This window comes from Hyperolius riggenbachi, chromosome 6, assembly GCF_040937935.1.
Source record: "Hyperolius riggenbachi isolate aHypRig1 chromosome 6, aHypRig1.pri, whole genome shotgun sequence".
Taxonomy (NCBI): Eukaryota; Metazoa; Chordata; class Amphibia; order Anura; family Hyperoliidae; genus Hyperolius; species Hyperolius riggenbachi.
This window is the reverse complement of record NC_090651.1, coordinates 11,552,533-12,625,803: the sequence shown is the minus strand read 5'-3', so window position 1 is coordinate 12,625,803 and position 1,073,271 is coordinate 11,552,533. Positions and strand designations below refer to the sequence as shown.

At 42.4% G+C, this 1,073,271-nt stretch overlaps 8 protein-coding genes, 1 long non-coding RNA gene, 730 other non-coding genes and 2 pseudogenes across 739 annotated transcripts; 2 read left to right on the top strand and 739 right to left on the bottom strand.

Annotated features, from left to right (window-relative positions):
* Nucleotides 1-19,529: 19,529 nt before the first annotated feature.
* PRXL2B (peroxiredoxin like 2B) lies at nt 19,530-46,972 on the bottom strand. The gene is made up of 7 exons (XM_068242394.1): nt 46,868-46,972; nt 36,537-36,741; nt 31,575-31,626; nt 30,353-30,416; nt 24,178-24,253; nt 21,572-21,690; nt 19,530-19,796 (listed from the first exon to the last, which is right to left on the bottom strand). Exons 1-7 carry the CDS (start codon nt 46,928-46,930, stop codon nt 19,770-19,772), a joined length of 606 nt encoding a protein of 201 aa, XP_068098495.1. The 5' UTR covers nt 46,931-46,972; the 3' UTR covers nt 19,530-19,769.
* A 103,842-nt stretch (nt 46,973-150,814) lies between these two features.
* TRNAF-GAA (transfer RNA phenylalanine (anticodon GAA)) lies at nt 150,815-150,887 on the bottom strand. The gene has a single exon. It is a non-coding gene; the product is annotated as a tRNA-Phe (tRNA).
* A 599-nt stretch (nt 150,888-151,486) lies between these two features.
* On the bottom strand, nt 151,487-151,559 carry TRNAF-GAA (transfer RNA phenylalanine (anticodon GAA)). Its single transcript has one exon. It is a non-coding gene; the product is annotated as a tRNA-Phe (tRNA).
* Nucleotides 151,560-152,158: 599 nt separating this feature from the next.
* Nucleotides 152,159-152,231, bottom strand: TRNAF-GAA (transfer RNA phenylalanine (anticodon GAA)). Its single transcript has one exon. It is a non-coding gene; the product is annotated as a tRNA-Phe (tRNA).
* Nucleotides 152,232-152,831: 600 nt separating this feature from the next.
* On the bottom strand, nt 152,832-152,904 carry TRNAF-GAA (transfer RNA phenylalanine (anticodon GAA)). The gene has a single exon. It is a non-coding gene; the product is annotated as a tRNA-Phe (tRNA).
* Nucleotides 152,905-153,504: 600 nt separating this feature from the next.
* TRNAF-GAA (transfer RNA phenylalanine (anticodon GAA)) lies at nt 153,505-153,577 on the bottom strand. Its single transcript has one exon. It is a non-coding gene; the product is annotated as a tRNA-Phe (tRNA).
* A 600-nt stretch (nt 153,578-154,177) lies between these two features.
* On the bottom strand, nt 154,178-154,250 carry TRNAF-GAA (transfer RNA phenylalanine (anticodon GAA)). The gene has a single exon. It is a non-coding gene; the product is annotated as a tRNA-Phe (tRNA).
* Nucleotides 154,251-154,674: 424 nt separating this feature from the next.
* On the bottom strand, nt 154,675-160,148 carry LOC137520662 (uncharacterized). Its single transcript, XR_011021911.1, has 2 exons — nt 159,184-160,148; nt 154,675-157,064 (listed from the first exon to the last, which is right to left on the bottom strand). It is a non-coding gene; the product is annotated as an uncharacterized lncRNA (long non-coding RNA).
* Nucleotides 160,149-161,827: 1,679 nt separating this feature from the next.
* TRNAF-GAA (transfer RNA phenylalanine (anticodon GAA)) lies at nt 161,828-161,900 on the bottom strand. Its single transcript has one exon. It is a non-coding gene; the product is annotated as a tRNA-Phe (tRNA).
* Nucleotides 161,901-162,500: 600 nt separating this feature from the next.
* On the bottom strand, nt 162,501-162,573 carry TRNAF-GAA (transfer RNA phenylalanine (anticodon GAA)). Its single transcript has one exon. It is a non-coding gene; the product is annotated as a tRNA-Phe (tRNA).
* A 6,408-nt stretch (nt 162,574-168,981) lies between these two features.
* Nucleotides 168,982-169,054, bottom strand: TRNAF-GAA (transfer RNA phenylalanine (anticodon GAA)). Its single transcript has one exon. It is a non-coding gene; the product is annotated as a tRNA-Phe (tRNA).
* A 598-nt stretch (nt 169,055-169,652) lies between these two features.
* Nucleotides 169,653-169,725, bottom strand: TRNAF-GAA (transfer RNA phenylalanine (anticodon GAA)). The gene has a single exon. It is a non-coding gene; the product is annotated as a tRNA-Phe (tRNA).
* Nucleotides 169,726-170,323: 598 nt separating this feature from the next.
* Nucleotides 170,324-170,396, bottom strand: TRNAF-GAA (transfer RNA phenylalanine (anticodon GAA)). The gene has a single exon. It is a non-coding gene; the product is annotated as a tRNA-Phe (tRNA).
* A 600-nt stretch (nt 170,397-170,996) lies between these two features.
* On the bottom strand, nt 170,997-171,069 carry TRNAF-GAA (transfer RNA phenylalanine (anticodon GAA)). Its single transcript has one exon. It is a non-coding gene; the product is annotated as a tRNA-Phe (tRNA).
* A 2,932-nt stretch (nt 171,070-174,001) lies between these two features.
* Nucleotides 174,002-174,074, bottom strand: TRNAF-GAA (transfer RNA phenylalanine (anticodon GAA)). Its single transcript has one exon. It is a non-coding gene; the product is annotated as a tRNA-Phe (tRNA).
* Nucleotides 174,075-174,673: 599 nt separating this feature from the next.
* On the bottom strand, nt 174,674-174,746 carry TRNAF-GAA (transfer RNA phenylalanine (anticodon GAA)). Its single transcript has one exon. It is a non-coding gene; the product is annotated as a tRNA-Phe (tRNA).
* Nucleotides 174,747-175,346: 600 nt separating this feature from the next.
* TRNAF-GAA (transfer RNA phenylalanine (anticodon GAA)) lies at nt 175,347-175,419 on the bottom strand. Its single transcript has one exon. It is a non-coding gene; the product is annotated as a tRNA-Phe (tRNA).
* Nucleotides 175,420-176,019: 600 nt separating this feature from the next.
* On the bottom strand, nt 176,020-176,092 carry TRNAF-GAA (transfer RNA phenylalanine (anticodon GAA)). Its single transcript has one exon. It is a non-coding gene; the product is annotated as a tRNA-Phe (tRNA).
* Nucleotides 176,093-176,692: 600 nt separating this feature from the next.
* Nucleotides 176,693-176,765, bottom strand: TRNAF-GAA (transfer RNA phenylalanine (anticodon GAA)). The gene has a single exon. It is a non-coding gene; the product is annotated as a tRNA-Phe (tRNA).
* Nucleotides 176,766-177,364: 599 nt separating this feature from the next.
* On the bottom strand, nt 177,365-177,437 carry TRNAF-GAA (transfer RNA phenylalanine (anticodon GAA)). The gene has a single exon. It is a non-coding gene; the product is annotated as a tRNA-Phe (tRNA).
* A 600-nt stretch (nt 177,438-178,037) lies between these two features.
* Nucleotides 178,038-178,110, bottom strand: TRNAF-GAA (transfer RNA phenylalanine (anticodon GAA)). The gene has a single exon. It is a non-coding gene; the product is annotated as a tRNA-Phe (tRNA).
* A 599-nt stretch (nt 178,111-178,709) lies between these two features.
* Nucleotides 178,710-178,782, bottom strand: TRNAF-GAA (transfer RNA phenylalanine (anticodon GAA)). The gene has a single exon. It is a non-coding gene; the product is annotated as a tRNA-Phe (tRNA).
* A 600-nt stretch (nt 178,783-179,382) lies between these two features.
* Nucleotides 179,383-179,455, bottom strand: TRNAF-GAA (transfer RNA phenylalanine (anticodon GAA)). The gene has a single exon. It is a non-coding gene; the product is annotated as a tRNA-Phe (tRNA).
* A 601-nt stretch (nt 179,456-180,056) lies between these two features.
* Nucleotides 180,057-180,129, bottom strand: TRNAF-GAA (transfer RNA phenylalanine (anticodon GAA)). The gene has a single exon. It is a non-coding gene; the product is annotated as a tRNA-Phe (tRNA).
* Nucleotides 180,130-180,728: 599 nt separating this feature from the next.
* Nucleotides 180,729-180,801, bottom strand: TRNAF-GAA (transfer RNA phenylalanine (anticodon GAA)). The gene has a single exon. It is a non-coding gene; the product is annotated as a tRNA-Phe (tRNA).
* A 599-nt stretch (nt 180,802-181,400) lies between these two features.
* TRNAF-GAA (transfer RNA phenylalanine (anticodon GAA)) lies at nt 181,401-181,473 on the bottom strand. Its single transcript has one exon. It is a non-coding gene; the product is annotated as a tRNA-Phe (tRNA).
* A 601-nt stretch (nt 181,474-182,074) lies between these two features.
* Nucleotides 182,075-182,147, bottom strand: TRNAF-GAA (transfer RNA phenylalanine (anticodon GAA)). The gene has a single exon. It is a non-coding gene; the product is annotated as a tRNA-Phe (tRNA).
* Nucleotides 182,148-182,746: 599 nt separating this feature from the next.
* Nucleotides 182,747-182,819, bottom strand: TRNAF-GAA (transfer RNA phenylalanine (anticodon GAA)). The gene has a single exon. It is a non-coding gene; the product is annotated as a tRNA-Phe (tRNA).
* Nucleotides 182,820-183,419: 600 nt separating this feature from the next.
* TRNAF-GAA (transfer RNA phenylalanine (anticodon GAA)) lies at nt 183,420-183,492 on the bottom strand. Its single transcript has one exon. It is a non-coding gene; the product is annotated as a tRNA-Phe (tRNA).
* A 599-nt stretch (nt 183,493-184,091) lies between these two features.
* On the bottom strand, nt 184,092-184,164 carry TRNAF-GAA (transfer RNA phenylalanine (anticodon GAA)). Its single transcript has one exon. It is a non-coding gene; the product is annotated as a tRNA-Phe (tRNA).
* Nucleotides 184,165-184,764: 600 nt separating this feature from the next.
* On the bottom strand, nt 184,765-184,837 carry TRNAF-GAA (transfer RNA phenylalanine (anticodon GAA)). The gene has a single exon. It is a non-coding gene; the product is annotated as a tRNA-Phe (tRNA).
* Nucleotides 184,838-185,437: 600 nt separating this feature from the next.
* Nucleotides 185,438-185,510, bottom strand: TRNAF-GAA (transfer RNA phenylalanine (anticodon GAA)). The gene has a single exon. It is a non-coding gene; the product is annotated as a tRNA-Phe (tRNA).
* A 600-nt stretch (nt 185,511-186,110) lies between these two features.
* Nucleotides 186,111-186,183, bottom strand: TRNAF-GAA (transfer RNA phenylalanine (anticodon GAA)). Its single transcript has one exon. It is a non-coding gene; the product is annotated as a tRNA-Phe (tRNA).
* A 600-nt stretch (nt 186,184-186,783) lies between these two features.
* On the bottom strand, nt 186,784-186,856 carry TRNAF-GAA (transfer RNA phenylalanine (anticodon GAA)). The gene has a single exon. It is a non-coding gene; the product is annotated as a tRNA-Phe (tRNA).
* Nucleotides 186,857-187,456: 600 nt separating this feature from the next.
* On the bottom strand, nt 187,457-187,529 carry TRNAF-GAA (transfer RNA phenylalanine (anticodon GAA)). The gene has a single exon. It is a non-coding gene; the product is annotated as a tRNA-Phe (tRNA).
* A 600-nt stretch (nt 187,530-188,129) lies between these two features.
* TRNAF-GAA (transfer RNA phenylalanine (anticodon GAA)) lies at nt 188,130-188,202 on the bottom strand. Its single transcript has one exon. It is a non-coding gene; the product is annotated as a tRNA-Phe (tRNA).
* Nucleotides 188,203-188,802: 600 nt separating this feature from the next.
* On the bottom strand, nt 188,803-188,875 carry TRNAF-GAA (transfer RNA phenylalanine (anticodon GAA)). Its single transcript has one exon. It is a non-coding gene; the product is annotated as a tRNA-Phe (tRNA).
* A 599-nt stretch (nt 188,876-189,474) lies between these two features.
* On the bottom strand, nt 189,475-189,547 carry TRNAF-GAA (transfer RNA phenylalanine (anticodon GAA)). The gene has a single exon. It is a non-coding gene; the product is annotated as a tRNA-Phe (tRNA).
* A 600-nt stretch (nt 189,548-190,147) lies between these two features.
* Nucleotides 190,148-190,220, bottom strand: TRNAF-GAA (transfer RNA phenylalanine (anticodon GAA)). Its single transcript has one exon. It is a non-coding gene; the product is annotated as a tRNA-Phe (tRNA).
* A 601-nt stretch (nt 190,221-190,821) lies between these two features.
* On the bottom strand, nt 190,822-190,894 carry TRNAF-GAA (transfer RNA phenylalanine (anticodon GAA)). The gene has a single exon. It is a non-coding gene; the product is annotated as a tRNA-Phe (tRNA).
* A 599-nt stretch (nt 190,895-191,493) lies between these two features.
* TRNAF-GAA (transfer RNA phenylalanine (anticodon GAA)) lies at nt 191,494-191,566 on the bottom strand. The gene has a single exon. It is a non-coding gene; the product is annotated as a tRNA-Phe (tRNA).
* Nucleotides 191,567-192,165: 599 nt separating this feature from the next.
* On the bottom strand, nt 192,166-192,238 carry TRNAF-GAA (transfer RNA phenylalanine (anticodon GAA)). Its single transcript has one exon. It is a non-coding gene; the product is annotated as a tRNA-Phe (tRNA).
* Nucleotides 192,239-192,839: 601 nt separating this feature from the next.
* TRNAF-GAA (transfer RNA phenylalanine (anticodon GAA)) lies at nt 192,840-192,912 on the bottom strand. The gene has a single exon. It is a non-coding gene; the product is annotated as a tRNA-Phe (tRNA).
* A 599-nt stretch (nt 192,913-193,511) lies between these two features.
* Nucleotides 193,512-193,584, bottom strand: TRNAF-GAA (transfer RNA phenylalanine (anticodon GAA)). The gene has a single exon. It is a non-coding gene; the product is annotated as a tRNA-Phe (tRNA).
* A 600-nt stretch (nt 193,585-194,184) lies between these two features.
* Nucleotides 194,185-194,257, bottom strand: TRNAF-GAA (transfer RNA phenylalanine (anticodon GAA)). The gene has a single exon. It is a non-coding gene; the product is annotated as a tRNA-Phe (tRNA).
* A 599-nt stretch (nt 194,258-194,856) lies between these two features.
* Nucleotides 194,857-194,929, bottom strand: TRNAF-GAA (transfer RNA phenylalanine (anticodon GAA)). The gene has a single exon. It is a non-coding gene; the product is annotated as a tRNA-Phe (tRNA).
* A 600-nt stretch (nt 194,930-195,529) lies between these two features.
* TRNAF-GAA (transfer RNA phenylalanine (anticodon GAA)) lies at nt 195,530-195,602 on the bottom strand. The gene has a single exon. It is a non-coding gene; the product is annotated as a tRNA-Phe (tRNA).
* A 600-nt stretch (nt 195,603-196,202) lies between these two features.
* On the bottom strand, nt 196,203-196,275 carry TRNAF-GAA (transfer RNA phenylalanine (anticodon GAA)). Its single transcript has one exon. It is a non-coding gene; the product is annotated as a tRNA-Phe (tRNA).
* A 600-nt stretch (nt 196,276-196,875) lies between these two features.
* On the bottom strand, nt 196,876-196,948 carry TRNAF-GAA (transfer RNA phenylalanine (anticodon GAA)). Its single transcript has one exon. It is a non-coding gene; the product is annotated as a tRNA-Phe (tRNA).
* Nucleotides 196,949-197,548: 600 nt separating this feature from the next.
* TRNAF-GAA (transfer RNA phenylalanine (anticodon GAA)) lies at nt 197,549-197,621 on the bottom strand. Its single transcript has one exon. It is a non-coding gene; the product is annotated as a tRNA-Phe (tRNA).
* A 600-nt stretch (nt 197,622-198,221) lies between these two features.
* On the bottom strand, nt 198,222-198,294 carry TRNAF-GAA (transfer RNA phenylalanine (anticodon GAA)). The gene has a single exon. It is a non-coding gene; the product is annotated as a tRNA-Phe (tRNA).
* A 599-nt stretch (nt 198,295-198,893) lies between these two features.
* Nucleotides 198,894-198,966, bottom strand: TRNAF-GAA (transfer RNA phenylalanine (anticodon GAA)). Its single transcript has one exon. It is a non-coding gene; the product is annotated as a tRNA-Phe (tRNA).
* Nucleotides 198,967-199,566: 600 nt separating this feature from the next.
* On the bottom strand, nt 199,567-199,639 carry TRNAF-GAA (transfer RNA phenylalanine (anticodon GAA)). The gene has a single exon. It is a non-coding gene; the product is annotated as a tRNA-Phe (tRNA).
* Nucleotides 199,640-200,238: 599 nt separating this feature from the next.
* On the bottom strand, nt 200,239-200,311 carry TRNAF-GAA (transfer RNA phenylalanine (anticodon GAA)). Its single transcript has one exon. It is a non-coding gene; the product is annotated as a tRNA-Phe (tRNA).
* Nucleotides 200,312-200,910: 599 nt separating this feature from the next.
* TRNAF-GAA (transfer RNA phenylalanine (anticodon GAA)) lies at nt 200,911-200,983 on the bottom strand. Its single transcript has one exon. It is a non-coding gene; the product is annotated as a tRNA-Phe (tRNA).
* Nucleotides 200,984-201,582: 599 nt separating this feature from the next.
* On the bottom strand, nt 201,583-201,655 carry TRNAF-GAA (transfer RNA phenylalanine (anticodon GAA)). Its single transcript has one exon. It is a non-coding gene; the product is annotated as a tRNA-Phe (tRNA).
* Nucleotides 201,656-202,254: 599 nt separating this feature from the next.
* On the bottom strand, nt 202,255-202,327 carry TRNAF-GAA (transfer RNA phenylalanine (anticodon GAA)). The gene has a single exon. It is a non-coding gene; the product is annotated as a tRNA-Phe (tRNA).
* Nucleotides 202,328-202,927: 600 nt separating this feature from the next.
* Nucleotides 202,928-203,000, bottom strand: TRNAF-GAA (transfer RNA phenylalanine (anticodon GAA)). The gene has a single exon. It is a non-coding gene; the product is annotated as a tRNA-Phe (tRNA).
* Nucleotides 203,001-203,599: 599 nt separating this feature from the next.
* On the bottom strand, nt 203,600-203,672 carry TRNAF-GAA (transfer RNA phenylalanine (anticodon GAA)). The gene has a single exon. It is a non-coding gene; the product is annotated as a tRNA-Phe (tRNA).
* Nucleotides 203,673-204,272: 600 nt separating this feature from the next.
* TRNAF-GAA (transfer RNA phenylalanine (anticodon GAA)) lies at nt 204,273-204,345 on the bottom strand. The gene has a single exon. It is a non-coding gene; the product is annotated as a tRNA-Phe (tRNA).
* Nucleotides 204,346-204,944: 599 nt separating this feature from the next.
* TRNAF-GAA (transfer RNA phenylalanine (anticodon GAA)) lies at nt 204,945-205,017 on the bottom strand. Its single transcript has one exon. It is a non-coding gene; the product is annotated as a tRNA-Phe (tRNA).
* A 600-nt stretch (nt 205,018-205,617) lies between these two features.
* Nucleotides 205,618-205,690, bottom strand: TRNAF-GAA (transfer RNA phenylalanine (anticodon GAA)). Its single transcript has one exon. It is a non-coding gene; the product is annotated as a tRNA-Phe (tRNA).
* A 600-nt stretch (nt 205,691-206,290) lies between these two features.
* On the bottom strand, nt 206,291-206,363 carry TRNAF-GAA (transfer RNA phenylalanine (anticodon GAA)). Its single transcript has one exon. It is a non-coding gene; the product is annotated as a tRNA-Phe (tRNA).
* Nucleotides 206,364-206,965: 602 nt separating this feature from the next.
* TRNAF-GAA (transfer RNA phenylalanine (anticodon GAA)) lies at nt 206,966-207,038 on the bottom strand. Its single transcript has one exon. It is a non-coding gene; the product is annotated as a tRNA-Phe (tRNA).
* Nucleotides 207,039-207,637: 599 nt separating this feature from the next.
* On the bottom strand, nt 207,638-207,710 carry TRNAF-GAA (transfer RNA phenylalanine (anticodon GAA)). The gene has a single exon. It is a non-coding gene; the product is annotated as a tRNA-Phe (tRNA).
* A 1,260-nt stretch (nt 207,711-208,970) lies between these two features.
* On the bottom strand, nt 208,971-209,043 carry TRNAF-GAA (transfer RNA phenylalanine (anticodon GAA)). Its single transcript has one exon. It is a non-coding gene; the product is annotated as a tRNA-Phe (tRNA).
* Nucleotides 209,044-209,643: 600 nt separating this feature from the next.
* On the bottom strand, nt 209,644-209,716 carry TRNAF-GAA (transfer RNA phenylalanine (anticodon GAA)). The gene has a single exon. It is a non-coding gene; the product is annotated as a tRNA-Phe (tRNA).
* A 602-nt stretch (nt 209,717-210,318) lies between these two features.
* On the bottom strand, nt 210,319-210,391 carry TRNAF-GAA (transfer RNA phenylalanine (anticodon GAA)). Its single transcript has one exon. It is a non-coding gene; the product is annotated as a tRNA-Phe (tRNA).
* Nucleotides 210,392-210,991: 600 nt separating this feature from the next.
* Nucleotides 210,992-211,064, bottom strand: TRNAF-GAA (transfer RNA phenylalanine (anticodon GAA)). Its single transcript has one exon. It is a non-coding gene; the product is annotated as a tRNA-Phe (tRNA).
* A 600-nt stretch (nt 211,065-211,664) lies between these two features.
* TRNAF-GAA (transfer RNA phenylalanine (anticodon GAA)) lies at nt 211,665-211,737 on the bottom strand. The gene has a single exon. It is a non-coding gene; the product is annotated as a tRNA-Phe (tRNA).
* Nucleotides 211,738-212,339: 602 nt separating this feature from the next.
* Nucleotides 212,340-212,412, bottom strand: TRNAF-GAA (transfer RNA phenylalanine (anticodon GAA)). The gene has a single exon. It is a non-coding gene; the product is annotated as a tRNA-Phe (tRNA).
* Nucleotides 212,413-213,012: 600 nt separating this feature from the next.
* On the bottom strand, nt 213,013-213,085 carry TRNAF-GAA (transfer RNA phenylalanine (anticodon GAA)). The gene has a single exon. It is a non-coding gene; the product is annotated as a tRNA-Phe (tRNA).
* Nucleotides 213,086-213,683: 598 nt separating this feature from the next.
* Nucleotides 213,684-213,756, bottom strand: TRNAF-GAA (transfer RNA phenylalanine (anticodon GAA)). The gene has a single exon. It is a non-coding gene; the product is annotated as a tRNA-Phe (tRNA).
* A 598-nt stretch (nt 213,757-214,354) lies between these two features.
* Nucleotides 214,355-214,427, bottom strand: TRNAF-GAA (transfer RNA phenylalanine (anticodon GAA)). The gene has a single exon. It is a non-coding gene; the product is annotated as a tRNA-Phe (tRNA).
* A 600-nt stretch (nt 214,428-215,027) lies between these two features.
* TRNAF-GAA (transfer RNA phenylalanine (anticodon GAA)) lies at nt 215,028-215,100 on the bottom strand. Its single transcript has one exon. It is a non-coding gene; the product is annotated as a tRNA-Phe (tRNA).
* Nucleotides 215,101-215,700: 600 nt separating this feature from the next.
* TRNAF-GAA (transfer RNA phenylalanine (anticodon GAA)) lies at nt 215,701-215,773 on the bottom strand. The gene has a single exon. It is a non-coding gene; the product is annotated as a tRNA-Phe (tRNA).
* A 600-nt stretch (nt 215,774-216,373) lies between these two features.
* On the bottom strand, nt 216,374-216,446 carry TRNAF-GAA (transfer RNA phenylalanine (anticodon GAA)). The gene has a single exon. It is a non-coding gene; the product is annotated as a tRNA-Phe (tRNA).
* Nucleotides 216,447-217,046: 600 nt separating this feature from the next.
* Nucleotides 217,047-217,119, bottom strand: TRNAF-GAA (transfer RNA phenylalanine (anticodon GAA)). Its single transcript has one exon. It is a non-coding gene; the product is annotated as a tRNA-Phe (tRNA).
* A 903-nt stretch (nt 217,120-218,022) lies between these two features.
* TRNAF-GAA (transfer RNA phenylalanine (anticodon GAA)) lies at nt 218,023-218,095 on the bottom strand. The gene has a single exon. It is a non-coding gene; the product is annotated as a tRNA-Phe (tRNA).
* Nucleotides 218,096-218,693: 598 nt separating this feature from the next.
* TRNAF-GAA (transfer RNA phenylalanine (anticodon GAA)) lies at nt 218,694-218,766 on the bottom strand. Its single transcript has one exon. It is a non-coding gene; the product is annotated as a tRNA-Phe (tRNA).
* Nucleotides 218,767-219,364: 598 nt separating this feature from the next.
* On the bottom strand, nt 219,365-219,437 carry TRNAF-GAA (transfer RNA phenylalanine (anticodon GAA)). The gene has a single exon. It is a non-coding gene; the product is annotated as a tRNA-Phe (tRNA).
* Nucleotides 219,438-220,037: 600 nt separating this feature from the next.
* On the bottom strand, nt 220,038-220,110 carry TRNAF-GAA (transfer RNA phenylalanine (anticodon GAA)). Its single transcript has one exon. It is a non-coding gene; the product is annotated as a tRNA-Phe (tRNA).
* A 600-nt stretch (nt 220,111-220,710) lies between these two features.
* On the bottom strand, nt 220,711-220,783 carry TRNAF-GAA (transfer RNA phenylalanine (anticodon GAA)). The gene has a single exon. It is a non-coding gene; the product is annotated as a tRNA-Phe (tRNA).
* A 600-nt stretch (nt 220,784-221,383) lies between these two features.
* On the bottom strand, nt 221,384-221,456 carry TRNAF-GAA (transfer RNA phenylalanine (anticodon GAA)). The gene has a single exon. It is a non-coding gene; the product is annotated as a tRNA-Phe (tRNA).
* A 600-nt stretch (nt 221,457-222,056) lies between these two features.
* On the bottom strand, nt 222,057-222,129 carry TRNAF-GAA (transfer RNA phenylalanine (anticodon GAA)). The gene has a single exon. It is a non-coding gene; the product is annotated as a tRNA-Phe (tRNA).
* Nucleotides 222,130-222,731: 602 nt separating this feature from the next.
* On the bottom strand, nt 222,732-222,804 carry TRNAF-GAA (transfer RNA phenylalanine (anticodon GAA)). Its single transcript has one exon. It is a non-coding gene; the product is annotated as a tRNA-Phe (tRNA).
* Nucleotides 222,805-223,405: 601 nt separating this feature from the next.
* TRNAF-GAA (transfer RNA phenylalanine (anticodon GAA)) lies at nt 223,406-223,478 on the bottom strand. The gene has a single exon. It is a non-coding gene; the product is annotated as a tRNA-Phe (tRNA).
* A 600-nt stretch (nt 223,479-224,078) lies between these two features.
* Nucleotides 224,079-224,151, bottom strand: TRNAF-GAA (transfer RNA phenylalanine (anticodon GAA)). The gene has a single exon. It is a non-coding gene; the product is annotated as a tRNA-Phe (tRNA).
* A 602-nt stretch (nt 224,152-224,753) lies between these two features.
* TRNAF-GAA (transfer RNA phenylalanine (anticodon GAA)) lies at nt 224,754-224,826 on the bottom strand. The gene has a single exon. It is a non-coding gene; the product is annotated as a tRNA-Phe (tRNA).
* Nucleotides 224,827-225,425: 599 nt separating this feature from the next.
* TRNAF-GAA (transfer RNA phenylalanine (anticodon GAA)) lies at nt 225,426-225,498 on the bottom strand. Its single transcript has one exon. It is a non-coding gene; the product is annotated as a tRNA-Phe (tRNA).
* A 599-nt stretch (nt 225,499-226,097) lies between these two features.
* Nucleotides 226,098-226,170, bottom strand: TRNAF-GAA (transfer RNA phenylalanine (anticodon GAA)). Its single transcript has one exon. It is a non-coding gene; the product is annotated as a tRNA-Phe (tRNA).
* A 600-nt stretch (nt 226,171-226,770) lies between these two features.
* TRNAF-GAA (transfer RNA phenylalanine (anticodon GAA)) lies at nt 226,771-226,843 on the bottom strand. Its single transcript has one exon. It is a non-coding gene; the product is annotated as a tRNA-Phe (tRNA).
* A 602-nt stretch (nt 226,844-227,445) lies between these two features.
* TRNAF-GAA (transfer RNA phenylalanine (anticodon GAA)) lies at nt 227,446-227,518 on the bottom strand. The gene has a single exon. It is a non-coding gene; the product is annotated as a tRNA-Phe (tRNA).
* Nucleotides 227,519-228,120: 602 nt separating this feature from the next.
* Nucleotides 228,121-228,193, bottom strand: TRNAF-GAA (transfer RNA phenylalanine (anticodon GAA)). The gene has a single exon. It is a non-coding gene; the product is annotated as a tRNA-Phe (tRNA).
* Nucleotides 228,194-228,793: 600 nt separating this feature from the next.
* On the bottom strand, nt 228,794-228,866 carry TRNAF-GAA (transfer RNA phenylalanine (anticodon GAA)). The gene has a single exon. It is a non-coding gene; the product is annotated as a tRNA-Phe (tRNA).
* Nucleotides 228,867-229,468: 602 nt separating this feature from the next.
* On the bottom strand, nt 229,469-229,541 carry TRNAF-GAA (transfer RNA phenylalanine (anticodon GAA)). Its single transcript has one exon. It is a non-coding gene; the product is annotated as a tRNA-Phe (tRNA).
* Nucleotides 229,542-230,143: 602 nt separating this feature from the next.
* On the bottom strand, nt 230,144-230,216 carry TRNAF-GAA (transfer RNA phenylalanine (anticodon GAA)). Its single transcript has one exon. It is a non-coding gene; the product is annotated as a tRNA-Phe (tRNA).
* A 599-nt stretch (nt 230,217-230,815) lies between these two features.
* TRNAF-GAA (transfer RNA phenylalanine (anticodon GAA)) lies at nt 230,816-230,888 on the bottom strand. Its single transcript has one exon. It is a non-coding gene; the product is annotated as a tRNA-Phe (tRNA).
* A 599-nt stretch (nt 230,889-231,487) lies between these two features.
* Nucleotides 231,488-231,560, bottom strand: TRNAF-GAA (transfer RNA phenylalanine (anticodon GAA)). The gene has a single exon. It is a non-coding gene; the product is annotated as a tRNA-Phe (tRNA).
* Nucleotides 231,561-232,160: 600 nt separating this feature from the next.
* Nucleotides 232,161-232,233, bottom strand: TRNAF-GAA (transfer RNA phenylalanine (anticodon GAA)). Its single transcript has one exon. It is a non-coding gene; the product is annotated as a tRNA-Phe (tRNA).
* A 600-nt stretch (nt 232,234-232,833) lies between these two features.
* On the bottom strand, nt 232,834-232,906 carry TRNAF-GAA (transfer RNA phenylalanine (anticodon GAA)). The gene has a single exon. It is a non-coding gene; the product is annotated as a tRNA-Phe (tRNA).
* A 2,372-nt stretch (nt 232,907-235,278) lies between these two features.
* On the bottom strand, nt 235,279-235,351 carry TRNAF-GAA (transfer RNA phenylalanine (anticodon GAA)). The gene has a single exon. It is a non-coding gene; the product is annotated as a tRNA-Phe (tRNA).
* A 600-nt stretch (nt 235,352-235,951) lies between these two features.
* Nucleotides 235,952-236,024, bottom strand: TRNAF-GAA (transfer RNA phenylalanine (anticodon GAA)). Its single transcript has one exon. It is a non-coding gene; the product is annotated as a tRNA-Phe (tRNA).
* Nucleotides 236,025-236,623: 599 nt separating this feature from the next.
* On the bottom strand, nt 236,624-236,696 carry TRNAF-GAA (transfer RNA phenylalanine (anticodon GAA)). The gene has a single exon. It is a non-coding gene; the product is annotated as a tRNA-Phe (tRNA).
* Nucleotides 236,697-237,296: 600 nt separating this feature from the next.
* On the bottom strand, nt 237,297-237,369 carry TRNAF-GAA (transfer RNA phenylalanine (anticodon GAA)). Its single transcript has one exon. It is a non-coding gene; the product is annotated as a tRNA-Phe (tRNA).
* Nucleotides 237,370-237,969: 600 nt separating this feature from the next.
* Nucleotides 237,970-238,042, bottom strand: TRNAF-GAA (transfer RNA phenylalanine (anticodon GAA)). Its single transcript has one exon. It is a non-coding gene; the product is annotated as a tRNA-Phe (tRNA).
* A 602-nt stretch (nt 238,043-238,644) lies between these two features.
* Nucleotides 238,645-238,717, bottom strand: TRNAF-GAA (transfer RNA phenylalanine (anticodon GAA)). Its single transcript has one exon. It is a non-coding gene; the product is annotated as a tRNA-Phe (tRNA).
* Nucleotides 238,718-239,317: 600 nt separating this feature from the next.
* On the bottom strand, nt 239,318-239,390 carry TRNAF-GAA (transfer RNA phenylalanine (anticodon GAA)). The gene has a single exon. It is a non-coding gene; the product is annotated as a tRNA-Phe (tRNA).
* A 602-nt stretch (nt 239,391-239,992) lies between these two features.
* TRNAF-GAA (transfer RNA phenylalanine (anticodon GAA)) lies at nt 239,993-240,065 on the bottom strand. The gene has a single exon. It is a non-coding gene; the product is annotated as a tRNA-Phe (tRNA).
* A 599-nt stretch (nt 240,066-240,664) lies between these two features.
* On the bottom strand, nt 240,665-240,737 carry TRNAF-GAA (transfer RNA phenylalanine (anticodon GAA)). Its single transcript has one exon. It is a non-coding gene; the product is annotated as a tRNA-Phe (tRNA).
* A 599-nt stretch (nt 240,738-241,336) lies between these two features.
* Nucleotides 241,337-241,409, bottom strand: TRNAF-GAA (transfer RNA phenylalanine (anticodon GAA)). Its single transcript has one exon. It is a non-coding gene; the product is annotated as a tRNA-Phe (tRNA).
* A 599-nt stretch (nt 241,410-242,008) lies between these two features.
* TRNAF-GAA (transfer RNA phenylalanine (anticodon GAA)) lies at nt 242,009-242,081 on the bottom strand. The gene has a single exon. It is a non-coding gene; the product is annotated as a tRNA-Phe (tRNA).
* A 599-nt stretch (nt 242,082-242,680) lies between these two features.
* TRNAF-GAA (transfer RNA phenylalanine (anticodon GAA)) lies at nt 242,681-242,753 on the bottom strand. Its single transcript has one exon. It is a non-coding gene; the product is annotated as a tRNA-Phe (tRNA).
* A 600-nt stretch (nt 242,754-243,353) lies between these two features.
* TRNAF-GAA (transfer RNA phenylalanine (anticodon GAA)) lies at nt 243,354-243,426 on the bottom strand. The gene has a single exon. It is a non-coding gene; the product is annotated as a tRNA-Phe (tRNA).
* Nucleotides 243,427-244,026: 600 nt separating this feature from the next.
* Nucleotides 244,027-244,099, bottom strand: TRNAF-GAA (transfer RNA phenylalanine (anticodon GAA)). The gene has a single exon. It is a non-coding gene; the product is annotated as a tRNA-Phe (tRNA).
* A 602-nt stretch (nt 244,100-244,701) lies between these two features.
* Nucleotides 244,702-244,774, bottom strand: TRNAF-GAA (transfer RNA phenylalanine (anticodon GAA)). The gene has a single exon. It is a non-coding gene; the product is annotated as a tRNA-Phe (tRNA).
* A 600-nt stretch (nt 244,775-245,374) lies between these two features.
* Nucleotides 245,375-245,447, bottom strand: TRNAF-GAA (transfer RNA phenylalanine (anticodon GAA)). Its single transcript has one exon. It is a non-coding gene; the product is annotated as a tRNA-Phe (tRNA).
* Nucleotides 245,448-246,049: 602 nt separating this feature from the next.
* Nucleotides 246,050-246,122, bottom strand: TRNAF-GAA (transfer RNA phenylalanine (anticodon GAA)). The gene has a single exon. It is a non-coding gene; the product is annotated as a tRNA-Phe (tRNA).
* A 599-nt stretch (nt 246,123-246,721) lies between these two features.
* TRNAF-GAA (transfer RNA phenylalanine (anticodon GAA)) lies at nt 246,722-246,794 on the bottom strand. The gene has a single exon. It is a non-coding gene; the product is annotated as a tRNA-Phe (tRNA).
* A 599-nt stretch (nt 246,795-247,393) lies between these two features.
* On the bottom strand, nt 247,394-247,466 carry TRNAF-GAA (transfer RNA phenylalanine (anticodon GAA)). The gene has a single exon. It is a non-coding gene; the product is annotated as a tRNA-Phe (tRNA).
* Nucleotides 247,467-248,066: 600 nt separating this feature from the next.
* On the bottom strand, nt 248,067-248,139 carry TRNAF-GAA (transfer RNA phenylalanine (anticodon GAA)). The gene has a single exon. It is a non-coding gene; the product is annotated as a tRNA-Phe (tRNA).
* Nucleotides 248,140-248,739: 600 nt separating this feature from the next.
* On the bottom strand, nt 248,740-248,812 carry TRNAF-GAA (transfer RNA phenylalanine (anticodon GAA)). The gene has a single exon. It is a non-coding gene; the product is annotated as a tRNA-Phe (tRNA).
* A 602-nt stretch (nt 248,813-249,414) lies between these two features.
* TRNAF-GAA (transfer RNA phenylalanine (anticodon GAA)) lies at nt 249,415-249,487 on the bottom strand. Its single transcript has one exon. It is a non-coding gene; the product is annotated as a tRNA-Phe (tRNA).
* Nucleotides 249,488-250,087: 600 nt separating this feature from the next.
* TRNAF-GAA (transfer RNA phenylalanine (anticodon GAA)) lies at nt 250,088-250,160 on the bottom strand. Its single transcript has one exon. It is a non-coding gene; the product is annotated as a tRNA-Phe (tRNA).
* Nucleotides 250,161-250,762: 602 nt separating this feature from the next.
* On the bottom strand, nt 250,763-250,835 carry TRNAF-GAA (transfer RNA phenylalanine (anticodon GAA)). The gene has a single exon. It is a non-coding gene; the product is annotated as a tRNA-Phe (tRNA).
* Nucleotides 250,836-251,434: 599 nt separating this feature from the next.
* TRNAF-GAA (transfer RNA phenylalanine (anticodon GAA)) lies at nt 251,435-251,507 on the bottom strand. Its single transcript has one exon. It is a non-coding gene; the product is annotated as a tRNA-Phe (tRNA).
* A 600-nt stretch (nt 251,508-252,107) lies between these two features.
* Nucleotides 252,108-252,180, bottom strand: TRNAF-GAA (transfer RNA phenylalanine (anticodon GAA)). The gene has a single exon. It is a non-coding gene; the product is annotated as a tRNA-Phe (tRNA).
* Nucleotides 252,181-252,782: 602 nt separating this feature from the next.
* Nucleotides 252,783-252,855, bottom strand: TRNAF-GAA (transfer RNA phenylalanine (anticodon GAA)). Its single transcript has one exon. It is a non-coding gene; the product is annotated as a tRNA-Phe (tRNA).
* A 599-nt stretch (nt 252,856-253,454) lies between these two features.
* TRNAF-GAA (transfer RNA phenylalanine (anticodon GAA)) lies at nt 253,455-253,527 on the bottom strand. The gene has a single exon. It is a non-coding gene; the product is annotated as a tRNA-Phe (tRNA).
* Nucleotides 253,528-254,126: 599 nt separating this feature from the next.
* On the bottom strand, nt 254,127-254,199 carry TRNAF-GAA (transfer RNA phenylalanine (anticodon GAA)). Its single transcript has one exon. It is a non-coding gene; the product is annotated as a tRNA-Phe (tRNA).
* A 599-nt stretch (nt 254,200-254,798) lies between these two features.
* TRNAF-GAA (transfer RNA phenylalanine (anticodon GAA)) lies at nt 254,799-254,871 on the bottom strand. The gene has a single exon. It is a non-coding gene; the product is annotated as a tRNA-Phe (tRNA).
* Nucleotides 254,872-255,473: 602 nt separating this feature from the next.
* Nucleotides 255,474-255,546, bottom strand: TRNAF-GAA (transfer RNA phenylalanine (anticodon GAA)). The gene has a single exon. It is a non-coding gene; the product is annotated as a tRNA-Phe (tRNA).
* Nucleotides 255,547-256,144: 598 nt separating this feature from the next.
* TRNAF-GAA (transfer RNA phenylalanine (anticodon GAA)) lies at nt 256,145-256,217 on the bottom strand. The gene has a single exon. It is a non-coding gene; the product is annotated as a tRNA-Phe (tRNA).
* A 598-nt stretch (nt 256,218-256,815) lies between these two features.
* Nucleotides 256,816-256,888, bottom strand: TRNAF-GAA (transfer RNA phenylalanine (anticodon GAA)). The gene has a single exon. It is a non-coding gene; the product is annotated as a tRNA-Phe (tRNA).
* Nucleotides 256,889-257,488: 600 nt separating this feature from the next.
* On the bottom strand, nt 257,489-257,561 carry TRNAF-GAA (transfer RNA phenylalanine (anticodon GAA)). Its single transcript has one exon. It is a non-coding gene; the product is annotated as a tRNA-Phe (tRNA).
* Nucleotides 257,562-258,161: 600 nt separating this feature from the next.
* Nucleotides 258,162-258,234, bottom strand: TRNAF-GAA (transfer RNA phenylalanine (anticodon GAA)). The gene has a single exon. It is a non-coding gene; the product is annotated as a tRNA-Phe (tRNA).
* Nucleotides 258,235-258,834: 600 nt separating this feature from the next.
* Nucleotides 258,835-258,907, bottom strand: TRNAF-GAA (transfer RNA phenylalanine (anticodon GAA)). Its single transcript has one exon. It is a non-coding gene; the product is annotated as a tRNA-Phe (tRNA).
* Nucleotides 258,908-261,485: 2,578 nt separating this feature from the next.
* TRNAF-GAA (transfer RNA phenylalanine (anticodon GAA)) lies at nt 261,486-261,558 on the bottom strand. Its single transcript has one exon. It is a non-coding gene; the product is annotated as a tRNA-Phe (tRNA).
* Nucleotides 261,559-272,404: 10,846 nt separating this feature from the next.
* Nucleotides 272,405-272,477, bottom strand: TRNAF-GAA (transfer RNA phenylalanine (anticodon GAA)). The gene has a single exon. It is a non-coding gene; the product is annotated as a tRNA-Phe (tRNA).
* A 600-nt stretch (nt 272,478-273,077) lies between these two features.
* On the bottom strand, nt 273,078-273,150 carry TRNAF-GAA (transfer RNA phenylalanine (anticodon GAA)). The gene has a single exon. It is a non-coding gene; the product is annotated as a tRNA-Phe (tRNA).
* A 600-nt stretch (nt 273,151-273,750) lies between these two features.
* On the bottom strand, nt 273,751-273,823 carry TRNAF-GAA (transfer RNA phenylalanine (anticodon GAA)). The gene has a single exon. It is a non-coding gene; the product is annotated as a tRNA-Phe (tRNA).
* A 599-nt stretch (nt 273,824-274,422) lies between these two features.
* On the bottom strand, nt 274,423-274,495 carry TRNAF-GAA (transfer RNA phenylalanine (anticodon GAA)). Its single transcript has one exon. It is a non-coding gene; the product is annotated as a tRNA-Phe (tRNA).
* Nucleotides 274,496-275,095: 600 nt separating this feature from the next.
* Nucleotides 275,096-275,168, bottom strand: TRNAF-GAA (transfer RNA phenylalanine (anticodon GAA)). Its single transcript has one exon. It is a non-coding gene; the product is annotated as a tRNA-Phe (tRNA).
* A 600-nt stretch (nt 275,169-275,768) lies between these two features.
* TRNAF-GAA (transfer RNA phenylalanine (anticodon GAA)) lies at nt 275,769-275,841 on the bottom strand. Its single transcript has one exon. It is a non-coding gene; the product is annotated as a tRNA-Phe (tRNA).
* A 600-nt stretch (nt 275,842-276,441) lies between these two features.
* On the bottom strand, nt 276,442-276,514 carry TRNAF-GAA (transfer RNA phenylalanine (anticodon GAA)). Its single transcript has one exon. It is a non-coding gene; the product is annotated as a tRNA-Phe (tRNA).
* A 495-nt stretch (nt 276,515-277,009) lies between these two features.
* TRNAF-GAA (transfer RNA phenylalanine (anticodon GAA)) lies at nt 277,010-277,082 on the bottom strand. Its single transcript has one exon. It is a non-coding gene; the product is annotated as a tRNA-Phe (tRNA).
* Nucleotides 277,083-277,685: 603 nt separating this feature from the next.
* Nucleotides 277,686-277,758, bottom strand: TRNAF-GAA (transfer RNA phenylalanine (anticodon GAA)). The gene has a single exon. It is a non-coding gene; the product is annotated as a tRNA-Phe (tRNA).
* Nucleotides 277,759-278,361: 603 nt separating this feature from the next.
* TRNAF-GAA (transfer RNA phenylalanine (anticodon GAA)) lies at nt 278,362-278,434 on the bottom strand. Its single transcript has one exon. It is a non-coding gene; the product is annotated as a tRNA-Phe (tRNA).
* Nucleotides 278,435-279,197: 763 nt separating this feature from the next.
* On the bottom strand, nt 279,198-279,270 carry TRNAF-GAA (transfer RNA phenylalanine (anticodon GAA)). Its single transcript has one exon. It is a non-coding gene; the product is annotated as a tRNA-Phe (tRNA).
* A 603-nt stretch (nt 279,271-279,873) lies between these two features.
* TRNAF-GAA (transfer RNA phenylalanine (anticodon GAA)) lies at nt 279,874-279,946 on the bottom strand. Its single transcript has one exon. It is a non-coding gene; the product is annotated as a tRNA-Phe (tRNA).
* A 603-nt stretch (nt 279,947-280,549) lies between these two features.
* On the bottom strand, nt 280,550-280,622 carry TRNAF-GAA (transfer RNA phenylalanine (anticodon GAA)). The gene has a single exon. It is a non-coding gene; the product is annotated as a tRNA-Phe (tRNA).
* A 603-nt stretch (nt 280,623-281,225) lies between these two features.
* TRNAF-GAA (transfer RNA phenylalanine (anticodon GAA)) lies at nt 281,226-281,298 on the bottom strand. The gene has a single exon. It is a non-coding gene; the product is annotated as a tRNA-Phe (tRNA).
* A 495-nt stretch (nt 281,299-281,793) lies between these two features.
* TRNAF-GAA (transfer RNA phenylalanine (anticodon GAA)) lies at nt 281,794-281,866 on the bottom strand. The gene has a single exon. It is a non-coding gene; the product is annotated as a tRNA-Phe (tRNA).
* Nucleotides 281,867-282,465: 599 nt separating this feature from the next.
* TRNAF-GAA (transfer RNA phenylalanine (anticodon GAA)) lies at nt 282,466-282,538 on the bottom strand. The gene has a single exon. It is a non-coding gene; the product is annotated as a tRNA-Phe (tRNA).
* A 600-nt stretch (nt 282,539-283,138) lies between these two features.
* Nucleotides 283,139-283,211, bottom strand: TRNAF-GAA (transfer RNA phenylalanine (anticodon GAA)). Its single transcript has one exon. It is a non-coding gene; the product is annotated as a tRNA-Phe (tRNA).
* A 554-nt stretch (nt 283,212-283,765) lies between these two features.
* On the bottom strand, nt 283,766-283,838 carry TRNAF-GAA (transfer RNA phenylalanine (anticodon GAA)). Its single transcript has one exon. It is a non-coding gene; the product is annotated as a tRNA-Phe (tRNA).
* Nucleotides 283,839-284,440: 602 nt separating this feature from the next.
* TRNAF-GAA (transfer RNA phenylalanine (anticodon GAA)) lies at nt 284,441-284,513 on the bottom strand. The gene has a single exon. It is a non-coding gene; the product is annotated as a tRNA-Phe (tRNA).
* A 603-nt stretch (nt 284,514-285,116) lies between these two features.
* Nucleotides 285,117-285,189, bottom strand: TRNAF-GAA (transfer RNA phenylalanine (anticodon GAA)). Its single transcript has one exon. It is a non-coding gene; the product is annotated as a tRNA-Phe (tRNA).
* A 600-nt stretch (nt 285,190-285,789) lies between these two features.
* TRNAF-GAA (transfer RNA phenylalanine (anticodon GAA)) lies at nt 285,790-285,862 on the bottom strand. Its single transcript has one exon. It is a non-coding gene; the product is annotated as a tRNA-Phe (tRNA).
* Nucleotides 285,863-286,416: 554 nt separating this feature from the next.
* Nucleotides 286,417-286,489, bottom strand: TRNAF-GAA (transfer RNA phenylalanine (anticodon GAA)). The gene has a single exon. It is a non-coding gene; the product is annotated as a tRNA-Phe (tRNA).
* Nucleotides 286,490-287,091: 602 nt separating this feature from the next.
* TRNAF-GAA (transfer RNA phenylalanine (anticodon GAA)) lies at nt 287,092-287,164 on the bottom strand. The gene has a single exon. It is a non-coding gene; the product is annotated as a tRNA-Phe (tRNA).
* Nucleotides 287,165-287,767: 603 nt separating this feature from the next.
* Nucleotides 287,768-287,840, bottom strand: TRNAF-GAA (transfer RNA phenylalanine (anticodon GAA)). Its single transcript has one exon. It is a non-coding gene; the product is annotated as a tRNA-Phe (tRNA).
* Nucleotides 287,841-288,443: 603 nt separating this feature from the next.
* TRNAF-GAA (transfer RNA phenylalanine (anticodon GAA)) lies at nt 288,444-288,516 on the bottom strand. Its single transcript has one exon. It is a non-coding gene; the product is annotated as a tRNA-Phe (tRNA).
* Nucleotides 288,517-289,011: 495 nt separating this feature from the next.
* Nucleotides 289,012-289,084, bottom strand: TRNAF-GAA (transfer RNA phenylalanine (anticodon GAA)). The gene has a single exon. It is a non-coding gene; the product is annotated as a tRNA-Phe (tRNA).
* A 604-nt stretch (nt 289,085-289,688) lies between these two features.
* Nucleotides 289,689-289,761, bottom strand: TRNAF-GAA (transfer RNA phenylalanine (anticodon GAA)). The gene has a single exon. It is a non-coding gene; the product is annotated as a tRNA-Phe (tRNA).
* Nucleotides 289,762-290,364: 603 nt separating this feature from the next.
* On the bottom strand, nt 290,365-290,437 carry TRNAF-GAA (transfer RNA phenylalanine (anticodon GAA)). The gene has a single exon. It is a non-coding gene; the product is annotated as a tRNA-Phe (tRNA).
* Nucleotides 290,438-291,040: 603 nt separating this feature from the next.
* On the bottom strand, nt 291,041-291,113 carry TRNAF-GAA (transfer RNA phenylalanine (anticodon GAA)). Its single transcript has one exon. It is a non-coding gene; the product is annotated as a tRNA-Phe (tRNA).
* Nucleotides 291,114-291,609: 496 nt separating this feature from the next.
* TRNAF-GAA (transfer RNA phenylalanine (anticodon GAA)) lies at nt 291,610-291,682 on the bottom strand. Its single transcript has one exon. It is a non-coding gene; the product is annotated as a tRNA-Phe (tRNA).
* A 599-nt stretch (nt 291,683-292,281) lies between these two features.
* TRNAF-GAA (transfer RNA phenylalanine (anticodon GAA)) lies at nt 292,282-292,354 on the bottom strand. Its single transcript has one exon. It is a non-coding gene; the product is annotated as a tRNA-Phe (tRNA).
* A 600-nt stretch (nt 292,355-292,954) lies between these two features.
* On the bottom strand, nt 292,955-293,027 carry TRNAF-GAA (transfer RNA phenylalanine (anticodon GAA)). The gene has a single exon. It is a non-coding gene; the product is annotated as a tRNA-Phe (tRNA).
* A 600-nt stretch (nt 293,028-293,627) lies between these two features.
* TRNAF-GAA (transfer RNA phenylalanine (anticodon GAA)) lies at nt 293,628-293,700 on the bottom strand. The gene has a single exon. It is a non-coding gene; the product is annotated as a tRNA-Phe (tRNA).
* Nucleotides 293,701-294,303: 603 nt separating this feature from the next.
* On the bottom strand, nt 294,304-294,376 carry TRNAF-GAA (transfer RNA phenylalanine (anticodon GAA)). The gene has a single exon. It is a non-coding gene; the product is annotated as a tRNA-Phe (tRNA).
* A 496-nt stretch (nt 294,377-294,872) lies between these two features.
* On the bottom strand, nt 294,873-294,945 carry TRNAF-GAA (transfer RNA phenylalanine (anticodon GAA)). Its single transcript has one exon. It is a non-coding gene; the product is annotated as a tRNA-Phe (tRNA).
* A 599-nt stretch (nt 294,946-295,544) lies between these two features.
* Nucleotides 295,545-295,617, bottom strand: TRNAF-GAA (transfer RNA phenylalanine (anticodon GAA)). The gene has a single exon. It is a non-coding gene; the product is annotated as a tRNA-Phe (tRNA).
* Nucleotides 295,618-296,217: 600 nt separating this feature from the next.
* Nucleotides 296,218-296,290, bottom strand: TRNAF-GAA (transfer RNA phenylalanine (anticodon GAA)). Its single transcript has one exon. It is a non-coding gene; the product is annotated as a tRNA-Phe (tRNA).
* A 600-nt stretch (nt 296,291-296,890) lies between these two features.
* TRNAF-GAA (transfer RNA phenylalanine (anticodon GAA)) lies at nt 296,891-296,963 on the bottom strand. The gene has a single exon. It is a non-coding gene; the product is annotated as a tRNA-Phe (tRNA).
* A 600-nt stretch (nt 296,964-297,563) lies between these two features.
* TRNAF-GAA (transfer RNA phenylalanine (anticodon GAA)) lies at nt 297,564-297,636 on the bottom strand. The gene has a single exon. It is a non-coding gene; the product is annotated as a tRNA-Phe (tRNA).
* Nucleotides 297,637-298,237: 601 nt separating this feature from the next.
* On the bottom strand, nt 298,238-298,310 carry TRNAF-GAA (transfer RNA phenylalanine (anticodon GAA)). The gene has a single exon. It is a non-coding gene; the product is annotated as a tRNA-Phe (tRNA).
* Nucleotides 298,311-298,641: 331 nt separating this feature from the next.
* Nucleotides 298,642-298,714, bottom strand: TRNAF-GAA (transfer RNA phenylalanine (anticodon GAA)). The gene has a single exon. It is a non-coding gene; the product is annotated as a tRNA-Phe (tRNA).
* Nucleotides 298,715-299,314: 600 nt separating this feature from the next.
* Nucleotides 299,315-299,387, bottom strand: TRNAF-GAA (transfer RNA phenylalanine (anticodon GAA)). Its single transcript has one exon. It is a non-coding gene; the product is annotated as a tRNA-Phe (tRNA).
* Nucleotides 299,388-299,987: 600 nt separating this feature from the next.
* TRNAF-GAA (transfer RNA phenylalanine (anticodon GAA)) lies at nt 299,988-300,060 on the bottom strand. The gene has a single exon. It is a non-coding gene; the product is annotated as a tRNA-Phe (tRNA).
* Nucleotides 300,061-300,660: 600 nt separating this feature from the next.
* TRNAF-GAA (transfer RNA phenylalanine (anticodon GAA)) lies at nt 300,661-300,733 on the bottom strand. The gene has a single exon. It is a non-coding gene; the product is annotated as a tRNA-Phe (tRNA).
* A 601-nt stretch (nt 300,734-301,334) lies between these two features.
* On the bottom strand, nt 301,335-301,407 carry TRNAF-GAA (transfer RNA phenylalanine (anticodon GAA)). Its single transcript has one exon. It is a non-coding gene; the product is annotated as a tRNA-Phe (tRNA).
* A 600-nt stretch (nt 301,408-302,007) lies between these two features.
* TRNAF-GAA (transfer RNA phenylalanine (anticodon GAA)) lies at nt 302,008-302,080 on the bottom strand. The gene has a single exon. It is a non-coding gene; the product is annotated as a tRNA-Phe (tRNA).
* A 602-nt stretch (nt 302,081-302,682) lies between these two features.
* TRNAF-GAA (transfer RNA phenylalanine (anticodon GAA)) lies at nt 302,683-302,755 on the bottom strand. Its single transcript has one exon. It is a non-coding gene; the product is annotated as a tRNA-Phe (tRNA).
* Nucleotides 302,756-303,358: 603 nt separating this feature from the next.
* TRNAF-GAA (transfer RNA phenylalanine (anticodon GAA)) lies at nt 303,359-303,431 on the bottom strand. Its single transcript has one exon. It is a non-coding gene; the product is annotated as a tRNA-Phe (tRNA).
* Nucleotides 303,432-304,034: 603 nt separating this feature from the next.
* TRNAF-GAA (transfer RNA phenylalanine (anticodon GAA)) lies at nt 304,035-304,107 on the bottom strand. Its single transcript has one exon. It is a non-coding gene; the product is annotated as a tRNA-Phe (tRNA).
* Nucleotides 304,108-304,603: 496 nt separating this feature from the next.
* Nucleotides 304,604-304,676, bottom strand: TRNAF-GAA (transfer RNA phenylalanine (anticodon GAA)). The gene has a single exon. It is a non-coding gene; the product is annotated as a tRNA-Phe (tRNA).
* Nucleotides 304,677-305,275: 599 nt separating this feature from the next.
* On the bottom strand, nt 305,276-305,348 carry TRNAF-GAA (transfer RNA phenylalanine (anticodon GAA)). Its single transcript has one exon. It is a non-coding gene; the product is annotated as a tRNA-Phe (tRNA).
* A 600-nt stretch (nt 305,349-305,948) lies between these two features.
* Nucleotides 305,949-306,021, bottom strand: TRNAF-GAA (transfer RNA phenylalanine (anticodon GAA)). Its single transcript has one exon. It is a non-coding gene; the product is annotated as a tRNA-Phe (tRNA).
* Nucleotides 306,022-306,622: 601 nt separating this feature from the next.
* On the bottom strand, nt 306,623-306,695 carry TRNAF-GAA (transfer RNA phenylalanine (anticodon GAA)). The gene has a single exon. It is a non-coding gene; the product is annotated as a tRNA-Phe (tRNA).
* A 600-nt stretch (nt 306,696-307,295) lies between these two features.
* On the bottom strand, nt 307,296-307,368 carry TRNAF-GAA (transfer RNA phenylalanine (anticodon GAA)). The gene has a single exon. It is a non-coding gene; the product is annotated as a tRNA-Phe (tRNA).
* Nucleotides 307,369-307,968: 600 nt separating this feature from the next.
* On the bottom strand, nt 307,969-308,041 carry TRNAF-GAA (transfer RNA phenylalanine (anticodon GAA)). Its single transcript has one exon. It is a non-coding gene; the product is annotated as a tRNA-Phe (tRNA).
* A 602-nt stretch (nt 308,042-308,643) lies between these two features.
* TRNAF-GAA (transfer RNA phenylalanine (anticodon GAA)) lies at nt 308,644-308,716 on the bottom strand. The gene has a single exon. It is a non-coding gene; the product is annotated as a tRNA-Phe (tRNA).
* A 603-nt stretch (nt 308,717-309,319) lies between these two features.
* TRNAF-GAA (transfer RNA phenylalanine (anticodon GAA)) lies at nt 309,320-309,392 on the bottom strand. Its single transcript has one exon. It is a non-coding gene; the product is annotated as a tRNA-Phe (tRNA).
* A 603-nt stretch (nt 309,393-309,995) lies between these two features.
* Nucleotides 309,996-310,068, bottom strand: TRNAF-GAA (transfer RNA phenylalanine (anticodon GAA)). The gene has a single exon. It is a non-coding gene; the product is annotated as a tRNA-Phe (tRNA).
* Nucleotides 310,069-310,564: 496 nt separating this feature from the next.
* TRNAF-GAA (transfer RNA phenylalanine (anticodon GAA)) lies at nt 310,565-310,637 on the bottom strand. The gene has a single exon. It is a non-coding gene; the product is annotated as a tRNA-Phe (tRNA).
* Nucleotides 310,638-311,236: 599 nt separating this feature from the next.
* Nucleotides 311,237-311,309, bottom strand: TRNAF-GAA (transfer RNA phenylalanine (anticodon GAA)). The gene has a single exon. It is a non-coding gene; the product is annotated as a tRNA-Phe (tRNA).
* A 600-nt stretch (nt 311,310-311,909) lies between these two features.
* Nucleotides 311,910-311,982, bottom strand: TRNAF-GAA (transfer RNA phenylalanine (anticodon GAA)). Its single transcript has one exon. It is a non-coding gene; the product is annotated as a tRNA-Phe (tRNA).
* A 601-nt stretch (nt 311,983-312,583) lies between these two features.
* On the bottom strand, nt 312,584-312,656 carry TRNAF-GAA (transfer RNA phenylalanine (anticodon GAA)). The gene has a single exon. It is a non-coding gene; the product is annotated as a tRNA-Phe (tRNA).
* Nucleotides 312,657-313,256: 600 nt separating this feature from the next.
* TRNAF-GAA (transfer RNA phenylalanine (anticodon GAA)) lies at nt 313,257-313,329 on the bottom strand. The gene has a single exon. It is a non-coding gene; the product is annotated as a tRNA-Phe (tRNA).
* A 600-nt stretch (nt 313,330-313,929) lies between these two features.
* Nucleotides 313,930-314,002, bottom strand: TRNAF-GAA (transfer RNA phenylalanine (anticodon GAA)). Its single transcript has one exon. It is a non-coding gene; the product is annotated as a tRNA-Phe (tRNA).
* Nucleotides 314,003-314,602: 600 nt separating this feature from the next.
* Nucleotides 314,603-314,675, bottom strand: TRNAF-GAA (transfer RNA phenylalanine (anticodon GAA)). The gene has a single exon. It is a non-coding gene; the product is annotated as a tRNA-Phe (tRNA).
* A 600-nt stretch (nt 314,676-315,275) lies between these two features.
* TRNAF-GAA (transfer RNA phenylalanine (anticodon GAA)) lies at nt 315,276-315,348 on the bottom strand. The gene has a single exon. It is a non-coding gene; the product is annotated as a tRNA-Phe (tRNA).
* A 602-nt stretch (nt 315,349-315,950) lies between these two features.
* TRNAF-GAA (transfer RNA phenylalanine (anticodon GAA)) lies at nt 315,951-316,023 on the bottom strand. Its single transcript has one exon. It is a non-coding gene; the product is annotated as a tRNA-Phe (tRNA).
* A 600-nt stretch (nt 316,024-316,623) lies between these two features.
* TRNAF-GAA (transfer RNA phenylalanine (anticodon GAA)) lies at nt 316,624-316,696 on the bottom strand. The gene has a single exon. It is a non-coding gene; the product is annotated as a tRNA-Phe (tRNA).
* Nucleotides 316,697-317,298: 602 nt separating this feature from the next.
* TRNAF-GAA (transfer RNA phenylalanine (anticodon GAA)) lies at nt 317,299-317,371 on the bottom strand. Its single transcript has one exon. It is a non-coding gene; the product is annotated as a tRNA-Phe (tRNA).
* A 599-nt stretch (nt 317,372-317,970) lies between these two features.
* TRNAF-GAA (transfer RNA phenylalanine (anticodon GAA)) lies at nt 317,971-318,043 on the bottom strand. The gene has a single exon. It is a non-coding gene; the product is annotated as a tRNA-Phe (tRNA).
* A 600-nt stretch (nt 318,044-318,643) lies between these two features.
* TRNAF-GAA (transfer RNA phenylalanine (anticodon GAA)) lies at nt 318,644-318,716 on the bottom strand. The gene has a single exon. It is a non-coding gene; the product is annotated as a tRNA-Phe (tRNA).
* A 602-nt stretch (nt 318,717-319,318) lies between these two features.
* Nucleotides 319,319-319,391, bottom strand: TRNAF-GAA (transfer RNA phenylalanine (anticodon GAA)). The gene has a single exon. It is a non-coding gene; the product is annotated as a tRNA-Phe (tRNA).
* A 600-nt stretch (nt 319,392-319,991) lies between these two features.
* On the bottom strand, nt 319,992-320,064 carry TRNAF-GAA (transfer RNA phenylalanine (anticodon GAA)). The gene has a single exon. It is a non-coding gene; the product is annotated as a tRNA-Phe (tRNA).
* A 600-nt stretch (nt 320,065-320,664) lies between these two features.
* TRNAF-GAA (transfer RNA phenylalanine (anticodon GAA)) lies at nt 320,665-320,737 on the bottom strand. The gene has a single exon. It is a non-coding gene; the product is annotated as a tRNA-Phe (tRNA).
* Nucleotides 320,738-321,337: 600 nt separating this feature from the next.
* On the bottom strand, nt 321,338-321,410 carry TRNAF-GAA (transfer RNA phenylalanine (anticodon GAA)). The gene has a single exon. It is a non-coding gene; the product is annotated as a tRNA-Phe (tRNA).
* A 602-nt stretch (nt 321,411-322,012) lies between these two features.
* TRNAF-GAA (transfer RNA phenylalanine (anticodon GAA)) lies at nt 322,013-322,085 on the bottom strand. Its single transcript has one exon. It is a non-coding gene; the product is annotated as a tRNA-Phe (tRNA).
* A 600-nt stretch (nt 322,086-322,685) lies between these two features.
* On the bottom strand, nt 322,686-322,758 carry TRNAF-GAA (transfer RNA phenylalanine (anticodon GAA)). Its single transcript has one exon. It is a non-coding gene; the product is annotated as a tRNA-Phe (tRNA).
* A 602-nt stretch (nt 322,759-323,360) lies between these two features.
* Nucleotides 323,361-323,433, bottom strand: TRNAF-GAA (transfer RNA phenylalanine (anticodon GAA)). Its single transcript has one exon. It is a non-coding gene; the product is annotated as a tRNA-Phe (tRNA).
* A 599-nt stretch (nt 323,434-324,032) lies between these two features.
* Nucleotides 324,033-324,105, bottom strand: TRNAF-GAA (transfer RNA phenylalanine (anticodon GAA)). The gene has a single exon. It is a non-coding gene; the product is annotated as a tRNA-Phe (tRNA).
* A 600-nt stretch (nt 324,106-324,705) lies between these two features.
* Nucleotides 324,706-324,778, bottom strand: TRNAF-GAA (transfer RNA phenylalanine (anticodon GAA)). The gene has a single exon. It is a non-coding gene; the product is annotated as a tRNA-Phe (tRNA).
* Nucleotides 324,779-325,380: 602 nt separating this feature from the next.
* TRNAF-GAA (transfer RNA phenylalanine (anticodon GAA)) lies at nt 325,381-325,453 on the bottom strand. The gene has a single exon. It is a non-coding gene; the product is annotated as a tRNA-Phe (tRNA).
* A 600-nt stretch (nt 325,454-326,053) lies between these two features.
* TRNAF-GAA (transfer RNA phenylalanine (anticodon GAA)) lies at nt 326,054-326,126 on the bottom strand. The gene has a single exon. It is a non-coding gene; the product is annotated as a tRNA-Phe (tRNA).
* A 600-nt stretch (nt 326,127-326,726) lies between these two features.
* Nucleotides 326,727-326,799, bottom strand: TRNAF-GAA (transfer RNA phenylalanine (anticodon GAA)). Its single transcript has one exon. It is a non-coding gene; the product is annotated as a tRNA-Phe (tRNA).
* Nucleotides 326,800-327,401: 602 nt separating this feature from the next.
* Nucleotides 327,402-327,474, bottom strand: TRNAF-GAA (transfer RNA phenylalanine (anticodon GAA)). Its single transcript has one exon. It is a non-coding gene; the product is annotated as a tRNA-Phe (tRNA).
* Nucleotides 327,475-328,074: 600 nt separating this feature from the next.
* Nucleotides 328,075-328,147, bottom strand: TRNAF-GAA (transfer RNA phenylalanine (anticodon GAA)). The gene has a single exon. It is a non-coding gene; the product is annotated as a tRNA-Phe (tRNA).
* A 600-nt stretch (nt 328,148-328,747) lies between these two features.
* Nucleotides 328,748-328,820, bottom strand: TRNAF-GAA (transfer RNA phenylalanine (anticodon GAA)). Its single transcript has one exon. It is a non-coding gene; the product is annotated as a tRNA-Phe (tRNA).
* A 602-nt stretch (nt 328,821-329,422) lies between these two features.
* TRNAF-GAA (transfer RNA phenylalanine (anticodon GAA)) lies at nt 329,423-329,495 on the bottom strand. The gene has a single exon. It is a non-coding gene; the product is annotated as a tRNA-Phe (tRNA).
* Nucleotides 329,496-330,095: 600 nt separating this feature from the next.
* On the bottom strand, nt 330,096-330,168 carry TRNAF-GAA (transfer RNA phenylalanine (anticodon GAA)). Its single transcript has one exon. It is a non-coding gene; the product is annotated as a tRNA-Phe (tRNA).
* Nucleotides 330,169-330,768: 600 nt separating this feature from the next.
* Nucleotides 330,769-330,841, bottom strand: TRNAF-GAA (transfer RNA phenylalanine (anticodon GAA)). The gene has a single exon. It is a non-coding gene; the product is annotated as a tRNA-Phe (tRNA).
* Nucleotides 330,842-331,440: 599 nt separating this feature from the next.
* On the bottom strand, nt 331,441-331,513 carry TRNAF-GAA (transfer RNA phenylalanine (anticodon GAA)). The gene has a single exon. It is a non-coding gene; the product is annotated as a tRNA-Phe (tRNA).
* Nucleotides 331,514-332,113: 600 nt separating this feature from the next.
* Nucleotides 332,114-332,186, bottom strand: TRNAF-GAA (transfer RNA phenylalanine (anticodon GAA)). Its single transcript has one exon. It is a non-coding gene; the product is annotated as a tRNA-Phe (tRNA).
* Nucleotides 332,187-332,785: 599 nt separating this feature from the next.
* On the bottom strand, nt 332,786-332,858 carry TRNAF-GAA (transfer RNA phenylalanine (anticodon GAA)). Its single transcript has one exon. It is a non-coding gene; the product is annotated as a tRNA-Phe (tRNA).
* Nucleotides 332,859-333,458: 600 nt separating this feature from the next.
* On the bottom strand, nt 333,459-333,531 carry TRNAF-GAA (transfer RNA phenylalanine (anticodon GAA)). The gene has a single exon. It is a non-coding gene; the product is annotated as a tRNA-Phe (tRNA).
* A 599-nt stretch (nt 333,532-334,130) lies between these two features.
* TRNAF-GAA (transfer RNA phenylalanine (anticodon GAA)) lies at nt 334,131-334,203 on the bottom strand. Its single transcript has one exon. It is a non-coding gene; the product is annotated as a tRNA-Phe (tRNA).
* Nucleotides 334,204-334,803: 600 nt separating this feature from the next.
* On the bottom strand, nt 334,804-334,876 carry TRNAF-GAA (transfer RNA phenylalanine (anticodon GAA)). The gene has a single exon. It is a non-coding gene; the product is annotated as a tRNA-Phe (tRNA).
* A 599-nt stretch (nt 334,877-335,475) lies between these two features.
* On the bottom strand, nt 335,476-335,548 carry TRNAF-GAA (transfer RNA phenylalanine (anticodon GAA)). The gene has a single exon. It is a non-coding gene; the product is annotated as a tRNA-Phe (tRNA).
* Nucleotides 335,549-336,148: 600 nt separating this feature from the next.
* Nucleotides 336,149-336,221, bottom strand: TRNAF-GAA (transfer RNA phenylalanine (anticodon GAA)). The gene has a single exon. It is a non-coding gene; the product is annotated as a tRNA-Phe (tRNA).
* A 600-nt stretch (nt 336,222-336,821) lies between these two features.
* On the bottom strand, nt 336,822-336,894 carry TRNAF-GAA (transfer RNA phenylalanine (anticodon GAA)). The gene has a single exon. It is a non-coding gene; the product is annotated as a tRNA-Phe (tRNA).
* Nucleotides 336,895-337,494: 600 nt separating this feature from the next.
* Nucleotides 337,495-337,567, bottom strand: TRNAF-GAA (transfer RNA phenylalanine (anticodon GAA)). Its single transcript has one exon. It is a non-coding gene; the product is annotated as a tRNA-Phe (tRNA).
* Nucleotides 337,568-338,167: 600 nt separating this feature from the next.
* Nucleotides 338,168-338,240, bottom strand: TRNAF-GAA (transfer RNA phenylalanine (anticodon GAA)). Its single transcript has one exon. It is a non-coding gene; the product is annotated as a tRNA-Phe (tRNA).
* Nucleotides 338,241-338,840: 600 nt separating this feature from the next.
* On the bottom strand, nt 338,841-338,913 carry TRNAF-GAA (transfer RNA phenylalanine (anticodon GAA)). Its single transcript has one exon. It is a non-coding gene; the product is annotated as a tRNA-Phe (tRNA).
* Nucleotides 338,914-339,513: 600 nt separating this feature from the next.
* Nucleotides 339,514-339,586, bottom strand: TRNAF-GAA (transfer RNA phenylalanine (anticodon GAA)). Its single transcript has one exon. It is a non-coding gene; the product is annotated as a tRNA-Phe (tRNA).
* Nucleotides 339,587-340,188: 602 nt separating this feature from the next.
* TRNAF-GAA (transfer RNA phenylalanine (anticodon GAA)) lies at nt 340,189-340,261 on the bottom strand. The gene has a single exon. It is a non-coding gene; the product is annotated as a tRNA-Phe (tRNA).
* A 601-nt stretch (nt 340,262-340,862) lies between these two features.
* Nucleotides 340,863-340,935, bottom strand: TRNAF-GAA (transfer RNA phenylalanine (anticodon GAA)). Its single transcript has one exon. It is a non-coding gene; the product is annotated as a tRNA-Phe (tRNA).
* Nucleotides 340,936-341,535: 600 nt separating this feature from the next.
* Nucleotides 341,536-341,608, bottom strand: TRNAF-GAA (transfer RNA phenylalanine (anticodon GAA)). The gene has a single exon. It is a non-coding gene; the product is annotated as a tRNA-Phe (tRNA).
* A 600-nt stretch (nt 341,609-342,208) lies between these two features.
* TRNAF-GAA (transfer RNA phenylalanine (anticodon GAA)) lies at nt 342,209-342,281 on the bottom strand. Its single transcript has one exon. It is a non-coding gene; the product is annotated as a tRNA-Phe (tRNA).
* Nucleotides 342,282-342,883: 602 nt separating this feature from the next.
* Nucleotides 342,884-342,956, bottom strand: TRNAF-GAA (transfer RNA phenylalanine (anticodon GAA)). Its single transcript has one exon. It is a non-coding gene; the product is annotated as a tRNA-Phe (tRNA).
* A 601-nt stretch (nt 342,957-343,557) lies between these two features.
* Nucleotides 343,558-343,630, bottom strand: TRNAF-GAA (transfer RNA phenylalanine (anticodon GAA)). The gene has a single exon. It is a non-coding gene; the product is annotated as a tRNA-Phe (tRNA).
* Nucleotides 343,631-344,230: 600 nt separating this feature from the next.
* On the bottom strand, nt 344,231-344,303 carry TRNAF-GAA (transfer RNA phenylalanine (anticodon GAA)). Its single transcript has one exon. It is a non-coding gene; the product is annotated as a tRNA-Phe (tRNA).
* A 584-nt stretch (nt 344,304-344,887) lies between these two features.
* Nucleotides 344,888-344,960, bottom strand: TRNAF-GAA (transfer RNA phenylalanine (anticodon GAA)). Its single transcript has one exon. It is a non-coding gene; the product is annotated as a tRNA-Phe (tRNA).
* Nucleotides 344,961-345,334: 374 nt separating this feature from the next.
* Nucleotides 345,335-345,407, bottom strand: TRNAF-GAA (transfer RNA phenylalanine (anticodon GAA)). Its single transcript has one exon. It is a non-coding gene; the product is annotated as a tRNA-Phe (tRNA).
* Nucleotides 345,408-346,007: 600 nt separating this feature from the next.
* Nucleotides 346,008-346,080, bottom strand: TRNAF-GAA (transfer RNA phenylalanine (anticodon GAA)). The gene has a single exon. It is a non-coding gene; the product is annotated as a tRNA-Phe (tRNA).
* A 600-nt stretch (nt 346,081-346,680) lies between these two features.
* TRNAF-GAA (transfer RNA phenylalanine (anticodon GAA)) lies at nt 346,681-346,753 on the bottom strand. Its single transcript has one exon. It is a non-coding gene; the product is annotated as a tRNA-Phe (tRNA).
* Nucleotides 346,754-347,353: 600 nt separating this feature from the next.
* Nucleotides 347,354-347,426, bottom strand: TRNAF-GAA (transfer RNA phenylalanine (anticodon GAA)). Its single transcript has one exon. It is a non-coding gene; the product is annotated as a tRNA-Phe (tRNA).
* Nucleotides 347,427-348,025: 599 nt separating this feature from the next.
* Nucleotides 348,026-348,098, bottom strand: TRNAF-GAA (transfer RNA phenylalanine (anticodon GAA)). The gene has a single exon. It is a non-coding gene; the product is annotated as a tRNA-Phe (tRNA).
* A 10,240-nt stretch (nt 348,099-358,338) lies between these two features.
* TRNAF-GAA (transfer RNA phenylalanine (anticodon GAA)) lies at nt 358,339-358,411 on the bottom strand. The gene has a single exon. It is a non-coding gene; the product is annotated as a tRNA-Phe (tRNA).
* A 602-nt stretch (nt 358,412-359,013) lies between these two features.
* Nucleotides 359,014-359,086, bottom strand: TRNAF-GAA (transfer RNA phenylalanine (anticodon GAA)). The gene has a single exon. It is a non-coding gene; the product is annotated as a tRNA-Phe (tRNA).
* Nucleotides 359,087-364,101: 5,015 nt separating this feature from the next.
* On the bottom strand, nt 364,102-364,174 carry TRNAF-GAA (transfer RNA phenylalanine (anticodon GAA)). The gene has a single exon. It is a non-coding gene; the product is annotated as a tRNA-Phe (tRNA).
* Nucleotides 364,175-364,776: 602 nt separating this feature from the next.
* On the bottom strand, nt 364,777-364,849 carry TRNAF-GAA (transfer RNA phenylalanine (anticodon GAA)). Its single transcript has one exon. It is a non-coding gene; the product is annotated as a tRNA-Phe (tRNA).
* A 5,015-nt stretch (nt 364,850-369,864) lies between these two features.
* TRNAF-GAA (transfer RNA phenylalanine (anticodon GAA)) lies at nt 369,865-369,937 on the bottom strand. The gene has a single exon. It is a non-coding gene; the product is annotated as a tRNA-Phe (tRNA).
* Nucleotides 369,938-370,539: 602 nt separating this feature from the next.
* On the bottom strand, nt 370,540-370,612 carry TRNAF-GAA (transfer RNA phenylalanine (anticodon GAA)). The gene has a single exon. It is a non-coding gene; the product is annotated as a tRNA-Phe (tRNA).
* A 5,015-nt stretch (nt 370,613-375,627) lies between these two features.
* On the bottom strand, nt 375,628-375,700 carry TRNAF-GAA (transfer RNA phenylalanine (anticodon GAA)). The gene has a single exon. It is a non-coding gene; the product is annotated as a tRNA-Phe (tRNA).
* Nucleotides 375,701-376,300: 600 nt separating this feature from the next.
* On the bottom strand, nt 376,301-376,373 carry TRNAF-GAA (transfer RNA phenylalanine (anticodon GAA)). The gene has a single exon. It is a non-coding gene; the product is annotated as a tRNA-Phe (tRNA).
* Nucleotides 376,374-376,975: 602 nt separating this feature from the next.
* Nucleotides 376,976-377,048, bottom strand: TRNAF-GAA (transfer RNA phenylalanine (anticodon GAA)). The gene has a single exon. It is a non-coding gene; the product is annotated as a tRNA-Phe (tRNA).
* A 600-nt stretch (nt 377,049-377,648) lies between these two features.
* On the bottom strand, nt 377,649-377,721 carry TRNAF-GAA (transfer RNA phenylalanine (anticodon GAA)). The gene has a single exon. It is a non-coding gene; the product is annotated as a tRNA-Phe (tRNA).
* Nucleotides 377,722-378,321: 600 nt separating this feature from the next.
* TRNAF-GAA (transfer RNA phenylalanine (anticodon GAA)) lies at nt 378,322-378,394 on the bottom strand. The gene has a single exon. It is a non-coding gene; the product is annotated as a tRNA-Phe (tRNA).
* A 599-nt stretch (nt 378,395-378,993) lies between these two features.
* TRNAF-GAA (transfer RNA phenylalanine (anticodon GAA)) lies at nt 378,994-379,066 on the bottom strand. Its single transcript has one exon. It is a non-coding gene; the product is annotated as a tRNA-Phe (tRNA).
* Nucleotides 379,067-379,666: 600 nt separating this feature from the next.
* On the bottom strand, nt 379,667-379,739 carry TRNAF-GAA (transfer RNA phenylalanine (anticodon GAA)). Its single transcript has one exon. It is a non-coding gene; the product is annotated as a tRNA-Phe (tRNA).
* A 602-nt stretch (nt 379,740-380,341) lies between these two features.
* TRNAF-GAA (transfer RNA phenylalanine (anticodon GAA)) lies at nt 380,342-380,414 on the bottom strand. The gene has a single exon. It is a non-coding gene; the product is annotated as a tRNA-Phe (tRNA).
* Nucleotides 380,415-381,013: 599 nt separating this feature from the next.
* TRNAF-GAA (transfer RNA phenylalanine (anticodon GAA)) lies at nt 381,014-381,086 on the bottom strand. Its single transcript has one exon. It is a non-coding gene; the product is annotated as a tRNA-Phe (tRNA).
* Nucleotides 381,087-381,686: 600 nt separating this feature from the next.
* On the bottom strand, nt 381,687-381,759 carry TRNAF-GAA (transfer RNA phenylalanine (anticodon GAA)). Its single transcript has one exon. It is a non-coding gene; the product is annotated as a tRNA-Phe (tRNA).
* A 600-nt stretch (nt 381,760-382,359) lies between these two features.
* Nucleotides 382,360-382,432, bottom strand: TRNAF-GAA (transfer RNA phenylalanine (anticodon GAA)). Its single transcript has one exon. It is a non-coding gene; the product is annotated as a tRNA-Phe (tRNA).
* Nucleotides 382,433-383,032: 600 nt separating this feature from the next.
* On the bottom strand, nt 383,033-383,105 carry TRNAF-GAA (transfer RNA phenylalanine (anticodon GAA)). The gene has a single exon. It is a non-coding gene; the product is annotated as a tRNA-Phe (tRNA).
* Nucleotides 383,106-383,705: 600 nt separating this feature from the next.
* On the bottom strand, nt 383,706-383,778 carry TRNAF-GAA (transfer RNA phenylalanine (anticodon GAA)). Its single transcript has one exon. It is a non-coding gene; the product is annotated as a tRNA-Phe (tRNA).
* A 599-nt stretch (nt 383,779-384,377) lies between these two features.
* On the bottom strand, nt 384,378-384,450 carry TRNAF-GAA (transfer RNA phenylalanine (anticodon GAA)). The gene has a single exon. It is a non-coding gene; the product is annotated as a tRNA-Phe (tRNA).
* A 600-nt stretch (nt 384,451-385,050) lies between these two features.
* On the bottom strand, nt 385,051-385,123 carry TRNAF-GAA (transfer RNA phenylalanine (anticodon GAA)). Its single transcript has one exon. It is a non-coding gene; the product is annotated as a tRNA-Phe (tRNA).
* A 600-nt stretch (nt 385,124-385,723) lies between these two features.
* TRNAF-GAA (transfer RNA phenylalanine (anticodon GAA)) lies at nt 385,724-385,796 on the bottom strand. Its single transcript has one exon. It is a non-coding gene; the product is annotated as a tRNA-Phe (tRNA).
* A 599-nt stretch (nt 385,797-386,395) lies between these two features.
* Nucleotides 386,396-386,468, bottom strand: TRNAF-GAA (transfer RNA phenylalanine (anticodon GAA)). The gene has a single exon. It is a non-coding gene; the product is annotated as a tRNA-Phe (tRNA).
* Nucleotides 386,469-387,067: 599 nt separating this feature from the next.
* TRNAF-GAA (transfer RNA phenylalanine (anticodon GAA)) lies at nt 387,068-387,140 on the bottom strand. The gene has a single exon. It is a non-coding gene; the product is annotated as a tRNA-Phe (tRNA).
* A 599-nt stretch (nt 387,141-387,739) lies between these two features.
* TRNAF-GAA (transfer RNA phenylalanine (anticodon GAA)) lies at nt 387,740-387,812 on the bottom strand. The gene has a single exon. It is a non-coding gene; the product is annotated as a tRNA-Phe (tRNA).
* A 599-nt stretch (nt 387,813-388,411) lies between these two features.
* Nucleotides 388,412-388,484, bottom strand: TRNAF-GAA (transfer RNA phenylalanine (anticodon GAA)). The gene has a single exon. It is a non-coding gene; the product is annotated as a tRNA-Phe (tRNA).
* Nucleotides 388,485-389,084: 600 nt separating this feature from the next.
* On the bottom strand, nt 389,085-389,157 carry TRNAF-GAA (transfer RNA phenylalanine (anticodon GAA)). Its single transcript has one exon. It is a non-coding gene; the product is annotated as a tRNA-Phe (tRNA).
* A 600-nt stretch (nt 389,158-389,757) lies between these two features.
* TRNAF-GAA (transfer RNA phenylalanine (anticodon GAA)) lies at nt 389,758-389,830 on the bottom strand. Its single transcript has one exon. It is a non-coding gene; the product is annotated as a tRNA-Phe (tRNA).
* Nucleotides 389,831-390,430: 600 nt separating this feature from the next.
* On the bottom strand, nt 390,431-390,503 carry TRNAF-GAA (transfer RNA phenylalanine (anticodon GAA)). Its single transcript has one exon. It is a non-coding gene; the product is annotated as a tRNA-Phe (tRNA).
* Nucleotides 390,504-391,103: 600 nt separating this feature from the next.
* Nucleotides 391,104-391,176, bottom strand: TRNAF-GAA (transfer RNA phenylalanine (anticodon GAA)). The gene has a single exon. It is a non-coding gene; the product is annotated as a tRNA-Phe (tRNA).
* A 600-nt stretch (nt 391,177-391,776) lies between these two features.
* On the bottom strand, nt 391,777-391,849 carry TRNAF-GAA (transfer RNA phenylalanine (anticodon GAA)). The gene has a single exon. It is a non-coding gene; the product is annotated as a tRNA-Phe (tRNA).
* Nucleotides 391,850-392,449: 600 nt separating this feature from the next.
* Nucleotides 392,450-392,522, bottom strand: TRNAF-GAA (transfer RNA phenylalanine (anticodon GAA)). The gene has a single exon. It is a non-coding gene; the product is annotated as a tRNA-Phe (tRNA).
* Nucleotides 392,523-393,122: 600 nt separating this feature from the next.
* On the bottom strand, nt 393,123-393,195 carry TRNAF-GAA (transfer RNA phenylalanine (anticodon GAA)). The gene has a single exon. It is a non-coding gene; the product is annotated as a tRNA-Phe (tRNA).
* Nucleotides 393,196-393,794: 599 nt separating this feature from the next.
* TRNAF-GAA (transfer RNA phenylalanine (anticodon GAA)) lies at nt 393,795-393,867 on the bottom strand. Its single transcript has one exon. It is a non-coding gene; the product is annotated as a tRNA-Phe (tRNA).
* A 600-nt stretch (nt 393,868-394,467) lies between these two features.
* Nucleotides 394,468-394,540, bottom strand: TRNAF-GAA (transfer RNA phenylalanine (anticodon GAA)). Its single transcript has one exon. It is a non-coding gene; the product is annotated as a tRNA-Phe (tRNA).
* Nucleotides 394,541-395,140: 600 nt separating this feature from the next.
* On the bottom strand, nt 395,141-395,213 carry TRNAF-GAA (transfer RNA phenylalanine (anticodon GAA)). Its single transcript has one exon. It is a non-coding gene; the product is annotated as a tRNA-Phe (tRNA).
* Nucleotides 395,214-395,813: 600 nt separating this feature from the next.
* On the bottom strand, nt 395,814-395,886 carry TRNAF-GAA (transfer RNA phenylalanine (anticodon GAA)). Its single transcript has one exon. It is a non-coding gene; the product is annotated as a tRNA-Phe (tRNA).
* A 600-nt stretch (nt 395,887-396,486) lies between these two features.
* Nucleotides 396,487-396,559, bottom strand: TRNAF-GAA (transfer RNA phenylalanine (anticodon GAA)). The gene has a single exon. It is a non-coding gene; the product is annotated as a tRNA-Phe (tRNA).
* Nucleotides 396,560-397,159: 600 nt separating this feature from the next.
* On the bottom strand, nt 397,160-397,232 carry TRNAF-GAA (transfer RNA phenylalanine (anticodon GAA)). The gene has a single exon. It is a non-coding gene; the product is annotated as a tRNA-Phe (tRNA).
* A 600-nt stretch (nt 397,233-397,832) lies between these two features.
* Nucleotides 397,833-397,905, bottom strand: TRNAF-GAA (transfer RNA phenylalanine (anticodon GAA)). Its single transcript has one exon. It is a non-coding gene; the product is annotated as a tRNA-Phe (tRNA).
* A 600-nt stretch (nt 397,906-398,505) lies between these two features.
* TRNAF-GAA (transfer RNA phenylalanine (anticodon GAA)) lies at nt 398,506-398,578 on the bottom strand. Its single transcript has one exon. It is a non-coding gene; the product is annotated as a tRNA-Phe (tRNA).
* Nucleotides 398,579-399,178: 600 nt separating this feature from the next.
* Nucleotides 399,179-399,251, bottom strand: TRNAF-GAA (transfer RNA phenylalanine (anticodon GAA)). Its single transcript has one exon. It is a non-coding gene; the product is annotated as a tRNA-Phe (tRNA).
* Nucleotides 399,252-399,851: 600 nt separating this feature from the next.
* Nucleotides 399,852-399,924, bottom strand: TRNAF-GAA (transfer RNA phenylalanine (anticodon GAA)). Its single transcript has one exon. It is a non-coding gene; the product is annotated as a tRNA-Phe (tRNA).
* Nucleotides 399,925-400,524: 600 nt separating this feature from the next.
* TRNAF-GAA (transfer RNA phenylalanine (anticodon GAA)) lies at nt 400,525-400,597 on the bottom strand. The gene has a single exon. It is a non-coding gene; the product is annotated as a tRNA-Phe (tRNA).
* A 600-nt stretch (nt 400,598-401,197) lies between these two features.
* On the bottom strand, nt 401,198-401,270 carry TRNAF-GAA (transfer RNA phenylalanine (anticodon GAA)). Its single transcript has one exon. It is a non-coding gene; the product is annotated as a tRNA-Phe (tRNA).
* Nucleotides 401,271-401,870: 600 nt separating this feature from the next.
* Nucleotides 401,871-401,943, bottom strand: TRNAF-GAA (transfer RNA phenylalanine (anticodon GAA)). The gene has a single exon. It is a non-coding gene; the product is annotated as a tRNA-Phe (tRNA).
* A 600-nt stretch (nt 401,944-402,543) lies between these two features.
* Nucleotides 402,544-402,616, bottom strand: TRNAF-GAA (transfer RNA phenylalanine (anticodon GAA)). The gene has a single exon. It is a non-coding gene; the product is annotated as a tRNA-Phe (tRNA).
* Nucleotides 402,617-403,216: 600 nt separating this feature from the next.
* On the bottom strand, nt 403,217-403,289 carry TRNAF-GAA (transfer RNA phenylalanine (anticodon GAA)). The gene has a single exon. It is a non-coding gene; the product is annotated as a tRNA-Phe (tRNA).
* A 599-nt stretch (nt 403,290-403,888) lies between these two features.
* TRNAF-GAA (transfer RNA phenylalanine (anticodon GAA)) lies at nt 403,889-403,961 on the bottom strand. The gene has a single exon. It is a non-coding gene; the product is annotated as a tRNA-Phe (tRNA).
* Nucleotides 403,962-404,561: 600 nt separating this feature from the next.
* TRNAF-GAA (transfer RNA phenylalanine (anticodon GAA)) lies at nt 404,562-404,634 on the bottom strand. The gene has a single exon. It is a non-coding gene; the product is annotated as a tRNA-Phe (tRNA).
* A 600-nt stretch (nt 404,635-405,234) lies between these two features.
* Nucleotides 405,235-405,307, bottom strand: TRNAF-GAA (transfer RNA phenylalanine (anticodon GAA)). The gene has a single exon. It is a non-coding gene; the product is annotated as a tRNA-Phe (tRNA).
* A 599-nt stretch (nt 405,308-405,906) lies between these two features.
* TRNAF-GAA (transfer RNA phenylalanine (anticodon GAA)) lies at nt 405,907-405,979 on the bottom strand. Its single transcript has one exon. It is a non-coding gene; the product is annotated as a tRNA-Phe (tRNA).
* A 600-nt stretch (nt 405,980-406,579) lies between these two features.
* Nucleotides 406,580-406,652, bottom strand: TRNAF-GAA (transfer RNA phenylalanine (anticodon GAA)). The gene has a single exon. It is a non-coding gene; the product is annotated as a tRNA-Phe (tRNA).
* A 600-nt stretch (nt 406,653-407,252) lies between these two features.
* On the bottom strand, nt 407,253-407,325 carry TRNAF-GAA (transfer RNA phenylalanine (anticodon GAA)). Its single transcript has one exon. It is a non-coding gene; the product is annotated as a tRNA-Phe (tRNA).
* Nucleotides 407,326-407,925: 600 nt separating this feature from the next.
* Nucleotides 407,926-407,998, bottom strand: TRNAF-GAA (transfer RNA phenylalanine (anticodon GAA)). Its single transcript has one exon. It is a non-coding gene; the product is annotated as a tRNA-Phe (tRNA).
* Nucleotides 407,999-408,598: 600 nt separating this feature from the next.
* TRNAF-GAA (transfer RNA phenylalanine (anticodon GAA)) lies at nt 408,599-408,671 on the bottom strand. Its single transcript has one exon. It is a non-coding gene; the product is annotated as a tRNA-Phe (tRNA).
* A 600-nt stretch (nt 408,672-409,271) lies between these two features.
* On the bottom strand, nt 409,272-409,344 carry TRNAF-GAA (transfer RNA phenylalanine (anticodon GAA)). The gene has a single exon. It is a non-coding gene; the product is annotated as a tRNA-Phe (tRNA).
* A 600-nt stretch (nt 409,345-409,944) lies between these two features.
* TRNAF-GAA (transfer RNA phenylalanine (anticodon GAA)) lies at nt 409,945-410,017 on the bottom strand. The gene has a single exon. It is a non-coding gene; the product is annotated as a tRNA-Phe (tRNA).
* Nucleotides 410,018-410,617: 600 nt separating this feature from the next.
* On the bottom strand, nt 410,618-410,690 carry TRNAF-GAA (transfer RNA phenylalanine (anticodon GAA)). Its single transcript has one exon. It is a non-coding gene; the product is annotated as a tRNA-Phe (tRNA).
* Nucleotides 410,691-411,290: 600 nt separating this feature from the next.
* On the bottom strand, nt 411,291-411,363 carry TRNAF-GAA (transfer RNA phenylalanine (anticodon GAA)). Its single transcript has one exon. It is a non-coding gene; the product is annotated as a tRNA-Phe (tRNA).
* Nucleotides 411,364-411,963: 600 nt separating this feature from the next.
* Nucleotides 411,964-412,036, bottom strand: TRNAF-GAA (transfer RNA phenylalanine (anticodon GAA)). The gene has a single exon. It is a non-coding gene; the product is annotated as a tRNA-Phe (tRNA).
* Nucleotides 412,037-412,636: 600 nt separating this feature from the next.
* TRNAF-GAA (transfer RNA phenylalanine (anticodon GAA)) lies at nt 412,637-412,709 on the bottom strand. Its single transcript has one exon. It is a non-coding gene; the product is annotated as a tRNA-Phe (tRNA).
* Nucleotides 412,710-413,309: 600 nt separating this feature from the next.
* Nucleotides 413,310-413,382, bottom strand: TRNAF-GAA (transfer RNA phenylalanine (anticodon GAA)). Its single transcript has one exon. It is a non-coding gene; the product is annotated as a tRNA-Phe (tRNA).
* Nucleotides 413,383-413,982: 600 nt separating this feature from the next.
* Nucleotides 413,983-414,055, bottom strand: TRNAF-GAA (transfer RNA phenylalanine (anticodon GAA)). Its single transcript has one exon. It is a non-coding gene; the product is annotated as a tRNA-Phe (tRNA).
* Nucleotides 414,056-414,655: 600 nt separating this feature from the next.
* TRNAF-GAA (transfer RNA phenylalanine (anticodon GAA)) lies at nt 414,656-414,728 on the bottom strand. Its single transcript has one exon. It is a non-coding gene; the product is annotated as a tRNA-Phe (tRNA).
* A 600-nt stretch (nt 414,729-415,328) lies between these two features.
* On the bottom strand, nt 415,329-415,401 carry TRNAF-GAA (transfer RNA phenylalanine (anticodon GAA)). Its single transcript has one exon. It is a non-coding gene; the product is annotated as a tRNA-Phe (tRNA).
* Nucleotides 415,402-416,001: 600 nt separating this feature from the next.
* On the bottom strand, nt 416,002-416,074 carry TRNAF-GAA (transfer RNA phenylalanine (anticodon GAA)). The gene has a single exon. It is a non-coding gene; the product is annotated as a tRNA-Phe (tRNA).
* A 600-nt stretch (nt 416,075-416,674) lies between these two features.
* TRNAF-GAA (transfer RNA phenylalanine (anticodon GAA)) lies at nt 416,675-416,747 on the bottom strand. Its single transcript has one exon. It is a non-coding gene; the product is annotated as a tRNA-Phe (tRNA).
* Nucleotides 416,748-417,347: 600 nt separating this feature from the next.
* Nucleotides 417,348-417,420, bottom strand: TRNAF-GAA (transfer RNA phenylalanine (anticodon GAA)). The gene has a single exon. It is a non-coding gene; the product is annotated as a tRNA-Phe (tRNA).
* A 600-nt stretch (nt 417,421-418,020) lies between these two features.
* Nucleotides 418,021-418,093, bottom strand: TRNAF-GAA (transfer RNA phenylalanine (anticodon GAA)). The gene has a single exon. It is a non-coding gene; the product is annotated as a tRNA-Phe (tRNA).
* A 600-nt stretch (nt 418,094-418,693) lies between these two features.
* TRNAF-GAA (transfer RNA phenylalanine (anticodon GAA)) lies at nt 418,694-418,766 on the bottom strand. The gene has a single exon. It is a non-coding gene; the product is annotated as a tRNA-Phe (tRNA).
* Nucleotides 418,767-419,365: 599 nt separating this feature from the next.
* On the bottom strand, nt 419,366-419,438 carry TRNAF-GAA (transfer RNA phenylalanine (anticodon GAA)). The gene has a single exon. It is a non-coding gene; the product is annotated as a tRNA-Phe (tRNA).
* A 600-nt stretch (nt 419,439-420,038) lies between these two features.
* On the bottom strand, nt 420,039-420,111 carry TRNAF-GAA (transfer RNA phenylalanine (anticodon GAA)). Its single transcript has one exon. It is a non-coding gene; the product is annotated as a tRNA-Phe (tRNA).
* Nucleotides 420,112-420,711: 600 nt separating this feature from the next.
* On the bottom strand, nt 420,712-420,784 carry TRNAF-GAA (transfer RNA phenylalanine (anticodon GAA)). Its single transcript has one exon. It is a non-coding gene; the product is annotated as a tRNA-Phe (tRNA).
* A 600-nt stretch (nt 420,785-421,384) lies between these two features.
* On the bottom strand, nt 421,385-421,457 carry TRNAF-GAA (transfer RNA phenylalanine (anticodon GAA)). The gene has a single exon. It is a non-coding gene; the product is annotated as a tRNA-Phe (tRNA).
* Nucleotides 421,458-422,057: 600 nt separating this feature from the next.
* On the bottom strand, nt 422,058-422,130 carry TRNAF-GAA (transfer RNA phenylalanine (anticodon GAA)). Its single transcript has one exon. It is a non-coding gene; the product is annotated as a tRNA-Phe (tRNA).
* A 600-nt stretch (nt 422,131-422,730) lies between these two features.
* TRNAF-GAA (transfer RNA phenylalanine (anticodon GAA)) lies at nt 422,731-422,803 on the bottom strand. Its single transcript has one exon. It is a non-coding gene; the product is annotated as a tRNA-Phe (tRNA).
* A 600-nt stretch (nt 422,804-423,403) lies between these two features.
* TRNAF-GAA (transfer RNA phenylalanine (anticodon GAA)) lies at nt 423,404-423,476 on the bottom strand. The gene has a single exon. It is a non-coding gene; the product is annotated as a tRNA-Phe (tRNA).
* Nucleotides 423,477-424,075: 599 nt separating this feature from the next.
* Nucleotides 424,076-424,148, bottom strand: TRNAF-GAA (transfer RNA phenylalanine (anticodon GAA)). Its single transcript has one exon. It is a non-coding gene; the product is annotated as a tRNA-Phe (tRNA).
* Nucleotides 424,149-424,748: 600 nt separating this feature from the next.
* TRNAF-GAA (transfer RNA phenylalanine (anticodon GAA)) lies at nt 424,749-424,821 on the bottom strand. Its single transcript has one exon. It is a non-coding gene; the product is annotated as a tRNA-Phe (tRNA).
* Nucleotides 424,822-425,421: 600 nt separating this feature from the next.
* TRNAF-GAA (transfer RNA phenylalanine (anticodon GAA)) lies at nt 425,422-425,494 on the bottom strand. The gene has a single exon. It is a non-coding gene; the product is annotated as a tRNA-Phe (tRNA).
* A 600-nt stretch (nt 425,495-426,094) lies between these two features.
* TRNAF-GAA (transfer RNA phenylalanine (anticodon GAA)) lies at nt 426,095-426,167 on the bottom strand. Its single transcript has one exon. It is a non-coding gene; the product is annotated as a tRNA-Phe (tRNA).
* Nucleotides 426,168-426,767: 600 nt separating this feature from the next.
* TRNAF-GAA (transfer RNA phenylalanine (anticodon GAA)) lies at nt 426,768-426,840 on the bottom strand. The gene has a single exon. It is a non-coding gene; the product is annotated as a tRNA-Phe (tRNA).
* Nucleotides 426,841-427,440: 600 nt separating this feature from the next.
* TRNAF-GAA (transfer RNA phenylalanine (anticodon GAA)) lies at nt 427,441-427,513 on the bottom strand. Its single transcript has one exon. It is a non-coding gene; the product is annotated as a tRNA-Phe (tRNA).
* A 600-nt stretch (nt 427,514-428,113) lies between these two features.
* TRNAF-GAA (transfer RNA phenylalanine (anticodon GAA)) lies at nt 428,114-428,186 on the bottom strand. The gene has a single exon. It is a non-coding gene; the product is annotated as a tRNA-Phe (tRNA).
* A 600-nt stretch (nt 428,187-428,786) lies between these two features.
* TRNAF-GAA (transfer RNA phenylalanine (anticodon GAA)) lies at nt 428,787-428,859 on the bottom strand. Its single transcript has one exon. It is a non-coding gene; the product is annotated as a tRNA-Phe (tRNA).
* A 600-nt stretch (nt 428,860-429,459) lies between these two features.
* Nucleotides 429,460-429,532, bottom strand: TRNAF-GAA (transfer RNA phenylalanine (anticodon GAA)). The gene has a single exon. It is a non-coding gene; the product is annotated as a tRNA-Phe (tRNA).
* A 600-nt stretch (nt 429,533-430,132) lies between these two features.
* Nucleotides 430,133-430,205, bottom strand: TRNAF-GAA (transfer RNA phenylalanine (anticodon GAA)). The gene has a single exon. It is a non-coding gene; the product is annotated as a tRNA-Phe (tRNA).
* A 600-nt stretch (nt 430,206-430,805) lies between these two features.
* TRNAF-GAA (transfer RNA phenylalanine (anticodon GAA)) lies at nt 430,806-430,878 on the bottom strand. The gene has a single exon. It is a non-coding gene; the product is annotated as a tRNA-Phe (tRNA).
* Nucleotides 430,879-431,478: 600 nt separating this feature from the next.
* Nucleotides 431,479-431,551, bottom strand: TRNAF-GAA (transfer RNA phenylalanine (anticodon GAA)). The gene has a single exon. It is a non-coding gene; the product is annotated as a tRNA-Phe (tRNA).
* Nucleotides 431,552-432,151: 600 nt separating this feature from the next.
* TRNAF-GAA (transfer RNA phenylalanine (anticodon GAA)) lies at nt 432,152-432,224 on the bottom strand. The gene has a single exon. It is a non-coding gene; the product is annotated as a tRNA-Phe (tRNA).
* Nucleotides 432,225-432,824: 600 nt separating this feature from the next.
* On the bottom strand, nt 432,825-432,897 carry TRNAF-GAA (transfer RNA phenylalanine (anticodon GAA)). Its single transcript has one exon. It is a non-coding gene; the product is annotated as a tRNA-Phe (tRNA).
* Nucleotides 432,898-433,497: 600 nt separating this feature from the next.
* TRNAF-GAA (transfer RNA phenylalanine (anticodon GAA)) lies at nt 433,498-433,570 on the bottom strand. The gene has a single exon. It is a non-coding gene; the product is annotated as a tRNA-Phe (tRNA).
* A 600-nt stretch (nt 433,571-434,170) lies between these two features.
* On the bottom strand, nt 434,171-434,243 carry TRNAF-GAA (transfer RNA phenylalanine (anticodon GAA)). Its single transcript has one exon. It is a non-coding gene; the product is annotated as a tRNA-Phe (tRNA).
* Nucleotides 434,244-434,843: 600 nt separating this feature from the next.
* Nucleotides 434,844-434,916, bottom strand: TRNAF-GAA (transfer RNA phenylalanine (anticodon GAA)). Its single transcript has one exon. It is a non-coding gene; the product is annotated as a tRNA-Phe (tRNA).
* Nucleotides 434,917-435,516: 600 nt separating this feature from the next.
* Nucleotides 435,517-435,589, bottom strand: TRNAF-GAA (transfer RNA phenylalanine (anticodon GAA)). Its single transcript has one exon. It is a non-coding gene; the product is annotated as a tRNA-Phe (tRNA).
* Nucleotides 435,590-436,189: 600 nt separating this feature from the next.
* TRNAF-GAA (transfer RNA phenylalanine (anticodon GAA)) lies at nt 436,190-436,262 on the bottom strand. Its single transcript has one exon. It is a non-coding gene; the product is annotated as a tRNA-Phe (tRNA).
* A 598-nt stretch (nt 436,263-436,860) lies between these two features.
* On the bottom strand, nt 436,861-436,933 carry TRNAF-GAA (transfer RNA phenylalanine (anticodon GAA)). The gene has a single exon. It is a non-coding gene; the product is annotated as a tRNA-Phe (tRNA).
* Nucleotides 436,934-437,533: 600 nt separating this feature from the next.
* Nucleotides 437,534-437,606, bottom strand: TRNAF-GAA (transfer RNA phenylalanine (anticodon GAA)). Its single transcript has one exon. It is a non-coding gene; the product is annotated as a tRNA-Phe (tRNA).
* A 600-nt stretch (nt 437,607-438,206) lies between these two features.
* On the bottom strand, nt 438,207-438,279 carry TRNAF-GAA (transfer RNA phenylalanine (anticodon GAA)). Its single transcript has one exon. It is a non-coding gene; the product is annotated as a tRNA-Phe (tRNA).
* Nucleotides 438,280-438,879: 600 nt separating this feature from the next.
* On the bottom strand, nt 438,880-438,952 carry TRNAF-GAA (transfer RNA phenylalanine (anticodon GAA)). The gene has a single exon. It is a non-coding gene; the product is annotated as a tRNA-Phe (tRNA).
* A 600-nt stretch (nt 438,953-439,552) lies between these two features.
* TRNAF-GAA (transfer RNA phenylalanine (anticodon GAA)) lies at nt 439,553-439,625 on the bottom strand. Its single transcript has one exon. It is a non-coding gene; the product is annotated as a tRNA-Phe (tRNA).
* A 601-nt stretch (nt 439,626-440,226) lies between these two features.
* TRNAF-GAA (transfer RNA phenylalanine (anticodon GAA)) lies at nt 440,227-440,299 on the bottom strand. Its single transcript has one exon. It is a non-coding gene; the product is annotated as a tRNA-Phe (tRNA).
* A 600-nt stretch (nt 440,300-440,899) lies between these two features.
* TRNAF-GAA (transfer RNA phenylalanine (anticodon GAA)) lies at nt 440,900-440,972 on the bottom strand. Its single transcript has one exon. It is a non-coding gene; the product is annotated as a tRNA-Phe (tRNA).
* Nucleotides 440,973-441,571: 599 nt separating this feature from the next.
* TRNAF-GAA (transfer RNA phenylalanine (anticodon GAA)) lies at nt 441,572-441,644 on the bottom strand. The gene has a single exon. It is a non-coding gene; the product is annotated as a tRNA-Phe (tRNA).
* Nucleotides 441,645-442,244: 600 nt separating this feature from the next.
* TRNAF-GAA (transfer RNA phenylalanine (anticodon GAA)) lies at nt 442,245-442,317 on the bottom strand. Its single transcript has one exon. It is a non-coding gene; the product is annotated as a tRNA-Phe (tRNA).
* Nucleotides 442,318-442,916: 599 nt separating this feature from the next.
* Nucleotides 442,917-442,989, bottom strand: TRNAF-GAA (transfer RNA phenylalanine (anticodon GAA)). Its single transcript has one exon. It is a non-coding gene; the product is annotated as a tRNA-Phe (tRNA).
* A 662-nt stretch (nt 442,990-443,651) lies between these two features.
* On the bottom strand, nt 443,652-443,724 carry TRNAF-GAA (transfer RNA phenylalanine (anticodon GAA)). The gene has a single exon. It is a non-coding gene; the product is annotated as a tRNA-Phe (tRNA).
* Nucleotides 443,725-444,324: 600 nt separating this feature from the next.
* TRNAF-GAA (transfer RNA phenylalanine (anticodon GAA)) lies at nt 444,325-444,397 on the bottom strand. Its single transcript has one exon. It is a non-coding gene; the product is annotated as a tRNA-Phe (tRNA).
* A 599-nt stretch (nt 444,398-444,996) lies between these two features.
* Nucleotides 444,997-445,069, bottom strand: TRNAF-GAA (transfer RNA phenylalanine (anticodon GAA)). The gene has a single exon. It is a non-coding gene; the product is annotated as a tRNA-Phe (tRNA).
* An 888-nt stretch (nt 445,070-445,957) lies between these two features.
* On the bottom strand, nt 445,958-446,030 carry TRNAF-GAA (transfer RNA phenylalanine (anticodon GAA)). The gene has a single exon. It is a non-coding gene; the product is annotated as a tRNA-Phe (tRNA).
* Nucleotides 446,031-446,628: 598 nt separating this feature from the next.
* TRNAF-GAA (transfer RNA phenylalanine (anticodon GAA)) lies at nt 446,629-446,701 on the bottom strand. Its single transcript has one exon. It is a non-coding gene; the product is annotated as a tRNA-Phe (tRNA).
* A 600-nt stretch (nt 446,702-447,301) lies between these two features.
* On the bottom strand, nt 447,302-447,374 carry TRNAF-GAA (transfer RNA phenylalanine (anticodon GAA)). Its single transcript has one exon. It is a non-coding gene; the product is annotated as a tRNA-Phe (tRNA).
* A 597-nt stretch (nt 447,375-447,971) lies between these two features.
* Nucleotides 447,972-448,044, bottom strand: TRNAF-GAA (transfer RNA phenylalanine (anticodon GAA)). The gene has a single exon. It is a non-coding gene; the product is annotated as a tRNA-Phe (tRNA).
* Nucleotides 448,045-448,644: 600 nt separating this feature from the next.
* Nucleotides 448,645-448,717, bottom strand: TRNAF-GAA (transfer RNA phenylalanine (anticodon GAA)). Its single transcript has one exon. It is a non-coding gene; the product is annotated as a tRNA-Phe (tRNA).
* A 662-nt stretch (nt 448,718-449,379) lies between these two features.
* On the bottom strand, nt 449,380-449,452 carry TRNAF-GAA (transfer RNA phenylalanine (anticodon GAA)). The gene has a single exon. It is a non-coding gene; the product is annotated as a tRNA-Phe (tRNA).
* A 600-nt stretch (nt 449,453-450,052) lies between these two features.
* Nucleotides 450,053-450,125, bottom strand: TRNAF-GAA (transfer RNA phenylalanine (anticodon GAA)). The gene has a single exon. It is a non-coding gene; the product is annotated as a tRNA-Phe (tRNA).
* Nucleotides 450,126-450,722: 597 nt separating this feature from the next.
* Nucleotides 450,723-450,795, bottom strand: TRNAF-GAA (transfer RNA phenylalanine (anticodon GAA)). The gene has a single exon. It is a non-coding gene; the product is annotated as a tRNA-Phe (tRNA).
* Nucleotides 450,796-451,395: 600 nt separating this feature from the next.
* Nucleotides 451,396-451,468, bottom strand: TRNAF-GAA (transfer RNA phenylalanine (anticodon GAA)). Its single transcript has one exon. It is a non-coding gene; the product is annotated as a tRNA-Phe (tRNA).
* Nucleotides 451,469-452,068: 600 nt separating this feature from the next.
* Nucleotides 452,069-452,141, bottom strand: TRNAF-GAA (transfer RNA phenylalanine (anticodon GAA)). Its single transcript has one exon. It is a non-coding gene; the product is annotated as a tRNA-Phe (tRNA).
* Nucleotides 452,142-452,740: 599 nt separating this feature from the next.
* Nucleotides 452,741-452,813, bottom strand: TRNAF-GAA (transfer RNA phenylalanine (anticodon GAA)). Its single transcript has one exon. It is a non-coding gene; the product is annotated as a tRNA-Phe (tRNA).
* A 597-nt stretch (nt 452,814-453,410) lies between these two features.
* Nucleotides 453,411-453,483, bottom strand: TRNAF-GAA (transfer RNA phenylalanine (anticodon GAA)). The gene has a single exon. It is a non-coding gene; the product is annotated as a tRNA-Phe (tRNA).
* A 600-nt stretch (nt 453,484-454,083) lies between these two features.
* TRNAF-GAA (transfer RNA phenylalanine (anticodon GAA)) lies at nt 454,084-454,156 on the bottom strand. Its single transcript has one exon. It is a non-coding gene; the product is annotated as a tRNA-Phe (tRNA).
* A 600-nt stretch (nt 454,157-454,756) lies between these two features.
* On the bottom strand, nt 454,757-454,829 carry TRNAF-GAA (transfer RNA phenylalanine (anticodon GAA)). The gene has a single exon. It is a non-coding gene; the product is annotated as a tRNA-Phe (tRNA).
* Nucleotides 454,830-455,429: 600 nt separating this feature from the next.
* On the bottom strand, nt 455,430-455,502 carry TRNAF-GAA (transfer RNA phenylalanine (anticodon GAA)). Its single transcript has one exon. It is a non-coding gene; the product is annotated as a tRNA-Phe (tRNA).
* Nucleotides 455,503-456,102: 600 nt separating this feature from the next.
* TRNAF-GAA (transfer RNA phenylalanine (anticodon GAA)) lies at nt 456,103-456,175 on the bottom strand. Its single transcript has one exon. It is a non-coding gene; the product is annotated as a tRNA-Phe (tRNA).
* Nucleotides 456,176-456,772: 597 nt separating this feature from the next.
* On the bottom strand, nt 456,773-456,845 carry TRNAF-GAA (transfer RNA phenylalanine (anticodon GAA)). The gene has a single exon. It is a non-coding gene; the product is annotated as a tRNA-Phe (tRNA).
* Nucleotides 456,846-457,647: 802 nt separating this feature from the next.
* TRNAF-GAA (transfer RNA phenylalanine (anticodon GAA)) lies at nt 457,648-457,721 on the bottom strand. Its single transcript has one exon. It is a non-coding gene; the product is annotated as a tRNA-Phe (tRNA).
* Nucleotides 457,722-458,320: 599 nt separating this feature from the next.
* On the bottom strand, nt 458,321-458,393 carry TRNAF-GAA (transfer RNA phenylalanine (anticodon GAA)). The gene has a single exon. It is a non-coding gene; the product is annotated as a tRNA-Phe (tRNA).
* A 600-nt stretch (nt 458,394-458,993) lies between these two features.
* Nucleotides 458,994-459,066, bottom strand: TRNAF-GAA (transfer RNA phenylalanine (anticodon GAA)). The gene has a single exon. It is a non-coding gene; the product is annotated as a tRNA-Phe (tRNA).
* A 600-nt stretch (nt 459,067-459,666) lies between these two features.
* Nucleotides 459,667-459,739, bottom strand: TRNAF-GAA (transfer RNA phenylalanine (anticodon GAA)). Its single transcript has one exon. It is a non-coding gene; the product is annotated as a tRNA-Phe (tRNA).
* A 600-nt stretch (nt 459,740-460,339) lies between these two features.
* Nucleotides 460,340-460,412, bottom strand: TRNAF-GAA (transfer RNA phenylalanine (anticodon GAA)). Its single transcript has one exon. It is a non-coding gene; the product is annotated as a tRNA-Phe (tRNA).
* A 599-nt stretch (nt 460,413-461,011) lies between these two features.
* TRNAF-GAA (transfer RNA phenylalanine (anticodon GAA)) lies at nt 461,012-461,084 on the bottom strand. Its single transcript has one exon. It is a non-coding gene; the product is annotated as a tRNA-Phe (tRNA).
* Nucleotides 461,085-461,684: 600 nt separating this feature from the next.
* On the bottom strand, nt 461,685-461,757 carry TRNAF-GAA (transfer RNA phenylalanine (anticodon GAA)). The gene has a single exon. It is a non-coding gene; the product is annotated as a tRNA-Phe (tRNA).
* Nucleotides 461,758-462,356: 599 nt separating this feature from the next.
* Nucleotides 462,357-462,429, bottom strand: TRNAF-GAA (transfer RNA phenylalanine (anticodon GAA)). Its single transcript has one exon. It is a non-coding gene; the product is annotated as a tRNA-Phe (tRNA).
* Nucleotides 462,430-463,091: 662 nt separating this feature from the next.
* On the bottom strand, nt 463,092-463,164 carry TRNAF-GAA (transfer RNA phenylalanine (anticodon GAA)). The gene has a single exon. It is a non-coding gene; the product is annotated as a tRNA-Phe (tRNA).
* Nucleotides 463,165-463,764: 600 nt separating this feature from the next.
* On the bottom strand, nt 463,765-463,837 carry TRNAF-GAA (transfer RNA phenylalanine (anticodon GAA)). Its single transcript has one exon. It is a non-coding gene; the product is annotated as a tRNA-Phe (tRNA).
* Nucleotides 463,838-464,437: 600 nt separating this feature from the next.
* Nucleotides 464,438-464,510, bottom strand: TRNAF-GAA (transfer RNA phenylalanine (anticodon GAA)). The gene has a single exon. It is a non-coding gene; the product is annotated as a tRNA-Phe (tRNA).
* Nucleotides 464,511-465,110: 600 nt separating this feature from the next.
* On the bottom strand, nt 465,111-465,183 carry TRNAF-GAA (transfer RNA phenylalanine (anticodon GAA)). Its single transcript has one exon. It is a non-coding gene; the product is annotated as a tRNA-Phe (tRNA).
* A 1,125-nt stretch (nt 465,184-466,308) lies between these two features.
* Nucleotides 466,309-466,381, bottom strand: TRNAF-GAA (transfer RNA phenylalanine (anticodon GAA)). Its single transcript has one exon. It is a non-coding gene; the product is annotated as a tRNA-Phe (tRNA).
* Nucleotides 466,382-467,043: 662 nt separating this feature from the next.
* Nucleotides 467,044-467,116, bottom strand: TRNAF-GAA (transfer RNA phenylalanine (anticodon GAA)). The gene has a single exon. It is a non-coding gene; the product is annotated as a tRNA-Phe (tRNA).
* A 598-nt stretch (nt 467,117-467,714) lies between these two features.
* TRNAF-GAA (transfer RNA phenylalanine (anticodon GAA)) lies at nt 467,715-467,787 on the bottom strand. The gene has a single exon. It is a non-coding gene; the product is annotated as a tRNA-Phe (tRNA).
* Nucleotides 467,788-468,389: 602 nt separating this feature from the next.
* On the bottom strand, nt 468,390-468,462 carry TRNAF-GAA (transfer RNA phenylalanine (anticodon GAA)). The gene has a single exon. It is a non-coding gene; the product is annotated as a tRNA-Phe (tRNA).
* A 600-nt stretch (nt 468,463-469,062) lies between these two features.
* On the bottom strand, nt 469,063-469,135 carry TRNAF-GAA (transfer RNA phenylalanine (anticodon GAA)). Its single transcript has one exon. It is a non-coding gene; the product is annotated as a tRNA-Phe (tRNA).
* Nucleotides 469,136-469,734: 599 nt separating this feature from the next.
* TRNAF-GAA (transfer RNA phenylalanine (anticodon GAA)) lies at nt 469,735-469,807 on the bottom strand. The gene has a single exon. It is a non-coding gene; the product is annotated as a tRNA-Phe (tRNA).
* Nucleotides 469,808-470,407: 600 nt separating this feature from the next.
* Nucleotides 470,408-470,480, bottom strand: TRNAF-GAA (transfer RNA phenylalanine (anticodon GAA)). Its single transcript has one exon. It is a non-coding gene; the product is annotated as a tRNA-Phe (tRNA).
* Nucleotides 470,481-471,079: 599 nt separating this feature from the next.
* TRNAF-GAA (transfer RNA phenylalanine (anticodon GAA)) lies at nt 471,080-471,152 on the bottom strand. Its single transcript has one exon. It is a non-coding gene; the product is annotated as a tRNA-Phe (tRNA).
* Nucleotides 471,153-471,814: 662 nt separating this feature from the next.
* TRNAF-GAA (transfer RNA phenylalanine (anticodon GAA)) lies at nt 471,815-471,887 on the bottom strand. The gene has a single exon. It is a non-coding gene; the product is annotated as a tRNA-Phe (tRNA).
* Nucleotides 471,888-472,487: 600 nt separating this feature from the next.
* TRNAF-GAA (transfer RNA phenylalanine (anticodon GAA)) lies at nt 472,488-472,560 on the bottom strand. Its single transcript has one exon. It is a non-coding gene; the product is annotated as a tRNA-Phe (tRNA).
* Nucleotides 472,561-473,160: 600 nt separating this feature from the next.
* TRNAF-GAA (transfer RNA phenylalanine (anticodon GAA)) lies at nt 473,161-473,233 on the bottom strand. The gene has a single exon. It is a non-coding gene; the product is annotated as a tRNA-Phe (tRNA).
* A 600-nt stretch (nt 473,234-473,833) lies between these two features.
* Nucleotides 473,834-473,906, bottom strand: TRNAF-GAA (transfer RNA phenylalanine (anticodon GAA)). The gene has a single exon. It is a non-coding gene; the product is annotated as a tRNA-Phe (tRNA).
* Nucleotides 473,907-474,504: 598 nt separating this feature from the next.
* On the bottom strand, nt 474,505-474,577 carry TRNAF-GAA (transfer RNA phenylalanine (anticodon GAA)). Its single transcript has one exon. It is a non-coding gene; the product is annotated as a tRNA-Phe (tRNA).
* Nucleotides 474,578-475,239: 662 nt separating this feature from the next.
* On the bottom strand, nt 475,240-475,312 carry TRNAF-GAA (transfer RNA phenylalanine (anticodon GAA)). Its single transcript has one exon. It is a non-coding gene; the product is annotated as a tRNA-Phe (tRNA).
* A 598-nt stretch (nt 475,313-475,910) lies between these two features.
* TRNAF-GAA (transfer RNA phenylalanine (anticodon GAA)) lies at nt 475,911-475,983 on the bottom strand. The gene has a single exon. It is a non-coding gene; the product is annotated as a tRNA-Phe (tRNA).
* Nucleotides 475,984-476,585: 602 nt separating this feature from the next.
* TRNAF-GAA (transfer RNA phenylalanine (anticodon GAA)) lies at nt 476,586-476,658 on the bottom strand. Its single transcript has one exon. It is a non-coding gene; the product is annotated as a tRNA-Phe (tRNA).
* Nucleotides 476,659-477,258: 600 nt separating this feature from the next.
* TRNAF-GAA (transfer RNA phenylalanine (anticodon GAA)) lies at nt 477,259-477,331 on the bottom strand. The gene has a single exon. It is a non-coding gene; the product is annotated as a tRNA-Phe (tRNA).
* Nucleotides 477,332-477,930: 599 nt separating this feature from the next.
* Nucleotides 477,931-478,003, bottom strand: TRNAF-GAA (transfer RNA phenylalanine (anticodon GAA)). Its single transcript has one exon. It is a non-coding gene; the product is annotated as a tRNA-Phe (tRNA).
* Nucleotides 478,004-478,603: 600 nt separating this feature from the next.
* Nucleotides 478,604-478,676, bottom strand: TRNAF-GAA (transfer RNA phenylalanine (anticodon GAA)). Its single transcript has one exon. It is a non-coding gene; the product is annotated as a tRNA-Phe (tRNA).
* A 599-nt stretch (nt 478,677-479,275) lies between these two features.
* Nucleotides 479,276-479,348, bottom strand: TRNAF-GAA (transfer RNA phenylalanine (anticodon GAA)). The gene has a single exon. It is a non-coding gene; the product is annotated as a tRNA-Phe (tRNA).
* Nucleotides 479,349-479,948: 600 nt separating this feature from the next.
* TRNAF-GAA (transfer RNA phenylalanine (anticodon GAA)) lies at nt 479,949-480,021 on the bottom strand. Its single transcript has one exon. It is a non-coding gene; the product is annotated as a tRNA-Phe (tRNA).
* A 598-nt stretch (nt 480,022-480,619) lies between these two features.
* TRNAF-GAA (transfer RNA phenylalanine (anticodon GAA)) lies at nt 480,620-480,692 on the bottom strand. The gene has a single exon. It is a non-coding gene; the product is annotated as a tRNA-Phe (tRNA).
* A 662-nt stretch (nt 480,693-481,354) lies between these two features.
* TRNAF-GAA (transfer RNA phenylalanine (anticodon GAA)) lies at nt 481,355-481,427 on the bottom strand. Its single transcript has one exon. It is a non-coding gene; the product is annotated as a tRNA-Phe (tRNA).
* Nucleotides 481,428-482,025: 598 nt separating this feature from the next.
* On the bottom strand, nt 482,026-482,098 carry TRNAF-GAA (transfer RNA phenylalanine (anticodon GAA)). Its single transcript has one exon. It is a non-coding gene; the product is annotated as a tRNA-Phe (tRNA).
* Nucleotides 482,099-482,699: 601 nt separating this feature from the next.
* TRNAF-GAA (transfer RNA phenylalanine (anticodon GAA)) lies at nt 482,700-482,772 on the bottom strand. Its single transcript has one exon. It is a non-coding gene; the product is annotated as a tRNA-Phe (tRNA).
* Nucleotides 482,773-483,371: 599 nt separating this feature from the next.
* Nucleotides 483,372-483,444, bottom strand: TRNAF-GAA (transfer RNA phenylalanine (anticodon GAA)). Its single transcript has one exon. It is a non-coding gene; the product is annotated as a tRNA-Phe (tRNA).
* Nucleotides 483,445-484,043: 599 nt separating this feature from the next.
* TRNAF-GAA (transfer RNA phenylalanine (anticodon GAA)) lies at nt 484,044-484,116 on the bottom strand. The gene has a single exon. It is a non-coding gene; the product is annotated as a tRNA-Phe (tRNA).
* Nucleotides 484,117-484,717: 601 nt separating this feature from the next.
* On the bottom strand, nt 484,718-484,790 carry TRNAF-GAA (transfer RNA phenylalanine (anticodon GAA)). Its single transcript has one exon. It is a non-coding gene; the product is annotated as a tRNA-Phe (tRNA).
* Nucleotides 484,791-485,390: 600 nt separating this feature from the next.
* TRNAF-GAA (transfer RNA phenylalanine (anticodon GAA)) lies at nt 485,391-485,463 on the bottom strand. The gene has a single exon. It is a non-coding gene; the product is annotated as a tRNA-Phe (tRNA).
* A 601-nt stretch (nt 485,464-486,064) lies between these two features.
* On the bottom strand, nt 486,065-486,137 carry TRNAF-GAA (transfer RNA phenylalanine (anticodon GAA)). Its single transcript has one exon. It is a non-coding gene; the product is annotated as a tRNA-Phe (tRNA).
* A 599-nt stretch (nt 486,138-486,736) lies between these two features.
* Nucleotides 486,737-486,809, bottom strand: TRNAF-GAA (transfer RNA phenylalanine (anticodon GAA)). The gene has a single exon. It is a non-coding gene; the product is annotated as a tRNA-Phe (tRNA).
* A 602-nt stretch (nt 486,810-487,411) lies between these two features.
* On the bottom strand, nt 487,412-487,484 carry TRNAF-GAA (transfer RNA phenylalanine (anticodon GAA)). Its single transcript has one exon. It is a non-coding gene; the product is annotated as a tRNA-Phe (tRNA).
* A 600-nt stretch (nt 487,485-488,084) lies between these two features.
* On the bottom strand, nt 488,085-488,157 carry TRNAF-GAA (transfer RNA phenylalanine (anticodon GAA)). Its single transcript has one exon. It is a non-coding gene; the product is annotated as a tRNA-Phe (tRNA).
* Nucleotides 488,158-488,756: 599 nt separating this feature from the next.
* TRNAF-GAA (transfer RNA phenylalanine (anticodon GAA)) lies at nt 488,757-488,829 on the bottom strand. Its single transcript has one exon. It is a non-coding gene; the product is annotated as a tRNA-Phe (tRNA).
* Nucleotides 488,830-489,430: 601 nt separating this feature from the next.
* Nucleotides 489,431-489,503, bottom strand: TRNAF-GAA (transfer RNA phenylalanine (anticodon GAA)). The gene has a single exon. It is a non-coding gene; the product is annotated as a tRNA-Phe (tRNA).
* A 600-nt stretch (nt 489,504-490,103) lies between these two features.
* Nucleotides 490,104-490,176, bottom strand: TRNAF-GAA (transfer RNA phenylalanine (anticodon GAA)). The gene has a single exon. It is a non-coding gene; the product is annotated as a tRNA-Phe (tRNA).
* A 601-nt stretch (nt 490,177-490,777) lies between these two features.
* Nucleotides 490,778-490,850, bottom strand: TRNAF-GAA (transfer RNA phenylalanine (anticodon GAA)). The gene has a single exon. It is a non-coding gene; the product is annotated as a tRNA-Phe (tRNA).
* A 599-nt stretch (nt 490,851-491,449) lies between these two features.
* TRNAF-GAA (transfer RNA phenylalanine (anticodon GAA)) lies at nt 491,450-491,522 on the bottom strand. The gene has a single exon. It is a non-coding gene; the product is annotated as a tRNA-Phe (tRNA).
* A 602-nt stretch (nt 491,523-492,124) lies between these two features.
* TRNAF-GAA (transfer RNA phenylalanine (anticodon GAA)) lies at nt 492,125-492,197 on the bottom strand. Its single transcript has one exon. It is a non-coding gene; the product is annotated as a tRNA-Phe (tRNA).
* Nucleotides 492,198-492,798: 601 nt separating this feature from the next.
* TRNAF-GAA (transfer RNA phenylalanine (anticodon GAA)) lies at nt 492,799-492,871 on the bottom strand. Its single transcript has one exon. It is a non-coding gene; the product is annotated as a tRNA-Phe (tRNA).
* Nucleotides 492,872-493,471: 600 nt separating this feature from the next.
* Nucleotides 493,472-493,544, bottom strand: TRNAF-GAA (transfer RNA phenylalanine (anticodon GAA)). The gene has a single exon. It is a non-coding gene; the product is annotated as a tRNA-Phe (tRNA).
* A 598-nt stretch (nt 493,545-494,142) lies between these two features.
* On the bottom strand, nt 494,143-494,215 carry TRNAF-GAA (transfer RNA phenylalanine (anticodon GAA)). Its single transcript has one exon. It is a non-coding gene; the product is annotated as a tRNA-Phe (tRNA).
* A 600-nt stretch (nt 494,216-494,815) lies between these two features.
* On the bottom strand, nt 494,816-494,888 carry TRNAF-GAA (transfer RNA phenylalanine (anticodon GAA)). Its single transcript has one exon. It is a non-coding gene; the product is annotated as a tRNA-Phe (tRNA).
* Nucleotides 494,889-495,488: 600 nt separating this feature from the next.
* On the bottom strand, nt 495,489-495,561 carry TRNAF-GAA (transfer RNA phenylalanine (anticodon GAA)). The gene has a single exon. It is a non-coding gene; the product is annotated as a tRNA-Phe (tRNA).
* A 663-nt stretch (nt 495,562-496,224) lies between these two features.
* Nucleotides 496,225-496,297, bottom strand: TRNAF-GAA (transfer RNA phenylalanine (anticodon GAA)). The gene has a single exon. It is a non-coding gene; the product is annotated as a tRNA-Phe (tRNA).
* A 601-nt stretch (nt 496,298-496,898) lies between these two features.
* On the bottom strand, nt 496,899-496,971 carry TRNAF-GAA (transfer RNA phenylalanine (anticodon GAA)). The gene has a single exon. It is a non-coding gene; the product is annotated as a tRNA-Phe (tRNA).
* Nucleotides 496,972-497,571: 600 nt separating this feature from the next.
* TRNAF-GAA (transfer RNA phenylalanine (anticodon GAA)) lies at nt 497,572-497,644 on the bottom strand. Its single transcript has one exon. It is a non-coding gene; the product is annotated as a tRNA-Phe (tRNA).
* Nucleotides 497,645-498,245: 601 nt separating this feature from the next.
* On the bottom strand, nt 498,246-498,318 carry TRNAF-GAA (transfer RNA phenylalanine (anticodon GAA)). Its single transcript has one exon. It is a non-coding gene; the product is annotated as a tRNA-Phe (tRNA).
* A 599-nt stretch (nt 498,319-498,917) lies between these two features.
* Nucleotides 498,918-498,990, bottom strand: TRNAF-GAA (transfer RNA phenylalanine (anticodon GAA)). Its single transcript has one exon. It is a non-coding gene; the product is annotated as a tRNA-Phe (tRNA).
* A 602-nt stretch (nt 498,991-499,592) lies between these two features.
* Nucleotides 499,593-499,665, bottom strand: TRNAF-GAA (transfer RNA phenylalanine (anticodon GAA)). Its single transcript has one exon. It is a non-coding gene; the product is annotated as a tRNA-Phe (tRNA).
* A 600-nt stretch (nt 499,666-500,265) lies between these two features.
* On the bottom strand, nt 500,266-500,338 carry TRNAF-GAA (transfer RNA phenylalanine (anticodon GAA)). The gene has a single exon. It is a non-coding gene; the product is annotated as a tRNA-Phe (tRNA).
* A 598-nt stretch (nt 500,339-500,936) lies between these two features.
* TRNAF-GAA (transfer RNA phenylalanine (anticodon GAA)) lies at nt 500,937-501,009 on the bottom strand. Its single transcript has one exon. It is a non-coding gene; the product is annotated as a tRNA-Phe (tRNA).
* A 600-nt stretch (nt 501,010-501,609) lies between these two features.
* Nucleotides 501,610-501,682, bottom strand: TRNAF-GAA (transfer RNA phenylalanine (anticodon GAA)). Its single transcript has one exon. It is a non-coding gene; the product is annotated as a tRNA-Phe (tRNA).
* Nucleotides 501,683-502,282: 600 nt separating this feature from the next.
* Nucleotides 502,283-502,355, bottom strand: TRNAF-GAA (transfer RNA phenylalanine (anticodon GAA)). Its single transcript has one exon. It is a non-coding gene; the product is annotated as a tRNA-Phe (tRNA).
* A 663-nt stretch (nt 502,356-503,018) lies between these two features.
* On the bottom strand, nt 503,019-503,091 carry TRNAF-GAA (transfer RNA phenylalanine (anticodon GAA)). The gene has a single exon. It is a non-coding gene; the product is annotated as a tRNA-Phe (tRNA).
* A 662-nt stretch (nt 503,092-503,753) lies between these two features.
* TRNAF-AAA (transfer RNA phenylalanine (anticodon AAA)) lies at nt 503,754-503,826 on the bottom strand. Its single transcript has one exon. It is a non-coding gene; the product is annotated as a tRNA-Phe (tRNA).
* Nucleotides 503,827-504,424: 598 nt separating this feature from the next.
* Nucleotides 504,425-504,497, bottom strand: TRNAF-GAA (transfer RNA phenylalanine (anticodon GAA)). Its single transcript has one exon. It is a non-coding gene; the product is annotated as a tRNA-Phe (tRNA).
* Nucleotides 504,498-505,095: 598 nt separating this feature from the next.
* TRNAF-GAA (transfer RNA phenylalanine (anticodon GAA)) lies at nt 505,096-505,168 on the bottom strand. Its single transcript has one exon. It is a non-coding gene; the product is annotated as a tRNA-Phe (tRNA).
* Nucleotides 505,169-505,766: 598 nt separating this feature from the next.
* On the bottom strand, nt 505,767-505,839 carry TRNAF-GAA (transfer RNA phenylalanine (anticodon GAA)). The gene has a single exon. It is a non-coding gene; the product is annotated as a tRNA-Phe (tRNA).
* A 662-nt stretch (nt 505,840-506,501) lies between these two features.
* Nucleotides 506,502-506,574, bottom strand: TRNAF-GAA (transfer RNA phenylalanine (anticodon GAA)). Its single transcript has one exon. It is a non-coding gene; the product is annotated as a tRNA-Phe (tRNA).
* Nucleotides 506,575-507,236: 662 nt separating this feature from the next.
* On the bottom strand, nt 507,237-507,309 carry TRNAF-GAA (transfer RNA phenylalanine (anticodon GAA)). Its single transcript has one exon. It is a non-coding gene; the product is annotated as a tRNA-Phe (tRNA).
* A 598-nt stretch (nt 507,310-507,907) lies between these two features.
* Nucleotides 507,908-507,980, bottom strand: TRNAF-GAA (transfer RNA phenylalanine (anticodon GAA)). The gene has a single exon. It is a non-coding gene; the product is annotated as a tRNA-Phe (tRNA).
* A 598-nt stretch (nt 507,981-508,578) lies between these two features.
* TRNAF-GAA (transfer RNA phenylalanine (anticodon GAA)) lies at nt 508,579-508,651 on the bottom strand. Its single transcript has one exon. It is a non-coding gene; the product is annotated as a tRNA-Phe (tRNA).
* A 598-nt stretch (nt 508,652-509,249) lies between these two features.
* On the bottom strand, nt 509,250-509,322 carry TRNAF-GAA (transfer RNA phenylalanine (anticodon GAA)). Its single transcript has one exon. It is a non-coding gene; the product is annotated as a tRNA-Phe (tRNA).
* A 600-nt stretch (nt 509,323-509,922) lies between these two features.
* TRNAF-GAA (transfer RNA phenylalanine (anticodon GAA)) lies at nt 509,923-509,995 on the bottom strand. The gene has a single exon. It is a non-coding gene; the product is annotated as a tRNA-Phe (tRNA).
* Nucleotides 509,996-510,595: 600 nt separating this feature from the next.
* Nucleotides 510,596-510,668, bottom strand: TRNAF-GAA (transfer RNA phenylalanine (anticodon GAA)). The gene has a single exon. It is a non-coding gene; the product is annotated as a tRNA-Phe (tRNA).
* Nucleotides 510,669-511,265: 597 nt separating this feature from the next.
* On the bottom strand, nt 511,266-511,338 carry TRNAF-GAA (transfer RNA phenylalanine (anticodon GAA)). The gene has a single exon. It is a non-coding gene; the product is annotated as a tRNA-Phe (tRNA).
* Nucleotides 511,339-511,938: 600 nt separating this feature from the next.
* Nucleotides 511,939-512,011, bottom strand: TRNAF-GAA (transfer RNA phenylalanine (anticodon GAA)). Its single transcript has one exon. It is a non-coding gene; the product is annotated as a tRNA-Phe (tRNA).
* A 600-nt stretch (nt 512,012-512,611) lies between these two features.
* On the bottom strand, nt 512,612-512,684 carry TRNAF-GAA (transfer RNA phenylalanine (anticodon GAA)). Its single transcript has one exon. It is a non-coding gene; the product is annotated as a tRNA-Phe (tRNA).
* A 599-nt stretch (nt 512,685-513,283) lies between these two features.
* On the bottom strand, nt 513,284-513,356 carry TRNAF-GAA (transfer RNA phenylalanine (anticodon GAA)). The gene has a single exon. It is a non-coding gene; the product is annotated as a tRNA-Phe (tRNA).
* A 662-nt stretch (nt 513,357-514,018) lies between these two features.
* On the bottom strand, nt 514,019-514,091 carry TRNAF-GAA (transfer RNA phenylalanine (anticodon GAA)). The gene has a single exon. It is a non-coding gene; the product is annotated as a tRNA-Phe (tRNA).
* Nucleotides 514,092-514,755: 664 nt separating this feature from the next.
* Nucleotides 514,756-514,828, bottom strand: TRNAF-GAA (transfer RNA phenylalanine (anticodon GAA)). Its single transcript has one exon. It is a non-coding gene; the product is annotated as a tRNA-Phe (tRNA).
* Nucleotides 514,829-515,490: 662 nt separating this feature from the next.
* TRNAF-GAA (transfer RNA phenylalanine (anticodon GAA)) lies at nt 515,491-515,563 on the bottom strand. The gene has a single exon. It is a non-coding gene; the product is annotated as a tRNA-Phe (tRNA).
* Nucleotides 515,564-516,161: 598 nt separating this feature from the next.
* TRNAF-GAA (transfer RNA phenylalanine (anticodon GAA)) lies at nt 516,162-516,234 on the bottom strand. The gene has a single exon. It is a non-coding gene; the product is annotated as a tRNA-Phe (tRNA).
* Nucleotides 516,235-516,896: 662 nt separating this feature from the next.
* On the bottom strand, nt 516,897-516,969 carry TRNAF-GAA (transfer RNA phenylalanine (anticodon GAA)). The gene has a single exon. It is a non-coding gene; the product is annotated as a tRNA-Phe (tRNA).
* A 598-nt stretch (nt 516,970-517,567) lies between these two features.
* On the bottom strand, nt 517,568-517,640 carry TRNAF-GAA (transfer RNA phenylalanine (anticodon GAA)). The gene has a single exon. It is a non-coding gene; the product is annotated as a tRNA-Phe (tRNA).
* Nucleotides 517,641-518,238: 598 nt separating this feature from the next.
* Nucleotides 518,239-518,374, bottom strand: TRNAF-GAA (transfer RNA phenylalanine (anticodon GAA)). The gene is made up of 2 exons: nt 518,338-518,374; nt 518,239-518,274 (listed from the first exon to the last, which is right to left on the bottom strand). It is a non-coding gene; the product is annotated as a tRNA-Phe (tRNA).
* A 664-nt stretch (nt 518,375-519,038) lies between these two features.
* TRNAF-GAA (transfer RNA phenylalanine (anticodon GAA)) lies at nt 519,039-519,111 on the bottom strand. The gene has a single exon. It is a non-coding gene; the product is annotated as a tRNA-Phe (tRNA).
* A 664-nt stretch (nt 519,112-519,775) lies between these two features.
* Nucleotides 519,776-519,848, bottom strand: TRNAF-GAA (transfer RNA phenylalanine (anticodon GAA)). Its single transcript has one exon. It is a non-coding gene; the product is annotated as a tRNA-Phe (tRNA).
* A 662-nt stretch (nt 519,849-520,510) lies between these two features.
* TRNAF-GAA (transfer RNA phenylalanine (anticodon GAA)) lies at nt 520,511-520,583 on the bottom strand. The gene has a single exon. It is a non-coding gene; the product is annotated as a tRNA-Phe (tRNA).
* A 662-nt stretch (nt 520,584-521,245) lies between these two features.
* On the bottom strand, nt 521,246-521,318 carry TRNAF-GAA (transfer RNA phenylalanine (anticodon GAA)). Its single transcript has one exon. It is a non-coding gene; the product is annotated as a tRNA-Phe (tRNA).
* Nucleotides 521,319-521,916: 598 nt separating this feature from the next.
* On the bottom strand, nt 521,917-521,989 carry TRNAF-GAA (transfer RNA phenylalanine (anticodon GAA)). The gene has a single exon. It is a non-coding gene; the product is annotated as a tRNA-Phe (tRNA).
* A 598-nt stretch (nt 521,990-522,587) lies between these two features.
* TRNAF-GAA (transfer RNA phenylalanine (anticodon GAA)) lies at nt 522,588-522,671 on the bottom strand. Its single transcript has one exon. It is a non-coding gene; the product is annotated as a tRNA-Phe (tRNA).
* Nucleotides 522,672-523,387: 716 nt separating this feature from the next.
* Nucleotides 523,388-523,460, bottom strand: TRNAF-GAA (transfer RNA phenylalanine (anticodon GAA)). The gene has a single exon. It is a non-coding gene; the product is annotated as a tRNA-Phe (tRNA).
* Nucleotides 523,461-524,124: 664 nt separating this feature from the next.
* On the bottom strand, nt 524,125-524,197 carry TRNAF-GAA (transfer RNA phenylalanine (anticodon GAA)). Its single transcript has one exon. It is a non-coding gene; the product is annotated as a tRNA-Phe (tRNA).
* Nucleotides 524,198-524,795: 598 nt separating this feature from the next.
* On the bottom strand, nt 524,796-524,868 carry TRNAF-GAA (transfer RNA phenylalanine (anticodon GAA)). The gene has a single exon. It is a non-coding gene; the product is annotated as a tRNA-Phe (tRNA).
* Nucleotides 524,869-525,466: 598 nt separating this feature from the next.
* Nucleotides 525,467-525,539, bottom strand: TRNAF-GAA (transfer RNA phenylalanine (anticodon GAA)). The gene has a single exon. It is a non-coding gene; the product is annotated as a tRNA-Phe (tRNA).
* Nucleotides 525,540-526,137: 598 nt separating this feature from the next.
* On the bottom strand, nt 526,138-526,210 carry TRNAF-GAA (transfer RNA phenylalanine (anticodon GAA)). Its single transcript has one exon. It is a non-coding gene; the product is annotated as a tRNA-Phe (tRNA).
* Nucleotides 526,211-526,810: 600 nt separating this feature from the next.
* On the bottom strand, nt 526,811-526,883 carry TRNAF-GAA (transfer RNA phenylalanine (anticodon GAA)). Its single transcript has one exon. It is a non-coding gene; the product is annotated as a tRNA-Phe (tRNA).
* Nucleotides 526,884-527,482: 599 nt separating this feature from the next.
* Nucleotides 527,483-527,555, bottom strand: TRNAF-GAA (transfer RNA phenylalanine (anticodon GAA)). Its single transcript has one exon. It is a non-coding gene; the product is annotated as a tRNA-Phe (tRNA).
* Nucleotides 527,556-528,155: 600 nt separating this feature from the next.
* Nucleotides 528,156-528,228, bottom strand: TRNAF-GAA (transfer RNA phenylalanine (anticodon GAA)). The gene has a single exon. It is a non-coding gene; the product is annotated as a tRNA-Phe (tRNA).
* A 599-nt stretch (nt 528,229-528,827) lies between these two features.
* TRNAF-GAA (transfer RNA phenylalanine (anticodon GAA)) lies at nt 528,828-528,900 on the bottom strand. Its single transcript has one exon. It is a non-coding gene; the product is annotated as a tRNA-Phe (tRNA).
* Nucleotides 528,901-529,499: 599 nt separating this feature from the next.
* TRNAF-GAA (transfer RNA phenylalanine (anticodon GAA)) lies at nt 529,500-529,572 on the bottom strand. The gene has a single exon. It is a non-coding gene; the product is annotated as a tRNA-Phe (tRNA).
* A 600-nt stretch (nt 529,573-530,172) lies between these two features.
* Nucleotides 530,173-530,245, bottom strand: TRNAF-GAA (transfer RNA phenylalanine (anticodon GAA)). Its single transcript has one exon. It is a non-coding gene; the product is annotated as a tRNA-Phe (tRNA).
* A 600-nt stretch (nt 530,246-530,845) lies between these two features.
* On the bottom strand, nt 530,846-530,918 carry TRNAF-GAA (transfer RNA phenylalanine (anticodon GAA)). The gene has a single exon. It is a non-coding gene; the product is annotated as a tRNA-Phe (tRNA).
* Nucleotides 530,919-531,518: 600 nt separating this feature from the next.
* On the bottom strand, nt 531,519-531,591 carry TRNAF-GAA (transfer RNA phenylalanine (anticodon GAA)). Its single transcript has one exon. It is a non-coding gene; the product is annotated as a tRNA-Phe (tRNA).
* A 599-nt stretch (nt 531,592-532,190) lies between these two features.
* On the bottom strand, nt 532,191-532,263 carry TRNAF-GAA (transfer RNA phenylalanine (anticodon GAA)). Its single transcript has one exon. It is a non-coding gene; the product is annotated as a tRNA-Phe (tRNA).
* Nucleotides 532,264-532,863: 600 nt separating this feature from the next.
* TRNAF-GAA (transfer RNA phenylalanine (anticodon GAA)) lies at nt 532,864-532,936 on the bottom strand. The gene has a single exon. It is a non-coding gene; the product is annotated as a tRNA-Phe (tRNA).
* A 605-nt stretch (nt 532,937-533,541) lies between these two features.
* Nucleotides 533,542-533,614, bottom strand: TRNAF-GAA (transfer RNA phenylalanine (anticodon GAA)). Its single transcript has one exon. It is a non-coding gene; the product is annotated as a tRNA-Phe (tRNA).
* Nucleotides 533,615-534,202: 588 nt separating this feature from the next.
* Nucleotides 534,203-534,276, bottom strand: TRNAF-GAA (transfer RNA phenylalanine (anticodon GAA)). The gene has a single exon. It is a non-coding gene; the product is annotated as a tRNA-Phe (tRNA).
* A 599-nt stretch (nt 534,277-534,875) lies between these two features.
* Nucleotides 534,876-534,949, bottom strand: TRNAF-GAA (transfer RNA phenylalanine (anticodon GAA)). Its single transcript has one exon. It is a non-coding gene; the product is annotated as a tRNA-Phe (tRNA).
* Nucleotides 534,950-535,548: 599 nt separating this feature from the next.
* On the bottom strand, nt 535,549-535,622 carry TRNAF-GAA (transfer RNA phenylalanine (anticodon GAA)). The gene has a single exon. It is a non-coding gene; the product is annotated as a tRNA-Phe (tRNA).
* A 599-nt stretch (nt 535,623-536,221) lies between these two features.
* TRNAF-GAA (transfer RNA phenylalanine (anticodon GAA)) lies at nt 536,222-536,294 on the bottom strand. The gene has a single exon. It is a non-coding gene; the product is annotated as a tRNA-Phe (tRNA).
* Nucleotides 536,295-536,894: 600 nt separating this feature from the next.
* Nucleotides 536,895-536,967, bottom strand: TRNAF-GAA (transfer RNA phenylalanine (anticodon GAA)). The gene has a single exon. It is a non-coding gene; the product is annotated as a tRNA-Phe (tRNA).
* A 599-nt stretch (nt 536,968-537,566) lies between these two features.
* Nucleotides 537,567-537,639, bottom strand: TRNAF-GAA (transfer RNA phenylalanine (anticodon GAA)). The gene has a single exon. It is a non-coding gene; the product is annotated as a tRNA-Phe (tRNA).
* A 600-nt stretch (nt 537,640-538,239) lies between these two features.
* TRNAF-GAA (transfer RNA phenylalanine (anticodon GAA)) lies at nt 538,240-538,312 on the bottom strand. Its single transcript has one exon. It is a non-coding gene; the product is annotated as a tRNA-Phe (tRNA).
* A 605-nt stretch (nt 538,313-538,917) lies between these two features.
* Nucleotides 538,918-538,990, bottom strand: TRNAF-GAA (transfer RNA phenylalanine (anticodon GAA)). Its single transcript has one exon. It is a non-coding gene; the product is annotated as a tRNA-Phe (tRNA).
* Nucleotides 538,991-539,578: 588 nt separating this feature from the next.
* On the bottom strand, nt 539,579-539,652 carry TRNAF-GAA (transfer RNA phenylalanine (anticodon GAA)). The gene has a single exon. It is a non-coding gene; the product is annotated as a tRNA-Phe (tRNA).
* Nucleotides 539,653-540,251: 599 nt separating this feature from the next.
* TRNAF-GAA (transfer RNA phenylalanine (anticodon GAA)) lies at nt 540,252-540,325 on the bottom strand. Its single transcript has one exon. It is a non-coding gene; the product is annotated as a tRNA-Phe (tRNA).
* A 599-nt stretch (nt 540,326-540,924) lies between these two features.
* TRNAF-GAA (transfer RNA phenylalanine (anticodon GAA)) lies at nt 540,925-540,998 on the bottom strand. Its single transcript has one exon. It is a non-coding gene; the product is annotated as a tRNA-Phe (tRNA).
* A 599-nt stretch (nt 540,999-541,597) lies between these two features.
* TRNAF-GAA (transfer RNA phenylalanine (anticodon GAA)) lies at nt 541,598-541,671 on the bottom strand. Its single transcript has one exon. It is a non-coding gene; the product is annotated as a tRNA-Phe (tRNA).
* Nucleotides 541,672-542,272: 601 nt separating this feature from the next.
* On the bottom strand, nt 542,273-542,345 carry TRNAF-GAA (transfer RNA phenylalanine (anticodon GAA)). The gene has a single exon. It is a non-coding gene; the product is annotated as a tRNA-Phe (tRNA).
* Nucleotides 542,346-542,945: 600 nt separating this feature from the next.
* TRNAF-GAA (transfer RNA phenylalanine (anticodon GAA)) lies at nt 542,946-543,019 on the bottom strand. The gene has a single exon. It is a non-coding gene; the product is annotated as a tRNA-Phe (tRNA).
* A 600-nt stretch (nt 543,020-543,619) lies between these two features.
* On the bottom strand, nt 543,620-543,693 carry TRNAF-GAA (transfer RNA phenylalanine (anticodon GAA)). The gene has a single exon. It is a non-coding gene; the product is annotated as a tRNA-Phe (tRNA).
* Nucleotides 543,694-544,292: 599 nt separating this feature from the next.
* Nucleotides 544,293-544,366, bottom strand: TRNAF-GAA (transfer RNA phenylalanine (anticodon GAA)). Its single transcript has one exon. It is a non-coding gene; the product is annotated as a tRNA-Phe (tRNA).
* A 600-nt stretch (nt 544,367-544,966) lies between these two features.
* Nucleotides 544,967-545,040, bottom strand: TRNAF-GAA (transfer RNA phenylalanine (anticodon GAA)). Its single transcript has one exon. It is a non-coding gene; the product is annotated as a tRNA-Phe (tRNA).
* Nucleotides 545,041-545,639: 599 nt separating this feature from the next.
* TRNAF-GAA (transfer RNA phenylalanine (anticodon GAA)) lies at nt 545,640-545,713 on the bottom strand. The gene has a single exon. It is a non-coding gene; the product is annotated as a tRNA-Phe (tRNA).
* A 599-nt stretch (nt 545,714-546,312) lies between these two features.
* TRNAF-GAA (transfer RNA phenylalanine (anticodon GAA)) lies at nt 546,313-546,386 on the bottom strand. Its single transcript has one exon. It is a non-coding gene; the product is annotated as a tRNA-Phe (tRNA).
* Nucleotides 546,387-546,987: 601 nt separating this feature from the next.
* Nucleotides 546,988-547,060, bottom strand: TRNAF-GAA (transfer RNA phenylalanine (anticodon GAA)). Its single transcript has one exon. It is a non-coding gene; the product is annotated as a tRNA-Phe (tRNA).
* A 600-nt stretch (nt 547,061-547,660) lies between these two features.
* TRNAF-GAA (transfer RNA phenylalanine (anticodon GAA)) lies at nt 547,661-547,734 on the bottom strand. The gene has a single exon. It is a non-coding gene; the product is annotated as a tRNA-Phe (tRNA).
* A 600-nt stretch (nt 547,735-548,334) lies between these two features.
* TRNAF-GAA (transfer RNA phenylalanine (anticodon GAA)) lies at nt 548,335-548,408 on the bottom strand. The gene has a single exon. It is a non-coding gene; the product is annotated as a tRNA-Phe (tRNA).
* Nucleotides 548,409-549,007: 599 nt separating this feature from the next.
* Nucleotides 549,008-549,081, bottom strand: TRNAF-GAA (transfer RNA phenylalanine (anticodon GAA)). Its single transcript has one exon. It is a non-coding gene; the product is annotated as a tRNA-Phe (tRNA).
* Nucleotides 549,082-549,681: 600 nt separating this feature from the next.
* Nucleotides 549,682-549,755, bottom strand: TRNAF-GAA (transfer RNA phenylalanine (anticodon GAA)). Its single transcript has one exon. It is a non-coding gene; the product is annotated as a tRNA-Phe (tRNA).
* A 599-nt stretch (nt 549,756-550,354) lies between these two features.
* Nucleotides 550,355-550,427, bottom strand: TRNAF-GAA (transfer RNA phenylalanine (anticodon GAA)). Its single transcript has one exon. It is a non-coding gene; the product is annotated as a tRNA-Phe (tRNA).
* Nucleotides 550,428-551,027: 600 nt separating this feature from the next.
* TRNAF-GAA (transfer RNA phenylalanine (anticodon GAA)) lies at nt 551,028-551,101 on the bottom strand. The gene has a single exon. It is a non-coding gene; the product is annotated as a tRNA-Phe (tRNA).
* Nucleotides 551,102-551,701: 600 nt separating this feature from the next.
* Nucleotides 551,702-551,774, bottom strand: TRNAF-GAA (transfer RNA phenylalanine (anticodon GAA)). Its single transcript has one exon. It is a non-coding gene; the product is annotated as a tRNA-Phe (tRNA).
* Nucleotides 551,775-552,385: 611 nt separating this feature from the next.
* Nucleotides 552,386-552,459, bottom strand: TRNAF-GAA (transfer RNA phenylalanine (anticodon GAA)). The gene has a single exon. It is a non-coding gene; the product is annotated as a tRNA-Phe (tRNA).
* A 600-nt stretch (nt 552,460-553,059) lies between these two features.
* On the bottom strand, nt 553,060-553,132 carry TRNAF-GAA (transfer RNA phenylalanine (anticodon GAA)). Its single transcript has one exon. It is a non-coding gene; the product is annotated as a tRNA-Phe (tRNA).
* Nucleotides 553,133-553,732: 600 nt separating this feature from the next.
* On the bottom strand, nt 553,733-553,805 carry TRNAF-GAA (transfer RNA phenylalanine (anticodon GAA)). Its single transcript has one exon. It is a non-coding gene; the product is annotated as a tRNA-Phe (tRNA).
* Nucleotides 553,806-554,404: 599 nt separating this feature from the next.
* TRNAF-GAA (transfer RNA phenylalanine (anticodon GAA)) lies at nt 554,405-554,477 on the bottom strand. The gene has a single exon. It is a non-coding gene; the product is annotated as a tRNA-Phe (tRNA).
* Nucleotides 554,478-555,077: 600 nt separating this feature from the next.
* Nucleotides 555,078-555,150, bottom strand: TRNAF-GAA (transfer RNA phenylalanine (anticodon GAA)). The gene has a single exon. It is a non-coding gene; the product is annotated as a tRNA-Phe (tRNA).
* A 601-nt stretch (nt 555,151-555,751) lies between these two features.
* Nucleotides 555,752-555,824, bottom strand: TRNAF-AAA (transfer RNA phenylalanine (anticodon AAA)). The gene has a single exon. It is a non-coding gene; the product is annotated as a tRNA-Phe (tRNA).
* Nucleotides 555,825-556,423: 599 nt separating this feature from the next.
* TRNAF-AAA (transfer RNA phenylalanine (anticodon AAA)) lies at nt 556,424-556,496 on the bottom strand. The gene has a single exon. It is a non-coding gene; the product is annotated as a tRNA-Phe (tRNA).
* A 599-nt stretch (nt 556,497-557,095) lies between these two features.
* On the bottom strand, nt 557,096-557,168 carry TRNAF-AAA (transfer RNA phenylalanine (anticodon AAA)). The gene has a single exon. It is a non-coding gene; the product is annotated as a tRNA-Phe (tRNA).
* A 599-nt stretch (nt 557,169-557,767) lies between these two features.
* Nucleotides 557,768-557,840, bottom strand: TRNAF-GAA (transfer RNA phenylalanine (anticodon GAA)). The gene has a single exon. It is a non-coding gene; the product is annotated as a tRNA-Phe (tRNA).
* A 600-nt stretch (nt 557,841-558,440) lies between these two features.
* Nucleotides 558,441-558,513, bottom strand: TRNAF-AAA (transfer RNA phenylalanine (anticodon AAA)). The gene has a single exon. It is a non-coding gene; the product is annotated as a tRNA-Phe (tRNA).
* Nucleotides 558,514-559,599: 1,086 nt separating this feature from the next.
* TRNAF-GAA (transfer RNA phenylalanine (anticodon GAA)) lies at nt 559,600-559,672 on the bottom strand. The gene has a single exon. It is a non-coding gene; the product is annotated as a tRNA-Phe (tRNA).
* A 599-nt stretch (nt 559,673-560,271) lies between these two features.
* TRNAF-GAA (transfer RNA phenylalanine (anticodon GAA)) lies at nt 560,272-560,344 on the bottom strand. Its single transcript has one exon. It is a non-coding gene; the product is annotated as a tRNA-Phe (tRNA).
* Nucleotides 560,345-560,944: 600 nt separating this feature from the next.
* TRNAF-GAA (transfer RNA phenylalanine (anticodon GAA)) lies at nt 560,945-561,017 on the bottom strand. The gene has a single exon. It is a non-coding gene; the product is annotated as a tRNA-Phe (tRNA).
* A 1,088-nt stretch (nt 561,018-562,105) lies between these two features.
* Nucleotides 562,106-562,178, bottom strand: TRNAF-GAA (transfer RNA phenylalanine (anticodon GAA)). Its single transcript has one exon. It is a non-coding gene; the product is annotated as a tRNA-Phe (tRNA).
* Nucleotides 562,179-562,776: 598 nt separating this feature from the next.
* TRNAF-GAA (transfer RNA phenylalanine (anticodon GAA)) lies at nt 562,777-562,849 on the bottom strand. The gene has a single exon. It is a non-coding gene; the product is annotated as a tRNA-Phe (tRNA).
* Nucleotides 562,850-563,448: 599 nt separating this feature from the next.
* TRNAF-GAA (transfer RNA phenylalanine (anticodon GAA)) lies at nt 563,449-563,521 on the bottom strand. The gene has a single exon. It is a non-coding gene; the product is annotated as a tRNA-Phe (tRNA).
* A 600-nt stretch (nt 563,522-564,121) lies between these two features.
* TRNAF-GAA (transfer RNA phenylalanine (anticodon GAA)) lies at nt 564,122-564,194 on the bottom strand. The gene has a single exon. It is a non-coding gene; the product is annotated as a tRNA-Phe (tRNA).
* Nucleotides 564,195-564,793: 599 nt separating this feature from the next.
* Nucleotides 564,794-564,866, bottom strand: TRNAF-GAA (transfer RNA phenylalanine (anticodon GAA)). Its single transcript has one exon. It is a non-coding gene; the product is annotated as a tRNA-Phe (tRNA).
* A 599-nt stretch (nt 564,867-565,465) lies between these two features.
* Nucleotides 565,466-565,538, bottom strand: TRNAF-GAA (transfer RNA phenylalanine (anticodon GAA)). The gene has a single exon. It is a non-coding gene; the product is annotated as a tRNA-Phe (tRNA).
* Nucleotides 565,539-566,138: 600 nt separating this feature from the next.
* TRNAF-AAA (transfer RNA phenylalanine (anticodon AAA)) lies at nt 566,139-566,211 on the bottom strand. Its single transcript has one exon. It is a non-coding gene; the product is annotated as a tRNA-Phe (tRNA).
* A 1,086-nt stretch (nt 566,212-567,297) lies between these two features.
* On the bottom strand, nt 567,298-567,370 carry TRNAF-GAA (transfer RNA phenylalanine (anticodon GAA)). Its single transcript has one exon. It is a non-coding gene; the product is annotated as a tRNA-Phe (tRNA).
* A 598-nt stretch (nt 567,371-567,968) lies between these two features.
* Nucleotides 567,969-568,041, bottom strand: TRNAF-GAA (transfer RNA phenylalanine (anticodon GAA)). The gene has a single exon. It is a non-coding gene; the product is annotated as a tRNA-Phe (tRNA).
* A 599-nt stretch (nt 568,042-568,640) lies between these two features.
* Nucleotides 568,641-568,713, bottom strand: TRNAF-GAA (transfer RNA phenylalanine (anticodon GAA)). Its single transcript has one exon. It is a non-coding gene; the product is annotated as a tRNA-Phe (tRNA).
* A 600-nt stretch (nt 568,714-569,313) lies between these two features.
* TRNAF-GAA (transfer RNA phenylalanine (anticodon GAA)) lies at nt 569,314-569,386 on the bottom strand. The gene has a single exon. It is a non-coding gene; the product is annotated as a tRNA-Phe (tRNA).
* A 599-nt stretch (nt 569,387-569,985) lies between these two features.
* TRNAF-GAA (transfer RNA phenylalanine (anticodon GAA)) lies at nt 569,986-570,058 on the bottom strand. The gene has a single exon. It is a non-coding gene; the product is annotated as a tRNA-Phe (tRNA).
* A 599-nt stretch (nt 570,059-570,657) lies between these two features.
* Nucleotides 570,658-570,730, bottom strand: TRNAF-GAA (transfer RNA phenylalanine (anticodon GAA)). The gene has a single exon. It is a non-coding gene; the product is annotated as a tRNA-Phe (tRNA).
* A 1,849-nt stretch (nt 570,731-572,579) lies between these two features.
* Nucleotides 572,580-572,652, bottom strand: TRNAF-GAA (transfer RNA phenylalanine (anticodon GAA)). The gene has a single exon. It is a non-coding gene; the product is annotated as a tRNA-Phe (tRNA).
* Nucleotides 572,653-573,839: 1,187 nt separating this feature from the next.
* Nucleotides 573,840-573,912, bottom strand: TRNAF-GAA (transfer RNA phenylalanine (anticodon GAA)). The gene has a single exon. It is a non-coding gene; the product is annotated as a tRNA-Phe (tRNA).
* A 599-nt stretch (nt 573,913-574,511) lies between these two features.
* On the bottom strand, nt 574,512-574,584 carry TRNAF-GAA (transfer RNA phenylalanine (anticodon GAA)). The gene has a single exon. It is a non-coding gene; the product is annotated as a tRNA-Phe (tRNA).
* A 599-nt stretch (nt 574,585-575,183) lies between these two features.
* On the bottom strand, nt 575,184-575,256 carry TRNAF-GAA (transfer RNA phenylalanine (anticodon GAA)). The gene has a single exon. It is a non-coding gene; the product is annotated as a tRNA-Phe (tRNA).
* Nucleotides 575,257-575,855: 599 nt separating this feature from the next.
* TRNAF-AAA (transfer RNA phenylalanine (anticodon AAA)) lies at nt 575,856-575,929 on the bottom strand. Its single transcript has one exon. It is a non-coding gene; the product is annotated as a tRNA-Phe (tRNA).
* A 1,085-nt stretch (nt 575,930-577,014) lies between these two features.
* On the bottom strand, nt 577,015-577,087 carry TRNAF-GAA (transfer RNA phenylalanine (anticodon GAA)). Its single transcript has one exon. It is a non-coding gene; the product is annotated as a tRNA-Phe (tRNA).
* Nucleotides 577,088-577,686: 599 nt separating this feature from the next.
* On the bottom strand, nt 577,687-577,759 carry TRNAF-GAA (transfer RNA phenylalanine (anticodon GAA)). Its single transcript has one exon. It is a non-coding gene; the product is annotated as a tRNA-Phe (tRNA).
* A 600-nt stretch (nt 577,760-578,359) lies between these two features.
* Nucleotides 578,360-578,432, bottom strand: TRNAF-GAA (transfer RNA phenylalanine (anticodon GAA)). The gene has a single exon. It is a non-coding gene; the product is annotated as a tRNA-Phe (tRNA).
* A 599-nt stretch (nt 578,433-579,031) lies between these two features.
* On the bottom strand, nt 579,032-579,104 carry TRNAF-GAA (transfer RNA phenylalanine (anticodon GAA)). The gene has a single exon. It is a non-coding gene; the product is annotated as a tRNA-Phe (tRNA).
* Nucleotides 579,105-579,703: 599 nt separating this feature from the next.
* Nucleotides 579,704-579,776, bottom strand: TRNAF-GAA (transfer RNA phenylalanine (anticodon GAA)). Its single transcript has one exon. It is a non-coding gene; the product is annotated as a tRNA-Phe (tRNA).
* Nucleotides 579,777-580,695: 919 nt separating this feature from the next.
* Nucleotides 580,696-580,768, bottom strand: TRNAF-GAA (transfer RNA phenylalanine (anticodon GAA)). The gene has a single exon. It is a non-coding gene; the product is annotated as a tRNA-Phe (tRNA).
* Nucleotides 580,769-581,367: 599 nt separating this feature from the next.
* On the bottom strand, nt 581,368-581,440 carry TRNAF-GAA (transfer RNA phenylalanine (anticodon GAA)). Its single transcript has one exon. It is a non-coding gene; the product is annotated as a tRNA-Phe (tRNA).
* A 599-nt stretch (nt 581,441-582,039) lies between these two features.
* On the bottom strand, nt 582,040-582,112 carry TRNAF-GAA (transfer RNA phenylalanine (anticodon GAA)). The gene has a single exon. It is a non-coding gene; the product is annotated as a tRNA-Phe (tRNA).
* Nucleotides 582,113-582,711: 599 nt separating this feature from the next.
* TRNAF-GAA (transfer RNA phenylalanine (anticodon GAA)) lies at nt 582,712-582,784 on the bottom strand. Its single transcript has one exon. It is a non-coding gene; the product is annotated as a tRNA-Phe (tRNA).
* A 919-nt stretch (nt 582,785-583,703) lies between these two features.
* Nucleotides 583,704-583,776, bottom strand: TRNAF-GAA (transfer RNA phenylalanine (anticodon GAA)). The gene has a single exon. It is a non-coding gene; the product is annotated as a tRNA-Phe (tRNA).
* A 599-nt stretch (nt 583,777-584,375) lies between these two features.
* On the bottom strand, nt 584,376-584,448 carry TRNAF-GAA (transfer RNA phenylalanine (anticodon GAA)). The gene has a single exon. It is a non-coding gene; the product is annotated as a tRNA-Phe (tRNA).
* Nucleotides 584,449-585,047: 599 nt separating this feature from the next.
* Nucleotides 585,048-585,120, bottom strand: TRNAF-GAA (transfer RNA phenylalanine (anticodon GAA)). The gene has a single exon. It is a non-coding gene; the product is annotated as a tRNA-Phe (tRNA).
* Nucleotides 585,121-585,719: 599 nt separating this feature from the next.
* TRNAF-GAA (transfer RNA phenylalanine (anticodon GAA)) lies at nt 585,720-585,792 on the bottom strand. Its single transcript has one exon. It is a non-coding gene; the product is annotated as a tRNA-Phe (tRNA).
* Nucleotides 585,793-586,391: 599 nt separating this feature from the next.
* On the bottom strand, nt 586,392-586,464 carry TRNAF-GAA (transfer RNA phenylalanine (anticodon GAA)). The gene has a single exon. It is a non-coding gene; the product is annotated as a tRNA-Phe (tRNA).
* A 599-nt stretch (nt 586,465-587,063) lies between these two features.
* On the bottom strand, nt 587,064-587,136 carry TRNAF-GAA (transfer RNA phenylalanine (anticodon GAA)). The gene has a single exon. It is a non-coding gene; the product is annotated as a tRNA-Phe (tRNA).
* Nucleotides 587,137-587,735: 599 nt separating this feature from the next.
* On the bottom strand, nt 587,736-587,808 carry TRNAF-GAA (transfer RNA phenylalanine (anticodon GAA)). The gene has a single exon. It is a non-coding gene; the product is annotated as a tRNA-Phe (tRNA).
* Nucleotides 587,809-588,407: 599 nt separating this feature from the next.
* On the bottom strand, nt 588,408-588,480 carry TRNAF-GAA (transfer RNA phenylalanine (anticodon GAA)). Its single transcript has one exon. It is a non-coding gene; the product is annotated as a tRNA-Phe (tRNA).
* A 600-nt stretch (nt 588,481-589,080) lies between these two features.
* On the bottom strand, nt 589,081-589,153 carry TRNAI-GAU (transfer RNA isoleucine (anticodon GAU)). Its single transcript has one exon. It is a non-coding gene; the product is annotated as a tRNA-Ile (tRNA).
* Nucleotides 589,154-589,752: 599 nt separating this feature from the next.
* Nucleotides 589,753-589,825, bottom strand: TRNAF-GAA (transfer RNA phenylalanine (anticodon GAA)). The gene has a single exon. It is a non-coding gene; the product is annotated as a tRNA-Phe (tRNA).
* A 1,127-nt stretch (nt 589,826-590,952) lies between these two features.
* On the bottom strand, nt 590,953-591,025 carry TRNAF-GAA (transfer RNA phenylalanine (anticodon GAA)). The gene has a single exon. It is a non-coding gene; the product is annotated as a tRNA-Phe (tRNA).
* A 1,127-nt stretch (nt 591,026-592,152) lies between these two features.
* Nucleotides 592,153-592,225, bottom strand: TRNAF-GAA (transfer RNA phenylalanine (anticodon GAA)). The gene has a single exon. It is a non-coding gene; the product is annotated as a tRNA-Phe (tRNA).
* A 599-nt stretch (nt 592,226-592,824) lies between these two features.
* TRNAF-GAA (transfer RNA phenylalanine (anticodon GAA)) lies at nt 592,825-592,897 on the bottom strand. Its single transcript has one exon. It is a non-coding gene; the product is annotated as a tRNA-Phe (tRNA).
* Nucleotides 592,898-593,393: 496 nt separating this feature from the next.
* Nucleotides 593,394-593,466, bottom strand: TRNAF-GAA (transfer RNA phenylalanine (anticodon GAA)). The gene has a single exon. It is a non-coding gene; the product is annotated as a tRNA-Phe (tRNA).
* A 599-nt stretch (nt 593,467-594,065) lies between these two features.
* TRNAF-GAA (transfer RNA phenylalanine (anticodon GAA)) lies at nt 594,066-594,137 on the bottom strand. The gene has a single exon. It is a non-coding gene; the product is annotated as a tRNA-Phe (tRNA).
* A 497-nt stretch (nt 594,138-594,634) lies between these two features.
* On the bottom strand, nt 594,635-594,707 carry TRNAF-GAA (transfer RNA phenylalanine (anticodon GAA)). The gene has a single exon. It is a non-coding gene; the product is annotated as a tRNA-Phe (tRNA).
* A 599-nt stretch (nt 594,708-595,306) lies between these two features.
* TRNAF-GAA (transfer RNA phenylalanine (anticodon GAA)) lies at nt 595,307-595,379 on the bottom strand. The gene has a single exon. It is a non-coding gene; the product is annotated as a tRNA-Phe (tRNA).
* Nucleotides 595,380-595,978: 599 nt separating this feature from the next.
* Nucleotides 595,979-596,051, bottom strand: TRNAF-GAA (transfer RNA phenylalanine (anticodon GAA)). Its single transcript has one exon. It is a non-coding gene; the product is annotated as a tRNA-Phe (tRNA).
* Nucleotides 596,052-596,650: 599 nt separating this feature from the next.
* Nucleotides 596,651-596,723, bottom strand: TRNAF-GAA (transfer RNA phenylalanine (anticodon GAA)). The gene has a single exon. It is a non-coding gene; the product is annotated as a tRNA-Phe (tRNA).
* Nucleotides 596,724-597,322: 599 nt separating this feature from the next.
* Nucleotides 597,323-597,395, bottom strand: TRNAF-GAA (transfer RNA phenylalanine (anticodon GAA)). The gene has a single exon. It is a non-coding gene; the product is annotated as a tRNA-Phe (tRNA).
* Nucleotides 597,396-597,994: 599 nt separating this feature from the next.
* TRNAF-GAA (transfer RNA phenylalanine (anticodon GAA)) lies at nt 597,995-598,067 on the bottom strand. The gene has a single exon. It is a non-coding gene; the product is annotated as a tRNA-Phe (tRNA).
* A 599-nt stretch (nt 598,068-598,666) lies between these two features.
* TRNAF-GAA (transfer RNA phenylalanine (anticodon GAA)) lies at nt 598,667-598,739 on the bottom strand. Its single transcript has one exon. It is a non-coding gene; the product is annotated as a tRNA-Phe (tRNA).
* Nucleotides 598,740-599,338: 599 nt separating this feature from the next.
* TRNAF-GAA (transfer RNA phenylalanine (anticodon GAA)) lies at nt 599,339-599,411 on the bottom strand. The gene has a single exon. It is a non-coding gene; the product is annotated as a tRNA-Phe (tRNA).
* Nucleotides 599,412-600,010: 599 nt separating this feature from the next.
* On the bottom strand, nt 600,011-600,083 carry TRNAF-GAA (transfer RNA phenylalanine (anticodon GAA)). The gene has a single exon. It is a non-coding gene; the product is annotated as a tRNA-Phe (tRNA).
* Nucleotides 600,084-600,683: 600 nt separating this feature from the next.
* TRNAF-GAA (transfer RNA phenylalanine (anticodon GAA)) lies at nt 600,684-600,756 on the bottom strand. Its single transcript has one exon. It is a non-coding gene; the product is annotated as a tRNA-Phe (tRNA).
* A 599-nt stretch (nt 600,757-601,355) lies between these two features.
* Nucleotides 601,356-601,428, bottom strand: TRNAF-GAA (transfer RNA phenylalanine (anticodon GAA)). The gene has a single exon. It is a non-coding gene; the product is annotated as a tRNA-Phe (tRNA).
* Nucleotides 601,429-602,027: 599 nt separating this feature from the next.
* TRNAF-GAA (transfer RNA phenylalanine (anticodon GAA)) lies at nt 602,028-602,100 on the bottom strand. The gene has a single exon. It is a non-coding gene; the product is annotated as a tRNA-Phe (tRNA).
* A 1,186-nt stretch (nt 602,101-603,286) lies between these two features.
* On the bottom strand, nt 603,287-603,359 carry TRNAF-GAA (transfer RNA phenylalanine (anticodon GAA)). Its single transcript has one exon. It is a non-coding gene; the product is annotated as a tRNA-Phe (tRNA).
* Nucleotides 603,360-603,958: 599 nt separating this feature from the next.
* Nucleotides 603,959-604,031, bottom strand: TRNAF-GAA (transfer RNA phenylalanine (anticodon GAA)). Its single transcript has one exon. It is a non-coding gene; the product is annotated as a tRNA-Phe (tRNA).
* A 1,186-nt stretch (nt 604,032-605,217) lies between these two features.
* TRNAF-GAA (transfer RNA phenylalanine (anticodon GAA)) lies at nt 605,218-605,290 on the bottom strand. The gene has a single exon. It is a non-coding gene; the product is annotated as a tRNA-Phe (tRNA).
* Nucleotides 605,291-605,889: 599 nt separating this feature from the next.
* Nucleotides 605,890-605,962, bottom strand: TRNAF-GAA (transfer RNA phenylalanine (anticodon GAA)). Its single transcript has one exon. It is a non-coding gene; the product is annotated as a tRNA-Phe (tRNA).
* Nucleotides 605,963-606,561: 599 nt separating this feature from the next.
* On the bottom strand, nt 606,562-606,634 carry TRNAF-GAA (transfer RNA phenylalanine (anticodon GAA)). Its single transcript has one exon. It is a non-coding gene; the product is annotated as a tRNA-Phe (tRNA).
* Nucleotides 606,635-607,233: 599 nt separating this feature from the next.
* On the bottom strand, nt 607,234-607,306 carry TRNAF-GAA (transfer RNA phenylalanine (anticodon GAA)). Its single transcript has one exon. It is a non-coding gene; the product is annotated as a tRNA-Phe (tRNA).
* A 599-nt stretch (nt 607,307-607,905) lies between these two features.
* Nucleotides 607,906-607,978, bottom strand: TRNAF-GAA (transfer RNA phenylalanine (anticodon GAA)). Its single transcript has one exon. It is a non-coding gene; the product is annotated as a tRNA-Phe (tRNA).
* Nucleotides 607,979-608,576: 598 nt separating this feature from the next.
* TRNAF-GAA (transfer RNA phenylalanine (anticodon GAA)) lies at nt 608,577-608,649 on the bottom strand. Its single transcript has one exon. It is a non-coding gene; the product is annotated as a tRNA-Phe (tRNA).
* Nucleotides 608,650-609,247: 598 nt separating this feature from the next.
* Nucleotides 609,248-609,320, bottom strand: TRNAF-GAA (transfer RNA phenylalanine (anticodon GAA)). The gene has a single exon. It is a non-coding gene; the product is annotated as a tRNA-Phe (tRNA).
* A 600-nt stretch (nt 609,321-609,920) lies between these two features.
* On the bottom strand, nt 609,921-609,993 carry TRNAF-GAA (transfer RNA phenylalanine (anticodon GAA)). The gene has a single exon. It is a non-coding gene; the product is annotated as a tRNA-Phe (tRNA).
* A 599-nt stretch (nt 609,994-610,592) lies between these two features.
* Nucleotides 610,593-610,665, bottom strand: TRNAF-GAA (transfer RNA phenylalanine (anticodon GAA)). The gene has a single exon. It is a non-coding gene; the product is annotated as a tRNA-Phe (tRNA).
* A 599-nt stretch (nt 610,666-611,264) lies between these two features.
* Nucleotides 611,265-611,337, bottom strand: TRNAF-GAA (transfer RNA phenylalanine (anticodon GAA)). The gene has a single exon. It is a non-coding gene; the product is annotated as a tRNA-Phe (tRNA).
* Nucleotides 611,338-611,935: 598 nt separating this feature from the next.
* On the bottom strand, nt 611,936-612,008 carry TRNAF-GAA (transfer RNA phenylalanine (anticodon GAA)). The gene has a single exon. It is a non-coding gene; the product is annotated as a tRNA-Phe (tRNA).
* A 599-nt stretch (nt 612,009-612,607) lies between these two features.
* Nucleotides 612,608-612,680, bottom strand: TRNAF-GAA (transfer RNA phenylalanine (anticodon GAA)). Its single transcript has one exon. It is a non-coding gene; the product is annotated as a tRNA-Phe (tRNA).
* A 599-nt stretch (nt 612,681-613,279) lies between these two features.
* TRNAS-GGA (transfer RNA serine (anticodon GGA)) lies at nt 613,280-613,352 on the bottom strand. Its single transcript has one exon. It is a non-coding gene; the product is annotated as a tRNA-Ser (tRNA).
* Nucleotides 613,353-613,951: 599 nt separating this feature from the next.
* Nucleotides 613,952-614,023, bottom strand: TRNAF-GAA (transfer RNA phenylalanine (anticodon GAA)). The gene has a single exon. It is a non-coding gene; the product is annotated as a tRNA-Phe (tRNA).
* Nucleotides 614,024-614,496: 473 nt separating this feature from the next.
* On the bottom strand, nt 614,497-614,569 carry TRNAF-GAA (transfer RNA phenylalanine (anticodon GAA)). Its single transcript has one exon. It is a non-coding gene; the product is annotated as a tRNA-Phe (tRNA).
* A 599-nt stretch (nt 614,570-615,168) lies between these two features.
* On the bottom strand, nt 615,169-615,241 carry TRNAF-GAA (transfer RNA phenylalanine (anticodon GAA)). Its single transcript has one exon. It is a non-coding gene; the product is annotated as a tRNA-Phe (tRNA).
* A 599-nt stretch (nt 615,242-615,840) lies between these two features.
* On the bottom strand, nt 615,841-615,913 carry TRNAF-GAA (transfer RNA phenylalanine (anticodon GAA)). The gene has a single exon. It is a non-coding gene; the product is annotated as a tRNA-Phe (tRNA).
* Nucleotides 615,914-616,512: 599 nt separating this feature from the next.
* TRNAF-GAA (transfer RNA phenylalanine (anticodon GAA)) lies at nt 616,513-616,585 on the bottom strand. Its single transcript has one exon. It is a non-coding gene; the product is annotated as a tRNA-Phe (tRNA).
* A 599-nt stretch (nt 616,586-617,184) lies between these two features.
* Nucleotides 617,185-617,257, bottom strand: TRNAF-GAA (transfer RNA phenylalanine (anticodon GAA)). The gene has a single exon. It is a non-coding gene; the product is annotated as a tRNA-Phe (tRNA).
* Nucleotides 617,258-617,856: 599 nt separating this feature from the next.
* TRNAF-GAA (transfer RNA phenylalanine (anticodon GAA)) lies at nt 617,857-617,929 on the bottom strand. The gene has a single exon. It is a non-coding gene; the product is annotated as a tRNA-Phe (tRNA).
* A 599-nt stretch (nt 617,930-618,528) lies between these two features.
* TRNAF-GAA (transfer RNA phenylalanine (anticodon GAA)) lies at nt 618,529-618,601 on the bottom strand. The gene has a single exon. It is a non-coding gene; the product is annotated as a tRNA-Phe (tRNA).
* A 599-nt stretch (nt 618,602-619,200) lies between these two features.
* On the bottom strand, nt 619,201-619,273 carry TRNAF-GAA (transfer RNA phenylalanine (anticodon GAA)). Its single transcript has one exon. It is a non-coding gene; the product is annotated as a tRNA-Phe (tRNA).
* A 599-nt stretch (nt 619,274-619,872) lies between these two features.
* Nucleotides 619,873-619,945, bottom strand: TRNAF-GAA (transfer RNA phenylalanine (anticodon GAA)). Its single transcript has one exon. It is a non-coding gene; the product is annotated as a tRNA-Phe (tRNA).
* Nucleotides 619,946-620,544: 599 nt separating this feature from the next.
* Nucleotides 620,545-620,617, bottom strand: TRNAF-GAA (transfer RNA phenylalanine (anticodon GAA)). Its single transcript has one exon. It is a non-coding gene; the product is annotated as a tRNA-Phe (tRNA).
* A 599-nt stretch (nt 620,618-621,216) lies between these two features.
* TRNAF-GAA (transfer RNA phenylalanine (anticodon GAA)) lies at nt 621,217-621,289 on the bottom strand. Its single transcript has one exon. It is a non-coding gene; the product is annotated as a tRNA-Phe (tRNA).
* Nucleotides 621,290-621,888: 599 nt separating this feature from the next.
* On the bottom strand, nt 621,889-621,961 carry TRNAF-GAA (transfer RNA phenylalanine (anticodon GAA)). The gene has a single exon. It is a non-coding gene; the product is annotated as a tRNA-Phe (tRNA).
* A 599-nt stretch (nt 621,962-622,560) lies between these two features.
* On the bottom strand, nt 622,561-622,633 carry TRNAF-GAA (transfer RNA phenylalanine (anticodon GAA)). The gene has a single exon. It is a non-coding gene; the product is annotated as a tRNA-Phe (tRNA).
* A 599-nt stretch (nt 622,634-623,232) lies between these two features.
* Nucleotides 623,233-623,305, bottom strand: TRNAF-GAA (transfer RNA phenylalanine (anticodon GAA)). The gene has a single exon. It is a non-coding gene; the product is annotated as a tRNA-Phe (tRNA).
* A 599-nt stretch (nt 623,306-623,904) lies between these two features.
* TRNAF-GAA (transfer RNA phenylalanine (anticodon GAA)) lies at nt 623,905-623,977 on the bottom strand. Its single transcript has one exon. It is a non-coding gene; the product is annotated as a tRNA-Phe (tRNA).
* A 599-nt stretch (nt 623,978-624,576) lies between these two features.
* On the bottom strand, nt 624,577-624,649 carry TRNAF-GAA (transfer RNA phenylalanine (anticodon GAA)). The gene has a single exon. It is a non-coding gene; the product is annotated as a tRNA-Phe (tRNA).
* Nucleotides 624,650-625,248: 599 nt separating this feature from the next.
* TRNAF-GAA (transfer RNA phenylalanine (anticodon GAA)) lies at nt 625,249-625,321 on the bottom strand. Its single transcript has one exon. It is a non-coding gene; the product is annotated as a tRNA-Phe (tRNA).
* Nucleotides 625,322-626,507: 1,186 nt separating this feature from the next.
* Nucleotides 626,508-626,580, bottom strand: TRNAF-GAA (transfer RNA phenylalanine (anticodon GAA)). Its single transcript has one exon. It is a non-coding gene; the product is annotated as a tRNA-Phe (tRNA).
* A 599-nt stretch (nt 626,581-627,179) lies between these two features.
* On the bottom strand, nt 627,180-627,252 carry TRNAF-GAA (transfer RNA phenylalanine (anticodon GAA)). The gene has a single exon. It is a non-coding gene; the product is annotated as a tRNA-Phe (tRNA).
* Nucleotides 627,253-628,438: 1,186 nt separating this feature from the next.
* Nucleotides 628,439-628,511, bottom strand: TRNAF-GAA (transfer RNA phenylalanine (anticodon GAA)). Its single transcript has one exon. It is a non-coding gene; the product is annotated as a tRNA-Phe (tRNA).
* A 599-nt stretch (nt 628,512-629,110) lies between these two features.
* Nucleotides 629,111-629,183, bottom strand: TRNAF-GAA (transfer RNA phenylalanine (anticodon GAA)). Its single transcript has one exon. It is a non-coding gene; the product is annotated as a tRNA-Phe (tRNA).
* A 599-nt stretch (nt 629,184-629,782) lies between these two features.
* TRNAF-GAA (transfer RNA phenylalanine (anticodon GAA)) lies at nt 629,783-629,855 on the bottom strand. The gene has a single exon. It is a non-coding gene; the product is annotated as a tRNA-Phe (tRNA).
* A 599-nt stretch (nt 629,856-630,454) lies between these two features.
* TRNAF-GAA (transfer RNA phenylalanine (anticodon GAA)) lies at nt 630,455-630,527 on the bottom strand. The gene has a single exon. It is a non-coding gene; the product is annotated as a tRNA-Phe (tRNA).
* Nucleotides 630,528-631,126: 599 nt separating this feature from the next.
* On the bottom strand, nt 631,127-631,199 carry TRNAF-GAA (transfer RNA phenylalanine (anticodon GAA)). Its single transcript has one exon. It is a non-coding gene; the product is annotated as a tRNA-Phe (tRNA).
* Nucleotides 631,200-631,797: 598 nt separating this feature from the next.
* TRNAF-GAA (transfer RNA phenylalanine (anticodon GAA)) lies at nt 631,798-631,870 on the bottom strand. Its single transcript has one exon. It is a non-coding gene; the product is annotated as a tRNA-Phe (tRNA).
* A 598-nt stretch (nt 631,871-632,468) lies between these two features.
* Nucleotides 632,469-632,541, bottom strand: TRNAF-GAA (transfer RNA phenylalanine (anticodon GAA)). The gene has a single exon. It is a non-coding gene; the product is annotated as a tRNA-Phe (tRNA).
* Nucleotides 632,542-633,140: 599 nt separating this feature from the next.
* TRNAF-GAA (transfer RNA phenylalanine (anticodon GAA)) lies at nt 633,141-633,213 on the bottom strand. The gene has a single exon. It is a non-coding gene; the product is annotated as a tRNA-Phe (tRNA).
* Nucleotides 633,214-633,812: 599 nt separating this feature from the next.
* Nucleotides 633,813-633,885, bottom strand: TRNAF-GAA (transfer RNA phenylalanine (anticodon GAA)). The gene has a single exon. It is a non-coding gene; the product is annotated as a tRNA-Phe (tRNA).
* Nucleotides 633,886-634,484: 599 nt separating this feature from the next.
* TRNAY-GUA (transfer RNA tyrosine (anticodon GUA)) lies at nt 634,485-634,557 on the bottom strand. The gene has a single exon. It is a non-coding gene; the product is annotated as a tRNA-Tyr (tRNA).
* A 599-nt stretch (nt 634,558-635,156) lies between these two features.
* On the bottom strand, nt 635,157-635,229 carry TRNAF-GAA (transfer RNA phenylalanine (anticodon GAA)). The gene has a single exon. It is a non-coding gene; the product is annotated as a tRNA-Phe (tRNA).
* Nucleotides 635,230-635,828: 599 nt separating this feature from the next.
* On the bottom strand, nt 635,829-635,901 carry TRNAF-GAA (transfer RNA phenylalanine (anticodon GAA)). Its single transcript has one exon. It is a non-coding gene; the product is annotated as a tRNA-Phe (tRNA).
* Nucleotides 635,902-636,500: 599 nt separating this feature from the next.
* TRNAF-GAA (transfer RNA phenylalanine (anticodon GAA)) lies at nt 636,501-636,573 on the bottom strand. Its single transcript has one exon. It is a non-coding gene; the product is annotated as a tRNA-Phe (tRNA).
* A 599-nt stretch (nt 636,574-637,172) lies between these two features.
* TRNAF-GAA (transfer RNA phenylalanine (anticodon GAA)) lies at nt 637,173-637,245 on the bottom strand. The gene has a single exon. It is a non-coding gene; the product is annotated as a tRNA-Phe (tRNA).
* Nucleotides 637,246-637,844: 599 nt separating this feature from the next.
* Nucleotides 637,845-637,917, bottom strand: TRNAF-GAA (transfer RNA phenylalanine (anticodon GAA)). Its single transcript has one exon. It is a non-coding gene; the product is annotated as a tRNA-Phe (tRNA).
* Nucleotides 637,918-638,516: 599 nt separating this feature from the next.
* TRNAF-GAA (transfer RNA phenylalanine (anticodon GAA)) lies at nt 638,517-638,589 on the bottom strand. Its single transcript has one exon. It is a non-coding gene; the product is annotated as a tRNA-Phe (tRNA).
* Nucleotides 638,590-639,188: 599 nt separating this feature from the next.
* On the bottom strand, nt 639,189-639,261 carry TRNAF-GAA (transfer RNA phenylalanine (anticodon GAA)). Its single transcript has one exon. It is a non-coding gene; the product is annotated as a tRNA-Phe (tRNA).
* Nucleotides 639,262-639,860: 599 nt separating this feature from the next.
* Nucleotides 639,861-639,933, bottom strand: TRNAF-GAA (transfer RNA phenylalanine (anticodon GAA)). The gene has a single exon. It is a non-coding gene; the product is annotated as a tRNA-Phe (tRNA).
* Nucleotides 639,934-640,532: 599 nt separating this feature from the next.
* TRNAF-GAA (transfer RNA phenylalanine (anticodon GAA)) lies at nt 640,533-640,605 on the bottom strand. Its single transcript has one exon. It is a non-coding gene; the product is annotated as a tRNA-Phe (tRNA).
* Nucleotides 640,606-641,204: 599 nt separating this feature from the next.
* TRNAF-GAA (transfer RNA phenylalanine (anticodon GAA)) lies at nt 641,205-641,277 on the bottom strand. The gene has a single exon. It is a non-coding gene; the product is annotated as a tRNA-Phe (tRNA).
* A 1,145-nt stretch (nt 641,278-642,422) lies between these two features.
* TRNAF-GAA (transfer RNA phenylalanine (anticodon GAA)) lies at nt 642,423-642,495 on the bottom strand. The gene has a single exon. It is a non-coding gene; the product is annotated as a tRNA-Phe (tRNA).
* A 1,145-nt stretch (nt 642,496-643,640) lies between these two features.
* On the bottom strand, nt 643,641-643,713 carry TRNAF-GAA (transfer RNA phenylalanine (anticodon GAA)). Its single transcript has one exon. It is a non-coding gene; the product is annotated as a tRNA-Phe (tRNA).
* Nucleotides 643,714-644,312: 599 nt separating this feature from the next.
* TRNAF-GAA (transfer RNA phenylalanine (anticodon GAA)) lies at nt 644,313-644,385 on the bottom strand. Its single transcript has one exon. It is a non-coding gene; the product is annotated as a tRNA-Phe (tRNA).
* A 599-nt stretch (nt 644,386-644,984) lies between these two features.
* TRNAF-GAA (transfer RNA phenylalanine (anticodon GAA)) lies at nt 644,985-645,057 on the bottom strand. Its single transcript has one exon. It is a non-coding gene; the product is annotated as a tRNA-Phe (tRNA).
* Nucleotides 645,058-645,655: 598 nt separating this feature from the next.
* Nucleotides 645,656-645,728, bottom strand: TRNAF-GAA (transfer RNA phenylalanine (anticodon GAA)). The gene has a single exon. It is a non-coding gene; the product is annotated as a tRNA-Phe (tRNA).
* A 599-nt stretch (nt 645,729-646,327) lies between these two features.
* TRNAF-GAA (transfer RNA phenylalanine (anticodon GAA)) lies at nt 646,328-646,399 on the bottom strand. Its single transcript has one exon. It is a non-coding gene; the product is annotated as a tRNA-Phe (tRNA).
* Nucleotides 646,400-646,872: 473 nt separating this feature from the next.
* On the bottom strand, nt 646,873-646,945 carry TRNAF-GAA (transfer RNA phenylalanine (anticodon GAA)). Its single transcript has one exon. It is a non-coding gene; the product is annotated as a tRNA-Phe (tRNA).
* A 598-nt stretch (nt 646,946-647,543) lies between these two features.
* Nucleotides 647,544-647,616, bottom strand: TRNAF-GAA (transfer RNA phenylalanine (anticodon GAA)). Its single transcript has one exon. It is a non-coding gene; the product is annotated as a tRNA-Phe (tRNA).
* Nucleotides 647,617-648,215: 599 nt separating this feature from the next.
* TRNAF-GAA (transfer RNA phenylalanine (anticodon GAA)) lies at nt 648,216-648,288 on the bottom strand. Its single transcript has one exon. It is a non-coding gene; the product is annotated as a tRNA-Phe (tRNA).
* A 599-nt stretch (nt 648,289-648,887) lies between these two features.
* On the bottom strand, nt 648,888-648,960 carry TRNAF-GAA (transfer RNA phenylalanine (anticodon GAA)). Its single transcript has one exon. It is a non-coding gene; the product is annotated as a tRNA-Phe (tRNA).
* A 599-nt stretch (nt 648,961-649,559) lies between these two features.
* On the bottom strand, nt 649,560-649,632 carry TRNAF-GAA (transfer RNA phenylalanine (anticodon GAA)). Its single transcript has one exon. It is a non-coding gene; the product is annotated as a tRNA-Phe (tRNA).
* Nucleotides 649,633-650,231: 599 nt separating this feature from the next.
* On the bottom strand, nt 650,232-650,304 carry TRNAF-GAA (transfer RNA phenylalanine (anticodon GAA)). The gene has a single exon. It is a non-coding gene; the product is annotated as a tRNA-Phe (tRNA).
* Nucleotides 650,305-650,903: 599 nt separating this feature from the next.
* Nucleotides 650,904-650,976, bottom strand: TRNAF-GAA (transfer RNA phenylalanine (anticodon GAA)). Its single transcript has one exon. It is a non-coding gene; the product is annotated as a tRNA-Phe (tRNA).
* A 598-nt stretch (nt 650,977-651,574) lies between these two features.
* TRNAF-GAA (transfer RNA phenylalanine (anticodon GAA)) lies at nt 651,575-651,647 on the bottom strand. The gene has a single exon. It is a non-coding gene; the product is annotated as a tRNA-Phe (tRNA).
* A 599-nt stretch (nt 651,648-652,246) lies between these two features.
* On the bottom strand, nt 652,247-652,318 carry TRNAF-GAA (transfer RNA phenylalanine (anticodon GAA)). Its single transcript has one exon. It is a non-coding gene; the product is annotated as a tRNA-Phe (tRNA).
* Nucleotides 652,319-652,791: 473 nt separating this feature from the next.
* On the bottom strand, nt 652,792-652,864 carry TRNAF-GAA (transfer RNA phenylalanine (anticodon GAA)). Its single transcript has one exon. It is a non-coding gene; the product is annotated as a tRNA-Phe (tRNA).
* A 598-nt stretch (nt 652,865-653,462) lies between these two features.
* On the bottom strand, nt 653,463-653,535 carry TRNAF-GAA (transfer RNA phenylalanine (anticodon GAA)). Its single transcript has one exon. It is a non-coding gene; the product is annotated as a tRNA-Phe (tRNA).
* Nucleotides 653,536-654,134: 599 nt separating this feature from the next.
* Nucleotides 654,135-654,207, bottom strand: TRNAF-GAA (transfer RNA phenylalanine (anticodon GAA)). The gene has a single exon. It is a non-coding gene; the product is annotated as a tRNA-Phe (tRNA).
* A 599-nt stretch (nt 654,208-654,806) lies between these two features.
* Nucleotides 654,807-654,879, bottom strand: TRNAF-GAA (transfer RNA phenylalanine (anticodon GAA)). The gene has a single exon. It is a non-coding gene; the product is annotated as a tRNA-Phe (tRNA).
* Nucleotides 654,880-655,478: 599 nt separating this feature from the next.
* Nucleotides 655,479-655,550, bottom strand: TRNAF-GAA (transfer RNA phenylalanine (anticodon GAA)). Its single transcript has one exon. It is a non-coding gene; the product is annotated as a tRNA-Phe (tRNA).
* A 473-nt stretch (nt 655,551-656,023) lies between these two features.
* TRNAF-GAA (transfer RNA phenylalanine (anticodon GAA)) lies at nt 656,024-656,096 on the bottom strand. The gene has a single exon. It is a non-coding gene; the product is annotated as a tRNA-Phe (tRNA).
* A 599-nt stretch (nt 656,097-656,695) lies between these two features.
* On the bottom strand, nt 656,696-656,768 carry TRNAF-GAA (transfer RNA phenylalanine (anticodon GAA)). The gene has a single exon. It is a non-coding gene; the product is annotated as a tRNA-Phe (tRNA).
* Nucleotides 656,769-657,366: 598 nt separating this feature from the next.
* On the bottom strand, nt 657,367-657,439 carry TRNAF-GAA (transfer RNA phenylalanine (anticodon GAA)). The gene has a single exon. It is a non-coding gene; the product is annotated as a tRNA-Phe (tRNA).
* Nucleotides 657,440-658,038: 599 nt separating this feature from the next.
* Nucleotides 658,039-658,111, bottom strand: TRNAF-GAA (transfer RNA phenylalanine (anticodon GAA)). The gene has a single exon. It is a non-coding gene; the product is annotated as a tRNA-Phe (tRNA).
* A 599-nt stretch (nt 658,112-658,710) lies between these two features.
* On the bottom strand, nt 658,711-658,783 carry TRNAF-GAA (transfer RNA phenylalanine (anticodon GAA)). The gene has a single exon. It is a non-coding gene; the product is annotated as a tRNA-Phe (tRNA).
* A 1,143-nt stretch (nt 658,784-659,926) lies between these two features.
* Nucleotides 659,927-659,999, bottom strand: TRNAF-GAA (transfer RNA phenylalanine (anticodon GAA)). The gene has a single exon. It is a non-coding gene; the product is annotated as a tRNA-Phe (tRNA).
* A 598-nt stretch (nt 660,000-660,597) lies between these two features.
* On the bottom strand, nt 660,598-660,670 carry TRNAF-GAA (transfer RNA phenylalanine (anticodon GAA)). Its single transcript has one exon. It is a non-coding gene; the product is annotated as a tRNA-Phe (tRNA).
* A 601-nt stretch (nt 660,671-661,271) lies between these two features.
* On the bottom strand, nt 661,272-661,344 carry TRNAF-GAA (transfer RNA phenylalanine (anticodon GAA)). The gene has a single exon. It is a non-coding gene; the product is annotated as a tRNA-Phe (tRNA).
* A 599-nt stretch (nt 661,345-661,943) lies between these two features.
* TRNAF-GAA (transfer RNA phenylalanine (anticodon GAA)) lies at nt 661,944-662,016 on the bottom strand. The gene has a single exon. It is a non-coding gene; the product is annotated as a tRNA-Phe (tRNA).
* A 599-nt stretch (nt 662,017-662,615) lies between these two features.
* TRNAF-GAA (transfer RNA phenylalanine (anticodon GAA)) lies at nt 662,616-662,688 on the bottom strand. The gene has a single exon. It is a non-coding gene; the product is annotated as a tRNA-Phe (tRNA).
* A 599-nt stretch (nt 662,689-663,287) lies between these two features.
* TRNAF-GAA (transfer RNA phenylalanine (anticodon GAA)) lies at nt 663,288-663,360 on the bottom strand. Its single transcript has one exon. It is a non-coding gene; the product is annotated as a tRNA-Phe (tRNA).
* A 599-nt stretch (nt 663,361-663,959) lies between these two features.
* Nucleotides 663,960-664,032, bottom strand: TRNAF-GAA (transfer RNA phenylalanine (anticodon GAA)). Its single transcript has one exon. It is a non-coding gene; the product is annotated as a tRNA-Phe (tRNA).
* A 599-nt stretch (nt 664,033-664,631) lies between these two features.
* TRNAF-GAA (transfer RNA phenylalanine (anticodon GAA)) lies at nt 664,632-664,704 on the bottom strand. Its single transcript has one exon. It is a non-coding gene; the product is annotated as a tRNA-Phe (tRNA).
* Nucleotides 664,705-665,303: 599 nt separating this feature from the next.
* TRNAF-GAA (transfer RNA phenylalanine (anticodon GAA)) lies at nt 665,304-665,376 on the bottom strand. Its single transcript has one exon. It is a non-coding gene; the product is annotated as a tRNA-Phe (tRNA).
* Nucleotides 665,377-665,975: 599 nt separating this feature from the next.
* TRNAF-GAA (transfer RNA phenylalanine (anticodon GAA)) lies at nt 665,976-666,048 on the bottom strand. The gene has a single exon. It is a non-coding gene; the product is annotated as a tRNA-Phe (tRNA).
* Nucleotides 666,049-666,647: 599 nt separating this feature from the next.
* On the bottom strand, nt 666,648-666,720 carry TRNAF-GAA (transfer RNA phenylalanine (anticodon GAA)). The gene has a single exon. It is a non-coding gene; the product is annotated as a tRNA-Phe (tRNA).
* A 603-nt stretch (nt 666,721-667,323) lies between these two features.
* Nucleotides 667,324-667,396, bottom strand: TRNAF-GAA (transfer RNA phenylalanine (anticodon GAA)). Its single transcript has one exon. It is a non-coding gene; the product is annotated as a tRNA-Phe (tRNA).
* A 599-nt stretch (nt 667,397-667,995) lies between these two features.
* TRNAF-GAA (transfer RNA phenylalanine (anticodon GAA)) lies at nt 667,996-668,068 on the bottom strand. The gene has a single exon. It is a non-coding gene; the product is annotated as a tRNA-Phe (tRNA).
* Nucleotides 668,069-668,667: 599 nt separating this feature from the next.
* Nucleotides 668,668-668,740, bottom strand: TRNAF-GAA (transfer RNA phenylalanine (anticodon GAA)). Its single transcript has one exon. It is a non-coding gene; the product is annotated as a tRNA-Phe (tRNA).
* A 599-nt stretch (nt 668,741-669,339) lies between these two features.
* On the bottom strand, nt 669,340-669,412 carry TRNAF-GAA (transfer RNA phenylalanine (anticodon GAA)). Its single transcript has one exon. It is a non-coding gene; the product is annotated as a tRNA-Phe (tRNA).
* Nucleotides 669,413-670,011: 599 nt separating this feature from the next.
* Nucleotides 670,012-670,084, bottom strand: TRNAF-GAA (transfer RNA phenylalanine (anticodon GAA)). Its single transcript has one exon. It is a non-coding gene; the product is annotated as a tRNA-Phe (tRNA).
* Nucleotides 670,085-670,683: 599 nt separating this feature from the next.
* On the bottom strand, nt 670,684-670,756 carry TRNAF-GAA (transfer RNA phenylalanine (anticodon GAA)). The gene has a single exon. It is a non-coding gene; the product is annotated as a tRNA-Phe (tRNA).
* A 599-nt stretch (nt 670,757-671,355) lies between these two features.
* TRNAF-GAA (transfer RNA phenylalanine (anticodon GAA)) lies at nt 671,356-671,428 on the bottom strand. The gene has a single exon. It is a non-coding gene; the product is annotated as a tRNA-Phe (tRNA).
* Nucleotides 671,429-672,027: 599 nt separating this feature from the next.
* TRNAF-GAA (transfer RNA phenylalanine (anticodon GAA)) lies at nt 672,028-672,100 on the bottom strand. Its single transcript has one exon. It is a non-coding gene; the product is annotated as a tRNA-Phe (tRNA).
* Nucleotides 672,101-672,699: 599 nt separating this feature from the next.
* Nucleotides 672,700-672,772, bottom strand: TRNAF-GAA (transfer RNA phenylalanine (anticodon GAA)). Its single transcript has one exon. It is a non-coding gene; the product is annotated as a tRNA-Phe (tRNA).
* Nucleotides 672,773-673,371: 599 nt separating this feature from the next.
* Nucleotides 673,372-673,444, bottom strand: TRNAF-GAA (transfer RNA phenylalanine (anticodon GAA)). Its single transcript has one exon. It is a non-coding gene; the product is annotated as a tRNA-Phe (tRNA).
* A 599-nt stretch (nt 673,445-674,043) lies between these two features.
* TRNAF-GAA (transfer RNA phenylalanine (anticodon GAA)) lies at nt 674,044-674,116 on the bottom strand. Its single transcript has one exon. It is a non-coding gene; the product is annotated as a tRNA-Phe (tRNA).
* Nucleotides 674,117-674,715: 599 nt separating this feature from the next.
* On the bottom strand, nt 674,716-674,788 carry TRNAF-GAA (transfer RNA phenylalanine (anticodon GAA)). Its single transcript has one exon. It is a non-coding gene; the product is annotated as a tRNA-Phe (tRNA).
* Nucleotides 674,789-675,387: 599 nt separating this feature from the next.
* TRNAF-GAA (transfer RNA phenylalanine (anticodon GAA)) lies at nt 675,388-675,460 on the bottom strand. Its single transcript has one exon. It is a non-coding gene; the product is annotated as a tRNA-Phe (tRNA).
* Nucleotides 675,461-676,059: 599 nt separating this feature from the next.
* Nucleotides 676,060-676,132, bottom strand: TRNAF-GAA (transfer RNA phenylalanine (anticodon GAA)). Its single transcript has one exon. It is a non-coding gene; the product is annotated as a tRNA-Phe (tRNA).
* A 599-nt stretch (nt 676,133-676,731) lies between these two features.
* Nucleotides 676,732-676,804, bottom strand: TRNAF-GAA (transfer RNA phenylalanine (anticodon GAA)). The gene has a single exon. It is a non-coding gene; the product is annotated as a tRNA-Phe (tRNA).
* Nucleotides 676,805-677,403: 599 nt separating this feature from the next.
* TRNAF-GAA (transfer RNA phenylalanine (anticodon GAA)) lies at nt 677,404-677,476 on the bottom strand. The gene has a single exon. It is a non-coding gene; the product is annotated as a tRNA-Phe (tRNA).
* Nucleotides 677,477-678,075: 599 nt separating this feature from the next.
* On the bottom strand, nt 678,076-678,148 carry TRNAF-GAA (transfer RNA phenylalanine (anticodon GAA)). The gene has a single exon. It is a non-coding gene; the product is annotated as a tRNA-Phe (tRNA).
* Nucleotides 678,149-678,747: 599 nt separating this feature from the next.
* Nucleotides 678,748-678,820, bottom strand: TRNAF-GAA (transfer RNA phenylalanine (anticodon GAA)). The gene has a single exon. It is a non-coding gene; the product is annotated as a tRNA-Phe (tRNA).
* Nucleotides 678,821-679,419: 599 nt separating this feature from the next.
* TRNAF-GAA (transfer RNA phenylalanine (anticodon GAA)) lies at nt 679,420-679,492 on the bottom strand. Its single transcript has one exon. It is a non-coding gene; the product is annotated as a tRNA-Phe (tRNA).
* A 599-nt stretch (nt 679,493-680,091) lies between these two features.
* TRNAF-GAA (transfer RNA phenylalanine (anticodon GAA)) lies at nt 680,092-680,164 on the bottom strand. Its single transcript has one exon. It is a non-coding gene; the product is annotated as a tRNA-Phe (tRNA).
* A 599-nt stretch (nt 680,165-680,763) lies between these two features.
* On the bottom strand, nt 680,764-680,836 carry TRNAF-GAA (transfer RNA phenylalanine (anticodon GAA)). Its single transcript has one exon. It is a non-coding gene; the product is annotated as a tRNA-Phe (tRNA).
* A 599-nt stretch (nt 680,837-681,435) lies between these two features.
* TRNAF-GAA (transfer RNA phenylalanine (anticodon GAA)) lies at nt 681,436-681,508 on the bottom strand. The gene has a single exon. It is a non-coding gene; the product is annotated as a tRNA-Phe (tRNA).
* A 494-nt stretch (nt 681,509-682,002) lies between these two features.
* On the bottom strand, nt 682,003-682,075 carry TRNAF-GAA (transfer RNA phenylalanine (anticodon GAA)). Its single transcript has one exon. It is a non-coding gene; the product is annotated as a tRNA-Phe (tRNA).
* Nucleotides 682,076-682,673: 598 nt separating this feature from the next.
* TRNAF-GAA (transfer RNA phenylalanine (anticodon GAA)) lies at nt 682,674-682,746 on the bottom strand. Its single transcript has one exon. It is a non-coding gene; the product is annotated as a tRNA-Phe (tRNA).
* Nucleotides 682,747-683,347: 601 nt separating this feature from the next.
* Nucleotides 683,348-683,420, bottom strand: TRNAF-GAA (transfer RNA phenylalanine (anticodon GAA)). Its single transcript has one exon. It is a non-coding gene; the product is annotated as a tRNA-Phe (tRNA).
* A 601-nt stretch (nt 683,421-684,021) lies between these two features.
* Nucleotides 684,022-684,094, bottom strand: TRNAF-GAA (transfer RNA phenylalanine (anticodon GAA)). The gene has a single exon. It is a non-coding gene; the product is annotated as a tRNA-Phe (tRNA).
* Nucleotides 684,095-684,588: 494 nt separating this feature from the next.
* TRNAF-GAA (transfer RNA phenylalanine (anticodon GAA)) lies at nt 684,589-684,661 on the bottom strand. The gene has a single exon. It is a non-coding gene; the product is annotated as a tRNA-Phe (tRNA).
* Nucleotides 684,662-685,259: 598 nt separating this feature from the next.
* On the bottom strand, nt 685,260-685,332 carry TRNAF-GAA (transfer RNA phenylalanine (anticodon GAA)). The gene has a single exon. It is a non-coding gene; the product is annotated as a tRNA-Phe (tRNA).
* Nucleotides 685,333-685,933: 601 nt separating this feature from the next.
* On the bottom strand, nt 685,934-686,006 carry TRNAF-GAA (transfer RNA phenylalanine (anticodon GAA)). The gene has a single exon. It is a non-coding gene; the product is annotated as a tRNA-Phe (tRNA).
* A 601-nt stretch (nt 686,007-686,607) lies between these two features.
* On the bottom strand, nt 686,608-686,680 carry TRNAF-GAA (transfer RNA phenylalanine (anticodon GAA)). Its single transcript has one exon. It is a non-coding gene; the product is annotated as a tRNA-Phe (tRNA).
* A 599-nt stretch (nt 686,681-687,279) lies between these two features.
* On the bottom strand, nt 687,280-687,352 carry TRNAF-GAA (transfer RNA phenylalanine (anticodon GAA)). The gene has a single exon. It is a non-coding gene; the product is annotated as a tRNA-Phe (tRNA).
* Nucleotides 687,353-687,951: 599 nt separating this feature from the next.
* TRNAF-GAA (transfer RNA phenylalanine (anticodon GAA)) lies at nt 687,952-688,024 on the bottom strand. Its single transcript has one exon. It is a non-coding gene; the product is annotated as a tRNA-Phe (tRNA).
* A 494-nt stretch (nt 688,025-688,518) lies between these two features.
* On the bottom strand, nt 688,519-688,591 carry TRNAF-GAA (transfer RNA phenylalanine (anticodon GAA)). Its single transcript has one exon. It is a non-coding gene; the product is annotated as a tRNA-Phe (tRNA).
* A 13,562-nt stretch (nt 688,592-702,153) lies between these two features.
* On the bottom strand, nt 702,154-702,226 carry TRNAF-GAA (transfer RNA phenylalanine (anticodon GAA)). The gene has a single exon. It is a non-coding gene; the product is annotated as a tRNA-Phe (tRNA).
* A 600-nt stretch (nt 702,227-702,826) lies between these two features.
* On the bottom strand, nt 702,827-702,899 carry TRNAF-GAA (transfer RNA phenylalanine (anticodon GAA)). Its single transcript has one exon. It is a non-coding gene; the product is annotated as a tRNA-Phe (tRNA).
* Nucleotides 702,900-703,498: 599 nt separating this feature from the next.
* TRNAF-GAA (transfer RNA phenylalanine (anticodon GAA)) lies at nt 703,499-703,571 on the bottom strand. Its single transcript has one exon. It is a non-coding gene; the product is annotated as a tRNA-Phe (tRNA).
* A 534-nt stretch (nt 703,572-704,105) lies between these two features.
* On the bottom strand, nt 704,106-704,178 carry TRNAF-GAA (transfer RNA phenylalanine (anticodon GAA)). Its single transcript has one exon. It is a non-coding gene; the product is annotated as a tRNA-Phe (tRNA).
* A 601-nt stretch (nt 704,179-704,779) lies between these two features.
* On the bottom strand, nt 704,780-704,852 carry TRNAF-GAA (transfer RNA phenylalanine (anticodon GAA)). The gene has a single exon. It is a non-coding gene; the product is annotated as a tRNA-Phe (tRNA).
* A 601-nt stretch (nt 704,853-705,453) lies between these two features.
* Nucleotides 705,454-705,526, bottom strand: TRNAF-GAA (transfer RNA phenylalanine (anticodon GAA)). The gene has a single exon. It is a non-coding gene; the product is annotated as a tRNA-Phe (tRNA).
* A 600-nt stretch (nt 705,527-706,126) lies between these two features.
* Nucleotides 706,127-706,199, bottom strand: TRNAF-GAA (transfer RNA phenylalanine (anticodon GAA)). Its single transcript has one exon. It is a non-coding gene; the product is annotated as a tRNA-Phe (tRNA).
* A 569-nt stretch (nt 706,200-706,768) lies between these two features.
* Nucleotides 706,769-706,841, bottom strand: TRNAF-GAA (transfer RNA phenylalanine (anticodon GAA)). The gene has a single exon. It is a non-coding gene; the product is annotated as a tRNA-Phe (tRNA).
* A 601-nt stretch (nt 706,842-707,442) lies between these two features.
* TRNAF-GAA (transfer RNA phenylalanine (anticodon GAA)) lies at nt 707,443-707,515 on the bottom strand. The gene has a single exon. It is a non-coding gene; the product is annotated as a tRNA-Phe (tRNA).
* A 599-nt stretch (nt 707,516-708,114) lies between these two features.
* On the bottom strand, nt 708,115-708,187 carry TRNAF-GAA (transfer RNA phenylalanine (anticodon GAA)). The gene has a single exon. It is a non-coding gene; the product is annotated as a tRNA-Phe (tRNA).
* A 534-nt stretch (nt 708,188-708,721) lies between these two features.
* TRNAF-GAA (transfer RNA phenylalanine (anticodon GAA)) lies at nt 708,722-708,794 on the bottom strand. The gene has a single exon. It is a non-coding gene; the product is annotated as a tRNA-Phe (tRNA).
* A 601-nt stretch (nt 708,795-709,395) lies between these two features.
* Nucleotides 709,396-709,468, bottom strand: TRNAF-GAA (transfer RNA phenylalanine (anticodon GAA)). Its single transcript has one exon. It is a non-coding gene; the product is annotated as a tRNA-Phe (tRNA).
* A 601-nt stretch (nt 709,469-710,069) lies between these two features.
* Nucleotides 710,070-710,142, bottom strand: TRNAF-GAA (transfer RNA phenylalanine (anticodon GAA)). Its single transcript has one exon. It is a non-coding gene; the product is annotated as a tRNA-Phe (tRNA).
* Nucleotides 710,143-710,742: 600 nt separating this feature from the next.
* Nucleotides 710,743-710,815, bottom strand: TRNAF-GAA (transfer RNA phenylalanine (anticodon GAA)). Its single transcript has one exon. It is a non-coding gene; the product is annotated as a tRNA-Phe (tRNA).
* A 569-nt stretch (nt 710,816-711,384) lies between these two features.
* On the bottom strand, nt 711,385-711,457 carry TRNAF-GAA (transfer RNA phenylalanine (anticodon GAA)). The gene has a single exon. It is a non-coding gene; the product is annotated as a tRNA-Phe (tRNA).
* Nucleotides 711,458-712,057: 600 nt separating this feature from the next.
* Nucleotides 712,058-712,130, bottom strand: TRNAF-GAA (transfer RNA phenylalanine (anticodon GAA)). Its single transcript has one exon. It is a non-coding gene; the product is annotated as a tRNA-Phe (tRNA).
* A 601-nt stretch (nt 712,131-712,731) lies between these two features.
* Nucleotides 712,732-712,804, bottom strand: TRNAF-GAA (transfer RNA phenylalanine (anticodon GAA)). Its single transcript has one exon. It is a non-coding gene; the product is annotated as a tRNA-Phe (tRNA).
* A 600-nt stretch (nt 712,805-713,404) lies between these two features.
* TRNAF-GAA (transfer RNA phenylalanine (anticodon GAA)) lies at nt 713,405-713,477 on the bottom strand. Its single transcript has one exon. It is a non-coding gene; the product is annotated as a tRNA-Phe (tRNA).
* Nucleotides 713,478-714,046: 569 nt separating this feature from the next.
* On the bottom strand, nt 714,047-714,119 carry TRNAF-GAA (transfer RNA phenylalanine (anticodon GAA)). Its single transcript has one exon. It is a non-coding gene; the product is annotated as a tRNA-Phe (tRNA).
* Nucleotides 714,120-714,719: 600 nt separating this feature from the next.
* Nucleotides 714,720-714,792, bottom strand: TRNAF-GAA (transfer RNA phenylalanine (anticodon GAA)). Its single transcript has one exon. It is a non-coding gene; the product is annotated as a tRNA-Phe (tRNA).
* Nucleotides 714,793-720,972: 6,180 nt separating this feature from the next.
* On the bottom strand, nt 720,973-721,045 carry TRNAF-GAA (transfer RNA phenylalanine (anticodon GAA)). Its single transcript has one exon. It is a non-coding gene; the product is annotated as a tRNA-Phe (tRNA).
* A 13,514-nt stretch (nt 721,046-734,559) lies between these two features.
* On the bottom strand, nt 734,560-734,632 carry TRNAF-GAA (transfer RNA phenylalanine (anticodon GAA)). Its single transcript has one exon. It is a non-coding gene; the product is annotated as a tRNA-Phe (tRNA).
* Nucleotides 734,633-735,234: 602 nt separating this feature from the next.
* Nucleotides 735,235-735,307, bottom strand: TRNAF-GAA (transfer RNA phenylalanine (anticodon GAA)). Its single transcript has one exon. It is a non-coding gene; the product is annotated as a tRNA-Phe (tRNA).
* Nucleotides 735,308-759,827: 24,520 nt separating this feature from the next.
* On the bottom strand, nt 759,828-760,655 carry LOC137522030 (olfactory receptor 1468-like). Its single transcript, XM_068242049.1, has one exon. The coding sequence runs from the start codon at nt 760,653-760,655 to the stop codon at nt 759,828-759,830; it is 828 nt and encodes a 275-aa protein (XP_068098150.1).
* A 45,111-nt stretch (nt 760,656-805,766) lies between these two features.
* On the top strand, nt 805,767-868,721 carry LOC137522350 (zinc finger protein 2-like; annotated as a pseudogene).
* Nucleotides 868,722-908,053: 39,332 nt separating this feature from the next.
* LOC137522029 (olfactory receptor 5AR1-like) lies at nt 908,054-909,070 on the top strand. Its single transcript, XM_068242048.1, has one exon. It carries the CDS (start codon nt 908,054-908,056, stop codon nt 909,068-909,070), a length of 1,017 nt encoding a protein of 338 aa, XP_068098149.1.
* Nucleotides 909,071-910,199: 1,129 nt separating this feature from the next.
* On the bottom strand, nt 910,200-911,129 carry LOC137522028 (olfactory receptor 5V1-like). The gene has a single exon (XM_068242047.1). The coding sequence runs from the start codon at nt 911,127-911,129 to the stop codon at nt 910,200-910,202; it is 930 nt and encodes a 309-aa protein (XP_068098148.1).
* A 188-nt stretch (nt 911,130-911,317) lies between these two features.
* Nucleotides 911,318-929,305, bottom strand: LOC137522027 (olfactory receptor 5V1-like; annotated as a pseudogene).
* A 32,868-nt stretch (nt 929,306-962,173) lies between these two features.
* LOC137522026 (olfactory receptor 5V1-like) lies at nt 962,174-963,112 on the bottom strand. Its single transcript, XM_068242046.1, has one exon. The coding sequence runs from the start codon at nt 963,110-963,112 to the stop codon at nt 962,174-962,176; it is 939 nt and encodes a 312-aa protein (XP_068098147.1).
* A 30,227-nt stretch (nt 963,113-993,339) lies between these two features.
* On the bottom strand, nt 993,340-996,095 carry LOC137522025 (olfactory receptor 5AR1-like). Its single transcript, XM_068242045.1, has 2 exons — nt 995,984-996,095; nt 993,340-994,331 (listed from the first exon to the last, which is right to left on the bottom strand). Exons 1-2 carry the CDS (start codon nt 996,093-996,095, stop codon nt 993,340-993,342), a joined length of 1,104 nt encoding a protein of 367 aa, XP_068098146.1.
* Nucleotides 996,096-1,009,854: 13,759 nt separating this feature from the next.
* LOC137522024 (olfactory receptor 5V1-like) lies at nt 1,009,855-1,010,787 on the bottom strand. Its single transcript, XM_068242043.1, has one exon. The coding sequence runs from the start codon at nt 1,010,785-1,010,787 to the stop codon at nt 1,009,855-1,009,857; it is 933 nt and encodes a 310-aa protein (XP_068098144.1).
* Nucleotides 1,010,788-1,023,458: 12,671 nt separating this feature from the next.
* Nucleotides 1,023,459-1,024,439, bottom strand: LOC137522023 (olfactory receptor 1C1-like). Its single transcript, XM_068242042.1, has one exon. It carries the CDS (start codon nt 1,024,437-1,024,439, stop codon nt 1,023,459-1,023,461), a length of 981 nt encoding a protein of 326 aa, XP_068098143.1.
* Nucleotides 1,024,440-1,073,271: the final 48,832 nt, after the last annotated feature.

Sequence of the window (1,073,271 nt, the reverse complement as noted above, 5' to 3'; positions counted from 1 at the left end):
ATTCAAACCAAAAAAATATATATACATTGAAAAAGGTAAAGGTTTTAGATTTTTGACATTCTCAACATTCAGCTCTTAATATGTAAATAAGAAAACATTTTTACTAACAAGTTCTCCCCAACTGCTGCTTTCTATGACTTATGTTTGTATAGTGTGTTACCTTAGTTTTTAAATTAATTACAATGCAATACAGAGAAAAAAAATGCATATAGAAATTATTAAAAATGTTTTGCTTATATAGTAGGTTTATTATATTAAGAGTCCTATTTTCCATGACAGATAGCTGATTGGACAGTTTTACATGAGAAAAGAGAACCTGTGACTGCATTACCCAGTCAGTGGGAAAGCTTAAAGCGGATCCGAGATGAAAAACTAACTATAACAAGTAACTTGTCTATATATCTTATCTAAAGTTTAGATAGTTTACACAGCAAATCTAGCTGCAAACAGCTTTAAAAGTTTATGATTATTTATTCCTGTGATACAATGAGGGCAGCCATGTTCTATTTGTCACATTGTCACAGGCTGAGGGCTGGAGATGCTATCAGCTTGCCTGTGTGTAAATTCAGTCCTCTCTCCTCCTCCCTCCTCCCCTCTGCCTCTGAAATCAATGGCTAGTAACCTCCTCCTGCCCAGACTGAGCTCCCATAAGCCCTTGCTACAGTGCCAAGGCACAAAAGGAGCTGTGGGCAAGGCTTGTTTAGTTTATAGGGAATTAGAGTATTAAAACAAAACAAAAAAAAGTATTTGGCTTGAGGAATGCCCTATAAACTATATGTAGGGAACACAATTATGCAATGAGGAAAAGTTTATCTCGGATCCACTTTAATGTTTTTTGGGGAAAAAGTGAAATATTCACAGCACTAATTTATTAGAATTCAAAATGACATAAAAAAATGACATAAAAAACTGTGTTTTATGTTATTTTGAATTCTAAAAAAAAAGTTTAACAATTTTTCATTAGCGCTGTGGATATTTTACTTTTTCTGATTTCTATTTGAGTATTGGAGATATACTTTTATCCACATAGCAACTTAAAAATTAGGTGTATTGGCGCAGGTGTCGTGGCTACCTTAATACCTACAGTGGTACAGTGGCCTTTCAAGGGGCTTTGAACATTTTGGGCATTTCCACAATATCTCCAAGGTACAAAAACATTCAGCTTTCCCAGGTTTGCTGGCAGATGCTATGATGTATCCAGGGTGTTTTTGAAGGCTTTTAATCAGCTGCACATACCTAAATAAAAGTCCAGTATAATAATATGCAAAGAGGCATGACTGTACAATGACCCAAAAAGACTCAAGTGTCCCATTTCAATCTGAAGATGATACATTAACGACTGTTGATAAAATAAAAAGGCAAAATACAATTGTCTGCCTACAATAAACTATTATTATGAAAATATATCTATTATATAAAATAAATATATGGGTAACGTGAAGAATGTTGCTTATCCACAACGTGCAATTAAATATCTGAATATTTTTGTACCAAAATAAATACATTCAGGACATTTTCGCACATTGAAACATTGCTGGAAAGTTGTTTGATTTCGAAAATATATATATATAAATACAACAACTATCTCATTTTGTTTAAAGAAACAAATCTCTATCTAGATATAGCTATATACTTTCTTGTGCATATGTTTCGTCTCAGGCTATCTGTAGGATAAAAAGAAAAAAAGTTTATCAAAGTGTAATGTATGCTATTTTTCAAAATAACTGTAATGTTATGTTTTATGGCATACTGTGTTCTTATGGCGTGTCAATGATTACTTTTGATTAAAATGAGATGATAATTGTGAATGCTGACTGTATTCATTTATTGGATTATCATACACCTGCTGTTTTTAGAATGCGTGAAAACATTCTTATTTGAAACACATATCCTGTACAGTAGAACGCCCCTATACCAATGCAAAATACAAAAAATCAATTCTACCGCTTCTTTTTACATTTAAATGTTTGTTAGAGGCTTTTATTGTTCTACTTTCATGGCCTGCCATCAGTCTGCCGGGAGACCAGGCAGATAAAAAGTGTTGTAATTAGTAGTAGCAATGAGCAAACAAAAGCTTTCATCAGCAGGGGGGTGGGGAGAAAGGACACTGTACAGTTACACTTACTTACATTCAAATCTTCCCCTGGATAAATAAGGGCAGAAGGAATGGGAGGGGGAAAATTGCAGCTCCTACAGCTATTGGAAACCAGGACAAAGTGCAGAAAGAAAAGGCTGCTTGGATCCCTTTAAATTAAACCGTTTTCTTGCTAAGAACATAAATAAAAAACATGTTCTTTGCAGCGGTACATTCTACTTTGACTGGCAGTCATTTTCAGCATAAAAAGGGCTTTAACTACTGCTGTTGTAGTTTTCTTATGTTACAGAACCCAAGACTCCTGACTTCATAAAGATAATAAGGTACCATAAAGTTCACCATGGACTTCTTTTACTACACAGCAGAAAACAAAGTATGTCCCTTAAAACAGCAGACACACCTTCAAAACAAAATGGCAAGTGCATATTTTGGAAATGTCCTTTTATTAGTATTATTTTTTTATATATCGCTAATATCTTCTGTATTGCTTTACATAGTACAATAACATACAATAATTAGAAGCATAGATACATGAGCAGATTATTTGTGTTATTCTACCGTTTTGGCTTCCCCTACCGTCTATTTAGTGCAGCCAATAGGGCACTAGTAGGGCCTATACGCCACAGAGGTGCTATTGCACTTCTAGACAATGATACCGTTACTCCTTGTTGTACCTTGCCCGAGGAAGCGGGCGTTAGACCCGTGAAATGCGTTGCAAATTATTTAGAGTAAGAAATAAATTCTCAATTTTTTTTTTTAATAACATTATTATTGTCATCTGTGGGGAGGTAAGTTCACCCCCCCCCCCCCCCCCCGTTTTTAAGTGGTTTTAATACATTTTACTCTTCACTGGCACCTCTGTTTTCTACAAAACTAGATGCATGAGTAGTTCAGCATGCTGTACATTCAGGACATCCAGCAACACATGTACAAATACATACAGCTGATGTAGTTTGAAAACATCACCGATACTTTTACATGTTAATTTGGTAAAGTGCAACAGAAAAAGGAAACACTAGCCCTTTAGTCCCTGCCCTTTCAAGCTTACAATCTAGAGAGTAGTAGGGTGGAGTGGAGACAAGGGTTTAGCAGCTGCAAGTGGGGGATGTCGTCCACGTCCTTTTTGGATGTCTCCCGGAGCAGCTTTCAGAGAGGCCTGCTTTGGACCCCTGGGATCAGTAAGTATAAAAAAATGCACTGTACATTTTTCCTAAGTTCTTCTCACTTACGCTAAATAGTAAAGAGCTGACAGATACTGGTCCATCTCCTCATAGGAAAGTATTCCCTTTTATTCATTACAAAAGCATTACCTGGAAAGGATCTACATAAAGGTGTCAGCCAGCTACCCTACTCATTTCATTTGTACACTATTTTGGCAGTTGGACTGAGCATCTGCAGTTCAGTAAATGCTTTTGTAAATAAACAACTGATCCTCCACGAGGAGATGAACTAGTCCACAAACAGTGTCAGGTTGTATCCTTATGTAGCATTAGCAGCAGTGGAGGCAGCAGGCAGGGCACACTGAACACTTTAAGCTAAGGCCAGGTTGATTTTCTAGATCATCTCAAACAAGTGAAGTCAGAGCCGGGACAAGGTCCTCTAGCACCCAAGGCTGAGACACCAAAGTGCGCCCCTCCATCCCTCCCACCGCAGCCATCACAAACTGATTTCTATTAGACTAAGAGGCACCTCCCCCATCCTTCCCACCCCAGCCGTCACACACTGATTGCTATTATACTAAGAGGCCCCTCCCCATCCCTTCCACCCCAGCCGTCACACACTGATTGCTATTATACTAAGAGGCCCCTCCCCATGCCTGCCACCCCAGCCATCACACACTGATTGCTATTACACTGAGGCCCCTCCCCATCCCTCCCACCCCAGCCGTCACACACTGATTGCTATTACACTAAGAGGCCCCTCCCCATGCCTGCCACCCCAGCCATCACACACTGATTGCTATTACACTAAGAGGCCCCTCCCCCCATCCCTCCCACCCCAGCCGTCACAAACTGATTGCTATTAGACTAAGAGGCACCCCAGGGCCCCCAACACCGTAATCTCTAGTTATCTGGCTTACAGTCACTGCCACTGCCCCTTTTCTTATTTCTCTCTGCTTCAAGCACAATAGGGGAATGATAGATGAGTGAGTTTTGTGCACCCCTCATACACTGCACCCTGAGGCAGGAGCCTCTCTTGCCTCTGCCGCGGCACAGCCCCCTGAGTGAAGTGCAGGGACAGATCTATCGAGAACGGATTAAGTGAATTGGGAATTATTGCTTTGGCTCTTTTCTGGTTGGTGGTGGTGGCTGCAGTTGTGAGGAGGAGGGTTGTCCGAACACCAGTGATGCCATTCAGTTTTGGGTCAACAGACTTGAAATCTTCCCCCAGTTGGCACAGTGTCGAGCTTCCTTCATGCTCGGGATCCAGTGTTCAGTATTAATTATGCAAAATTACTGATCCTGATTACGTTTACATACAAAAATAATTACGATTTTTCCTTAAATTTTGCATTACCATTTTGCTTTGAGATTACAATTATTATCACGATGCAAAATTATGATTATGCAAAATGTGTGCTCATCGCATGGACTCACCGGCCAACCAAGATGTCTCTGTGAGCCCACACTGCTCCTGTGCTGAGTTAATGGCTACCACAACACCCGGTCACTGTCAACTGAGCCTGCCTGGTTCAATCCTTTAGCTACTTATCAGATCACGGAGGGATGGCATTTCTTATCACCAATGTCATGCTTGCCATACTGCCAGCTAGCAATCAACTTTCCATTTCTGTTGCTTCCGGGAGGCGGGGTAACTGCAGGTGTAAATCCCCAGTATTGCCATTTCCTTTGCCTAATTTTTGTATTTTGAATTGTAAGACTGATGGAGGGCATTCATGTCATCCAGTTCATGATGCAAGCTAGCTAGCAATATTGTCTACCTTCCTACCGCTTCTGGGTGCACAGACTACAGCAACAGGGAGGTCTGGTGCACACAACAACTTGGTCTGGACTGGCCCTCCTGCCTTTACCCAAAAATATCAGATATTTGTATTATACACTTCTGGGTTGTAATGACGATGCACTACACACAGCTCTCCATGCCAGTTACCAATGTGGTCCACATTATGTCTGGCTTTGAAGGAGGACGCATCGGAGTCATGTGAAGCCCGACGTGAACCACAAGTGAGTAAACTCCCCATGATCCCATCTACGATGCCGAAGTGTGGTGTGCAGGAGAATTTGGGTTTCCAGAGGCTTTGCATGTCCTCCTCAACCCCACCACCCCTGCCCGGGATCCCCTTCTTTTGCGGTCGTGGTCCCCTCCGTGTATGAGCAGCTTTGTGCTACTGTGCAGGCAAAGTACAGCGCATACTAGAGAAATCGCCGCCGGGAGACTTGGGCGCAGGATACAGCCGATATAAGGCTTATCCTGCTCCTGCACAAGTCCCGGCAGCGTTAATTACTATTCTCCCTCCAGGTCCATGTGGATGGTGGGGAATGATGTAATTCGACTTCCAGCTATTGCTCTCGGCCGAATTGCAGTGTTTTAAAAATAACTTCAGCGCCGTCTTCTGACGGAGCAGAAGTTACTCACTGTGCGCCACTATAGCTGTAATTTCTATTACGGTCTATGGTGTCGCAAGGCTGTGCCCAAATCTCCTGCGCTCTAATCGACGTGCTCGAAGTACAGCTATCCTCGTACTCAGAGGGTAGCGTGGCCCACGGGAACATATCCAACAAGCTTGTGCGTATGTTCAGTGGGACCTTGTGCAGGAACGGTGAACTTGAAGATGGATTGTTAAGCCTCTGGACTATTCAGAAGCTTCACTCTACTGAGGTATCTCCAATCCTTTTTTTTAGTGCAGGTTCTCTTGAAGCATGCTTCACTATAAACTGTGAAAACTTTCACGAGCTTACACTTCTGCTGCAGACCTCACATACTGATCAAAGGCTTTCAATAGGTAAAACTAACGTGTTACAAACAGTAGGACTGCATCCACCCAACCACATTGAACCCATTTTGCTTTGAAATAAAGTACGGTACCTATCAGTTTCCATAAACGTACATACAAGCAATAACAAGCCACTCCAGCCAATCCTGGTGGTTTTCAAGCTAAATTTTACCTCATGTTTGCCTGGAGAGAACATAAAACTTTTATGAAGTGAGTGATGCAGTGTTTCCAGGTGTTGTGAGATCTCCGGTTTACTTCTGGAGTCCATTCAGCCGTGCAGGTGGCTCTCCTGTTCTGTTTGAGATTATTACTACATTCTTTAAGGCTTTATTACCGCAAAGACAAAAAAAACTTCTCTACCAAATCCCAAAGGAGTGTGGAAACCGTGGGAACTGCCTGAAAAAGACGTAGATGGGTGCTTGTGCAATTTTAACTCAACATTTCTGTGAGGATGTTTGAATGCTACCATTTACCACACACCTTCTAACCAAATAATTCCAGATTCCTGGTTGTATTGCTGTTTGTCATTTGCCCATAATACATCCCAAATCAGCATTGCTCAACTTCAGTCTTTAAAGAGGAACTCCAGTGAAAATAATGTAATAAAAAAGTGCTTATTTTTTACAATAATTATATATAAATGATTTAGTCAGTGTTTGCCCATTGTAAAATATTTTAAATCCCTGATCTATATTCTGACATTTATCACATGGTGACATTTTTACTGTTGGCAGGTGATGTAGCTGCTGCTTGCTGTTTTAGCAGTTGGAAACAGCTGTAAACAGCTATTTCCAACAATGCAACAGGATTCACAGACAGGAAACTGCCAAGAGTACGTACTCAGAATTTCTTTATGGGAGGGGTTTCACCACAATATCAGCCATACATCGCCCCCTGATGGTCTGTTTGTGAAAAGGAATAGATTTCTCATGTAAAAGGGGGTATTAGCTACTGATTGGGATAAAGTTCAATTCTTGGTCGGAGTTTCTCTTTAAGTATCCCCAACAGGTAAAGGTTTAAAAAGGAACTCCAGTGAAAATAATGTAATAAAAAAAGTGCTTCATTTTTACAATAATTATGTATAAATGATTTAGTCAGTGTTTGCTCATTGTAAAATCTTTCCTCTCCCAGATTCACATTCTGACATGTATTACATGGTGACATTGTTACTGCTGGCAGGTGATGTAGCTGCTTCTAGCTGTTCTGGCTGTTACAGACAGCTGTAAGCAGCTATTTCCTGTCTGTGAACATTGTTACATTGTGGCAGTTTGCCCAGAGTACAGCGGTCCCAGAGCTTCTTGTGGGAGGGGTTTCACCACAATATCAGTCATACAGCGCCCCCTGATGGTCTGTTTGTGAAAAGCAATAGATTTCTCATGTAAAAGGGGGTATCAGCTACTGACTGGGATAAAGTTAAATTCTTGGTCGGAGTTTCTCTTTAAGATTCTTCCAGAGATAATTCAGCTGTGGTATTTTTCGAGCCAGCAATACTGATGAAAACACTTATGCAACGTGAAAGAGATCCTAAAAACATGACCTGTAGGATGTACTTGAGAAAAGGTATCCTAAAACCCAATCTACATGTTTCAAATCCCCCTGCGATCAATCAAATTGATAAGATCGAATCGATTAAATCCGACAGGGACTCGATCGATAGTGTGATGGATTTTGCATTGACAACTAACCAAAATTGATTGCACTATCAATCGAGTCCCCATCAGACCTGTCGGATTTAATTGATTCGATCCAATCAATTCAATTGATCAATCGCATGGGGAATTGTAACGTGTAGATTGGGCCCTCTAGTGGCGCCTATGCATCACTGGAGAGCGTCATAACAAGGAGCCTGCAACTGGCCGGGCGATGAATCAATGAGCGTACCGTCAAGTGAAACGCACGCACCCGCGCTCTGCATATCCTGATGGGGACAGCAGGCAATATTAAAGGTATGGCTGCGGCACATGACGATTGTGGTGGGGGCACGGCGGGGCTCCCGTGGCCACACTATGTTTAAAGCACATTGTGGTACAGGATGCTGGCAGGGGAGGGGGTGCACAACTACTGACTCATATATAAGCCGAGACCCCCACTTTTGGGCCATTTTTTTTTTGCCTCAAAAATTTGGCTTATACACGAGTATAAATGGTATCTCCTAGGAGAAAATTTAGGAGAAAACGCTAATTGCATATGGGCCCATGTGCAATTCACTTTTTCTCCTAAGTATTCTCCTACGGGATACTTTTTTATCTTCTATTAAAAAAAAAACAACAACAAAAAAAAACTTTTCAGCAATATTTAATTGAAAAAGTACCAAAAAGTAGATAAAAAAAGTACCATTAAAATGAGTCTGAGTATTCTCTTGCTTTCTGGTGGTATTTAATTGATAAGCTGTTAAATTATCACTTAGGAAAAAACTTTGGGGAAAAAGTACATGAATACTGCCCACAGTTTCCTGAATTACCCCATTTAGATACCTTCCAATTAGCTGAAGATCACTACTGACTTTAATCCACTCCACCATAAATACCAAATTCCACCACTCATCCCTGATGAGAGAATAAGAAAAGAACACTAATAAAATCTGAGTTCAAAATCTGTTGTCCCTCATGCTACATGCAGGTGGTAAAATTGGCCAATCATTGGGAAATTAAAATTGGATGTGTGTACGTAGCCTATTACATGCCCTAATTCTGCCCTCAACCTCCACATATGCGAAGTACAGACTTTAGACTACTATTGTTCGTAACAAAAGATAATTAGCAGACAAACAACTGTTTGCCAACTGGAATGCTGAGCTCCTAATTGAACTACCTTAAAATCTGACTTAATTATGTTCAAATGACTGATCATGAACGATTGTCGCGCACATATAAAAGTGACATCAAAGTTTGTTGGGTGATGGATTATGCACATGTGCGAACGATCGTTATCTAACGACATCTATACACACTTTTGTTTTGTAACGCTTGTCGTTCAATTTATTCCGTTTCAACTCCAAATTTCCTCTTACGATATCATTTGTTTGCCATTTTATATAAGGATCGTTCACAAAAATGATTTCCCAATTGTTGGCCAGATGATCGTTAACTGCTGTTACAAATGACTATAGTCTAAAGTGTGTACATAGCATAAGGCCCTAAAATTACAACAGGGACTTGTTCTGGAGCAATGACAACACTTGCTATCTTCTACAGTTGTAAAAACAGATTTTAACAAATTCTGGAAGACTCCTTGGCCAAATATGTCAGATTTACTACAAGCTTCTCAACACAAAACAACCCTCCTGCCATCAGCAACACCTGAGCTGGCAGCATTGCTTTTATGTTTTTTACTCTTTTCATTATCTCAAAGTACACCAAAAAGTTACAATTTATAACATGTAAAATAAAAATTAGTCTGGTAAGAATGCATCTTTATTTAAAATTGGACAAAGCATCGCCACTTGATTTATTTTAAGAGAAATGCAAGATACCACGCAGTGGAAATTACAGGTACCTCCATCTAAAACGTTATCCCCAATAAAGCAAATCAGATGTCAGGTGCCCCTCTCTCTCCTGTTCCCTAGTAACTTCCAAAATTGCTCCTCTCTTCGGTCCTCATTCATATTATTAACCTCCTTAGCGGTATGCCTGACACTGTGTCGGGCATACCGCTCTGTGGCCCCAGGAGTCCCCCATAAATAAATAATCTTCCTAATGGTTGTAAATCCTTTAGCTAGCACTAGGCTAGCTAGTAAGAGCCTCGGGCACCCTTGGATCCCCCCGTTTATACATTACCCCCCCCCCCCCCCCCTGGATCCAGCGATTGCGCAGCCTCCCGGCACAGCTCCGGTCTCTCTATGGGGAGGATCGGGTTTGCGCATGACGTCGGCGCCGTCATGATGTCATGTGCAATGCTCCCTATAGAGAAATCTGGCGCTGTCCCTGGAGGCTGCGCCGATCGCTGGATCCAGGGGGGGGTGATGTATAAACGGGGGAGCAGCGGCGATCAAAGGGTGCCGGAGACTTTTTCTAGATAGCCTAGTGCTAGCAAGAGGATTTACAGCCATTAGGAACATTTATTTATTAATCGGGCAAAAAGTGACAAAATCTCCTGAGCGGCGTAACGCTCAGGAGGTTAACCAGTTTGAAAATGGATCCTCCAACTTAAATATGGTGCCAGTTCAAGTCAACTCACCGCAACCATGTTCCATGCACTCCTCTGCAGTCTCTGCACTCTGAGCTGGGATGTGTGGGATGGGCATGAGTGAGCGTGGAGGAGGTTGGGATAGGCCCCTAGAGAGAAGTGGGAGTGACACATGGAGGCCAGCCAATTGTGGTTTCCAGTTATTCTACAAAAGTATAAAAATATTTTCTCTGAAGAATTCCGGGGACCAGGGGCTAGGCTTTAAAAAGATTGCCAAGAGCCCGAAACTGTATGGTCTTGGCCACTGTGCTGCAGATCAGCCGTTTAACAAGAAAGGTTCCACTTAGAACAGGCCTCGCCATGCTCGACCACAGAAGAATGGGCAAGAATTTCAGTCTGGTGGAGTAGATGGTGTCCGGCGAAGGAGGAATTGCTAATGGCTGCCCCCAGTATAACCCTAGCTATGAAAAGAGAAGTGTGAAAAGCATGCACTGAAATGCTCATAGGCTTGAAGGAGTGTTTATTTATCTTTGTATGTGTCAGAGTGCTGCAACTAAATATGTTTAATTAAAAAAATGTTTGATTTGGGTCCGCTTTAAGAAAGTCGATACTGATTCTAACATATTGAAGCAGAACATGATCCCTTCCCTTTTGAAACTGGGCCACCCGTGCATAGTGCACCTCGACCTGGCCAAGCTAACGTGGCTTCTACCAAACAAGCGAGGAGGCGGAAGAAGACGGCATGAGAGTGATCAGTGCGTAGGGGGCTGGAGGAAGCCCCAGGTATGTAAAAAACTTATTTCACTTCGTCTCTGGTTTCCTGTAAGTTTAGTATGTTTATCTTCTAGATGTGGTTTTGAGTTCAGGACCACTTTGAGTACATACTATAATATTGAGAAACACTGCTATAGGCTATAAGTTACAGCATTGACCCTTTCAACAGAATAAACATGCCACTGCTGTTTCTTTTGTACAAGCGCCATCTGGTGGTGACAGGCTGAATATGTAAACTTAATAAAACATCAGCAATGTACTGTTTGTTAAGGAAACATGAGGCAACCTAAGAAAGAAGTTTTTCTCACATGGGACTTCTTCCAGCTCGTAGAACTGTATCAGGTCGCATACTGAAGTACTGTTCTCCAGCCCACCGATGTCTCCTCTGTAAGATCACGACCTGCAGTGGTGTAATGGCCCATACTCACGGGCTACAATTGTCGCCACAACATGCAGCGCACGCGTGTTGCGGCGACAGGTCGCCCGTAAGTATGCGGCGTTGCACAGGCACGCACCCCGCACTGTCGCCCGTCGCTGATGTCGCCAGGCGATTGGCGCGGTCAATCGCCTGGCGACAGTCACCGCCACAACTGTCGCTAGTCCGCGTGAGTACACGGACTAGCGACAGCAACATAATTGCAAATAGACGGCGCTTCCGGCGGGGGGAGGGACAACAGCGGCAGCTTCCGCCGCATCAGTTGCCAGGTCCCTCCGCCGTGTGTATGCGGAGGGACCTGGCGACAAGCTGTCGCTGGCATGTCGCGCACACGCTCCCGTGTGCTAGCGACATGCCAAAAAGTTGCCCGTGAGTATGGGCCATTATGGTCTCCTGTGTATGTGAGCCTCTCGTGATTGGATTCCCATGGCCAGGAGTACTCTGCACTTGCACAGTTCACAGAGACTTGAGCCATGGGACCACGAACAAGAGATGCATGCATGCGCAGAAGACCACAATACAGCTGTGGGTCAGGATTGGTCATACCTTGCTATATCAGGATTGGCCATAAATTGTTTATCATACAGGCGCATAGTTGGGACCAGGGGATGGAGTTTACTATAGCCAGAGGTTTACTATATCAGAGTTTACTATAAACAAGATCTACTATACTGTTAATTTACTCCTCATTCAGCCCTAATATAGGAACAGCGGTTTAATGGCAGAATAACTCACCCACTTGTTGGGAAATTGCCCTTCTTCTTAACCCCCACAGACGTCAAGCTGGGGGCAGGCCACGGCAACACAGAAAGGTGGTGCCAGCAGAGCTCTGAACTTTTAAAGGCAAGGCTTCAGGCAAAAACGCCATCGCAGTTCTATCGATGGAGGAGAGGGTGGGTTTGTTGTTGGGGGTCAGGGTCTAAGAATAATGCCATTTTTCCAGCGAACAGGTGAGTTATTCACCCAACCAGGTACAATAAGGAGTGAATTAACTAGCATTTATGCTTCACTTTAGGTCCTCTTTCCTAAAAAAAAAAAAATCCAGTATGTAACTATACAGTTGATTTCTGAAACTAAAATCCCAACTATGCCATGCGTCCCTGTACTTTCTGTATTCCTCTTGGTCTGAACTGTGATGTGCATCAGGCTGAGAGGAGAGCAGAGAGGACAACAGAGTAGGAAGCACCCAATGGAGTGTAAATTGATGCATTTAAAAAATGGTAAGAGGTGGCTTATCTACGGAAGAGTCTACACCCTCTATTTATAGAGGTGCTCAGCGTTTTACTGGATGGCTGATTAGGCACATTACTGACCTGAAGTGGACTTTCAGCTCACGAAAGGCATTGTCTTTGCCGTCCAATAAAGCATTTTTTGCGAACACACGTTTAGACATTCCCTAGGTAAGTCATCTCTACACATCTGTGCTACCCTCCCTTGGAAGGACAAGACATTCCACACTTTTGACCACTTAGAGTCCATTCATCGACTCGCGTGCAGGATGGGCATTCCCACACGCTCTCAAGGTGGTTGCCATCAGGCAACCTAAGGTTGCAAGTAGTTCATTTATAATTTACTACTCCTACCTCATCACTTGGACCTCCTACAGCATATTAGGCTCCTGTCCTTTTGTATTAAGGTCACTTACTCTATCCCCTAGAGAGCAGAGAGGACAGTGCCGCACTGATCTGTAGGTTCAAATGAAAAGGATACAACTATAGAGGAGCAGAGAAGGAAGGAAGGAAGAAGTCCAGGCCCTTACTTACACCAGTGCCCTGCCTAGGCAGGTGAAAGTGTTCACTACAGACAGGCTCTCAGGAATTAAGGCTTGCCTTTGTCCAGGCACCTCCCAGACCCCCAGGGGATTGCATTTCTGACAGGTGGTTTGTGTTTGCAAATCAAATCAAGTCTTCAAGAGCCATATCCATGCCAGTGCTTAGGATGGACCGAGAAGTGGAGAAATGGGTTCTGCTTAACGAACCACAGCTTTCCCAATTCATTCCCTTGAATTTGAGCTGTGCCAAAAATGCGTGAGGACCTCGGGCCTCAAGGGCTGGAGTTGTACAGCACTACCGTAAAGAATCCTTTATCTTTCCGAGTGGACCTACATTAATTAATATCCCATAAAGACCTGCTCTAACAGTTCCTCAGTGCTCAATTATGGTGTTCAGTTCTCTGATCTACTGAGTCCCGTACATACACTCAATGAATGTCACATGACTGACCAGAAGTGGATCCCTCAGGAAACATGGCAGAGCCGTGGCTGAGCAGATGCATCACTGGTTTGCAAGTGAGTAATGTATTCTGTTCTATCCAGGGGGAGAGGGCAGAGCAGAGTGACATCTCACCAACATGTTTCATCATATACATACAACTCATCAGGTTCCCCTGAGGAGTCTGAGGTATACAGCGAAACATGTCAGACTGACCTAATGCGGCTACCAGGAAGTGATACACTGCATGAGGAAATGTTAAAGGGATGGACAAAAACAAGACGCCTACCCAGGAGGCACAAGGGTAATAGTTGCTTGTTTTTACGGCATTATGCTATTCCAGGTTCTTTATGAGGTTTTATCTTGAGAGAAGATTATGTGAGAGCTTTGAAGGTTGAGCAGGGTTAGAGGATGTCAGTTGAGATCCCAGAGACGTGTGGACATATCTAAGGGTCTCCATACATGGTACAATTTCATCTTTTTTCCATTAGATAATTTAGTTAGATTATTCCATTAGATTGAATATAAAGATTTTCTAGCATGTCCGATCTGATTTTTCTCGGAAAAAAAAGGAAAATCGAACGTTTTTATTGTACCATGTATGGCCACCATAACAGAGATCCTATCCTAAAGCATAAGTGGGATTTTAATCGGGTGTTTCAGGATGATTGCATCAGACTGCACTGGACAAGAAGTAAGTTAATGAATTTTGAACGAACGGTGCATGCGCACCACAACATAGTTCCTGTAAAGAATAGCGGAGAAGCCGCCGCATGGGCAAGCGGCATGGCGGACATCTCCATGTTCCAGCCGGCAGCTTCTGCCGCGCAGCTACATGCTGCTGGTTTGCCTGGTCCTTCTAGTGCACACAGATTTAGAGCTACGCACGCGCGCCAGGACCTTTATGCAAGTAAAAGGGGAGTCAGCTGATCAAGCCGGTCAGCTGACTCCAGCTATGCTACGGATTGGCTGAGTGACTGGGGCGGCACTGTGGAGCGCTCTGGGTATTTATAGGACTTGCCTGTCAGTTGCAAGTTGTCTGCTGTTGCGAATAAGCATTACGTGTGAGCGCTCAGACTCTAGTCAGATCTTACAGTGTGTTAGAACCAGCCAGAGCTGGGAATTCACACTTAGTGTAACGATGGGTGTCAGCACGCAGAGAGAATCTGATTATTGGTGATCTGCAGTATCACCAAGAATGCAGATATATACCTGATTATGGATGATCTGCAGAATCACCAATAATACAAATATAGTACTAACCTCTGAACACCTGTATGTAATCGTGAGTGTTTGGTGTAACAGTATGACTGAGTAACGCACCTGCTGAGCAGGTGATCTTAGGCAGTATGGATAATACTGCTCTTAGAGAGTACAGAAACCTCCCAGCAGCCTGAGACTCTCCAAGGGGTGGAGTCAGGCTGAAGGTAAGAAGGACCAGAGAGTGAGTGACACCTGAAGGTGGATGTCACTGACAGATCAGGAGACTATCTCTTAAGGAGAGAGATAGCTCTCGAGGTCGGGCAAGCCAGGTCGGCAACACATGGACAGACAAAGTACAAAGACAGAAAGCTGATTCGGTATCCAAGACAGGCAGGGTTTGGCAACGGAATATCAGATATGCATGGTCCCAAATCAGAGAGCAGAGGAATAGTCAGGAAAGCAATAGGTCATAACAGATATCAAACAATGTCTAGTCTTGGGTGTGAGGTCCGTGGTCTCTACACCCTGGAACTAGTCTGAAGTATAACAGAATGATAACAATAGAAGTAATCTGGCTCAGTGTGAATTCCCATGTGCTCCTGGTTCAAACACACTGTTGGATCTGACTAAGGTCTGAGTGCTTCCACGTAGTGTTCGCAACGGCAGACAACCAGCAACTGACAAGCAAGCTGTATATATAGTTGCAGGACTCTGCCGCCCCACCTGAGCCACTCAGCCAATCAGGAGTCCAGCAGGAATCAGCTGATCGTCCTGATCAGCTGACACAGCTCCTGCTGGCATAAAGGTCCTGACTTCTGGCACGCGTGCGTAGCTCTCCATCCAGGTGCACTAGAGATCCCAGCCGACCCAGACATGCGTTGCTGTGGGGAAACCGCTGTGCTGGCCGCGGAATCAGCCACCTTGTCGCCAGTACACGCGGCGGCTTCTCCGCGTTTTCTCACAGTCAGATTCCGTTGATAGCTTTTAAGTACTATTGTATTATAAGACTTGTGTACCATTCTTAGTCTAGTTCCCAGGTGTTGAAACCAAGGACTTCACACCTAGACTAGGTTATTGCTATATTACTACTGTTTATCTGTTATGATCTCTCGCTTTCCTGACTACTCTCTTGCTTACTGATTCGGTGCTTCTGCCTATCTGATAACTGTTGCCGACACTGCCTGTACCTTGATACCGAATCAGTCTTCCGGCTCTGTACTGTATCTGTCCGTTCGTTGCTGACCTTGCTTGTCTGACCTTTGTCCTCACTAGTGGGCCTTGCCACTAGTGAGGGAAATCTCAAGGGCTGTCACCTAACCCTTAGGTGATCAGCCTTGCTGTACTGTCTGTGACACTTGTACCTCAGGTGTCTGTTAGCTGCAAGCAGTGTCTGTTGATTACCTGCTCCTCAGGAGATCATCTTTCAGCACAGTCAGTGGTCCCTGCTCCTCAGGTGTCCACTGGCTGCAGTACTATCTGAATTCCCTGCTCCTCAGGGGATCCTAGGCTATAGCTTAGTCTTGATCACCTGTCCTTCAGGTGATCATACTCTAACACCGCCAGTGGTCCCTGCTTCTCAGGCATCCACTGGCTGCAGTGCAGTCTGAATCCCCTGCTCCTCAGGGGATCCTTGGCTGCAATATTGTCTGTATCTCCCGCTCCTCAGGAGATAACTTCTCTTATTACTGTTGCACCAAACACTATACCACATTAGGTGTCCTGTGTCTAGCTATACCAGTATTATTGGTGATTCTGCAGATCACCACATAATCAGGTATAGCATCTGTATTGGTGATACTGCAGATCACCAATAATCAGAAAAATCAGTGTTGCTGACACCAATCGTTACAGTTACATCAATATTTGGGTTGAAAAAAAAAAAAAGACATACATCCATCGAGTTTAACCAGAGAACAAAGTACAACACCAGCCTGCTCCCTCACATATCCCTGTTGATCCAGAGGAAGGCGAAAAACCCTTACAAGGCATGGTCCAATTAGCGCCAAAAGGGATTTTTGGGGTGTCATTGACGCCAAAGCATTTGCGCACCGAGTCATACCGCTTGGTAATGCACTGCAAAGTCTGTGTTGCTAGAAGCACTTCCATTGCATTGTGCCACACCCAGAGTACTGCGGCCAGTGTCACTGAAATAAATGGCCACTGCAACGAGCTGCGGCAGGGGATAAGACAAGCTGGAGCAGCAGGCAGCATCAATACAATAGCTGGGGTCTGACTGGCAGGGCTCTCCCAAGACCTCTTTCATATGGGCAGCTGAAAATGCTCAATTCACCACCTGTCAGCTGGTCACGTGCACTGGCTGGGCACTTTGTACCAGTTGTGGGCAGGCGACCCCCTCCTTCCCCCACTGATGGGAGTCACATCTGAGCACAGCACCTGTACAGCGCTCTCATGGGCAGTAGATGGGATGCTCAACTGCCCGACAAGTACACAGTTTAGCCTCCCGTCTGAAAGAGGCGTTAGAGTAGAGCAAACAGGTCAAGGCAGGCTGAAGGCTGGCAAGAGTCAAGCTCACTATCCAAGGTCAGGGGCAGCAGAAAGCAGAGCAGAATGAAGGTCACAACCTAGTCATAACGAGTATCAGGAATCAGAATCATTGGTCTCGGTACAGAGACTAAAGTTAACTAGCAGCAATCACTGGTGTCCAAGAGAGGCTCAAATGGCCTAGATCAGGGATGTTAAAGAGAATCTGTATTGTTAAAATCGCACAAAAGTAAACATACCAGTGCGTTAGGGGACATCTCCTATTACCCTCTGTCACAATTTCGCCGCTCCTCGCCGCATTAAAAGTGGTTAAAAACAGTTTTAAAAAGTTTGTTTATAAACAAACAAAATGGCCACCAAAACAGGAAGTAGGTTGATGTACAGTATGTCCACACATAGAAAATACATTCATACACAAGCAGGCTGTATACACCCTTCCTTTTGAATCTCAAGAGATCATTTGTGTGTTTCTTTCCCCCTGCAGCTATCTTCCACTGAAGTGTCAGGCTGTTTCTTCCTGCAGAGTGCAGACAGCTTTGCCCTTGTCTGTAATTCCTCAGTATGTGAAAGCCCAGCCAGCTCAGAGGAGGATTTATCCAGCTTGTAAAAGATAAGAGAGAAGAGAGAAGCTGTCCTAATCTAAATAATACACAGGCAGTGTGCAGAGAGGGGCCTGGAGGGAGGAGATGCATCACAGAACCACAACACTGAAGAACTTGGCAGCCTTCCAGACACAGGCTGACAAGTCTGACAAGAGAGAGATAAGTTGATTTATTACAGAGACTGATAGTACAAAGTGCTGCAGTAAGCCAGAACACATTAGAATAGCTTTTGGAACTTGTAGGATGATAAAAAACAGGATGCAATTTTTGTTACGGAGTCTCTTTAAACCAGTCTTTCAAGGGCTAAGGTCCTCACACTTGACACAGCTCAAATTGATGGGTCTGAATCAGGAAAGGTGCGATCCCGTCAGGTAGAACATCGTCCTCTCTTTCTCTGTCCATCCTAAACCCTGGCATGGATCTGGCCCTCCAGGCCTGGAGTTCCACACCTGTGGCCTAGGTAAAGTTTTTTGGTTGGCAGCTTCTCCAACATGCACCTTTGCAATTCTCTGCACATGTGCAGCGACTTACACGAGGGCAATTCACTTTTTCTCCTGAGTCATCTCCTAGGTGATAATTTTCATCTCTTTAAAAATAACTTTTCAGCATTTTACAATTTATAAAATGTACTAAACAGTAGGAGAAAAACCACTGTCAAAATGTATTCTGAGTATTTTCCTGCTTGCTGGTGGTTTCAAGGGCATTTAATGACAAGGTGTGAAATGATCACCTGGGAGAAAACTCAAGAGAAAAAAGGTCAATTGCATATGGGCCTATTGAGTGAAAGACACCAAGCTCACCTGGCATTGCACACATAGGTAATCCCCTCTCTAGGGGACAGACTTGTGTGTTTAAGAGCTACAACGAATAAGTAAGGTCGCACTGAACTGCCTTGGAAACAATGTCGGTCTGGGAGGTGGAAAAACTGAGGAAATTCACCTGATGGCCAAGCAGCAGTAACCCTGAGTTATCACTCCCAATAGAAACCTGCAGCAAGTGAACACTGAGCAGCAACACCTGATTACTGCTACTTGGCCAGCAAGTGGATTTCCTCAGCTTTTCCAGCTCCCAATCTGAGGCCCAGTGCACACCAAAAACCTCTAGCAGATATGAAAAACACTAGAGGTTTTTGAAGCAGATTTCAGAGCGATTCTAGGCATGTCTAGAGGTTTTCTAAACATGCCTAGCAGTTTTTGGGAGTGTTTTTGTGTAGCAGATTACAAATATTGTTACAGTAACAGCTGTTACTGAACAGCTTCTGTCACAAAACACCTGCAAAACAGCTCTGATTTAGCGCTTTTCAGAGCGGTTTGAGCTTTTCCTATACTTTACATTGCGACAAACATCTGTAAACTGCAAAAATGCTACAGGAGCCACGTCTGCGGTTTGCTAAAAACCTCAAACCACTGGTGCGCACCATCCCATTGAGATACAGTAGCCAAGCGTTTTCACAAGGGGCAGCGTTTTTGAACACTCTACCAAAAACACTTGGTGTGCACCAGGCCTTACACTGCTTGGAAACCCACCTACACACTTTGCACTAGAAAACTACTGTGATCACATTCAAGCACATTGATTATATCCAACGAGTTGTTTAGACAGTCAATGACAGGACGTGGAACATTGCTGCATGTAAAAAAGGTTTATGAAATATTACTTTAAAGAAGCAGAATTAATTTCATTAAATTAGGTACATAAAATGGTACAAAAAAAAATAAAAAAAATTGAATTACAGGCTGATAATTTAAACAAAAAAAAAAAAACACAAAACAAAACAATTTGGTGACAAAGTCCGTTCTGCATCTGTCAGATGTCAATTCCTGATCCAATTACTGATCCAGAATAAAATAGAATCCTCTTGCGGACTTCATCTCGTGCAGACGTCATCGTTACACTGAAACAGATAACAGACATTAGGGGAGTATTCATATACACGAGAAGGTGATTTCCAACAGTTCAGTACAGTGATAGTCAATCAAATATTCTAGAGAAGTCTTACTGTCTTGACATAGCCATAGTATTTACTGTCTCTGGGGTCTGCAGGCTATCAGCCAATGCACTGCGCTCAAAGTATACGGTGACCAGATATGGACAGTCCCAATATTAAGTGTACCAAACAGCACTCCAAAACGTTCCTTTCAGCCAAATACAACTAATGATGGGGTTCCCCACCGACACAGGGCAACTCACCTGCAAGATGGACTTGGGAATTGCTGCTTGTGACTAAGCCAGGAAGAAGGTGGTCGAGGAAGGTTGTCCATACAAGCCCTTGATGCGCAGAATGACTCGCGGAGTCCATCCTACCAGGGACCCCATCATTACCTGTACTTGGCTGCAAAGAATGTCCTGCAGGGCTGTTTGGGCCATTTAATATTGGGACTGTCCATATCATCTGGTCACCGTACAGTTTGAGTGCAGTATATTGGCTGATAGCCTGTAGCCCCTAGAGACATTTGGAACGGGGGAAGCACACCAGGAGTGTACTGCGACCCACAGTGGTTGATTGTACTAGGCTGATAAACAGCATTTTACTTTTAAACGCCTGTGTTACTAGAATAACAAATCCATATATAAACTTTAGGACTGTTGTGCGCACAAAGTCTGTATTGTATAGTATTTACTGTGCAACAGCCTAAGGAAGGTTCTCTGAACATGAAACTCATGTGCCCATTTCAATTTTGTAGTCTCATAGCAAAAAGTTCAGGTGTGCACACATACAGTACGAGACGTGTAAAAAACAAACCTTTTGCGGAAATTGCATGTCATTGCACTTTGCGATTTTAAATTTTGGGAATGCATTTGCTGAGATTTTATCACATGGGGTTAAGATACATTGAATACACAATGCAAACAAGAACATGTAAATGAATAAGGAAAAAACCCTACCATAGTCATAGTGTAAAGTGCTACATTATTATTATGTATTTATATAGTACTAACTTCTTTCTCACCACTTACGCCTCGCTGCTATCTATCTATGTCTCTCTCTAATCCAGATGTATTGTGCCAAAAACAATTCCGGGCATGACCCAGTCATGCTTGGCGAAATAAAGTTTTCTGATTCTTTCTCACCACTTTACACAGTACATAGTCATGTCACTGACTGTCCTCTGAGGAGTTCAAACTCTAATCCTACCATAGACATAGTCTAATGTCCTACCATATTATTATTATTATGTATTTATATAGCACTGACATCTTCTGCAGCACATTACAGAGTACATAGTCATGTCACTGACTGTCCTCAGAGGAGCTCACACTCTAATCCTACCATAGTCATAGTCTAATGTCCTACCATATTATTATTATGTATTTATATAGCACTGACATCTCCTGCAGCACATTATAGAGTACATAGTCATGTCACTGACTGTCCTCAGAGGAGCTCACAATCTAATCCTACCATAGTCATAGTCTAATGTCCTACCATATTATTATGCATGGGTAGGGTGAAGGGGCACCTTGGATAAAAACAAACACAAACACCAGGAGCCCCAATGGTGCAGTAAGTATAATTGTATAATTGTTCACATAATCGCTGTGTCAGAAACTTACTACATTATACTGTCGCTTGGTTTCCGCCCACATTCCCCCCTCCCCCTTTTTACTTTAATATACTGCATTATTTATCGGGGTCACTTTCCTCTCAGGATCACGGCGGTTCCTCACCTGCGGCTGCTGGCTGGGCGTGACATCGGCTGTAATCCCCAGCGTTGTAGCCAGGGTGTCTAGAGGAACGTAATCGCCTGGAGATTCCTGTACGAAATGCAGAATCACCTTCTCACCACCTGCAGGAGAACAGAGGAATGCTGGGTAAATCCATTCATATGGTCAGTTGGTGGTAAACACATTGTGAGGTCAATCACCTTATGGATTGATTGCGTCGGGTGACTGCAAATACTTTGCTGGCAGATTCTATAGCCAGATACCCTACTGAGCAAGAAGCAGAAGTTTGAGAACAAATCCCCAGTATTTCTGTTAATCACAAAGTGCCACGATTTCCAGGAGCGATCGAGATTTGGCTACTGTAGCCACTGCTGCAATCACTCCAGGATAGCTACCAGACTGCTGCAAGCAGCGCTTTGCATTTGCAACGCTGCTAGTGGGACCGCCCTTATCAGGACTCACTGGCAAAGTGCTTTGCAGATATCTGGCAATTAACAAGCACTGCAAAGATGCGCATAGCCGGTCACGGCCCTAAGGGCCCTGTGCATGTCACGTGACATTGGGACCTTACAAGGAAAGCTGGTGCAGTATGTAGCCCAACAACATTTTCAAGAGGTGGGGCCATGCACCCTAGTTACACACTTGTGAGTGTGGACATTGGCTGCACATTTTTCTCACCTTAGTGAATCTAGACATTGAGTCAAGTATCAAGATTGCAATAGCAGGGTTTCCAGCAGCTGCAAGTCTGTAAGAAACTTGTTCAGCTAAATGTGCTTTGTCGCCATCTAGTGGCTACTTTAGGATAATGTTCTCCTGTAACCAGTAGATGGTCCTACGTCTGTTAACGCATGCAAACATGTAAATTCTCCAGGGTTTTGCAGACAATTTCTGAATTAAAGGAGCTTACCATCTAGTATTGCTACAGCACGGGGAGATACAGGCATGTCTATAAGACAGGACTGGTTTGCTTAAAGAGACACTGAAGCGAAAAAAAAAAAATGATATTTGTATGTGTAGTACAGCTAAGAAATAAAACATTAAGATCAGATACATCAGTCTAATTGTTTACAGTACAGGAAGAGTTAAGAAACTCCAGTTATCTCTATGCAAAAAAGCCATTCATTTCTATGACTTTCAAAAGTCGTGGAGAGGGCTGTTATCTGACTTTTATTATCTCAACTGTTTACTTTTTATCTGCCAGAGGAGAGGTCATTAGTTCAGACTGCTCTGAAAGAATCATTTTGAATGCTGAGTGTTGTGTAATCTGCACATATTATAGGATGATGCAATGTTAGAAAAAACACTATATACCTGAAAATAAATATATGAGAATATTTTCTTTGCTGCTAATCTTCTAGTAATTATTCATAGTACACAACCAATTCACTATATCATATTTTTTTTCGCTTCAGTGTCTCTTTAAAGTGGATCTGAAGATGGAAAAAAAACCAAACACCCATGTGCTTGCCAAAGCGAGGGGGGGGGGGGATAGTTTGTAACCCACGCAGGCACAGGATAGCTGCAGGGGGCTGGCAGAAGCCACAGGTAAGCAATACCTTTTTTTTAATCTTCAGGTCCGCTTTAAGGCCCATACACACGTCTGGCGCAAGTAACACGTTTCCTGTAATAAAGCCTGCAGTAAACAACTTAAGCAATACGACTCAAATGCAAGAGGCAGGGACCTCGTGGTCCATGCAACTGTAGAGGCTCAGCTTCATTGGTTAACTACTTGCCGACCGCTCCACACCAATTGGTGTGAACGCGGCGGCAGCCCCAGAACGGCCTTCTATGGGGACTAGCAGGAGATCACACGCGCCAATGCGTGCACATCTCTGCTTGGTGATCGCCACTCAGAGACTGTTAGACGGCAAACGCAAACAGACGACGCCGTCTAATTAGTCTGTACAGTGCTGCGATCTAAGGCAGCACTGTACTGGGGGGACAGCCAAGGATCCGCCACTAGGTGGCCTGGTAATATTGAAGTCGGCGCAGTATGGCTACGTGCCCTCCCCAGGCATAGCACTCTCCTGGCGACTGGTGCATGATGGGGGACATGTTTGGCTGGGCTGCTCGTGCATAGTATGACCCGACTTGCAAAATTACCAGGCTGCCTAGCGGAGGATCCTGACAGCAGAAGGACGGCAAGGGTTCGATCCGCCTGACGGTATGTACAGAATGTTTTTTTTTTTTCCAACTCTTCTTAGGTTTACTTTAAAGAGGAACTCCAATGAACATTTTACCGTTGGCAGCTGATGTAGCTGCTGCATCGTTTTTGGCAGTTGGAAACAGCTGTAAACAGCCATTTCCCACAATGCAACAAGGTTCACAGACAGGAAACTGCCAAAAGTTCGAACTTTTCTTGTGGGAGGGGTTTAACCACAATATCAGTCATACAGCGCCCCCTGATTGTTTGTGAAAAGGAATGGATTTCTCATGTAAAAGGGGGTATCAGCTGCTGATTTGGATAAAGCTAAATTTTTCGTCGGAGTTTCTCTTTAAGGAATATACAGCTTCAGCATTCATAGCTGAACGATTGCACCTGAGGCAAGCCACACAGCCACGTTTGTGGCAAGAGGTAAACATGATTCTGACACCCTCCTGCATCTCACCTTTGCTGACGATCAGCATTCCCCCGCTCTGCATCAGATCCCCGCTGAGGTTACCTTGCACCCCGTCTGCATTTGCCTGCAAGGAAAAAGGCAAAATGGGTGACTGTTAGCAGTGGAAGCTATATTGGAAGTAAAGCCCTAGAACACCAGAGAAGCCATATGGGGGAGGTAGACAAGTATGGCGGGCACCGCACCCGGAATTTGTGGACACACGGCAATTTGCATACAACATCAACATGGTACAGATAATAGCTACATAGACACAACAGCAATTTGACAGACAGTACAGCAGTTGGCATAGAGCAGGTAGTGCAAAAAAATAGCAACTTCAACATGGTACAGATCTTAGCTCCCGAGGCACCATGACGTCAATTTGACAGACAGCAGCAGCTCGTAGGCCAGATGGTCAGGACTAGATCATGCAAAACAGACATTGTATGGTGGCATGTGGTGCAGCGCAGCCAGCTGGAGACAGTTTTTTTTTCTCCTCGCATTCCTGCAGGGGGGGGGGGGGGGGTGGCCGTGGAGTGATTAGGGGGGTGTCAGTTGGGAGTGTGCATGAATTGAGTAGAACAACCGCTTGGTGAAAGAGGGTGCTTTTATGCCTGGTGGTTTTGGTGAGAATGGACCTATAACGGTGACCTAAGGGAAGGGGGTCGAAGAAGCAACTGCCCGGGTGAGAGGTGTCTTGAGTGATCCTGTTTGCCCTGGACCTCATTCTAGAATGAATGAAGGATGTCCAGGGGTGGCAGGGGTGACCCGATGATCTTCTCAGCAACACTGATTACCCTCTGGAGTTTCTGCTTGTCCCTTGCATTGGCCCCGGAGTACCAGACGATGGAGGAGCAAAGGACAGACTCGATGGTGGCAGAGTAGAAGCTGATCATTAGCTCCTGCGACATGCCAAACTTCCTCAGCTGCCTGAGAAAGAACAGTCTCTGCTGGGCTTTCTTTTGAGTTACGGACGAGTTCACATCCCACTTCAGGTTGTCCGTGATGGTGGTGCCAAGGAACTGAGCGCTGTGTAACCTGGAGACCTCCGTGCCATCAATGGAGACCAGACTGGGAGAGACGGAGCGTTTCTTCTGAAGTCCACAATTAGTTCGTTTTTGCTCCACAGTTTTTGCCGTATTTAATAAGAGTTTATTTTCCTTGCACCACCTGAGGATCCGCTCGATCTCCTTACGATATTCATGCTCACCATTTCCGTCTATGAGGCCTAGTATGGTGGTGTCATCCGCGAACTTGATGACCTTGACAGAGTCCGCGGATGAGATACAGCTGTTCGTGTACAGTGAAAAGAGAGATCAGGGACAGCACACACCCTTGTGGGGCCCAAGTGTTGGTGATTCTAGCACTGAAAGAGCAGGTATTGGGAAAGCACTAGACACTAGGGAACTGTATAGTGGAGGGGGGCCATTAGATACCAGAAAGCGTTAAGGGAGAAAGGTGGCCAGTAGACATTGAAGTTGACCCATGACTAGGTCCCAATTTTGGCCCCCTTTGTATTGGAGTTTGACACCCCTGATCTAGTAGATGCAGTAGAAAGCAATGTTGCTATTTTTACAGATGATACAAAATTGTGCAGAATAATCAACTCAGGAGGATAGAGACCTATTGAAACAGGATCTGGATAGGATGGCTATATGGGCACATAAATGGCAGATGAAATTCAATGTTGAAAAATGTAAAGTCGTGCATTGGTCTAGCACCATACAAAATAAACGGGATACAGATGGGTGTCCCTAGGCCTTCACAAAGGACTAGACGACATGATCTGCGCATGGAGGAAAAAGGTTTTAGCCATTTATTTAGGAAAGTGTTCGTTACAGTAAGAGTGTTTAAGATGTGGAATGCATTGCCACAGGAAGTAATTATGGCAAATTCTAGATCTGCATTTAAAGGGGGCTTAAATGCTTTCCTCGTGTTGAAAGACATCCATGGCTACAATTACCAGGTAATTCCCTGTGGTGTTGATCCAGGGATTTTATCTGATTGCCATCTGGAGTCGGGAAAGATTTTTCCCTTTGGGGCTAATTGGACCATGCCTTGTAAGGGTTTTTCGCCTTCCTCTGGATAAACAGGGATATGTGAGGGAGCAGGCTGGTACTTTGTTCTCTGGTTGAACTCAATGGACGTATCCGTCTTTTTTCAACCCAAATAACTATGACTATGCAAGGAAGCAAAGAAATAAGTAGTATATGATATAGCTCCTAAAGGTGGCCATACATGTAGCGATGATGGGCAGATTCGACCAACAGACCTTTCTAATCGAATCTGTCAGCTGCCCATAAACAGGACAATTCCTGATCGATTTCAGCCTGAATTCTCTGAGGAATCAGCCAAGTTCACCGCCTCGCCCCCCCAGTGTATAAATATGCCCCTCCCTGTGTGCAGTAATACATTACCTGTCCTGGTTGCCCGCCGTGCAGTGCCCATCAGTCTTCGGAATCCCCGCTCTTCTGTTAGTACTCTACAACCCACCGGCGTATAGCATGCGGCGTGTCGAAATTGCTCGCCGTTTCAGCTGCGCACCTGATCAGCCACGTTGGCCCGATATCTTGCAGCATGTCCTATCAATACATGCGACATATTTCGGCCTGAAATTGGTCGCACTGTCGATCGGGCATACTATTGGCCGCACCGATTTTCATCTGATCCATTAAGACTTATCGAATTAGATGATCGATCGCCCGCCAAGTCGAGAGATGTGATGATGGCCAACTTAAAGAGAACCTGTACTGAGTAAAAATATTTAAAATAAACACATGAGGCAACTTGAAATGAACATTACATAGTTACCTTGCCATCAGTTCCTCTCAGAAACTCACCATTTTCTTCTGACAATTATCCCTCCCAGTTCTGACAATATTTTGTCAGAACTGAAATATATCAGTTGCTGTCAGTAAAATATCAGTTGCTGTCAGTTATAGCTGAGAGGAAAACTGATGTACCAGGTAATGTCCATGTTTCCCTATGGCTCAAGTGGGTGATGTTACAGTTTTACTGTGTGCTGACCAGAAAGCTGTAATGGGTAATGGCCATTTTCAAAATGGAGGACGGAAAATTCCCTTGATCACAGTGAACAAACAGGACGCGGGACAGGAGAAAGACACTGAGGAGTAGACTACATGGAAGGCAAGTATGACTTGAGTATGCTTATTTTGACTTAATTTTCAGTTCAGGTTTTCTTTAAGAACTAACCCACCACCATTTAGCTTTAGCAGTTTGGCTACAGTAAAAACTGACAGATTTTTACAAACATCTAACATCTCCCAAAACCAGTGTGCATGTAACGGAAGAAAATACTTCCCAGAAATCTCCATCCCAGCTTCCCCAGGCAATGCTTTCCTGTGTCCAGGTTACAGGAGGAAGTCAGCCTGGGAGCAAGGTTTATTGGTACTTCGTTATTCAAGAGATTCACTAAAGTTAGGCAAACATGGGCTAATACTGCTCTGATACGGCAAGCAAGAAATCCCTCCCCAATAAGAAGCAGATCAAGCCCTTATAGCAGGGGTCAGAAACCTTTTTGGCTGAAAGAGCCATCAACGCCACATATTTTAAAATGTAATTCCGTGAGAGCCATACAATATGTTTCAAACTGGTACAGTAGGGCTCACGTCCCTGTTGCCATGGTGACGTGTAAACAGTTGATCCTTAGGGTAGCGGAAGTGTCGGATACATCTTTAGCTTCTCTTGGGTTTTAGCAACATCTGCCATTTCCCCGAGAGCCAGACAGGAGAAATACTGACTAACAGCTTGTACAATTGGCTAGCTGACTTGGGGGGGGTTGATTCACTTTGTAGGATGAGATCCCTACACTTTGGCACCAATAGGCTGCCTGTCAAGTGACAGACAGCCTATTGGGCCAATCGAAGTGCAGGGATCTTGGTCCTACAAAGTCACTGGACCTCAAAGGGTCCAGGGTGGGACAATTGGAGCAGCTGTTAGTTTTGGGGTAGCACGAGTAGGTTAGTAGTGCATGCTACAGCAGTAGCGTGCCTACTTTGAAAATGTTACTTGCGCTGCCACACTAAGCTGTGCTGCTTGAGCAGTGTAGCTTAGTGTATCAACCCCTACTGATTTGTCTGTGAGCCAGATGCAGCCATCAAAAGAGCCACATCTGGCTCCTGAGCCATAGGTTACCTAATCACAATCTTTGATTTCGGCTAAAATCATGAGCATTGGTCCAACCACAGCACCCCTGCCAACATGTCTCATCTTCAATCCATAAACAGCCCATTGATATGATAAGTTGGGTGCAATAGATGTCCATTAATTCAGTGATTGAATCAGCCAGAAAAATCTTCAAAGCAGATGACAATCGTGCTGAAAACTTTAACCACTTAAGGACCAGGCTCCTTTTCCCTGATCTGTGCTGCGTGGGCTCTCCAGCCCACAGCACAGATTCGGTTTGCTGCAGGGCGACCAGACTTCCCCTGCCCCTTTTTCCTCCACTAGGGGGATGTCCTGCTGGGGGGTCTGAACACCGCCGGCTACATGTGTTTAGCTTCCCAAAGCCCCCCTCCGCAGCGATATCCTGCGCTCCCTCTACTTCCCTCCGCCTCCTGTAGGCTATGGGCGGCACAGGAAGGATATCCGTCCTGCGCCACCTCTAATAGGCTTCAGCCTATCAGACTGCGGAGATCCCTGGCCAATCAGAGGCCGGGGATCGCCGACCTTCTTTACGGCGCTGCTGCGTAGCAGCGCCGTATTGAAGTAAACACAGGGGGTTTCTTCCCCGCGTGTTTACAATTAGCCTGCGAGCCGCGATCGGAGGCTCGCAGGCTGTTCACGGAGACACCCTCCGTGAACTGACATGGAACGGCTGCTCGAACGAGCGGCCGTTCCATGGTAACACCACCTCGACCTGCCGACGCCTACCGGCGTTAGGCGGTCGTTAAGTGGTTAATGTTATGGTCAATTGGATAGATGTATGGCACCTTTAAGGCTCATACACACAGACTATAGTCTTTGGAAAATGAAAGATCACAGACCAATTTTACCCCCTTCCATGTAGTATGAGAGCCATACCTTCACAGTCTATTCTATGGAGCTGCACTCCCCATCAGACAGAAATCTTACCCCCTTCCATGTAGTATGAGAGCCACACCTACACAGTCTATTCTATGGAGCTGCACTCCCCATCAGACAGAAATCTTACCCCCTTCCATGTAGTATGAGAGCCACACCTACACAGTCTATTCTATGGAGCTGAACTCCCCATCAGACAGAAATCTTACCCCCTTCCATGTAGTATGAGAGCCACACCTACACAGTCTATTCTATGGAGCTGAACTCCCCATCAGATAGAAATCTTACCCCCTTCCATGTAGTATGAGAGCCACATCTACACAGTCTATTCTATGGAGCTGCACTCCCCATCAGACAGAAATCTTACCCCCTTCCATGTAGTATGAGAGCCATACCTACACAGTCTATTCTATGGAGCTGAACTCCCCATCAGACAGAAATCTTTGCAAGATGCTTCACACAAAGATGCTGTACACATGCAACAGATCAGTATCTGCCAAAGATCTGTTCCTGCAAAAGATCCGTTCCTGCAAAATGCATTCATAGTCTATGATATCTGCAGATCATCATACACACCTTGTTTAACAGACCTTCATCTGCAGATCAGATCCACCAGGATGGATTTTCAGATCTGCAGATGAATGTCAGTTAAACAAGGTGTGTATGAGGATCTGCAGATATCACAGACTATGAATGCATTTTGGAGGAAGGGATCTTTTGCAGGAACAGAACTTTTGCAGATACTGATCTTTTGTGTCTGTACAGCATCTGTGTGTGCAGCATCTTGCAAAGATTTCTGTCTGATGGGGAGTTCAGCACCATAGGATAGACTGTGTAGGTATAGCTCTCATACTACATGGAAGGGGGTAAAATTGGTCTGTGATCTTTCATTTTCAAAAGACTATGGTCTGATGTGTGTATGTGGCCTTATATAGTCTAGGATTCCATCTTGTGATAAAATGTGCTTTCTTTCACATTTCAGGAGGTTATAAAGCATGAGTTTTGCACATTATTCCACGCTCTACAGTCCTTTACTGACAATACATTTTCACATAGTTAGCTTGTGTTTTTTTTGTCATACAAAAATTGATTTGTGAGATTAAAACCCCCCTGTGACTCAGACATCTCGATGGCCTCTCACCTTTGTAGAAATGTCTCGGACCTTCTTCCCCAGAGCTGCTGGGACTACAGACAGAGCATTGTACCTGCCAGACAGAATGCACAGATCAGCTACACTGCAAAGACAACCCAATGCATGATTAAAGCATTATAGGACTGAGGCCTCACTCACACCTAAAAATGAAACACAAACATTCTGCGTTTGTGTGCAGTCCCCCCCCTCCTCCCGGCGCTCCACCGCGCGCTGCGTGTCTGGTACAAGCGTTTTTCTAAGCACTTTTCCTGAGCGTTTTTTTAATTCACTCCCTAACGCAAGTCAGGAAGTGAACACTTTCACCTGGAAAATACATACAATGTATTTATTCTTAAAAACGCAAACTCAATTGCTGCACAAAGCAATTTTTTAGCGTTTAGGGTTTTTTCTATACCATCCATTGAGGTGGAATCGCCTCAAAAATGGTACAAGCACCGCTGTGCCGACCGCAAAGCGGGCACAACGCGTTGATATGAACCATCTCATAGAAGGTTCACTGCACAAGCGTTTTGTGGGCGATTTGGAACATCACCTGCACTTGAAAAAAGTGGCAAAAACGCCCTTAGTGTGAACACGCCCTTAGGATGGCAATATCCCACATTCCTAATGTCTGCAGTCCTAATGGACACCTGGAGGCTGCCATATTTATTTCCTTTCCGACCTGAGCTTGGGGTAGAAAAGAGAAGCTGCTATCGGTGATCCCGAGCTCAGGTCAGGGTAGGGAGTGCAGTGCTGTACCTTTAGTTGTGGGGTCCCGCACGCGATCGCACTGCGCAGCGGGACTCCAGCCTCTCTCCCCAGCAGTGTGGGGTCTTTCCCTGGCCGCCGGGATCCCCATGTCCCAGCTATTCTTCCGGAGACCCGGCGGCCAATCGGAGTAGCGTGACGTCATCGAGGGCGGGGCTAATATTTAAAACTAACTTCTCTATATTAGGAAAATATAAAGAAGTTCGTTTATATGTATATTACTGCCATCCAGTGGACAAAGTGAAAACTGCAGCGCTGGAGCCCAGGAAGGTCATTTTTATTTTGCTGCAGATCTCCCTGCCAGAATTATTTTTTTCAGGTTTTAGGGTCTGAAAGAGTGGAAAAAAATTGCAACTCTTTTAGACCCTAAAATCAGGAAAGAATCAGAACGGTAAATGAAACCTACATACGTTCCCTCCTTTGAGTAGAAGTATCACAAGATGTTGACTTTGTGAAATCTGACCTTTTAAACCCCAGCTCTTTGTAGCTCTGCTTTGATTCATCCAGATACAGATCTGAAACAGAAGAAGAATACATTACACAAACATTACACAACCAGCAGTTGCGTTACACAAGATGGCTGTAAAAGACGGGCGATTGGCATAGAAGTCACAACGTGGGGCTACACAAGGAATTTACAATCAATCGAGAATTACTCATTAACATAAATGGGTTAATAGATTACTGCATATAATACTGAGATGGGAGTGGCAGATAGTGATCAATCAAAAACACTTCCCTCCAAACGGTAGACCTGAAGTGTAAAGTCTAAAGCCTGGTACACACCATGCAATTTCCCATCAGGTAGACCGTCGTATATATAATTGCTTACAGGTCAGATTTGAATTACGATCATTTTTCTGATCGCTTTTCCAATCACTTCTATACAAAATCGATCAGAAATCAATTTGGACCTGTCTGGTATGATCTATTCGACCCATCTATCCGACGGGAAATTGCATGGTGTGAACCAGGCATAAGGTTAGTAAAGGCCTGATCTGACAAGTAATTGATCACTCCCATAACAGAAACTAGCAATAAGGGTGCCCATAAGTTACTTGATCTTTGGCATCGATATCCGTCTGATTCGATCATAATGATAGACTATGGCAGAGACTGATGCTACAACATGGTCATGCAATCAATTCTAATTTTTTTCCGGTTTTCTGACGGACCCCCAGCCAATGGTTAGTTTGTGTGTACCTCTGGGCCTGTAGTGAGTGCTGCAGGCTCACCTGTCATCAGGGTTGTGGAGTCAGAGTTGGAGAAATTTTGAGTACCCAGAGTCGGAGTTTCATAAACTGAAGAGTCAGTCGGATGATTTTTGTACCAAATCCACAGCCCTGGTTAGTGTTATGGTGTGTACACACTTGAAAGATAAATGAAAGATCTTAGACCAATTTTACCCCCTTCCATGTAGTATGAGAGCCACACCTACACAGTCTATTCTATGGAGCTGCACTCCCCATCAGACAGAGATCTTACCCCCTTCCATGTAGTATGAGAGCCACACCTACACAGTCTAGTTTATGGAGCTGAACTCCCCATCAGATCAAAATCTTTGCAAGATGCTGCACACAAAGATGCTGCACACATGCAACAGATTAGTATCTGCAAAAGATCTGTTCCTGCAAAAGATCCATCCCTGCAAAATGCATTCATAGTCTGATATCTGCAGATCTCATACACCTTGTTTGACATTTATCCGCAGATCAGATCCACCGGGATGGATTTTCAGATCTGCAGATGATTGTCAGATATGCAGATGAGTGCCTGTTAAAGAAGGGGTGTATGAGGATTTGCAGATATAGACTATGGCCTAGTGCACACCAGAGCGGTTCTGCTGCGGTTTGCGATCCGCTTGCGGATGTGGAAACGCTTGGGTAATGCATTTCAATGGGCTGGTGCACACCAGAGCGGGAGGCGTTTTGCAGAAACTCATACTCCCGGGCTGCTGCAGATTTTGGATTGCGGAGGCGTTTCTGCCTCAATGTAAAGTATAGGAAAAACGCAAACCGCTCTGAAAAACAGCAGTTCAGAGCGGATTTGCAGGCGTTTTTGTTACAGAAGCTGTTCAGTAACAGCTTTACTGTAACAATATCTGATCTGCTGTACCAAAAACGCTTCACAAAACTGCAAAATGCTAGGTGAAACGCTACAGAAAAAGAAGAAAAAGCGTTTCAAAATCTGCTAGCATTTTGCGGATCTGCTAGCGGTTTTTGGTGTGCACTAGGCCTAATGCTGGGTACACACGATGAGATTTCCCGTTCGATTTGCGGATTGATTCGATTATTTTAAACATGTTCGATTGGATTTCGATCGTTTTTTCCGTCGATTTTGCATACCTATCATGAAAAAAACGATCGAAATCCAATCGAACATGTTTGAAATAATCGAATCGATCTGCAAATCGAACGGGAAATCTCATCGTGTGTACCCAGCATTAGAATGCTTTTTGCAGGAACGGATCTTTTGCAGGAACTGATCTTTTGCAGATACTGATATTTTAAATGTGTGCAGCATCCCGCAAAGATTTTTTTTCTGATTGGGAGTTCAGCTCAATAGAATAGACTGTAGATCAGGCATGGGCAAACTTGGCCCTCCAGCTGTTGAGGAACTACAAGTCCCACAATGCATTGCAGGAGTCTGACAGCCACAGTCATGACTCAAATGCATTGTGGGATTTGTAGTTCCTTAACAGCTGGAGGGCCAAGTTTGCCCATGCCTGGTGTAGCGCAGAAAAAGTGGGATCAGCGCATCACCAGGCCGCCCCTGAATGGCCTCAGCTCAGAGATGCGCTGAGCCCCCCCAGGAACTACGAACGCACCTTGAACCAAACAGAGGCTCTGCATATACACCAAAGAAACACTAACAAGTGGGAGCAGCTGACCAGAATTAAATCAAACACAGCAAAGAAATGAACAGCGCTACTTAAAAACAGATGAGTGCTTACCTGCAAAAAAGTGCACACCCCACTCATGGGATTCAAATACACAATGAGCACACACATGACCTGTCTACCACTTGGAGGATGTTAGTTTCACTAACAATTTGCAATTGTTAGGTACTTGTCCCTCCCACTGTCGTAGAAGTCTTTCCTCCATGGGAGGGGACCTAACACTAACTAAACCTACCTGTGCATATGCATAGCCTGGGCGCGCTACCAGTAAAATTAAGAATTGCGCAGAAAAAGTGGGATCAGCGCATCACCAGGCCGCCCCTGAATGGCCTCAGCTCAGAGATGCGCTGAGCCCCCCCAGGAACTACGAACGCACCTTGAACCAAACAGAGGCTCTGCATATACACCAAAGAAACACTAACAAGTGGGAGCAGCTGACCAGAATTAAATCAAACACAGCAAAGAAATGAACAGCGCTACTTAAAAACAGATGAGTGCTTACCTGCAAAAAAGTGCACACCCCACTCATGGGATTCAAATACACAATGAGCACACACATGACCTGTCTACCACTTGGAGGATGTTAGTTTCACTAACAATTTGCAATTGTTAGGTACTTGTCCCTCCCACTGTCGTAGGGGTGGCCTGGTGATGCGCTGATCCCACTTTTTCTGCGCAATTCTTAATTTTACTGGTAGCGCGCCCAGGCTATGCATATGCACAGGTAGGTTTAGTTAGTGTTAGGTCCCCTCCCATGGAGGAAAGACTTCTACGACAGTGGGAGGGACAAGTACCTAACAATTGCAAATTGTTAGTGAAACTAACATCCTCCAAGTGGTAGACAGGTCATGTGTGTGCTCATTGTGTATTTGAATCCCATGAGTGGGGTGTGCACTTTTTTGCAGGTAAGCACTCATCTGTTTTTAACCACCCTGGCGTTCTGATTAAATCGCCAGGGTGGCTGCGGGAGGGTTTTTTTCAAATAAAAAAAAAACTATTTCATGCAGCCAACTAAAAGTTGGCTGCATGAAAGCCCACTAGAGGGCGCTCCGGAGGCGATCTTCCGATCGTCTCCGGCGCCCAGAATAAACAAGGAAGGCCGCAATGAGCGGCCTTCCTTGTTTTGCTTATATCGTCGCCATAGCGACGAGCGGAGTGACGTCATCGACGTCAGCCGACGTCCTGACGTCAGCCGCCTCCGATCCAGCCCTTAGCGCTGGCCGGAACTTTTTGTTCCGGCTGCGCAGGGCTCAGGCGGCTAGGGGGGCCCTCTTTCGCCGCTGCTCGCGGCGAATCGCCGCAGAGCGGCGGCGATCAGGCAGCACACGCGGCTGGCAAAGTGCCGGCTGCGTGTGCTGCACTTTATTTGATTAAAATCGGCCCAGCAGGGCCTGAGCGGCGACCTCCGGCGGTGTTGGACGAGCTCAGCTCGTCCAGACCGCTCAGGTGGTTAAGTAGCGCTGTTCATTTCTTTGCCATGCCTGGTGTAGAGTATGGCTCTCATACTACATGGAATGCAGTAAAATTGGTCTAAGATCTTTCATTTATCTTTCAAGTGTGTACACACCATTAGACTAAGGAGTCGGGAGTAATTTTGGGTACCTGCAGTCGGGTGATTTTTTGTACCGACTCCTCAGCCCTGCCGGTCATGTGGGTGCGACTCCTTGCCAGTTGCCACCTCCTGTGTCCAGTGTCATTGCCATCGCGACTGACATCACTATGCGTTGGTGTCACATGGTACAGATGCTCGCCATTTGAAAAATCGCTGGACACAGGAGGAGAGGAGGTCATGAGGAGTCTTGCCCACTTGACATGTGACCCTGTGGGGGGCAATGTCCCCTGTGTACCTGGCCTTAGGCTTTCACACTGTCCATTGCATCACGTGGCAATGGACAATCATTGCATTACAATGAAATGCAATGATATCCCTACGGGGCCATCACATTGATTGCAATGCAGTGTACTTAGAGGGCAGCATGTGTGTGTACAGTGGCAGTGAGGCATGCTGTCATTGTACTGTACACCTCACAGTGCGGTCGTAGCGCAACGGTACCGCGCAGTGCGACTTTTCGGCTATGCTGCACTTGCAAAATATTGTACCACAATTTGCACAGTGTGAAAGGGGCCTCAGGCAAATGTGAAGGGGAAGGAATGCAAAGCAGAATACTTACCTGAAATCCATCTACCTACCCGCTGGAACGTGTGACGTCACGTGATGGTGTGAACGAGAGGTTAAACAATCGCAGTACTTTACATGGGGAGTCGTTGGGGGATCGTAAAGATCCAATCTGTTGTGACGGTCGTAAGCGCTGCGTGTTGCAAAATGTTGTTCGTGTCATTGCATGCATGTACCCACATCGCGAGATCGCTGAAAATCGCTCATCACTCAAAAAACACCAGTCGTTGGAAAAATCGTGCAAAAAAGCAAACAAATAAAACAAAAAACAAACAACACATTCTCGCCCTCACTAAAAACTATCCCCCCCACCTTCAGGCATACGCAATTCCAGCCCTCTCCACACTCACCGCCTTTGAAATAGCCGCCATCTATGAACTCTTTCACCCCCAGGCTTTCTGGACCAATCCCTATTAGACTGATCTGATTGGCATCAAAGGATTCCTTAAGTTTGGACACGTCCTTGGCAATCCAGCGGCAGATCTGGCAACCGAACCTCCGCAGGAAGAAGAGGACGCTGGTGTTTTCTTTCCAGAGAGCCTTTAACTCCACCATCTAAAAAAAAAAAAACCAAAAAAAAAAAATTACACTGGTTTCTATGAGGCTGAAAAACTACAACAGCTATGGTGGAATGCCGCTACTCCATGCAGTAGGATTTGTGTAGGTAAGACACAGAACATATCCCACTTTTCTCCTGGCGGACACAAAGCATGAGAGTCACTAGAGGGCGCTCTATAGGCAGTAGCAGTGTTAAGCCTGGAATCCATAAGCACAGTGGTCCTCAAACTAAAGGCAGCCATACGCTGGTCGACTGCCACCAGATCGACCAGCAGATAGATCCCTCTATGATCGAATCTGATCAAAGAGGGATCTATTGGCTGCCTACACTGCAAACAGATTTTGAATCGATTTCACTATGAAACCGATTCACAATCTGGAGCATCCGCCGTCGACCCCCTCCCCCCTGCATACATTACCTGATCCAGCCGGCGCAAGTCCCCCTGTCTCTGCGGTCTACTTCTCTGCTCTGGCTTCACTTTACTTTCTGTCAGGGGAAGTTTAAACAGTAGAGGGCGCTCTATTGTTTAAACTTCCCCCAACAGGAAGTAAGTGAAGCCAGCAGGAGCCCAGCGTAGAGAAGGGACAGTGGGGACACACGCCAGCGGAACAGGTAATGTATTGTTGCTAGCATCGGTCGTCGGACATTCGAACGCCGCTATCAACGCACTCCCGACCTGCCGGCGATCGAGCAAAATCTTCCGCGCGGACAGATCGACGGGATAGATCGATTTCAGACGGAAATCGATCGGTCAGCCTTTGTGCATCAATTTCACAGCAGATTCAATCACAGTGAATGAATCTGCTGTCTAACGGCGGGAAATCGTGTAAGTGTATGGGTACCTTAAGGCACGCAGGCCGAATGTGGTCCCCTGAGGCTTTTTCACCAGCCCCCCCCACCCCCATTCTCAAAATGTATTACTTATAGGTGCGGCCCACTGCATCTTTAAATATTGGCAGCCGGCATATAGAATAGCAGTGTTGGCACCACCCATCCACACAGCAAGAGCAGATAGTATGGCCTAGTGATGAGCGAAAAATGCAATATTCTTTTCGCATGAATTTTTGTGAGAATAATGTTAAATTCTATTTCTTAGTGAAAATTGCACCAAAAATGTGTATTTGTTTGCAATTTTTGTAAATTTTTTCGCAGCAAAAATATCAAATTTTTGCAGTAAAAATATTTTTGTACATTGAAGTGCAAATATTGATTTTTTTTACAGTAAAAATCGATTTTCCAAGTTTTTGCGGAAACTGCAAATATAAAAGCCTGTTTTTCGTGAACATTTCTTGAAATAAAAAATAGCAGGTTTGATGCGGATATTACTGTTAACAGGTAATATTTTATACTTCCTAGGCTCAATGTAATGTTTTCTACATCATTTCATGTATACTCCCCAGCAGCCTGAAGTAGGTTGACCCGGCCCTTGACAGAAAACGTTTGGGGACCCCGGCACTAGCAGTACTAATTACTAAACCGCTTCAAAGCGTTGTAATGTAATGCTATGGGTGTGATCCCACTTGAGAAATGTGATTTTATAAAAAATCCCCCATAGCATCATCGCAAGCACTTAGAAAAGGCTGCTAGTGGGTTTGAGCCCTTAGGGTTTGTTCACAATGAGCATTTGTTTTTGTTTTTTTAAGCGCCGGCAATTTGGAAAATCGCCCTATGGCGATTGTGCAATGATTCCTTATGAGAGAGTGCTCACATCTGCGCGTTTTGATTGCTTTCCGCTCACCAAAGCGCTGCCTGTACCATTTTCTGAGCGCTTTGGCTATAATGGAAGGTATAGGGAAATCGCTAAGCGCTTGAAAAACTCTTTGTATAGCAATTTCACGAGCGCTTTCCCCTTTTCTGGGGCAAAAAGTTCACTTCCTGACTGACGTTAGGAAGTGAAAATCTCAACTGCTCATCAAAAGTGCTTAGAAAAACGCCTACATAATCGCCCAATGCTCAGAAAATGCCGGGAATCGCTAGGAAAAAAAAAAACTGCACACAAAAACACTAAGCGCTTGTGATCGCGCTGGGCGATTCATAATGTGAACAAGGCCTTAGGGAGTCTTGCCCAAGTATTCCTTACTGAATAGGTGCTGGCTTACTGAACAGGAAGACCTGAGGTTCAAACCCTGGTCTCCTGTGGTGGAGGCAGAGACCTTAACCAGTACATCATCCAGCATGGGAGGCAAGGGAGGTAAGCTCACATACTAAAAGAAAGAACATTTGCAAGTCACTTGCCAATGAAAGTTGGATGTGTGTTTTTACCCTTCGAAAATGGCAGATATCTTATGGTAAGTAGATCAATGTCCACCCTCACACAGAATTGTATTTACAAAGGTCAGAAAGCACTGAGCCAATGTGACCTGGAAAACCTGGACTGGGGTGTTTGAAAAAAAAAAAAAATCTGCTAGGTTTCTAAACGTGAGCTTCGGCTCAATCCTCGGTACACTCGGTGAGATAAAAGTCTTTGCAAAACGAGGAATCAAACTGTCGCGTGGGTTTATTAGGAAGGTTTGAATGACAGATCGTTCTAACGATGCTGTACACACGTGCAAACGATAACTTCATGCAACAGATCCAAGAAATGCTTTTGTAGTCCCATTTACTGCCTCCTTTTTCACGCATGCGTTGTGTACACAAGTTAAGACATATCTGGCGATCCCGTACACACCTTGTTTAACAAACAATCATCTAAACACCATATTCCACTGAGATCAAATCGAAAGACTCCAATACACATCTTTTATCGATATCTTTGGAGGTCTTTTGTAAACTATTTTATGAAGATTATATGGCAATCATCTTGTTTTCCAAAGACTTTTATCTCACGTGTATATGCAGCTTTAGGAAAGAATGACTTCAGTCGTCAGGGGAACATGTGGAGTTTGCCATTGCGAACATGAACATGAGAGATCAATATGTGACAAGAGCAGGGACAGGCACAATAGACTGGACAAAAATAGCCATTGATTTGGCATTCCTGTCTGATTAATGCTATTTCTCTAGGGGCAAAAACCTTTTAAAAAGTCATTGGGAGTCTAACCTCCTGAGCGTTACGCCGCTCACAATTGAATCATTTTCTCACATGGCTGTAAAACCTATAGCTAGCTAGTGAAGGTGGCCGGCAACCGCCCCGAACCCCCCCCCCCCCTCCCCCGATCCAGCCAGTTTATACATTACCCAGCCTAGATCCAGCGTTCGCACAGCCTCCCCGCACAGCTCCGGTCTTCACTATGGGGAAGATCGCACATTAAGTCGCCGACGTCATGCACAAACCCGATCCTCCCCATAGAGAGGCCGGAGCTGTGCAGGGAGGCTGCGACATCGCTGGATCCCAGGGGGGTACTGTATAAACGGGGGGGATCGGCAGGGACCGCAAGCGATCCGGGGATGCCGGACACCTTTACTAGCTAGCCTAGTGCTAGCTAAAGGTTTTACAGCCATGTGAGAAAAATTATGGGGGACTCCTGAGGACAGAGAGCGGTATTCCCGACACAGTGTCAGGCATACCGCTAAGGAGGTTAATAAAAAAAATAAAAAATGAAAAGAAACCAGATAGTTACCGAAGGAGAGGGAAGGCTCGGTCCTAATGAGCCTCCCCTCATCTCCCGGTGCCCTCGGTGCAGCGCTAGCTTCCCAGTGTTTGAATCCTCTGTCGCAGTGGACTTCAGAAGTCTTCGGGAGATGGCTCCATATGAGCACGCGAGAGAGCAGTGCGCAGTATGGAGCGGCCCGTCTTCAGGAGCACTCGGGCTCTCAAAGACTTTCCAAAGCCTCCCTTCGGCGGCGGAGAGAGCAGTATTTGACCAAATTGGCCTTGCCTCTCCTTAGGAAAGTATCTGGCTTTTTTTTTTAATACGGCTCCCAATGACTTTAAAGAGGTAAAAAATACCGCACAACTCTTAGAAGACCTGTAATCAAGGATTGAACTTTATTCCAATCAGTAGCTGATACCACCTTTCCCACCAGAAATCTTAACCTTTTCCCAAATAGATCATCGGGGGGGGGGGGGGGGGGTCTGTATGGCTGATATTGTGGTGAAACCCCTCCCCCAGTGTGATGTCATTACCATGGTCCTGACAGTTCTCTGTCTGTGAACCTCATTGCATTGTGGGAAACAGCTGTTTCCATTTTCTAAACAATCAGTATTCTCCCTCTGTGCATATGTAGATCTTAAAATTAATAAAAAAAAAAACGTTTAGCCTATCGCAATGTTAGGGGTGTGGTTATAGATAATAGCAGTTAATGCTTTTTTTCCTGGTCTGCCAGCAGTGAAGATGACCATTGTGGATCAAACAATATGAACAAATTACATGGCGAATATCAATCGTTTCTTGATCTCTCCTATTTTTAAATGTCTCACTTTGTAATGTATTTACTTATTTTCTTCCCCCCCTTTTCGCTTAACCACTTAACCTGCCTGGCGTTCTATTAAGATCGCCAGGCAGGCTGCGGGAGGGTTTTTTTTGAATAAAAAAAAAAACTATTTCATGCAGCCAACTGAAAGTTGGCTGCATGAAAGCCCACTAGAGGGCGCTCCGGAGGCGTTCTTCCGATCGCCTCCGGCGCCCAGAATAAACAAGGAAGGCCGCAATGAGCGGCCTTCCTTGTTTTGCTTATATCGTCGCCATAGCGACGAGCGGAGTGACGTCATCGACGTCAGCCGACGTCCTGACGTCAGCCGCCTCCGATCCAGCCCTTAGCGCTGGCCGGAACTTTTTGTTCCGGCTACGCTGGGCTCAGGCGGCTGGGGGGACCCTCTTTCGCCGCTGCTCGCGGCGGATCGCCGCAGAGCGGCGGCGATCAGGCAGCACACGCGGCTGGCAAAGTGCCGGCTGCGTGTGCTGCACTTTATTTGAGCCAAATCGGCCCAGCAGGGCCTGAGCGGCAGGCTCCGGCGGTACTGGACGAGCTGAGCTCGTCCAGACCGCCCAGCAGGTTAAGGACCGCTGTAATTGAAATCTACGCCCTGTTTTGATGGCTATCCGGCTGCCAGGGTGTAGATTTCAACTCATGGCCGCTGCGCGCATCCGCCACTTCCCTGTGAGCGGGCCAGGAGCTGATCTCATTGGCTCCTGGCCCTGTTTTTCAATGTAAGCAACTCCCAATGAAAGTGGCTCCTGACCGACTCACAGGAACTCTGCTGTCAGAGATGGCAGAGTGGGTGGCCCAGGTTCCCGACGTGCTGCGTTAACGGCTGGTATGTGTGGCGATTCGTCAGGGTTCCGCCTTTTCTGTACCAGCGGTCTCTGGTCCCTAAGATGAAGCACCCTCATGTATTTTACCATATACATCAGTGGGAACATTAGAGAAAACACCTACCATGCTTTCTGTTTCATTCTGCACTGCACAGCTTGTTTCTTGTCAGACCTGATAAAATCCCTGACTGAGCATTCAGTCTGGCTTTGCTATAATGACTCAGCTATGATTCCTGAGCAGAGCCAGCAGGGGGCAGGCTTGGACTTGAAAAGACATGAGGGAACACAGACTGAGCTATAAATATTCCTGAGCAAAGCCAGACTGAATGCTCAGTCTGGGATTTTATCAGGGCTGATTAGAAGCAAGCTGTGCAGTGCAGAATGAAACAGAAAGCAGGGTAGGTGTTTTCTCTAATGTTCCCAGTGATATATACGGTAAAATACATGAGGGTGCTTTGTCTCTGGTTCCCTTTAAAGAGACACTGAAGCGAAAAAAAAATTATGATATTATGATTTGTATGTGTAGTACAGCTAAGAAATAAAACATTAAGATCAGATACATCAGTCTAATTGTTTCCAGTACAGGAAGAGTTAAGAAACTCCAGTTATCTCTATGCAAACAAACTATTAACTCTGGAGAGGGCTGTTATCTGACTTATTATCTCAACTGTTTTCTTTTCCTCTGCTAGAGGAGAGGTCATTAGTGCACAGACTGCTCTGAAAGACTCATTTTGAATGCTGAATGTTGTGTAATCTGCACATATTATAGCATGATGCAATGTTAGAAAAAACACGATATACCTGAAAATAAAAATATGAGAATATTTTCTTTGCTGCTAATCTTCTAGTAATTATTCATAGTACACAACCAATTCACGAGATCATATTTTTTTTTTTCGCTTCAGTGTCTCTTTAAGTGGTTAAAGTTTCTATGTACAGTAAACTGCCTCCCAGCGGCGATCGCCTGGTCACTAGGGCAGTGTAAGCCTACGGTCCTCAACTGGTAAAAGTGAACCCAAGTCAAAAAAGTTGTTACTTTCCTTAGTAGATGGAGGAATCTAGCTAGTCCAGAGGGTTCCAATATACTCCTCAAACTGCTGTTGCCACGAATGGACCCTTTGAATTAGTCGACAAGAACTTATGGGATACATCCTCGTAGCTGCGCTCCCCGCCGTGTAAGTGCGTGGCTATACGTGCCTGTGCAGTCAGCTGAAGCCGCTCGTCCAGGAGTGGCTCCATGCTTCTGCGTAGGTGTGGCCATACCTGTGCAGGCGCAGTGTGGGTCTGCTCACTCACGAAGGGGAGAGCGGCTGTGAATTGTCAGAGGGTCCTATCCAGCAGCGGTGGACTCGAGGAGCAACTGAAAGATCAAACTTACTTTGAGCCGACAATGTAGGCAACATTTTTGTAACGCAGCTTGCCGCTGGCGCCACCTTTGTGATGTGTACAGTGCGGCGGGGGTGGTGCAGCATAACGGCGATGCCTGCAACATCATAACGCACTGCATGAAGTGCATTACCGCAAAACGGGCCTGATAAAAGTATTGGTGAAGCATAATTTCATTGCCTGTATATGCAACAACATACGGATAATGTGCGGTGACGAATTACCGATCATTTAGCTTCTGCTGTTACAAGGAAAGCAACACACTGGCCACCATGAACCTCGTCTAAACATCAGCATGGTGGCCTAGTACATAGTCATGTCACTGACTGTCCTCAGAGGAGCTCACACTCTAATCCTACCATAGTCATAGCCTAATGTCCCTACCATATTATTATTATGTATTTATATAGCACAGACATCTTCTGCAGCACATTACAGAGTACATAGTCATGTCACTAACTGTCCTCGGAGGAGCTCACACTCTAATCCTACCATAGTCATAGCCTAATGACCTACCATATTATTATTATGTATTTATATAGCACTGACCGGTCTTGCAGCACATGTCTATATTACTATGTTCATACCTACTAACTTTATGAGATGAGAAAGAGGGACACGTAAGCCATACCCCTGATCACACCCCTAGTCACGCATACCATAAAGATTTCATTAAAAAAATATTTTGCTTCATAATTAAAATCACACTGGTCCTTTCTATCCTGGTTGTTTTCTTATTATAATTTGTCATATTTCAATGTAAAGGATGGGAATAAAGTTTAGAGTCAAACACATTTTTAGTACAGATAAACACACACACAGACACACACAGACACACACACACAGACACACACACACAGACACACACACACAGACACACACACACACACACACACACACACACAGACACACACACACAGACACACACACACAGACACACACACACAGACACACACACAGACACACACACACACACAGACACACACACAGACACACACACAGACACACACACAGACACACACACAGACACACACACAGACACACACAGACACACACAGACACACACAGACACACACACAGACACACACACAGACACACACACAGACACACACACAGACACACACACACAGACACACACACACAGACACACACACACACACAGACACACACACACAGACACACACACACAGACAGACACACACACACAGACAGACACACACACACAGACACACACACACAGACACACACACACAGACACACACACACACACAGACAGACACACACACACAGACAGACACACACACACAGACAGACACACACACACAGACAGACACACACAGACACACACACACACACACACACACAGACACACACACACAGACACACACACACAGACACACACACACACACACACACACACACACACACAGACACACACACACAGACACACACACAGACACACACACAGACACACACACAGACACACACACACACACACACACACACACACACACACACACACACACACACAGACAGACAGACAGACACACAGACAGACAGACAGACACACAGACACACAGACAGACAGACAGACACACTTTTATTTTTTACATAGAAAGAGGGACAACGTCCTGAAAGAGGGACAAATGAGGAAGACAGGGACAGTTGGGAGCTATGCAATGTTCCCCATGTGTGTCTTTGTACAGTTCCATGGAATATGTCAGCACTTTATAAATCAATGAAAATCTGCAATGCTTCTCAGAGCTGCAGATTGCTTCTATGAACTCAAATTAAGCACATAACCTATGAAACAAGGGCATGCTGCATCTCCCAGCCCCCAGCAGCACCCCTGAGATCTCACCTCCCAGCCCCCAGCAGCACCCCTGAGATCTCACCTCCCAGCCCCCAGCAGCACCCCTGAGATCTCACCTCCCAGCCCCCAGCAGCACCCCTGAGATCTCACCTCCCAGCCCCCAGCAGCACTCCTGAGATCTCACCTCCCAGCCCCCAGCAGCACCCCTGAGATCTCACCTCCCAGCCCCCAGCAGCACCCCTGAGATCTCACCTCCCAGCCACCAGCAGCACCCCTGAGATCTCACCTCCCAGCCACCAGCAGCACCCCTGAGCTCTCACCTGCCAGCCCCCAGCAGCACCCCTGAGCTCTCACCTGCCAGCCCCCAGCAGCACCCCTGAGATCTCACCTGCCAGCCCCCAGCAGCACCCCTGGGATCTCACCTGCCAGCCCCCAGCAGCACCCCTGAGATCTCACCTGCCAGCCCCCAGCAGCACCCCTGAGATCTCACCTCCCAGCCCCTAGCAGCACCCCTGAGATCTCACCTCCCAGCCCCCAGCAGCACCCCTGAGATCTCACCTCCTAGCCCCCAGCACCCCTGAGATCTCACCTCCCAGCCCCCAGCAGCACCCCTGAGATCTCACCTCCCAGCAGCACCCCTGAGATCTCACCTGCCAGCCCCCAGCAGCATCCCTGAGATCTTACCTCCCAGCCCCCAGCAGCACCCCTGAGATCTCACCTCCCAGCAGCACCCCTGAGATCTCACCTCGCAGCCCCCAGCAGCTCCCCTGAGATCTCACCTCCCAGCCCCTAGCAGCACCCCTGAGATCTCACCTCCCAGCCCCCAGCAGCACCCCTGAGATCTCACCTCCTAGCCCCCAGCACCCCTGAGATCTCACCTCCCAGCCCCCAGCAGCACCCCTGAGATCTCACCTCCCAGCAGCACCCCTGAGATCTCACCTGCCAGCCCCCAGCAGCATCCCTGAGATCTTACCTCCCAGCCCCCAGCAGCACCCCTGAGATCTCACCTCCCAGCAGCACCCCTGAGATCTCACCTCCCAGCCCCCAGCAGCTCCCCTGAGATCTCACCTCCCAGCCCCTAGCAGCACCCCTGAGATCTCACCTCCCAGCCCCCAGCAGCACCCCTGAGATCTCACCTCCCAGCCCCCAGCAGCACCCCTGAGATCTCACCTCCCAGCCCCCAGCAGCACCCCTGAGATCTCACCTCCAAGCCCCCAGCAGCACCCCTGAGATCTCACCTCCCAGCACCCCTGAGATCTCACCTCCCAGCCCCCAGCAGCACCCCTGAGATCTCACCTCCCAGCCCCCCTGAGATCTCACCTCCCAGCCCCCAGCAGCACCCCTGAGATCTCACCTCCCAGCCCCCAGCAGCACCCCTGAGATCTCACCTCCCAGCCCCCAGCAGCACCCCTAAGATCTCACCTCCCAGCCCCCAGCAGCACCCCTGAGATCTCACCTCCCAGCCCCCAGCAGCACCCCTGAGATCTCACCTCCCAGCCCCCAGCAGCACTCCTGAGATCTCACCTCCCAGCCCCCAGCAGCACCCCTGAGATCTCACCTCCCAGCCCCCAGCAGCACCCCTGAGATCTCACCTCCCAGCCCCCAGCAGCACCCCTGAGATCTCACCTCCCAGCCCCCAGCAGCACCCCTGAGATCTCACCTCCCAGCCCCCAGCAGCACCCCTGAGATCTCACCTCCCAGCCCCCAGCAGCACTCCTGAGATCTCACCTCTCCGCTCACAGCATTCTTCACCAGGATGGCACCCAGCTTAGCCAGATCCACAGAGCCCATCTTGTCCCAGCAATACCTGAAGCTCAGCACACTCCACTTCCTAATATCAGCGACTGTGCATCAGCCAGCCAATCACAGGGCGAGTCTCAGCCAGGGTGTGGAGTAAGGGAGGGGCCAGCAAGCCTTACATGGAAATGTGGGCGGGTCTGAGTTGCATAAGCTGATATATTGTATCTTTCATAACACAGAGATGAACTCTGCAGAGATCGCATGGCTGGGAGTAACCATTGCTATTTATTTTTATTATACATTATGAAACGTTCTTGTCTCACATATAACCCAATGACAATCCTGTGCTATCTAATGGCAGAGCACTGCTGCAGGGAACTGCCAGGAAAAACATACATTTCTTCATCAAACGTCTGCCCTTTCCCAGCTTATGGCCTAGCATCTCACTCTTTTCAGTCTGGGTCTAGCATATTGCATTATTATATTTCTTTTTCATTTTGATTAACTGCATGCGCTACCACAAAACCCACATGTTTAAAGAGAACCCGAGGTGTGTTTAAAGAATGTTATCTGCATACAGAGGCTTGATCTGCCTATACAGCCCAGCCTCTGTTGCTATCCCAAACCCCACTAAGGTCCCCCTGCAGTCTGCAATCCCTCATAAATCACAGATATGTTGTGAGGCTGTGTTTACACCTGTAGTGTCAGTCTCAGCTGCTCCCCCGCCTCCTGCATAGCTCCGGTCCCTGCCCCCGTCCCTTCCCTCCAATCAGCAGGGAGGGAAGGGATGCAGGCGGGGACAGGAGTTCTGCAGGAGGCGGGGAGAGCAGCAGACTGACACTATAGAGATAAACACAGCCAGCTCTGACAAGCTGTTTGTCAGCAGCGTGGCTGTGATTTATGAGGGATTGCAGAGTGCAGGGGGACCTTAGGGGGGTTTGGGATAGCAACAGAGGCTGGGCTGTATAGGCAGATCCAGCCACTGTATGCAGATAATATTCTTCAAGCCCACCTCGGGTTCTCTTTAAAGTGACAGTAAAGCATACTTTTCATTGACTGTATGTTTCATAGTATACCATACTGCTTTTACAGGGAATGCAAGCTTACTGTGAACAGAAACTAGTAGACAGGATTGTCCGTGCAAAGCAGGAAAAAAAGGGTCCAGGAGCGCTTATAAAAAAAATGGCACCGGCTACCTCCTCCATATGGCTTCCCTGGTGGTGTAGAGTGGGCCAAACATAATGTAAAGTGGGGAAACCACGTGTGGGGCAAATTTGATTGCTCTAAAGGTCAGATTTGGCTGGAGTTTGACATGTATGTTATAGAGAGAGTTCTATATGTAAAAATGACTATCATTTTTGACCACTAGATGTCACTAACCACACCTGTAATATATTGCATCACAGCCGAGTAAGGACTGGTCCACACCGACGTTTTGTTGTCATTAAACATGGCGTTTTAAAAGTGTCGTTTTCTGGGATCTACTACCGCCCTCCCATGCAGCGAGCGTTTAGTACAAGCTTTTGCAGGCTTTCATGAAAGCCTGGCAGTTGATCCCAGCGTGTCGTCTCAAAAGTAAGGATGGTTCACACCAGTGTTGCCAACTCATCCCTTTAATTACTGACACATATGAATTATACTGGTTTTGGGGCTAGGTAGATGCAGTTAAGCCACTGATTATGTGCAAATAGCCCCAGAACCTGTATAACTTAGATGTGTCAGTAATTAAAGGGATGAGTTGGCAACACTGGTTCACACGGACGGCAGGTGCCGGTGGAGCGGCTGGGAAGCCGCGTCGTCCTGTGATGTCTCATTCGGGGTCAGCGGTGCAGCGGTCGCCGGCTTCCCGTTGCGTCTGCGTTTCTCATAACGCAAATGTATCCGCGGCGGCTAGCCGACCCTGGACATCGCATGTGGCTTCTAGGGCCGGCCGAAATGAGGCGTTAAATCGGGATCGGAATGCCGCGTTTGCGCAATCGACCGTAATCGGCGGTAACCGCGCAATGCTAAATGCTCCTATTCACTCGCCGCCACGCATCTACAATGATGTGAAAAACTATTTGCCCCCTTGCTGATTTCTTATTCTTCTGCATGTTTGTCACACTTAAATGTTTCTGCTCATCAAAGACCGATAACTATTAGTCAAAGATAACATAAATGAACACAAAATGCAGTTTTAAATGATGGTTTTTATTATTTAGTGAGAAAAAAAACTCCAAATCTACATGGCCCTGTGTGAAAAAGTGATTGCCCCCCCTTGTTAAAAAATAACATAACTGTGGTTTATCACACCTGAGTTCAATTTCTGTAGTCACCCCCAGGCCTGATTACTGCCACACCTGTTTCCATCAAGAAATCACTTAAAGGAATACTATCGATTGAAACGACTTTTTTTTAATACTCTATATTAGTGTACACATTACCACTAGTGCTAGGGGCACTTTATTTATTCACCCAGGTCTCTCTTAGAGTGGGGCCGAACCTCCAATTTTAGGTTCGCGAACTTCCGCTTAAGGTTCGGTTCGCGTAAAAGTTCGCGAACCGCAATAGACTTCAATGGGGATGCGAACTTTGAAAAAAAAAAATTATGCTGGCCACAAAAGTGATGGAAAAGATGTTTCAAGGGGTCTAACACCTGGACCCCCAGGTGGAGGAGTGGGATACATGCCAAAAGTCCCCGGGAAAAATCTGGATTTGACGCAAAGCAGCGTTTTAAGGGCAGAAATCACATTGAATGCTAAATGACAGGCCTAAAGTGCTTTAAAACATCTTGCATGTGTATACATCAATCAGGTAGTGTAATTAAGGTACTGCTTCACACTGACACACCAAACTCACCGCAAACAGCTGTTTGTGTAGTGACGGCCGTGCTGGACTGGTGCGCACCATGGCGAGAACAGGTATGCAGTGGCGGGTTCACTGAACAGAACAGGTATGCAGTGGCGGGTTCACTGAACAGAACAGGTATACAGTGGCGGGTTCACAGAACAGGTATGCAGTGGCAGGTTCACTGAACAGGTATACAGTGGCGGGTTCACTGAACACAACAGGTATGCAGTGGTGGGTTCACTGAACAGAACAGGTATGCAGTGGCGGGTCCACTGAACAGTACAGGTATGCAGTGGCAGGTTCACTGAACAGGTATGCAGTGGTGGGTTCACTGAACAGGTATGCAGTGGTGGGTTCACTGAACAGGTATGCAGTGGTGGGTTCACAGAACAGGTATGCAGTGGCAGGTTCACTGAACAGGTATGCAGTGGTGGGTTCACTGAACAGGTATGCAGTGGTGGGTTCACTGAACAGGTATGCAGTGGTGGGTTCACAGTACAGGTATGCAGTGGTGGGTTCACAGAACAGGTATGCAGTGGCGGGTTCACTGAACAGGTATGCAGTGGTGGGTTCACTGAACAGGTATGCAGTGGTGGGTTCACAGTACAGGTATGCAGTGGTGGGTTCACAGAACAGGTATGCAAGGGCAGGTTCACTGAACAGGTATGCAGTGGTGGGTTCACTGAACAGGTATGCAGTGGTGGGTTCACTGAACAGGTATGCAGTGGCAGGTTCACTGAACAGGTATGCAGTGGTGGGTTCACTGAACAGGTATGCAGTGGTGGGTTCACAGTACAGGTATGCAGTGGTGGGTTCACAGAACAGGTATGCAGTGGCAGGTTCACTGAACAGGTATGCAGTGGTGGGTTCACTGAACAGAACAGGTATACAGTGGTAGGTTCACTGAACAGGTATACAGTGGCGGGTTCACTGAACACAACAGGTATGCAGTGGTGGGTTCACAGAACAGGTATGCAGTGGCAGGTTCACTGAACAGGTATGCAGTGGTGGGTTCACTGAACAGGTATGCAGTGGTGGGTTCACTGAACAGGTATGCAGTGGTGGGTTCACAGTACAGGTATGCAGTGGTGGGTTCACTGAACAGAACAGGTATACAGTGGTAGGTTCACTGAACAGGTATACAGTGGCGGGTTCACTGAACACAACAGGTATGCAGTGGTGGGTTCACAGAACAGGTATGCAGTGGCAGGTTCACTGAACAGGTATGCAGTGGTGGGTTCACTGAACAGGTATGCAGTGGTGGGTTCACTGAACAGGTATGCAGTGGTGGGTTCACAATACAGGTATGCAGTGGTGGGTTCACAGAACAGGTATGCAGTGGTGGGTTCACAGAACAGGAATGCAGTGGTGGGTTCACTGAACAGGTATGCAGTGGTAGGTTCACTGAACAGGTATACAGTGGCGGGTTCACTGAACACAACAGGTATGCAGTGGTGGGTTCACAGAACAGGTATGCAGTGGCAGGTTCACTGAACAGGTATGCAGTGGTGGGTTCACTGAACAGGTATGCAGTGGTGGGTTCACTGAACAGGTATGCAGTGGTGGGTTCACAGTACAGGTATGCAGTGGTGGGTTCACAGTACAGGTATGCAGTGGTGGGTTCACAGAACAGGTATGCAGTGGTGGGTTCACAGAACAGGAATGCAGTGGTGGGTTCACTGAACAGGTATGCAGTGGTGGGTTCACTGAACAGGTATGCAGTGGTGGGTTCACAGTACAGGTATGCAGTGATGGGTTCACAGAACAGGTATGCAGCCAGGAACAAGCTAAGCCTAACTAATCTTTCCCTATGAGAGACAGTCTGCAGCAGCTCGCCCTACTCTCACTAACACAGGCACACGAGTGAGCGTAATGGCCGCCGCTGCCTGCCTTTTATTAGGGGGGGAGTGGCTCCAGGGGCTAGTGTAGCCTAATTGGCTACACTGGGCCTGCTGACTGTGATGTAGAGGGTCAAAGTTGACCCTCATGGTGCATTAAGGGGCGAACCGAACTTCCGCAAAAGTTTGCCTGCGGGACGCGAACGCGAACCACTGAAGTTCACATGGAACCGTTCGCAGGCGAACCGTTCGGCCCAACTCTAGTCTCTCTCTCGCTATCCCTGCTTAAAAATTCATTTCTCACACAGCTAATAGTAGTTTGGGTCACCCTGAGCTGCTTGGTTACTCTGTCACACAGCTCACAAATATATTTCACTGTGTCACTCACAGCATGCAGCAGTAGAGATGTCGCGAACTGCCGATTTTCGGTTCGCGAACCGGGTTCGCGAACTTCCGCGGAAGGTTCGGTTCGCGGAAAAGTTCGCGAACCGCAATAGACTTCAATGGGGAGGCGAACTTTGAAAAATAGAAAAAATTATGCTGGCCACAAAAGTGATGGAAAAGATGTTTCAAGGTGTCTAACACCTGAGATCTTTCAGTGACTACAAGAGGGGAAATTTTTTTTCAAAAATACCTTATAGTTTTTGAGAAAATCAATTTTAAAGTAACTCCTTCTGACCGTGGGAAAATTAAGCGCCCGCCGACTTTAGCAGTTAATAGCAAAGCCGCTTTAAAAGCTAGAAACACCAAACTTGCAGAAAATGTTAAGGAAAACAGTGGGAATAAGAGGAAAAAAATGTTTTTCAAAAAGACCTTATAGTTTTTGAGAAATCAATTTTAAAGTTTCAATGTAAATTCTCCTTCTGACCGTGGGAAAATATACCCCCGCCGAATGTAATGGTTAATTGCAAAGCCCCTTTAAAAGCTAGCAACACCAAAATTACTGGGGATGTTAAGAAGAACAGTGGGAACAAGAGGAACATTTTTTTTTTCAAAAAGAGCTTATAGTTTTTGAGAAAATCGATTTTAAAGTAAAAAAAAAAAGAGTCGATTCATAAAAAAAGAACCGATTCATCAAAAAGATCCAGCTCATTCAGGAGCCGTTAGTATAGCAGAGAATGCGTCCTCGGAAGGACGTGAAGCTGCTGGCTCCTGATGCTGTCTCTCCCCACCTGCCTGCACCTGTCAACCCCCACCTAGGCTGGCACCCAGTGCACCCATGGGTGCACTGGGTGCCAGCCTAGGTGGGGGTTGACAGGTGCAGGCAGGAAGGTGGGGAGAGACAGCGGGAGCTAGCAGCTATGCGTCCAAAAGGACTTTTGGACGCATTCTCTGCTATGTGGGTGGGGGGCTTCGGAGATCTTCAATCAACTTAATAGAAGATCGCAACATAAGAGGATACAGTTCGTTGGATCATTTACCGAGGATATTGCCGAGGGAAATTTTTTTTAAAGGTACACGTAAGTATTTCTGGGTAATTAAGAAAATTAAAGGACTTTTTTCGTGGTTGTGTTTTTATTTCCTTTAACCCTTTGTGGAAATGGGTAAGGGGTACTTTGTACCTCTATACTCATTTCTCCTGGGAGGGGGTGGGCATCTGGGGTCCCCTTCTTAAAGGGGACTCCCAGATGCCACCATGAACCCCCCCCCCCCCCAGGGAGTCATCGCCCCCACCTCCTCCTGGGGCACTGGAGGTGGGGAAGAGCCCCTTGTTCATGGATTGGACAAGGGCTCCGGGGGGGGGGGGAAGGCTTGGCTGCCCCTCCCCCACCGGAGCCCCACATACCATGGACCATGCGGGCTGGTATAGCTCAGGGTGCGAAGCCCCAGTCGGCTGGGGCTCCGCATTCTGGCTATCCCAGCCTGCATGGGGAACAAGAGGTTACAGAGGCTCGGGGGGGGGGGACCCCACGTCATTTTTTTTTCATTTATTTCCCACACTCAGCACATAAAAATAATATATATATATATATATATATATATATATATATATATATATATATATACACACACATATATATATATATATATATATATATATATATATATATATATTATTTTTTTTTTAAAGGATTTAACGAGGCCACAAGTATGAAGAAAGTTAAATACCATTTCATAATCCAGATCCATGGAGGACGCCATCTGCGCCCCCCGTTCATTCTGCCATGGCACCCGCAGTAATACTGGCCCTGGTCGGGTCCCGACCCCTCCAAACAGGTCGGGTTCTCATTGCCCTCTCAATATGGCCGCCACAGATTGCCACGGCTGCGCAGTCCGCATAGATGCGATTGCGGCTGCGCAGCTCTAGGTCCTCCTCCCGATGCGTCCGATGTATGCACGCATATTGATGATGTGGCAGGAGGAGGCCCTAGAGCTGCGCAGGTGCAATCCTGTCTGTGCGGACTGCGCAGCCGCGGCAATCTGTGGCGGCCATATTGAGGAGGGAATGAGAACCCGACCTGTTCGGAGGGATCGGGACCCGACCAGGGCCGGTATTACTGCGGGAGCCATGGGGGAATGAATGGGAGGGCGCGGATGGCGTCCTCCATGGATCTGGATTATGAAAAGGTATTTAAGTTTTTTCACATTTGTGGCCTCGGAAGTCCTTTAAATATTGTTTCCCGCTATCTTTTTAACATATCCTGCAAATTTGGTGTTGCTAGGATGTAAGGGGCCTTTGCTATTAACTGCTAAAGTCGGCCGGTGATGATGATAACCAACCAGAATCATAGGGGTACAAAAGTGCTAAATTCTGCCATAGGCTTCCATTAGGCTCCCTATTTCACTTTCAAAAATCTCAAATCTTTTCAAAGGGCAATTGCTCAGCAGTGGCAAATTTTCTAGCATTGTAGGAACTGTTAGGGGGATCATAACTGGTGAGTTTCGGGCCCCTAGGCCAAAGAGGTCATATCCTAGGGTAACAAAAACCTGTTTATTTGGGCAATTTCAATGGTAGTGATTCTGACGTACATAAATCGCAGCCATGGCCGTTAGCAACGTCTGAATTTCCTCCACAAGCGTATAAATTTGCAGGAACCCAGCAGTAGGTGCAATGCACCTGCAGAGGGAAATTCCTGTCGGCAGGTGGAGCTGTGGAGTGCAGAGGAACAGCTCCTCTGCCCTACCACACACGCCAGACAGGAATTGTACGAATGGAAGAACCGTAATCGCAAGAGAAGCGATTGAGAGTGAGCACAGAGACAGATTGTGTGTGTGTGCATAAAACTAGTCGCCAACCCGCGACTGTGCACACACCACAGCAGATACGAAGCAGGAACGCGATCGCGAGAGGTGCGATCGCCAGACGTGACACAAGGCTACAGCAAGGCGGAGCACGAGAGTAGCAAAGGCACAGCAGTGCATACAATGACGGGATACGGAAAATAACAAACGCTAGCTAACCGCGAACACCGCACTCATTCGCAACAGTGCACGCGGTTATGCGCGGTCTCCACGTGATAAGCACAATAGAGACAAGCACGCCTAACTAACCATCAACAGACAAACATGAAACAGAGGACGCGAACGCTTGCTTAACGGTTACCTCACCAAGCCTCCAGCAAGCGTCCGTAGCAGACAAGACAGACACACGAAAACAGGGATAAGCGAGAGCTAGGATCCACAGCACTAGCGAAAGTGGCTAGCGCGATCCAGGAAGACAGAACAGAAGGATCCACAGCACTAGCGCGAAGCGAGTGCGATCCAGGTACAGAGTAGCAGAACAGAAGGATCCACAGCACTAGCAAAAAGTGGCTAGCGCGATCCCAGGAGACAGAACAGATGGATCCACAGCGCTAGCGAAAAGTGGCTAACGCGATCCCAGCAGACAGATCAGAAGAGATAGCTGGTAGCAACCGCTGCACCAGCTATACTCCAAGAACAGAGATCAGAACCATTTCCTGTCGACCACCGCTGGGACAGGACAACAGCAACAGAACAAACAAACAGATAAACAATCCTAACTGCACTAGGGAAACCTGCCTAGTGCAGTTTTCCAGGAATTACTCTAAGCTCTCTCCACGTAACTGCCTATTCCCACACCACAACACCATGTCTGCACTGAGGCACTCTGCACGTGGATAGACTGCCCTAGCTCAAGCTGACTCTTTTTGGGCGCTTTTGAGTGTTTCTTTGTGTTATAACTTATGCTACATTGTCTTTCTCTGCATCTGGTATAATGTTCTGTTCCTTTCTGACTGCTTGACTTGTCCTGTTATCTGTACCTATATCCTGTATCAGTACCCTGTACGTGCCAAGACCAATTCCGGGCACGACCCAGTCGTGCTTGGCGATAATAAAGATTCTGATTCTGATTCTGATTCAAACCAAGAGCATGGCTGACACTCTCCAGAGTGTTTCACAGGAAGGAATCCATATGACCAGCGAAGCATTGTGGGAAAGACATAGTACTTATAGTACACGCCTCCAATGAATGTGGCCAGGCAATTAGCATGACAACGTATGCAAATTCCTCTGCAAGCACAAGCTGCAAAACTGACAGAAGCTCTTCTTTCCAGAGTCCTGCAGCATGCAAACCTACACAATGGTCAAAAAGCTGCCTGCCTGCACAGGCAGCTGAGCAGATCATTACAGTACCCCCCTCCCTCCAGGGTCAAATTCCAGACGACCCTCAAAAGTGCTATTAGCAACAGACTCAAACTGAAGACTCATGAAGGTCGAGACAGCCCGACAAGGTCCAATTCCAGAGTCAGTCCACCCGAAACCGACCTCATCGGAAGCAGAAGCCACCGAAACATGCCCATCAGCACTACAAGTCTCAGCGTAACACCCATCAGGACTGTGGATACCAGAGAAGAAGCCACCGAAACCCTCCAGACAATACCCACCACCTTCCAAGGAGCGTCCGAAAATACCAAATCTGCCACAAAACCTGTTCGAAGTGTCCCTTACAACACAAAAGCCACCAGTGATCTTATCCAGGGTACCAAGCAAAATTTCTCCCGGAATCTCCCAGAACCTTTTGAAGCTCCACAGAGATCCCAAGAGGGCAGAACAATCACCAGGCTCACATGGAGAACTATCAAGAACCCCTATGGAACCAATAACAATTCCAGACTCAGATTTACGAGGACACCCATCAAGATCAAGACTTTCAGGGACCACTTCTGGGCATGCAAGCAGGCAGGCTAAATCAGAACATGTCTCCACCAAGGAAGCATCTGAGTATGCTGGTAACCGAGGCACACTTGGGCTTTCTGGGTCACAGAGCACTAGCGAAAAGTGGCTAGCGCGATCCCAGGAGACAGAACAGAAGGATCCACAGCGCTAGCGAAAAGTGGCTAGCACGATCCCAGGAGACAGAACAGATGGATCCACAGCGCTAGCGAAAAGTGGCTAGCGCGATCCCAGGAGACAGAACAGAAGAGATAGCTGGTAGCAACCGCTGCACCAGCTATACTCCAAGAACAGAGATCAGAAACATTTCCAACAGCAACAGAACAAACAAACAGATAAACAATCCTAACTGCACTAGGGAAACCTGCCTAGTGCAGTTTTCCAGGAATTACTCTAAGCTGATCTTCAAACCAAGAGCATGGCTGACACTCTCCAGAGTGTTTCACAGGAAGGAATCCATATGACCAGCGAAGCATTGTGGGAAAGACATAGTACTTATAGTACACGCCTCCAATGAATGTGGCCAGGCAATTTGCATGACAACCTATGCAAATTCCTCTGCAAGCACAAGCTGCAAAACTGACAGAAGCTCTTCTTTCTAGAGTCCTGCAGCATGCAAACCTACACAATGGTCAAAAAGCTGCCTGCCTGCACAGGCAGCTGAGCAGATCATTACAGCTGCGATTTATGTACGTCAGCATCACTACCATTGAAATTGCCCAAATAAACAGGTTTTTGTGACCCTAGGCTATGACCTCTTCGGCCTAGGGGCCCGAAACTCACCAGTTATGATCCCCCTAACAGTTCCTACAATGCTAGAAAATTTGCCACTGCTGAGCAATTGCCCTTTGAAAAGATTTGAGATTTTTTAAAGTGAAATAGGGAGCCTAATGGAAGCCTATGGCAGAATTCAGCACTTTTGCACCCCTATAATTCTGGTTGGTTATCATCACCCGCCGACTTTAGCAGTTAATGGCAAAGGCCCCTTACATACTAGCAACACCAAATTTGCAGGATATGTTAAAAAGATAGCAGGAAACAATATTTAAAGGACTTCCGAGGCCACAAATGTGAAAAAAGTTAAATACCTTTTCATAATCCAGATCCATGGAGGACGCCATTCGCGCCCTCCCGTTCATTCCCCCATGGCTCCCGCAGTAATACCGGCCCCGGTCGGGTCCCAACTCCCGACCCCCCCGAACAGGTCGGGTTCTCATTCCCCACTCAATATGGCCGCCACAGATTGCCGCGGCTGCGCAGTCCGCACAGACGCGATTGCACCTGCGCAGCTCTAGGGCCTCCTCCTGCCGCGTCATCAATATGCGTGCATACATCGGACGCATCGGGAGGAGGACCTAGAGCTGCGCAGCCGCAATCGCATCTTTGCGGACTGAGCAGCCGCGGCAATCTGTGGCGGCCATATTGAGGGAAGAATGAGAACCCGACCCGTTTGGAGGGGTCGGGACCCAACCAGGGCCGGTATTACTGCGGGTGCCATGGCGGAATGAACGGGGGGTGCAGATGGCGTCCTCCATGGATCTGGATTATGAAATGGTATTTAACTTTTTTCAAACTTGTGGCCTCGTAAGTCCTTTATAAAAAAATTAAAAAATATATATATATATATATATATGTATATATATGTATATATATGTATATATATATATATATATATATATATATATATATATATATATATATATATATATATATATTTATTATTTTTATGTGCTGAGTGTGGGAAATAGGGAAATAAATGAAAAAAAAATGACGTGGGGTCCCCCCTCCCGAGCCTCTGTAATGCGGAGCCCCGGCTGACTGGGGCTTCGCACCCTGAGCTATACCACATGGTCCATGGTATGGGGGCCTCCGGGGGGGAGGGGCAGCCAAGCCTCCCCCCCCCCCCCCCGGAGCCCTTGTCCAATCCATGGACAAAGGGCTCTTCCCCACCTCCGGTGCCCCAGGAGGAGGTGGGGGCAACGACTCCCTGGGGGGGGGGGGTTCATGGTGGCATCTGGGAGTCCCTTTTATGAAGGGGACCCCAGATGCCCACCCCCCTCCCAGGAGAAATGAGTATAGGGGTACAAAGTACCCTTTACCCATTTCCACAAAGGGTTAAATGAAATAAAAACACAACCACGAGAAAAGTATTTTATTATTCTAAATTAACCATAAATACTTACCTGTACCTTTAAAAAAGTTTTCCCACGCCAATATCCACAGTAAACGATCCAACGAACTGTATCCTCTTATGTTGCGATCTTCAATTAAGTTGATTGAAGATCTCCGACGCCTCCCACATAGCAGAGAATGCCTCCTTTTGGATGCATAGCTGCCGGCTCCTGCTGTCTCTCCCCACCTCCTCACCTGTCACTCTCACCTAGCCTGGCACCCATGGGTGCGCTGGGTGCCAGGCTAGGTGAGGGTGACAGGTGCAGGCAGGTGGGGAGAGACAGCAGCGAGCCGGCAGCTTCACGTCCTGCTCAGGACGCATTCTCTGCTATACTAACAGTTCTTGAATCATCCGGTTCTTTTTAATGAATCGTTTCTTTTTTTATGAATCGGCTCATTTTACTTTGAAACTTTAAAATTGATTTTCTCAAAAAGTACAAGGTCTTTTTGAAAAAAAAAATTTCCTCTTGTTCCCACTATCCCACTTAACATTCCCAACAAAGTTCGCCTGGAACCGTTCGCTGGCGAACCGTTCGCTACATCTCTATGCAGCAGACATGAGGAGAAATAAGCGGATCTGAGGTGGTAACAGGTAACTAATGAGCTGGAATATTGCTGGAATATAACTAGCTATACCACGAGTCTGTGTTTACACTCAGACTGGCTGCCTGCTTGTGGTGATTCACTCCAGGCTGCATCCACTTTAGAAGCTGCTGAGAGGGGCAGACCACTGTCTACAATTAGCATTATTAGTATCTTTATCAGTCAAGAGAAGCAAAGATAATAAACACACATTGCTAGAATCTTTAACCCCTTACCACCATATCAATAAGATTCTTTCAGCAAAGTGATAATTAAACTATAAACTGAGGAGTTGATAGCAACTCCCCTGTGCAGAGATATGGTCTAGCCCTCTGGGAGCTCAGTATTAGATACATTTTGTATCCAACACTGACGCCAAAACTGACGGAGGATTTTACAGCTGAGAGGAACAGCTGTGTGAGGAATCAAATTGCTCCTAGTACTTGCCCTAATGTGTGCTACAACATACAGCATTTAAAAATAAATGCATACATCGATAGTATTCCTTTAAATAGAAACTATCTGACACAGAGAAGTAGACCAAAAGCACCTCAAAAGCTAGACATCATGCCAAGATCCACAAAGGTGTGAAGAAACGCGGAAGAGACGCCGCTATAAGTCAGCGGGAGGTGGCTCTATCCGCGCATGGCACGGCGGAATGCGGAAAAACCGCCACGTCGGACGCGGCGGTTAGCGCGCATAAGCCTGTTGCGAACAATCGGACCCAGCGCGGGGAGGCCGCCGCCGGTGCTGATGGCGGTGCGACCAACCCCGCGCACGGGTCAGTGAGCACATTGCAAGACAGTACTGGTGTGGCTGGGACTGATAGTCCACCAAGATTCAGAATGACGCGCGTGCGCGCAGAGAGGCAGAACTTATATGGCAGCCAGAAGAAGGTCAGCTGACCGGGCTGGTCAGCTGACAATCCTGTGTCCTCTCATTGGTCCAGCACTTAGGGAGGTGCTGGAGAGTGTCTGTGTATATATACTGCTGGCTGTTCAGTTGCTGGTTGTCTGGCGTTGCGATCACTATGTGGTAGCACTCAGACCTGAGTCAGATCCTAAAGTGTGCCGGGACCAGCTGGAGCTGTAATCCTACACTTAGCTAGATTCTATTGATAGTTTAAAGTACTAGTTTGATTGTGATTATCTGTTATGACCTTTTGCTTGCCTGACTATTCTTCTGAACTCTGATCCTGTACCTTGTTACTCTGATACTCTGTTGCCGAACCCCGGCTCGCTCTAAAGACTCTACATCTGCCTCCTGATTCTGTACCTCCATATTTCTGATACCCTGTTGCCGAAACCCTGCTTGTTTATTAGACCCCGCATCTGCCTTCTGAATCTGTACTGTATCTGTCTGTGTGGTTTCGATCTGGCTTGTCCGACCTCGAGAACCGACCTTACTGTTAGAGGCGGTTCCCAGTCCTGGTAGTGACACTCCCTCCTGAGTGTCACTCCCGGTTTGTCCTTCCTGCTTGCAGCCTGACTCCTCCTCCCGGGAGAGTTCAGGTCTTCGGAGGGAATTGAGCAGTACTCCTTACTGCTCTGAGGCCTAGTCCTCTAAGTATTACAGTTGCACCAAACACTCCTACTCTTCTCAGGTGTCCAGAGGTTAGCTTATATATCTGATTATCGGTGATACTGCAGATCATCAATAATCTGGTATATATCTGTATTCCCAGTGATACTGCAGATCACCGGTAATCAGATCCTCTCTGTGTGTTACACCGATCGTTACAGGCGGTCTCCGCTTCCCTGCCAGCGAGTTCTGCTTCACACGCGGAACTGCTGGCACGGGTTGGTGGGGACACCGCCGCCGTGGCTGGCGACATGGCGGCGGGTCCGGGGGTGCAGCCGCCGGTATTTAGTGCGTGTTCACGCGCGGACCCTGGCCTCTCTGGTGCACAGAAGCAGAGGGTCACGCGCGCGCGCGCAAAGAGGCAGGATATTTACCTCTTACGCAGGAGGGTCAGCTGACTCTCCAGTCAGCTGATCGCAGGAGCCCTGGGGATTGGCTGGGCGGCTGGGTGGCACTGCAGATGCGCTCCCAGCATAAACGGAGCCTTCCTTCACTTGCTCTTTGTCTGCTGTCGTGAATACATTTCTGTGTTAGCGCTCAGACCCTAGTTCAGTGCCCTGGTGTTGATACTAAGGATTTCACACCTTAGTTAGGATTGTATTTGATATTATCTGTGTTTGACTCCGGCTATCCTTGACTACTCTCTCTCTCTACGCTATTGTACCTCTGCCTATCTGATTATTGTTGCCGACCTCTGCCTGATTACCGATTACTCTTCTGCCTTCCGCTCCTGTACCGCTGCCGCCATCTCTGTTGCTGAACCTTTGCCTGTCTGACCTTTCTCCCTTCAGTGGAACGTCTCCCACTGGAGGGTTATCTCTGAAGCTTGCCTCTACGAGACGCCTGCCCCAAGCAGACGATTACTGCTAGGGGTCGAGATTCCTCACTCTGTCTGGTTAGAGGATCTCACTCACGGGATTCCCATTCAGCGGTAACCACACCTCTGAGGAATTGCCGTGTGGTGGATATTTCCACACTTCTGTGATATATTACTGTCTTTATTGTGTTTCTTTTGCTGAGTGTCCAGAGGTTAGCAATATATCTGTATTATCGGTGATTCTGCAGATCATCAATAATCAGGTATATATCTGCATTCTTGGTGATACTGCAGATCGCCAATAATCAGATTCTCTCTGCGTGCTGACACCAATCATTACAGAACAGCAGACCACTAGTATGGATGCATTACGCAGTCAGATCGAGACTCTAACCACCTCGCTTAACAACCTCATAACAGACTCAGATCAATCAATTTGCTGGGTCTGTACGGGTCTTGCAGACGACTGTGGCCACGGTGCAATCCCCTCCGGTCACAGATCTCCGTATGTCAGTGCCCGAAAACTTTTCAGGGCAAAGATCCGACTTCCAGAACTTTCGTAACCGGGTTTTGTCTTATTTTGAGCTACGACCAACTTTGTCAGGTTCTGAGCAGCAAAGGGTAACCTTTATTAAAGGACTTCCGAGGCCAAAATTAATAAAATCACACTATACCTTTTTTTTTGCAGAATCCACGGAGGACGTCCTGCCTGTCCTCCGCTCTGTTCCGCCATCAATGCACGTCTTATTGTTCCCCTACGGCTCGGCCCGACCCCACCGAACGGGTCGCATGCTCCGCGGCTGCGCAGTACGCTTTGTCGCTAGCGCGACTGCGCAGCCTGTGTGCGCCCGCCCGACGTACGCTTGGGGAGCATGCCGGGACCTAGTACGCGGCGGGAGGCGGGCAATAGGCTGCGCAGTCGCGCTAGCGACAAAGCGTACTGCGCAGCCGCGGAGCAAGGCGGCGGCCATATTAGAGGTGGCATCCATGCGACCCGTTCGGTGGGGTCGGGCCGAGCCGTAGGGGAACAATAAGACGTGCATTGATGGCGTAACAGAGCGGAGGACGGGCAGGACGTCCTCCGTGGATTCTGCAAAAAAAAGGTATAGTGTGATTTTATTAATTTTGGCCTCAGAAGTCCTTTAAGACCTTATTGTCCGGGGACTCACAAACCTGGGCATATGGTCTTTCGCCCGAGGATACAGCACTGACGTCAGTTGAAGAGTTCTTTAAAGCGATGGCTATAATTTATGATGACCCGGATGCTTAGAGGAAGCTCAAAACTCTCAAACAGGGTCGAGATTCGGTTGAAGTTTATGCGGCCGAGTTCAGAAGGTGGGCTGTGTCATCTAGGTGTGGGTCCTACGCCTTATTAGACTGCTTCCTCTCAGGCCTGTCAGACGCGGTCTCTGAATTAATGTTAGGACATCCAGAACCCAAGTCCGTCGATGACGCCATTTCCTTGGCGATACGTGCGGACCGCAGATTGCGCTATAAGCGCTAATCGAGAGGCAGGAATGCAGTAAGAGCTCTCTCTTATGCGTCCTCATCACCTACCCCTCCTACTGACGAGCCGATGCAAATCGGACATTCTCGGTTGACTCGGGCTGAGAAAGAGCGCAGAAGGGCAGAAAATCTTTGTTTATATTGCGCAGAGCAGGGTCATATTGCTCAAAATTGCCCCAGGAAATTGGGAAACGCTGCTGTCTAGGTGTAGTTAGAGGTAATACCCTAGACGCACAGAGCTTACCTCTAAGTCAGAATAATTTCCTGGGGGAATTTTACTGTTTGTACTGAAGCTTTCGTGGACTCTGGATCCACGGCCAATTTTATAGATTACGAGTTTGTGAAAGGACTGGGTGTTCCCTTACAGCCCTTAGACCGACAAATAGTCATCACAGCAGTGGATGATTATCCCCTACAGTGTAGACAACCTCTCTCTCAGACCCCAAGGTTGTCATGCACGATAGGGGTTCTACAGAAGGAGAGTTTACAGTTTCTTGTTTTGCGCATGGCAACCTCCACCGTAATTCTCGGAATGCCCTGGTTGCAGCTCCATTCCCCACAGATAGATTGGGCCTCAGGTCAGCTACTCAGCTGGTCACCTTATTGCCATACTCAGTGTTTGGGTAAGATTGCCATTTGTGCTGCCAAGGTAGAGGTTAAGGAGGGTACCAGTACAATATGCTGAATTTGTGGATGTGTTCTGTCCTAGGTCCGCTGATAAACTCCCACTACATCGGAGTTTTGATTGCCCTATCGACCTAAGATCTGGTTTTATGCCCCCTAGGGGTCATCTCTATAATCTTTCCGGACCGGAGAAACTGGCAATGCGGGAGTACATTACTGAGAACCTGGCAAAGGGGTTCATCCGCCCTTCTCGGTCACCGGCCGGGGCGGGTTTTTTTTTTCGTTCAAAAGAAAGATGGTGGTCTTAGACCTTGTATTGACTACCAAGGTCTAAACAAGATCATCATAAAGAATCACTATCCGTTGCCTCTGATAGACGATCTCTTTGCCCAGATTACCAATGCCAGTATTTTCTTTAAATTGGACCTACGTGGGGCATACAACCTGGTGCGCATTAGGGCTGGTGACGAGTAGAAGACAGCCTTCAATACACCCGATGGGCATTACGAGTATCTAGTTATGCCCTTCGGGTTATGTAACGCCCCGGACGTCTTCCAGGAGTTGATTAACGAGGTATTCAGGGAGGTGTTGGGGAAGTTTGTCTTGGTATACCTTGATGACATACTGATTTTCTCTCCAAACCTCGTAGAGCATCGCAAGCATGTCAAATATGTATTAAAGAAGTTGAGACAAAATTTATTGTATGCAAAACTAGAGAAGTGCCTCTTTGAGGTCACTCAAATTCCTTTTCTGGGATACATTATTTCAACATCAGGTCTCTCTATGGACCCAGAAAAGGTTTTGGCTGTCTTGGAGTGGCCACAACCGGTAGGCTTGAAGGCACTTCAGAGATTCCTGGGTTTTGCTAACTACTACCGGAGATTTATCAAGGGATTCTCTTCTGTAGTAGCCCCTCTGACTAGTCTAACCAAGAAAGGGGCTTACCCTTACCATTGGTCATCAGAGGCCCAGTCAGCCTTCAACACCCTTAAAAAATTATTTTGCTCTGCACCAATATTGAGACATGTCGATGTCACCCTTCCCTTCATGGTGGAGGTAGATGCCTCGGAGATTAGGGTGGGGGCAGTCCTGTCTCAACGTTCAGGTGTACAGGGCAAGACACATCCCTGTGCCTACTTTTCACGTAGATTCTCCCCTGCTGAAAGAAACTACGATGTAGGCAACAGGGAACTCCTTGCCATCAAGCTAGCCTTTCAGGAATGGCGTCATTGGCTTGAGGGTGCAGAACACACCATTGTGGTATATACTGACCATAAGAACCTGGAGTACATTGAGGGTGCCAAAAGGCTTACTCCCAGAAAGGCCCGCTGGTCTTTGTTCTTTACACGCTTCAGATTTGTCATCACGTACTGTGAGGGATAGCGGACCCGCTGGCAGCAGGCATGAGGCAGCGGGCTCCACTTCCCAGACTTCGTCCGCCGGCGTGCCGCCGGGCGGGGCTGTGCGGTCGGCGGAGTCCGTATGCTCGGTGGACTCCGCCGCGCAGCTGCCTCCCAGGGGGTCGCCTTCGCCGGCACTCACCTGGCGCTTGGCGCGCGCGCGGGGAGACAGGAACTTTATCGTTCTCGAAGAGGAGTCAGCTGACCAGGCTAGTCAGCTGACTCCAGCAGGGCCAGGGACTGGCTGGGTGGCTGGGGGACGCTGCTAGAGCGTTCCCCAGCATAAAAGGAGCTGTCTGTCAGTTGCTCCTTGTCTGCTGTCGTGAATACACTTGTTGTGTTAGCGCTCAGACCTTAGTTCAGTGCCCTGGTGTTGATACTAAAGATTTCACACCTTAGCTTAGGAATTATTGTATATTGATCTGTGTTTTGACTCTGGCTATCCCTGACTACTCTATCTCTTGCCGATCTTGTACCTTTGCCTATCTGATCCTTGTTGCCGACCTCTGCCTGTCTAACGATTACTCTTCTGCCTTCCGCTCCTGTACTGACGCCGGCATCTCTGTTGCCGAACCCTTGCCTGTCTGACCTTTCTCCCTTCAGTGGAACGTCTCCCACTGGAGGGTTATCTCTGAGGCTTGCCTCTCCGAGACGCCTGCCCCAAGCAGACGGTTACTGTAACGATTGGTGTCAGCACACAGAGAGAATCTGATTATTGGCGATCTGCAGTATTGCCAAGAATACAGATATATAACCGATTATTGGCGATCTGCAGAATCACCGATAATACGGATATATATCTCTAACCTCAGGACACCCAGCAAAAGGAACACAATAAATACAGTAATATCACAAAAGTGTGGAAATATCCACCTCACGGCAATTCCTCAGAGGTGTGGTTACCTCTGAATGGGAACTCCGTGAGTGAGATCCTCTAACCATGCAGAGTGAGGAATCTCAACCCTTAGCAGTAAAAGTCTGCTTGGGGCAGGCGTCTCGGAGAGGCAAGCCTCAAAGATAACCCTCCAGTGGAAGACGTCTAACTGAAGGGAGGAAGGTCAGACAGGCAAGGGTTCGGCAACAGAGATGACGGCAGCAGTACAGGAACGGAAGGCAGAAGAGTAATCGGTAATCAGGCAACAAGAATCAGATAGGCAGAGGTACAATAGCGTAGAGAGAGAGAGTAGTCAAGGATAGCCAGAGTCAAAACACAGATACAATATCAAATACAATCCTAACTAAGGTGTGAAATCCTTAGTATCAACACCAGGGTACTGAGCTAAGGTCTGAGCGCTAACACAACTGTATTCACGACAGCAGACAACTTGCTACTGACAGGCAAGTTGTATTTGTAGCTAGAGAGCTACTCAGCGCCGCCCCAGAGCACAACCAATCAGGGACTCTCCTGATGTAAGCTGACAGGAGAGTCAGCTGACCCTCCTACGTAGGAGGGAAGAGTCCTGCCTCCTTGCGCGCGCGCGTGTGACCCTCTGCCTCAGAACATCCGAGAGGCCAGGCCCCGAGTCCACGCGCGCCCACGTCCCAAAATCCGCTGGCCGCATTGTGGGACCCGCCGCCGTGTTGCTAGTGCACGACGGCGGCTCCGTTATTGTTTACAGTACCCCCCCCCTTTGAGGAGTGGACTCCGGACACTTCCTACACGGTTTCTCAGGATGTAATTGATGAAACTTCTTTCTCAACCTCTTAGCATGCATGCGATCCTCTGGAACTCAGGACCTTTCCTCCACACCGTACCCTTTCCAATGGACCAGATACTGCACTGAATTCTGCACCAGGCGAGAATCCAAGATCTTTTCAACTTCATACTCCGTCTGGCCCTTTATTACCACAGGGGGGGGGGGGGGGGGGAGGGGGAGGAATCAACATACACTGCCGGCTTCAGTAGTGAGACGTGGAATGATCCGCCACATCTCATGCTGGCAGGAAGATCAATGACATAAGAGACATCATTGATCCTCTTGACCACCGGATAAGGCCCTATGAACCTGGGACCCAATTTGGTGGACGGTTGTCTAAGTGCCAAATGTCTGGTTGACACCCACACCTTGTCTCCTGGAGTAAAGTGCCATTCGACAGAGCGTCTTTTGTCGGCCTGTCTTTTTTGTCTCTGAAAGGCCACTCCCAAATTCTTCTTCACTTGTCTCCAAAGTTCCCTTAAAGTCCTCTGCCAATCCTCCAGGGCCGGGAAGGGCGAGGAACACACCGGAAATGGGGAAAACTTAGGGGATTTTCCTGACACAACCTGAAAAGGGGACAACCCTGTTGACGCACTTTTCAGGTTGTTGTGTGCAAACTCCGCGAAGGGTAAAAACCTAACCCAATCGGTTTGTGCATCCGCTACATAGCATCTCAGGAACTGCTCCAGAGCTTGATTAACCCTCTCGGTCTGCCCATTAGTTTGTGGGTGATACCCTGATGAAAAAGACAGGTTCATCTCCAACGTATGGCAAAAGGCCCTCCAGAATTTTGATACAAATTGGACTCCTCTATCTGAAACAGTGCTGGTCGTAATGGAGAAAGCTACGCTTACGGATCATTACGCGTAATTTTACGCTATTACGCATTACGAAATTACGCTTACGGCATAGACAGTAAATTTCGGTACATGTCCATAATTACGCATAGCACTTACGCAATTACGCGTAAGTATACCGTAGTGCAGGTCATTACGTTATAGGCTTACGCGTAAAATCCTGCTAGCAATTAATGCGTAAGGTCATGCTGCCAAGCGGAAAAGTTGACGCATGGATCAATGTTAGGTAGCCGCCGACTTTAAGGGTTAATAGCAAAGCCCCCTTAAGTGCTAAGAGCCTCAAATTTGGAGAATATATTAAGGAGATCAGAAGGAATAAGAGGAAAAATTTTTTTTTCAAAAAGACCTTATATTTTTTGAGAAAATCGATGTTAAAGTTTCAAAGGAAAAATATATACCTTTAAAAACCCGCCGACTTTAACGGTTAATAGCAAAGCCTGCTTAAAATTTAGGAACACCAAATTCACAGGGTATATTAAGGGGATCAGTGGGAATAAGAGGAAAAAATTTTTTTTCAAAAAGACCTTATAGTTTTTGAGAAAATCGATTTTTAAGTTTCAAGGGCGAAAATGTCTTTTAAATGCGGAAAATGTCAGTTTTTTTTGCACAGGTAACAATAGTGTTTTATTTTCATAGATTCCCCCAAGTGGGAAGAGTTTTACTTACTTCGTTCTGAGTGTGGGAAATATAAAAAAAAAACGACGTGGGGTCCCCCCTCCCAGACCTCTTTAACCCCTTGTCCCCCATGCAGACTGGGATAGCCAGAATGCGGAGCACCGGCCGCGTGGGGCTCCGCACCCTGACTATACCAGCCCGCATGGTCCATGGATTGGGGGGTCTCGGAAGGGGAGGGGCAGCCAAGCTTTCCCCTCCCCCTCCGAGCCCTTGTCCAATCCAAGGACAAGGGGCTCTTCTCCACCTCCGATGGGCGGTGGAGGTGGAGGCCGCGATTTTCTGGGGAGGGGTTCATGGTGGCATCTGGGAGTCCCCTTTAAAAAGGGGTCCCCCAGATGCCCACCCCCCTCCCAGGAGAAATGAGTATAGAGGTACTTGTAGTACCCCTTACCCATTTCCTTTAAGAGTTAAAAGTAAATAAACACACAAACACATAGAAAAAGTATTTTAATTGAACAAAAAACATAACCACGAAAAAAGTCCTTTAATATTCTTAATTAACCATTAATACTTACCTGTCCCTTTAAAAGCCAGTTCCCACGCAATATCCTCGGAAATATACTAATCAGTTACAATGTAACAAAGTTATTACAATGTAACAACTTTGTTACTTTGTAACACCACCGCACCCGACGTCACTCGCCGCTCACCTGCCGGCCGCCGCATACACTCTAAGTCCCCGCCGGCTCCCGCCGTCCACTCCGCCCACACCTGTCACCCATATACATGCTGGCACCCATGGGTGCCAGCATGTATATAGGTGACATGTGGGAGAGGCGGGGAGGGCAGCGGAGCCGGCGGGGACTTAGCGTCCCTTCACCCGACAGAGCTCTGAGCTATATTAGCTCAGAGCTCTCCAAAGCATCTTTGTATTTGGGCTCCAAGGAGCCCCATTGGTCCTTAGCAGACCAATGGGGTTCCTTCAAATCAGAAGGAACCCCATTGGTCTGCTAAGGACCAATGGGGCTCCTTGGAGCCCAAATACAAAGATGCTTAGAGAGCTCTGAGCTATGTCGGGTCCTGCAGCGCAGACGTGGCGGCGGCGGCGGCGGTGAGTGACGTCGGGTGCGGTGGTGTTACAATGTAACAAAGTTGTTACATTGAATAACTTTGTTACATTGTAACTGATTAGTATATTTCCGAGGATATTGCGTGGGAACTGGCTTTTAAAGGGACAGGTAAGTATTAATGGTTAATTAAGAATATTAAAGGACTTTTTTCGTGGTTATGTTTTTTGTTTAATTAAAATACTTTTTCTATGTGTTTGTGTGTTTATTTACTTTTAACTCTTAAAGGAAATGGGTAAGGGGTACTACAAGTACCTCTATACTCATTTCTCCTGGGAGGGGGGTGGGCATCTGGGGGACCCCTTTTTAAAGGGGACTCCCAGATGCCACCATGAACCCCTCCCCAGGAAATCGCGGCCTCCACCTCCACCGCCCATCGGAGGTGGAGAAGAGCCCCTTGTCCTTGGATTGGACAAGGGCTCGGAGGGGGAGGGGAAAGCTTGGCTGCCCCTCCCCTTCCGAGACCCCCCAATCCATGGACCATGCGGGCTGGTATAGTCAGGGTGCGGAGCCCCACGCGGCCGATGCTCCGCATTCTGGCTATCCCAGTCTGCATGGGGGACAAGGGGTTAAAGAGGTCTGGGAGGGGGGACCCCACGTCGTTTTTTTTTTATATTTCCCACACTCAGAACGAAGTAAGTAAAACTCTTCCCACTTGGGGGAATCTATGAAAATAAAACACTATTGTTACCTGTGCAAAAAAAACTGACATTTTCCGCATTTAAAAGACATTTTCGCCCTTGAAACTTAAAAATCGATTTTCTCAAAAACTATAAGGTCTTTTTGAAAAAAAAATTTTTCCTCTTATTCCCACTGATCCCCTTAATATACCCTGTGAATTTGGTGTTCCTAAATTTTAAGCAGGCTTTGCTATTAACCGTTAAAGTCGGCGGGTTTTTAAATGTATATATTTTTCCTTTGAAATTTTAACATCGATTTTCTCAAAAACTATAAGGTCTTTTTGAAAAAAAAAATTTTCCTCTTATTCCTTCTGATCTCCTTAATATATTCTCCAAATTTGAGGCTCTTAGCACTTAAGGGGGCTTTGCTATTAACCCTTAAAGTCGGCGGCTTTTTTATATTATACGGGAGCGTAATATTACGCGATTATGGCAGACTGTGTAATTTCAATGGGAGTTTACTGTCTTACGCGTAATTTGTTACGCGTAAAACGTAACCCTGCGATCTACACGTAATTAATTACGCGTAATACCGTAACCTTACACGTAACGCTTACGGTGCATTTGTAGTGAATTACGATGCGTAATTGCGCTAATGCGTAATTTCGGCCCAGCACTGATCTGAAACCACTTCGTCAGGGATACCATGTAACCGGAAGATATGTTGTATGAAGAGGTCGGCCTATTCCTGGGCTGAGGGAAATCCTTTAAGTGGAACAAAGTGTGCCATTTTACTGAACCTGTCTACGATTACCCAAATGACTGTCATGCCCTCGGACCTGGGGAGCTCGCCAATGAAGTCCATGAAAAGATGGGTCCACGGTTCCTTTGGCACTGGCAGAGATTGTAGGGTGCCCACCGGAGCCAGGCGGGAAGGCTTACTCCTGGCGCAGACAACACACTCCTTCACAAATTCCTTACAATCTGAGGCCAATGAAGGCCACCACACACCTATAGTGAGCAGATCCAGAGTGCGAGCGACCCCTGGGTGACCTGCATTCTTATGGGTATGGAACAACTGCATGATCTGTAATCGGAAAGGAAGTGGCACGAAGAGAACCCCTTCCGGTTTCCCTTCCGGGGTATCTAACTGGTAAGTAGCTAGTGTAGCTGCCCAATCCTCCCAGGTGTCCACGGCAGCTAAGACCAGCTTGGAGGGTAGAATATCCTCTGGCGATGTCAACTGAGTAGTCTCAGGCTCGAAACATCTCGAAAGAGCATTTGCCTTGACGTTTTTAGAACCTGGAGTGTACGTGATCATGAATCTGAAGCGAGAAAAGAACAAGGACCAACGGGCCTGTCTAGGGGTAAGTCTCCTTGCTCCCTCAATGTACTCCAGGTTCTTATGGTCTGTATACACAACAATAGTATGCTCTGCACCCTCCAGCCAATGACGCAACTCCTGAAAGGCCAACTTGATGGCAAGGAGCTCCCTGTTACCCACATCGTAGTTTCTTTCAGCTGGGGAAAATCTACGTGAGAAGTAGGCACAGCGATGGGTCTTGCCCTGTAAACCAGAACGTTGAGACAGGACAGCCCTAGAGATGTAGCGAACGGTTCGCCGGTGAACGGTTCCAGGCGAACATTGGGGGTTCGCGTTCGCCTGCGCCAGGCGAACCTTTGCGGAAGTTCGATTCGCCCCATAATGCACTATGAGGGTCAACTTTGACCCTCTGCATCACAGTCAGCAGGCACATTGTAGCCATTCAGGCTACACTAAATCCTGGAGCCCCACCCCCCCTTATATAAGGCAGGTTTGCTGGCCATTACACTCACTCGTGTGCCTGCTATTAGACAGACTAGGGCGAGCTGCTGCAGACTTGTTCTTCTAGGGACAGATTAGTTAGGTTCTTGGCTGCTTAGTTTGCTCCTGGCTGATTGTTATTGCTTTTATAGCCCCCTAGCTCTTTTCAGAGCTCATCCTGTACTTTATTTACTTTTTTTACTGTGTGTCAAACTGACACTTTTGTTGTATGCACAGCCTTGCTAATTGATAGTGTGTGTGTGCCACTGCCAGCAGCCCAGCACATTCAGTGACTGACTACCTGTGTGTGTGACAGGGAGCTGCACATTGTACTACCCAGTACTGCATATACCCAGTACCTGTGGTGTTTAATTAACCCACCTCATCACTGCATATACCTAGCTTTGTGTTGAGTGAACCCAGCTCACTGCATCCTACTACTGCCTGTTGTGTTTACTTAACCCACCTCATCACTGCACATAACTACCTGTAGTGTTGAGTGAACCCAGCTCACTGCATATACCTACTACCTGTTGTGTTTACTTAACCCACCTCATCACTGCACATAACTACCTGTTGTGTTAAGTGAACCCAGCTCACTGCATATACCTACTACCTGTTGTGTTGATTGAACCCAGCTCACTGCATATACCTACTACCTGTTGTGTTGAGTGAACCCAGCTCACTGCATATACCTACTACCTGTAGTGTTGAGTAAACCCAGCTCACTGCATATACCTACTACATGTTGTGTTGAGTGAACCCAGCTCACTGCATATACCTACTACCTGTTGTGTTGAGTGAACCCAGCTCACTGCATATACCTACTACCTGTTGTGTTTACTTAACTCACCTCATCACTGCACATAACTACCTGTTGTGTTAAGTGAACCTAGCTCACTGCATATACCTACTACCTGTTGTGTTGAGTGAACCCAGCTCACTGCATATACCTACTACCTGTTGTGTTGAGTGAACCCAGCTCACTGCATATACCTACTACCTGTTGTGTTGATTGAACCCAGCTCACTGCATATACCTACTACCTGTTGTGTTGAGTGAACCCAGCTCACTGCATATACCTACTACCTGTAGTGTTGAGTAAACCCAGCTCACTGCATATACCTACTACATGTTGTGTTGAGTGAACCCAGCTCACTGCATATACCTACTACCTGTTGTGTTGAGTGAACCCAGCTCACTGCATATACCTACTACCTGTTGTGTTTACTTAACTCACCTCATCACTGCACATAACTACCTGTTGTGTTAAGTGAACCTAGCTCACTGCATATACCTACTACCTGTTGTGTTGAGTGAACCCAGCTCACTGCATATACCTACTACCTGTTGTGTTGAGTGAACCCAGCTCACTGCATATACCTACTACCTGTTGTGTTGAGTGAACCCAGCTCACTGCATATACCTACTACCTGTTGTGTTTACTTAACTCACCTCATCACTGCACATAACTACCTATTGTGTTAAGTGAACCTAGCTCACTGCATATACCTACTACCTGTTGTGTTGACTGAACCCAGCTCACTGCATATACCTACTACCTGTTGTGTTGAGTGAACCCAGCTCACTGCATATACCTACTACCTGTTGTGTTTACTTAACCCACCTCATCACTGCACATAACTACCTGTTGTGTTAAGTGAACCCAGCTCACTGCATATACCTACTACCTGTTGTGTTGAGTGAACCCAGCTCACTGCATATACCTACTACCTGTTGTGTTGAGTGAACCCAGCTCACTGCATATACCTACTACCTGTTGTGTTGAGTGAACCCAGCTCACTGCATATACCTACTACCTGTTGTGTTTACTTAACCCACCTCATCACTGCACATAACTACCTGTAGTGTTGAGTAAACCCAGCTCACTGCATATACCTACTACATGTTGTTTTGAGTGAACCCAGCTCACTGCATATACCTACTACCTGTTGTGTTGAGTGAACCCAGCTCACTGCATATACCTACTACCTGTTGTGTTGAGTGAACCCAGCTCACTGCATGTACCTACTACCTGTTGTGTTTACTTAACAATTAGGGCCGCAAAAGGTCCTCCTGAGTCCTGTATTGTTATTTTTGGTCACTACCTTGGGGCGGGCGTGCATGCCTGCGTGCCTCCCTCCTTGCCTGGATGTGTGGTGGTAGCCGTTGATCAGGCTCCAACTCTGGAACGCAATACAACCATCTACACTTTCAAACAATTTAAAAATACAACCATCTAAACTTTCAAACAATTTAAAAATACAACCATCTATCATTTTCAAACAATTTAAAAAAAGGGCAAAAAAACTTGCCCTCCGTAAAACATTCTTGGCAAATGCTTTCGACTTGGTTTGTCTTCCGCTGGGTCAAGGGTCCATCTGACCACAGATGCCTGGTCTGCAAAGCACGGTCAGGGCAGCTACAGCATGAGTCTCAGCAGGCTCCCACTTTGGGCCGGAATCCAACCTTCATTCCCCGCGGTGACAATGGCAGACTTGCCTTCCATAACGGATTCCCGTTAAAAGGATTTAAAGTTGATTCATTACAATTAGGGCCTCAAAGTCCTGTATTGCATGCCTGCCTGCTGCCCTCCTTGGATGTGCAGTGGTAGCCGTTGCTCAGGCTTCACACCGGATTCCATCCCTCATTCCCCGGCCATTACCCGGGGTCACTCACAAATGGCAGACTTGCCCGCCTCCATATGATTCTCGTAAAACGAATGTGGTGTCATCTTTGCCCGCCATAACGGATTCCCGTTAAAGGATTTAAAGTTGATTCATGACAATTAGGGACGCAAAAGGTCCTCCTGAGTCCTGTATTGTTATTTTTGGTCACTACCTCAGGGCGGGCGTGCATGCCTGCCTGCCTGCTGCCCTCCTTGCCTGGATGTGCAGTAGTAGCTGTTGCTCAGGCTCCACACCAGATTCAAACCCCTCATTCCCCGGCCATTACCCGGGGTCACAAATGGCAGACTTGCCCGCCTCCATATGATTCTCGTGAAAGGAATGTGGTGTCATCTTTGCCCACCATAACTGGTTCTCGTTAAAGGATTTAAAGTACATTCATTTCAAATACACAGCAGGGCCTCGAAAGTCCTCCTCCTGTGTTGTTATTTTTGGTCACTACCTCGGGGCGGGCGGGCGGGCGTGCATGCCTGCTGCCCTCCTTGGATGTGTAGTGGTAGCCGTTGCTCAGGCTCCACACCGGATTCAAACCCCTCATTCCCCGGCCATTACCCGGGGTCACAATGGCAGACTTGCCCGCCTCCACAGGATTCTCATTGTAGCGGTACTGAACAAGTATACAGCAAGTAGAAAATGTAATTTAAAAACAAAACGTAAGCTTTTTAACAATGCCATGGAAAGTTGAGAAGGAAGTCACACATTACCTGACATCACTGAGTGAGGAAGAGCAATCTCGCCATGTTGCGCAGTAGTCCAGCATGGCCGTCACTACACAAACAGCTGTTTGCGGTGCGTTACACAGTGAGTTTGGTGTGTCAGTGTGAAGCAGTACTCTAATTACACTCCCTGATTGATGTATACACATGCAAGATGTTTTAAAGCACGTTAGGCCTGCAATTTAGCATTCAATGTGATTTCTGCCCTTAAAACGCTGCTTTACGTCACATCCAGATTTTTCCCCGGGACTTTTGGCATGTATCCCACTCCGCCATGCCCCCCTCCAGGTGTTAGACCCCTTGAAATATCTTTTCCATCACTTTTGTGGCCAGCATAATTTTTTCTATTTTTCAAAGTTCGCCTCCCCATTGAAGTCTATTGCGGTTCGCGAACTTTTCCGCGAACCGAACCTTCCGCGGAAGTTCGCGAACTGAAAATTGGCGGTTCGCGACATCTCTAGACAGCCCCCACCCCAACTTCCGAGGCATCCACCTCCACTATGAAGGGAAGGGTGACATCGACATGTCTTAATATAGGTGCAGAGCAAAACAATTTCTTTAGGATGTCGAAGGCTGACTGAGCCTCCGGTGACCAATGGTATGGATCAGCCCCTTTTTTGGTAAGACCAGTCAGAGGTGCTACTACCGAAGAGAATCCCTTGATAAATCTCCGGTAGTAGTTAGCAAAACCAAGGAACCTTTGAAGTGCCTTCAAACCCACCGGTTGTGGCCACTCTAAGACAGCCGTAACCTTTTCTGGATCCATAGAGAGACCCGAAGTAGAAATAATATACCCCAGAAAAGGAATCTGAGTGACCTCAAAGAGGCACTTCTCTAGTTTGGCATACAGTGAATTCTGTCTCAACTTCTTCAAAACATACTTAACATGTTTACGATGCTCTTTAAGGTGTGGAGAGAAGATCAGTATATCGTCAAGGTAAACCAAGACAAACCTCCCCAACACCTCCCTGAATAGCTCGTTTATTAACTCCTGGAAGACGGCCGGGGCATTACATAACCCGAAGGGCGTAACGGGGTACTCGTAATGCCCGTCGGGCGTATTGAAGGCCATCTTCCACTCGTCGCCATCCCTGATGCGCACCAGGTTGTATGCCCCACGTAAGTCTAATTTTGAAAAAATACTGGCGTTGGTGATCTGGGCAAAGAGATCGTCAATTAAAGGCAATGGATAGCGATTCTTGATGGTGATCTTGTTTAGACCTCGGTAGTCAATGCAAGGTCTAAGACCACCATCTTTCTTTTGGACGAAGAAAAAACCTGCCCCGGCCGGTGACCGGGAAGGACCGATGAATCCTTTTGCCCGTTTGTCCTTAATGTATTCCCGCATTGCCAGCTTTTCTGGTCCTGACAAATTATAGAGATGACCTCTGGGGGGGATACAACCAGATCTTAAATCAATAGGGAAGTCAAAGATGTGGTGGGAGTTTATCGGCTGACCTGGGACAGAACACATCCGCAAACTCAGCAGACTGCACTGGTACCCCTTTAATCTCTATCTTGGCAGCACAACAGGCAATCTTCCCCAAACAATGATTGCGGCAGTAAGGTGACCAACTGAGTAGCATCAGCCCAGTCTATCTGTGGGGAGTGAAGCTGTAACCAGGGCATACCGAGGAATATGGTGGAGGTTGCCATGCGTAAAACAAAAAACTGTAAACTCTCTTTGGGTAAAACCCCAATCGTGCATGATAACCTGGGTGTATGAGAAAGAGGTTGTCTGCGGTGTAAAGGAGAGTCATCCTCGGCGGTAACGACTACTTGTCTGTCTAAACGTTGTAAAGGAACACCCAGCCCCTTTACAAACTCGTAGTCTATAAAATTAGCCGCAGACCCAGAATCTATGAAAGCCTCAGTGTAAACAGTCAAATTCCCCCAAGAAATGGAACACGGGAGAAGTAACCGATTATTCTGATTGAGAGGTAAGCTCTGTGTGTCTAGGGTATTACCTCTAACTACACCTAGACAGCAGCGTTTCCCGATTTCTTGGGGCAATTTTGAGCAATATGGCCTTCCTCTGCGCAATATAGACAAAGTCTTTGTAAGGAAACGCGGAAAATCAGCCGCCTCTACTCAGCGTGAGGCGGCTGTTTCCATGGAGGGCATGGCGGAACGTGGAAAAACCGCCGCGTCTGATGCGGCGGTTAGCACGCATTGCCCTGCTGCTGACACTTTGACCCAGCGCAGGGAGGCCGCCGCCGGTGCGGATAGCGGTGCGACCAACCCCGCGCATGGGTCAGCAGAGACATTGCAAAGCAGTGCGAGGGTGGCTGGGACTGATAGTCCACCTAGGTTCAGAGTGACACGCGTGCGCGCGGAGAGGCAGAACTTTTATGACAGTCAGAGAAGGGTCAGCTGACCAGGCCGGTCAGCTGACAATCACAGCTATTTTCATTGGTCCAGCAATTAGGGGAGGTGCTGGAGAGCACTAGTGTATATATGCTGGGTGCTGGTCATTCTCTGGTTGTCTGGCATTGCGTTCACAACGTGGTAGCACTCAGACCTTGTTCGTATCTGTGTTCTAGCATAGTTTCCAAAGGTGTTGACATCAAGACGTTCACACCTTAGCGTTAGGAAAATTATCTGTATTATTTGTTATGACATTTTGCCTGCCTGACTATTCTTCTGAACTCTGATCCTGTACCTTGCTATTTCTGTTATCGTGTTGCCAAACTCTGCTCGTTCCTGGACTCTGTATTGGCCTGCTGACTCTGTACCTCATTATTCTGATTTCCCGTTGCCAAACCCTGCCTGTTATTGGATTCCGCATCTGCCTTCTGATTCTGTACTTTATCTGTCTGTGTGTTGATAACCTGGCTTGGCCGACCTCGAGAACTAGCCTTACTGTTAGAGGCAGTTCCCAGATCTGTTAGTGACACCCTCCCCTTGGTGTCACTCACACTCTGTCCTTCCTACTCTCTGCTTAGCCCCTCCCCCGGGAGAGTCTAGGCTCACGGAAGGAACATACTTCAGTGTGTACTCAAAGTATTACTGTTGCACTAACACTCACTCATTACTCAGGTGTCCAGAGGTTAGAATATATATCTGATTATCGGTGATACTGCAGATCATCAATAATCGGGTATATTCTGCATTCTCGGTGATACTGCAGTTCACCGGTAATCAGACCCTCTCTGTGTTACACCGATCGTTACAGTCTTTCAGCCCTTCTGCGCTCTTTCTCGGCCCGAGTCAACCGAGAATGTCCGATTTGTATCGGCTCATCAGTGGGAGGGGTTGGTGACGAGGATGCAAAAGAGAGAGTTCTCACTGCATTCTTGCCCCTTGACTGACGCTGATAGCGTAACCTGCGGTCCGCCCGAATTGCCAAGGAAATGGTGTCATCGCTGGACTTTGGTTCAGGATGCCCTAACAGAAGTTCAGAGACTGCATCTGATAGGCCTGACAGAAAATAATCTAATAGGGCATGGGACCCCCACCTGGACAAGACAGCCCACTTTCGGAACTCGGCCGCATAGACCTCGACCATGTCTCGACCCTGCCTGAGAGTCTTGAGCTTCCTCTCGGCAGTGATTGAAGCATCTGGATCATCATAAATTATGGCCATTGCTTTGAAAAATTCCTCAACTGTCGTCAGTGCCGTATCCCTGGTAGAGTTGGGCCGAACGGTTCGCCTGCGAACGGTTCCATGCGAACTTCCGTGGTTCGCGTTCTCGTCCCGCAGGCGAACCTTTGCGGAAGTTCAGTTCGCCCCATAATGCACATGGAGGGTCAACTTTGACCCTCTACATCACAGTCAGCAGGCCCAGTGTAGCCAATTAGGCTACACTAGCCCCTGGAGCCCCACCCCACTTATATAAGGCAGGCAGCGGCGGCCATTACGGTCACTCGTGTGCCTGCATTAGTGAGAGTAGGGCGAGCTGCTGCAGACTGTCTCTCATAGGGAAAGATTAGTTAGGCTTAGCTTGTTCCTGGCTGCATACCTGTTCTGTGAACCCAACACTGCATACCTGTTCTGTGAACCCACCACTGCATACCTGTTCTGTGAACCCACCACTGCATACCTGTTCTGTGAACCCAACACTGCATACCTGTTCTGTGAACCCACCACTGCATACCTGTACTGTGAACCCACCACTGCATACCTGTACTGTGAACCCACCACTGCATACCTGTTCAGTGAACCCACCACTGCATACCTGTTCAGTGAACCTGCCACTGCATACCTGTTCTGTGAACCCACCACTGCATACCTGTTCTGTGAACCCACCACTGCATACCTGTTCTGTGAACCCACCACTGCATACCTGTTGTGTTCAGTGAACCTGCCACTGCATACCTGTTCTGTTCAGTGGACCCGCCACTGTATACCTGTTCAGTGAACCCGCCACTACATACCTGTTGTGTTCAGTGAACCTGCCACTGCATACCTGTTCTGTGAACCCGCCACTGCATACCTGTTCTGTTCAGTGGACCCGCCACTGTATACCTGTTCTGTTCAGTGAACACGCCACTGTATACCTGTTCAGTGAACCCGCCACTGCATACCTGTTCTGTTCAGTGAACCTGCCACTGCATACCTGTTCTGTGAACCTGCCACTGTATACCTGTACTGTTCAGTGAACCCGCCACTGCATACCTGTTCTGTTCTGTGGACCCGCTACTGTATACCTGTTCTGTTCAGTGAACCCGCCACTGTATACCTGTACTGTTCAGTGAACCCGCCACTGCATACCTGTTCTGTTCAGTGGAGCCGCTACTGTATACCGGTTCTGTTCAGTGAACCCGCCACTGCATACCTGTTGTGTTCAGTGAACCCGCCACTGTATACCTGTACTGTTCAGTGAACCCGCCACTGCATACCTGTACTGTTCAGTGAACCCGCCACTGCATACCTGTTGTGTTCAGTGAACCCGCCACTGCATACCTGTTCTGTTCAGTGAACCTGCCACTGCATACCTGTTCTGTGAACCCGCCACTGTATACCTGTACTGTTCAGTGAACCCGCCACTGCATACCTGTTCTGTTCAGTGAACCTTCATTCATTGTGGTCAGACCAAATTTGATCAGCTGGACAGTCACTGTTCTGTCATTCAGCCACATCAGCCAGGCGACCATATGGGCTGTAAAGCCACCAAAACCTGCACTCTCGCCATGGTGCGCACCAGTCCAGCACGGCCGTCACTACACAAACAGCTGTTTGCGGTGCGTTACACGGTGAGTTTGGTGTGTCAGTGTGAAGCAGTACCTTAATTACACTACCTGATTGATGTATACACATGCAAGATGTTTTAAAGCACTTTAGGCCTGTCTTTTAGCATTCAATGTGATTTCTGCCCTTAAAACGCTGCTTTGCGTCAAATCCAGATTTTTCCCGGGGACTTTTGGCGTGTATCCCACTCCGCCATGCCCCCCTCCAGGTGTTAGACCCCTTGAAACATCTTTTCCATCACTTTTGTGGCCAGCATAATTTTATTTTTTTCAAAGTTCGCATCCCCATTGAAGTCTATTGCGGTTCGCGAACTTTAACGCGAACCGAACCTTCCGCGGAAGTTCGCGAACCCGGTTCGCGAACCTAAAATCGGAGGTTCGGCCCAACTCTAATCCCTGGGTAAAAGACCATATGCCCAGGTTTGTGAGTCTCCGGACAGTAAGGTCTTAATAAATGTTACCCTTTGCTGCTCGGAACCTGACTGAGTAGGCCGTAACTCAAAATAAGATAAAACCCGATTGCGGAAGTTCTGGAAGTCAGATCTTTGCCCTGAAAACTTTTCGGGCACTGGCATACGGAGATCTGCGACCGGAGGGGATTGCACTGTGGCCACAGTCGTCTGCAAGACCCGTACAGACCCAGCCAATTGGTTGATCTGAGTCTGTTGCAAATTAACCACCTCAATGAGGTTATTAAGTGAGGTGGTTAGAGTCTCGATCTGACTGTGTAGTGCTTCCATACTAGTGGTCTGCTTGTAACGATCGGTGTAACACAGAGAGGATCTGATTACTGGTGATCTGCAGTCTCACCGAGAATGCAGATATATACCCGATTATTGATGATCTGCAGTATCACCGATAATCAGATATATCTCTAACCTCTGGACACCTGAGTGATGAGAGTGTAATGGTGCAACAGTAATACTTTGAGGACCGCACCTGAATATCAGGTGCTAGAGCAATAAGGAGTATTGCTCTGCAGCAAGTTCCTTCCATTGGTCTGAACTCTCCGCAGGGAGGAGTCAGGCCGAGAGTGGAAAGGAGGACAGAACGTGAGTGACACCAATGAGGGAGTGTCACTGACAGATCTGTGAACTATCTCTCAACAGGAGAGATAGTTCTCGAGGTCGGGCAGGCCAGGTCGTTACCACACGGACAGATAAAGTACAGAGACAGGAGACAGATGCAGAATCCTAAGACTAGCCGAGTTTGGCAACAGAGTATCAGAATGACAAGGGTACAAAATCAGAGATCAGAAGAATGGTCAGGAAAGCAGAAGGTCATAACAAATAATCAACAATTCCTAGACTAAAGTGTGAGTTCCTTGGTCATCAACACCTTGGAAACTGGTCTAGATCAGTGATTCCCAACCGCTGTGCTGGTGCCAGGTGTGCCGTCCAGTACGCTGGAGGGGGGAAGCAGCGCTAGAAGGAGGGGCAGTGGAGGCAGCGGTGGGGAGGGGGGAAATATCCCCCCCCCCCTCCCTCACCTGGGACCCCTCCTTCTGCCTCTCTCCCCCTCCATTTAGCGGTGGCAAGTGCAGGGCGGCTCGGCGGCGGGGAGACATGCGCAGACTTACCACTTCTGCGTTCCAAGTGCCGGCAGCGTCATGTCGTCAGATCTCCGCCTTCAATGCCGCCCACTGTGCTTCCTGATTAGCGGAAGAGCAGTGGGCGGCATTGAAGGCGGAGATCTGACGACATGACGCTGCCGGCGCTTGGAACGCAGAAGTGGTAAGTCTGCGCATGTCTCCCCGCCGCCGAGCCGCCCTGCACTTGCCATCGCTAAATGGAGGGGGAGAGAGGCAGAAGGAGGGGTCCCAGGTGAGGGAGGGGGGGGATATTTCCCCCCTCCCCACCGCTGCCTCCACTGCCCCTCCTTCTAGCGCTGCTTCCCCCCCTCCTGGGCATCTATACTGGGGGAACTGTACTAGCTATACTGGGGGCAACTAAACTAGCTGTACTGGGGGCAACTAAACTAGCTGTACTGGGGGCAACTAAACTAGCTTTACTGGGGGCAACTAAACTAGCTTTACTGGGGGCAACTAAACTAGCTTTACTGGGGGCAACTAAACTAGCTTCACTGGGGGCAACTAAACTAGCTATACTGGGGGCAACTAAACTAGCTACACTGGGGGCAACTATACTAGCTATACAGGGCACTACCTACCTATGCTAGCTATGCTGGGCACTATGCTAGGTATGCTGGGCACTATACTAGCTATACTGGGTACCATACTAGCTATCTGGGCACTATACTAGCTATACTGGGCACTTTACTGGCTATACTGGGGCACTACCTACCTATACTGGGGCACTACCTATCCATACTGGGACTATACTAGCTATACTGGGGCACTATACTAGCTATACTGGGGCACTATACTGGGGTAACTATACTAACCATACTGGGGCAACTAAACTCCCTATACTGGGGCAACTATGCTAGCTATGCAGCCGCACCCCCCCCCATAGCCTGCTACACACGGCACTGTCCACTAGGTCGCGCAAACACCCGCGCGCCCCCCGCCGTTCCCCGGAGAAAAATATGGTCAGAAAGTGTTCCCCGGGCCGGAAAGGGTTGGGAATCACTGGTCTAGATAATAACACAGATGATAACAGAATTTCCTAGACTAAGGTGTGAGGTCCTTGATCATCAATACCTAGGAAACTGGTCTAATATAACACAGATACTGACAAGGTCTGAGTGCTACCACGTAGTGATCGCAACGCCAGACGCCAGAGGAATGACCAGCACCCAGTATATATACACCAGCGCTCTCCTGCGCCTCCCCTAAGTGCTGGACCAATGAAAACTGAAAGAATTGTCAGCTGACCGGCCTGGTCAGCTGACGCCCTTCTGGCTGTCATAAATGCTCTGCCTCTCCGCGCGCGCGCGCGTCCTTCTGAACCTGTGTGGACTATCAGTCCCAGCCACACCAGACATGTGTTGTAATGCCTCTGCTGTTTTGGATGTGGAATCCGCCGCACCGCTGACCGAGCGTGCGGCGTTTTCTCTGCATTCAGCAGTACTGACAGAAGTAGGCCTATGCGTGCAAACCGCCGCGTCGGATGCGGAAACCGCCGCCCTGTTCTCTGGGCATGCGGCGGTTTCTCCGCGCTCCGTCAAGCCAGTGAATGCAGGTCTCTGCGCGTAAGCTGCCATGTTGAACGCGGAATCAGCCGCCTTACTCTGAGTACTTGCGGCGGCTTTTCCGCATTTTCTCACAGTACCCCCCCTGAGGAGTGGACTCCGGACAGCTCCTACCCGGTTTCTCAGGATATAGAGCGTGGCATTCCCTTCTTAATTTGTCCGCATGCATGCGACACTCAGGTACCCATGTTCTCTCCTCAATACCATACCCCTTCCAGTGCACCAGATACTGTACCGAGTTCTGCACTACACGTGAGTCTAAAATCTTTTCTACTTCGTACTCAGGTTGGTCGTCTACCATCACAGGAGGAGGAGGAGTGGCACCCACATGGACTGCTGGCTTAAGCAGGGACACATGAAAAGATCTTACACCACGCATGCTGGCAGGAAGATCGATGGCATAAGTAACATTGTTGATCTTCCTGGTTACAGAAAAAGGGCCCACAAACCTGGGACCTAACTTAAGCGAGGGTTGTTTCCGGGTCAAATGATGTGTGGACACCCAGACCAGGTCTCCTGGTCGGAACTTCCACTCCAAGGATCGTTTCTTGTCAGCTTGACCTTTCTGACTTTGAAAAGCCTTCTCCAAATTATTTTTCACGATTCCCCAAATGGCTTTAAATGATTTTTGCCAAGCCTCCAGAGATGGAAACGGAGTGGAAGCTACTGGTAATGGGGAGAACTTGGGCAACTTTCCGGTTACCACCTGAAACGGAGAAAATCCAGAGGAAGAGCTTTTCAAATTATTGTGCTCAAATTCTGCATATGGCAAGAACTTGACCCAATCATTTTGCGCATCCGCAACATAACACCTTAAAAATTGTTCCAAAGACTGATTAACCCTCTCCGTCTGACCATTGGTCTGTGGGTGGTAGCCCGACGAAAATGACAGTTCCATGCCCATTTCATGACAAAATGCCCTCCAAAATCTAGAAACAAATTGGACTCCCCGATCTGACACTATGTTTTCTGGAATGCCATGTAGTCGGAAAACGTGGATGATGAAAAGATCGGCCAACTCCTGGGCCGAGGGGAGTCCTTTCAGGGGCACAAAATGGGCCATTTTACTGAAACGGTCGACTACCACCCAAATGACCGACATGCCTTCAGACCTCGGGAGCTCACCCACAAAATCCATGGACAAATGGGTCCACGGTTCACTCGGGGTGGGCAAAGGCTGCAACGTTCCCACAGGTGCCAGACGGGAGGGTTTGCTTTTAGCACACACTGCACACTCTCTAACATACTCCTTGCAGTCTGTTGCCAGAGAAGGCCACCAAGCACACCTAGCAACCAAGTCTTCTGTGTTCTGGAGGCCCCCGGATGCCCAGCATTCTTGTGCGAGTGGAACATCTGCAAAATCTGGAGACGAAATGGCAGTGGTACAAACATAACCCCTTCAGGCTTTCCCTCAGGGACATCCTGCTGGAAGGGACTCAAAGTCTCCGTCCAGTCTTTCCAAGTCTCTGTGGCTCCCAGCACTACTTTCTGTGGGACAATGGTCTCTGGGTCTGAGGGCTGTGCTGTCTCCGGCTCAAAACATCTGGACAAGGCATCCGCCTTAATGTTTTTACTGCCTGGAGTTAAAGTGTAGAGAAACCGAGAGCCCAATATAGTGTAGTATGTTAAGCATAAATGAAGTAAAGGTTATCGTGAGAAAATTATACTCACAAACATGGGTTACCACACAGGCAACCACTGTATAGGCAGGTGAGGAGATTAGACCTGTCCTCACTCAGGGATAAGAAGTCGCTCTCTGTAGATGCGAAAGGGGGTAGATCACCCCTCCACCAGGGTTGGACACGGTATAGCAGTAGGAGAACAGAGGCGCCAGCAGGATAAAAGTGGATAAAAACTTTAAAATTTGCTGGGAGGAAGCGGTGGATGTACCTCCATAAAGCAGACACGAAAGACTGTCTGAATAGTAGTCACATTTATTAATTAGTACCCCAAAACAGTGCAACGCGTTTCGCAGGCCCAGCCCGCTTCATCAGGCAATAAAAATGGGGACAAGACAGAATTTCAGCAATAGCAGGTGTAGCGCCTCACTTGTCCCCACTGTATGCCCAGGTCTGAGAATCACCTGATAACAAAGTCTTAATAAATGTGACCCTTCGGGTCATGGTTCCTGAAGATCTAGGTCTCAACTCAAAGTATGACAACACTCTACTCCTAAAATTTCGGAAGTCAGATCTGTGACCAGAAATTTTTTCAGGTACAGGCATACGTATGTCTGTGCTAGGAGGGGATCGCACTTCATCTACAGCTGTCTGGAGGGTTCGTACGGATTCAGACAGTGCGTCTATTAAAGACTGATGGCCACCCAGCACTTGGTTGCTGTTATCCACCGAAGTGACAAGTGGGCCCAGACGGCTGTGTGCATCCATAGTTCTTTGGTCTGGCGTTCTGTAACAATCGGTGTAACACAGAGAGGATCTGATTACCGGTGATATGCAGTATCACCGAGAATGCAGATATATACCCGATTATTGATGATCTGCAGTATCACCGATAATCAGATATATCTCTAACCTCTGGACACCTGAGTGATGAGAGTGTAATGGTGCAACAGTAATACTCTGAGGACCGCACCTGAATATCAGGTGCTAGAGCAATAAGAAGTATTGCTCTGCAGCAAGTTCCTTCCGTTGGTCTGAACTCTCCGCAGGGAGGAGTCAGGCCGAGAGTGGAAAGGACAGAACGTGAGTGACACCAATGAGGGAGTGTCACTGACAGATCTGTGAACTATCTCTCAACAGGAGAGATAGTTCTCGAGGTCGGGCAGGCCAGGTCGTTACCACACGGACAGATAAAGTACAGAGACAGGAGACAGATGCAGAATCCTAAGACTAGCCGAGTTTGGCAACAGAGTATCAGAATGACAAGGGTACAAAATCAGAGATCAGAAGAATGGTCAGGAAAGCAGAAGGTCATAACAAATAATCAACAATTCCTAGACTAAGGTGTGAGTTCCTTGGTCATCAACACCTTGGAAACTGGTCTAGATAATAACACAGATGATAACAGAATTTCCTAGACTAAGGTGTGAGTTCCTTGGTCATCAACACCTTGGAAACTGGTCTAGATAATAACACAGATAATCACAGAATTCCTAGACTAAGGTGTGGGGTCCTTGATCATCAACACCTAGGAAACTGGTCTAATATAACACAGATACTGACAAGGTCTGAGTGCTACCACGTAGTGATCGCAATGCCAGACGCCAGAGGAATGACCAGCACCCAGTATATATACACCAGCGCTCTTCTGCACCTCCCCTAAGTGCTGGACCAATGAAAACTGAAAGAATTGTCAGCTGACCTGCCTGGTCAGCTGACGCCCTTCTGGCTGTCATAAATGCTCTGCCTCTCCGCGCGCGCACGCGTCCTTCTGAACCTGTGTGGACTATCAGTCCCAGCCACACCAGACATGTGTTGTAATGCCTCTGCTGTTTTGGATGCGGAATCCGCCGCACCGCTGACCGAGCGTGCGGCGTTTTCTCCGCATTCAGCAGTACTGACAGAAGTAGGCCTATGCGTGCAAACTCCGCGCTCCATCAAGCCAGTGAATGCAGGTCTCTGCGCGCAAGCTGCCATGTTGAACGCGGAATCAGCCGCCTTACTCTGAGTACTTGCGGCAGCTTTTCCGCGTTTTCTCACACTGCTGTTCTGTAACGATTGGTGTGTAACGATCGGTTTCAGCATGCAGAGAGAGTCTGATTATTGGCGATCTGCAGTATCACCAAGAATGCAGATATATACCCGATTATTGATGATCTGCAGTATCACCGATAATCCGATATATTGCTAACCTCTGGGCACCAGAAAAGAACACAATAAAGACAGTAATATAAATCACAGAAGTGTGGAAATATCCACCACACAGCGATTCCTCAGAGGTGTGGTTACCTCTGAATGGGAACCCCGTGCGTGAGATCCTCTAACCAGGCAGAGTGAGGAATCTCGACCCCTAGCAGTAATCGTCTGCTTGGGGCAGTCGTCTCGGAGAGGCAAGCCTCAGAGATAACCCTCCAGTGGGAGACGTTCCACTGAAGGGAGAATGGTCAGACAGGCAGAGGTTCAGCAACAGAGATGACAGATAAAGTACAAAGACAGAAGGCTGATTCGGTATCCAAGGCAAGCAGGGTCTGACAACGGTATATCAGATATGCGAGGTACCGAATCAGAAGACAGAGGAGTAGTCAGAAAAGCAATAAGTCATAACAGATATCAAACAATGCCTAGTCTGAGTGCGAGGTCCTTGGTCTCAGCACCCTGGAACTAGTCTGAATAATAACACAGATTAACAGTACAAGTAAACTGGCTAAGTGTGAATTCCCAGGGCCACCTGGTTCTAACACACTGTAGGATCTGACTAAAGGTCTGAGTGCTTCCACGTAGTGATCGCAACGGCAGACAACCAGCAACTGACAAGCAAGCTGTATATATAGTTGCAGGACTCTGCCACCCCGCCCGAACCACTCAGCCAATCAGGAGTCCAGAAGAAATCAGCTGATCATCCTGATCAGCTGACACATCTCCTGCTGGCATAGAGGTCCTAACTTCTGGCGCGCGCGCGTAGCCCTAAACCTGTGTGAACTAACAGGCTCAGCCACACCAGCTGCACGCTGCTGCATGCAAACCGCCGCGCTGGACGCGGAATCAGCCGCCTGACTGTTGTTGTATGCGGCGGCTTTTCCGCATTCCGCTCTGCCGCCAGACACACGCTTCCGCGTGCAAACCGCCGCACTGGACGCGGAATCAGCCGCCTGCTCAGTAGTACTCGCGGCAGCTTTTCCGCGATCTCTCACAGTACCCCCCCCCCGAGGAGTGGACTCCGGACATCTCCTGCCAGGCTTCTCAGGATGTAAGTTATGAAACTCCTTTTTCAACTCCTCTGCGTGCATGCGACATTCTGGCACCCAAGTTCTCTCCTCAATGCCATACCCTTTCCAATGCACTAAATACTGCACAGAGTTCTGCACAAGCCGGGAGTCTAGAATCTTCTCAATTTTCATATTCAGTTTGGTCATAAATCAACACAGGGGGGGGGAGCGGAATCCACGTGCACTGCCGGCTTGAGCAAGGACACATGGAACGATCTCACACCTCGCATGCTGGTAGGGAGATCGATGGCATAAGTGACATCATTGATTTTCCTGATCACAGGAAACGGATCCACAAATCTGGGACCTAACTTGGGAGACAGTTGCTTCAGAGCCAAATGTCGTGTAGACACCCAAACCAAGTCACCTGGAAGGAATTCCCATTCTATGGAACGTCTCTTATCAGTAGTGTTGGGCGAACATCTAGATGTTCGGGTTCGGGCCGAACAGGCCGAACATGGCCGCGATGTTCGGGTGTTCGAGCCGAACTCCGAACATAATGGAAGTCAATGGGGACCCGAACTTTTGTGCTTTGTAAAGCCTCCTTACATGCTACATACCCCAAATTTACAGGGTATGTGCACCTTGGGAGTGGGTACAAGAGGAAAAAATTTTTTAGCAAAAAGAGCTTATAGTTTTTGAGAAAATCGATTTTAAAGTTTCAAAGGGAAAACTGTCTTTTAAATGCGGGAAATGTCTGTTTTCTTTGCACAGGTAACATGCTTTTTGTCGGCATGCAGTCATAAATGTAACACATATAAGAGGTTCCAGGAAAAGGGACCGGTAACGCTAACCCAGCAGCAGCACACGTGATGGAACAAGAGGAGGGTGGCGCAGGAGGAGAAGGCCACGCTTTGAGACACAACAACCCAGGCCTTGCATGAGGACAAGAAGCGTGCGGATAGCAATTTGCATTTTTTCGCCATGCAGTCATAAACAGAGGTGGGACAAGGTCCGCCAGCACCCAAGGCTGAGACACCAAAGTGCGCCCCTCCATCCCTGCCACCCCAGCCGTCACACACTGATTGCTATTAGACTAAGAGGCGCCACAGGGCCCACAACCTCCCCAACACCTTAATATCTAGTTATCTGGCTTGCAGTCACTGCCATGTATCCCCTTTTCTTATTTCTTTCTGCTTCAAACACAATTAGGAATGACAGCTGAATGAATTCTGTGCCCCCTCCGACACTGCGCCCTGAGGCTGGAGCCTCTCCAGCCTATACCTCGGCCCGGCCCTGGTCATAAATGTAATACAGATGAGAGGTTCAATAAACAGGGACCGGAAACGCTAACCCATCACAGATGTTCATTGTTCATGTTACTTGATTGGGGTCCGGGAGTGTTGCGTAGTCGTTTCCAATCCAGGATTGATTCATTTTAATTTGAGTCAGACGGTCTGCATTTTCTGTGGAGAGGCGGATACGCCGCCGATCTGTGACGATGCCTCCGGCAGCACTGAAACAGCGTTCCGACATAACGCTGGCTGCCGGGCAAGCCAGCACCTCTATTGCGTACATTGCCAGTTTGTGCCAGGTGTCTAGCTTCGATACCCAATAGTTGAAGGGTGCAGATGGATTGTTCAACACAGCTACGCCATCTGACATGTAGTCCTAGACCATCTTCTCCAGGCGATCGGTGTTGGAGGTGGATCTGCACGCTTGCTGTTCTGTGTGCTGCTGCATGGGTGTCAGAAAATTTTCCCACTCCAAGGACACTGCCGATACCATTCCCTTTTGGGCACTAGCTGCAGCTTGTGTTGTTTGCTGCCCTCCTGGTCGTCCTGGGTTTGCGGAAGTCAGTCTGTCGGCGTACAACTGGCTAGAGGAGGGGGAGGATGTCAATCTCCTCTCTAAAGTCTCCACAAGGGCCTGCTGGTATTCTTCCATTTTGACCTGTCTGGCTCTTTCTTCAAGCAGTTTTGGAACATTGTGTTTGTACCGTGGATCCAGAAGGGTATAAACCCAGTAATTGGTGTTGTCCAGAATGCGCACAATGCGTGGGTCGCGTTCAATGCAGTCCTAGGCCGAAGAGGTCATAGCCTAGGGTCACCAAACCTGTTTATTTGGGCAATTTCAATGGTGGCGAGTCTGACATACATAAATCGCAGCAATGGCCGTTAGCAACGTCTGAATCTCACGAAATGTCTCATGCAGGTAGAAGACATATTGTTATACTTGGGCTCCAAAGATGGGTTCCCTCCATCTCTGCAAACCAGAGTTACAGGGCTCCAAATTTGGTAAAATCCCCCATAGGCTTTCATTGGGCCTCCTATTTACAGTTCCAAAATCTCACATCTTTTCAAAGGGCAATTACTCAGCAGTGGCAAATTTTCTAGCATTGTAGGGACCCTTAGGGGGAACATGACTGGTGAGTTTCGGGCCCCTAGGCCGAAGAGGTCATAGCCTAGGGTCACAAAAACCTGTTTATTTGGGCTATTTCAATGGTAGTGATGGTGACGTACATAAATCTCAGCCATGGCCGTTAGCAACGTCTGAATTTCACGAAATGTCTCATGCAGGTAGAAGACATATTGTTAGACTTGGATTCCAAAGATGGGGTCCCTACATCTCTGCAAACTAGAGTTACAGGGGTCCAAAATTGGTAAAATCCCCCATAGGATTTCATTGCCTCCCTATTTCACTTTCCAAAATCTCACATCTTTTCAAAGGGCAATGGCTCAGCAGTGGCACATTTTCTAGCATTGTAGGGACCCTTAGGGGGAACATGACTGGTGAGTTTCGGGCCCCTAGGCCGAAGAGGTCATAGCCTAGGGTCACAAAAACCTGTTTATTTGGGCTATTTCAATGGTAGTGATGGTGACGTACATAAATCTCAGCCATGGCCGTTAGCAACGTCTGAATCTCACGAAATGTCTCATGCAGGTAGAAGACATATTGTTAGACTTGGATTCCAAAGATGGGGTCTCTACATCTCTGCAAACCAGAGTTACAGGGGTCCAAAATTGGTAAAATCCCCCATAGACTTTTATTGCCTCCCTATTTCACTTTCCAAAATCTCACATCTTTTCAAAGGGCAATGGCTCAGCAGTACCAAATTTTCTAGCATTGTAGGGACCCTTAGGGGGATCATGACTGGTGAGTTTTGCCACTGCTGAGCCATTGCCCTTTGAAATGGTGTGAGATTTTGGAACGGTAAATAGTAGGCCCAATGAAAGCCTATGGGGGATTTTACCAATTTTGGACCCCTGTAACTCTGGTTTGCAGAAATGTAGGGACCCCATCTTTGGAATCCAAGTCTAACAATATGTCTTCTACCTGCATGAGACATTTTGTGAAATTCAGACGTTGCTAACGGCCATAGCTGAGATTTATGTACGTCACCATCACTACCATTGAAATAGCCCAAATAAACAGGTTTTTGTGACCCTAGGCTATGACCTCTTTGGCCTAGGGGCCCGAAACTCACCAGTCATGTTCCCCCTAAGGGTCCCTACAATGCTAGAAAATTTGGTACTGCTGAGCCATTGCCCTTTGAAAAGATGTGAGATTTTGGAAATTGAAATAGGGAGGCAATGAAAGTCTATGGGGGATTTTACCAATTTTGGACCCCTGTAACTCTGGTTTGCAGAGATGTAGGGACCCCATCTTTGGAATCCAAGTCTAACAATATGTCTTCTACCTGCATGAGACATTTCGTGAAATTCCGACGTTGCTAACGGCCATGGCTGAGATTTATGTACGTCACCATCACTACCATTGAAATTGCCCAAATAAACAGGTTTTTGTGACCCTAGGCTATGACCTCTTTGGCCTAGGGGCCCGAAACTCACCAGTCATGTTCCCCCTAAGGGTCCCTACAATGCTAGAAAATTTGCCACTGCTGAGCCATTGCCCTTTGAAAAGATGTGAGATTTTGGAAAGTGAAATAGGGAGGCAATGAAAGTCTATGGGGGATTTTACCAATTTTGGACCCCTGTAACTCTGGTTTGCAGAGATGTAGGGACCCCATCTTTGGAATCCAAGTCTAAAAATATGTCTTCTACCTGCATGAGAGATTTCGTGAAATTCAGACGTTGCTAACGGCCATAGCTGAGATTTATGTACGTCACCATCACTACCATTGAAATAGCCCAAATAAACAGGTTTTTGTGACCCTAGGCTATGACCTCTTTGGCCTAGGGGCCCGAAACTCACCAGTCATGTTCCCCCTAAGGGTCCCTACAATGCTAGAAAATTTGGTACTGCTGAGCCATTGCCCTTTGAAAAGATGTGAGATTTTGGAAATTGAAATAGGGAGGCAATGAAAGTCTATGGGGGATTTTACCAATTTTGGACCCCTGTAACTCTGGTTTGCAGAGATGTAGGGACCCCATCTTTGGAATCCAAGTCTAACAATATGTCTTCTACCTGCATGAGACATTTCGTGAAATTCAGACGTTGCTAACGGCCATGGCTGAGATTTATGTACGTCACCATCACTACCATTGAAATAGCCCAAATAAACAGGTTTTTGTGACCCTAGGCTATGACCTCTTTGGCCTAGGGGCCCGAAACTCACCAGTCATGTTCCCCCTAAGGGTCCCTACAATGATAGAAAATTTGGTACTGCTGAGCCATTGCCCTTTGAAAAGATGTGAGATTTTGGAAAGTGAAATAGGGAGGCAATGAAAGTCTATTGGGGATTTTACCAATTTTGGACCCCTGTAACTCTGGTTTGCAGAGATGTAGGGACCCCATCTTTGGAATCCAAGTCTAACAATATGTCTTCTACCTGCATGAGACATTTCGTGAAATTCAGACGTTGCTAACGGCCATGGCTGACATTTATGTACGTCACCATCACTACCATTGAAATAACCCAAATAAACAGGTTTTTGTGACCCTAGGCTATGACCTCTACGGCCTAGGGGCCCGAAACTCACCAGTCATGTTCCCCCTAAGGGTCCCTACAATGCTAGAAAATTTGCCACTGCTGAGTAATTGCCCTTTGAAAAGATGTGAGATTTTGGAACTGTAAATAGGAGGCCCAATGAAAGCCTATGGGGGATTTTACCAATTTTGGACCCCTGTAACTCTGGTTTGCAGAGATGTAGGGACCCCATCTTTGGAATCCAAGTCTAACAATATGTCTTCTACCTGCATGAGACATTTCGTGAAATTCAGACGTTGCTAACGGCCATGGCTGAGATTTATGTACGTCACCATCACTACCATTGAAATAGCCCAAATAAACAGGTTTTTGTGACCCTAGGCTATGACCTCTTCGGCCTAGGACTGCATTGAACGCGACCCACGCATTGTGCGCATTCTGGACAACACCAATTACTGGGTTTATACCCTTCTGGATCCACGGTACAAACACAATGTTCCAAAACTGCTTGAAGAAAGAGTCAGACAGGTCAAAATGGAAGAATACCAGCAGGCCCTTGTGGAGACTTTAAAGAGGAGATTGACATCCTCCCCCTCCTCTAGCCAGTTGTTCGCCGACAGACTGACTTCCGCAAACCCAGGACGACCAGGAGGGCAGCAAACAACACAAGCCGCAGCTAGTGCCCAAAAGGGAATGGTATCGGCAGTGTCCTTGGAGTGGGAAAATTTTCTGACACCCATGCAGCAGCACACAGAACAGCAAGCGTGCAGATCCACCTCCAACGCCGATCGCCTGGAGAAGATGGTCAAGGACTACATGTCAGATGGCATAGCTGTGTTGAACAATCCATCTGCACCCTTCAACTATTGGGTATCGAAGCTAGACACCTGGCACAAACTGGCAATGTACGCAATAGAGGTGCTGGCTTGCCCGGCAGCCAGCGTTATGTCGGAACGCTGTTTCAGTGCTGCCGGAGGCATTGTCACAGATCGGCGTATCCGCCTCTCCACAGAAAATGCAGACCGTCTGACTCAAATTAAAATGAATCAATCCTGGATTGGAAACGACTACGCAACACTCCCGGACCCCAACCAAGTAACATGAACAATGAACATCTGTGATGGGTTAGCGTTTCCAGTCCCTGTTTATTGAACCTCTCATCTGTATTACATTTATGACTGCATGGCGACAAAACGCAAATTGCTATCCGCACGCTTCTTGTCCTCATGCAAGGCCTGGGTTGTTGTGTCTCAAAGCGTGGCCTTCTCCTCCTGCGCCACCCTCCTCCTGTTCCATCACGTGTGCTGCTGCTGGGTTAGCGTTACCGGTCCCTTTTCCTGGAACCTCTTATATGTATTACATTTATGACTGCATGCCGACAAAAAGCATATTACCTGTGCAAAGAAAACAGACATTTCCCGCATTTAAAAGACAGTTTTCCCTTTGAAACTTTAAAATCGATTTTCTCAAAAACTATAAGCTCTTTTTGCTAAATTTTTTTCCTCTTGTACCCACTCCCAAGGTGCACATACCCTGTAAATTTGGGGTATGTAGCATATAAGGAGGCTTTACAAAGCACGAAAGTTCGGGTCCCCATTGACTTCCATTATGTTCGGAGTTCGGCTCGAACACCCGAACATCGCGGCCATGTTCGGCCCGAACTCGAACATCTAGATGTGTAAGAACGGAACAGAGGCGCCAGCAGAATAAAAATAGTCACCAATTAAAACCAATTAAAATGTTGGTGGCGAGGGTGGACTCGTCTCCCCAACAAAAAAACACAATCGCTGTGTATGTTACTACAATTTTAATCAATTTAGTAAGTACTCCAAAAATAATGCAACGCGTTTCTCGGGTCTCAAGCCCGCTTCATCAGGCAAAAATGTAAACAGGAGTAACTGAAATAAAAACATATATAAAAAAGAGGGATACATACAATATAATATAAAAAAAGATTATAAAATATACAGTACACAAGAATACGAAAATGCAGTTAAAAATTATGGAAAGGCGCAAAAACCAGAAAACACAAATGCAGCATAGTCTTGGAATCTGTTCATACAGACAAGCTGCAGCAATTAAACCAACAATATATGACAATAACACAAGTATTTGGTTGTTCATATAAAAACATGTGTCAGGATGACACACGCATAAATAGTAGTTCATAACCCATATGTGTTGGAGCAAATGTGTATTATGTGCTCCATGCCACAAACTATAAACTATATTGCCACTTGGTATCCCTTCATCATTAATAATCCTCATGCAAGCTACATGTCCCCCTAAGAGAAACAGCAGCAGGGTCCCATCTCCCATAATGACATATATACCCTTGCGTGTAGTAAAGGGAAAGAAAGGGGACTTACCAGCGCAGTAGTGTGTGCTCGTGTAGCGTCTCTGCTCCGAGCAGACGCCACACCGGCTATTTAAAACCCCTCCGTCCTGCCTGAGGCTGGCAACCCACACTTGTGAGTATACATCTCATCTATTATTTACACGTAACTGGTTGCCTGAGGCTGGCAACCCACACTTGTGAGTATACATCTCATCTATTATTTACACGTAACTGGTTGCCTGAGGCTGGCAACCCACACTTGTGAGTATACATCTCATCTATCATTTACACGTAACTGGTCCAACAGTAATACACTATTGGGGGCTCTCGATTCTTTTGTATTTCTTTTTCGAACATCTAGATGTTCGCCCAACACTACACGTGACCCGTTCGGCCAATCACAGCGCTAGCCGAACGTTCGGGTAACGTTCGGCCATGCGCTCTTAGTTCGGCCATATGGCCGAACAGTTTGGCCGAACACCATCAGGTGTTCGGCCGAACTCGAACATCACCCGAACAGGGTGATGTTCTGCAGAACCCGAACAGTGGCAAACACTGTTCGCCCAACACTACTTATCAGCCTGTTTCTTCCAACTCTGAAAAGCCCTCCTCAGATTTTGTTCTACCATTCCCCAAATTTGCTTCAAGGACCTCTGCCAATCTTCCAGGGCTGGAAACGGGGTGGCAGCCACTGGTAATGGGGTGAACTTAGGTGACCTTCCTGTTACCACCTGGAATGGAGAAAAACCTGAGGAGGAGATCTTCAAGTTGTTGTGTGCAAATTCTGCAAATGGCAGGAATTTGACCCAGTCAGTTTGAACGTCTGCCACAAAACATCTCGGAAACTGTTCCAGAGACTGATTGGTTCTCTCGGTCTGGCCATTGGTCTGTGGGTGGTAGCCTGATGAGTAGAGAATGATGTAGCGAACGGTTCGCTGGCGAACGGTTCCAGGCGAACATTGGGGGTTCGCGTTCGCCTGCGCCAGGCGAACCTTTGCGGAAGTTCGATTCGCCCCATAATGCACTATGAGGGTCAACTTTGACCCTCTGCATCACAGTCAGCAGGCACATTGTAGCCATTCAGGCTACAGTAAGCCCTGGAGCCCCACCCCCCTTATATAAGGCAGGCTCCGGCGGCACACTCACTCGTGTGCCTGCTATTAGACAGACTAGGGCGAGCTGCTGCAGACTTGTTCTTCTAGGGACAGATTAGTTAGGTTCTTGGCTGCTTAGTTTGCTCCTGGATGATTGTTATTGCTTTTATAGCAACCTAGCTCTTTTCAGAGCACATCCTGTACTTTATTTTTTTTACTGTGTGTCAAACTGACACTTTTGTTGCATGCACAGCCTTGCTAATTAATTGTGTGTGTGTGTGCCACTGCCAGCAGCCCAGCACATTCAGTGACTGACTACCTGTGTGTGTGACAGGGAGCTGCACATTGTACTACCCAGTACTGCATATTCCCAGTACCTGTTGTGTTTACTTAACCCACCTCATCACTGCATATACCTAGCTTTGTGTTGAGTGAACCCAGCTCACTGCATCCTACTACTACCTGTTGTGTTTACTTGACCCACCTCATCACTGCACATAACTACCTGTAGTGTTGAGTGAACCCAGCTCACTGCATATACCTACTACCTGTTGTGTTGAGTGAACCCAGCTCACTGCATATACCTACTACCTGTTGTGTTTACTTAACCCACCTCCTCACTGCACATAACTACCTGTTGTGTTGAGTGAATCCAGCTCACTGCATATACCTACTACCTGTTGTGTTGAGTGAACCCAGCTCACTGCATATACCTACTACCTGTTGTGTTTACTTAACCCACCTCATCACTGCACATAACTACCTGTTGTGTTAAGTGAACCCAGCTCACTGCATATACCTACTACCTGTTGTGTTGAGTGAACCCAGCTCACTGCATATACCTACTACCTGTTGTGTTTACTTAACCCATCTCATCACTGCACATAACTACCTGTTGTGTTTACTTAACCCACCTCATCACTGCACATAACTACCTGTTGTGTTAAGTGAACCCAGCTCACTGCATATACCTACTACCTGTTGTGTTAAGTGAACCCAGCTCACTGCATATACCTACTACCTGTTGTGTTGAGTAAACCCAGCTCACTGCATATACCTACTACCTGTTGTGTTGAGTGAACCCAGCTCACTGCATATACCTACTACCTGTTGTGTTTACTTAACCCACCTCATCACTGCACATAACTACCTGTTGTGTTGAGTAAACCCAGCTCACTGCATATACCTACTACCTGTTGTGTTTACTTAACCCACCTCATCACTGCACATAACTACCTGTTGTGTTGAGTAAACCCAGCTCACTGCATATACCTACTACCTGTTGTGTTTACTTAACCCACCTCATCACTGCTAGAGTTGGGCCGAACCTCCGATTTTAGGTTCGCGAACCGGGTTCGCGAACTTCCGCGGAAGGTTCGGTTCGCGTTAAAGTTCGCGAACCGCAATAGACTTTAATGGGGATGCGAACTTTGAAAAAAAAAATAATTATGCTGGCCACAAAAGTGATGGAAAAGATGTTTCAAGGGGTCTAACACCTGGAGGGGGGCATGGCGGAGTGGGATACACGCCAAAAGTCCCCGGGAAAAATCTGGATTTGACGCAAAGCAGCGTTTTAAGGGCAGAAATCACATTGAATGCTAAATGACAGGCCTAAAGTGCTTTAAAACATCTTGCATGTGTATACATCAATCAGGTAGTGTAATTAAGGTACTGCTTCACACTGACACACCAAACTCCACTGAACAGAACAGGTATGCAGTGGCGGGTTCACTAAACAGGTATACAGTGGCGGGTCCACTGAACAGAACAGGTATGCAGTGGCGGGTTCACTGAACAGGTATGCAGTGGTGGGTTCACAGAACAGGTATGCAGTGGCAGCAGGATCACTGAACAGGTATGCAGTGGTGGGTGGGTTCACAGAACAGGTATGCAGTGGTGGGTTCACAGAACAGGTATGCAGTGGCAGGATCACTGAACAGGTATGCAGTGGTGGTGGGTGGGTTCACAGAACAAGTATGCAGTGGCAGGATCACTGAACAGGTATGCAGTGGTGGGTGGGTTCACAGAACAGGTATGCAGTGGCAGCAGGATCACTGAACAGGTATGCAGTGGTGGGTGGGTTCACAGAACAGGTATGCAGTGGCAGGATCACTGAACAGGTATGCAGTGGTGGTGGGTGGGTTCACAGAACAGGTATGCAGTGGCAGGATCACTGAACAGGTATGCAGTGGCAGGATCACAGTACAGGTATGCAGTGGGCTGAGGGCTCACTGAACAGAACAGGTATGCAGCCAGGAAGAAGTTAAGCCTAACTAATCTTTCCCTATATGAGAGACTGCAGCAGCTCGCCCTACTCTCACTAATGCAGGCACACGAGTGGCCGTAATGGCCGCCGCTGCCTGCCTTATATAAGGGGGGTGGGGCTCCAGGGGCTAGTGTAGCCTAATTGGCTACACTGGGCCTGCTGACTGTGATGTAGAGGGTCAAAGTTGACCCTCAGGTGCATTATGGGGCGAACCGAACTTCTTCCGCAAAACGTTCGCGTGCGGTACCCGCACGCTAACCACCTAAGTTCACGCGAACCACGTTCGCCGGCGAACCGTTCGGCCCAACTCTAATCACTGCACATAACTACCTGTTGTGTTGAGTAAACCCAGCTCACTGCATATACCTACTACCTGTTGTGTTGAGTGAACCCAGCTCACTGCATATACCTACTACCTGTTGTGTTGACTTAACCCACCTCGTCATCACTGCATATACCTAGCTTTGTGTTGAGTGAACCCAGCTCACTGCATCCTACTACCTGTTGTGTTGAGTGAACCCAGCTCACTGCATCCTACTACCTGTTCTGTTGAGTGAACCCACCCCACTGCATCCTAGTACCTTTACTGTTCAGTGAACCCAGCTCACTGCATCCTACTACCTGTTGTGTTGAGTGAACCCACCTCACTGCATCCAAGTACCTTTACTGTTCAGTGAAACCAGCTCACTGCATCCTACTACCTGTTGTGTTGAGTGAACCCACCTCACTGCATCCTAGTACCTTTACTGTTCAGTGAACCCAGCTCACTGCATCCTAGAGTACCTTTACTGTTCAGTTAACCCAGCTCACTGCATCCTACTACCTGTTGTGTTTACTTAACCCACCTCATCACTGCACATAACTACCTGTTGTGTTGAGTGAACCCAGCTCACTGCATATACCTACTACCTGTTGTGTTGAGTGAACCCAGCTCACTGCATATACCTACTATCTGTTGTGTTGAGTGAAAGAGGAGTTGTGTGGGGAAGGAGAGGAGTCAGACTCTGATGATGGTGATGATGAGGAAGGTGTTTCTGTGGAGGAGGAAGAGGCGGCGGAAGGAGAACAACCGCAGCAGCCATCACAGGGGGCTTCTGCTGCTCCACGTTCTCGTGGTATTGTTTGTGGCTGGGGGGAGGAAGAGGAGTTGCGTCCCGTCACTGAGGAAGAGCAAGAGGAGATGGAGAGTATGTCTGCATCCAGCTTTGTGCAGATGTCCTCTTTCATGTTGTCCAGCCTGTTGAGGGACCCCCGTATCAAAAAACTCAAGACGAATGACCTGTACTGGGTGGCCACGCTACTAGACCCTCAGTACAGGTACAAAGTGGCGGACCTCTTACCAACTCAACAAAAGGCGGAAAGGATGCAACACTTGCAGAACAAGCTGTCGATGATGCTTTACAATGCATTTAAGGGTGATGTGGCTGCACAACGCAATCAAGGTACCACTGGCAGTAACCCTCCTCCTCCCAAGTCCACGCAGGCAAGGACAGGACGCTCCAGCGATCTCAGGGTGATGTCGGACATGCGGACGTTCTTTAGTCCAACTCCTCGCCATAATCCTTCCGGATCCACCCTCCACCAACGCCTGGACCCGCAGGTAGCCGAATACCTGGCCTTGAGTGTGGATGTAGACTCTGCGAAAAGCGACGATGAACCCTTGGACTACTGGTTGCGCAGGCTTGACCTGTGGCCAGAGCTGTCCCAATTTGCCATACAACTTCTCTCTTGCCTGCCGCAAGAGTCCTGTCAGAAAGGACCTTCAGTGCAGCTGGAGGCATAGTTACTGAGAAGGGAAGTCGCCTAAGTCACGACAGTGTTCAGTACCTGACCTTTATCAAAATGAATGAGGAATGGATCACGGAGGGCTACTGCACGACCGAAGACTAAGTCAGTCCCCACACACAGCATCTCTGCCTGCAGGCCGCTTGACTGCCTTCTCCGCCACCACCAACAGGGTCCAGGACTCTAGGCGGATTCCTGAATTTTTAAGGCCGCTGCTAGCAGCGGCCTCTACACTAATTTTTCTGGTGCGTGTACATGTGCCCCTCCCCCTTCGTGATCATTACCTTACATAGTTACATAGTTACATAGTTATTTTGGTTGAAAAAAGACATACGTCCATCGAGTTCAACCAGTACAAAGTACAACTCCAGCCCGTCCCCCACATACCCCTGTTGATCCAGAGGAAGGCGAAAAACCCCCCACAAGGCATGGTCCAATTAGCCCCAAAAGTGAAAAATTCCTTCCCGACTCCAGATGGCAATCAGATAAAATCCCTGGATCAACATCATTAGGCATAACCTAGTAATTGTAGCCATGGATGTCTTTCAAAGCAAGGAAAGCATCTAACCCCCCTTTAAATGCAGGTATAGAGTTTGCCATAACTCCGCCATGCCCCCCTCCAGGTGTTAGACCCCTTGAAACATCTTTTCCATCACTTTTGTGGCCAGCATAATTTTTTCTATTTTTCAAAGTTCGCCTCCCCATTGAAGTCTATTGCGGTTCGCGAACTTTTCCACGAACCGAACCTTCCGCGGAAGTTCGCGAACCCGGTTCGCGAACCGGAAATCAGCGGTCCACGACATCTCTACTGAAGAGAAAGATAGCTCCATGTCTAACTGCTGGCAGAATGCCCTCCAGAACTTAGAAACAAATTGGACTCCCCGATCTAACACTATATTTTCTGGAATGCCATGCAGCCGGAAAATATGCTGGACGAAAAGATCGGCCAACTCCTGGGCCAAGGGGAGTCCTTTCAGGGGGACAAAATGAGCCATCTTGCTAAAACGATCGACTACCACCCAAATGACTGTCATGCCTTCAGACCTAGGGAGTTCGCCCACAAAATCCATGGACAGATGAGTCCATGGTTCCTTCGGGACTGGCAGTGGTTGTAATGTCCCAACAGGTGCCTGACGGGAGGGTTTGCTTCTTGCACACACTGCACATTCTCTTACATACTCTTTGCAGTCAGTTGCCAATGAAGGCCACCAGGCACATCTTGTTACGAGGTCTTGGGTTCTGGTGACTCCAGGATGCCCAGCATTCTTGTGAGAATGAAACAACTGCAATATTTGTAGACGAAAAGGCAGTGGTACAAACATGACCCCTTCAGGCTTTCCCTCAGGTACATCCTGTTGGAATGGACTCAACATTTTAGTCCAGTCCCTCCAGGTCTCAGTGGCGGCCAGAACCACTTTCTGCGACAGAATGGTTTCTGGGTCTGAGGGCTGTGCTGTCTCGGGCTCAAAACATCTGGACAAAGCATCAGCTTTGATGTTTTTACTACCAGGGGTGTACGTGATTACAAATCTGAATCTCGAGAAAAACAATGACCACCGAGCCTGTCGGGGGCTAAGTCTCTTAGCGCCCTCAATGTACTCCAAATTCTTGTGGTCAGTATAGACAGTAATGGTATGTTCTGCACCCTCTAGCCAATGTCGCCATTCCTCGAAGGCCAATTTAATGGCTAGAAGTTCCCTATTGCCTATATCGTAGTTTTTCTCAGTGGGTGAAAACCTACGTGAAAAATAGGCACAGGGGTGTAGCTTTCCCTGCAACCCAGAACGCTGAGACAGCACAGCCCCTACCCCTACTTCTGAGGCATCTACCTCCACGATAAAGAGGAAGGTGGTGTCAACATGTCTCAAAATGGGTGCAGTACAGAACAATTTCTTTAGCGTAGAGAAAGCAGCATGGGCCTCAGGGGACCAGTGGTGAGTATCTGCCCCTTTCTTTGTGAGACAGGTGAGATCACCGTAGAGTACCCCTTTATGAACCTTCTGTAGTAATTAGCGAACCCCAGGAACCTCTGGAGAGCCTTCAATCCCACAGGTTGAGGCCAATCTAACACAGCTGAAACTTTCCCAGGGTCCATAGAGAGACCAGAGGTTGAAATTATGTACCCTAGAAAGGCGACAGAGGTCACTTCAAATATGCATTTCTCCAGCTTAGCGTACAGCATGTTTTGTCTCAACTTCCGTAACACAAACTTAACATGATCTCTGTGCTCTGAGAGGTTGGAAGAGAAAATTAGAATGTCATCTAAGTATACCAAGACGAATTTGCCCAATACATCTCTAAAGACCTCATTGATCAGTTCTTGAAAGACGGTCGGGGCATTACACAACCCGAAAGGCATCACTAGGTACTCGTAATGCCCATCGGGTGTGTTAAAGGCTGTCTTCCATTCATCACCGTCCCTGATTCGCATAAGGTTGTAAGCACGCCTCAGATCCAACTTTGAAAAAAATCTTAGCATTGGTGACTTGCGTAAACAAATCGTCTATTAATGGCAAAGGATAGCGATTTTTTACTGTGTGTGAAGAAACACGGAAAAGCCGCCGCATGGACGCAAGATGAGGCGGCTGTTTCCGCGGCTGGCATATCGGAACGCGGAGAAACTGCCACGTCTGACGCGGCAGTTTGTACGCGTAGGCCTGCTTCTCTCAGTGAGCCGGGATGCGGAGGAAACGCTGCACGCTCAGACAGCGTGGCGGCGGATTCCGCATCCCATACTGCAACAACATTACAACACATGACTGGTGTGGCTGGGACTGATAGTCCACACTGGTTTAGGAGGACGCGTGCGCGCGCAGAGAGGCAGGGCCTTTATGGCAGTCAGAGGAGGGTCAGCTGACCAGGCCGGTCAGCTGACAATTGCAGCAACTTTCATTGGTCCAGCACTTAAGGGAGGTGCTGGAGAGCACTGGTGTATATATACTGGATGCTGGGCATTCCTCTAGTGTCTGGCGTTGCGATCACTACGTGGTAGCACTGAGTCCTTGTCTGTATCTGTGTTCTAGCATAGTTTCCAAAGGTGTTGACGATCACGGACCTCACACCTTAGCGTTAGGAATATTGAACTGTATTATTTGTTATGACCTTCTGCCTGCCTGACTTATCCTCCTGAACTCTGATTCTGTACCTTGCTATTTCTGATATCCTGTTGCCAAACTCTGCTCGTTCCTGGACTCTGTATCTGCCTCCTGATTCTGTACCCCGCTATTCTGATACTCCGTTGCTAAACCCTGCCTGTTTATTGGATTCCGTATCTGTCTCCTGAATTTGTACCTTGTCTGTCTGTGTGTTACGACCTGGCTTGCCCGACCTCGAGAACTGGCCTCACCGGTGTCACTTACACTCTGTCCTTCCTACTCTCAGCCTAGCTCCTCCCCCGGAAGAGTCTAGGCCAATGGAAGGAACATTCTTCTGTGCAGTACTCAAAGTATTGCTGTTGCACTTAACACTCACTTGTAATCTCAGGTGTCCAGAGGTTAGTAGATATATCTGATTATCGGTGATACTGCAGATCATCAATAATTGGGTATATTCTGTGTTCTCTGTGATACTGCAGTTCACCGGTAATCAGACCCTCTCTGTGTTACACCGATCGTTACAGAACACCAGACCAAAATACAAATGGACGCACACTCTGACCGTCTGGGCGCACTTGCCACTTCGGTGGACACCATCAATCAAGTGCTGGGTAGTCACAATACTCTGATTGAAGCCCTGTCTGGTTCTTTACAAACCCTCCAGACAGCAGTAGATGAGGTGCGATCCCCTCCTAGTTCTGATATACGTTTACCCGTACCTGAAAAATTTTCTGGTCACAGATCTGACTTCCGAAATTTCAGAAGTAGAGTGTGATCTTATTTTGAGTTGAGACCCCGAACTTCTGGAACAATGGCCCAAAGGGTCACATTTATTAAGACGTTGTTATCTGGCGATTCTCAAACGTGGGCGTACAGTTTGCCCACCGGAGACTTAGCCCTCACGTCAGTGGATGAATTTTTTAAAGCTATGGCAGTAATTTACGACGACCCAGACCTTGCTGCGACTTCTGAGCGGAAGCTCAAGCTTTTGCGTCAAGGCAAGGGTCCAGTCGAGGATTACGCAGTGGAATTTAGGAGGTGGTCAGTTTTAGCTAGGTGGGACAATTATGCCCTTCTAGATTGTTTTCTATCAGGACTGTCAGATGAGGTCTCGAATCTCATGTTAAGTCTGCCTGAACCTAGGACAGTCGATGAGGCCATTTCATCGGCCATTCGAGTTGACCGGAGGCTGCGCTATCAGAAGCAGACCCGGGGTAATAGTCAGGTAAAGATGGTGTCCTACGCTGCGACTCCAGAAACTCCACCTCCTCCCATCTCGCCTCCACCTGAACCTATGCAAATTGGTCGGTCAAAACTATCTCAGGTGGAGCGAAGACGGAGGATGTCTGAGCAGCTGTGTCTTTACGCAGAGGGGGGTCATAGAGTACGTAATTGTCCCAATAAGTCAGGAAATGCTACCGCCTAGGAGTTGTAGGGGGTAACACCCTAGGCGCGCATCTCTTACCCCTAGAAGATAAACGGTTACTTCTTCCATGTACTGTTACTGTGAAGAAACGCGGAAAAGCCGCCGCTTCTCATGGTGAGGCGGCTGTTTCCGCGTCCAGCATGGCGACACAACGCAGAAAAACCGCCGTATGCCGCATAGACAGAGCGGCGGAGTCCGCATTGGAGACGGCGGACTTGTCGCATGGTAGTGTCCCTGACGATGGGGGTGAGCGTGGGGAAGCCGCCGCTAGTGAGCGGTGCGGCGGCCCCCACGCTCGGTTCGCTGGATGCATTGCAAGGTATGACTGGTGTGGCTGGGACTGATAGTCCACACTGGTTCAGAGTAACGCGCGCGCGTGCTGAGAGGCAAGGCTTATATGACAGCCAGAGGTTAGTCAGCTGACCAGGCCGGTCAGCTGACAATTGCAGCACCATTCATTGGTCCAGCACTTAGGGAGGTGCTGGGCAGTCTTTCTGTATATATACTGCTGGCTGTTCAGTTGCTGGTTGTCTGGCGTTGCGATCACTAGGTGGTAGCACTCAGACCTGAGTCAGATCCTTAAGTGTGCCGGGACCAGCAGGAGCTGTAATCCTACACTTAGCTAGATTCTGTTGATAGTTTAAAGTACTAAATTGACTGTGATTATCTGTTATGACCCCTTGCTTGCCTGACTATCCTGCTGAACTCTGATCCTGTACCTTGCCTTCTGATACTCTGTTGCCGAACCTCAGCTCATCCTTAGACCCTGCATCTGCCTCTTGATTTTGTACCTCAATATATCTGATACCCTGCTGCCGTACCCTGCCTGTACTTTAGACTCCGCCTCTGCCTTCTGAATCTGTACTTTATCTGTCCGTGTGTTTACTACCTGGCTTGTCCGACCTCGAGAACCGACCTTACTGTTAGAGGCGGTTCCCAGTCCTGGTAGTGACACTCCCTCCTAAGTGTCACTCTTGGTTGTCCTTCCTACGTCCAGCCTGACTCCTCCCTCCGGGAGATTTCAGGTCTTCGGAAGGAGTTTGTGCAGTACTCCATACTGCTCAGAGGCCCTGCCCTCTAAGTATTACAGTTGCACCAAACACTCTTACTCTCAGGTGTCCAGAGGTTAGCTTGTATATCTGATTATCGGTGATACTGCAGATCATCAATAATCAGGTATATATCTGTATTCCCAGTGATACTGCAGATCACCGGTAATCAGATCCTCTCTGTGTTACACCGATCGTTACAGAACGCCAGACCAAAGAACCGATGGACGCACGCGCTGACCCTCTGGGTGTGCTTGCCACTTCGGTGGATAACATCCATCAAGCACTGGGCCATCACAAAGCTTTAATTGATGCCCTATCAGGGTCTGTACAAACCCTCCAGACGTCAGTTGATGAGGTGCGATCCCCTCCTAGTGATGATATACGTATGCCCGTACCAGAAAAAATTTCCGGCCACAAATCTGACTTCCGGAATTTTAAGAGTAGAGTGTTATCTTATTTCGAGTTGAGACCCCGATCCTCGGGGACTGAGACCCAACGGGTCATCTTTATTAAAACTTTGCTAACTGGTGACTCCCAGACCTGGGCGTACAATTTGCCCACCGGTGACTTAGCCCTTACCTCTGTGGAGGAATTTTTTAAAGCTATGGCGGTAATTTACGATGACCCAGACCTTGCCTCAACTTCTGAGCGGAAGCTCAAGCTTTTGCGTCAGGGCAAAGGTCCGGTCGAAGATTATGCGGCTGAATTTAGAAGGTGGTCAGTTACAGCCAGGTGGGACACCTATGCCCTGTTGGATTGTTTCCTGACAGGGTTGTCTGATGAAGTCTCTGACCTGATGTTAAGTCAGCCCGAGCCCAGAACGGTCGATGAGGCCATATCTGTGGCCATCCGAATTGACCGCAGGCTGCGCTACCAAAAACAGACCAGGGGTAGTAATCGCGTCAGAGTGGTGTCTTACGCTGCACCTCAAGTAGCATCACCTCCCTCAGTCTCATCTGCTCCAGTCTTGCCTCCACCCGAGCCTATGCAGATAGGTCGATCAAAATTGTCCCAGGTGGAGCGAAGACGGAGGATGATGGAACAGCTGTGTCTGTATTGCGCTGAGGGGGGGGGGGCATAGAGTACGAAACTGTCCTAATAAGCCGGGAAATGCTACCGCCTAGGAGTTGTAAGAGGTAACACCCTAGGCGCCCAATTCATACCCCTAAAAGAAAAACAGTTTCTCCTTCCCTGTACGATCACATGGGGAGACAAATCTGAAGCCACTGAGGCCTTTGTTGTTTGCTCAGCGGTCAATTTCATGAATTACGAGTTTGCAGAGAAGTTGGGTATTCCACTTACCCCAGTAAAACCACCTATCCAGGTTACGGCAGTAGACGACTCCCCGCTGCAAAGGGACCGTCCTCTGTCTCAGACACCAGAGGTGGAAGTCACTATTGGGGTACGGCTTAGGGAAAGACTGAGTTTTTTTGTGTTACACATGACCACCTCCACAATTGTCTTAGGCATGCCCTGGTTACATCTCCACTCACCACAGATCGATTGGGCTGCGGGGCAGTTAACTAGTTGGTCAGATTTCTGTTCTCAGCAGTGTTTAGGGAAAGTGACATTGGGTCAGACCAAGATTCATGTGGAAGGAGTTCCCTAGCAATATTCTGAATATTCTGATGTATTTTGTCACAAGGCGGCTGATAAGTTACCTCCTCATCGCCCTTTCGATTGCCCCATCGATTCTCCGTTGAATGCCCCCTAGAGGTCATCTATACAATTTGCCTGGTTCAAAAAAAGTGGCTATGCAGGAGTACATCCAGGACAATTTAGCCAAAGGGTTCATTCGCCCTTCTCGGTCACCTGCAGGGGCCGGTTTCTTTTTTGTTAAGAAGAAAGACGGAGGTCTTCGACCTTGCATCGATTACCGTGGTCTGAATAAAATCACTGTGAAGAATCGCTATCCATTACCCTTGATAGACGATTTATTCACGCAGGTCACGAGTGCTAAGATCTTCTCGAAATTGGATCTGAAGGGTGCATACAACCTGGTCCGCATAAGAAAGGGCGATTGTAACGATTGTGGAACTTTCTCCGTGAGCAGCGCACAACGCGTGCGCTGATATGGCTGAAATCCTCCACAAGCGTATAATTGCAGGCACCCAGCAAAAGGTGCTACGCACCCGTAGAGGGAAATTCCTGTCGGCAGATGGCGCTGGGGAGTGCAGAGGAACCAATCCACTGTACCTCCACAAATGCCAGACAGGAATTGTACGAAGCGCAGAACGCAATCGCAAGAGAAGCGATTGCAAATGAGAACGAGATAAGGGACAGGTTGTGTGTGTGTGCGCCAATCTAGTCGCCACCCCGCGACCGCGCACACACAACAGCAGATACGAAAAAGAAACGCGATCGCGTGAGGTGCGATCGCCAGAAGTGACACAAGGCTACAGCAAGGCGGAGCACGAGAGTAGCAAAGGCACAGCAAATCATACAATGAGGAGATACGGAAAATAACAAACGCTAGCTAACCGCGAACACCGCACTCATTCGCAACAGTGCACGTGGTTAATGCGTGGTCTCCACGTGATAAGCACAATAGAGACAAGCACGCCTAACTAACCATCGACAGACAAACATGAAACAGAGGACGCGAACGCTTGCTTAACAGTTATCTCACCGAGCCTCCAGCAAGCGTCCGTAGCAGACAAGTGAGTATTACCATCTCACTGTTTAATTTATCCAATCAATTTTGACATACTACACCATATTGGGCTCTCGATTTCTCTTCAACTTTAGTTTCCACAAGCTCGACTTGGCCTTTTCTTTCTCAAGATCTGGCGAACATCGACATTGATTGCAGCCCAATCATGAACTTCATAGAGGATAGATCTATCCATAGAGACGACCTTTTGGCACAATTCAAGCGTGTCCCGAACACTGAACCTGCTCCAGATCTAGAGATGAGCGTAATGACCTAATTACGATTTTGCGAAATTTCGCGTAATTAGTGTAATTACGATTATGGCCGTAAGTACATAATCGTAATGAAGAAGGATTTCGCGAAATTTCGCGTAAGCGTAATTTTCGCGTAATTTTCGCATTACAGTCGTATCATGCCGTAATTTCGCATTAAACGCTACCGTAATTTCGCGTTAAACCGTAACGCTCCGTATAATATAAAAAAGCCGCCGACTTTAAGGGTTAATAGCAAAGCCCCCTTAAATGCTAAGAGCCTCAAATTTGGAGAATATATTAAGGAGATCAGGAGGAATAAGAGGAAAAAATTTTTTTTCAAAAAGACCTTATAGTTTTTGAGAAAATCGATGTTAAAGTTTCAAAGGAAAAATGTATACATTTAAAAACCCGCCGACTTTAACGGTTAATAGCAAAGCCTGCTTAAAGTTTAGGAACACCAAATTCCCAGGGTATATTAAGGGGATCAGTGGGAATAAGAGGAAATTTTTTTTTTTCAAAAAGACCTTATAGTTTTTGAGAAAATCGATGTTAAAGTTTCAAAGGAAAAATGTATACATTTAAAAACCCGCCGACTTTAACGGTTAATAGCAAAGCCTGCTTAAAGTTTAGGAACACCAAATTCCCAGGGTATATTAAGGGGATCAGTGGGAATAAGAGGAAAAATTTTTTTTCAAAAAGACCTTATAGTTTTTGAGAAAATCGATTTTTAAATTTCAAGGGCGAAAATGTCTTTTAAATGCGGAAAATGTCAGTTTTTTTTGCACAGGTAACAATAGTGTATTATTTTCATAGATTCCCCCAAGTGGGAAGAGTTTTACTTACTTCGTTCTGAGTGTGGGAAATATAAAAAAAAAACGACGTGGGGTCCCCCCTCCCAGACCTCTTTAACCCCTTGTCCCCCATGCAGGCTGGGATAGCCAGAATGCGGAGCACCGGCCGCGTGGGGCTCCGCACCCTGACTATACCAGCCCGCATGGTCCATGGATTGGGGGGTCTCGGAAGGGGAGGGGCAGCCAAGCTTTCCCCTCCCCCTCCGAGCCCTTGTCCAATCCAAGGACAAGGGGCTCTTCTCCACCTCCGATGGGCGGTGGAGGTGGAGGCCGCGATTTCCTGGGTGGGGGGTTCATGGTGGAATCTGGGAGTCCCCTTTAAAAAGGGGTCCCCCAGATGCCCACCCCCCTCCCAGGAGAAATGAGTATAGAGGTACTTGTAGTACCCCTTACCCATTTCCTTTAAGAGTTAAAAGTAAATAAACACACAAACACATAGAAAAAGTATTTTAATTGAACAAAAAACATAACCACGAAAAAAGTCCTTTAATATTCTTAATTAACCATTAATACTTACCTGTCCCTTTAAATAAATGATCCCACGCAATATCCTCGGAAATGTTCTATCAGTTACAATGTAACAAAGTTATTATGTAACAACTTTGTTACATTGTAACTACACCGCACCCGACGCCACTCGCCGCTCAGCCGCCGCATACGCGTCCGTGCAGGACGCTAAGTCCCCGCAGCTCCCGCTGTCCACCCCGCCCACATCTGTCACCCACATGTCACCCACATGTGGGTGACATGTGGGTGACATGTGGGAGAGGCGGGGAGGGCAGCGGAGCCGGCGGGGACTTAGCGTCCTGCACGGACCCGACAGAGCTCTGAGCTATATAGCTCAGAGCTCTGAGAAGCATCTTTGTATTTGGGCTCCAAGGAGCCCCATTGGTCCTTAGCAGACCAATGGGGTTCCTTCAAATCAGAAGGAACCCCATTGGTCTGCTAAGGACCAATGGGGCTCCTTGGAGCCCAAATACAAAGATGCTTTCGAGAGCTCTGAGCTATAGCTCAGAGCTCTGTCGGGTCCTGCAGCGCAGACGCGGCGGCGGCGGTGAGTGACGTCGGGTGCGGCGTAGTTACAATGTAACAAAGTTGTTATATTGTAATAACTTTGTTACATTGTAACTGATAGAACATTTCCGAGGATATTGCGTGGGATCATTTATTTAAAGGGACAGGTAAGTATTAATGGTTAATTAAGAATATTAAAGGACTTTTTTCGTGGTTATGTTTTTTGTTCAATTAAAATACTTTTTCTATGTGTTTGTGTGTTTATTTACTTTTAACTCTTAAAGGAAATGGGTAAGGGGTACTACAAGTACCTCTATACTCATTTCTCCTGGGAGGGGGGTGGGCATCTGGGGGACCCCTTTTTAAAGGGGACTCCCAGATTCCACCATGAACCCCCCACCCAGGAAATCGCGGCCTCCACCTCCACCGCCCATCGGAGGTGGAGAAGAGCCCCTTGTCCTTGGATTGGACAAGGGCTCGGAGGGGGAGGGGAAAGCTTGGCTGCCCCTCCCCTTCCGAGACCCCCCAATCCATGGACCATGCGGGCTGGTATAGTCAGGGTGCGGAGCCCCACGCGGCCGGTGCTCCGCATTCTGGCTATCCCAGCCTGCATGGGGGACAAGGGGTTAAAGAGGTCTGGGAGGGGGGACCCCACGTCGTTTTTTTTTTATATTTCCCACACTCAGAACGAAGTAAGTAAAACTCTTCCCACTTGGGGGAATCTATGAAAATAATACACTATTGTTACCTGTGCAAAAAAAACTGACATTTTCCACATTTAAAAGACATTTTTGCCCTTGAAACTTAAAAATCGATTTTCTCAAAAACTATAAGGTGTTTTTGAAAAAAAAATTTTTCCTCTTATTCCCACTGATCCCCTTAATATACCCTAGGAATTTGGTGTTCCTAAACTTTAAGCAGGCTTTGCTATTAACCGTTAAAGTCGGCGGGTTTTTAAATGTATACATTTTTACTTTGAAACTTTAACATCGATTTTCTCAAAAACTATAAGGTCTTTTTGAAAAAAAATTTTTTCCTCTTATTCCTCCTGATCTCCTTAATATATTCTCCAAATTTGAGGCTCTTAGCATTTAAGGGGGCTTTGCTATTAACCCTTAAAGTCGGCGGCTTTTTTATATTATACGGAGCGTTACGGTTTAACGCGAAATTACGGTAGCGTTTAATGCGAAATTACGGCATGAACGAAACGCGAAATTTCGCGTTGAAAATTACGCTTACGGTATTTTCAATTACGATTTTAATGGCAATTTCGCTACGCTAATTTCGCATCGTAATCGCAAATTTCGCATGCGTAATTATAGTAATGCGAAATTACGAAAATTTCAGCTCAACTCTATCCAGATCACAACCTGCCAGAAACTCGGCCACCCACCTCCACTGTCGACCTTAAACCAGTGTTTCAAAAACTAGAATCTGCACTTAAAGATGAATTTTTCAATCTAGCTGATATTGCCATGCAACAGACTTATATAGACGAAAAAATTTCCCCAGATGGCATACGAATCAAAACTCTCACAGCCTTTCCTAAAGACCTTGTCTTTAGTGCAGACTGGTATATTTATCTTGAGGTCTGCACTGCGGGCATGATGGAGAGGATTATAGATAAAAGGAAAACTCTCATTACTGATTTACAACTCATTAATGAATGCAGAGAATTCCTGCTAGCCAATTTAAACAATGAACAGTACTTCCCGCTCATGTCCAATCTCAAGGCCAGAGTCAAGCGTTTTGAATTGGACATCATTGAGTCAAAACTTAAAAAATTAAATAGAGACTGGTTAGCTTACGCTGAGCATCGGGAAAGGGAGCGCAGACCGCGACCGGTTCCCACCTCCCTGCCCCCGGGCCCAGCCCCCCCACCGCCACCTGTCCCCCTAATGAGCCTTAGCATCCCACCACCACCATATAGATATCCACCTTTTCCACCTCCACCCTTAGGTCTACCACCAGTCCAAGTCCCAGCACCACCTCCAGCCTCCACTGCACCCCCCCCCCCACACCTAATATCCCGTTACCCAATACCATCACCAACACCATCCCCAAAAATATCACTTTCACATGCACAGCTCCACCGCCCAATAGTTTCGATATCATCACTGCTCCCAAGACCCAGCGCACCAAAACCACCAATCCCAAAAAATCTGTCACCTCTACCCCCCGTACTGGTGTTGGCAAGAAAATCTCTAAAACACAGACTAGCCTTAAATTCAATTTCATCCCAAACGGACCGCCTGCATCGTTACAAAAAACTGCCACAAATTCAACCCAGTCAGAACAAAAAAATTCCCCGGCATCCAAACCACCAGAGGCCACCCCCAGCTCACCCATCAGGGCATCCCAGATCAGCATCTACAACTCAGATCCAGACTCAGCAAGCCCGCCAGACAATTCCAGCCTAAAATCACCCACAAACATGATTTCCGTTCCCTTGGCGAGTAGCAATACCACCAGTCCACATACACAAAATACCATAACCAATATTTTCCCCGTGCCCCCTTCCACCAACCCTATATCTATCAATGATTCAGCTAACAACACCCTAACTTCCTCTTTTTTAGAGCTCCCCTCAGCTTTGTCATAAAACATCCTCACCACCCAACTACCGAGCCCCGTTCAGAGAAGGTATATCTCCAGCCTCCGAACAAATCAAAACGCCAATTACCAGACCTAGAAAAAGAGGAAGTAGAGGAAAAAGGAAAAAGAAGCAAACCCTAATCACACAAAACTCCCTGACCCCTAAAAATAAATGTATCTTCAATTTGTCTGACCATACCCTCAATGCACATGAAACGGCAGTATTGGAGAAAGGTCTTTCCTTCTGTCCTACCAACCAAATCAACACTTTTGAACTCTTTGCCGATCTTAACAGCTATATTCGAAAGCTCACTTTAAAAAGGCATTTTGCAATAAAATCTTTCAAACCCAGCTCTGACCCCGATCCCCCCTCACTCATAATCACGAACAACGACGCCCTACCCATCTCATTCATTACACAAGCTGAACTAAACACTGAAAAATACATTACCACACAACTGAAAGGTAGATCACGATTCTATCCAGTGGCCTCCAAGGGTCACTTCATTGATACATTCTACTCCATGGTACTCAATGATCTACAAACTTTACACAACAATCCACCTCCACTAAATTCCAACCTCAACCTGTGAGAAAACGCGGAAGAGCCGCCGCCATGTGCCAGCGGCAGGCGGCTCTTTCCGCACACTGTGGGGACGCACACGGAGAGGCAGCCGCCTCCTCTCACTGTGAGGCGGCTGCCTCCGTGCACAGGTCAGTGGAGCGCGGAGAAACCGCCACGTTGGATGCGGCGGTTAGCGAGCATGGTCCCGCTGCGGATACTCCGCAGAGCGGGGCTGCTGTGGCTGGGACATGTAGTCCCTCAGGAGTTAGAGTGACGCGCGCACTCAGGCAGGGCCTATATGGCAAGCAGAAGTAGTCAGCTGACCAGACTGGTCAGCTGACTTTGGCCTCACTCTCCATTGGTCCAGCACAGTGGGAGGTGCTGGAGAGTGAAATGTGTATATATACTGCCGGCTGGTCATTTCTCGGGTGTCTGGCGTTGCGATCACATATGTGGGAGCACCCAGATCCGTAGTCAGATCCGCAAGTGTGCCGGGACCAGCTGGAGCTGTAATCCTACACTTAGCTAGTTTATTGATAGCTAAAGTACTAGGTTGATTGTGTTTATCTGTTATGACCTATTGCCTGCCTGACCATTCTCCCGAACTCTGATCTTGTACCTCGTTATTTCTGATACTCTGTTGCCGAACCCCGGCTCGCTCCTAGACTCTGTTTCTGCCTCCCGATTTTGTACCTCGATATATCTGATACCCCGTTGCCGAACCCTGCCTGTACTTTGACTCTGCCTTTGTCTGCTGATCTTGTACCTTATCTGTCCGTGTGTATACGACCTGGCTTGTCCGACCTCGAGAACCGACCTTACCGTTAGAGGCGGTTCCTCGTTCTGTTAGCGACCCTTTCTCCTGAGGGTCACTTTCTGATATACCTTCCTACTGTCAGTCTGACTCCTCCCGTCTTGGAGAGCTCAGGTCTGCGGAAGGAATCTGTGCAGTACTCCTTGCTGCATTGAGGCCTTGTCCTCTAAGTGTTACTGTTACACCAAACACTACACTCTACTCAGGTGAACAGAGGTTAGCGAGTATATTGGATTATCGGTGATACTGCAGATCACTTATAATCTGGTATACATCTGTATTCAGGCGCGGAGCTAGGGGGGGTCGGGGTAGGTCAAGTGCCCCCGGGCGCCGGGTCCCTAAGGGCGCCCAGCTGAGCTGATTTTTTTTTTTTCCTCTGCGGAGGGGAGCAGCGCAGAGAAGAGAAGAGGGAGAGCTATGCGGATGGTGGAGAAGGGGGCCATCTCCCCCCCTTCTCTCACCTTAGGGCTCTCCCTCCCTCCATCGCTGTCCCCTCCGTTATTGTCCGGGTGCTGGCGCAGCGGGCGGGACTCACCTCCGTCTCGCTCCAGCGCCGGCCGGAAGTTCGGATCCCGCAGCCGCTGCTCTGGTCTGGACTAGACCAGAGTAGCGGCAGATCCATCCGCGCTGCGACGAGACGGAGGTAAGTTCCGCCCGCCGCCGCTGCCAGCACCCGGACATTAATGGAGGGGACAGCGAGGGAGAGAGAGCAGCTCTCCCTCTTCTCTGCGCTGCTCCCCTCCTGCTGGGGAGGCAGGGAGGGGGGCACCTGGCTACCTACTCTGGGCATATATACCCCTGGCTACATCTACTGGGCATATATACCCCCTGGCTACATCTACTGGGCATATATACCCCTGGCTACATCTACTGGGCACAAATACCCCTGGCTACATCTACTGGGCACAAATACCCCTGGCTACATCTACTGGGCACATATACCCCTGGCTACATCTACTGGGCATATATACCCCTGGCTACATCTACTGGGCATATATACCCCTGGCTACATCTACTGGGCATATATACCCCCTGGCTACATCTACTGGGCATATATACCCCTGGCTACATCTACTGGGCATATATACCCCTGGCTGCATCTACTGGGCATATATACCCCTGGCTACATCTACTGGGCATATATACCCCTGGCTACATCTACTGGGCATATATACCCCTGGCTACATCTACTGGGCATATATACCCCTGGCTACATATACTGGGCATATATACCCCTGGCTACATCTACTGGGCATATATACCCCTGGCTACATCTACTGGGCATATATACCCCCTGGCTACATCTACTGGGCATATATACCCCCTGGCTACATCTACTGGGCATATATACCCCTGGCTACATATACTGGGCATATATACCCCTGGCTACATCTACTGGGCATATATACCCCTGGCTACATCTACTGGGCATATATACCCCCTGGCTACATCTACTGGGCATATATACCCCCTGGCTACATCTACTGGGCATATATACCCCTGGCTACATCTACTGGGCATATATACCCCTGGCTACATCTACTGGGCATATATACCCCTGGCTACATCTACTGGGCATATATACCCCCTGGCTACATCTACTGGGCATATATACCCCCTGGCTACATATACTGGGCATATATACCCCTGGCTACATATACTGGGCATATATACCCCCTGGCTACATATACTGGGCATATATACCCCCTGGCTACATCTACTGGGCATATATACCCCTGGCTACATCTACTGGGCATATATACCCCTGGCTACATCTACTGGGCATATATACCCCCTGGCTACATCTACTGGGCATATATACCCCCTGGCTACATATACTGGGCATATATACCCCCTGGCTACATATACTGGGCATATATACCCCCTGGCTACATATACTGGGCATATATACCCCCTGGCTACATATACTGGGCATATATACCCCCTGGCTACATATACTGGGCATATATACCCCCTGGCTACATGGACTGGGCATATATACCCCCTGGCTACATATACTGAGCATATATACCCCTGGCTACATATACTGGGCATATATACCCCCTGGCTACATGGACTGGGCATATATACCCCCTGGCTACATGGACTGGGCATATATACCCCCTGGCTACATATACTGGGCATATATACCCCTGGCTACCTACTCTGGGCATATATACCCCTGGCTACATATACTGGGCATATATACCCCCTGGCTACATGGACTGGGCATATATACCCCCTGGCTACATATACTGGGCATATATACCCCTGGCTACATATACTGGGCATATATACCCCCTGGCTACATGGACTGGGCATATATACCCCCTGGCTACATATACTGGGCATATATACCCCTGGCTACATATACTGGGCATATATACCCCCTGGCTACATATACTGGGCATATATACCCCCTGGCTACATATACTGGGCATATATACCCCCTGGCTACATGGACTGGGCATATATACCCCCTGGCTACATATACTGGGCATATATACCCCTGGCTACCTACTCTGGGCATATATACCCCTGGCTACATATACTGGGCATATATACCCCCTGGCTACATATACTGGGCATATATACCCCCTGGCTACATATACTGGGCATATATACCCCCTGGCTACATATACTGGGCATATATACCCCCTGGCTACATGGACTGGGGATATATACCCCTGGCTACATATACTGGGCACATATACGCCTGACTATATATACTGGGCACATATTATTCTCCTGGCTACATATACTGGGCATATATACCCCTGGCTACATATACTGGGCACATATACCTCTGGCTACATATACTGGGCACACATATCCCTGCCTACATATACTGGGCACATATACCCCTGGCTACCTGTTCTGTGGACATCTCTACCCCTGGCTACCTGTTCTGGGGACATCTATACCGCTGGCCACCTATTCTGGGGACATCTATACCGCTGGCCACCTATTCTGGGGACATCTATACTGCTGGCCACCTATTCTGGGGACAACTATAGACCTGGGGCTACCTATTTTTGGGGAACCACGTCAGATTGAGTGTATTTTGGAGAACTGCTGCCAGGTGAGAGGTGTCTACCATATTAAGGGGGCATTCTACCTATTTATGTGAAATGCTGTCTATTTATGTGACTCATGACTGCTGAATTTGTCTTGTTGGGGGCCTCATGGTTACTGAATTTGTCTTGTTGGGGGCCTCATGATTTGTTGGGGGCCTCAAGATCGCTGAATTTGTCTTGTTGGGGGCCTCATGATTGCTGAATTTGTCTTGTTGGGGGCCTCATGATTGCTAAATTTGTCTTGTTGGGGGCCTCATGATTGCTGAGTAGGTTATGTTGGGGGTCTCATGATTGCTGAATTTGTCTTGATGGGGGGGGCTCATGATTGCTGAATTTGTCTTGGAACATGCTGGAAGGTACATACTGAGGGAGGGTGGGTGAGCGTGAGCCTGCTAACCTCCATATACATTTGGCTCCACCCATAACCACGCCCACATGTATTATGTGACCACGCCCCTTTTTGGCGCGGCGCGTTACGCGCGCCGCAACCTTGACTTTGGGGGGCGCATTAATAGTCTTTGTCCCCGGGCGCTGAAAACCCTAGCTACGCCTCTGTCTGTATTCCCCGTGATACTGCAGATCACCGGTAATCAGATCCTCTCTGTGCTTCACCGATCGTTACACAACCGTAACGAAACCTCTGCTATTAAATCCTTAAAAAAAAATCATAATCTCATCATCAAACCAGCCGACAAAGGGGGTGGCATTGTCATACTCAATCGGTCCGACTACTTAGACGAAGCAGATAGACTCCTCAACAACCCCACACATTACGAAATCTTGACATCAGACCCAACACCCGCGCTTAACCTCACATTGAAAACTTTTATCAATAATGCCTTTTTATCCAACATCATCACCAAAAATGAAAAGAATTTTATAATCAACACCCAACCAACCACTCCAAACTTTTATTATTTACCCAAAATCCATAAAAGTCTCCATAAACCTCCTGGCCGACCGATTATTTCAGGAGTCAACTCAATCACCAGCAATCTCTCCAAATTTCTTGATCAACATTTACAAACACATGTCCAGTCCCTTCCATCATTCCTCAAAGATTCTCAGCAACTCATTTGTTTATTGCAGGATGTCCCCTGGCAGCCTGACTATGTCTGGCTGACATGTGACGTTTCTGCCCTCTACACCAACATCCACCATCCATTCGGCCTCAGCGCGCTACAATTAGAAATGAGCGTAATGACCTAATTACGATTTTGCGAAATTTCGCGTAATTAGTGTAATCACGATTATGGCCGTAAGTACATAATCGTAATGAAGAAGGATTTCGCGAAATTTCGCGTAAGCGTAATTTTCGCGTAATTTTCGCATTACAGTCGTATCATGCCGTAATTTCGCATTAAACGCTACCGTAATTTCGCGTTAAACCGTAACGCTCCGTATAATATAAAAAAGCCGCCGACTTTAAGGGTTAATAGCAAAGCCCCCTTAAATGCTAAGAGCCTCAAATTTGGAGAATATATGAAGGAGATCAGGAGGAATAAGAGGAAAAATTTTTTTTTCAAAAAGACCTTATAGTTTTTGAGAAAATCGATGTTAAAGTTTCAAAGGAAAAATGTAAACATTTAAAAACCCGCCGACTTTAACGGTTAATAGCAAAGCCTGCTTAAAGTTTAGGAACACCAAATTCCCAGGGTATATTAAGGGGATCAGTGGGAATAAGAGGAAAAATTTTTTTTTCAAAAAGACCTTATAGTTTTTGAGAAAATCGATTTTTAAGTTTCAAGGGCGAAAATGTCTTTTAAATGCGGAAAATGTCAGTTTTTTTTGCACAGGTAACAATAGTGTATTATTTTCATAGATTCCCCCAAGTGGGAAGAGTTTTACTTACTTCATTCTGAGTGTGGGAAATATAAAAAAAACACGACGTGGGGTCCCCCCTCCCAGACCTCTTTAACCCCTTGTCCCCCATGCAGGCTGGGATAGCCAGAATGCGGAGCACCGGCCGCGTGGGGCTCCGCACCCTGACTATACCAGCCCGCATGGTCCATGGATTGGGGGGTCTCGGAAGGGGAGGGGCAGCCAAGCTTTCCCCTCCCCCTCCGAGCCCTTGTCCAATCCAAGGACAAGGGGCTCTTCTCCACCTCCGATGGGCGGTGGAGGTGGAGGCCGCGATTTCCTGGGGGGGAGGTTCATGGTGGAATCTGGGAGTCCCCTTTAAAAAGGGGTCCCCCAGATGCCCACCCCCCCTCCCAGGAGAAATGAGTATAGAGGTACTTGTACCCCATACCCATTTCCTTTAAGAGTTAAAGTAAATAAACACACAGACACTTAGAAAAAGTATTTTAATTGAACAAAAAACATAACCACGAAAAAAGTCCTTTAATATTCTTAATTAACCATTAATACTTACCTGTCCCTTTAAATAAATGATCCCTCGCAATATCCTCGGAAATGTTCTATCAGTTACAATGTAACTTTGTTACATTGTAACTACGCCGCACCCGACGCCACTCGCCGCTCAGCCGCCGCATACGCCTCCGTGCACGACGCTAAGTCCCCGCAGCTCCCGCTGTCCACCCCGCCCACTTCTGTCACCCACAGGTCACCCACATGTGGGTGACATGTGGGTGACATGTGGGAGAGGCGGGGAGGGCAGCGGAGCCGGCGGGGACTTAGCGTCCTGCACGGACCCGACAGAGCTCTGAGCTATATAGCTCAGAGCTCTGAGAAGCATCTTTGTATTTGGGCTCCAAGGAGCCCCATTGGTCCTTAGCAGACCAATGGGGTTCCTTCAAATCAGAAGGAACCCCATTGGTCTGCTAAGGACCAATGGGGCTCCTTGGAGCCCAAATACAAAGATGCTTTCGAGAGCTCTGAGCTATAGCTCAGAGCTCTGTCGGGTCCTGCAGCACAGACGCGGAGGCGGCGGCGGCGGTGAGTGACGTCGGGTGCGGCGTAGTTACAATGTAACAAAGTTGTTACATTGTAATAACTTTGTTACATTGTAACTGATAGAACATTTCCGAGGATATTGCGTGGGATCATTTATTTAAAGGGACAGGTAAGTATTAATGGTTAATTAAGAATATTAAAGGACTTTTTTCGTGGTTATGTTTTTTGTTCAATTAAAATACTTTTTCTATGTGTTTGTGTGTTTATTTACTTTTAACTCTTAAAGGAAATGGGTAAGGGGTACTACAAGTACCTCTATACTCATTTCTCCTGGGAGGGGGGTGGGCATCTGGGGGACCCCTTTTTAAAGGGGACTCCCAGATTCCACCATGAACCCCCCACCCAGGAAATCGCGGCCTCCACCTCCACCGCCCATCGGAGGTGGAGAAGAGCCCCTTGTCCTTGGATTGGACAAGGGCTCGGAGGGGGAGGGAAAAGCTTGGCTGCCCCTCCCCTTCCGAGACCCCCCAATCCATGGACCATGCGGGCTGGTATAGTCAGGGTGCGGAGCCCCACGCGGCCGGTGCTCCGCATTCTGGCTATCCCAGCCTGCATGGGGGACAAGGGGTTAAAGAGGTCTGGGAGGGGGGACCCCACGTCGTTTTTTTTTATATTTCCCACACTCAGAACGAAGTAAGTAAAACTCTTCCCACTTGGGGGAATCTATGAAAATAATACACTATTGTTACCTGTGCAAAAAAACCTGACATTTTCCACATTTAAAAGACATTTTCGCCCTTGAAACTTAAAAATCGATTTTCTCAAAAACTATAAGGTCTTTTTGAAAAAAAAATTTTTCCTCTTATTCCCACTGATCCCCTTAATATACCCTAGGAATTTGGTGTTCCTAAACTTTAAGCAGGCTTTGCTATTAACCGTTAAAATCGGCGGGTTTTTAAATGTATACATTTTTACTTTGAAACTTTAACATCGATTTTCTCAAAAACTATAAGGTCTTTTTGAAAAAATTTTTTTTCCTCTTATTCCTCCTGATCTCCTTAATATATTCTCCAAATTTGAGGCTCTTAGCATTTAAGGGGGCTTTGCTATTAACCCTTAAAGTCGGCGGCTTTTTTATATTATACGGAGCGTTACGGTTTAACGCGAAATTACGGTAGCGTTTAATGCGAAATTACGGCATGAACGAAACGCGAAATTTCGCGTTGAAAATTACGCTTACGGTATTTTCAATTACGATTTTAATGGCAATTTCGCTACGCTAATTTCGCATCGTAATCGCAAATTTCGCATGCGTAATTATAGTAATGCGAAATTACGAAAATTTCAGCTCAACTCTAGCTACAATATTTCCTAGCCTCCAATCCCTCCATGCCTACAACACAACAAACGTTTCTGCTACAATGCGCTGAATTTATCCTTCAGAATAATATCTTCACATTCAATGAACAAGTTTACCATCAGATTAGCGGAACGGCGATGGGGAGTTCGTTTGCCCCATCATATGCTAATCTCACGATGGGTTACCTCGAACAAATGAAACTCTCCCCTGGCAACCAGTTTTTCAATAATATAGTATTTTACAGACGTTACATTGATGACCTTATTTTTATTTGGAAAGGCGACATTTCTACCATCCCACATTTTATTGATTATCTTAATTCCAACCCAGCAGGGTTACAATTTACATACCACCATTACACATCTTCCATAGAATACCTTGACCTTACCCTATACATCGAATCAAATCACATCAAAACAAAAACTTATTTCAAACCGGTCGATGCCAATAATTACATTCACTTCAAAAGTTTCCATCATCACCCCTGGATTACCAATACACCATACAGTCAGTTCAGGAGAATCTACAGTAATTGCACAGATACATCACAATATGACATCCAATCCAATATCCTCACCAAAAAATTCACGGACCGGCAATATCCTAAGACCTTGATAAAAAAATTTAAAGCCAAACGCCCCAACCCCCCGAGTACTGATGCAAAACTTACTAACAACACAGGCCCTCCAAGGTTCATCACTCAATCCCAGCCAAGTCACTATCTGCAAAGAGTTTGTATGTTCTCTCCGTGTCTGCGTGGGTTTCCTCCGGGCACTCCGGTTTCCTCCCACATTCCAAAAACATACAGATAAGTTAATTAGCTCCCTCTAAAATTGGCCCTAGACTACAGTACTTACACTACATAATATAGACATATGGCAATGGTAGGGATTAGATTGTGAGCTCCTTTGAGGGACAGTTAGTGACAAGATATATATATATATATACACTGTACAGCGCTGCGTAATATGTCAGCGCTATATAAATACTAAATAATAATAATAATAATAATAATAATACAATGCCCAGCAGTCGCACATTCGTGACATTCTAACCAACAGATGGGAGATCCTGATGCAGGACCCCTTCTTAAGACCGCTATTACCCAAAGCACCATCCATCACATATAGGAGAGCTCCCAATCTCCGCAACATTCTTGCACCCAGTAAACTGCGTCCGCCCACACAGCCCCTGCCCACTCATTCAGAACCACTCAAAACAGGCTGCTTTCCATGTAACAAGACCCGCTGCACAGCCTGCCAATTCATCAACACTAGTGTATCATTCTCTTCTACCAGTACCAACTGCAATTTCCCTTTGAAAAAACGTTTTACTTGCGACTCCAAATATGTCATCTATCTCATCTCCTGTCCGTGCCGGCTCCAGTATGTGGGGAGAAGCACCCAATTAGTACGCAGCAGAATCGGACAACATAAAAGAAATATCATTAAACAATTTCCCCTTCACAGTGTGTCATGTCACTTCAGCACCCATCACAACAGCAATCCACTGCTATTCAATATTACACTGATTGACTCAGTGGATACAAGAAAACCAAATGCATTTGATCTCCTCAAAAAACACGAAATGTTCTGGATACAGACATTAAGAACCCTATCCCCGGAGGGCCTTAACGAAGTTATAGAAAAAATCCACTAACCATCCCTGTCAAAAGTTTTGCTTTTATCTTGGTCGCTCTCTTTTATCCCCCCCCCCCCCAAAAAAAAAAATTCTTTTATATATATATATATATATATATATATATATATATATATATATATATATATATATATATATATATATATATATATATCTTATCTTCTATTACTGATGTTTATTATTATCTTCATTATGACTATTATTATCATCCTTCTAATACAATGATAATTATTACAGCTGCAAACATTCGTCTACGATATCAAAACCGTAGACGGGATTATACGCTATATATTACCTGGCCTGGACAATTTTTGCCAATGGCCTCCTCATAATTTGGATATATTACAATTGTTTTTATGTTTTTTATGTGTTCTTCGATTTTATGCTTATATCTTCATGTCATATTCACATTATTTTTTATTATAAATTTTTATTATTTTTTTTTATAATCTTTATTATATTTTTTATATATATATTTTATTATTATTATTATTATTATTATTATTTTATTAATTTCAGAAGTATACACTATTTTATTTACCAATTGTAAAAAGTCGGACATTGTTCATGCTTTTATCTTCATTATCTTTCAGCATGTATAATGACATTTGAAGTCTTTTCACTGTACTTGTTCTTTTGAACCACTAGATGGCAGCAAACACACCACTGTGCTCCATGTTCCCTTTCTAAACACTGCCCTGTGCATGCAGAGAAAGCATGCATGTTATGTAAGACCACATGCACACCAATCTACTCCTTACAGCTGGCAGCAGCTGATTGGAGGACTCTCTGTCCCCATGGCCACTGACTTCACCCACTGACAACACCGCCCTGTGCATGCAGAGAAAGCATGCATGTTATGTAAGACCACATGCACACCAATCTACTCCTTAAAGCTGGCAGCAGCTGATTGGAGAATTCTCTGTCACCATGGCCACTGACTCCACCCACTGACAACACCGCCCTGTGCATGCAGAGAAAGCATGCATATTATGTAAGACCACATGCACACCAATCTACTCCTTACAGCTGGCAGCAGCTGATTGGAGGACTCTCTGTCACCATGGCCACTGACTCCACCCACCCACACTGGAGCAGCTTCTGGATAGGCCAGAGCTGCCAGCATTAACACATTTAAAGCAGCAAGCGACCTCACAACAGTACAGAGGTGCTCTGCTTGCTATAACTGAATTGCTGGTAAGTCTTTATCTTTATTTGTAACCACTACACATGCCTTTTTTTCTCTCTTGCCAGCTACAACTTATTCCATTCCCTACCTTCTACTGAAATATACCTAAAGCGGTCAATTTGATACCAACTTAATCTGATTTACTAACTACCTTTTACCACTGTTATCTAGTCCATTCCCCTATACACATTATGTAGTTTACACCGACCCATTCCTTGCAATCACCCCCCTACTATAACATATCACTAAACACTATGTTTGAAATACTATTCTTATTACACTAAATAATAATCCATTTGTATCTTTTTATGGTGACATTTATAGCTATGCCTCTGTCTTTTGTTTACAGTTGTTTATCCCCTGCTTATTGCCTGAAGAAGTGGGCTGTGCCCGCGAAACGCGTTGCATCTTTTGGGTATTTTCAATAAATGTGTATATCTATACATTTACAGTCCTTGGTGTCTGCTTTAACGGAGGCGAGTCCACCACTTCCTCCCAGCAATTTTTTCAAATATTTTATGTACTTTTATTCTTCTGGCGCCTCTGTTCACCTACCAATAGAACAGAAGAGATAGCTGGTAGCAACCGCTGCACCAGCTATGCTCCAAGAACAGAGATCAGAACGATTTCCTGTCGACCACCGTTGGGACAGAACAATCGCAATAGACAAACAAAACAGATAAACAATCCTAACTGCACTAGGGAACCTGCCTAGCACAGTTTCCAGGAATTACTCTAAGCTGATCTTCAAACAAAGAGCATGGCTGACACTCTCCAGAGTGTTTCACAGGAAGACTCCTTATGAACAGCAAAGCATTGTGGGAAACACATAGTACTTATAGTACACGCCTCCAATGAATGTGGCCAGGCAATTTGCATGACAACGTATGCAAATTCCAAGCTGCAAAACTGACAGAAGCTCTTCTTTCCAGAGTCCTGCAGCATGCAAACCTACACAATGGTCAAAAAGCTGCCTACCTGCACAGGCAGCTGAGCAAATCATCACAGTACCCCCCCCCCCCTCCAGGGTCGAATTCCAGATGACCCTCTAAACTGCTATTAGCAACAGACTCAAACTGAAGACTCATGAAGGTCGGAACAGCCCGACAAGGTACAATTCCAGAGTCAGTCCACCCGAAACCGACCTCATCAGAAACAGAAGCCACCGAAACATGCCCATCAGCACTACAAGTCTCAGCGTAACACCCATCAGGACTGTGGATACCAGAGAAGAAGCCACCGAAACCCTCCAGACAATACCCACCACCTTCCAAGGAGCGTCCGAAAATACCAAATCTGCCACAAAACCTGTTTTGAAGTGTCCCTTACAACACAAAAGCCACCGTTGATCTTATCCAGGGTACCAAGCAAAATTTCTCCCGGAATCTCCCAGAACCTTTTGAAGCTCCACAGAGATCCCAAGAGGGCAGAACAATCACCAGGCTCACATGGAGAACTATCAAGAACCCCTATGGAACCAATGACAATTCCAGACTCAGAATAAGAGGACACCCATCAAGATCAAGACTTTCAGGGACCACTTCTGGGCATGCAAGCAGGCAGGCTAAATCAGAACATGTCTCCACCGAGGAAGCATCTGAGTATGCTGGTAACCGAGGCACACTTGGGCTTTCTGGGTCACAGAGCACATTGGGGTACACTAGCACAGGAGAAACCTCAGGACATGTTGGGGAACTGCCAACCTCAGAGTCTGACACGAGGAAACCAAAACCAGGACCTGGCAGAGAATCATCACGAGCAATGGTCTCAAGCACTGGACTTTCAAAAGAAGACTCGGATTCAGATTCGGAAATTTCTGTGACTGCAATATCATCATTGACTACACATGACTGAAGCTCCACCAGAGCTGAAAAGGTAGCCAGCAAGGCAGCAATGCCTACGGAAGAGGGCAACACCTCAGAAGGACTTGGGGGACAGGAGACATCTCCTACAAGTTCTGCACCCTTTGGGAGGAACTCGGGGACCTCCAGAACATCAAACAAGACCTCAGGAACATCATTTTTCAAGTTTTCTAGGAAGGATTCTGAACTATCCATGTTACAGGGCAAAACTGAAACTTTATTTTGTGAACAGGGCAGATGTCCCAGGGAAGGTTCCACCATAAACTGAGACTGAATTTCATCATCATGAGCGGAGCATACAGGAATATTCACTGGACCACACACTGACTCCCTAACTTTAATCTCGCTGCACCCAGAATTCTGCGTAGCAGTCAAACTAGCTTGCAACTCCAAAACTGCAGAAAAACAGGTGAGTATAGTGGCAATACCCAGACGAGCCTCTAGAGACACTGTATGGGATTCTAAGCAAGGCCACATTGACTCATCCAGAGCACAGGGTGCAGAATCAGCACTTCCCTCAGAGCAAGAAAGGGACTCACAAATGTCAGTGTGATTGGACATCATATTGTTATTCATGGTACAGGGCAGGCTCAGAGAAACTCTCTCTGGACCCAGCAAAAATGTTTCAGAGTCAGATTCGCAAAACCGAAGCGCTGTCTCACTCTTAGATTCGGCCAACAATGTCAAATCCGAGGAGCCAGGACGCAAAACCTGCGAATCAAAAATCACTTTAGGTTGTGAAACTGACGCTTCCATAGCGCAAACCTCCGCGATGTGCGGAGCAGACTGCAAGGCATCTAGGACCGAAACGCTGGAGCAACTGTCCCCAGGCAACGGGCCCTTACAGATGAGAACAGAGTGAGACAGAGACTCATTTGTAGAAGAAATAGCGACATCAACAGGATAAACTTTATTAGGCATATTAATTTTACTTTTGACGCTGCATAGTCAAGAAATTTTCCCCTTAGCAGGGTCACAGACAGAAGATCTCAAAGATCTGTTCCTAAATGACAAAGGATTCCACACATCCTTGAGGAAACCGGCAGACTCATGCCGATCACAATCTGCAGGAACATCCGAGAAACAGGCATCAGATCGCACAGATTCAAACTGCACACTGTCAGGAGAGAATCCTTCAGGATTCGCACAGGAATCAACCACAGTGGCACACTCATTCATTTCAGATTGCACAAAGTCAAGACTCTCATGCTTTACCCCAGAAAGGCAGGAACAATCATCTGACAACGATGTCTCTTTACTGGAATCAATTGGTTGGTGTGTGTGCAACTCATCCAAAATCGTCTGCCACACATAAATCACCAGATCCACATCACCCTCGTCACATTCATCGGAGTCAATCAAAAGGTACATAGAATCGAGACAATCATTCAAGACATCCTTGCTTTTTGCGATGTAAAAATCGCAAAAGGCTTTCCAATCAAAATCGAATTCCTCCAGCAAGGCCCCAACATCCCAGGAAGCAAATGGGGGTTCAAACAGGCCAGTATCCAGATAATCTCCATATGGGTGGAGTTCAGGAACAAGAACAGATTTTTTAACTGCTTTAATATAGTGTGCGATCCTACCTATAGGACCTCACCTACCTATAGTAGGATCCACATAAGCTTTGGATTGGGGCAAAAAACCTGGAAACTGATCAGCAGATGCATACTCAACAAAATCGTACAAATCGGAAATTCCGTCTACACTGGGGTTTTGGGTTGGGCTGTTCATACTGTAACGATTGTGGAACTTTCTCCGTGAGCAGCGCGCAACGCGTGCGCTGATACGGCGGAAATCCTCCACAAGCGTATAATTGCAGGCACCCAGCAAAAGGTGCTACGCACCCGTAGAGGGAAATTCCTGTCGGCAGATGACGCTGGGGAGTGCAGAGGAACCAATCCTCTGTACCTCCACAAATGCCAGACAGGAATTGTACGAAGCGCAGAACGCAATCGCAAGAGAAGCGATTGCAAATGAGAACGAGCAAAGGGACAGGTTGTGTGTGTGTGCGCCAATCTAGTCCCACCCCGCGACCGCGCACACACAACAGCAGATACGAAACAGAAACGCGATCGCGAGAGGTGCGATCGCCAGAAGTGACACAAGGCTACAGCAAGGCGGAGCACGAGAGTAGCAAAGGCACAGCAAATCATACAATGAGGAGATACAGAAAATAACAAACGCTAGCTAACCGCGAACACCGCACTCATTCGCAACAGTGCACGCGGTTATGCGTGGTCTCCACGTGATAAGCACAATAGAGACAAGCACGCCTAACTAACCATCGACAGACAAACATGAAACAGAGGACGCAAACGCTTGCTTAACGGTTACCTCACCGAGCCTCCAGCAAGCGTCCGTAGCAGACAAGACAGACACACGAGAACAGGAACAAGCAAGAGACAGGATCCACAGCACTAGCGAAAAGAGACTAGTGCGATCCAGAGAGGCAGAACAGAAGGATCCACAGCACTAGCGCGAAGCGAGTGCGATCCAGGGACAGAGTAACAGAACAGAAGGATCCACAGCACTAGCGCAGGATGCTAGTGCGATCCAGAGAGGCAGAACAGAAGGATCCACAGCACTAGCGCGAAGCGAGTGCGATCCAGGGACAGAGTAACAGAACAGAAGGATCCACAGCACTAGCGCAGGATGCTAGTGCGATCCAGAGAGGCAGAACAGAAGGATCCACAGCACTAGCGCGAAGCGAGTGCGATCCAGGGACAGAGTAACAGAACAGAAGGATCCACAGCACTAGCGCAGGATGCTAGTGCGATCCAGAGAGGCAGAACAGAAGAGATAGCTGGTAGCAACCGCTGCACCAGCTATGCTCCAAGAACAGAGATCAGAACGATTTCCTGTCGACCACCGTTGGGACAGAACAATCGCAACAGACAAACAAAACAGATAAACAATCCTAACTGCACTAGGGAACCTGCCTAGCACAGTTTCCAGGAATTACTCTGAGCTGATCTTCAAACAAAGAGCATGGCTGACACTCTCCAGAGTGTTTCACAGGAAGACTCCTTATGAACAGCAAAGCATTGTGGGAAACACATAGTACTTATAGTACACGCCTCCAATGAATGTGGCCAGGCAATTTGCATGACAACGTATGCAAATTCCTCAGCAAGCACAAGCTGCAAAACTGACAGAAGCTCTTCTTTCCAGAGTCCTGCAGCATGCAAACCTACACAATGGTCAAAAAGCTGCCTGCCTGCACAGGCAGCAGAGCAAATCATCACAGCGATGAATGGAAGACGGCCTTTAACACACCCGACGGGCATTACGAGTACTTAGTGATGCCCTTCGGGTTGTGTAATGCGCCGGCCGTCTTCCAAGAATTAATCAACGAGGTATTCAGAGAGGTGTTAGGGAGATTTGTCCTGGTATACCTCGACGATATACTAATCTACTCTAACAACCTCTCTGAACACAGGATTCATGTTAAATTTGTGCTGAACAAGCTGAGACAGAATATGGTTTATGCCAAGTTGGAGAAGTGTATTTTTGAGGTGACATCCGTCACGTTTTTGGGGTATGTGATCTCCACCTCAGGTCTGTCAATGCATCCTGCTAAGGTCACAGCTGTCCTGGAATGGCCACAACCAGTGGGGCTGAAAGCCCTCCAAAGGTTTTTGGGTTTTGCGAATTACTATAGAAGGTTCATAAAGGGGTACTCCAAAATCGTTGCACCCCTCTCACAAAAAAGGGGGCAGATACCAACCACTGGTCCCCTGAGACTGTCGCAGCCTTCTCCAATCTGAAGAAGTTATTTTGCTCAGCACCGATTTTGAGACACGTGGATACTTCTTACCCCTTTATTGTAGAGGTTGATGCCTCAGAGGTTGGGGTGGGGGCGGTGTTGTCTCAACGTTCAGGGTTACAGGGCAGATTGCACCCATGTGCCTATTTTTCCCGCAGGTTCTCACCAGCGGAAAGGAACTACGATATAGGCAACCGGGAACTTCTGGCCATTAAGTTGGCTTTTGAGGAATGGCATCATTGGTTAGAAGGAGCAGAACATACTATCACGGTTTACACTGATCACAAAAATTTGGAATATATCGAGGGAGCCAAGAGATTAAGTCCCCGTCAGGCCCGATGGTTTTTATTCTTTACGAGGTTCAGATTTATAATCACGTACACTCCAGGCAGCAAAAACATTAAGGCAGACGCCCTATCCAGATGTTTTGAGCCGGAGACAGCACAAGCTTCTGCTCCTGAGTCCATCGTCCCGCAGAGGTTAGTGTTAGCAGCTACAGAAACCTGGGAGGATTAGACAGAGGTTTTAAGTCCCTTTCAGCAGGATGTTCCTGAGGGAAAACCTGAGGGGGTTATGTTTATTCCTCTGCCATTCGGTCTTCAGATCCTGCGGATGTTCCACACCCATAAGAATGCTGGTCACCCTGGAGCTTCCAGAACACAGGATCTGGTTGCTGGGTGTGCTTGGTGGCCTTCCTTGGCAACAGACTGTAGGGAGTATGTCAGGGAATATGCGGTATGTGCTAAAAGTAAGCCCTCCCGGCTGGCACCTGTGGGAAGGTTACAGCCTTTGCCCACCCCGAGTGAGCCATGGACCCACCTGTCCATGGATTTTGTGGAGGAACTTCCCAAATCTGAAGGCATGTCGGTCATTTGGGTGGTGGTCGACCGCTTTAGCAAAATGGCCCATTTTGTGCCCCTAAAAGGACTCCCCTCGGAGCAGGAACTGGCCGATTTGTTCATCATCCACATTTTCCGGTTGCATGGCATTCCGGAAAACATCGTGTCAGATCGGGGAGTCCAATTTGTGTCTGGATTTTGGAGAGCTTTTTGTCATCAAATGGGCATGGAGCTGTCATTTTCGTCGGGCTACCACCCACAGACCAATGGTCAAACGGAGAGGGTCAATCAGTCATTGGAACAGTTTTTGAGGTGCTATGTTGCTGAGGCGCAGAACAATTGGGTCAGGTTTTTGCCATTCGCAGAATTTGCGCACAATAACTTGAAAAGTTCCTCCTCGGGATTCTTTCCGTTTCAGGTGGTGACCGGGAGGTTGCCTAAGTTCTCTCCTTTGCCAGTGGCCTCCACTCTGTTTCCAGCACTGGAGGTCTGGCAGAGGTCACTCAGGGACAATTAGGGAATTGTGTGAAGAAACGCGGAAAAGCCGCCGCTTCTCATGGTGAGGCGGCTGTTTCCGCGTCCAGCATGGCATCACAACGCGGAAACACCGCCGCATGCCGAATAGGCAGAGCGGCGGAATCCGCATTGGGAGCGGCCGAATCCGCATTGGAGGCGGCGGACTTGCCGCATGGCAGTGTCCCTGACAAGGGGGGTGAGCGTGGGGAAGCCGCTGCTGGTGTAGTGAGCGGTGCGGCGGCTCCCACGCTCGGTTCGCTGGATACATTGCAAGACAGTATTGGTGTGGCTGGGACTGATAGTCCACCAAGATTCAGAATGACGCGCGTGCGCGCAGAGAGACAGAACTTATATGGCAGTCAGAAAAGGGTCAGCTGACCAAGCCGGTCAGCTGACAATCCTGCTTCATCTCATTGGTCCAGCACTTAGGAAGGGGCTGGTGTAGGATTTTGTATATATACTGCTGGCTGTTCAGTTGCTGGTTGTCTGGCGTTGTGATCACTACGTGGTAGCACGCAGACCCGAGTCAGATCCGAAAGTGTGCCGGGACCAGCTGGAGCTGTAATCCTACACTTAGTTAGAGTCTGTTGATAGTTTAAAATACTAGTTTGATTGTGATTATCTGTTATGACCTGTTTGCCTGTCTGACCATTCTTCTGAACTCTGATCTTGTACCTTGCTATTCTGATACTCTGTTGCCGTACCTCGGCTCGCCTTTAGACTCTGCATCTGTCTCCTGATTTTGTACCTCGATATATCTGATACCCTGTTGCCGAACCCTGCCTGTACCTTAGACTCCGCCTCTGCCTTCTGAATCTGTACCTTATCTGTCCGTGTGTTACGACTTGGCTTGTCCGACCTCGAGAACCGACCTTATTGTTAGAGGCGGTTCCCAGCCTTGGTGGTGACACTTCCTCCTGAGTGTCACTCTGGGGTTGTCCTTCCCACTCTCAGCCTGACTCCTCCTCTCAGGAGAGTTCTGGTCCACGGAAGGAAGTAGTGCAGTACTCCTTACTGTACTGAGGCCTAGTCCTCAAAGTATTACTGTCGCACCAAACACCTTCACTCTACTCAGGTGTCCAGAGGTTAGCTTATATATCTGATTATCGGTGATACTGCAGATCATCAATAATCTGGTATATATCTGTATTCCCAGTGATACTACAGATCACCGGTAATCAGATCCTCTCTGTGTTACACCAATCGTTACAAATTGTTAAGAATAATTTGCAGAAGGCGTTTCAAAGTCAAAAAGGTCAAGCTGACAAAAAACGTTCCTTGGAATGGAAGTTTCAGCCAGGGGACTTAGTCTGGGTGTCCACACATAACTTGACCCTGAAGCAGCCATCAGCCAAACTGGGCCCCAGGTTCGTAGGTCCGTTTTCTGTGACTAAAAAAATCAACAACGTCACTTATGCCATAGATCTTCCGGCCAGCATGCGGGGCGTAAGATCTTTTCATGTGTCCCTGCTTAAGCCTGCAGTTCATGTGGGTCCTACTCCTCCTCCTCCTGTGATGGTAGATGACCAACCTGAGTATGAAGTAGAGAAAATTTTAGACTCACGCATTGTACAGAACTCGGTACAATATCTGGTGCATTGGAAAGGGTATGGCATTGAGGAAAGGTCATGGGTACCTGGGAATCGCATGCATGCGGACAAATTAAGAAAGGAGTTTCATGCCTTACATCCCGAGAAGTAGGAGCTGTCCGGAGTCCACTCCTCAGGGGGGGGGGTACTGTGAAGAAACGCGGAAAAGCCACCGCTTCTCATGGTGAGGCGGCTGTTTCCGCGTCCAGCATGGCGACACAACGCGGAAAAACCACTGCATGCCGCATAGGCAGAGCGGCGGAGTCCGCTGTGGAGGCAGCGGACTTGTCGCATGGTAGTGTCCCTGACAATGGGGGTGAGCGTGGGGAAGCCGCCACTGGTGTAGTGAGCGGTGCGGCGGCCCCCACGCTCGGTTCGCTGGATGCATTGCAAGGTATGACTGGTGTGGCTGGGACTGATAGTCCACACTGGTTCAGAGTAACGCACACGCGCGCTGAGAGGCAAGGCTTATATGACAGCCAGAGGTTAGTCAGCTGACCAGGCCGGTCAGTTGACAATTGCAGCACCATTCATTGGTCCAGCACTTAGGAAGGGGCTGGGCAGTCTTTCTGTATATATACTGCTGGCTGTTCAGTTGCTGGTTGTCTGGCGTTGCAATCACTAGGTGGTAGCACTCAGACCTGAGTCAGATCCTTAAGTGTGCCGGGACCAGCAGGAGCTGTAATCCTACACTTAGCTAGATTCTGTTGATAGTTTAAAGTACCAGTGCTGGGCGTAATGGAAAAAACTACGCTTACGGATCATTACGCGTAATTTTACGCTATTACGCATTACGGAATTACGCTTACGGCGTAGACATTTACTTACGGTTCATGTCTGTAATTACGCATAGCCCTTACGCAATTACGCTTAAGAATACCGTAATGCAGGTTGTTACGTTATTGCCTTACGTGTAATTTCCTACTAGCAATTAATGCATAAGTCCATGCTCCCAAGCGGAAAAGTTGACGCATGGATCAATGTTAGGTAGCCGCCGACTTTAAGGGTTAATAGCAAAGCCCCCTTAATTGCTTAGAGCCTCAAATTTGGAGAATATATTAAGGAGATCAGAAGGAATAAGAGGAACATTTTTTTTTTCAAAAAGACCTTATAGTTTTTGAGAAAATCGATGTTAAAGTTTCAAAGGAAAAATATATACATTTAAAAACCCGCCGACTTTAATGGTTAATAGCAAAGCCTGCTTAAAATTTAGGAACACCAAATTCCTAGGGTATATTAAGGGAATCAGTGGGAATAAGAGGAAACAATTTTTTTCAAAAAGACCTTATAGTTTTTGAGAAAATCGATTTTTAAGTTTCAAGGGCAAAAATGTCTTTTAAATGCGGAAAATGTCAGGTTTTTTTTGCACAGGTAACAATAGTGTTTTATTTTCATAGACCCCCAAATGGGAAGAGTTTTACTTACTTCGTTCTGAGTGTGGCAAATATAAAAAAAAAAACGACGTGGGGTCCCCCCTCCCAGACCTCTTTAACCCCTTGTCCCCCATGCAGGCTGGGATAGCCAGAATGCGGAGCACCGGCCGCGTGGGGCTCCGCACCCTGACTATACCAGCCCGCATGGTCCATGGATTGGGGGGTCTCGGAAGGGGAGGGGCAGCCAAGCTTTCCCCTCCCTCTTCGAGCCCTTGTCCAATCCAAGGACAAGGGGCTCTTCTCCACCTCCGATGGGCGGTGGAGGTGGAGGCCGCGATTTCCTGGGGGGGGAGGTTCATGGTGGCATCTGGGAGTCCCCTTTAAAAAGGGGTCCCCCAGATGCCCACCCCCCCTCCCAGGAGAAATGAGTATAGGGGTACTTGTACCCCTTACCCATTTCCTTTAAGAGTTAAAAGTAAATAAACACACAAACACTTAGAAAAAGTATTTTAATTGAACAAAAAACATAACCACGAAAAAAGTCCTTTAATATTCTTAATTAACCATTAATACTTACCTGTCCCTTTAAAAGCCAGTTCCCACGCAATATCCTCGGAAATTGGCTAATCAGTTACAATGTAACAAAGTTGTTACAATGTAACAACTTTGTTACTTTGTAACTCCACCGCACCCGACGTCACTCACCGCTCACCCGCCGGCTGCCGCATACACTAACGCTAAGTCCCCGCCGGCTCCCGCCGTCCACTCCGCCCACACCTGTCACCCATATACATGCTGGCACCCATGGGTGCCAGCATGTATATAGGTGACAAGTGGGAGAGGCGGGGAGGGCAGCGGGAGCCGGCGGGGACTTAGCGTCCTGCACGGACCACAGAGCTCTGAGCTATATAGCTCAGAGCTCTCTAAGCATCTTTGTATTTGGGCTCCAAGGAGCCCCATTGGTCCTTAGCAGACCAATGGGGTTCCTTTAAATCAGAAGGAACCCCATTGGTCTGCTAAGGACCAATGGGGCTCCTTGGAGCCCAAATACAAAGATGCTTAGAGAGCTCTGAGCTATATAGCTCAGAGCTCTGTGGTCCATGCAGGACGCTAAGTCCCGCCGGCTCTCGCTGCCCTCCCCGCCTCTCCCACATGTCACCTATATACATGCTGGCACCCATGGGTGCCAGCATGTTTATGGGTGACAGGTGTGGGCGGAGTGGACGGCGGGAGCCGGCGGGGACTTAGCGTTAGTGTATGCGGCGGCCGGCGGGTGAGCGGCGAGTGACGTCGGGTGTGGTGGAGTTACAAAGTAACAAAGTTGTTACATTGTAACAACTTTGTTACATTGTAACTGATTAGCCAATTTCCGAGGATATTGCGTGGGAACTGGCTTTTAAAGGGACAGGTAAGTATTAATGGTTAATTAAGAATATTAAAGGACTTTTTTTCGTGGTTATGTTTTTTGTTCAATTAAAATACTTTTTCTAAGTGTTTGTGTGTTTATTTACTTTTAACTCTTAAAGGAAATGGGTAAGGGGTACAAGTACCCCTATACTCATTTCTCCTGGGAGGGGGGTGGGCATCTGGGGGACCCCTTTTTAAAGGGGACTCCCAGATGCCACCATGAACCCCCCCCCCAGGAAATCGTGGCCTCCACCTCCACCGCCCATCGGAGGTGGAGAAGAGCCCCTTGTCCTTGGATTGGACAAGGGCTCGGAGAGGGAGGGGAAAGCTTGGCTGCCCCTCCCCTTCCGAGACCCCCCAATCCATGGACCATGCGGGCTGGTATAGTCAGGGTGCGGAGCCCCACGCGGCCGGTGCTCCGCATTCTGGCTATCCCAGCCTGCATGGGGGACAAGGGGTTAAAGAGGTCTGGGAGGGGGGAACCCACGTCGTTTTTTTTTTATATTTCCCACACTCAGAACGAAGTAAGTAAAACTCTTCCCACTTGGGGGAATCTATGAAAATAAAACACTATTGTTACCTGTGCAAAAAAAAAACTGACATTTTCCGCATTTAAAAGACATTTTTGCCCTTGAAACTTAAAAATCGATTTTCTCAAAAACTATAAGGTCTTTTTGAAAAAAAAAATGATTCCTCTTATTCCCACTGATCCCCTTAATATACCCTGGGAATTTGGTGTTCCTAAATTTTAAGCAGGCTTTGCTATTAACCGTTAAAGTCGGCGGGTTTTTAAATGTATATATTTTTCCTTTGAAACTTTAACATCGATTTTCTCAAAAACTATAAGGTCTTTTTGAAAAAAAAATGTTTCCTCTTATTCCTTCTGATCTCCTTAATATATTCTCCAAATTTGGGGCTCTTAGCACTTAAGGGGGCTTTGCTATTAACCCTTAAAGTCGGCGGCTTTTTTATATTATACGGGAGCGTACTATTACGCGATTACGGCAGACTGTGTAATTTCAATAGGAGTTTACTGTCTTACGCGTAATTTGTTACACGTAGTAACGTAACCTACGGTCTACGCGTAATTAATTACGTGTAATACCGTAACCTTACACGTAATGCTTACGGTGCATTTGTAGTGAATTACGATGCGTAATTACGCTAATGCGTAATTTCGGCCCAGCACTGTAAAGTACTAGTTTGACTGTGATTATCTGTTATGACCCCTTGCTTGCCTGACTATCCTGCTGAACTCTGATCCTGTACCTTGCCTTCTGATACTCTGTTGCCGAATCTCGACTCGTCCTTAGACCCGGCATCTGCCTCCTGATTTTGTACCTCGATATATCTGATACCTGTAATTCGTTTTTGGTCAGCTGCTCCCACTTAACAGCCATGCTTTTGGTGTATACGCAGAGCTTCTGTTTGGGTTCAAGGTGCATTTGTAGTTTCTGGGGGGGCTCAGCGCATCTCTGATGGAGGCCATTCGGAGGCGGCCTGGTGTTGCGCTGATCCACCTTTTGCGCAATTTTCAATTTTCAATTTTATTTGATTAGCCGCACCCAGGCTATGCATGTACATATTATTACACAATACACCGCGCTAGTATACTCAATGATATACTGAATGTGCACAATACAAAGTCAGGTGGTGCGCGTTCAATAATCAATTTGGAAAACTATATTAGCTAGAACCTCGCTGCACTTATGATTACAGTCCTACAGTGATAAGCAACCCATAGAGTCCATACAAAATAATCAGCACAGTCCCTGGTTGTTCACAAGCTTCACAGTTTCAACAGGTGCTTTAACGATCCTACACCTTCACCACACCCTGCAGAGAGGGCACTCACCCTTGATAAATGACCCTCAATCAAGTGGGTCACACAGCGCCTGCGGGATACTCTAAGGCGATCCCCAGCCTTTAACGATCCTCTGCTCGCTGTCACTGTATACTCCTCACAAGAATTGCACCTCAAAGTAAAAGCACAAGGCTCTCATAGCGTAAAACCATACGGAAAATATATTAAAAAGTTAAAAATGCACACTCACATGTTCCACAGCATATAAACAGCATAGAGTTTTATTGGGCTCTCCCCCATGCGGTGGCCATCCGGGCTGGCTTTTGCCTCTGCTGGTACTTGCTTCCCACGTCTCAGCACGCCACGGCCTCCACGCTGTGTGCTACTTCCTCATTGGTGTCTCCGCCCTACTAGTTTCGTCTTGTCGACTCATCAGGGGCTGCACCAATGAGGATAGAAGTTGCAGTTAAATAGACGCTATGCGTCATCTAGTGTACGCCCACACCCGTCCTCCATCCAATCAGCCACCTTGTGACTCACCGGACTCAGACCAATGCGGAAGAAAACACGCATCGTCAGTAAAAGACGCCTGCGTCATGCCGTCAGCACCACCGCCGCTATGCCTCCATACAGCCGCGCTTTAACCGCTGGAAGCGGAACGCTGCAGATGGTACTACACGTGGACGCTTTACATTCAGCAACTAGGGAGGTCGCCGCAAATAACCCCACCCCCCACCCACTGAGAAATCGCTGTGGCGCCGCTGTCTGATTACTCCCAAAGCTGGCCTGGATAGCATCGCCGCCTCTGACAACTGCAAAATCGCCATTTCCCAGCTACCTCAGATGGGTTAAACCCACCCCCCCATCATAACATACATAAGAGTTAACCCATGGCAACCTGCCTCCGCTCTCAGCAAAGTGCCCATAACATGTGACTTTAATATCTATCTGTATAATAGTTCAAAGCTCATAACATAAGTGCCAAGTGCCAATTCAAAAAATAAAAAGAAAAAACCATATATATTCCCTTAGTAACCTGCATAACCCCTTCCCTCATAGTATGCCTTAGAGCTGGCTGGCTGCCAATGGGTCTTACAAATTTCCCCCAGCAAACAAATCCCTACTTCTTATTATTAATCTGAACATTGTACAAAGGCCAGTACTTATACAAATTTGATATACTTTTTAGACACTGGGGGTCTATGCAGAGAGAATATTTAACCACTGATATCATTATAACACAAGGAATATTGTTATTATTACAGTGTATAAAGACAGGGTTTTTCCCCTCTTCACTGTGGGGCATTCGTACCCCCTTAGGTATACCTTTCCTCAATCATTACTCAGAAAACATACCAGATCAATATCTGCATTTAATCCACCCGGTCTGAGTGACCCCATGTGGTGGATCCACCATGTTTCCCTTTTGGATTCCTCTCTCACTATGTTACCACCCCGCCAGTGTTTTTTTAACCTTTTCTAACCCACAATAAGACAGCAATGATGGATCTGATTGATGAAAGTCCCTAAAATGTGCCGATACTGTATGACCCACCAACCCTTTTGCTACATTCCTCAGATGTTCCCCAATGCGCTCCTTAAGAGGCCTTGTGGTGCGCCCCACATATTGGTACCCACATGGGCACCATATGAGGCACACCACATTCCTCTCATTACACGAAATGAATTGCCTGATCTTTGTGGTTTTGCCATTTGCATGGCTAACCACTTCAGTTATCCTAGAGGTTTTGGCTTCCCGACATCCCTTGCACTTTCTGCAAGGGAAAAACCCTGGTTGTTGCCACCCTTGGAGCGCTGGCCCCCGTCCCCCCATGTCAACACAACTTGGGGCCAGGTAGTGTCTTAGGTTGGGGCTTTTCCTATATATAAATTTAGGCCTAGAGGGCAACACTTTCTTTAGTTCCACATCAGACATCTGTATGTGCCAATACTTACCCACAATACCCTGTAACGATTTATACTGGGTACTGAATTCCGAAATAAAGGCCATGTCAAATTGTTGTTCCTCCCCTCGTTTCCTTGACCCACTAATCAATTCCTGTCTCTCCAAACTTCTAACTTGATCCAACTCGTATCTCAAAAAGTCGGGACTATACCCTTTTTCTTTAAATCTATCGGTTAATACCCCTGTCTGTGCTTCAAAATCCTCAATACATGTGCAATTGCGTCTAAGACGCATGTATTGTCCTTTTGGGACATTTTTAATCCAGTTAGGATGGTGTCCACTTTTAACCGAAATGTATCCGTTACGATCTGTGCTTTTAAAGTGATTCTTACACTGTACTACCCTATCAACCACTTGTAATTTCAAATCCAAAAAATTCACTGTAAGGCTTGGTGGTGTATTCTCCACAGTCAGCATTCAACGCATGAGCTGACGTGGAGGAGGTACACACACTAGCACAAGGAAACGGGCTATCCCTAGTATAGTGGAGGGGAGCACAAGGAAACAGGCTATCCCTAGTATAGTGGAGGGGAGGACTGACTCCAAAAGGAGATTGTGGCGCACAGAGCCGGTGCAGATCCAACAGCCACAAACAATGCTTTCGCTATAACGTCTCAGCGCAAAGTAGCGCTGAGCGCATAAACCAGAACTGAGGAGATCAGGACAGGTAGACAGAATGAACGCTTGCTAGCTAGCCGCTACTTAGTGACAGCAAGCGTCCACAACAAGACAGACTGGAATGAGGCAGCCAATGCGTAGCGGCGATGGCGTGCCTCACAAAGACAGGACAGGATAGTCAGGAAATAGCAGGATCAAGATAGATGAACGTAACACAGATAAATATACAATAAGTATGATTTCCTAGCGTATTACAATTACAGCTATCAATGAAACTATTTGTAACGTCTGACTAACATATGTATATATCGGCAATGAACCGATATATGACATAAGCAGGAACACTGACTTAGGACTGGAACGATACAGGGAACAGGACTCAGAAGGATTCGCTATCTCTTCGCAGAGATGAAGGCAATCCACAAACGGTAACAGGACAGGATTCAGAAGGATTCGTTATCTCCTCGCAGAGATGAACGCAATCCACAAACAGGACCAGGAACAGGATAACTAGCTCAGCACGGGTGATCACGATACGCGCAACCACCAAAACGTGCTGGAACTGACTAACTGAACACAGGATATAAACAGTTCGTGTACGTATATATCAGCGTCACTGATGTATCAACGTAACACGAATACAAGGAAAATAATAAACGTGCTGGTATGCATATATATGGGCAATGAACCAATATATGATGCAAAACCAGCAAAGTATCTTTAGAACAAGAAACACGATCGGGGGCTGAAGCGACAGCAAGACAGGCTTAAACTGAAGCTATGAAAACCCGAGGAGTCCTGCAGGAAGCAGATCTTTATACTGAGGTCATCCAATGGGAGCAGACATGCAGATTCCCACACAGGTGAATGATAATCAGTCACAAGCTGACAGCAGGGAAAGGCAGACAAAGCTATGCAGCTTGCATGGAAAGAGATCAGAACTGCCTGAGCTGCAGCACTACTACTTCCAGCAATACCTGCTGCAGCAGCGATCATGACATTCACAGTGATACTACTTGCTTCAAATGTGAGCTTAATGTTACAAGTGTTGGTATTTAAAATTGAAAAAAACGTGTCTAATGTTTCCTGCGTGCCCTCCCATATGCAAAATAGGTCATCTATATACCTTTTCCATATTATTACTGGTCGTCAGTGGTGCTCATTAGTATCTCTTCCTCCCATTTCCCCATAAACAAATTGGCCAGGCTGGGGGCAAATCCCGCCCCCATAGCACAGCCCCTATGCTGTCTAAAAAACTCCCCTGCGTGCCAAAAATAGTTCCTTTCCATAGCAAACCTCAAAACCTTCACCAAGAACAAGATTTGTGCCTCGGGTATCGTCCCATCCTTCTTCATAAAGTATTCAACTGCCTCCAGCCCCAGGTCCTGAAGAATATTTGTATATAGTGAGGACACATCGGCAGTGACAAGAATGCAATTATCCCCTACCGACGTGCCCTCCAGGGTGGAAATAGTGTGTTCTGTATCCCTCAGGACATGGGGCAATTTGGCCACCAGCGGTTGTAGGAACCTATCCAGATATTGTCCCAACCTATGTGTAATGGACTCCAGCCCACTGATTATGGGTCTCCCAGGTGGATTCTCAGCATCTTTGTGGATTTTTGGTATCTGGTAGATGACAGGGATGCGGGGAGCGGAGGGGACCAGGAACCGGAACTCTGCATCCCCCAGCATCCCCCCATCCATGCCCTCCCTCAACAGAGACCTCAACTCCACAAGATACTTATTCGTGGGATCACCTCGCAATTTTTCGTAAGTGTCTGTATCGCCCACAAGTCTTTCTAATTCTTCTTTATATTGCATTTTATTTAACACAACTACTCCCCCTCCCTTATCCGCTGGACGGACAACAAGCTGTTTATCCTCCAACATCCTGCGGGCCACATCTTTGACTCCCGGGTGTCTAACTTCCGGTAATGCATTGACCTCATCCATCACCAATTTCTTAAACACCCCTATAGCATGAAACCCTGTTTCCTGGGGGTTAAACGTGGATTGATTCTTTAAATCTGTATGTACATACTGTTGGGTCTGGGTTCCCCCACCAACTGGCATAGTTCTCCCATTGGGACCTTCTCTCTTCAAAAAATATTTCTTTAAATTCAATTAGCGAGTAAATTTCTCTACATTTATATATGTTTGGAATTTGTTTAGACCTTTCTTAGGGGCAAACTTCAAACCCTCATTCAAAACGTTGATCTCTTTATTATTGAGGGGTATTCCACTTATATTAAATATCCCTTGTCCCTCTATTCTCTTCTCTTTTTGACGTTGCCTCCTTCCTCCCCTCTTACCCCTTCTGCACCTCTTTTTCCTGAGGTGTATCTGATGGGGTCCCGCTCCTCCCCCCAGTCGCTCCTCTTGTATCTCGGGGCCCCCTCCAAAAAAGGTTCATATTGCTGGTAATTATTAAGCGGATCATATCATATCTTTGAAGAGAGAAGGTCCCAATGGGAGAACTATGCCAGTTGGTGGGGGAACCCAGACCCAACAGTATGTACATACAGATTTAAAGAATCAATCCACGTTTAATCCCCAGGAAACAGGGTTTCATGCTATAGGGGTGTTTAAGAAATTGGTGATGGATGAGGTCAATGCATTACCGGAAGTTAGACACCCGGGAGTCAAAGATGTGGCCCGCAGCATGTTGGAGGATAAACAGCTTGTTGTCCGTCCAGCGGATAAGGGAGGGGGAGTAGTTGTGTTAAATAAAATGCAATATAAAGAAGAATTAGAAAGACTTGTGGGCGATACAGACACTTACGAAAAATTGCGAGGTGATCCCACGAATAAGTATCTTGTGGAGTTGAGGTCTCTGTTGAGGGAGGGCATGGATGGGGGGATGCTGGGGGATGCAGAGTTCCGGTTCCTGGTCCCCTCCGCTCCCCGCATCCCTGTCATCTACCAGATACCAAAAATCCACAAAGATGCTGAGAATCCACCTGGGAGACCCATAATCAGTGGGCTGGAGTCCATTACACATAGGTTGGGACAATATCTGGATAGGTTCCTACAACCGCTGGTGGCCAAATTGCCCCATGTCCTGAGGGATACAAAACACACTATTTCCACCCTGGAGGGCACGTCGGTAGGGGATAATTGCATTCTTGTCACTGCCGATGTGTCCTCACTATATACAAATATTCTTCAGGACCTGGGGCTGGAGGCAGTTGAATACTTTATGAAGAAGGATGGGACGATACCCGAGGCACAAATCTTGTTCTTGGTGAAGGTTTTGAGGTTTGCTATGGAAAGGAACTATTTTTGGCACGCAGGGGAGTTTTTTAGACAGCATAGGGGCTGTGCTATGGGGGTGGGATTTGCCCCCAGCCTGGCCAATTTGTTTATGGGGAAATGGGAGGAAGAGATACTAATGAGCACAGAAGCACGACCAGTAATAATATGGAAAAGGTATATAGATGACCTATTTTGCATATGGGAGGGCACGCAGGAAACATTAGACACGTTTTTTTCAATTTTAAATACCAACACTTGTAACATTAAGCTCACATTTGAAGCAAGTAGTATCACTGTGAATGTCATGATCGCTGCTGCAGCAGGTATTGCTGGAAGTAGTAGTGCTGCAGCTCAGGCAGTTCTGATCTCTTTCCATGCAAGCTGCATAGCTTTGTCTGCCTTTCCCTGCTGTCAGCTTGTGACTGATTATCATTCACCTGTGTGGGAATCTGCATGTCTGCTCCCATTGGATGACCTCAGTATAAAGATCTGCTTCCTGCAGGACTCCTCGGGTTTTCATAGCTTCAGTTTAAGCCTGTCTTGCTGTCGCTTCAGCCCCCGATCGTGTTTCTTGTTCTAAAGATACTTTGCTGGTTTTGCATCATATATTGGTTCATTGCCCATATATATGCATACCAGCACGTTTATTATTTTCCTTGTATTCGTGTTACGTTGATACATCAGTGACGCTGATATATACGTACACGAACTGTGTATATCCTGTGTTCAGTTAGTCAGTTCCAGCACGTTTTGGTGGTTGCGCGTATCGTGATCACCCGTGCTGAGCTAGTTATCCTGTTCCTGGTCCTGTTTGTGGATTGCGTTCATCTCTGCGAGGAGATAACGAATCCTTCTGAATCCTGTCCTGTTACCGTTTGTGGATTGCCTTCATCTCTGCGAAGAGATAGCGAATCCTTCTGAGTCCTGTTCCCTGTATCGTTCCAGTCCTAAGTCAGTGTTCCTGCTTATGTCATATATCGGTTCATTGCCGATATATACATATGTTAGTCAGACGTTACAAATAGTTTCATTGATAGCTGTAATTGTAATACGCTAGGAAATCATACTTATTGTATATTTATCTGTGTTACATTCATCTATCTTGATCCTGCTATTTCCTGACTATCCTGTCCTGTCTTTGTGAGGCACGCCATCGCCGCTACGCATTGGCTGCCTCATTCCAGTCTGTCTTGTTGTGGACGCTTGCTGTCACTAAGTAGCGGCTAGCTAGCAAGCGTTCATTCTGTCTACCTGTCCTGATCTCCTCAGTTCTGGTTTATGCGCTCAGCGCTACTTTGCGCTGAGACGTTATAGCGAAAGCATTGTTTGTGGCTGTCGGATCTGCACCGGCTCTGTGCGCCACAATCTCCTTTTGGAGTCAGTCCTCCCCTCCACTATACTAGGGATAGCCTGTTTCCTTGTGCTCCCCTCCACTATACTAGGGATAGCCCGTTTCCTTGTGCTAGTGTGTGTACCTCCTCCACGTCAGCTCATGCGTTGCATGCTGACTGTGGAGAATACACCACCAAGCCTTACAGTGAATTTTTTGGATTTGAAATTACAAGTGGTTGATAGGGTAGTACAGTGTAAGAATCACTTTAAAAGCACAGATCGTAACGGATACATTTCGGTTAAAAGTGGACACCATCCTAACTGGATTAAAAATGTCCCAAAAGGACAATACATGCGTCTTAGACGCAATTGCACACGTATTGAGGATTTTGAAGCACAGACAGGGGTATTAACCGATAGATTTAAAGAAAAAGGGTATAGTCCCGACTTTTTGAGATACGAGTTGGATCAAGTTAGAAGTTTGGAGAGACAGGAATTGATTAGTGGGTCAAGGAAACGAGGGGAGGAACAACAATTTGACATGGCCTTTATTTCGGAATTCAGTACCCAGTATAAATCGTTACAGGGTATTGTGGGTAAGTATTGGCACATACTGATGTCTGATGTGGAACTAAAGAAAGTGTTGCCCTCTAGGCCTAAATTTATATATAGGAAAAGCCCCAACCTAAGACACTACCTGGCCCCAAGTTGTGTTGACATGGGGGGACGGGGGCCAGCGCTCCAAGGGTGGCAACAACCAGGGTTTTTCCCTTGCAGAAAGTGCAAGGGATGTCGGGAAGCCAAAACCTCTAGGATAACTGAAGTGGTTAGCCATGCAAATGGCAAAACCACAAAGATCAGGCAATTCATTTCGTGTAATGAGAGGAATGTGGTGTGCCTCATATGGTGCCCATGTGGGTACCAATATGTGGGGCGCACCACAAGGCCTCTTAAGGAGTGCATTGGGGAACATCTGAGGAATGTAGCAAAAGGGTTGGTGGGTCATACAGTATCGGCACATTTTAGGGACTTTCATCAATCAGATCCATCATTGCTGTCTTATTGTGGGTTAGAAAAGGTTAAAAAAAACACTGGCGGGGTGGTAACATAGTGAGAGAGGAATCCAAAAGGGAAACATGGTGGATCCACCACATGGGGTCACTCAGACCGGGTGGATTAAATGCAGATATTGATCTGGTATGTTTTCTGAGTAATGATTGAGGAAAGGTATACCTAAGGGGGTACGAATGCCCCACAGTGAAGAGGGGAAAAACCCTGTCTTTATACACTGTAATAATAACAATATTCCTTGTGTTATAATGATATCAGTGGTTAAATATTCTCTCTGCATAGACCCCCAGTGTCTAAAAAGTATATCAAATTTGTATAAGTACTGGCCTTTGTACAATGTTCAGATTAATAATAAGAAGTAGGGATTTGTTTGCTGGGGGAAATTTGTAAGACCCATTGGCAGCCAGCCAGCTCTAAGGCATACTATGAGGGAAGGGGTTATGCAGGTTACTAAGGGAATATATATGTTTTTTTCTTTTTTGAATTGGCACTTGGCACTTATGTTATGAGCTTTGAACTATTATACAGATAGATATTAAAGTCACATGTTATGGGCACTTTGCTGAGAGCGGAGGCAGGTTGCCATGGGTTAACTCTTATGTATGTTATGATGGGGGGGTGGGTTTAACCCATCTGAGGTAGCTGGGAAATGGCGATTTTGCAGTTGTCAGAGGCGGCGATGCTATCCAGGCCAGCTTTGGGAGTAATCAGACAGCGGCGCCACAGCGATTTCTCAGTGGGTGGGGGGTGGGGTTATTTGCGGCGACCTCCCTAGTTGCTGAATCTAAAGCGTCCACGCGTAGTACCATCTGCAGCGTTCCGCTTCCAGCGGTTAAAGCACGGCTGTATGGAGGCATAGCGGCGGTGGTGCTGACGGCATGACGCAGGCGTCTTTTACTGACGATGCGTGTTTTCTTCCGCATTGGTCTGAGTCCGGTGAGTCACAAGGTGGCTGATTGGATGGAGGACGGGTGTGGGCGTACACTAGATGACGCATAGCGTCTATTTAACTGCAACTTCTATCCTCATTGGTGCAGCCCCTGATGAGTCGACAAGACGAAACTAGTCGGGCGGGGACACCAATGAGGAAGTAGCACACAGCGTGGAGGCCGTGGCGTGCTGAGACGTGGGAAGCAAGTACCAGCAGAGGCAAAAGCCAGCCCGGATGGCCACCGCATGGGGGAGAGCCCAATAAAACTCTATGCTGTTTATATGCTGTGGAACATGTGAGTGTGCATTTTTAACTTTTTAATACATTTTCCGTATGGTTTTACGCTATGAGAGCCTTGTGCTTTTACTTTGAGGTGTAATTCTTGTGAGGAGTATACAGTGACAGCGAGCAGAGGATCGTTAAAGGCTGGGGATCGCCTTAGAGTATCCCGCAGGCGCTGTGTGACCCACTTGATTGAGGGCCATTTATCAAGGGTGAGTGCCCACTCTGCAGGGTGTGGTGAAGGTGTAGGATCGTTAAAGCACCTGTTGAAACTGTGAAGCTTGTGAACAACCAGGGACTGTGCTGATTATTTTGTATGGACTCTATGGGTTGCTTATCACTGTAGGACTGTAATCATAAGTGCAGCGCGGTTCTAGCTAATATAGTATGCATATACATAGGTTAGGATTTAGTTAGTGTTAGGCCCCTCCCATGGAGGATTGACTTCTTCGCAGTGGGAGGGACGAGTACTTAATAGGTTGCATGCAAGTAGTGTTGAGCGAACAGTGTTCGTCACTGTTCGGGTTCTGCAGAACATCACCCTGTTCGGGTGATGTTCGAGTTCGGCCGAACACCTGGTGGTGTTCGGCAAAACTGTTCAGGGTTCGCCCGAACTGCGGAATGACTAGCCGAACAGGGCCGAACAGGGCCCCTGTTCGGCCGAACAGGGCACTGTTCGGCCGAATACTGCCCCCCTATGGGGTCGCAGGCATAAGGGGGGAGCATGCCCCGATCGCGGGGGGGGTCGTAAATTCCCCCCACCCCCTCCGCTAGCGCTCCCCCCTCTGCCCACTTCCCCATACAAAAGTTTCAGGAAGTAAAACAGTACCGGTGGTACTAGTGGGTGGCTGGCAGTGGGCAGCACTGTGAAGTGAGTGACTGAGGAGGAGGAGTCCGGAGAGTGACGCGTTGAGGGAGGCCGGGCTGAACCGCCCGCTGCCCGGCCTCCCTCAACGCGTCACTCTCCGGACTCCTCCTCCTCAGTCACTCACTTCACAGTGCCGCCCACTGCCAGCCACCCACTAGTACCACCGGTACTGTTTTACTTCCTGAAACTTTTGTATGGGGAAGCGGGCAGAGGGGGGAGCGCTAGCGGAGGGGGTGGGGGGAATTTCCGACCCCCCCGCGATCGGGGCATGCTCCCCCCTTATGCCTGAGACCCCATAGGGCCCCCAAAAGCGGGATGTTCGGGGAGTTCGGGGTTTGGCCCGAACATGCCGAACATCGCGGCCATGTTCGGCGAACTTTCCCGAACCCGAACATCTAGGTGTTCGCCCAACACTACATGCAAGCTGTTAATGGAAACCAACATCCTCCTCTAGTGGTAGACAGGTCATGTGTATGCTCGGTGTGTATTCGACCCCACAAGTGGGGCTTGCACTCTTTTGCAGGTAGGCACTAGTCTGTTTTTAAGTAGCGCTACTTATTTCCTTGCTATGTACTAATGTAATTCGTTTTTGGTCAGCTGCTCCCACTTAACAGCCATGCTTTTAGTGTATATGCAGAGCTTCTGTTTGGGTTCAAGGTGCGTTTGTAGTTCCTGGGGGGGCTCAGCACATCTCTGATGGAGGCCATTCGGAGGCGGCCTGGTGTTGCGCTGATCCACCTTTTGCGCAATTTTCAATTTTTGATTTTATTTGATTAGCCGCACCCAGGCTATGCATATACATAGGTTAGGATTTAGTTAGTGTTAGGCCCCTCCCATGGAGGATTGACTTCTTCGCAGTGGGAGGGATGAGTACTTAATAGGTTGCATGCAAGCTGTTAATGGAAACCAACTTCCTCCTCTAGTGGTAGACAGGTCATGTGTATGCTCGGTGTGTATTCGACCCCACAAGTGGGGCTTGCACTCTTTTGCAGGTAGGCACTAGTCTGTTTTTAAGTAGCGCTGCTTATTTCCTTGCTATATCTGATACCCTGTTGCCGTACCCTGCCGGTACTTTAGACTCCGCCTCTGCCTTCTGAATCTGTACTTTATCTGTCCGTGTGTTTACTACCTGGCTTGTCCAACCTCGAGAACCGACCTTACTGTTAGAGGCGGTTCCCAGTCCTGGTAGTGACACTCCCTCCTAAGTGTCACTCTTGGTTATCCTTCCTACGTCCAGCCTGACTCCTCCCTCCGGGAGATTTCAGGTCTTCGGAAGGAGTTTGTGCAGTACTCCATACTGCTCAGAGGCATACTGCACAGTTGCAGCAAACACTCTTACTCTCAGGTGTCCAGAGGTTAGCTTGTATATCTGATTATCGGTAATACTGCAGATCATCAATAATCAGGTATATATCTGTATTCCCAGTGATACTGCAGATCACCAGTAATCAGATCCTCTCTGTGTTACACCGATCGTTACACCTCCGATCTAGTACCTTTTATTCAGGTAAATGCAGCTGTATTTATGACTTCCCATGAGACAAAACTCCAATCTAGTACCTTTTATTTAGGTAAATGATCTACTCTATATGTGTCCTATATTTTCTTTTATATATATTCATTAAGAAATGTTTGTCTCTTTTAAGTTGACTGTATGTCCTCTTTTCTTGCAGTCTTGTAATATTTGATGTGACCACAGGTATTGTTTAAAATCCATGTCTCTATTTTGTCTGGTTCAATCGGGACGTTTCTGTATTGAGAATCAGTTTATCTTGCCGAGTTCCCGTTGTAGTGCGAATTTGGCTTTATTTTACTAAGTTTTTTCTTACAATAAGATATCATGCCAAAACCCAGTATCGAACCAGGGACCTTTAGATCTTCAGTCTAACGCTCTCCCAACTGAGCTATTTCGGCTACATTGCACCACAGTTTGTGCGATTTTTTTTCAGCACAACTGTCTTGTGCAGGCAAAGACTCATGATATTTTCTGAGTCGTAGTAGCAGTGGTGTGTTGTCAGTGTGGTTAGAGGGTCTAAAGCGCTCCATTCAGGTTGCATGTGTCCTGTAGACTTGGGTTCAAATACCTTTCCTGACAATCATTTTGGAATTTTTTGCCCTCCTGCAGCTGTATTTATGAGTTCCCATAAGACAAACCTCCGATCTAGTACCTTTTATTCAGGTAAATGCAGCTGTATTTATGACTTCCCATGAGACAAACCTCCAATCTAGTACCTTTTATTCAGGTAAATGATCTACTCTATATGTGTCCTATATTTTCTTTTATATATATTCATTAAGAAATGTTTGTCTCTTTTAAGTTGACTGTATGTCCTCTTTTCTTGCAGTCTTGTAATATTTGATGTGACCACAGGTATTGTTTAAAATCCATGTCTCTATTTTGTCTGGTTCAATCAGGACGTTTCTGTATTGAGAATCAGTTTATTTTGCCGAGTTCCAGGTGTAGGCTGAATTTGGCTTTATTTTACTAAGTTTTTTCTAACAATAAGATATCATGCCGAAACCCGGGATCGAACCAGGGACCTTTAGATCTTCAGTCTAACGCTCTCCCAACTGAGCTATTTCGGCTACATTGCATCACAGTTTGTGTGATTTTTTTTCAGCACAAGTGTCCTGTGCAGGCAAAGACTCATGATATTTTCTGAGTCGTAGTAGCAGTGGTGTGTTGTCGGTGTGGTTAGAGGGTCTAAGGCGCTCCATGCAGGTTTCATGTGTCCTGTAGACTTGGGTTCAAATACCTTTCCTGACAATCATTTTTGAATTTTTTGCCCTCCTGCAGCTGTATTTATGAGTTCCCATAAGACAAACCTCCAATCTAGTACCTTTTATTCAGGTAAATGCAGCTGTATTTATGACTTCCCATGAGATAAATCTCCAATCTAGTACCTTTTATTCAGGTAAATTATCTACTCTATATGTGTCCTATATTTTCTTTGATATATATTCATTAAGAAATGTTTGTCTCTTTTAAGTTGACTGTATGTCCTCTTTTCTTGCAGTCTTGAAATATTTGATGTGACCAGAGGTATTGTGTTAAATCCATGTCTCTATTTTGTCTGGTTCAATCAGGACGTTTCTGTATTGAGAATCAGTTTATCTTGCCGACTTTCGGGTGTAGTCTGACTTTGGCTTTATTTTACTAAGTTTTTTCTAATAATAAGATATCATGCCGAAACCCAGGATCGAACCAGGGACCTTTAGATCTTCAGTCTAACGCTCTCCCAACTGAGCTATTTAGGCTACATTGCTTCACAGTTTGTGTGATTTTTTTTTCAGCACAAGTGTCCTGTGCAGGCAAAGACTCATGATATTTCCTGAGTCGTAGTAGCAGTGGTGTGTTGTCGGTGTGGTTAGAGGGTCTAAGGCGCTCCATGCAGGTTGCATGTGTCTTGTAGACTTGGGTTCAAATACCTTTCCTGACAATCATGTTTGAATTTTTTGCCCTCCTGCAGCTGTATTTATGAGTTCCCATAAGACAAACCTCCAATCTAGTACCTTTTATTCAGGTAAATGCAGCTGTATTTATGACTTCCCATGAGATAAATCTCCAATCTAGTACCTTTTATTCAGGTAAATTATCTACTCTATATGTGTCCTATATTTTCTTTGATATATATTCATTAAGAAATGTTTGTCTCTTTTAAGTTGACTGTATGTCCTCTTTTCTTGCAGTCTTGAAATATTTGATGTGACCAGAGGTATTGTGTAAAATCCATGTCTCTATTTTGTCTGGTTCAATCAGGACGTTTCTGTATTGAGAATCAGTTTATCTTGCCGACTTTCGGGTGTAGTCTGACTTTGGCTTTATTTTACTAAGTTTTTTCTAACAATAAGATATCATGCCGAAACCCGGGATCGAACCAGGGACCTTTAGATCTTCAGTCTAACGCTCTCCCAACTGAGCTATTTCAGCTACATTGCATCACAGTTGGTGTGATTTTTTTTTCAGCACAAGTTTTCTGTGCAGGCAAAGACTCATGATATTTTCTGAGTCGTAGTAGCAGTGGTGCGTTGTCGGTGTGGTTAGAGGGTCTAAGGCGCTCCATGCAGGTTGCATGTGTCCTGTAGACTTGGGTTCAAATACCTTTCCTGAGAAACATTTTTGAATTTTTTGCCCTCCTGCAGCTGTATTTATGAGTTCCCATAAGACAAACCTCCAATCTAGTACCTTTTATTCAGGTAAATGCAGCTGTATTTATGACTTCCCATGAGATAAATCTCCAATCTAGTACCTTTTATTCAGGTAAATTATCTACTCTATATGTGTCCTATATTTTCTTTGATATATATTCATTAAGAAATGTTTGTCTCTTTTAAGTTGACTGTATGTCCTCTTTTCTTGCAGTCTTGAAATATTTGATGTGACCAGAGGTATTGTGTAAAATCCATGTCTCTATTTTGTCTGGTTCAATCAGGACGTTTCTGTATTGAGAATCAGTTTATCTTGCCGAGTTCCGGGTGTAGTCTGACTTTGGCTTTATTTTACTAAGTTTTTTCTAACAATAAGATATCATGCCGAAACCCGGGATCGAACCAGGGACCTTTAGATCTTCAGTCTAACGCTCTCCCAACTGAGCTATTTCGGCTACATTGCATCACAGTTGGTGTGATTTTTTTTTTCAGCAGAAGTGTCCTGTGCAGGCAAAGACTCATGATATTTTCGGAGTTGTAGTAGCAGTGGTGTGTTGTCGGTGTGGTTAGAGGGTCTAAGGCGCTCCATGCAGGTTGCATGTGTCCTGTAGACTTGGGTTCAAATACCTTTCCTGACAATCATGTTTGAATTTTTTGCCCTCCTGCAGCTGTATTTATGAGTTCCCATAAGACAAACCTCCAATCTAGTACCTTTTATTCAGGTAAATGCAGCTGTATTTATGACTTCCCATGAGATAAATCTCCAATCTAGTACCTTTTATTCAGGTAAATTATCTACTCTATATGTGTCCTATATTTTCTTTGATATATATTCATTAAGAAATGTTTGTCTCTCTAAGTTGACTGTATGTCCTCTTTTCTTGCAGTCTTGAAATATTTGATGTGACCAGAGGTATTGTGTTAAATCCATGTCTCTATTTTGTCTGGTTCAATCAGGACGTTTCTGTATTGAGAATCAGTTTATCTTGCCGACTTCCGGGTGTAGTCTGACTTTGGCTTTATTTTACTAAGTTTTTTCTAACAATAAGATATCATGCCGAAACCCGGGATCGAACCAGGGACCTTTAGATCTTCAGTCTAACGCTCTCCCAACTGAGCTATTTCGGCTACATTGCATCACAGTTGGTGTGATTTTTTTTTTCAGCACAAGTTTTCTGTGCAGGCAAAGACTCATGATATTTTCGGAGTTGTAGTAGCAGTGGTGTGTTGTCGGTGTGGTTAGAGGGTCTAAGGCGCTCCATGCAGGTTGCATGTGTCTTGTAGACTTGGGTTCAAATACCTTTCCTAACAATCATTTTTGAATTTTTTGCCCTCCTGCAGCTGTATTTATGAGTTCCCATAAGACAAACCTCCAATCTAGTACCTTTTATTCAGGTAAATGCAGCTGTATTTATGACTTCCCATGAGATAAATCTCCAATCTAGTACCTTTTATTCAGGTAAATTATTGTAATGCTATGTTTTTGGCGTTGCTAAGGCCTCACACTCGACTCACACTAGCACACAGACTAGGTAAATACATAGCTTACGACTTCACACTGTATTAGGATATTTATTCAATTATTTACATTATTTACAGGTATAGCAGTGAATCATGGATAAGTAATAGAGTAAAGAATCAATACATTACCGGATATTGCATCATCACTCCGTATCGGGGGACCAGCGATCGTCAGGAGGCAGCGCATACACAACATCACACAACTCGTCAGTAGTGGAGAGTCCCATCAGAGCAAGGGAAATCTCTCTTTCTTATACTCATAGCTCCACCCATTTTCCCTATTGCATCCTGGGGATGCACAGGCATGAGCTTCACTATGGTTGGATGACTTATAGTCAATATTTTCATAAACAGAACTAGTTCTAGTTAAGTTGCGCATTCCCTGAAACAGTTAATTCAGGGTTACGCGCTTATTGCAACACAATGTTATATAACCATATCACGTGCCACGCATGCTCAGTACTTGTTGTGACTGGGTGGGTTCGTCCTTCAGCCTATCCACAACGTGGAAGTATGATTCATCCCTCGTGATAACCGCGTGAACACAGCGCACAGCCGTATGTTTTTATAACTTGCAGTAACCTTTTGTTCTTCTGTCAATGGTTTTCCTATGGAGAATGGTGCATCACTACTAAAAGATCAAAATATGTCCTATCTGCCTACAGACTAGCTTGCTAATGTGTTTCTTACCTAACAGCCAGTCATTCACACAGACTCTTCAGACTTGTATCACATTCGGTCCTTAGTGATGACCATTAACATATGAAACCATGACAACTTTTTTCCTCTTACAACAGATCCCATATGCCACATACCAGTTCCATCTGGATAGGATAACTATAACAATCATTACAATCAAAAAATAGGATGAACTATACACTTCATCATTGTTTCTGCTGATGGCGAATAACCCATAAATACATCCCACCAATGGTGAGAGGTGGCATCTGCTATGGCAGAGCCCACTTTAACAATTTTGTTTGCAATCACGGCAGTACTGAGCTGGTGTACGATTATACTTCTATTCAACTTTTTAATAGCACTTTTTCACTTCCGTTAGATTTTTCAACAATCCGCTTTAGTTTAGTCAGGTTTAGATCCCAATTGGGAACTTCCAAACCTTGGCCTTGCCAGGAAACCTTTGTAGTTAACGCTATATCAGGCATCAACATAAAAGTTTCATTTTCCCATTGGAATACAGTGATATTGTGTATACATCCTGCAAAAGGCACCCTCATTTTAGGGACCACCTGACGATCTGTCACTACACATACCACTTGAGGTGTTATTTCCACCATCCAGCGGTATGTTATAGGCATTATGGTCCACCCACATTTGTTTACAGTGTTCTGTAACAAACAAGGTTCATATGCAGTAGACTGTAACTTACATATTTTACTGTTTAAAGTATTCTCACAAAAAGTCAAATCATCTGTTCTGTTGCTGTCATCAATAACCTGTCCATAAAACGTAGGTACCCAGAAGTGCTGATCACCTTCTGGCCCAATTAATAATGGCAAAATAACATACTTACACATTATACCACTTTTAGTAACATTGTAAAGTGTCAATTGTCCCATGCAAAATGTATCATTGCACATCACTTTAGGTGCTTTGATATCTATCCAGTGATCAGTTCTTATCATGGAACTGAACACGGTCCTCCAAACCTCCTCATTTCCAGTCAACAACATAGTTTGAAATAACTCTTTCTGTTGTTGCTGTTGTAAGGTTTGCATGGAACAGATAGTCCAGTTTACAATTCTAGTTATATTAACATCTGTTTCATACATAACAGAGGCACTTGCGTTAATTAAGCCAAGCAAATAATCATCTATTTTAGCTTGTAATTTTAAATGGCGCCCATATAGTTGGCATCCATTTAGCTTGTAATTTTAAAACATCATTTATTTTACTTCCAACGTTATGCAATCTATTTGCTAATGTTTCAATATCAAAACTATTAAGAGTTCCAGTCAATGTCCCATATCCATCTAACAAAGTGTCATACCACTCTCTCCGTATTTGGTGTGGTTTAGAACAGTTTATGGCAGCTGGAAACGTGATTTTAGCATGAATCACAGTCTTTTAGGCATGTTGCCCCACCTTTACACAAGTGGAAGGTAGTCTCTTTATATGCCCAGGGTCCACTTTAGCATCCATCATATCCACAAATATCAAAGTAGGCCCCACCGAGACATGGTCCATTGAAAGTAACATTGAGAACGTCACATGCTTGCCTAGCATTACCGGTAAAGTTTCTCTGTAGACAACTCTTGGTTTTATTTCCCCACACGAAAGTCACCGTGGATCCCCTGTATCGGTTACTCGACTACCTGAAGTCCATGCATTAACGCCACAGCTTTCCAACCACACGATACCAAGGATTCCAAGGACAATGCCATAGACATGGAGATCAATCTGCAAAAAACCCAAACAAGTGTGACTTATTCTTGCAAATAACATTTTTTCCTGTAGGATATATTCCCACTTTTCCTGTTCTGGCCTCCAGCAGAGTTCGGTCCTTGCCTACTGCAATCACATCTGCTGGAGGAGGCGGTCCTTGGGGATTCTGACCCACATTTTAGCTCCAACATTTACTGTATTAGTAGAACCAAAATATTCATCACCCTTTACTGATGGGCTTCCCTCTCTACAAATAAAGGAATTAGGGTCCCTTTACACTTAATCAGCTGCTGTTAACTGTAATCAAAAAATAACAACTGATGTACAGTCCAGCGTCCGTGTCCCCCTATGGCCTCTTTCACACCATACACTGAAAAAACATTGAAATCTTTTCACAGTGCATTGCCATTGGGGAAAAAACAACAACAACAAAAAACAAGAAAAAACAAACAACAACAAAATTGTATGCGTACTACTACTAATGCATACCAGCGCATTAAGTGTAAAAGGGCCCTCAGGAGAACCTGGGCTATACAACTCTTTGGCCTGTGTATACACAGTGTCCTCCCCTAAAAACTTTAACCCATCCTCTCTCCTCTTCCAATAATTAACTCACTATTTCCCAGGTTAATCATGATCACTTTAATTTATTCTTGATAGTCGGAGTCAATTACTCCTCCTATTACTATAGCTCCTTTCTGAGCAAAACTGAATTGGGTAGCTATTTGCCCATAATGTTAGTCAGGTATTTTACATCCTATACCTGTGGGAATGGTTGTAACCTGTGAGGGGTTAATGATAACAACTTCTAAAGCATGCAAATCCAACCCAGCTGATACAGGTTTTCCCCTATATGGAGCTACCGCATCCTTATGCATTTTTCAATAAGAAATCGTTTCTACTTTAACCACCCCACCAGCTAGTTTCTGGTATAAACAAAAATCTGTTATCTTCACAGTTTGTTTGTATTATTCTAAACTAGCATATGCATACATTCTAGCATCTTTAACAGAGGTATTCTTAAACATATAATACACTATATCAGTAAGGTCTCAAAGCAAACTTCATACAATTCATTAGAAACAACTCAATTCACACTTCATCATCAACACATTCTGCCACTTCACGCCATTCAGCTAATCAGTACAACATTCAACCCTAGAGAAACCAGACATTTCTCTGCAAGACAAACAAATCTCATTTAGTAACTAATGACCTTAGCCCGTTTAAAAAAAAAAAACAAGCTAGGCCTTTCGCTGCGCATGCATGTGCCCGCTGTGCACATGCACCCGCCACGCGCGTGCCCTCATACACCGTTGCGCACACGCTGGCCGCCTCTGGCCCTATCCTCCCTCAACTTTTCCCCTGTGTTTCTGCGCCCCTCCCTGCACATGTGCAGTGCTAAAAAAAACAAAACAAAACTCTGAATAGACGCAGAGACACTGGCATATTATATAAAAAGGTTTTCCAGTCTAATTACGCAATATTTTCATTCTACATTGCCATAATAGACTTCACAATTCTATTTCTTTCACACAGTCTCATCTAATCTAGCTTTCAGCTCAACAGGTAAACAATTTCACTCCTGCACAATTATAGCTAGAAACCAGGGGAAAAGTTTTGCTGGCACAGATGTCACCGTGACATCATAATCACATTTAACCCTGTAACCAAAAAAAATAAAATAAAATAAAAAAAAAAAATAAATAAAAAATGAGCATTTGCAGGGATTTGGAAGTTCTAGCAAAACCCAGCACAACACACAACGCACACAAGAAAGTTGCTTTACTATTTCTCACCTCTTTAACCATTTATTTTATCAAACAAGATGCATGTCCCATGAAGTAAGAGTTAAAGGTCAATATTTTTTTTACAGCATGTACTCCTGAATGAAAAAAAATAATGCTTGCCAAGCACCCCCAGTTGAGGAGAGCAGCATCTCAAACACTCACTGGCTCACACACATTCCCTAGGAGCACTCACCTCCCGTGCACAAATGCATTTTTTTTTAAAAAACATTCCTCTATGCATTCAATTAAACAAAAACCAGACATATGAATACACGATTAATCAGGACTCGCTATAACGGATTCACCATATAAAACATTCACTAGAAACAACAATGTTAACCCACCTGTCTTGTCCAGATTATATTACCATTTCAATTCTGCCAGTGCAGTCAGATACTGTCACTTTAAGGAATTTGCTTTACAAGTTTAAACACAGCACTCCAAGATTATACTCCGAAATCTACCAACAAAGACACAGACTGTATTAAAAACCGTAGTAGTAAAAGCTGAGATTCACTGTCAGGTTACTCTCTGCCCCTTTTTCCCATCCATATTTTATCATTAAAAATATGGGGTTTTCCTTAAGAGGGACAAAAACAGCAGTAACAACCTAAAGAAAGTTCCCAGCTATTCCTAATCTTTTCAAATGGAACAAAATACATTTGTGCTAAACACTTCCAATTCCAGTTCAATGCACATTGTCCTATTTCTTGTGCAATGATCAGTGGCAGAGTTTGGCTTCCTTTTATTTACAGAAGCTCCCTGCTCCACTGATAACAATCCAAAATGTGTCATCACAGGAGCCTCTTCCCCAGCTACTTCCTCCAGTACATTTATTTTACCAGCTGCAGATTCTGTTACATGTTGGTATTTATCTGCAGCTGCCTGTGATGACACTTGTGCAACTATCACTCTGTCATCCTACTCTAGTTCCTTTTTCTAACAGGACTAGCCTTTTTCCAACAGGAATACCCTCAAGTAAAGTAACAACATTGAGGGATTCTGATTCTTTCAACCTACACAATCTTTGTTGAAGCTTTCTATAAGCTGTCAACAACATCCCACTATGCCGCCTGAGAGCGACATCATGCCCCGCCTTAACAGGGCCCCCCTCTAGAGTCTTATCTACATCTAGAGAGAGCAACAACATCACCCGCTTCAACGGGGAACCCCCCCTAGAGTCTTATCTACATCTAGAGAGAGCAACAACATCACCCGCTTTAACGGGGAACCACTATATTCCAGCATCAGGCAGCGTCCCTCAACCTCAAGTTGAGCCTGTTCCGCCTTTTCTTGATCCTGGAACGCCTTCTGCAATCGTTTGTGCACACCACGATATGCAGAGGCCAACACCCAACTCCTTCTAGCTAGGGTAACTGCATCACCTACCTTGGCAGGGAGTTTTTCAAGTACTTGAACTAAATCAACCGGTTCTGATTCTTTTAACTGCTTATCCCATGATTCTGCCAACCCATGGCTAGCTAATTCCACTGCTATAAAATTATACGGAGACTCGGTCCAGCCGGGGATCTCCGCAGGTTCTTTTAGGCATTTGGCCTTTTTCTTAAACATATTGCCTTACTTTTGGCACACTGCCAACTGGGCGTGGCTTTGACCAGAGGTGCCCCTCAACTTCTAGACACCAATGGTCAAACTTCCCACAGGTAAATTTTGCTTAGTTCAAAAGATATCTTGACTTGAAACTAAGTGGGAGGAGCTACTGACTCCAAACTTTGCCCACACCTGTAATCTGTCCTAAGATATATACATGTCAAGTATCAAGTCAATATACCATACAGGGGCAATTTTACAAAGATTTATATTAATTGCCCCACTAACTGGCAAAATGCCAAATTTTGCAAAATTACACCCAGAGACCCACAGAATCATAGGCAATATATTTCAGAGGTCAAAAGTCATCCTCGTCGCCATTTATGTAATGCTATGTTTTTGGCGTTGCTAAGGCCTCACACTCGACTCACACTAGCACACAGACTAGGTAAATACATAGCTTACGACTTCACACTGTATTAGGATATTTATTCAATTATTTACATTATTTACAGGTATAGCAGTGAATCATGGATAAGTAATAGAGTAAAGAATCAATACATTACCGGATATTGCATCATCACTCCGTATCGGGGGACCAGCGATCGTCAGGAGGCAGCGCATACACAACATCACACAACTCGTCAGTAGTGGAGAGTCCCATCAGAGCAAGGGAAATCTCTCTTTCTTATACTCATAGCTCCACCCATTTTCCCTATTGCATCCTGGGGATGCACAGGCATGAGCTTCACTATGGTTGGATGACTTATAGTCAATATTTTCATAAACAGAACTAGTTCTAGTTAAGTTGCGCATTCCCTGAAACAGTTAATTCAGGGTTACGCGCTTATTGCAACACAATGTTATATAACCATATCACGTGCCACGCATGCTCAGTACTTGTTGTGACTGGGTGGGTTCGTCCTTCAGCCTATCCACAACGTGGAAGTATGATTCATCCCTCGTGATAACCGCGTGAACACAGCGCACAGCCGTATGTTTTTATAACTTGCAGTAACCTTTTGTTCTTCTGTCAATGGTTTTCTTATGGAGAATGGTGCATCACTACTAAAAGATCAAAATATGTCCTATCTGCCTACAGACTAGCTTGCTAATGTGTTTCTTACCTAACAGCCAGTCATTCACACAGACTCTTCAGACTTGTATCACAATTATCTACTCTATATGTGTCCTATATTTTCTTTGATATATATTCATTAAGAAATGTTTGTCTCTTTTAAGTTGACTGTATGTCCTCTTTTCTTGCAGTCTTGAAATATTTGATGTGACCAGAGGTATTGTGTAAAATCCATGTCTCTATTTTGTCTGGTTCAATCAGGACGTTTCTGTATTGAGAATCAGTTTATCTTGCCGAGTTCCGGGTGTAGTCTGAATTTGGCTTTATTTTACTAAGTTTTTTCTAACAATAAGATATCATGCCGAAACCCGGGATCGAACCAGGGACCTTTAGATCTTCAGTCTAACGCTCTCCCAACTGAGCTATTTCGGCTACATTGCATCACAGTTGGTGTGATTTTTTTTTCAGCAGAAGTGTCCTGTGCAGGCAAAGACTCATGATATTTTCGGAGTCGTAGTAGCAGTGGTGTGTTGTCGGTGTGGTTAGAGGGTCTAAGGCGCTCCATGCAGGTTGCATGTGTCCTGTAGACTTGGGTTCAAATACCTTTCCTGACAATCATTTTTGAATTTTTTGCCCTCCTGCAGCTGTATTTATGAGTTCCCATAAGACAAACCTCCAATCTAGTACCTTTTATTCAGGTAAATGCAGCTGTATTTATGACTTCCCATGAGATAAATCTCCAATCTAGTACCTTTTATTCAGGTAAATTATCTACTCTATATGTGTCCTATATTTTCTTTGATATATATTCATTAAGAAATGTTTGTCTCTTTTAAGTTGACTGTATGTCCTCTTTTCTTGCAGTCTTGAAATATTTGATGTGACCAGAGGTATTGTGTTAAATCCATGTCTCTATTTTGTCTGGTTCAATCAGGACGTTTCTGTATTGAGAATCAGTTTATCTTGGCGAGTTCCGGGTGTAGTCTGAATTTGGCTTTATTTTACTAAGTTTTTTCTAACAATAAGATATCATGCCGAAACCCGGGATCAAACCAGGGACCTTTAGATCTTCAGTCTAACGCTCTCCCAACTGAGCTATTTCAGCTACATTGCATCATAGTTTGTGTGATTTTTTTTTCAGCACAAGTGTCCTGTGCAGGCAAAGACTCATGATATTTTCGGAGTCGTAGTAGCAGTGGTGTGTTGTCGGTGTGGTTAGAGGGTCTAAGGCGCTCCATGCAGGTTGCATGTGTCTTGTAGACTTGGGTTCAAATACCTTTCCTGACAATCATTTTTGAATTTTTTGCCCTCCTGCAGCTGTATTTATGAGTTCCCATAAGACAAACCTCCAATCTAATACCTTTTATTCAGGTAATTGCAGCTGTATTTGCACTTCCCATGAGATAAATCTCCAATCTAGTACCTTTTATTCAGGTAAATTATCTACTCTATATGTGTCCTATATTTTCTTTGATATATATTCATTAAGAAATGTTTTGTCTCTTTAAGTTGACTGTATGTCCTCTTTTCTTGCAGTCTTGAAATATTTGATGTGACCAGAGGTATTGTGTTAAATCCATGTCTCTTTCCTTATGCCTCCATGGCAGCACATTGGGTAGTGGCTCCGCCCCCACTACCTCATAGGACCAGTAAATATTTAAATGAGTTTGAGAGGATGCGCCCGCTGTCTTTGTTTTTCGTCCTCACCTCATAGGATACAACTCTGGGCTCAGCTCAGAAATTTTTTTCTCTTTTTGGGCACCTACCGGACTGTGTCATACAGTCACCACACAAAACCCCTTGTGTGAAGGTCCCCTTTATGGCCTATAAATTAGGTTCTTGTGGGGCACCCCGTTCTGCTGGTCTTGGGGGTAAAGGTATTTTTCCTAATGTTCACTAACAGTGGACCTGCAGTATGGATGGAAGAACAGTTACCTTATGTGGATGGACTCTAAATGAGTCTCTGTGTGCCGGCAGCAGTATCCATTTCTCTTTCTCTGTCTCCTTCTCTCTATCTCCCCTGTCGGCTGTCCCTCTCAGTTCTCTCCGCTGCCTCCTCGTGTCGGGCTGGCGTGCGCTCCACTCGGAGAGGAGGTGGAGCGCATGTCATCATCAGTGGGGCCGAATGCGCGCTTCCGGTCGCACGCTGTGCGAGTAGGCAGAAGGGAGCAAAGCTCCCATTCGCCGAGCCGCAGGGTGACGACGGGGGGGGGGGGGGGGGGCGGAGCCAAGGGAACAGCTGATCGCTCCTCAGCTGCCCCTCTCCAGGAGGCAATACGATTGGCCAGAAGCCTCTCAGCTGGGGAGGGGGCGGTGCAGGCAGCCCTGAGCGCGGGGAAAAGCTTATTTAAACCTGACATGGCAGCAGAGCCTGCGGCAAACATGTCGGACTATTCTGGCTCTGATGTTCCTGCCTCTTCTGCTGATTCTCAGCACTCTCCTTCTTTGGATCTGGAATCTGATCTGCCTCCTATGGAGTGGTGAGTAGGCAGATCCTGGTATTTTGCTGTTTGCTTCTTTTGCTTCATTTATCTATGCTAATCTCCAGTTCATTGCTTTCAGCCCTATTCTGCGTACTGATTCTGCGGATGCTGCTGCTGCGCCAATCACAGACCAGCAAAATGTTGATAGGTAGGTGCCATTAATGGTAAGTATTTTGTGCTAAAATTGGGGGGTTTTGCTATTAGAAACAAATAGTCATAATATGACTATTATTTCTACAGCCCGCAAGAACATCACCGATCCCAGCTGGAAGGAAGGAAGGCGACAAGAAAGTCCTCGCCACCACGCTACTCAAGATCTGACAGACGGCAAACAAGAAGCAGATCACGTTCCCATCGAAGACATCGTGATGACGATTACGATCGCTACTATTCATCGCATAGACGCGAAAGGTCACCCAGGAGGTACTATGTACCTGAAGGCCATACACACAGAGCCAAGGACTGCTGGGCATGCGGTGATATAGTGTTACCAGGAAAACTAGTTTGCGCATCCTGCTTTAACCAAATGGCTGGAGAGCCGCAACAGTCCTCTCTGGACGTCTCTGAGCTAATTAAGAAAGCGGTGCAGGAATCGATGCAATCTTATATTGCTAATCTGCCCTCAACGCCGACCGATAGTCAGCAGCCACAGGCCTCGACTTCTTCTGAAGCTATGATGGAAGATTCGCTACAGTGTGGGTTCGATTTCGCCTTAGTCCCACCCTTCATAAAATCCGTAAGGGAAGCCATTGAATGGGAATCGGATGAGGAGGCAGAACAATCTACCTCGAAACGTAAAGAAAAGAAAAGATATTACGCTCATCTGAATAAGACAAAAGAAACTTTCCCCTTTATGGCGGAAATAGAAGACGTAATGAAGGAGGAATGGCAAAAGATGGAGAAGAAACCACCATTAAACAACAGATTGGCTAAGCTATACCCATTGCCTTCACAAGATTCAAAAGCCTTGGATAATGCGCCAGTGACAGACGCCTCAGTAATTAGATTGGCAAAGCATGTTACCCTTCCATTAGACGACTGCATTTCCTTTAGAGACGCACTTTTACGTAAGGCGGATCTGGATCTTAAAAAATCCTATTTAGCGGCTGGAGGGGCATGTAAGCCGGCTGTAGCACTCGCAGCAGTAGGCAAAGCCGTAAGAGCATGGACAGACAATATAGAAACAGCGGTCAAGACAGGAGTGGATCAGAACACTATCATATCTGCACTAGAAGATTTGAAACTTTCAGCGGATTTCATTGGGGAGGCGGCGTTTGATGTGGTCAGATGTGCTTCACGTTCCATGCTGTACTCAGTAACAGCGAAGAGATCATTATGGCTGAAGTCCTGGTCAGCAGACCCAAATTCACGTCTAGCCTGGTGCAAAATACCGTTCGACGGTAAATCACTTTTTGGAGAAAAAATGGATGCAGCAATTTCGAAAGTAACCGGCGGGAAGTCAGGCTTATTACCTCAAGATAAGCGACCAGCGAAGCAGAACTTCTCTACTCCACAGCAACAAAATAGGTACAGGAGCGCCAGATCATATCGTCCGGGCAGAAACTTCAAGAGGAACTGGAAAAGTACCCAAAGCACATTACATGCAATTAACAAACAAAAGGCAGCCGCTCCTGGGTCTTCACAGAAAAAGTCTTTTTGACAATCCATCTGTCCAAGAGGTGCCGGTGGGAGCTCGACTTCAATCATTCAGCGCAGTATGGGCATCAGAGATAGATTCACACTGGGTGAACAAAACCATAGCAATCGGCCACTCTTGGACATTCAAAAGGACACCTCCGAACTCCTTTATCGCAACCCGAATACCAACAAACAACAGCAAGAGACGCATCTTATACTCCTATCTGGAGGAATTAATAGAAAAACAGGCCATATCACAGGTACCTTCAGAGCAGATAGGAGAGGGGTTTTACTCCCCCCTGTTTCTTGTTCAAAAGAAAACGGGAAAGTGGCGTCCTGTGTTGGACTTAAAGAAACTAAATCGATTCATCGAAATAACTACTTTCAAAATGGAATCTCTCCAATCCATCATACAAGCTGTCTCGAAGGAAGACTGGATGCTGTCAGTGGACCTTCAGGACGCCTACCTCCACATTCCAATAAAGTTGGAGTTACGGAAGTATCTAAGGTTTGTAGTAGGCGACCAGCACTTCCAGTTCCGGTGCCTTCCCTTCGGCATATCCACCGCGCCAAGAACCTTCACCAAAATTCTCGTGTCACTAATAGCCATGCTAAGAACTGCAGGACTACGCGTCTATCACTATCTGGACGACGTTCTTCTTCTGTCAGACAATCGAGAAACCATTCTACAACACAGACAGATCCTGCTGCAAACTTTGACGAAATTCGGTTGGCTGATAAGCCGAGAGAAGAGCCAGTTAGTCCCAACACAAGACTTAGTCTTTCTAGGTGCAAGGTTTCAAACCAAAATAAACTCTATATCGATTCCGGAGGAGAAAATTCCGACAATTCGAGAAAAAGTTCGAGCCATGATGAAAACCTCACAATGCTCAGCAAGGAATTGCCTCAGACTACTGGGCACGCTCTCGGCGACCATTCCTATGCTGCCATGGGCCCACTGGCACATACGTGCATTCCAAGAGGGGTTCCTTCAGCAATGGGACAGAGAAAATCTAGAGCAACGCATTGTAGTGTCCAACAAGATGAAGGGGGGCCTCTTCTGGTGGACATCGGATGTGAACCTACATGGCCAGGTACAAATCTCTCCGGACCCCTCAGTGATAATCACCACCGATGCCAGCAAGAGGGGTTGGGGCGCGACTTGCGGAGAACTAACAACCCAGGGGACATGGAACAGAGAATTGAGGACACGATCCTCGAATCACCTGGAACTCTTGGCAGTACTACTGGCCCTACAGAGCTTCATCAGCCACATTGCTCACAGAAACTGTCTGATACGTATAGACAACACTACAGCAGTGTCATACATACAGAGACAGGGCGGAACACGCAGTACAGCTCTAATGGACATTGCGAACCAAATTTTTCAAGTGGCAGAGGAGAATCTGACATCACTGAAGGCAGTCTATATCCCAGGGATACAAAATTTGAGAGCAGATTATTTGAGCAGAACATCGTTGGACAACAACGAATGGTCCCTGGACCACAGGACTTTTTCGTGGATATGCTCCCTATGGGAGACTCCAGAAGTGGACTTGATGGCATCCAGCAGGAATGCGAAGTGCAAGAGATTCTTTGCGAGGTACCCCTTTTCGAAAGCGGAGGCGGTGGATGCGATGACTGTACAGTGGAACTTCCGGGTGGGATATGTCTTCCCGCCTGTGCCCATGATCTACAAACTCCTCAAGAAACTTCAACAGGAGGATGTAATTCTGTTAGCAGTCATTCCAGAATGGCCTCGCCGACCGTGGTACCCGCTCTTGCGGCAGATGTCAACCCTCGAACCTATACGTATACCATGGAAGAAGAATCTGCTATCTCAAGGCCCGATTCTGCACCCCGATCCGGCCAGACTGAAATTAATGGTGTGGAGGTTGAAAGGCGGAAATTAGAGAATCTAGGGTGTACCCCTCAAGTAATTAATACACTACTTCAAGCAAGGAGACCTTCTACTAATAGGTCCTACCATAACATCTGGAACAAATTTACATCATTTGCTACAGACGCCTCCTTTGATCCATTACACCCGGAGCCACAGCAGATTCTAGCGTTTCTCCAAACTGCGGTTGAAAAAGGGCTCAGCTATAATGCCATCAAGGTGCAGATATCGGCATTGTCAGCCTTAACAGACTATCGTTGGGCCTTGCATCCGTTGGTCAAACAATTCATGCTGGCAGTGATAAAGATTAAACCTCCAAGGAAGTCGGTGTATCCCCAATGGGACTTACCTCTGGTATTGAACTACCTCACATTGAACCCGTTCGAACCATTAGACTCCTGTTCATTGTGGAATTTGACTTTAAAGACTTGCTTCTTAGTAGCCATTACTTCAGCTCGCAGAGTCTCTGAACTGGGTGCTTTAAGTTGCAGAGAACCATATCTGGTCTTCTACCATGACCGGGTGCAACTGAGACCAGTGGAACATTTCCTGCCTAAGGTGGCAAAGTCTTATCATCTAAATCAAGAATTATCTCTTCCAGTGTTTAAGGAAGACGGAAACTCAGCTATTCACACTCTGGACGTTGCCAGAGTACTTACAGCATACCTAACCGCAACGGAACCATTCCGGAAATCAGATCATCTATTCGTTGTACCAGCAGAATATAGGAAAGGTCAAGCTGCTTCATCCAGAACAATAGCCTCCTGGCTAGTGAAGACGATTCAAGCTTCCTACAGGGCTATCAACATGCTGCCTCCTCAGGTTGTCAGGGCGCACTCAACCAGAAGTGTCTCTTCTTCGTGGGCAGCCTATTCGGACGTATCGGTGTCAAAAATTTGCCAGGCGGCAAATTGGTCCACTATTAATACCTTTATATCTCATTATAAAGTTGATGTCTCTTCCACTACAACTGTAGAATTCGGGAGAGCCGTGATCTCCTCTTCAATGGCTACATTATGAGCTATTACATTATGAATAAATTTTCTGTGTGTTTCAAGCATTATTTATGTCTCCCGCCCTTTCATTTTTAATAGTTAGATCCCAATGTGCTGCCATGGAGGCATAAGGAAAGCGGAAAATTGTATACTTACCTGACGGTAATTTTCCTTTCCTGATGCATCCATGGCAGCACATGGATCCCACCCATCTATTCGGTGAGTTAATAGTTACAAAAACAGCGGGCGCCTCCTCTCAAACTCATTTAAATATTTACTGGTCCTATGAGGTAGTGGGGGCGGAGCCACTACCCAATGTGCTGCCATGGATGCATCAGGAAAGGAAAATTACCGTCAGGTAAGTATACAATTTTCCGCTATTTTGTCTGGTTCAATCAGGACGTTTCTGTATTGAGAATCAGTTTATCTTGCCGAGTTCCAGGTGTAGTCTGAATTTGGCTTTATTTTACTACGTTTTTTCTAACAATAAGATATCATGCCAAAACCCGGGATCGAACCAGGGACCTTTAGATCTTCAGTCTAACGCTCTCCCAACTGAGCTATTTCGGCTACTTTGCATCACAGTTTGTGTGATTTTTTTCAGCAGAAGTGTCCTGTGCAGGCAAAGACTCATGATATTTTCTGAGTCGTAGTAGCAGTGGTGTGTTGTCGGTGTGGTTAGAGGGTCTAAGGCGCTCCATGCAGGTTGCATGTGTCCTGTAGACTTGGGTTCAAATGCCTTTCCTGACAATCATGTTTGAATTTTTTGCCCTCCTGCAGCTGTATTTATGAGTTCCCATAAGACAAACCTCCAATCTAGTACCTTTTATTCAGGTAAATGCAGCTGTATTTATGACTTCCCATGAGATAAATCTCCAATCTAGTACCTTTTATTCAGGTAAATTATCTACTCTATATGTGTCCTATATTTTCTTTGATATATATTCATTAAGAAATGTTTGTCTCTTTTAAGTTGACTGTATGTCCTCTTTTCTTGCAGTCTTGAAATATTTGATGTGACCAGAGGTATTGTGTAAAATCCATGTCTCTATTTTGTCTGGTTCAATCAGGACGTTTCTGTATTGAGAATCAGTTTATCTTGCCGAGTTCCGGGTGTAGTCTGAATTTGGCTTTATTTTACTAAGTTTTTTCTAACAATAAGATATCATGCCAAAACCCAGGATCGAACCAGGGACCTTTAGATCTTCAGTCTAACGCTCTCCCAACTGAGCTATTTCGGCTACTTTGCATCACAGTTTGTGTGATTTTTTTCAGCAGAAGTGTCCTGTGCAGGCAAAGACTCATGATATTTTCTGAGTCGTAGTAGCAGTGGTGTGTTGTCGGTGTGGTTAGAGGGTCTAAGGCGCTCCATGCAGGTTGCATGTGTCCTGTAGACTTGGGTTCAAATACCTTTCCTGACAATCATTTTTGAATTTTTTGCCCTCCTGCAGCTGTATTTATGAGTTCCCATAAGACAAACCTCCAATCTAGTACCTTTTATTCAGGTAAATGCAGCTGTATTTATGACTTCCCATGAGATAAATCTCCAATCTAGTACCTTTTATTCAGGTAAATTATCTACTCTATATGTGTCCTATATTTTCTTTGATATATATTCATTAAGAAATGTTTGTCTCTTTTAAGTTGACTGTATGTCCTCTTTTCTTGCAGTCTTGAAATATTTGATGTGACCAGAGGTATTGTGTTAAATCCATGTCTCTATTTTGTCTGGTTCAATCAGGACGTTTCTGTATTGAGAATCAGTTTATCTTGCCGACTTCCGGGTGTAGTCTGACTTTGGCTTTATTTTACTAAGTTTTTTCTAACAATAAGATATCATGCTGAAACCCGGGATCGAACCAGGGACCTTTAGATCTTCAGTCTAACGCTCTCCCAACTGAGCTATTTCGGCTACATTGCATCATAGTTTGTGTGATTTTTTTTTCAGCACAAGTGTCCTGTGCAGGCAAAGACTCATGATATTTTCTGAGTCGTAGTAGCAGTGGTGTGTTGTCGGTGTGGTTAGAGGGTCTAAGGCGCTCCATGCAGGTTGCATGTGTCCTGTAGACTTGGGTTCAAATACCTTTCCTGACAATCATTTTTGAATTTTTTGCCCTCCTGCAGCTGTATTCATGAGTTCCCATAAGACAAACCTCCAATCTAGTACCTTTTATTCAGGTAAATGCAGCTGTATTTATGACTTCCCATGAGATAAATCTCCAATCTTGTACCTTTTATTCAGGTAAATTATCTACTCTATATGTGTCCTATATTTTCTTTGATATATATTCATTAAGAAATGTTTGTCTCTTTTAAGTTTACTGTATGTCCTCTTTTCTTGCAGTCTTGAAATATTTGATGTGACCAGAGGTATTGTGTTAAATCCATGTCTCTATTTTGTCTGGTTCAATCAGGACGTTTCTGTATTGAGAATCAGTTTATCTTGCCGACTTCCGGGTGTAGTCTGACTTTGGCTTTATTTTACTAAGTTTTTTCTAACAATAAGATATCATGCCAAAACCCATAATCGAACCAGGGACCTTTAGATCTTCAGTCTAACGCTCTCCCAACTGAGCTATTTCAGCTACATTGCATCATAGTTTGTGTGATTTTTTTTTCAGCACAAGTGTCCTGTGCAGGCAAAGACTCATGATATTTTCTGAGTCGTAGTAGCAGTGGTGTGTTGTCGGTGTGGTTAGAGGGTCTAAGGTGCTCCATGCAGGTCGCATGTGTCCTGTAGACTTGGGTTCAAATACCTTTCCTGACAATCATTTTTGAATGTTTTGCCCTCCTGCAGCTGTATTTATGAGTTCCCATAAGACAAACCTCCAATCTAGTACCTTTTATTCAGGTAAATGCAGCTGTATTTATGACTTCCCATGAGATAAATCTCCAATCTAGTACCTTTTATTCAGGTAAATTATCTACTCTATATGTGTCCTATATTTTCTTTGATACAGTGGCGTAGCTACAAACCTCTGGGCCCCGATGCGGAATCTGGATGTGGCCCCCCCCCCCCCACGGCAACAACAGCCCCCCTCCCCCGGCAACACCCGACGCACACACATATCCGAATCCCTATAGCCAGCTATAGGTCCCCCCAGTATAGGTAGCCAGGCATAGGTACGCCAGTATAGTTGCCCCCGGTATAGGTTAGCCAGGTAGGTGCCTCCAGCATAGGTAGCCAGTATAGTTGCCCCCAGTATAGGTTAGATAGGCAGGCGCCGCCAGTACAGGTTAGCTAGGTGGGTGCCTCTAATATAGGTAGCCAGAATAGTTGCCCCCAGCATAGGTTAGATAGGTAGGTGCCCCCAGTATAGGTTAGTTAGGTAGGTGCCTCCAATATAGGTAGCCAGTATAGTTGCCACCTGTATAGGCTAGCTAGGTGCCCCGAATACAGGTTAGACAATTAAGTGCCCCCAGGTTAGATAGGTAGGTGCCCCCCAGTATAGGTTAGATTAGGTAGCTGCCCCCCAGTATAGGTTAGATGAGGTAGGTGCCCCCCAGGATAGGTTAGGTAGCTGCCCCCCAGGATAGATTAGGTAGCTTTCCCCCAGGATAGGTTAGGTAGGTAGCTGGCCCCCCAGGATAGGTTAGGTAGGTAGCTGGCCCCCCAGGATAGGTTAGGTAGGTAGCTGGCCCCCCAGGGTAGGTTAAGTAGGTAGCTGCCCCCCCAGGATAGGTTAGGTAGCTGCCCCCAGGATAGGTTAGGTAGCTGCCCCCCCAGGATAGCTTAGGTAGGTAGCTGCCCCCCAGGATAGATTAGGTAGGTAGCTGGCCCCCCAGGATGGGTTAGGTAGGTAGCTGGCCCCCCAGGATAGGTTAGGTAGGTAGCTGGCCCCCCAGGATAGGTTAGGTAGGTAGCTGGCCCCCCAGGATAGGTTAGGTAGGTAGCTGGCCCCCAGGATAGGTTAGAGTAGGTAGCTGCCCCCCCGGATAGGTTAGAGTAGGTAGCTGCCCCCCAGGATAGGCTAGGTAGGTAGCTGGCCCCCCAGGATAGGTTAGGTAGGTAGCTGGCCCCCCAGGATAGGTTAGGTAGGTAGCTGGCCCCCCAGGATAGGTTAGGTAGGTAGCTGGCCCCCCAGGATAGGTTAGGTAGGTAGCTGGCCCCCCAGGATAGGTTAGGTAGGTAGCTGGCCCCCCAGGATAGGTTAGGTAGGTAGCTGGCCCCCCAGGATAGGTTAGGTAGGTAGCTGTCCCCCCAGGATAGGTTAGGTAGGTAGCTGGCCCCCCAGGATAGGTTAGGTAGGTAGCTGGCCCCCCAGGATAGGTTAGGTAGGTAGCTGGCCCCCCAGGATAGGTTAGGTAGGTAGCTGGCCCCCCAGGATAGGTTAGGTAGGTAGCTGGCCCCCCAGGATAGGTTAGAGTAGGTAGCTGCCCCCCCGGATAGGTTAGAGTAGGTAGCTGCCCCCCAGGATAGGTTAGGTAGGTAGCTGGCCCCCAGGATAGGTTAGGTAGGTAGCTGGCCCCCCAGGATAGGTTAGGTAGGTAGCTGGCCCCCCAGGATAGGTTAGGTAGGTAGCTGGCCCCCCAGGATAGGTTAGGTAGGTAGCTGGCCCCCCAGGATAGGTTAGGTAGGTAGCTGGCCCCCCAGGATAGGTTAGGTAGGTAGCTGGCCCCCCAGGATAGGTTAGGTAGGTAGCTGGCCCCCCAGGATAGGTTAGGTAGGTAGCTGGCCCCCCAGGATAGGTTAGGTAGGTAGCTGGCCCCCCAGGATAGGTTAGGTAGGTAGCTGGCCCCCCAGGATAGGTTAGGTAGGTAGCTGGCCCCCCAGGATAGGTTAGGTAGGTAGCTGGCCCCCCAGGATAGGTTAGGTAGGTAGCTGGCCCCCCAGGATAGGTTAGAGTAGGTAGCTGCCCCCCTGGATAGGCACGGAAGCGCTGTAGGCGGAACTCACCTCCGTCCCTGCGCCGCTGGTCTCCTCCCGCTCTGTATAGATGTTGTTACACACTGCTTCCTGTTTAGCCGGAAGCAGTGTGTAACAGCAGATCTATGCAGAGCGGGAGGAGACCAGCGGCGCTTGGAACGCAGGCAGGTGAGTTCTGCCTACAGCGCTTCCGTGCGCTGCGCACTCTGCATCTGATCTGAGGGGGAGGGGGGGGCCCGGGAAGAGGTCGGACTGCCCTCCCCACGGCTGCAGCTCCCCCCTCCCAATAACGCACGCAGGGATCCCATCTCCGAGTCCAAACGGACATGGGCCCCCCGGGCCCCTCCCCCGCCTCTTCAGGAGCCGGGCCCGGTCGCCGAGGCGACCGTTGCGACCACAGGCCCTACGCCCCTGCTTTGATATATATTCATTAAGAAATGTTTGTCTCTTTTAAGTTGACTGTATGTCCTCTTTTCTTGCAGTCTTGAAATATTTGATGTGACCAGAGGTATTGTGTTAAATCCATGTCTCTATTTTGTCTGGTTCAATCAGGACGTTTCTGTATTGAGAATCAGTTTATCTTGCCGAGTTCCAGGTGTAGTCTGAATTTGGCTTTATTTTACTAAGTTTTTTCTAACAATAAGATATCATGCCGAAACCCGGGATCGAACCAGGGACCTTTAGATCTTCAGTCTAACGCTCTCCCAACTGAGCTATTTCGGCTACATTGCATCACAGTTTGTGTGATTTTTTTTTCAGCACAAGTGTCCTGTGCAGGCAAAGACTCATGATATTTTCTGAGTCGTAGTAGCAGTGGTGTGTTGTCGGTGTGGTTAGAGGGTCTAAGGCGCTCCATGCAGGTTGCATGTGTCCTGTAGACTTGGGTTCAAATACCTTTCCTGACAAACATTTTTGAATTTTTTGCCCTCCTGCAGCTGTATTTATGAGTTCCCATAAGACAAACCTCCAATCTAGTACCTTTTATTCAGGTAATTGCAGCTGTATTTGCACTTCCCATGAGATAAATCTCCAATCTAGTACCTTTTATTCAGGTAAATTATCTACTCTATATGTGTCCTATATTTTCTTTGATATATATTCATTAAGAAATGTTTGTCTCTTTTAAGTTGACTGTATGTCCTCTTTTCTTGCAGTCTTGAAATATTTGATGTGACCAGAGGTATTGTGTTAAATCCATGTCTCTATTTTGTCTGGTTCAATCAGGACGTTTCTGTATTGAGAATCAGTTTATCTTGCCGAGTTCCAGGTGTAGTCTGACTTTGGCTTTATTTTACTAAGTTTTTTCTAACAATAAGATATCATGCTGAAACCCGGGATCGAACCAGGGACCTTTAGATCTTCAGTCTAACGCTCTCCCAACTGAGCTATTTCGGCTACATTGCATCACAGTTTGTGTGATTTTTTTTTCAGCACAAGTGTCCTGTGCAGGCAAAGACTCATGATATTTTCTGAGTCGTAATAGCAGTGGTGTGTTGTCGGTGTGGTTAGAGGGTCTAAGGCGCTCCATGCAGGTTGCATGTGTCCTGTAGACTTGGGTTCAAATACCTTTCCTGACAAACATTTTTGAATTTTTTGCCCTCCTGCAGCTGTATTTATGAGTTCCCATAAGACAAACCTCCAATCTAGTACCTTTTATTCAGGTAAATGCAGCTGTATTTATGACTTCCCATGAGATAAATCTCCAATCTAGTACCTTTTATTCAGGTAAATTATCTACTCTATATGTGTCCTATATTTTCTTTGATATATATTCATTAAGAAATTTTTGTCTCTTTTAAGTTGACTGTATGTCCTCTTTTCTTGCAGTCTTGAAATATTTGATGTGACCAGAGGTATTGTGTTAAATCCATGTCTCTATTTTGTCTGGTTCAATCAGGACGTTTCTGTATTGAGAATCAGTTTATCTTGCCGACTTCCGGGTGTAGTCTGAATTTGGCTTTATTTTACTAAGTTTTTTCTAACAATAAGATATCATGCTGAAACCCGGGATCGAACCAGGGACCTTTAGATCTTCAGTCTAACGCTCTCCCAACTGAGCTATTTCAGCTACAATGCATCACAGTTGGTGTGATTTTTTTTTCAGCAGAAGTGTCCTGTGCAGGCAAAGACTCATGATATTTTCGGAGTCGTAGTAGCAGTGGTGTGTTGTCGGTGTGGTTAGAGGGTCTAAGGTGCTCCATGCAGGTTGCATGTGTCTTGTAGACTTGCGTTCAAATACCTTTCCTGACAATCATTTTTGAATTTTTTGCCCTCCTGCAGCTGTATTTATGAGTTCCCATAAGACAAACCTCCAATCTAGTACCTTTTATTCAGGTAAATGCAGCTGTATTTATGACTTCCCATGAGATAAATCTCCAATCTAGTACCTTTTATTCAGGTAAATTATCTACTCTATATGTGTCCTATATTTTCTTTGATATATATTCATTAAGAAATGTTTGTCTCTTTTAAGTTGACTGTATGTCCTCTTTTCTTGCAGTCTTGAAATATTTGATGTGACCAGAGGTATTGTGTTAAATCCATGTCTCTATTTTGTCTGGTTCAATCAGGACGTTTCTGTATTGAGAATCAGTTTATCTTGCCGAGTTCCGGGTGTAGTCTGAATTTGGCTTTATTTTACTAAGTTTTTTCTAACAATAAGATATCATGCCAAAACCCGGGATCGAACCAGGGACCTTTAAATCTTCAGTCTAACGCTCTCCCAACTGAGCTATTTCAGCTACATTGCATCACAGTTTGTGTGATTTTTTTTTCAGCACAAGTGTCCTGTGCAGGCAAAGACTCATGATATTTTCGGAGTCGTAGTAGCAGTGGTGTGTTGTCGGTGTGGTTAGAGGGTCTAAGGTGCTCCATGCAGGTTGCATGTGTCTTGTAGACTTGGGTTCAAATACCTTTCCTGACAATCATTTTTGAATTTTTTGCCCTCCTGCAGCTGTATTTATGAGTTCCCATAAGACAAACCTCCAATCTAGTACCTTTTATTCAGGTAAATGCAGCTGTATTTATGACTTCCCATGAGATAAATCTCCAATCTAGTACCTTTTATTCAGGTAAATTATCTACTCTATATGTGTCCTATATTTTCTTTGATATATATTCATTAAGAAATGTTTGTCTCTTTTAAGTTGACTGTATGTCCTCTTTTCTTGCAGTCTTGAAATATTTGATGTGACCAGAGGTATTGTGTAAAATCCATGTCTCTATTTTGTCTGGTTCAATCAGGACGTTTCTGTATTGAGAATCAGTTTATCTTGCCGAGTTCCAGGTGTAGTCTGAATTTGGCTTTATTTTACTAAGTTTTTTCTAACAATAAGATATCATGCCGAAACCCGGGATCGAACCAGGGACCTTTAGATCTTCAGTCTAACGCTCTCCCAACTGAGCTATTTCGGCTACATTGCATCACAGTTTGTGTGATTTTTTTTCAGCACAAGTGTCCTGTGCAGGCAAAGACTCATGATATTTTCTGAGTTTTAGTAGTAGTAGTGTGTTGTCGGTGTGGTTAGAGGGTCTAAGGCGCTCCATGCAGGTTGCATGTGTCCTGTAAACTTGGGTTCAAATACCTTTCCTGACAATCAAGTTTGAATTTTTTGCCCTCCTGCAGCTGTATTTATGAGTTCCCATAAGACAAACCTCCAATCTAGTACCTTTTATTCAGGTAAATGCAGCTGTATTTATGACTTCCCATGAGATAAATCTCCAATCTAGTACCTTTTATTCAGGTAAATTATCTACTCTATATGTGTCCTATATTTTCTTTGATATATATTCATTAAGAAATGTTTGTCTCTTTTAAGTTGACTGTATGTCCTCTTTTCTTGCAGTCTTGAAATATTTGATGTGACCAGAGGTATTGTGTTAAATCCATGTCTCTATTTTGTCTGGTTCAATCAGGACGTTTCTGTATTGAGAATCAGTTTATCTTGCCGACTTCCGGGTGTAGTCTGAATTTGGCTTTATTTTACTAAGTTTTTTCTAACAATAAGATATCATGCCAAAACCCGGGATCGAACCAGGGACCTTTAAATCTTCAGTCTAACGCTCTCCCAACTGAGCTATTTCAGCTACATTGCATCACAGTTTGTGTGATTTTTTTTTCAGCACAAGTGTCCTGTGCAGGCAAAGACTCATGATATTTTCGGAGTCGTAGTAGCAGTGGTGTGTTGTCGGTGTGGTTAGAGGGTCTAAGGTGCTCCATGCAGGTTGCATGTGTCTTGTAGACTTGGGTTCAAATACCTTTCCTGACAATCATTTTTGAATTTTTTGCCCTCCTGCAGCTGTATTTATGAGTTCCCATAAGACAAACCTCCAATCTAGTACCTTTTATTCAGGTAAATGCAGCTGTATTTATGACTTCCCATGAGATAAATCTCCAATCTAGTACCTTTTATTCAGGTAAATTATCTACTCTATATGTGTCCTATATTTTCTTTGATATATATTCATTAAGAAATGTTTGTCTCTTTTAAGTTGACTGTATGTCCTCTTTTCTTGCAGTCTTGAAATATTTGATGTGACCAGAGGTATTGTGTAAAATCCATGTCTCTATTTTGTCTGGTTCAATCAGGACGTTTCTGTATTGAGAATCAGTTTATCTTGCCGAGTTCCAGGTGTAGTCTGAATTTGGCTTTATTTTACTAAGTTTTTTCTAACAATAAGATATCATGCCGAAACCCGGGATCGAACCAGGGACCTTTAGATCTTCAGTCTAACGCTCTCCCAACTGAGCTATTTCGGCTACATTGCATCACAGTTTGTGTGATTTTTTTTCAGCACAAGTGTCCTGTGCAGGCAAAGACTCATGATATTTTCTGAGTTTTAGTAGTAGTAGTGTGTTGTCGGTGTGGTTAGAGGGTCTAAGGCGCTCCATGCAGGTTGCATGTGTCCTGTAAACTTGGGTTCAAATACCTTTCCTGACAATCAAGTTTGAATTTTTTGCCCTCCTGCAGCTGTATTTATGAGTTCCCATAAGACAAACCTCCAATCTAGTACCTTTTATTCAGGTAAATGCAGCTGTATTTATGACTTCCCATGAGATAAATCTCCAATCTAGTACCTTTTATTCAGGTAAATTATCTACTCTATATGTGTCCTATATTTTCTTTGATATATATTCATTAAGAAATGTTTGTCTCTTTTAAGTTGACTGTATGTCCTCTTTTCTTGCAGTCTTGAAATATTTGATGTGACCAGAGGTATTGTGTTAAATCCATGTCTCTATTTTGTCTGGTTCAATCAGGACGTTTCTGTATTGAGAATCAGTTTATCTTGCCGACTTCCGGGTGTAGTCTGAATTTGGCTTTATTTTACTAAGTTTTTTCTAACAATAAGATATCATGCTGAAACCCGGGATCGAACCAGGGACCTTTAGATCTTCAGTCTAACGCTCTCCCAACTGAGCTATTTCAGCTACAATGCATCACAGTTGGTGTGATTTTTTTTTCAGCAGAAGTGTCCTGTGCAGGCAAAGACTCATGATATTTTCGGAGTCGTAGTAGCAGTGGTGTGTTGTCGGTGTGGTTAGAGGGTCTAAGGTGCTCCATGCAGGTTGCATGTGTCTTGTAGACTTGCGTTCAAATACCTTTCCTGACAATCATTTTTGAATTTTTTGCCCTCCTGCAGCTGTATTTATGAGTTCCCATAAGACAAACCTCCAATCTAGTACCTTTTATTCAGGTAAATGCAGCTGTATTTATGACTTCCCATGAGATAAATCTCCAATCTAGTACCTTTTATTCAGGTAAATTATCTACTCTATATGTGTCCTATATTTTCTTTGATATATATTCATTAAGAAATGTTTGTCTCTTTTAAGTTGACTGTATGTCCTCTTTTCTTGCAGTCTTGAAATATTTGATGTGACCAGAGGTATTGTGTTAAATCCATGTCTCTATTTTGTCTGGTTCAATCAGGACGTTTCTGTATTGAGAATCAGTTTATCTTGCCGAGTTCCGGGTGTAGTCTGAATTTGGCTTTATTTTACTAAGTTTTTTCTAACAATAAGATATCATGCTGAAACCCGGGATCGAACCAGGGACCTTTAGATCTTCAGTCTAACGCTCTCCCAACTGAGCTATTTCGGCTACATTGCATCATAGTTTGTGTGATTTTTTTTTCAGCACAAGTGTCCTGTGCAGGCAAAGACTCATGATATTTTCTGAGTCGTAGTAGCAGTGGTGTGTTGTCGGTGTGGTTAGAGGGTCTAAGGTGCTCCATGCAGGTTACATGTGTCTTGTAGACTTGGGTTCAAATACCTTTCCTGACAATCTTTTTTGAATTTTTTGCCCTCCTGCAGCTGTATTTATGAGTTCCCATAAGACAAACCTCCAATCTAGTACCTTTTATTCAGGTAAATGCAGCTGTATTTATGACTTCCCATGAGATAAATCTCCAATCTAGTACCTTTTATTCAGGTAAATTATCTACTCTATATGTTTTACTATATTTTCTTTGATATATATTCATTAAGAAATGTTTGTCTCTTTTAAGTTGACTGTATGTCCTCTTTTCTTGCAGTCTTGAAATATTTGATGTAACCAGAGGTATTGTGTAAAATCCATGTCTCTATTTTGTCTGGTTCAATCAGGACGTTTCTGTATTGAGAATCAGTTTATCTTGCCGAGTTCCAGGTGTAGTCTGAATTTGGCTTTATTTTACTAAGTTTTTTCTAACAATAAGATATCATGCCGAAACCCGGGATCGAACCAGGGACCTTTAGATCTTCAGTCTAACGCTCTCCCAACCGAGCTATTTCGGCTACATTGCATCACAGTTTGTGTGATTTTTTTTCAGCACAAGTGTCCTGTGCAGGCAAAGACTCATGATATTTTCTGAGTTGTAGTAGCAGTAGTGTGTTGTTGGTGTGGTTAGAGGGTCTAAGGCGCTCCATGCAGGTTGCATGTGTCCTGTAGACTTGGGTTCAAATACCTTTCCTGACAATCAAGTTTGAATTTTTTGCCCTCCTGCAGCTGTATTTATGAGTTCCCATAAGACAAACCTCCAATCTAGTAGATTTAATTCAGGTAAATGCAGCTGTATTTATGACTTCCCATGAGATAAATCTCCAATCTAGTACCTTTTATTCAGGTAAATTATCTACTCTATATGTGTCCTATATTTTCTTTGATATATATTCATTAAGAAATGTTTGTCTCTTTTAAGTTGACTGTATGTCCTCTTTTCTTGCAGTCTTGAAATATTTGATGTGACCAGAGGTATTGCGTTAAATCCATGTCTCTATTTTGTCTGGTTCAATCAGGACGTTTCTGTATTGAGAATCAGTTTATCTTGCCGAGTTCCGGGTGTAGTCTGAATTTGGCTTTATTTTACTAATTTTTTTCTAACAATAAGATATCATGCCGAAACCCGGGATCGAACCAGGGACCTTTAGATGTTCAGTCTAACGCTCTCCCAACTGAGCTATTTTGGCTACATTGCATCACAGTTTGTGTGATTTTTTTTCAGCACAAGTGTCCTGTGCAGGCAAAGACTCATGATATTTTCTGAGTTGTAGTAGCAGTAGTGTGTTGTTGGTGTGGTTAGAGGGTCTAAGGCGCTCCATGCAGGTTGCATGTGTCCTGTAGACTTGGGTTCAAATACCTTTCCTGACAATCAAGTTTGAATTTTTTGCCCTCCTGCAGCTGTATTTATGAGTTCCCATAAGACAAACCTCCAATCTAGTAGATTTTATTCAGGTAAATGCAGCTGTATTTATGACTTCCCATGAGATAAATCTCCAATCTAGTACCTTTTATTCAGGTAAATTATCTACTCTATATGTGTCCTATATTTTCTTTGATATATATTCATTAAGAAATGTTTGTCTCTTTTAAGTTGACTGTATGTCCTCTTTTCTTGCAGTCTTGAAATATTTGATGTGACCAGAGGTATTGTGTTAAATCCATGTCTCTATTTTGTCTGGTTCAATCAGGACGTTTCTGTATTGAGAATCAGTTTATCTTGCCGAGTTCCGGGTGTAGTCTGAATTTGGCTTTATTTTACTAAGTTTTTTCTAACAATAAGATATCATGCTGAAACCCAGGATCGAACCAGGGACCTTTAGATCTTCAGTCTAACGCTCTCCCAACTGAGCTATTTCGGCTACATTGCATCATAGTTTGTGTGATTTTTTTTTCAGCACAAGTGTCCTGTGCAGGCAAAGACTCATGATATTTTCTGAGTCGTAGTAGCAGTGGTGTGTTGTCGGTGTGGTTAGAGGGTCTAAGGTGCTCCATGCAGGTTACATGTGTCTTGTAGACTTGGGTTCAAATACCTTTCCTGACAATCTTTTTTGAATTTTTTGCCCTCCTGCAGCTGTATTTATGAGTTCCCATAAGACAAACCTCCAATCTAGTACCTTTTATTCAGGTAAATGCAGCTGTATTTATGACTTCCCATGAGATAAATCTCCAATCTAGTACCTTTTATTCAGGTAAATTATCTACTCTATATGTTTTACTATATTTTCTTTGATATATATTCATTAAGAAATGTTTGTCTCTTTTAAGTTGACTGTATGTCCTCTTTTCTTGCAGTCTTGAAATATTTGATGTAACCAGAGGTATTGTGTAAAATCCATGTCTCTATTTTGTCTGGTTCAATCAGGACGTTTCTGTATTGAGAATCAGTTTATCTTGCCGAGTTCCAGGTGTAGTCTGAATTTGGCTTTATTTTACTAAGTTTTTTCTAACAATAAGATATCATGCCGAAACCCGGGATCGAACCAGGGACCTTTAGATCTTCAGTCTAACGCTCTCCCAACCGAGCTATTTCGGCTACATTGCATCACAGTTTGTGTGATTTTTTTTCAGCACAAGTGTCCTGTGCAGGCAAAGACTCATGATATTTTCTGAGTTGTAGTAGCAGTAGTGTGTTGTTGGTGTGGTTAGAGGGTCTAAGGCGCTCCATGCAGGTTGCATGTGTCCTGTAGACTTGGGTTCAAATACCTTTCCTGACAATCAAGTTTGAATTTTTTGCCCTCCTGCAGCTGTATTTATGAGTTCCCATAAGACAAACCTCCAATCTAGTAGATTTAATTCAGGTAAATGCAGCTGTATTTATGACTTCCCATGAGATAAATCTCCAATCTAGTACCTTTTATTCAGGTAAATTATCTACTCTATATGTGTCCTATATTTTCTTTGATATATATTCATTAAGAAATGTTTGTCTCTTTTAAGTTGACTGTATGTCCTCTTTTCTTGCAGTCTTGAAATATTTGATGTGACCAGAGGTATTGTGTTAAATCCATGTCTCTATTTTGTCTGGTTCAATCAGGACGTTTCTGTATTGAGAATCAGTTTATCTTGCCGAGTTCCGGGTGTAGTCTGAATTTGGCTTTATTTTACTAAGTTTTTTCTAACAATAAGATATCATGCCGAAACCCGGGATCGAACCAGGGACCTTTAGATCTTCAGTCTAACGCTCTCCCAACTGAGCTATTTCGGCTACATTGCATCACAGTTGGTGTGATTTTTTTTTCAGCAGAAGTGTCCTGTGCAGGCAAAGACTCATGATATTTTCGGAGTCGTAGTAGCAGTGGTGTGTTGTCGGTGTGGTTAGAGGCTCTAAGGCGCTCCATGCAGGTTGCATGTGTCTTGTAGACTTGGGTTCAAATACCTTTCCTGACAATCATTTTTGAATTTTTTGCCCTCCTGCAGCTGTATTTATGAGTTCCCATAAGACAAACCTCCAATCTAGTACCTTTTATTCAGGTAAATGCAGCTGTATTTATGACTTCCCATGAGATAAATCTCCAATCTAGTACCTTTTATTCAGGTAAATTATCTACTCTATATGTGTCCTATATTTTCTTTGATATATATTCATTAAGAAATGTTTGTCTCTTTTAAGTTGACTGTATGTCCTCTTTTCTTGCAGTCTTGAAATATTTGATGTGACCAGAGGTATTGTGTAAAATCCATGTCTCTATTTTGTCTGGTTCAATCAGGACGTTTCTGTATTGAGAATCAGTTTATCTTGCCGAGTTCCAGGTGTAGTCTGAATTTGGCTTTATTTTACTAATTTTTTTCTAACAATAAGATATCATGCCGAAACCCGGGATCGAACCAGGGACCTTTAGATGTTCAGTCTAACGCTCTCCCAACTGAGCTATTTTGGCTACATTGCATCACAGTTTGTGTGATTTTTTTTCAGCACAAGTGTCCTGTGCAGGCAAAGACTCATGATATTTTCTGAGTTGTAGTAGCAGTAGTGTGTTGTTGGTGTGGTTAGAGGGTCTAAGGCGCTCCATGCAGGTTGCATGTGTCCTGTAAACTTGGGTTCAAATACCTTTCCTGACAATCAAGTTTGAATTTTTTGCCCTCCTGCAGCTGTATTTATGAGTTCCCATAAGACAAACCTCCAATCTAGTAGATTTAATTCAGGTAAATGCAGCTGTATTTATGACTTCCCATGAGATAAATCTCCAATCTAGTACCTTTTATTCAGGTAAATTATCTACTCTATATGTGTCCTATATTTTCTTTGATATATATTCATTAAGAAATGTTTGTCTCTTTTAAGTTGACTGTATGTCCTCTTTTCTTGCAGTCTTGAAATATTTGATGTGACCAGAGGTATTGTGTTAAATCCATGTCTCTATTTTGTCTGGTTCAATCAGGACGTTTCTGTATTGAGAATCAGTTTATCTTGCCGAGTTCCGGGTGTAGTCTGAATTTGGCTTTATTTTACTAAGTTTTTTCTAACAATAAGATATCATGCCGAAACCCAGGATCGAACCAGGGACCTTTAGATCTTCAGTCTAACGCTCTCCCAACTGAGCTATTTCGGCTACATTGCATCACAGTTGGTGTGATTTTTTTTTCAGCAGAAGTGTCCTGTGCAGGCAAAGACTCATGATATTTTCGGAGTCGTAGTAGCAGTGGTGTGTTGTCGGTGTGGTTAGAGGGTCTAAGGCGCTCCATGCAGGTTGCATGGGTCTTGTAGACTTGGGTTCAAATATCTTTCCTGACAATCATTTTTGAATTTTTTGCCCTCCTGCAGCTGTATTTATGAGTTCCCATAAGACAAACCTCCAATCTAGTACCTTTTATTCAGGTAAATGCAGCTGTATTTATGACTTCCCATGAGATAAATCTCCAATCTAGTACCTTTTATTCAGGTAAATTATCTACTCTATATGTGTCCTATATTTTCTTTGATATATATTCATTAAGAAATGTTTGTCTCTTTTAAGTTGACTGTATGTCCTCTTTTCTTGCAGTCTTGAAATATTTGATGTGACCAGAGGTATTGTGTAAAATCCATGTCTCTATTTTGTCTGGTTCAATCAGGACGTCTCTGTATTGAGAATCAGTTTATCTTGCCGAGTTCCAGGTGTAGTCTGAATTTGGCTTTATTTTACTAAGTTTTTTCTAACAATAAGATATCATGCCGAAACCCGGGATCGAACCAGGGACCTTTAGATCTTCAGTCTAACGCTCTCCCAACTGAGCTATTTCAGCTACATTGCATCACAGTTGGTGTGATTTTTTTTTCAGCAGAAGTGTCCTGTGCAGGCAAAGACTCATGATATTTTCTGAGTCGTAGTAGCAGTGGTGTGTTGTCGGTGTGGTTAGAGGGTCTAAGGTGCTCCATGCAGGTTGCATGTGTCTTGTAGACTTGGGTTCAAATACCTTTCCTGACAATCATTTTTGAATTTTTTGCCCTCCTGCAGCTGTATTTATGAGTTCCCATAAGACAAACCTCCAATCTAGTACCTTTTATTCAGGTAAATGCAGCTGTATTTATGACTTCCCATGAGATAAATCTCCAATCTAGTACCTTTTATTCAGGTAAATTATCTACTCTATATGTGTCCTATATTTTCTTTGATATATATTCATTAAGAAATGTTTGTCTCTTTTAAGTTGACTGTATGTCCTCTTTTCTTGCAGTCTTGAAATATTTGATGTAACCAGAGGTATTGTGTAAAATCCATGTCTCTATTTTGTCTGGTTCAATCAGGACGTTTCTGTATTGAGAATCAGTTTATCTTGCCGAGTTCCAGGTGTAGTCTGAATTTGGCTTTATTTTACTAAGTTTTTTCTAACAATAAGATATCATGCCGAAACCCGGGATCGAACCAGGGACCTTTAGATCTTCAGTCTAACGCTCTCCCAACTGAGCTATTTCGGCTACATTGCATCACAGTTGGTGTGATTTTTTTTTCAGCAGAAGTGTCCTGTGCAGGCAAAGACTCATGATATTTTCGGAGTCGTAGTAGCAGTGGTGTGTTGTCGGTGTGGTTAGAGGGTCTAAGGCGCTCCATGCAGGTTGCATGGGTCTTGTAGACTTGGGTTCAAATATCTTTCCTGACAATCATTTTTGAATTTTTTGCCCTCCTGCAGCTGTATTTATGAGTTCCCATAAGACAAACCTCCAATCTAGTACCTTTTATTCAGGTAAATGCAGCTGTATTTATGACTTCCCATGAGATAAATCTCCAATCTAGTACCTTTTATTCAGGTAAATTATCTACTCTATATGTGTCCTATATTTTCTTTGATATATATTCATTAAGAAATGTTTGTCTCTTTTAAGTTGACTGTATGTCCTCTTTTCTTGCAGTCTTGAAATATTTGATGTGACCAGAGGTATTGTGTAAAATCCATGTCTCTATTTTGTCTGGTTCAATCAGGACGTCTCTGTATTGAGAATCAGTTTATCTTGCCGAGTTCCAGGTGTAGTCTGAATTTGGCTTTATTTTACTAAGTTTTTTCTAACAATAAGATATCATGCCGAAACCCAGGATCGAACCAGGGACCTTTAGATCTTCAGTCTAACGCTCTCCCAACTGAGCTATTTCAGCTACATTGCATCACAGTTGGTGTGATTTTTTTTTCAGCAGAAGTGTCCTGTGCAGGCAAAGACTCATGATATTTTCTGAGTCGTAGTAGCAGTGGTGTGTTGTCGGTGTGGTTAGAGGGTCTAAGGTGCTCCATGCAGGTTGCATGTGTCTTGTAGACTTGGGTTCAAATACCTTTCCTGACAATCATTTTTGAATTTTTTGCCCTCCTGCAGCTGTATTTATGAGTTCCCATAAGACAAACCTCCAATCTAGTACCTTTTATTCAGGTAAATGCAGCTGTATTTATGACTTCCCATGAGATAAATCTCCAATCTAGTACCTTTTATTCAGGTAAATTATCTACTCTATATGTGTCCTATATTTTCTTTGATATATATTCATTAAGAAATGTTTGTCTCTTTTAAGTTGACTGTATGTCCTCTTTTCTTGCAGTCTTGAAATATTTGATGTAACCAGAGGTATTGTGTAAAATCCATGTCTCTATTTTGTCTGGTTCAATCAGGACGTTTCTGTATTGAGAATCAGTTTATCTTGCCGAGTTCCAGGTGTAGTCTGAATTTGGCTTTATTTTACTAAGTTTTTTCTAACAATAAGATATCATGCCGAAACCCGGGATCGAACCAGGGACCTTTAGATCTTCAGTCTAACGCTCTCCCAACTGAGCTATTTCGGCTACATTGCATCACAGTTGGTGTGATTTTTTTTTCAGCAGAAGTGTCCTGTGCAGGCAAAGACTCATGATATTTTCGGAGTCGTAGTAGCAGTGGTGTGTTGTCGGTGTGGTTAGAGGGTCTAAGGCGCTCCATGCAGGTTGCATGGGTCTTGTAGACTTGGGTTCAAATATCTTTCCTGACAATCATTTTTGAATTTTTTGCCCTCCTGCAGCTGTATTTATGAGTTCCCATAAGACAAACCTCCAATCTAGTACCTTTTATTCAGGTAAATGCAGCTGTATTTATGACTTCCCATGAGATAAATCTCCAATCTAGTACCTTTTATTCAGGTAAATTATCTACTCTATATGTGTCCTATATTTTCTTTGATATATATTCATTAAAAAATGTTTGTCTCTTTTAAGTTGACTGTATGTCCTCTTTTCTTGCAGTCTTGAAATATTTGATGTGACCAGAGGTATTGTGTAAAATCCATGTCTCTATTTTGTCTGGTTCAATCAGGACGTCTCTGTATTGAGAATCAGTTTATCTTGCCGAGTTCCAGGTGTAGTCTGAATTTGGCTTTATTTTACTAAGTTTTTTCTAACAATAAGATATCATGCCGAAACCCGGGATCGAACCAGGGACCTTTAGATCTTCAGTCTAACGCTCTCCCAACTGAGCTATTTCAGCTACATTGCATCACAGTTGGTGTGATTTTTTTTTCAGCAGAAGTGTCCTGTGCAGGCAAAGACTCATGATATTTTCTGAGTCGTAGTAGCAGTGGTGTGTTGTCGGTGTGGTTAGAGGGTCTAAGGTGCTCCATGCAGGTTGCATGTGTCTTGTAGACTTGGGTTCAAATACCTTTCCTGACAATCATTTTTGAATTTTTTGCCCTCCTGCAGCTGTATTTATGAGTTCCCATAAGACAAACCTCCAATCTAGTACCTTTTATTCAGGTAAATGCAGCTGTATTTATGACTTCCCATGAGATAAATCTCCAATCTAGTACCTTTTATTCAGGTAAATTATCTACTCTATATGTGTCCTATATTTTCTTTGATATATATTCATTAAGAAATGTTTGTCTCTTTTAAGTTGACTGTATGTCCTCTTTTCTTGCAGTCTTGAAATATTTGATGTGACCAGAGGTATTGTGTTAAATCCATGTCTCTATTTTGTCTGGTTCAATCAGGACGTTTCTGTATTGAGAATCAGTTTATCTTGCCGAGTTCCGGGTGTAGTCTGAATTTGGCTTTATTTTACTAAGTTTTTTCTAACAATAAGATATCATGCCGAAACCCGGGATCGAACCAGGGACCTTTAAATCTTCAGTCTAACGCTCTCCCAACTGAGCTATTTCGGCTACATTGCATCACAGTTTGTGTGATTTTTTTTTCAGCACAAGTGTCCTGTGCAGGCAAAGACTCATGATATTTTCGGAGTCGTAGTAGCAGTGGTGTGTTGTCGGTGTGGTTAGAGGGTCTAAGGTGCTCCATGCAGGTTGCATGTGTCTTGTAGACTTGGGTTCAAATACCTTTCCTGACAATCATTTTTGAATTTTTTGCCCTCCTGCAGCTGTATTTATGAGTTCCCATAAGACAAACCTCCAATCTAGTACCTTTTATTCAGGTAAATGCAGCTGTATTTATGACTTCCCATGAGATAAATCTCCAATCTAGTACCTTTTATTCAGGTAAATTATCTACTCTATATGTGTCCTATATTTTCTTTGATATATATTCATTAAGAAATGTTTGTCTCTTTTAAGTTGACTGTATGTCCTCTTTTCTTGCAGTCTTGAAATATTTGATGTGACCAGAGGTATTGTGTAAAATCCATGTCTCTATTTTGTCTGGTTCAATCAGGACGTTTCTGTATTGAGAATCAGTTTATCTTGCCGAGTTCCAGGTGTAGTCTGAATTTGGCTTTATTTTACTAAGTTTTTTCTAACAATAAGATATCATGCCGAAACCCGGGATCGAACCAGGGACCTTTAGATCTTCAGTCTAACGCTCTCCCAACTGAGCTATTTCGGCTACATTGCATCACAGTTTGTGTGATTTTTTTTCAGCACAAGTGTCCTGTGCAGGCAAAGACTCATGATATTTTCTGAGTTGTAGTAGCAGTAGTGTGTTGTCGGTGTGGTTAGAGGGTCTAAGGCGCTCCATGCAGGTTGCATGTGTCCTGTAGACTTGGGTTCAAATACCTTTCCTGACAATCAAGTTTGAATTTTTTGCCCTCCTGCAGCTGTATTTATGAGTTCCCATAAGACAAACCTCCAATCTAGTACCTTTTATTCAGGTAAATGCAGCTGTATTTATGACTTCCGATGAGATAAATCTCCAATCTAGTACCTTTTATTCAGGTAAATTATCTACTCTATATGTGTCCTATATTTTCTTTGATATATATTCATTAAGAAATGTTTGTCTCTTTTAAGTTGACTGTATGTCCTCTTTTCTTGCAGTCTTGAAATATTTGATGTGACCAGAGGTATTGTGTTAAATCCATGTCTCTATTTTGTCTGGTTCAATCAGGACGTTTCTGTATTGAGAATCAGTTTATCTTGCCGACTTCCGGGTGTAGTCTGAATTTGGCTTTATTTTACTAAGTTTTTTCTAACAATAAGATATCATGCTGAAACCCAGGATCGAACCAGGGACCTTTAGATCTTCAGTCTAACGCTCTCCCAACTGAGCTATTTCAGCTACAATGCATCACAGTTGGTGTGATTTTTTTTTCAGCAGAAGTGTCCTGTGCAGGCAAAGACTCATGATATTTTCGGAGTCGTAGTAGCAGTGGTGTGTTGTCGGTGTGGTTAGAGGGTCTAAGGTGCTCCATGCAGGTTGCATGTGTCTTGTAGACTTGCGTTCAAATACCTTTCCTGACAATCATTTTTGAATTTTTTGCCCTCCTGCAGCTGTATTTATGAGTTCCCATAAGACAAACCTCCAATCTAGTACCTTTTATTCAGGTAAATGCAGCTGTATTTATGACTTCCCATGAGATAAATCTCCAATCTAGTACCTTTTATTCAGGTAAATTATCTACTCTATATGTGTCCTATATTTTCTTTGATATATATTCATTAAGAAATGTTTGTCTCTTTTAAGTTGACTGTATGTCCTCTTTTCTTGCAGTCTTGAAATATTTGATGTGACCAGAGGTATTGTGTTAAATCCATGTCTCTATTTTGTCTGGTTCAATCAGGACGTTTCTGTATTGAGAATCAGTTTATCTTGCCGAGTTCCGGGTGTAGTCTGAATTTGGCTTTATTTTACTAAGTTTTTTCTAACAATAAGATATCATGCTGAAACCCGGGATCGAACCAGGGACCTTTAGATCTTCAGTCTAACGCTCTCCCAACTGAGCTATTTCGGCTACATTGCATCATAGTTTGTGTGATTTTTTTTTCAGCACAAGTGTCCTGTGCAGGCAAAGACTCATGATATTTTCTGAGTCGTAGTAGCAGTGGTGTGTTGTCGGTGTGGTTAGAGGGTCTAAGGTGCTCCATGCAGGTTACATGTGTCTTGTAGACTTGGGTTCAAATACCTTTCCTGACAATCTTTTTTGAATTTTTTGCCCTCCTGCAGCTGTATTTATGAGTTCCCATAAGACAAACCTCCAATCTAGTACCTTTTATTCAGGTAAATGCAGCTGTATTTATGACTTCCCATGAGATAAATCTCCAATCTAGTACCTTTTATTCAGGTAAATTATCTACTCTATATGTTTTACTATATTTTCTTTGATATATATTCATTAAGAAATGTTTGTCTCTTTTAAGTTGACTGTATGTCCTCTTTTCTTGCAGTCTTGAAATATTTGATGTAACCAGAGGTATTGTGTAAAATCCATGTCTCTATTTTGTCTGGTTCAATCAGGACGTTTCTGTATTGAGAATCAGTTTATCTTGCCGAGTTCCAGGTGTAGTCTGAATTTGGCTTTATTTTACTAAGTTTTTTCTAACAATAAGATATCATGCCGAAACCCGGGATCGAACCAGGGACCTTTAGATCTTCAGTCTAACGCTCTCCCAACCGAGCTATTTCGGCTACATTGCATCACAGTTTGTGTGATTTTTTTTCAGCACAAGTGTCCTGTGCAGGCAAAGACTCATGATATTTTCTGAGTTGTAGTAGCAGTAGTGTGTTGTTGGTGTGGTTAGAGGGTCTAAGGCGCTCCATGCAGGTTGCATGTGTCCTGTAGACTTGGGTTCAAATACCTTTCCTGACAATCAAGTTTGAATTTTTTGCCCTCCTGCAGCTGTATTTATGAGTTCCCATAAGACAAACCTCCAATCTAGTAGATTTAATTCAGGTAAATGCAGCTGTATTTATGACTTCCCATGAGATAAATCTCCAATCTAGTACCTTTTATTCAGGTAAATTATCTACTCTATATGTGTCCTATATTTTCTTTGATATATATTCATTAAGAAATGTTTGTCTCTTTTAAGTTGACTGTATGTCCTCTTTTCTTGCAGTCTTGAAATATTTGATGTGACCAGAGGTATTGCGTTAAATCCATGTCTCTATTTTGTCTGGTTCAATCAGGACGTTTCTGTATTGAGAATCAGTTTATCTTGCCGAGTTCCGGGTGTAGTCTGAATTTGGCTTTATTTTACTAATTTTTTTCTAACAATAAGATATCATGCCGAAACCCGGGATCGAACCAGGGACCTTTAGATGTTCAGTCTAACGCTCTCCCAACTGAGCTATTTTGGCTACATTGCATCACAGTTTGTGTGATTTTTTTTCAGCACAAGTGTCCTGTGCAGGCAAAGACTCATGATATTTTCTGAGTTGTAGTAGCAGTAGTGTGTTGTTGGTGTGGTTAGAGGGTCTAAGGCGCTCCATGCAGGTTGCATGTGTCCTGTAGACTTGGGTTCAAATACCTTTCCTGACAATCAAGTTTGAATTTTTTGCCCTCCTGCAGCTGTATTTATGAGTTCCCATAAGACAAACCTCCAATCTAGTAGATTTTATTCAGGTAAATGCAGCTGTATTTATGACTTCCCATGAGATAAATCTCCAATCTAGTACCTTTTATTCAGGTAAATTATCTACTCTATATGTGTCCTATATTTTCTTTGATATATATTCATTAAGAAATGTTTGTCTCTTTTAAGTTGACTGTATGTCCTCTTTTCTTGCAGTCTTGAAATATTTGATGTGACCAGAGGTATTGTGTTAAATCCATGTCTCTATTTTGTCTGGTTCAATCAGGACGTTTCTGTATTGAGAATCAGTTTATCTTGCCGAGTTCCGGGTGTAGTCTGAATTTGGCTTTATTTTACTAAGTTTTTTCTAACAATAAGATATCATGCTGAAACCCAGGATCGAACCAGGGACCTTTAGATCTTCAGTCTAACGCTCTCCCAACTGAGCTATTTCGGCTACATTGCATCATAGTTTGTGTGATTTTTTTTTCAGCACAAGTGTCCTGTGCAGGCAAAGACTCATGATATTTTCTGAGTCGTAGTAGCAGTGGTGTGTTGTCGGTGTGGTTAGAGGGTCTAAGGTGCTCCATGCAGGTTACATGTGTCTTGTAGACTTGGGTTCAAATACCTTTCCTGACAATCTTTTTTGAATTTTTTGCCCTCCTGCAGCTGTATTTATGAGTTCCCATAAGACAAACCTCCAATCTAGTACCTTTTATTCAGGTAAATGCAGCTGTATTTATGACTTCCCATGAGATAAATCTCCAATCTAGTACCTTTTATTCAGGTAAATTATCTACTCTATATGTTTTACTATATTTTCTTTGATATATATTCATTAAGAAATGTTTGTCTCTTTTAAGTTGACTGTATGTCCTCTTTTCTTGCAGTCTTGAAATATTTGATGTAACCAGAGGTATTGTGTAAAATCCATGTCTCTATTTTGTCTGGTTCAATCAGGACGTTTCTGTATTGAGAATCAGTTTATCTTGCCGAGTTCCAGGTGTAGTCTGAATTTGGCTTTATTTTACTAAGTTTTTTCTAACAATAAGATATCATGCCGAAACCCGGGATCGAACCAGGGACCTTTAGATCTTCAGTCTAACGCTCTCCCAACCGAGCTATTTCGGCTACATTGCATCACAGTTTGTGTGATTTTTTTTCAGCACAAGTGTCCTGTGCAGGCAAAGACTCATGATATTTTCTGAGTTGTAGTAGCAGTAGTGTGTTGTTGGTGTGGTTAGAGGGTCTAAGGCGCTCCATGCAGGTTGCATGTGTCCTGTAGACTTGGGTTCAAATACCTTTCCTGACAATCAAGTTTGAATTTTTTGCCCTCCTGCAGCTGTATTTATGAGTTCCCATAAGACAAACCTCCAATCTAGTAGATTTAATTCAGGTAAATGCAGCTGTATTTATGACTTCCCATGAGATAAATCTCCAATCTAGTACCTTTTATTCAGGTAAATTATCTACTCTATATGTGTCCTATATTTTCTTTGATATATATTCATTAAGAAATGTTTGTCTCTTTTAAGTTGACTGTATGTCCTCTTTTCTTGCAGTCTTGAAATATTTGATGTGACCAGAGGTATTGTGTTAAATCCATGTCTCTATTTTGTCTGGTTCAATCAGGACGTTTCTGTATTGAGAATCAGTTTATCTTGCCGAGTTCCGGGTGTAGTCTGAATTTGGCTTTATTTTACTAAGTTTTTTCTAACAATAAGATATCATGCCGAAACCCGGGATCGAACCAGGGACCTTTAGATCTTCAGTCTAACGCTCTCCCAACTGAGCTATTTCGGCTACATTGCATCACAGTTGGTGTGATTTTTTTTTCAGCAGAAGTGTCCTGTGCAGGCAAAGACTCATGATATTTTCGGAGTCGTAGTAGCAGTGGTGTGTTGTCGGTGTGGTTAGAGGCTCTAAGGCGCTCCATGCAGGTTGCATGTGTCTTGTAGACTTGGGTTCAAATACCTTTCCTGACAATCATTTTTGAATTTTTTGCCCTCCTGCAGCTGTATTTATGAGTTCCCATAAGACAAACCTCCAATCTAGTACCTTTTATTCAGGTAAATGCAGCTGTATTTATGACTTCCCATGAGATAAATCTCCAATCTAGTACCTTTTATTCAGGTAAATTATCTACTCTATATGTGTCCTATATTTTCTTTGATATATATTCATTAAGAAATGTTTGTCTCTTTTAAGTTGACTGTATGTCCTCTTTTCTTGCAGTCTTGAAATATTTGATGTGACCAGAGGTATTGTGTAAAATCCATGTCTCTATTTTGTCTGGTTCAATCAGGACGTTTCTGTATTGAGAATCAGTTTATCTTGCCGAGTTCCAGGTGTAGTCTGAATTTGGCTTTATTTTACTAATTTTTTTCTAACAATAAGATATCATGCCGAAACCCGGGATCGAACCAGGGACCTTTAGATGTTCAGTCTAACGCTCTCCCAACTGAGCTATTTTGGCTACATTGCATCACAGTTTGTGTGATTTTTTTTCAGCACAAGTGTCCTGTGCAGGCAAAGACTCATGATATTTTCTGAGTTGTAGTAGCAGTAGTGTGTTGTTGGTGTGGTTAGAGGGTCTAAGGCGCTCCATGCAGGTTGCATGTGTCCTGTAAACTTGGGTTCAAATACCTTTCCTGACAATCAAGTTTGAATTTTTTGCCCTCCTGCAGCTGTATTTATGAGTTCCCATAAGACAAACCTCCAATCTAGTAGATTTAATTCAGGTAAATGCAGCTGTATTTATGACTTCCCATGAGATAAATCTCCAATCTAGTACCTTTTATTCAGGTAAATTATCTACTCTATATGTGTCCTATATTTTCTTTGATATATATTCATTAAGAAATGTTTGTCTCTTTTAAGTTGACTGTATGTCCTCTTTTCTTGCAGTCTTGAAATATTTGATGTGACCAGAGGTATTGTGTTAAATCCATGTCTCTATTTTGTCTGGTTCAATCAGGACGTTTCTGTATTGAGAATCAGTTTATCTTGCCGAGTTCCGGGTGTAGTCTGAATTTGGCTTTATTTTACTAAGTTTTTTCTAACAATAAGATATCATGCCGAAACCCAGGATCGAACCAGGGACCTTTAGATCTTCAGTCTAACGCTCTCCCAACTGAGCTATTTCGGCTACATTGCATCACAGTTGGTGTGATTTTTTTTTCAGCAGAAGTGTCCTGTGCAGGCAAAGACTCATGATATTTTCGGAGTCGTAGTAGCAGTGGTGTGTTGTCGGTGTGGTTAGAGGGTCTAAGGCGCTCCATGCAGGTTGCATGGGTCTTGTAGACTTGGGTTCAAATATCTTTCCTGACAATCATTTTTGAATTTTTTGCCCTCCTGCAGCTGTATTTATGAGTTCCCATAAGACAAACCTCCAATCTAGTACCTTTTATTCAGGTAAATGCAGCTGTATTTATGACTTCCCATGAGATAAATCTCCAATCTAGTACCTTTTATTCAGGTAAATTATCTACTCTATATGTGTCCTATATTTTCTTTGATATATATTCATTAAGAAATGTTTGTCTCTTTTAAGTTGACTGTATGTCCTCTTTTCTTGCAGTCTTGAAATATTTGATGTGACCAGAGGTATTGTGTAAAATCCATGTCTCTATTTTGTCTGGTTCAATCAGGACGTCTCTGTATTGAGAATCAGTTTATCTTGCCGAGTTCCAGGTGTAGTCTGAATTTGGCTTTATTTTACTAAGTTTTTTCTAACAATAAGATATCATGCCGAAACCCGGGATCGAACCAGGGACCTTTAGATCTTCAGTCTAACGCTCTCCCAACTGAGCTATTTCAGCTACATTGCATCACAGTTGGTGTGATTTTTTTTTCAGCAGAAGTGTCCTGTGCAGGCAAAGACTCATGATATTTTCTGAGTCGTAGTAGCAGTGGTGTGTTGTCGGTGTGGTTAGAGGGTCTAAGGTGCTCCATGCAGGTTGCATGTGTCTTGTAGACTTGGGTTCAAATACCTTTCCTGACAATCATTTTTGAATTTTTTGCCCTCCTGCAGCTGTATTTATGAGTTCCCATAAGACAAACCTCCAATCTAGTACCTTTTATTCAGGTAAATGCAGCTGTATTTATGACTTCCCATGAGATAAATCTCCAATCTAGTACCTTTTATTCAGGTAAATTATCTACTCTATATGTGTCCTATATTTTCTTTGATATATATTCATTAAGAAATGTTTGTCTCTTTTAAGTTGACTGTATGTCCTCTTTTCTTGCAGTCTTGAAATATTTGATGTAACCAGAGGTATTGTGTAAAATCCATGTCTCTATTTTGTCTGGTTCAATCAGGACGTTTCTGTATTGAGAATCAGTTTATCTTGCCGAGTTCCAGGTGTAGTCTGAATTTGGCTTTATTTTACTAAGTTTTTTCTAACAATAAGATATCATGCCGAAACCCGGGATCGAACCAGGGACCTTTAGATCTTCAGTCTAACGCTCTCCCAACTGAGCTATTTCGGCTACATTGCATCACAGTTGGTGTGATTTTTTTTTCAGCAGAAGTGTCCTGTGCAGGCAAAGACTCATGATATTTTCGGAGTCGTAGTAGCAGTGGTGTGTTGTCGGTGTGGTTAGAGGGTCTAAGGCGCTCCATGCAGGTTGCATGGGTCTTGTAGACTTGGGTTCAAATATCTTTCCTGACAATCATTTTTGAATTTTTTGCCCTCCTGCAGCTGTATTTATGAGTTCCCATAAGACAAACCTCCAATCTAGTACCTTTTATTCAGGTAAATGCAGCTGTATTTATGACTTCCCATGAGATAAATCTCCAATCTAGTACCTTTTATTCAGGTAAATTATCTACTCTATATGTGTCCTATATTTTCTTTGATATATATTCATTAAAAAATGTTTGTCTCTTTTAAGTTGACTGTATGTCCTCTTTTCTTGCAGTCTTGAAATATTTGATGTGACCAGAGGTATTGTGTAAAATCCATGTCTCTATTTTGTCTGGTTCAATCAGGACGTCTCTGTATTGAGAATCAGTTTATCTTGCCGAGTTCCAGGTGTAGTCTGAATTTGGCTTTATTTTACTAAGTTTTTTCCAACAATAAGATATCATGCCGAAACCCGGGATCGAACCAGGGACCTTTAGATCTTCAGTCTAACGCTCTCCCAACTGAGCTATTTCAGCTACATTGCATCACAGTTGGTGTGATTTTTTTTTCAGCAGAAGTGTCCTGTGCAGGCAAAGACTCATGATATTTTCTGAGTCGTAGTAGCAGTGGTGTGTTGTCGGTGTGGTTAGAGGGTCTAAGGTGCTCCATGCAGGTTGCATGTGTCTTGTAGACTTGGGTTCAAATACCTTTCCTGACAATCATTTTTGAATTTTTTGCCCTCCTGCAGCTGTATTTATGAGTTCCCATAAGACAAACCTCCAATCTAGTACCTTTTATTCAGGTAAATGCAGCTGTATTTATGACTTCCCATGAGATAAATCTCCAATCTAGTACCTTTTATTCAGGTAAATTATCTACTCTATATGTGTCCTATATTTTCTTTGATATATATTCATTAAGAAATGTTTGTCTCTTTTAAGTTGACTGTATGTCCTCTTTTCTTGCAGTCTTGAAATATTTGATGTGACCAGAGGTATTGTGTTAAATCCATGTCTCTATTTTGTCTGGTTCAATCAGGACGTTTCTGTATTGAGAATCAGTTTATCTTGCCGAGTTCCGGGTGTAGTCTGAATTTGGCTTTATTTTACTAAGTTTTTTCTAACAATAAGATATCATGCCGAAACCCGGGATCGAACCAGGGACCTTTAAATCTTCAGTCTAACGCTCTCCCAACTGAGCTATTTCGGCTACATTGCATCACAGTTTGTGTGATTTTTTTTTCAGCACAAGTGTCCTGTGCAGGCAAAGACTCATGATATTTTCGGAGTCGTAGTAGCAGTGGTGTGTTGTCGGTGTGGTTAGAGGGTCTAAGGTGCTCCATGCAGGTTGCATGTGTCTTGTAGACTTGGGTTCAAATACCTTTCCTGACAATCATTTTTGAATTTTTTGCCCTCCTGCAGCTGTATTTATGAGTTCCCATAAGACAAACCTCCAATCTAGTACCTTTTATTCAGGTAAATGCAGCTGTATTTATGACTTCCCATGAGATAAATCTCCAATCTAGTACCTTTTATTCAGGTAAATTATCTACTCTATATGTGTCCTATATTTTCTTTGATATATATTCATTAAGAAATGTTTGTCTCTTTTAAGTTGACTGTATGTCCTCTTTTCTTGCAGTCTTGAAATATTTGATGTGACCAGAGGTATTGTGTAAAATCCATGTCTCTATTTTGTCTGGTTCAATCAGGACGTTTCTGTATTGAGAATCAGTTTATCTTGCCGAGTTCCAGGTGTAGTCTGAATTTGGCTTTATTTTACTAAGTTTTTTCTAACAATAAGATATCATGCCGAAACCCGGGATCGAACCAGGGACCTTTAGATCTTCAGTCTAACGCTCTCCCAACTGAGCTATTTCGGCTACATTGCATCACAGTTTGTGTGATTTTTTTTCAGCACAAGTGTCCTGTGCAGGCAAAGACTCATGATATTTTCTGAGTTGTAGTAGCAGTAGTGTGTTGTCGGTGTGGTTAGAGGGTCTAAGGCGCTCCATGCAGGTTGCATGTGTCCTGTAGACTTGGGTTCAAATACCTTTCCTGACAATCAAGTTTGAATTTTTTGCCCTCCTGCAGCTGTATTTATGAGTTCCCATAAGACAAACCTCCAATCTAGTACCTTTTATTCAGGTAAATGCAGCTGTATTTATGACTTCCCATGAGATAAATCTCCAATCTAGTACCTTTTATTCAGGTAAATTATCTACTCTATATGTGTCCTATATTTTCTTTGATATATATTCATTAAGAAATGTTTGTCTCTTTTAAGTTGACTGTATGTCCTCTTTTCTTGCAGTCTTGAAATATTTGATGTGACCAGAGGTATTGTGTTAAATCCATGTCTCTATTTTGTCTGGTTCAATCAGGACGTTTCTGTATTGAGAATCAGTTTATCTTGCCGACTTCCGGGTGTAGTCTGAATTTGGCTTTATTTTACTAAGTTTTTTCTAACAATAAGATATCATGCCGAAACCCGGGATCGAACCAGGGACCTTTAGATCTTCAGTCTAACGCTCTCCCAACTGAGCTATTTCAGCTACAATGCATCACAGTTTGTGTGATTTTTTTTTCAGCACAAGTGTCCTGTGCAGGCAAAGACTCATGATATTTTCGGAGTCGTAGTAGCAGTGGTGTGTTGTCGGTGTGGTTAGAGGGTCTAAGGTGCTCCATGCAGGTTGCATGTGTCTTGTAGACTTGCGTTCAAATACCTTTCCTGACAATCATTTTTGAATTTTTTGCCCTCCTGCAGCTGTATTTATGAGTTCCCATAAGACAAACCTCCAATCTAGTACCTTTTATTCAGGTAAATGCAGCTGTATTTATGACTTCCCATGAGATAAATCTCCAATCTAGTACCTTTTATTCAGGTAAATTATCTACTCTATATGTGTCCTATATTTTCTTTGATATATATTCATTAAGAAATGTTTGTCTCTTTTAAGTTGACTGTATGTCCTCTTTTCTTGCAGTCTTGAAATATTTGATGTGACCAGAGGTATTGTGTTAAATCCATGTCTCTATTTTGTCTGGTTCAATCAGGACGTTTCTGTATTGAGAATCAGTTTATCTTGCCGAGTTCCAGGTGTAGTCTGAATTTGGCTTTATTTTACTAATTTTTTTCTAACAATAAGATATCATGCCGAAACCCAGGATCGAACCAGGGACCTTTAGATCTTCAGTCTAACGCTCTCCCAACTGAGCTATTTTGGCTACATTGCATCACAGTTTGTGTGATTTTTTTTCAGCACAAGTGTCCTGTGCAGGCAAAGACTCATGATATTTTCTGAGTTGTAGTAGCAGTAGTGTGTTGTTGGTGTGGTTAGAGGGTCTAAGGCGCTCCATGCAGGTTGCATGTGTCCTGTAGACTTGGGTTCAAATACCTTTCCTGACAATCAAGTTTGAATTTTTTGCCCTCCTGCAGCTGTATTTATGAGTTCCCATAAGACAAACCTCCAATCTAGTAGATTTAATTCAGGTAAATGCAGCTGTATTTATGACTTCCCATGAGATAAATCTCCAATCTAGTACCTTTTATTCAGGTAAATTATCTACTCTATATGTGTCCTATATTTTCTTTGATATATATTCATTAAGAAATGTTTGTCTCTTTTAAGTTGACTGTATGTCCTCTTTTCTTGCAGTCTTGAAATATTTGATGTGACCAGAGGTATTGTGTTAAATCCATGTCTCTATTTTGTCTGGTTCAATCAGGACGTTTCTGTATTGAGAATCAGTTTATCTTGCCGAGTTCCGGGTGTAGTCTGAATTTGGCTTTATTTTACTAAGTTTTTTCTAACAATAAGATATCATGCCGAAACCCAGGATCGAACCAGGGACCTTTAGAGCTTCAGTCTAACACTCTCCCAACTGAGCTATTTCGGCTACTTTGCATCACAGTTGGTGTGATTTTTTTTCAGCAGAAGTGTCCTGTGCAGGCAAAGACTCATGATATTTTCGGAGTCGTAGTGGCAGTGGTGTGTTGTCGGTGTGGTTAGAGGGTCTAAGGTGCTCCATGCAGGTTGCATGTGTCTTGTAGACTTGGGTTCAAATACCTTTCCTGACAATCATTTTTGAATTTTTTGCCCTCCTGCAGCTGTATTTATGAGTTCCCATAAGACAAACCTCCAATCTAGTACCTTTTATTCAGGTAAATGCAGCTGTATTTATGACTTCCCATGAGATAAATCTCCAATCTAGTACCTTTTATTCAGGTAAATTATCTACTCTATATGTGTCCTATATTTTCTTTGATATATATTCATTAAGAAATGTTTGTCTCTTTTAAGTTGACTGTATGTCCTCTTTTCTTGCAGTCTTGAAATATTTGATGTGACCAGAGGTATTGTGTAAAATCCATGTCTCTATTTTGTCTGGTTCAATCAGGACGTTTCTGTATTGAGAATCAGTTTATCTTGCCGAGTTCCAGGTGTAGTCTGAATTTGGCTTTATTTTACTAAGTTTTTTCTAACAATAAGATATCATGCCAAAACCCGGGATCGAACCAGGGACCTTTAGATCTTCAGTCTAACGCTCTCCCAACTGAGCTATTTCGGCTACATTGCATCACAGTTTGTGTGATTTTTTTTCAGCACAAGTGTCCTGTGCAGGCAAAGACTCATGATATTTTCTGAGTTGTAGTAGCAGTAGTGTGTTGTCGGTGTGGTTAGAGGGTCTAAGGCGCTCCATGCAGGTTGCATGTGTCCTGTAGACTTGGGTTCAAATACCTTTCCTGACAATCAAGTTTGAATTTTTTACCCTCCTGCAGCTGTATTTATGAGTTCCCATAAGACAAACCTCCAATCTAGTACCTTTTATTCAGGTAAATGCAGCTGTATTTATGACTTCCCATGAGATAAATCTCCAATCTAGTACCTTTTATTCAGGTAAATTATCTACTCTATATGTGTCCTATATTTTCTTTGATATATATTCATTAAGAAATGTTTGTCTCTTTTAAGTTGACTGTATGTCCTCTTTTCTTGCAGTCTTGAAATATTTGATGTGACCAGAGGTATTGTGTTAAATCCATGTCTCTATTTTGTCTGGTTCAATCAGGACGTTTCTGTATTGAGAATCAGTTTATCTTGCCGACTTCCGGGTGTAGTCTGAATTTGGCTTTATTTTACTAAGTTTTTTCTAACAATAAGATATCATGCCGAAACCCGGGATCGAACCAGGGACCTTTAGATCTTCAGTCTAACGCTCTCCCAACTGAGCTATTTCGGCTACATTGCATCACAGTTTGTGTGATTTTTTTTCAGCACAAGTGTCCTGTGCAGGCAAAGACTCATGATATTTTCTGAGTTGTAGTAGCAGTAGTGTGTTGTCGGTGTGGTTAGAGGGTCTAAGGTGCTCAATGCAGGTTGCATGTGTCCTGTAGACTTGGGTTCAAATACCTTTCCTGACAATCAAGTTTTAATTTTTTGCCCTCCTGCAGCTGTATTTATGAGTTCCCATAAGACAAACCTCCAATCTAGTACCTTTTATTCAGGTAAATGCAGCTGTATTTATGACTTCCCATGAGATAAATCTCCAATCTAGTACCTTTTATTCAGGTAAATTATCTACTCTATATGTGTCCTATATTTTCTTTGATATATATTCATTAAGAAATGTTTGTCTCTTTTAAGTTGACTGTATGTCCTCTTTTCTTGCAGTCTTGAAATATTTGATGTGACCAGAGGTATTGTGTTAAATCCATGTCTCTATTTTGTCTGGTTCAATCAGGACGTTTCTGTATTGAGAATCAGTTTATCTTGCCGACTTCCGGGTGTAGTCTGAATTTGGCTTTATTTTACTACGTTTTTTCTAACAATAAGATATCATGCCGAAACCCGGGATCGAACCAGGGACCTTTAGATCTTCAGTCTAACGCTCTCCCAACTGAGCTATTTCAGCTACAATGCATCACAGTTGGTGTGATTTTTTTTTCAGCAGAAGTGTCCTGTGCAGGCAAAGACTCATGATATTTTCGGAGTCGTAGTAGCAGTGGTGTGTTGTCGGTGTGGTTAGAGGGTCTAAGGTGCTCCATGCAGGTTGCATGTGTCTTGTAGACTTGCGTTCAAATACCTTTCCTGACAATCATTTTTGAATTTTTTGCCCTCCTGCAGCTGTATTTATGAGTTCCCATAAGACAAACCTCCAATCTAGTACCTTTTATTCAGGTATATGCAGCTGTATTTATGACTTCCCATGAGATAAATCTCCAATCTAGTACCTTTTATTCAGGTAAATTATCTACTCTATATGTGTCCTATATTTTCTTTGATATATATTCATTAAGAAATGTTTGTCTCTTTTAAGTTGACTGTATGTCCTCTTTTCTTGCAGTCTTGAAATATTTGATGTGACCAGAGGTATTGTGTTAAATCCATGTCTCTATTTTGTCTGGTTCAATCAGGACGTTTCTGTATTGAGAATCAGTTTATCTTGCCGAGTTCCAGGTGTAGTCTGAATTTGGCTTTATTTTACTAATTTTTTTCTAACAATAAGATATCATGCCGAAACCCGGGATCGAACCAGGGACCTTTAGATCTTCAGTCTAACGCTCTCCCAACTGAGCTATTTCGGCTACATTGCATCACAGTTTGTGTGATTTTTTTTCAGCACAAGTGTCCTGTGCAGGCAAAGACTCATGATATTTTCTGAGTTGTAGTAGCAGTAGTGTGTTGTTGGTGTGGTTAGAGGGTCTAAGGCGCTCCATGCAGGTTGCATGTGTCCTGTCGACTTGGGTTCAAATACCTTTCCTGACAATCAAGTTTGAATTTTTTGCCCTCCTGCAGCTGTATTTATGAGTTCCCATAAGACAAACCTCCAATCTAGTAGATTTAATTCAGGTAAATGCAGCTATATTTATGACTTCCCATGAGATAAATCTCCAATCTAGTACCTTTTATTCAGGTAAATTATCTACTCTATATGTGTCCTATATTTTCTTTGATATATATTCATTAAGAAATGTTTGTCTCTTTTAAGTTGACTGTATGTCCTCTTTTCTTGCAGTCTTGAAATATTTGATGTGACCAGAGGTATTGTGTAAAATCCATGTCTCTATTTTGTCTGGTTCAATCAGGACGTCTCTGTATTGAGAATCAGTTTATCTTGCCGAGTTCCAGGTGTAGTCTGAATTTGGCTTTATTTTACTAAGTTTTTTCTAACAATAAGATATCATGCCGAAACCCGGGATCGAACCAGGGACCTTTAGATCTTCAGTCTAACGCTCTCCCAACTGAGCTATTTCGGCTACATTGCATCACAGTTTGTGTGATTTTTTTTTCAGCACAAGTGTCCTGTGCAGGCAAAGACTCATGATATTTTCTGAGTCGTAGTAGCAGTGGTGTGTTGTCGGTGTGGTTAGAGGGTCTAAGGTGCTCCATGCAGGTTGCATGTGTCTTGTAGACTTGGGTTCAAATACCTTTCCTGACAATCATTTTTGAATTTTTTGCCCTCCTGCAGCTGTATTTATGAGTTCCCATAAGACAAACCTCCAATCTAGTACCTTTTATTCAGGTAAATGCAGCTGTATTTATGACTTCCCATGAGATAAATCTCCAATCTAGTACCTTTTATTCAGGTAAATTATCTACTCTATATGTGTCCTATATTTTCTTTGATATATATTCATTAAGAAATGTTTGTCTCTTTTAAGTTGACTGTATGTCCTCTTTTCTTGCAGTCTTGAAATATTTGATGTGACCAGAGGTATTGTGTAAAATCCATGTCTCTATTTTGTCTGGTTCAATCAGGACGTTTCTGTATTGAGAATCAGTTTATCTTGCCGAGTTCCAGGTGTAGTCTGAATTTGGCTTTATTTTACTAAGTTTTTTCTAACAATAAGATATCATGCCGAAACCCGGGATCGAACCAGGGACCTTTAGATCTTCAGTCTAACGCTCTCCCAACTGAGCTATTTCGGCTACATTGCATCACAGTTTGTGTGATTTTTTTTCAGCACAAGTGTCCTGTGCAGGCAAAGACTCATGATATTTTCTGAGTTGTAGTAGCGGTAGTGTGTTGTCGGTGTGGTTAGAGGGTCTAAGGCGCTCCATGCAGGTTGCATGTGTCCTGTAGACTTGGGTTCAAATACCTTTCCTGACAATCAAGTTTGAATTTTTTGCCCTCCTGCAGCTGTATTTATGAGTTCCCATAAGACAAACCTCCAATCTAGTAGATTTAATTCAGGTAAATGCAGCTGTATTTATGACTTCCCATGAGATAAATCTCCAATCTAGTACCTTTTATTCAGGTAAATTATCTACTCTATATGTGTCCTATATTTTCTTTGATATATATTCATTAAGAAATGTTTGTCTCTTTTAAGTTGACTGTATGTCCTCTTTTCTTGCAGTCTTGAAATATTTGATGTGACCAGAGGTATTGTGTTAAATCCATGTCTCTATTTTGTCTGGTTCAATCAGGACGTTTCTGTATTGAGAATCAGTTTATCTTGCCGAGTTCCGGGTGTAGTCTGAATTTGGCTTTATTTTACTAAGTTTTTTCTAACAATAAGATATCATGCCAAAACCCGGGATCGAACCAGGGACCTTTAGATCTTCAGTCTAACGCTCTCCCAACTGAGCTATTTCGGCTACATTGCATCACAGTTGGTGTGATTTTTTTTTCAGCAGAAGTGTCCTGTGCAGGCAAAGACTCATGATATTTTCGGAGTCGTAGTAGCAGTGGTGTGTTGTCGGTGTGGTTAGAGGGTCTAAGGCGCTCCATGCAGGTTGCATGTGTCTTGTAGACTTGGGTTCAAATACCTTTCCTGACAATCATTTTTGAATTTTTTGCCCTCCTGCAGCTGTATTTATGAGTTCCCATAAGACAAACCTCCAATCTAGTACCTTTTATTCAGGTAAATGCAGCTGTATTTATGACTTCCCATGAGATAAATCTCCAATCTAGTACCTTTTATTCAGGTAAATTATCTACTCTATATGTGTCCTATATTTTCTTTGATATATATTCATTAAGAAATGTTTGTCTCTTTTAAGTTGACTGTATGTCCTCTTTTCTTGCAGTCTTGAAATATTTGATGTGACCAGAGGTATTGTGTAAAATCCATGTCTCTATTTTGTCTGGTTCAATCAGGACGTCTCTGTATTGAGAATCAGTTTATCTTGCCGAGTTCCAGGTGTAGTCTGAATTTGGCTTTATTTTACTAAGTTTTTTCTAACAATAAAATATCATGCCGAAACCCGGGATCGAACCAGGGACCTTTAGATCTTCAGTCTAACGCTCTCCCAACTGAGCTATTTCGGCTACATTGCATCACAGTTGGTGTGATTTTTTTTTCAGCAGAAGTGTCCTGTGCAGGCAAAGACTCATGATATTTTCGGAGTCGTAGTAGCAGTGGTGTGTTGTCGGTGTGGTTAGAGGGTCTAAGGCGCTCCATGCAGGTTGCATGTGTCTTGTAGACTTGGGTTCAAATACCTTTCCTGACAATCATTTTTGAATTTTTTGCCCTCCTGCAGCTGTATTTATGAGTTCCCATAAGACAAACCTCCAATCTAGTACCTTTTATTCAGGTAAATGCAGCTGTATTTATGACTTCCCATGAGATAAATCTCCAATCTAGTACCTTTTATTCAGGTAAATTATCTACTCTATATGTGTCCTATATTTTCTTTGATATATATTCATTAAGAAATGTTTGTCTCTTTTAAGTTGACTGTATGTCCTCTTTTCTTGCAGTCTTGAAATATTTGATGTGACCAGAGGTATTGTGTTAAATCCATGTCTCTATTTTGTCTGGCTCAATCAGGACGTTTCTGTATTGAGAATCAGTTTATCTTGCCGACTTCCGGGTGTAGTCTGACTTTGGCTTTATTTTACTAAGTTTTTTCTAACAATAAGATATCATGCCGAAACCCGGGATCGAACCAGGGACCTTTAGATCTTCAGTCTAACGCTCTCCCAACTGAGCTATTTCGGCTACATTGCATCACAGTTTGTGTGATTTTTTTTTTTCAGCACAAGTGTCCTGTGCAGGCAAAGACTCATGATATTTTCTGAGTCGTAGTAGCAGTGGTGTGTTGTCGGTGTGGTTAGAGGGTCTAAGGCACTCCATGCAGGTTGCATGTGTCCTGTAGACTTGGGTTCAAATACCTTTCCTGACAATCATTTTTGAATTTTTTGCCCTCCTGCAGCTGTATTTATGAGTTCCCATAAGACAAACCTCCAATCTAGTACCTTTTATTCAGGTAAATGCAGCTGTATTTATGACTTCCCATGAGATAAATCTCTAATCTAGTACCTTTTATTCAGGTAAATTATCTACTCTATATGTGTCCTATATTTTCTTTGATATATATTCATTAAGAAATGTTTGTCTCTTTTAAGTTGACTGTATGTCCTCTTTTCTTGCAGTCTTGAAATATTTGATGTGACCAGAGGTATTGTGTTAAATCCATGTCTCTATTTTGTCTGGTTCAATCAGGACGTTTCTGTATTGAGAATCAGTTTATCTTGCCGAGTTCCAGGTGTAGTCTGAATTTGGCTTTATTTTACTAAGTTTTTTCTAACAATAAGATATCATGCCGAAACCCAGGATCGAACCAGGGACCTTTAGATCTTCAGTCTAACGCTCTCCCAACTGAGCTATTTCGGCTACATTGCATCACAGTTTGTGTGATTTTTTTTCAGCACAAGTGTCCTGTGCAGGCAAAGACTCATGATATTTTCTGAGTTGTAGAAGCAGTGGTGTGTTGTCGGTGTGGTTAGAGGGTCTAAGGCGCTCCATGCAGGTTGCATGTGTCCTGTAGACTTGGGTTCAAATACCTTTCCTGACAATCATGTTTGAATTTTTTGCCCTCCTGCAGCTGTATTTATGAGTTCCCATAAGACAAACCTCCAATCTAGTACCTTTTATTCAGGTAAATGCAGCTGTATTTATGACTTCCCATGAGATAAATCTCCAATCTAGTACCTTTTATTCAGGTAAATTATCTACTCTATATGTGTCCTATATTTTCTTTGATATATATTCATTAAGAAATGTTTGTCTCTTTCAAGTTGACTGTATGTCCTCTTTTCTTGCAGTCTTGAAATATTTGATGTGACCAGAGGTATTGTGTTAAATCCATGTCTCTATTTTGTCTGGTTCAATCAGGACGTTTCTGTATTGAGAATCAGTTTATCTTGCCGAGTTCCAGGTGTAGTCTGAATTTGGCTTTATTTTACTAAGTTTTTTCTAACAATAAGATATCATACCGAAACCCGGGATCGAACCAGGGACCTTTAGATCTTCAGTCTAACGCTCTCCCAACTGAGCTATTTCGGCTACATTGCATCATGGTTTGTGTGATTTTTTTTCAGCACAAGTGTCCTGTGCAGGCAAAGACTCATGATATTTTCTGAGTTGTAGTAGCAGTGGTGTGTTGTCGGTGTGGTTAGAGGGTCTAAGGCGCTCCATGCAGGTTGCATGTGTCCTGTAGACTTGGGTTCAAATACCTTTCCTGACAATCATGTTTGAATTTTTTGCCCTCCTGCAGCTGTATTTATGAGTTCCCATAAGACAAACCTCCAATCTAGTACCTTTTATTCAGGTAAATGCAGCTGTATTTATGACTTCCCATGAGATAAATCTCCAATCTAGTACCTTTTATTCAGGAAAATTATCTACTCTATATGTGTCCTATATTTTCTTTGATATATATTCATTAAGAAATGTTTGTCTCTTTTAAGTTGACTGTATGTCCTCTTTTCTTGCAGTCTTGAAATATTTGATGTGACCAGAGGTATTGTGTTAAATCCATGTCTCTATTTTGTCTGGTTCAATCAGGACGTTTCTGTATTGAGAATCAGTTTATCTTGCCGAGTTCCGGGTGTAGTCTGAATTTGGCTTTATTTTACTAAGTTTTTTCTAACAATAAGATATCATGCCGAAACCCGGGATCTTTAGATCTTCAGTCTAACGCTCTCCCAACTGAGCTATTTCGGCTACATTGCATCACAGTTGGTGTTATTTTTTTTTCAGCAGAAGTGTCCTGTGCAGGCAAAGACTCATGATATTTTCGGAGTCGTAGTAGCAGTGGTGTGTTGTCGGTGTGGTTAGAGGGTCTAAGGTGCTCCATGCAGGTTGCATGTGTCTTGTAGACTTGGGTTCAAATACCTTTCCTGACAATCATTTTTGAATTTTTTGCCCTCCTGCAGCTGTATTTATGAGTTCCCATAAGACAAACCTCCAATCTAGTACCTTTTATTCAGGTAAATGCAGCTGTATTTATGACTTCCCATGAGATAAATCTCCAATCTAGTACCTTTTATTCAGGTAAATTATCTACTCTATATGTGTCCTATATTTTCTTTGATATATATTCATTAAGAAATGTTTGTCTCTTTTAAGTTGACTGTATGTCCTCTTTTCTTGCAGTCTTGAAATATTTGATGTGACCAGAGGTATTGTGTAAAATCCATGTCTCTATTTTGTCTGGTTCAATCAGGACGTCTCTGTATTGAGAATCAGTTTATCTTGCCGAGTTCCAGGTGTAGTCTGAATTTGGCTTTATTTTACTAAGTTTTTTCTAACAATAAGATATCATGCCGAAACCCGGGATCGAACCAGGGACCTTTAGATCTTCAGTCTAACGCTCTCCCAACTGAGCTATTTCGGCTACATTGCATCACAGTTGGTGTGATTTTTTTTTCAGCAGAAGTGTCCTGTGCAGGCAAAGACTCATGATATTTTCGGAGTCGTAGTAGCAGTGGTGTGTTGTCGGTGTGGTTAGAGGGTCTAAGGCGCTCCATGCAGGTTGCATGTGTCTTGTAGACTTGGGTTCAAATACCTTTCCTGACAATCATTTTTGAATTTTTTGCCCTCCTGCAGCTGTATTTATGAGTTCCCATAAGACAAACCTCCAATCTAGTACCTTTTATTCAGGTAAATGCAGCTGTATTTATGACTTCCCATGAGATAAATCTCCAATCTAGTACCTTTTATTCAGGTAAATTATCTACTCTATATGTGTCCTATATTTTCTTTGATATATATTCATTAAGAAATGTTTGTCTCTTTTAAGTTGACTGTATGTCCTCTTTTCTTGCAGTCTTGAAATATTTGATGTGACCAGAGGTATTGTGTTAAATCCATGTCTCTATTTTGTCTGGCTCAATCAGGACGTTTCTGTATTGAGAATCAGTTTATCTTGCCGACTTCCGGGTGTAGTCTGACTTTGGCTTTATTTTACTAAGTTTTTTCTAACAATAAGATATCATGCCGAAACCCGGGATCGAACCAGGGACCTTTAGATCTTCAGTCTAACGCTCTCCCAACTGAGCTATTTCGGCTACATTGCATCACAGTTTGTGTGATTTTTTTTTTTCAGCACAAGTGTCCTGTGCAGGCAAAGACTCATGATATTTTCTGAGTCGTAGTAGCAGTGGTGTGTTGTCGGTGTGGTTAGAGGGTCTAAGGCACTCCATGCAGGTTGCATGTGTCCTGTAGACTTGGGTTCAAATACCTTTCCTGACAATCATTTTTGAATTTTTTGCCCTCCTGCAGCTGTATTTATGAGTTCCCATAAGACAAACCTCCAATCTAGTACCTTTTATTCAGGTAAATGCAGCTGTATTTATGACTTCCCATGAGATAAATCTCCAATCTAGTACCTTTTATTCAGGTAAATTATCTACTCTACATGTGTCCTATATTTTCTTTGATATATATTCATTAAGAAATGTTTGTCTCTTTTAAGTTGACTGTATGTCCTCTTTTCTTGCAGTCTTGAAATATTTGATGTGACCAGAGGTATTGTGTTAAATCCATGTCTCTATGTTGTCTGGTTCAATCAGGACGTTTCTGTATTGAGAATCAGTTTATCTTGCCGAGTTCCGGGTGTAGTCTGAATTTGGCTTTATTTTACTAAGTTTTTTCTAACAATAAGATATCATGCCGAAACCCGGGATCGAACCAGGGACCTTTAGATCTTCAGTCTAACGCTCTCCCAACTGAGCTATTTCGGCTACATTGCATCACAGTTGGTGTGATTTTTTTTTCAGCAGAAGTGTCCTGTGCAGGCAAAGACTCATGATATTTTCGGAGTCGTAGTAGCAGTGGTGTGTTGTTGGTGTGGTTAGAGGGTCTAAGGCGCTCCATGCAGGTTGCATGTGTCTTGTAGACTTGGGTTCAAATACCTTTCCTGACTATCATTTTTGAATTTTTTGCCCTCCTGCAGCTGTATTTATGAGTTCCCATAAGACAAACCTCCAATCTAGTACCTTTTATTCAGGTAAATGCAGCTGTATTTATGACTTCCCATGAGATAAATCTCCAATCTAGTACCTTTTATTCAGGTAAATTATCTACTCTACATGTGTCCTATATTTTCTTTGATATATATTCATTAAGAAATGTTTGTCTCTTTTAAGTTGACTGTATGTCCTCTTTTCTTGCAGTCTTGAAATATTTGATGTGACCAGAGGTATTGTGTTAAATCCATGTCTCTATTTTGTCTGGTTCAATCAGGACGTTTCTGTATTGAGAATCAGTTTATCTTGCCGACTTCCGGGTGTAGTCTGACTTTGGCTTTATTTTACTAAGTTTTTTCTAACAATAAGATATCATGCCGAAACCCGGGATCGAACCAGGGACCTTTAGATCTTCAGTCTAACGCTCTCCCAACTGAGCTATTTCGGCTACATTGCATCACAGTTGGTGTGATTTTTTTTTCAGCAGAAGTGTCCTGTGCAGGCAAAGACTCATGATATTTTCGGAGTCGTAGTAGCAGTGGTGTGTTGTCGGTGTGGTTAGAGGGTCTAAGGCGCTCCATGCAGGTTGCATGTGTCTTGTAGACTTGGGTTCAAATACCTTTCCTGACAATCATTTTTGAATTTTTTGCCCTCCTGCAGCTGTATTTATGAGTTCCCATAAGACAAACCTCCAATCTAGTACCTTTTATTCAGGTAAATGCAGCTGTATTTATGACTTCCCATGAGATAAATCTCCAATCTAGTACCTTTTATTCAGGTAAATTATCTACTCTATATGTGTCCTATATTTTCTTTGATATATATTCATTAAGAAATGTTTGTCTCTTTTAAGTTGACTGTATGTCCTCTTTTCTTGCAGTCTTGAAATATTTGATGTGACCAGAGGTATTGTGTTAAATCCATGTCTCTATTTTGTCTGGCTCAATCAGGACGTTTCTGTATTGAGAATCAGTTTATCTTGCCGACTTCCGGGTGTAGTCTGACTTTGGCTTTATTTTACTAAGTTTTTTCTAACAATAAGATATCATGCCGAAACCCAGGATTGAACCAGGGACCTTTAGATCTTCAGTCTAACGCTCTCCCAACTGAGCTATTTCGGCTACATTGCATCACAGTTTGTGTGATTTTTTTTTTTCAGCACAAGTGTCCTGTGCAGGCAAAGACTCATGATATTTTCTGAGTCGTAGTAGCAGTGGTGTGTTGTCGGTGTGGTTAGAGGGTCTAAGGCACTCCATGCAGGTTGCATGTGTCCTGTAGACTTGGGTTCAAATACCTTTCCTGACAATCATTTTTGAATTTTTTGCCCTCCTGCAGCTGTATTTATGAGTTCCCATAAGACAAACCTCCAATCTAGTACCTTTTATTCAGGTAAATGCAGCTGTATTTATGACTTCCCATGAGATAAATCTCCAATCTAGTACCTTTTATTCAGGTAAATTATCTACTCTACGTGTGTCCTATATTTTCTTTGATATATATTCATTAAGAAATGTTTGTCTCTTTTAAGTTGACTGTATGTCCTCTTTTCTTGCAGTCTTGAAATATTTGATGTGACCAGAGGTATTGTGTTAAATCCATGTCTCTATTTTGTCTGGTTCAATCAGGACGTTTCTGTATTGAGAATCAGTTTATCTTGCCGACTTCCGGGTGTAGTCTGACTTTGGCTTTATTTTACTAAGTTTTTTCTAACAATAAGATATCATGCCGAAACCCGGGATCGAACCAGGGACCTGTAGATCTTCAGTCTAACGCTCTCCCAACTGAGCTATTTCGGCTATATTGCATCATAGTTTGTGTGATTTTTTTTTCAGCACAAGTGTCCTGTGCAGGCAAAGACTCATGATATTTTCTGAGTCGTAGTAGCAGTGGTGTGTTGTCGGTGTGGTTAGAGGGTCTAAGGCACTCCATGCAGGTTGCATGTGTCCTGTAGACTTGGGTTCAAATACCTTTCCTGACAATCATTTTTGAATTTTTTGCCCTCCTGCAGCTGTATTTATGAGTTCCCATAAGACAAACCTCCAATCTAGTACCTTTTATTCAGGTAAATGCAGCTGTATTTATGACTTCCCATGAGATAAATCTCCAATCTAGTACCTTTTATTCAGGTAAATTATCTACTCTATATGTGTCCTATATTTTCTTTGATATATATTCATTAAGAAATGTTTGTCTCTTTTAAGTTGACTGTATGTCCTCTTTTCTTGCAGTCTTGAAATATTTGATGTGACCAGAGGTATTGTGTAAAATCCATGTCTCTATTTTGTCTGGTTCAATCAGGACGTTTCTGTATTGAGAATCAGTTTATCTTGCCGAGTTCCGGGTGTAGTCTGACTTTGGCTTTATTTTACTAAGTTTTTTCTAACAATAAGATATCATGCCGAAACCCGGGATCGAACCAGGGACCTTTAGATCTTCAGTCTAACGCTCTCCCAACTGAGCTATTTCAGCTACATTGCATCATAGTTTGTGTGATTTTTTTTTCAGCACAAGTGTCCTGTGCAGGCAAAGACTCATGATATTTTCGGAGTCGTAGTAGCAGTGGTGTGTTGTCGGTGTGGTTAGAGGGTCTAAGGCGCTCCATGCAGGTTGCATGTGTCTTGTAGACTTGGGTTCAAATACCTATCCTGACAATCATTTTTGAATTTTTTGCCCTCCTGCAGCTGTATTTATGAGTTCCCATAAGACAAACCTCCAATCTAGTACCTTTTATTCAGGTAATTGCAGCTGTATTTGCACTTCCCATGAGATAAATCTCCAATCTAGTACCTTTTATTCAGGTAAATTATCTACTCTATATGTGTCCTATATTTTCTTTGATATATATTCATTAAGAAATGTTTGTCTCTTTAAGTTGACTGTATGTCCTCTTTTCTTGCAGTCTTGAAATATTTGATGTGACTAGAGGTATTGTGTTAAATCCATGTCTCTATTTTGTCTGGTTCAATCAGGACGTTTCTGTATTGAGAATCAGTTTATCTTGCCGAGTTCCGGGTGTAGTCTGAATTTGGCTTTATTTTACTAAGTTTTTTCTAACAATAAGATATCATGCCAAAACCCAGGATCGAACCAGGGACCTTTAGATCTTCAGTCTAACGCTCTCCCAACTGAGCTATTTCGGCTACTTTGCATCACAGTTTGTGTGATTTTTTTCAGCAGAAGTGTCCTGTGCATGCAAAGACTCATGATATTTTCTGAGTCGTAGTAGCAGTGGTGTGTTGTCGGTGTGGTTAGAGGGTCTAAGGCGCTCCATGCAGGTTGCATGTGTCCTGTAGACTTGGGTTCAAATACCTTTCCTGACAATCATTTTTGAATTTTTTGCCCTCCTGCAGCTGTATTTATGAGTTCCCATAAGACAAACCTCCAATCTAGTACCTTTTATTCAGGTAAATGCAGCTGTATTTATGACTTCCCATGAGATAAATCTCCAATCTAGTACCTTTTATTCAGGTAAATTATCTACTCTATATGTGTCCTATATTTTCTTTGATATATATTCATTAAGAAATGTTTGTCTCTTTTAAGTTGACTGTATGTCCTCTTTTCTTGCAGTCTTGAAATATTTGATGTGACCAGAGGTATTGTGTTAAATCCATGTCTCTATTTTGTCTGGTTCAATCAGGACGTTTCTGTATTGAGAATCAGTTTATCTTGCCGAGTTCCGGGTGTAGTCTGAATTTGGCTTTATTTTACTAAGTTTTTTCTAACAATAAGATATCATGCCGAAACCCGGGATCGAACCAGGGACCTTTAGATCTTCAGTCTAACGCTCTCCCAACTGAGCTATTTCGGCTACATTGAATCACAGTTGGTGTGATTTTTTTTTCAGCAGAAGTGTCCTGTGCAGGCAAAGACTCATGATATTTTCGGAGTCGTAGTAGCAGTGGTGTGTTGTCGGTGTGGTTAGAGGGTCTAAGGCGCTCCATGCAGGTTGCATGTGTCCTGAAGACTTGGGTTCAAATACCTTTCCTGACAATCATTTTTGAATTTTTTGCCCTCCTGCAGCTGTATTTATGAGTTCCCATAAGACAAACCTCCAATCTAGTACCTTTTATTCAGGTAAATGCAGCTGTATTTATGACTTCCCATGAGATAAATCTCCAATCTAGTACCTTTTATTCAGGTAAATTATCTACTCTACATGTGTCCTATATTTTCTTTGATATATATTCATTAAGAAATGTTTGTCTCTTTTAAGTTGACTGTATGTCCTCTTTTCTTGCAGTCTTGAAATATTTGATGTGACCAGAGGTATTGTGTTAAATCCATGTCTCTATTTTGTCTGGTTCAATCAGGACGTTTCTGTATTGAGAATCAGTTTATCTTGCCGAGTTCCAGGTGTAGTCTGAATTTGGCTTTATTTTACTAAGTTTTTTCTAACAATAAGATATCATGCCAAAACCCAGGCTCGAACCAGGGACCTTTAGATCTTCAGTCTAACGCTCTCCCAACTGAGCTATTTCGGCTACATTGCATCACAGTTGGTGTGATTTTTTTTTCAGCAGAAGTGTCCTGTGCAGGCAAAGACTCATGATATTTTCGGAGTCGTAGTAGCAGTGGTGTGTTGTTGGTGTGGTTAGAGGGTCTAAGGCGCTCCATGCAGGTTGCATGTGTCTTGTAGACTTGGGTTCAAATACCTTTCCTGACTACCATTTTTGAATTTTTTGCCCTCCTGCAGCTGTATTTATGAGTTCCCATAAGACAAACCTCCAATCTAGTACCTTTTATTCAGGTAAATGCAGCTGTATTTATGACTTCCCATGAGATAAATCTCCAATCTAGTACCTTTTATTCAGGTAAATTATCTACTCTACATGTGTCCTATATTTTCTTTTATATATATTCATTAAGAAATGTTTGTCTCTTTTAAGTTGACTGTATGTCCTCTTTTCTTGCAGTCTTGAAATATTTGATGTGACCAGAGGTATTGTGTTAAATCCATGTCTCTATTTTGTCTGGTTCAATCAGGACGTTTCTGTATTGAGAATCAGTTTATCTTGCCGACTTCCGGGTGTAGTCTGACTTTGGCTTTATTTTACTAAGTTTTTTCTAACAATAAGATATCATGCCGAAACCCGGGATCGAACCAGGGACCTTTAGATCTTCAGTCTAACGCTCTCCCAACTGAGCTATTTCGGCTACATTGCATCATAGTTTGTGTGATTTTTTTTTCAGCACAAGTGTCCTGTGCAGGCAAAGACTCATGATATTTTCTGAGTCGTAGTAGCAGTGGTGTGTTGTCGGTGTGGTTAGAGGGTCTAAGGCGCTCCATGCAGGTTGCATGTGTCTTGTAGACTTGGGTTCAAATACCTTTCCTGATAATCATTTTTGATTTTTTTGCCCTCCTGCAGCTGTATTTATGAGTTCCCATAAGACAAACCTCCAATCTAGTACCTTTTATTCAGGTAAATGCAGCTGTATTTATGACTTCCCATGAGATAAATCTCCAATCTAGTACCTTTTAATCAGGTAAATTATCTACTCTATATGTGTCCTATATTTTCTTTGATATATATTCATTAAGAAATGTTTGTCTCTTTTAAGTTGACTGTATGTCCTCTTTTCTTGCAGTCTTGAAATATTTGATGTGACCAGAGGTATTGTGTTAAATCCATGTCTCTATTTTGTCTGGTTCAATCAGGACGTTTCTGTATTGAGAATCAGTTTATCTTGCCGAGTTCCAGGTGTAGTCTGAATTTGGCTTTATTTTACTTAGTTTTTTCTAACAATAAGATATCATGCCAAAACCCGGGATCGAACCAGGGACCTTTAGATCTTCAGTCTAACGCTCTCCCAACTGAGCTATTTCGGCTACATTGCATCATAGTTTGTGTGATTTTTTTTTCAGCACAAGTGTCCTGTGCAGGCAAAGACTCATGATATTTTCTGAGTCGTAGTAGCAGTGGTGTGTTGTCGGTGTGGTTAGAGGGTCTAAGGTGCTCCATGCAGGTTGCATGTGTCTTGTAGACTTGGGTTCAAATACCTTTCCTGACAATCATTTTTGAATTTTTTGCCCTCCTGCAGCTGTATTTATGAGTTCCCATAAGACAAACCTCCAATCTAGTACCTTTTATTCAGGTAAATGCAGCTGTATTTATGACTTCCCATGAGATAAATCTCCAATCTAGTACCTTTTAATCAGGTAAATTATCTACTCTATATGTGTCCTATATTTTCTTTGATATATATTCATTAAGAAATGTTTGTCTCTTTTAAGTTGACTGTATGTCCTCTTTTCTTGCAGTCTTGAAATATTTGATGTGACCAGAGGTATTGTGTTAAATCCATGTCTCTATTTTGTCTGGTTCAATCAGGACGTTTCTGTATTGAGAATCAGTTTATCTTGCCGAGTTCCAGGTGTAGTCTGAATTTGGCTTTATTTTACTTAGTTTTTTCTAACAATAAGATATCATGCCAAAACCCAGGATCAAACCAGGGACCTTTAGACCTTCAGTCTAACGCTCTCCCAACTGAGCTATTTCGGCTACATTGCATCACAGTTTGTGTGATTTTTTTTTTTCAGCACAAGTGTCCTGTGCAGGCAAAGACTCATGATATTTTCGGAGTCGTAGTAGCAGTGGTGTGTTGTCGGTGTGGTTAGAGGGTCTAAGGCACTCCATGCAGGTTGCATGTGTCCTGTAGACTTGGGTTCAAATACCTTTCCTGACAATCATTTTTGCATTTTTTGCCCTCCTGCAGCTGTATTTATGAGTTCCCATAAGACAAACCTCCAATCTAGTACCTTTTATTCAGGTAAATGCAGCTGTATTTATGACTTCCCATGATATAAATCTCCAATCTAGTACCTTTTATTCAGGTAAATGATCTACTCTATATGTGTCCTATATTTTCTTTGATATATATTCATTAAGAAATGAATTGCATCACAGTTTGTGTGATTTTTTTTTTTCAGCACAAGTGTCCTGTGCAGGCAAAGACTCATGATATTTTCTGAGTCGTAGTAGCAGTGGTGTGTTGTCGGTGTGGTTAGAGGGTCTAAGGCACTCCATGCAGGTTGCATGTGTCCTGTAGACTTGGGTTCAAATACCTTTCCTGACAATCATTTTTGAATTTTTTGCCCTCCTGCAGCTGTATTTATGAGTTCCCATAAGACAAACCTCCAATCTAGTACCTTTTATTCAGGTAAATGCAGCTGTATTTATGACTTCCCATGAGATAAATCTCCAATCTAGTACCTTTTATTCAGGTAAATTATCTACTCTACGTGTGTCCTATATTTTCTTTGATATATATTCATTAAGAAATGTTTGTCTCTTTTAAGTTGACTGTATGTCCTCTTTTCTTGCAGTCTTGAAATATTTGATGTGACCAGAGGTATTGTGTTAAATCCATGTCTCTATTTTGTTTTTTCTAACAATAAGATATCATGCCGAAACCCGGGATCGAACCAGGGACCTTTAGATCTTCAGTCTAACGCTCTCCCAACTGAGCTATTTCAGCTACATTGCATCATAGTTTGTGTGATTTTTTTTTCAGCACAAGTGTCCTGTGCAGGCAAAGACTCATGATATTTTCGGAGTCGTAGTAGCAGTGGTGTGTTGTCGGTGTGGTTAGAGGGTCTAAGGCGCTCCATGCAGGTTGCATGTGTCTTGTAGACTTGGGTTCAAATACCTATCCTGACAATCATTTTTGAATTTTTTGCCCTCCTGCAGCTGTATTTATGAGTTCCCATAAGACAAACCTCCAATCTAGTACCTTTTATTCAGGTAATTGCAGCTGTATTTGCACTTCCCATGAGATAAATCTCCAATCTAGTACCTTTTATTCAGGTAAATTATCTACTCTATATGTGTCCTATATTTTCTTTGATATATATTCATTAAGAAATGTTTGTCTCTTTAAGTTGACTGTATGTCCTCTTTTCTTGCAGTCTTGAAATATTTGATGTGACTAGAGGTATTGTGTTAAATCCATGTCTCTATTTTGTCTGGTTCAATCAGGACGTTTCTGTATTGAGAATCAGTTTATCTTGCCGAGTTCCGGGTGTAGTCTGAATTTGGCTTTATTTTACTAAGTTTTTTCTAACAATAAGATATCATGCCAAAACCCAGGATCGAACCAGGGACCTTTAGATCTTCAGTCTAACGCTCTCCCAACTGAGCTATTTCGGCTACTTTGCATCACAGTTTGTGTGATTTTTTTCAGCAGAAGTGTCCTGTGCATGCAAAGACTCATGATATTTTCTGAGTCGTAGTAGCAGTGGTGTGTTGTCGGTGTGGTTAGAGGGTCTAAGGCGCTCCATGCAGGTTGCATGTGTCCTGTAGACTTGGGTTCAAATACCTTTCCTGACAATCATTTTTGAATTTTTTGCCCTCCTGCAGCTGTATTTATGAGTTCCCATAAGACAAACCTCCAATCTAGTACCTTTTATTCAGGTAAATGCAGCTGTATTTATGACTTCCCATGAGATAAATCTCCAATCTAGTACCTTTTATTCAGGTAAATTATCTACTCTATATGTGTCCTATATTTTCTTTGATATATATTCATTAAGAAATGTTTGTCTCTTTTAAGTTGACTGTATGTCCTCTTTTCTTGCAGTCTTGAAATATTTGATGTGACCAGAGGTATTGTGTTAAATCCATGTCTCTATTTTGTCTGGTTCAATCAGGACGTTTCTGTATTGAGAATCAGTTTATCTTGCCGAGTTCCGGGTGTAGTCTGAATTTGGCTTTATTTTACTAAGTTTTTTCTAACAATAAGATATCATGCCGAAACCCGGGATCGAACCAGGGACCTTTAGATCTTCAGTCTAACGCTCTCCCAACTGAGCTATTTCGGCTACATTGAATCACAGTTGGTGTGATTTTTTTTTCAGCAGAAGTGTCCTGTGCAGGCAAAGACTCATGATATTTTCGGAGTCGTAGTAGCAGTGGTGTGTTGTCGGTGTGGTTAGAGGGTCTAAGGCGCTCCATGCAGGTTGCATGTGTCCTGTAGACTTGGGTTCAAATACCTTTCCTGACAATCATTTTTGAATTTTTTGCCCTCCTGCAGCTGTATTTATGAGTTCCCATAAGACAAACCTCCAATCTAGTACCTTTTATTCAGGTAAATGCAGCTGTATTTATGACTTCCCATGAGATAAATCTCCAATCTAGTACCTTTTATTCAGGTAAATTATCTACTCTACATGTGTCCTATATTTTCTTTGATATATATTCATTAAGAAATGTTTGTCTCTTTTAAGTTGACTGTATGTCCTCTTTTCTTGCAGTCTTGAAATATTTGATGTGACCAGAGGTATTGTGTTAAATCCATGTCTCTATTTTGTCTGGTTCAATCAGGACGTTTCTGTATTGAGAATCAGTTTATCTTGCCGAGTTCCAGGTGTAGTCTGAATTTGGCTTTATTTTACTAAGTTTTTTCTAACAATAAGATATCATGCCAAAACCCGGGCTCGAACCAGGGACCTTTAGATCTTCAGTCTAACGCTCTCCCAACTGAGCTATTTCGGCTACATTGCATCACAGTTGGTGTGATTTTTTTTTCAGCAGAAGTGTCCTGTGCAGGCAAAGACTCATGATATTTTCGGAGTCGTAGTAGCAGTGGTGTGTTGTTGGTGTGGTTAGAGGGTCTAAGGCGCTCCATGCAGGTTGCATGTGTCTTGTAGACTTGGGTTCAAATACCTTTCCTGACTACCATTTTTGAATTTTTTGCCCTCCTGCAGCTGTATTTATGAGTTCCCATAAGACAAACCTCCAATCTAGTACCTTTTATTCAGGTAAATGCAGCTGTATTTATGACTTCCCATGAGATAAATCTCCAATCTAGTACCTTTTATTCAGGTAAATTATCTACTCTACATGTGTCCTATATTTTCTTTGATATATATTCATTAAGAAATGTTTGTCTCTTTTAAGTTGACTGTATGTCCTCTTTTCTTGCAGTCTTGAAATATTTGATGTGACCAGAGGTATTGTGTTAAATCCATGTCTCTATTTTGTCTGGTTCAATCAGGACGTTTCTGTATTGAGAATCAGTTTATCTTGCCGACTTCCGGGTGTAGTCTGACTTTGGCTTTATTTTACTAAGTTTTTTCTAACAATAAGATATCATGCCGAAACCCGGGATCGAACCAGGGACCTTTAGATCTTCAGTCTAACGCTCTCCCAACTGAGCTATTTCGGCTACATTGCATCATAGTTTGTGTGATTTTTTTTTCAGCACAAGTGTCCTGTGCAGGCAAAGACTCATGATATTTTCTGAGTCGTAGTAGCAGTGGTGTGTTGTCGGTGTGGTTAGAGGGTCTAAGGCGCTCCATGCAGGTTGCATGTGTCTTGTAGACTTGGGTTCAAATACCTTTCCTGATAATCATTTTTGATTTTTTTGCCCTCCTGCAGCTGTATTTATGAGTTCCCATAAGACAAACCTCCAATCTAGTACCTTTTATTCAGGTAAATGCAGCTGTATTTATGACTTCCCATGAGATAAATCTCCAATCTAGTACCTTTTAATCAGGTAAATTATCTACTCTATATGTGTCCTATATTTTCTTTGATATATATTCATTAAGAAATGTTTGTCTCTTTTAAGTTGACTGTATGTCCTCTTTTCTTGCAGTCTTGAAATATTTGATGTGACCAGAGGTATTGTGTTAAATCCATGTCTCTATTTTGTCTGGTTCAATCAGGACGTTTCTGTATTGAGAATCAGTTTATCTTGCCGAGTTCCAGGTGTAGTCTGAATTTGGCTTTATTTTACTTAGTTTTTTCTAACAATAAGATATCATGCCAAAACCCGGGATCGAACCAGGGACCTTTAGATCTTCAGTCTAACGCTCTCCCAACTGAGCTATTTCGGCTACATTGCATCATAGTTTGTGTGATTTTTTTTTCAGCACAAGTGTCCTGTGCAGGCAAAGACTCATGATATTTTCTGAGTCGTAGTAGCAGTGGTGTGTTGTCGGTGTGGTTAGAGGGTCTAAGGTGCTCCATGCAGGTTGCATGTGTCTTGTAGACTTGGGTTCAAATACCTTTCCTGACAATCATTTTTGAATTTTTTGCCCTCCTGCAGCTGTATTTATGAGTTCCCATAAGACAAACCTCCCATCTAGTACCTTTTATTCAGGTAAATGCAGCTGTATTTATGACTTCCCATGAGATAAATCTCCAATCTAGTACCTTTTAATCAGGTAAATTATCTACTCTATATGTGTCCTATATTTTCTTTGATATATATTCATTAAGAAATGTTTGTCTCTTTTAAGTTGACTGTATGTCCTCTTTTCTTGCAGTCTTGAAATATTTGATGTGACCAGAGGTATTGTGTTAAATCCATGTCTCTATTTTGTCTGGTTCAATCAGGACGTTTCTGTATTGAGAATCAGTTTATCTTGCCGAGTTCCAGGTGTAGTCTGAATTTGGCTTTATTTTACTTAGTTTTTTCTAACAATAAGATATCATGCCAAAACCCAGGATCAAACCAGGGACCTTTAGACCTTCAGTCTAACGCTCTCCCAACTGAGCTATTTCGGCTACATTGCATCACAGTTTGTGTGATTTTTTTTTTTCAGCACAAGTGTCCTGTGCAGGCAAAGACTCATGATATTTTCGGAGTCGTAGTAGCAGTGGTGTGTTGTCGGTGTGGTTAGAGGGTCTAAGGCACTCCATGCAGGTTGCATGTGTCCTGTAGACTTGGGTTCAAATACCTTTCCTGACAATCATTTTTGCATTTTTTGCCCTCCTGCAGCTGTATTTATGAGTTCCCATAAGACAAACCTCCAATCTAGTACCTTTTATTCAGGTAAATGCAGCTGTATTTATGACTTCCCATGAGATAAATCTCCAATCTAGTACCTTTTATTCAGGTAAATTATCTACTCTATATGTGTCCTATATTTTCTTTGATATATATTCATTAAGAAATGTTTGTCTCTTTTAAGTTGACTGTATGTCCTCTTTTCTTGCAGTCTTGAAATATTTGATGTGACCAGAGGTATTGTGTTAAATCCATGTCTCTATTTTGTCTGGTTCAATCAGGACGTTTCTGTATTGAGAATCAGTTTATCTTGCCGACTTCCGGGTGTAGTCTGACTTTGGCTTTATTTTACTAAGTTTTTTCTAACAATAAGATATCATGCCGAAACCCGGGATCGAACCAGGGACCTTTAGATCTTCAGTCTAACGCTCTCCCAACTGAGCTATTTCGGCTACATTGCATCACAGTTTGTGTGATTTTTTTTTTCAGCACAAGTGTCCTGTGCAGGCAAAGACTCATGATATTTTCTGAGTCGTAGTAGCAGTGGTGTGTTGTCGGTGTGGTTAGAGGGTCTAAGGCACTCCATGCAGGTTGCATGTGTCCTGTAGACTTGGGTTCAAATACCTTTCCTGACAATCATTTTCGAATTTTTTGCCCTCCTGCAGCTGTATTTATGAGTTCCCATAAGACAAACCTCCAATCTAGTACCTTTTATTCAGGTAAATGCAGCTGTATTTATGACTTCCCATGAGATAAATCTCCAATCTAGTACCTTTTATTCAGGTAAATTATCTACTCTACATGTGTCCTATATTTTCTTTGATATATATTCATTAAGAAATGTTTGTCTCTTTTAAGTTGACTGTATGTCCTCTTTTCTTGCAGTCTTGAAATATTTGATGTGACCAGAGGTATTGTGTTAAATCCATGTCTCTATTTTGTCTGGTTCAATCAGGACGTTTCTGTATTGGGAATCAGTTTATCTTGCCGAGTTCCAGGTGTAGTCTGAATTTGGCTTTATTTTACTAAGTTTTTTCTAACAATAAGATATCATGCCGAAACCCGGGATTGAACCAGGGACCTTTAGATCTTCAGTCTAACGCTCTCCCAACTGAGCTATTTCGGCTACATTGCATCACAGTTGGTGTGATTTCTTTTTCAGCAGAAGTGTCCTGTGCAGGCAAAGACTCATGATATTTTCGGAGTCGTAGTAGCAGTGGTGTGTTGTTGGTGTGGTTAGAGGGTCTAAGGCGCTCCATGCAGGTTGCATGTGTCTTGTAGACTTGGGTTCAAATACCTTTCCTGACTATCATTTTTGAATTTTTTGCCCTCCTGCAGCTGTATTTATGAGTTCCCATAAGACAAACCTCCAATCTAGTACCTTTTATTCAGGTAAATGCAGCTGTATTTATGACTTCCCATGAGATAAATCTCCAATCTAGTACCTTTTATTCAGGTAAATTATCTACTCTACATGTGTCCTATATTTTCTTTGATATATATTCATTAAGAAATGTTTGTCTCTTTTAAGTTGACTGTATGTCCTCTTTTCTTGCAGCCTTGAAATATTTGATGTGACCAGAGGTATTGTGTTAAATCCATGTCTCTATTTTGTCTGGTTCAATCAGGACGTTTCTGTATTGAGAATCAGTTTATCTTGCCGACTTCCGGGTGTAGTCTGACTTTGGCTTTATTTTACTAAGTTTTTTCTAACAATAAGATATCATGCCGAAACCCGGGATCGAACCAGGGACCTTTAGATCTTCAGTCTAACGCTCTCCCAACTGAGCTATTTCGGCTACATTGCATCACAGTTTGTGTGATTTTTTTTTTTCAGCACAAGTGTCCTGTGCAGGCAAAGACTCATGATATTTTCTGAGTCGTAGTAGCAGTGGTGTGTTGTCGGTGTGGTTAGAGGGTCTAAGGCACTCCATGCAGGTTGCATGTGTCCTGTAGACTTGGGTTCAAATACCTTTCCTGACAATCATTTTTGAATTTTTTGCCCTCCTGCAGCTGTATTTATGAGTTCCCATAAGACAAACCTCCAATCTAGTACCTTTTATTCAGGTAAATGCAGCTGTATTTATGACTTCCCATGAGATAAATCTCCAATCTAGTACCTTTTATTCAGGTAAATTATCTACTCTATATGTGTCCTATATTTTCTTTGATATATATTCATTAAGAAATGTTTGTCTCTTTTAAGTTGACTGTATGTCCTCTTTTCTTGCAGTCTTGAAATATTTGATGTGACCAGAGGTATTGTGTTAAATCCATGTCTCTATTTTGTCTGGTTCAATCAGGACGTTTCTGTATTGAGAATCAGTTTATCTTGCCGAGTTCCAGGTGTAGTCTGAATTTGGCTTTATTTTACTAAGTTTTTTCTAACAATAAGATATCATGCCGAAACCCGGGATCGAACCTGGGACCTTTAGATCTTCAGTCTAACGCTCTCCCAACTGAGCTATTTCGGCTACATTGCATCACAGTTTGTGTGATTTTTTTTCAGCACAAGTGTCCTGTGCAGGCAAAGACTCATGATATTTTCTGAGTTGTAGTAGCAGTGGTGTGTTGTCGGTGTGGTTAGAGGGTCTAAGGCGCTCCATGCAGGTTGCATGTGTCCTGTAGACTTGGGTTCAAATACCTTTCCTGACAATCATGTTTGAATTTTTTGCCCTCCTGCAGCTGTATTTATGAGTTCCCATAAGACAAACCTCCAATCTAGTACCTTTTATTCAGGTAAATGCAGCTGTATTTATGACTTCCCATGAGATAAATCTCCAATCTAGTACCTTTTATTCAGGTAAATTATCTACTCTACATGTGTCCTATATTTTCTTTGATATATATTCATTAAGAAATGTTTGTCTCTTTTAAGTTGACTGTATGTCCTCTTTTCTTGCAGTCTTGAAATATTTGATGTGACCAGAGGTATTGTGTTAAATCCATGTCTCTATTTTGTCTGGTTCAATCAGGACGTTTCTGTATTGAGAATCAGTTTATCTTGCCGAGTTCCAGGTGTAGTCTGAATTTGGCTTTATTTTACTAAGTTTTTTCTAACAATAAGATATCATGCCGAAACCCGGGATCGAACCAGGGACCTTTAGATCTTCAGTCTAACGCTCTCCCAACTGAGCTATTTCGGCTACATTGCATCACAGTTTGTGTGATTTTTTTTCAGCACAAGTGTCCTGTGCAGGCAAAGACTCATGATATTTTCTGAGTTGTAGTAGCAGTGGTGTGTTGTCGGTGTGGTTAGAGGGTCTAAGGCGCTCCATGCAGGTTGCATGTGTCTTGTAGACTTGGGTTCAAATACCTTTCCTGACAATCATTTTTGAATTTTTTGCCCTCCTGCAGCTGTATTTATGAGTTCCCATAAGACAAACCTCCAATCTAGTACCTTTTATTCAGGTAAATGCAGCTGTATTTATGACTTCCCATGAGATAAATCTCCAATCTAGTACCTTTTATTCAGGTAAATTATCTACTCTATATGTGTCCTATATTTTCTTTGATATATATTCATTAAGAAATGTTTGTCTCTTTTAAGTTGACTGTATGTCCTCTTTTCTTGCAGTCTTGAAATATTTGATGTGACCAGAGGTATTGTGTAAAATCCATGTCTCTATTTTGTCTGGTTCAATCAGGACGTCTCTGTATTGAGAATCAGTTTATCTTGCCGAGTTCCAGGTGTAGTCTGAATTTGGCTTTATTTTACTAAGTTTTTTCTAACAATAAGATATCATGCCGAAACCCGGGATCGAACCAGGGACCTTTAGATCTTCAGTCTAACGCTCTCCCAACTGAGCTATTTCGGCTATATTGCATCATAGTTTGTGTGATTTTTTTTTCAGCACAAGTGTCCTGTGCAGGCAAAGACTCATGATATTTTCGGAGTCGTAGTAGCAGTGGTGTGTTGTCGGTGTGGTTAGAGGGTCTAAGGCGCTCCATGCAGGTTGCATGTGTCTTGTAGACTTGGGTTCAAATACCTTTCCTGACAATCATTTTTGAATTTTTTGCCCTCCTGCAGCTGTATTTATGAGTTCCCATAAGACAAACCTCCAATCTAGTACCTTTTATTCAGGTAAATGCAGCTGTATTTATGACTTCCCATGAGATAAATCTCCAATCTAGTACCTTTTATTCAGGTAAATTATCTACTCTATATGTGTCCTATATTTTCTTTGATATATATTCATTAAGAAATGTTTGTCTCTTTTAAGTTGACTGTATGTCCTCTTTTCTTGCAGTCTTGAAATATTTGATGTGACCAGAGGTATTGTGTTAAATCCATGTCTCTATTTTGTCTGGTTCAATCAGGACGTTTCTGTATTGAGAATCAGTTTATCTTGCCGACTTCCGGGTGTAGTCTGACTTTGGCTTTATTTTACTAAGTTTTTTCTAACAATAAGATATCATGCCGAAACCCAGGATCGAACCAGGGACCTTTAGATCTTCAGTCTAACGCTCTCCCAACTGAGCTATTTCGGCTACATTGCATCACAGTTTGTGTGATTTTTTTTTTTCAGCACAAGTGTCCTGTGCAGGCAAAGACTCATGATATTTTCTGAGTCGTAGTAGCAGTGGTGTGTTGTCGGTGTGGTTAGAGGGTCTAAGGCACTTCATGCAGGTTGCATGTGTCCTGTAGACTTGGGTTCAAATACCTTTCCTGACAATCAATTTTGAATTTTTTGCCCTCCTGCAGCTGTATTTATGAGTTCCCATAAGACAAACCTCCAATCTAGTACCTTTTATTCAGGTAAATGCAGCTGTATTTATGACTTCCCATGAGATAAATCTCCAATCTAGTACCTTTTATTCAGGTAAATTATCTACTCTACATGTGTCCTATATTTTCTTTGATATATATTCATTAAGAAATGTTTGTCTCTTTTAAGTTGACTGTATGTCCTCTTTTCTTGCAGTCTTGAAATATTTGATGTGACCAGAGGTATTGTGTTAAATCCATGTCTCTATTTTGTCTGGTTCAATCAGGACGTTTCTGTATTGAGAATCAGTTTATCTTGCCGACTTCCGGGTGTAGTCTGACTTTGGCTTTATTTTACTAAGTTTTTTCTAACAATAAGATATCATGCCGAAACCCAGGATCGAACCAGGGACCTTTAGATCTTCAGTCTAACGCTCTCCCAACTGAGCTATTTCGGCTACATTGCATCACAGTTTGTGTGATTTTTTTTTTTCAGCACAAGTGTCCTGTGCAGGCAAAGACTCATGATATTTTCTGAGTCGTAGTAGCAGTGGTGTGTTGTCGGTGTGGTTAGAGGGTCTAAGGCACTTCATGCAGGTTGCATGTGTCCTGTAGACTTGGGTTCAAATACCTTTCCTGACAATCAATTTTGAATTTTTTGCCCTCCTGCAGCTGTATTTATGAGTTCCCATAAGACAAACCTCCAATCTAGTACCTTTTATTCAGGTAAATGCAGCTGTATTTATGACTTCCCATGAGATAAATCTCCAATCTAGTACCTTTTATTCAGGTAAATTATCTACTCTACATGTGTCCTATATTTTCTTTGATATATATTCATTAAGAAATGTTTGTCTCTTTTAAGTTGACTGTATGTCCTCTTTTCTTGCAGTCTTGAAATATTTGATGTGACCAGAGGTATTGTGTTAAATCCATGTCTCTATTTTGTCTGGTTCAATCAGGACGTTTCTGTATTGAGAATCAGTTTATCTTGCCGAGTTCCAGGTGTAGTCTGAATTTGGCTTTATTTTACTAAGTTTTTTCTAACAATAAGATATCATGCCGAAACCCGGGATTGAACCAGGGACCTTTAGATCTTCAGTCTAACGCTCTCCCAACTGAGCTATTTCGGCTACATTGCATCACAGTTGGTGTGATTTCTTTTTCAGCAGAAGTGTCCTGTGCAGGCAAAGACTCATGATATTTTCGGAGTCGTAGTAGCAGTGGTGTGTTGTTGGTGTGGTTAGAGGGTCTAAGGCGCTCCATGCAGGTTGCATGTGTCTTGTAGACTTGGGTTCAAATACCTTTCCTGACTATCATTTTTGAATTTTTTGCCCTCCTGCAGCTGTATTTATGAGTTCCCATAAGACAAACCTCCAATCTAGTACCTTTTATTCAGGTAAATGCAGCTGTATTTATGACTTCCCATGAGATAAATCTCCAATCTAGTACCTTTTATTCAGGTAATTTATCTACTCTACATGTGTCCTATATTTTCTTTGATATATATTCATTAAGAAATGTTTGTCTCTTTTAAGTTGACTGTATGTCCTCTTTTCTTGCAGTCTTGAAATATTTGATGTGACCAGAGGTATTGTGTTAAATCCATGTCTCTATTTTGTCTGGTTCAATCAGGACGTTTCTGTATTGAGAATCAGTTTATCTTGCCGACTTCCGGGTGTAGTCTGACTTTGGCTTTATTTTACTAAGTTTTTTCTAACAATAAGATATCATGCCGAAACCCGGGATCGAACCAGGGACCTTTAGATCTTCAGTCTAACGCTCTCCCAACTGAGCTATTTCGGCTACATTGCATCACAGTTTGTGTGATTTTTTTTTTTCAGCACAAGTGTCCTGTGCAGGCAAAGACTCATGATATTTTCTGAGTCGTAGTAGCAGTGGTGTGTTGTCGGTGTGGTTAGAGGGTCTAAGGCACTCCATGCAGGTTGCATGTGTCCTGTAGACTTGGGTTCAAATACCTTTCCTGACAATCATTTTTGAATTTTTTGCCCTCCTGCAGCTGTATTTATGAGTTCCCATAAGACAAACCTCCAATCTAGTACCTTTTATTCAGGTAAATGCAGCTGTATTTATGACTTCCCATGAGATAAATCTCCAATCTAGTACCTTTTATTCAGGTAAATTATCTACTCTATATGTGTCCTATATTTTCTTTGATATATATTCATTAAGAAATGTTTGTCTCTTTTAAGTTGACTGTATGTCCTCTTTTCTTGCAGTCTTGAAATATTTGATGTGACCAGAGGTATTGTGTTAAATCCATGTCTCTATTTTGTCTGGTTCAATCAGGACGTTTCTGTATTGAGAATCAGTTTATCTTGCCGAGTTCCAGGTGTAGTCTGAATTTGGCTTTATTTTACTAAGTTTTTTCTAACAATAAGATATCATGCCGAAACCCGGGATCGAACCAGGGACCTTTAGATCTTCAGTCTAACGCTCTCCCAACTGAGCTATTTCGGCTACATTGCATCACAGTTTGTGTGATTTTTTTTTTTCAGCACAAGTGTCCTGTGCAGGCAAAGACTCATGATATTTTCTGAGTCGTAGTAGCAGTGGTGTGTTGTCGGTGTGGTTAGAGGGTCTAAGGCACTCCATGCAGGTTGCATGTGTCCTGTAGACTTGGGTTCAAATACCTTTCCTGACAATCATTTTTGAATTTTTTGCCCTCCTGCAGCTGTATTTATGAGTTCCCATAAGACAAACCTCCAATCTAGTACCTTTTATTCAGGTAAATGCAGCTGTATTTATGACTTCCCATGAGATAAATCTCCAATCTAGTACCTTTTATTCAGGTAAATTATCTACTCTATATGTGTCCTATATTTTCTTTGATATATATTCATTAAGAAATGTTTGTCTCTTTTAAGTTGACTGTATGTCCTCTTTTCTTGCAGTCTTGAAATATTTGATGTGACCAGAGGTATTGTGTTAAATCCATGTCTCTATTTTGTCTGGTTCAATCAGGACGTTTCTGTATTGAGAATCAGTTTATCTTGCCGAGTTCCAGGTGTAGTCTGAATTTGGCTTTATTTTACTAAGTTTTTTCTAACAATAAGATATCATGCCGAAACCCGGGATCGAACCAGGGACCTTTAGATCTTCAGTCTAACGCTCTCCCAACTGAGCTATTTCGGCTACATTGCATCACAGTTTGTGTGATTTTTTTTCAGCACAAGTGTCCTGTGCAGGCAAAGACTCATGATATTTTCTGAGTTGTAGTAGCAGTGGTGTGTTGTCGGTGTGGTTAGAGGGTCTAAGGCGCTCCATGCAGGTTGCATGTGTCCTGTAGACTTGGGTTCAAATACCTTTCCTGACAATCATGTTTGAATTTTTTGCCCTCCTGCAGCTGTATTTATGAGTTCCCATAAGACAAACCTCCAATCTAGTACCTTTTATTCAGGTAAATGCAGCTGTATTTATGACTTCCCATGAGATAAATCTCCAATCTAGTACCTTTTATTCAGGTAAATTATCTACTCTACATGTGTCCTATATTTTCTTTGATATATATTCATTAAGAAATGTTTGTCTCTTTTAAGTTGACTGTATGTCCTCTTTTCTTGCAGTCTTGAAATATTTGATGTGACCAGAGGTATTGTGTTAAATCCATGTCTCTATTTTGTCTGGTTCAATCAGGACGTTTCTGTATTGAGAATCAGTTTATCTTGCCGAGTTCCAGGTGTAGTCTGAATTTGGCTTTATTTTACTAAGTTTTTTCTAACAATAAGATATCATGCCGAAACCCGGGATCGAACCAGGGACCTTTAGATCTTCAGTCTAACGCTCTCCCAACTGAGCTATTTCGGCTACATTGCATCACAGTTTGTGTGATTTTTTTTCAGCACAAGTGTCCTGTGCAGGCAAAGACTCATGATATTTTCTGAGTTGTAGTAGCAGTGGTGTGTTGTCGGTGTGGTTAGAGGGTCTAAGGCGCTCCATGCAGGTTGCATGTGTCCTGTAGACTTGGGTTCAAATACCTTTCCTGACAATCATGTTTGAATTTTTTGCCCTCCTGCAGCTGTATTTATGAGTTCCCATAAGACAAACCTCCAATCTAGTACCTTTTATTCAGGTAAATGCAGCTGTATTTATGACTTCCCATGAGATAAATCTCCAATCTAGTACCTTTTATTCAGGTAAATTATCTACTCTATATGTGTCCTATATTTTCTTTGATATATATTCATTAAGAAATGTTTGTCTCTTTTAAGTTGACTGTATGTCCTCTTTTCTTGCAGTCTTGAAATATTTGATGTGACCAGAGGTATTGTGTTAAATCCATGTCTCTATTTTGTCTGGTTCAATCAGGACGTTTCTGTATTGAGAATCAGTTTATCTTGCCGAGTTCCGGGTGTAGTCTGAATTTGGCTTTCTTTTACTAAGTTTTTTCTAACAATAAGATATCATGCCGAAACCCAGGATCGAACCAGGGACCTTTAGATCTTCAGTCTAACGCTCTCCCAACTGAGCTATTTCGGCTACATTGCATCACAGTTGGTGTGATTTTTTTTTCAGCAGAAGTGTCCTGTGCAGGCAAAGACTCATGATATTTTCGGAGTCGTAGTAGCAGTGGTGTGTTGTCGGTGTGGTTAGAGGGTCTAAGGCGCTCCATACAGGTTGCATGTGTCTTGTAGACTTGGGTTCAAATACCTTTCCTGACAATCATTTTTGAATTTTTTGCCCTCCTGCAGCTGTATTTATGAGTTCCCATAAGACAAACCTCCAATCTAGTACCTTTTATTCAGGTAAATGCAGCTGTATTTATGACTTCCCATGAGATAAATCTCCAATCTAGTACCTTTTATTCAGGTAAATTATCTACTCTATATGTGTCCTATATTTTCTTTGATATATATTCATTAAGAAATGTTTGTCTCTTTTAAGTTGACTGTATGTCCTCTTTTCTTGCAGTCTTGAAATATTTGATGTGACCAGAGGTATTGTGTAAAATCCATGTCTCTATTTTGTCTGGTTCAATCAGGACGTCTCTGTATTGAGAATCAGTTTATCTTGCCGAGTTCCAGGTGTAGTCTGAATTTGGCTTTATTTTACTAAGTTTTTTCTAACAATAAGATATCATGCCGAAACCCGGGATCGAACCAGGGACCTTTAGATCTTCAGTCTAACGCTCTCCCAACTGAGCTATTTCGGCTATATTGCATCATAGTTTGTGTGATTTTTTTTTCAGCACAAGTGTCCTGTGCAGGCAAAGACTCATGATATTTTCGGAGTCGTAGTAGCAGTGGTGTGTTGTCGGTGTGGTTAGAGGGTCTAAGGCGCTCCATGCAGGTTGCATGTGTCTTGTAGACTTGGGTTCAAATACCTTTCCTGACAATCATTTTTGAATTTTTTGCCCTCCTGCAGCTGTATTTATGAGTTCCCATAAGACAAACCTCCAATCTAGTACCTTTTATTCAGGTAAATGCAGCTGTATTTATGACTTCCCATGAGATAAATCTCCAATCTAGTACCTTTTATTCAGGTAAATTATCTACTCTATATGTGTCCTATATTTTCTTTGATATATATTCATTAAGAAATGTTTGTCTCTTTTAAGTTGACTGTATGTCCTCTTTTCTTGCAGTCTTGAAATATTTGATGTGACCAGAGGTATTGTGTTAAATCCATGTCTCTATTTTGTCTGGTTCAATCAGGACGTTTCTGTATTGAGAATCAGTTTATCTTGCCGACTTCCGGGTGTAGTCTGACTTTGGCTTTATTTTACTAAGTTTTTTCTAACAATAAGATATCATGCCGAAACCCAGGATCGAACCAGGGACCTTTAGATCTTCAGTCTAACGCTCTCCCAACTGAGCTATTTCGGCTACATTGCATCACAGTTTGTGTGATTTTTTTTTTTCAGCACAAGTGTCCTGTGCAGGCAAAGACTCATGATATTTTCTGAGTCGTAGTAGCAGTGGTGTGTTGTCGGTGTGGTTAGAGGGTCTAAGGCACTTCATGCAGGTTGCATGTGTCCTGTAGACTTGGGTTCAAATACCTTTCCTGACAATCAATTTTGAATTTTTTGCCCTCCTGCAGCTGTATTTATGAGTTCCCATAAGACAAACCTCCAATCTAGTACCTTTTATTCAGGTAAATGCAGCTGTATTTATGACTTCCCATGAGATAAATCTCCAATCTAGTACCTTTTATTCAGGTAAATTATCTACTCTACATGTGTCCTATATTTTCTTTGATATATATTCATTAAGAAATGTTTGTCTCTTTTAAGTTGACTGTATGTCCTCTTTTCTTGCAGTCTTGAAATATTTGATGTGACCAGAGGTATTGTCAGAATCAGAATCAGAATCAGAATCAGAATTTATTATCGCCAAGTACAACCGGTGGATTGTACCCGGAATTGGTTTTGGCACATACAGGGTCGTTGTTGAAGAGACAAGAAATAGCATACAGTTAAGCATGGCAAATACATAGGACAAGCATACATAGGACAAAAAAACATTACAGCTTGTGCGTACAATTAAGCAGAGTGCAGCATCACATGCAGTCAAGCATGGGTCATACGTATAAAATATAAAAGCAAAAATAAAAAGCAAAACAGGGCATTACAGCACACACGTACATTTAACGTAAATACAAAACACAGCACAGCAAATACATTGATAGCAGGGACAGAAAAGAGTGGGACTGGAGGAGCAGCCTGAGAGCTGATATGAGCGCTGCCATCTTCGGCACTGGACGCTACACAGCGACACGCTCCCAACAAGACAGGTGCACCGATTTGTCCACGAAAGTAGAGAGAGAGAAAGTGAGAAAGCAACTGAGAGAGCTGTGTAAAGTGAAGGAGTTTAAAGGAAAAGGCTTGGTGCCCGGTCTGGGCTGGTCAGGTCCAGAGTCCATTGGATGATGGTTGCAGGCAGAGGGGACCTGGTTGCAGGCAGAGGGGACCTAGTGGGGTGATCAGACATGGCCGCAGATTGAGGGCTGAATGTGGGGGTGATCTCCATGGCAGTGGCCTCACCAAGGGAGGCCTGGCCTGCGGGAGAGCTCAGAGGAGAGGAGCTCCTCCACGTGGGTGGCCCACCAGGCTGGAGTCGGCGGAGACTGCCTCTGGAGTGGCCAGCGGAGCCACTCTCGCACAAGGGATCTCCACGTGGGTGGCCGAGCAGAGATGTCTGGCAATGCAGCGGGTGTTGGAGCAGCCAGCAGTGCCCGGAGGTCACCCTTGGGCCCGGGAGGGCAGGGCCAGCGTCGGTGGGGACGGGCAGAGGCCCCGCAGCAAGGCAGACCCGGAGAACGTACAGTAGGCTCCCAAACAGCTGATCCTGCCTGCAGAGCGGATGGTGTCCCGATGGTCCGGGGGGGCAGCGGCGGCAGGTCAGCGGAGCTCCGTGCAGCTGAGATCCATGCTGCACGTGGGCTCACCAAACAGCTGATCGTGCCTGCAGAGCGGATGGTGTCCCGATGGTCCGGGGGGCAGCGGCGGCAGGTCAGCGGAGCTCCGTGCAGCTAAGATCCATGCTGCATGTGGGCTCACCAAAACAGCTGATCCTGCCTGCAGAGCGGATGGTGTCCCGACGGTCCGGGGGGTAGCGGCGGCAGGTCAGCGGAGCTCCGTGCAGCTAGATCCATGCTGCACGTGGGCTCACCAAACAGCTGATCCTGCCTGCAGAGCGGATGGTGTCCCGATGGTCCGGGGGGTAGCGGCGGCAGGTCAGCGGAGCTCCGTGCAGCTAGATCCATGCTGCACGTGGGCTCACCAAACAGCTGATCCTGCCTGCAGAGCGGATGGTGTCCCGATGGTCCGGGGGGTAGCGGCGGCAGGTCAGCGGAGCTCCGTGCAGCTAGATCCATGCTGCACGTGGGCTCCCAAACAGCTGATCCCCTCCGAGCAGCTCACCGCTTCCTTGCCTTCCACCCGCGGTCCGTGGCTGTTTGCGGGGCCAGACTGGATTCCACCGATGCCCTCCGCCTCTTACCCCAGCCCAAGACGAGGCAAGAGGTGAGTGGAGGGAAAGACCTCCTCAAAAAGAAGAAAAAGGCCGGAGCCCTGTGGCCGAGGCGACCGAGTCCGGCGCCATCTTGATCTTAATCTTATTGTGTTAAATCCATGTCTCTATTTTGTCTGGTTCAATCAGGACGTTTCTGTATTGAGAATCAGTTTATCTTGCCGAGTTCCAGGTGTAGTCTGAATTTGGCTTTATTTTACTAAGTTTTTTCTAACAATAAGATATCATGCCGAAACCCGGGATTGAACCAGGGACCTTTAGATCTTCAGTCTAACGCTCTCCCAACTGAGCTATTTCGGCTACATTGCATCACAGTTGGTGTGATTTCTTTTTCAGCAGAAGTGTCCTGTGCAGGCAAAGACTCATGATATTTTCGGAGTCGTAGTAGCAGTGGTGTGTTGTTGGTGTGGTTAGAGGGTCTAAGGCGCTCCATGCAGGTTGCATGTGTCTTGTAGACTTGGGTTCAAATACCTTTCCTGACAATCATTTTTGAATTTTTTGCCCTCCTGCAGCTGTATTTATGAGTTCCCATAAGACAAACCTCCAATCTAGTACCTTTTATTCAGGTAAATGCAGCTGTATTTATGACTTCCCATGAGATAAATCTCCAATCTAGTACCTTTTATTCAGGTAAATTATCTACTCTACATGTGTCCTATATTTTCTTTGATATATATTCATTAAGAAATGTTTGTCTCTTTTAAGTTGACTGTATGTCCTCTTTTCTTGCAGTCTTGAAATATTTGATGTGACCAGAGGTATTGTGTTAAATCCATGTCTCTATTTTGTCTGGTTCAATCAGGACGTTTCTGTATTGAGAATCAGTTTATCTTGCCGACTTCCGGGTGTAGTCTGACTTTGGCTTTATTTTACTAAGTTTTTTCTAACAATAAGATATCATGCCGAAACCCGGGATCGAACCAGGGACCTTTAGATCTTCAGTCTAACGCTCTCCCAACTGAGCTATTTCGGCTACATTGCATCACAGTTTGTGTGATTTTTTTTCAGCACAAGTGTCCTGTGCAGGCAAAGACTCATGATATTTTCTGAGTTGTAGTAGCAGTGGTGTGTTGTCGGTGTGGTTAGAGGGTCTAAGGCGCTCCATGCAGGTTGCATGTGTCCTGTAGACTTGGGTTCAAATACCTTTCCTGACAATCATGTTTGAATTTTTTGCCCTCCTGCAGCTGTATTTATGAGTTCCCATAAGACAAACCTCCAATCTAGTACCTTTTATTCAGGTAAATGCAGCTGTATTTATGACTTCCCATGAGATAAATCTCCAATCTAGTACCTTTTATTCAGGTAAATTATCTACTCTATATGTGTCCTATATTTTCTTTGATATATATTCATTAAGAAATGTTTGTCTCTTTTAAGTTGACTGTATGTCCTCTTTTCTTGCAGTCTTGAAATATTTGATGTGACCAGAGGTATTGTGTTAAATCCATGTCTCTATTTTGTCTGGTTCAATCAGGACGTTTCTGTATTGAGAATCAGTTTATCTTGCCGAGTTCCGGGTGTAGTCTGAATTTGGCTTTCTTTTACTAAGTTTTTTCTAACAATAAGATATCATGCCGAAACCCAGGATCGAACCAGGGACCTTTAGATCTTCAGTCTAACGCTCTCCCAACTGAGCTATTTCGGCTACATTGCATCACAGTTGGTGTGATTTTTTTTTCAGCAGAAGTGTCCTGTGCAGGCAAAGACTCATGATATTTTCGGAGTCGTAGTAGCAGTGGTGTGTTGTCGGTGTGGTTAGAGGGTCTAAGGCGCTCCATACAGGTTGCATGTGTCTTGTAGACTTGGGTTCATATACCTTTCCTGACAATCATTTTTGAATTTTTTGCCCTCCTGCAGCTGTATTTATGAGTTCCCATAAGACAAACCTCCAATCTAGTACCTTTTATTCAGGTAAATGCAGCTGTATTTATGACTTCCCATGAGATAAATCTCCAATCTAGTACCTTTTATTCAGGTAAATTATCTACTCTATATGTGTCCTATATTTTCTTTGATATATATTCATTAAGAAATGTTTGTCTCTTTTAAGTTGACTGTATGTCCTCTTTTCTTGCAGTCTTGAAATATTTGATGTGACCAGAGGTATTGTGTAAAATCCATGTCTCTATTTTGTCTGGTTCAATCAGGACGTCTCTGTATTGAGAATCAGTTTATCTTGCCGAGTTCCAGGTGTAGTCTGAATTTGGCTTTATTTTACTAAGTTTTTTCTAACAATAAGATATCATGCCGAAACCCGGGATCGAACCAGGGACCTTTAGATCTTCAGTCTAACGCTCTCCCAACTGAGCTATTTCGGCTATATTGCATCATAGTTTGTGTGATTTTTTTTTCAGCACAAGTGTCCTGTGCAGGCAAAGACTCATGATATTTTCGGAGTCGTAGTAGCAGTGGTGTGTTGTCGGTGTGGTTAGAGGGTCTAAGGCGCTCCATGCAGGTTGCATGTGTCTTGTAGACTTGGGTTCAAATACCTTTCCTGACAATCATTTTTGAATTTTTTGCCCTCCTGCAGCTGTATTTATGAGTTCCCATAAGACAAACCTCCAATCTAGTACCTTTTATTCAGGTAAATGCAGCTGTATTTATGACTTCCCATGAGATAAATCTCCAATCTAGTACCTTTTATTCAGGTAAATTATCTACTCTATATGTGTCCTATATTTTCTTTGATATATATTCATTAAGAAATGTTTGTCTCTTTTAAGTTGACTGTATGTCCTCTTTTCTTGCAGTCTTGAAATATTTGATGTGACCAGAGGTATTGTGTTAAATCCATGTCTCTATTTTGTCTGGTTCAATCAGGACGTTTCTGTATTGAGAATCAGTTTATCTTGCCGACTTCCGGGTGTAGTCTGACTTTGGCTTTATTTTACTAAGTTTTTTCTAACAATAAGATATCATGCCGAAACCCAGGATCGAACCAGGGACCTTTAGATCTTCAGTCTAACGCTCTCCCAACTGAGCTATTTCGGCTACATTGCATCACAGTTTGTGTGATTTTTTTTTTTCAGCACAAGTGTCCTGTGCAGGCAAAGACTCATGATATTTTCTGAGTCGTAGTAGCAGTGGTGTGTTGTCGGTGTGGTTAGAGGGTCTAAGGCACTTCATGCAGGTTGCATGTGTCCTGTAGACTTGGGTTCAAATACCTTTCCTGACAATCAATTTTGAATTTTTTGCCCTCCTGCAGCTGTATTTATGAGTTCCCATAAGACAAACCTCCAATCTAGTACCTTTTATTCAGGTAAATGCAGCTGTATTTATGACTTCCCATGAGATAAATCTCCAATCTAGTACCTTTTATTCAGGTAAATTATCTACTCTACATGTGTCCTATATTTTCTTTGATATATATTCATTAAGAAATGTTTGTCTCTTTTAAGTTGACTGTATGTCCTCTTTTCTTGCAGTCTTGAAATATTTGATGTGACCAGAGGTATTGTGTTAAATCCATGTCTCTATTTTGTCTGGTTCAATCAGGACGTTTCTGTATTGAGAATCAGTTTATCTTGCCGAGTTCCAGGTGTAGTCTGAATTTGGCTTTATTTTACTAAGTTTTTTCTAACAATAAGATATCATGCCGAAACCCGGGATTGAACCAGGGACCTTTAGATCTTCAGTCTAACGCTCTCCCAACTGAGCTATTTCGGCTACATTGCATCACAGTTGGTGTGATTTCTTTTTCAGCAGAAGTGTCCTGTGCAGGCAAAGACTCATGATATTTTCGGAGTCGTAGTAGCAGTGGTGTGTTGTTGGTGTGGTTAGAGGGTCTAAGGCGCTCCATGCAGGTTGCATGTGTCTTGTAGACTTGGGTTCAAATACCTTTCCTGACTATCATTTTTGAATTTTTTGCCCTCCTGCAGCTGTATTTATGAGTTCCCATAAGACAAACCTCCAATCTAGTACCTTTTATTCAGGTAAATGCAGCTGTATTTATGACTTCCCATGAGATAAATCTCCAATCTAGTACCTTTTATTCAGGTAAATTATCTACTCTACATGTGTCCTATATTTTCTTTGATATATATTCATTAAGAAATGTTTGTCTCTTTTAAGTTGACTGTATGTCCTCTTTTCTTGCAGTCTTGAAATATTTGATGTGACCAGAGGTATTGTGTTAAATCCATGTCTCTATTTTGTCTGGTTCAATCAGGACGTTTCTGTATTGAGAATCAGTTTATCTTGCCGACTTCCGGGTGTAGTCTGACTTTGGCTTTATTTTACTAAGTTTTTTCTAACAATAAGATATCATGCCGAAACCCGGGATCGAACCAGGGACCTTTAGATCTTCAGTCTAACGCTCTCCCAACTGAGCTATTTCAGCTACATTGCATCACAGTTTGTGTGATTTTTTTTTTTCAGCACAAGTGTCCTGTGCAGGCAAAGACTCATGATATTTTCTGAGTCGTAGTAGCAGTGGTGTGTTGTCGGTGTGGTTAGAGGGTCTAAGGCACTCCATGCAGGTTGCATGTGTCCTGTAGACTTGGGTTCAAATACCTTTCCTGACAATCATGTTTGAATTTTTTGCCCTCCTGCAGCTGTATTTATGAGTTCCCATAAGACAAACCTCCAATCTAGTACCTTTTATTCAGGTAAATGCAGCTGTATTTATGACTTCCCATGAGATAAATCTCCAATCTAGTACCTTTTATTCAGGTAAATTATCTACTCTATATGTGTCCTATATTTTCTTTGATATATATTCATTAAGAAATGTTTGTCTCTTTTAAGTTGACTGTATGTCCTCTTTTCTTGCAGTCTTGAAATATTTGATGTGACCAGAGGTATTGTGTTAAATCCATGTCTCTATTTTGTCTGGTTCAATCAGGACGTTTCTGTATTGAGAATCAGTTTATCTTGCCGAGTTCCAGGTGTAGTCTGAATTTGGCTTTATTTTACTAAGTTTTTTCTAACAATAAGATATCATGCCGAAACCCGGGATCGAACCAGAGACCTTTAGATCTTCAGTCTAACGCTCTCCCAACTGAGCTATTTCGGCTACATTGCATCACAGTTTGTGTGATTTTTTTTCAGCACAAGTGTCCTGTGCAGGCAAAGACTCATGATATTTTCTGAGTTGTAGTAGCAGTGGTGTGTTGTCGGTGTGGTTAGAGGGTCTAAGGCGCTCCATGCAGGTTGCATGTGTCCTGTAGACTTGGGTTCAAATACCTTTCCTGACAATCATGTTTGAATTTTTTGCCCTCCTGCAGCTGTATTTATGAGTTCCCATAAGACAAACCTCCAATCTAGTACCTTTTATTCAGGTAAATGCAGCTGTATTTATGACTTCCCATGAGATAAATCTCCAATCTAGTACCTTTTATTCAGGTAAATTATCTACTCTACATGTGTCCTATATTTTCTTTGATATATATTCATTAAGAAATGTTTGTCTCTTTTAAGTTGACTGTATGTCCTCTTTTCTTGCAGTCTTGAAATATTTGATGTGACCAGAGGTATTGTGTTAAATCCATGTCTCTATTTTGTCTGGTTCAATCAGGACGTTTCTGTATTGAGAATCAGTTTATCTTGCCGAGTTCCAGGTGTAGTCTGAATTTGGCTTTATTTTACTAAGTTTTTTCTAACAATAAGATATCATGCCGAAACCCGGGATCGAACCAGGGACCTTTAGATCTTCAGTCTAACGCTCTCCCAACTGAGCTATTTCGGCTACATTGCATCACAGTTTGTGTGATTTTTTTTCAGCACAAGTGTCCTGTGCAGGCAAAGACTCATGATATTTTCTGAGTTGTAGTAGCAGTGGTGTGTTGTCGGTGTGGTTAGAGGGTCTAAGGCGCTCCATGCAGGTTGCATGTGTCCTGTAGACTTGGGTTCAAATACCTTTCCTGACAATCATGTTTGAATTTTTTGCCCTCCTGCAGCTGTATTTATGAGTTCCCATAAGACAAACCTCCAATCTAGTACCTTTTATTCAGGTAAATGCAGCTGTATTTATGACTTCCCATGAGATAAATCTCCAATCTAGTACCTTTTATTCAGGTAAATTATCTACTCTATATGTGTCCTATATTTTCTTTGATATATATTCATTAAGAAATGTTTGTCTCTTTTAAGTTGACTGTATGTCCTCTTTTCTTGCAGTCTTGAAATATTTGATGTGACCAGAGGTATTGTGTTAAATCCATGTCTCTATTTTGTCTGGTTCAATCAGGACGTTTCTGTATTGAGAATCAGTTTATCTTGCCGAGTTCCAGGTGTAGTCTGAATTTGGCTTTATTTTACTAAGTTTTTTCTAACAATAAGATATCATGCCGAAACCCGGGATCGAACCAGAGACCTTTAGATCTTCAGTCTAACGCTCTCCCAACTGAGCTATTTCGGCTACATTGCATCACAGTTTGTGTGATTTTTTTTCAGCACAAGTGTCCTGTGCAGGCAAAGACTCATGATATTTTCTGAGTTGTAGTAGCAGTGGTGTGTTGTCGGTGTGGTTAGAGGGTCTAAGGCGCTCCATGCAGGTTGCATGTGTCCTGTAGACTTGGGTTCAAATACCTTTCCTGACAATCATGTTTGAATTTTTTGCCCTCCTGCAGCTGTATTTATGAGTTCCCATAAGACAAACCTCCAATCTAGTACCTTTTATTCAGGTAAATGCAGCTGTATTTATGACTTCCCATGAGATAAATCTCCAATCTAGTACCTTTTATTCAGGTAAATTATCTACTCTACATGTGTCCTATATTTTCTTTGATATATATTCATTAAGAAATGTTTGTCTCTTTTAAGTTGACTGTATGTCCTCTTTTCTTGCAGTCTTGAAATATTTGATGTGACCAGAGGTATTGTGTTAAATCCATGTCTCTATTTTGTCTGGTTCAATCAGGACGTTTCTGTATTGAGAATCAGTTTATCTTGCCGAGTTCCAGGTGTAGTCTGAATTTGGCTTTATTTTACTAAGTTTTTTCTAACAATAAGATATCATGCCGAAACCCGGGATCGAACCAGGGACCTTTAGATCTTCAGTCTAACGCTCTCCCAACTGAGCTATTTCGGCTACATTGCATCACAGTTTGTGTGATTTTTTTTCAGCACAAGTGTCCTGTGCAGGCAAAGACTCATGATATTTTCTGAGTTGTAGTAGCAGTGGTGTGTTGTCGGTGTGGTTAGAGGGTCTAAGGCGCTCCATGCAGGTTGCATGTGTCCTGTAGACTTGGGTTCAAATACCTTTCCTGACAATCATGTTTGAATTTTTTGCCCTCCTGCAGCTGTATTTATGAGTTCCCATAAGACAAACCTCCAATCTAGTACCTTTTATTCAGGTAAATGCAGCTGTATTTATGACTTCCCATGAGATAAATCTCCAATCTAGTACCTTTTATTCAGGTAAATTATCTACTCTATATGTGTCCTATATTTTCTTTGATATATATTCATTAAGAAATGTTTGTCTCTTTTAAGTTGACTGTATGTCCTCTTTTCTTGCAGTCTTGAAATATTTGATGTGACCAGAGGTATTGTGTTAAATCCATGTCTCTATTTTGTCTGGTTCAATCAGGACGTTTCTGTATTGAGAATCAGTTTATCTTGCCGAGTTCCGGGTGTAGTCTGAATTTGGCTTTCTTTTACTAAGTTTTTTCTAACAATAAGATATCATGCCGAAACCCAGGATCGAACCAGGGACCTTTAGATCTTCAGTCTAACGCTCTCCCAACTGAGCTATTTCGGCTACATTGCATCACAGTTGGTGTGATTTTTTTTTCAGCAGAAGTGTCCTGTGCAGGCAAAGACTCATGATATTTTCGGAGTCGTAGTAGCAGTGGTGTGTTGTCGGTGTGGTTAGAGGGTCTAAGGCGCTCCATACAGGTTGCATGTGTCTTGTAGACTTGGGTTCATATACCTTTCCTGACAATCATTTTTGAATTTTTTGCCCTCCTGCAGCTGTATTTATGAGTTCCCATAAGACAAACCTCCAATCTAGTACCTTTTATTCAGGTAAATGCAGCTGTATTTATGACTTCCCATGAGATAAATCTCCAATCTAGTACCTTTTATTCAGGTAAATTATCTACTCTATATGTGTCCTATATTTTCTTTGATATATATTCATTAAGAAATGTTTGTCTCTTTTAAGTTGACTGTATGTCCTCTTTTCTTGCAGTCTTGAAATATTTGATGTGACCAGAGGTATTGTGTAAAATCCATGTCTCTATTTTGTCTGGTTCAATCAGGACGTCTCTGTATTGAGAATCAGTTTATCTTGCCGAGTTCCAGGTGTAGTCTGAATTTGGCTTTATTTTACTAAGTTTTTTCTAACAATAAGATATCATGCCGAAACCCGGGATCGAACCAGGGACCTTTAGATCTTCAGTCTAACGCTCTCCCAACTGAGCTATTTCGGCTATATTGCATCATAGTTTGTGTGATTTTTTTTTCAGCACAAGTGTCCTGTGCAGGCAAAGACTCATGATATTTTCGGAGTCGTAGTAGCAGTGGTGTGTTGTCGGTGTGGTTAGAGGGTCTAAGGCGCTCCATGCAGGTTGCATGTGTCTTGTAGACTTGGGTTCAAATACCTTTCCTGACAATCATTTTTGAATTTTTTGCCCTCCTGCAGCTGTATTTATGAGTTCCCATAAGACAAACCTCCAATCTAGTACCTTTTATTCAGGTAAATGCAGCTGTATTTATGACTTCCCATGAGATAAATCTCCAATCTAGTACCTTTTATTCAGGTAAATTATCTACTCTATATGTGTCCTATATTTTCTTTGATATATATTCATTAAGAAATGTTTGTCTCTTTTAAGTTGACTGTATGTCCTCTTTTCTTGCAGTCTTGAAATATTTGATGTGACCAGAGGTATTGTGTTAAATCCATGTCTCTATTTTGTCTGGTTCAATCAGGACGTTTCTGTATTGAGAATCAGTTTATCTTGCCGACTTCCGGGTGTAGTCTGACTTTGGCTTTATTTTACTAAGTTTTTTCTAACAATAAGATATCATGCCGAAACCCAGGATCGAACCAGGGACCTTTAGATCTTCAGTCTAACGCTCTCCCAACTGAGCTATTTCGGCTACATTGTATCACAGTTTGTGTGATGTTTTTTTTTCAGCACAAGTGTCCTGTGCAGGCAAAGACTCATGATATTTTCTGAGTCGTAGTAGCAGTGGTGTGTTGTCGGTGTGGTTAGAGGGTCTAAGGCACTTCATGCAGGTTGCATGTGTCCTGTAGACTTGGGTTCAAATACCTTTCCTGACAATCAATTTTGAATTTTTTGCCCTCCTGCAGCTGTATTTATGAGTTCCCATAAGACAAACCTCCAATCTAGTACCTTTTATTCAGGTAAATGCAGCTGTATTTATGACTTCCCATGAGATAAATCTCCAATCTAGTACCTTTTATTCAGGTAAATTATCTACTCTACATGTGTCCTATATTTTCTTTGATATATATTCATTAAGAAATGTTTGTCTCTTTTAAGTTGACTGTATGTCCTCTTTTCTTGCAGTCTTGAAATATTTGATGTGACCAGAGGTATTGTGTTAAATCCATGTCTCTATTTTGTCTGGTTCAATCAGGACGTTTCTGTATTGAGAATCAGTTTATCTTGCCGAGTTCCAGGTGTAGTCTGAATTTGGCTTTATTTTACTAAGTTTTTTCTAACAATAAGATATCATGCCGAAACCCGGGATTGAACCAGGGACCTTTAGATCTTCAGTCTAACGCTCTCCCAACTGAGCTATTTCGGCTACATTGCATCACAGTTGGTGTGATTTCTTTTTCAGCAGAAGTGTCCTGTGCAGGCAAAGACTCATGATATTTTCGGAGTCGTAGTAGCAGTGGTGTGTTGTTGGTGTGGTTAGAGGGTCTAAGGCGCTCCATGCAGGTTGCATGTGTCTTGTAGACTTGGGTTCAAATACCTTTCCTGACTATCATTTTTGAATTTTTTGCCCTCCTGCAGCTGTATTTATGAGTTCCCATAAGACAAACCTCCAATCTAGTACCTTTTATTCAGGTAAATGCAGCTGTATTTATGACTTCCCATGAGATAAATCTCCAATCTAGTACCTTTTATTCAGGTAAATTATCTACTCTACATGTGTCCTATATTTTCTTTGATATATATTCATTAAGAAATGTTTGTCTCTTTTAAGTTGACTGTATGTCCTCTTTTCTTGCAGTCTTGAAATATTTGATGTGACCAGAGGTATTGTGTTAAATCCATGTCTCTATTTTGTCTGGTTCAATCAGGACGTTTCTGTATTGAGAATCAGTTTATCTTGCCGACTTCCGGGTGTAGTCTGACTTTGGCTTTATTTTACTAAGTTTTTTCTAACAATAAGATATCATGCCGAAACCCGGGATCGAACCAGGGACCTTTAGATCTTCAGTCTAACGCTCTCCCAACTGAGCTATTTCAGCTACATTGCATCACAGTTTGTGTGATTTTTTTTTTTCAGCACAAGTGTCCTGTGCAGGCAAAGACTCATGATATTTTCTGAGTCGTAGTAGCAGTGGTGTGTTGTCGGTGTGGTTAGAGGGTCTAAGGCACTCCATGCAGGTTGCATGTGTCCTGTAGACTTGGGTTCAAATACCTTTCCTGACAATCATGTTTGAATTTTTTGCCCTCCTGCAGCTGTATTTATGAGTTCCCATAAGACAAACCTCCAATCTAGTACCTTTTATTCAGGTAAATGCAGCTGTATTTATGACTTCCCATGAGATAAATCTCCAATCTAGTACCTTTTATTCAGGTAAATTATCTACTCTATATGTGTCCTATATTTTCTTTGATATATATTCATTAAGAAATGTTTGTCTCTTTTAAGTTGACTGTATGTCCTCTTTTCTTGCAGTCTTGAAATATTTGATGTGACCAGAGGTATTGTGTTAAATCCATGTCTCTATTTTGTCTGGTTCAATCAGGACGTTTCTGTATTGAGAATCAGTTTATCTTGCCGAGTTCCAGGTGTAGTCTGAATTTGGCTTTATTTTACTAAGTTTTTTCTAACAATAAGATATCATGCCGAAACCCGGGATCGAACCAGAGACCTTTAGATCTTCAGTCTAACGCTCTCCCAACTGAGCTATTTCGGCTACATTGCATCACAGTTTGTGTGATTTTTTTTCAGCACAAGTGTCCTGTGCAGGCAAAGACTCATGATATTTTCTGAGTTGTAGTAGCAGTGGTGTGTTGTCGGTGTGGTTAGAGGGTCTAAGGCGCTCCATGCAGGTTGCATGTGTCCTGTAGACTTGGGTTCAAATACCTTTCCTGACAATCATGTTTGAATTTTTTGCCCTCCTGCAGCTGTATTTATGAGTTCCCATAAGACAAACCTCCAATCTAGTACCTTTTATTCAGGTAAATGCAGCTGTATTTATGACTTCCCATGAGATAAATCTCCAATCTAGTACCTTTTATTCAGGTAAATTATCTACTCTACATGTGTCCTATATTTTCTTTGATATATATTCATTAAGAAATGTTTGTCTCTTTTAAGTTGACTGTATGTCCTCTTTTCTTGCAGTCTTGAAATATTTGATGTGACCAGAGGTATTGTGTTAAATCCATGTCTCTATTTTGTCTGGTTCAATCAGGACGTTTCTGTATTGAGAATCAGTTTATCTTGCCGAGTTCCAGGTGTAGTCTGAATTTGGCTTTATTTTACTAAGTTTTTTCTAACAATAAGATATCATGCCGAAACCCGGGATCGAACCAGGGACCTTTAGATCTTCAGTCTAACGCTCTCCCAACTGAGCTATTTCGGCTACATTGCATCACAGTTTGTGTGATTTTTTTTCAGCACAAGTGTCCTGTGCAGGCAAAGACTCATGATATTTTCTGAGTTGTAGTAGCAGTGGTGTGTTGTCGGTGTGGTTAGAGGGTCTAAGGCGCTCCATGCAGGTTGCATGTGTCCTGTAGACTTGGGTTCAAATACCTTTCCTGACAATCATGTTTGAATTTTTTGCCCTCCTGCAGCTGTATTTATGAGTTCCCATAAGACAAACCTCCAATCTAGTACCTTTTATTCAGGTAAATGCAGCTGTATTTATGACTTCCCATGAGATAAATCTCCAATCTAGTACCTTTTATTCAGGTAAATTATCTACTCTATATGTGTCCTATATTTTCTTTGATATATATTCATTAAGAAATGTTTGTCTCTTTTAAGTTGACTGTATGTCCTCTTTTCTTGCAGTCTTGAAATATTTGATGTGACCAGAGGTATTGTGTTAAATCCATGTCTCTATTTTGTCTGGTTCAATCAGGACGTTTCTGTATTGAGAATCAGTTTATCTTGCCGAGTTCCGGGTGTAGTCTGAATTTGGCTTTCTTTTACTAAGTTTTTTCTAACAATAAGATATCATGCCGAAACCCAGGATCGAACCAGGGACCTTTAGATCTTCAGTCTAACGCTCTCCCAACTGAGCTATTTCGGCTACATTGCATCACAGTTGGTGTGATTTTTTTTTCAGCAGAAGTGTCCTGTGCAGGCAAAGACTCATGATATTTTCGGAGTCGTAGTAGCAGTGGTGTGTTGTCGGTGTGGTTAGAGGGTCTAAGGCGCTCCATACAGGTTGCATGTGTCTTGTAGACTTGGGTTCAAATACCTTTCCTGACAATCATTTTTGAATTTTTTGCCCTCCTGCAGCTGTATTTATGAGTTCCCATAAGACAAACCTCCAATCTAGTACCTTTTATTCAGGTAAATGCAGCTGTATTTATGACTTCCCATGAGATAAATCTCCAATCTAGTACCTTTTATTCAGGTAAATTATCTACTCTATATGTGTCCTATATTTTCTTTGATATATATTCATTATTAAATGTTTGTCTCTTTTAAGTTGACTGTATGTCCTCTTTTCTTGCAGTCTTGAAATATTTGATGTGACCAGAGGTATTGTGTAAAATCCATGTCTCTATTTTGTCTGGTTCAATCAGGACGTCTCTGTATTGAGAATCAGTTTATCTTGCCGAGTTCCAGGTGTAGTCTGAATTTGGCTTTATTTTACTAAGTTTTTTCTAACAATAAGATATCATGCCGAAACCCGGGATCGAACCAGGGACCTTTAGATCTTCAGTCTAACGCTCTCCCAACTGAGCTATTTCGGCTATATTGCATCATAGTTTGTGTGATTTTTTTTTCAGCACAAGTGTCCTGTGCAGGCAAAGACTCATGATATTTTCGGAGTCGTAGTAGCAGTGGTGTGTTGTCGGTGTGGTTAGAGGGTCTAAGGCGCTCCATGCAGGTTGCATGTGTCTTGTAGACTTGGGTTCAAATACCTTTCCTGACAATCATTTTTGAATTTTTTGCCCTCCTGCAGCTGTATTTATGAGTTCCCATAAGACAAACCTCCAATCTAGTACCTTTTATTCAGGTAAATGCAGCTGTATTTATGACTTCCCATGAGATAAATCTCCAATCTAGTACCTTTTATTCAGGTAAATTATCTACTCTATATGTGTCCTATATTTTCTTTGATATATATTCATTAAGAAATGTTTGTCTCTTTTAAGTTGACTGTATGTCCTCTTTTCTTGCAGTCTTGAAATATTTGATGTGACCAGAGGTATTGTGTTAAATCCATGTCTCTATTTTGTCTGGTTCAATCAGGACGTTTCTGTATTGAGAATCAGTTTATCTTGCCGACTTCCGGGTGTAGTCTGACTTTGGCTTTATTTTACTAAGTTTTTTCTAACAATAAGATATCATGCCGAAACCCAGGATCGAATCAGGGACCTTTAGATCTTCAGTCTAACGCTCTCCCAACTGAGCTATTTCGGCTACATTGCATCACAGTTTGTGTGATTTTTTTTTTTCAGCACAAGTGTCCTGTGCAGGCAAAGACTCATGATATTTTCTGAGTCGTAGTAGCAGTGGTGTGTTGTCGGTGTGGTTAGAGGGTCTAAGGCACTTCATGCAGGTTGCACGTGTCCTGTAGACTTGGGTTCAAATACCTTTCCTGACAATCAATTTTGAATTTTTTGCCCTCCTGCAGCTGTATTTATGAGTTCCCATAAGACAAACCTCCAATCTAGTACCTTTTATTCAGGTAAATGCAGCTGTATTTATGACTTCCCATGAGATAAATCTCCAATCTAGTACCTTTTATTCAGGTAAATTATCTACTCTACATGTGTCCTATATTTTCTTTGATATATATTCATTAAGAAATGTTTGTCTCTTTTAAGTTGACTGTATGTCCTCTTTTCTTGCAGTCTTGAAATATTTGATGTGACCAGAGGTATTGTGTTAAATCCATGTCTCTATTTTGTCTGGTTCAATCAGGACGTTTCTGTATTGAGAATCAGTTTATCTTGCCGAGTTCCAGGTGTAGTCTGAATTTGGCTTTATTTTACTAAGTTTTTTCTAACAATAAGATATCATGCCGAAACCCGGGATTGAACCAGGGACCTTTAGATCTTCAGTCTAACGCTCTCCCAACTGAGCTATTTCGGCTACATTGCATCACAGTTGGTGTGATTTCTTTTTCAGCAGAAGTGTCCTGTGCAGGCAAAGACTCATGATATTTTCGGAGTCGTAGTAGCAGTGGTGTGTTGTTGGTGTGGTTAGAGGGTCTAAGGCGCTCCATGCAGGTTGCATGTGTCTTGTAGACTTGGGTTCAAATACCTTTCCTGACTATCATTTTTGAATTTTTTGCCCTCCTGCAGCTGTATTTATGAGTTCCCATAAGACAAACCTCCAATCTAGTACCTTTTATTCAGGTAAATGCAGCTGTATTTATGACTTCCCATGAGATAAATCTCCAATCTAGTACCTTTTATTCAGGTAAATTATCTACTCTACATGTGTCCTATATTTTCTTTGATATATATTCATTAAGAAATGTTTGTCTCTTTTAAGTTGACTGTATGTCCTCTTTTCTTGCAGTCTTGAAATATTTGATGTGACCAGAGGTATTGTGTTAAATCCATGTCTCTATTTTGTCTGGTTCAATCAGGACGTTTCTGTATTGAGAATCAGTTTATCTTGCCGACTTCCGGGTGTAGTCTGACTTTGGCTTTATTTTACTAAGTTTTTTCTAACAATAAGATATCATGCCGAAACCCGGGATCGAACCAGGGACCTTTAGATCTTCAGTCTAACGCTCTCCCAACTGAGCTATTTCGGCTACATTGCATCACAGTTTGTGTGATTTTTTTTTTTCAGCACAAGTGTCCTGTGCAGGCAAAGACTCATGATATTTTCTGAGTCGTAGTAGCAGTGGTGTGTTGTCGGTGTGGTTAGAGGGTCTAAGGCACTCCATGCAGGTTGCATGTGTCCTGTAGACTTGGGTTCAAATACCTTTCCTGACAATCATTTTTGAATTTTTTGCCCTCCTGCAGCTGTATTTATGAGTTCCCATAAGACAAACCTCCAATCTAGTACCTTTTATTCAGGTAAATGCAGCTGTATTTATGACTTCCCATGAGATAAATCTCCAATCTAGTACCTTTTATTCAGGTAAATTATCTACTCTATATGTGTCCTATATTTTCTTTGATATATATTCATTAAGAAATGTTTGTCTCTTTTAAGTTGACTGTATGTCCTCTTTTCTTGCAGTCTTGAAATATTTGATGTGACCAGAGGTATTGTGTTAAATCCATGTCTCTATTTTGTCTGGTTCAATCAGGACGTTTCTGTATTGAGAATCAGTTTATCTTGCCGAGTTCCAGGTGTAGTCTGAATTTGGCTTTATTTTACTAAGTTTTTTCTAACAATAAGATATCATGCCGAAACCCGGGATCGAACCAGGGACCTTTAGATCTTCAGTCTAACGCTCTCCCAACTGAGCTATTTCGGCTACATTGCATCACAGTTTGTGTGATTTTTTTTCAGCACAAGTGTCCTGTGCAGGCAAAGACTCATGATATTTTCTGAGTTGTAGTAGCAGTGGTGTGTTGTCGGTGTGGTTAGAGGGTCTAAGGCGCTCCATGCAGGTTGCATGTGTCCTGTAGACTTGGGTTCAAATACCTTTCCTGACAATCATGTTTGAATTTTTTGCCCTCCTGCAGCTGTATTTATGAGTTCCCATAAGACAAACCTCCAATCTAGTACCTTTTATTCAGGTAAATGCAGCTGTATTTATGACTTCCCATGAGATAAATCTCCAATCTAGTACCTTTTATTCAGGTAAATTATCTACTCTACATGTGTCCTATATTTTCTTTGATATATATTCATTAAGAAATGTTTGTCTCTTTTAAGTTGACTGTATGTCCTCTTTTCTTGCAGTCTTGAAATATTTGATGTGACCAGAGGTATTGTGTTAAATCCATGTCTCTATTTTGTCTGGTTCAATCAGGACGTTTCTGTATTGAGAATCAGTTTATCTTGCCGAGTTCCAGGTGTAGTCTGAATTTGGCTTTATTTTACTAAGTTTTTTCTAACAATAAGATATCATGCCGAAACCCGGGATTGAACCAGGGACCTTTAGATCTTCAGTCTAACGCTCTCCCAACTGAGCTATTTCGGCTACATTGCATCACAGTTGGTGTGATTTCTTTTTCAGCAGAAGTGTCCTGTGCAGGCAAAGACTCATGATATTTTCGGAGTCGTAGTAGCAGTGGTGTGTTGTTGGTGTGGTTAGAGGGTCTAAGGCGCTCCATGCAGGTTGCATGTGTCTTGTAGACTTGGGTTCAAATACCTTTCCTGACTATCATTTTTGAATTTTTTGCCCTCCTGCAGCTGTATTTATGAGTTCCCATAAGACAAACCTCCAATCTAGTACCTTTTATTCAGGTAAATGCAGCTGTATTTATGACTTCCCATGAGATAAATCTCCAATCTAGTACCTTTTATTCAGGTAAATTATCTACTCTACATGTGTCCTATATTTTCTTTGATATATATTCATTAAGAAATGTTTGTCTCTTTTAAGTTGACTGTATGTCCTCTTTTCTTGCAGTCTTGAAATATTTGATGTGACCAGAGGTATTGTGTTAAATCCATGTCTCTATTTTGTCTGGTTCAATCAGGACGTTTCTGTATTGAGAATCAGTTTATCTTGCCGACTTCCGGGTGTAGTCTGACTTTGGCTTTATTTTACTAAGTTTTTTCTAACAATAAGATATCATGCCGAAACCCGGGATCGAACCAGGGACCTTTAGATCTTCAGTCTAACGCTCTCCCAACTGAGCTATTTCGGCTACATTGCATCACAGTTTGTGTGATTTTTTTTTTTCAGCACAAGTGTCCTGTGCAGGCAAAGACTCATGATATTTTCTGAGTCGTAGTAGCAGTGGTGTGTTGTCGGTGTGGTTAGAGGGTCTAAGGCACTCCATGCAGGTTGCATGTGTCCTGTAGACTTGGGTTCAAATACCTTTCCTGACAATCATTTTTGAATTTTTTGCCCTCCTGCAGCTGTATTTATGAGTTCCCATAAGACAAACCTCCAATCTAGTACCTTTTATTCAGGTAAATGCAGCTGTATTTATGACTTCCCATGAGATAAATCTCCAATCTAGTACCTTTTATTCAGGTAAATTATCTACTCTATATGTGTCCTATATTTTCTTTGATATATATTCATTAAGAAATGTTTGTCTCTTTTAAGTTGACTGTATGTCCTCTTTTCTTGCAGTCTTGAAATATTTGATGTGACCAGAGGTATTGTGTTAAATCCATGTCTCTATTTTGTCTGGTTCAATCAGGACGTTTCTGTATTGAGAATCAGTTTATCTTGCCGAGTTCCAGGTGTAGTCTGAATTTGGCTTTATTTTACTAAGTTTTTTCTAACAATAAGATATCATGCCGAAACCCGGGATCGAACCAGGGACCTTTAGATCTTCAGTCTAACGCTCTCCCAACTGAGCTATTTCGGCTACATTGCATCACAGTTTGTGTGATTTTTTTTCAGCACAAGTGTCCTGTGCAGGCAAAGACTCATGATATTTTCTGAGTTGTAGTAGCAGTGGTGTGTTGTCGGTGTGGTTAGAGGGTCTAAGGCGCTCCATGCAGGTTGCATGTGTCCTGTAGACTTGGGTTCAAATACCTTTCCTGACAATCATGTTTGAATTTTTTGCCCTCCTGCAGCTGTATTTATGAGTTCCCATAAGACAAACCTCCAATCTAGTACCTTTTATTCAGGTAAATGCAGCTGTATTTATGACTTCCCATGAGATAAATCTCCAATCTAGTACCTTTTATTCAGGTAAATTATCTACTCTACATGTGTCCTATATTTTCTTTGATATATATTCATTAAGAAATGTTTGTCTCTTTTAAGTTGACTGTATGTCCTCTTTTCTTGCAGTCTTGAAATATTTGATGTGACCAGAGGTATTGTGTTAAATCCATGTCTCTATTTTGTCTGGTTCAATCAGGACGTTTCTGTATTGAGAATCAGTTTATCTTGCCGAGTTCCAGGTGTAGTCTGAATTTGGCTTTATTTTACTAAGTTTTTTCTAACAATAAGATATCATGCCGAAACCCGGGATCGAACCAGGGACCTTTAGATCTTCAGTCTAACGCTCTCCCAACTGAGCTATTTCGGCTACATTGCATCACAGTTTGTGTGATTTTTTTTCAGCACAAGTGTCCTGTGCAGGCAAAGACTCATGATATTTTCTGAGTTGTAGTAGCAGTGGTGTGTTGTCGGTGTGGTTAGAGGGTCTAAGGCGCTCCATGCAGGTTGCATGTGTCCTGTAGACTTGGGTTCAAATACCTTTCCTGACAATCATGTTTGAATTTTTTGCCCTCCTGCAGCTGTATTTATGAGTTCCCATAAGACAAACCTCCAATCTAGTACCTTTTATTCAGGTAAATGCAGCTGTATTTATGACTTCCCATGAGATAAATCTCCAATCTAGTACCTTTTATTCAGGTAAATTATCTACTCTATATGTGTCCTATATTTTCTTTGATATATATTCATTAAGAAATGTTTGTCTCTTTTAAGTTGACTGTATGTCCTCTTTTCTTGCAGTCTTGAAATATTTGATGTGACCAGAGGTATTGTGTAAAATCCATGTCTCTATTTTGTCTGGTTCAATCAGGACGTTTCTGTATTGAGAATCAGTTTATCTTGCCGAGTTCCGGGTGTAGTCTGACTTTGGCTTTATTTTACTAAGTTTTTTCTAACAATAAGATATCATGCCGAAACCCGGGATCAAACCAGGGACCTTTAGATCTTCAGTCTAACGCTCTCCCAACTGAGCTATTTCTGCTACATTGCATCATAGTTTGTGTGATTTTTTTTTCAGCACAAGTGTCCTGTGCAGGCAAAGACTCATGATATTTTCGGAGTCGTAGTAGCAGTGGTGTGTTGTCGGTGTGGTTAGAGGGTCTAAGGCGCTCCATGCAGGTTGCATGTGTCTTGTAGACTTGGGTTCAAATACCTTTCCTGACAATCATTTTTGAATTTTTTGCCCTCCTGCAGCTGTATTTATGAGTTCCCATAAGACAAACCTCCAATCTAGTACCTTTTATTCAGGTAATTGCAGCTGTATTTGCACTTCCCATGAGATAAATCTCCAATCTAGTACCTTTTATTCAGGTAAATTATCTACTCTATATGTGTCCTATATTTTCTTTGATATATATTCATTAAGAAATGTTTGTCTCTTTTAAGTTGACTGTATGTCCTCTTTTCTTGCAGTCTTGAAATATTTGATGTGACCAGAGGTATTGTGTTAAATCCATGTCTCTATTTTGTCTGGTTCAATCAGGACGTTTCTGTATTGAGAATCAGTTTATCTTGCCGACTTCCGGGTGTAGTCTGACTTTGGCTTTATTTTACTAAGTTTTTTCTAACAATAAGATATCATGCCGAAACCCAGGATCGAACCAGGGACCTTTAGATCTTCAGTCTAACGCTCTCCCAACTGAGCTATTTCGGCTACATTGCATCACAGTTTGTGTGATTTTTTTTTTTCAGCACAAGTGTCCTGTGCAGGCAAAGACTCATGATATTTTCTGAGTCGTAGTAGCAGTGGTGTGTTGTCGGTGTGGTTAGAGGGTCTAAGGCACTTCATGCAGGTTGCACGTGTCCTGTAGACTTGGGTTCAAATACCTTTCCTGACAATCAATTTTGAATTTTTTGCCCTCCTGCAGCTGTATTTATGAGTTCCCATAAGACAAACCTCCAATCTAGTACCTTTTATTCAGGTAAATGCAGCTGTATTTATGACTTCCCATGAGATAAATCTCCAATCTAGTACCTTTTATTCAGGTAAATTATCTACTCTACATGTGTCCTATATTTTCTTTGATATATATTCATTAAGAAATGTTTGTCTCTTTTAAGTTGACTGTATGTCCTCTTTTCTTGCAGTCTTGAAATATTTGATGTGACCAGAGGTATTGTGTTAAATCCATGTCTCTATTTTGTCTGGTTCAATCAGGACGTTTCTGTATTGAGAATCAGTTTATCTTGCCGAGTTCCAGGTGTAGTCTGAATTTGGCTTTATTTTACTAAGTTTTTTCTAACAATAAGATATCATGCCGAAACCCGGGATTGAACCAGGGACCTTTAGATCTTCAGTCTAACGCTCTCCCAACTGAGCTATTTCGGCTACATTGCATCACAGTTGGTGTGATTTCTTTTTCAGCAGAAGTGTCCTGTGCAGGCAAAGACTCATGATATTTTCGGAGTCGTAGTAGCAGTGGTGTGTTGTTGGTGTGGTTAGAGGGTCTAAGGCGCTCCATGCAGGTTGCATGTGTCTTGTAGACTTGGGTTCAAATACCTTTCCTGACAATCATTTTTGAATTTTTTGCCCTCCTGCAGCTGTATTTATGAGTTCCCATAAGACAAACCTCCAATCTAGTACCTTTTATTCAGGTAATTGCAGCTGTATTTGCACTTCCCATGAGATAAATCTCCAATCTAGTACCTTTTATTCAGGTAAATTATCTACTCTATATGTGTCCTATATTTTCTTTGATATATATTCATTAAGAAATGTTTGTCTCTTTAAGTTGACTGTATGTCCTCTTTTCTTGCAGTCTTGAAATATTTGATGTGACCAGAGGTATTGTGTTAAATCCATGTCTCTATTTTGTCTGGTTCAATCAGGACGTTTCTGTATTGAGAATCAGTTTATCTTGCCGAGTTCCGGGTGTAGTCTGAATTTGGCTTTATTTTACTAAGTTTTTTCTAACAATAAGATATCATGCCAAAACCCAGGATCGAACCAGGGACCTTTAGATCTTCAGTCTAACGCTCTCCCAACTGAGCTATTTCGGCTACTTTGCATCACAGTTTGTGTGATTTTTTTCAGCAGAAGTGTCCTGTGCATGCAAAGACTCATGATATTTTCTGAGTCGTAGTAGCAGTGGTGTGTTGTCGGTGTGGTTAGAGGGTCTAAGGCGCTCCATGCAGGTTGCATGTGTCCTGTAGACTTGGGTTCAAATACCTTTCCTGACAATCATTTTTGAATTTTTTGCCCTCCTGCAGCTGTATTTATGAGTTCCCATAAGACAAACCTCCAATCTAGTACCTTTTATTCAGGTAAATGCAGCTGTATTTATGACTTCCCATGAGATAAATCTCCAATCTAGTACCTTTTATTCAGGTAAATTATCTACTCTATATGTGTCCTATATTTTCTTTGATATATATTCATTAAGAAATGTTTGTCTCTTTTAAGTTGACTGTATGTCCTCTTTTCTTGCAGTCTTGAAATATTTGATGTGACCAGAGGTATTGTGTTAAATCCATGTCTCTATTTTGTCTGGTTCAATCAGGACGTTTCTGTATTGAGAATCAGTTTATCTTGCCGACTTCCGGGTGTAGTCTGACTTTGGCTTTATTTTACTAAGTTTTTTCTAACAATAAGATATCATGCTGAAACCCGGGATCAAACCAGGGACCTTTAGATCTTCAGTCTAACGCTCTCCCAACTGAGCTATTTCGGCTACATTGCATCATAGTTTGTGTGATTTTTTTTTCAGCACAAGTGTCCTGTGCAGGCAAAGACTCATGATATTTTCGGAGTCGTAGTAGCAGTGGTGTGTTGTCGGTGTGGTTAGAGGGTCTAAGATGCTCCATGCAGGTTGCATGTGTCCTGTAGACTTGGGTTCAAATACCTTTCCTGACAATCATTTTTGAATTTTTTGCCCTCCTGCAGCTGTATTTATGAGTTCCCATAAGACAAACCTCCAATCTAGTACCTTTTATTCAGGTAAATGCAGCTGTATTTATGACTTCCCATGAGATAAATCTCCAATCTTGTACCTTTTATTCAGGTAAATTATCTACTCTATATGTGTCCTATATTTTCTTTGATATATATTCATTAAGAAATGTTTGTCTCTTTTAAGTTGACTGTATGTCCTCTTTTCTTGCAGTCTTGAAATATTTGATGTGACCAGAGGTATTGTGTTAAATCCATGTCTCTATTTTGTCTGGTTCAATCAGGACGTTTCTGTATTGAGAATCAGTTTATCTTGCCGACTTCCGGGTGTAGTCTGAATTTGGCTTTATTTTACTAAGTTTTTTCTAACAATAAGATATCATGCCGAAACCCGGGATCAAACCAGGGACCTTTAGATCTTCAGTCTAACGCTCTCCCAACTGAGCTATTTCGGCTACATTGCATCATAGTTTGTGTGATTTTTTTTTCAGCACAAGTGTCCTGTGCAGGCAAAGACTCATGATATTTTCTGAGTCGTAGTAGCAGTGGTGTGTTGTCGGTGTGGTTAGAGGGTCTAAGGCACTCCATGCAGGTTGCATGTGTCCTGTAGACTTGGGTTCAAATACCTTTCCTGACAATCATTTTTGAATTTTTTGCCCTCCTGCAGCTGTATTTATGAGTTCCCATAAGACAAACCTCCAATCTAGTACCTTTTATTCAGGTAAATGCAGCTGTATTTATGACTTCCCATGAGATAAATCTCCAATCTAGTACCTTTTATTCAGGTAAATTATCTACTCTATATGTGTCCTATATTTTCTTTGATATATATTCATTAAGAAATGTTTGTCTCTTTTAAGTTTACTGTATGTCCTCTTTTCTTGCAGTCTTGAAATATTTGATGTGACCAGAGGTATTGTGTTAAATCCATGTCTCTATTTTGTCTGGTTCAATCAGGACGTTTCTGTATTGAGAATCAGTTTATCTTGCCGACTTCCGGGTGTAGTCTGACTTTGGCTTTATTTTACTAAGTTTTTTCTAACAATAAGATATCATGCCAAAACCCGGGATCGAACCAGGGACCTTTAGATCTTCAGTCTAACGCTCTCCCAACTGAGCTATTTCAGCTGCATTGCATCATAGTTTGTGTGATTTTTTTTTCAGCACAAGTGTCCTGTGCAGGCAAAGACTCATGATATTTTCTGAGTCGTAGTAGCAGTGGTGTGTTGTCGGTGTGGTTAGAGGGTCTAAGGTGCTCCATGCAGGTCGCATGTGTCCTGTAGACTTGGGTTCAAATACCTTTCCTGACAATCATTTTTGAATGTTTTGCCCTCCTGCAGCTGTATTTATGAGTTCCCATAAGACAAACCTCCAATCTAGTACCTTTTATTCAGGTAAATGCAGCTGTATTTATGACTTCCCATGAGATAAATCTCCAATCTAGTACCTTTTATTCAGGTAAATTATCTACTCTATATGTGTCCTATATTTTCTTTGATATATATTCATTAAGAAATGTTTGTCTCTTTTAAGTTGACTGTATGTCCTCTTTTCTTGCAGTCTTGAAATATTTGATGTGACCAGAGGTATTGTGTTAAATCCATGTCTCTATTTTGTCTGGTTCAATCAGGACGTTTCTGTATTGAGAATCAGTTTATCTTGCCGACTTCCGGGTGTAGTCTGACTTTGGCTTTATTTTACTAAGTTTTTTCTAACAATAAGATATCATGCTGAAACCCGGGATCGAACCAGGGACCTTTAGATCTTCAGTCTAACGCTCTCCCAACTGAGCTATTTCGGCTAAATTGCATCATAGGTTGTGTGATTTTTTTTTCAGCACAAGTGTCCTGTGCAGGCAAAGACTCATGATATTTTCTGAGTCGTAGTAGCAGTGGTGTGTTGTCGGTGTGGTTAGAGGGTCTAAGGCGCTCCATGCAGGTTGCATGTGTCCTGTAGACTTGGGTTCAAATACCTTTCCTGACAATCATTTTTGAATTTTTTGCCCTCCTGCAGCTGTATTTATGAGTTCCCATAAGACAAACCTCCAATCTAGTACCTTTTATTCAGGTAAATGCAGCTGTATTTATGACTTCCCATGAGATAAATCTCCAATCTAGTACCTTTTATTCAGGTAAATTATCTACTCTATATGTGTCCTATATTTTCTTTGATACAGTGGCGTAGCTACAAACCTCTGGGCCCCGATGCGGAATCTGGATGTGGGCCCCCCCCCCCCCCCCACGGCAACAACAGCCCCCCTCCCCCGGCAACACCCGACGCACACACATATCCGAATCCCTATAGCCAGCTATAGGTCCCCCCAGTATAGGTAGCCAGGCATAGGTACGCCAGTATAGTTGCCCCCGGTATAGGTTAGCCAGGTAGGTGCCTCCAGCATAGGTAGCCAGTATAGTTGCCCCCAGTATAGGTTAGATAGGCAGGCGCCGCCAGTACAGGTTAGCTAGGTGGGTGCCTCTAATATAGGTAGCCAGAATAGTTGCCCCCAGCATAGGTTAGATAGGTAGGTGCCCCCAGTATAGGTTAGTTAGGTAGGTGCCTCCAATATAGGTAGCCAGTATAGTTGCCACCTGTATAGGCTAGCTAGGTGCCCCGAATACAGGTTAGACAATTAAGTGCCCCCAGGTTAGATAGGTAGGTGCCCCCCAGTATAGGTTAGATTAGGTAGCTGCCCCCCAGTATAGGTTAGATGAGGTAGGTGCCCCCCAGGATAGGTTAGGTAGCTGCCCCCCAGGATAGATTAGGTAGCTTTCCCCCAGGATAGGTTAGGTAGGTAGCTGGCCCCCCAGGATAGGTTAGGTAGGTAGCTGGCCCCCCCAGGATAGGTTAGGTAGGTAGCTGGCCCCCCAGGGTAGGTTAAGTAGGTAGCTGCCCCCCCAGGATAGGTTAGGTATCTGCCCCCCAGGATAGGTTAGGTAGCTGCCCCCCCAGGATAGCTTAGGTAGGTAGCTGCCCCCCAGGATAGATTAGGTAGGTAGCTGGCCCCCCAGGATGGGTTAGGTAGGTAGCTGACCCCCCAGGATAGGTTAGGTAGGTAGCTGGCCCCCCAGGATAGGTTAGGTAGGTAGCTGGCCCCCCAGGATAGGTTAGGTAGGTAGCTGGCCCCCAGGATAGGTTAGAGTAGGTAGCTGCCCCCCCGGATAGGTTAGAGTAGGTAGCTGCCCCCCAGGATAGGCTAGGTAGGTAGCTGGCCCCCCAGGATAGGTTAGGTAGGTAGCTGCCCCCCCAGGATAGGTTAGGTAGGTAGCTGGCCCCCCAGGATAGGTTAGGTAGGTAGCTGGCCCCCCAGGATAGGTTAGGTAGGTAGCTGGCCCCCCAGGATAGGTTAGGTAGGTAGCTGGCCCCCCAGGATAGGTTAGGTAGGTAGCTGGCCCCCCAGGATAGGTTAGGTAGGTAGCTGGCCCCCCAGGATAGGTTAGGTAGGTAGCTGGCCCCCCAGGATAGGTTAGGTAGGTAGCTGGCCCCCCAGGATAGGTTAGGTAGGTAGCTGGCCCCCCAGGATAGGTTAGGTAGGTAGCTGGCCCCCCAGGATAGGTTAGGTAGGTAGCTGGCCCCCCAGGATAGGTTAGGTAGGTAGCTGGCCCCCCAGGATAGGTTAGGTAGGTAGCTGGCCCCCCAGGATAGGTTAGGTAGGTAGCTGGCCCCCCAGGATAGGTTAGGTAGGTAGCTGGCCCCCCAGGATAGGTTAGAGTAGGTAGCTGCCCCCCCGGATAGGCACGGAAGCGCTGTAGGCGGAACTCACCTCCGTCCCTGCGCCGCTGGTCTCCTCCCGCTCTGTATAGATGTTGTTACACACTGCTTCCTGTTTAGCCGGAAGCAGTGTGTAACAGCAGATCTATGCAGAGCGGGAGGAGACCAGCGGCGCTTGGAACGCAGGCAGGTGAGTTCTGCCTACAGCGCTTCCGTGCGCTGCGCACTCTGCATCTGATCTGAGGGGGAGGGGGGGGCCCGGGGAGAGGTCGGACTGCCCTCCCCACGGCTGCAGCTCCCCCTCCCAATAACGCACGCAGGGATCCCATCTCCGAGTCCAAACGGACATGGGCCCACCGGGCCCCTCCCCCGCCTCTTCAGGAGCCGGGCCCGGTCGCCGAGGCGACCGTTGCGACCACAGGCCCTACGCCCCTGCTTTGATATATATTCATTAAGAAATGTTTGTCTCTTTTAAGTTGACTGTATGTCCTCTTTTCTTGCAGTCTTGAAATATTTGATGTGACCAGAGGTATTGTGTTAAATCCATGTCTCTATTTTGTCTGGTTCAATCAGGACGTTTCTGTATTGAGAATCAGTTTATCTTGCCGAGTTCCGGGTGTAGTCTGAATTTGGCTTTATTTTACTAAGTTTTTTCTAACAATAAGATATCATGCCGAAACCCGGGATCGAACCAGGGACCTTTAGATCTTCAGTCTAACGCTCTCCCAACTGAGCTATTTCAGCTACATTGCATCACAGTTTGTGTGATTTTTTTTTCAGCACAAGTGTCCTGTGCAGGCAAAGACTCATGATATTTTCTGAGTCGTAGTAGCAGTGGTGTGTTGTCGGTGTGGTTAGAGGGTCTAAGGCGCTCCATGCAGGTTGCATGTGTCCTGTAGACTTGGGTTCAAATACCTTTCCTGACAAACATTTTTGAATTTTTTGCCCTCCTGCAGCTGTATTTATGAGTTCCCATAAGACAAACCTCCAATCTAGTACCTTTTATTCAGGTAATTGCAGCTGTAATTGCACTTCCCATGAGATAAATCTCCAATCTAGTACCTTTTATTCAGGTAAATTATCTACTCTATATGTGTCCTATATTTTCTTTGATATATATTCATTAAGAAATGTTTGTCTCTTTTAAGTTGACTGTATGTCCTCTTTTCTTGCAGTCTTGAAATATTTGATGTGACCAGAGGTATTGTGTTAAATCCATGTCTCTATTTTGTCTGGTTCAATCAGGACGTTTCTGTATTGAGAATCAGTTTATCTTGCCGACTTCCGGGTGTAGTCTGAATTTGGCTTTATTTTACTAAGTTTTTTCTTTTTCAACAATAAAGCTTTTATTGATTCAACAGAAAAAGTACAAACAGCGTTTATATTTGTATTCAAGTATAAAATACATATTTTAGATTACGGTATCAGTCAGAACTAAGGTTCTTAGGCTTTTGTTTCTATAAGGCAATGAAAACGGTATCACATATCTTAATTTAGCTCAATAGGATATCATGTCCCTGTGGATCAATAACCAAAAGTCCAGTGATTCGTGACCTATGGGAGGTCTTAGAATGTCCTTAGGTGCTATGAGAAAGAAAAGGGATTAGATTTACAGGTACAGTAGACTAATTTGAGAAGATAACCATCTTACACCATCTTATCCTCCCAAGGTGACCATACTCTGTCGAACCGGTCCCCCTCATCGTATAGAGAAGCTGTTATTTTCTCCATCCAATAGTATTCATTTAATTTATGTTTTAGAGCCGTTCTACTCAACGTAGGGGATTTCCATTCTTTAGCGATGATAGCTTTGGCTGCATTACAGAAATGGGTAAGTAGTTTGTTGCTATGAGTCGGGAGGAGAGGATCAGCACGACAGAACAGGGCCACCCACGGGTCCAGGGCGATTTCTGTTCCTATAACTGTAGATGCCATGTGGAAACATACATTCCAGAAATTTTGTACTATGGTACAGGACCACCAGCAATGTACATGGTCTGCTTGCTCTGCACAGCCTCTAAAACATAAACCTGAAGTGGAAAGGCCCCTTTTGAGTAAGAGTGAGGGTGATCTATACCAATCATACAGAATCTTATATCCTCTTTCCCTCACAAGGCTATTCCTAGATGATTTGGCAAGGTTTAGAAAAAGATTTTCCCAGTCCTCCAGGGACCATACCTTCTGAAGTCTCTCTTGCCACTTTACCATGGCCGGGGAGATTTCCTCCAAATGTTGGTACCAACCCTCATGATAAAATAAAGATATCATACCTGGTGTGTGCTTATAGTTATGAAACTCTTTGCTGATAGGGTGGGGGGTGGCTTCAATACCTTCCACTGCACAGCTCTGGGTAAAATGCCTAATTTGGAGGTATCTAAAAAAGTCTTTGGACTGCAGATTGTATTTAGTTTGTATTTCAGGCCAAGGAGCTATCACTCCATCTGGAGCTATATCTTTTAGTCTGAGGGGGCCTAAGTGGAGCCAATTTGTCCAGGGTTACATAGTTACATAGTTACATAGTTACTTTGGTTGAAAAAAGACATACGTCCATCGAGTTCAACCAGTACAAAGTACAACTCCAGCCTGCTCCCTCACATATCCCTGTTGATCATAAAATCCCTGGATTAACATCATTGGCATTACCTAGTAATTGTAGCCATGGATGTCATTCAACGCAAGGAAAGCATCTAAGCCCCCTTTAAATGCAGGTATAGAGTTTGCCATAACGACTTCCTGTGGCAATGCATTCCACATCTTAATCACTCTTACTGTAAAGAACCCTTTCCTAAATAAATGGCTAAAACGTTTTTCCTCCATGCGCAGATCATGTCCTCTAGTCCTTTGAGAAGGCCTAGGGACAAAAAGCTCATCCGCCAAGCTATTATATTGCCCTCTGATGTATTTATACATGTTAATTAGATCTCCTCTAAGGCGTCTTTTCTCTAGACTAAATAAACCCAGTTTATCTAACCTTTCTTGGTAAGTGAGACCTTCCATCCCACGTATCAATTTTGTTGCTCGTCTCTGCACCTGCTCTAAAACTGCAATATCTTTTTTGTAATGTGGTGCCCAGAACTGAATTCCATATTCCAGATGTGGCCTTACTAGAGAGTTAAACAGGGGCAATATTATGCTAGCATCTCGAGTTTTTATTTCCCTTTTAATGCATCCCAAAATTTTGTTAGCTTTAGCTGCAGCGGCTTGGCATTGAGTACGATTATTTAACTTGTTGTCGATGAGTACTCCTAAGTCCTTCTCCAAGTTTGATGTCCCCAACTGTATCCCATTTATTTTGTATGGTGTTAGACCATTGGTACGACCAAAATGCATGACTTTACATTTGTCAACATTGAATTTCATCTGCCATGTATGTGCCCATATAGCCATCCTATCCAGATCCTGTTGCAATATAACACTATCTTCCTTAGAGTTGATGATTCTGCACAATTTTGTATCATCTGCAAAAATAGCAACATTGCTCACTACTGTATCCACTAGGTCATTAATAAATAAATTGAAGAGCACTGGACCCAGTACAGACCCCTGTGGGACCCCACTGCTAACAGTCTCCCATTTTGAGTATGATCCATTGACCACAACTCTTTGTTTTCTGTCCATTAGCCAGTTCCCTATCCAAGCACACAGACTCTTCCCCAGTCCTTGCATCCTCATCTTTTGCACCAGACTTTTGTGGGGAACAGTGTCGAATGCCTTAGCAAAGTCTAAGTATATCACATCTACAGCATTCCCAATATCCATATTAGCATTCACTACCTCATAAAAGCTGAGCATGTTAGTCAAACAGGACCTGTCTTTAGTAAACCCATGTTGATGCTGAGAAATAAGATTATTTTCTACTATGAAATCATGTATAGTATCTCTTAGTAACCCCTCAAATAGTTTGCATACAACTGATGTTAAGCTTACAGGTCTATAATTTCCTGGATCTGATTTTTTGCCCTTCTTAAATAGAGTTGGGCCGAACCTCCGATTTTAGGTTCGCGAACCGGGTTCGCGAACTTTCGCGGAAGGTTCGGTTCGCGTTAAAGTTCGCGAACCGCAATAGACTTCAATGGGGATGCGAACTTTGAAAAAAAAAAAAAATTATGCTGGCCACAAAAGTGATGGAAAAGATGTTTCAAGGGGTCTAACACCTGGAGGGGGGCATGGCGGAGTGGGATACACGCCAAAAGTCACCGGGAAAAATCTGGATTTGACGCAAAGCAGCGTTTTAAGGGCAGAAATCACATTGAATGCTAAATGACAGGCCTAAAGTGCTTTAAAACATCTTGCATGTGTATACATCAATCAGGGAGTGTAATTAAGGTACTGCTTCACACTGACACACCAAACTCCACTGAACAGAACAGGTATGCAGTGGCGGGTTCACTGAACAGAACAGGTATGCAGTGGCGGGTCCACTGAACAGGTATACAGTGGCGGGTCCACTGAACAGAACAGGTATGCAGTGGCGGGTTCACTAAACAGGTATACAGTGGCGGGTCCACTGAACAGAACAGGTATGCAGTGGTGGGTTCACAGAACAGGTATGCAGTGGCAGGATCAATGAACAGGTATGCAGTGGCAGGATCACTGAACAGGTATGCAGTGGCAGGATCAATGAACAGGTATGCAGTGGCAGGATCAATGAACAGGTATGCAGTGGCAGGATCAATGAACAGGTATGCAGTGGCAGGATCACTGAACAGGTATGCAGTGGCAGGATCAATGAACAGGTATGCAGTGGCAGGATCAATGAACAGGTATGCAGTGGCAGGATCAATGAACAGGTATGCAGTGGCAGGATCAATGAACAGGTATGCAGTGGCAGGATCAATGAACAGGTATGCAGTGGCAGGATTAATGAACAGGTATGCAGTGGCAGGATCACTGAACAGGTATGCAGTGGCAGGATCAATGAACAGGTATGCAGTGGCAGGATCAATGAACAGGTATGCAGTGGCAGGATCAATGAACAGGTATGCAGTGGCAGGATCAATGAACAGGTATGCAGCCAGGGACAAGCTAAGGCTAACTAATCTTTCCCTATGAGAGACTGCAGTAGCTCGCCCTACTCTAACTAATGCAGGCACACGAGTGGCCACGGCCGCCGCTGCCTGCCTATATAAGGGGGGGTGGGGCTCCAGGGGCTAGTGTAGCCTAATTGGCTACACTGGGCCTGCTGACTGTGATGTAGAGGGTCAAAGTTGACCCTCAGTGCATTATGGGGCGAACCGCAATGGGGCGAACTTTTCCGCAATAAAGTTCGCGTGCGGTACCCGCACGCGAACCACCTAGGTTCGCGCGAACCAGGTTCGCCGGCGAACCGTTCGGCCCAACTCTATTCTTAAATAATGGGAAAACGTGGGCTGTACGCCAATCCACTGGGACTCTGCCAGTTGCAAGAGAGTCACAAAAGATAAGATAAAGGGGTTTATCTATAACTGAACTTAATTCCCTTAGGACCCGAGGATGCATGCCATCCGGGCCAGGTGCCTTGTCTATTTTTAATTTATTTAGTCTTGCCTTTACTTCTTCCTGCGTTAAGTATTTAATATTACAGTTAGAAGATTGAGACTCTTCCGCCTCTGTAATTTGCAACAGTGCTGTTTCCTTTGTAAAGACAGAAGCAAAGAAAGCATTTAATAACTCTGCCTTACCTTGGTCATCCACCATTGAGTTCCCACCCTCATCCTTTAGGAGTCCTATACAGTCAACCTTTCTTTTTTTAGAGTTGATGTACTTGTAAAACTTTTTTGGGTTAGATTTGATATCCCTAGCGATTTGATTTTCAGCTTCGATCTTTGCCAGCCTAATTTCTTTTTTACAATTTTTATTGCACTCCTTATAATTGCTTAGTGCAGCCTCGGTCCCCTCCTGTTTTAGGACCTTATAGGCATTCTTTTTCCTCTTCATTTTATCTTTAACCTTTCTATTCATCCATAGAGGCCTTTTTTTATTCCTAGACATTTTGTTTCCATATGGGATATACATACTACAATATTGATTGAGAATACGTTGGATTTCTAGTCCTGGAGGAAAGTCTAAATTTAGGAGAATGGACTCTTCAAGGGAGTGTCTGTTAAGGAGCCCCAATCTGTGGTATTGTCTCTTCCAAATAAATAGGGATTCCTGTATGACAGCTATAGGTCTTACTTTGTCTAGGACCGACCTCTTAGTCCAGAGCAGTGATGATAGAGGGAAGGGATGTGATAAGGCTGCTTCGAGATCTACCCACCTAATTGTGCCCCGAGGGGCTGACCATTGTGTCAGCTGAGCTATCCTGGAGGCGTAATAATAATTAAGTAACATAGGGGCGCCTAGTCCCCCTTGATTTTTACCCCTAGCTAAAAATGTGTAGCTTATCCTGGGCGTTTTACCTGCCCAGATAAATTTTGTAAAATGTGACTGCAGTTTTTTAATATCTGGGAGGGAAATTCTAATAGGGAGGGCTCTGAAAAGGTAGAGGATTTTGGGTAAAGCTGTCATCTTAAGTGCATTTATGCGACCAGTGAGAGAGATGTTAAAATGGTTCCATTCATTAAGTAGACTATGCAGTTTGTTTATGATGGGAGTGTAATTAGCTGCATAGAGTTGCGCAATGGAAGGTGTGAGGATTATACCTAAGTATTTCAGCCCCTTACTTTGTATTTTAAATTTAAAGGAGGTTGCCAGAGCTTCCTGTTGGGAGTATGTCATCCCAAATGCCAGGGCTTCTGACTTAGTACGGTTGACCTTAAAGCCAGAAACAATACAGAACTCATCTATAAGATGGAACAAGGCCGGCAATGAGGTGTGAGGGCTGGAGAGGGTGAACACCGTATCATCTGCAAACAATGCTATTTTGAATTCCTCCTCCCCAACCCTCACTCCCCTAACATCCGCCGAATTTCTTACTAGCAGGGCCAGGGGTTCTATGCACAGGGCAAACAGAAGGGGAGAGAGAGGGCACCCCTGCCTCGTACCATTTTTTATTGGGAAGGATTTAGATCGGAGACCCATATTACAGACCGCTGCCATTGGTTGTGTGTATAGGGCACGCACTCCATTTAGAAATTCCCCTGAGATCCCAAATTTTTGTAAGACCAGACGTAGGTACCTCCAGTCAACCCTATCGAAGGCCTTCTCTGCATCCAGTGACAGAAGCAGAGAAGGCCCTCTAGTATGATTCATGACTTCTATGGTATTGATCATTCTCCTAGCGTTGTCGGTTGTCTGTCTTCCCATTACAAACCCCGTTTGGTCCGGATGGATGACTTTTGGGAGTAAGGTATTCAACCTGTTAGCTAATATTTTGGAGAAAATTTTAATATCTGAGTTTATTAATGAGATTGGCCGATAATTCGAGATTTCGGCACAATCTCTCCCTGGTTTGGGGATGACTACCACCGAGGCCTGTAAGAATTCAGGTAATAAATCTTCCTCTCCTAGTAGTAGCTTATTAAAAAGCGAAGTCAATACCGGGGTGAGTTGTGACTTAAATTTTTTATAAAAAAGAGCCGTGTATCCGTCCGGCCCCGGAGCTTTACCGTTCTTCAAAGATGTTATAGTAAGCTCAACTTCCTTATGAGAAATGCAGGCATTTAATTTAGCTTTGTCTTCTTGGGAGAAGGAGGGTATCTGGATGCTATCAAGGTATTGAAGAATAGATCTGGCTGGTGTCAGGGACTTGTCTGTGGTGGTGCCATTGTATAGATTTGTGTAGTACTGTGCAAATGTCATGATTCTGTTGCATTGGTATACAATGCAAGGGAATCGCAAGGAAGATTGCTCTGTCAGTATGCAAGAAACACTGAGACTGGAATTAAAGGAATAACCATAAAGATTTATTGTAATCAGCATAAATGTTGCACATTTAGTTCATGCACAGAGTTATGCAACTAAACAGTTACACAGCTTACAAACAAACATTCAGCATTAAGATCATGCAGAGAGTCAAACAAACAGGACGCATAAACAAGATTAAGTTTATGCAGAGAATCTGACCATCAGAATGCATACACAATTAGCATTAAGTTTATGCAGAGAATCATGCAGACATCAGGCAAGTAATATAAGCAATGGAGCAACTGGAAACTAACACATAATCAGAATATATCAGGTATTGCAGATGCTATGGACCCCCTGCATATAGGATAATATGCAAAGGTATCCAAGCATAACAATATAGTGTGCACACTGAACCCCAAACCTGACTAATATATACACATGAGAATCATATACATTATATACAGAGACAAAGCATCAGAATTATAATCGGCAGGCAACGGAACGTCATACATGCAGGGTCAAACCAGAGATACAAACAAGATACAAATCGCTTAGGCAAAGGGTTAGTCAAATACAGAAAACAGGTCAAACACGATAATTACAGATACAAAGCTGAGCAAGACAGGAAGGCTAGGACTCAGGATCAGGAACTGACTTTGATGAGCTAGCACAGAGTGGTCTGTAAAGGCAGCTTAAATAGTGTCCAAAAAGTCAGATGACAGAGTCCAGGTGATCACAGAGCTGCCCTCATTAAATCTGCAATAACAGTTCTTGTGAGTGAGACCTCTGCTGGTGGCAGAGGATACTTCCAGCAGTTTCAAACTCTGAGGACACAGATGACATCTGCTGGCGAAATGGAGGAAGTTCATCAATAGTTCAGGAAATTCGCCAGCAGATGCATTTTGTGACAGCAAACAAGTCCACTATGTGGGATGGGTCATAGGACTTATTTCCCAGCTGGTCTCTGACAGGGTGTATCCTATTCTGTGCTAGTCTCTGGGATAGTTTGCGTGCCAATAAGGTGTCAGGCTTATTAGCTTTATCATAATATTTTTGGTTTGTGAGTCTTAAGGATCGTTCTGCCTTCTTAAAAAGGATTGCACATAGTTCCTGTCGAGCCACTAATAGCTGGTCCAGGACATCCTTGCCCCCAGAGTCTATATGTACTGTTTCAAGTCTCCTGATCTGTTGTTGGAGTTTTTTAATTTTTGCCTCATCAGCTTTTTTCCTCTGGGACGATATTTTAATTAATGTGCCTCTAGTTGTGGCCTTCAGGGCTGCCCAATGTGTGCTCCTTGATGTATCATTCGGGGAGTTATGTGCTAAATATTGTTTTATGGTTTCAGTTACCTCTACTTGAACTTCGTGGTCCTTTAATAAAGACTCGTTTAGTCTCCACTGAAATTGTGTGAAAGGACTTCTAGTGCTTATTGATGTACTGACTGAGGAGTGGTCAGACCATGAAATCTCTGACATTTCTGTCATCTTAGACTTTTCTAGGAGTGTCGCATCCATTAAGATAAAATCTATCCTGGAGTACGTGCCGTGGGGATGGGAGTAGAATGAGTGCCCTCTCTCTCCCGGGTGTGCCGCTCTCCATGCATCCCAGACGTTCACTTCCTGCATAAAGGATATCAGGGCCTTGCTAGGAGATCTACGCTGAGACGGGCTAGCAGGGAGAGTGTCTAGAACGGTATTGAAGTCTCCTGCTATAAGGAGTTTGCCCTCCCTGTGCAATGCTATTTTAGACGCCAGAGAGTCCAGAAAAGGTTTTAACCCTTCCGAGGGGGCATAAACACATACAATAGTATAAGTGCATCTGGATATCGTGGCAATGACAATCAAATATCTGCCTCCTGGGTCCCTAATAACCTTAGAAATCTCTAGAGCAATATTCTTTTTTAGAAGCACGGCCACTCCACCTTTCTTTGAACCGGTTGATGCATAATATGTATGAGGGTACGCTTTATGCCAAAATTTGGGTTCGGTGCCTTTCTTAAAGTGTGTCTCCTGAAGGAGAAGTATATCTGCTTGCTGACTTTTGTAATAATTGCTCACCATTCTCCTCTTTTGGGGGACATTCAGCCCCTTCACATTGTGAGTTATAATTTTGAGGGTGGTGGGAGCTGTGTGACTAGATGCGTCCGAAGGGGGTTCGGTGGTTATGGTCTGGGCCATATGAAGTATGGAGTGGACGTGCTTCTGCGATATAATGACACCATAGGATTAAATACTACTATCACCATAGGGATAACAATAGCAGTGACTGAATACCAGTAAAATAACGCTTTGTGGTACTTATATAAACATATAACAATGGTAACCTGTAACCAAGAAACCATAACATTGGTAAACCGAAATAAGAAATAAAACTTTGTTAACTTTGCCATATATGGCTTGGTAAGGCAGGGAGTCCAGATTCAGACTTCCCTAGTATGATTATTGCCTGCTGCGTGAGTGGTGTATGCAGCGTTCCAAGGGGGTCGGTATGCCTCAGGGGCCAAATCCGAGTGGTAGAGGTCTGGATTCGGACCAGGGCCTATAATCACCAGGTAATAAAGCAGGCAGGGTCTCCTCTCGACCTGTTGACAGTATGTGCTACTGATAAGCAATCGGGGTCGAGGTTTGAGATAACAGACATAACAGTACTCAGTATTCCGTGTTGGCTGCATGTTCGCGTTGGCTCATGTTTCGCGTGGCCTTTCTGGACCGCACTTTTGTCCATGTTACACGAGGGGAAATTACCCGACTTTGAGGAGAAGCTGTGGGTGCTGTTTGATTCGTAGGAGATTCAATGCCCAATTTGTCCAGTGTGTCCTGTATCATATGTGGACCGTAGACCACTAGTTGGCGGCCATTATGTATCACAATGAGCTTGAATGGGAACCCCCACCTGTACTTGATCTTGTTACGTACTAGTAAAGAGGTGAGAGGTTTCATATCTTTTCTTCTTTTCAGCGTGATCTGAGACAAATCAGGAAAGAAGGTGATATGCTCGTCTCCGAAAGTAAGGTCTGGTGAATTGCGTGTATAGGAGAGAAGGGCCTCACGAGTGCTGTAGTAGTGAAACCGCAGTATAATATCCCGCAGCGGCTCGTCATCTCGTGGTTTGGCTCTGAGCGCCCTATGTGCTCTGTCCATGCGTAGCTCTGCAGGAGGTATGTCGGGGAGTAGAGACGCAAAGAGGGATTCAAGATAAGGTGTAATTTCAGTGATCGATTCTGGGACCCCTCTCACTCTAAGGTTATTCCTCCTATCTCTATTTTCCTGATCTTCTTGCCCGTCTTTAAGGGCCTGTACATCGGTGCGGATCTCCGCTATGTCCTGCTCTGTCTGCGTGCAGAAGGCCTTAACCTCATCCACCTCCTCCTCTAGCTCGTGCAGTCTCTCGCCCAGCGCGGCTATCTCCCCCCTTATCTCCTTAACAACACTAGTATTAGATGTTTTTACCAGCTTCTCGATGTCCTGGTATAGTTGTTTAAGGTCTGCTTTGGTGGCGGTGCCTGCTGTGGGGGAGGCCGTGTTCTGGCTTTGAGCTGCTTCTCCGGCCGGGCGGGCGCCATCTTGAGAGCTCCCCGTCTTGTTCTTGCGGGTGAACATTTCTGGGATCCCAGGGTCTGATTCCGCACCGGTTTTCTTGGGGCCCATCCTGGGGGTGTTGGGCGCTGCCAGGGCTTCTTTCCGATAGAGAGGAGAAGGTTTCAGCGAGGTAAGGGAGCTGTGTTAGGCCGAGTTGGTCGGAGCTCTCTCTACATGCGTCCTCTCAGCGGCGCGTCCAGGCTCCGCCCCCCACTAAGTTTTTTTTAACAATAAGATATCATGCCGAAACCCGGGATCGAACCAAGGACCTTTAGATCTTCAGTCTAACGCTCTCCCAACTGAGCTATTTCGGCTACATTGCATCGCAGTTGGTGTGATTTTTTTTTCAGCAGAAGTGTCCTGTGCAGGCAAAGACTCATGATATTTTCGGAGTCGTAGTAGCAGTGGTGTGTTGTCGGTGTGGTTAGAGGGTCTAAGGTGCTCCATGCAGGTTGCATGTGTCTTGTAGACTTGCGTTCAAATACCTTTCCTGACAATCATTTTTGAATTTTTTGCCCTCCTGCAGCTGTATTTATGAGTTCCCATAAGACAAACCTCCAATCTAGTACCTTTTATTCAGGTAAATGCAGCTGTATTTATGACTTCCCATGAGATAAATCTCCAATCTAGTACCTTTTATTCAGGTAAATTATCTACTCTATATGTGTCCTATATTTTCTTTGATATATACTCATTAAGAAATGTTTGTCTCTTTTAAGTTGACTGTATGTCCTCTTTTCTTGCAGTCTTGAAATATTTGATGTGACCAGAGGTATTGTGTTAAATCCATGTCTCTATTTTGTCTGGTTCAATCAGGACGTTTCTGTATTGAGAATCAGTTTATCTTGCCGAGTTCCGGGTGTAGTCTGAATTTGGCTTTATTTTACTAAGTTTTTTCTAACAATAAGATATCATGCCGAAACCCGGGATCGAACCAGGGACCTTTAAATCTTCAGTCTAACGCTCTCCCAACTGAGCTATTTCAGCTACATTGCATCACAGTTTGTGTGATTTTTTTTTCAGCACAAGTGTCCTGTGCAGGCAAAGACTCATGATATTTTCTGAGTCGTAGTAGCAGTGGTGAGTTGTCTGTGTGGTAAGAGGGTCTAAGGTGCTCCATGCAGGTTGCATGTGTCTTGTAGACTTGGGTTCAAATACCTTTCCTGACAATCATTTTTGAATTTTTTGCCCTCCTGCAGCTGTATTTATGAGTTCCCATAAGACAAACCTCCAATCTAGTACCTTTTATTCAGGTAAATGCAGCTGTATTTATGACTTCCCATGAGATAAATCTCCAATCTAGTACCTTTTATTCAGGTAAATTATCTACTCTATATGTGTCCTATATTTTCTTTGATATATATTCATTAAGAAATGTTTGTCTCTTTTAAGTTGACTGTATGTCCTCTTTTCTTGCAGTCTTGAAATATTTGATGTGACCAGAGGTATTGTGTAAAATCCATGTCTCTATTTTGTCTGGTTCAATCAGGACGTTTCTGTATTGAGAATCAGTTTATCTTGCCGAGTTCCAGGTGTAGTCTGAATTTGGCTTTATTTTACTAAGTTTTTTCTAACAATAAGATATCATGCCGAAACCCGGGATCGAACCAGGGACCTTTAGATCTTCAGTCTAACGCTCTCCCAACTGAGCTATTTCGGCTACATTGCATCACAGTTTGTGTGATTTTTTTTCAGCACAAGTGTCCTGTGCAGGCAAAGACTCATGATATTTTCTGAGTTGTAGTAGCAGTAGTGTGTTGTCGGTGTGGTTAGAGGGTCTAAGGCGCTCCATGCAGGTTGCATGTGTCCTGTAGACTTGGGTTCAAATACCTTTCCTGACAATCAAGTTTGAATTTTTTGCCCTCCTGCAGCTGTATTTATGAGTTCCCATAAGACAAACCTCCAATCTAGTACCTTTTATTCAGGTAAATGCAGCTGTATTTATGACTTCCCATGAGATAAATCTCCAATCTAGTACCTTTTATTCAGGTAAATTATCTACTCTATATGTGTCCTATATTTTCTTTGATATATATTCATTAAGAAATGTTTGTCTCTTTTAAGTTGACTGTATGTCCTCTTTTCTTGCAGTCTTGAAATATTTGATGTGACCAGAGGTATTGTGTTAAATCCATGTCTCTATTTTGTCTGGTTCAATCAGGACGTTTCTGTATTGAGAATCAGTTTATCTTGCCGAGTTCCGGGTGTAGTCTGAATTTGGCTTTATTTTACTAAGTTTTTTCTAACAATAAGATATCATGCCGAAACCCGGGATCGAACCAGGGACCTTTAGATCTTCAGTCTAACGCTCTCCCAACTGAGCTATTTCGGCTACAATGCATCACAGTTGGTGTGATTTTTTTTTCAGCAGAAGTGTCCTGTGCAGGCAAAGACTCATGATATTTTCAGAGTCGTAGTAGTAGTGGTGTGTTGTCGGTGTGGTTAGAGGGTCTAAGGCGCTCCATGCAGGTTGCATGTGTCCTGTAGACTTGGGTTCAAATACCTTTCCTGACAATCAAGTTTGAATTTTTTGCCCTCCTGCAGCTGTATTTATGAGTTCCCATAAGACAAACCTCCAATCTAGTAGATTTAATTCAGGTAAATGCAGCTGTATTTATGACTTCCCATGAGATAAATCTCCAATCTAGTACCTTTTATTCAGGTAAATTATCTACTCTATATGTGTCCTATATTTTCTTTGATATATATTCATTAAGAAATGTTTGTCTCTTTTAAGTTGACTGTATGTCCTCTTTTCTTGCAGTCTTGAAATATTTGATGTGACCAGAGGTATTGTGTTAAATCCATGTCTCTATTTTGTCTGGTTCAATCAGGACGTTTCTGTATTGAGAATCAGTTTATCTTGCCGAGTTCCGGGTGTAGTCTGAATTTGGCTTTATTTTACTAAGTTTTTTCTAACAATAAGATATCATGCCGAAACCCGGGATCGAACCAGGGACCTTTAGATCTTCAGTCTAACGCTCTCCCAACTGAGCTATTTCGGCTACGTTGCATCACAGTTGGTGTGATTTTTTTTTCAGCAGAAGTGTCCTGTGCAGGCAAAGACTCATGATATTTTCGGAGTCGTAGTAGCAGTGGTGTGTTGTCGGTGTGGTTAGAGGGTCTAAGGCGCTCCATGCAGGCTGCATGTGTCTTGTAGACTTGGGTTCAAATACCTTTCCTGACAATCATTTTTGAATTTTTTGCCCTCCTGCAGCTGTATTTATGAGTTCCCATAAGACAAACCTCCAATCTAGTACCTTTTATTCAGGTAAATGCAGCTGTATTTATGACTTCCCATGAGATAAATCTCCAATCTAGTACCTTTTATTCAGGTAAATTATCTACTCTATATGTGTCCTATATTTTCTTTGATATATATTCATTAAGAAATGTTTGTCTCTTTTAAGTTGACTGTATGTCCTCTTTTCTTGCAGTCTTGAAATATTTGATGTGACCAGAGGTATTGTGTAAAATCCATGTCTCTATTTTGTCTGGTTCAATCAGGACGTCTCTGTATTGAGAATCAGTTTATCTTGCCGAGTTCCAGGTGTAGTCTGAATTTGGCTTTATTTTACTAAGTTTTTTCTAACAATAAGATATCATGCCGAAACCCGGGATCGAACCAGGAACCTTTAGATCTTCAGTCTAACGCTCTCCCAACTGAGCTATTTCGGCTACATTGCATCACAGTTGGTGTGATTTTTTTTTCAGCAGAAGTGTCCTGTGCAGGGAAAGACTCATGATATTTTCGGAGTCGTAGTAGCAGTGGTGTGTTGTCGGTGTGGTTAGAGGGTCTAAGGCGCTCCATGCAGGTTGCATGTGTCTTGTAGACTTGGGTTCAAATACCTTTCCTGACAATCATTTTTGAATTTTTTGCCCTCCTGCAGCTGTATTTATGAGTTCCCATAAGACAAACCTCCAATCTAGTACCTTTTATTCAGGTAAATGCAGCTGTATTTATGACTTCCCATGAGATAAATCTCCAATCTAGTACCTTTTATTCAGGTAAATTATCTACTCTACATGTGTCCTATATTTTCTTTGATATATATTCATTAAGAAATGTTTGTCTCTTTTAAGTTGACTGTATGTCCTCTTTTCTTGCAGTCTTGAAATATTTGATGTGACCAGAGGTATTGTGTTAAATCCATGTCTCTATTTTGTCTGGTTCAATCAGGACGTTTCTGTATTGAGAATCAGTTTATCTTGCCGAGTTCCGGGTGTAGTCTGACTTTGGCTTTATTTTACTAAGTTTTTTCTAACAATAAGATATCATGCCGAAACCCGGGATTGAACCAGGAACCTTTAGATCTTCAGTCTAACGCTCTCCCAACTGAGCTATTTCGGCTACATTGCTTTATAGTTTGTGTGATTTTTTTTTCAGCACAAGTGTCCTGTGCAGGCAAAGACTCATGATATTTTCTGAGTCGTAGTAGCAGTGGTGTGTTGTCGGTGTGGTTAGAGGGTCTAAGGCGCTCCATGCAGGTTGCATGTGTCCTGTAGACTTGGGTTCAAATACCTTTCCTGACAATCATTTTTGAATTTTTTGCCCTCCTGCAGCTGTATTTATGAGTTCCCATAAGACAAACCTCCAATCTAGTACCTTTTATTCAGGTAATTGCAGCTGTATTTATGACTTCCCATGAGATAAATCTCCAATCTAGTACCTTTTATTCAGGTAAATTATCTACTCTATATGTGTCCTATATTTTCTTTGATATATATTCATTAAGAAATGTTTGTCTCTTTTAAGTTGACTGTATGTCCTCTTTTCTTGCCGAGTTCCGGGTGTAGTCTGAATTTGGCTTTATTTTACTAAGTTTTTTCTAACAATAAGATATCATGCCGAAACCCGGGATCGAACCAGGGACCTTTAAATCTTCAGTCTAACGCTCTACCAACTGAGCTATTTCGGCTACATTGCATCACAGTTTGTGTGATTTTTTTTTTTTCAGCACAAGTGTCCTGTGCAGGCAAAGACTCATGATATTTTCTGAGTCGTAGTAGCAGTGGTGTGTTGTCGGTGTGGTTAGAGGGTCTAAGGCACTCCATGCAGGTTGCATGTGTCCTGTAGACTTGGGTTCAAATACCTTTCCTGACAATCATTTTTGAATTTTTTGCCCTCCTGCAGCTGTATTTATGAGTTCCCATAAGACAAACCTCCAATCTAGTACCTTTTATTCAGGTAAATGCAGCTGTATTTATGACTTCCCATGAGATAAATCTCCAATCTAGTACCTTTTATTCAGGTAAATTATCTACTCTATATGTGTCCTATATTTTCTTTGATATATATTCATTAAGAAATGTTTGTCTCTTTTAAGTTGACTGTATGTCCTCTTTTCTTGCAGTCTTGAAATATTTGATGTGACCAGAGGTATTGTGTTAAATCCATGTCTCTATTTTGTCTGGTTCAATCAGGACGTTTCTGTATTGAGAATCAGTTTATCTTGCCGAGTTCCAGGTGTAGTCTGACTTTGGCTTTATTTTACTAAGTTTTTTCTAACAATAAGATATCATGCCGAAACCCGGGATCGAACCAGGGACCTTTAGATCTTCAGTCTAACGCTCTCCCAACTGAGCTATTTCGGCTACATTGCATCACAGTTTGTGTGATTTTTTTTTTTTCAGCACAAGTGTCCTGTGCAGGCAAAGACTCATGATATTTTCTGAGTCGTAGTACCAGTGGTGTGTTGTCGGTGTGGTTAGAGGGTCTAAGGCACTCCATGCAGGTTGCATGTGTCCTGTAGACTTGGGTTCAAATACCTTTCCTGACAATCATTTTTGAATTTTTTGCCCTCCTGCAGCTGTATTTATGAGTTCCCATAAGACAAACCTCCAATCTAGTACCTTTTATTCAGGTAAATGCAGCTGTATTTATGACTTCCCATGAGATAAATCTCCAATCTAGTACCTTTTATTCAGGTAAATTATCTACTCTATATGTGTCCTATATTTTCTTTGATATATATTCATTAAGAAATGTTTGTCTCTTTTAAGTTGACTGTATGTCCTCTTTTCTTGCAGTCTTGAAATATTTGATGTGACCAGAGGTATTGTGTTAAATCCATGTCTCTATTTTGTCTGGTTCAATCAGGACGTTTCTGTATTGAGAATCAGTTTATCTTGCCGAGTTCCAGGTGTAGTCTGACTTTGGCTTTATTTTACTAAGTTTTTTCTAACAATAAGATATCATGCCGAAACCCGGGATCGAACCAGGGACCTTTAGATCTTCAGTCTAACGCTCTCCCAACTGAGCTATTTCGGCTACATTGCATCACAGTTTGTGTGATTTTTTTTTCAGCACAAGTGTCCTGTGCAGGCAAAGACTCATGATATTTTCTGAGTCGTAGTAGCAGTGGTGTGTTGTCGGTGTGGTTAGAGGGTCTAAGGCACTCCATGCAGGTTGCATGTGTCCTGTAGACTTGGGTTCAAATACCTTTCCTGACAATCATTTTTGAATTTTTTGCCCTCCTGCAGCTGTATTTATGAGTTCCCATAAGACAAACCTCCAATCTAGTACCTTTTATTCAGGTAATTGCAGCTGTATTTATGACTTCCCATGAGATAAATCTCCAATCTAGTACCTTTTATTCAGGTAAATTATCTACTCTATATGTGTCCTATATTTTCTTTGATATATATTCATTAAGAAATGTTTGTCTCTTTTAAGTTGACTGTATGTCCTCTTATCTTGCAGTCTTGAAATATTTGATGTGACCAGAGGTATTGTGTTAAATCCATGTCTCTATTTTGTCTGGTTCAATCAAGACGTTTCTGTATTGAGAATCAGTTTATTCAGGTAATTGCAGCTGTATTTATGACTTCCCATGAGATAAATCTCCAATCTAGTACCTTTTTTTCAGGTAAATTATCTACTCTATATGTGTCCTATATTTTCTTTGATATATATTCATTAAGAAATGTTTGTCTCTTTTAAGTTGACTGTATGTCCTCTTATCTTGCCGAGTTCCGGGTGTAGTCTGAATTTGGCTTTATTTTACTAAGTTTTTTCTAACAATAAGATATCATGCCGAAACCCGGGATCGAACCAGGGACCTTTAGATCTTCAGTCTAACGCTCTCCCAACTGAGCTATTTCGGCTACATTGCATCACAGTTTGTGTGATTTTTTTTTTTTCAGCACAAGTGTCCTGTGCAGGCAAAGACTCATGATATTTTCTGAGTCGTAGTAGCAGTGGTGTGTTGTCGGTGTGGTTAGAGGGTCTAAGGCACTCCATGCAGGTTGCATGTGTCCTGTAGACTTGGGTTCAAATACCTTTCCTGACAATCATTTTTGAATTTTTTGCCCTCCTGCAGCTGTATTTATGAGTTCCCATAAGACAAACCTCCAATCTAGTACCTTTTATTCAGGTAAATGCAGCTGTATTTATGACTTCCCATGAGATAAATCTCCAATCTAGTACCTTTTATTCAGGTAAATTATCTACTCTATATGTGTCCTATATTTTCTTTGATATATATTCATTAAGAAATGTTTGTCTCTTTTAAGTTGACTGTATGTCCTCTTTTCTTGCAGTCTTGAAATATTTGATGTGACCAGAGGTATTGTGTTAAATCCATGTCTCTATTTTGTCTGGTTCAATCAGGACGTTTCTGTATTGAGAATCAGTTTATCTTGCCGAGTTCCAGGTGTAGTCTGACTTTGGCTTTATTTTACTAAGTTTTTTCTAACAATAAGATATCATGCCGAAACCCGGGATCGAACCAGGGACCTTTAGATCTTCAGTCTAATGCTCTCCCAACTGAGCTATTTCGGCTACATTGCATCACAGTTTGTGTGATTTTTTTTTTTTCAGCACAAGTGTCCTGTGCAGGCAAAGACTCATGATATTTTCTGAGTCGTAGTAGCAGTGGTGTGTTGTCGGTGTGGTTAGAGGGTCTAAGGCACTCCATGCAGGTTGCATGTGTCCTGTAGACTTGGGTTCAAATACCTTTCCTGACAATCATTTTTGAATTTTTTGCCCTCCTGCAGCTGTATTTATGAGTTCCCATAAGACAAACCTCCAATCTAGTACCTTTTATTCAGGTAAATGCAGCTGTATTTATGACTTCCCATGAGATAAATCTCCAATCTAGTACCTTTTATTCAGGTAAATTATCTACTCTATATGTGTCCTATATTTTCTTTGATATATATTCATTAAGAAATGTTTGTCTCTTTTAAGTTGACTGTATGTCCTCTTTTCTTGCAGTCTTGAAATATTTGATGTGACCAGAGGTATTGTGTAAAATCCATGTCTCTATTTTGTCTGGTTCAATCAGGACGTTTCTGTATTGAGAATCAGTTTATCTTGCCGAGTTCCAGGTGTAGTCTGACTTTGGCTTTATTTTACTAAGTTTTTTCTAACAATAAGATATCATGCCGAAACCCGGGATCGAACCAGGGACCTTTAGATCTTCAGTCTAACGCTCTCCCAACTGAGCTATTTCGGCTACATTGCATCACAGTTTGTGTGATTTTTTTTTTTTCAGCACAAGTGTCCTGTGCAGGCAAAGACTCATGATATTTTCTGAATCGTAGTAGCAGTGGTGTGTTGTCGGTGTGGTTAGAGGGTCTAAGGCACTCCATGCAGGTTGCATGTGTCCTGTAGACTTGGGTTCAAATACCTTTCCTGACAATCATTTTTGAATTTTTTGCCCTCCTGCAGCTGTATTTATGAGTTCCCATAAGACAAACCTCCAATCTAGTACCTTTTATTCAGGTAATTGCAGCTGTATTTATGACTTCCCATGAGATAAATCTCCAATCTAGTACCTTTTATTCAGGTAAATTATCTACTCTATATGTGTCCTATATTTTCTTTGATATATATTCATTAAGAAATGTTTGTCTCTTTTAAGTTGACTGTATGTCCTCTTATCTTGCAGTCTTGAAATATTTGATGTGACCAGAGGTATTGTGTTAAATCCATGTCTCTATTTTGTCTGGTTCAATCAAGACGTTTCTGTATTGAGAATCAGTTTATCTTGCCGAGTTCCAGGTGTAGTCTGACTTTGGCTTTATTTTACTAAGTTTTTTCTAACAATAAGATATCATGCCGAAACCCGGGATCGAACCAGGGACCTTTAGATCTTCAGTCTAACGCTCTCCCAACTGAGCTATTTCGGCTACATTGCTTTATAGTTTGTGTGATTTTTTTTTCAGCACAAGTGTCCTGTGCAGGCAAAGACTCATGATATTTTCTGAGTCGTAGTAGCAGTGGTGTGTTGTCGGTGTGGTTAGAGGGTCTAAGGCGCTCCATGCAGGTTGCATGTGTCCTGTAGACTTGGGTTCAAATACCTTTCCTGACAATCATTTTTGAATTTTTTGCCCTCCTGCAGCTGTATTTATGAGTTCCCATAAGACAAACCTCCAATCTAGTACCTTTTATTCAGGTAATTGCAGCTGTATTTATGACTTCCCATGAGATAAATCTCCAATCTAGTACCTTTTATTCAGGTAAATTATCTACTCTATATGTGTCCTATATTTTCTTTGATATATATTCATTAAGAAATGTTTGTCTCTTTTAAGTTGACTGTATGTCCTCTTATCTTGCCGAGTTCCGGGTGTAGTCTGAATTTGGCTTTATTTTACTAAGTTTTTTCTAACAATAAGATATCATGCCGAAACCCGGGATCGAACCAGGGACCTTTAGATCTTCAGTCTAACGCTCTCCCAACTGAGCTATTTCGGTTACATTGCATCACAGTTTGTGTGATTTTTTTTCAGCACAAGTGTCCTGTGCAGGCAAAGACTCATGATATTTTCTGAGTTGTAGTAGCTGTAGTGTGTTGTTGGTGTGGTTAGAGGGTCTAAGGCGCTCCATGCAGGTTGCATGTGTCCTGTAGACTTGGGTTCAAATACCTTTCCTGACAATCAAGTTTGAATTTTTTGCCCTCCTGCAGCTGTATTTATGAGTTCCCATAAGACAAACCTCCAATCTAGTAGATTTAATTCAGGTAAATGCAGCTGTATTTATGACTTCCCATGAGATAAATCTCCAATCTAGTACCTTTTATTCAGGTAAATTATCTACTCTATATGTGTCCTATATTTTCTTTGATATATATTCATTAAGAAATGTTTGTCTCTTTTAAGTTGACTGTATGTCCTCTTTTCTTGCAGTCTTGAAATATTTGATGTGACCAGAGGTATTGTGTTAAATCCATGTCTCTATTTTGTCTGGTTCAATCAGGACGTTTCTGTATTGAGAATCAGTTTATCTTGCCGAGTTCCGGGTGTAGTCTGAATTTGGCTTTATTTTACTAAGTTTTTTCTAACAATAAGATATCATGCCGAAACCCGGGATCGAACCAGGGACCTTTAGATCTTCAGTCTAACGCTCTCCCAACTGAGCTATTTCGGCTACATTGCATCACAGTTGGTGTGATTTTTTTTTCAGCAGAAGTGTCCTGTGCAGGCAAAGACTCATGATATTTTCGGAGTCGTAGTAGCAGTGGTGTGTTGTCGGTGTGGTTAGAGGGTCTAAGGCGCTCCATGCAGGCTGCATGTGTCTTGTAGACTTGGGTTCAAATACCTTTCCTGACAATCATTTTTGAATTTTTTGCCCTCCTGCAGCTGTATTTATGAGTTCCCATAAGACAAACCTCCAATCTAGTACCTTTTATTCAGGTAAATGCAGCTGTATTTATGACTTCCCATGAGATAAATCTCCAATCTAGTACCTTTTATTCAGGTAAATTATCTACTCTATATGTGTCCTATATTTTCTTTGATATATATTCATTAAGAAATGTTTGTCTCTTTTAAGTTGACTGTATGTCCTCTTTTCTTGCAGTCTTGAAATATTTGATGTGACCAGAGGTATTGTGTAAAATCCATGTCTCTATTTTGTCTGGTTCAATCAGGACGTCTCTGTATTGAGAATCAGTTTATCTTGCCGAGTTCCAGGTGTAGTCTGAATTTGGCTTTATTTTACTAAGTTTTTTCTAACAATAAGATATCATGCCGAAACCCGGGATCGAACCAGGAACCTTTAGATCTTCAGTCTAACGCTCTCCCAACTGAGCTATTTCGGCTACATTGCATCACAGTTGGTGTGATTTTTTTTTCAGCAGAATTGTCCTGTGCAGGGAAAGACTCATGATATTTTCGGAGTCGTAGTAGCAGTGGTGTGTTGTCGGTGTGGTTAGAGGGTCTAAGGCGCTCCATGCAGGTTGCATGTGTCTTGTAGACTTGGGTTCAAATACCTTTCCTGACAATCATTTTTGAATTTTTTGCCCTCCTGCAGCTGTATTTATGAGTTCCCATAAGACAAACCTCCAATCTAGTTCCTTTTATTCAGGTAAATGCAGCTGTATTTATGACTTCCCATGAGATAAATCTCCAATCTAGTACCTTTTATTCAGGTAAATTATCTACTCTACATGTGTCCTATATTTTCTTTGATATATATTCATTAAGAAACCACACCTCTAACCACACCGACAACACACCACTGCTACTACGACTCCGAAAATATCATGAGTCTTTCCCTGCACAGGACACTTCTGCTGAAAAAAAAATCACACCAACTGTGATGCAATGTAGCCGAAATAGCTCAGTTGGGAGAGCGTTAGACAATAAGATATCATGCCGAAACCCGGGATCGAACCAGGGACCTTTAGATCTTCAGTCTAACGCTCTCCCAACTGAGCTATTTCGGCTACATTGCATCACAGTTTGTGTGATTTTTTTTTTTCAGCACAAGTGTCCTGTGCAGGCAAAGACTCATGATATTTTCTGAGTCGTAGTAGCCGTGGTGTGTTGTCGGTGTGGTTAGAGGGTCTAAGGCACTCCATGCAGGTTGCATGTGTCCTGTAGACTTGGGTTCAAATACCTTTCCTGACAATCATTTTTGAATTTTTTGCCCTCCTGCAGCTGTATTTATGAGTTCCCATAAGACAAACCTCCAATCTAGTACCTTTTATTCAGGTAAATGCAGCTGTATTTATGACTTCCCATGAGATAAATCTCCAATCTAGTACCTTTTATTCAGGTAAATTATCTACTCTATATGTGTCCTATATTTTCTTTGATATATATTCATTAAGAAATGTTTGTCTCTTTTAAGTTGACTGTATGTCCTCTTTTCTTGCAGTCTTGAAATATTTGATGTGACCAGAGGTATTGTGTTAAATCCATGTCTCTATTTTGTCTGGTTCAATCAGGACGTTTCTGTATTGAGAATCAGTTTATCTTGCCGAGTTCCAGGTGTAGTCTGACTTTGGCTTTATTTTACTAAGTTTTTTCTAACAATAAGATATCATGCCGAAACCCGGGATCGAACCAGGGACCTTTAGATCTTCAGTCTAACGCTCTCCCAACTGAGCTATTTCGGCTACATTGCATCACAGTTTGTGTGATTTTTTTTTTTTCAGCACAAGTGTCCTGTGCAGGCAAAGACTCATGATATTTTCTGAGTCGTAGTAGCAGTGGTGTGTTGTCGGTGTGGTTAGAGGGTCTAAGGCACTCCATGCAGGTTGCATGTGTCCTGTAGACTTGGGTTCAAATACCTTTCCTGACAATCATTTTTGAATTTTTTGCCCTCCTGCAGCTGTATTTATGAGTTCCCATAAGACAAACCTCCAATCTAGTACCTTTTATTCAGGTAAATGCAGCTGTATTTATGACTTCCCATGAGATAAATCTCCAATCTAGTACCTTTTATTCAGGTAAATTATCTACTCTATATGTGTCCTATATTTTCTTTGATATATATTCATTAAGAAATGTTTGTCTCTTTTAAGTTGACTGTATGTCCTCTTATCTTGCAGTCTTGAAATATTTGATGTGACCAGAGGTATTGTGTTAAATCCATGTCTCTATTTTGTCTGGTTCAATCAGGACGTTTCTGTATTGAGAATCAGTTTATCTTGCCGAGTTCCAGGTGTAGTCTGACTTTGGCTTTATTTTACTAAGTTTTTTCTAACAATAAGATATCATGCCGAAACCCGGGATCGAACCAGGGACCTTTAGATCTTCAGTCTAACGCTCTACCAACTGAGCTATTTCGGCTACATTGCATCACAGTTTGTGTGATTTTTTTTTCAGCACAAGTGTCCTGTGCAGGCAAAGACTCATGATATTTTCTGAGTCGTAGTAGCAGTGGTGCGTTGTCGGTGTGGTTAGAGGGTCTAAGGCGCTCCATGCAGGTTGCATGTGTCCTGTAGACTTGGGTTCAAATACCTTTCCTGAGAAACATTTTTGAATTTTTTGCCCTCCTGCAGCTGTATTTATGAGTTCCCATAAGACAAACCTCCAATCTAGTACCTTTTATTCAGGTAAATGCAGCTGTATTTATGACTTCCCATGAGATAAATCTCCAATCTAGTACCTTTTATTCAGGTAAATTATCTACTCTATATGTGTCCTATATTTTCTTTGATATATATTCATTAAGAAATGTTTGTCTCTTTTAAGTTGACTGTATGTCCTCTTTTCTTGCAGTCTTGAAATATTTGATGTGACCAGAGGTATTGTGTAAAATCCATGTCTCTATTTTGTCTGGTTCAATCAGGACGTCTCTGTATTGAGAATCAGTTTATCTTGCCGAGTTCCAGGTGTAGTCTGAATTTGGCTTTATTTTACTAAGTTTTTTCTAACAATAAGATATCATGCCGAAACCCGGGATCGAACCAGGAACCTTTAGATCTTCAGTCTAACGCTCTCCCAACTGAGCTATTTCGGCTACATTGCATCACAGTTGGTGTGATTTTTTTTTCAGCAGAAGTGTCCTGTGCAGGGAAAGACTCATGATATTTTCGGAGTCGTAGTAGCAGTGGTGTGTTGTCGGTGTGGTTAGAGGGTCTAAGGCGCTCCATGCAGGTTGCATGTGTCTTGTAGACTTGGGTTCAAATACCTTTCCTGACAATCATTTTTGAATTTTTTGCCCTCCTGCAGCTGTATTTATGAGTTCCCATAAGACAAACCTCCAATCTAGTACCTTTTATTCAGGTAAATGCAGCTGTATTTATGACTTCCCATGAGATAAATCTCCAATCTAGTACCTTTTATTCAGGTAAATTATCTACTCTACATGTGTCCTATATTTTCTTTGATATATATTCATTAAGAAACCACACCTCTAACCACACCGACAACACACCACTGCTACTACGACTCTGAAAATATCATGAGTCTTTCCCTGCACAGGACACTTCTGCTGAAAAAAAAATCACACCAACTGTGATGCAATGTAGCCGAAATAGCTCAGTTGGGAGAGCGTTAGACAATAAGATATCATGCCGAAACCCGGGATCGAACCAGGGACCTTTAGATCTTCAGTCTAACGCTCTCCCAACTGAGCTATTTCGGCTACATTGCATCACAGTTTGTGTGATTTGTTTTTTTCAGCACAAGTGTCCTGTGCAGGCAAAGACTCATGATATTTTCTGAGTCGTAGTAGCCGTGGTGTGTTGTCGGTGTGGTTAGAGGGTCTAAGGCACTCCATGCAGGTTGCATGTGTCCTGTAGACTTGGGTTCAAATACCTTTCCTGACAATCATTTTTGAATTTTTTGCCCTCCTGCAGCTGTATTTATGAGTTCCCATAAGACAAACCTCCAATCTAGTACCTTTTATTCAGGTAAATGCAGCTGTATTTATGACTTCCCATGAGATAAATCTCCAATCTAGTACCTTTTATTCAGGTAAATTATCTACTCTATATGTGTCCTATATTTTCTTTGATATATATTCATTAAGAAATGTTTGTCTCTTTTAAGTTGACTGTATGTCCTCTTTTCTTGCAGTCTTGAAATATTTGATGTGACCAGAGGTATTGTGTTAAATCCATGTCTCTATTTTGTCTGGTTCAATCAGGACGTTTCTGTATTGAGAATCAGTTTATCTTGCCGAGTTCCAGGTGTAGTCTGACTTTGGCTTTATTTTACTAAGTTTTTTCTAACAATAAGATATCATGCCGAAACCCGGGATCGAACCAGGGACCTTTAGATCTTCAGTCTAACGCTCTCCCAACTGAGCTATTTCGGCTACATTGCATCACAGTTTGTGTGATTTTTTTTTTTTCAGCACAAGTGTCCTGTGCAGGCAAAGACTCATGATATTTTCTGAGTCGTAGTAGCAGTGGTGTGTTGTCGGTGTGGTTAGAGGGTCTAAGGCACTCCATGCAGGTTGCATGTGTCCTGTAGACTTGGGTTCAAATACCTTTCCTGACAATCATTTTTGAATTTTTTGCCCTCCTGCAGCTGTATTTATGAGTTCCCATAAGACAAACCTCCAATCTAGTACCTTTTATTCAGGTAAATGCAGCTGTATTTATGACTTCCCATGAGATAAATCTCCAATCTAGTACCTTTTATTCAGGTAAATTATCTACTCTATATGTGTCCTATATTTTCTTTGATATATATTCATTAAGAAATGTTTGTCTCTTTTAAGTTGACTGTATGTCCTCTTTTCTTGCAGTCTTGAAATATTTGATGTGACCAGAGGTATTGTGTTAAATCCATGTCTCTATTTTGTCTGGTTCAATCAGGACGTTTCTGTATTGAGAATCAGTTTATCTTGCCGAGTTCCAGGTGTAGTCTGACTTTGGCTTTATTTTACTAAGTTTTTTCTAACAATAAGATATCATGCCGAAACCCGGGATCGAATCAGGGACCTTTAGATCTTCAGTCTAACGCTCTCCCAACTGAGCTATTTCGGCTACATTGCATCACAGTTTGTGTGATTTTTTTTTTTTCAGCACAAGTGTCCTGTGCAGGCAAAGACTCATGATATTTTCTGAGTCGTAGTAGCAGTGGTGTGTTGTCGGTGTGGTTAGAGGGTCTAAGGCACTCCATGCAGGTTGCATGTGTCCTGTAGACTTGGGTTTAAATACCTTTCCTGACAATCATTTTTGAATTTTTTGCCCTCCTGCAGCTGTATTTATGAGTTCCCATAAGACAAACCTCCAATCTAGTACCTTTTATTCAGGTAATTGCAGCTGTATTTATGACTTCCCATGAGATAAATCTCCAATCTAGTACCTTTTATTCAGGTAAATTATCTACTCTATATGTGTCCTATATTTTCTTTGATATATATTCATTAAGAAATGTTTGTCTCTTTTAAGTTGACTGTATGTCCTCTTATCTTGCAGTCTTGAAATATTTGATGTGACCAGAGGTATTGTGTTAAATCCATGTCTCTATTTTGTCTGGTTCAATCAAGACGTTTCTGTATTGAGAATCAGTTTATCTTGCCGAGTTCCAGGTGTAGTCTGACTTTGGCTTTATTTTACTAAGTTTTTTCTAACAATAAGATATCATGCCGAAACCCGGGATCGAACCAGGGACCTTTAGATCTTCAGTCTAACGCTCTCCCAACTGAGCTATTTCGGCTATATTGCTTTATAGTTTGTGTGATTTTTTTTTCAGCACAAGTGTCCTGTGCAGGCAAAGACTCATGATATTTTCTGAGTCGTAGTAGCAGTGGTGTGTTGTCGGTGTGGTTAGAGGGTCTAAGGCGCTCCATGCAGGTTGCATGTGTCCTGTAGACTTGGGTTCAAATACCTTTCCTGACAATCATTTTTGAATTTTTTGCCCTCCTGCAGCTGTATTTATGAGTTCCCATAAGACAAACCTCCAATCTAGTACCTTTTATTCAGGTAATTGCAGCTGTATTTATGACTTCCCATGAGATAAATCTCCAATCTAGTACCTTTTATTCAGGTAAATCATCTACTCTATATGTGTCCTATATTTTCTTTGATATATATTCATTAAGAAATGTTTGTCTCTTTTAAGTTGACTGTATGTCCTCTTATCTTGCCGAGTTCCGGGTGTAGTCTGAATTTGGCTTTATTTTACTAAGTTTTTTCTAACAATAAGATATCATGCCGAAACCCGGGATCGAACCAGGGACCTTTAGATCTTCAGTCTAACGCTCTCCCAACTGAGCTATTTCGGCTACATTGCATCACAGTTTGTGTGATTTTTTTTTTTTTCAGCACAAGTGTCCTGTGCAGGCAAAGACTCATGATATTTTCTGAGTCGTAGTAGCAGTGGTGTGTTGTCGGTGTGGTTAGAGGGTCTAAGGCACTCCATGCAGGTTGCATGTGTCCTGTAGACTTGGGTTCAAATACCTTTCCTGACAATCATTTTTGAATTTTTTGCCCTCCTGCAGCTGTATTTATGAGTTCCCATAAGACAAACCTCCAATCTAGTACCTTTTATTCAGGTAAATGCAGCTGTATTTATGACTTCCCATGAGATAAATCTCCAATCTAGTACCTTTTATTCAGGTAAATTATCTACTCTATATGTGTCCTATATTTTCTTTGATATATATTCATTAAGAAATGTTTGTCTCTTTTAAGTTGACTGTATGTCCTCTTTTCTTGCAGTCTTGAAATATTTGATGTGACCAGAGGTATTGTGTTAAATCCATGTCTCTATTTTGTCTGGTTCAATCAGGACGTTTCTGTATTGAGAATCAGTTTATCTTGCCGAGTTCCAGGTGTAGTCTGACTTTGGCTTTATTTTACTAAGTTTTTTCTAACAATAAGATATCATGCCGAAACCCGGGATCGAACCAGGGACCTTTAGATCTTCAGTCTAACGCTCTCCCAACTGAGCTATTTCGGCTACATTGCATCACAGTTTGTGTGATTTTTTTTTTTTCAGCACAAGTGTCCTGTGCAGGCAAAGACTCATGATATTTTCTGAGTCGTAGTAGCAGTGGTGTGTTGTCGGTGTGGTTAGAGGGTCTAAGGCACTCCATGCAGGTTGCATGTGTCCTGTAGACTTGGGTTCAAATACCTTTCCTGACAATCATTTTTGAATTTTTTGCCCTCCTGCAGCTGTATTTATGAGTTCCCATAAGACAAACCTCCAATCTAGTACCTTTTATTCAGGTAAATGCAGCTGTATTTATGACTTCCCATGAGATAAATCTCCAATCTAGTACCTTTTATTCAGGTAAATTATCTACTCTATATGTGTCCTATATTTTCTTTGATATATATTCATTAAGAAATGTTTGTCTCTTTTAAGTTGACTGTATGTCCTCTTTTCTTGCAGTCTTGAAATATTTGATGTGACCAGAGGTATTGTGTTAAATCCATGTCTCTATTTTGTCTGGTTCAATCAGGACGTTTCTGTATTGAGAATCAGTTTATCTTGCCGAGTTCCAGGTGTAGTCTGACTTTGGCTTTATTTTACTAAGTTTTTTCTAACAATAAGATATCATGCCGAAACCCGGGATCGAACCAGGGACCTTTAGATCTTCAGTCTAACGCTCTCCCAACTGAGCTATTTCGGCTACATTGCATCACAGTTTGTGTGATTTTTTTTTTTTCAGCACAAGTGTCCTGTGCAGGCAAAGACTCATGATATTTTCTGAGTCGTAGTAGCAGTGGTGTGTTGTTGGTGTGGTTAGAGGGTCTAAGGCACTCCATGCAGGTTGCATGTGTCCTGTAGACTTGGGTTCAAATACCTTTCCTGACAATCATTTTTGAATTTTTTGCCCTCCTGCAGCTGTATTTATGAGTTCCCATAAGACAAACCTCCAATCTAGTACCTTTTATTCAGGTAATTGCAGCTGTATTTATGACTTCCCATGAGATAAATCTCCAATCTAGTACCTTTTATTCAGGTAAATTATCTACTCTATATGTGTCCTATATTTTCTTTGATATATATTCATTAAGAAATGTTTGTCTCTTTTAAGTTGACTGTATGTCCTCTTATCTTGCAGTCTTGAAATATTTGATGTGACCAGAGGTATTGTGTTAAATCCATGTCTCTATTTTGTCTGGTTCAATCAAGACGTTTCTGTATTGAGAATCAGTTTATCTTGCCGAGTTCCAGGTGTAGTCTGACTTTGGCTTTATTTTACTAAGTTTTTTCTAACAATAAGATATCATGCCGAAACCCGGGATCGAACCAGGGACCTTTAGATCTTCAGTCTAACGCTCTCCCAACTGAGCTATTTCGGCTACATTGCTTTATAGTTTGTGTGATTTTTTTTTTCAGCACAAGTGTCCTGTGCGGGCAAAGACTCATGATATTTTCTGAGTCGTAGTAGCAGTGGTGTGTTGTCGGTGTGGTTAGAGGGTCTAAGGCGCTCCATGCAGGTTGCATGTGTCCTGTAGACTTGGGTTCAAATACCTTTCCTGACAATCATTTTTGAATTTTTTGCCCTCCTGCAGCTGTATTTATGAGTTCCCATAAGACAAACCTCCAATCTAGTACCTTTTATTCAGGTAATTGCAGCTGTATTTATGACTTCCCATGAGATAAATCTCCAATCTAGTACCTTTTATTCAGGTAAATTATCTACTCTATATGTGTCCTATATTTTCTTTGATATATATTCATTAAGAAATGTTTGTCTCTTTTAAGTTGACTGTATGTCCTCTTATCTTGCCGAGTTCCGGGTGTAGTCTGAATTTGGCTTTATTTTACTAAGTTTTTTCTAACAATAAGATATCATGCCGAAACCCGGGATCGAACCAGGGACCTTTAGATCTTCAGTCTAACGCTCTCCCAACTGAGCTATTTCGGTTACATTGCATCACAGTTTGTGTGATTTTTTTTCAGCACAAGTGTCCTGTGCAGGCAAAGACTCATGATATTTTCTGAGTTGTAGTAGCTGTAGTGTGTTGTTGGTGTGGTTAGAGGGTCTAAGGCGCTCCATGCAGGTTGCATGTGTCCTGTAGACTTGGGTTCAAATACCTTTCCTGACAATCAAGTTTTAATTTTTTGCCCTCCTGCAGCTGTATTTATGAGTTCCCATAAGACAAACCTCCAATCTAGTAGATTTAATTCAGGTAAATGCAGCTGTATTTATGACTTCCCATGAGATAAATCTCCAATCTAGTACCTTTTATTCAGGTAAATTATCTACTCTATATGTGTCCTATATTTTCTTTGATATATATTCATTAAGAAATGTTTGTCTCTTTTAAGTTGACTGTATGTCCTCTTTTCTTGCAGTCTTGAAATATTTGATGTGACCAGAGGTATTGTGTTAAATCCATGTCTCTATTTTGTCTGGTTCAATCAGGACGTTTCTGTATTGAGAATCAGTTTATCTTGCCGAGTTCCGGGTGTAGTCTGAATTTGGCTTTATTTTACTAAGTTTTTTCTAACAATAAGATATCATGCCGAAACCCGGGATCGAACCAGGGACCTTTAGATCTTCAGTCTAACGCTCTCCCAACTGAGCTATTTCGGCTACATTGCATCACAGTTGGTGTGATTTTTTTTTCAGCAGAAGTGTCCTGTGCAGGCAAAGACTCATGATATTTTCGGAGTCGTAGTAGCAGTGGTGTGTTGTCGGTGTGGTTAGAGGGTCTAAGGCGCTCCATGCAGGCTGCATGTGTCTTGTAGACTTGGGTTCAAATACCTTTCCTGACAATCATTTTTGAATTTTTTGCCCTCCTGCAGCTGTATTTATGAGTTCCCATAAGACAAACCTCCAATCTAGTACCTTTTATTCAGGTAAATGCAGCTGTATTTATGACTTCCCATGAGATAAATCTCCAATCTAGTACCTTTTATTCAGGTAAATTATCTACTCTATATGTGTCCTATATTTTCTTTGATATATATTCATTAAGAAATGTTTGTCTCTTTTAAGTTGACTGTATGTCCTCTTTTCTTGCAGTCTTGAAATATTTGATGTGACCAGAGGTATTGTGTAAAATCCATGTCTCTATTTTGTCTGGTTCAATCAGGACGTCTCTGTATTGAGAATCAGTTTATCTTGCCGAGTTCCAGGTGTAGTCTGAATTTGGCTTTATTTTACTAAGTTTTTTCTAACAATAAGATATCATGCCAAAACCCGGGATCGAACCAGGAACCTTTAGATCTTCAGTCTAACGCTCTCCCAACTGAGCTATTTCGGCTACATTGCATCACAGTTGGTGTGATTTTTTTTTCAGCAGAAGTGTCCTGTGCAGGGAAAGACTCATGATATTTTCGGAGTCGTAGTAGCAGTGGTGTGTTGTCGGTGTGGTTAGAGGGTCTAAGGCGCTCCATGCAGGTTGCATGTGTCTTGTAGACTTGGGTTCAAATACCTTTCCTGACAATCATTTTTGAATTTTTTGCCCTCCTGCAGCTGTATTTATGAGTTCCCATAAGACAAACCTCCAATCTAGTACCTTTTATTCAGGTAAATGCAGCTGTATTTATGACTTCCCATGAGATAAATCTCCAATCTAGTACCTTTTATTCAGGTAAATTATCTACTCTACATGTGTCCTATATTTTCTTTGATATATATTCATTAAGAAATGTTTGTCTCTTTTAAGTTGACTGTATGTCCTCTTTTCTTGCAGTCTTGAAATATTTGATGTGACCAGAGGTATTGTGTTAAATCCATGTCTCTATTTTGTCTGGTTCAATCAGGACGTTTCTGTATTGAGAATCAGTTTATCTTGCCGAGTTCCAGGTGTAGTCTGACTTTGGCTTTATTTTACTAAGTTTTTTCTAACAATAAGATATCATGCCGAAACCCGGGATCGAACCAGGGACCTTTAGATCTTCAGTCTAACGCTCTCCCAACTGAGCTATTTCGGCTACATTGCATCACAGTTTGTGTGATTTTTTTTTTTTCAGCACAAGTGTCCTGTGCAGGCAAAGACTCATGATATTTTCTGAGTCGTAGTAGCAGTGGTGTGTTGTTGGTGTGGTTAGAGGGTCTAAGGCACTCCATGCAGGTTGCATGTGTCCTGTAGACTTGGGTTCAAATACCTTTCCTGACAATCATTTTTGAATTTTTTGCCCTCCTGCAGCTGTATTTATGAGTTCCCATAAGACAAACCTCCAATCTAGTACCTTTTATTCAGGTAATTGCAGCTGTATTTATGACTTCCCATGAGATAAATCTCCAATCTAGTACCTTTTATTCAGGTAAATTATCTACTCTATATGTGTCCTATATTTTCTTTGATATATATTCATTAAGAAATGTTTGTCTCTTTTAAGTTGACTGTATGTCCTCTTATCTTGCAGTCTTGAAATATTTGATGTGACCAGAGGTATTGTGTTAAATCCATGTCTCTATTTTGTCTGGTTCAATCAAGACGTTTCTGTATTGAGAATCAGTTTATCTTGCCGAGTTCCAGGTGTAGTCTGACTTTGGCTTTATTTTACTAAGTTTTTTCTAACAATAAGATATCATGCCGAAACCCGGGATCGAACCAGGGACCTTTAGATCTTCAGTCTAACGCTCTCCCAACTGAGCTATTTCGGCTACATTGCTTTATAGTTTGTGTGATTTTTTTTTTCAGCACAAGTGTCCTGTGCGGGCAAAGACTCATGATATTTTCTGAGTCGTAGTAGCAGTGGTGTGTTGTCGGTGTGGTTAGAGGGTCTAAGGCGCTCCATGCAGGTTGCATGTGTCCTGTAGACTTGGGTTCAAATACCTTTCCTGACAATCATTTTTGAATTTTTTGCCCTCCTGCAGCTGTATTTATGAGTTCCCATAAGACAAACCTCCAATCTAGTACCTTTTATTCAGGTAATTGCAGCTGTATTTATGACTTCCCATGAGATAAATCTCCAATCTAGTACCTTTTATTCAGGTAAATTATCTACTCTATATGTGTCCTATATTTTCTTTGATATATATTCATTAAGAAATGTTTGTCTCTTTTAAGTTGACTGTATGTCCTCTTATCTTGCCGAGTTCCGGGTGTAGTCTGAATTTGGCTTTATTTTACTAAGTTTTTTCTAACAATAAGATATCATGCCGAAACCCGGGATCGAACCAGGGACCTTTAGATCTTCAGTCTAACGCTCTCCCAACTGAGCTATTTCGGTTACATTGCATCACAGTTTGTGTGATTTTTTTTCAGCACAAGTGTCCTGTGCAGGCAAAGACTCATGATATTTTCTGAGTTGTAGTAGCTGTAGTGTGTTGTTGGTGTGGTTAGAGGGTCTAAGGCGCTCCATGCAGGTTGCATGTGTCCTGTAGACTTGGGTTCAAATACCTTTCCTGACAATCAAGTTTGAATTTTTTGCCCTCCTGCAGCTGTATTTATGAGTTCCCATAAGACAAACCTCCAATCTAGTAGATTTAATTCAGGTAAATGCAGCTGTATTTATGACTTCCCATGAGATAAATCTCCAATCTAGTACCTTTTATTCAGGTAAATTATCTACTCTATATGTGTCCTATATTTTCTTTGATATATATTCATTAAGAAATGTTTGTCTCTTTTAAGTTGACTGTATGTCCTCTTTTCTTGCAGTCTTGAAATATTTGATGTGACCAGAGGTATTGTGTTAAATCCATGTCTCTATTTTGTCTGGTTCAATCAGGACGTTTCTGTATTGAGAATCAGTTTATCTTGCCGAGTTCCGGGTGTAGTCTGAATTTGGCTTTATTTTACTAAGTTTTTTCTAACAATAAGATATCATGCCGAAACCCGGGATCGAACCAGGGACCTTTAGATCTTCAGTCTAACGCTCTCCCAACTGAGCTATTTCGGCTACATTGCATCACAGTTGGTGTGATTTTTTTTTCAGCAGAAGTGTCCTGTGCAGGCAAAGACTCATGATATTTTCGGAGTCGTAGTAGCAGTGGTGTGTTGTCGGTGTGGTTAGAGGGTCTAAGGCGCTCCATGCAGGCTGCATGTGTCTTGTAGACTTGGGTTCAAATACCTTTCCTGACAATCATTTTTGAATTTTTTGCCCTCCTGCAGCTGTATTTATGAGTTCCCATAAGACAAACCTCCAATCTAGTACCTTTTATTCAGGTAAATGCAGCTGTATTTATGACTTCCCATGAGATAAATCTCCAATCTAGTACCTTTTATTCAGGTAAATTATCTACTCTACATGTGTCCTATATTTTCTTTGATATATATTCATTAAGAAATGTTTGTCTCTTTTAAGTTGACTGTATGTCCTCTTTTCTTGCAGTCTTGAAATATTTGATGTGACCAGAGGTATTGTGTTAAATCCATGTCTCTATTTTGTCTGGTTCAATCAGGACGTTTCTGTATTGAGAATCAGTTTATCTTGCCGAGTTCCAGGTGTAGTCTGAATTTGGCTTTATTTTACCAAGTTTTTTCTAACAATAAGATATCATGCCGAAACCCGGGATCGAACCAGAGACCTTTAGATCTTCAGTCTAACGCTCTCCCAACTGAGCTATTTCGGCTACATTGCATCACATTTGGTGTGATTTTTTTTTCAGCAGAAGTGTCCTGTGCAGGCAAAGACTCATGATATTTTCGGAGTCGTAGTAGCAGTGGTGTGTTGTTGGTGTGGTTAGAGGGTCTAAGGCGCTCCATGCAGGTTGCATGTGTCTTGTAGACTTGGGTTCAAATACCTTTCCTGACTATCATTTTTGAATTTTTTGCCCTCCTGCAGCTGTATTTATGAGTTCCCATAAGACAAACCTCCAATCTATTACCTTTTATTCAGGTAAATGCAGCTGTATTTATGATTTCCCATGAGATAAATCTCCAATCTAGTACCTTTTATTCAGGTAAATTATCTACTCTATATGTGTCCTATATTTTCTTTGATATATATTCATTAAGAAATGTTTGTCTCTTTTAAGTTGACTGTATGTCCTCTTTTCTTGCAGTCTTGAAATATTTGATGTGACCAGAGGTATTGTGTAAAATCCATGTCTCTATTTTGTCTGGTTCAATCAGGACGTCTCTGTATTGAGAATCAGTTTATCTTGCCGAGTTCCAGGTGTAGTCTGAATTTGGCTTTATTTTACTAAGTTTTTTCTAACAATAAGATATCATGCCGAAACCCGGGATCGAACAAGGAACCTTTAGATCTTCAGTCTAACGCTCTCCCAACTGAGCTATTTCGGCTACATTGCATCACAGTTGGTGTGATTTTTTTTTCAGCAGAAGTGTCCTGTGCAGGGAAAGACTCATGATATTTTCGGAGTCGTAGTAGCAGTGGTGTGTTGTTGGTGTGGTTAGAGGGTCTAAGGCGCTCCATGCAGGTTGCATGTGTCTTGTAGACTTGGGTTCAAATACCTTTCCTGACAATCATTTTTGAATTTTTTGCCCTGCTGCAGCTGTATTTATGAGTTCCCATAAGACAAACCTCCAATCTAGTACCTTTTATTCAGGTAAATGCAGCTGTATTTATGACTTCCCATGAGATAAATCTCCAATCTAGTACCTTTTATTCAGGTAAATTATCTACTCTACATGTGTCCTATATTTTCTTTGATATATATTCATTAAGAAATGTTTGTCTCTTTTAAGTTGACTGTATGTCTTCTTTTCTTGCAGTCTTGAAATATTTGATGTGACCAGAGGTATTGTGTTAAATCCATGTCTCTATTTTGTCTGGTTCAATCAGGACGTTTCTGTATTGAGAATCAGTTTATCTTGCCGAGTTCCAGGTGTAGTCTGAATTTGGCTTTATTTTACCAAGTTTTTTCTAACAATAAGATATCATGCCGAAACCCGGGATCGATCCAGAGACCTTTAGATCTTCAGTCTAACGCTCTCCCAACTGAGCTATTTCGGCTACATTGCATCACATTTGGTGTGATTTTTTTTTTCAGCAGAAGTGTCCTGTGCAGGCAAAGACTCATGATATTTTCGGAGTCGTAGTAGCAGTGGTGTGTTGTTGGTGTGGTTAGAGGGTCTAAGGCGCTCCATGCAGGTTGCATGTGTCTTGTAGACTTGGGTTCAAATACCTTTCCTGACTATCATTTTTGAATTTTTTGCCCTCCTGCAGCTGTATTTATGAGTTCCCATAAGACAAACCTCCAATCTAGTACCTTTTATTCAGGTAAATGCAGCTGTATTTATGACTTCCCATGAGATAAATCTCCAATCTAGTACCATTTATTCAGGTAAATTATCTACTCTACATGTGTCCTATATTTTCTTTGATATATATTCATTAAGAAATGTTTGTCTCTTTTAAGTTGACTGTATGTCCTCTTTTCTTGCAGTCTTGAAATATTTGATGTGACCAGAGGTATTGTGTTAAATCCATGTCTCTATTTTGTCTGGTTCAATCAGGACGTTTCTGTATTGAGAATCAGTTTATCTTGCCGACTTCCGGGTGTAGTCTGACTTTGGCTTTATTTTACTAAGTTTTTTCTAACAATAAGATATCATGCCGAAACCCGGGATCGAACCAGGGACCTTTAGATATTCAGTCTAACGCTCTCCCAACTGAGCTATTTCGGCTATATTGCATCATAGTTTGTGTGATTTTTTTTTCAGCACAAGTGTCCTGTGCAGGCAAAGACTCATGATATTTTCTGAGTCGTAGTAGCAGTGGTGTGTTGTCGGTGTGGTTAGAGGGTCTAAGGCGCTCCATGCAGGTTGCATGTGTCTTGTAGACTTGGGTTCAAATACCTTTCCTGACAATAATTTTTGAATTTTTTGCCCTCCTGCGCTATTTTGTCTGGTTCAATCAGGACGTCTCTGTATTGAGAATCAGTTTATCTTGCCGAGTTCCAGGTGTAGTCTGAATTTGGCTTTATTTTACTAAGTTTTTTCTAACAATAAGATATCATGCCGAAACCCGGGATCGAACCAGGAACCTTTAGATCTTCAGTCTAACGCTCTCCCAACTGAGCTATTTCGGCTACATTGCATCACAGTTGGTGTGATTTTTTTTTCAGCAGAAGTGTCCTGTGCAGGGAAAGACTCATGATATTTTCGGAGTCGTAGTAGCAGTGGTGTGTTGTCGGTGTGGTTAGAGGGTCTAAGGCGCTCCATGCAGGTTGCATGTGTCTTGTAGACTTGGGTTCAAATACCTTTCCTGACAATCATTTTTGAATTTTTTGCCCTCCTGCAGCTGTATTTATGAGTTCCCATAAGACAAACCTCCAATCTAGTACCTTTTATTCAGGTAAATGCAGCTGTATTTATGACTTCCCATGAGATAAATCTCCAATCTAGTACCTTTTATTCAGGTAAATTATCTACTCTACATGTGTCCTATATTTTCTTTGATATATATTCATTAAGAAATGTTTGTCTCTTTTAAGTTGACTGTATGTCCTCTTTTCTTGCAGTCTTGAAATATTTGATGTGACCAGAGGTATTGTGTTAAATCCATGTCTCTATTTTGTCTGGTTCAATCAGGACGTTTCTGTATTGAGAATCAGTTTATCTTGCCGAGTTCCAGGTGTAGTCTGAATTTGGCTTTATTTTACCAAGTTTTTTCTAACAATAAGATATCATGCCGAAACCCGGGATCGAACCAGAGACCTTTAGATCTTCAGTCTAACGCTCTCCCAACTGAGCTATTTCGGCTACATTGCATCACATTTGGTGTGATTTTTTTTTCAGCAGAAGTGTCCTGTGCAGGCAAAGACTCATGATATTTTCGGAGTCGTAGTAGCAGTGGTGTGTTGTTGGTGTGGTTAGAGGGTCTAAGGCGCTCCATGCAGGTTGCATGTGTCTTGTAGACTTGGGTTCAAATACCTTTCCTGACTATCATTTTTGAATTTTTTGCCCTCCTGCAGCTGTATTTATGAGTTCCCATAAGACAAACCTCCAATCTATTACCTTTTATTCAGGTAAATGCAGCTGTATTTATGATTTCCCATGAGATAAATCTCCAATCTAGTACCTTTTATTCAGGTAAATTATCTACTCTATATGTGTCCTATATTTTCTTTGATATATATTCATTAAGAAATGTTTGTCTCTTTTAAGTTGACTGTATGTCCTCTTTTCTTGCAGTCTTGAAATATTTGATGTGACCAGAGGTATTGTGTAAAATCCATGTCTCTATTTTGTCTGGTTCAATCAGGACGTCTCTGTATTGAGAATCAGTTTATCTTGCCGAGTTCCAGGTGTAGTCTGAATTTGGCTTTATTTTACTAAGTTTTTTCTAACAATAAGATATCATGCCGAAACCCGGGATCGAACAAGGAACCTTTAGATCTTCAGTCTAACGCTCTCCCAACTGAGCTATTTCGGCTACATTGCATCACAGTTGGTGTGATTTTTTTTTCAGCAGAAGTGTCCTGTGCAGGGAAAGACTCATGATATTTTCGGAGTCGTAGTAGCAGTGGTGTGTTGTTGGTGTGGTTAGAGGGTCTAAGGCGCTCCATGCAGGTTGCATGTGTCTTGTAGACTTGGGTTCAAATACCTTTCCTGACAATCATTTTTGAATTTTTTGCCCTGCTGCAGCTGTATTTATGAGTTCCCATAAGACAAACCTCCAATCTAGTACCTTTTATTCAGGTAAATGCAGCTGTATTTATGACTTCCCATGAGATAAATCTCCAATCTAGTACCTTTTATTCAGGTAAATTATCTACTCTACATGTGTCCTATATTTTCTTTGATATATATTCATTAAGAAATGTTTGTCTCTTTTAAGTTGACTGTATGTCTTCTTTTCTTGCAGTCTTGAAATATTTGATGTGACCAGAGGTATTGTGTTAAATCCATGTCTCTATTTTGTCTGGTTCAATCAGGACGTTTCTGTATTGAGAATCAGTTTATCTTGCCGAGTTCCAGGTGTAGTCTGAATTTGGCTTTATTTTACCAAGTTTTTTCTAACAATAAGATATCATGCCAAAACCCGGGATCGATCCAGAGACCTTTAGATCTTCAGTCTAACGCTCTCCCAACTGAGCTATTTCGGCTACATTGCATCACATTTGGTGTGATTTTTTTTTTCAGCAGAAGTGTCCTGTGCAGGCAAAGACTCATGATATTTTCGGAGTCGTAGTAGCAGTGGTGTGTTGTTGGTGTGGTTAGAGGGTCTAAGGCGCTCCATGCAGGTTGCATGTGTCTTGTAGACTTGGGTTCAAATACCTTTCCTGACTATCATTTTTGAATTTTTTGCCCTCCTGCAGCTGTATTTATGAGTTCCCATAAGACAAACCTCCAATCTAGTACCTTTTATTCAGGTAAATGCAGCTGTATTTATGACTTCCCATGAGATAAATCTCCAATCTAGTACCTTTTATTCAGGTAAATTATCTACTCTACATGTGTCCTATATTTTCTTTGATATATATTCATTAAGAAATGTTTGTCTCTTTTAAGTTGACTGTATGTCCTCTTTTCTTGCAGTCTTGAAATATTTGATGTGACCAGAGGTATTGTGTTAAATCCATGTCTCTATTTTGTCTGGTTCAATCAGGACGTTTCTGTATTGAGAATCAGTTTATCTTGCCGACTTCCGGGTGTAGTCTGACTTTGGCTTTATTTTACTAAGTTTTTTCTAACAATAAGATATCATGCCGAAACCCGGGATCGAACCAGGGACCTTTAGATATTCAGTCTAACGCTCTCCCAACTGAGCTATTTCGGCTATATTGCATCATAGTTTGTGTGATTTTTTTTTCAGCACAAGTGTCCTGTGCAGGCAAAGACTCATGATATTTTCTGAGTCGTAGAAGCAGTGGTGTGTTGTCGGTGTGGTTAGAGGGTCTAAGGCGCTCCATGCAGGTTGCATGTGTCTTGTAGACTTGGGTTCAAATACCTTTCCTGACAATAATTTTTGAATTTTTTGCCCTCCTGCAGCTGTATTTATGAGTTCCCATAAGACAAACCTCCAATCTAGTACCTTTTATTCAGGTAAATGCAGCTGTATTTATGACTTCCCATGAGATAAATCTCCAATCTAGTACCTTTTATTCAGGTAAATTATCTACTCTATATGTGTCCTATATTTTCTTTGATATATATTCATTAAGAAATGTTTGTCTCTTTTAAGTTGACTGTATGTCCTCTTTTCTTGCAGTCTTGAAATATTTGATGTGACCAGAGGTATTGTGTTAAATCCATGTCTCTATTTTGTCTGGTTCAATCAGGACGTTTCTGTATTGAGAATCAGTTTATCTTGCCGACTTCCGGGTGTAGTCTGACTTTGGCTTTATTTTACTAAGTTTTTTCTAACAATAAGATATCATGCCGAAACCCGGGATCGAACCAGGGACCTTTAGATCTTCAGTCTAACGCTCTCCCAACTGAGCTATTTCGGCTACATTGCATCACAGTTTGTGTGATTTTTTTTTTTCAGCACAAGTGTCCTGTGCAGGCAAAGACTCATGATATTTTCTGAGTCGTAGTAGCAGTGGTGTGTTGTCGGTGTGGTTAGAGGGTCTAAGGCACTCCATGCAGGTTGCATGTGTCCTGTAGACTTGGGTTCAAATACCTTTCCTGACAATCATTTTTGAATTTTTTGCCCTCCTGCAGCTGTATTTATGAGTTCCCATAAGACAAACCTCCAATCTAGTACCTTTTATTCAGGTAAATGCAGCTGTATTTATGACTTCCCATGAGATAAATCTCCAATCTAGTACCTTTTATTCAGGTAAATTATCTACTCTATATGTGTCCTATATTTTCTTTGATATATATTCATTAAGAAATGTTTGTCTCTTTTAAGTTGACTGTATGTCCTCTTTTCTTGCAGTCTTGAAATATTTGATGTGACCAGAGGTATTGTGTTAAATCCATGTCTCTATTTTGTCTGGTTCAATCAGGACGTTTCTGTATTGAGAATCAGTTTATCTTGCCGAGTTCCAGGTGTAGTCTGACTTTGGCTTTATTTTACTAAGTTTTTTCTAACAATAAGATATCATGCCGAAACCCAGGATCGAACCAGGGACCTTTAGATCTTCAGTCTAACGCTCTCCCAACTGAGCTATTTCGGCTACATTGCATCACAGTTTGTGTGATTTTTTTTTTTTCAGCACAAGTGTCCTGTGCAGGCAAAGACTCATAATATTTTCTGAGTCGTAGTAGCAGTGGTGTGTTGTCGGTGTGGTTAGAGGGTCTAAGGCACTCCATGCAGGTTGCATGTGTCCTGTAGACTTGGGTTCAAATACCTTTCCTGACAATCATTTTTGAATTTTTTGCCCTCCTGCAGCTGTATTTATGAGTTTCCATAAGACAAACCTCCAATCTAGTACCTTTTATTCAGGTAAATGCAGCTGTATTTATGACTTCCCATGAGATAAATCTCCAATCTAGTACCTTTTATTCAGGTAAATTATCTACTCTATATGTGTCCTATATTTTCTTTGATATATATTCATTAAGAAATGTTTGTCTCTTTTAAGTTGACTGTATGTCCTCTTTACTTGCAGTCTTGAAATATTTGATGTGACCAGAGGTATTGTGTTAAATCCATGTCTCTATTTTGTCTGGTTCAATCAGGACGTTTCTGTATTGAGAATCAGTTTATCTTGCCGAGTTCCAGGTGTAGTCTGACTTTGGCTTTATTTTACTAAGTTTTTTCTAACAATAAGATATCATGCCGAAACCCGGGATCGAACCAGGGACCTTTAGATCTTCAGTCTAACGCTCTCCCAACTGAGCTATTTCGGCTACATTGCATCACAGTTTGTGTGATTTTTTTTTTTTCAGCACAAGTGTCCTGTGCAGGCAAAGACTCATGATATTTTCTGAGTCGTAGTAGCAGTGGTGTGTTGTCGGTGTGGTTAGAGGGTCTAAGGCACTCCATGCAGGTTGCATGTGTCCTGTAGACTTGGGTTCAAATACCTTTCCTGACAATCATTTTTGAATTTTTTGCCCTCCTGCAGCTGTATTTATGAGTTCCCATAAGACAAACCTCCAATCTAGTACCTTTTATTCAGGTAATTGCAGCTGTATTTATGACTTCCCATGAGATAAATCTCCAATCTAGTACCTTTTATTCAGGTAAATTATCTACTCTATATGTGTCCTATATTTTCTTTGATATATATTCATTAAGAAATGTTTGTCTCTTTTAAGTTGACTGTATGTCCTCTTATCTTGCAGTCTTGAAATATTTGATGTGACCAGAGGTATTGTGTTAAATCCATGTCTCTATTTTGTCTGGTTCAATCAAGACGTTTCTGTATTGAGAATCAGTTTATCTTGCCGAGTTCCAGGTGTAGTCTGACTTTGGCTTTATTTTACTAAGTTTTTTCTAACAATAAGATATCATGCCGAAACCCGGGATCGAACCAGGGACCTTTAGATCTTCAGTCTAACGCTCTCCCAACTGAGCTATTTCGGCTACATTGCTTTATAGTTTGTGTGATTTTTTTTTTCAGCACAATTGTCCTGTGCAGGCAAAGACTCATGATATTTTCTGAGTCGTAGTAGCAGTGGTGTGTTGTCGGTGTGGTTAGAGGGTCTAAGGCGCTCCATGCAGGTTGCATGTGTCCTGTAGACTTGGGTTCAAATACCTTTCCTGACAATCATTTTTGAATTTTTTGCCCTCCTGCAGCTGTATTTATGAGTTCCCATAAGACAAACCTCCAATCTAGTACCTTTTATTCAGGTAATTGCAGCTGTATTTATGACTTCCCATGAGATAAATCTCCAATCTAGTACCTTTTATTCAGGTAAATTATCTACTCTATATGTGTCCTATATTTTCTTTGATATATATTCATTAAGAAATGTTTGTCTCTTTTAAGTTGACTGTATGTCCTCTTATCTTGCCGAGTTCCGGGTGTAGTCTGAATTTGGCTTTATTTTACTAAGTTTTTTCTAACAATAAGATATCATGCCGAAACCCGGGATCGAACCAGGGACCTTTAGATCTTCAGTCTAACGCTCTCCCAACTGAGCTATTTCGGTTACATTGCATCACAGTTTGTGTGATTTTTTTTCAGCACAAGTGTCCTGTGCAGGCAAAGACTCATGATATTTTCGGAGTCGTAGTAGCAGTGGTGTGTTGTCGGTGTGGTTAGAGGGTCTAAGGCGCTCCATGCAGGTTGCATGTGTCCTGTAGACCTTGGTTCAAATACCTTTCCTGACAGTCATTTTTGAATTTTTTGCCCTCCTGCAGCTGTATTTATGAGTTCCCATAAGACAAACCTCCAATCTAGTACCTTTTATTCAGGTAAATGCAGCTGTATTTATGACTTCCCATGAGATAAATCTCCAATCTAGTACCTTTTATTCAGGTAAATTATCTACTCTATAGGTGTCCTATATTTTCTTTGATATATATTCATTAAGAAATGTTTGTCTCTTTTAAGTTGACTGTATGTCCTCTTTTCTTGCAGTCTTGAAATATTTGATGTGACCAGAGGTATTGTGTTAAATCCATGTCTCTATTTTGTCTGGTTCAATCAGGACGTTTCTGTATTGAGAATCAGTTTATCTTAACGAGTTCCGGGTGTAGTCTGAATTTGGCTTTATTTTACTAAGTTTTTTCTAACAATAAGATATCATGCAGACACCCGGGATCGAACCAGGGACCTTTAGATCTTCAGTCTAACGCTCTCCCAACTGAGCTATTTCGGCTACATTGCTTTATAGTTTGTGTGATTTTTTTTTCAGCACAAGTGTCCTGTGCAGGCAAAGACTCATGATATTTTCTGAGTCGTAGTAACAGTGGTGTGTTGTCGGTGTGGTTAGAGGGTCTAAGGCGCTCCATGCAGGTTGCATGTGTCCTGTAGACTTGGGTTCAAATACCTTTCCTGACAATCATTTTTGAATTTTTTGCCCTCCTGCAGCTGTATTTATGAGTTCCCATAAGACAAACCTCCAATCTAGTACCTTTTATTCAGGTAATTGCAGCTGTATTTATCACTTCCCATGAGATAAATCTCCAATCTAGTACCTTTTATTCAGGTAAATTATCTACTCTATATGTGTCCTATATTTTCTTTGATATATATTCATTAAGAAATGTTTGTCTCTTTTAAGTTGACTGTATGTCCTCTTTTCTTGCAGTCTTGAAATATTTGATGTGACCAGAGGTATTGTGTAAAATCCATGTCTCTATTTTGTCTGGTTCAATCAGGACGTTTCTGTATTGAGAATAAGTTTATCTTGCCGAGTTCCGGGTGTAGTCTGAATTTGGCTTTATTTTACTAAGTTTTTTCTAACAATAAGATATCATGCCGACACCCGGGATCGAACCAGGGACCTTTAGATCTTCAGTCTAACGCTCTCCCAACTGAGCTATTTCGGCTACATTGCTTTATAGTTTGTGTGATTTTTTTTTTCAGCACAAGTGTCCTGTGCAGCCTAAGACTCATGATATTTTCTGAGTTGTAGTAGCAGTGGTGTGTTGTCGGTGTGGTTAGAGGGTCTAAGGCGCTCCATGCTGGTTGCATGTGTCCTGTAGACTTGGGTTCAAATACCTTTCCTGACAATCATGTTTGAATTTTTTGCCCTCCTGCAGCTGTATTTATGAGTTCCCATAAGACAAACCTCCAATCTAGTACCTTTTATTCAGGTAAATGCAGCTGTATTTATGACTTCCCATGAGATAAATCTCCAATCTAGTACCTTTTATTCAGGTAAATTATCTACTCTATATGTGTCCTATATTTTCTTTGATATATATTCATTAAGAAATGTTTGTCTCTTTTAAGTTGACTGTATGTCCTCTTTTCTTGCAGTCTTGAAATATTTGATGTGACCAGAGGTATTGTGTTAAATCCATGTCTCTATTTTGTCTGGTTCAATCAGGACGTTTCTGTATTGAGAATCAGTTTATCTTGCCGACTTCCGGGTGTAGTCTGACTTTGGCTTTATTTTACTAAGTTTTTTCTAACAATAAGATATCATGCCGAAACCCGGGATCGAACCAGGGACCTTTAGATCTTCAGTCTAACGCTCTCCCAACTGAGCTATTTCGGCTACATTGAATCAGAGTTGGTGTGATTTTTTTTTCAGCAGAAGTGTCCTGTGCAGGCAAAGACTCATGATATTTTTGGAGTCGTAGTAGCAGTGGTGTGTTGTTGGTGTGGTTAGAGGGTCTAAGGCGCTCCATGCAGGTTGCATGTGTCTTGTAGACTTGGGTTCAAATACCTTTCCTGACTATCATTTTTGAATTTTTTGCCCTCCTGCAGCTGTATTTATGAGTTCCCATAAGACAAACCTCCAATCTAGTACCTTTTATTCAGGTAAATGCAGCTGTATTTATGACTTCCCATGAGATAAATCTCCAATCTAGTACCTTTTATTCAGGTAAATTATCTACTCTACATGTGTCCTATATTTTCTTTGATATATATTCATTAAGAAATGTTTGTCTCTTTTAAGTTGACTGTATGTCCTCTTTTCTTGCAGTCTTGAAATATTTGATGTGACCAGAGGTATTGTGTTAAATCCATGTCTCTATTTTGTCTGGTTCAATCAGGACGTTTCTGTATTGAGAATCAGTTTATCTTGCCGACTTCCGGGTGTAGTCTGACTTTGGCTTTATTTTACTAAGTTTTTTCTAACAATAAGATATCATGCCGAAACCCGGGATCGAACCAGGGACCTTTAGATATTCAGTCTAACGCTCTCCCAACTGAGCTATTTCGGCTATATTGCATCATAGTTTGTGTGATTTTTTTTTCAGCACAAGTGTCCTGTGCAGGCAAAGACTCATGATATTTTCTGAGTCGTAGAAGCAGTGGTGTGTTGTCGGTGTGGTTAGAGGGTCTAAGGCGCTCCATGCAGGTTGCATGTGTCTTGTAGACTTGGGTTCAAATACCTTTCCTGACAATAATTTTTGAATTTTTTGCCCTCCTGCAGCTGTATTTATGAGTTCCCATAAGACAAACCTCCAATCTAGTACCTTTTATTCAGGTAAATGCAGCTGTATTTATGACTTCCCATGAGATAAATCTCCAATCTAGTACCTTTTATTCAGGTAAATTATCTACTCTATATGTGTCCTATATTTTCTTTGATATATATTCATTAAGAAATGTTTGTCTCTTTTAAGTTGACTGTATGTCCTCTTTTCTTGCAGTCTTGAAATATTTGATGTGACCAGAGGTATTGTGTTAAATCCATGTCTCTATTTTGTCTGGTTCAATCAGGACGTTTCTGTATTGAGAATCAGTTTATCTTGCCGACTTCCGGGTGTAGTCTGACTTTGGCTTTATTTTACTAAGTTTTTTCTAACAATAAGATATCATGCCGAAACCCGGGATCGAACCAGGGACCTTTAGATCTTCAGTCTAACGCTCTCCCAACTGAGCTATTTCGGCTACATTGCATCACAGTTTGTGTGATTTTTTTTTTTCAGCACAAGTGTCCTGTGCAGGCAAAGACTCATGATATTTTCTGAGTCGTAGTAGCAGTGGTGTGTTGTCGGTGTGGTTAGAGGGTCTAAGGCACTCCATGCAGGTTGCATGTGTCCTGTAGACTTGGGTTCAAATACCTTTCCTGACAATCATTTTTGAATTTTTTGCCCTCCTGCAGCTGTATTTATGAGTTCCCATAAGACAAACCTCCAATCTAGTACCTTTTATTCAGGTAAATGCAGCTGTATTTATGACTTCCCATGAGATAAATCTCCAATCTAGTACCTTTTATTCAGGTAAATTATCTACTCTATATGTGTCCTATATTTTCTTTGATATATATTCATTAAGAAATGTTTGTCTCTTTTAAGTTGACTGTATGTCCTCTTTTCTTGCAGTCTTGAAATATTTGATGTGACCAGAGGTATTGTGTTAAATCCATGTCTCTATTTTGTCTGGTTCAATCAGGACGTTTCTGTATTGAGAATCAGTTTATCTTGCCGAGTTCCAGGTGTAGTCTGACTTTGGCTTTATTTTACTAAGTTTTTTCTAACAATAAGATATCATGCCGAAACCCAGGATCGAACCAGGGACCTTTAGATCTTCAGTCTAACGCTCTCCCAACTGAGCTATTTCGGCTACATTGCATCACAGTTTGTGTGATTTTTTTTTTTTCAGCACAAGTGTCCTGTGCAGGCAAAGACTCATAATATTTTCTGAGTCGTAGTAGCAGTGGTGTGTTGTCGGTGTGGTTAGAGGGTCTAAGGCACTCCATGCAGGTTGCATGTGTCCTGTAGACTTGGGTTCAAATACCTTTCCTGACAATCATTTTTGAATTTTTTGCCCTCCTGCAGCTGTATTTATGAGTTTCCATAAGACAAACCTCCAATCTAGTACCTTTTATTCAGGTAAATGCAGCTGTATTTATGACTTCCCATGAGATAAATCTCCAATCTAGTACCTTTTATTCAGGTAAATTATCTACTCTATATGTGTCCTATATTTTCTTTGATATATATTCATTAAGAAATGTTTGTCTCTTTTAAGTTGACTGTATGTCCTCTTTACTTGCAGTCTTGAAATATTTGATGTGACCAGAGGTATTGTGTTAAATCCATGTCTCTATTTTGTCTGGTTCAATCAGGACGTTTCTGTATTGAGAATCAGTTTATCTTGCCGAGTTCCAGGTGTAGTCTGACTTTGGCTTTATTTTACTAAGTTTTTTCTAACAATAAGATATCATGCCGAAACCCGGGATCGAACCAGGGACCTTTAGATCTTCAGTCTAACGCTCTCCCAACTGAGCTATTTCGGCTACATTGCATCACAGTTTGTGTGATTTTTTTTTTTTCAGCACAAGTGTCCTGTGCAGGCAAAGACTCATGATATTTTCTGAGTCGTAGTAGCAGTGGTGTGTTGTCGGTGTGGTTAGAGGGTCTAAGGCACTCCATGCAGGTTGCATGTGTCCTGTAGACTTGGGTTCAAATACCTTTCCTGACAATCATTTTTGAATTTTTTGCCCTCCTGCAGCTGTATTTATGAGTTCCCATAAGACAAACCTCCAATCTAGTACCTTTTATTCAGGTAATTGCAGCTGTATTTATGACTTCCCATGAGATAAATCTCCAATCTAGTACCTTTTATTCAGGTAAATTATCTACTCTATATGTGTCCTATATTTTCTTTGATATATATTCATTAAGAAATGTTTGTCTCTTTTAAGTTGACTGTATGTCCTCTTATCTTGCAGTCTTGAAATATTTGATGTGACCAGAGGTATTGTGTTAAATCCATGTCTCTATTTTGTCTGGTTCAATCAAGACGTTTCTGTATTGAGAATCAGTTTATCTTGCCGAGTTCCAGGTGTAGTCTGACTTTGGCTTTATTTTACTAAGTTTTTTCTAACAATAAGATATCATGCCGAAACCCGGGATCGAACCAGGGACCTTTAGATCTTCAGTCTAACGCTCTCCCAACTGAGCTATTTCGGCTACATTGCTTTATAGTTTGTGTGATTTTTTTTTTCAGCACAATTGTCCTGTGCAGGCAAAGACTCATGATATTTTCTGAGTCGTAGTAGCAGTGGTGTGTTGTCGGTGTGGTTAGAGGGTCTAAGGCGCTCCATGCAGGTTGCATGTGTCCTGTAGACTTGGGTTCAAATACCTTTCCTGACAATCATTTTTGAATTTTTTGCCCTCCTGCAGCTGTATTTATGAGTTCCCATAAGACAAACCTCCAATCTAGTACCTTTTATTCAGGTAATTGCAGCTGTATTTATGACTTCCCATGAGATAAATCTCCAATCTAGTACCTTTTATTCAGGTAAATTATCTACTCTATATGTGTCCTATATTTTCTTTGATATATATTCATTAAGAAATGTTTGTCTCTTTTAAGTTGACTGTATGTCCTCTTATCTTGCCGAGTTCCGGGTGTAGTCTGAATTTGGCTTTATTTTACTAAGTTTTTTCTAACAATAAGATATCATGCCGAAACCCGGGATCGAACCAGGGACCTTTAGATCTTCAGTCTAACGCTCTCCCAACTGAGCTATTTCGGTTACATTGCATCACAGTTTGTGTGATTTTTTTTCAGCACAAGTGTCCTGTGCAGGCAAAGACTCATGATATTTTCGGAGTCGTAGTAGCAGTGGTGTGTTGTCGGTGTGGTTAGAGGGTCTAAGGCGCTCCATGCAGGTTGCATGTGTCCTGTAGACCTTGGTTCAAATACCTTTCCTGACAGTCATTTTTGAATTTTTTGCCCTCCTGCAGCTGTATTTATGAGTTCCCATAAGACAAACCTCCAATCTAGTACCTTTTATTCAGGTAAATGCAGCTGTATTTATGACTTCCCATGAGATAAATCTCCAATCTAGTACCTTTTATTCAGGTAAATTATCTACTCTATAGGTGTCCTATATTTTCTTTGATATATATTCATTAAGAAATGTTTGTCTCTTTTAAGTTGACTGTATGTCCTCTTTTCTTGCAGTCTTGAAATATTTGATGTGACCAGAGGTATTGTGTTAAATCCATGTCTCTATTTTGTCTGGTTCAATCAGGACGTTTCTGTATTGAGAATCAGTTTATCTTAACGAGTTCCGGGTGTAGTCTGAATTTGGCTTTATTTTACTAAGTTTTTTCTAACAATAAGATATCATGCAGACACCCGGGATCGAACCAGGGACCTTTAGATCTTCAGTCTAACGCTCTCCCAACTGAGCTATTTCGGCTACATTGCTTTATAGTTTGTGTGATTTTTTTTTCAGCACAAGTGTCCTGTGCAGGCAAAGACTCATGATATTTTCTGAGTCGTAGTAACAGTGGTGTGTTGTCGGTGTGGTTAGAGGGTCTAAGGCGCTCCATGCAGGTTGCATGTGTCCTGTAGACTTGGGTTCAAATACCTTTCCTGACAATCATTTTTGAATTTTTTGCCCTCCTGCAGCTGTATTTATGAGTTCCCATAAGACAAACCTCCAATCTAGTACCTTTTATTCAGGTAATTGCAGCTGTATTTATCACTTCCCATGAGATAAATCTCCAATCTAGTACCTTTTATTCAGGTAAATTATCTACTCTATATGTGTCCTATATTTTCTTTGATATATATTCATTAAGAAATGTTTGTCTCTTTTAAGTTGACTGTATGTCCTCTTTTCTTGCAGTCTTGAAATATTTGATGTGACCAGAGGTATTGTGTAAAATCCATGTCTCTATTTTGTCTGGTTCAATCAGGACGTTTCTGTATTGAGAATAAGTTTATCTTGCCGAGTTCCGGGTGTAGTCTGAATTTGGCTTTATTTTACTAAGTTTTTTCTAACAATAAGATATCATGCCGACACCCGGGATCGAACCAGGGACCTTTAGATCTTCAGTCTAACGCTCTCCCAACTGAGCTATTTCGGCTACATTGCTTTATAGTTTGTGTGATTTTTTTTTTCAGCACAAGTGTCCTGTGCAGCCTAAGACTCATGATATTTTCTGAGTTGTAGTAGCAGTGGTGTGTTGTCGGTGTGGTTAGAGGGTCTAAGGCGCTCCATGCTGGTTGCATGTGTCCTGTAGACTTGGGTTCAAATACCTTTCCTGACAATCATGTTTGAATTTTTTGCCCTCCTGCAGCTGTATTTATGAGTTCCCATAAGACAAACCTCCAATCTAGTACCTTTTATTCAGGTAAATGCAGCTGTATTTATGACTTCCCATGAGATAAATCTCCAATCTAGTACCTTTTATTCAGGTAAATTATCTACTCTATATGTGTCCTATATTTTCTTTGATATATATTCATTAAGAAATGTTTGTCTCTTTTAAGTTGACTGTATGTCCTCTTTTCTTGCAGTCTTGAAATATTTGATGTGACCAGAGGTATTGTGTTAAATCCATGTCTCTATTTTGTCTGGTTCAATCAGGACGTTTCTGTATTGAGAATCAGTTTATCTTGCCGACTTCCGGGTGTAGTCTGACTTTGGCTTTATTTTACTAAGTTTTTTCTAACAATAAGATATCATGCCGAAACCCGGGATCGAACCAGGGACCTTTAGATCTTCAGTCTAACGCTCTCCCAACTGAGCTATTTCGGCTACATTGAATCAGAGTTGGTGTGATTTTTTTTTCAGCAGAAGTGTCCTGTGCAGGCAAAGACTCATGATATTTTTGGAGTCGTAGTAGCAGTGGTGTGTTGTCGGTGTGGTTAGAGGGTCTAAGGCGCTCCATGCAGGTTGCATGTGTCTTGTAGACTTGGGTTCAAATACCTTTCCTGACAATCATTTTTGAATTTTTTGCCCTCCTGCAGCTGTATTTATGAGTTCCCATAAGACAAACCTCCAATCTAGTACCTTTTATTCAGGTAAATGCAGCTGTATTTATGACTTCCCATGAGATAAATCTCCAATCTAGTACCTTTTATTCAGGTAAATTATCTACTCTATATGTGTCCTATATTTTCTTTGATATATATTCATTAAGAAATGTTTGTCTCTTTTAAGTTGACTGTATGTCCTCTTTTCTTGCAGTCTTGAAATATTTGATGTGACCAGAGGTATTGTGTAAAATCCATGTCTCTATTTTGTCTGGTTCAATCAGGACGTCTCTGTATTGAGAATCAGTTTATCTTGCCGAGTTCCAGGTGTAGTCTGAATTTGGCTTTATTTTACTAAGTTTTTTCTAACAATAAGATATCATGCCGAAACCCGGGATCGAACCAGGGACCTTTAGATCTTCAGTTTAACGCTCTCCCAACTGAGCTATTTCGGCTACATTACATCACAGTTGGTGTGATTTTTTTTTCAGCAGAAGTGTCCTGTGCAGGCAAAGACTCATGATATTTTCGGAGTCGTAGTAGCAGTGGTGTGTTGTCGGTGTGGTTAGAGGGTCTAAGGCGCTCCATGCAGGTTGCATGTGTCCTGTAGACTTGGGTTCAAATACCTTTCCTGACAATCATTTTTGAATTTTTTGCCCTCCTGCAGCTGTATTTATGAGTTCCCATAAGACAAACCTCCAATCTAGTACCTTTTATTCAGGTAAATGCAGCTGTATTTATGACTTCCCATGAGATAAATCTCCAATCTAGTACCTTTTATTCAGGTAAATTATCTACTCTACATGTGTCCTATATTTTCTTTGATATATATTCATTAAGAAATGTTTGTCTCTTTTAAGTTGACTGTATGTCCTCTTTTCTTGCAGTCTTGAAATATTTGATTTGACCAGAGGTATTGTGTTAAATCCATGTCTCTATTTTGTCTGGTTCAATCAGGACGTTTCTGTATTGAGAATCAGTTTATCTTGCCGAGTTCCAGGTGTAGTCTGAATTTGGCTTTATTTTACTAAGTTTTTTCTAACAATAAGATATCATGCCGAAACCCGGGATCGAACCAGGGACCTTTAGATCTTCAGTCTAACGCTCTCCCAACTGAGCTATTTCGGCTACATTGCATCACAGTTGGTGTGATTTTTTTTTCAGCAGAAGTGTCCTGTGCAGGCAAAGACTCATGATATTTTCGGAGTCGTAGTAGCAGTGGTGTGTTGTTGGTGTGGTTAGAGGGTCTAAGGCGCTCCATGCAAGTTGCATGTGTCTTGTAGACTTGGGTTCAAATACCTTTCCTGACTATCATTTTTGAATTTTTTGCCCTCCTGCAGCTGTATTTATGAGTTCCCATAAGACAAACCTCCAATCTAGTACCTTTTATTCAGGTAAATGCAGCTGTATTTATGACTTCCCATGAGATAAATCTCCAATCTAGTACCTTTTATTCAGGTAAATTATCTACTCTACATGTGTCCTATATTTTCTTTGATATATATTCATTAAGAAATGTTTGTCTCTTTTAAGTTGACTGTATGTCCTCTTTTCTTGCAGTCTTGAAATATTTGATGTGACCAGAGGTATTGTGTTAAATCCATGTCTCTATTTTGTCTGGTTCAATCAGGACGTTTCTGTATTGAGAATCAGTTTATCTTGCCGACTTCCGGGTGTAGTCTGACTTTGGCTTTATTTTACTAAGTTTTTTCTAACAATAAGATATCATGCCGAAACCCGGGATCGAACCAGGGACCTTTAGATCTTCAGTCTAACGCTCTCCCAACTGAGCTATTTCGGCTACATTGCATCATAGTTTGTGTGATTTTTTTTTCAGCACAAGTGTCCTGTGCAGGCAAAGACTCATGATATTTTCTGAGTCGTAGTGGCAGTGGTGTGTTGTCGGTGTGGTTAGAGGGTCTAAGGCGCTCCATGCAGGTTGCATGTGTCTTGTAGACTTGGGTTCAAATACCTTTCCTGACAATCATTTTTGAATTTTTTGCCCTCCTGCAGCTGTATTTATGAGTTCCCATAAGACAAACCTCCAATCTAGTACCTTTTATTCAGGTAAATGCAGCTGTATTTATGACTTCCCATGAGATAAATCTCCAATCTAGTACCTTTTAATCAGGTAAATTATCTACTCTATATGTGTCCTATATTTTCTTTGATATATATTCATTAAGAAATGTTTGTCTCTTTTAAGTTGACTGTATGTCCTCTTTTCTTGCAGTCTTGAAATATTTGATGTGACCAGAGGTATTGTGTTAAATCCATGTCTCTATTTTGTCTGGTTCAATCAGGACGTTTCTGTATTGAGAATCAGTTTATCTTGCCGAGTTCCAGGTGTAGTCTGAATTTGGCTTTATTTTACTAAGTTTTTTCTAACAATAAGATATCATGCCAAAACCCAGGATCAAACCAGGGACCTTTAGATCTTCAGTCTAACGCTCTCCCAACTGAGCTATTTCGGCTACATTGCATCACAGTTTGTGTGATTTTTTTTTTTCAGCACAAGTGTCCTGTGCAGGCAAAGACTCATGATATTTTCGGAGTCGTAGTAGCAGTGGTGTGTTGTCGGTGTGGTTAGAGGGTCTAAGGCACTCCATGCAGGTTGCATGTGTCCTGTAGACTTGGGTTCAAATACCTTTCCTGACAATCATGTTTGAATTTTTTGCCCTCCTGCAGCTGTATTTATGAGTTCCCATAAGACAAACCTCCAATCTAGTACCTTTTATTCAGGTAAATGCAGCTGTATTTATGACTTCCCATGAGATAAATCTCCAATCTAGTACCTTTTATTCAGGTAAATTATCTACTCTATATGTGTCCTATATTTTCTTTGATATATATTCATTAAGAAATGTTTGTCTCTTTTAAGTTGACTGTATGTCCTCTTTTCTTGCAGTCTTGAAATATTTGATGTGACCAGAGGTATTGTGTTAAATCCATGTCTCTATTTTTTCTGGTTCAATCAGGACGTTTCTGTATTGAGAATCAGTTTATCTTGCCGACTTCCGGGTGTAGTCTGACTTTGGCTTTATTTTACTAAGTTTTTTCTAACAATAAGATATCATGCCGAAACCCGGGATCGAACCAGGGACCTTTAGATCTTCAGTCTAACGCTCTCCCAACTGAGCTATTTCGGCTACATTGCATCAGAGTTTGTGTGATTTTTTTTTCAGCACAAGTGTCCTGTGCAGGCAAAGACTCATGATATTTTCTGAGTCGTAGTAGCAGTGGTGTGTTGTCGGTGTGGTTAGAGGGTCTAAGGCGCTCCATGCAGGTTGCATGTGTCCTGTAGACTTGGGTTCAAATACCTTTCCTGACAATCATGTTTGAATTTTTTGCCCTCCTGCAGCTGTATTTATGAGTTCCCATAAGACAAACCTCCAATCTAGTACCTTTTATTCAGGTAAATGCAGCTGTATTTATGACTTCCCATGAGATAAATCTCCAATCTAGTACCTTTTATTCAGGTAAATTATCTACTCTATATGTGTCCTATATTTTCTTTGATATATATTCATTAAGAAATGTTTGTCTCTTTTAAGTTGACTGTATGTCCTCTTTTCTTGCAGTCTTGAAATATTTGATGTGACCAGAGGTATTGTGTTAAATCCATGTCTCTATTTTATCTGGTTCAATCAGGACGTTTCTGTATTGAGAATCAGTTTATCTTGCCGAGTTCCAGGTGTAGTCTGACTTTGGCTTTATTTTACTAAGTTTTTTCTAACAATAAGATATCATGCCGAAACCCGGGATCGAACCAGGGACCTTTAGATCTTCAGTCTAACGCTCTCCCAACTGAGCTATTTCGGCTACATTGCATCACAGTTTGTGTGATTTTTTTTTTTCAGCACAAGTGTCCTGTGCAGGCAAAGACTCATGATATTTTCTGAGTCGTAGTAGCAGTGGTGTGTTGTCGGTGTGGTTAGAGGGTCTAAGGCACTCCATGCAGGTTGCATGTGTCCTGTAGACTTGGGTTCAAATACCTTTCCTGACAATCATTTTTGAATTTTTTGCCCTCCTGCAGCTGTATTTATGAGTTCCCATAAGACAAACCTCCAATCTAGTACCTTTTATTCAGGTAAATGCAGCTGTATTTATGACTTCCCATGAGATAAATCTCCAATCTAGTACCTTTTATTCAGGTAAATTATCTACTCTATATGTGTCCTATATTTTCTTTGATATATATTCATTAAGAAATGTTTGTCTCTTTTAAGTTGACTGTATGTCCTCTTTTCTTGCAGTCTTGAAATATTTGATGTGACCAGAGGTATTGTGTTAAATCCATGTCTCTATTTTGTCTGGTTCAATCAGGACGTTTCTGTATTGAGAATCAGTTTATCTTGCCGAGTTCCAGGTGTAGTCTGAATTTGGCTTTATTTTACTAAGTTTTTTCTAACAATAAGATATCATGCCGAAACCCGGGATCGAACCAGGGACCTTTAGATCTTCAGTCTAACGCTCTCCCAACTGAGCTATTTCGGCTACATTGCATCACAGTTTGTGTGATTTTTTTTCAGCACAAGTGTCCTGTGCAGGCAAAGACTCATGATATTTTCTGAGTTGTAGTAGCAGTGGTGTGTTGTCGGTGTGGTTAGAGGGTCTAAGGTGCTCCATGCAGGTTGCATGTGTCCTGTAGACTTGGGTTCAAATACCTTTCCTGACAATCATGTTTGAATTTTTTGCCCTCCTGCAGCTGTATTTATGAGTTCCCATAAGACAAACCTCCAATCTAGTACCTTTTATTCAGGTAAATGCAGCTGTATTTATGACTTCCCATGAGATAAATCTCCAATCTAGTACCTTTTATTCAGGTAAATTATCTACTCTATATGTGTCCTATATTTTCTTCGATATATATTCATTAAGAAATGTTTGTCTCTTTTAAGTTGACTGTATGTCCTCTTTTCTTGCAGTCTTGAAATATTTGATGTGACCAGAGGTATTGTGTTAAATCCATGTCTCTATTTTGTCTGGTTCAATCAGGACGTTTCTGTATTGAGAATCAGTTTATCTTGCCGACTTCCGGGTGTAGTCTGACTTTGGCTTTATTTTACTAAGTTTTTTCTAACAATAAGATATCATGCCGAAACCCGGGATCGAACCAGGGACCTTTAGATCTTCAGTCTAACGCTCTCCCAACTGAGCTATTTCGGCTACATTGCATCATAGTTTGTGTGATTTTTTTTTCAGCACAAGTGTCCTGTGCAGGCAAAGACTCATGATATTTTCTGAGTCGTAGTGGCAGTGTTGTGTTGTCGGTGTGGTTAGAGGGTCTAAGGCGCTCCATGCAGGTTGCATGTGTCTTGTAGACTTGGGTTCAAATACCTTTCCAGACAATCATTTTTGAATTTTTTGCCCTCCTGCAGCTGTATTTATGAGTTCCCATAAGACAAACCTCCAATCTAGTACCTTTTATTCAGGTAAATGCAGCTGTATTTATGACTTCCCATGAGATAAATCTCCAATCTAGTACCTTTTAATCAGGTAAATTATCTACTCTATATGTGTCCTATATTTTCTTTGATATATATTCATTAAGAAATGTTTGTCTCTTTTAAGTTGACTGTATGTCCTCTTTTCTTGCAGTCTTGAAATATTTGATGTGACCAGAGGTATTGTGTTAAATCCATGTCTCTATTTTGTCTGGTTCAATCAGGACGTTTCTGTATTGAGAATCAGTTTATCTTGCCGAGTTCCAGGTGTAGTCTGAATTTGGCTTTATTTTACTAAGTTTTTTCTAACAATAAGATATCATGCCAAAACCCAGGATCAAACCAGGGACCTTTAGATCTTCAGTCTAACGCTCTCCCAACTGAGCTATTTCGGCTACATTGCATCACAGTTTGTGTGATTTTTTTTTTTCAGCACAAGTGTCCTGTGCAGGCAAAGACTCATGATATTTTCGGAGTCGTAGTAGCAGTGGTGTGTTGTCGGTGTGGTTAGAGGGTCTAAGGCACTCCATGCAGGTTGCATGTGTCCTGTGGACTTGGGTTCAAATACCTTTCCTGACAATCATGTTTGAATTTTTTGCCCTCCTGCAGCTGTATTTATGAGTTCCCATAAGACAAACCTCCAATCTAGTACCTTTTATTCAGGTAAATGCAGCTGTATTTATGACTTCCCATGAGATAAATCTCCAATCTAGTACCTTTTATTCAGGTAAATTATCTACTCTATATGTGTCCTATATTTTCTTTGATATATATTCATTAAGAAATGTTTGTCTCTTTTAAGTTGACTGTATGTCCTCTTTTCTTGCAGTCTTGAAATATTTGATGTGACCAGAGGTATTGTGTAAAATCCATGTCTCTATTTTGTCTGGTTCAATCAGGACGTCTCTGTATTGAGAATCAGTTTATCTTGCCGAGTTCCAGGTGTAGTCTGAATTTGGCTTTATTTTACTAAGTTTTTTCTAACAATAAGATATCATGCCGAAACCCGGGATCGAACCAGGGACCTTTAGATCTTCAGTTTAACGCTCTCCCAACTGAGCTATTTCGGCTACATTACATCACAGTTGGTGTGATTTTTTTTTCAGCAGAAGTGTCCTGTGCAGGCAAAGACTCATGATATTTTCGGAGTCGTAGTAGCAGTGGTGTGTTGTCGGTGTGGTTAGAGGGTCTAAGGCGCTCCATGCAGGTTGCATGTGTCCTGTAGACTTGGGTTCAAATACCTTTCCTGACAATCATTTTTGAATTTTTTGCCCTCCTGCAGCTGTATTTATGAGTTCCCATAAGACAAACCTCCAATCTAGTACCTTTTATTCAGGTAAATGCAGCTGTATTTATGACTTCCCATGAGATAAATCTCCAATCTAGTACCTTTTATTCAGGTAAATTATCTACTCTACATGTGTCCTATATTTTCTTTGATATATATTCATTAAGAAATGTTTGTCTCTTTTAAGTTGACTGTATGTCCTCTTTTCTTGCAGTCTTGAAATATTTGATTTGACCAGAGGTATTGTGTTAAATCCATGTCTCTATTTTGTCTGGTTCAATCAGGACGTTTCTGTATTGAGAATCAGTTTATCTTGCCGAGTTCCAGGTGTAGTCTGAATTTGGCTTTATTTTACTAAGTTTTTTCTAACAATAAGATATCATGCCGAAACCCGGGATCGAACCAGGGACCTTTAGATCTTCAGTCTAACGCTCTCCCAACTGAGCTATTTCGGCTACATTGCATCACAGTTGGTGTGATTTTTTTTTCAGCAGAAGTGTCCTGTGCAGGCAAAGACTCATGATATTTTCGGAGTCGTAGTAGCAGTGGTGTGTTGTTGGTGTGGTTAGAGGGTCTAAGGCGCTCCATGCAAGTTGCATGTGTCTTGTAGACTTGGGTTCAAATACCTTTCCTGACTATCATTTTTGAATTTTTTGCCCTCCTGCAGCTGTATTTATGAGTTCCCATAAGACAAACCTCCAATCTAGTACCTTTTATTCAGGTAAATGCAGCTGTATTTATGACTTCCCATGAGATAAATCTCCAATCTAGTACCTTTTATTCAGGTAAATTATCTACTCTACATGTGTCCTATATTTTCTTTGATATATATTCATTAAGAAATGTTTGTCTCTTTTAAGTTGACTGTATGTCCTCTTTTCTTGCAGTCTTGAAATATTTGATGTGACCAGAGGTATTGTGTTAAATCCATGTCTCTATTTTGTCTGGTTCAATCAGGACGTTTCTGTATTGAGAATCAGTTTATCTTGCCGACTTCCGGGTGTAGTCTGACTTTGGCTTTATTTTACTAAGTTTTTTCTAACAATAAGATATCATGCCGAAACCCGGGATCGAACCAGGGACCTTTAGATCTTCAGTCTAACGCTCTCCCAACTGAGCTATTTCGGCTACATTGCATCATAGTTTGTGTGATTTTTTTTTCAGCACAAGTGTCCTGTGCAGGCAAAGACTCATGATATTTTCTGAGTCGTAGTGGCAGTGGTGTGTTGTCGGTGTGGTTAGAGGGTCTAAGGCGCTCCATGCAGGTTGCATGTGTCTTGTAGACTTGGGTTCAAATACCTTTCCTGACAATCATTTTTGAATTTTTTGCCCTCCTGCAGCTGTATTTATGAGTTCCCATAAGACAAACCTCCAATCTAGTACCTTTTATTCAGGTAAATGCAGCTGTATTTATGACTTCCCATGAGATAAATCTCCAATCTAGTACCTTTTAATCAGGTAAATTATCTACTCTATATGTGTCCTATATTTTCTTTGATATATATTCATTAAGAAATGTTTGTCTCTTTTAAGTTGACTGTATGTCCTCTTTTCTTGCAGTCTTGAAATATTTGATGTGACCAGAGGTATTGTGTTAAATCCATGTCTCTATTTTGTCTGGTTCAATCAGGACGTTTCTGTATTGAGAATCAGTTTATCTTGCCGAGTTCCAGGTGTAGTCTGAATTTGGCTTTATTTTACTAAGTTTTTTCTAACAATAAGATATCATGCCAAAACCCAGGATCAAACCAGGGACCTTTAGATCTTCAGTCTAACGCTCTCCCAACTGAGCTATTTCGGCTACATTGCATCACAGTTTGTGTGATTTTTTTTTTTCAGCACAAGTGTCCTGTGCAGGCAAAGACTCATGATATTTTCGGAGTCGTAGTAGCAGTGGTGTGTTGTCGGTGTGGTTAGAGGGTCTAAGGCACTCCATGCAGGTTGCATGTGTCCTGTAGACTTGGGTTCAAATACCTTTCCTGACAATCATGTTTGAATTTTTTGCCCTCCTGCAGCTGTATTTATGAGTTCCCATAAGACAAACCTCCAATCTAGTACCTTTTATTCAGGTAAATGCAGCTGTATTTATGACTTCCCATGAGATAAATCTCCAATCTAGTACCTTTTATTCAGGTAAATTATCTACTCTATATGTGTCCTATATTTTCTTTGATATATATTCATTAAGAAATGTTTGTCTCTTTTAAGTTGACTGTATGTCCTCTTTTCTTGCAGTCTTGAAATATTTGATGTGACCAGAGGTATTGTGTTAAATCCATGTCTCTATTTTTTCTGGTTCAATCAGGACGTTTCTGTATTGAGAATCAGTTTATCTTGCCGACTTCCGGGTGTAGTCTGACTTTGGCTTTATTTTACTAAGTTTTTTCTAACAATAAGATATCATGCCGAAACCCGGGATCGAACCAGGGACCTTTAGATCTTCAGTCTAACGCTCTCCCAACTGAGCTATTTCGGCTACATTGCATCAGAGTTTGTGTGATTTTTTTTTCAGCACAAGTGTCCTGTGCAGGCAAAGACTCATGATATTTTCTGAGTCGTAGTAGCAGTGGTGTGTTGTCGGTGTGGTTAGAGGGTCTAAGGCGCTCCATGCAGGTTGCATGTGTCCTGTAGACTTGGGTTCAAATACCTTTCCTGACAATCATGTTTGAATTTTTTGCCCTCCTGCAGCTGTATTTATGAGTTCCCATAAGACAAACCTCCAATCTAGTACCTTTTATTCAGGTAAATGCAGCTGTATTTATGACTTCCCATGAGATAAATCTCCAATCTAGTACCTTTTATTCAGGTAAATTATCTACTCTATATGTGTCCTATATTTTCTTTGATATATATTCATTAAGAAATGTTTGTCTCTTTTAAGTTGACTGTATGTCCTCTTTTCTTGCAGTCTTGAAATATTTGATGTGACCAGAGGTATTGTGTTAAATCCATGTCTCTATTTTATCTGGTTCAATCAGGACGTTTCTGTATTGAGAATCAGTTTATCTTGCCGAGTTCCAGGTGTAGTCTGACTTTGGCTTTATTTTACTAAGTTTTTTCTAACAATAAGATATCATGCCGAAACCCGGGATCGAACCAGGGACCTTTAGATCTTCAGTCTAACGCTCTCCCAACTGAGCTATTTCGGCTACATTGCATCACAGTTTGTGTGATTTTTTTTTTTCAGCACAAGTGTCCTGTGCAGGCAAAGACTCATGATATTTTCTGAGTCGTAGTAGCAGTGGTGTGTTGTCGGTGTGGTTAGAGGGTCTAAGGCACTCCATGCAGGTTGCATGTGTCCTGTAGACTTGGGTTCAAATACCTTTCCTGACAATCATTTTTGAATTTTTTGCCCTCCTGCAGCTGTATTTATGAGTTCCCATAAGACAAACCTCCAATCTAGTACCTTTTATTCAGGTAAATGCAGCTGTATTTATGACTTCCCATGAGATAAATCTCCAATCTAGTACCTTTTATTCAGGTAAATTATCTACTCTATATGTGTCCTATATTTTCTTTGATATATATTCATTAAGAAATGTTTGTCTCTTTTAAGTTGACTGTATGTCCTCTTTTCTTGCAGTCTTGAAATATTTGATGTGACCAGAGGTATTGTGTTAAATCCATGTCTCTATTTTGTCTGGTTCAATCAGGACGTTTCTGTATTGAGAATCAGTTTATCTTGCCGAGTTCCAGGTGTAGTCTGAATTTGGCTTTATTTTACTAAGTTTTTTCTAACAATAAGATATCATGCCGAAACCCGGGATCGAACCAGGGACCTTTAGATCTTCAGTCTAACGCTCTCCCAACTGAGCTATTTCGGCTACATTGCATCACAGTTTGTGTGATTTTTTTTCAGCACAAGTGTCCTGTGCAGGCAAAGACTCATGATATTTTCTGAGTTGTAGTAGCAGTGGTGTGTTGTCGGTGTGGTTAGAGGGTCTAAGGTGCTCCATGCAGGTTGCATGTGTCCTGTAGACTTGGGTTCAAATACCTTTCCTGACAATCATGTTTGAATTTTTTGCCCTCCTGCAGCTGTATTTATGAGTTCCCATAAGACAAACCTCCAATCTAGTACCTTTTATTCAGGTAAATGCAGCTGTATTTATGACTTCCCATGAGATAAATCTCCAATCTAGTACCTTTTATTCAGGTAAATTATCTACTCTATATGTGTCCTATATTTTCTTCGATATATATTCATTAAGAAATGTTTGTCTCTTTTAAGTTGACTGTATGTCCTCTTTTCTTGCAGTCTTGAAATATTTGATGTGACCAGAGGTATTGTGTTAAATCCATGTCTCTATTTTGTCTGGTTCAATCAGGACGTTTCTGTATTGAGAATCAGTTTATCTTGCCGACTTCCGGGTGTAGTCTGACTTTGGCTTTATTTTACTAAGTTTTTTCTAACAATAAGATATCATGCCGAAACCCGGGATCGAACCAGGGACCTTTAGATCTTCAGTCTAACGCTCTCCCAACTGAGCTATTTCGGCTACATTGCATCATAGTTTGTGTGATTTTTTTTTCAGCACAAGTGTCCTGTGCAGGCAAAGACTCATGATATTTTCTGAGTCGTAGTGGCAGTGTTGTGTTGTCGGTGTGGTTAGAGGGTCTAAGGCGCTCCATGCAGGTTGCATGTGTCTTGTAGACTTGGGTTCAAATACCTTTCCAGACAATCATTTTTGAATTTTTTGCCCTCCTGCAGCTGTATTTATGAGTTCCCATAAGACAAACCTCCAATCTAGTACCTTTTATTCAGGTAAATGCAGCTGTATTTATGACTTCCCATGAGATAAATCTCCAATCTAGTACCTTTTAATCAGGTAAATTATCTACTCTATATGTGTCCTATATTTTCTTTGATATATATTCATTAAGAAATGTTTGTCTCTTTTAAGTTGACTGTATGTCCTCTTTTCTTGCAGTCTTGAAATATTTGATGTGACCAGAGGTATTGTGTTAAATCCATGTCTCTATTTTGTCTGGTTCAATCAGGACGTTTCTGTATTGAGAATCAGTTTATCTTGCCGAGTTCCAGGTGTAGTCTGAATTTGGCTTTATTTTACTAAGTTTTTTCTAACAATAAGATATCATGCCAAAACCCAGGATCAAACCAGGGACCTTTAGATCTTCAGTCTAACGCTCTCCCAACTGAGCTATTTCGGCTACATTGCATCACAGTTTGTGTGATTTTTTTTTTTCAGCACAAGTGTCCTGTGCAGGCAAAGACTCATGATATTTTCGGAGTCGTAGTAGCAGTGGTGTGTTGTCGGTGTGGTTAGAGGGTCTAAGGCACTCCATGCAGGTTGCATGTGTCCTGTGGACTTGGGTTCAAATACCTTTCCTGACAATCATGTTTGAATTTTTTGCCCTCCTGCAGCTGTATTTATGAGTTCCCATAAGACAAACCTCCAATCTAGTACCTTTTATTCAGGTAAATGCAGCTGTATTTATGACTTCCCATGAGATAAATCTCCAATCTAGTACCTTTTATTCAGGTAAATTATCTACTCTATATGTGTCCTATATTTTCTTTGATATATATTCATTAAGAAATGTTTGTCTCTTTTAAGTTGACTGTATGTCCTCTTTTCTTGCAGTCTTGAAATATTTGATGTGACCAGAGGTATTGTGTTAAATCCATGTCTCTATTTTGTCTGGTTCAATCAGGACGTTTCTGTATTGAGAATCAGTTTATCTTGCCGACTTCCGGGTGTAGTCTGACTTTGGCTTTATTTTACTAAGTTTTTTCTAACAATAAGATATCATGCCGAAACCCGGGATCGAACCAGGGACCTTTAGATCTTCAGTCTAACGCTCTCCCAACTGAGCTATTTCGGCTACATTGCATCAGAGTTTGTGTGATTTTTTTTTCAGCACAAGTGTCCTGTGCAGGCAAAGACTCATGATATTTTCTGAGTCGTAGTAGCAGTGGTGTGTTGTCGGTGTGGTTAGAGGGTCTAAGGCGCTCCATGCAGGTTGCATGTGTCCTGTAGACTTGGGTTCAAATACCTTTCCTGACAATCATGTTTGAATTTTTTGCCCTCCTGCAGCTGTATTTATGAGTTCCCATAAGACAAACCTCCAATCTAGTACCTTTTATTCAGGTAAATGCAGCTGTATTTATGACTTCCCATGAGATAAATCTCCAATCTAGTACCTTTTATTCAGGTAAATTATCTACTCTATATGTGTCCTATATTTTCTTTGATATTTATTCATTAAGAAATGTTTGTCTCTTTTAAGTTGACTGTATGTCCTCTTTTCTTGCAGTCTTGAAATATTTGATGTGACCAGAGGTATTGTGTTAAATCCATGTCTCTATTTTGTCTGGTTCAATCAGGACGTTTCTGTATTGAGAATCAGTTTATCTTGCCGACTTCCGGGTGTAGTCTGACTTTGGCTTTATTTTACTAAGTTTTTTCTAACAATAAGATATCATGCCGAAACCCGGGATCGAACCAGGGACCTTTAGATCTTCAGTCTAACGCTCTCCCAACTGAGCTATTTCGGCTACGTTGCATCATAGTTTGTGTGATTTTTTTTTCAGCACAAGTGTCCTGTGCAGGCAAAGACTCATGATATTTTCTGAGTCGTAGTGGCAGTGGTGTGTTGTCGGTGTGGTTAGAGGGTCTAAGGCGCTCCATGCAGGTTGCATGTGTCTTGTAGACTTGGGTTCAAATACCTTTCCTGACAATCATTTTTGAATTTTTTGCCCTCCTGCAGCTGTATTTATGAGTTCCCATAAGACAAACCTCCAATCTAGTACCTTTTATTCAGGTAAATGCAGCTGTATTTATGACTTCCCATGAGATAAATCTCCAATCTAGTACCTTTTAATCAGGTAAATTATCTACTCTATATGTGTCCTATATTTTCTTTGATATATATTCATTAAGAAATGTTTGTCTCTTTTAAGTTGACTGTATGTCCTCTTTTCTTGCAGTCTTGAAATATTTGATGTGACCAGAGGTATTGTGTTAAATCCATGTCTCTATTTTGTCTGGTTCAATCAGGACGTTTCTGTATTGAGAATCAGTTTATCTTGCCGAGTTCCAGGTGTAGTCTGAATTTGGCTTTATTTTACTAAGTTTTTTCTAACAATAAGATATCATGCCAAAACCCAGGATCAAACCAGGGACCTTTAGATCTTCAGTCTAACGCTCTCCCAACTGAGCTATTTCGGCTACATTGCTTCACAGTTTGTGTGATTTTTTTTTTTCAGCACAAGTGTCCTGTGCAGGCAAAGACTCATGATATTTTCGGAGTCGTAGTAGCAGTGGTGTGTTGTCGGTGTGGTTAGAGGGTCTAAGGCACTCCATGCAGGTTGCATGTGTCCTGTAGACTTGGGTTCAAATACCTTTCCTGACAATCATGTTTGAATTTTTTGCCCTCCTGCAGCTGTATTTATGAGTTCCCATAAGACAAACCTCCAATCTAGTACCTTTTATTCAGGTAAATGCAGCTGTATTTATGACTTCCCATGAGATAAATCTCCAATCTAGTACCTTTTATTCAGGTAAATTATCTACTCTATATGTGTCCTATATTTTCTTTGATATATATTCATTAAGAAATGTTTGTCTCTTTTAAGTTGACTGTATGTCCTCTTTTCTTGCAGTCTTGAAATATTTGATGTGACCAGAGGTATTGTGTTAAATCCATGTCTCTATTTTGTCTGGTTCAATCAGGACGTTTCTGTATTGAGAATCAGTTTATCTTGCCGACTTCCGGGTGTAGTCTGACTTTGGCTTTATTTTACTAAGTTTTTTCTAACAATAAGATATCATGCCGAAACCCGGGATCGAACCAGGGACCTTTAGATCTTCAGTCTAACGCTCTCCCAACTGAGCTATTTCGGCTACATTGCATCAGAGTTTGTGTGATTTTTTTTTCAGCACAAGTGTCCTGTGCAGGCAAAGACTCATGATATTTTCTGAGTCGTAGTAGCAGTGGTGTGTTGTCGGTGTGGTTAGAGGGTCTAAGGCGCTCCATGCAGGTTGCATGTGTCTTGTAGACTTGAGTTCAAATACCTTTCCTGACAATCATTTTTAAATTTTTTGCCCTCCTGCAGCTGTATTTATGAGTTCCCATAAGACAAACCTCCAATCTAGTACCTTTTATTCAGGTAAATGCAGCTGTATTTATGACTTCCCATGAGATAAATCTCCAATCTAGTACCTTTTAATCAGGTAAATTATCTACTCTATATGTGTCCTATATTTTCTTTGATATATATTCATTAAGAAATGTTTGTCTCTTTTAAGTTGACTGTATGTCCTCTTTTCTTGCAGTCTTGAAATATTTGATGTGACCAGAGGTATTGTGTTAAATCCATGTCTCTATTTTGTCTGGTTCAATCAGGACGTTTCTGTATTGAGAATCAGTTTATCTTGCCGAGTTCCAGGTGTAGTCTGAATTTGGCTTTATTTTACTTAGTTTTTTCTAACAATAAGATATCATGCCGAAACCCGGTATCGAACCAGGGACCTTTAGATCTTCAGTCTAACGCTCTCCCAACTGAGCTATTTCGGCTACATTGCATCATAGTTTGTGTGATTTTTTTTTCAGCACAAGTGTCCTGTGCAGGCAAAGACTCATGATATTTTCTGAGTCGTAGTAGCAGTGGTGTGTTGTCGGTGTGGTTAGAGGGTCTAAGGCGCTCCATGCAGGTTGCATGTGTCTTGTAGACTTGGGTTCAAATACCTTTCCTGACAATCATTTTTGAATTTTTTGCCCTCCTGCAGCTGTATTTATGAGTTCCCATAAGACAAACCTCCAATCTAGTACCTTTTATTCAGGTAAATGCAGCTGTATTTATGACTTCCCATGAGATAAATCTCCAATCTAGTACCTTTTAATCAGGTAAATTATCTACTCTATATGTGTCCTATATTTTCTTTGATATATATTCATTAAGAAATGTTTGTCTCTTTTAAGTTGACTGTATGTCCTCTTTTCTTGCAGTCTTGAAATATTTGATGTGACCAGAGGTATTGTGTTAAATCCATGTCTCTATTTTGTCTGGTTCAATCAGGACGTTTCTGTATTGAGAATCAGTTTATCTTGCCGAGTTCCAGGTGTAGTCTGAATTTGGCTTTATTTTACTAAGTTTTTTCTAACAATAAGATATCATGCCAAAACCCAGGATCAAACCAGGGACCTTTAGATCTTCAGTCTAACGCTCTCCCAACTGAGCTATTTCGGCTACATTGCTTCACAGTTTGTGTGATTTTTTTTTTTCAGCACAAGTGTCCTGTGCAGGCAAAGACTCATGATATTTTCGGAGTCGTAGTAGCAGTGGTGTGTTGTCGGTGTGGTTAGAGGGTCTAAGGCACTCCATGCAGGTTGCATGTGTCCTGTAGACTTGGGTTCAAATACCTTTCCTGACAATCATGTTTGAATTTTTTGCCCTCCTGCAGCTGTATTTATGAGTTCCCATAAGACAAACCTCCAATCTAGTACCTTTTATTCAGGTAAATGCAGCTGTATTTATGACTTCCCATGAGATAAATCTCCAATCTAGTACCTTTTATTCAGGTAAATTATCTACTCTATATGTGTCCTATATTTTCTTTGATATATATTCATTAAGAAATGTTTGTCTCTTTTAAGTTGACTGTATGTCCTCTTTTCTTGCAGTCTTGAAATATTTGATGTGACCAGAGGTATTGTGTTAAATCCATGTCTCTATTTTGTCTGGTTCAATCAGGACGTTTCTGTATTGAGAATCAGTTTATCTTGCCGACTTCCGGGTGTAGTCTGACTTTGGCTTTATTTTACTAAGTTTTTTCTAACAATAAGATATCATGCCGAAACCCGGGATCGAACCAGGGACCTTTAGATCTTCAGTCTAACGCTCTCCCAACTGAGCTATTTCGGCTACATTGCATCAGAGTTTGTGTGATTTTTTTTTCAGCACAAGTGTCCTGTGCAGGCAAAGACTCATGATATTTTCTGAGTCGTAGTAGCAGTGGTGTGTTGTCGGTGTGGTTAGAGGGTCTAAGGCGCTCCATGCAGGTTGCATGTGTCTTGTAGACTTGAGTTCAAATACCTTTCCTGACAATCATTTTTAAATTTTTTGCCCTCCTGCAGCTGTATTTATGAGTTCCCATAAGACAAACCTCCAATCTAGTACCTTTTATTCAGGTAAATGCAGCTGTATTTATGACTTCCCATGAGATAAATCTCCAATCTAGTACCTTTTAATCAGGTAAATTATCTACTCTATATGTGTCCTATATTTTCTTTGATATATATTCATTAAGAAATGTTTGTCTCTTTTAAGTTGACTGTATGTCCTCTTTTCTTGCAGTCTTGAAATATTTGATGTGACCAGAGGTATTGTGTTAAATCCATGTCTCTATTTTGTCTGGTTCAATCAGGACGTTTCTGTATTGAGAATCAGTTTATCTTGCCGAGTTCCAGGTGTAGTCTGAATTTGGCTTTATTTTACTTAGTTTTTTCTAACAATAAGATATCATGCCGAAACCCGGTATCGAACCAGGGACCTTTAGATCTTCAGTCTAACGCTCTCCCAACTGAGCTATTTCGGCTACATTGCATCATAGTTTGTGTGATTTTTTTTTCAGCACAAGTGTCCTGTGCAGGCAAAGACTCATGATATTTTCTGAGTCGTAGTAGCAGTGGTGTGTTGTCGGTGTGGTTAGAGGGTCTAAGGCGCTCCATGCAGGTTGCATGTGTCTTGTAGACTTGGGTTCAAATACCTTTCCTGACAATCATTTTTGAATTTTTTGCCCTCCTGCAGCTGTATTTATGAGTTCCCATAAGACAAACCTCCAATCTAGTACCTTTTATTCAGGTAAATGCAGCTGTATTTATGACTTCCCATGAGATAAATCTCCAATCTAGTACCTTTTAATCAGGTAAATTATCTACTCTATATGTGTCCTATATTTTCTTTGATATATATTCATTAAGAAATGTTTGTCTCTTTTAAGTTGACTGTATGTCCTCTTTTCTTGCAGTCTTGAAATATTTGATGTGACCAGAGGTATTGTGTTAAATCCATGTCTCTATTTTGTCTGGTTCAATCAGGACGTTTCTGTATTGAGAATCAGTTTATCTTGCCGAGTTCCAGGTGTAGTCTGACTTTGGCTTTATTTTACTAAGTTTTTTCTAACAATAAGATATCATGCCGAAACCCGGGATCGAACCAGGGACCTTTAGATCTTCAGTCTAACGCTCTCCCAACTGAGCTATTTCGGCTACATTGCATCACAGTTTGTGTGATTTTTTTTCAGCACAAGTGTCCTGTGCAGGCAAAGACTCATGATATTTTCTGAGTTGTAGTAACAGTGGTGTGTTGTCGGTGTGGTTAGAGGGTCTAAGGCGCTCCATGCAGGTTGCATGTGTCCTGTAGACTTGGGTTCAAATACCTTTCCTGACAATCATGTTTGAATTTTTTGCCCTCCTGCAGCTGTATTTATGAGTTCCCATAAGACAAACCTCCAATCTAGTACCTTTTATTCAGGTAAATGCAGCTGTATTTATGACTTCCCATGAGATAAATCTCCAATCTAGTACCTTTTATTCAGGTATATTATCTACTCTATATGTGTCCTATATTTTCTTTGATATATATTTATTAAGAAATGTTTGTCTCTTTTAAGTTGACTGTATGTCCTCTTTTCTTGCAGTCTTGAAATATTTGATGTGACCAGAGGTATTGTGTTAAATCCATGTCTCTATTTTGTCTGGTTCAATCAGGACGTTTCTGTATTGAGAATCAGTTTATCTTGCCGACTTCCGGGTGTAGTCTGACTTTGGCTTTATTTTACTAAGTTTTTTCTAACAATAAGATATCATGCCGAGACCCGGGATCGAACCAGGGACCTTTAGATCTTCAGTCTAACGCTCTCCCAACTGAGCTATTTCGGCTACATTGCATCATAGTTTGTGTGATTTTTTTTTCAGCACAAGTGTCCTGTGCAGGCAAAGACTCATGATATTTTCTGAGTCGTAGTAGCAGTGGTGTGTTGTCGGTGTGGTTAGAGGGTCTAAGGCGCTCCATGCAGGTTGCATGTGTCTTGTAGACTTGGGTTCAAATACCTTTCCTGACAATCATTTTTGAATTTTTTGCCCTCCTGCAGCTGTATTTATGAGTTCCCATAAGACAAACCTCCAATCTAGTACCTTTTATTCAGGTAAATGCAGCTGTATTTATGACTTCCCATGAGATAAATCTCCAATCTAGTACCTTTTATTCAGGTAAATTATCTACTCTATATGTGTCCTATATTTTCTTTGATATATATTCATTAAGAAATGTTTGTCTCTTTTAAGTTGACTGTATGTCCTCTTTTCTTGCAGTCTTGAAATATTTGATGTGACCAGAGGTATTGTGTTAAATCCATGTCTCTATTTTGTCTGGTTCAATCAGGACGTTTCTGTATTGAGAATCAGTTTATCTTGCCGAGTTCCAGGTGTAGTCTGAATTTGGCTTTATTTTACTAAGTTTTTTCTAACAATAAGATATCATGCCGAAACCCGGGATCGAACCAGGGACCTTTAGATCTTCAGTCTAACGCTCTCCCAACTGAGCTATTTCGGCTACATTGCATCACAGTTTGTGTGATTTTTTTTCAGCACAAGTGTCCTGTGCAGGCAAAGACTCATGATATTTTCTGAGTTGTAGTAACAGTGGTGTGTTGTCGGTGTGGTTAGAGGGTCTAAGGCGCTCCATGCAGGTTGCATGTGTCCTGTAGACTTGGGTTCAAATACCTTTCCTGACAATTATGTTTGAATTTTTTGCCCTCCTGCAGCTGTATTTATGAGTTCCCATAAGACAAACCTCCAATCTAGTACCTTTTATTCAGGTAAATGCAGCTGTATTTATGACTTCCCATGAGATAAATCTCCAATCTAGTACCTTTTATTCAGGTAAATTATCTACTCTATATGTGTCCTATATTTTCTTTGATATATATTTATTAAGAAATGTTTGTCTCTTTTAAGTTGACTGTATGTCCTCTTCTCTTGCAGTCTTGAAATATTTGATGTGACCAGAGGTATTGTGTTAAATCCATGTCTCTATTTTGTCTGGTTCAATCAGGACGTTTCTGTATTGAGAATCAGTTTATCTTGCCGACTTCCGGGTGTAGTCTGACTTTGGCTTTATTTTACTAAGTTTTTTCTAACAATAAGATATCATGCCGAAACCCGGGATTGAACCAGGGACCTTTAGATCTTCAGTCTAACGCTCTCCCAACTGAGCTATTTCGGCTACATTGCATCATAGTTTGTGTGATCTTTTTTTCAGCACAAGTGTCCTGTGCAGGCAAAGACTCATGATATTTTCTGAGTCGTAGTAGCAGTGGTGTGTTGTCGGTGTGGTTAGAGGGTCTAAGGCGCTCCATGCAGGTTGCATGTGTCTTGTAGACTTGGGTTCAAATACCTTTCCTGACAATCATTTTTGAATTTTTTGCCCTCCTGCAGCTGTATTTATGAGTTCCCATAAGACAAACCTCCAATCTAGTACCTTTTATTCAGGTAAATGCAGCTGTATTTATGACTTCCCATGAGATAAATCTCCAATCTAGTACCTTTTAATCAGGTAAATTATCTACTCTATATGTGTCCTATATTTTCTTTGATATATATTCATTAAGAAATGTTTGTCTCTTTTAAGTTGACTGTATGTCCTCTTTTCTTGCAGTCTTGAAATATTTGATGTGACCAGAGGTATTGTGTTAAATCCATGTCTCTATTTTGTCTGGTTCAATCAGGACGTTTCTGTATTGAGAATCAGTTTATCTTGCCGAGTTCCAGGTGTAGTCTGACTTTGGCTTTATTTTACTAAGTTTTTTCTAACAATAAGATATCATGCCGAAACCCGGGATCGAACCAGGGACCTTTAGATCTTCAGTCTAACGCTCTCCCAACTGAGCTATTTCGGCTACATTGCATCACAGTTTGTGTGATTTTTTTTCAGCACAAGTGTCCTGTGCAGGCAAAGACTCATGATATTTTCTGAGTTGTAGTAACAGTGGTGTGTTGTCGGTGTGGTTAGAGGGTCTAAGGCGCTCCATGCAGGTTGCATGTGTCCTGTAGACTTGGGTTCAAATACCTTTCCTGACAATCATTTTTGAATTTTTTGCCCTCCTGCAGCTGTATTTATGAGTTCCCATAAGACAAACCTCCAATCTAGTACCTTTTATTCAGGTAAATGCAGCTGTATTTATGACTTCCCATGAGATAAATCTCCAATCTAGTACCTTTTATTCAGGTATATTATCTACTCTATATGTGTCCTATATTTTCTTTGATATATATTTATTAAGAAATGTTTGTCTCTTTTAAGTTGACTGTATGTCCTCTTTTCTTGCAGTCTTGAAATATTTGATGTGACCAGAGGTATTGTGTTAAATCCATGTCTCTATTTTGTCTGGTTCAATCAGGACGTTTCTGTATTGAGAATCAGTTTATCTTGCCGACTTCCGGGTGTAGTCTGACTTTGGCTTTATTTTACTAAGTTTTTTCTAACAATAAGATATCATGCCGAGACCCGGGATCGAACCAGGGACCTTTAGATCTTCAGTCTAACGCTCTCCCAACTGAGCTATTTCGGCTACATTGCATCATAGTTTGTGTGATTTTTTTTTCAGCACAAGTGTCCTGTGCAGGCAAAGACTCATGATATTTTCTGAGTCGTAGTAGCAGTGGTGTGTTGTCGGTGTGGTTAGAGGGTCTAAGGCGCTCCATGCAGGTTGCATGTGTCTTGTAGACTTGGGTTCAAATACCTTTCCTGACAATCATTTTTGAATTTTTTGCCCTCCTGCAGCTGTATTTATGAGTTCCCATAAGACAAACCTCCAATCTAGTACCTTTTATTCAGGTAAATGCAGCTGTATTTATGACTTCCCATGAGATAAATCTCCAATCTAGTACCTTTTATTCAGGTAAATTATCTACTCTATATGTGTCCTATATTTTCTTTGATATATATTCATTAAGAAATGTTTGTCTCTTTTAAGTTGACTGTATGTCCTCTTTTCTTGCAGTCTTGAAATATTTGATGTGACCAGAGGTATTGTGTTAAATCCATGTCTCTATTTTGTCTGGTTCAATCAGGACGTTTCTGTATTGAGAATCAGTTTATCTTGCCGAGTTCCAGGTGTAGTCTGAATTTGGCTTTATTTTACTAAGTTTTTTCTAACAATAAGATATCATGCCGAAACCCGGGATCGAACCAGGGACCTTTAGATCTTCAGTCTAACGCTCTCCCAACTGAGCTATTTCGGCTACATTGCATCACAGTTTGTGTGATTTTTTTTCAGCACAAGTGTCCTGTGCAGGCAAAGACTCATGATATTTTCTGAGTTGTAGTAACAGTGGTGTGTTGTCGGTGTGGTTAGAGGGTCTAAGGCGCTCCATGCAGGTTGCATGTGTCCTGTAGACTTGGGTTCAAATACCTTTCCTGACAATTATGTTTGAATTTTTTGCCCTCCTGCAGCTGTATTTATGAGTTCCCATAAGACAAACCTCCAATCTAGTACCTTTTATTCAGGTAAATGCAGCTGTATTTATGACTTCCCATGAGATAAATCTCCAATCTAGTACCTTTTATTCAGGTAAATTATCTACTCTATATGTGTCCTATATTTTCTTTGATATATATTTATTAAGAAATGTTTGTCTCTTTTAAGTTGACTGTATGTCCTCTTCTCTTGCAGTCTTGAAATATTTGATGTGACCAGAGGTATTGTGTTAAATCCATGTCTCTATTTTGTCTGGTTCAATCAGGACGTTTCTGTATTGAGAATCAGTTTATCTTGCCGACTTCCGGGTGTAGTCTGACTTTGGCTTTATTTTACTAAGTTTTTTCTAACAATAAGATATCATGCCGAAACCCGGGATTGAACCAGGGACCTTTAGATCTTCAGTCTAACGCTCTCCCAACTGAGCTATTTCGGCTACATTGCATCATAGTTTGTGTGATCTTTTTTTCAGCACAAGTGTCCTGTGCAGGCAAAGACTCATGATATTTTCTGAGTCGTAGTAGCAGTGGTGTGTTGTCGGTGTGGTTAGAGGGTCTAAGGCGCTCCATGCAGGTTGCATGTGTCTTGTAGACTTGGGTTCAAATACCTTTCCTGACAATCATTTTTGAATTTTTTGCCCTCCTGCAGCTGTATTTATGAGTTTCCATAAGACAAACCTCCAATCTAGTACCTTTTATTCAGGTAAATGCAGCTGTATTTATGACTTCCCATGAGATAAATCTCCAATCTAGTACCTTTTAATCAGGTAAATTATCTACTCTATATGTGTCCTATATTTTCTTTGATATATATTCATTAAGAAATGTTTGTCTCTTTTAAGTTGACTGTATGTCCTCTTTTCTTGCAGTCTTGAAATATTTGATGTGACCAGAGGTATTGTGTTAAATCCATGTCTCTATTTTGTCTGGTTCAATCAGGACGTTTCTGTATTGAGAATCAGTTTATCTTGCCGACTTCCGGGTGTAGTCTGACTTTGGCTTTATTTTACTAAGTTTTTTCTAACAATAAGATATCATGCCGAAACCCAGGATCGAACCAGGGACCTTTAGATCTTCAGTTTAACGCTCTCCCAACTGAGCTATTTCGGCTACATTGCATCATAGTTTGTGTGATTTTTTTTTCAGCACAAGTGTCCTGTGCAGGCAAAGACTCATGATATTTTCTGAGTCGTAGTAGCAGTGGTGTGTTGTCGGTGTGGTTAGAGGGTCAGAGGCACTCCATGCAGGTTGCATGTGTCCTGTAGACTTGGGTTCAAATACCTTTCCTGACAATCATTTTTGAATTTTTTGCCCTCCTGCAGCTGTATTTATGAGTTCCCATAAGACAAACCTCCAATCTAGTACCTTTTATTCAGGTAAATGCAGCTGTATTTATGACTTCCCATGAGATAAATCTCCAATCTAGTACCTTTTATTCAGGTAAATTATCTACTCTATATGTGTCCTATATTTTCTTTGATATATATTCATTAAGAAATGTTTGTCTCTTTTAAGTTGACTGTATGTCCTCTTTTCTTGCAGTCTTGAAATATTTGATGTGACCAGAGGTATTGTGTTAAATCCATGTCTCTATTTTGTCTGGTTCAATCAGGACGTTTCTGTATTGAGAATCAGTTCATCTTGCCGAGTTCCAGGTGTAGTCTGAATTTGGCTTTATTTTACTAAGTTTTTTCTAACAATAAGATATCATGCCGAAACCCGGGATCGAACCAGGGACCTTTAGATCTTCAGTCTAACGCTCTCCCAACTGAGCTATTTCGGCTACATTGCATCACAGTTGGTGTGATTTTTTTTTCAGCAGAAGTGTCCTGTGCAGGCAAAGACTCATGATATTTTCGGAGTCGTAGTAGCAGTGGTGTGTTGTCGGTGTGGTTAGAGGGTCTAAGGCGCTCCATGCAGGTTGCATGTGTCTTGTAGACTTGGGTTCAAATACCTTTCCTGACTATCATTTTTGAATTTTTTGCCCTCCTGCAGCTGTATTTATGAGTTCCCATAAGACAAACCTCCAATCTAGTACCTTTTATTCAGGTAAATGCAGCTGTATTTGTGACTTCCCATGAGATAAATCTCCAATCTAGTACCTTTTATTCAGGTAAATTATCTACTCTACATGTGTCCTATATTTTCTTTGATATATATTCATTAAGAAATGTTTGTCTCTTTTAAGTTGACTGTATGTCCTCTTTTCTTGCAGTCTTGAAATATTTGATGTGACCAGAGGTATTGTGTTAAATCCATGTCTCTATTTTGTCTGGTTCAATCAGGACGTTTCTGTATTGAGAATCAGTTTATCTTGCCGACTTCCGGGTGTAGTCTGACTTTGGCTTTATTTTACTAAGTTTTTTCTAACAATAAGATATCATGCCGAAACCCGGGATCGAACCAGGGACCTTTAGATCTTCAGTCTAACGCTCTCCCAACTGAGCTATTTCGGCTACATTGCATCATAGTTTGTGTGATTTTTTTTTCAGCACAAGTGTCCTGTGCAGGCAAAGACTCATGATATTTTCTGAGTCGTAGTAGCAGTGGTGTGTTGTCGGTGTGGTTACAGGGTCAGAGGCACTCCATGCAGGTTGCATGTGTCCTGTAGACTTGGGTTCAAATACCTTTCCTGACAATCATTTTTGAATTTTTTGCCCTCCTGCAGCTGTATTTATGAGTTCCCATAAGACAAACCTCCAATCTAGTACCTTTTATTCAGGTAAATGCAGCTGTATTTATGACTTCCCATGAGATAAATCTCCAATCTAGTACCTTTTATTCAGGTAAATTATCTACTCTATATGTGTCCTATATTTTCTTTGATATATATTCATTAAGAAATGTTTGTCTCTTTTAAGTTGACTGTATGTCCTCTTTTCTTGCAGTCTTGAAATATTTGATGTGACCAGAGGTATTGTGTTAAATCCATGTCTCTATTTTGTCTGGTTCAATCAGGACGTTTCTGTATTGAGAATCAGTTTATCTTGCCGAGTTCCAGGTGTAGTCTGAATTTGGCTTTATTTTACTAAGTTTTTTCTAACAATAAGATATCATGCCAAAACCCGGGATCGAACCAGGGACCTTTAGATCTTCAGTCTAACGCTCTCCCAACTGAGCTATTTCGGCTACATTGCATCACAGTTGGTGTGATTTTTTTTTCAGCAGAAGTGTCCTGTGCAGGCAAAGACTCATGATATTTTCGGAGTCGTAGTAGCAGTGGTGTGTTGTCGGTGTGGTTAGAGGGTCAGAGGCACTCCATGCAGGTTGCATGTGTCCTGTAGACTTGGGTTCAAATACCTTTCCTGACAATCATTTTTGAATTTTTTGCCCTCCTGCAGCTGTATTTATGAGTTCCCATAAGACAAACCTCCAATCTAGTACCTTTTATTCAGGTAAATGCAGCTGTATTTATGACTTCCCATGAGATAAATCTCCAATCTAGTACCTTTTATTCAGGTAAATTATCTACTCTATATGTGTCCTATATTTTCTTTGATATATATTCATTAAGAAATGTTTGTCTCTTTTAAGTTGACTGTATGTCCTCTTTTCTTGCAGTCTTGAAATTTTTGATGTGACCAGAGGTATTGTGTTAAATCCATGTCTCTATTTTGTCTGGTTCAATCAGGACGTTTCTGTATTGAGAATCAGTTTATCTTGCCGAGTTCCAGGTGTAGTCTGAATTTGGCTTTATTTTACTAAGTTTTTTCTAACAATAAGATATCATGCCAAAACCCGGGATCGAACCAGGGACCTTTAGATCTTCAGTCTAACGCTCTCCCAACTGAGCTATTTCGGCTACATTGCATCACAGTTGGTGTGATTTTTTTTTCAGCAGAAGTGTCCTGTGCAGGCAAAGACTCATGATATTTTCGGAGTCGTAGTAGCAGTGGTGTGTTGTCGGTGTGGTTAGAGGGTCTAAGGCACTCCATGCAGGTTGCATGTGTCCTGTAGACTTGGGTTCAAATACCTTTCCTGACAATCATTTTTGAATTTTTTGCCCTCCTGCAGCTGTATTTATGAGTTCCCATAAGACAAACCTCCAATCTAGTACCTTTTATTCAGGTAAATGCAGCTGTATTTGTGACTTCCCATGAGATAAATCTCCAATCTAGTACCTTTTAATCAGGTAAATTATCTACTCTATATGTGTCCTATATTTTCTTTGATATATATTCATTAAGAAATGTTTGTCTCTTTTAAGTTGACTGTATGTCCTCTTTTCTTGCAGTCTTGAAATATTTGATGTGACCAGAGGTATTGTGTTAAATCCATGTCTCTATTTTGTCTGGTTCAATCAGGACGTTTCTGTATTGAGAATCAGTTTATCTTGCCGACTTCCGGGTGTAGTCTGACTTTGGCTTTATTTTACTAAGTTTTTTCTAACAATAAGATATCATGCCAAAACCCGGGATCAAACCAGGGACCTTTAGATCTTCAGTCTAACGCTCTCCCAACTGAGCTATTTCGGCTACATTGCATCACAGTTTGTGTGATTTTTTTTTTTCAGCACAAGTGTCCTGTGCAGGCAAAGACTCATGATATTTTCGGAGTCGTAGTAGCAGTGGTGTGTTGTCGGTGTGGTTAGAGGGTCTAAGGCACTCCATGCAGGTTGCATGTGTCCTGTAGACTTGGGTTCAAATACCTTTCCTGACAATCATTTTTGCATTTTTTGCCCTCCTACAGCTGTAATTATGAGTTCCCATAAGACAAACCTCCAATCTAGTACCTTTTATTCAGGTAAATGCAGCTGTATTTATGACTTCCCATGAGATAAATCTCCAATCTAGTACCTTTTATTCAGGTAAATGATCTACTCTATATGTGTCCTATATTTTCTTTGATATATATTCATTAAGAAATGTTTGTCTCTTTTAAGTTGACTGTATGTCCTCTTTTCTTGCAGTCTTGAAATATTTGATGTGACCAGAGGTATTGTGTTAAATCCATGTCTCTATTTTGTCTGGTTCAATCAGGACGTTTCTGTATTGAGAATCAGTTTATCTTGCCGAGTTCCAGGTGTAGTCTGAATTTGGCTTTATTTTACTAAGTTTTTTCTAACAATAAGATATCATGCCGAAACCCGGGATCGAACCAGGGACCTTTAGATCTTCAGTCTAACGCTCTCCCAACTGAGCTATTTCGGCTACATTGCATCACAGTTTGTGTGATTTTTTTTTTCACCACAAGTGTCCTGTGCAGGCAAAGACTCATGATATTTTCGGAGTCGTAGTAGCAGTGGTGTGTTGTCGGTGTGGTTAGAGGGTCTAAGGCACTCCATGCAGGTTGCATGTGTCCTGTAGACTTGGGTTCAAATACCTTTCCTGACAATCATTTTTGAATTTTTTGCCCTCCTGCAGCTGTATTTATGAGTTCCCATAAGACAAACCTCCAATCTAGTACCTTTTATTCAGGTAAATGCAGCTGTATTTATGACTTCCCATGATATAAATCTCCAATCTAGTACCTTTTATTCAGGTAAATTATCTACTCTATATGTGTCCTATATTTTCTTTGATATATATTCATTAAGAAATGTTTGTCTCTTTTAAGTTGACTGTATGTCCTCTTTTCTTGCAGTCTTGAAATATTTGATGTGACCAGAGGTATTGTGTTAAATCCATGTCTCTATTTTGTCTGGTTCAATCAGGACGTTTCTGTATTGAGAATCAGTTTATCTTGCCGAGTTCCAGGTGTAGTCTGAATTTGGCTTTATTTTACTAAGTTTTTTCTAACAATAAGATATCATGCCAAAACCCGGGATCGAACCAGGGACCTTTAGATCTTCAGTCTAACGCTCTCCCAACTGAGCTATTTCGGCTACATTGCATCACAGTTGGTGTGATTTTTTTTTCAGCAGAAGTGTCCTGTGCAGGCAAAGACTCATGATATTTTCGGAGTCGTAGTAGCAGTGGTGTGTTGTCGGTGTGGTTAGAGGGTCAGAGGCACTCCATGCAGGTTGCATGTGTCCTGTAGACTTGGGTTCAAATACCTTTCCTGACAATCATTTTTGAATTTTTTGCCCTCCTGCAGCTGTATTTATGAGTTCCCATAAGACAAACCTCCAATCTAGTACCTTTTATTCAGGTAAATGCAGCTGTATTTATGACTTCCCATGAGATAAATCTCCAATCTAGTACCTTTTATTCAGGTAAATTATCTACTCTATATGTGTCCTATATTTTCTTTGATATATATTCATTAAGAAATGTTTGTCTCTTTTAAGTTGACTGTATGTCCTCTTTTCTTGCAGTCTTGAAATTTTTGATGTGACCAGAGGTATTGTGTTAAATCCATGTCTCTATTTTGTCTGGTTCAATCAGGACGTTTCTGTATTGAGAATCAGTTTATCTTGCCGAGTTCCAGGTGTAGTCTGAATTTGGCTTTATTTTACTAAGTTTTTTCTAACAATAAGATATCATGCCAAAACCCGGGATCGAACCAGGGACCTTTAGATCTTCAGTCTAACGCTCTCCCAACTGAGCTATTTCGGCTACATTGCATCACAGTTGGTGTGATTTTTTTTTCAGCAGAAGTGTCCTGTGCAGGCAAAGACTCATGATATTTTCGGAGTCGTAGTAGCAGTGGTGTGTTGTCGGTGTGGTTAGAGGGTCTAAGGCACTCCATGCAGGTTGCATGTGTCCTGTAGACTTGGGTTCAAATACCTTTCCTGACAATCATTTTTGAATTTTTTGCCCTCCTGCAGCTGTATTTATGAGTTCCCATAAGACAAACCTCCAATCTAGTACCTTTTATTCAGGTAAATGCAGCTGTATTTGTGACTTCCCATGAGATAAATCTCCAATCTAGTACCTTTTAATCAGGTAAATTATCTACTCTATATGTGTCCTATATTTTCTTTGATATATATTCATTAAGAAATGTTTGTCTCTTTTAAGTTGACTGTATGTCCTCTTTTCTTGCAGTCTTGAAATATTTGATGTGACCAGAGGTATTGTGTTAAATCCATGTCTCTATTTTGTCTGGTTCAATCAGGACGTTTCTGTATTGAGAATCAGTTTATCTTGCCGACTTCCGGGTGTAGTCTGACTTTGGCTTTATTTTACTAAGTTTTTTCTAACAATAAGATATCATGCCAAAACCCGGGATCAAACCAGGGACCTTTAGATCTTCAGTCTAACGCTCTCCCAACTGAGCTATTTCGGCTACATTGCATCACAGTTTGTGTGATTTTTTTTTTTCAGCACAAGTGTCCTGTGCAGGCAAAGACTCATGATATTTTCGGAGTCGTAGTAGCAGTGGTGTGTTGTCGGTGTGGTTAGAGGGTCTAAGGCACTCCATGCAGGTTGCATGTGTCCTGTAGACTTGGGTTCAAATACCTTTCCTGACAATCATTTTTGCATTTTTTGCCCTCCTACAGCTGTAATTATGAGTTCCCATAAGACAAACCTCCAATCTAGTACCTTTTATTCAGGTAAATGCAGCTGTATTTATGACTTCCCATGAGATAAATCTCCAATCTAGTACCTTTTATTCAGGTAAATGATCTACTCTATATGTGTCCTATATTTTCTTTGATATATATTCATTAAGAAATGTTTGTCTCTTTTAAGTTGACTGTATGTCCTCTTTTCTTGCAGTCTTGAAATATTTGATGTGACCAGAGGTATTGTGTTAAATCCATGTCTCTATTTTGTCTGGTTCAATCAGGACGTTTCTGTATTGAGAATCAGTTTATCTTGCCGAGTTCCAGGTGTAGTCTGAATTTGGCTTTATTTTACTAAGTTTTTTCTAACAATAAGATATCATGCCGAAACCCGGGATCGAACCAGGGACCTTTAGATCTTCAGTCTAACGCTCTCCCAACTGAGCTATTTCGGCTACATTGCATCACAGTTTGTGTGATTTTTTTTTTCACCACAAGTGTCCTGTGCAGGCAAAGACTCATGATATTTTCGGAGTCGTAGTAGCAGTGGTGTGTTGTCGGTGTGGTTAGAGGGTCTAAGGCACTCCATGCAGGTTGCATGTGTCCTGTAGACTTGGGTTCAAATACCTTTCCTGACAATCATTTTTGAATTTTTTGCCCTCCTGCAGCTGTATTTATGAGTTCCCATAAGACAAACCTCCAATCTAGTACCTTTTATTCAGGTAAATGCAGCTGTATTTATGACTTCCCATGATATAAATCTCCAATCTAGTACCTTTTATTCAGGTAAATTATCTACTCTATATGTGTCCTATATTTTCTTTGATATATATTCATTAAGAAATGTTTGTCTCTTTTAAGTTGACTGTATGTCCTCTTTTCTTGCAGTCTTGAAATATTTGATGTGACCAGAGGTATTGTGTTAAATCCATGTCTCTATTTTGTCTGGTTCAATCAGGACGTTTCTGTATTGAGAATCAGTTTATCTTGCCGAGTTCCAGGTGTAGTCTGAATTTGGCTTTATTTTACTAAGTTTTTTCTAACAATAAGATATCATGCCGAAACCCGGGATCGAACCAGGGACCTTTAGACCTTCAGTCTAACGCTCTCCCAACTGAGCTATTTCGGCTACATTGCATCACAGTTGGTGTGATTTTTTTTTCAGCAGAAGTGTCCTGTGCAGGCAAAGACTCATGATATTTTCTGAGTCGTAGTAGCAGTGGTGTGTTGTTGGTGTGGTTAGAGGGTCTAAGGCGCTCCATGCAGGTTGCATGTGTCTTGTAGACTTGGGTTCAAATACCTTTCCTGACTATCATTTTTGAATTTTTTGCCCTCCTGCAGCTGTATTTATGAGTTCCCATAAGACAAACCTCCAATCTAGTACCTTTTATTCAGGTAAATGCAGCTGTATTTATGACTTCCCATGAGATAAATCTCCAATCTAGTACCTTTTATTCAGGTAAATTATCTACTCTACATGTGTCCTATATTTTCTTTGATATATATTCATTAAGAAATGTTTGTCTCTTTTAAGTTGACTGTATGTCCTCTTTTCTTGCAGTCTTGAAATATTTGATGTGACCAGAGGTATTGTGTTAAATCCATGTCTCTATTTTGTCTGGTTCAATCAGGACGTTTCTGTATTGAGAATCAGTTTATCTTGCCGACTTCCGGGTGTAGTCTGACTTTGGCTTTATTTTACTAAGTTTTTTCTAACAATAAGATATCATGCCGAAACCCGGGATCAAACCAGGGACCTTTAGATCTTCAGTCTAACGCTCTCCCAACTGAGCTATTTCGGCTACATTGCATCATAGTTTGTGTGATTTTTTTTTCAGCACAAGTGTCCTGTGCAGGCAAAGACTCATGATATTTTCTGAGTCGTAGTAGCAGTGGTGTGTTGTCGGTGTGGTTAGAGGGTCTAAGGCACTCCATGCAGGTTGCATGTGTCCTGTAGACTTGGGTTCAAATACCTTTCCTGACAATCATTTTTGAATTTTTTGCCCTCCTGCAGCTGTATTTATGAGTTCCCATAAGACAAACCTCCAATCTAGTACCTTTTATTCAGGTAAATGCAGCTGTATTTATGACTTCCCATGAGATAAATCTCCAATCTAGTACCTTTTATTCAGGTAAATTATCTACTCTATATGTGTCCTATATTTTCTTTGATATATATTCATTAAGAAATGTTTGTCTCTTTCAAGTTGACTGTATGTCCTCTTTTCTTGCAGTCTTGAAATATTTGATGTGACCAGAGGTATTGTGTTAAATCCATGTCTCTATTTTGTCTGGTTCAATCAGGACGTTTCTGTATTGAGAATCAGTGGCTTTATTTTACTAAGTGGCTTTATTTTACTAAGTTTTTTCTAACAATAAGATATCATGCCGAATCCCGGGATCGAACCAGGGACCTTTAGATCTTCAGTCTAACGCTCTCCCAACTGAGCTATTTCGGCTACATTGCATTACAGTTGGTGTGATTTTTTTTTCAGCAGAAGTGTCCTGTGCAGGCAAAGACTCATGATATTTTCGGAGTCGTAGTAACAGTGGTGTGTTGTCGGTAAATTATCTACTCTATATGTGTCCTATATTTTCTTTGATATATATTCATTAAGAAATGTTTGTCTCTTTTAAGTTGACTGTATGTCCTCTTTTCTTGCAGTCTTGAAATATTTGATGTGACCAGAGGTATTGTGTTAAATCCATGTCTCTATTTTGTCTGGTTCAATCAGGACGTTTCTGTATTGAGAATCAGTTTATCTTGCCGACTTCCGGGTGTAGTCTGACTTTGGCTTTATTTTACTAAGTTTTTTCTAACAATAAGATATCATGCCGAAACCCGGGATCGAACCAGGGACCTTTAGATCTTCAGTCTAACGCTCTCCCAACTGAGCTATTTCGGCTACATTGCATCATAGTTTGTGTGATTTTTTTTTCAGCACAAGTGTCCTGTGCAGGCAAAGACTCATGATATTTTCTGAGTCGTAGTAGCAGTGGTGTGTTGTCGGTGTGGTTAGAGGGTCTAAGGCACTCCATGCAGGTTGCATGTGTCCTGTAGACTTGGGTTCAAATACCTTTCCTGACAATCATTTTTGAATTTTTTGCCCTCCTGCAGCTGTATTTATGAGTTCCCATAAGACAAACCTCCAATCTAGTACCTTTTATTCAGGTAAATGCAGCTGTATTTATGACTTCCCATGAGATAAATCTCCAATCTAGTACCTTTTATTCAGGTAAATTATCTACTCTATATGTGTCCTATATTTTCTTTGATATATATTCATTAAGAAATGTTTGTCTCTTTCAAGTTGACTGTATGTCCTCTTTTCTTGCAGTCTTGAAATATTTGATGTGACCAGAGGTATTGTGTTAAATCCATGTCTCTATTTTGTCTGGTTCAATCAGGACGTTTCTGTATTGAGAATCAGTTTATCTTGCCGAGTTCCAGGTGTAGTCTGAATTTGGCTTTATTTTACTAAGTTTTTTCTAACAATAAGATATCATGCCGAAACCCGGGATCGAACCAGGGACCTTTAGATCTTCAGTCTAACGCTCTCCCAACTGAGCTATTTCGGCTACATTGCATCACAGTTGGTGTGATTTTTTTTTCAGCAGAAGTGTCCTGTGCAGGCAAAGACTCATGATATTTTCTGAGTCGTAGTAGCAGTGGTGTGTTGTTGGTGTGGTTAGAGGGTCTAAGGCGCTCCATGCAGGTTGCATGTGTCTTGTAGACTTGGGTTCAAATACCTTTCCTGACTATCATTTTTGAATTTTTTGCCCTCCTGCAGCTGTATTTATGAGTTCCCATAAGACAAACCTCCAATCTAGTACCTTTTATTCAGGTAAATGCAGCTGTATTTATGACTTCCCATGAGATAAATCTCCAATCTAGTACCTTTTATTCAGGTAAATTATCTACTCTACATGTGTCCTATATTTTCTTTGATATATATTCATTAAGAAATGTTTGTCTCTTTTAAGTTGACTGTATGTCCTCTTTTCTTGCAGTCTTGAAATATTTGATGTGACCAGAGGTATTGTGTTAAATCCATGTCTCTATTTTGTCTGGTTCAATCAGGACGTTTCTGTATTGAGAATCAGTTTATCTTGCCGACTTCCGGGTGTAGTCTGACTTTGGCTTTATTTTACTAAGTTTTTTCTAACAATAAGATATCATGCCGAAACCCGGGATCGAACCAGGGACCTTTAGATCTTCAGTCTAACGCTCTCCCAACTGAGCTATTTCGGCTACATTGCATCATAGTTTGTGTGATTTTTTTTTCAGCACAAGTGTCCTGTGCAGGCAAAGACTCATGATATTTTCTGAGTCGTAGTAGCAGTGGTGTGTTGTCGGTGTGGTTAGAGGGTCTAAGGCACTCCATGCAGGTTGCATGTGTCCTGTAGACTTGGGTTCAAATACCTTTCCTGACAATCATTTTTGAATTTTTTGCCCTCCTGCAGCTGTATTTATGAGTTCCCATAAGACAAACCTCCAATCTAGTACCTTTTATTCAGGTAAATGCAGCTGTATTTATGACTTCCCATGAGATAAATCTCCAATCTAGTACCTTTTATTCAGGTAAATTATCTACTCTATATGTGTCCTATATTTTCTTTGATATATATTCATTAAGAAATGTTTGTCTCTTTCAAGTTGACTGTATGTCCTCTTTTCTTGCAGTCTTGAAATATTTGATGTGACCAGAGGTATTGTGTTAAATCCATGTCTCTATTTTGTCTGGTTCAATCAGGACGTTTCTGTATTGAGAATCAGTTTATCTTGCCGAGTTCCAGGTGTAGTCTGAATTTGGCTTTATTTTACTAAGTTTTTTCTAACAATAAGATATCATGCCGAAACCCGGGATCGAACCAGGGACCTTTAGATCTTCAGTCTAACGCTCTCCCAACTGAGCTATTTCGGCTACATTGCATCACAGTTGGTGTGATTTTTTTTCAGCAGAAGTGTCCTGTGCAGGCAAAGACTCATGATATTTTCGGAGTCGTAGTAACAGTGGTGTGTTGTCGGTGTGGTTAGAGGGTCTAAGGCGCTCCATGCAGGTTGCATGTGTCTTGTAGACTTGGGTTCAAATACCTTTCCTGACTATCATTTTTGAATTTTTTGCCCTCCTGCAGCTGTATTTATGAGTTCCCATAAGACAAACCTCCAATCTAGTACCTTTTATTCAGGTAAATGCAGCTGTATTTATGACTTCCCATGATATAAATCTCCAATCTAGTACCTTTTATTCAGGTAAATTATCTACTCTATATGTGTCCTATATTTTCTTTGATATATATTCATTAAGAAATGTTTGTCTCTTTTAAGTTGACTGTATGTCCTCTTTTCTTGCAGTCTTGAAATATTTGATGTGACCAGAGGTATTGTGTTAAATCCATGTCTCTATTTTGTCTGGTTCAATCAGGACGTTTCTGTATTGAGAATCAGTTTATCTTGCCGACTTCCGGGTGTAGTCTGACTTTGGCTTTATTTTACTAAGTTTTTTCTAACAATAAGATATCATGCCAAAACCCGGGATCGAACCAGGGACCTTTAGATCTTCAGTCTAACGCTCTCCCAACTGAGCTATTTCGGCTACATTGCATCACAGTTGGTGTGTTTTTTTTTTCAGCAGAAGTGTCCTGTGCAGGCAAAGACTCATGATATTTTCTGAGTCGTAGTAGCAGTGGTGTGTTGTCGGTGTGGTTAGAGGGTCTAAGGCACTCCATGCAGGTTGCATGTGTCCTGTAGACTTGGGTTCAAATACCTTTCCTGACAATCATTTTTGAATTTTTTGCCCTCCTGCAGCTGTATTTATGAGTTCCCATAAGACAAACCTCCAATCTAGTACCTTTTATTCAGGTAAATGCAGCTGTATTTATGACTTCCCATGATATAAATCTCCAATCTAGTACCTTTTATTCAGGTAAATTATCTACTCTATATGTGTCCTATATTTTCTTTGATATATATTCATTAAGAAATGTTTGTCTCTTTTAAGTTGACTGTATGTCCTCTTTTCTTGCAGTCTTGAAATATTTGATGTGACCAGAGGTATTGTGTTAAATCCATGTCTCTATTTTGTCTGGTTCAATCAGGATGTTTCTGTATTGAGAATCAGTTTATCTTGCCGAGTTCCAGGTGTAGTCTGAATTTGGCTTTATTTTACTAAGTTTTTTCTAACAATAAGATATCATGCCGAAACCCGGGATCGAACCAGGGACCTTTAGACAGTGGTGCTCAGCAGAGCTCGAATATTCGAGTAGCTCGAATATTCGAGCTCTTTTTCAGCTATCCGAGCTCGGTATTCGAGCTCCGAATAGCTGTAGCTATTCGAATGGGCTATCCGAGTACACTCGAATAGCCCATTCACTATTCGAGCTATTCGAGCAAACGGCGCTATTCGAGCTCGGTACCGAGCTCGAATAGCGTCATAGCCCAGATTGATGTCCTTAGAGCCAATCAGAGGGCTCCCAGGCCCTCTGACGGCAGCCAATCACAGAGGGGGACCCTGGCCAGCCCCTACCCTATAAATAGCGGCCGCCATGTTCCGTTTCTCCATGCTTGCCTGAGACTTGTACAGAGAGAGAGTTGCTCCTTTGTGCTTTGGCTTAGCAAGTGCTCTATTGTGATCATTTACCTAGCGTTTTTGCTCACCTACACCTGCCATATACACCTATATTGTTGTTAGTTAGATAGACATTGTATTTTAGTTAGTAGCTTGTGTGTTACATTAGAGACAGGCAGCTGCTGCAAGCTTACAGGTTTAGGCCTCAGGGGGGCCTTGCCTCTGTGGGCAGCTGTCCTCTGTTTATTTCTCTCATCTATACCAGTATTTCTGCTGTCCTTTACTAATAGTATTGTAGTTATACTGTACTAGGAGTAGGACACTCACTGACTGTCACTGTTTATAGGCTACTAGCTAGCTCCTGCGTGTGTGCACTCACTCACTGTCTGTGTGTACACACACTCTATTTCCTTCTGATTACTGATAGATTATTGTTAGTTAGTTGTACTTACTGTTACTACTTACTCTTACTGTACTAGGAGTCTAGGACACTCAGTCAGACAGTCACTGTGTTCATAGGCTACTAGCTCCTGCGTGCGGTCACTCACTGTCTGAGTGTACACACACCACCCACACTCCATTTCCTTCTGATCACTGATTGATTATTGTAATTAGTTAGTTCTACTTACTGTTACTACTTACTCTTACTGTACTAGGAGTCTAGGACACTCAGTCACTGTGTTCATAGGCTACTAGCTCCTGCGTGCGGTCACTCACTGTCTGAGTGTACACACACCACCCACACTCCATTACCTTCTGATCGCTGATTGATTATTAGTTAGTTCTACTTACTGTTACTACTTACTCTTACTGTACTAGGAGTCTAGGACACTCAGTCACTGTGTTCATAGGCTACTAGCTCCTGCGTGCGGTCACTCACTGTCTGAGTGTACACACACCACCCACACTCCATTTCCTTCTGATCGCTGATTGATTATTGTAATTAGTTAGTTCTACTTACTGTTACTACTTACTCTTACTGTACTAGGAGTCTAGGACACTCAGTCACTGTGTTCATAGGCTACTAGCTCCTGCGTGCGGTCACTCACTGTCTGAGTGTACACACACCACCCACACTCCATTTCCTTCTGATTGCTGATTGATTATTGTAATTAGTTAGTTCTACTTACTGTTACTACTTACTCTTACTGTACTAGGAGTCTAGGACACTCAGTCACTGTGTTCATAGGCTACTAGCTCCTGCGTGCGGTCACTCACTGTCTGAGTGTACACACACCACCCACACTCCATTTCCTTCTGATCGCTGATTGATTATTGTAATTAGTTAGTTCTACTTACTGTTACTACTTACTCTTACTGTACTAGGAGTCTAGGACACTCAGTCACTGTGTTCATAGGCTACTAGCTCCTGCGTGCGGTCACTCACTGTCTGAGTGTACACACACCACCCACACTCCATTTCCTTCTGATCGCTGATTGATTATTGTAATTAGTTAGTTCTACTTACTGTTACTACTTACTCTTACTGTACTAGGAGTCTAGGACACTCAGTCACTGTGTTCATAGGCTATTAGCTCCTGCATGCGGTCACTCACTGTCTGAGTGTACACACACCACCCACACTCCATTTCCTTCTGATCGCTGATTGATTATTAGTTAGTTCTACTTACTGTTACTACTTACTCTTACTGTACTAGGAGTCTAGGACACTCAGTCACTGTGTTCATAGGCTACTAGCTCCTGCGTGCGGTCACTCACTGTCTGAGTGTACACACACCACCCACACTCCATTTCCTTCTGATCGCTGATTGATTATTGTAATTAGTTAGTTCTACTTACTGTTACTACTTACTCTTACTGTACTAGGAGTCTAGGACACTCAGTCACTGTGTTCATAGGCTACTAGCTCCTGCGTGCGGTCACTCACTGTCTGAGTGTACACACACTAAATTTACTTGTGATTACTACTGATTATTGTAACTGCTAGTTGTACTTCCTGACTGTTACTACTTACTTACTGTACTAGGGGACACTCACTCAGTCACCTCACCAACCAACCCACTCCATTAAAGTACCCCACTTTTCACCCGCCCTTTTACAAAACTTTTGTCTATACGCCCAAAACATTGAAGATGTCTGGAAGTGGCAGCCAGCGCGGTTTGGGCAAGGGGAAGGGCAGCAAGGGAATCAGGAGGAGAGGGAGCAGCATTGTGGCAAGCCGCGGCCGCGGGCGCGCCACCATGCACAGTTCCGCAGCAGCAGCAGCAGCGTCAGTGGCTAACATTCCTCCCATAGCCACTGGCCATGGACGCCTTGGGCGCCGCCCAGCAGGAGCATCTGCAACTCACGCTGCAGAGACACAGCAGCAGCAGCGTGTAGCACCTGCTCCCATTTTCCTCCAGCCGGGTCGGAAACGTCCCATTGAGGAAAAGGATGCAGACACTGTGGTGCAACTCATGACGGAGGATGAGCAGCCCGCCATCAGCTCTGCATCCGAGGCCTCCACCCTCACCACCACCACCACCCCTGTTCGCAGCAGCCGCCCAGCAGGGTCTGGGGAGGAGGCCAGTTCACCGTCACTCGCCGACCTGTCATTCAGCAGTCTTTTGACCCCAGGCATCATGAGTAAATTGTCTGCTGTTGTTGGCGATCTTGAGGAGGAGATGCTGATGGGCACTTTGGGGGATGAGGGATTGGACAGCAAGACTGTGGCGACAGTCAAGCAGCCCATCCATGCATCAGGACAGGAGTTTGGGGGGTCCTCATCCCAGCAGGACATGTTTCAGGAGGGGGAGGATGATGATGACCCGGTGACAGACAGAGACTGGGTGCCACCACCTCCAGGGGATGTCGTCCTCAGCAGCTCTGAGGAGGAGGAGGAGGATGCGCTTGTGGGCCTTGCAAGGAGGCGCATCATTGCAAGCATTGGCAGCGTCCCACACCCTGCTGGTGTCTCAGGCTCAGCAGCAGCAGCAGCAGCATCAGCCAGTACCACCACCAGCCGCACCCAAGCCCCCCCCCCAACCACCACAGGGAGACAGGCAGCAGCGCTTCCATGCCGTAGGGGGATGTTTCTGTCACCAATCTGGCGCTTTTTCACCATGCCCACTGTGTACAGCAAGTACGCCACTTGCAACCACTGTCAGCGGAAGTTGAGCAGAGGTGCAGACCCCTTAAAGTTCAGCACCAGCTTGCTCATCAACCACCTTGCGGCTAAACATTTCCACCAGCATGAGGAGTTCCAGAGGCTGAAGGCATCTGGTGCTGGCAGTGGCACCACACCCATCACTGCACAGCCTTCAGCAGCAGCAGCAGCAACAGCAGCCACCCGCCCTCCTGCTCCTCCAGCAGCACCAGCAGGAGTGCGGAAACGCACTGCTCCTCCCCCCTCTGCAACTCCTGCCGCCGACACTGAGGCCTGTTCTGGCAGCCAGTCCTCAGTGGCCTCCTCTGCTGTGTCTGCTGATTCCCGTGTCAGCAAAAGGCCACGCCAGAGCCTTTTGAGCGAGTCCTTCCAGGGGGTGGTTAGGGCTCTGCCTCCCAGCAGCCGTCGCGTGCGGCAGCTGAACGGCTTGCTGGCACGGGCCATGTGCTCCCAACTCCTGCCGTACACGCTCGTGCAGGAGGGGAGCGACATTCGTGCGCTGCTTGCTTGCGCAGCCCCAGACTGGCAGCTCCCCAGCAGACACTTTTTCTCCCGCAAGGCCATTCCTGCACTGCACCGCTTTGTGATGGCCAATGTGGAGCGAGGGCTGGAGCACGCGGTTGGTGAAAGGGTCCACGTCACCATGGACTCCTGGAGCAGCCGCTTCGGGACAGGCCGCTACCTGTCCTTCACTGTCCACTGGGTCAGCTTGGTGGAAGGGGGTGAGGATGGGAGAGCAGCAGCGGGCACAGCAGCAGCAGCAACACAGTGGGTGGTGCCACCCCGCAGGGTCAGGGGAACTGCAGCAGGTTCCTCCGATCCTCTGCCATCCTCCGGCACACCTGGCCAAACCCCCCGCCTCAGCAGCAGCGTGAAGGCCCGCCACTGCCAAGCGCTGCTGCACTTGGTCAGCCTTGGGAAGACCAAGCTGACGGCAACCCATGTGTTGGCCAAACTCCAGGAGCAGGAGAGGATTTGGCTGACCCCCAGAGGCCTCAGAGTCGGAGAGGTGGTGGCCGACAATGGGGCCAATCTGGTTGCCGCAATACACAGGGGAAACCTGACCCACATCCCCTGTCTTGCCCACGTGCTGAACCTGGTGGTGCAGAAGTTCCTGCGCACCTACCAGGGGATGGGCGAACTGCTGGAAACGGCAAGGAATGTTGTGCGTCACTTCCGGCGCTCGGCTGCAGCCTGTGCGAGCCTGGAAGACGTGCAAAAGGAGCTGGATCTGCCACGCCATCGGCTGATCCTTGACGTTCCGACTCGCTGGAACTCCACCCTGGCGATGTTGGAGCGTCTGGTTGAACAGAGGCGCGCTGTCAACCAGTACCTTGCCCTGGCCAATGTTTCCGCAGCTCAGAGAAGGGACAAGACCAGCAACATCCCGTCCATCGTCCCCGATGATGACTGGAGGCACATGCAGCAGGTGTGCTTAGTGCTGGCTCCCTTCCTGCAGGCCACAAACATGGTGAGCAGGGACCATGCTATGGTCTGCGAGTGGGTGCCCCTGGTTTCTCTGCTGAACAGGGCCCTCGATGCTTTGCTGGAACAGGGAGCGGCAGCCTTGGACCAGCAGGAGCGGCAACCAGCTGCGCAGTCCACCTCTGAGGGGGAGGAGGAGGAGGACTTGGTGGAGGTCCCTGACCTGGCAGCTGATGAGGGGGATCAGCACAGCGCAGCTGAGTTGGTGCGGGGGTGGAGAGAGGATGAGGCGGCAGAGGAGGAGGATGAGGACAGCACTGACGTCGATGTGCCAGCAGACGTGGCCCGCCTCTTCCCAATGGCAGCGCACATGCTGACGTGCCTGCGCAGGGACCCCAGGGTGATCCAGATGAAGCAGAGGGAGGACATCTGGATCAGCATGATGTTGGACCCACGCCTCAAGGGGAAGTTGAGCCAGTTCCTGCCGCCTGCAGGAGGAGACCCAGCGCAACAAATAAGGAGCTTGCAGCAGGCCCTTGTTGAGCGCTTGGAGGAAGCCTTCCCCCAGCCTTCCACCCCCACTGTCCAGCAGCCAGCACAGAGGCAGCAGCAGGTGCCTGCATCCAGCAGCAGCAAGCGCCCCACAGACCTGCTGTCTCTCAGCCACGAGCTCTACAGGACTGTAGAGGCTCCGGCAGCAGTGACTAGAGAGGAGATGCATGCAGCAGCATCCTCCTCCGGTCACAGCCAGCGCCTGACCCGCATGGTGGCTGACTACATGGGGTCGTACAGCGGGCTTGACAGCGATGCCCCTGTTGATCCCATGGAGTATTGGGTCAAGCGCATGGAGATCTGGAGCGAGCTGGCGCAGTACGCCCTGGAAGTGCTGTCCTGCCCCCCTTCCAGCGTGCTGTCCGAGCGCTGCTTCAGTGCAGCTGGTGGCATGGTCACCGAGAAACGCTCACGTCTGTCTCACAAGTCTGTGGACAGACTGACGTTTCTCAAGATGAACCAGGCGTGGGTGGAAGGCGAGTTCCTGGCCCCTGTTGTCGGCGAGAGGGGGACATGAACTGGCTGCCGGAACCATCGTTAATGTGCCTTACCACCCTTTACCACCTCCTGGCTCCTGCTCACTAAGCCAGCCTGGTTCACTTTGACTATTACGTCACCTGCAGCCACACATTTTACACCTACAGTGGGCTGCTGTGTACTGCCCTTCTGCTGTCTGTCTGTGTTTCCCACTGCCAGGGTACACAGATGATTTACCTTCTGCTGCCACTCTGCCACCAGCTATTACGTCAAACAATAGCTATATTGGTTGCAAAACCAAAACCAAACAAACCATTAAAAAAAAAAAAGGTTTAATTTTTCTGAGGTGCCCGGGTTGAAAACTGTGTTGTCCCAGTTGTGTATTGGACACAATGTGGGCTGCACGACCGCTGTCTGGGACCTCCTGTTGTGTTTATTTACAGCCCTGGTATCACCGCTAGGTACCAGGGCTATTATGTCACGCTGCCTACCTGCTGCCACACTCACACTGCTCCTCCATACCTCCTCCTGCTGCTGCTGCTGCTGTCTGTCTGTGTTTCCCACTGCCAGGGTACACAGATGATTTACCTTCTGCTGCCACTCTGCCACCAGCTATTACGTCAAACAATAGCTATATTGGTTGCAAAACCAAAACCAAACAAACCATTAAAAAAAAAAAAAGGTTTAATTTTTCTGAGGTGCCCGGGTTGAAAACTGTGTTGTCCCAGTTGTGTATTGGACACAATGTGGGCTGCATGACCGCTGTCTGGGACCTCCTGTTGTGTTTATTTACAGCCCTGGTATCACCGCTAGGTACCAGGGCTATTATGTCACGCTGCCTACCTGCTGCCACACTCACACTGCTCCTCCATACCTCCTCCTGCTGCTGCTGCTGCTGTCTGTCTGTGTTTCCCACTGCCAGGGTACACAGATGATTTACCTTCTGCTGCCACTCTGCCACCAGCTATTACGTCAAACAATAGCTGCTCGCCTACTCCTCCATTCCTCCTCCTGCTGCTGCTGTCTGTCTGTGTTTCCCACTGCCAGGGTACACAGATGATTTACCTTCTGCTGCCACTCTGCCACCAGCTATTACGTCAAACAATAGCTATATTGGTTGCAAAACCAAAACCAAACAAACCATTAAAAAAAAAAAAGGTTTAATTTTTCTGAGGTGCCCGGGTTGAAAACTGTGTTGTCCCAGTTGTGTATTGGACACAATGTGGGCTGCACGACCGCTGTCTGGGACCTCCTGTTGTGTTTATTTACAGCCCTGGTATCACCGCTAGGTACCAGGGCTATTATGTCACGCTGCCTACCTGCTGCCACACTCACACTGCTCCTCCATACCTCCTCCTGCTGCTGCTGCTGCTGTCTGTCTGTGTTTCCCACTGCCAGGGTACACAGATGATTTACCTTCTGCTGCCACTCTGCCACCAGCTATTACGTCAAACAATAGCTGCTCGCCTACTCCTCCATTCCTCCTCCTGCTGCTGCTGTCTGTCTGTGTTTCCCACTGCCAGGGTACACAGATGATTTACCTTCTGCTGCCACTCTGCCACCAGCTATTACGTCAAACAATAGCTATATTGGTTGCAAAACCAAAACCAAACAAACCATTAAAAAAAAAAAAGGTTTAATTTTTCTGAGGTGCCCGGGTTGAAAACTGTGTTGTCCCAGTTGTGTATTGGACACAATGTGGGCTGCACGACCGCTGTCTGGGACCTCCTGTTGTGTTTATTTACAGCCCTGGTATCACCGCTAGGTACCAGGGCTATTATGTCACGCTGCCTACCTGCTGCCACACTCACACTGCTCCTCCATACCTCCTCCTGCTGCTGCTGCTGCTGTCTGTCTGTGTTTCCCACTGCCAGGGTACACAGATGATTTACCTTCTGCTGCCACTCTGCCACCAGCTATTACGTCAAACAATAGCTGCTCGCCTACTCCTCCATTCCTCCTCCTGCTGCTGCTGTCTGTCTGTGTTTCCCACTGCCAGGGTACACAGATGATTTACCTTCTGCTGCCACTCTGCCACCAGCTATTACGTCAAACAATAGCTATATTGGTTGCAAAACCAAAACCAAACAAACCATTAAAAAAAAAAAAAAGGTTTAATTTTTCTGAGGTGCCCGGGTTGAAAACTGTGTTGTCCCAGTTGTGTATTGGACACAATGTGGGCTGCACGACCGCTGTCTGGGACCTCCTGTTGTGTTTATTTACAGCCCTGGTATCACCGCTAGGTACCAGGGCTATTATGTCACGGCGAGCTGCCTGCCTCATTGACTGCCTGCTGCCACACACTCATCCTCCTCCTCCTGCTGCTGAATTTACCTCCTGCTGTCTTTGTGTTTCCACTGCCAGGGAGCACATACAATGGCGCTTCCAACATGCGTGCGCCCACCAGCTATTTGTTACGCTCAAAAATAGCTGCATTTCTTTAAAAAAAAATTGAAAAGAGAAATACGTGAAGAAGAAGAAGACGATATTGAAAAGGAAGGAGAAGATGAAGAAGAAGAAGAAGAAGAAGAAGAAGAAGAAGAAGAAGAAGAAGAAGAAGAAGAAGAAGAAGAAAAAGAAGAAGAAGAAGAAGAAGAAGAAGATGACAATATAGAAGAAGAAGAAGAAGAAGACAATATAGAAGAAGAAGATATAGAAGAAGACGATATAGAAGAAGAAGATATAGAAGAAGAAGATATAGAAGAAGAAGAAGAAGAAGTATATACAGTAACACTACTGAACAAAATTAAGGACACAACTTCTCTTTCCACATTTTTTTTTAAAGGAACATCCCCACATAATCACTTGCTGTTGTTACTTGGAAAAAAAGAGGTTTCTTGCATCATTCACCCTCAAAACAAGTGTTGGAAGCTATTTAAGGCCAATTCGAATAGTCAGCTCGAATAGTTAGCTCGAATACCGACTCGAATAGTGAGCTCGAAGTCCGAGGTCGAATCGAATAGTAAAAATTATTCGACTCGAATATTCGAATGACCTCGAATAATTTACTATTCGAATTCGACCAAACTCGAATTTTAAAAAGGGGTATTTGAGCACCACTGCCTTTAGATCTTCAGTCTAACGCTCTCCCAACTGAGCTATTTCGGCTACATTGCATCACAGTTGGTGTGATTTTTTTTTCAGCAGAAGTGTCCTGTGCAGGCAAAGACTCATGATATTTTCTGAGTCGTAGTAACAGTGGTGTGTTGTCGGTGTGGTTAGAGGGTCTAAGGCGCTCCATGCAGGTTGCATGTGTCTTGTAGACTTGGGTTCAAATACCTTTCCTGACTATCATTTTTGAATTTTTTGCCCTCCTGCAGCTGTATTTATGAGTTCCCATAAGACAAACCTCCAATCTAGTACCTTTTATTCAGGTAAATGCAGCTGTATTTATGACTTCCCATGAGATAAATCTCCAATCTAGTACCTTTTATTCAGGTAAATTATCTACTCTACATGTGTCCTATATTTTCTTTGATATATATTCATTAAGAAATGTTTGTCTCTTTTAAGTTGACTGTATGTCCTCTTTTCTTGCAGTCTTGAAATATTTGATGTGACCAGAGGTATTGTGTTAAATCCATGTCTCTATTTTGTCTGGTTCAATCAGGACGTTTCTGTATTGAGAATCAGTTTATCTTGCCGAGTTCCAGGTGTAGTCTGAATTTGGCTTTATTTTACTAAGTTTTTTCTAACAATAAGATATCATGCCAAAACCCGGGATCAAACCAGGGACCTTTAGATCTTCAGTCTAACGCTCTCCCAACTGAGCTATTTCGGCTACATTGCATCACAGTTTGTGTGATTTTTTTTTTTCAGCACAAGTGTCCTGTGCAGGCAAAGACTCATGATATTTTCGGAGTCGTAGTAGCAGTGGTGTGTTGTCGGTGTGGTTAGAGGGTCTAAGGCACTCCATGCAGGTTGCATGTGTCCTGTAGACTTGGGTTCAAATACCTTTCCTGACAATCATTTTTGCATTTTTTGCCCTCCTGCAGCTGTATTTATGAGTTCCCATAAGACAAACCTCCAATCTAGTACCTTTTATTCAGGTAAATGCAGCTGTATTTATGACTTCCCATGAGATAAATCTCCAATCTAGTACCTTTTATTCAGGTAAATGATCTACTCTATATGTGTCCTATATTTTCTTTGATATATATTCATTAAGAAATGTTTGTCTCTTTTAAGTTGACTGTATGTCCTCTTTTCTTGCAGTCTTGAAATATTTGATGTGACCAGAGGTATTGTGTTAAATCCATGTCTCTATTTTGTCTGGTTCAATCAGGACGTTTCTGTATTGAGAATCAGTTTATCTTGCCGAGTTCCAGGTGTAGTCTGAATTTGGCTTTATTTTACTAAGTTTTTTCTAACAATAAGATATCATGCCGAAACCCAGGATCGAACCAGGGACCTTTAGATCTTCAGTCTAACGCTCTCCCAACTGAGCTATTTCGACTACATTGCATCACAGTTGGTGTGATTTTTTTTTCAGCACAAGTGTCCTGTGCAGGCAAAGACTCATGATATTTTCTGAGTCGTAGTAACAGTGGTGTGTTGTCGGTGTGGTTAGAGGGTCTAAGGCGCTCCATGCAGGTTGCATGTGTCTTGTAGACTTGGGTTCAAATACCTTTCCTGACTATCATTTTTGAATTTTTGCCCTCCTGCAGCTGTATTTATGAGTTCCCATAAGACAAACCTCCAATCTAGTACCTTTTATTCAGGTAAATGCAGCTGTATTTATGACTTTCCATGAGATAAATCTCCAATCTAGTACCTTTTATTCAGGTAAATTATCTACTCTACATGTGTCCTTTATTTTCTTTGATATATATTCATTAAGAAATGTTTGTCTCTTTTAAGTTGACTGTATGTCCTCTTTTCTTGCAGTCTTGAAATATTTGATGTGACCAGAGGTATTGTGTTAAATCACATGGTTTGGCGGAGAAAGGGGGAAGAGAAAAAATGACACGGGTTAATATGCTGTCCCAGAACGTCCATGGATTGAATATCCCAGAGAAAAGATCAATACTACTACAGAATCTATATAGAGCACACATCCAAGTGGCATTTCTCCAGGAAACTCACTTTAAAGGAGATCACCACCCTGGGATCACTAATAGGAGATACCCAACGGCTTACTACAGTAATTATAAGGAGGCCAAAAGTAGAGGGGTCGCAATTGTACTAGCAAGTGACATAAGGCAGGAGGAGACAGAGGTGATTAGAGATTCCCAGGGGAGGTTTCTCCTGGTCAAAGGACTTTTTAATGCTAGGAGAATGACACTGGGGGTGGTATATGCTCCCAATACTGGCCAAACAGGGTTCCTAGACAAATTTCTGGCAAAGTTAGATGAATTTGCAGAGGGGTCAATAGTAGTTGCGGGGGATATAAACCTGGTAATGGACCCACAAGTGGATTCGTCAACAGGGAAATCTTCCCTTACTAGGAGAGCTCATCAAAGGGTTAAAAGAGAACTAGGTAAGCGCCAGTTGATCGACATATGGCGTATACAACACCCTACTACAAAAGATTACACTTACTATTCGATCCCGCATGGGACCTATTCTAGGTTAGACTATTTCTTTATTTCACATAACCTACTCTCGGAAGAAATTGAGACAGAGATAGAATCCTCAGTGATCTCGGATCACTCCCCAGTTACACTCAGCCTGGGATATAGGCAAAAGGAAAGGGGTCCTTGGAACTGGAAACTGAACGAATCCCTGTTGCGAAATGATGAATTAATAGTTAAATTCAAAGAAGAAATGAAGCAGTATTTTATGGAGAATGACAGGGATGGGATATCCCCGGTCGTGTTATGGGAGGCTCATAAGGTGGTTATGAGGGGGATACTAATAAGGGAAGGAAGTAGAATAAAGAAGGAGAGAGAAAGGGAAATGGCAGTAAGCTTGGCAGAAATAGAAAGATTAGAATTACAGCATAAAAAAACTCCCATAGAAAAAGTTTTTGTAGATTTGACCCAAGCAAGAGAGAGATTAAAAAATGTACTATTCTCTAAAGCTAAATTTATGGCAGCAAGATGTAAAAGGAGATTCTATGAATTTGGAAATAAGGGGAGTAGGTTGATGGCTAGAATATTGAAGCAACAACAAACTGCAAACTATGTACCATTTCTATGTGATAATAAAGGGCAGAAGCACTATAGGAACGAGTCTATGGGAAAAATGTTTGGAAAATATTACGCGAGTTTATATGGGATCGAAGAGAGTGCAGTGGGGGATGGGGGGGGGAATGGAGGAATATGTGGCGGCCTCAGGCATGGGGAAATTGCATCCTATGGATGCAAAGAGCTTGGAAAAGGAGATCTCGGTAGAGGAACTGACTAAGGCAGTGGGGCAAATGCCAAGGGGGAAGGCACCAGGCCCAGACGGCTATACCCTGGAATATTACAGAAGCTTTAAGGAGATACTGGAACCATACTGGGTGAAGGCATTGAATGCTATAAAGGGGAAAGATAATGCAGAGGGGAAACTTGGGCGGGAATCACTAATGTCAACTATTTCGGTTATACCGAAAGAAGGAAAGGATCCCACATCATGTACTGGGTATAGGCCTATATCATTAATAAATGTAGATTTGAAGGTACTAGCAAAAATACTGGCAAATAGGCTATCACCTCTTCTGGGTGAGCTGATACACCTTGATCAAGTGGGCTTCATACAAGGGAGAGAAGCCAGAGATAATACGATTAGGACAATGGATGTGATACAATGGGTGGGATCCTCACCTGTCCCTGTCGTATTGCTCTCCACAGATGCGGAGAAGGCATTTGACAGGGTCAGGTGGGGATTCATCAGGGTGGTTATGGAGCACATTGGACTAGGAGATAACATGAGAGCTTGGATGCTCTCAATGTACAGGGATCTATCTGCCAGGGTCAAGGTTAATGGGTGCCTGTCTGGCCCGTTTGAGATAAGGAATGGAACTCGACAGGGTTGCCCTCTGTCCCCCTTGGTGTTTGCCCTAACCTTGGAACCCTTCCTGAGAACAATACGGAAGAACGGGGATATTACTGGAGTCAGGATAGGCCAGAAAGAACATAAGATAGCGGCATACGCAGATGATCTGCTATTCTATTTAACAAACCCTAGGATAGCGCTGCCCAATCTATTGAAGGAATTTGCAGTATATGGGAGGCTCTCCAACCTCAAGATTAATTGGGATAAATGCGAGGCAATGGGAATAGGGATGAAGGGGGAGGAGGTGGAAAATCTGAAGGCAAATTTCCCGTTTAGATGGACAAAGGACAATCTAAAATACCTGGGGGTGAAGATGGCCAGAAGTATACAGGAGACCACTAAGATAAATTACTATCCACTTCTTGCGGTGCTAAAAAAAGATATGGATAAATGGACTAAACTGAGGCTCTCCTGGTTTGGTAGGATTAATGTCCTTAAAATGAATATCATGCCGAGGCTGCTATATGTTTTTCAGGCCCTCCCCGTCCCTCTTCCCAGGGGTTACTTCGATGAAGTCAGAAGGTCCTTTGCGAGGTTTATCTGGCAGGCCAAAAAGGCGCGATTGAAATTCGCCTTTATTACACAATCTAAAAATAAAGGGGGACTGGCAGTACCTGACCCCCTGAGATATTACTATGCTGCTGTATGCACTAGGATAGTCGACTGGAACAGAAATGAAAATTCAAAACAGTGGGTCCAACTGGAAAAAGAAATGATGGAGGGAGCTATTGGGGAAGCCCCATGGTTACCATATGTCCCAAAGAAATACTTAATATCAGGAACCCTGGTTGAACACACTTTAAAAATATTTGAGAAGGTGAGAAACAGAAGCGAGATATCCAGGGGCCCCTCACCATTGATGCCAATTCTGGGAAATTGCGGGTTCCCCTTAGGCTGCCAGGGGGGAAGCTACGGGGAATGGAGACGGGGAGGGAGTCTGCAGATCCGTTCACTGATTGTGGACGGAAGGTGGCTAAATGAAAAAGAAATAATGGAACAAAGGCAGATGAGGAAAATAGATACGTGGAGTCTAATACAATTTAGGCATTTCCTGCCTTCAATGGGTACGAAGGAGGAGCTGTCAAGAAAGTTGACCCCATTTGAGAAGCTCTGTCTAACGGAGGGACCAACAAAGAGCACTTTGGCAAAAATATACGCATTTTTAGAGGAAGATAATGACTACACCCAGAAATATAAAATAAAATGGGAACAGGACATTGGGAGAGAGCTATCGCCCACACAATGGGAACGAGTGGTCGGGATGACTCACGGGGCCTCAGTATCAACTAGAATACAGGAATCAGGATATAAAGTAGTAATGAGGTGGTATTACACCCCTGATAAACTAAATAAAATGTGTGGGACTAACCCAGTATGTTGGAGATGTGGAGAGCAAAGAGGAGATTACAAACATGTTTGGTGGGAGTGCAGGGGGCTGGCCAACTATTGGAATAAAATAAAAACATACATATGGAAACTGGCAGGGATACCCGAATCGGACGGCCCTGAGGTGTATCTTTTACACCTGACTGGGATTGGGGTTAAAAAATATAAAGGCTCCCTGGGAATGCATTTGATAAATGCGGCAAGGATATTAATAGCAAGAAAATGGAAGTCTCCTCAAGCCCCCACATTGAAGGAATGGATTGATGAGGTTGACCATACCTACTCGATGGAAGAGCTATCCGGCATAGTCCACGGGAGGGAGATTAGGGGATGGGATAAATGGTTGGAGTTTAGGAACACAGAGGAATATAGGAGAGGAGGGGAGTAGGAAGTAAATCCATGGACGGGGAAATATGTTATGAGAAGAGAGAGTACAATGGGATGAGAAGAAGAAGCCGGAAATGGCTCGCTGGAGCAAGTAGTGATACCAGTGTGAACTTACACTACAGGGTTTTCTTTTCTTTTTTCCTTTCTTTCTTGGTGGAGGTTTCTATATCTGGATCTGAGGGTGATGGGTAGGTAGGACAGGGAGTGGGTGACCCACACCACGCCCCACCTAGTAGAAATTGGAAATTGGAAGAGGTGGCAGGACCCATAAAAACTTAGAGAATAAGCTCGGGAACAGAGGAGATGGGTCGGCCTTGAAGGAAAAGGGGGAGGGGGGGAGGTGGGAAGCCCACTCCTAGAGAATAGGTGGTAAAATACTATGTATAAATTAGCCTTAGTAATTGTATAATACTGTACAAGTATTGATAATTTTGGATACCTTTTTAATCACTTTTTTGGAAATACGATATTGGATAAATAAAGAATAAAAAAAAAAAAAAAGAAATGTTTGTCTCTTTTAAGTTGACTGTATGTCCTCTTTTCTTGCAGTCTTGAAATATTTGATGTGACCAGAGGTATTGTGTTAAATCCATGTCTCTATTTTGTCTGGTTCAATCAGGACGTTTCTGTATTGAGAATCAGTTTATCTTGCCGAGTTCCAGGTGTAGTCTGAATTTGGCTTTATTTTACTAAGTTTTTTCTAACAATAAGATATCATGCCAAAACCCGGGATCGAACCAGGGACCTTTAGATCTTCAGTCTAACGCTCTCCCAACTGAGCTATTTCGGCTACATTGCATCACAGTTTGTGTGATTTTTTTTTTTCACCACAAGTGTCCTGTGCAGGCAAAGACTCATGATATTTTCGGAGTCGTAGTAGCAGTGGTGTGTTGTCGGTGTGGTTAGAGGGTCTAAGGCACTCCATGCAGGTTGCATGTGTCCTGTAGACTTGGGTTCAAATACCTTTCCTGACAATCATTTTTGAATTTTTTGCCCTCCTGCAGCTGTATTTATGAGTTCCCATAAGACAAACCTCCAATCTAGTACCTTTTATTCAGGTAAATGCAGCTGTATTTATGACTTCCCATGATATAAATCTCCAATCTAGTACCTTTTATTCAGGTAAATTATCTACTCTATATGTGTCCTATATTTTCTTTGATATATATTCATTAAGAAATGTTTGTCTCTTTTAAGTTGACTGTATGTCCTCTTTTCTTGCAGTCTTGAAATATTTGATGTGACCAGAGGTATTGTGTTAAATCCATGTCTCTATTTTGTCTGGTTCAATCAGGACGTTTCTGTATTGAGAATCAGTTTATCTTGCCGAGTTCCAGGTGTAGTCTGAATTTGGCTTTATTTTACTAAGTTTTTTCTAACAATAAGATATCATGCCGAAACCCGGGATCGAACCAGGGACCTTTAGATCTTCAGTCTAACGCTCTCCCAACTGAGCTATTTCGACTACATTGCATCACAGTTGGTGTGATTTTTTTTTCAGCACAAGTGTCCTGTGCAGGCAAAGACTCATGATATTTTCTGAGTCGTAGTAACAGTGGTGTGTTGTCGGTGTGGTTAGAGGGTCTAAGGCGCTCCATGCAGGTTGCATGTGTCTTGTAGACTTGGGTTCAAATACCTTTCCTGACTATCATTTTTGAATTTTTGCCCTCCTGCAGCTGTATTTATGAGTTCCCATAAGACAAACCTCCAATCTAGTACCTTTTATTCAGGTAAATGCAGCTGTATTTATGACTTTCCATGAGATAAATCTCCAATCTAGTACCTTTTATTCAGGTAAATTATCTACTCTACATGTGTCCTTTATTTTCTTTGATATATATTCATTAAGAAATGTTTGTCTCTTTTAAGTTGACTGTATGTCCTCTTTTCTTGCAGTCTTGAAATATTTGATGTGACCAGAGGTATTGTGTTAAATCACATGGTTTGGCGGAGAAAGGGGGAAGAGAAAAAATGACACGGGTTAATATGCTGTCCCAGAACGTCCATGGATTGAATATCCCAGAGAAAAGATCAATACTACTACAGAATCTATATAGAGCACACATCCAAGTGGCATTTCTCCAGGAAACTCACTTTAAAGGAGATCACCACCCTGGGATCACTAATAGGAGATACCCAACGGCTTACTACAGTAATTATAAGGAGGCCAAAAGTAGAGGGGTCGCAATTGTACTAGCAAGTGACATAAGGCAGGAGGAGACAGAGGTGATTAGAGATTCCCAGGGGAGGTTTCTCCTGGTCAAAGGACTTTTTAATGCTAGGAGAATGACACTGGGGGTGGTATATGCTCCCAATACTGGCCAAACAGGGTTCCTAGACAAATTTCTGGCAAAGTTAGATGAATTTGCAGAGGGGTCAATAGTAGTTGCGGGGGATATAAACCTGGTAATGGACCCACAAGTGGATTCGTCAACAGGGAAATCTTCCCTTACTAGGAGAGCTCATCAAAGGGTTAAAAGAGAACTAGGTAAGCGCCAGTTGATCGACATATGGCGTATACAACACCCTACTACAAAAGATTACACTTACTATTCGATCCCGCATGGGACCTATTCTAGGTTAGACTATTTCTTTATTTCACATAACCTACTCTCGGAAGAAATTGAGACAGAGATAGAATCCTCAGTGATCTCGGATCACTCCCCAGTTACACTCAGCCTGGGATATAGGCAAAAGGAAAGGGGTCCTTGGAACTGGAAACTGAACGAATCCCTGTTGCGAAATGATGAATTAATAGTTAAATTCAAAGAAGAAATGAAGCAGTATTTTATGGAGAATGACAGGGATGGGATATCCCCGGTCGTGTTATGGGAGGCTCATAAGGTGGTTATGAGGGGGATACTAATAAGGGAAGGAAGTAGAATAAAGAAGGAGAGAGAAAGGGAAATGGCAGTAAGCTTGGCAGAAATAGAAAGATTAGAATTACAGCATAAAAAAACTCCCATAGAAAAAGTTTTTGTAGATTTGACCCAAGCAAGAGAGAGATTAAAAAATGTACTATTCTCTAAAGCTAAATTTATGGCAGCAAGATGTAAAAGGAGATTCTATGAATTTGGAAATAAGGGGAGTAGGTTGATGGCTAGAATATTGAAGCAACAACAAACTGCAAACTATGTACCATTTCTATGTGATAATAAAGGGCAGAAGCACTATAGGAACGAGTCTATGGGAAAAATGTTTGGAAAATATTACGCGAGTTTATATGGGATCGAAGAGAGTGCAGTGGGGGATGGGGGGGGAATGGAGGAATATGTGGCGGCCTCAGGCATGGGGAAATTGCATCCTATGGATGCAAAGAGCTTGGAAAAGGAGATCTCGGTAGAGGAACTGACTAAGGCAGTGGGGCAAATGCCAAGGGGGAAGGCACCAGGCCCAGACGGCTATACCCTGGAATATTACAGAAGCTTTAAGGAGATACTGGAACCATACTGGGTGAAGGCATTGAATGCTATAAAGGGGAAAGATAATGCAGAGGGGAAACTTGGGCGGGAATCACTAATGTCAACTATTTCGGTTATACCGAAAGAAGGAAAGGATCCCACATCATGTACTGGGTATAGGCCTATATCATTAATAAATGTAGATTTGAAGGTACTAGCAAAAATACTGGCAAATAGGCTATCACCTCTTCTGGGTGAGCTGATACACCTTGATCAAGTGGGCTTCATACAAGGGAGAGAAGCCAGAGATAATACGATTAGGACAATGGATGTGATACAATGGGTGGGATCCTCACCTGTCCCTGTCGTATTGCTCTCCACAGATGCGGAGAAGGCATTTGACAGGGTCAGGTGGGGATTCATCAGGGTGGTTATGGAGCACATTGGACTAGGAGATAACATGAGAGCTTGGATGCTCTCAATGTACAGGGATCTATCTGCCAGGGTCAAGGTTAATGGGTGCCTGTCTGGCCCGTTTGAGATAAGGAATGGAACTCGACAGGGTTGCCCTCTGTCCCCCTTGGTGTTTGCCCTAACCTTGGAACCCTTCCTGAGAACAATACGGAAGAACGGGGATATTACTGGAGTCAGGATAGGCCAGAAAGAACATAAGATAGCGGCATACGCAGATGATCTGCTATTCTATTTAACAAACCCTAGGATAGCGCTGCCCAATCTATTGAAGGAATTTGCAGTATATGGGAGGCTCTCCAACCTCAAGATTAATTGGGATAAATGCGAGGCAATGGGAATAGGGATGAAGGGGGAGGAGGTGGAAAATCTGAAGGCAAATTTCCCGTTTAGATGGACAAAGGACAATCTAAAATACCTGGGGGTGAAGATGGCCAGAAGTATACAGGAGACCACTAAGATAAATTACTATCCACTTCTTGCGGTGCTAAAAAAAGATATGGATAAATGGACTAAACTGAGGCTCTCCTGGTTTGGTAGGATTAATGTCCTTAAAATGAATATCATGCCGAGGCTGCTATATGTTTTTCAGGCCCTCCCCGTCCCTCTTCCCAGGGGTTACTTCGATGAAGTCAGAAGGTCCTTTGCGAGGTTTATCTGGCAGGCCAAAAAGGCGCGATTGAAATTCGCCTTTATTACACAATCTAAAAATAAAGGGGGACTGGCAGTACCTGACCCCCTGAGATATTACTATGCTGCTGTATGCACTAGGATAGTCGACTGGAACAGAAATGAAAATTCAAAACAGTGGGTCCAACTGGAAAAAGAAATGATGGAGGGAGCTATTGGGGAAGCCCCATGGTTACCATATGTCCCAAAGAAATACTTAATATCAGGAACCCTGGTTGAACACACTTTAAAAATATTTGAGAAGGTGAGAAACAGAAGCGAGATATCCAGGGGCCCCTCACCATTGATGCCAATTCTGGGAAATTGCGGGTTCCCCTTAGGCTGCCAGGGGGGAAGCTACGGGGAATGGAGACGGGGAGGGAGTCTGCAGATCCGTTCACTGATTGTGGACGGAAGGTGGCTAAATGAAAAAGAAATAATGGAACAAAGGCAGATGAGGAAAATAGATACGTGGAGTCTAATACAATTTAGGCATTTCCTGCCTTCAATGGGTACGAAGGAGGAGCTGTCAAGAAAGTTGACCCCATTTGAGAAGCTCTGTCTAACGGAGGGACCAACAAAGAGCACTTTGGCAAAAATATACGCATTTTTAGAGGAAGATAATGACTACACCCAGAAATATAAAATAAAATGGGAACAGGACATTGGGAGAGAGCTATCGCCCACACAATGGGAACGAGTGGTCGGGATGACTCACGGGGCCTCAGTATCAACTAGAATACAGGAATCAGGATATAAAGTAGTAATGAGGTGGTATTACACCCCTGATAAACTAAATAAAATGTGTGGGACTAACCCAGTATGTTGGAGATGTGGAGAGCAAAGAGGAGATTACAAACATGTTTGGTGGGAGTGCAGGGGGCTGGCCAACTATTGGAATAAAATAAAAACATACATATGGAAACTGGCAGGGATACCCGAATCGGACGGCCCTGAGGTGTATCTTTTACACCTGACTGGGATTGGGGTTAAAAAATATAAAGGCTCCCTGGGAATGCATTTGATAAATGCGGCAAGGATATTAATAGCAAGAAAATGGAAGTCTCCTCAAGCCCCCACATTGAAGGAATGGATTGATGAGGTTGACCATACCTACTCGATGGAAGAGCTATCCGGCATAGTCCACGGGAGGGAGATTAGGGGATGGGATAAATGGTTGGAGTTTAGGAACACAGAGGAATATAGGAGAGGAGGGGAGTAGGAAGTAAATCCATGGACGGGGAAATATGTTATGAGAAGAGAGAGTACAATGGGATGAGAAGAAGAAGCCGGAAATGGCTCGCTGGAGCAAGTAGTGATACCAGTGTGAACTTACACTACAGGGTTTTCTTTTCTTTTTTCCTTTCTTTCTTGGTGGAGGTTTCTATATCTGGATCTGAGGGTGATGGGTAGGTAGGACAGGGAGTGGGTGACCCACACCACGCCCCACCTAGTAGAAATTGGAAATTGGAAGAGGTGGCAGGACCCATAAAAACTTAGAGAATAAGCTCGGGAACAGAGGAGATGGGTCGGCCTTGAAGGAAAAGGGGGAGGGGGGGAGGTGGGAAGCCCACTCCTAGAGAATAGGTGGTAAAATACTATGTATAAATTAGCCTTAGTAATTGTATAATACTGTACAAGTATTGATAATTTTGGATACCTTTTTAATCACTTTTTTGGAAATACGATATTGGATAAATAAAGAATAAAAAAAAAAAGAAAAGAAATGTTTGTCTCTTTTAAGTTGACTGTATGTCCTCTTTTCTTGCAGTCTTGAAATATTTGATGTGACCAGAGGTATTGTGTTAAATCCATGTCTCTATTTTGTCTGGTTCAATCAGGACGTTTCTGTATTGAGAATCAGTTTATCTTGCCGAGTTCCAGGTGTAGTCTGAATTTGGCTTTATTTTACTAAGTTTTTTCTAACAATAAGATATCATGCCAAAACCCGGGATCGAACCAGGGACCTTTAGATCTTCAGTCTAACGCTCTCCCAACTGAGCTATTTCGGCTACATTGCATCACAGTTTGTGTGATTTTTTTTTTTCACCACAAGTGTCCTGTGCAGGCAAAGACTCATGATATTTTCGGAGTCGTAGTAGCAGTGGTGTGTTGTCGGTGTGGTTAGAGGGTCTAAGGCACTCCATGCAGGTTGCATGTGTCCTGTAGACTTGGGTTCAAATACCTTTCCTGACAATCATTTTTGCATTTTTTGCCCTCCTGCAGCTGTATTTATGAGTTCCCATAAGACAAACCTCCAATCTAGTACCTTTTATTCAGGTAAATGCAGCTGTATTTATGACTTCCCATGATATAAATCTCCAATCTAGTACCTTTTATTCAGGTAAATTATCTACTCTATATGTGTCCTATATTTTCTTTGATATATATTCATTAAGAAATGTTTGTCTCTTTTAAGTTGACTGTATGTCCTCTTTTCTTGCAGTCTTGAAATATTTGATGTGACCAGAGGTATTGTGTTAAATCCATGTCTCTATTTTGTCTGGTTCAATCAGGACGTTTCTGTATTGAGAATCAGTTTATCTTGCCGAGTTCCAGGTGTAGTCTGAATTTGGCTTTATTTTACTAAGTTTTTTCTAACAATAAGATATCATGCCGAAACCCGGGATCGAACCAGGGACCTTTAGATCTTCAGTCTAACGCTCTCCCAACTGAGCTATTTCGACTACATTGCATCACAGTTGGTGTGATTTTTTTTTCAGCACAAGTGTCCTGTGCAGGCAAAGACTCATGATATTTTCTGAGTCGTAGTAACAGTGGTGTGTTGTCGGTGTGGTTAGAGGGTCTAAGGCGCTCCATGCAGGTTGCATGTGTCTTGTAGACTTGGGTTCAAATACCTTTCCTGACTATCATTTTTGAATTTTTGCCCTCCTGCAGCTGTATTTATGAGTTCCCATAAGACAAACCTCCAATCTAGTACCTTTTATTCAGGTAAATGCAGCTGTATTTATGACTTTCCATGAGATAAATCTCCAATCTAGTACCTTTTATTCAGGTAAATTATCTACTCTACATGTGTCCTTTATTTTCTTTGATATATATTCATTAAGAAATGTTTGTCTCTTTTAAGTTGACTGTATGTCCTCTTTTCTTGCAGTCTTGAAATATTTGATGTGACCAGAGGTATTGTGTTAAATCACATGGTTTGGCGGAGAAAGGGGGAAGAGAAAAAATGACACGGGTTAATATGCTGTCCCAGAACGTCCATGGATTGAATATCCCAGAGAAAAGATCAATACTACTACAGAATCTATATAGAGCACACATCCAAGTGGCATTTCTCCAGGAAACTCACTTTAAAGGAGATCACCACCCTGGGATCACTAATAGGAGATACCCAACGGCTTACTACAGTAATTATAAGGAGGCCAAAAGTAGAGGGGTCGCAATTGTACTAGCAAGTGACATAAGGCAGGAGGAGACAGAGGTGATTAGAGATTCCCAGGGGAGGTTTCTCCTGGTCAAAGGACTTTTTAATGCTAGGAGAATGACACTGGGGGTGGTATATGCTCCCAATACTGGCCAAACAGGGTTCCTAGACAAATTTCTGGCAAAGTTAGATGAATTTGCAGAGGGGTCAATAGTAGTTGCGGGGGATATAAACCTGGTAATGGACCCACAAGTGGATTCGTCAACAGGGAAATCTTCCCTTACTAGGAGAGCTCATCAAAGGGTTAAAAGAGAACTAGGTAAGCGCCAGTTGATCGACATATGGCGTATACAACACCCTACTACAAAAGATTACACTTACTATTCGATCCCGCATGGGACCTATTCTAGGTTAGACTATTTCTTTATTTCACATAACCTACTCTCGGAAGAAATTGAGACAGAGATAGAATCCTCAGTGATCTCGGATCACTCCCCAGTTACACTCAGCCTGGGATATAGGCAAAAGGAAAGGGGTCCTTGGAACTGGAAACTGAACGAATCCCTGTTGCGAAATGATGAATTAATAGTTAAATTCAAAGAAGAAATGAAGCAGTATTTTATGGAGAATGACAGGGATGGGATATCCCCGGTCGTGTTATGGGAGGCTCATAAGGTGGTTATGAGGGGGATACTAATAAGGGAAGGAAGTAGAATAAAGAAGGAGAGAGAAAGGGAAATGGCAGTAAGCTTGGCAGAAATAGAAAGATTAGAATTACAGCATAAAAAAACTCCCATAGAAAAAGTTTTTGTAGATTTGACCCAAGCAAGAGAGAGATTAAAAAATGTACTATTCTCTAAAGCTAAATTTATGGCAGCAAGATGTAAAAGGAGATTCTATGAATTTGGAAAAAAGGGGAGTAGGTTGATGGCTAGAATATTGAAGCAACAACAAACTGCAAACTATGTACCATTTCTATGTGATAATAAAGGGCAGAAGCACTATAGGAACGAGTCTATGGGAAAAATGTTTGGAAAATATTACGCGAGTTTATATGGGATCGAAGAGAGTGCAGTGGGGGATGGGGGGGGAATGGAGGAATATGTGGCGGCCTCAGGCATGGGGAAATTGCATCCTATGGATGCAAAGAGCTTGGAAAAGGAGATCTCGGTAGAGGAACTGACTAAGGCAGTGGGGCAAATGCCAAGGGGGAAGGCACCAGGCCCAGACGGCTATACCCTGGAATATTACAGAAGCTTTAAGGAGATACTGGAACCATACTGGGTGAAGGCATTGAATGCTATAAAGGGGAAAGATAATGCAGAGGGGAAACTTGGGCGGGAATCACTAATGTCAACTATTTCGGTTATACCGAAAGAAGGAAAGGATCCCACATCATGTACTGGGTATAGGCCTATATCATTAATAAATGTAGATTTGAAGGTACTAGCAAAAATACTGGCAAATAGGCTATCACCTCTTCTGGGTGAGCTGATACACCTTGATCAAGTGGGCTTCATACAAGGGAGAGAAGCCAGAGATAATACGATTAGGACAATGGATGTGATACAATGGGTGGGATCCTCACCTGTCCCTGTCGTATTGCTCTCCACAGATGCGGAGAAGGCATTTGACAGGGTCAGGTGGGGATTCATCAGGGTGGTTATGGAGCACATTGGACTAGGAGATAACATGAGAGCTTGGATGCTCTCAATGTACAGGGATCTATCTGCCAGGGTCAAGGTTAATGGGTGCCTGTCTGGCCCGTTTGAGATAAGGAATGGAACTCGACAGGGTTGCCCTCTGTCCCCCTTGGTGTTTGCCCTAACCTTGGAACCCTTCCTGAGAACAATACGGAAGAACGGGGATATTACTGGAGTCAGGATAGGCCAGAAAGAACATAAGATAGCGGCATACGCAGATGATCTGCTATTCTATTTAACAAACCCTAGGATAGCGCTGCCCAATCTATTGAAGGAATTTGCAGTATATGGGAGGCTCTCCAACCTCAAGATTAATTGGGATAAATGCGAGGCAATGGGAATAGGGATGAAGGGGGAGGAGGTGGAAAATCTGAAGGCAAATTTCCCGTTTAGATGGACAAAGGACAATCTAAAATACCTGGGGGTGAAGATGGCCAGAAGTATACAGGAGACCACTAAGATAAATTACTATCCACTTCTTGCGGTGCTAAAAAAAGATATGGATAAATGGACTAAACTGAGGCTCTCCTGGTTTGGTAGGATTAATGTCCTTAAAATGAATATCATGCCGAGGCTGCTATATGTTTTTCAGGCCCTCCCCGTCCCTCTTCCCAGGGGTTACTTCGATGAAGTCAGAAGGTCCTTTGCGAGGTTTATCTGGCAGGCCAAAAAGGCGCGATTGAAATTCGCCTTTATTACACAATCTAAAAATAAAGGGGGACTGGCAGTACCTGACCCCCTGAGATATTACTATGCTGCTGTATGCACTAGGATAGTCGACTGGAACAGAAATGAAAATTCAAAACAGTGGGTCCAACTGGAAAAAGAAATGATGGAGGGAGCTATTGGGGAAGCCCCATGGTTACCATATGTCCCAAAGAAATACTTAATATCAGGAACCCTGGTTGAACACACTTTAAAAATATTTGAGAAGGTGAGAAACAGAAGCGAGATATCCAGGGGCCCCTCACCATTGATGCCAATTCTGGGAAATTGCGGGTTCCCCTTAGGCTGCCAGGGGGGAAGCTACGGGGAATGGAGACGGGGAGGGAGTCTGCAGATCCGTTCACTGATTGTGGACGGAAGGTGGCTAAATGAAAAAGAAATAATGGAACAAAGGCAGATGAGGAAAATAGATACGTGGAGTCTAATACAATTTAGGCATTTCCTGCCTTCAATGGGTACGAAGGAGGAGCTGTCAAGAAAGTTGACCCCATTTGAGAAGCTCTGTCTAACGGAGGGACCAACAAAGAGCACTTTGGCAAAAATATACGCATTTTTAGAGGAAGATAATGACTACACCCAGAAATATAAAATAAAATGGGAACAGGACATTGGGAGAGAGCTATCACCCACACAATGGGAACGAGTGGTCGGGATGACTCACGGGGCCTCAGTATCAACTAGAATACAGGAATCAGGATATAAAGTAGTAATGAGGTGGTATTACACCCCTGATAAACTAAATAAAATGTGTGGGACTAACCCAGTATGTTGGAGATGTGGAGAGCAAAGAGGAGATTACAAACATGTTTGGTGGGAGTGCAGGGGGCTGGCCAACTATTGGAATAAAATAAAAACATACATATGGAAACTGGCAGGGATACCCGAATCGGACGGCCCTGAGGTGTATCTTTTACACCTGACTGGGATTGGGGTTAAAAAATATAAAGGCTCCCTGGGAATGCATTTGATAAATGCGGCAAGGATATTAATAGCAAGAAAATGGAAGTCTCCTCAAGCCCCCACATTGAAGGAATGGATTGATGAGGTTGACCATACCTACTCGATGGAAGAGCTATCCGGCATAGTCCACGGGAGGGAGATTAGGGGATGGGATAAATGGTTGGAGTTTAGGAACACAGAGGAATATAGGAGAGGAGGGGAGTAGGAAGTAAATCCATGGACGGGGAAATATGTTATGAGAAGAGAGAGTACAATGGGATGAGAAGAAGAAGCCGGAAATGGCTCGCTGGAGCAAGTAGTGATACCAGTGTGAACTTACACTACAGGGTTTTCTTTTCTTTTTTCCTTTCTTTCTTGGTGGAGGTTTCTATATCTGGATCTGAGGGTGATGGGTAGGTAGGACAGGGAGTGGGTGACCCACACCACGCCCCACCTAGTAGAAATTGGAAATTGGAAGAGGTGGCAGGACCCATAAAAACTTAGAGAATAAGCTCGGGAACAGAGGAGATGGGTCGGCCTTGAAGGAAAAGGGGGAGGGGGGGGAGGTGGGAAGCCCACTCCTAGAGAATAGGTGGTAAAATACTATGTATAAATTAGCCTTAGTAATTGTATAATACTGTACAAGTATTGATAATTTTGGATACCTTTTTAATCACTTTTTTGGAAATACGATATTGGATAAATAAAGAATAAAAAAAAAAAAAAAGAAATGTTTGTCTCTTTTAAGTTGACTGTATGTCCTCTTTTCTTGCAGTCTTGAAATATTTGATGTGACCAGAGGTATTGTGTTAAATCCATGTCTCTATTTTGTCTGGTTCAATCAGGACGTTTCTGTATTGAGAATCAGTTTATCTTGCCGAGTTCCAGGTGTAGTCTGAATTTGGCTTTATTTTACTAAGTTTTTTCTAACAATAAGATATCATGCCGAAACCCGGGATCGAACCAGGGACCTTTAGATCTTCAGTCTAACGCTCTCCCAACTGAGCTATTTCGGCTACATTGCCTCACAGTTGGTGTGATTTTTTTTTCAGCAGAAGTGTCCTGTGCAGGCAAAGACTCATGATATTTTCTGAGTCGTAGTAGCAGTGGTGTGTTGTTGGTGTGGTTAGAGGGTCTAAGGCGCTCCATGCAGGTTGCATGTGTCTTGTAGACTTGGGTTCAAATACCTTTCCTGACTATCATTTTTGAATTTTTTGCCCTCCTGCAGCTGTATTTATGAGTTCCCATAAGACAAACCTCCAATCTAGTACCTTTTATTCAGGTAAATGCAGCTGTATTTATGACTTCCCATGAGATAAATCTCCAATCTAGTACCTTTTATTCAGGTAAATTATCTACTCTACATGTGTCCTATATTTTCTTTGATATATATTCATTAAGAAATGTTTGTCTCTTTTAAGTTGACTGTATGTCCTCTTTTCTTGCAGTCTTGAAATATTTGATGTGACCAGAGGTATTGTGTTAAATCCATGTCTCTATTTTGTCTGGTTCAATCAGGACGTTTCTGTATTGAGAATCAGTTTATCTTGCCGAGTTCCAGGTGTAGTCTGAATTTGGCTTTATTTTACTAAGTTTTTTCTAACAATAAGATATCATGCCAAAACCCGGGATCAAACCAGGGACCTTTAGATCTTCAGTCTAACGCTCTCCCAACTGAGCTATTTCGGCTACATTGCATCACAGTTTGTGTGATTTTTTTTTTTCAGCACAAGTGTCCTGTGCAGGCAAAGACTCATGATATTTTCGGAGTCGTAGTAGCAGTGGTGTGTTGTCGGTGTGGTTAGAGGGTCTAAGGCACTCCATGCAGGTTGCATGTGTCCTGTAGACTTGGGTTCAAATACCTTTCCTGACAATCATTTTTGCATTTTTTGCCCTCCTGCAGCTGTATTTATGAGTTCCCATAAGACAAACCTCCAATCTAGTACCTTTTATTCAGGTAAATGCAGCTGTATTTATGACTTCCCATGAGATAAATCTCCAATCTAGTACCTTTTATTCAGGTAAATGATCTACTCTATATGTGTCCAATATTTTCTTTGATATATATTCATTAAGAAATGTTTGTCTCTTTTAAGTTGACTGTATGTCCTCTTTTCTTGCAGTCTTGAAATATTTGATGTGACCAGAGGTATTGTGTTAAATCCATGTCTCTAATTTGTCTGGTTCAATCAGGACGTTTCTGTATTGAGAATCAGTTTATCTTGCCGAGTTCCAGGTGTAGTCTGAATTTGGCTTTATTTTACTAAGTTTTTTCTAACAATAAGATATCATGCCGAAACCCGGGATCGAACCAGGGACCTTTAGATCTTCAGTCTAACGCTCTCCCAACTGAGCTATTTCGGCTACATTGCATCACAGTTGGTGTGATTTTTTTTTCAGCACAAGTGTCCTGTGCAGGCAAAGACTCATGATATTTTCTGAGTCGTAGTAACAGTGGTGTGTTGTCGGTGTGGTTAGAGGGTCTAAGGCGCTCCATGCAGGTTGCATGTGTCTTGTAGACTTGGGTTCAAATACCTTTCCTGACTATCATTTTTGAATTTTTTGCCCTCCTGCAGCTGTATTTATGAGTTCCCATAAGACAAACCTCCAATCTAGTACCTTTTATTCAGGTAAATGCAGCTGTATTTATGACTTCCCATGAGATAAATCTCCAATCTAGTACCTTTTATTCAGGTAAATTATCTACTCTACATGTGTCCTTTATTTTCTTTGATATATATTCATTAAGAAATGTTTGTCTCTTTTAAGTTGACTGTATGTCCTCTTTTCTTGCAGTCTTGAAATATTTGATGTGACCAGAGGTATTGTGTTAAATCCATGTCTCTATTTTGTCTGGTTCAATCAGGACGTTTCTGTATTGAGAATCAGTTTATCTTGCCGAGTTCCAGGTGTAGTCTGAATTTGGCTTTATTTTACTAAGTTTTTTCTAACAATAAGATATCATGCCGAAACCCGGGATCGAACCAGGGACCTTTAGATCTTCAGTCTAACGCTCTCCCAACTGAGCTATTTCGGCTACATTGCATCACAGTTGGTGTGATTTTTTTTTCAGCACAAGTGTCCTGTGCAGGCAAAGACTCATGATATTTTCTGAGTCGTAGTAACAGTGGTGTGTTGTCGGTGTGGTTAGAGGGTCTAAGGCGCTCCATGCTGGTTGCATGTGTCTTGTAGACTTGGGTTCAAATACCTTTCCTGACTATCATTTTTGAATTTTTTGCCCTCCTGCAGCTATATTTATGAGTTCCCATAAGACAAACCTCCAATCTAGTACCTTTTATTCAGGTAAATGCAGCTGTATTTAGGACTTCCCATGAGATAAATCTCCAATCTAGTACCTTTTATTCAGGTAAATTATCTACTCTACATGTGTCCTTTATTTTCTTTGATATATATTCATTAAGAAATGTTTGTCTCTTTTAAGTTGACTGTATGTCCTCTTTTCTTGCAGTCTTGAAATATTTGATGTGACCAGAGGTATTGTGTTAAATCCATGTCTCTATTTTGTCTGGTTCAATCAGGACGTTTCTGTATTGAGAATCAGTTTATCTTGCCGAGTTCCAGGTGTAGTCTGAATTTGGCTTTATTTTACTAAGTTTTTTCTAACAATAAGATATCATGCCGAAACCCGGGATCGAACCAGGGACCTTTAGATCTTCAGTCTAACGCTCTCCCAACTGAGCTATTTCGGCTACATTGCATCACAGTTGGTGTGATTTTTTTTTCAGCACAAGTGTCCTGTGCAGGCAAAGACTCATGATATTTTCTGAGTCGTAGTAACAGTGGTGTGTTGTCGGTGTGGTTAGAGGGTCTAAGGCGCTCCATGCAGGTTGCATGTGTCTTGTAGACTTGGGTTCAAATACCTTTCCTGACTATCATTTTTGAATTTTTTGCCCTCCTGCAGCTATATTTATGAGTTCCCATAAGACAAACCTCCAATCTAGTACCTTTTATTCAGGTAAATGCAGCTGTATTTAGGACTTCCCATGAGATAAATCTCCAATCTAGTACCTTTTATTCAGGTAAATTATCTACTCTACATGTGTCCTTTATTTTCTTTGATATATATTCATTAAGAAATGTTTGTCTCTTTTAAGTTGACTGTATGTCCTCTTTTCTTGCAGTCTTGAAATATTTGATGTGACCAGAGGTATTGTGTTAAATCCATGTCTCTATTTTGTCTGGTTCAATCAGGACGTTTCTGTATTGAGAATCAGTTTATCTTGCCGAGTTCCAGGTGTAGTCTGAATTTGGCTTTATTTTACTAAGTTTTTCTAACAATAAGATATCATGCCGAAACCCGGGATCGAACCAGGGACCTTTAGATCTTCAGTCTAACGCTCTCCCAACTGAGCTATTTCGGCTACATTGCATCACAGTTGGTGTGATTTTTTTTTCAGCACAAGTGTCCTGTGCAGGCAAAGACTCATGATATTTTCTGAGTCGTAGTAACAGTGATGTGTTGTCGGTGTGGTTAGAGGGTCTAAGGCGCTCCATGCAGGTTGCATGTGTCTTGTAGACTTGGGTTCAAATACCTTTCCTGACTATCATTTTTGAATTTTTTGCCCTCCTGCAGCTGTATTTATGAGTTCCCATAAGACAAACCTCCAATCTAGTACCTTTTATTCAGGTAAATGCAGCTGTATTTATGACTTCCCATGAGATAAATCTCCAATCTAGTACCTTTTATTCAGGTAAATTATCTACTCTACATGTGTCCTTTATTTTCTTTGATATATATTCATTAAGAAATGTTTGTCTCTTTTAAGTTGACTGTATGTCCTCTTTTCTTGCAGTCTTGAAATATTTGATGTGACCAGAGGTATTGTGTTAAATCCATGTCTCTATTTTGTCTGGTTCAATCAGGACGTTTCTGTATTGAGAATCAGTTTATCTTGCCGAGTTCCAGGTGTAGTCTGAATTTGGCTTTATTTTACTAAGTTTTTTCTAACAATAAGATATCATGCCAAAACCCGGGATCGAACCAGGGACCTTTAGATCTTCAGTCTAACGCTCTCCCAACTGAGCTATTTCGGCTACATTGCATCACAGTTTGTGTGATTTTTTTTTTTCACCACAAGTGTCCTGTGCAGGCAAAGACTCATGATATTTTCGGAGTCGTAGTAGCAGTGGTGTGTTGTTGGTGTGGTTAGAGGGTCTAAGGCGCTCCATGCAGGTTGCATGTGTCTTGTAGACTTGGGTTCAAATACCTTTCCTGACTATCATTTTTGAATTTTTTGCCCTCCTGCAGCTGTATTTATGAGTTCCCATAAGACAAACCTCCAATCTAGTACCTTTTATTCAGGTAAATGCAGCTGTATTTATGACTTCCCATGAGATAAATCTCCAATCTAGTACCTTTTATTCAGGTAAATTATCTACTCTATATGTGTCCTATATTTTCTTTGATATATATTCATTAAGAAATGTTTGTCTCTTTTAAGTTGACTGTATGTCCTCTTTTCTTGCAGTCTTGAAATATTTGATGTGACCAGAGGTATTGTGTTAAATCCATGTCTCTATTTTGTCTGGTTCAATCAGGACGTTTCTGTATTGAGAATCAGTTTATCTTGCCGAGTTCCAGGTGTAGTCTGAATTTGGCTTTATTTTACTAAGTTTTTTCTAACAATAAGATATCATGCCGAAACCCGGGATCGAACCAGGGACCTTTAGATCTTCAGTCTAACGCTCTCCCAACTGAGCTATTTCGGCTACATTGCATCACAGTTTGTGTGATTTTTTTTCAGCAGAAGTGTCCTGTGCAGGCAAAGACTCATGATCTTTTCTGAGTCGTAGTAGCAGTGGTGTGTTGTCGGTGTGGTTAGAGGGTCTAAGGCGCTCCATGCAGGTTGCATGTGTCCTGTAGACTTGGGTTCAAATACCTTTCCTGACAATCATTTTTGAATTTTTTGCCCTCCTGCAGCTGTATTTATGAGTTCCCATAAGACAAACCTCCAATCTAGTACCTTTGATTCAGGTAAATGCAGCTGTATTTATGACTTCCCATGAGATAAATCTCCAATCTAGTACCTTTTATTCAAGTAAATTATCTACTCTATATGTGTCCTATATTTTCTTTGATATATATTCATTAAGAAATGTTTGTCTCTTTTAAGTTGACTGTATGTCCTCTTTTCTTGCAGTCTTGAAATATTTGATGTGACCAGAGGTATTGTGTTAAATCCATGTCTCTTTTCTGTCTGGTTCAATCAGGACATTTCTGTATTGAGAATCAGTTTATCTTGCCGAGTTCCGGGTGTAGTCTGAATTTGGCTTTATTTTACTAAGTTTTTTCTAACAATAGGATATCATGCCGAAACCCGGGATCGATCCAGGGACCTTTAGATCTTCAGTCTAACGCTCTCCCAACTGAGCTATTTCGGCTACATTGCTTTTTAGTTTGTGTGATTTTTTTTTCAGCACAAGTGTCCTGTGCAGGCAAAGACTCATGATATTTTCTGAGTCGTAGTAGCAGCGGTGTGTTGTCGTTGTGGTTAGAGGGTCTAAGGCGCTCCATGCAGGTTGCATGTGTCTTGTAGACTTGGGTTCAAATACCTTTCCTGACAATCATTTTTGAATGTTTTGCCCTCCTGCAGCTGTATTTATGAGTTCCCATAAGACAAGCCTCCAATCTAGTACCTTTTATTCAGGTAAATGCAGCTGTATTTATGACTTCCCATGAGATAAATCTCCAATCTAGTACCTTTTATTCAGGTAAATTATCTACTCTATATGTGTCCTATATTTTCTTTGATATATATTCATTAAGAAATGTTTGTCTCTTTTAAGTTGACTGTATGTCCTCTTTTCTTGCAGTCTTGAAATATTTGATGTGACCAGAGGTATTGTGTTAAATCCATGTCTCTATTTTGTCTGGTTCAATCAGGACGTTTCTGTATTGAGAATCAGTTTATCTTGCCGACTTCCGGGTGTAGTCTGACTTTGGCTTTATTTTACTAAGTTTTTTCTAACAATAAGATATCATGCCGAAACCCGGGATCGAACCAGGGACCTTTAGATCTTCAGTCTAACGCTCTCCCAACTGAGCTATTTCGGCTACATTGCATCACAGTTGGTGTGTTTTTTTTTTCAGCAGAAGTGTCCTGTGCAGGCAAAGACTCATGATATTTTCTGAGTCGTAGTAGCAGTGGTGTGTTGTTGGTGTGGTTAGAGGGTCTAAGGCGCTCCATGCAGGTTGCATGTGTCTTGTAGACTTGGGTTCAAATACCTTTCCTGACTATCATTTTTGAATTTTTTGCCCTCCTGCAGCTGTATTTATGAGTTCCCATAAGACAAACCTCCAATCTAGTACCTTTTATTCAGGTAAATGCAGCTGTATTTATGACTTCCCATGAGATAAATCTCCAATCTAGTACCTTTTATTCAAGTAAATTATCTACTCTATATGTGTCCTATATTTTCTTTGATATATATTCATTAAGAAATGTTTGTCTCTTTTAAGTTGACTGTATGTCCTCTTTTCTTGCAGTCTTGAAATATTTGATGTGACCAGAGGTATTGTGTTAAATCCATGTCTCTTTTCTGTCTGGTTCAATCAGGACATTTCTGTATTGAGAATCAGTTTATCTTGCCGAGTTCCGGGTGTAGTCTGAATTTGGCTTTATTTTACTAAGTTTTTTCTAACAATAGGATATCATGCCGAAACCCGGGATCGATCCAGGGACCTTTAGATCTTCAGTCTAACGCTCTCCCAACTGAGCTATTTCGGCTACATTGCTTTATAGTTTGTGTGATTTTTTTTTCAGCACAAGTGTCCTGTGCAGGCAAAGACTCATGATATTTTCTGAGTCGTAGTAGCAGCGGTGTGTTGTCGTTGTGGTTAGAGGGTCTAAGGCGCTCCATGCAGGTTGCATGTGTCTTGTAGACTTGGGTTCAAATACCTTTCCTGACAATCATTTTTGAATGTTTTGCCCTCCTGCAGCTGTATTTATGAGTTCCCATAAGACAAGCCTCCAATCTAGTACCTTTTATTCAGGTAAATGCAGCTGTATTTATGACTTCCCATGAGATAAATCTCCAATCTAGTACCTTTTATTCAGGTAAATTATCTACTCTATATGTGTCCTATATTTTCTTTGATATATATTCATTAAGAAATGTTTGTCTCTTTTAAGTTGACTGTATGTCCTCTTTTCTTGCAGTCTTGAAATATTTGATGTGACCAGAGGTATTGTGTTAAATCCATGTCTCTATTTTGTCTGGTTCAATCAGGACGTTTCTGTATTGAGAATCAGTTTATCTTGCCGACTTCCGGGTGTAGTCTGACTTTGGCTTTATTTTACTAAGTTTTTTCTAACAATAAGATATCATGCCGAAACCCGGGATCGAACCAGGGACCTTTAGATCTTCAGTCTAACGCTCTCCCAACTGAGCTATTTCGGCTACATTGCATCACAGTTGGTGTGTTTTTTTTTTCAGCAGAAGTGTCCTGTGCAGGCAAAGACTCATGATATTTTCTGAGTCGTAGTAGCAGTGGTGTGTTGTTGGTGTGGTTAGAGGGTCTAAGGCGCTCCATGCAGGTTGCATGTGTCTTGTAGACTTGGGTTCAAATACCTTTCCTGACTATCATTTTTGAATTTTTTGCCCTCCTGCAGCTGTATTTATGAGTTCCCATAAGACAAACCTCCAATCTAGTACCTTTTATTCAGGTAAATGCAGCTGTATTTATGACTTCCCATGAGATAAATCTCCAATCTAGTACCTTTTATTCAGGTAAATTATCTACTCTATATGTGTCCTATATTTTCTTTGATATATATTCATTAAGAAATGTTTGTCTCTTTTAAGTTGACTGTATGTCCTCTTTTCTTGCAGTCTTGAAATATTTGATGTGACCAGAGGTATTGTGTTAAATCCATGTCTCTATTTTGTCTGGTTCAATCAGGACGTTTCTGTATTGAGAATCAGTTTATCTTGCCGAGTTCCAGGTGTAGTCTGAATTTGGCTTTATTTTACTAAGTTTTTTCTAACAATAAGATATCATGCCGAAACCCGGGATCGAACCAGGGACCTTTAGATCTTCAGTCTAACGCTCTCCCAACTGAGCTATTTCGGCTACATTGCATCACAGTTTGTGTGATTTTTTTTCAGCAGAAGTGTCCTGTGCAGGCAAAGACTCATGATCTTTTCTGAGTCGTAGTAGCAGTGGTGTGTTGTCGGTGTGGTTAGAGGGTCTAAGGCGCTCCATGCAGGTTGCATGTGTTCTGTAGACTTGGGTTCAAATACCTTTCCTGACAATCATTTTTGAATTTTTTGCCCTCCTGCAGCTGTATTTATGAGTTCCCATAAGACAAACCTCCAATCTAGTACCTTTTATTCAGGTAAATGCAGCTGTATTTATGACTTCCCATGAGATAAATCTCCAATCTAGTACCTTTTATTCAAGTAAATTATCTACTCTATATGTGTCCTATATTTTCTTTGATATATATTCATTAAGAAATGTTTGTCTCTTTTAAGTTGACTGTATGTCCTCTTTTCTTGCAGTCTTGAAATATTTGATGTGACCAGAGGTATTGTGTTAAATCCATGTCTCTTTTCTGTCTGGTTCAATCAGGACATTTCTGTATTGAGAATCAGTTTATCTTGCCGAGTTCCGGGTGTAGTCTGAATTTGGCTTTATTTTACTAAGTTTTTTCTAACAATAGGATATCATGCCGAAACCCGGGATCGATCCAGGGACCTTTAGATCTTCAGTCTAACGCTCTCCCAACTGAGCTATTTCGGCTACATTGCTTTATAGTTTGTGTGATTTTTTTTTCAGCACAAGTGTCCTGTGCAGGCAAAGACTCATGATATGTTCTGAGTCGTAGTAGCAGCGGTGTGTTGTCGTTGTGGTTAGAGGGTCTAAGGCGCTCCATGCAGGTTGCATGTGTCTTGTAGACTTGGGTTCAAATACCTTTCCTGACAATCATTTTTGAATGTTTTGCCCTCCTGCAGCTGTATTTATGAGTTCCCATAAGACAAGCCTCCAATCTAGTACCTTTTATTCAGGTAAATGCAGCTGTATTTATGACTTCCCATGAGATAAATCTCCAATCTAGTACCTTTTATTCAGGTAAATTATCTACTCTATATGTGTCCTATATTTTCTTTGATATATATTCATTAAGAAATGTTTGTCTCTTTTAAGTTGACTGTATGTCCTCTTTTCTTGCAGTCTTGAAATATTTGATGTGACCAGAGGTATTGTGTTAAATCCATGTCTCTATTTTGTCTGGTTCAATCAGGACGTTTCTGTATTGAGAATCAGTTTATCTTGCCGACTTCCGGGTGTAGTCTGACTTTGGCTTTATTTTACTAAGTTTTTTCTAACAATAAGATATCATGCCGAAACCCGGGATCGAACCAGGGACCTTTAGATCTTCAGTCTAACGCTCTCCCAACTGAGCTATTTCGGCTACATTGCATCACAGTTGGTGTGTTTTTTTTTTCAGCAGAAGTGTCCTGTGCAGGCAAAGACTCATGATATTTTCTGAGTCGTAGTAGCAGTGGTGTGTTGTTGGTGTGGTTAGAGGGTCTAAGGCGCTCCATGCAGGTTGCATGTGTCTTGTAGACTTGGGTTCAAATACCTTTCCTGACTATCATTTTTGAATTTTTTGCCCTCCTGCAGCTGTATTTATGAGTTCCCATAAGACAAACCTCCAATCTAGTACCTTTTATTCAGGTAAATGCAGCTGTATTTATGACTTCCCATGAGATAAATCTCCAATCTAGTACCTTTTATTCAGGTAAATTATCTACTCTATATGTGTCCTATATTTTCTTTGATATATATTCATTAAGAAATGTTTGTCTCTTTTAAGTTGACTGTATGTCCTCTTTTCTTGCAGTCTTGAAATATTTGATGTGACCAGAGGTATTGTGTTAAATCCATGTCTCTATTTTGTCTGGTTCAATCAGGACGTTTCTGTATTGAGAATCAGTTTATCTTGCCGAGTTCCGGGTGTAGTCTGAATTTGGCTTTATTTTACTAAGTTTTTTCTAACAATAAGATATCATGCCGAAACCCGGGATCGAACCAGGGACCTTTAGATCTTCAGTCTAACGCTCTCCCAACTGAGCTATTTCGGCTACATTGCATCACAATTTGTGTGATTTTTTTTCAGCACAAGTGTCCTGTGCAGGCAAAGACTCATGATATTTTCTGAGTCGTAGTAGCAGTGGTGCGTTGTCGGTGTGGTTAGAGGGTCTAAGGCGCTCCATGCAGGTTGCATGTGTCCTGTAGACTTGGGTTCAAATACCTTTCCTGAGAAACATTTTTGAATTTTTTGCCCTCCTGCAGCTGTATTTATGAGTTCCCATAAGACAAACCTCCAATCTAGTACCTTTTATTCAGGTAAATGCAGCTGTATTTATGACTTCCCATGAGATAAATCTCCAATCTAGTACCTTTTATTCAGGTAAATTATCTACTCTATATGTGTCCTATATTTTCTTTGATATATATTCATTAAGAAATGTTTGTCTCTTTTAAGTTGACTGTATGTCCTCTTTTCTTGCAGTCTTGAAATATTTGATGTGACCAGAGGTATTGTGTTAAATCCATGTCTCTATTTTGTCTGGTTCAATCAGGACGTTTCTGTATTGAGAATCAGTTTATCTTGCCGAGTTCCGGGTGTAGTCTGAATTTGGCTTTATTTTACTAAGTTTTTTCTAACAATAAGATATCATGCCGAAACCCGGGATCGAACCAGGGACCTTTAGATCTTCAGTCTAACGCTCTCCCAACTGAGCTATTTCGGCTACATTGCATCACAGTTTGTGTGATTTTTTTTCAGCACAAGTGTCCTGTGCAGGCAAAGACTCATGATATTTTCTGAGTCGTAGTAGCAGTGGTGCGTTGTCGGTGTGGTTAGAGGGTCTAAGGCGCTCCATGCAGGTTGCATGTGTCCTGTAGACTTGGGTTCAAATACCTTTCCTGAGAAACATTTTTGAATTTTTTGCCCTCCTGCAGCTGTATTTATGAGTTCCCATAAGACAAACCTCCAATCTAGTACCTTTTATTCAGGTAAATGCAGCTGTATTTATGACTTCCCATGAGATAAATCTCCAATCTAGTACCTTTTATTCAGGTAAATTATCTACTCTATATGTGTCCTATATTTTCTTTGATATATATTCATTAAGAAATGTTTGTCTCTTTTAAGTTGACTGTATGTCCTCTTTTCTTGCAGTCTTGAAATATTTGATGTGACCAGAGGTATTGTGTTAAATCCATGTCTCTATTTTGTCTGGTTCAATCAGGACGTTTCTGTATTGAGAATCAGTTTATCTTGCCGAGTTCCGGGTGTAGTCTGAATTTGGCTTTATTTTACTAAGTTTTTTCTAACAATAAGATATCATGCCGAAACCCGGGATCAAACCAGGGACCTTTAGATCTTCAGTCTAACGCTCTCCCAACTGAGCTATTTCGGCTACATTGCATCACAATTTGTGTGATTTTTTTTCAGCACAAGTGTCCTGTGCAGGCAAAGACTCATGATATTTTCTGAGTCGTAGTAGCAGTGGTGCGTTGTCGGTGTGGTAAGAGGGTCTAAGGCGCTCCATGCAGGTTGCATGTGTCCTGTAGACTTGGGTTCAAATACCTTTCCTGAGAAACATTTTTGAATTTTTTGCCCTCCTGCAGCTGTATTTATGAGTTCCCATAAGACAAACCTCCAATCTAGTACCTTTTATTCAGGTAAATGCAGCTGTATTTATGACTTCCCATGAGATAAATCTCCAATCTAGTACCTTTTATTCAGGTAAATTATCTACTCTATATGTGTCCTATATTTTCTTTGATATATATTCATTAAGAAATGTTTGTCTCTTTTAACTTGACTGTATGTCCTCTTTTCTTGCAGTCTTGAAATATTTGATGTGACCAGAGGTATTGTGTTAAATCCATGTCTCTATTTTGTCTGGTTCAATCAGGACGTTTCTGTATTGAGAATCAGTTTATCTTGCCGAGTTCCGGGTGTAGTCTGAATTTGGCTTTATTTTACTAAGTTTTTTCTAACAATAAGATATCATGCCGAAACCCGGGATCGAACCAGGGACCTTTAGATCTTCAGTCTAACGCTCTCCCAACTGAGCTATTTCGGCTACATTGCATCACAGTTTGTGTGATTTTTTTTCAGCACAAGTGTCCTGTGCAGGCAAAGACTCATGATATTTTCTGAGTCGTAGTAGCAGTGGTGCGTTGTCGGTGTGGTTAGAGGGTCTAAGGCGCTCCATGCAGGTTGCATGTGTCCTGTAGACTTGGGTTCAAATACCTTTCCTGAGAAACATTTTTGAATTTTTTGCCCTCCTGCAGCTGTATTTATGAGTTCCCATAAGACAAACCTCCAATCTAGTACCTTTTATTCAGGTAAATGCAGCTGTATTTATGACTTCCCATGAGATAAATCTCCAATCTAGTACCTTTTATTCAGGTAAATTATCTACTCTATATGTGTCCTATATTTTCTTTGATATATATTCATTAAGAAATGTTTGTCTCTTTTAAGTTGACTGTATGTCCTCTTTTCTTGCAGTCTTGAAATATTTGATGTGACCAGAGGTATTGTGTTAAATCCATGTCTCTATTTTGTCTGGTTCAATCAGGACGTTTCTGTATTGAGAATCAGTTTATCTTGCCGAGTTCCGGGTGTAGTCTGAATTTGGCTTTATTTTACTAAGTTTTTTCTAACAATAAGATATCATGCCGAAACCCGGGATCAAACCAGGGACCTTTAGATCTTCAGTCTAACGCTCTCCCAACTGAGCTATTTCGGCTACATTGCTTTATAGTTTGTGTGATTTTTTTTTCAGCACAAGTGTCCTGTGCAGGCAAAGACTCATGATATTTTCTGAGTCGTAGTAGCAGTGGTGTGTTGTCGGTGTGGTTAGAGGGTCTAAGGCGCTCCATGCAGGTTGCATGTGTCCTGTAGACTTGGGTACAAATACCTTTCCTGACAATCATTTTTGAATTTTTTGCCCTCCTGCAGCTGTATTTATGAGTTCCCATAAGACAAACCTCCAATCTAGTACCTTTTATTCAGGTAAATGCAGCTGTATTTATGACTTCCCATGAGATAAATCTCCAATCTAGTACCTTTTATTCAGGTAAATTATCTACTCTATATGTGTCCTATATTTTCTTTGATATATATTCATTAAGAAATGTTTGTCTCTTTTAAGTTGACTGTATGTCCTCTTTCCTTGCAGTCTTGAAATATTTGATGTGACCAGAGGTATTGTGTTAAATCCATGTCTCTATTTTGTCTGGTTCAATCAGGACGTTTCTGTATTGAGAATCAGTTTATCTTGCCGAGTTCCGGGTGTAGTCTGAATTTGGCTTTATTTTACTACGTTTTTTCTAACAATAAGGTATCATGCCGGAACCCAGGATCGAACCAGGGACCTTTAGATCTTCAGTCTAACGCTCTCCCAACTGAGCTATTTTGGCTCCGTTGCATCACAGTTTGTGTGATTTTTTTTTCAGCAGAAGTGTCCTGTGCAGGCAAAGACTCATGATCTTTTCTGAGTCGTAGTAGCAGTGGTGTGTTGTCGGTGTGGTTAGAGGGTCTAAGGCGCTCCATGCAGGTTGCATGTGTCCTGTAGACTTGGGTTCAAATACCTTTCCTGACAATCATTTTTGAATTTTTTGCCCTCCTGCAGCTGTATTTATGAGTTCCCATAAGACAAACCTCCAATCTAGTACCTTTTATTCAGGTAAATGCAGCTGTATTTATGACTTCCCATGAGATAAATCTCCAATCTAGTACCTTTTATTCAAGTAAATTATCTACTCTATATGTGTCCTATATTTTCTTTGATATATATTCATTAAGAAATGTTTGTCTCTTTTAAGTTTACTGTATGTCCTCTTTTCTTGCAGTCTTGAAATATTTGATGTGACCAGAGGTATTGTGTTAAATCCATGTCTCTTTTCTGTCTGGTTCAATCAGGACATTTCTGTATTGAGAATCAGTTTATCTTGCCGAGTTCCGGGTGTAGTCTGAATTTGGCTTTATTTTACTAAGTTTTTTCTAACAATAAGATATCATGCCAAAACCCGGGATCGATCCAGGGACCTTTAGATCTTCAGTCTAACGCTCTCCCAACTGAGCTATTTCGGCTACATTGCTTTATAGTTTGTGTGATTTTTTTTTCAGCACAAGTGTCCTGTGCAGGCAAAGACTCATGATATTTTCTGAGTCGTAGTAGCAGCGGTGTGTTGTCGTTGTGGTTAGAGGGTCTAAGGCGCTCCATGCAGGTTGCATGTGTCTTGTAGACTTGGGTTCAAATACCTTTCCTGACAATCATTTTTGAATTTTTTGCCCTCCTGCAGCTGTATTTATGAGTTCCCATAAGACAAGCCTCCAATCTAGTACCTTTTATTCAGGTAAATGCAGCTGTATTTATGACTTCCCATGAGATAAATCTCCAATCTAGTACCTTTTATTCAGGTAAATTATCTACTCTATATGTGTCCTATATTTTCTTTGATATATATTCATTAAGAAATGTTTGTCTCTTTTAAGTTGACTGTATGTCCTCTTTTCTTGCAGTCTTGAAATATTTGATGTGACCAGAGGTATTGTGTTAAATCCATGTCTCTATTTTGTCTGGTTCAATCAGGACGTTTCTGTATTGAGAATCAGTTTATCTTGCCGAGTTCCGGGTGTAGTCTGAATTTGGCTTTATTTTACTACGTTTTTTCTAACAATAAGGTATCATGCCGGAACCCAGGATCGAACCAGGGACCTTTAGATCTTCAGTCTAACGCTCTCCCAACTGAGCTATTTTGGCTCCGTTGCATCACAGTTTGTGTGATTTTTTTTTCAGCAGAAGTGTCCTGTGCAGGCAAAGACTCATGATCTTTTCTGAGTCGTAGTAGCAGTGGTGTGTTGTCGGTGTGGTTAGAGGGTCTAAGGCGCTCCATGCAGGTTGCATGTGTCCTGTAGACTTGGGTTCAAATACCTTTCCTGACAATCATTTTTGAATTTTTTGCCCTCCTGCAGCTGTATTTATGAGTTCCCATAAGACAAACCTCCAATCTAGTACCTTTTATTCAGGTAAATGCAGCTGTATTTATGACTTCCCATGAGATAAATCTCCAATCTAGTACCTTTTATTCAAGTAAATTATCTACTCTATATGTGTCCTATATTTTCTTTGATATATATTCATTAAGAAATGTTTGTCTCTTTTAAGTTTACTGTATGTCCTCTTTTCTTGCAGTCTTGAAATATTTGATGTGACCAGAGGTATTGTGTTAAATCCATGTCTCTTTTCTGTCTGGTTCAATCAGGACATTTCTGTATTGAGAATCAGTTTATCTTGCCGAGTTCCGGGTGTAGTCTGAATTTGGCTTTATTTTACTAAGTTTTTTCTAACAATAAGATATCATGCCAAAACCCGGGATCGATCCAGGGACCTTTAGATCTTCAGTCTAACGCTCTCCCAACTGAGCTATTTCGGCTACATTGCTTTATAGTTTGTGTGATTTTTTTTTCAGCACAAGTGTCCTGTGCAGGCAAAGACTCATGATATTTTCTGAGTCGTAGTAGCAGCGGTGTGTTGTCGTTGTGGTTAGAGGGTCTAAGGCGCTCCATGCAGGTTGCATGTGTCTTGTAGACTTGGGTTCAAATACCTTTCCTGACAATCATTTTTGAATTTTTTGCCCTCCTGCAGCTGTATTTATGAGTTCCCATAAGACAAGCCTCCAATCTAGTACCTTTTATTCAGGTAAATGCAGCTGTATTTATGACTTCCCATGAGATAAATCTCCAATCTAGTACCTTTTATTCAGGTAAATTATCTACTCTATATGTGTCCTATATTTTCTTTGATATATATTCATTAAGAAATGTTTGTCTCTTTTAAGTTGACTGTATGTCCTCTTTTCTTGCAGTCTTGAAATATTTGATGTGACCAGAGGTATTGTGTTAAATCCATGTCTCTATTTTGTCTGGTTCAATCAGGACGTTTCTGTATTGAGAATCAGTTTATCTTGCCGAGTTCCGGGTGTAGTCTGAATTTGGCTTTATTTTACTAAGTTTTTTCTAACAATAAGATATCATGCCGAAACCCGGGATCAAACCAGGGACCTTTAGATCTTCAGTCTAACGCTCTCCCAACTGAGCTATTTCGGCTACATTGCTTTATAGTTTGTGTGATTTTTTTTTCAGCACAAGTGTCCTGTGCAGGCAAAGACTCATGATATTTTCTGAGTCATAGTAGCAGTGGTGTGTTGTCGGTGTGGTTAGAGGGTCTAAGGCGCTCCATGCAGGTTGCATGTGTCCTGTAGACTTGGGTTCAAATACCTTTCCTGACTATCATTTTTGAATTTTTTGCCCTCCTGCAGCTGTATTTATGAGTTCCCATAAGACAAACCTCCAATCTAGTACCTTTTATTCAGGTAAATGCAGCTGTATTTATGACTTCCCATGAGATAAATCTCCAATCTAGTACCTTTTATTCAGGTAAATTATCTACTCTATATGTGTCCTATATTTTCTTTGATATATATTCATTAAGAAATGTTTGTCTCTTTTAAGTTGACTGTATGTCCTCTTTTCTTGCAGTCTTGAAATATTTGATGTGACCAGAGGTATTGTGTTAAATCCATGTCTCTATTTTGTCTGGTTCAATCAGGACGTTTCTGTATTGAGAATCAGTTTATCTTGCCGAGTTCCGGGTGTAGTCTGAATTTGGCTTTATTTTACTACGTTTTTTCTAACAATAAGGTATCATGCCGGAACCCAGGATCGAACCAGGGACCTTTAGATCTTCAGTCTAACGCTCTCCCAACTGAGCTATTTTGGCTCCGTTGCATCACAGTTTGTGTGATTTTTTTTTCAGCAGAAGTGTCCTGTGCAGGCAAAGACTCATGATCTTTTCTGAGTCGTAGTAGCAGTGGTGTGTTGTCGGTGTGGTTAGAGGGTCTAAGGCGCTCCATGCAGGTTGCATGTGTCCTGTAGACTTGGGTTCAAATACCTTTCCTGACAATCATTTTTGAATTTTTTGCCCTCCTGCAGCTGTATTTATGAGTTCCCATAAGACAAACCTCCAATCTAGTACCTTTTATTCAGGTAAATGCAGCTGTATTTATGACTTCCCATGAGATAAATCTCCAATCTAGTACCTTTTATTCAAGTAAATTATCTACTCTATATGTGTCCTATATTTTCTTTGATATATATTCATTAAGAAATGTTTGTCTCTTTTAAGTTTACTGTATGTCCTCTTTTCTTGCAGTCTTGAAATATTTGATGTGACCAGAGGTATTGTGTTAAATCCATGTCTCTTTTTTGTCTGGTTCAATCAGGACATTTCTGTATTGAGAATCAGTTTATCTTGCCGAGTTTCGGGTGTAGTCTGAATTTGGCTTTATTTTACTAAGTTTTTTCTAACAATAAGATATCATGCCGAAACCCGAGATCGAACCAGGGACCTTTAGATCTTCAGTCTAACGCTCTCCCAACTGAGCTATTTCGGCTACATTGCTTTATAGTTTGTGTGATTTTTTTTTCAGCACAAGTGTCCTGTGCAGGCAAAGACTCATGATATTTTCTGAGTCGTAGTAGCAGCGGTGTGTTGTCGGTGTAGTTAGAGGGTCTAAGGCGTCCATGCAGGTTGCATGTGTCTTGTAGACTTGGGTTCAAATACCTTTCCTGACAATCATTTTTGAATTTTTTGCCCTCCTGCAGCTGTATTTATGAGTTCCCATAAGACAAACCTCCAATCTAGTACCTTTTATTCAGGTAAATGCAGCTGTATTTATGACTTCCCATGAGATAAATCTCCAATCTAGTACCTTTTATTCAGGTAAATTATCTACTCTATATGTGTCCTATATTTTCTTTGATATATATTCATTAAGAAATGTTTGTCTTTTTTAAGTTGACTGTATGTCCTCTTTTCTTGCAGTCTTGAAATATTTGATGTGACCAGAGGTATTGTGTTAAATCCATGTCTCTATTTTGTCTGGTTCAATCAGGACGTTTCTGTATTGAGAATCAGTTTATCTTGCCGAGTTCCGGGTGTAATCTGAATTTGGCTTTATTTTACTAAGTTTTTTCTAACAATAAGATATCATGCCGAAACCCGGGATCGAACCAGGGACCTTTAGATCTTCAGTCTAACGCTTTCCCAACTGAGCTATTTCGGCTACATTGCATCACAGTTTGTGTGATTTTTTTTTCAGCACAAGTGTCCTGTGCAGGCAAAGACTCATGATATTTTCTGAGTCGTAATAGCAGTGGTGCGTTGTCGGTGTGGTTAGAGGGTCTAAAGCGCTCCATGCAGGTTGCATGTGTCCTGTAGACTTGGGTTCAAATACCTTTCCTGAGAAACATTTTTGAATTTTTTGCCCTCCTGCAGCTGTATTTATGAGTTCCCATAAGACAAACCTCCAATCTAGTACCTTTTATTCAGGTAAATGCAGCTGTATTTATGACTTCCCATGAGATAAATCTCCAATCTAGTACCTTTTATTCAGGTAAATTATCTACTCTATATGTGTCCTATATTTTCTTTGATATATATTCATTAAGAAATGTTTGTCTCTTTTAAGTTGACTGTATGTCCTCTTTTCTTGCAGTCTTGAAATATTTGATGTGACCAGAGGTATTGTGTTAAATCCATGTCTCTATTTTGTCTGGTTCAATCAGGACGTTTCTGTATTGAGAATCAGTTTATCTTGCCGAGTTCCGGGTGTAGTCTGAATTTGGCTTTATTTTACTAAGTTTTTTCTAACAATAAGGTATCATGCCAGAACCCAGGATCGAACCAGGGACCTTTAGATCTTCAGTCTAACGCTCTCCCAACTGAGCTATTTTGGCTCCGTTGCATCACAGTTTGTGTGATTTTTTTTTCAGCAGAAGTGTCCTGTGCAGGCAAAGACTCATGATCTTTTCTGAGTCGTAGTAGCAGTGGTGTGTTGTCGGTGTGGTTAGAGGGTCTAAGGCGCTCCATGCAGGTTGCATGTGTCCTGTAGACTTGGGTTCAAATACCTTTCCTGACAATCATTTTTGAATTTTTTGCCCTCCTGCAGCTGTATTTATGAGTTCCCATAAGACAAACCTCCAATCTAGTACCTTTTATTCAGGTAAATGCAGCTGTATTTATGACTTCCCATGAGATAAATCTCCAATCTAGTACCTTTTATTCAAGTAAATTATCTACTCTATATGTGTCCTATATTTTCTTTGATATATATTCATTAAGAAATGTTTGTCTCTTTTAAGTTTACTGTATGTCCTCTTTTCTTGCAGTCTTGAAATATTTGATGTGACCAGAGGTATTGTGTTAAATCCATGTCTCTTTTCTGTCTGGTTCAATCAGGACATTTCTGTATTGAGAATCAGTTTATCTTGCCGAGTTCCGGGTGTAGTCTGAATTTGGCTTTATTTTACTAAGTTTTTTCTAACAATAAGATATCATGCCAAAACCCGGGATCAAACCAGGGACCTTTAGATCTTCAGTCTAACGCTCTCCCAACTGAGCTATTTCGGCTACATTGCTTTATAGTTTGTGTGATTTTTTTTTCAGCACAAGTGTCCTGTGCAGGCAAAGACTCATGATATTTTCTGAGTCGTAGTAGCAGTGGTGCGTTGTCGGTGTGGTTAGAGGGTCTAAGGCGCTCCATGCAGGTTGCATGTGTCCTGTAGACTTGGGTTCAAATACCTTTCCTGACAATCATTTTTGAATTTTTTGCCCTCCTGCAGCTGTATTTATGAGTTCCCATAAGACAAACCTCCAATCTAGTACCTTTTATTCAGGTAAATGCAGCTGTATTTATGACTTCCCATGAGATAAATCTCCAATCTAGTACCTTTTATTCAGGTAAATTATCTACTCTATATGTGTCCTATATTTTCTTTGATATATATTCATTAAGAAATGTTTGTCTCTTTTAAGTTGACTGTATGTCCTCTTTTCTTGCAGTCTTGAAATATTTGATGTGACCAGAGGTATTGTGTTAAATCCATGTCTCTATTTTGTCTGGTTCAATCAGGACATTTCTGTATTGAGAATCAGTTTATCTTGCCGAGTTCCGGGTGTAGTCTGAATTTGGCTTTATTTTACTACGTTTTTTCTAACAATAAGGTATCATGCCGGAACCCAGGATCGAACCAGGGACCTTTAGATCTTCAGTCTAACGCTCTCCCAACTGAGCTATTTTGGCTCCGTTGCATCACAGTTTGTGTGATTTTTTTTTCAGCAGAAGTGTCCTGTGCAGGCAAAGACTCATGATCTTTTCTGAGTCGTAGTAGCAGTGGTGTGTTGTCGGTGTGGTTAGAGGGTCTAAGGCGCTCCATGCAGGTTGCATGTGTCCTGTAGACTTGGGTTCAAACACCTTTCCTGACAATCATTTTTGAATTTTTTGCCCTCCTGCAGCTGTATTTATGAGTTCCCATAAGACAAACCTCCAATCTAGTACCTTTTATTCAGGTAAATGCAGCTGTATTTATGACTTCCCATGAGATAAATCTCCAATCTAGTACCTTTTATTCAAGTAAATTATCTACTCTATATGTGTCCTATATTTTCTTTGATATATATTCATTAAGAAATGTTTGTCTCTTTTAAGTTTACTGTATGTCCTCTTTTCTTGCAGTCTTGAAATATTTGATGTGACCAGAGGTATTGTGTTAAATCCATGTCTCTTTTCTGTCTGGTTCAATCAGGACATTTCTGTATTGAGAATCAGTTTATCTTGCCGAGTTCCGGGTGTAGTCTGAATTTGGCTTTATTTTACTAAGTTTTTTCTAACAATAAGATATCATGCCAAAACCCGGGATCGATCCAGGGACCTTTCGATCTTCAGTCTAACGCTCTCCCAACTGAGCTATTTCGGCTACATTGCTTTATAGTTTGTGTAATTTTTTTTTCAGCACAAGTGTCCTGTGCAGGCAAAGACTCATGATATTTTCTGAGTCGTAGTAGCAGCGGTGTGTTGTCGTTGTGGTTAGAGGGTCTAAGGCGCTCCATGCAGGTTGCATGTGTCTTGTAGACTTGGGTTCAAATACCTTTCCTGACAATCATTTTTGAATTTTTTGCCCTCCTGCAGCTGTATTTATGAGTTCCCATAAGACAAGCCTCCAATCTAGTACCTTTTATTCAGGTAAATGCAGCTGTATTTATGACTTCCCATGAGATAAATCTCGAAACTAGTACCTTTTATTCAGGTAAATTATCTACTCTATATGTGTCCTATATTTTCTTTGATATATATTCATTAAGAAATGTTTGTCTCTTTTAAGTTGACTGTATGTCCTCTTTTCTTGCAGTCTTGAAATATTTGATGTGACCAGAGGTATTGTGTTAAATCCATGTCTCTATTTTGTCTGGTTCAATCAGGACGTTTCTGTATTGAGAATCAGTTTATCTTGCCGAGTTCCGGGTGTAGTCTGAATTTGGCTTTATTTTACTACGTTTTTTCTAACAATAAGGTATCATGCCGGAACCCAGGATCGAACCAGGGACCTTTAGATCTTCAGTCTAACGCTCTCCCAACTGAGCTATTTTGGCTCCGTTGCATCACAGTTTGAGTGATTTTTTTTTCAGCAGAAGTGTCCTGTGCAGGCAAAGACTCATGATCTTTTCTGAGTCGTAGTAGCAGTGGTGTGTTGTCGGTGTGGTTAGAGGGTCTAAGGCGCTCCATGCAGGTTGCATGTGTCCTGTAGACTTGGGTTCAAATACCTTTCCTGACAATCATTTTTGAATTTTTTGCCCTCCTGCAGCTGTATTTATGAGTTCCCATAAGACAAACCTCCAATCTAGTACCTTTTATTCAGGTAAATGCAGCTGTATTTATGACTTCCCATGAGATAAATCTCCAATCTAGTACCTTTTATTCAAGTAAATTATCTACTCTATATGTGTCCTATATTTTCTTTGATATATATTCATTAAGAAATGTTTGTCTCTTTTAAGTTTACTGTATGTCCTCTTTTCTTGCAGTCTTGAAATATTTGATGTGACCAGAGGTATTGTGTTAAATCCATGTCTCTTTTCTGTCTGGTTCAATCAGGACATTTCTGTATTGAGAATCAGTTTATCTTGCCGAGTTCCGGGTGTAGTCTGAATTTGGCTTTATTTTACTAAGTTTTTTCTAACAATAAGATATCATGCCAAAACCCGGGATCGATCCAGGGACCTTTAGATCTTCAGTCTAACGCTCTCCCAACTGAGCTATTTCGGCTACATTGCTTTATAGTTTGTGTAATTTTTTTTTCAGCACAAGTGTCCTGTGCAGGCAAAGACTCATGATATTTTCTGAGTCGTAGTAGCAGCGGTGTGTTGTCGTTGTGGTTAGAGGGTCTAAGGCGCTCCATGCAGGTTGCATGTGTCTTGTAGACTTGGGTTCAAATACCTTTCCTGACAATCATTTTTGAATTTTTTGCCCTCCTGCAGCTGTATTTATGAGTTCCCATAAGACAAGCCTCCAATCTAGTACCTTTTATTCAGGTAAATGCAGCTGTATTTATGACTTCCCATGAGATAAATCTCCAATCTAGTACCTTTTATTCAGGTAAATTATCTACTCTATATGTGTCCTATATTTTCTTTGATATATATTCATTAAGAAATGTTTGTCTCTTTTAAGTTGACTGTATGTCCTCTTTTCTTGCAGTCTTGAAATATTTGATGTGACCAGAGGTATTGTGTTAAATCCATGTCTCTATTTTGTCTGGTTCAATCAGGACGTTTCTGTATTGAGAATCAGTTTATCTTGCCGAGTTCCGGGTGTAGTCTGAATTTGGCTTTATTTTACTAAGTTTTTTCTAACAATAAGATATCATGCCGAAACCCGGGATCAAACCAGGGACCTTTAGATCTTCAGTCTAACGCTCTCCCAACTGAGCTATTTCGGCTACATTGCTTTATAGTTTGTGTGATTTTTTTTTCAGCACAAGTGTCCTGTGCAGGCAAAGACTCATGATCTTTTCTGAGTCGTAGTAGCAGTGGTGTGTTGTCGGTGTGGTTAGAGGGTCTAAGGCGCTCCATGCAGGTTGCATGTGTCCTGTAGACTTGGGTTCAAATACCTTTCCTGACAATCATTTTTGAATTTTTTGCCCTCCTGCAGCTGTATTTATGAGTTCCCATAAGACAAACCTCCAATCTAGTACCTTTTATTCAGGTAAATGCAGCTGTATTTATGACTTCCCATGAGATAAATCTCCAATCTAGTACCTTTTATTCAGGTAAATTATCTACTCTATATGTGTCCTATATTTTCTTTGATATATATTCATTAAGAAATGTTTGTCTCTTTTAAGTTGACTGTATGTCCTCTTTTCTTGCAGTCTTGAAATATTTGATGTGACCAGAGGTATTGTGTTAAATCCATGTCTCTATTTTGTCTGGTTCAATCAGGACGTTTCTGTATTGAGAATCAGTTTATCTTGCCGAGTTCCGGGTGTAGTCTGAATTTGGCTTTATTTTACTACGTTTTTTCTAACAATAAGGTATCATGCCGGAACCCAGGATCGAACCAGGGACCTTTAGATCTTCAGTCTAACGCTCTCCCAACTGAGCTATCTTGGCTCCGTTGCATCACAGTTTGTGTGATTTTTTTTTCAGCAGAAGTGTCCTGTGCAGGCAAAGACTCATGATCTTTTCTGAGTCGTAGTACCAGCGGTGTGTTGTCGGTGTGGTTAGAGGGTCTAAGGCGCTCCATGCAGGTTGCATGTGTCCTGTAGACTTGGGTTCAAATACCTTTCCTGACAATCATTTTTGAATTTTTTGCCCTCCTGCAGCTGTATTTATGAGTTCCCATAAGACAAACCTCCAATCTAGTACCTTTTATTCAGGTAAATGCAGCTGTATTTATGACTTCCCATGAGATAAATCTCCAATCTAGTACCTTTTATTCAAGTAAATTATCTACTCTATATGTGTCCTATATTTTCTTTGATATATATTCATTAAGAAATGTTTGTCTCTTTTAAGTTTACTGTATGTCCTCTTTTCTTGCAGTCTTGAAATATTTGATGTGACCAGAGGTATTGTGTTAAATCCATGTCTCTTTTCTGTCTGGTTCAATCAGGACATTTCTGTATTGAGAATCAGTTTATCTTGCCGAGTTCCGGGTGTAGTCTGAATTTGGCTTTATTTTACTAAGTTTTTTCTAACAATAAGATATCATGCTGAAACCCGGGATCGATCCAGGGACCTTTAGATCTTCAGTCTAACGCTCTCCCAACTGAGCTATTTCGGCTACATTGCTTTATAGTTTGTGTGATTTTTTTTTCAGCACAAGTGTCCTGTGCAGGCAAAGACTCATGATATTTTCTGAGTCGTAGTAGCAGCGGTGTGTTGTCGTTGTGGTTAGAGGGTCTAAGGCGCTCCATGCAGGTTGCATGTGTCTTGTAGACTTGGGTTCAAATACCTTTCCTGACAATCATTTTTGAATTTTTTGCCCTCCTGCAGCTGTATTTATGAGTTCCCATAAGACAAGCCTCCAATCTAGTACCTTTTATTCAGGTAAATGCAGCTGTATTTATGACTTCCCATGAGATAAATCTCGAAACTAGTACCTTTTATTCAGGTAAATTATCTACTCTATATGTGTCCTATATTTTCTTTGATATATATTCATTAAGAAATGTTTGTCTCTTTTAAGTTGACTGTATGTCCTCTTTTCTTGCAGTCTTGAAATATTTGATGTGACCAGAGGTATTGTGTTAAATCCATGTCTCTATTTTGTCTGGTTCAATCAGGACGTTTCTGTATTGAGAATCAGTTTATCTTGCCGAGTTCCGGGTGTAGTCTGAATTTGGCTTTATTTTACTACGTTTTTTCTAACAATAAGGTATCATGCCGGAACCCAGGATCGAACCAGGGACCTTTAGATCTTCAGTCTAACGCTCTCCCAACTGAGCTATTTTGGCTCCGTTGCATCACAGTTTGAGTGATTTTTTTTTCAGCAGAAGTGTCCTGTGCAGGCAAAGACTCATGATCTTTTCTGAGTCGTAGTAGCAGTGGTGTGTTGTCGGTGTGGTTAGAGGGTCTAAGGCGCTCCATGCAGGTTGCATGTGTCCTGTAGACTTGGGTTCAAATACCTTTCCTGACAATCATTTTTGAATTTTTTGCCCTCCTGCAGCTGTATTTATGAGTTCCCATAAGACAAACCTCCAATCTAGTACCTTTTATTCAGGTAAATGCAGCTGTATTTATGACTTCCCATGAGATAAATCTCCAATCTAGTACCTTTTATTCAAGTAAATTATCTACTCTATATGTGTCCTATATTTTCTTTGATATATATTCATTAAGAAATGTTTGTCTCTTTTAAGTTTACTGTATGTCCTCTTTTCTTGCAGTCTTGAAATATTTGATGTGACCAGAGGTATTGTGTTAAATCCATGTCTCTTTTCTGTCTGGTTCAATCAGGACATTTCTGTATTGAGAATCAGTTTATCTTGCCGAGTTCCGGGTGTAGTCTGAATTTGGCTTTATTTTACTAAGTTTTTTCTAACAATAAGATATCATGCCAAAACCCGGGATCGATCCAGGGACCTTTAGATCTTCAGTCTAACGCTCTCCCAACTGAGCTATTTCGGCTACATTGCTTTATAGTTTGTGTGATTTTTTTTTCAGCACAAGTGTCCTGTGCAGGCAAAGACTCATGATATTTTCTGAGTCGTAGTAGCAGCGGTGTGTTGTCGTTGTGGTTAGAGGGTCTAAGGCGCTCCATGCAGGTTGCATGTGTCTTGTAGACTTGGGTTCAAATACCTTTCCTGACAATCATTTTTGAATTTTTTGCCCTCCTGCAGCTGTATTTATGAGTTCCCATAAGACAAGCCTCCAATCTAGTACCTTTTATTCAGGTAAATGCAGCTGTATTTATGACTTCCCATGAGATAAATCTCCAATCTAGTACCTTTTATTCAGGTAAATTATCTACTCTATATGTGTCCTATATTTTCTTTGATATATATTCATTAAGAAATGTTTGTCTCTTTTAAGTTGACTGTATGTCCTCTTTTCTTGCAGTCTTGAAATATTTGATGTGACCAGAGGTATTGTGTTAAATCCATGTCTCTATTTTGTCTGGTTCAATCAGGACGTTTCTGTATTGAGAATCAGTTTATCTTGCCGAGTTCCGGGTGTAGTCTGAATTTGGCTTTATTTTACTAAGTTTTTTCTAACAATAAGATATCATGCCGAAACCCGGGATCAAACCAGGGACCTTTAGATCTTCAGTCTAACGCTCTCCCAACTGAGCTATTTCGGCTACATTGCTTTATAGTTTGTGTGATTTTTTTTTCAGCACAAGTGTCCTGTGCAGGCAAAGACTCATGATATTTTCTGAGTCATAGTAGCAGTGGTGTGTTGTCGGTGTGGTTAGAGGGTCTAAGGCGCTCCATGCAGGTTGCATGTGTCCTGTAGACTTGGGTTCAAATACCTTTCCTGACTATCATTTTTGAATTTTTTGCCCTCCTGCAGCTGTATTTATGAGTTCCCATAAGACAAACCTCCAATCTAGTACCTTTTATTCAGGTAAATGCAGCTGTATTTATGACTTCCCATGAGATAAATCTCCAATCTAGTACCTTTTATTCAGGTAAATTATCTACTCTATATGTGTCCTATATTTTCTTTGATATATATTCATTAAGAAATGTTTGTCTCTTTTAAGTTGACTGTATGTCCTCTTTTCTTGCAGTCTTGAAATATTTGATGTGACCAGAGGTATTGTGTTAAATCCATGTCTCTATTTTGTCTGGTTCAATCAGGACGTTTCTGTATTGAGAATCAGTTTATCTTGCCGAGTTCCGGGTGTAGTCTGAATTTGGCTTTATTTTACTACGTTTTTTCTAACAATAAGGTATCATGCCGGAACCCAGGATCGAACCAGGGACCTTTAGATCTTCAGTCTAACGCTCTCCCAACTGAGCTATTTTGGCTCCGTTGCATCACAGTTTGTGTGATTTTTTTTTCAGCAGAAGTGTCCTGTGCAGGCAAAGACTCATGATCTTTTCTGAGTCGTAGTAGCAGTGGTGTGTTGTCGGTGTGGTTAGAGGGTCTAAGGCGCTCCATGCAGGTTGCATGTGTCCTGTAGACTTGGGTTCAAATACCTTTCCTGACAATCATTTTTGAATTTTTTGCCCTCCTGCAGCTGTATTTATGAGTTCCCATAAGACAAACCTCCAATCTAGTACCTTTTATTCAGGTAAATGCAGCTGTATTTATGACTTCCCATGAGATAAATCTCCAATCTAGTACCTTTTATTCAAGTAAATTATCTACTCTATATGTGTCCTATATTTTCTTTGATATATATTCATTAAGAAATGTTTGTCTCTTTTAAGTTTACTGTATGTCCTCTTTTCTTGCAGTCTTGAAATATTTGATGTGACCAGAGGTATTGTGTTAAATCCATGTCTCTTTTTTGTCTGGTTCAATCAGGACATTTCTGTATTGAGAATCAGTTTATCTTGCCGAGTTTCGGGTGTAGTCTGAATTTGGCTTTATTTTACTAAGTTTTTTCTAACAATAAGATATCATGCCGAAACCCGAGATCGAACCAGGGACCTTTAGATCTTCAGTCTAACGCTCTCCCAACTGAGCTATTTCGGCTACATTGCTTTATAGTTTGTGTGATTTTTTTTTCAGCACAAGTGTCCTGTGCAGGCAAAGACTCATGATATTTTCTGAGTCGTAGTAGCAGCGGTGTGTTGTCGGTGTAGTTAGAGGGTCTAAGGCGTCCATGCAGGTTGCATGTGTCTTGTAGACTTGGGTTCAAATACCTTTCCTGACAATCATTTTTGAATTTTTTGCCCTCCTGCAGCTGTATTTATGAGTTCCCATAAGACAAACCTCCAATCTAGTACCTTTTATTCAGGTAAATGCAGCTGTATTTATGACTTCCCATGAGATAAATCTCCAATCTAGTACCTTTTATTCAGGTAAATTATCTACTCTATATGTGTCCTATATTTTCTTTGATATATATTCATTAAGAAATGTTTGTCTTTTTTAAGTTGACTGTATGTCCTCTTTTCTTGCAGTCTTGAAATATTTGATGTGACCAGAGGTATTGTGTTAAATCCATGTCTCTATTTTGTCTGGTTCAATCAGGACGTTTCTGTATTGAGAATCAGTTTATCTTGCCGAGTTCCGGGTGTAATCTGAATTTGGCTTTATTTTACTAAGTTTTTTCTAACAATAAGATATCATGCCGAAACCCGGGATCGAACCAGGGACCTTTAGATCTTCAGTCTAACGCTTTCCCAACTGAGCTATTTCGGCTACATTGCATCACAGTTTGTGTGATTTTTTTTTCAGCACAAGTGTCCTGTGCAGGCAAAGACTCATGATATTTTCTGAGTCGTAGTAGCAGTGGTGCGTTGTCGGTGTGGTTAGAGGGTCTAAAGCGCTCCATGCAGGTTGCATGTGTCCTGTAGACTTGGGTTCAAATACCTTTCCTGAGAAACATTTTTGAATTTTTTGCCCTCCTGCAGCTGTATTTATGAGTTCCCATAAGACAAACCTCCAATCTAGTACCTTTTATTCAGGTAAATGCAGCTGTATTTATGACTTCCCATGAGATAAATCTCCAATCTAGTACCTTTTATTCAGGTAAATTATCTACTCTATATGTGTCCTATATTTTCTTTGATATATATTCATTAAGAAATGTTTGTCTCTTTTAAGTTGACTGTATGTCCTCTTTTCTTGCAGTCTTGAAATATTTGATGTGACCAGAGGTATTGTGTTAAATCCATGTCTCTATTTTGTCTGGTTCAATCAGGACGTTTCTGTATTGAGAATCAGTTTATCTTGCCGAGTTCCGGGTGTAGTCTGAATTTGGCTTTATTTTACTACGTTTTTTCTAACAATAAGGTATCATGCCGGAACCCAGGATCGAACCAGGGACCTTTAGATCTTCAGTCTAACGCTCTCCCAACTGAGCTATTTTGGCTCCGTTGCATCACAGTTTGTGTGATTTTTTTTTCAGCAGAAGTGTCCTGTGCAGGCAAAGACTCATGATCTTTTCTGAGTCGTAGTAGCAGTGGTGTGTTGTCGGTGTGGTTAGAGGGTCTAAGGCGCTCCATGCAGGTTGCATGTGTCCTGTAGACTTGGGTTCAAATACCTTTCCTGACAATCATTTTTGAATTTTTTGCCCTCCTGCAGCTGTATTTATGAGTTCCCATAAGACAAACCTCCAATCTAGTACCTTTTATTCAGGTAAATGCAGCTGTATTTATGACTTCCCATGAGATAAATCTCCAATCTAGTACCTTTTATTCAAGTAAATTATCTACTCTATATGTGTCCTATATTTTCTTTGATATATATTCATTAAGAAATGTTTGTCTCTTTTAAGTTTACTGTATGTCCTCTTTTCTTGCAGTCTTGAAATATTTGATGTGACCAGAGGTATTGTGTTAAATCCATGTCTCTTTTTTGTCTGGTTCAATCAGGACATTTCTGTATTGAGAATCAGTTTATCTTGCCGAGTTTCGGGTGTAGTCTGAATTTGGCTTTATTTTACTAAGTTTTTTCTAACAATAAGATATCATGCCGAAACCCGAGATCGAACCAGGGACCTTTAGATCTTCAGTCTAACGCTCTCCCAACTGAGCTATTTCGGCTACATTGCTTTATAGTTTGTGTGATTTTTTTTTCAGCACAAGTGTCCTGTGCAGGCAAAGACTCATGATATTTTCTGAGTCGTAGTAGCAGCGGTGTGTTGTCGGTGTAGTTAGAGGGTCTAAGGCGTCCATGCAGGTTGCATGTGTCTTGTAGACTTGGGTTCAAATACCTTTCCTGACAATCATTTTTGAATTTTTTGCCCTCCTGCAGCTGTATTTATGAGTTCCCATAAGACAAACCTCCAATCTAGTACCTTTTATTCAGGTAAATGCAGCTGTATTTATGACTTCCCATGAGATAAATCTCCAATCTAGTACCTTTTATTCAGGTAAATTATCTACTCTATATGTGTCCTATATTTTCTTTGATATATATTCATTAAGAAATGTTTGTCTTTTTTAAGTTGACTGTATGTCCTCTTTTCTTGCAGTCTTGAAATATTTGATGTGACCAGAGGTATTGTGTTAAATCCATGTCTCTATTTTGTCTGGTTCAATCAGGACGTTTCTGTATTGAGAATCAGTTTATCTTGCCGAGTTCCGGGTGTAATCTGAATTTGGCTTTATTTTACTAAGTTTTTTCTAACAATAAGATATCATGCCGAAACCCGGGATCGAACCAGGGACCTTTAGATCTTCAGTCTAACGCTTTCCCAACTGAGCTATTTCGGCTACATTGCATCACAGTTTGTGTGATTTTTTTTTCAGCACAAGTGTCCTGTGCAGGCAAAGACTCATGATATTTTCTGAGTCGTAGTAGCAGTGGTGCGTTGTCGGTGTGGTTAGAGGGTCTAAAGCGCTCCATGCAGGTTGCATGTGTCCTGTAGACTTGGGTTCAAATACCTTTCCTGAGAAACATTTTTGAATTTTTTGCCCTCCTGCAGCTGTATTTATGAGTTCCCATAAGACAAACCTCCAATCTAGTACCTTTTATTCAGGTAAATGCAGCTGTATTTATGACTTCCCATGAGATAAATCTCCAATCTAGTACCTTTTATTCAGGTAAATTATCTACTCTATATGTGTCCTATATTTTCTTTGATATATATTCATTAAGAAATGTTTGTCTCTTTTAAGTTGACTGTATGTCCTCTTTTCTTGCAGTCTTGAAATATTTGATGTGACCAGAGGTATTGTGTTAAATCCATGTCTCTATTTTGTCTGGTTCAATCAGGACGTTTCTGTATTGAGAATCAGTTTATCTTGCCGAGTTCCGGGTGTAGTCTGAATTTGGCTTTATTTTACTAAGTTTTTTCTAACAATAAGGTATCATGCCGGAACCCAGGATCGAACCAGGGACCTTTAGATCTTCAGTCTAACGCTCTCCCAACTGAGCTATTTTGGCTCCGTTGCATCACAGTTTGTGTGATTTTTTTTTCAGCAGAAGTGTCCTGTGCAGGCAAAGACTCATGATCTTTTCTGAGTCGTAGTAGCAGTGGTGTGTTGTCGGTGTGGTTAGAGGGTCTAAGGCGCTCCATGCAGGTTGCATGTGTCCTGTAGACTTGGGTTCAAATACCTTTCCTGACAATCATTTTTGAATTTTTTGCCCTCCTGCAGCTGTATTTATGAGTTCCCATAAGACAAACCTCCAATCTAGTACCTTTTATTCAGGTAAATGCAGCTGTATTTATGACTTCCCATGAGATAAATCTCCAATCTAGTACCTTTTATTCAAGTAAATTATCTACTCTATATGTGTCCTATATTTTCTTTGATATATATTCATTAAGAAATGTTTGTCTCTTTTAAGTTTACTGTATGTCCTCTTTTCTTGCAGTCTTGAAATATTTGATGTGACCAGAGGTATTGTGTTAAATCCATGTCTCTTTTCTGTCTGGTTCAATCAGGACATTTCTGTATTGAGAATCAGTTTATCTTGCCGAGTTCCGGGTGTAGTCTGAATTTGGCTTTATTTTACTAAGTTTTTTCTAACAATAAGATATCATGCCAAAACCCGGGATCAAACCAGGGACCTTTAGATCTTCAGTCTAACGCTCTCCCAACTGAGCTATTTCGGCTACATTGCTTTATAGTTTGTGTGATTTTTTTTTCAGCACAAGTGTCCTGTGCAGGCAAAGACTCATGATATTTTCTGAGTCGTAGTAGCAGTGGTGTGTTGTCGGTGTGGTTAGAGGGTCTAAGGCGCTCCATGCAGGTTGCATGTGTCCTGTAGACTTGGGTTCAAATACCTTTCCTGACAATCATTTTTGAATTTTTTGCCCTCCTGCAGCTGTATTTATGAGTTCCCATAAGACAAACCTCCAATCTAGTACCTTTTATTCAGGTAAATGCAGCTGTATTTATGACTTCCCATGAGATAAATCTCCAATCTAGTACCTTTTATTCAGGTAAATTATCTACTCTATATGTGTCCTATATTTTCTTTGATATATATTCATTAAGAAATGTTTGTCTCTTTTAAGTTGACTGTATGTCCTCTTTTCTTGCAGTCTTGAAATATTTGATGTGACCAGAGGTATTGTGTTAAATCCATGTCTCTATTTTGTCTGGTTCAATCAGGACATTTCTGTATTGAGAATCAGTTTATCTTGCCGAGTTCCGGGTGTAGTCTGAATTTGGCTTTATTTTACTACGTTTTTTCTAACAATAAGGTATCATGCCGGAACCCAGGATCGAACCAGGGACCTTTAGATCTTCAGTCTAACGCTCTCCCAACTGAGCTATTTTGGCTCCGTTGCATCACAGTTTGTGTGATTTTTTTTTCAGCAGAAGTGTCCTGTGCAGGCAAAGACTCATGATCTTTTCTGAGTCGTAGTAGCAGTGGTGTGTTGTCGGTGTGGTTAGAGGGTCTAAGGCGCTCCATGCAGGTTGCATGTGTCCTGTAGACTTGGGTTCAAATACCTTTCCTGACAATCATTTTTGAATTTTTTGCCCTCCTGCAGCTGTATTTATGAGTTCCCATAAGACAAACCTCCAATCTAGTACCTTTTATTCAGGTAAATGCAGCTGTATTTATGACTTCCCATGAGATAAATCTCCAATCTAGTACCTTTTATTCAAGTAAATTATCTACTCTATATGTGTCCTATATTTTCTTTGATATATATTCATTAAGAAATGTTTGTCTCTTTTAAGTTTACTGTATGTCCTCTTTTCTTGCAGTCTTGAAATATTTGATGTGACCAGAGGTATTGTGTTAAATCCATGTCTCTTTTCTGTCTGGTTCAATCAGGACATTTCTGTATTGAGAATCAGTTTATCTTGCCGAGTTCCGGGTGTAGTCTGAATTTGGCTTTATTTTACTAAGTTTTTTCTAACAATAAGATATCATGCCAAAACCCGGGATCGATCCAGGGACCTTTCGATCTTCAGTCTAACGCTCTCCCAACTGAGCTATTTCGGCTACATTGCTTTATAGTTTGTGTAATTTTTTTTTCAGCACAAGTGTCCTGTGCAGGCAAAGACTCATGATATTTTCTGAGTCGTAGTAGCAGCGGTGTGTTGTCGTTGTGGTTAGAGGGTCTAAGGCGCTCCATGCAGGTTGCATGTGTCTTGTAGACTTGGGTTCAAATACCTTTCCTGACAATCATTTTTGAATTTTTTGCCCTCCTGCAGCTGTATTTATGAGTTCCCATAAGACAAGCCTCCAATCTAGTACCTTTTATTCAGGTAAATGCAGCTGTATTTATGACTTCCCATGAGATAAATCTCGAAACTAGTACCTTTTATTCAGGTAAATTATCTACTCTATATGTGTCCTATATTTTCTTTGATATATATTCATTAAGAAATGTTTGTCTCTTTTAAGTTGACTGTATGTCCTCTTTTCTTGCAGTCTTGAAATATTTGATGTGACCAGAGGTATTGTGTTAAATCCATGTCTCTATTTTGTCTGGTTCAATCAGGACGTTTCTGTATTGAGAATCAGTTTATCTTGCCGAGTTCCGGGTGTAGTCTGAATTTGGCTTTATTTTACTACGTTTTTTCTAACAATAAGGTATCATGCCGGAACCCAGGATCGAACCAGGGACCTTTAGATCTTCAGTCTAACGCTCTCCCAACTGAGCTATTTTGGCTCCGTTGCATCACAGTTTGAGTGATTTTTTTTTCAGCAGAAGTGTCCTGTGCAGGCAAAGACTCATGATCTTTTCTGAGTCGTAGTAGCAGTGGTGTGTTGTCGGTGTGGTTAGAGGGTCTAAGGCGCTCCATGCAGGTTGCATGTGTCCTGTAGACTTGGGTTCAAATACCTTTCCTGACAATCATTTTTGAATTTTTTGCCCTCCTGCAGCTGTATTTATGAGTTCCCATAAGACAAACCTCCAATCTAGTACCTTTTATTCAGGTAAATGCAGCTGTATTTATGACTTCCCATGAGATAAATCTCCAATCTAGTACCTTTTATTCAAGTAAATTATCTACTCTATATGTGTCCTATATTTTCTTTGATATATATTCATTAAGAAATGTTTGTCTCTTTTAAGTTTACTGTATGTCCTCTTTTCTTGCAGTCTTGAAATATTTGATGTGACCAGAGGTATTGTGTTAAATCCATGTCTCTTTTCTGTCTGGTTCAATCAGGACATTTCTGTATTGAGAATCAGTTTATCTTGCCGAGTTCCGGGTGTAGTCTGAATTTGGCTTTATTTTACTAAGTTTTTTCTAACAATAAGATATCATGCCAAAACCCGGGATCGATCCAGGGACCTTTAGATCTTCAGTCTAACGCTCTCCCAACTGAGCTATTTCGGCTACATTGCTTTATAGTTTGTGTAATTTTTTTTTCAGCACAAGTGTCCTGTGCAGGCAAAGACTCATGATATTTTCTGAGTCGTAGTAGCAGCGGTGTGTTGTCGTTGTGGTTAGAGGGTCTAAGGCGCTCCATGCAGGTTGCATGTGTCTTGTAGACTTGGGTTCAAATACCTTTCCTGACAATCATTTTTGAATTTTTTGCCCTCCTGCAGCTGTATTTATGAGTTCCCATAAGACAAGCCTCCAATCTAGTACCTTTTATTCAGGTAAATGCAGCTGTATTTATGACTTCCCATGAGATAAATCTCCAATCTAGTACCTTTTATTCAGGTAAATTATCTACTCTATATGTGTCCTATATTTTCTTTGATATATATTCATTAAGAAATGTTTGTCTCTTTTAAGTTGACTGTATGTCCTCTTTTCTTGCAGTCTTGAAATATTTGATGTGACCAGAGGTATTGTGTTAAATCCATGTCTCTATTTTGTCTGGTTCAATCAGGACGTTTCTGTATTGAGAATCAGTTTATCTTGCCGAGTTCCGGGTGTAGTCTGAATTTGGCTTTATTTTACTAAGTTTTTTCTAACAATAAGATATCATGCCGAAACCCGGGATCAAACCAGGGACCTTTAGATCTTCAGTCTAACGCTCTCCCAACTGAGCTATTTCGGCTACATTGCTTTATAGTTTGTGTGATTTTTTTTTCAGCACAAGTGTCCTGTGCAGGCAAAGACTCATGATCTTTTCTGAGTCGTAGTAGCAGTGGTGTGTTGTCGGTGTGGTTAGAGGGTCTAAGGCGCTCCATGCAGGTTGCATGTGTCCTGTAGACTTGGGTTCAAATACCTTTCCTGACAATCATTTTTGAATTTTTTGCCCTCCTGCAGCTGTATTTATGAGTTCCCATAAGACAAACCTCCAATCTAGTACCTTTTATTCAGGTAAATGCAGCTGTATTTATGACTTCCCATGAGATAAATCTCCAATCTAGTACCTTTTATTCAGGTAAATTATCTACTCTATATGTGTCCTATATTTTCTTTGATATATATTCATTAAGAAATGTTTGTCTCTTTTAAGTTGACTGTATGTCCTCTTTTCTTGCAGTCTTGAAATATTTGATGTGACCAGAGGTATTGTGTTAAATCCATGTCTCTATTTTGTCTGGTTCAATCAGGACGTTTCTGTATTGAGAATCAGTTTATCTTGCCGAGTTCCGGGTGTAGTCTGAATTTGGCTTTATTTTACTACGTTTTTTCTAACAATAAGGTATCATGCCGGAACCCAGGATCGAACCAGGGACCTTTAGATCTTCAGTCTAACGCTCTCCCAACTGAGCTATCTTGGCTCCGTTGCATCACAGTTTGTGTGATTTTTTTTTCAGCAGAAGTGTCCTGTGCAGGCAAAGACTCATGATCTTTTCTGAGTCGTAGTAGCAGTGGTGTGTTGTCGGTGTGGTTAGAGGGTCTAAGGCGCTCCATGCAGGTTGCATGTGTCCTGTAGACTTGGGTTCAAATACCTTTCCTGACAATCATTTTTGAATTTTTTGCCCTCCTGCAGCTGTATTTATGAGTTCCCATAAGACAAACCTCCAATCTAGTACCTTTTATTCAGGTAAATGCAGCTGTATTTATGACTTCCCATGAGATAAATCTCCAATCTAGTACCTTTTATTCAAGTAAATTATCTACTCTATATGTGTCCTATATTTTCTTTGATATATATTCATTAAGAAATGTTTGTCTCTTTTAAGTTTACTGTATGTCCTCTTTTCTTGCAGTCTTGAAATATTTGATGTGACCAGAGGTATTGTGTTAAATCCATGTCTCTTTTCTGTCTGGTTCAATCAGGACATTTCTGTATTGAGAATCAGTTTATCTTGCCGAGTTCCGGGTGTAGTCTGAATTTGGCTTTATTTTACTAAGTTTTTTCTAACAATAAGATATCATGCTGAAACCCGGGATCGATCCAGGGACCTTTAGATCTTCAGTCTAACGCTCTCCCAACTGAGCTATTTCGGCTACATTGCTTTATAGTTTGTGTGATTTTTTTTTCAGCACAAGTGTCCTGTGCAGGCAAAGACTCATGATATTTTCTGAGTCGTAGTAGCAGCGGTGTGTTGTCGTTGTGGTTAGAGGGTCTAAGGCGCTCCATGCAGGTTGCATGTGTCTTGTAGACTTGGGTTCAAATACCTTTCCTGACAATCATTTTTGAATTTTTTGCCCTCCTGCAGCTGTATTTATGAGTTCCCATAAGACAAGCCTCCAATCTAGTACCTTTTATTCAGGTAAATGCAGCTGTATTTATGACTTCCCATGAGATAAATCTCGAAACTAGTACCTTTTATTCAGGTAAATTATCTACTCTATATGTGTCCTATATTTTCTTTGATATATATTCATTAAGAAATGTTTGTCTCTTTTAAGTTGACTGTATGTCCTCTTTTCTTGCAGTCTTGAAATATTTGATGTGACCAGAGGTATTGTGTTAAATCCATGTCTCTATTTTGTCTGGTTCAATCAGGACGTTTCTGTATTGAGAATCAGTTTATCTTGCCGAGTTCCGGGTGTAATCTGAATTTGGCTTTATTTTACTAAGTTTTTTCTAACAATAAGATATCATGCCGAAACCCGGGATCGAACCAGGGACCTTTAGATCTTCAGTCTAACGCTTTCCCAACTGAGCTATTTCGGCTACATTGCATCACAGTTTGTGTGATTTTTTTTTCAGCACAAGTGTCCTGTGCAGGCAAAGACTCATGATATTTTCTGAGTCGTAGTAGCAGTGGTGCGTTGTCGGTGTGGTTAGAGGGTCTAAAGCGCTCCATGCAGGTTGCATGTGTCCTGTAGACTTGGGTTCAAATACCTTTCCTGAGAAACATTTTTGAATTTTTTGCCCTCCTGCAGCTGTATTTATGAGTTCCCATAAGACAAACCTCCAATCTAGTACCTTTTATTCAGGTAAATGCAGCTGTATTTATGACTTCCCATGAGATAAATCTCCAATCTAGTACCTTTTATTCAGGTAAATTATCTACTCTATATGTGTCCTATATTTTCTTTGATATATATTCATTAAGAAATGTTTGTCTCTTTTAAGTTGACTGTATGTCCTCTTTTCTTGCAGTCTTGAAATATTTGATGTGACCAGAGGTATTGTGTTAAATCCATGTCTCTATTTTGTCTGGTTCAATCAGGACGTTTCTGTATTGAGAATCAGTTTATCTTGCCGAGTTCCGGGTGTAGTCTGAATTTGGCTTTATTTTACTAAGTTTTTTCTAACAATAAGGTATCATGCCGGAACCCAGGATCGAACCAGGGACCTTTAGATCTTCAGTCTAACGCTCTCCCAACTGAGCTATTTTGGCTCCGTTGCATCACAGTTTGTGTGATTTTTTTTTCAGCAGAAGTGTCCTGTGCAGGCAAAGACTCATGATCTTTTCTGAGTCGTAGTAGCAGTGGTGTGTTGTCGGTGTGGTTAGAGGGTCTAAGGCGCTCCATGCAGGTTGCATGTGTCCTGTAGACTTGGGTTCAAATACCTTTCCTGACAATCATTTTTGAATTTTTTGCCCTCCTGCAGCTGTATTTATGAGTTCCCATAAGACAAACCTCCAATCTAGTACCTTTTATTCAGGTAAATGCAGCTGTATTTATGACTTCCCATGAGATAAATCTCCAATCTAGTACCTTTTATTCAAGTAAATTATCTACTCTATATGTGTCCTATATTTTCTTTGATATATATTCATTAAGAAATGTTTGTCTCTTTTAAGTTTACTGTATGTCCTCTTTTCTTGCAGTCTTGAAATATTTGATGTGACCAGAGGTATTGTGTTAAATCCATGTCTCTTTTCTGTCTGGTTCAATCAGGACATTTCTGTATTGAGAATCAGTTTATCTTGCCGAGTTCCGGGTGTAGTCTGAATTTGGCTTTATTTTACTAAGTTTTTTCTAACAATAAGATATCATGCCAAAACCCGGGATCAAACCAGGGACCTTTAGATCTTCAGTCTAACGCTCTCCCAACTGAGCTATTTCGGCTACATTGCTTTATAGTTTGTGTGATTTTTTTTTCAGCACAAGTGTCCTGTGCAGGCAAAGACTCATGATATTTTCTGAGTCGTAGTAGCAGTGGTGCGTTGTCGGTGTGGTTAGAGGGTCTAAGGCGCTCCATGCAGGTTGCATGTGTCCTGTAGACTTGGGTTCAAATACCTTTCCTGACAATCATTTTTGAATTTTTTGCCCTCCTGCAGCTGTATTTATGAGTTCCCATAAGACAAACCTCCAATCTAGTACCTTTTATTCAGGTAAATGCAGCTGTATTTATGACTTCCCATGAGATAAATCTCCAATCTAGTACCTTTTATTCAGGTAAATTATCTACTCTATATGTGTCCTATATTTTCTTTGATATATATTCATTAAGAAATGTTTGTCTCTTTTAAGTTGACTGTATGTCCTCTTTTCTTGCAGTCTTGAAATATTTGATGTGACCAGAGGTATTGTGTTAAATCCATGTCTCTATTTTGTCTGGTTCAATCAGGACATTTCTGTATTGAGAATCAGTTTATCTTGCCGAGTTCCGGGTGTAGTCTGAATTTGGCTTTATTTTACTACGTTTTTTCTAACAATAAGGTATCATGCCGGAACCCAGGATCGAACCAGGGACCTTTAGATCTTCAGTCTAACGCTCTCCCAACTGAGCTATTTTGGCTCCGTTGCATCACAGTTTGTGTGATTTTTTTTTCAGCAGAAGTGTCCTGTGCAGGCAAAGACTCATGATCTTTTCTGAGTCGTAGTAGCAGTGGTGTGTTGTCGGTGTGGTTAGAGGGTCTAAGGCGCTCCATGCAGGTTGCATGTGTCCTGTAGACTTGGGTTCAAATACCTTTCCTGACAATCATTTTTGAATTTTTTGCCCTCCTGCAGCTGTATTTATGAGTTCCCATAAGACAAACCTCCAATCTAGTACCTTTTATTCAGGTAAATGCAGCTGTATTTATGACTTCCCATGAGATAAATCTCCAATCTAGTACCTTTTATTCAAGTAAATTATCTACTCTATATGTGTCCTATATTTTCTTTGATATATATTCATTAAGAAATGTTTGTCTCTTTTAAGTTTACTGTATGTCCTCTTTTCTTGCAGTCTTGAAATATTTGATGTGACCAGAGGTATTGTGTTAAATCCATGTCTCTTTTCTGTCTGGTTCAATCAGGACATTTCTGTATTGAGAATCAGTTTATCTTGCCGAGTTCCGGGTGTAGTCTGAATTTGGCTTTATTTTACTAAGTTTTTTCTAACAATAAGATATCATGCCAAAACCCGGGATCGATCCAGGGACCTTTCGATCTTCAGTCTAACGCTCTCCCAACTGAGCTATTTCGGCTACATTGCTTTATAGTTTGTGTAATTTTTTTTTCAGCACAAGTGTCCTGTGCAGGCAAAGACTCATGATATTTTCTGAGTCGTAGTAGCAGCGGTGTGTTGTCGTTGTGGTTAGAGGGTCTAAGGCGCTCCATGCAGGTTGCATGTGTCTTGTAGACTTGGGTTCAAATACCTTTCCTGACAATCATTTTTGAATTTTTTGCCCTCCTGCAGCTGTATTTATGAGTTCCCATAAGACAAGCCTCCAATCTAGTACCTTTTATTCAGGTAAATGCAGCTGTATTTATGACTTCCCATGAGATAAATCTCGAAACTAGTACCTTTTATTCAGGTAAATTATCTACTCTATATGTGTCCTATATTTTCTTTGATATATATTCATTAAGAAATGTTTGTCTCTTTTAAGTTGACTGTATGTCCTCTTTTCTTGCAGTCTTGAAATATTTGATGTGACCAGAGGTATTGTGTTAAATCCATGTCTCTATTTTGTCTGGTTCAATCAGGACGTTTCTGTATTGAGAATCAGTTTATCTTGCCGAGTTCCGGGTGTAGTCTGAATTTGGCTTTATTTTACTACGTTTTTTCTAACAATAAGGTATCATGCCGGAACCCAGGATCGAACCAGGGACCTTTAGATCTTCAGTCTAACGCTCTCCCAACTGAGCTATTTTGGCTCCGTTGCATCACAGTTTGAGTGATTTTTTTTTCAGCAGAAGTGTCCTGTGCAGGCAAAGACTCATGATCTTTTCTGAGTCGTAGTAGCAGTGGTGTGTTGTCGGTGTGGTTAGAGGGTCTAAGGCGCTCCATGCAGGTTGCATGTGTCCTGTAGACTTGGGTTCAAATACCTTTCCTGACAATCATTTTTGAATTTTTTGCCCTCCTGCAGCTGTATTTATGAGTTCCCATAAGACAAACCTCCAATCTAGTACCTTTTATTCAGGTAAATGCAGCTGTATTTATGACTTCCCATGAGATAAATCTCCAATCTAGTACCTTTTATTCAAGTAAATTATCTACTCTATATGTGTCCTATATTTTCTTTGATATATATTCATTAAGAAATGTTTGTCTCTTTTAAGTTTACTGTATGTCCTCTTTTCTTGCAGTCTTGAAATATTTGATGTGACCAGAGGTATTGTGTTAAATCCATGTCTCTTTTCTGTCTGGTTCAATCAGGACATTTCTGTATTGAGAATCAGTTTATCTTGCCGAGTTCCGGGTGTAGTCTGAATTTGGCTTTATTTTACTAAGTTTTTTCTAACAATAAGATATCATGCCAAAACCCGGGATCGATCCAGGGACCTTTAGATCTTCAGTCTAACGCTCTCCCAACTGAGCTATTTCGGCTACATTGCTTTATAGTTTGTGTGATTTTTTTTTCAGCACAAGTGTCCTGTGCAGGCAAAGACTCATGATATTTTCTGAGTCGTAGTAGCAGCGGTGTGTTGTCGTTGTGGTTAGAGGGTCTAAGGCGCTCCATGCAGGTTGCATGTGTCTTGTAGACTTGGGTTCAAATACCTTTCCTGACAATCATTTTTGAATTTTTTGCCCTCCTGCAGCTGTATTTATGAGTTCCCATAAGACAAGCCTCCAATCTAGTACCTTTTATTCAGGTAAATGCAGCTGTATTTATGACTTCCCATGAGATAAATCTCCAATCTAGTACCTTTTATTCAGGTAAATTATCTACTCTATATGTGTCCTATATTTTCTTTGATATATATTCATTAAGAAATGTTTGTCTCTTTTAAGTTGACTGTATGTCCTCTTTTCTTGCAGTCTTGAAATATTTGATGTGACCAGAGGTATTGTGTTAAATCCATGTCTCTATTTTGTCTGGTTCAATCAGGACGTTTCTGTATTGAGAATCAGTTTATCTTGCCGAGTTCCGGGTGTAGTCTGAATTTGGCTTTATTTTACTAAGTTTTTTCTAACAATAAGATATCATGCCGAAACCCGGGATCAAACCAGGGACCTTTAGATCTTCAGTCTAACGCTCTCCCACCTGAGCTATTTCGGCTACATTGCTTTATAGTTTGTGTGATTTTTTTTTCAGCACAAGTGTCCTGTGCAGGCAAAGACTCATGATATTTTCTGAGTCATAGTAGCAGTGGTGTGTTGTCGGTGTGGTTAGAGGGTCTAAGGCGCTCCATGCAGGTTGCATGTGTCCTGTAGACTTGGGTTCAAATACCTTTCCTGACTATCATTTTTGAATTTTTTGCCCTCCTGCAGCTGTATTTATGAGTTCCCATAAGACAAACCTCCAATCTAGTACCTTTTATTCAGGTAAATGCAGCTGTATTTATGACTTCCCATGAGATAAATCTCCAATCTAGTACCTTTTATTCAGGTAAATTATCTACTCTATATGTGTCCTATATTTTCTTTGATATATATTCATTAAGAAATGTTTGTCTCTTTTAAGTTGACTGTATGTCCTCTTTTCTTGCAGTCTTGAAATATTTGATGTGACCAGAGGTATTGTGTTAAATCCATGTCTCTATTTTGTCTGGTTCAATCAGGACGTTTCTGTATTGAGAATCAGTTTATCTTGCCGAGTTCCGGGTGTAGTCTGAATTTGGCTTTATTTTACTACGTTTTTTCTAACAATAAGGTATCATGCCGGAACCCAGGATCGAACCAGGGACCTTTAGATCTTCAGTCTAACGCTCTCCCAACTGAGCTATTTTGGCTCCGTTGCATCACAGTTTGTGTGATTTTTTTTTCAGCAGAAGTGTCCTGTGCAGGCAAAGACTCATGATCTTTTCTGAGTCGTAGTAGCAGTGGTGTGTTGTCGGTGTGGTTAGAGGGTCTAAGGCGCTCCATGCAGGTTGCATGTGTCCTGTAGACTTGGGTTCAAATACCTTTCCTGACAATCATTTTTGAATTTTTTGCCCTCCTGCAGCTGTATTTATGAGTTCCCATAAGACAAACCTCCAATCTAGTACCTTTTATTCAGGTAAATGCAGCTGTATTTATGACTTCCCATGAGATAAATCTCCAATCTAGTACCTTTTATTCAAGTAAATTATCTACTCTATATGTGTCCTATATTTTCTTTGATATATATTCATTAAGAAATGTTTGTCTCTTTTAAGTTTACTGTATGTCCTCTTTTCTTGCAGTCTTGAAATATTTGATGTGACCAGAGGTATTGTGTTAAATCCATGTCTCTTTTTTGTCTGGTTCAATCAGGACATTTCTGTATTGAGAATCAGTTTATCTTGCCGAGTTTCGGGTGTAGTCTGAATTTGGCTTTATTTTACTAAGTTTTTTCTAACAATAAGATATCATGCCGAAACCCGAGATCGAACCAGGGACCTTTAGATCTTCAGTCTAACGCTCTCCCAACTGAGCTATTTCGGCTACATTGCTTTATAGTTTGTGTGATTTTTTTTTCAGCACAAGTGTCCTGTGCAGGCAAAGACTCATGATATTTTCTGAGTCGTAGTAGCAGCGGTGTGTTGTCGGTGTAGTTAGAGGGTCTAAGGCGTCCATGCAGGTTGCATGTGTCTTGTAGACTTGGGTTCAAATACCTTTCCTGACAATCATTTTTGAATTTTTTGCCCTCCTGCAGCTGTATTTATGAGTTCCCATAAGACAAACCTCCAATCTAGTACCTTTTATTCAGGTAAATGCAGCTGTATTTATGACTTCCCATGAGATAAATCTCCAATCTAGTACCTTTTATTCAGGTAAATTATCTACTCTATATGTGTCCTATATTTTCTTTGATATATATTCATTAAGAAATGTTTGTCTTTTTTAAGTTGACTGTATGTCCTCTTTTCTTGCAGTCTTGAAATATTTGATGTGACCAGAGGTATTGTGTTAAATCCATGTCTCTATTTTGTCTGGTTCAATCAGGACGTTTCTGTATTGAGAATCAGTTTATCTTGCCGAGTTCCGGGTGTAATCTGAATTTGGCTTTATTTTACTAAGTTTTTTCTAACAATAAGATATCATGCCGAAACCCGGGATCGAACCAGGGACCTTTAGATCTTCAGTCTAACGCTTTCCCAACTGAGCTATTTCGGCTACATTGCATCACAGTTTGTGTGATTTTTTTTTCAGCACAAGTGTCCTGTGCAGGCAAAGACTCATGATATTTTCTGAGTCGTAGTAGCAGTGGTGCGTTGTCGGTGTGGTTAGAGGGTCTAAAGCGCTCCATGCAGGTTGCATGTGTCCTGTAGACTTGGGTTCAAATACCTTTCCTGAGAAACATTTTTGAATTTTTTGCCCTCCTGCAGCTGTATTTATGAGTTCCCATAAGACAAACCTCCAATCTAGTACCTTTTATTCAGGTAAATGCAGCTGTATTTATGACTTCCCATGAGATAAATCTCCAATCTAGTACCTTTTATTCAGGTAAATTATCTACTCTATATGTGTCCTATATTTTCTTTGATATATATTCATTAAGAAATGTTTGTCTCTTTTAAGTTGACTGTATGTCCTCTTTTCTTGCAGTCTTGAAATATTTGATGTGACCAGAGGTATTGTGTTAAATCCATGTCTCTATTTTGTCTGGTTCAATCAGGACGTTTCTGTATTGAGAATCAGTTTATCTTGCCGAGTTCCGGGTGTAGTCTGAATTTGGCTTTATTTTACTAAGTTTTTTCTAACAATAAGATATCATGCCAAAACCCGGGATCGATCCAGGGACCTTTCGATCTTCAGTCTAACGCTCTCCCAACTGAGCTATTTCGGCTACATTGCTTTATAGTTTGTGTAATTTTTTTTTCAGCACAAGTGTCCTGTGCAGGCAAAGACTCATGATATTTTCTGAGTCGTAGTAGCAGCGGTGTGTTGTCGTTGTGGTTAGAGGGTCTAAGGCGCTCCATGCAGGTTGCATGTGTCTTGTAGACTTGGGTTCAAATACCTTTCCTGACAATCATTTTTGAATTTTTTGCCCTCCTGCAGCTGTATTTATGAGTTCCCATAAGACAAGCCTCCAATCTAGTACCTTTTATTCAGGTAAATGCAGCTGTATTTATGACTTCCCATGAGATAAATCTCGAAACTAGTACCTTTTATTCAGGTAAATTATCTACTCTATATGTGTCCTATATTTTCTTTGATATATATTCATTAAGAAATGTTTGTCTCTTTTAAGTTGACTGTATGTCCTCTTTTCTTGCAGTCTTGAAATATTTGATGTGACCAGAGGTATTGTGTTAAATCCATGTCTCTATTTTGTCTGGTTCAATCAGGACGTTTCTGTATTGAGAATCAGTTTATCTTGCCGAGTTCCGGGTGTAGTCTGAATTTGGCTTTATTTTACTACGTTTTTTCTAACAATAAGGTATCATGCCGGAACCCAGGATCGAACCAGGGACCTTTAGATCTTCAGTCTAACGCTCTCCCAACTGAGCTATTTTGGCTCCGTTGCATCACAGTTTGAGTGATTTTTTTTTCAGCAGAAGTGTCCTGTGCAGGCAAAGACTCATGATCTTTTCTGAGTCGTAGTAGCAGTGGTGTGTTGTCGGTGTGGTTAGAGGGTCTAAGGCGCTCCATGCAGGTTGCATGTGTCCTGTAGACTTGGGTTCAAATACCTTTCCTGACAATCATTTTTGAATTTTTTGCCCTCCTGCAGCTGTATTTATGAGTTCCCATAAGACAAACCTCCAATCTAGTACCTTTTATTCAGGTAAATGCAGCTGTATTTATGACTTCCCATGAGATAAATCTCCAATCTAGTACCTTTTATTCAAGTAAATTATCTACTCTATATGTGTCCTATATTTTCTTTGATATATATTCATTAAGAAATGTTTGTCTCTTTTAAGTTTACTGTATGTCCTCTTTTCTTGCAGTCTTGAAATATTTGATGTGACCAGAGGTATTGTGTTAAATCCATGTCTCTTTTCTGTCTGGTTCAATCAGGACATTTCTGTATTGAGAATCAGTTTATCTTGCCGAGTTCCGGGTGTAGTCTGAATTTGGCTTTATTTTACTAAGTTTTTTCTAACAATAAGATATCATGCCAAAACCCGGGATCGATCCAGGGACCTTTAGATCTTCAGTCTAACGCTCTCCCAACTGAGCTATTTCGGCTACATTGCTTTATAGTTTGTGTGATTTTTTTTTCAGCACAAGTGTCCTGTGCAGGCAAAGACTCATGATATTTTCTGAGTCGTAGTAGCAGCGGTGTGTTGTCGTTGTGGTTAGAGGGTCTAAGGCGCTCCATGCAGGTTGCATGTGTCTTGTAGACTTGGGTTCAAATACCTTTCCTGACAATCATTTTTGAATTTTTTGCCCTCCTGCAGCTGTATTTATGAGTTCCCATAAGACAAGCCTCCAATCTAGTACCTTTTATTCAGGTAAATGCAGCTGTATTTATGACTTCCCATGAGATAAATCTCCAATCTAGTACCTTTTATTCAGGTAAATTATCTACTCTATATGTGTCCTATATTTTCTTTGATATATATTCATTAAGAAATGTTTGTCTCTTTTAAGTTGACTGTATGTCCTCTTTTCTTGCAGTCTTGAAATATTTGATGTGACCAGAGGTATTGTGTTAAATCCATGTCTCTATTTTGTCTGGTTCAATCAGGACGTTTCTGTATTGAGAATCAGTTTATCTTGCCGAGTTCCGGGTGTAGTCTGAATTTGGCTTTATTTTACTAAGTTTTTTCTAACAATAAGATATCATGCCGAAACCCGGGATCAAACCAGGGACCTTTAGATCTTCAGTCTAACGCTCTCCCACCTGAGCTATTTCGGCTACATTGCTTTATAGTTTGTGTGATTTTTTTTTCAGCACAAGTGTCCTGTGCAGGCAAAGACTCATGATATTTTCTGAGTCATAGTAGCAGTGGTGTGTTGTCGGTGTGGTTAGAGGGTCTAAGGCGCTCCATGCAGGTTGCATGTGTCCTGTAGACTTGGGTTCAAATACCTTTCCTGACTATCATTTTTGAATTTTTTGCCCTCCTGCAGCTGTATTTATGAGTTCCCATAAGACAAACCTCCAATCTAGTACCTTTTATTCAGGTAAATGCAGCTGTATTTATGACTTCCCATGAGATAAATCTCCAATCTAGTACCTTTTATTCAGGTAAATTATCTACTCTATATGTGTCCTATATTTTCTTTGATATATATTCATTAAGAAATGTTTGTCTCTTTTAAGTTGACTGTATGTCCTCTTTTCTTGCAGTCTTGAAATATTTGATGTGACCAGAGGTATTGTGTTAAATCCATGTCTCTATTTTGTCTGGTTCAATCAGGACGTTTCTGTATTGAGAATCAGTTTATCTTGCCGAGTTCCGGGTGTAGTCTGAATTTGGCTTTATTTTACTACGTTTTTTCTAACAATAAGGTATCATGCCGGAACCCAGGATCGAACCAGGGACCTTTAGATCTTCAGTCTAACGCTCTCCCAACTGAGCTATTTTGGCTCCGTTGCATCACAGTTTGTGTGATTTTTTTTTCAGCAGAAGTGTCCTGTGCAGGCAAAGACTCATGATCTTTTCTGAGTCGTAGTAGCAGTGGTGTGTTGTCGGTGTGGTTAGAGGGTCTAAGGCGCTCCATGCAGGTTGCATGTGTCCTGTAGACTTGGGTTCAAATACCTTTCCTGACAATCATTTTTGAATTTTTTGCCCTCCTGCAGCTGTATTTATGAGTTCCCATAAGACAAACCTCCAATCTAGTACCTTTTATTCAGGTAAATGCAGCTGTATTTATGACTTCCCATGAGATAAATCTCCAATCTAGTACCTTTTATTCAAGTAAATTATCTACTCTATATGTGTCCTATATTTTCTTTGATATATATTCATTAAGAAATGTTTGTCTCTTTTAAGTTTACTGTATGTCCTCTTTTCTTGCAGTCTTGAAATATTTGATGTGACCAGAGGTATTGTGTTAAATCCATGTCTCTTTTTTGTCTGGTTCAATCAGGACATTTCTGTATTGAGAATCAGTTTATCTTGCCGAGTTTCGGGTGTAGTCTGAATTTGGCTTTATTTTACTAAGTTTTTTCTAACAATAAGATATCATGCCGAAACCCGAGATCGAACCAGGGACCTTTAGATCTTCAGTCTAACGCTCTCCCAACTGAGCTATTTCGGCTACATTGCTTTATAGTTTGTGTGATTTTTTTTTCAGCACAAGTGTCCTGTGCAGGCAAAGACTCATGATATTTTCTGAGTCGTAGTAGCAGCGGTGTGTTGTCGGTGTAGTTAGAGGGTCTAAGGCGTCCATGCAGGTTGCATGTGTCTTGTAGACTTGGGTTCAAATACCTTTCCTGACAATCATTTTTGAATTTTTTGCCCTCCTGCAGCTGTATTTATGAGTTCCCATAAGACAAACCTCCAATCTAGTACCTTTTATTCAGGTAAATGCAGCTGTATTTATGACTTCCCATGAGATAAATCTCCAATCTAGTACCTTTTATTCAGGTAAATTATCTACTCTATATGTGTCCTATATTTTCTTTGATATATATTCATTAAGAAATGTTTGTCTTTTTTAAGTTGACTGTATGTCCTCTTTTCTTGCAGTCTTGAAATATTTGATGTGACCAGAGGTATTGTGTTAAATCCATGTCTCTATTTTGTCTGGTTCAATCAGGACGTTTCTGTATTGAGAATCAGTTTATCTTGCCGAGTTCCGGGTGTAATCTGAATTTGGCTTTATTTTACTAAGTTTTTTCTAACAATAAGATATCATGCCGAAACCCGGGATCGAACCAGGGACCTTTAGATCTTCAGTCTAACGCTTTCCCAACTGAGCTATTTCGGCTACATTGCATCACAGTTTGTGTGATTTTTTTTTCAGCACAAGTGTCCTGTGCAGGCAAAGACTCATGATATTTTCTGAGTCGTAGTAGCAGTGGTGCGTTGTCGGTGTGGTTAGAGGGTCTAAAGCGCTCCATGCAGGTTGCATGTGTCCTGTAGACTTGGGTTCAAATACCTTTCCTGAGAAACATTTTTGAATTTTTTGCCCTCCTGCAGCTGTATTTATGAGTTCCCATAAGACAAACCTCCAATCTAGTACCTTTTATTCAGGTAAATGCAGCTGTATTTATGACTTCCCATGAGATAAATCTCCAATCTAGTACCTTTTATTCAGGTAAATTATCTACTCTATATGTGTCCTATATTTTCTTTGATATATATTCATTAAGAAATGTTTGTCTCTTTTAAGTTGACTGTATGTCCTCTTTTCTTGCAGTCTTGAAATATTTGATGTGACCAGAGGTATTGTGTTAAATCCATGTCTCTATTTTGTCTGGTTCAATCAGGACGTTTCTGTATTGAGAATCAGTTTATCTTGCCGAGTTCCGGGTGTAGTCTGAATTTGGCTTTATTTTACTAAGTTTTTTCTAACAATAAGGTATCATGCCGGAACCCAGGATCGAACCAGGGACCTTTAGATCTTCAGTCTAACGCTCTCCCAACTGAGCTATTTTGGCTCCGTTGCATCACAGTTTGTGTGATTTTTTTTTCAGCAGAAGTGTCCTGTGCAGGCAAAGACTCATGATCTTTTCTGAGTCGTAGTAGCAGTGGTGTGTTGTCGGTGTGGTTAGAGGGTCTAAGGCGCTCCATGCAGGTTGCATGTGTCCTGTAGACTTGGGTTCAAATACCTTTCCTGACAATCATTTTTGAATTTTTTGCCCTCCTGCAGCTGTATTTATGAGTTCCCATAAGACAAACCTCCAATCTAGTACCTTTTATTCAGGTAAATGCAGCTGTATTTATGACTTCCCATGAGATAAATCTCCAATCTAGTACCTTTTATTCAAGTAAATTATCTACTCTATATGTGTCCTATATTTTCTTTGATATATATTCATTAAGAAATGTTTGTCTCTTTTAAGTTTACTGTATGTCCTCTTTTCTTGCAGTCTTGAAATATTTGATGTGACCAGAGGTATTGTGTTAAATCCATGTCTCTTTTCTGTCTGGTTCAATCAGGACATTTCTGTATTGAGAATCAGTTTATCTTGCCGAGTTCCGGGTGTAGTCTGAATTTGGCTTTATTTTACTAAGTTTTTTCTAACAATAAGATATCATGCCAAAACCCGGGATCAAACCAGGGACCTTTAGATCTTCAGTCTAACGCTCTCCCAACTGAGCTATTTCGGCTACATTGCTTTATAGTTTGTGTGATTTTTTTTTCAGCACAAGTGTCCTGTGCAGGCAAAGACTCATGATATTTTCTGAGTCGTAGTAGCAGTGGTGTGTTGTCGGTGTGGTTAGAGGGTCTAAGGCGCTCCATGCAGGTTGCATGTGTCCTGTAGACTTGGGTTCAAATACCTTTCCTGACAATCATTTTTGAATTTTTTGCCCTCCTGCAGCTGTATTTATGAGTTCCCATAAGACAAACCTCCAATCTAGTACCTTTTATTCAGGTAAATGCAGCTGTATTTATGACTTCCCATGAGATAAATCTCCAATCTAGTACCTTTTATTCAGGTAAATTATCTACTCTATATGTGTCCTATATTTTCTTTGATATATATTCATTAAGAAATGTTTGTCTCTTTTAAGTTGACTGTATGTCCTCTTTTCTTGCAGTCTTGAAATATTTGATGTGACCAGAGGTATTGTGTTAAATCCATGTCTCTATTTTGTCTGGTTCAATCAGGACATTTCTGTATTGAGAATCAGTTTATCTTGCCGAGTTCCGGGTGTAGTCTGAATTTGGCTTTATTTTACTACGTTTTTTCTAACAATAAGGTATCATGCCGGAACCCAGGATCGAACCAGGGACCTTTAGATCTTCAGTCTAACGCTCTCCCAACTGAGCTATTTTGGCTCCGTTGCATCACAGTTTGTGTGATTTTTTTTTCAGCAGAAGTGTCCTGTGCAGGCAAAGACTCATGATCTTTTCTGAGTCGTAGTAGCAGTGGTGTGTTGTCGGTGTGGTTAGAGGGTCTAAGGCGCTCCATGCAGGTTGCATGTGTCCTGTAGACTTGGGTTCAAATACCTTTCCTGACAATCATTTTTGAATTTTTTGCCCTCCTGCAGCTGTATTTATGAGTTCCCATAAGACAAACCTCCAATCTAGTACCTTTTATTCAGGTAAATGCAGCTGTATTTATGACTTCCCATGAGATAAATCTCCAATCTAGTACCTTTTATTCAAGTAAATTATCTACTCTATATGTGTCCTATATTTTCTTTGATATATATTCATTAAGAAATGTTTGTCTCTTTTAAGTTTACTGTATGTCCTCTTTTCTTGCAGTCTTGAAATATTTGATGTGACCAGAGGTATTGTGTTAAATCCATGTCTCTTTTCTGTCTGGTTCAATCAGGACATTTCTGTATTGAGAATCAGTTTATCTTGCCGAGTTCCGGGTGTAGTCTGAATTTGGCTTTATTTTACTAAGTTTTTTCTAACAATAAGATATCATGCCAAAACCCGGGATCGATCCAGGGACCTTTCGATCTTCAGTCTAACGCTCTCCCAACTGAGCTATTTCGGCTACATTGCTTTATAGTTTGTGTAATTTTTTTTTCAGCACAAGTGTCCTGTGCAGGCAAAGACTCATGATATTTTCTGAGTCGTAGTAGCAGCGGTGTGTTGTCGTTGTGGTTAGAGGGTCTAAGGCGCTCCATGCAGGTTGCATGTGTCTTGTAGACTTGGGTTCAAATACCTTTCCTGACAATCATTTTTGAATTTTTTGCCCTCCTGCAGCTGTATTTATGAGTTCCCATAAGACAAGCCTCCAATCTAGTACCTTTTATTCAGGTAAATGCAGCTGTATTTATGACTTCCCATGAGATAAATCTCGAAACTAGTACCTTTTATTCAGGTAAATTATCTACTCTATATGTGTCCTATATTTTCTTTGATATATATTCATTAAGAAATGTTTGTCTCTTTTAAGTTGACTGTATGTCCTCTTTTCTTGCAGTCTTGAAATATTTGATGTGACCAGAGGTATTGTGTTAAATCCATGTCTCTATTTTGTCTGGTTCAATCAGGACGTTTCTGTATTGAGAATCAGTTTATCTTGCCGAGTTCCGGGTGTAGTCTGAATTTGGCTTTATTTTACTACGTTTTTTCTAACAATAAGGTATCATGCCGGAACCCAGGATCGAACCAGGGACCTTTAGATCTTCAGTCTAACGCTCTCCCAACTGAGCTATTTTGGCTCCGTTGCATCACAGTTTGAGTGATTTTTTTTTCAGCAGAAGTGTCCTGTGCAGGCAAAGACTCATGATCTTTTCTGAGTCGTAGTAGCAGTGGTGTGTTGTCGGTGTGGTTAGAGGGTCTAAGGCGCTCCATGCAGGTTGCATGTGTCCTGTAGACTTGGGTTCAAATACCTTTCCTGACAATCATTTTTGAATTTTTTGCCCTCCTGCAGCTGTATTTATGAGTTCCCATAAGACAAACCTCCAATCTAGTACCTTTTATTCAGGTAAATGCAGCTGTATTTATGACTTCCCATGAGATAAATCTCCAATCTAGTACCTTTTATTCAAGTAAATTATCTACTCTATATGTGTCCTATATTTTCTTTGATATATATTCATTAAGAAATGTTTGTCTCTTTTAAGTTTACTGTATGTCCTCTTTTCTTGCAGTCTTGAAATATTTGATGTGACCAGAGGTATTGTGTTAAATCCATGTCTCTTTTCTGTCTGGTTCAATCAGGACATTTCTGTATTGAGAATCAGTTTATCTTGCCGAGTTCCGGGTGTAGTCTGAATTTGGCTTTATTTTACTAAGTTTTTTCTAACAATAAGATATCATGCCAAAACCCGGGATCGATCCAGGGACCTTTAGATCTTCAGTCTAACGCTCTCCCAACTGAGCTATTTCGGCTACATTGCTTTATAGTTTGTGTAATTTTTTTTTCAGCACAAGTGTCCTGTGCAGGCAAAGACTCATGATATTTTCTGAGTCGTAGTAGCAGCGGTGTGTTGTCGTTGTGGTTAGAGGGTCTAAGGCGCTCCATGCAGGTTGCATGTGTCTTGTAGACTTGGGTTCAAATACCTTTCCTGACAATCATTTTTGAATTTTTTGCCCTCCTGCAGCTGTATTTATGAGTTCCCATAAGACAAGCCTCCAATCTAGTACCTTTTATTCAGGTAAATGCAGCTGTATTTATGACTTCCCATGAGATAAATCTCCAATCTAGTACCTTTTATTCAGGTAAATTATCTACTCTATATGTGTCCTATATTTTCTTTGATATATATTCATTAAGAAATGTTTGTCTCTTTTAAGTTGACTGTATGTCCTCTTTTCTTGCAGTCTTGAAATATTTGATGTGACCAGAGGTATTGTGTTAAATCCATGTCTCTATTTTGTCTGGTTCAATCAGGACGTTTCTGTATTGAGAATCAGTTTATCTTGCCGAGTTCCGGGTGTAGTCTGAATTTGGCTTTATTTTACTAAGTTTTTTCTAACAATAAGATATCATGCCGAAACCCGGGATCAAACCAGGGACCTTTAGATCTTCAGTCTAACGCTCTCCCAACTGAGCTATTTCGGCTACATTGCTTTATAGTTTGTGTGATTTTTTTTTCAGCACAAGTGTCCTGTGCAGGCAAAGACTCATGATCTTTTCTGAGTCGTAGTAGCAGTGGTGTGTTGTCGGTGTGGTTAGAGGGTCTAAGGCGCTCCATGCAGGTTGCATGTGTCCTGTAGACTTGGGTTCAAATACCTTTCCTGACAATCATTTTTGAATTTTTTGCCCTCCTGCAGCTGTATTTATGAGTTCCCATAAGACAAACCTCCAATCTAGTACCTTTTATTCAGGTAAATGCAGCTGTATTTATGACTTCCCATGAGATAAATCTCCAATCTAGTACCTTTTATTCAGGTAAATTATCTACTCTATATGTGTCCTATATTTTCTTTGATATATATTCATTAAGAAATGTTTGTCTCTTTTAAGTTGACTGTATGTCCTCTTTTCTTGCAGTCTTGAAATATTTGATGTGACCAGAGGTATTGTGTTAAATCCATGTCTCTATTTTGTCTGGTTCAATCAGGACGTTTCTGTATTGAGAATCAGTTTATCTTGCCGAGTTCCGGGTGTAGTCTGAATTTGGCTTTATTTTACTACGTTTTTTCTAACAATAAGGTATCATGCCGGAACCCAGGATCGAACCAGGGACCTTTAGATCTTCAGTCTAACGCTCTCCCAACTGAGCTATCTTGGCTCCGTTGCATCACAGTTTGTGTGATTTTTTTTTCAGCAGAAGTGTCCTGTGCAGGCAAAGACTCATGATCTTTTCTGAGTCGTAGTACCAGCGGTGTGTTGTCGGTGTGGTTAGAGGGTCTAAGGCGCTCCATGCAGGTTGCATGTGTCCTGTAGACTTGGGTTCAAATACCTTTCCTGACAATCATTTTTGAATTTTTTGCCCTCCTGCAGCTGTATTTATGAGTTCCCATAAGACAAACCTCCAATCTAGTACCTTTTATTCAGGTAAATGCAGCTGTATTTATGACTTCCCATGAGATAAATCTCCAATCTAGTACCTTTTATTCAAGTAAATTATCTACTCTATATGTGTCCTATATTTTCTTTGATATATATTCATTAAGAAATGTTTGTCTCTTTTAAGTTTACTGTATGTCCTCTTTTCTTGCAGTCTTGAAATATTTGATGTGACCAGAGGTATTGTGTTAAATCCATGTCTCTTTTCTGTCTGGTTCAATCAGGACATTTCTGTATTGAGAATCAGTTTATCTTGCCGAGTTCCGGGTGTAGTCTGAATTTGGCTTTATTTTACTAAGTTTTTTCTAACAATAAGATATCATGCTGAAACCCGGGATCGATCCAGGGACCTTTAGATCTTCAGTCTAACGCTCTCCCAACTGAGCTATTTCGGCTACATTGCTTTATAGTTTGTGTGATTTTTTTTTCAGCACAAGTGTCCTGTGCAGGCAAAGACTCATGATATTTTCTGAGTCGTAGTAGCAGCGGTGTGTTGTCGTTGTGGTTAGAGGGTCTAAGGCGCTCCATGCAGGTTGCATGTGTCTTGTAGACTTGGGTTCAAATACCTTTCCTGACAATCATTTTTGAATTTTTTGCCCTCCTGCAGCTGTATTTATGAGTTCCCATAAGACAAGCCTCCAATCTAGTACCTTTTATTCAGGTAAATGCAGCTGTATTTATGACTTCCCATGAGATAAATCTCCAATCTAGTACCTTTTATTCAGGTAAATTATCTACTCTATATGTGTCCTATATTTTCTTTGATATATATTCATTAAGAAATGTTTGTCTTTTTTAAGTTGACTGTATGTCCTCTTTTCTTGCAGTCTTGAAATATTTGATGTGACCAGAGGTATTGTGTTAAATCCATGTCTCTATTTTGTCTGGTTCAATCAGGACGTTTCTGTATTGAGAATCAGTTTATCTTGCCGAGTTCCGGGTGTAGTCTGAATTTGGCTTTATTTTACTAAGTTTTTTCTAACAATAAGATATCATGCCAAAACCCGGGATCGAACCAGGGACCTTTAGATCTTCAGTCTAACGCTCTCCCAACTGAGCTATTTCGGCTAAATTGCATCACAGTTTGTGTGATTTTTTTTTCAGCACAAGTGTCCTGTGCAGGCAAAGACTCATGATATTTTCTGAGTCGTAGTAGCAGTGGTGCGTTGTCGGTGTGGTTAGAGGGTCTAAGGCGCTCCATGCAGGTTGCATGTGTCCTGTAGACTTGGGTTCAAATACCTTTCCTGAGAAACATTTTTGAATTTTTTGCCCTCCTGCAGCTGTATTTATGAGTTCCCATAAGACAAACCTCCAATCTAGTACCTTTTATTCAGGTAAATGCAGCTGTATTTATGACTTCCCATGAGATTAATCTCCAATCTAGTACCTTTTATTCAGGTAAATTATCTACTCTATATGTGTCCTATATTTTCTTTGATATATATTCATTAAGAAATGTTTGTCTCTTTTAAGTTGACTGTATGTCCTCTTTTCTTGCAGTCTTGAAATATTTGATGTGACCAGAGGTATTGTGTTAAATCCATCTCTCTATTTTGTCTGGTTCAATCAGGACGTTTCTGTATTGAGAATCAGTTTATCTTGCCGAGTTCCGGGTGTAGTCTGAATTTGGCTTTATTTTACTAAGTTTTTTCTAACAATAAGATATCATGCCGAAACCCGGGATTGAACCAGGGACCTTTAGATCTTCAGTCTAACGCTCTCCCAACTGAGCTATTTCGGCTACATTGCATCACAGTTTGTGTGATTTTTTTTTCAGCACAAGTGTCCCGTGCAGGAAAAGACTCATGATATTTTATGAGTTGTAGTAGCAGTGGTGTGTTGTCGGTGTGGTTAGAGGGTCTAAGGTGCTCCATGCAGGTTGCATGTGTCCTGTAGACTTGGGTTCAAATACCTTTCCTGAGAAACATTTTTGAATTTTTTGCCCTCCTGCAGCTGTATTTATGAGTTCCCATAAGACAAACCTCCAATCTAGTACCTTTTATTCAGGTAAATGCAGCTGTATTTATGACTTCCCATGAGATAAATCTCCAATCTAGTACCTTTTATTCAGGTAAATTATCTACTCTATATGTGTCCTATATTTTCTTTGATATATATTCATTAAGAAATGTTTGTCTCTTTTAAGTTAACTGTATGTCCTCTTTTCTTGCAGTCTTGAAATATTTGATGTGACCAGAGGTATTGTGTTAAATACATGTCTCTATTTTGTCTGGTTCAATCAGGACGTTTCTGTATTGAGAATCAGTTTATCTTGCCGAGTTCCGGGTGTAGTCTGAATTTGGCTTTATTTTACTAAGTTTTTTCTAACAATAAGATATCATGCCGAAACCCGGGATCGAACCAGGGACCTTTAGATCTTCAGTCTAACGCTCTCCCAACTGAGCTATTTCGGCGACATTGCATCACAGTTTGTGTGATTTTTTTTTCAGCACAAGTGTCCTGTGCAGGCAAAGACTCATGATATTTTCTGAGTCGTAGTAGCAGTGGTGCGTTGTCGGTGTGGTTAGAGGGTCTAAGGCGCTCCATGCAGGTTGCATGTGTCCTGTAGACTTGGGTTCAAATACCTTTCCTGAGAAACATTTTTGAATTTTTTGCCCTCCTGCAGCTGTATTTATGAGTTCCCATAAGACAAACCTCCAATCTAGTACCTTTTATTCAGGTAAATGCAGCTGTATTTATGACTTCCCATGAGATAAATCTCCAATCTAGTACCTTTTATTCAGGTAAATTATCTACTCTATATGTGTCCTATATTTTCTTTGATATATATTCATTAAGAAATGTTAGTCTCTTTTAAGTTGACTGTATGTCCTCTTTTCTTGCAGTCTTGAAATATTTGATGTGACCAGAGGTATTGTGTTAAATCCATGTCTCTTTTTTGTCTGGTTCAATCAGGACATTTCTGTATTGAGAATCAGTTTATCTTGCCGAGTTTCGGGTGTAGTCTGAATTTGGCTTTATTTTACTAAGTTTTTTCTAACAATAAGATATCATGCCGAAACCCGGGATCGAACCAGGGACCTTTAGATCTTCAGTCTAACGCTCTCCCAACTGAGCTATTTCGGCTACATTGCTTTATAGTTTGTGTGATTTTTTTTTCAGCACAAGTGTCCTGTGCAGGCAAAGACTCATGATATTTTCTGAGTCGTAGTAGCAGCGGTGTGTTGTCGGTGTGGTTAGAGGGTCTAAGGCGCTCCATGCAGGTTGCATGTGTCTTGTAGACTTGGGTTCAAATACCTTTCCTGACAATCATTTTTTAATTTTTTGCCCTCCTGCAGCTGTATTTATGAGTTCCCATAAGACAAACCTCCAATCTAGTACCTTTTATTCAGGTAAATGCAGCTGTATTTATGACTTCCCATGAGATAAATCTCCAATCTAGTACCTTTTATTCAGGTAAATTATCTACTCTATATGTGTCCTATATTTTCTTTGATATATATTCATTAAGAAATGTTTGTCTTTTTTAAGTTGACTGTATGTCCTCTTTTCTTGCAGTCTTGAAATATTTGATGTGACCAGAGGTATTGTGTTAAATCCATGTCTCTATTTTGTCTGGTTCAATAAGGACGTTTCTGTATTGAGAATCAGTTTATCTTGCCGAGTTCCGGGTGTAGTCTGAATTTGGCTTTATTTTACTAAGTTTTTTCTAACAATAAGATATCATGCCAAAACCCGGGATCGAACCAGGGACCTTTAGATCTTCAGTCTAACGCTCTCCCAACTGAGCTATTTTGGCTACATTGCATCACAGTTTGTGTGATTTTTTTTTCAGCACAAGTGTCCTGTGCAGGCAAAGACTCATGATATTTTCTGAGTCGTAGTAGCAGTGGTGCGTTGTCGGTGTGGTTAGAGGGTCTAAGGTGCTCCATGCAGGTTGCATGTGTCCTGTAGACTTGGGTTCAAATACCTTTCCTGAGAAACATTTTTGAATTTTTTGCCCTCCTGCAGCTGTATTTATGAGTTCCCATAAGACAAACCTCCAATCTAGTACCTTTTATTCAGGTAAATGCAGCTGTATTTATGACTTCCCATGAGATAAATCTCCAATCTAGTACCTTTTATTCAGGTAAATTATCTACTCTATATGTGTCCTATATTTTCTTTGATATATATTCATTAAGAAATGTTTGTCTCTTTTAAGTTGACTGTATGTCCTCTTTTCTTGCAGTCTTGAAATATTTGATGTGACCAGAGGTATTGTGTTAAATCCATGTCTCTATTTTGTCTGGTTCAATCAGGACGTTTCTGTATTGAGAATCAGTTTATCTTGCCGAGTTCCGGGTGTAGTCTGAATTTGGCTTTATTTTACTAAGTTTTTTCTAACAATAAGATATCATGCCAAAACCCGGGATCGAACCAGGGACCTTTAGATCTTCAGTCTAACGCTCTCCCAACTGAGCTATTTCAGCTACATTGCATCACAGTTTGTGTGATTTTTTTTTCAGCACAAGTGTCCTGTGCAGGCAAAGACTCATGATATTTTCTGAGTCGTAGTAGCAGTGGTGCGTTGTCGGTGTGGTTAGAGGGTCTAAGGCGCTCCATGCAGGTTGCATGTGTCCTGTAGACTTGGGTTCAAATACCTTTCCTGAGAAACATTTTTGAATTTTTTGCCCTCCTGCAGCTGTATTTATGAGTTCCCATAAGACAAACCTCCAATCTAGTACCTTTTATTCAGGTAAATGCAGCTGTATTTATGACTTCCCATGAGATAAATCTCCAATCTAGTACCTTTTATTCAGGTAAATTATCTACTCTATATGTGTCCTATATTTTCTTTGATATATATTCATTAAGAAATGTTTGTCTCTTTTAAGTTGACTGTATGTCCTCTTTTCTTGCAGTCTTGAAATATTTGATGTGACCAGAGGTATTGTGTTAAATCCATGTCTCTATTTTGTCTGGTTCAATCAGGACGTTTCTGTATTGAGAATCAGTTTATCTTGCCGAGTTCCGGGTGTAGTCTGAATTTGGCTTTATTTTACTAAGTTTTTTCTAACAATAAGATATCATGCCGAAACCCGGGATCGAACCAGGGACCTTTAGATCTTCAGTCTAACGCTCTCCCAACTGAGCTATTTTGGCTACATTGCATCACAGTTTGTGTGATTTTTTTTTCAGCACAAGTGTCCTGTGCAGGCAAAGACTCATGATATTTTCTGAGTCGTAGTAGCAGTGGTGCGTTGTCGGTGTGGTTAGAGGGTCTAAGGTGCTCCATGCAGGTTACATGTGTCCTGTAGACTTGGGTTCAAATACCTTTCCTGAGAAACATTTTTGAATTTTTTGCCCTCCTGCAGCTGTATTTATGAGTTCCCATAAGACAAACCTCCAATCTAGTACCTTTTATTCAGGTAAATGCAGCTGTATTTATGACTTCCCATGAGATAAATCTCCAATCTAGTACCTTTTATTCAGGTAAATTATCTACTCTATATGTGTCCTATATTTTCTTTGATATATATTCATTAAGAAATGTTTGTCTCTTTTAAGTTGACTGTATGTCCTCTTTTCTTGCAGTCTTGAAATATTTGATGTGACCAGAGGTATTGTGTTAAATCCATGTCTCTATTTTGTCTGGTTCAATCAGGACGTTTCTGTATTGAGAATCAGTTTATCTTGCCGAGTTCCGGGTGTAGTCTGAATTTGGCTTTATTTTACTAAGTTTTTTCTAACAATAAGATATCATGCCAAAACCCGGGATCGAACCAGGGACCTTTAGATCTTCAGTCTAACGCTCTCCCAACTGAGCTATTTCAGCTACATTGCATCACAGTTTGTGTGATTTTTTTTTCAGCACAAGTGTCCTGTGCAGGCAAAGACTCATGATATTTTCTGAGTCGTAGTAGCAGTGGTGCGTTGTCGGTGTGGTTAGAGGGTCTAAGGCGCTCCATGCAGGTTGCATGTGTCCTGTAGACTTGGGTTCAAATACCTTTCCTGAGAAACATTTTTGAATTTTTTGCCCTCCTGCAGCTGTATTTATGAGTTCCCATAAGACAAACCTCCAATCTAGTACCTTTTATTCAGGTAAATGCAGCTGTATTTATGACTTCCCATGAGATAAATCTCCAATCTAGTACCTTTTATTCAGGTAAATTATCTACTCTATATGTGTCCTATATTTTCTTTGATATATATTCATTAAGAAATGTTTGTCTCTTTTAAGTTGACTGTATGTCCTCTTTTCTTGCAGTCTTGAAATATTTGATGTGACCAGAGGTATTGTGTTAAATCCATGTCTCTATTTTGTCTGGTTCAATCAGGACGTTTCTGTATTGAGAATCAGTTTATCTTGCCGAGTTCCGGGTGTAGTCTGAATTTGGCTTTATTTTACTAAGTTTTTTCTAACAATAAGATATCATGCCAAAACCCGGGATCGAACCAGGGACCTTTAGATCTTCAGTCTAACGCTCTCCCAACTGAGCTATTTCGGCTACATTGCATCACGGTTTGTGTGATTTTTTTTTCAGCACAAGTGTCATGTGCAGGCAAAGACTCATGATATTTTCTGAGTCGTAGTAGCAGTGGTGTGTTGTCGGTGTGGTTAGAGGGTCTAAGGCGCTCCATGCAGGTTGCATGTGTCCTGTAGACTTGGGTTCAAATACCTTTCCTGAGAAACATTTTTGAATTTTTTGCCCTCCTGCAGCTGTATTTATGAGTTCCCATAAGACAAACCTCCAATCTAGTACCTTTTATTCAGGTAAATGCAGCTGTATTTATGACTTCCCATGAGATAAATCTCCAATCTAGTACCTTATTCAGGTAAATTATCTACTCTATATGTGTCCTATATTTTCTTTGATATATATTCATTAAGAAATGTTTGTCTCTTTTAAGTTGACTGTATGTCCTCTTTTCTTGCAGTCTTGAAATATTTGATGTGACCAGAGGTATTGTGTTAAATCCATGTCTCTATTTTGTCTGGTTCAATCAGGACGTTTCTGTATTGAGAATCAGTTTATCTTGCCGAGTTCCGGGTGTAGTCTGAATTTGGCTTTATTTTACTAAGTTTTTTCTAACAATAAGATATCATGCCAAAACCCAGGATCGAACCAGGGACCTTTAGATCTTCAGTCTAACGCTCTCCCAACTGAGCTATTTCAGCTACATTGCATCACAGTTTGTGTGATTTTTTTTTCAGCACAAGTGTCCTGTGCAGGCAAAGACTCATGATATTTTCTGAGTCGTAGTAGCAGTGGTGCGTTGTCGGTGTGGTTAGAGGGTCTAAGGCGCTCCATGCAGGTTGCATGTGTCCTGTAGACTTGGGTTCAAATACCTTTCCTGAGAAACATTTTTGAATTTTTTGCCCTCCTGCAGCTGTATTTATGAGTTCCCATAAGACAAACCTCCAATCTAGTACCTTTTATTCAGGTAAATGCAGCTGTATTTATGACTTCCCATGAGATAAATCTCCAATCTAGTACCTTTTATTCAGGTAAATTATCTACTCTATATGTGTCCTATATTTTCTTTGATATATATTCATTAAGAAATGTTTGTCTCTTTTAAGTTGACTGTATGTCCTCTTTTCTTGCAGTCTTGAAATATTTGATGTGACCAGAGGTATTGTGTTAAATCCATGTCTCTATTTTGTCTGGTTCAATCAGGACGTTTCTGTATTGAGAATCAGTTTATCTTGCCGAGTTCCGGGTGTAGTCTGAATTTGGCTTTATTTTACTAAGTTTTTTCTAACAATAAGATATCATGCCAAAACCCGGGATCAAACCAGGGACCTTTAGATCTTCAGTCTAACGCTCTCCCAACTGAGCTATTTCGGCTACATTGCATCACAGTTTGTGTGATTTTTTTTTCAGCACAAGTGTCATGTGCAGGCAAAGACTCATGATATTTTCTGAGTCGTAGTAGCAGTGGTGTGTTGTCGGTGTGGTTAGAGGGTCTAAGGCGCTCCATGCAGGTTGCATGTGTCCTGTAGACTTGGGTTCAAATACCTTTCCTGAGAAACATTTTTGAATTTTTTGCCCTCCTGCAGCTGTATTTATGAGTTCCCATAAGACAAACCTCCAATCTAGTACCTTTTATTCAGGTAAATGCAGCTGTATTTATGACTTCCCATGAGATAAATCTCCAATCTAGTACCTTTTATTCAGGTAAATTATCTACTCTATATGTGTCCTATATTTTCTTTGATATATATTCATTAAGAAATGTTTGTCTCTTTTAAGTTGACTGTATGTCCTCTTTTCTTGCAGTCTTGAAATATTTGATGTGACCAGAGGTATTGTGTTAAATCCATGTCTCTATTTTGTCTGGTTCAATCAGGACGTTTCTGTATTGAGAATCAGTTTATCTTGCCGAGTTCCGGGTGTAGTCTGAATTTGGCTTTATTTTACTAAGTTTTTTCTAACAATAAGATATCATGCCGAAACCCAGGATCGAACCAGGGACCTTTTGATCTTCAGTCTAACGCTCTCCCAACTGAGCTATTTCGGCTACATTGCATCACAGTTTGTGTGATTTTTTTTTCAGCACAAGTGTCCTGTGCAGGCAAAGACTCATGATATTTTCTGAGTCGTAGTAGCAGTGGTGCGTTGTCGGTGTGGTTAGAGGGTCTAAGGCGCTCCATGCAGGTTGCATGTGTCCTGTAGACTTGGGTTCAAATACCTTTCCTGAGAAACATTTTTGAATTTTTTGCCCTCCTGCAGCTGTATTTATGAGTTCCCATAAGACAAACCTCCAATCTAGTACCTTTTATTCAGGTAAATGCAGCTGTATTTATGACTTCCCATGAGATAAATCTCCAATCTAGTACCTTTTATTCAGGTAAATTATCTACTCTATATGTGTCCTATATTTTCTTTGATATATATTCATTAAGAAATGTTTGTCTCTTTTAAGTTGACTGTATGTCCTCTTTTCTTGCAGTCTTGAAATATTTGATGTGACCAGAGGTATTGTGTTAAATCCATGTCTCTATTTTGTCTGGTTCAATCAGGACGTTTCTGTATTGAGAATCAGTTTATCTTGCCGAGTTCCGGGTGTAGTCTGAATTTGGCTTTATTTTACTAAGTTTTTTCTAACAATAAGATATCATGCCAAAACCCGGGATCAAACCAGGGACCTTTAGATCTTCAGTCTAACGCTCTCCCAACTGAGCTATTTCGGCTAAATTGCTTTACAGTTTGTGTGATTTTTTTTTCAGCACAAGTGTCCTGTGCAGGCAAAGACTCATGATATTTTCTGAGTCGTAGTAGCGGTGGTGTGTTGTCGGTGTGGTTAGAGGGTCTAAGGCGCTCCATGCAGGTTGCATGTGTCCTGTAGACTTGGGTTCAAATACCTTTCCTGACAATCATTTTTGAATTTTTTGCCCTCCTGCAGCTGTATTTATGAGTTCCCATAAGACAAACCTCCAATCTAGTACCTTTTATTCAGGTAAATGCAGCTGTATTTATGACTTCCCATGAGATAAATCTCCAATCTAGTACCTTTTATTCAGGTAAATTATCTACTCTATATGTGTCCTATATTTTCTTTGATATATATTCATTAAGAAATGTTTGTCTCTTTTAAGTTGACTGTATGTCCTCTTTTCTTGCAGTCTTGAAATATTTGATGTGACCAGAGGTATTGTGTTAAATCCATGTCTCTATTTTGTCTGGTTCAATCAGGACGTTTCTGTATTGAGAATCAGTTTATCTTGCCGAGTTCCGGGTGTAGTCTGAATTTGGCTTTATTTTACTACGTTTTTTCTAACAATAAGGTATCATGCCGGAACCCGGGATCGAACCAGGGACCTTTAGATCTTCAGTCTAACGCTCTCCCAACTGAGCTATTTTGGCTCCGTTGCATCACCGTTTGTGTGATTTTTTTTTTCAGCAGAAGTGTCCTGTGCAGGCAAAGACTCATGATCTTTTCTGAGTCGTAGTAGCAGTGGTGTGTTGTCGGTGTGGTTAGAGGGTCTAAGGCGCTCCATGCAGGTTGCATGTGTCCTGTAGACTTGGGTTCAAATACCTTTCCTGACAATCATTTTTGAATTTTTTGCCCTCCTGCAGCTGTATTTATGAGTTCCCATAAGACAAACCTCCAATCTAGTACCTTTTATTCAGGTAAATGCAGCTGTATTTATGACTTCCCATGAGATAAATATCCAATCTAGTACCTTTTATTCAAGTAAATTATCTACTCTATATGTGTCCTATATTTTCTTTGATATATATTCATTAAGAAATGTTTGTCTCTTTTAAGTTGACTGTATGTCCTCTTTTCTTGCAGTCTTGAAATATTTGATGTGACCAGAGGTATTGTGTTAAATCCATGTCTCTTTTCTGTCTGGTTCAATCAGGACATTTCTGTATTGAGAATCAGTTTATCTTGCCGAGTTCCGGGTGTAGTCTGAATTTGGCTTTATTTTACTAAGTTTTTTCTAACAATAAGATATCATGCCGAAACCCAGGATCGATCCAGGGACCTTTAGATCTTCAGTCTAACGCTCTCCCAACTGAGCTATTTCGGCTACATTGCTTTATAGTTTGTGTGATTTTTTTTTCAGCACAAGTGTCCTGTGCAGGCAAAGACTCATGATATTTTCTGAGTCGTAGTAGCAGCGGTGTGTTATCGTTGTGGTTAGAGGGTCTAAGGCGCTCCATGCAGGTTGCATGTGTCTTGTAGACTTGGGTTCAAATACCTTTCCTGACAATCATTTTTGAATTTTTTGCCCTCCTGCAGCTGTATTTATGAGTTCCCATAAGACAAACCTCCAATCTAGTACCTTTTATTCAGGTAAATGCAGCTGTATTTATGACTTCCCATGAGATAAATCTCCAATCTAGTACCTTTTATTCAGGTAAATTATCTACTCTATATGTGTCCTATTTTTTTTTTGATATATATTCATTAAGAAATGTTTGTCTTTTTTAAGTTGACTGTATGTCCTCTTTTCTTGCAGTCTTGAAATATTTGATGTGACCAGAGGTATTGTGTTAAATCCATGTCTCTATTTTGTCTGGTTCAATCAGGACGTTTCTGTATTGAGAATCAGTTTATCTTGCCGAGTTCCGGGTGTAGTCTGAATTTGGCTTTATTTTACTAAGTTTTTTCTAACAGTAAGATATCATGCCGAAACCCGGGATCGAACCAGGGACCTTTAGATCTTCAGTCTAACGCTCTCCCAACTGAGCTATTTCGGCTACATTGCATCACAGTTTGTGTGATTTTTTTTCAGCACAAGTGTCCCGTGCAGGAAAAGACTCATGATATTTTATGAGTTGTAGTAGCAGTGGTGTGTTGTCGGTGTGGTTAGAGGGTCTAAGGTGCTCCATGCAGGTTGCATGTGTCCTGTAGACTTGGGTTCAAATACCTTTCCTGAGAAACATTTTTGAATTTTTTGCCCTCCTGCAGCTGTATTTATGAGTTCCCATAAGACAAACCTCCAATCTAGTACCTTTTATTCAGGTAAATGCAGCTGTATTTATGACTTCCCATGAGATAAATCTCCAATCTAGTACCTTTTATTCAGGTAAATTATCTACTCTATATGTGTCCTATATTTTCTTTGATATATATTCATTAAGAAATGTTTGTCTCTTTTAAGTTGACTGTATGTCCTCTTTTCTTGCAGTCTTGAAATATTTGATGTGACCAGAGGTATTGTGTTAAATCCATGTCTCTATTTTGTCTGGTTCAATCAGGACGTTTCTGTATTGAGAATCAGTTTATCTTGCCGAGTTCCGGGTGTAGTCTGAATTTGGCTTTATTTTACTAAGTTTTTTCTAACAATAAGATATCATGCCGAAACCCGGGATCGAACCAGGGACCTTTAGATCTTCAGTCTAACGCTCTCCCAACTGAGCTATTTTGGCTACATTGCATCACAGTTTGTGTGATTTTTTTTTCAGCACAAGTGTCCTGTGCAGGCAAAGACTCATGATATTTTCTGAGTCGTAGTAGCAGTGGTGCGTTGTCGGTGTGGTTAGAGGGTCTAAGGTGCTCCATGCAGGTTGCATGTGTCCTGTAGACTTGGGTTCAAATACCTTTCCTGAGAAACATTTTTGAATTTTTTGCCTTCCTGCAGCTGTATTTATGAGTTCCCATAAGACAAACCTCCAATCTAGTACCTTTTATTCAGGTAAATGCAGCTGTATTTATGACTTCCCATGAGATAAATCTCCAATCTAGTACCTTTTATTCAGGTAAATTATCTACTCTATATGTGTCCTATATTTTCTTTGATATATATTCATTAAGAAATGTTCATCTCTTTTAAGTTGACTGTATGTCCTCTTTTCTTGCAGTCTTGAAATATTTGATGTGACCAGAGGTATTGTGTTAAATCCATGTCTCTATTTTGTCTGGTTCAATCAGGACGTTTCTGTATTGAGAATCAGTTTATCTTGCCGAGTTCCGGGTGTAGTCTGAATTTGGCTTTATTTTACTAAGTTTTTTCTAACAATAAGATATCATGCCGAAACCCGGGATCGAACCAGGGACCTTTAGATCTTCAGTCTAACGCTCTCCCAACTGAGCTATTTCGGCTACATTGCATCACAGTTTGTGTGATTTTTTTTCAGCACAAGTGTCCCGTGCAGGAAAAGACTCATGATATTTTATGAGTTGTAGTAGCAGTGGTGTGTTGTCGGTGTGGTTAGAGGGTCTAAGGCGCTCCATGCAGGTTGCATGTTTCCTGTAGACTTGGGTTCAAATACCTTTCCTGAGAAACATTTTTGAATTTTTTGCCCTCCTGCAGCTGTATTTATGAGTTCCCATAAGACAAACCTCCAATCTAGTACCTTTTATTCAGGTAAATGCAGCTGTATTTATGACTTCCCATGAGATAAATCTCCAATCTAGTACCTTTTATTCAGGTAAATTATCTACTCTATATGTGTCCTATATTTTCTTTGATATATATTCATTATGAAATGTTTGTCTCTTTTAAGTTGACTGTATGTCCTCTTTTCTTGCAGTCTTGAAATATTTGATGTGACCAGAGGTATTGTGTTAAATCCATGTCTCTATTTTGTCTGGTTCAATCAGGACGTTTCTGTATTGAGAATCAGTTTATCTTGCCGAGTTCCGGGTGTAGTCTGAATTTGGCTTTATTTTACTAAGTTTTTTCTAACAATAAGATATCATGCCAAAACCCGGGATCGAACCAGGGACCTTTAGATCTTCAGTCTAACGCTCTCCCAACTGAGCTATTTCGGCTACATTGCATCACAGTTTGTGTGATTTTTTTTTCAGCACAAGTGTCCTGTGCAGGCAAAGACTCATGATATTTTCTGAGTCGTAGTAGCAGTGGTGCGTTGTCGGTGTGGTTAGAGGGTCTAAGGCGCTCCATGCAGGTTGCATGTGTCCTGTAGACTTGGGTTCAAATACCTTTCCTGAGAAACATTTTTGAATTTTTTGCCCTCCTGCAGCTGTATTTATGAGTTCCCATAAGACAAACCTCCAATCTAGTACCTTTTATTCAGGTAAATGCAGCTGTATTTATGACTTCCCATGAGATAAATCTCCAATCTAGTACCTTTTATTCAGGTAAATGCAGCTGTATTTATGACTTCCCATGAGATAAATCTCCAATCTAGTACCTTTTATTCAGGTAAATTATCTACTCTATATGTGTCCTATATTTTCTTTGATATATATTCATTAAGAAATGTTTGTCTCTTTTAAGTTGACTGTATGTCCTCTTTTCTTGCAGTCTTGAAATATTTAATGACCAGAGGTATTGTGTTAAATCCATGTCTCTATTTTGTCTGGTTCAATCAGGACGTTTCTGTATTGAGAATCAGTTTATCTTGCCGAGTTCCGGGTGTAGTCTGAATTTGGCTTTATTTTACTAAGTTTTTTCTAACAATAAGATATCATGCCGAAACCCGGGATCGAACCAGGGACCTTTAGATCTTCAGTCTAACGCTCTCCCAACTGAGCTATTTCGGCTACATTGCATCACAGTTTGTGTGATTTTTTTTTCAGCACAAGTGTCCTGTGCAGGCAAAGACTCATGATATTTTCTGAGTCGTAGTAGCAGTGGTGCGTTGTCGGTGTGGTTAGAGGGTCTAAGGCGCTCCATGCAGGTTGCATGTGTCCTGTAGACTTGGGTTCAAATACCTTTCCTGAGAAACATTTTTGAATTTTTTGCCCTCCTGCAGCTGTATTTATGAGTTCCCATAAGACAAACCTCCAATCTAGTACCTTTTATTCAGGTAAATGCAGCTGTATTTATGACTTCCCATGAGATAAATCTCCAATCTAGTACCTTTTATTCAGGTAAATTATCTACTCTATATGTGTCCTATATTTTCTTTAATATATATTCATTAAGAAATGTTTGTCTCTTTTAAGTTGACTGTATGTCCTCTTTTCTTGCAGTCTTGAAATATTTGATGTGACCAGAGGTATTGTGTTAAATCCATGTCTCTATTTTGTCTGGTTCAATCAGGACGTTTCTGTATTGAGAATCAGTTTATCTTGCCGAGTTCCGGGTGTAGTCTGAATTTGGCTTTATTTTACTAATTTTTTTCTAACAATAAGATATCATGCCGAAACCCGGGATCGAACCAGGGACCTTTAGATCTTCAGTCTAACGCTCTCCCAACTGCGCTATTTCGGCTACATTGCATCACAGTTTGTGTGATTTTTTTTCAGCACAAGTGTCCCGTGCAGGAAAAGACTCATGATATTTTATGAGTTGTAGTAGCAGTGGTGTGTTGTCGGTGTGGTTAGAGGGTCTAAGGTGCTCCATGCAGGTTGCATGTGTCCTGTAGACTTGGGTTCTAATACCTTTCCTGAGAAACATTTTTGAATTTTTTGCCCTCCTGCAGCTGTATTTATGAGTTCCCATAAGACAAACCTCCAATCTAGTACCTTTTATTCAGGTAAATGCAGCTGTATTTATGACTTCCCATGAGATAAATCTCCAATCTAGTACCTTTTATTCAGGTAAATTATCTACTCTATATGTGTCCTATATTTTCTTTGATATATATTCATTAAGAAATGTTTGTCTCTTTTAAGTTGACTGTATGTCCTCTTTTCTTGCAGTCTTGAAATATTTGATGTGACCAGAGGTATTGTGTTAAATCCATGTCTCTATTTTGTCTGGTTCAATCAGGACGTTTCTGTATTGAGAATCAGTTTATCTTGCCGAGTTCCGGGTGTAGTCTGAATTTGGCTTTATTTTACTAAGTTTTTTCTAACAATAAGATATCATGCCGAAACCCGGGATCGAACCAGGGACCTTTAGATCTTCAGTCTAACGCTCTACCAACTGAGCTATTTTGGCTACATTGCATCACAGTTTGTGTGATTTTTTTTTCAGCACAAGTGTCCTGTGCAGGCAAAGACTCATGATATTTTCTGAGTCGTAGTAGCAGTGGTGCGTTGTCGGTGTGGTTAGAGGGTCTAAGGTGCTCCATGCAGGTTGCATGTGTCCTGTAGACTTGGGTTCAAATACCTTTCCTGAGAAACATTTTTGAATTTTTTGCCCTCCTGCAGCTGTATTTATGAGTTCCCATAAGACAAACCTCCAATCTAGTACCTTTTATTCAGGTAAATGCAGCTGTATTTATGACTTCCCATGAGATAAATCTCCAATCTAGTACCTTTTATTCAGGTAAATTATCTACTCTATATGTGTCCTATATTTTCTTTGATATATATTCATTAAGAAATGTTTGTCTCTTTTAAGTTGACTGTATGTCCTCTTTTCTTGCAGTCTTGAAATATTTGATGACCAGAGGTATTGTGTTAAATCCATGTCTCTATTTTGTCTGGTTCAATCAGGACGTTTCTGTATTGAGAATCAGTTTATCTTGCCGAGTTCCGGGTGTAGTCTGAATTTGGCTTTATTTTACTACGTTTTTTCTAACAATAAGGTATCATGCCGGAACCCGGGATCGAACCAGGGACCTTTAGATCTTCAGTCTAACGCTCTCCCAACTGAGCTATATTCATTAAGAAATGTTTGTCTCTTTTAAGTTGACTGTATGTCCTCTTTTCTTGCAGTCTTGAAATATTTGATGACCAGAGGTATTGTGTTAAATCCATGTCTCTATTTTGTCTGGTTCAATCAGGACGTTTCTGTATTGAGAATCAGTTTATCTTGCCGAGTTCCGGGTGTAGTCTGAATTTGGCTTTATTTTACTACGTTTTTTCTAACAATAAGGTATCATGCCGGAACCCGGGATCGAACCAGGGACCTTTAGATCTTCAGTCTAACGCTCTCCCAACTGAGCTATTTCGGCTACATTGCATCACAGTTTGTGTGATTTTTTTTTCAGCACAAGTGTCCTGTGCAGGCAAAGACTCATGATATTTTCTGAGTCGTAGTAGCAGTGGTGCGTTGTCGGTGTGGTTAGAGGGTCTAAGGTGCTCCATGCAGGTTGCATGTGTCCTGTAGACTTGGGTTCAAATACCTTTCCTGAGAAACATTTTTGAATTTTTTGCCCTCCTGCAGCTGTATTTATGAGTTCCCATAAGACAAACCTCCAATCTAGTACCTTTTATTCAGGTAAATGCAGGTGTATTTATGACTTCCCATGAGATAAATCTCCAATCTAGTACCTTTTATTCAGGTAAATTATCTACTCTATATGTGTCCTATATTTTCTTTGATATATATTCATTAAGAAATGTTTGTCTCTTTTAAGTTGACTGTATGTCCTCTTTTCTTGCAGTCTTGAAATATTTGATGACCAGAGGTATTGTGTTAAATCCATGTCTCTATTTTGTCTGGTTCAATCAGGACGTTTCTGTATTGAGAATCAGTTTATCTTGCCGAGTTCCGGGTGTAGTCTGAATTTGGCTTTATTTTACTAAGTTTTTTCTAACAATAAGATATCATGCCGAAACCCGGGATCGAACCAGGGACCTTTAGATCTTCAGTCTAACGCTCTCCCAACTGAGCTATTTCGGCTACATTGCATCACAGTTTGTGTGATTTTTTTTTCAGCACAAGTGTCCTGTGCAGGCAAAGACTCATGATATTTTCTGAGTCGTAGTAGCAGTGGTGCGTTGTCGGTGTGGTTAGAGGGTCTAAGGCGCTCCATGCAGATTGCATGTGTCCTGTAGACTTGGGTTCAAATACCTTTCCTGAGAAACATTTTTGAATTTTTTGCCCTCCTGCAGCTGTATTTATGAGTTCCCATAAGACAAACCTCCAATCTAGTACCTTTTATTCAGGTAAATGCAGCTGTATTTATGACTTCCCATGAGATAAATCTCCAATCTAGTACCTTTTATTCAGGTAAATTATCTACTCTATATGTGTCCTATATTTTCTTTGATATATATTCATTAAGAAATGTTTGTCTCTTTTAAGTTGACTGTATGTCCTCTTTTCTTGCAGTCTTGAAATATTTGATGTGACCAGAGGTATTGTGTTAAATCCATGTCTCTATTTTGTCTGGTTCAATCAGGACGTTTCTGTATTGAGAATCAGTTTATCTTGCCGAGTTCCGGGTGTAGTCTGAATTTGGCTTTATTTTACTAAGTTTTTTCTAACAATAAGATATCATGCCGAAACCCGGGATCGAACCAGGGACCTTTAGATCTTCAGTCTAACGCTCTCCCAACTGAGCTATTTCGGCTACATTGCATCACAGTTTGTGTGATTTTTTTTCAGCACAAGTGTCCCGTGCAGGAAAAGACTCATGATATTTTATGAGTTGTAGTAGCAGTGGTTTGTTGTCGGTGTGGTTAGAGGGTCTAAGGCGCTCCATGCAGGTTGCATGTGTCCTGTAGACTTGGGTTCAAATACCTTTCCTGAGAAACATTTTTGAATTTTTTGCCCTCCTGCAGCTGTATTTATGAGTTCCCATAAGACAAACCTCCAATCTAGTACCTTTTATTCAGGTAAATGCAGCTGTATTTATGACTTCCCATGAGATAAATCTCCAATCTAGTACCTTTTATTCAGGTAAATTATCTACTCTATATGTGTCCTATATTTTCTTTGATATATATTCATTAAGAAATGTTTGTCTCTTTTAAGTTGACTGTATGTCCTCTTTTCTTGCAGTCTTGAAATATTTGATGACCAGAGGTATTGTGTTAAATCCATGTCTCTATTTTGTCTGGTTCAATCAGGACGTTTCTGTATTGAGAATCAGTTTATCTTGCCGAGTTCCGGGTGTAGTCTGAATTTGGCTTTATTTTACTACGTTTTTTCTAACAATAAGTTATCATGCCGGAACCCGGGATCGAACCAGGGACCTTTAGATCTTCAGTCTAACGCTCTCCCAACTGAGCTATTTTGGCTCCGTTGCATCACAGTTTGTGTGATTTTTTTTTCAGCAGAAGTGTCCTGTGCAGGCAAAGACTCATGATCTTTTCTGAGTCGTAGTAGCAGTGGTGTGTTGTCGGTGTGGTTAGAGGGTCTAAGGCGCTCCATGCAGGTTGCATGTGTCCTGTAGACTTGGGTTCAAATACCTTTCCTGACAATCATTTTTGAATTTTTTGCCCTCCTGCAGCTGTATTTATGAGTTCCCATAAGACAAACCTCCAATCTAGTACCTTTTATTCAGGTAAATGCAGCTGTATTTATGACTTCCCATGAGATAAATCTCCAATCTAGTACCTTTTATTCAAGTAAATTATCTACTCTATATGTGTCCTATATTTTCTTTGATATATATTCATTAAGAAATGTTTGTCTCTTTTAAGTTGACTGTATGTCCTCTTTTCTTGCAGTCTTGAAATATTTGATGTGACCAGAGGTATTGTGTTAAATCCATGTCTCTTTTCTGTCTGGTTCAATCAGGACATTTCTGTATTGAGAATCAGTTTATCTTGCCGAGTTCCGGGTGTAGTCTGAATTTGGCTTTATTTTACTAAGTTTTTTCTAACAATAAGATATCATGCCGAAACCCGGGATCGATCCAGGGACCTTTAGATCTTCAGTCTAACGCTCTCCCAACTGAGCTATTTCGGCTACATTGCTTTATAGTTTGTGTGATTTTTTTTTCAGCACAAGTGTCCTGTGCAGGCAAAGACTCATGATATTTTCTGAGTCGTAGTAGCAGCGGTGTGTTATCGTTGTGGTTAGAGGGTCTAAGGCGCTCCATGCAGGTTGCATGTGTCTTGTAGACTTGGGTTCAAATACCTTTCCTGACAATCATTTTTGAATTTTTTGCCCTCCTGCAGCTGTATTTATGAGTTCCCATAAGACAAACCTCCAATCTAGTACCTTTTATTCAGGTAAATGCAGCTGTATTTATGACTTCCCATGAGATAAATCTCCAATCTAGTACCTTTTATTCAGGTAAATGCAGCTGTATTTATGACTTCCCATGAGATAAATCTCCAATCTAGTACCTTTTATTCAGGTAAATTATCTACTCTATATGTGTCCTATATTTTCTTTGATATATATTCATTAAGAAATGTTTGTCTCTTTTAAGTTGACTGTATGTCCTCTTTTCTTGCAGTCTTGAAATATTTGATGACCAGAGGTATTGTGTTAAATCCATGTCTCTATTTTGTCTGGTTCAATCAGGACGTTTCTGTATTGAGAATCAGTTTATCTTGCCGAGTTCCGGGTGTAGTCTGAATTTGGCTTTATTTTACTAAGTTTTTTCTAACAATAAGATATCATGCCGAAACCCGGGATCGAACCAGGGACCTTTAGATCTTCAGTCTAACGCTCTCCCAACTGAGCTATTTCGGCTACATTGCATCACAGTTTGTGTGATTTTTTTTTCAGCACAAGTGTCCTGTGCAGGCAAAGACTCATGATATTTTCTGAGTCGTAGTAGCAGTGGTGCGTTGTCGGTGTGGTTAGAGGGTCTAAGGCGCTCCATGCAGATTGCATGTGTCCTGTAGACTTGGGTTCAAATACCTTTCCTGAGAAACATTTTTGAATTTTTTGCCCTCCTGCAGCTGTATTTATGAGTTCCCATAAGACAAACCTCCAATCTAGTACCTTTTATTCAGGTAAATGCAGCTGTATTTATGACTTCCCATGAGATAAATCTCCAATCTAGTACCTTTTATTCAGGTAAATTATCTACTCTATATGTGTCCTATATTTTCTTTGATATATATTCATTAAGAAATGTTTGTCTCTTTTAAGTTGACTGTATGTCCTCTTTTCTTGCAGTCTTGAAATATTTGATGTGACCAGAGGTATTGTGTTAAATCCATGTCTCTATTTTGTCTGGTTCAATCAGGACGTTTCTGTATTGAGAATCAGTTTATCTTGCCGAGTTCCGGGTGTAGTCTGAATTTGGCTTTATTTTACTAAGTTTTTTCTAACAATAAGATATCATGCCGAAACCCGGGATCGAACCAGGGACCTTTAAATCTTCAGTCTAACGCTCTCCCAACTGAGCTATTTCGGCTACATTGCATCACAGTTTGTGTGATTTTTTTTCAGCACAAGTGTCCCGTGCAGGAAAAGACTCATGATATTTTATGAGTTGTAGTAGCAGTGGTGTGTTGTCGGTGTGGTTAGAGGGTCTAAGGCGCTCCATGCAGGTTGCATGTGTCCTGTAGACTTGGGTTCAAATACCTTTCCTGAGAAACATTTTTGAGTTTTTTGCCCTCCTGCAGCTGTATTTATGAGTTCCCATAAGACAAACCTCCAATCTAGTACCTTTTATTCAGGTAAATGCAGCTGTATTTATGACTTCCCATGAGATAAATCTCCAATCTAGTACCTTTTATTCAGGTAAATTATCTACTCTATATGTGTCCTATATTTTGTTTGATATATATTCATTAAGAAATGTTTGTCTCTTTTAAGTTGACTGTATGTCCTCTTTTCTTGCAGTCTTGAAATATTTGATGACCAGAGGTATTGTGTTAAATCCATGTCTCTATTTTGTCTGGTTCAATCAGGACGTTTCTGTATTGAGAATCAGTTTATCTTGCCGAGTTCCGGGTGTAGTCTGAATTTGGCTTTATTTTACTACGTTTTTTCTAACAATAAGGTATCATGCCGGAACCCGGGATCGAACCAGGGACCTTTAGATCTTCAGTCTAACGCTCTCCCAACTGAGCTATTTTGGCTCCGTTGCATCACAGTTTGTGTGATTTTTTTTTCAGCAGAAGTGTCCTGTGCAGGCAAAGACTCATGATCTTTTCTGAGTCGTAGTAGCAGTGGTGTGTTGTCGGTGTGGTTAGAGGGTCTAAGGCGCTCCATGCAGGTTGCATGTGTCCTGTAGACTTGGGTTCAAATACCTTTCCTGACAATCATTTTTGAATTTTTTGCCCTCCTGCAGCTGTATTTATGAGTTCCCATAAGACAAACCTCCAATCTAGTACCTTTTATTCAGGTAAATGCAGCTGTATTTATGACTTCCCATGAGATAAATATCCAATCTAGTACCTTTTATTCAAGTAAATTATCTACTCTATATGTGTCCTATATTTTCTTTGATATATATTCATTAAGAAATGTTTGTCTCTTTTAAGTTGACTGTATGTCCTCTTTTCTTGCAGTCTTGAAATATTTGATGTGACCAGAGGTATTGTGTTAAATCCATGTCTCTTTTCTGTCTGGTTCAATCAGGACATTTCTGTATTGAGAATCAGTTTATCTTGCCGAGTTCCGGGTGTAGTCTGAATTTGGCTTTATTTTACTAAGTTTTTTCTAACAATAAGATATCATGCCGAAACCCGGGATCGATCCAGGGACCTTTAGATCTTCAGTCTAACGCTCTCCCAACTGAGCTATTTCGGCTACATTGCTTTATAGTTTGTGTGATTTTTTTTTCAGCACAAGTGTCCTGTGCAGGCAAAGACTCATGATATTTTCTGAGTCGTAGTAGCAGCGGTGTGTTATCGTTGTGGTTAGAGGGTCTAAGGCGCTCCATGCAGGTTGCATGTGTCTTGTAGACTTGGGTTCAAATACCTTTCCTGACAATCATTTTTGAATTTTTTGCCCTCCTGCAGCTGTATTTATGAGTTCCCATAAGACAAACCTCCAATCTAGTACCTTTTATTCAGGTAAATGCAGCTGTATTTATGACTTCCCATGAGATAAATCTCCAATCTAGTACCTTTTATTCAGGTAAATTATCTACTCTATATGTGTCCTATTTTTTTTTTGATATATATTCATTAAGAAATGTTTGTCTTTTTTAAGTTGACTGTATGTCCTCTTTTCTTGCAGTCTTGAAATATTTGATGTGACCAGAGGTATTGTGTTAAATCCATGTCTCTATTTTGTCTGGTTCAATCAGGACGTTTCTGTATTGAGAATCAGTTTATCTTGCCGAGTTCCGGGTGTAGTCTGAATTTGGCTTTATTTTACTAAGTTTTTTCTAACAATAAGATATCATGCCGAAACCCGGGATCGAACCAGGGACCTTTAGATCTTCAGTCTAACGCTCTCCCAACTGAGCTATTTCGGCTACATTGCATCACAGTTTGTGTGATTTTTTTTCAGCACAAGTGTCCCGTGCAGGAAAAGACTCATGATATTTTATGAGTTGTAGTAGCAGTGGTGTGTTGTCGGTGTGGTTAGAGGGTCTAAGGTGCTCCATGCAGGTTGCATGTGTCCTGTAGACTTGGGTTCAAATACCTTTCCTGAGAAACATTTTTGAATTTTTTGCCCTCCTGCAGCTGTATTTATGAGTTCCCATAAGACAAACCTCCAATCTAGTACCTTTTATTCAGGTAAATGCAGCTGTATTTATGACTTCCCATGAGATAAATCTCCAATCTAGTACCTTTTATTCAGGTAAATTATCTACTCTATATGTGTCCTATATTTTCTTTGATATATATTCATTAAGAAATGTTTGTCTCTTTTAAGTTGACTGTATGTCCTCTTTTCTTGCAGTCTTGAAATATTTGATGTGACCAGAGGTATTGTGTTAAATCCATGTCTCTATTTTGTCTGGTTCAATCAGGACGTTTCTGTATTGAGAATCAGTTTATCTTGCCGAGTTCCGGGTGTAGTCTGAATTTGGCTTTATTTTACTAAGTTTTTTCTAACAATAAGATATCATGCCGAAACCCGGGATCGAACCAGGGACCTTTAGATCTTCAGTCTAACGCTCTCCCAACTGAGCTATTTCGGCTACATTGCATCACAGTTTGTGTGATTTTTTTTCAGCACAAGTGTCCCGTGCAGGAAAAGACTCATGATATTTTATGAGTTGTAGTAGCAGTGGTGTGTTGTCGGTGTGGTTAGAGGGTCTAAGGTGCTCCATGCAGGTTGCATGTGTCCTGTAGACTTGGGTTCAAATACCTTTCCTGAGAAACATTTTTGAATTTTTTGCCCTCCTGCAGCTGTATTTATGAGTTCCCATAAGACAAACCTCCAATCTAGTACCTTTTATTCAGGTAAATGCAGCTGTATTTATGACTTCCCATGAGATAAATCTCCAATCTAGTACCTTTTATTCAGGTAAATTATCTACTCTATATGTGTCCTATATTTTGTTTGATATATATTCATTAAGAAATGTTTGTCTCTTTTAAGTTGACTGTATGTCCTCTTTTCTTGCAGTCTTGAAATATTTGATGACCAGAGGTATTGTGTTAAATCCATGTCTCTATTTTGTCTGGTTCAATCAGGACGTTTCTGTATTGAGAATCAGTTTATCTTGCCGAGTTCCGGGTGTAGTCTGAATTTGGCTTTATTTTACTACGTTTTTTCTAACAATAAGGTATCATGCCGGAACCCGGGATCGAACCAGGGACCTTTAGATCTTCAGTCTAACGCTCTCCCAACTGAGCTATTTTGGCTCCGTTGCATCACAGTTTGTGTGATTTTTTTTTCAGCAGAAGTGTCCTGTGCAGGCAAAGACTCATGATCTTTTCTGAGTCGTAGTAGCAGTGGTGTGTTGTCGGTGTGGTTAGAGGGTCTAAGGCGCTCCATGCAGGTTGCATGTGTCCTGTAGACTTGGGTTCAAATACCTTTCCTGACAATCATTTTTGAATTTTTTGCCCTCCTGCAGCTGTATTTATGAGTTCCCATAAGACAAACCTCCAATCTAGTACCTTTTATTCAGGTAAATGCAGCTGTATTTATGACTTCCCATGAGATAAATCTCCAATCTAGTACCTTTTATTCAAGTAAATTATCTACTCTATATGTGTCCTATATTTTCTTTGATATATATTCATTAAGAAATGTTTGTCTCTTTTAAGTTGACTGTATGTCCTCTTTTCTTGCAGTCTTGAAATATTTGATGTGACCAGAGGTATTGTGTTAAATCCATGTCTCTTTTCTGTCTGGTTCAATCAGGACATTTCTGTATTGAGAATCAGTTTATCTTGCCGAGTTCCGGGTGTAGTCTGAATTTGGCTTTATTTTACTAAGTTTTTTCTAACAATAAGATATCATGCCGAAACCCGGGATCGATCCAGGGACCTTTAGATCTTCAGTCTAACGCTCTCCCAACTGAGCTATTTCGGCTACATTGCTTTATAGTTTGTGTGATTTTTTTTTCAGCACAAGTGTCCTGTGCAGGCAAAGACTCATGATATTTTCTGAGTCGTAGTAGCAGCGGTGTGTTATCGTTGTGGTTAGAGGGTCTAAGGCGCTCCATGCAGGTTGCATGTGTCTTGTAGACTTGGGTTCAAATACCTTTCCTGACAATCATTTTTGAATTTTTTGCCCTCCTGCAGCTGTATTTATGAGTTCCCATAAGACAAACCTCCAATCTAGTACCTTTTATTCAGGTAAATGCAGCTGTATTTATGACTTCCCATGAGATAAATCTCCAATCTAGTACCTTTTATTCAGGTAAATTATCTACTCTATATGTGTCCTATTTTTTTTTTGATATATATTCATTAAGAAATGTTTGTCTTTTTTAAGTTGACTGTATGTCCTCTTTTCTTGCAGTCTTGAAATATTTGATGTGACCAGAGGTATTGTGTTAAATCCATGTCTCTATTTTGTCTGGTTCAATCAGGACGTTTCTGTATTGAGAATCAGTTTATCTTGCCGAGTTCCGGGTGTAGTCTGAATTTGGCTTTATTTTACTAAGTTTTTTCTAACAATAAGATATCATGCCGAAACCCGGGATCGAACCAGGGACCTTTAGATCTTCAGTCTAACGCTCTCCCAACTGAGCTATTTCGGCTACATTGCATCACAGTTTGTGTGATTTTTTTTTCAGCACAAGTGTCCCGTGCAGGAAAAGACTCATGATATTTTATGAGTTGTAGTAGCAGTGGTGTGTTGTCGGTGTGGTTAGAGGGTCTAAGGTGCTCCATGCAGGTTGCATGTGTCCTGTAGACTTGGGTTCAAATACCTTTCCTGAGAAACATTTTTGAATTTTTTGCCCTCCTGCAGCTGTATTTATGAGTTCCCATAAGACAAACCTCCAATCTAGTACCTTTTATTCAGGTAAATGCAGCTGTATTTATGACTTCCCATGAGATAAATCTCCAATCTAGTACCTTTTATTCAGGTAAATTATCTACTCTATATGTGTCCTATATTTTCTTTGATATATATTCATTAAGAAATGTTTGTCTTTTTTAAGTTGACTGTATGTCCTCTTTTCTTGCAGTCTTGAAATATTTGATGTGACCAGAGGTATTGTGTTAAATCCATGTCTCTATTTTGTCTGGTTCAATCAGGACGTTTCTGTATTGAGAATCAGTTTATCTTGCCGAGTTCCGGGTGTAGTCTGAATTTGGCTTTATTTTACTAAGTTTTTTCTAACAATAAGATATCATGCCGAAACCCGGGATCGAACCAGGGACCTTTAGATCTTCAGTCTAACGCTCTCCCAACTGAGCTATTTCGGCTACATTGCATCACAGTTTGTGTGATTTTTTTTTCAGCACAAGTGTCCTGTGCAGGCAAAGACTCATGATATTTTCTGAGTCGTAGTAGCAGTGGTGTGTTGTCGGTGTGGTTAGAGGGTCTAAGGCGCTCCATGCAGATTGCATGTGTCCTGTAGACTTGGGTTCAAATACCTTTCCTGAGAAACATTTTTGAATTTTTTGCCCTCCTGCAGCTGTATTTATGAGTTCCCATAAGACAAACCTCCAATCTAGTACCTTTTATTCAGGTAAATGCAGCTGTATTTATGACTTCCCATGAGATAAATCTCCAATCTAGTACCTTTTATTCAGGTAAATTATCTACTCTATATGTGTCCTATATTTTCTTTGATATATATTCATTAAGAAATGTTTGTCTCTTTTAAGTTGACTGTATGTCCTCTTTTCTTGCAGTCTTGAAATATTTGATGTGACCAGAGGTATTGTGTTAAATCCATGTCTCTATTTTGTCTGGTTCAATCAGGACGTTTCTGTATTGAGAATCAGTTTATCTTGCCGAGTTCCGGGTGTAGCCTGAATTTGGCTTTATTTTACTAAGTTTTTTCTAACAATAAGATATCATGCCGAAACCCGGGATCGAACCAGGGACCTTTAGATCTTCAGTCTAACGCTCTCCCAACTGAGCTATTTCGGCTACATTGCATCACAGTTTGTGTGATTTTTTTTCAGCACAAGTGTCCCGTGCAGGAAAAGACTCATGATATTTTATGAGTTGTAGTAGCAGTGGTGTGTTGTCGGTGTGGTTAGAGGGTCTAAGGTGCTCCATGCAGGTTGCATGTGTCCTGTAGACTTGGGTTCAAATACCTTTCCTGAGAAACATTTTTGAATTTTTTGCCCTCCTGCAGCTGTATTTATGAGTTCCCATAAGACAAACCTCCAATCTAGTACCTTTTATTCAGGTAAATGCAGCTGTATTTATGACTTCCCATGAGATAAATCTCCAATCTAGTACCTTTTATTCAGGTAAATTATCTACTCTATATGTGTCCTATATTTTGTTTGATATATATTCATTAAGAAATGTTTGTCTCTTTTAAGTTGACTGTATGTCCTCTTTTCTTGCAGTCTTGAAATATTTGATGACCAGAGGTATTGTGTTAAATCCATGTCTCTATTTTGTCTGGTTCAATCAGGACGTTTCTGTATTGAGAATCAGTTTATCTTGCCGAGTTCCGGGTGTAGTCTGAATTTGGCTTTATTTTACTACGTTTTTTCTAACAATAAGGTATCATGCCGGAACCCGGGATCGAACCAGGGACCTTTAGATCTTCAGTCTAACGCTCTCCCAACTGAGCTATTTTGGCTCCGTTGCATCACAGTTTGTGTGATTTTTTTTTCAGCAGAAGTGTCCTGTGCAGGCAAAGACTCATGATCTTTTCTGAGTCGTAGTAGCAGTGGTGTGTTGTCGGTGTGGTTAGAGGGTTTAAGGCGCTCCATGCAGGTTGCATGTGTCCTGTAGACTTGGGTTCAAATACCTTTCCTGACAATCATTTTTGAATTTTTTGCCCTCCTGCAGCTGTATTTATGAGTTCCCATAAGACAAACCTCCAATCTAGTACCTTTTATTCAGGTAAATGCAGCTGTATTTATGACTTCCCATGAGATAAATCTCCAATCTAGTACCTTTTATTCAAGTAAATTATCTACTCTATATGTGTCCTATATTTTCTTTGATATATATTCATTAAGAAATGTTTGTCTCTTTTAAGTTGACTGTATGTCCTCTTTTCTTGCAGTCTTGAAATATTTGATGTGACCAGAGGTATTGTGTTAAATCCATGTCTCTTTTCTGTCTGGTTCAATCAGGACATTTCTGTATTGAGAATCAGTTTATTCAGGTAAATGATCTACTCTATATGTGTCCTATATTTTCTTTGATATATATTCATTAAGAAATGTTTGTCTCTTTTAAGTTGACTGTATGTCCTCTTTTCTTGCAGTCTTGAAATATTTGATGACCAGAGGTATTGTGTTAAATCCATGTCTCTATTTTGTCTGGTTCAATCAGGACGTTTCTGTATTGAGAATCAGTTTATCTTGCCGAGTTCCGGGTGTAGTCTGAATTTGGCTTTATTTTACTAAGTTTTTTCTAACAATAAGATATCATTGCGAAACCCGGGATCGAACCAGGGACCTTTAGATCTTCAGTCTAACGCTCTCCCAACTGAGCTATTTCAGCTACATTGCATCACAGTTTGTGTGATTTTTTTTTCAGCACAAGTGTCCTGTGCAGGCAAAGACTCATGATATTTTCTGAGTCGTAGTAGCAGTGGTGCGTTGTCGGTGTGGTTAGAGGGTCTAAGGCGCTCCATGCAGGTTGCATGTGTCCTGTAGACTTGGGTTCAAATACCTTTCCTGAGAAACATTTTTGAATTTTTTGCCCTCCTGCAGCTGTATTTATGAGTTCCCATAAGACAAACCTCCAATCTAGTACCTTTTATTCAGGTAAATGCAGCTGTATTTATGACTTCCCATGAGATAAATCTCCAATCTAGTACCTTTTATTCAGGTAAATTATCTACTCTATATGTGTCCTATATTTTCTTTGATATATATTCATTAAGAAATGTTTGTCTCTTTTAAGTTGACTGTATGTCCTCTTTTCTTGCAGTCTTGAAATATTTGATGTGACCAGAGGTATTGTGTTAAATCCATGTCTCTATTTTGTCTGGTTCAATCAGGACGTTTCTGTATTGAGAATCAGTTTATCTTGCCGAGTTCCGGGTGTAGTCTGAATTTGGCTTTATTTTACTAAGTTTTTTCTAACAATAAGATATCATGCCGAAACCCGGGATCGAACCAGGGACCTTTAGATCTTCAGTCTAACGCTCTCCCAACTGAGCTATTTCGGCTACATTGCTTTATAGTTTGTGTGATTTTTTTTTCAGCACAAGTGTCCTGTGCAGGCAAAGACTCATGATATTTTCTGAGTCGTAGTAGCTGCGGTGTGTTGTCGGTGTGGTTAGAGGGTCTAAGGCGCTCCATGCAGGTTGCATGTGTCTTGTAGACTTGGGTTCAAATACCTTTCCTGAGAAACATTTTTGAATTTTTTGCCCTCCTGCAGCTGTATTTATGAGTTCCCATAAGACAAACCTCCAATCTAGTACCTTTTATTCAGGTAAATGCAGCTGTATTTATGACTTCCCATGAGATAAATCTCCAATCTAGTACCTTTTATTCAGGTAAATTATCTACTCTATATGTGTCCTATATTTTCTTTGATATATATTCATTAAGAAATGTTTGTCTCTTTTAAGTTGACTGTATGTCCTCTTTTCTTGCAGTCTTGAAATATTTGATGTGACCAGAGGTATTGTGTTAAATCCATGTCTCTATTTTGTCTGGTTCAATCAGGACGTTTCTGTATTGAGAATCAGTTTATCTTGCCGAGAGCCGGGTGTAGTCTGAATTTGGCTTTATTTTACTAAGTTTTTTCTAACAATAAGATATCATGCCGAAACCCGGGATCGAACCAGGGGCCTTTAGATCTTCAGTCTATCGCTCTACCAACTGAGCTATTTCGGCTACATTGCATCACAGTTTGTGTGATTTTTTTTTCAGCACAAGTGTCCTGTGCAGGCAAAGACTCATGATATTTTCTGAGTCGTAGTAGCAGTGGTGCGTTGTCGGTGTGGTTAGAGGGTCTAAGGCGCTCCATGCAGGTTGCATGTGTCCTGTAGACTTGGGTTCAAATACCTTTCCTGAGAAACATTTTTGAATTTTTTGCCCTCCTGCAGCTGTATTTATGAGTTCCCATAAGACAAACCTCCAATCTAGTACCTTTTATTCAGGTAAATGCAGCTGTATTTATGACTTCCCATGAGATAAATCTCCAATCTAGTACCTTTTATTCAGGTAAATTATCTACTCTATATGTGTCCTATATTTTCTTTGATATATATTCATTAAGAAATGTTTGTCTCTTTTAAGTTGACTGTATGTCCTCTTTTCTTGCAGTCTTGAAATATTTGATGTGACCAGAGGTATTGTGTTAAATCCATGTCTCTATTTTGTCTGGTTCAATCAGGACGTTTCTGTATTGAGAATCAGTTTATCTTGCCGAGTTCCGGGTGTAGTCTGAATTTGGCTTTATTTTACTAAGTTTTTTCTAACAATAAGATATCATGCCGAAACCCGGGATCGAACCAGGGACCTTTAGATCTTCAGTCTAACGCTCTCCCAACTGAGCTATTTCGGCTACATTGCTTTATAGTTTGTGTGATTTTTTTTTCAGCACAAGTGTCCTGTGCAGGCAAAGACTCATGATATTTTCTGAGTCGTAGTAGCTGCGGTGTGTTGTCGGTGCGGTTAGAGGGTCTAAGGCGCTCCATGCAGGTTGCATGTGTCTTGTAGACTTGGGTTCAAATACCTTTCCTGACAATCATTTTTGAATTTTTTGCCCTCCTGCAGCTGTATTTATGAGTTCCCATAAGACAAACCTCCAATCTAGTACCTTTTATTCAGGTAAATGCAGCTGTATTTATGACTTCCCATGAGATAAATCTCCAATCTAGTACCTTTTATTCAGGTAAATTATCTACTCTATATGTGTCCTATATTTTCTTTGATATATATTCATTAAGAAATGTTTGTCTCTTTTAAGTTGACTGTATGTCCTCTTTTCTTGCAGTCTTGAAATATTTGATGTGACCAGAGGTATTGTGTTAAATCCATGTCTCTATTTTGTCTGGTTCAATCAGGACGTTTCTGTATTGAGAATCAGTTTATCTTGCCGAGAGCCGGGTGTAGTCTGAATTTGGCTTTATTTTACTAAGTTTTTTCTAACAATAAGATATCATGCCGAAACCCGGGATCGAACCAGGGGCCTTTAGATCTTCAGTCTATCGCTCTACCAACTGAGCTATTTCGGCTACATTGCATCACAGTTTGTGTGATTTTTTTTTCAGCACAAGTGTCCTGTGCAGGCAAAGACTCATGATATTTTCTGAGTCGTAGTAGCAGTGGTGCGTTGTCGGTGTGGTTAGAGGGTCTAAGGCGCTCCATGCAGGTTGCATGTGTCCTGTAGACTTGGGTTCAAATACATTTCCTGAGAAACATTTTTGAATTTTTTGCCCTCCTGCAGCTGTATTTATGAGTTCCCATAAGACAAACCTCCAATCTAGTACCTTTTTTCAGGTAAATGCAGCTGTATTTATGACTTCCCATGAGATAAATCTCCAATCTAGTACCTTTTATTCAGGTAAATTATCTACTCTATATGTGTCCTATATTTTCTTTGATATATATTCATTAAGAAATGTTTGTCTCTTTTAAGTTGACTGTATGTCCTCTTTTCTTGCAGTCTTGAAATATTTGATGTGACCAGAGGTATTGTGTTAAATCCATGTCTCTATTTTGTCTGGTTCAATCAGGACGTTTCTGTATTGAGAATCAGTTTATCTTGCCGAGTTCCGGGTGTAGTCTGAATTTGGCTTTATTTTACTAAGTTTTTTCTAACAATAAGATATCATGCCGAAACCCGGGATCGAACCAGGGACCTTTAGATCTTCAGTCTAACGCTCTCCCAACTGAGCTATTTCGGCTACATTGCTTTATAGTTTGTGTGATTTTTTTTTCAGCACAAGTGTCCTGTGCAGGCAAAGACTCATGATATTTTCTGAGTCGTAGTAGCTGCGGTGTGTTGTCGGTGCGGTTAGAGGGTCTAAGGCGCTCCATGCAGGTTGCATGTGTCTTGTAGACTTGGGTTCAAATACCTTTCCTGACAATCATTTTTGAATTTTTTGCCCTCCTGCAGCTGTATTTATGAGTTCCCATAAGACAAACCTCCAATCTAGTACCTTTTATTCAGGTAAATGCAGCTGTATTTATGACTTCCCATAAGATAAATCTCCAATCTAGTACCTTTTATTCAGGTAAATTATCTACTCTATATGTGTCCTATATTTTCTTTGATATATATTCATTAAGAAATGTTTGTCTTTTTTAAGTTGACTGTATGTCCTCTTTTCTTGCAGTCTTGAAATATTTGATGTGACCAGAGGTATTGTGTTAAATCCATGTCTCTATTTTGTCTGGTTCAATCAGGACGTTTCTGTATTGAGAATCAGTTTATCTTGCCGAGTTCCGGGTGTAGTCTGAATTTGGCTTTATTTTACTAAGTTTTTTCTAACAATAAGATATCATGCCGAAACCCGGGATCGAACCAGGGACCTTTAGATCTTCAGTCTAACGCTCTCCCAACTAAGCTATTTCGGCTACATTGCATCACAGTTTGTGTGATTTTTTTTCAGCACAAGTGTCCCGTGCAGGAAAAGACTCATGATATTTTATGAGTTGTAGTAGCAGTGGTGTGTTGTCGGTGTGGTTAGAGGGTCTAAGGTGCTCCATGCAGGTTGCATGTGTCCTGTAGACTTGGGTTCAAATACCTTTCCTGAGAAACATTTTTGAATTTTTTGCCCTCCTGCAGCTGTATTTATGAGTTCCCATAAGACAAACCTCCAATCTAGTACCTTTTATTCAGGTAAATGCAGCTGTATTTATGACTTCCCATGAGATAAATCTCCAATCTAGTACCTTTTATTCAGGTAAATTATCTACTCTATATGTGTCCTATATTTTCTTTGATATATATTCATTAAGAAATGTTTGTCTCTTTTAAGTTGACTGTATGTCCTCTTTTCCTGCAGTCTTGAAATATTTGATGTGACCAGAGGTATTGTGTTAAATCCATGTCTCTATTTTGTCTGGTTCAATCAGGACGTTTCTGTATTGAGAATCAGTTTATCTTGCCGAGTTCCGGGTGTAGTCTGAATTTGGCTTTATTTTACTAAGTTTTTTCTAACAATAAGATATCATGCCAAAACCCGGGATCGAACCAGGGACCTTTAGATCTTCAGTCTAACGCTCTCCCAACTGAGCTATTTCGGCTACATTGCATCACAGTTTGTGTGATTTTTTTTTCAGCACAAGTGTCCTGTGCAGGCAAAGACTCATGATATTTTCTGAGTCGTAGTAGCAGTGGTGCATTGTCGGTGTGGTTAGAGGGTCTAAGGCGCTCCATGCAGGTTGCATGTGTCCTGTAGACTTGGGTTCAAATACCTTTCCTGAGAAACATTTTTGAATTTTTTGCCCTCCTGCAGCTGTATTTATGAGTTCCCATAAGACAAACCTCCAATCTAGTACCTTTTATTCAGGTAAATGCAGCTGTATTTATGACTTCCCATGAGATAAATCTCCAATCTAGTACCTTTTATTCAGGTAAATGCAGCTGTATTTATGACTTCCCATGAGATAAATCTCCAATCTAGTACCTTTTATTCAGGTAAATGATCTACTCTATATGTGTCCTATATTTTCTTTGATATATATTCATTAAGAAATGTTTGTCTCTTTTAAGTTGACTGTATGTCCTCTTTTCTTGCAGTCTTGAAATATTTGATGACCAGAGGTATTGTGTTAAATCCATGTCTCTATTTTGTCTGGTTCAATCAGGACGTTTCTGTATTGAGAATCAGTTTATCTTGCCGAGTTCCGGGTGTAGTCTGAATTTGGCTTTATTTTACTAAGTTTTTTCTAACAATAAGATATCATGCCGAAACCCGGGATCGAACCAGGGACCTTTAGATCTTCAGTCTAACGCTCTCCCAACTGAGCTATTTCGGCTACATTGCATCACAGTTTGTGTGATTTTTTTTTCAGCACAAGTGTCCTGTGCAGGCAAAGACTCATGATATTTTCTGAGTCGTAGTAGCAGTGGTGCGTTGTCGGTGTGGTTAGAGGGTCTAAGGCGCTCCATGCAGGTTGCATGTGTCCTGTAGACTTGGGTTCAAATACCTTTCCTGAGAAACATTTTTGAATTTTTTGCCCTCCTGCAGCTGTATTTATGAGTTCCCATAAGACAAACCTCCAATCTAGTACCTTTTATTCAGGTAAATGCAGCTGTATTTATGACTTCCCATGAGATAAATCTCCAATCTAGTACCTTTTATTCAGGTAAATTATCTACTCTATATGTGTCCTATATTTTCTTTGATATATATTCATTAAGAAATGTTTGTCTCTTTTATGTTGACTGTATGTCCTCTTTTCTTGCAGTCTTGAAATATTTGATGTGACCAGAGGTATTGTGTTAAATCCATGTCTCTATTTTGTCTGGTTCAATCAGGACGTTTCTGTATTGAGAATCAGTTTATCTTGCCGAGTTCCGGGTGTAGTCTGAATTTGGCTTTATTTTACTAAGTTTTTTCTAACAATAAGATATCATGCCAAAACCCGGGATCGAACCAGGGACCTTTAGATCTTCAGTCTAACGCTCTCCCAACTGAGCTATTTCGGCTACATTGCATCACAGTTTGTGTGATTTTTTTTTCAGCACAAGTGTCCTGTGCAGGCAAAGACTCATGATATTTTCTGAGTCGTAGTAGCAGTGGCGCGTTGTCGGTGTGGTTAGAGGGTCTAAGGCGCTCCATGCAGGTTGCATGTGTCCTGTAGACTTGGGTTCAAATACCTTTCCTGAGAAACATTTTTGAATTTTTTGCCCTCCTGCAGCTGTATTTATGAGTTCCCATAAGACAAACCTCCAATCTAGTACCTTTTATTCAGGTAAATGCAGCTGTATTTATGACTTCCCATGAGATAAATCTCCAATCTAGTACCTTTTATTCAGGTAAATTATCTACTCTATATGTGTCCTATATTTTCTTTGATATATATTCATTAAGAAATGTTTGTCTCTTTTAAGTTGACTGTATGTCCTCTTTTCTTGCAGTCTTGAAATATTTGATGTGACCAGAGGTATTGTGTTAAATCCATGTCTCTATTTTGTCTGGTTCAATCAGGACGTTTCTGTATTGAGAATCAGTTTATCTTGCCGAGTTCCGGGTGTAGTCTGAATTTGGCTTTATTTTACTAAGTTTTTTCTAACAATAAGATATCATGCCGAAACCCGGGATCGAACCAGGGACCTTTAGATCTTCAGTCTAACGCTCTCCCAACTGAGCTATTTCGGCTACATTGCTTTATAGTTTGTGTGATTTTTTTTTCAGCACAAGTGTCCTGTGCAGGCAAAGACTCATGATATTTTCTGAGTCGTAGTAGCAGCGGTGTGTTGTCGGTGAGGTTAGAGGGTCTAAGGCGCTCCATGCAGGTTGCATGTGTCTTGTAGACTTGGGTTCAAATACCTTTCCTGACAATCATTTTTGAATTTTTTGCCCTCCTGCAGCTGTATTTATGAGTTCCCATAAGACAAACCTCCAATCTAGTACCTTTTATTCAGGTAAATGCAGCAGTATTTATGACTTCCCATGAGATAAATCTCCAATCTAGTACCTTTTATTCAGGTAAATTATCTACTCTATATGTGTCCTATATTTTCTTTGATATATATTCATTAAGAAATGTTTGTCTTTTTTAAGTTGACTGTATGTCCTCTTTTCTTGCAGTCTTGAAATATTTGATGTGACCAGAGGTATTGTGTTAAATCCATGTCTCTATTTTGTCTGGTTCAATCAGGACGTTTCTGTATTGAGAATCAGTTTATCTTGCCGAGTTCCGGGTGTAGTCTGAATTTGGCTTTATTTTACTAAGTTTTTTCTAACAATAAGATATCATGCCGAAACCCGGGATCGAACCAGGGACCTTTAGATCTTCAGTCTAACGCTCTCCCAACTGAGCTATTTTGGCTACATTGCATCACAGTTTGTGTGATTTTTTTTTCAGCACAAGTGTCCTGTGCAGGCAAAGACTCATGATATTTTCTGAGTCGTACTAGCAGTGGTGCGTTGTCGGTGTGGTTAGAGGGACTAAGGTGCTCCATGCAGGTTGCATGTGTCCTGTAGACTTGGGTTCAAATACCTTTCCTGAGAAACATTTTTGAATTTTTTGCCCTCCTGCAGCTGTATTTATGAGTTCCCATAAGACAAACCTCCAATCTAGTACCTTTTATTCAGGTAAATGCAGCTGTATTTATGACTTCCCATGAGATAAATCTCCAATCTAGTACCTTTTATTCAGGTAAATTATCTACTCTATATGTGTCCTATATTTTCTTTGATATATATTCATTAACCAGCTGAGCGGTCTGGACGAGCTCAGCTCGTCCAACACCGCCAGCGGCTGCCGCTCAGGCCCTGCTGGGCCGATTTTAACGAAATAAAAAGCAGCACACGCAGCCGGCACTTTGCCAGCCGCGTGTGCTGCCTGATCGCCGCCGCTCTGCGGCGATTCGCCGCGAGCAGCGGCGAAAGAGGGCCCCCCTAGCCGCCTGAGCCCAGCGTAGCCGGAACAAAAAGTTCCGGCCAGCGCTAAGGGCTGGATCGGAGGCGGCTGACGTCAGGACGTCGGCTGACGTCGATGACGTCACTCCGCTCGTCGCTATGGCGACGATATAAGCGAAACAAGGAAGGCCGCTCATTGCGGCCTTCCTTGTTTATTCTGGGCGCCGGAGGCGATCGGAAGATCGCCTCCGGAGCGCCCTCTAGTGGGCTTTCATGCAGCCAACTTTCAGTTGGCTGCATGAAATAGTTTTTTTTTTATTTAAAAAAAACCCTCCCGCAGCCACCCTGGCGATTTAATCAGAACGCCAGGGTGGTTAAGAAATGTTTGTCTCTTTTAAGTTGACTGTATGTCCTCTTTTCTTGCAGTCTTGAAATATTTGATGACCAGAGGTATTGTGTTAAATCCATGTCTCTATTTTGTCTGGTTCAATCAGGACGTTTCTGTATTGAGAATCAGTTTATCTTGCCGAGTTCCGGGTGTAGTCTGAATTTGGCTTTATTTTAATAAGTTTTTTCTAACAATAAGATATCATGCCAAAACCCGGGATCGAACCAGGGACCTTTAGATCTTCAGTCTAACGCTCTCCCAACTGAGCTATTTCGGCTACATTGCATCACAGTTTGTGTGATTTTTTTTTCAGCACAAGTGTCCTGTGCAGGCAAAGACTCATGATATTTTCTGAGTCGTAGTAGCAGTGGTGCGTTGTCGGTGTGGTTAGAGGGTCTAAGGCGCTCCATGCAGGTTGCATGTGTCCTGTAGACTTGGGTTCAAATACCTTTCCTGAGAAACATTTTTGAATTTTTTGCCCTCCTGCAGCTGTATTTATGAGTTCCCATAAGACAAACCTCCAATCTAGTACCTTTTATTCAGGTAAATGCAGCTGTATTTATGACTTCCCATGAGATAAATCTCCAATCTAGTACCTTTTATTCAGGTAAATGCAGCTGTATTTATGACTTCCCATGAGATAAATCTCCAATCTAGTACCTTTTATTCAGGTAAATTATCTACTCTATATGTGTCCTATATTTTCTTTGATATATATTCATTAAGAAATGTTTGTCTCTTTTAAGTTGACTGTATGTCCTCTTTTCTTGCAGTCTTGAAATATTTGATGACCAGAGGTATTGTGTTAAATCCATGTCTCTATTTTGTCTGGTTCAATCAGGACGTTTCTGTATTGAGAATCAGTTTATCTTGCCGAGTTCCGGGTGTAGTCTGAATTTGGCTTTATTTTACTAAGTTTTTTCTAACAATAAGATATCATGCCAAAACCCGGGATCGAACCAGGGACCTTTAGATCTTCAGTCTAACGCTCTCCCAACTGAGCTATTTCGGCTACATTGCATCACAGTTTGTGTGATTTTTTTTTCAGCACAAGTGTCCTGTGCAGGCAAAGACTCATGATATTTTCTGAGTCGTAGTAGCAGTGGTGCGTTGTCGGTGTGGTTAGAGGGTCTAAGGCGCTCCATGCAGGTTGCATGTGTCCTGTAGACTTGGGTTCAAATACCTTTCCTGAGAAACATTTTTGAATTTTTTGCCCTCCTGCAGCTGTATTTATGAGTTCCCATGAGATAAATCTCCAATCTAGTACCTTTTATTCAGGTAAATGCAGCTGTATTTATGACTTCCCATGAGATAAATCTCCAATCTAGTACCTTTTATTCAGGTAAATTATCTACTCTATATGTGTCCTATATTTTCTTTGATATATATTCATTAAGAAATGTTTGTCTCTTTTAAGTTGACTGTATGTCCTCTTTTCTTGCAGTCTTGAAATATTTGATGACCAGAGGTATTGTGTTAAATCCATGTCTCTATTTTGTCTGGTTCAATCAGGACGTTTCTGTATTGAGAATCAGTTTATCTTGCCGAGTTCCGGGTGTAGTCTGAATTTGGCTTTATTTTACTAAGTTTTTTCTAACAATAAGATATCATGCCAAAACCCGGGATCGAACCAGGGACCTTTAGATCTTCAGTCTAACGCTCTCCCAACTGAGCTATTTCAGCTACATTGCATCACAGTTTGTGTGATTTTTTTTTTTCAGCACAAGTGTCCTGTGCAGGCAAAGACTCATGATATTTTCTGAGTCGTAGTAGCAGTGGTGCGTTGTCGGTGTGGTTAGAGGGTCTAAGGCGCTCCATGCAGGTTGCATGTGTCCTGTAGACTTGGGTTCAAATACCTTTCCTGAGAAACATTTTTGAATTTTTTGCCCTCCTGCAGCTGTATTTATGAGTTCCCATAAGACAAACCTCCAATCTAGTACCTTTTATTCAGGTAAATGCAGCTGTATTTATGACTTCCCATGAGATAAATCTCCAATCTAGTACCTTTTATTCAGGTAAATTATCTACTCTATATGTGTCCTATATTTTCTTTGATATATATTCATTAAGAAATGTTTGTCTCTTTTAAGTTGACTGTATGTCCTCTTTTCTTGCAGTCTTGAAATATTTGATGTGACCAGAGGTATTGTGTTAAATCCATGTCTCTATTTTGTCTGGTTCAATCAGGACGTTTCTGTATTGAGAATCAGTTTATCTTGCCGACTTCCGGGTGTAGTCTGAATTTGGCTTTATTTTACTAAGTTTTTTCTAACAATAAGATATCATGCCGAAACCCGGGATCGAACCAGGGACCTTTAGATCTTCAGTCTAACGCTCTCCCAACTGAGCTATTTCGGCTACATTGCATCACAGTTTGTGTGATTTTTTTTTCAGCACAAGTGTCCTGTGCAGGCAAAGACTCATGATATTTTCTGAGTCGTAGTAGCAGTGGTGCGTTGTCGGTGTGGTTAGAGGGTCTAAGGCGCTCCATGCAGGTTGCATGTGTCCTGTAGACTTGGGTTCAAATACCTTTCCTGAGAAACATTTTTGAATTTTTTGCCCTCCTGCAGCTGTATTTATGAGTTCCCATAAGACAAACCTCCAATCTAGTACCTTTTATTCAGGTAAATGCAGCTGTATTTATGACTTCCCATGAGATAAATCTCCAATCTAGTACCTTTTATTCAGGTAAATTATCTACTCTATATGTGTCCTATATTTTCTTTGATATATATTCATTAAGAAATGTTTGTCTCTTTTAAGTTGACTGTATGTCCTCTTTTCTTGCAGTCTTGAAATATTTGATGTGACCAGAGGTATTGTGTTAAATCCATGTCTCTATTTTGTCTGGTTCAATCAGGACGTTTCTGTATTGAGAATCAGTTTATCTTGCCGAGTTCCGGGTGTAGTCTGAATTTGGCTTTATTTTACTAAGTTTTTTCTAACAATAAGATATCATGCCGAAACCCGGGATCGAACCAGGGACCTTTAGATCTTCAGTCTAACGCTCTCCCAACTGAGCTATTTCGGCTACATTGCATCACAGTTTGTGTGATTTTTTTTCAGCACAAGTGTCCCGTGCAGGAAAAGACTCATGATATTTTATGAGTTGTAGTAGCAGTGGTGTGTTGTCGGTGTGGTTAGAGGGTCTAAGGTGCTCCATGCAGGTTGCATGTGTCCTGTAGACTTGGGTTCAAATACCTTTCCTGAGAAACATTTTTGAATTTTTTGCCCTCCTGCAGCTGTATTTATGAGTTCCCATAAGACAAACCTCCAATCTAGTACCTTTTATTCAGGTAAATGCAGCTGTATTTATGACTTCCCATGAGATAAATCTCCAATCTAGTACCTTTTATTCAGGTAAATTATCTACTCTATATGTGTCCTATATTTTCTTTGATATATATTCATTAAGAAATGTTTGTCTCTTTTAAGTTGACTGTATGTCCTCTTTTCTTGCAGTCTTGAAATATTTGATGTGACCAGAGGTATTGTGTTAAATCCATGTCTCTATTTTGTCTGGTTCAATCAGGACGTTTCTGTATTGAGAATCAGTTTATCTTGCCGAGTTCCGGGTGTAGTCTGAATTTGGCTTTATTTTACTAAGTTTTTTCTAACAATAAGATATCATGCCAAAACCCGGGATCGAACCAGGGACCTTTAGATCTTCAGTCTAACGCTCTCCCAACTGAGCTATTTCGGCTACATTGCATCACAGTTTGTGTGATTTTTTTTTCAGCACAAGTGTCCTGTGCAGGCAAAGACTCATGATATTTTCTGAGTCGTAGTAGCAGTGGTGCGTTGTCGGTGTGGTTAGAGGGTCTAAGGCGCTCCATGCAGGTTGCATGTGTCCTGTAGACTTGGGTTCAAATACCTTTCCTGAGAAACATTTTTGAATTTTTTGCCCTCCTGCAGCTGTATTTATGAGTTCCCATAAGACAAACCTCCAATCTAGTACCTTTTATTCAGGTAAATGCAGCAGTATTTATGACTTCCCATGAGATAAATCTCCAATCTAGTACCTTTTATTCAGGTAAATTATCTACTCTATATGTGTCCTATATTTTCTTTGATATATATTCATTAAGAAATGTTTGTCTTTTTTAAGTTGACTGTATGTCCTCTTTTCTTGCAGTCTTGAAATATTTGATGTGACCAGAGGTATTGTGTTAAATCCATGTCTCTATTTTGTCTGGTTCAATCAGGACGTTTCTGTATTGAGAATCAGTTTATCTTGCCGAGTTCCGGGTGTAGTCTGAATTTGGCTTTATTTTACTAAGTTTTTTCTAACAATAAGATATCATGCCGAAACCCGGGATCGAACCAGGGACCTTTAGATCTTCAGTCTAACGCTCTCCCAACTAAGCTATTTCGGCTACATTGCATCACAGTTTGTGTGATTTTTTTTCAGCACAAGTGTCCCGTGCAGGAAAAGACTCATGATATTTTATGAGTTGTAGTAGCAGTGGTGTGTTGTCGGTGTGGTTAGAGGGTCTAAGGTGCTCCATGCAGGTTGCATGTGTCCTGTAGACTTGGGTTCAAATACCTTTCCTGAGAAACATTTTTGAATTTTTTGCCCTCCTGCAGCTGTATTTATGAGTTCCCATAAGACAAACCTCCAATCTAGTACCTTTTATTCAGGTAAATGCAGCTGTATTTATGACTTCCCATGAGATAAATCTCCAATCTAGTACCTTTTATTCAGGTAAATTATCTACTCTATATGTGTCCTATATTTTCTTTGATATATATTCATTAAGAAATGTTTGTCTCTTTTAAGTTGACTGTATGTCCTCTTTTCCTGCAGTCTTGAAATATTTGATGTGACCAGAGGTATTGTGTTAAATCCATGTCTCTATTTTGTCTGGTTCAATCAGGACGTTTCTGTATTGAGAATCAGTTTATCTTGCCGAGTTCCGGGTGTAGTCTGAATTTGGCTTTATTTTACTAAGTTTTTTCTAACAATAAGATATCATGCCAAAACCCGGGATCGAACCAGGGACCTTTAGATCTTCAGTCTAACGCTCTCCCAACTGAGCTATTTCGGCTACATTGCATCACAGTTTGTGTGATTTTTTTTTCAGCACAAGTGTCCTGTGCAGGCAAAGACTCATGATATTTTCTGAGTCGTAGTAGCAGTGGTGCATTGTCGGTGTGGTTAGAGGGTCTAAGGCGCTCCATGCAGGTTGCATGTGTCCTGTAGACTTGGGTTCAAATACCTTTCCTGAGAAACATTTTTGAATTTTTTGCCCTCCTGCAGCTGTATTTATGAGTTCCCATAAGACAAACCTCCAATCTAGTACCTTTTATTCAGGTAAATGCAGCTGTATTTATGACTTCCCATGAGATAAATCTCCAATCTAGTACCTTTTATTCAGGTAAATGCAGCTGTATTTATGACTTCCCATGAGATAAATCTCCAATCTAGTACCTTTTATTCAGGTAAATGATCTACTCTATATGTGTCCTATATTTTCTTTGATATATATTCATTAAGAAATGTTTGTCTCTTTTAAGTTGACTGTATGTCCTCTTTTCTTGCAGTCTTGAAATATTTGATGACCAGAGGTATTGTGTTAAATCCATGTCTCTATTTTGTCTGGTTCAATCAGGACGTTTCTGTATTGAGAATCAGTTTATCTTGCCGAGTTCCGGGTGTAGTCTGAATTTGGCTTTATTTTACTAAGTTTTTTCTAACAATAAGATATCATGCCGAAACCCGGGATCGAACCAGGGACCTTTAGATCTTCAGTCTAACGCTCTCCCAACTGAGCTATTTCGGCTACATTGCATCACAGTTTGTGTGATTTTTTTTTCAGCACAAGTGTCCTGTGCAGGCAAAGACTCATGATATTTTCTGAGTCGTAGTAGCAGTGGTGCGTTGTCGGTGTGGTTAGAGGGTCTAAGGCGCTCCATGCAGGTTGCATGTGTCCTGTAGACTTGGGTGCAAATACCTTTCCTGAGAAACATTTTTGAATTTTTTGCCCTCCTGCAGCTGTATTTATGAGTTCCCATAAGACAAACCTCCAATCTAGTACCTTTTATTCAGGTAAATGCAGCTGTATTTATGACTTCCCATGAGATAAATCTCCAATCTAGTACCTTTTATTCAGGTAAATTATCTACTCTATATGTGTCCTATATTTTCTTTGATATATATTCATTAAGAAATGTTTGTCTCTTTTATGTTGACTGTATGTCCTCTTTTCTTGCAGTCTTGAAATATTTGATGTGACCAGAGGTATTGTGTTAAATCCATGTCTCTATTTTGTCTGGTTCAATCAGGACGTTTCTGTATTGAGAATCAGTTTATCTTGCCGAGTTCCGGGTGTAGTCTGAATTTGGCTTTATTTTACTAAGTTTTTTCTAACAATAAGATATCATGCCAAAACCCGGGATCGAACCAGGGACCTTTAGATCTTCAGTCTAACGCTCTCCCAACTGAGCTATTTCGGCTACATTGCATCACAGTTTGTGTGATTTTTTTTTCAGCACAAGTGTCCTGTGCAGGCAAAGACTCATGATATTTTCTGAGTCGTAGTAGCAGTGGCGCGTTGTCGGTGTGGTTAGAGGGTCTAAGGCGCTCCATGCAGGTTGCATGTGTCCTGTAGACTTGGGTTCAAATACCTTTCCTGAGAAACATTTTTGAATTTTTTGCCCTCCTGCAGCTGTATTTATGAGTTCCCATAAGACAAACCTCCAATCTAGTACCTTTTATTCAGGTAAATGCAGCTGTATTTATGACTTCCCATGAGATAAATCTCCAATCTAGTACCTTTTATTCAGGTAAATTATCTACTCTATATGTGTCCTATATTTTCTTTGATATATATTCATTAAGAAATGTTTGTCTCTTTTAAGTTGACTGTATGTCCTCTTTTCTTGCAGTCTTGAAATATTTGATGTGACCAGAGGTATTGTGTTAAATCCATGTCTCTATTTTGTCTGGTTCAATCAGGACGTTTCTGTATTGAGAATCAGTTTATCTTGCCGAGTTCCGGGTGTAGTCTGAATTTGGCTTTATTTTACTAAGTTTTTTCTAACAATAAGATATCATGCCGAAACCCGGGATCGAACCAGGGACCTTTAGATCTTCAGTCTAACGCTCTCCCAACTGAGCTATTTCGGCTACATTGCTTTATAGTTTGTGTGATTTTTTTTTCAGCACAAGTGTCCTGTGCAGGCAAAGACTCATGATATTTTCTGAGTCGTAGTAGCAGCGGTGTGTTGTCGGTGAGGTTAGAGGGTCTAAGGCGCTCCATGCAGGTTGCATGTGTCTTGTAGACTTGGGTTCAAATACCTTTCCTGACAATCATTTTTGAATTTTTTGCCCTCCTGCAGCTGTATTTATGAGTTCCCATAAGACAAACCTCCAATCTAGTACCTTTTATTCAGGTAAATGCAGCAGTATTTATGACTTCCCATGAGATAAATCTCCAATCTAGTACCTTTTATTCAGGTAAATTATCTACTCTATATGTGTCCTATATTTTCTTTGATATATATTCATTAAGAAATGTTTGTCTTTTTTAAGTTGACTGTATGTCCTCTTTTCTTGCAGTCTTGAAATATTTGATGTGACCAGAGGTATTGTGTTAAATCCATGTCTCTATTTTGTCTGGTTCAATCAGGACGTTTCTGTATTGAGAATCAGTTTATCTTGCCGAGTTCCGGGTGTAGTCTGAATTTGGCTTTATTTTACTAAGTTTTTTCTAACAATAAGATATCATGCCGAAACCCGGGATCGAACCAGGGACCTTTAGATCTTCAGTCTAACGCTCTCCCAACTGAGCTATTTTGGCTACATTGCATCACAGTTTGTGTGATTTTTTTTTCAGCACAAGTGTCCTGTGCAGGCAAAGACTCATGATATTTTCTGAGTCGTACTAGCAGTGGTGCGTTGTCGGTGTGGTTAGAGGGACTAAGGTGCTCCATGCAGGTTGCATGTGTCCTGTAGACTTGGGTTCAAATACCTTTCCTGAGAAACATTTTTGAATTTTTTGCCCTCCTGCAGCTGTATTTATGAGTTCCCATAAGACAAACCTCCAATCTAGTACCTTTTATTCAGGTAAATGCAGCTGTATTTATGACTTCCCATGAGATAAATCTCCAATCTAGTACCTTTTATTCAGGTAAATTATCTACTCTATATGTGTCCTATATTTTCTTTGATATATATTCATTAAGAAATGTTTGTCTCTTTTAAGTTGACTGTATGTCCTCTTTTCTTGCAGTCTTGAAATATTTGATGACCAGAGGTATTGTGTTAAATCCATGTCTCTATTTTGTCTGGTTCAATCAGGACGTTTCTGTATTGAGAATCAGTTTATCTTGCCGAGTTCCGGGTGTAGTCTGAATTTGGCTTTATTTTAATAAGTTTTTTCTAACAATAAGATATCATGCCAAAACCCGGGATCGAACCAGGGACCTTTAGATCTTCAGTCTAACGCTCTCCCAACTGAGCTATTTCGGCTACATTGCATCACAGTTTGTGTGATTTTTTTTTCAGCACAAGTGTCCTGTGCAGGCAAAGACTCATGATATTTTCTGAGTCGTAGTAGCAGTGGTGCGTTGTCGGTGTGGTTAGAGGGTCTAAGGCGCTCCATGCAGGTTGCATGTGTCCTGTAGACTTGGGTTCAAATACCTTTCCTGAGAAACATTTTTGAATTTTTTGCCCTCCTGCAGCTGTATTTATGAGTTCCCATAAGACAAACCTCCAATCTAGTACCTTTTATTCAGGTAAATGCAGCTGTATTTATGACTTCCCATGAGATAAATCTCCAATCTAGTACCTTTTATTCAGGTAAATGCAGCTGTATTTATGACTTCCCATGAGATAAATCTCCAATCTAGTACCTTTTATTCAGGTAAATTATCTACTCTATATGTGTCCTATATTTTCTTTGATATATATTCATTAAGAAATGTTTGTCTCTTTTAAGTTGACTGTATGTCCTCTTTTCTTGCAGTCTTGAAATATTTGATGACCAGAGGTATTGTGTTAAATCCATGTCTCTATTTTGTCTGGTTCAATCAGGACGTTTCTGTATTGAGAATCAGTTTATCTTGCCGAGTTCCGGGTGTAGTCTGAATTTGGCTTTATTTTACTAAGTTTTTTCTAACAATAAGATATCATGCCGAAACCCGGGATCGAACCAGGGACCTTTAGATCTTCAGTCTAACGCTCTCCCAACTGAGCTATTTCGGCTACATTGCATCACAGTTTGTGTGATTTTTTTTTCAGCACAAGTGTCCTGTGCAGGCAAAGACTCATGATATTTTCTGAGTCGTAGTAGCAGTGGTGCGTTGTCGGTGTGGTTAGAGGGTCTAAGGCGCTCCATGCAGGTTGCATGTGTCCTGTAGACTTGGGTTCAAATACCTTTCCTGAGAAACATTTTTGAATTTTTTGCCCTCCTGCAGCTGTATTTATGAGTTCCCATGAGATAAATCTCCAATCTAGTACCTTTTATTCAGGTAAATGCAGCTGTATTTATGACTTCCCATGAGATAAATCTCCAATCTAGTACCTTTTATTCAGGTAAATTATCTACTCTATATGTGTCCTATATTTTCTTTGATATATATTCATTAAGAAATGTTTGTCTCTTTTAAGTTGACTGTATGTCCTCTTTTCTTGCAGTCTTGAAATATTTGATGACCAGAGGTATTGTGTTAAATCCATGTCTCTATTTTGTCTGGTTCAATCAGGACGTTTCTGTATTGAGAATCAGTTTATCTTGCCGAGTTCCGGGTGTAGTCTGAATTTGGCTTTATTTTACTAAGTTTTTTCTAACAATAAGATATCATGCCAAAACCCGGGATCGAACCAGGGACCTTTAGATCTTCAGTCTAACGCTCTCCCAACTGAGCTATTTCAGCTACATTGCATCACAGTTTGTGTGATTTTTTTTTTTCAGCACAAGTGTCCTGTGCAGGCAAAGACTCATGATATTTTCTGAGTCGTAGTAGCAGTGGTGCGTTGTCGGTGTGGTTAGAGGGTCTAAGGCGCTCCATGCAGGTTGCATGTGTCCTGTAGACTTGGGTTCAAATACCTTTCCTGAGAAACATTTTTGAATTTTTTGCCCTCCTGCAGCTGTATTTATGAGTTCCCATAAGACAAACCTCCAATCTAGTACCTTTTATTCAGGTAAATGCAGCTGTATTTATGACTTCCCATGAGATAAATCTCCAATCTAGTACCTTTTATTCAGGTAAATTATCTACTCTATATGTGTCCTATATTTTCTTTGATATATATTCATTAAGAAATGTTTGTCTCTTTTAAGTTGACTGTATGTCCTCTTTTCTTGCAGTCTTGAAATATTTGATGTGACCAGAGGTATTGTGTTAAATCCATGTCTCTATTTTGTCTGGTTCAATCAGGACGTTTCTGTATTGAGAATCAGTTTATCTTGCCGACTTCCGGGTGTAGTCTGAATTTGGCTTTATTTTACTAAGTTTTTTCTAACAATAAGATATCATGCCGAAACCCGGGATCGAACCAGGGACCTTTAGATCTTCAGTCTAACGCTCTCCCAACTGAGCTATTTCGGCTACATTGCATCACAGTTTGTGTGATTTTTTTTTCAGCACAAGTGTCCTGTGCAGGCAAAGACTCATGATATTTTCTGAGTCGTAGTAGCAGTGGTGCGTTGTCGGTGTGGTTAGAGGGTCTAAGGCGCTCCATGCAGGTTGCATGTGTCCTGTAGACTTGGGTTCAAATACCTTTCCTGAGAAACATTTTTGAATTTTTTGCCCTCCTGCAGCTGTATTTATGAGTTCCCATAAGACAAACCTCCAATCTAGTACCTTTTATTCAGGTAAATGCAGCTGTATTTATGACTTCCCATGAGATAAATCTCCAATCTAGTACCTTTTATTCAGGTAAATTATCTACTCTATATGTGTCCTATATTTTCTTTGATATATATTCATTAAGAAATGTTTGTCTCTTTTAAGTTGACTGTATGTCCTCTTTTCTTGCAGTCTTGAAATATTTGATGTGACCAGAGGTATTGTGTTAAATCCATGTCTCTATTTTGTCTGGTTCAATCAGGACGTTTCTGTATTGAGAATCAGTTTATCTTGCCGAGTTCCGGGTGTAGTCTGAATTTGGCTTTATTTTACTAAGTTTTTTCTAACAATAAGATATCATGCCGAAACCCGGGATCGAACCAGGGACCTTTAGATCTTCAGTCTAACGCTCTCCCAACTGAGCTATTTCGGCTACATTGCATCACAGTTTGTGTGATTTTTTTTCAGCACAAGTGTCCCGTGCAGGAAAAGACTCATGATATTTTATGAGTTGTAGTAGCAGTGGTGTGTTGTCGGTGTGGTTAGAGGGTCTAAGGTGCTCCATGCAGGTTGCATGTGTCCTGTAGACTTGGGTTCAAATACCTTTCCTGAGAAACATTTTTGAATTTTTTGCCCTCCTGCAGCTGTATTTATGAGTTCCCATAAGACAAACCTCCAATCTAGTACCTTTTATTCAGGTAAATGCAGCTGTATTTATGACTTCCCATGAGATAAATCTCCAATCTAGTACCTTTTATTCAGGTAAATTATCTACTCTATATGTGTCCTATATTTTCTTTGATATATATTCATTAAGAAATGTTTGTCTCTTTTAAGTTGACTGTATGTCCTCTTTTCTTGCAGTCTTGAAATATTTGATGTGACCAGAGGTATTGTGTTAAATCCATGTCTCTATTTTGTCTGGTTCAATCAGGACGTTTCTGTATTGAGAATCAGTTTATCTTGCCGAGTTCCGGGTGTAGTCTGAATTTGGCTTTATTTTACTAAGTTTTTTCTAACAATAAGATATCATGCCAAAACCCGGGATCGAACCAGGGACCTTTAGATCTTCAGTCTAACGCTCTCCCAACTGAGCTATTTCGGCTACATTGCATCACAGTTTGTGTGATTTTTTTTTCAGCACAAGTGTCCTGTGCAGGCAAAGACTCATGATATTTTCTGAGTCGTAGTAGCAGTGGTGCGTTGTCGGTGTGGTTAGAGGGTCTAAGGCGCTCCATGCAGGTTGCATGTGTCCTGTAGACTTGGGTTCAAATACCTTTCCTGAGAAACATTTTTGAATTTTTTGCCCTCCTGCAGCTGTATTTATGAGTTCCCATAAGACAAACCTCCAATCTAGTACCTTTTATTCAGGTAAATGCAGCTGTATTTATGACTTCCCATGAGATAAATCTCCAATCTAGTACCTTTTATTCAGGTAAATTATCTACTCTATATGTGTCCTATATTTTCTTTGATATATATTCATTAAGAAATGTTTGTCTCTTTTAAGTTGACTGTATGTCCTCTTTTCTTGCAGTCTTGAAATATTTGATGTGACCAGAGGTATTGTGTTAAATCCATGTCTCTATTTTGTCTGGTTCAATCAGGACGTTTCTGTATTGAGAATCAGTTTATCTTGCCGAGTTCCGGGTGTAGTCTGAATTTGGCTTTATTTTACTAAGTTTTTTCTAACAATAAGATATCATGCCGAAACCCGGGATCGAACCAGGGACCTTTAGATCTTCAGTCTAACGCTCTCCCAACTGAGCTATTTCGGCTACATTGCATCACAGTTTGTGTGATTTTTTTTCAGCACAAGTGTCCCGTGCAGGAAAAGACTCATGATATTTTATGAGTTGTAGTAGCAGTGGTGTGTTGTCGGTGTGGTTAGAGGGTCTAAGGTGCTCCATGCAGGTTGCATGTGTCCTGTAGACTTGGGTTCAAATACCTTTCCTGAGAAACATTTTTGAATTTTTTGCCCTCCTGCAGCTGTATTTATGAGTTCCCATAAGACAAACCTCCAATCTAGTACCTTTTATTCAGGTAAATGCAGCTGTATTTATGACTTCCCATGAGATAAATCTCCAATCTAGTACCTTTTATTCAGGTAAATTATCTACTCTATATGTGTCCTATATTTTCTTTGATATATATTCATTAAGAAATGTTTGTCTCTTTTAAGTTGACTGTATGTCCTCTTTTCTTGCAGTCTTGAAATATTTGATGTGACCAGAGGTATTGTGTTAAATCCATGTCTCTATTTTGTCTGGTTCAATCAGGACGTTTCTGTATTGAGAATCAGTTTATCTTGCCGAGTTCCGGGTGTAGTCTGAATTTGGCTTTATTTTACTAAGTTTTTTCTAACAATAAGATATCATGCCAAAACCCGGGATCGAACCAGGGACCTTTAGATCTTCAGTCTAACGCTCTCCCAACTGAGCTATTTCGGCTACATTGCATCACAGTTTGTGTGATTTTTTTTTCAGCACAAGTGTCCTGTGCAGGCAAAGACTCATGATATTTTCTGAGTCGTAGTAGCAGTGGTGCGTTGTCGGTGTGGTTAGAGGGTCTAAGGCGCTCCATGCAGGTTGCATGTGTCCTGTAGACTTGGGTTCAAATACCTTTCCTGAGAAACATTTTTGAATTTTTTGCCCTCCTGCAGCTGTATTTATGAGTTCCCATAAGACAAACCTCCAATCTAGTACCTTTTATTCAGGTAAATGCAGCAGTATTTATGACTTCCCATGAGATAAATCTCCAATCTAGTACCTTTTATTCAGGTAAATTATCTACTCTATATGTGTCCTATATTTTCTTTGATATATATTCATTAAGAAATGTTTGTCTTTTTTAAGTTGACTGTATGTCCTCTTTTCTTGCAGTCTTGAAATATTTGATGTGACCAGAGGTATTGTGTTAAATCCATGTCTCTATTTTGTCTGGTTCAATCAGGACGTTTCTGTATTGAGAATCAGTTTATCTTGCCGAGTTCCGGGTGTAGTCTGAATTTGGCTTTATTTTACTAAGTTTTTTCTAACAATAAGATATCATGCCGAAACCCGGGATCGAACCAGGGACCTTTAGATCTTCAGTCTAACGCTCTCCCAACTGAGCTATTTTGGCTACATTGCATCACAGTTTGTGTGATTTTTTTTTCAGCACAAGTGTCCTGTGCAGGCAAAGACTCATGATATTTTCTGAGTCGTACTAGCAGTGGTGCGTTGTCGGTGTGGTTAGAGGGACTAAGGTGCTCCATGCAGGTTGCATGTGTCCTGTAGACTTGGGTTCAAATACCTTTCCTGAGAAACATTTTTGAATTTTTTGCCCTCCTGCAGCTGTATTTATGAGTTCCCATAAGACAAACCTCCAATCTAGTACCTTTTATTCAGGTAAATGCAGCTGTATTTATGACTTCCCATGAGATAAATCTCCAATCTAGTACCTTTTATTCAGGTAAATTATCTACTCTATATGTGTCCTATATTTTCTTTGATATATATTCATTAAGAAATGTTTGTCTCTTTTAAGTTGACTGTATGTCCTCTTTTCTTGCAGTCTTGAAATATTTGATGACCAGAGGTATTGTGTTAAATCCATGTCTCTATTTTGTCTGGTTCAATCAGGACGTTTCTGTATTGAGAATCAGTTTATCTTGCCGAGTTCCGGGTGTAGTCTGAATTTGGCTTTATTTTAATAAGTTTTTTCTAACAATAAGATATCATGCCAAAACCCGGGATCGAACCAGGGACCTTTAGATCTTCAGTCTAACGCTCTCCCAACTGAGCTATTTCGGCTACATTGCATCACAGTTTGTGTGATTTTTTTTTCAGCACAAGTGTCCTGTGCAGGCAAAGACTCATGATATTTTCTGAGTCGTAGTAGCAGTGGTGCGTTGTCGGTGTGGTTAGAGGGTCTAAGGCGCTCCATGCAGGTTGCATGTGTCCTGTAGACTTGGGTTCAAATACCTTTCCTGAGAAACATTTTTGAATTTTTTGCCCTCCTGCAGCTGTATTTATGAGTTCCCATAAGACAAACCTCCAATCTAGTACCTTTTATTCAGGTAAATGCAGCTGTATTTATGACTTCCCATGAGATAAATCTCCAATCTAGTACCTTTTATTCAGGTTAATGCAGCTGTATTTATGACTTCCCATGAGATAAATCTCCAATCTAGTACCTTTTATTCAGGTAAATTATCTACTCTATATGTGTCCTATATTTTCTTTGATATATATTCATTAAGAAATGTTTGTCTCTTTTAAGTTGACTGTATGTCCTCTTTTCTTGCAGTCTTGAAATATTTGATGACCAGAGGTATTGTGTTAAATCCATGTCTCTATTTTGTCTGGTTCAATCAGGACGTTTCTGTATTGAGAATCAGTTTATCTTGCCGAGTTCCGGGTGTAGTCTGAATTTGGCTTTATTTTACTAAGTTTTTTCTAACAATAAGATATCATGCCAAAACCCGGGATCGAACCAGGGACCTTTAGATCTTCAGTCTAACGCTCTCCCAACTGAGCTATTTCGGCTACATTGCATCACAGTTTGTGTGATTTTTTTTTCAGCACAAGTGTCCTGTGCAGGCAAAGACTCATGATATTTTCTGAGTCGTAGTAGCAGTGGTGCGTTGTCGGTGTGGTTAGAGGGTCTAAGGCGCTCCATGCAGGTTGCATGTGTCCTGTAGACTTGGGTTCAAATACCTTTCCTGAGAAACATTTTTGAATTTTTTGCCCTCCTGCAGCTGTATTTATGAGTTCCCATGAGATAAATCTCCAATCTAGTACCTTTTATTCAGGTAAATGCAGCTGTATTTATGACTTCCCATGAGATAAATCTCCAATCTAGTACCTTTTATTCAGGTAAATTATCTACTCTATATGTGTCCTATATTTTCTTTGATATATATTCATTAAGAAATGTTTGTCTCTTTTAAGTTGACTGTATGTCCTCTTTTCTTGCAGTCTTGAAATATTTGATGACCAGAGGTATTGTGTTAAATCCATGTCTCTATTTTGTCTGGTTCAATCAGGACGTTTCTGTATTGAGAATCAGTTTATCTTGCCGAGTTCCGGGTGTAGTCTGAATTTGGCTTTATTTTACTAAGTTTTTTCTAACAATAAGATATCATGCCAAAACCCGGGATCGAACCAGGGACCTTTAGATCTTCAGTCTAACGCTCTCCCAACTGAGCTATTTCAGCTACATTGCATCACAGTTTGTGTGATTTTTTTTTTCAGCACAAGTGTCCTGTGCAGGCAAAGACTCATGATATTTTCTGAGTCGTAGTAGCAGTGGTGCGTTGTCGGTGTGGTTAGAGGGTCTAAGGCGCTCCATGCAGGTTGCATGTGTCCTGTAGACTTGGGTTCAAATACCTTTCCTGAGAAACATTTTTGAATTTTTTGCCCTCCTGCAGCTGTATTTATGAGTTCCCATAAGACAAACCTCCAATCTAGTACCTTTTATTCAGGTAAATGCAGCTGTATTTATGACTTCCCATGAGATAAATCTCCAATCTAGTACCTTTTATTCAGGTAAATTATCTACTCTATATGTGTCCTATATTTTCTTTGATATATATTCATTAAGAAATGTTTGTCTCTTTTAAGTTGACTGTATGTCCTCTTTTCTTGCAGTCTTGAAATATTTGATGTGACCAGAGGTATTGTGTTAAATCCATGTCTCTATTTTGTCTGGTTCAATCAGGACGTTTCTGTATTGAGAATCAGTTTATCTTGCCGACTTCCGGGTGTAGTCTGAATTTGGCTTTATTTTACTAAGTTTTTTCTAACAATAAGATATCATGCCGAAACCCGGGATCGAACCAGGGACCTTTAGATCTTCAGTCTAACGCTCTCCCAACTGAGCTATTTCGGCTACATTGCATCACAGTTTGTGTGATTTTTTTTCAGCACAAGTGTCCTGTGCAGGCAAAGACTCATGATATTTTCTGAGTCGTAGTAGCAGTGGTGCGTTGTCGGTGTGGTTAGAGGGTCTAAGGCGCTCCATGCAGGTTGCATGTGTCCTGTAGACTTGGGTTCAAATACCTTTCCTGAGAAACATTTTTGAATTTTTTGCCCTCCTGCAGCTGTATTTATGAGTTCCCATAAGACAAACCTCCAATCTAGTACCTTTTATTCAGGTAAATGCAGCTGTATTTATGACTTCCCATGAGATAAATCTCCAATCTAGTACCTTTTATTCAGGTAAATTATCTACTCTATATGTGTCCTATATTTTCTTTGATATATATTCATTAAGAAATGTTTGTCTCTTTTAAGTTGACTGTATGTCCTCTTTTCTTGCAGTCTTGAAATATTTGATGTGACCAGAGGTATTGTGTTAAATCCATGTCTCTATTTTGTCTGGTTCAATCAGGACGTTTCTGTATTGAGAATCAGTTTATCTTGCCGAGTTCCGGGTGTAGTCTGAATTTGGCTTTATTTTACTAAGTTTTTTCTAACAATAAGATATCATGCCGAAACCCGGGATCGAACCAGGGACCTTTAGATCTTCAGTCTAACGCTCTCCCAACTGAGCTATTTCGGCTACATTGCATCACAGTTTGTGTGATTTTTTTTCAGCACAAGTGTCCCGTGCAGGAAAAGACTCATGATATTTTATGAGTTGTAGTAGCAGTGGTGTGTTGTCGGTGTGGTTAGAGGGTCTAAGGCGCTCCATGCAGGTTGCATGTGTCCTGTAGACTTGGGTTCAAATACCTTTCCTGAGAAACATTTTTGAATTTTTTGCCCTCCTGCAGCTGTATTTATGAGTTCCCATAAGACAAACCTCCAATCTAGTACCTTTTATTCAGGTAAATGCAGCTGTATTTATGACTTCCCATGAGATAAATCTCCAATCTAGTACCTTTTATTCAGGTAAATTATCTACTCTATATGTGTCCTATATTTTCTTTGATATATATTCATTAAGAAATGTTTGTCTCTTTTAAGTTGACTGTATGTCCTCTTTTCTTGCAGTCTTGAAATATTTGATGTGACCAGAGGTATTGTGTTAAATCCATGTCTCTATTTTGTCTGGTTCAATCAGGACGTTTCTGTATTGAGAATCAGTTTATCTTGCCGAGTTCCGGGTGTAGTCTGAATTTGGCTTTATTTTACTAAGTTTTTTCTAACAATAAGATATCATGCCAAAACCCGGGATCGAACCAGGGACCTTTAGATCTTCAGTCTAACGCTCTCCCAACTGAGCTATTTCGGCTACATTGCATCACAGTTTGTGTGATTTTTTTTTTCAGCACAAGTGTCCTGTGCAGGCAAAGACTCATGATATTTTCTGAGTCGTAGTAGCAGTGGTGCGTTGTCGGTGTGGTTAGAGGGTCTAAGGCGCTCCATGCAGGTTGCATGTGTCCTGTAGACTTGGGTTCAAATACCTTTCCTGAGAAACATTTTTGAATTTTTTGCCCTCCTGCAGCTGTATTTATGAGTTCCCATAAGACAAACCTCCAATCTAGTACCTTTTATTCAGGTAAATGCAGCTGTATTTATGACTTCCCATGAGATAAATCTCCAATCTAGTACCTTTTATTCAGGTAAATTATCTACTCTATATGTGTCCTATATTTTCTTTGATATATATTCATTAAGAAATGTTTGTCTCTTTTAAGTTGACTGTATGTCCTCTTTTCTTGCAGTCTTGAAATATTTGATGTGACCAGAGGTATTGTGTTAAATCCATGTCTCTATTTTGTCTGGTTCAATCAGGACGTTTCTGTATTGAGAATCAGTTTATCTTGCCGACTTCCGGGTGTAGTCTGAATTTGGCTTTATTTTACTAAGTTTTTTCTAACAATAAGATATCATGCCGAAACCCGGGATCGAACCAGGGACCTTTAGATCTTCAGTCTAACGCTCTCCCAACTGAGCTATTTCGGCTACATTGCATCACAGTTTGTGTGATTTTTTTTTCAGCACAAGTGTCCTGTGCAGGCAAAGACTCATGATATTTTCTGAGTCGTAGTAGCAGTGGTGCGTTGTCGGTGTGGTTAGAGGGTCTAAGGCGCTCCATGCAGGTTGCATGTGTCCTGTAGACTTGGGTTCAAATACCTTTCCTGAGAAACATTTTTGAATTTTTTGCCCTCCTGCAGCTGTATTTATGAGTTCCCATAAGACAAACCTCCAATCTAGTACCTTTTATTCAGGTAAATGCAGCTGTATTTATGACTTCCCATGAGATAAATCTCCAATCTAGTACCTTTTATTCAGGTAAATTATCTACTCTATATGTGTCCTATATTTTCTTTGATATATATTCATTAAGAAATGTTTGTCTCTTTTAAGTTGACTGTATGTCCTCTTTTCTTGCAGTCTTGAAATATTTGATGTGACCAGAGGTATTGTGTTAAATCCATGTCTCTATTTTGTCTGGTTCAATCAGGACGTTTCTGTATTGAGAATCAGTTTATCTTGCCGAGTTCCGGGTGTAGTCTGAATTTGGCTTTATTTTACTAAGTTTTTTCTAACAATAAGATATCATGCCGAAACCCGGGATCGAACCAGGGACCTTTAGATCTTCAGTCTAACGCTCTCCCAACAGAGCTATTTCGGCTACATTGCATCACAGTTTGTGTGATTTTTTTTTTCAGCACAAGTGTCCTGTGCAGGCAAAGACTCATGATATTTTCTGAGTCGTAGTAGCAGTGGTGCGTTGTCGGTGTGGTTAGAGGGTCTAAGGCGCTCCATGCAGGTTGCATGTGTCCTGTAGACTTGGGTTCAAATACCTTTCCTGAGAAACATTTTTGAATTTTTTGCCCTCCTGCAGCTGTATTTATGAGTTCCCATAAGACAAACCTCCAATCTAGTACCTTTTATTCAGGTAAATGCAGCTGTATTTATGACTTCCCATGAGATAAATCTCCAATCTAGTACCTTTTATTCAGGTAAATTATCTACTATATATGTGTCCAATATTTTCTTTGATATATATTCATTAAGAAATGTTTGTCTCTTTTAAGTTGACTGTATGTCCTCTTTTCTTGCAGTCTTGAAATATTTGATGTGACCAGAGGTATTGTGTTAAATCCATGTCTCTATTTTGTCTGGTTCAATCAGGACGTTTCTGTATTGAGAATCAGTTTATCTTGCCGACTTCCGGGTGTAGTCTGAATTTGGCTTTATTTTACTAAGTTTTTTCTAACAATAAGATATCATGCCGAAACCCGGGATCGAACCAGGGACCTTTAGATCTTCAGTCTAACGCTCTCCCAACTGAGCTATTTCGGCTACATTGCATCACAGTTTGTGTGATTTTTTTTCAGCACAAGTGTCCCGTGCAGGAAAAGACTCATGATATTTTATGAGTTGTAGTAGCAGTGGTGTGTTGTCGGTGTGGTTAGAGGGTCTAAGGCGCTCCATGCAGGTTGCATGTGTCCTGTAGACTTGGGTTCAAATACCTTTCCTGAGAAACATTTTTGAATTTTTTGCCCTCCTGCAGCTGTATTTATGAGTTCCCATAAGACAAACCTCCAATCTAGTACCTTTTATTCAGGTAAATGCAGCTGTATTTATGACTTCCCATGAGATAAATCTCCAATCTAGTACCTTTTATTCAGGTAAATTATCTACTCTATATGTGTCCTATATTTTCTTTGATATATATTCATTAAGAAATGTTTGTCTCTTTTAAGTTGACTGTATGTCCTCTTTTCTTGCAGTCTTGAAATATTTGATGTGACCAGAGGTATTGTGTTAAATCCATGTCTCTATTTTGTCTGGTTCAATCAGGACGTTTCTGTATTGAGAATCAGTTTATCTTGCCGAGTTCCGGGTGTAGTCTGAATTTGGCTTTATTTTACTAAGTTTTTTCTAACAATAAGATATCATGCCAAAACCCGGGATCGAACCAGGGACCTTTAGATCTTCAGTCTAACGCTCTCCCAACTGAGCTATTTCGGCTACATTGCATCACAGTTTGTGTGATTTTTTTTTTTCAGCACAAGTGTCCTGTGCAGGCAAAGACTCATGATATTTTCTGAGTCGTAGTAGCAGTGGTGCGTTGTCGGTGTGGTTAGAGGGTCTAAGGCGCTCCATGCAGGTTGCATGTGTCCTGTAGACTTGGGTTCAAATACCTTTCCTGAGAAACATTTTTGAATTTTTTGCCCTCCTGCAGCTGTATTTATGAGTTCCCATAAGACAAACCTCCAATCTAGTACCTTTTATTCAGGTAAATGCAGCTGTATTTATGACTTCCCATGAGATAAATCTCCAATCTAGTACCTTTTATTCAGGTAAATTATCTACTCTATATGTGTCCTATATTTTCTTTGATATATATTCATTAAGAAATGTTTGTCTCTTTTAAGTTGACTGTATGTCCTCTTTTCTTGCAGTCTTGAAATATTTGATGTGACCAGAGGTATTGTGTTAAATCCATGTCTCTATTTTGTCTGGTTCAATCAGGACGTTTCTGTATTGAGAATCAGTTTATCTTGCCGGCTTCCGGGTGTAGTCTGAATTTGGCTTTATTTTACTAAGTTTTTTCTAACAATAAGATATCATGCCGAAACCCGGGATCGAACCAGGGACCTTTAGATCTTCAGTCTAACGCTCTCCCAACTGAGCTATTTCGGCTACATTGCATCACAGTTTGTGTGATTTTTTTTTCAGCACAAGTGTCCTGTGCAGGCAAAGACTCATGATATTTTCTGAGTCGTAGTAGCAGTGGTGCGTTGTCGGTGTGGTTAGAGGGTCTAAGGCGCTCCATGCAGGTTGCATGTGTCCTGTAGACTTGGGTTCAAATACCTTTCCTGAGAAACATTTTTGAATTTTTTGCCCTCCTGCAGCTGTATTTATGAGTTCCCATAAGACAAACCTCCAATCTAGTACCTTTTATTCAGGTAAATGCAGCTGTATTTATGACTTCCCATGAGATAAATCTCCAATCTAGTACCTTTTATTCAGGTAAATTATCTACTCTATATGTGTCCTATATTTTCTTTGATATATATTCATTAAGAAATGTTTGTCTCTTTTAAGTTGACTGTATGTCCTCTTTTCTTGCAGTCTTGAAATATTTGATGTGACCAGAGGTATTGTGTTAAATCCATGTCTCTATTTTGTCTGGTTCAATCAGGACGTTTCTGTATTGAGAATCAGTTTATCTTGCCGAGTTCCGGGTGTAGTCTGAATTTGGCTTTATTTTACTAAGTTTTTTCTAACAATAAGATATCATGCCGAAACCCGGGATCGAACCAGGGACCTTTAGATCTTCAGTCTAACGCTCTCCCAACTGAGCTATTTCGGCTACATTGCATCACAGTTTGTGTGATTTTTTTTCAGCACAAGTGTCCCGTGCAGGAAAAGACTCATGATATTTTATGAGTTGTAGTAGCAGTGGTGTGTTGTCGGTGTGGTTAGAGGGTCTAAGGCGCTCCATGCAGGTTGCATGTGTCCTGTAGACTTGGGTTCAAATACCTTTCCTGAGAAACATTTTTGAATTTTTTGCCCTCCTGCAGCTGTATTTATGAGTTCCCATAAGACAAACCTCCAATCTAGTACCTTTTATTCAGGTAAATGCAGCTGTATTTATGACTTCCCATGAGATAAATCTCCAATCTAGTACCTTTTATTCAGGTAAATTATCTACTCTATATGTGTCCTATATTTTCTTTGATATATATTCATTAAGAAATGTTTGTCTCTTTTAAGTTGACTGTATGTCCTCTTTTCTTGCAGTCTTGAAATATTTGATGTGACCAGAGGTATTGTGTTAAATCCATGTCTCTATTTTGTCTGGTTCAATCAGGACGTTTCTGTATTGAGAATCAGTTTATCTTGCCGAGTTCCGGGTGTAGTCTGAATTTGGCTTTATTTTACTAAGTTTTTTCTAACAATAAGATATCATGCCAAAACCCGGGATCGAACCAGGGACCTTTAGATCTTCAGTCTAACGCTCTCCCAACTGAGCTATTTCGGCTACATTGCATCACAGTTTGTGTGATTTTTTTTTTCAGCACAAGTGTCCTGTGCAGGCAAAGACTCATGATATTTTCTGAGTCGTAGTAGCAGTGGTGCGTTGTCGGTGTGGTTAGAGGGTCTAAGGCGCTCCATGCAGGTTGCATGTGTCCTGTAGACTTGGGTTCAAATACCTTTCCTGAGAAACATTTTTGAATTTTTTGCCCTCCTGCAGCTGTATTTATGAGTTCCCATAAGACAAACCTCCAATCTAGTACCTTTTATTCAGGTAAATGCAGCTGTATTTATGACTTCCCATGAGATAAATCTCCAATCTAGTACCTTTTATTCAGGTAAATTATCTACTCTATATGTGTCCTATATTTTCTTTGATATATATTCATTAAGAAATGTTTGTCTCTTTTAAGTTGACTGTATGTCCTCTTTTCTTGCAGTCTTGAAATATTTGATGTGACCAGAGGTATTGTGTTAAATCCATGTCTCTATTTTGTCTGGTTCAATCAGGACGTTTCTGTATTGAGAATCAGTTTATCTTGCCGACTTCCGGGTGTAGTCTGAATTTGGCTTTATTTTACTAAGTTTTTTCTAACAATAAGATATCATGCCGAAACCCGGGATCGAACCAGGGACCTTTAGATCTTCAGTCTAACGCTCTCCCAACTGAGCTATTTCGGCTACATTGCATCACAGTTTGTGTGATTTTTTTTTCAGCACAAGTGTCCTGTGCAGGCAAAGACTCATGATATTTTCTGAGTCGTAGTAGCAGTGGTGCGTTGTCGGTGTGGTTAGAGGGTCTAAGGCGCTCCATGCAGGTTGCATGTGTCCTGTAGACTTGGGTTCAAATACCTTTCCTGAGAAACATTTTTGAATTTTTTGCCCTCCTGCAGCTGTATTTATGAGTTCCCATAAGACAAACCTCCAATCTAGTACCTTTTATTCAGGTAAATGCAGCTGTATTTATGACTTCCCATGAGATAAATCTCCAATCTAGTACCTTTTATTCAGGTAAATTATCTACTCTATATGTGTCCTATATTTTCTTTGATATATATTCATTAAGAAATGTTTGTCTCTTTTAAGTTGACTGTATGTCCTCTTTTCTTGCAGTCTTGAAATATTTGATGTGACCAGAGGTATTGTGTTAAATCCATGTCTCTATTTTGTCTGGTTCAATCAGGACGTTTCTGTATTGAGAATCAGTTTATCTTGCCGAGTTCCGGGTGTAGTCTGAATTTGGCTTTATTTTACTAAGTTTTTTCTAACAATAAGATATCATGCCAAAACCCGGGATCGAACCAGGGACCTTTAGATCTTCAGTCTAACGCTCTCCCAACAGAGCTATTTCGGCTACATTGCATCACAGTTTGTGTGATTTTTTTTTTCAGCACAAGTGTCCTGTGCAGGCAAAGACTCATGATATTTTCTGAGTCGTAGTAGCAGTGGTGCGTTGTCGGTGTGGTTAGAGGGTCTAAGGCGCTCCATGCAGGTTGCATGTGTCCTGTAGACTTGGGTTCAAATACCTTTCCTGAGAAACATTTTTGAATTTTTTGCCCTCCTGCAGCTGTATTTATGAGTTCCCATAAGACAAACCTCCAATCTAGTACCTTTTATTCAGGTAAATGCAGCTGTATTTATGACTTCCCATGAGATAAATCTCCAATCTAGTACCTTTTATTCAGGTAAATTATCTACTCTATATGTGTCCTATATTTTCTTTGATATATATTCATTAAGAAATGTTTGTCTCTTTTAAGTTGACTGTATGTCCTCTTTTCTTGCAGTCTTGAAATATTTGATGTGACCAGAGGTATTGTGTTAAATCCATGTCTCTATTTTGTCTGGTTCAATCAGGACGTTTCTGTATTGAGAATCAGTTTATCTTGCCGACTTCCGGGTGTAGTCTGAATTTGGCTTTATTTTACTAAGTTTTTTCTAACAATAAGATATCATGCCGAAACCCGGGATCGAACCAGGGACCTTTAGATCTTCAGTCTAACGCTCTCCCAACTGAGCTATTTCGGCTACATTGCATCACAGTTTGTGTGATTTTTTTTCAGCACAAGTGTCCCGTGCAGGAAAAGACTCATGATATTTTATGAGTTGTAGTAGCAGTGGTGTGTTGTCGGTGTGGTTAGAGGGTCTAAGGCGCTCCATGCAGGTTGCATGTGTCCTGTAGACTTGGGTTCAAATACCTTTCCTGAGAAACATTTTTGAATTTTTTGCCCTCCTGCAGCTGTATTTATGAGTTCCCATAAGACAAACCTCCAATCTAGTACCTTTTATTCAGGTAAATGCAGCTGTATTTATGACTTCCCATGAGATAAATCTCCAATCTAGTACCTTTTATTCAGGTAAATTATCTACTCTATATGTGTCCTATATTTTCTTTGATATATATTCATTAAGAAATGTTTGTCTCTTTTAAGTTGACTGTATGTCCTCTTTTCTTGCAGTCTTGAAATATTTGATGTGACCAGAGGTATTGTGTTAAATCCATGTCTCTATTTTGTCTGGTTCAATCAGGACGTTTCTGTATTGAGAATCAGTTTATCTTGCCGAGTTCCGGGTGTAGTCTGAATTTGGCTTTATTTTACTAAGTTTTTTCTAACAATAAGATATCATGCCAAAACCCGGGATCGAACCAGGGACCTTTAGATCTTCAGTCTAACGCTCTCCCAACTGAGCTATTTCGGCTACATTGCATCACAGTTTGTGTGATTTTTTTTTTTCAGCACAAGTGTCCTGTGCAGGCAAAGACTCATGATATTTTCTGAGTCGTAGTAGCAGTGGTGCGTTGTCGGTGTGGTTAGAGGGTCTAAGGCGCTCCATGCAGGTTGCATGTGTCCTGTAGACTTGGGTTCAAATACCTTTCCTGAGAAACATTTTTGAATTTTTTGCCCTCCTGCAGCTGTATTTATGAGTTCCCATAAGACAAACCTCCAATCTAGTACCTTTTATTCAGGTAAATGCAGCTGTATTTATGACTTCCCATGAGATAAATCTCCAATCTAGTACCTTTTATTCAGGTAAATTATCTACTCTATATGTGTCCTATATTTTCTTTGATATATATTCATTAAGAAATGTTTGTCTCTTTTAAGTTGACTGTATGTCCTCTTTTCTTGCAGTCTTGAAATATTTGATGTGACCAGAGGTATTGTGTTAAATCCATGTCTCTATTTTGTCTGGTTCAATCAGGACGTTTCTGTATTGAGAATCAGTTTATCTTGCCGAGTTCCGGGTGTAGTCTGAATTTGGCTTTATTTTACTAAGTTTTTTCTAACAATAAGATATCATGCCAAAACCCAGGATCGAACCAGGGACCTTTAGATCTTCAGTCTAACGCTCTCCCAACTGAGCTATTTCGGCTACATTGCATCACAGTTTGTGTGATTTTTTTTTTCAGCACAAGTGTCCTGTGCAGGCAAAGACTCATGATATTTTCTGAGTCGTAGTAGCAGTGGTGCGTTGTCGGTGTGGTTAGAGGGTCTAAGGCGCTCCATGCAGGTTGCATGTGTCCTGTAGACTTGGGTTCAAATACCTTTCCTGAGAAACATTTTTGAATTTTTTGCCCTCCTGCAGCTGTATTTATGAGTTCCCATAAGACAAACCTCCAATCTAGTACCTTTTATTCAGGTAAATGCAGCTGTATTTATGACTTCCCATGAGATAAATCTCCAATCTAGTACCTTTTATTCAGGTAAATTATCTACTCTATATGTGTCCTATATTTTCTTTGATATATATTCATTAAGAAATGTTTGTCTCTTTTAAGTTGACTGTATGTCCTCTTTTCTTGCAGTCTTGAAATATTTGATGTGACCAGAGGTATTGTGTTAAATCCATGTCTCTATTTTGTCTGGTTCAATCAGGACGTTTCTGTATTGAGAATCAGTTTATCTTGCCGGCTTCCGGGTGTAGTCTGAATTTGGCTTTATTTTACTAAGTTTTTTCTAACAATAAGATATCATGCCGAAACCCGGGATCGAACCAGGGACCTTTAGATCTTCAGTCTAACGCTCTCCCAACTGAGCTATTTCGGCTACATTGCATCACAGTTTGTGTGATTTTTTTTTCAGCACAAGTGTCCTGTGCAGGCAAAGACTCATGATATTTTCTGAGTCGTAGTAGCAGCGGTGTGTTGTCGTTGTGGTTAGAGGGTTTAAGGCGCTCCATGCAGGTTGCATGTGTCTTGTAGACTTGGGTTCAAATACCTTTCCTGACAATCATTTTTGAATTTTTTGCCCTCCTGCAGCTGTATTTATGAGTTCCCATAAGACAAACCTCCAATCTAGTACCTTTTATTCAGGTAAATGCAGCTGTATTTATGACTTCCCATGAGATAAATCTCCAATCTAGTACCTTTTATTCAGGTAAATTATCTACTCTATATGTGTCCTATATTTTCTTTGATATATATTCATTAAGAAATGTTTGTTTTTTTTAAGTTGACTGTATGTCCTCTTTTCTTGCAGTCTTGAAATATTTGATGTGACCAGAGGTATTGTGTTAAATCCATGTCTCTATTTTGTCTGGTTCAATCAGGACGTTTCTGTATTGAGAATCAGTTTATCTTGCCGAGTTCCGGGTGTAGTCTGAATTTGGCTTTATTTTACTAAGTTTTTTCTAACAATAAGATATCATGCCGAAACCCGGGATCAAACCAGGGACCTTTAGATCTTCAGTCTCACGCTCTCCCAACTGAGCTATTTTGGCTACATTGCATCACAGTTTGTGTGATTTTTTTTTCAGCACAAGTGTCCTGTGCAGGCAAAGACTCATGATATTTTCTGAGTCGTAGTAGCAGTGGTGCGTTGTCGGTGTGGTTAGAGGGTCTAAGGTGCTCCATGCAGGTTGCATGTGTCCTGTAGACTTGGGTTCAAATACCTTTCCTGAGAAACATTTTTGAATTTTTTGCCCTCCTGCAGCTGTATTTATGAGTTCCCATAAGACAAACCTCCAATCTAGTACCTTTTATTCAGGTAAATGCAGCTGTATTTATGACTTCCCATGAGATAAATCTCCAATCTAGTACCTTTTATTCAGGTAAATTATCTACTCTATATGTGTCCTATATTTTCTTTGATATATATTCATTAAGAAATCTTTGTCTCTTTTAAGTTGACTGTATGTCCTCTTTTCTTGCAGTCTTGAAATATTTGATGACCAGAGGTATTGTGTTAAATCCATGTCTCTATTTTGTCTGGTTCAATCAGGACATTTCTGTATTGAGAATCAGTTTATCTTGCCGAGTTCCGGGTGTAGTCTGAATTTGGCTTTATTTTACTAAGTTTTTTCTAACAATAAGATATCATGCCGAAACCCGGGATCGAACCAGGGACCTTTAGATCTTCAGTCTAACGCTCTCCCAACTGAGCTATTTCGGCTACATTGCATCACAGTTTGTGTGATTTTTTTTTCAGCACAAGTGTCCTGTGCAGGCAAAGACTCATGATATTTTCTGAGTCGTAGTAGCAGTGGTGCATTGTCGGTGTGGTTAGAGGGTCTAAGGCGCTCCATGCAGGTTGCATGTGTCCTGTAGACTTGGGTTCAAATACCTTTCCTGAGAAACATTTTTGAATTTTTTGCCCTCCTGCAGCTGTATTTATGAGTTCCCATAAGACAAACCTCCAATCTAGTACCTTTTATTCAGGTAAATGCAGCTGTATTTATGACTTCCCATGAGATAAATCTCCAATCTAGTACCTTTTATTCAGGTAAATTATCTACTCTATATGTGTCCTATATTTTCTTTGATATATATTCATTAAGAAATCTTTGTCTCTTTTAAGTTGACTGTATGTCCTCTTTTCTTGCAGTCTTGAAATATTTGATGTGACCAGAGGTATTGTGTTAAATCCATGTCTCTATTTTGTCTGGTTCAATCAGGACGTTTCTGTATTGAGAATCAGTTTATCTTGCCGAGTTCCGGGTGTAGTCTGAATTTGGCTTTATTTTACTAAGTTTTTTCTAACAATAAGATATCATGCCAAAACCCGGGATCGAACCAGGGACCTTTAGATCTTCAGTCTTACGCTCTCCTAACTGAGCTATTTCGGCTACATTACATCACAGTTTGTGTGATTTTTTTTTCAGCACAAGTGTCCTGTGCAGGCAAAGACTCATGATATTTTCTGAGTCGTAGTAGCAGTGGTGCGTTGTCGGTGTGATTAGAGGGTCTAAGGCGCTCCATGCAGGTTGCATGTGTCCTGTAGACTTGGGTTCAAATACCTTTCCTGAGAAACATTTTTGAATTTTTTGCCCTCCTGCAGCTGTATTTATGAGTTCCCATAAGACAAACCTCCAATCTAGTACCTTTTATTCAGGTAAATGCAGCTGTATTTATGACTTCCCATGAGATAAATCTCCAATCTAGTACCTTTTATTCAGGTAAATTATCTACTCTATATGTGTCCTATATTTTCTTTGATATATATTCATTAAGAAATGTTTGTCTCTTTTAAGTTGACTGTATGTCCTCTTTTCTTGCAGTCTTGAAATATTTGATGTGACCAGAGGTATTGTGTTAAATCCATGTCTCTATTTTGTCTGGTTCAATCAGGACGTTTCTGTATTGAGAATCAGTTTATCTTGCCGAGTTCCGGGTGTAGTCTGAATTTGGCTTTATTTTACTAAGTTTTTTCTAACAATAAGATATCATGCCGAAACCCGGGATCGAACCAGGGACCTTTAGATCTTCAGTCTAACGCTCTCCCATCTGAGCTATTTCGGCTACATTGCATCACAGTTTGTGTGATTTTTTTTCAGCACAAGTGTCCCGTGCAGGAAAAGACTCATGATATTTTATGAGTTGTAGTAGCAGTGGTGTGTTGTCGGTGTGGTTAGAGGGTCTAAGGTGCTCCATGCAGATTGCATGTGTCCTGTAGACTTGGGTTCAAATACCTTTCCTGAGAAACATTTTTGAATTTTTTGCCCTCCTGCAGCTGTATTTATGAGTTCCCATAAGACAAACCTCCAATCTAGTACCTTTTATTCAGGTAAATGCAGCTGTATTTATGACTTCCCATGAGATAAATCTCCAATCTAGTACCTTTTATTCAGGTAAATGCAGCTGTATTTATGACTTCCCATGAGATAAATCTCCAATCTAGTACCTTTTATTCAGGTAAATTATCTACTCTATATGTGTCCTATATTTTCTTTGATATATATTCATTAAGAAATGTTTGTCTCTTTTAAGTTGACTGTATGTCCTCTTTTCTTGCAGTCTTGAAATATTTGATGTGACCAGAGGTATTGTGTTAAATCCATGTCTCTATTTTGTCTGGTTCAATCAGGACGTTTCTGTATTGAGAATCAGTTTATCTTGCCGAGTTCCGGGTGTAGTCTGAATTTGGCTTTATTTTACTAAGTTTTTTCTAACAATAAGATATCATGCCAAAACCCGGGATCGAACCAGGGACCTTTAGATCTTCAGTCTAACGCTCTCCCAACTGAGCTATTTCGGCTACATTGCATCACAGTTTGTGTGATTTTTTTTTTCAGCACAAGTGTCCTGTGCAGGCAAAGACTCATGATATTTTCTGAGTCGTAGTAGCAGTGGTGCGTTGTCGGTGTGGTTAGAGGGTCTAAGGCGCTCCATGCAGGTTGCATGTGTCCTGTAGACTTGGGTTCAAATACCTTTCCTGAGAAACATTTTTGAATTTTTTGCCCTCCTGCAGCTGTATTTATGAGTTCCCATAAGACAAACCTCCAATCTAGTACCTTTTATTCAGGTAAATGCAGCTGTATTTATGACTTCCCATGAGATAAATCTCCAATCTAGTACCTTTTATTCAGGTAAATTATCTACTCTATATGTGTCCTATATTTTCTTTGATATATATTCATTAAGAAATGTTTGTCTCTTTTAAGTTGACTGTATGTCCTCTTTTCTTGCAGTCTTGAAATATTTGATGTGACCAGAGGTATTGTGTTAAATCCATGTCTCTATTTTGTCTGGTTCAATCAGGACGTTTCTGTATTGAGAATCAGTTTATCTTGCCGACTTCCGGGTGTAGTCTGAATTTGGCTTTATTTTACTAAGTTTTTTCTAACAATAAGATATCATGCCGAAACCCGGGATCGAACCAGGGACCTTTAGATCTTCAGTCTAACGCTCTCCCAACTGAGCTATTTCGGCTACATTGCATCACAGTTTGTGTGATTTTTTTTTCAGCACAAGTGTCCTGTGCAGGCAAAGACTCATGATATTTTCTGAGTCGTAGTAGCAGTGGTGCGTTGTCGGTGTGGTTAGAGGGTCTAAGGCGCTCCATGCAGGTTGCATGTGTCCTGTAGACTTGGGTTCAAATACCTTTCCTGAGAAACATTTTTGAATTTTTTGCCCTCCTGCAGCTGTATTTATGAGTTCCCATAAGACAAACCTCCAATCTAGTACCTTTTATTCAGGTAAATGCAGCTGTATTTATGACTTCCCATGAGATAAATCTCCAATCTAGTACCTTTTATTCAGGTAAATTATCTACTCTATATGTGTCCTATATTTTCTTTGATATATATTCATTAAGAAATGTTTGTCTCTTTTAAGTTGACTGTATGTCCTCTTTTCTTGCAGTCTTGAAATATTTGATGTGACCAGAGGTATTGTGTTAAATCCATGTCTCTATTTTGTCTGGTTCAATCAGGACGTTTCTGTATTGAGAATCAGTTTATCTTGCCGAGTTCCGGGTGTAGTCTGAATTTGGCTTTATTTTACTAAGTTTTTTCTAACAATAAGATATCATGCCAAAACCCGGGATCGAACCAGGGACCTTTAGATCTTCAGTCTAACGCTCTCCCAACAGAGCTATTTCGGCTACATTGCATCACAGTTTGTGTGATTTTTTTTTTCAGCACAAGTGTCCTGTGCAGGCAAAGACTCATGATATTTTCTGAGTCGTAGTAGCAGTGGTGCGTTGTCGGTGTGGTTAGAGGGTCTAAGGCGCTCCATGCAGGTTGCATGTGTCCTGTAGACTTGGGTTCAAATACCTTTCCTGAGAAACATTTTTGAATTTTTTGCCCTCCTGCAGCTGTATTTATGAGTTCCCATAAGACAAACCTCCAATCTAGTACCTTTTATTCAGGTAAATGCAGCTGTATTTATGACTTCCCATGAGATAAATCTCCAATCTAGTACCTTTTATTCAGGTAAATTATCTACTCTATATGTGTCCTATATTTTCTTTGATATATATTCATTAAGAAATGTTTGTCTCTTTTAAGTTGACTGTATGTCCTCTTTTCTTGCAGTCTTGAAATATTTGATGTGACCAGAGGTATTGTGTTAAATCCATGTCTCTATTTTGTCTGGTTCAATCAGGACGTTTCTGTATTGAGAATCAGTTTATCTTGCCGACTTCCGGGTGTAGTCTGAATTTGGCTTTATTTTACTAAGTTTTTTCTAACAATAAGATATCATGCCGAAACCCGGGATCGAACCAGGGACCTTTAGATCTTCAGTCTAACGCTCTCCCAACTGAGCTATTTCTGCTACATTGCATCACAGTTTGTGTGATTTTTTTTCAGCACAAGTGTCCCGTGCAGGAAAAGACTCATGATATTTTATGAGTTGTAGTAGCAGTGGTGTGTTGTCGGTGTGGTTAGAGGGTCTAAGGCGCTCCATGCAGGTTGCATGTGTCCTGTAGACTTGGGTTCAAATACCTTTCCTGAGAAACATTTTTGAATTTTTTGCCCTCCTGCAGCTGTATTTATGAGTTCCCATAAGACAAACCTCCAATCTAGTACCTTTTATTCAGGTAAATGCAGCTGTATTTATGACTTCCCATGAGATAAATCTCCAATCTAGTACCTTTTATTCAGGTAAATTATCTACTCTATATGTGTCCTATATTTTCTTTGATATATATTCATTAAGAAATGTTTGTCTCTTTTAAGTTGACTGTATGTCCTCTTTTCTTGCAGTCTTGAAATATTTGATGTGACCAGAGGTATTGTGTTAAATCCATGTCTCTATTTTGTCTGGTTCAATCAGGACGTTTCTGTATTGAGAATCAGTTTATCTTGCCGAGTTCCGGGTGTAGTCTGAATTTGGCTTTATTTTACTAAGTTTTTTCTAACAATAAGATATCATGCCAAAACCCGGGATCGAACCAGGGACCTTTAGATCTTCAGTCTAACGCTCTCCCAACTGAGCTATTTCGGCTACATTGCATCACAGTTTGTGTGATTTTTTTTTTTCAGCACAAGTGTCCTGTGCAGGCAAAGACTCATGATATTTTCTGAGTCGTAGTAGCAGTGGTGCGTTGTCGGTGTGGTTAGAGGGTCTAAGGCGCTCCATGCAGGTTGCATGTGTCCTGTAGACTTGGGTTCAAATACCTTTCCTGAGAAACATTTTTGAATTTTTTGCCCTCCTGCAGCTGTATTTATGAGTTCCCATAAGACAAACCTCCAATCTAGTACCTTTTATTCAGGTAAATGCAGCTGTATTTATGACTTCCCATGAGATAAATCTCCAATCTAGTACCTTTTATTCAGGTAAATTATCTACTCTATATGTGTCCTATATTTTCTTTGATATATATTCATTAAGAAATGTTTGTCTCTTTTAAGTTGACTGTATGTCCTCTTTTCTTGCAGTCTTGAAATATTTGATGTGACCAGAGGTATTGTGTTAAATCCATGTCTCTATTTTGTCTGGTTCAATCAGGACGTTTCTGTATTGAGAATCAGTTTATCTTGCCGGCTTCCGGGTGTAGTCTGAATTTGGCTTTATTTTACTAAGTTTTTTCTAACAATAAGATATCATGCCGAAACCCGGGATCGAACCAGGGACCTTTAGATCTTCAGTCTAACGCTCTCCCAACTGAGCTATTTCGGCTACATTGCATCACAGTTTGTGTGATTTTTTTTTCAGCACAAGTGTCCTGTGCAGGCAAAGACTCATGATATTTTCTGAGTCGTAGTAGCAGCGGTGTGTTGTCGTTGTGGTTAGAGGGTTTAAGGCGCTCCATGCAGGTTGCATGTGTCTTGTAGACTTGGGTTCAAATACCTTTCCTGACAATCATTTTTGAATTTTTTGCCCTCCTGCAGCTGTATTTATGAGTTCCCATAAGACAAACCTCCAATCTAGTACCTTTTATTCAGGTAAATGCAGCTGTATTTATGACTTCCCATGAGATAAATCTCCAATCTAGTACCTTTTATTCAGGTAAATTATCTACTCTATATGTGTCCTATATTTTCTTTGATATATATTCATTAAGAAATGTTTGTTTTTTTTAAGTTGACTGTATGTCCTCTTTTCTTGCAGTCTTGAAATATTTGATGTGACCAGAGGTATTGTGTTAAATCCATGTCTCTATTTTGTCTGGTTCAATCAGGACGTTTCTGTATTGAGAATCAGTTTATCTTGCCGAGTTCCGGGTGTAGTCTGAATTTGGCTTTATTTTACTAAGTTTTTTCTAACAATAAGATATCATGCCGAAACCCGGGATCAAACCAGGGACCTTTAGATCTTCAGTCTCACGCTCTCCCAACTGAGCTATTTTGGCTACATTGCATCACAGTTTGTGTGATTTTTTTTTCAGCACAAGTGTCCTGTGCAGGCAAAGACTCATGATATTTTCTGAGTCGTAGTAGCAGTGGTGCGTTGTCGGTGTGGTTAGAGGGTCTAAGGTGCTCCATGCAGGTTGCATGTGTCCTGTAGACTTGGGTTCAAATACCTTTCCTGAGAAACATTTTTGAATTTTTTGCCCTCCTGCAGCTGTATTTATGAGTTCCCATAAGACAAACCTCCAATCTAGTACCTTTTATTCAGGTAAATGCAGCTGTATTTATGACTTCCCATGAGATAAATCTCCAATCTAGTACCTTTTATTCAGGTAAATTATCTACTCTATATGTGTCCTATATTTTCTTTGATATATATTCATTAAGAAATCTTTGTCTCTTTTAAGTTGACTGTATGTCCTCTTTTCTTGCAGTCTTGAAATATTTGATGACCAGAGGTATTGTGTTAAATCCATGTCTCTATTTTGTCTGGTTCAATCAGGACATTTCTGTATTGAGAATCAGTTTATCTTGCCGAGTTCCGGGTGTAGTCTGAATTTGGCTTTATTTTACTAAGTTTTTTCTAACAATAAGATATCATGCCGAAACCCGGGATCGAACCAGGGACCTTTAGATCTTCAGTCTAACGCTCTCCCAACTGAGCTATTTCGGCTACATTGCATCACAGTTTGTGTGATTTTTTTTTCAGCACAAGTGTCCTGTGCAGGCAAAGACTCATGATATTTTCTGAGTCGTAGTAGCAGTGGTGCATTGTCGGTGTGGTTAGAGGGTCTAAGGCGCTCCATGCAGGTTGCATGTGTCCTGTAGACTTGGGTTCAAATACCTTTCCTGAGAAACATTTTTGAATTTTTTGCCCTCCTGCAGCTGTATTTATGAGTTCCCATAAGACAAACCTCCAATCTAGTACCTTTTATTCAGGTAAATGCAGCTGTATTTATGACTTCCCATGAGATAAATCTCCAATCTAGTACCTTTTATTCAGGTAAATTATCTACTCTATATGTGTCCTATATTTTCTTTGATATATATTCATTAAGAAATCTTTGTCTCTTTTAAGTTGACTGTATGTCCTCTTTTCTTGCAGTCTTGAAATATTTGATGTGACCAGAGGTATTGTGTTAAATCCATGTCTCTATTTTGTCTGGTTCAATCAGGACGTTTCTGTATTGAGAATCAGTTTATCTTGCCGAGTTCCGGGTGTAGTCTGAATTTGGCTTTATTTTACTAAGTTTTTTCTAACAATAAGATATCATGCCAAAACCCGGGATCGAACCAGGGACCTTTAGATCTTCAGTCTTACGCTCTCCTAACTGAGCTATTTCGGCTACATTACATCACAGTTTGTGTGATTTTTTTTTCAGCACAAGTGTCCTGTGCAGGCAAAGACTCATGATATTTTCTGAGTCGTAGTAGCAGTGGTGCGTTGTCGGTGTGGTTAGAGGGTCTAAGGCGCTCCATGCAGGTTGCATGTGTCCTGTAGACTTGGGTTCAAATACCTTTCCTGAGAAACATTTTTGAATTTTTTGCCCTCCTGCAGCTGTATTTATGAGTTCCCATAAGACAAACCTCCAATCTAGTACCTTTTATTCAGGTAAATGCAGCTGTATTTATGACTTCCCATGAGATAAATCTCCAATCTAGTACCTTTTATTCAGGTAAATTATCTACTCTATATGTGTCCTATATTTTCTTTGATATATATTCATTAAGAAATGTTTGTCTCTTTTAAGTTGACTGTATGTCCTCTTTTCTTGCAGTCTTGAAATATTTGATGTGACCAGAGGTATTGTGTTAAATCCATGTCTCTATTTTGTCTGGTTCAATCAGGACGTTTCTGTATTGAGAATCAGTTTATCTTGCCGAGTTCCGGGTGTAGTCTGAATTTGGCTTTATTTTACTAAGTTTTTTCTAACAATAAGATATCATGCCGAAACCCGGGATCGAACCAGGGACCTTTAGATCTTCAGTCTAACGCTCTCCCATCTGAGCTATTTCGGCTACATTGCATCACAGTTTGTGTGATTTTTTTTCAGCACAAGTGTCCCGTGCAGGAAAAGACTCATGATATTTTATGAGTTGTAGTAGCAGTGGTGTGTTGTCGGTGTGGTTAGAGGGTCTAAGGTGCTCCATGCAGATTGCATGTGTCCTGTAGACTTGGGTTCAAATACCTTTCCTGAGAAACATTTTTGAATTTTTTGCCCTCCTGCAGCTGTATTTATGAGTTCCCATAAGACAAACCTCCAATCTAGTACCTTTTATTCAGGTAAATGCAGCTGTATTTATGACTTCCCATGAGATAAATCTCCAATCTAGTACCTTTTATTCAGGTAAATGCAGCTGTATTTATGACTTCCCATGAGATAAATCTCCAATCTAGTACCTTTTATTCAGGTAAATTATCTACTCTATATGTGTCCTATATTTTCTTTGATATATATTCATTAAGAAATGTTTGTCTCTTTTAAGTTGACTGTATGTCCTCTTTTCTTGCAGTCTTGAAATATTTGATGTGACCAGAGGTATTGTGTTAAATCCATGTCTCTATTTTGTCTGGTTCAATCAGGACGTTTCTGTATTGAGAATCAGTTTATCTTGCCGAGTTCCGGGTGTAGTCTGAATTTGGCTTTATTTTACTAAGTTTTTTCTAACAATAAGATATCATGCCAAAACCCAGTATCGAACCAGGGACCTTTAGATCTTCAGTCTAACGCTCTCCCAACTGAGCTATTTCGGCTACATTGCATCACAGTTTGTGTGATTTTTTTTTCAGCACAAGTGTCCTGTGCAGGCAAAGACTCATGATATTTTCTGAGTCGTAGTAGCAGTGGTGCGTTGTCGGTGTGGTTAGAGGGTCTAAGGCGCTCCATGCAGGTTGCATGTGTCCTGTAGACTTGGGTTCAAATACCTTTCCTGAGAAACATTTTTGAATTTTTTGCCCTCCTGCAGCTGTATTTATGAGTTCCCATAAGACAAACGTCCAATCTAGTACCTTTTATTCAGGTAAATGCAGCTGTATTTATGACTTCCCATGAGATAAATCTCCAATCTAGTACCTTTTATTCAGGTAAATGCAGCTGTATTTATGACTTCCCATGAGATAAATCTCCAATCTAGTACCTTTTATTCAGGTAAATTATCTACTCTATATGTGTCCTATATTTTCTTTGATATATATTCATTAAGAAATGTTTGTCTCTTTTAAGTTGACTGTATGTCCTCTTTTCTTGCAGTCTTGAAATATTTGATGACCAGTGGTATTGTGTTAAATCCATGTCTCTATTTTGTCTGGTTCAATCAGGACGTTTCTGTATTGAGAATCAGTTTATCTTGCCGAGTTCCGGGTGTAGTCTGAATTTGGCTTTATTTTACTAAGTTTTTTCTAACAATAAGATATCATGCCGAAACCCGGGATCGAACCAGGGACCTTTAGATCTTTAGTCTAGCGCTCTCCCAACTGAGCTATTTCGACTACATTGCATCACAGTTTGTGTGATTTTTTTTTCAGCACAAGTGTCCTGTGCAGGCAAAGACTCATGATATTTTCTGAGTCGTAGTAGCAGTGGTGCGTTATCGGTGTGGTTAGAGGGTCTAAGGCGCTCCATGCAGGTTGCATGTGTCCTGTAGACTTGGGTTCAAATACCTTTCCTGAGAAACATTTTTGAATTTTTTGCCCTCCTGCAGCTGTATTTATGAGTTCCCATAAGACAAACCTCCAATCTAGTACCTTTTATTCAGGTAAATGCAGCTGTATTTATGACTTCCCATGAGATAAATCTCCAATCTAGTACCTTTTATTCAGGTAAATTATCTACTCTATATGTGTCCTATATTTTCTTTGATATATATTCATTAAGAAATGTTTGTCTCTTTTAAGTTGACTGTATGTCCTCTTTTCTTGCAGTCTTGAAATATTTGATGACCAGAGGTATTGTGTTAAATCCATGTCTCTATTTTGTCTGGTTCAATCAGGACGTTTCTGTATTGAGAATCAGTTTATCTTGCCGAGTTCCGGGTGTAGTCTGAATTTGGCTTTATTTTACTAAGTTTTTTCTAACAATAAGATATCATGCCGAAACCCGGGATCGAACCAGGGACCTTTAGATCTTCAGTCTAACGCTCTCCCAACTGAGCTATTTCGGCTACATTGCATCACAGTTTGTGTGATTTTTTTTTCAGCACAAGTGTCCTGTGCAGGCAAAGACTCATGATATTTTCTGAGTCGTAGTAGCAGTGGTGCGTTGTCGGTGTGGTTAGAGGGTCTAAGGCGCTCCATGCAGGTTGCATGTGTCCTGTAGACTTGGGTTCAAATACCTTTCCTGAGAAACATTTTTGAATTTTTTGCCCTCCTGCAGCTGTATTTATGAGTTCCCATAAGACAAACCTCCAATCTAGTACCTTTTATTCAGGTAAATGCAGCTGTATTTATGACTTCCCATGAGATAAATCTCCAATCTAGTACCTTTTATTCAGGTAAATTATCTACTCTATATGTGTCCTATATTTTCTTTGATATATATTCATTAAGAAATGTTTGTCTCTTTTAAGTTGACTGTATGTCCTCTTTTCTTGCAGTCTTGAAATATTTGATGACCAGAGGTATTGTGTTAAATCCATGTCTCTATTTTGTCTGGTTCAATCAGGACGTTTCTGTATTGAGAATCAGTTTATCTTGCCGAGTTCCGGGTGTAGTCTGAATTCGGCTTTATTTTACTAAGTTTTTTCTAACAATAAGATATCATGCCGAAACCCGGGATCGAACCAGGGACCTTTAGATCTTCAGTCTAACGCTCTCCCAACTGAGCTATTTCGGCTACATTGCATCACAGTTTGTGTGATTTTTTTTTCAGCACAAGTGTCCTGTGCAGGCAAAGACTCATGATATTTTCTGAGTCGTAGTAGCAGTGGTGCGTTATCAGTGTAGTTAGAGGGTCTAAGGCGCTCCATGCAGGTTGCATGTGTCCTGTAGACTTGGGTTCAAATACCTTTCCTGAGAAACATTTTTGAATTTTTTGCCCTCCTGCAGCTGTATTTATGAGTTCCCATAAGACAAACCTCCAATCTAGTACCTTTTATTCAGGTAAATGCAGCTGTATTTATGACTTCCCATGAGATAAATCTCCAATCTAGTACCTTTTATTCAGGTAAATTATCTACTCTATATGTGTCCTATATTTTCTTTGATATATATTCATTAAGAAATGTTTGTCTCTTTTAAGTTGACTGTATGTCCTCTTTTCTTGCAGTCTTGAAATATTTGATGACCAGAGGTATTGTGTTAAATCCATGTCTCTATTTTGTCTGGTTCAATCAGGACGTTTCTGTATTGAGAATCAGTTTATCTTGCCGAGTTCCGGGTGTAGTCTGAATTCGGCTTTATTTTACTAAGTTTTTTCTAACAATAAGATATCATGCCGAAACCCGGGATCGAACCAGGGACCTTTAGATCTTCAGTCTAACGCTCTCCCAACTGAGCTATTTCGGCTACATTGCATCACAGTTTGTGTGATTTTTTTTTCAGCACAAGTGTCCTGTGCAGGCAAAGACTCATGATATTTTCTGAGTCGTAGTAGCAGTGGTGCGTTATCGGTGTGGTTAGAGGGTCTAAGGCGCTCCATGCAGGTTGCATGTGTCCTGTAGACTTGGGTTCAAATACCTTTCCTGAGAAACATTTTGGAATTTTTTGCCCTCCTGCAGCTGTATTTATGAGTTCCCATAAGACAAACCTCCAATCTAGTACCTTTTATTCAGGTAAATGCAGCTGTATTTATGACTTCCCATGAGATAAATCTCCAATCTAGTACCTTTTATTCAGGTAAATGCAGCTGTATTTATGACTTCCCATGAGATAAATCTCCAATCTAGTACCTTTTATTCAGGTAAATTATCTACTCTATATGTGTCCTATATTTTCTTTGATATATATTCATTAAGAAATGTTTGTCTCTTTTAAGTTGACTGTATGTCCTCTTTTCTTGCAGTCTTGAAATATTTGATGACCAGAGGTATTGTGTTAAATCCATGTCTCTATTTTGTCTGGTTCAATCAGGACGTTTCTGTATTGAGAATCAGTTTATCTTGCCGAGTTCCGGGTGTAGTCTGAATTCGGCTTTATTTTACTAAGTTTTTTCTAACAATAAGATATCATGCCGAAACCCGGGATCGAACCAGGGACCTTTAGATCTTCAGTCTAACGCTCTCCCAACTGAGCTATTTCGGCTACATTGCATCACAGTTTGTGTGATTTTTTTTTCAGCACAAGTGTCCTGTGCAGGCAAAGACTCATGATATTTTCTGAGTCGTAGTAGCAGTGGTGCGTTATCGGTGTGGTTAGAGGGTCTAAGGCGCTCCATGCAGGTTGCATGTGTCCTGTAGACTTGGGTTCAAATACCTTTCCTGAGAAACATTTTGGAATTTTTTGCCCTCCTGCAGCTGTATTTATGAGTTCCCATAAGACAAACCTCCAATCTAGTACCTTTTATTCAGGTAAATGCAGCTGTATTTATGACTTCCCATGAGATAAATCTCCAATCTAGTACCTTTTATTCAGGTAAATGCAGCTGTATTTATGACTTCCCATGAGATAAATCTCCAATCTAGTACCTTTTATTCAGGTAAATTATCTACTCTATATGTGTCCTATATTTTCTTTGATATATATTCATTAAGAAATGTTTGTCTCTTTTAAGTTGACTGTATGTCCTCTTTTCTTGCAGTCTTGAAATATTTGATGACCAGAGGTATTGTGTTAAATCCATGTCTCTATTTTGTCTGGTTCAATCAGGACGTTTCTGTATTGAGAATCAGTTTATCTTGCCGAGTTCCGGGTGTAGTCTGAATTTGGCTTTATTTTACTAAGTTTTTTCTAACAATAAGATATCATGCCGAAACCCAGGATCGAACCAGGGACCTTTAGATCTTCAGTCTAACGCTCTCCCAACTGAGCTATTTCGGCTACATTGCATCACAGTTTGTGTGATTTTTTTTTCAGCACAAGTGTCCTGTGCAGGCAAAGACTCATGATATTTTCTGAGTCGTAGTAGCAGTGGTGCGTTATCAGTGTAGTTAGAGGGTCTAAGGCGCTCCATGCAGGTTGCATGTGTCCTGTAGACTTGGGTTCAAATACCTTTCCTGAGAAACATTTTTGAATTTTTTGCCCTCCTGCAGCTGTATTTATGAGTTCCCATAAGACAAACCTCCAATCTAGTACCTTTTATTCAGGTAAATGCAGCTGTATTTATGACTTCCCATGAGATAAATCTCCAATCTAGTACCTTTTATTCAGGTAAATTATCTACTCTATATGTGTCCTATATTTTCTTTGATATATATTCATTAAGAAATGTTTGTCTCTTTTAAGTTGACTGTATGTCCTCTTTTCTTGCAGTCTTGAAATATTTGATGACCAGAGGTATTGTGTTAAATCCATGTCTCTATTTTGTCTGGTTCAATCAGGACGTTTCTGTATTGAGAATCAGTTTATCTTGCCGAGTTCCGGGTGTAGTCTGAATTCGGCTTTATTTTACTAAGTTTTTTCTAACAATAAGATATCATGCCGAAACCCGGGATCGAACCAGGGACCTTTAGATCTTCAGTCTAACGCTCTCCCAACTGAGCTATTTCGGCTACATTGCATCACAGTTTGTGTGATTTTTTTTTCAGCACAAGTGTCCTGTGCAGGCAAAGACTCATGATATTTTCTGAGTCGTAGTAGCAGTGGTGCGTTATCGGTGTGGTTAGAGGGTCTAAGGCGCTCCATGCAGGTTGCATGTGTCCTGTAGACTTGGGTTCAAATACCTTTCCTGAGAAACATTTTTGAATTTTTTGCCCTCCTGCAGCTGTATTTATGAGTTCCCATAAGACAAACCTCCAATCTAGTACCTTTTATTCAGGTAAATGCAGCTGTATTTATGACTTCCCATGAGATAAATCTCCAATCTAGTACCTTTTATTCAGGTAAATTATCTACTCTATATGTGTCCTATATTTTCTTTGATATATATTCATTAAGAAATGTTTGTCTCTTTTAAGTTGACTGTATGTCCTCTTTTCTTGCAGTCTTGAAATATTTGATGACCAGAGGTATTGTGTTAAATCCATGTCTCTATTTTGTCTGGTTCAATCAGGACGTTTCTGTATTGAGAATCAGTTTATCTTGCCGAGTTCCGGGTGTAGTCTGAATTCGGCTTTATTTTACTAAGTTTTTTCTAACAATAAGATATCATGCCGAAACCCGGGATCGAACCAGGGACCTTTAGATCTTCAGTCTAACGCTCTCCCAACTGAGCTATTTCGGCTACATTGCATCACAGTTTGTGTGATTTTTTTTTCAGCACAAGTGTCCTGTGCAGGCAAAGACTCATTATATTTTCTGAGTCGTAGTAGCAGTGGTGCGTTATCGGTGTGGTTAGAGGGTCTAAGGCGCTCCATGCAGGTTGCATGTGTCCTGTAGACTTGGGTTCAAATACCTTTCCTGAGAAACATTTTGGAATTTTTTGCCCTCCTGCAGCTGTATTTATGAGTTCCCATAAGACAAACCTCCAATCTAGTACCTTTTATTCAGGTAAATGCAGCTGTATTTATGACTTCCCATGAGATAAATCTCCAATCTAGTACCTTTTATTCAGGTAAATTATCTACTCTATATGTGTCCTATATTTTCTTTGATATATATTCATTAAGAAATGTTTGTCTCTTTTAAGTTGACTGTATGTCCTCTTTTCTTGCAGTCTTGAAATATTTGATGACCAGAGGTATTGTGTTAAATCCATGTCTCTATTTTGTCTGGTTCAATCAGGACGTTTCTGTATTGAGAATCAGTTTATCTTGCCGGCTTCCGGGTGTAGTCTGAATTTGGCTTTATTTTACTAAGTTTTTTCTAACAATAAGATATCATGCCGAAACCCGGGATCGAACCAGGGACCTTTAGATCTTCAGTCTAACGCTCTCCCAACTGAGCTATTTCGGCTACATTGCATCACAGTTTGTGTGATTTTTTTTTCAGCACAAGTGTCCTGTGCAGGCAAAGACTCATGATATTTTCTGAGTCGTAGTAGCAGTGGTGCGTTGTCGGTGTGGTTAGAGGGTCTAAGGCGCTCCATGCAGGTTGCATGTGTCCTGTAGACTTGGGTTCAAATACCTTTCCTGAGAAACATTTTTGAATTTTTTGCCCTCCTGCAGCTGTATTTATGAGTTCCCATAAGACAAACCTCCAATCTAGTACCTTTTATTCAGGTAAATGCAGCTGTATTTATGACTTCCCATGAGATAAATCTCCAATCTAGTACCTTTTATTCAGGTAAATTATCTACTCTATATGTGTCCTATATTTTCTTTGATATATATTCATTAAGAAATGTTTGTCTCTTTTAAGTTGACTGTATGTCCTCTTTTCTTGCAGTCTTGAAATATTTGATGTGACCAGAGGTATTGTGTTAAATCCATGTCTCTATTTTGTCTGGTTCAATCAGGACGTTTCTGTATTGAGAATCAGTTTATCTTGCCGAGTTCCGGGTGTAGTCTGAATTTGGCTTTATTTTACTAAGTTTTTTCTAACAATAAGATATCATGCCAAAACCCGGGATCGAACCAGGGACCTTTAGATCTTCAGTCTAACGCTCTCCCAACTGAGCTATTTCGGCTACATTACATCACAGTTTGTGTGATTTTTTTTTCAGCACAAGTGTCCTGTGCAGGCAAAGACTCATGATATTTTCTGAGTCGTAGTAGCAGTGGTGCGTTGTCGGTGTGGTTAGAGGGTCTAAGGCGCTCCATGCAGGTTGCATGTGTCCTGTAGACTTGGGTTCAAATACCTTTCCTGAGAAACATTTTTGAATTTTTTGCCCTCCTGCAGCTGTATTTATGAGTTCCCATAAGACAAACCTCCAATCTAGTACCTTTTATTCAGGTAAATGCAGCTGTATTTATGACTTCCCATGAGATAAATCTCCAATCTAGTACCTTTTATTCAGGTAAATTATCTACTCTATATGTGTCCTATATTTTCTTTGATATATATTCATTAAGAAATGTTTGTCTCTTTTAAGTTGACTGTATGTCCTCTTTTCTTGCAGTCTTGAAATATTTGATGTGACCAGAGGTATTGTGTTAAATCCATGTCTCTATTTTGTCTGGTTCAATCAGGACGTTTCTGTATTGAGAATCAGTTTATCTTGCCGAGTTCCGGGTGTAGTCTGAATTTGGCTTTATTTTACTAAGTTTTTTCTAACAATAAGATATCATGCCGAAACCCGGGACCGAACCAGGGACCTTTAGATCTTCAGTCTAACGCTCTCCCATCTGAGCTATTTCAGCTACATTGCATCACAGTTTGTGTGATTTTTTTTCAGCACAAGTGTCCCGTGCAGGAAAAGACTCATGATATTTTATGAGTTGTAGTAGCAGTGGTGTGTTGTCGGTGTGGTTAGAGGGTCTAAGGCGCTCCATGCAGGTTGCATGTGTCCTGTAGACTTGGGTTCAAATACGTTTCCTGAGAAACATTTTTGAATTTTTTGCCCTCCTGCAGCTGTATTTATGAGTTCCCATAAGACAAACCTCCAATCTAGTACCTTTTATTCAGGTAAATGCAGCTGTATTTATGACTTCCCATGAGATAAATCTCCAATCTAGTACCTTTTATTCAGGTAAATTATCTACTCTATATGTGTCCTATATTTTCTTTGATATATTCATTAAGAAATGTTTGTCTCTTTTAAGTTGACTGTATGTCCTCTTTTCTTGCAATCTTGAAATATTTGATGTGACCAGAGGTATTGTGTTAAATCCATGTCTCTATTTTGTCTGGTTCAATCAGGACGTTTCTGTATTGAGAATCAGTTTATCTTGCCGAGTTCCGGGTGTAGTCTGAATTTTGCTTTATTTTACTAAGTTTTTTCTAACAATAAGATATCATGCCAAAACCCGGGATCGAACCAGAGACCTTTAGATCTTCAGTTTAACGCTCTCCCAACTGAGCTATTTCGGCTACATTGCATCACAGTTTGTGTGATTTTTTTTTCAGCACAAGTGTCCTGTGCAGGCAAAGACTCATGATATTTTCTGAGTCATAGTAGCAGTGGTGCGTTGTCGGTGTGGTTAGAGGGTCTAAGGCGCTCCATGCAGGTTGCATGTGTCCTGTAGACTTGGGTTCAAATACCTTTCCTGAGAAACATTTTTGAATTTTTTGCCCTCCTGCAGCTGTATTTATGAGTTCCCATAAGACAAACCTCCAATCTAGTACCTTTTATTCAGGTAAATGCAGCTGTATTTATGACTTCCCATGAGATAAATCTCCAATCTAGTACCTTTTATTCAGGTAAATTATCTACTCTATATGTGTCCTATATTTTCTTTGATATATATTCATTAAGAAATGTTTGTCTCTTTTAAGTTGACTGTATGTCCTCTTTTCTTGCAGTCTTGAAATATTTGATGTGACCAGAGGTATTGTGTTAAATCCATGTCTCTATTTTGTCTGGTTCAATCAGGACGTTTCTGTATTGAGAATCAGTTTATCTTGCCGAGTTCCGGGTGTAGTCTGAATTTTGCTTTATTTTACTAAGTTTTTTCTAACAATAAGATATCATGCCAAAACCCGGGATCGAACCAGAGACCTTTAGATCTTCAGTTTAACGCTCTCCCAACTGAGCTATTTCGGCTACATTGCATCACAGTTTGTGTGATTTTTTTTTCAGCACAAGTGTCCTGTGCAGGCAAAGACTCATGATATTTTCTGAGTCATAGTAGCAGTGGTGCGTTGTCGGTGTGGTTAGAGGGTCTAAGGCGCTCCATGCAGGTTGCATGTGTCCTGTAGACTTGGGTTCAAATACCTTTCCTGAGAAACATTTTTGAATTTTTTGCCCTCCTGCAGCTGTATTTATGAGTTCCCATAAGACAAACCTCCAATCTAGTACCTTTTATTCAGGTAAATGCAGCTGTATTTATGACTTCCCATGAGATAAATCTCCAATCTAGTACCTTTTATTCAGGTAAATTATCTACTCTATATGTGTCCTATATTTTCTTTGATATATATTCATTAAGAAATGTTTGTCTCTTTTAAGTTGACTGTATGTCCTCTTTTCTTGCAGTCTTGAAATATTTGATGTGACCAGAGGTATTGTGTTAAATCCATGTCTCTATTTTGTCTGGTTCAATCAGGACGTTTCTGTATTGAGAATCAGTTTATCTTGCCGAGTTCCGGGTGTAGTCTGAATTTGGCTTTATTTTACTAAGTTTTTTCTAACAATAAGATATCATGCCGAAACCCGGGATCAAACCAGGGACCTTTAGATCTTCAGTCTAACGCTCTCCCATCTGAGCTATTTCGGCTACATTGCATCACAGTTTGTGTGATTTTTTTTCAGCACAAGTGTCCCGTGCAGGAAAAGACTCATGATATTTTATGAGTTGTAGTAGCAGTGGTGTGTTGTCGGTGTGGTTAGAGGGTCTAAGGTGCTCCATGCAGGTTGCATGTGTCCTGTAGACTTGGGTTCAAATACGTTTCCTGAGAAACATTTTTGAATTTTTTGCCCTCCTGCAGCTGTATTTATGAGTTCCCATAAGACAAACCTCCAATCTAGTACCTTTTATTCAGGTAAATGCAGCTGTATTTATGACTTCCCATGAGATAAATCTCCAATCTAGTACCTTTTATTCAGGTAAATTATCTACTCTATATGTGTCCTATATTTTCTTTGATATATATTCATTAAGAAATGTTTGTCTCTTTTAAGTTGACTGTATGTCCTCTTTTCTTGCAGTCTTGAAATATTTGATGTGACTAGAGGTATTGTGTTAAATCCATGTCTCTATTTTGTCTGGTTCAATCAGGACGTTTCTGTATTGAGAATCAGTTTATCTTGCCGAGTTCCGGGTGTAGTCTGAATTTGGCTTTATTTTACTAAGTTTTTTCTAACAATAAGATATCATGCCAAAACCCAGGATCGAACCAGGGACCTTTAGATCTTCAGTCTAACGCTCTCCCAACTGAGCTATTTCGGCTACATTGCATCACAGTTTGTGTGATTTTTTTTTCAGCACAAGTGTCCTGTGCAGGCAAAGACTCATGATATTTTCTGAGTCGTAGTAGCAGTGGTGCGTTGTCGGTGTGGTTAGAGGGTCTAAGGCGCTCCATGCAGGTTGCATGTGTCCTGTAGACTTGGGTTCAAATACCTTTCCTGAGAAACATTTTTGAATTTTTTGCCCTCCTGCAGCTGTATTTATGAGTTCCCATAAGACAAACGTCCAATCTAGTACCTTTTATTCAGGTAAATGCAGCTGTATTTATGACTTCCCATGAGATAAATCTCCAATCTAGTACCTTTTATTCAGGTAAATGCAGCTGTATTTATGACTTCCCATGAGATAAATCTCCAATCTAGTACCTTTTATTCAGGTAAATTATCTACTCTATATGTGTCCTATACTTTCTTTGATATATATTCATTAAGAAATGTTTGTCTCTTTTAAGTTGACTGTATGTCCTCTTTTCTTGCAGTCTTGAAATATTTGATGACCAGTGGTATTGTGTTACATCCATGTCTCTATTTTGTCTGGTTCAATCAGGACGTTTCTGTATTGAGAATCAGTTTATCTTGCCGAGTTCCGGGTGTAGTCTGAATTTGGCTTTATTTTACTAAGTTTTTTCTAACAATAAGATATCATGCCGAAACCCGGGATCGAACCAGGGACCTTTAGATCTTCAGTCTAACGCTCTCCCAACTGAGCTATTTCGACTACATTGCATCACAGTTTGTGTGATTTTTTTTTCAGCACAAGTGTCCTGTGCAGGCAAAGACTCATGATATTTTCTGAGTCGTAGTAGCCATGGTGCGTTATCGGTGTGGTTAGAGGGTCTAAGGCGCTCCATGCAGGTTGCATGTGTCCTGTAGACTTGGGTTCAAATACCTTTCCTGAGAAACATTTTTGAATTTTTTGCCCTCCTGCAGCTGTATTTATGAGTTCCCATAAGACAAACCTCCAATCTAGTACCTTTTATTCAGGTAAATGCAGCTGTATTTATGACTTCCCATGAGATAAATCTCCAATCTAGTACCTTTTATTCAGGTAAATGCAGCTGTATTTATGACTTCCCATGAGATAAATCTCCAATCTAGTACCTTTTATTCAGGTAAATTATCTACTCTATATGTGTCCTATATTTTCTTTGATATATATTCATTAAGAAATGTTTGTCTCTTTTAAGTTGACTGTATGTCCTCTTTTCTTGCAGTCTTGAAATATTTGATGTGACCAGAGGTATTGTGTTAAATCCATGTCTCTATTTTGTCTGGTTCAATCAGGACGTTTCTGTATTGAGAATCAGTTTATCTTGCCGAGTTCCGGGTGTAGTCTGAATTTGGCTTTATTTTACTAAGTTTTTTCTAACAATAAGATATCATGCCAAAACCCAGGATCGAACCAGGGACCTTTAGATCTTCAGTCTAACGCTCTCCCAACTGAGCTATTTCGGCTACATTGCATCACAGTTTGTGTGATTTTTTTTTCAGCACAAGTGTCCTGTGCAGGCAAAGACTCATGATATTTTCTGAGTCGTAGTAGCAGTGGTGCGTTGTCGGTGTGGTTAGAGGGTCTAAGGCGCTCCATGCAGGTTGCATGTGTCCTGTAGACTTGGGTTCAAATACCTTTCCTGAGAAACATTTTTGAATTTTTTGCCCTCCTGCAGCTGTATTTATGAGTTCCCATAAGACAAACGTCCAATCTAGTACCTTTTATTCAGGTAAATGCAGCTGTATTTATGACTTCCCATGAGATAAATCTCCAATCTAGTACCTTTTATTCAGGTAAATGCAGCTGTATTTATGACTTCCCATGAGATAAATCTCCAATCTAGTACCTTTTATTCAGGTAAATTATCTACTCTATATGTGTCCTATATTTTCTTTGATATATATTCATTAAGAAATGTTTGTCTCTTTTAAGTTGACTGTATGTCCTCTTTTCTTGCAGTCTTGAAATATTTGATGACCAGTGGTATTGTGTTAAATCCATGTCTCTATTTTGTCTGGTTCAATCAGGACGTTTCTGTATTGAGAATCAGTTTATCTTGCCGAGTTCCGGGTGTAGTCTGAATTTGGCTTTATTTTACTAAGTTTTTTCTAACAATAAGATATCATGCCGAAACCCAGGATCGAACCAGGGACCTTTAGATCTTCAGTCTAACGCTCTCCCAACTGAGCTATTTCGACTACATTGCATCACAGTTTGTGTGATTTTTTTTTCAGCACAAGTGTCCTGTGCAGGCAAAGACTCATGATATTTTCTGAGTCGTAGTAGCAGTGGTGCGTTATCGGTGTGGTTAGAGGGTCTAAGGCGCTCCATGCAGGTTGCATGTGTCCTGTAGACTTGGGTTCAAATACCTTTCCTGAGAAACATTTTTGAATTTTTTGCCCTCCTGCAGCTGTATTTATGAGTTCCCATAAGACAAACCTCCAATCTAGTACCTTTTATTCAGGTAAATGCAGCTGTATTTATGACTTCCCATGAGATAAATCTCCAATCTAGTACCTTTTATTCAGGTAAATTATCTACTCTATATGTGTCCTATATTTTCTTTGATATATATTCATTAAGAAATGTTTGTCTCTTTTAAGTTGACTGTATGTCCTCCTTTCTTGCAGTCTTGAAATATTTGATGACCAGAGGTATTGTGTTAAATCCATGTCTCTATTTTGTCTGGTTCAATCAGGACGTTTCTGTATTGAGAATCAGTTTATCTTGCCGAGTTCCGGGTGTAGTCTGAATTTGGCTTTATTTTACTAAGTTTTTTCTAACAATAAGATATCATGCCGAAACCCGGGATCGAACCAGGGACCTTTAGATCTTCAGTCTAACGCTCTCCCAACTGAGCTATTTCGGCTACATTGCATCACAGTTTGTGTGATTTTTTTTTCAGCACAAGTGTCCTGTGCAGGCAAAGACTCATGATATTTTCTGAGTCGTAGTAGCAGTGGTGCGTTGTCGGTGTGGTTAGAGGGTCTAAGGCGCTCCATGCAGGTTGCATGTGTCCTGTAGACTTGGGTTCAAATACCTTTCCTGAGAAACATTTTTGAATTTTTTGCCCTCCTGCAGCTGTATTTATGAGTTCCCATAAGACAAACCTCCAATCTAGTACCTTTTATTCAGGTAAATGCAGCTGTATTTATGACTTCCCATGAGATAAATCTCCAATCTAGTACCTTTTATTCAGGTAAATGCAGCTGTATTTATGACTTCCCATGAGATAAATCTCCAATCTAGTACCTTTTATTCAGGTAAATTATCTACTCTATATGTGTCCTATATTTTCTTTGATATATATTCATTAAGAAATGTTTGTCTCTTTTAAGTTGACTGTATGTCCTCTTTTCTTGCAGTCTTGAAATATTTGATGACCAGAGGTATTGTGTTAAATCCATGTCTCTATTTTGTCTGGTTCAATCAGGACGTTTCTGTATTGAGAATCAGTTTATCTTGCCGAGTTCCGGGTGTAGTCTGAATTTGGCTTTATTTTACTAAGTTTTTTCTAACAATAAGATATCATGCCGAAACCCGGGATCGAACCAGGGACCTTTATATCTTCAGTCTAACGCTCTCCCAACTGAGCTATTTCGGCTACATTGCATCACAGTTTGTGTGATTTTTTTTTCAGCACAAGTGTCCTGTGCAGGCAAAGACTCATGATATTTTCTGAGTCGTAGTAGCAGTGGTGCGTTATCGGTGTGGTTAGAGGGTCTAAGGCGCTCCATGCAGGTTGCATGTGTCCTGTAGACTTGGGTTCAAATACCTTTCCTGAGAAACATTTTTGAATTTTTTGCCCTCCTGCAGCTGTATTTATGAGTTCCCATAAGACAAACCTCCAATCTAGTACCTTTTATTCAGGTAAATGCAGCTGTATTTATGACTTCCCATGAGATAAATCTCCAATCTAGTACCTTTTATTCAGGTAAATTATCTACTCTATATGTGTCCTATATTTTCTTTGATATATATTCATTAAGAAATGTTTGTCTCTTTTAAGTTGACTGTATGTCCTCTTTTCTTGCAGTCTTGAAATATTTGATGACCAGAGGTATTGTGTTAAATCCATGTCTCTATTTTGTCTGGTTCAATCAGGACGTTTCTGTATTGAGAATCAGTTTATCTTGCCGAGTTCCGGGTGTAGTCTGAATTCGGCTTTATTTTACTAAGTTTTTTCTAACAATAAGATATCATGCCGAAACCCGGGATCGAACCAGGGACCTTTAGATCTTCAGTCTAACGCTCTCCCAACTGAGCTATTTCGGCTACATTGCATCACAGTTTGTGTGATTTTTTTTTCAGCACAAGTGTCCTGTGCAGGCAAAGACTCATGATATTTTCTGAGTCGTAGTAGCAGTGGTGCGTTATCGGTGTGGTTAGAGGGTCTAAGGCGCTCCATGCAGGTTGCATGTGTCCTGTAGACTTGGGTTCAAATACCTTTCCTGAGAAACATTTTTGAATTTTTTGCCCTCCTGCAGCTGTATTTATGAGTTCCCATAAGACAAACCTCCAATCTAGTACCTTTTATTCAGGTAAATGCAGCTGTATTTATGACTTCCCATGAGATAAATCTCCAATCTAGTACCTTTTATTCAGGTAAATTATCTACTCTATATGTGTCCTATATTTTCTTTGATATATATTCATTAAGAAATGTTTGTCTCTTTTAAGTTGACTGTATGTCCTCTTTTCTTGCAGTCTTCAAATATTTGATGACCAGAGGTATTGTGTTAAATCCATGTCTCTATATTGTCTGGTTCAATCAGGACGTTTCTGTATTGAGAATCAGTTTATCTTGCCGAGTTCCGGGTGTAGTCTGAATTTGGCTTTATTTTACTACGTTTTTTCTAACAATAAGATATCATGCCAAAACCCGGGATCGAACCAGGGACCTTTAGATCTTCAGTCTAACGCAGTCTAACGCTCTCCCAACTGAGCTATTTCGAACCAGGGACCTTTAGATCTTCAGTCTAACGCTCTCCCAACTGAGCTATTTCGACTACATTGCATCACAGTTTGTGTGATTTTTTTTTCAGCACAAGTGTCCTGTGCAGGCAAAGACTCATGATATTTTCTGAGTCGTAGTAGCTGTGGTGCGTTATCGGTGTGGTTAGAGGGTCTAAGGCGCTCCATGCAGGTTGCATGTGTCCTGTAGACTTGGGTTCAAATACCTTTCCTGAGAAACATTTTTGAATTTTTTGCCCTCCTGCAGCTGTATTTATGAGTTCCCATAAGACAAACCTCCAATCTAGTACCTTTTATTCAGGTAAATGCAGCTGTATTTATGACTTCCCATGAGATAAATCTCCAATCTAGTACCTTTTATTCAGGTAAATGCAGCTGTATTTATGACTTCCCATGAGATAAATCTCCAATCTAGTACCTTTTATTCAGGTAAATTATCTACTCTATATGTGTCCTATATTTTCTTTGATATATATTCATTAAGAAATGTTTGTCTCTTTTAAGTTGACTGTATGTCCTCTTTTCTTGCAGTCTTGAAATATTTGATGTGACCAGAGGTATTGTGTTAAATCCATGTCTCTATTTTGTCTGGATCAATCAGGACGTTTCTGTATTGAGAATCAGTTTATCTTGCCGAGTTCCGGGTGTAGTCTGAATTTGGCTTTATTTTACTACGTTTTTTCTAACAATAAGATATCATGCCAAAACCCAGGATCGAACCAGGGACCTTTAGATCTTCAGTCTAACGCTCTCCCAACTGAGCTATTTCGGCTACATTGCATCACAGTTTGTGTGATTTTTTTTTCAGCACAAGTGTCCTGTGCAGGCAAAGACTCATGATATTTTCTGAGTCGTAGTAGCAGTGGTGCGTTGTCGGTGTGGTTAGAGGGTCTAAGGCGCTCCATGCAGGTTGCATGTGTCCTGTAGACTTGGGTTCAAATACCTTTCCTGAGAAACATTTTTGAATTTTTTGCCCTCCTGCAGCTGTATTTATGAGTTCCCATAAGACAAACGTCCAATCTAGTACCTTTTATTCAGGTAAATGCAGCTGTATTTATGACTTCCCATGAGATAAATCTCCAATCTAGTACCTTTTATTCAGGTAAATGCAGCTGTATTTATGACTTCCCATGAGATAAATCTCCAATCTAGTACCTTTTATTCAGGTAAATTATCTACTCTATATGTGTCCTATATTTTCTTTGATATATATTCATTAAGAAATGTTTGTCTCTTTTAAGTTGACTGTATGTCCTCTTTTCTTGCAGTCTTGAAATATTTGATGTGACCAGAGGTATTGTGTTAAATCCATGTCTCTATTTTGTCTGGTTCAATCAGGACGTTTCTGTATTGAGAATCAGTTTATCTTGCCGAGTTCCGGGTGTAGTCTGAATTTGGCTTTATTTTACTAAGTTTTTTCTAACAATAAGATATCATGCCGAAACCCGGGATCGAACCAGGGACCTTTAGATCTTCAGTCTAACGCTCTCCCAACTGAGCTATTTCGACTACATTGCATCACAGTTTGTGTGATTTTTTTTTCAGCACAAGTGTCCTGTGCAGGCAAAGACTCATGATATTTTCTGAGTCGTAGTAGCAGTGGTGCGTTATCGGTGTGGTTAGAGGGTCTAAGGCGCTCCATGCAGGTTGCATGTGTCCTGTAGACTTGGGTTCAAATACCTTTCCTGAGAAACATTTTTGAATTTTTTGCCCTCCTGCAGCTGTATTTATGAGTTCCCATAAGACAAACCTCCAATCTAGTACCTTTTATTCAGGTAAATGCAGCTGTATTTATGACTTCCCATGAGATAAATCTCCAATCTAGTACCTTTTATTCAGGTAAATGCAGCTGTATTTATGACTTCCCATGAGATAAATCTCCAATCTAGTACCTTTTATTCAGGTAAATTATCTACTCTATATGTGTCCTATATTTTCTTTGATATATATTCATTAAGAAATGTTTGTCTCTTTTAAGTTGACTGTATGTCCTCTTTTCTTGCAGTCTTGAAATATTTGATGACCAGAGGTATTGTGTTAAATCCATGTCTCTATTTTGTCTGGTTCAATCAGGACGTTTCTGTATTGAGAATCAGTTTATCTTGCCGAGTTCCGGGTGTAGTCTGAATTTGGCTTTATTTTACTAAGTTTTTTCTAACAATAAGATATCATGCCGAAACCCGGGATCGAACCAGGGACCTTTAGATCTTCAGTCTAACGCTCTCCCAACTGAGCTATTTCGGCTACATTGCATCACAGTTTGTGTGATTTTTTTTTCAGCACAAGTGTCCTGTGCAGGCAAAGACTCATGATATTTTCTGAGTCGTAGTAGCAGTGGTGCGTTGTCGGTGTGGTTAGAGGGTCTAAGGCGCTCCATGCAGGTTGCATGTGTCCTGTAGACTTGGGTTCAAATACCTTTCCTGAGAAACATTTTTGAATTTTTTGCCCTCCTGCAGCTGTATTTATGAGTTCCCATAAGACAAACCTCCAATCTAGTACCTTTTATTCAGGTAAATGCAGCTGTATTTATGACTTCCCATGAGATAAATCTCCAATCTAGTACCTTTTATTCAGGTAAATGCAGCTGTATTTATGACTTCCCATGAGATAAATCTCCAATCTAGTACCTTTTATTCAGGTAAATTATCTACTCTATATGTGTCCTATATTTTCTTTGATATATATTCATTAAGAAATGTTTGTCTCTTTTAAGTTGACTGTATGTCCTCTTTTCTTGCAGTCTTGAAATATTTGATGACCAGAGGTATTGTGTTAAATCCATGTCTCTATTTTGTCTGGTTCAATCAGGACGTTTCTGTATTGAGAATCAGTTTATCTTGCCGAGTTCCGGGTGTAGTCTGAATTTGGCTTTATTTTACTAAGTTTTTTCTAACAATAAGATATCATGCCGAAACCCGGGATCGAACCAGGGACCTTTAGATCTTCAGTCTAACGCTCTCCCAACTGAGCTATTTCGGCTACATTGCATCACAGTTTGTGTGATTTTTTTTTCAGCACAAGTGTCCTGTGCAGGCAAAGACTCATGATATTTTCTGAGTCGTAGTAGCAGTGGTGCGTTATCGGTGTGGTTAGAGGGTCTAAGGCGCTCCATGCAGGTTGCATGTGTCCTGTAGACTTGGGTTCAAATACCTTTCCTGAGAAACATTTTTGAATTTTTTGCCCTCCTGCAGCTGTATTTATGAGTTCCCATAAGACAAACCTCCAATCTAGTACCTTTTATTCAGGTAAATGCAGCTGTATTTATGACTTCCCATGAGATAAATCTCCAATCTAGTACCTTTTATTCAGGTAAATTATCTACTCTATATGTGTCCTATATTTTCTTTGATATATATTCATTAAGAAATGTTTGTCTCTTTTAAGTTGACTGTATGTCCTCTTTTCTTGCAGTCTTGAAATATTTGATGACCAGAGGTATTGTGTTAAATCCATGTCTCTATTTTGTCTGGTTCAATCAGGACGTTTCTGTATTGAGAATCAGTTTATCTTGCCGAGTTCCGGGTGTAGTCTGAATTCGGCTTTATTTTACTAAGTTTTTTCTAACAATAAGATATCATGCCGAAACCCGGGATCGAACCAGGGACCTTTAGATCTTCAGTCTAACGCTCTCCCAACTGAGCTATTTCGGCTACATTGCATCACAGTTTGTGTGATTTTTTTTTCAGCACAAGTGTCCTGTGCAGGCAAAGACTCATGATATTTTCTGAGTCGTAGTAGCAGTGGTGCGTTATCGGTGTGGTTAGAGGGTCTAAGGCGCTCCATGCAGGTTGCATGTGTCCTGTAGACTTGGGTTCAAATACCTTTCCTGAGAAACATTTTTGAATTTTTTGCCCTCCTGCAGCTGTATTTATGAGTTCCCATAAGACAAACCTCCAATCTAGTACCTTTTATTCAGGTAAATGCAGCTGTATTTATGACTTCCCATGAGATAAATCTCCAATCTAGTACCTTTTATTCAGGTAAATTATCTACTCTATATGTGTCCTATATTTTCTTTGATATATATTCATTAAGAAATGTTTGTCTCTTTTAAGTTGACTGTATGTCCTCTTTTCTTGCAGTCTTCAAATATTTGATGACCAGAGGTATTGTGTTAAATCCATGTCTCTATTTTGTCTGGTTCAATCAGGACGTTTCTGTATTGAGAATCAGTTTATCTTGCCGAGTTCCGGGTGTAGTCTGAATTTGGCTTTATTTTACTACGTTTTTTCTAACAATAAGATATCATGCCAAAACCCGGGATCGAACCAGGGACCTTTAGATCTTCAGTCTAACGCAGTCTAACGCTCTCCCAACTGAGCTATTTCGAACCAGGGACCTTTAGATCTTCAGTCTAACGCTCTCCCAACTGAGCTATTTCGACTACATTGCATCACAGTTTGTGTGATTTTTTTTTCAGCACAAGTGTCCTGTGCAGGCAAAGACTCATGATATTTTCTGAGTCGTAGTAGCCGTGGTGCGTTATCGGTGTGGTTAGAGGGTCTAAGGCGCTCCATGCAGGTTGCATGTGTCCTGTAGACTTGGGTTCAAATACCTTTCCTGAGAAACATTTTTGAATTTTTTGCCCTCCTGCAGCTGTATTTATGAGTTCCCATAAGACAAACCTCCAATCTAGTACCTTTTATTCAGGTAAATGCAGCTGTATTTATGACTTCCCATGAGATAAATCTCCAATCTAGTACCTTTTATTCAGGTAAATGCAGCTGTATTTATGACTTCCCATGAGATAAATCTCCAATCTAGTACCTTTTATTCAGGTAAATTATCTACTCTATATGTGTCCTATATTTTCTTTGATATATATACATTAAGAAATGTTTGTCTCTTTTAAGTTGACTGTATGTCCTCTTTTCTTGCAGTCTTGAAATATTTGATGTGACCAGAGGTATTGTGTTAAATCCATGTCTCTATTTTGTCTGGATCAATCAGGACGTTTCTGTATTGAGAATCAGTTTATCTTGCCGAGTTCCGGGTGTAGTCTGAATTTGGCTTTATTTTACTACGTTTTTTCTAACAATAAGATATCATGCCAAAACCCAGGATCGAACCAGGGACCTTTAGATCTTCAGTCTAACGCTCTCCCAACTGAGCTATTTCGGCTACATTGCATCACAGTTTGTGTGATTTTTTTTTCAGCACAAGTGTCCTGTGCAGGCAAAGACTCATGATATTTTCTGAGTCGTAGTAGCAGTGGTGCGTTGTCGGTGTGGTTAGAGGGTCTAAGGCGCTCCATGCAGGTTGCATGTGTCCTGTAGACTTGGGTTCAAATACCTTTCCTGAGAAACATTTTTGAATTTTTTGCCCTCCTGCAGCTGTATTTATGAGTTCCCATAAGACAAACGTCCAATCTAGTACCTTTTATTCAGGTAAATGCAGCTGTATTTATGACTTCCCATGAGATAAATCTCCAATCTAGTACCTTTTATTCAGGTAAATGCAGCTGTATTTATGACTTCCCATGAGATAAATCTCCAATCTAGTACCTTTTATTCAGGTAAATTATCTACTCTATATGTGTCCTATATTTTCTTTGATATATATTCATTAAGAAATGTTTGTCTCTTTTAAGTTGACTGTATGTCCTCTTTTCTTGCAGTCTTGAAATATTTGATGTGACCAGAGGTATTGTGTTAAATCCATGTCTCTATTTTGTCTGGTTCAATCAGGACGTTTCTGTATTGAGAATCAGTTTATCTTGCCGAGTTCCGGGTGTAGTCTGAATTTGGCTTTATTTTACTAAGTTTTTTCTAACAATAAGATATCATGCCGAAACCCGGGATCGAACCAGGGACCTTTAGATCTTCAGTCTAACGCTCTCCCAACTGAGCTATTTCGACTACATTGCATCACAGTTTGTGTGATTTTTTTTTCAGCACAAGTGTCCTGTGCAGGCAAAGACTCATGATATTTTCTGAGTCGTAGTAGCAGTGGTGCGTTATCGGTGTGGTTAGAGGGTCTAAGGCGCTCCATGCAGGTTGCATGTGTCCTGTAGACTTGGGTTCAAATACCTTTCCTGAGAAACATTTTTGAATTTTTTGCCCTCCTGCAGCTGTATTTATGAGTTCCCATAAGACAAACCTCCAATCTAGTACCTTTTATTCAGGTAAATGCAGCTGTATTTATGACTTCCCATGAGATAAATCTCCAATCTAGTACCTTTTATTCAGGTAAATTATCTACTCTATATGTGTCCTATATTTTCTTTGATATATATTCATTAAGAAATGTTTGTCTCTTTTAAGTTGACTGTATGTCCTCTTTTCTTGCAGTCTTGAAATATTTGATGACCAGAGGTATTGTGTTAAATCCATGTCTCTATTTTGTCTGGTTCAATCAGGACGTTTCTGTATTGAGAATCAGTTTATCTTGCCGAGTTCCGGGTGTAGTCTGAATTTGGCTTTATTTTACTAAGTTTTTTCTAACAATAAGATATCATGCCGAAACCCAGGATCGAACCAGGGACCTTTAGATCTTCAGTCTAACGCTCTCCCAACTGAGCTATTTCGGCTACATTGCATCACAGTTTGTGTGATTTTTTTTTCAGCACAAGTGTCCTGTGCAGGCAAAGACTCATGATATTTTCTGAGTCGTAGTAGCAGTGGTGCGTTATCGGTGTGGTTAGAGGGTCTAAGGCGCTCCATGCAGGTTGCATGTGTCCTGTAGACTTGGGTTCAAATACCTTTCCTGAGAAACATTTTTGAATTTTTTGCCCTCCTGCAGCTGTATTTATGAGTTCCCATAAGACAAACCTCCAATCTAGTACCTTTTATTCAGGTAAATGCAGCTGTATTTATGACTTCCCATGAGATAAATCTCCAATCTAGTACCTTTTATTCAGGTAAATTATCTACTCTATATGTGTCCTATATTTTCTTTGATATATATTCATTAAGAAATGTTTGTCTCTTTTAAGTTGACTGTATGTCCTCTTTTCTTGCAGTCTTGAAATATTTGATGACCAGAGGTATTGTGTTAAATCCATGTCTCTATTTTGTCTGGTTCAATCAGGACGTTTCTGTATTGAGAATCAGTTTATCTTGCCGAGTTCCGGGTGTAGTCTGAATTCGGCTTTATTTTACTAAGTTTTTTCTAACAATAAGATATCATGCCGAAACCCGGGATCGAACCAGGGACCTTTAGATCTTCAGTCTAACGCTCTCCCAACTGAGCTATTTCGGCTACATTGCATCACAGTTTGTGTGATTTTTTTTTCAGCACAAGTGTCCTGTGCAGGCAAAGACTCATGATATTTTCTGAGTCGTAGTAGCAGTGGTGCGTTATCGGTGTGGTTAGAGGGTCTAAGGCGCTCCATGCAGGTTGCATGTGTCCTGTAGACTTGGGTTCAAATACCTTTCCTGAGAAACATTTTTGAATTTTTTGCCCTCCTGCAGCTGTATTTATGAGTTCCCATAAGACAAACCTCCAATCTAGTACCTTTTATTCAGGTAAATGCAGCTGTATTTATGACTTCCCATGAGATAAATCTCCAATCTAGTACCTTTTATTCAGGTAAATTATCTACTCTATATGTGTCCTATATTTTCTTTGATATATATTCATTAAGAAATGTTTGTCTCTTTTAAGTTGACTGTATGTCCTCTTTTCTTGCAGTCTTCAAATATTTGATGACCAGAGGTATTGTGTTAAATCCATGTCTCTATTTTGTCTGGTTCAATCAGGACGTTTCTGTATTGAGAATCAGTTTATCTTGCCGAGTTCCGGGTGTAGTCTGAATTTGGCTTTATTTTACTAAGTTTTTTCTAACAATAAGATATCATGCCGAAACCCGGGATCGAACCAGGGACCTTTAGATCTTCAGTCTAACGCTCTCCCAACTGAGCTATTTCGGCTACATTGCATCACAGTTTGTGTGATTTTTTTTTCAGCACAAGTGTCCTGTGCAGGCAAAGACTCATGATATTTTCTGAGTCGTAGTAGCAGTGGTGCGTTGTCGGTGTGGTTAGAGGGTCTAAGGCGCTCCATGCAGGTTGCATGTGTCCTGTAGACTTGGGTTCAAATACCTTTCCTGAGAAACATTTTTGAATTTTTTGCCCTCCTGCAGCTGTATTTATGAGTTCCCATAAGACAAACCTCCAATCTAGTACCTTTTATTCAGGTAAATGCAGCTGTATTTATGACTTCCCATGAGATAAATCTCCAATCTAGTACCTTTTATTCAGGTAAATTATCTACTCTATATGTGTCCTATATTTTCTTTGATATATATTCATTAAGAAATGTTTGTCTCTTTTAAGTTGACTGTATGTCCTCTTTTCTTGCAGTCTTAAAATATTTGATGTGACCAGAGGTATTGTGTTAAATCCATGTCTCTATTTTGTCTGGTTCAATCAGGACGTTTCTGTATTGAGAATCAGTTTATCTTGCCGAGTTCCGGGTGTAGTCTGAATTTGGCTTTATTTTACTAAGTTTTTTCTAACAATAAGATATCATGCCGAAACCCGGGATCGAACCAGGGACCTTTAGATCTTCAGTCTAACGCTCTCCCAATTGAGCTATTTCGGCTACATTGCATCACAGTTTGTGTGATTTTTTTTCAGCACAAGTGTCCCGTGCAGGAAAAGACTCATGATATTTTATGAGTTGTAGTAGCAGTGGTGTGTTGTCGGTGTGGTTAGAGGGTCTAAGGCGCTCCATGCAGGTTGCATGTGTCCTGTAGACTTGGGTTCAAATACCTTTCCTGAGAAACATTTTTGAATTTTTTGCCCTCCTGCAGCTGTATTTATGAGTTCCCATAAGACAAACCTCCAATCTAGTACCTTTTATTCAGGTAAATGCAGCTGTATTTATGACTTCCCATGAGATAAATCTCCAATCTAGTACCTTTTATTCAGGTAAATTATCTACTCTATATGTGTCCTATATTTTCTTTGATATATATTCATTAAGAAATGTTGGTCTCTTTTAAGTTGACTGTATGTCCTCTTTTCTTGCAGTCTTGAAATATTTGATGTGACCAGAGGTATTGTGTTAAATCCATGTCTCTATTTTGTCTGGTTCAATCAGGACGTTTCTGTATTGAGAATCAGTTTATCTTGCCGAGTTCCGGGTGTAGTCTGAATTTGGCTTTATTTTACTAAGTTTTTTCTAACAATAAGATATCATGCCAAAACCCGGGATCGAACCAGGGACCTTTAGATCTTCAGTCTAACGCTCTCCCAACTGAGCTATTTCGGCTACATTGCATCACAGTTTGTGTGATTTTTTTTTCAGCACAAGTGTCCTGTGCAGGCAAAGACTCATGATATTTTCTGAGTCGTAGTGGCAGTGGTGCGTTGTCGGTGTGGTTAGAGGGTCTAAGGCGCTCCAGGCAGGTTGCATGTGTCCTGTAGACTTGGGTTCAAATACCTTTCCTGAGAAACATTTTTGAATTTTTTGCCCTCCTGCAGCTGTATTTATGAGTTCCCATAAGACAAACCTCCAATCTAGTACCTTTTATTCAGGTAAATGCAGCTGTATTTATGACTTCCCATGAGATAAATCTCCAATCTAGTACCTTTTATTCAGATAAATTATCTACTCTATATGTGTCCTATATTTTCTTTGATATATATTCATTAAGAAATGTTTGTCTCTTTTAAGTTGACTGTATGTCCTCTTTTCTTGCAGTCTTAAAATATTTGATGTGACCAGAGGTATTGTGTTAAATCCATGTCTCTATTTTGTCTGGTTCAATCAGGACGTTTCTGTATTGAGAATCAGTTTATCTTGCCGAGTTCCGGGTGTAGTCTGAATTTGGCTTTATTTTACTAAGTTTTTTCTAACAATAAGATATCATGCCGAAACCCGGGATCGAACCAGGGACCTTTAGATCTTCAGTCTAACGCTCTCCCAACTGAGCTATTTCGGCTACATTGCATCACAGTTTGTGTGATTTTTTTTCAGCACAAGTGTCCCGTGCAGGAAAAGACTCATGATATTTTATGAGTTGTAGTAGCAGTGGTGTGTTGTCGGTGTGGTTAGAGGGTCTAAGGCGCTCCATGCAGGTTGCATGTGTCCTGTAGACTTGGGTTCAAATACCTTTCCTGAGAAACATTTTTGAATTTTTTGCCCTCCTGCAGCTGTATTTATGAGTTCCCATAAGACAAACCTCCAATCTAGTACCTTTTATTCAGGTAAATGCAGCTGTATTTATGACTTCCCATGAGATAAATCTCCAATCTAGTACCTTTTATTCAGGTAAATTATCTACTCTATATGTGTCCTATATTTTCTTTGATATATATTCATTAAGAAATGTTTGTCTCTTTTAAGTTGACTGTATGTCCTCTTTTCTTGCAGTCTTAAAATATTTGATGTGACCAGAGGTATTGTGTTAAATCCATGTCTCTATTTTGTCTGGTTCAATCAGGACGTTTCTGTATTGAGAATCAGTTTATCTTGCCGAGTTCCGGGTGTAGTCTGAATTTGGCTTTATTTTACTAAGTTTTTTCTAACAATAAGATATCATGCCGAAACCCGGGATCGAACCAGGGACCTTTAGATCTTCAGTCTAACGCTCTCCCAACTGAGCTATTTCGGCTACATTGCATCACAGTTTGTGTGATTTTTTTTCAGCACAAGTGTCCCGTGCAGGAAAAGACTCATGATATTTTATGAGTTGTAGTAGCAGTGGTGTGTTGTCGGTGTGGTTAGAGGGTCTAAGGCGCTCCATGCAGGTTGCATGTGTCCTGTAGACTTGGGTTCAAATACCTTTCCTGAGAAACATTTTTGAATTTTTTGCCCTCCTGCAGCTGTATTTATGAGTTCCCATAAGACAAACCTCCAATCTAGTACCTTTTATTCAGGTAAATGCAGCTGTATTTATGACTTCCCATGAGATAAATCTCCAATCTAGTACCTTTTATTCAGGTAAATTATCTACTCTATATGTGTCCTATATTTTCTTTGATATATATTCATTAAGAAATGTTTGTCTCTTTTAAGTTGACTGTATGTCCTCTTTTCTTGCAGTCTTGAAATATTTGATGTGACCAGAGGTATTGTGTTAAATCCATGTCTCTATTTTGTCTGGTTCAATCAGGACGTTTCTGTATTGAGAATCAGTTTATCTTGCCGAGTTCTGGGTGTAGTCTGAATTTGGCTTTATTTTACTAAGTTTTTTCTAACAATAAGATATCATGCCAAAACCCGGGATCGAACCAGGGACCTTTAGATCTTCAGTCTAACGCTCTCCCAACTGAGCTATTTCGGCTACATTGCATCACAGTTTGTGTGATTTTTTTTTCAGCACAAGTGTCCTGTGCAGGCAAAGACTCATGATATTTTCTGAGTCGTAGTGGCAGTGGTGCGTTGTCGGTGTGGTTAGAGGGTCTAAGGCGCTCCATGCAGGTTGTATGTGTCCTGTAGACTTGGGTTCAAATACCTTTCCTGAGAAACATTTTTGAATTTTTTGCCCTCCTGCAGCTGTATTTATGAGTTCCCATAAGACAAACCACCAATCTAGTACCTTTTATTCAGGTAAATGCAGCTGTATTTATGACTTCCCATGAGATAAATCTCCAATCTAGTACCTTTTATTCAGGTAAATTATCTACTCTATATGTGTCCTATATTTTCTTTGATATATATTCATTAAGAAATGTTTGTCTCTTTTAAGTTGACTGTATGTCCTCTTTTCTTGCAGTCTTGAAATATTTGATGTGACCAGAGGTATTGTGTTAAATCCATGTCTCTATTTTGTCTGGTTCAATCAGGACGTTTCTGTATTGAGAATCAGTTTATCTTGCCGAGTTCCGGGTGTAGTCTGAATTTGGCTTTATTTTACTACGTTTTTTCTAACAATAAGATATCATGCCAAAACCCGGGATCGAACCAGGGACCTTTAGATCTTCAGTCTAACGCTCTCCCAACTGAGCTATTTCGGCTACATTGCATCACAGTTTGTGTGATTTTTTTTCAGCACAAGTGTCCTGTGCAGGCAAAGACTCATGATATTTTCTGAGTCGTAGTAGCAGTGGTGCGTTGTCGGTGTGGTTAGAGGGTCTAAGGCGCTCCATGCAGGTTGCATGTGTCCTGTAGACTTGGGTTCAAATACCTTTCCTGAGAAACATTTTTTGAATTTTTTGCCCTCCTGCAGCTGTATTTATGAGTTCCCATAAGACAAACCTCCAATCTAGTACCTTTTATTCAGGTAAATGCAGCTGTATTTATGACTTCCCATGAGATAAATCTCCAATCTAGTACCTTTTATTCAGGTAAATTATCTACTCTATATGTGTCCTATATTTTCTTTGATATATATTCATTAAGAAATGTTTGTCTCTTTTAAGTTGACTGTATGTCCTCTTTTCTTGCAGTCTTGAAATATTTGATGTGACCAGAGGTATTGTGTTAAATCCATGTCTCTATTTTGTCTGGTTCAATCAGGACGTTTCTGTATTGAGAATCAGTTTATCTTGCCGAGTTCCGGGTGTAGTCTGAATTTGGCTTTATTTTACTAAGTTTTTTCTAACAATAAGATATCATGCCGAAACCCGGGATCGAACCAGGGACCTTTAGATCTTCAGTCTAACGCTCTCCCAACTGAGCTATTTCAGCTACATTGCATCACAGTTTGTGTGATTTTTTTTTCAGCACAAGTGTCCTGTGCAGGCAAAGACTCATGATATTTTCTGAGTCGTAGTAGCAGTGGTGCGTTGTCGGTGTGGTTAGAGGGTCTAAGGCGCTCCATGCAGGTTGCATGTGTCCTGTAGACTTGGGTTCAAATACCTTTCCTGAGAAACATTTTTGAATTTTTTGCCCTCCTGCAGCTGTATTTATGAGTTCCCATAAGACAAACCTCCAATCTAGTACCTTTTATTCAGGTAAATGCAGCTGTATTTATGACTTCCCATGAGATAAATCTCCAATCTAGTACCTTTTATTCAGGTAAATTATCTACTCTATATGTGTCCTATATTTTCTTTGATATATATTCATTAAGAAATGTTTGTCTCTTTTAAGTTGACTGTATGTCCTCTTTTCTTGCAGTCTTAAAATATTTGATGTGACCAGAGGTATTGTGTTAAATCCATGTCTCTATTTTGTCTGGTTCAATCAGGACGTTTCTGTATTGAGAATCAGTTTATCTTGCCGAGTTCCGGGTGTAGTCTGAATTTGGCTTTATTTTACTAAGTTTTTTCTAACAATAAGATATCATGCCGAAACCCGGGATCGAACCAGGGACCTTTAGATCTTCAGTCTAACGCTCTCCCAACTGAGCTATTTCGGCTACATTGCATCACAGTTTGTGTGATTTTTTTTCAGCACAAGTGTCCCGTGCAGGAAAAGACTCATGATATTTTATGAGTTGTAGTAGCAGTGGTGTGTTGTCGGTGTGGTTAGAGGGTCTAAGGCGCTCCATGCAGGTTGCATGTGTCCTGTAGACTTGGGTTCAAATACCTTTCCTGAGAAACATTTTTGAATTTTTTGCCCTCCTGCAGCTGTATTTATGAGTTCCCATAAGACAAACCTCCAATCTAGTACCTTTTATTCAGGTAAATGCAGCTGTATTTATGACTTCCCATGAGATAAATCTCCAATCTAGTACCTTTTATTCAGGTAAATTATCTACTCTATATGTGTCCTATATTTTCTTTGATATATATTCATTAAGAAATGTTTGTCTCTTTTAAGTTGACTGTATGTCCTCTTTTCTTGCAGTCTTGAAATATTTGATGTGACCAGAGGTATTGTGTTAAATCCATGTCTCTATTTTGTCTGGTTTAATCAGGACGTTTCTGTATTGAGAATCAGTTTATCTTGCCGAGTTCCGGGTGTAGTCTGAATTTGGCTTTATTTTACTACGTTTTTTCTAACAATAAGATATCATGCCAAAACCCGGGATCGAACCAGGGACCTTTAGATCTTCAGTCTAACGCTCTCCCAACTGAGCTATTTCGGCTACATTGCATCACAGTTTGTGTGATTTTTTTTTCAGCACAAGTGTCCTGTGCAGGCAAAGACTCATGATATTTTCTGAGTCGTAGTAGCAGTGGTGCGTTGTCGGTGTGGTTAGAGGGTCTAAGGCGCTCCATGCAGGTTGCATGTGTCCTGTAGACTTGGGTTCAAATACCTTTCCTGAGAAACATTTTTGAATTTTTTGCCCTCCTGCAGCTGTATTTATGAGTTCCCATAAGACAAACCTCCAATCTAGTACCTTTTATTCAGGTAAATGCAGCTGTATTTATGACTTCCCATGAGATAAATCTCCAATCTAGTACCTTTTATTCAGGTAAATTATCTACTCTATATGTGTCCTATATTTTCTTTGATATATATTCATTAAGAAATGTTTGTCTCTTTTAAGTTGACTGTATGTCCTCTTTTCTTGCAGTCTTGAAATATTTGATGTGACCAGAGGTATTGTGTTAAATCCATGTCTCTATTTTGTCTGGTTCAATCAGGACGTTTCTGTATTGAGAATCAGTTTATCTTGCCGAGTTCCGGGTGTAGTCTGAATTTGGCTTTATTTTACTAAGTTTTTTCTAACAATAAGATATCATGCCGAAACCCGGGATCGAACCAGGGACCTTTAGATCTTCAGTCTAACGCTCTCCCAACTGAGCTATTTCGGCTACATTGCATCACAGTTTGTGTGATTTTTTTTTCAGCACAAGTGTCCTGTGCAGGCAAAGACTCATGATATTTTCTGAGTCGTAGTAGCAGTGGTGTGGTGTGTTGTCAGTGTGGTTAGAGGGTCTAAGGTGCTCCATGCAGGTTGCATGTGTCCTGTAGACTTGGGTTCAAATACCTTTCCTGACAATCATTTTTGAATTTTTTGCCCTCCTGCAGCTGTATTTATGAGTTACCATAAGACAAACCTCCAATCTAGTACCTTTTATTCAGGTAAATGCAGCTGTATTTATGACTTCCCATGAGATACATCTCCAATCTAGTACCTTTTATTCAGGTAAATTATCTACTCTATATGTGTCCTATATTTTCTTTGATATATATTCATTAAGAAATGTTTGTCTCTTTTAAGTTGACTGTATGTCCTCTTTTCTTGCAGTCTTGAAATATTTGATGTGACCAGAGGTATTGTGTAAAATCCATGTCTCTATTTTGTCTGGTTCAATCAGGACGTTTCTGTATTGAGAATGAGTTTATCTTGCCGAGTTCCGGGTGTAGTCTGAATTTGGCTTTATTTTACTAAGTTTTTTCTAACAATAAGATATCATGCCGAAACCCGGGATCGAACCAGGGACCTTTAGATCTTCAGTCTAACGCTCTCCCAACTGAGCTATTTCGGCTACATTGCATCACAGTTTGTGTGTTTTTTTTTCAGCACAAGTGTCCTGTGCAGGCAAAGACTCATGATATTTTCAGAGTCGTAGTAGTGGTGGTGTGGTTAGAGGGTCTAAGGCGCTCCATGCAGGTTGCATGTGTCTTGTAGACTTGGGTTCAAATACCTTTCCTGACAATCATTTTTGAATTTTTTGCCCTCCTGCAGCTGTATTTATGAGTTCCCATAAGACAAACCTCCAATCTAGTACCTTTTATTCAGGTAAATGCAGCTGTATTTATGACTTCCCATGAGATAAATCTCCAATCTAGTACCTTTTATTCAGGTAAATTATCTACTCTATATGTGTCCTATATTTTCTTTGATATATATTCATTAAGAAATGTTTGTCTCTTTTAAGTTGACTGTATGTCCTCTTTTCTTGCAGTCTTGAAATATTTGATGTGACCAGAGGTATTGTGTAAAATCCATGTCTCTATTTGGTCTGGTTCAATCAGGACGTTTCTGTATTGAGAATCAGTTTATCTTGCCGAGTTCCGGGTGTAGTCTGAATTTGGCTTTATTTTACTAAGTTTTTTCTAACAATAAGATATCATGCCGAAACCCGGGATCGAACCAGGGACCTTTAGATCTTCAGTCTAACAGCTCTCCCAACTGAGCTATTTCGGCTACATTGCAGCACAGTTTGTGTGATTTTTTTTCAGCACAAGTGTCCTATGCAGGCAAAGACTCATGATATTTTCTGAGTCGTAGTAGCAGTGGTGTGTTGTCGGTGTGGTTAGAGGGTCTAAGGCGCTCCATGCAGGTTGCATGTGTCCTGTAGACTTGGGTTCAAATACCTTTCCTGACAATCATTTTTGAATTTTTTTCCCTCCTGCAGCTGTATTTATGAGTTCCCATAAGACAAACCTCCAATCTAGTACCTTTTATTCAGGTAAATGCAGCTGTATTTATGACTTCCCATGAGATAAATCTCCAATCTAGTACCTTTTATTCAGGTAAATTATCTACTCTATATGTGTCCTATATTTTCTTTGATATATATTCATTAAGAAATGTTTGTCTCTTTTAAGTTGACTGTATGTCCTCTTTTCTTGCAGTCTTGAAATATTTGATGTGACCAGAGGTATTGTGTTAAATCCATGTCTCTATTTTGTCTGGTTCAATCAGGACGTTTCTGTATTGAGAATCAGTTTATCTTGCCGACTTCCGGGTGTAGTCTGAATTTGGCTTTATTTTACTAAGTTTTTTCTAACAATAAGATATCATGCCGAAACCCGGGATCGAACCAGGGACCTTTAGATCTTCAGTCTAACAGCTCTCCCAACTGAGCTATTTCGGCTACATTGCATCACAGTTTGTGTGATTTTTTTTCAGCACAAGTGTCCTGTGCAGGCAAAGACTCATGATATTTTCTGAGTCGTAGTAGCAGTGGTGTGTTGTCGGTGTGGTTAGAGGGTCTAAGGCGCTCCATGCAAGTTGCATGTGTCCTGTAGACTTGGGTTCAAATACCTTTCCTGACAATCATTTTTGAATTTTTTTCCCTCCTGCAGCTGTATTTATGAGTTCCCATAAGACAAACCTCAAATCTAGTACCTTTTATTCAGGTAAATGCAGCTGTATTTATGACTTCCCATGAGATAAATCTCCAATCTAGTACCTTTTATTCAGGTAAATTATCTACTCTATATGTGTCCTATATTTTCTTTGATATATATTCATTAAGAAATGTTTGTCTCTTTTAAGTTGACTGTATGTCCTCTTTTCTTGCAGTCTTGAAATATTTGATGTGACCAGAGGTATTGTGTTAAATCCATGTCTCTATTTTGTCTGGTTCAATCAGGACGTTTCTGTATTGAGAATCAGTTTATCTTGCCGACTTCCGGGTGTAGTCTGAATTTGGCTTTATTTTACTAAGTTTTTTCTAACAATAAGATATCATAACGAAACCCGGGATCGAACCAGGGACCTTTAGATCTTCAGTCTAACGCTCTCCCAACTGAGCTATTTCAGCTACAATGCATCATAGTTTGTGTGATTTTTTTTTCAGCACAAGTGTCCTGTGCAGGCAAAGACTCATGATATTTTCGGAGTCGTAGTAGCAGTGGTGTGTTGTCGGTGTGGTTAGAGGGTCTAAGGCGCTCCATGCAAGTTGCATGTGTCTTGTAGACTTGGGTTCAAATACCTTTCCTGACAATCATTTTTGAATTTTTTGCCCTCCTGCAGCTGTATTTATGAGTTCCCATAAGACAAACCTCCAATCTAGTACCTTTTATTCAGGTAAATGCAGCTGTATTTATGACTTCCCATGAGATAAATCTCCAATCTAGTACCTTTTATTCAGGTAAATTATCTACTCTATATGTGTCCTATATTTTCTTTGATATATATTCATTAAGAAATGTTTGTCTCTTTTAAGTTGACTGTATGTCCTCTTTTCTTGCAGTCTTGAAATATTTGATGTGACCAGAGGTATTGTGTTAAATCCATGTCTCTATTTTGTCTGGTTCAATCAGGACGTTTCTGTATTGAGAATCAGTTTATCTTGCCGAGTTCCAGGTGTAGTCTGAATTTGGCTTTATTTTACTAAGTTTTTTCTAACAATAAGATATCATGCCGAAACCCGGGATCGAACCAGGGACCTTTAGATCTTCAGTCTAACGCTCTCCCAACTGAGCTATTTCGGCTACATTGCATCACAGTTTGTGTGATTTTTTTTTCAGCAGAAGTGTCCTGTGCAGGCTAAGACTCATGATATTTTCGGAGTCGTAGTAGCAGTGGTGTGTTGTCGGTGTGGATAGAGGGTCTAAGGCGCTCCATGCAGGTTGCATGTGTCTTGTAGACTTGGGTTCAAATACCTTTCCTGACAATCATTTTTGAATTTTTTGCCCTCCTGCAGCTGTATTTATGAGTTCCCATAAGACAAACCTCCAATCTAGTACCTTTTATTCAGGTAAATGCAGCTGTATTTATGACTTCCCATGAGATAAATCTCCAATCTAGTACCTTTTATTCAGGTAAATTATCTACTCTATATGTGTCCTATATTTTCTTTGATATATATTCATTAAGAAATGTTTGTCTCTTTTAAGTTGACTGTATGTCCTCTTTTCTTGCAGTCTTGAAATATTTGATGTGACCAGAGGTATTGTGTTAAATCCATGTCTCTATTTTGTCTGGTTCAATCAGGACGTTTCTGTATTGAGAATCAGTTTATCTTGCCGAGTTCCGGGTGTAGTCTGAATTTGGCTTTATTTTACTAAGTTTTTTCTAACAATAAGATATCATGCCGAAACCCGGGATCGAACCAGGGACCTTTAGATCTTCAGTCTAACGCTCTCCCAACTGAGCTATTTCGGCTACATTGCATCACAGTTTGTGTGATTTTTTTTCAGCACAAGTGTCCCGTGCAGGAAAAGACTCATGATATTTTATGAGTTGTAGTAGCAGTGGTGTGTTGTCGGTGTGGTTAGAGGGTCTAAGGCGCTCCATGCAGGTTGCATGTGTCCTGTAGACTTGGGTTCAAATACCTTTCCTGAGAAACATTTTTGAATTTTTTGCCCTCCTGCAGCTGTATTTATGAGTTCCCATAAGACAAACCTCCAATCTAGTACCTTTTATTCAGGTAAATGCAGCTGTATTTATGACTTCCCATGAGATAAATCTCCAATCTAGTACCTTTTATTCAGGTAAATTATCTACTCTATATGTGTCCTATATTTTCTTTGATATATATTCATTAAGAAATGTTTGTCTCTTTTAAGTTGACTGTATGTCCTCTTTTCTTGCAGTCTTGAAATATTTGATGTGACCAGAGGTATTGTGTTAAATCCATGTCTCTATTTTGTCTGGTTTAATCAGGACGTTTCTGTATTGAGAATCAGTTTATCTTGCCGAGTTCCGGGTGTAGTCTGAATTTGGCTTTATTTTACTACGTTTTTTCTAACAATAAGATATCATGCCAAAACCCGGGATCGAACCAGGGACCTTTAGATCTTCAGTCTAACGCTCTCCCAACTGAGCTATTTCGGCTACATTGCATCACAGTTTGTGTGATTTTTTTTTCAGCACAAGTGTCCTGTGCAGGCAAAGACTCATGATATTTTCTGAGTCGTAGTAGCAGTGGTGCGTTGTCGGTGTGGTTAGAGGGTCTAAGGCGCTCCATGCAGGTTGCATGTGTCCTGTAGACTTGGGTTCAAATACCTTTCCTGAGAAACATTTTTGAATTTTTTGCCCTCCTGCAGCTGTATTTATGAGTTCCCATAAGACAAACCTCCAATCTAGTACCTTTTATTCAGGTAAATGCAGCTGTATTTATGACTTCCCATGAGATAAATCTCCAATCTAGTACCTTTTATTCAGGTAAATTATCTACTCTATATGTGTCCTATATTTTCTTTGATATATATTCATTAAGAAATGTTTGTCTCTTTTAAGTTGACTGTATGTCCTCTTTTCTTGCAGTCTTGAAATATTTGATGTGACCAGAGGTATTGTGTTAAATCCATGTCTCTATTTTGTCTGGTTCAATCAGGACGTTTCTGTATTGAGAATCAGTTTATCTTGCCGAGTTCCGGGTGTAGTCTGAATTTGGCTTTATTTTACTAAGTTTTTTCTAACAATAAGATATCATGCCGAAACCCGGGATCGAACCAGGGACCTTTAGATCTTCAGTCTAACGCTCTCCCAACTGAGCTATTTCGGCTACATTGCATCACAGTTTGTGTGATTTTTTTTTCAGCACAAGTGTCCTGTGCAGGCAAAGACTCATGATATTTTCTGAGTCGTAGTAGCAGTGGTGTGGTGTGTTGTCAGTGTGGTTAGAGGGTCTAAGGTGCTCCATGCAGGTTGCATGTGTCCTGTAGACTTGGGTTCAAATACCTTTCCTGACAATCATTTTTGAATTTTTTGCCCTCCTGCAGCTGTATTTATGAGTTACCATAAGACAAACCTCCAATCTAGTACCTTTTATTCAGGTAAATGCAGCTGTATTTATGACTTCCCATGAGATACATCTCCAATCTAGTACCTTTTATTCAGGTAAATTATCTACTCTATATGTGTCCTATATTTTCTTTGATATATATTCATTAAGAAATGTTTGTCTCTTTTAAGTTGACTGTATGTCCTCTTTTCTTGCAGTCTTGAAATATTTGATGTGACCAGAGGTATTGTGTAAAATCCATGTCTCTATTTTGTCTGGTTCAATCAGGACGTTTCTGTATTGAGAATGAGTTTATCTTGCCGAGTTCCGGGTGTAGTCTGAATTTGGCTTTATTTTACTAAGTTTTTTCTAACAATAAGATATCATGCCGAAACCCGGGATCGAACCAGGGACCTTTAGATCTTCAGTCTAACGCTCTCCCAACTGAGCTATTTCGGCTACATTGCATCACAGTTTGTGTGTTTTTTTTTCAGCACAAGTGTCCTGTGCAGGCAAAGACTCATGATATTTTCAGAGTCGTAGTAGTGGTGGTGTGGTTAGAGGGTCTAAGGCGCTCCATGCAGGTTGCATGTGTCTTGTAGACTTGGGTTCAAATACCTTTCCTGACAATCATTTTTGAATTTTTTGCCCTCCTGCAGCTGTATTTATGAGTTCCCATAAGACAAACCTCCAATCTAGTACCTTTTATTCAGGTAAATGCAGCTGTATTTATGACTTCCCATGAGATAAATCTCCAATCTAGTACCTTTTATTCAGGTAAATTATCTACTCTATATGTGTCCTATATTTTCTTTGATATATATTCATTAAGAAATGTTTGTCTCTTTTAAGTTGACTGTATGTCCTCTTTTCTTGCAGTCTTGAAATATTTGATGTGACCAGAGGTATTGTGTAAAATCCATGTCTCTATTTGGTCTGGTTCAATCAGGACGTTTCTGTATTGAGAATCAGTTTATCTTGCCGAGTTCCGGGTGTAGTCTGAATTTGGCTTTATTTTACTAAGTTTTTTCTAACAATAAGATATCATGCCGAAACCCGGGATCGAACCAGGGACCTTTAGATCTTCAGTCTAACAGCTCTCCCAACTGAGCTATTTCGGCTACATTGCAGCACAGTTTGTGTGATTTTTTTTCAGCACAAGTGTCCTATGCAGGCAAAGACTCATGATATTTTCTGAGTCGTAGTAGCAGTGGTGTGTTGTCGGTGTGGTTAGAGGGTCTAAGGCGCTCCATGCAGGTTGCATGTGTCCTGTAGACTTGGGTTCAAATACCTTTCCTGACAATCATTTTTGAATTTTTTTCCCTCCTGCAGCTGTATTTATGAGTTCCCATAAGACAAACCTCCAATCTAGTACCTTTTATTCAGGTAAATGCAGCTGTATTTATGACTTCCCATGAGATAAATCTCCAATCTAGTACCTTTTATTCAGGTAAATTATCTACTCTATATGTGTCCTATATTTTCTTTGATATATATTCATTAAGAAATGTTTGTCTCTTTTAAGTTGACTGTATGTCCTCTTTTCTTGCAGTCTTGAAATATTTGATGTGACCAGAGGTATTGTGTTAAATCCATGTCTCTATTTTGTCTGGTTCAATCAGGACGTTTCTGTATTGAGAATCAGTTTATCTTGCCGACTTCCGGGTGTAGTCTGAATTTGGCTTTATTTTACTAAGTTTTTTCTAACAATAAGATATCATGCCGAAACCCGGGATCGAACCAGGGACCTTTAGATCTTCAGTCTAACAGCTCTCCCAACTGAGCTATTTCGGCTACATTGCATCACAGTTTGTGTGATTTTTTTTCAGCACAAGTGTCCTGTGCAGGCAAAGACTCATGATATTTTCTGAGTCGTAGTAGCAGTGGTGTGTTGTCGGTGTGGTTAGAGGGTCTAAGGCGCTCCATGCAAGTTGCATGTGTCCTGTAGACTTGGGTTCAAATACCTTTCCTGACAATCATTTTTGAATTTTTTTCCCTCCTGCAGCTGTATTTATGAGTTCCCATAAGACAAACCTCAAATCTAGTACCTTTTATTCAGGTAAATGCAGCTGTATTTATGACTTCCCATGAGATAAATCTCCAATCTAGTACCTTTTATTCAGGTAAATTATCTACTCTATATGTGTCCTATATTTTCTTTGATATATATTCATTAAGAAATGTTTGTCTCTTTTAAGTTGACTGTATGTCCTCTTTTCTTGCAGTCTTGAAATATTTGATGTGACCAGAGGTATTGTGTTAAATCCATGTCTCTATTTTGTCTGGTTCAATCAGGACGTTTCTGTATTGAGAATCAGTTTATCTTGCCGACTTCCGGGTGTAGTCTGAATTTGGCTTTATTTTACTAAGTTTTTTCTAACAATAAGATATCATAACGAAACCCGGGATCGAACCAGGGACCTTTAGATCTTCAGTCTAACGCTCTCCCAACTGAGCTATTTCAGCTACAATGCATCATAGTTTGTGTGATTTTTTTTTCAGCACAAGTGTCCTGTGCAGGCAAAGACTCATGATATTTTCGGAGTCGTAGTAGCAGTGGTGTGTTGTCGGTGTGGTTAGAGGGTCTAAGGCGCTCCATGCAAGTTGCATGTGTCTTGTAGACTTGGGTTCAAATACCTTTCCTGACAATCATTTTTGAATTTTTTGCCCTCCTGCAGCTGTATTTATGAGTTCCCATAAGACAAACCTCCAATCTAGTACCTTTTATTCAGGTAAATGCAGCTGTATTTATGACTTCCCATGAGATAAATCTCCAATCTAGTACCTTTTATTCAGGTAAATTATCTACTCTATATGTGTCCTATATTTTCTTTGATATATATTCATTAAGAAATGTTTGTCTCTTTTAAGTTGACTGTATGTCCTCTTTTCTTGCAGTCTTGAAATATTTGATGTGACCAGAGGTATTGTGTTAAATCCATGTCTCTATTTTGTCTGGTTCAATCAGGACGTTTCTGTATTGAGAATCAGTTTATCTTGCCGAGTTCCAGGTGTAGTCTGAATTTGGCTTTATTTTACTAAGTTTTTTCTAACAATAAGATATCATGCCAAAACCCGGGATCGAACCAGGGACCTTTAGATCTTCAGTCTAACGCTCTCCCAAACTGAGCTATTTCGGCTACATTGCATCACAATTGGTGTGATTTTTTTTTTCAGCAGAAGTGTCCTGTGCAGGCTAAGACTCATGATATTTTCGGAGTCGTAGTAGCAGTGGTGTGTTGTCGGTGTGGATAGAGGGTCTAAGGCGCTCCATGCAGGTTGCATGTGTCTTGTAGACTTGGGTTCAAATACCTTTCCTGACAATCATTTTTGAATTTTTTGCCCTCCTGCAGCTGTATTTATGAGTTCCCATAAGACAAACCTCCAATCTAGTACCTTTTATTCAGGTAAATGCAGCTGTATTTATGACTTCCCATGAGATAAATCTCCAATCTAGTACCTTTTATTCAGGTAAATTATCTACTCTATATGTGTCCTATATTTTCTTTGATATATATTCATTAAGAAATGTTTGTCTCTTTTAAGTTGACTGTATGTCCTCTTTTCTTGCAGTCTTGAAATATTTGATGTGACCAGAGGTATTGTGTTAAATCCATGTCTGTATTTTGTCTGGTTCAATCAGGACGTTTCTGTATTGAGAATCAGTTTATCTTGCCGACTTCCGGGTGTAGTCTGAATTTGGCTTTATTTTACTAAGTTTTTTCTAACAATAAGATATCATGCCGAAACCCAGGATCGAACCAGGGACCTTTAGATCTTCAGTCTAACGCTCTCCCAACTGAGCTATTTCAGCTACAATGCATCATAGTTTGTGTGATTTTTTTTTCAGCACAAGTGTCCTGTGCAGGCAAAGACTCATGATATTTTCGGAGTCGTAGTAGCAGTGGTGTGTTGTCGGTGTGGTTAGAGGGTCTAAGGCGCTCCATGCAAGTTGCATGTGTCTTGTAGACTTGGGTTCAAATACCTTTCCTGACAATCATTTTTGAATTTTTTGCCCTCCTGCAGCTGTATTTATGAGTTCCCATAAGACAAACCTCCAATCTAGTACCTTTTATTCAGGTAAATGCAGCTGTATTTATGACTTCCCATGAGATAAATCTCCAATCTAGTACCTTTTATTCAGGTAAATTATCTACTCTATATGTGTCCTATATTTTCTTTGATATATATTCATTAAGAAATGTTTGTCTCTTTTAAGTTGACTGTATGTCCTCTTTTCTTGCAGTCTTGAAATATTTGATGTGACCAGAGGTATTGTGTTAAATCCATGTCTCTATTTTGTCTGGTTCAATCAGGACGTTTCTGTATTGAGAATCAGTTTATCTTGCCGAGTTCCAGGTGTAGTCTGAATTTGGCTTTATTTTACTAAGTTTTTTCTAACAATAAGATATCATGCCAAAACCCGGGATCGAACCAGGGACCTTTAGATCTTCAGTCTAACGCTCTCCCAAACTGAGCTATTTCGGCTACATTGCATCACAGTTGGTGTGATTTTTTTTTCAGCAGAAGTGTCCTGTGCAGGCTAAGACTCATGATATTTTCGGAGTCGTAGTAGCAGTGGTGTGTTGTCGGTGTGGTTAGAGGGTCTAAGGCGCTCCATGCAGGTTGCATGTGTCTTGTAGACTTGGGTTCAAATACCTTTCCTGACAATCATTTTTGAATTTTTTGCCCTCCTGCAGCTGTATTTATGAGTTCCCATAAGACAAACCTCCAATCTAGTACCTTTTATTCAGGTAAATGCAGCTGTATTTATGACTTCCCATGAGATAAATCTCCAATCTAGTACCTTTTATTCAGGTAAATTATCTACTCTATATGTGTCCTATATTTTCTTTGATATATATTCATTAAGAAATGTTTGTCTCTTTTAAGTTGACTGTATGTCCTCTTTTCTTGCAGTCTTGAAATATTTGATGTGACCAGAGGTATTGTGTTAAATCCATGTCTCTATTTTGTCTGGTTCAATCAGGACGTTTCTGTATTGAGAATCAGTTTATCTTGCCGACTTCCGGGTGTAGTCTGAATTTGGCTTTATTTTACTAAGTTTTTTCTAACAATAAGATATCATGCCGAAACCCGGGATCGAACCAGGGACCTTTAGATCTTCAGTCTAACAGCTCTCCCAACTGAGCTATTTCGGCTACATTGCATCACAGTTTGTGTGATTTTTTTTCAGCACAAGTGTCCTGTGCAGGCAAAGACTCATGATATTTTCTGAGTCGTAGTAGCAGTGGTGTGTTGTCGGTGTGGTTAGAGGGTCTAAGGCGCTCCATGCAAGTTGCATGTGTCCTGTAGACTTGGGTTCAAATACCTTTCCTGACAATCATTTTTGAATTTTTTTCCCTCCTGCAGCTGTATTTATGAGTTCCCATAAGACAAACCTCCAATCTAGTACCTTTTATTCAGGTAAATGCAGCTGTATTTATGACTTCCCATGAGATAAATCTCCAATCTAGTACCTTTTATTCAGGTAAATTATCTACTCTATATGTGTCCTATATTTTCTTTGATATATATTCATTAAGAAATGTTTGTCTCTTTTAAGTTGACTGTATGCCCTCTTTTCTTGCAGTCTTGAAATATTTGATGTGACCAGAGGTATTGTGTTAAATCCATGTCTCTATTTTGTCTGGTTCAATCAGGACGTTTCTGTATTGAGAATCAGTTTATCTTGCCGACTTCCGGGTGTAGTCTGAATTTGGCTTTATTTTACTAAGTTTTTTCTAACAATAAGATATCATGCCGAAACCCGGGATCGAACCAGGGACCTTTAGATCTTCAGTCTAACGCTCTCCCAAACTGAGCTATTTCGGCTACATTGCATCACAGTTGGTGTGATTTTTTTTTCAGCAGAAGTGTCCTGTGCAGGCAAAGACTCATGATATTTTCTGAGTCGTAGTAGCAGTGGTGTGTTGTCGGTGTGGTTAGAGGGTCTAAGGCGCTCCATGCAGGTTGCATGTGTCTTGTAGACTTGGGTTCAAATACCTTTCCTGACAATCATTTTTGAATTTTTTGCCCTCCTGCAGCTGTATTTATGAGTTCCCATAAGACAAACCTCCAATCTAGTACCTTTTATTCAGGTAAATGCAGCTGTATTTATGACTTCCCATGAGATAAATCTCCAATCTAGTACCTTTTATTCAGGTAAATTATCTACTCTATATGTGTCCTATATTTTCTTTGATATATATTCATTAAGAAATGTTTGTCTCTTTTAAGTTGACTGTATGTCCTCTTTTCTTGCAGTCTTGAAATATTTGATGTGACCAGAGGTATTGTGTTAAATCCATGTCTCTATTTTGTCTGGTTCAATCAGGACGTTTCTGTATTGAGAATCAGTTTATCTTGCCGACTTCCGGGTGTAGTCTGAATTTGGCTTTATTTTACTAAGTTTTTTCTAACAATAAGATATCATGCCGAAACCCGGGATCGAACCAGGGACCTTTAGACCTTCAGTCTAACAGCTCTCCCAACTGAGCTATTTCGGCTACATTGCATCACAGTTTGTGTGATTTTTTTTCAGCACAAGTGTCCTGTGCAGGCAAAGACTCATGATATTTTCTGAGTCGTAGTAGCAGTGGTGTGTTGTCGGTGTGGTTAGAGGGTCTAAGGCGCTCCATGCAAGTTGCATGTGTCCTGTAGACTTGGGTTCAAATACCTTTCCTGACAATCATTTTTGAATTTTTTTCCCTCCTGCAGCTGTATTTATGAGTTCCCATAAGACAAACCTCAAATCTAGTACCTTTTATTCAGGTAAATGCAGCTGTATTTATGACTTCCCATGAGATAAATCTCCAATCTAGTACCTTTTATTCAGGTAAATTATCTACTCTATATGTGTCCTATATTTTCTTTGATATATATTCATTAAGAAATGTTTGTCTCTTTTAAGTTGACTGTATGTCCTCTTTTCTTGCAGTCTTGAAATATTTGATGTGACCAGAGGTATTGTGTTAAATCCATGTCTCTATTTTGTCTGGTTCAATCAGGACGTTTCTGTATTGAGAATCAGTTTATCTTGCCGACTTCCGGGTGTAGTCTGAATTTGGCTTTATTTTACTAAGTTTTTTCTAACAATAAGATATCATAACGAAACCCGGGATCGAACCAGGGACCTTTAGATCTTCAGTCTAACGCTCTCCCAACTGAGCTATTTCAGCTACAATGCATCATAGTTTGTGTGATTTTTTTTTCAGCACAAGTGTCCTGTGCAGGCAAAGACTCATGATATTTTCGGAGTCGTAGTAGCAGTGGTGTGTTGTCGGTGTGGTTAGAGGGTCTAAGGCGCTCCATGCAAGTTGCATGTGTCTTGTAGACTTGGGTTCAAATACCTTTCCTGACAATCATTTTTGAATTTTTTGCCCTCCTGCAGCTGTATTTATGAGTTCCCATAAGACAAACCTCCAATCTAGTACCTTTTATTCAGGTAAATGCAGCTGTATTTATGACTTCCCATGAGATAAATCTCCAATCTAGTACCTTTTATTCAGGTAAATTATCTACTCTATATGTGTCCTATATTTTCTTTGATATATATTCATTAAGAAATGTTTGTCTCTTTTAAGTTGACTGTATGTCCTCTTTTCTTGCAGTCTTGAAATATTTGATGTGACCAGAGGTATTGTGTTAAATCCATGTCTCTATTTTGTCTGGTTCAATCAGGACGTTTCTGTATTGAGAATCAGTTTATCTTGCCGAGTTCCAGGTGTAGTCTGAATTTGGCTTTATTTTACTAAGTTTTTTCTAACAATAAGATATCATGCCAAAACCCGGGATCGAACCAGGGACCTTTAGATCTTCAGTCTAACGCTCTCCCAAACTGAGCTATTTCGGCTACATTGCATCACAATTGGTGTGATTTTTTTTTTCAGCAGAAGTGTCCTGTGCAGGCTAAGACTCATGATATTTTCGGAGTCGTAGTAGCAGTGGTGTGTTGTCGGTGTGGATAGAGGGTCTAAGGCGCTCCATGCAGGTTGCATGTGTCTTGTAGACTTGGGTTCAAATACCTTTCCTGACAATCATTTTTGAATTTTTTGCCCTCCTGCAGCTGTATTTATGAGTTCCCATAAGACAAACCTCCAATCTAGTACCTTTTATTCAGGTAAATGCAGCTGTATTTATGACTTCCCATGAGATAAATCTCCAATCTAGTACCTTTTATTCAGGTAAATTATCTACTCTATATGTGTCCTATATTTTCTTTGATATATATTCATTAAGAAATGTTTGTCTCTTTTAAGTTGACTGTATGTCCTCTTTTCTTGCAGTCTTGAAATATTTGATGTGACCAGAGGTATTGTGTTAAATCCATGTCTGTATTTTGTCTGGTTCAATCAGGACGTTTCTGTATTGAGAATCAGTTTATCTTGCCGACTTCCGGGTGTAGTCTGAATTTGGCTTTATTTTACTAAGTTTTTTCTAACAATAAGATATCATGCCGAAACCCAGGATCGAACCAGGGACCTTTAGATCTTCAGTCTAACGCTCTCCCAACTGAGCTATTTCAGCTACAATGCATCATAGTTTGTGTGATTTTTTTTTCAGCACAAGTGTCCTGTGCAGGCAAAGACTCATGATATTTTCGGAGTCGTAGTAGCAGTGGTGTGTTGTCGGTGTGGTTAGAGGGTCTAAGGCGCTCCATGCAAGTTGCATGTGTCTTGTAGACTTGGGTTCAAATACCTTTCCTGACAATCATTTTTGAATTTTTTGCCCTCCTGCAGCTGTATTTATGAGTTCCCATAAGACAAACCTCCAATCTAGTACCTTTTATTCAGGTAAATGCAGCTGTATTTATGACTTCCCATGAGATAAATCTCCAATCTAGTACCTTTTATTCAGGTAAATTATCTACTCTATATGTGTCCTATATTTTCTTTGATATATATTCATTAAGAAATGTTTGTCTCTTTTAAGTTGACTGTATGTCCTCTTTTCTTGCAGTCTTGAAATATTTGATGTGACCAGAGGTATTGTGTTAAATCCATGTCTCTATTTTGTCTGGTTCAATCAGGACGTTTCTGTATTGAGAATCAGTTTATCTTGCCGAGTTCCAGGTGTAGTCTGAATTTGGCTTTATTTTACTAAGTTTTTTCTAACAATAAGATATCATGCCAAAACCCGGGATCGAACCAGGGACCTTTAGATCTTCAGTCTAACGCTCTCCCAAACTGAGCTATTTCGGCTACATTGCATCACAGTTGGTGTGATTTTTTTTTCAGCAGAAGTGTCCTGTGCAGGCTAAGACTCATGATATTTTCGGAGTCGTAGTAGCAGTGGTGTGTTGTCGGTGTGGTTAGAGGGTCTAAGGCGCTCCATGCAGGTTGCATGTGTCTTGTAGACTTGGGTTCAAATACCTTTCCTGACAATCATTTTTGAATTTTTTGCCCTCCTGCAGCTGTATTTATGAGTTCCCATAAGACAAACCTCCAATCTAGTACCTTTTATTCAGGTAAATGCAGCTGTATTTATGACTTCCCATGAGATAAATCTCCAATCTAGTACCTTTTATTCAGGTAAATTATCTACTCTATATGTGTCCTATATTTTCTTTGATATATATTCATTAAGAAATGTTTGTCTCTTTTAAGTTGACTGTATGTCCTCTTTTCTTGCAGTCTTGAAATATTTGATGTGACCAGAGGTATTGTGTTAAATCCATGTCTCTATTTTGTCTGGTTCAATCAGGACGTTTCTGTATTGAGAATCAGTTTATCTTGCCGACTTCCGGGTGTAGTCTGAATTTGGCTTTATTTTACTAAGTTTTTTCTAACAATAAGATATCATGCCGAAACCCGGGATCGAACCAGGGACCTTTAGATCTTCAGTCTAACAGCTCTCCCAACTGAGCTATTTCGGCTACATTGCATCACAGTTTGTGTGATTTTTTTTCAGCACAAGTGTCCTGTGCAGGCAAAGACTCATGATATTTTCTGAGTCGTAGTAGCAGTGGTGTGTTGTCGGTGTGGTTAGAGGGTCTAAGGCGCTCCATGCAAGTTGCATGTGTCCTGTAGACTTGGGTTCAAATACCTTTCCTGACAATCATTTTTGAATTTTTTTCCCTCCTGCAGCTGTATTTATGAGTTCCCATAAGACAAACCTCCAATCTAGTACCTTTTATTCAGGTAAATGCAGCTGTATTTATGACTTCCCATGAGATAAATCTCCAATCTAGTACCTTTTATTCAGGTAAATTATCTACTCTATATGTGTCCTATATTTTCTTTGATATATATTCATTAAGAAATGTTTGTCTCTTTTAAGTTGACTGTATGCCCTCTTTTCTTGCAGTCTTGAAATATTTGATGTGACCAGAGGTATTGTGTTAAATCCATGTCTCTATTTTGTCTGGTTCAATCAGGACGTTTCTGTATTGAGAATCAGTTTATCTTGCCGACTTCCGGGTGTAGTCTGAATTTGGCTTTATTTTACTAAGTTTTTTCTAACAATAAGATATCATGCCGAAACCCGGGATCGAACCAGGGACCTTTAGATCTTCAGTCTAACGCTCTCCCAAACTGAGCTATTTCGGCTACATTGCATCACAGTTGGTGTGATTTTTTTTTCAGCAGAAGTGTCCTGTGCAGGCAAAGACTCATGATATTTTCTGAGTCGTAGTAGCAGTGGTGTGTTGTCGGTGTGGTTAGAGGGTCTAAGGCGCTCCATGCAGGTTGCATGTGTCTTGTAGACTTGGGTTCAAATACCTTTCCTGACAATCATTTTTGAATTTTTTGCCCTCCTGCAGCTGTATTTATGAGTTCCCATAAGACAAACCTCCAATCTAGTACCTTTTATTCAGGTAAATGCAGCTGTATTTATGACTTCCCATGAGATAAATCTCCAATCTAGTACCTTTTATTCAGGTAAATTATCTACTCTATATGTGTCCTATATTTTCTTTGATATATATTCATTAAGAAATGTTTGTCTCTTTTAAGTTGACTGTATGTCCTCTTTTCTTGCAGTCTTGAAATATTTGATGTGACCAGAGGTATTGTGTTAAATCCATGTCTCTATTTTGTCTGGTTCAATCAGGACGTTTCTGTATTGAGAATCAGTTTATCTTGCCGACTTCCGGGTGTAGTCTGAATTTGGCTTTATTTTACTAAGTTTTTTCTAACAATAAGATATCATGCCGAAACCCGGGATCGAACCAGGGACCTTTAGACCTTCAGTCTAACAGCTCTCCCAACTGAGCTATTTCGGCTACATTGCATCACAGTTTGTGTGATTTTTTTTCAGCACAAGTGTCCTGTGCAGGCAAAGACTCATGATATTTTCTGAGTCGTAGTAGCAGTGGTGTGTTGTCGGTGTGGTTAGAGGGTCTAAGGCGCTCCATGCAAGTTGCATGTGTCCTGTAGACTTGGGTTCAAATACCTTTCCTGACAATCATTTTTGAATTTTTTTCCCTCCTGCAGCTGTATTTATGAGTTCCCATAAGACAAACCTCCAATCTAGTACCTTTTATTCAGGTAAATGCAGCTGTATTTATGACTTCCCATGAGATAAATCTCCAATCTAGTACCTTTTATTCAGGTAAATTATCTACTCTATATGTGTCCTATATTTTCTTTGATATATATTCATTAAGAAATGTTTGTCTCTTTTAAGTTGACTGTATGTCCTCTTTTCTTGCAGTCTTGAAATATTTGATGTGACCAGAGGTATTGTGTTAAATCCATGTCTCTATTTTGTCTGGTTCAATCAGGACGTTTCTGTATTGAGAATCAGTTTATCTTGCCGACTTCCGGGTGTAGTCTGAATTTGGCTTTATTTTACTAAGTTTTTTCTAACAATAAGATATCATGCCGAAACCCGGGATCGAACCAGGGACCTTTAGATCTTCAGTCTAACGCTCTCCCAACTGAGCTATTTCAGCTACATTGCATCATAGTTTGTGTGATTTTTTTTTCAGCACAAGTGTCCTGTGCAGGCAAAGACTCATGATATTTTCGGAGTCGTAGTAGCAGTGGTGTGTTGTCGGTGTGGTTAGAGGGTCTAAGGCGCTCCATGCAGGTTGCATGTGTCTTGTAGACTTGGGTTCAAATACCTTTCCTGACAATCATTTTTGAATTTTTTGCCCTCCTGCAGCTGTATTTATGAGTTCCCATAAGACAAACCTCCACTCTAGTACCTTTTATTCAGGTAAATGCAGCTGTATTTATGACTTCCCATGAGATAAATCTCCAATCTAGTACCTTTTATTCAGGTAAATTATCTACTCTATATGTGTCCTATATTTTCTTTGATATATATTCATTAAGAAATGTTTGTCTCTTTTAAGTTGACTGTATGTCCTCTTTTCTTGCAGTCTTGAAATATTTGATGTGACCAGAGGTATTGTGTTAAATCCATGTCTCTATTTTGTCTGGTTCAATCAGGACGTTTCTGTATTGAGAATCAGTTTATCTTGCCGAGTTCCAGGTGTAGTCTGAATTTGGCTTTATTTTACTAAGTTTTTTCTAACAATAAGATATCATGCCAAAACCCGGGATCGAACCAGGGACCTTTAGATCTTCAGTCTAACGCTCTCCCAAACTGAGCTATTTCGGCTACATTGCATCACAGTTGGTGTGATTTTTTTTTCAGCAGAAGTGTCCCGTGCAGGCAAAGACTCATGATATTTTCGGAGTCGTAGGAGCAGTGGTGTGTTGTCGGTGTGGTTAGAGGGTCTAAGGCGCTCCATGCAGGTTGCATGTGTCCTGTAGACTTGGGTTCAAATACCTTTCCTGACAATCATTTTTGAATTTTTTTCCCTCCTGCAGCTGTATTTATGAGTTCCCATAAGACAAACCTCCAATCTAGTACCTTTTATTCAGGTAAATGCAGCTGTATTTATGACTTCCCATGAGATAAATCTCCAATCTAGTACCTTTTATTCAGGTAAATTATCTACTCTATATGTGTCCTATATTTTCTTTGATATATATTCATTAAGAAATGTTTGTCTCTTTTAAGTTGACTGTATGTCCTCTTTTCTTGCAGTCTTGAAATATTTGATGTGACCAGAGGTATTGTGTTAAATCCATGTCTCTATTTTGTCTGGTTCAATCAGGACGTTTCTGTATTGAGAATCAGTTTATCTTGCCGACTTCCGGGTGTAGTCTGAATTTGGCTTTATTTTACTAAGTTTTTTCTAACAATAAGATATCATGCCGAAACCCGGGATCGAACCAGGGACCTTTAGATCTTCAGTCTAACGCTCTCCCAACTGAGCTATTTCAGCTACATTGCATCATAGTTTGTGTGATTTTTTTTTCAGCACAAGTGTCCTGTGCAGGCAAAGACTCATGATATTTTCGGAGTCGTAGTAGCAGTGGTGTGTTGTCGGTGTGTTGTCGGTGTGGTTAGAGGGTCTAAGGCGCTCCATGCAGGTTGCATGTGTCTTGTAGACTTGGGTTCAAATACCTTTCCTGACAATCATTTTTGAATTTTTTGCCCTCCTGCAGCTGTATTTATGAGTTCCCATAAGACAAACCTCCAATCTAGTAACTTTTATTCAGGTAAATGCAGCTGTATTTATGACTTCCCATGAGATAAATCTCCAATCTAGTACCTTTTATTCAGGTAAATTATCTACTCTATATGTGTCCTATATTTTCTTTGATATATATTCATTAAGAAATGTTTGTCTCTTTTAAGTTGACTGTATGTCCTCTTTTCTTGCAGTCTTGAAATATTTGATGTGACCAGAGGTATTGTGTTAAATCCATGTCTCTATTTTGTCTGGTTCAATCAGGACGTTTCTGTATTGAGAATCAGTTTATCTTGCCGAGTTCCGGGTGTAGTCTGAATTTGGCTTTATTTTACTAAGTTTTTTCTAACAATAAGATATCATGCCAAAACCCGGGATCGAACCAGGGACCTTTAGATCTTCAGTCTAACGCTCTCCCAAACTGAGCTATTTCGGCTACATTGCATCACAGTTGGTGTGATTTTTTTTTCAGCAGAAGTGTCCTGTGCAGGCAAAGACTCATGATATTTTCGGAGTCGTAGTAGCGGTGGTGTGTTGTCGGTGTGGTTAGAGGGTCTAAGGCGCTCCATGCAGGTTGCATGTGTCCTGTAGACTTGGGTTGAAATACCTTTCCTGACAATCATTTTTGAATTTTTTGCCCTCCTGCAGCTGTATTTATGAGTTCCCATAAGACAAACCTCCAATCTAGTACCTTTTATTCAGGTAAATGCAGCTGTATTTATGACTTCCCATGAGATAAATCTCCAATCTAGTACCTTTTATTCAGGTAAATTATCTACTCTATATGTGTCCTATATTTTCTTTGATATATATTCATTAAGAAATATTTGTCTCTTTTAAGTTGACTGTATGTCCTCTTTTCTTGCAGTCTTGAAATATTTGATGTGACCAGAGGTATTGTGTTAAATCCATGTCTCTATTTTGTCTGGTTCAATCAGGACGTTTCTGTATTGAGAATCAGTTTATCTTGCCGACTTCCGGGTGTAGTCTGACTTTGGCTTTATTTTACTAAGTTTTTTCTAACAATAAGATATCATGCCAAAACCCGGGATCGAACCAGGGACCTTTAGATCTTCAGTCTAACGCTCTCCCAACTGAGCTATTTCGGCTACATTGCATCATAGTTTGTTTGATTTTTTTTTCAGCACAAGTGTCCTGTGCAGGCAAAGACTCATGATATTTTCGGAGTCGTAGTAGCAGTGGTGTGTTGTCGGTGTGATTAGAGGGTCTAAGGCGCTCCATGCAGGTTGCATGTGTCTTGTAGAATTGCGTTCAAATACCTTTCCTGACAATCATTTTTGAATTTTTTGCCCTCCTGCAGCTGTATTTATGAGTTCCCATAAGACAAACCTCCAATCTAGTACCTTTTATTCAGGTAAATGCAGCTGTATTTATGACTTCCCATGAGATAAATCTCCAATCTAGTACCTTTTATTCAGGTAAATTATCTACTCTATATGTGTCCTATATTTTCTTTGATATATATTCATTAAGAAATGTTTGTCTCTTTTAAGTTTACTGTATGTCCTCTTTTCTTGCAGTCTTGAAATATTTGATGTGACCAGAGGTATTGTGTTAAATCCATGTCTCTATTTTGTCTGGTTCAATCAGGACGTTTCGGTATTGAGAATCAGTTTATCTTGCCGAGTTCCGGGTGTAGTCTGAATTTGGCTTTATTTTACTAAGTTTTTTCTAACAATAAGATATCATGCCAAAACCCAGGATCGAACCAGGGACCTTTAGATCTTCAGTCTAACGCTCTCCCAACTGAGCTATTTCGGCTACATTGCATGACAGTTTGTGTGATTTTTTTTCAGCACAAGTGTCCTGTGCAGGCAAAGACTCATGATATGTTCTGAGTCGTAGTAGCAGTGGTGTGTTGTCGGTGTGGTTAGAGGGTCTAAGGCGCTCCATGCAGGTTGCATGTGTCCTGTAGACTTGGGTTCAACTACCTTTCCTGACAATCATTTTTGAATTTTTTGCCCTCCTGCAGCTGTATTTATGAGTTCCCATAAGACAAACCTCCAATCTAGTACCTTTTATTCAGGTAAATGCAGCTGTATTTATGACTTCCCATGAGATAAATCTCCAATCTAGTACCTTTTATTCAGGTAAATTATCTACTCTATATGTGTCCTATATTTTCTTTGATATATATTCATTAAGAAATGTTTGTCTCTTCTAAGTTGACTGTATGTCCTCTTTTCTTGCAGTCTTGAAATATTTGATGTGACCAGAGGTATTGTGTTAAATCCATGTCTCTATTTTGTCTGGTTCAATCAGGACGTTTCTGTATTGAGAATCAGTTTATCTTGCCGAGTGCCGGGTGTAGTCTGAATTTGGCTTTATTTTACTAAGTTTTTTCTAACAATAAGATATCATGCCAAAACCCGGGATCGAACCAGGGACCTTTAGATCTTCAGTCTAACGCTCTCCCAACTGAGCTATTTCGGCTACATTGCATCACAGTTTGTGTGATTTTTTTTTCAGCACAAGTGTCCTGTGCAGGCAAAGACTCATGATATTTTCTGAGTCGTAGTAGCAGTGGTGCGTTGTCGGTGTGGTTAGAGGGTCTAAGGCGCTCCATGCAGGTTGCATGTGTCCTGTAGACTTGGGTTCAAATACCTTTCCTGAGAAACATTTTTGAATTTTTTGCCCTCCTGCAGCTGTATTTATGAGTTCCCATAAGACAAACCTCCAATCTAGTACCTTTTATTCAGGTAAATGCAGCTGTATTTATGACTTCCCATGAGATAAATCTCCAATCTAGTACCTTTTATTCAGGTAAATTATCTACTCTATATGTGTCCTATATTTTCTTTGATATATATTCATTAAGAAATGTTTGTCTCTTTTAAGTTGACTGTATGTCCTCTTTTCTTGCAGTCTTGAAATATTTGATGTGACCAGAGGTATTGTGTTAAATCCATGTCTCTATTTTGTCTGGTTCAATCAGGACGTTTCTGTATTGAGAATCAGTTTATCTTGCCGACTTCCGGGTGTAGTCTGAATTTGGCTTTATTTTACTAAGTTTTTTCTAACAATAAGATATCATGCCGAAACCCGGGATCGAACCAGGGACCTTTAGATTTTCAGTCTAACGCTCTCCCAACTGAGCTATTTCGGCTACATTGCATCACAGTTTGTGTGATTTTTTTTTCAGCACAATTGTCCTGTGCAGGCAAAGACTCATGATATTTTCTGAGTCGTAGTAGCAGTGGTGCGTTGTCGGTGTGGTTAGAGGGTCTAAGGCGCTCCATGCAGGTTGCATGTGTCCTGTAGACTTGGGTTCAAATACCTTTCCTGAGAAACATTTTTGAATTTTTTGCCCTCCTGCAGCTGTATTTATGAGTTCCCATAAGACAAACCTCCAATCTAGTACCTTTTATTCAGGTAAATGCAGCTGTATTTATGACTTCCCATGAGATAAATCTCCAATCTAGTACCTTTTATTCAGGTAAATTATCTACTCTATATGTGTCCTATATTTTCTTTGATATATATTCATTAAGAAATGTTTGTCTCTTTTAAGTTGACTGTATGTCCTCTTTTCTTGCAGTCTTGAAATATTTGATGTGACCAGAGGTATTGTGTTAAATCCATGTCTCTATTTTGTCTGGTTCAATCAGGACGTTTCTGTATTGAGAATCAGTTTATCTTGCCGACTTCCGGGTGTAGTCTGAATTTGGCTTTATTTTACTAAGTTTTTTTCTAACAATAAGATATCATGCCGAAACCCAGGATCGAACCAGGGACCTCTAGATCTTTAGTCTAACGCTCTCCCAACTGAGCTATTTCGGCTACATTGCATCACAGTTTGTGTGATTTTTTTTCAGCACAAGTGTCCTGTGCAGGCAAAGACTCATGATATGTTCTGAGTCGTAGAAGCAGTGGTGTGTTGTCGGTGTGGTTAGAGGGTCTAAGGCGCTCCATGCAGGTTGCATGTGTCCTGTAGACTTGGGTTCAAATACCTTTCCTGACAACCATTTTTGAATTTTTTGCCCTCCTGCAGCTGTATTTATGAGTTCCCATTAGACAAACCTCCAATCTAGTACCTTTTATTCAGGTAAATGCAGCTGTATTTATGACTTCCCATGAGATAAATCTCCAATCTAGTACCTTTTATTCAGGTAAATTATCTACTCTATATGTGTCCTATATTTTCTTTGATATATATTCATTAAGAAATGTTTGTCTCTTTTAAGTTGACTGTATGTCCTCTTTTCTTGCAGTCTTGAAATATTTGATGTGACCAGAGGTATTGTGTAAAATCCATGTCTCTATTTTGTCTGGTTCAATCAGGACGTTTCTGTATTGAGAATCAGTTTATCTTGCCGAGTTCCGGGTGTAGTCTGAATTTGGCTTTATTTTACTAAGTTTTTTCTAACAATAAGATATCATGCCGAAACCCGGGATCGAACCAGAGACCTTTAGATCTTTAGTCTAACGCTCTCCCAACTGAGCTATTTCTGCTACATTGCATCACACTTTGTGTGATTTTTTTTCAGCAGAAGTGTCCCGTGCAGGCAAAGACTCATGATATTTTCTGAGTCGTAGTAGCAGTGGTGTGTTGTCGGTGTGGTTAGAGGGTCTAAGGCGCTCCATGCAGGTTGCATGTGTCCTGTAGACTTGGGTTCAAATACCTTTCCTGACAACCATTTTTGAATTTTTTGCCCTCCTGCAGCTGTATTTATGAGTTCCCATAAGGCAAACCTCCAATCTAGTACCTTTTATTCAGGTAAATGCAGCTGTATTTATGACTTCCCATGAGATAAATCTCCAATCTAGTACCTTTTATTCAGGTAAATTATCTACTCTATATGTGTCCTATATTTTCTTTGATATATATTCATTAAGAAATGTTTGTCTCTTTTAAGTTGACTGTATGTCCTCTTTTCTTGCAGTCTTGAAATATTTGATGTGACCAGAGGTATTGTGTAAAATCCATGTCTCTATTTTGTCTGGTTCAATCAGGACGTTTCTGTATTGAGAATCAGTTTATCTTGCCGAGTTCCGGGTGTAGTCTGAATTTGGCTTTATTTTACTAAGTTTTTTCTAATAATAAGATATCATGCCGAAACCCGGGATCGAACCAGAGACCTTTAGATCTTTAGTCTAACGCTCTCCCAACTGAGCTATTTCGGCTACATTGCATCACAGTTTGTGTGATTTTTTTTCAGCAGAAGTGTCCCGTGCAGGCAAAGACTCATGATATTTTCTGAGTCGTAGTAGCAGTGGTGTGTTGTCGGTGTGGTTAGAGGGTCTAAGGCGCTCCATGCAGGTTGCATGTGTCCTGTAGACTTGGGTTCAAATACCTTTCCTGACAACCATTTTTGAATTTTTTGCCCTCCTGCAGCTGTATTTATGAGTTCCCATAAGACAAACCTCCAATCTAGTACCTTTTATTCAGGTAAATGCAGCTGTATTTATGACTTCCCATGAGATAAATCTCCAATCTAGTACCTTTTATTCAGGTAAATTATCTACTCTATATGTGTCCTATATTTTCTTTGATATATATTCATTAAGAAATGTTTGTCTCTTTTAAGTTGACTGTATGTCCTCTTTTCTTGCAGTCTTGAAATATTTGATGTGACCAGAGGTATTGTGTTAAATCCATGTCTCTATTTTGTCTGGTTCAATCAGGACGTTTCTGTATTGAGAATCAGTTTACCTTGCCGAGTTCCAGGTGTATTCTGAATTTGGCTTTATTTTACTAAGTTTTTTCTAACAATAAGATATCATGCCGAAACCCGGGATCGAACCAGGGACCTTTAGATCTTCAGTCTAACACTCTCCCAACTGAGCTATTTCAGCTACATTGCATCACAGTTTGTGTGATTTTTTTTTCAGCACAAGTGTCCCGTGCAGGCAAAGACTCATGATATTTTCTGAGTTGTAGTAGCAGTGGTGTGTTGTCGGTGTGGTTAGAGGGTCTAAGGCGCTCCATGCAGGTTGCATGTGTCCTGTAGACTTGGGTTCATATACCTTTCCTGACAATCATGTTTGAATTTTTTGCCCTCCTGCAGCTGTATTTATGAGTTCCCATAAGACAAACCTCCAATCTAGTACCTTTTATTCAGGTAAATGCAGCTGTATTTATGACTTCCCATGAGATAAATCTCCAATCTAGTACCTTTTATTCAGGTAAATTATCTACTCTATATGTGTCCTATATTTTCTTTGATATATATTCATTAAGAAATGTTTGTCTCTTTTAAGTTGACTGTATGTCCTCTTTTCTTGCAGTCTTGAAATATTTGATGTGACCAGAGGTATTGTGTAAAATCCATGTCTCTATTTTGTCTGGTTCAATCAGGACGTTTCTGTATTGAGAATCAGTTTATCTTGCCGAGTTCCGGGTGTAGTCTGAATTTGGCTTTATTTTACTAAGTTTTTTCTAACAATAAGATATCATGCCGGAACCCGGGATCGAACCAGGGACCTTTAGATCTTTAGTCTAACGCTCTCCCAACTGAGCTATTTCTGCTACATTGCATCACAGTTTGTGTGATTTTTTTTCAGCAGAAGTGTCCCGTGCAGGCAAAGACTCATGATATTTTCGGAGTCGTAGTAGCAGTGGTGTGTTGTCGGTGTGGTTAGAGGGTCTAAGGCGCTCGATGCAGGTTGCATGTGTCCTGTAGACTTGGGTTCAAATACCTTTCCTGACAACCATTTTTGAATTTGTGCCCTCCTGCAGCTGTATTTATGAGTTCCCATAAGACAAACCTCCAATCTAGTACCTTTTATTCAGGTAAATGCAGCTGTATTTATGACTTCCCATGAGATAAATCTACAATCTAGTACCTTTTATTCAGGTAAATTATCTACTCTATATGTGTCCTATATTTTCTTTGATATATATTCATTAAGAAATGTTTGTCTCTTTTAAAGAGAACCCGAGGTGGGAATTACTTTTACTATTGGGGCACAGAGGCTGGTTGTGCGCACTAAGACCAGCCTCTGTTGCCCCATCGTGTGTCTCCATGTCACCACTGCTCGCCGCTATACCCCCCGCATTGCTGGCAACACGCAGCGTGTCGCCAGCTCAATGTTTACCTTGCGCTGTCAGTCAGCGCCGCTCCCCCGCCTCCTCCGCATCGGCGCCACCCGCCGCGTCACTTCCCTCCTATCAGCGGGAGGGAAGGGACACGGGCGGGTGCGCCGATGCGGAGGAGGCAGGGGAGCAGCGCTGACTGACAGCGCAAGGTAAACATTGAGCTGGCGACACGCTGCGTGTCGCCAGCAATGCGGGGGGTATAGCGGCGAGCAGGGGGGACATGGAGACACACGATGGGGCAACAGAGGCTGGTCTTAGTGCGCACAACCAGCCTCTGTGCCCCAATAGTAAAAGTAATTCCCACCTCGGGTTCTCTTTAAGTTGACTGTATGTCCTCTTTTCTTGCAGTCTTGAAATATTTGATGTGACCAGAGGTATTGTGTTAAATCCATGTCTCTATTTTGTCTGGTTCAATCAGGACGTTTCTGTATTGAGAATCAGTTTATCTTGCCGAGTTCCGGGTGTAGTCTGAATTTGGCTTTATTTTACTAAGTTTTTTCTAACAATAAGATATCATGCCAAAACCCGGGATCGAACCAGGGACCTTTAGATCTTCAGTCTAACGCTCTCCCAACTGAGCTATTTCGGCTACATTGCATCACCGTTTGTGTGATTTTTTTTCAGCACAAGTGTCCTGTGCAGGCAAAGACTCATGATATGTTCTGAGTCGTAGTAGCAGTGGTGTGTTGTCGGTGTGGTTAGAGGGTCTAAGGCGCTCCTTACAGGTTGCATGTGTCCTGTAGACTTGGGTTCAAATACCTTTCCTGACAATCATTTTTGAATTTTTTGCCCTCCTGCAGCTGTATTTATGAGTTCCCATAAGACAAACCTCCAATCTAGTACCTTTTATTCAGGTAAATGCAGCTGTATTTATGACTTCCCATGAGATAAATCTCCAATCTAGTACCTTTTATTCAGGTAAATTATCTACTCTATATGTGTCCTATATTTTCTTTGATATATATTCATTAAGAAATGTTTGTCTCTTTTAAGTTGACTGTATGTCCTCTTTTCTTGCAGTCTTGAAATATTTGATGTGACCAGAGGTATTGTGTTAAATCCATGTCTCTATTTTGTCTGGTTCAATCAGGACGTTTCTGCATTGAGAATCAGTTTATCTTGCCGAGTTCCAGGTGTAGTCTGAATTTGGCTTTATTTTACTAAGTTTTTTCTAACAATAAGATATCATGCCGAAACCCGGGATCGAACCAGGGACCTTTAGATCTTCAGTCTAACGCTCTCCCAACTGAGCTATTTCGGCTCCGTTGCATCACAGTTTGTGTGATTTTTTTTTCAGCAGAAGTGTCCTGTGCAGGCAAAGACTCATGATCTTTTCTGAGTCGTAGTAGCAGTGGTGTGTTGTCGGTGTGGTTAGAGGGTCTAAGGCGCTCCATGCAGGTTGCATGGGTCCTGTAGACTTGGGTTCAAATACCTTTCCTGACAATCATTTTTGAATTTTTTGTCCTCCTGCAGCTGTATTTATGAGTTGCCATAAGACAAACCTCCAATCTAGTACCTTTTATTCAGGTAAATGCAGCTGTATTTATGACTTCCCATGAGATAAATCTCCAATCTAGTACCTTTTATTCAGGTAAATTATCTACTCTATATGTGTCCTATATTTTCTTTGATATATATTCATTAAGAAATGTTTGTCTCTTTTAAGTTGACTGTATGTCCTCTTTTCTTGCAGTCTTGAAATATTTGATGTGACCAGAGGTATTGTGTTAAATCCATGTCTCTATTTTGTCTGGTTCAATCAGGACGTTTCTGTATTGAGAATCAGTTTACCTTGCCGAGTTCCGGGTGTATTCTGAATTTGGCTTTATTTTACTAAGTTTTTTCTAACAATAAGATATCATGCCGAAACCCGGGATCGAACCAGGGACCTTTAGATCTTCAGTCTAACACTCTCCCAACTGAGCTATTTCAGCTACATTGCATCACAGTTTGTGTGATTTTTTTTTCAGCACAAGTGTCCCGTGCAGGCAAAGACTCATGATATTTTCTGAGTTGTAGTAGCAGTGGTGTGTTGTCGGTGTGGTTAGAGGGTCTAAGGCGCTCCATGCAGGTTGCATGTGTCCTGTAGACTTGGGTTCATATACCTTTCCTGACAATCATGTTTGAATTTTTTGCCCTCCTGCAGCTGTATTTATGAGTTCCCATAAGACAAACCTCCAATCTAGTACCTTTTATTCAGGTAAATGCAGCTGTATTTATGACTTCCCATGAGATAAATCTCCAATCTAGTACCTTTTATTCAGGTAAATTATCTACTCTATATGTGTCCTATATTTTCTTTGATATATATTCATTAAGAAATGTTTGTCTCTTTTAAAGAGAACCCGAGGTGGGAATTACTTTTACTATTGGGGCACAGAGGCTGGTTGTGCGCACTAAGACCAGCCTCTGTTGCCCCATCGTGTGTCTCCATGTCACCCCTGCTCGCCGCTATACCCCCCGCATTGCTGGCGACACGCAGCGTGTCGCCAGCTCAATGTTTACCTTGCGCTGTCAGTCAGCGCCGCTCCCCCGCCTCCTCCGCATCGGCGCCACCCGCCGCGTCACTTCCCTCCTATCAGCGGGAGGGAAGGGACACGGGCGGGTGCGCCGATGCGGAGGAGGCAGGGGAGCAGCGCTGACTGACAGCGCAAGGTAAACATTGAGCTGGCGACACGCTGCGTGTCGCCAGTAATGCGGGGGGTATAGCGGCGAGCAGGGGGGACATGGAGACACACGATGGGGCAACAGAGGCTGGTCTTAGTACGCACAACCAGCCTCTGTGCCCCAATAGTAAAAGTAATTCCCACCTCGGGTTCTCTTTAAGTTGACTGTATGTCCTCTTTTCTTGCAGTCTTGAAATATTTGATGTGACCAGAGGTATTGTGTTAAATCCATGTCTCTATTTTGTCTGGTTCAATCAGGACGTTTCTGTATTGAGAATCAGTTTATCTTGCCGAGTTCCGGGTGTAGTCTGAATTTGGCTTTATTTTACTAAGTTTTTTCTAACAATAAGATATCATGCCAAAACCCGGGATCGAACCAGGGACCTTTAGATCTTCAGTCTAACGCTCTCCCAACTGAGCTATTTCGGCTACATTGCATCACCGTTTGTGTGATTTTTTTTCAGCACAAGTGTCCTGTGCAGGCAAAGACTCATGATCTTTTCTGAGTCGTAGTAGCAGTGGTGTGTTGTCGGTGTGGTTAGAGGGTCTAAGGCGCTCCATGCAGGTTGCATGGGTCCTGTAGACTTGGGTTCAAATACCTTTCCTGACAATCATTTTTGAATTTTTTGTCCTCCTGCAGCTGTATTTATGAGTTGCCATAAGACAAACCTCCAATCTAGTACCTTTTATTCAGGTAATTGCAGCTGTATTTATCACTTCCCATGAGATAAATCTCCAATCTAGTACCTTTTATTCAGGTAAATTATCTACTCTACATGTGTCTTATATTTTCTTTGATATATATTCATTAAGAAATGTTTGTCTCTTTAAGTTGACTGTATGTCCTCTTTTCTTGCAGTCTTGAAATATTTGATGTGACCAGAGGTAATGTGTAAAATCCATGTCTCTATTTTGTCTGGTTCAATCAGGACGTTTCTGTATTGAGAATCAGTTTATCTTGCCGAGTTCCGGGTGTAGTCTGAATTTGGCTTTATTTTACTAAGTTTTTTCTAACAATAAGATATCATGCCGAAACCCGGGATCGAACCAGGGACCTTTAGATCTTCAGTCTAACGCTATCCCAACTGAGCTATTTCGGCTACATTGCATCACAGTTTGTGTGATTTTTTTTCAGCACAAGTGTCCTGTGCAGGCAAAGACTCATGATATTTTCTGAGTCGTAGTAACAGTGGTGTGTTGTCGGTGTGGTTGGAGGGTCTAAGGCGCTCCATGCAGGTTGCATGTGTCCTGTAGACTTGGGTTCAAATACCTTTCCTGACAATCATTTTTGAATTTTTTGCCCTCCTGCAGCTGTATTTATGAGTTCCCATAAGACAAACCTCCAATCTAGTACCTTTTATTCAGGTAAATGCAGCTGTATTTATGACTTCCCATGAGATAAATCTCCAATCTAGTACCTTTTATTCAGGTAAATTATCTACTCTATATGTGTCCTATATTTTCTTTGATATATATTCATTAAGAAATGTTTGTCTCTTTTAAGTTGACTGTATGTCCTCTTTTCTTGCAGTCTTGAAATATTTGATGTGACCAGAAGTATTGTGTTAAATCCATGTCTCTATTTTGTCTGGTTCAATCAGGACGTTTCTGTATTGAGAATCAGTTTATCTTGCCGAGTTCCAGGTGTAGTCTGAATTTGGCTTTATTTTACTAAGTTTTTTCTAACAATAAGATATCATGCCGAAACCCGGGATCGAACCAGGGACCTTTAGATCTTCAGTCTAACGCTCTCCCAACTGAGCTATTTCGGCTCCGTTGCATCACAGTTTGTGTGATTTTTTTTTCAGCAGAAGTGTCCTGTGCAGGCAAAGACTCATGATCTTTTCTGAGTCGTAGTAGCAGTGGTGTGTTGTCGGTGTGGTTAGAGGGTCTAAGGCGCTCCATGCAGGTTGCATGGGTCCTGTAGACTTGGGTTCAAATACCTTTCCTGACAATCATTTTTGAATTTTTTGTCCTCCTGCAGCTGTATTTATGAGTTGCCATAAGACAAACCTCCAATCTAGTACCTTTTATTCAGGTAAATGCAGCTGTATTTATGACTTCCCATGAGATAAATCTCCAATCTAGTACCTTTTATTCAGGTAAATTATCTACTCTATATGTGTCCTATATTTTCTTTGATATATATTCATTAAGAAATGTTTGTCTCTTTTAAGTTGACTGTATGTCCTCTTTTCTTGCAGTCTTGAAATATTTGATGTGACCAGAGGTATTGTGTTAAATCCATGTCTCTATTTTGTCTGGTTCAATCAGGACGTTTCTGTATTGAGAATCAGTTTACCTTGCCGAGTTCCGGGTGTATTCTGAATTTGGCTTTATTTTACTAAGTTTTTTCTAACAATAAGATATCATGCCGAAACCCGGGATCGAACCAGGGACCTTTAGATCTTCAGTCTAACACTCTCCCAACTGAGCTATTTCAGCTACATTGCATCACAGTTTGTGTGATTTTTTTTTCAGCAGAAGTGTCCTGTGCAGGCAAAGACTCATGATCTTTTCTGAGTCGTAGTAGCGGTGGTGTGTGGTCGGTGTGGTTAGAGGGTCTAAGGCGCTCCATGCAGGTTGCATAGGTCCTGTAGACTTGGGTTCAAATACCTTTCCTGACAATCATTTTTGAATTTTTTGTCCTCCTGCAGCTGTATTTATGAGTTGCCATAAGACAAACCTCCAATCTAGTACCTTTTATTCAGGTAAATGCAGCTGTATTTATCACTTCCCATGAGATAAATCTCCAATCTAGTACCTTTTATTCAGGTAAATTATCTACTCTACATGTGTCTTATATTTTCTTTGATATATATTCATTAAGAAATGTTTGTCTCTTTAAGTTGACTGTATGTCCTCTTTTCTTGCAGTCTTGAAATATTTGATGTGACCAGAGGTATTGTGTAAAATCCATGTCTCTATTTTGTCTGGTTCAATCAGGACGTTTCTGTATTGAGAATCAGTTTATCTTGCCGAGTTCCGGGTGTAGTCTGAATTTGGCTTTATTTTACTAAGTTTTTTCTAACAATAAGACATCATGCCGAAACCCGGGATCGAACCAGGGACCTTTAGATCTTCAGTCTAACGCTCTCCCAACTGAGCTATTTCGGCTACATTGCATCACAGTTTGTGTGATTTTTTTTCAGCACAAGTGTCCTGTGCAGGCAAAGACTCATGATATTTTCTGAGTCGTAGTAACAGTGGTGTGTTGTCGGTGTGGTTGGAGGGTCTAAGGCGCTCCATGCAGGTTGCATGTGTCCTGTAGACTTGGGTTCAAATACCTTTCCTGACAATCATTTTTGAATTTTTTGCCCTCCTGCAGCTGTATTTATGAGTTCCCATAAGACAAACCTCCAATCTAGTACCTTTTATTCAGGTAAATGCAGCTGTATTTATGACTTCCCATGAGATAAATCTCCAATCTAGTACCTTTTATTCAGGTAAATTATCTACTCTATATGTGTCCTATATTTTCTTTGATATATATTCATTAAGAAATGTTTGTCTCTTTTAAGTTGACTGTATGTCCTCTTTTCTTGCAGTCTTGAAATATTTGATGTGACCAGAAGTATTGTGTTAAATCCATGTCTCTATTTTGTCTGGTTCAATCAGGACGTTTCTGTATTGAGAATCAGTTTATCTTGCCGAGTTCCAGGTGTAGTCTGAATTTGGCTTTATTTTACTAAGTTTTTTCTAACAATAAGATATCATGCCGAAACCCGGGATCGAACCAGGGACCTTTAGATCTTCAGTCTAACACTCTCCCAACTGAGCTATTTCAGCTACATTGCATCACAGTTTGTGTGATTTTTTTTTCAGCACAAGTGTCCCGTGCAGGCAAAGACTCATGATATTTTCTGAGTTGTAGTAGCAGTGGTGTGTTGTCGGTGTGGTTAGAGGGTCTAAGGCGCTCCATGCAGGTTGCATGTGTCCTGTAGACTTGGGTTCATATACCTTTCCTGACAATCATGTTTGAATTTTTTGCCCTCCTGCAGCTGTATTTATGAGTTCCCATAAGACAAACCTCCAATCTAGTACCTTTTATTCAGGTAAATGCAGCTGTATTTATGACTTCCCATGAGATAAATCTCCAATCTAGTACCTTTTATTCAGGTAAATTATCTACTCTATATGTGTCCTATATTTTCTTTGATATATATTCATTAAGAAATGTTTGTCTCTTTTAAGTTGACTGTATGTCCTCTTTTCTTGCAGTCTTGAAATATTTGATGTGACCAGAGGTATTGTGTAAAATCCATGTCTCTATTTTGTCTGGTTCAATCAGGACGTTTCTGTATTGAGAATCAGTTTATCTTGCCGAGTTCCGGGTGTAGTCTGAATTTGGCTTTATTTTACTAAGTTTTTTCTAACAATAAGATATCATGCCGAAACCCGGGATCGAACCAGGGACCTTTAGATCTTTAGTCTAACGCTCTCCCAACTGAGCTATTTCTGCTACATTGCATCACAGTTTGTGTGATTTTTTTTCAGCAGAAGTGTCCCGTGCAGGCAAAGACTCATGATATTTTCGGAGTCGTAGTAGCAGTGGTGTGTTGTCGGTGTGGTTAGAGGGTCTAAGGCGCTCGATGCAGGTTGCATGTGTCCTGTAGACTTGGGTTCAAATACCTTTCCTGACAACCATTTTTGAATTTTTGCCCTCCTGCAGCTGTATTTATGAGTTCCCATAAGACAAACCTCCAATCTAGTACCTTTTATTCAGGTAAATGCAGCTGTATTTATGACTTCCCATGAGATAAATCTCCAATCTAGTACCTTTTATTCAGGTAAATTATCTACTCTATATGTGTCCTATATTTTCTTTGATATATATTCATTAAGAAATGTTTGTCTCTTTTAAAGAGAACCCGAGGTGGGAATTACTTTTACTATTGGGGCACAGAGGCTGGTTGTGCGCACTAAGACCAGCCTCTGTTGCCCCATCGTGTGTCTCCATGTCACCCCTGCTCGCCGCTATACCCCCCGCATTGCTGGCGACACGCAGCGTGTCGCCAGCTCAATGTTTACCTTGCGCTGTCAGTCAGCGCCGCTCCCCCGCCTCCTCCGCATCGGCGCCACCCGCCGCGTCACTTCCCTCCTATCAGCGGGAGGGAAGGGACACGGGCGGGTGCGCCGATGCGGAGGAGGCAGGGGAGCAGCGCTGACTGACAGCGCAAGGTAAACATTGAGCTGGCGACACGCTGCGTGTCGCCAGTAATGCGGGGGGTATAGCGGCGAGCAGGGGGGACATGGAGACACACGATGGGGCAACAGAGGCTGGTCTTAGTACGCACAACCAGCCTCTGTGCCCCAATAGTAAAAGTAATTCCCACCTCGGGTTCTCTTTAAGTTGACTGTATGTCCTCTTTTCTTGCAGTCTTGAAATATTTGATGTGACCAGAGGTATTGTGTTAAATCCATGTCTCTATTTTGTCTGGTTCAATCAGGACGTTTCTGTATTGAGAATCAGTTTATCTTGCCGAGTTCCGGGTGTAGTCTGAATTTGGCTTTATTTTACTAAGTTTTTTCTAACAATAAGATATCATGCCAAAACCCGGGATCGAACCAGGGACCTTTAGATCTTCAGTCTAACGCTCTCCCAACTGAGCTATTTCGGCTACATTGCATCACCGTTTGTGTGATTTTTTTTCAGCACAAGTGTCCTGTGCAGGCAAAGACTCATGATCTTTTCTGAGTCGTAGTAGCAGTGGTGTGTTGTCGGTGTGGTTAGAGGGTCTAAGGCGCTCCATGCAGGTTGCATGGGTCCTGTAGACTTGGGTTCAAATACCTTTCCTGACAATCATTTTTGAATTTTTTGTCCTCCTGCAGCTGTATTTATGAGTTGCCATAAGACAAACCTCCAATCTAGTACCTTTTATTCAGGTAATTGCAGCTGTATTTATCACTTCCCATGAGATAAATCTCCAATCTAGTACCTTTTATTCAGGTAAATTATCTACTCTACATGTGTCTTATATTTTCTTTGATATATATTCATTAAGAAATGTTTGTCTCTTTAAGTTGACTGTATGTCCTCTTTTCTTGCAGTCTTGAAATATTTGATGTGACCAGAGGTAATGTGTAAAATCCATGTCTCTATTTTGTCTGGTTCAATCAGGACGTTTCTGTATTGAGAATCAGTTTATCTTGCCGAGTTCCGGGTGTAGTCTGAATTTGGCTTTATTTTACTAAGTTTTTTCTAACAATAAGATATCATGCCGAAACCCGGGATCGAACCAGGGACCTTTAGATCTTCAGTCTAACGCTATCCCAACTGAGCTATTTCGGCTACATTGCATCACAGTTTGTGTGATTTTTTTTCAGCACAAGTGTCCTGTGCAGGCAAAGACTCATGATATTTTCTGAGTCGTAGTAACAGTGGTGTGTTGTCGGTGTGGTTGGAGGGTCTAAGGCGCTCCATGCAGGTTGCATGTGTCCTGTAGACTTGGGTTCAAATACCTTTCCTGACAATCATTTTTGAATTTTTTGCCCTCCTGCAGCTGTATTTATGAGTTCCCATAAGACAAACCTCCAATCTAGTACCTTTTATTCAGGTAAATGCAGCTGTATTTATGACTTCCCATGAGATAAATCTCCAATCTAGTACCTTTTATTCAGGTAAATTATCTACTCTATATGTGTCCTATATTTTCTTTGATATATATTCATTAAGAAATGTTTGTCTCTTTTAAGTTGACTGTATGTCCTCTTTTCTTGCAGTCTTGAAATATTTGATGTGACCAGAAGTATTGTGTTAAATCCATGTCTCTATTTTGTCTGGTTCAATCAGGACGTTTCTGTATTGAGAATCAGTTTATCTTGCCGAGTTCCAGGTGTAGTCTGAATTTGGCTTTATTTTACTAAGTTTTTTCTAACAATAAGATATCATGCCGAAACCCGGGATCGAACCAGGGACCTTTAGATCTTCAGTCTAACGCTCTCCCAACTGAGCTATTTCGGCTCCGTTGCATCACAGTTTGTGTGATTTTTTTTTCAGCAGAAGTGTCCTGTGCAGGCAAAGACTCATGATCTTTTCTGAGTCGTAGTAGCAGTGGTGTGTTGTCGGTGTGGTTAGAGGGTCTAAGGCGCTCCATGCAGGTTGCATGGGTCCTGTAGACTTGGGTTCAAATACCTTTCCTGACAATCATTTTTGAATTTTTTGTCCTCCTGCAGCTGTATTTATGAGTTGCCATAAGACAAACCTCCAATCTAGTACCTTTTATTCAGGTAAATGCAGCTGTATTTATGACTTCCCATGAGATAAATCTCCAATCTAGTACCTTTTATTCAGGTAAATTATCTACTCTATATGTGTCCTATATTTTCTTTGATATATATTCATTAAGAAATGTTTGTCTCTTTTAAGTTGACTGTATGTCCTCTTTTCTTGCAGTCTTGAAATATTTGATGTGACCAGAGGTATTGTGTTAAATCCATGTCTCTATTTTGTCTGGTTCAATCAGGACGTTTCTGTATTGAGAATCAGTTTACCTTGCCGAGTTCCGGGTGTATTCTGAATTTGGCTTTATTTTACTAAGTTTTTTCTAACAATAAGATATCATGCCGAAACCCGGGATCGAACCAGGGACCTTTAGATCTTCAGTCTAACACTCTCCCAACTGAGCTATTTCAGCTACATTGCATCACAGTTTGTGTGATTTTTTTTTCAGCAGAAGTGTCCTGTGCAGGCAAAGACTCATGATCTTTTCTGAGTCGTAGTAGCGGTGGTGTGTGGTCGGTGTGGTTAGAGGGTCTAAGGCGCTCCATGCAGGTTGCATAGGTCCTGTAGACTTGGGTTCAAATACCTTTCCTGACAATCATTTTTGAATTTTTTGTCCTCCTGCAGCTGTATTTATGAGTTGCCATAAGACAAACCTCCAATCTAGTACCTTTTATTCAGGTAAATGCAGCTGTATTTATCACTTCCCATGAGATAAATCTCCAATCTAGTACCTTTTATTCAGGTAAATTATCTACTCTACATGTGTCTTATATTTTCTTTGATATATATTCATTAAGAAATGTTTGTCTCTTTAAGTTGACTGTATGTCCTCTTTTCTTGCAGTCTTGAAATATTTGATGTGACCAGAGGTATTGTGTAAAATCCATGTCTCTATTTTGTCTGGTTCAATCAGGACGTTTCTGTATTGAGAATCAGTTTATCTTGCCGAGTTCCGGGTGTAGTCTGAATTTGGCTTTATTTTACTAAGTTTTTTCTAACAATAAGATATCATGCCGAAACCCGGGATCGAACCAGGGACCTTTAGATCTTCAGTCTAACGCTCTCCCAACTGAGCTATTTCGGCTACATTGCATCACAGTTTGTGTGATTTTTTTTCAGCACAAGTGTCCTGTGCAGGCAAAGACTCATGATATTTTCTGAGTCGTAGTAACAGTGGTGTGTTGTCGGTGTGGTTGGAGGGTCTAAGGCGCTCCATGCAGGTTGCATGTGTCCTGTAGACTTGGGTTCAAATACCTTTCCTGACAATCATTTTTGAATTTTTTGCCCTCCTGCAGCTGTATTTATGAGTTCCCATAAGACAAACCTCCAATCTAGTACCTTTTATTCAGGTAAATGCAGCTGTATTTATGACTTCCCATGAGATAAATCTCCAATCTAGTACCTTTTATTCAGGTAAATTATCTACTCTATATGTGTCCTATATTTTCTTTGATATATATTCATTAAGAAATGTTTGTCTCTTTTAAGTTGACTGTATGTCCTCTTTTCTTGCAGTCTTGAAATATTTGATGTGACCAGAAGTATTGTGTTAAATCCATGTCTCTATTTTGTCTGGTTCAATCAGGACGTTTCTGTATTGAGAATCAGTTTATCTTGCCGAGTTCCAGGTGTAGTCTGAATTTGGCTTTATTTTACTAAGTTTTTTCTAACAATAAGATATCATGCCGAAACCCGGGATCGAACCAGGGACCTTTAGATCTTCAGTCTAACGCTCTCCCAACTGAGCTATTTCGGCTCCGTTGCATCACAGTTTGTGTGATTTTTTTTTCAGCAGAAGTGTCCTGTGCAGGCAAAGACTCATGATCTTTTCTGAGTCGTAGTAGCAGTGGTGTGTTGTCGGTGTGGTTAGAGGGTCTAAGGCGCTCCATGCAGGTTGCATGGGTCCTGTAGACTTGCGTTCAAATACCTTTCCTGACAATCATTTTTGAATTTTTTGCCCTCCTGCAGCTGTATTTATGAGTTGCCATAAGACAAACCTCCAATCTAGTACCTTTTATTCAGGTAATTGCAGCTGTATTTATCACTTCCCATGAGATAAATCTCCAATCTAGTACCTTTTATTCAGGTAAATTATCTACTCTATATGTGTCCTATATTTTCTTTGATATATATTCATTAAGAAATGTTTGTCTCTTTTAAGTTGACTGTATGTCCTCTTTTCTTGCAGTCTTGAAATATTTGATGTGACCAGAGGTATTGTGTTAAATCCATGTCTCTATTTTGTCTGGTTCAATCAGGACGTTTCTGTATTGAGAATCAGTTTATCTTGCCGAGTTCCAGGTGTAGTCTGAATTTGGCTTTATTTTACTAAGTTTTTTCTAACAATAAGATATCATGCCGAAACCAGGGACCTTTAGATCTTCAGTCTAACGCTCTCCCAACTGAGCTATTTCGGCTACATTGCTTTATAGTTTGTGTGATTTTTTTTTTCAGCACAAGTGTCCTGTGCAGGCAAAGACTCATGATATTTTCTGAGTCGTAGTAGCAGTGGTGTGTTGTCGGTGTGGTTAGAGGGTCTAAGGTGCTCCATGCAGGTTGCATGTGTCCTGTAGACTTGGGTTCAAATACCTTTCCTGACAACCATTTTTGAATTTTTTGCCCTCCTGCAGCTGTATTTATGAGTTCCCATAAGACAAACCTCCAATCTAGTACCTTTTATTCAGGTAAATGCAGCTGTATTTATGACTTCCCATGAGATAAATCTCCAATCTAGTACCTTTTATTCAGGTAAATTATCTACTCTATATGTGTCCTATATTTTCTTTGATATATATTCATTAAGAAATGTTTGTCTCTTTTAAAGAGTAACTGTCAGGCTGCAGAAGCTAATTTAAACCTCTATTCTCCTGTGTTAAACAGTTTAGACAGAAGCCAAAAAGACATTACTAAAGATAAAGATCTCTCTTACATTTAATGTGTGCTTATCAGCACAGCTAAGCTCCTAAGGAGGACGCAAGCCGCATTCCATACTGCAAAGCATTCTGGGGCCCTCCCCTCGGCTGCTAAGGAGAAGACGGGATCAAGTTTCAGCAGCTTCTAACGCAGTCCAGCCACAGCACAGATAAATCTCCAGGGCAGCGTACACTGCAGGAGTCCGCTATTGTTCCTAGCCACATGGCTCATTAATATTCACTGCACACTGTGTTATTCTGTACTAGCTCCTCTGTGATCAGAAGCAGGCAGGACATGACGACACATTTGGCTTCACAAACATGGAACCTGCCATGGGCTGTCAGGAGCATCATTCTCTGCATATACTATATAAAAATTCTGTGAAATCCAAACGTGGACAGTGAAATGCATATGTAATGTAAGTACAGCCAATCTTTAGCTACTGATATATGTGTTTATTTTCTCTGAGACCTTATACCTAACAGCTCCTCTTTAAGTTGACTGTATGTCCTCTTTTCTTGCAGTCTTGAAATATTTGATGTGACCAGAGGTATTGTGTTAAATGCATGTCTCTATTTTGTCTGGTTCAATCAGGACGTTTCTGTATTGAGAATCAGTTTATCTTGCCGAGTTCCGGGTGTAGTCTGAATTTGGCTTTATTTTACTAAGTTTTTTCTAACAATAAGATATCATGCCAAAACCCAGGATCGAACCAGGGACCTTTAGATCTTCAGTCTAACGCTCTCCCAACTGAGCTATTTCGGCTACATTGCATCACAGTTTGTGTGATTTTTTTTCAGCACAAGTGTCCTGTGCAGGCAAAGACTCATGATATTTTCTGAGTCGTAGTAGCAGTGGTGTGTTGTCGGTGTGGTTAGAGGGTCTAAGGCGCTCCATGCAGGTTGCATGTGTCCTGTAGACTTGGGTTCAAATACCTTTCCTGACAATCATTTTTGAATTTTTTGCCCTCCTGCAGCTGTATTTATGAGTTCCTATAAGACAAACCTCCAATCTAGTACCTTTTATTCAGGTAAATGCAGCTGTATTTATGACTTCCCATGAGATAAATCTCCAATCTAGTACCTTTTATTCAGGTAAATTATCTACTCTATATGTGTCCTATATTTTCTTTGATATATATTCATTAAGAAATGTTTGTCTCTTTTAAAGAGTAACTGTCAGGCTGCAGAAGCTAATTTAAACCTCTATTCTCCTGTGTTAAACAGTTTAGACAGAAGCCAAAAAGACATTACTAAAGATAAAGATCTCTCTTACATTTAATGTGTGCTTATCAGCACAGCTAAGCTCCTAAGGAGGACGCAAGCCGCATTCCATACTGCAAAGCATTCTGGGGCCCTCCCCTCGGCTGCTAAGGAGAAGACGGGATCAAGTTTCAGCAGCTTCTAACGCAGTCCAGCCACAGCACAGATAAATCTCCGGGGCAGCGTACACTGCAGGAGTCCGCTATTGTTCCTAGCCACATGGCTCATTAATATTCACTGCACACTGTGTTATTCTGTACTAGCTCCTCTGTGATCAGAAGCAGGCAGGACATGACGACACATTTTGGCTTCACAAACATGGAACCTGCCATGGGCTGTCAGGAGCATCATTCTCTGCATATACTATATAAAAATTCTGTGAAATCCAAACGTGGACAGTGAAATGCATATGTAATGTAAGTACAGCCAATCTTTAGCTACTGATATATGTGTTTATTTTCTCTGAGACCTTATACCTAACAGCTCCTCTTTAAGTTGACTGTATGTCCTCTTTTCTTGCAGTCTTGAAATATTTGATGTTACCAGAGGTATTGTGTTAAATGCATGTCTCTATTTTGTCTGGTTCAATCAGGACGTTTCTGTATTGAGAATCAGTTTATCTTGCCGAGTTCCGGGTGTAGTCTGAATTTGGCTTTATTTTACTAAGTTTTTTCTAACAATAAGATATCATGCCAAAACCCAGGATCGAACCAGGGACCTTTAGATCTTCAGTCTAACGCTCTCCCAACTGAGCTATTTCGGCTACATTGCATTACAGTTTGTGTGATTTTTTTTCAGCACAAGTGTCCTGTGCAGGAAATGACTCATGATATTTTCTGAGTCGTAGTAGCAGTGATGTGTTGTCGGTGTGGTTAGAGGGTCTAAGGCGCTCCATGCAGGTTGCATGTGTCCTGTAGACTTGGTTTCAAATACCTTTCCTGACAATCATTTTTGAATTTTTTGCCCTCCTGCAGCTGTATTTATGAGTTCCCATAAGACAAACCTCCAATCTAGTACCTTTTATTCAGGTAAATGCAGCTGTATTTATGACTTCCCATGAGATAAATCTCCAATCTAGTACCTTTTATTCAGGTAAATTATCTACTCTATATGTGTCCTATATTTTCTTTGATATATATTCATTAAGAAATGTTTGTCTCTTTTAAGTTGACTGTATGTCCTCTTTTCTTGCAGTCTTGAAATATTTGATGTGACCAGAGGTATTGTGTAAAATCCATGTCTCTATTTTGTCTGGTTCAATCAGGATGTTTCTGTATTGAGAATCAGTTTATCTTGCCAAGTTCCGGGTGTAGTCTGAATTTGGCTTTATTTTACTAAGTTTTTTCTAACAATAAGATATCATGCCAAAACCCGGGATCGAACCAGGGACCTTTAGATCTTCAGTCTAACGCTCTCCCAACTGAGCTATTTCGGCTACATTGCATCACAGTTTGTGTGATTTTTTTTCAGCACAAGTGTCCTGTGCAGGCAAAGACTCATGATATTTTCTGAGTCGTAGTAGCAGTGGTGTGTTGTCGGTGTGGTTAGAGGGTCTAAGGCGCTCCATGCAGGTTGCATGTGTCCTGTAGACTTGGGTTCAAATACCTTTCCTGACAATCATTTTTGAATTTTTTGCCCTCCTGCAGCTTTATTTATGAGTTCCTATAAGACAAACCTCCAATCTAGTACCTTTTATTCAGGTAAATGCAGCTGTATTTATGACTTCCCATGAGATAAATCTCCAATCTAGTACCTTTTATTCAGGTAAATTATCTACTCTATATGTGTCCTATATTTTCTTTGATATATAATCATTAAGAAATGTTTGTCTCTTTTAAGTTGACTGTATGTCCTCTTTTCTTGCAGTCTTGAAATATTTGATGTGACCAGAGGTATTGTGTAAAATCCATGTCTCTATTTTGTCTGGTTCAATCAGGACGTTTCTGTATTGAGAATCAGTTTATCTTGCCAAGTTCCGGGTGTAGTCTGAATTTGGCTTTATTTTACTAAGTTTTTTCTAACAATAAGATATCATGCCGAAACCCGGGATCGAACCAGGGACCTTCAGATATTCAGTCTAACGCTCTCCCAACTGAGCTATTTCGGCTACATTGCATCACAGTTTGTGTGATTTTTTTTCAGCACAAGTGTCCTGTGCAGGCAAAGACTCATGATATTTTCTGAGTCGTAGTAGCAGTGGTGTGTTGTCGGTGTGGTTAGAGGGTCTAAGGCGCTCCATACAGGTTGCATGTGTCCTGTAGACTTGGGTTCAAATACCTTTCCTGACAATCATTTTTGAATTTTTTGCCCTCCTGCAGCTGTATTTATGAGTTCCTATAAGACAAACCTCCAATCTAGTACCTTTTATTCAGGTAAATGCAGCTGTATTTATGACTTCCCATGAGATAAATCTCCAATCTAGTACCTTTTATTCAGGTAAATTATCTACTCTATATGTGTCCTATATTTTCTTTGATATATATTCATTAAGAAATGTTTGTCTCTTTTAAGTTGACTGTATGTCCTCGTTTCTTGCAGTCTTGAAATATTTGATGTGACCAGAGGTATTGTGTTAAATCCATGTCTCTATTTTGTCTGGTTCAATCAGGACGTTTCTGTATTGAGAATCAGTTTATCTTGCCGAGTTCCGGGTGTAGTCTGAATTTGGCTTTATTTTGCTAAGTTTTTTCTAACAATAAGATATCATGGCGAAACCCGGGATCGAACCAGGGACCTTTAGATCTTTAGTCTAACGCTCTCCCAACTGAGCTATTTCTGCTACATTGCATCACAGTTTGTGTGATTTTTTTTCAGCAGAAGTGTCCCGTGCAGGCAAAGACTCATGATATTTTCGGAGTCGTAGTAGCAGTGGTGTGTTGTCGGTGTGGTTAGAGGGTCTAAGGCGCTCGATGCAGGTTGCATGTGTCCTGTAGACTTGGGTTCAAATACCTTTCCTGACAACCATTTTTGAATTTTTGCCCTCCTGCAGCTGTATTTATGAGTTCCCATAAGACAAACCTCCAATCTAGTACCTTTTATTCAGGTAAATGCAGCTGTATTTATGACTTCCCATGAGATAAATCTCCAATCTAGTACCTTTTATTCAGGTAAATTATCTACTCTATATGTGTCCTATATTTTCTTTGATATATATTCATTAAGAAATGTTTGTCTCTTTTAAAGAGAACCCGAGGTGGGAATTACTTTTACTATTGGGGCACAGAGGCTGGTTGTGCGCACTAAGACCAGCCTCTGTTGCCCCATCGTGTGTCTCCATGTCACCCCTGCTCGCCGCTATACCCCCCGCATTGCTGGCGACACGCAGCGTGTCGCCAGCTCAATGTTTACCTTGCGCTGTCAGTCAGCGCCGCTCCCCCGCCTCCTCCGCATCGGCGCCACCCGCCGCGTCACTTCCCTCCTATCAGCGGGAGGGAAGGGACACGGGCGGGTGCGCCGATGCGGAGGAGGCAGGGGAGCAGCGCTGACTGACAGCGCAAGGTAAACATTGAGCTGGCGACACGCTGCGTGTCGCCAGCAATGCGGGGGGTATAGCGGCGAGCAGGGGGGACATGGAGACACACGATGGGGCAACAGAGGCTGGTCTTAGTGCGCACAACCAGCCTCTGTGCCCCAATAGTAAAAGTAATTCCCACCTCGGGTTCTCTTTAAGTTGACTGTATGTCCTCTTTTCTTGCAGTCTTGAAATATTTGATGTGACCAGAGGTATTGTGTTAAATCCATGTCTCTATTTTGTCTGGTTCAATCAGGACGTTTCTGTATTGAGAATCAGTTTATCTTGCCGAGTTCCGGGTGTAGTCTGAATTTGGCTTTATTTTACTAAGTTTTTTCTAACAATAAGATATCATGCCAAAACCCGGGATCGAACCAGGGACCTTTAGATCTTCAGTCTAACGCTCTCCCAACTGAGCTATTTCGGCTACATTGCATCACCGTTTGTGTGATTTTTTTTCAGCACAAGTGTCCTGTGCAGGCAAAGACTCATGATATGTTCTGAGTCGTAGTAGCAGTGGTGTGTTGTCGGTGTGGTTAGAGGGTCTAAGGCGCTCCATACAGGTTGCATGTGTCCTGTAGACTTGGGTTCAAATACCTTTCCTGACAATCATTTTTGAATTTTTTGCCCTCCTGCAGCTGTATTTATGAGTTCCCATAAGACAAACCTCCAATCTAGTACCTTTTATTCAGGTAAATGCAGCTGTATTTATGACTTCCCATGAGATAAATCTCCAATCTAGTACCTTTTATTCAGGTAAATTATCTACTCTATATGTGTCCTATATTTTCTTTGATATATATTCATTAAGAAATGTTTGTCTCTTTTAAGTTGACTGTATGTCCTCTTTTCTTGCAGTCTTGAAATATTTGATGTGACCAGAGGTATTGTGTTAAATCCATGTCTCTATTTTGTCTGGTTCAATCAGGACGTTTCTGCATTGAGAATCAGTTTATCTTGCCGAGTTCCAGGTGTAGTCTGAATTTGGCTTTATTTTACTAAGTTTTTTCTAACAATAAGATATCATGCCGAAACCCGGGATCGAACCAGGGACCTTTAGATCTTCAGTCTAACGCTCTCCCAACTGAGCTATTTCGGCTCCGTTGCATCACAGTTTGTGTGATTTTTTTTTCAGCAGAAGTGTCCTGTGCAGGCAAAGACTCATGATCTTTTCTGAGTCGTAGTAGCAGTGGTGTGTTGTCGGTGTGGTTAGAGGGTCTAAGGCGCTCCATGCAGGTTGCATGTGTCCTGTAGACTTGGGTTCAAATACCTTTCCTGACAACCATTTTTGAATTTTTTGCCCTCCTGCAGCTGTATTTATGAGTTCCCATAAGACAAACCTCCAATCTAGTACCTTTTATTCAGGTAAATGCAGCTGTATTTATGACTTCCCATGAGATAAATCTCCAATCTAGTACCTTTTATTCAGGTAAATTATCTACTCTATATGTGTCCTATATTTTCTTTGATATATATTCATTAAGAAATGTTTGTCTCTTTTAAGTTGACTGTATGTCCTCTTTTCTTGCAGTCTTGAAATATTTGATGTGACCAGAGGTATTGTGTTAAATCCATGTCTCTATTTTGTCTGGTTCAATCAGGACGTTTCTGTATTGAGAATCAGTTTATCTTGCCGAGTTCCGGGTGTAGTCTGAATTTGGCTTTATTTTACTAAGTTTTTTCTAACAATAAGATATCATGCCAAAACCCAGGATCGAACCAGGGACCTTTAGATCTTCAGTCTAACGCTCTCCCAACTGAGCTATTTTGGCTAAATTGCATTACAGTTTGTGTGATTTTTTTTCAGCACAAGTGTCCTGTGCAGGAAAAGACTCATGATATTTTCTGAGTCGTAGTAGCAGTGATGTGTTGTCGGTGTGGTTAGAGGGTCTAAGGCGCTCCACGCAGGTTGCATGTGTCCTGTAGACTTGGGTTCAAATACCTTTCCTGACAATCATTTTTGAATTTTTTGCCCTCCTGCAGCTGTATTTATGAGTTCCCATAAGACAAACCTCCAATCTAGTACCTTTTATTCAGGTAAATGCAGCTGTATTTATGACTTCCCATGAGATAAATCTCCAATCTAGTACCTTTTATTCAGGTAAATTATCTACTCTATATGTGTCCTATATTTTCTTTGATATATATTCATTAAGAAATGTTTGTCTCTTTTAAGTTGACAGTATGTACTCTTTTCTTGCAGTCTTGAAATATTTGATGTGACCAGAGGTATTGTGTTAAATCCATGTCTCTATTTTGTCTGGTTCAATCAGGACGTTTCTGTATTGAGAATCAGTTTATCTTGCCGAGTTCCGGGTGTAGTCTGAATTTGGCTTTATTTTACTAAGTTTTTTCTAACAATAAGATATCATGCCGAAACCCGGGATCGAACCAGGGACCTTTAGATCTTCAGTCTAACGCTCTCCCAACTGAGCTATTTCGGCTACATTGCATCACAGTTTGTGTGATTTTTTTTCAGCACAAGTGTCCTGTGCAGGCAAAGACTCATGATATTTTCTGAGTCGTAGTAGCAGTGGTGTGTTGTCGGTGTGGTTAGAGGGTCTAAGGCGCTCCATACAGGTTGCATGTGTTCTGTAGACTTGGGTTCAAATACCTTTCCTGACAATCATTTTTGAATTTTTTGCCCTCCTGCAGCTGTATTTATGAGTTCCTATAAGACAAACCTCCAATCTAGTACCTTTTATTCAGGTAAATGCAGCTGTATTTATGACTTCCCATGAGATAAATCTCCAATCTAGTACCTTTTATTCAGGTAAATTATCTACTCTATATGTGTCCTATATTTTCTTTGATATATATTCATTAAGAAATGTTTGTCTCTTTTAAGTTGACTGTATGTCCTCTTTTCTTGCAGTCTTGAAATATTTGATGTGACCAGAGGTATTGTGTAAAATCCATGTCTCTATTTTGTCTGGTTCAATCAGGACGTTTCTGTATTGAGAATCAGTTTATCTTGCCAAGTTCCGGGTGTAGTCTGAATTTGGCTTTATTTTACTAAGTTTTTTCTAACAATAAGATATCATGCCGAAACCCGGGATCGAACCAGGGACCTTTAGATATTCAGTCTAACGCTCTCCCAACTGAGCTATTTCAGCTAAATTGCATCACAGTTTGTGTGATTTTTTTTCAGCAGAAGTGTCCCGTGCAGGCCAAGACTCATGATATTTTCGGAGTCGTAGTAGCAGTGGTGTGTTGTCGGTGTGGTTAGAGGGTCTAAGGCGCTCCATGCAGGTTGCATGTGTCCTGTAGACTTGGGTTCAAATACCTTTCCTGACAACCATTTTTGAATTTTTTGCCCTCCTGCAGCTGTATTTATGAGTTCCCATAAGACAAACCTCCAATCTAGTACCTTTTATTCAGGTAAATGCAGCTGTATTTATGACTTCCCATGAGATAAATCTCCAATCTAGTACCTTTTATTCAGGTAAATTATCTACTCTATATGTGTCCTATATTTTCTTTGATATATATTCATTAAGAAATGTTTGTCTCTTTTAAAGGGGAACTGAAGAGAGAGGTATATGGAGGCTGTCATGTTTATTTCCTTTTAGACAATACCAGTTGCCTGGCAGCCCTGCTGATCCTCTGTCTCTAATACTATTAGCCATAGCCCCTGAACAAGCATGCAGCAGATCAGGTGTTTCAGTGGTTCAGACTTATAAGTCTGATCTGACAAGACTAGCTGCATGCTTGTTTCTGGTTTTATTCAGATACTACTGCAGAGAAATAGACCAGCAGGGCCGCCAGGTAACTGGTATTGATTAAAAGGAAATAAACATGACAGCCTCCATATACCTCTCTCTTCAGTTCCCCTTTAAGTTGACTGTATGTCCTCTTTTCTTGCAGTCTTGAAATATTTGATGTGACCAGAGGTATTGTGTTAAATCCATGTCTCTATTTTGTCTGGTTCAATCAGGACGTTTCTGTATTGAGAATCAGTTCATCTTGCCGAGTTCCGGGTGTAGTCTGAATTTGGCTTTATTTTACTAAGTTTTTTCTAACAATAAGATATCATGCCGAAACCCGGGATCGAACCAGGGACCTTTAGATCTTCAGTCTAACGCTCTCCCAACTGAGCTATTTCGGCTACATTGCATCACAGTTTGTGTGATTTTTTTTCAGCACAAGTGTCCTGTGCAGGCAAAGACTCATGATATTTTCTGAGTCGTAGTAGCAGTGGTGTGTTGTCGGTGTGGTTAGAGGGTCTAAGGCGCTCCATACAGGTTGCATGTGTCCTGTAGACTTGGGTTCAAATACCTTTCCTGACAATCATTTTTGAATTTTTTGCCCTCCTGCAGCTGTATTTATGAGTTCCCATAAGACAAACCTCCAATCTAGTACCTTTTATTCAGGTAAATGCAGCTGTATTTATGACTTCCCATGAGATAAATCTCCAATCTAGTACCTTTTATTCAGGTAAATTATCTACTCTATATGTGTCCTATATTTTCTTTGATATATATTCATTAAGAAATGTTTGTCTCTTTTAAGTTGACTGTATGTCCTCTTCTCTTGCAGTCTTGAAATATTTGATGTGACCAGAGGTATTGTGTTAAATCCATGTCTCTATTTTGTCTGGTTCAATCAGGACGTTTCTGTATTGAGAATAGGTTTATCTTGCCAAGTTCCGGGTGTAGTCTGAATTTGGCTTTATTTTACTAAGTTTTTTCTAACAATAAGATATCATGCCGAAACCCGGGATCGAACCAGGGACCTTTAGATATTCAGTCTAACGCTCTCCCAACTGAGCTATTTCAGCTAAATTGCATCACAGTTTGTGTGATTTTTTTTCAGCAGAAGTGTCCCGTGCAGGCAAAGACTCATGATATTTTCGGAGTCGTAGTAGCGGTGGTGTGTTGTCGGTGTGGTTAGAGGGTCTAAGGCGCTCCATGCAGGTTGCATGTGTCCTGTAGACTTGGATTCAAATACCTTTCCTGACAACCATTTTTGAATTTTTTGCCCTCCTGCAGCTGTATTTATGAGTTCCCATAAGACAAACCTCCAATCTAGTACCTTTTATTCAGGTAAATGCAGCTGTATTTATGACTTCCCATGAGATAAATCTCCAATCTAGTACCTTTTATTCAGGTAAATTATCTACTCTATATGTGTCCTATATTTTCTTTGATATATATTCATTAAGAAATGTTTGTCTCTTTTAAGTTGACTGTATGTCCTCTTTTCTTGCAGTCTTGAAATATTTGATGTGACCAGAGGTATTGTGTTAAATCCATGTCTCTATTTTGTCTGGTTCAATCAGGACGTTTCTGTATTGAGAATCAGTTTATCTTGCCGAGTTCCGGGTGTAGTCTGAATTTGGCTTTATTTTACTAAGTTTTTTCTAACAATAAGATATCATGCCGAAACCCGGGATCGAACCAGGGACCTTTAGATATTCAGTCTAACGCTCTCCCAACTGAGCTATTTCAGCTAAATTGCATCACAGTTTGTGTGATTTTTTTTCAGCAGAAGTGTCCCGTGCAGGCAAAGACTCATGATATTTTCGGAGTCGTAGTAGCAGTGGTGTGTTGTCGGTGTGGTTAGAGGGTCTAAGGCGCTCCATGCAGGTTGCATGTGTCCTGTAGACTTGGATTCAAATACCTTTCCTGACAACCATTTTTGAATTTTTTGCCCTCCTGCAGCTGTATTTATGAGTTCCCATAAGACAAACCTCCAATCTAGTACCTTTTATTCAGGTAAATGCAGCTGTATTTATGACTTCCCATGAGATAAATCTCCAATCTAGTACCTTTTATTCAGGTAAATTATCTACTCTATATGTGTCCTATATTTTCTTTGATATATATTCATTAAGAAATGTTTGTCTCTTTTAAGTTGACTGTATGTCCTCTTTTCTTGCAGTCTTGAAATATTTGATGTGACCAGAGGTATTGTGTAAAATCCATGTCTCTATTTTGTCTGGTTCAATCAGGACGTTTCTGTATTGAGAATCAGTTTATCTTGCCAAGTTCCGGGTGTAGTCTGAATTTGGCTTTATTTTACTAAGTTTTTTCTAACAATAAGATATCATGCCGAAACCCGGGATCGAACCAGGGACCTTTAGATATTCAGTCTAACGCTCTCCCAACTGAGCTATTTCAGCTAAATTGCATCACAGTTTGTGTGATTTTTTTTCAGCAGAAGTGTCCCGTGCAGGCCAAGACTCATGATATTTTCGGAGTCGTAGTAGCAGTGGTGTGTTGTCGGTGTGGTTAGAGGGTCTAAGGCGCTCCATGCAGGTTGCATGTGTCCTGTAGACTTGGGTTCAAATACCTTTCCTGACAACCATTTTTGAATTTTTTGCCCTCCTGCAGCTGTATTTATGAGTTCCCATAAGACAAACCTCCAATCTAGTACCTTTTATTCAGGTAAATGCAGCTGTATTTATGACTTCCCATGAGATAAATCTCCAATCTAGTACCTTTTATTCAGGTAAATTATCTACTCTATATGTGTCCTATATTTTCTTTGATATATATTCATTAAGAAATGTTTGTCTCTTTTAAAGGGGAACTGAAGAGAGAGGTATATGGAGGCTGTCATGTTTATTTCCTTTTAGACAATACCAGTTGCCTGGCAGCCCTGCTGATCCTCTGTCTCTAATACTATTAGCCATAGCCCCTGAACAAGCATGCAGCAGATCAGGTGTTTCAGTGGTTCAGACTTATAAGTCTGATCTGACAAGACTAGCTGCATGCTTGTTTCTGGTTTTATTCAGATACTACTGCAGAGAAATAGACCAGCAGGGCCGCCAGGTAACTGGTATTGATTAAAAGGAAATAAACATGACAGCCTCCATATACCTCTCTCTTCAGTTCCCCTTTAAGTTGACTGTATGTCCTCTTTTCTTGCAGTCTTGAAATATTTGATGTGACCAGAGGTATTGTGTTAAATCCATGTCTCTATTTTGTCTGGTTCAATCAGGACGTTTCTGTATTGAGAATCAGTTCATCTTGCCGAGTTCCGGGTGTAGTCTGAATTTGGCTTTATTTTACTAAGTTTTTTCTAACAATAAGATATCATGCCGAAACCCGGGATCGAACCAGGGACCTTTAGATCTTCAGTCTAACGCTCTCCCAACTGAGCTATTTCGGCTACATTGCATCACAGTTTGTGTGATTTTTTTTCAGCACAAGTGTCCTGTGCAGGCAAAGACTCATGATATTTTCTGAGTCGTAGTAGCAGTGGTGTGTTGTCGGTGTGGTTAGAGGGTCTAAGGCGCTCCATACAGGTTGCATGTGTCCTGTAGACTTGGGTTCAAATACCTTTCCTGACAATCATTTTTGAATTTTTTGCCCTCCTGCAGCTGTATTTATGAGTTCCCATAAGACAAACCTCCAATCTAGTACCTTTTATTCAGGTAAATGCAGCTGTATTTATGACTTCCCATGAGATAAATCTCCAATCTAGTACCTTTTATTCAGGTAAATTATCTACTCTATATGTGTCCTATATTTTCTTTGATATATATTCATTAAGAAATGTTTGTCTCTTTTAAGTTGACTGTATGTCCTCTTCTCTTGCAGTCTTGAAATATTTGATGTGACCAGAGGTATTGTGTTAAATCCATGTCTCTATTTTGTCTGGTTCAATCAGGATGTTTCTGTATTGAGAATCAGTTTATCTTGCCAAGTTCCGGGTGTAGTCTGAATTTGGCTTTATTTTACTAAGTTTTTTCTAACAATAAGATATCATGCCGAAACCCGGGATCGAACCAGGGACCTTTAGATATTCAGTCTAACGCTCTCCCAACTGAGCTATTTCAGCTAAATTGCATCACAGTTTGTGTGATTTTTTTTCAGCAGAAGTGTCCCGTGCAGGCAAAGACTCATGATATTTTCGGAGTCGTAGTAGCAGTGGTGTGTTGTCGGTGTGGTTAGAGGGTCTAAGGCGCTCCATGCAGGTTGCATGTGTCCTGTAGACTTGGATTCAAATACCTTTCCTGACAACCATTTTTGAATTTTTTGCCCTCCTGCAGCTGTATTTATGAGTTCCCATAAGACAAACCTCCAATCTAGTACCTTTTATTCAGGTAAATGCAGCTGTATTTATGACTTCCCATGAGATAAATCTCCAATCTAGTACCTTTTATTCAGGTAAATTATCTACTCTATATGTGTCCTATATTTTCTTTGATATATATTCATTAAGAAATGTTTGTCTCTTTTAAGTTGACTGTATGTCCTCTTTTCTTGCAGTCTTGAAATATTTGATGTGACCAGAGGTATTGTGTTAAATCCATGTCTCTATTTTGTCTGGTTCAATCAGGACGTTTCTGTATTGAGAATCAGTTTATCTTGCCGAGTTCCGGGTGTAGTCTGAATTTGGCTTTATTTTACTAAGTTTTTTCTAACAATAAGATATCATGCCGAAACCCGGGATCGAACCAGGGACCTTTAGATATTCAGTCTAACGCTCTCCCAACTGAGCTATTTCAGCTAAATTGCATCACAGTTTGTGTGATTTTTTTTCAGCAGAAGTGTCCCGTGCAGGCAAAGACTCATGATATTTTCGGAGTCGTAGTAGCAGTGGTGTGTTGTCGGTGTGGTTAGAGGGTCTAAGGCGCTCCATGCAGGTTGCATGTGTCCTGTAGACTTGGATTCAAATACCTTTCCTGACAACCATTTTTGAATTTTTTGCCCTCCTGCAGCTGTATTTATGAGTTCCCATAAGACAAACCTCCAATCTAGTACCTTTTATTCAGGTAAATGCAGCTGTATTTATGACTTCCCATGAGATAAATCTCCAATCTAGTACCTTTTATTCAGGTAAATTATCTACTCTATATGTGTCCTATATTTTCTTTGATATATATTCATTAAGAAATGTTTGTCTCTTTTAAGTTGACTGTATGTCCTCTTTTCTTGCAGTCTTGAAATATTTGATGTGACCAGAGGTATTGTGTTAAATCCATGTCTCTATTTTGTCTGGTTCAATCAGGACGTTTCTGTATTGAGAATCAGTTTATCTTGCCGAGTTCCGGGTGTAGTCTGAATTTGGCTTTATTTTACTAAGTTTTTTCTAACAATAAGATATCATGCCGAAACCCGGGATCGAACCAGGGACCTTTAGATCTTCAGTCTAACGCTCTCCCAACTGAGCTATTTCGGCTACATTGCATCACAGTTTGTGTGATTTTTTTTCAGCACAAGTGTCCTGTGCAGGCAAAGACTCATGATATTTTCTGAGTCGTAGTAGCAGTGGTGTGTTGTCGGTGTGGTTAGAGGGTCTAAGGCGCTCCATACAGGTTGCATGTGTCCTGTAGACTTGGGTTCAAATACCTTTCCTGACAATCATTTTTGAATTTTTTGCCCTCCTGCAGCTGTATTTATGAGTTCCCATAAGACAAACCTCCAATCTAGTACCTTTTATTCAGGTAAATGCAGCTGTATTTATGACTTCCCATGAGATAAATCTCCAATCTAGTACCTTTTATTCAGGTAAATTATCTACTCTATATGTGTCCTATATTTTCTTTGATATATATTCATTAAGAAATGTTTGTCTCTTTTAAGTTGACTGTATGTCCTCTTCTCTTGCAGTCTTGAAATATTTGATGTGACCAGAGGTATTGTGTTAAATCCATGTCTCTATTTTGTCTGGTTCAATCAGGACGTTTCTGTATTGAGAATAGGTTTATCTTGCCAAGTTCCGGGTGTAGTCTGAATTTGGCTTTATTTTACTAAGTTTTTTCTAACAATAAGATATCATGCCGAAACCCGGGATCGAACCAGGGACCTTTAGATATTCAGTCTAACGCTCTCCCAACTGAGCTATTTCAGCTAAATTGCATCACAGTTTGTGTGATTTTTTTTCAGCAGAAGTGTCCCGTGCAGGCAAAGACTCATGATATTTTCGGAGTCGTAGTAGCAGTGGTGTGTTGTCGGTGTGGTTAGAGGGTCTAAGGCGCTCCATGCAGGTTGCATGTGTCCTGTAGACTTGGATTCAAATACCTTTCCTGACAACCATTTTTGAATTTTTTGCCCTCCTGCAGCTGTATTTATGAGTTCCCATAAGACAAACCTCCAATCTAGTACCTTTTATTCAGGTAAATGCAGCTGTATTTATGACTTCCCATGAGATAAATCTCCAATCTAGTACCTTTTATTCAGGTAAATTATCTACTCTATATGTGTCCTATATTTTCTTTGATATATATTCATTAAGAAATGTTTGTCTCTTTTAAGTTGACTGTATGTCCTCTTTTCTTGCAGTCTTGAAATATTTGATGTGACCAGAGGTATTGTGTTAAATCCATGTCTCTATTTTGTCTGGTTCAATCAGGACGTTTCTGTATTGAGAATCAGTTTATCTTGCCGAGTTCCGGGTGTAGTCTGAATTTGGCTTTATTTTACTAAGTTTTTTCTAACAATAAGATATCATGCCGAAACCCGGGATCGAACCAGGGACCTTTAGATATTCAGTCTAACGCTCTCCCAACTGAGCTATTTCAGCTAAATTGCATCACAGTTTGTGTGATTTTTTTTCAGCAGAAGTGTCCCGTGCAGGCAAAGACTCATGATATTTTCGGAGTCGTAGTAGCAGTGGTGTGTTGTCGGTGTGGTTAGAGGGTCTAAGGCGCTCCATGCAGGTTGCATGTGTCCTGTAGACTTGGATTCAAATACCTTTCCTGACAACCATTTTTGAATTTTTTGCCCTCCTGCAGCTGTATTTATGAGTTCCCATAAGACAAACCTCCAATCTAGTACCTTTTATTCAGGTAAATGCAGCTGTATTTATGACTTCCCATGAGATAAATCTCCAATCTAGTACCTTTTATTCAGGTAAATTATCTACTCTATATGTGTCCTATATTTTCTTTGATATATATTCATTAAGAAATGTTTGTCTCTTTTAAGTTGACTGTATGTCCTCTTTTCTTGCAGTCTTGAAATATTTGATGTGACCAGAGGTATTGTGTTAAATCCATGTCTCTATTTTGTCTGGTTCAATCAGGACGTTTCTGTATTGAGAATCAGTTTATCTTGCCGAGTTCCGGGTGTAGTCTGAATTTGGCTTTATTTTACTAAGTTTTTTCTAACAATAAGATATCATGCCGAAACCCAGGATCGAACCAGGGACCTTTAGCTCTTCAGTCTAACGCTCTCCCAACTGAGCTATTTCGGCTACATTGCATCACAGCTTGTGTGATTTTTTTTCAGCACAAGTGTCCTGTGCAGGCAAAGACTCATGATATTTTCTGAGTCGTAGTAGCAGTGGTGTGTTGTCGGTGTGGTTAGAGGGTCTAAGGCGCTCCATACAGGTTGCATGTGTCCTGTAGACTTGGGTTCAAATACCTTTCCTGACAATCATTTTTGAATTTTTTGCCCTCCTGCAGCTGTATTTATGAGTTCCTATAAGACAAACCTCCAATCTAGTACCTTTTATTCAGGTAAATGCAGCTGTATTTATGACTTCCCATGAGATAAATCTCCAATCTAGTACCTTTTATTCAGGTAAATTATCTACTCTATATGTGTCCTATATTTTCTTTGATATATATTCATTAAGAAATGTTTGTCTCTTTTAAGTTGACTGTATGTCCTCTTTTCTTGCAGTCTTGAAATATTTGATGTGACCAGAGGTATTGTGTAAAATCCATGTCTCTATTTTGTCTGGTTCAATCAGGACGTTTCTGTATTGAGAATCAGTTTATCTTGCCGAGTTCCGGGTGTAGTCTGAATTTGGCTTTATTTTACTAAGTTTTTTCTAACAATAAGATATCATGCCGAAACCCGGGATCGAACCAGGGACCTTTAGATCTTCAGTCTAACGCTCTCCCAACTGAGCTATTTCGGCTACATTGCATCACAGCTTGTGTGATTTTTTTTTTAGCACAAGTGTCCTGTGCAGGCAAAGACTCATGATATTTTCTGAGTCGTAGTAGCAGTGGTGTGTTGTCGGTGTGGTTAGAGGGTCTAAGGCGCTCCATACAGGTTGCATGTGTCCTGTAGACTTGGGTTCAAATACCTTTCCTGACAATCATTTTTGAATTTTTTGCCCTCCTGCAGCTGTATTTATGAGTTCCTATAAGACAAACCTCCAATCTAGTACCTTTTATTCAGGTAAATGCAGCTGTATTTATGACTTCCCATGAGATAAATCTCCAATCTAGTACCTTTTATTCAGGTAAATTATCTACTCTATATGTGTCCTATATTTTCTTTGATATATATTCATTAAGAAATGTTTGTCTCTTTTAAGTTGACTGTATGTCCTCTTTTCTTGCAGTCTTGAAATATTTGATGTGACCAGAGGTATTGTGTAAAATCCATGTCTCTATTTTGTCTGGTTCAATCAGGACGTTTCTGTATTGAGAATCAGTTTATCTTGCCGAGTTCCGGGTGTAGTCTGAATTTGGCTTTATTTTACTAAGTTTTTTCTAACAATAAGATATCATGCCGAAACCCGGGATCAAACCAGGGACCTTTAGATCATCAGTCTAACGCTCTCCCAACTGAGCTATTTCGGCTACATTACGTCACAGCTTGTGTGATTTTTTTTCAGCACAAGTGTCCTGTGCAGGCAAAGACTCATGATATTTTCTGAGTCGTAGTAGCAGTGGTGTGTTGTCGGTGTGGTTAGAGGGTCTAAGGCGCTCCATACAGGTTGCATGTGTCCTGTAGACTTGGGTTCAAATACCTTTCCTGACAATCATTTTTGAATTTTTTGCCCTCCTGCAGCTGTATTTATGAGTTCCCATAAGACAAACCTCCAATCTAGTACCTTTTATTCAGGTAAATGCAGCTGTATTTATGACTTCCCATGAGATAAATCTCCAATCTAGTACCTTTTATTCAGGTAAATTATCTGCTCTATATGTGTCCTATATTTTCTTTGATATATATTCATTAAGAAATGTTTGTCTCTTTTAAGTTGACTGTATGTCCTCTTTTCTTGCAGTCTTGAAATATTTGATGTGACCAGAGGTATTGTGTTAAATCCATGTCTCTATTTTGTCTGGTTCAATCAGGACGTTTCTGTATTGAGAATCAGTTTATCTTGCCGAGTTCCAGGTGTAGTCTGAATTTGGCATTATTTTACTAAGTTTTTTCTAACAATAAGATATCATGCCGAAACCCGGGATCGAGCCAGGGACCTTTAGATCTTCAGTCTAACGCTCTCCCAACTGAGCTATTTCGGCTACATTGCTTTATAGTTTGTGTGATTTTTTTTTCAGCACAAGTGTCCTGTGCAGGCAAAGACTCATGATATTTTCTGAGTCGTAGTAGCAGTGGTGTGTTGTCGGTGTGGTTAGAGGGTCTAAGGCGCTCCATGCAGGTTGCATGTGTCCTGTAGACTTGGGTTCAAATACCTTTCCTGACAATCATTTTTGAATTTTTTGCCCTCCTGCAGCTGTATTTATGAGTTCCCATAAGACAAACCTCCAATCTAGTACCTTTTATTCAGGTAATTGCAGCTGTATTTATCACTTCCCATGAGATAAATCTCCAATCTAGTACCTTTTATTCAGGTAAATTATCTACTCTATATGTGTCCTATATTTTCTTTGATATATATTCATTAAGAAATGTTTGTCTCTTTTAACCACCCTGGCGTTCTGATTAAATCGCCAGGGTGGCTGCGGGAGGGTTTTTTTTAAATAAAAAAAAAACTATTTCATGCAGCCAACTGAAAGTTGGCTGCATGAAAGCCCACTAGAGGGCGCTCCGGAGGCGATCTTCCGATCGCCTCCGGCGCCCAGAATAAACAAGGAAGGCCGCAATGAGCGGCCTTCCTTGTTTTGCTTATATCGTCGCCATAGCGACGAGCGGAGTGACGTCATCGACGTCAGCCGACGTCGTGACGTCAGCCGCCTCCGATCCAGCCCTTAGCGCTGGCCGGAACTTTTTGTTCCGGCTACGCTGGGCTCAGGCGGCTGGGGGGACCCTCTTTCGCCGCTACTCGCGGCGAATCGCCGCAGAGCGGCGGCGATCAGGCAGCACACGCGGCTGGCAAAGTGCCGGCTGCGTGTGCTGCTTTTTATTTCATTAAAATCTGCCCAGCAGGGCCTGAGCGGCAGCCGCTGGCGGTGTTGGACGAGCTGAGCTCGTCCAGACCGCTCAGCTGGTTAAGTTGACTGTATGTCCTCTTTTCTTGCAGTCTTGAAATATTTGATGTGACCAGAGGTATTGTGTTAAATCCATGTCTCTATTTTGTCTGGTTCAATCAGGACGTTTCTGTATTGAGAATCAGTTTATCTTGCCGAGTTCCAGGTGTAGTCTGAATTTGGCATTATTTTACTAAGTTTTTTCTAACAATAAGATATCATGCCGAAACCCGGGATCGAGCCAGGGACCTTTAGATCTTCAGTCTAACGCTCTCCCAACTGAGCTATTTCGGCTACATTGCTTTATAGTTTGTGTGATTTTTTTTTCAGCACAAGTGTCCTGTGCAGGCAAAGACTCATGATATTTTCTGAGTCGTAGTAGCAGTGGTGTGTTGTCGGTGTGGTTAGAGGGTCTAAGGCGCTCCATGCAGGTTGCATGTGTCCTGTAGACTTGGGTTCAAATACCTTTCCTGACAATCATTTTTGAATTTTTTGCCCTCCTGCAGCTGTATTTATGAGTTCCCATAAGACAAACCTCCAATCTAGTACCTTTTATTCAGGTAATTGCAGCTGTATTTATCACTTCCCATGAGATAAATCTCCAATCTAGTACCTTTTATTCAGGTAAATTATCTACTCTATATGTGTCCTATATTTTCTTTGATATATATTCATTAAGAAATGTTTGTCTCTTTTAACCACCCTGGCGTTCTGATTAAATCGCCAGGGTGGCTGCGGGAGGGTTTTTTTTAAATAAAAAAAAAACTATTTCATGCAGCCAACTGAAAGTTGGCTGCATGAAAGCCCACTAGAGGGCGCTCCGGAGGCGATCTTCCGATCGCCTCCGGCGCCCAGAATAAACAAGGAAGGCCGCAATGAGCGGCCTTCCTTGTTTTGCTTATATCGTCGCCATAGCGACGAGCGGAGTGACGTCATCGACGTCAGCCGACGTCGTGACGTCAGCCGCCTCCGATCCAGCCCTTAGCGCTGGCCGGAACTTTTTGTTCCGGCTACGCTGGGCTCAGGCGGCTGGGGGGACCCTCTTTCGCCGCTACTCGCGGCGAATCGCCGCAGAGCGGCGGCGATCAGGCAGCACACGCGGCTGGCAAAGTGCCGGCTGCGTGTGCTGCTTTTTATTTCATTAAAATCTGCCCAGCAGGGCCTGAGCGGCAGCCGCTGGCGGTGTTGGACGAGCTGAGCTCGTCCAGACCGCTCAGCTGGTTAAGTTGACTGTATGTCCTCTTTTCTTGCAGTCTTGAAATATTTGATGTGACCAGAGGTATTGTGTTAAATCCATGTCTCTATTTTGTCTGGTTCAATCAGGACGTTTCTGTATTGAGAATCAGTTTATCTTGCCGAGTTCCAGGTGTAGTCTGAATTTGGCATTATTTTACTAAGTTTTTTCTAACAATAAGATATCATGCCGAAACCCGGGATCGAACCAGGGACCTTTAGATCTTCAGTCTAACGCTCTCCCAACTGAGCTATTTCGGCTACATTGCATCACAGTTTGTGTGATTTTTTTTCAGCACGAGTGTCCTGTGCAGGCAAAGACTCATGATATTTTCGGAGTCGTAGTAGCAGTGGTGTGTTGTCGGTGTGGTTAGAGGGTCTAAGGCGCTCCATGCAGGTTGCATGTGTCCTGTAGACTTGGGTTCAAATACCTTTCCTGACAATCATTTTTGAATTTTTTGCCCTCCTGCAGCTGTATTTATGAGTTCCCATAAGACAAACCTCCAATCTAGTACCTTTTATTCAGGTAAATGCAGCTGTATTTATGACTTCCCATGAGATAAATCTCCAATCTAATACCTTTTATTCAGGTAAATTATCTACTCTATAGGTGTCCTATATTTTCTTTGATATATATTCATTAAGAAATGTTTGTCTCTTTTAAGTTGACTGTATATCCTCTTTTCTTGCAGTCTTGAAATATTTGATGTGACCAGAGGTATTGTGTTAAATCCATGTCTCTATTTTGTCTGGTTCAATCAGGACGTTTCTGTATTGAGAATAAGTTTATCTTGCCGAGTTCCGGGTGTAGTCTGAATTTGGCTTTATTTTACTAAGTTTTTTCTAACAATAAGATATCATGCCGACACCCGGGATCGAACCAGGGACCTTTAGATCTTCAGTCTAACGCTCTCCCAACTGAGCTATTTCGACTACATTGCTTTATAGTTTGTGTGATTTTTTTTTTCAGCACAAGTGTCCTGTGCAGGCAAAGACTCATGATATTTTCTGAGTCGTAGTAGCAGTGGTGTGTTGTCGGTGTGGTTAGAGGGTCTAAGGCGCTCCATGCAGGTTGCATGTGTCCTGTAGACTTGGGTTCAAATACCTTTCCTGACAATCATTTTTGAATTTTTTGCCCTCCTGCAGCTGTATTTATGAGTTCCCATAAGACAAACCTCCAATCTAGTACCTTTTATTCAGGTAATTGCAGCTGTATTTATGACTTCCCATGAGATAAATCTCCAATCTAGTACCTTTTATTCAGGTAAATTATCTACTCTATATGTGTCCTATATTTTCTTTGATATATATTCATTAAGAAATGTTTGTCTCTTTTAAGTTGACTGTATGTCCTCTTATCTTGCCGAGTTCCGGGTGTAGTCTGAATTTGGCTTTATTTTACTAAGTTTTTTCTAACAATAAGATATCATGCCGAAACCCAGGATCGAACCAGGGACCTTTAGATCTTCAGTCTAACGCTCTCCCAACTGAGCTATTTCGGTTACATTGCATCACAGTTTGTGTGATTTTTTTTCAGCACAAGTGTCCTGTGCAGGCAAAGACTCATGATATTTTCGGAGTCGTAGTAGCAGTGGTGTGTTGTCGGTGTGGTTAGAGGGTCTAAGGCGCTCCATGCAGGTTGCATGTGTCCTGTAGACCTTGGTTCAAATAACTTTCCTGACAGTCATTTTTGAATTTTTTGCCCTCCTGCAGCTGTATTTATGAGTTCCCATAAGACAAACCTCCAATCTAGTACCTTTTATTCAGGTAAATGCAGCTGTATTTATGACTTCCCATGAGATAAATCTCCAATCTAGTACCTTTTATTCAGGTAAATTATCTACTCTATAGGTGTCCTATATTTTCTTTGATATATATTCATTAAGAAATGTTTGTCTCTTTTAAGTTGACTGTATGTCCTCTTTTCTTGCAGTCTTGAAATATTTGATGTGACCAGAGGTATTGTGTTAAATCCATGTCTCTATTTTGTCTGGTTCAATCAGGACGTTTTTGTATTGAGAATCAGTTTATCTTGCCGAGTTCCGGGTGTAGTCTGAATTTGGCTTTATTTTACTAAGTTTTTTCTAACAATAAGATATCATCCAGACACCTGGGATCGAACCAGGGACCTTTAGATCTTCAGTCTAACGCTCTCCCAACTGAGCTATTTCGGCTACATTGCTTTATAGTTTGTGTGATTTTTTTTTTCAGCACAAGTGTCCTGTGCAGGCAAAGACTCATGATATTTTCTGAGTCGTAGTAACAGTGGTGTGTTGTCGGTGTGGTTAGAGGGTCTAAGGCGCTTCATGCAGGTTGCATGTGTCCTGTAGACTTGGGTTCAAATACCTTTCCTGACAATCATTTTTGAATTTTTTGCCCTCCTGCAGCTGTATTTATGAGTTCCCATAAGACAAACCTCCAATCTAGTACCTTTTATTCAGGTAATTGCAGCTGTATTTATGACTTCCCATGAGATAAATCTCCAATCTAGTACCTTTTATTCAGGTAAATTATCTACTCTATATGTGTCCTATATTTTCTTTGATATATATTCATTAAGAAATGTTTGTCTCTTTTAAGTTGACTGTATGTCCTCTTATCTTGCCGAGTTCCGGGTGTAGTCTGAATTTGGCTTTATTTTACTAAGTTTTTTCTAACAATAAGATATCATGCCGAAACCCGGGATCGAACCAGGGACCTTTAGATCTTCAGTCTAACGCTCTCCCAACTGAGCTATTTCGGTTACATTGCATCACAGTTTGTGTGATTTTTTTTCAGCACAAGTGTCCTGTGCAGGCAAAGACTCATGATATTTTCGGAGTCGTAGTAGCAGTGGTGTGTTGTCGGTGTGGTTAGAGGGTCTAAGGCGCTCCATGCAGGTTGCATGTGTCCTGTAGACCTTGGTTCAAATACCTTTCCTGACAGTCATTTTTGAATTTTTTGCCCTCCTGCAGCTGTATTTATGAGTTCCCATAAGACAAACCTCCAATCTAGTACCTTTTATTCAGGTAAATGCAGCTGTATTTATGACTTCCCATGAGATAAATCTCCAATCTAGTACCTTTTATTCAGGTAAATTATCTACTCTATAGGTGTCCTATATTTTCTTTGATATATATTCATTAAGAAATGTTTGTCTCTTTTAAGTTGACTGTATGTCCTCTTTTCTTGCAGTCTTGAAATATTTGATGTGACCAGAGGTATTGTGTTAAATCCATGTCTCTATTTTGTCTGGTTCAATCAGGACGTTTCTGTATTGAGAATCAGTTTATCTTGCCGAGTTCCGGGTGTAGTCTGAATTTGGCTTTATTTTACTAAGTTTTTTCTAACAATAAGATATCATGCCGACACCCGGGATCGAACCAGGGACGTTTAGATCTTCAGTCTAACGCTCTCCCAACTGAGCTATTTCGGCTACATTGCATCACACTTTGTGTGATTTTTTTTCAGCACAAGTGTCCTGTGCAGGCAAAGACTCATGATATTTTCGGAGTCGTAGTAGCAGTGGTGTGTTGTCGGTGTGGTTAGAGGGTCTAAGGCGCTCCATGCAGGTTGCATGTGTCCTGTAGACTTGGGTTCAAATACCTTTCCTGACAATCATTTTTGAATTTTTTGCCCTCCTGCAGCTGTATTTATGAGTTCCCATAAGACAAACCTCCAATCTAGTACCTTTTATTCAGGTAAATGCAGCTGTATTTATGACTTCCCATGAGATAAATCTCCAATCTAGTACCTTTTATTCAGGTAAATTATCTACTCTATATGTGTCCTATATTTTCTTTGATATATATTCATTAAGAAATGTTTGTCTCTTTTAAGTTGACTGTATGTCCTCTTTTCTTGCAGTCTTGAAATATTTGATGTGACCAGAGGTATTGTGTTAAATCCATGTCTCTATTTTGTCTGGTTCAATCAGGACGTTTCTGTATTGAGAATCAGTTTATCTTGCCGAGTTCCGGGTGTAGTCTGAATTTGGCTTTATTTTACTAAGTTTTTTCTAACAATAAGATATCATGCCGAAACCCGGGATCGAACCAGGGACCTTTAGATCTTCAGTCTAACGCTCTCCCAACTGAGCTATTTCGGCTACATTGCATCACAGTTTGTGTGATTTTTTTTCAGCACAAGTGTCCTGTGCAGGCAAAGACTCATGATATTTTCTGAGTCGTAGTAGCAGTGGTGTGTTGTCGGTGTGGTTAGAGGGTCTAAGGCGCTCCATGCAGGTTGCATGTGTCCTGTAGACTTGGGTTCAAATACCTTTCCTGACAATCATTTTTGAATTTTTTGCCCTCCTGCAGCTGTATTTATGAGTTCCCATAAGACAAACCTCCAATCTAGTACCTTTTATTCAGGTAAATGCAGCTGTATTTATGACTTCCCATGAGATAAATCTCCAATCTAGTACCTTTTATTCAGGTAAATTATCTACTCTATATGTGTCCTATATTTTCTTTGATATATATTCATTAAGAAATGTTTGTCTCTTTTAAGTTGACTGTATGTACTCTTTTCTTGCAGTCTTGAAATATTTGATGTGACCAGAGGTATTGTGTTAAATCCATGTCTCTATTTTGTCTGGTTCAATCAGGACGTTTCTGTATTGAGAATCAGTTTATCTTGCCGAGTTCCGGGTGTAGTCTGAATTTGGCTTTATTTTACTAAGTTTTTTCTAACAATAAGATATCATGCCAAAACCCAGGATCGAACCAGGGACCTTTAGATCTTCAGTCTAACGCTCTCCCAACTGAGCTATTTCTGCTACATTGCATTACAGTTTGTGTGATTTTTTTTCAGCACAAGTGTCCTGTGCAGGAAATGACTCATGATATTTTCTGAGTCGTAGTAGCAGTGATGTGTTGTCGGTGTGGTTAGAGGGTCTAAGGCGCTCCATGCAGGTTGCATGTGTCCTGTAGACTTGGTTTCAAATACCTTTCCTGACAATCATTTTTGAATTTTTTGCCCTCCTGCAGCTGTATTTATGAGTTCCCATAAGACAAACCTCCAATCTAGTACCTTTTATTCAGGTAAATGCAGCTGTATTTATGACTTCCCATGAGATAAATCTCCAATCTAGTACCTTTTATTCAGGTAAATTATCTACTCTATAGGTGTCCTATATTTTCTTTGATATATATTCATTAAGAAATGTTTGTCTCTTTTAAGTTGACTGTATGTCCTCTTTTCTTGCAGTCTTGAAATATTTGATGTGACCAGAGGTATTGTGTTAAATCCATGTCTCTATTTTGTCTGGTTCAATCAGGACGTTTCTGTATTGAGAATCAGTTTATCTTGCCGAGTTCCGGGTGTAGTCTGAATTTGGCTTTATTTTACTAAGTTTTTTCTAACAATAAGATATCATGCCGACACCCGGGATCGAACCAGGGACGTTTAGATCTTCAGTCTAACGCTCTCCCAACTGAGCTATTTCGGCTACATTGCATCACACTTTGTGTGATTTTTTTTCAGCACAAGTGTCCTGTGCAGGCAAAGACTCATGATATTTTCGGAGTCGTAGTAGCAGTGGTGTGTTGTCGGTGTGGTTAGAGGGTCTAAGGCGCTCCATGCAGGTTGCATGTGTCCTGTAGACTTGGGTTCAAATACCTTTCCTGACAATCATTTTTGAATTTTTTGCCCTCCTGCAGCTGTATTTATGAGTTCCCATAAGACAAACCTCCAATCTAGTACCTTTTATTCAGGTAAATGCAGCTGTATTTATGACTTCCCATGAGATAAATCTCCAATCTAGTACCTTTTATTCAGGTAAATTATCTACTCTATATGTGTCCTATATTTTCTTTGATATATATTCATTAAGAAATGTTTGTCTCTTTTAAGTTGACTGTATGTCCTCTTTTCTTGCAGTCTTGAAATATTTGATGTGACCAGAGGTATTGTGTTAAATCCATGTCTCTATTTTGTCTGGTTCAATCAGGACGTTTCTGTATTGAGAATCAGTTTATCTTGCCGAGTTCCGGGTGTAGTCTGAATTTGGCTTTATTTTACTAAGTTTTTTCTAACAATAAGATATCATGCCGAAACCCGGGATCGAACCAGGGACCTTTAGATCTTCAGTCTAACGCTCTCCCAACTGAGCTATTTCGGCTACATTGCATCACAGTTTGTGTGATTTTTTTTCAGCACAAGTGTCCTGTGCAGGCAAAGACTCATGATATTTTCTGAGTCGTAGTAGCAGTGATGTGTTGTCGGTGTGGTTAGAGGGTCTAAGGCGCTCCATGCAGGTTGCATGTGTCCTGTAGACTTGGTTTCAAATACCTTTCCTGACAATCATTTTTGAATTTTTTGCCCTCCTGCAGCTGTATTTATGAGTTCCCATAAGACAAACCTCCAATCTAGTACCTTTTATTCAGGTAAATGCAGCTGTATTTATGACTTCCCATGAGATAAATCTCCAATCTAGTACCTTTTATTCAGGTAAATTATCTACTCTATAGGTGTCCTATATTTTCTTTGATATATATTCATTAAGAAATGTTTGTCTCTTTTAAGTTGACTGTATGTCCTCTTTTCTTGCAGTCTTGAAATATTTGATGTGACCAGAGGTATTGTGTTAAATCCATGTCTCTATTTTGTCTGGTTCAATCAGGACGTTTCTGTATTGAGAATCAGTTTATCTTGCCGAGTTCCGGGTGTAGTCTGAATTTGGCTTTATTTAACTAAGTTTTTTCTAACAATAAGATATCATGCCAACACCCGGGATCGAACCAGGGACGTTTAGATCTTCAGTCTAACGCTCTCCCAACTGAGCTATTTCGGCTACATTGCATCACACTTTGTGTGATTTTTTTTCAGCACAAGTGTCCTGTGCAGGCAAAGACTCATGATATTTTCGGAGTCGTAGTAGCAGTGGTGTGTTGTCGGTGTGGTTAGAGGGTCTAAGGCGCTCCATGCAGGTTGCATGTGTCCTGTAGACTTGGGTTCAAATACCTTTCCTGACAATCATTTTTGAATTTTTTGCCCTCCTGCAGCTGTATTTATGAGTTCCCATAAGACAAACCTCCAATCTAGTACCTTTTATTCAGGTAAATGCAGCTGTATTTATGACTTCCCATGAGATAAATCTCCAATCTAGTACCTTTTATTCAGGTAAATTATCTACTCTATATGTGTCCTATATTTTCTTTGATATATATTCATTAAGAAATGTTTGTCTCTTTTAAGTTGACTGTATGTCCTCTTTTCTTGCAGTCTTGAAATATTTGATGTGACCAGAGGTATTGTGTTAAATCCATGTCTCTATTTTGTCTGGTTCAATCAGGACGTTTCTGTATTGAGAATCAGTTTATCTTGCCGAGTTCCGGGTGTAGTCTGAATTTGGCTTTATTTTACTAAGTTTTTTCTAACAATAAGATATCATGCCGAAACCCGGGATCGAACCAGGGACCTTTAGATCTTCAGTCTAACGCTCTCCCAACTGAGCTATTTCGGCTACATTGCATCACAGTTTGTGTGATTTTTTTTCAGCACAAGTGTCCTGTGCAGGCAAAGACTCATGATATTTTCTGAGTCGTAGTAGCAGTGGTGTGTTGTCGGTGTGGTTAGAGGGTCTAAGGCGCTCCATGCAGGTTGCATGTGTCCTGTAGACTTGGGTTCAAATACCTTTCCTGACAATCATTTTTGAATTTTTTGCCCTCCTGCAGCTGTATTTATGAGTTCCCATAAGACAAACCTCCAATCTAGTACCTTTTATTCAGGTAAATGCAGCTGTATTTATGACTTCCCATGAGATAAATCTCCAATCTAGTACCTTTTATTCAGGTAAATTATCTACTCTATATGTGTCCTATATTTTCTTTGATATATATTCATTAAGAAATGTTTGTCTCTTTTAAGTTGACTGTATGTCCTCTTTTCTTGCAGTCTTGAAATATTTGATGTGACCAGAGGTATTGTGTTAAATCCATGTCTCTATTTTGTCTGGTTCAATCAGGACGTTTCTGTATTGAGAATCAGTTTATCTTGCCGAGTTCCGGGTGTAGTCTGAATTTGGCTTTATTTTACTAAGTTTTTTCTAACAATAAGATATCATGCCAAAACCCAGGATCGAACCAGGGACCTTTAGATCTTCAGTCTAACGCTCTCCCAACTGAGCTATTTCGGCTACATTGCATTACAGTTTGTGTGATTTTTTTTTCAGCACAAGTGTCCTGTGCAGGAAATGACTCATGATATTTTCTGAGTCGTAGTAGCAGTGATGTGTTGTCGGTGTGGTTAGAGGGTCTAAGGCGCTCCATGCAGGTTGCATGTGTCCTGTAGACTTGGTTTCAAATACCTTTCCTGACAATCATTTTTGAATTTTTTGCCCTCCTGCAGCTGTATTTATGAGTTCCCATAAGACAAACCTCCAATCTAGTACCTTTTATTCAGGTAAATGCAGCTGTATTTATGACTTCCCATGAGATAAATCTCCAATCTAGTACCTTTTATTCAGGTAAATTATCTACTCTATATGTGTCCTATATTTTCTTTGATGTATATTCATTAAGAAATGTTTGTCTCTTTTAAGTTGACTGTATGTCCTCTTTTCTTGCAGTCTTGAAATATTTGATGTGACCAGAGGTATTGTGTAAAATCCATGTCTCTATTTTGTCTGGTTCAATCAGGACGTTTCTGTATTGAGAATCAGTTTATCTTGCCAAGTTCCGGGTGTAGTCTGAATTTGGCTTTATTTTACTAAGTTTTTTCTAACAATAAGATATCATGCTGAAACCCAGGATCAAACCAGGGACCTTTAGATCTTCAGTCTAACGCTCTCCCAACTAAGCTATTTTGGCTACATTGCATCACAGTTTGTGTGATTTTTTTTCAGCACAAGTGTCCTGTGCAGGCAAAGACTCATGATATTTTCTGAGTCGTAGTAGCAGTGGTGTGTTGTCGGTGTGGTTAGAGGGTCTAAGGCGCTCCATACAGGTTGCATGTGTCCTGTAGACTTGGGTTCAAATACCTTTCCTGACAATCATTTTTGAATTTTTTGCCCTCCTGCAGCTGTATTTATGAGTTCCCATAAGACAAACCTCCAATCTAGTACCTTTTATTCAGGTAAATGCAGCTGTATTTATGACTTCCCATGGAATAAATCTCCAATCTAGTACCTTTTATTCAGGTAAATTATCTACTCTATATGTGTCCTATATTTTCTTTGATATATATTCATTAAGAAATGTTTGTCTCTTTTAAGTTGACTGTATGTCCTCTTTTCTTGCAGTCTTGAAATATTTGATGTGACCAGAGGTATTGTGTTAAATCCATGTCTCTATTTTGTCTGGTTCAATCAGGACGTTTCTGTATTGAGAATCAGTTTATCTTGCCAAGTTCCGGGTGTAGTCTGAATTTGGCTTTATTTTACTACGTTTTTTCTAACAATAAGATATCATGCCGAAACCCGGGATCAAACCAGGGACCTTTAGATCTTCAGTCTAACGCTCTCCCAACTGAGCTATTTCGGCTACATTGCATCACAGTTTGTGTGATTTTTTTTCAGCACAAGTGTCCTGTGCAGGCAAAGACTCATGATATTTTCTGAGTCGTAGTAGCAGTGGTGTGTTGTCGGTGTGGTTAGAGGGTCTAAGGCGCTCCATACAGGTTGCATGTGTCCTGTAGACTTGGGTTCAAATACCTTTCCTGACAATCATTTTTGAATTTTTTGCCCTCCTGCAGCTGTATTTATGAGTTCCTATAAGACAAACCTCCAATCTAGTACCTTTTATTCAGGTAAATGCAGCTGTATTTATGACTTCCCATGAGATAAATCTCCAATCTAGTACCTTTTATTCAGGTAAATTATCTACTCTATATGTGTCCTATATTTTCTTTGATATATATTCATTAAGAAATGTTTGTCTCTTTTAAGTTGACTGTATGTCCTCTTTTCTTGCAGTCTTGAAATATTTGATGTGACCAGAGGTAATGTGTAAAATCCATGTCTCTATTTTGTCTGGTTCAATCAGGACGTTTCTGTATTGAGAATCAGTTTATCTTGCCAAGGTCCGGGTGTAGTCTGAATTTGGCTTTATTTTACTAAGTTTTTTCTAACAATAAGATATCATGCCGAAACCCGGGATCGAACCAGGGACCTTTAGATATTCAGTCTAACGCTCTCCCAACTGAGCTATTTCAGCTAAATTGCATCACAGTTTGTGTGATTTTTTTTCAGCAGAAGTGTCCCGTGCAGGCAAAGACTCATGATATTTTCGGAGTCGTAGTAGCAGTGGTGTGTTGTCGGTGTGGTTAGAGGGTCTAAGGCGCTCCATGCAGGTTGCATGTGTCCTGTAGACTTGGGTTCAAATACCTTTCCTGACAACCATTTTTGAATTTTTTGCCCTCCTGCAGCTGTATTTATGAGTTCCCATAAGACAAACCTCCAATCTAGTACCTTTTATTCAGGTAAATGCAGCTGTATTTATGACTTCCCATGAGATAAATCTCCAATCTAGTACCTTTTATTCAGGTAAATTATCTACTCTATATGTGTCCTATATTTTCTTTGATATATATTCATTAAGAAATGTTTGTCTCTTTTAAAGAGTAACTGTCAGGCTGCAGAAGCTAATTTAAACCTCTATTCTCCTGTGTTAAACAGTTTAGACAGAAGCCAAAAAGACATTACTAAAGATAAAGATCTCTCTTACATTTAATGTGTGCTTATCAGCACAGCTAAGCTCCTAAGGAGGACGCAAGCCGCATTCCATACTGCAAAGCATTCTGGGGCCCTCCCCTCGGCTGCTAAGGAGAAGACGGGATCAAGTTTCAGCAGCTTCTAACGCAGTCCAGCCACAGCACAGATAAATCTCCGGGGCAGCGTACACTGCAGGAGTCCGCTATTGTTCCTAGCCACATGGCTCATTAATATTCACTGCACACTGTGTTATTCTGTACTAGCTCCTCTGTGATCAGAAGCAGGCAGGACATGACGACACATTTGGCTTCACAAACATGGAACCTGCCATGGGCTGTCAGGAGCATCATTCTCTGCATATACTATATAAAAATTCTGTGAAATCCAAACGTGGACAGTGAAATGCATATGTAATGTAAGTACAGCCAATCTTTAGCTACTGATATATGTGTTTATTTTCTCTGAGACCTTATACCTAACAGCTCCTCTTTAAGTTGACTGTATGTCCTCTTTTCTTGCAGTCTTGAAATATTTGATGTGACCAGAGGTATTGTGTAAAATCCATGTCTCTATTTTGTCTGGTTCAATCAGGACGTTTCTGTATTGAGAATCAGTTTATCTTGCCGAGTTCCGGGTGTAGTCTGAATTTGGCTTTATTTTACTAAGTTTTTTCTAACAATAAGATATCATGCCGAAACCCGGGATCGAACCAGGGACCTTTAGATCTTCAGTCTAACGCTCTCCCAACTAAGCTATTTCAGCTACATTGCATCACAGTTTGTGTGATTTTTTTTCAGCAGAAGTGTCCCGTGCAGGCAAAGACTCATGATATTTTCGGAGTCGTAGTAGCAGTGGTGTGTTGTCGGTGTGGTTAGAGGGTCTAAGGCGCTCCATGCAGGTTGCATGTGTCCTGTAGACTTGGGTTCAAATACCTTTCCTGACAACCATTTTTGAATTTTTTGCCCTCCTGCAGCTGTATTTATGAGTTCCCATAAGACAAACCTCCAATCTAGTACCTTTTATTCAGGTAAATGCAGCTGTATTTATGACTTCCCATGAGATAAATCTCCAATCTAGTACCTTTTATTCAGGTAAATTATCTACTCTATATGTGTCCTATATTTTCTTTGATATATATTCATTAAGAAATGTTTGTCTCTTTTAAGTTGACTGTATGTCCTCTTTTCTTGCAGTCTTGAAATATTTGATGTGACCAGAGGTAATGTGTAAAATCCATGTCTCTATTTTGTCTGGTTCAATCAGGACGTTTCTGTATTGAGAATCAGTTTATCTTGCCAAGTTCCGGGTGTAGTCTGAATTTGGCTTTATTTTACTAAGTTTTTTCTAACAATAAGATATCATGCCGAAACCCGGGATCGAACCAGGGACCTTTAGATATTCAGTCTAACGCTCTCCCAACTGAGCTATTTCAGCTAAATTGCATCACAGTTTGTGTGATTTTTTTTCAGCAGAAGTGTCCCGTGCAGGCAAAGACTCATGATATTTTCGGAGTCGTAGTAGCAGTGGTGTGTTGTCGGTGTGGTTAGAGGGTCTAAGGCGCTCCATGCAGGTTGCATGTGTCCTGTAGACTTGGGTTCAAATACCTTTCCTGACAACCATTTTTGAATTTTTTGCCCTCCTGCAGCTGTATTTATGAGTTCCCATAAGACAAACCTCCAATCTAGTACCTTTTATTCAGGTAAATGCAGCTGTATTTATGACTTCCCATGAGATAAATCTCCAATCTAGTACCTTTTATTCAGGTAAATTATCTACTCTATATGTGTCCTATATTTTCTTTGATATATATTCATTAAGAAATGTTTGTCTCTTTTAAAGAGTAACTGTCAGGCTGCAGAAGCTAATTTAAACCTCTATTCTCCTGTGTTAAACAGTTTAGACAGAAGCCAAAAAGACATTACTAAAGATAAAGATCTCTCTTACATTTAATGTGTGCTTATCAGCACAGCTAAGCTCCTAAGGAGGACGCAAGCCGCATTCCATACTGCAAAGCATTCTGGGGCCCTCCCCTCGGCTGCTAAGGAGAAGACGGGATCAAGTTTCAGCAGCTTCTAACGCAGTCCAGCCACAGCACAGATAAATCTCCGGGGCAGCGTACACTGCAGGAGTCCGCTATTGTTCCTAGCCACATGGCTCATTAATATTCACTGCACACTGTGTTATTCTGTACTAGCTCCTCTGTGATCAGAAGCAGGCAGGACATGACGACACATTTGGCTTCACAAACATGGAACCTGCCATGGGCTGTCAGGAGCATCATTCTCTGCATATACTATATAAAAATTCTGTGAAATCCAAACGTGGACAGTGAAATGCATATGTAATGTAAGTACAGCCAATCTTTAGCTACTGATATATGTGTTTATTTTCTCTGAGACCTTATACCTAACAGCTCCTCTTTAAGTTGACTGTATGTCCTCTTTTCTTGCAGTCTTGAAATATTTGATGTGACCAGAGGTATTGTGTAAAATCCATGTCTCTATTTTGTCTGGTTCAATCAGGACGTTTCTGTATTGAGAATCAGTTTATCTTGCCGAGTTCCGGGTGTAGTCTGAATTTGGCTTTATTTTACTAAGTTTTTTCTAACAATAAGATATCATGCCGAAACCCGGGATCGAACCAGGGACCTTTAGATCTTCAGTCTAACGCTCTCCCAACTAAGCTATTTCAGCTACATTGCATCACAGTTTGTGTGATTTTTTTTCAGCAGAAGTGTCCCGTGCAGGCAAAGACTCATGATATTTTCGGAGTCGTAGTAGCAGTGGTGTGTTGTCGGTGTGGTTAGAGGGTCTAAGGCGCTCCATGCAGGTTGCATGTGTCCTGTAGACTTGGGTTCAAATACCTTTCCTGACAACCATTTTTGAATTTTTTGCCCTCCTGCAGCTGTATTTATGAGTTCCCATAAGACAAACCTCCAATCTAGTACCTTTTATTCAGGTAAATGCAGCTGTATTTATGACTTCCCATGAGATAAATCTCCAATCTAGTACCTTTTATTCAGGTAAATTATCTACTCTATATGTGTCCTATATTTTCTTTGATATATATTCATTAAGAAATGTTTGTCTCTTTTAAGTTGACTGTATGTCCTCTTTTCTTGCAGTCTTGAAATATTTGATGTGACCAGAGGTATTGTGTTAAATCCATGTCTCTATTTTGTCTGGTTCAATCAGGACGTTTCTGTATTGAGAATCAGTTTATCTTGCCGAGTTCCGGGTGTAGTCTGAATTTGGCTTTATTTTACTAAGTTTTTTCTAACAATAAGATATCATGCCAAAACCCAGGATGGAACCAGGGACCTTTAGATCTTCAGTCTAACGCTCTCCCAACTGAGCTATTTCGGCTAAATTGCATTACAGTTTGTGTGATTTTTTTTCAGCACAAGTGTCCTGTGCAGGAAAAGACTCATGATATTTTCTGAGTCATAGTAGCAGTGATGTGTTGTCGGTGTGGTTAGAGGGTCTAAGGCGCTCCACGCAGGTTGCATGTGTCATGTAGACTTGGTTTCAAATACCTTTCCTGACAATCATTTTTGAATTTTTTGCCCTCCTGCAGCTGTATTTATGAGTTCCCATAAGACAAACCTCCAATCTAGTACCTTTTATTCAGGTAAATGCAGCTGTATTTATGACTTCCCATGAGATAAATCTCCAATCTGGTACCTTTTATTCAGGTAAATTATCTACTCTATATGTGTCCTATATTTTCTTTGATATATATTCATTAAGAAATGTTTGTCTCTTTTAAGTTGACTGTATGTCCTCTTTTCTTGCAGTCTTGAAATATTTGATGTGACCAGAGGTATTGTGTAAAATCCATGTCTCTATTTTGTCTGGTTCAATCAGGACGTTTCTGTATTGAGAATCAGTTTATCTTGCCAAGTTCCGGGTGTAGTCTGAATTTGGCTTTATTTTACTAAGTTTTTTCTAACAATAAGATATCATGCCGAAACCCGGGATCGAACCAGGGACCTTTAGATCTTCAGTCTAACGCTCTCCCAACTAAGCTATTTCGGCTACATTGCATCACAGTTTGTGTGATTTTTTTTCAGCACAAGTGTCCTGTGCAGGCAAAGACTCATGATATTTTCTGAGTCGTAGTAGCAGTGGTGTGTTGTCGGTGTGGTTAGAGGGTCTAAGGCGCTCCATACAGGTTGCATGTGTCCTGTAGACTTGGGTTCAAATACCTTTCCTGACAATCATTTTTGAATTTTTTGCCCTCCTGCAGCTGTATTTATGAGTTCCCATAAGACAAACCTCCAATCTAGTACCTTTTATTCAGGTAAATGCAGCTGTATTTATGACTTCCCATGAGATAAATCTCCAATCTAGTACCTTTTATTCAGGTAAATTATCTACTCTATATGTGTCCTATATTTTCTTTGATATATATTCATTAAGAAATGTTTGTCTCTTTTAAGTTGACTGTATGTCCTCTTTTCTTGCAGTCTTGAAATATTTGATGTGACCAGAGGTATTGTGTAAAATCCATGTCTCTATTTTGTCTGGTTCAATCAGGACGTTTCTGTATTGAGAATCAGTTTATCTTGCCGAGTTCCGGGTGTAGTCTGAATTTGGCTTTATTTTACTAAGTTTTTTCTAACAATAAGATATCATGCCGAAACCCGGGATCGAACCAGGGACCATTAGATCTTCAGTCTAACGCTCTCCCAACTGAGCTATTTCGGCTACATTACATCACAGCTTGTGTGATTTTTTTTCAGCACAAGTGTCCTGTGCAGGCAAAGACTCATGATATTTTCTGAGTCGTAGTAGCAGTGTTGTATTGTCGGTGTGGTTAGAGGGTCTAAGGCGCTCCATACAGGTTGCATGTGTCCTGTAGACTTGGGTTCAAATACCTTTCCTGACAATCATTTTTGAATTTTTTGCCCTCCTGCAGCTGTATTTATGAGTTCCTATAAGACAAACCTCCAATCTAGTACCTTTTATTCAGGTAAATGCAGCTGTATTTATGACTTCCCATGAGATAAATCTCCAATCTAGTACCTTTTATTCAGGTAAATTATCTACTCTATATGTGTCCTATATTTTCTTTGATATATATTCATTAAGAAATGTTTGTCTCTTTTAAGTTGACTGTATGTCCTCTTTTCTTGCAGTCTTGAAATATTTGATGTGACCAGAGGTATTGTGTTAAATCCATGTCTCTATTTTGTCTGGTTCAATCAGGACGTTTCTGTATTGAGAATCAGTTTATCTTGCCGAGTTCCGGGTGTAGTCTGAATTTGGCTTTATTTTACTAAGTTTTTTCTAACAATAAGATATCATGCCAAAACCCAGGATCGAACCAGGGACCTTTAGATCTTCAGTCTAACGCTCTCCCAACTGAGCTATTTCGGCTAAATTGCATTACAGTTTGTGTGATTTTTTTTCAGCACAAGTGTCCTGTGCAGGAAAAGACTCATGATATTTTCTGAGTCATAGCAGCAGTGATGTGTTGTCGGTGTGGTTAGAGGGTCTAAGGCGCTCCACGCAGGTTGCATGTGTCCTGTAGACTTGGTTTCAAATACCTTTCCTGACAATCATTTTTGAATTTTTTGCCCTCCTGCAGCTGTATTTATGAGTTCCCATAAGACAAACCTCCAATCTAGTACCTTTTATTCAGGTAAATGCAGCTGTATTTATGACTTCCCATGAGATAAATCTCCAATCTGGTACCTTTTATTCAGGTAAATTATCTACTCTATATGTGTCCTATATTTTCTTTGATATATATTCATTAAGAAATGTTTGTCTCTTTTAAGTTGACTGTATGTCCTCTTTTCTTGCAGTCTTGAAATATTTGATGTGACCAGAGGTATTGTGTAAAATCCATGTCTCTATTTTGTCTGGTTCAATCAGGACGTTTCTGTATTAGAATCAGTTTATCTTGCCGAGTTCCGGGTGTAGTCTGAATTTGGCTTTATTTTACTAAGTTTTTTCTAACAATAAGATATCATGCCGAAACCCAGGATCGAACCAGGGACCTTTAGATCTTCAGTCTAACGCTCTCCCAACTAAGCTATTTCGGCTACATTGCATCACAGTTTGTGTGATTTTTTTTCAGCACAAGTGTCCTGTGCAGGCAAAGACTCATGATATTTTCTGAGTCGTAGTAGCAGTGGTGTGTTGTCGGTGTGGTTAGAGGGTCTAAGGCGCTCCATGCAGGTTGCATGTGTCCTGTAGACTTGGGTTCAAATACCTTTCCTGACAATCATTTTTGAATTTTTTGCCCTCCTGCAGCTGTATTTATGAGTTCCTATAAGACAAACCTCCAATCTAGTACCTTTTATTCAGGTAAATGCAGCTGTATTTATGACTTCCCATGAGATAAATCTCCAATCTAGTACCTTTTATTCAGGTAAATTATCTACTCTATATGTGTCCTATATTTTCTTTGATATATATTCATTAAGAAATGTTTGTCTCTTTTAAGTTGACTGTATGTCCTCTTTTCTTGCAGTCTTGAAATATTTGATGTGACCAGAGGTATTGTGTAAAATCCATGTCTCTATTTTGTCTGGTTCAATCAGGACGTTTCTGTATTAGAATCAGTTTATCTTGCCGAGTTCCGGGTGTAGTCTGAATTTGGCTTTATTTTACTAAGTTTTTTCTAACAATAAGATATCATGCCGAAACCCGGGATCGAACCAGGGACCTTTAGATCTTCAGTATAACACTCTCCCAACTGAGCTATTTCGGCTACATTGCATCACAGCTTGTGTGATTTTTTTTTTAGCACAAGTGTCCTGTGCAGGCAAAGACTCATGATATTTTCTGAGTCGTAGTAGCAGTGGTGTGTTGTCGGTGTGGTTAGAGGGTCTAAGGCGCTCCATACAGGTTGCATGTGTCCTGTAGACTTGGGTTCAAATACCTTTCCTGACAATCATTTTTGAATTTTTTGCCCTCCTGCAGCTGTATTTATGAGTTCCTATAAGACAAACCTCCAATCTAGTACCTTTTATTCAGGTAAATGCAGCTGTATTTATGACTTCCCATGAGATAAATCTCCAATCTAGTACCTTTTATTCAGGTAAATTATCTACTCTATATGTGTCCTATATTTTCTTTGATATATATTCATTAAGAAATGTTTGTCTCTTTTAAGTTGACTGTATGTCCTCTTTTCTTGCAGTCTTGAAATATTTGATGTGACCAGAGGTATTGTGTAAAATCCATGTCTCTATTTTGTCTGGTTCAATCAGGACGTTTCTGTATTGAGAATCAGTTTATCTTGCCGAGTTCCGGGTGTAGTCTGAATTTGGCTTTATTTTACTAAGTTTTTTCTAACAATAAGATATCATGCCGAAACACGGGATCGAACCAGGGACCTTTAGATCTTCAGTCTAACGCTCTCCCAACTGAGCTATTTCGGCTACATTACATCGCAGCTTGTGTGATTTTTTTTCAGCACAAGTGTCCTGTGCAGGCAAAGACTCATGATATTTTCTGAGTCGTAGTAGCAGTGGTGTGTTGTCGGTGTGGTTAGAGGGTCTAAGGCGCTCCATACAGGTTGCATGTGTCCTGTAGACTTGGGTTCAAATACCTTTCCTGACAATCATTTTTGAATTTTTTGCCCTCCTGCAGCTGTATTTATGAGTTCCTATAAGACAAACCTCCAATCTAGTACCTTTTATTCAGGTAAATGCAGCTGTATTTATGACTTCCCATGAGATAAATCTCCAATCTAGTACCTTTTATTCAGGTAAATTATCTACTCTATATGTGTCCTATATTTTCTTTGATATATATTCATTAAGAAATGTTTGTCTCTTTTAAGTTGACTGTATGTCCTCTTTTCTTGCAGTCTTGAAATATTTGATGTGACCAGAGGTATTGTGTAAAATCCATGTCTCTATTTTGTCTGGTTCAATCAGGACGTTTCTGTATTGAGAATCAGTTTATCTTGCCGAGTTCCGGGTGTAGTCTGAATTTGGCTTTATTTTACTAAGTTTTTTCTAACAATAAGATATCATGCCGAAACCCAGGATCGAACCAGGGACCTTTAGATCTTCAGTCTAACGCTCTCCCAACTGAGCTATTTCGGCTACATTGCATCACAGCTTGTGTGATTTTTTTTCAGCACAAGTGTCCTGTGCAGGCAAAGACTCATGATATTTTCTGAGTCGTAGTAGCAGTGGTGTGTTGTCGGTGTGGTTAGAGGGTCTAAGGCGCTCCATACAGGTTGCATGTGTCCTGTAGACTTGGGTTCAAATACCTTTCCTGACAATCATTTTTGAATTTTTTGCCCTCCTGCAGCTGTATTTATGAGTTCCTATAAGACAAACCTCCAATCTAGTACCTTTTATTCAGGTAAATGCAGCTGTATTTATGACTTCCCATGAGATAAATCTCCAATCTAGTACCTTTTATTCAGGTAAATTATCTACTCTATATGTGTCCTATATTTTCTTTGATATATATTCATTAAGAAATGTTTGTCTCTTTTAAGTTGACTGTATGTCCTCTTTTCTTGCAGTCTTGAAATATTTGATGTGACCAGAGGTATTGTGTAAAATCCATGTCTCTATTTTGTCTGGTTCAATCAGGACGTTTCTGTATTGAGAATCAGTTTATCTTGCCGAGTTCCGGGTGTAGTCTGAATTTGGCTTTATTTTACTAAGTTTTTTCTAACAATAAGATATCATGCCGAAACACAGGATCGAACCAGGGACCTTTAGATCTTCAGTCTAACGCTCTCCCAACTGAGCTATTTCGGCTACATTACATCACAGCTTGTGTGATTTTTTTTCAGCACAAGTGTCCTGTGCAGGCAAAGACTCATGATATTTTCTGAGTCGTAGTAGCAGTGGTGTGTTGTCGGTGTGGTTAGAGGGTCTAAGGCGCTCCATACAGGTTGCATGTGTCCTGTAGACTTGGGGTCAAATACCTTTCCTGACAATCATTTTTGAATTTTTTGCCCTCCTGCAGCTGTATTTATGAGTTCCTATAAGACAAACCTCCAATCTAGTACCTTTTATTCAGGTAAATGCAGCTGTATTTATGACTTCCCATGAGATAAATCTCCAATCTAGTACCTTTTATTCAGGTAAATTATCTACTCTATATGTGTCCTATATTTTCTTTGATATATATTCATTAAGAAATGTTTGTCTCTTTTAAGTTGACTGTATGTCCTCTTTTCTTGCAGTCTTGAAATATTTGATGTGACCAGAGGTATTGTGTAAAATCCATGTCTCTATTTTGTCTGGTTCAATCAGGACGTTTCTGTATTAGAATCAGTTTATCTTGCCGCGTTCCGGGTGTAGTCTGAATTTGGCTTTATTTTACTAAGTTTTTTCTAACAATAAGATATCATGCCGAAACCCGGGATCGAACCAGGGACCTTTAGATCTTCAGTCTAACGCTCTCCCAACTGAGCTATTTCGGCTACATTGCATCACAGCTTGTGTGATTTTTTTTCAGCACAAGTGTCCTGTGCAGGCAAAGACTCATGATATTTTCTGAGTCGTAGTAGCAGTGGTGTGTTGTCGGTGTGGTTAGAGGGTCTAAGGCGCTCCATGCAGGTTGCATGTGTCCTGTAGACTTGGGTTCAAATACCTTTCCTGACAATCATTTTTGAATTTTTTGCCCTCCTGCAGCTGTATTTATGAGTTCCTATAAGACAAACCTCCAATCTAGTACCTTTTATTCAGGTAAATGCAGCTGTATTTATGACTTCCCATGAGATAAATCTCCAATCTAGTACCTTTTATTCAGGTAAATTATCTACTCTATATGTGTCCTATATTTTCTTTGATATATATTCATTAAGAAATGTTTGTCTCTTTTAAGTTGACTGTATGTCCTCTTTTCTTGCAGTCTTGAAATATTTGATGTGACCAGAGGTATTGTGTAAAATCCATGTCTCTATTTTGTCTGGTTCAATCAGGACGTTTCTGTATTGAGAATCAGTTTATCTTGCCGAGTTCCGGGTGTAGTCTGAATTTGGCTTTATTTTACTAAGTTTTTTCTAACAATAAGATATCATGCCGAAACCCGGGATCGAACCAGGGACCTTTAGATCTTCAGTCTAACGCTCTCCCAACTGAGCTATTTCGGCTACATTACATCACAGCTTGTGTGATTTTTTTTCAGCACAAGTGTCCTGTGCAGGCAAAGACTCATGATATTTTCTGAGTCGTAGTAGCAGTGGTGTGTTGTCGGTGTGGTTAGAGGGTCTAAGGCGCTCCATACAGGTTGCATGTGTCCTGTAGACTTGGGTTCAAATACCTTTCCTGACAATCATTTTTGAATTTTTTGCCCTCCTGCAGCTGTATTTATGAGTTCCTATAAGACAAACCTCCAATCTAGTACCTTTTATTCAGGTAAATGCAGCTGTATTTATGACTTCCCATGAGATAAATCTCCAATCTAGTACCTTTTATTCAGGTAAATTATCTACTCTATATGTGTCCTATATTTTCTTTGATATATATTCATTAAGAAATGTTTGTCTCTTTTAAGTTGACTGTATGTCCTCTTTTCTTGCAGTCTTGAAATATTTGATGTGACCAGAGGTATTGTGTAAAATCCATGTCTCTATTTTGTCTGGTTCAATCAGGACGTTTCTGTATTGAGAATCAGTTTATCTTGCCGAGTTCCGGGTGTAGTCTGAATTTGGCTTTATTTTACTAAGTTTTTTCTAACAATAAGATATCATGCCGAAACCCAGGATCGAACCAGGGACCTTTAGATCTCCAGTCTAACGCTCTCCCAACTGAGCTATTTCGGCTACATTGCATCACAGCTTGTGTGATTTTTTTTCAGCACAAGTGTCCTGTGCAGGCAAAGACTCATGATATTTTCTGAGTCGTAGTAGCAGTGGTGTGTTGTCGGTGTGGTTAGAGGGTCTAAGGCGCTCCATACAGGTTGCATGTGTCCTGTAGACTTGGGTTCAAATACCTTTCCTGACAATCATTTTTGAATTTTTTGCCCTCCTGCAGCTGTATTTATGAGTTCCTATAAGACAAACCTCCAATCTAGTACCTTTTATTCAGGTAAATGCAGCTGTATTTATGACTTCCCATGAGATAAATCTCCAATCTAGTACCTTTTATTCAGGTAAATTATCTACTCTATATGTGTCCTATATTTTCTTTGATATATATTCATTAAGAAATGTTTGTCTCTTTTAAGTTGACTGTATGTCCTCTTTTCTTGCAGTCTTGAAATATTTGATGTGACCAGAGGTATTGTGTAAAATCCATGTCTCTATTTTGTCTGGTTCAATCAGGACGTTTCTGTATTGAGAATCAGTTTATCTTGCCGAGTTCCGGGTGTAGTCTGAATTTGGCTTTATTTTACTAAGTTTTTTCTAACAATAAGATATCATGCCGAAACACGGGATCGAACCAGGGACCTTTAGATCTTCAGTCTAACGCTCTCCCAACTGAGCTATAAGGCGCTCCATACAGGTTGCATGTGTCCTGTAGACTTGGGTTCAAATACCTTTCCTGACAATCATTTTTGAATTTTTTGCCCTCCTGCAGCTGTATTTATGAGTTCCTATAAGACAAACCTCCAATCTAGTACCTTTTATTCAGGTAAATGCAGCTGTATTTATGACTTCCCATGAGATAAATCTCCAATCTAGTACCTTTTATTCAGGTAAATTATCTACTCTATATGTGTCCTATATTTTCTTTGATATATATTCATTAAGAAATGTTTGTCTCTTTTAAGTTGACTGTATGTCCTCTTTTCTTGCAGTCTTGAAATATTTGATGTGACCAGAGGTATTGTGTAAAATCCATGTCTCTATTTTGTCTGGTTCAATCAGGACGTTTCTGTATTAGAATCAGTTTATCTTGCCGAGTTCCGGGTGTAGTCTGAATTTGGCTTTATTTTACTAAGTTTTTTCTAACAATAAGATATCATGCCGAAACCCGGGATCGAACCAGGGACCTTTAGATCTTCAGTCTAACGCTCTCCCAACTGAGCTATTTCGGCTACATTGCATCACAGCTTGTGTGATTTTTTTTCAGCACAAGTGTCCTGTGCAGGCAAAGACTCATGATATTTTCTGAGTCGTAGTAGCAGTGGTGTGTTGTCGGTGTGGTTAGAGGGTCTAAGGCGCTCCATACAGGTTGCATGTGTCCTGTAGACTTGGGTTCAAATACCTTTCCTGACAATCATTTTTGAATTTTTTGCCCTCCTGCAGCTGTATTTATGAGTTCCTATAAGACAAACCTCCAATCTAGTACCTTTTATTCAGGTAAATGCAGCTGTATTTATGACTTCCCATGAGATAAATCTCCAATCTAGTACCTTTTATTCAGGTAAATTATCTACTCTATATGTGTCCTATATTTTCTTTGATATATATTCATTAAGAAATGTTTGTCTCTTTTAAGTTGACTGTATGTCCTCTTTTCTTGCAGTCTTGAAATATTTGATGTGACCAGAGGTATTGTGTAAAATCCATGTCTCTATTTTGTCTGGTTCAATCAGGACGTTTCTGTATTGAGAATCAGTTTATCTTGCCGAGTTCCGGGTGTAGTCTGAATTTGGCTTTATTTTACTAAGTTTTTTCTAACAATAAGATATCATGCCGAAACCCGGGATCGAACCAGGGACCTTTAGATCTTCAGTCTAACGCTCTCCCAACTGAGCTATTTCGGCTACATTACATCACAGCTTGTGTGATTTTTTTTCAGCACAAGTGTCCTGTGCAGGCAAAGACTCATGATATTTTCTGAGTCGTAGTAGCAGTGGTGTGTTGTTGGTGTGGTTAGAGGGTCTAAGGCGCTCCATACAGGTTGCATGTGTCCTGTAGACTTGGGTTCAAATACCTTTCCTGACAATCATTTTTGAATTTTTTGCCCTCCTGCAGCTGTATTTATGAGTTCCCATAAGACAAACCTCCAATCTAGTACCTTTTATTCAGGTAAATGCAGCTGTATTTATGACTTCCCATGAGATAAATCTCCAATCTAGTACCTTTTATTCAGGTAAATTATCTACTCTATATGTGTCCTATATTTTCTTTGATATATATTCATTAAGAAATGTTTGTCTCTTTTAAGTTGACTGTATGTCCTGTTTTCTTGCAGTCTTGAAATATTTGATGTGACCAGAGGTATTGTGTTAAATCCATGTCTCTATTTTGTCTGGTTCAATCAGGACGTTTCTGTATTGAGAATCAGTTTATCTTGCCGAGTTCCGGGTGTAGTCTGAATTTGGCTTTATTTTACTAAGTTTTTTCTAACAATAAGATATCATGCCGAAACCCGGGATCGAACCAGGGACCTTTAGATCTTCAGTCTAACGCTCTCCCAACTGAGCTATTTCGGCTACATTGCATCACAGTTTGTGTGATTTTTTTTCAGCACAAGTGTCCTGTGCAGGCAAAGACTCATGATATTTTCTGAGTCGTAGTAGCAGTGGTGTGTTGTCGGTGTGGTTAGAGGGTCTAAGGCGCTCCATGCAGGTTGCATGTGTCCTGTAGACTTGGGTTCAAATACCTTTCCTGACAATCATTTTTGAATTTTTTGCCCTCCTGCAGCTGTATTTATGAGTTCCCATAAGACAAACCTCCAATCTAGTACCTTTTATTCAGGTAAATGCAGCTGCATTTATGACTTCCCATGAGATAAATCTCCAATCTAGTACCTTTTATTCAGGTAAATTATCTACTCTATATGTGTCCTATATTTTCTTTGATATATATTCATTAAGAAATGTTTGTCTCTTTTAAGTTGACTGTATGTCCTCTTTTCTTGCAGTCTTGAAATATTTGATGTGACCAGAGGTATTGTGTTAAATCCATGTCTCTATTTTGTCTGGTTCAATCAGGACGTTTCTGTATTGAGAATCAGTTTATCTTGCCGAGTTCCGGGTGTAGTCTGAATTTGGCTTTATTTTACTAAGTTTTTTCTAACAATAAGATATCATGCCAAAACCCAGGATCGAACCAGGGACCTTTAGATCTTCAGTCTAACGCTCTCCCAACTGAGCTATTTCGGCTACATTGCATTACAGTTTGTGTGATTTTTTTTCAGCACAAGTGTCCTGTGCAGGAAATGACTCATGATATTTTCTGAGTCGTAGTAGCAGTGATGTGTTGTCGGTGTGGTTAGAGGGTCTAAGGCGCTCCATGCAGGTTGCATGTGTCCTGTAGACTTGGTTTCAAATACCTTTCCTGACAATCATTTTTGAATTTTTTGCCCTCCTGCAGCTGTATTTATGAGTTCCCATAAGACAAACCTCCAATCTAGTACCTTTTATTCAGGTAAATGCAGCTGTATTTATGACTTCCCATGAGATAAATCTCCAATCTAGTACCTTTTATTCAGGTAAATTATCTACTCTATAGGTGTCCTATATTTTCTTTGATATATATTCATTAAGAAATGTTTGTCTCTTTTAAGTTGACTGTATGTCCTCTTTTCTTGCAGTCTTGAAATATTTGATGTGACCAGAGGTATTGTGTTAAATCCATGTCTCTATTTTGTCTGGTTCAATCAGGACGTTTCTGTATTGAGAATCAGTTTATCTTGCCGAGTTCCGGGTGTAGTCTGAATTTGGCTTTATTTTACTAAGTTTTTTCTAACAATAAGATATCATGCCGACACCCGGGATCGAACCAGGGACGTTTAGATCTTCAGTCTAACGCTCTCCCAACTGAGCTATTTCGGCTACATTGCATCACACTTTGTGTGATTTTTTTTCAGCACAAGTGTCCTGTGCAGGCAAAGACTCATGATATTTTCGGAGTCGTAGTAGCAGTGGTGTGTTGTCGGTGTGGTTAGAGGGTCTAAGGCGCTCCATGCAGGTTGCATGTGTCCTGTAGACTTGGGTTCAAATACCTTTCCTGACAATCATTTTTGAATTTTTTGCCCTCCTGCAGCTGTATTTATGAGTTCCCATAAGACAAACCTCCAATCTAGTACCTTTTATTCAGGTAAATGCAGCTGTATTTATGACTTCCCATGAGATAAATCTCCAATCTAGTACCTTTTATTCAGGTAAATTATCTACTCTATATGTGTCCTATATTTTCTTTGATATATATTCATTAAGAAATGTTTGTCTCTTTTAAGTTGACTGTATGTCCTCTTTTCTTGCAGTCTTGAAATATTTGATGTGACCAGAGGTATTGTGTTAAATCCATGTCTCTATTTTGTCTGGTTCAATCAGGACGTTTCTGTATTGAGAATCAGTTTATCTTGCCGAGTTCCGGGTGTAGTCTGAATTTGGCTTTATTTTACTAAGTTTTTTCTAACAATAAGATATCATGCCAAAACCCAGGATCGAACCAGGGACCTTTAGATCTTCAGTCTAACGCTCTCCCAACTGAGCTATTTCGGCTACATTGCATTACAGTTTGTGTGATTTTTTTTCAGCACAAGTGTCCTGTGCAGGAAATGACTCATGATATTTTCTGAGTCGTAGTAGCAGTGATGTGTTGTCGGTGTGGTTAGAGGGTCTAAGGCGCTCCATGCAGGTTGCATGTGTCCTGTAGACTTGGTTTCAAATACCTTTCCTGACAATCATTTTTGAATTTTTTGCCCTCCTGCAGCTGTATTTATGAGTTCCCATAAGACAAACCTCCAATCTAGTACCTTTTATTCAGGTAAATGCAGCTGTATTTATGACTTCCCATGAGATAAATCTCCAATCTAGTACCTTTTATTCAGGTAAATTATCTACTCTATAGGTGTCCTATATTTTCTTTGATATATATTCATTAAGAAATGTTTGTCTCTTTTAAGTTGACTGTATGTCCTCTTTTCTTGCAGTCTTGAAATATTTGATGTGACCAGAGGTATTGTGTTAAATCCATGTCTCTATTTTGTCTGGTTCAATCAGGACGTTTCTGTATTGAGAATCAGTTTATCTTGCCGAGTTCCGGGTGTAGTCTGAATTTGGCTTTATTTTACTAAGTTTTTTCTAACAATAAGATATCATGCCGACACCCGGGATCGAACCAGGGACGTTTAGATCTTCAGTCTAACGCTCTCCCAACTGAGCTATTTCGGCTACATTGCATCACACTTTGTGTGATTTTTTTTCAGCACAAGTGTCCTGTGCAGGCAAAGACTCATGATATTTTCGGAGTCGTAGTAGCAGTGGTGTGTTGTCGGTGTGGTTAGAGGGTCTAAGGCGCTCCATGCAGGTTGCATGTGTCCTGTAGACTTGGGTTCAAATACCTTTCCTGACAATCATTTTTGAATTTTTTGCCCTCCTGCAGCTGTATTTATGAGTTCCCATAAGACAAACCTCCAATCTAGTACCTTTTATTCAGGTAAATGCAGCTGTATTTATGACTTCCCATGAGATAAATCTCCAATCTAGTACCTTTTATTCAGGTAAATTATCTACTCTATATGTGTCCTATATTTTCTTTGATATATATTCATTAAGAAATGTTTGTCTCTTTTAAGTTGACTGTATGTCCTCTTTTCTTGCAGTCTTGAAATATTTGATGTGACCAGAGGTATTGTGTTAAATCCATGTCTCTATTTTGTCTGGTTCAATCAGGACGTTTCTGTATTGAGAATCAGTTTATCTTGCCGAGTTCCGGGTGTAGTCTGAATTTGGCTTTATTTTACTAAGTTTTTTCTAACAATAAGATATCATGCCGAAACCCGGGATCGAACCAGGGACCTTTAGATCTTCAGTCTAATGCTCTCCCAACTGAGCTATTTCGGCTACATTGCATCACAGTTTGTGTGATTTTTTTTCAGCACAAGTGTCCTGTGCAGGCAAAGACTCATGATATTTTCTGAGTCGTAGTAGCAGTGGTGTGTTGTCGGTGTGGTTAGAGGGTCTAAGGCGCTCCATGCAGGTTGCATGTGTCCTGTAGACTTGGGTTCAAATACCTTTCCTGACAATCATTTTTGAATTTTTTGCCCTCCTGCAGCTGTATTTATGAGTTCCCATAAGACAAACCTCCAATCTAGTACCTTTTATTCAGGTAAATGCAGCTGTATTTATGACTTCCCATGAGATAAATCTCCAATCTAGTACCTTTTATTCAGGTAAATTATCTACTCTATATGTGTCCTATATTTTCTTTGATATATATTCATTAAGAAATGTTTGTCTCTTTTAAGTTGACTGTATGTCCTCTTTTCTTGCAGTCTTGAAATATTTGATGTGACCAGAGGTATTGTGTTAAATCCATGTCTCTATTTTGTCTGGTTCAATCAGGACGTTTCTGTATTGAGAATCAGTTTATCTTGCCGAGTTCCGGGTGTAGTCTGAATTTGGCTTTATTTTACTAAGTTTTTTCTAACAATAAGATATCATGCCAAAACCCAGGATCGAACCAGGGACCTTTAGATCTTCAGTCTAACGCTCTCCCAACTGAGCTATTTCGGCTACATTGCATTACAGTTTGTGTGATTTTTTTTCAGCACAAGTGTCCTGTGCAGGAAATGACTCATGATATTTTCTGAGTCGTAGTAGCAGTGATGTGTTGTCGGTGTGGTTAGAGGGTCTAAGGCGCTCCATGCAGGTTGCATGTGTCCTGTAGACTTGGTTTCAAATACCTTTCCTGACAATCATTTTTGAATTTTTTGCCCTCCTGCAGCTGTATTTATGAGTTCCCATAAGACAAACCTCCAATCTAGTACCTTTTATTCAGGTAAATGCAGCTGTATTTATGACTTCCCATGAGATAAATCTCCAATCTAGTACCTTTTATTCAGGTAAATTATCTACTCTATATGTGTCCTATATTTTCTTTGATGTATATTCATTAAGAAATGTTTGTCTCTTTTAAGTTGACTGTATGTCCTCTTTTCTTGCAGTCTTGAAATATTTGATGTGACCAGAGGTATTGTGTAAAATCCATGTCTCTATTTTGTCTGGTTCAATCAGGACGTTTCTGTATTGAGAATCAGTTTATCTTGCCAAGTTCCGGGTGTAGTCTGAATTTGGCTTTATTTTACTAAGTTTTTTCTAACAATAAGATATCATGCTGAAACCCAGGATCGAACCAGGGACCTTTAGATCTTCAGTCTAACGCTCTCCCAACTAAGCTATTTTGGCTACATTGCATCACAGTTTGTGTGATTTTTTTTCAGCACAAGTGTCCTGTGCAGGCAAAGACTCATGATATTTTCTGAGTCGTAGTAGCAGTGGTGTGTTGTCGGTGTGGTTAGAGGGTCTAAGGCGCTCCATACAGGTTGCATGTGTCCTGTAGACTTGGGTTCAAATACCTTTCCTGACAATCATTTTTGAATTTTTTGCCCTCCTGCAGCTGTATTTATGAGTTCCCATAAGACAAACCTCCAATCTAGTACCTTTTATTCAGGTAAATGCAGCTGTATTTATGACTTCCCATGAGATAAATCTCCAATCTAGTACCTTTTATTCAGGTAAATTATCTACTCTATATGTGTCCTATATTTTCTTTGATATATATTCATTAAGAAATGTTTGTCTCTTTTAAGTTGACTGTATGTCCTCTTTTCTTGCAGTCTTGAAATATTTGATGTGACCAGAGGTATTGTGTTAAATCCATGTCTCTATTTTGTCTGGTTCAATCAGGACGTTTCTGTATTGAGAATCAGTTTATCTTGCCGAGTTCCGGGTGTAGTCTGAATTTGGCTTTATTTTACTAAGTTTTTTCTAACAATAAGATATCATGCCAAAACCCAGGATCGAACCAGGGACCTTTAGATCTTCAGTCTAACGCTCTCCCAACTGAGCTATTTCGGCTACATTGCATTACAGTTTGTGTGATTTTTTTTCAGCACAAGTGTCCTGTGCAGGAAATGACTCATGATATTTTCTGAGTCGTAGTAGCAGTGATGTGTTGTCGGTGTGGTTAGAGGGTCTAAGGCGCTCCATGCAGGTTGCATGTGTCCTGTAGACTTGGTTTCAAATACCTTTCCTGACAATCATTTTTGAATTTTTTGCCCTCCTGCAGCTGTATTTATGAGTTCCCATAAGACAAACCTCCAATCTAGTACCTTTTATTCAGGTAAATGCAGCTGTATTTATGACTTCCCATGAGATAAATCTCCAATCTAGTACCTTTTATTCAGGTAAATTATCTACTCTATAGGTGTCCTATATTTTCTTTGATATATATTCATTAAGAAATGTTTGTCTCTTTTAAGTTGACTGTATGTCCTCTTTTCTTGCAGTCTTGAAATATTTGATGTGACCAGAGGTATTGTGTTAAATCCATGTCTCTATTTTGTCTGGTTCAATCAGGACGTTTCTGTATTGAGAATCAGTTTATCTTGCCGAGTTCCGGGTGTAGTCTGAATTTGGCTTTATTTTACTAAGTTTTTTCTAACAATAAGATATCATGCCGACACCCGGGATCGAACCAGGGACGTTTAGATCTTCAGTCTAACGCTCTCCCAACTGAGCTATTTCGGCTACATTGCATCACACTTTGTGTGATTTTTTTTCAGCACAAGTGTCCTGTGCAGGCAAAGACTCATGATATTTTCGGAGTCGTAGTAGCAGTGGTGTGTTGTCGGTGTGGTTAGAGGGTCTAAGGCGCTCCATGCAGGTTGCATGTGTCCTGTAGACTTGGGTTCAAATACCTTTCCTGACAATCATTTTTGAATTTTTTGCCCTCCTGCAGCTGTATTTATGAGTTCCCATAAGACAAACCTCCAATCTAGTACCTTTTATTCAGGTAAATGCAGCTGTATTTATGACTTCCCATGAGATAAATCTCCAATCTAGTACCTTTTATTCAGGTAAATTATCTACTCTATATGTGTCCTATATTTTCTTTGATATATATTCATTAAGAAATGTTTGTCTCTTTTAAGTTGACTGTATGTCCTCTTTTCTTGCAGTCTTGAAATATTTGATGTGACCAGAGGTATTGTGTTAAATCCATGTCTCTATTTTGTCTGGTTCAATCAGGACGTTTCTGTATTGAGAATCAGTTTATCTTGCCGAGTTCCGGGTGTAGTCTGAATTTGGCTTTATTTTACTAAGTTTTTTCTAACAATAAGATATCATGCCGAAACCCGGGATCGAACCAGGGACCTTTAGATCTTCAGTCTAATGCTCTCCCAACTGAGCTATTTCGGCTACATTGCCTCACAGTTTGTGTGATTTTTTTTCAGCACAAGTGTCCTGTGCAGGCAAAGACTCATGATATTTTCTGAGTCGTAGTAGCAGTGGTGTGTTGTCGGTGTGGTTAGAGGGTCTAAGGCGCTCCATGCAGGTTGCATGTGTCCTGTAGACTTGGGTTCAAATACCTTTCCTGACAATCATTTTTGAATTTTTTGCCCTCCTGCAGCTGTATTTATGAGTTCCCATAAGACAAACCTCCAATCTAGTACCTTTTATTCAGGTAAATGCAGCTGTATTTATGACTTCCCATGAGATAAATCTCCAATCTAGTACCTTTTATTCAGGTAAATTATCTACTCTATATGTGTCCTATATTTTCTTTGATATATATTCATTAAGAAATGTTTGTCTCTTTTAAGTTGACTGTATGTCCTCTTTTCTTGCAGTCTTGAAATATTTGATGTGACCAGAGGTATTGTGTTAAATCCATGTCTCTATTTTGTCTGGTTCAATCAGGACGTTTCTGTATTGAGAATCAGTTTATCTTGCCGAGTTCCGGGTGTAGTCTGAATTTGGCTTTATTTTACTAAGTTTTTTCTAACAATAAGATATCATGCCAAAACCCAGGATCGAACCAGGGACCTTTAAATCTTCAGTCTAACGCTCTCCCAACTGAGCTATTTCGGCTACATTGCATTACAGTTTGTGTGATTTTTTTTCAGCACAAGTGTCCTGTGCAGGAAATGACTCATGATATTTTCTGAGTCGTAGTAGCAGTGATGTGTTGTCGGTGTGGTTAGAGGGTCTAAGGCGCTCCATGCAGGTTGCATGTGTCCTGTAGACTTGGTTTCAAATACCTTTCCTGACAATCATTTTTGAATTTTTTGCCCTCCTGCAGCTGTATTTATGAGTTCCCATAAGACAAACCTCCAATCTAGTACCTTTTATTCAGGTAAATGCAGCTGTATTTATGACTTCCCATGAGATAAATCTCCAATCTAGTACCTTTTATTCAGGTAAATTATCTACTCTATATGTGTCCTATATTTTCTTTGATGTATATTCATTAAGAAATGTTTGTCTCTTTTAAGTTGACTGTATGTCCTCTTTTCTTGCAGTCTTGAAATATTTGATGTGACCAGAGGTATTGTGTAAAATCCATGTCTCTATTTTGTCTGGTTCAATCAGGACGTTTCTGTATTGAGAATCAGTTTATCTTGCCAAGTTCCGGGTGTAGTCTGAATTTGGCTTTATTTTACTAAGTTTTTTCTAACAATAAGATATCATGCTGAAACCCAGGATCGAACCAGGGACCTTTAGATCTTCAGTCTAACGCTCTCCCAACTAAGCTATTTTGGCTACATTGCATCACAGTTTGTGTGATTTTTTTTCAGCACAAGTGTCCTGTGCAGGCAAAGACTCATGATATTTTCTGAGTCGTAGTAGCAGTGGTGTGTTGTCGGTGTGGTTAGAGGGTCTAAGGCGCTCCATACAGGTTGCATGTGTCCTGTAGACTTGGGTTCAAATACCTTTCCTGACAATCATTTTTGAATTTTTTGCCCTCCTGCAGCTGTATTTATGAGTTCCCATAAGACAAACCTCCAATCTAGTACCTTTTATTCAGGTAAATGCAGCTGTATTTATGACTTCCCATGGAATAAATCTCCAATCTAGTACCTTTTATTCAGGTAAATTATCTACTCTATATGTGTCCTATATTTTCTTTGATATATATTCATTAAGAAATGTTTGTCTCTTTTAAGTTGACTGTATGTCCTCTTTTCTTGCAGTCTTGAAATATTTGATGTGACCAGAGGTATTGTGTTAAATCCATGTCTCTATTTTGTCTGGTTCAATCAGGACGTTTCTGTATTGAGAATCAGTTTATCTTGCCAAGTTCCGGGTGTAGTCTGAATTTGGCTTTATTTTACTACGTTTTTTCTAACAATAAGATATCATGCCGAAACCCGGGATCGAGCCAGGGACCTTTAGATCTTCAGTCTAACGCTCTCCCAACTGAGCTATTTCGGCTACATTGCATCACAGTTTGTGTGATTTTTTTTCAGCACAAGTGTCCTGTGCAGGCAAAGACTCATGATATTTTCTGAGTCGTAGTAGCAGTGGTGTGTTGTCGGTGTGGTTAGAGGGTCTAAGGCGCTCCATACAGGTTGCATGTGTCCTGTAGACTTGGGTTCAAATACCTTTCCTGACAATCATTTTTGAATTTTTTGCCCTCCTGCAGCTGTATTTATGAGTTCCTATAAGACAAACCTCCAATCTAGTACCTTTTATTCAGGTAAATGCAGCTGTATTTATGACTTCCCATGAGATAAATCTCCAATCTAGTACCTTTTATTCAGGTAAATTATCTACTCTATATGTGTCCTATATTTTCTTTGATATATATTCATTAAGAAATGTTTGTCTCTTTTAAGTTGACTGTATGTCCTCTTTTCTTGCAGTCTTGAAATATTTGATGTGACCAGAGGTAATGTGTAAAATCCATGTCTCTATTTTGTCTGGTTCAATCAGGACGTTTCTGTATTGAGAATCAGTTTATCTTGCCAAGTTCCGGGTGTAGTCTGAATTTGGCTTTATTTTACTAAGTTTTTTCTAACAATAAGATATCATGCCGAAACCCGGGATCGAACCAGGGACCTTTAGATATTCAGTCTAACGCTCTCCCAACTGAGCTATTTCAGCTAAATTGCATCACAGTTTGTGTGATTTTTTTTCAGCAGAAGTGTCCCGTGCAGGCAAAGACTCATGATATTTTCGGAGTCGTAGTAGCAGTGGTGTGTTGTCGGTGTGGTTAGAGGGTCTAAGGCGCTCCATGCAGGTTGCATGTGTCCTGTAGACTTGGGTTCAAATACCTTTCCTGACAACCATTTTTGAATTTTTTGCCCTCCTGCAGCTGTATTTATGAGTTCCCATAAGACAAACCTCCAATCTAGTACCTTTTATTCAGGTAAATGCAGCTGTATTTATGACTTCCCATGAGATAAATCTCCAATCTAGTACCTTTTATTCAGGTAAATTATCTACTCTATATGTGTCCTATATTTTCTTTGATATATATTCATTAAGAAATGTTTGTCTCTTTTAAAGAGTAACTGTCAGGCTGCAGAAGCTAATTTAAACCTCTATTCTCCTGTGTTAAACAGTTTAGACAGAAGCCAAAAAGACATTACTAAAGATAAAGATCTCTCTTACATTTAATGTGTGCTTATCAGCACAGCTAAGCTCCTAAGGAGGACGCAAGCCGCATTCCATACTGCAAAGCATTCTGGGGCCCTCCCCTCGGCTGCTAAGGAGAAGACGGGATCAAGTTTCAGCAGCTTCTAACGCAGTCCAGCCACAGCACAGATAAATCTCCGGGGCAGCGTACACTGCAGGAGTCCGCTATTGTTCCTAGCCACATGGCTCATTAATATTCACTGCACACTGTGTTATTCTGTACTAGCTCCTCTGTGATCAGAAGCAGGCAGGACATGACGACACATTTGGCTTCACAAACATGGAACCTGCCATGGGCTGTCAGGAGCATCATTCTCTGCATATACTATATAAAAATTCTGTGAAATCCAAACGTGGACAGTGAAATGCATATGTAATGTAAGTACAGACAATCTTTAGCTACTGATATATGTGTTTATTTTCTCTGAGACCTTATACCTAACAGCTCCTCTTTAAGTTGACTGTATGTCCTCTTTTCTTGCAGTCTTGAAATATTTGATGTGACCAGAGGTATTGTGTAAAATCCATGTCTCTATTTTGTCTGGTTCAATCAGGACGTTTCTGTATTGAGAATCAGTTTATCTTGCCGAGTTCCGGGTGTAGTCTGAATTTGGCTTTATTTTACTAAGTTTTTTCTAACAATAAGATATCATGCCGAAACCCGGGATCGAACCAGGGACCTTTAGATCTTCAGTCTAACGCTCTCCCAACTAAGCTATTTCAGCTACATTGCATCACAGTTTGTGTGATTTTTTTTCAGCAGAAGTGTCCCGTGCAGGCAAAGACTCATGATATTTTCGGAGTCGTAGTAGCAGTGGTGTGTTGTCGGTGTGGTTAGAGGGTCTAAGGCGCTCCATGCAGGTTGCATGTGTCCTGTAGACTTGGGTTCAAATACCTTTCCTGACAACCATTTTTGAATTTTTTGCCCTCCTGCAGCTGTATTTATGAGTTCCCATAAGACAAACCTCCAATCTAGTACCTTTTATTCAGGTAAATGCAGCTGTATTTATGACTTCCCATGAGATAAATCTCCAATCTAGTACCTTTTATTCAGGTAAATTATCTACTCTATATGTGTCCTATATTTTCTTTGATATATATTCATTAAGAAATGTTTGTCTCTTTTAAGTTGACTGTATGTCCTCTTTTCTTGCAGTCTTGAAATATTTGATGTGACCAGAGGTAATGTGTAAAATCCATGTCTCTATTTTGTCTGGTTCAATCAGGACGTTTCTGTATTGAGAATCAGTTTATCTTGCCAAGTTCCGGGTGTAGTCTGAATTTGGCTTTATTTTACTAAGTTTTTTCTAACAATAAGATATCATGCCGAAACCCGGGATCGAACCAGGGACCTTTAGATATTCAGTCTAACGCTCTCCCAACTGAGCTATTTCAGCTAAATTGCATCACAGTTTGTGTGATTTTTTTTCAGCAGAAGTGTCCCGTGCAGGCAAAGACTCATGATATTTTCGGAGTCGTAGTAGCAGTGGTGTGTTGTCGGTGTGGTTAGAGGGTCTAAGGCGCTCCATGCAGGTTGCATGTGTCCTGTAGACTTGGGTTCAAATACCTTTCCTGACAACCATTTTTGAATTTTTTGCCCTCCTGCAGCTGTATTTATGAGTTCCCATAAGACAAACCTCCAATCTAGTACCTTTTATTCAGGTAAATGCAGCTGTATTTATGACTTCCCATGAGATAAATCTCCAATCTAGTACCTTTTATTCAGGTAAATTATCTACTCTATATGTGTCCTATATTTTCTTTGATATATATTCATTAAGAAATGTTTGTCTCTTTTAAAGAGTAACTGTCAGGCTGCAGAAGCTAATTTAAACCTCTATTCTCCTGTGTTAAACAGTTTAGACAGAAGCCAAAAAGACATTACTAAAGATAAAGATCTCTCTTACATTTAATGTGTGCTTATCAGCACAGCTAAGCTCCTAAGGAGGACGCAAGCCGCATTCCATACTGCAAAGCATTCTGGGGCCCTCCCCTCGGCTGCTAAGGAGAAGACGGGATCAAGTTTCAGCAGCTTCTAACGCAGTCCAGCCACAGCACAGATAAATCTCCGGGGCAGCGTACACTGCAGGAGTCCGCTATTGTTCCTAGCCACATGGCTCATTAATATTCACTGCACACTGTGTTATTCTGTACTAGCTCCTCTGTGATCAGAAGCAGGCAGGACATGACGACACATTTGGCTTCACAAACATGGAACCTGCCATGGGCTGTCAGGAGCATCATTCTCTGCATATACTATATAAAAATTCTGTGAAATCCAAACGTGGACAGTGAAATGCATATGTAATGTAAGTACAGCCAATCTTTAGCTACTGATATATGTGTTTATTTTCTCTGAGACCTTATACCTAACAGCTCCTCTTTAAGTTGACTGTATGTCCTCTTTTCTTGCAGTCTTGAAATATTTGATGTGACCAGAGGTATTGTGTAAAATCCATGTCTCTATTTTGTCTGGTTCAATCAGGACGTTTCTGTATTGAGAATCAGTTTATCTTGCCGAGTTCCGGGTGTAGTCTGAATTTGGCTTTATTTTACTAAGTTTTTTCTAACAATAAGATATCATGCCGAAACCCGGGATCGAACCAGGGACCTTTAGATCTTCAGTCTAACGCTCTCCCAACTAAGCTATTTCAGCTACATTGCATCACAGTTTGTGTGATTTTTTTTCAGCAGAAGTGTCCCGTGCAGGCAAAGACTCATGATATTTTCGGAGTCGTAGTAGCAGTGGTGTGTTGTCGGTGTGGTTAGAGGGTCTAAGGCGCTCCATGCAGGTTGCATGTGTCCTGTAGACTTGGGTTCAAATACCTTTCCTGACAACCATTTTTGAATTTTTTGCCCTCCTGCAGCTGTATTTATGAGTTCCCATAAGACAAACCTCCAATCTAGTACCTTTTATTCAGGTAAATGCAGCTGTATTTATGACTTCCCATGAGATAAATCTCCAATCTAGTACCTTTTATTCAGGTAAATTATCTACTCTATATGTGTCCTATATTTTCTTTGATATATATTCATTAAGAAATGTTTGTCTCTTTTAAGTTGACTGTATGTCCTCTTTTCTTGCAGTCTTGAAATATTTGATGTGACCAGAGGTATTGTGTTAAATCCATGTCTCTATTTTGTCTGGTTCAATCAGGACGTTTCTGTATTGAGAATCAGTTTATCTTGCCGAGTTCCGGGTGTAGTCTGAATTTGGCTTTATTTTACTAAGTTTTTTCTAACAATAAGATATCATGCCAAAACCCAGGATGGAACCAGGGACCTTTAGGTCTTCAGTCTAACGCTCTCCCAACTGAGCTATTTCGGCTAAATTGCATTACAGTTTGTGTGATTTTTTTTCAGCACAAGTGTCCTGTGCAGGAAAAGACTCATGATATTTTCTGAGTCATAGTAGCAGTGATGTGTTGTCGGTGTGGTTAGAGGGTCTAAGGCGCTCCACGCAGGTTGCATGTGTCATGTAGACTTGGTTTCAAATACCTTTCCTGACAATCATTTTTGAATTTTTTGCCCTCCTGCAGCTGTATTTATGAGTTCCCATAAGACAAACCTCCAATCTAGTACCTTTTATTCAGGTAAATGCAGCTGTATTTATGACTTCCCATGAGATAAATCTCCAATCTAGTACCTTTTATTCAGGTAAATTATCTACTCTATATGTGTCCTATATTTTCTTTGATATATATTCATTAAGAAATGTTTGTCTCTTTTAAGTTGACTGTATGTCCTCTTTTCTTGCAGTCTTGAAATATTTGATGTGACCAGAGGTATTGTGTAAAATCCATGTCTCTATTTTGTCTGGTTCAATCAGGACGTTTCTGTATTGAGAATCAGTTTATCTTGCCGAGTTCCGGGTGTAGTCTGAATTTGGCTTTATTTTACTAAGTTTTTTCTAACAATAAGATATCATGCCGAAACCCGGGATCGAACCAGGGACCATTAGATCTTCAGTCTAACGCTCTCCCAACTGAGCTATTTCGGCTACATTACATCACAGCTTGTGTGATTTTTTTTCAGCACAAGTGTCCTGTGCAGGCAAAGACTCATGATATTTTCTGAGTCGTAGTAGCAGTGTTGTATTGTCGGTGTGGTTAGAGGGTCTAAGGCGCTCCATACAGGTTGCATGTGTCCTGTAGACTTGGGTTCAAATACCTTTCCTGACAATCATTTTTGAATTTTTTGCCCTCCTGCAGCTGTATTTATGAGTTCCTATAAGACAAACCTCCAATCTAGTACCTTTTATTCAGGTAAATGCAGCTGTATTTATGACTTCCCATGAGATAAATCTCCAATCTAGTACCTTTTATTCAGGTAAATTATCTACTCTATATGTGTCCTATATTTTCTTTGATATATATTCATTAAGAAATGTTTGTCTCTTTTAAGTTGACTGTATGTCCTCTTTTCTTGCAGTCTTGAAATATTTGATGTGACCAGAGGTATTGTGTTAAATCCATGTCTCTATTTTGTCTGGTTCAATCAGGACGTTTCTGTATTGAGAATCAGTTTATCTTGCCGAGTTCCGGGTGTAGTCTGAATTTGGCTTTATTTTACTAAGTTTTTTCTAACAATAAGATATCATGCCAAAACCCAGGATCGAACCAGGGACCTTTAGATCTTCAGTCTAACGCTCTCCCAACTGAGCTATTTCGGCTAAATTGCATTACAGTTTGTGTGATTTTTTTTCAGCACAAGTGTCCTGTGCAGGAAAAGACTCATGATATTTTCTGAGTCATAGCAGCAGTGATGTGTTGTCGGTGTGGTTAGAGGGTCTAAGGCGCTCCACGCAGGTTGCATGTGTCATGTAGACTTGGTTTCAAATACCTTTCCTGACAATCATTTTTGAATTTTTTGCCCTCCTGCAGCTGTATTTATGAGTTCCCATAAGACAAACCTCCAATCTAGTACCTTTTATTCAGGTAAATGCAGCTGTATTTATGACTTCCCATGAGATAAATCTCCAATCTGGTACCTTTTATTCAGGTAAATTATCTACTCTATATGTGTCCTATATTTTCTTTGATATATATTCATTAAGAAATGTTTGTCTCTTTTAAGTTGACTGTATGTCCTCTTTTCTTGCAGTCTTGAAATATTTGATGTGACCAGAGGTATTGTGTAAAATCCATGTCTCTATTTTGTCTGGTTCAATCAGGACGTTTCTGTATTGAGAATCAGTTTATCTTGCCAAGTTCCGGGTGTAGTCTGAATTTGGCTTTATTTTACTAAGTTTTTTCTAACAATAAGATATCATGCCGAAACCCAGGATCGAACCAGGGACCTTTAGATCTTCAGTCTAACGCTCTCCCAACTAAGCTATTTCGGCTACATTGCATCACAGTTTGTGTGATTTTTTTTCAGCACAAGTGTCCTGTGCAGGCAAAGACTCATGATATTTTCTGAGTCGTAGTAGCAGTGGTGTGTTGTCGGTGTGGTTAGAGGGTCTAAGGCGCTCCATACAGGTTGCATGTGTCCTGTAGACTTGGGTTCAAATACCTTTCCTGACAATCATTTTTGAATTTTTTGCCCTCCTGCAGCTGTATTTATGAGTTCCTATAAGACAAACCTCCAATCTAGTACCTTTTATTCAGGTAAATGCAGCTGTATTTATGACTTCCCATGAGATAAATCTCCAATCTAGTACCTTTTATTCAGGTAAATTATCTACTCTATATGTGTCCTATATTTTCTTTGATATATATTCATTAAGAAATGTTTGTCTCTTTTAAGTTGACTGTATGTCCTCTTTTCTTGCAGTCTTGAAATATTTGATGTGACCAGAGGTATTGTGTAAAATCCATGTCTCTATTTTGTCTGGTTCAATCAGGACGTTTCTGTATTAGAATCAGTTTATCTTGCCGAGTTCCGGGTGTAGTCTGAATTTGGCTTTATTTTACTAAGTTTTTTCTAACAATAAGATATCATGCCGAAACCCGGGATCGAACCAGGGACCTTTAGATCTTCAGTATAACACTCTCCCAACTGAGCAATTTCGGCTACATTGCATCACAGCTTGTGTGATTTTTTTTCAGCACAAGTGTCCTGTGCAGGCAAAGACTCATGATATTTTCTGAGTCGTAGTAGCAGTGGTGTGTTGTCGGTGTGGTTAGAGGGTCTAAGGCGCTCCATACAGGTTGCATGTGTCCTGTAGACTTGGGTTCAAATACCTTTCCTGACAATCATTTTTGAATTTTTTGCCCTCCTGCAGCTGTATTTATGAGTTCCTATAAGACAAACCTCCAATCTAGTACCTTTTATTCAGGTAAATGCAGCTGTATTTATGACTTCCCATGAGATAAATCTCCAATCTAGTACCTTTTATTCAGGTAAATTATCTACTCTATATGTGTCCTATATTTTCTTTGATATATATTCATTAAGAAATGTTTGTCTCTTTTAAGTTGACTGTATGTCCTCTTTTCTTGCAGTCTTGAAATATTTGATGTGACCAGAGGTATTGTGTAAAATCCATGTCTCTATTTTGTCTGGTTCAATCAGGACGTTTCTGTATTAGAATCAGTTTATCTTGCCGAGTTCCGGGTGTAGTCTGAATTTGGCTTTATTTTACTAAGTTTTTTCTAACAATAAGATACCATGCCGAAACCCGGGATCGAACCAGGGACCTTTAGATCTTCAGTATAACACTCTCCCAACTGAGCTATTTCGGCTACATTGCATCACAGCTTGTGTGATTTTTTTTCAGCACAAGTGTCCTGTGCAGGCAAAGACTCATGATATTTTCTGAGTCGTAGTAGCAGTGGTGTGTTGTCGGTGTGGTTAGAGGGTCTAAGGCGCTCCATACAGGTTGCATGTGTCCTGTAGACTTGGGTTCAAATACCTTTCCTGACAATCATTTTTGAATTTTTTGCCCTCCTGCAGCTGTATTTATGAGTTCCTATAAGACAAACCTCCAATCTAGTACCTTTTATTCAGGTAAATGCAGCTGTATTTATGACTTCCCATGAGATAAATCTCCAATCTAGTACCTTTTATTCAGGTAAATTATCTACTCTATATGTGTCCTATATTTTCTTTGATATATATTCATTAAGAAATGTTTGTCTCTTTTAAGTTGACTGTATGTCCTCTTTTCTTGCAGTCTTGAAATATTTGATGTGACCAGAGGTATTGTGTAAAATCCATGTCTCTATTTTGTCTGGTTCAATCAGGACGTTTCTGTATTGAGAATCAGTTTATCTTGCCGAGTTCCGGGTGTAGTCTGAATTTGGCTTTATTTTACTAAGTTTTTTCTAACAATAAGATATCATGCCGAAACCCGGGATCGAACCAGGGACCTTTAGATCTTCAGTCTAACGCTCTCCCAACTGAGCTATTTCGGCTACATTACATCACAGCTTGTGTGATTTTTTTTCAGCACAAGTGTCCTGTGCAGGCAAAGACTCATGATATTTTCTGAGTCGTAGTAGCAGTGGTGTGTTGTCGGTGTGGTTAGAGGGTCTAAGGCGCTCCATACAGGTTGCATGTGTCCTGTAGACTTGGGTTCAAATACCTTTCCTGACAATCATTTTTGAATTTTTTGCCCTCCTGCAGCTGTATTTATGAGTTCCTATAAGACAAACCTCCAATCTAGTACCTTTTATTCAGGTAAATGCAGCTGTATTTATGACTTCCCATGAGATAAATCTCCAATCTAGTACCTTTTATTCAGGTAAATTATCTACTCTATATGTGTCCTATATTTTCTTTGATATATATTCATTAAGAAATGTTTGTCTCTTTTAAGTTGACTGTATGTCCTCTTTTCTTGCAGTCTTGAAATATTTGATGTGACCAGAGGTATTGTGTAAAATCCATGTCTCTATTTTGTCTGGTTCAATCAGGACGTTTCTGTATTGAGAATCAGTTTATCTTGCCGAGTTCCGGGTGTAGTCTGAATTTGGCTTTATTTTACTAAGTTTTTTCTAACAATAAGACATCATGCCGAAACCCGGGATCGAACCAGGGACCTTTAGATCTTCAGTCTAACGCTCTCCCAACTGAGCTATTTCGGCTACATTGCATCACAGCTTGTGTGATTTTTTTTCAGCACAAGTGTCCTGTGCAGGCAAAGACTCATGATATTTTCTGAGTCGTAGTAGCAGTGGTGTGTTGTCGGTGTGGTTAGAGGGTCTAAGGCGCTCCATGCAGGTTGCATGTGTCCTGTAGACTTGGGTTCAAATACCTTTCCTGACAATCATTTTTGAATTTTTTGCCCTCCTGCAGCTGTATTTATGAGTTCCTATAAGACAAACCTCCAATCTAGTACCTTTTATTCAGGTAAATGCAGCTGTATTTATGACTTCCCATGAGATAAATCTCCAATCTAGTACCTTTTATTCAGGTAAATTATCTACTCTATATGTGTCCTATATTTTCTTTGATATATATTCATTAAGAAATGTTTGTCTCTTTTAAGTTGACTGTATGTCCTCTTTTCTTGCAGTCTTGAAATATTTGATGTGACCAGAGGTATTGTGTAAAATCCATGTCTCTATTTTGTCTGGTTCAATCAGGACGTTTCTGTATTGAGAATCAGTTTATCTTGCCGAGTTCCGGGTGTAGTCTGAATTTGGCTTTATTTTACTAAGTTTTTTCTAACAATAAGATATCATGCCGAAACACTGGATCGAACCAGGGACCTTTAGATCTACAGTCTAACGCTCTCCCAACTGAGCTATTTCGGCTACATTACATCGCAGCTTGTGTGATTTTTTTTCAGCACAAGTGTCCTGTGCAGGCAAAGACTCATGATATTTTCTGAGTCGTAGTAGCAGTGGTGTGTTGTCGGTGTGGTTAGAGGGTCTAAGGCGCTCCATACAGGTTGCATGTGTCCTGTAGACTTGGGTTCAAATACCTTTCCTGACAATCATTTTTGAATTTTTTGCCCTCCTGCAGCTGTATTTATGAGTTCCTATAAGACAAACCTCCAATCTAGTACCTTTTATTCAGGTAAATGCAGCTGTATTTATGACTTCCCATGAGATAAATCTCCAATCTAGTACCTTTTATTCAGGTAAATTATCTACTCTATATGTGTCCTATATTTTCTTTGATATATATTCATTAAGAAATGTTTGTCTCTTTTAAGTTGACTGTATGTCCTCTTTTCTTGCAGTCTTGAAATATTTGATGTGACCAGAGGTATTGTGTAAAATCCATGTCTCTATTTTGTCTGGTTCAATCAGGACGTTTCTGTATTGAGAATCAGTTTATCTTGCCGAGTTCCGGGTGTAGTCTGAATTTGGCTTTATTTTACTAAGTTTTTTCTAACAATAAGATATCATGCCGAAACCCAGGATCGAACCAGGGACCTTTAGATCTTCAGTCTAACGCTCTCCCAACTGAGCTATTTCGGCTACATTGCATCACAGCTTGTGTGATTTTTTTTCAGCACAAGTGTCCTGTGCAGGCAAAGACTCATGATATTTTCTGAGTCGTAGTAGCAGTGGTGTGTTGTCGGTGTGGTTAGAGGGTCTAAGGCGCTCCATACAGGTTGCATGTGTCCTGTAGACTTGGGTTCAAATACCTTTCCTGACAATCATTTTTGAATTTTTTGCCCTCCTGCAGCTGTATTTATGAGTTCCTATAAGACAAACCTCCAATCTAGTACCTTTTATTCAGGTAAATGCAGCTGTATTTATGACTTCCCATGAGATAAATCTCCAATCTAGTACCTTTTATTCAGGTAAATTATCTACTCTATATGTGTCCTATATTTTCTTTGATATATATTCATTAAGAAATGTTTGTCTCTTTTAAGTTGACTGTATGTCCTCTTTTCTTGCAGTCTTGAAATATTTGATGTGACCAGAGGTATTGTGTAAAATCCATGTCTCTATTTTGTCTGGTTCAATCAGGACGTTTCTGTATTGAGAATCAGTTTATCTTGCCGAGTTCCGGGTGTAGTCTGAATTTGGCTTTATTTTACTAAGTTTTTTCTAACAATAAGATATCATGCCGAAACCCGGGATCGAACCAGGGACCTTTAGATCTTCAGTCTAACGCTCTCCCAACTGAGCTATTTCAGCTACATTGCATCACAGCTTGTGTGATTTTTTTTCAGCACAAGTGTCCTGTGCAGGCAAAGACTCATGATATTTTCTGAGTCGTAGTAGCAGTGGTGTGTTGTCGGTGTGGTTAGAGGGTCTAAGGCGCTCCATGCAGGTTGCATGTGTCCTGTAGACTTGGGTTCAAATACCTTTCCTGACAATCATTTTTGAATTTTTTGCCCTCCTGCAGCTGTATTTATGAGTTCCTATAAGACAAACCTCCAATCTAGTACCTTTTATTCAGGTAAATGCAGCTGTATTTATGACTTCCCATGAGATAAATCTCCAATCTAGTACCTTTTATTCAGGTAAATTATCTACTCTATATGTGTCCTATATTTTCTTTGATATATATTCATTAAGAAATGTTTGTCTCTTTTAAGTTGACTGTATGTCCTCTTTTCTTGCAGTCTTGAAATATTTGATGTGACCAGAGGTATTGTGTAAAATCCATGTCTCTATTTTGTCTGGTTCAATCAGGACGTTTCTGTATTGAGAATCAGTTTATCTTGCCGAGTTCCGGGTGTAGTCTGAATTTGGCTTTATTTTACTAAGTTTTTTCTAACAATAAGATATCATGCCGAAACACTGGATCGAACCAGGGACCTTTAGATCTTCAGTCTAACGCTCTCCCAACTGAGCTATTTCGGCTACATTACATCGCAGCTTGTGTGATTTTTTTTCAGCACAAGTGTCCTGTGCAGGCAAAGACTCATGATATTTTCTGAGTCGTAGTAGCAGTGGTGTGTTGTCGGTGTGGTTAGAGGGTCTAAGGCGCTCCATACAGGTTGCATGTGTCCTGTAGACTTGGGTTCAAATACCTTTCCTGACAATCATTTTTGAATTTTTTGCCCTCCTGCAGCTGTATTTATGAGTTCCTATAAGACAAACCTCCAATCTAGTACCTTTTATTCAGGTAAATGCAGCTGTATTTATGACTTCCCATGAGATAAATCTCCAATCTAGTACCTTTTATTCAGGTAAATTATCTACTCTATATGTGTCCTATATTTTCTTTGATATATATTCATTAAGAAATGTTTGTCTCTTTTAAGTTGACTGTATGTCCTCTTTTCTTGCAGTCTTGAAATATTTGATGTGACCAGAGGTATTGTGTAAAATCCATGTCTCTATTTTGTCTGGTTCAATCAGGACGTTTCTGTATTGAGAATCAGTTTATCTTGCCGAGTTCCGGGTGTAGTCTGAATTTGGCTTTATTTTACTAAGTTTTTTCTAACAATAAGATATCATGCCGAAACACTGGATCGAACCAGGGACCTTTAGATCTTCAGTCTAACGCTCTCCCAACTGAGCTATTTCGGCTACATTACATCGCAGCTTGTGTGATTTTTTTTCAGCACAAGTGTCCTGTGCAGGCAAAGACTCATGATATTTTCTGAGTCGTAGTAGCAGTGGTGTGTTGTCGGTGTGGTTAGAGGGTCTAAGGCGCTCCATACAGGTTGCATGTGTCCTGTAGACTTGGGTTCAAATACCTTTCCTGACAATCATTTTTGAATTTTTTGCCCTCCTGCAGCTGTATTTATGAGTTCCTATAAGACAAACCTCCAATCTAGTACCTTTTATTCAGGTAAATGCAGCTGTATTTATGACTTCCCATGAGATAAATCTCCAATCTAGTACCTTTTATTCAGGTAAATTATCTACTCTATATGTGTCCTATATTTTCTTTGATATATATTCATTAAGAAATGTTTGTCTCTTTTAAGTTGACTGTATGTCCTCTTTTCTTGCAGTCTTGAAATATTTGATGTGACCAGAGGTATTGTGTAAAATCCATGTCTCTATTTTGTCTGGTTCAATCAGGACGTTTCTGTATTGAGAATCAGTTTATCTTGCCGAGTTCCGGGTGTAGTCTGAATTTGGCTTTATTTTACTAAGTTTTTTCTAACAATAAGATATCATGCCGAAACCCAGGATCGAACCAGGGACCTTTAGATCTTCAGTCTAACGCTCTCCCAACTGAGCTATTTCGGCTACATTGCATCACAGCTTGTGTGATTTTTTTTCAGCACAAGTGTCCTGTGCAGGCAAAGACTCATGATATTTTCTGAGTCGTAGTAGCAGTGGTGTGTTGTCGGTGTGGTTAGAGGGTCTAAGGCGCTCCATACAGGTTGCATGTGTCCTGTAGACTTGGGTTCAAATACCTTTCCTGACAATCATTTTTGAATTTTTTGCCCTCCTGCAGCTGTATTTATGAGTTCCTATAAGACAAACCTCCAATCTAGTACCTTTTATTCAGGTAAATGCAGCTGTATTTATGACTTCCCATGAGATAAATCTCCAATCTAGTACCTTTTATTCAGGTAAATTATCTACTCTATATGTGTCCTATATTTTCTTTGATATATATTCATTAAGAAATGTTTGTCTCTTTTAAGTTGACTGTATGTCCTCTTTTCTTGCAGTCTTGAAATATTTGATGTGACCAGAGGTATTGTGTAAAATCCATGTCTCTATTTTGTCTGGTTCAATCAGGACGTTTCTGTATTGAGAATCAGTTTATCTTGCCGAGTTCCGGGTGTAGTCTGAATTTGGCTTTATTTTACTAAGTTTTTTCTAACAATAAGATATCATGCCGAAACCCAGGATCGAACCAGGGACCTTTAGATCTTCAGTCTAACGCTCTCCCAACTGAGCTATTTCGGCTACATTGCATCACAGCTTGTGTGATTTTTTTTCAGCACAAGTGTCCTGTGCAGGCAAAGACTCATGATATTTTCTGAGTCGTAGTAGCAGTGGTGTGTTGTCGGTGTGGTTAGAGGGTCTAAGGCGCTCCATACAGGTTGCATGTGTCCTGTAGACTTGGGTTCAAATACCTTTCCTGACAATCATTTTTGAATTTTTTGCCCTCCTGCAGCTGTATTTATGAGTTCCTATAAGACAAACCTCCAATCTAGTACCTTTTATTCAGGTAAATGCAGCTGTATTTATGACTTCCCATGAGATAAATCTCCAATCTAGTACCTTTTATTCAGGTAAATTATCTACTCTATATGTGTCCTATATTTTCTTTGATATATATTCATTAAGAAATGTTTGTCTCTTTTAAGTTGACTGTATGTCCTCTTTTCTTGCAGTCTTGAAATATTTGATGTGACCAGAGGTATTGTGTAAAATCCATGTCTCTATTTTGTCTGGTTCAATCAGGACGTTTCTGTATTGAGAATCAGTTTATCTTGCCGAGTTCCGGGTGTAGTCTGAATTTGGCTTTATTTTACTAAGTTTTTTCTAACAATAAGATATCATGCCGAAACCCGGGATCGAACCAGGGACCTTTAGATCTTCAGTCTAACGCTCTCCCAACTGAGCTATTTCGGCTACATTACATCACAGCTTGTGTGATTTTTTTTCAGCACAAGTGTCCTGTGCAGGCAAAGACTCATGATATTTTCTGAGTCGTAGTAGCAGTGGTGTGTTGTTGGTGTGGTTAGAGGGTCTAAGGCGCTCCATACAGGTTGCATGTGTCCTGTAGACTTGGGTTCAAATACCTTTCCTGACAATCATTTTTGAATTTTTTGCCCTCCTGCAGCTGTATTTATGAGTTCCTATAAGACAAACCTCCAATCTAGTACCTTTTATTCAGGTAAATGCAGCTGTATTTATGACTTCCCATGAGATAAATCTCCAATCTAGTACCTTTTATTCAGGTAAATTATCTACTCTATATGTGTCCTATATTTTCTTTGATATATATTCATTAAGAAATGTTTGTCTCTTTTAAGTTGACTGTATGTCCTCTTTTCTTGCAGTCTTGAAATATTTGATGTGACCAGAGGTATTGTGTAAAATCCATGTCTCTATTTTGTCTGGTTCAATCAGGACGTTTCTGTATTGAGAATCAGTTTATCTTGCCGAGTTCCGGGTGTAGTCTGAATTTGGCTTTATTTTACTAAGTTTTTTCTAACAATAAGATATCATGCCGAAACCCGGGATCGAACCAGGGACCTTTAGATCTTCAGTCTAACGCTCTCCCAACTGAGCTATTTCGGCTACATTGCATCACAGCTTGTGTGATTTTTTTTCAGCACAAGTGTCCTGTGCAGGCAAAGACTCATGATATTTTCTGAGTCGTAGTAGCAGTGGTGTGTTGTCGGTGTGGTTAGAGGGTCTAAGGCGCTCCATACAGGTTGCATGTGTCCTGTAGACTTGGGTTCAAATACCTTTCCTGACAATCATTTTTGAATTTTTTGCCCTCCTGCAGCTGTATTTATGAGTTCCTATAAGACAAACCTCCAATCTAGTACCTTTTATTCAGGTAAATGCAGCTGTATTTATGACTTCCCATGAGATAAATCTCCAATCTAGTACCTTTTATTCAGGTAAATTATCTACTCTATATGTGTCCTATATTTTCTTTGATATATATTCATTAAGAAATGTTTGTCTCTTTTAAGTTGACTGTATGTCCTCTTTTCTTGCAGTCTTGAAATATTTGATGTGACCAGAGGTATTGTGTAAAATCCATGTCTCTATTTTGTCTGGTTCAATCAGGACGTTTCTGTATTGAGAATCAGTTTATCTTGCCGAGTTCCGGGTGTAGTCTGAATTTGGCTTTATTTTACTAAGTTTTTTCTAACAATAAGATATCATGCCGAAACCCGGGATCGAACCAGGGACCTTTAGATCTTCAGTCTAACGCTCTCCCAACTGAGCTATTTCGGCTACATTACATCACAGCTTGTGTGATTTTTTTTCAGCACAAGTGTCCTGTGCAGGCAAAGACTCATGATATTTTCTGAGTCGTAGTAGCAGTGGTGTGTTGTTGGTGTGGTTAGAGGGTCTAAGGCGCTCCATACAGGTTGCATGTGTCCTGTAGACTTGGGTTCAAATACCTTTCCTGACAATCATTTTTGAATTTTTTGCCCTCCTGCAGCTGTATTTATGAGTTCCTATAAGACAAACCTCCAATCTAGTACCTTTTATTCAGGTAAATGCAGCTGTATTTATGACTTCCCATGAGATAAATCTCCAATCTAGTACCTTTTATTCAGGTAAATTATCTACTCTATATGTGTCCTATATTTTCTTTGATATATATTCATTAAGAAATGTTTGTCTCTTTTAAGTTGACTGTATGTCCTCTTTTCTTGCAGTCTTGAAATATTTGATGTGACCAGAGGTATTGTGTAAAATCCATGTCTCTATTTTGTCTGGTTCAATCAGGACGTTTCTGTATTGAGAATCAGTTTATCTTGCCGAGTTCCGGGTGTAGTCTGAATTTGGCTTTATTTTACTAAGTTTTTTCTAACAATAAGATATCATGCCGAAACCCGGGATCGAACCAGGGACCTTTAGATCTTCAGTCTAACGCTCTCCCAACTGAGCTATTTCGGCTACATTGCATCACAGCTTGTGTGATTTTTTTTCAGCACAAGTGTCCTGTGCAGGCAAAGACTCATGATATTTTCTGAGTCGTAGTTGCAGTGGTGTGTTGTCGGTGTGGTTAGAGGGTCTAAGGCGCTCCATACAGGTTGCATGTGTCCTGTAGACTTGGGTTCAAATACCTTTCCTGACAATCATTTTTGAATTTTTTGCCCTCCTGCAGCTGTATTTATGAGTTCCTATAAGACAAACCTCCAATCTAGTACCTTTTATTCAGGTAAATGCAGCTGTATTTATGACTTCCCATGAGATAAATCTCCAATCTAGTACCTTTTATTCAGGTAAATTATCTACTCTATATGTGTCCTATATTTTCTTTGATATATATTCATTAAGAAATGTTTGTCTCTTTTAAGTTGACTGTATGTCCTCTTTTCTTGCAGTCTTGAAATATTTGATGTGACCAGAGGTATTGTGTAAAATCCATGTCTCTATTTTGTCTGGTTCAATCAGGACGTTTCTGTATTGAGAATCAGTTTATCTTGCCGAGTTCCGGGTGTAGTCTGAATTTGGCTTTATTTTACTAAGTTTTTTCTAACAATAAGATATCATGCCGAAACACGGGATCGAACCAGGGACCTTGAGATCTTCAGTCTAACGCTCTCCCAACTGAGCTATAAGGCGCTCCATACAGGTTGCATGTGTCCTGTAGACTTGGGTTCAAATACCTTTCCTGACAATCATTTTTGAATTTTTTGCCCTCCTGCAGCTGTATTTATGAGTTCCTATAAGACAAACCTCCAATCTAGTACCTTTTATTCAGGTAAATGCAGCTGTATTTATGACTTCCCATGAGATAAATCTCCAATCTAGTACCTTTTATTCAGGTAAATTATCTACTCTATATGTGTCCTATATTTTCTTTGATATATATTCATTAAGAAATGTTTGTCTCTTTTAAGTTGACTGTATGTCCTCTTTTCTTGCAGTCTTGAAATATTTGATGTGACCAGAGGTATTGTGTAAAATCCATGTCTCTATTTTGTCTGGTTCAATCAGGACGTTTCTGTATTGAGAATCAGTTTATCTTGCCGAGTTCCGGGTGTAGTCTGAATTTGGCTTTATTTTACTAAGTTTTTTCTAACAATAAGATATCATGCCGAAACCCGGGATCGAACCAGGGACCTTTAGATCTTCAGTCTAACGCTCTCCCAACTGAGCTATTTCGGCTACATTGCATCACAGCTTGTGTGATTTTTTTTCAGCACAAGTGTCCTGTGCAGGCAAAGACTCATGATATTTTCTGAGTCGTAGTAGCAGTGGTGTGTTGTCGGTGTGGTTAGAGGGTCTAAGGCGCTCCATACAGGTTGCATGTGTCCTGTAGACTTGGGTTCAAATACCTTTCCTGACAATCATTTTTGAATTTTTTGCCCTCCTGCAGCTGTATTTATGAGTTCCTATAAGACAAACCTCCAATCTAGTACCTTTTATTCAGGTAAATGCAGCTGTATTTATGACTTCCCATGAGATAAATCTCCAATCTAGTACCTTTTATTCAGGTAAATTATCTACTCTATATGTGTCCTATATTTTCTTTGATATATATTCATTAAGAAATGTTTGTCTCTTTTAAGTTGACTGTATGTCCTCTTTTCTTGCAGTCTTGAAATATTTGATGTGACCAGAGGTATTGTGTAAAATCCATGTCTCTATTTTGTCTGGTTCAATCAGGACGTTTCTGTATTGAGAATCAGTTTATCTTGCCGAGTTCCGGGTGTAGTCTGAATTTGGCTTTATTTTACTAAGTTTTTTCTAACAATAAGATATCATGCCGAAACACGGGATCGAACCAGGGACCTTGAGATCTTCAGTCTAACGCTCTCCCAACTGAGCTATAAGGCGCTCCATACAGGTTGCATGTGTCCTGTAGACTTGGGTTCAAATACCTTTCCTGACAATCATTTTTGAATTTTTTGCCCTCCTGCAGCTGTATTTATGAGTTCCTATAAGACAAACCTCCAATCTAGTACCTTTTATTCAGGTAAATGCAGCTGTATTTATGACTTCCCATGAGATAAATCTCCAATCTAGTACCTTTTATTCAGGTAAATTATCTACTCTATATGTGTCCTATATTTTCTTTGATATATATTCATTAAGAAATGTTTGTCTCTTTTAAGTTGACTGTATGTCCTCTTTTCTTGCAGTCTTGAAATATTTGATGTGACCAGAGGTATTGTGTAAAATCCATGTCTCTATTTTGTCTGGTTCAATCAGGACGTTTCTGTATTGAGAATCAGTTTATCTTGCCGAGTTCCGGGTGTAGTCTGAATTTGGCTTTATTTTACTAAGTTTTTTCTAACAATAAGATATCATGCCGAAACCCGGGATCGAACCAGGGACCTTTAGATCTTCAGTCTAACGCTCTCCCAACTGAGCTATTTCGGCTACATTGCATCACAGCTTGTGTGATTTTTTTTCAGCACAAGTGTCCTGTGCAGGCAAAGACTCATGATATTTTCTGAGTCGTAGTAGCAGTGGTGTGTTGTCGGTGTGGTTAGAGGGTCTAAGGCGCTCCATACAGGTTGCATGTGTCCTGTAGACTTGGGTTCAAATACCTTTCCTGACAATCATTTTTGAATTTTTTGCCCTCCTGCAGCTGTATTTATGAGTTCCTATAAGACAAACCTCCAATCTAGTACCTTTTATTCAGGTAAATGCAGCTGTATTTATGACTTCCCATGAGATAAATCTCCAATCTAGTACCTTTTATTCAGGTAAATTATCTACTCTATATGTGTCCTATATTTTCTTTGATATATATTCATTAAGAAATGTTTGTCTCTTTTAAGTTGACTGTATGTCCTCTTTTCTTGCAGTCTTGAAATATTTGATGTGACCAGAGGTATTGTGTAAAATCCATGTCTCTATTTTGTCTGGTTCAATCAGGACGTTTCTGTATTGAGAATCAGTTTATCTTGCCGAGTTCCGGGTGTAGTCTGAATTTGGCTTTATTTTACTAAGTTTTTTCTAACAATAAGATATCATGCCGAAACCCAGGATCGAACCAGGGACCTTTAGATCTTCAGTCTAACGCTCTCCCAACTGAGCTATTTCGGCTACATTGCATCACAGCTTGTGTGATTTTTTTTCAGCACAAGTGTCCTGTGCAGGCAAAGACTCATGATATTTTCTGAGTCGTAGTAGCAGTGGTGTGTTGTCGGTGTGGTTAGAGGGTCTAAGGCGCTCCATACAGGTTGCATGTGTCCTGTAGACTTGGGTTCAAATACCTTTCCTGACAATCATTTTTGAATTTTTTGCCCTCCTGCAGCTGTATTTATGAGTTCCTATAAGACAAACCTCCAATCTAGTACCTTTTATTCAGGTAAATGCAGCTGTATTTATGACTTCCCATGAGATAAATCTCCAATCTAGTACCTTTTATTCAGGTAAATTATCTACTCTATATGTGTCCTATATTTTCTTTGATATATATTCATTAAGAAATGTTTGTCTCTTTTAAGTTGACTGTATGTCCTCTTTTCTTGCAGTCTTGAAATATTTGATGTGACCAGAGGTATTGTGTAAAATCCATGTCTCTATTTTGTCTGGTTCAATCAGGACGTTTCTGTATTGAGAATCAGTTTATCTTGCCGAGTTCCGGGTGTAGTCTGAATTTGGCTTTATTTTACTAAGTTTTTTCTAACAATAAGATATCATGCCGAAACACGGGATCGAACCAGGGACCTTTAGATCTTCAGTCTAACGCTCTCCCAACTGAGCTATTTCGGCTACATTACATCACAGCTTGTGTGATTTTTTTTCAGCACAAGTGTCCTGTGCAGGCAAAGACTCATGATATTTTCTGAGTCGTAGTAGCAGTGGTGTGTTGTCGGTGTGGTTAGAGGGTCTAAGGCGCTCCATACAGGTTGCATGTGTCCTGTAGACTTGGGTTCAAATACCTTTCCTGACAATCATTTTTGAATTTTTTGCCCTCCTGCAGCTGTATTTATGAGTTCCTATAAGACAAACCTCCAATCTAGTACCTTTTATTCAGGTAAATGCAGCTGTATTTATGACTTCCCATGAGATAAATCTCCAATCTAGTACCTTTTATTCAGGTAAATTATCTACTCTATATGTGTCCTATATTTTCTTTGATATATATTCATTAAGAAATGTTTGTCTCTTTTAAGTTGACTGTATGTCCTCTTTTCTTGCAGTCTTGAAATATTTGATGTGACCAGAGGTATTGTGTAAAATCCATGTCTCTATTTTGTCTGGTTCAATCAGGACGTTTCTGTATTAGAATCAGTTTATCTTGCCGCGTTCCGGGTGTAGTCTGAATTTGGCTTTATTTTACTAAGTTTTTTCTAACAATAAGATATCATGCCGAAACCCAGGATCGAACCAGGGACCTTTAGATCTTCAGTCTAACGCTCTCCCAACTGAGCTATTTCGGCTACATTGCATCACAGCTTGTGTGATTTTTTTTCAGCACAAGTGTCCTGTGCAGGCAAAGACTCATGATATTTTCTGAGTCGTAGTAGCAGTGGTGTGTTGTCGGTGTGGTTAGAGGGTCTAAGGCGCTCCATACAGGTTGCATGTGTCCTGTAGACTTGGGTTCAAATACCTTTCCTGACAATCATTTTTGAATTTTTTGCCCTCCTGCAGCTGTATTTATGAGTTCCTATAAGACAAACCTCCAATCTAGTACCTTTTATTCAGGTAAATGCAGCTGTATTTATGACTTCCCATGAGATAAATCTCCAATCTAGTACCTTTTATTCAGGTAAATTATCTACTCTATATGTGTCCTATATTTTCTTTGATATATATTCATTAAGAAATGTTTGTCTCTTTTAAGTTGACTGTATGTCCTCTTTTCTTGCAGTCTTGAAATATTTGATGTGACCAGAGGTATTGTGTAAAATCCATGTCTCTATTTTGTCTGGTTCAATCAGGACGTTTCTGTATTGAGAATCAGTTTATCTTGCCGAGTTCCGGGTGTAGTCTGAATTTGGCTTTATTTTACTAAGTTTTTTCTAACAATAAGATATCATGCCGAAACACGGGATCGAACCAGGGACCTTTAGATCTTCAGTCTAACGCTCTCCCAACTGAGCTATAAGGCGCTCCATACAGGTTGCATGTGTCCTGTAGACTTGGGTTCAAATACCTTTCCTGACAATCATTTTTGAATTTTTTGCCCTCCTGCAGCTGTATTTATGAGTTCCTATAAGACAAACCTCCAATCTAGTACCTTTTATTCAGGTAAATGCAGCTGTATTTATGACTTCCCATGAGATAAATCTCCAATCTAGTACCTTTTATTCAGGTAAATTATCTACTCTATATGTGTCCTATATTTTCTTTGATATATATTCATTAAGAAATGTTTGTCTCTTTTAAGTTGACTGTATGTCCTCTTTTCTTGCAGTCTTGAAATATTTGATGTGACCAGAGGTATTGTGTAAAATCCATGTCTCTATTTTGTCTGGTTCAATCAGGACGTTTCTGTATTAGAATCAGTTTATCTTGCCGAGTTCCGGGTGTAGTCTGAATTTGGCTTTATTTTACTAAGTTTTTTCTAACAATAAGATATCATGCCGCAACCCGGGATCGAACCAGGGACCTTTAGATCTTCAGTCTAACGCTCTCCCAACTGAGCTATTTCGGCTACATTACATCACAGCTTGTGTGATTTTTTTTCAGCACAAGTGTCCTGTGCAGGCAAAGACTCATGATATTTTCTGAGTCGTAGTAGCAGTGGTGTGTTGTCGGTGTGGTTAGAGGGTCTAAGGCGCTCCATACAGGTTGCATGTGTCCTGTAGACTTGGGTTCAAATACCTTTCCTGACAATCATTTTTGAATTTTTTGCCCTCCTGCAGCTGTATTTATGAGTTCCTATAAGACAAACCTCCAATCTAGTACCTTTTATTCAGGTAAATGCAGCTGTATTTATGACTTCCCATGAGATAAATCTCCAATCTAGTACCTTTTATTCAGGTAAATTATCTACTCTATATGTGTCCTATATTTTCTTTGATATATATTCATTAAGAAATGTTTGTCTCTTTTAAGTTGACTGTATGTCCTCTTTTCTTGCAGTCTTGAAATATTTGATGTGACCAGAGGTATTGTGTAAAATCCATGTCTCTATTTTGTCTGGTTCAATCAGGACGTTTCTGTATTGGAATCAGTTTATCTTGCCGCGTTCCGGGTGTAGTCTGAATTTGGCTTTATTTTACTAAGTTTTTTCTAACAATAAGATATCATGCCGAAACCCGGGATCGAACCAGGGACCTTTAGATCTTCAGTCTAACGCTCTCCCAACTGAGCTATTTCGGCTACATTGCATCACAGCTTGTGTGATTTTTTTTCAGCACAAGTGTCCTGTGCAGGCAAAGACTCATGATATTTTCTGAGTCGTAGTAGCAGTGGTGTGTTGTCGGTGTGGTTAGAGGGTCTAAGGCGCTCAATGCAGGTTGCATGTGTCCTGTAGACTTGGGTTCAAATACCTTTCCTGACAATCATTTTTGAATTTTTTGCCCTCCTGCAGCTGTATTTATGAGTTCCTATAAGACAAACCTCCAATCTAGTACCTTTTATTCAGGTAAATGCAGCTGTATTTATGACTTCCCATGAGATAAATCTCCAATCTAGTACCTTTTATTCAGGTAAATTATCTACTCTATATGTGTCCTATATTTTCTTTGATATATATTCATTAAGAAATGTTTGTCTCTTTTAAGTTGACTGTATGTCCTCTTTTCTTGCAGTCTTGAAATATTTGATGTGACCAGAGGTATTGTGTAAAATCCATGTCTCTATTTTGTCTGGTTCAATCAGGACGTTTCTGTATTGAGAATCAGTTTATCTTGCCGAGTTCCGGGTGTAGTCTGAATTTGGCTTTATTTTACTAAGTTTTTTCTAACAATAAGATATCATGCCGAAACCCGGGATCGAACCAGGGACCTTTAGATCTTCAGTCTAACGCTCTCCCAACTGAGCTATTTCGGCTACATTACATCACAGCTTGTGTGATTTTTTTTCAGCACAAGTGTCCTGTGCAGGCAAAGACTCATGATATTTTCTGAGTCGTAGTAGCAGTGGTGTGTTGTCGGTGTGGTTAGAGGGTCTAAGGCGCTCCATACAGGTTGCATGTGTCCTGTAGACTTGGGTTCAAATACCTTTCCTGACAATCATTTTTGAATTTTTTGCCCTCCTGCAGCTGTATTTATGAGTTCCTATAAGACAAACCTCCAATCTAGTACCTTTTATTCAGGTAAATGCAGCTGTATTTATGACTTCCCATGAGATAAATCTCCAATCTAGTACCTTTTATTCAGGTAAATTATCTACTCTATATGTGTCCTATATTTTCTTTGATATATATTCATTAAGAAATGTTTGTCTCTTTTAAGTTGACTGTATGTCCTCTTTTCTTGCAGTCTTGAAATATTTGATGTGACCAGAGGTATTGTGTAAAATCCATGTCTCTATTTTGTCTGGTTCAATCAGGACGTTTCTGTATTGAGAATCAGTTTATCTTGCCGAGTTCCGGGTGTAGTCTGAATTTGGCTTTATTTTACTAAGTTTTTTCTAACAATAAGATATCATGCCGAAACCCAGGATCGAACCAGGGACCTTTAGATCTTCAGTCTAACGCTCTCCCAACTGAGCTATTTCGGCTACATTGCATCACAGCTTGTGTGATTTTTTTTCAGCACAAGTGTCCTGTGCAGGCAAAGACTCATGATATTTTCTGAGTCGTAGTAGCAGTGGTGTGTTGTCGGTGTGGTTAGAGGGTCTAAGGCGCTCCATACAGGTTGCATGTGTCCTGTAGACTTGGGTTCAAATACCTTTCCTGACAATCATTTTTGAATTTTTTGCCCTCCTGCAGCTGTATTTATGAGTTCCTATAAGACAAACCTCCAATCTAGTACCTTTTATTCAGGTAAATGCAGCTGTATTTATGACTTCCCATGAGATAAATCTCCAATCTAGTACCTTTTATTCAGGTAAATTATCTACTCTATATGTGTCCTATATTTTCTTTGATATATATTCATTAAGAAATGTTTGTCTCTTTTAAGTTGACTGTATGTCCTCTTTTCTTGCAGTCTTGAAATATTTGATGTGACCAGAGGTATTGTGTAAAATCCATGTCTCTATTTTGTCTGGTTCAATCAGGACGTTTCTGTATTGAGAATCAGTTTATCTTGCCGAGTTCCGGGTGTAGTCTGAATTTGGCTTTATTTTACTAAGTTTTTTCTAACAATAAGATATCATGCCGAAACACGGGATCGAACCAGGGACCTTTAGATCTTCAGTCTAACGCTCTCCCAACTGAGCTATTTCGGCTACATTGCATCACAGCTTGTGTGATTTTTTTTCAGCACAAGTGTCCTGTGCAGGCAAAGACTCATGATATTTTCTGAGTCGTAGTAGCAGTGGTGTGTTGTCGGTGTGGTTAGAGGGTCTAAGGCGCTCCATACAGGTTGCATGTGTCCTGTAGACTTGGGTTCAAATACCTTTCCTGACAATCATTTTTGAATTTTTTGCCCTCCTGCAGCTGTATTTATGAGTTCCTATAAGACAAACCTCCAATCTAGTACCTTTTATTCAGGTAAATGCAGCTGTATTTATGACTTCCCATGAGATAAATCTCCAATCTAGTACCTTTTATTCAGGTAAATTATCTACTCTATATGTGTCCTATATTTTCTTTGATATATATTCATTAAGAAATGTTTGTCTCTTTTAAGTTGACTGTATGTCCTCTTTTCTTGCAGTCTTGAAATATTTGATGTGACCAGAGGTATTGTGTAAAATCCATGTCTCTATTTTGTCTGGTTCAATCAGGACGTTTCTGTATTGAGAATCAGTTTATCTTGCCGAGTTCCGGGTGTAGTCTGAATTTGGCTTTATTTTACTAAGTTTTTTCTAACAATAAGATATCATGCCGAAACCCAGGATCGAACCAGGGACCTTTAGATCTTCAGTCTAACGCTCTCCCAACTGAGCTATTTCGGCTACATTGCATCACAGCTTGTGTGATTTTTTTTCAGCACAAGTGTCCTGTGCAGGCAAAGACTCATGATATTTTCTGAGTCGTAGTAGCAGTGGTGTGTTGTCGGTGTGGTTAGAGGGTCTAAGGCGCTCCATACAGGTTGCATGTGTCCTGTAGACTTGGGTTCAAATACCTTTCCTGACAATCATTTTTGAATTTTTTGCCCTCCTGCAGCTGTATTTATGAGTTCCTATAAGACAAACCTCCAATCTAGTACCTTTTATTCAGGTAAATGCAGCTGTATTTATGACTTCCCATGAGATAAATCTCCAATCTAGTACCTTTTATTCAGGTAAATTATCTACTCTATATGTGTCCTATATTTTCTTTGATATATATTCATTAAGAAATGTTTGTCTCTTTTAAGTTGACTGTATGTCCTCTTTTCTTGCAGTCTTGAAATATTTGATGTGACCAGAGGTATTGTGTAAAATCCATGTCTCTATTTTGTCTGGTTCAATCAGGACGTTTCTGTATTGAGAATCAGTTTATCTTGCCGAGTTCCGGGTGTAGTCTGAATTTGGCTTTATTTTACTAAGTTTTTTCTAACAATAAGATATCATGCCGAAACACGGGATCGAACCAGGGACCTTTAGATCTTCAGTCTAACGCTCTCCCAACTGAGCTATTTCGGCTACATTACATCACAGCTTGTGTGATTTTTTTTCAGCACAAGTGTCCTGTGCAGGCAAAGACTCATGATATTTTCTGAGTCGTAGTAGCAGTGGTGTGTTGTCGGTGTGGTTAGAGGGTCTAAGGCGCTCCATACAGGTTGCATGTGTCCTGTAGACTTGGGTTCAAATACCTTTCCTGACAATCATTTTTGAATTTTTTGCCCTCCTGCAGCTGTATTTATGAGTTCCTATAAGACAAACCTCCAATCTAGTACCTTTTATTCAGGTAAATGCAGCTGTATTTATGACTTCCCATGAGATAAATCTCCAATCTAGTACCTTTTATTCAGGTAAATTATCTACTCTATATGTGTCCTATATTTTCTTTGATATATATTCATTAAGAAATGTTTGTCTCTTTTAAGTTGACTGTATGTCCTCTTTTCTTGCAGTCTTGAAATATTTGATGTGACCAGAGGTATTGTGTAAAATCCATGTCTCTATTTTGTCTGGTTCAATCAGGACGTTTCTGTATTAGAATCAGTTTATCTTGCCGCGTTCCGGGTGTAGTCTGAATTTGGCTTTATTTTACTAAGTTTTTTCTAACAATAAGATATCATGCCGAAACCCAGGATCGAACCAGGGACCTTTAGATCTTCAGTCTAACGCTCTCCCAACTGAGCTATTTCGGCTACATTGCATCACAGCTTGTGTGATTTTTTTTCAGCACAAGTGTCCTGTGCAGGCAAAGACTCATGATATTTTCTGAGTCGTAGTAGCAGTGGTGTGTTGTCGGTGTGGTTAGAGGGTCTAAGGCGCTCCATACAGGTTGCATGTGTCCTGTAGACTTGGGTTCAAATACCTTTCCTGACAATCATTTTTGAATTTTTTGCCCTCCTGCAGCTGTATTTATGAGTTCCTATAAGACAAACCTCCAATCTAGTACCTTTTATTCAGGTAAATGCAGCTGTATTTATGACTTCCCATGAGATAAATCTCCAATCTAGTACCTTTTATTCAGGTAAATTATCTACTCTATATGTGTCCTATATTTTCTTTGATATATATTCATTAAGAAATGTTTGTCTCTTTTAAGTTGACTGTATGTCCTCTTTTCTTGCAGTCTTGAAATATTTGATGTGACCAGAGGTATTGTGTAAAATCCATGTCTCTATTTTGTCTGGTTCAATCAGGACGTTTCTGTATTGAGAATCAGTTTATCTTGCCGAGTTCCGGGTGTAGTCTGAATTTGGCTTTATTTTACTAAGTTTTTTCTAACAATAAGATATCATGCCGAAACACGGGATCGAACCAGGGACCTTTAGATCTTCAGTCTAACGCTCTCCCAACTGAGCTATAAGGCGCTCCATACAGGTTGCATGTGTCCTGTAGACTTGGGTTCAAATACCTTTCCTGACAATCATTTTTGAATTTTTTGCCCTCCTGCAGCTGTATTTATGAGTTCCTATAAGACAAACCTCCAATCTAGTACCTTTTATTCAGGTAAATGCAGCTGTATTTATGACTTCCCATGAGATAAATCTCCAATCTAGTACCTTTTATTCAGGTAAATTATCTACTCTATATGTGTCCTATATTTTCTTTGATATATATTCATTAAGAAATGTTTGTCTCTTTTAAGTTGACTGTATGTCCTCTTTTCTTGCAGTCTTGAAATATTTGATGTGACCAGAGGTATTGTGTAAAATCCATGTCTCTATTTTGTCTGGTTCAATCAGGACGTTTCTGTATTAGAATCAGTTTATCTTGCCGAGTTCCGGGTGTAGTCTGAATTTGGCTTTATTTTACTAAGTTTTTTCTAACAATAAGATATCATGCCGCAACCCGGGATCGAACCAGGGACCTTTAGATCTTCAGTCTAACGCTCTCCCAACTGAGCTATTTCGGCTACATTACATCACAGCTTGTGTGATTTTTTTTCAGCACAAGTGTCCTGTGCAGGCAAAGACTCATGATATTTTCTGAGTCGTAGTAGCAGTGGTGTGTTGTCGGTGTGGTTAGAGGGTCTAAGGCGCTCCATACAGGTTGCATGTGTCCTGTAGACTTGGGTTCAAATACCTTTCCTGACAATCATTTTTGAATTTTTTGCCCTCCTGCAGCTGTATTTATGAGTTCCTATAAGACAAACCTCCAATCTAGTACCTTTTATTCAGGTAAATGCAGCTGTATTTATGACTTCCCATGAGATAAATCTCCAATCTAGTACCTTTTATTCAGGTAAATTATCTACTCTATATGTGTCCTATATTTTCTTTGATATATATTCATTAAGAAATGTTTGTCTCTTTTAAGTTGACTGTATGTCCTCTTTTCTTGCAGTCTTGAAATATTTGATGTGACCAGAGGTATTGTGTAAAATCCATGTCTCTATTTTGTCTGGTTCAATCAGGACGTTTCTGTATTGGAATCAGTTTATCTTGCCGCGTTCCGGGTGTAGTCTGAATTTGGCTTTATTTTACTAAGTTTTTTCTAACAATAAGATATCATGCCGAAACCCGGGATCGAACCAGGGACCTTTAGATCTTCAGTCTAACGCTCTCCCAACTGAGCTATTTCGGCTACATTGCATCACAGCTTGTGTGATTTTTTTTCAGCACAAGTGTCCTGTGCAGGCAAAGACTCATGATATTTTCTGAGTCGTAGTAGCAGTGGTGTGTTGTCGGTGTGGTTAGAGGGTCTAAGGCGCTCCATGCAGGTTGCATGTGTCCTGTAGACTTGGGTTCAAATACCTTTCCTGACAATCATTTTTGAATTTTTTGCCCTCCTGCAGCTGTATTTATGAGTTCCTATAAGACAAACCTCCAATCTAGTACCTTTTATTCAGGTAAATGCAGCTGTATTTATGACTTCCCATGAGATAAATCTCCAATCTAGTACCTTTTATTCAGGTAAATTATCTACTCTATATGTGTCCTATATTTTCTTTGATATATATTCATTAAGAAATGTTTGTCTCTTTTAAGTTGACTGTATGTCCTCTTTTCTTGCAGTCTTGAAATATTTGATGTGACCAGAGGTATTGTGTAAAATCCATGTCTCTATTTTGTCTGGTTCAATCAGGACGTTTCTGTATTGAGAATCAGTTTATCTTGCCGAGTTCCGGGTGTAGTCTGAATTTGGCTTTATTTTACTAAGTTTTTTCTAACAATAAGATATCATGCCGAAACCCGGGATCGAACCAGGGACCTTTAGATCTTCAGTCTAACGCTCTCCCAACTGAGCTATTTCGGCTACATTACATCACAGCTTGTGTGATTTTTTTTCAGCACAAGTGTCCTGTGCAGGCAAAGACTCATGATATTTTCTGAGTCGTAGTAGCAGTGGTGTGTTGTCGGTGTGGTTAGAGGGTCTAAGGCGCTCCATACAGGTTGCATGTGTCCTGTAGACTTGGGTTCAAATACCTTTCCTGACAATCATTTTTGAATTTTTTGCCCTCCTGCAGCTGTATTTATGAGTTCCTATAAGACAAACCTCCAATCTAGTACCTTTTATTCAGGTAAATGCAGCTGTATTTATGACTTCCCATGAGATAAATCTCCAATCTAGTACCTTTTATTCAGGTAAATTATCTACTCTATATGTGTCCTATATTTTCTTTGATATATATTCATTAAGAAATGTTTGTCTCTTTTAAGTTGACTGTATGTCCTCTTTTCTTGCAGTCTTGAAATATTTGATGTGACCAGAGGTATTGTGTAAAATCCATGTCTCTATTTTGTCTGGTTCAATCAGGACGTTTCTGTATTGAGAATCAGTTTATCTTGCCGAGTTCCGGGTGTAGTCTGAATTTGGCTTTATTTTACTAAGTTTTTTCTGACAATAAGATATCATGCCGAAACCCAGGATCGAACCAGGGACCTTTAGATCTTCAGTCTAACGCTCTCCCAACTGAGCTATTTCGGCTACATTGCATCACAGCTTGTGTGATTTTTTTTCAGCACAAGTGTCCTGTGCAGGCAAAGACTCATGATATTTTCTGAGTCGTAGTAGCAGTGGTGTGTTGTCGGTGTGGTTAGAGGGTCTAAGGCGCTCCATACAGGTTGCATGTGTCCTGTAGACTTGGGTTCAAATACCTTTCCTGACAATCATTTTTGAATTTTTTGCCCTCCTGCAGCTGTATTTATGAGTTCCTATAAGACAAACCTCCAATCTAGTACCTTTTATTCAGGTAAATGCAGCTGTATTTATGACTTCCCATGAGATAAATCTCCAATCTAGTACCTTTTATTCAGGTAAATTATCTACTCTATATGTGTCCTATATTTTCTTTGATATATATTCATTAAGAAATGTTTGTCTCTTTTAAGTTGACTGTATGTCCTCTTTTCTTGCAGTCTTGAAATATTTGATGTGACCAGAGGTATTGTGTAAAATCCATGTCTCTATTTTGTCTGGTTCAATCAGGACGTTTCTGTATTGAGAATCAGTTTATCTTGCCGAGTTCCGGGTGTAGTCTGAATTTGGCTTTATTTTACTAAGTTTTTTCTAACAATAAGATATCATGCCGAAACACGGGATCGAACCAGGGACCTTTAGATCTTCAGTCTAACGCTCTCCCAACTGAGCTATAAGGCGCTCCATACAGGTTGCATGTGTCCTGTAGACTTGGGTTCAAATACCTTTCCTGACAATCATTTTTGAATTTTTTGCCCTCCTGCAGCTGTATTTATGAGTTCCTATAAGACAAACCTCCAATCTAGTACCTTTTATTCAGGTAAATGCAGCTGTATTTATGACTTCCCATGAGATAAATCTCCAATCTAGTACCTTTTATTCAGGTAAATTATCTACTCTATATGTGTCCTATATTTTCTTTGATATATATTCATTAAGAAATGTTTGTCTCTTTTAAGTTGACTGTATGTCCTCTTTTCTTGCAGTCTTGAAATATTTGATGTGACCAGAGGTATTGTGTAAAATCCATGTCTCTATTTTGTCTGGTTCAATCAGGACGTTTCTGTATTAGAATCAGTTTATCTTGCCGAGTTCCGGGTGTAGTCTGAATTTGGCTTTATTTTACTAAGTTTTTTCTAACAATAAGATATCATGCCGAAACCCGGGATCGAACCAGGGACCTTTAGATCTTCAGTCTAACGCTCTCCCAACTGAGCTATTTCGGCTACATTGCATCACAGCTTGTGTGATTTTTTTTCAGCACAAGTGTCCTGTGCAGGCAAAGACTCATGATATTTTCTGAGTCGTAGTAGCAGTGGTGTGTTGTCGGTGTGGTTAGAGGGTCTAAGGCGCTCCATACAGGTTGCATGTGTCCTGTAGACTTGGGTTCAAATACCTTTCCTGACAATCATTTTTGAATTTTTTGCCCTCCTGCAGCTGTATTTATGAGTTCCTATAAGACAAACCTCCAATCTAGTACCTTTTATTCAGGTAAATGCAGCTGTATTTATGACTTCCCATGAGATAAATCTCCAATCTAGTACCTTTTATTCAGGTAAATTATCTACTCTATATGTGTCCTATATTTTCTTTGATATATATTCATTAAGAAATGTTTGTCTCTTTTAAGTTGACTGTATGTCCTCTTTTCTTGCAGTCTTGAAATATTTGATGTGACCAGAGGTATTGTGTAAAATCCATGTCTCTATTTTGTCTGGTTCAATCAGGACGTTTCTGTATTGAGAATCAGTTTATCTTGCCGAGTTCCGGGTGTAGTCTGAATTTGGCTTTATTTTACTAAGTTTTTTCTAACAATAAGATATCATGCCGAAACCCGGGATCGAACCAGGGACCTTTAGATCTTCAGTCTAACGCTCTCCCAACTGAGCTATTTCGGCTACATTACATCACAGCTTGTGTGATTTTTTTTCAGCACAAGTGTCCTGTGCAGGCAAAGACTCATGATATTTTCTGAGTCGTAGTAGCAGTGGTGTGTTGTTGGTGTGGTTAGAGGGTCTAAGGCGCTCCATACAGGTTGCATGTGTCCTGTAGACTTGGGTTCAAATACCTTTCCTGACAATCATTTTTGAATTTTTTGCCCTCCTGCAGCTGTATTTATGAGTTCCTATAAGACAAACCTCCAATCTAGTACCTTTTATTCAGGTAAATGCAGCTGTATTTATGACTTCCCATGAGATAAATCTCCAATCTAGTACCTTTTATTCAGGTAAATTATCTACTCTATATGTGTCCTATATTTTCTTTGATATATATTCATTAAGAAATGTTTGTCTCTTTTAAGTTGACTGTATGTCCTCTTTTCTTGCAGTCTTGAAATATTTGATGTGACCAGAGGTATTGTGTAAAATCCATGTCTCTATTTTGTCTGGTTCAATCAGGACGTTTCTGTATTAGAATCAGTTTATCTTGCCGAGTTCCGGGTGTAGTCTGAATTTGGCTTTATTTTACTAAGTTTTTTCTAACAATAAGATATCATGCCGAAACCCGGGATCGAACCAGGGACCTTTAGATCTTCAGTCTAACGCTCTCCCAACTGAGCTATTTCGGCTACATTGCATCACAGCTTGTGTGATTTTTTTTCAGCACAAGTGTCCTGTGCAGGCAAAGACTCATGATATTTTCTGAGTCGTAGTAGCAGTGGTGTGTTGTCGGTGTGGTTAGAGGGTCTAAGGCGCTCCATACAGGTTGCATGTGTCCTGTAGACTTGGGTTCAAATACCTTTCCTGACAATCATTTTTGAATTTTTTGCCCTCCTGCAGCTGTATTTATGAGTTCCTATAAGACAAACCTCCAATCTAGTACCTTTTATTCAGGTAAATGCAGCTGTATTTATGACTTCCCATGAGATAAATCTCCAATCTAGTACCTTTTATTCAGGTAAATTATCTACTCTATATGTGTCCTATATTTTCTTTGATATATATTCATTAAGAAATGTTTGTCTCTTTTAAGTTGACTGTATGTCCTCTTTTCTTGCAGTCTTGAAATATTTGATGTGACCAGAGGTATTGTGTAAAATCCATGTCTCTATTTTGTCTGGTTCAATCAGGACGTTTCTGTATTGAGAATCAGTTTATCTTGCCGAGTTCCGGGTGTAGTCTGAATTTGGCTTTATTTTACTAAGTTTTTTCTAACAATAAGATATCATGCCGAAACCCGGGATCGAACCAGGGACCTTTAGATCTTCAGTCTAACGCTCTCCCAACTGAGCTATTTCGGCTACATTACATCACAGCTTGTGTGATTTTTTTTCAGCACAAGTGTCCTGTGCAGGCAAAGACTCATGATATTTTCTGAGTCGTAGTAGCAGTGGTGTGTTGTTGGTGTGGTTAGAGGGTCTAAGGCGCTCCATACAGGTTGCATGTGTCCTGTAGACTTGGGTTCAAATACCTTTCCTGACAATCATTTTTGAATTTTTTGCCCTCCTGCAGCTGTATTTATGAGTTCCTATAAGACAAACCTCCAATCTAGTACCTTTTATTCAGGTAAATGCAGCTGTATTTATGACTTCCCATGAGATAAATCTCCAATCTAGTACCTTTTATTCAGGTAAATTATCTACTCTATATGTGTCCTATATTTTCTTTGATATATATTCATTAAGAAATGTTTGTCTCTTTTAAGTTGACTGTATGTCCTCTTTTCTTGCAGTCTTGAAATATTTGATGTGACCAGAGGTATTGTGTAAAATCCATGTCTCTATTTTGTCTGGTTCAATCAGGACGTTTCTGTATTGAGAATCAGTTTATCTTGCCGAGTTCCGGGTGTAGTCTGAATTTGGCTTTATTTTACTAAGTTTTTTCTAACAATAAGATATCATGCCGAAACCCGGGATCGAACCAGGGACCTTTAGATCTTCAGTCTAACGCTCTCCCAACTGAGCTATTTCGGCTACATTGCATCACAGCTTGTGTGATTTTTTTTCAGCACAAGTGTCCTGTGCAGGCAAAGACTCATGATATTTTCTGAGTCGTAGTAGCAGTGGTGTGTTGTCGGTGTGGTTAGAGGGTCTAAGGCGCTCCATACAGGTTGCATGTGTCCTGTAGACTTGGGTTCAAATACCTTTCCTGACTATCATTTTTGAATTTTTTGCCCTCCTGCAGCTGTATTTGAGTTCCTATAAGACAAACCTCCAATCTAGTACCTTTTATTCAGGTAAATGCAGCTGTATTTATGACTTCCCATGAGATAAATCTCCAATCTAGTACCTTTTATTCAGGTAAATTATCTACTCTATATGTGTCCTATATTTTCTTTGATATATATTCATTAAGAAATGTTTGTCTCTTTTAAGTTGACTGTATGTCCTCTTTTCTTGCAGTCTTGAAATATTTGATGTGACCAGAGGTATTGTGTAAAATCCATGTCTCTATTTTGTCTGGTTCAATCAGGACGTTTCTGTATTGAGAATCAGTTTATCTTGCCGAGTTCCGGGTGTAGTCTGAATTTGGCTTTATTTTACTAAGTTTTTTCTAACAATAAGATATCATGCCGAAACACGGGATCGAACCAGGGACCTTGAGATCTTCAGTCTAACGCTCTCCCAACTGAGCTATAAGGCGCTCCATACAGGTTGCATGTGTCCTGTAGACTTGGGTTCAAATACCTTTCCTGACAATCATTTTTGAATTTTTTGCCCTCCTGCAGCTGTATTTATGAGTTCCTATAAGACAAACCTCCAATCTAGTACCTTTTATTCAGGTAAATGCAGCTGTATTTATGACTTCCCATGACATAAATCTCCAATCTAGTACCTTTTATTCAGGTAAATTATCTACTCTATATGTGTCCTATATTTTCTTTGATATATATTCATTAAGAAATGTTTGTCTCTTTTAAGTTGACTGTATGTCCTCTTTTCTTGCAGTCTTGAAATATTTGATGTGACCAGAGGTAATGTGTAAAATCCATGTCTCTATTTTGTCTGGTTCAATCAGGACGTTTCTGTATTGAGAATCAGTTTATCTTGCCGAGTTCCGGGTGTAGTCTGAATTTGGCTTTATTTTACTAAGTTTTTTCTAACAATAAGATATCATGCCGAAACCCGGGATCGAACCAGGGACCTTTAGATCTTCAGTCTAACGCTCTCCCAACTGAGCTATTTCGGCTACATTGCATCACAGCTTGTGTGATTTTTTTTCAGCACAAGTGTCCTGTGCAGGCAAAGACTCATGATATTTTCTGAGTCGTAGTAGCACGGTGTGTTGTCGGTGTGGTTAGAGGGTCTAAGGTGCTCCATACAGGTTGCATGTGTCCTGTAGACTTGGGTTCAAATACCTTTCCTGACAATCATTTTTGAATTTTTTGCCCTCCTGCAGCTGTATTTATGAGTTCCCATAAGACAAACCTCCAATCTAGTACCTTTTATTCAGGTAAATGCAGCTGTATTTATGACTTCCCATGAGATAAATCTCCAATCTAGTACCTTTTATTCAGGTAAATTATCTACTCTATATGTGTCCTATATTTTCTTTGATATATATTCATTAAGAAATGTTTGTCTCTTTTAAGTTGACTGTATGTCCTCTTTTCTTGCAGTCTTGAAATATTTGATGTGACCAGAGGTATTGTGTTAAATCCATGTCTCTATTTTGTCTGGTTCAATCAGGACGTTTCTGTATTGAGAATCAGTTTATCTTGCCGAGTTCCAGGTGTAGTCTGAATTTGGCATTATTTTACTAAGTTTTTTCTAACAATAAAATATCATGCCGAAACCCGGGATCGAGCCAGGGACCTTTAGATCTTCAGTCTAACGCTCTCCCAACTGAGCTATTTCGGCTACATTGCTTTATAGTTTGTGTGATTTTTTTTTTCAGCACAAGTGTCCTGTGCAGGCAAAGACTCATGATATTTTCTGAGTCGTAGTAGCAGTGGTGTGTTGTCGGTGTGGTTAGAGGGTCTAAGGCGCTCCATGCAGGTTGCATGTGTCCTGTAGACTTGGGTTCAAATACCTTTCCTGACAATCATTTTTGAATTTTTTGCCCTCCTGCAGCTGTATTTATGAGTTCCCATAAGACAAACCTCCAATCTAGTACCTTTTATTCAGGTAATTGCAGCTGTATTTATCACTTCCCATGAGATAAATCTCCAATCTAGTACCTTTTATTCAGGTAAATTATCTACTCTATATGTGTCCTATATTTTCTTTGATATATATTCATTAAGAAATGTTTGTCTCTTTTAAGTTGACTGTATGTCCTCTTTTCTTGCAGTCTTGAAATATTTGATGTGACCAGAGGTATTGTGTAAAATCCATGTCTCTATTTTGTCTGGTTCAATCAGGACGTTTCTGTATTGAGAATCAGTTTATCTTGCCGAGTTCCGGGTGTAGTCTGAATTTGGCTTTATTTTACTAAGTTTTTTCTAACAATAAGATATCATGCCGAAACCCGGGATCGAACCAGGGACCTTTAGATCTTCAGTCTAACGCTCTCCCAACTGAGCTATTTCGGCTACATTGCATCACAGCTTGTGTGATTTTTTTTCAGCACAAGTGTCCTGTGCAGGCAAAGACTCATGATATTTTCTGAGTCGTAGTAGCAGTGGTGTGTTGTCGGTGTGGTTAGAGGGTCTAAGGCGCTCCATACAGGTTGCATGTGTCCTGTAGACTTGGGTTCAAATACCTTTCCTGACAATCATTTTTGAATTTTTTGCCCTCCTGCAGCTGTATTTATGAGTTCCTATAAGACAAACCTCCAATCTAGTACCTTTTATTCAGGTAAATGCAGCTGTATGTATGACTTCCCATGAGATAAATCTCCAATCTAGTACCTTTTATTCAGGTAAATTATCTACTCTATATGTGTCCTATATTTTCTTTGATATATATTCATTAAGAAATGTTTGTCTCTTTTAAGTTGACTGTATGTCCACTTTTCTTGCAGTCTTGAAATATTTGATGTGACCAGAGGTATTGTGTTAAATCCATGTCTCTATTTTGTCTGGTTCAATCAGGACGTTTCTGTATTGAGAAGCAGTTTATCTTGCCGAGTTCCGGGTGTAGTCTGAATTTGGCTTTATTTTACTAAGTTTTTTCTAACAATAAGATATCATGCCGAAACCCGGGATCGAACCAGGGACCTTTAGATCTTCAGTCTAACGCTCTCCCAACTGAGCTATTTCGGCTACATTGCATCACAGCTTGTGTGATTTTTTTTCAGCACAAGTGTCCTGTGCAGGCAAAGACTCATGATATTTTCTGAGTCGTAGTAGCAGTGGTGTGTTGTCGGTGTGGTTAGAGGGTCTAAGGCGCTCCATACAGGTTGCATGTGTCCTGTAGACTTGGGTTCAAATACCTTTCCTGACAATCATTTTTGAATTTTTTGCCCTCCTGCAGCTGTATTTATGAGTTCCTATAAGACAAACCTCCAATCTAGTACCTTTTATTCAGGTAAATGCAGCTGTATTTATGACTTCCCATGAGATAAATCTCCAATCTAGTACCTTTTATTCAGGTAAATTATCTACTCTATATGTGTCCTATATTTTCTTTGATATATATTCATTAAGAAATGTTTGTCTCTTTTAAGTTGACTGTATGTCCTCTTTTCTTGCAGTCTTGAAATATTTGATGTGACCAGAGGTATTGTGTTAAATCCATGTCTCTATTTTGTCTGGTTCAATCAGGACGTTTCTGTATTGAGAATCAGTTTATCTTGCCGTGTTCCGGGTGTAGTCTGAATTTGGCTTTATTTTACTAAGTTTTTTCTAACAATAAGATATCATGCCGAAACCCGGGATCGAACCAGGGACCTTTAGATCTTCAGTCTAACGCTCTCCCAACTGAGCTATTTCGGCTACATTGCATCACAGTTTGTGTGATTTTTTTTCAGCACAAGTGTCCTGTGCAGGCAAAGACTCATGATATTTTCTGAGTCGTAGTAGCAGTGGTGTGTTGTCGGTGTGGTTAGAGGGTCTAAGGCGCTCCATACAGGTTGCATGTGTCCTGTAGACTTGGGTTCAAATACCTTTCCTGACAATCATTTTTGAATTTTTTGCCCTCCTGCAGCTGTATTTATGAGTTCCTATAAGACAAACCTCCAATCTAGTACCTTTTATTCAGGTAAATGCAGCTGTATTTATGACTTCCCATGAGATAAATCTCCAATCTAGTACCTTTTATTCAGGTAAATTATCTACTCTATATGTGTCCTATATTTTCTTTGATATATATTCATTAAGAAATGTTTGTCTCTTTTAAGTTGACTGTATGTCCTCTTTTCTTGCAGTCTTGAAATATTTGATGTGACCAGAGGTATTGTGTTAAATCCATGTCTCTATTTTGTCTGGTTCAATCAGGACGTTTCTGTATTGAGAATCAGTTTATCTTGCCGAGTTCCGGGTGTAGTCTGAATTTGGCTTTATTTTACTAAGTTTTTTCTAACAATAAGATATCATGCCGAAACCCGGGATCGAACCAGGGACCTTTAGATCTTCAGTCTAACGCTCTCCCAACTGAGCTATTTCGGCTACATTGCATCACAGCTTGTGTGATTTTTTTTCAGCACAAGTGTCCTGTGCAGGCAAAGACTCATGATATTTTCTGAGTCGTAGTAGCAGTGGTGTGTTGTCGGTGTGGTTAGAGGGTCTAAGGCGCTCCATACAGGTTGCATGTGTCCTGTAGACTTGGGTTCAAATACCTTTCCTGACAATCATTTTTGAATTTTTTGCCCTCCTGCAGCTGTATTTATGAGTTCCTATAAGACAAACCTCCAATCTAGTACCTTTTATTCAGGTAAATGCAGCTGTATTTATGACTTCCCATGAGATAAATCTCCAATCTAGTACCTTTTATTCAGGTAAATTATCTACTCTATATGTGTCCTATATTTTCTTTGATATATATTCATTAAGAAATGTTTGTCTCTTTTAAGTTGACTGTATGTCCTCTTTTCTTGCAGTCTTGAAATATTTGATGTGACCAGAGGTATTGTGTTAAATCCATGTCTCTATTTTGTCTGGTTCAATCAGGACGTTTCTGTATTGAGAATCAGTTTATCTTGCCGAGTTCCGGGTGTAGTCTGAATTTGGCTTTATTTTACTAAGTTTTTTCTAACAATAAGATATCATGCCGACACCCGGGATCGAACCAGGGACGTTTAGATCTTCAGTCTAACGCTCTCCCAACTGAGCTATTTCGGCTACATTGCATCACACTTTGTGTGATTTTTTTTCAGCACAAGTGTCCTGTGCAGGCAAAGACTCATGATATGTTCTGAGTCGTAGTAGCAGTAGTGTGTTGTTGGTGTGGTTACAGGGTCTAAGGCGCTCCATACAGGTTGCATGTGTCCTGTAGACTTGGGTTCAAATACCTTTCCTGACAATCATTTTTGAATTTTTTGCCCTCCTGCAGCTGTATTTATGAGCTCCCATAAGACAAACCTCCAATCTAGTACCTTTTATTCAGGTAAATGCAGCTGTATTTATGACTTCCCATGAGATAAATCTCCAATCTAGTACCTTTTATTCAGGTAAATTATCTACTCTATATGTGTCCTATATTTTCTTTGATATATATTCATTAAGAAATGTTTGTCTCTTTTAAGTTGACTGTATGTCCTCTTTTCTTGCAGTCTTGAAATATTTGATTTGACCAGAGGTATTGTGTTAAATCCATGTCTCTATTTTGTCTGGTTCAATCAGGACGTTTCTGTATTGAGAATCAGTTTATCTTGCCGAGTTCCAGGTGTAGTCTGAATTTGGCATTATTTTACTAAGTTTTTTCTAACAATAAGATATCATGCCGAAACCCGGGATCGAACCAGGGACCTTTAGATCTTCAGTCTAACGCTCTCCCAACTGAGCTATTTCGGCTACATTGCATCACAGTTTGTGTGATTTTTTTTCAGCACAAGTGTCCTGTGCAGGCAAAGACTCATGATATTTTCGGAGTCGTAGTAGCAGTGGTATGTTGTCGGTGTGGTTAGAGGGTCTAAGGCGCTCCATGCAGGTTGCATGTGTCCTGTAGACTTGGGTTCAAATACCTTTCCTGACAATCATTTTTGAATTTTTTGCCCTCCTGCAGCTGTATTTATGAGTTCCCATAAGACAAACCTCCAATCTAGTACCTTTTATTCAGGTAAATGCAGCTGTATTTATGACTTCCCATGAGATAAATCTCCAATCTAGTACCTTTTATTCAGGTAAATTATCTACTCTATATGTGTCCTATATTTTCTTTGATATATATTCATTAAGAAATGTTTGTCTCTTTTAAGTTGACTGTATGTCCTCTTTTCTTGCAGTCTTGAAATATTTGATGTGACCAGAGGTATTGTGTTAAATCCATGTCTCTATTTTGTCTGGTTCAATCAGGACGTTTCTGTATTGAGAATCAGTTTATCTTGCCGAGTTCCGGGTGTAGTCTGAATTTGGCTTTATTTTACTAAGTTTTTTCTAACAATAAGATATCATGCCGAAACCCGGGATCAAACCAGGGACCTTTAGATCTTCAGTCTAACGCTCTCCCAACTGAGCTATTTCGGCTACATTGCATCACAGTTTGTGTGATTTTTTTTCAGCACAAGTGTCCTGTGCAGGCAAAGACTCATGATATTTTCTGAGTCGTAGTAACAGTGGTGTGTTGTCGGTGTGGTTAGAGGGTCTAAGGCGCTCCATACAGGTTGCATGTGTCCTGTAGACTTGGGTTCAAATACCTTTCCTGACAATCATTTTTGAATTTTTTGCCCTCCTGCAGCTGTATTTATGAGTTCCTATAAGACAAACCTCCAATCTAGTACCTTTTATTCAGGTAAATGCAGCTGTATTCATGACTTCCCATGAGATAAATCTCCAATCTAGTACCTTTTATTCAGGTAAATTATCTACTCTATATGTGTCCTATATTTTCTTTGATATATATTCATTAAGAAATGTTTGTCTCTTTTAAGTTGACTGTATGTCCTCTTTTCTTGCAGTCTTGAAATATTTGATGTGACCAGAGGTATTGTGTTAAATCCATGTCTCTATTTTGTCTGGTTCAATCAGGACGTTTCTGTATTGAGAATCAGTTTATCTTGCCGAGTTCCGGGTGTAGTCTGAATTTGGCTTTATTTTACTAAGTTTTTTCTAACAATAAGATATCATGCCGAAACCCGGGATCGAACCAGGGACCTTTAGATCTTCAGTCTAACGCTCTCCCAACTGAGCTATTTCGGCTACATTGCATCACAGCTTGTGTGATTTTTTTTCAGCACAAGTGTCCTGTGCAGGCAAAGACTCATGATATTTTCTGAGTCGTAGTAGCAGTGGTGTGTTGTCGGTGTGGTTAGAGGGTCTAAGGCGCTCCATACAGGTTGCATGTGTCCTGTAGACTTGGGTTCAAATACCTTTCCTGACAATCATTTTTGAATTTTTTGCCCTCCTGCAGCTGTATTTATGAGTTCCTATAAGACAAACCTCCAATCTAGTACCTTTTATTCAGGTAAATGCAGCTGTATTTATGACTTCCCATGAGATAAATCTCCAATCTAGTACCTTTTATTCAGGTAAATTATCTACTCTATATGTGTCCTATATTTTCTTTGATATATATTCATTAAGAAATGTTTGTCTCTTTTAAGTTGACTGTATGTCCTCTTTTCTTGCAGTCTTGAAATATTTGATGTGACCAGAGGTATTGTGTTAAATCCATGTCTCTATTTTGTCTGGTTCAATCAGGACGTTTCTGTATTGAGAATCAGTTTATCTTGCCGAGTTCCGGGTGTAGTCTGAATTTGGCTTTATTTTACTAAGTTTTTTCTAACAATAAGATATCATGCCGACACCCGGGATCGAACCAGGGACGTTTAGATCTTCAGTCTAACGCTCTCCCAACTGAGCTATTTCGGCTACATTGCATCACACTTTGTGTGATTTTTTTTCAGCACAAGTGTCCTGTGCAGGCAAAGACTCATGATATGTTCTGAGTCGTAGTAGCAGTAGTGTGTTGTTGGTGTGGTTACAGGGTCTAAGGCGCTCCATACAGGTTGCATGTGTCCTGTAGACTTGGGTTCAAATACCTTTCCTGACAATCATTTTTGAATTTTTTGCCCTCCTGCAGCTGTATTTATGAGCTCCCATAAGACAAACCTCCAATCTAGTACCTTTTATTCAGGTAAATGCAGCTGTATTTATGACTTCCCATGAGATAAATCTCCAATCTAGTACCTTTTATTCAGGTAAATTATCTACTCTATATGTGTCCTATATTTTCTTTGATATATATTCATTAAGAAATGTTTGTCTCTTTTAAGTTGACTGTATCTATGTCCTCTTTTCTTGCAGTCTTGAAATATTTGATTTGACCAGAGGTATTGTGTTAAATCCATGTCTCTATTTTGTCTGGTTCAATCAGGACGTTTCTGTATTGAGAATCAGTTTATCTTGCCGAGTTCCAGGTGTAGTCTGAATTTGGCATTATTTTACTAAGTTTTTTCTAACAATAAGATATCATGCCGAAACCCGGGATCGAACCAGGGACCTTTAGATCTTCAGTCTAACGCTCTCCCAACTGAGCTATTTCGGCTACATTGCATCACAGTTTGTGTGATTTTTTTTCAGCACAAGTGTCCTGTGCAGGCAAAGACTCATGATATTTTCGGAGTCGTAGTAGCAGTGGTATGTTGTCGGTGTGGTTAGAGGGTCTAAGGCGCTCCATGCAGGTTGCATGTGTCCTGTAGACTTGGGTTCAAATACCTTTCCTGACAATCATTTTTGAATTTTTTGCCCTCCTGCAGCTGTATTTATGAGTTCCCATAAGACAAACCTCCAATCTAGTACCTTTTATTCAGGTAAATGCAGCTGTATTTATGACTTCCCATGAGATAAATCTCCAATCTAGTACCTTTTATTCAGGTAAATTATCTACTCTATATGTGTCCTATATTTTCTTTGATATATATTCATTAAGAAATGTTTGTCTCTTTTAAGTTGACTGTATGTCCTCTTTTCTTGCAGTCTTGAAATATTTGATGTGACCAGAGGTATTGTGTTAAATCCATGTCTCTATTTTGTCTGGTTCAATCAGGACGTTTCTGTATTGAGAATCAGTTTATCTTGCCGAGTTCCGGGTGTAGTCTGAATTTGGCTTTATTTTACTAAGTTTTTTCTAACAATAAGATATCATGCCGAAACCCGGGATCAAACCAGGGACCTTTAGATCTTCAGTCTAACGCTCTCCCAACTGAGCTATTTCGGCTACATTGCATCACAGTTTGTGTGATTTTTTTTCAGCACAAGTGTCCTGTGCAGGCAAAGACTCATGATATTTTCTGAGTCGTAGTAGCAGTGGTGTGTTGTCGGTGTGGTTAGAGGGTCTAAGGCGCTCCATACAGGTTGCATGTGTCCTGTAGACTTGGGTTCAAATACCTTTCCTGACAATCATTTTTGAATTTTTTGCCCTCCTGCAGCTGTATTTATGAGTTCCTATAAGACAAACCTCCAATCTAGTACCTTTTATTCAGGTAAATGCAGCTGTATTTATGACTTCCCATGAGATAAATCTCCAATCTAGTACCTTTTATTCAGGTAAATTATCTACTCTATATGTGTCCTATATTTTCTTTGATATATATTCATTAAGAAATGTTTGTCTCTTTTAAGTTGACTGTATGTCCTCTTTTCTTGCAGTCTTGAAATATTTGATGTGACCAGAGGTATTGTGTTAAATCCATGTCTCTATTTTGTCTGGTTCAATCAGGACGTTTCTGTATTGAGAATCAGTTTATCTTGCCGAGTTCCGGGTGTAGTCTGAATTTGGCTTTATTTTACTAAGTTTTTTCTAACAATAAGATATCATGCCGACACCCGGGATCGAACCAGGGACGTTTAGATCTTCAGTCTAACGCTCTCCCAACTGAGCTATTTCGGCTACATTGCATCACACTTTGTGTGATTTTTTTTCAGCACAAGTGTCCTGTGCAGGCAAAGACTCATGATATGTTCTGAGTCGTAGTAGCAGTAGTGTGTTGTTGGTGTGGTTACAGGGTCTAAGGCGCTCCATACAGGTTGCATGTGTCCTGTAGACTTGGGTTCAAATACCTTTCCTGACAATCATTTTTGAATTTTTTGCCCTCCTGCAGCTGTATTTATGAGCTCCCATAAGACAAACCTCCAATCTAGTACCTTTTATTCAGGTAAATGCAGCTGTATTTATGACTTCCCATGAGATAAATCTCCAATCTAGTACCTTTTATTCAGGTAAATTATCTACTCTATATGTGTCCTATATTTTCTTTGATATATATTCATTAAGAAATGTTTGTCTCTTTTAAGTTGACTGTATGTCCTCTTTTCTTGCAGTCTTGAAATATTTGATTTGACCAGAGGTATTGTGTTAAATCCATGTCTCTATTTTGTCTGGTTCAATCAGGACGTTTCTGTATTGAGAATCAGTTTATCTTGCCGAGTTCCAGGTGTAGTCTGAATTTGGCATTATTTTACTAAGTTTTTTCTAACAATAAGATATCATGCCGAAACCCGGGATCGAACCAGGGACCTTTAGATCTTCAGTCTAACGCTCTCCCAACTGAGCTATTTCGGCTACATTGCATCACAGTTTGTGTGATTTTTTTTCAGCACAAGTGTCCTGTGCAGGCAAAGACTCATGATATTTTCGGAGTCGTAGTAGCAGTGGTATGTTGTCGGTGTGGTTAGAGGGTCTAAGGCGCTCCATGCAGGTTGCATGTGTCCTGTAGACTTGGGTTCAAATACCTTTCCTGACAATCATTTTTGAATTTTTTGCCCTCCTGCAGCTGTATTTATGAGTTCCCATAAGACAAACCTCCAATCTAGTACCTTTTATTCAGGTAAATGCAGCTGTATTTATGACTTCCCATGAGATAAATCTCCAATCTAGTACCTTTTATTCAGGTAAATTATCTACTCTATATGTGTCCTATATTTTCTTTGATATATATTCATTAAGAAATGTTTGTCTCTTTTAAGTTGACTGTATGTCCTCTTTTCTTGCAGTCTTGAAATATTTGATGTGACCAGAGGTATTGTGTTAAATCCATGTCTCTATTTTGTCTGGTTCAATCAGGACGTTTCTGTATTGAGAATCAGTTTATCTTGCCGAGTTCCGGGTGTAGTCTGAATTTGGCTTTATTTTACTAAGTTTTTTCTAACAATAAGATATCATGCCGAAACCCGGGATCAAACCAGGGACCTTTAGATCTTCAGTCTAACGCTCTCCCAACTGAGCTATTTCGGCTACATTGCATCACAGTTTGTGTGATTTTTTTTCAGCACAAGTGTCCTGTGCAGGCAAAGACTCATGATATTTTCTGAGTCGTAGTAGCAGTGGTGTGTTGTCGGTGTGGTTAGAGGGTCTAAGGCGCTCCATACAGGTTGCATGTGTCCTGTAGACTTGGGTTCAAATACCTTTCCTGACAATCATTTTTGAATTTTTTGCCCTCCTGCAGCTGTATTTATGAGTTCCTATAAGACAAACCTCCAATCTAGTACCTTTTATTCAGGTAAATGCAGCTGTATTTATGACTTCCCATGAGATAAATCTCCAATCTAGTACCTTTTATTCAGGTAAATTATCTACTCTATATGTGTCCTATATTTTCTTTGATATATATTCATTAAGAAATGTTTGTCTCTTTTAAGTTGACTGTATGTCCTCTTTTCTTGCAGTCTTGAAATATTTGATGTGACCAGAGGTATTGTGTTAAATCCATGTCTCTATTTTGTCTGGTTCAATCAGGACGTTTCTGTATTGAGAATCAGTTTATCTTGCCGAGTTCCGGGTGTAGTCTGAATTTGGCTTTATTTTACTAAGTTTTTTCTAACAATAAGATATCATGCCGACACCCGGGATCGAACCAGGGACGTTTAGATCTTCAGTCTAACGCTCTCCCAACTGAGCTATTTCGGCTACATTGCATCACACTTTGTGTGATTTTTTTTCAGCACAAGTGTCCTGTGCAGGCAAAGACTCATGATATGTTCTGAGTCGTAGTAGCAGTAGTGTGTTGTTGGTGTGGTTACAGGGTCTAAGGCGCTCCATACAGGTTGCATGTGTCCTGTAGACTTGGGTTCAAATACCTTTCCTGACAATCATTTTTGAATTTTTTGCCCTCCTGCAGCTGTATTTATGAGCTCCCATAAGACAAACCTCCAATCTAGTACCTTTTATTCAGGTAAATGCAGCTGTATTTATGACTTCCCATGAGATAAATCTCCAATCTAGTACCTTTTATTCAGGTAAATTATCTACTCTATATGTGTCCTATATTTTCTTTGATATATATTCATTAAGAAATGTTTGTCTCTTTTAAGTTGACTGTATGTCCTCTTTTCTTGCAGTCTTGAAATATTTGATTTGACCAGAGGTATTGTGTTAAATCCATGTCTCTATTTTGTCTGGTTCAATCAGGACGTTTCTGTATTGAGAATCAGTTTATCTTGCCGAGTTCCAGGTGTAGTCTGAATTTGGCATTATTTTACTAAGTTTTTTCTAACAATAAGATATCATGCCGAAACCCGGGATCGAACCAGGGACCTTTAGATCTTCAGTCTAACGCTCTCCCAACTGAGCTATTTCGGCTACATTGCATCACAGTTTGTGTGATTTTTTTTCAGCACAAGTGTCCTGTGCAGGCAAAGACTCATGATATTTTCGGAGTCGTAGTAGCAGTGGTATGTTGTCGGTGTGGTTAGAGGGTCTAAGGCGCTCCATACAGGTTGCATGTGTCCTGTAGACTTGGGTTCAAATACCTTTCCTGACAATCATTTTTGAATTTTTTGCCCTCCTGCAGCTGTATTTATGAGTTCCTATAAGACAAACCTCCAATCTAGTACCTTTTATTCAGGTAAATGCAGCTGTATTCATGACTTCCCATGAGATAAATCTCCAATCTAGTACCTTTTATTCAGGTAAATTATCTACTCTATATGTGTCCTATATTTTCTTTGATATATATTCATTAAGAAATGTTTGTCTCTTTTAAGTTGACTGTATGTCCTCTTTTCTTGCAGTCTTGAAATATTTGATGTGACCAGAGGTATTGTGTTAAATCCATGTCTCTATTTTGTCTGGTTCAATCAGGACGTTTCTGTATTGAGAATCAGTTTATCTTGCCGAGTTCCGGGTGTAGTCTGAATTTGGCTTTATTTTACTAAGTTTTTTCTAACAATAAGATATCATGCCGAAACCCGGGATCGAACCAGGGACCTTTAGATCTTCAGTCTAACGCTCTCCCAACTGAGCTATTTCGGCTACATTGCATCACAGCTTGTGTGATTTTTTTTCAGCACAAGTGTCCTGTGCAGGCAAAGACTCATGATATTTTCTGAGTCGTAGTAGCAGTGGTGTGTTGTCGGTGTGGTTAGAGGGTCTAAGGCGCTCCATACAGGTTGCATGTGTCCTGTAGACTTGGGTTCAAATACCTTTCCTGACAATCATTTTTGAATTTTTTGCCCTCCTGCAGCTGTATTTATGAGTTCCTATAAGACAAACCTCCAATCTAGTACCTTTTATTCAGGTAAATGCAGCTGTATTTATGACTTCCCATGAGATAAATCTCCAATCTAGTACCTTTTATTCAGGTAAATTATCTACTCTATATGTGTCCTATATTTTCTTTGATATATATTCATTAAGAAATGTTTGTCTCTTTTAAGTTGACTGTATGTCCTCTTTTCTTGCAGTCTTGAAATATTTGATGTGACCAGAGGTATTGTGTAAAATCCATGTCTCTATTTTGTCTGGTTCAATCAGGACGTTTCTGTATTGAGAATCAGTTTATCTTGCCGAGTTCCGGGTGTAGTCTGAATTTGGCTTTATTTTACTAAGTTTTTTCTAACAATAAGATATCATGCCGAAACCCGGGATCGAACCAGGGACCTTTAGATCTTCAGTCTAACGCTCTCCCAACTGAGCTATTTCGGCTACATTGCATCACAGCTTGTGTGATTTTTTTTCAGCACAAGTGTCCTGTGCAGGCAAAGACTCATGATATTTTCTGAGTCGTAGTAGCAGTGGTGTGTTGTCGGTGTGGTTAGAGGGTCTAAGGCGCTCCATACAGGTTGCATGTGTCCTGTAGACTTGGGTTCAAATACCTTTCCTGACAATCATTTTTGAATTTTTTGCCCTCCTGCAGCTGTATTTATGAGTTCCTATAAGACAAACCTCCAATCTAGTACCTTTTATTCAGGTAAATGCAGCTGTATTTATGACTTCCCATGAGATAAATCTCCAATCTAGTACCTTTTATTAAGGTAAATTATCTACTCTATATGTGTCCTATATTTTCTTTGATATATATTCATTAAGAAATGTTTGTCTCTTTTAAGTTGACTGTATGTCCTCTTTTCTTGCAGTCTTGAAATATTTGATGTGACCAGAGGTATTGTGTAAAATCCATGTCTCTATTTTGTCTGGTTCAATCAGGACGTTTCTGTATTGAGAATCAGTTTATCTTGCCGAGTTCCGGGTGTAGTCTGAATTTGGCTTTATTTTACTAAGTTTTTTCTAACAATAAGATATCATGCCGAAACCCGGGATCGAACCAGGGACCTTTAGATCTTCAGTCTAACGCTCTCCCAACTGAGCTATTTCGGCTACATTACATCACAGCTTGTGTGATTTTTTTTCAGCACAAGTGTCCTGTGCAGGCAAAGACTCATGATATTTTCTGAGTCGTAGTAGCAGTGGTGTGTTGTCGGTGTGGTTAGAGGGTGTAAGGCGCTCCATACAGGTTGCATGTGTCCTGTAGACTTGGGTTCAAATACCTTTCCTGACAATCATTTTTGAATTTTTTGCCCTCCTGCAGCTGTATTTATGAGTTCCTATAAGACAAACCTCCAATCTAGTACCTTTTATTCAGGTAAATGCAGCTGTATTTATGACTTCCCATGAGATAAATCTCCAATCTAGTACCTTTTATTCAGGTAAATTATCTACTCTATATGTGTCCTATATTTTCTTTGATATATATTCATTAAGAAATGTTTGTCTCTTTTAAGTTGACTGTATGTCCTCTTTTCTTGCAGTCTTGAAATATTTGATGTGACCAGAGGTATTGTGTAAAATCCATGTCTCTATTTTGTCTGGTTCAATCAGGACGTTTCTGTATTGAGAATAAGTTTATCTTGCCGAGTTCCGGGTGTAGTCTGAATTTGGCTTTATTTTAGTAAGTTTTTTCTAACAATAAGATATCATGCCGAAACCCGGGATCGAACCAGGGACCTTTAGATCTTCAGTCTAACGCTCTCCCAACTGAGCTATTTCGGCTACATTGCATCACAGCTTGTGTGATTTTTTTTCAGCACAAGTGTCCTGTGCAGGCAAAGACTCATGATATTTTCTGAGTCGTAGTAGCAGTGGTGTGTTGTCGGTGTGGTTAGAGGGTCTAAGGCGCTCCATACAGGTTGCATGTGTCCTGTAGACTTGGGTTCAAATACCTTTCCTGACAATCATTTTTGAATTTTTTGCCCTCCTGCAGCTGTATTTATGAGTTCCTATAAGACAAACCTCCAATCTAGTACCTTTTATTCAGGTAAATGCAGCTGTATTTATGACTTCCCATGAGATAAATCTCCAATCTAGTACCTTTTATTCAGGTAAATTATCTACTCTATATGTGTCCTATATTTTCTTTGATATATATTCATTAAGAAATGTTTGTCTCTTTTAAGTTGACTGTATGTCCTCTTTTCTTGCAGTCTTGAAATATTTGATGTGACCAGAGGTATTGTGTAAAATCCATGTCTCTATTTTGTCTGGTTCAATCAGGACGTTTCTGTATTGAGAATCAGTTTATCTTGCCGAGTTCCGGGTGTAGTCTGAATTTGGCTTTATTTTACTAAGTTTTTTCTAACAATAAGATATCATGCCGAAACCCGGGATCGAACCAGGGACCTTTAGATCTTCAGTCTAACGCTCTCCCAACTGAGCTATTTCGGCTACATTGCATCACAGCTTGTGTGATTTTTTTTCAGCACAAGTGTCCTGTGCAGGCAAAGACTCATGATATTTTCTGAGTCGTAGTAGCAGTGGTGTGTTGTCGGTGTGGTTAGAGGGTCTAAGGCGCTCCATACAGGTTGCATGTGTCCTGTAGACTTGGGTTCAAATACCTTTCCTGACAATCATTTTTGAATTTTTTGCCCTCCTGCAGCTGTATTTATGAGTTCCTATAAGACAAACCTCCAATCTAGTACCTTTTATTCAGGTAAATGCAGCTGTATTTATGACTTCCCATGAGATAAATCTCCAATCTAGTACCTTTTATTCAGGTAAATTATCTACTCTATATGTGTCCTATATTTTCTTTGATATATATTCATTAAGAAATGTTTGTCTCTTTTAAGTTGACTGTATGTCCTCTTTTCTTGCAGTCTTGAAATATTTGATGTGACCAGAGGTATTGTGTAAAATCCATGTCTCTATTTTGTCTGGTTCAATCAGGACGTTTCTGTATTGAGAATCAGTTTATCTTGCCGAGTTCCGGGTGTAGTCTGAATTTGGCTTTATTTTACTAAGTTTTTTCTAACAATAAGATATCATGCCGAAACCCGGGATCGAACCAGGGACCTTTAGATCTTCAGTCTAACGCTCTCCCAACTGAGCTATTTCGGCTACATTACATCACAGCTTGTGTGATTTTTTTTCAGCACAAGTGTCCTGTGCAGGCAAAGACTCATGATATTTTCTGAGTCGTAGTAGCAGTGGTGTGTTGTCGGTGTGGTTAGAGGGTCTAAGGCGCTCCATACAGGTTGCATGTGTCCTGTAGACTTGGGTTCAAATACCTTTCCTGACAATCATTTTTGAATTTTTTGCCCTCCTGCAGCTGTATTTATGAGTTCCTATAAGACAAACCTCCAATCTAGTACCTTTTATTCAGGTAAATGCAGCTGTATTTATGACTTCCCATGAGATAAATCTCCAATCTAGTACCTTTTATTCAGGTAAATTATCTACTCTATATGTGTCCTATATTTTCTTTGATATATATTCATTAAGAAATGTTTGTCTCTTTTAAGTTGACTGTATGTCCTCTTTTCTTGCAGTCTTGAAATATTTGATGTGACCAGAGGTATTGTGTAAAATCCATGTCTCTATTTTGTCTGGTTCAATCAGGACGTTTCTGTATTGAGAATAAGTTTATCTTGCCGAGTTCCGGGTGTAGTCTGAATTTGGCTTTATTTTACTAAGTTTTTTCTAACAATAAGATATCATGCCGACACCCGGGATCGAACCAGGGACCTTTAGATCTTCAGTCTAACGCTCTCCCAACTGAGCTATTTCGGTTACATTGCATCACAGTTTGTGTGATTTTTTTTCAGCACAAGTGTCCTGTGCAGGCAAAGACTCATGATATTTTCGGAGTCGTAGTAGCAGTGGTGTGTTGTCGGTGTGGTTAGAGGGTCTAAGGCGCTCCATGCAGGTTGCATGTGTCCTGTAGACCTTGGTTCAAATACCTTTCCTGACAGTCATTTTTGAATTTTTTGCCCTCCTGCAGCTGTATTTATGAGTTCCCATAAGACAAACCTCCAATCTAGTACCTTTTATTCAGGTAAATGCAGCTGTATTTATGACTTCCCATGAGATAAATCTCCAATCTAGTACCTTTTATTCAGGTAAATTATCTACTCTATAGGTGTCCTATATTTTCTTTGATATATATTCATTAAGAAATGTTTGTCTCTTTTAAGTTGACTGTATGTCCTCTTTTCTTGCAGTCTTGAAATATTTGATGTGACCAGAGGTATTGTGTTAAATCCATGTCTCTATTTTGTCTGGTTCAATCAGGACGTTTCTGTATTGAGAATCAGTTTATCTTGCCGAGTTCCGGGTGTAGTCTGAATTTGGCTTTATTTTACTAAGTTTTTTCTAACAATAAGATATCATGCCGACACCCGGGATCGAACCAGGGACGTTTAGATCTTCAGTCCAACGCTCTCCCAACTGAGCTATTTCGGCTACATTGCATCACACTTTGTGTGATTTTTTTTCAGCACAAGTGTCCTGTGCAGGCAAAGACTCATGATATGTTCTGAGTCGTAGTAGCAGTAGTGTGTTGTTGGTGTGGTTAAAGGGTCTAAGGCGCTCCATACAGGTTGCATGTGTCCTGTAGACTTGGGTTCAAATACCTTTCCTGACAATCATTTTTGAATTTTTTGCCCTCCTGCAGCTGTATTTATGAGCTCCCATAAGACAAACCTCCAATCTAGTACCTTTTATTCAGGTAAATGCAGCTGTATTTATGACTTCCCATGAGATAAATCTCCAATCTAGTACCTTTTATTCAGGTAAATTATCTACTCTATATGTGTCCTATATTTTCTTTGATATATATTCATTAAGAAATGTTTGTCTCTTTTAAGTTGACTGTATGTCCTCTTTTCTTGCAGTCTTGAAATATTTGATTTGACCAGAGGTATTGTGTTAAATCCATGTCTCTATTTTGTCTGGTTCAATCAGGACGTTTCTGTATTGAGAATCAGTTTATCTTGCCGAGTTCCAGGTGTAGTCTGAATTTGGCATTATTTTACTAAGTTTTTTCTAACAATAAGATATCATGCCGAAACCCGGGATCGAACCAGGGACCTTTAGATCTTCAGTCTAACGCTCTCCCAACTGAGCTATTTCGGCTACATTGCATCACAGTTTGTGTGATTTTTTTTCAGCACAAGTGTCCTGTGCAGGCAAAGACTCATGATATTTTCGGAGTCGTAGTAGCAGTGGTATGTTGTCGGTGTGGTTAGAGGGTCTAAGGCGCTCCATGCAGGTTGCATGTGTACTGTAGACTTGGGTTCAAATACCTTTCCTGACAATCATTTTTGAATTTTTTGCCCTCCTGCAGCTGTATTTATGAGTTCCCATAAGACAAACCTCCAATCTAGTACCTTTTATTCAGGTAAATGCAGCTGTATTTATGACTTCCCATGAGATAAATCTCCAATCTAGTACCTTTTATTCAGGTAAATTATCTACTCTATATGTGTCCTATATTTTCTTTGATATATATTCATTAAGAAATGTTTGTCTCTTTTAAGTTGACTGTATGTCCTCTTTTCTTGCAGTCTTGAAATATTTGATGTGACCAGAGGTATTGTGTTAAATCCATGTCTCTATTTTGTCTGGTTCAATCAGGACGTTTCTGTATTGAGAATCAGTTTATCTTGCCGAGTTCCGGGTGTAGTCTGAATTTGGCTTTATTTTACTAAGTTTTTTCTAACAATAAGATATCAAGCCGAAACCCGGGATCGAACCAGGGACCTTTAGATCTTCAGTCTAACGCTCTCCCAACTGAGCTATTTCGGCTACATTGCATTACAGTTTGTGTGATTTTTTTTCAGCACAAGTGTCCTGTGCAGGCAAAGACTCATGATATTTTCTGAGTCGTAGTAGCAGTGGTGTGTTGTCGGTGTGGTTAGAGGGTCTAAGGCGCTCCATGCAGGTTGCATGTGTCCTGTAAACTTGGGTTCAAATACCTTTCCTGACAATCATTTTTGAATTTTTTGCCCTCCTGCAGCTGTATTTATGAGTTCCCATAAGACAAACCTCCAATCTAGTACCTTTTATTCAGGTAATTGCAGCTGTATTTATGACTTCCCATGAGATAAATCTCCAATCTAGTACCTTTTATTCAGGTAAATTATCTACTCTATATGTGTCCTATATTTTCTTTGATATATATTCATTAAGAAATGTTTGTCTCTTTTAAGTTGACTGTATGTCCTCTTTTCTTGCAGTCTTGAAATATTTGATGTGACCAGAGGTATTGTGTAAAATCCATGTCTCTATTTTGTCTGGTTCAATCAGGACGTTTCTGTATTGAGAATCAGTTTATCTTGCCGAGTTCCGGGTGTAGTCTGAATTTGGCTTTATTTTACTAAGTTTTTTCTAACAATAAGATATCATGCCGAAACCCGGGATCGAACCAGGGACCTTTAGATCTTCAGTCTAACGCTCTCCCAACTGAGCTATTTCGGCTACATTACATCACAGCTTGTGTGATTTTTTTTCAGCACAAGTGTCCTGTGCAGGCAAAGACTCATGATATTTTCTGAGTCGTAGTAGCAGTGGTGTGTTGTCGGTGTGGTTAGAGGGTCTAAGGCGCTCCATACAGGTTGCATGTGTCCTGTAGACTTGGGTTCAAATACCTTTCCTGACAATCATTTTTGAATTTTTTGCCCTCCTGCAGCTGTATTTATGAGTTCCTATAAGACAAACCTCCAATCTAGTACCTTTTATTCAGGTAAATGCAGCTGTATTTATGACTTCCCATGAGATAAATCTCCAATCTAGTACCTTTTATTCAGGTAAATTATCTACTCTATATGTGTCCTATATTTTCTTTGATATATATTCATTAAGAAATGTTTGTCTCTTTTAAGTTGACTGTATGTCCTCTTTTCTTGCAGTCTTGAAATATTTGATGTGACCAGAGGTATTGTGTAAAATCCATGTCTCTATTTTGTCTGGTTCAATCAGGACGTTTCTGTATTGAGAATAAGTTTATCTTGCCGAGTTCCGGGTGTAGTCTGAATTTGGCTTTATTTTACTAAGTTTTTTCTAACAATAAGATATCATGCCGACACCCGGGATCGAACCAGGGACCTTTAGATCTTCAGTCTAACGCTCTCCCAACTGAGCTATTTCGGTTACATTGCATCACAGTTTGTGTGATTTTTTTTCAGCACAAGTGTCCTGTGCAGGCAAAGACTCATGATATTTTCGGAGTCGTAGTAGCAGTGGTGTGTTGTCGGTGTGGTTAGAGGGTCTAAGGCGCTCCATGCAGGTTGCATGTGTCCTGTAGACCTTGGTTCAAATACCTTTCCTGACAGTCATTTTTGAATTTTTTGCCCTCCTGCAGCTGTATTTATGAGTTCCCATAAGACAAACCTCCAATCTAGTACCTTTTATTCAGGTAAATGCAGCTGTATTTATGACTTCCCATGAGATAAATCTCCAATCTAGTACCTTTTATTCAGGTAAATTATCTACTCTATAGGTGTCCTATATTTTCTTTGATATATATTCATTAAGAAATGTTTGTCTCTTTTAAGTTGACTGTATGTCCTCTTTTCTTGCAGTCTTGAAATATTTGATGTGACCAGAGGTATTGTGTTAAATCCATGTCTCTATTTTGTCTGGTTCAATCAGGACGTTTCTGTATTGAGAATCAGTTTATCTTGCCGAGTTCCGGGTGTAGTCTGAATTTGGCTTTATTTTACTAAGTTTTTTCTAACAATAAGATATCATGCCGACACCCGGGATCGAACCAGGGACGTTTAGATCTTCAGTCCAACGCTCTCCCAACTGAGCTATTTCGGCTACATTGCATCACACTTTGTGTGATTTTTTTTCAGCACAAGTGTCCTGTGCAGGCAAAGACTCATGATATGTTCTGAGTCGTAGTAGCAGTAGTGTGTTGTTGGTGTGGTTAAAGGGTCTAAGGCGCTCCATACAGGTTGCATGTGTCCTGTAGACTTGGGTTCAAATACCTTTCCTGACAATCATTTTTGAATTTTTTGCCCTCCTGCAGCTGTATTTATGAGCTCCCATAAGACAAACCTCCAATCTAGTACCTTTTATTCAGGTAAATGCAGCTGTATTTATGACTTCCCATGAGATAAATCTCCAATCTAGTACCTTTTATTCAGGTAAATTATCTACTCTATATGTGTCCTATATTTTCTTTGATATATATTCATTAAGAAATGTTTGTCTCTTTTAAGTTGACTGTATGTCCTCTTTTCTTGCAGTCTTGAAATATTTGATTTGACCAGAGGTATTGTGTTAAATCCATGTCTCTATTTTGTCTGGTTCAATCAGGACGTTTCTGTATTGAGAATCAGTTTATCTTGCCGAGTTCCAGGTGTAGTCTGAATTTGGCATTATTTTACTAAGTTTTTTCTAACAATAAGATATCATGCCGAAACCCGGGATCGAACCAGGGACCTTTAGATCTTCAGTCTAACGCTCTCCCAACTGAGCTATTTCGGCTACATTGCATCACAGTTTGTGTGATTTTTTTTCAGCACAAGTGTCCTGTGCAGGCAAAGACTCATGATATTTTCGGAGTCGTAGTAGCAGTGGTATGTTGTCGGTGTGGTTAGAGGGTCTAAGGCGCTCCATGCAGGTTGCATGTGTACTGTAGACTTGGGTTCAAATACCTTTCCTGACAATCATTTTTGAATTTTTTGCCCTCCTGCAGCTGTATTTATGAGTTCCCATAAGACAAACCTCCAATCTAGTACCTTTTATTCAGGTAAATGCAGCTGTATTTATGACTTCCCATGAGATAAATCTCCAATCTAGTACCTTTTATTCAGGTAAATTATCTACTCTATATGTGTCCTATATTTTCTTTGATATATATTCATTAAGAAATGTTTGTCTCTTTTAAGTTGACTGTATGTCCTCTTTTCTTGCAGTCTTGAAATATTTGATGTGACCAGAGGTATTGTGTTAAATCCATGTCTCTATTTTGTCTGGTTCAATCAGGACGTTTCTGTATTGAGAATCAGTTTATCTTGCCGAGTTCCGGGTGTAGTCTGAATTTGGCTTTATTTTACTAAGTTTTTTCTAACAATAAGATATCAAGCCGAAACCCGGGATCGAACCAGGGACCTTTAGATCTTCAGTCTAACGCTCTCCCAACTGAGCTATTTCGGCTACATTGCATTACAGTTTGTGTGATTTTTTTTCAGCACAAGTGTCCTGTGCAGGCAAAGACTCATGATATTTTCTGAGTCGTAGTAGCAGTGGTGTGTTGTCGGTGTGGTTAGAGGGTCTAAGGCGCTCCATGCAGGTTGCATGTGTCCTGTAAACTTGGGTTCAAATACCTTTCCTGACAATCATTTTTGAATTTTTTGCCCTCCTGCAGCTGTATTTATGAGTTCCCATAAGACAAACCTCCAATCTAGTACCTTTTATTCAGGTAATTGCAGCTGTATTTATGACTTCCCATGAGATAAATCTCCAATCTAGTACCTTTTATTCAGGTAAATTATCTACTCTATATGTGTCCTATATTTTCTTTGATATATATTCATTAAGAAATGTTTGTCTCTTTTAAGTTGACTGTATGTCCTCTTATCTTGCCGAGTTCCGGGTGTAGTCTGAGTTTGGCTTTATTTTACTAAGTTTTTTCTAACAATAAGATATCATGCCGAAACCCGGGATCGAACCAGGGACCTTTAGATCTTCAGTCTAACGCTCTCCCAACTGAGCTATTTCGGCTACATTGCATCACAGCTTGTGTGATTTTTTTCAGCACAAGTGTCCTGTGCAGGCAAAGACTCATGATATTTTCGGAGTCGTAGTAGCAGTGGTGTGTTGTCGGTGAGGTTAGAGGGTCTAAGGCGCTCCATGCAGGTTGCATGTGTCCTGTAGACTTGGGTTCAAATACCTTTCCTGACAATCATTTTTGAATTTTTTGCCCTCCTGCAGCTGTATTTATGAGTTCCCATAAGACAAACCTCCAATCTAGTACCTTTTATTCAGGTAAATGCAGCTGTATTTATGACTTCCCATGAGATAAATCTCCAATCTAGTACCTTTTATTCAGGTAAATTATCTACTCTATAGGTGTCCTATATTTTCTTTGATATATATTCATTAAGAAATGTTTGTCTCTTTTAAGTTGACTGTATGTCCTCTTTTCTTGCAGTCTTGAAATATTTGATGTGACCAGAGGTATTGTGTTAAATCCATGTCTCTATTTTGTCTGGTTCAATCAGGACGTTTCTGTATTGAGAATAAGTTTATCTTGCCGAGTTCCGGGTGTAGTCTGAATTTGGCTTTATTTTACTAAGTTTTTTCTAACAATAAGATATCATGCCGACACCCGGGATCGAACCAGGGACCTTTAGATCTTCAGTCTAACGCTCTCCCAACTGAGCTATTACGGCTACATTGCTTTATAGTTTGTGTGATTTTTTTTTTCAGCACAAGTGTCCTGTGCAGGCAAAGACTCATGATATTTTCTGAGTCGTAGTAGCAGTGGTGTGTTGTCGGTGTGGTTAGAGGGTCTAAGGCGCTCCATGCAGGTTGCATGTGTCCTGTAGACTTGGGTTCAAATACCTTTCCTGACAATCATTTTTGAATCTTTTGCCCTCCTGCAGCTGTATTTATGAGTTCCCATAAGACAAACCTCCAATCTAGTACCTTTTATTCAGGTAATTGCAGCTGTATTTATCACTTCCCATGAGATAAATCTCCAATCTAGTACCTTTTATTCAGGTAAATTATCTACTCTATATGTGTCCTATATTTTCTTTGATATATATTCATTAAGAAATGTTTGTCTCTTTTAAGTTGACTGTATATCCTCTTTTCTTGCAGTCTTGAAATATTTGATGTGACCAGAGGTATTGTGTTAAATCCATGTCTCTATTTTGTCTGGTTCAATCAGGACGTTTCTGTATTGAGAATCAGTTTATCTTGCCGAGTTCCGGGTGTAGTCTGAGTTTGGCTTTATTTTACTAAGTTTTTTCTAACAATAGGATATCATGCCGAAACCCGGGATCGAACCAGGGACCTTTAGATCTTCAGTCTAACGCTCTCCCAACTGAGCTATTTCAGCTACATTGCATCACAGTTTGTGTGATTTTTTTTTCAGCACAAATGTCCTGTGCAGGCAAAGACTCATGATATTTTCTGAGTCATAGAAGCAGTGTTGTGTTGTCGGTGTGGTTAGAGGGTCTAAGGCGCTCCATTCAGGTTGCATGTGTCCTGTAGACTTGGGTTCAAATACCTTTCCTGACAATATTTTTTGATTTTTTTTGCCCTCCTGCAGCTCTATTTATGAGTTCACATAAGACAAACCTCCAATCTAGTACCATTTATTCAGGTAAATGCAGCTGTATTTATGACTTCCCATGAAATAAATCTCCAATCTAGTACCTTTTATTCAGGTAAATTATCTACTCTATAGGTGTCCTATATTTTCTTTGATATATAATTATTAAGAAATGTTTGTCTCTTTTAAGTTGACTGTACGTCCTCTTTTCGTGCAGTCTTGAAATATTTGATGTGACCAGAGGTATTGTGTTAAATCCATGTCTCTATTTTGTCTGGTTCAATCAGGATGTTTCAGTATTGAGAATCAGTTTATCTTGCCGATTTCCAGGTGTACTCTGAATTTGGCTTTATTTTACTAAGTTTTTTCTAACAATAAGATATCATGCCAAAACAAGGGATCGAACCAGGGACCTTTAGATCTTCAGTCTAACGCTCTCCCAACTGAGCTATTTCGGCTACATTGCATTACAGTTTGTGTGATTTTTTTTCAGCACAAGTGTCCTGTGCAGGCAAAGACTCATGATATTTTCTGAGTCGTAGTAGCAGTGGTGTGTTGTCGGTGTGGTTAGAGGGTCTAAGGCGCTCCATGCAGGTTGCATGTGTCCTGTAAACTTGGGTTCAAATACCTTTCCTGACAATCATTTTTGAATTTTTTGCCCTCCTGCAGCTGTATTTATGAGTTCCCATAAGACAAACCTCCAATCTAGTACCTTTTATTCAGGTAATTGCAGCTGTATTTATGACTTCCCATGAGATAAATCTCCAATCTAGTACCTTTTATTCAGGTAAATTATCTACTCTATATGTGTCCTATATTTTCTTTGATATATATTCATTAAGAAATGTTTGTCTCTTTTAAGTTGACTGTATGTCCTCTTATCTTGCCGAGTTCCGGGTGTAGTCTGAGTTTGGCTTTATTTTACTAAGTTTTTTCTAACAATAAGATATCATGCCGAAACCCGGGATCGAACCAGGGACCTTTAGATCTTCAGTCTAACGCTCTCCCAACTGAGCTATTTCGGCTACATTGCATCACAGCTTGTGTGATTTTTTTCAGCACAAGTGTCCTGTGCAGGCAAAGACTCATGATATTTTCGGAGTCGTAGTAGCAGTGGTGTGTTGTCGGTGAGGTTAGAGGGTCTAAGGCGCTCCATGCAGGTTGCATGTGTCCTGTAGACTTGGGTTCAAATACCTTTCCTGACAATCATTTTTGAATTTTTTGCCCTCCTGCAGCTGTATTTATGAGTTCCCATAAGACAAACCTCCAATCTAGTACCTTTTATTCAGGTAAATGCAGCTGTATTTATGACTTCCCATGAGATAAATCTCCAATCTAGTACCTTTTATTCAGGTAAATTATCTACTCTATAGGTGTCCTATATTTTCTTTGATATATATTCATTAAGAAATGTTTGTCTCTTTTAAGTTGACTGTATGTCCTCTTTTCTTGCAGTCTTGAAATATTTGATGTGACCAGAGGTATTGTGTTAAATCCATGTCTCTATTTTGTCTGGTTCAATCAGGACGTTTCTGTATTGAGAATAAGTTTATCTTGCCGAGTTCCGGGTGTAGTCTGAATTTGGCTTTATTTTACTAAGTTTTTTCTAACAATAAGATATCATGCCGACACCCGGGATCGAACCAGGGACCTTTAGATCTTCAGTCTAACGCTCTCCCAACTGAGCTATTACGGCTACATTGCTTTATAGTTTGTGTGATTTTTTTTTTCAGCACAAGTGTCCTGTGCAGGCAAAGACTCATGATATTTTCTGAGTCGTAGTAGCAGTGGTGTGTTGTCGGTGTGGTTAGAGGGTCTAAGGCGCTCCATGCAGGTTGCATGTGTCCTGTAGACTTGGGTTCAAATACCTTTCCTGACAATCATTTTTGAATCTTTTGCCCTCCTGCAGCTGTATTTATGAGTTCCCATAAGACAAACCTCCAATCTAGTACCTTTTATTCAGGTAATTGCAGCTGTATTTATCACTTCCCATGAGATAAATCTCCAATCTAGTACCTTTTATTCAGGTAAATTATCTACTCTATATGTGTCCTATATTTTCTTTGATATATATTCATTAAGAAATGTTTGTCTCTTTTAAGTTGACTGTATATCCTCTTTTCTTGCAGTCTTGAAATATTTGATGTGACCAGAGGTATTGTGTTAAATCCATGTCTCTATTTTGTCTGGTTCAATCAGGACGTTTCTGTATTGAGAATCAGTTTATCTTGCCGAGTTCCGGGTGTAGTCTGAGTTTGGCTTTATTTTACTAAGTTTTTTCTAACAATAGGATATCATGCCGAAACCCGGGATCGAACCAGGGACCTTTAGATCTTCAGTCTAACGCTCTCCCAACTGAGCTATTTCAGCTACATTGCATCACAGTTTGTGTGATTTTTTTTTCAGCACAAATGTCCTGTGCAGGCAAAGACTCATGATATTTTCTGAGTCATAGAAGCAGTGTTGTGTTGTCGGTGTGGTTAGAGGGTCTAAGGCGCTCCATTCAGGTTGCATGTGTCCTGTAGACTTGGGTTCAAATACCTTTCCTGACAATATTTTTTGATTTTTTTTGCCCTCCTGCAGCTCTATTTATGAGTTCACATAAGACAAACCTCCAATCTAGTACCATTTATTCAGGTAAATGCAGCTGTATTTATGACTTCCCATGAAATAAATCTCCAATCTAGTACCTTTTATTCAGGTAAATTATCTACTCTATAGGTGTCCTATATTTTCTTTGATATATAATTATTAAGAAATGTTTGTCTCTTTTAAGTTGACTGTACGTCCTCTTTTCGTGCAGTCTTGAAATATTTGATGTGACCAGAGGTATTGTGTTAAATCCATGTCTCTATTTTGTCTGGTTCAATCAGGATGTTTCAGTATTGAGAATCAGTTTATCTTGCCGATTTCCAGGTGTACTCTGAATTTGGCTTTATTTTACTAAGTTTTTTCTAACAATAAGATATCATGCCAAAACAAGGGATCGAACCAGGGACCTTTAGATCTTCAGTCTAACGCTCTCCCAACTGAGCTATTTCGGCTACATTGCATTACAGTTTGTGTGATTTTTTTTCAGCACAAGTGTCCTGTGCAGGCAAAGACTCATGATATTTTCTGAGTCATAGAAGCAGTGTTGTGTTGTCGGTGTGGTTAGAGGGTCTAAGGCGCTCCATTCAGGTTGCATGCGTCCTGTAGACTTGGGTTCAAATACCTTTCCTGACAATCTTTTTTGAATTTTTTGCCCTCCTGCAGCTGTATTTATGAGTTCACATAAGACAAACCTCCAATCTAGAACCTTTTATTCAGGTAAATGCAGCTGTATTTATGACTTCCCATGAGATAAATCTCCAATCTAGTACCTTTTATTCAGGTAAATTATCTACTCTATATGTGTCCTATATTTTCTTTGATATATATTCATTAAGAAATGTTTGTCTCTTTTAAGTTGACTGTATGTCCTCTTTTCTTGCAGTCTTGAAATATTTGATGTGACCAGAGGTATTGTGTTAAATCCATGTCTCTATTTTGTCTGGTTCAATCAGGATGTTTCAGTATTGAGAATCAGTTTATCTTGCCGATTTCCAGGTGTACTCTGAATTTGGCTTTATTTTACTAAGTTTTTTCTAACAATAAGATATCATGCCAAAACAAGGGATCGAACCAGGGACCTTTAGATCTTCAGTCTAACGCTTTCCCAACTGAGCTATTTCGGCTACATTGCATTACAGTTTGTGTGATTTTTTTTCAGCACAAGTGTCCTCTGCAGGCAAAGACTCATGATATTTTCTGAGTCATAGAAGCAGTGTTGTGTTGTCGGTGTGGTTAGAGGGTCTAAGGCGCTCCATTCAGGTTGCATGCGTCCTGTAGACTTGGGTTCAAATACCTTTCCTGACAATCTTTTTTGAATTTTTTGCCCTCCTGCAGCTGTATTTATGAGTTCACATAAGACAAACCTCCAATCTAGAACCTTTTATTCAGGTAAATGCAGCTGTATTTATGACTTCCCATGAGATAAATCTCCAATCTAGTACCTTTTATTCAGGTAAATTATCTACTCTATATGTGTCCTATATTTTCTTTGATATATATTCATTAAGAAATGTTTGGCTCTTTTAAGTTGACTGTATGTCCTCTTTTCTTGCAGTCTTGAAATATTTGATGTGACCAGAGGTATTGTGTTAAATCCATGTCTCTATTTTGTCTGGTTCAATCAGGACGTTTCTGTATTGAGAATCAGTTTATCTTGCCGAGTTCCGGGTGTAGTCTGAATTTGGCTTTATTTTACTAAGTTTTTTCTAACAATAAGATATCATGCCGAAACCCGGGATCGAACCAGGGACCTTTAGATCTTCAGTCTAACGCTCTCCCAACTGAGCTATTTCGGCTACATTGCATCACAGTTTGTGTGATTTTTTTTCAGCACAAGTGTTCTGTGCAGGCAAAGACTCATGATATTTTCGGAGTCGTAGTAGCAGTGGTGTGTTGTCGGTGTGGTTAGAGGGTCTAAGGCGCTCCATTCAGGTTGCATGTGTCCTGTAGACTTGGGTTCAAATACATTTCCTGACAATCATTTTTGAATTTTTTGCCCTCCTGCAGCTGTATTTATGAGTTCCCATAAGACAAACCTCCAATCTAGTACCTTTTATTCAGGTAAATGCAGCTGTATTTATGACTTCCCATGAGATAAATCTCCAATCTAGTACCTTTTATTCAGGTAAATTATCTACTCTATATGTGTCCTATATTTTCTTTGATATATATTCATTAAGAAATGTTTGTCTCTTTTAAGTTGACTGTATGTCCTCTTATCTTGCCGAGTTCCGGGTGTAGTCTGAATTTGGCTTTATTTTACTAAGTTTTTTCTAACAATAAGATATCATGCCGAAACCCGGGATCGAACCAGGGACCTTTAGATCTTCAGTCTAACGCTCTCCCAACTGAGCTATTTCGGTTACATTGCATCACAGTTTGTGTGATTTTTTTTCAGCACAAGTGTCCTGTGCAGGCAAAGACTCATGATATTTTCTGAGTCGTAGCAGCAGTGGTGTGTTGTCGGTGTGGTTAGAGGGTCTAAGGCGCTCCATGCAGGTTGCATGTGTCCTGTAGACTTGGGTTCAAATACCTTTCCTGACAATCATGTTTGAATTTTTTGCCCTCCTGCAGCTGTATTTATGAGTTCCCATAAGACAAACCTCCAATCTAGTACCTTTTATTCAGGTAAATGCAGCTGTATTTATGACTTCCCATGAGATAAATCTCCAATCTAGTACCTTTTATTCAGGTAAATTATCTACTCTATATGTGTCCTATATTTTCTTTGATATATATTCATTAAGAAATGTTTGGCTCTTTTAAGTTGACTGTATATCCTCTTTCCTGATACCTCCATGTCGGCATACTCTGGGTAGGCTCCGCCCCCTTGACCCCTACAGGACCCAATCAAAAATCTATATAAGGTCTACCCCTTCACCCCCACTGCATTCTTTTTTTCGTCCTCTGCCCTATGGGACCCTTTAGTGTGTACAAGTGTGTGTAGATAGTATGTATAAGGTAGGAGTGTTTATTATGTGTTTTACAGGTGGATATGTAAGCTCATTGAGCGCCTTACCTAGGGCAGGTTTTTCTTTGTGTACTTCTTTTCCTGCTCGGTCTGCAGCACAGAGCTACTAAATGTGCATTCATGTCTGCAGTACCTTCATGGTCATCGGTACCTGCAAGCTAAACGCTGGGATTCACTGTGCGCCCGTTGGGTGAGGTTGTCTCTGGTTTCTGCGCTCATCTGCGCTGTTTTCCGTCTCCTCGTGGTGTGCTGTAGTATGTGGAGAGGCGGCGGGGGGCGTGTCCATCCTCGGCGTCCGGATCTCCGCTCTGCGCATGCGCGCTGCCCGACAGGGTTGGTCTTCCGTTCGAGCGGCCATGTTTTTTGAGGGCAGCGTGCCAGGAGAGCGGGGAGACGCTATGCACGCTCTCTTGCCCGCACTATTTAAGCAGACAAGTGTCAGTTCAGCGCTGGCTGTCTCGCTGACTGGTCTGCATCTTAGTTGCCGGAGGCTGTGGCTGTTTTGTCTGCGTGGCAGAATCGTTGATATTGAACTCAGTAAGTGGGGACATCTAGTGGTCAGATAGTATACTGCTGTTGGTGTATATAGATATATGTGTATATTATAGGTTCTAATTACAATTATTGTTTATTCACAGTGGATCCCGCAGGTACCGAGGAGAGTGATCATGAACGTCCCTCTGGGTAAGGTATTTTTGTTTTAAAGGGACAGAGAAAAAAAAAAAAAAAAAAAGGAATTTTAAGGGGACATTACTGAGCAACATAAATTGTTGTTTATGTCTTCCAGCTCTACAGAAGAGAGAATATCAAGTGTAGTGACTATAAAATCACGATCACCATCAAAATCGAAGAAACATAAGTCGAAGAAACATCATAAGGAATCGTCAAGACGTTCAAGATCTAGGTCACGTTCTCCAAGAAGAAGATATGATTCAAGGCATGGATATCGTCATCACCACAGCTATGATGATTACTATTACAGAAATAGATCAAGATCCCCAGTTTCTAGACGCCTACCCAGCAAGGGGCAATGCTGGGCATGTCTGAATCGGGCCCTTCAAGATAAGACGGTCTGTGAATCCTGTTTCGGGCAGTTGTCAAGGAGTAATGAAGCAGAATCACTTCAAGAGAAGAAGTCAGATGAAATAATCGATGTGATCAGAAAGGTAGTAAGAGAAGAGGTGTCGGCCCAAGCCTCAACTTCAGCCCATCCGGAATTAGAGAACAATGATAGCACGGCTGAAAATACTGGAGATGAAGACATTCCAGGACTTTTCAATTTTAGTCTGATGGCACCATTCATAGCAGCAGTCAAGGAAGCGCTAGAATGGACAGAACAAGAGGAGGAACAAGAGTTGAACAAAGAGTACTACTCTCATCTTGTAAAAAAGTCCTCGTCTTTTCCTTTAATGAAGGAAATAAGAAATGTCATTCTAGAAGAGTGGAAGAAGGTGGAGAATAAACCTTCCATACAGAACAGGTTTTCAAAATTATATCCTTTAAAGGAGGAGGAGGTGCCTTTTCTTCTCAATCCACCGACGGTGGATGCTTCATTATCAAGGCTTATAAAGCACGTTACTCTGCCTATGGAAAATTCAGTAATGTTCGTTGACGTTATGGATAGACGGATCGATAATGATCTAAAAAAGATTTATTTAACAGCAGGTACAGCGTGCAAACCCGCCATTTCCCTCACATCAGTGGCAAAAGCCATGAAGGTCTGGGTATCAAACATAGAAGGAGCAATAATAGAGGATATGGAAAAATCACAGATTCTTAGTGCATTTGAAGACTTGAGAATTACAGCAGATTTCTTAGCAGAAGCATCTCTAGATCTGCTTAGATCCTCTTCACGTATTATGCTAAATGCAGTTACAGCAAAAAGAGCTCTATGGATGAAACCGTGGAAAGCGGATCAGAGTTCCAAGCAAAACTGGATCAAAATTCCATTTGACGGTAAGACGCTTTTTGGAACAGAGATGGATAAGGCCATATCGAGAGTGACAGGGGGAAAATCCGGCCTGATACCACAAGACAGACCCCAGAATAAGCCACCTTCTGGAATTAAAAAGCAGAATTTCAACAGATTCAAGGATGCTAAAAGTTACAAGCCAGGAAAGCAATTCAGGAAAAATTGGAGAAGCTCTCAGGCATCATTAGCCAGAAATCTCAAATCAACTACTCAGATTTCGGGGCCATCCAAGCAGTCGTTTTGAAGGCACGTCCACCCGGTCGTACCCAGTGGGATCCAGACTGCGATTCTTCAGGGAATGCTGGGTGGAGAATATTCAGGATCGTTGGGTAATATCTACGATATCAAGAGGCCACAGGTGGAAGTTCAAGTCTCTGCCTCAAGACAGATTTACTCCAACACGTTTACCAAACGGTGTACTAAAAAGGTCAACATTAAAAGACTATGTGAAGTCTTTGGTAGATCAAAAGGCGATAGTACCAGTACCACAACAGGAGAGGTTTCAGGGCATATATTCTCCAATATTTCTGGTACGCAAAAAGACAGGAACATTCAGACCGGTGATAGATTTGAAATACCTCAACAAATCAATAGCCCTAGCAAAGTTCAAAATGGAATCCCTTCAATCCATAATAATGGCAATAGCTCCAAACGATTGGATGATCTCAATCGATCTACAAGATGCCTATTTACATGTACCGGTTCATCACGATTTTCAGAAATTCCTGAGGTTTGCCCTGATAGACCTTCATTTCCAATTCACTTCGCTTCCTTTCGGACTATCCACGTCACCAAGAACCTTCTCAAAGGTGCTAGTAGCCGCGATTGCTGTCCTGAGAGTACAGGGGATAAGGATTCACCACTACTTAGACGATGTCACGTTCCGTAACAACTAGAGAGGACAGAGAGTGACTGATCTCTGGAGATCTGCAGTATCGCCAGAAATACAGATATACCTGATTATAAGTGATCTGCAGTCTCACCGATAATCCGATATATACGCTAACCTCTGTCCACCCAAAATGGGGTGTAATGATTGGTGCAAACAATAATAGCGTATTGTTCTGTGGCGATGGCCCACAGAACACAGACTACCGTCCAGCGGCAAGGGCCCACTGGCGGGGATGGTCGACAAGCAAGGATCGGCAACAGGTAATCAGAAATACGAGGTACAGAATCAGGAGGCGGAGTCGGAGACTAGAAGGCTAGCCGGGGTTCGGCAACAGAGATCAGAGATATGAGGTACAGAGACGGTAGGCAAGAGAGTAAACGAGGGCACAGCAAGGTAGGCAACGGAAAATCAGATAGGCAGCAGTACAGAAGGATTAGGCAAACTCAGAGTCAAGGACAGGCAAAAGATCAAAGACACAGGTAAATACAATGGTATATTTCTTCCAGTACCTATATATTGGCGTAACCAATATATAAGTATACTGTGGATCCGAGAGCTAGCACAGAGTGTGATCGCTACAGCGGACAAGGAGTACTGACAGTCTGCTGCTTAAATGCAGATTGTTCCTCCAGGAACCCCCACCCCCAGGATGATGTCAGCAAGGGGCGGAGCGTGCCTCCACAGGGCGGATCAAGGCAACCTTCTCCTCAGGGCATAAAGGGCCTGACGCTCCGTGCGTGAGCGCGTTGCCCGGCCCTGCAATGATGACCTGTGGCTGTGACGGCCGCCGGCGCCGCCAGCTGATGCCGACCGGAAGTTCGGGGATCCGGTGACGTCAGCGCTGCGAGCGGCGTCCATACTGGCCGCCGCTGAAGAGGTGAGTCTCTCCCTGACATTACCCCTCCGCTGAGGCGTGGTCTCCGAACGCGCTAAGGAAGGTTTATCAGGATGGGAGTCATGAAACTCCTGTATGAGTTCTTGTGCATGGCAATGATGAGCTGGTACCCATGATCTCTCCTCAGGACCGTATCCCCTCCAATGAACCAGATACTGGAGAGACCTCCTAAGAAATCGAGAATCCAGTATTCTCTCGACCTCATACTCAGGCTCACCATCCACTAACACAGGAGGAGGACCAGGGTCCACATGCACCGCAGGTTTTAGTAATGACACATGAAATGTTCTCACCCCACGCATAGATTGAGGCAACGTTATCTGATAAGAAACTTTATTGATTCTTTTAGCTACTGGATATGGACCCACAAATTTAGGCCCAAGCTTAGCTGAAGGTTGCCGTAAGGCGATATGCCGAGTGGAAATCCATACAAGATCCCCGGGAGAGAACTCCCACTCAGGTGAACGCTTTCGGTCAGCCTGTACTTTCTGGAGTGAAACCGATTTCTTTAAATTGGCATTTACTTCCTTCCATCGGGATTTTAGTGTCTCCTGCCAGTTTTCTAGGGCAGGAAAAGGAGAAGAACTAACAGGAAAGGGGGAAAACCTGGGAGATCTCCCATTAACAATCTGAAAGGGTGAAAACCCTGAGGAAGAGTTCCGGAGATTGTTATGGGCAAATTCGGCGTATGGTAAGTATTGTACCCATTCTGTTTGGTTATCTGCCACATAACACCGGAGATACTGTTCCAGTGACTGGTTCACCCTCTCTGTCTGACCATTGGTCTGAGGGTGATAACCAGATGAAAATGAAAGCGTAATTCCTAGTACTCTGCAAAATTCTTTCCAAAATTCCGAGATAAACTGCACCCCCCTGTCAGACACTATATTCTCCGGGACCCCATGAAGGCGAAGGACATGGACTACGAATAGCTCAGCCAGTTCCTTGGCGGAGGGAAATTTTCTCAATGGCACAAAATGAGCCATTTTAGAAAATCGGTCAATAATGACCCAAATCACCGTGTTACCATCTGAAGAAGGCAATTCCCCCACAAAATCCATGGATATGTGAGTCCAGGGTTCAGAGGGTATGGGCAGGGGTTGGAGGGTACCTACTGGGGATAAATGTGAGGGTTTGCTCCGTGAACATACTGCACAAGAGGCAACAAATTCCTCGACATCCCTCCTCCAGTTGGGCCACCAGACACTCCTGGATAACAATTCTCTGGTTCTGTCAATTCCAGGATGACCTGCCAGTCTGGATGAATGGAACAACTGCAACACCTGTAACCTAAACTGTAACGGAACAAACATCAGATCAGGTGGCTTCCCCGTCGGACTGTCTGGTTGATGAGGAAGAAGAACAGAGGCAAGATCCTCCCTCGAATCTACACAAGCCAACACCACTTTCTCAGATAAAATTGGATCTGGTTCAGAGGGCAATACCGACTCTATGTCAAAACATCGGGAGAGGGCATCTGCTTTGACATTTTTACTTCCCGGTCTGAATGTGATAATGAAGTCAAACCGGGAAAAAAATAAAGACCACCGTGCTTGTCTGGGATTCAATCTCTTGGCCCCCTTCAGATACTCCAAATTCTTATGATCTGTATAAACTGTGATCACATGTTCTGCCCCCTCAAGCCAGTGTCGCCACTCTTCAAATGCCAACTTCACAGCAAGCAATTCCCTATTGCCAATATCATAATTTTTCTCTGCTTCGGAAAATTTTTTCGAAAAAAAAGCGCAGGGATGGAGTCTTCCCTGTGACCCGGTGTATTGTGACAAGACTGCCCCAACCCCAATCTCAGATGCGTCTACTTCCACAATAAATGGTCTGGAAGAATCCACGTGATGCAAAATGGGGGCGGAACAGAACGCTGTCTTAAGGTTTTGAAAAGCGGAAATGGCCTCGGAAGACCAATTGACGGTGTTAGCCCCTTTCTTGGTCATGTCAGTAAGAGGGGCTATCAAGGCGGCATACCCCTTTATGAATTTTCTGTAATAATTAGAAAACCCCAAAAATCGTTGTAGGGCCTTCAGTCCAACTGGCTGAGGCCAGTTCAAAACCGCCGTGACCTTGCTGTTATCCATAGATAACCCAGAACTTGAGATTATATAACCTAAAAATGGAACCTCTGTGACCTCAAATAAACATTTTTCTAATTTAGCATATAATGAATTCTCACGTAATTTGAGCAAAACATACTGAACTTGTGACCGATGTTCCTTGATATCATGAGAAAAGACCAGGATGTCATCTAGATAGACGACCACGAACCTCCCCACAACGTCCCTGAAAATGTCATTGACCAGCTCCTGGAAGACAGCGGGAGCATTACACAGACCAAAAGGCATGACCGTATATTCGTAATGCCCGTCCTGAGTGTTGAACGCTGTCTTCCACTCGTCCCCCTGCCTAATTCTGACCAAATTGTAAGCTCCCCTGAGATCTAACTTGGTAAATATCTGAGCACCTGTGACCTGATTAAAGAGATCATCGATCAGGGGGAGCGGATAACGATTTTTAATTGTAATGGCGTTAAGAGCTCTGTAGTCAATACAAGGCCGCAGGCCACCATCTTTTTTCTTTACAAAGAAAAACCCTGCCCCAGCGGGTGACTTAGAGGGTCTAATGAACCCTTTCTCCAAGTTCTCCTGGATGTATTCCCTCATGGCCACTTTCTCGGGACCAGTGAGATTGTAAAGGTGACCCCTGGGAGGCATGGTTCCAGGTCTGAGTTCAATCGGGCAGTCATACGGTCTGTGAGGTGGCAGTGAATCAGCAGATCGTGGACAGAACACGTCGGCATAAGATACATATGGCTGAGGGAGTCCCTGAAGAACTAACTGAGTGGCACGGAGAGGTATTTGGGAAATACAGTGCTTCTGACAGTATGGTGACCAGGATAATAATTGCCCGGAGGCCCAATCTATTTGTGGGGAATGCAGACGTAGCCATGGTAGGCCCAAAATAATAGGACAAGAAGGCATTCTGATTAGATAAAATCGTAACCTCTCACAATGTAAGATCCCCACAGTACATGTCAACTCAGGTGTGACGGAGACCGGCAAACTATCCTGTAATGGCGAATCATCAATGGCCGTGACTATGATATGTTTTTCTAACGGGATGACTGGTATGCCCATCTTTAAAGCTAGACTAGAGTCCATAAAATTGGCTGCAGCGCCTGTATCAATAAAAGCCTGCAGTAAACTGACCTGTTTATTCCAGGAAATGGAAATAGGTAATAACACTTTATCTCTGGGAGGTATCGAATTCTCGCCCAGGGTAGTACCTCCGACTAACCCTAGGCGGAGAAGTTTTCCGCCTTCCTGGTACAAACAGATGCGATATGACCTTTCTCCCCACAATAAAGACATAGACCCTCCTTTCTTCTTCTTAACTTTTCTGTCTCAGATAGTTTAGAATGACCCAACTGCATGGGCTCATCAGTGGAAGGAGAGCTGGGAAGACTTATGGGAGTTTGAAGTCGCATAATGGGTCGTTGTCTAGATGACTTATGAAAACGTACCCTTCGATCAATTTTAATAGCAAGGCTTATGGCTTCATCCAGAGTTCTGGGTTCAGGGTGACTTAACATTAATTCAGATATAGAGTCAGCTAACCCCGTCAGAAACCTATCTAAAAGAGACTGTGCCTCCCACCTGGTGGAGAACGACCACTTGCGGAACTCTGCCGCATAAGTCTCAACAGAGTTCTGACCTTGTCTGAGTCTCTTGAGTTTCATTTCAGCTGTGGCGGCTATATCTGGATCATCATATACCACCGCCATGGCATTAAAAAAGTTCTCAACAGAGGTAAGGGCCTCATGACCTAAGGGTAAGCTGTAGGCCCAGGTCTGTGAGTTGCCCTGTAAGAGGGTCTTTATAAGCGTGACCCTTTGTAATTCTGAACCAGATGAGATAGGACGCATCAAAAAATAAGACTGACAGCGATCCCGAAAATTTCGGAAATCGGAACGTTCCCCTGAAAATGGTATCGGTAACGGCATCTTAGGTTCGACAGGTGCTATGGGAGCGGGAACACCTGGTGCCTGCAAGTTTTGCACAGTCTCTGTTAGTCGGTTGATCTGGACCTGCTGGTTTTTAATGGTCTGGTCCAATTGAGCAACGACTGTAGTCAGAGTATTGACCTGCTGGACCAGGGCTTCCATATTAAGTGGTCCGCTGTACTGTCACGTTCCGTAACAACTAGAGAGGACAGAGAGTGACTGATCTCTGGAGATCTGCAGTATCGCCAGAAATACAGATATACCTGATTATAAGTGATCTGCAGTCTCACCGATAATCCGATATATACGCTAACCTCTGTCCACCCAAAATGGGGTGTAATGATTGGTGCAAACAATAATAGCGTATTGTTCTGTGGCGATGGCCCACAGAACACAGACTACCGTCCAGCGGCAAGGGCCCACTGGCGGGGATGGTCGACAAGCAAGGATCGGCAACAGGTAATCAGAAATACGAGGTACAGAATCAGGAGGCGGAGTCGGAGACTAGAAGGCTAGCCGGGGTTCGGCAACAGAGATCAGAGATACGAGGTACAGAGACGGTAGGCAAGAGAGTAAACGAGGGCACAGCAAGGTAGGCAACGGAAAATCAGATAGGCAGCAGTACAGAAGGATTAGGCAAACTCAGAGTCAAGGACAGGCAAAAGATCAAAGACACAGGTAAATACAATGGTATATTTCTTCCAGTACCTATATATTGGCGTAACCAATATATAAGTATACTGTGGATCCGAGAGCTAGCACAGAGTGTGATCGCTACAGCGGACAAGGAGTACTGACAGTCTGCTGCTTAAATGCAGATTGTTCCTCCAGGAACCCCCACCCCCCGGATGATGTCAGCAAGGGGCGGAGCGTGCCTCCACAGGGCGGATCAAGGCAACCTTCTCCTCAGGGCATAAAGGGCCTGACGCTCCGTGCGTGAGCGCGTTGCCCGGCCCTGCAATGATGACCTGTGGCTGTGACGGCCGCCGGCGCCGCCAGCTGATGCCGACCGGAAGTTCGGGGATCCGGTGACGTCAGCGCTGCGAGCGGCGTCCATACTGGCCGCCGCTGAAGAGGTGAGTCTCTCCCTGACAGACGATATTCTAATACTAGCAGAGTCGGAAGAGAAACTTCTGTGTCATCGAGACAAAACGCTGAGGTTTCTAGCAGATCTGGGATGGATGATAAACAGCCAAAAAAGTCAGCTTTCTCCGACACGGCAACTAATATATTTAGGGGCTCTTTTCGACACGATCCAGAATACAGTGTCTCTTCCCGTGGAGAAGATGGTGAAGTTCAAAATGTTGTTCTCGGAAGTAGTACAGCTTCCTTGGATAAGAGTGAAGAGGTGTCTACAATTACTGGGAGTTATGTCCTCATCTATTCCCATGATAAGATGGAGCCGTTGGCACATGAGGAAGTTACAATGGGAATTTCTGACGCAATGGAACCAATACTCGATGAATCAGAAGATTCGGTTATCACTGGAAACCAGACAGTCCCTAGTATGGTGGACAGAGGATCACAATCTCCTGCTAGGACATTCTTTGATCCCACATACATGGACCATTCTTACGTCAGACTCCAGCCAACTAGGATGGGGAGCACATTGTCAACATCTGTGGGCACAGGACTTGTGGATACCACCCCAACTAGGAGTGGTATCCAATGTGCTAGAATTGAGAGCCGCGGTGAAGGCATCACAAGCGTTCTCTCACTTTCTACAAGGAAGGGCAGTCTGTTTCCAACTGGACAACAAAGCGGCAGTGGCATATATCCAGAAACAGGGGGGTACCAGAAGTACGACTCTAATGAGGGAATTATCCCCTCTGATGGATTATGCAGAAAAGAATTTGAAGGCATTGCGGGCAGTATACATTCCGGGAGTACAGAATGTGCAGGCGGATATGTTATCCAGGAAAAAGATGCAGAACAACGAGTGGCAACTGAAGAGATCGGTGTTCACGGACTTAGTACATCAATGGGGGTTGCCACAGATAGACCTCTTTGCGTCAGAAGTGAACAGACATACAAAAATCAGAGGGCGCTGCCTAAATTGTGAATAATTACAATAATTATGTTGTACAGATTTGTACAATGTTGTCTCCTGCTGCGACCTTCTCGGGTGGGGTTAACCCCCGTTCCCCACCTTACACAAGGAATGAATACTAAAATATCTTTGAGAGGTGCGCTGAAGAACCAATACCCACTCTGCGTGGCTTTATTTCGTTTTATTTATATAATTTCCTGATATTAAAAATGTTGTTAAAACATACGCATCCACCAAAAACTGTGTGTAGGAGGAGCAAACCAAGAGCGCTTAACACATCCACACCACCACACAAAACCACACTATTAGCGTTTCATTACATCCATACTACCACACTTAGCGTGCTGGTTCCCTGTAATTAAGGGAGGTATACTCCTCTTAAAAAACAAAAATAAAAACAAAAATAAAAAACAAATAAAAATGATTAAAAATGTAAAAATGTAAAGGATTATATATATTAAAATATATGTATGTGTGTCGGAAATAACAACCACATAAATATGTGGTAAGGGTCCCAAGGATAAAGATTGTAGTGTTTAGGAAATTTTGGATCAATACCCGGGTTTTCGTTCCAAAAGTCCCAGGTTTTATCATGAATATTCAGCTGGATCAAATGTATGCTGGGTCTAATGTGTGCTGGGTCTCTGTTCCAATAGCACTATGTCCCTTCACAATAGAGGTCTTATAGATACTCCACCGATAACTGGGAAAGCTATTATTGACGTTCCATTATCTCACCTTCTATGGCGGGTCTTCATTTAATAATTGCAATGTCCCGGTCCCATGTAGGTTGGTAGATGGATCGTCTGTTCCAAAAGGTTTATCCGGGTAAACGTCCAAAGGATCAGTAGCGGAGATCCGTCTCTTACCAGTCCTCTCCCACTCCGGTATCAACTTCCGGTTTTCGGCTCCTTCGTGATGGCGTCACTTCCTCCAGTGCGTCTCACCACTGTTGCTCACACCACTTCCCTGCGTTCCACCTCGCCGATATGGGGTTGTTACACTCTCCTCAGGCTGATGTGCAGGTAGAAGTGGACTGACTAGTAGATGTTACTACCTCCCTTAATTACAGGGAACCAGCACGCTAAGTGTGGTAGTATGGATGTAATGAAACGCTAATAGTGTGGTTTTGTGTGGTGGTGTGGATGTGTTAAGCGCTCTTGGTTTGCTCCTCCTACACACAGTTTTTGGTGGATGCGTATGTTTTAACAACATTTTTAATATCAGGAAATTATATAAATAAAACGAAATAAAGCCACGCAGAGTGGGTATTGATATTTTAGAAGTGAACAGACAGTTACCCAACTTCTTCTCAAGGAAACCAACCCCGAACTCTATGGGGACAGATGCATTAACCATGCCATGGAAAGCCTCGCTGGTCTACGCCTTTCCCCCAGTACCTCTACTGCTGAGATTTCTGAAGAGATTATTATCAGAGAGAGTGGAGGCGATCGTAATAGCACTATTCTGGCCAAAGAGGCCGTGGTTCCCGCTGTTACATCATATGGCGGTGTGTCCACCTCTGAGGTTGCCGAAGATTCCAGACATTGTTTCCCAGAACAGATGCCTTCACAAGAATCCTCACAGATTGGAACTGACTGCGTGGAGATTGAGAGGGGGATCTTGAAAGAAGCTGGATTCTCAGATCCTGTCATAGATACTTTGCTAAAAGCAAGGAAGAAGTCTACCAATAACACCTACTATAGGGTATGGAAAAAGTTTATTGACTTCGCAATGCGAAAAAATATAGACTATCTTAATCCATCCATCCCTGATGTGTTGGACTTTATCCAGTCTGGAGTAGACTTGGGTCTAAGTGTAAGCACCTTGAGAGCTCAAGTATCTGCTGTCTCAGCTCTCACTGGGATCCGTTTTGCTTCAGAAAGACCAGTACAACATTTTTTCCAGGCATTGTTGAAAATAAGACCTCCTATAAGGAAAGTGGTACCAAGCTGGGACTTACCTTTAGTCTTATCCTATTTGTCAGGAGCTCCTTTTGAACCAATGGAGCAGTGTTCCATCTGGAATCTGACTTTGAAAACAACTTTTTTGATCGCAATTTCTTCAGGTAGAAGAGTGTCAGAAATTCAGGCATTAGGATGTAAAGAGCCCTACCTGATATTTTTTCCAGACAGAATAGTGTTAAGGCCACTATTACATTTTCTACCAAAGGTGGTTACGGAAAGGCACTTAAACCAAGAATGGAATCTTCCAGCTTTTCCAGAGGAACAACATCCTTTGGATGTACCAAGAATCGTGAACAGATATTTATTGGTGACCGAATCATTTAGATCGGCAGAAAATCTATTTGTCTGTCCTGCAGGCCCGAGGAAAGGCAAAGAAGTGACGTCAAGGACAATTGCAACCTGGATCATCAGACTCATAAAAGCAGCCTATAGAGCCAGGGGGGAAAGTTCTCCTTCAACCTCGGCGCATTCGACAAGGAGTGTGGCATCCTCATGGGCAGCGCATGCTGGAGTATCATTGACTACGATTTGCAAGGCAGCAAATTGGACATCTTCTAATACTTTCATTAATCATTACCGGGTTGATCCGGGAGCACTGTCTACTGTAAATTTTGGGAAAAAGGTGTTAACTGCAGTTCATAAATAACAGGTGAGTTTGCATTATATCCCTCCCTTCTTGGTCTTTTTGTTACTAGTTAAATCCCAGAGTATGCCGACATGGAGGTATCAGGAAACTAGGAAAATTTGTACTTACCTTGGTAATTTTCCTTTCCTGATACAACTCCATGTCGGCATGCGACCCGCCCATTAGGGTCCATAGCTCTGAGTACTAGACGAGAATGCAGTGGGGGTGAAGGGGTAGACCTTATATAGATTTTTGATTGGGTCCTGTAGGGGTCAAGGGGGCGGAGCCTACCCAGAGTATGCCGACATGGAGTTGTATCAGGAAAGGAAAATTACCAAGGTAAGTACAAATTTTCCTAGTTTTCTTGCAGTCTTAAAATATTTGATGTGACCAGAGGTATTGTGTTAAATCCATGTCTCTATTTTGTCTGGTTCAATCAGGACGTTTCTGTATTGAGAATCAGTTTATCTTGCCGAGTTCCGGGTGTAGTCTGAGTTTGGCTTTATTTTACTAAGTTTTTTCTAACAATAGGATATCATGCCGAAACCCGGGATCGAACCAGGGACCTTTAGATCTTCAGTCTAACGCTCTCCCAACTGAGCTATTTCGGCTACATTGCATTACAGTTTGTGTGATTTTTTTTCAGCACAAGTGTCCTGTGCAGGCAAAGACTCATGATATTTTCTGAGTCGTAGTAGCAGTGGTGTGTTGTTGGTGTGGTTAGAGGGTCTAAGGCGCTCCATACAGGTTGCATGTGTCCTGTAGACTTGGGTTCAAATACCTTTCCTGACAATCATTTTTGAATTTTTTGCCCTCCTGCAGCTGTATTTATGAGTTCCCATAAGACAAACCTCCAATCTAGTACCTTTTATTCAGGTAAATGCAGCTGTATTTATGACTTCCCATGAGATAAATCTCCAATCTAGTACCTTTTATTCAGGTAAATTATCTACTCTATATGTGTCCTATATTTTCTTTGATATATATTCATTAAGAAATGTTTGTCTCTTTTAAGTTGACTGTATGTCCTCTTTTCTTGCAGTCTTGAAATATTTGATGTGACCAGAGGTATTGTGTTAAATCCATGTCTCTATTTTGTCTGGTTCAATCAGGACGTTTCAGTATTGAGAATCAGTTTATCTTGCCGAGTTCCGGGTGTAGTCTGAGTTTGGCTTTATTTTACTAAGTTTTTTTCTAACAATAGGATATCATGCCGAAACCCAGGATCGAACCAGGGACCTGTAGATCTTCAGTCTAACGCTCTCCCAACTGAGCTATTTCAGCTACATTGCATCACAGTTTGTGTGATTTTTTTTCAGCACAAGTGTTCTGTGCAGGCAAAGACTCATGATATTTTCTGAGTCGTAGTAGCAGTGTTGTGTTGTTGGTGTGGTTAGAGGGTCTAAGGTGCTCCATTCAGGTTGCATGTGTCCTGTATACTTGGGTTCAAATACCTTTCCTGACAATCTTTTTTGAATTTTTTGCCCTCCTGCAGCTGTATTTATGAGTTCACATAAGACAAACCTCCAATCTAGTACCTTTTATTCAGGTAAATGCAGCTGTATTTATGACTTCCCATGAAATAAATCTCCAATCTAGTACCTTTTATTCAGGTAAATTATCTACTCTATATGTGTCCTATATTTTCTTTGATATATAATTATTAAGAAATGTTTGTCTCTTTTAAGTTGACTGTACGTTCTCTTTTCTTGCAGTCTTGAAATATTTGATGTGACCAGAGGTATTGTGTTAAATCCATGTCTCTATTTTGTCTGGTTCAATCAGGATGTTTCAGTATTGAGAATCAGTTTATCTTGCCGATTTCCAGGTGTACTCTGAATTTGGCTTTATTTTACTAAGTTTTTTCTAACAATAAGATATCATGCCAAAACAAGGGATCAAACCAGGGACCTTTAGATCTTCAGTCTAACGCTCTCCTAACTGAGCTATTTCGGCTACATTGCATGATCGTTTGTGTGATTTTTTTTCAGCACAAGTGTCCTGTGCAGGCAAAGACTCATGATATTTTCTGAGTCATAGAAGTAGTGTTGTGTTGTCGGTGTGGTTAGAGGGTCTAAGGCGCTCCATTCAGGTTGCATGCGTCCTGTAGACTTGGGTTCAAATACCTTTCCTGACAATCTTTTTTGAATTTTTTGCCCTCCTGCAGCTGTATTTATGAGTTCACATAAGACAAACCTCCAATCTAGTACCTTTTATTCAGGTAAATTATCTACTCTATATGTGTCCTATATTTTCTTTGATATATATTCATTAAGAAATGTTTGTCTCTCTTAAGTTGACTGTATGTCCTCTTTTCTTGCAGTCTTGAAATATTTGATGTGACCAGAGGTATTGTTTAAAATCCATGTCTCTATTTGTCTGGTTCAATCAGGATGTTTCAGTATTGAGAATCAGTTTATCTTGCCGATTTCCAGGTGTACTCTGAATTTGGCTTTATTTTACTAAGTTTTTTCTAACAGTAAGATATCATGCCGAAACCCGGGATTGAACCAGGGACCTTTATATCTTCTGTCTAACGCTCTCCCAACTGAGCTATTTCAGCTACATTGCATCACAGTTTGTGTGATTTTTTTTTTCAGCACAAGTGTCCTGTGCAGGCAAAGACTCATGATATTTTCTGAGTTGTAGTAGCAGTGTTGTGTTGTTGGTGTGGCTAGAGGGTCTAAGGTGCTCCATTCATGTTGCATGAGTCCTGTATACTTGGGTTCAAATACCTTTCCTGACAATCTTTTTTGAATTTTTTGCCCTCCTGCAGCTGTATTTATGAGTTCACATAAGACAAACCTCCAATCTAGTACCTTTTATTCAGGTAAATGCAGCTGTATTTATGACTTCCCATGAGATAAATCTCCAATCTAGTACCTTTTATTCAGGTAAATTATCTACTCTATATGTGTCCTATATTTTCTTTGATATATATTCATTAAGAAATGTTTGTCTCTTTTAAGTTGACTGTATGTCCTCTTTTCTTGCAGTCTTGAAATATTTGATGTGACCAGAGGTATTGTGTTAAATCCATGTCTCTATTTTGTCTGGTTCAATCAGGACGTTTCTGTATTGAGAATCAGTTTATCTTGCCGAGTTCCAGGTGTAGTCTGAATTTGGCTTTATTTTACTAAGTTTTTTCTAACAATAAGATATCATGCCGAAACCCGGGATAGAATCAGGGACCTTTAGATCTTCAGTCTAACGCTCTCCCAACTGAGCTATTTCGGCTACATTGCATCACATTTGGTGTGATTTTTTTTTTCAGCAGAAGTGTCCTGTGCAGGCAAAGACTCATGATATTTTCGGAGTCGTAGTAGCAGTGGTGTGTTGTTGGTGTGGTTAGAGGGTCTAAGGCGCTCCATTTAGGTTGCATGTGTCCTGTAGACTTGGGTTCAAATACCTTTCCTGACAATCTTTTTTGAATTTTTTGCCCTCCTGCAGCTGTATTTATGAGTTCCCATAAGACAAACCTCCAATCTAGTACCTTTTATTCAGGTAAATGCAGCTGTATTTATGACTTCCCATGAGATAAATCTCCAATCTAGTACCTTTTATTCAGGTAAATTATCTACTCTATATGTGTCCTATATTTTCTTTGATATATATTCATTAAGAAATGTTTGTCTCTTTTAAGTTGACTGTACGTCCTCTTTTCTTGCAGTCTTGAAATATTTGATGTGACCAGAGGTATTGTGTTAAATCCATGTCTCTATTTTGTCTGGTTCAATCAGGATGTTTCTGTATTGAGAATCAGTTTATCTTGCCGAGTTCCAGGTGTAGTCTGAATTTGGCTTTATTTTACTAAGTTTTTTCTAACAATAAGATATCATGCCGAAACCCGGGATCGAACCAGGGACCTTTAGATCTTCAGTCTAACGCTCTCCCAACTGAGCTATTTCGGCTACATTGCATTACAGTTTGTGTAATTTTTTTTCAGCACAAGTGTCCTGTGCAGGCAAAGACTCATGATATTTTCTGAGTCATAGAAGCAGTGTTGTGTTGTCGGTGTGGTTAGAGGGTCTAAGGCGCTCCATTCAGGTTGCATGTGTCTTGTAGACTTGGGTTCAAATACCTTTCCTGACAATATTTTTTGAATTTTTTTGCCCTCCTGCAGCTCTATTTATGAGTTCACATAAGACAAACCTCCAATCTAGTACCTTTTATTCAGGTAAATGCAGCTGTATTTATGACTTCCCATGAAATAAATCTCCAATCTAGTACCTTTTATTCAGGTAAATTATCTACTCTATATGTGTCCTATATTTTCTTTGATATATAATTATTAAGAAATGTTTGTCTCTTTTAAGTTGACTGTACGTTCTCTTTTCTTGCAGTCTTGAAATATTTGATGTGACCAGAGGTATTGTGTTAAATCCATGTCTCTATTTTGTCTGGTTCAATCAGGATGTTTCAGTATTGAGAATCAGTTTATCTTGCCGATTTCCAGGTGTACTCTGAATTTGGCTTTATTTTACTAAGTTTTTTCTAACAATAAGATATCATGCCAAAACAAGGGATCAAACCAGGGACCTTTAGATCTTCAGTCTAACGCTCTCCTAACTGAGCTATTTCGGCTACATTGCATGGTCGTTTGTGTGATTTTTTTTCAGCACAAGTGTCCTGTGCAGGCAAAGACTCATGATATTTTCTGAGTCATAGAAGCAGTGTTGCGCTCCATTCAGGTTGCATGCGTCCTGTAGACTTGGGTTCAAATACCTTTCCTGACAATCTTTTTTGAATTGTTTGCCCTCCTGCAGCTGTATTTATGAGTTCACATAAGACAAACCTCCAATCTAGTACCTTTTATTCAGGTAAATGCAGCTGTATTTATGACTTCCCATGAGATAAATCTCCAATCTAGTACCTTTTATTCAGGTAAATTATCTACTCTATATGTGTCCTATATTTTCTTTGATATATATTCATTAAGAAATGTTTGTCTCTCTTAAGTTGACTGTATGTCCTCTTTTCTTGCAGTCTTGAAATATTTGATGTGACCAGAGGTATTGTTTAAAATCCATGTCTCTATTTGTCTGGTTCAATCAGGATGTTTCAGTATTGAGAATCAGTTTATCTTGCCGATTTCCAGGTGTACTCTGAATTTGGCTTTATTTTACTAAGTTTTTTCTAACAGTAAGATATCATGCCGAAACCCGGGATTGAACCAGGGACCTTTATATCTTCTGTCTAACGCTCTCCCAACTGAGCTATTTCAGCTACATTGCATCACAGTTTGTGTGATTTTTTTTTCAGCACAAGTGTCCTGTGCAGGCAAAGACTCATGATATTTTCTGAGTTGTAGTAGCAGTGTTGTGTTGTTGGTGTGGTTAGAGGGTCTAAGGTGCTCCATTCAGGTTGCATGTGTCCTGTATACTTGGGTTCAAATACCTTTCCTGACAATCTTTTTTGAATTTTTTGCCCTCCTGCAGCTGTATTTATGAGTTCACATAAGACAAACCTCCAATCTAGTACCTTTTATTCAGGTAAATGCAGCTGTATTTATGACTTCCCATGAGATAAATCTCCAATCTAGTACCTTTTATTCAGGTAAATTATCTACTCTATATGTGTCCTATATTTTCTTTGATATATATTCATTAAGAAATGTTTGTCTCTTTTAAGTTGACTGTATGTCCTCTTTTCTTGCAGTCTTGAAATATTTGATGTGACCAGAGGTATTGTGTTAAATCCATGTCTCTATTTTGTCTGGTTCAATCAGGACGTTTCAGTATTGAGAATCAGTTTATCTTGCCGAGTTCCGGGTGTAGTCTGAGTTTGGCTTTATTTTACTAAGTTTTTTTCTAACAATAGGATATCATGCCGAAACCCAGGATCGAACCAGGGACCTGTAGATCTTCAGTCTAACGCTCTCCCAACTGAGCTATTTCAGCTACATTGCATCACAGTTTGTGTGATTTTTTTTCAGCACAAGTGTTCTGTGCAGGCAAAGACTCATGATATTTTCTGAGTCGTAGTAGCAGTGTTGTGTTGTTGGTGTGGTTAGAGGGTCTAAGGTGCTCCATTCAGGTTGCATGTGTCCTGTATACTTGGGTTCAAATACCTTTCCTGACAATCTTTTTTGAATTTTTTGCCCTCCTGCAGCTGTATTTATGAGTTCACATAAGACAAACCTCCAATCTAGTACCTTTTATTCAGGTAAATGCAGCTGTATTTATGACTTCCCATGAAATAAATCTCCAATCTAGTACCTTTTATTCAGGTAAATTATCTACTCTATATGTGTCCTATATTTTCTTTGATATATAATTATTAAGAAATGTTTGTCTCTTTTAAGTTGACTGTACGTTCTCTTTTCTTGCAGTCTTGAAATATTTGATGTGACCAGAGGTATTGTGTTAAATCCATGTCTCTATTTTGTCTGGTTCAATCAGGATGTTTCAGTATTGAGAATCAGTTTATCTTGCCGATTTCCAGGTGTACTCTGAATTTGGCTTTATTTTACTAAGTTTTTTCTAACAATAAGATATCATGCCAAAACAAGGGATCAAACCAGGGACCTTTAGATCTTCAGTCTAACGCTCTCCTAACTGAGCTATTTCGGCTACATTGCATGATCGTTTGTGTGATTTTTTTTCAGCACAAGTGTCCTGTGCAGGCAAAGACTCATGATATTTTCTGAGTCATAGAAGTAGTGTTGTGTTGTCGGTGTGGTTAGAGGGTCTAAGGCGCTCCATTCAGGTTGCATGCGTCCTGTAGACTTGGGTTCAAATACCTTTCCTGACAATCTTTTTTGAATTTTTTGCCCTCCTGCAGCTGTATTTATGAGTTCACATAAGACAAACCTCCAATCTAGTACCTTTTATTCAGGTAAATTATCTACTCTATATGTGTCCTATATTTTCTTTGATATATATTCATTAAGAAATGTTTGTCTCTCTTAAGTTGACTGTATGTCCTCTTTTCTTGCAGTCTTGAAATATTTGATGTGACCAGAGGTATTGTTTAAAATCCATGTCTCTATTTGTCTGGTTCAATCAGGATGTTTCAGTATTGAGAATCAGTTTATCTTGCCGATTTCCAGGTGTACTCTGAATTTGGCTTTATTTTACTAAGTTTTTTCTAACAGTAAGATATCATGCCGAAACCCGGGATTGAACCAGGGACCTTTATATCTTCTGTCTAACGCTCTCCCAACTGAGCTATTTCAGCTACATTGCATCACAGTTTGTGTGATTTTTTTTTTCAGCACAAGTGTCCTGTGCAGGCAAAGACTCATGATATTTTCTGAGTTGTAGTAGCAGTGTTGTGTTGTTGGTGTGGCTAGAGGGTCTAAGGTGCTCCATTCAGGTTGCATGAGTCCTGTATACTTGGGTTCAAATACCTTTCCTGACAATCTTTTTTGAATTTTTTGCCCTCCTGCAGCTGTATTTATGAGTTCACATAAGACAAACCTCCAATCTAGTACCTTTTATTCAGGTAAATGCAGCTGTATTTATGACTTCCCATGAGATAAATCTCCAATCTAGTACCTTTTATTCAGGTAAATTATCTACTCTATATGTGTCCTATATTTTCTTTGATATATATTCATTAAGAAATGTTTGTCTCTTTTAAGTTGACTGTATGTCCTCTTTTCTTGCAGTCTTGAAATATTTGATGTGACCAGAGGTATTGTGTTAAATCCATGTCTCTATTTTGTCTGGTTCAATCAGGACGTTTCTGTATTGAGAATCAGTTTATCTTGCCGAGTTCCAGGTGTAGTCTGAATTTGGCTTTATTTTACTAAGTTTTTTCTAACAATAAGATATCATGCCGAAACCCGGGATAGAATCAGGGACCTTTAGATCTTCAGTCTAACGCTCTCCCAACTGAGCTATTTCGGCTACATTGCATCACATTTGGTGTGATTTTTTTTTTCAGCAGAAGTGTCCTGTGCAGGCAAAGACTCATGATATTTTCGGAGTCGTAGTAGCAGTGGTGTGTTGTTGGTGTGGTTAGAGGGTCTAAGGCGCTCCATTTAGGTTGCATGTGTCCTGTAGACTTGGGTTCAAATACCTTTCCTGACAATCTTTTTTGAATTTTTTGCCCTCCTGCAGCTGTATTTATGAGTTCCCATAAGACAAACCTCCAATCTAGTACCTTTTATTCAGGTAAATGCAGCTGTATTTATGACTTCCCATGAGATAAATCTCCAATCTAGTACCTTTTATTCAGGTAAATTATCTACTCTATATGTGTCCTATATTTTCTTTGATATATATTCATTAAGAAATGTTTGTCTCTTTTAAGTTGACTGTACGTCCTCTTTTCTTGCAGTCTTGAAATATTTGATGTGACCAGAGGTATTGTGTTAAATCCATGTCTCTATTTTGTCTGGTTCAATCAGGATGTTTCTGTATTGAGAATCAGTTTATCTTGCCGAGTTCCAGGTGTAGTCTGAATTTGGCTTTATTTTACTAAGTTTTTTCTAACAATAAGATATCATGCCGAAACCCGGGATCGAACCAGGGACCTTTAGATCTTCAGTCTAACGCTCTCCCAACTGAGCTATTTCGGCTACATTGCATTACAGTTTGTGTAATTTTTTTTCAGCACAAGTGTCCTGTGCAGGCAAAGACTCATGATATTTTCTGAGTCATAGAAGCAGTGCTGTGTTGTCGGTGTGGTTAGAGGGTCTAAGGCACTCCATGCAGGTTGCATGTGTCCTGTAGACTTGGGTTCAAATACCTTTCCTGACAATATTTTTTGAATTTTTTTGCCCTCCTGCAGCTCTATTTATGAGTTCACATAAGACAAACCTCCAATCTAGTACCTTTTATTCAGGTAAATGCAGCTGTATTTATGACTTCCCATGAAATAAATCTCCAATCTAGTACCTTTTATTCAGGTAAATTATCTACTCTATATGTGTCCTATATTTTCTTTGATATATAATTATTAAGAAATGTTTGTCTCTTTTAAGTTGACTGTACGTTCTCTTTTCTTGCAGTCTTGAAATATTTGATGTGACCAGAGGTATTGTGTTAAATCCATGTCTCTATTTTGTCTGGTTCAATCAGGATGTTTCAGTATTGAGAATCAGTTTATCTTGCCGATTTCCAGGTGTACTCTGAATTTGGCTTTATTTTACTAAGTTTTTTCTAACAATAAGATATCATGCCAAAACAAGGGATCAAACCAGGGACCTTTAGATCTTCAGTCTAACGCTCTCCCAACTGAGCTATTTCGGCTACATTGCATGATCGTTTGTGTGATTTTTTTTCAGCACAAGTGTCCTGTGCAGGCAAAGACTCATGATATTTTCTGAGTCATAGAAGCAGTGTTGCGCTCCATTCAGGTTGCATGCGTCCTGTAGACTTGGGTTCAAATACCTTTCCTGACAATCTTTTTTGAATTGTTTGCCCTCCTGCAGCTGTATTTATGAGTTCACATAAGACAAACCTCCAATCTAGTACCTTTTATTCAGGTAAATGCAGCTGTATTTATGACTTCCCATGAGATAAATCTCCAATCTAGTACCTTTTATTCAGGTAAATTATCTACTCTATATCTGTCCTATATTTTCTTTGATATATATTCATTAAGAAATGTTTGTCTCTCTTAAGTTGACTGTATGTCCTCTTTTCTTGCAGTCTTGAAATATTTGATGTGACCAGAGGTATTGTTTAAAATCCATGTCTCTATTTGTCTGGTTCAATCAGGATGTTTCAGTATTGAGAATCAGTTTATCTTGCCGATTTCCAGGTTTACTCTGAATTTGGCTTTATTTTACTAAGTTTTTTCTAACAGTAAGATATCATGCCGAAACCCGGGATTGAACCAGGGACCTTTATATCTTCTGTCTAACGCTCTCCCAACTGAGCTATTTCAGCTACATTGCATCACAGTTTGTGTGATTTTTTTTTCAGCACAAGTGTCCTGTGCAGGCAAAGACTCATGATATTTTCTGAGTTGTAGTAGCAGTGTTGTGTTGTTGGTGTGGTTAGAGGGTCTAAGGTGCTCCATTCAGGTTGCATGTGTCCTGTATACTTGGGTTCAAATACCTTTCCTGACAATCTTTTTTGAATTTTTTGCCCTCCTGCAGCTGTATTTATGAGTTCACATAAGACAAACCTCCAATCTAGTACCTTTTATTCAGGTAAATGCAGCTGTATTTATGACTTCCCATGAGATAAATCTCCAATCTAGTACCTTTTATTCAGGTAAATTATCTACTCTATATGTGTCCTATATTTTCTTTGATATATATTCATTAAGAAATGTTTGTCTCTTTTAAGTTGACTGTATGTCCTCTTTTCTTGCAGTCTTGAAATATTTGATGTGACCAGAGGTATTGTGTTAAATCCATGTCTCTATTTTGTCTGGTTCAATCAGGACGTTTCTGTATTGAGAATCAGTTTATCTTGCCGAGTTCCAGGTGTAGTCTGAATTTGGCTTTATTTTACTAAGTTTTTTCTAACAATAAGATATCATGCCGAAATCCGGGATAGAATCAGGGACCTTTAGATCTTCAGTCTAACGCTCTCCCAACTGAGCTATTTCGGCTACATTGCATCACATTTGGTGTGATTTTTTTTTTCAGCAGAAGTGTCCTGTGCAGGCAAAGACTCATGATATTTTCGGAGTCGTAGTAGCAGTGGTGTGTTGTTGGTGTGGTTAGAGGGTCTAAGGCGCTCCATTTAGGTTGCATGTGTCCTGTAGACTTGGGTTCAAATACCTTTCCTGACAATCTTTTTTGAATTTTTTGCCCTCCTGCAGCTGTATTTATGAGTTCCCATAAGACAAACCTCCAATCTAGTACCTTTTATTCAGGTAAATGCAGCTGTATTTATGACTTCCCATGAGATAAATCTCCAATCTAGTACCTTTTATTCAGGTAAATTATCTACTCTATATGTGTCCTATATTTTCTTTGATATATATTCATTAAGAAATGTTTGTCTCTTTTAAGTTGACTGTACGTCCTCTTTTCTTGCAGTCTTGAAATATTTGATGTGACCAGAGGTATTGTGTTAAATCCATGTCTCTATTTTGTCTGGTTCAATCAGGATGTTTCTGTATTGAGAATCAGTTTATCTTGCCGAGTTCCAGGTGTAGTCTGAATTTGGCTTTATTTTACTAAGTTTTTTCTAACAATAAGATATCATGCCGAAACCCGGGATCGAACCAGGGACCTTTAGATCTTCAGTCTAACGCTCTCCCAACTGAGCTATTTCGGCTACATTGCATTACAGTTTGTGTAATTTTTTTTCAGCACAAGTGTCCTGTGCAGGCAAAGACTCATGATATTTTCTGAGTCATAGAAGCAGTGTTGTGTTGTCGGTGTGGTTAGAGGGTCTAAGGCGCTCCATTCAGGTTGCATGTGTCTTGTAGACTTGGGTTCAAATACCTTTCCTGACAATATTTTTTGAATTTTTTTGCCCTCCTGCAGCTCTATTTATGAGTTCACATAAGACAAACCTCCAATCTAGTACCTTTTATTCAGGTAAATGCAGCTGTATTTATGACTTCCCATGAAATAAATCTCCAATCTAGTACCTTTTATTCAGGTAAATTATCTACTCTATATGTGTCCTATATTTTCTTTGATATATAATTATTAAGAAATGTTTGTCTCTTTTAAGTTGACTGTACGTTCTCTTTTCTTGCAGTCTTGAAATATTTGATGTGACCAGAGGTATTGTGTTAAATCCATGTCTCTATTTTGTCTGGTTCAATCAGGATGTTTCAGTATTGAGAATCAGTTTATCTTGCCGATTTCCAGGTGTACTCTGAATTTGGCTTTATTTTACTAAGTTTTTTCTAACAATAAGATATCATGCCAAAACAAGGGATCAAACCAGGGACCTTTAGATCTTCAGTCTAACGCTCTCCTAACTGAGCTATTTCGGCTACATTGCATGGTCGTTTGTGTGATTTTTTTTCAGCACAAGTGTCCTGTGCAGGCAAAGACTCATGATATTTTCTGAGTCATAGAAGCAGTGTTGCGCTCCATTCAGGTTGCATGCGTCCTGTAGACTTGGGTTCAAATACCTTTCCTGACAATCTTTTTTGAATTGTTTGCCCTCCTGCAGCTGTATTTATGAGTTCACATAAGACAAACCTCCAATCTAGTACCTTTTATTCAGGTAAATGCAGCTGTATTTATGACTTCCCATGAGATAAATCTCCAATCTAGTACCTTTTATTCAGGTAAATTATCTACTCTATATGTGTCCTATATTTTCTTTGATATATATTCATTAAGAAATGTTTGTCTCTCTTAAGTTGACTGTATGTCCTCTTTTCTTGCAGTCTTGAAATATTTGATGTGACCAGAGGTATTGTTTAAAATCCATGTCTCTATTTGTCTGGTTCAATCAGGATGTTTCAGTATTGAGAATCAGTTTATCTTGCCGATTTCCAGGTGTACTCTGAATTTGGCTTTATTTTACTAAGTTTTTTCTAACAGTAAGATATCATGCCGAAACCCGGGATTGAACCAGGGACCTTTATATCTTCTGTCTAACGCTCTCCCAACTGAGCTATTTCAGCTACATTGCATCACAGTTTGTGTGATTTTTTTTTCAGCACAAGTGTCCTGTGCAGGCAAAGACTCATGATATTTTCTGAGTTGTAGTAGCAGTGTTGTGTTGTTGGTGTGGTTAGAGGGTCTAAGGTGCTCCATTCAGGTTGCATGTGTCCTGTATACTTGGGTTCAAATACCTTTCCTGACAATCTTTTTTGAATTTTTTGCCCTCCTGCAGCTGTATTTATGAGTTCACATAAGACAAACCTCCAATCTAGTACCTTTTATTCAGGTAAATGCAGCTGTATTTATGACTTCCCATGAGATAAATCTCCAATCTAGTACCTTTTATTCAGGTAAATTATCTACTCTATATGTGTCCTATATTTTCTTTGATATATATTCATTAAGAAATGTTTGTCTCTTTTAAGTTGACTGTATGTCCTCTTTTCTTGCAGTCTTGAAATATTTGATGTGACCAGAGGTATTGTGTTAAATCCATGTCTCTATTTTGTCTGGTTCAATCAGGACGTTTCTGTATTGAGAATCAGTTTATCTTGCCGAGTTCCAGGTGTAGTCTGAATTTGGCTTTATTTTACTAAGTTTTTTCTAACAATAAGATATCATGCCGAAACCCGGGATAGAATCAGGGACCTTTAGATCTTCAGTCTAACGCTCTCCCAACTGAGCTATTTCGGCTACATTGCATCACATTTGGTGTGATTTTTTTTTTCAGCAGAAGTGTCCTGTGCAGGCAAAGACTCATGATATTTTCGGAGTCGTAGTAGCAGTGGTGTGTTGTTGGTGTGGTTAGAGGGTCTAAGGCGCTCCATTCAGGTTGCATGTGTCCTGTAGACTTGGGTTCAAATACCTTTCCTGACAATCTTTTTTGAATTTTTTTGCCCTCCTGCAGCTCTATTTATGAGTTCACATAAGACAAACCTCCAATCTAGTACCTTTTATTCAGGTAAATGCAGCTGTATTTATGACTTCCCATGAGATAAATCTCCAATCTAGTACCTTTTATTCAGGTAAATTATCTACTCTATATGTGTCCTATATTTTCTTTGATATATAATTATTAAGAAATGTTTGTCTCTTTTAAGTTGACTGTACGTCCTCTTTTCTTACAGTCTTGAAATATTTGATGTGACCAGAGGTATTGTGTTAAATCTATGTCTCTATTTTGTCTGGTTCAATCAGGACGTTTCTGTATTGAGAATCAGTTTTTCCCTGGTGCCTCCATGTCGGCATACTACTGGGTTAGCTCCGCCCCTTTAACCCCTATAGGACCAATTAAATTTGATATATATATAGGTCCCTGCCCCTTCCACCGTATTCTTTTTTCCGTCCTCAGACACTATAGGACCTGTGTCTGTTAGAATTATTTAGCTTTGTCTTACTATAAAAAATATATTTCTTTTCAGGCTCAAATTATCCCCTTACCCATAGCGCAGGTTAAGCTTCCTGTGCCAGGGCTGCTAAATGCGCCCATTTATTCCCCAGTACCTTCTTGGTCAGGAGAAACGCCAGCCCAGCTCCAGCTAAATGCTGGGGGAATGGTCTGGAAGATGGAGGCTTCATCATCTGGAGCGCTGCGGGAGTACAGGTGCTGAGTGCGGGAAGCCTGACTGACAGGTAAGTGGTAATGGCGGCGGATGGCTCTGTCTCGTGGTCCCCGGCGGGCGGAAATGACGTCTGCGCATGCGCGACCTCCGCATTCAGTACACTTCTGAGGTCAGGTAGTGCGGCGGCCATATTTGTTAAGGGCAGAATGCCCTAACAAGAGCGTAGAGGCGTGCAGACGTCGGGGGCAGGCTATTTAAAGCAGGCTGGAATGCCTCAGTGTAAGGCTGACCTGCTCAAGTGCTGCTACACCTGGGTTTCTGCTGCCAGACTTCACTGCAAAGACTTGATCCAGGATGGAGGAAGGAGAAGCTTCTGATGCATCCGGATGTAGGTTTTTTCTTTTGAATTACTAGATCTCTTTGTTCTCAAGAATCATTAATGTTATCAGGAAAGTGCTTAAAAGAATTTCCTCTTTTTTTTTGGTTTCTTTATAGTGGACATTCCCTCTGAGGCTGCCGATCAATATGGACCCTCTGGGTAAGGGGAAGAAGAAAAAAAAAAAAAAAAAAAAAAAAAGCTTTATTCTATCACTGAGCTAATAAATATATAAATTATGTTTTACAGCTCTTATGTGATACCGCCGGGACAAAGAGGTGCTAAAGGCCCTCGTTCACCTTCAAGGCGCAGAAGTGAGACGTACCAGGAACATCGTTCAAAATCACGATATGGATCCTCTTCTTACCGCAACAATCAATATTATAGATCTTCAAGACGCTCAAGATCTAGGTCTAGGTTAAGGTCTCCACGAAGACGGTCAGTTCCTGATAAAGGCCAATGCTGGGCGTGTCCTAATGCGGCAATACAAGGGAAAACTTTGTGCGCCTCATGCCTGGGGCAATTAGCAAAGGAAAATGAGTCGAAGACTGAGGATCTGGTTGATGTCATAAGAAGAGTAGTAAGGGAAGAAGTGGCTACACTCTCATCAGCAAGTACCTCGCAAGCCGAGGCGACTGTAGCTGATAAGCAACCAGATCCAGAGGCATCAGATGAGGAGACATCTCCAGGCCTTTTTAGTTTTTCCCTGACAGCTCCTTTCATTTCCGCAGTTAAGGAAGCACTAGATTGGAAAGATCCTCCGGAAGAACAACCACATAACAAAGAATATTATACACATCTGTCTAAGAAGCACTGTTCCTTTCCACTGATGAAAGAAATCAAGAATATAGTACTAGAAGAGTGGGAGAAAGTGGAAAACAAATCTTCTCTACATAATAGATTCTCAAAACTCTACCCAATAAAAGACGAAGAGGCTCCTTTCCTGTCTTCTCCTCCGACAGTTGACGCATCCCTTTCTAGGTTAATGAAGCACGTGACCTTGCCAATGGAAAATACGGTTACATTCCAGGATGTTCTAGACAGGAGAATTGATAGCGATCTGAAAAAGATCTACCTTACAACAGGGCAAATATGTAAGCCTGCCATAGCCTTAACGTCAGTGGGGAGAGCGTTGAACGTATGGATTGCCAACGTAGAAGAGGCTATTGAAAAAGGAGTAAATGGAGCAGAAATTATTTCAGCCCTGGACGACTTTAAGCTTTCAGCTGATTTTATCAGTGAGGCCGCAATGGACACTTTAAGGGCAGCCGCAAGAGTAATGTTAAGCTCGGTGACGGCCAAGAGAGCACTATGGCTGAAGCATTGGAATGCGGATATGGGCTCGAAGCAAAGTTGGGTGAAGATTCCCTTTGATGGTGCCTCCTTGTTTGGGAAAGAGATGGATAAGGCCATTACGAGAGTGACAGGCGGTAAATCAGGACTCCTACCACAGGATAGACCAGCAAGGAAAAATTATCCAGACAAGAGAAGACAGGCAACAAGCAAGTTCTCAGTAGCAAAAAGTTATAGACCTGGAAGGGCATTCAGGAAGAATTGGAAGAGTACCCAGGCGAATTTAGCAAGATCCCTAAAAACATCAGCCAAACCTGGGGGACAACAGAAGCAGCCTTTTTGAAGGTGCGCCCGCCCAGACAGTGACGGAGGGATCGAGGTTAAGAACTTTCGTCAAGGTCTGGGTGGAAAAGATCCAGGATCCATGGGTTTATTCGGTGATAAAAAATGGACACAAATGGGCTTTTCGAAATGTTCCACAAGACAGATGGATGCCGACAAGAATCCCTACAGATCAACAGAAAAGACGAGTGTTGACACAATATGTGCAATCCCTTGTTTCTCAGAAGGTGGTACTACCAGTGCCAGTGTCAGAAAGATTCAAGGGGGTCTACTCCCCTCTCTTCATGGTAAAGAAAAAATCAGGAGGATTCAGACCGGTGATAGATCTAAAGTATCTGAACAAGTCAATACATTTACCCAAGTTCAAGATGGAGTCATTACAAACAGTGATACTAGCGGTATCCCCGGGAGACTGGCTAATGTCCATAGACCTCCAGGATGCATATTATCACGTACCCATTCATCACCAATATCAGAAGTTCCTAAGATTTTCTCTAGGGAAAATTCATCTACAGTTCTGTTCGCTTCCATTCGGACTTTCAACTTCACCACGAACATTCACAAAGATCTTAGTATCAGCAATAGCCAACTTGAGAACACAGGGAATAAAGGTCCATCACTATTTAGACGACATCTTGGTAGTGGCAAGACCCAGACAGGATTTGGTAGAAGACTCAAGGAAAGTAGCAACCTTTCTTTCCAGCTTGGGCTGGGTAATCAACATCAAGAAGAGTCAGTTCCAGCCAAGCAGAATACTGACCTACTTAGGCGCAGTCTTCAACACGGTGGAAGATTCTGTCTCCCTACCAGAAGCAAAAGTTCACGACCTGATTTACAAAGTAACATGGATGTTTCATCAGCACTCAGTGACAGCAAGGACATGTCTACATGTACTAGGACTGATGTCTTCAGCCATAGTGATGGTAAAGTGGAGCAGATGGCACATGAGGCCTCTACAAGAGTTGTTCTTGAGTCAATGGAACCATCACTCAATGACCCAATCAATCAAGATATCACATCAAGTCAGAATGTCTTTCCTATGGTGGATGCAGCGTCAGAATCTGTCCAATGCCAATCAATTATCTCCATATCAATGGATCACGGTTACATCAGACGCCAGCAGGATGGGCTGGGGAGCACATTGTATGGACAAGTGGGCTCAGGGCCAATGGAATTCTCTACAAACAAATGTAGTGTCCAACATTCTGGAATTAAGAGCAGCATACAGAGCAACGCAAGCCTTTGCCCATCTATTGAAGGGACAAGCAGTGTGCATCCAAATTGACAACAAGGCGGCAGTGGCCTATGTACAGAAGCAAGGGGGAACCAGGAGCAGATCCCTGATGAAGGAATTGGAGCCACTCATGAAGTGGGCAGAGATGAATCTGCTATCATTGAGAGCAGTTTACATACCAGGAACCCTGAATGCCCGAGCAGACTTTCTATCCAGGAACATGGTCAGGAGCAACGAATGGATGTTGAACAAACAGATCTTCCAGATGTTGGTACAGAGATGGGGGTTGCCTCAACTGGATCTATTCGCCTCAGATATGAATTTCCAGTTGCCCAGGTTCTTCTCCAGATTCCCGTCCAAGAAGGCGGAGGGAGTGGATGCTATGACCCAGACATGGAAGGCGAATATGATCTATGCCTTTCCCCCAACCCCTCTTATCTTACGTTTTCTGAACAGATTACATGGGGAGAGAGTAGAAGCAATAGTAATTACCCCATTTTGGCCGAAAAGACCATGGTTTCCACTACTACTCAAAATGTCAGTGGCATCACATTGGAAACTTCCTCTGCTACCAGACCTGTTATCACAAGGCGACCTGAAACACCAACACCTTCAGAGAATGTCCTTAACTGCGTGGAGATTGAAAGGGAGAATCTACTGAAAGCTGGATTTTCAAGTACTGTAACAGAAACATTACTAAAGGCGAGAAAATCTTCCACAAATAAGACCTACTATAGAGTATGGAGGAAATTCATTGATTTCTCTTTACAGAAGAAGGTGGACTATCTTGTTCCCTCAGTTCCACACATTCTGGAATTTCTGCAGACAGGTTTTGACATAGGATTAAAGGTCAGAACACTCAGAGTACAGGTATCGGCAATATCAGCCTTGATAGGGTCCCAACTGGCATTACACAGGCTGGTACAGCAATTCTTTCAGGCAATCATGAAGTTGAGACCTCCACTACAGAAGATATGTCCAAGCTGGGACCTCCCCATGGTTCTCGAGTACTTGTCAACAGGAACATTTGAACCCCCAGAAAGTTGCTCGATATGGAATATGACACTAAAAATGGCTTTCCTGATTGCAATATCATCAGGAAGAAGAGTGTCGGAAATAAGGGCCTTGGGGTGGAAAGAACCCTTCTTAAACTTCTTTCAGGACAGGGTGGTTCTAAGGCCAATGTCTGGGTTTCTCCCCAAAGTTGTGTCAGTACAGCACCTGAATCAGGAATGGACACTGCCAACGTTTCCGGCGGAGGAAAATTTTCCTAATGGGCATCCATTAGATGTAGCTAGATGGCTACAATGGTATCTGCAAATGACCAGTTCATTTCGAGACTCAGACCATCTACTGGTGAATCCAGCAGGTCCAAGGAAAGGCAAGGAAGTCGCCATTAGGACCATAGCAGCATGGCTGGTACGTTTGATCAAAGAAGCCTATAGAGCCAGAGGGTCAGAAGCACCTTCTTCTACCTCAGCACATTCAACACGGAGTATTTCATCTTCCTGGGCAGCGGTATCAGGAGTCTCGCTACTAGAGATTTGCAAAGCAGCAAATTGGTCATCGCCTAACACATTTATAAACCATTATAGAGTGAATCCAGCTCTGTTAACATCAGTAAAATTCGGAAGGAGTGTTTTATCTGCAGTACATAAATAATTGTTGATAGCACCCACCCGTTTGGTCTCTTTTTTTCTACTATGAAAATCCCAGTAGTATGCCGACATGGAGGCACCAGGGAAACAGGAAAATTGATACTTACCTTGTAATTTTCCTTTCCTGGTGCATCTCCATGTCGGCATACGTCCCACCCTGGTCCATCGTGTCTGAGATCTAAATTATTAGAATACGGTGGAAGGGGCAGGGACCTATATATATATCAAATTTAATTGGTCCTATAGGGGTTAGAGGGGCGGAGCTAACCCAGTAGTATGCCGACATGGAGATGCACCAGGAAAGGAAAATTACAAGGTAAGTATCAATTTTCCTGTATCTTGCCGAGTTCCGGGTGTAGTCTGAATTTGGCTTTATTTTACTAAGTTTTTTCTAACAATAAGATATCATGCCAAAACAAGGGATCGAACCAGGGACCTTTAGATCTTCAGTCTAACGCTCTCCCAACTGAGCTATTTCGGCTACATTGCATCACAGTTTGTGTGATTTCTTTTTTCAGCACAAGTGTCCTGTGCAGGCAAAGACTCGTGATATTTTCTGAGTCGTAGTTGCAGTGGTGTGTTGTCGGTGTGGTTAGAGGGTCTAAGGTGCTCCATTCAGGTTGCATGTGTCCTGTATACTTGGGTTCAAATACCTTTCCTGACAATCTTTTTTGAATTTTTTGCCCTGCTGCAGCTGTATTTATGAGTTCACATAAGACAAACCTCCAATCTAGTACCTTTTATTCAGGTAAATGCAGCTGTATTTATGACTTCCCATGAGATAAATCTCCAATCTAGTACCTTTTATTCAGGTAAATTATCTACTCTATATGTGTCCTATATTTTCTTTGATATATGTAAGGAAACGCGGAAATGCCGCCGTCTCTCAAGGTGAGGCGGCTGTTTCCGCGTCCAGCATGGCGTCACAACGCGGAAAAAACGCTGCATGCCGCATAGGCAGTGCGGCGGAATCCGCATCAGAGGCGGCCCCCGCACTAGATACATTGCATGACAGTACTGGTGTGGCTGGGACTGATAGTCCACCAAGATTCAGACTTACACGCGCGCGAGCAGAGAGGCAGAGTTTAAATAGCAGTTAGAAGGGTGTCGGCTGACCAGCTGGGTCAGCTGACAAATTCCACTGCTCTCATTGGACCAGCAATTAGGGAGGTCCTGGAAAGGTCCTAGAGTATATATACTGCTGGTTGTCCACTTGCTCTTTGTCTGGCGTGCGATCACATATGTGGGAGCACCCAGATCCGTAGTCAGATCCTTAAGTGTGCCGGGACCAGCTGGAGCTGTAATCCTACACTTAGCTAGATTATTGATAGCTAAAGTACTAGTTTGATTGTGATTTTCTGTTATGACTTTTGCCTGCCTCGACTATCCTCCTGAACTCTGACCTTGTACCTCGATATTTCTGATACTCTGTTGCCGAACCTCGGCTCGTTCCTTGACTCTGTTTCTGCCTCCTGATTTTGTACCCCGATATATCTGATACCCCGTTGCTGAACCCTGCCTGTACTTTGACTCCGCCTTTGCCTACTGTATTTGTACTTTATCTGTCCGTGTGTGTACGACCTGGCTTGTCTGACCTCGAGAACCGACCTCACGATTGGAGGCGGTTCCCAGTCCTGTTAGTGACACTTCTTCCTGAGTGTCACTCTCGGACTTTCCTTCCTACTGTCAGTCTGACTCCTCCCGTCTTGGAGAGCTCAGGTCTGCGGAAGGAATCCGTGCAGTTTTTCTTGCTGCACTGAGGCCTAGGCCTCCTAGTGTTACTGTTACACCAAAACACTACACTCTACTCAGGCGAACAGAGGTTAGTTTGTATATCAGATTATCGGTGAGACTGCAGATCACTTATAATCTGGTATATATCTGTATTTCCGGCGATACTGCAGATCACCGGTAATCAGATACTCTCTGCGCCCACCGATCGTTACAGAACGCCAGACCACAAAAACGATGGAATCACGCACTGATCCTCTGACTGTGCTTGCCACTTCGGTGGATAACATTCATCAAGCACTGGGCCAGCACAAAGCCTTAATTGATGCCTTATCAGGCTCTGTGAAAACCCTACAGACGTCAGTTGATTCAGTGCGATCCCCTCCTAGTGATGACATACGTATGCCTGTACCTGATAAGTTTTCTGGCCACAAATCTGACTTCCGGAATTTCAGGAGTAGAGTGTTGTCATATTTTGAGTTGAGACCCCGATCCTCGGGGACTGAGGCCCAACGGGTCATCTTCATTAAAACCCTGCTGACTGGCGACTCCCAGTCCTGGGCATATAACCTGCCTTCTACCGATACAGCTCTAACCTCGGTAGAGGAATTCTTTAAGGCTATGGCCGTAATTTACGACGACCATGACCTTGCTGCATCCTCTGAACGGAAGCTCAAACTTTTGCGGCAAGTGTAAGGAAACGCGGAAATGCCGCCGTCTCTCAAGGTGAGGCGGCTGTTTCCGCGTCCAGCATGGCGTCACAACGCGGAAAAAACGCTGCATGCCGCATAGGCAGTGTGGCGGAATCCGCATTGGGAACGGCGGAATCCGCATCAGAGGCGGCCCCCGCACTAGATACATTGCATGACAGTACTGGTGTGGCTGGGACTGATAGTCCACCAAGATTCAGACTTACACGCGCGCGAGCAGAAAGGCAGAGTTTAAATAGCAGTTAGAAGGGTGTCGGCTGACCAGCTGGGTCAGCTGACAAATTCCACTGCTCTCATTGGACCAGCAATTAGGGAGGTCCTGGAAAGGTCCTAGAGTATATATACTGCTGGTTGTTCACTTGCTCTTTGTCTGGCGTGCGATCACATACGTGGGAGCACCCAGATCCGTAGTCAGATCCTGAAGTGTGCCGGGACCAGCTGGAGCTGTAATCCTACACTTAGCTAGATATTTGATAGCTAAAGTACTAGTTTGATTGTGATTATATGTTATGACTTTTGCCTGCCTCGACTATCCTCCTGAACTCTGACCTTGTACCTCGATATTTCTGATACTCTGTTGCCGAACCTCGGCTCGTTCCAAGACTCTGTTTCTGCCTCCTGATTTTGTACCCCGATATATCTGATACCCCGTTGCCGAACCCTGCCTGTACTTTGACTCCGCCTTTGCCTACTGTATTTGTACTTTATCTGTCCGTGTGTGTACGACCTGGCTTGTCTGACCTCGAGAACCGACCTCACGATTGGAGGCGGTTCCCAGTCCTGTTAGTGACACTTCTTCCTGAGTGTCACTCTCGGACTTTCCTTCCTACTGTCAGTCTGACTCCTCCCGTCTTGGAGAGCTCAGGTCTGCAGAAGGAATACGTGCAGTTCTCCTTGCTGCACTGAGGCCTAGGCCTCCTAGTGTTACTGTTACACCAAAACACTACACTCTACTCAGGCGAACAGAGGTTAGTTTGTATATCGGATTATCGGTGAGACTGCAGATCACTTATAATCTGGTATATATCTGTATTTCCGGCGATACTGCAGATCACCGGTAATCAGATACTCTCTGCGCCCACAGATCGTTACAGAACGCCAGACCCAAAAAATGCAAATGGACGCACATACTGACCGTCTGGGCGCACTTGCCACTTCGGTGGAAAACATCAACCAAGTGCTGGGTAGCCACAAGACTATGATTGATGTCCTGTCAGGCTCTGTGCAAACCCTCCAGACGTCAGTTGATTCAGTGCGATCCTCTCCTAGTACTGACATACGTATGCCTGTACCTGATAAATTTTCCGGCCACAAGTCTGACTTCCTGAATTTCAGGAGTAGAGTGTTATCGTATTTCGAGTTGAGACCCCGATCCTCGGGGACTGAGACCCAACGGGTCACCTTTATTAAAACTTTGCTGTCTGGTGACTCCCAGTCATGGGCATACAACCTGCCTTCTACCGATACTGCTCTGACCTCGGTAGAGGAATTTTTTAAGGCCATGGCTGTAATCTACGACGACCCTGACCTTGCTGCATCCTCTGAGCGGAAGCTCAAACTTTTACGGCAAGGCAGGGGTCCAGTCGAGGATTATGCGGCCGAATTTCGTAGGTGGTCAGTTACGGCCAGGTTTGGCACTTATGCCCTGTTAGATTACTTCCTGTCTGGGTTGTCAGATGAGGTCTCCGACCTAATGTTAAGCCAACCCGAACCCAAAACAGTCGACGAGGCCATCTCATCGGCCATTCGAATCGACCGTAGGCTACGCCATCAGAGACAGACTAGGGGCAGTCATCGGCTTAGGCCGACCTCTTACACAGTGCCTCCCGCTGCACCCCTAGTAACTCCGTCTCCTTCTGTCTCATCATCTCCGGTCTTGCCTCCACCTGAGCCGATGCAGATCGGTCGGTCTAAATTGACCCAAGTGGAGAGAAGACGGAGATTGTCGGAACAACTATGTTTATACTGTGGTGAAGGGGGGCATAGGGTACGAGACTGTCTCATTAAGCCTAATAAGGATAAGCCGGGAAACGCTACCGCCTAGGAGTGATAAGGGGTGACACCCTAGGCGCCCAGCTCGCACCCCTGAAAGAAAGACGATTGCTCCTCCCCTGTACGATTACATGGGGGGACAAATCTGAAGCCACAGAGGCCTTTATTGATTCAGGCTCCGCGGCTAACTTCATGAGTTCCGAATTTGCAGAGAAGTTGGACATTCCTCTCACCCCAGTAAAACCACCTATCCAGGTTACTGCCGTGGACGACTCCCCGTTACAAAGGGACCGTCCGCTGTCCCAGACACCAGAGGTGGAAGTCATTACTGGGGTACTGCATAGGGAGAGTTTACGTTTTTTTGTGTTACATGTGACCACCTCCACCATTGTCCTAGGTATGCCTTGGCTGCAGCTTCATTCGCCACAGATCAATTGGGCGACAGGACAATTAACCAGTTGGTCAGACTTCTGTTCCCAACAGTGCCTAGGAAAAGTGGTATTAGGTCAGACCAAGGTACATGTGGAGGGTGTTCCCGAGCAATACTCCGAGTTCTCGGATGTATTCTGTCCCAGGGCTGCTGATAGGTTACCTCCTCATCGCCCTTTCGATTGCCCCATCGATCTCCGTGCCGGTTGTATGCCCCCTAGGGGTCACCTGTATAATTTGTCTGGACCAGAGAAGGTCGCTATGCAGGAGTACATCCGTGACAATCTGGCCAAGGGGTTCATTCGCCCCTCCCGCTCGCCTGCAGGGGCCGGTTTCTTTTTTGTTAAGAAAAAAGACGGAGGTCTTCGACCTTGCATCGATTATCGAGGCCTAAATAAAATCACGGTGAAGAATCGTTATCCGTTGCCATTAATAGACGATTTATTCACGCAGGTCACAGACGCTAAGATCTTTTCAAAATTGGATCTGAGGGGTGCATACAACCTGATCCGCATTAGAGAGGGCGATGAATGGAAGACGGCCTTCAACACACCCGATGGGCATTACGAGTACTTAGTGATGCCCTTCGGGTTGTGCAATGCGCCAGCCGTCTTCCAGGAATTGATTAACGAGGTATTCAGGGAGGTGTTGGGTAGGTTTGTGCTTGTATACCTTGACGATATACTAATTTACTCCAACAACCTCTCCGAGCACAGGGTCCATGTCAGATTTGTGCTAAACAAGTTGAGACAAAATCTGCTGTACGCCAAGTTGGAAAAATGTATTTTTGAAGTTACATCTGTCGCCTTTCTGGGGTACATAATCTCCACCTCGGGCCTGTCTATGGACCCTGCCAAGGTATCCGCTGTTCTGGAGTGGCCTCAGCCGGTGGGGTTAAAGTCGTTGCAACGTTTTCTGGGTTTTGCAAACTATTATAGGAGGTTCATAAAGGGGTACTCCACCGTTATTGCACCTCTCACCAGTCTCACTAGGAAAGGGGCGGATACTACTCACTGGTCGCCTGAGGCCCTACAGGCATTTTCGACCTTGAAGGAGCTGTTCTGCACAGCACCCATACTAAGACACGTAGACACTTCCTTCCCTTTTATTGTTGAGGTAGACGCCTCAGAAGTTGGGGTGGGGGCTGTGCTGTCTCAACGTTCAGGCTTACAGGGTAGATTGCACCCATGTGCCTATTTTTCTCGGAGATTCTCTCCAGCAGAGAGAAACTACGATATAGGCAACAGGGAACTCTTAGCCATTAAACTAGCCTTTGAAGAATGGCGTCATTGGTTAGGAGCGGAGCATACTATCACGGTTTTTACCGACCACAAGAATCTGGAATACATCGAGGGGGCTAAGAGGTTAAGCCCTCGTCAGGCTCGATGGTCCCTGTTTTTTTCAAGGTTCACATTCGTGATTACGTACACCCCGGGCAGTAAGAATACTAAGGAAGATGCGCTATCCAGGTGCTTTGAGCCAGAAACAGCACAGGCCTCCGTCCCTGAGACGATTGTTCCGCGAAAATTGGTGCTGGCTGCAATTGATACTTGGGAAGACTGGAAGGAGACGTTGAGCCCCTTCCAGCAGGACATCCCGGAAGGGAAGCCTGAAGGGGTCATGTTTATTCCCTTGCCCTTTCGTCTTCAGATCCTTGAAATGTTCCACGCACATAAAAATGCTGGACATCCTGGAGTTGCCAGAACACAGGATCTTGTAGCCAGGTGTGCCTGGTGGCCTTCCCTGTCTGTTGATTGCAGGGAATTTGTTAGGGAATGCGCGGTATGTGCTAAGAGTAAACCCTCCCGGCTGGCACCTGTCGGTACCTTACAGCCTTTGCCCGCCCCGAGTGAGCCATGGACCCACTTGTCCATGGATTTCGTGGGTGAGCTCCCCAGGTCTGAAGGCATTTCGGTCATTTGGGTGGTAGTCGACCGCTTCAGCAAGATGGCCCATTTCGTGCCCTTGAAAGGACTCCCCTCGGCTCAGGAATTGGCCGACCTGTTCATCATCCACATTTTCCGGCTGCATGGCATTCCGGAAAACATAGTGTCGGATAGGGGAGTCCAATTCATTTCTAGATTCTGGAGGGCATTTTGCCACCAAATGGGCATGAAGCTGTCTTTCTCGTCCGGCTACCACCCACAGACTAATGGCCAGACTGAAAGGATAAATCAGTCTCTAGAACAATTTTTGAGATGTTATGTTGCGGAGGCACAAGACTGGGTCAGATTTTTGCCCTTCGCAGAATTTGCTCAAAATAACTTGAGAAATTCCTCCTCCGGATTTTCGCCTTTTCAGGTGGTAACGGGGAGATCGCCCAAGTTTTCCCCCTTGCCAGTTGCCTCCTCTCCGTTTCCAACCCTGGAAGCCTGGCACAGGGCATTTAAAGTCATCTGGGGGAAGGTGAAGAGTAATCTGGAAAGGGCATTCCAGAGTCAAAAGGGTCAGGCTGACAAAAGACGCTCATTGGAGTGGAAGTTCCAGCCAGGAGACTTGGTCTGGGTGTCCACACGTCACTTAACCCTGAGACAGCCCTCAGATAAACTGGGCCCCAGGTTTGTGGGTCCATTTTCAGTGGCCAAGAAGATCAACAACGTTACGTATTCCGTTGATCTTCCCGCCAGCATGCGTGGGGTAAAGTCCTTCCACGTATCCCTGCTTAAACCAGCAGTCCATGTGGGTCCCACTCCTCCTCCTCCTGTGGTGGTGGACGACCAACCTGAGTACGAGGTAGAAAAGATATTGGATTCACGCATGGTACAGAATTCGGTACAGTACCTCGTACATTGGAAAGGGTACGGCATTGAGGAGAGACAGTGGGTACCGGGTTCACGCATGCATGCAGACGAGTTAAGGAGGGAGTTTCATGCCTTACATCCCGAGAAACCTGGTAGGAGTTGTCCGGAGTCCACTCCTCGGGGGGGGGGGGGGGTACTGTAAGGAAACGCGGAAATGCCGCCGTCTCTCAAGGTGAGGCGGCTGTTTCCGCGTCCAGCATGGCGTCACAACGCGGAAAAAACGCTGCATGCCGCATAGGCAGTGCGGCGGAATCCGCATCAGAGGCGGCCCCCGCACTAGATACATTGCATGACAGTACTGGTGTGGCTGGGACTGATAGTCCACCAAGATTCAGACTTACACGCGCGCGAGCAGAAAGGCAGAGTTTAAATAGCAGTTAGAAGGGTGTCGGCTGACCAGCTGGGTCAGCTGACAAATTCCACTGCTCTCATTGGACCAGCAATTAGGGAGGTCCTGGAAAGGTCCTAGAGTATATATACTGCTGGTTGTTCACTTGCTCTTTGTCTGGCATGCGATCACATACGTGGGAGCACCCAGATCCGTAGTCAGATCCTGAAGTGTGCCGGGACCAGCTGGAGCTGTAATCCTACACTTAGCTAGATATTTGATAGCTAAAGTACTAGTTTGATTGTGATTATATGTTATGACTTTTGCCTGCCTCGACTATCCTCCTGAACTCTGACCTTGTACCTCGATATTTCTGATACTCTGTTGCCGAACCTCGGCTCGTTCCAAGACTCTGTTTCTGCCTCCTGATTTTGTACCCCGATATATCTGATACCCCGTTGCCGAACCCTGCCTGTACTTTGACTCCGCCTTTGCCTACTGTATTTGTACTTTATCTGTCCGTGTGTGTACGACCTGGCTTGTCTGACCTCGAGAACCGACCTCACGATTGGAGGCGGTTCCCAGTCCTGTTAGTGACACTTCTTCCTGAGTGTCACTCTCGGACTTTCCTTCCTACTGTCAGTCTGACTCCTCCCGTCTTGGAGAGCTCAGGTCTGCAGAAGGAATACGTGCAGTTCTCCTTGCTGCACTGAGGCCTAGGCCTCCTAGTGTTACTGTTACACCAAAACACTACACTCTACTCAGGCGAACAGAGGTTAGTTTGTATATCGGATTATCGGTGAGACTGCAGATCACTTATAATCTGGTATATATCTGTATTTCCGGCGATACTGCAGATCACCGGTAATCAGATACTCTCTGCGCCCACAGATCGTTACAGCAAGGCAGAGGTTCGGTTGAGGATTATGCGGCAGAATTCCGCAGGTGGTCAGTCACTACTAGATTTGACAACTTTGCCTTAATGGATTACTTCTTGTCTGGGTTGTCAGAGGAGGTCTCCGACTTAATGTTAACCGTGCCTGAGCCCAAGACGGTTGATGAAGCCATATCATCGGCCATTCGAGTGGATCGCAGGTTGCGCCACCAGAGGCAGGCTAGGGGCAGTCACCGTGTCAGGGTGACATCGTACGCGGCACCATCCGCTACACCCCTAGTGACACCTTCTCCGCCTGTCTCACCCTCCCCGGCCTTGCCACCGCCTGAACCAATGCAGATTGGTCGGCCAAGGCTGACCCAGGTGGAACGAAGGCGGAGAATGACAGAACAGCTGTGCCTGTATTGTGCAGCAGCAGGGCATAGAGTGCGAAACTGCCCTAACAAGTCGGGAAACGAGTTTGCCTAGGAGTAGTGGGGGGTGACACCCTGGGCACGCAAATTGCACCCCTTAAAGAGAAAAAATTACTTCTCCCTTGTACGGTTACATGGGAGGATAAATCTGTATCCACTGAAGCCTTTATTGATTCTGGCTCAGCGGCTAATTTTATGAACTTCGAATTTGCTCAGGAGTTGGGCCTCCCACTCACTCCTGTGAGACCCCCCATTCAGGTTACGGCAGTGGACGATTCCCCTCTGCAACGGAATCGTGCCCTGTCACAGACTCCGATGGTGAGACTTACCATAGGGGTTCTGCATGGGGAAGAATTACAATTTTTTGTGCTGCACATGTCAACCTCCACTATTATCTTAGGCATGCCGTGGTTGCAAGTCCATTCACCGCACATCGACTGGGCCACGGGTCAGTTAACCTCCTGGTCTCCCCATTGTTTTCATCAGTGTTTGGGGAAGCTAACATTGGGGCAAACCAGAATTCAGGTGGAAGGGGTACCAGACCAGTATGCTGAATATTCTGATGTTTTCTGCCCTAAAGCTGCCGATAAATTGCCTCCACATCGCCCTTTCGACTGTCCCATTGATCTCCGTTCTGGTTGTGTACCCCCCCGGGGTCGTTTGTACAATTTGTCGGGGCCCGAAAAATTGGTGATGCAGGAGTACATTAGGGAGAATCTGGCCAAAGGCTTTATTCGGCCGTCCCGGTCGCCTGCTGGGGCAGGCTTCTTCTTTGTAAAAAAGAAAGACGGAGGTCTGCGGCCTTGCATTGACTACCGCGGTCTCAACAAGATTACAGTAAAAAATCGCTATTCGCTACCCTTGATAGACGATCTTTTTACACAAATCACTGGCGCCCAGATCTTTTCTAAGCTGGATTTGCGAGGTGCGTACAACCTGGTACGCATAAGAAAGGGCGATGAATGGAAGACGGCCTTTAATACACCAGACGGGCATTATGAGTACCTGGTAATGCCCTTCGGGTTATGTAATGCCCCGGCCGTCTTCCAGGAACTCATCAACGAGGTCTTCAGAGAGGTGTTGGGAAGATTTGTTCTAGTTTATCTAGACGATATTCTTATCTTCTCCAACAGTCTCTCTGAACATAGGACCCATGTGAGGTTCGTTTTGAACAGACTAAGGCAGAATCTATTGTATGCTAAGTTAGAAAAATGTATCTTCGAGGTAACATCTGTCGCTTTCCTGGGGTACATAATCTCTACTACTGGCCTGTCCATGGATCCGGCCAAGGTCTCCGCTGTGTTAGAATGGCCTCAGCCGGTAGGCTTGAAATCTCTTCAGCGGTTTCTTGGCTTTGCCAACTATTATAGGAGGTTCATAAAGGGGTACTCTACGGTGATTTCTCCACTTACCAGTCTCACCAAGAAGGGTGCAGATACCACTCACTGGTCTCCCGAGGTGTTACAGGCTTTTGCCACCCTGAAGGGCTTATTTTGTTCTGCACCCATCCTCAGGCATGTGGATACGTCTTTTCCTTTTATTGTTGAGGTGGATGCCTCAGAGGTCGGGGTGGGGGCTGTGCTGTCTCAGCGATCTGGCTTGCAGGGTAGATTGCACCCGTGTGCCTACTTCTCCCGTAGATTCTCCCCTGCGGAAAGGAACTACGATATTGGCAACAGAGAGCTCTTAGCCATTAAGTTAGCCTTCGAGGAATGGCGACACTGGTTAGAGGGAGCGGAGCATACGGTCACGGTTTACACTGACCATAAAAATCTAGAATACATCGAGGGAGCTAAGAGGTTGAGCCCTCGCCAGGCTCGTTGGTCATTATTTTTTTTCTCGATTCTCTTTCATTATTACGTATACACCGGGTAGCAAGAACACTAAGGCGGATGCCTTGTCCAGGTGCTTTGAGTCAGAGACAGCACAGCCCTCCATTCCAGAGACTATTGTTCTCCAGAGGTTGGTACTGGCCGCAACAGAGACTTGGGAGGATTGGAAGGGGACTTTAATTCCCTTCCAACAAGACATCCCAGAAGGAAAACCCGCAGGGGTGCTGTTCATTCCGCTACCGTTCCGTCTCCAGGTTCTAGAGATGTTCCATACGCATAAAAATGCTGGGCATCCTGGAGCATCTAGAACACAGGATCTGGTAGCTAGATGTGCTTGGTGGCCTTCCTTGGCAGCTGATTGCAAGGAATTCGTGAGGGAATGTGCGGTTTGTGCTAAGAGTAAACCCTCCCGGCTGGCACCTGTGGGTACCTTGCAGCCTTTACCCACCCCGAGTGAGCCATGGACCCATTTGTCCATGGATTTTGTAGGTGAACTTCCCAAGTCAGAAGGCATGTCGGTCATTTGGGTGGTAGTCGACCGCTTCAGTAAAATGGCCCATTTCGTGCCCTTAAAAGGACTCCCCTCGGCCCAGGAATTGGCTGACCTGTTTATCACACATGTGTTCCGGCTGCACGGCATTCCGGAAAACATAGTGTCGGATCGGGGAGTCCAGTTCATTTCTAAATTCTGGAGGGCATTCTGCCAACAAATGGGCATGAAGTTGTCATTTTCATCGGGCTACCACCCACAGACCAATGGGCAAACGGAGAGAATCAACCAGTCTTTGGAGCAATTCTTGAGGTGCTATGTTGCAGAAACACAGAACGACTGGGTCAAATTTCTGCCTTTCGCGGAGTTCGCACAAAACAATTTAAAAAGCTCCTCCACCGGATTCTCTCCATTCCAGGTGGTGTCTGGAAGATTGCCCAAGTTCTCACCATTGCCAGTGGCCTCCTCTCCGTTTCCAGCTTTGGAAGCCTGGCAGAGATCTTTTAAAGATATTTGGCGCACGGTGAGAGATAATTTACGAAAAGCTTTTGTTAATCAAAAGGGTCAAGCTGATAAGAGACGTTCAGTAGAGTGGAGCTTCCAACCTGGAGACTTGGTTTGGGTGTCTACACGTCATTTGGCTCTGAAACAACCTTCTGACAAACTTGGTCCCAGGTTCGTGGGCCCATTCCCTGTGACTAGGAAGATCAACGATGTCACATATACCGTTGATCTTCCCACCAGCATGCGGGGAGTGAGGTCTTTCCATGTATCACTTCTCAAACCCGCAGTCCAGCTGGGTCCCACTCCTCCTCCTCCTGTCTTAGTCAATGCCCAACCCGAGTATGAGGTGGAAAAAATCATAGATTCACGTACTGTACAGAACTCGGTGCAGTATCTCGTACATTGGAAGGGGTACGGCATTGAGAGGCAATGGGTACCTGGGAACCGCATGCATGCGGATGAGTTAGTGAGGGAATTTCATACGGTACATCCAGAAAAGCCTGGAAGGAGTTGTCCGGAGTCCACTCCTCGGGGGGGGGGGGGGGGGTACTGTAAGGAAACGCGGAAATGCCGCCGTCTCAAGGTGAGGCGGCTGTTTCCGCGTCCAGCATGGCGTCACAACGCGGAAAAAATGCTGCATGCCGCATAGGCAGTGCGGCGGAATCCGCATCAGAGGCGGCCCCCGCACTAGATACATTGCATGACAGTACTGGTGTGGCTGGGACTGATAGTCCACCAAGATTCAGACTTACACGCGCGCGAGCAGAGAGGCAGAGTTTAAATAGCAGTTAGAAGGGTGTCGGCTGACCAGCTGGGTTAGCTGACAAATTCCACTGCTCTCATTGGACCAGCAATTAGGGAGGTCCTGGAAAGGTCCTAGAGTATATATACTGCTGGTTGTTCACTTGCTCTTTGTCTGGCGTGCGATCACATATGTGGGAGCACCCAGATCCGTAGTCAGATCCTTAAGTGTGCCGGGACCAGCTGGAGCTGTAATCCTACACTTAGCTAGATTATTGATAGCTAAAGTACTAGTTTGATTGTGATTTTCTGTTATGACTTTTGCCTGCCTCGACTATCCTCCTGAACTCTGACCTTGTACCTCGATATTTCTGATACTCTGTTGCCGAACCTCGGCTCGTTCCTTGACTCTGTTTCTGCCTCCTGATTTTGTACCCCGATATATCTGATACCCCGTTGCTGAACCCTGCCTGTACTTTGACTCCGCCTTTGCCTACTGTATTTGTACTTTATCTGTCCGTGTGTGTACGACCTGGCTTGTCTGACCTCGAGAACCGACCTCACGATTGGAGGCGGTTCCCAGTCCTGTTAGTGACACTTCTTCCTGAGTGTCACTCTCGGACTTTCCTTCCTACTGTCAGTCTGACTCCTCCCGTCTTGGAGAGCTCAGGTCTGCGGAAGGAATCCGTGCAGTTCTCCTTGCTGCACTGAGGCCTAGGCCTCCTAGTGTTACTGTTACACCAAAACACTACACTCTACTCAGGCGAACAGAGGTTAGTTTGTATATCAGATTATCGGTGAGACTGCAGATCACTTATAATCTGGTATATATCTGTATTTCCGGCGATACTGCAGATCACCGGTAATCAGATACTCTCTGCGCCCACCGATCGTTACAATATATATTCATTAAGAAATGTGTGTCTCTTTTAAGTTGACTGTATGTCCTCTTTTCTTGCAGTCTTAAAATATTTGATGTGACCAGAGGTATTGTGTTAAATCCATGTCTCTATTTTGTCTGGTTCAATCAGAACGTTTCTGTATTGAGAATCAGTTTATCTTGCCGAGTTCCAGGTGTAGTCTGAATTTGGCTTTATTTTACTAAGTTTTTTCTAACAATAAGATATCATGCCGAAACCCAGGATCGAACCAGGGACCTTTAGATCTTCAGTCTAACGCTCTCCCAACTGAGCTATTTCGGCTACATTGCATTACAGTTTGTGTGATTTTTTTTTTTCAGCACAAGTGTCCTGTGCAGGCAAAGACTCATGATATTTTCTGAGTCGTAGTAGCAGTGGTGTGTTGTCGGTGTGGTTAGAGGGTCTAAGGCGCTCCATGCAGGTTGCATGTGTCCTGTAGACTTGGGTTCAAATACCTTTCCTGACAATCATTTTTGAATTTTTTGCCCTCCTGCAGCTGTATTTATGAGTTCCCATAAGACAAACCTCCAATCTAGTACATTTTATTCAGGTAAATGCAGCTGTATTTATGACTTCCCATGAGATAAATCTCCAATCTAGTACCTTTTATTCAGGTAAATTATCTACTCTATATGTGTCCTATATTTTCTTTGATATATATTCATTAAGAAATGTTTGTCTCTTTTAAGTTGACTGTATGTCCTCTTTTCTTGCAGTCTTGAAATATTTGATGTGACCAGAGGTATTGTGTTAAATCCATGTCTCTATTTTGTCTGGTTCAATCAGGACGTTTCTGTATTGAGAATCAGTTTATCTTGCCGAGTTCCAGGTGTAGTCTGAATTTGGCTTTATTTTACTAAGTTTTTTCTAACAATAAGATATCACACCGAAACCCGGGATCAAACCAAGGACCTTTAGATCTTCAGTCTAACGCTCTCCCAACTGAGCTATTTCGGCTACATTGCATCACAGTTTGTGTGATTTTTTTTCAGCACAAATGTCCTGTGCAGGCAAAGACTCATGATATTTTCTGAGTCGTAGTAGCAGTGGTGTGTTGTCGGTGTGGTTAGAGGGTCTAAGGCGCTCCATGCAGGTTGCATGTGTCCTGTAGACTTGGGTTCAAATACCTTTCCTGACAATCATTTTTGAATTTTTTGCCCTCCTGCAGCTGTATTTATGAGTTCCCATAAGACAAACCTCCAATCTAGTACATTTTATTCAGGTAAATGCAGCTGTATTTATGACTTCCCATGAGATAAATCTCCAATCTAGTACCTTTTATTCAGGTAAATTATCTACTCTATATGTGTCCTATATTTTCCCAGACAACCAGAGAATGACCAGCACCCAGCATATATGCACTAGTGCTCTCCAGCACCTCCCCTAATTGCTGGACCAATGAAAATTGCTGTGATTGTCAGCTGACCGGCCTGGTCAGCTGACCCTTCTCTGACTGTCATAAAAGTTCTGCCTCTCCGCGCGCACGCGCGTCACTCTAAACCTAGGTGGACTATCAGTCCCAGCCACCCTCGCACTGCCTTGCAATGTCTCTGACCTATCCGCACCGGCGGCAGCCTCCCCGCGCTGGGTCAAAGTGTCAGCAGCAGCGGCGGTTTTTCCGCGTTCCACCATGCCCTCCATGGAAACAGCCGCCTCACGCTGAGTAGAGGCGGCTGATTTTCCACGTTTCCTTACAGTACCCCCCCCCCAGGAGTGGACTCCGGACAGCTCCTTCCTGGCTTCTCAGGATGTAAGGCGTGGAATTCCCTTTTTAATTTGTCAGCATGCATGCGACACTCAGGCACCCATGTCCTTTCCTCAATCCCATACCCCTTCCAGTGCACCAAATACTGTACTGAATTCTGCACCACACGTGAGTCTAAGATCTTCCCTACTTCGTACTCTGGTTGGTTATCTATCATCACAGGAGGAGGAGGAGTGGGACCCACATGGACTGCTGGTTTGAGCAGTGACACATGGAAAGATCTTACGCCACGCATGCTGGCAGGAAGATCAATGGTATAAGTAAGATTGTTGATCTTTCTAGCCACCGCACACTCCCTTACAAACTCTTTGCAATCTGCTGCCAGCGAAGGCCACTAAGCACACCTGACCACAAGATCTTGCGTTCTAGATGCCCCAGGATGTCCCGCATTCTTGTGTGAATGGAACATTTCCAAGACCTGGAGACGAAATGGTAACGGAATAAACATAACCCCATCTGGTTTCCCTTCCGGGATGTCCTGCTGAAAGGGACCTTAAGTCTCCTTCCAGTCTTCCCAAGTTTCAGTTGCAGCTAGCACCAATTTCTGTGGGACAATGGTCTCAGGAACAGAGGGCTGTGCTGTCTCTGGTTCAAAGCACCTGGAGAGGGCATCTGCCTTAATATTCTTGCTACCCGGCGTGTACGTAATAATAAATCTGAACCTTGAGAAAAACAGTGACCATCGAGCCTGACGAGGGCTTAACCTTTTAGCCCCCTCGATGTATTCCAGATTTCTGAGATCCGTGTAAACCGTGATCGTATGTTCTGCTCCTTCTAACCAATGTCGCCATTCCTCAAAGGCTAACTTGATGGCCAGGAGCTCCCTGTTGCCTATGTCGTAGTTTCTCTCTGCCGGAGAGAACCTACGAGAAAAATAGGCGCACGGGTGCAATCTACCCTGCAACCCTGACCGCTGAGACAGCACAGCCCCCACTCCGACCTCCGAGGCGTCCACCTCAACAATAAAGGGGTAAGAAGTGTCAACGTGTCTCAGGATGGGTGCAGAGCAGAACAGATCCTTTAAAGTGGAAAAGGCCTGTAGAGCTTCTGGAGACCAGTGGGTGGTATCTGCTCCTTTTTTTGTGAGACTGGTAAGGGGTGCAATGATAGTGGAGTACCCCTTTATGAACCTTCTATAGTAATTTGCAGAGCCTAAAAAATGCTGCAAAGACTTTAGCCCCACTGGCTGTGGCCATTCGAGAACAGCGGAGACTTTGGCAGGGTCCATAGACAGGCCCGAGGTGGAAATTATATATCCTAGGAAGGCGACAGATGTGACCTCAAAGGTGCATTTTTCCAGTTTCGCATAAAGCATGTTTTGCCTTAATTTATTCAGCACGAACTTGACATGAGATCTGTGCTCAGAGAGGTTGTTGGAGAAAATAAGGATGTCATCCAGATAGACCAGGACGAATCTGCCCAAAACCTCTCTGAATACCTCATTAATCAGTTCTTGGAAGATTGCCGGCATTACACAGCCCGAAGGGCATCACTAAATACTCGTAATGCCCATCGGGCGTGTTAAAGGCCGTCTTCCATTCATCGCCCTCTCTAATCCTCACCAGGTTGTATGCACCCCGTAAATCCAATTTTGAAAAAACCTGAGCATCAGTAACCTGCGTGAATAAGTCGTCTATCAAGGGCAAAGGATAGCGATTCTTCACTGTGATCTTATTCAAACCCCGGTAATCTATGCAGGGACGCAGGCCACCGTCTTTTTTCTTAACAAAAAAGAAACCTGCGCCAGCGGGCGACCGGGACGGGCGAATGAACCCTTTGGCTAGGTTTTCACGGATGTATTCCTGCATGGCCACCTTCTCTGGCCCAGACAAATTATAAAGATGGCCCCTAGGAGGCATACAACCAGATCGGAGATCGATGGGGCAATCGAACGGGCGATGTGGAGGCAACTTATCTGCAGCTTTGGGACAGAACACATCAGAATACTCAGAATACTGCACGGGTACACCCTCCAAATGAACCCTGGTTTGGCCCAACTTCACGTTCCCTAAACACTGCTGAACACAATGATCTGACCAGCTAGTTAGCTGCTCGGTGGCCCAATCGATCTGGGGAGAGTGGAGGTGCAACCAGGCCATGCCAAGGATAACTGTGGAGGTTGTCATGTGTAACACAAAGAACTGCAATCTTTCTCTGTGCAGCACCCCTATAGTGACTCCCACCTCCGGTGTCTGAGATAACGGATGATTCCTCTGCAGGGGGGAATCATCCACAGCTGTAACTTGGATGGGTGGTTTTACTGGGGTGAGTGAAATTCCCAATTTCTTAGCAAACTCAAAATCCATAAAATTAGCTGCAGAGCCTGAATCAACAAAGGCTTCAGTGACCTCGGTTTTATCTTCCCACGTAATAGTGCAAGAGAGAAGCAACCGTTTATCTTCTAGGAGTAAGAATCGGGCGCCTAGGGTGCTACCCCCTACAACTCCTAGGCGGTAGCGTTTCCCGGCTTATTAGGACAGTCTCGTACTCTATGTCCCCCTTCAGCGCAATACAGACACAGCTGTTCAGACATCCTCCGTCTTCGCTCCACCTGGGACAGCTTGGGCCGACCAATCTGCATTGGCTCGGGTGGAGGCGAGACGGGAGGAGATGAGACAGAAGGAAGTGGTGTCACTGGTGTTGTGGCGTAAGACACTACTCTAGCACGATGAGTACCCCTGGTCTGTTTTTGATAGCGTAGCCTGCGGTCGATTCGTATGGCCGCTGAGATGGCCTCATCGACTGTTCTGGGCTCGGGCTGGCTTAGCATTAGATCAGAGACCTCATCGGACAGCCCTGACAAGAAACAATCTAACAAGGCATAAGTGTCCCACCGGGCTGTAACTGACCAGCTCCTAAATTCCGCTGTATAATCTTCGACCGGACCTTTGCCTTGACGCAAAAGCTTGAGCTTCCGCTCAGAAGTCGAGGCAAGGTCAGGATCGTCGTAAATTACTGCCATGGCTTTCAAAAATTCCTCCACCGAATTAAGGGCTAGGTCTCCGGTGGGCAAACTGTACGTCCATGTCTGAGAGTCGCCAGATAACAAGGTTTTAATAAATATAACCTTTTGGGTCTCGGTCCCCGACGATTGGGGTCTCAATTCAAAATAAGACAACACTCTACTCCTAAAATTTCGAAAGTCAGATCTATGGCTAGAAAATCTTTCGGGTATGGGCATATGTATGTCAACGCTAGGAGGGGATCGCACATCATCCACTGACGTCTGGAGGGTTTGTACAGACCCTGATAGGGCATCAATTAACGCTTGGTGAGTACCCAGCACTTGGTTGATGTTATCCACCAAAGTGGCAAGTGCGCCCAGACGATCAGTGCGTGCGTCCATATTGTTTTGGTCTGGCGTTCTGTATCAAGCAAATATTGGCACCACATATAGCATACTTCTTGTAACGATCGGTGTAACACAGAGAGGGTCTGATTACCGGTGAACTGCAGTATCACCGAAAATGCAGAATATACCCGATTATTGATGATCTGCAGTATCACCGATAATCAGATATATATTCTAACCTCTGGACACCTGAGTAATGAGCGAGTGTTTGGTGTAACAGTAACACTAGAGGACTGTACCTAAGGTGTAGGTACAGGGGCAGTAAGGAGTACTGCACAGAAGAATGCTCCTTCCGTAAGCCTAGACTCTCCCGGGGGAGGAGCTAAGCAGAACGTAGGAAGGACAGAGCATGAGTGACACCAATGAAGGAGTGTCACTAACAGATCTGGGAACTGCCTCTAACAGTAAGGCTAGTTTTCGAGGTCGGGCAAGCCAGGTCGTTAACACACGGACAGATAAAGTACAGAATCAGAAGACAGATACGGAATCAAACAACAGGCAGGGTCTGGCAACGGAGAATCAGAATAACGAGGTACAGAATCAGGAGGCAGATACAGAGTCTAGGAACGAGCAGAGTTTGGCAACAGGATATCAGAAACAGCAGGGTACAGAATCAGAGTTCAGAAGAATAGTCAGGCAGGCAAAAGGTCATAACAAATAATACAGATAATATTCCTAACGCTAAGGTGTGAACGCCTTGATGTCAACACCTTTGGAAACTATGCTAGAACACAGATACGAACAAGGTCTGAGTGCTACCATGTTGTGATCGCAACGCCAGACAACCAGAGAATGACCAGCACCCAGCATATATACACTAGTGCTCTCCAGCACCTCCCCTAATTGCTGGACCAATGAAAATTGCTGTGATTGTCAGCTGACCGGCCTGGCAGCTGACCCTTCTCTGACTGTCATAAAAGTTCTGCCTCTCCACGCGCACGCGCGTCACTCTGAACCTAGGTGGACTATCAGTCCCAGCCACCCTCGCACTGCCTTGCAATGTCTCTGCTGACCTATGCGCGGGGTTGGTCGCACCACTATCCGCACCGGCGGCGGCCTCCCTGGTCAAAGTGTCAGCAGCAGGGCACTGCGTGCTAACCGCCGCGTCAGACGCGGCGGTTTTTCCGCGTTCCGCCATGACCTCTATGGAAACAGCCGCCTCACGCTGAGTAGAGGCGGCTGATTTTCCGCGTTTCCTTACATTTATAAAGAATTTTTCCACTTCAGTGGCACCTTTAACTGATTTGACCAAGAAGGATGCAGATCCTAACAATTGGTCACCTCAGACGTACAAGGCCTTTGCTGATTTAAAGAATGCTTTCTGTTCAGCTCCTGTTCTCTCTCACGCAAATGTTAATTTACCATTTATTCTAGAGGTTGATGCTTCTGAACTAGGAGTAGGAGCTGTTCTTTCCCAATATTCAGGTCACCCAGAAAGGTTGCATCCTTGTGCTTATTTTTCCAAAAAATTATCCTCTGCTGAATGACATTATGACGTGGGTAATCGTGAGTTGCTAGCAGTTAAAATGGCCTTCGAAGAATGGACGCATTGGTTGGAGGGAGACATCCATCCTATCACTGTGTATACAGATCACAAAAATCTGGAATACATCGAGAAAGCCAAGCGATTGAATTCTAGACAAGCCTGATGGGCTCTCTTTTTTTCCTGCATCAACTTCATTATAACGTATAAACCTGGGTCTAAAAATGTTAAGGCGGATGCTTTATCGAGAACTTTTGAACCTGAGTCATCTCATGACTCATCCCCTGAAAGTATTGTGTCCCCCCCAGTGTGTACTGGCCGCCACTCATGCAGAGGTACTTTCTGATTTATTCAAGGCCTTACAGCCATACCAATCAGAAAGTCCTTTGGTTAAACCCCCTAATGTGGACTTTGTACCACTCCATCTTCGGTTTCTGGTGCTACAGAATTTTCATGAGACCAAGATGACAGGACACCCGGGGGAAACCAAAACTTTAGAACTTTTGTCCCGACGTGTGGTGGCCTTCCATGAAGAAAGACTGTAGATCTTTTGTGGCGGCCTGTGTCACTTGTGGCAGGAACAAGGTATCTCGAGAAGCTGCTCGAGGTCACCTGGTGCCTCTGCCTAGTGCATCAAGACCCTGGTCACATATTTCTATGGATTTCATAGTGGATTTACCTCCCTCAAGGGGCAAAAAAGTAATTTGGGTCACTGTGGATCGTTTTAGTAAAATTGCACACTGGGTTACCTTCTGCCCAGAAATTGGCTAACTTGTTCATTAAACACAATTTCCGGTTGCATGGGATCCCAGAGAACATTGTCTCTGACAGGGGGGTGCAATTTGTGTCACGTTTCTGGCGAGCCTTTTGTGAGTTTTTAGGCATCCAACTCTCTTTTTCATCTGGTTTTCATCCAGAAACTAACGGACAAATGGAGAGAACCAATCAGTCCCTGGAGCAGTATCTCTGCTGTTTTACCTCAGACTGCCAGGGCTCTTGGTTGGATTTTCTACCGTTTGCCGAGTTTGCTTTTAATAACATTCCGAGCTCATCCACTAAATTGTCACCATTTTTGGCGGTTTCTGGCCAGAATCCCAAATTTACTAGCTTCCCATCCCCCCTTCTCCTCTTCATGCCTTAGAGGAGTGGAGTACACATATCCAACAAATTTGGCCACAGGTACAGCAAAATCTTCAAAATGTTGTAGCCAGACAAGAGATATGGTCACCAGAGTTTGTATTTTCCCCAGGGGATATGGTCTGGGTTTCCACCCGGAATATCCCATTACGCCAACTCTCGGCTAAATTGGGACCTAGGTTCATAGGCCCTTATCCTATTCAGGAGAAAATTAATGAAGTAGTGTACAAAGTAACGTTACCACGGTCCATCAAGGGAGTGAATTCATTTCATGTTTCTCTTTTAAAGCCAGCAGCTAACACTGTTCCATCCACAGCCCCTCCCCCACCCGCGGAGGTAGATGGTCAGACAGAATTTGAGGTTGAAAAGATTTTGGACTCCAGGAAGGTTCGGGGTTCTATACAGTATTTAGTTGACTGGAAAGGGTATGGGCCGGAGGAAAGGTGTTGGGTTCTGGCCCGTCAGATCCATGCTGATCAATTAATTCTAGATTTTCAACAAGAATTCCCTGATAAGCCTGGAGGAGAGTGTTTGGAGACCACTCCTCAAGGGGGGGGGTAATGTAATACTCTTACCTTCCAGCAGCAGGTCCCGCGACCGCTCCAGCGTGATCCATACGAGCGGCGGGACTGCCGCGCTGTCATCCTCCGCCGGCATCTCCGGCTTTCATTCGGCGGTGTCTTCCAGGTCTCAGGCGACCCAAAGGTCGCATCAGTCACGCGCAAACCTTATAGGCTAAGCAGGAGAATGCAGTAGATGAGGTCATGAATTATCTCATCTGATGGGAGTGGCTGCTCGTCAGGGAATTTGGATTTAAGGTCGGGAGCAGTCAGTGCTCGCCGACCTTGATACTAATCAGTTCGCTGGTTCCTGGTCTAGCTAGCTAGCTATTTGAGTTACATTGATATATTGTGTAGACGCACAATATATATGTACTCGAGTTAGTCAGTCGTTCTGTTTGTTTATTGATAGCTGTATGTAACGATTGGTGTCAGCACGCAGAGAGAATCTTACATAGTTATTTTGGCTGAAAAAAGACATATGTCCATCGAGTTCAACCAGTACAAAGTACAACTCCAGCCCGTCCCCCACATACCCCTGTTGATCCAGAGGAAGGCGAAAAAAACCCCACCAGGCATGGTCCAATTAGCCCCAAATGGGAAAAATTCCTTCCTGACTCCAGATGGCAATCAGATAAAATCCCTGGATCAACATCATTAGGCATAACCTAGTAATTGTAGCCATGGATGTCTTTCAACACAAGGAAAGCATCTAAGCCCCCTTTAAATGCAGGTATAGAGTTTTCCATAACGACTTCCTGTGGCAATGCATTCCACATCTTAACCACTCTTACTGTAAAGAACCCTTTCCTAAATAAATGGCTAAAACGTTTTTCCTCCATGCGCAGCTCATGTCCTCTAGTCCTTTGAGAAGGCCTAGGGACAAAAAGCTCATCCGCCAAGCTATTATATTGCCCTCTAATGTATTTATACATGTTAATTAGATCTCCTCTAAGGCGTCTTTTCTCTAGACTAAATAAACCCAGTTTATCTAACCTTTCTTGGTAAGCGAGACCTTCCATCCCACGTATCAATTTTGTAGCTCGTCTCTGCACCTGCTCTAAAACTGCAATATCTTTTTTGTAATGTGGTGCCCAGAACCAAATTCCATATTCCAGATGTGGCCTTACTAGAGAGTTAAACAGGGGCAATATTATGCTAGCATCTCGAGTTTTTATTTCCCTTTTAATGCATCCCAAAATTTTGTTCGCTTTAGCTGCAGCGGCTTGGCATTGAGTACGATTATTTAACTTGTTGTCGATGAGTACTCCTAAGTCCTTCTCCAAGTTTGATGTTCCCAACTGTATCCCATTTATTTTGTATGGTGCTAGACCATTGGTATGACCAAAATGCATGACTTTACATTTGTCAACATTGAATTTTATCTGCCATGTATGTGCCCATATAGCCATCCTATCCAGATCCTGTTGCAATATGACACTATCTTCCTGAGAGTTGATGATTCTGCACAATTTTGTATCATCTGCAAAAATAGCAACATTGCTCACTACTGCATCTACTAGGTCATTAATAAATAAATTGAAGAGCACTGGACCCAGTACAGACCCCTGTGGGACCCCACTGCTAACAGTCTCCCATTTTGAGTACGATCCATTGACCACAACTCTTTGTTTTCTGTCCATTAGCCAGTTCCCTATCCATGCACACAAACTCTTCCCCAGTCCTTGCATCCTCAACTTTTGCACCAGACTTCTGTGGGGAACAGTGTCGAAGGCCTTTGCAAAGTCCAAGTATATCACATCTACAGCATTCCCAATATCCACCATTGCTATCTACACCCCCACCAATAGCAACCATAACGGTAGACAACACCCCAATAACCTCAACCACTAAGGCCCGCTGCTTGGGGGTTATACTTGACTCAGAGCTCTCCTTTAAACCTCACATTGCCTCATTAACCACCACCTGCTATTTCCAGCTCAAAAATATATTCCGTATCCGTCCCTTCCTCACACAAGAGGCCACCAAAATGCTTGTTCATGCCTTAATCATCTCCCGCCTAGACTACTGCAACACCCTGCTCTGTGGCCTACCAAAAAACAGGCTAGCTCCTCTCCAATCCCTTCTAAATGCAGCGGCCCGCCTCATTCACCTTTCCACACGCTCTTCCGATGCAGCCCCACTGTGCCGTTCTCTCCACTGGTTACCCATTACCCAGAGGATCCAGTTCAAACTCCTGACTCTAACATACAAAGCCCTCCACGAGTTGTCTCCTCCATACATCTCCTCACTAATCTCAAGATATTGTCCCTCCCGCAACCTTCGCTCCTCCCAAGAAATTATCCTGGCCTCTAAGCTGATCACCTCCTCTCATGCTCGCATCCAGGACTTTACACGAGCATCAGCCCTTATCTGGAACTCTCTTCCACAGCCTGTACGTCATGCTCCAAACCTGGACATCTTCAAACGCACTCTTAAAACACACCTTTTCAGACAAGCTTATAACATTCTATAGCCCTTTATTTACTTATTTGTCACAATGTAATCAGAGGCAAAGAATCACTGCCTCATCCATCCTCCACCCCCTTACCTAGTGTGTCCCCCACTACCCATTAGATTGTAAGCTCGCAAGGGCAGGGTCATCCTCCTAATGTTTACTGTCTTTGTAACAATATTTGTGCTGCTTGGAACTCTGCTGTATATTTGTTAGCTGTATCTATGTTCCCCTTGTCGTCTTATTGTGCTTTGTAAAGCGCTGCGGAATATGTTGGCGCTATATAAATAAAAAATAATAATAATAATAATAATAATAATCCATATTAGCATTCACTACCTCATAAAAGCTGAGCATGTTAGTCAAACAGGACCTGTCTTTAGTAAACCCATGTTGATGCTGAGAAATAAGATTATTTTCTACTATGAAGTCATGTATAGTATCTCTTAGTAACCCCTCAAATAGTTTGCATACAACTGATGTTAAGCTTACAGGTCTATAATTTCCTGGATCAGATTTTTTGCCCTTCTTAAATAATGGGAAAACGTGGGCTGTACGCCAATCCACTGGGACTCTGCTAGTTGCAAGAGAGTCACAAAAGATAAGATAAAGGGGCTTAGCTATAACTGAACTTAATTCTCTTAGGACCCGAGGATGCGTGCCATCCAGGCCAGGGGCCTTGTCTATTTTTAATTTATTTAGTCTTGCCTTTACTTCTTCCTGCGTTAAGTATTTAATATTACAGTTAGAAGATTGAGACTCTTCTGCCTCTGTAATTTGCAACAGTGCTGTTTCCTTTGTGAAGACAGAAGCAAAGAAAGCATTTAATAACTCTGCCTTACCTTGGTCGTCCACCATTGAGTTCCCACCCTCATCCTTTAGGATTCCTATACAGTCAACCTTTCTTTTTTTAGAGTTGATGTACTTGTAAAACTTTTTTGGGTTAGATTTGATATCCCTAGCGATTTGATTTTCAGCTTCGATCTTTGCCAGCCTAATTTCTTTTTTACAATTTTTATTGCACTCCTTATAATTGCTTAGTGCAGCCTCAGTCCCCTCCTGTTTTAGGACCTTATAGGCATTCTTTTTCCTCTTCATTTTATCCCTAACCTTTCTATTCATCCATAGAGGCCTTTTTTTATTCCTAGACATTTTGTTTCCATATGGGATATACATACTACAATATTGATTGAGAATACGTTTAAAAGCTTGCCATTTCCCTTCAGTGTCATCCCCTTGTAGTACATTATCCCAGTTCACCAAACTTAGTGCCTGCCTAATTTGATTGAACTTTGCTTTTCTAAAATTCATAGTTTTAGTGGTCCCGCTGCCCCGTGGCCTATCAGTCACCAGATCAAACGTTATCATGTTGTGATCACTATTTCCCAAATGTTCTTGAACCTGCACATTTGATACATTATCTGGTCTATTAGAAATGATCAGATCCAGTAACGCATTCCCCCTAGTTGGTTCCGTTACCATTTGAGTCAAGTAATTGTCCTGTAGTGCTGCCAGAAATCTGCTGCTTTTACCAGAATGGGTAGCCTCAATACCCCAGTCAATGTCTGGAAAGTTGAAGTCTCCCATAATTATGACCTCGTTTTTACTTGCAGCTTTTTCAATCTGCTGTAGTAATCGCAGTTCTGCAGCTTCATTAATAAGAGGTGGTCTGTAGCATACCCCAATAAGCAATTGGCAACTTTTATTTCCACCATGAATATTTACCCAAACGGACTCCACATCTTCGCAATCTTCCTCCATCTCATCGTTGAGGACAGCTGTAAAAGAATTCTTAACAAAGAGACAAACCCCTCCACCTTTTTTCCCTGTTCTATCCCTCCTAAACACATTGTATCCTTTTAAATTAGCTATCCAGTCATGGCTTTCATCCATTCATGTCTCGGTTATTCCCACAATGTCATAGCCTTTGTCATTCAGAATGAACTCTAGTTCATCTATTTTATTTGCAAGGCTCCGAGCATTGGTTACCATGCACTTTATATTTTTACCAACACATTTACCAATTTTGTTTACACGAAATGGGCTACTTGAAGTTTTACCAACCTCCTTAATCTTTACAATGTCTCCACCCCCCATAATGTTAGGCTCCCACTGTCTTTTTACCTTATCTTGTCTACATATTGAGACTTTATCCTCCTGCCTCCCCCCAGATCCTAGTTTAAAATCTCCTCCAACCGTTTAGCCATCTTCTCCCCCAATGCAGCTGCACCCTCCCCATTAAGGTGCAGCCCATCCCTGCTGTAGAACCTGTAGCCGACTGCAAAGTCTGCCCAGTTCTCCAGGAACCCAAACCCTTCCTTCCTACACCAATTTCTCAGCCACTTATTTAACTCCCTAAGCTCCCTCTGTCTCTCAGATGTAGCGCGTGGCACTGGCAGTATTTCAGAGAACACCACCTTGGAGGTCCTTGCTTTAAGTTTATCTCCAAGTACCTGAAAATCATTTTTGAGGACCTTCCATCTCCCACTAACTTTGTCATTGGTGCCAATGTGTACCATGACAGCTGGGTCTTCCCCAGCCCCACCCAATAATCTGTCAATTCTTTCCGCTACATGCCGAACCCGAGCACCCGGGAGGCAACAGACTGTATGGCATTCACGGTTTCTTCGACAGATTACCCTATCTGTGCGCCTAATAATTGAATCCCCTACCACCAGTACCTGTCTAGCCTTAGCTGCACTCCTATTCCCTTTCTCGTTACAGCAGTCTGCCCCTTGGTTGCTAAGGAGCACATCCTGCTGCAGCATTGCTACTCCAGAATCATCCTCCCCAATATTACGCAAACAAGCATACTTATTAGTGAGGGACAACTCGGGACTAGCCTCCCTGTCACTTTTTCCCCTACCCCTTCTAACTGTGACCCAACTAGCGGCTACCTCTGCTTCTTGCTCCGGCTTTACTCCACCCACCCATCTGATTATTGGTGATCTGCAGTATCACCAAGAATGCAGATATATACCTGATTATTGATGATCTGCAGAATCACAGATAATACGGATATACTGCTAACCTCTGGACACCTATAAATGTGTGAGTGTTTGGTGTAACAGTAGTACTTTGAGTAATGCACCTGTGAAGCAGGTGATTGAAGGCAGTATGAGCAATACTGCTCTTGAGAGTACAGAAACCTTCCAGTAGCCTGAGACTCTCCAAGGGGTGGAGTCAGGCTGGAAGTGGGAAGGACCAGAGAGTGAGTGACACCTGAATGTGGATGTCACTAACTGATCTGGAGACTCTCTCTTAATGGGAGAGATAGCTCTCGATGTCAGGGCAAGCCAGGTCGGCAACACACAGACAGAAAAAGTACAAAGACAGAAGACTGATTCGGTATCCAAGGCAAGCAGGGTTTGGCAACTGTTAAGCTTGGAGGTGTAATCTCCACAGTCAACATACAACACATAAGCTGACGTGAAGGAGGTACACACACCAGCACAAGGGATCAGGATATCCCCAGTTTAGTGGAGGAGAGGACTGACTCCAATAGGAGATTGTGGTGCACAGAGCCGGTGCAGATCCGAACAGCCACAAACAACACTTTCGTAATAACGTCTCAGCGCAAAGTAGCGCTGAGCGCATAAACCAGGACTGAGGAGATCAGAACAAGTAGACAGAATGAACGCTTGCTAGCTAGCGGCTACTTAGCGACAGCAAGCGTCCAAAACCAGACAGACTAGAATGAGGCAGCCAATGCGTTGCGGCGATGGCGTGCCTCACAAAGACAGGACAGAATAGTCAGAAAATAGCAGGATCAAGATAGATGAACGTAACACAGATAAATATACAATAAGTATGATTTCCTAGCGTATTACAATTACAGCTATCAATGAAACTATTCGTAACGTCTGACTAACATATGTATATATCGGCAATGAACCGATATATGACATAAGCAGGAACTCTGACTAAGACTGGAGTAATACAGGGAACAGGATGATATGCAGCCTGCAGGAAAGGGACTGCCCCTCCACTGCAGCAGACAATGTTTGTTTACACAAGAGCATGTTAAACTGTCATTAATTTCAGAGTGACTGCAGATGGAATCAGCAACTAGTTTAAGTGCAAACCAAACTATGCAAGAAAATGCATGTAATGACATCAGAACTGCTTGGGTTACAATACCACTGCAGCCAGCAGTAAACGCTGCAGACATGATCATAACAGCAACAGAGTATTAGATATGTGAGGTACCGAATCAGAAGACAGAGGAGTAGTCAGGAAAGCAATAAGTCATAACAGATATCAAACAATGCCTATAATCAAACATAAAACGAAAGGGCAAGCACCATCAATTACTCTATAAATATCAAGTATTATAATGAGAGTGTGCAGAAAGGAACTAAAAATTACAATGAACATCACAAAAAGAACAGTAGTTCCCTAAATCACCGCACCACTCGAATATTCAATAAACTCATTATCTTTATTCAAAAAGTCATTAAAAAACACATAAATATCAATATATATGAAAAAGCTTTTTCATATATATTGATATTTATGGACATTTGACTTACATTGTCATTGCATGGCGGCCATCTTGTGTTTTTAAGTGTTTTTTAATGACTTTTTGAATAAAGATGATGAGTTTATTGAATATTCGAGTGGTGCGGTGATTTAGGGAACTACTGTTCTTTTTGTGATGTTCATCAAACAATGCCTAGTCTGGGTGTGAGTTCCGTGGTCTCTACACCCTGGAACTAGTCTAAAGTATAGGCAGAATGATACACAAGTTCCCTAGTCTGGGTGTGAGGTCCGTGGTCTCTAAACCCTGGAACTAGTCTAAAGTATAAACAGAATGATACACAAGTTCCCTAGTCTGAGTGTGAGGTCCGTGGGCTCTACACCCTGGAACTGGTCTAAGCATAAACAGAATAACAATACAAGTAATCTGGCTCAGTGTGAATACCCAGGTCCTCCTGGTTCAAACACACTGTTGGATCTGACTAAGGTCTGAGTGCTTCCACGTAGTGTTCACAACGGCAGACAACTTGTGACTGGCCAGCAGTAACTATATATGGAGTAGTGCTCTCTGGCGCCACCCCTACGTGATCAACCAATAGTTACCAGCTCTGGGGTCAGCTGATCGGCTTGGTCAGCTGATCCCCCCTTGCCCATCATAAAAGTTCTGCCTCTCAGCGCGCACGCGTATTCCTAAGCCTGTGTGAACTAACAGACTCAGCCACACCAGACACACGCTGCTGCGTGCAAACCGCCGCACTGGACGCGGAACCAGCTGCCTTGCTGTCAATACATGCGGCGGCTTTTCCGCGTTCTGCCATGTTACCAGACGCACGCTTCCGCGTGCAAACCGCCGCATTAGACGCGGAATCAGCTGCCTTGCTGTCAGCACACGCGGCGGCTTTTCCGCGTTCTCATACAGTACCCCCCCCCCTCCGAGGAGTGGACTCCGGACATCTCCTACCCGGCTTTCCAGGATGTGAGTTATGGAATTCCCTTTTTAACTCCTCTGCGTGCATGCGACATTCTGGTACCCAAGTTCTCTCCTCTATGCCATACCCCTTCCAGTGAACCAAATACTGCACAGGGTTCTGCACAAGCCGTGAGTTCAGAATCTTCTCAATTTCATACTCAGGTTGGTCATCAATCAACACAGGGGGGGGGGGGAGCGGAATCCACGTGCACTGCCGGATTGAGCAAGGACACATGGAACGACCTCACACCTGCTGGTAGGGAGATCAATGGCATAAGTGACATTATTGATTTTCGTGGTCACTGGAAAAGGACCCACAAATCTGGGACCTAACTTGGGAGACAGTTGTTTCAGAGCCAAATATCGTGTGGACACCCAGACCAAGTCTCCTGGAAGAAATTACCACTCTACGGAACGTCTCTTGTCAGCCTGTTTCTTCTGACTCTGAAAAGCCCTCCCCAAATTCCTTTTAACAATTCCCCAAATCTGCTTTAAAGACTCCTGCCAATTCTCCAGGGCTGGAAACGGAGTAGAAGCCACTGGCAATAGGGTGAACTTAGGTGACCTTCCTGTCACCACCTGAAATGGGGAAAAACCTGAGGAGGAGCTTTTCAAATTGTTGTGTGCAAATTCTGCAAACGGCAAGAATTTGACCCAGTCGGTTTGAGCGTCTGCAACATAACACCTCAGAAATTGTTCCAGAGACTGATTGGTTCTCTCGGTCTGGCCATTGGTCTGTGGGTGGTAGCCTGATGAAAGAGAAAACTCCATGTCTAACTGATGGCAGAATGCTCTCCAAAACTTGGAAACAAATTGGACTCCCCGATCTGACACTATATTTTCGGGAATGCCATGCAGGCGGAAAATATGTTGGATGAAGAGATTGGCCAATTCCTGGGCCGAGGGGAGTCCTTTCAGGGGGACAAAATGGGCCATCTTACTGAATCGATCGACTACCACCCAAATGACCACCATGCCCTCAGACCTGGGGAGTTCGCCCACAAAATCCATGGACAAGTGGGTCCATGGCTCACTCGGGACTGGTAAGGGCTGTAATGTCCCAACAGGTGCCTGACGGGAGGGTTTGCTTCTAGCACACACTGCACATTCTCTCACATACTCCTTGCAGTCAGTTGCCAATGACGGCCACCAAGCACATCTAGCAATGAGGTCCTGAGTTCTGGTTGCCCCAGGATGCCCAGCATTCTTGTGGGAATGAAACAACTGCAGTATTTGTAGACGAAATGTCAATGGTACAAACATGACCCCCTCAGGCTTCCCCTCTGGTACATCCTGTTGGAACGGACCCAACATCTCTGTCCAGTCCCTCCAGGTCTCAGTGGCTGCCAGAACCACTTTCTGAGGGAGAATGGTTTCTGAGTCTGAGGGCTGTCCTGTCTCGGGTTCAAAACATCTGGATAAGGCATCAGCCTTGATGTTTTTACTACCAGGGGTATACGTGATTACAAATCTGAATCTTGAGAAAAATAATGACCACCGGGCCTGTCGGGGGCTAAGTCTCTTAGCGCCCTCAATGTATTCCAAATTCTTGTGGTCAGTGTAGACAGTAAAGGTATGTTCTGCCCCTTCTAGCCAATGTCGCCATTCCTCAAAGGCCAACTTAATGGCTAGAAGTTCCCTATTGCATATATTGTAGTTTTTCTCTGCGGGTGAAAACCTACGGGAAAAATAGGCACAAGGGTGCAATTTTCCCTGCAAACCAGAACGCTGAGACAGCACAGCCCCTACCCCTACCTCCGAGGCATCCACCTCCACGATAAAGGGAAAGGTGATGTCAACATGTCTCAAAATGGGTGCATTTCTTCAGAGTGGAGAAAGCAGCATGGGCCTCATGGGACCAATGGTGAGTATCTGCCCCTTTCTTGGTGAGACTGGTGAGAGGTGAGATCACCGTAGAGTACCCCTTTATGAACCTTCTATAGTAGTTGGCGAACCCCAGGAACCTCTGGAGAGCCTTCAGTCCTATAGGTTGGGGCCACTCCAAGACAGCTGAAACTTTTCGAGATTCCATAGAGAGGCCAGAGGTCGAAATTATGTACCCCAGAAAGGCGACAGAGGTCACTTCGAAAATGCACTTCTCCAACTTAGCGTACAGCATATTTTGTCTCAACTTCCGTAACACAAACTTAACATGCTTCCTGTGTTCTGAGAGGTTGGACGAGAAAATTAGTATGTCGTCTAAATATACCAAGATGAATTTGCCCAATACCTCTCTGAAGACTTCATTAATCAGCTCCTGAAAGGCGGCCGGGGCATTACACAACCCAAAGGGCATCACTAGGTACTCGTAGTGCCCGTCGGGCGTGTTAAAGGCCATCTTCCATTCATCATCGTCCCTGATCCGGACAAGGTTGTAAGCACCCCTTAAATCCATTTTCGAGAAAATCTTAGCATTGGTGACTTGAGTAAATAAATCGTCTATTAAAGGCAAAGGATAACGATTTTTTACTGTAATTTTATTTAAGCCCCGATAATCAATGCATGGACGGAGGCCTCCATCCTTCTTTTTCACAAAAAAAGAAACCTGCCCCTGCTGGGGATCGAGAAGGACGAATAAAACCTTTAGCTAAGTTTTCTCAGATGTATTCTTTCATGGCTAATTTCTCTGGCCCAGATAAATTATAGAGATGACCTCTAGGGGGCATACAACCAGACCTGAGATCAATGGGGAAATCAAAAGGGCGGTGTGGAGGAAGTTTATCTGCTGACTTGGGACAAAATACGTCCGCAAATTCTGAATACTGATCTGGCAATCCCTCCAAGTGAATCTTGGTTTTACCTAAGGTGACTTTCGCTAGACAATGATGATAACAATGGGTAGACCAGCTCGTTAGCTGACCTGTAGCCCAATTGATCTGAGGCGAGTGATTTTGTAACCATGGCATGCCAAGAATGATTGTGGAGGTTGTCATTCGTAACACCAGGAATGGTAAACTTTCTTTATGTAACACCCCTATTGTGACCCTTTAGTCTGGGGTCTGGGATAGAGGGTGGTTACTCTGCTGGGGGGAATCATCCACTGCAGTGACCCGAATCTGTTGTTTTAATGGGGAGATCGGGATCCCCAATTTCTTAGCAAATTCATAATCCATAAAATTGACTGCTGAGCCAGAGTCAATGAAGGCCCCAGTGGTCTCTGTCTTATACTGCCAAGATATAGTACAAGGTAGAAGCAAACGTTTATCATCTAGAGTGCCAAGGGTATTACCTCCGACTACACCTAGGCGGCAGCGTTTCCCGATTTCTTTGGACAATTCTGCACTTTATGACCCCCCTCTGCACAGTAAAGACAGAGCTGCTCTGTTTCTCTGCGTCTCCGTTCCACCCGGGACAATCTTGACCGACCAATCTGCATTGGTTCTGGTGGAGGTGAAGCGGGTGGAGATGGAACAAATGGAGGCGCCGCGTAGGACAAATATCTCACATTGTTCCTACCCCGGGTCTGTCTTTGGTATCGTAAACGACAATCAATTCTGATGGCTAATGAAATGGCCTAATCGATAGATTTTGGCTCAGGATGTCCCAACATTAACTCTGAGACCGCGTCTGACAGCCCTGACAAAAAACAGTCTAGTAGTGCAAATGACCCCCATCTGGCTGAAACTGCCCATTTTCTGAATTCAGCTGCGTAAATTTCAACCGGATCCCTGCCCTGCCGCAACGTCTTGAGCTTCCGCTCTGCGGTAGAGGCAATGTCCGGATCATCATAAATTATAGCCATGGCTTTAAAAAATGCCTCAACCTAGGCCAAAGCCCCATCTCCTGGCTGGAGATTATATGCCCAGGTCTGGGAATCCCCTGACAATAGTGTCTTGATAAACGTAATTCTTTGTGCTACGGTTCCTGAAGAATTAGGTCTCAACTCAAAGTATGATAATACTCGGTTTCTAAAGTTCTGAAAGTCAGATCTGTGGCCAGAAAACCTTTCAGGTACAGACATGCGTATGTCTGTGCTAGGAGGAGATCGCACTGTATTCACAGCCGTCTGTAGGGCTTGCGCAGACCCAGATAAGGCATTGATCTGGGTCTGATGGTTGTCCAGCACTTGGATGAAATTTTTCACCGAGGTGGTGAGTGCATTCAGATGACTGTTGAGTGCGTCCATTTGGTTTTGGTCTGCCGTTCTGTAACGATCGGTGTCAGCACGCAAAGAGAATCTGATTATTGGTGATCTGCAGTATCACCAAGAATGCAGATATATACCTGATTATTGATGATCTGCAGAATCACCGATAATACAGATATACTGATAACCTCTGGACACCTATAAATGTGTGAGAGTTTGGTGTAACAGTAGTACTTTGAGTAATGCACCTGTGAAGCAGGTGATTGAAGGCAGTATGAGCAATACTGCTCTTGAGAGTACAGAAACCTTCCAGTAGCCTGAGACTCTCCAAGGGGTGGAGTCAGGCTGGAAGTGGGAAGGACCAGAGAGTGAGTGACACCTGAAGGTAGATGTCACTAACTGATCTGGAGACTATCTCTTAATGGGAGAGATAGCTCTCGGTCGGGCAAGCCAGGTCGGCAACACACGGACAGACAAAGTACAAAGACATAAGACAGAAGACTGATTCGGTATCCAAGGCAAGCAGGGTTTGGCAACGGAGTATCAGATATGCGAGGTACCGAATCAGAAGACAGAGGAGTAGTCAGGAAAGCAATGAGTCATAACAGATATCAAACACTGCCTAGTCTTGGGTGTGAGGTCCGTGGTCTCGACACCCTGGAACTAGTCTGATGTATAACAAAATGATAACACAAGTTCCCTAGTCTGGGTGTGAGGTCCATGGTCTCTACACCCTGGAACTAGTCTGAAGTATAGGCAGAATGATACACAAGTTCCCTAGTCTGGGTGTGAGGTCCGTGGTCTCTACACCCTGGAACTAGTCTGAAGTATAAAGCAGAATGATACACAAGTTCCCTAGTCTGGGTGTGGGGTCCGTGGTCTCTACACCCTGGAACTAGTCTGAAGCATAAACAGAATGATAACACAAGTTCCCTAGTCTTGGGTGTGAGGTCCGTGGTCTCTACACCTAGTGTTGGGCGAACAGTGTTCGCCACTGTTCGGGTTCTGCAGAACATCACCCTGTTCGGGTGATGTTCGAGTTCGGCCGAACACCTGGTGGTGTTCGGCCAAACTGTTCGGGGTTCGCCCGAACTGCAGAATGCATGGCCGAACATGGCCCCTGTTCGGCCGAACAGGGCCCTGTTCGGCCGAATACTGCCCCCCTATGCCCCTATGGGGTCGCAGGCCTAAGGGGGGAGCATGCCCCGATCGCGGGGGGGTCGGAAATTCCCCCCACCCCCTCCGCTAGCGCTCCCCCCTCTGCCCGCTTCCCCATACAAAAAGTTTGAAACAAGTTCAATAGTACCTGGGCTGGTGGCACTGGCTGGCAGTGGAGTGAGGAGGAGTCCGAGTAGCAGAGTGACGTTGAGGCCGGGCAGCGGGCGGTTCAGCGCTAGTACCCTTGTGGTACTTCCGCCCTTTCTCTGACCTCACGTCCTCTGCATACGAGGGTACGCATCACGCGTACCCTCGTATGCGTCATCACGCAGAGGACGTGAGGTCAGAGAAAGGGCGGAAGTACCACAAGGGTACTAGCGCTGAACCGCCCGCTGCCCGGCCTCAACGTCACTCTGCTACTCGGACTCCTCCTCCTCCTCACTCCACTGCCAGCCAGTGCCACCAGCCCAGGTACTATTGAACTTGTTTCAAACTTTTTGTATGGAGAAGCGGGCAGAGGGGGGAGCGCTAGCGGAGGGGGTGGGGGGAATTTCCGACCCCCCCGCGACCGGGGCATGCTCCCCCCTTATGCCTGCGACCCCATAGGGCCCCCAAAATGGGCATGTTCGGGGGTCCCATTGACTCCCATTGAGTTCGGCGTTCGGGCCGAACATGCCGAACATCTGGCCCATGTTCGGCCTGTTCGGCCCGAACCCGAACATCCAGGTGTTCGCCCAACACTATCTACACCCTGGAACTAGCCTGAAGTATACCAGAATAATAATACAGTAGTAATCTGGCTCAGTGTGAATTCCCAGGTCCTCCTGGTTCAAACACACTGTTGGATCTGACTAAGGTCTGAGTGCTTTCACGTAGTGTTCGCAACGGCAGACAACTTGTGACTGGCCAGCAGTAACTATATATGGAGTAGTGCTCTCTGGCGCCACCCCTACGTGATCAACCAATAGTTACCAGCTCTGGGGTCAGCTGATTGGCTTTGTTAGCTGATCCCCCCTTACCCATCATAAAAGTTCTGCCTCTCAGCGCGCACGCGCGTATTCCTAACACTGTGTGAACTAACAGACTCAGTCACACCAGACACACGCTGCTGCGTGCAAACCGCCGCGCTGGACGCGGAACCAGCCGCCTTGCTGTCAATACATGCGGCGGCTTATCCGCGTTCTGCCATGTTACCAGACGCACGCTTCCGCGTGCAAACTGCCGCATTAGACGCGGAATCAGCAGCCTTGCTGTCAGCACACGCGGCGACTTTTCCGCGTTCTCTCACACTGTAATTATAATTTCGTAATATCCTGATTACCGTGTATGACTCTGCTTGAAATTGACTACGATTACGCTTTACCATTTTGTACCTCGACTCTGTAAAACTTGTGCACAAGTTCTGACCAACCTTGTCTACACATTGTATATTATTGTGTATTATACAGTTCCTGTTATTTCCCAGCGTGATAACAGGTGATTTAATTGGATGTGCTCAGCCACTTTGCTCTTTTTTGGATATATATGATGAACTGTTCTTGGGCTTAGAACACTCCATAGAGCCCCATTTGTTTGGTCCTGTGCACCTTTTTCTACAAGTATCTACATCACCTGTCTCTCGTATCACTGGTGGTGCAACCTCAGAGACAGCAACCTGATGGCATATTTGCAGCAAAGTAGTCCCCCGCCCAATAGGGGTGGTGTTCCATTTACGCTTTGTGGAACACTTTGGTGAGGACTAGTGGTCGTTTACACTCAAAACCCTGAGGGATCCCATGCCTACCACTAGTGATAGGGTTAAGAGCAACTACAACACTTAAAGAGACTCTGTAACAACAAAAACCTCCCCTGGGGGGTACTCACCTCGGGTGGGGGAAGCCTCCGGATTATAATGAGGCTTCCCACGCCGTCCTCTGTCCCACGGGGGTCTCGCTGCAGCCCTCCGAACAGCCGGCGACAGAGCCGACTGTAGCTTCAATATTTACCTTTGCTGGCTCCAGCGGGGGCGCTGTGGCGACTTTCGGCACGGAAATAGACGGAAATACACGATCTCCGTCGGGTCCGCTCTACTGCGCAGGCGCCGGAAACTTGTGCCTGCGCAGTAGAGCAGACCCGACGGCGATCGGGTATTTCCGCCTACTTCGGCGCCGACAGCCATCAGAGCGCCTGCGCAGGAGCCAGGAAGGTAAATATTGCGTCACGGCTGTACGGAGGGCTACAGCGAGACCCCCGAGGGACGCAGGACGGCGTGGGAAGCCTCATTAGGATCCTGAGGCTTCTCCCACCCGAGGTGAGTACCCCCCAGGGGCCGTTTTGTCATTACAGTTCCCCTTTAACAGCTTGTTAATAACGTCTCCACCACCCTACATGGAACTTAAAGAGGAACTTTTACTTTATAAACCTCCTTAGTGGTAATCACAAGTTCATGGTAGCCACCAGGAGGTCTATGCAGAGTAATGCATGAAGCGGGTGTTTTAACTTACCTCCCGGGGGATCCCAAAGTTGGCCGCCATTCTTCTTCCGCTTCTCCGAGGCTCTGCTTACCCCGGTGAGATATCGTCATGACAACAGCCGGCACTCTCGCTATAGGGTTACAGTGCCACCCAGAGGACGGAGGGAAAACTGCAGCACTGGATCTCAGGGAGGTGAGTGATTGAGTGGGCTGCTGCAGATCTCCCTAGCAGAATGATTTTTTTCCAGGTTTTAGGGTCTGAAAGCATGCAAAAAAAAATTGCACCGCTTTCATACCGCCAAGTCATGTCAGTTGATCTCCCAGAGTCTTCTGGGACAGAAGGCTAGTTATCACTGGGAGGGCAGGGTTACATATTAACATGCAGCAATACATAGCTATAAGGAGTGTTTCTGATGCTAAAACCAGGAAAATTAAGGTAAACATGGGTATCCTGAATATTTTTGTCTTTCTATGAGTCATTAAAGGTGCTGTTTCGCATACATATGATACAGCCGCTGGTGAGTTGGGCATAGGGCGAGCTGAATGATGGCTCTCCCTTCTGCCGCTAAGCTCCCCGGCGGCGTTAAATATTATTCCCCCTCCGAATTGTAGCAACTTATAAGGAGATGTAATTCAGGTCTGGTGATCGCCAGCCTACCCAAATTACTCTTGTGTGGGGCACGCATCAAAGCATTGCTGCTATGGTGACACCCAGCCGTGTGCCGAAGTTACCTGCTTTGGCTGTTTCAACTCAGAATTTTGGACTTAGATGGCTAATTCCTTATCCTTTAGGTCAGTGGGCAATGTGGCAACATCAATATTTCCATCTTTATTATAACAAATAATTTATTGTATTAGTATTTCTAGTTATTCATATTAAGGTGTGCAGAATAAGTCAGGTTTTTACGTTCATTCTTTAAAGAGACACTGAAACGAAAAAAAATTATGATATAATGCATTGGTTGTGTAGTATGGATAATTACTAGAACATTAGTAGCAAAGAAAATATTCTCATATTTTTATTTTCAGTTGTACAGTGTTTTTTATAACATTGCATCATTCTCTAATATTTGCAGTTTACACACTACTCAGCATTCTAAATGATTTTACAGAGCAGGCCAGTGAATTTTGAACTGTCCTCTGCAGAGAAAAAGAAAATAGAATGACTGAGAGTTGAGATAACAAGCTTCAGAAGACAGAGCTCTCTGAGACTTTGAAAGTCGTGGAGCTCAATGGCTCTTTTGCATAGATAGCAACTGGGGTTTCTTAACTCTTCCTCTGCTGGAAACAATATTAGACTTATGTTTATGCTCCTAATGTTTTATTTCTTAGCTGTACTACACATACAAATCATTATATATTTTGTATGTGTCTCTTTAACCTGTATTATGCTTTTCAACAGTAAAGGTTTCTTCCCTCAATGTACTACAAAATAAATATACAACTATGGTTATCGTGTGTTTATATCATTAAAAGGTTTGGTAAACACTTTTCACAATAGACCTATTTTATATGATCACTTCTCTGTATGTTCACAATTGTCCTTTGGTGTAATTCAGCAACGCACTATTTTCGAACACTATTTCTTGACAAATATTTTTTTCATAGCCCCTTTCACTTCCTTATTTCTGAGGGTATAGATAAAGGGGTTCAGCATCGGGGCCACAACTGTGTAGATGACACTCAAAACTTTGTCATAATTTACAGAAGACATGGAAGAGGGACGCAGGTACATAAATGCAATAGTCCCGTAAAATAAGATGACCACGGTTAGATGAGAGGAACAAGTGGAAAACATCTTGCGTCGTCCATCGGTGGAGTGAATTTTAAGAATGGAGGAGATAATGTAGATATAAGAATACAGAACAATTAGAAACGGGATCAAAACTGGTAGGCCCCCTTCCGTATAAATCAAAAGCTTGTTGATTGAGATATCAGAGCAAGCTAGCTGTAACAACGGGCCCATGTCACAAAAGAAGTGATGAACTTTGTTGATGCCGCAGTAAGTCAACGTAGATGCCATTAGGCTATGCAGGAGCGAATGCAAAGCTGAGGCCAGCCATGAGATAATGACAAAAATGAAGCAAGCCTTTTGGTTAATGATCACTGTGTAATGCAACGGGTTGCAAATGGCCACAAAACGGTCATATGCCATTACAGCTAATAGGAAGCACTCTGTGCAGGCAAACCACAGGAAAAAATACAGCTGGCTGATGCAACCCAACAAGGAGACAGTCTTATCGTTCGATACAATATTGACTAGCATCTTTGGAACAATGGACGAGGTGTAGCAGACATCAACAAAAGACAAGTTGCCTAAGAAGAAGTACATGGGAGTGCGAAGATGGGAGTCGATACTTACCAGAAGAATGATAGTCGAATTACCCAGCACATTGAGGAGATACATGATTAGAAATATTACAAAAAAGAAAGTCTGATCCTCGGGGCCATCAAATAGCCCAAGTATAATGAATTCTGGATTTCTACTCTTATTCATTGCTTGTGCAGCAGGAAGAAAGTCAAAGAAGGGTTTTTATTATTGTTACTCCCTGCAACATAAAGAAATATGATGGATCTATCTTATTTGCATTAAACGGAAACACTGTGCTCTACACTGAGGCATCCATCTGAAAATGGCGCCTGTGAATAATGGCGCACAGTGTTGCCTCTAATCCGTTTGCCGCTTATCGCTATTTAACGTTAAAGCCTTTATGGGCAGCATGGTGGCGTAGTGGTTAGCTCTCTCGCCTTGCAGCGCTGGGTCCCTGGTTCGAATCCCAGCCAGGGCACTATCTGCAAAGAGTTTGTATGTTCTCTCCGTGTCTGCGTGGGTTTCCTCCGGGCACTCCGGTTTCCTCCCACATTCCAAAAACATACGGATAAGTTAATTGGCTCCCCCTAAAAAAAATTGGCCCTAGACTACAGTGCTTACACTACATAATATAGACATATGGCAATGGTAGGGATTAGATTGTGAGCTCCTTTGAGGGACAGTTAGTGACAAGATATATATATATACACTGTACAGCGCTGCGTAATATGTTGGCGCTATATAAATACTTAATAATAATAAAAGCCTTATTGTTATTTAGCGTTAAAGCCTTATCGTTATTTAGCGTTAACACACAGAACCCTCTCTGTACCTATCCCTAACCCCTAAACTCCCCTGGTGGTGCCGAACCCTAACCACCCCCCTGGTGGTGCCTAACCCTAACCATCCCCCTGGTGGTGTATATTGTACTGTAACTATACCTAACCCTACTCTCCCACAGAACCCTCCTTGTACCTAACCCTAACCACCCCCTTGGTGGTGCCTAACCCTAAGACCCCCCTGGTGGTGCCTCACCCTAAGACCCCCCCCCCCCCCTCCCCAGTGGTGCCTAACCCTAACCTTGACAGTATTACATTAAATCCATTCACCGTTTTGCAGTTAAATAACGTCTGCAGTTTGGCTTATGTAGGGCGCTATTGATAAATAACATTAGTGTGTGCCACTATTGATAAATAACGTTAGTGTGTGCCACTATTGATAAATAACGTTAGTGTGGGCCAGTTTTCTTCTTTTTTCCCTGTGCGCCATTATTAAGCAGTACTAACGATAAATAGCGATAAGCGTATCTTTTTAATGCGGCGCCATTTTTATGCATAGGCGCTGTGCGTCATTATTCACTGATCCGACACTGAGGGGTAGGAGTGCTGTGCAGTTGGACTGATAGAAATTCAACTCCAATGTACCAAACTTTTTTTTAAAAACCAAAGGGTGTTTTTTTGTATCAAAATAGGAGCAATAAGCATGGTACAGGTAGTCCCCGGTTTACGAATGCCCGACTTCCGAATGACCTGCCAATATGAATGGGCACTGACCTGCCACGATGACGTCATGCAACCGGGGACTACCTCTTCTGCTGCTGTTTTTAAAGCAGAGTAGGTGCAGCAGAAGCTAGATAGGGGATATCTTACCTGTTCCATGGTGGTAGAATGTCCCAGTGTGCTGCCCGGAAGCTGCGCTGCCCGTCCTCTCTCTTCATTCACTGTCCCCCTGGCGGCTTCACATGCGTCGCATAATGACGCAATCAGGAAAAGCCCCCTAGTGGCGGTGCCTCCTGATGCATCATTATGCGACGCATGTAAAGCCACTGGGGGGACAGCGAATGAAGAGAGAGGACGGGCCGCGCAGCTTCCGTGCAGCACGCTGGGACCTTCTACCGCCGTGGAACAGGTGAGATGTCCCCTATCTGCCTTCCGCTGCGCCTACTCTGCTTATAGAATGGGGCAAAGGTGGCTGTCCTGACTTAAAGATGGATTCAGGCTAAGAACGAACCGACAGTCCCTATCTCGTTCGTTAACTGAGGACTACCTGTACATTAATCACCATATGCAGTATAACTACAACAACAAATAACATTTGTAAAGCACTTTTCTCCCGTAGGACTCAAAGCGCGTAAGCATGGCTCAGACCAATAACATACAAGAACATTGGTACAGCAGATACAGCAATATGTAGAAGTGGCTGGATAGTGCACTAGGTAAGGGCTCTGTCTTCAACATGGGAGACCAGCGTGTGAATCCTGGCTAGGATCAGTACCTATTCAGTAAGAACTCCTTGGGCAAGACTTGGGCTGAGCGACTTGGTAAGTGATTTTAAAAGCATTTTGCGCTTCGAAAAGTGCTTTTCTGGAGCAAGGATTTTTACACTTCCAGACGTCAGTCAGGAAGTGAACTCTTTGACCCGGAAATGAATAAATACAAAGTATTTATTCATAAAAGAGCTCGGGAAATCGCTTTTCAAAGCGTTTTTTCTAACACGTGATTTCTCTATACTTTCTATTGAATTACAAATGCTCAGAAAATGGTGCAGGTGCCGCGGTGTTTGCAGCTTTCAATAGAAAGATGTTTCAATAGAACACTCACATTGAGCATCATTGCACTAGCACTTTTAAGGCAATTTTTAAAATCATCTAAAAATCTATTTTCTAAATTATAATAGTAAATAGCAGCCTTTTTTCGGCTGCACGATGACAAATATAAAATATTTTACATTTATTGGAGGAACCCCTCCCTTCCTTTCATATTGCCGGGACAGAATCCGGCAAACTGGTGGAGGAGAGGGTCTCCAGCAAAGGAGGAATTGCTAATGGCTGCCACCTGTATAACCCTAGTAATGAAAAGAGAAGGGTGAAAAGCATGCACTGAAATGCTCATAGGCTTAAAGGAGTGTTTACTTATCTTTTTATGTGTCAGAGTGGTGCAGCTAAATATTTTGAATTAAAAAAAATTTTGGTTTGGGTCCGCTTTAATCCACCACTACAGTATATCTACGTCAGCTGTGGCACCCTCCAAGCCACAGCCACGTAGATATACTGACCTATTTGCAGCCCAGCTGTGCACGATCGGGTGCTCTTCAGAGCGCACCCCCCGGCACTGTCAGCGGCATTACTAATTGGCGAAAGGGAACATGTTCCCTTATAGCCAATTAGTCCACCCCCCTCCCATGAACGATCACTGCAGTAGTCAACTGCAGCGATCCTTCATCTGTCCCCCTCCATGCATAAATAGTAAAAAAAAAAATCCACCAGCAAGCAGCCTCACTCACCTACCCTCGTTCCTGTGACTATCCTGAAGCCCCATCCTCCAATCTCCGCTCTGCATTCAGCCACGTATTGCTGGATGATGTCATCAAGCCGGGACCGGATATTCGGCATAGCGGGGCTGACTGCAGAGCGGGAATCGGAGGCTCGGGCTTCAGGATAGTCACAGGAACGAGGTAAGGTGAATGAGGCTGCTTGCGGGAGGATTTTTTTTAAACTATTTATGCACCGAGGGGGCTGCCTGATGGGTAGGTATCTGGCTATCGATCCTGGGGGGAGGGGGTAATTGAAAAGGGGGGGATGTTAGATCACTGGGGGACATCTGGCTAACTGGGGGGGGGTGTCTATTAGTCAGGCACATCTGGCTACCCTGGGGGGGATAATCTAATACCGGGGGCCCGTTTGGCTATGATGGGGGGCTGGTTCTAATCCTGGGGGCATATCTGGCTAAAATGGGGGAATGCTGATCCCAGGGGCACATCTGGCTATAATTAGGAGCACTATTCTTAGGGGCGCATCTGACGATCTATGCTGGGGGTGGCAAATGCAGGGGACACATCTGACTATACTGGGGTGGCTTATATTGGGGACATATCTGACTATACTGAGGGGGGGTCTGATACTGGGGACACATTTGGCTATCTATTCTGGGGGACATAATACTAGTGGCATGGTTTTTATGACAGTAGCACTTTGTATTTTGAAGCTGGAATCGGTAAAAACTGAGAAATCATGCATTTTTAATTTTTTTCCTCTTTTTTTTCCCATTAAAATGAATAGAAAACAACTATTTTCTTAGTACAAATTACTCCCCAATGAAAGCCTAGCTTGTCTTGAAAAAAACGGTATATAGATCATTTAAGTGTCTTGAGTAGGGATAAAGTTATTGCTGATTAACTAGGGTCATGGCTAAAACGTCAAAACAGCTCTGGTCCATAAGGGGGAAACAAGGTCTGGATGCAAAGTGGTTAAAAAAGAGTGAAATCGCCCTTAGTGTGAACAAGCCCTTAGTGGCTGCAGCCTATGCCTCGGCCCGGCCCTGCTCTGAGGATAGGCATATCGGGGACAGTGATCTAAACGCAATGCATTGCTTATCCACAGTGTTTCAACCATGAAGGCCTTGTCACATGACAACAAGCTCTCTTCTGTACGGTTTAGAATGCACATTTTAATATCTAGTACAGTTTGTGAGCACATGTTATCCTGTAGAAAGGCCACCACCTGTTCCCAGAAGGCATCCACACTGCCAGAATAAGTGTACAAAGGAGGGACTAGAAAGTGTACACTTGGGGCAACAAGGGGATGTAGAGGTGGAAAACTTGGCTAGCTGTGATGGTAACATTGGTAAAGTGTATAAAGATGTGTCAATCTGTCCCCAATGCAGGGAAAAAGTTAAAATGGACCTGAACTGTGGAACAGGACAGAAGGAAAACATAGAGGAATGCACCCTGTATGTATTTAGAGAGTTTAGCCCGTCTAATCCCCCCTCATCTGTGACTAATCACAAGTGTAATTTGATTTCTCACCTGTGTCCGCTGGCTGCCCTGGCAGAGAGCAATTGGTAAACACATGATGTCAATTTTATGTCTGCTTCCATGAAAGCAGGAAGTAGACACACTGCAGATTTATTGTAGGATTTGTATCAGCTGTTACAAATGAATGTTTTTCTTTAAAGAGACTCGGAAGCCACTTAAAAAAACAGGTTTTTACATTTTATTTAGGTTAAGCATGTTTGCCCCTGCTAAAAAGCCGCTATCCCGCGTCAGAACGAGGGTTTTTTTACCCCCTCCAAATCCCCTGTGGAACATTGCGGGGCTCCTTCCGCATAGAGGCGGAGCTTTGGGCTGTAGCTCTGCCTCCATGTGCGTCAATCGGCGCTGATCGCCGCCTCTCCCCGCCTCTCCCCGCCCCTCTCAGTCTTCTTTCACTGAGAGGGGCAGGGAGAGGTGGAGATCCGTGGGCAGATTGATGCGAATAGAGGCAGAGCTACAGCCCAAAGCTCTGCCTCCCCGAGCAGCAAAATCCACGACCAGGAAAGTCGTGGATTTTTTTCCTAGGATTTGGGGGGTAAAAAAACCCTCGTTCTGCCACAGGATATCGGCGTTTTAGCAGGGGCAAACATGCCTAGCATGAATAAAAGGTAAAAAACAGTTTTTTTAAGTGGTTTCAGAGTCTCTTTAAAGAGAACCCGAGGTGTGTTTAAAGAATGTTATCTGCATACAGAGGCTGGATCTGCCTATACAGCCCAGCCTCTGTTGCTATCCCAAACCCCACTAAGGTCCCCCTGCACTCTGCAATCCCTCATAAATCACAGCCATGCTGTGAGGCTGTGTTTACATCTGTAGTGTCAGTCTCAGCTGCTCCCCCGCCTCCTGCATAGCTCCGGACCCTGCCCCCGTCCCTTCCTTCCAATCAGCAGGGAGGGAAGGGATGCAGGCGGGGACTGGAGCTCTGCAGGAGGCGGGGAGAGCAGCAGACTGACACTATAGAAATAAACACAGCCAGCTCTGACAAGCTGTTTGTCAGCAGCGTGGCTGTGATTTATGAGGGATTGCAGAGTGCAGGGGGACCTTAGGGGGGCTTGGGATAGCAACAGAGGCTGGACTGTATAGGCAGATCCAGCCTCTGTATGCAGATAATATTCTTCAAACCCACCTGGGGTTCTCTTTAAAGGTTATTATGCTGTTGCTTATCTTTTAGAGCAGAGAGGAAGTTCTGAGTTCAGGTCTGCTTTAACCACCCTGGCGTTCTATTAAGAGCGCCAGGGTGCATGCGCAGCAGTATTTAAAAAAAAAATGTCCCTATCATGTAGCTAGCCTAGTGCTACATGATGCCCCCCTCCCTGCGCTATCCCTCCCACCCCTTCGATCGCTGCTGGCGCACTCACCCATAAGGAAATCCCGTACTAAACGGGATTCCCTTTAAGGCTTCCCCCGTCGCCATGGCGACGATCGTGATGACGTCATCGACGTCGTGACGTCATCCTGCGTTCCGATCCACCCCGCAGCGCTGCCTGGCACTGATTGGCCAGGCTGCGCAGGGGTCTCGGCGGGGGGCGGCGGTTACGCGGCGGATAGCGGCGCATCGGTGGCGAGCTGAATGAACACGCAGCAAGCAAAGTGCTTGCTGCGTGTTTGAAAAAAAATTTGTGAAAATCGGCCCAGCGGGGCCTGAGCGGCGCCTTCCGGCGGTAATGGACGAGCTGAGCTTGTCCATACCGCTAAGAAGGTTAAGACACCTATCGTTTCTGTGACTGATTATTAACATTTCTTTCTAATATTGGTGTTGCCTCTTCTTCTTAGAGATAAACTGAGGAGCCGGAGTCGGGGTCAGATGATTTTTGTACCAAATTCACAGCCATGGTAAGTAATAGACTAAGTAGTTGGAGTCAAGGAGTCGGAAGTTGGAACCATTTTGTGTACCTGGAGTCTGAGTTGGAGTCAGTGGTTTCATTAGCTGAGGAGTCAGAGTTGGAGTCGGATGATTTTTGTACCGACTCCACAGCCCTGATTACATCCATGGTTATTTTTTGTGGTGCCTTCTCCCTCCCAGTAACATACTACACAGCATGACCAACCACATTTTTTACAAGTCAAGTATGTACACACAAGACTAGTGTTGGGCGAACAGTGTTCGCCACTGCTCGGGTGATGTTCGAGTTCGGCCGAACACCTGATAGTGTTCGGCCAAACTGTTCGGCCATATGGCCGAACTAAGAGCGCATGGCTGAACGTTCCCCGAACGTTCGGCTAGCGCTGTGATTGGCCGAACGGGTCACGTGGTTCGGACCCGAACGCGCTCTGATTGGCGGAACGGGTTACGTGGTTCGGGTAAATAAATACCCGATCCACGTCATTTCTCCGCCATTTGTCTGTGGGTTTAGCTTTGGGTAGGCAGGCAGGGTAGTTCTCTCTCCAGCCAGGCTAGACAGGGTCCCCCCAGTCGTGTCGCTGCTGGGAACAGTAGTACACCGCTCGCCCACACTATATAGCATTGTGTTTACTGCCACGCTGTGTCTCTGCTGGGAACAGTACTACACCGCTCACCCTGTATAGCATTGTGCTCTGTGTCGCTGCTGGGAACAGTAGTACACCGCTCACCCAGCACTGTATAGCATTGTGCTCTGTGTCGCTGCTGAGAATAGTAGTACACCGCTCAGCCTCCACTATATAGCATTGTGTTTACTGCCACTCTGTGTCTCTGCTGGGAACAGTAGTACACCGCTCACCCACCACTGTATAGCATTGTGCTCTGTATCGCTGCTGGGAACAGTAGTACACCGCTCAGCCACACTATATGGCATTGTGTTTACTGCCACTCTGTGTCTCTGCTGAGAACAGTAGTACACCGCTCACCCACCACTGTATAGCATTGTGCTCTGTATCGCTGCTGGGAACAGTAGTACACCACTCACCCACCACTGTATACCATTGTGCTCTGTGTCGCTGCTGAGAACAGTAGTACACCGCTCAGCCACCACTGTAAAGCATTGTGTTTACTGCCACTCTGTGTCTCTGCTGGGAACAGTAGTACACCGCTCACCCACCACTGTATAGCATTGTGCTCTGTGTCGCTGCTGGGAACAGTAGTACACCGCTCACCCACCCACCACTGTATAGCATTGTGCTCTGTGTTTCTGCTGGGAACAGTAGTACACCGCTCACCCACCACTGTATAGCATTGTGCTCTGTATCGCTGCTGGGAACAGTAGTACACCGCTCAGCCACACTATATTGCATTGTGTTTACTGCCACTCTGTGTCTCTGCTGGGAACAGTAGTACACCGCTCACCCACCACTGTATAGCATTGTGCTCTGTGTCGCTGCTGGGAATAGTAGTACACCGCTCACCCACCACTGTATAGCATTGTGCTCTGTGTCGCTGCTGTGAACAGTAGTACACCGCTCAGCCACACTATATAGCATTGTGTTTACTGCCACTCTGTGTCTCTGCTGGGAACAGTAGTACACCGCTCACCCACCACTGTATAGCATTGTGCTCTGTATCGCTGCTGGGAACAGTAGTACACCACTCACCCACCACTGTATACCATTGTGCTCTGTGTCGCTGCTGGGAACAGTAGTACACCGCTCAGCCACCACTGTATAGCATTGTGTTTACTGCCACTCTGTGTCTCTGCTGGGAACAGTAGTACACCGCTCACCCACCACTGTATAGCATTGTGTTTACTGCCACTCTGTGTCTCTGCTGGGAACAGTAGTACACCGCTCACCCACCACTGTATAGCATTGTGCTCTGTGTCGCTGCTGGGAATAGTAGTACACCGCTCACCCACCACTGTATAGCATTGTGCTCTGTGTCGCTGCTGGGAACAGTAGTACACTGCTCAGCCACACTATATAGCATTGTGTTTACTGCCACTCTGTGTCTCTGCTGGGAACAGTAGTACACCGCTCACCCACCACTGTATAGCATTGTGCTCTGTATCGCTGCTGGGAACAGTAGTACACCGCTCAGCCACACTATATAGCATTGTGTTTACTGCCACTCTGTGTCTCTGCTGGGAACAGTAGTACACCGCTCACCCACCACTGTATACCATTGTGCTCTGTGTCGCTGCTGGGAACAGTAGTACACCGCTCAGCCACCACTGTATAGCATTGTGTTTACTGCCACTCTGTGTCTCTGCTGGGAACAGTAGTACACCGCTCACCCACCACTGTATAGCATTGTGCTCTGTGTCGCTGCTGGGAATAGTAGTACACCGCTCACCCACCACTGTATAGCATTGTGCTCTGTGTTGCTGCTGGGAACAGTAGTACACCGCTCACCCACCCACCACTGTATAGCATTGTGCTCTGTGTGTCTGCTGGGAACAGTAGTACACCGCTCACCCACCCACCACTGTATAGCATTGTGCTCTGTGTCGCTGCTGGGAATAGTAGTACACCGCTCACCCACCACTGTATAGCATTGTGCTCTGTGTCGCTGCTGGGAATAGTAGTACACCGCTCACCCGCCACTGTATAGCATTTCTGTAGTGCCACTGTACTGCTGCCAGTCAGCGTGTACTTTAAGGATAAGTGAAATGAAGAAGAAATCCTGTGAAAGAGGGAGGGGCAAGGGAAGAGGTGTTTCCCCTGACGGTTCACGTACAGGCCACAGTGGAGCACCGAAGAAAACCCACTCAATACCGCCCATGTTGTCCAGGAAATCAACCCTCACAAATCCAAAAGAACAGGACCAGATAATTAATTGGATGACCTCTCAAGCGTCCAGCAGTGGGTTAAGCAGCACCAGCACATCACGCGCGAGGTCCGAGTCCTCAGCCAGTTACAAGGAGCCAGTGGGCACAAAGCTGACACAACCGGCAGCGACACCACGCACACAACTGCCAAATAACCAGTCCGAAGAATTTCCTCAGGAAACAATGGGGTATTCGCAGGAGCTATTCCCAGCCCAACAAACTTCCACCTTTCAAAGGTCAATGGAACAGCCAGAAATTTTGTGCCCGGATTCACAACCATTTAGTGTGGGAAATGCACCGCGCACTGAAATGCAAGGCGAGTCCGAGGACTTTGAAACCCAAATCCCAGAGCAAGTTTGGCAGGAGGGGTTTCAATTGCAGGAGGTCGGCCGAGAAGATCTGGAAGACGACGTTGGAGTGAGCTGCGCAGAGGTTGTTCTGGGGAGCTCTACTCCACAGCGGCGGCCCACAATCACATATGACGAGTTTGAGGAGATGGAAGAGGAGAAGGGTATGGACAATGTTGACAGAGACCCAGATTTTGTATGTGAAGGAGAACATCGCCGTCGTAGCAGCAGCACAGATGAGTCTGTTGAAGAACCCACTGCTGCACGAGTTTGCCTTGTGCCACAAGGTAGGCGGCGCGAAATTTCAGGCACCACAAGCGTGGAAGTTCAAGTGAGACGCAAAAAGGCGCAAGCACAAATCGCCAGCAAGGCAGGTGCTCCAAAGTCTGGCCTTTCTTTGAAGACTGCAGTGAGGTTGGTACCATGGTGATTTGCAAGGTGTGCAAGACCCGCCTGAGCAGGGGGAAAAATATTAACAACCTCTCCACCACCAGCATGACCCGCCACATGGTATCCAAACATCCCACTCTGTGGGCACCAGGACAGGGTACCAGCAACACTGCCTCCCTTGGGGTCACCAGACTCACCACCAGACCCTCCTCAGCAGCAGCAGTAGCCCAGCCATTGCGTGGTTCACAACAACATTCACAAACATCAGACGACGCTGACACTGTCACTTTCCGGAATAGTGCTCTTGAGGTCTCCCAGTCTTCATCAAACACAACAACCAACAGCCGTTCAGTGTGCAGCCCTACGGTTCAGTTGTCTGTCTCGGAGATGCTTGAGCGCAAGAGGAAATTGCCAGCAAATGACCCCCGGGCCGTGGCACTAACAGCCAGCATAGCCAAGCTTCTGGCCTGCGAAATGCTGCCATATCGAGTGGTGGAGACAAACAGCTTCAAGGGCATGATGTCAGTGGCCATCCCACGTTACGTGGTTCCCAGCCGCTACCACTTTGCGCGCTCTGCAGTGCCTGAGTTGCATGAGCACGTGGTCAGCAAAATAACCCGAAGCTTGCCTGCAAGGTTCACCTCACCACTGACACCTGGACGAGTGCGTTCGGCCAGGGTCGATACATCTCCCTTACCGCGCACTGGGTGAACCTTGTGGAGCCTGGCAGCGATTCCTAACCTGCTACGGCGCGGGTGTTGCCCACGCCGCAAACAGCTAAACCGCCGTCCCTCCCACTGGATAACAACAGCAGCACCTACCTCTCTGACTCCTTCTCCTCCAACGCATCTCAAAGCTGTACCTCATCCGGAAACGCTAACCCAGCAGCAGTAGGATCGTGGAAGCAGTGCAGCACAGCTGTTGGCATGCGTCAGCAAGTGTTGCTGAAGCTGATCTGCCTTGGGGATAAGCAGCACACAGGGGAGGAAATTTGGAGGGGAATAAAGGAACAGACGGATTTGTGGCTGGCACCGCTGGACCTGAAACCGGGCATGGTTGTGTGTGATAATGGGAGTAATCTCATTCGCGCTTTAAGGTTGGCTAAGCTGACACACATCCCTTGCCTGGCACACGTGATGAACCTAGTAGTTCAGCGGTTCCTGAGGACATACCCAGGTGTGGCCGATCTTCTGTTGAAGGTGCGACGAGTGGCCAAACATTGTAGAAATTCCAGTACTGCTTCGGGGGCACTCGCCAAGATGCAGGAGCGCTTCAATCTCCCCCACCATCGCTTGCTGTGTGATGTCCCTACGCGCTGGAATTCTACGCTGCACATGCTAGCCCACTTTTGCGAGCAGAAGAGTGCAGTGGTCCAGTACATGACGGCACAGTACCGAGGCGCATCCGGACAGCTGCCAAGCTTCTGTGGATCCGATTGGGCCAACATGTTGGACCTCTGCCAAGTCCTCCCAAATTTTGAGCAATCCACGTTGCTTGTGAGCAGTGACAACTCTTCAGTCAGCATTACCATACCACTGCTGTGTTTACTGAAGAAGTCAATGTTGAAAATCAAGGAAACAGCTGTCATGATGCAACTGGGGGAATCTGAAGGAGAAAACGATCAGCGTGATGATACCAACATCAGGCCATCTGCTTTAGGAAACGCTGGCCCCAGCAGCTATAATGAAGAAGAGGAGGAGGAACAGCTGGAGTTGGAGCAGGAATTTCATGCCACCACTGACGAGGGCCAGAGCGGTGCACGTTGGACTTCCACAATTCAGCGCGAATAGTCAGCAGAAGCAGACCAGGAAGAAGGTGACGACTATGATGCATCACAACTATCACAACGCTCACAAGAGGATGATGAGGATTCTGGCAGGACTCTGGCACACATGGCTCAATTCATGCTAGACTGCATTGAACGCGACCCACGCATTGTGCGCATTCTGGACAACACCAATTACTGGGTTTATACCCTTCTGGACAGGGGAGGACTGGGACCTTTTGGCCTGGGGGGACAACACAAACTAGAGGCCCGTTTCACGGCATCCCCAGCCCAAAGCCATATCTTTCTTGTGTGCAAATCTTCAAATTGTGATGACTAACAGCCCCAGCCACACACACACACACACACACACACACACACTATGTACCTGATGCCTAACCCCATTTCTCCGCACAATCTACCTGTCTGTGTCTGATGCCTAACCTTAAAGGAGTTATCAGGCTTTTTTTTTTTTTTATGAAAATAAGTGCTACTTACCCAGGGCTCGTCCAGCCCCAAGCTCCCAGCATGTCTCTTGCTGCAGCTCTGCAGTCAGCTGTTCGCTGCCGCTGCCTCGCAGCCCCCGGCGATGACGTCAGGCCAACTGCGCCTGTGCGAGCGGCGCTGTCAATCACCGCCACATAGACCAGAGCGTACTGTGCAGACGCTGAACTACTGCGCCTGTGCAGTACACTCCGGTCCACGTGGCGGTGATTGACAGTGCTGCTCGCACAGGCGCAGTCCAGGCCGACATCCAGGTCGGACTGGTGCCATCGCCGGGGACTGGGAGGCAACGGCAGCGAATGGCTGACTGCAGAGCTGCGGCGAGGGACATGCTGGGAGCGTAGGGCTGGAGGAAGCCCCGGGTAAGTAGCACTTATTTCATTAAAAATGCCTGATAACTCCTTTAAACAACCCCCCACACACACACACACACACACACAAACCTACCTACCTGGTGATGCCTAACCCCACTCCTGCCCACCCACCATACAAACTACTTGTCTGACACCTACCCCCCCCCCCCTCCAACTACCTGTTTGACAGTGCCTAACTGCCTGCCTCCCCCCTCCCCTGCTGCCAATCACACCACAAGAAGAAAAAACGTTCCCCTCAGGCCAGGGTCAGAATGGGGATGATTATCACACAAAAAAAAACACAGAGGGCACTGGCCTGGGCAGAGAATTGAATTTGACAGCAGTAGCAGGCAGGCAGCAAAGTGTGAGTAACTCAGTGACAAGAAGGGAGAAGAAGTACAGAAACAAAATTTATAAAAAACACCTTCTCCTCTGGCAACCTGGACCCGACCTCCTCTATCCTCCTGTCTCCTCAGTCCTACACCTCCTCCTCCTCCACAGCAGCAAGCAGCTATAGGTGGCATCTCCGACTCTCAGCCCCCAGAGTGTCCGACTCCTCCAGCCAGGACAGCCAGCCTGCCACTCATAGCCGCAGCTCCAGGCCCCCAGCCCCCCCAGCACAGAAAGCTGAAGAGTGAGACAGCTCACTCCGATGACACCTCAGGCACAGCAGCACAGGGGAGGACTGTGTCCGACTCCTCCAGTCAGCCACTCGTAGCCACAGCTCCAGGCCCCCAGCCCCCCCAACACAGAAAGCTGAAGAGTGAGACAGCTCACTCCGATGACACCGCAGGCACAGCAGCACGTTGTGGGCGGCAATGGCTCCAGGCGGGGGGTGGAGTCAAGCAGGGTCAACCCACCGGGCCGGAGAGGATCTAAGCTATTTGTGTCCTTGTGCCGCTCACATCCACCACAGGCGCAGCCACGCACAAGGGCACACCACGGCCGGCCGCCTCAGCCCCTTCTCTGATTGGATACTTCAACTTGCCGGGAAATATCGCGCGAGGTTGCGATCCCCACTGCGAATCTTTCACCTGTGGTATGTCTGCGGCCGCTGCGTATAGCAGCGGCTGGCCCTAATTACTTAAGATTCGGGCAGCCCGGGGGGCAATTGCCCCCCGTCCCCCTGGGCCAGTCCTCCCCTGCTTCTGGATCCACGGTACAAACACAATGTTCCAAAACTGCTTGAAGAAAGAGTCAGACAGGTCAAAATGGAAGAATACCAGCAGGCCCTTGTGGAGACTTTAGAGAGGAGATTGACATCCTCCCCCTCCTCTAGCCAGTTGTACGCCGACAGACTGACTTCCGCAAACCCAGGATGACCAGGAGGGCAGCAAACAACAAAAAGCCGCAGCTAGTGCCCAAAAGGGAATGGTATCGGCAGTGTCCTTGGAGTGGGAAAACTTTCTGACACCCATGCAGCAGCCCACAGAACAGCAAGCGTGCAGATCCACCTCCAACACCGATCGCCTGGAGAAGATGGTCAAGGACTACATGTCAGATGGCGTAGCTGTGTTGAACAATCCATCTGCACCCTTCAACTATTGGGTATCGAAGCTAGACACCTGGCACGAACTGGCAATGTACGCAATAGAGGTGCTGGCTTGCCCGGCAGCCAGCGTTATGTCGGAACGCTGTTTCAGTGCTGCCAGAGGCATCGTCACAGATCGGCGTATCCGCCTCTCCACAGAAAATGCAGACCGTCTGACTCAAATTAAAATGAATCAATCCTAGATTGGAAACGACTACGCAACACTCCCGGACCCCAACCAAGTAACATGAACAATGAACATCTGTGATGGGTTAGCGTTTCCGGTCCCTGTTTATTGAACCTCTCATCTGTATTACATTTATGACTGCATGGCGACAAAAAGCAAATTGCTTTCCGCACGCTTATTGTCCGCATGCAAGGCCTGGGTTGTTGTGTCTCAAAGCGTGGCCTTCTCCTCCTGCGCCCCCCTCCTCCTGTTCCATCACGTGTGCTGCTGCTGGGTTAGCGTTACCAGTCCCTTTTCCTGGAACCTCTCATCTGTATTACATTTATGACTGCATGCCGACAAAAAACAAATTGCTATCCGCACGCTTCTTGTCCGCATGCAAGGCCTGGGTTGTTGTGTCTCAAAGCGTGGCCTTCTCCTCCTGCGCCGCCCTCCTCCTGTTCCATCACGAGTGCTGCTGCTGGGTTAGCGTTACCAGTCCCTTTTCCTGGAACCTCTCATCTGTATTACATTTATGACTGCATGCCGACAAAAAGCAAATTGCTATCCGCACGCTTCTTGTCCGCATGCAAGGCCTGGGTTGTTGTGTCTCAAAGCGTGGCTTTCTCCTTCTGCCCCGCCCTCCTCCTGTTCCATCACGTGTGCTGCTGCTGGGTTAGCGTTACCGGTCCATTTTCCTGGAACCTCTCATCTGTATTACATTTATGACTGCATGCCGACAAAAAGCAAATTGCTATCCACACGCTTCTTGTCCTCATGCAAGGCCTGGGTTGTTGTGTCTCAAAGCGTGGCCTTCTCCTCCTGCCCCGCCCTCCTCCTGTTCCATCACGTGTGCTGCTGCTGGGTTAGCGTTACCGATCCCTTTTCCTGGAACCTCTCATCTGTATTACATTTATGACTGCATGCCGACAAAAAGCAAATTGCTATCCGCACGCTTCTTGTCCGCATGCAAGGCTTGGGTTGTTGTGTCTCAAAGCGTGGCCTTCTCCTCCTGCGCCGCCCTCCTCCTGTTCCATCACGTGTGCTGCTGCTGGATTAGCGTTACCGGTCCCTTTTCCTGGAACCTCTCATCTGTATTACATTTAGGACTGCATGCCGACAAAAAGCAAATTGCTATCCGCACGCTTCTTGTCCGCATGCAAGGCCTGGGTTGTTGTGTCTCAAAGCGTGGCCTTCTCCTCCTGCGCCGCCCTCCTCCTGTTCCATCACGTGTGCTGCTGCTGGGTTAGCGTTACCGGTCCCTTTTTCCTGGAACCTCTCATCTGTATTACATTTATGACTGCATGCCGACAAAAAGCAAATTGCTATCCGCACGCTTCTTGTCCTCATGCAGGGCCTGGGTTGTTTTGTCTCAAAGCGTGGCCTTCTCCTCCTGCCCCGCCCTCCTCCTGTTCCATCACGTGTGCTGCTGCTGGGTTAGCGTTACCGGTCCCTTTTCCTGGAACCTCTCATCTGTATTACATTTATGACTGCATGCCGACAAAAAGCAAATTGCTATCCGCACGCTTCTTGTCCGCATGCAAGGCCTGGGTTGTTGTGTCTCAAAGCGTGGCCTTCTCCTCCTGCCCCGCCCTCCTCCTGTTCCATCACGTGTGCTGCTGCTGGGTTAGCGTTACCGGTCCCTTTTCCTGGAACCTCTCATCTGTATTACATTTATGACTGCATGCCGACAAAAAGCAAATTGCTATCCGCACGCTTCTTGTCCGCATGCAAGGCCTGGGTTGTTGTGTCTCAAAGCGTGGCCTTCTCCTCCTGCGCCGCCCTCCTTCTGTTCCATCACGTGTGCTGCTGCTGGGTTAGCGTTACCGGTCCCTTTTCCTGGAACCTCTCATCTGTATTACATTTATGACTGCATGCCGACAAAAAGCAAATTGCTATCCGCACGCTTCTTGTCCGCATGCAAGGCCTGGGTTGTTGTGTCTCAAAGCGTGGCCTTCTCCTCCTGCCCCGCCCTCCTCCTGTTCCATCACGTGTGCTGCTGCTGGGTTAGCGTTACCGGTCCCTTTTCCTGGAACCTCTCATCTGTATTACATTTATGACTGCATGCCGACAAAAAGCAAATTGCTATCCGCACGCTTCTTGTCCACATGCAAGGCCTGGGTTGTTGTGTCTCAAAGCGTGGCCTTCTCCTCCTGCGCCGCCCTCCTCCTGTTCCATCACGTGTGCTGCTGCTGGGTTAGCGTTACCGGTCCCTTTTCCTGGAACCTCTCATCTGTATTACATTTATGACTGCATGCCGACAAAAAGCATGTTACCTGTGCAAAGAAAACACATTTCCCACATTTAAAAGACAGTTTTCCCTTTGAAACTTTAAAATCGATTTTCTCAAAAACTATAAGCTCTTTTTGCTCATTTTTTTTCCTCTTGTACCCACTCCCAAGGTGCACATACCCTGTAAATTTGGGGTATGTAGCATGTAAGGAGGCTTTACAAAGCACGAAAGTTCGGGTCCCCATTGACTTCCATTATGTTCGGAGTTCGGCTCGAACACCCGAACATCGCGGCCATGTTCGGCCTGTTCGGCCCGAACCCGAACATCTAGATGTTCGCCCAACACTACACAAGACAACCAACTAAACAACCAACTCACTTAAATACTGTGCATGCAAGCAAAACAAAAATCTGCATAGCATGTCCGCATTCAAAACCAACAGAAGATGTTCAAATGACTTGTACACACTTGGCCAACCTGTAAGATAGTTGTGCAGGTTGATCCACCAGATGGATTTGGCAAACCACCTGTAATGAGTTGGCTGTATTTCCTTGACTTTTCTAAAACACAGACATGTTTTATTTTTTTTAATACATGAATAAATTCTGTTTTTTTAAGAAGTCAATTCCACACCTAAAATTAATTTTATGAAAAACATTTCTACCGCCATATCCTGACTATCAGACTAGAATAATTAGCAAAGAGCTGCCACACTATTATAATAACATATATAATAAAAATAAAAAACATTTTAAAGTGGTCAGCATTTCTACTTTGCTCTAAAAGATTCCTCACAGCTTTAAACCTACTATCTGTAATGATCTGCGTTAGAACCAGGAGGACCTGGGAATTCACACTGAGCCAGATTACTTCTGTTTGTTATTGTGTTATTATTCTGTTATACCTCCGACTAGTTCCAGGGTGTCGAGACCACGGACCTCACACCCAGATTAGGGACTCTGTATTATCATTCTGTTATACTCCAGACTAGTTCCAGGGTGTCGAGACCATGGACCTGTCACCCAAGATTAGGGACTCTGTGTTACCATTCTGTTATACTCTAGACTAGTTCCAGGGTTGCCGAACCCTGCTCGCTTAGGATACCGAATCAGTCTTCTGTCTTTGTACCTTATCTGTCTGTGTGTTGCCGACCTGGCTTGCCTGACCTTGAGAGCTATCTCCCTCTTTAAGAGATAGTCTCCAGACCTGGTAGTGACTACCACCTTCAGGTGTCACTCACTCACAGGTTCCGCCTACCTTACCCTGGAACTCCACCCCTTTGGAGTTCTCAGGCTACTGGAAGGTCTCTGTTCCTCCCAGAAGGCAGTATTGCCTGTACTGCCAAAGACCACCTGCTCCTCGGGTGGTCTTACTCAAAGTTATTACTGTTGCATCAAACACTCACACTATAAAGGTGTCCAGAGGTTAGTTATACTTGGATTATCGGTGATTCTGCAGATCATCAATAATCAGGTATAATCTGTATTCTTGGTGAAACTGCAGATCACCAATAATCAGATTCTCTCTGTGTGCTGACACCGATCGTTACACTCTGCTGTCCGCACAGGCAGACAGCTGTTTGACCATTTTGTAAGTCTGAGTGCGGCAGGTTCCTGGAAAAGGGACCTGTCTCCACTCTGCAAGCTGCAGAGTTGCTGTTCTGGGGAGGAATTTGCATCCACTTGTTATGCAAATTGCTTAGCTGCTTTCTCTGATGGCTTGCAGTATAAAAACCATTTCTTCCCAGAATTCCTTGCTGGTCATGATGGTTTGTTCCTGCTAACTCTCCTGGAGTATCAGCCTTGCTATTGTTTGCTAAAGATTGTCTTAGAGTAATTCCTTGGGACTGCACTAGGCATCCCTTCTAGTGCAGTCAGGTTGTATTATTTGTATTCCCTTGTTCTATCTCTCTCTTGCGATGGTCTTGCCACCAGCGGCGGTCGACAGGAAATCGTTCTGTCTGTCTGGGAGTGTAGGTCAGAGCAGCGGTTGCTACTGGCTGCTCCATCTGTCTGTCTGTTTGGATCGCAGTCGCCCTAACGGTAGTGGCGGTGGTTCCTTCTGGATTTTGGATTTTTATTTAGCAGAACATCACTGAAATTATTAAACAAAGCACTTTGTCCTGCTATTCAGCTTCAAATCTGCATCCAAACTGGAGATAACAAAATCTTTGTTTACATTCCAATGTAGCTACATTGTGTGTAACTAGTAAAAAACACTCTCTGAAAAAGCTGTCTTTGCTTCAGGCACACACACAGCTCAGGAACCACCCATTAGAAGATTTTAATATCTAATAAAAAGCCGTTAGAATAAAATGCAATGGCAATGTTCAGGGCAAGAAAAACTACACTTTGGAAACCTGTAATTTGTAGACAGACAATATTACCTGTGCACAAAAGCAAATATGATAACTGTATGAATACTGTATGAATAATACAAAGTATAAAAACACATTTTTATTGAATTTTATGTCAGATTTCAGACCACTTTAAAATCAGTGGTCATCTTTAAAGAGATGTTAAGATTTTTATTTTTATTTTTATTTTCATTCATGGCTGGGCAAGTAATAAAAAAAAATTCTGTGAAAAAAAAACATTTCAAATCTGTTGAAAAATTATGTGTAGTGTAGAAAATTATTTTTTTTTACATCCACCTACTAGATTGGATAGATTTTTGTTACCAGGAAAATTTACTGTGCAGTAAAAATCCATAAAAGTGATTATTTCTAAAAATACTAAAAACACATTTTCAATAGTAAATAGCTGTGCTTTTTTAATATAATTATATTTTGAAAATGCAACTGAAATTCAAGATTTTCTTTATATATTTTTACATGCAGTAGTTTGTGGCCCACCTCTTTAGATGTCAGTTACTAAACAGCCTACATATCATTATGTGTTATTTTTTCTTGACGTATACAGAATTATTACAAACATACAATATTCATTAAGTAATATACGCACTTAAATGGGAAAATATATGTAACATAAAATAAATGGTAAAAAAACATTAGTATTAAACTGCACACATACACCAATATTTATTTAATTTTGACAGAGAAGCTAAAATAACATCTTTTTCCATTCTTGGCACTTAATATGACAATATTATATTTTGGATAAAAAAAAATTGGTAATCAGCTGTTAAAATGTTTAATCTTACCTGATATAGGAAAATAATAATAATTTAATATTGAAGAAAATGTCAATGTTTGTGTGGTAGACACACAAATTATTATCCTTCTCCAGGCTTATTTATATACTAAATTTTCATCTCTGCGGTGGTGAGTTCCCTAATTCCCAATTATGTAAGAAGAATATAATTGGCCCCAGAGATGACTGCTGAATTAGCATTTAATCATTTTATTGATGCCAAAGTTCAAGTGCGTTAAAATAAAGATACTTCAATCTAAAAGAAAAACATCACAATAATCTTTAGTATTGCAAATGGCACTAGAGTGTCTAAATTTAAGCATTTTAAATACATTTCAGTTGAATTTTAAAAATAAAACCATACACATTTTTCATATGGTAAATATGTTTTTTTTATTCACTGATATATCTTTGAGTCCAAAAGTTTATTGTGGAGGGCAGATCTTTACTGCACAGCTCTAAGATGTTTACCTTGATATGAATCTTAACTTAACCTACCTGGCGGTCTATTAAAACCGCCAGGGAGCAGCGCAGCACTTTAATTTTTTTTTAAAGTATTTTAATCATGTAGCTAGCCTAGCGCTAGCTACATGATATCCACTGTGCAGTGGCATCCCCCCTCCCCTTCCTATCGCCTCCGGCGATCAGAGCAAACAGGAAATCCCGTTCAGAAAGGGATTTCCTGTTTGGCTTGATGACGTCATCCACGTCATGGCGCACAAGGGAGTCCCGATCCACCCCTTAGCGCTGCCTGGCGCTGATAGGCCAGGCTGCGCAAGGGGTCTGGGGGGGCGGCATGGCGGCTAGCGGCGAATCGATGCGGAGAGGTGGCGATCGGTATGTACACGCAGCTAGCAAAGTGCTAGCTGCATGTAATAAAAAAAATTATGCAAATCGGCCCATCAGGGGGCCTGAGAAATCCTCCGCTGCGGCTTGGCCCGAGCTCCGGCTTACTGCCAGGGAGGTTAAAGGAGTCATCAGCTGTTTCAAGGCCTCCCGCCTCCCCGATCTACTTACTCATGGCTTCCTCCAGCTCCTACCCAGTGACATGTCTCACGGTGCAGCTCTGCTCGCAGCCCGTGGCCCGGTGTCCCCGCTGGTACTGAGGCCGACCTTGGGTGGGCCTCATACTGTGTCTGCGCAAGCACCGCTGTCAATCATGGCCATGTTGTTGCGTTGTGGGACATGTCACCGGGAAGGAGCTAGAAGAAGCCACGGATAAGTAGATCGGGGTGGGGGGTAGGCTTAAAATGGCTTATGACTCCTTTAAGCTAAGTACCCAAAGAAAGATGGATCGTGAAACTCCGCTGACGCACAATCGTTTTACAATCTATTTTTTAACAGCGGAAGAAGCGTGATGCAAATGAAGGGATGTAAAAATGATCGTTCAAACAAAGACATTTTTCCGTTAAAGTCCATTGATTTTTTTTTAGAACTCTGAACAATCATTTCCAATGTGGTCCGTCATGGAGGTCTTTCCAAATGAACAATTGTTGCAGTTTGGAGACCATCTGTAGCCATCAATAAACACATTTTCATTAAACAACAGGTACATGATATCACCTGGTGTGAACAATTTTCCTGCAAAATAACAGACAAAATCTTTCTGTGGGTATGGACCTTAACCCATTCAGGTTCCGTGGTTTTCACGTGAGAAATGTTCACCTCCCATTCATTAGCCTATAACTTTATCACTACTTATCACAATGAACTGATCTATATCTTGTTTTTTCCGCCACCAATTAGGCTTTCTTTGGGGAGTACATTTTGCTAAGAGCCACTTTACTGTAAATGCATTTTAACAGGAAGAATAAGAAAAAAATGGAAAAATTCATTATTTCTTAGTTTTCAGCCATTATAGTTTTAAAATAATACATGCCTCCATAATTAAAACTCACGTATTGTATTTGCCCATATGTCCCGGTTATTACACCGTTAAAATTATGTCCCTATCACAATGTATGGCGACAATATTTTATTTGGAAATAAAGGTGCATTTTTTCCATTTTGCATCTATCACTATTAACAAGTTTAAAATAAAAAAAATATAGAAATATTTCATCTTTACATTGATATTTAAAAAGTTTAGACCCTTAGGTAAATATTTACATGTTTTTTATTGTAATGGTTTTTTTTTTATAGTAAACATTTTATTTGGGTAGTTTTGGGAGGGTGGGAGGTAAACAATAGATTTATAATGTAAATGTGTGTTCATTTTAATTTATTTTTAATTTCAGTTGTAGTATTACTTTTTGGCCACAAGATGGCGGCCATGAGTTTGTTTACATGACGTCACTCTAAGCGTAACACGCTTAGAGTGACGCATCGGGGAGGGAACGGCCAGAAAAGGCGCAGCTTCCGAGAGAAGCTGTCGCTTTTTCAGCGGGGGAGAGGAATCAGTGATCGGGCACCATAGCCCGATACATTGATTCCCTGGCTACCGAATCCGCGGCCGGGAGTGCGCGTGCACGCGCGCGATCGGCCGCAGGAGCGCGTGGTAGCGCGCATGGTTCCTGGACGTAGTTTCTACTTCCAGGAACCATAATAGGTTAAAGTGAACCTCCGGACTAAAAATCTACTCAGCAGAACTGAAAAGGCTTGGTGTTTCTTTAACAGTTTCACAGCATCAGAACTTTGTTTTTCTTACCAAAGCATCATTTTTAGCTGCATTTTTAGCTAAGCTCCACCCATCAAAGAAAACTGCCCGGGCGTTTTTCCCTGATGCTGTGCAAAGCATGATGGGATTTCCTATCTTGTTATTCAAGTTGCCTAGCAACTGGGAGATGCGATCAGCACACAGGACAGTTGAAACTGTGTCTCATGCTCCCTGTCACCTCCTTGCAATCAAAAAGATGGCTGCCCTCATAAAATCAAACATTTCCCTGCTCTTTTAAAACAGGGTGGGTAAGAGATTATATTACCTATCTATTTTAATGAACATAACTAATGTAACTTAATGGCAGTATGTTTGTTTAGGCTGGAGTTCCTCTTTAATGCTAAGCCTGACTGGAATTGTTCATTACACTGTTGTCATTTTTGGTTGGAACTTGTTACCGTCCAGCACCAGTGATAAATTCACACCATGGCCCTTATGCAAATAGCTTTTACTCCTGAGATAATTTTCATTTTCTCTTTAAAATAACTTTTACTCATTTTACAATTAAAAAAGTACCTAAAAGTTGGTGAAATAAAAAAAAAATATTTTGAGTATTTCCTTGCATGCTGGTGGTTTAAAAGGCATTTTATCACAAGGGACCGTATGCAATTCACTTTTTCTCCTTAGTTTTCTCCTAGGTGAAATTTTCACAACTTGTCAAAAAAATACCATTTAACCTGCTGGGCGGTCTGGACGAGCTCAGCTCGTCCAGTACCGCCGGAGCCTGCCGCTCAGGCCCTGCTGGGCCGATTTGGCTCAAATAAAAAGCAGCACACGCAGCCGGCACTTTGCCAGCCGCGTGTGCTGCCTGATCGCCGCCGCTCTGCGGCGATCCGCCGCGAGCAGCGGCGAAAGAGGGTCCCCCCAGCCGCCTGAGCCCAGCGTAGCCGGAACAAAAAGTTCCGGCCAGCGCTAAGGGCTGGATCGGAGGCGGCTGACGTCAGGACGTCGGCTGACGTCGATGACGTCACTCCGCTCGTCGCTATGGCGACGATGTAAGCAAAACAAGGAAGGCCGCTCATTGCGGCCTTCCTTGTTTATTCTGGGCGCCGGAGGCGATCGGAAGAACGCCTCCGGAGCGCCCTCTAGTGGGCTTTCATGCAGCCAACTTTCAGTTGGCTGCATGAAATAGTTTTTTTTTTATTAAAAAAAAACCCTCCCGCAGCCTGCCTGGCGATCTTAATAGAACGCCAGGCAGGTTAAACCCCCTGCAAGCAAGAAAATACATCAAATCAATTTGATACCTGATAGTACTTGTTAATAATACTTTTGGTGCTTTTTTAATTGCGAAATATTGGAAAGTTATTTTAAAGAGAAGATGAAAAATTATCACTTTTGAGAAAACTTTGGAGAAAAATTGCATTATGGGCCCTTGGTCGATATGCATTTACATTTTTCTCCTGAGTTTTCTCCTAGGAGATCATTTTTCCTGTATAAAATAGCTTTTCAGCACTTTTCAATTGAAAAGTACCAAAATGTAAGTGAAAATGTACTATAAAAACTATTTTGATTATTTGTAATGAACAGTGGTATCTCTGCTAAACCAGAGTGAGCTCACTCAGGACTGTCTGTGATACAAAATGAGTAGTAGTTCAAATAGCACCATAGTCAGTATTTTAATCAGAATGAGATCACTTGTTTTAGTGCACAGTAACTCAGTAGTACTCCTATAGGATAGCCCTTGGCTGTAGGGACTATCACTAGTATAAGAGAGGTCGTACAGGCAGAGTCGGTAACAGGTCGGTCAGGTCGCGGTACAGAATCGTGAGACAAATACAATGTGAGAAACAGGCCGAGTTTGGCAACAATCAGATGGGCGAAAGTACAGAATCAAAAGGCTAAGGCAGAGTCGAGGTGGGGCCGAGGTCGGCAGCACACAGACAGGCAGAGTACAGAATCGAGAGGCAGAAGGATGGTCAGAAGTTCAGGCAAGGTTCATACTGTAACGATTGGTGTCAGCACACAGAGTGTATCTGATTATTGGTGATCTGCAGTATCACCAACAATACAGATGCTATACCCGATTATGTGTGATCTGCAGAATCACCAATAATACCAGTATAGCTTGACACAGGACACCTAATGTGGTAAAGTGTTTGGTGCAACAGTAAGAAAGGTTATCTCCCGAGGAGCGGGAGATACAGACTCTACTGCAGCCAGTAGACCCCTGAGGTGCAGAAGGCCACTGGCTGTACTCAAGCTGACTTCCTCAAGCAGAGGATAGAAGGACTGTACTGCAGCCAAGGATTCCCTGATAGATTGGGAATCAGACTGTTCTGCAGCCAAGGATTCCCTGATGGATTGGGAATCAGACTGTACTGCAGCCAGTGGACTCCTATAGGGTAGAGCCCCCTGACTGAACTGCAAGGAGGACTTCCTGAGGAGCAGGCAGCCCTTGCAGCTAATTGACACCTGGAGGGTTAGTGTCACTTGTAGTACAGTAAGACTGACCATTTAAGGGATGAGTGACAGCCAGAAGGGTCAGACAGGCCAGGTCGGCAACATATGAGTAGGTAAGGTACAGAGACAGGAGGCTGATTCGGTAACCAGGGACAGGCAAGGTTGTCAACTGGTAGACAGATGGGCGGAGGTACCGAATCAGAGAGCAAGAGAGAGGTCAACAGAGCCAGAGGTCATAACAGATATCAAATACACACAGTCCTAGTCTAAGGTGTGAGGTCCTTGGTCTCGACACCCGGGAACTAATCTAAAGAATAACACAGTATCCTATACTAGGGTGTGAGGCCTCAACACCCGGGAACTGGTCTAAAGTATAACACAGCAATGACACAGCAATCCTATACTTGAGTGTGAGGTCCTTGGTCTCAACACCCTGGAACTGGTCTAAAGTATAACACAGTAATGACACAGTAAACTATAAGAGCAGAATCTGGCTAAGTGTGAATTCCCAGTTCCAACTGGTTCTAACACACTGTAGGATCTGACTGAGGTCTGAGTGCTCACACGTGAGTATTGGCAACGGCAGACATCCTGCAACTGCTAAACAAGTACTATATATACTTACGGCGCTCCGCAGCGCCGCCCCATTGCTGCGCGGAAACCGCCGGCCTGAACGTGGAGACAGCCGCCCTGCCGCTTGACCACGCAGCGGCATCTCCGCTATTCATTACACATACACAATAAGGCATACAATGATAATAATATGAATATTACAATTATGAACTATCAATAATAATAACTCTAGCTATGTGTGAATCCCCGGGGTCCTGCTGGATCAAACACACTGGGAACTAACTAAGGTCTGAGAGCTTAACCGCAAAGTTTCAGCAACAGCAGACAATTATCCACTGACAGCCCGGGTCTTAAATACCAAGGGTAATACCCGTGGCTCCGCCCACTCGCCTCAGCCAATCAGAGGCGAGAATCAGACAAGAGTTGTCAGCTGACTCGCCTCCTCAATGCATAAAGGTCCTGTCTCCGGGTACTCTTGTGCGCTCTTCTGTCCTGATGTACACTGGAGAGACCTGACCTGCTGGGAAGAGATGACGAGGAGGCAGCGGCGGAATCCGCCATGACGTCAGACGCGGGAGTGGCGGTCGCGCCGCTCTCCGCTGCAGAGGTAACTTTTACATTACTGACTTAATTTTTTTTGTTTGTAAGTGGTGTGAAAAGCATTTTATAGACAAGGGCCCATATGAAGTTACCTTTTTCTATTGTTAATTCCTTGGAGAAAATTTACATCTTCTATTTAAAATACATTTTCAGCATCTTACAATTGAAAGAGTACCCAAAAGTTGGTAAAAATTTTTATTTTTCACAAGTTGTGTAAATATCACCTAAGAGAAAACTCAAGAGAAAAAAATAATTGCATGTGGGTCCTAATTTCTTACCAGCTTGGATGTTCACACAGCTTTAGCAGATTCCTGTAGACCATGGATGCTCGAGTCAGTTAAGGCTTTATTGACTTAAAGTGAACCTCCAGACTAAAAACTGACTCAGCAGCACTGAAAAGGCCGGGTGTTTCTTTAACAGTTTCATAGCATCAGAACTTTGTTTCTCTTATACAAGCCTCATTTTTAGCTGCACAGAAGAAAACTGCCCGGGCATTTTTCCCCTGATGCTGTGCAAAGCATGATGGGATTTTTGATGTTGTTGTTCTCGTTCTGCTGTTTTGGTGCAATTTTTTTTTTTTTTACATTTTGAATTTGACATTTGAAGCCTAGTGTGTGCAGCTGGGAGGGGTTATCAGGACACAGGACAGTTGGTACTGTGTTTCCTGCTCCCTGTCACCTCCTTTCAACCAAAAAGATGGCTGCCCCCATGACAAAGATGGCAGCCCCCATGAATCACAAACATTTGCCTGTTCTTTTAAAACAGGGTGGGTAAAAGATTATATTACCTATCTATTCTAATTAACATAACTAATGTAACTTAATAACAGTATGTTTGTTTAGGCTGAAGTTCCCCTTTAAAGGAACTCTGAATAGGATGACAGATCTTGATGTAGCGGCTTGGCAATCATAATAAGCTGTGCTAAGCTGGGCATCAGGAAGATACCATCTGAAGTAAGCTAAACTAGGTTACACATAAACAACAGGAACAGAAGTAAAAGATAAAGGAAAGGAAAGTACAAAACTCAGAATCCATCCTATGTATAGAAAGATCTCCAGCTTAAAGGGGAACTTCAGCCTAAACAAACATACTGTTATTAAGTTACATTAGTTAAGTTAATTAGAATAGATAGGTAATATAATATTTTACCCACCCTGTTTAAAAAAAAAACAGGCAAAGGTTTGTGATTTATGGGGGCTATCTTTGTCATGGGGGCAGCCATCTTTTTGGTTGAAAGGAGGTGACAGGGAGCATGAGACACAGTACCAACTGTCCTGTGTCCTAATTACCCCTCCCAGCTGCACACACTAGGCTTAAAATGTCAAATTCAAAATGTAAAAAAAAATTGCACCAAAACAGCAGAACGAGAACAACATTAGAAATCCCATCATGCTTTGCACAGCATAAGGGGAAAAATGCCCGGGCAGTTTTCTTCTGTGCAGCTAAAAGTGAGGCTTGTATAAGAGAAACAAAGTTCTGATGCTGTGAAACTGTTAAAGAAACAGCAGGCCTTTTCAGTGCTGCTGAGTCAATTTTTAGTCTGGAGGTTCACTTTAAAGAGAAACCGTGACCAAGAATTGAACTTCATCCCAATCAGTAGCTGATACCACCTTTTACATGAGAAATCTGTTCCTTTTCACAAACAGACCATCAGGGGGCGCTGTATGACTGATATTGTGGTGAAACCCCTCCCACGAGAAACTGAGGACCACGGTACTCTTGGCAGTTTCCTGTCTGTGAACCTTGTTGCATTGTGGGAAATAGCTGTTTACAGCTGTTTCCAACTGCCAAAAAAGCAAGCAGCAGCTACATCACCTACCAGCAGTAAAAATGTCACCTGGTGATAAATGTCAGAATGTAAATCAGGGAGAGGAAAGATTTTACAATGAGCAAACACTGACTAAATCATTTATACATAATTATTGTAAAAATGAAGCACTTTTTTATTACATTATTTTCACTGGAGTTCCTCTTTAACAAGTGTTAATTAGTCACATCCCACTGTAGGTGGGCTGTGGGTGAATTATAGGAGCTTTCTATTGGCTCCCACTATTCTATGATTGATAACCTATACACTGCGCAGGTCCTGAACTCCAGACTAAACTTAGAGAAGTTCCAGTCCCCTCTTTCCAGCTATTTCATAGAAATTGTTGTCTGTAAAAGTCAAGGAATGTGTTCTGGAGTCTCTCGGACTGTATAGCTTGCTAGATTAGAACTGACCTTGCTTCTCTACTAAGCAAGATGTCCACTAAATCTTCTATATCTACTAGAATATACTTCTTAAAGGGAAAGTTCAGGGTGGATGCAAAAAAAATAAAAATGCAAATGCACTTACCTGGGGCTTCCTCCAGCCCATGGCAGGCAGGACGTGCCCTCGGCGCCGCTGCGCAGGCTCCCGGTCTCCTCCGGTGGCCGACCTGACCTGGCCAGGCCGGCTGCCAGGTTGGGCTCTTCTGCGCTCCAAAATGCGCCTCACTGGGGCGCGCTGACATCATCTGACGTCCTCCGGGCTGTACTGCGCAGGCGCAGTAGTTCTGCATATAGTCTTCTGCTGAATGAAACATTGGTTCTTAAATGAATATGGGTCTTACATTGCAAGAACTTCACATATTCTTACAACTCTCAGCATTAACCAGTGACATTTTGCAACATCCCATGGACATTAATTTGCCTGCAGTTTTTCGGTTTACCTGCTGGTGGCTCCCTGTATCTGAGCGGCAGTATTTTCAGTATTCACCAGCCCTCATGCAACTCATCCTGGACAATTATTCATTATGATATCACCTGCTGTATTTGCATTTAAGGACTCCACCCACCTCAGAACCTTGCCAGAACCTCAGTTCAGGTTGGCTGTCCTGATTGCTATGTCCCGTGCACCCTGCTCTGAATAAGCTCTGTTCTGACTTCTTGGCTAAAGTTCCTTGCTTGATTCTTACTGAATTTGCCTTGCCTTGTCTGCTGTTCCGCCTTGTCAGCATCTGTTTTTGTATATTTTGTATAGTTAGTTAGCCAGGATAGCTATGTCTTATGTGGGTTTCACTGTGGGGATTTGCCTTTGCTCATTTGTATATATTTGCACTAACTGACAATAATTATTTTCTTTAGGGTCCTAACACACCAGAGAGTGTTTTTAATTTTTTTATTTTTTTTTATTTTTTATGTTTCTATTCATTTACATCAACATTGCTGCAAAATGCAATTTTTCTAGCAATTATAGCTATTTTGCAACAATTTTACCCAAAAGGCTTATACTTTCCTCACTGTCCTCCTCCTCCTCCTTGCTCAGCTGTTCAGCCTGCTACATCAGCTAAGTCGCTCTATATTACACATGTGCCGGCCTGGCATTTCTTTGCATGTCCTTGAGTGACCGGGAGTGTTCTCCCCATGTGTGGCTACAAGGCTTGACACATGCACATAGCGCTCCCTGCCCAGGGCCGGCGCTACCATAGAGGCAAAGGGGGCAATTGTCCCAGGGCCCCACCAGGGACGGAACTAGACCAAGTTGCCCCAAGTTGCACCTGGGGCAAGGTCAGGTTTTGGCGCCTATACTGCCATTCCCCATCCAAATTTTGCCGCCTTTTTAAGAATTACACAAACTGTGCCTGGGGCAAGAGACCCGCTTCCCCCCCCCCCCCTAGATCCGTCCCTGGGCCCCACAGCATATAAAGGCCCCCAAGGCATCTCCATCCCATCTTAACTGTTGCTCCCTGGGGCCTCTGCAGGGTCTTTGGCAGAGCAGCGTCTCACCTGTGCTGGAGGGCAGGTGAGACCCTACACTGCCAAAGGCTCTGCAGGAGCCCCAGGGAGCACAGTTAAGTTGGGTGGTGATTTGGAAGGAGGGTCAACAACCAGCTCAGGTGCCCAGGAGGGAAACTTGTTGCAAAAAAGGGACCCTAGCGGCGATTTTGGTCGGGGGATGTCTATTGAGGGGTCCCCGGATTTATTCTGCCCCAGGGTCCCACTGTTACTAGAACCGGCCGTGTCTCTGCCTTGGGATCACGATCAAGGATGCACATGCGCTGGCCCGGCACATGCACAGTACTGCCAACCTAGGCAACTTGACTACTGTGGCGGGCCGTACAACTGAGCGAAGAGGGGGATCGGGAAGACAGCGAAGGTAATACAAGCCTAAGGGGGAGGGAAGCCCCAGGTTAGTAAATAAGCACTCTCTTATTTCTCTCCGGAATCCTTTCAGAGAGCTAAAATAAAACGTAGAAAAACAAAATGTCGAAGTATACATTTTGGTATACAGCATATGAGTTTATGTGTTGCCAACATAAGTATTTCCATAGATCTAGAAACATATGATCTTCACTTGTGAGCCCTTGTTAAAGAAAACCTGAACTGAATATTAAAAGTCAAAATAAACATACACAAGTTATACTTACCTCCCGTGTAGTCTACTCCTCAATCCCTTTCTCCTCTCCCGCGTCCTGTTTGTACACGTCCTCCATTTGGAAAATGGCCATAACCACATAACAGCTTTCTGGTCAGCACACTGTTAAACTGTAACATTGCCCACTTGAGCCATAGGGAAACATGGACATTACCTGGCACATCAGTTGTCTGCTCAGCTATAACTGACAGCAACTGATAGATTTCAGTTCTGACAAAATGTTGTCAGAACTGGAAGGGATCATTGTCAGAAGAAAATGGTGAGCTTCTGAGAGGAACTGAGGGCAAGGTTAACTATTTAATGTTCATTTGAAGTTACTTCATGTGTTTATTTTAAATAATTTTACTCAGTTCAGGTTCCCTTTAAAGCGGTATAAAATTCTGACATAATATTCAATAAAAGCATGTTTTCCTACTTTTTATATGCCATACGGTTATCATATTTGCTTTTGTGCATAAGTATTATTATTAATTTAGAAATTACACGTTCCCAAAAGTACAGTTTTTTGCTTTGTGAGCTGACTTTGCATTTTATTCATAACTGGTTTTATACATTATGTATTGAAGGCAGAAATGCTTTGAGTGTCTGTCTGTGTCCAGGAGCTTCTGCACAGTCACAGAATGTGTCACATTCCTCACTTGATACAATGAAGTAAACACAAGATAACATTATCTCCACTTCAGATGTGTCCAGCTTTCTCTGCACTGAACTTTCAAGTCCTGTGTGTAACCCTTTGAATGCTGTTCTCGTAAAAAAAAAATGCTGGTTGTATATAATGCTGGTAATGTATATATAAATGCAAAGAAGAAATGCTGGGTTTCATTCCGCTTTAAGTGACTAGCTGACAGCCACTGCATGGGCATTGTTTTTCCGATTGATTTTGGAAGAGTACTATTTGTGATAACGGCATGACCCTCGAGATCAGGTAACTGAATATATCTATGCCAGGTAATTAGGACACCAGCAGCAACAGGAACAAACTAATTAACATGGTCTACGTTCTCTGTAAGAAAACGTTCTGCAAATTTCACTTAAAGCTCAACTCTAGGCAGAGAGCTACAAAATATGGATGAAGTTCCATGAGAGATGTGTCACCTGCCGAAAGGTTGTGTTTTAAAGTGTACCCAAGGTGAACCTTGGGTTAAAAACCACATACGGCAGAGTCCCTAATATCCAGCACCACCGGGGACTGCCGGATACAGGTTGCTTGAGCAACCGGCCTATATATTTTATTTATTATTTATTTATTGTATTTAGAAAGCGCCAACACCTTACGCAGCGCTGGACATTAGTTTAGATTACAGACAATATTTAGGGGTGACATACAGCAATATGACAATACAGGAATACAAGAAAGACCAGATCACACAGCACAGTATGAGTACAAGGTAATGCTTAGTCAGTCACTGGAGGGGAGCATCGAGATTAGGCAAGTCGAGTTCACTCAGATCCATAGGATGATGATGGAGGTGCATGAACAGGTAGGAGATATAAGGAGGAGGACCCTGCCTAAAGGCTTACAATCTAGAGGGAGAGGTGGGGATACGAAAGGTAGGGGACCAGAGTTCAGCTCCAGGTTTAGAGCACTAGTGAGGGTGGGTAGGCCAGAGTGAAAAAATGAGTTTTGAGGGCCTTCTTGGAGATGTTGAAGAAGGGGGAAACCCTAATAGGGAGAGGTAGGGAGTTCCATAGTGTTGGAGCAGCTCTTGAGAAGTCCTGGAGGCGTGCATGGGATTGGGTGATGTGGGGTGCAGTCAGGCAAAGTTCATTAGAGGAGCTGAGTGAGCAGCTAAGTGTATACAGCACAAACTTCCCCCCCAACACCCCCCCCCACCCAAAAAAAAACACTGAGCCTCCAGCCATATGTAGCAGCCTTTCCGCATCATCTAGCATGCTGCTAACGACTTCCTGGCTTCCACGTGCACGGAAGCCGGCTTGTCAGCTGACCCACATTGGGTCATCTGACACGCAGACTTGCATGCACGGACACTGGAAGCCACTAGGAGCCCACTAAGTGATGCAGGAAGACTGCTACATGTCACTGGAAGCTCGGTAAGTACTTAAATAGCCTCAAAACCTGCTGCATGCAAAGTCCCCGACATCCCTGTGGCATGCCGGTTAGTTGAGACTTCCAGTTGCCTGAGTTCCGGATAACAGGGAATTTGCTGTACTTACCTAGAAAGAGGGAATCCTCTGAGTCCTGTAGGGGCTTCCGCACACTGTCCTCCCATCCTCCGTTGCCATTCTTGGATTGTCGAATTGAAGATTGGCGCCACGCACCTCTTCAGGAACGAGCGTGATTGTACTGCACCTGTGTGAGTACCGCCGTGCCTATGCAGTGAGCCGGACCTGCTTGTGCATGCAGCCACAGTCATGCTCGTGCATGAAGAGGTGTGGGGCCCGGATCTTCCAGAGAGTCCCAACGAGCAGTGAGCAGGACACGGGAACGCTCCACAGGATCCAGAGATTTCTCTCTTCTTCAGTCAGTAGGTGTTTTCTTAAAACCTCTTTTTAAAGCATACCAGAGCTGAAAAATATTGTAAAAATGGGGGAGCAGGCATGTATAGGAATCAGTCCTTATGCCCCCATTCTTCTCCATCCCCCTCCATTGTCATCTATATTTTTATTTAGTATTTATATAGTGGTGACATCTTGCACAGCGCTGTACAGAGTATATTGTCTTGTCACGTAACTGTCCCTCAGTGGAGCTCACAGTCTAATCCCTACCATAGTCTTATGTCTATGTATGTATCGTGTAGTGTATGATTCGTAGTCTAGGGTCCATTTAAAGCGTAAAATAACCCAGAATTTCTTCTTTGCTCTAAAAGATTATTTACAGCATATAATATACTTACACACTGTTTTTTTTTTTTTTTTTTTCTTTTGGTAAAACAGCATTCAAAGGGTTACATCACAGGGCTGACTCTTTCTTCTGCAGGGAGAACCAGCATCAGAACTGGTGTTAAGCTCATCTTGTGTAGACATTCTTTACGTGATACATTTATGTAAACATTCTTTGGCTGTGTAGGACTTCAGCTGATGAGTCCTGGGGTGAAACACAGGTCAGAAATCACTGCTGGCAGCATTCAGAACAGAATTACAACAGTTATGAATAAAATGCACCAGCAGCTTTAAAAATAAATTAACTGGACTTTGGGAAGTTATAATGTCTAAATGAATAATAATACTTGTGCACAAAAGCAGATATGATAATTGTATGGGTTATAAAAAATAGGAAAACACATTTTTGTTGAAAATTTTGTCAGAGTTTTAAACCGCTTTAAGGGGAAGCCAACTAACTTATATGTATGTTTTCAGGATGTGGGAGGAAATCCCAGTGCCCAGAGGAAACCCACACACGCGGGGAGCACATACAAACTCCATGCAGATAGTACCCTGGCTGAGATACAAACCAGGGACTCAGCACTGCAAGATGAGAGCACTAATCACTACACCACCGTGCTGCCGAACTTAAATGCTGCCTCGGCCAGGTCAGCCAGTAGTGTGAAGGCACCGGCACTGGCACCAGCAGCGCGCGTCTTTGACCTGGCTAAGCCGGAAGAGGCTCTGGGGGGGCAGAAGGTAAGAATCGAGGGGAATGGAGGAGAACAGGGGGAGCGGTGGGCATAAGGACTGCTTCCTATACATGCCTGCTTCCCCAATATTTACAGTTAGAGATGTTGCAAACATCAAATTTTGGGTTCGCAAACGTCGAATCTGAACTTCCGGAAAAAGTTCGGATTCACGTGAACTGGGCGAGCCTCCATAGAGTTCAATGGGCAGACAAATATCACAAACTACAAAGACTGTTTCTGGCCACAAAAGTGATGGAAAACTAGTTTCAAAGGGCTTGATTCACAAAGCGGTGCAAACTGTTTAGCATGGATGTGCTAAACAGTTAACACGTTATGTGCATTTCGCGGACTTTTGCGCGCGCAATTTGCCACGATTCACGCGATCGCTGACTTTTGCGCGCGCAATTTGCCAATTGCGTGTGCAAAAGTCTGCAATCCTGCAACTCGCGGCAAATTGCGCACGCAAAAGTCCGCGAAATGCACTTTACGTGCTAACTGTTTAGCACACCCATGCTAAACAGTTTGCACCACTTTGTGAATCAAGCCCAAAGGCTCTAACACCTGGACAGGGGCTGATGTAGAGTTGACGCAGAGTCTGATTTTTATACCTAAAGGGCAGAAATCACAGTTATTCCCACATTTGAGGAAAAGAGCTGCTTTAAAATGTCCAGAGAGTGTTAATTTAAGGGTTATGCTCTCCTCACACGCTTCACACAGACCAAATTCTGACAGACCAAAGTCGGAGTTTAACGCACCGCAAAGAGTTGTTAATAGTGAGACTCTCAGGACTGAAACGTTAGTCCTCTTGGCTGCAGTCTTTGTGTAGTGGTCGCCGTGCTAATGTGTGCACATTGGCGAGAGTGCAGGCCATGGCGGTTTTCCAGCCCCTATGGTCGGGCTGAGGTAGCTCAATGACATTAAAGTGACCCAGAAAACAGTGGTTCTGCAGTGTGGGCCCAGTGTTAGTCTAGTAGGCTGTATTGAATGATCACCTGAGGTGACAAAAGGTTTTGCCAAAACGTATCCATCCTATCGATCGAATTTTGTCTGTCCACAATGGAGTGAAGTCTTGGAGTCCTGGGCTGGACACTGTTGGCGGTGACGGAGAAGTCAGTCAGACAGTCGGTCGGTCGGTCGGTCGGTCGGTCGTGCGGTGTGCAGAGATGCTGGGTGGGGACTGACTTAAAAGTCTTCAGGCAGGCAGTAGCCCAACGGAATCCATGACTCATTCATTTTTATAAAGGTGAGGTAATCCACACTTTTCTGACCTAATCGACTGCGCTTCTCAGTGACAATCCCTCCTGCTGTGCTGAAGTCTTCTCTGACAGGACGTTTGAGGCGGGGCAAGAGAGAAGTTTGATGGCAAATTTGAGCGCTCAGGCTACAGGTCAATCCTACGCACCCAATAGTCCAGGGGTTCATCGATCCTCAGAGTGTAGATATCGGCAGTTAAGGCCAGGTAGTCCGCTACCTGGCAGTCGAAGCGTTCTCGGAGGGTAGATCCCAAAGGGCTGTGGCCATGTGTCGGCAAACTTTGTATGTCCGACATCACCACAACATCCGATGACTGTGCTGTCCTTGCCGGTGTGGCCGTGGGAGGAGGATTCTGGCACCTCTTTGCCGTTGTGCTGTGAAATCACCTTTGAACGCAGAGTACAGCATACTTTGCAGCCTGGTGTAGAAATTGTGCACCCTATCCGATTGAGTTGAATTTGGTAAAAGTACCACCACTTTGTGCTTATACCGAGGGTCCAATAGCGTTGCCACCCAGTACAAGTCCTTGTCGTTCAGCATTTTTTTACGGGGGTCCTTCAACAAGCAGGACAGCATGAAAGACCCCATTTGTACAAGGCTGGATGCTGAGCTAGACAGCCCCTTTTCCTCTTCATCACTGAGGTCATGCCTTCACTGCGACTCACCAGGTTTGTCACCTCCTCAAACGGACGCATGAGCCTGCAGGCATTGCACATGAGCCTCCAGTAAAGCGGCAAAAAAACCATACAGTTAAGTTAATTGGCTTCCCCTTAAAATTGGCCCTAAAGTATGATACAAACATATACTACACAATAAATACATAGACATTTGACTATGGTAGGGATTAGATCAGGCATGGGAAAACTCGGCCCTCCAGCTGTTAAGGAACTACAAGTCCCACAACGCATTGCAGGAGTCTGACAGCCACAGTCATGACTCATAATGGCAAATGCATTGTGGGATTTGTAGTTCCGTAACAGCTGGAGCTGAGTTTGCCCATGCCTGGATTAGATTGTGAGCCCCTCTGAGGGACAGTTAAGAGACAAGACTCTGTACGGCGCTGTGGAATTTGTTATTGCTATATAAATACTAAATAATAATAATAACATTGCATCAGACTGTCACAGATACAATTTAGAATCCACAATATATTTTAAGCTCTAAAACAAAGCTGAAATAATGGCCCTTTGAACTTTGCTGCAGTAAAACTTTATCCAAAGTTGTCTCTCACTGTTTTTTGGCTGTTTAAGCTCTTCAGAAAACAAGACTGAGTTAGACCAAGGGACTGAGTTCAAGTAGCTCAGAGCAGCTCTTTTGCAAGTTTTTTTTAACTCTTCCTGTACTAGAAAACAACATGAGACTTTTATATTTGCTACTATTGTTCTATTACCGGTAATTATCTGTACTACTCAAACAATTCATTATCTCATAACTTTATTTTCGCTTCTGATTTGCTTTAAACTGCACTTTTTCAGACTAGCATACAATTTAACATAGGGCATTCCTCTTTGATAAGCTGTACTCTGTAATAGATAGCAGAGATACCGCCGCAGAGACAAGCGGCATAGCGGCTATCTCCGCGTATCAGCCAGCGGCCTCTGCCGCGCGGTTACATGCTGAGACTTTGCCTGGTCCTTCTATTGCTCACAGGTTAAGGGCTATGCGCGCGCGAGCCGAGCGACAGGACCTTTATGCATCTAGGAGGGGAGTCAGCTGACGCGCGGTCAGCTGATTCCAGCCTGCGTCCGGATTGGCTGAGTGACTGGGGCGGCGCTGTGGAGCATGGTTGGGTATATATAGGACAGGCCTGTCAGTAGCTGCTCATCTGCTGTTGCAAATGCTATCGTGTTAGCGCTCAGACCCTAGTCAGATCCCAAAGTGTGCTAGAACCAGCAGGAGCTGGGGATCCACACTTAGCCAGATTCTGTTGATAGCTTAAAGTACTAATTGCATTGTTTATTTGTTATGACTTTCTGCTTACTCTGACTATCCTCCTGTTTGTCGATTCTGTACCTCAGCCATCTGATTCACGTTGCCGACCCTGCTTGTTATTGACGCTGAATCAGTCTTCCGTTTCTGTGCTGTACCTGTCTGCTCGTTGCCTACTCTGCCTGTCTGACCTCTCTACCCGCACCAGTGGACCTAGCCACTGGTGAGGGAAATTACTGTCTGTATCATCTACTCCTAGGCTGCAGTACTGTCTGTATCATCTACTCCTAGGCTGCAGTACTGTCTGTATCATCCACACCTAGACTACAGTACCGTCTGTATTACCAACTCCTAGGCTGCAGTACTGTCTGTATCATCTACTCCTAGGCTGTATTGCCTACACTTAGGCTGCAGTAGCTTCTGTATCAACTATGCCTAGGCTGCAATACAGTTCGTATCACCTGTTCCACAGGGGATCGTTAGTGCAGTACTAATTGTATTACTCCTCCTTGTGCTGTGCACTAAACACTACTAGGCTGCAGTACTACCTGAATCACCTGCTCCACAGGTGATCAGTTGTTCAGCTCTGGTTGTATTATCTTCTACTTGCGTTTGTGCTTCCAACACTCTCGCCTGCAGCACGGTCAGACTCACCTGCCCAATAGTGAGCACCGGCTGCAGTACTGTCTGGGTCACCCGCTCCTCGGGTGAACCCGCTCCTCCTAATTACTGTTACACCAAACACTATCTCACATTGGTAGTCTAGTATCTGGCTATACTAGCATTATTGGTGATTCTGCAGATCACCACATAATCAGGTATAGCATCTGTATTAATGGTGATACTGCAGATCACCAATAATCAGAAAATCTGTTAGCTGACACCAATCGTTACATGCTCCAGAATATAGTTCGCAAACACAACAACCCTGAATGTTAACCTTATGTATTTCCCCAATTCTCTTGTTTCCTCCCTGGTCCTTTAGATTGTAAGCTGTTGCAAGGACAGGACTCTATTTCTTTTGTTTCAACACAGAAGTGAAACCTGATATTTTTAGCCTTGCAAATTTGGCCTAATTGGCTTAACCTCCTGGGGGATACAATTATATCACCCAGGAGGTGGCGCAGCACTATTTTTTAAAATTTTTTATTTTTTAAATCATGTAGCGAGCCCAGGGCTCGCTACATGATAGCCGCTGTGCAGCGGCATCCCCCCACCCCCTTTGATCGCCTCCGGCAATCAAAGCAAACAGGAAATCCCGTTCAGAACGGGATTTCCTGTTTGGCTTCCCCCGTCACCATGGCGACGATCGGGATGACGTCATCGATGTCAACGACGTCGTGACGTCAGAGGGAGTCCCGATCCACCTCTCAGCGCTGCCTGGCACTGATTGGCCAGGCTGCGCACGGGGTCTTGGGGGGGGGGGGAGCGGCGCGGCACGGCGGCTAGCGGCGAATCAGCGCGGAGCGGCGGCGATTGGTATATACACGCAGCTAGCAAAGTGCTAGCTGCGTGCAACAAAAAAAAATTATGCAAATCGGCCCACCAGGGCCTGAGAAATCCTCTGTGGCGGCTTATCCCGAGCTCAGCTCGGGAAAATCCCCCAGAGGGTTAATCAAGAGGCATTGCTCATGCAAACATGCATTTGCTTTCGCTTGCCAAAATATGCAGGGTTTACAACTAATTACACCACAAAATGTTGCCCTGCAGGGATTAGTTTGCGCAGCATTTAGCACTTATCCAGGGGCGCCGCGAGGAGGCACCCCATGCCCCCATGAAACTGGGAGCAGTATAAACAGAGGCCTAAGCCCTCTCACCGCTCAGAGACCCCATAGCTGCACCGCGGGGGGGGGGGGGAATGAGAAGTGCAGGTGACCCCCCCCCCCCCGCAAGCATGCCAGGGGGAGTCGTCCACACCCGTCTCCCAAAGGATAGGTACCTACGTTATTGCGCATCACGTCCATGTGTGTCATTCCCAATCTGCCAAATGAGCACGATTTGGGAGCACCACAAGAAAGAAATGTACCTTGTAAAATTCTTTATGTTTTTTTAATCTATATACATTTGCTACTGTTACTATCTCCTTGCCTACTACTTCTGTATTTTGTACCAATGTCTGTATTGTCATGTATACCATTGCTATATATTATGTACCTTTTTTGCTTCTTCCTCTGTACAGCATCATGAAAGATGATGGTGCCGTTGGATTACAAGTTGATGGTAACGAAAGTAGCTGATGGTGGGAAAACAGAGGATCAGGGTGGACCGGCACAGAACAGGAAGGCTGCAAGGGGCTGGCAGAAGCCCCAGGTAAGTGAAACACTTTCTTTTATACCAATTTACAGTTCCGCTTTAAACTTATAAACATGGGTTTACTAAAGACAGGTCTTGTCTCACCAACATACTGAACTTTTATGAAGTGAATGCAGATTTTGATCTTGGGAAAGCCATAGATGTATTATACTTGGACTTCGCATAGGCTTTTGACACTGTTCCCCACAACAGCCTGGTGCAGAAGCTGAGGACACAGTGACTAGGAAAAAATGTGTGTATGTGGATAGAGAACTGGTTAAGGAACAGAAGGCAACTTGCTAGCAGTGGGGTTCCACAAGCGTCAGTGCTAGGTCCAATCCTTTTGATGCATTTATGAATGATCTAGTAGATGAAATACAGATTAATGTTGCCACCTTTGCAGATCATACACAATTATGCAGAATTATAAACTATAAGCAGGATAGTGACTTACTGTATATTACCTGAGGTACAAGTGTGTCCTGTTTGGAACCCTTGCCCTGAGTCTGCAGGCTTCTCTTCAGTGCCTCCTGCAAGTATTACACCAAAGCCCTCCCTCCACCTCCAGCTTATTTCCTTTCAGATGTTAATAGTTTACCATCCTTAGCCTTTATAAATTCCAAAGGGCATGAGTTCACCTTCCTCAAATTCTTAAGGATTGTACAAAAAAAAACCAAAAAAAAACAAAACCTTTTTGGTTCTGTTTGTTATTTTTCCTGCGCACTTCATAATTATTTGTTGGAATATTTTTCATGTCTCTCTTCCATCCCTGCTGGGTCTGTTTGAAGTATTCATCAAACATCCTTCTAAATGCTGATTTAGTACTGTGAAACATTAAAGTATTCAACCATGCGAGCCTTCAGTTAAAGAGAACCAGAGGCAAACGACCTGGAAAATGAAAAAAGATTGTATACATACCTGGGGCTTCCTCCAGCTCCATCCACATGGATCGCTCCCACGCCGCCGTCCTAAGCTGCCTCTATTGCTGGTACCGGGTCCCATCACTTCCGCCAGACGCGGCCAGTTGTACGCATCCACAGGGACACCCTCCGTCTCGCCGACGCCTGCTTTACGCATGCGCCTGCGCAGTACGGAGGGAGGGCACTGCGCTTGCATCAACTGGCCCTGACTGGCCGAAGTGATGGGACCTGGTACCGGCAATAGAGGCAGCTTAGGATGGCGGCGTGGGAGCGATCCATATGGATGGGGCTGGAGGAAGCCCCAGGTATGTATAAAATCTTTTTTCATTTTCCAGGTCGTTTGTGTCTGGTTCTCTTTAACGGAAGGCGCACATGGTTGAATACTTTACTGTTTCACACTGTTGCGCAGTACGCTCCCGTCCACGTGGTGGTGATTGACAGCGCCGCTCGCGCAGACGCAGTATAGGCTGACCTCCAGGTCGGCCTGACGTCATCACCGCGGACCGGGAAGCAGAGATGGCGGACGGCTGCAGGCAGAGCTGCGGCGAGGGACATGCTGGGAGCTTGGGGCTGGACGAAGCCCCGGGTAAGTAGCCCTTATTTTACCTTTTATTGCCTGATAACTCCTTTAAAGCAGGAAGTTTTGAATCCGGATGTTACTATTTATTGGCTAAGTTTAAAAGAAATCAATGAGTAAGATTTGAACCCAATGTAAAGCAACAACCCGATATATATTTACCCCAATATATAGCAAGAGCCCAATATATGGGCAACACGTACTATACAGGCATAAAAACACAATGAGGCACATTCACTAAATAACATTAATATTGCCATGTGCAGGAAGCGTAACATAATGGTGAAATTGCTGTGCTCCTCATATGCAATGTTAGGTCTTTTTAGCGAATAAGCCCCCATGTGCACATCTGTCACTCATTTGTCGGTATCGTGTGTATGACCCAGTGTGGGGGTCGAAATCCCTGGGAGCACGCCAAAGCCAAGTTTCACTCAGGACATTGTGAAACCTAAGGCCGACCCTAGCCATTTGGGTTTAAAGCTAACCAGAAGTGAAAATAAACAATTATATCTATCCTCCTACTGCTAAAAATGACCTTTTTTAGATATCCCATGGTTTATTTTATTTTTAAACAGTTATAAGAAGATTGAATGTTAATGGCATGCTATTAAGTATTCCTGAGTTCAATTACATGAACTATTGACCTTTTTCTATCTCTCACCTGCCCTCAGAAGTTGTATTCTGTCAGGAAAACTTTTATGGCTGTAACTTGCTCAACAGTGATGGTTACTATATTCCCTGACAAAAAAACCGACAAGACAGAATCTGTCACTTGCAGGCTGAAAATTAACTCTTTCAGGCAGCTAAATAAAACAAGTAAAACAGCCTGGTTATAAATATGTTTTGCACTGTACATACACATGTTTATCTCATCATGTCACATGTCACATCGGGTACACTTTAAGAAGTCGCTCTCCGTAGGATCAGGAAGATAGCCCCCCTCCACAAAGGGTGGACAATATAATGCAGAAATGTCGGTAAACAGAGACACCAACAGAATAAGATACACTTAAATCGAGTTAAAAATGGAGGCGTGGTGGAATAACCTCCAGGTATACGTCACTGATATTCAATTTTTTAAAACCGTGATTAGCTCCCTGGCGGTAACCCCGAGTCAGTCTCAGAGTGGCAAAAAGAAGCTAGGATCGATATTCCCGAGCTTGACTAGGGGTAGCCGCCGGGAGGTCTATGCAGAGCCTAAAAGTGCAGTGGGCAATTCAACTCACCTCTCACATGATCCAGGCGCCAGCAGCCATTCTCCTTCCAGTCCTCTGATGCTCTCGATCCTTCTGGCATTTGTAGTCATGACGAAAGATAGTGATCTCACTACAGGGTTACAGCACCACCCTGAGAACCATGGGAAAATTGCAGCACTGAATCCCAGGGAGGTAAATACCAGTAATTGCAGGGCTGCCACAGATCTTTTTACTCATTGCATAATTGTGTTCCTTTCATATAGTTTATAGGGCATTCCTCAAGCCAAATACTTTTTTTTGTTTTGTTTTAATACTCTAATTCCTTATAAACTAAACAAGCCTCGCCCACAGCTCCTTTTGTGCCTTGGCACTGCAGCAAGGGCTTATGGGAGCTCAGTCTGGGCAGGAGGAGGTTACTAGCCAGAGATTTCAGAGGCAGAGGGGAGGAGGAGAGGGGACTGAATTTACACACAGGCAAGCTGGTAGCATCTCCAGCCCTCAGCCTGTGACAATATGACAAACAGAACATGGCTGCCCTCATTGTATCACAGGAATAAATAATCATAAACTGTTGAAGCTGTTTGCACTAGATTTGCTGTGTAAACTATCTAAACTTTAGATAAGATATATTTATATATATATATATATATATATAGACAAGTTACTTGTTATAGTTAGTTTTTCATCTCGGATCCGCTTTAAATATTAATGATTAAATATAACTGTAATTGTTAAATTAAAAAGAAGACGTTATAACTTGTATGTATTTTAAGAGACACTGAAGCGAAAAAAAAATAATAATGATATAATGAATTGGTTGTGTAGTACGGATAATTACTAGAACATTAGTAGCAAAGAAAATATTCTCATATTTTTATTTTCTGTTATATAGTGTTTTTTTTATAACAATGCATTATTCTCTAATATTTGCAGTTTACACACTACTCAGCATTCTAAATGATTTTACAGAGCAGGCTGTGAACATTTGACCTGTCCTGTGCAGAAGTAAAAATAATATAGTGACTGACACTTGAGATAACAACCTTCAGAAGACAGAGCTCTATGCAACTTTAAGGGCCCGTTCTCACCTGAGCGGGAATCGCGTGATTCCCGCTCACGGCAAACCGCTAGCGGTTCTGCAAGAACCGCTACACAATGTAGCGAGTGGCAGTGTTCTCACTGCTTCGGTTACGGTTAGCGATAACCGCAACCGCGCTGCATGCAGCGGTTTGCCGGCGACGAGCGTTCCCCGATTTGCGATCGTGATTAGCGTGCATAGCACGCTAATCGCGATCGCTCCAAAACCGCCGCAGTGTCCAGTGATTTTTCCGCGCTAATTGCGGGAAAATCACTCCCGCAAAACGCCGGCGGTAATCGCCGGCGTTCTGCGATTTTAAGTGTGAACGGGTCCTACAAGTGGTGGAGTTCAATGGCTTATTTGCATAGATAACAACTGGAGTTTCTTAACTCTTCCTGTACTGGAAACAACATTAGACTTATGTGTTCCTAATGTTTTATTTCTTAGCTGTACTACACATACAAATCATTATATCATAATTTTATTTCGCTCCAGTGTCTCTTTAAAGGACCATTGTCATGAAAATCTTAAATTTAAAATATATATAACACATACAAATAAGAAGTATGTTTCTTCCAGAGTAAAATGAGCCATAAATACTTTTCTATGTTGCTGTCGCTTACAGTAGGTAGTAGAAATCTGACATTACTGACAGGTTTTGGGCTAGTCCATCTCTCCATAGGGGATTCTCAGCATGGCCTTCATTCTTTATAAAGACACTCCTTGAAAAAGATTTATACAAATATGCTGCCCAGCCTCCCTGCACTTATTTGTCAGTTGGATGGAGCAATCGACATTCACTAAGTGCTTTTGAAAATAAAGAAATCCTTGAGAATCCCACATGAGGAGATGGGCTAGTCCAAAACCTGTCAGTTCTGTCAGATTTCTGCTACTAAGAGCTGGTCCACACTAGGTCCGGAAACATATCCGTGGCTGCGTTTTTCAAACCTGATGAAAAACGGAGTCCCGGATACTAATGTTCAAAATAGCAGCCAGCCTCACCCAAGTAAAAAACGGATCCGTCTGCGTTTGCGGGGATCCGTTTTCAAAACCTGAACGGAAGGTCCGGATCTGCTGCATTTTCACGCAACGGATCAGGACCACGGATACACGCAGGGGTAGTGAAAGTAATGAGAAAACGCATCGCCAGCTCCACAGGCAAAAAACGGATGTTAAAACGGATAGCCTGAGCTTTATGATTGGCCCAAAAAAATCCTCCCACTCCTTCCTAATAATGGAGACGTTTTCTGTCAGGGAAAAACCTGAACGGAAACTGATGCAAAACTGATGCACTTTCATCAGTTTGCAGTACGGTGGGTACTTCCCCTAATCTTCCCCTGATCCGGACTGCAGGGTCCGTCCTACAACTGTGTCTAGTGTGGACCCACTCTGTAAGTGACAGAAACATAGGAGAAAAGTAATGTATGGCTCATTTTACTCTGGGAAAATGCTCTTCTTATCTGTATATGTTTACATATAGTATACATTTTAAGATTTTCACGACAGTGGTCCTTTAAGAACTACAGAAGAGCCCATCAGGCCACTCTCATCCCTCCATTCAGTGGTGATGAGCTCCCTGCATGGCCGGCCTCTCTCTGGCTGGGGGGCCGCTCCCCGGGAGCTGCAGGGTCTCCTATGCCGCCTCTCACTGCAGACAGAAGGACCCCACAGCTCCCTTCCGGCTCCCCCATCCTGCGCGGACTAGCTTTCCTCCCGGCGCACGAATACAGCATGACGTGCGTGACGTGACGCAACACACCCAGCGGCAGCGCCGGCCGCGTCACCGGGCCCCGTGCCCTGGCAATGGGCGGAGGGATCTCTTTTTCCCAGAATGTGGATCCGGAGGAGGTGAAGGATGCGGATGGGAATGGTGTGTGGCGGGGGTCGCTGGCTGATGCTTGTGCGGTAAGTGGGGCGGAGGGACTCCGGGGAGCTCAGCGTGCAGCCTCTGCCCCGGGGACCCCCAGGAGGGAGGGCGGTGCGGGGAACACCCGGCTCTGTGACTGCAGCCCCCTCATGTCAGCTGACCCCGCCCCCCTCTCCACTCACAGCGAGCACAGGCCGGCCTGAGTGATGGAGCGGCCTGAGACTGCTGGAGGAGGGGGACCTGACTGCTGGAGGGAGCTCTTCTGCAGGGGGACCTACTACTGCTGGAGGAGGAGGACCTGGCACTACTGGGGGGAGGAGGACCTGTCACTGCTGGAGGGGGACCTGTAAGTGGTGGAGGACCTGACTGCTGGAGGAGGACCTGACTGCTGCAGGAGGGGGACCTGTAAGTGGTGGATGACCTGACTGCTGGAGGGGGACCTGGCACTACTGGGGGAGGACCTGACTGCTGGAGGAGGGGGACCTGAAACTGCTGGAGGAGGACCTGGCACTACTGGGGAGGACCTGACTGCTTGGGACCTGTCACTGCTGGAGGAGGACCTGTCACTGCTGGAGGAGGACCTGTCACTGCTGGAGGGGGACCTGTCACTGCTGGAGGGGGACCTGTCACTGCTGGAGGGGGACCTGTCACTGCTGGAGGGGGACTTGACTGCTGGAGCTGCCTGAGGCTGCTGGAGGAGGACCTGGCACTGCTGGAGGGAGACCCGACTGCTGGGGACCTGGCACTACTGGGGGAGGACCTGACTGCTGGGGACCTGGCACTACTGGGGGAGGACCTGAGTGCTGGGGTCCTGGCACTACTGGGGGGACCTGACTGCTGGGGACCTGGCACTACTGGGGGGACCTGACTGCTGGAGGAGGAGGAGGGCCTGAATGCTGGAGGGGGACCTGACTTCTGGGGACCTGGCACTACTGGGGGGACCTGACTGCTGGAGGAGGAGGAGGGCCTGAATGCTGGAGGGGGACCTGACTTCTGGGGACCTGGCACTACTGGGGGCACCTGACAATGCTGGAGGGAGCTCTGCTGCAGGGGACCTGACTGCTGGAGGAGGAGGACCTGACTGCTGGGGACCAGGCAAAACTGGGGGGACCTGACTGCTGGAGGGGGACCTGGCACTACTGGAGGAGAACCTGACTGCTGGAGGAGGAGGACCTGTCACTGCTGGAGGGAGCTCTTCAGCAGGAGACCTGACACCTGAGGAGGATGAATGGACAGTCTGGGGGGAGCTCTGCTGCAGGGGGACCTGACTATGCTGGGGAGGACATGACTCTTATGGGGGGGAAGCTTGTCTACAGGGGGACCTGCCACTTGTGGAGGAGATATACTAGAGGAGGACCTGTCACTGTTGGAGGGAGCTCTTTAGTCGGGGTACCTGACACTGGTGGAGGGCAGCTGCTGGGGGGGGGGGGGGGGGGTACCTGACACTTGTGGATGAAATATACTAGTAGAGGACCTGACACAGCTTTCGGGAGCTCTTCTGCATGGGGACCTGACACAGCTGGGGGGAGCTCTTCTGCATGGGGACCTGACACAGCTTTCGGGAGCTCTTCTGCATGGGGACCTGACACAGCTGGGGGGAGCTCTTCTGCAAGGGGACCTGACACAGCTGGGGGGAGCTCTTCTGCATGGGGACCTGACAAAGCTGCAGGGAGCTCTTCTGCATGGGGACCTGACACAGCTGGAGGGAGCTCTTCTGCATGGGGACCTGACACAGCTGGAGGGAGCTCTTCTGCAGGGGGACCTGACACAGCTGGAGGGAGCTCTTCTGCAGGGGGACCTGACACTTTGGGGGGGGGGGGGGTTGGCTTGACAGGGACCAGCCACTTGTGCAGCAAATATACTAGAGGAGGACCTGTCACTGTTGGAAGGAGTTCTTCTGCAGGGGGCCTGACACTGGTGGGGTGGTTGGCTGGACAGGGGCCTGACACTTGTGGATGAAATATACTAGAGGAGGACCTGAGACAGCTGGAGGGAGTTCTTCTCCAGGGGTAGCTGACACAGCTGGGGGCTATGCTGGACAGGGACCTGACATTGCTAGAAGTGGACATGACACTGTGGGAAGGGGGGAACATTGCTACAGAAGGACTTGACACTGCTGGGGGGGGGGGCATTGCTAGAGGAGAGGACATGATTCTGCTGGGGAGGGGAGATTTGCATTAGGTGGACCTGAGACTGGTGGGGCAGATTTGCTGGAGAGGGGCCTAACAGCTGTGAGGGGGACATCAACTGAAGGAGGTCTGCAAATTGCATGGTGGGATGAATGGTGATATGCTGGAAATGGACCTGACACTAATTTGGGGGGGGGGGGGGGCATATGCTGAAGGAGGACCTGAGACAGCAGGCAATATTACCAGTAATAACATCAGCAGAGTACCACACATAGTTCATTTAACATGGGTAACACAAGTGTTGCTATGGTAATGTGTTAAAGGACCACTGCAGCAAAAAAAAAGTAAGCAGTTAAAATCTCACAGAACCGTAACAGTTATTGGACTAGTACATCTCCTCATAGGGGGATTTCAGTGTTTTCTTTGTTTTCAAAAACATTTCCTGGATGGCAGTTGCAAAGTCTAACTGGCAAAATACTATGCAAGTGAGTAGGGAGGCTGGCTGGTATCTTACTATTTTGGCAGTTAGGAGATGGACTAGTCCAAAACCTTTCGGTTCTGCTAGATTTTAACTGCAAGTAACATAACATGAATTACCTATGTACAATGGCTCTCGCTAATTGCGCAATGTGTGGTACTCTGCTGGCATTAGTACCCGTGATATTGCGGTGCGCAGCCTGTGCGTGGCATTATTACTATTGGTTTGTGCATCAAGTTCCATGTCACTTCATGTACCCTTTAAAAGCTGAACTTAATATATGACCCTGAAGAACAGCCCCTTCCACTCAAGCTGCTGTCTGGTTAACCTCCGTCACAAACTCCCCTCTGATTACAGCGGAAAGGGCGGGGTTAAAGAGAACCTGAGATGGGGCAAAATAAAAAATGTGTGCATACCTGGGGCTTCCTCCAGCCCCCTCCGGCCTGATGGCTCCCCCGCCGCCGTCGTCCACTGCCTGCAGCCTCCACAAATTGCCCCCGAAAAGTCCTCTGCTCCGTACTGCATACAGTGCATGCCTGGTTATGCATGCTCCCAGCTATGGGAGCGCGCACAGCTTGACTCCGACTGGATGACTTGCCACGGGGCCATTTGCGGAGGCTGCAGGCAGTGGAGGATGGTGGAAGGTACACTTTCAGCTGTACCCCTGCAGTATTCTCCCTAGAAATTTTTTCCTGCCGGGTGGCATGAAATAGTAGCTGGGTAACATGAAAAAGTAGCCGGGTGGGGCAAGATGTGAGAATGCAGGGCTGGTGCTTCTCTGCACAACTCTGCTTACAGCATAGGAGGAGGTGAGCAGATGACAGCCGAGTGCTCACCAAAACTAGCCGGGTGGGACACCCGGCTAAAAGAGCCTGAAGAGAACACTGCCCTGCTATCTCATCCTCTATGGACAAAGCCAATAACAGAATGACAAGTGCTCAGTTAGGCCCAGTGCACACCAAACCCGCTAGCAGATCGTTAAACCGCCAGCGGTTTTGGGAGCAGAGAGCTGATATTTGCCGGGTGCACACAGAGTGGATTTTGTATGAGATCCTCCGGCCGCATCAGCATCCGCGTGGCTAATGTATCTCTATGGGCTGGTGCACACCGGTGGTTTGAGGTTTTAAGCAAGCCGCAAACGTGCAGCAAGAGGCACGTTTGCGGCTTGCTAAAAACCTCAAACCGCCGGATCCGCCCAGTGTGCACTGGGCCTTAGAGCTAGTTCCCAAGAACAGTTGACAGTCAGTGGAAGGGCTTGCTGCTGGGTTTGTAGGCTTCACAGTTGACTGGAGACATGGCTGCAGTGCAGCAACTGAACTCAGTATTTGACATCTAGTTGCCACTAGACGTGGCGTGTTACATTGGCTCTGTTGACCGTCGGCCAGTCAGGACCACCCCCATTCAGCTGATGGACAGCTGAGCTGTTTTTTGTGAACTTCAAAGAGCACTTTGGGGGCTGGACAAACATTTACCAAACACTAAGTACATTTTACAAAAGGAACTTCATGTTTTTATAAACAGAATGAAGTGTGCCTGCTGCGATGAGCTGTGAAGTGGGCAGCGCAGGAGGTGGTGTTTAGCACATATAGTGTAGTAACCTTCTCACTTATATTCTAACACTCACATTTATTCCTCCATTCCCACCCTTTCTGTTCTGGCTTCACATCTGGCAGTCCTCTGGCTTTCTTAAAGGGGAACTGAAAAGAGAGGTATATGGAGGCTGCCATGTTTATTTCCTTTTAAGCAATGCCAGTTGCCTGGCAGCCCTGCTGATCCTCCGCCTCTAATACTATTACCCATAGCCCCTGAACAAGCATGCAGCAGATCAGGTGTTTCAGACTTTAAAGTCAGATCTGACAAGACTGGCTGCATGCTTGTTTCTGGTGTTATTCAGATACTACTGCAGAGACATAGACCAGCAGGGCTGCCAGGCAACTGGTATTGCTTAAAAGGAAATAAATATGGCAGCCTCCGTATACCTCTTACTTCAGTTCCCCTTTAAAGTGTACCTGTGATGGCGAAATGAAAAGATTTTATACTCACCCGTGGCTTCCTCCAGCCCCATGAGCACCAATGCGTCCCTCACCGTCCTCCCGGCTGCAATCAGCCCTGGTAATCTGTCACAGTCGGCCTTTTTGCGCATGCGCGGAGGCGCCACACATGGACAGAAGAGCTGGCTGGCGCGACTTAGGCAGATTCTCGGGGCTGATTGCGGCTGAACGGATGTACTCAGGAGGACAGCGAGGGACGCATTGCTGCTCATGGGGCAGGAGGAAGCCCTGGGTGAGTATAAAATCTCTGCATTTCACCATCCCAAGGTTACTTTAAACTCATTGACTCATATGCAATTAACTTTTCCCCTGACTTTTCTCACCGTTTCTCCTAGGAGATAATTTTACATCTTCTCTACAAAATAAAGGTGTATTTTACCACCTCCGTGTAATATGAGGGTTAGCAGACTTTGAATACTTTAAACAGATTTGTGAAGGTAAGCGCTTATACTATGTGAAGGTGGTAAAAAGCAAAAACTGACACTTACTTGGGGCATCTATCGGCCCCCTGCAGCTGTACTGTCCCGCGCCGTCGTCCTCCGATGCTCTGTTCCCCGCCGCTGGCGTAATTTTTTGTCTAACTAGACGACTAGAACTGCAGCTGCGCACGTCATCGGGAGCTTACTGCGCAGGTGCAGTTACTGTAGTGTGCCTGTGCAGTAAGCTCTCGATGACGTGCACGGGAGCAAGCACGCGCGCAGCCACGGCAGCGCAGCCGCAGTTCTATTCGTCTAGTTAGAAGAATAATTACACCGGTGCCGGCGGCAGGGAATGCATGATCGGAGGAGGCCGGCGCGGGACATTACAGCTGCAGGGGGCCGTTAGAAACCCCAGGTAAGTGTCAGTTTTACTTTTTAAAAGACACGGAGAACCCCTTTAACTTTTCAGCATGTTGCAACTGAAAAAGTACTTCAAAAAAATTAGGTACCAAATAAACTTCTTTATTTAGGTATTATTGGTTGGCTTAAAACTTATTGAGTGTGTGTGGGAGAGCTGGCAGGCACTCGGGGTGAACGCTGATAATAAACAAAAATATGATGTACCCAGACAACTATGTGCTTAAGACTAATAAGGAAAGTTATGTTCATGAACTGTGAGGCATAGGAAAAAAAAAAAGTGGCACTATAGTGTTTATTGTGCAAAAGGTGACACAAAGATGCAGGTTCAAGGCATCAGCAGGATTTGACAGTATGCAAGTGTTGCTATGGTAATGTGTGTTAAAGGACCACTGTGCACATCCTCCTTAGAGAAAGCTTGGCGCAAGCCACGCGAAACGGTCGTTAGGCCGTGGACCCTCTGGCACCCACCGCTGCTGTACTCCACCCAGACACCACCAAAGATGCCATTGGTATGACTTTTGAAATGTTATATGATTTTTTGCATACTGTCAAATCCTGCTGATGCCTTGAACCTGCATCTTTGTGTCACCTTTTGCACAATAAACACTATAGTGCCAGACTTTTTTTTTCCTATGCCTCACAGTTCATTAAAACTTATTGATAAGGTGTGAAAATATCTCCACACAAGAGAAAAGCTAAGTGAACAGGGGCCATTTATTCCTCCCATCTTCTGAGTAAGCTTTCCTACCTGAGAGGATTTTTTTTAAATGTACCCAAGGTGTAAATAAACTTATGATAAACAAAACTTTTATAAACAATTACTGGTATATTTATCCTCTTACTCCTAAAAATGACTTTTTTAAGTATCCCAGGGTTTGCTCTTATATTTATATGTTTATAAAGTAGGTTGAATATTTTGCTGTCTCTATTCAGTGGCTGTCTATTAAGTGTCCCAGAGTTAGAAAAAGGTCAATCGTTCATGTCTTTTATCTCTTAAGGGGCCCATACACCCAACGATTTTCCCGCCGATATACGGCAGTTTCCATCACAGTGATCGAATCGGCTGTGAAATCGCCGCGCACACAGCTGACAGAACGGTCGATTTCCGTCCTAAATCGATCATTCCCGTCAATCCGTCCGTGCGGAAGATTTTTCTCGATCGCCGGCGGGTCGGGAGTGCGTCGATAGCGGCGTCCGAATGCCCGACGACCGACGCAATACAGCGGGTATACATTACCTGTTCCAGCCAGCACGAGTCCCCTAGTCCCCGCTGTCTTCTTTCCGCGCTCGGTTTCGGACCAGCTGCAGCTACACAGAACTTCCTGTCTCGGCAGGAAGTTTAAATAGTAGAACGCCCTCCACTGTTTAAACTTCCCCTGGACAGGAAGTTCAGTAGCTGCAGGAACGGTCTGGAGCCCGGAGCGGAGAAGAAGACGTCTCGGGGACCGGGGGATTCGTGCCGGCCGGAAGAGGTAATCTATTGCAGGGGGGGGGGGGGGGGGGCGGCAGTAGCGGCGGCTCCACAGATTGTGATCGGTTTCAGGTTGAAATCGATTCACAATCTGTTTGCAGTCAAGGTGGCCATACGATCCCTCTCTGATCAGATTCGATCAGAGAGGGATCTATCTGTTGGTCGAATCTGATGGCAAATCGACCAGTGTATGGCCACCTTTAGTTGTATTATGCCAGGAAAACGTTTATGGCTGTAATTTGCTTATCAGTGATGTTCACTATACTGTATTCCCGAACAAGACATAAGCTGTCACTTCCATGCCTAGAAATTAACTCAAACAGCAAAATAAAAACAAGTAAAACAGCCTGGTTATTCATGTTTTGTACTGTACATACACATGTTTATCTCATCATGTCACATGTCGCCTCGGGTACACTTTTTTTAAAGTGAACCCGAGGTGAGAGTTATATGGAGGCTGCCATATTTATTTCCTTCTAAGCAATACCAGTTGCCTGGCAGCCCTGCTGATCATCTGCCATACCAGCCATACCCCCTGAACAAGCATACGTAGATCGGGTGTTTCTGACAATATTGTCAGAACTGAGAAGATTAGCTACATGCTTGTTTCTGGTGTAATTCAGACACTGCTGCAGTCAAATAGATCAGCAGGGCTGCCAGGCAACTGGTATTGTTTAAAAGGAAATAAATATGGTAGCCTCCATATCACTCTCATCTCTGGTTCACTTTAAAGAGAACCCGAGGTGGGAATTTATTATGCTAGTGGGGCACAGAGGCTGGTTGTGCACACTAACACCAGCCTCTGTTGCCCCATGGTGTGCCTCCAAGACCCCCCTGCGCGACGCTATACCCCCCCAGTGCTGGCGACAATGTTTACCTAAGCGCTGTCTGTCAGCGCCGCTCCCCCGCCTCCTCCTTATCGGCGCTACCCGCCTGTGTCCCTTCCCTCCTGCTGATTGGAGGGAAGTGACGTGGTGGGGTAGCGCCGATACGGAGGAGGCGGGGGAGCGGCGCTAACAGACAGGCATGAGGTAAACATTGTGCTGGCGACACGCTGCGTGTCGCCAGCACTGGGGGGGTATAGCGGCGCGCAGGGGGGTCCTGGAGGCACACCATGGGGCAACAGAGGCTGGTGTTAGTGTGCACAACCAGCCTCTGTGCCCCACTAACATAATAAATTCCCACCTCGGGTTCTCTTTAAAGCCTAGTTTAGGCTCTTGATTTTCTTAAAGTGGAACTGAATAGTTAAAACAAAACAGTTTCACTTACCTGGGGCTTCTTCCAGTGCCTTGCAGCCTTCCTTTCCCGCACCGGTTCTCCACGAGCCTCCGTTATCCCGCCATCAGCTACTTTCATTAGTCATACCGTCGACTTGTAAGTTGGCAGCAACTGCGCCCCGAGCCACACGTATCCTTTGCGTTCCCATCCGCAATAGATTCCTACGCTAATAGCGCAAGACGATATTGCGGGCAGAAACGTGAAGAAAAAATACGCGGGGCGCACAGGCACAGCTGCCGCATCGACGGTAACGAAAGTAGCTGGCGGCGGGAGAACAGAGGATCGTGGAGAACCGGCGTGGGAAAAGAAGGCTGCAGGGGGCTGGCAGAAGCCCTAGGTAAGTGAAACACTTTGGTTTAACTATTCAGTTCCAAAAAATTGAAAATGTCTGGACAGGAAGTAATTGTAATTCTCACAGAGGAGGACATAGGGTGGCAATAAAGTCCAAAATAGGTTCTAGCCACTTTACACCAACTAAATAAAACTTAAAAATTGAGAAACAATGAAAGTGCAGCCACTACGCAGTTAAGCATCACAAATTAGAAAACATACATAGAAATAAAACAGCGTTACCAGGTTACGCAGCGCCAGTGAATTTTTAAGTAGCCCCATTGCCACTTTGCACAGCCCTATATAAAGCAAAGATCTGCACACACAGCCGGGTACCTGGGGGCTCAGTGCTACAGCATCCAGCAGTCACCAGCCTCTATTCGGAGCAGGTGCTAGGCTTTTGTTTGTATTTTTAACATAACAATATAATTAAGTGAAATCTGATCGACAGGGAATGTCCCACAGACCAGAAGTAAAATAATCACTATTATTTGAGCTCTCTGCTCCAAAAGATCCGCCTGGGAGCATGAAACTGCTTAAAACATATCCGTAATGTGCACAGGTAGCAGAAAACACTTTTTTTTTTTGTCCATTTTCTTGTGGAATTAAAGCACAAATGAGACATGTATGGAGGCCGATATACATATATTTCCTTTTGAAACATTGCTTGGCTGTCCTGCTTATCCTCTGCCTCTAAAACAGGAGATGATCCCTTGCGTAACGATTCGGGAAACGATGTTGTGCAGACACGTTTTTTGTTGTACAACAAGTTCTTAGCCTTGAGGCTAGCGAGGTGTTCTGTAGCGAATGAGGGGGCGGAGGCAGAGCTGGATTTGGGGGAAGGCCTGGGACTAGGGCACCAGAATCCGAGGGGTAGCTGACAGGTGGGTAACTTCACAAAGCCCATGCACCCCAGCCCTGATGGTGGGGAGGTCTTGCAATGCCACTGGGGCTGATAGAAGTATCAGGGCACAGGCACACACTCTCCAGGGTGTGCTGGTGGACCACAAATGAAGGGAAGGGAAAGAGGCTCCCGACTGAGCTGTTAACACGTGTGTATGTACCTTTACTGAAGTGTGATTGGATTAGCCGCATGCTTGTATCAGGTGTGTGATTCAGACACTACTGATGCATGAAAGATCGGCAGGATGTAAGGCAACTGGTGTTTAAAAGTGACTGGATAGTGTACTGGTAAAGGGCTCTGCCTCTGACACAGGAGACCAGGGTTTGAATCACAGCTCTTCCTGTTCAGTAAGCCAGTACCTTGGGCAAGACTGCTGCTACTGCCTGTAGTGATGGCTGGATAGTGTAATGGTTAAAGTGGATCCGAGATAAACTTTTTACTCATTGCATAATTGTGTTCCTTTCATATAGTTTATAGGGCATTCCTCAAGCCAAATACATTTTTTTTTGTTTTAATACTCTAATTCACCACTGTTAGTGGTACTTGAGGACAGGGTTGAAATGCCCTGCTCTAATTCCCTATAAAATAAACAAGCCTCGCCCACAGCTCCTTTTGTGCCTTGGCACTGTAGCAAGGGCTTATGGGAGCTCAGTCTGGGCAGGAGGAGGAGGTTACTAGCCATTGATTTCATAGGCAAAAGGGAGGAGAGGGGACTGAATTTACACACAGGCAAGCTGGTAGCATCTCCAGCCCTCAGCCTGTGATAATGTGACAAATAGAACATGGCTTCCCTCATTGTATCACAGGAATAATCATACACTTTTGAAGCTGTTTGCAGCTAGATTTGCTGTGTAAACTATCTAAACTTTAGATAAGAGATATAGACAAGTTACTTGTTATAGTTAGTTTTTTATCTGTAATCCGCTTTAACGGACTTACGAGGCGAAAAATCAGTAAAAAAGTTAAATACCTATTGTGCATTAACATCTTTGGGGGACGCTATCCGCGCCCCTCGGTCCATCCGCCCCCCCCGGTCCATCCGCCGCATCTTTTATACAGCCATGGCTCCTGTGGGGTCCCGACCCGATTCCTCGGGTCGCCTTCACCTGCCCCAATCAACATGGCCGCCGGGTCCTGCCGCACCCGTGTCGTTCTCATAGTCGCAAGCGCGGCTGCGCAGCTCTAAGTCCGCCTCCATCTCTGACCTCATTCCCGGCGGTCTCGCATGATTTACGTCCACGAGACCGCCGGGAACGAGATCAGAGATGGAGGCGGACTCAGAGCTGCGCTTGCGACTATGACAATGGCGCAGGTGCGGCAGGACCCGGTGGCCATGTTGATTGGGGCAGGTGAAGGTGACCCGAGGAATCAGTACGGGACCCCACAGGAGCCATGGCTGTTTAAAAGACGAGGCGGATGGACCGGGGGGCCCGGATGGCGTCCCCCAAAGATGTTAATGCACCATAGGTATTTAACTTGTTTACTGATTTTCGCCTCATAAATCCTTTAAGGGCTCTGCCTCAGCTTCATGTTCCATTTTCTGAAGGTATATCGCAAAGTGCTTGAAAAAGCACTTTGTTTAGTGATTTCCTGGGTGCTTTTTTGAATAAATACATTGTATATATTTCCGGGTTAAAGAGTTCACTTCCTGACTGACTTCGGGTAGTGAAAAAAATAATCGCTGAGCAGCTTGCGATAGCACTGGTAATTTATGTGAACAAGGCTTAAAGAGGAACTTCAGCCTAAACAAACATCATGAGGGCAGCCATCTTTTTGGTTGAAAGGAGGAGACAGGGAGCATGAGACACAGTTCCAACTGTCCTGTGTGCTGATCACCCCTCCCAGTTGCTAGGCAACGTTAATAACATAGGAAATCCCATCATGCGTTGCACAGCATCAGGGAAAAAAGCCCGGGCAGTTTTCTTTGATGGGTGGAGCTTAGCTAAAAATGCAGCTACAAATGATGCTTTGGTAAGAAAAACAAAGTTGTGATGCTTTGAAACTGTTAAACACCAAGCCTTTTCAGTTCTGCTGAGTAGATTTTTAGTCCGGAGGTTCACTTTAAGGGTGTGTACACACCTCTAATTTTGATTGGACAATTTTAGAACTTCCATGTAGGATGATGGCTTACCTACACAATCTGTTTATAGTACAGTAAAACCTTGGATTGAGAGTAACTTGGTTTAAGAGCACTTTGTAATTCAAGCAAAACATTTTTGTTAAATTATGACTTGATATACAAGCAAAAAAGTATACATGCGTCACCTCATCACAACTGAGCCAATAGTTCTCTCTGACCTTGCCGCTGCAGGATTGTACGTATCTGAGTGTAGAGACTGTGAAAAGTCACATATCCATGAAATCCTCAAAAGCAACTGTCATTGGATAAGTTCCTTGTTAAAGGAGTCATCAGGCTAAAAAAAAAAAAGCTTTACTCACCTGGGGCTTTCTCCAGCCTCTTGCAGCCGACTGTCCCACGTTGATCGCTCTGCTCCCCGCCGCCGTCCCGGTCTCCCGCGAGGTGCAGAGGCCGAGGTCCTTACTACACCTGTGTGAAGCGCGCTGTCAATCATGGCCAAGTTGCCCGCAGCCATGATTGACAGCTCGCTTCACGCAGGCGCAGTAAGGACGACCTCTAGGTCGGCCTCTGCACCGCGTGGGGAGCCCGGGATGCTGGCGGACAGCAGAGGAGAGGTCAGCGTGGGACAGTCGGCTGCTAGGGGCTGGAGAAAGCGCCAGGTGAGCAAAGCGTTTTTTTTTTTTTTTTGCCGGATGACTCCTTTAACCTCTTGAGGACTGCAGGGCTAATCCCCCCCTAGTGACCAGGCCATTTTTAGTGAAATTGGCCACTGCAGCTTTAAGGCCAAGCTGCAGGGCCGCACAACACAGCACACAAGTGATTCCCCCCCCCCCCCTTTTCTCCCCACCAACAGAGCTCTCTGTTGGTGGGGTCTGATGGCTCCCCCCATGTTTATTTATTTTTTTTAATAAATATTATTGTTCGTTTTTTTTTTGTTTTTTTTTAACACACTTTTTTTCTTTAAATCCCCTCCCTCCCCTCCCCTCCCTACCCACAGCCAGCCAATTACTGCGATCGGCTGTCACAGGCTTCTGCCTATGAGAGCCGATCGCTCTCCAGTGTCCCAGGGGGACAGCCGTGTGACGTGGCTGTCCCCAGTGCAGCGCTGCTGCTGATCGCAGCGCTGCACAATGTAAATAGACGGCGATCACGCCGTCTAACAGTCTCCCGAGCAGCAATAGCCGCTCGAAGACTGAAGGCGGGGCGGAGCTCCGCCCCCCCAAGCAGGAGATGTGCGCGCAGCCTGCGCGCGATCTCCTGTAAAACAGAGCCCCAGGACTTTACGCCAATTGACGTTAGGCGGTCCTGGGGCTGCCGCCGCAGCCACGCCCATCGGCGTGACGCGGGCGGCAACTGGTTAAAGACACACACGCAAATACTACATGCACACTATAACTGTTTTTGGATTGTGGAACAAATCGCCTTGAGTTCCTATTAATTCTTATGGGGAAGTTCGCTTTGATATAAGAGTGCTTTGGATTAGAAGTATGTTTCCAGAACAAATTATGCTTGCAAACCAAGGTTCCACTGTATTTACAATCTGCGTGGAATCGGTAAAATTGGCCATTTAAAAATTGGATGTGTTTATGCACCCTAGGTGGCCATACATTTCTGCTTACTTAATTAAAAACACTTTGAAGAGTTACATTGTATATAAATTACAACAAATTGCAGGATCAGACTCTTGTGTCCACACTGTCTTCAAAGAACGCACCACAATCAATCGTTAAAATATACCATATAGCAAAAATACTCACATGAGCAACAAACAGCCCCCACTTGTATATACATGTAAATACTACTCAGGCAGAGTAAGATTCCTGGGTAGGGATAGTCATTCTCTTGGCTCCTATCAGAATTGTCTTTATACAGTATAATCTTGTTCCAATGAACTCCAAGGAACCAGGAATGGTGGTTTACTATATAAGAAATTGTCCCAGAAATGGCCCAGCATGCCCTGGTACACTCTCTGCTGCACAGGAGCAGCTCTGTCTTCCCATTGGAGGTACAGTACAAGCACTTGTCCTAGAAATGGCCCAGCATGCCCTGGTACATTCTCTGCTGCACAGAAGCAGCTCTGTCCTCCCATTGGAGGTACAGTACAAGCACTTGTCCTAGAAATATCCCAGCATGCCCTGGTACATTCCCTGCTGCACAGGGGCAGCTCTGTCCTCCCATTGGAGGTACAGTATAATCACTTGCCCTAGAAATATCCCAGCATGCCCTGGTACATTCCCTGCTGCACAGGAGCAGCTCTGTCCTCCCATTGGAGGTAAAGTATAATCACTTGTCCTAGCAAATGGCCCAGCATGCCCTGGTATATTCTCTGCTGCACAGGAGCAGCTCTGTCCTCCCATTGGAGGTACAGTACAAGCACTTGTCCTAGAAATATCCCAGCATGCCCTGGTACATTTTCTGCTGCACAGGAGCAGCTCTGTCCTCCCATTGGAGGTACAGTACAAGCACTTGTCCTAGAAATGGCCCAGCATGCCCTGGTACATTCTCTGCTGCACAGGAGCAGCTCTGTCCTCCCATTGGAGGTACAGTATAATCACTTGTCCTAGCAATGGCCCAGCATGCCCTGGTACATTTTCTGCTTCAAAGGTTAAACTCTGTCCTCCCATTGGAGGTAACAGTACAAGAACTTGCACATTTAGTGTACTACAAGGTGAAGTATACCTTAGGGCTGCATAGCCAGACTGGACATATTGCTGGTACACTATCCAGGGCTCCTTAACAATTGCAGCCATCACTGAATAGAGGCAACCACTCGATTCCTGTGAGTGGTTCCGATACTTCTGCCAGCGGAACTTGAAGCACCAGACTGAAGAGAGCAGCCGATCATGGGTGATACACTTGCACACATTTACTATATCCAGAGTCATGTAGGGGCCAAAACTGTTTATTATAACAGGAGCTTTATTATATCAGAGTTTACTATACCAGGCGTTGCTCCCATAGACTTATAATGGCGATTGGCCGGTACCTGGAGAGGTAGTTTACTATACCTGAGTTTATTGTTCGAGATTATACTGTGTACCAGTATACTTTATCTGACTGCAGTGTTCTCTCCAGGCTCTTTTAGCTGGGTGTTCCACCCAGCTAGTTTTGGTGAGCGCCCGGCTGTCATCAGTTCACCTCCTCCTCTGCTGTATGCAGAGTTGTGCAGAGAAGCACCGACCCTGCATTCTCTCTTATTGCCCCACCCGGCTACTATTTCATGCCACCCGGCTGGAAAAGATTCTGGGGAGAACACTGAACTGGTAATAAGAGGCTCAGTAGTCCTGGCACAGATGTGACCCCATCACATCACCGAGCAGACAGATTGTACTCCCATTACATGAGAAGACCCGCAAGAGATTTAAAGTGAAACTAATCTCAGAACTTCATTTTCTTCTGCTCTAAAATATCACCCACAGCATAACTTATGGAAAATCCTAACAAAAAAAAACAACCCTGAAGTTTTAACTTGGTTTCACTTTGCAGGGAGCACTGAAGGGGTTAAGCCTCCGTGTTTACTGTGTGAGGAGAGCTGACTTGGCAGAGCTCACCTGTAGTCTATTCACAGCTGCTGATAAGAACTAATTAGACCCACGCAACACAGAGCAGTGGATTTCTGTAGCAACTATATGTGGAATAAAGAATTTTCATTTTGTGCTTTGCAAGAGTCCAGGTCCGCTTTAAAGAGGAACTCCAGTGAAAATAATGTAACAAAAAGGGGCTTCATTTTTACAATAATTATGTATAAATGATTTAGGCTAGAAGCACACTAAGCAAAATTTCTTGCGTTTTTCAGGAGTGCACTATTGAAACACGCATGCAATTCTGCTTGGTATGCACCCAGCTTAAGTCAGTGTTTGCCCATGGTAAAATCTTTCCTCTCCCTGATTTACATTCTGACATTTATCACATGGTGACATTTTTACTGCTGACAGGTGGAAGAAGATGCTGCTTCCTTTTTTGCAATGAGGTTCACAGACAGGAAACTGTCAGGACCATGGTCCTGACATCACACTGTGGGAGGGGTTTCACCACAATATTGGCCATACAGACCCCCTGATGGTCTGTTTGTGAAAAGGAAAAGATTTCTCATGGGAAAGGGGGTATCAGCTACTGATTGGGATGAAGTTCAATTGTTTGTTACGGTTTCCCTTGAACTCTGGTGACAAAGTCCATCACAAGATGAACTGCTTCTTATGTGGACAGTTTTTGTCGGTGTTAGTTCACAGAGCTGACATATGGTGTCCTAAGGTGTATTTCTTTGACCAGTTGCATCAGAGTTCCACGTACCATACAAGTGAGGTCCATAGAGTAGTCAAACCGCTTATAAGGGTGCAGACAAAAGTGGAAGGATCTCACGGGTCTTCCGAGGGACCCCTCCAATCGATCATCCCTATACATTTATAGATTTATTCTGGATTCAGAGACTGGCAGAAGCACAAAGCCAAGTAGTGCAACATGTAGCAGCATAGATGCCACGATAGTGCAGTCCTACATGTTTCGCCGTGGCCGTCTGACTTGTGGCCACGCCCCCTGAGGAAGTCAGTACACACAAGAGTCTGTTCCTGCATTTTGTTGTCATTTCGCAGACAGCAGCACATATACTGTTGCTTTGTTGAGGTTTAGGAATCCCATTGCGAACGCACCGAAATGCATGCAATTCCATAGTGAATTGCAATGAATGGGCGGAAACATCACACCGTGCAATCTATGTAGAATTGCATTGATGGAATGAGACCTTACTGGGCATGCACAAATTCCAGACTGCCCATGCCCAGTTTCAGAAAGGCAAAGGGCACAAGCGCTTCCTCTCACTGCACACGTGTGGTTCAGAACCCCTGCATGCACAATGCTCTGCTTCATGACCCCGTGCACTTCTAGGACTACATGAAAACAGAACTATGCAGAATGAGTAACGGGAGGACAAGTACAACTAATAGCATCTCTGGTATTTAACCATCTGGGGACCGCCTAACGCCGGTGGGCGCGGCAGCAGCCCCAGGACCGCATAACGCCGATTGGCGTCAAGTCCTGGGACCGCAGTTTCCCAGGGAATGGTCGCGTGCATGCGCGATCGTTCCCGGCCACTTCAGCCTCTAGCCGCCGATCGCATATAGCAGGCTGTTTGTAAACGAAAGGGGAAAGAAATACCCTTTGTTTACAACTGTACAGCGCTGTGGTCCCCGGCAGCGCTGTACGAGATCGGCGGTCCCCGGCCTCTGATTGGCCGGGGATAGCTGAGGCGGAACAGGACGGATTGCCGTCCTGTTACAATTCAGAAAACTGGGGGGAGGAGGGAGAGAGAGCCTCATAGAGGCCAGAAAAAAACAAAACACTGCCGCAGCGAGCGGACCCCTCCGCATGTCCCCTTAGGGACAAAAAAAGGAGGTGTGTGATCGCTGAGCTGCATAGCTGGGCTGTGCAGGAGGCTGAAAAGCCTGCACAGCCCAGTGCTGCAAAAATGAGCCTGGTCGTTAGGGGGGGGGGGGTTAACACTGCGGTCATCAAGTGGTTAAAGAGGATCTGTTGTGAAAAACTTAAAATTTAAACCACATACAAATAAGAAGTACATTTCTTCCAGAGTAAAATGAGCCATAAATTACTTCTCTCCTATGTTGCTGTCACTTACAGTAGGTAGTAGAAATCTGACAAACGGGCTAGTCCACGTCTTCGTGGGGGATCCTCAGCATGGCCTTTATTCTTTATAAGACATTCCGTGAAAATGATTAATACAGTGATGCTGGCCAGCCTTGCTGCACACTATTTTAGCAGTTGGATGGCGCAACTGCCATTCACTAAGTGCTTTTAAAAATAAAGAAAACCCTGAGAACCCCCCTATGAGAAGATGGGCTAGTCCAAAATCTGTCGGTAATGTCAGATTTCTACTTCTTACTGTGACAGCAACGTAGCAGAAAAGTAATGTATGGCTCATTTTACTCAGGAAGAAACGTACTTCTTATTTGTATGTGTTTTAAATTTTACAATTTTTGTGACAGTTCCTCTTTAAAGAGATACTGAAGTGGAAAAACAAATTATGATGATTTGTATGTGTAGTACAGCTAAGAAATAAAATAGTAACAGAGACATAAGTCAAATATTGTTTCCAGTACAGGATGAGTTAAGACACTCCAGTTGTTATCTATGCAAAAGAGCCATTGAGCTCCACAGAGAGCTCTGTCTTCTGAAGCTTGTTATCTCAACTGTCAGTCACTTTATTTTCTTTTTTTTCCAGAGGACAGGTCAATAGTTCACTGGCCTGCTCTGTAAAATCATTTAGAATGCTGAGTAGTGTGTAAACTGTAAATATTAGAGAATTCTGCAATGTTATAAAAAACACTAACTGAAAATAAAAATATGAGAATATTTTCTTTGCTACTAATGTTCTACTAATTATATATACTACACAACCAATTTATTATATATTTTTTTTTTTCCGCTTCAGTGTCTTTTTAATTTGTGCCACACTGTAGTTTCAAAGCTTTTGTGCATTACAGGTTTGCTTTAATCTTTGCAGTGTACAGACTGGAATTTCCCTTTAAGATTCTACATTTTCGTCTTTCAGGCATTAATGGGTTTTTTTGCCTTTTTAAACCACACTGACTTACTGCTGAGCCTGAATGCAAACTAGTGTTCGCTCGCGTATGTGTGAGCTGATGTCACCCTCCTGTAAAAATGCATTGTGAAGAAGTAGACAGACTCGGGTCCTCTCAAATTAAACTCCCATAACACATTTCTGTGGAAGTCAACGGGGCAGGATAGTATCAGTGTCTTATGGAAAACTGTCTTTTACCTTTTAATATTCCATTAGGCCTGGAACCCACTACAAAGCGCAAATGGCTATCACAATCGCTAGCGTTTTTAATGAGCGTTTTCTGGCGATTTTGGTAGCGATTTAAAAATGTAAGCTTTTTGCCAGCAATTGTGTAGGGATTTGCGATTAGCGGTTTTAATTCTGATTGGTTCATTTTTATTTTTTTTTACAGTGTGCAGTAATTTAAAAACGCTATCAAACGCTCTGTATAGTGATTCATGAGCGATTACGGCAGCGTTTACATACTTTACATTGCAAAGACGCTAACGCTCAAAAAATGCTGCATTTCCTGCGTTACCGATTTCGGTAATCGCAATCCCTCCGGTGGAATTTGGCCCATCCATTAACATTAGCTGAGCGTTTAGGGAAATCGATAGCGTTTTGAATCGCTCCCTAAACGCTCACAAAATTGCTTTCTCCCTTGAAAGGTAGTGGCACAGTCAAGCTGCCACAATAGTAGCATGTCAGTAAGCAGGCCAGCCGGCATCTCTGCATGGATTGTTGCTAGGAAGTGCTTTAAAAAAAATACAGGACCCCTTGAGAATGCCCCATGAGGAGATGCACCTGTCTAAAACCTGTTAATAAGTGGTTCAGCCCATCGGATTCATAACACGGACTGCACCCTTTCTTTCACTGGAATTTCTCCTGGCATAGAAGCTGCCCCCCCCCCCCCCCCTCCCTTTCTCACAGTCCTTATTTATAGAAGTCTTAGAGATGTTATCTTGAAATTTGGGGTGTAAAGTTGGTGTGGGGGGGGGGGGGGGGGGGGTTGGCCTATTGCGGGTGATAAGTGTGCAGTGGCCTACAGTTGGTGTGCGTTGGAGCTTGCTGCAGGAGGTATAACCGCCCTTGCTGCAGCTTGCATCCTAGTGTCCCATGTGTCTTCTGTACTGGCCACTAGAGCACCAGGGTCACTGCAGTTTTATGATAGTGATCCTGGAGCTCTAGCGGCCAGTTCAGAAGCTGCAAGGGACACTACAGGAGGCAACAAGCCGGAGCCGAGGGCAAGTATACCTTCTACAGCACTCTGCACACGTCAGCACACTCCAATGCGCGCACTCTGCACACGTCAGCACCAGGGCTGTGGAGTCGGTCCAAAAACCCACCGACTCCGACTCCTCAGTTTAGGATTTCTCCGACTCCTCGACTCCGACTCCTCTAATTTGCATATTACAATTTTGTTGATTAACAGTATGTAACGTGAAATTCGTCTCTTAACTGCCAACGCTTAGGAATTTTACAAGACAACTGAAGTGAGAAGAATATGTAGACTACTATATTTATTCCCTTTAGACTAAAACTAGTCCTTGGTAAGAGTACTTGTAAAAGGTACAAACCGGAACAAAGAACATCTATCAGGCCCTAGGCAATGTAACTGTGGGTACATGTAAGAATGATGTGCAGGAGAATGAGGAGATTCTTCCTCTATTACACATTCTTCATGTGCAATCTGAACCAGGTTTATGGGTGATAGACAACACCTCTGTGTTCAATGTGCACAACATTCTCAGAGGATTCCCTGCAGCTCTGTGGGGAGTGCATATGTAGAGTATAGTACTACTGTGTAACAAAGTAAACCTGAGACAGATGAAATTAAAGTTTTATACATCCCTGGGGCTTCTTCTAGCCCCTTTCAGGCTAATCAGTCCAGGTACATGAGCCAGTCTGGCGTAGTGCGCATGCACACACTCCGCCGCCAGGAGCATACTACACCTGTGCAGCACTATTGCGCAGGTGCAGAATGTTCCTGGCTGTGGGAGCGGCATGTGGCCGGACAGCGCTGACTGGCTGAATTACCAGGACTCATAGCAGAAGATCCAGGTGGTGGAGGACAGCGAGGGAGTGATTGGCCTGAAGGGGGCTGGAGGAAGCCCCAGGTATGTATAAAACTTTTCATCCGTCTCAGGTACCCTTTAATTCGTAGTCACCAAACCAAATTTTAACAACATATCAAATTATTTGATTTCATGAGCAAAGAGAGTGCATACATTTGCATAATGAGAATCAACGCAGAATTATTTCCATCTCATTGACCATCTCTATTAGTGACACGGCTACACATCAGGCTTTATACTCAGAAAATCTAGCTGCAAACAGCTTCAATAGAATATGATTATTTCTTCCTGTGATACGACAGCAGCCAGGCAGGCTTATCTGCATCTTGAGCAAAAAAAACCTAATCCCCCCCCCCCCCTCTCCTCCTCCCCACTGCCTCTGAAATCTCTGCTAGTAATACCTCCCCCTCCTCCTGCCCAGACTGAGCTCCCATAAGCCCTTGCTACTGTCTGAAAGTGCCTTGGCTCTCTGAAAACCTGTGGGCGTGGCTTCTTTAGTTTATAGGGAATTAGAGTATTAAAACAAAAAAAAGTATTTGGCTGGAGGAATGCCCTATAAACAATAGGAAAGGAACACAATTATGCAATGAGTAAAAGTTCATCTCGGATCCACTTTAACTTAGAGACACTGAAGCGAGAATAAATCTCGCTTCAGTGCTTATATTCAGCAGGGGCATGCTTGCCCCTGCTAAAACGCCGCTATCCCCTGGCTAAACGGGGGTCCCTTACCCCCCAAATCACCCCCTGCAATTTCTACGATCAACTTGGTCATAGATTTTGCTGCTGTTGAGGCAGGGCTAACGGCTGCAGCCCTGCCTCTCAGCGCCGTCTATCAGTGGCGCATCGCCGCCTCTCCCCCGCCCCTCACGGCGAAGGAAGACTGAGAGGCGGAGATACGCGCTGACAGACGCGCGTGAGGCAGGGCTGCGGCCATTAGCCCTGCCTCAATGCGGAAGTGATCCCCCGCTGCACGGAGGGGATTTTGGGAGGTAAGGCACCCCTGTTTAGCCGCGGGATGGCAGCGTTTTAGCAGGGGCACACATGCGCTTGCTGAATATAAGCACTGAAGCGAGATTTATTTTCGCTTCAGTGTCTCTTTAATGCAACAGAGGTTTATTCCTGTATACAGAAGTGTAAAAGTAGATGTATGCATCCTGCAAGGCCAGAATTGTTTCCTGGCTGCTAAAGACTTCTGGGTAACGGAGTTCTGGGTAACGGGGGCTTTACTGTAATTTTTTTGTATCACAATTCCATTGATTCACAAGTTTACTTATACTTTAATGAGTCATTTTTAGGCATAAAATCCTAAATCCATTCACTATTTCCATCTTTTTAATAACTAAAAAAGGCTCCTAGTTAGGCAATCCAAAAGTTCAACTGATTCCCCTAGAACAGTGATGGCTAACCTTGGCACTACAGCTGTGGGAAAACTATCAATCCCATCATGCCTCTGCCTCTCCGAGTTATGCTTAGTGTTGTCAGAGTATTGCAATGCCTCACGGGACTTGTAGTTCCACCACAGCTGGAGTGCCAAGGTTAGCCATCATTGCCCTAGAAGGATATCGATCCCCATGACCCCAGCTCCTAATTCTTACATCAGCCGCAGTAGAGAAGTTGCAGTGCATGTCGGGGTTTTTTTCCCCCTCTGCTCCTCTCTGATTGGCCGCATCTATGAGCATCCCCCTCCTCCCCGCAGGCTCCCACAGGATGAGGCAAATCCTGATGTCATTTCCTCCCCTATTCCCCCCCCCCCCCCTTGGTATCCCCTCTCCTCCATGCAGAATTAGGGCTGGTGCACACCAGAGCGATCCTGAGTGTTTTTTAAAACGCGGGGAAAACCGCTTGGCTAATTAAGCATATTTTAGATTTCTGAGGCATTTCTGCATCAATGTTTAAGTATAGGAAAGTGGAAAACGGCTCTGAAAAACGCTAGATCAGGGCTGTTTTCCAGGCGTTTTTTGTTACAGAAGCTGTTCAGTAACAGCTTTACTGTAACAATATGTGTAATCTGCTACACAAAAAAGCTAGGCATGTTTAGAAAACCTCTCATAGGCTCCCTGCACACTGCAAATCCGTTTTCCGATTCTGATTCAACAGAGAAACGCATCAGAAAACTCCGCAGCATGCAGTAAAGATTAAAATGTAAAAACCGATTAAGAAGCGGAATCTGAAATGCATACAGTGTGCAAGAGGCCTAAACATGCCTAGAATCGCTCTGAAATCTGCTTCAAAAACCTCTAGCGTTTTGCAGATCTGCTAGAGGTTTTGGTGTGCACTGGGCCTTACAGAGCGCAGCGGGGAGGAATAAAGGCAGCGCACACAGACTCGCCTACTCATGGTTCCAGGCTCTGGAGTTACCGTCTATACTCTCTCTGCACTACCGCTGGCGGGGAACTTGAGCACCTGGAACCATAATGAGGTGAGTCTGTGTGCTCTGCCTTTATTCCTCCCTGTTGCTCTTTGTAATAGTGTGGGGAGGAGGGGAGATACCATGGGGAGGGAGTAAGGGAGGAAATTCCATTAGGATTGGCTTCAATCCCATGCAGAGGGATCAAATTGCAACTTGTGATTAGTCACAGATGAGGGGGAAAATAGGCTAAACTCTCTAAATACATACAGGGTGCATCTCTCTGTTTTCTTTCTGTCCCATGCAAGAGTTCAGGTCCACTTTTTTTCTCCTGTGTGGAGATATTTTCACACCTTATCAATAAGTTTTAAGCCAACCAATAAGCAAAAATACTCCAAATAAGTCAGTGGCGTAACTAGAGCTCACTGGGCCCCCTGCGAAACTCTGGGTGGGGAACCCCTTTGACCCTGCTGCACACTGAATAGGGACTGTCTACAAATCTTTGTTTGCCAAACTTTGTATGATTCCTTATCAGTAACTGAGCAGATGCAGTCAGTAGAACAATTGTGCAGAGAGCAGAAAGTTTTTTTCTCTCCATGTCCTTAGTTCTCAGTTTCTAAGGACAGGGGAAAGAAACTTTTCCCCCTACAGGGCCCCCTGCTGCTTCTGCCCCCCCCCCCCCCCCCTGCAGCTGCATCCCTTGCAGGGTCTATTGTTACGCCCCTGAAATAAGTGTATTTTATTTTTTTTAACCTCCTTTTTTGCTGTACTTTTTCAGTTGTAAAGTGCTGAAAAATTAAGCCTAGTACACACATACAATTTTGATTGACTACTCTTATCACCTCCATGTAGTATAAGAGCTTGCCTACACAATCTGCTCATAATATTCAGTCTGTTTAGGATAAAGACCAGAGGCGCCAGAAAGAGTAAAAACATATAGGTTTTTTGCACCTGGGAGTACTAATAAACTGTGAATATTTTGACCAAATATTGTGGTCTCGATTGGTTTTGAGTCTGTGAAACGGGTGGTGAGTTTACCTCCCCCCGGGTTTTTAAACCTATATGTTTTTACTCTTTCTGGCGCCTCTGGTCTTTATCAGAATCAGAATCAGATTTATTTCGCCAAGTACAACGGGGGTTGTACCCGGAATTATTTTTGGCTCATACAGGGTCGGAGATGGTACAACACATACGTGCAATCCAACACATACAATCAGGTACAGTATACACAGTAAACATCTACCTATATATACATAATGCACATAACCATAGTGAAAGGACGCGTGGGTAAGTCTGGAGTGCTATGTGAGGGGAGCAGCCTGCCGACTATCGACGGCGCTCACTCGCTCCACAGCAGTTCCAGATGCCCCGCAGTGTGTCCTGAAAAAGAGTGGATAGAGAAAGAGAGAGAGATAGAGAGGAGGGATAGCTAAAGAGAGACAGAGGAAGAAGGAGAAGGAGCCAAGGCAAGAGTAGGGAGACAGAGGCAGAGGCCTTTTAGGGCTGCAGATTGAGAAACACCCCTAGTACCCGCAATCAGTCCAACAGTCCATCCCTGTGGTCCGGTGCCCTGATGTAGGAAGGTGGGCAGCTGGTCTTCAGAGCTGGATGGTGGAGCAGGCTGGCGCTGGCACAGTCCACAACAGTGGGTGAGGTAGACCCTGGGTGGCCGAGCAGGCTGGGGGCTGCGGCTGGTGGAGACCCTCTCTTCGAGCACAGCCGAGGATCTCTGCCATGTGGGAGGCCCAGCAGGAAGCGGCGGTGGTCAGGCCTTTTGTGCACATGAAATGAAATGTCCTCCATGCCCTGGGCTGGCGTCCTAGACTCCTAGGCAGCGGCCCACGTGGTGGAGGGGGGGGGTCCTGCAGCCTTTGTCAATCCCGGGCTGAGGAGGATGGGTGCTCCTGCAGTGCTGGTGGCGTCCTGGGTAGCGGGGGTACAGTAGCCCGTACGACCCACACCACGTGGACACTGAGCTCTCGGTCAGCAGCTCTCCAGAGAGCCTGCTAGGTGTGGGGCCTCCTGTAGTTGCGGTGGCTGGAGGAGCTAGCTTGGGGCAGCAGTCGGGCCGCAACCGGGGATCAGACGCCGGTCCAGGTCACGGCAGCAGCGATGGAGAGCTGCAAGTGTGTCCTGCCTGACACTGAGTGCAGGGGGCAACATCCTGTGAGGCTGGAGCAGCAGCTCGTTCCTTCCGAGAGCTGAATGGATGGCGTCGGGGCCAGCGCGGTGGAGGACAGATCAGGGCACGTGGGTCCTGATCAGCTGGCCGCCCGATCAGCTGGCATGCCGCCGCCGCGCGCTGATGGTATGCGCTGATGATCGAGCGCTGCGGAGAGGCTCCTCTGTGTCCCTCCATCCTCCCCGGTAGGCTAGGGGGGACCTGGGTGGCATCGCAGACGGTCGATGGTCCGGGGGCAGCAGAAACAGCAGAGCACAGTGCTGCCTCTGCCTCTCCATGCCTACACGTGGTCCGCCGAACAGCTGATCCTATCGCCGTCCATCGTAGCCGTTGTGTGGCTAGTGCAGAGCCTGATCGGCAGTGCCCATATTCCCCGCCTTCTACCTCAGCAAGAGGTGAAACAAGAGATGAGTGAAGGAGAGATTTACGTCTAAAAGAGCAAAAAAGGCCGGAGCCCTGTGGCCGAGGCGTCCGAGTCCGGCGCCATCTTGGTATTACATTATCCTAAACACAATGCAGTCCACCTGGGGTGGCAAGGATTTTTCCTAACTTTTTCTACAGAGAGCGACATTTTACACCTGAGTGGGGTCAGGTTCTAATTCTCCCCACCTGCATGTGGAGTGGTTGCCTAGGGGCAACCTATGTTTGTGAGTATATATCTACTTTAATTTCTGTGTGTCTCTCTTTCCTTGAGATACTACACCATTTGGGCTCTCGGTCTTTTGTTTTTTGTCTCTAAAGTGCATAATATTCAGTCTGTTGACCCTCATACTACATGGAGATAGTATAATTGGTCAATGGCCAATCAAAATTGGATGTGTGTATGCACCTTTATTTTGTAGAGAACATGAAAAATTATATCCTGGGAGAAAAGTCAGGGGAAAAGTTCATTGCATGTGAGCCAATAAGTTTAAAACGACCCTGAGCTGTACCCTAAAATAAAAAATGTCACTTCCCTGGGGCTTCCTCCAGCCCACCGTAGGCCACAAGGTCCTCCTGGCTCCTCTCTGTGTCCCGCCGACGGCTCTGTTACCGGAGACACCTGGGCCGGGTGTCGGGCCGACGCTTACTGGATCCAAACGCGCCACGTCATCACGGCGGCTAGTGTGACAGTCCTGCGCGTGCACAGTTTCTCAAAATCTAAACCGAGCATGCGCAGTGTTCTAACGCACATGCGCAGTTTTCTAATTCTAAACAGTGCATGCGCAGGATTGTCTCGCTGCCTGGCGTGTCGATGGTAATGGAGGGGAGCCAGGAGGACGCTGGGGGACCTCGTGGCCTACAGTGGGCTGGAGGAGGCCCCAGGTAAGTGAAATTTTTGATTTTAGGGTACTGCTCAGGGTCCGAAAGCTAAATGTGAAGCCAGAACAGAAAGGGTGGGAATGGAGAAATAAATATGGGTGTTTGAATATAAGTGAGAAGGTTACTACACTATGGGCTTAATTCACAAAGCGGTGCTAACTGTTAGCACGCCTGTGAAAAGCCCCTTACCACGCCTAAAAGAGGTTTTTACGCGCGAAACGCATCGCGCACAAAGTTATGCGCGCGCAGGGCGCTCCACGCGAAGTGCCCATTATAGCCTATGGGACTTAGCGCGCGGTACTTAGCGTGCGATCTGATTGAGAAAACCGGTGCTAACCTTCTTAGCACCCTGGTTAGCACGCCTAAAGCCTTTAGACGTGCTAAGTAGGTTAGCACCGCTTTGTGAATCAAGCCCTATATGCGCTAAACACCACCTCCTGCGCTGCCCACTTCACAGCTCTTCGGAGCAGGCACACTTCATTCTATTGAGAAAAACATGAAGTTCCCCTTGTAAAAGGTTTTTGATGTGTTTGGTAAAATTTTTGTGCTGCCCCAAAATTCTCTTTGAAGTTCACAAAAACAGCTCAGCTGTCCATCGGCCAAATAGGGGTGTTAAATGGCTTTTGGTCAACAGAACCATTACCTTGGTATAGAAAAATGTAACACGCCACGTCTAGTGGCTACCAGATGCCAAATATTGAGTTCAGGTGCTGTACTGCAGTCCACGGTCATGGAAGCAGACATAGGGTTAACATCCTGCGCCGATCGCTGGAGCCACGCTGGATAGTGTATGAACGGGGGGGATTGCAGGCGATCGGGGGGTGCTGGCCACCTGTACCAGCTAGCCTAGTGCTAGCTAAAGGTTTTGCAGCCATTTGATCAAATTAATTAAGCATGGGGAACTCCGGAGGCCAGTGAGCGGTATGCCCGACACAGTGTCGTGCATACTGCTAAGGAGGTTACTTTGGGGCAATGGAATGGTTTAAAACAAAACATATCCATGTGTTAGAATGGCCCAGTCAAAGTCCAGATCTAAATCCAATCGAGAATCTGTGGCAAGATCTGAAAACTGCTGTTCACAAACGCTGTCCATCTAATCTGACTGAGCTGGAGCTGTTTTGCAAAGAAGAATGGGCAAGGATTTCAGTCTCTAGATGTGCAAAGCTGGCAGAGACATACCCTAAAAGACTGGCAGCTGTAATTGCAGCAAAAGGTGGTTCTACAAAGTATTGCCTCAGGGGGCTGAATAATTACGCACACCCCACTTTGCAGTTTTGTTTTGTTTTTATGTTTGGAATTATGTTTGATTTTCATTCCACTTCTCATGTGTACACCACTTTGTGTTGGTCTTTCACATGGAATTCCAATAAAATTGATTCATGTTTGTGGCAGTAATATGACAAAATGTGGAAAACTTCAAGGGGGCCAAATACTTTTGCAACTCACTGTAAAGGTGCATTTTTCAGTTTTGTGACCATCACTATTTACAAGCTTATAATAAAAAAAAAAATTAGTAAAATAATCTCTTGACATGCATATTAAGAACAATTTTAGACCCTTAGGTAACTGTTAATGTTTTTTTTTCAAATTGTAATTTATTTATTTTTTGACATTTTATTTGGGATTTTTTTGGGTGTGGGGGTAAACAGTTAATTTTAAATGTAATTCATTGTGTTTTATGTGAAAAAATGTATGTACATGTAGTTCTACTATTTGGCCAGAAGATGGCACAGTCATTTTTAAAATTCAATCCTGTGAGCGAGCACTATCGCTTACAGGAAGTATAAGGAGGTTGTGTTTTGTTTTGTTTTTTTTAGTTTAGAAAGACCACAGCTTCTCATAAGAAGCTGTCGGTCTTTCTACTGAATACTTTAGCAAAACACTGTAAAATACCCGCCTCGGGTTCTCTTTAAAGAGTTAACATTCAGTTATTAAAGTGACCGTTTCTCTCAAGTTAAAGGAATACTGTAGCGGGGTTGGGGGAAAATGAGTTGAACTTACCCAGGGCTTCTAATGGTCCCCCGCAGACATCCTGTGCCCGCACAGCCACTCCCCGGTGCTCCGGACCCGCCTCAGGTTCACTTCTGGAATATCCGACTTTAAATTCTGAAAACCACTGCGCCTGCGTTGCCGTGTCCTCGCTCCTGTTGATGTCACCAGAAGTGTACTGCGCAGGTGACATCAGTGGAAGCGAGGACACGGCAACGCAGGCGCAGTGGTTTTCTGACTTTAAAGTCTGATATTGACTGCGGGGGACCATTAGAAGCCCTGGGTAAGTTCAACTCATTTTCCCCAACCCCGCTACAGTATTCCTTTAACTAAAGCTTAATTCTCACCAGCCGACAGAGGAAGATGGATCCAGCAACGTCCCCCTCAACGACGAGCGCACCACGATCCATCTTCAGACCGGCGGGAACTAGCAACAGCACACGGGTGCGAATGGGAAGTCACGTTACTTTGCGCAGAATCGACGGGGAACATAAAGATCCACTAAACGTTTGCGTGATCACGTGCCTGTATACACTTTGCAAGATTGTGGAAACGATCGCTCGTCGTCCAAAAAAATCGCTGGTTGTTGACTTGTCGGGAACATTGTTGGGTAAATCACGTAGTGGGTACAGGTCTTTAGTCATTAAAGAGGAACTCCAGTGAAAATAATGTAGTAAAAAAAAGTGCTTCATTGTTTACCATAATTATGTATAAATGATTTAGTCAGTGTTTGCTCATTGTAAAATCTTTCCTCTCCCCGATTTACATTCTGACATTTATTACATGGTGACATTGTTACTGTGGGCAGGTTATGTAGCTGCTCCTAGCTGTTTTGGCTGTTAGAGACAGCTGTAAGCAGCTATTTCCTGTCTGTGAACCTTGTTACATTGTAACAAACTGCCAAAAGTACCGCGGTACCAGAGTTTCTTGTGGGAGGAGTTTCAGCACAAAATCAGTCATACAGCGCCCCCTGATGGTCTGTTTGTGAAAAGCATTATATTTCTCATGTAAAAGGGGATATCAGCTACTGATTGGGATAAAGTTCAATTCTAGGTTGGAGTTTCTCTTTAACCTTCAATAAGGAATGACAGCCATAAAACACTCTCCATGCTGAGAACAGTTTGAATAGAGACAATTTTTTCTTATCAGTTTATTTTCGCCTCGATTTTCATTTAAAATGGAGTGCAATAGGCCAAGCTGAGTGGATGATGCTACTCCATGACATATATTTGGGTAAAGCCTTGGCCTCCTGTTAGTAAAAATATAAACATTATTGCTTTAACATGGAACAGTAATATACAATCATTTCAAGACCACCTGAGTTCTCTTTATCAAGGTGACGTGCTCAAGGCAATAATCTATGGGGCAGCAATAGTATTCACAAGTGTGCTGGGATCACAGACTGGGTGAATCCACCACAAATATCCCACTGACCATGGTGTGCAAGGCCCGAACAGCAGCAGTATTAAAAATGAAACTAGAAGACAGACCTCACTTCTTTTTATGTGGTTATCTTTTAAGCGATGTTACGCTGTGATATGACCTTTCTTTGTTTCTTGTTTGTCTCTAGGCTTCACTGAGAATTGTCCATTGCTGGACGTTGCCCAGATCTCCACACTGATTTGCAGATATTCTCTCTGTCTTTGGCCAAAAAGTAGACAGAGCAGGTACAGACATGGCTGGCCATGTATCTCCTACGGTGAGTGACTTTAAATGGTTTTTTTGCCAAAACAATTTTACATCCTTTTACAATGATTATTGTATTATTTAGAGCTTGTGTACCTAAATGGTATTTTGTATATTATTATTATGGTATTATATTATTTTGGTATTTTGTGGTGTGTAAAACGCAGGTTGCTAATATGAAACTGGCCTAAGGAGAGGGAAGCACTTGGATCCTATAGAGCCTTCCCTTGCTGTCCCTGAGTGTGGACCCCCCGAATATTACCAACAAGGACCTGTTGGTTATCTGATCGGGGTCGCACTCCACTGCAGGCCCGAGCGTGGCCGTAGTGCGCCTGCAGGAGCACAGCCGCGCTTGCGTTGTTCGGCTGTGCAGGCTGTAGCGCGGCCGCGCTCGTCCTAGAAGTGGAGTGCAGCCCTGATCAGCAGGAGGATCTCGAGCAGCGTCGGAGGACCGCATGGGAAGCCTCTGGAGGATACAGAGGCTTCTCTCTCCTTTGCCAAGTATTTATTTTTTTAATGCCTTAGGTTCTCTTTAACCGCTCTGCCTAACGCCGCTGGGCGGTCGCAGAGTTGCTCCCCAGGACCGCCTAACGCCGATTGGCGTCAAGAGCGTGGGGCGGAAATTAGTGGGGAATGCGCTTTAGCAGCCTACCAGCCGCAATCGGAGCTGGCAGGCTGTTAGGGAATTTTAAAAAACCTGTTATTTTAGTGTGTACAGTGCTGCGATCTAGCGCAGCAATGTACATGGGACAGTTCTGCCACTTAGCTGTCCCCTCGAGTGGCTCACAATCTGATCCCTCTCATACGCTGATGCCTATGAGAGGGGGTCACACTGATTGGATTTCGGGGGGGGGGGGGGGGGGGTTGGAAGAGAATTTAAAAAAATAGACGTTTTTATTAAAAAATAAAATCTATGAAATAGATTTTTTTTTTTTAAATCACAGCAGCAATCAGATACCACTAGAAGAAAGCTCTGTTAATGAGCAGAGGTAAGATTCATTTGGCTTCTGAGTTGTATGGCCAAGCAATAAACTGTTAGAGCTGCAGAATGCAGAGTTGTAGAACCTGTGGTCCTCAAGAGGGTAAGCCTGGCCACTTACTTTCTGCTGACAGAACTATTTGTGCAGTATCGGTACGGACCCGGACCTCACAGCTACAGCTTCCACCCTAACCTGTAATAAGCACAGTAGCTGCACCGTCATCCTCAGCAGCCCAGAAATACATTGGCATTCATGTAAATGACCTTTATATCCCAATCATTGGAAAAAACTTCCACATCAGAGTTTGTTTGAATCATGAGATTGTATAAGATTTATTCTTTCCAGATAACAGGAGATGAACAGGAGATTGTTTTTCACAAATGAATTCCGCAGCAGTGCTTTATGAAGAATTCTTCTCCCCGGCATTCCTTTACTGGTCGTTATCCGTGTGTATCTGCAAGGAGTGGCCTGTTTACATGTACTGAATGTAAAGTGTTCTATAAACAGGGAGGAATTTTACCGCTGCACTGCCACTTTCACAATTTCACAATCTTCAATGTTTGGTCAATGTTTTCTTCTAAAAAAAACATCTCCAGGAAATTAGTTTAAAGGAACCCTGTGCAGTGGTTGTGGCAGGCCTGGATTTACATCACAGAAGCCTATAGGCACAGAGGACCTTGCACCCTAGACTCCGCCCTCCATGAACCTACAAAACCTGCCATGTGCTGGCTGGCCCAGCTGTCACTTCTCCTTTACTTCCCTTGCCTGTCATAGGTAGCTACAGGTGCCCCTTAGCATTAGGTAGCCAGACGTACCTTCAGTATCAATTAGCTAGTGTTGCCCCTGACTGAAGGGAGATCTTATTAGTGGAATGCCGATAGCTAGGTGAGTAACCTCTTATTTATGCTCTGCTTGGAACTCTAGGAGAGGGGGATGAACCGCCTTTCCATCATTAGGCGCCAGTAGGTGCATGCCTACAGTGCCTTATGGTAAATCCGGCCCTGGGTTGGTGGTGTGCATGTAAGCATACCCACGTGTATTTGAAAATGTCGTGACACTCACCTGTCCGTTGGTGAAAACTCTCCTTCCAGTCTGGCTGGTGTAAAATGCATTACTCTGGCAACTCTACTCAAAGTGGCGCTGTGACCCGGAAACAGGAAGTCGGGTGATGCACTCTGCACATGCTCCGGCTTCCTCCTCTAGTGTCCTCCTCTCCCGCACATGCTCAGCACTTAGTTAATGAGAGCGTGCTGACCCGGAAGCGGTATAGCGGTCACCAACAGATCCAAGATGGCGACCGCGGTTTTCTTGCATAAAACGAAGGGAGATTGAGGACGGCGATTTTGGGATCATTTAAAAGTGGAAACGGCAAGCTACACATCGGTATGTTTATTACCATATTCTTAGGTTGTGCTCAGGTTTCCTTTAAAGCACTCCTGAACTAAATTAAAATGTGCGAGGCAGCCATACCTGGGGCTTCATTAGTGTCCCCAGAAACGATGTGGCTCCTCAGCGACGCCCATCTCCTCTTCTGGAGCCGCGCCCCCCTGTTCCCCGCTGAAGGGTGCAAGTTTTGTGCAGTCCATGCACCCTTTTCAAGCATGCTACCGCAAGGCTGTGTGTTGGAACCTCGGCTTGGAGCATCCTGGGGATGTGCTGTTACCAATATAACCTTACAGGCACGGAGAGGAAACCGCATGCACCCTTGCTTCAACTAGGTTCATTTGGAGCTTTAACAGCCCCTCTGTTAGCTCCAACACAGAGGGGAGGCCAGTGAAGCTGAGGTGCCACGTAGTTTACGAAAAAACTGAAGGAGGCCCACATATGACCACCTCCTCAATTTGAATGCGTTCAGGTACCTTCCCAGATCCACCGTGACACCACCGCTGCTGCACAGGAAGCTCTTCCTCTTGATGGTTGTTTTACCGTCTGTGTACGAGCGCAAACATGCCGGCATGTGCGAGTACCGTTCGTGCATCCCCAGTAACACAAAGCCTCTCGTGCAGGGAGGAAGAAGCTGTGCCTAAGCTGCTTCGTGCTACTAGGCATGCGCAGACTGTACTGTAACTGCAATGCAGTTACACTCATACACTGATGGGAGCACAGCCACGAGAGCATATCTGACAAACCTGTGTCGGATATGCTTAGAAGGACCCATCGGTGGGGTCGAGGATTACTGAGGAGCCACAGTACTATCCAGAGGCTTGTTTTTTTGTTGTGTTTTTTTCAACTTCAGGCTCATTTTAACATCAGTCGTGAGACTTAGTGTGGCATTATCACTGTAACTCTAGGGGTCATCTGAGTATAAAAGTTGTCCAAAACAATAACTTGTGTTTTTGGGGAGCCTTTTTCAAGTGTAACTGCTTGTTAGTGAATAGGCACACTGGAATGTTACATTTGATTGCTGTTATGCACTATGGCAGGCACCAACAACTTGCCTATGCTTGTCCTCAGCCCTCTTGTCTCCATAGAGCAAAGGATGCTGCCAGTCAATAGCCAAGCAGCGTGTTTGTATGAGGAAAGGCCGTCCGTAACATTCAAGGACAATTATAATGAGTGTGTATAGGACATTACTCCTCAGACCAGGATAGCATGAGTAATCTGTGAATGGGATTGGCAAAGTGATCAGCAGTCAGTGGGGAGGGAAGAATAGCAATGTCCTGATTTAAAGAGAGTTCAGGTCATTCACAGATTGTTGCACAAAGTTTTTAACTGAGTTTTTGTGTATTTCAGGTGATCTTTCGAGATGTCGCGGTTTATTTTTCGGAAAAGGAGTGGGAGCTTTTGGAAGGATGGCAGAAGGATCTGTACACTGGCGTCATCAGAGAGATTCATGGGATCTTAATTTCTTTGGGTATTATAGTTCTTCCTAGTTTGCATGCATGAAAGGGATCATTTAACTCAAACATCAGTTAAATGGACACTTAAAGAGGAACTCCAGTGAAAATAATGTAATAAAAAAAGTGCTTCATTTTTACAATAATTATGTATAAATGATTTAGTCAGTGTTTGCTCATTGTAAAAGCTTTCCTCTCCCAGCTTCACATTCTGACATGTATTACATGGTGACATTGTTACTGTGGGCAGGTTATGTAGCTGTTTCTAGCTGTTCTGGCTGTTAGAGACAGCTGTAAGCAGCTATTTCCTGTCTGTGAACATTGTTACATTGTGGCAGTTTGCCCAGAGTACCGCGGTACCCAGAGCTTCTTGTGGGAGGGGTTTCACCACAATATCAGTCATACAGCGCCCCCTGATGGTCTGTTTGTGAAATGCAATAGATTTGTCATGTAAAAGGGGGTATCAGCTACTGATTGGGATAAAGTTAAATTCTTGGTCGGAGTTTCTCTTTAAGCCAGAAAAAAATGAGTTTTACCCACCTGGGGCTTCTACCAGCCCCATGCAGCAGTCCTGTCCCCTCACAGCCACTCACTAATGCTCTGGTCCCCCGCTGCCAGCTAGTTCTGCTTCTACCAGCCCCCTGCAGCAGTCCTGTGCCCTCGCAGCCACTCACTAATCCTCTGGTCCCCCGCTGCCAGCTAGTTCTGCTTCTACCAGCCCCCTGCAGCAGTCCTGTGCCCTCACAGCCACTCACTAATCCTCTGGTCCCCCGCTGCCAGCTAGTTCTGCTTCTACCAGCCCCCTGCAGCAGTCCTGTGCCCTCACAGCCACTCACTAATCCTCTGGTCCCCCGCTGCCAGCTAGTTTCATTTTTGCCGACAGGACTGGCCACGCTTAGCTTTCTCCGTATTCCCGACTGGAATTAGCGCTATTGAGGGCTGCAACGCGTACAAAATGGTAATGCGGCAACGTGTATCTTTGTATGCGTTGCCGCCCGCAATAGCGCTAATTGTCGGGAATGCGGAGAAAGCTACACATGGCCAGTCCTGACGGGCCTGTCGGCAAAAACAAAACTAGCTGGCAGCGGGGGACCAGAGGATTAGTGAGTGGCTGCGAGGGCACAGGACTGCTGCAGGGGGCTGGTAGAAGCCCCAGGTGAGTAAAACTCATTTTTTTTTTCTTGCTTAAGTGTCCCTTTAATGCACTATGTATTTATGTAAAAAAAATACATATATACACTGCAACCTTCCAAAGGACTGGTGCATACAAGACTGCTGTAGTCTTTCAGGTGTCGATCAATTCAACTGATCTATCGTTTGGTCAGAAAAACAAAAACTCTGTACACTAATTGCTTTTCCAAATAATTTGTTGTTTCAAACAAGTTCATATGGATCCCTGTCTATATCAATTGACTTCACGTATACAGTTAGTTTGAGTTGGATGATTTTTGTACCTACTCCATAGCCCTGCCAGGGCTGTGAACTCAAGGCGACAAAAATGTAGGGACCTGGAATCAGTGAATTCATAAACTGAGGAGTTGGAGTGAGATAATTTTTGTACCAACTCCACCGCCCTGAGTACTTACAAGCACATCAAATTACAAAACAACAGAGGTAAAATGTTATTGATCAGTCTGAAGCAGAATTCACTTTTTATCAGCAGACAATCAGATTTTGATTGCATATTCCATCAATTGTGAGTGTTCTTGTGTGTACCAGCCCTGAAGGCCACTATTAAATGTTTTCAGTAGATGTTAAAGAGAAACTCCAACCAAAAATTGAACTGTATCCCAATCAGTAGCTGATACCCCCTTTTATATGAGAAATCTATTCCTTTTCACAAACAGACCATCAGGGGGCGCTGTATGACTGATATTGTGGTGAAACCCCTCCCACAAGAAAAGTACGTACTTTTTTTGGCAGTTTCCAGTCTGTGAACCTTGCTGCATTGTGGGAAATAGCTGTTTACAGCTGTTTCCAGCTGCCAAAAACCATGCAGCAGCTACATCACCTGCCAACAGTAAAATGTTCACTGGAGTTCCTCTTTAAACTCGACAAACACATCAAATCTAATGAAAATCTGCTTCCTAGGTACTCTCGGACCATGCTTGATTGTTATTGAATGAGCAGTGATCGGGAAATATTTAAAGAGAACCTGTAATAAAAAAAATTCCCCTGGGGGGGTACTCGCCTCGGGAGGGGGAAGCCTCAGGGTCCCAATGAGGCCTCCCACTCCCGTATAGTGTCCCGGAATCCTCCCTTGACAAGCGCTAATTTATTTACCTTTCCTCTCCGCACGGAGACAGGAGAAAATAGCCGATCTCCTTCGGGTCCGCTCTACTGCGCAGGAGACTTGCGCCTGCGCAGTAAAGGGGCCCGACAGCGATCGGCTATTTCCGCCTATCTCCGAGCGGAGAGCCGATACTGCGCCTGCGCTGGAGCCGGGAAGGTAAATATTTACATCCCCGCTGTTCGGGGAGCTTTGTCGCCGCCACCGTGGGACCGAGGAGGACGGGGGAAGCCTCAATAGGATCCGGAGGCTTCCCCCACCCAGGCGAGTGCCCCCCAGGGGAGGTTTTTCTCATTACAGGTTTTCTTTAATAATCCCGCAAATAAAAATGTAATGGGGGGGGGGGGGTAGCCAAACTCAAACCAGAAGTAAACAAGGCATAGTCTCAAGTTGGTCATGCACATACAGTATAGATTGACACTTGATGTGGCAAACAGATTGATCCCTCTTTGATCTGAATCTGATCAGTGAAGGATTAAATCCTTCCATGCACTGTTCAAAATCCATCGAACTGCACTGTTCAATGCAGTGCAATGCTATAGGCCAGTGATGGCTAACCTTGGCACTCCAGCTGTGGTGGAACTACAAGTCCCATGAGGCATTGCAATACTCTGACAGCTCTAAGCATAACTCGGGGAGGCAGAGGCATGATGGGATTTGTAGTTTTGTCACAGCTGGAGTGCCAAGGTTAGCTATCACTGCTATAGGCCATCCAACAAGTTTCCCTCCAGTTCATTAGACAAATAACGTTCGACGTGGCATATTTTGCTATAGATTTTCGGTCAGATTTGATCAGTGTGGTCAAATATTAAATAGGCCCTGTAGTGACATATAGTAAAATGCAGAAACTTATTCAGAATACTCACTTTTATGTAATTTTCTTGCTTTCATCATTAGAAACATTTCCTATATCTATATACTGCTATATATTAGTATGCAGCTCTCCCAGTGATGTTACAGTCTGGGCTGTAAGCTATATAGACTTCTCCTCCCAGAGCATTCTGGGTGACTAGAGGGAGACTGGCTTTGGAACTGCCGTTTGGCTGCATATTTTGCCATTATGCTGCTATCATGCTGTGACTTGTTTATATTCATGTGATGCACTCTGTGTGCACTATAGCACTTTATTTTCACCCCTGGCGAAGCCTCCATTTAGAAGGTGAAACATGTAGGGGTTTTCCTTGGTTGAGGGTTATAATTATTTGGCATAAGAAAAGGAAGGGTTCAGTCCTATTTTAGTACAACCCTGATATAAATCCCCTATAGGACTCTTCTATGCTAGTTAAGTAGTACGTTGTGCGTCACTTTAAAGAGACTCTGTAACAAAAATTTCAGCCTTATTTCTTCTATCCTATAAGTTCCTATACCTGTTCTAATGTGGTCTGTCTTACTGCAGCCTTTCCTAGTTGCACAGTCCCTGTAATATCTCTGTTATCTAATCTAAACTTCTTTCCTTTCCTTTGTCAGCTCAGGCAAGAATGTGCTGCTCTGCTTATGATAGGCAGAAGCTATACACACCCTTTCCACACCCCTGCAGGCTCTGTTAGGCACAGACTGAGCTTATCTGAGCCTATCACAATCTGGTTAGCAGCCATGTCTTTTGTTTGTAAACACTGCCTAAAACTGGCAATTACAAGCCAGGATTACAGCAGGGAGTGGCAGAAACAGCACAGAGCGGCCCAGGAGAGCATAATGAATAGAATGGTATGCTTTTTATTGTAAGAGTTTTAGAGTACAGATTCTCTTTGTTGTCTGACCCTGCCTACTTTTAGAGATTAAAAGTTAATTTTTAGCGTTATCCTCCTCAAAGGTTTGATTTAGTGTGTTTAGTGGAGAAAGGGCGCGGTTGTATGACTTCTCGTCGAGCCCAGGTGAATAAGCAAGTTACAGCGTCCTGAACATTGGTGAGACAGAAGCGAATGGAAAAGACCCTCTAGATTTTATCATATTTCCATTAATCTTCATGTATCCCCGGCAGGCTTTGTGATCCTGAATCCCAACAACTTCCTGCGGATACAGCCCGAGGATGAACCATGTCGGAAGAGCCGCCAAGTCGGTGGAGGAAACGGGAATGGAAATGTTGCTGGCTCAGGTGCGCCATGGAGTATCCTACTGTTCATAACTCTTAATTATTCATACAAGTCCACCCCATACCACGGGGTATTTATTAATGTCCAAGTTCACCTTCAGTAGAGTTGGTCAGCGAGGAGCAAATCATTCTGGCTTGCATGCAAGTTTGATGCAAATTGTATGTGGCCAATCATATTCACTTCCTGTCAGATTGGATTAGCACATTTCCAGTCTGCATACAATTTTTATTAACCCACAGTCTGCAAGCTATTTTTTTAATAAGCTACACACCAGTGCCAGCTGTGTTTGATTGTGTTTATAAAATTTCTTGCCCAAATCTGCATGTACCAAAGTCCACATTGGTTTAGCGTATGGTCTCAGCCACCAATTAAGTTCAAATACCAGTGACACTGCAGACTAAAAATCCACTCAGCAGCACTGAAAAGGCTTGGTGTTTCTTTCAACAGTTTCACAGCATCAGAACTTTGTTTTTCTTACCCAAGCCTCATTTGTAGCTGCACAGAAGAAAACTGCCCGGGCATTTTTCCCCTGATGCTGTGCAAACCATGATGGGATTTCTGATGCTCTCCTTCTGCTGTTTTGGTGCAATTTTTTTTTTTTCAATTTTGAATTTGAGATTTGAAGCCTAGTGCGCAGAGCTGGGAGGGGTGATCAGGACAGTTGGAACTGTGTCTCATGCTCCAGGTCACCTCCTTTCAACCAAAAAGATGGCTGCCCCCATGAAAAAGATGGCTGCCTCCTTGAAATCACAAACATTGGCCTTTTCTTTTAAAAGAGTGTGGGTAAGAGAATATATTACCTATCTATTTTAATTAACATTACTAATGTAATTTAATGACTGTATGTTTGTTTAGGCTGAAGCTCCCCTTTAATTCAAGATCTGTTGGCCTTCATACTACATGGAGGTGGTAAAATTGGTCAGTGATGGCGCAATCTAAATTGCATTTGTGTATATACCCTTAGTTCTGAGGGGGAAAAGGGTTAAAAGAAATACTTACCTCGATGACATATAAGCTTCTCTTCAGACACCTCTGGGCTCCTCACTGCACCCCACTTTGTCTTGCGGCTGTATCTCCTGTTAATGACCAAACATCTTAAAAAATACTGAACAGATACTTGGAGGTACAAAAAAACCCTAAAGGAGTTAGCATTTTTTATGGACTATTTGTAGTAAATGTCTTACTTGTGAAATCCAACAAGCATGCAAAAAATGTCTGAGTTTAGCCAAAGGTGTAAAATGTTATGAGAGTTTCATTCACTGTAGGAAAGCACAGAGTTGTGCATTTTTACTGATCACTAGTTTGCTAAGAGGAGAATAAACGCTGTATGGAGGGGTGGAGCGGGTAAAACGGCGCACAGCTGCCAAAATGGAAATATTTAATAAATTGAGTAGTGTACAAAAAGTGATGAATTATCAATTTTAAAAGAAGTCTTGCTTTTATAACATGGTGATCTGTGTAGATTGTTTTACCCCTTTAGCAACTTTAAGGGAATTATCTCGTTTGGGATAAGTGCACTGCTTTTGACTTCAGCCTCAACTCATTGTACTGCAAATTCTTGGAATGCTTTGATGTCTCTCTGCTAGCAGAGGATGTAGAAAGTGAAAGCAGAAGTCCTCTGTTATTGTCTCACACTGCCCCCTAGTGACAAGTGTCCATAAAAACACATTACAGCAGTATTAATTAGTAGCAAGGAAATGTAAAAATTAAGAAATTAAAAATGTGCTGAAATAAATTGGCCTGGAGCACTAACAAGCATCCAGATAAAATGGCTGCTAAAGGATTAATGGGTACGTGTAACTATTAAGAAAAAAAGTTAGATACTAACTTACCTCCGTTGTATGAAGCTTCTGATTGGTCTATTGGCTGCTCTGTGATGAGACCTTCTAAACCAGTGTTTATCGCCATTTTATTGGTATGCACCCCTTTTAAAACCCTGTACTCACGGGGGCGGAGTTAGCGCGAGATGCGGGAAGACGCAATCTAAGTGAGCTCCGTCACACTCCTAGGATCCGAGGCTAATATCCTGCTCCACAGTGAACTTACGGGTTCAATTTCGATCACCCGGCACTGCTGAACTTCTAGGGACTATAATCATGCCAACCAAGTCGGACTCCGCTAAGGCAGCAGCCCAGAAATTAGCTCAATACCAGTGGACCTCCTCCTCCCAAGATGGCGCCGGCGGGGAGTCCATACAGGCCATGGAGGAGGAAGGAGAGGCCTCTAACAGCGACAGCGAACCGCCAGTTCTGATTCCTGCTTCTGAGGACACTGGAGAGTTATCCCTAACTAAGATTTATGAGAACCTCCTGTCTGCGATTACGGAGTCCAAAACTTGCCTTACTACTAAGATAGAGGAGATAAAGGCAGAGGTTAGTTTCCTGCGTCAAGACCTCGGTAAGCTCCGAGAACGCACCGCCGAAGTGGAGAAGAGGGTCTCTAGCCTAGAGGATCTGACAGCGCCGCTCCCTAAACAGATCAAAGATCTGCAGTCATCAGACACGACTACTAAAGAAAAGATTGACGACATGGAGAATCGTCTCCGGCGAAATAACGTCCGTATAATTGGCTTGCCGGAGCGCGCGGAGGGTGACGCCCCGGAGGCCTTCATGGAGCGGTGGGTCAGGTCCACTTTCGGTTCGGAGGAACTATCATCTGCTTTCGTGGTGGAAAGAGCACATCGGATTCCGGGCCGGGCCCCAAAACCTGGGGCTCCCGCCCTTTTATAGCCCGTCTATTAAATTTCAGAGATCGGGACGCGATCCTGAGGATGGCTCGTCAGAAGGGGAACCTACCTTACGAGAACGTTAATCTACAGGTCTTTCCGGACTTTTCGTTAGCTCTGCAAAAAAGGAGGGCCACTTTCATTGAAGTGAAGAAAAAGTTGCGGGACAAGCATGTACCCTATTCTATGTCCTATCCTGCCCGCCTGAGAGTCGTTTATGAGGGTAAGACACTTTTTTTTGAGACCTCTTCAGAAGCCATGGACTTTGTCACCAAGGCGAAATTTGCTTAAACAACTGCAACTACTAAGACGTAACTCTGAGTGAGCTGCATCAGTGTTTCCGGGCAGGTGGTTACTACGAGGAGACTCCCTATGCCATGCTAATCTCTTTCTTTCTTTCTTTGTTTTTTCTCCTTCTGGAACTTTCTTTTTTATGAGCTGGAACTTTCCCTTGTTCTGTGCACAGATATGGACTTGGATACTCCGGCACCAGGTTGCCCAGAAACAGGTAGAACTATATCCACCTAAGTTCACTGTCAGTTTTAGATACAAGGAGTGAGACGGTGGACTCATGCCGCATTCACCCCCCTTAGAGGAGTAATCCTCATGATTCTGCACAAATACATGTTTTGTTTTTTCTGCTTGTGTTTCGCTCTCCCCTCCCCAGCTTCCCGGGTTACGATACTAGCCTGGCTAAATGGTATTTTCCAGTTATGTGATGACTGGCAATTTCTGTTATTTATTATTTTCCAGATGCTGGGTGAGAGGGGGGCGAGGGGTGGGGAAGGGATTCTGGTTATGTTACGAGGGTATGTTTGCTGGGTCCTAATGTACAGTGGAGTCTATCCTGGGAGAATTTATACTGTGTTGCTGGATAATGGCTAGAATTTTAAAATGTATGTCATGGAATGTGAGGGGTCTGGGGACTGTGATGAAACGTAACCTTGTATTTTCATTTGTCAAAAAATATGACCCTGACATTTGTATTTTCCAGGAAACGCACTTGACTGCAGGCACCTCCTCTAGACTTCGCAGACACTGGGTAGGGTGGGCTGCACACTCGGTTTACACATCTAATTCCAGGGGAGTCTCTATTTTGGTCCATAAGAGGATAAAGTGGAATATGAGAACATGCAAAGTAGACCCAAATGGCAAATATATTTATGTACAAGCGGAGGTTGACTCTCTCCCGATTAAGATAGTTGCTGTATATCTGTCTCCACCAGCTGCCCTCTCAGTTCTCAAACCTATTATACCCTTGATTTTAAATGACAGGATTACCCCCATAATATGTGTTGGGGACTTCAATCTAGTGATGGATGAGACTATTGATAGGTTTCCTGTTCCTACTGGGGCAAAAGGACTGGGTCACACCTCTCTGTCAGAATGGGCTCTCAATTTGGGTTGGTTTGACGCATGGAGAACTCTTAATCCAGAGACAGCTGCTTTCACCTGTTACACACCGGCCAGGAAAACGCTTTCTAGAATCGATTTAGCCTTAGTAAACGATTTAGCCATTGCTAGGTTAGATGTTGCAGTACACTTAAATAGAGGAATTTCTGATCACTCTCCACTTTTAATACATATTCGTTTAGATACCAAACCAATAGCTAGCCCCTGGAAGTTTCACAGTTTTTGGCTTACTCTTTTTCCTTCTCCAGATAGAACCAGTGAGCAAATAACTTCATATTTTCTCTGCAATAATAATTCTGCTGCCCTGTACAGTGTCTGGGAGGCGTTTAAATGTCATATGAGGGGTTGCCTGCATGCTACAGTATCATATATTAAGAGAAGTTCTCGGGAAAAGGAGGAGCGCTTGTCTGGGGCTTGCTCAGATGCTGAGGGACTATATATTACCCAGCCGTCTGACCAGAGTCGCAGACGGTGGCTTCTAGCACAGAGGGAATTAAATATCTTCCTGAATCATAAATCCAAGAGGAAACTGTTTTTTACTAGACAATCCTTTTTTGAGTGTGGGAACTACACTGGTAGATTATTGGCACAATTGGCTCACGGGGCTAGAGGGTCCTCAGTGATCACAGGTTTAAGTAAACCAGATGGTTCTCTGGTCAGTGCTACCTCTGATATCTTGGAGGAGTTTGTCCTCTTTTATGACTCATTATATACTTCACGACTGGCCTGCTCTGAAGATGACATTGTGCGATACCTGTCAGATTGTACCTTTCCCACTTTATCCCCTGAACAAGTAAAATTATTAGATGCCCCCATTACAGTTGAGGAGGTTGAGATTGCTATTTCTTCTTTGCAACCCAATAAGGCCTCTGGCCCTGATGGAATTCCAGCCGATTTTTATAAAAAATACCGTGACCTGATAGCACAGGATTTCCTAGCAGTACTATTAAATATAGATTCTCAATCTGGCCTCCCTGATAGTTGGAATGATGCTACAATAGTTGTACTATTGAAGGAAGGGAAAAATCCACTGCAATGCGGTTCTTACAGACCGATATCTCTGTTGAACGCAGATTACAAAATTTTTACTAAAATTATTTCTAACCGATTAGCCAAGGTAATCTTAGACATAATTCACCCCGACCAGACAGGGTTTATGCCTGGTAAAGGGACATCTATTAATATAAGGAGGACTTTAATACACTCCCAGATATCGCACAATGTCACTGGAGATAGGGCACTGGTGTCACTTGATACCATGAAAGCCTTTGATTCTATAGAGTGGCTTTTCCTGGATACCTGTTTGCAGAGATTTGGATTCGGTCCTAGGTTTCTGGGCTGGGTGAGAGCATTGTATCAGAGTCCAAGGGCAAGAATATCTGTAAACGGTCATCTTTCGCGGTTTTTCAGCCTCCATCGTGGTACTAGGCAGGGCTGCCCACTATCACCTTTTTTGTTCGCTATTGCAATCGAAGCTTTAGCTATTAAATTCCGTAACGCCTCTAATATCCGTGGGCTTACCTGCGACTCACATACTGACATCATTGGCTTATACGCGGACGATATTATTCTGTTCCTTGAAGACACGCATGCTTCACTTAAGAACTCGATGCAATTAATTGATCAGTTTGGGAAATACTCAGGTTTACAGACAAACTGGGAGAAATCATGCATTATGCCCTTGGACTCTGATACTATCAGTCTGAATTCAGTTGAGTGCCCTCTACAGATAGTTCAGAGATTTAGATACCTAGGCATTGTGGTAACCAGGGACCCAGCAGATTTTTTCAATGCTAATATTTCACCTCTTCTAACTGAATTAACCGCCAAATGCAAAACCTGGAGTTCTCTTCCCTTGGTAGTAGTGGGACGGGTGAATTTGCTTAAAATGATTTCTCTCCCCAAGATCTTATATGTGGTACAGCACTCGGCAGTCCCTATCCCTAAATCCTTTTTCTCTAAATTAAACAGTGTGGTTGCTTCCTTTCTATGGGGTAATAAGAGGGCTAGGATCAAATTACAATCACTCACCAGACCATTGGATGAGGGTGGTTTAGCCCTCCCTGACTTCTTTCTTTATTATTTGGCCGGACAGCTGCGCTATATTCAGGCGTGGATGCCCGGCTACAATGAATGGTCTAGTGAGTTGTTGCTTGCCCAGCACCTTCGCGGTAAGAATTTATTTGCTTTTCTAGAAACCGGTGCTGGGAATTCTTACACCTCTCTCTTACCTCTACATAAGTTAGCACTACAAGTATGGCGCTGTGGTAAGAGAACCCATAAATACACGGACATCCCCCCTGAAACTCCTTTATGGGAGAACTCTGGCCTCCCACATTTGCTATCTACCCCAGACCCAATCTTCTGGATCAACAAAAGCTTAATAAACATATCTCAAATAGTGGCCAATAATGGAGTGATTCTCTCGGCAGAAGAGATTACAAGCCGGTTCCAGGTCCCTAGATCCGCCTACCTTAGGTCATTCCAGCTTTCACATTCCCTCAGGGCCCAATTTAGTAGAAGTTGCCTCCCAATTTCTGATTATCCCTTAATTGGAGTTCTAAAAACACAGGGTGCTCAAGGATTTACATCATATTTATATACTCACTTACTGAACGCTAAATTTGAAGGACAGGGCATGACGGGACCTGCCAAATGGGATGCACTAAACTTAGAAATACAGGAGGAGGACTGGGAGGATATTTTCCTCTCAGTTCGCTTAGCCTCCCCAGCAGCTCATAACCGATTAATCCAATTATATGTTGTTCACCAAGCATATTGGACACCTCTGGCTCTGAAATCCAAAAATCTCAGAGATACAGCAGACTGCCCTAAGTGTGGGAGCCCGGATGCAGATTTCTTCCATCTAATTTGGCAGTGTCCCAAAGTGTCCTCCTTTTGGGTACAGGTAACGCAATGCCTCACTAAAATAGTGGGTACCCCTGTCCCCCTTGCTCCTTTATTTTGCCTGTTTGGTTTAATGGATGAGGAAGACAATCAGCGATATAAACAAATTTTCTTAAGAGAAACACTTTTTCTTGCTCGGAAAACAATAATACTTAAATGGCTAGCTGTTGATGGTCCTCAGATCCAACACTGGAAAAGTTTAGTTAATGAAGTGGTTCAGTATGAGAAGATTCTCTTTGCCCATAGAGGCGCACCCGCGAAATTTGGGAAAATATGGGATATTTGGTTAGATTCCCAGGAAACAGTAGACTCTCTACCAGAGTGATCTATACACATTGAGTTAAACTGTGCCACACGACCACGCGATATGCCCTCATGTAGAAGTAGCTTGTTATACAAGTGCCCTGTTGGCACTTGGGTTGTATATTTGATCCTGCCAAATAACCCGGTAATTTTATGATGTTCTCCTGTGCAATATATCTTCATGACTGTCTGTAACTGCGATGCATATGATCAACATTCAAATGCAAATATGATTGGATACTCCTGACCTGTACAAGTCATGTTGGATTGTATTATTATTTTATGTTAATAAAAAGAAGTTAAAAAAAAAAAAAACCCTGTACTCACCAAGTACCCCCTAGCATAGTAAACATTATCACAAGTACCCCTTGACAAATATATATTTTATTGTAGTACATGATAATTGGTTCTAAAAATTTTCTAAGTATTTACTATTGCTTTTAATTGGCTAAAATATTCATTTGGTGTTGTTTAACCATTTTAGCTGCTTGGACGTGATTGTCACGTCCAAGCGGCTGCTGTTGTGCTTCTGCGTGCTCCCGTTTTGCCCCATTAGCCCGGAGATCAATGAATGGGAACATACTTCCTAAGCAACAGATTCCAGGTCGTCAGGCTGGACACTATCATCTCCCAACCAAGGACCACCAACACAGGGGCCCCTCAAGGCTGCGTACTGTCGCCATTACTATTCTCCCTATACACTAAAAATTGCAGGTCCACCGCGGACTCCGTCAAAGTCCTCAAGTTCGCCGACGATACCACGATTGTTGGCCTCATCTCTGGAAGTGACGAGCAGGAGTACCGCCACCAGGTTGACAGACTCTGCCACTGGTGTAGGGAGAACGGGCTGGTCCTGAACTCTGGCAAAAACGGTGGAGATGATTGTAGACTTTAGGAAACGTGCTACCACTCCACCCCCGATCAGCATTGATGGCACGGTAGTTGAAAACGTTCCCTGCACACGCCTCCTTGGCACAACGATCTCTAAGGACCTGACTTGGAAAGCCAACACAACCACCACCCAGAAAAAAGCCCAGCAGAGACTATTTTTCCTACGCCAACTGAAGAAGTTCGGTATGGCCCGCGAGCTTCTGACGAGCTTCTACACAGCCACAATTGAATCTGTCCTCTGCTCCTCCATCCTGGTCTGGTATGCTGGCTCCTCCGCCAGCGACAGACACAAACTGCAGAGGGTCATCAGATCAGCGGAGAGAATCATCGGGAAACCACTCCCCTCTCTTGATCAAATCTTCAACTCAAGGCTGCGCTCCAGAGCTCAAAAAATAGCTAATGACCCGTCCCACCCAGGCTTTCGCTTCTTCAGCAGACTCCCTTTAGGCCGGAGATTCCGTTCCATGTACACCAGGACCACAAGGCACAGGAACAGCTTCTTCCCCTCAGCCGTCAACTACGGAACTCTTGAACTCTAAACCTGATCGCATGGAAGCATATTGCTATGTAAATGTGTTCAAAGGCGACCAATTGCTGGAACTGTATCTTTGTATTGCTGATGCTTGCATTTAGTTGTATTGTATGTCCTGTTCCTTTTCTTCACACTTGCCCTGTACTTGCTAAAACCAATTCCGGGCACGGCCCAGTCGTGCTTGGCGAAATAAAATATTCTGATTCTGATTCTGAAGTCCCCGGTAGAAAGACCGACAGCTTCTTATGAGAAGCTGCGGTCTTTCTGAGCGAAAAAAATAAAAAAACGTCGTCCTTATACTTCCTGTAAGCGAGCGTGCTAGCTCACAGGATTGAATTTTAAAAAGACTGTGCCATTTTGTGGCCAAATAGTAAAACTACATGTACATACATTATTTTTTTTTCAAATAAAACACTATAAATTACATTTAAAATTAACTGTTTCCCCCACGCCCCAAAAAATACCCAAATAAAAGTTTTAACTAAAAAAAAATTACAATTTGAAAAAAAAACAAGCAAACCGTTACCTAAGGGTCTAAACTATTTTTTTAATATGCAAGTCAAGAGATTATATTACTAATAGGTTTTAAATTATAAGCTTGTAAATAGTGATGGACGCAAAACTAAAAAAAATGCACCTTTACAGTGGTTTGCAAAAGTATTCGCCCCCCCCCCCCCCCCCCCCCTTGAAGTTTTCCGCACTTTGTCATGTTACTGCCACAAACATGAATCAATTTTATTGGAATTCCACGTGAAAGACCAATGCAAAGTGGTGTTCAGGTGAGAAGTGGAACGAACATCATACATGATTCCAAACATTTAAAAAAAAAAAAAATAACTGCAAAGTGGGAGTGTGCGTAATTATTCAGCCCCCTGAGTCAATACTTTTTTAGAACCACCTTTTGGTGCAATTACAGCTGCCAGTCTTTTAGGGAATGTATCTACCAGCTTTGCACATCTAGAGACTGAAATCCTTGCCCATTCTTCTTTGCAAAACAGCTCCAGCTCAGTCAGATTAGATGGACAGTGTTTGTGAACAGCAGTTTTCAGATCTTGCCACAGATTCTTGATTGGATTTAGATCTGGACTTTGACTTGGCCATTCTAACACATAGATATGTTTTGTTTTAAACCATTCCATTGTTGCCCTGGCTTTATGTTTAGGGTCGTTGTCCTGCTGGAAGGTGAACCTCCGCCCCAGTCTCAAGTCTTTTGCAGACTTCAAGAGATTTTCTTCCAAGATTGCCTTGTATTTGGCTCCATCCATCCATCTTCCCATCAACTCTGACCAGCTTCCCTGTCCCTGCTGAAGAGATGCACCCCCCGAGCATGATGCTGCCACCATATTTGACAGTGGGGATGGTGTGTTCAGAGTGATGTGCGGTGTTAGTTTTCTGCCACACATAGTGTTTTGCATTTTGGCCAAAAAAGCCGCACAAACCGAATTCTAGCTTCTTGCGACCACAGATTGCATGGTCTGTGTGCTGAAACTGATTGGAATCCATTGTGCGGTCCGGCCACTAGGGGGCGTGTGACACTCATCAGGCAATGTCTATAGGCAACTGACCAAAGCGGGCTGAATAATTACGCACACCCCACTTTGCAGTTATTTATTTGTAAAAAAATGTTTGGAATCATGTAGGATTTTCATTCCACTTCTCACGTGTACACCACTTTGTATTGGTCTTTCACGTGGAATTCCAATAAAATTGATTCACAAAATGTGGAAAACTTTAAGGGGGCCGAATACTTTTGCAAACCACTGTACATAAGATGTATTGTAGTGTCCATGTTTTAATTTCTGTGATTTTTTTTAATATAGTAAATTAGAAGGCTCCTGTTGCTGGCAGGGGCCATCTTGTGTCCTCCGGCTAGATCCTTCCCATCCCCCCCCCCCCGCCTCTCTCTCCTCCCTGCACTGATTCTGTGCACAGCGGGGAGGAATAAATGCAGCAGGCACAGACTCCCCTACTAATGGATCCAAGCGCTGCCGTTCCCTTCTATTTTCTGGTAGTGCAGAGAGTATAGAAGGATACTGCAGTGCCTGGAACCATTATTAGGTAAGTCCGTGTGTGCCGCCTTTATCCTTCCCCAATGTTCAGCGTGGGGAAGAGGGAGAATGCGGTGGCTGCAGAAGTGCAGTGGAGGAACACGGACAAGCCACTGGAGGAAGGGGGCAGAGGATAGTGACAGGAGATAGCCTCTGGCCCCCCCTCCCTATGCCATAGAAGCCTTGCGACCACCAGAGAGAAGGGGAGACCAAGGCGGCCAATCAAAGAGGAGAGAAGTGAGTGACGGAGGCTTCAGCCAATCAGGCTGATCCAGCATGCCTGTCACTTCTCTTTTGCGTCTGCGTACCATGTTAGAGCCTGGGGGCATGGGGAGAGAAAATATATATTAAAAAAAATGATTTTAAACTTTTTGAATTGCCTGGTTAGCATCCTTCCTACTAATATATCAGCATGCAATAGAGAACTTCTTGTGTATTTTATGCCTTACTCTGTAATACATCATGGCGGCATGTACTTAGTGCGGGAGGATGTGATCTTGTCATTTACGTTTACCTGTCCTCACCGATCTCTTTGCGTTTTTTGATCTGCAGACTGTTCCATGGTAAACCCTGACATTCTGCTGACTGTCCAGCTCGGAGAGAAGCAGCGGGTCTCGGAGGCTTATACCCAGAACTCTGCAGACAGCATGGCATTACCCAGCACAAGTAAGAGGCCCCCTGAAACATCATACATTGTGGTACCAATGCCGCATGCCTTCTTATATTTTATGAATGTATAACTCATGGCTTTGCTGGCTGAGGGCGATTACTGACAGCTTTCATCAGTCTGGTTTACTGGAGGCCATTATCATTAAAGAGGCCCTGTAGTGATTTATAGCAGAATGCAGTCAATTATTTAGGATACCCATTTTTATGTTACATATCCTGGTTTCAGCATCAGAAATGATTCCTATAGCTATGTACTGTTGTATATTGGTATGTAGTCCCGCCCTCCCTGTGATGCTTTTGGATTGTATGGTAACGGTAGGTATGTAGCACAATCCCCCTCAATTTTGAATGTTAAGTATTCAAAATCGACAGCTGTATCGATCAAAACCCAATCGAGCATGTCGGAAATAGTCGATCGATCCCGCGGATCGAGCAGGAAATCGCATTGTGTGTATCCAGCATAACGTATTAACCTTCTGCCTCTGTTTGGTACTTGAGTACATGACTGCACCAGGCCTGTGGTTCTTAAAGAGGAGCTGTTAGGTATAAGGTCTCAGAGAAAATAAACACATATATCAGTAGCTAAAGATTGGCTGTACTTACATTACATATGCATTTCACTGTCCACGTTTGGATTTCACAGAATTTGTATATAGTATATGCAGAGATAGATGCTCCTGACAGCTCATGGCAGGCTCCATGTTTTTCTGTCAAATGTGTCCTCATGTCCTGCCTGCTTCCTGATCACAGATAAGCTCCTACTTGAACAACACAGTGTGCAGTGAATATTAATGAGCCATGTGGCTAGGAACAATAGCTGACTCCTGAAGAGTACTCTGCCCCAAGATTTATCAGTGCTACACGCTGGACTGATTACAAGCTTCCGTAACGTCTCATTAGCAGCCGAGGGGAGGGCCCCAGAATGCTTTGCAGTTTAGTATGCGGCTTGCGTCTTTATGGGTCTATAACAGACTTGCTGATAAGCACACATCAAAGGTAACTGAGATTTTTATCTTCACTAATGGCTTTTGAGCTTCCTTCTAAACTGTTTAACACAGGAGAATAGAGGTTTAAATTAGCTTCTGCAGCCTGACAGTTACTCTTTAAAGTGAACCTAAACCCTACAACATGATTAACTTCCCATTGACTGATGGGAAATTATCTATAGCCTATCTTTCTCTGCTCACTCATGCCTGTTGCTTCTGCTCATGCACATATTCCAAGGAGTTGGACGATATTGGGCTCTTTTGTTTTGGGGCTACACAAGTCTACCCCTCCCTATGTGGTTTTAATGTTGAATCCTGTGCACAAGCCAAAAGCAACAAGCATGAGAGAGCAGAGAAAGATAGGCTGCAGTTACTTTCTCATCAGCCAATAAAGTAAACAATTAAAAGGTAAAGCCTTTATATTGAAAGTAAAGAACATAAGAATTGAGGAAAATTCTATCAGCGCCATGGAATATGTTGGCACTTTATAACTTAATAATAATAATCGTTTATTGTAAGTTTTAAAAATGTATTGTGGGTGGCAAATTGAAATCACAACATTAAATTTCAGAAACATTTGTGCAGCACCTTTACATGTTTTCACTCTAAGCGTTCTCCAGGGTAATCGTTGACTGTAATTGTCATATATTGTTTGTGCGGACAGTGAGATTTAGGTTCTGCTACAAGTTTTTGCCTATATTTTTTGTTGTTTATTCTTTACCAGGCAAGTTCATTGACCGATTTGGAGAATACACAGCGGTTAAACACGAGGCCCCCGTTGAAGATTACTCCAATATTTCTGATGTTGAAATTGTGGAAGAAACAGAAAAATGTAAGTGAGAGCACCTAGAGAATAGAATATTTTGTTTTTCTGAATTTCAGGAGGCACGGTGGCCTTCTATTGCAGTCTGGTTCCTTTCCGGTTGATTGCAAGCTTTTCTCCATGTTCCTTGCAGCTCGGATCCTGTCGTGTAGCTTGAAGCCTGGTCCCTGTCTTGTTGCTTCCAGGTTTTTCCCTATGTTGCTAGAAGGCTTCTTTCTCCCTGTGTTGCCTGCAGGCTTCTACATTGCTTGAAGAGCCTCTGAAGAAGGCCCATCCTCTTCAAGCTATTCCACTCAACTACCTTCCTGCCGCTGGCCCCGCCTCTACAGACTCGGGCGAGGCCTGCGGAAGACTGCAAGCAACACAGGAAGAACTGCAGACGACTATAGCAAGCAGATGACCAGTGCAGAGGGACCGTCGCGCTTGCGGGGGTCTCTGCTTGTTTATGATCTGCACTGATAGGTGAGGGGCTGAGTTGGGTCTTGGGAGAAGGAAGGGTAGTGCTAGTTTGTAGAACATCATCAGTATTCTGAGATCTGGCCAAGAACACTCAGCTTGACTGGGTTTACGATGCTGACTTCCTGTGCTAATGTTGTAAAATGCAGCCTGGCTGCACTGTAATGCAGTCTGAACTGTCCAAACTCCTCCCTCTACAGTATCCCTGTCTAACTCCTCCCTCTATCTCATCATCACCTACAGCAAGGGTCCCCAAACTTTCTCGGTCAAGGGCCGGGTCAACATACGACAGACTGCTTGGGTGCAGTTGAAAAACATTACATTGAATCTAGGTGTTGATTCCCCCAGTCATGCCCGGAGGAGAGCTCCCAGCAGCATCCATTCAATCATGCGGTGCCCCGAAGAATGTCTTTGTGCACCAGACAGTGAAGCATACCCAGGTGACAACGTGCCGTCCAGTTGGACAGCAGTGTCACTTGATGCAGAATTGGATTGGAAGCCAGCGAATTACTGCTCGCTGTAGTATGTGGATGGGTGATGCCAGCACGGCTATTCCATATGCGCTACGCTGATATTTAAGGGTGCAGTGGGCCACTTCTATAAGTTATACATTTTGGTTTGGGGGCCAGTGAAAAAGCATCGGGGGGCCGCATTCGGCCCACGGGCCTTAGTTTGAGGACCGCTGACCTACAGGAAGCAGTCAGGGAGGAGCTAGGAGGGAGCACTAGTCAGTCTTTTTCTTGTGATCACAGCTGACCCTGCCCACAGGAGGGGGGTATAAGGTGGTCCACGCTGACGAAGAAACTCACACTCTGCTGGCAGCTCTAAACTTTGTGCACCGATCTCTGGGTCATGTGACTTGACTTTTCCAAAGGGAGTATCACTGGAGCGGCTGCGTCAAATAAGAATATTATGTGAGCAATTGGAAAAAGTCAGGAAGGTGAACTACATTGCACCGTAAAAAATCGGATCACAAAAAAAAGCATTCTGTTTTTCAAGCTTTGGGATGGATCTACTGTAATCATGAAAGTCAAGTGCAGTTTTCCCCCATTATCCTTTGAAATCCATGTTTTTTTTGTTTTGGGGGTTTTTTTAGAATATTTTTTGCTGAGTTAGACAAGTGGTCACCTGTAAATCTTGTCTTTTGAACTTTGAAGTACCCCTGAACCGGAGCAAAATATATTACATAAATTCCGTGGTAGGCTAGATTACCATTTAAGACGTATCCTGACAATGCTCTTTGTTGTCGGGTTCCCCGCCCTCAGTACCTGTAGCTCCTGCATCTCCCGGAAGCTCCTCCGTAAAGCGCAGATTTATTCTGAAGTGTGCAGGCACGAGATGAGAATGAGTGCTCCCTTTCTCTGCGCTTGGGACTGCACAGTTGCGATTCACATGGCGTCGCTAGGGGGAGCTTCCTGGTTATGAATTTCTGGGGGAACCTGTTGAATATGAAGATTGTCAGGGACCAGGAGCAGTGGGGAAACCCAACGACAAAGAGCACTACTAGGACAGTTCTTGAAAAGAGACACTGAAGCAAAAAAAAAAAAAATTATGATATAATGAATTGGTTGTGTAGTACAGATAATTACTAGAACATTAGTAGCAAAGAAAATATTCTAATATTTTTATTTTCAGTTATATAGTGTTTTTTATAACATTGCATCATTCTCTAATATTTGCAGTTTACACAATACTCAGCATTCTAAATGAGTTTACAGAGCAGGCCAGTGAACTATTGACCTGTCCTCTGCAGAAAAAAAGATACAATGACAGACACTTGAGATAATAAGCTTCAGAAGACAGAGCTCTCTGCGACTTTGAAAGTCGTGGAGCTCAATGGCTCTTGCATAGATAACTGGAGTTTCTTAACTCTTCCTGTACTGGAAACAATATTAGACTTATGTCTCTGCTCCTAATGTTTTATTTCTTAGCAGTACTACACATACAAATCATTCTATCATAATTTTTTTTCGCTTCAGTGTCTCTTTAAACGGTAATCTAGCCCACCATAGTCTTTGGTCATTTTTTAAGCCCCAGTTCGGTAGTGGTTTCTTTTTGTAATATATCTTTGTCATTATAGGTTTTCCTTCCAATACTCCAGTGGTAAGAAGAGTCAGTGTTCAGGAGCCCCCAGCCACTCCCCACGGCTTCCATGCAGATGGAAAACCTGGTATCAAATATGCAGCTGGTGAGTTATTTTTGTATGATCTCTCGTCTTTACTAAAGCCTTTAACACACGCTAGACAATTCTCGACTAGTTGGGGCCACCTTGGCTACAAAGCCAATGTTGGTACGACGACCCCCCGATCCCTGACGATGCATCTGCGAGAGATTCGACTGGCGTTGAACTCTTACTTTGTCCACTTCATCGTGAGCAACACTGTTGGCCCTCCTCCTCTCTCCATAGATACAGACCATTTAGCCTGTAGGCTAGCAGTGTGTCTGTACAGAGCCTGGCCACGATCAGTTGTCCGAAGGGATCGAGCCCCAGTTCCTGTGGCCAACAGTCTACATACGTGTGAACAAGGCTTTACATATTGTCAGTGTGTTAACGGTTAAAGCTTTTGTATCTCTGCTTAGTTTGCAAGCAGAAGTTTCCATCCTGACAGCCAAGTTTTCCCATTACTGAGCTCCGACATTTTTTTCTTATTGTTAAACCTGGTACACACATCTGATTTTAATTAGCCAATCACTGGTCAATTTTACCACCTCAATGTAGTATAAGAGCTTACACACACAGTATTCAAATCTGTTGGCCATCATACTGCACGAAAGTAGTAGAATTGGCCAATCAAAATCGAATGTGTATATGCACCCTTAGTCTGTGGCTATACCCTTGAATTTGGATAATCCGAAACAAGCCTTACAGAATTATGTGCGAAATAGAACAAGTTAGCAAAGATGGACACATTTCGTGAGCGAATGTATTGTTCAGGTGGGCCCTCACATATGTTGGTAAGATTGCTGCTTGTGTGGCTTGCCTACATGGCAGTGGAGTTGGAGTTGGAGCAACTTCTGGCTACCTGGAGTCGGAGTTTGCGTCAGATGGTTTTTGTACCCCCTCCATAGCCATGCAAGGGCTGAGGAGTAGTAGTCGGAGTAACTTTGTGTAGTTGGAGTCGGTAGTTTCATAGACTGAGGAGTCGGATACATTTTGTACTGACTCCACAGCCCTGCCTGCCTAACGGTGATCTCCTTTGCTTCCTAGCTCAAGGACACAGAGCATCTACCTCCGGAATAAGTAAAACAAATATGGTTGCTGTTCCACAAAAGCTCATAGTCAAGAAACCTTTCAACGCCTGCGTGAAGAAAGTCCCAGTCAAAGGTTAGTAGTTGTGCTTTCAAGAAGAAGAACCTTTGTTTTTTTTTGGGGGGGGGGGGGGGGGGGGGGGGGGGTTGTAACGAGATTTTCCTCCCATTGATGATTATTATTTTGGCACCCAGTCACCTTCCCCCTATAATGTATCTATTTCTTCATAACAAAGCACCACATGTTCCTTTTTAATTCTCTGTTCATAAGGGAAGTGCTACCATTAAAGAGACTTTGAAGCCTCCTAAAATGACACTTTTTTTTAGGCAGTCTTCTTAACCTCCCTGGCGGTGCATTTCTGTCTGGAATTAGGATTCAAAAGCGATACATTTTTTTCCAAGAATTTTAGGCCTCCAATTCTTAAGTTCTAATTCTCCAAAATATGTCAGAATAAAAGCCTGGTAGACATTCTGCATATGAATAAAAGACTGGTACACAAATTTGTTGATTTAATTACATTTATGAGTAAACTTTAAAAAATTGTGAAACAGTACAAATAAGGCAGGCATAGAGTAGTCAAAATCCCAGCAGAGGTCGGTAACAGTATTTGGCTATATTGTCATCCTGTGCTTTCAAATGAGCTTATCTGCCATAGCAGTCAGGTGACACAGGGGAGAGATCGAATTATAACTTGTGATTAGAGACAAATGAGGAGAAATTAGAAACACTAACACGCACGCACGCACACACACACACACACACACGCACGCGCACGCACACACACGCGCACGCACACACACGCACACACACACACACACACACACACTACATACACACACACACACACATACATACATACATATATATATATATATATATACACACACACACACACATATATATATATATATATATGTATGTATATATATATATATATATATATATATATATATATATATATATATATATATATATATTTTTTATTTTTTTTTTACAAAACAGGGCGAGGGCTCTTCAGGTCCACTTTCAAATTTTGTCCCGCCCCTGACCTGTGACGTCACACTGCACCGCCGCTCTGATTGGCCGCCGGGTCCCCGGAGGAAGAGTGGGGCTAAGGGGATCCCGGCGGCCGGAAAAGATTACAGGTAGCTGGGGGGTAAGGGTGGAGTCCTGCAGCTCAGTGCCGATCGTGTGCAGGACTCCAAAACTGCATTTAAACCAGGGAATCGGCTACCCCGGCCTGAGCTCGAGCTTACCGCTCGCAGCTCATTTTTCCTACCCCGAGCTCAGATCTGGGTTACCACCAGGGAGGTTAAGCATTAATGGCTTAGCTGAAACTCCGCTATCCCACTGCAAAACAAGGCTTTAATCACCCCAAATACCAGGGCAAAAATCCACAACTTTCAAAGTCGTGGATTTTGCTGCCCGGGGAGGCAGAGCTTTGAGCTGCAGCTCTGCCTCCATTCGCGTCAATCTCCCGCGGATCTCCTCTTCCTTCCGCTCCTCTCAGTGAAAGAAGACTGAGAGGGGCGGGAGGTGGAGATTGACGCGAACGTAGGCAGAGCTGCAGCTTAAAGCTCTGCCTCCAACAGAAAGTAACCCCGCAATTTGCACTGGGGATTCCAGAGTGATTAAAGCCTCGTTTTACCGCGGGATAGCGGCGTTTCAGCTAAGCCATTAATGCTTAAAAAGACTGCCTAAAAAGAGGCAGGGAGAGGCAATGTTATCGTAATAGGTGGCAACTAACTTGAGGTCAAACAAGGTAAGCATAGTGAAGATGGTTGGAGAGAGGGACTGCAGGTCTACATTGTGAAAGTTTCTGCTTCTGTGTGTGGGTTACAGAATGCAATGCCAATGGAAAGATGTAGCTGAAAACTCGCAGGGGCTTAGGAGGCACAGATTCCCCATAACCTGCATTCTGCTGCTTCTCCTCCTAACAGAGTTCACTAGTGTCGAACCGGTTACATTGAAGATTAAGGCAAAGGATCTTCCAGTTAACAGTGAAAATGTGTGCTTGGATGGACGAAATTTAATAAATTACGCAGTTGGTAAGTTTCCTGCATATGAGCTGCTTAATTTAATTATTTTTATCTTACTTGGAATAGGATATCACTGAATATCATTATAGTTAAAGCTACGATCTTTCCAATAGTTTTATACTTCTGTTGAAGGTGAAGCGAAGAGACTCTTAACAGATACTCCCATATTTTTGATTGAGGAAGCGGGTATAACCTGTGAAATGTCACAAATGGAGTATATCTAATAATATATCTAAATGTATATCTAAATAAAGTTGTTTTTCTTGAAATAGACTGTTTTTGTTTTCAGTACATAAAGCAGAACTCTAGGTACGAAGTTTAAACTAACACAATGGAGAGAAAGCCTTGTGCTTTCTATGGGTGTCCTTCTCTGGTCCCCAGTACATTTTTACCCTGGTTTTAGTCCTCTAAACCTAGGTGGGTCATATGGTCCGAAAAATACGGTATATAAGAAGATTCCTTGACAGGTCCGTGTGTAGACAGCATTCTCTACCTGCTAGTTAATGTGGTTAACTTAACTACTTACAAAACTGGGTTGCTAATCTACTAGCTCTAATTTCCCACTATTTTAAATTTAATTTATTAAACACTACGCTATTGGCGCACCTGGTTTTCTGTCTTTTCTTTCCTCGGCTCCTGGAGTTCGCTGAAGTCCATCTACCGGACACACATACTGCTTTTAAACTGCTAGAAGAACAAAATAGAGGGACCCCCTGGTGAAATTGGACCTTAAAGCGGATCCGAGATGAAAAACTAACTATAACAAGTAACTTGTCTATATATCTTATCTAAAGTTTAGATAGTTTACACAGCAAATCTAGCTGCAAACAGCTTTAATAGAATATGATTATTTAATCCTGTGATACAATGACAGCAGCCATGTTTTTTGTCAACATTACACAGAGGCAGGCTTATCTGCATCTTGAGCAAAAAAAACCTAATCCCCCCTCCTTCCTCCTCCCCTCTGCCTCTGAAATCTCTGGCTAGTAATACCTCCCCCTCCTCCTGCCTAGACTAAGCTCACATGAGCCCTTGCTACAGTGCCTTGGCTCTCTGAAAGCTGTGGGCGAGGCTTGTTTAGTTTATAGGGAATTAGAGTATTAAAACAAAAACAAAAAGTATTTGGCTTGAGAATGCCCGATAAACAATAGGAAAGGAACACAATTATGCAATGTGTAAAAGTTCATCTCGGATCCACTTTTTAACCAAGCTCCACCTACTACTTATTCTCAAGGTCCATACAAAGTAAGAGAAAAAGCACCGGCACTAATGCAGCAGGAGGGATATTACCACAAGCGGTCTTACCTGCAGCGTGGCTCCACAACGTTTCAAATTGCAGTCCAAGAAAAAAGGAAAAGATGATGGGCATCTGCTGCATAAAATCCCTTTATTGTGGTGGGTGGACATAGTGGTTACAGCAGTGGGGGGAAAAAAGGGATGTCTGACAGCTGTTTCGCAAAGGTGAACCTTGCTCTTCAGAGACCTGAAGAAGCAAGGTTCACCTTTGCGAAACAGCTGTCAGACATCCCTTTTTTTCCCCCACTGCTGTAACCACTGTGTCCACCCACCACAATAAAGGGAATTTATGCAGCAGATGCCCATCATCTTTTCCTTTTTTCTTGGACTGCAATTATTCTCAAGGTCCACAGCTATCACCGTCACTGGACCATTCCAACTTAATGGGGGAGACAGATGATAAATAAAAAACTCACACCCTTTTCAGGCTAGCTAATATTGCTCATAAGGCTCTTATGATTCATATGACCAGTGCCGTTTCTTCCTCACATTTGGATAGACTGGCTGGGTGGACCTCTCAAGTCTAAATATTCGAGTATTTAGTATTCTGAATTTCAATTTATTTTTTCAGTTGCAGATTGGTGGTTGCATACAACTTGAATTGTTTATTTTGTACTTTACTTGGTTGGTTCCTCTCAATACTATGCAATGGGGTGGGGGTTGTAGGTTCAGAAAAGAGCTTTGGATGAATGGTATGGCTATAATATTTCCATTTGTTTTGTTTGTTTCTCGCTGTGCAAAATAATTATTGTTGTAACACATAATTTAAAATGAAGTGCTCCACAGTCTTGCGAAATTCCCAAAGCTGTTCAGGCATATGTAGATTCAATTTGTCTGTTCCATCGTAATCTGGGATTTTAGACTGCGAGTTTGAGAATATGCTGTATGAACGCTTAATTCTTGCATCATATCCCTAAAGACACATACACCCAGAAAGCGTTTAGATGTTCTAAATATTGTACATCTCATGTTTTAATGCAAAAAATAAAATTATATTGCTAAATGTAACTGCACTTTGTTCTTTGATAATTCTACAAAGGCCTATATAGGTAGATTTAAATCTAAAGTTAGAGGGGCCATTTATCTGTACCCATAAACGTAATTTCCCTGGAAGTGTCACGTTATTGTTAGGACCCTGAAAGCATGGTTCTTGAGGGGGAACCATAACTGAGAACAATGGCTAACATATATTGCCCGACCCCCCCCCCCCCCCCCCCCCTTTTTTTTTTTTTTTTTTAACATTTCTTGTCACAGGAAACTTTTTTAATGTGATCTCTAATAATGTCATGGGCAAATATACTCTGTTAAGTAGGCTACTTCATGTGAACAGCTATAGGGGGTACATTTAGCTCCTGTTAGCTGCTCTCCTGCTTTAGCCATGAGCTTGTAGGAGCTTGGCATGGGCAGTGGAGAGGTGTCTGTCCCACAAAGGCACAGCTGCACTCAGACGCAACATGAGGCAGTTTCTTCCTGCTAGATAACTGCGCTGCGTGTCCAAACCCTGACACAGGTGGGGCTACAAATGCTGCCATTTGCTGCATTTAAGCAAACCTGAACTGAAAATAGAACAATATAGAGTGTCCACACACTCCAGTATTGAACAAATCCTTGGTTATTTAATGATTGTGACAAAAAATCAATTCACATAACCAATGAACGTTTCGGGCCCGAAGAATCCCCCTTTGTCAAGGTAACAACACAGAAAGGTTACCAGTTGCTCAGAATGGTCTAACCAGTTGCTCCATTCAATTGAAGTGAAGTTGTAACCACTCCTTTGCGTAACGGTACTAAGTTAGGTCAGCCCTTGATCATCTTTTTACGGGTTTAACTAAAAAAAAGTGCCGATCAGGTTTCTGCAGGCGCGGAGGACAAGAATGTCTAGACTTTTATTATATTCCCGATTTTTCATAAAAAGGGCCTAGAGTGGAATCTCTTTGTACTGAGGTTGGTATGCAGCATACATACAAAAATGACACCAAGAAATTTGGCTGCAGAGTGAAGTCAGAAAATGGCTCACCCTGCTCCTGTAGGTCCCAGCGGCGTTAATTACTATTCCTCCTCCAGGCAGCCAAGGATTCAGGGGAAGACATAATTTGGCTGCCAGCTTACGCTGTTTTTAAAGTTATTTGTGCTCTTTTTTTTGATGGTGCCCAAATTACTGTCTGAGCGTCACTAGAGCTGTAATTCACCTTACAGTCTATGGAGCGCCAAATTTCCCTGTGCCGTTTTGCGATGTTTTCATGGTGTGCATTCCTGTGGATGAGGTGTGCATAGTAGATGGAAACGATCTTACGAGGGATGCCTTGAGATCGACCCGTCTTAGACAGCCACCCCTGATCACTGCACCATCTGGGCCAAAAGTCCCACCAAGGTTTTTAACGGATTGGTTGATTTTCAAGCTGCATATACTTACATCTCATTGACTATCCCTGACAGTTCCAGTTAAAAAAAAAGCAATAATAATAATTACTTTACATGAGCAAAATTACAGGCAGCAGAAATACTAATAGGTAGTGGATAATGAGATGATCATGGCATGTATGGACAGTGGTAAGTTTAAACAATCTTTACTGTAAATCAGGAGGTGAAGAGGCGCCCAATAGGTACATAAAACACTAAACAATAAAATTCGAAAGGAAATGGTGGCTTACCTCATAGACGACAAATCACTTTAGAAAAATAAATTTAATAATAATTAAGCACTGACAACGCATTTCGTGGGACCCAGCCCACTTCCTCAGGCCAAGTAAAGTGCCGCTCTGTCTATCAAGCCGCGTTTGGGGTGCCTCTCGAGAGGGGCGCCCCAAACGCAGCTTGATAGAGCGGCACTTGGCCTGAGGAAGTGGGCTGGGTCCCACGAAACGCGTTGCCAGTGCTTAATTATTATGACATTTCTTTTTTCTAAACTGATTTGTCGTGTATGAGGTAAGCCACCACTTCCTTTCGAATTTTATTGTTTTTAAAGTGTTTTATATACCTATTGGGCGCCTCTTCACCTCCTGTTGTACCATACTCCACCCGCTTCTAAGTGAGGGGAGTCCCACACACCTCATCCAGGGTGGAATTCCACCACCTTATAGGTCCAGAGTGTATGGGATTTTTCTAAGAGAGCAACCGCTTCCGGGATTGCTGGTTTACCTGAGTGGAGTCAGGTCAAGATACTCCACCTGCCTAAAGTGGTTGGTTGCCCCTTGTGCAACCCACCTTTGTGAGTATTCCTTTGTCGAAACCCCTCCCCCCCCCCCCCCCCCCTTTCCCCTCCTTTGAATTCTCAACTTTTTGTGACATACTGCAGTATTTGGGCTCCCGTTGTCTTTGTGTTTTTTTCCCCAGTGCTCCTTACTTTACTGTAAATAGCCATCAAGTTTAATCCGATATTCTGAACTTATTTATTACAATGTTTCTCCTGACAGGACAATGATGTCATTATTGAGAGACCACGGGGTCCTGAAAAATTCAACCTGAGAAATATCCCTCCAAAGAACAAAGTCCAGTACAACATGAAAAAACAGTGGATACGGCCAAAGAATGGTGAGGTGGCAGGTTGCCCACAAAGAGGATCTCGCTCTGAAACGTTTCACTCCAGGCTCCCCAAAAGAACCCGAGAGGACTTTTAACTGCAATGAATGTGGAAAAAGGTTCTTAAAGATAACCGATCTCCGACTCCACCAATGCATCCACAAAATGAAAATTAAGCAGTTTAACGGGTCAGTTGCTCAGCTAAGGCCCCAGCCAAAGGTCGAAATTGGTCGACATGCTCCCGTCGAGAATAACTTTCTCCAGGGAATCTCGATCAAAAATGTGCCCGGGGCAAAGTCTTTATCGTGCGTGTTTGAAAAAAATGCCAACTCCAACTCGGCCCTCTTACAAAGTTCAAAATCTTTTGCTAGAGAAAGACGGTTTGTGTGTAGATTTTGCGACAAAAGGTTTCAGAACAACAGCAATCTTATTGGACACGAGAGAATTCACACAGGGGAAAAACCATTTGAGTGCCCCGAATGCAAAAAAACTTTCAGCCAGAAGGCCAACCTCACCACACACCAGAGACTTCACACCGGGGAAAGACCCTTTGTATGTATTAACTGCGCAAAGGTTTTGCTCAAAGATAAACCTCCTCACACACGAGCAAACACATGCAAAGAAGAGAAAAAAATTGGACGGCAAGCACGTCCTACTGAACTAACTCCATGTTTCATTTCAGGTTGTGGCTGAAAACGCGTCAGCTGGGATTACCGTAAAGTGCCTGGGAATCACTTGTTCCTCCTCACAAAGGGGCTAAGTTATGCGGGTGAAGAAGTCTTTTGGTTGACCGAACAAAAATTTCCTTAGGATATGACCTTTGAAAGAAAATAGAATATTGTTAGACAATTTATAGATTTAGCAAAAAAAATGCACTTAATCCTCTGGCTCATTCAAGTTGAAGATTTACTACGATGTATCTAGTTCAGTGGTGGATTACAAGTAGTGCAGTCCAGGGTGAAGCTTATATCTTTTTCATTCAAATACTACGGTCCGTACTAAAATGATCATCAGCAAAACTGATGTGTTTAGAGAAGGTCTTTTCTACTCTGAAGTTCCAGGTTTCTTATAGACACAAGTTGATATATAATATACAACTGTGCTGGCATATAAATCACTAAGATAGAAAATGTGTCACTTAAAGGTGTTCTGGGGGGGGGGGGGGGGTTTGAAAGTAAAAACGGACACTTACCTGGGGCTTCTATCTGCCCTCTGCAGCTGTGATGTCCCACGCCGTCCTCCAACGATGCTCCATTCCCTGCCACCGGTCCCGGTCTGATATTAGTCTAAGACAACGAATAGTGCTCGCTCCCGCGCGCGTCATCGGGGAGCTTACTGCGCAACCGCAGTACGAAGTTTTATTGTACTGTGCCTGCGCAGTAAGCCCCGATGAGGCGCGCAGGAGTGAGCACGCGCTCGGCTCCCGCACAGCCGCAGTCTAATTAGACGGCAGACTAGACCAGGACCAGCGGCGGGAATGGAGCATCGTTGGAGGATGGCGCGGGACATGACAGCTTGCAGGGGGCCGATAGAAGCCTCAGGTAAGTGTCCATTTTTATTCTCAAACAACCCCCACCCCACAGGACTTCTTTAAGTCCACAAAAAAACCCATTCAAGCACATTTGTAGTTTACACAAAAAAATTAAACTATGGGTTTGTTTGTATAGTGTGTAGCCCAACTTGCCTATTTCCAGCCTTGGTTTCTACACAAAACACTCCCGACGAGTGCAGTGTACCCCATCTGACCGAAGTACGGGCATTGCACGCCCCCCCCCCCCCCCCCCCCCCCCAGTCACATCACATGCTCTCTCCACCAGTGCTGAGGTGAGAGAAGCATTTGGATAGTAAACTAATCCTAGGATTTTCAGAATGTATTGGTGTCAAGAGCCCCATTTTATAATTTTCAAACTACATTCTGTAAACAAGGCTGCTTCATTTTATGTTTGTTTGTTTTTTTGTGCACTCTATAAGGTGTACGTTTAACTTTGCAGTTCTTTATGATCTTGCTTAAAGGACTTACAAGGCGAAAAAGACCTAAAAAGTTAAATACCTGCATGTAATAGCAATGCACGGAGGGCGCCGTCCGCGCCCTCCGTGCCGTTCCGCCGGGTCCCCGCAGCTCAATGTGCCCCCTGGCCGGTCCCGACCCCCCAGCCCGGGTCGGGCTCTTCCTCCTCCACAAAGATGGCCACCGCTGCGCAGTCTGCATATGCGCGAGTGCGGCTGCGCAGCTCTAGGGCCTCCCCCCCCTGATCCACACAACAGTAGCGTGGATCGGGGGGAGGCCCTAGAGCTGCGCAGCCGCACTCGCGCATATGCGGACTGCGCAGCGGCGGCCAGCTCCGGCGGCCATCTTTGTGGAGGAGGATGAGCCCGACCCGGGCTGGGGGGTCGGGACCGGCCGGGGGGCACATTGAGCTGCGGGAACGCGGCGGAACGGCACGGAGGGCGCGGACGGCGCCCTCCGTGCATTTCTATTACATGCAGGTATTTAACTTTTTAGGTCTTTTTCGCCTCGTAAGTCCTTTAAAGAGACTGTAAAACTTTTTTGTCTCTGTCAGTATGCTATACCAAATAGCATTTAATATTTTATACAAGGGACAACACCCCCCTATTTTTATAATATCAATATTTCTGCATAAATATGATCTGTTACGTGATCTATTTTTCCCAAGACATGCTGACTCCTCCCCATGTAAACAGAGAAGAGCATTTACACCAATAGGTACAGCTATCTCCTCTCTGTGCCTCAGTTATTGTGGTTTTTAGCCATCTGGACGCATTGAGTACCGCTTCTATATGTTTTCTAAGCAGAGAACACAGTGAGTACTGGTAAGGTAATTTAACCATTTAAGGATCAGCGGTCTCTGGGCACTTAAAGACCAGAGACCGCTCGTCAAATCCCGACGAATCGCCGCACATACCCGTCGCAACCGCCGTCATCGCCTCTCGCCGAGACCCCCAGGACATAGACTCTGCCGTCTCTATGACGGCAGAGTCATGTGAGCCGGTCAGGAGCCGCTTTCATTGGCTCCTGACGGTGTCTGTCAATGTAAGCCAATGGGAACGGCTTACATTGAAAGACAGGGCCAGGAGCCAATGAAATCGGCTCCTGACCGGCTCACATGGCTCTGCCGTCATAGAGACAGGCAGAGCCTGTGAGATGCGGCGAGACTCGTCGGGTTTGAGCGGCGCGATAGGCGTGGAGCAGCGGAAACGGCGGATGCGCGCTGCGGACAGTGATTGAGATCTACGCCCTGCCAGCCAAGAGCCCACCAATACAGGGCATAGATCTCAATCACTGCGGTCCTTAAATGGTTAAAAAGTTACATTTATGACCTTAAGGATCTAGTACTTGGAAGGTTGGTTCTCTGTTCCTGGCCTGGTGATGGTTCTGGTTATAACTGAGGTATAGAGGTGAGGTGACAGTGTTTATTGTTGTAGGTGCTCTAGTTTTGTATTCAGGATACACTTGGCATGCTGTCATGTAAAGGGGCATTCCTAGAGGATTCCTAGAAGTGCTGTTATTGGTAAGTGTAACAGGGATACTCATCCAAAGCTAGAGGGCAAAACAACATACAGTACTTGTTGAAAGTCACATAATTTGTCTGTGGCAAAATATACGATGTGTAGTGTCATTGGTCAAAGTTAACCTGAAGTGATTTATTAAAAAAAAAAGTTATATTCACCTATGGAGAGGAAAGACTTTAGATCCCATGAGAGCCTTTCCCATCCTCTCTCCATCCCCTTGTTACTCCACTGTTCCCCATTGAAGTTATTCAACCTGGAGGTCGAATACCTCTGTGGGACTCCTCGTGCAAGCTTCGAAAGTACTTACCTTCCTGAGCACTTCCAAAGACGAGCAGATCCGTACTGAGCACGCAAGAGTCCAGGCTCCTTATTGAGCAAATCAAAACTGAAACGGCAACATGTTGGGTGGACTCAATCCTTTCTCAAGCTATATGGTTCTTTTTCAGTGAACTGAGAAGGGACTCCACCCAGACAAACAAAGAGGTGGGTGGAGTCAGGTGAGTGCAGAGAAAAATCCTTACACTCCACTGGCAACACTCTACCGTGTGCAGAGATCGTTGCGTCATGTGACTGAGTTTTCCAAAGGGAATTCTTCTAGAATAGCCGCATCAGTGGCATAGTCCCCTATTCACTTTTACAAACAAGAACCCCAGGAAAGTGAACTAGGGCTTTAATTCTGTAGGAATATTATGGGGGGACTTAGACCAAGCAGTTTATGCAGGTAAGCGTTCCAACATCCCTGGGCTGTTACTAGTATAACAACCCAGGAGTATATTTCCTCCAAGCTCATCTAAAGGGCTGAGCAGCCATTTCCAGAAATTGTGTTGCAGTTATTGCCAAAGACTTTATTACTTTTGCCACAGACATCCAACAAGAGATCATTCACCTCAATATTAAAGTTACTTACGTCTGGAAAGTTTGGCAGCTTTTTGTTAAAGTTCTGTTTGATTCCCTAGCCAGATCTAACAATTTTTGGAAAGCTGAAAGTCTGACTTTCCTTTGCACCGGGTCCCAAGTCAATGCGATGCCTCATCCCCAACTTAGGGTGGGTTTGGAGAATGGGTGTCCCCTGCACTTTGCTGCAGAGAGCACAGTGGAATTGGGTCTCCTGGCCATGCCAGTAAGACAGAGAGGAGACGAGCGTTGTAATGAGAGATCCAGGGCACTTGACATAAGTTTTGAAGACACAGATTTATGCTGTGAAGGAAGAAGACCTACCGGGTGTGCTGCTTATCATCATGTCGGGTTTGTCCCGTACTTCTGTAATTGCACTTTCTGCAGCCGAGTTCAGGGAACATCCCTCCTTTAAAACCCCATAATTTGGGAACTGAGCATCATACCAACTCAGTCTTTCAGCTTTCCAAAAATGTTCAGATCTTCCTGGGGGAGCAAACAGAACTTGAACAAAAAGCTGCCAAACTTTCCAGACGAGATAATACGTAAGTACCTAAATAAACAAGCGTGAGGTTTTGAATTTGTGTTTAAAGCAGATCATGTTTCATTTTATATTTATGCAGAACTGTTGCTTTTTGTTCACAAAAGTTTATACATTTTTAAGCACCTGTAACTGGATTTTCATAAGTTATTTTAGTAAAATGTGGTTCAATCTGACCAGAGATGATCAATGAATTACTATTTTTATTTTTCCCGAAATTGATGCAAATTTTGTTGCAATTTGAATGCTGTTTGAAATTGGACAGGTCAAATGCCATGATATCTGTTTTTCAGTTTCAGGCTGCATACAAATTGCAACAAAACTTGCATCAAGTTGGGGAAAACGTCATCATCTCATTGATCAGCTGTAACTCTGACAGTTCGTGTTTGGGTTCAGGTTTGCTTGGATTTTCATCTGAATAACCATTTCCTGCATAGAAGTTTTAGACTAGGCATGTATTAACCTCCCTAACGATATTCCTGATCCAGGCTTGGAGTCGCATAAAACATCCTGCGAGCGGTAATCCCGAGCCTGGGTCAGGGCAAGTGTCGGGCAGGTTACTGTGCAGGGTGCAAGGAGCTGCACTTTATACTTACTTTCCTCGGATCTGGCCAGTCTCCTCCACGTCCCCCAGGGATCTCGATCCCTCGGCTGAGATCAGCGTCTGTCACATGACAACAGACAGGGATCTCACCACAGGACAGGAGAAAGTAATGCAGCCCTGGATCCTGGGGAGGTGAGCAATGTGCAGGGTCTGCCTGAATTGATGGGAGAGGGTCTCTGACGTTCTAATTACTAGTTCTGCATTTAGGGTTTAAAAATAAAAAAAAATTGCATTGCTTTTAGACCCTAAAATCCAGAGTTAAAGAGACACTGAAGCGAAAAAAAAATATGATATAGTGAATTGGTTGTGTACTATGAATAATTACTAGAAGATTAGCAGCAAAGAAAATATTCTCATACTTTTATTTTCAGGTATATAGTGTTTTTTCTAACATTGCATCATTCTATAATATGTGCAGTTTACACAACACTCAGCATTCAAAATGAGTCTTTCAGAGCAGTCTGTGAACTAATGACCTCTCCTCTGCCAGAGGAAAAGTAAACAGTTCACTTACAGTTGAGATAATAAAAGTCAGATAACAGCCCTCTCCATGACTAACTTAAGGTAGCCATACACTGGTCGATTTGCCATCAGATTTGACCAACAGACAGATCCCTATCTGATCGAATCTGATCAGAGAGGGATCGTATGGCTACCTTTACTGCAAACAGATTGTGAACCGATTTCAGCCTGAAACCGATCACAATCTGTTGTGGTGGTGCTGCCGCCGCTCCCCCTGCCCGCATACATTACCTGCTCCGCTGGTGCGACTGCCCCCGGTCACCGTTCTTCTTCTCAGTCTCTGCTCTGGTCTCCGGTATGCTTCCCTTCTTCCTGTCTGGGGGAAGTTTAAACAGTAGAGCGCCCTCTACTGTTTAAACTTCCTGCCGGGACAGGAAGAAGGAAAGCATGCCCGAGACCAGAGCGGAGACCCGGGAGTCGCGCCGGCGGAGCAGGTAATGTATGCGGCTCTATTGCGTCGGTCGTCGGGCTTTTGAACGCCACTAGCGATGCGCTCTTTACCCGCGGGCGATCGGTTATTTTCCGCACGGCGCGATCGACGGGATCGGACGGAATGGATCGAAATTCGTCGTGTATCGTGAACGATTGGCAGCAGATTCGATCCCAGTGATCGAATCTGCTGTCGAAACGGGCGCAAATCGGGCCAGTGTATGGCCACCTTAAGTCAGAGAGCTTAATGGCTTGTTTGCATAGAGATAACAACTGGAGTTTCTCAACTCTTTCTGTACTGGAAACAATTAGACTGATGTATCTGATCTTAATGTTTTATTTCTTAGCTGTACTACACATACAAATCATGCTATCATAATTTTTTTTTCGCTTCAGTGTCTCTTTAATCAGAACGCCAAGGAGGTTAAGTGTTTGTACAGTTTATGTGTCCCTATTTAATTGGTGGGTCACAAAAAAATAACAAAGCTTAGATTTGTCAGTTTAGAACTTCAGTGCAGGAATCTGTAGCTGAGCTTGAACTCAAACAGCTATACTAATATGTAGCTCTTTCTGAGCTACATAAATCAAGACTTTGTACCTGTATGCATTCTCAAAATCGCATGCTGGTTATTCCTAGTCATCAGGCTGTGATTAGCTGTGCAAAATTTACAGCATTAAAAAAAACCTGAGCTGATAGAAATAAGATATTACAGCAAAGTCCCCTTTATCCGGAACTCAGAAAACCGGAAGTCTCAACTAACAGGCATGCCGGAGGGGATAACGGGGACTGTTTTTTTGGGGGGGGGGGGGGGTTGGGTCGCCAACCATAAAATACTCACCAAACCTCCAGCGACATCCTGTAGCTCCTAGCCACTTCTAGTGTACGTGCACAGCTCCTGTCACGTGACCCGACGTGGGTCAGGTGACACACTGGAAGCCGTGCACAGAGTATATCGGAAAGCTTATAGGAGCTACAGGACATTGCTGGAGGCTTGTGAGCATTCCTGGAAGGAGGTTTGTGCTTTTTTTGGCTGATTGCTCAAGCAACTAGCAAGCACATGTATCAGGCATCCGCGCCGGTGCCGAATACTGGAGACTTTGCTGTATTGCTGACTTCCTTCTGAAAATGCCTCTTTTGCTGAACCTTTGCCTGTATCTTGTGTCACTGAACCAGAATAAGTACACAGGTCAGACGCCACAGATTGCATGCTTATTGTAGGCATGTGAGAAACGTCTGAAGCCAAAAGTATGTCGTATTAGTATGACTGCCAAGCAACTTCCTTTTTTAAGAATGGGTGGGAAACAGATGGCAGCCATTTTCTTTAAAGTGAAACTCCACTTTTGTTTTAACGATTGCTATGACGTGTGTCAGTGATACACAAGTACGTTTGTAATTAATCTAAAAAATTACTTTTCCTTTGCAGTTAAGTCACTTGTAAATTGCGTAAAAATGTTTTTGGACTATAAATATTAGTTTTTTTTAACCTTAAAGTCTACACTACTGTTGCACATTTAGAATTTTACTTCTAACATCCCCCCTTCTCCCCCCCCCCCCCCCCCCCACCCCCCTGCAGAATGGTAGTCTTGACTATGAAAGCAGAAAGAATGTTAGCAATGTAACTTATGGGTATAAACATCACTCGCCCATCAACAAAAATTGAATTTTACTTTAAGCGGTTGTGAATAATCCAGGATATGGATTATAATTCCATGCCTTGACCTATACATTCCACATGCCTTGACAAGACTGTCAATAAGGTTGGCGTGAGTTGCTTAGAGTATATTCCAGCACATGTTATATGATGCTTTTTTTATATTGCGTTAAATGTAAAAGAAATCTTTTAAGTACCTGTTTTAGTTTTATTTAATTCACCTCTGATTTGCATGAGATCATTGTGGGACCGTAGATGAATGGTGACTGTAGTTAAAAGCGTACATTTATGAACTGGTTGATGTCCGTAGTTTTAAAAACGAGAAGAGTTTCAAGAATAAATACAGTCAGAAGCCACCCGTAGACTTAACCCTAACATCTGCTTATATTTAAATGCACACTATACATTGGTTGACTTTGCTGTTCAGTCAAGGGTTTTTGGACTAGTATTTTTGACAGGTGCTATTCCAAGAAGATTAAATACATACAAAAGCGAAGTACCTCAAACATGAGAAGTATTTTAGAGTTTTCTAAAATGCAAATCATTTGTTCCAATTTTTCTAGCCTTATGTGAAAAATAGAAAAAAATATATATAACAACTATGAAACCGGTTTGTATATAACAATTGCGTCATTTTGTCTGCAAGGCTTAAAGTCTTGGCCATTTGTTCACTAATAATAATTTTCAGGGGTGAATAAAAATAAATGTGTATGTACATATACAACAGTCTCTCCCCAACTCTAAGACCTCAATGATACTTTTCCAGTATGCTAAACGTGTTGTTTAACCCTGAAAAAGGAAAAAAAAAAATCTATTTTAAAAAAAAAAAGAAAGGAAAAAAAACAAACAATCTGCAAACTTGGAGGAGAAAAATGTTTTGTTGTTTTTTCTGTTATTTATTATATAGTTTATCTTCTAGTGCAAAACTCTCCATCAGGTTTTTGGTAAAGGTTTTACTGTTAACATTTAAAAAAAAAGTATCTTGCTAAGATATATAACCTCCAGATGTAACTTATAGCTTAGTAGTTCAGATTTGTGCTTCTATGTAGGCAATGCTGACTATGTTACATAAACCTCCATGTTTTAATGGTGTGTTCCTTGCCAATTAGACAAGACAGATGTACTGATTCAAAGTCTATACAATGTTGTAAATGGCCTTTCTTCTGGTGTTTTTATCCTTTTCAGTATTTTTTTTTTTCTAAAAAAAAAAAAAATTGATACTCTTAGTTGAGTTCAACACTAAATTTGAGTAGTTCTATGTTGAGAGAACAGACAAAGCCACACTTGTTTAAGAACTCTGACACTGGGGCCAGAAGACCCCAATTTTTAATGTGCTAAGCGAACCCTCGTCGTATTGAAATGGTCTACAAAACATGCTTGTACAGCTCCCAAGGTTGCCCATCTGAGTCGATTCATATAAGTTGAAGACGAGACTAGTAAGACCAAACTGTGCTTTGTCTTTTTTGTGTGTATAGAATCTAAGGTAACTGTCCTTGAGCACAAATAAAACTTTTTGAAATTCTCTTTCATGCATTAAATGTGAAATCTCTAACTTTCACTGAAGTACATGGACTACTAAGGGAGCTGCTTCATAAAAAGTCACTTGTTAAACCTATTTCTGTTTTTGTATGCATTTGAAGGCCGGTGCTCTCTGTTATTTGGCCGTAAGACTGAATAGAATACCTATTGTGATTTCATGCAACTATAACTTTTTTTTTAAAACGCAATGTGTACATTCAGTTTGAGATGTTAATTTATTTTTTATTAAATTATAATATTTTGGAGGTTTTTTTGTTTTAATGCGCTTTAGAGGATTCAATGTTGCAATCTACCAGTAGAGATGGTCATTGAGGTGCTAAGAATTCTGAGATTGATGTAAAAAAGAAAAAAATTTCGTCATTTTCTTCTGCTAATTGTTTTGCAGGTTTGAAATAGCAAGTGATTGGTCCTTCTCTGATCTGAATAAAATTACATCAACTCAGAATGATTAGCATCTCATCAAAATTCTCTACCTACCAGCTGTAGCCAAATGACTTAATTTCGGTTTCCATTGGGCAGACTGTTTAGACGCACTCTGATGCTATATTTTATCCAGAAGTAACTTGTCAGTAATTGCCAAATTATAACAGTTTCTCCACTTAATTTCATTAATTTATTTTTTATAGAATCAGTCCAGATCCAACGGTCTTTATGCTTCCTGTTTTAATTTAAAAAAATATGTTGCATTCGTTTTTTTCAATAAAAGTTGTCTCGTAGCTTGATCATTTTTGTCATGGTGTGCACAGACCTTTTGAGTTCTATACACCTTCTGTTTATGTCTAAACTATACTAGAGACTTAATTCATATCTGAACTGTACTAGAGGATAGAAAACTGAGGTCAGCTTGAATTTTGGACTGAAGTTAAACAGAAGACAAAGATCTGTGTGCACTGGCCCAAACTGATCAGCTGATATTAAGCTATTGTTGAACTGCTTCGAAACATTCAAAACTGAGGTTGATACAAACTCAGAGGTCCTTTTCCACTTGCCCTTTATATGTTTAATGTTACATAGTCTTATTTTTAGTTTTATGTAGACGGTATAATTATAAACAAAGAGAATGTGTTAGTTTTTGTTAGGTTTCCAATTAGGGAGACTTATTTAATCCCTTTCTGTGCATGTTATATGATTGCAAAGCACAGGGGGTTAAATGCCTTCTTTCCAGTAATAAAATGGCAATAAAACACTCCTGTTAGTGGCAAGCAAAATATTTTAGCAAATCTGATAGGAGTTAGTTGCTGCTTTACTATCCTGAGGACTAGGCCACCAAGAATAGGAATTGAGGTTGAATCTTTCCAGTAGAAAGACAGAAGTTCGACATTTTACCCCAGAACCTTCACCATTCTACCCAAAACTAAAAGTAAAGTTCTGGTTAAAGGTGGACTCCATCAAACTGAGCCCTTACGGAATACTAAAATACATTTGAGTCTGGTTTTAGTTAGCAGTGGTCAGTGATATGCTAATCATTTTGAGTTGATGCTAATTTTGTGCAGCTTGGGAATGGACCAGTTTAATACAGAAGCTAGCTTATTAATGGTTTATTCCAAAATGATTGTATGAAATCATTAGTTTATTTAAAGATCGCTGTTACTCTTAATTTTTTCCACCATTATGAATAACTTGAACTCTAATTGTAATGAAGATATAGCAGCTCAACACTATTTCAAATTTTTGTGAAAGTCTACAGAACATGTAGTTCTAGTCTTTTCATCAAACTGTAGATAGGACTTTGGCTTTTAGCACATAGGTAGATTGCATAGCTGAATGTCTTAAATACAAAAAAAATTAAAACTGGTAAAATGGAAAAAAATGCCTTATTTAAAAAAGGTTTATCAACTCTAAAATTTGAGTCTTACTGTACTTTGTGACCACATATTATAGATCAGTTTGTAGTGGTGGCAGCACTGTAGAGTTAGTAACTTTTTACTTTATTTTCAACGTATGCAGAAAACAATCTTTTTCGTTCAAGATGTTGCGTTTATTACTGTATTATAAATGGTGCAAGTTTATATATTTTTTTTATGTTACCAAGTTTTTCATTTCAGTTGTAACTGAGTTACAGATCTCAAGGAAAGCACATGAACTCTTCATCTTCAGAAAACATATTCAATATTCTGAAATTACATATTACTTCTTGTCTCTGTTCAAACTGAACAACACTTCTCCATCTTATTTTTGCTTCTTCATTAAATATCGTAGAAGTCTCCTCCTTCGACCCCCCTCAAACTTGTCATTTTCAAAAGTTTGCCTAAATTGTATCCCAACATCTCAGCATTTGTTTTGTCCAAATACCACCTGTACTGTTAAAAATAACCGTATATGTTATCCATCCACATCACCAACATAAAGTCTGGACTGTTGTGTTCTCCAGAATATCCATTGCAACCCATAAATCGTGCAACCAGTTTACGTTGGTTCCTTTCAATATCTGCCGCTGATTTCTCACTACTGTATGCAGGTTCTCTTAAAAGAAAGGGTTCTTGGCTCACAACTCTTGCGCTCTGCAGTCTACCGCGTAGACACAGGGCACCCCCTTTTCTCCACACTCAAACACACTTTAGAACACTGGCCTATGTGTTGCAAATTTGAAGTTTTAGCACATATTTTAATGAAGCTGTACAAGGTTTCTAGCAAAACTATAACATCTGCATTCCTTTTTAGTGCCTCATTTTATAATTGCCTCAATTCACTAAGCTTTATCAAACACTTTAGCAAACGTTTGATAATTTACTTCATGAGTAAAATCTAATTTTGAATTCACTAAGGTGTTAAAACGTTCCATAAATTTATGTTGGTAAAACATTAGATACATTTATAACACCTTCGTGAATTCAAAATTAGATTTTACCCATGAGGTAAATGATCAAACGTTTAATAAAGTGTTTGATAAAGCTTAGTGAATTTAGGCCATTTTGTGTTCTGTTTAAAATTGTGGGTCCTCTACACTGAATCCATTGCAGCGTGGTACAGTGAACCATATAATTGCTATGCATTTATATTACAATGGTATGTTCACCTCTGCATGTTAGAGGCACAGTGTAGGAGATTACGTCAGAACGATGTGCAGCATTCTGTTTGTTTAGCTTGCACCTTTACATTTGCAGTGAAGCATACTTCTGTACACTGTATGCTTCACATCACATCCTGTGACGCGCAATGCGACTTTTCAACAACGTAGCATTGCAGTCCTGTTTTTCAGGTAGCCAAAAGGGAAATGGCTAGTTTGTTTGCTTAGAGTGCCAAACTTTTAAAGGTACATAACTGAACATAAATTCTGTTCTTGCATTAATACCTTTTTTTTTTCGATGTGCTATTTATGTTACACTCCACAGGGAAATATTTATCCCAGTTTTAATGCTTAAAACTACGGTAAAAATGTAATGTTGAACTAGAGAGAAAAGTAGCACTCTCAAAAGGATTTCATACATTTTAGCAAGTTTCTCAGTAGTCAATAATGAGGAAGGATGATCAGCACTAATCTCGCTATTATAGGGGAGACTGAAATCTCATTACTTTTTTTGACTGTGTCAATCTTGGCCTCACCTTGATCCATACATGCAATGTCTGTGTTATGCGTTCCAGACTTCTGTGTCCGATTTGGTTACATTTCTGAGCTACTCTTAAAGGGGCACTATGGTGAAAAAATTTAAAATTTCAAATAAGTGCAAACATAAACAAGTAAGTATGTTTTATTCCAGAGTAAAATGAGCCATAAATTACTTTTCTCCCATCTTGCTGTCACTTACAGTAGGTAGTAGAAATTTGACAGAAGTGACAGGTCTTGGACTAGTCCATCTCTTCATAGGGATTCTCATTTATTTATTTTCAAAAAAAGCCCTTAGTGAATGGCAGTTGCTCTGTCCAACTGCCCAAAAACTGTGTAGTGAACAGGGAAGCTGGCCAGCATCAATGTTTAAATCCTTTTTAGGGAATATCAGAATAAAAGCCTTGCTGAGAATCCCCTATGGAGAGATGGACTAGTCCAAAACCTGTCACTTCTGTCAGATTTCTACTACCTACTGTAAGTGACAGCAACATAGGAGAAATTAATTTATGGCTCATTTTACTCTGGGAGAAATGTACTTCTTATTTGTATGTTTGCACACATTTTAAATTTTACAATTTTTCCCTATAGCACCCCTTTATCAGCTGTTAAGCTCTTTAATAAAAAATACTAGACTGTTCAAGAACCTGTAGGATCCAACACCTTACTGTCCGTTTCTTTAGCCATTTTACAGTGATTGTTGTCCTTGGAATGCTAACCTTTGGAGTTTGAGGGCTGTGGGATCTTAGAAATTTAAGGTGATCAAAACATTCTCCTAAGAGAGAAATTACGGAGATGCATGTGTCAGGTTTTCACATTCCCGATTGAGACAATATAGTAATGTGTCCCTTCTACTTCCAGTTTTTATAACTCCATGATCAAATGAACCCATCCTTGCCTTTGTAAGTTTTCCTTGAGGAGAGCTTAGACCTGCCCCAATATTAATTTCTCACAAGAAATTTCTAACTGAATTCATACAATACATTTTTGACCCACAGCAAACAAAAAAATTATTAAAATAAGCTATCCCAAACTTACTTTCTAGTGTTTTTCACTTGCTAGTTGCAGAAAAGGTTTTTTTTTTATCAATATTTTCTTGAATTCGGACCAATATGTTTAAGAAATTAATAATCTGCCTAAGAAACATCGTAAACACAATCTTAATACAATGCATTATTCTCCTGCCCAAAAAAATTATCTTCTAAACTTCATCCAGATGTTGGTGTTTTTCTTCTAACAAAGTCTCCTCTTAAAACTGATTGAAACCTGACGTTTTTTGGTGCAGTTGATTAAAGGGATACTGTAGGGGGGTCAGGGGAAAATGAGCTGAACTTACCCGGGGCTTCTAACGGTCCCCCGCAGACATCCTGTGTTGGCGCAGCCACTCACCGATGCTCCGGCCCCGCCTCCGGTTCACTTCTGGAATTTCAGACTTTAAAGTCTGAAAACCACTGCGCCTGCGTTGCCGTGTCCTCGATCCCGCTGATGTCATCAAGAGCGCACAGCGCAGGCCCAGTATGGTCTGTGTCTGCGCAGTACACTCCTGGTGACATCAGCGGGAGCGAGGACACGGGCGTGCAGGCGCAGTGGTTTTCTGACTTTAAAGTCAGAAATTCCAGAAGTGAACTGGAGGCGGGGCCGGAGCATCGGTGAGTGGCTACGCCAACACAGGATGTCTGCGGGGGACCATTAGAAGCCCCGGGTAAGTTCAGCTCATTTTCCCCCGACCCCCCTACAGTATCCCTTTAAATTTAAAGTCTTATTGCTTAGTCTGTCTTTTTTTTTGTCTGCTCCACGAAACATAAAGGATACCACCAATTTTTCCGAAGGGAAGGCTTGCGCGTTAGTTTGTTCTAGCAAAGCTACAGCTTCAGTTTTTGGAACTCTTTGCATTTCACGCGTGTAGTGTTTTTGCTGCAGCAAAACTTTATGCTTTTTTGAGTGTTACATCCTCCTACTTTGCTCATGCCAAATGTACATTTGCATTAAAGTGTACTAACATTTGAATTTGTATGTCTGTTGTTTGTATTTATGAAATTTGGAATCCCAGGAGGAAGGGAGAATTTACAAAACATAAACTTAGTCTTGAAATCATCTACCTTAGCTACTGAACCCTGTTGTGATGTATTCTGTAATTTTATCTATATGAAAGACCTTTCTTGTTTTTTTTGTCAGTACATGCACATGGATCCAACTGTCTTTTTCATTTTGGAAAATAGGTTGCGCTTGTTTTGTATGATACGGTTGGAGGGCTGCCTCATGGTTGTCATTTTTAAAAATATTTTATGTATTTTGGTTCAGGCTCTACTGAAAGGAATACTGTAGGGGGGTCGGGGGAAACTGAGTTGAACTTACCCGGACCTTCTAATAATTCCCCGCAGACACCTGGTGCCCACACAGCCACTCACTGATGCTCCGGTCCACTTCTGGAATTTCAGACTTTAAAGTCTGAAAACCACTGTGTCTGCATTGCCGTGTCCTCGCTCCCGCTGATGTCACCAGGAGCGTACTGCGCTGGCGCAGACTGCTGGGCCTGTGCAGTACGTTGCTGGAGACGTCCGCAGGAGAGAGGACACGGCAACGCAGGCGCAGTGATATTCAGACTTTAAAGTCTGAAATTCCAGGAATGGACCGGAGGCGGGGCCGGAGCATCAGTGAGTGGCTGCGTGGGCATCGGGTGTCTGCGGGGGATTATTAGCAGCCCCGGGTAAGTTCAACTCAGTCTCCCCCCCCCCCCTACAGTATTCCTTTAATTTAGATCATATATTTTTAAACTATTTATTTTGATTGTCAAATAACTAAAAAAAAAAAACAAGAGTTGAGTGTTAAAATTGTAATACTTAAAGCACTCCTTTCACCTGTGTTATTTGAGAAAACCGGTGAAATTCTTTTTAGCATAGAGGAAGAGCTTTGTAAATACTTAGTGAAATACACGACTATGTTTGTGAGGTCTGCTATGCATCTTAAGCATTAACAATGCAACTCTCTACAGTATGCATTGTCTCACTACGGGTGATAATGTTGCAGTGCTGGAGATGGATGCACTGGAGATCTTGGTTAAATGTAAGTTATAGCAGTAGGAATTATAATAAATGACCTTGTCTTTATTTCACTTTGGCAAAACTGTTGTGCATTTATTTTAACGGAAACTTGAGGCAAGGAGGAGGGGTCGTTAACGTTCACTTACCTGTTGCTTCTTCTAGCCCCCGTAGTGTTTGAAGCCCCTCAGAGTCCTCCCCTCCGTTGTTTCGCTGTCACCCCAACGAACTTCCTGACCGTGCTGGGTCACGCAATATGGCGCATGCGCTGTCCCGGATACGCGTCTGCTCGATAACTCTTCTATGGCTAAGAAGTGTTCTGTGCATGCACAGTGAGAAAAGACTTGTAACTGAACATGCGCAGAATGCTCCTGGCCACAGTACCAGGATAGAGGAGGAGCAGGTTTGGGACAACGCATGTGCCGTAATTTTCCAATCGTGGACTTGGGGTAACAGTGAAGCTGGGAATACAGAGGAACTTCAAAGACTACCGGGGGGCTCGATGAAGAAGCCCCAGGAAAGTAACAATCATTTTTTTTCTCCCTGACCTTTAAGAAGTCTTAAATTGTAAAAAAAAATACCAAAAGCCCCAGCTTTATTTTTCCTCTTTTCATTGAAAAACATCTGAAATGTACCCAATAGTAAATAGAGCCTGGCATTTTACTTTGGTAGTTTTTGTGTATTTGATTTAAGTATTCCTTTAAGTGTGCCTGTCACTGATAAATGAGCAACTTTCTTCTTTGTAGACTAGAGAAAGTTTCTGGGTTAGTGCGGCCTTTCTGGCCAAACTTTGTGCAATGCCTTTGGTGCCGTATACAGAATACTTCGAAACATGAGAAGTCACACATTCTCTCTGAGTTAACAGTTCAGGTAATTTGTTTGGTACTCTTATTGGTGTTGCTTTTTGCTCTGCCTGAGTAACGGGTATACTTAAATTTTCCTCATACGGTTTTGTTTTTAGTTTTAGGTTTTTTTGCCCACTAAGAAGGTGAAACCAAATATTATATATGCAAAGAATATACTGTTATTTTTTTTTTTTTTTTGTTCTTGTGAGCAGCAATGCGTTTTTGTACTTGTCTTTACCAGTGTTGTGTGTAACATGCCTTACTCATCAACACATTTTCCGCATGTTACCCATTTTCTGTGCGTCTGAAAATGGTTAGAACTTATGGTACTTCTAGGAGGAGTTTGTTAGCTGTTACTATAATAATCCTTCCGTTTAGAATGAGTGCTTCATAGAAGTTGAGTCTGTATATGTGATTCTTTATGGTTGTCAAAATGCTGTAATATCTTCCAATAAAATCTGTTTTCTTACCTTATGTGTGTCACGTTTACAGTTTTTTATAAACCTGATGAGGCCAACTTTGTGGAAGGCTTTTTTCTTAAAGCGTATCCAAACCAAACATTTTTTAATTCAAAATATTTAGTTGCACCACTCTTGACACATACAAAGATAAATAAACACTCCTTGAAGCCTATGAGCATTTCAGTGCATGCTTTTCACCCTTCTCTTTTCCTAACTAGGGTTATACAGGTGGCAGCCATTGCCTCTGAGCTTAGTAGGAGGTTTTAGATCATGGGTGTGTTTGTCATCAGCTGCCCTCCCTCACAGGGGCGTGATCTATGTGAAAACTCACACAAGCTGAGATCACCTTCCCTGTGACATCATCAGTAGCAGCCTGTGTATTGTTTTTGTTTTTATCTCCTCCACCAGTCTGACAGATTCTGTCCCGGCAATATGAAAGGAAGGGAGGGGTTCCTCCAATAAATGTAAAATATTTTATATTTGTCATCATGTAGCTGAAAAAAGGCTGCTATTCATCATTATAATTTAGAATATAGATTTTATTTCTGAAATCTTGTATTTTTCATTTGGGTCCACTTTAAAATAAAGCTGAACGTTTATGTTCCTTTTATGTGCATTCAAGCAGCTTTAAAGGACTTCCGGGCCCAAAACATAAAAAAAGTTAGCTACCTTCATGACTTTGTAAGGCACGGAGGACGCCGTCCGCGCCCTCCGTGCCGTTCCGCCTGGTCCCCTCTGCTGAATAGCCCCCCGAAAGGCTGCGACCCCACGGTCCGGGTCGGCATCTTCTGCCTCCATAAAGATGGCCGCCGGAGCTGGCCACGGCTGCGCAGTCCGCATAGCCGCTACTGCGGCTGCGCAGCTCTAGGGCCAACCCCCGATCACGTAACAGGCAGCGTGGATCGGAGGGTTGGCCCTAGAGCTGCGCAGCCGCAGTAGCGGCTATGCGGACTGCGCAGCCGTGGCCAGCTCCGGCGGCCATCTTTATGGAGGCAGAAGATGCCGACCCGGACCGTGGGGTCGCAGCCTTTCGGGGGGCTATTCAGCAGAGGGGACCAGGCGGAACGGCACAGAGGGGGCGGACGGCGTCCTCCGTGCCTTACAAAGTTATGAAGGTAGCTAACTTTTTTTATGTTTTGGGCCCGGATTTTGGCCTCGGAAGTCCTTTAACCTCCCTAGCGGTATGGACAGAAATGTCAGTTCAAAAAAAACATGCTGTGAACAGTGTAAACATGCATACACATCAATACTCTCCTGCACTGTATACTAGACTCTTGCTTGACACATTTTGGCAAGTTACAGAAAAAAAAAAGTTTTAAAAATAAATTTTATCACTGTTTGCACAGAAATCCTGGGGAAATTGAACGCTGGGGAGGTTAAAGGACACCTGAAGTGAGAGGGATATGAAGGCTGAAATATTTTTTTCCCTTTTAAACAAAGCACACTGCCTGGCTGTCCTGCTGATCCTGTCTCTTAATACTTTTATCCATAGGTCCTGAACAAGCATGCAGATCTGACTGAAGTCTGACTGCTTTGTTCAGGTGTGTGATTCAGACACTACTGGTCCATAAAAGATCAGCAGGAGTCCATGTGTTGCTTAAAATGAAACAAATTTTGCAGCCTCCATGTCTCTGTCACTTCAGGTGTCCTTTAAACTGAGCTTCTATCCATTCAAGAAATAGCTGCACATTTTGTTAACCATAGAACACAGCAGAAAAGGAAAACAAAATGCTAGGAATTAGGGTAGCTTATAAAGCCAAAAAGTTAAAGCCATTAAGAGAAGCATATAGGGAGTACTTATTTAACTGGTTCCACACCAGGCTAATTGAAATCTACGCCCTGTTTAGGACCTGTTATTCCTGCCAGGGCGTAGATTAAAAATATTCCGGTAGATCAGATTGAAAACCATTGCCTGTTAATCTGTCCTGATAGATGGTTGTCCTGTGTTACAAAAAACATTGATCACAGAGCACAAGGAGACACCTGAAACAAAATATACAGCACTTTATTGGGACCAGTGGCCATTAGTAATAGCAGGCATATATCTTCAAGGTACGCAGCAGCATGGCTGAGTCCATAGAAGCATTAGCCTCTCCAAATCAGATCTCCAGTCTATTGTTCTTTTCAGGTATTTAAAAACCTCTGGCCAGTCCCTTTCCCTGTTTATCTAGTCAGACTTTGTCTCTCTGTTCGTTCTGGGAGGTTTTGTTTGGGGAGGGGGGAGGGAAATGCTTTTGGCAGTGTACAGTGAGAAAAAAACGAATTATCAGGTCACCTTTTGACAAACCATTTCCCTCCTCCTCTACAGGTGCCAGCAAGGGAACCTGAACAGGTCCTCTTGTAGGTACTTGTGAGCTGCCAACCGGTTAGGCCTCGCCATGGTGAGAAAGTCCATCAGTGTTCTTGTGCTGACTGCCCAGCTGAAACTGGATGGTGAAGTTGGAGGTCAATGCTCCCAGCCCTAGGTGGATGAATAAGTTGTCCAAGGTGGCAAGCATAGGGGTTGCAGGTGATGCAGACTTTAGTTGTTAAAGAATAACAGTTGGGCATAAATTAAAAAATCATAACTGGTAAACAAGTCATAAGGATGCTAAGCAGGCAATCCACAAGTTATAAATCACTATTATTTTTCTTCTTCATAAAACACCATTCCCCAGTTTCCCTGGCTCGTATTTGGTACATCTGCTGCACAAAGGAAGTTTCAGGGCATGCTGGGTTTTGTTTTTTCCTTCTTTACTTTCCCCTCAGACTTTACTAATGCAGCCTGATTGGCTGAAGCCTCTTTCCCTCCTGTTTCCCCCTCCCACACCTCTGTTCCTCTCCGATTGGCCAATATGTCTCAATGCACTTTCTACTGCAGAGCTGGGTGGGAGCGTCTGAAGACAGGGAATAGGGCAGGCAATGATACACAGAGTAAGGGAGGAAATGAAGTCAGGATTGTCTTCAAGATAGACACAGACAAAATGGAAAATCCTAAGAAGAATTTTTTTATATATTTATAGAAAAAGTGTGAACATAGTACAATAAAGCATATATAAATGACAATATCCATCATCATACAGTAAGAACATTAGCTAAATGAATATATCCGATAACAATAAAGCTGCTGGCGTCGCCTATTACAGCAAATAATTGTTTTCTGATTGCCATCTGGAGTCGGGAAGGAATTTTTCCCTTTAGGGGCTACTTGGACCATGCCTTGTAAGGGTTTTTCACCTTCCTCTGGATCAACAGGGGATATGTGAGGGAGCAGGCTGGTGTTGTACTTATACTGGTTGAACTCGATGGACGTATGTCTTTTTTCAACCAAAATAACTGTAACTATGTAAATTGCACCGAGAAGCCTGTTAGCTATCTAGTCTGTCCTCAGCCAGCGTATGATGACTGCTTATATCCAAGACAATTTTGCTTTCATCCAAGACAATTTTCACACTAAATTTTTGAACTTTAAACACCCCCACCCCCCATTCCTCTGCATGCAAAAAAAAACCAAGGTCATGTGTCCATTTTCGTCTCTGGGCCTATCTACATTTATTTCCCTGTAATAGCTCACACGTCATTGAGGGTCTTACTGAAGTCATCCGAATGTCTAAAGTATGTCCCAAGTTTTTTTATACGACTCCTGTCTATCGAAGGCTGTGTGGGAGAGCTCCTCCATATATTAGGTCTCGTCCAACTCTCTCACCAATTCCTCGACTCCTGGGATAGCAGTCTGCTTCCAATGTCTTACTAATAAGAGCTTTGCAGCATTTAAAATATGGCGCACTACCGATCTCTTATAATGCTTCATGGTCCAATTGTTGAGATGCAGGAGGTAAGATTCAGGAGAGAATGGGGTGTTTCTATCTGTCACGGCTTTTATTAATCTTTCTATTCTTTTCCAAAATCCTAATAGTAAGGGACATGCCCACAAGATGTGTAGTAACGTGCCTGGGGCTTGACCACATCTCCAGCAGGTGTCGTCTACTTCTGGATACATTTTATGCAGCTTATAATGGGGTAAGATACCATTGAGTGAGTATCTTATAGTTCACCTCCTGCATTCCAACTGTTCTTGAGGACTTATGAGCAAAAATACATAGTCTAGACCAGTGTTTCTCAACATTTTATTGGTATGTACCCCTTTTAAAACCCTGTACTCACCAAGTACCCCCTAGCATACTAAACATTATCACAAGTACCCCTTGACAAATATATTTAATCGTAGTGCATGATCATTGGTTCTAAACAATTTCCAAGCATTTACTATTGCTTTCAATTACAATAAAATGCTAATTTGGTGTTTAAATAGGATTTATCATTTTCTAAAACTCTTAAAAATTTTATTATTATTTAAGTATATCAAGCCCAAGTACCCCCTGGAACCATCAGAAGTACCCCCTGGGGTACGCGTACCACACGTTGAGAACCTAGGGTCTAGACTAACAAGAATTTTCTCTTTTTTTTTTTTTTTTTTACTATAGAAAAATCACTAAAATCAAAATCTGGACAGTGCAATACATATGTTCTGTAAGTAGAGCAAGTATTTACCCTCTTTCCCTGAAAATAAGACCCACCCTGAAAATAAGCCCTATTTGGAATTTTGAGCATGCATGAAATATAAGCCCTACCCCGAAAATAAGCCCTAGTGAAAGTTAAAGGATACCCGAAGTGACATGATGAGATAGACATTGGTGTGTACAGTGCCTAGCGCACAAATAACTATGCTGTGTTCCTTTTTTTTCCTTTCTCTGTCTGAAAGCGTTAAAAATCAGGTATGTAAGTCGCTGACTCAGACAGGAAGTGACTACAGTGTGACCCTCACTAATTAGAAATTCCAACTAGAAAACACTTTCCTAGCAGAAAATGGCTACTGAGAGCAAGAAAGAGATAAAAAGGGGAATTTCTTATCAGTGAGCGTCACACTGTGGTCACTTCCTGTCTGAGTCGGCCACTTACATACCTGATATTTAACTCTTTCAGGCAGAGAAAGAAAAAAAGGAACACAGCATAGTTATTTGTGTGCTAGGCACTGTACATACCCATGTCTATCTCATCATGTCACACGTCACCTTGGGTATCCTTTGAAGAGGAAGAAGAGGCAGCCAGTAAGTGGGGACACAGTGGTGCAAGGCCAATTGGGCACTGATCTTGTCATCCCAGTACACCGTAAGGTTATCAGCTGGGTGCAGGGAAGACAGGGCAGGTGTCTGATTAGTAAAGTAGCATACTTTCAAATCCAGGGACAGCACAGTACAAAGGAACAGGAAATGTTCTGCTGAGAGACACTTCCTAATAGAAATATAAGACATCCCCTGAAAATAAGCCCTAGCACATCTTTTAGAGCAAAAATGAATAGAAGTCTTATTTTCGGGGGAAAACGGTATCTACTTATATACATGGGGTTTTTTTCTAAGATAGTATGGCGGACACTCCACTTTAAGAGGTTTGGTTAAAGGCCTGAGTCCAAGAGATGAGTCTGGGTATGTCTTTCCAATGCTAATGTATCAAAATATCTTAACAAGAGCCCAAACTGATAACACACAAAAGAACAATACCAATTCCACCCTTATTATTTGTGGCCCTCCATGGGATACTTGAGTGATTTTGGTGTAGATGTTCATGGAAAATTAGCTTAATCTTTCTAATTCTAGGTGGGAGTCCATAATTTATTTTTCTTGTCTTTGCGTGTGTCGGCTCCACTTTTACGTGACATTCACTTAAGATGTGTCCATTTAGTCCAGTTAAAGCCATATACTTTGGACTTTCGGTTGGTTGCACTCACCAGTTCCTGTGAGGGATTCCTGCTTGTTTGCTCCGAAGGTGTAGAAAAGCCATTATGGGTGCTGATTTCTTGGGTCAGTATCTTGTCACTGCTTCTACAAACTGACACTGCAGATCTTCCAGATCATTACCTAACAGAATGTTCGCGGGCAGGCCTTCTATAACCCCATCCCAACAATTTCTTTCCAAAACCATAGTCCAGGTAATACTGTGTTTCCCCTAAAACAAGACATCCCATGAGAATAAGCCCTAGCCAGAATTCCTAGCATGCTTGAAATATAAGCCCTCCCCCAAATGTAAGCCCTAGCTAGCAGCAGCCCACATGACACCAGCAAGTCATGCCCAACACAAAGCCTGGATACAGTAGAGCAGCAGTATAATGTGAGTTCTACAGTCCTGTTTTTAATGTGTATCAGGCAATTTGTGTTTTTTGTTGGAGCCAGCCCTCCTGATCTGTCCTAAAGTGATAAGCATCAGCAGCACTTCACCTCTTCCCAGGGCACACAGCTTATCCTAACAGGCTGTGGAGCTTTACTGAGAGTTCTCTGCCTGCAAGAAATAGACTCTTACCTACATGATGAACAAAATCAATTTCTTACAAATGAGAGTCAATGGCCTCAATTCACTAAGCAGTTTAGACTAGTCTACAGATGGTTTTTAGTCTACTGATGGTTTGGTGTTATGTTTTAGACCTGTTTTTAGACCTGGTCTAACATTCAGTAATTACACAATTCACAAAGGCAAACAAGGAGTAACCACGCCCACTTTTGCTGACAGAGATTAGACCAGCTGATTTCTGTCGGTGAGGTAATTTAGATGTGAGGATGGAACATTTTGAATTAATTATGCAGGAGTTTAATTGTATCCAGAGGAGAGCTCATCAGAGGAGATGATTTTACCTAATTACCAAATGGTTTACACCAGGTCTAAAAACAGGTCTAAAACATTTGGTAATAGTGAATTCCCCTTTGATGCAACTGACCAAACCATCAGTAGACTAAAAACCATCTGTAGACTAGTCTAACCTGCTTAGTGAATTGAGGCCAATATCTGCAAACCACAAGCTCTGTGCATGCTGCTTGTGTTTCAGCATGGCATGCAGTATGTACATTTTGTATAGGAAAACTACCAGTGTTTCCCCAAAAATAAGACCTACGTTTTATTTTCGGGGAAACACGGTAGATGTCTTGTAGATATGCTCCTGTAACGATTGTGGAATTATTCCTGTGGTCAGCGCACAGGATGCGCGCTGACACTGTGGAAATCCTCCACAAGCGTATAATCTGAGAGAACCCAGCAATGGTGCTATGCACCTGTAGAGGGGAATTCTTGCCGGCAGATGGAGCTGTGGAGTGCAGAGGAACAGATCCTCTGCCCAGCCACAGATGCCAGATAGGAATTGCATGAGGGGAAGCAATGCAGGGCAAGATAGCCCTTAAAGAGAGAGAGCACAGAGACAGGGTGTATGTGTGTCCACCAATCTAGTCGCCAGAGTGACGATGAACACACAACCGTGAAGACCAGGTGTGAAAGCAATCGCAAGAGATGGCGATTGCTAACAGCGACACAAGACTGAATAAGCACAGAGAAGGAATGTATGTATGTCCACCAATCTAGTCGCCAACCAGCGACGGCGAACACACAACAGTGGAAACCAAGTGAGAACGCAATCGCAAGATATGCGATTGCCAATGAGAATGAGCACAGGGACAGAATGTATATGTGTGCACCAATCTAGTCGCCAACCAGCGACGGCGAACACACAACAGCAGAAACAAAGTAGGAACGCAATCGCAAGAGTGGCGATTGCCAATAGTGACACAAGACAGAGCAAAGGTTAAACACAGGAGCAGAGAGAAAGGCACAGCATATCATACAATGAGAATGTCAAGGAAAATCACAAACGCAATACCTAAACGCGGACACCGCGCGTTAGGTGCAACAGCGACAAGCGCGTTTATGGCGCGGTTTCCGCACGTTAAGCGCAACAGAGACAAGCACGCCTCCCTGACTACGAATGAACATGAATGGGAAAATAACAGGAAAGCTTGCTAAACGGCTGCCTTACCGCAGACAACTGCAAGCGTTTGCTCCAGACAGACAGACGAACGGAAAACAGGAATAGGTCAAATAAGATCCACCGCTCTTCCGCCAGAGCGAGTGCGATGCGGGTTCAGGGATAAGACAGGAAGGAACCACTGCTCTTTCCGCCAGAGCGAGTGCGATCTGGGTTCAGGGATAAGACAGGAAGGATCCACTGCTCTTTCCGCCAGAGCGAGTGTGAACCAAGTCGAGAAACAAAGCTAGCAGGATCCACTGCTCTTTTCCACCAGAGCAAGTGTGATCCAAGTACAGAAACAGAGTTAGCAGGATCCACTGCTCTTTCCGCCAGAGCAAGTGTGATCCGAGTACAGGAATAGGCCTAGCAGGATCCACTGCTCTTTCCGCCAGAGCGAGTGCGATCCACATGGCAAGACAGACAGAAGGAGCAACCGCAGCTACGGTAAAACTCCAAGACATAGACTAGAGAGATCCACTACCGCTAGAGCAAGTGCAATCCAGGTACTGGACCAAACGATTCACCATCGCCAACCGCTGGCGACAGTGCAATCGCAAGGACAAGACAAGACACGCAATACAGATAATACAACCTGACTGCACTAGAAGGATTGCCGAGTGCAGTCCCCAGGAATTACTCTAAGATAATCTTTAGCAAACAATAGCATGGCTGACACTCCAGGAGTGTATTAACAAACCATCATGACCAGCAAAGGATTGTGGGATCACATAGTATTTATGCTGCAAGCCTTCTAAGGAGGCGGCTAGATAATTTGCATGACAAATGTATGCAAATTCCTCAGCAGCAGAGCAGGTCAGAAACTTGCAAAGAGAAGACAGGTCTCTCTTCCAGAGAACTGCAGCCCACAGACTTGAGGAATGGTCAAACAGCTGTCTGCCTGTGCAGCCAGCTGAGCGGATCATTACAGCTCCCTTGTACCGTCAGGCAGCTCACTGGTGAAACTCTTCTAGTGAATGGATTCTGACTGCACTGCTTAGGGTTTGTAAGAGTAAGGAATGCCCTAGTGTCACGAAACCCAGTTGCCCTTTGGCCATCAATGAAGAGCTCCTAGACATGGCGTTGTCACTCTTCCAGGCAACCGGGGTTTGGAATGTGTACTTCATGACAGGCGAGGGATTAGCTGGTGTGAGAGCAGCCATACATTCAAAGGGAGGTAGAGGAAGCGAGACGGCTCATTTCGGCGCAGAATTATGGCTACAGTAGCGCGCAGTGACTGGGCACCGATGACTGCCGTAGTTTCCAAAGTAGTAGAGTGGCTGGCGCACAATATGGACTGGTGCACTGCACAGCAGATGCATAAGCAGCTCCATGCTCACAGCAAGTGAAATCACAGTTGTAGTAAGGAGAAAGAAAGAGCTGGGCACTTTGCAGTAGTGCAGTGCTTCTAATTTGAATCCAACAACTACATGCAGACAAATGTACAACAGGAAGTGAAAGTTGGCCTAACAGCCGTTTTACAGGATCTCCCTCCCAAGAGATGTTGTCTCTTGGATCAGCCTCTTCCAGGACCTCCACTAGCTGTTCATTTAGCTGTCCTATGGAACTAGTCTGCCATGCTTGTGCTTTCTCGTGCTTTCTCCTGCAATCTTTCCACAGTCCAGTTCCTGGACATTCTCCATTTTGTGCTCTGATCCCACTGCTTCCACCAGTGTAACAGACATATTGATCACAGAGCACAAGGAGACACATCTGGCGAACAAAATATACAGTCCTTTATTTAGACCAACACCCATAAGCAATAGTAGGAATATAGCTACAAGATGCACAGCAGCATGGCTGAGTCCATAGAAACATAATCTCTAAAAAGCATTTTAGCGTTCTGGTGAATCACAAGTCCTAGTGAATGCTTCCCCTAAAGCCTCGTACACACGATAATGACCACCTCAGCTGACACTCAGGCTGACACATGAATGGCACCCGAGAACCCCCAACCCACGAACAGGTCCAGTGGCTTTCTAGGGCATGATCCCGGCATTTTGATTGGCCCAATCGGCTGCCTGTCACTTGACAGGCAGCCGACTGGGCCAATCAACGTGCGGTGATCATGTGTATTAAAGCCAGCGGACCTGATGGGGCTGAGGGCTAGATGAGTGGAGCAACCGTCAGTTACAAGGAAGGTGCGAAAGTTACCAGCACACGCTACACTGCACTACCAAAGCATAGTGTGAGCCGAGCTCACGCTCCTCTCATTAAGCTGCGCTGCTTTAGCATATCTTTTTAGTTCAAAATGGAATTTTACAACAATCATAAAGTAAGCTGGTAAAAAAAAAATACTTCATCAGAAGGTAGACTCGATAGTTCAGAGACTTCCTGAAACCTATAATACTCTTCCAATCCCTCTTTACCTATTTGACTTCCCTATTACCAAGGTCCCTCTTTACCTATTTGACTTAGTAGGTCGAATTGCTTTCAGCTGGCCGAGGGCCAGCCGTGGAAGGGCACAACAGCACTGGGCATGCATGAGTATACTTGACCGGTAGGGGAAAGCCTTCATCAACCGATGAAAACAACCTGAGCACACACGGACCATGTATGCACATGCCCAGTATTTATGTGCTCATTCATGAGCACAACCATCTCCAATGACCTGAGTTGGAAGGCCATCCCCACCTCTACCTAGAGGAAAACCCAGAGACCATTCTTTCTTCGACAAATGAAAACGTTCTGTATGGCCCAGGAGCTTCTATCAAGCTTCTGGTCCATTACTATTAAATCTTCTGTTCTTCCATCCTGGTTGAGTAGGCCGGATTATCCACCAGCGACAGATTCAAACTAGAGAGGATCATTGAGATACCCCTCCGCCCACTTTTCTTCCTCTACAACTCCAGACTGCGCTTTAGAGCGTAAAGGATCGTCACCCCCCCCCCTCACACCCAGGTCACCGGGTGTTCAATCTGCTTCTGTCATGTCGGAGGTGCCCTCTCCACCAGGACCTCGAGGTATAAAAACATTTTTTTCCCTTCTGCTGTCAACCTCATCAACTCTCACCACACTGCCCCCCCTCCAACATGTCCCACCCCTCCTTTTTCATCCATAGTGCTGCGGCTGTTGGTCACTGGCTGCGTTTGTTATCGATCGAATTGTCTATTGAATGACTGCCTCTTTTATGTATCTTGCTTACGCTACTGTTTACTGTTATCCTACCTCCTACTTTGAATCCTGTATGTGCCAAATCCGATTCCGGGCATGACTTAGTCGTGCTTGGCGAAGAACATTATTCTGATTCTGGAAAGAGGAAAGTTAGGTCATTTATTCATAAAATAACATTATTATTGACTAAAATACATATAACGTGCCTTTTAGGAGAATGTAAAAAAGGAGAATCTTTCTTGACTACTTGGGATGAAATTTGAAAGTAGTCCTTGGCAGCAAAAGGGTCCAAGTAACATGTTTTGATAATTGCTCTGATGACTATTAAAGTGACAATGAAGCAAAAAAAAAAAACAACTTATGATATAATGAATTGTATGTATAGTACGAATAATTAATTAGTAGCAAAGAAAAGTCTCATGTTTTTAGTTTCAGGTATATAGCTTTTATTTATAACATTGCATATTCTCTAATACGTGCAGTTTACAAACTGCTCTCTGCAATTTAAACTATGAAACAGAGCAAAGATTTGAACTTCTCTGCAGTAAAACCGTATTTGAAGTTGTCTTGAATTGTTTCTTTGATGTATATGTGCTTCAGAAAATAGTACTGCAGCCGACTAAATTAGTCGGACAGTTTAGAAAAGCTCCTTTGCATAAATAGCAACTGAAGTTTTTTAACTCTTCCTATACAATATGAGACTCATATCTGTGCTTGTAATGTTGTATTTCTTAGCTGTTCCACACTTACAATTCATTATATCATATGTTTATTTTCACTTCAGATTCCCTTTATCCAAAGCAACGTTTTAGTTACATCTTCTTTTAAGCCCTTGGTTCAGATTACAGATTTATGGTTTTGTATAAATTGAATATACAGGAAATATTTTTCCTTTGTGTGGTTTACTAGTTCTTAATTTAGCCACATTCCCAAATGAGTAAAGACAACCTTAGTTAGTATTTGCTGTCCCAGTGGCTTCTGGAAAGGTATAAATCTTTCATGTGTCTAGCATGGAAATAAAAGGTAAATCTGCACAACAGAATATTCCATCTGTGATTATTAAATGCGGACAGATCTGTAAAATATTTTCTTTCTGAAAATGTAATGATCTTGGTGACAAATTTAGGCATGTAGCCTACAAAACAAAACTGTTTTACTTATTTGTGTTTCTACATAAAATTTGTTTTCATACAAAAATTAGAATGTCATGCAAGACTTTTATTTCAACTAAAATTCAACTTAAAAGGTTAAACTAATATATGAGATAGGGACCCTTTGCGGGTGTTTTGGATTAATGAGCTAATTAGATTCTGACACTTTGAGCCTAGAATATTGAACATTTTCACAATATTCTAATGGTCTGAGATTCTGATTTTGGGGTTCTCATAAGCTGTGAGCCATAATCATCAGAATTAGAACAAATAAATACTTCAAATATCTCGCTTTTGCATGCAATGAGTCTATTTCATATACTGTATTTTAGTTCAACCTTTTAAGTTGAATTACTGAAATAAATGGCCTTTTGCACAATATTCAAATTTTTCAATCAGTTTCACCTGAATATGTGAAAGAAGTTTCATAGGTCTTTGCTGATCTTGTTGTTCAAAGATGTTGTAATAATAGATACAGAGTTTGAGTTTTCCTGAAATACAAACAAGGAGGGATCCACAGCCAGACCAGGTTGATGGAAAAAACTGATATTTATTGAAAAATTCCACGATACAGTGCAATAAGAACCACAGGATCAACTAACGCGTATCGGGTCTACAATCTGCCTTTAGTCATAGTTGACTAAGGGCAGATTGTAGGCCCGATACACGTTAGTTGATCCTGTGGTTTTTATTGCACTGTATCGTGGAATTTTTCAATAAATATATCTGCTTTTTTCATCAACCTGGTCTGGCTGCGGATCCCTCCTTGTCTGTACTTCTTGATTGGCCTGGCTCACCAGATCCTGCACCGACTGGTATGATTGGAGGGGGGTAGAGCGTACATGAACTTTCCTCTTTGAGTTTTCCTGAATTGTATTATTTTGTTATACACTGAAAAAAACTACCTAACACATGTGGGAATAAGGATAAAATATAAAATCAATATAAAGAGAAAATTGTTGGGCTATATAATCTCCATTACAAAATTCCTTTCAAGGTTTTTGCCATCATTGTTTAAAATGACATGATTATCTTTTCCTGGGTTGGTTTTGATAGATCAAAACATATCCACAACTAGTAAAAAGGCCCGCCTAAGGCTCTAAGCCTCAGCTGCTACCCCCCCCCCCCCCTCCCCCAACCCACACAAAGACGCGTCCCCCTCGCCTGTCCCCCACCGCTGTCCGAAGTATATGCACACAGAGAGATGTTGCTTGCTTGGCAGTTGGAAAAAACCTGTTATTTCCCACAATGCAATGAGGTTCACAGGCAGCAAACTGTCAGGTCTGGAAGCAGGGACACAGGAGGGATGCAGGGACACAGGGGTTTTATTATATAGGACTAGTCGACCTAAGCCCATTTAAAAACAGGCTCTAGATCTCTTCACGCTGCCAGTCAGTGTGCATGCGCGCGTGTCCATCCGGCTCCCTGGCCCCGTCCTCCTGTCCCAACGGCTGTCCGTGCTGCACATGCACAGTAGCGCAAACACATGGACAGGATGACGCAGGGACACTTAGGGATTATTATATAGGATAGTGTGAACATGAGTAGGCAAGGCTACTAGGAAGGTTATTTTGACAATTTATATATCACCTACAATGTTGTTGGTTTTTTTTTGGGGGGGGGTACTCGTTTTGTAAGTCTGCATATTTCTGCCTGATTTACTGTATATAAATAAAGTATATGTATATAGCTTTATGCTTCCTTAATTATCTAAGTTCACAGAGATTCACTGACATTCAGTCACAAAGTGGATGTTGCCCCAGTGGAGATGAATTCTGATTCTATTTGATTAAAAATGTAACTTTCACATCCTAGAGTTGTTCCACCAAAATTGAGATTTCATGATTAAAGCTGTCCAGTAGCAAGTATTATATTGAGATACAGATCTTACCTCCAGCATGTAAACTTCAAGGCACTAGTCTAGTTTAGGGTACCCTGCAGGAAACCTGATAGGAAATGAGTGGACAGTTCTTGATTGATGAACTGTTCCCTATGAGGTTAATGCCAACTTCAGTGCCTGATTTGACCATTACTAAAATTCCTGGTATTTCATCATGTGAAAAAACAGTTTGGACTAGTTCACAGTGCTCAGTTGCATTGCAGAATAATTCTGTCAACTCACTACCCATACAGTTCTATGGGGCTGTTCACAGTAACGAATCGCGTTATTCTAACTCGCTGCATGCAGGTTCTCTATTAGAGTCTATGTCCAGTCTCCAATGCAGTGCACACTCATGATAACGCGTGCGTTATGCAGCTGACCACAGTGAACCTAGCCTTTAAAGGGATACTTAAGTCTGGCCAAAGAAATGAGTTTAACTCACCTGGGGCGTCCCTCAGCCCCCTGCAGCTGATCGGTGCCCTCGCAGCTCCGCTTCGATGCTCCTGGACCCGCCGGCGACGACTTCCGGTTTCGCCGTCACCGGCCGACAGGCATGGGAACGCGAGTGATTGTTCGCGTTCCCAGCCACAATAGCACCCCCTATGCGATTATTGCGCCCTTCTTGCCGCAATAGTCGCACAGGGGGTGCTATTGTGGCAGGGAACGCGAACAATCACTCGCGTTCCCATGCCTGTCGGCCGGTGACGGCGAAACCGGAAGTCGTCGCCGGCGGGTCCAGGAGCATCGGAGTGGAGCTGCGAGGGCACCGATCAGCTGCAGGGGGCTGAGGGACGCCCCAGGTGAGTTAAACTCATTTTTTTGGCCAGACTTAAGTATCCCTTTAAAGAGAAATTGTGACCAAGAATTGAACTTCACCCCAATCAGTAGCTGATACCCCCTTTTACATGAGAAATCTATTCCTTTTCACAAACGGATCATCAGGGGGCGCTGTATGACTGATATTGTGGTGAAACCCCTCCCACAAGAAACTCTGAGGCCCATTGTACTCCTGGCAGTTTCCTGTCTGTGAACCTTGTTGCATTGTGGGAAATAGCTGTTTACAGCTGTTTCCAACTGCCAAAAAAGCAAGCAGCAGCTACATCACCTGCCAGCAGTAAAAATATCACCATGTAATAAATGTCAGAATGTAAATCAGGGAGAGGAAAGATTTTACAATGGGCAAACGCTGACCAAATCATTTATACATTATTGTAAAAATGAAGCACTTTTTTTACTACATTATTTTCACTGGAGTTCCTCTTTAAGTGACTAACGCTGCCAATCACACACTGTAGGGCATAATAATCACTATAAATCTTAAGACAAAGAATGAACAAGTAGCCACACAGCATCTTTACTATTACAGTGTAACAAGATACACAACTGTGATACAAAGTACTGTATAAAAGGTGGAGTTGAACATTTGGTTCGTGTGCAAATGACATAATTATTTAGAAATCAAAAACCAATTAGAAGGAAGAAAATTGAATGGCACACCCTTCTTGTTTCTAAAGAAAATAAAAAAAAATTCTACACAATCCACAGTAGAAGGGTGCACAGGTTATGTGGAAAAAGACACGTATGCGAGAAGTATGGATCAATAGTTGAAATACAGAGTGGAGCAGAGTGCACATCCCCTATTGAAAACCGTTTTATTTCAAAATTTCATTAAAAAGTTCAAAAGCAATTGAATGTGTAAAGACAAACATATCCTATTGGTGCATGTACAGACCAGTGCAGGGTCGACAGCTGTTTCGCACCGACAGGACCTGACGAAGCACTGCGCTGTCGGTGCGAAAAGGCTGTCGACCCTGTACTGGTGCTCACATGCATCTTCACAACTGACTGCAAAAACTTGCCAAGCAATTAGCAGTATGAACACACTGAACATGGTCAGCAGCATGCCTGTGCATGTGTATTCAGAATTTTGCATATCAAGCACCTCCCTCGTTGCCAGACCTCAATTATATTGGAACTTCAGGTCAGATCCTGAACTGGCATTATCATTCTGACACTACTGGCAAAATTAGACTCAAATGAATGCAGGAATGATTGCTTCACAAAAATGGCAGCGCTAAAGAGAATCTGAAGTAAAAAAAAAAAACAGATACTCACCTTAGGAGGGAGAAGGCTCTGGGTCCTATAGAGCCTTCTCATTCTCCTTGTGTTCCAGCGATGGATCCTCGATTCAAATCTCTTGCCACAGGAGTCTTCGGAAGCCTTCGGGAGTACTCGGGCTCCCCAAGACTTGCGGCTCTGTACTGCGCACACGTGAGTGCTCGAGAGAGGTGCTCACATGTGCACAGTAAGGAGCAGCCCATCTTTGGAAGCCTGAGTGCTCTCGAAGACTTCCAAAGCCCACCCGCAGTGGAAGTGAGCAGTCTCCCACCGACTGCTAACGGGGGAGCCTGCAGGGGAACGCGGTGACAGTGAGGAAACCAGGAAGGCTCTGTAGGACCCAGAGCCTTCCCTCTCCTTAGGTGAGTATCTGTTTTTCACTTCAGGTTCTCTTTAATAAATGCAGTATCAACTTGGTGGCATCATCACAATTGCACTAAAAATATTTTTTTGTTTTCGTCCACAATTTTTTTCTTTGTTTGTTTGTTTTTCCACAATTTATGAATGGCGGACTTTACATGGTGAGACTGACTGCTAATTTCATGAGAACCTTTGCTCCCGAGACTGAAATAGGCCCAGTGCACACCAAAAACCTCTAGCATGTCCGCAAAACGCTAGAGGTTTTTGAAGCTGATTTCAGAGCGATTCTAGACATGATTAGAGAGGTTTTCTAAACATGCCTAGCATTTTTTAGAGCGTTTTTTGTGTAGCAGATTTCAAATATTGTTACAGTAAAGCTGTTACTGAACAGCTTCTGTAACAAAAACGCCTGGAAAACAGCTCTAAATCTAGCGTTTTTCAGAGCGGTTTTCCACTTTCCTATACTTTATCATTGAGGCAGAAACGCCTCAGAAATCTAAAAAATGCTGCAGCCCGTTGCCAACCGCCCGTAAATTTACGGGCAGCCCGTAAATTTTGATACAAAATGAGCTGCCCGTGAATTCCGTAGGGAATTCAGCAGCGTCCGTAAAAGGGCGGCCAGTCGGCCGCCCGCCCTGTTGCAGGAGGGGAGCAGCGCAGTGGAGGAAGAGCTGTGGGCAGCGGTGGAGAACGGGGCAATCTCCCCCCCCCTTCTCTCACCTTAGTGCTCTCCCTCCCTCGCTGACTGTCCCCTCCTGATCTAAGTGCGGAGTGGCGTTTGGCAGCGGCGGGACTTACCTTCCGTCGCGCTCCTGCGCCGGAAGTTCTGCTGCTCTGGTCTGGACCAGACCAGAGTAGCGGCAAATCATCCCGCGCCGGCGACGAGAGACGCAGCAGGTAAGTTCCGCTCACTGCCGCCTGCCACTGCCAGCCACTCCGCACTTAGATCATGAGGGGACAGTCAGCGAGGGAGGGAGAGCACTAAGGTGAGAGAAGGGGGGGGGGGAGATTGCCCCCCTTCTCCACTGCTGATGCCACAGCTCTCCCTCCACTGCGCTGCTGTCCTCCTGCTAGGGGGGTCACCTGGCTACCTATTGTGTGCACATATACCTCTGGCTACATATGCTGGGCACATATAACCCTGACTACATATACTGGGACATATACCCTGCCTACATATACTGGGCCCATATACCCCTGTCTACATATACTGGGCACATATACCCCTGGCTACATATACTGGGACATATACCTCTGGCTACATATACTGGGCACATATCCCCCTGCCTACATATACTGGGGACATATAACCCTGGCTACATATACTGGGCACATATACCCCCTGGCTACCTATTGTGGGCACATATACCTCTGGCTGCATATACTGGGCACATATAACCCTGACTACATATACTGGGACATATACCCTGCCTACATATACTGGGCCCATATACCCCTGTCTACATATACTGGGCACATATACCCCTGGCTACATATACTGGGACATATACCTCTGGCTACATATACTGGGCACATATCCCCCTGCCTACATATACTGGGGACATATAACCCTGGCTACATATACTGGGCACATATACCCCCTGGCTACCTATTGTGGGCACATATACCTCTGGCTGCATATACTGGGCACATATAACCCTGACTACATATACTGGGACATATACCTGTGGCTACATATACTGGGCACATATACCCCTGGCTACATATACTGGGGACATATACCTCTGGCTACATATACTGGGCACATATACCCCTGCCTACAAATACTGGGGACATATAACCCTGGCTACATATACTGGGCACATATACCCCCTGGCTACCTATTGTGGGCACATATACCTCTGGCTGCATATACTGGGCAGATATAACCCTGACTACATATACTGGGACATATACCTGTGGCTACATATACTAGGCACATATACCCCTGGCTGCATATACTGGGGACATATACCTCTGGCTACATATACTGGGCACATATACCCCTGGCTACATATACTGGGGACATATACCTCTGGCTACATATACTGCGCACATATACCCCTGCCTACATATACTGGGGACATATAACCCTGGCTACATATACTGGGCACATATACCCCCTGGCTACCTATTGTGGGCACATATACCTCTGGCTGCATATACTGGGCACATATAACCCTGACTACATATACTGGGACATATACCTGTGGCTACATATAGTGGGCACATATACCCCTGGCTACATATACTGGGGACATATAACCCTGGCTACATATACTGGGCACATATACCCCCTGGCTACCTATTGTGGGCACATATACCTCTGGCTGCATATACTGGGAAGATATAACCCTGACTACATATACTGGGACATATACCTGTGGCTACATATACTGGGCACATATACCCCTGGCTACATATACTGGGGACATATACCTCTGGCTACATATACTGGGCACATATACCCCTGCCTACATATACTGGGGACATATACCTCTGGCTACATATACTGCGCACATATATCCCTGGCTACATATACTGAGGACGCTGGCTGTTTGCCATTATGTGCATTTACTGGTGAAAAGCTGTCTCTTATTGGGCCTGATTCACAAAGCGGTGCTAACAGTTAGCACGCTGGTGAAAAGCCCTTTATCACGCCTAAACTCAGTTTAGGCATGATAAGTTTAGGTATGATAAGTTTAGGTGTGATAAGTTTAGGCATGATAAGTTTAGGTGTGATAAGTTTAGGCATGATAAGTTTAAGCACCAACTGCGTTAGCACCGCAGTGCATAGCTGATCAAAAGTTTTGCGCTAGCAAAGTCTGGTGCACTTTGCATAGAGTGTAATGGCGCTGCTCTGCGTGCGGGACTTTGCACGCTATCTACACTTATCTAAACTTAGCATGCCTAAACTTATCACACCTAAACTTATCACGCCTAAACTTATCACGCCTAAACTGGCTTTTCACCAGCATGGTGCAATGGTTATCATGCCTAAAGTCTTTTAGGCATGCTAACTGGGTTAGCACCGCTTTGTGAATCGAGCCCATTGTGTGCATTTACTGGTGAAAAGCTGTCTCTTATTACGTGCATTTACTGGTGAAAAGCTGTCTCTCATTACGTGCATTTACTGGTGAAAAGCTGTCTGTCATTACATGCATTTACTGGTGAAACGCTGTCTCTCATTATGTGCATTTACTTGCCATGCCCACTGTCGTCGCAGCGGCATGCTTTGCGCGCCGCAAATTTCCTCGTGCATGTTGCCCCCTACCCATTTGACTGCCCCCTCATATGTGCCAGTCTAGAACCGGCCCTGTACCCCTGCCTACATATACTGGGCACATATACCCCTGGCTACCTGTTCTGGGGACATCTATACCCCTGGTTACCTGTTCTGGGGACATCTCTCCCCCTGGCTACCTGTTCTGGGGACATCTATACCCCTGGCCACCTATTCTGGGGACACCTATAGACCTGGGGCTACCTATTTTTGGGGAACCACTGCTGTCAGATTAAATGTATTTTGGGGAACTGCTGCCAGATTATATATGTTGGGGGAATCGCTGCTGCCAGATTACATTTATTTTTTGGGAACCACTGCCATATTATCTGTATTTTGGAAGAACCTCTGCCAGATTACGTGGATTTTTGGTGAAATGCTGTAAGATTACATGTATTTTGGGGGAAGGGGGGGAAACACTATGGCAGAGCTCAAACTTCCCTGGCAGACCTTTTACAGCAATACTAAAATCATGTATATTTGGCCCCACCCATGACCACGCCCACATTCTGTTGCGTGACCACGCCCATTTTTCGGCAGGAGATTTTGTCAGTAAAAATAATCTTTTGTCAGTAAATTTTTAGTTATTTGTCAGTAAAAAATAACGTGAAAGGTTGGCAACACTGCCCCGAGTTTGCGTTTGTGGAAAAAAAGGAACCGCTCTGGTGTGCTCCAGCCCATTGAAATACATTAGCCAAGCATTTTTTTATCCACAAGTGTTTTTAAAAACGCTACAGAACCGCTCTGGTGTGCACTGACCCTTACTGCTCACTCATCCCTACTGTGGAGGCCATTGGACTACAAACAACTCATTGTCTTGTTCAAGAAAACAGCTTCAGATGATGTGAGCTTTGTGATATAGGGGTGTATGTGCTAAACTTTTTTTAGCAGAATTATGCGTTTTAAGTCTTACGCACAATGAGTAGAGCATAATGCATTATATGTCATGTATTGTATTCTGCTCTACTCATCGTAAGACTTTATGTAAGTAATTCTACTGAACGCAGTTTAGTGTATACAGTACACTCCAAGGGGCCTTACCCTGCTGAAAGTAGCCTTCAAAAGACTCATATACTATGGTCATGAAGGGATGGACGTGATCAGCAACAGTAATCAGGTAGGCTGTGCCATTTACACAATGCATACACAATTGGTATTAACCTCCCTGGCGGTTTATTTATTTTGCCAGGGAGGCTGCGGGAGGGTTTTTTTTAAATAAAAAAAAAAATATTTCATGCAGCCAACTGAAAGTTGGCTGTATGAAAGCCCACTAGAGGGCGCTCCGGAAGCGTACTTTCGATCGCCTCCGGCAATCGAAAGTAACAAGATAGGCCGCAATGAGCGGCCTATCTTGTTTCGCTTTCCTCGTCGCCATGGCGACGAGCGGAGTGACGTCATGGACGTCAGTCGACGTCCTGACGTCAGAGCCGCCCGATCCAGCCCCTAGCGCCGGCCGGAACTGTTTGTTCCGGCTGCGCTGGGCTCGGGCGGCTGGGGGGACCCTCTTTCGCCGCTGCACGCGGCGGATCGCCGCGGAGCGGCGGCGATCGGGCAGCACACGCGGCTGGCAAAGTGCCGGCTGCGTGTGCTGCTTTTTACAGAATTAGAATCGGCCCAGCAGGGCCTGAGCGGCGACCTCCGGCGGCATACCCCGAGCTCAGCTCGGGATTACCGCCAAGGAGGTTAAAGGACAATTGAAGTGAGAGGGATATGGAGGCTGCCATATTTATTTTATTTTAAGCAATACCAGTTGCCTAGCAGCCCTGCTGATCCTCTGCCTCTAATACTTTTAGTCAGGTGTTTCTGACATTATTGTTAGATCTGACAAGATTAGCTGCATGCTTTTTTCTGGTGTTATTCAGACACTACTGCAGCCAAATAGATCAGCAGGGCTGCCAGGCAACTAGTATTATTTAAAAGGAAATAAATATGGTAGCCTCCATATTCTTCTCACTTCAATTGTCCTTTAAGGGGCCCAAAGTTTGCCAAGAATATGTTCTTCCACACCACTACCCCACCACCAGCCTGAACTGTTGACATAAGGCAGAATAGATCCATGCTTTCACTTTGTTTATGCCCAATTCTTACCTTACTATCTGAATGTTGCAGGTTGCAGATTAAATTGAGACCCATCAGACCAGATAACGTTTTTTTGTATTGTCCAATTTTGATGAACCTGTACAAATTGTACCCTCTATTATCTGTTCTTAGCTAACGAGCGTTGCACTAGGTGTGGTCTTCTGCTGCTGTAGCCCATCTTCTTCAAGATTTAATGGGTTGTGTTCAAAGATGGTATTCTGCCTACCTTGGTTGCCATAAATGGTTATTTGAGCTGCTGTTGATTTCCAGTCTTCTTGAACCTACTCATTCTATGACATCAACAAGGCATTTTCGTCCACACACGTTTCTCAGTGTTTCTCTTTTATCCAGTATCTGTAAATCCTTGAAAAGGTTTTGCATGAAAATCTCAGTAGATCAGCAGTTTCTGAAATACTCAAACCAGCTCTAACGGTTCCCACGTTCAAAGTCACTTAAATCCACTTTTCCTCCATTCTGATGCTCTGTTTGAACTTCAGCCACTTGTCTGCACCACATCTAGTTGCCTAAATGCACTGAGTTGCTGCTCTGTGATTGGCTGTTCTGTGTTAACAAGCAGGTGTACCTAACAGAGTGGCCAACAAGGGCTGTTTGACACTGAAAATCATGTAGCGCTTTTGCTATCTCAAACGCTGCAGTGTGAAAGCTGGTGCCATTGTACTAGTGATTTGCTGATCATTGGCATTCGGCAATTGCAGCACAAGTACCGCAGACTCACCTGCAATGGGAAATAGCCCTGAGTGTATATTGCTTGCTGATGCAAAACGAATTATCCCACCTGCCCTTTTATGTCCTTCGTAACCCTGGCTTGATATTCCACATTATTCATTCCCTGCTGTCTCTTATCATCCCTCTACTTTCCTCTCTCTTCTGTCCTTTACCTCCTTCAATCTTCTCTCCTTTCTTATCTCATCTTTTCTTTTCTTCTCTTCCCTTTCTCAAACTCTTGTTTTATTTTGCCCTGCCCCTTTCCTTTTTTGTTTGTGTCTTTTTTTCATCTCTTAATCTCGTTGTCCTGTTATTCGATTTTAGTTATTGAATAATATTTTAAGATGATGACTAATGATGAATGACAGTACAGTGGTGGAGTTCAGTCTTCTTGGATTTCCAGCTCAATACGCCATTCAGATCATTCTGTTTTGTGCAGTTTGCATATTTTATGTATTGATTATCCTTGGAAATGTTCTCATTATTGTGACAACTATCTTCAGCTCTAAGCTCCATACTCCCATGTATTTCTTTCTTAGTAACCTGTCTTTTCTCGAGATATTTTACACCTCAGTGACCATTCCTAAAATGCTTCTTAATTTTCTGCTGAAGACCAGTTCCATTTCTTTCTTTGGCTGTGCTGCTCAGCTCTATTTTTTTATTGCCTTGGGTAGTATTGAGTGTACCCTGCTTGCTGTCATGGCTTATGACCGATATGTAGCGATCTGCCGTCCACTGCATTATGTGACTATTATGAAAAACAGCACTTGTGTTGTCTTGGTTGGAAGCTCCTGGATCAGTGGATTCTTGAACTCCATGGTTCATACTGTTTGTACTTTTCGCCTTTCCTTCTGCTCCTCCAAAAGTATAAACCAGTTCTTTTGTGATATCCCACCATTGTTGAAAGTGGCTTGTGGTGACACTTTCCTCACTGAGATTGTCCTCTACATCATCGGTGGACTTTATGGATTTGGGTCTTTTCTGCTCATCTTAATGTCATACATCCTCATAATTGCCAGCATACTGAAGATCAGATCCAAAGAAGGGCAGAAGAAGACCTTTTCCACTTGCACACCTCATCTCATCGTGGTTATATTGTTTTTTGCAACTTCTTCCTCTGCATATTTAAAGCCTACATTAAAATACTCCTCGGAAGAAGAAAGCATGGTTCCAGTATTTTACGCTATAATTACACCTACTCTAAACCCAATCATATATACATTAAGAAACCAAAAATTTAAAAGTGCACTCTGGAAAATAATGGGTCTTGATCACGGCCAGAAGGGGCCTGGAAGAAGCCCTAGGTACCACAGTATTGTGACTCTGATAAACAAAATGATAAGTACAAGGATCAAACCACCGCATGATCAATAGTACTTTCAATCTTTGCCATTACTTTTACCCACTCAGTGTTTAATAGCATATAAATGAGCAATTAGTGTTTATATGAACACATGTGATCTGCATTTTAACTTTTTGCTGTATTATCTGAATGCTTAAACTGCTGTATCGCTTCAAAAGTTTTTTTTGTTAATGGTTTTTAAGTTAATTGATGTTTGAGCCAGGGTGCTCTGCAAATTGTCGATATTTAATGATTTTGCAATAAAATGAATTTTTCATTAGCGATGATTTATACAGTTTTTTTCACGTTTTGTATGTAATAATTCCAGAAGAGCCTGGATGTACGCATGAGATTGTAATTGATTAAAGCAGCAGGGTCAGCCATGCTATGCCAGGAAAACAAATCACATATATAAGTAGAGAACTACTTGTTCTACTTACATCAAAGATGTATTTTACTGCTTATGTTTTTATTTCAGTTAATTTTATATAGTAAACAAAAAATAATTCTGTTCCCGGCATTTGCCATCTTGGTTCCCTCTGACTGAAGCCAATCCTGATGTCATTTCCTCCCTTACACTTTTTTCTCTCCTAGAATCTGTACTGTCATAGCTAGCTTGCTTTGTAAACATGTGAGCACAGCATAGATCAGACTTTCAGCCTCATGTCACACTGCCTTCAGCCAATCAGTGAGGAGTAGGAATGTGGGCGGGCTGAAGACAAGCTTACTTCTCATCAGCAATGTATCAAATAGAGCCAGGCTGACAGATTAGATTTATTACAGCAGAAACATTTCTGATTAGATTGGAGTGCTTGCAATGCAGGGTAAGGTTTCAGGCTGCATAATGAATACAGAGCAGTTGGTAAATGGAATTTGATTTTGTGGCTAATAATCCCTCTTTAGACACTTTACCACTCAGCAGCTTCTGCTGTGTTCCAATATAGCTCAGGTTAGGAGGACACTCTTGTTACCATCTGACAGCAGACAATTTTTAAAAATTCCACTCCAGGTTTGTTGGATAACTTTTGACATCCCCACTGTAGCAAATCAGGCCCTTCGCCACCAGCTTGGTAACCCATTACTTATAAAATCACAATATAACAATAGTCCATCACAGAGAAACATTTTAGTTGATTTTATTTAATTTTGTATGACCAATTGTTATTTAACAAAAGTGTATTTTTTGGTAAAAGCTTTACTCAATGCTCGTTGTACCTCCTGGTTCCGTAGACAATAAATAACTGGATTAAACAGGGGTGTGAGAACACTGTATAACATGGATGATAACCGTATAATGTCAAAGGAGTCTCTGGGTGCTGGGCCAATATAATTGAAGTTGGCAGTTATGTAAAACACTGTAACCACGATGAGATGGGAGGAACAGGTGGAGAACGCCTTTTGTCTTCCAGCAGCAGAGTGGATCTTCAGGATGGTGGCAATGATGTGTGTGTAAGAGACAACCACAAACACAAAAGGAGTCATGCCCAGAAAAACACTGACTATATAGAGTAATGTCTGGCTAGTGTGCGTATCCGTGCAAGAAGCATGCAGCATGGGTGGGACATCACAGAAGAAGTGGTTGACATGCCGAGATGGACAAAAAGTCAGCTTAGAAGTCATTACAGTATGGAGGACAGAGTTCAAAAATCCACTAAACCAAGATCCCCCAACTAAGGAGGAACAAAACTTCTTGTTCATGACTGTGGAGTAGTGGAGCGGGTTGCATATGGCCACATACCGGTCATAGGCCATGGCAGCCAGGAGAAGACATTCCGAACCTCCGAGAGAGACAAAGAAATAGAGCTGGGTGAAGCATTGGATGAGGCTCACTCTCCTGTTGTCAGTTATGGCATTGACAGACATGGCTGGAAGGGTAACTGAAGCATAGCAGACATCTAATATAGATAAATAACTGAGGAAAGAGTACATTGGTGTGTGAAGATGGATATCTGATTTAATTAAGCTAAATATGATAAGGTTTCCAATAAGAATCATGGTGTAAATCATAATCAATGACACGGACAGTAAAACATGATCACTTGAAAATCCTAACAAGATAAAATCACTGAAAGTCTGGTTTGTCCGTGCCATCCAATACTTAAAGAGGAACTTAAGCGAAAAAGGGAAAAAATAAATCAATAGATTGCAAAGTGAGAAGTTAAAAAATAGATCAATAAATGATTGATATTCGCCATGTATTTCATTCATGTCGTTTGATCCACAATCAGCCTGCAGGTCATCCTCTTTACTACTGGCAGACAACAAGAAAACTAAAGTCTCTAAATGGGAGTCTGGATAACCCCCATTGAGGTGCAATCAGGCAACCAGGTTTTAGGCAGCTTAAGAAATTCACTGTGTAGAAAAGAGAAAGGAGAGAGAGCGCTCTAAAAACAATAGGTACAAAGCATGTTTCCCTGTCCAAGACAGGTCTCACCTTGATTCAGATGGCTGTCGGTGAGATACAGCCTGTGTACGCTTTGAAAAGCCATGGGCCAGGCTCTCAGGATGGCAGCGCGGTGGACTCCTCCAGGGGACGCAGTCAGCCTTGGAATATAGAGGGACCATACAGATGTCCCGTGGGTTGGAAGGAAGCAGTGGCGCTTACCCCACAGCGATGCTACCAGCTCTCCCCTGGTGGAGACTGGAAAGTGGTGTTCGCATATCAGGTGCCACCATAAGCTCTATGCAAGAGAGGTAGGCATCACACGGTTGCTTGGCAATACGGTGGTGACTGCAGTTAATGGACGAGGAAGCGTGTACCAGAATTGTACCAGAAACAAGGACTATAACATATAATTTGAGGTTCTAAAACCAAGATTTTAAAAAAACATTATCCACCCAAATTGATATATGTCGCCTGTGAGAGGGCCTCCTATCTCTCTCAAGAGGATTGTATTTCGAGCAGCAACAAATCTGATTTTGTGGTACACGAGAGACTGCCTATGGTTATGAACGACTCAGGCCAATCAGCAGAGTGCAGAGACATATTCAATCACGTCTGACCTATTCTGCTGAGTGACCCTATATTGAAACAATCCCTTCCAAGAAAACCAACTTTTATATTCACCGCCCTGCCATCCTGAGAGTCTGGTCCCTGGCTTTTCAAAAGGACAGAAGCGTACACAGACTGTATCTCACCGACAGCCATCTGAATCCAGGTAAGAAGAAAACTAGACAGCACCAACTGCCATTAGCCATACACCACACCTACTAACATTGTGATAGGCTAAAGGGTTGTTTTTTTTATAGATATGTTATGGCCAGAACCCGAAGTCTAGCCACTTTGGGTTCTGGCCGGTCAAAACTAGAAGTGGCCGTCTCACTGCGGCCAATCTGTGAAATGAATTAGATTCCTGGTGGCAATGTGAGAAATGAATCTGGCTCCTCAGCACTGGCTCCTCCCCATGCCCACCTCCTATTCAGCTCTGGCAACCGGGGACACGCGCATTCCCCCAGAGTCGTTCATCGCGGCAGGGAATCCTGCAGTTCGTTCCTGAAGAGTGGGTGCTGGCAGAAGCAATGTCTGCAGCATTCCCGCTCTGCTTCCCTGCCGCAATGAACGACTCTGGTGGAATGCGCGTGTCCCTGGCTGCTGGAGCTGAATCGGAAGTGGGCGGGGGAGGTGCCGGCTTAATTTCTCACATTGGCACATCAGGAATCGAAACGTTTCTCACATTGGCCACAGTGAGACAGCCACTTCCAGTGTTGACCGGCCAGAACCTGAAGTGGCCAGACTTTGGGTTCTAGAAGTAACAGATACACATATACACAGAGGGAGATACTGGTTGCTTGGCAGCTGGAAACAGCTGTTATTTCCTACAGTGCAACAAAGTTCACAGACAGGAAACTGTCAGGACCTAGGTCCTGACATCATGCTATGGGGGGGGGGGGGGCTTTTCCCGCAATATCAGCCATACAGACCCCCCGTGATGATCTATTCGAGAAAAGGTAAATATTTCTTATGAGAAAGGGGATATCAGCTACTGACTGGGATAAAGTTCAAATCCTGGTTACAGTTTCTCTTTAATCAAAATGTACTGAAGACAAATACCTGCAATAATTTTATGAGAGTTTATCATTACGACAAGAACATGGATTTACCCTGTACTAATTCTGAGATCTATACTGGAGGGGGGGGGGGGGGGGGGAATGCATAAGTTTACCTGATAACAATTTTTACCACTCTTTCAGTGGTATGTTGATTTAGACAACTGCTAAAGCATGTAATCAAGCAACTAGTACAGAGTAGTCTGATCCACTATGTCAAGCTGCTGGATCATTTGTGGTTGTGAGAGGTGTTTATTATTATTATTGATTTGTAAAGCGAAAACATATTCCATGGTTACATTAGCAACCAGATAGTAAGTAGTCTGTGTGTGTGTCAATGTGATTAAAATAATTCCAAGATGGATGGCTGTAGCTGAAGTGCCTGAAAGACCTGACCACCACACGAAGCAGAAGAAAATGTACCTTGTATCTACTACATGTGTAAACTTTTCTCTGCGTGTGTGAAACCTGATGCCAAGGAAGGCTTTTCACAATTAAGTTCTTTCACTCTCAAAGACAAATACTTCATACTTTTCTGAGAGATGCAGAGACCAGCACTAATTCTGATGTCACATGCCACATATAACACAGATTTATGTGAGGAAACGCGGAAAAGCCGCCGCAAGTGCTCAGAGTGAGGCGGCTGTTTCCGCGTCCAACATGGCGGCACAACGCGAAGAAACCGCCGCATGCCGCATGGGCAGAGCGGTGGAGTCCGCGTTGGACGCGGCGGATTACGCGCATAGCAATACTACTGACACTGTGGTTGGATGCGGGGAAGCCGCCTCTTGCTTGGAGAGCAGTGCGGCGGCCCCCGATCTCGAATCAGCGGATACATTGCAAAACATGTCTGGTGTGGCTGGGACTGCTAGTCCACACAGGTTCAGAAGGACGCTGAGAGGCAGTGCTTATATGACAGCCAGAGAAGAGTCAGCTTACCAAGCTGGTCAACTGACATTTTTACCACCTTCCATTGGTCCAGCACTTAAAGAGAATCTGTATTGTTAAAATCGCTCAAAAGTAAACATACCAGTGCGTTAGGGGACATCTCCTATTACCCTCTGTCACAATTTCGCCGCTCCTCGCAGCATTAAAAGTGGTTAAAAACAGTTGTAAAAAGTTTGTTTGTAAACAAACAAAATGGCCACCAAAACAGGAAGTAGGTTGATGTACAGTATGTCCACACATAGAAAATACATCCATACACAAGCAGGCTGTATACAGCTTTCCTTTTGAATCTCAAGAGATCATTTGTGTGTTTCTTTCCCCCATGCACTGAAGTTTCAGGCTGCTCTTTTCTTCCTGCAAACAGCTTTGCCCTTGTTTGTAATTCCTCAGTATGTGAAAGCCCAGCCAGCTCAGAGGACGATTTATCCAGCTGATTAGAGCAGCTTCTCTCTTCTCTCTTATCTAAATAACACACAGGCAGTGTGCATAGAGGGGCCAGAAAGGGTGAGTTCATAGCAGAACCACAACACTGAAGAACTTGGCAGCCTTCCAGACACAGGCCGACAAGTCTGACAGGGGAAAGATACATTGATTTATTACAGAGACTGTCATAGTAGAAAGTTCTGCAGTTAGCCAGAACACATTAGAATAGCTTTTGGAACATGTAGGATGATAAAAAACAGGATGCAATTTTTGTTACGGAGTCTCTTTAAGGGTGGCGCTGGAGAGCGCTATAGTATATATACTGGGTGCTGGTCATTTCTCTGGTGTCTGCGTTGCGATCACTACGTGGTAGCACTCAGGCCTTGTATGTTTCTGTGTTCTAGCATAGTTTCCAAAGGTGTTGACATCAAGGAGCTCACACCTTAGCATTAGGAATATTGAATTGTATTATTTGTTATGACCTTCTGCCTGCCTGACTATTCCTCTGAACTCTGATCCTGTACCTTGCTATTTCTGATATCCTGTTGCCAAACTCTGCTCGCAGGACACCCTGGGGCTTCCAGAACACAGCATCTTGTTGCCAGGTGTGCTTGGTGGCCGTCTCTGGCAACAGATTGCAAGGAGTATGTTAGAGAGTGTGCGGTGTGTGCGAAAAGTAAGCCCTCCCGGCTGGCACCTGTGGGAACGTTGCAGCCCTTGCCCACCCCGAGTGAGCCATGGACCCACTTGTCCATGGATTTTGTGGGTGAGCTTCCCAGGTCTGAGGGCATGTCGTTCATTTGAGTGGTAGTCGACCGCTTCAGTAAAATGGCCCATTTTGTGCCCTTGAAAGTACTCCCCTCGGCCCAGGAGTTGGCCGATTTGTTCATCATCCACGTTTTCCGATTGCACGGCATTCCGGAAAACATAGTGTCAGATCGGGGAGTCCAATTTGTCTCGAGATTTTGGAGGGCATTTTGTCACCAAATGGGCATGGAACTGTCATTTTCGTCAGGCTACCACCCACAGACCAATGGGCAGGCTGAAAGAGTCAATCAATCATTGGAACAGTTTTTGAGGTGTTACGTTGCTGAAGCGCAAAATGATTGGTTCAAGTTTTTGCCCTTCGCAGAATTTGCGCACAATAATTTGAAAAGTTCTTCCTCGGGATTTTGTCCATTTCAGATAGTGACCGGGAAGTTGCCTAAATTCTCCCCATTGCCAGTCGCCTCCACTCCGTTTCCAGCTCTGGAGGCCTGGCAAAGGTCATTTAAAGACATGTGGTGGATCGTGAAAAATAATTTGGAGAAGGCATTTCAAAGTCAAAAAGGTCAAGCTGACAAAAGATGTTCCGTAGAGTGGAGGTTTCAACCAGGAGACTTAGTCTGGGTGTCCACACGTCACTTGACCTTGAAACAGCCCTCAGCCAAATTGGGGCCCAGGTTAGTGGGTCCGTTTTCAGTAACTAGAAAGATCAACAATGTTACTTATGCCATTGATCTTCCTGCCAGTATGCATGGCGTAAGATCTTTTCATGTGTCCCTGCTTAAGCCAGCAGTCCATGTGGGTCCCACCCCTCCTCCTCCTGTGATGATAGATGACCAACCTGAGTACGAAGTAGAGAAGATTTTAGACTCACGCATAGTTCAGAACTCAGTACAATATCTGGTTCATTGGAAAGGGTATAGTATTGAGGAGAGATCATGGGTACCTGAAGGTCGCATGCATGCTGACAAATTAAGAAGGGAGTTCCACGCGTTGCATCCTGAGAAGCCTGGTAGGAGTTGTCCGGAGTCCACTCCTCAGGAGGGGGGGGGGGTAATGTGAGGAAACGCGGAAAAGCCGCCGCAAGTGCTCAGAGTGAGGCGGCTGTTTCCACGTCCAACATGGCGGCACAACGCGAAGAAACCGCTGCATGCCGCATGGGTAGAGCGGTGGAGTCCGCGTTGGACGCGGCGGATTGCGCGCATAGCAATACTACTGACACTGTGGTTGGATGCGGGGAAGCCGCCGCTTGCTTGGAGAGCAGTGCGGCGGCCCCCGCACCCGAATCAGCGGATACATTGCAAAACATGTCTGGTGTGGCTGGGACTGCTAGTCCACACAGGTTCAGAAGGACGCGCGCGCGCGCTGAGAGGCAGAGCTTATATGACAGCCAGAGAAGAGTCAGCTGACCAAGCTGGTCAGCTGACATTTTTACCACCTTCCATTGGTCCAGCACTTAAGGGTGGCGCTGGAGAGCGCTATAGTATATATACTGGGTGCTGGTCATTTCTCTGGTGTCTGGCGTTGCGATCACTACGTGGTAGCACTCAGGCCTTGTCTGTTTCTGTGTTCTAGCATAGTTTCCAAAGGTGTTGACATCAAGGAGCTCACACCTTAGCATTAGGAATATTGAATTGTATTATTTGTTATGACCTTCTGCCTGCCTGACTATTCCTCTGAACTCTGATCCTGTACCTTGCTATTCTGATACTCCGTTGCCAAACCCTGCCTGTTCATCGGATTCCGTATCTGTCTCCTGAATTTATACCTTATCTGTCTGTGTGTTAACGACCAGGCTTGCCCGACCTCGAGAACTGGCCTTACTGTTAGAGGCAGTTCCCAGACCTGTTAGTGACATCCTCTCTCTGGTGTCACTCACACTCTGTCCTTCCTACTCTCAGCCTAGCTCCTCCCCCGGGAGAGTCTAGGCCAACGGAAGGAACATTCTTCTGTACAGTACTCAAGGTATTGCTGTTGCACTTAACACTCACTTGTTATCTCAGGTGTCCAGAGGTTAGTAGATATATCTGATTATCGGTGATACTGCAGATCATCAATAATCGGGTATATTCTGTATTCTCGGTGATACTGCAGTTCACCGGTAATCAGACCCTCTCTGTGTTACACCGATCTTTACAATTTACCTCTGCTATTGGATCACTCCAATCCAGTTAAAACTGACACAAAGTAAAATACAGCTTTTGGCTATGATTTTTAGCATGAAAAGTGGGAAAATGTTTACACAGCTATTAACCACTTAACCCCCCGCGGTACGAATTTCTCCGTCCCTTTTTTCCCCCTAAAAAACCAGGGACGGAGAAATCCGTACCTTCCGTGCTCCCGCCGCTCGTGCGCGCTCCCGCCGCTCGTGCGCGCGTTCCCGCCGCTCGTGCACGCCGCCGCCTGCTCTCCCGGAGATCAATGAATGGGAAAATCCATTCCCGTTCATTGATCTAAGCTCCCGCAATGATCCGCTGCTTCTATTAGAAACAGCGCGATCATTGTGATCTTCTCAGCCTCGTACTGCTGAGCGCGCCGGCGGCGATCGGAGGGGTGGGAGTGACGCCGCAGGGAGGGGGCATCATGTAGCTAGCGCTAGGCTAGCTACATGATAGTAAAAAAATTTTGCAAAAAAAAAAACCCCTTGGGAATCAGACCGCCAGGGAGGTTAATACTTAATTATGTACATTTTTTTTACATAAAATTTATTATTTAAACATTGTAAAAAATAAGGAATAGCTCTGTCTGCAATACTTATTAAAATAAAATTTAACATACATGTATATGCATACATTTAAAATGCACATTTGTTCCAGGATGAAATGCACTATAAACTCTTTTTTCCCATAGTCACTGTCACTTGTAGTAGATAATACAAGTTGGACAGATCTGCACTTTTGGACTCCAACTCCTCTTAGAGAATTATCAGGGTTTTCGTGCAAAACAACAGTTGTTCAGTCCAACTGGCAAAATAGTGAATAAACAAGTAAGGAGTCTGTCTGGTATCTTTGTACTGATCCTTTCCAGGGAGTGCATTTGTAAAGAGTAATGGAAATGTGGAGAATCCCCTCATGAGGAGATGGACTAGTTTAAAACCTGTCAGATCTGCCAGATTTTTATTATTTACTGTAAAGTCGGATACTCCCAAAGTAATTTCCCATCAGATTAACAGTTCAAATGGATAATTTCCGGCATGTCTGGTCTGCTTCAGATCAAGAACAGGATTGATGTTTATAGATCAGTACTGCACAATATCGATCCCATTCGTAATTGGGAGTATATTGGACATGTTGGAAAATATCAATTAAACCCGTAGAGCTGACAGGAAAATGCTTTATGTGTACCAGGCAAAACTGACAGCAATATAGAAAAAAAAAAGATATGTATATTGTATATATACTCTGTACGTACATTTTGTATGTACGGTATGTGTATACATATATGTTTTAAATTTTACCGTTTTTTGTGATAGTGGCCCTTTAAGATACTAACCAACCTAAATTAGCAAGGATGCTTTTTTTTTCCATTTAAAATAAGCAACTTGCCTGACTGTTATGTTTATCCATTGCCTCTTATACTTTCACCAGTGGCATAGCTTTATAAATTAATAATAATAATAATAATAATAATAGCTAGAAAAAGTTGAAAAATTAATCTATAAATAACTTCTTAACAGTTACTAGAACAGTTACTAAAAAAATGTAAATATCGTGTATTATTTTATTCAGCATAAATATTTAGTGCCTATTTTAAATTAGTTAGTTTTTTGGTTCTTTTTGCAACAGTTAAAAAAATAAATATATTTATGACCGCTCTGCTGCTGTGATGTGTGCGAAGCATTTGATAGCTAAAAAAAAAACAAGTGAACACACCTTCACAAGTAGACATTTAGGCCCATATGCAATTAACTTTTTCACGTGAGTTTTTACCTAGGTGAAATTTTAAAATGTGTCAATAAAATGTCTTTTAGACCACTGGAAAGCAAAAAAATACTCAAAATAATTTTGATAGCACTTTTTCCCCTACTTTTTTGGTACTTTTTCCATTGCAAAGTGCTAAAAATTATTCTAAATCAAAGAAGAAAAATTATCTCCTGGTAGAAAAGTCAGGTGAAAAAGTGAATTGCATATGGCCCTTAACCTCCTGAGCGGTATGGATGAGCTCAGCTCGTCCATTACCGCCGGAGGGTGCCGCTCAGGCCCTGCTGGGTCGATTCTCTTCAAATAAAAAGGAGCACACGCAGCCGGCACTTTGTCAGCCGCGTGTGCTACCTGATCGTCGCTGCTCTGCGGCGATCCGCCGCGAGCAGCGGCTAAAGAGGGTCCCCCCAGCCGCCCGAGCCCTGCGCAGCCGGACCAATCAGTTCCGGCCAGCGCTAAGGGCTGGATCGGAGGCGGCTGACGTCAGGACGTCGGCTGACGTCCATGACGTCACTCCGCTCGTCGCAAAGCGAAACAAGGAAGGCCGCTCATCGCGGCCTTCCTTGTTACTTCTGATCGCCGGAGGCGATCAGAAGTACGCGTTAGGAGCGCCCTCTAGTGGGCTTTCATGCAGCCAAGTAATAGATTTTTTTTTATTAAAAAAAAACCCTCCTGCAGCCACCCTGGCGATCTTAATAGAACGCCAGGGAGGTTAATGTATTAAGTGTAGGGATGAAAAGCAAGGACACAGCATTAGGAGGATATAGATAGATAAATGTGGCAAAGTGCATCAGCACTTAAAGAGGAGTGTAACATTCAAAGATAAAAAATGGCAAAAATAGTAGTGCCACCAAAGTGTATGTAAACCAATCAAGGGAAAACTTGAGACTGTAATACTTAACCATAAAAATTAAATTGTACCAGAGCTGATAGAAACTAAAAGTTTTAGACATACCTGGGGCTTCCTCCAGCCCCATGCCCACGGATCGCTCCCGCACCGCTGTCCTCAGTCTTTTCTCTCTTCGGTACCGGGTCGCATAACTTTAGTCAGACGCAGCCAGTTTGCGCAAAAGAAGTACAGTGAAGTGGACAGAGGTGCTTAACTTGAATCCTTGTGCAGATAGCTTGATACTCCTCCCTGTATTGCCTGATGAAGCGGGATTGAGCCTGCGAAACGCAAAAAAAATTTTGGGGGGGAGTTTCTAATAAATGTGTTTGACTGTCTGAATCGCAGTCATTGTCGTGTCTGCTTGAGGGAGGTAAGACCGCCACTTCCTCCTTCATCTTTGCCATTTGAGTTGGTTTTTAAGCTCATTTAATCTAATTTTATACTTTTGGCGCCTCTGTTCATTGTATACATTTGTACGCAAAAGAAGTGCACCCTTTAGGTATCTCTCTGGCGGCTGATGGTGAGATACGTAGAGGGTGCACTTATTTTGCGCAGACTGGCCGCGACTTCATGAAGTTATGGGACCAAAGAGGTAAAAGACTGAGGACGGCGCCGTGGAAGCGATCCGTGCGCATGGGGCTGGAGGAAGCCCCAGGTATGTATAAGGCTCCCTGCACACTGCAAATCCGTTTTGCAATTACGATTATGATTCGCAATTCCGATTTTCTCTGAAGGCAATCAACAAAAAAACGGAGGAAAAAACGCAGCATGCAGTAACGATTAAAAATCGGAATCGCATGCAGTGTGCGGGGAGCCTAAAATTGTTAATTTCTATCAGCTCTGATTTCCTATAACATTCATCATAATAATTATATAGTTTAGTTTTACACATAAAATGATTACCATTTATTGAAATGCTTTATTTGAAATATTGACTCACATAATAATAACAAATATTTTTTCCTGCAAATAAATGTATGTTCATTTAAAGCGTTTGAGTAAACGTATTTGTCTGCAGATTGGTAAATGGCAATGAAGGTTTATGTAAAGATCATGTATTGACTCCGTCCTGGTATTGTAATCAACTCCAAGCTTAGGTTAGCAAGTATAATTGTCATCTTCTCATTGGAAGGTGCTGTGCATAGTGCTGAACTAAAACCAGGTTGTAAGACAATGCTTATCTTACAGAACCAAATGAAAATTGATAAGAAATCATGTCACACAAGGACTGGGAACGTGTAACAGTTAAATATACTGATTAGCTGGAGATAGTCTAAGCTGATTTAATACAATAGTGATGACTTGCTGCGTAACGTACCGTGCAGGCTCTCTGCTCAGCAGCGACATGAACAGGACAGTTAACATCTTTTATTCCCTCTTAGATACCTTAGAGGGAGGTAATCACCACTCAGGAGACTGCTGGCCAAGCTAGCATAATATTAACAAGAATATTGATGAAATCTGAAAGTCTGTAAAATTAAAGTGGCAATCAAGGCAAATCTTGAGATTATAATACTTAAAGTGAATGTTTACCAAATTAAAAATAAAAAAGTCAGATACTCACCTAAGGAGAGGAAAGGCTCGGTCCTAATGAGCCTTCCCTCTCCTCTCCCGGTGCCCAGGCCCGCGCAGGATCCCCCGTAGCAGTATTCGACCAGTTTGGTCAAATACTGCCACTTCCGCAGGCGAAGGGAGCTTTCGGGAGCACTCGGGCTCCCAAAGACGGGCCGCTCCATACTATGCATGCGCGAGCGCCCTCTATGACGCACTCGCGCGTACGTAGTATGGAGCGGCCCGTCTTCGGAAGCCCGAGTGCTCCCGAAGACCTTCGAAGTCCATGCGGCGGCGGACGCGAACGGGGGAGCCAGCGCAGCACCGAGGGCACCGGGATTGGAGAGGGAAGGCTCATTAGGACCGAGCCTTCCCTCTCCTTCCCTCTCCTTAGGTGAGTATCTGACTTTTTTATTTTTAATTTGGTAACCATTGGCTTTAACCATTAACATTTTTAAAGAGGATTGTAAAAATAGTGGTGCCCCCAAACTAAACATAAACCCTTTTTTTTTTTTCTAAAAATAGGTCCTTACATGTCACCCATTTTTTTTCTTCTTACCTGGTCTGGTTGACTTGCCTAACTGCAGGAATTGTGCAGGGCCAGGGGAATTGTGGGAATTTAGTTTTTGCTACAGTAATAAGCTTATTTTAGCAGTCAAATAACAGCAAGCTTCCAGTTTTGGATAAGATAAGGACACTTTGATCAGAATGTAATTTAATCTCCTCTTCTCTTTGAACAGTTTACATAGTGATGTAAGCTTGTTGTCTATGTGATGTTTTCTGTTGGAGGGACTACAAATAAAAGATAATTCCCCTCATATTGAAATAATAACAACTGAGCAAAAAAGCAGCAACACCGTGCGGTACAAACAACTTTATTTAGGCCAAACAAATAAAGTTATTTGTAGCGCATAGTGTTGCTGCTTCTTGCTCAATTCTTATTATTTCAGTATGAGGGGAAATCTCTTTTCTTTGTAGTTCTATGCAGACTTTGGGCTGGTGACCTTGTTTTCCCAGAGATACACCTACATTAGAGTGTTATATAGGAGACTTTATTGCGTTTAGTCTGCATGCTTGTTGTTTTTTTTGTGTAGGTATGTTTTCTGTTGGAGGGTCAGTAAGCTATGGCAGTAGGGAGGCAAAATTAACACTGAGCTGTGTTGAAAAACAAAAAAGAAAAGGGCAGAAGTGTTGTCACTTTGGGCATCAAAACTAAACAGTAATCAATTTTTTTCTCAAGCTGACAGTGAACACTAAGTGTGGTTTGCCTTGTTAAAACAGACGGTACTTGCGATAATTCAGCTTTAAGTGAACATCTGTGGTTATCCACAATGCACTGCTACTGAATATGCAAATTATCTCTTTAGGCCTTTGAAGCCAGGCTTGCATCCAGAACTGGTGGTGTTTATTAAACCTATAGCTTTACATTTCACAAAGCCACATCAACCCCCATGCAGACAGTCTGTTTCAGACTTTTGGTCCACCTCAGTGCATGGTAGGGATCGACATGGCTCTATTGAAAATGCTTTGACCAATGTTAACGAAACTTGGTATACAGATCCCTTAATATCTGCCCTCGCGCCCCCCACCCCCCAACCACCACCACCTTCAACACAACGGTGGAACCACAAACAGCCAATCATATTTCAACCATTAAAGTCAACAGAAAAAATGTCAAAGACAGCCATTCTCTCAGTAATAAAGCTAGAGTCTTTAAACTTGGCACAGTTGGTCACTTGGTGACCATAGTTACAAATTCAAGGAAAGTGGCGGAGCATAACACAGCCAATCAAATTTCAGCCATTTATTGTAAATGGGATAATGTAAACTGCAGCCATTCTTACACTGTTGCATGATTTTCAAACCTGGCACACTTTGTCACTGGCTGACTGAGATTAATATTCAGTAAAGTGGGTGGAGCCTACAATAGTCACTCAAAATTCATCTATTGATTTTCAAGGGAAATATTTAAACTGCTGCCATTCTTACACTGTTAAAAGCAGAGGCCCCAAACCTGGTACAGTCGATCATTGGGTGACGGGTTCAAATTCAAAGGGGGCAGAGCCACAAACAGCCAATCAAATTTGTTTGCTGGATAAACTGCTTCCATTCACACAGTTTTGATGTCAGGAACACTAAATCTCACAAAGTTGCTCATTAGTGAATGTGTGTCAAGGTTACAAAAAGTGGGCGGAGAAAAAAACACATTTTTCACTGGGAAAATGTAAACTGCAGTCATTCTTACACTGTTAATGGCAGGGTTCTCAGACCTAGCACAGTTGGTCACTGGGTGACTGACATAATTATTCAGGACAATTGGGTGGAGCCTACAACAACCAATCAAAATTAACCTATTGATTTTCAAGGGGAATATTTAAATTGCTCCCATTCTTACACTGTTATTATCAAAAGGCCTCAAACCTGGTATAGTTAGTCAATGGGTGGCTGGGGTTCAAAAGGTGGAGAACCACAAACAGCTATTCAGATTTTTTTGACACTGTTAATGGCAGAAGCCTCAAACCTGCTACAGTTGATCATTGGGTGACTGGGGTTCAAATTCTGAAAAGGGGGCAGTGCCATAAACAGCCAATCAGCTTTGTTTGATTGATTTTAATGGGAAAATTTAAACTACTTCCATTCTCACATTATTGTTGCCAAGGACCACAAAGCTCACAAACTTGGTCATTGACTGACTGTGTATTAAGGTTAGAAAAGTGGGCGGAGACAAAAAATCAAATACATACCCAGACAATGCCAGGTCTTCAGCTAATAACACATAAAGAAGGGAGAGAACTAATGCCATGTTGGCCAAGAAATGTAAACAAATTTCATTTTAAACAAGACAGGGTATTTTATTTCAGTCCAGGAATGTCCTTAAGTCCCCCCCACCCCCCACCCCCCCCCCCCCACCCCCACCCCCACACACACAACACAGTGGGAATAGCCAAAGAGTCTGTACAAAGATAATTGGTGGGTCGAGGCGCCCGAAAAGATAAAACACTTAAAATTCTTAAAAAGGAGAGGCAATGGTTGGCTTACCTCTCCAGAAGAAAAAAACAGACATGTAACTCTTAGAAAAACTGCAATATGCTTTTTCATCTTTTATTATTTTTGCTTTATGATTTGTCTTTTTTGAAGATGTCATAATAACATTGTTGAAATACTGTATAATTGATTTATTTAACGGTGTGAAAATAGCCTGTGAAAAAGTTTTCTGCTATTCCCTGGCAGTGTGGGAATCTTGGCTATATCAGGAGAATTCCCGTATGACTCATATTTAAAGCGGACCCAAACCAAATTTTTTTTTAATTTTTAATTCATAATATTTAGTTGCACCACTCCGACACGTACAAATATAAATAAACACTCCTTTAAGCCCATGAGCATTTCAGTGCATGCTTTTCACCCTCCTCTTTGCATAACTAGGGTTATACAGGTGGCAGCCATTAGCAATTCCTCCATTGCCGGACGCCACCTACTCCACCAGTTTGCCGGATTTTTTGCCGGCAATATGAAAGGAAGGGAGGGGTTTCTCCAATAAATGTAAAATATTTTATATTTGTCATCATGCAGCTGAAAAAAAGGCTGCTATTTATTATTATAATTTAGAAAATAGATTTTATTTCTGAAATCTTGTATTTTTATTTTGGGTCCACTTTAAGACAAATGTGGAGGGAAAATATGAAAATGAAAGTAGCCTGTCCGTTACTAGAAACTGAAAGTGTTCTGGTGATGGACAAGACTAAATTGTGATGATTTGCTCAGCTGCCTGTGCAGGCAGGCAGCCTTGTGACCATTGTGTAGGTTTACATGCTGCAGGACTCTGGAAAGAAGAGTTTCTGTCAGTTTTGCAGCTTGTGCTTGCAGAGGAATTTGCATACGTTGTCATGCAAAATGCCTGGCCACATTCATTGGAGGCGTGTACTATAAGTACTATGTCTTTCCCACAATGCTTCGCTGTTCATAAGGAATCCGTCCTATGTAACACTCCTGGTGGGGTGTCAGCCATGCTCTTGGTTTGAAGATCAGCTTAGAGTAATTCCTGGAAACTGTACTAGGCAGATTTCCCTAAGTGCAGTTAGGATTGTTTATCTGTTTTGTTTGTCTGTTGCCATTGTCCTGTCCCAACGGTGGTCGACAGGAAATGGTTCTGATCTCTGTTCTTGGAGTATAGCTGGTGCAGCGGTTGCTACCAGCTATCTCTTCTGTTCTGTCTCCTGGGATCGCGCTAGCTACTTTTCGCTAGCACTGAGGATCCTTCTGTTCTGTCTTCTGGGATCGCGCTAGCCACTTTTCGCTAGCGCTGGGGATCCTTCTGTTCTGTCTTCTGGGATCGCGCTAGCCACTATTCGCTAGCGCTGGGGATCCTTCTGTTCTGCTACTCTGTACCTGGATCGCGCTAGCCACTTTTCGCTAGTGCTGGGGATCCTATCTCTCGCTTGTCCCTGTTTTCGTGTGTCTGTCTTGTCTGCTACGCTTGCTGGAGGCTCGGTGAGGTAACCGTTAAGCAGGCGCTCGCGTCCTCTGTTTCATGTTTGTCTGTTTATGGTTAGTTAGGCGTGCTTGTCTCTATTGTGCTTATCACGTGGAGACCGCGCATAACCGCGTGCACTGTTGCGAATGAGTGCGGTGTTCGCGGTTAGCTAGCGTTTGTTATTTTCCGTATCTCCTTATTGTATTATTTGCTGTGCCTTTGCTTGTTCTTATTCGCAATCACCTCTCTTGCGATTGCGTTCTGCGCTTCGTACAATTCCTGTCTGGCATTTGTGGAGGTACAGAGGATTGGTTCCTCTGCACTCCCCAGCGCCATCTGCCAACAGGAATTTCCCTCTACAGGTGCGTAGCACCTTTTGCTGGGTGCCTGCAATTACACGCTTGTGGAGGATTTCCGCCGTGTCAGCGCACGCGTTGTGCGCTGATCACGGAGAAAGTTCCACAATCGTTACATAAATGCAAATGTTTGCAATTAAGGGAGGGACAAGTCCATTGCATATTATAAATGTGGAAACATATATTCAGTGGAGGCTGCTTAAACTGTGCCTGAGAAAAAAGAAAAAACACGATACATACCTGAGACTTCTTCCAGCCCCCTTCAGGATCATCAGTCCCTTGCCATCCTTTTCCACCACTTGGATCCTATGCTAGGTGGCTCAGTAATCCATCCAGTTTGGTCCAGTTGGCTCAAGGGCAGTCTGACCGCGCGCACTCCCCCATAGCGCTCCCGTCACTGTTATAGTTCTACGCCTGCGCAGTAGTACTGTGCAGGTGCAGAATGCTCTCTATGACAGGAGCCAATCACGCATGCACAGTTACTCCTAACTGGATGGATTACTGGCCCACCTAGTGGAGGACCAAGGCAGCGCAGCAGGACGATGAGGGACCTATGAGCCTGAAGGGGGTTTGAAGAAGCCCCAGGTATGTATATATTTTTTTATTAACAATCTCAGGTTTCCTTTCATTCAGAAAATGAAATGAGAGAGAGAGAGACAGAAAGAGAGAGAGGAACAGAGGGGACTGTAATGTACTGATATATTTTTGCTAATGTAATTTTGACAACCAATGCTTTTCCAACGTATTTCGATATTTTTATTTGAATGCTGATTATAACCCTTTTCTGTGTAATTTTAGTATATTCTATATATAAAACTACATGGAATATATTTTTACATAAAATGATTCTGGTCTAAGTGTTCTAATTATTTTAATGAGTGGTAATTGTTTACAAATCTATATTGTGGCTAACAGTGGTCTTGTGACCTGTGTAACTGACTCTCTGGGAGAATTAATGCCTGGTACACACAAGATTTTCTTGCAAATCTACTGCCAGATCGATTATTTCCAATATGTCTGATGTGATTTCCAATTGATTTTCCATGGAAGTGAACAGAAAAGTGATTGGAAAAAATGATCAAAAATCAGATTGGAAATGTTGGAAATAAGCAATCTGGCAGTACATGTGTCAGAAAATCTCATCGTGTGTATCATGAGTTGAGCTCCCTCAAATGAGATTGGTTATCCTATAACGTATAGGAGCTATCATAATAAGTAGAACGTATTTTGCACAATACGGGAACAATGCGTTTCACAGGTTTTCTCTGGAGGCTGCAGTGAACATAAATGAGCCTCTCTTAGCCATAGAGGCACTCGTTCCAGTTCACTACAACCAAAAGTCATAATTTTTTATATTGACCTGAAGAAGCAGGAAATACTACGGTGTCTGCCCTGAGTGTCCAGATCCTCACGGTGCCCTTGCATTTCCATAGAGCGAGAGCTGAGTAGTACCACCATTCTCTGCAGATCAAAGCAAGACTTCAATGTCATCAAGTCATGTTCTAAGCCTCATGGCCTAATTTTGTCACCTCCTCCTTAACCTCCGTGATAGTGGAAGATGGTAATTCTTAAATCTTAGCCATCGCTTTCATATTTTCTGTTGTATATATCTCCTTCATCAGAGTAAATACAATTGTATCTTTTAAGTAAGTTGTGTGCTCTGGAGAGGATGCTGGAGAAAATTTGCTCAAGGAGCCATCTTTTTTGCCTACCGAAGGCCTAGTTGGGTGTGAAAGACCCCAGGGGTCTGCTTGGTTAATTGTCTTTCTTTCTAGAAGTTAGAGGGGCCTGCTAGACTTTCCCATAATGGTCCGCTAGGGTAGACCTGTTCAGGATGCTGGTCTGTTGAGAAGCCCTCAACACAGATGGCCATATCTATCATTGTCAAACCACAAACCTTTTATAAATGTTATTAAGATTTCATTTTCTATGGTTGATAGTCAAAATTTTACTTTTTTATTTGAAAAAATTATTTTTTTGCTACCTTCTTCTGAATTGTTCTACTTAGTACCATTTTAAAATCCTTATTCCTCAGTGTATAAATTAGTGGATTCAACATTGGCGTAATTACAGCGTAAACCAACGGAGTTAGTTTCTCTTGGTCAGTAATACATATAGAATTACGCTGAGAATATGCAAATAAGGAGGTGCCATAAAACAAGGATACAACGATCACATGAGAGGCACAGGTGGAAAAGGCTTTTTGCTGCCCTTCTTTTGACTTGATTTTCAGTATGGCAGAAATAATTTGCTTATAGGATATCAGTGTCAGGATAAAAGACCCAACTCCGTAGCCTCCACCAACAATGAAGAGGACCAATTCAATCATTAGCCTGTTGCTACAAATTCAACAAAGGATGGAGGTCACAAAAGAACTGGTGTATAATGTTGGAACAGAAGTTGAGTTGGAAGATGCCAACTGTATGCACTGTAGAGTTCATGAACCCAGTAATCCACGAAGCAACCACTAAAACAGCACAGGTAGGGGGGTCCATAACAGTCACGTAATGGAGTGGGTTGCAGACAGCTACATATCGATCATAAGCCATAACAGCAAGTAAGGAGCATTCTGTGCTTCCTAGACCTACGAAGAAGAACGACTGTACAGCACAGGCTACGAAGGAAATGGAACGGCTGTTGTGTAGAAAATTAGAAAGCATTTTTGGAATGGTGACTGAAGTGTAAATTATTTCCAGTAAAGATAAAATCCGGAGAAAGAAGTACATTGGAGTACGGAGTTCAGTACTTAGTGAAGTTGCGGCAATGATGAGTATATTTCCTGCCAGCGTTAGAACATACGATATAAAAATTGCATAAAACAGAACAATCTGTATGGAGAAAAGGTCCGGAAATCCAAGGAGGAGAAATTCTGTCACTGAACCATTGTTCATCATAGTCATTCTAGAGTTCTGTCACTGAATTATGGTATATCATTGTCATTCCAGAATGCCAGTTATTGATTACTAAATGGTATACATTGAAAACAATTAAACAGCAAAATAAAACAGGTTGTATGACTTAAAACTAAAAAGAGACAAACAATTTTAAATTCATAATTATGTCATGTTTCATGTAAATTTCAAAACATCTATTTAGGATCAGCAGTTGTGTGTTTTTGTGGGCACCCAGCGGAAATACTGTAACCTACAAAATCTCCGGTTGACTGTCCCAGTCCTCTTCACTTCCTGCAGCTCTCAGCTGCTTTGCGGCATCCTCCTTGTAAAGTTTCTGATGCGTCACGTCACCCAATGTGGGTCAGCTGATATCCGTATGAGGATGCAGCACAGCAGCCTGCAGCTCCTGGGTTGAAGAGTGTCCCGGGACTGGTGGATTTGTAAGTTGTTTCCTCTGCACACTTGTCAAGGTCAGTTACCTGTCCAGGCAAGGCGGCTGGTACATACGGGTGCCGGTAGAAGTCCTGGCATGGTTCCCCGGGGTCCCACAAAAAGGGGTCTGGCGTTCAGTGCACATGCACGGTGCGTTGCGCGGCATGAACGCTGGTGGCGAAAGCTGTTGGCATAGCGCAGTGCGCACACGCATCAGTAGTCTGTTTTGTGCATGTTCTGGTTGTGTGCGTGTTTGCATGTACGCATGTAGCACATGACGCATTACGCCATTCGCGCCAAGAGGCTTTTTTCAGTCTGGAGATTGCCACTCTCCAGTGCTGTAGTATTGCAGCTTGTGAGTGTGTACTCCCGTGCGGGACTTAGCTCTGCCCATTTGTCTCTTGGATGTTGACCCTGGCTACCCGCTCCATTACTGACTTATGCTTTTTACAACTTCCCGCTCGATTCCTACTTGTCTGAGAACCCATCCTGTTGCCGAACACTTACCTGTCCGAGAACCTGATCCGTTGCCGACCTCTGCCTGTGTACTTAACTTCTCTGCTTGTAAACCTTACAGGTTCCTCGGTGTGCCAAGTCATTGCAGTACCAGACTTGAACCGTGGGAGTGCCACGTCGCTAACTTGGTCACGCACTTAGGCGTCACGCCATCAGTGTCGCAAGCACTCCTGCCCCTTGTTCACTGGACAGCCCTGAGTGCATACTATCTGCACATGCTGTGTTGGGGGGGCATACTATCTGCACATGCCCCTGCTCTTGCATGTGGCTATGTCCCTGCTTTTGCATGTGACTAGGTTACTGCTCCTGCATGCGGCTAGGTCCCCTGCTCCTGCATGTAGCAAGGTCCCTGCCCCTGTATGTGGTTAGGTCCCTGCCCCTGCCCCTGCATGTGACTAGGTCCCCTGCTCCAGCATGTAGCAAGGTCTCTGCTCTTGAATGTGGCTAGGTCCCTGCTCCTGTGTGTGGCTATGTCCCTGCTCCTCCATGTGGCTAGGTCCCTCTTCCTGTATGTGGCTAGCTCCCTGCTCCTGCATGTGGCTAGGTCCCTGCTCCTGCATGTGGCTAGCTCCCTGCTCCTGCAGGTGGCTAGGTCCCTGCTCCTGCATGTGGCTAGGTCCCTGCTTCTGCATGTGGCTAGGTCCCCTGCTCCTCCATGTAGCAAGGTCCCTGCTCCTGCATGTGGCTAGGTCCCTCTTCCTGCATGTGGCTAAGTCCCCTGCTCCTGCATGTGGCTAAGTTCCTGCTCCTGCATGTGGCTAGGTCCCCTGCACCTGCACGTGGCTAAGTTACTGCTCCTGCATGGAGCTAGGTTCCTGCTCCTGCATATTGCTAGGTTACTGCTCCAGCATGTGGTTAGGTCCCTGCTCCTGCATGTATCTAGGTTCCTGCTCCTGCATGTAGCAAGGTCCCTGCTCTTGCATGTGGCTAAGTTCCTGCTCCTGCATGTGGCTAGGTCCCCTGCTCCTGCATGTGTCTAGGTCCCTGCTCCTGTATGTGGCTATGTCCCTGCTTCTGCATGTGGCTAGGTCCCTGCTCCTGCATGTGGCTAGGTCCCTGCTCCTGCATGTGGCTAGGTTCCTGCTCCTGTATGTTGCTATGTCCACTGCTCCTGCATGTGGCAAGGTTCCTGCTCCTGTATGTGGCTATGTCCCTGTTCATGCATGTGGCTAGGTCCCGGCTTCTGTATGTGGCTATGTCACTGCTCCGTCATGTGGCTAGGTCCCTGCTCCTGCATGTGGCTAGGTTCCTGCTCCTGATTGTGGCTATGTCCCTGTTCCTGCATGGGGCTAGGTCCCGGCTTCTGCATGTGGTTAGGTCCCCTGCTCCTGCATGTGGCTATGTCCCTGATCCGTCATGTGGCTAGGTCCCCTGCTCCTGCATGTGGCTAGGTCACTGCTTCTGCATGTGGCTAGGTCCCCTGCTCCTGCATGTGGCTAGGTGTAACGATCTGTGTCAGCACACAGAGAGTATCTGATTATTGATGATCTGCAGTATCACCAACAATACAGATATATACCTGATTATTAGTGATCTGCAGAATCACCAATAATACAAGTATGGCTAACCTCTGGACACCTAATAAAGTGTAAGTGTTTGGGTGCAATCGTAACTTTAATAGTTTGAAGAAACCTCACCAGAGGGGCTGGTGAGGTACTATCAGTACACGAAGCGTGCACCAGCATACAAGCTCTAGAAAGCTGAAGAACAATACTGAAAAGGCTGAATCTCCGAGGAGCGGGTGATTCAGAATCTAATGCAGGCAAGAGACAACAATACTACAATGACAGATACCCTACAGAGCAGGCAATTAAGGCTGCATCCAACCTAGCAGAATATAAGACCAGAGGAGCTGGCGTAGCTATACCTCACCAGTGGCAAGGGCCCACAGGTGAATAGAATGGTCAGGCAGGCAAGGGTCGGTAATAGAGAGGTACGTAGCGGTACAGAATCGTGAGACAAGAGAGTAAACGGTAATCAGGCAGAGGTTCAGCAACAGGAAGATACGTATGGGTACAGAATCGTGAGACAAGAGAGTAAACGGTAATCAGGCAGAGGTTCAGCAACAGGTAGGCAGATAGGCGAAAGTACAGGATCAGAAGGCAGGAACAGAGTCAGAGGTAATAGCTAAGAGTCATACACAGGAGATCAATACCGTAGTAATATTCTAGTCTGGGTGTGAAATCCGTGGCATGAACACCCGGGAACTAGTCTACAAGTAACAATAGCAATACAGCAATATCTTAGACTAGGTGTGAAATCCTTAGCATCAACACCAGGGAACTAGTCTAAGGTCTGCGCACTAACACGCAAGTATTCACGACTAGAGATGAGCGTAATGGCGTAATTACGATTTCGCGAAATTTCGCGTAATTAGTGTAATTACGTTTATGACCGTAAGTACATAATCGTAATGAAGAAGGATTTCGCAAAATTTCGCGTAAGCGTAATTTTCGCGTAATTTTCGCATTGCAACGGGTATTACGAAATTAATGCGTATGGCCATGCTCCCGAAGCGGAAAAGTTGACGCATGGATCAATGTTAGGTAGCCGCTGACTTTAAGGGTTAATAGCAAAGCCCCCTTAAATGCTAAGAGCCTCAAATTTGGAGAATATATTAAGGAGATCAGAAGGAATAAGAGGAAAACATTTTTTCAAAAAGACCTTATAGTTTTTGAGAAAATCGATGTTAAAGTTTCAAAGGAAAAATGTAAACATTTAAAAACCCGCCGACTTTAACGGTTAATAGCAAAGCCTGCTTAAAGTTTAGGAACACCAAATTCCCAGGGTATATTAAGGGGATCAGTGGGAATAAGAGGAAAACAATTTTTTTCAAAAAGACCTTATAGTTTTTGAGAAAATCGATTTTTAAGTTTCAAGGGCGAAAATGTCTTTTAAATGCGGAAAATGTCAGTTTTTTTTGCACAGCTAACAATAGTGTATTATTTTCATAGATTCCCCCAAGTGGGAAGAGTTTTACTTACTTCGTTCTGAGTGTGGGAAATATAAAAAAAACGACGTGGGGTCCCCCCTCCCAGACCTCTTTAACCCCTTGTCCCCCATGCAGGCTGGGATAGCCAGAATGCGGAGCACCGGCCGCGTGGGGCTCCGCACCCTGACTATACCAGCCCGCATGGTCCATGGATTGGGGGGTCTCGGAAGGGGAGGGGCAGCCAAGCTTTCCCCTCCCCCTCCGAGCCCTTGTCCAATCCAAGGACAAGGGGCTCTTCTCCACCTCCGATGGGCGGTGGAGGTGGAGGCCGCGATTTCCTGGGGGGGGGGGGTTCATGGTGGAATCTGGGAGTCCCCTTTAAAAAGGGGTCCCCCAGATGCCCACCCCCCCTCCCAGGAGAAATGAGTATAGAGGTACTTGTACCCCTTACCCATTTCCTTTAAGAGTTAAAAGTAAATAAACACACAAACACTTAGAAAAAGTATTTTAATTGAACAAAAAACATAACCACGAAAAAAGTCCTTTAATATTCTTAATTAACCAATAATACTTACCTGTCCCTTTAAATAAATGATCCCACGCAATATCCTCGGAAATGTTCCATCAGTTACAATGTAACAAAGTTATTACAATGTAACAACTTTGTTACATTGTAACTACGCCGCACCCGACGTCACTCGCCGCTCAGCCGCCGCATACGCGTCCTGCACGGACCCGACAGAGCTCTGAGCTATATAGCTCAGAGCTCTCTAAAGCATCTTTGTATTTGGGCTCCAAGGAGCCCCATTGGTCCTTAGCAGACCAATGGGGTTCCTTCTGATTTGAAGGAACCCCATTGGTCTGCTAAGGACCAATGGGGCTCCTTGGAGCCAAAATACAAAGATGCTTTAGAGAGCTCTGAGCTATATAGCTCAGAGCTCTGTCGGTTCCTTGCAGGACGCGTATGCGGCGGCTGAGCGGCGAGTGACGTCGGGTGCGGCGTAGTTACAATGTAACAAAGTTGTTACATTGTAATAACTTTGTTACATTGTAACTGATAGAACATTTCCGAGGCTATTTCGAGGGATCATTTATTTAAAGGGACAGGTAAGTATTAATGGTTAATTAAGAATATTAAAGGACTTTTTTCGTGGTTATGTTTTTTGTTCAATTAAAATACTTTTTCTAAGTGTTTGTGTGTTTATTTACTTTTAACTCTTAAAGGAAATGGGTAAGGGGTACAAGTACCTCTATACTCATTTCTCCTGGGAGGGGGGGTGGGCATCTGGGGGACCCCTTTTTAAAGGGGACTCCCAGATTCCACCATGAACCCCCCCCCCCCCCCCCAGGAAATCACGGCCTCCACCTCCACCGCCCATCGGAGGTGGAGAAGAGCCCCTTGTCCTTGGATTGGACAAGGGCTCGGAGGGGGAGGGGAAAGCTTGGCTGCCCCTCCCCTTCTGAGACCCCCCAATCCATGGACCATGCGGGCTGGTATAGTCAGGGTGCGGAGCCCCACGCGGCCGGTGCTCCGCATTCTGGCTATCCCAGCCTGCATGGGGGACAAGGGGTTAAAGAGGTCTGGGAGGGGGGACCCCACGTCGTTTTTTTTTTTATATTTCCCACACTCAGAACGAAGTAAGTAAAACTCTTCCCACTTGGGGGAATCTATGAAAATAATACACTATTGTTACCTGTGCAAAAAAAACTGACATTTTCTGCATTTAAAAGACATTTTCGCCCTTGAAACTTAAAAATCGATTTTCTCAAAAACTATAAGGTCTTTTTGAAAAAATATAAATATACCCTGGGAATTTGGTGTTCCTAAACTTTAAGCAGGCTTTGCTATTAACCGTTAAAGTCGGCGGGTTTTTAAATGTTTACATTTTTCCTTTGAAACTTTAACATCGATTTTCTCAAAAACTATAAGGTCTTTTTGAAAAAAAATTTTTCCTCTTATTCCTTCTGATCTCCTTAATATATTCTCCAAATTTGAGGCTCTTAGCATTTAAGGGGGCTTTGCTATTAACCCTTAAAGTCAGCGGCTACCTAACATTGATCCATGCGTCAACTTTTCCGCTTCGGGAGCATGGCCATACGCATTAATTTCGTAATACCCGTTGCAATGTGAAAATTACGCGAAAATTACGCTTACGCGATTTTCTCAAAAACTATAAGGTTTTTTTTGAAAAAAAAATTTTTCCTCTTATTCCTCCTGATCTCCTTAATATATTCTCCAAATTTGAGGCTCTTAGCATTTAAGGGGGCTTTGCTATTAACCCTTAAAGTCGGCGGCTTTTTTATATTATACGGAGCGTTACGGTTTAACGCGAAATTACGGTAGCTTTTAATGCAAAATTACGGCATGAACGAAACGCAAAATTACGCGTTGAAAATTACGCTTACGGTATTTTCAATTACGATTTTAATGGCAATTACGCTACTGTAATTTCGCATCGTAATCGCAAATTTCGCATGCGTAATTTTAGTAATGCGAAATTACGAAAATTTCAGCTCAACTCTATTCACGACAACAGACAATCCTACAATGAAGCCCGGAGGCTTATGAAGCAGAGGAGACCCCACTGGCACGCCCCTCCGAATCAGCCAATCCTGGGCGCCGTGGGACTCCTCTGACGTCAGCCGACCAGCCGGTCAGCTGACGCCTCTCCTCCCAGAATAAAGGTCCTGTCTGTGCCCGCGCAAGACAGCAACCCTGTGTGCGGAAGAAAGCCCCGTCCTCGGCGTCCTACACGCCGAGAAGACAGGCAGGGATACAGAGACGGCTGCGGCGGCGGAAGCGTTCGCCGCAGCCGACGTCTCCCAGGTCCCGCTCGCTGCAGTTGCTATTACACTAGGTTCCCACTCCTGAGTGTGGCCATGTCCCTGTTCCTGCATGTGGCTAGGTCCCTGCTTCTGCATGTGGCTAGGTCCCCTGCTTCTGCATGTGGTTATGTCCCTGCTCCTGCATGTGGCTAGGGCCCTGCTCCTGCATGTGGCTAGGTCCCTGCTACAGGACGTCTGCAGGGGAACGGAGCATCGGTGAGTGGCTGCACGGGCACAGGATGTCTGTGGGGAACCGGAGCATCGGTGACTGGCTGCGTGGGCATAGGACTTCTGCGGGGGAATGGAGCATCGGTGACTGGCTGCCTGCATGTGACTAAGTTCCTGCTCCTACATGTGGCTAGATGCTTGTTCCTGCATGTGGCTAGGTCCCTGCCCCTGTATGTGGCTAAGTCCCTGCTCCTGCATGTGGCTAGGTCCCTGCTTCTGCATGTGGCTAGGTTACTGCTCCTGCATGTGGCTAGGTCCCCTGCTTCTACATGTGGTTAGGTCCCTGCTTCTACATGTGGCTAGGTCCCTGCTTCTACATGTGGCTAGGTCCCTGCTCCTGCATGTGTCTAGGCTACTGCTCCTGCATGTGGCTCAGTCCATGCTTCTGCATGTGGCTAGGTCTCTGCTTCTGTATGTGGCTATGTCCCTGCTCCTGCCTGTTGCTAGATCCCTGCTTCTGCATGTGTCTAGGTCCCTGCTCCTGCATGTGGCTAGAACCCTGCTCCTACATGTGGCTAGGTCCCTGCTCTTACGCCACATTAGGTAATCAGTAGAGCAATATATTTGTTGTTGTGCCCTAGATTACCTAGTGCTGGGAGAGCCATTTCTCTGCTTCTCCCTGTTCCTAAATGACAGCTCACGGGAACATACATACTCCATGCTCCTGCATGTGAAGATGTCATGCTAAGGGGGTATAAAGGTGGATTGCATTTTATGGCAGGGGCAGTACAGTACATGCCTACATAGGCTGTGGAGGGGAGGAGGTGCTGCAGTTTCTGGATAGTGAATTACTGATTATCCTGACCTTCAGTATTTCAGCAGACCATCTGTGCTGTATGTATATATAAGAGGGCTTTTTATGTACACTTAAAGTGGACCCAAATTAAAAATACAAGATTTCAGAAATAAAATCTATTTTCTAAATTATAATGATAGATAGCAGCCTTTTTTCAGCTGCATGATGACAAATATAACATATTTTACATTTACTGGAGAAACCCCTCCCTTCCTGCCACCTTTATAACCCTAGTTATGAAAAGAGAAGGGTGAAAAGCATGCACTGAAATGCTCATAGGCTTGAAGGAGTGTCTATTTATCTTTGTGTCAGAGTGGTGCAACTAAATATTTTGAATTAAAAAAAATGTTTGGTTTGGGTCCGCTTTAAAGGGAACCAGAGATGAACATTTCACACAAAATAAACATATCAGTCAATAGCTTGTAAAGAATAAATGCTCTACCTGATAATTTCGCCGCTCTGGTGTGTCTTTTTTAGTGTTTTTTATTCAATATTGCTCCAGGAAATATCAAATATGGCCGCCGGCTCATATCCCTTCTGCTTCCGGGTTATGAGTTGTTCTGGATGTGCTGTCTAGGCTATATGAGACTAGGCTGCTGCAGCCTTTCATCTGTGTGCTTTCATTTTGGTATGATGTGCAGCTGTCTGTAGGAAGTGTCTCTCATAGTAATGAAACTGCAGTCATCATCAGTATCTATGCAGAGCGCACACAGAGCACACAGATCATGTTGCTCTGTTTCAGAGCTTCTCTCTCAGCAGCAGTAGCCCCTCCCATGTCATCACAGCTCTCAGTATGCAAAGCAGGAAATCTGAGCCAGGAGGGCGCAGGCTTGGGCTTGAAAAGACTCCACAGAAGAGTGACTCAGCTATAATGATTCCAGGTCAAACCTAGACTGAGCCAGTCGGGGATTCTTATCACAGCTGCTAATAGACGAATTAAGCAGATAAGATTGAAACTAAAAGCAGGGTAGGTGTTTACTGTCATGTTCCCACTGATAAATGTAACAAAATACATGAGGATGCCTTGTCTCTGGTTCTCTTTGAAGAGGAACTGAACTCTGAATAAAAAAAAAAACCAACTGAATCCCCTTTATAAATCACAGGCAAAAAGTGAGCAGTTTATGATAAAAAAAAAAAAAGTAAATATCATTAACAATATAAATAATTTGCTGCTAAGCCTCTCCCATCTGTGATGTGCTGCCGCGGCAAGTCACGTGATTTAAGTCGGCAGGGAGCTCGCAGAGAGCTCTGGGACCTTCCTGATAGCAAATTCTTTCATCTCGCGAGAGTTCCTCCATGTTTACAATCTATGTCATCAGGTGGCGTCTGGTGGCCTCCTGACAGTGACACATTCTGTGATCGGCTGTGATGGCAAGCAGAGCAGGGAGAGAGACGAGATAAGAGAGAACGGCAAACTGCTGGGGGATGGAAGAGCTGAGTAGCCAGGGAATGGAGGGAGGCGACCACACAGCGGATGATAGACTCAGAGAGGAGAGGAGTGGTGAGGAGAGGCCAGCTGTCCTTGGAGGGAAGGTGGAGAAAGAGCAGAGGAGTGGAGGGACACAGAAAGCCCAGTAGATAAAGCACAGAGCACAGATGGGAGACACCCCCCCCCCTCCCCCTTGCACAGCAGATAGCTCAGCACACGGAGAGAGATCACAGCAGAACACTGCAAAGAGACAGGCAGAGACTCAAGCCTAGCAGGCAAAAGAGCCAAGCAGAGGACAGAAGTGAGGCCAGCAGGGGGGTAATAAACATGCTTTGGTTATATTTTGGTTTTTTTTCTCCTGTGCTTGAGAGGGGTATTGATTATAGCCATTATTAATAGCCATAAATAAATTATTCCATCAGTACTGGCTGTTTTTTGCTTGTTTCTTAAAGACTGTGCTGCATACCACAGTAGATTACCTGCCTGCGACCTACGCTTGTCCCCCACTGCCTCTCCGGGATTCCTCCTGCATACATGTGTGCCCCACGTGTATGTCATCACATGTCCTTACTAGTGTTGGGCGAACATCTAGATGTTCGGGTTCGGGCCGAACAGGCCGAACATGGCCGCGATGTTCGGGTGTTCGACCCGAACTCCGAACATAAAGGAAGTCAATGGGGACCCGAACTTTTGTGCTTTGTAAAGCCTCCTTACATGCTACATACCCCAAATTTACAGGGTATGTGCACCTTGGGAGTGGATACAAGAGGGAAAAAAAATTAGCAAAAAGAGCTTATAGTTTTTGAGAAAATCGATTTTAAAGTTTCAAAGGGAAAACTGTCTTTTAAATGCGGGAAATGTCTGTTTTCTTTGCACAGGTAACATGCTTTTTGTCGGCATGCAGTCATAAATGTAATACATATAAGAGGTTCCAGGAAAAGGGACCGGTAACGCTAACCCAGCAGCAGCACACGTGATGGAACAGGAGGAGGGTGGCGCAGGAGGAGAAGGCCACGCTTTGAGACACAACAACCCAGGCCTTGCATGAGGACAAGAAGCGTGCGGATAGCAATTTGCATTTTGTCGCCATGCAGTCATAAATGTAATACAGATGAGAGGTTCAATAAACAGGGACCGGAAACGCTAACCCATCACAGATGTTCATTGTTCATGTTACTTGGTTGGGGTCCGGGAGTGTTGCGTAGTCGTTTCCAATCCAGGATTGATTCATTTTAATTTGAGTCAGACGGTCTGCATTTTCTGTGGAGAGGCGGATACGCCGCCGATCTGTGACGATGCCTCCGGCAGCACTGAAACAGCGTTCCGACATAACGCTGGCTGCCGGGCAAGCCAGAACCTCTATTGCGTACATTGCCAGTTTGTGCCAGGTGTCTAGCTTCGATACCCAATAGTTGAAGGGTGCAGATGGATTGTTCAACACAGCTACGCCATCTGACATGTAGTCCTTGACCATCTTCTCCAGGCGATCGGTGTTGGAGGTGGATCTGCACGCTTGCTGTTCTGTGTGCTGCTGCATGGGTGTCAGAAAATTTTCCCACTCCAAGGACACTGCCGATACCATTCCCTTTTGGGCACTAGCTGCGGCTTGTGTTGTTTGCTGCCCTCCTGGTCGTCCTGGGTTTGCGGAAGTCAGTCTGTCGGCGTACAACTGGCTAGAGGAGGGGGAGGATGTCAATCTCCTCTCTAAAGTCTCCACAAGGGCCTGCTGGTATTCTTCCATTTTGACCTGTCTGGCTCTTTCTTCAAGCAGTTTTGGAACATTGTGTTTGTACCGTGGATCCAGAAGGGTATAAACCCAGTAATTGGTGTTGTCCAGAATGCGCACAATGCGTGGGTCACGTTCAATGCAGTCCTAGGCCGAAGAGGTCATAGCCTAGGGTCACAAAACCTGTTTATTGGGCAATTTCAATGGTGGCGAGTCTGACGTACATAAATCGCAGCAATGGCCGTTAGCAACGTCTGAATCTCACGAAATGTCTCATGCAGGTAGAAGACATATTGTTAGACTTGGATTCCAAAGATGGGTTCCCTACATCTCTGCAAACCAGAGTTACAGGGCTCCAAATTTGGTAAAATCCCCCATAGGCTTTCATTGGGCCTCCTATTTACAGTTCCAAAATCTCACATCTTTTCAAAGGGCAATTACTCAGCAGTGGCAAATTTTCTAGCATTGTAGGGACCCTTAGGGGGAACATGACTGGTGAGTTTCGGGCCCCTAGGCCAAAGAGGTCATAGCCTAGGGTCACAAAAACCTGTTTATTTGGGCTATTTCAATGGTAGTGATGGTGGCGTACATAAATCTCAGCCATGGCCGTTAGCAACGTCTGAATCTCACGAAATGTCTCATGCAGGTAGAAGACATATTGTTAGACTTGGATTCCAAAGATGGGGTCCCTACATCTCTGCAAACCAGAGTTACAGGGGTCCAAAATTGGTAAAATCCCCCATAGGATTTCATTGCCTCCCTATTTCACTTTCCAAAATCTCACATCTTTTCAAAGGGCAATGGCTCGGCAGTACCAAATTTTCTAGCATTGTAGGGACCCTTAGGGGGAACATGACTGGTGAGTTTCGGGCCCCTAGGCCGAAGAGGTCATAGCCTAGGGTCACAAAAACCTGTTTATTTGGGCTATTTCAATGTAGTGATGGTGATGTACATAAATCACAGCAATGGCGGTTAGCAACGTCTGAATCTCACGAAATGTCTCATGCAGGTAGAAGACATATTGGTAGACTTGGATTCCAAAGATGGGGTCCCTACATCTCTGCAAACCAGAGTTACAGGGGTCCAAAATTGGTAAAATCCCCCATAGGCTTTCATTGGGCCTCCTATTTACCGTTCCAAAATCTCACACCATTTCAAAGGGCAATGGCTCAGCAGTGGCAAAACTCACCAGTCATGATCCCCCTAAGGGTCCCTACAATGCTAGAAAATTTGGTACTGCTGAGCCATTGCCCTTTGAAAAGATGTGAGATTTTGGAAAGTGAAATAGGGAGGCAATTAAATCCTATGGGGGATTTTACCAATTTTGGACCCCTGTAACTCTGGTTTGCAGAGATGTAGGGACCCCATCTTTGGAATCCAAGTCTAACAATATGTCTTCTACCTGCATGAGACATTTCGTGAGATTCAGACTTTGCTAACGGCCATTGCTGCGATTTATGTACGTCACCATCACTACCATTGAAATAGCCCAAATAAACAGGTTTTTGTGACCCTAGGCTATGACCTCTTTGGCCTAGGGGCCCGAAACTCACCAGTCATGTTCTCCCTAAGGGTCCCTACAATGCTAGAAAATTTGGTACTGCTGAGCCATTGCCCTTTGAAAAGATGTGAGATTTTGGAAAGTGAAATAGGGAGCCAATGAAATCCTATGGGGGATTTTACCAATTTTGGACCCCTGTAACTCTGGTTTGCAGAGATGTAGGGACCCCATCTTTGGAATCCAAGTCTAACAATATGTCTTCTACCTGCATGAGACATTGCGTGAGATTCAGACTTTGCTAACGGCCATTGCTGAGATTTATGTACGCCACCATCACTACCATTGAAATAGCCCAAATAAACAGGTTTTTGTGACCATAGGCTATGACCTCTTCGGCCTAGGGGCCCGAAACTCACCAGTCATGTTCCCCCTAAGGGTCCCTACAATGCTAGAAAATTTGGTACTGCTGAGCCATTGCCCTTTGAAAAGATGTGAGATTTTGGAAAGTGAAATAGGGAGGCAATGAAATCCTATGGGGGATTTTACCAATTTTGGACCCCTGTAACTCTGGTTTGCAGAGATGTAGGGACCCCATCTTTGGAATCCAAGTCTAACAATATGTCTTCTACCTGCATGAGACATTTCGTGAGATTCAGACGTTGCTAACGGCCATTGCTGCGATTTATGTACGTCAGACTCGCCACCATTGAAATTGCCCAATAAACAGGTTTTGTGACCCTAGGCTATGACCTCTTCGGCCTAGGACTGCATTGAACACGACCCACGCATTGTGCGCATTCTGGACAACACCAATTACTGGGTTTATACCCTTCTGGATCCACGGTACAAACACAATGTTCCAAAACTGCTTGAAGAAAGAGCCAGACAGGTCAAAATGGAAGAATACCAGCAGGCCCTTGTGGAGACTTTAGAGAGGAGATTGACATCCTCCCCCTCCTCTAGCCAGTTGTACGCCGACAGACTGACTTCCGCAAACCCAGGACGACCAGGAGGGCAGCAAACAACACAAGCCGCAGGCCGCAGCTAGTGCCCAAAAGGGAATGGTATCGGCAGTGTCCTTGGAGTGGGAAAATTTTCTGACACCCATGCAGCAGCACACAGAACAGCAAGCGTGCAGATCCACCTCCAACACCGATCGCCTGGAGAAGATGGTCAAGGACTACATGTCAGATGGCGTAGCTGTGTTGAACAATCCATCTGCACCCTTCAACTATTGGGTATCGAAGCTAGACACCTGGCACAAACTGGCAATGTACGCAATAGAGGTTCTGGCTTGCCCGGCAGCCAGCGTTATGTCGGAACGCTGTTTCAGTGCTGCCGGAGGCATCGTCACAGATCGGCGGCGTATCCGCCTCTCCACAGAAAATGCAGACCGTCTGACTCAAATTAAAATGAATCAATCCTGGATTGGAAACGACTACGCAACACTCCCGGACCCCAACCAAGTAACATGAACAATGAACATCTGTGATGGGTTAGCGTTTCCGGTCCCTGTTTATTGAACCTCTCATCTGTATTACATTTATGACTGCATGGCGACAAAATGCAAATTGCTATCCGCACGCTTCTTGTCCTCATGCAAGGCCTGGGTTGTTGTGTCTCAAAGCCTGGCCTTCTCCTCCTGCGCCACCCTCCTCCTGTTCCATCACGTGTGCTGCTGCTGGGTTAGCGTTACCGGTCCCTTTTCCTGGAACCTCTTATATGTATTACATTTATGACTGCATGCCGACAAAAAGCATGTTACCTGTGCAAAGAAAACAGACATTTCCCGCATTTAAAAGACAGTTTTCCCTTTGAAACTTTAAAATCGATTTTCTCAAAAACTATAAGCTCTTTTTGCTAAAAAAAATTTCCTCTTGTACCCACTCCCAAGGTGCACATACCCTGTAAATTTGGGGTATGTAGCATGTAAGGAGGCTTTACAAAGCACAAAAGTTCGGGTCCCCATTGACTTCCATTATGTTCGGAGTTCGGGTCGAACACCCGAACATCGCGGCCATGTTCGGCCTGTTCGGCCCGAACCCGAACATCTAGATGTTCGCCCAACACTAGTCCTTACTAGGAAACCACGTGGGGTGCTCGTGTATGGAGAGGGCAATGCAGCAGTGGGACAAGCTCATGACAGGTAATGTATACTTTACACTGGGTACCGGGGACATACTTTATGAGGGGGAACAGCGCCGGGGCTATTAGAGTATTTATATAGCGCTGACATATTACGCAGTGCTGTATACAGTTTATGGTCTTGTCACTAACTGTACCTTAGAGGGGCTCACAATCTAATCCCTACCATAGTCATATGTCTATGGATGCATTGTGTAGTGCATATATCATAGTCTAGGGCCGATTTAGGGGGGAGCCAATTAACTTATCTGTATGTTTTTGGGGTGTGTGTGAGGAAACTGAAGTGTCTGGAGGAAACCCACTGTGAGAACATACAAACTCCATGCAAATGGAGCCCTTGCTGATATTTGTACCAGGGACCCAGCGCTGCAAGCCAAGACCGCTAACCACTACACCACTATGCTGTCACAAATCTTACAAATCTTGGCTTATAAATCCTGGCTTACAAATCTTTATGGAGAATTGTTTTTTGTTGTAATATGTGGTGGTTGTTGGTGAATTTCTGATCCATTGTAAATTGCATTTCATAACTGATTTAGATATATGCATTGTGTAGAGCTGGACATACATCTGGAAACTAGGTAGTCAATCGACCATCTGATTCCACTATTAAGGTAGCCATACACTGGCTCGATTCCCGGCCGTTTCGACAGCAGATTCGATCCTGGGATCGAATCTGCTGCCAATCGTTCGCGGTAAACGCAGCCGCCGATCCGATTCCCTCCCGGAATCGGATCGGTCCGTCGATCGCGCCGTGCGGGAAATTACCCTCGATCGTCCGCGGGTAAAGTGCGCGTCGCTAGCGGCGGCCGATCCGATCAGGTATACATTACCTGAGTCTGGCTCCCGGGCGTCTTCTCCGTGCTGCACGGCTCTGTTCCGGCTCCATCCATCCCGGCGCTTCCTGTGTCACTGCAGTGACCAGGAAGTTCTAATAGAGGGCGCTCTATTTGAACTTCCTGGTCACGGAGTAACACAGGAAGCGCCGTAATGGATCCGGAACAGAGCCGTGCAATGCGGAGAAGATGCCCGGGAGCCAGCGTCAGGTAATGTATACGGGGGGGGGACAGGCGGCAGGAGCAGCTCAGCAGATGGTGAATCGGTTTCAGGCTGAAATCGATTCACAATCTGTTTGCAGTAAAGGCAGCCATACGATCCCTCTCTGATCAGATTCGATCAGATAGGGATCTGTCAGCTGGTCGATCTAATGGCACATCGACCAGTGTATGGCTACCTTTATAATGGGATGACAGAGCAGAAAAATGACAGGCTGGAAAACACAGCAGACATTACATACACAGGCGCAGCCAGATGACATCACTGTAACTGTACACTATCACAGGCTAATTTGCATACTGATTGGAGAAAGGAGCTGCTTAAGTAAGGAGGGGCTGGAGGAAGTGGAAAATCAGCTGAATGGCACTGTAAACTTGCCAACCAACAGATGGCTGCACACACTGCACTAGAATGCAGTAACAAAAATAAGGTCATCTGACAGCTATATTACAGCAAACATACATTTTTATTTATTAAAGCAGTATTAAGCAACACATCAGATATTTTTACAATATCAAATTTTAAGGTCAGTTCCACTTTAAGTGCTGTCCCTCAGCTAATTCCGTCCATGCCTTCTGCAAGCATGCTCTCTGATGCATTGATAGCCTAAAATAGTGACAACATGCAGCAATAAGCTACCCTTGTGTTCAGAGCCAATTATATCAAGCTTTATATACAAATACAGAAATCTGTGTGCATATTGGTAAATCGAATTGAAAAGTGATTTTTATATAAAGATGTCCAATTTTCTGTGTCCTTATCCTTAAAGGACAACTGAAGTGAGAGGTATATGGGGCCTCCATATTTCTGTCCTGTTAAACAATGCCAGTTGCCTAGCAGCCCTGCTGATCCATTTGGCTGCAGTAGTGTTTGAATCACACCAGAGCAAGCATGAAGCTAATCTTGTAAGATCTGATAATAATGTCAGAAACGCCTGGTCTGCTGCATGCTTGTTCAGGGGCTATGGTTAATAGTATTAGAGGCAGAGGATCAGCAGGACAGCCAGGCAACTGGTATTGCTTATAAGGAAAAAAATATGGCAGCCTCCATATTCTTCTCACTTCCGTTATCCTTAAATGGAGATGCTGCATGCAGGGCTGGGCCGAGGCAGAGGCGAGAGAGGCTCCAGCCTCAGGGCGCAGTGTAGGAGGGGGCGCACAACTCGCTCAGCTATTATTCCCCTATTGTGTTTGAAGCAGAGAGAAATAAGAAAAGGAGATACATGGCAGTGGCAGCAAGCCAGATAACTAGAGATAAAGGTGTTGGGGGCCCTGGGGCGCTTCTTAGTGTAATAGCAATCAGTGTGTGACGGCTGGGGTGGGAGGGATGGAGGAGGGGCGCTTCTTAGTGTAATAGCAATCAGTGTGTGACGGCTGGAGCGGGAGGGATGGAGGGGCGCACTTTGGTGTCTCATGCTTGGGTGCTGGAGGACCTTGTCCCGGCTCTGGCTGCATGCAACACCAAGTTTAGGTTACCAAACATGACTGTCTTCTTCTTGTTGAAAAGTAATGTGCATAGGGTAGAACCAAAACCAGGTCATAGGACAATACTTACTTTACAGAGACGAATGCAGACTGATGAGGAGATGTGACAGTCAGATGAGGAATGAGAATTTGTCCCAGACAGTTATACACAGTGATTAGAGGGCTGTAATCTGAGCTGATGTGATACAACAGTGGGAACTTTCTGTGTCTCATACCGCGCAGGGTCTCTGCTCATCAGCACCACATGCAGCCTAGACAGACGGCTCTTATCCCCTCCCATATCCCTTAGAGAGAAGTAATCACCACTCAGGAGACTATCGGCCGAGCCTAGACAATCATAACAAGAGTCTTAATGAATTCTGCGACTCTGTTATCATTAAAGGGGCACTATTGCGAATTCCCTTGTTTTTAGTCCCTTTAACATAAATATGTGTAAGTGGAGCGATGTTCTTGCGACTTATTGTGGCTGATCAAAAGTATTTTTTACATTGCCACTAACCATTCAGAGCTAGTGAGTCACGTCGGAAGATTTACCTTTCTGACGTGACCTGGCATAATCCATTCTGCAGTAGGAGGCATCTGTTTTTGTAGATACTGCAGCCGTTACATCCCCCCCCCCTCTGGTCAGCCCAGCTAAGTTTGGTCCAACTTGTAACTGCACTATCGTGCAGTTACGGAGATCTGTGTGGGCTGCAGCCGCCGTACGGGTCTACAGTTACATGCTGCCCGCTGAGGACCTCTTGTTTAAAGCTGGCACAGGGACAGACACCTATTGGTGTCCGCTGCTGTGGTAACCAGCAATCGGCTTTCTAATTGCGCAAGACAGCGGCAGCATCAGCGAGAAGACACAAACACATCTTGTGTTTGTGTCTTCTCGCTGATGCCGCCGCTCTCTTGCTGACGTCGATGACGTCATCCCGCCCCGTCGCCATGGCGACGGGGGAAGCCCTCCAGGAAATCCCGTTCTTTGGCGATTTCCTGATCGGATATCGCCAAAGGCGATCGAAGTGGGCGGGGGGATGCCTCTGAGCAGCGGCTATCATTAAAAAAAAAAAAACTGCTGCGCTGCCTCCTGGCGGAATTTTTTAATTTTTTATACCGCCAGGAGGGTTAAGGTATTAAATCGTAGATGGAGGTGCTCAAAAGATTTAAAACAATTAAGAACTGTTTAATAAAGAGAGGTATGGTTGGCTTGCCGCTCCTGTGGATTTTTTAAAGTAGCCAAAGCAGCCAATATAACTTGGTTAGATTCAACAGTTTACTTGTAATGAATAGCGGAAATGCCGCCGCGTGGACAAGCTGATCAGGCCGGTCAGCTGACTCCGGATGTGCTACGGATTGGCTGAGTGGCTGGGGCGGGGCTGGTGAGAGCTCTGGGTACTTATAGGACTTGCTTGTCAGTTGTAGGTTGTCTGCCGTTGCGAATACTTACGTGTGAGCACTCAGACCTCAGTCAGATCCTACAGTGTGTTAGAACCAGTTGGAACTGGGAATTCACACTTAGCCAGATTCCGCTCTTGATGTTTACTTTGTCATTACTGTGTTATACTTTAGACCAGTTCCAGGGTGTCGAGTCCAAGGACCTCACACCCGAGCATAGGATTACTGTGTCATTACTGTGTTATACTTTAGACCAGTTCCAGGGTGTTGAGACCAAGGACCTCAAACCCAAGCATAGGATTACTGTGTCATTACTGTATTATACTTTAGACCAGTTCCAGGGTGTTGAGACCAAGGACCTCACACCCAAGTTTAGGATTACTGTGTCATTACTGTGTTATACTTTAGACCAGTTCCCGGGTGTTGAGACCAAGGACCTCACACCCTAGTATAGGATACTGTGTTATTCTTTAGACTACTTCCCGGGTGTCGAGACCAAGGACCTCACACCTTAGACTAGGATTGTGCGTTTTGATATCTGTTATGACCTCTGGGTCTGTTGACCTCTCTCTAGCTTTCTGATTCGGTACCTCTGCCTATCTGTCAACCAGTTGCCAACCTTGCCTGTACCCGGTTACCGAATCAGCCTTCTGTACCTTATCTGCTCATGTGTTGCCGACCTGGCCTGTCTGACCCTTCTGACTGTCACTCATCCCTCGAGTGATCAGTCTGTCTGTACTACCCGTGACACTAATCCACCAGGTGTCAGTTAGCTGCAAGGACCTCCTGTTCCTCAGAGAGTCCTTCCTGCAGTTCAGCCAGGGGCCTCTACCCCATAGGAGTCCACTGGCTGCAGTACAGTCTGATTCCCAATCCATCTGGGAATCCTTGGCTGCAGTACAGTCTGATTTCCAGTCCATCAGGGAATCACTGGCTGCAAGATTATCTCTATGTCCTCCTCTTAAAGAGATAGTCCCTGCACAGCCAGAGGCCACCTGCTCCTCAAGTGGTCACTGGCTGCAGCAGTATCTGTGTCTCTCGCTCCACGGGAGATAGCCTACAGTTGCTCCAAGCACTTACACTTCATTAGGTGTCCAGAGGTTAGTCATACTTGTATTATTGGTGATTCTGCAGATCATCCATAATCAGGTATACATCTGTATTGTTGGTGATACTGCAGATCATCAATAATCAGATACTCTCTGTGTGCTGACACCAATCGTTACAGAATGGCAAACCAAATAACATTATGGACGCACTGCATAGTCATGTTGAAGTCCTGACCACCGTGGTAAACAATCTTTCCGGGGTGATTATGAAGCAACAGACTCAGATCAATCAGCTATTTGGGGCTATTCAGGAACTTCAAGTAACTATAAATACAGTGCGATCCCCTCCAATCACGGACATTCGCATATCCGTACCTGAAAATTTTTCTGGCCATAGATCTGACTTTCGGAATTTCAGAGATCGGGTACTGTCTTATTTTGAGTTGAGGCCTACTTTGTCAGGAACTGAGTCTCAAAGGGTAACATTCATAAAGACTCTGTTGTCAGGTGATTCCCAAACATGGGCATACAACCTGCATGCAGAGCATGAGGCGTTATCATCAGTTCAGGAATTTTTTAAGGCCATGGCCATTATATATGATGATCCGGATATTGCTTCCACTGCTGAAAAGAACCTCAAGATGCTCAGGCAGGGTCGTAAATCGGTTGAGGATTACGCCGCTGAGTTTAGGAAGTGGGCTGTGTCAGCTAGATGGGGAGCTTATGCATTATTAGACTGTTTTTTGGCAGGATTGTCGGATGAAAATCCATGATGTGATGATAGGACATCCTGAACCCAAATCTGTCGATGAGGCAATTTCTTTGGCCGTGCAGATAGATCACCGCTTGCGCTACCAGAAACAGATTCGTGGTAGAAATGCTATAAGGTCTGTCTCATACAACTCCTCTCTCCCTTCATCACCCCCAGACGAGCTGATGCAAATCGGATACTCTGGGCTGAGACAAGTGAAAAAGAGTCACAGAAGGTCAGGAAAACTTGATCTATATGGTACTGAGGAGGGCAAGGTTGTCCAGAATTGTCCTAAAAAGTCAGAAGAATACTGCCACCTAGGGGTAGTCAGAGGTCATACCATAGGCGAGCGGTCTTTACATCTAAACAATAATCATCTGCTTCTTCCCTGCTCTATTACATGGGAGGGTCAGACCAGTTCCGCAGAAGCCTTTGTTGACTCCGGTTCTGCGGCTAATTTCATAGATTATGATTTCGTAAAGAAATTGGGGATTCCCTTATTCCCACTAGACCAGCAGATTCTGGTCACTGCAGTAGAAGACTCTCCATTGCAGAGTAGTCAACCTCTTTTCCAAACCCCCTTGTTGTTGTGTAGTTTAGGGGTATTACATAAAGAGAAATTACTATTTAGCAGTAGAGGTAGTTCGCACTCCAGTAGAAATAATGACGCTATGATGTGCCTGGAAGTGAAGGACTTTCAGCCCCAAGTCCTAGTCTTCAGTATATAAAGATGAAATCCGGCACCATCAGTAGTTTGCTCTTTCACTTTAATGACAAAATACTGGCATAATTACAACGTTTCGGAGGACTAACCTCCTTTATCAAGTGTTACCAGCATCTGAAGAAACACATAACATATTGCAATATATATACAGCTTAGTTTCAAAAATGGGCCAATCAGCTTTGCAGAGTCGCTATTTAGCGACCAATCCCCTTACGTCCGCCGCGCGGACCTTATGGGGAACTACTACTTAATATGCACAAGCTTCTGCTCCAATAGCAGAGCACTATGGACAGTCCGCCGTGAGACGCACGGGGGCGGGGCCCAGCCAGTCGCTCACGAACGCCGACCAATACTGGCGCTCCGTAAGACGGAGGGAACTCCGCCTGTGGGCAGCGTCGTATGACATGTGTGATGGGCGAACAAAGTCCGCCCCTCCCACCGTCACCAGGCAACCAGCCAGGCGCCCACAGCCAGCACGCACGGCGCTGTCTAACTCAGTTACAACAACATAGCACATGCGGCGGCTTTCCCGCAATCTCTCACAGTACCCCCCCGAGGAGTGGACTCCGGACATCTCCTGCCCGGCTTCTCAGGATGCAAGTTATGAAACTCCCTCTTCAACTCCTCTGCATGCATGCGACATTCTGGCACCCAAGTTCTCTCCTCAATGCCATACCCTTTCCAATGTACCAAATACTGCACGGAGTTCTGCACAAGTCGGGAATCAAGAATCTTCTCAATCTCATGTTTAGGTTGGTCATCAATCAGCACAGGAGGGGGGGGGGAGCGGAATCCACGTGCACTGCCGGCTTGAGCAAGGACACATGGAATGATCTCACACCCCGCATGCTGGCAGAGAGATCAATGGCATAAGTGACATCATTGATTTTCCTTATCACAGGAAATGGACCCACAAATCTGGGACCTAACTTGGGAGACAGTTGCTTCAGAGCCAAATGTCGTGTGGACACCCAGACCAAGTCACCTGGAAGAACTCCCACTCTATGGAACGTCTTTTATTAGCCTGTGTCTTCTGACTCTGAAAAGCCCTCCTCAAGTTTCTTTCTACCATTCCCCACGTCTGCTTCAAGGACCTCTGCCAATCCTCCAGGGCTGGAAACGGGGTGGCAGCCACTGGCAATAGGGGTGAACTTAGGTGATCTTCCAGTCACCACCTGGAATGGAGAAAACCTGAGGAGGAGCTCCTCAAGTTGTTGTGTGCAAATTCTGCAAATAGCAGGAATTTGACCCAGTCAGTTTGAACATCTGCCACATAACATCTCAAAAACTGTTCCAGAGACTGATTGGTTCTCTCGGTCTGGCCATTGGTCTGTGGGTGGTAGCCTGATGAGAAAGATAGCTCCATGTCTAACTGATGGCAGAATGCCCTCCAAAACTTAGAAACAAATTGGACTCCCCGATCTAATTCCCTCAGGACTGGCAGTGGTTGTAATGTCCCAACAGGTGCTTGACAGGAGGGTTTGCTTCTCGCACACACTGCACATTCTCTTACATACTCTTTGCAGTCAGTTGCCAATGAAGGCCACCAGGCACATCTCGCTACGAGGTCCTGAGTTCTGGTGGCTCCAGGATGCCCAGCATTCTTGTGAGAATGAAACAACTGCAGTATTTGTAGACGAAAAGGCAGTGGTACAAACATGACCCCTTCAGGCTTTCCCTCAGGTACATCCTGTTGGAACATACTCAACGTCTTAGTCCAGTCCCTCCAGGTCTCAGTAGCGGCCAGAACCACTTTCTGCGGCAGAATGGTTTCTAGGTCTGAGGGCTGTGCTGTCTCGGGCTCAAAACATCTGGACAAAGCAGCAGCTTTGATGTTTTTACTACCAGGGGTATACGTGATTACAAATCTGAATCTCGAGAAGAACAATGACCACCGTCGGGGACTAAGTCTCTCTGTTGTAATTAGCTAAGTCTCTTAGCGCCCTCAATGTACTCCAAATTCTTGTGGTCAGTATAGACAGTAATGGTATGTTCTGCACCCTCTAGCCAATGTCGCCATTCCTCAAAGGCCAACTTAATGGCTAGAAGTTCCCTATTGCCTATATCGTAGTTTTTCTCAGCGGGTGAAAACCTACGTGAAAAATAGGCACAGGGGTGTAACTTTCCCTGCAACCCAGAACGCTGAGACAGCACAGCCCCTACCCCTACCTCTGAGGCATCTACCTCCACGATAAAGGGGAAGGTGGTGTCAACATGTCTCAAAATGGGTGCAGTACAGAACAATTTATTTAGAGTGGAGAAAGCAGCATGAGCCTCAGGGGACCAGTGGTGAGTATCTGCCCCTTTCTTTGTGAGACTGGTGAGAGGTGAGATCACCGTAGAGTACCCCTTTATGAACCTTCTGTAGTAGTTAACGAACCCCAGGAACCTCTGGAGAGCCTTCAATCCCACAAGTTGAGGCCAATCTAACACAGCTGAAACTTTCCCAGGGTCCATAGAGAGACCAGAGGTTGAAATTATGTACCCTAGAAAGGCGACAGAAGTCACTTCAAATATGCATTTCTCCAGCTTAGCGTACAACATGTTTTGTCTTAACTTCCGTAACACAAACTTAACATGATCTCTGTGTTCTGAGAGGTTGGACGAGAAAATTAGAATGTCATCTAAGTATACCACGACGAATTTGCCCAATACCTCTCTAAAGACCGCATTGATCAGTTCTTGAAAGACGGCCAGGGCATTACACAACCCGAAAGGCATCACTAGGTACTCGTAATGCCCGTCGGGTGTGTTAAAGACCGTCTTCCATTCATCACCGTCCCTGATTCGCACAAGGTTGTAAGCACCCCTCAGATCCAATTTTGAAAAAATCTTAGCATTGGTGACTTGAGTAAACAAATCGTCTATTAACGGCAAAGGATAGCGATTTTTTACTGTGATTTTATTTAAGCCTCGATAGTCAATGCAAGGGAGTAGGCCACCATCCTTCTTTTTCACAAAAAAGAACCCTGCCCTGGCCGGAAATCGAGAAGGGCGAATAAAACCTTTAGCTAAGTTTTCTCGGATGTATTCCTGCATGGCCAATTTCTCTGGCCCAGATAAGTTATAGAGATGACCTCTAGGGGGCATACAACCAGACCTAAGATCAATGGGGCAATCAAAGGGACGGTGTGGAGGAAGTTTATCTGCTGACTTGGGGCAGAACACGTCTTCAAATTCTGAATACTGATCTGGCAATCCCTCCATGTGAATCTTGGTTTTACCAAAGGTTACTTTCACAAGACAATGATGATAACAGTGGGTAGACCAGCTGGTTAGCTGACCCGTGGCCCAATTGATCTGAGACGAGTGAATCTGTAACCATGGCATGCCAAGAATGATCGTGGAGGTTGCCATTCGTAACACAAAAAATGATAAACTTTCTTTATGTAAGACCCCTATTGTGACCCCCAAATCTGGGGTCTGGAAAGAGGGTGATCATCCACCGCAGTGACCCGAATCTGTTGTTTTAGTGGAGAGATCGGGATCCCCAATTTCTTAGCAAATTCATAATCCATAAAATTAGCTGCTGAGCCTGAATCAATAAAGGCCTCAGTAGTCTCTGTCTTATCTTGCCAAGATATAGTGCAAGGGAGAAGAAAACGTTTGTCATCGAGAGGTAACGACTGCGCGCCTAGGGTATTACATAGTTACATAGTTATTTTGGTTGAAAAAAGACATACGTCCATCGAGTTCAACCAGTATAAAGTACAACACCAGCCTGCTCCCTCACATATCCCTGTTGATCCAGAGGAAGGCGAAAAAACCCTTACAAGGCATGGTCCAATTAGCCCCTAAAGGGAAAAATTCCTTCCCGACTCCAGATGGCAATCAGATAAAATCCCTGGATCAACATCATTAGGCATTACCTAGTATTTGTAGCCATGGATGTCTTTCAACGCAAGGAAAGCATCTAAGCCCCCTTTAAATGCAGGTATAGAGTTTGCCATAACGACTTCCTGTGGCAATGCATTCCACATCTTAATCACTCTTACTGTAAAGAACCCTTTCCTAAATAAATGGTTAAAACGTTTTTCCTCCATGCGCAGATCATGTCCTCTAGTCCTTTGAGAAGGCCTAGGGACAAAAAGCTCATCCGCCAAGGTATTATATTGCCCTCTGATGTATTTATACATGTTAATTAGATCCTCTCTAAGGCGTCTTTTCTCTAGACTAAATAAACCCAGTTTATCTAACCTTTCTCGATAAGTGAGACCTTCCATCCCACGCATCAATTTTGTTGCTCGTCTCTGCACCTGCTCTAAAACTGCAATATCTTTTTTGTAATGTGGTGCCCAGAACTGAATTCCATATTCCAGATGTGGCCTTACTAGAGAGTTAAACAGGGGCAATATTATGCTAGCATCTCTAGTTTTTATTTCCCTTTACCTCCGACTACACCTAGGCGGCAGCATTTCCCGACTTCTCGGGACAATTCTGTACCTTATGACCCCCTCTGCACAGTAAAGACAGAGCTGCTCTGTTTCCCTGCGTCTCCGTTCCACCTGAGATAATCTCGACCGACCAATCTGCATTCCGGTGGGGGTGAATTAGGTGGAGATGGAGCAGAAGGAGACGCTGCGTAGGACAAGTACCTCCCATTGTTCCTACCCCGGGTCTGTCTTTGATATCGTAAACGACAATCAATTCTGATGGCCGATGAAATGGCCTCATCGATGGATTTGGGCTCAGGATGACCCAACATTAGATCAGAAACTGCGTCTGACAACCCTGATAAGAAACAGTCTAGTAGAGCAAATGAGTCCCATCGAGCTGACAGTGCCCACTTTCTAAACTCCGCAGCATAGTTTTCTACCGGACCTTTGCCTTGCCGCAATAACTTGAGTTTCCGTTCAGCGGTCGAGGCAATATCCGGGTCATCGTAAATTATAGCCATCGCTTTAAAAAATTCCTCTACCGAGGTTAGGGCCTTATCCCCTGTGGGAATGTTATACGCCCAAGTCTGGGAATCCCCTGACAAAAGAGTCTTAATGAAAGTTACTCTCTGGGCCATGGTCCCTGAGGAATTAGGTCTTAACTCAAAGTATGATAACACTCTGTTTCTAAAATTCTGGAAGTTAGGTCTGTGGCCAGAAAACCTTTCTGGTACAGGCATACGAATGTCTGTGCTAGGAGGAGATCGCACGGTATCCACAGCCGTCTGATAAACTTGTACAGTCCCAGACAAAGCGTTGAGTTGAGTCTCGTGACTGTCCAGTACTCGGTTGTAATTCTCCACCGTAGTGGTGAGTACATCGAGACGGCTGCCGAGTGCGTCCATTTGGGTTTGGTCTGCCGTTCTGTAACGATTGGTGTCAGCACGCAGAGAGAATCTGATTATTGGTGATCTGCAGTATCACCAAGAATGCAGATATATACCCGATTATTGATGATCTGCAGACTCACCAATAATACAGATATATTGCTAACCTCTGGACACCTATGGGTATGTGAGTGTTTGGTGTAACAGTAATACTTTGAGTAACGCACCTGCTGAGCAGGCGATATTAGACAGTAAAGAGACACTGCTCTGGGAGCACAGGAACCTTCCAGCAGCCTGAAGCTCTCCAAGGGGAGGAGTCAGGCTGGAAACAGGAAGGGCCAGAGAGTGAGTGACACCTGAAGGTGGATGTCACTATCTGATCTGGAGACTATCTCTTAAGGGGAGAGATAGCTCTCGAGGTCGGGCAAGCCTGGTCGGCAACACACTGACAGATAAGGTACAAAGACAGAAGACTGATTCGGTATCCAAGTCAATCAGGGTCTGGCAACGGAATATCAGATATGCGTGGTACCGAATCAGAAAGCAGAGGGATAGTCAGGAAAGCAATAGGTCATAACAGATATCAAACAATGCCTAGTCTTGGGTGTGAGGTCCGTGGTCTCTACACCCTGGAACTAGTCTGATGTATAACAGATGGTAGTACAGTTCCCTAAGCTGGGTGTGAGGTCCTTGGTCTCTACACCCTGGAACTAGCTTGAGGTATAACACAGATGATAACACAGTTCCCTAAGCTGGGTGTGAGGTCCTTGGTCTCTACACCCTGGAACTAGCTTAAGCATAAACAGAATACAATTCAAATAATCTGGCTAAGTGTGAATTCCCAGGTCCACCTGGTTCAAACACACTGAAGAATCTGACTAGGTCTGAGTGCTTCCACGTAGTGATCGCAACGGCAGACAACTTGCAAATGACCAGCAGGAACTATATATGGAGTAGTGCTCTCCAGCACCACCCCTAATTGCTCAACCAATAGTATCCTGCTCTGTAGTCAGCTGATCGGCGTGGTCAGCTGACTCTTCCTGCTTAGTATAAGAATTCTGCCTCTCAGCGCGCGCGTGTATTCCTAAGCCTATGTGCACTAACAGACTCAGCCACACCAGACACACGCTGCCGCATGCAAACCGCCGCGCTGGACGCGGAACCAGTCACCTTACTGTTGCTGCATGCGGCGGCTTTTCCGCGTTCTGCCCTGCTACCAGACACACGCTTCCGCGTGCAAACCGCCGCACTGGATGCGGAATCAGCTGCCTGCTCAGTAGCACATGCGGCGGCTTTTCCGCGATCTCTCACAGCCCTGGTTGCAACTCCACTCTCCTCAGATTGATTGGGCTTCAGGTCAACTGCAGAGATGGTCAGCCCATTGTCATCAGCATTGTTTGGGGAGAGTTGCTGTTTGTGCTACCAAGATACAGGTCGGAGGAGTGGCAGTGCAGTGTGCGGAATTTGCTGATGGGTTCTGTCCTTTCCGGTCTCCTGTTACGCATATACCAGGTAGTAAAAATATCAAAACAGACGCTCTATCTAGGTGTTTTGAGCCTAAGACCATTCTACCTCAGAAGGTGGTCTTGGCAGACCTGGAAGGACTGGGTGGCTACGCTGGGCCCTTACCAACGAGATGTTCCAGAAGGTAAGCCATCTCGTCAGGCGCCAGTGGGTACATTGCAACCTCTACCGATGCCAAATAAACCTCGGACTCAGAAAAAACAGGCAGATAGGAGACGGTCTGTAGAGTGGAGGTTTTCCCGGGGGGACATGGTGTGGGTGTCTACTCGACATTTGGCGTTGAGACAACTGTCACCTAAACGGAGACCTAGATTTATAGGACCATATCCAGTGGTCAGAAAGATTAACAACGTCACTTATGCGATTGATCTCCCAGCCAGCATGAGAGGTGTGAGATCATTCCATGTGTTTCTGTAGAGGCCGGCGGTGCACGTGGGTTCCTCTCCCCCCTCTCCCCCCCCCCCCCCCTGTGATGGTTGACGACCAACTTGAGTATGACTTCGAGAACATTCTAGATTCTCGCTTAGTGCAAAATTCTGTGCAGGGTCTGGTTCATTGGAACGGGTATGGTCTGCAGGAGAGAACTGGGGTGTCGGATTGTCGCATGCATGCGGAAGTATTAAAGAAAGAGTTTCATGACTTGCACCCTGAGAGGCCGAGTGGGAAGTGTCCGGAGTCCACTCCTCAGGGGGGGTACTGTAATGAATAGCGGAGATGCCGCCGCGTGGACAAGCGGCAGAGCGGCTATCTTCGCGTTCCAGCCGGCGGCCTCTGCCGTGCGGCTACATGCCGCTGGTTCGCCTGGTCCTTCTAGTGCACACAGGTGGAGAGCTACGCACGCGCGGGCCAGGCGACAGGACCTTTATGTCAGTAGAAGTGGAGTCAGCTGATCAGGCCGGTCAGCTGACTCCGGATGTGCTCCGGATTGGCTGAGTGGCTGGGACGGGGCTGGTGAGAGCTCTGGGTACTTATAGGACTTGCTTGTCAGTTGCAAGTTGTCTGCCGTTGCGAATACTTACGTGTGAGCACTCAGACCTCAGTCAGATCCTACAGTGTGTTAGAACCAGTTGGAACTGGGAATTCACACTTAGCCAGATTCCACTCTTGATGTTTACTTTGTCATTACTGTGTTATACTTTAGACCAGTTCCAGGGTGTTGAGACCAAGGACCTCACACCCAAGCATAGGATTACTGTGTCATTACTGTGTTATACTTTAGACCAGTTCCAGGGTGTTGAGACCAAGGACCTCACACCCAAGCATAGGATTACTGTGTCATTACTGTGTTATACTTTAGACTAGTTCCAGGGTGTTGAGACCAAAGACCTCACACCCAAGTTTAGGATTACTGTGTCATTACTGTGTTATACTTTAGACCAGTTCCCGGGTGTTGAGACTAAGGACCTCACACCCTAGTATAGGATACTGTGTTATTCTTTAGACTACTTCCCGGGTGTCGAGACCAAGGACCTCACACCTTAGACTAGGATTGTGCGTTTTGATATCTGTTATGACCTCTGGCTCTGCTGACCTCTCTCTAGCTTTCTGATTCGGTACCTCTGCCTATCTGTCTACCAGTTGCCAACCTTGCCTGTACCCGGTTACCGAATCAGCCTTCTGTCTCTGTACCTTATTTGCTCGTGTGTTGCCGACCTGGCCTGTTTGACCCTTCTGACTGTCACTCATCCCTCGAGTGATCAGTCTGTCTGTACTACCCGTGACACTAATCCACCAGGTGTCAGTTAGCTGCAAGGACCTCCTGCTCCTCAGAGAGTCCTTCCTGCAGTTCAGCCAGGGGCCTCTACCCCATAGGAGTCCACTGGCTGCAGTACAGTCTGATTCCCAATCCATCTGGGAATCCTTGGCTGCAGTACAGTCTGATTTCCAGTCCATCAGGGAATCACTGGCTGCAAGATTATCTCTAGCTCCTCCTCTTAAAGAGATAGTCCCTGCACAGCCAGCACTTACACTTCATTAGGTGTCCAGAGGTTAGTCATACTTGTATTATTGGTGATTCTGCAGATCATCCATAATCAGGTATACATCTGTATTGTTGGTGATACTGCAGATCATCAATAATCAGATACTCTCTGAGTGCTGACACCAATCGTTACATTACTGCACAAAGTTGCGCCAGATAACACGTTTCATGGGAATTCCCCCCTTCATCAGGTTAATAATAGTCGAGCAACTTGAGCATCTCAATCAAAAGACAAGACACTTTTGTGGCTATAATTCACCTGATGAACTGGGAAATGCCCATGAAATGTGTTGTCTGACCCTATTTTGTACAATAAACTCTTGAATCTTAACAAGTTATATTGGCTGTTTTGGCTACTTTGAAACCCATGGGAGAGGTAAGCCAACCATATCTCTTCTTTTTAATCAGTTTTTAAGTATTTTATATCTTTTGGGTAAATCCATCTACCACTTTTTACTTTTTACTCATTACACTTCTGTTGGGAGGTTGTATTTTTAGCGTAGCTCTTTTTCCTAGACCTAGGACCTACCTAACAGTAAGCCATACAAGTGGTTGCAACCTGAAATTCATGAGTGACTCTCTTTATATAATTTGTTCTGGTGATTTAGTACATTGCACTATTTTTTTCCATGTATTTTGTCCTCCTCATGTTTTCTCGGTTCACAGACTGCCTTGGACCACCCCTCTTCAAAACTTGAAGATATTGCACTTTACACTGTAGATGATCTCTCTATTCATGATAGTGTATAGGTAATTTGCCAGATTCAGTGCAGAACTAGAGAGCTTTTGGAGCAGAAATATGAGGAGTAAACAGCTGTGGCGTAGCTAAGGATATTTGGGCCCCAGTGCAACTTTTCACTGCCACCCCAAGCATTCTATACATAACAATTCATATGGCGCAACAATACTTGCCAAGGACATCCACAGTATGAGAGGTGTAAGAAGAGGAGGAGACATGCATAGTATGAGAGGTGCAAGCAGGGGAGGGGACATCCACAGTATGAGAGGTGTAAGCAGGGGAGGAGACATGCACAGTAAGAGAGGAGTAAGCAGGGGAGGAGACATGCACAGTATGAGAGGTGTAAGCAGGGGAGGGGACAGCCGCAGTATGAGAGGTGTAAACAGAGAAGGGGACATCCGCAGCATGATAGGTGTAAGCAGGGGAGGGGACATGCACAGTATGAGAGGTGTAAGCAGGTGAGTGGACATCCACAGAATGAGAGGTGTAACAAGGGGAGGGGACATCCACAGTATGAGAGGTGTAAGCAGGGGATGGGACATCCACAGTATGAGAGGTGTAAGCAGGGGAGGAGACATGCACAGTATGAGAGGAGTAAGCAGGGGAGGGGACATCCACAGTATGAGAGGTGTAAGCAGGAGAGAGGACATCCACTGTATGAGAGGTGGAAGCAGGGGAGGGGGCATGCACAGTATGAGAAGTGTAAGCAGGGGAGGGGACAGCCGCAGTATGAGAGGTGTAAGCAGGGGAGGGGACATCCGCAGCATGATAGGTGTAAGCAGGGGAGGGGACATGCACAGTATGAGAGGTGTAAGCAGGTGAGGGGACATCCACAGTATGAGAGGTGTAACAAGGGGAGGGGACATCCACAGTATGAGAGGTGTAAGCAGGGGAGGGGACACCAACAGTATGAGAGGTGTAAGCAGGGGAGGAGACATGCACAGTATGAGAGGTGTAAGCAGAGGAGGGGACATTCACAGTATGCGAGGTATAAACAGGGGAGGAACATCCACAGTGTGAGAGGTGTAATCAGAGGAGGGGACATTCACAGTATAAGAGGGCTAAGCAGGGGAAGGGGGTGCACAGTATGAGAGGTGTAAGCAGGGGAGGGGACATCCACAGTATGAGAGGTGCAAGAAGAGGAGGGGAACCGTTTATTAATGATAACCAATATTCAAAGCATAAATAGAAGGGATCATTACCAGCATAGCGTCATTGAAGAGCTATTGCTGTAATTGAGGAAAGGTCCGGGGGCGGTCAACCTCTGCATCCCCTATTGTTACGCCACTGGTAAACAGACATTGCAGACATTGCACCAACAGCTGGAAGCATGTACCACAGACCATCACTGGAGTAATGCATGGCTAGTGTTGGGCGAAAACACCTGGATGTTCGGGTTCGGGTCCGTTCTGCCGAACATGGGCCAGATGTTTGGCATGTTCGGCCCGAACCCCGAACTCAATGGAAGTCAATGGGACCCCCGAACATGCCGCTTTTGGGGGCCCTATGGGGTCGCAGGCATAAGGGGGGAGCATGCCCCGATCGCAGGGGGGGTCAGAAATTCCCCCCACCCCCTCCGCTAGTGCTCCCCCCTCTGCCCACTTCCCCATAAAAAAAGTTTGTGGAAAGTTTATAGTACCTGGTGGCTGGCTGGCTAGCTGGCAGTGGTGAGATGAGTGAGGAGGAGTCTGACTAGGAGACGCGTTGAGGCCGGGCAGCGGGCGGTTCAGTGGTAGTACCCTTGTGGTACTTCCGCCCTTTCTCTGACCTCATGGCCTCTACGTGATGACGCATACGAGGGTACGCGTGACGCGTACCCTCGTATGCGTCATCACGTAGAGGACGTGAGGTCAGAGAAAGGGCGGAAGTACCACAAGGGTACTACCGCTGAACCGCCCGCTGCCCGGCCTCAACGCGTCTCCTAGTCACTGCCAGCCAGCCAGCCACCAGGTACTATTAACTTTCCGCAAACTTTTTTTATGGGGAAGCGGGCAGAGGGGGGAGCGCTAGCGGAGGGGGTGGGGGGAATTTCCGACCCCCCCCCCCCGCGATCGGGGCATGCTCCCCCCTTATGCCTGCGACCCCATAGGGGGGCCGTATTCGGGCGAACAGGGCCCTGTTTGGCCGAACAGGGGCCCTGTTTGGTGGGCATGGAGTAGTTCGGGCGAACCCGAACTAAAAGGCCGAACACCATCAGGTGTTCGTTCGAACTCGAACAGCACCCGAACAGGGTGATGTTCTGCAGAACCCGAACAGTGGCGAACACTGTTCGCCCAACACTATGCATGGCCATGGGAAACATTTTGGATAGTATACACGGTTCTCCTTTCATAAAAAGGATTAATATTCCATTTTCTTTGGTTGACAGTAAATATTTTTCTTTGTTTTATTTGAAAATTCGATTGTTTGCTAGCTTTGTCTGAATTATTTTACTGAGTGCCATCTTGAACTCCTTGTTCCTCAATGTATAAATGAGTGGATTCAGCATTGGTGTGATGACAGCATAAACCACTGGAGTTAATTTCTCTTGGTCAGTAACATTTACCGAAGATGGTCTATAATAAGTACATAACGAGGTACCATAAAACAAGGATACCACGGTCAAATGAGAGGCACAGGTGGAAAAGGCTTTTTTCTGCCCTTCCTTTGACTTGATTTTCACTATGGCAGAAATAATTTGTTTATAGGACATCAATATCAGGGCACAAGAGCCAACTCCATAGGCTCCACCGACAATGAAGAGGACCAATTCGGTAATTTGCTTGTTACAAGCCAAGCTCAACAAAGGTTGAAAGTCACAAAAGAACTGGTGTATTATGTTGGACACGCAGAAGTTGAGTTGGAAGATGCCAACAGTGTGTACAGTAGAGTTCATGAACCCAGTAATCCAGCAGGTAAACACCAAAGCACCACAAGTAGGGGGGTCCATTAAGGTTAAGTAATGGAGTGGATTACAGACAGCTACATAGCGGTCATAAGCCATAACGGCAAGTAAAGAGCATTCCGTGCTTCCTAGACCTACAAAGAAATAGGCTTGTACAGCACATGCTACGAAGGAAATGGATGTGGTGTTATTGAGAAAGTTAGAAAGCATTTTCGGAATGGTGACGGAGGTGTAGAGGATCTCAAGAAAAGATAAATTACGGAGGAAGAAGTACATCGGAGTACGGAGCGCGGTACTGAAGGATGTTGCGACAATGATGAGTACATTACCTGCCAGGGTCAAAACATACGATACAAAAAATGCATAAAACAGAGCAATCTGTACAGAGAAAAGTTCCGGAAATCCGAGGAGGAGAAATTCTTTCACTGAACTATTGTTCATCATAGTCATTCTAGAATGTGCTAAATCACTCAATGGATCGTCAAAGAAAACTATAACAATGTTATGTCTCTTTTCCCTAAAAAGAAACAAAAAGTAGCAAAACTAGCAATTAGGTCCTGTTTCAAAAAGATCTGGAGATGTTGTATTTAGGATTAGTAGTTTTTATATCTATTGGTGGCCATGCATGGTACAAGAAAAACGTTAGATTTTCCCGTTTTTTTTCTATCAAAACAATAGAATTGAATGAAAGTGAGAATCTTTTTGTTTGATCAAGAAAAACAAACGATTATCCCATTTTTTTCAGAAAAAATCCAATTGGACATGTTGGAAAAATATTTATATTCAATCTAATGGAATAATCAAACAAAATTGTGAGGATCCGCTGGGCTGCCTTGCTCTTTGTTTGAAGATCAGCTTAGAGTAATCCCTGGAAACTGCACTGGGCATGTTTCCTTAGTGCAGTTAGGATTGCTTATCTGTTTTGTTTGTCTGTTGCGATTGTCCTGTCCCAGCAGTGGTCGACAGGAAATCGTTCTGTGTGTCTGGGTGCTAACCGGAACAGCGGTTGTTACTGGTGGCCCCTTCCAATCTGTTTCCCTGGATCGCACTGGCATCCTGCGCCAGTGCTGTGGATCATTCTGTTCTGCTACTCTGTACCTGGATCGCACTAGCATCCTGCGCTAGTGCTGTGGATCCTTCTGTTCTGCTACTCTGTACCTGGATCGCACTAGCATCCTGCGCTAGTGCTGTGGATCCTTCTGTTCTGCTACTCTGTACCTGGATCGCACTAGCATCCTGCGCTAGTGCTGTGGATCCTTCTGTTCTGCTACTCTGTACCTGGATCGCACTAGCATCCTGCGCTAGTGCTGTGGATCCTTCTGTTCTGTCTTCCTGGATCACGCTAGCCACTTCCGCTAGTGCTGTGGATCCTATCTCTCGCTTGTCCCTGTTTTCGCGTGTCTGTCTTTTCTGCTACGAACGCTTGCTGGAGGCTCGGTGAGATAAAGCAAGCGCTCGCGTCCTCTGTTTCATGTTTGTCTGTCAGTGGTTAGTTAGGCGTGTTTGTCTCTATTGTGCTTATCACGTGGAGACCGCGCATAAACGCGTGCACTGTTGCGAATGAGTGCGGTGTTCTCGTTTAGCTAGCGTTTGTTATTTTCTGTATCTCCTCATTGTATGATTTGCTGTGCCTTTGCTACTCTCGTGCTCTGCCTTGCTGTAACCTTGTGTCACGTCTGGTGATCGCACCTCTCGCGATCGCGTTCCTACTTCATATCTGCTGTGGTGTGTGCACTGTCGCGGGTTGGCGACTAGTTTGGTGCACACACATACAATCTGTCTCTGTGCTCATTCTCAATCGCTTCTCTTGCGATTGCGTTCCGTCCCTTCGTGCAATTCCTGTCTGGCGTGTGTGGTGGGGCAGAGGAGCTGTTCCTCTGCACTCCACAGCTCCCCCTGTCGACAGGAATTTCCCTCTACAGGTGCGTTGCACCTTCTGCTGGGTTTCCGCAAATTATACGTTTGTGGAGGATTTCCGCATTGTCAGCGCACACGTCTTGTGCGCTGATCACGGAGAGAATTCCACAATCGTTACAAAAATATTCTAATAAAAAAAAAAGAGGAAAAAAAAATTGTACCATGTAGGGGCACCATCAGCATAGCATATCATATACATATATATAATATCAACCTACCTGGTACTTTGAATCGGATCTGTTATTAAAGCTCCTTATTTCAGAATTAACAAACGGCATCATATAACTTTCCTGAATGGATGAAAATATTTTGTATTTACTTTGTAGTGCGACAATTATTCTAAGAACTCTAAGGATCCCCACTGCAGTCACTTAAAATCCTGGATGCTAATTGAGAAGCACATTTTTATCTGTTGATAACCTTTTTTATGTTGCTTCAGGTACAGGGAGGACATCAGATTTCCAGCCTGTCACTAAGAGTCTGAATACACTGAGGCAGTAATTTTCAATTCCCACAAACATTCTGAGGTGCTCAGGCTACAGACATTGTATTTTATGACCTGAAGAAGCAGGTAAGGCCTGCAAAATGCTTTGTTCTTTAGTGTCCTATAAGTCTGAGGTGCTCAGGCTACATACATTGTATTCTCCGACCTGAAGAAGCAGTTAAGGCCCGTGAAACGTATCGCTCTTTAATGTCCTATAATGCTGGGATGCTTAGGCTGTAGACATTGTATTCTCTGACCTGAAGAAGCAGGTAAGGCCTGCAAAATGCTTTGTTCTTTAGTGTCCTATAAGTCTGAGGTGCTCTGGCTACAGACACTGTATTCTTTGACCTGAAGAAGCAGGTAAGGCCTGCGAAATGTGGCGTACTTTACTGTCCTATTAATTGAATATTTCTTGCTCTGATTCCTAGCCTTTTACAATTTTGTGGGGCGCCTCCTCCCACCTATTTTAATTCCCAGATACAAAACATAAAGAATGTGGCTGCACCATATACAAATATAATATTGCAATTTTTACATAGGATTTTTCTACAAATATAATTTCCATGCAAACAGACAATTAAATTTAATCAATGATGTCTTAATAAGTTGATCTAAAAAGCTTCATCTAAGGACTCATTTCAGCGGACGGCAAAACTGCTCGTTTATCGAGTAGTTTAGTTTCCCAGCTGCCGGGCACAAGCGCTGTTTGGCTGCATTTACGTGCACCCAAATGGCAGCGTTCAGTAAAACATTTGACACGCGACTTCCGGTTCCGGTGCCTGATGTGAAGACGGCAAGGAGAGAGCTCCGCTGAACCTACCTGATCTCTCATGCTCCCGCACCCGATTCGGCACCCCCAGCCACACTATTCCGGAACGGGAATCAGCAGAGGACACACTGGCAGAAAGACCAGACAGAATGGATAAGTACCTAACCCGGTCACAGAAGAGACAAGGAGCGGCCCGGAAATCTAAAATGGCCGCCAGAGGAGACGAGCAGACGGAGAGATCTGACAATTCTCCGCACTGGGAACAAAATAAACAGTGGGACAGCGAAGGGGAAGAAACGCAGAGTGAAGCAGATGGAGGTATGGACGGAACACATCTTGAGAAACTTGCCACAGCAGTAGTTCAGAAACTTACGCCTGAGTTGCAGAACATGATCCACCAGGCTATGACGCAGTCACTAAAAAAGATACAGAAAGATATCCAAGTGCATGCTACTCGTATTAAAATGGCTGAGCAAAGAATCTCTAGTCTGGAAGACGAAAAAGCAATTCACACAGTTAAAATAAGAAGACTGGAGGGGGAAAACCTGGAAATGTATGATAAAATGCAAGATTTGGAAAACCGTTCCCGCCGGAGTAACATTCGCATAATAGGCCTACCGGAAGAACATGCGGCTGAAGCCCTGGCAGGTTTTACCTCCCCAGATCTTCCACAATTACTAGGTCTCACACAGACATACAAAGTTGAGAGAGCTCACCGGGTGGGACCACCCCGAGACCCCAAGAAGAATCTACCACCGCGAGTAGTAATGGTAAAATATCTGGACTACTCGGAAAAAGAACTTATCATCAGAACATATCGCCAACGACAGGAACCCTTGAAATACCAAGGAGCGGTGATCAGGTTATTCAATGATTATTCGTTAGAAGTGTCTAAACAACGCCAGAAATTCACGAAGGCCTGCTCAAAATGTGTGGATTACAAATTAAAATTCGCGCTCATGTACCCGGCAACCTTGAGAATAACAGACCAGAAGGGAAAACAGCATTTGTTCAAAAGACCAGAGGAAGCAGACACCTTTCTGGAAAAATTGCAACGCAGCGAATCTCAAAGTACTCATGAAAGGCCAGAGAGAGCAGAAGACACCGAGGACTGACAACCTGGAGCAACTAGAGGTGCCATATGCGTAAAAAAAAGGGGGGTACTGCACAGTAGACTGGTAAATATGTACTGCTGAAAGGAGCTATACTAAAGCTATTACTATTACATATGTTAATGTATAAGAAAAGTTCGGGTAGACAGGGGAGACAGTTGAAAAGGAGATATGCCGTTAACTTTAAGGGAAGAAGAAAAGTCACAGTGCAAGCTAAGTAATATGTTTTTTCTGTTGAATATGTTTCCATTAGTCTCAGCTTACCTGAGGGTAATACCAGCAATAGACATCCAGGGGAAACTGAGTTATGTTGGGGATAGGGGGTATATTAAGGGGATAATTTTCCGCTGTTCCTTATGAATAAATGTAATTATTGTTCATATGATGTTGTGGTTGAACCAACTCTTATACCCAGACACCCATGATTAATGGCCATTAAAATCATTTCATGGAATACTAAAGGTCTAAGGACACCCGAGAAGCGCTACCAAGTTCTGCGACATCTGCAGAAATTACGAGCAGACGTGGCGTTACTGCAGGAGACGCATCTGTCGGAACTCCATTCCAAATTTCTAAAAAAACAATGGGTGGGGGAAGTCTACTGTTCTCCGGCCATTAACAGAAAGGCTGGAACAATTACATTAATTCACAAAAGAATTCTAAACCGGGTCGTGGACCATGACAATGATCTTGATGGACGTCTGGTAAGAGTTTGTTTACAGCAGGGATCAGATTGTATAGATATATATAACATATATGCACCAAATGAAGATAATCTATCCTACTTCCAGGCATTAAGCACAAAATTAAACACTCACATTACCACCCAAAAAATAATAGGGGGGGATTTTAATACGGTTCTAGACCTAGGAGAAGATAGGACCTCTAAAGGCCCAATTAATAGAGCATATGTCAAAAAAGCCTTACAATTTAAATCTTTTAGGGAAAACTGGAACCTTGTGGACGCCTGGAGAATACTCCATCCATACGACCGAGAATATTCATTTTATTCCCTCCCACATGATATGTGGTCACGAATAGACTACCTATTAATATCTGATAAACTTATGCCCAGAGTTCAGCAAACACAAATTCATGATCTCATCATATCTGATCACTCACCTATAGTGATAGAAATAGCAGATTCAATCCCTAAAGGTACAGACATATTATGGCGATTCCCTACGCAAATGTACGACGACGAGGAATTCCGAGGCTTATTAAAACAATGGTGGATGGAGTATTCTCAGGACAACAGGGAACACAAAACCTCACACTTCCTGTTTTGGGAGACAGCAAAGGCAGTAATCAGGGGAAAGATAATTGCCCATATGGCCTACAAAAAAAAACAAGCCCATCAGGAATATTTAAAGGCAGTGGAAAGAGTCAGACAGGTGGGACGACTTCACCAGCATAATCCTACAGAGGAAAATAGAAAAAATTGGATACAGGGTAAGGCAGAAGTGGATAAGTGGCTTAGACATAAGGAAAAGATCAGATCTACCTATACTACATTATACTTCCATAAATTTGGGAACAAGATGGGAAAACTTTTGAGCACACTAGCGAGAGGAGCCAGAGGGAACACGATAATAACAACCTTGCAAGATAAAAAGGGTGTTCTAACACATGATCCAAAGGGCATCAATGAGATCTTCCAACAATTCTACACCAGTCTCTATACAGAACCTAATCCAACAATAGACAAGGCAAAGATAGATTCCATACTCCAGGAAGCAAGCCTTCCTGGACTAAGTGAGAAGGGTCTGGAAATTTTAAATTCGAATATTACCCAGGAAGAAATAATATACACTATCAAAAATTTATCAAATGGAAAAGCACCGGGCCCAGATGGCCTAAGTGCCGAATACTACAAGATACTACAGACAGAGGTAACACCCCACCTTCAAAAAATGTTCAACACAATATTGAACACAGGAACATTGCCACATACGGCAAATAATGCATACATTACCCAAGCAAGGAAAAAACCTGCTGATGCCTGAATCATATAGGCCAGTATCACTGATGAACCAGGACCTAAAATTATTAACAAAAATAATGGCAGACAGGTTGGCTACTCTGTTGCCAGCATTAGTAAAACCAAGTCAGGCAGGCTTTGTCAGAGGCAGATCAGCAACATCTAATATAAGAAAAGTCTTAACAGTCTTAGACTATGCTAAGCTGTATCCCAAGACAAGTCGCGAATACGCTTTATTATTACTAGATGCTGAGAAAGCCTTTGACAATGTCAACTGGCAATGGCTACTGAGAGTACTGGAATTCATCAAATTTTCAGGACCCTTTATGTCATTAATTAAAGCCCTTCATACTGCACCAACAGCACAAGTATATACACCAGGCTTCCTATCTTCTCACATCACACTGCAGAGGGGGACAAGGCAAGGATGTCCGTTGTCACCCCTTCTGTTCAACCTAGCTCTGGAACCAATGACAAGAATTCTAGAACGTAAAATCCAAGGGATAGAAGTAGGATCGACAACACTGACACAAACACTATTTGCTGATGATATTCTGCTTTTTATGTCTAGGCCACTATCCCAAATCCCGCTAGTATTCCAACTGATACAGGAAATAGGAAAATTCAGCGGTTTTAAAATAAACGAAACTAAAAGCGAACTCCTACTACTATCCCCTAGAAGCGAATTAATTACACAATACAAACAGTTGAAGGTCAAAATCTGCTCCACGGTAAGATACCTGGGCATTCACTTATCTAGAGACCCCAACTCGATTTATACACTAAACTATCCCCCTTTGATAAGTAAAATAAATCAACAACTTAAACATTGGGAGAAACTACCAATTAATTTAATGGGAAGAGTGGCCTTGGTGAAGTCAATAACCTTCGGTAGACTACTTTTCCCACTACAAACCATACCATTATTACTAAAACACCAAGACATACGGGAATTAGAAAGAGCAATAGCAAGATTCTTATGGGCCGGAAAGAAACATAGGATAGCATTATATAAACTACAACTACCCAAGATGTGGGCGGGATTAGGGGTACCACACATTCGAAACTATAATTGAGCTTGTCTTTTTAGACATGTGAAGGATTGGATATGTGGTACCCAGATCTTTTCAAATATAGATTTAGAAAAATCTTTCATGGAACCATGGTCGTTAGCTGCGCTCCTGCATACAAGCTACCCCAAACTGCCAATTAAAGCCAAACATAGTGGGATAATTAGAGACACGTGGGCAACTTGGAAGGAAGTGAGGAAACGCTTTAAGTTACACTCTCAAGTGTCCAAATACATGCCCCTATGGGGAAACCCGGGATTCCCTGCAAGCTTGTCACACCAGGGTTTCGCAATATGGGAGGATAAAGGAATAAAAGCACTAGGGCATCTCTTTCATCTAAGTGAGGGAAAATGGAAAACCTTTACGGAGCTCAGATCAGAGTTTAATCTTCCCAAATACCACTTTTTATATTATGCACAAATCAAATCTTACATCTCAAGTCTATCAAGAGACCTATCCAAAGAACAAAACTTTAATGACTTTGATGCATTTCTAGCACCTGGAAGCATTAAGCTCTCTCTGGCCAACATACAACAAAATCTGTCCAAGATATACCTCGAAATTCATGCCACCAAAAACCTCGAAGCATGCCTAAAGGAGATCAAGGATCAAGAAGTCATGATGAAGATAATTGAAGGGAACCTCATTTACAGACAAATATTCAAAAATGAGGCCTGGAGGGAGACCCACTACAAGCTCATACATAGGGCAAAATACGCCTTTGACATCAAGTATAAACACCCACCAGCCAACTACACCCCTAATTGCCCTAAGTGTCAATTCCCTCTGGCGGATCTGTTCCATTGCGTCTGGGAATGCAATATTATTAAAAAATATTGGAGAGAAATAAACAAATATATAAATTTGATATGCAGGAGAGACATACCGATCACACCGCAAACGTATTTGTTTCATTTTGAAGACACAAAAAAACAGCAGGAGGACGAGACCAAAAATCCACAAAACAAACTGACTGATCTGGGACATATAATACTTGCAGCAGCAAAGAAAACAATATACAATAAATGGATCTATCCCTCTCGTCCCACGATATGGGATGTAAAGCAAGAACTCCTGCATCTATTCACAATCGACAAATTGGACGCATGGACAAATACTGAGAAAAAAGCAAAAGCATTCTTCAAAAAGTGGAAAAGGTATATAGAGGCTAGCTTCTCTAGGGAAGACATCCAAAATATTGTCAGACCATTTAAATATTCCACATGGTACGCCACATGGGATATACTGGGTCAACTAGGACTATTAAAAATAACAGACTGATATAAAGGAACAGCGGAAAAGGGGGGGAAAGGGGAGGGGGGAAGAGGGAAGACATGTTTTTGTTTTAGAGGGACTAGGGGAGGGATAAAAGATAAGGGGGGGGGGGGGTTATTGTACTATAGGTCTCTAAAACCATTCATACGGAAGTAAAGTTTGACATACATTTACTACCATAGTTTATATCATAAGAGGTTATCAAGGTTGAATGTTACTACATTACAAATATTCTGTACTGTGAGAGATGTAAAATCAATAAAATCTGTTTGGAAAAAAAAAAAAAAAAAAAACATTTGACACGCGGCATTACCCATTGGCACAAAAAGTCTCATGTGGCATCTGACCATGAAACCTTGTTCAGATGCAAGCCATCTGAGCAAGGTTGTCATATCTACATGATGTCATATCTACAATCACTTGCTTGATAATGCACATGGCATGTGAAAAGAAGGGCATGGCATTGTGATAAAATTATGCTGTACATAGATGCTCACATAGGCCCTTATTCTATTCACTTTTTCTCCTACACTTTCTCCTAGGAGATAATTTTTCATCTTCTGTTTACATTAAAAAAAAAAAGTTTCGTTGGCAATTCAAAAAGTACCAAAAAGTTGGTGAAAAACTACAGTCAAATTGTTGTGAGTATTTTATTGCTCGCTGGTGGCTTTAAGCACACCTGAACTAATGACTTAAGATGGGGGCAGAACACTACCAAACTTCAGAAGAAGGCGCAGCAGAGGTTATTCATCCTGCAACAACTGAAGAAATTTGGAATGCCATGCGAGCTGCTGACCAGCTTTTACACTGTTACCATCGTCGAGTCCATCCTCTGCTCCTTCATCATCGTTTGGTATGCAGGTGCAACTGCTAGCTACAAATCTAATCTCCAAAGAGTAATTAGCCCTGCAGAAAAGATCATTGGATCACCTTTGCCACCTCTTGATCTTCTTCATATGGCGAGAATGAAGACGAGGGCCACTAGGATCTCGCTTGACCCTTCCCACCCAGGCAGTCGCTTCCTTGAGCTCCTCCCATTGAGCCGCTATTACACAACCATCTACTCCAGAACCACCAGAACCACCAGGTGCCGGACCTACAAACAGTTCTCCCATGGCACTCAAGCCCCTGAGACAGCACAATTCCCTTGCCTCTCACTCAGAACTTCCAAACATACTGTACAGTACAATGTAGTAGACTTAGGGCTTGATTCACTAAGACAAATAGCACGCCGTATCCGAGTTAACACACCGTATTAGAGATAACACACCTTATCAGAGTTAACACACCTTATCAAAGTTAACATGCCTTATCAGAGTAGCATAGGGAGCGCTACGAACCCGCAGCCGCAGGGGCTTAGGGCAGGACAAGTGGAGCTCTAGTCATTGCCAATTAGCAGGCATAGGTTCGAAATGCTCGCTATGCTACTCTGATAAGGTGTGTCCACTCTGATAAGGTGTGTTATCTCTGATAAGGTGTGTTATCTCTGATAAGGCGTGTTAACTCGGATAAGGAATGCTATTTGTCTTAGTGAATCAAGCCCTTAGAGTTCTCACGTATTGACCCACCCCCTTTATTTAAATGTAGTCTTTTCATGCCTGTTTAAATGTATACCTTCCATGTTTGTCTGTACTTCTGCCAATGCCATGTGAACCACAATTAATTCCAGGTACAACAATCGCAGTAATTCATGAATAAAGTTGATTCTGATTCTGAACTGAGAGGGATATGGTGGCTGAAATATTGATTTCCTTTTAAATAAAAGAAGTTGCCTGGCTGTTCTGCTGATCCTCCAATATTTTTACCCATAGCCCCTAAACAAGCTTGCAGATCAGGTGTCTGCAGTGCTGGGTCCCAGTTCAAATCCCAGCCAGGGTACTATTTGCACGGAGTTTGTATGTTCTTACCATGTCTGCATTGGTTTGCTCTGGACACTCCAGTTTCCTCCAACATCTCAAAAAACATACAGATAAGTTATTTGGCTTCCCCCTGAATTGGCCCTAGACTATGATACGTGTACTACACGATACATACATAGACATATGACTATGGTAGGATTAGAGTGTGAGCTTCTCTGAGGGACAGTCAGTGACAAGGCAATATACTTTGTATAGCGCTGCAGAAGATGTCAGCGCTGTATACATACTAAATAATAATTAACTTGTCAAATCCTTTATATGCTAGTTAATTAACCAGCCACAAACTGATCAACTTGATACTGGCTATGATAGGTGAATGATCTTTGCTTCCCTGGTGCTAAGCAAATGTGCCTGTTTGGAGACTTTTCTCCTGAGTGATCAACCCTTAATGCAACTGTAACGATTGTGGAACTTTCTCCGTGATCAGCGCACAACGCGTGCGCTGACACGGCGGAAATCCTCCACAAGCGTATATTTGCAGGCACCCAGCAAAAGGTGCTACGCACCTGTAGAGGGAAATTCCTGTCGGCAGATGGCGCTGGGGAGTGCAGAGAAACCAATCCTCTGTACCTCCACAAGTGCCAGACAGGAATTGTACGAAGCGCAGAACGCAATCGCAAGAGAGGCGATTGCGAATGAGATTGAGCAAAGGGACAGGTTGTATGTGTGTGCGCCAATCCAGTCGCCACCCCGCGACCGCGCACACACAACAGCAGATACGAAATAGGAACGCGATCGCGAGAGGTGCGATCGCCAGACGTGACACAAGGCAGATCAGAATAGAATACGAGGGTAGCAAAGGCACAGCAAATACAATAAGGAGATACGGAAAATAACAAACGCTAGCTAACCGCGAACACCGCACTCATTCGCAACAGTGCACGCGGTTATGCGCGATCTCCACGTGATAAGCACAATAGAGACAAGCACGCCTAACTAACCATTAACAGACAAACATGAAACACAGGACGGGAGCGCTTGCTTAACGGTTACCTCACCGAGCCTGCAGCAAGCGTAGCGGACAAGACAGACACACGAAAACAGGGACAAACGAGAGATAGGATCCACAGCACTAGCGAAAAGTGGCTAGCGTGATCCAGGTACAGGGTAGCAGAACAGAAGGATCCCCAGCGCTAGCGAAAAGTAGCTAGCGCGATCCCAGAAGACAGAACAGAAGGATCCCCAGCGCTAGCGAAAAGTAGCTAGCGCGATCCCAGGAGACAGAACAGAAGGATCCCCAGCGCTAGCGAAAAGTAGCTAGCGCGATCCCAGGAAACAGAACAGAAGAGATAGCTGGTAGCAACCGCTGCACCAGCTATACTCCAAGAACAGAGATCAGAACCATTTCCTGTCGACCACCATAGGGGCAGGACAATGGCAACAGGCAAGACAAGACAGAACAGGCAATACAGATAATACAACCTGACTGGGCTAGAAGGGGAGCCTAAAGCAACCCCCGGGAATTAACTATACTAGATAGCAATGGCTGACACTCCAGCAGTGTCCATCAGGAACAGACCATGGAAAGGAAATGACCAGCGAAGCATTGTGGGAAAGACATAGTACTTATAGTACACGCCTCCAATGAATGTGGCCAGGCAATTTGCATGACAACGTATGCAAATTCCTCTGCAAGCACAAGCTGCAAAACTGACAGAAGCTTCTTTCCAGAGTCCTGCAGCATGCAAACCTACACAATGGTCAAAGGGCTGCCTGTCTGCACAGGCAGCTGAGCAAATCATCACAGCAACCAACTTCTTTAGTTCAAATGAAGTGAAGAAAACATCCAATGATTTGTGTTTAAAGATTGTTCACTTACTCCACAGAACAAAGATTTTAACTTAATTTAAAGAGAAACTCCGACCAAGGATTGAACTTTATCCCAATCAGTAGCTGATACCCCATTTTACGTGAGAAATCTATTCCTTTTCACAAACAGACCATCAGGGGGAGCTGTATGGCTGATATTGTGGTGAAATCCCTCCCACAAAGAAATTCTGAGTACGTACTCTTGGCAGTTTCCTGTCTGTGAACCTTGCTGCATTGTGGGAAATAGCTGTTTACAGCTGTTTCCAACTACCAAAAAAAAAACATGCAGCAGCTACATCACCTGCCAACAGTTAAAATGTCACCATGTAATAAATGTCAGAATGTAAATCAGGGATTTAAAAGATTTTACAATGGGCAACCACTGACTAAATCATTTATACATAATTATTGTAAAAATTAAGCACTTTTTTATTACATTATTTTCACTGGAGTTCCTCTTTAAACTTTATGCAGTTGCCAGTTAATCACGTTTCCTAGGTGATAGTAAGAGCACAGGAGAGAAGAATAAGGCTGGGTTCCCACTAGCTTCTGCTGGGGCTCCAATCTATATACTGGTGCTTTTCCCTTCTCAAAATCTACCACAGCTGGGCCTTTGTAAAGAAAAAACAAAACAAAAGCAGGGTCAAAAGAAAGAGCTCTCTAAGGAACAGAGAAGAGAATCAGAAATCATGGAGGATCACAGTAAAACTTCACATAACCATCAGAGAAACGTAGGAGGATTTGTAATGAGAATAACAATCCTGTTGTCTTCAAACCCAGCAGCACACTGAGACAGAAACGTGTACCTCCTAAATATCCAACACATGGAAAGCCCCTCAGCTGTCAACCTCTTGAACTCCCTCCACATACTCCCCCTCCCCACCAGTGTCCCCCTTTGGTGGCGGCCCGGGCTGTGTTTTTAGACAACCCTCCTGCAAGACTTAAAGGACCACTATCGCAAAATTCGTAAAATTTAAAGTACGTGTAAACATATATCAGTAGGAAGTACATTTTTCCCGGAATAAAATGAGACATAAATTACCTTTCTCCTATGTTGCTGTCACTTACAGTAAGTAATAGAAATCTGACAGAACCGACAGGTTTTAGACCAGCTCATTTTTATTTTCAAAAGTACTTAGTGAATGGCAGTTGCTCTGTCCAACTGCCAAAAAAAGTGTGCAGCGAGCAGGGAAGCTCGTATTGATCTTTTTCAGGGAATGTCTTTATAAAGAATAAAGGCCATGCTGAGAATCCCCCATGAAGAGATGGACTAGCCCAAAACCTGTCGGTAATGTCAGATTTCTACTACCTACTGTAAGTGACAGCAACATAGGAGAAAGGTAATTTATGGCTCATTTTACTCAGGGAGAAATATACTTCTTATTTGTATGCGTTTACATTTATTTTAAATTTTACACTTTTTCACGATACGGGGCCTTTAACCCCCTTGGAGGTACAATAAATCCGCCAGGGGGCAGCGCAGCACTTTTTTTAAAAAAAATTTCTAAAGCATGTAGCTAGCCTAGCGCTAGCTTCATGCTTTCCGCCCTCCCTCCGCTATCCCTCCCACCCCTCCGATCGCCGCCGGCGCCTTTACCCTGCAGGGAATCCCGTTCTGAACGGGATTCCCTGTATGGGCTTCCCGGTCGCCATGGCGACGATCGCGATGACATCACCGACGTCATCGACGTCGTGACGTCAGCGGGCATTCCGATCCACCCCTCGGCGCTGCCTGGCACTGATTGGCCAGGCAGCGAAAGGGGTCTGGGGGGGGGGCGAAGCGGCGGCGGCGGATAGCGGCGAATCGGCGGGCAGTGGCGGTGATCGTCATGCACACGTAGCTAGCAAAGTGCTAGCTGCATGTAGCAAAAAAAAATTATGTAAATCGGCCCAGCAGGGCCTGAGCGGCACCCTCCGGCGGCTTACCCCGTGTCTAGCACGGGGTTACCGCTAAGGAGGTTAACTGATCTGATTTTTATGTCACAAAAACTGGAATTGTTCTGCGTGATGTTTATTTTCTTATTCTTGCTTTTGTAAACCGCATTATCTTGTGCCCTATCTATCTATCTATCTATCTATCTATCTATCTATCTACTTGAACTATATCTATTGTGCCAAACCCAATGTCGGGCAGGACCTAGTCCTGCTTGGTGAAATAAATAATTCTGATTCTGAGAAACCTGGTGTGTGCAGTCCAGTGTACTGAGTAGTGCAAAGATTTATACATTGGGTAGACCTGAGTAAAAGCTGGTCCACACTAGGTCCGGAAACGTATCCGTGGCTGCGTTTTTCAAACCTGATGATACTAATGTTCAAAGTAGCAGCCAGCCTCACCCAAGTAAAAAACGGATCCGTCTGCATTTGCGGGGACCCGTTTTCAAAACCTGAACGGAAGGTCCGGATCTGCTGCATTTTCACGCAACGGATCAAGACGACGGATACACGCAGGGGTACTGAAAAGCAATGAGAAAACGCATCTCCCGCTCCACAGGCAAAAAACTGATGTGAAAACGGATAGCCTGAGCTTTATGATTGGCCCAAAAAATCCTCCCACTCCTTCCTAATGATAGAGACGTTTTCTGTCAGGGAAAAACCTGAACGGAAACTGATGCAAAACTGATGCACTTTTATCAGTTTGCAGTACGGTGGGTACTTCCCCTAATCTTCCCCGGATCCGGACTGCAGTGTCCGTCCTGCACCTGTGTCTAGTGTGGACCTACTCTAAGTGCAAAGCCCAACATAGGTGTAACGATCAGTGTAACACAGAGAGGGTCTGATTACCGGTGAACTGCAGTATCACCGAGAATACAGAATATACCCGATTATTGATGATCTGCAGTATCACCGATAATCAGATATATCTACTAACCTCTGGACACCTGAGATAGCAAGTGAGTGTTAAGTGCAACAGTAATATTTTGAGTATAGCACAGAAGTAGTTCCTTCCGTAGGCCTAGACTCTCCCGAGGGAGGAGCTAGGCTGAGAGTAGGAAGGACGGAGTGTGAGTGACACCAGAGAGGAGGTGTCACTAACAGGTCTGGGAACTGCCTCTAACAGTAAGGCCAGTTCTCGAGGTCGGGCAATCCAGGTCGTTAACACACAGACAGATACGGTACAGATTCAGGAGATAGATACGGAATCCAATAAACAGGCAGGGTTTGGCAACAGAGTATCAGAATAGCGGGCTACAGAATCAGGAGGCAAATACAGAGTCCAGGAACGAGCAGAGTTTGGCAACAGGATATCAGAGGTAGCAAGGTACAGGATCAGAGTACAGGAGAATAGTCAGGCAGGCAGAAGGTCATAACAAATAATACAGTTCAATATTCCTAACGCTAAGGTGTGAGGTCCGTGATCGTCAACACCTTTGGAAACTATGCTAGAACACAGATACAGACAAGGCCTGAGTGCTACCACGTAGTGATCGCAACGCCAGACACCAGAGGAATGACCAGCACCCAGTATATATACACCAGTGCCCTCCAGCACCTCCCTTAAGTGCTGGACCAATGAAAGTTGCTTCAATTGTCAGCTGACTGGCCTGGTCAGCTGACCCTCCTCTGACTGCCATAAAGGCCCTGCCTCTCTGCGCGCGCACGCGTCCTCCTAAACCAGTGTGGACTATCAGTCCCAGCCACACCAGTCATGTGTTGCAATGTTGTTGCCGTATGGGATGCGGAATCCGCCGCCACGCTATCTGAGCGTGCAGCGTTTCCTCCGCATCCCGCCCCACTGTGAGAAGCAGGCCTATGCGTACAAACCGCCGCGTCCGACGCGGCGGTTTCTCTGCGTTCCGCTATGCCAGCTGTGGAAACAGCCGCCCCATCCTGCGTCCATGCGGCGGCTTTTCCACGTTTCTTCACAATAGGTGGGTTAAGTCTGCAGGAATCAGGACTTTAAAGTCTACCTATATGTACAGGAGAGGAGGCATTTCTTTGATCAGAGCAAGGCGTGCATTTTGAAGAGAGAAAAAAATGGTCAGAGAAGCCAACCATGTGGTACCACCATCCATAGACAGGAGAGAGGGCCGGTTCTAGTAACAATGGGGTCACAGTGCAAAATTAACCCGGGGGCCCACCAACAGACACCCCAACCAAAAAGCAGCACTAGGGGCCCTTTGTTGTAGCCAAATTTCCCTCCTGGGCCCCTGTGCTGACCCTCCCCCCCAATAACCTCCCAACTATGCTCCCCGAGGCTCCTGCATAGTCTTTGGCAGTGTTGCGTGGCATTATCTGCCCACCAGCACTCTGCCAAAGACTCTGCAGAGGCCCCCAGGGAGCAACAGTTAAAGGGAACCTTAACTGGCGAGGAAAAATAAATTCACTTACCTGGGGGCTTTCCCAAGCCTCCTGCAGCCGTCCGGTGCCCGCGCCGGTCCTTCGGTGCCCTCCGGTCTCCCTCCGCCGCTAAGTTTCGTTTTCGGACGACTGCCAGTCGTCCTCGGGCCACTTCCGCATTCCTCGTCGTAAACTGCAGTAAAGCGCGTCCGCATGACGCGTTTGGCGTCATGCACATGACACGTTTGGCGTCATGCGGACGCGCTTTACTGCAGTTTACGACGAGGAATGCGGAAGTGGCCCGAGGACGACTGGCAGTCGTCCGAAAACGAAACTTAGCGGCGGAGGGAGACCGGAGGGCACCGAAGGACCGGCGCGGGCACCGGACGGCTGCAGGAGGCTTGGGAAAGCCCCCAGGTAAGTGAATTTATTTTTACTCGCCAGTTAAGGTTCCCTTTAAGATGGGGGGGACCTTGGGGGCCCTACAGGCTCTGGGGCCCTGGGGTAATTGCCCCCTTTGCCTCTCTGGTAGCATCGGCCTTGGGCTTCACATCATGAGTAAGCCCATTGTTGCTGCCTGAAGTAAGTCAACTGTCTATAAAATAACGATCTAGGTATTTTCTCCACATCATTTGTACTGAAGAGGTCGCTTCTAATAGTGAAGAAATGTCTTTCAGAAAACAAAAAGTTATCCAGTTGTGAAGTTATTTTTTTCATGATTTTGTATTAAATAGCTATTGAAAATTAAACGACGTCATGGGAAACTAAAACAACTTAGAACAATACTAACCTTACAGAAATGTGTAAAACTGTCAGCTAACATCATTTGAGACATAAAAGGGTTTGCGACAGTCGGCTACTAATGAAATGAAATTCTGCCCAGATGTAATACAGCAACGAGCGATAACGTTGTTTCATAATATTTACAGCAGTGAGATTATTCAGGTTTCAGTTCCTGCATTTATGTGGTTTCTTATGCCTTGGAGACAAGCGGTCCCTGGAGGAAATGCTCTCGGCACAGGAGCGGGAGTGGATACGGCTTACTAATTATAGCTGCTGTTCTGGGATTATATTAGTTATAATGATTATTAGTCAGTTTCATTTATTTTTTTCTATGAATGTTTAAATGTTTGAAGCTCAGGTTCTCTTTTATTTGTACTTAAAGGGGCACTATGAGGAAAACTGCTAAATTTAACCAATTCCGAACCACACTTTTTTCCCTTTAAAAGAACAGAGCCATTTTCACATCAAGCTCCTCCTATTCATTTGCCAATAACTTTATTGTTACTTATTACACCAAAATAATCTATACATTGTTTTTTTGCCACAAATTAGACATGTTTTGGGTGGTACTTCTTTCTAAGGATTATTTTATTTTGTATGCATTTTGAAGGGACCCTGAGCACTCATTAAAAATTAAATTGTGACTTACCTGGGGCTTCCTCCAGCCCACCGTAGGCCGCAAGATCCCCTGGCGTCCTCCTGGCTCCTTACCCGCTCCTGGCTGGCGGCTCTGTTATGGTACGACTTCGGCCTGAAGTCTTCAGGCCAGCTTCCTGTTTTGCCAATCTGTGTCATCACGCCGGTCGGTGTGAGAGTCCTGCGCATGCGCGGTTCTCTAATATTGAACCACGTATGCGCAGGACTCTCACACCAGCCGGGGTGATGACGCGTAGCCGACCGGAATGATGACACAGATCGGCAAAGCGGGAAGCAAGCCTGATGACTTTAGGCCAAAGTAGTATCGTAATGGAGCCGCCAGCCGGGAGCGGGAAAGGAGCCAGGAGGATTCCGGGGACCTTGCGGCCTACAGTGGGCAGGAGGAAGCCCCAGGTAAGTCATCATTTCATTTGCTCAGGGTCCCTTTAAAAAAATAAAAAGAAAAAAATTAAAAAATATATTTCTTAGTTTTTAGCCATTATAGTTTTAAAATAAAATGTGCTATTGTAAATAAAACCCACACATGTTATTTGCCCATTTGTACCGGTTATTACAACAGTACTATGTATGTGTAAGCACCACCGGCACACGTCAGCGGCGGAATGCCGAGACCCGAGCTGGGGCTCCGACTTCCGGGTCTCGGCAAGCCGCTGACGTCACTGGAGCGCAGGAGGCTGCGCAGCTCTCATTGGACAGGCAGAGGACGCGTTCTCAGTATGCCATCCGCCAATGTAAACAGTAGCCCTGTGTGTGTATTGCGTGTCAGCTGATCAGCTGACACGCTGAGTGTTTATTGGTTGTTTTCAATACTGTTTGTTCCAATTGGTTAGCCCTTGTATTTAAGCTTGGTGAACACCCCCAGAAATCACCCGTGATAGCATTAGCTTTTGGCTTGTTGCTGGGTATGCGCTCACAAAACTATTGGATTTCCTGTTGCCGATTCTGCCTGTATCTTGACCACACTTACTCCTAGATTGATTCCCTGATGCTGACCCTGCTTGTATTCTGACCACGCTTATTGGATTATCTGTTGCCAACTCTGCTTGTTACCTAACCACGCTCTATTGGATTACCCGTTGCCGACTCTGCTTTTGTACCTGGACTTTGCCTGTTTGCCACCTGGATCGACCTGTGCTTGGATAAGGACTTTTCTTAACTCTGCCTGGACTGACAACTGGCTATTACTGACCACGTTACCTCTTAGTGCCTGAACTGTATTCCTCCTGCTGGCAATTACTTAACTCTCATCTGGATTACTTCACCCTCTAGGCCTCAGGTGACTATTACTCTTGTGATACTGTACCTTGCATGTTTATTGCTGGTTCTGCTTGGTGAATACTATCTGTCAGTCTGTATTCTACATCTACCTGCAGGGTTATTGTAGTTCTATGCTAGATAGCAGTTTGTGCAGGTGTTATGGGCATACAGCCTGACAATATGCATGAAATAAATGTATATTTTTTCAGTTTTGTGTTTTTTTAATACTAGGTACAGTATATCAATAATGACAAGTCTATATTTGCAAATACAGTGATATACCTCATGACATATTGAAAAAAAGTCCCTAAGATAACTATTTACGTAATTTTTTTTAAATGATGTAATTTTTGTTCTTTTTTTCAGGTGTCTTATTTTGGTAACTATGGGGTAGGGGTAAAGGGGTTAAAAAAACTAAATTTATTTATTTATTTTTATATGTAATAGTGTATGTTGGTGTATCTTTACTTTTTGGCCACAAGATATTGCCACACTTAATTCCTATGCACTGTGAATGGTACACAGGAAGTGTTACATGTCTGTGTTTTACTTTAACTTTGTGAATGAATATAGGCATCCTGCTGATGTCGGCTTTCATTCATTACAGGCACTGTGATCAGTTTTGGGAACAGCTGTTCCTATTCCCTGATTCCAAAGTGGCGGGATTGCAGTGGAAAGGAATGGGAGCGCACTGTCCATCGCGAGCAGTGAGCTAAATAAATTAAGCAAATACTCATATCTACGCCCCTGGTGCGCAAGTGAAGTTTTAAGGGGAGCAGATATGCATACCAGCATTAGGGAAGAAGTTAAAATACATATGTATACATACAATAAGATGTGCATTTGTCCCAGAGTAAAATGCACTGCAAATGACTTTATTTCTATGTAGCTGTCACTTAAAGTAAGTGTTTTTACTGAGTTCTTACTGGCAGATTTTGGACCGGTTCTCCCCATGGGAAAACATAAAGGTTTCCTTTATTCTCTTAAAAGCACTACCTGACAAGGATCTCTACAAAGATGTCTCAAGGTCAGACTACTTATTAGGTGGACTAAGCAACTGATATTCAGTAAGTGCTTTTGAAAATAAAGGAAACTGAGAATCTTCCATGAGGAAATTGACTCGTCCAAAAGATGTCAGTTAGAGGTCAGAACCATTAGAATAAAGAAAAACGGAGAAAAATAAAATAAAGGATTTATAGATACCGGGGGCTTCCTCCAGCCCCGTTCAGGCTGATGACTCCCTCGCTGCCCCCCATGGGTTGCCTCGATCCCACGCTTTTCGTCCTGGTAAAGTTTCCAGTGGGGGCACACAGCACATGCAGGGCTAGGCTGTGCTTTCCCCCATCACTCTCATTGCTGCAATCCCTCTGTGCCAGCGCAGTAGTATTGAACATGCGCAGAATGCACCAGGCAGCAAGAACACGATGGGGGTAGAGCACTGTCAGGCCAGGCATGCACTGTATGTACCGCCTGGCTGTGACTTACTGGCACAAAAAGGGTTGGGTTGAGGCAGCCTGGCAGGATGGTGAGGAAGACAATGGCCTGAAGAAGGGCGGAGAAAGCCCCAGGTGCGTATAAATTCTTTCTTATATTTGTATACTTTAAAAACACTTACAGTAAATTAAAGCTATATGTAAAGAAAGTAATTTACAGTGCATTTTAAATTCTAGTTCAAAGAGGAGTAGCAATCTCCAAGTATTAGCTATGATGCAAGAGTCAAGCAATGTTAGTCTCAAGACAGTGGATGAGGATGAAGGGGTGTCAATACACTGGGCTTGTCGGTCAGATTAGAAGGCAGAGTTAAAATCACCCCCAACTAAGCAGTGTGCATGTTGGGAAGTTTTGAGGTATATATTGGTTCTATCATGGAAGAAAAATAGGCTTTTGTGGTTTGGAGTAGTAAAGAGCACAAATTTCGCATAGACGTAATTTTGCATCAAAATTTGCAATTAGGATGCAAAATTGTAATACATAATTTCAGGAAAAATCGTAATTAAAGCGGACCTGAACTCAGAACTTCCTCTCTGCTCTAAAAGATATGCAACGGCATAATAGCTTTTTTTTTTTTTTTTTAAATGTCTTTGTTACAGCTGATACAAATCCTAAAATAAATCTGCATTCTTTCTACTTCCAGGTTTCATGGAAGCAGACATATTGTTAACATCTTGTGCTTTCAAATGAGCTTATCTGTCATATCAGCCATGGCAGGGGAGAGATCAAATTACAACTTGTGGTTAGTCACAGATGAAGGGGAATTAGACAGGCCAAACTCTCTAAATACATACAGGATGCATTTCTCTGTTTTCCTTCTGTCCTGTGCAAGAGTTCAGCTCCACTTTAATTCCATCTGTAATTTTACTCATTTGTAATTTCGCGTACATTTTCATGTAATTTTCACGTCATTTTCTGCCGATTTTAGCGGTTAATAGCACAGCCCCCAAACATGCTATTGCCACCAAAATTGCTGCATATGTTAAGGAGAATTTCTTTTGAGAAAATCGATTTTAAAAATGGTTTTTAAACTCATTGCATTTTTAAAAACGATTTTCTCAAAACTAAAAGGCCTTTTTGAAAAAAAATGTTTTGACTCATTGGCTCGAAAATGTACACAAGATTACGAATGATTATACAAAATCAATTGAATTTACAAATCGTGATTAAGTATAGATGTAACGCTAAGCGTTGTGCTTTTTAAACTGTACTGGGGTATGTCCTGAATAAATTTAGTTTTTTTGAGACATCAGTGCGGACCATCTCCTCTTTTTTACTATGGAAGAAGATGTTTTTGACTTGAAAGTTGACGAGGGATTCCAGCAATGAGAAAAGTGATCTACCAGCAAACCCATGATATTGCTATAAGTTGGGGGAGGGGTTGTGGTTCATGTTGACACACTGGCCAGAGGATGGAGAGAGGGGAATTGTTTGGGGATAGCAGGTTGTGGTGTAAGATTTGGTTGAAGAGAGTTTACAAAAATAGTGAAGTTTCATTTGTAGATAAAATGGAGTGTGTTTTTCATCTGACATATTTAGCATGGATGGCTAGAGCAGGGTGAATGTATATATTTCATTGGCCTGTTGCCTGCAAATAGGTGAGATTGTTTACATAGTGTTGAGACCTCAGCAGAAAAGTCAGAGAAGATCAACATGTGTTCTTAAAAATGCACTGACTTTGCTAGTGGAAGTAAAATTTTCTCAGAACAATGCAGAAATCTATCAATTAGATGTTGTTGATATTTTTAATTTTTTTTAGGTTTCCAGGCTGTGTTATTAGTTCCACTTTAAAAGGGTCATTAAGGCCTAAAGCTTTAGGAAAAGCAGCTGAGAAGATTTGCGCCAATGCGAAGGACAGGCCTCTGGGGACCTACAAACCTCAAGTTATTTCTGCTGAACCATTTTCTTGTATTGTCTACTAAGTAGGTTGTCATTTAGTTGGGCATGATCTTGGACTTCAAGTATCATTTTTTTGGAGGTGAGATACAAGACAAGTAACATTTATATTGCGCTTTTCTCCTGGCGGATTCAAAGTGCTTGAGCTGCAGCCTCTAAGGTACGCTCAGTAGTCAGAAGCAGTGTGAGGGAGTCTAGCCCAAGGACTCCTTGCTGAATAGGTGCTGGCTTAATGAACAGGAAGAGCCGAGATTCGGACCCAGGCCTCCTGTTTTAGAGGCAGAGCTCTTAACCAGAACACTATCCAGCCACTGGACAGACCACTGGACAGACCACTGGACAGACCACTGGACAGAGAACAGAGCATCAGAATTTTTATTACATTTTTACATTAGAGCCAATGTCATTCCTTACCTAATGATCGAGAACCTAATTGTTACTTTCAGGGAAAGTGTCCAAGCTTTCCCTTTTTTCCCACATTTTTGCAGCAAGTGTAAAGGGGGTCACAAGATGGAATTATTGGAAGAAGAAGGAAGTCGCCATAGATTCGCAGGATGGGTGGCTTCTCTGGTAAGATGAGTTATGAGGGGTTAGTAGTAGCATCATGTGAACCATGGTGCAAAATTTCAATTGTCACTGGTCTTTACCAGAGTACCCCACAAGGCTAGGGTCAATGGGCCCCCAACTCTAATGAGTAAAGGAAAAACAAAAGAGGAGGAGTGCTCCATGATGAAGCAACGTTTTAATGTAGAGAATGCACAATAAAAATACTATTACTGTGTGTTCAGAAAACCATATAGCACCCCGATACTGCGCTCATAAAAGGATAAATATCTTGATTTAACAAGCAAGACCCATCAACAAGTCCAATAATTTAGCAAATTGTAATAATGGGGGCGCTCTTCCCAGATGTGTGCTTCATCAATCAAAGTCTCTTATATGTATGGATAAGCGCTCAAGACTTGCTTGCATACTGTAACGATTGTGGAACTTTCTCCGTGATCAGCGCACAACGCGTACGCTGACACGGTGGAAATCCTCCACAAGCGTATATTTGCAGGCACCCAGCAAAAGGTTCTACGCACCTGTAGAGGGAAATTCCTGTCGGCAGATGGCGCTGGGGAGTGCAGAGGAACCAATCCTCTGTACCTCCACAAATGCCAGACAGGAATTGTACGAAGCGCAGAACACAATCGCAAGAGAGGCGATTGCGAATGAGAACGAGCAAAGGGACAGGTTGTATGTGTGTGCGCCAATCTAGTCGCCACCCGCGACCGCGCACACACAACAGCAGATATGAAATAGGAACGCGATCGCGAGAGATGCGATCGCCAGACGTGACACAAGGCAGAACAGAACAGAATACGAGGTTAGCAAAGGCACAGCAAATAATACTATGAGAATAACAAGGAAAATAACAAACGCTAGCTAACCGCGGACACCGCACTCATTCGCAACAGTGCACGTGGTTATGCGCGGTCTCCACGTGATAAGCACAATAGAGACAAGCACGCCTAACTAACCATTGACAGACAAACATGAAACAGAGGACGTGTACGCTTGCTTAACGGTCACCGAGCCTTCAGCAAGCGTAGCAGACAAGACAGACACACGAAAACAGGGACAAGCGAGAGATAGGATTCACAGCACTAGCGAAAAGTGGCTAGCGCGATCCAAGTACAGAGTAGCAGAACAGAAGGATCCCCAGCGCTAGCGAAAAGTGGCTAGCGCGATCCCAGGAGACAGAACAGAAGGATCCCCAGCGCTAGCGAAAAGTAGCTAGCGCGATCCCAGGAGACAGAACAGAAGGATCCCCAGCGCTAGCGAAAAGTGGCTAGCGCGATCCCAGAAGAGATAGCTGGTAGCAACCGCTGCACCAGCTATACTCCAAGAACAGAGATCAGAACCATTTCCTGTCGACCACCTTTGGGGCAGGACAATGGCAACAGGCAAGACAAGACAGAACAGGCAATACAGATAATACAACCTGACTGGGCTAGAAGGGGAGCCTAAAGCAACCCCCAGGAATTAACTATACTAGATAGCAATGGCTGACACTCCAGCAGTGTCCATCAGGAACAGACCATGGAAAGGAAATGACCAGCAAAGCCTTCTGGGAAACATAAAGCTCTTATAGTGCCAGTCATCAGAGAAGGCAGGTAGGGGATTTGCATAACGAATGTATGCAAATTCCCCAGCAAGAGAACAGACCAGAAACTTGCAATGGAAAGACAGGTCTCTGTTCCAGAGACCTGCAGCCCACAGACTAGAGGAATGGACAAACCGCTGTCTGCCTGTGCAGCCAGCTGAGCGGATCATCACACATACCAATTGCACATAAAGGAGCAGGTGAAAGTAAAGTCCCCCCTTCGGGGAAAGACTCACCAGATGTTGCGGCCTTCAGGGCCCATTTGCGGCTCCGGGGTATTGGCCACCCCGCAGCCTCACTGGCACTCCACCAACTGACGCTCCAGGTCTGTTTAGGCAAAACATAAGCTCCGCATAGCGTAAAAGTGTATACGTTTATTAAAAAATAATGCAAAGCAAAGGCTCTGACAGAGCAAAGCAGGTAATATTGCAAGTAAAAATATATATATAAGCCAGCCAGTCCCTTTACAGATAGTAGCCGCCACTAGAGCGGACCAGGGAATGCAGGGGTCACGCAGTGCTTGGCATGGGACAAGGCGTACACCTCTGCCGCTAACCTCCCCTCTGCGTCTACCGTAATCCCCGCTGGCTGACACTAAAAACACAGGCTCCTCGCACGTGTCAGCCAGCGGGGATTACGTCTTTCGTCCCCGAAGGGGGGACTTTACTTTCACCTGCTCCTTTATGTGCAATTGGTATGCAAGCAAGTCTTGAGCGCTTATCCATACATATAAGAGACTCTTACTGTGTGTTGCCTTAAAAAATGCCTGTAACTCACCAATGCTTCCTTAGACGAAGGCGAGGAGACGCCGAAGCGCGTTGTGATGTCACCAGCACACGGAAGTTTGGTAGGGGAAGCTGCACCCCTAAGGATGCATTGGTGGGCTTCATGTTCAGTTACAGGCATTTTTTAACTCAACACACAGTAAGTGTATTTTTATTGTGCTCTCTCTGAACAAAAATGTTGCTTCACCATGGAGCATGACTTTTTTTGTTTTCCTTTTTCATATCCACCTTACAGCTGCCAGTGTGATAGCAACAACGCAGTGCTGCTGACCCCCTGCTCATGGAGCGCAAGATTTCACATCTTCCTGTCCTCTAGTGAGCAATGGATTGGTTTACTGCTAGTGACCACCAAGTCATGGCCCTGGGGATTTCCCCAGTGAATACAGAGAGAACAGGAAGAACTACCTAGTGTTACATTGGAGGACAGGCTGGTGGGTGGTGTGCAGGCCAGTGTCTGTGTATGCGGTGATCAGTGTAGTCAGCAGGCATATATCATTAAGATCCAGGTGAGAGGTCAGGCCATGCAGCTAAAACATGGTCAAATGCAAGGCAAAGGTCTGGGTAGGCAGCAGTCAAATAGAAGGTCAAGACAAGTCGAAGCCACCACAGGTTCAGGAGGTCAGAAAATGTAACAAGCAAAGTATAATTAACCAAGTTTAGGCATATAAGACGCACCTTGGTTTAGAGGGCAAAAATAAGGGAAAAAAAAACAAACTAAACCTAGGTGCGTCTACACTGCAGGGGCGTCTTATGGACCTTTTACCCCCTAAAACTACCTCTAAGCTACTATATCTACACTACACTAATCCCTGCTGCCCTAACAACTAAGCTACACAGCAATACAATACACTACACTACCACAACACATTAATACACTTCACTACACTATGCTACACTACACTGCACTAACACAACACACCACTGCAATACCCTTCACTACACTACACTACACTGTGCTAACACAACACAACACTGCAATACCCTTCACTACACTACACTACACTACACTGTGCTAACACAACACAACACTGCAATACCCTTCACGCAGTGGTGTAACAATAGGCCCTGCAGCCCATGCTACCGTGGGGAATTACAGCCATAAAAAGTCATTTAAGGAGTAGGAGGATAGATACACTGGTTTATCTCTTCACTTTGCTTTCTCTTAAGTTACACTTTAAGCATTAAAGGGAACCCGAGATGAGAGGTATATGGAGACTGCCATATTAATTCCCTTTTCAACTATACCAGTTGCCTGGCAGTCCTCTTGATCCTGTGTCTCTAATACTTGTAGCCATAGACCCTGAACAAGCATGCAGCAGATCAGGCGCTCTAACTCAGCTGACTCAGGTTTTTGGATTAGCCATATGCTTGTTCCAGGGTTTTGACTCAGATACTACTTATGCCAGAAGATCACCTGTGCTGCCAGGCAACTGGCATTGTTTAAAAGGAAATAAATATGGCAGACTCCATACCCCTCTCACCTCCGGTTCCCTTTAAGGATTTTTCAGATGCATTCAACGATGATTATAAATCTGATTGTGACGTAGGTGGAACTCCGCTCACGGCTCCATCCACCGACCGTGCAGGAAAGACGGGCTGCTCGAACCCCAAATCCAGTACAGTAGAGAGTGAATTCCGCACCAGGTCAGTGGAAAAAAACTTCGCTTTATTAAATCACGTACATGACAAGCTAAAATCCATCACCACATGCTGACATGTTTCGGACGTTACACGTCCTTAATCATAGCATGGGTGCAAGTGAACAGGGATGACCCTTAAGTAGGAAGATACCACACCCAAAGTCACATGTTCACAAACCCCACCCACAAACAAAGAGGTGCATACATTAAAAAAAGAGAAAATTGAGAAACAGCCTCAATTATATAATCAATTGAATAAAAACATAATATACAATAAAAATAAAAATGTGAATACATATGATTATACATGGCACAATAATACGCAGCAACTAGCAAATAGTCATCACAAAAAAGAGTAGTGTATACAGACAGATGTTATTATTGTTGTGATATTGCACTGGTCATAGTCAGGGACGGTAAATCCACATTAGGTAACCCAATTCAGGTCCCATCTGGCATTAAGGCCTCTCGGTGAGCGGGTCCCTAATTTGAAGATCCAATATGCTTCCCGAGTGAGGAGTCGTTTGTACACGTCCCCTCCTCTCGCTGGCATATGGACACGCTCAATACCTTGGAATGAAAAAGAGGACATGTCGCCCAGATGGACAGATCTAAAATGCTTGGCTACATTTGAAACCTCCATGGTCACCCACCCGGCACCCCTATAGTGTTCACCTATTCTCTGTCTGAGGTGTCGGGTAGTGCACCCAACATACTGTAATTGGCATGAAGAACAAGAGATAAGGTAAACCACAGATTTTGTGTCACAGTTAATGTATTGCTTCATAGAAAAGGTATTTCCGTTGGAAAGGGATACAACAGAACGTGTAGGTCTATGGACAACACAGTACCTACAGGTGGAAAAGTTACACCTATAGGAACCCAAGGTGGTTAACCAACATGGACGCCGAGAACCAGTTGAAAATAAACTAGGGGACAAAATACTTCCCAATGTAGGGGCCCTCCTGCTAGCAAATCTAACTCCTGATTTAAGGATAACGTTAAGAGCTGCATCAGCCTCCAGTACAGGCAGGTACTTTTTCACAATCTGCGTGACCTGTCTAAATTCCTGGCTGTAGGTAGTCACAAAGACTGTTCCACCAGCCGATTGTAACGGTATCTGACGAGAGCCAAATGTTCAAATGTAGCCAAGCATTTTAGATCTGTCCATCTGGGCGACATGTCCTCTTTTTCATTCCAAGGTATTGAGCGTGTCCATATGCCAGCGAGAGGAGGGGACGTGTACAAACGACTCCTCACTCGGGAAGCATATTGGATCTTCAAATTAGGGACCCGCTCACCGAGAGGCCTTAATGCCAGATGGGACCTGAATTGGGTTACCTAATGTGGATTTACCGTCCCTGACTATGACCAGTGCAATATCACAACAATAATAACATCTGTCTGTATACACTACTCTTTTTTGTGATGACTATTTGCTAGTTGCTGCGTATTATTGTGCCATGTATAATCATATGTATTCACATTTTTATTGTATATTATGTTTTTATTCAATTGATTATATAATTGAGGCTGTTTCTCAATTTTCTCTTTTTTTAATGTATGCACCTCTTTGTTTGTGGGTGGGGTTTGTGAACATGTGACTTTGGGTGTGGTATCTTCCTACTTAAGGGTCATCCCTGTTCACTTGCACCCATGCTATGATTAAGGACGTGTAACGTCCGAAACATGTCAGCATGTGGTGATGGATTTTAGCTTGTCATGTACGTGATTTAATAAAGCGAAGTTTTTTTCCACTGACCTGGTGCGGAATTCACTCTCTACTGTAGATGATTATAAATCCACATAGACTTCATCGTACATTCATTAAATATGTTACATAAGGATGATCATGTATCCTAGGTCTCATATCTTCCAAAATGCCCTGATGCCCAAGATTTTCTGATTAAGCCACATTTATTTAAAGGACCACTATGATGAATACACTGTAAATGCCTAATTCCTGTGTAGCTGTCACTTAAAGTCGATATTATTAATGTGAAGATTATAAACTTTTCTTAAAGCGGAATATAACCCTGCATTTCAACTTTGCTCTAAAACATTATTTACAGCATATTATATGCAACCAGCATTTTTTTTTACTAGACCAGCATTGTAAGGGTTAAACACAGAGGTGTTGGACTACTACATTTTCTCATGGGAGATTCTCAAGGTTTCTTTCAAGTCTCTCCCTGAATAGCAGTGGTGCAGTCCGACTGCCAGGATAGTGAGTAGGCCGGCCAGTATCCTTCCTGATTTCTTTGTTAAAGCAAATCTGAAGTGAAAATAAACTCATGAATTGTATATGTAGTACAGCTAAGAAATAGAACATTAGTTGCAAATAAAATACTCTCATATTATTTTCCAGTACAGGAAGAGTTAAGAAATTTCAGTTATCTATGCAAAAGAGCTTCTCTGAGCTCTGGGTCTAAGACAGTCCAGTTTTCTGAAGCACTTATCTCAACCTGTCTCTCACTGTTTTTGCTAGTTCAAGGTTTTACTTCAGGACCGTTCAAAGGGTTATTAACTGTGCTCTGTTTTATAGTTTAAAACCCCTCAGTGGTCAAGTGGTTAAAATAAAGAGTGTTGGTTTGCAAACTTTAAATATGACAGAATGATGCACTGTAAGAAAAAAAAAGCTATATAACTAAAAATAAACATTTATTTGCTACTAATGTTCTATGAATTATCTGTACTACACTTACAATTCATTATATTATAAAGGGTTTTTGTTTTGTTTTTTTTGCTTCAGTGTCACTTTAAGGTTCTTGCCATGGAGTACTTTTAGAACATCACAATCTTAATCTCACTGTAATATGATTGCTATTTTTCCACATTTTAATATGTGTTTTTCCATGTTTTTCATTTTCTGATGACACGATTGCATTTGCAGTTCTTTGATTCCTTTCATTAGCAAAAAATAAATAAAAAATGTAAACAAGAAAAAAAAATCATATAGCACTGCTTTTGGTTTGCAATTTTTTTTTTTTGCTCCCATAGACTTATACCCAAAATAAATCATGTAAAAAATACAGCAGAAACTGGGATTGCATTATAATGTTTTATTCGGATGGCGGCATAATTGGACAAAAACATGTTTTCTAAAAATTGCATGTAGTGGAAAAGGCCCCTCAAGGAAACCTTAAGAATGACCATGAAAACGCAGGACCAAGGATATAGTGTGAACTTTATTCTGTGTTTTATGTTTATACGTGGTTGGCTGGATGAGCAAAACCAGGATCTCTAAAGAGGAAATCCCTACTCTGGAATGACTAAGGATATAAGCATGCATCTCAACCAACCATCATCTATGGAAAACCAAAATACCAGTATTTTTGGGTGGCCAAACTACTTAATGAATTAAGATGTCCTTTTAAAATAATTTTTAAGTAATAATTATTTCAGCTTAGCTGATCCAAGGTAAATATTCTGCTTATTTTCATTTAAATAACCCCATTTTGTTGACCTCCTCTGCATCAGTCTGGTTAGCACCATTTTGAACTCCTTGTTCCTGAGCGTATAAATTAATGGATTCAGCGTTGGTGTGATTACAGCATATATTACTGGAGTTAGTTTCTCTTGGTCAGTAATATGTACAGAATTCCGTCTAGCGTATGAGAATAATGAGGTGCCATAAAACAAGGACACGACAATCACATGGGAGGCACAGGTGGAAAAGGCTTTCTGCTGCCCTTTTTTCGTCTGGATTTTCAGTATTGTGGAAATGATGTGAGTGTAGGATATTAATGTCAAAACGAAAGACCCAACCCCATAGATTCCACCAACAACGGAGAGAACTATCTCGGTTGAAAGGGTGCTGTCGCAAGCCAAACTCAACAAAGGACGAATGTCACAGAAGAACTGGTTTACGATATTAGAGGAACAAAAATTTTGGTGGAAAACGCAAGTGGTATGGACCACAGAATTGATTAACCCAGTGGTCCAAGAACTGAAGACTAACCCAATGCAAGTAGCTGAGTCCATGATAGTCACATAATGAAGTGGATTGCATATGGCTGCATATCGGTCATAAGCCATAATAGCAAGCAAGGAGCACTCAATGCCTCCTAGGGCTACAAAGAAATACACTTGAACAGCGCAAGCCATAAAGGAAATGGAAGTGCTCTTCTGTATAAAATTAAGGAGCATTTTTGGAATGGTGACGGAGGTGTAGAAGATCTCGAGGAAAGATAAATTACTGAGGAAGAAGTACATCGGAGTACGAAGTTCAGTACTGGAAGAAGTTGCAACAATAATGAGTACATTTCCTGTTATGGTTAGTACATACAAAAGAAGAAATACGTAAAATAAAGCAATCTGTACAGAGAGAATGTCTGGAAATCCAAAAAGAACAAACTCTGTTACTATACTGTTGTTGATCATCGTTACTTGGAAGGTGTCAGATAATCACTGTGGAAAATAAATTGTGTTAATATAGCAAGCAAAAAAATCTTATAACAAAAACAAAAGCTAAAAACTAAACTGGCACTAGAAATTCCAAATATATTTTTAAAAATACAAAAGTAAACAATTAACAATGTCTTAATAAAGAAATAAATACACTTTAAATAAATATTTAAAAATATGAAAGTATTTTCAGTATCAAATGTTCAACAAAACCTATAAAATGTACAGAATGTAATTAATACAAAAAATGGTCTAGAAAAGTCATCTATAATTTCTGGGCAGTTTCCGTTCTGTGTTCTGCAGATTATTGACTGGTTCCTGAAGTACCTATTGGGGCACAATTATCAACTAAAAGTTAATATTGTGATAATTACAGAATAGTATGCAGAGTCAATTGTGATAGTTAGGTACAGACAGATGACAATTAAAGATAGCTAAAACACTAAAATATCAGTTAATAATACATAGTATAGATGTAATAATAAATACAACTGCATCAAAATTAGGTACATTTTCTAAACTCAAAAAGTTATTTTAGAGGGGTGTTCTCTTTATAAATATAAGAAATTGAAACCAAACCCTACATTTAAATTGACATACTGTTTTATTCTGGCTTAAACTGACACTGGCCTGGGTTGTTACACCTATAGCATTTTATTCCCTTTACTGATGTATATAAATACACTTCCAGATAGGGGATGTTGTGCATTACAAATCACTTGATGCCATTCTCAGGAGATTTGCCAACCCTCCAAAGAGTTTATGTTTACTTACATGTTTATTACATAGTTAATTAACCAGTGTTTAGCTTGAGAGCAACGTCAGCAATTAAACATTTCCTATAATAGGAGAAAATGTTTTGCTTTAAATGTAGGAATACACTATACAATATTTTAACAGATTATATGCTAGATTCAAGATTAACAGTAAATCAAAATAAAATGTATGAATACAATGGCATTTAAGATCAAAATCATGACCAGAAAATTGATATAAATATTACAAATATTGAACAGATGTAGCCAATTTCTGCCCAAACTAGGCTGGCAGGAAGTAGGGAATGGTGGCGGGAGGGGTGAAGGTGGTAGTGGTACGTGGGCAGTACAAGGTGTTTGGAAGATATTATCACCATATTTATCACCAACGTGCTCATCAACTAGACAATTTTGATTGCACAATCTTCTCAATTTATCTGTTCAAAGTAAATTCACTCAGTTTATCCTTCTTCTACATGGATTGGGTAAGATTGCCTATTTATGATTGTATCATCGAATTGACACCTTAAACCTGATTTACCACTAATCTAATAGTGCACACCTAGCAGTAAAGAGAACCGATGTGAGTTGCCTCTGCTGGATGTCCTTGCGTCACTGTTAGTAGATCAGTGACTTGGAATAAGCATGCAGCTTAGATGTGCCCACATATGAATCATTGCATGTTGGTTCCAGGACTCACCAGGCCTAATTTACTGTATCAAGAGAAATGCAAAGAAAACTGGGGAGAAAGGGTTGAGATTTTTATTTGGGAGCCAACCACCAACTATTAAATAAAACAAGGGTGAAGTTTGGGCAATAGCTTCTGTAAGGCTTGACAGGTTATGTCCTCACTCAGTCTCTATGCCCCAATCTATCACTGTGGCTCTGAGCCTGGCCCACGTCTTCATCTATAGACAAGCCCCCGACTGAACAGGACACGTTATTTGTCTCCTGACTACGGTTACCCCCAGGCCTTAAAGTAAGAGGCATACAGACTGCAGTGGAGAGGAATAACCTGTTAGAACCCTGATGAGGCTAGTAACACAGTTCAGTAGTTCATCAGTATCACACAGGGTTATTACTTAAGTTCAGAGGGATGAGGCAATCAGCATCGTTTGACAGTAATGGCAGAGATAGCTAGTGCAGATCCTCCAGTATCAGGAGAGGAGTCAAGTAATCCACAGGCAATATTCAGGTAATGAGTAAACCAGGTATGATACAGTTCAGGCAAGTCTTCATGCAAAGTTATTCAACAGGTAATGGATGATCCAGGTTATGAGATAGTTCAAGCAGGTCTACATGCAGTGTTACGCAACAGGTAATAGATGATGCAAGTAATGACACAGTTCCTATTAGTCTGCGCGCAAAGTTATTCAAAGGTAACAGATGCTCCAGGCAGTATATGATATAGTTTATATGAGACTGCATGCAAGTTGCTCAGATGACTGACAAAGACCGTAGAAGTATACATATCGCCCAGTTCAGAAGGCATGCGAGAAGTATCCAGTAACAAGCAATGGTCGGTCCAGGAAGCAGACAAGAGTATCCAGTAAACATGCAATGGTCAGTCCAGGTGGCAGGCCAGGGTATCCAGTAACTAGCAGAGGTCAGTCAAGGCGGCAGGCAAGGGTATTCAGTAACTAACAGAGGTCGGACCAGGTGGCAGGCAAGGGTATACAGTAACTAGCAGAAGTCGGTCCAGGTGCCAGGCAAGAATGTCCAGTAACTAGCAGAGGTCGGTCCAGGCAGCAGGCAAGGGTTATCCAGTAACCAGCAAAGGTCGGTCCAGGCGGCAGGCAAGAGTGTCCAGTAACAGGCAAGGTCTGTTCAGGCAGCAGACAAGGATTTCCAGGAATCAAGCAGAGGTTAATCACAACAGACAAAGGATAGTCAAATACAAGTCAAGGTCAATATCCAGCAAATCTAAACAAGTGAGTGCTCACCCAGCAACTAGCCAAAGCTATGCTTATCACGGGCGATGACTGGGAGCACTCTGCAGATTTAATACATTTCATCATCCAATCAGTGGCCGGCCACACTCCGCGCATCCAGTCCCACAGCAAGGCCCTGTTTAGGTGTCAGCTGTAATGTTAGCTGACAGTGCTCTGTCAGCTGACCAGAGTCAGCTGACTACTGTTTACCTTTGCGGAGGGCGTACTCCGCCTATCAGAATGTGCGGCCTGTGAGCCAGTAACAGCATCATCAGCATGGAATAAGCACTGAGACCCGGAAGCGGAGGATTCTCAGCGGAATTTTCAACAGACAAAGGCAGATTCCTTATAGCTTCTCTTTACTTCCGGGCTCTTTTTGGCCCTTTCTTGATAAATTCCCTGCTGATGTGTGAGTCTTGGATCTTGTGCCTTTAAAACAAAGTCTGAAGTGAGCTACCATATTTCATAACTGATAGTGGTGTTGATTCAAAAGTTTTACTTATAGATGATCTCTCTTTTTGGGGCTTTATGCAATTCACTTTTCCTCCTATGTTTTTTTTTAAAAGATTTTTAGATTTTTATACATATGCATACATATATTGGTAGATACTGTACATATATACATATAGATTTTACATTTATTTGCAATAGTGGTCTTTTAAGCACAAAAATAATTTTTCTAAAGTTAATATTACTATTCGACCTTTCAATTGCAATGAATGGGTATTATTACTAGTGGTTCGATTTATGAATCACTGTATTTCTTTGTAACAAGAAACTGAGCTCTTGTAAGAGCGTCCCAAGTAGAATGCATGGTGAAGAATTAAGACAGTGGGGCGTGTATTCACTGGTCACGTCCCTCTGCAGCCCAGCGTTAGTCAGAAATGATTATTATGGGCTCCTAAGTACTCTCCTCCTCACACAGCAGCTGGTTGGTGTTGCAAACACTTCTACTACCTATTTACAGGGTTTGTTGCCTCTTACTCGCATACGTACGTCACGTCACCAGTGGGTTGGGTGCTACCAAATGACGGCTCTCCCTGCTGCTGCTAAACACCCCAGCAGCGTTAAATACTATTCCCCCTCCGAGCTTTCGCAATTCGGAGGGTGGTGTGATTCGGGGTCTGGCAGCCGTCGGAGCCCCAAATACCCTTAAGTGCCTTGCGCAGCATAACATTGGTGCTATGGGACGCCTGGATTTGGCGCCCGGTGGTGAAACCACCTGCTTCATCTTACCCCCACCCCCCCCCCACCCCCACAAACACACTCATTCCCCACTAAAGATACCGTATTTATGGTGTATAAGATGACTGGGCGTATATGACGACCCCCAAACTTTTTAGAGTTTGGGATATACTTGCCATATAAGACTACCCCTTTTCAAAAGCACACCAAAACATCATATACTGGTGCTATGTATAACCAGATGCTGGTGCTGTACTGTATGCGGTACCCAGTATATAACAGTATATAGGCAATTGACTGGTTGGATTGGTCAACTCTCCCTAAGTGGATTGGTCATCTCTCCCTGTCTCCCTGTTTATCAGAGCCGTATGGAAGAATAGATCATGCTGTGCCCATAAAACACGCCTCTTTCACCCTTCCGGCCCCGCCCTTGTATCCTATTTACCTCCTTCTCTGCCTCTCAGATTTCGCACATGTGCGCCTGCGCCGCTTCACTACAGTCCTCAGTAGCGAGATCTGAGAGGTGGTAACAGGATAGGGCATATCACCCGGCATCAATGAGAATCAGTGTATAAGACGACCCCTGACATTTCAGAAGATTTTCAAGGGTTAAAAAGTAGTCTTATACGCCTGAATATACAGTCATTTAAAAAGTTTAGTTAGATTTAAAGAGACCTCAAAGTAGCATTTATTATTATGGGGTAAACATGTGTATGAAGTACAATGCCAATCCTATAAAATAAAAAAACTTCTGTCTGTGTTTCTTTTTCTTCACTGTATGAGTTAATAATCCAGGGCTGTAAATCACAGTTTCTTGGTCTTCTGGGAAGTTGGACTGCAGTAACTCTTAAGGGGCCCATACACTGGTCGATTTCAGATGTCGATCGACCGATTGATTGAATCAAAATTTGGAAATCGATTGCCGATCGATTTATTTGCGGCCAATTTCTGACAGGATGGAAAATCTAGGTCAATCTGCTGCTGCCAGCAGATCGATGGTCCATAGAGTTGCATTGGATCTAATGGTCCAATAATGCATTTAGATCGATTTCCAATAGATTTAATTCTGAAATCTGTTAGAATCTGTTCCTAGTGTGTGGCACACATCAGATAGATTCCTGTCAGATTCCGACTTGACAGGCATCTGACAGTAATCTATCTGATGCTCGAATCTGCTGCAAATCTATAAGTGTATGGCCACCTTTACTGATAACTAAATAATTACAGGTCATAAAACTTCAGTGTGGCTGAGATAAACACTTGTGTTTGCTGGGAACAGATAAAATGCTCATCATTTGTCTGCATGGTAGATGAATACACATTAAAAACTGCAGTAATGCGGGAAGACAAAACTTCAACCTAGATTTTCAAACTTTAAAACCAAGCTGATAGAGTTTTCTCCAAGGTGATATTTTTAAACTCATCAATAAAATTTATTTTAAGCCACCAGAAAGCAAGAGAATGCTCAAAATACATTTGATAGTACTTTACTAACTACTTATTGGTACTTTTTTAGTTGGAAAGTGCTGGAAAGATATTATAAATTGAAGATGAAAAGTTATCTCCTGGGAGAAAACTCTGGAGAAAAGGTGACTTGCATATGGCCCATGGAATTCAAGGGGGAAAAAATAGGGTTAATTCTATACCTATAGATACAATTGTTTATCATCAGATAATCAGATCATTTTCACTTCAGGTTCATCTTTAAAAAAAAATGTAAAATCAGGTCTATAATCAAAACAATTATTTAAGAAATTGAGGGCCATATTCTATTGCTGAACTCGCCAGCGCTAAGCACTGGCGAGTTCTTAACTTAGGCGATGGGGGCATCGCCTAATCTAATTAAACTTTAGACCCCCCCAGGGGGAAAAGAACTCGCTTGGGCGATATATTCGCCCAGCGAGTTCTTACCACGGAATCCAATTACCCTTATCATGTCTCCGGTAAGCGATGCTTCCCGGCAGACATGAGCGTTAGCTTAGACCTGCAAAAAGCAGGTCTAAACTAGCTAACGCACGTCGTCGCCGCAGCATCTGGGGGTCTCCTTTAATAAGGAGACCCCCAGAGCTCCCCGTCGGGTCGGCGCACAGTTTAGAAGTCCCCGCGCAGCTCTGCAAAGGCTCCCCTGTCATATGTACCGCCGCCGATCACCCGCCGCCTCTCGCCGCAAAATCCGTCGTGTAATTACAGTGTATCTAACACTGTAATTACTGTCCGCATAGAAGGAGCCCGGGCAAAGCATCTTTGAATCTGCAGCCGGGGCTCCCCATTGGTCTGCTGTCTGAACCAATAAAATGGCTCAGACAGCGGACCAATGGGGAGCCCCGGCTGCAGATTCAAAGATGCTTTGCGCGGGCTCCTTCTATGCGGACAGTAATTACAGTGTTAGATGCACTGTAATTACACGACGGATTTTGCGGCGAGAGGCGGCGGGTGATCGGCGGCGGTACATATGACAGGGGAGCCTTTGCAGAGCTGCGCGGGGACTTCTAAACTGTGCGGCGACCCGACGGGGAGCTCTGGGGGTCTCCTTATTAAAGGAGACCCGACGACTTCCGGTTCCGGCGCCTCATGTAGGAGACGTGTCACAACGAGCTCCGCTCCCCGCCCGAGACTTCAACGCTGAACCGAGCCGAGACCCCGCGCCGATTAGCCTCAAAACCTGGAGGGAGATATCAGAGAGGGTCCCGAGAGTCCGGATGGACAAGTTTGTGGCCAAAGCACCGCGAGTCAAGGATACGCCTAAGACAAGAACCGGCGCCACTACAAGATCTAAAATGGCGGCGGTGGTTGACTCAGACGGCATGAAAGAGGCCGAGGATTTGGGTAGGTCCTTTGTGATAGACTATAAACAACTCGCTGCAGAAGTAGCACAGCACTTACAGCAAGATGTGACTGACATTATATCCAAATCTCTTCACACGCACCTCGCCCCGATTACAGCCCAACTGCAACAACACTCTTACCGGATAGACGATACACAGAAACGGGTCAGCGCTCTAGAAGATGACTTTTCCTCACTTAAAAAGAAGTCTGACCTCCATGATAAGCAGCAGTACGTATTAGCGGACCGGGTCGAAGACCTTGAGAACAGGTCCCGGCGCAACAATTTAAAATTTGTAGGCCTACCCGAGTCGTACAAGCCGGATGACCTGATGGAACTATGCACAACATTAATACCAGAAGCCTTAGGCCTTGCAGGCCCACTCAAAGTTGAAAGAGCGCATAGACTAGGCCCGATACGCCCAAATATCAACCGCCCCCGTGTAGTTATTGCCCGCTACTTGGATTTCACCGATAAAACCAAAATCTTGAGGGCCTATCGAACAAAGAAAGTCTTAAAAGTCTTAGACCATAAACTGCTAGTGTTCTCCGACTATTCGGTGGAAGTATCAAAGGCAAGAAAAGAGTTTGTTCCCTCGTGTCAGTTGCTTATACGGAAGAATATCCGCTTTGCGTTAGTCTACCCGGCAGTGTTGAGGATCTATATCCCAGATGCGCCAATGCAATCATTTACAAACCCGGCAGACAGTTTGGACTATATAAAAACTTTAGACACGGACCACCCGGACTCGGTACGAGACACTCATGCCGCGTCACCACAAACAGAGAGAACTTCGTCTAAAAGCTCACCGCAACATGGCGATTTCTCTCCATCCCCTCCGGGATCTCCTAACAAGGAACCCGCATCAAAGACTCCAAGACTGGAAGATTCTCAAGACGGGTCTGAGAAGGCTAACGACCTTCAAGATACTGGGACCAACGAATGGACATGAGGCCTCCATCTCGATTACCTTATGCGTGGAGAGGTTCGCCCCATATCTTGGACATGTGAGTTTCTCTTTTGCAAAACTTTCTCAGATGAACTGAGGAACATTGTGCCCTAAACCACGGTCAACAGACTAAGAGGTCTCGGCTCTTCATGAGACACTTGCCTTTACCTTCATCCCCCTAGATGGATTCTACCTGTATAGTGTTTCAGACACACTTATTTTCTTTTGAACGCCAACTATATGGTGGCTGTAATATGCTATAATCTGATGTTAATACTGAGGAAAGGGGGGTGGGGGTGGGGGGCACCGGGAGGGGGGAGGGACAGTGGGGACTAAGACACAGGGGAAATGTAAGAGCCAGTTATGATATGCTTCTCTTTCCCATATTTTATTACACTCCTTCCTCTCTTCTTTTTTCTTTCTTTTCCCCTCCTGGTCCCCTCTCTCTTTCTCTATGCACTTAGGTGGGGAAGCGGAGCTAAACTAAGGTTTAAAAGTCTGGTTGAATAAGCTGAGAGGAGATGATTTCTCTATCAAGCTTTTTGTTTCCAGTTCTCCTCTATTTACATCATGGGTCATATCTACAATTATATAAGTGTCATCCTTCATATATTTTAAGAGACAAGGATATCCCTATGATGGTCATGAGGAAAAAAGGAAGTCAGTTGGGAGATCAGGTTTTACCTTCTGTGCCAGCTGTCTATTCTTTATATGTTATGTTAATTCACTCTGTTATTGTTATTACCGCAGACGTCCTTAAGATCTCTAGGCCCCTACTAGAAAGAAGGCGGATGTGCTCAGCTGGGACACATCTGGCTTCACCAATGAGAGTTCAAACTAACAAATTTTTCTTTTTCTTATTTCATCCCCCTTGAAATCCGTTTGATATCTTGGAATGTTAAAGGATTGAGGACGGGTGAGAAAAGAATTCAAGTTCTTCGCCATTTGCATAAGCTAAAGGCTGATATAGCACTTCTCCAAGAGACCCATTTGACCTTAGAAGAATTCAAGTATCTACAAAAGCTCTGGGTAGGCCAGGTTATCGTGCCCCAGCAATTAATGGCAAAGCCGGCTCTCTAATATTAATCCACAAATCCCTCCACTGTCAAATACTTGATCAAATAGTCGACAATGTCGGCGGAAGATGGGTAAAATTGACCTTAGATTTCCAAGGCAAACAACTGATAGTCTTCAATATTTATGGCCCGAATGAATCAAACAGGAGATTTTTATCTGAGCTTGTCCCCTTGATAGTAGACATTGATCACTCTACACCATATGTGATAGGAGGTGATTTTAATTCAGCTCTGAACCCAAAGGAAGATAGACGCTACACTATAGCCACCCAAAAACAAGTAAGAATCCTAGAAAATGATAGGAATCTATCTTCATTTGCCCACTCTCTCAATTTAACAGACCTCTGGAGGTTCCTTCATCCCTTAGACAGAGATTTTTCATTCTATTCTCCACCTCATCAGTCTCTTTCCCGCATTGATCTATTTTTGGGCTCGGCCTCAGTTATGCAAATGGTGAAAACAATTGAAATATCAGATATGGTCGTATCTGACCACGCCCCAGTTGTCTTACAACTTGCTTTGACACCTTTCCAAAAGCCCATCTTTAGGCAATGGAGGTTCCCGGGCCAACTCTTGCAAGATGAGGATTTTTTGGAACAAATCAAACTTTGGTGGCTAGACTATGTCAGAAATAATGAGAAACATTCTAGAGATCGTATTCTCTATTGGGAGGCGGCCAAGGCGGTGCTAAGGGGGGAAATAATTTCTTATATAAAGTACCGAAAGAAAAAGGCATTAGATGACTATACTAAGACAGCAAGCTTAGCACGAACAACATACTTAGAATATGTAGCTCGCATGGACGAACACACAAGATTGCTATGGTTAGATGCCAAAGCTGCATTTGATCTTAGCTATAAGAGATATGCATCCTTCTGGAGATCAAAGACAGATTGGACTTTCTACAAATTTGGAAATAAAGCAGGTCGGCTTTTGGCTAATATAGCCAGAGGCAAACGCAAAATCTATCATATAACCCATCTAAAAGACAGCCAAGGGACAATCCAGACAGATCCCGACCAAATAGCTAAAATATTTCAAAAATACTATTTGAAACTTTATGAAGACAGACCTACTGATACTATAAAAGGTCAGGACTTTTTACAAGGAATTTCTCTCCCAAAGCTGACAGATGAGGAGTTGGAGATCTTGAACGCCCCTATCTCGGTTGGTGAAGTTAAGGCAGTCATAAAAAACTCCCATAATGGTAAAGCTCCTGGGCCTGACGGATACTCTATGGAGTTTTATAAAAGCCTAAAAGCAGAAATAATACCCTCCTTGACGTCCCTCTATAATTTTATTTTAGACAAGAAGCTATTCCCCCCAGCTAGCAATGAAGCTTATATTAAGGTGATACCCAAAAAAGATAAGGATTTATTTGATCCCAGCTCCTACCGCCCCATCTCTCTTCTAAACTGTGATTTTAAAATTCTGTCTAAAATCCTGGCTGACCGCCTAGCGGACATCCTCCCTAGGATCATAAAAACATCACAGGTGGGATTCATACGTGGACGTGCAGCAGTTATGAACATCAGAAAGGTCCTTGTGGTGTTGGAGAACCATAGGCTGATGAGGCCTTCTCGGGGTTCAGGGGCGATTTTGTCCCTGGACGCCGAGAAGGCCTTTGATAGCATAGACTGGAGGTGGTTGGACCTAGTGATGCGGCAAATGGGGTTTAGTGGACCTTTTCTAGACTATGTGCATCTGATGTATACCTCCCCAATAGCCCGTTTGGTTATAGGACCTACGGCCTCGCCCACTTTCCCCTTGAAAAGGGGGACAAGACAGGGCTGTCCCCTCTCACCCCTTCTATTTAATTTGGCTATAGAGCCACTGGCTGAATACTTCAGATCCAGCCAAATTTTCGCGGGCATGTCCATTGGTACACAAGAAATTAAGTGCTCTCTCTTCGCAGATGACATATTACTCTATCTGGGCAACCCAGATCATGATCTGGACAAAGTTTTTGAGTTTCTAGATAATTTCCGTACATTATCAGGCCTGTCTATCAATATATCCAAATCAGTTATTATGTTTCTTTCAGGCTCTATTAGTACAGGCAGGGGCCCAGAAAAAGCCAATGCATTGGGTATCTATATAGCCCGTACTTACTTTCAGTATTTGGGAATAAAAATTCCAAGAGAACCCACACAACTATACAAACTCAACATTACTCCTATAGTAGATAAGGTTGTACTAGAGTTACAGAGCTGGGAAAATCTACCTCTTTCTCTGCTGGGTCGGAGCCACCTTATAAAAATGATAAGCTTTGGAAGATTATTATATCCCATACAAACACTGCCTTTATTAATTAAACATAAAGATAACCAAAGACTGATGAGGGCGTTCAAGAGATTCCTATGGCAGGGGAAGAGGGCAAGAATTCCTTTGGCATTGTTGCAAAACCCCATAGAAAAGATAGGAGTTAATTTTCCCAATATACGAGCTTACAATTTGGCAGCAATTTTAAGACATGTCAGAGACTGGCTAGGAAATAAGCAATCAGTTACCAATACCCACTTAGAAGAAGAAATGGTTAAACCATGGTCTCTTGCTGGAGTCCTACATACTAAATTAGCACACCTCCCCTGGCATATTAAGAACAATATAATTTTCCGAGATACATGTATAGCTTGGCGGGAACTTCGCAAATTTCTGGGTCTTCCAGGTCTTTTATCCCCTCTGGCGCCTCTTTGGTCGTCTCCTGATTTCCCAGGAGGAAGATGGAATGCCATGGCAAGAGAATGGAAAAACAAGGGTATAACCCAATTGTCTCAGGTAATAGATCCTAGCGGGAAAATACTTGACTTTGATCAGCTAAAAACCCGATTTAAGCTGACAAACCCACAAAATTTTTTACACCATCAGATCAAAACCTATGTCTCTCAAACTCTGGGAGGATCTTCCATGCCGGATCATGGTGGGTTGCGGAAAATCCTGGGCAACTTGAAGGATCATAGGTCCATATCTGAGTTATACTCTGATTTGCGCTCCTTTAGGATCAAATCACCAGCTAAAACATACCTAAGGTTTTGGGCAGATTCCCTGGGATGTGGCATGGACGAACTAAATAAAGCAATGGAGCTTGGATGGTTAGATATGAGAAAAGTGGTGAAGGGGGAGACATGGAGGGAGATGCAGTTGAAAATTATGACAAAAGGCTACTATGCTTTTAATTTCAAGCACCTCCCCCCAGACTCCACCTATCTTACCAGCTGTCCAAAATGTAACCTACAGCTACCAGATTTGGCCCACTTACTATGGAAATGTCCCCAGATCCAAGGTTTCTGGAAAAGGGTAGAACAAATATGCTCTATAACCACATCAAAGAAAAGAACCTTAACTTTTTGGGAGGCCCTATTCCACGCTAGTAATCCCACAGCAACAACGGCGGATAGAAGCATTAAACCTATAGAACATTTTATTATTGTGGCAGCAAAAAAATGTATAATGAGCCAATAAGTCCACTCTCTCCCTCCATCTCACAAACAAATGGTGGATACATTACACACTTTAATGTATATATCCAAGTTTGATGCAGAGCAACATAAGACCAAGGCAACTGCTAAATTCTTTAAACTTTGGGGACAATTTATTAAGAAATATGTTCCAAGAACGCAGTTAAATAATATTATGCAACCATTTAAATGGACAAGATGGTATCTACTGGGACGTATAGCTGGAAATTTGGGTATATTTGATGTGGGAGACTGAGACTTAGTCTATCTCCCGTCCTACCTTTATATCAATAACTTGGGGGATGTATATAAAAAAAAAATAAAAATGTAAAAATAAAAACAACATCTATCGACTCTTCTACTGGAACTTGGGGCCTTGGTCTTATTTGGGCTTTCCCAAGGGCTTTTGCCCGGAGATTAGGACGTCTGCGGTATTAGGCTGGAAATAGCCTAATGGTTTTCTGCCATGGCTACCTCAGGTTGAGGTTTTGCTATGTGCAGGCTAGTTAAAATAGGAAAAATTATATAAAAATGGGCTGACCACTATTTTCATGTAGCGTTGCTTATCAGTTTAACTATTTTAAGCAAATAATGTTGCTATATCTTTCAAGTTTATATTGCTGCAATGTTTTAATTGGTTACACTGCGTGATCAATTGATTATTTCCACTGTACTGTCTACGTTTCAGTCCAATAAAAATGTTGTTTTAAAAAAATAAAGTAGACCCCCAGATGCTGCGGCGGAAGATGGCGGCGATGTTCCGCAGGCGAGTGCGCATGTGTGGGGAGTGAGGCTGTGGTGCTGATGGACAGCACCACAGCGTAAACCTCACTCCCCATCTCTCGGTAAAAGGGAGCATCGCTCAGGCTTTCGCCTGAGTAATGCTCCCTAACGATCGGCCATCGCGCGAAGGATATGGGCAATAGGATTTGCCGGTAATCCTCGTGCGATGGCAAGGTGATAAGTAGCTCGCATCTGCAAGCTACTTATCACCTTGAATAGGATATGGCCCTGAGAGTGGGGAGGCACCCTCAAAAATTATGTTAAGGATTCTTCGGAATCGGCATTTTATGGACAAGGTGCAAAAATATCACCTAGGAGAAAAAGTGATTTGCATTTGGGTCCAAGGATTTTTTCTCCTAGGATATCATTTTTCATTCTCTGTTTTAAAATAACTTTTCAGCTGTCTGCAATTGAAAAAGTACCAAAAAGTGGATGACAAAGTACTGTCAACAATATTCTTCGTATTTTCTTGCTTGCTGGTGACTTAACCACTTAAAGAACGCCTAACGTCGATGGGCGTCGGCAGGTCGAAGTGGTGTTTCCATGAAAGCGGCCACTCGTTCGAGTGGCCATTCCATGTCAGCTCACGGAGGGTGTCTCTGTGAATAGCCTGCGAGCCTCCGATCGCGGAAGAAATCCCGGCTGTTTACATCAATACGGTGCTGCCGTAAAGGAGATCGGCGATCCCTGGGCCTCTGATAGGCTAAAGCCTATTAGAGGGGGCGCAGGATGGATCACCGTCCTGTGCCGCCCACAGCAAGGAGGGGAGGGAGGGAAGGACGGAGAGGGCAGAATAGCGCTGTGGAGGGGGCTTTGAGGAGCTTTGAGGAGCCCTCCTCCCCCCCCCCCCCAAACCCAAACAGCCAGCGGTGATCAGACCCCCCCAGCAGGACATCCCCCTAGTGGGGAAAGAAGGTCTGATCATGCTACGAACACGATCTGTGCTGTGGGCTCAAGAGCCCACGCAGCACAGATAAGGGGAAAATCCCCTGGTTGTCAAGTGGTTAAAGAGAGTCTGAAGCGAGAATAAATCTCGCTTCAGACCTCATAGATAGCAGGGGCATGTGTGCCCCTGCTAAAACGCCGCTATCCCGCGGCTTAACGGGGGTCCCTGTCTGATCCCCCAAATCTCCTCCGTACAGCCGGGGAGCGCTTCCTGGTTGGGGCAGGGCTAACCGCCGCAGCCCTGCCCCACACGTGTCTGTCAGCTCGTATCTCCGCCTCTCCCCCGCCCCTCTCAGTCTTCCTTCCCTGAGAGGGGCGGGGGAGAGGCGGCGATGCGCTGCTGATAGACGCGACTGGAGGCAGGGCTGCAGCCGTTAGCCCTGCCTCCAGGAAGCAATAAATCTGCGACCAAAAGACGACCAAGGTTTGCAGGGGTGGGTTTGGGGGTGAAGGGACCCCCGTTTAGCGGCGCTATAGCGGCGGTTTAGCAGGGGCACACATGCCCCTGCTAGCTATGAGCTCTGAAGCAAGATTTATTCTCGCTTCAGAGTCTCTGTAAGAGGCATTTTATTGATAATATGTGAATATATTTTCCTCTCCCAAAAGTGTGTGTGTGTGGGGGGGGGGGGGGGGAGTCAGTGTGTCTTATGGTCCGGATACTACAATGAGCCACGCCCCCTTCCCGTATCACGATCGTGAATTGTGCATGCACCCAGGCTGAGGGAGCATCGGGCAGGCTGCGATCTCCTTAACCTCTTCCCGACTGCCTCACACCGATCGGCTCACAATCTGATCCCTCTGATAGGATGATGCCTATGAGAGGGTACTGAAGTGTATGGATCGCAGTCAAGGCCAATTTAGGGGGCAGGAAGGGAGAGGAAAAAAACATAGGATTTTTTTTTAATTTAAAATAATTACGTTTTAAATTAATTCTTAAAAAAATCTCAGCAGCAATCAGATACCACCGAAAAAGATGCTCCATTAGTGGCAAGAAAAGGAGGTAAAATTAATTTGGGTGCTAAGTTGTATAACCAAGCAATAATATCGTTAAAGTGGTGATTGTAAAAAATCGCCTGGTCACTAGAGGGGAATAAACCTGTAGTCCTCAAGTGGTTAACAGAGAGCTGGAGGAAAGAGGCCCCCAACATGGCTGGAGCTGAGCTCAGTTGCTGACGCCTATGATCTTATGGGCGGGACGACAGCGCCGTCATTGGGCCAATCACTGCACTTGCTTAGTTACTAAAGGAACAGAGGAGTACACAGAGGGACAGAGAAGAACACAGGGGGACAGAAGAAGACACAGGAGGGAGACAAAGGAGGACACAAGGGGACAGAGGAGGTACTAGGGGGGCATAATAATTGGGGGGGAGTAGATCCATAAGACGTCCCTGCACCATGTCCGTGCCAGATTTAGTACATTTCTTCCTGTTTCTTGTGTTCTAAATCTAGGTGAGTCTTATGGTCTGAAAAATACAGTATTTATGTTTTTCTTTTTTAACTACAAAAGTCATTATTAATAAGCAATTGTAACAATACATTGTTCTTTATTTTAGAAAAAGAGTACTGCTACAAATTACAAATGCCTTCTGGAGATCTCCTCATAAGACCGACATAAACACATTTGCAAATGCCCTTTTAAAGGCCGAGTGCACCTCTTTGTTCCTCAGACAGTAGATAACAGGATTCAGCAGTGGTGGAAAAACACTGTACAGAACAGAAACAACACGGACATTGATAACGGAATCTCCAAGATTCACAGCATTGTAGCTGAAGGTACCAGTTATATAGAACATGATGACAATGGTGAGGTGGGATGAACATGTAGAGAATACCTTCTCCCTCCTTGCAGAAGACTGGATTTGTAATATGGTGGATATGATACGTACGTAGGAGATCACCACAACCAGAAATGTTGATGCTCCCAGGGCGACTGTTTCAACATGAAGTACTATTCTGCTGTTGTGTATGTTTCCACAGGCGGCTTCCAGCATTGGAATGACATCACAGAAGAAATGGTTTATGTGCCTAACACCACAGAAAGTCAGTTGTAGGGTCATCACGGTGTGAAGCATGGAGTTCAAGCTCCCCAAGAAACAACATCCTGCAACTAACCGCAAACAGAATGCTGGGTTCAATAAGTCCATGTATCGGAGCGGGTTGCATATCGCCACATATCTGTCATAGGCCATGGAAGCTAGGAGAAGACATTCCGTTCCACCACAGAAGACAAAAAAGAAGATCTGCATTAGGCAACTGTTGAATGAAATCATAATGTTGCCAGTTATAGAATTGGCCAACATACTCGGGACAGTTACTGTTGCATAACAAATATCTAATAAAGATAGGCAACTCAAGAAAAAGTACATTGGAGTGTGGAGATGGCTATCTGCACGAATGATACTAAAGACAGCAAAATTCCCAGTTATAATGATAGCATAAATATCAGCAATTAAGGCGGTATATAATATCTGTCCTCCCAAAAACACAAGTAGAGTAAAATCATCTGAAGAACTTTCATTTTTAGTAGCCATCTACGTAAATGTCTTGTCTGTGGAAATACAAAAAAAAATCAAATATGTGTGGAAAATTCTGCTTCTTTATGTGTGAGATATTGTCGTGCAACAATGCTATGTTGGGTCACCAGCAATATGCCATCTTTTGTTTGGTAAAATTGCAAATGTCATGATGAGCATCTGGAAGATCTTACCTTAAAGATAACCTGTACTCTAAAATTCTTACAATAAAAAGCATACCATTCTATTCATTATGTTCTCCCGGGGCCCTGTGTGCTGTTTCTGCCACTCCCTGCTGCAATCCTGATTTGTAATTAACAGTTTTAGGCAGTTTTTACAAACAAAAGACATGGTGTAACGATTTAAAAGGTTACCTCTGTGGTGGGAAGCAGCGCAGCTGCTTTCACACCTGATGTCACCTCTCTGGCCAAGCCATCCCGGGTGTCGCTTCCCGACTCAGCTGGGACAGGGACCTCTGTTGCAGCAGCTTGGGTCCACACGCCTGCACATGGAGCAAAAGGACCTGTACATGGAGCTAAAGGACCTTTATGGGCAGAGGAGACAGATCAGCTGACTTTGTGGTCAGCTGACTTCCACCTGTCAATCTTCCTTGCAGGTTGGTTCAGCCCCTCGGGCGGGGCTGCTTGAATCTGCTGTCAGTATTTAAACCTGGAGTTGTTACTCTGTCTTTGTCTGTCGTCGTGTACACTTGTGTGTCAGTACTCAGACCATAGTCAGATCCCAAAGTGTGCTAGAACCGGCCGGAGCCGGGGATCCACACTTAGCCAGATTCTGTTGATAGCTTAAAGTACTAATTGTATTGTATCTGTGTACTAGCATAGTTTCCAAAGGTGTTGACGGCCAAGGATCTCACACCTTAGCATTAGGAATTGAACTGTATTATTTGTTATGACTTTCTGCCTGCCTGACTAATCTTGTGAACTCTGATTCTGTACCTTGCCATTTCTGATATCCTGTTGCCAAACTCTGCTCGTTCCTGGACTCTGTATCTGCCTTCTGATTCTGTACCCTGCTAATCTGATACACCGTTGCCAAACCCTGCCTGTTCATTGGATTCCGTGTCTGTCTCCTGAGTCTGTACTTTGTCTGTCCGTGTGTTGACGACCTGGCTTGTCCGACCTCGAGAACTGGCCTTACTGTTAGAGGCAGTTCCCAGACCTGTAAGTGACACCCCCTCTTTGGTGTCACTCACGCTCTGTCCTTCCTACCTTCAGCCTAGCTCCTCCCCCGGGAAAGTCTAGGCCTTGGAAGGAACTTTCCTCTGTGTATACTCAAAGTGTTACTATTGCCTAAACACTCACTTGTAACTCAGGTGTCCAGAGGTTAGAATATATATCTGATTATCGGTGATACTGCAGATCATCAATAATCGGGTATATTCTGCATTCTCGGTGATACTGCAGTTCACCGGTAATCAGACCCTCTCTGTGTTACACCGATCGTTACTGAACGCCAGACCTGTTAGTGACACCCTCTCTCTGGTCTCACTCACATTCTGTCCTTCCCTCTCCTTGTCTGACTCCTCCCCGTGGAGAGTCCAGACTACGGAAGGAACTTGTTGCTGAGCAGTGTTCCTATTGGCTCTTGCACCTGTCTTCCAGGTGCGGTCCTCAAGGTATTACTGTTTGCACCTTACACTTACACTCTCCACAGGTTAGAGGTGTTATTTGTATCTCTGAGATTGCAGTAAGGTCTGAATCACCTGCTCCACAGGTGACCATTAGAGCTGTGTTGTTTGTATCTCTGCGACTGCAGTAAGGTCTGTATCACCTGCTTCACAGGTGACCGTTAGAACCGTATTTATCTGTCTGTACCTTCCAGCCCCACTGGGGGGCCTTGTGTCTAGTCTGTTCTGTTGGTGTCCTGAGTATTCCTTACTAACTCCTGGGGTAAGGTCCTGTAAAACCATTAGAGTTACGGTGGCACCAAACACACACTTACGCTCTGCTCTCGTTCTTGCTATACTGGCATTATTGGTGATTCTGCGGATCACACATAATCGAGCATAGCGTCCGTATTCTTGGTGATCCCGCAGATCACCAGTAATCAGTCATCTGAGTAGTGGCATTAACCGTCACACATGGCTTCTAACCAGAGTATCATAGGTTGAGAACTAGCTTACTGTGTGACTCATGCAGAGCTTGGAGGGGTGTGTAAAGCTTCTGCCAATGATAAGCAGTGCTGCACATTCCACACATTCCAGCCTCAGCCTGACAGACACGACAGAGGAAAGGAGATACGATTTATTACAGAGACAGTGCAAGTAGGAAAGGCTGCAGTAAGACAGGCCACATTAGAACAGGCATAGGAACTTATAGGACAGTAGAAATAAGGCTCAAAATTTTGTTACAGAGTCTCTTTAAAGTGGACCCAAATCAAAAATACAAGATTTCAGAAATAAAATCTATTTTCTAAATTATAATAATAAATAGCAGCCTTTTTTCAGCTGCATGATGACAAATACAAAATATTTAACATTTATTGGAGAAACCCATCCCTTCCTTTCATATTGCCGGGACAGAATCCAGCAGACTGGTGGAGTAGATGGTGTCCGGCAAAGGAGGAATTGCTAATGGGCGCCACCTGTATAACCCTAGTTATGAAAAGAGAAGGGTGAAAAGCATGCACTGAAATGCTCATAGGCTTGAATGAGTGTTTATTTATCTTTGTATGTGTCAGAGTGCTGCAACTAGATATTTTGAATTTAAAAAATGTTTGGTTTGGGTCCGCTTTAAGGGGATCCAATCTACCCTACTGAATACATTTGGGAATGTAAAAAACTGGGTTCCATCCTGTTCCAGTACAGTTGTGACCACTAAACTCTTATCTGTCATTGGATGAAAGCAAGGCACAGAAGGTGACCCATATATTATGTACTTGGAAAAAAGGCTTGTAAGAAGGAAAGGAAATAAAGTATGATTTACGGGGTCTCAAGACTTACCGGTTTAGCTTTCAAGCCTCCCCTCAAGCCCCAAAGACCAGCGCTTGCAGTGCGTAGCCCTGCCCCCTTGCTGATAAGTGCTATGGTGTTCTCTGTATTAAAGATACAGAGTGCCAGAGAAGCCCCAGAGCACTTGGAAGCAAGGTGTAACGATTGTGGAACTTTCTCCGTGATCAGCGCACAACGCGTGCACTGACACGGCGGAAATCCTCCACAAGCGTGTAATAGCAGGCACCCAGCAAAAGGTGCTACGCACCTGTAGAGGGAAATTCCTGTCGGCAGATGGCGCTGGGGAGTGCAGAGGAACCAATCCTCTGTACCTCCACAAATGCCAGAAACGTTGTACGAAACGCAGAACGCAATCGCAAGAGAGGCGATTGCGAATGAGAACGAGCAAAGGGACAGGTTGTATGTGTGTGCGCCAATCCAGTCGCCACCCCGCGACCGCGCACACACAACAGCAGATATGAAATAGGAACGCGATCGCGAGAGGTGCGATCGCCACACGTGACACAAGGCAGATCAGAATAGAATACGAGGGTAGCAAAGGCACAGCAAATAATACAATAAGGAGATACGGAAAATAACAAACGCTAGCTAACCGCGAACACCGCACTCATTCGCAACAGTGCACGCGGTTATGCGCGGTCTCCACGTGATAAGCACAATAGAGACAAGCACGCCTAACTAACCATTAACAGACAAACATGAACAGAGGACGCGAGTGCTTGCTTAACGGTTACCTCACTGAGCCTCCAGCAAGCGTAGCAGACCAGACAGACACACGAAAACAGGGACAAGCGAGAGATAGGATCCACAGCACTAGCGAAAAGTGGCTAGCGCAATCCCAGAAGACAGAACAGAAGGATCCCCAGCGCTAGCGAAAAGTAGCTAGCGCGATCCCAGAAGACAGAACAGAAGAGATAGCTGGTAGTAACCGCTGCACCAGCTATACTCCAAGAACAGAGATCAGAACCATTTCCTGCCGACCACCATAGGGACAGGACAATGGCAACAGGCAAGACAAGACAGAACAGTCAATACAGATAATACAATCCTAACTGCACTAGGGAAATCTGCCTAGCGCAGATTCAGGAATTACTCTAAGCTGATGTTCAAACAGAGAGCAAGGCTGACACCCCACCAGGAGTGTTACATAGGACGAAATCCTTATGAACAGCGAAGCATTGTGGGAAAGACATAGTACTTATAGTACACGCCTCCAATGAATGTGGCCAGGCAATTTGCATGACAACGTATGCAAATTCCTCTGCAAGCACAAGCTGCAAAACTGACAGAATCTCTTCTTTCCAGAGTCCTGCAGCATGCAAACCTACACAATGGTCAAAGGGCTGCCTGCCTGCACAGGCAGCTGAGCAAATCATCACAGTTTGTTTTATTTTTATGTTGGAGCACTGTTTAGTGATGGTCAGTTTCTGACCTGTCGGTCAGAAAATCTAAGCTCAATGGACTTTTGCTGTTTTTGTCCTCACTGACTTGATATGGGTAAATTTCGAAGGTATAACAATGTAAATTTGTAGGCACATATGGGTCTTTTGGCGCTTTGGCTGGACCCCTGCATGGGTCTCGAAAGAGATCTTTGTACTGACCCGTACAGGGGCAAACCCAAGATTTTCAAGGGGGGGGGGATTCCTGAAAGGTCTCCCTCAGCCACGCACAATACAGTATAATAATATTTTAGAACATAATGCAATTTCCTGTCCGTCTGACCTACCAACAACAGGATTGATCAGGAGCAGTTTGGATACAGATAATAATGAGGACGGCTGACATTGCTAATGAAGGGGAAAGTGAAGCTTTCACACAGCAGGGCACAGGGCTGTGCTCATACCTGACTCTGTTACGTTCCCCAGAGCTGCTCCATGCTCTGTACACACGCTGCTGCTGCTGCTGCTGCTGCTACATCCAAAGTCAACTATAGCAGGGAAAGAGAGGGGGCAGTGCTGTGAGTTGCAGGATGCTTGGAGATATTCTGGTGTCTAAACTTGTGCCTGTGCCCAGACTCTGCACCTGCCCCGGTCTGAGGGGGGATTCTGGGCAGCTGTAATCCCTCCTGCGTTTGCCTATGTCGTAAGGTCATGCTTGTGATATTGCCTTTCTTTATTTCAATAAAATTATATTTAAAAAAAAAAACTTAAAATGCACTGTTGCGAATTACAGTATTAAGCAAAACAGAGTTTCATAACATCTAATAATTCAACAAATGGTCATTTGCTGAATTCTCTGCATCAGGAGGTGCATTTGCTGATTTGCTGAAATCAAAAGCTACAGGTCCTTCTAAAAAAATTAGCATATTGTGATAAAGTTCATTATTCTCTGTAATGTACTGATAAACATTAGACTTTCATATATTTTAGATTCATTACACACAACTGAAGTAGTTCAAGCCTTTTATTGTATTAATATTGATGATTTTGGCATACAGCTCATAAAACCCAAAATTCCTATCTCAAAAAATTAGCATATTTCATCCGACCAATAAAAGATAAGTGTTTTTAAAACAAAAAAAGTCAGCCTTCAAATAATGTTCAGTTATGCACTCAGTACTTGGTCGGGAATCCTTTTGCAGAAATGACTGCTTCAATGCGGCGTGGCATGGAGGCAATCAGCCTGTGGCACTGCTCAGGTGTTATGGAGGCCCAGAATGCTTCGATAGCGGCCTTAAGTTCATCCAGAGTGTTGGGTCTTGCGTGTCTCAACTTTCTCTTCACAATATCTTACAGATTCTCTATGGGGTTCAGGTCAGGAGAGTTGGCAGGCCAATTGAGTACAGTAATACCATGGTCAGTAAACCATTTACCAGTGGTTTTGGCACTGTGAGCAGGTGCCAGGTCGTGCTGAAAAATGAAATCTTCATCTCCATAAAGCTTTTCAGCAGATGGAAGCATGAAGTGCTCCCAAATCTCCTGATAGCTAGCTGCATTGACCCTGCCCTTGATAAAACACAGTGGACCAACGCCAGCAGCTGATGATGGCACCCCAGACCATCACTGATTGTGGGTACTTGACACTGGACTTCAGGCATTTTGGCATTTCCCTCTCCCCAGTTTTCCTCCAGACTCTGGCATCTTGATTTCCGAATGACATGCAAAAGTTGCTTTCATCCGAAAAAAGTACTTTGGACCACTGCTGCTTCTCTGTAGCCCAGGTCAGGCGCTTCTGCCGCTTTTTCTGGTTCAAAAGTGGCTTGACCTGGGGAATGCGGCACCTGTAGCCCATTTCCTGCACACGCCTGTACACGGTGGCTCTGGATGTTTCTACTCCAGACTCAGTCCACTGCTTCCCCAAGGTCTGGAATCGGTCCTTCTCCACAATCTTCCTCAGAGTCCGGTCACCTCTTCTCGTTGTGTAGCGTTTTCTGCCATACTTTTTCCTTCCCACAGACTTCCCACTGAGGTGCCTTGATACAGCACTCTGGGAACAGCCTATTCGTTCAGAAATTTCTTTCTGTGTCTTACCCATGATTGCGGTTTTGAGTAATGAACCAGGCTGGGAGTTTTTAAAAGCCTCAGGAATCTTTTGCAGGTGTTTAGAGTTAATTAGTTGATTCAGATGATTAGGTTAATAGCTCGTTTAGAGAACCTTTTCATGATATGCTAATTTTTTGAGATAGGAATTTTGGGCTTTCATGAGCTGTATGCCAAAATCATCAATATTAAAGCAATAAAAGGCTTGAACTACTTCAGTTGTGTGTAATGAATCTAAAATATATGAAAGTCTAATGTTTATCAGTACATTACAGAAAATAATGAACTTTATCACAATATGCTAAAAAAAATTTTTTTTAGAAGGACCTGTATTTCAATCTATTTCAATCAAAAATATCTTAACAAGTTAAGTTACTTATTAACATAGGACCCCTTATTTGATAGCAGGTTCATAATTCTTGCATCCATTGAACTTGTAAGATTTTTGGATAGTTTCTGCTTGAAATTCTTTGAAAGATGTCAGAATAGCCTCCCAGAGCTTCTGTTTGAATGTAAACTGCGTCCCACCCTTTTGCTTGAGGATGCTACAAAGGTTCTCAGTCGGACTGAGGTCAGGGGAGGATGAGGGCTGCACCATAAGTTTCTCTCCTTTTATGCCAAAAGCAGCCAATGATGCAGAGGTATTCCTTGCAGCATGAGATGGTGCATTGTCATGCATGAAGATGATTTTATCACGGAAAGCACAATTCTTTTTTTTGTGCCATGGAAGAAAGTGGTCAGTCAGCAACTCCACATACTTTTCAGAGGTCATTTCATACCTTCAGAAAACAGCTCTCTTCCCGTGATTCCAGCTCAAAACATTACTCCACCACCTCCTTGCTGACATCGCAGCCTTGTTGAGACATGGTAACCATCCACCACTCCATCCTTTTGGACCATCTCCATCCTTTTGGACCATCCAGGGTTGCATGGCACTCGACAGTAAATAAGAATGTTTGAAAATTTGTTTTTTTGTAGTTCTGGGCCCACTGCAGCCATTTCAGCTTGTGAGCACTGGTTAGGGGTGGCCAAATAGATGGTTTATGCATAACTGCAATTCTCTGGGAATCCAACACCCTGATGCTTGTGGGACTCCAGAGGCATCAGCAGCTTCAAATACCTGTTTGCTGCTTTGTAATGGCATTTTAGCAGCTGCTCTCTTAATCCAAAGTATTACTCTTGCAGAAACCTTCCTCATTTTGCTTTTATCTGCACAAATGTTTGTGTGCTCTGTGACAGCCACAAATATTTTAACAGTATGATGATCACGCTTTAGTTTGTATTAAACATTTGAGGTTTTCATAACTTGTTCAAGGCATTAAACTATTTCACACTTTTTGACAGCAGAGAGATAATTTTTATTTCTCATATTGCTTGAAAATGGTGGTCTGCTTAAAGGATACCCGAACTGACATGGGCCATGATGAGATAGACATGTGTATGTACAGTGCCTAGCACACAAATAGCTATGCTGTGCTCCTTTTTTTGTTTCTCTGCCTGAAACAGTTAAATATCAGGTATGTAAGTGGCTGACTCAGTCATGACTCAGACAGGAAGTGACTACAGTATGACTCTCACTGATAAGAAATTCCCCTTTTTACCTCTTTCTTGCTTCTTTTAGAAGCCATTTTCTGCTAGGAAAGTGTTTTATAGTTGGAATTTCTTATGAGGGTCACATTGTAGTCACTTCCTGTCTGAGTCAGGACTGAGTCAGCCACTTACATACCTGATATTTAACTCTTTCAGGCAGAGAAAGAAAAAAAGGAACACAGCCTAGTTATTTGTGTGCTAGGCACTGTACATACCCATGTCTATCTCATTGTGTCACATGTCACTTCGGGTATCCTTTAATAATGTGGAACACCCTTTGTTAGTAGTTTTTCCTTTAATCGGGTTCACCTGGCAAACTAGTTATCAGAGGTGTCCGAGATTTATTTCAGTGAAAAAAAAGCCCTGAGAAACAATACCATCCAATACCATTTAATTGAAAAACAAAATAGTTAATCTTTAAATACAATTTGCATAATTATTTGGAATGCAGTGTATATATTGTATATTTTATTTATTATTTTTTAGGATACAGCATCCTCTCTTTGTCTCCTGTTTTTCTTAGCAGCTGAAGTCTGTCGCAGGTGGGTAAGAGGTTGAAATAAAATGGAGACAAGTGGGCCAGCAGGTTGATATGAAACAGAGATGAGCTTATCAGCAAACAGGAGCAAACCAGAGATGAGCTTATCAGCAAACAGGAGCAAACCAGAGATGAGCTTATCAGCAAACAGGAGCAAACCAGAGATGAGCTTATCAGCAAACAGGAGCAAACCAGAGATGAACAGGTCAGCAGACAGAAGCAAGATGAAGGCATGGTGGTCAGTAGTGTTGAGCTCAGATTTTTGAATTTTGCATAAAAAAAATTCACAATTAGGATGCAAAATCGTGATTCAAAAATTCTGGCAAATTCATAATTGATTTAGCCAGTAAATGTCATTATCGTCCTTAATTTCGTAATTATTCAAAATTTGCTTCTTTGAGAACAAGTCAAAATTGTTTTCAAAAAGACCTTTGTAATTTTTGAGAAAATCAATGTAAGAACAATTCAAAGAATATATCGTTTTTAAGCTTTTGTCGGGACCTGCAATACATTAGTATGGCAAGTCCTGGTGGAAATTAGCATGTGCAACAGGGATTTTCAATCAACATCCAGAGGATATTAGCCATTTTTTGATACTTGTGTGGAATCATTAATTCAAGGTTAGTATTTAGGGTTAAATAAGAAGAATAAATGCCTTTTTCCATTGTAACTTTTTTATAGATTTAACTCTTTGTGGAAATGGGTAAAAGGTACCTTATTACCTATACCCATTTCACTTGGGGGGATTGGGAAAGGCCTTCTCCTGCTCCTGGGTGCAGGTGGGGAAGAGCCCCTTGTCCATGGTATGGACAAGGGCTCTGAAGTAGAGGGGGAGGTTTTGCTGCCCCTGTCTTCCAGAGCTCCTTCACATCATGGCACCATGTGGTCTGGTATTGGTCAGGGTGTGGAACCCCATGTGGTCCAGGCTCTGCATTTTGTCTACACCAGCCAGCATGGTGACAAAAAGGTAGAGAAGCTTGGGAGGGAGAGGGGGCCACAGTGTCCATTTTCTTAAAATGTACAGAACTCGGATCTCAGTATTTATTAAAGCCACAGCAACATTTTAATTTTTTGAATAATAATTTTGTCAGACTGTACAAGGCTGGCAAGCTGATCACGGAGCCCCGTTCTGTTTATTTACGGAAGCTTGCACTAGAGCGAGCACGAGCTTCCGTCAAATATGTGCGTCCTGGAGAAATGAGGAGGCCACTCTGCTGCCGCCTTCCTGCGTTAGGCGGTCGCAGAGTGGTTAAATTATTATTTTGGCAGACAAATGACAGCGCTCAAGGCTGCATCTGAAATGAAAACCAACAGAGGCATGCAGAACCCCACTGGGGCTAAATACATGCATTGAAAGCAAAACAGATGCCAATTATATACTAATTCTAATCTAAAAGATTTTGAATACAGATTGAAGCAATGAATGCAGCTAGCCACAGGTATACTTATGTTCAATTTGTATAGCGGGAAACATGGCAGCGCTTTCATACAGAGGCTGTACCCGAATGATCTATCTGCATGGATGTGCAGAGCTCCAGAAACTGGACAACATTACACAACTAGCACTCAAAACAGGTATAACAAAGGCGGATGTTAGCTTCAGTAAATAATTTATGCACAGATTATTCCCTACTGGACTTCCCTACGGCAATGACGGACCCGCACGGGGAAGACCTAACACTAGTCTAACAATAAAAACATAATTTTTCCTTGTGCTGCTGATCATGAATGGTATACACATTTCATGACACAGGCAGACAGCTCAAGGCTGCACCTGAAATGAAAACCAACAGAGGTGTAACGATTGGTGTCAGCACGCAGAGAGAATCTGATTATTGGCGATCTGCAGTATCACCAAGAATGCAGATATATACCTGATTATTGATGATCTGCAGAATCACTGATAATACAGATATATTGCTAACCTCTGGACACCTCAGCAAAAGAAACACAATAAAGACAGTAATATATCACAGAAGTGTGGAAATATCCACCACACGGCAATTCCTCAGAGGTGTGGTAACCCCTGAATGGGAACCCCGTGAGTGAGATCCTCTAACCAGGCAGAGTGAGGAATCTCGACCACTAGCAGTAATCGTCTGTTTGGGGCAGGCGTCTCGGAGAGGCAAGCCTCAGAGATAACCCTCCAGTGGGAGACGTTCCACTAAAGGGAGGAAGGTCAGACAGGCAAAGGTTCAGCAACAGAGATGGCGGCAGCGGCACAGGAGCGAAAGGCAGAAGAGTAATCGGTAATCAGGCAGAGGTCGGCAACAATAAACAGATAGGCAGAGGTACAATAGCATAGAGAGAGAGAGTAGTCAAGGATAGCCGGAGTCAAACATAGATAATATCAAATACAATCCTAACTAAGGTGTGAAATCCTTAGTATCAACACCAGGGCACTGAACTAAGGTCTGAGCGCTAACACAGAAGTGTTTTCACGACAGCAGACAAGGAGCAACTGAAGAAAGGCTCCTTTTATGCTGGAAGCACATCTGCAGCGCCACCCAGCTGCCCAGTCAATCCCCAGGGCTCCTGCGATCAGCTGACTGGAGAGTCAGCTGACCCTCCTGCGTAAGAGGTAAATATCCTGCCTCTTTGCGTGACCCTCTGCCTCTGTGCACCAGAGAGGCCAGGGTCCGCACGCGAACGCACACTAAATACCGCTGGCTGCACCCCCGGACCCGCCGCCATGTCTACAGCCGGCGGTGTCCCCACCAACCCGTGCCAGCAGTTCCGCCTGTGAAGCGGAACTCGCTGGCAGGGAAGCGGAGACTGCCGCCATGTTGCCCCGCGCGGCGGCGGCGTCTCTGTGGGACCTTACAAGAGGCATGCAGAGCCCCACTGGGGCTAAATACATGCCTTGAATGCGATGACAGACCCCGTGAGGGTCCGTCATCGCCGTGCGGAAGTCCAGTAGGGAATAACCTGTGCACAAATTATTTACTGAAGCTAACACCCGCCTTTGTTATACCTGTTTTGAGTTCTAGTTGTGTAATGTTGTCCAGTTTCTGGAGCTCTGCACATCCATGCAGATAGATCATTCGGGAACAGCCTCTGTATGAAAACGCTGCCATGTCTCCCGCTGTACAAATTATTATTTTGGTTCCCTGGAAGTGATGATAAAAAGGAAGTTAATTTTTCCAACTTGCAAGCAGATTGCAATGGGATGGACCATTCAAAATTGTTCACAATGTACAGTATTTGAATGGTTTAATTCCAGGTTGCTTGCACTCAGGGCTGGATTTCTGAAAAGGCCACAAAGGCCATGGCCTTGGGTGCTGAAAAAGCAAAAGGGCAGAAAGGCGGCAGAACTTGGGAGACATAAGAGGCCAAATGTCAAAGTAAATCATTTCTTCTGGTCCAAAGCCACCCTGCTTTGCTGTACACACAGCCTGAATTCCAGAGCGCCGTGCATCTTCCTTACTTCCTGGTGTGCGATGAGACAGGCACAGCTTGCTCTGCTGCATCTCCTATGTTCTGATGATCCATATATGCTTGATGACATTTAAGCTTCAGTGATTAGTGCCACTGTGCCAGGGTTGTAGAAACAGAACTTTTAAATAAAAAGTTTTTCCTGCACAGACAGCACACCTTCATTGGCATTTCAGCTCCAATTAAGAACTCCAGTTGTCAGACAGTATAGCTGGTTACCCCCCCCCCCCCCCCCCCCTCCATTCCTTCTCCCTACTAGACTCCTAAATCTTAAACAGAAAGAGATAAGATTTTTTTCCAGGAGGAAGAATTTATGGCAGCATGCTCAAGCTTAACCCCTTGTTGGCTCATTTTTAAGATAGAGTAGTGTACCATGTTATCCACCAGTAAAAGAATCAGTAATTGAGTCTAAAGAAGGCAATTTTCTTATCAGCTAGTTGTTGCCTTTTGATAGCTGAGCAACAGGTTCTGATTACAGTAGAACAGAGAGGGGGATGAAAACTGCTCTTTCTGCCTTCAGCTCTGCAACTTCCCCACAATGGAACTCACTGCTCTGACAGGAAATACAGCTGAGAAGAAACATACACACATATACAGAGTCACGTATGCCTGGTACACACCTTGCAATTTCCCATAGATTTACACTTGTACTAAATAGGCACGCAAGCCAAAGTTATTAGTATTTCAATGAGAATGTCTGTTCTCTGAGCTGTCTGGGTGGGATTACCTTGAAATGAGCACTAACATTTAATAAGGACTTTTTCAGAGCTTTCTTCACCTCGTTGTTTCGTAGACAGTAAATGACAGGGTTAAGCAACGGGGGTAAAACGCCATACAGAAGAGATGAGGACTGAGCTATGAGAATGGAGTCTCCAGAATTGGGACTATTGTAGTTGAACACTCCAAATATGTAAAACACAGTTACAACAATGAGGTGAGATGAACAGGTGGAGAAAACCTTCCCCCTCGTTTGAGCAGAGTGGATTTTTAATATGGTGGAGATGATACGTATGTATGAATTGGTCACGAGCACAAACGGAATCAATCCAAGGAAGAAGGTCACAACATGTAGCATCACCAGACTATTTTGGATGTCACTGCAAGCGGCATGTAACAATGGAAGAACATCACAGAAGTAATGGTTGATATTCCGGATTCTACAGAAAGTAAGTTTTAAAGTCATAGTGGTGTGAAATGTGGAGTTGACAAATCCACCGATCCAGCATCCGCCAACGAGGTACCAGCAGATCTTCCCATTCATTGTGGTGATGTAATGAAGTGGTTGACATATAGCCACGTATCGGTCATAAGCCATGACAGCTAGAAGAAGACATTCCGTTCCACCAAAACAGACAAAGAAAAATAGTTGTGTAAGGCATCTGCTGAAGGTAACGTTTCTGTTTCCCATTACGGCATTGGACAACATATCAGGGAGAGTTACTGAAGAGTAACAAACATCTAATAGAGAGAGGCAACTCAGGAAGAAATACATTGGTGAATGGAGATGATTGTCAACTTGAACAATTGTAAAAACAGAGATGTTTCCTAAAACAGTCACTAAATAAATAAGGGCAACAAAAAATGAAATGTGTAACTGCCCTTCTGGAAATCCCATTATGATAAAATCACTTGAAAATGTCTCATTAGCTGATGCCATCTATTCAACCAAAAGACACTAAGTGAAAACATAAAATAACAGTCAAAAGACTAAAAAGTATTGAGATACAGTGGTGGTTGAAATCTCTGAACCCTTTAAAATGTTAAGTCATTGCATAAATATGATCGATCTATCTGGCAAGTCCTAAAACTACAGTATTTTTCAACATGTAAGACGCATCTAGGTTTAGAGGGCAAAAACCAGGGAAAAAAATATACTAAACCTGGTGCGTCTATGGTCCAAGAGAGTCTTGTAGATGTTCACCCCCAATTATTGTGTCCCCCTTGTACCTCATGTGTCCTGTGTCCCCATGTGTCCTCCTGTGTTCCCCATGTGTCCTCCTGTGTCTCTTTCTCTCCCCATGTATAGTTATAAGCAGGGGCAGCGCCACTCACCTGATCCATCGCCTCCAGCGGCGATCAGAGACCTCTCCTCTCCTTCACCGTTCCCCCAGAGCCGGCTTCTGCTGATCATGTTATCAGCAGACGTTGGCACTAGGGGAACAGTGAGACAGAGACGATCATTTAGGTGAGCCATGCTGCCGCAGCGTATAATTGCACATGGGGGAGAGGAGGAAAACACGGGGGGAGTGGGGGGCACATGGGGACAATGCAGATTCCCTGACATTGTGGCGGTTCATATCAGGGGGGCATTCGTGAATTGGGGACCCCCTGTATTTAACATATAAGATGCAGGGACTTTTTGTTCCTCATTTTGGGGTAGAAAAAGTGTGTCTTATATGCAGAACAATACAGTAAATCATAAGAACTCAGTTAAAGTAAACCAGAGCCAATACAGGCACAAGGATTTATACTTACTTGGGGTTTCCTCCAGCTCCCTGTAGTCCTTTAGCTCCCTCTGTGTCAGTCTTGTCCCTGTGGAGCCCGCAATCCAGCCAGGTTGTAAGCCACTGTGCAAATGCGGACCCGACCATGCGCTTCCCCCAATCACATTCTCATGGCTGGGAGTGTCCTGTGCAATTACAGTCTTTGAGAACTGTGCATGCGTAGAATACTCCTGACCAGTGACGTACCTAGGGAATTTGACACCTGATTATTATCTGGGAAGAGATAAGATTACCTGCAATCAAGCTAATCAAAATTGCCTGGAACTTGATTCTCTGCTCACTACAGAAGTTGGCTGTCAGCACCTGTATTACTATCTTCTGCAACAGCAGACTGCCCTGCATTATTGATTAATTACTCTGATTGGGATTAATAATCAATAGTCCAGGGCACTCTGGTATTACAGCAGCCAGTGTACATGGCTACTAATGACAGGCAACTTCTGAAGCACTAAACACATCCTGCCACCTCTCCCTGCTAATGTCCCAGCTGCAGCACAGAAATCATTCTCTCTACTCACCCTGCTGCTCTGCATATTCATTCACTGAAGGCTGTGTGTAGAGAGTGAGGAAACACATTGCCCATGAGACAGGAAGGGGTGCTATATCTAGTACAGGAAGTAGTACAGTCCCCTGCACTATTTGCTGCTATTTTCCAAAATGTTGCCCGAACTATGAAAGAAGGTCCCAGGTGGAAGAACACAGGGGCTGAGCACCACAGCGAAACCCCTAGCCATGGCTACACCTGGGGCTGTGAGCACCTACAGCCTTGTGGTAGGTACGCCACTGCTCCTGAGTACAGGGGTCCGCCCATGCCCAGTGACCTGCGACTCAGCAGAATTTATGGGACTGACAGCGGCAACACTGAGGGGAGCTGGAGGATGGCGAGGGAGCTAATGGACTACAGAAGGCTCGAAGAAGCCCCAGCTAAGTATAAATCCTTGTGCTAGTATTGTCTCAGGTACACTTTAAACAGATGAACCCAAAAAATCATACTTGTTCATTTAATAATCATAAAAGTGATGTCTTTCAATTAAATAAGTATGTTGAAGGATTAGGATTATTCAAGGTTCTTCTCTGTCAAAGTATCATCCTCACAGGTTTGTGGAACTGTGTCTTGGCCCAAACAAAGGAAGTGTCTGAGAACTTCAAAATTAATTATAGAGACTCAACAGGCTGAAAAAGTTTCCAAAACTATTTTATAAGAGTTGGAATTTCATCATACCATCGTGTACTGATGGCTGCAATCCAACATTGTAGGTCTCTCCAGGGGTTAATGATCAACAAAGATCACAAGAATACAGCACAAGCAGTGCAGGTCAGATATTGGAGGATAGTCATAAGTCACACCTGGGATTAGGAGCTGGGGACTCATCACCAGCTAAGCAAAGGTAAGACAACAGGCAGTAGATACAGTATCTATATGTTCAATAAACTTTTTTTGTTTTGTTTTTTAAAAAAAAGGCAGGCATATACTATGCAATGTTTTTATATTTGATAAAAACATCAAATTTTACCTTGTGCAGAACATACTGCCTTTCACAATACATTTTTAAATGGTTGGAGACATTTTTGTTATTTAGTGGTGCTTATAGACTGGTAGACAATCAAACACTGAATCACTGCATCAGTGTTTGATTGTCTACCACTCTATAAGCACCACTAAATAACAAAAATGTCTCCAACCATGTATGGCAGAGACATGTACATACAATTGCAAGCAAATATCCCACTGCCATATCGTTAGATATGTGATATGAGTGCATTTGACATATTAATCAGGGTTGTATCAGGAGAAAATATGTAGATATAGACTCCCAAACACACACTGAACACGTATTTATCATTGTCCCCACATCCTGTATTATGAATATCATTAATCTAGTATGCACACCAAGGTGCAGACCGGACGCCATTCCCTGGAGTTTCTTTGACTGAGTAGGAAGGTGCCCTAAGATGATGTCCAATTGGTATATCCTCAACTTTGATCACTTCTAATCGCTTAGCTTTTGATGTGTGCCGTGGCTTGGATATGTTCGTTTAATAAAGGTTGTACTCTTCTGACAAGTGCGGACCTCTTTCATCTTTCATGTCCGCTAAACCATAGTTCTCCAATCCTGTCCTCAAGGCCCACCAGCAGTGCATGTTTTGCAGAAAACCACAAACATGCACAGGTGAGGTAATTCGTGTTTCAGCTGATTAACTATCTTTGTGGAACATTCACTGTTGGTGGGCCTTGAGGACAGGGTTGGGGAACACTGCTCTAAACTGTTGAAACTAGAGTTGGTGTAAAAATGTCCTAAGCCAGGATTTCACTCCTGAAGAAGCGAACATTACTTCATTGTAAAAGTTCACGAAACGCGTTGAATATCTTTCCAAAACCTCAGATGAAAATAATGTATTAGCTATGATTTATGATTGATTGATGGGCTCACTACTCTAAAGTAGGGGTGACAGAAGCAATTTTGCACATCTACCCTTCAGTGATAGAATATGCCCTTTTGCCTTACAGCATGGCGTCTGAGATAAAGGGAAATTAATATCCAATATAAAAGTCATTACTGATGGCAATGTGTGATGTTTCACTGTTTTAATGTCTTTGTGTGATTTTTGCTAATAAATTGGATTTTTAATATAAACGAATAACCTGATCCAAGACCTACCTCACTATAATTACTTGCTGTTATAATTGATGCCAGTCAAAAATCCTATTGAGTTATAATTTACCAGGATCGCCTAATTTAACTGACTCTGTAAGAGAAACTATCATTTCCAGAGAAGAGAAACATAAACAGAAAATTGTCACAGAGGTCATCGTATTTCATCCTCATGAATAGAAATGCTCGATAGTTCCAGATCTCAGTTGTCAGCTTTATATGTGTTTTGTGCCAGACGTAATATAGCATATTCATACCCACGCTGGGAACCAAAGAGTCCAGGGAGAACACAGAACATCGGTCCACAGGGGATATCCCATTATACTAATGAGCAGAATCAATTTGAAGGAGTTTTTATGCCTGTTTAGATATTAAAAAAGTCTGAAGCCTTCTAAAAATCCTCTTTGTATTAGATATTTATCTTCAGCACTATCAGCAGTGCTAAAACACCACATTCCCGTGGCTGAACAATGTAATTAAATCCCCCAAATACCAGGGCAAAATTCCATGGCTTTCCAAGACGTGGAATTTGCTGCCTGGGGAGGCAGAGCTTTGTGCTGTAGCTCCTATTAGCGTCAATCCCCACTGATCGCCACCCCTCTCAGTGAAAGAAGACTGAAAGGGGCGGGGAGAGGTGGCGATCAGCAGGATTGACGCGAGTAGAGGCAGAGCTACAGCGCTAAGCTCTGCCTCTACCAGGAAGCGCTCCCCCACATTTTGCCCGGGGATTTGGGAGGGTTAATGATATCATTCTGATGCGGGAATGTGGTGTTTTAGCACTGCTGATATTGCTGAAGATAAATGTCAAATAAAAAAGGATTTTTAGAAGGCTTCAGACTCTCTTTAAATAACCTGATGCTGGCTTGGAGTGCTCGTCCCGTGTTGGTAAAAAAAAGCATAATCTTTATTGATCAACTATCTAGTAAATCCACACAGGATGCTGCAATCCACCCCTTGAAACCAGGAATCGGGGTACCCCAGGACCTGTATGCAGATAGACCTAGTACAGGCAGGACACAGTGCAACTCATGCAATCTAAACACATGCACACCAGCTGGCTAGCACTGACACCAATTCCCGCTGGATCCAGCTTCGCTAATCAAGTGCCGCTGTCTGATGTCCATGTGAAGCTGTAGCAGTAAAATGGAGAGAATGATGTCACACAATCTATACACTGAAGTCCAGTCAGTGGCGGCGCCAGCTGCAAATTTTTAGGGGGGCACAGAGGGGGCACTGATGTTTGTATGGGGAGCTTTGGGTATTTTTTGCCTAACTAAGATGATAAAATTAAGGCTAACTCATTCAGGAATTAAAGGAACCAAATGTAAACATCACAAACAGAACTCAGAGGCTTTTGAGCAGAAGAGATTGTCCAAATGATGGTGCTATTATTAAATAAAAATGACCTACAGATGTACTTGGCTAGTTTGTTGGCATGCTTTAATCCTCACTTGCTAGCAAGCTGCTCCTGTGTGGACAGATCACAGTCAAATCATTCCAACCTGTGACTCGCAAGATTTTTTTTGTTTTGCAAATATAAGTTTCATCCATATACATTAATTACAAGGCATCTTATAAGGTTTGGAAGGTATTTATGGCAAATAGATAAGACCCTTGGTTTACTTACCACCTGCACAGACTCAGGTTGACATGGAGAGTTTTTTACAGACCCTATCCTGTTCAGTGTACGCTGCTGAAACCTGGAAACAGTTTACTGTATGTTACTGAGCAGGTGAGGCACTCAGAGGGGCACAATGATTCCCAGGGGGAGCCAGTGACGCAGCATACACCGGTGTAGTGCCACCCATGAGTCCAGTAGCCCCCTCCGTTCTGCAAAGTTAGATTTGAACTATTTTCAAGCTGTAATCAGTTACATAAAATGTGCATTGGTGTACAATTATTATCACCGTAGTGTAACGATTGGTGTCAGCCCACAGAGAGAATCTGATTGTTGGCGATCTGCAGAATCACCAAGAATGCAGATATACCCGATTATGGATGACCTGCAGAATCATCAATAATGCGAGTATGAACTAACCTCTGGACACCTAAAGTGTGAGTGCTTGGTGCAACAGTAATAATGAATACACGTAGAACAAATTAGGAATTCCTGAGGAACAGGAATCCCAAGAACACAAATGAGCCACAGACACTACTGCAGGCAAGGATCCATAGACAATAAGATCCTAATCTGCAAAGTAGTGAGATCACCAGGTGGAATGAGGTGATCAACAATGCTGCTACCGAGAGTCCCCAAGGCTAAGAGACCTCGGTTTAAGGCTGAACACACCAAGATGGGAATGGGTGATTCAGACCTTAATGCAGCGCAGTATTTCCGAGGAGCGGAAATACTGGAACCCCTCAGGCTAGATACCTAGAACTGAGGGTAGCGTAGTCAGACAGGCAGGCTCAGCAACTCATGGACAGAGACAGTACAGAATCGAGAGACAGGATCAGAGTGTAGTGAAATCGGCAATAGTTCGGCAACGAGATCAGAAAGGCAAGGTACAGAATCAGAAGACTAGAGTGTAGTCAGGCAAGTAAGAGGTCATAACAGATAAACAATGCAATTAGTACTTTAAGCTATCAAGAAACTGACTCAGTGTGGATTCCCAGCTCCTGCCGGTTCTGGCACACTGTTGGATCTAATCCGAACATTTGTATAGCACTTTTCTCCTGTCGGACTCAAAGCGCTCAAGAGCTGCAGCCACTGGGATGCGCTCAGGGAGGCCACCCTGCAGTGTTAGGGAGTCTTTCCTTGAACTCCTTACTGAATAGGTACTTGACCTAGCCAGGATTTGAACCCTGGTCTCCCATGTCAAAGGCAGAACCCTTAACCAGTACACTATCCAGCCACTCTAGCTAAGGTCTGAGAGCTAGCACATATAGTATTCGCAACAGCAGACAGGGAATGACTGGCATACAGGTCCTATATGTACTGGAAGAGCTCCTCAGCTCCGCCCCAGTCATTCATCCAATCAGAAGAGCGGAAGGAGTCAGCTGACTGGCTTGGTCAGCTGACAGCCCTTCTACAAGCATAAAGGTCCTGTCGCTTGGCCCGCGCGCGGGTAAGCCTCAGCCTCTGAGTGACAGAGAGGCTGTGTGCAGTATCCGTGTTGGCAAGAAGATTAGTAGATGCCGGCTGAGTAGCGGGAACCGCTGCCATGCCACCGGCCGCGGCGGCGGTGTCACAAACTGACTGTGCGGTGGAAACCGCCAGCTGAGACGCAGAAACCGCCGCCCTGCTACCGCTTGCGGCGGCGGCGGTAACTCTGCTAACCTTCACACGTAGCGACCATTCCTATTAGTTGCCGCCATGTTTTTGAACCTCATAGGTTGAGTTTGTCAGCAGTGCTCCTAACAAATGCCACAACCAATAACTGGTGCCTGATGAGGATGTTGCACCCAAACCATCTACCACATAACAGTAACAGAAGCCGAACCCACCTGCACTGAAGTGCAAACCCTACGCCAAGCCTGCTGTATCTGGCTGCATCTGATTATACATAACATTGTTCTAACTTTGGGAACACTATACTGTGCCTGGATAGTGTAATGGTTAAAGGAGTCATCAGGGGGATATTGTAAGGATTCGCTCAGCTGGCTGCACAGGCAGACAGCTGTTTGACCATTCCTTGTGTCTGAGGGATGCAGGTCTCTGGATAAGAGACCTGGCTTTGTCTTGCAAGTTCCAGACCTGCTCTGCTGCTGAGGGATTTGCATACATTGGTTATGCAAATCATCTAGCTGCTGGCAGTATAAAGGTTGGGATCACCCACAATCCTTTGCTGGTCATTCCTTCGGGGTTTGTTGTAACACTCCTAGAGTGTCAGCCATGCTATTTCTTGTTAAAGTTATCTTAGAGTATTTCTTGGAACTGTACTAGGCAGTTTCCTAGTGCAGTTAGATTGCATAATTGTTTTGTCTGTCTGTTGCGATTGTCCTGTCCCAGCGGTGGTCGACAGGAAATCGTTCTGTTTGTCTGGGTGCTAACTGGGGCAGCGGTTGCTACCGGTAGCCCCTTCTGATCTGTCTTGCCTGGATCACATTAGCCTCTAGCGGTAGTGGCAGTGGATCCTTCTGATCTGTCTTGCTTGGATCGCGCTAGTCTTGTGCTAGCGCTGTGGATTCTTCTGTTCTGTTTTCTTGGATCGCACTAGCCTCTAGCGGTAGTGCTGTGGATCCTTCTGATCTGTCTTGCCTGGATCGCACTAGCCTTGCGCTAGTGCTGTGGATCCTTCTGTTCTGTTTTCGTGGAGTATAGCTGGAGCAGCGGTTGCTACCAGTTATCTCATCTTGGATCGCACTAGCCCCTAGCGGTAGTGGCTGTGGATCTTTCCTAGCTTATTTCTGTTTTCCGTTTGTCTGTCTTGTCTGATACAAACGCTTGCTGTAGGCTCGGTGAGGTAACCGTTAAGCAAGCGCTCGCGTTCTCTGTTTCGTGTTTGTCTGTCGGTGGTCAGTTAGGCGTGCTTGTCTCTGAAGTGCTTAACACGCGTTCGCTGTTGCTAATGAGTGCGGTGTTCACGTTTAGTTAGCGTTTGTTATTTTCGCTACTTCTCATTGTCGTTTGCTGTGCCTTTGCTCCTCTCGTGTTCTGTTCTGATCTGACTTGTGTCACTTCTGGCGATCGCCCTTCTCGCAATCGCGTTCCTACTTTTGTTTCTGCTGATGTGTGTTCACCGTCGCAGGGTCGCGACTAGATTGGTGAACACACATTCATCCTGTACCTGTGCTCTTTCTCTTTCAGCCCCGCATTGCCTTGATTTGTACAATCCCCATCTGGCATCTGTGGCCGTGCAGCGGTTGTACTCGCCTCCACAGCGCCATCTGCCGGTGGGAATTGCCCTCTACTGGTGCTTGCACCAAAGCTGGGTTCCCCCCTTCACACGCTTGTGGAGGATTTCCGCCGTGTCAGCGCACGCCTTGTGCGCTGATCACGGAGATTATTCCGCAATCGTTACAGATATGAGGACAAGAAGTGCTACTTACCAGGGGCTTCGTCCAGCCCCAAGCTCCCAGCATGTCCCTTGCTGCAGCTCCGTGGTGAGCAGGTCGCCTGTGAAGCTTCTCGGTCCCTGGCGATTACCTGGAGGTCGGCCTGTACTGCGCCTGAATGAGCGGCGCTGTCAATCACCGCCACATGGGCCGGAGCGTACTGCGCAGGCACAGTACAGGCAAACCTCCAGGTCGGCCTAGCGTCATTGCCGGTGAATGGGAAGCTTCACACGCGAACAGCTCACCGCGGAGCTGCAGCAAGGGGGACAAGCAGGGAGCTTGGGGCTGGACGAAGCCCCGGGTAAGTAGCACTTATTGTCCTCATATCCCCCTGATGACTCCTTTAAGGGCTCAGCCTCTGACACAGGAGACCAGGGTTCAAATCTCGGCTCTGCCTGTTCAGTAAGCCAGCACCTATTCAGTAGGACCTTGGGTGAGACTCCCTAACACTGCTACTGCCTATAGAGCACGTCCTAGTGGCTGCAGCTCAGGCCTAACACTGCTACTGCCTATAGAGTGCCCCCTAGTGGCTGCAGCTCTGGCCTAACACAGCTATTGCCTATAGAGCACCCCCTAGTGGCTGCAGCTCTGGCCTAACACTGCTACTGCCTATAGATCAGTGATGATCACCTTATGAAATCCGAATAGGCTTTATTTGGATCTCATCTGTTAAATCATTTAACAGGTCGCTGCAGGGCCATACAACTTAGCACACAAATGAATCTGCCCTCCTTTTCTAGCCATCAACAAAGCTTTCTGTTGGTGGCATCTGGTTGCTGCTGCAACTTTTTTTTAAATTAATTTAATTGTATTTTTTTTATTTTTTTTTTTATAAAAATGGCTATTTTATTTTCAATGTATGACTCCCCCGAGATCTAATCCCTGCGATCATCTCTCATAGGCATCAACCTATGAGAGGGATCGCTTTGTGAGCCACCCCTTGGGACAGCTCAGTGACAGAGCTGTCTCCCGTACAGCGCTGCAGTAGATTGCAGCAATGTACAAGCATTTGCGGCTGTTTTTTTTTTATAGCCTGCCAGCTCCGGTCGCGGCTGACAGGCTGTTTACGGAGCAGAGCTCCGTAAACCAGCAGGGATGATCCCCACTAATCTCCATCCCCAGGTCTTGACGCAGATTGGCGTTAGGTGGTCCTGGGGGAGCCACACCTTGCGGCCAACGATCGGCGTTAGGTGATCGCAGAGTGTTTACAGTACAACAACATTACATATCACTTCCTCTGTACAGTACACATGAATAAAATATGGTGGCATCTAGTGGCCAAAACATATATATTAAAATAAAATAAAAAATTATCAGTTATTTATTAACCCATTATCCCCTCCTCCCGCATACTGCAGTTACCACCATAAAATACTTATTAAAAACAACAACAACAAAGTGACAGCATTTAAAAAAGAATGCATTAATAGTTAGGGACTCAGCTTTTTTATATGTATATCATGAGGGTATATTACTGTTATTTTTTGCAAATAAAGGCTCGTGATTATTGAAATAATATATGGAAACACAAAACGGAAAACATTTTCAAATAAAATATTGTCCCCATACATTGTACTATGGACACAATTTAAAGCAAACCAGAGATGAGTATATGTACAACACAGAATAGAGACACCGAGAGCCCAATATAGTGTAGTATGTACTGGTATGTGGATATGACAAGTAAGTATCTATTTATACTCACAAACATGGGTTACCATCTAGGTAACCACTTGTAACGATCGGTGTCAGCACACAGAGAGAATCTGATTATTGATGATCTGCAGAATCACCGATAATCCAAGTATAACTAACCTCTGGACACCTTTATAGCGTGAGTGTTTGGTGCAACAGTAATAACTTTGAGTAAGACCACCCGAGGAGCAGGTGGTCTTTGGCAGTATGGGCGATACTGCCTTTTGGGAAGTGCAAAAACCTTCCAGCAGCCTGAGACCTCCAAAGGGATGGAGTCCCAGGCTGAAAGTAGGAAGGACCTGTGAGTGAGTGACACCTGAAAAGGTGGATGTCACTAGCAGGACTGGAGACTATCTCTTAAGGAGAGAGATAGCTCTCGAGGTCGGGCAAGCCAGGTCGGCAACACACAGACAGACAAGGTACAGAGACAGAAGGCTGATTCGGTATCCAAAGGCAGGCAGGGTTTGGAAACAGATAATCAGATATGCGTAGGTACCGAATCAGAAAGCAGAGGGATAGTCAGGAATGCAATAGGTCATAACAGATATCAAAACAATGCCTAGTCTTGGGTGTGAGGTCCGTGGTCTCTACACCCTGGAACTAGTCTGGAGTATAATATGATGGTACAGAGTATCCCTAGACTTGGGTGTGAGGTCCGTGGTCTCGATACACTGGAACTAGTCTGGAGTATAACACAATGATAACACAGAGTCCCTAATCTTGGGTGTGAGGTCCGTGGTCTCAACACCCTGGAACTAGTCTGGAGTATAACACAATGATAACACAGAGTCCCTAATCTTGGGTGTGAGGTCCGTGGTCTCGACACCCTGGAACTAGTCTGAAGTATAACAGAATGATAACACAGAGTCCCTAATCTTGGGTGTGAGGTCCGTGGTCTCAACACCCTGGAACTAGTCTGAAGTATAACAGAATGATAACACAATAATACACAGAAGTAATCTGGCTCAGTGTGAATTCCCAGGTCCTCCTGGTTCTAACACACTGTAGGATCTGACTAAGGTCTGAGTGCTTCCACGTAAGTGTTCGCAACGGCAGACAACTTGAGACTGACCAGCAGTGACTATTTATAGAGCGGCGCTCTCCGGCCCCACCCATCAGCGATCAACCAATAGCCACTTGCTTTGAGGTCAGCTGACCAACCTGGTCAGCTGATCCCTCCTCGTTTGTCATAAAGGTTCTGTCTCTCAGCGCGCGCGCGCATATTCCTCAACCTGTGTGAACGAACAGACCCAGCCACACCAGATGCACGCTGCTGCGTGCAAACCGCCGCACTGGATGCGGAATCAGCCGCCTTGCCGCCAGTACACGCGGCGGCTTTTCCGCGTTCTATCACCGTACCCAACCCCCCCCCCCCCCCCTGAGGAGTGGACTCCGGACACTTCCCACCAGGCTTTTCCGGGTGCAAGTTATGGAATTCTTTCTTCAATTCCTCTGCATGCATACGACAGTCTGGCACCCAAGTTCTCTCCTCTATGCCATATCCCTTCCAGTGAACCAGATACTGCACGGAGTTCTGCACAAGCCGTGAGTCCAGAATCTTTTCAATCTCATACTCAGGTTAGTCATCAATCAACACAGGGGGGACGGACGGGGGGGGGGGGGGGGTGGAGCGGATTCCAAGTCCCCTGGAGAGAATTCCCATTCTATGGAACGTCTCTTGTCAGCCTGTTTCTTCTGGTTCTGAAAAGCCACCCCCCCCCCCCAAATTTCTTTCAACTATTCCCCAAATTTGCTTTAAGGACCTCTGCCAATTCTCCAGGGCTGGAAACGGAGTAGAAGCCACTGGCAATGGGGCAAACTTCGATGACCTTCCCGTCACCACCTGAAATGGGGAAAATCCTGAAGAGGAACTTTTCAGATTGTTGTGTGCAAATTCTGCAAACGGCAAAAATTTTACCCAGTCGGTTTGTGCATCTGCAACATAACATCTCAGAAACTGTTCCAGGGACTGATTGACTCTTTCGGTCTGGCCATTGGTCTGCGGGTGGTAGCCTGATGAAAAAGAAAGATCCATGTCTAACTAATGGCAGAATGCCCTCCAAAATTTAGATACAAATTGGACTCCCCGATCTGACACTATATTTTCCGGACTGCCATGCAGCCAGAAAATGTGCTGGATGAAGAGATCAGCCAGTTCCTGGGCCGAGGGGAGTCCTTTCAGGGGGACAAAATGAGCCATCTTACTGAATCGATCGACTACCACCCAAATGACCGTCATGCGCTCAGACCTGGGGAGTTCGCCCACAAAATCCATGGACAAATGGGTCCAAGGTTCACTCGGAACTGGTAAAGGCTGCAATGTTCCAACAGGTGCCTGATGGGAGGGTTTGCTCCTAGCACACACTGCACATTCTCTTACAAACTCCTTACAGTCTGTTGCCAATGACGGCCACCAAGCACATCTAGCAAGTAGATCCTGAGTTCTGGTGGCCCCAGGATGCCCAGAATTCTTGTGGGAATGAAACAGCTGCAACAGTTGTAGGCGAAAAGGAAACGGTACAAACAGGACCCCCTCAGGCTTCCCCTCTGGAACATCCTGTTGAAATGGACTCAGAGTGTCTCTGTACCTTATCTGCTCGTGTGTTGCCGACCTGGCCTGCCCGACCCTCCATGCTGTCACTCACCCCTTAAGTGCTCAGTCTATCTGTACTTGCTGTGACACTATTCCACCAAGTGTCAGTTAGCTGTTAGGACTCCTGCTCCTCAGAGAGTCCGGTCTGCTAGCATCCAGTTGCCTCTACTCCTCTGGAGTCCCCTGGCTGCAGTACAGTCTATAATCTGATCACCAAGTATCACTGCTTGCCAGGTTCTCTCTATTCCCTCTCTCAAGGAGATAGTCCCTGCACAACCGAGGGCCACCTGCCCCTCAGGTGGTTCCTGACCGAGCTGCCTGTATCTTCCGCCTCAGGGGAGATAGCCTACAGTTACACCAAACACTTACACTTCATTAGGTGTCCAGAGGTTAGTCATACTTGTATTATTGATGATTCTGCAGATCATCCATAATCAAGTATACATCTGTATTATTGATGATTCTGCAGATCATCAATAATCAGATTCTCTCTGTGTGCTGACACCAATCGTTACAGTTAGGTAGCTGCCCCCCAGGATAGGTTAGATTAGGTAGCTGCCCCCAGGAAAGATTAGGTAGCTGCCCCCCAGGAAAGGTTAGGTAGCTGCCCCCCATAATAGGTTAGATTAGGTAGCTGCCCCCCAGGATAGGTTAGATTAGGTAGTTGCCCCCCAGGATAGGTTAGATTAGGTAGTTGCCCCCCAGGATAGGTTAGGTAGCTGCCCCCCACCCCCATAATGGAGAGGGGAGCCACAGGGAGGGCAGCCCGACCTCTCCCTTCCTTCCTTTCCCCAGGCCGCCCTCCATGCTCCCCCCTCGGTGTGCAGTGCGCGCACAGGGAAGCGCTGTACTAAACTACTCACCTTCCTGGTTCCAATCGCCGCACTCGCCGCTGATCTTCCCTTCTCTGCATACACGCTGATACACACGCTGCTTCCTTTTTAGCCGAACATAGAACGTGTGTATCAGCGTGTATGCAGAGAGGGGAAGATCAGCGGCGAGTGAGGCGATTGGAACCAGGGAGGTGAGTAGTTTAGTACAGCGCTTCCCTGTGCGCGCACTGCACACCGAGGGGGGAGCATGGAGGGCGGCCCGGGGAGAGGAAGGGGGTTAGAGGTCGGGCTGCCCTCCCCGTGGCTCCCCCCTATAGCGCTCCGCAGCCCTAGAAACGAGCATGGGCCCCCGGGCCCCTCACCCGCCTCTTCAGGAGCCGGGCCCGGTTGCGAAGGCGACCAGTGCTACCACGGGCCCTATGCCCATGTTTTTGACCTACTTTTTGGTACTTTTTAAATTGAAAAGTGCTTGTAAGGAAATGCGGAAAGGCCGCCGTCTCTCGAGGTGAGGCGGCTGTTTCCGCGTCCAGCATGGCATCACAACGCGGAAAAAAACGCAGCATGCCGCATAGGCAGTGCGGCGGAATCCGCATTGGTAACGGCGGAATCCGCATCAGAGGCGGCCCCCGCACTAGATACATTGCATGACAGTACTGGTGTGGCTGGGACTGATAGTCCACCAAGATTCAGACTTACACGCGCGCGAGCACAGAGGCAGAGTTTAAATAGCAGTTAAAAGGGAGTCGGCTGACCAGCTGGGTCAGCTGACAAATTCCACTGCTCCCATTGGACCAGCAATTAGGGAGGTCCTGGAAAGGTCCTAGAGCCGGGACCAGCTGGAGCTGTAATCCTACACTTAATTAGATTCTGTTGATAGCTAAAGTACTAGTTTGATTGTGATTATCTGTTATGACTTTTGCCTGCCTTGACTACCCTTCTGAACTCTGATCTTGTACCTCGATATTTCTGATACTCTGTTGCCGAACCCCGGCTCGTTCCTTGACTCTGCTTCTGCCTCCTGATTTTGTACCCCGATATATCTGATACCCCGTTGCTGAACCCTGCCTGTACTTTGACTCCGCCTTTGCCTTCTGATCTTGTACTTTATCTGTCCGTGTGTGTACGACCTGGCTTGTCCGACCTCGAGAACCGACCTTACTGTTAGAGGCGGTTCCTCGCTCTGTTAGTAATCCTTCCTCCTGAAGGTTACTTCCAGTCTGTCCTTCCTACTGTCAGTCTGACTCCTCCCGTCTTGGAGAGCTCAGGTCTGCGGAAGGAATCTGTGCAGTACTCCTTGCTGCACTGAGGCCTAGTCCTCTAAGTGTTACTGTTACACCTAACACTACACTCTACTCAGGTGAACAGAGGTTAGTTAGTATATCGGATTATCAGTGATACTGCAGATCACGTATAATCTGGTATACATCTGTATTCCCAGTGATTCTGCAGATCACTGGTAATCAGATCCTCTCTGTGCTTCACCGATCGTTACAGAACGCCAGACCATAAAACAGATGGAACGCGCTGATCCTCTGACTGTGCTTGCCACTTCGGTGGATAGCATTCATCAAGCACTGGGCCAGCACAAAGCTTTGATTGATTCCCTATCGGGCTCTGTGCGAACCCTCCAGATGTCAGTTGATTCAGTGCGATCCCCTCCTAGTGATGACATACGTATGCCTGTACCTGATAAATTTTCCGGCCACAAGTCTGACTTCCGGAATTTCAGGAGTAGAGTGTTGTCATACTTTGAGTTGAGACCCCGATCCTCGGGGACTGAGACCCAACGGGTCATTTTTATTAAAACACTGTTAACTGGGGATTCCCAATCCTGGGCATACAACCTGTCTCCCACAGATACAGCTCTGACCTCAGTAGAGGAATTTTTTAAGGCTATGGCCGTGATATACGACGACCCTGACCTTGCGGCAACTTCTGAGCGGAAGCTCAAACTTTTGCGGCAAGGCAGAGGGTCAGTCGAGGATTACGCGGCAGAATTTCGTAGGTGGTCTGTTACCACCAGATTTGACAATTTTGCTCTGATGGATTATTTCCTGTCTGGGTTGTCGGAGGAGGTCTCTGACTTGATGTTAACCTTACCCGAGCCCAGGACAGTCGATGAGGCCATATCATCGGCCATCCGAGTCGATCGTCGACTACGCCATCAGAGGCAGACTAGGGGCAGTCACCGGGTCAGGGTGACCTCGTATGTGGCACCTTCTGCTACATCCTCAGTAACGGCATCTCCGCCTGTGTCACCCTCTCCGGCCGTACCTCCACCCGAACCAATGCAAATTGGTCGATCAAAACTGACCCAGGTGGAACGTAGGCGGAGAACAACAGAACAACTGTGCCTGTATTGTGCAGAAGCAGGGCATAGAGTGCGAAACTGCCCTAACAAGTTGGGAAACGGGTCTGCCTAGGAGTAGTGGGGGGTGACACCCTAGGCACATCATTCTCACCCCAAAAAGAGAAGAAGTTACTTCTCCCCTGTACTATTACATGGGATAATAAGTCTGTAGCCACTGAGGCTTTTATTGATTCTGGCTCAGCGGCCAATTTTATGAACCTTGAATTTGCTCAGGAGTTGGGTATTCCTCTCACTCCAGTAAGTCCCTCCATTCAGGTCACGGCAGTAGACGATTCCCCTCTGCAACGGGATCGTCCCCTGTCCCAGACTCCGCTGATGAAGGTTACGATAGGGGTACTGCATGGGGAACAACTTCAGTTTTTCGTTTTGCATATGTCAAACTCCACTATTATCCTAGGCATGCCATGGTTACAAGCCCACTCTCCACAGATAGACTGGGCTACGGGTCAGGTAACCAGGTGGTCCGATCATTGTCACCAACAGTGTCTAGGGAAGGTGACATTGGGTCAGACCAAGATTTACGTGGAGGGTGTTCCCGAGGTATATTCCGATTTTTCTGATGTATTTTGTCCCAAGTCTGCTGATCAATTACCTCCTCATCGCCCGTTCGATTGCCCCATTGATCTCCGTGCTGGTTGTATGCCCCCTAGGGGTCACCTGTATAACTTGTCCGGTCCCGAGAAGTTGGCTATGCAGGAATACATTCGTGACAACTTAGCCAAGGGGTTCATTCGGCCCTCTCGGTCACCTGCTGGGGCCGATTTCTTCTTCGTTAAGAAGAAAGACGGGGGTCTTCGACCTTGTATCGATTATCGGGGTCTCAATAAAATCACGGTGAAGAATCGCTATCCGTTACCATTGATAGACGACTTATTCACGCAGGTCACTACTGCAAAGATCTTTTCTAAGTTAGATCTGAGGGGGGCATACAACCTAATCCGCATTAGAAGGGGCGATGAATGGAAGACGGCCTTTAACACACCCGAAGGGCATTACGAGTATTTAGTGATGCCTTTCGGGTTGTGCAATGCGCCAGCCGTCTTCCAGGAACTAATCAATGAGGTATTTCGGGAGGTATTGGGTAGATTCGTACTGGTATACCTCGATGATATACTAATTTATTCCAATAACCTCTCCGAACACAGGGTCCACGTGAAATTTGTCCTAAACAAATTAAGACAGAATAGGCTCTACGCTAAGGTAGAAAAGTGTATATTTGAAGTGACCACGGTCACGTTTCTGGGATACGTAATTTCCACCTCGGGCCTCTCAATGGATCCTGCCAAGGTCACAGCCGTGTTGGAGTGGCCACAACCAGTGGGGTTGAAGGCCCTGCAGAGATTTTTGGGGTTTGCAAACTATTACAGGAGGTTTATTAAGGGATACTCCACGTTAGTGGCCCCCCTTACCAGTCTCACGAAAAAAGGGGCGGATACCAACCACTGGTCTCCTGAAGCCGTGGCGGCATTTGCTCTATTGAAAAAATTATTTTGTTCAGCACCAATATTGAGGCATGTTGACACATCCTTTCCCTTTATTGTGGAGGTTGATGCCTCAGAGGTTGGGGTGGGGGCGGTGCTGTCTCAACGGTCTGGGTTGCAGGGCAGATTACACCCATGTGCTTATTTTTCCCGCAGGTTTTCACCTGCAGAAAAAAATTATGATATAGGCAACCGGGAACTTCTGGCCATTAAGTTGGCATTTGAGGAGTGGCGCCACTGGTTAGAGGGGGCAGAGCACACGATCACTGTCTACACTGACCACAAAAACTTGGAATACATCGAGGGGGCTAAGAGGCTGAGTCCCCGTCAGGTTCGGTGGTCCTTGTTTTTTACGAGATTCAGGTTTATAATCACGTACACTCCAGGCAGCAAAAATGTCAAAGCAGACGCCCTCTCCAGGTGTTTTGAACCTGAGACAGCACAGCCCCCCGCTCCTGAATCCATCATCCCGCAGAAAATGGTGTTAGCCACCACAGAGACTTGGGAGGATTGGACAGAGGTTTTGGGTCCCTTTCAGCGAGATGTTCCTGAGGGGAAACCCGAAGGGGTCTTGTTTATCCCACTGCCATTCCGGTTACAAGTTCTGCAACTCTTTCACACCCACAAGAATGCTGGTCATCCTGGAGCGGCCAGAACGCAGGATCTGATTGCCAGGTGTGCTTGGTGGCCTTCCTTGGCAACAGATTGCAAGGAGTTTGTTAAGGAGTGTGCGGTATGTGCCAGGAGTAAACCCTCCCGGCTGGCACCTGTAGGAAGGTTGCAGCCTTTGCCCACCCCGAGTGAGCCATGGACCCACCTGTCCATGGATTTTGTGGGGGAATTGCCCAGGTCTGAAGGCATGTCTGTTATTTGGGTGGTAGTCGACCGGTTTAGCAAGATGGCCCATTTTGTGCCCCTGAAAGGACTCCCCTCGGCTCAAGAATTGGCCGAATTGTTTATCATTCACGTCTTCCGGCTGCATGGCATTCCGGAAGACATTGTGTCTGATCAGCGCTGGGCCGAAATTACGCATTAGCGTAATTACGCATCGTAATTCACTACAAATGCACCGTAAGCGTTACGTGTAAGGTTACGGTATTACGCGTAATTAATTACGTGTACACCGTAGGTTACGTTATTACGCGTAACAAATTACGCGTAAGACAGTAAACTCCCATTGAAATTACACAGTCTGCCGTAATCGCGTAATATTACGCTCCCGTATAATATAAAAAAGCCGCCGACTTTAAGGGTTAATAGCAAAGCCCCCTTAATTGCTAAGAGCCTCAAATTTGGAGAATATATTAAGGAGATCAGAAGGAATAAGAGGAAAAAAATTTTTTTCAAAAAGACGTTATAGTTTTTGAGAAAATCGATGTTAAAGTTTCAAAGGAAAAATATATAGGGCAAAAATGTCTTTTAAATGCGGAAAATGTCAGGTTTTTTTGCACAGGTAACAATAGTGTTTTATTTTCATAGATTCCCCCAAGTGGGAAGAGTTTTACTTACTTTGTTCTGAGTGTGGGAAATATTAAAAAAAAATGACGTGGGGTCCCCCCTCACAGACCTCTTTAACCCCTTGTCCCCCATGCAGACTGGGATAGCCAGAATGCGAAGCACCGGCCGCGTGGGGCTCCGCACCCTGACTATACCAGCCCGCATGGTCCATGGATTGGGGGGTCTCGGAAGGGGAGGGGCAGCCAAGCTTTCCCCTCCCCCTCCGAGCCCTTGTCCAATCCAAGGACAAGGGGCTCTTCTCCACCTCCGATGGGCGGTGGAGTCGGAGGCCGCGATTTCCTGGGGGGGGGTTCATGGTGGCATCTGGGAGTCCCCTTTAAAAAGGGGTCTTCCAGATGCCCACCCCCCCTCCCAGGAGAAATGAGAATAGAGGTACTTGTACCCCTTACCCATTTCATTTAAGAGTTAAAAGTAAATAAACACACAAACACATAGAAAAAGTATTTTAATTGAACAAAAAACATAACCACGAAAAAAGTCCTTTAATATTCTTAATTAACCATTAATACTTACCTGTCCCTTTAAAAGCCAGTTCCCACGCAATATCCTCGGAAATATACTAATCAGTTACAATGTAACAAAGTTGTTACAATGTAACAACTTTGTTACTTTGTAACACCACCGCACCCGATGTCACTCGCCGCTCACCCGCCGGCCGCCGCATACACTCTAAGTCCCCGCCGGCTCCCGCCGTCCACTCCGCCCACACCTGTCACCCATATACATGCTGGCACCCATGGGTGCCAGCATGTATATAGGTGACATGTGGGAGAGGCGGGGAGGGCAGCGGAGCCGGCGGGACTTAGCGTCTTTCACCCGACAGAGCTCTGAGCTATATAGCTCAGAGCTCTCTAAAGCATCTTTGTATTTGGGCTCCAAGGAGCCCCATTGGTCCTTAGCAGACCAATGGGGTTCCTTCAAATCAGAAGGAACCCCATTGGTCTGCTAAGGACCAATGGGGCTCCTTGGAGCCCAAATACAAAGATGCTTTAGAGAGCTCTGAGCTATATAGCTCAGAGCTCTGTCGGGTGAAAGACGCTAAGTCCCGCCGGCTCCGCTGCCCTCCCCGCCTCTCCCACATGTCACCTATATACATGGGTGCCAGCATGTATATGGGTGACAGGTGTGTGCGGAGTGGACGGCCCGAGCCGGCGGGGACTTAGAGTGTATGCGGCAGCCGGCGGGTGAGCGGCGAGTGACGTCGGGTGCGGTGGTGTTACAAAGTAACAAAGTTGTTACATTGTAACAACTTTGTTACATTGTAACTGATTAGTATATTTCCGAGGATATTGCGTGGGAACTGGCTTTTAAAGGGACAGGTAAGTATTAATGGTTAATTAAGAATATTAAAGGACTTTTTTCGTGGTTATGTTTTTTGTTCAATTAAAATACTTTTTCTATGTGTTTGTGTGTTTATTTACTCTTAAAGGAAATGGGTAAGGGGTACAAGTACCTCTAAACTCATTTCTCCTGGGAGGGGGGGTGGGCATCTGGGGGACCCCTTTTTAAAGGGGACTCCCAGATGCCACCATGAACCCCCCCCCAGGAAATCGCGGCCTCCACCTCCACCGCCCATCGGAGGTGGAGAAGAGCCCCTTGTCCTTGGATTGGACAAGGGCTCGGAGGGGGAGGGGAAAGCTTGGCTGCCCCTCCCCTTCCGAGACCCCCCAATCCATGGACCATGCGGGCTGGTATAGTCAGGGTGCGGAGCCCCACGCGGCCGGTGCTCCGCATTCTGGCTATCCCAGTCTGCATGGGGGACAAGGGGTTAAAGAGGTCTGTGAGGGGGGACCCCACGTCGTTTTTTTTTAATATTTCCCACACTCAGAACGAAGTAAGTAAAACTCTTCCCACTTGGGGGAATCTATGAAAATAAAACACTATTGTTACCTGTGCAAAAAAAACTGACATTTTCCGCATTTAAAAGACATTTTTGCCCTTGAAACTTAAAAATCGATTTTCTCAAAAACTATAAGGTCTTTTTGAAAAAAAAAATTTCCTCTTATTCCCACTGATCCCCTTAATATACCCTGTGAATTTGGTGTTCCTAAATTTGAAGCAGGCTTTGCTATTAACCGTTAAAGTCGGCGGGTTTTTAAATGTATATATTTTTCCTTTGAAACTTTAACATCGATTTTCTCAAAAACTATAAGGTCTTTTCGAAAAAAAAAAATTTCCTCTTATTCCTTCTGATCTCCTTAATATATTCTCCAAATTTGAGGCTCTTAGTAATTAAGGGGGCTTTGCTATTAACCCTTAAAGTCGGCGGCTACCTAACATTGATCCATGCGTCAACTTTTCCGCTTGGCAGCATGACCGCATTAATTGCTAGTAGGAATTTACGCGTAAGCCAATAACGTAACAACCTGAATTACGGTATTCTTACGTGTAATTGCGTAAGGGCTATGCGTAATTACAGACATGTACCGTAAATGAATGTCTACGCCGTAAGCGTAATTCCATAATGCGTAATAGCGTAAAATTACGCGTAATGATCCGTAAGCGTAGTTTTTTCCATTACGCCCAGCACTGTGTCTGATAGGGGAGTCCAGTTTGTGTCTGGATTCTGGAGGGCATTTTGTCACCAAATGGGCATGAAATTGTCGTTCTCGTCAGGCTACCACCGACAGACGAATGGGCAGACAGAACGCATTAACCAATCTCTGGAGCAATTCTTGAGATGTTACGTTGCGGAGGCACAAAGTGACTGGGTGAAATTTTTGCCCTTCGCGGAATTCGCCCAAAATAATTTAAAGAATTCCTCGTCTGGGTTTTCCCCATTTCAGATTGTAACAGGGAGGTCACCCAAATTCTCTCCTTTTCCAGTTATCTCGTCTCCATTTCCTGCACTGGAGGATTGGCAGAGGTCACTCAGGGACAATTGGGGAATTGTTAAGGGGAATTTGCAGAAGGCGTTTCAGTGTCAGAAGGGTCAAGCAGATAAGAGACGGTCCGTGGAATGGAAGTTTCAGCCAGGGGATCTAGTCTGGGTGTCCACACGTCACTTGACCCTGAAGCAACCATCTACCAAACTGGGTCCCAGGTTTGTGGGCCCATTTTCCGTGACCAAAATAATTAACAATGTTACTTATACCATTGACCTTCCCACCAGCATGCGGGGGGTAAAGTCCTTCCACGTGTCCCTTCTTAAACCTGCAGTCCAGGTGGGTCCTACTCCTCCTCCTCCCGTGTTGGTAGATACCCAACCCGAATATGAAGTGGAAAAAATATTAGATGCTCGCAAGGTACAAAACTCGGTACAGTACCTCGTACATTGGAAAGGGTATGGCATCGAGGAGAGGCAATGGGTACCTGGGAACCGTATGCATGCGGATGAGTTGGTGAGGGAGTTTCATGCCTTACACCCCGAGAAACCTGGTGGGAGTTGTCCGGAGTCCACTCCTCGGGGGGGGGGGGTACTGTAAGGAAACGCGGAAAGGCCGCCGTCTCTCGAGGTGAGGCGGCTGTTTCCACGTCCAGCATGGCGTCACAACGCGGAAAAAACGCCGCATGCCGCATAGGCAGTGCGGCGGAATCCGCATTGGTAACGGCGGAATCCGCATCAGAGGCGGCCCCCGCACTAGATACATTGCATGACAGTACTGGTGTGGCTGGGACTGATAGTCCACCAAGATTCAGACTTACACGCGCGCGAGCACAGAGGCAGAGTTTAAATAGCAGTTAAAAGGGAGTCGGCTGACCAGCTGGGTCAGCTGACAAATTCCACTGCTCCCATTGGACCAGCAATTAGGGAGGTCCTGGAAAGGTCCTAGAGTATATATACTGCTGGTTGTTCACTTGCTCTTTGTCTGGCGTGCGATCACACATGTGGGAGCACCCAGATCCGTAGTCAGATCCGCAAGTGTGCCGGGACCAGCTGGAGCTGTAATCCTACACTTAGCTAGATTCTGTTGATAGCTAAAGTACTAGTTTGATTGTGATTATCTGTTATGACTTTTGCCTGCCTTGACTACCCTTCTGAACTCTGATCTTGTACCTCGATATTTCTGATACTCTGTTGCCGAACCCCGGCTCGTTCTTTGACTCTGCTTCTGCCTCCTGATTTTGTACCCCGATATATCTGATACCCCGTTGCTGAACCCTGCCTGTACTTTGACTCCGCCTTTGCCTCCTGATCTTGTACTTTATCTGTCCGTGTGTGTATGACCTGGCTTGTCCGACCTCGAGAACCGACCTTACTGTTAGAGGCGGTTCCTCGCTCTGTTAGCGATCCTCCCTCCTGAGGGTCACTTTCAGATATACCTTCCTACTGTCAGTCTGACTCCTCCCGTCTTGGAGAGCTCAGGTCTGCGGAAGGAATCTGTGCAGTACTCCTTGCTGCACTGAGGCCTAGTCCTCAAAGTGTTACTGTTACACCAAACACTACACTCTACTCAGGTGAACAGAGGTTAGCTAGTATATCGGATTATCAGTGATACTGCAGATCACGTATAATCTGGTATACATCTGTATTCCCAGTGATTCTGCAGATCACCGGTAATCAGATCCTCTCTGTGCTTCACCGATCGTTACAGTGCTGGAAAGTTATTTTAAATCGAAGATGGAAAATTATCTCCAAGGAGAAAACTCAGGTGAAAAAGTGAATTGCATATGGGCCATAGAGTTTGACATAGTACATAATATGAGCATACAAAATCTTTTTCAAAATATACCGGTAACATCAGATATTCAATATTGTCTATAGGGGGAAATAGTGGGGAACAAGGGGAGGCAGGAAAGGCGGTGGGGAAAAAAAATTGCAGAATGCAGTGATATGCGCCTATGACTACAATGACTCAGACCCAGAACCCAGCCCATGTTTACTTCTGAGAGACCGACATTAAAACATTGTATTTATTTTTTTGACATCAGATATAATACAAACCTGAATGAACTAGAGATGTTTTGTAAAGAGGAATGGTCCAAAATACCTTCAAGCAGAATCCAGACTCTCATTGGAACCTACAGGAAGCGTTTAGAGGCTGTAATTTCTGCAAAGGGAGGATCTACTAAATATTGATTTCATTTCTTTTTTGTGGTGCCCAGATTTATGCACCTGCCTAATTTTGTTTAACCACTTGCCGACCGCCTACTTCATATTGGCGGCGGCAAAGTGGTAGCCCCAGGACCACGTAACGCAGAATGGCGTCGGGTCCTGGGGGAGGGGATTGCGGGCGATCGCGCGCGCATCGCCGGCATTAGGCTCCGCCCACATGTGACGTCAACCCGCCGGCCAATCAGCAGCGCCGGCGGGTTGCAACTTTTTGAAATGGCCAATTGAAAGTGTATAATACGCTTTGTTAGGTAAACAAAGCGTATTATACACGCTGCCTCCTCCCTGGTGGTCACAGCGCTCGATCGACCACCAGAGAGGAAGGCAGCACTGTGAGTCCAAATGCCAGCACACTGATCCTGCCCCCCCTGCACACTAATCGCCCACAGCACCCATCAGACCCCCCCCCCTGCCCACCCCCTGACAGCACTGTTTGCACCCAATCACCCCCCTAATCACCTATCAATCACCCCCTGTCACTAACTGTCAACGCTATCTTTTAGATCAGGTCCTAAACTTCCCCCTGGGGGCGCCTGATCACCCCCCCACACCCTCAGATCCTCCCCAGACCCCCCCCCCCCCAGACCTCCCCCCCCCCTGTACTGTATACAGCTATTCTCTGTAATCACCTGTCAATCACCTGTCAATCACCCATCGATCACCCCCTGTCATCACCTGTCACTGCCACCCATCAGATTAGACCCTAACCTGCCCTTTGCGGGCATCTGATCACCCACCCACACGCTCAGATCGCCCACAGGCCCACCCTCATAACACCTACCAAGTGCATTGTTTACATCTTTTCTCTCCTCTAAACACCTACTGATCACCCATCAATCACCCATCAATCACCCCCGTCACTACCTGTCACTGCTACCCATCAGATCAGTCCCTAGTCTGCCCCTTTTGGGCACCCAATCACCCGCCCACCCCCTCAGATTGCCCTGAGACCCCCTCTGATCAACTTGCCAGTGCATTGCTTGCATATATTCTACCCTGTAATTACCTTCTGATCACCTATCAATCACCCCGTCACCCCCTGTCACTGCTACCCATCAGATTAGACCCTAATCTGCCCCTTGCGGGCACCCAATCACCCACCCGAACCCTCAGATCGCCCACAGACGCCCCGCCAGTGCATTGCTTGCTTATTTTCTCCTCTGTAATTACCTACCGATCACCTATCAATCACCCCGTCACCACCTGTCACTGCAGGCTCCTGATCACCCTCCCCCCTGCCCTTATATCTCCCTCTGATCACTCCACCCTGCCCTAGATCACCCCCCTGCCATTGTGTACATCTAATCTCCTGTCTGTAACGCTTGATTGTGCTTTGATTGGCTCCAATTGTCTCAATTGCCCTGTGACTGACTTAGATTGTCCCGTGATTGGTTTTTGATTGTCCTGTGATTGGCTTCGATTGTGCTGTGATTGGCTTCGATTGTCCCGTGATTGGCTTCGATTGTCCCGTGATTGGCTTCGATTGTCCCGTGATTGGCTTCGATTGTCCCGTGATTGGCTTCGATTGTGCTGTGATTGGCTTCGATTGTGCTGTGATTGGCTTCGATTGTTCCGTGATTGGCTTCGATTGTCCCGTGATTGGCTTCAATTGTCCCGTGATTGGTTTTCGATTGTCCCGTGATTGGTTTTCGATTGTATTGTGATTGGCTTCGATTGCCCCGCGATTGGCTTTGATTGCGCTGACTGGCTGTGATTGCCCTCTAATCACTCTTATTGGCTCTAATTGTGTTGTAATTGCCTTGATTGCCCTCTGATTGTCTGTGATTGTTTCTGATTGCCCCCATTGCTGTCTGATTGCCCCCTAATCCCCGCCCCCCCCCCCCCCGGTCACTATCCTAGTGATCTAAAAATAGTGTTTTTAGTATCACTAGTGTTAACAGTTAGGCCAGTTAGCTAGGCCCCTGTGTTAGTGTCAGTTAGCGCTCAGCCCACCGCACCACAGTCACTAATTAGTCGCTGATTAGCGTCATCACTGTCGCTAATCAGCATTGGTACTATATAGTATCTGTAAGTGATCATTACTGATCGCACACAGATCTATATTGGGGTCATTAGGATCCACTAAAAACGCAGTGTTTGCCGATCAGGCCTGATCGTTCGCCTGCACTTGCGTTCAGCCTGCCCCACCGCAGTGACAGAATTTTTTTTCTGATCACTGCAAAAAACACTGTACAATAGCTGTGGCACTGTAAAGATCAGTTTTGATTTTTTTTTTCCAAAACTCAGTGACCACAGCTTTCTGCTCCGCAAGTACTCCCTTTTGCTAGGTAGGTGCTCTTTTTCCTGGGTAGTCTCAGAGGAATACCCCCTAAATTTAGCAGCCCACCATGGCAAGAAAGAGGTATTCCGATGATGAGGTTCTCAGGTACATGGCCCAGTCGGATGAGGACGATTGGGACATCTCATCCGACGAATCTTCTGGGTCAGAGTACGAACCTGTGGACAGCAGTGGCTCGCTGACCGATAGCGATAACGAGGTTGAGGTCCCGGCTAGAGCCAGGCGTACCACACCCCATGTCACTGGACCGCAGGTGGCGCAGGATCTGCCTCAAGGGCAGCAGAGTGGTGCTAGCGCTGGTCTGAGGTTTCATGGTGAGGCATACACCAGCAGCGCAGCATCTCCTGGACCTGGCACCAGTACTTCCGTAGACCCTGGTGAAGTGGTGAGCACCAGAAGGGAAGTTGAAACTGGTTCGGTGGCACGTGCATTAAGACCCGAGTCGCAGCCACCAAGAAAACGGGCCCGTACTACCCATAGTCTTCCAGAGGTGCTGGCAAATCCCAATTGGCAATCCCCTGGTTCCGCCGCACCCGTACTGCCCCCTTTCACCGCCCAGTCTGGAGTCCAGGTGGAGACAGATAATCTAGTAACGGCCCTAGACTTTTTTCATCTGTTCTTCACCGAGGATCTCTACGACTTAATTGTGGCTGAGACCAACCGTTATGCCACACAATACATCACCGACAACCCGGATAAGTACTATTCCCAGGCTTACCGGTGGAAACCACTCCAAGTTTCCGAACTTAAAACTTTTTTGGGCCTTCTCCTTAACATGGGTCTAGTCAAATTGAATGTATTGCGGTCTTATTGGTCTACGCGCCCAATATATCACCTGCCCATGTTCTCTGCTATCATGTCCAGGACACGGTTTGAGATGATCCTGCGCTTCCTGCACTTCAATGACAACACAACCTGTCATCGGAGTGACCACCCTGCTTATGACCGGCTCCACAAAATTCGGCCCCTCATAGACCACATGTCATCAAAATTTGCAGATGCTTATACCCCTGAACAGCACATTTGTGTAGACGAGTCCCTCATACATTTTACCGGGCGCCTTGGCATCAAACAGTACATCCCAAGCAAGCGCGCCCGGTATGGGGTGAAACTGTATAAGCTCTGTGAAAGGGCCACAGGCTATACTTATGGTTTTAGGGTCTATGAGGGAAAAGATTCAAAATTGGAGCCGGTCGGATGCCCTGACTACCTGGGGAGCAGTGGCAAGATTGTGTGGGACTTGGTGTCACCTTTGTTCCAGGAGGGGTACCATCTTTATGTGGACAACTTCTACACAAGTGTGGCCCTCTATCAGCATTTAAAGATAGAAGGGATCCGCTGCTGTGGCACCGTGCGGCCTAGTCGCCGGGGCTTCCCCCAACGGCTCGTTAGTACCCGGCTTGCACGGGGGGAGAGGGCTGCCTTGTGTACAGATGACCTGCTCGCGGTGAAATGGAAGGACAAGAGGGACGTTTACCTTCTGTCCACCATTCACACAGACACGACAGTCCAAATTCAACGGGCAACTGAGGTCACTGAAAAACCCCTCGCCGTCCACGACTATAATGCTTACATGGGAGGGGTGGACTTCAATGACCAGATGTTAGGGCCCTATTTAGTTTCCCGCAAAACCAGACGCTGGTATAAAAAAGTGTCTGTTTATCTAATTCAATTGGGTATTTACAACAGCTTTGTTCTCTACAGTAAGGCTGGGAGAACTGGAGCGTTCCTTAAATTCCAGGAAGACATCGTTATGGAACTCCTGTATCCAGGAGGTGCCGTGGCCCAACCCCAAAATGCAGTTAGCCGGCTGCATGAAAGGCACTACGCCTTTCCCATTCCGTGTGGCCCAAATCAACGCACCCCAAGAAAACGTTGTCGTGTCTGCAGCAGGGCTGGAACAAGGCGTGACACCTCTGTTTACTATCCCATGTGTCCTGACCAGCCTGGTCTATGCCTAGGGGAGTGTTTCCAGAGGTATCATGAGCAGATACACTTTTAGAGAGTAGGGAACTCCAAACATAGCAGTAGGCACACAAGGGTCTCTGTGCTATTTCACACTGGCGTGATGCGTTAGGGAAAATTGCCTAGCGAAAGTCACACTTTGCGGTCCCCCCCCTACGCCGGAAGTGCTTGACTTAACGCTAGTGCATGCCTACGTTACTGGGTGGCTTCTGTGGCAATTTGGGTCGGCCCGGAAGTCATGTTAGTCTACGGCGACGCAGTTACTTACTAGGCCGAATGCGATTACTGTCGAATGCTACTCTAGCGGTATTCTCTGAAGGTCTGTTTGGGGCGATGCGGTGCGCGCGACCCACCGGATACGCCAATATGCAGTGTGAACCCAGACATCAGGTTTCCAGAGACCCTAATACACAGTGCTGCCAGAAACCTCTCCTTTCACTTGGGACAAAGTGCATAATGTACGTCGCCACATCTCTGTGCGATTTGCACTTTGCATATTGTCCCATGGGGGACGAGAGGTTTGTCCTCAGAAAGGTAAGAAAAAAAAAAACAAATAAAAAAAACAGGTAAGCAAAAAAGTTAATGTTTGGTTCCCAATGTTAATGTTTGGGTTAAAAATGTTCATTAAAGTTTATAAAAGTTCATGTTAATGAAGTTATTGCTTTGCTGCTTGCTTGTTTTTTTGTGTGTGTTTTTCTCTCTTTTTTCCATCCTTTACCCTTCCAGGTGGACCGACCGACCGACCAACCAACCAGCTGCAGCACTGATGGTGCATCCTGACAGAAGCATTGTGTGTCTGTCAGATTACACACAAGTCGGTGCATGCAGCGCTGCAGGACGAGATTTCTCCTCTGCAGTAAAAAAGATATGTTTGCCGAGGCATATGAGCTGAGGGGTGGTGTTGGAGCTCCTATGCTTTGGCAAGCACTTTGTATCAAAAAAGAACTCTGGCAATGATTTGTTCATCCACATCGATCGGTGTGAATGGATAAATCGGCTTTGCCAGGGCATACGAGCTGAGTGGGTGGACGTTTTTGGGTGGCAGCTCCTATGTCCTGGCAGACGCCTTCCCCTCTTTTTTTTTCACATTTTTTTGGCAGATATTTTTTCATCCACATTGATTGATTGATTGACTGTCATTTTTCCTTTCAGCCCAGAGTGCATTACCCTTATGCCCAAAATAAGGAGTATAGCAGAAACTCCTAATACTGGCCATACATGTAATGATTGCAGAGACCCTAAAATGCCAGGACAGACCCCACGAATGATGCCATTTTGGAAAGAGGACACCCCAAAGTATTATGTGAGGTGCATGGTGAGTTCATAGAATATTTTATTTTTTGTCACAAGTTAGCAGAAATTGTTGTATGTTTTTTTTCACAAAATGTAATTTTCCGCTCACTTATGACAAAAATTTTTTTTTTCTATGAACTCACCATGCCCCTCATGGAATACCTTGGGGTGTCTTCTTTCCAAAATGGGGTCATTTGTGGGCTTTGTTCACGGTCCTGGCATGTGGGGGGGTTGCTAAATTGTGAGCACCCCTGTAAAGCCTAAAGGTGCTCATTGGACTTTGGGCCCCTTTGCTCAACTAGGCTGCTAAAAAAGTGTCACACATGAGGTATCGCTGTACTCAGGAGAAGTAGTATAATGTGTTTTGGGGTGTATTTTTACACATACCCATGCTGGGTGGGAGAAATATCTCTGTAAATCACAATTTTTTAATTTTTTTACACACAATTGTCCATTTACAGAGATATTTCTCCCACCCAGCATGGGTATGTGTAGAAATACACCGCAAAACAAATTATACTACTTCTCCTGAGTACGGGGATACCTCATGTGTGGCACTTTTTTGCACCTTAACTGCGCTAAGGGGCCCAAAGTCCAATGAGTACCTTTAAGATTTCACAGGTCATTTTGCGACATTTGGTTTCAAGACTACTCCTCACGGTTTAGGGCCCCTAAAATCCCAGGGCAGTATAGGAACCCCACAAGTGACCCCATTTTAGAAAGGAGACACCCCAAGGTATTTAGTTAGGAGTATGGTGAGTTCATAGAAGATTTTATTTTTTTGTCACAAGTTAGCGGAAATTGATTTTAATTGTTTTTTTTTCACAAAGTGTCATTTTCCGCTAACTTGTGACAAAAAATAAAATCTTCTATGAACTCACCATACTCCTAACTGAATACCTTGGGGTGTCTTCTTTCTAAAATGGGGTCACTTGTGGGGTTCCTATACTGCCCTGGGATTTTAGGGGCCCTAAACCGTGAGGAGTAGTCTTGAAACCAAATTTCGCAAAATGACCTGTGAAATCCTAAAGGTACTCATTGGACTTTGGGCCCCTTAGCGCAGTTGGGGTGCAAAAAAGTGCCACACATGTGGTATCGCCGTACTCAGGAGAAGTAGTATAATGTGTTTTGGGGTGTATTTTTACACATACCCGTGCTGGGTGGGAGAAATATCTCTGTAAATCACAATTTTTTAATTTTTTTACACACAATTGTCCATTTACAGAGATATTTCTCCCACCCAGCATGGGTATGTGTAAAAATACACCGCAAAACAAATTATACTACTTCTCCTGAGTACGGGGATACCTCATGTGTGGCACTTTTTTGCACCTTAACTGCGCTAAGGGGCCCAAAGTCCAATGAGTACCTTTAAGATTTCACAGGTCATTTTGCGACATTTGGTTTCAAGACTACTCCTCACGGTTTAGGGCCCCTAAAATCCCAGGGCAGTATAGGAACCCCACAAGTGACCCCATTTTAGAAAGGAGACACCCCAAGGTATTTAGTTAGGAGTATGGTGAGTTCATAGAAGATTTTATTTTTTTGTCACAAGTTAGCGGAAATTGATTTTAATTGTTTTTTTTCACAAAGTGTCATTTTCCGCTAACTTGTGACAAAAAATAAAATCTTCTATGAACTCACCATACTCCTAACTGAATACCTTGGGGTGTCTTCTTTCTAAAATGGGGTCACTTGTGGGGTTCCTATACTGCCCTGGCATTTTAGGGGCCCTAAACCATGAGGAGTAGTCTTGAAACCAAATTTTGCAAAATGACCTGTGAAATCCTAAAGGTACTCATTGGACTTTGGGCCCCTTAGCGCAGTTGGGGTGCAAAAAAGTGCCACACATGTGGTATCGCCGTACTCAGGAGAAGTAGTATAATGTGTTTTGGGGTGTATTTTTACACATACCCATGCTGGGTGGGAGAAATATCTCTGTAAATCACACTTTTTTAATTTTTTTACACACAATTGTCCATTTACAGAGATATTTCTCCCACCCAGCATGGGTATGTTTAAAAATACACCGCAAAACAAATTATACTACTTCTCCTGAGTACGGGGATACCTCATGTGTGGCACTTTTTTGCACCTTAACTGCGCTAAGGGGCCCAAAGTCCAATGAGTACCTTTAAGATTTCACAGGTCATTTTGCGACATTTGGTTTCAAGACTACTCCTCACGGTTTAGGGCCCCTAAAATCCCAGGGCAGTATAGGAACCCCACTAGTGACCCCATTTTAGAAAGAAGACATCCCAAGGTATTCAGTTAGGAGTATGGTGAGTTCATAGAAGATTTTATTTTTTGTCACAAGTTAGCGGAAATTGATTTTAATTGTTTTTTTTCACAAAGTGTCATTTTCCGCTAACTTGTGACAAAAAATAAAATCTTCTATGAACTCACCATACTCCTAACTGAATACCTTGGGGTGTCTTCTTTCTAAAATGGGGTCACTTGTGGGGTTCCTATACTGCCCTGGCATTTTAGGGGCCCTAAACCATGAGGAGTAGTCTTGAAACCAAATTTTGCAAAATGACCTGTGAAATCCTAAAGGTACTCATTGGACTTTGGGCCCCTTAGCGCAGTTGGGGTGCAAAAAAGTGCCACACATGTGGTATCGCCGTACTCAGGAGAAGTAGTATAATGTGTTTTGGGGTGTATTTTTACACATACCCATGCTGGGTGGGAGAAATATCTCTGTAAATCACACTTTTTTAATTTTTTTACACACAATTGTCCATTTACAGAGATATTTCTCCCACCCAGCATGGGTATGTGTAAAAATACACCGCAAAACAAATTATACTACTTCTCCTGAGTACGGGGATACCTCATGTGTGGCACTTTTTTGCACCTTAACTGCGCTAAGGGGCCCAAAGTCCAATGAGTACCTTTAAGATTTCACAGGTCATTTTGCGACATTTGGTTTCAAGACTACTCCTCACGGTTTAGGGCCCCTAAAATCCCAGGGCAGTATAGGAACCCCACTAGTGACCCCATTTTAGAAAGAAGACATCCCAAGGTATTCAGTTAGGAGTATGGTGAGTTCATAGAAGATTTTATTTTTTGTCACAAGTTAGCGGAAATTGATTTTAATTGTTTTTTTTCACAAAGTGTCATTTTCCGCTAACTTGTGACAAAAAATAAAATCTTCTATGAACTCACCATACTCCTAACTGAATACCTTGGGGTGTCTTCTTTCTAAAATGGGGTCACTTGTGGGGTTCCTATACTGCCCTGGCATTTTAGGGGCCCTAAACCATGAGGAGTAGTCTTGAAACCAAATTTTGCAAAATGACCTGTGAAATCCTAAAGGTACTCATTGGACTTTGGGCCCCTTAGCGCAGTTGGGGTGCAAAAAAGTGCCACACATGTGGTATCGCCGTACTCAGGAGAAGTAGTATAATGTGTTTTGGGGTGTATTTTTACACATACCCATGCTGGGTGGGAGAAATATCTCTGTAAATCACACTTTTTTAATTTTTTTACACACAATTGTCCATTTACAGAGATATTTCTCCCACCCAGCATGGGTATGTGTAAAAATACACCGCAAAACAAATTATACTACTTCTCCTGAGTACGGGGATACCTCATGTGTGGCACTTTTTTGCACCTTAACTGCGCTAAGGGGCCCAAAGTCCAATGAGTACCTTTAAGATTTCACAGGTCATTTTGCGACATTTGGTTTCAAGACTACTCCTCACGGTTTAGGGCCCCTAAAATCCCAGGGCAGTATAGGAACCCCACTAGTGACCCCATTTTAGAAAGAAGACATCCCAAGGTATTCAGTTAGGAGTATGGTGAGTTCATAGAAGATTTTATTTTTTGTCACAAGTTAGCGGAAAATGACACTTTGTGAAAAAAAACAATTAAAATCAATTTCCGCTAACTTGTGACAAAAAAATAAAATCTTCTATGAACTCACCATACTCCTAACGGAATACCTTTGGGTGTCTTCTTTCTAAAATGGGGTCACTTGTGGGGTTCCTATACTGCCCTGGCATTTTAGGGGCCCTAAACCGTGAGGAGTAGTCTTGAAACCAAATGTCGTAAAATGACCTGTGAAATCCTAAAGGTACTCATTGGACTTTGGGCCCCTTAGCGCAGTTGGGGTGCAAAAAAGTGCCACACATGTGGTATCGCCGTACTCAGGAGAAGTAGTATGATGTGTTTCGGGGTGTATTTTTACACATACCCATGCTGAGTGGGAGAAATATCTCTGTAAATGGACAATTGTGTGTAAAAAAATCAAAAAATTGTGATTTACAGAGATATTTCTCCCACCCAGCATGGGTATGTGTAAAAATACACCCCAAAACACATTATACTACTTCTCCTGAGTACGGCGATACCACATGTGTGGCACTTTTTTGCAGCCTAACTGCGCTAAGGGGCCCTAAGTGCAATGAGCACCTTTAGGCTTTACAGGGGTGCTTACAATTTAGCACCCCCCAAAATGCCAGGACAGTAAACACACCCCATAAATGACCCCATTTTGGAAAGTAGACACTTCAAGGTATTCAGAGAGGAGCATAGTGAGTCCGTGGCAGATTTCATTTTTTTTTTGTCGCAAGTTAGAAGAAATGGAATTTTTTTTTCCTTTTTTTTGTCACAAAATGTCATTTTCCGCTAACTTGTGACAAAAAATAAAATCTTCTATGAACTCACCATGCCTCTCAGTGAATACTTTGAGATGTCTTCTTTCCAAAATGGGGTCATTTGGGGGATATTTATACTATCCTGGAATTTTAGCACCTCATAAAACATGACAGGTGCTCAGAAAAGTCGGAGATGCTTCAAAATGGCAAAATTCACTTTTTGCACCATAGTTTGTAAACGCTATAACTTTTACCCAAACCAATAAATATACACTGAATGGGTTTTTTTTAATCAAAAACATGTTTGTCCATATTTTTCGCGCTGCATGTATACAGAAATTTTACTTTATTTGAAAAATGTCAGCACAGAAAGTTAAAAAAATCATTTTTTTGCCAAAATTCATGTCTTTTTTGATGAATATAATAAAAAGTAAAAATCACAGGAGCAATCAAATAGCACCAAAAGAAAGCTATATTAGAGAGAAGAAAAGGAGGTAAAATTCATTTAGGTGGTAGGTTGTATGACCGAGCAATAAACCGTGAAAGCTGCAGTGGTCTGAATGGAAAAAAAGGCTCTGGTCCTTAAGGGGTTTTATGACTGCAGTCCTTAAGTGGTTAAACAATTATTGCAAACTTTCTGTAAATCCAATAAACTTCATACCCTTCTCAAATATCACTGTGTGTGACATTTTTCTATCGCAACCACCACCGATTTATACAGGAAAATCAAAATCATATCGATAAACATGGTTGCCCAAACTTTCACATCCCACTCTATATATATATATATATATATATATATACGGTATGTGTGTGTGTGTGTGTGTGTGTGTGTGCTCTTTTTGAGTGATTTTAATTTATTTGACACTTTATAAATCAATAATAATAATAATTTCTCTGCACAAAGTGGTGTACCCCTCCCTATGTTTACTTCTGAGAGGCCGACATTAAACAATTTTATTTTATTTTTTTTACATCAGATATGATACAAGAATCTATTTTTCATATTTTAAAGATTTGTTGTTTCTGACAATAGCTCTTTTCTTTCCACCATTTTACAATTAAATATAGGGTTTAAACTGTTTACGAATAATTCCATTATGTACTTTTTTTTTACATTTTACACAAGATGTCAACTTTTTTGGAAATGCTTGTAAATAAAACTTCCTAGCTCTCACTACATGGCTATAGGAACCCTGTTTTTAACTAAATATTGCCTTTGCTATTCTTCAGTATCCCACACAGCACCACTCTGGTGAAAACAGTAAAGTTTTACATTTAAAGTAAGGTCATGCCGGCAGCAGGACAGCTGGCTGCAGCCCTCCTGCGTGGGTCAGTCTGCAGTCAGTCCATCTGCAGTGTGGTGTCATCTGATCATAGCTGTTATTTTAGGCTGTTGCTAGGAATAAGTATGCAAGTGGAAAGTATGAAATATGCTAATATAATATTTTTACTTTTCTTGTAAAAACAAAAAACAAACTTTTTTTCAATCACTGTGCATAAAAACATGCATTTCCTATGTTGTTATCATTGAGCTATATTTTCTTGTGCTTTTGATCATTAGCTTAATTATGTTATAAGCAGAAATAGGAGCAGGAACTCCCGGGAGCCCAGCGTCTCAGCATAAATGCAGCCCACATCCTGCTGTGTTTTCATTTAGTAGGGCAAGGCTGTGTGCGTGCTTCCAGTGTCTTAGATGTAGCTTGTACGGTACTCACAGAATACTATTAATAAACTTAGCTTTAGCTGTTGTCATTCTTCTAGGCAATCAGTCTCACCTTTTTTTTGCACTCTTTGTATTTTAATTTAATGACTCCAAGAATCAAACTTGTGGCTTTTTCAGGCAAACACACATAAAATTATATTATTACATTTGAAGGTATGTTATTTTGTTAATGCTGGTTTGTTTACGATTTATTTTTGAACACTTAGCACTTTGATTGCTATGTTATAAGCTAACGCTGGAGATGGATGTCAGAATGATGATATTTTGCCATTCCCGTCATTTTTCTTGAAAAGCTATCAACTGTTGTTGTTTTACTGTCTAAATTAATTTTTTGCCCATAGGACCTGATCCAATATACTTTTTCTTTTACGTTTTTTTCTAGGTGATATTTTTACATTATAAATAAAATGCCTTTTACAGTGTACCTAAAAAAAATGATACATACCTGGGGCTTTTTCCAGCCCCCTCCAGGCCGATCTTCTTCTCCCGTCCTCCTTCTTTGCCTGGATCCTCCGCTATTCGGTCCTTAACCTCCCTGGCGTTCTATTAAGATCGCCAGGGCGGCTGTAGGAGGGGTTTTTTTTAATAAAAAAAAAACTATTACATGCAGCCAACTGAAAGTTGGCTACATGAAAGCCCACTAGAGGGCGCTCCCGATGCGTACTTCTGATCGCCTCTGGCGATCAGAAGTAACAAGGAAGGCCGCAATGAGCAGCCTTCCTTGTTTCACTTTCCTCGTCGTCATGGCGACGAGCGGAGTGACGTCATGGACGTCAGCCGACGTCCTGACGTCAGCCGCCTCTGATCCAGCCCTTAGCGCTGGCCGGAACTGTTTGTTCCGGCTGCGCTGAGCTCGGGCGGCTGGGGGGACCCTCTTTCGATGCTGCACGCAGCGGATCGCTTCGCTGCGGCGGTGACCAGGTAGCACACGCGGCTGGCAAAGTGCCGGCTGCGTGTGCACTTTTTTATTTGAATAAAATCGGCCCAGCAGGGCCTGAGTGGCACCCTCCGGCGGTAATGGACGAGCTAAGCTCGTCCAGACCGCTAAGGAGGTTAAAGAGAAACTCCAACCAAGAATTTAACTTTATCCCAATCAGTAGCTGATACCCCCTTTTACATGAGAAATCTATTGCTTTTCACAAACAGACCATCAGGGGGCGCTGTATGACTGATATTGTGGTGAAACCCCTCCCACAAGAAGCTCTAAGCACCGAGGTACTGTTGGCAGTTTCCTGTCTGTGAACTTTGTTACATTGTGGGAAATAGCTGTTTACAGCTGTCTCCAACTGCCAAAACAGCTAGCAGCAGCTACATAACCTGCCCACAGTAACAATGTCACCATATAATAAATGTCAGAATGTAAATCGGGGAGAGGAAAGATTTTACAATGAGCAAACACTGACTAAATCATTTATACATAATTATTGCAAAAATGAAGCACTTTTTTATTACATTATTTTCACTGGAGTTCCTGTTTAAAGTCCCTCAGTTGGGGCCAGTATACGCAGTCTGGATGTGCAGTCCCATCATTGGGAGCGTTCTGCAGTAGTAATTCTCCCAGCAACGTGAGCAAAGGGTGAGCAGGGCTGGGCCACGCATGCGCAGTACATCCCAGCCTGAAGGACTTTACAGGCCAAATAACAGAGAATCCAGGTGGTGGAGGAGGATGGCGAGGGAGTGAACAGCCTGAAGGGGGCTGGAGGAAGCCCCAGGTATGTATATTATTTTTTTATATCCCCATATCAGGTTTCCTTTAAACTACCAACAGCAAGAAAAGAGAATATTTTTGACAGTACTTTTCCAACTACTTTTTGTTACTTTTCAGTTGCAGAGTGGTGAAAAGTTATTTTAAACAGAAAATGAAAAATGATCTCCTAGGAGAAAACGTAGGAAAAAAGGTAATTGAATCGGGCTCATAATTCTAAATTTTATTGAGATTATCCTCAGCATATAGCTAAAGAGCAGTATTTGGGAACTAGCAAAGATGTGATGATTAGTGTAATGTAAACTTAGTGATGAAGTAAACTTCCTACTGTGAGGTTATCCAAGCAAATAGTGAAAAACATGAGCGAATCCCGAGGCGAATGCAAATTTCACATGTTCACCAACAAAGGCACATCCTAAAGCAAAACCTGGCACCAACGCATGTGCGACCGTGCTTGCGCACATGACCTCACTTCTACTGGCAGTGCTATATACTGTACCTAGTGCTGAATCTTGTGCAGAGCAAAATCTGTATAGGGTGTATATGTTGTTTCCATATTTGCATGTGTATACTCTGCGCGCTTTGATTTTCTCCCATATCCCCAAAAAATACTGGTAGCTAACTGGTTTTCGCACAAATTAGCCATACTGACATCAGACCCGGACTTTGACTTAATTCACTAAGCTTATCTCTTGTCTTTAACCACTTAAGGACCAGGCTTGTCGCTAGCCTACTTTGTTTATGTGAGGTTTGTCAATCAGCCTCCTCCGCATCGCCCTCTCGATAACGCGCCCCCTCCCCCCCCCCCCCCCCCGCCTTTCTCCGCCTCTGTTAGCTTCTTCCAATAGGAACAGCTAAAATAAGACCCCCCCCCCCCCCTTCGGGGAAAGACTCACCAGATATTGGCCACCTCGCAGCCTCACTGGCAATCCACAGGTTACTGCTCCAATTCTGTTTGAGCAAAAAATAGGCTCCACATAGCGTAAAAGTGTAAAATTGAATCCAACAATTCAAAATCCTGCTTAGCAGGCATATACAAGTGCATACACATTTTACACTTTTACGCTATGTGGAGCCTATTTTTTGCTCAAACAGAATTGGAGCAGTAACCTGTGGATTGCCAGTGAGGCTGCGGGGTGGCCAATACCCCGGAGGCGCAAACGGGCCATGAAGGCCGCAACATCTGGTGAGTCTTTCCCCGAAGGGGGAGGGGCTTATTTTATCTGCATCTGTAATTGACGCATTGAGCGCTTATCCACATACACAAAAGACTTTGATCGTTTGATGGTGCACGCATCTAGGAAGAGCGCTCCCACCAATTCAACAATCTGTCTATATTAGACTGACTAGTGGTCGTTTGCTTGCCCATATTGGACTTGTTTAACCCTGTATGAGCGCAGTGTCGGGGTGCTTCTTTGTGTTTTTGTTTTTTTCTTCCAATAGGAAGCCAAGCAGCGAGTACAAAAAATATTTTGGGTGACAAAAGTTGAAAATGTGTATACACCGCAACACTGTTTATAACTTTTAGGATTAGGAAAGGGGTACCGTCTGAAATGAAGGAACTTGCTACATTGAGCCACTGAGCAAGATGGAAAGTCAAGGTGAGACTCAGTATTACTCACACTAGTCCAGCAGCAGCAACAAGGTAGCCAACAGGTTACGGTCCAAAAAAAGAGAAGATGATGGGCATCTACTGCATAAAAACCCTTTATTGTGGTGGGTAGACACAGTGGTTACAGCAGTGGGGGGAAAACAAAGATGTCTGACAGCTATTTCGCAGAGATAGACCCCGCTTCCTCAGAGTCTCTGAAGAAGCGGGGTCTATCTCTGCGAAACAGCTGTCAGACATCTTTGTTTTCCCCCCACTGCTGTAACCACTGTGTCTACCCACCACAATAAAGGGTTTTTATGCAGTAGATGCCCATCATCTTCTCTTTTTTTGGACCGCAATTTGACTGTTTGTGGAGCACACTGCAGGTAAGCCCATTTGTGGTTTAAATCCTCCCTGCTGAATTTTTGGTGCCAGTGCTTTTTCCCCTCATTTTTGTACGAATTAGCCAACAGGTTAACTGTGTTCACGAAGATGTGGTAGAGAAATGATATTGCAGTATATGATAATGCTACATTGGGCCCAATCTAATTCACTATTTCTCCCATGTTTTCTCCTAGTAGATCATTTTTAATCTCCTGTTTAAAATAACTTTTGCAATTGAAAAATTACCAAAACGTAGGTAAAAAAATGTACTGCTAAAATTATTCGGAGTATTTTTCTGCTTGCTGGCGGCATGGGCCCATATGCGATTCACTTTTTCTCTTCAGTTTTCTTCTAGGTGATAATTTTTCATCTTCTATTTAAAATAACTTTTCAGGTGAAAAAGTACCATGAAAATTATTTTGAGTATTTTCTTGCTTGCTGGTGGTTTAAAGAGCATTTTAATCACAATTTGGAAAACATTACCTAGGAGAAAACTAAAGGCTCGTACACACGCCGTACTAAAGGCAACGACGGGTCCGTCGACACCTCCCGCTGGGCGGGTTTTCAGCAGACAGTACAGCGTGTGTACAGTCTGTCAGCGGACTGATAAGGCTGTTTCTGAGCCATCCGCCGGGCGGATGGCTCAGAAACAGCCTTATCAGTCCAGTGACAGACTGTACACACGCTGTACTGTCTGCTGAAAACCCGCCCAGCGGGAGGTGTCGACGGACCCGTCGTTGCCTTTAGTACGGCGTGTGTACGAGTCTTTAGGAAAAAAAGTTCTTTGTATATGGCCCATTGTATTTATAATGTAAACATGTCACCTAGGAGAAAACTTAGGAGAAAAGTTAATTGGATCAGGCCCACTGTGTTCAAAGAAGGTTAAAGTTACATACGTCATTTTTGTACTTTGGAGTCCTGAAAACGAACCCTAATTCTAAGAAGATATGGAGGCTATGGACCCACTCAACATGCACTTCTGGTCACAACTAATTTGAACCCATATTTTAATGTTCTTTTTATCCTACATTCAGTTGTATTTTGCATAGCTTCACAAAAAACAAAAACAAATTCAAAATCTCCCTACAAAATGATTATTATTATTATTATTTATTATTATTATTTTTAAAAAAATGTTTAATATGCAAAGAAGGCAAATACACCATTTTCACATAAGAGATTTCTGTGTTTAGATGTTGTTGACTGCAGTGCAAATATATGAAAATACGACAATGGTGAGAAACTTTTTATTGATGAATTTTAGTGATAACTGGTCCTTCATTGCCTATCTGCTTTCCATTATTTATTGTACTATCCTGTTTGGAAATGTCTGCATTTTCCTCATTATTAGGATAGAGACACACTTGCACACCCCTATGTACTTTTTTCTTAGCAATCTTTCTCTTCTAGACGTATGTTACTCCTCAACAACCCTTCCATTCATGATATTCAATTGTGCAACGGGCAATAAAAGGATTTCCTTTGCCAGATGCATTGCCCAGTTGTATCTGTTTGTATCTCTAGGTGGAGCAGAGTGTATTATTTTAGCCGTCATGGCATATGACCGTTTCGTTGCCATATGTAACCCATTACTTTACCCTGCAGTCATGAACAGCAGACTCTGCATTGTTCTTGCTTCTACGTCATGGTTGAGTGGGTTCCTCAATTCTATTCTTCATACAGTTATGACTGCCCAGCTCAAATTTTGTCATTCAGAAGAGAGCATTGAACACTTCTATTGTGACGTTCCCCCATTGGTGCAGGCAGCTTGCAACCATATCGAGACCAGCAAAATATTATTATATGTTGTCAGTGTTTTTCTTGGATTCACCCCATTTCTCTATATTGTCATAACCTACGTGAAGATCATCTCCACCATCATGAAGATTAAGTCTTCTGAAGGTCGTTGGAAAGCATTTTCCACCTGCTCTTCTCATCTCATGATTGTGACGGTATTCTACGGGACAGCCAATCTTAACTATGTTGGACCATCAGGCTACGCAGTTGAGATGGAAAACTTTACTTCTCTCTTGTACAGCATTTTGACTCCATTAGTAAACCCAATCATCTATTGTCTGAGGAACAAAGACGTCAAAGGAGCCCTAAGAAAATATTTTCGAAGGGTTGTTCTTGTTTATCACTGATAAAAATAAAATGCTATTTCTTATGTTCCTTAAAGAGTAACTGTCAGGCTGCAGAAGCTAATTTAAACCTCTATTCTCCTGTGTTAAACAGTTTAGACGGAAGCCAAAAAGGCAATAGTGAAGATAAAAATCTCTCTTTCATTTGATGTGTGCTTATCAGCAAAGCTGTTAGACCCAAGCTCTTAAGAGGACGCAAGCCGCAAACCATACTGCAAAGCATTCTGGGGCCCTCCCCTCGGCTGCTAATGAGAAGTTACAGGGTCAAGTAACAATAGCATGTAACTCAGTCCAGCGCACAGCACTGATAAATCTCCCGGCAGAGTACACTGCAGGAGTCCGCTATTGTTCCTAGCCACATGGCTCATTAATATTCACTGCAAACTAGTGTTATTCAGTACGAGCTTTTCTGTGATCAGGAAGCAGGGAGGACATGACGACACATTTGGCTTCATAGGAGACAGACAAACATGGAGCCTGCCATGAGCTGTCAGGAGCATCATTCTCTGCATATACTATATAAAAATTCTGTGAAATCCAAACGTGGACAGTGAAATGCATATGTAATGTAAGTACAGCCTATATTTAGCTACTAATATATGTGTTTATTTTCTCTGAGACCTTATACCTAACAGCTCCTCTTTAAAGTGACTCCGAGCTCATCTAAAAAATAAAAGTTGTACTCACCAGGGGCTTTCTCCAGCCCAGTGCTGGTCGGGAGGTCCCACGCCGGCGTCCTGGCTCCTCTCCTTCTCCCCGCTCCGGAATGGCTGACAGGCCGCAGCCCGGGCGACACTCTCCCGAGTGTCGGGCTGCTTCTTCCGCATATGACGCGGATTACGTCACACGCCGGCCGCCTCGCGTCATCACGGCGGCCGGCGTGAAAGTACTGCGCATGCGCGCTTTAATCGCGCATGCGCAGTACTTTCACGCCGGCCGCCGTGATGACGCAAGGCGGCCGGCGTGTGACGTAATCCGCGTCATATGCGGAAGAAGCAGCCCGACACTCGGGAGAGTGTCGCCCGGGCTGCGGCCTGTCAGCCATTCCGGAGCGGGGAGAAGGAGAGGAGCCAGGACGCCGGCGTGGGACCTCCCGACCAGCACTGGGCTGGAGAAAGCCCCTGGTGAGTACAACTTTTATTTTTTAGATGAGCTCGGAGTCCCTTTAAGTTAAAATACAAATTGCTAAATAATATTTCTCTACACATAATCACATTAATATTTTTCACTACAATTTGATATTCTGCATCAGTCTAATAAATATGTCTTGAGGCCACTTGTTTCCATGTAACTTGTAATTTGTGCAGAAGAAGACAATGTACTGGCACCACAAGCAGCTGGGAGAAGATGGGGTCACAGCAAGCGCGCTCTTCTGTAAATACTTTCAATGTAGAAAAGATAAAATAGAGCAAAGTAGTGTAAAGCTGTACAGTATAAAGACTCTGTGCGAAACCTTGGGGTGATCCTGGATGGAAATCTAAAACTCAGACAGTAGGTATCAGCTGTAGTCAAGTCTTCCCCACTTCCATCTAAGAAATATAGCGAAAATCAAACACCTTATACCAGCTGAAGACCTACCTGCCCTGGTTCATGCATTTGTATCCTCCCGCCTAGACTACTGCAATGCCCTGTTCATCGGATCTACAGATAAGGTTCTTCTGGGCCCGTTACAGCTAGTACAGAATGCTGCAGCCAGACTCCTAGCCAATGCCCCCCGCAGCTCACACATCACCCCAGTACTGCAAACTCTTCACTGGTTGCCAGTAAAATGGAGAATCAATTTTAAGATCTGCCTGCTGACATTCAAGGCTCTACACCACATGGGACCCAAATACATACCGGATCTATTGGAACTTTATGCCCTCCACGCACCCTCCGCTCTGCCAACAAGATGAAGCTGATTATTCCCAGGATACACTTAACATTTGGTGCTCTGGACTTTTCCTACGCAGCCCCTACTCTATGGAACTCACTTCCACAATCAGTACGAGAGGCTCCTTCTCTGGACAGCTTTAAAAAAAAGGCTAAACACTCACCTCTTTTCCCGAGCCTTTGAGACTGCATAATGCAGGGTCACACAGCGCTTTCTCCTCAGGGAGAAAAGCGCTATAAAAATATTATTGTTATTGTTATTGATAAAGCTGACAGCTGTTGTACTAGCTTTTCTTACTGCCTCTGAAGAAGAGACAAGCACATGAAACAGCTGTCAGGATTTCCTTTACCTCCCACACTGTCTTTGTATCTACCCATATGACAATTTATGGGATTTTAAAGAAGTGGTGCCTTTGCTCTATTTTCTACATTTAACTTTTGATTTGTGCTACTAACAGAAACAGCATTAGCAAAGTGTGAGAGATCGCGGAAAAGCCGCCGCGAGTACTACTGAGCAGGCGGCTGATTCCGCTTCCAGTGCGGTGGTTTGCACGCGGAAGCGTGTGTCTGGCGGCAGAGCGGAATGCGGAAAAGCCGCCGCATGCAACAACAGTCAGGCGGCTGATTCCGCGTCCAGCGCGGCGGTTTGCATGCAGCAGCGTGCAGCTGGTGTGGCTGAGCCTGTTAGCTCACACAGGTTTAGGGCTACGCGTGCGCGTGCCAGAAGTCAGGACCTTTATGCCAGCAGGAGATGTGTCAGCTGATCAGGATGATCAGCTGATTCCTGCTGGACACCTGATTGGCTGAGTGGTTCGGGCGGGGCGGCAGAGTCCTGCAACTATATATACAGCCTGCTTGTCAGTTGCTGGTTGTCTGCTGTTGCGATCACTACGTGGAAGCACTCAGACCTTTAGTCAGATCCTACAGTGTGTTAGAACCAGGTGGACCTGGGAATTTACACTTAGCCAGTTTACTTGTACTGTTAATCTGTGTTATTATTCAGACTAGTTCCAGGGTGCTGAGACCAAGGACCTCGCACTCAGACTAAGGCATTGTTTGATATCTGTTATGACTTATTGCTTTTCTGACTACTACTCTGTCTTCTGATTCGGTACCTGATATACCATTGCCAGACCCTGCTTGCCTTGGATACCGAATCAGCCTTCTGTCTTTGTACTTTATCTGTCATCTCTGTTGCCAAACCTCTGCCTGTCTGACCATTCTCCCTTCAGTGGAACGTCTCACACTGGAGGGTTATCTCTGAGGCTTGCCTCTCCGAGACGCCTGCCCCAAGCAGACGATTACTGCTAGGGGTCGAGATTCCTCACTCGGCCTGGTTAGAGGATCTCACGCATGGGGTTCCCATTCAGAGGTAACCACACCTCTGAGGAATTGCCGTGTGGTGGATATTTCCACACTTCCGTGATATTTCTGTCTTTATTGTGTTCTTTTGCTGGTGTCCAGAGGTTAGCAATATATCGGATTATCGGTGATACTGCAGATCATCAATAATCGGGTATATATCTGCATTCTTGGTGATACTGCAGATCGCCATTAATCAGATTCTCTCTGCGTGCTGACACCGATCGTTACACAAAGTGTACAAAACTCCAACACATTTATAAGGGTACATAATGTACAGTATGTTTTGCCTAACTTTTCTAAGTAATCTAACAATTCCCCAAACCTCCTGCATACATCCACTCACACACCATACCAGATTGGAATGGGAGGTGGAGGGGATTGGGTATGTTATCCCTTCTCTCTTTCCAATGAGAGTGAAATAAGGGTTCCAGAAGTGACAGTAGAAATCTGGGCCACTGTGAGGACATGACAACAATCCTCCTGAAGCTGATAGATACACAGCCAGACGTTCCAATATGACATCATGACTGGAACTTCAGAGGTCTGTATCAGTATACTGGTGGGTTTAGGGAGATGGAAGCTCTCCCTAGTGATAAGTATTAGTGACTAAAACTTAGTTTAGATATACTTGATGTTTAAAGAGGAAGTCCAGTGAAAATAATGTTATGTAAAAAGTGCTTCATTTTTACAATAATTATGTATACTAGCCAACCCGCGTCGTAGCATACGCCGCATCTATCTATCTATCTATCTATCTATCTATCTATCTATCTATCTATCTAATAGAGTACGTGCCTCAACCTTGAAGCAAGAAGAAGTAGGCTTTCCATGAGAAAATGTATGCGTGCTCAAACACCAAGTTTAACCCTAGCAAGTCTGGCTTTGCAAATCTGGCCTAATTGGCTATTCATGAGGCAATGCTCATGCAAATATGCATTTGCTTTCGCATTCCAAACTATGCAGGGTCAAAAAACCAATACTGCAAAGTGCTCTCTCGCTGCCTGGGAACCACAGCGGCCCCCCCGGAGTGGGAGGCTGGGTGGCGCAGCCGCCCCCCCCCCCCCCCCCCAAGCGTGGCCAGCGCTGGGGAGAGCCGTCCGCACCCACCTCCTAATATTAAAAACAGCCACTTACCTTAACGTCCATTGGGTTCTGCTACATGCGCATAAATTTTGTCATGGAAAGCATTTTGTGCAGTTTTTATCCTTTGGAGGTGGTGGATGGCTTGCTCTGGTGGTGTGAACCCTGGAGTAAGTGCGCCTGTCCTCCCCCCCCCCCCCCCCCCCCTTCTGGAGTGCTGTATGTGAGCCAGCCCTGAGCTCTAAAGCTCGGGGTGACCCATGCTTCTCTCCTTTCTCATGTGGTGCCCCCAAATTAATGCGCATGTAGCAGAACGCAATGGACGTTAAGGTAAGTGCCTGTTTTTAATATAGGGAGGTGGGTGCAGACGGCTCTCCCCGGCGCTGGCCACACTTGGGGGGGGGGTCATCCACGCCACCCAGCCTCCCCCTCCGGGGTGCCGCTGTGGTTTCCAGGCAGTGAGAGAGCCTGGGACCCTGCAGTCCCCCCAGTTGTATAAAAAGGGGGCATTGGGAATCCTCCCCGTGGCGCTCCTGGAGGCCTGGAGCACACCAAAAACTGCTAGCAGACACGCAAAATGCTAGCAGATTTTGAAACGCTTTTTCTTATTTTTCTGTAGCATTTCACCTAACATTTTGCGGTTTTGTAAAGCGTTTTTGGTGTAGTAGATTTCATATATTGTTACAGTAAAGCTGTTACTGAACAGCTTCTGTAACAAAAACGCCTGCAAAACCGCTCTGAACTGCCGTTTTTCAGAGCGGTTTGCGTTTTTCCTATACTTTACATTGGAGGCAGAAACGCCTCCGCAATCCAAAAAATGCCTCACCTCGGGAGGATGCATTTCAGCAAAACGCCTCCCGCTCTGGTGTGCACCAGCCCATTGAAATACATTACCCAAGCGTTTCCGCAGCCGCAAGTGGATCGCAAAAGGCTGCCGAACCGCTCTGGTGTGCACTAAGCCGGATAGTGCTAATGTAGCATGTAGCAGGGTGAATGCTTTGTGGTATTGATTTGTGCATGCATTTGCATGAGCATTGCCTCATGAATAGCCAATTAGGCCAGATTTGCAATGTCAGACTTGCTAGGGTAAGGCCTCTTTTCCATGGACTGTGAATAGGCAGTGAAATGGCTCTCAAACTCTCACAGCTGCTCACTGCTGCCTGGTAACTGCTCACTGCTGCCTGGTATCTGCTCACTGCTGCCTGGTATCTGCTCACTGCTGCCTGGTAAATGCTTGTTGCTGCCTGGTTACTGCTTGTTGCTGCCTGGTATCTGCTCACTGCTGCCTGGTAACTGCTTGCTGCTGCCTGGTAACTGCTTGTTGCTGCCTGGTATCTGCTCACTGCTGCCTGGTAACTGCTTGCTGCTGCCTGGTAACTGCTTGCTGCTGCCTGGTAACTGCTTGTTGCTGCCTGGTAACTGCTTGCTGCTGCCTGGTAACTGCTTGTTGCTGCCTGGTATCTGCTCACTGCTGCCTGGTAACTGCTTGCTGCTGCCTGGTATCTGCTCACTGCTGCCTGGTATCTGCTCACTGCTGCCTGGTAACTGCTTGCTGAGCACACAGCTCAACAGTCCGTGGAAAAGAGGCCTTAAACTTGGTGATTGAGCACGCATACATTTTCTCATGCAAAGTACTTCTTCTTCTTGTTTGAAGGTTGAGGCACTTAGTCTATTATATATATAGATGTTTAGTCAGTATTTGCCCATTGTAAAATATTTCCTCTCCCTGATTTACATTCTGCCATTTACCACATGGTGACATTTTTACTGCTGGCAGGTGATGTTACTGGAAGGAGATGTTGCTTTCCTTTTTTGACAGTTGAAACGGCTGTTCCCCACAATGCAAAAACGCTCCCACAGTGTGATGTCAGAACCATGGTCCTGACATCACACTGTGGGAGGGGTTTCACCACAATATCAGCCATACAGAGCCCCCTGGTGATCTGTTTGAGAAAAGGAATAGATTTCCCATGGGAAAGGGGGTATCAGCTACTGATTGGGTTGAAGTTCAATTCTTGGTTACGGTTTCTCTTTAACGATTTTTACAAAGTATCAAATCAACTGTTCTGTGAAATACACCATGGTTGTTGAAAAGCTTGCAGCTCTTGGCTAAAATAAAATCTGTGAGGAAGTAAAAACATACGGTATGTAATTGTCTATGGCAGCCTAAATTTAGGCCCTACCATGCCAGGGGTAGCCAGTATTATTTTGAAATTGACTTTGTGGTCCAGTATCCTCATAAGGTGGCCTATGAGTGCTTTCCAGACTATGAAAGTTTTTGAACCCTCATATGGTCAAATGTTATTCAGGGCTACATCTATATAATTAAGTGATCAAATAAAAACTGTATAAGTGGGGCTCACCCGCAAATGTTAAAACAGTTTTTCCCCAAAAACTACAAGGTGTTTTTAAAAATCTGTTTTTAACATATTATCACAATTTTACCTGACATAACTTGCAAATTTGGAGATGGCAGCATTTTTTGTGAGCCTAGCAATCAATCAAATATCAACCGAAATTTAACACAGCCTTTCATCTTTTTATTATTATTATTATTTATTAGATTTATATAGCGCCAACATATTACGCAGCGCTGTACAATAAATAGGCTTACAGACAATGATAACCGGGTTGACAGAACAATACAGGTAACGGACCATAGATACAACAATACAGGTAATAGCAATAAGATACACAACACAATGCAGATAATAGTACAATGCCAGATCATAAACTGGAATGGTAGTGGTAAAAAATTACCAGT

Excerpts from the sequence above, each read along its gene's own strand:
- LOC137522026 (XM_068242046.1), bottom strand. The coding sequence starts at position 963,112 with ATGAACAATAGTTCAGTGAAAGAATTTCTCCTCCTCGGATTTCCGGAA.
- LOC137522028 (XM_068242047.1), bottom strand. The coding sequence starts at position 911,129 with ATGGCACGGACAAACCAGACTTTCAGTGATTTTATCTTGTTAGGATTT.
- LOC137522030 (XM_068242049.1), bottom strand. The coding sequence starts at position 760,655 with ATGTATCTCCTCAATGTGCTGGGTAATTCGACTATCATTCTTCTGGTA.
- PRXL2B (XM_068242394.1), bottom strand. The coding sequence starts at position 46,930 with ATGGGCTCTGTGGATCTGGCTAAGCTGGGTGCCATCCTGGTGAAGAAT. Across the intron at positions 31,627-36,536 it reads TGGCGGCTATTTCAAAGGCG|ATCTGTATCTGGATGAATCA; the intron begins GTGAGTGTGGAG and ends CTTCTGTTTCAG. Across the intron at positions 19,797-21,571 it reads CGCCCAGCCAGCAGCCGCAG|TGTAACGATGACGTCTGCAC; the intron begins GTGAGGAACCGC and ends TATCTGTTTCAG.
- LOC137522029 (XM_068242048.1), top strand. The coding sequence starts at position 908,054 with ATGAATGACAGTACAGTGGTGGAGTTCAGTCTTCTTGGATTTCCAGCT.
- LOC137522024 (XM_068242043.1), bottom strand. The coding sequence starts at position 1,010,787 with ATGGCTACTAAAAATGAAAGTTCTTCAGATGATTTTACTCTACTTGTG.
- LOC137522023 (XM_068242042.1), bottom strand. The coding sequence starts at position 1,024,439 with ATGGCATCAGCTAATGAGACATTTTCAAGTGATTTTATCATAATGGGA.
- LOC137522025 (XM_068242045.1), bottom strand. The coding sequence starts at position 996,095 with ATGCCTCTTACTTTAAGGCCTGGGGGTAACCGTAGTCAGGAGACAAAT. Across the intron at positions 994,332-995,983 it reads GGGCCAGGCTCAGAGCCACA|TAACGATGATCAACAACAGT; the intron begins GTGATAGATTGG and ends ACACCTTCCAAG.